This window comes from Ambystoma mexicanum, chromosome 12, assembly GCF_040938575.1.
Source record: "Ambystoma mexicanum isolate Mex_15411 chromosome 12, UKY_AmexF1_1, whole genome shotgun sequence".
Classification (NCBI taxonomy): Eukaryota; Metazoa; Chordata; class Amphibia; order Caudata; family Ambystomatidae; genus Ambystoma; species Ambystoma mexicanum.
The window spans coordinates 523,835,238-524,988,670 of record NC_090936.1 but is presented as its reverse complement, the minus strand read 5'-3'; the positions used below and the strand labels follow the sequence as shown (position 1 = coordinate 524,988,670).

At 46.9% G+C, this 1,153,433-nt stretch overlaps 2 protein-coding genes and 1 pseudogene across 2 annotated transcripts in view; 1 reads left to right on the top strand and 2 right to left on the bottom strand.

The window, feature by feature from the left end:
- OSBP (oxysterol binding protein) overlaps positions 1 to 219,864 on the bottom strand; it is a 1,428,945-nt gene extending 1,209,081 nt beyond the window's left edge. Inside the window, exons 1-2 of the mRNA XM_069628826.1 lie at positions 219,579 to 219,864; positions 81,307 to 81,515 (exon numbers count right to left, since the gene is read on the bottom strand). Coding sequence (XP_069484927.1) covers positions 81,307 to 81,515; positions 219,579 to 219,796 — 427 coding nt within the window. The 5' untranslated portion in view covers positions 219,797 to 219,864. The remainder of the gene's footprint in view (positions 1 to 81,306; positions 81,516 to 219,578) is intronic.
- LOC138512984 (vacuolar protein sorting-associated protein 18 homolog pseudogene) lies at positions 74,972 to 77,919 on the top strand (annotated as a pseudogene).
- Positions 219,865 to 386,820: 166,956 nt separating the features above from the next.
- On the bottom strand, positions 386,821 to 1,093,165 carry PATL1 (PAT1 homolog 1, processing body mRNA decay factor). Its single transcript, XM_069628825.1, has 19 exons — positions 1,092,964 to 1,093,165; positions 1,034,367 to 1,034,475; positions 996,297 to 996,541; positions 954,898 to 954,975; positions 926,340 to 926,543; positions 887,830 to 887,934; positions 886,694 to 886,783; positions 864,680 to 864,897; positions 826,376 to 826,462; positions 807,173 to 807,350; positions 785,949 to 786,072; positions 713,388 to 713,485; positions 677,640 to 677,699; positions 633,376 to 633,524; positions 556,778 to 556,937; positions 537,303 to 537,467; positions 487,385 to 487,476; positions 390,599 to 390,748; positions 386,821 to 390,286 (listed from the first exon to the last, which is right to left on the bottom strand). The coding sequence occupies exons 1-19, from the start codon at positions 1,092,976 to 1,092,978 to the stop codon at positions 390,265 to 390,267; spliced, it is 2,349 nt and encodes a 782-aa protein (XP_069484926.1). The 5' UTR covers positions 1,092,979 to 1,093,165; the 3' UTR covers positions 386,821 to 390,264.
- Between the last annotated feature and the right edge of the window lie 60,268 nt (positions 1,093,166 to 1,153,433).

Below are 1,153,433 nucleotides of genomic sequence, written 5' to 3'. Positions count from 1 at the left end.
ACTAAATAGTTTAGAAAAATCAATCTCAAACACAGCAGGCTTGGAAAAGATATTAAAATGATCCTTAAATTGCAGAATAATGCTTAAACGTAACCTTGATGTGGACCAAGGATTAGTTAATGGAGCACTGGGTACAGTGGTTGGCTTTCAAACATACCCACGTGACAACAAAATTCAATTTGTCAATATTCTCTTTGACAAACTTTCAGAAGTAAAAATAGGACGCTCAACAGCTCGATTCCTTCTCTTCAAAGACATGTATGTATGCAGAGAACAATTTTCTCCAACTCTTGCATATGCAGTCACCATTCATAAATCACAAGGTCTTACCCTAGACAAAGCAATGATAGACATTGGTAACAGTCTTTAAAGAAGGCATAAGCTACGTAGCACTATCACGCTTACGTACACTTGACGGTCTATTTCTAATCATCTTTGATGCAAGTAAAATAAACGCTGATATTCCTTGCATTTTAGAATACAATAGACTTTGTTCACTATGCACTCCCCATCTAAACACATTCTGTTCCACAAAAAGTAAAACATTATAAAAGAAAAATAAATCAAACAGAAAAGCAACAGGATGTCACTGCAAATCCTCCAAAGAGAGTAAAAGAAAGTAATACTTCATCAAGTGCCACAAGCAAAAAAGAATCAATTAGGGAAAGTAAACCAGGTACTTCTTCAAAGAAGGAAGACAAACTCCAAAAAAAGCAGTTAGATACAGAACTACCTGGTCCATTTAAACTCTCAAATATAGTTGGTGTAAGTTACTACGCAAATGTAGCAATGAATATTCTATTTCAATTACCAGCAATTGTTGAGAACATTTACTTACAGTACAGACCCATTGTGTTTGCAAATTTTATTACTTCACAGAAACGCAGCAAACAATCCTGACAACACGTATAGTGTTTATGGAATAAGACAACAATTGGACTACTGTGCTGGAATGGTGAAATTCACTAAAAACTCACAGGAAGATCCACAAGAATTTCTAATGTACTTACTATTAGTACTGGAAAACAAAAACATGCCTATAAATGAAATCTTCCAGATTTCATACATGTGGAAACATACATGCACTCTCTGCAACAATGTGACACAAGAACAAATCCCCAATGAACGCTTTGTGTATATATCAATACCTAATTGTGAATCCGTTCAATTTCAGCAACCTGTAGAAAATGCAAAACCACGGTAGATTATGTTCGACCTGCAATTCAGAGAAATCGCTCCACGTTAGTAATACAAACACATAGTAAATACGTAATACTAATGCTTCTATGTTACAATGCAGATGGTACCAAAAGAACTGCAAGCTCACTGGATTCACACATGGTCAAATATCACTTGGTAGGAAAACCTTCACAACAATAGGTATAATCTACCACGCAGGAGCCACAACCAACTCAAGGCACTACACTGCATATATAAAAAAGAAATGTGGATGGTTTGAATGTAATGATAGTACCGTTACTCTAAAGCAGAGATTACCAGCAAATCTTACAAACGCTTATTTAATGTTCTTAAAACCAAAATTTGATAACTAAACTGTACTTAAACCTTAAGTACACTTGTAGTAAAAAAATATAAACTGTCACAATATTCCAAAAGCTATCGAACTGCCCAAAGATGCTACAACTAATCAGATAAATTAATACCACTCAAATAGAGCAAAAAATAGACAGTTCGAATACGCCAATTGGTATCTAACTGTCCCAAAATTTAGAAATATCCAAACAAATACCTAATATCTTACTGGAACAATCCAATGTATAAAGCATTAGCCAAAAACAACAAGTAAACACTGAAAACAAACAAACAAACAAACAAATAAACTGTAGCATAACAGAAAAAGGTTTTTTTTAAAATCCAACATGGATTTTTTTTCTCCCACAGACCCAATGATTTTAGCAACAAACAGAAACTGAGCAAATTGCACAGTACTCTGGTTTGTCATCTACTAAATATGAGGGTCAAAAACAAGAAAAAATTGTGATTGTACAATGTAATAAACCTTTATAAAATACTAATACTAACATGCTATTTTCTTTTATCACAGAAATGAACAAGAAAAACATGGACTCCCGTTACTAAACCAAATAGTAAGTATAACATGATAAATACAACCATCACAGCATATCACTCCCATACTGGCTTATAACATTGTTCCTTATAAATTTGTTTTTGACCCAAAGTTATAAATCACTATGAGTGTGATATGCTGCGGTGCTTGTGTCCAGGGCATAGACTCTTGGGTGCATGGCATATGAGTGTAATGCTGCGGTGGTTGTGGCCACGGCATAGAGTCTTGGGTGCATGGCCAAATGGCCATGCACCCAACATTCTATACCTTGGCCACAACCACCGAAGCATATCACACCCATAGATTCAAGCATTTCAACCATTTTAATGTTTGCGGACACAAGGAAGTTCCTAGAACACATTCAACTTGCCAGAGGACGATACGGACAGCGTTATCAGGACACCCCCATTTTCGTTATGGATGAACATTTTAGGACACCGCGAGTGTTTTTAGAACACTTTCAGCTTGACAACGAACAATGCAGACGTCGTCTTCAGGACACCCCCTGCGAACATTCCAGGACCCCACGCGTCTTCTTAGAACACTTTCAACTTGACACCAAATACATTCTGTTTATTTACAAACATTTCAGAACAGCCGTGTTGTCCGCAGACAAATCGAACACAACAAAAGCGTCTAGCACATAAAAAAATACAACATTGCACCTATCTCATACTCCCCCACCCTCCCCAAACACTCTTACACACCAACACACTCTACTAAATACACTTTTTAAACCAAGTTTCACCTCACTGTCTGCGGTCATCCGCGAATGCAAGATGGCGGGCGCCACAAAAAATCTGACGCGCTCCACGCCCCACGCCGTCCAATCAGCGAACACGTCGGGTGTCCGCTGACATCGCGCAAGCCGCTCGGCCAATCAGGGCACTGTCCGCGGAGCGAACAGGGAAGTCCATCCGTGAAGCGAACGGAGATATCACTAATTTTTTTGCCTTACATTTTGGTCATTTTAAATAAAAACTACTGGACGGATTTACACCAAATTTGCAAAGGCACGCTTTCGGGACCAAGCCCCCGCTCCTGCCGCAAATTTGGTGTAAATCCGTCCAGCGGTTTGGGCTGTAGGCGTGCAAAGTTTTTTCCCATTATGTCTATGGGGAAAAACAAAAGTTTTGGGACCCCTCCTATAACTTTGCCCCCCCTGGACCAAACCTCTCCAAACTTTGCAAAAAAATTCAGAGTGGGCCATATACTTTTTTTTGCAAAGTTTGGTGAGTATTCGTCCAGAGGGAGCGAAGTTATAAGCCACCTAAATATGCTCTTCCTATGGAAACACCAACTTAACCATAACTACATGGACGCTACCGCGTCCATGTAATATATATATGTGCGTGCTAGTGTGGCAAGTGAGCTTAGGAGATAAATATATCTCCTAAGCTCACTTGCCACACTAGCACGCACATTTACAATGTAGTACCACTTCAACTCACTCCCCAATATCTCACCACTTCCAGAATTTGTCTTCACAGTCCACTGCTCCTTCCTTCTTTGTGCTGGTCTCTTGGCCTCCTCTGACCTTACCTGAACAACTATTTCCTTCCGTGCTTCCTGGTTGGCTCAGTGGGGCTGGCCTATCTTGCCTTGTGTTTCCCCACCGGGAATATATTGCATCTGGGCAAGTTTACAAATCGGGGATTAGCCCTGCCCACTTCTTCTGCAAGGGTCCAACGCAGAAAAACATGGGCAAACTGGATGGCTGAACGATAAGAGTTTGTGGTTCGGGGGCTGTTTGCATTCTATCCTGATATTAAGTTCCAAATTAAGTGGGGCTTGGAACTATGGTTTTATTCACTGGTGGTAGAGGGTATAGACCGCCAGAGTCTGCGTGTCTCTCCCAGCACTGGGGAGCATCGTACCGCTTTTCTGGTTGCTACGTTTGGCTTGTTTCGCCAATGTTCTCTCTTCACAGGCTCAGGTTGCCGGTACTATGTCCAATCGCAAGGTTGTTTTCTCTAATGCAAGTCTTAGTCCTCTGTGGATCATGGATCGCAGATATTACGGATGTGGGTCCTGCTCGTCGGCTCTGCTTCTTGCTCTACGATAATTTTTGTGGGTCTGAAACAAAGAATGGCGAGCATATGTTGTTGAAATTATGGTGTGAGACAATGGTGGACTGCATAAAAACAGACTGGCACAAGGGGGCAAGAGGTGGGGCGGCGAGGAGAAGACTTGGGACCCTCTTTGACAAGTCCACGCTATTAGCCTTGTCGCGGTGGGTCGACTGCTATAACCCATTGTATCTAAACTGGACAACTGTTTGTGGATACGTGGGCAAGCTACCAGATAAGAACAACAATCTTCCCGCGATTTTATTCAGTTGAGTGCAGGAAGAGTACTCTGCAGATTGGCTACAAAATAGTTATTTAATCATGTGCTATTATAAACCAATTTTACGAAAATTGGTTTATAATAGCACAAAAAACCCAGCACTTGCGCGATCTCAAGGTCACCTAGCCTAGTAGGATTGTTGTCTTTGTCTTCCCTTTGTTTCCCCTCCCTTGCCTCGCCGCGCCTTGAAACACTTGTGTATACGCGCATTATAAATGTCATACCATAAATCTATTGTAACAAAATGTGTAAAATTATTTTTATCATATGCTTTTAAACTTCAAACATAACTCATGGACAAAATATCTGAGAAACGTCATTGCCATGTTCTGAGTGACAAGGACACCAATCCATTTGTTTAATATTATCATTGCAATACATTGATAGTTATCTTGATCTTAAAGGATCCACTTAGTCCGATATATAGCTATCATTCAGAGTTTAAGGGCACAGACTGTATAAAAGGGAACCAGACCAGGATCCAGAAGGGTCTGCGTGGTCCGGTAGATGTCCAGGCTGGAAAGTCTCAAAACTGAACCATCTCACAAAATGTCGTGTCTAGAGATCATTTGGCTTTCCCAGACAAAGATGCACTTTGTGGGGTAGAGGGGTGAATTTATGGAGATTGTGAACATTTCACAAGAGGAATGGACTCCATGACGTCTGCAGGATGCATTCCAAAGTCAAGAAAAGTCTCTTATCTTAAGGAATGGGTGCGAGCCACAGAATGTTGGCACGATGAAACCACCCATTATTTCCATTAAGTGATACTTAAAAAAATGGAGGGACAGGTAGCAGAATGTACAGCGACGCCACAGACAGAAGTGGAGCTTGCCGGGAGCCTCCGCTCTCCCGAAATATACAGCTGAAGAGTGGAACGGCCATGCGGTAGATGACATTTGCCCTGCAACCCGACCGCTGCAGAGTGGCACGGAAGATCCCTGCCACTGCACATTGGTTGGCGCTACCTGGCATGGGCCAGACTGATGGTTACAGGATGCCCACCCGCCTCGTTGCACAACTTCTTACTGTAACGCTCACCTGATTCCCGCAGAGGCGCCGGTCTTGACTGGGTGAATGCCGTATCTTCAAAGGTGATGTGTAACACACAGTTGGCTCTTTGGGCTGGACCTCTGTGCACTGTATGTCTGACTCGAAGAGTAAGATGTCTGCAGATAGAAAATATGGGATTAATGAACTGGGGTTATTGGGTGCCTCTCTCCTCTTCCCTTTCTCTTCTCTTGTAGAACCCCAAAGGTTAACGCCCTCACCTTAGGTAAGTGAACGCCGAGCTCTCCACCTGCCTCGGGGCAGGGTGCCATAACCAGTTTCTTCACTGGATAAGGGTGCAGGCCTCTTGACCTCAGAGGACTGCTGTCCGTCGTTAACTGCACGAACGGTAAGTTCTGGGCACTTCAAATGTCTTAAAAGTCTTTTGTAATGATATCTCTTGTTTTGCAGGGTTCCGGCGATGGCGGATGGCGGGCTGAAGAGAATTGAGGATCGAACCCGCGTGAGGAATAGAAGCGCCTGGAAGCACGTAAGTAAGCGCTTGTAGCCTGCTTCAAGATGCGCACTAACTGTCCCTTTTATCTTGCAGGTACAAGTTCGGAGCTTTAGAGAAGCTGAAGGGTGCTGGAATACCGACTGGATTCAGCGTGGGAAGGAGTAATGGCACATGAGTAATAAAGTTGCCCAATGTCTTTAAACGCACCTTCTTTTGTCTTTCAGATGCGGGATGCAGCGGCGAAGACCTCCGGAGCGTGCGAAGAGCTGGTGAGCCTTTGTCTTTCAGATGCCGGAATGCAGCGCGAGGCGTTGGTGACAGCCGATGGACCAGGTAAGAGATGTGCTGCCACTGAAGACCGTAGTGCTAACCTGTTCTTTCTTTGTCTTTACAGGTGCTGCTGAAGACTGGATTCCAGGATGATAAGCCTTTGTTCCCTTAGGCCCAGGATCAGAAGCTGAAGACACGATGAGCGTTCTGCTGCAGAGAATGCAGAATAACGCAAAGCAAGATTCATCCATCGGGTGTGGTTTAAATAGCCTCCTATAGTGCTTAGGTGTCTCCTTCCACAGCCTCGCCTAGGTAAGAAAAGAGTTCCTGCTTTCCAGAAGAGTTCCAGTGTTCTGAACCTAGGGAGTGGCTCCTGCCCCACCCAACAGGAAAAGTAGTCCCAAACAGAAGAGGATCAGGGGCTCAACTGGCAGGTAAGTAAGCAGCATGGTCTGCTGCAGGTAAGTCCACCCAAGCATTATGAGCCCGGCGCTTCCAGCGCTGGGACTGGGCATCTTTATGAGCCTGGTGCCACTGGCGCCAGGACAGGGTCCAAAAGGTCCCAATTGGGACTGGCTGGCACTCGGAACCGGGATTATGGGTCTGCTTCCAAGGGAGTTGGGCAAGTCCTGATCTTTTGGAAGCAGAGATCATGACACTTACACACACAGCAGCCTGGATGCACAACACAGTACGAACGCTGCCAGGCCCTGGGTGACTGCCACAATAGAAGCAGTAGCGACAGGGAAGCCGAGCGGGAATGGAGCACTGGTGCGCTCAGATCTATTCTGACCCCAGCCGGTGTACCCGGTGCTCTGGGAGCAGCCGCATACAGCCGATGAGTCCTTTCTTGCGGGGAGGCCTGCACGCCACCTCAGGCTGTAAGACACGGCGAGCCTTACGGGTGTCCGGGCTGGGCAGACACTGCACAGTACGACACAGGGATTAATATCTCATAGCGGGGGCATCCCATTGCTGCGCCTCCAACGCCAGACACTCCATTTCATTTCGTGACATTCATACCCCCCGCCCCTTCTCAGATCCCCAGGGATGACTTTCAGAATAAAAGACCAGACAAGTTTTCAAGATGGAAATCATAATGCCACAGCAACCTTTATTTGCATACAGTCAAGGAGTTATCTTACAGGTGGTCCATTCATCCACTACACCTCAGGTTCTTCTACGTCGGGTGTAGTTTCTTAAGTACGCCCCCGGTTTTCTCTCTACCCATGGCCATTTTGTTTACATTTTCCGAACATCTTCCCCAGACACTCTTTTTGGTGTCCTTATTCACAGTTCACATTCCCAAGACTTTTTTTGGTGTCCTTAATCACAGTACACGTTCTTCTACTCTGTACTCCAGTTTCCTTTTCCTTACCTACTCTTCCTTTGTTACATTCCTGTTCCCTTTTTCTACCGGCCCAACCTTCGAATTCTAGCGCTGAGTGATCCCTGCTTCCCTTTTATCTACCATTTCCCGCCTCGATGTGCTACAATTCTCCTTCATTCCATTCCTCTTTGTTCTCTATCCCCCTTAGCCATCTTCAATGATCTTACCCCAGTCGGATTCCCAGAACTAGCCTTCTCCTCCCCCCCGACCCTTACACCCCTACCCCTGTTACGTTTATCCTTCCCAATTCACTTCCATTCCCGAATCTTCTCCTCCCCCTGCGGTTCTCTTCCCGTTCGCCTGCCCCATCCCCCCTGGCCTCCATGTTTTGTACTCTCTATTCCCCAAGTTGCCCAGTCTCCCCCCCCCGCCTTGCACTTACTTCCCCCCACACCACTTAGACCCTTCCCCCCTGACCCTCCCCCTTGTGACTCCCTCCCTGCTGCCTGAGCCCTACCCCACTCCCTCTTCCCCTAGGCATTTTCCTTCAGTTATCCATTCCCCTACTTGTTTTCATTCCAAACCTTACAGTGCCACCTTCTTTTCGTGTTCTCCCCCTCCCCCCCACCGACTTCCCTTCTGGCCCTTTCCATTTTCTTCATCCTCCCCATATCCCCCCTCCCCACGCATTTGGGGTTGGAATGACTTCCAAGCCCCCCAACCATTTCCCATTTTCCCAGGGCCTCCCCAGAGTATTATTCCTAGGCGCCGTAGATTCTAAGCTATTGGCTGAGCAGCACCCTACGGTGCTTTCTAGTGGATCGACCTGTGACTCCGCCAAGACTCTCTGCTGGTTGCCGGCCGCAGTGAGGTCCCCCCAGAGAATAGGTCGTAGCTCCCTGCAGGGACCAGGAACTACCCCCATACCCCATCCAACCTGCTCCAACTTCCCCAACCACACGCCCTTTTTCCTTGGGGGGGTGGTGTTGGGGGGGGGCATCCCCTCCCCCTTGACCCAGTTCCCTGCATCTACCTCCCCCCGTCGCTTGGCCTAGCCCCTCTTGTATCTTCACGCACACCCCGAACTTGCCAATGCCTCCCTCCATTCCATGGTCTTTAGAGCAGCCCCAACATCCAACAAATGAGTCCTATCGCCCCCAAAATAACCTGGTACTTTCAGTGTGACGGATCCAACCCATTCCTTTGCTTTTTAAACATCCTCCCATCCTGGAGTTCACCTTCCTTCTTGTGATTTCAATTGCCCCCTGGCACAATGCCCCCCTCCATTCTTGCCTAGAGATTATTTTGGACCAAAATACCTCTCTGCCCTGAAACACCCTCCCCACCCGCGTGAGGATGTCCTCATGATCGCCGTCATGCCCTTTCTTCCCACCGCCACCAAGTCATTGTCCCCCCAATGTGTAGCACTAAGATGTCAGGATGGTGATGTTGCGCCGCCTGTTCCAAAGTACCCCATAGTGATCACAGTGCAAACCGGCCTTTGTGATCCAGCAAATTTGAGTATGCTGGAACCCCATGTTGCCATCCCTATTCACCATCCTTGCTCTGGCCACAACGAATGACCCACAACCCATACCCAGGTGACATCTGTCGAGAGAAGAATGCAAGTTAACCATTTGAGTGAAGGTTTGATGTCACACACCCCCCCTTGCACCCATGGAAGTCCCCCCCCTGCCCCTTGCCCTCTTTCTTCATCTCCTCCTACCTGATGCAAAGCCTACATTTGTCCCGACTCCCATCTCCCTATTCTTTTGATGATATCATCCCCCAGCTCCTCCCTGTGCGCTGTTGTCGCCGCTCCTATCTGGAATGAATGTGCGGAATAAAGTGCTGGGTCAAAGCCTACCTTGTCCAGGGTTGTGGCTAATACCTTTCTAAATTGGAACTGTGTGAGAGGTGTTGCGTCCTCGTGCATGAACAGGTAGGCTGACCCTCCTCCCCTCACCCCCAAGAATGCTGACATGGTCACAAGTGGGCAAAAAGCATCCTGGCCCAATTTTACCAAAACGATCTCCCTGCCTTTGGCCCACTGATCCGTTTTGGATATCCGGATGTTGACGTGTAGTGCCCCCTCCATTATTGTCACATCCTTGACCAGTAAAGCCCTATGTTCGTGATCGCCCTTAGCTCTGGCCACCAGCTCGCTGATCCGTAATGCCCCGAAGAAGGCCAAAGCAAAGCATGCTTTGAACATTGTGTGTTCATACCAGGAGTAGCAGGCCGCTCCTGTTGGTAAAATGATCTTTTTTAGAAGGTCAAAATGAATGGTTCTCCTCTCGTTCCCGGCCAGAGAGGCCCCCGTATCCCTGGCCCACCCTTTCAGGGCCACCCTCACCAGAAACCCTTTGGTTGGGTCACTTCTCCAAGCCAGTTGGCTGTGGAATGCTATTGCGCTGAGTGTGCCACCACACATGATCTTGTTTTCGCTGCTCCCCTGGCCCATAGCACGAAATAGTCCACCTTCCTCTCCCTGCTGGCCACTCCCATGTCTTTGGTGATCTCCAGGAATGTGCTGAAATTGGTGTTGTATCCGACTCTTGTGCGAACGGCCAACACCCTTGATGCTAGCTGTCTCATGTTTTCTCCCAACTCACTAATCGCCATAGTGGATCGCTGAACGGTGTCATGGTTGCCTGAGCTTCCGGGTAAGCCTTTCGAAAGCGTGCCATCTGCGAACAAGAGTGCGTCAGCTGCTATGTTATGACTCACTGGGATGTGACGCGCTTTTATTGCAGTATTTTTGGTTAAGCATTTGCGCACCATGTGGTGCAATAGACATAACGTGGCCAGGCACCGCGCTGAGTGGATGTTGACCACCTGTATTACCGCCATGTTGTCGGACCAAACCACTGGACGCTCGTTTGCCAATACGTTGGACCATACGTGCAACGCCAGTACTATGGGAATCAGCTCCAAGACATTGATGTTTTTGCTCAGCCCTTTCCTGATCCATGCGTTTGGCCAGTCTCCCCTGCACCATTCACTCCCCAAAATTGCCCCAAACCCGACCCAGCCTGCGGCATCGGTGAAAAGGTGTAGTTGTGAGCATGCCACCCAGGGGGTCTGCCACAAGCAAACCCCATTGAAGTCCTTCGAGCCATACCCTCAGATCGTCCTTTAACCCTGCGTTCAGCCGTACCTTATGCCACCCTTTCGACGCCTCCCCTGTTGCCGCTGCCAAGCGCCTCGCAAATATCTTCCTAGCCGGGATGTCCCGACCCGCAAAGTTGAGCTTGCCCACTTAGTGATTGAATGGTTTTCACCGTTGTTCTGTCACCTGTCAATGCTGCATAGGTGTCTGCAATGCATTCTACGATCTTCTACTTTGGCAGACGGCAGATCCCCAGTGTTGTGTCTATTTCAATGCCCAAGTATGTCAACCTTGTGCACGGACCTTGCGGTTTTCCCCCCCGCAACGGGCACCCCCAGTTCCTCAGTCCATTTTGTGAACTTAAGAAGCAGTGTGCTGCGCATGTCCATCTCTTGTTTTCCCACAAATAAAAAATCGTCCAAGTAATGAGTCTTGCCCCCCTCCTACTCTCCATCTCATTCAAAGCCCACTTTAAAAAGGAGCTAAACGCCTCGAAGTATGCGCATGATATGCTGCACCCCATTGGCATGCATTTATCAACAAATATTTGTCCACTGAACTGAAAACCCAATCAATCACTCCCCGGGTGCACAGGAAGTAGCCTGAAAGCTGCCTCGATATCCACTTTTGCCAATAGATCCCCCTTTCCTGCTTTTCTGGCGAGGCTGACCGCCTGATCGAATGATGTGTATGACACAGAGCAGTCCGCCTCCTCTAACCAATCGTTCACCGCCTCCCCTTTGGGATGCAACAGGTTATGGATAAGGCAGAATTTTCCTTTCTCCTTCTTGGGAACTACCCCTAGTGGTGATATTATTTAGTCCTTCAATGGTGATATCTGGTAAGGCTAGCCACCCTGCCCAATGCCACCTCCTTATTAATTTTTTCCTTCACCACCTCGGGCCACTCCTTAGCCAATTTCAAGTTTCCAGCTGACCTTGCTCCCCGGGGTGCTTTGTACGGAATGCGGAACCCCATAGTGAAACCCCCCCACCAGAAGGTCTCTCTCGTGCAACAGGGGGGTACCCTGATAGCAAGTGTAGCAATTTGTTGACCCGAATTGGTGACGGACCCTTTTCACAAAGTCCCTTTGCCCAACCTTCTCCCAGCATCCCCTGGCACCACGGCGTAGGATCATTACCATTCTGTCTTGGCACGTGCGCCATTACCGGCATGGGAACCCTCAGCCGGTCTCCTCTAGAAGCCCCAAGCATGCTGCCACCTTGAAAAAAATTAGATTGTTTATTTTAGTTAACAAAATGTATTGCGGCACGTTTTGACAGTAATGCCGCCCCAACAGTACTTTCTCCTGCTTGAAATGAAAGCTCCTCTATCTCCACTGCCTATTCCCCATTCTCCCCCCTGCAGCTCCTCGCTGGATGACCAAATGCCCCACACGTGGCACAACAGGGCGGAAATCTGCAGTTTTTTCCCCAAATGCATTTGCCCTCATTGTAGAACCTGCATGTGAACTGGGCTCTGCCGTTGGGATAGATCCCAACTCCCCCTCGAGGTGGACCCTGCGATGGCCTGGCGCCCATTGCATTCGTAATCGGTCCCCTGTTTGACACCCCCCCCCCCCCCCGATTGCTGTGGGATGCTCAACCTGCCACTCCAATTATTCCCCTCCCCCTTGCCTTCTCCCCCATCATCTTGTTTTTGTTCTGTATATCATCTACCGGGTAGTCTCCCCCCCCCCAACCTCCCTGACTGGGAGAACCCCCCTCCTCCCAACTGTGATGTACCATTTGCGAGCCCACCCACTAGGACGATCCTCCCATCCGGTTTCTCTACGGTACCCCTGGTTGACTCTAGCCAGTCTTCAACTGATTTGTGGTCCCATCTCAATTCTGGATCGTGCTCCATCCTTAGGCGAAACCGCTGATCCCTCAGTAACCACTCCGTGCCCCCTAACTGATGTTGTTCCTCTATCACACACAAACGATAGTTCAACAATGTTGGCCCTAGGCCAGGTTCTTTTTGCAAAATGGTCTGTGCAAGCATCTTGAAGGCCGCCAACCAATTTCCAAGAGTTACGTCGGGCCTCACCCTCTTCCTGGCCTTCACTGTCTCCCTTCCCCCATTTGCCTGCATTGTGTCCTGGCCCTTTGTTTCATGCTCAAGTAGTGACAACAAGATAATGAATTTTCACAACCATATTTGATTCTTCACCCACTCAGGGATAAGCCATGTTAAGTAATCGTCCCTGCTAGTGGCAGGGAGTTTACCGACCCTTTTTACTCCGCTTGATTCCTGGTCAGCGTGGCCCTGGTCCCCCACTCCCCCCTGAGTTTTCAACTGCCAGGCTTTGGGTTGTATCGTTTTGTCTCTCCCCAAACCCTTTATCCAGCCATACCTTGCTTGCCCCGCACAACCCCACGGCTAGACCACCTTTACTAGCCGCCCCTGCTTAGCCTTTTCTTCGTGTAATAGAAACACAACTTTAACAACTTTTTGTATTAACTCCAACTCACCCTCCGTGTTAGTGGTCTTAAAGGCTGTGCCTCCCCCACCCTCTCTGTTCAATGTTATGTCTTTTATCGCTGGCGGATTGGGAGTTGGAGTTGCTTGGGGGGGGCGGGATTGTTTGTGACGCCATCTTCCCTAAAGCTGTGGGGGCCTGTGCCCCCATGTGTGCGTTTAAAGCTGCCAACTCCTCCTACTAGTCCTTTTTCGTCTTCTTCTGGCGTGAGCCCCTGCTCGATTTTGTCGTCCTTTTGTGTGCCGTGTACTGTTCCTGCACCCCCCCTGGCGCCTGCAGTTTGCCACCGGTGAAGGGTGTCTGGCGTGTCTATTCCTTTGAATCATTAGTAACTCTGACCACCTCTTGACCCGATTTAGGGGTATTGCCCAACGATGAGGGCCCCCCCCATTGTGGTCATAGTGGCTTGCCAACCAATGAACTCTGCTAGGACTGCATATTCCTCCCATGATTGAGCAGCCATGAATCGCCCTCTACTACCTCGACCTCTTCGAGCTCCAGACTTGGGCTTTCTGACCTTGCCTGTTGCGACATGGTGACCTGGTGGAAACAAAAGGTGCCAACTACTGATGTGTGTTAGGCTCACCTGGGTTCCAGAGGGGCGCCGAGCGAAGCTGGACTGCAACGGTCTCCACCAATGCGACTCGTAGTGTAGTGATGACTGATTGCGCTTGCCCACTTAGTTTCGTCTGTCTGGCACTTAGGAGGATTTTCCTAGAGTGGTAAAAATGGCAAGTTAGCTGACCGCTAGAAGGAGGTTTTGACTTCTGCTTCCGTAACCACCTTGTGTTCCCCCTTATAAGTTTCACCTTGTTAAGAAGGATGGGCTCTCCATCCTGCATCGGAATGCAGGGGTGCGCTGAACTTGGAGATCCAGTTAACTTCACTGATCCTGTAATCTTATGGCAGAGTTCCGGACAACAATGACTCGAAGGTAAGTGCTTTAGAGTTCAAGTTGTCTTATATTTCACTCTTGTGCCTTTTCTTTATGTTTCTTCCTCTTGTAGAATTACCCAGGACAGGTGTATCTTTTTCGAAAGAAACAAGGTAGCGCCAAGGTAAGATTCGGTATGTGCAATAAGCAAACAGTCTTAGTATGCAATGTTGTTCATTAATGTGATTAATCAATTGTCCTCTCTTTATTCTGCAGGTGCGGCGTTCCCTTGGAGCGAAGGACGTATGATGGAAACTCGCCAGACCTCGAGTGAGTATTACCTCGGTAAGTATTTGGTGATGCGAGGTCCAAATGTCTTTTAGCGAGGTGCAGCTCACCTGTTAACTTTTCTTATCTTTTGCAGATGTGGATGTTCCGGACGGCTATCCCGTCAGAGTGCCTCGCTGGATCACATTGATGAATGGAGCATCGGTGAGTATCCCGCGGCGCTGATGCTGGCTGTACAGCGCGGTAACTGGTATTCCTTTTCTTGCAGGTGCGGCGACTCCCGGATGCTTGCAATGACACATGGTAAGGCTCCTGTTCTAAGCTGCTTTCTTTTTCCCCTTTGCAGGTTCGGATCGCGAAGAACAAGACGGGCGTGGCTGAACAACGGAAAGCGTGTTCGGTTCTCCGGGCGTGGTTTAAATAGCCACTCAGTAGTCGTCCCCAGGTAAAGTAGTCCCAGTACCACACCCAAAGAAATAGCCCCTTGAATAAAGTAATCCCTTCAAATAGGCCTCAAGGTGGCCTGTATATTTTTTCTCCACAGGATGACCTGGTTTGCCTGAATGAGGCAATATGAGCCTGGTGCCAACGGCGCCAGGACTGAGTCCAAGAAGCCCTTACACAATCCCTTGGGGCCTTGCAGGTCCCCATGGGTGCTAATACTCTGGGCAGACTGGTCTGCTCCTGATGTCTGGGGGCAGGCATCGTGACAATGTGCAATGCCTCTCCAACCCATTCCAAACCTTTTATCCTGAGTTGTACACAACGTTTGCATGGCCCCGACTACCTTTGCCGATGGAGGTCAACCCTGGATATCCGCCGCCTGGTTCGCCTGGCTTAATGACACTTGATCCTGATACCTAAGAAAAAGCAATACTTGTTTGAACAGCTGCTACTCTTGACACAAGATTGTACATACCTCTGCATCTGTTCTGTGCGCTCGTAAACCAAGCTTGCCTTTTAGCGATGCATTGCCCACACGGTCAGACAGCCCCTGCGCTAAATTACCAATGCCTCCTCTGTTGCAGTTTGCCTGCGACATTCTATCTCCGCCTTTTGGACCGACCACCTTCCGTTTATACCCTGCCCCCATTGTTGGCACCCTCCCCCTCTCTTTCCTACCCTTCAGCCCCTCCGCGTCTCCCAATACCCCAGCCATGGACTGATTTGTCAGGATGTTCATGGTATAAGCCTTTGTATTTTTGCGTGCAGGCCAAGTTCTCCCCTTGACTCTCCATGTCGTCCTGCTCCCAAGGGGGCCTTTTGCCCAAAGCCCCACCCGCTCTTGTCATTTCGACTTTCTTTTTCATAAACCTGCTTTATGCCTCATGCACGTGCGAAGATCAACACTTGCCTTCCCCCATACTGCCAATAATATGGGTTGCTGATCCAACCACTATACCCTCACATTGGCCATTTTCATGCGCCCGAAACGCGCATGCATCCAAGCTCCCTTTGTGCGTGTTAAATTGCCTGACCCTATGCCTTCCGTTCGCCGGTTATCCGCGTAGAACCCAAGGTGTGCCCATTTACTAACTTTCTGCATGCATGAAAATTGCCCCACCCATAAGTATGTGTTTTGCCAGCCAAAAGCTGCGCAGGCCATAGCAGCTCCTTACACCGAGCGAACAACGCATTTGTATTCCGACTCATACGCCTCACCCGCACCACATCTCCAATTCTTACCCTCCAAGAACAAAGCATGTGCCCTTTAGATGAACAATTAGTTTCCCTTTAAGGCGTACCCTCAATTTGAACGTGCTCCCCTCGGTGCTATCACAACAAAGGCACTCCAACGAAGCGGGCCATGCAGCATGCTGACCCTACCAGACAACGGGTATATGCTTGCTTTACATATAAATTAGAAATATCAAAATACATGTATTCGCGCCATCAACAGTGTTACGAGTAATAAACAATACAACGTATTCAGCCCCAATGACCTGTTATCTCCCAAATAGACCTGGACTTGCAAACTAACCGTGCCCTGAAACGCGGCATCATCCCGTACCCAAATTCACCAAACCTACGCATTGGAAACAAGGAACCCCTTGAGGTAATTCATTCCGCAATAGCCCATGCGCCCTGCAATGTTACACGGTTCCCTTTGCACACAAGCAATCGCAGTAACTGGGGGCCCTTTGCCCAATGCTAAGAAAAACTAAGCAAACAGACTTTCCAATGACACCAATACCCTGGACCACCTAGTGGTTTCGCACCTTGGAGCCAAATCTAGTGTATTTGTCAAAAACCACTAAACCGGGTGACTGCCACACACGGACCAAATTTGCATATTGCATTGAATGTCGCCTATGCCCTGCACTGCCACGAGGTTCCCTCTTATAGCGAGCAAACCAAAGCCTTAGGTTTACCATTGAAGAGAACCACCTAAACAGACAAAAAGCGTTCCAATGAAGCAGGTCATGTAGTATGCCGACCCCACAAGACAATGATTATCCGCATAATTTAAATATATGTCGAGCCCTCCTACTCATAGGCTCCTTGAAGCTCCTTTCTAATGCGACCTAGTGTTTCCAACTATGCCTCGCCTTACAAGCGGCAAATAGCGGCATCCTCCCATACGAAAATCAAACATGAATAAAAGCGAATAACCCATTGAGGTATCCGAGGTTCCCTCCAACACTGCATTTGCCGTGGCACAATTACCAAAGCTCACACTTCACAATGATGGTAATAATTAGGTCATGATAAAGCGGTCCATGCACATCGTGTCGGTCAATGGACTGGGCTTGGTGGGGGGTGCCGCCTCGTGGTTAATGGCGGCCACTGTAGAAAGGGGCTGAGGCACCAGCACCTCCACTATGAGTGGGAACAAATTGAGGAAGCTGCATTTTGGATGCTGTGGTGGGCAGTGGTGATAAGGGGGTGTTGGCGCGCGTCGCCTTGAGTGCGGGATAGGGGTATGTGGGGTGTGGCGGCCTCGCTGTTTCAGAGCCGAGAACTGGGGGCAGGGGACACTCATCACGTTATTGGGCGTAAACTAAATGTACTCAGAATGCGGTAGCCATACACTGCACATATTTAGAACAGAAAATCCAATTGCATTTGTTCATAAACCATGCCGGGTCGACGGGAAGCTTATACATTAAGGCTGAATGACACGCGGTACGTTATTCTCACTCACTTTCCTGCCAACCAATAGCCCACGGCACAGCATTTACCGCGGCACAAGAACAAAGCTTGCCCTTCGACACAGAATGACAAGCAGTACGTTATTCTACTCCCGTTGAGCCCTCGTGCCATTCAATAGCCCAAATCACTGCCTTTACAGCGGCACCCACAACACTGCTGTTTCCTTACCGCCTACCCACTTTCCCCCTCCATGGCTGTATCCTGACGACAATGCACCTTAGCAGACCCCAGTGCCCGACCCGTCTACGTATTACGGACCCAATTACAACAACTGGGTGCCTTTGCATTAAACCAAGGGCAAAACGTGTGTATTTCGAGTTTCTCAAATGGCCGCTCTTACCCTGTGCCGCCTCGCGTTTTTGTCCCTTGGAATAGCCCTGGTGCATTTTAAAATTAAATGCCATATGCTCCACGCACTTTCCCCAACCGTCACCCACCTTGCCCCCACATCGCAGCATTATTCCATACAACATAAATGCAGAATCCGATTCTGTACCCCTCAAATAAACGACAACAGCTGTTAACCTCACTCTGGCAAACGCCCTGTGCACCGTATTGCGCCCTCAAAACATACCACCCTCATGAACACGAATTTGCGACCAATGATCTGACTGGAAGTATTTCATTCTGGAATAGATCAACTGTGTGCCACTGAATTGACACCTAAGCAACAAACTGTGCATTTGATTCGCACAACACAAGACCCTAGCAACCCCTTCCACAGTCCCCTAACCCGTTTTAATGCAACCAATATACATGGGACGCCCAGCATCGCGGTTTCCGCCCCTTGATAACCCAACCTATGCCAGCTGTGAGGTGATAGATGTAACATTGCCCATGGCTTGCCCCCACGCGGTTCAGGCCCCTTTGCTGTGTGACCGGCCCTCTCTTGATCCGGAAACCTGACCCAGACACGACACGTCTTGCACGGCCCCCGTGCGAGAAACCAGCTCACCTCCACAAGCGTTCAAGCCACAAACAGCCATGGTGGTCAACCATCCCGGTGCGCAGCGCCCCTCGCCACCAGCACTATCCACGTGACAATGTGCCATAGCGGACCCCATAGACCCACCCACCGCAAGCTTTTTTTTTAAACAATTTTTATTATTTTTTTTAACAATACTACCAAACTTGCAGTACAGTTAACGTTATTACAATATTGCATTTCTTCAATAATATATACTGCTCCCTCTGCCCACCCCCCTCCCGAGCCTATTCTTCCACACCTTCTGTTCCTGCGCCTTGCAGGTGGAGTCCTTCATCCGAATTCTCTACTGAGTCGCGATCACTCGACCCATCATGCGTGGGCCCAAATATCGTAGCTACTAGATGCTTTCAAGCTACCAAGGTTTCTGCTTCCTCCTCCCCACCCGAGTTACTTGCCTCCTGCCATAGTGCAGTTTCAGCTTCTGACCACTTTTGTAGATCTTTCCACCACACTTCTTCTATCTGACCATGGCATGCCTTCCAGTTCATAGCAACTCTACGTTTCACAAGTATATACGCCAGGTCTTTAAGTTTACTGACGTGCTTCAATTACGTGGTCTGGGGAACCCACCTACCAGGCACGCCCACACCGATCCTATCATTAGCTTAACTCCTTTTGTGTTAAGCCTATCCGCCACTCCCCTCCAGAAACTTTCAATCACTGGGCACGCCCAGAACATGTGCACCATCCCATCATTATTCTCGTTACATTTAGGGCATGCTTGCTGCCCTGCATTAGCAAATTTAGCTATTCTTTGGGGCGTCATGTAAGCTCTCTGGCTGATATAGAACTGTATCTGCTGCAACCTAGCATTTCTTGACACCTTACAATATCTTTGGGCTCTCTCCCACATCCCATCTGTCATAGGGGTGCCCACCTGTTCTTGCCATTCCTGTCGTAATCGCATTGGTACTTCCCCACTTTAGACATAACCATCTCATATAGTCTAGATATCTCATGTCCTCCCTCTGCTAGGTTGTATATAACCTCTAGGGTGGCATCCGGTTGACCTTCCAGTATTATCTCTGACCACGTTTCTTTAACCCGCCGCACCACCCTGTGGTATGTAATATACTTTCCCCTGTGTAATCCGGTTTCCTCTACCAAAGTCTCAAAATCTAGAACCTTCCTCTCTTGCCATACATCACCCAGCGTTACTGTCCCAACTGGTTTCCAGTGCTTCCTGATAGTTTTCATTAGTTGGGTGTCTTTTCCCACCAGTGCCACAAGTGGCACCTGCGGGGAGCATGGGGAAGGGCTCTCCATTACCCGAGAGGCCCTCTGCCATATGTCCCATCCCAGCAACATCATTTTCGGGCACTCTTTCATATTTGCTCTGGGCAGCCACATCATTTCTTGTAGAAAAAACGGTGCGCATTCTGATCTAAACAGCCTAGATTCCGAGGTCGAGTCTTCAGATAACCATTCCGCTACATATTGCAATTGACTCGCTAAGTAATAGACCTCGTAGTTTGGCAGTTTTATCCCTCCTTTCTCATGCGTATTTTGTAGCTTCCAGGGGGCCATTCTATTTCTAGTCCCACTCCATAGAAAATCTCTACATAGGCTATGTAATCGGGCAAAGAATCGTTTTGGGATCAAATGCGGTATATTACTAAAGTAGTGCAATAGTCTCGGCAGGACCACCATTTTTAACATTGCCCCTCTTCCCATCATCGCTAAAGGAAGCTTCACCCAGAACTTCATGCTACTTTCGATACCCTTGACAGCCCTCTCTGTTTTATGCAGGTGCTCTGCCTCCACCGTATGGTAGATGTCTATTCCAAGGTACCTAACGTGTCCACCTCCCACGGTATTGGCAATACCGGCAAGTGCTCTAGTGGTGTCTCATATCTGCCCAGCGGGAACACGCATGACTTTTTAGGATTTACTGCTATGCCGGACATGAACGCAAATTGTTCCCTCACCTCTAGCACGTATTAGATGTTTTCTTCAGGGTATTTCAAGTACAACAGTATGTCGTCTGCATACAGGGAAATTAAATGTGGCTCTGCTTCAATGGTTATACCTATCACATTATACTGTTGCTTTAGGTATATTTGCTAGTGGCTCTAGAGCTAAAATACATAACATTGGGGACCATGGGCAACCCTGTCTAGTGCCCTTGCTAAGCTGCCACCTCTCCGAGATTATCGCTCCTGTTTTCACCCTGGCTAGAGGCGCGCTATATAACAATTGGACCCATCTAAGGTACCCCGGCCCTATCCCATAGCTGGTCAAGGCAGCCATCATCCAGGGCCATTTTACTGAAACAAATGCTTTTATTGCGTCCAGTGATACTATTGCCATCTCTCCCTCTTCTTCATTCACATACTCAATGACTCGACGGAGCCGCCTATGGTTATTCGTAATATTTCTGCCTGGGACGTACCCAGTCTGGTCAGGGTTTATGAGTTTGGTGATAATTCTTCTCATCCTATTTGCTAGAACCGCTGTGAGTATTTTGCTATCCTGATTTAGCATTGACAATGGTCTACATGATCCACATTCCTTGGCCGGCTTATTAGGTTTCGGGAGTGGTATAATTATCGCCTCTCGTAGGGACTCTGGGAACCTACCCTTGTCATACGCCTCATTTAGCATTGCCAACAGCGGGGGAAGCACCTCGTCTTTATATTTTTTGTAAAATTCGCTCGGGTGTCCATCGGCTCCCGGGGTCATGTTTGTGGGTAGCTGCACCACTCTCTCCTCTAATTCTTCCAGGGTGATCGGGGCGTCTAGCTCTTCTCGTTCTTCCGAACTAATCTGTGGCAGACCTATGTCTTCTAGCGTTTCATTTATTCTCCCATGATCACTCCCCACTTGATAGTCCTATAGGGTTCCGTAATATTCTACAAATTCTTGATTAACCCCTTCTTGGGTGTCCACCGTACTCCAGTCATCTCTCGCAATTGTCCTGATTGTGGGTCTGGGGGTTTCATTTTTATAGAGCCATGCCAGCATTCTTCCTGGTTTATCCCCTCCCGCATGTAATCTCTCTACGTACTTCTTATCATTCAGATTACACAGTCTCTGCCAGCATCCCACACATTTTTGCTGCAGCCCAGGTATCTCTACATTCTCTGCCTCAGTGGTACCACCCCTTCCCAGCGCTTTCTCCAACTCGTTCTCAGCCTCTTGTAGTTCAGCCACTATCCCCCCTTGCAGCCCTTTGGATTTCGCTATTGGCCATCCCCCTTACTACTACTTTAAAGGCCTCCCACAGCGTACCAGCGGATTCAACACTACCAGTATTAATTTCAAAATAGCTTATTATGTCGTCTCGCAGGCTTTTTCTAAATATAGTATCTCTCAACGCTTCAGCACGGAGGCGCCAAGTCGGTATCCATGTTATTACGGCTCGCTCTTCCTCGGCTTGCTCTGCTCGGTTCTCTAGGTTCGATACTTGCCGCTTTAGAATGTGGACCTCTTTAGCATTGCTGGTGCTGGTTTCTATGTTGGTTTTCACTGCACTTTCCAGACTAGTCGTCCTCTCCGCTAGCGCCCTCATGTCTTGTCGCAATAGATTGGCCTCTATGCCCACTGCGTCTATTTTGGTCTCCAGCGCCACTTTCAAGTCTGCCATTGTTGTCCCCCACAAGGTTTTCAGTTCCGTGATAGCAGCCAGGATCGCCTGGTCATCTCTCAAGGGGGCGATTTCCGCTGATCCGCTGGTGGGGGTCTGTGCCGGGGTGGTCGGGGTCTTAGAAAATATATCCATCGTTGATTGTTTAGCCTTCGCTTTGCCTCCTCTCAACAACATTATCCCACTCTTGGTTGAGTAATTGCAAGTTGCCAACACCTGGGCCTTGCTCTGGACCCAAAGTCAGTACTGCTTTATGTGGTGTGTTGACCAGATTTTGGTCTCTGCCGCTCCGATGTCAACCAGCACTGATATGTCGGTGGGGGTTGTGCACAATGCGTGCCCGCTTGCTCCTCTGTCACATACAGCACCTTTCACCAGCAGTGTTCGTGTGTCTGGCCTCCACGCCCCAGCATGCGTTATGTTTATTTTCGGTCTATAGTTACCGACCTTGTTTAAATCTCCATCGTTTTCCGCTGCTTTACTTCACAGTGATGCTTTGATACGCGTAGGCCGCAGTATGCGCTGATCTGCCAGACCACAGGAGCATATCAGCTACGAGCCTTGTTACAGCCGCTCACTTGCATCCAGGTCCCCTCCAATGTTTCAGATCCGCTTTTATTGGCGAGCTACCCCATTCCGCGATGTGCCAATGCAGCCATCCTAAGGCTCACCCCTTTGTTCTCAGATGAGCGCCATTTTGTATCCATCGCCGACCGAAGCCCGCTATCTTCATTAACTCACAATACAGCACTTCATGCATGGTTAGCGCCAGCTCCACAACCTCCGTATGCCTCTCATATTCACGTATTCATAGTTCGAATACGACAGCACTGCTCAGGCTCAAAGTAGGTTTTTTTGGTCAGATCAGCAGGAGCTCATAGGGATCATGTCCTAGCCCGTGGCCATGTAGCCATGCCCCTCACCCACCGCAAGCTTCCTACCCACTCTGACACGCCGCCCTACCGGACCCCACGATCACAGTCCCTTCACGCCCCAATTATTTACCTGTTGTCCCGCGACACCGTGATGCCAACCTTCGACTAGCCCTAGAACTCCACTTCTTCTGGAACAACGAAACACTGGCCACCCGAACGCTGGAAACTCCTCTGCCTATCCTAGTGCAGAACGCCATGACTTCCACGATTTCTACTCAGCAAATTCCACTCTGTTGAAGGGAAGGAGGGCAGGAACCAAGAGAGAAAGCCACGAGCGATGGTTTATATAGGCCATCTATCTCTCAGTCCTGCGCCCCCTCCCCCTTCCGGTGCCACTGTGTGACGTTGGCATCCCCACACCCACTTCCGGGCCGGCCTCCCAGTGTCCCTCGCTGCGCTCAGGGGGCTAGCCATGAGTCCCCACTAAGGGGCAGCGCCTACCATGTCCTCCTTTGTCGTCGCGTTCGCTCGCCAAAGCTGCTGCTTCCCACCCAGCCCGCTGGAGAGCCAGGGAGAAGGGGATTCTCATGATGACGGCCACCTAACTGTCCTTGGACAGCCACCCCATGTGGCCATTAAAGAGGGGAGAACACATTCCATGGCAGCCCTCACCCAACATTAACAGGTCCACGAGGGAGGCTTCAAACATGCTTATAACAAGGGAGCCAGCCACCAGGGGGACAAGGGACCTGGCCAGACTGTGCATGCACCCCCTCATAAGATCAATACACACCTGCTGTTTGGCGCTAACTGCCCCCAGTGGCACTCTGCATTGTGACGGCTATGTCAGGGAAGCGGCCATATTGAACTCCTTGTCTGTTTACCATACGCCTTCTCCTTCGCCCCTCAGGCAAATGAGGGCACCCACAAATTCCCGGCAACAGAGCAGGTGATGCAATCTCTGCTACAGCCAGGCACACAGGTTATGTAAGGAACAGGTCAGCGGCTTAGCGGTCAGCAAGATCTGCCCTCCCTCTTACTGCTAGCTTTGGACCTCGACGCCCCTCTACTAGTGCCCCTGGAAGGTGTGCTACCGTCTGTGTCTGTCCCTGCCTAGCAGCCGATCCCCTGCGGGGGAGAAAATGGCCACACCACTGCAGCGAGCTGCACAAAAACCACCAACAATGGAAGCACAGATCCAAAGTCAGCTCCGGGCGATCCTGCAAGAAATGACCTCCATTGGCCAAATGATAACAAGCAGTGAATCAGCTCACTGGAAGAAAATAGCACATCCTTGGCAGTGGATGTCGATGGGCTGATAAGGGAGGTACACCGCCTCGGAGCAAAAGTCGAGGACCAAGAAAATAGGTCCCGTCGTAACCATCTATGCCGATTCCCAAACAGCCCGATTCCAAAACCTGCGCCTTGCGCACTGTGTGGAGGGAGCGGAGATCAAGATCTTCAATGACTACTCCAAAGTCTCTAGGCGCAGAAAGGGGTTTAATCCTATCTTTGAGGTCATGACGGGGACAGACCATCAGCACTTTTTCAAATTCCCGGCGACCTGGTGCATACAACTCGATAAGTAGCAGCACTCTTTTGAGGACCCTGAGGGGGCCTGGCCCTTCTTAAAGCAGCGGGTATTGGTCTCGGAGGAATTCCCACTGGCGGGGACTGGAACCCCAAGTCGACGCGCTCAGCCTCACCATCCGTAAGGCCGCAACGTCTTTTGGGCCCTCAAAGATGCTGGAAGAGAGCCAGACAGCGGCCCGTGGGCGTGAAGCATGGCACAGGGGTGCCTGGGTGATGGCATCTAGACAGCACACTCTGCTTCCAACGTAAACAAATCTGCTATTCCCCGCTCACAGGATGGAAAGGGCGACCACTGCCCTAGCAAACTTTAAAGTCTAATGGGGTCAGGGAGATATTTCTACGACATGGTGGCAATGCCAGGACGCACGGTAACCCACAGAACCTTGGATTCCCTCCGTCGGCTGGGTGCCCCCCATAGACATACCGCAGATCCAGCATTAAACGGATTTAATCAGAGTATCCTGGGTGGTAGGCCGCTGAAGGCACTGAAGCCATACCCAGATGGCTTCACTAATGGTATTACGGTTATTGTTTTTGGTTGATAACCTGGGCCACGCCCCGTCAGAGTGACAGTGGCATGCAAGAGGAACAAGGTGGGCCTTCAAACCTACTCTGGCTCCCCTCAAGCATGGGCTTTTCTTGTCCAGTACTGGGACCCATTTCTGTGGACTCAGTGCTATATTAGTTACACAAGTTTGTTTTGGTTGGGGAGGGGTTATTTTGTTCTCAGGGAAATGTCCTCCTCTTATGTCTACTGTGGTATGTGGGTTGGGGACCAAAGGGTCGGATGTCAAAGCAATGGTATAAATTACGGGCTCCCCCTCTGTGTTGAAGTCACCCTCCCACCCCCTTCACACTCACATCTCTCAATTTACAAGGGTTGGGGTACCCAATCAAAAGGAGGAGGATACTTAACCTTATGCGGGATATGACAGGTGACATCTTCTTTCAGGAAACCCATCTAAACGCTGTGGACTCGTAAACATTGGGGCGGGGCTGGCCGGGGGTTGCAGTGCACTCGCCATGCCAAGGAAATAGGGGTGTGGCCATTTTAATTCACAAGCGGATCCAGCTTCAGGTGACGTAGACGGAGGGGGCCTTGGTACAGGGACAGATTAGCCACAATGTATCACCCTCCTCAACATCTACGCATATACGCAGCTACGACGGATTCACCAGTCTTCTTATCGCATATTTTTGCCAGGGGCGCTCAATATATGGGGACACTGCTTTTAGTGGGGGGAGTATCTCAATATAGCGCTGGTCCCAGAGTTAGACAGACAGCATTCTCCTGTCGCAATAGGACACTCCTTGTCCTGCAAACCCTCATGGCCGAGCTCAAGCTCAGATGCCTGGAGAGTTACTCATACGCACCAAAGAGAGACCATCTTCTACTCTGCTAGACACAATAGCTACTCCAGACTAGATTACTGGCTCCTACCCTCACACGCTCTTCACCTCATGTGCTGATGCGACATAATGGCCACCACTCTTTCCGATCATGCACCCGTAGTACTGCGCATCAACCCGCCAAGCGCCCCCACCCTGTGAAACAACATTGGCGCTTGAACCCAAGGGCGTTGGGCTATCCAGACTTCCGTGAACACCTGGAGCGGGACACATTCTGGCAAGTGAACTTGACAGACTTGAATAATGCAGTGTCTTGCTGGGATGCCTATAAGGCATATCTATGGGGGCAACGTGTTTCTAGGTGTTGACACATACTAAAAAAACTGGGGAGCACAAGAAGAGAAATTAAAAGCTGATATTTTGAGCACAGAGAAGCTACACAAATGCATGCGCGACCCTCAGACACACTCAAAGCTGGGTGAACTAAGGCTGGAGCTGAAACGCGTGACCACAGCCAGGGCCAATAAGTCATTCTCTAGCTGGTCGCAGGCGTACTACTGTGATCCGATAGGCCCTTGCATTTGATGGCGTTGGCTCTACAGAGCAGGCAGGCCGCCCAGATGATCGACACCATTCATGATCTAAATGGGAGGGAGCTAGTGAGCGAGGTGGCTATCAATAGGTTCACACAGTTCTATGTTACACTTTATGCTCAGGTGGCACCAACGGACCCATCAAGCCGACCTGCTTCCCAACCCACTCACAGTACAGGAAGTGGATCAGGCGATTAGATTCCCTGAACCCTGGAAAAACAGCGTGTCAATGGCATCCCCATAGACAGTTATAAGTCGTTGGAGGGCCGACTCACACCTACTCTAAAGGCAGTGTTCATGGATGCTGTGGGGCAGGGCCACCTATCAAAGTATATGCTCGACGCGAACATCATCAATTTCCACAAGATGGGGCGAGACCCGAAATAATGTGGTTCATACTGTCGCATATCGCTGATCAACGCCGACGCAAAAACACTTGCAAAGTGTCTGGCAAACTGAGCTGAGTGACTGCTCCCATTGCTCATTCATAGGAATCAAACAGGATTTATCCAGGGTAGATACTCGGCGGACAATGTCAGATATCTTTTGCATGTCATCACCAGCACGACCAGCTCAGGGGGGCGAGGGGGGATACTGGTACTGGACGCTGAAAAGGCACTTGACAAGGTGCAATGGGACTTTATGTTTCAAGTGTTAGATACATTTGGGTTTCCCGCTGCCTACATCAATATAGTATGGCTCCTATACACAAATCCTACCGCGACAGTGACCACCAATGACGTCCCATCTCCTCCGTTCTTCCTACCAGTCGGGCACATGCCAGGCAGGATATATTATTAACTGGGCAAAGTCAGAATTCATGCCGCTAAGACCCAACATCCCATGGGATCCGGGCAGTGTGGCACCCTTTAAGCTTCAAATTAGGAGTATCACGTACCTGGGCGCACAGATTTGTTCCAATTGGCAGGGCATAATGGAGCAGAACTATCCCCCCCCTCACACCCAAATTATAAATAAGATCCAGCAGGACCTCCTCAGACAGGCCACTCTGCCGCTTTCACCCTCAGGCAGGATTAACGCCTTTAAAATTAACTCCCTCCCAAAATGACATACATAGCCATGCTGTGCCGTTTACCAGCACAAAATCAATGTTCTAGGACCTTTACTCCTACATCTCTACATTCATTTGGCGGGGTAAGAAAGCATGCATTAAACTTGAGGTCCCGCAGGCTGGCAAGTCAGACGGCAGACTGGCGCTCCTGGTATACAAAACATATATGGTGGCGCAGGTTTGCTGGGCCAAACGCTGGCTGGACCCTGGGGACCAGTCCAGCTGGAGATCTGCTGAACTGTCACTGGTGCAACCACTGACGCCTCAGGAAATTCTGGCGATTCTACCTCCACGACTCCCCAGCGTTATTAAACAGCATCCCACAATTGGACCCACCCTTGTCCAGTGGCATAACATGAGATAACTACAAGGGTCAACTCAAACCCAGGGAGGTGCCAGCATGGATCAGCATAAGGGCCATCCTGTCACTCAGAAAAGATCAGAAACTCCTCTGCGTGCAAGACACAATCGGGCGCAGGTCAGAGTCATGGATTTATTCAACAACGGGGTACCCCTTCCCAGAGGTCAGACAGATTGTGGATCTGGGTGAGGGACACTGGCTCCAATATAGAACCATTTTCATGTTTATCTCCAAATATAACAGAGGACTCGAGGCAAGCAACCCGAACAGCCAGGGAGGTAGAAATGGGTCAGAATTTGAACACATTCCAGAGGCTCCAGGCATTTTACTCCACCAGCATTCCAAAAAAATGTCAGCCGCAACCACACCCTGGCGAGACTCTGGGCCGCAGACCTAGGCACTGAACTGGACGTAGGGCATATATGCGAGTTCTTTGCAGCCTTATATGCAGTCTCATACTGCATCAAATAGGGACTTCCAATAAAAAATAATCCAACGGCTCTACTACACACTGAGCAAATTATTCAGGATGGGGCTTATACCATCTCCCAACTGCTGGAGTGAATGTGGAGGGCTCGGCACCCTGGGGCATAAGCTATGGTCCTGCCCTTGCATCAAAGGTTTTTGGCAGTCAATCTATCGCTGGAGCAAACGCATAATGGGGACAGACATTTCTCAGACACCTGGCCAGATTCCATTAGTGCCCAGCATGAGGCTCGCACAACTCGGGGTTCATACACAGTACTCTTTGCAGCTTGGAAATACCTGGTCCTGGCGTGGAGAGGCCCTGAACCGCCCTCCTTAACCACATAGGAAAAACCTTTGACCAAAATGTACTACATGGAGCACGGAGCCCTTAGGCGTCAGGCTAGACCCACTCAGGTAGCTGACTTCCTGGAGACAGCAGAGTCATTCATGGGAATCGCACCCACACAGTGTCGGAATACACATGAACCGGGCTATCCCTCCCAGGAGAGCGATGATGGGATCCTCGGGAGGGAGGACGACAACACAGCACAGCCTATTTCAGCATATGGGGCCCTGTATACAGAACTGGTAGCTGCCTCGGACCCACCAACTACCATGGACGCTTTTACGCCCTCAAGTTTAACTACCCTTAAGGGGAGGACGGGGGGGGGAGAAGGAGGTATGGGGGGCAGGGAAGGGAGGTAGGGGTTGGGGTTTTTGATCAATTCCATCAGTCTAGGCATTGCATTGGGTGTGGCGGATCGCTGTCCCATGGTTGTATAATGGCAGTGATCCTGCGTGGTAATGTACCATTATGTGAGTAACTACAATGGTTTGGATCGGTTTGTTTACTCTGTTGAAAATCTAATAAAAAGAAAAAAAAAAAAAATTTAAATTTAAAAAAAGGTGACTACCCTCCACCACAGACCATCTCAAACATGGAGCGATCTTTGCTATACTGTTTTTCCACTCCCCGAGGTGGCACAAGTGGTGGTGTGAAAAGGAGGGCAAAAGAAAGGGTGCTTGCATTAACCACACATACAGGCCTAGAACAGTCCAACGAGGGCAACCACCACCACTTGACATAGGGCACACTGGGCAAGGGCAACAGTCCAGCTCTATAGAAGTGAAACACTCTTGCATACCAGATGCTGTTAAAAAATGCACAGGACACTTGTATTGGGGTACTCTGTGCTGCCGTCACTCAACATACAAAAACGTACTGTGCAAGGGTAATTCCTAAAAAATGAACATGCAGTCACAAAATGCACACAAAAATGAAATTATAGCCAAGATCCACAATTTCACAAACCTGGAATAGAGGTATGGGAGAAGAATGAATGTATAATAGGAAGGAGTGAAGAGGGAAGGGAAATGGAAGAAAGCAAGTCAATTAAAAAGAAATTGTACAAAAAGACAGAGGGCAAATAACATACGGGGCTAAGGAAGGAAGAAAAGAAACATCTAAAAGAAAATCAATAAAAATGTAATGAGGATAGGAAGTGTAAGAAACGATTTCTTTTTTGCCGCTTTCCTCCCCTAGACTTCACTGGACACCCTATCTTTTTGCTGTTGTCTGCATCCTGACCTGACGTTTTGGGGAAACTAATACCCTCAGCTTTACTTACTTTCTTTTGCTTACTTTATATGAGGAGACTGATCAGTCCCAAAGACCATCAGTACTGGGAGACCTGGTCTTCCACAGTGGAATTCTTGTTATTTTTAAACTGCGTACATCACCTTAAATCTGAAGCGCAGTAGGTTCCCTTTGGTTCACTATTAATGTTTCTTTTGCAACTTCACTGTTGCAGACTCAATGTGTCCAGGATGGGCTGGTGGGCAGCAGATATTTTTCTACTGCGTTTCTGAATTTCCTTGCGCGCACTTTTGCATTTTATCGCATAAGGTTGTTTAGAGTACCATGTACTCTAAAATGGGCGTGCCACAAGATAGGTGGTTGTCCTTTGGCCATGTTAAGCCTTTCCCTTCTTCCTGCCGTCTCCAATCCTGAATGGCCTTAAGAAAATCCCATTCCACGGTCAACATGGCGGTCTGTTTATGTTGCTGGATATAGAAGATGGGTCTGTCTGGACCCAGTCCACATCCAAGCCAAAGTGTGTCTGATGCTGGGTAGATGTGTTGGCCAGAGGCTGTCAATGATTGGCATGACTGCCAGTTTCAAATGGTGCAGATCCTTACCCTTGGTGGACTTTTTGGAGGGGGGAGAGACCACAGCTAAAATCCTGGATGTTAGGATGACTGTGGCATCCATTCGACACATCATCATTGGAGCCAAGACCCACACAGTGAATGTATATATGTGTATAAATAGTAGTTGTGTCGCAACACTTAACTGAGGTTTTCATTACACTCATTAGCCAGATAGATCATTGTATATTTTGTACATAGTTTGTCTTACTCAGAGTTATTGTTGTGCTAGGTGTGTCCTGTTGTATGACTAACCCCCTTCTCACACTCCCGAGTCAAAACCGTACTGCTCTCAAACACTACCTTGATTGGGTTTCGCTAGACATTCAGGCCTTTTTCATGTTCACTGTAATAAAACGGCCTGGTTGTTTTATGAAAATCCATTTTAATAAGAAGGATGACCAATAGTACAAAAATGAACAGGTGACAACTGATGAAGTAATACCCATCAGAATCAACATGAACAAAAAAAAATCTACACATCCAACAACAAATTTACAGAAAGTAAGTTACCTTTATGACAACTCTTACACATAGTTGATGGCGCCCTCACTAATCTTCAATTAGTGGGCAGCCTGCTACCTGGTGGTAAGAACAGAAAAACACTAAGATCTTAAACCAGTGTGCAGCCCATTCTGTAAGCATGCTTATCTGGTATACACCACACTTCCTTCGCTTGAGAGCAGACCCTCATCAGACTTTAGTCAAGTAAGAGAAGGTTGGATTGAACTTCTGGCTAATGGCAGAGGCACTTGCCATATGTTTTTGGAATTGGTGATAACAATAGACTAAGTGTAATCGAGTTTCCATTCTAGGTCATCACTCTTGCATATTCCCGATGAATACATGGATGGAGTGCATTTCCCAGCAAGATGTAGAGAACTACAGGAAATAGAAAAAAAGGTATCATGAGCAGTCAATGACCCTAGTTAAATGAATTCCTATTAATTTCTTGGCTAACTGCACTTTACTCCTAGCGGAGCAGCAGAGGTGTCAATAACGTACAACTTGCGGAATGCATGTGCAGTATGTGCCATGACGAATCTGGTCAATTCATCCCTTCTCCCCCGATGGGAGCCACCGCCATGGGGCTAGGGAGGGGAGCCTGCTCCGCAATACCTTCCTTAGAGGTATGGGCAAGTGGGACCTCACTGGGAAGGACTCCCCTCTCGGTGACAAGGACTCCCAGTCCGAGGAGGACCTAACGGACCAGACTACCATTGTCAGCCTATTTGGGAATAGGAAAGACTGTAGTTATTTCTGTTTTGAAACCACATTTCTTCAGGTAATGCTGGATCTCACCTGAACCCCACAGTCGAAGAACATCAGGAAAACGATTGTATTTGGGATATCTCTTGTTTCCTCGAATCAGGACATTTCCGCAAACTCTGACTTCAAGTAATGACTAGTTCTGCCTCAGTGCCACAGTCAAGGAAGTAGAGAGTGAGGAAGTCTCCCAGCGAGCCTTAAGATTTCAGGGAGACCAAGAGCCACAGGCTTGTTCTCAAGACACTTGTGGTAAGCAAAAACGTATTGAAGAACCTTTCTTTTGAACCAACGTTGGCAAGAAAGATCTTAACTGTTAACTAACTTCATGAACTATTGATAAAACTCAAATGTTGGGCCAGGCAGATGTCTAATCCAGAGACTGTGTCCTGGTGGTCTCCTTTTTGTTTGTTTTTCTAAAGTGGTATGGCTGATTAGCAATTAAGATTCGGATGGAAGACGTATTTTGGACTTTGACGAGCACAATTAGTTTTAGTTTTGATAGGTAACTTCCCACATAGAAAAAGGACAAGTTAGGAGTTTTACTTTTTATTTGAATAAAACTATATTGAACAGGTCACCAAGTTGTCAGACTCCTCCTGGTTCACCACAGTGCTCAAGAGGCGCGGTGTGTCAGCAGTGTGTTTCGTGTTACTTGTGAGAGAGGACCTTGTTTCTTGCCTTCCGTGTGCTGTTGGATTGAACTAACTGGACTAGTACAATACGTAGTCCTCTTTCTATCTTCACCAATCCGGACCGGCACTCCATAAACACACCGCGCAGGTGCGGCGCACGGCACGGTGTGTCAGCAGTGTGTTTCGTCTTTGGTGGAGTGGTGCTGTGGAGCCCCTCCGGCTACACTGGTAAGACTTTAAAGGCCCAAGACTTTGGAAAATTTGACTTTGGTACCTTGGCAGCCCTACACTGGGCCATTGTTTTTTGGACATAGCATCTGCCTTCCTCTGGTGTTCCTGTGACCAGCGGCATTCTGAAGACTTCTTGTAATCAGATATTTTTCGTGCCTTGGGTTCTCAGATTTTTTAAACGCATTTTGAGGGAGGATTGCACTGTATTTTTCATTGTTGTGGGTTGGGAGAAGCCGAGTAGGGGCTGTGACATGTGTGCCTGTCCGGCATACACCGGCACTAAGCTATGCCAATGTAGTACTTTGAAGTTGAAGGCTCGATATCATGTGCCTGTAAGTACTAGCCTCCAGTCCACACAGAAGGGACTGTGACTGTGGGTGTTGTACTTTTGAACCCCAGTGGATGAAAGAGTTGTATCCTGGAGGCCTTTTGTAAAGGGTGACTGCCGGCTATAGGCCTTTGAACCCTTTCTTTTTTTGTGTTTGGATTTAAAAGTTTCCATAAACTATACTTAAGAGAATTGCGGGTTTGAGACCTCTGCTTACAGAGGGTAGACCTTTTTTGTAGGGCCTCGCATAAGTTGAAAGCCCTTTGTTAATGGTGTTTGTGGGCACCAGGTTCTTGAACTCCACTTTCGCACCTTGCCTTAAAGTTGCTACTTATACACACGCAATGGAAATGTGTGGGTGGAATTGTAATCTCCAGTGTGCATTCTTGCTAGGGTAACTGCGGGCCTTGTGCCTTTGAATCCTCGGCACTGGGGATAAAGTGCAGCTGACGGCGTGTGTATTTGTCCTCGCTAGACCATTTGGAGTTTTTAGTATTTCCTGTTGTCAGGTGACTGCGAGCTTCAGGCCTTTGAACCTGACAGGGGTGGGCTTTGTGTAAAGCCGTTCTATGTGAAATCACTGATAGTCTTGCAGTGTTCTCCGCCGCCAGGTGACTGTGGGCTTTAGGCCTTTGAGCCTGCCAGGGACGGGCTCTTTATGCAAGCTTGTGGGGTCTGAATCGTGGAATATTGAATTGCACACAGCATAGGAGGTCGTTGTGACCTGTTCTGCCCCGCTGACCTTGGAGCTAATTTATATAAACACAGAAGTTTGTGCATTGACACTTACCTTGTATTGAGAGTGAGATACATGTGTGTGTGATAAAGTGTCTCTAAGTGCTGGATTACTTATTCTGATCAAGGTGGGAAAATTAGAGTTTAATAAGCTTTCTGTTGCATGCTGTCTTCTGAGTTTGTTGTTCCTAAATTACACTGTGTTGAACTAATATCAGACAGTGTGCCATTACTGGGAGGAAATTACCAGGGCAGTGGTGGTGGAATCTTTGCAAAAGAGTCTGACTATTAAAGTGGGAGGATGATGTTTAGTGTATAATTGGTCTAAACCTACACAGCCGTGCCAACTTTGGTGGGGGGACCCTATCACTAGTGAGCGAAAATTCCATTTTACATTATCTGGAGATTGGGAATAGATCATGAGTCGCGCCTTGAGAAGCAGCAATAAGTTAGCAAACCCCTCCCCCCAAGGGCCCTGGTAAGAACTCAGGGAATAAATTAGCTAATAGCACCCTACCCCTGCTGCTTTCCAACAAAAATTGTTATTATCAATGTCAACTTCAGCAGCTGTGGTAACGGTATCATCAGATCAGGAAGGAGTATCTGACTTCAAGTCAACGTTGGGATTGGAACTTGGCCCAGAAGCTTGGATAGAGGGAGGAGCTTCGGGCCAGCTCCAACCCACTTTTACAGTCCAAGACGTCAATGAGAATGATGGACAGGTAGATTGTCAACTGTCCCATGTACATGATAACAACTGCATCTTATTACATGCACAGGAGGGTTTTCCCCCCATGTATCTGATACATCTATGCTTGCTCCAACAATGAGTGAACTGGGTAAACGTGTGAGGCTTTCTCTTGGCCCTTCTCCTGCCTCCAGGTCTTTTCCCTTTCATGAACAAGTTCATTTCCATCTCCCCAATGACTCCAGCTTTAAAGATCATAGCGTACCCAGAAGGGATCTTCCCGGGTCTTTTTCGATGGGAATGGGAGGGGGTATCCCTTTGGGTCACGCAGATCCCCATGAAGGATGTGTGCACACAAGTGGGGCCTTTTGCCCCAGGAACTTTTGCACTGGGGAATGATGCTGTTGGCCTGGGTGCATCTAAGGGGAATGTAAGGGCTTCTTCGACGCCTGAGGATTCTCTATCTGACAACTTTTCGAATGAGCCCTTTAATTTCCCAGTGATTTCGCGTATACTTAACCTTCTTGATAAAGGCCACGAATTAACTCATTGCTCCTTACGGGAAATGCAGGGCTCTTTGGCTTTATGAAAGAAAACATTTCCAAACTGGAAGGTTTTATACTTGCGCAGGAGCAATCAAAAGCATTCTACTTTTCCCAATTTGAAAAAATGATGACGACGTTTACTGGTGATCGTCCTTCAGTTCCCTTTGGCTCTGCCCTACGGTCTCAAGGCACCCAAACGGAAAATGGGCCATCACAAATAAAGCTACCACAAAGATTGTACTCCCATGTGCTACAAGGAGTGACTAGAGAGGTTACTGAAGATGGCATTTCTGAGGATATAGATCTCTTGGAAGTAACCAAACTTCATCATGATCAGCTGCTTCAGGTGGAACACCTACTTTTCAACATGGTCACCAAACTCCAGCCGGCACCACCCACAGGGCTCTGTGGAGGAACGGAGTCCGCTAGCAGTGATGGGCAAAAACCGGATAGTCCCTCTGTAGTGACAGACATTATTGATGCTCAAGCAAGCGTCGAGCTTCCGGTGCATTCGTCAACAAGTGACTTGGTCGTGGGTAGTACAGAGCATGAGGGAAGGCACTTTATCTCTCGAAAGGCGAAGAAGTCCTTCCTTAGATCCCAAAAATGCCTAAATGTAGCCAAAACTAGCCAGAAGAAAGTGGCAAAAAAAGGTCTTTTGGAAAATGGCTCGTAGCCGCTCAAGGATCTTACGCCCACCATAAGTCGTAATCTTGGCGTGAACTCGGATGATCTAGCATTAGATCTCCGAGACTTAAATGAGGAAAGCAAAAAAAATCTTCAGATTAAGGCACTGAAAAGTGGCAATGTACAGGTTTCATCAGTTAAGTCTTCCATGACTTCCACTACTAAATCACAATCCCAGCTTCACAGCTTTTTTCCCATAATTGAGAGCAAAAAAATGGCTGTTTGACTGCAGGAGGAAGGAGATTGTGTAAGTGCTCTAAAAAAGGGCACAGACCTGTCTAATGGGGCCATCCGGGAGGGCTGCCATAATGATTTGGCGACACAAGAAGTTGGCTCTGTGGATAAGGCAGCTCAGAAGGGGAAAAGAAGCATCAGCCTTGGAACTGCCTGTCCCCTTGGCCCAGGTGGTTCATGTTACACCTGAGGATGAAACAGCTGGGAGGACACGTCTTGTAGAAAGCCCCTAGGATATGTTGTCCTTTTCTGGGACCCCAAAGGACATGAAACAGATACTTGGATGGAGAAGTAACGCTGAGATAAATGGTCTAGCCAGGATTAACAGGACCTTTTTGATGAATTCATTCTTCCAGGTTCCCTCTTTAAGAAATCTGGCGTCCAAGGACCTGGATTGGGTAAAACTAGCACCACATAATAATCTTAGAGTGTTATGTAGAGTCCAATCACAGATTATAACCAAACTGATTCTGGACTTCTCGGATGACTTTGAGTTATTGGGGCTCTCCCCTCGTCTATTCCCAGACATGGAGAGCGCCTGGTTATTTCTAGACTTTATCGTGCCGACACCTAAAGAACTGGCCATAAGTTTGCCACTGGCCGGTTATGAGTCTCACACCAATGAACTAACACAAAGCTTGGCTTCGCTGACGCAGGTGTTAAGTGGTTTATCATGGTTGGAGCCTCTGATAAAAGTGGCAGCTGCTATGAAACCTGAATTCTCGAACTGGCAGGAATCGCTGTTGCATCTTGGAATTGCTGCGGCGTGAAAAATCTTAAGGCTTGGCATGAACGGGTCGTGGTTCATCTTAGACCTGATATCCTACTGTTGCAGGAAACGATGGCGATGCATGACATTGTGTTGGATGGCTACATCACATTCAACATTCATGCGCACCGACACCTGTCCGGGCGCCCATGTGGTGGCATCGCCATTCTCATTAAACACTGTTTGAAGGTGTCCAAGATTAGTGGACAAGTCGGCCACATGTATACTGGTGGAAATGTATACCATCGGTAGTAAATTACATGCTTTGATTTTGTTGTCCATTTACTGGAATCCCAGTGCAGTCTCAATTGATTTAGTTCTATTGGAACTAACTCAAATGTTGGAGAAGGTCTCATTGCATTTCCCCAAGCATGAACTAATTGGTGGAGACTTGAATTCCTGCCTGGGTATAGAGGGAACCAATCCCTTGGTCCATCATTCCCATCTATATGCCCAACAGGCATTTGATAGAGGCAAAGTGTGGGTTGAGTTTTTTTTAAATCGTGGGGTATCTACCCGATTTCATTTGCGTCTCACAGCATTAAGGCCTCTTGGCAGCGTGGAAAATTCTCGTCCTTAATTGACTTCATGCTTGCATCAGGGACATGCGCAGGACTGCTCGACCCAATCGTGATTTTGGATGTGGGTGTGAGCGACCATCGGATGCTTTACACAAACCTTCATGTTGGGGCTGACCCGTATGAATCCTCGATGCCTGCGGCATTGTTGGAAAGTGATAGGCATACCTTGTCTGTCAGATGGCATCCTAGCATTTGTCGTAAAATGGTGTTCCTTGTAAATCGGGACCTGTTGGGGTCTAATGATGATTGTCCATCTGTTGTTAAGGTGGAGAAAATTAACAATTTGAATTTGATGATGATTCACAAGCATCTTGTGAGCTTATCTAAAGATTGCATCGGAACCAACCCAACAAAAGCCACACAAATATCTGTCAGAGGTTGTGATATTAAAAACTTGCAAAAACAGAGAGCTGTGGTTGGCTCGACGCAGTATTATAAATTCATCGGCCTATAAAATACAAAAAATCTCCATCGTGGCATGCTTCAAGTCCAAAGTGAAACTGTTGCATCATGCAGCTCATACCCTTGCAAACCAACAGATGTTGTAACATCTCCGCAAGAGAAACACCAAGGAACTGTGGTTTACATTAAGAAATCCCTCAGGCTAGGTGGACGAGCGTATGACTGCGACCATTTCTGGTCCTGTATGGCAGCATTTTTTCACAGCAAAATATGAGCTGCCAGAAGTACATAGAAGGTTGGAGTATCTTTACTTGAAGATCCCGAGCGAGTGTCCATGGGAACTTAGTGACATAATCTGGGCGATTGCACAACTAAAGTTCTCTAAAGCGCCACGTCCTGATGGACTACGTGTTTATAAGGATGATCCTCATTTTTGGGCCAGATATCTATTGCCTCGCTACCAGCTAATATATTGGAAGGGTAACATACCTGCTTTCTGGCATGCAGCAATAGTGATTCTCATTCACAAAAAGGGTGCTCTTAAGGACCCTGTAAATTTCAGGCCAATTGCCCCGATAGATACAGCGGCCAAAATATTTGCACGTCTAGTTTTGTGGGAATTGGAGAAGCACTTTTCTACTGCCGGAATTCTTTCCAAAGCACAGGTGGGCTTTCGGAAGGATATGGGTACGCAGCTTAATGCATCAATTCTTGGCCATCTACTGTCAGCATCTTGTAATAAGGCTAATGGAACAGTCTATATGGCATCTTTAGACTTATCGGCTGCATTTGACAGCGTTCTGCGTTCCCGCCTTTGGCGGAAGATGCTGTTTTATGGCATTCCATCTAAGCTGGTAGCAGTAATTGCCGCACTCCATCAAAATACATTGTATAGGGTGCGCATTAATTCGGAGGGCCTACTATCTGATAATATTCCGACGGAATTTGGAGTGAAGCAGGGCTGTAATTTGGCCGCGCTACTCTTCAATCTTTATCTGGCTGACATTGAGAAAATTTGGGAGGGAGAAAATGTTTTCCCGGTTAATCTGGGCAAATTGTGCTTGAATTGGTTGGCATTTGCTGATGATATCATCCTGTTTGATAAGGTACTGTCATGGTCTCTGCTTCGAAAAGATCAGGGTTTTCCCAACTCCCTTGGAAGCAGATCCATAACCCAGGTTCCGAGTGCCAACCAGTCCCAATTGGGACCTTTTGGACCCAGTCCTGGCGCCAGTGGCACCAGGCTCATAAATATGCCCAGTCCCAGCGCTGGAAGCGCCGGGCTCATAATGCTTGGGTGGACTTACCTGCAGCAGACCATGCTGCTTACTTGCCTGCCAGTTGAGTCTCTGATCCTCTTCTGTTAGGAACTACTTTTCCTGTTGGGTGGGGCTGGAGCCACTCCCTAGATTCAGAACACTGGAACTCTTCTGGAAGGCAGGAACTCTTTTCTTACTTAGGCGTGGCTGTGGAAGGAGACACCTAAGCACTACAGGAGGCTATTTAAACCACACCCGGTGGATGAATCTTGCTTTGCGTTATTCTGCACCCTCTGCAGCAGAACGCTCATCGTGTCTTCTGCATCCGGTCCTGGGCCTAAGGAAAAAGGCTTACCATCCTGAATCCAGTCTTCAGCAACTCCTATAAAGACAAGAAAGAACAGGTTAGCATTCCGGCATCTGAAAGGCAAAGGCTTACCAACTCTTCGCACGCTCCGGAGGCGCTGCATCCCGCATCTGAAAGACAAAACAAGGTGCGTTTAAAGACATTGGGGAACTTTAATACTCACGTGCCATTACTCCTTTCCACTTCTAACCCAGTGGGTATCCCGGCACCCTGCAGCCGCTCCGAACTTGTACCTGCAAAATAAAAGACAGTTAGAGCGCATCGTGAAGCTGGCAACAAGCGCTTACTTACGTGCTTCCAGGCGCTTCTATTCATCACACGGTATCCATCTTCAACTCACTTCAGCCCGTCATCCACCATCGCCGGAACCCTGCAAAACAAGAGACATCATTATTAAAGACTTTAAAGACATTTGAGTTACTCGAAACTTACCGTTCGTGCAGTAAACGACAGACAGCAGTCCTCTGAAGTCAAGAGGCCTGCGCTACCTATCCAGTGAAGGAACTGGTTACAGCACCCTGCCCCGAGGCAGATGGAGCTCGGCATTCACTTACCTAAGGTGAGAGCGTTAACCTGTGGGGGTCTACAGGAGAGGAGAAGAGGAAAGAGATAGGGACACCCCAATAACCCCAGTTCATTAACCCCGTATTTTCTATCTGCAGACATCCTCTCTGCACGTCAGGCATACAGGGCACAGAGGTCCAGCCCAAAGAGCCAACCGGGTGCTGCACATCACCTTTGAAGATACGGTAGTCGCCCAGTCAAGACCGGCACCTCTGCGAGAATCGGGTGAGCGTTAACGGTAACCTTTGGGCTACAGAACAAATTAAAGGGATGGTTCGCCCAAAATGTTTTATTTCAAAAATAGATAGGCAATATTAAAAAAAATAATAATAAATAAATAATTTTAAAAGAAAAAAATCGATGCCAATTTTTTTTCCCCCCAAGTCCCCATGTAAAATTTTGAGCAAATCAAGCTCAAAGAAAGCACATGGGGGCATCCATTTTGTGAAATGGATGCTCCTCGCTGTGCTCGCTTTGGCTTTTGCGGCACTAATGAAGGAAAAGCCGGCCAGCTGTAGTAAACAAAAGCTACCACTGGGTGGCTTTTCCTTCATTGGTGCTGTACGCGGAGGACGGGGACCTGAGACTACAATCAGAAAAGCTGCAGCTGCATTTCGGTAAGTGCTATTTCTTTATAAAAATAAACACTAGCTGCGGTTTTCTTTCTAGGTTTTCCGGGCTGGAGGAGCCCGGAAAACTTAGAAATAAAACCGCAGCTTTAAAAACATTGTATTTATGTTTGCGGTCGCTTTTGAAGCGACCACAAACATAAATGCAACGTTATTGTGTTTGAAAACGGCTCGGAGGAGCCTGAGAAACTCAGAAAGAAAAACCGCAGCGTTTTCAAACACAAACGTGTTGTGTTTCTGCCTGCCGTCGCTATCACTTTGGGTCTCCGATGCTCCCCCAGGAGAGCTCTAGAGCCCCAAATGGGAAAGCCGATTTAGGCAGAAACAACGCGGTTGTGTTCGAAAACGCTGCGGTTTTTCTGTCTAAGTTTCTCAGGCTCGGAAAAACTGCAGCGTTGTCTAACACAATAACGTATTTATGTTTGTGGTCACTTCAAAAGCTACTGCAAACATAAATACGTTTTTAAAGCTGCAGTTTTATTTCTAAGTTTTCCGGGCTCCTCCTGCCCGGAAAACTTGAAAAAAAACCCACAGTTAGTGCTTATTTTTAAAAAAAAATAAAATCGCACTTACCGAGATGCAGCTGCAGCTTTTCTGCCTGTAGTCTCCGGTCCGCGTCCTCCGAGTCCCGGCACCAATGAAGGAAAAGCCACCCAGTGGTAGCTTTTGTTTACTACAGCTGGCTGGCTTTTCCTTCATTAGTGCAGCAAAAGCAAAAGCCAGCACAGGCGGGCATCCATTTCACAAAATGGATGCGCCCATGTACTTGCCTTTGCAAATTTTGAGCTTGAATTGCTCAAAATTTTACATAGGGACATGGGGGACAAAAAAAGAATCTTTTTTTTTAATATTGCCCATCTATTTGTGAAATAAAACTTTTTGGGCGAACCAACCCTTTAAATATCTTACAAGATTACTGTATGCTCAATAATTTGACAATCAATTCGGCTAAATCCCATATTATAGCCTTTACAAAGAAGAAGAAACCTATAAAGGTTCAAGTATGTTGTAAATCTCAAACCTATAGTCATCATGGAAAAGGTTACCTACTTGGGCTACCATATATCAAACGGTATGTCTCTCGCAAAGTGGCGAAGTATACTGACCGTCAAGCTGAATCATCTGTCTGCCCAGATGAGAATCATTTTTTCCAGGTACTCTCTTATGCCTCGGTTATATTTTTATACTATGAAAGTAGAGTCTATCCTACTGTATAGTCTCGATGTCGGTCTGTTGAACATGGGTCCTATTCTGAATATATTGCAGGGGAATATTTGGAAAAAAGTCTTGGGTCTCCCTAGGTACCTGCCCAACGCCATCCTGTTACATGAATTGGGTTTATATCCCTTGGCGGCTAAACATGAATGCGATATGGTTAATACATACTGCAAAATGCTTTTGCCACCGCCAAATTCTCTCTATGAAGATTTCAGGGCAATTCTTCAAGCACACCAGCCAGAATCAATTTTGAAATTTAAAACACGCATGTCCGACATTCTGAGTACCTTGAATATGTCACAGCAGGAGCTAATTGTTTCTACAGGGAAAGCTAAGACTAGGTTCTATAGGAATGCCTGGGCCCGTAATTCGGATGAAATTGCAGATTACACGACATTTGGCACATATGCTAAATTTAGACATGCCCTTTCCCCACGCCTGCCCTATATCCTGTGTTTTCCAGATAACGCCAGAAGGACATACATGAGATTCCGGTTGGATCTTATCCATACGGGATCACGTATCAAGAATTGGTCAGGGTTCAAAGAGATGGGAAGTTGGGACCATTGCAGGTTCTGTTCCAATTGTGAGGAGTCCGAAACCCTTGAACATTTGTTCATGTATTGCGTTCATTTTGAGCCACAAAGGCTCCTTTGTTTAGGCTCTTTTTTGGTGTCTAAGTCTCATTTTGAGCGCAACATGATCTGGCTGCGTTGTATGTGGGGTCAGTGCACCAGCTGGCAACAATACAGGAAGTGACGCCACTGTTTCGACAGTATGCAGTAGTGTTGCATTACACTAATGAACACCTTTGTTTTGGACACTTGGAGAAAAGCATTGAGGACAAGAAAAAGTGGCAGCATGTATGTGTAAAAATTCAATTTGTACAACAAATCGCTTATGTGAAGGTCTCTACAAAGAGCTCCCCATCAGGAGTCTTGCTAAGGAGAGGGTTGTTGGAGTGTAGGAGGGGGAAATACCACCAAAAGGTTGTAGAACTATGAACATATGTAAGTAGAACTGTACATCTCTCCCTTGCGTTTCTCTGTCGCTAGTAAAAAATACTTGTTATTGATTTACTATTATAAGTATCAATTTGCAAATATAATTAATGCATATGATAACTTACATTTTTGGTTGACTCGTGTATTCCTTTTCCAGTTTGGGGGTGGGGTACAGATATTAGTGTGAGCCATAGGCCAATGGAAGGAGCTGGGGTGGGGGTGAGGTGGAGTGTAACAAAAGTGAGTACTTAAGAGCTCATCCCTCAGGCAACATTGCATCTTCACTGAAGGAAGCTATTCTGCAGTACTTCCAGCCAAGGTACTACCAAATCACTTTTTCAGTGCCCACCAAATAGTGACCTGAAGCATGCAACATGTGTCTTCAACAATAGAAATGTAACAAGAGTGCTAAAACCGTACTGTGAACACTCCTGATTGGGCATCATTGCACACAAGAGATTATTTGGCCAACTAAAGTTCCCAAGGGCTCATATTCATGGCAAGTGTTGAAACACATCGGATTGCACCCTAATTAAGTGATGGTAATCCTTTCATAGACCACTTGGCCAGGGCCTAGAGACACTGCATCTCAGCACACCTCACTGACGGCCCCCCATCAAGGCTGATGTTTGTACTCTTGAGTAACATTGCATGGAACATGGTGCAGATTGTCGTCCTGGGTGAAACCAAATATATCAAAATGGATATCCTTCTCTGATGTGGCAAAGAGCTCAAGCATAACTAGACCCTGCATCATCCTACTGAACAGGTGGTTATTTGGTCTTGCATGTTCTCAGTAGAGGGGTTCTCTAACGTTGGAGAGCAAGTATCAAAAGGGTCAGTGAAAAAAGAATCAAGGAAGAGCTGACCAAGCCATCTTTTTATGACATCATTAACATTTGAATGTTATAAGCAAGAAAACAACTTTCTCCATTTAGAAAGTGTAATTCTTAACGAAGAAAATGGTTTAATTACATTAAACAGACCGTTGTGGTGACCTAGACAAAGAGAAAATAGTTTGCGATAACAATTAAAAGGCATATGAAATAAGAGGGGGACCAACCCTTGCCAAGATATGAACAGTCTCAAAATCTCTGCTTGCTGATGGGCTTTAGTATGCTTGCAAGCCTCCACCTTTGCCCACGCTTAAAAATAGTCAACCCCCAATAGCTTGGGCTGAATGCGGTAGCACCTGGAAGTTGACTGCAAACACCCATGGACTTGTGCTCAGAGATGCAAACTAGCATACACAATAGAAACCCCAGGAGGATGTATAATGATTAAAAGTAGTGACCAAACATTTCAGATGTTGCCTGTTGCAACACCACCTCTTTCAAGTCTTTGAAATGTATTAGAAACAAATGGTGGCATTCTAGAAGCATGGTGGGCAGGTCATTTTCAGTGGCAGTGATATGCTCTGCAAACATCTAGGATTATGTGGGAAACTACTTGTCAAAAGGTCAGGGACAGAAATAAATAGATAATAATCAGAAAAAGTATTGCTCTGTGCAGGACAGCACCCAGTGAGCAAGAGCTGCATCTGGAAAACAAAGACCTAGCGGTGCAATAGCGGCCTTCGCTCACGTCAGTGCACCAGAACACTCGTCATATCAAATATAATAGGCCACCATCAACACACCTACCAACAGGCGAATCGCAACACTAGCCTTGAGTGGATGTGCTTTCCTCTTGTTCCTTCGCTCTAGCTGGTTCAGAGCACTTTCCCCTTCTTCCTTTGCCTTACGCCTTTCCCCAGTTCTGCCTCTCTAACAGTTCTATCCTTCCCAGTCCTTCCTCATCAGTCTTCCATCCAGTATTCCTTCTCCCCTTACTTGGCTCTATTGAGATCCTGAGACGAATAGGTAGCCACCATCAGTACTAAAGATTTCCTTCCTCAAGAGGGTTTCCCGGATCAGCTTCCCTGGACCCAAACAGTTACATCCCAATACAATTAGGGAACGCTTACTGGGCTACAGAGATGAGTGTCCCTTTTCTTCACTTTGTCAAAGACAACAGGTTAGGTGTTTGCTTGTTGCATTTGTATAGACCCACTGTCTTCTCATGTGATCTTTGGTTGATCCCCCACCCACCCCACACATCAATCGCGTATAAGTCTAAAGAGAAACAGACGGCCGATCTCCACTCTCAAGTGCAGTGCCAAACAAAAACTGTGCTGCCCAGGATCAAGGTTTTGGAAGAGTGCACAGTAATATAAGAGGATGTCACATATCAATGTGCACCGACAGTATATTACGCTTCTTTGCACTGCTTTGAATGGGATGTGGTTAGGACACTGGCCTCTGAATGAGTAGCAGCAGGGTTCAAATCATACCTTCAACTACTTCTGACTTTTTTTTTTTACTTTATTTAGATTCAGCAAGCACAGTGAGAAACACATCATAATAACATTAATCACAGTTACAATCGTTGCTATATTAACCATATGGTTCAGGTACAGTGTGCCTCATCGTTACCTTGATTAGCAAGGAATATCCGAAACTCACTCCATAGGTCTTTTGTCCAGGATGCAATCGGCTGCATTGTTAAATGCGGGTCTTCACAGTCACTAATCCATGTCAATTCCCTTAGCCAGCCTTTCACATTAGGAGGATGCAAGTCTTTCCATCTATGTAAAACACATTGCCTAGCTACCATACATCTGATGTTCAAAAAGCAGCATAAGCGCTGCTCAGGAAGATCGCTCCACACCCCAAACATACTCATCGGTGACAGTTCCAGCTGCATACCAATTATGGCAGACCGTGTACCATAGACATTTTCCCAGAATCTCCCCAGCTCTGGGAAGGACCACAACATATGTATATACCCAGCATCTTCAGTACCACATCTCGTGCAGCAACCCCCATGCACGGCCAACAGTTTCCCCAGCTTGCGCGCAGTATAGTGCAAAATATGTACGGTTTTATACTGGATTTTTTCCAAATTCATATTCATGTTGTTATGAATAATTAAATATTGTACAATTCTGCAAACATTATTGTCCCCAGTAAGATACACATCAAACCCATAGGTCTCTCACCTGAGTCTAGAAGAGCTGAGAATGTGAATTAGCTATCTTATTTAACCAGACTGGCAGAGGGGTGATCTCCTAGATGAAAATAGAAACCCCCCTGAGACTCCCCAGGCGACCCGGCAATAAGCTTGATCCCCGGGAGAATCCCTGGGAAACCCTCACGGGGAATAAAACCCTGATGAGCTGCTTGAGTACGTAGGCTCCTTTGCAGGTCCCAGCGATCAAGATGTATTATCCCGGGAGTCAGATGTAGAACGGAATTGGCTTTAGAATTTCTTATCCTGACCGGTGATGTCAGAATGACTGGTGAGGAGAAAGAGATAAGAGTGGTTAGATACCAACTAGTGGAGATAGAAGATGAAGATCCAAAGTCCAAAATTCTTACCAATGGCCAGGAAGTAAGGGTGATATCTGAAAGGGCAATGAGGATGTTCTGGTAGGACCAGAATTCTAAGTCAGGAAAGTAAGTCAGAGTACAATTACCATCGACCTATTCTGAAAACAAAAACTCAGAATACTCCAAGAGAGAAAGTTAAACAGAAAAGAAGTCTACCTGTGAACAACCGGAATCAATCCTAATAAAGTTATCTCTTGGTAGAAAAGAGGACCTTGTCAGATCTATAGAAAAGAATAGAATAATTCAGAAAGGAATCTCTAATACTGCCAAGGCAAGTAAGAAACATACCCTCTCAGAAGAAGTAATAATAGTCTACCCGAACAAACACCGGTAAGGGGTGATTGTTGCAGCAGAATCTCAAACTGGCGAGTATCAGACTCGAGTGTTCTTTGAGGCTCCAGCCGTTGCAACCGGATCGAAGAAACTGACAACTGCAAAGAGTTTGAATGTAGGAAAACGATGTTAAGAGGTGAAGCCTAAACTCACATACTGATACATACAACCACACACAGGAGCAAAGAGTAAGTCAAGGATTTTGAGAGAAAAATTCCCTCACATGGACTCACGAAGCGTTTGCAGGCTCCTTGGAAAGTTCCAACACGTCTTCTCCTTGCATCCAAGCGTTGATATACTGTGAGATCAGTACGCAGGGTGCGTAGCGACGATGCATTCTGGGTGTCAACAATAGACCGCTATTGACAGTAAGGCGGTTTGTGAGAATAGCCATGTTGGAGTCAGGCGCTGTCTCGGGAATGCCGCCCGCCATACTGAAGTCAGGCGCTGCTTCGTAAACAGTGCGAAGAGACCTAACAGTATGCCCCCTCTTAGGCATGACCCCCCTCCCGGCTTGTCTGGATGTCTTATATGAAATTTCCCAATCAACCGCGGTGCATGAATAGCAGTAACCGATTCCCAAGTGCGATCTGCTGGGGAATACCCTTTCCAGTCAATTAGGTATTGTAGATGGCCTCGATAAATTCGGGAATCACATACCTCTTTGACTGGACCTGAATCTGACAATACCGGAGCAGGTCGATCAGAGATTCTGGGATGGAATTTACTCCGATTATCCGACTTCAGTTGTGAAATATGAAATAGAGGATGTATTCGTGCCCAAGAGTTAGGTAAACAGATTCTGAAGGCAGCGGAACCTATGGCAGCAATGACCTGGAATGGACCAAAAAACCTGGGAGAGAGTTTAGATGGCGCTAAATGCTTAGGTAAAAATCGTGAAGACAACCACACCCAGTCACCAGGCTCGATTATTGGGGCAGGAGTCCGATGGGGATCCGCAAACAATTTGCTTTTGGTCCGAGAATGTTGTAAGGCGATTACCGCTAAGCGATGTCCTTGCTTGATCTGGTCGACCGGAGTATTAAGGTCTGGAAATTTTGTATCAGACTTCCTCATAGTAGGAAAAGATGCAGGATTGAATCCAAACGTACATTGAAATGGTGAGGTATGTATGGCCGAATGGTAGGAATTGTTATATGCAAACTCGGCTAGAGGTAAAAGATCCTTCCAATCATCCTGAGCAGCAGATGTATAACTCCAGAGATACCCTTCTAACGTTTGATTCAGTCTTTCCGTTTGACCGTTAGATTGGAGATGGTATCCGGAGCTAAGGGCTCGGGAGATGCCAAGGGATCGACAGACCAGTTTCCAATATTGAGAAGTGTATTGTGGTCCTCTGTCTGAAATGATTGTTTCTGGTAATCCATGCATGGAAAAAATATGTTTGATGAAAATCCGTGCCATCTGGGATGCAGTTGGTATTTTAACCAAGGGTATAAAATGGGCCAATTTTGTCAAAGAGTCAATAGTGACCATTATAGTCGAGTATCCTTGAGATTGGGGAAGATCTACAATGAAGTCCATTGAGATTATTTGCCACGGACGAGATGGTAAAGGCATCCGAACCAGTTCCCCTAACGGAGATCGTCTCGGTACCTTGGTCTGTAGACAAACTGGACATGAACCCACGTATTCCTTAGTGTCATTTCGTAATGTAGGCCACCAAAAATAACACGAGATTAATTCCAACGTGGAAATGAATCCACGATGACCCGCCGTCTTGGATTGATGACCCATATCCAGAACTTCCTTTTGAAGAGGATTAGTAGGAATACATGCTCTATGGCCAAGGAAATAACAACCGTCCTCTTTAATCAAAGCCACCTTGTTTGATTGTGAAAGTAGTTTCTTCGCTACAGAATTGGATTGAGATCTAAGCCGAGTTATGAAGTCGGAAGCAGAAGCTATTTCCATAGCTGTCAAAGGAAATCTGGGTTCCGACCTAAATAGGTTACTGGGGGGATGTTCCTTGCAGGACAGAGCATCTGCCCTTAAATTATCTCTTCCGGGAATAAAAGAGAACGTGATCTTAAATGGTGAAAAAAAAATGAGCCCATCGTGCCTGCCGACTGTTACAAGTCTGGGCGTATTGTAGTATCCGAATGTTATGATGGTCTGTACGAACTATTTAGCTCCTAAAAGTAGAGGTCGCCATTTTTCAAAAGGCACGTTTGATGGCGAGGAGCTCCTGTTCTAATACTGTATAATTTAACTCCGAGGGTTGAAGGGTTTTAGAAAGGAAGGCCACTGGACGTTCTTGATCAAGGTCATCACTCTGCAAAAGCACCGCTCCCAGAGCATATTGAGAGGCATCAGTCTCAACAATGAATCTTCGTTCTTGATTTGGAGTTAAAAGTATGGGGGCTGAGGTAAACAATTTCTTCAGGTCACAGAAGGCTTGGTCCACTGTTGCAGACCAGACAAAAATTGCTCCCTTCTTTAAAAGACTGGTAAGAGGTTGAGTTAGCCTTGAAAATTCAGGTATAAACCTCTGATAGAAGCTTGCAAAACCAATAAACCGTTGAATATCCTTTCCTGATGTAGGAGTGGGCCAATCTTGTACAGCTGAAACTTTCTCAGGATCCATTGATTATTCCCCTGGCTGATAGAACATACCCCAAATATGTTATTTCAGGTTGATGGAAAGTACACTTCTCAGGATTACAGAACAATCGATTTTGCTGTAAACGCCGAAGGACCTCTTGTACATGTAATACATGTTCCTTCATGGAAGATGAAAAAACCAGTATGTCGTCAAGATAGACAACCATGCAGTGTAAGAGCAGATCTGCAAACAGGTGGTCCATAAAGCGTTGAAACACCGCTGGGGCTTTAGACAGCCCGAACGGCATGACCCTATACTGAAAATGCCCAAAGGGTGTTCTAAATGCCATTTTCCATTCATCTCTAGCTCTCATACGGATCAGATGATACACTCCCTTTAAGTCTAGCTTTGTAGCCCCCCTTTACAGCTTCCAGAATATCTGGAATTAATGGCATCGGATATCTGTCCGGAATGGTAATCTTATTCAGGCCATGAAAGTCAATGCAGGGACGCAATTCGTCAGAATTCTTCTTTGACACAAAAAATAAGGAGGCGGCAGCTGGCGAGGTGGACTCCATTATTAACCCATTCATTAAATTGGTACAAAGGTATTCTCAAAGCACTTCCTTCTCATTGTTGGACAAGATATACATCCGCCCAAAAGGCAGAGGTTGGTCTGGTGTTAATTTAATCAGGCAGTCATCTCTCCTATGGGGTGGCAATTGATTGTATTCGGAAGCAGAAAACACCTCCTGATATTCTTGATGGACCTCCGGAATTCCAGCAATCTGATTGAGAGAATGTACCCTTCTTGTATCTCTTTCTGCAGGTGATGATTCGATGGATAATTTCTGGTGGGTACCTATGCAATGAGCTAGACAGAACTCTGACCCGAGAAAGAAAGAACCAGCTGTCCAGTTGATAAACGGGTTGTGTCTTCTGAGCCAGGGTAACCCTAGTATTACAGGATGGGCTGCTCTAATAATGTCCAAAGTTAGAATTTATTGATGAGATGCAATGGACATTAGAATTGAGTCTGTCTGATCCTTGATGGGACCAGAAATCAGAGGACTACCATCAACGCTTTCAACAGGAATGGGTTCCTTTTTTGGGGATTGTGGGATGTTTTGAGAAGCGGCCCAGTGATCGTCCACAAAGTTTCCAGCAGCCCCACTATCGATCAATGCGGGAATATCTGGTAAAATAAGATTCCCAATGGTGAAGGATACTTTGAGAACCAACCTGTTAGAAGTCGAGTAGTTGGTACAATAAAATGAACATGATCTTTGTGAGGAACCTGATTCAGGGTTAGGTTCCCGGATCGTGGTTCCCCTCACGACTGGGCGTTGGCGTTTCCCGAACGCCGAATAGGTGCAATTGGACATTCCTGAACAGAGTGGGTATTGGCACCACAATACATACATAACCCTAAATTTCATCTACGGCTTCTTTCTTCCGGACTTAACGGTCCTCGAGAAGCTGAACCCAATTGCATAGGCTCATCAGTGGTCTGGGACTTATAGGGTGCAGGAACGAAGGAAGTTCTTGTTAATCTCCCTTTTTTCCCTCTCTGCCATCCTTTCCTTCATTCTGTAGTCAATTTGCATGACTAATGCTTTGAACTCAGTGAGGGTAGTGGGGCGAGGTACTCTAGACACCTCGTCCTTAAGATCCTCTGATAGACCTCTTCGAAAAATTGTAACTTGTGCATCATCTGACCATGTGGTCTCAGTTCCGCAGTGGCAGCCAACGATAACGCAATCTGCTTGCGGCAGTTCTCTCAAATACGGCTCTCCAGGCGATTAGCTTTGTCTGTACAGGATCATGAGGGCAGCCATCTGTTTAACTAGTGTCTAATATCAGGGATTTCATGTCTACATTCCCTGCTGCCAAAGGCGGTTTGTGAGAACAGCCATGTTGGCGTCAGGCGCTGTCTCGGGAATTCCGCCCGCCATATTGAAGTCAGGCGCTGCTTCGTAAACAGCACGAAGCGACATAACACATGGGCACGCTTGTAGTGAACATACACATCAACCTCTGATGTCCATCTGTCACATCCAGCTCCAGTTCTGCCACCCACCTCTCTCTGTCCTGGTCTCCCATCACTGGGGCCTCATCCATAATCCCTTTGTGTTGGGCAACGAGTATCCTGCGGCAACCAAAAGAATTGGATATAAGGGTGACCAGTGAATTCTCAGGCATGTTCAGTTGGATAACATTCCAATCTTTTTTGCAAGGCGGTCCTCGGTCTATAAAACTGAAGCGGCTCTGTGGGCATACCTCTATGCTCAGCCCACCTGGTATGAGGCACCAGCTAATGACATCGGCAATTTGGACCAAAGCTCCATTTTCGCATGCGCATACATAGCACAAGATGAGAAATTATCAGCCATCAGTATGCCTCAGTCTCTGGAAATTATAACACCTAGATACTTGAACCAGTCAAGCAACCATTGCAAGGACAACGCCCACTACCCCCCTCTGCCCCCCCCCCCCCCGAGGACAAGGTGTACCATCAGTTGGGGCAGGGGGGGCCCAGGGAACGCCTCAGACATCCCGTAATTCACAGTGAATCCTGAATATTGACAAACCCCAGTGACATCTCCATAATAGGGTCTAAATTATTGTGCGGATCTCGGACATACAATAGCAGGTCATCTGCGTACAGCAAGATAATCTTGGGTTGGGCCACTATCCGGATCCCTCGTTTCCTAGGTCGGTGTCTAATCAGGTCTACCATCGGCTCGAATGCCATGGCAAAAAGTATAGGTGATAGCGGGTAGCTTTGGTGCATAAATCTACCCAGCGCAAACGGCCTAGATTGTATCGCATTGACCCATACATTAGCGGTCGGGGACGAGCATAGCAGTTTGATATAATGAATAAGGTGCTCACCCAAATTACACTGCATAGCACCTCAAACAGGAGCGACCAGCACACCATAATCAAAAGCTTTTTGTGCATCTAAAGCAAACGCCACCGCATGAGCCGTGCGTGAGATAACATTAAATAATCGCCTAAGATTTGAAGATGTGGATCTACCTGATACGAAACGGGCCTGGTCATGGTGCATCAGTGCAAGCATCACGGTTAGCGGCCTATTTGCAATTACTTTAGTAGATTTTAGTGTCCACATTTATAAGAGACTAGGTTAACTACCCAGCTTCACCCAGGATTTCAATTTTCAGATTTTTAAGTCCCTGACCGGCAAGTTTCACTTCAGCAGCAGTTTCATTGCTTCGTTTTGTAGCAGCATAAGTTCTCAGATCAGCAAGTCTCGCTTGAGTTTCTTCAGCAGTTTCATTCCTTCGTTGTTCAGCAGCATTAATTCTCTTAAAAGAAAGTCTTGTTCCAGTTTCTCCAGCAGTTTCGTTGCTTTGTTTTTTAACAGCATGAATTCTCTGATTAGTAAGTCTTCCTTCAGGTTCTTGAGCACTTTCATTATTCTGTCTAAAAGCATGTGGAATTCTATCAGCTCCATGGTCTTGAGATCTACCTCCTTCAGAATGTTTATCATAATTCAGCTTTCAATGTTTTGATTCAGGTGGGATTAAATACTGCTCTCTTTCTTCGTGGCATTTCTGTAAAAATATATTTGTGGGATTAAAGCATTAATGAAAGGAGTGAATAGAGAAGAAAAGTCGTAACATGGAACCTGATTCAAATCAACTGATTGAACTAGGTCATCTTCAAATTGTAGCAATATTCCATTTGATGTCATGAGGGTGAAGTACCTGTCCTTCACGATAGAAATAAATCGGGTAATATCATTTTTCAGCTTCGATGCGTGATGAGGACTTTCTACAAATTACCCGCAGATGGCGGTGTAACACCAGAAAACGTAATGCAGAAAAACAAAGGCGAAAAACCAAAAAGATGAATCTCGGGAACGGGATGACCTATTGAGTCAGAAATAGTTGCATTAATTCGGCAATGAAATAAAGAATATGCCATGCAAAATTCATGACACCAGACCTTAACAGGCTTCAATAAACTATAAATGTGGCCTCCTGAAGTGTCTCGGGAAGATGTCCCACTCGCAACAACTCCTCCGACACTTTCAATAAATCGGGGGCTAGGAGAACCCTAAATTCAATATAAAATTCTGCAGTCAACCCATCCGGGCCTGGGCGTTTATTTCTCGGCAAATCTCCAATACCCTGTAGAATTTCATCGACTGTGAAGGGAGGGTTTATCTGACCTTTGGCACTATCTGAAAGAAGCAACATCGGAATTTAATCCAACAGGCCCTGTAGGCCCTCATCTTTTTGGTCCTGCGCTCTATATAGTGATTAGTAAAACTGCAAATAGCCACCATTAATGCCCTGATCAGAGTACTGCATCTGTCTGGATTCATTACACACTCCTACTATATAATTCGTCCCTCTGCCCGCTCAGATCAGATTGGTCAACAACCTGCACGGTCGCTCCCCATCTCCATATTTCCTAGCCGAAGTAGGTTTAGCAAGGTATTTAACCTACTGATCAGCGTGTTGCTTGAACTCCTCTAGCTGGGTTTTATTGGCAACTTTAAACATACTTGCACTGTGAGCTATATGCCTATGGATGGTTTTGAGCACGGCAAATTCCCTAGACATGGCCATCCGCCTTATAAATACCTTGAAATACCTTGAACGCCTGCAAAAGTCTGCATTGTGTCACGGCATTGTCATCATTAGTTTGAAAGAAGACAGATATTGTCCTCCATACTGGTTCTAAATACTAGATGTTGCCAGGCCAGAGACTTGAACCGCCACGATGCGCAATCTCAGCATTCCACCCCCCAGTTCAGGGAGAGTGCTATAGGAGAGTGAGCCAAGTATGTACAGGGAAGTATAATCGGCTAGCACTGTCTGTCCTACCAGGCACTCCGAGATAAAAAATAAATCTATCCTAGAGGACATGTCATGCACAGATGAATAAAGTAAATCCCTGGGCAGCCGGGTGTAAGGTGCGCCATACGTTGAACAAATAAAGGTCCTTCATTCGATGCAGAATACAGCGGGCCACCTTCAACAGTGCCCTGGGCATTTTCCCGGTGCGATCCTAGTCTAAATTAAAGATGGTATTCATGTCTCCTCCCCAGATAATTGGTGTGAATGGGTATGTCATAAGAACCTCTGCTAATCCCGTATAGAACACTGGGTCATCTAAGTTGGACCCACAGGAGTTCACCAGCTACACTTCCTTACCCATCAGCTTGCCATGCACTACTACATAGCGACCACCTGGATCTATGTGCGAGTGTAAGCACTCAAACTTTACCCATTTATGAATCAGGGTCAGCACCCCCACTGGACTGCGTCAATTAGTGTAAAATCTGTGGGGCCCGCAGCTCTTGGCATAAAGCATGGGTTTCTTGCAAAAACAAAACGTGGGCCCTGTGTCGGGTAATTAAGATGCTAGCTTCCGTGCCTTACCTTAATTCCCAGGTCCACTCACATTCCAGTTTAAAATATAAATGGTCCCCATAAAGGCCTAGAGTGGATTGCCTGGTGCCACATCTTCATACATGTTGTATTTCAACCGGAGAAGAAATATTAACAATGACCTGTACTGCGTGCTTGCCAAAACCTATTTCAAACCGTTTTACCCCAACAGTCTCCCTAATTAACCCCACCCCCAACTAGGGCTGATGCAAACTCTCCCCACACTAACCCTAACCATGACGCCGGTATACCAGCAACCTTGCATAGGGGAGACTGCTGCTTCTACTTTCGCCAGCCTCTGTTACTATCCGCCCACCTATATTAAAGGATATATGAACAGTGAGAATGTTTGCCCACTCCACATTCCTACACAAAATCGTATCTGTGTCTGCGCATCCAGTAAGGAGAACGTCCAACGTGGAAAAACAGAACTAGGCCTCAATCGCTAGCAGGAGTCACAATTGACACATCAGTTTGTTACTGCACCTAGGTCCATTCGCGATTGGACGCCGCCGCCATTTCCAACTCCTCATGAACACTATGTGGGGACTGGACAGGTATGTTGGCGTCAAAGGCCACAGTTTCCTCAGGTGCCATGAAGAAAAGGGCTTTGCCCCCATGTTGCGTTTGTAGCTGTGCCGGGAAGAGCATTGCGTACGGAATCGCCCTTTCCCCCAAGCAATTTCATAACTCCCAAAAAGGATCTGCATTCCAGTTGCGCAGCAATGGAAAAATCTGGGCAAATGTGGATCGTAGTGCCATCGAACCTCAAGGGGCCTTTTTCTCTCGCCAACCGCAATATGGTGCCTCAATCATGGGAATTCAGGAGCCCCAGAACGATGGGTCTGGGTGGAGCCCCCGGTTTAGGTCTCAGTGATGGCGTTCTATGTGCCCTCTCAACCATGAACGCCAAAGAGAAGGCCTGACTCCACAGCAACTGTTTAAGTAAAGCCTCCATTGCCTCTTACATGGGGCCACAGCCCAAGACCTCTGGAAGCCTCACTATGCAGATGTTGTTCCTCCTAGATCTAGACTCCAGATCATCACAAGGCTTTCTTTAAATCTCTGGTCACACCCGCCACCTGGGCCCCCCCAACCCTCAAGGGTTCCGATATCATCCTCTTCCATTCCAATGTGGGCCTCTGCTTCAGTCACCCTTGAGCATACTTGCTCCATTTTGCCATTAAGGTGCTAATATTAGCAGCTATACAATCCAACTTATCAGTCATTGTAGCGAACACAGCTTGCATGCTTTCCATAATTTAAGGTTCAGAGCATCCTGCTTCACATTCCCAGTCGGTTACCCCATGTCAGAAGGTGGGTCCACCCAGGGTCTGCTGGCCTGGCGTGCAAATGCCTCCAGGTTACTCTGCTTCTTCTGGCTTCCTTTCGCCATGATGAGCACAGGGTACAAATTGCCCAAACCGTTCTCCTGGGGAAGAGGAGCGGGGAGGGATGGGGTAGCCTGTCCACACAGTAAGAGGTATATAACTGGAGCTGCAGAATTGCCAGGGCAGACCGCATTGGCCTCAAAAGATCCACACAAAGGAGCACCATACCAGCAGCTATGGCACAGTCTGTTGTATCAGCAAGCCCAAGCAGACCCCCCCCTCCTAGTTTCTCTCAGGCAGGACCATCAGCTAGTGCCCTGTGGTGCGCAGCTCTACGTGCCCTCTCCAGTTCTAGAGCACCTTCCAATCAAGTTACTATGTATGGGAAGGCGGACCTTCTCCAGCTGGCAGAACGCTCCCGCCCAGCTTGGATGAGACAGCCCAGAGACCACGACCACGCCGCAGGTGGTCTCTTCTCCCAAGCAACGCAACAGGTGTAGTTGCACCCGGTCTATTCAGACACCAGCCATCACTAATGTTCGCTCCGAAAAAGCCCACCAACCACCAGATTCTGTTGCTTCTCAGCTATATCAGGGATCGGGGCTCACCTAATCCTGAGGCAGATGGGAAATAGCCATTTGCATATCAGTCTTTGTCCCACCCACATGGGCAGTCGAGCACCACTTGAGTGGGTACCTTCCCAAAGAACCCACCCCAAGGTCATTTAGCCGTGTTCGCTCTCAAAGAGGGGCACCTATGGATTATTTTACAATATACAGTTGCGGGTTATGTACGATTGGAGCAGCAATAACTATCACATCAAAGTTGACCCAGAGGTTGTGTCCACTGACTAGAGTTGGAGGTAGTTCATTTCATCTGCTAAAATACGGTTTGGAACTGACATCAAACACTGTTTTTTTAAAATTACTAATAATTAGCTGATGGGAGTTGTAGTTTGTAATAATTCTCAACTAAAAAATGTAGCACCTTCAAACAGCTTTCGTATGTATGCATTCAGTACATACGGCATGTGAAATAACCTTTTCATTTCCCTGCAGGTCTATCCTACTACAGTATCTTCAGGTACACAGAGAAGTGTTTCTTTTTTGTTTTATTTGCAGATATTGAGTCATACAAATATTGGTGATACAGAACCATAATAAATATATACATGTTGAAACAAGTCTGTATTTATCCGAGAATGAACAGTCTATTCGGGAGTATGGTCTTGATGAGATAATAAGGGGTCCGGAGATAGTTGGTAAAAAAGGTGGAAATCTATTGCAAGCATCACTGCACCCTGCACCTTCTGCATCTCCCTCCTAGCAAGTGTACTCTGTTCTTTGAGAGGCACGAATGGACTTGCTGATCAGCCTCTCCTTCATGATACACTCCTTACACCGCCAACCCTCTTCTCTAACACGATGGTGTCGTCCGCTAGCTTCTTGCGTAATTCTTTGTCTGGCTCCTGATCTCTCGCTAATCAATGGTTACTTTTTCTGTTTCAAGTGCTGCCACAAGTTCACTTTGTGGGCGTCGATTCACACCACCCAGGCAAGTTATTGCAATGCACCGTCAGGTGTGAATGAGTGAGGGCAGGTTCCGATCAAAAACACTTCTGAAGCAGTGACTGATCAGAGTTCATTGTGAAGTCTGCTTACAAGTTTCAATAGGTTCATGCAAGCTCCAGTAAACTTCGTACACTGCACTTTCCTTACACCAGGTACAGCGACAATAATGCTCGTCTGCCGCTCTGCATGCTTCTCTCGGTTGCGGGTGGGCCGAGCCACCCCCCGCCCCCTTGACTCCTTTCGTCTCCTGTTTGTCGAGCTCCCTCTGTTGTCTGATTAATCCCCGTCTGAGCCACTGGGCTCGCCTGTACGGTCTCCTCCTTCACTTCCAAACAGGTCTTGCACAAGGGTGTTCCATGCAATGCCTTGGCGCCACTGTTGCCTCTCACCCCCCCCCCTTTGGCATCGCCCTTGTCCACACTGATGTTTCGGCTATCGCCCATTTTTGCAGGTCCGCCCACCACCCCTCTGTTGGAGGTCCTGTGCTTGTATTCCACGCCATCGCTATGCAGAGTTTTGCCAATATTGTCTTCAGGTCTCATTTTTGCCAGGTGTGTTCTCTGCCTACGCCCTCTCGGGAACAGGCCCAGCAGGTAAGACACTGGTGTCCATGCTTGCATTCAGATTCCTCCCTTTGATGCTTTGTCCTTGATAGTGTCCCTAAAGTGCATTATCTACGGACATGACCAGAACATATGCAACATGTCTGCCCACTCTGTCGCACAGCCCGGGCAGCTCCGGGTCGGTCTGCTCCCCATGTTCGACATTCTTTAATGCGTCAGATATGCTCTGTATATAAGATAGAGCTGTATCTGCCTTAACCTTGCATTCCTGGAAACTTTCTTTGCATGCAAGAGGACTCTGCTCCATTCCTCATCCGAGAAGGGTTTCTGGAGCTCTTCCTCCCATTTCACTCATGCTTGCAAGTCTCTCGTGTTGTTGGCGGCTAGTAGTTGTTCATAGAGTCTGGACACTGTGTGCCCTCCCTCCGAGATGTCATACCATGCATCCAGTGCCCCTCTTGTGTCCTGCGCCTCCGGTATGGTCTCCCATCTTATCCTTCGGACCATGTTGTTTTACAATATGAATTGCCATTATGTATTCCCTGCTATTCTGCCAGAGTCTGAAAGTCGACCCAACGTCTGACTTGCCACAAGTCCCCTATTTGGGCTACTCCCTCGTCTTCCCCACTGCATTCTATACGTTGCTATATTCGTAATGAGAGCATCGACTAATCCTGCGAGAGGGATTTGTCTGGAGCAGGGGTCCCTTATGCCTTGGATTTTCCAAACTCTTTTCCACAGATTCATGCCCAGGTTGATCATGTTAGGGAGCATTATTGCTGAGGCTTTGTCTATCCAAAGGACCTCCCTCAGGTAATACTGCTGCATCGCCGGTTGAAAGAGTATTGAGTCTATAGATGAATCTTCTCCCAGCCACTGTACCACAAATTGAAGTTGGCCCGCCAAATAATATTGTTCGAAATCCGGAAGTCTGATGCCCCCCCATTCAGAGTCCCTCTGCAGTGTGCTCAGTGCCACCCTGTTTCTCGTTCCTCCCCACAGGAACTCCTGTGCCATGACGTGTAATTGTTTAAAAAATGACCCAGGGATGTTGGTGAAATAATACAGGAGACGGGGTAGCACCGTCATCTTCAAAAAAGCCGCCCTCCTCATCATCATCCCCAACGGTAACGTGCTCCAAAACCGCATGGCCTTCCCTGTATTGTCTAGGGCTGTGTGTGTTTGCCTCGTGCGTGTCTTTGGTGTCATGGTAGATATTCACTCCTAGATATCTGAATGTGAGTGGGGTCCACGTGAGGCCCAGGTCAGGTAACTGGATTGGGGTCGCTCCTCTCGGGTCCGCCAAGGAGAACAGCGAGGACTTTCCCTTGTTGATAGTGATTCCCAAAAGCCTACTGAAAGCTCCCAGGGCTTTGACCAGGTCTGGCAAATGTATCAGTGGGTTCTGGTCATCTGCATAAATTGATATTTGGTGTACTTCCCCAGTCTATCACTATTCCAGTGTCCCTTTACTCGGCTCTTAGAAAGGCAGCAAATGGTTCTAGGGCCAAGATACACAGCATTGGGGACAGTGGGCAACCCTGCTTTGTTCCCCGTGCTATGCTCCATTCCTCCGAGACGTGCCTCCCAGTCTTCACCATGGCCCTTGGATATTTGTATAGGAGCTTAATCCAGCGTAGGAACCCTTCACCTATCCCAAAGTGGGCGAGCACTCCCAGGAGCCAGTCCCAATTCACTGAATCAAACGCCTTAATGGCATCTAGTGACGCCACTCCGCTTTCCCTTCCTCTCTGATTCGTACTGTCTACGCCGTGGTGGAGTCTGCGGAGATTCCACGTCGTATTCCTTCCCGGTACGTATCCCGTTTGGTCTGGGTGTACCAACATGGGTATAACCTTTTTGAGCTGGTTGGCCAGAGCCACTGTCAGAATTTTGGAATCTTGGTTTATTAGGGAAATTGGTCTGTAAGAGCCACACTCCAGAGGCAGTTGCCCTGGTTTTAGTATTGGTACAATTATTGATTCCGACATACTATTTGAGAGCTTTCCCTTCTCGTACTCCTCCTCTAATGTCTCCAACAGTCCCTGGACCAGGCTATCCTTGTATTTTTTGTAGAATTCCTCGGGTAGCCCATCGGGCCCCCGTGACATGCCTGTCGGAAGCCTGGTTATGACTGCCAACAACTTTTCCACTGTGAGGGGTGCATCTAACATTTGGCTTTGCTCCTCTGTCAGTTGGGGAGGGCGATTTCCGCCAGAGCCTCTGCTAGATCTCCCTCCTCTGCCTCCTGGACCCGGGAGTACAGTTTCTCATAGAATCTCGAGAAAACAGTGTTGATGCCTTCCTGGGTCCTGATCTCCTCCCCCTGCTTGTCTTTAAATAAGAGGGTAAGCGGGAATCGATAAATGCAATTAGTCAGCCAGGCTAAAAAGCCTGCTCGTCTCCCTCTGCGTGTAGCCGCTGTATATTCTTCCCATAATCTAGCTTCCCTAGTCTCTTGCAAATCACCATACACTGCTGCCTCAATGTAGTGAGATCTCCCGATTCTTCTCCCATCCTACACGCTCGTGCTTCCGCCCTGTGCCACCTCCCTTTCTACTTCGTCCAGTTCGGCCAAAACCTCACCCCTGAGGCCTCCAGTTTTCCCCATTGCCACTCCCCTGACTACCACCTTAAGGACCTCCCAAACCGTTCGTGCTCTCCACACTCCCCGCATTATGATCAAAATAGTAGTCTATCGTGCTTTGGATATGCTCCTGGAATTCCCCATCCAACAATGCCTCTGCCCTCAATCGCCATGTGGGTATGGGTGCTCTTCTGTATGTGTGTCCAAGCCCCATTTAGCGGGCGTGGTCGGATAGGGTTTGTGCTTTAATGACACTTATGTGGTCTTGTGGGTAAGCGCCTGCACTGGAAAGAGGACAACCTGGGGTTAAATTGTAGTAGCCGAAAACCTGACAAACTCTTTTTTTAATGTCTACCTCGAAACATGCAACAGGGGCTGTGTCCACCCTCTGAAAAGGCATTTATCCTGGACTTGTGCCCTGAAAATCAGCACAGGGCCGGAACCAAGGAAAATAACCCTCAAGTCTCTAGGACTGTAAACGTCCCCCACCATCTCCTTAGCAAATTATTCAGTATGCAGTGATTATATTGAATCCAAAACAACTAATTCCAAAATAACAAATTTTGCAAAAAACTAAAAATGGGTTTGTGAGAGGGAATAATGGTTTTGGCGGTGGGGGAAATGTATTATTATTTCAAAAAGAACAAGTTATTTGCCAACTGGTAAAGTTCTTTCGACTGGATGTTCCTCCAACGTATTCCTCATCTTTGACATGTAGTGTCCAGCTTCAGCAATTCTTTCGGCAGAGGGTGCCCTGTGTCAATGGCGTCTAGTCAATGTCCCTCGAAGACCTCCGTCAAGGGCGACGTCATCAGATGTTATAAGTAGCAAGCACAGCGCCCGTTGGCCCCGGTTCTGGTTTTCCCCCTCCCCGTTTTAGCAAAGTTGCCAGTTAGTACAGGCAGGCAGTACTCAGCCTTGTTGGAACGAAAGCTGTAATAGCATGGGAAATTCTACAGAGCGGTTGGATGGGAGGGCGATGAGGAATCAATTGGAGGAACAAAGAATGTTACCAGTTGGTAAGTAACTTGTTCTTCGAATGGGTTGTGTCCTCCAACGTATTCCTCATCTTTAATTTTTTTTTAATAACACATTTTTATTGAGTTTTAATACTACAATACAATGACATACATTACACAAACAAAATACTTGCATACAGATGGTGAGGCAGTATGATCAGACACCATAAACATTGGTCGCACCGTCGCTTGTTCTATATGAGTTATGACAGTTCATGATTTGGATCTTTAAAGTAATGACAAAGTTACACAACAGGGTCTATTGGTTTAGTTTTGTGTTCTTTACATAGTTTGTTCCCATTTTTGGCATATTTTGTCTGCCTTGCCAGGGAAGCCTCTTGCCTGAGAGACTCCGCGCTCCATTAGTTTTTCAAAACGTGTCATTTCTCCTTCCTCTTCGATTCCTAGAAGGAGTTTGGGTTCGTTTGGAATTGGTCGGCCCATGACCCTCGTGAGCCTTCACTACATTTTAGCCAAAAGTGTTGTTTTCGTGTGCATTGCCATAGGATAAGGTAAAAGGTCCCCTCCTCTTGCTTACAGCGTAGGCATTTGTTCTGCCCCAGTTGTATAGTGCTACTCGGGGATAATATATTCTATTGAGTATTTTCAATTGTACGAGTCGGATTCTAGCAGATATCGCCATTTCTCTGGGATACATTAAAGTAGAGATCCATTCCTCAGGTAGCATCAGGCCCACATCCCTTTCCCATTTCGCCTTCAAGCTAGACATTTCTTTTGTGGCGAAAGGAGATTGCGCTGTGCATGGTGGATGTGACCTTGCGTTTCACGCTATCTATGACTATGTTCCTCTCTATGGGCGAGCATTCCGGCATGTCCACCAGTTTAGCCCTTTGCTTGGTGAATGCATGGTGTAGTTGACTGTAGTGGTAATTCACTGGGTGGGAGACCATATGTAGCCAAGAGCTCGGCAAACGGTATAATTTGGTCATCTTTGATCCTTTGCTGAATGGTCAGTATACCGGCTGCTTCCCAGTTTGGCCATTTAGGGAGTTTATCGAGTTCCATGAGGTGGGCATTATTCCAGGAGGGGCTGTACTGGGTTGATTTTGTTTTCCCACCCAATGTGCCTGTGCATTTCTCTGCAGATTTGGGCTGTATGCGTTATCGTGCGTTCAGGGGGGGGGTGTCCCTTCATAGTATAGAGGCTTTCAATTGGAGGCTTGCCGTGCAATATGTCGTTTACTGTCGCCATCTGGGTCGCCCAGTAATAGATTTGGATATTCGGGAGCCCGATTCCCCCCTCCCATACTGAACGTTGGAGGGTCCTTAGAGCTATCCTTGGGTGTTTCCCTCCCCATAGTAATTTTCAGATTATTTCATCTATTTTGCGAAATACTGCTGTTCCGCTGTGGGAGTGTGAAGGGGGGCATTTTGTAAAATGTACAAGAATCGGGGGAGGGCAAGCAATTTTAAGAGCGCCGCCCTGCCTAGTAATGTCAATGGCAGCGATTCCCAATGGACCACGTCTTGTGCAGATCTTTTCACTATTGGTTGCAGGTTTTGGGTCACGTAACTGTGTAGTCTGTTTGCAATCAAGATGTCTAGATATCAAAATTGGTTGAGTTTGATTTCATATGGGGAGCCTTGGGGCGGTATACAGTCTATTCCTTTGACTGGAAAGAGTACCGATTTGGACCAGTTCACCCTGAGGCCACTGAAGGCCCCGTACTCTATCAGTATTTGGGTAACTATAGGACAGGAGATGGCTGGGTCGCCTAGATACACCAGAAGATCACCTGCGTAGAGAGATACCTTGTCTTCCCATGCTGAGCTCCATCGGAAACCAGACCACGTCGCTGTGTTAGGCAGGATCACAGCCAGTGGCTCAATGATCAGTGCGAACAACATCGCCGATAGTGGGCACCCTTGTCTGGTTCCTTTCCCCAGTTGAAAGTTACGAGAGGACCATCCGTTCACCTTCACTTCTGCTAAAGGGGTGTTATATAAGAGCTGGACCCATTTTATGAATTGTTCTCCAAAGTTCATTTTTCTCATAATTGCCCACAAAGCCCCCCAGTGGAAAGAATCAAAGGCTTTTTTGAAGTGTATGGCCAATAACGCCAACGATTGTTGTATGGTGGGTGCTCTTTAAAGCACTAAATGCAGCCTGCGGATGTTCATCCTTGTGGATCTCTGCGGAATAAAGCCACATTGGTCTGGATGGATCAGTGATGTGATAACCGTTTGGAGTCTATTAGCCAGTACTTTGGCTAGTATTTTGGCTTCGCTATTAATTAGGGTTATGTGCCTATAGGAGCTACATTCATCTGGGGGTTTGCCCTTTTTTGGGATTACTATTATTGTGGCCTTACGTAGGTCCAGTGGAAGTATACCTACTTCTCGGGAGTGCTCAAACATGTTAAGCAGATGGGTTGGTATATCTATATGTTTTATATTTCTCCAGATGTCAAGTGGGGAGCCATTAGGGCCTGGGGTCTTGCCTGCTTGAAGTTGGGCGATAGCTGCCGATATTTAGTCTTCTGTTATTTTATTGACTAATATAGTGTCTTGTTCTGTGGTGATTATTGGGAGGTCAGTTTCGTCTAATATGGTCCTGTCCACTACGGTATTAGGGTGTTTATATAGCTCTTCATAGAAGTTAGCAAAACATTCCGCTATCTCTCTGTCAGAGGAGACTATTTCCGCATTCATATTTTTAATGTTTTTAACTTGCAGGTGTCCCTCATCTCGTTTTTCCAGCCATGCAAGCAATTTGCCAGCTTTTTCCCCTGTTTCGTATAGGTGTGCCTTCATGGCACTATGTGCTTTTTTGGGGCAGTCCAAGGACAGATTATGTAGCTTCTTCTGCGCTAGTATTAAAGCTTTGTTTGACTCGGGAGTATCATTAGTAATGTGTTCTGTTTCTTTGATCATAACTTCTCTTTCAGCTTCTACAACCTGTTCCCGCTTGGCCTTCTTTTTAGCTGTTGTCCACGAGAGGAATTCACCCCTCAAAACTGGCTTGTAAGCCTCCCATAATGTTCCAGGGTTATCGACCGAGCCTGTATTGAGTTCGAAAATAGTTGGAGGTAGCTGTTTCTATCTTTTCTTGTAAGTCCGGGAACCCCAGGTAATGGGAGTTTAACCGCCAGGTGGAAGGCGGACGTGGTCTTTCTGTTTGTAGCAATGGGGAGTGATCAGATATACCTCACGGAAGGAGGGACGCGCTGCATGCTTTATGAATATTCTGGCTCGGTAGGAAGAAGTAGTCTAGACATCAAGGCATGCACGCCTGAGTGGAAGGAATATTCGCGCTCGTTACTGTGTAGATCTCGCCACGCATCCCGCAAGCCCATTGCAGAGGCAAAGGTGGCCAGTTTGGTGTTAGTGGTGGGATTTCTCCCTCATGTTTTTGCGAGCTAGGGTTTTATCCATTACCTCAGTGAAGTCTCCACCTATAACCTAGGCGTCGTGCCGTTGTGGAATATTTTAATTTGAGCAGGGAAGATTGGGCCGTATTTAGTTCCCACTGATTGCAGACATTTGAGTGGATCAAAGGATTGGTGCGCTTTTTGCACCTCTCTGGTGAAGTCAGGGAAAACGGCGATTTTAAATCCATTGTAGGTGATGAGCCCTTTCGATCTTGCCATCTGTAGCACGGCGTCCCTATCCCTGTAGTTTAGGAATCTTGCGATGACTCTGCGCGGTGGTGCACCTGGCGCGACTTTACCAGTTGGAATACGATGTGCATGCTCGATGGAGAAAAACTTGGAAAAGGATTTTGCATTGTACGAGTCAGTGAGCCACTGCTCAAGGAATAGCTCCATGCTTGCCCCTTCTGCCTTTTCCGGGAGGCCGAGTATGAGGGGGTTATTGCGTCTGGATCTACCCTCACTTTCATCCACTCTTGCTTCCAGGATTTTAATACGGTCTAGCATGCCAGCCGTGTGTCGATTGACCCCCCGTAGGTTGTCCTCAGTCTCCGACATGCGTGCTTCAGCCTCCCCGGTGCATGAGGTTAGCTTTTGGAGGTCGTGTCTCAGTAGTGATACATCGGCGTCAATACTGTCCATTTTCTTCTCCATTGATGTTCTGGAGCTGGCAATGGCACTCATCACATCTCTGAGGGAGATGTCGTCTTCCATGTACTCTGGTTCCGTTGATGCTGACCGCTCCGACGAGTGTGTATTGTTCTATCCTGCTGTGTGGAGGTTTTCCTGGGTTTGTCTTTCCCCATGTTGTCTACACGTCGTGGTGGCATGGGAGATTATTTCGTTTCGTGGGGGGAGGGTGACAACGCTGGTTCGCAAGTGTGTTCCAGAAACGTGGGTTTATTGTCCACTGGGTTGAGTGCCTTGCCTTTGTTTGCAGGTTTGGAGCGTTTTCCCCTTTTGCTCCGGTGTGAGTCTGTTAGTTGCTTGCAGCGAAAGGCTGTATTGGGACACCAGTCTCGCGAGTGGAGCAGTTGTAATGTGCCTTTCCTGGTCGTGGGGTCCCACCGCGTTCACCTCTATGAGGGGTGGGGGGTGTTACAGTTTCGTTTGCCGTTTGCTGCACTCGCTGTGGGTTGTGTCAGTTCCTCTAGGACACTTTCAGGCGTGTGCGTGTTTTATCCCTCGGTCTGGCACACTTTGCTTTCTTTGGGCTGTTTATGAGTCTCATCTGACGCTTCTGTGGGCTTCACTGACTGGCCACTCTGGCTCGTGTGTACACCGTTTTCCGATTTGTTTGTTGTGGTGGGTTGCTGGTCGTAATACGGGTGACCTCACCCTTTTGTTGGTGCCCAGTGTCGTCGTAGGTTCGAAGTTTGGGGGGTTTCCCCTGCCACCCACTGTTAGTGGTGTGCCCTCTTCACTTGAGTCATGCAGCTTGGCCCAGGGGAGTGCCTGAGCAATCGTGCTTTGCAGTGTCAACGTCCCCACTTTCTGCCATGTTGGTGTGGTTGGTGCTGAACTGTGACAGGGGTCTTTGGGGCTCGCGGGGTCTTTGTAGCTGTGCTGGCGTCACGGGAGAGCAGGCGGGGGCGCGCGCTTGGCATCGCCACCTCCTGTCTCCCCCTTTCCCCTCTCCTTACTGCTGTTTTCTGTCTGCTTTTTCCCTGCGGCTCCAGGGCGGGTGTGTGTGCTGGTGCTGCACTGGGGAAGGTCTAGCAGGCGCTCTACACAGAGCGGAGCGCCCGCGACCGTGTCGTGGGTTCTGGCAGTAAAGTTGAGACCTGTCACAGTACCAAGTTGGTTTCCCACGGGGGGAGGTTGTGATGGTTCTTCTCCCTCTTGAGGTGCAGCAGAGGTGACGATATTCGGGGAGGATTCCTCGCGGGTATCCACAAGTGGCAGGATAGAGTGTTCACCTTGGGTCTCTGGACTCCAAGCTCTGTCCATTCGCCGCTGGCAGTCCGGGTTTGTCCGCTCTTCGTTACTGCTTGGGGGCAGAGGAGGAGTCTCCTCGCTCGGCTGTGCGCAGGGGTGTATTTGCCACCCCAGCGTCTCATGGTTGAGATGGTCCGTTGCAAGGGAGAGCGGGCGTGGGTTGGCCCCTGTCGATCATACCCCTTCTCCATTGCTACAAGGTAGGAGGCAGCGCTTGGTCCGCCCTTCGCTGTCTCGCCGCTGTTCCGGCCAGAAGCTGTCGCTTCTCTCCTCGGGCTGGCTCCCTTACAGTCTCGCCGCGCTCTCCGCCTACTTCTCTTTTTCGGCAGCCATCTTGGATGCCAATCGCGGTCTGTTGCCTCTAGCCTCCGGCAGCCGTATCTTCAGAACCCCGCACTGGTTTCAGTCCGCTGTGTCACGATCCGGTGCGGCAGTGCTTCATACGTCGCTGAAGTGTTTTTTAGGTCTTCTCACAGTCTTTATTAAGTAAGATGAGTGCAGGATTAGGCTGGCGGCCCGGGAGCGAAGGATCACGTCTTCATCGCACGCACGCTGGCCACGCCCCCCCTATTCCTCATCTTTGACAGACTCCCAAAACAGTATCCAAGACTGGAGGAGGGCGGAGAATTTAGATTAGACAATTGTCACAGGGCAGAATAAAGAACCGCCTTACCAAAAGCAACGTCCTTAGTGTGGGAAGTATCCAAGCAATAATGCTTGATGAATGTGTGCAACGATGACCACATTGCAATATCACAAATGGTTTGAATGGGGACCCCCTTTGCAGGGGAAGAGGCCATAGCCCTGGTGGATTGTGGCTGCAAATCCTGTGGTGGGTCCTTGCCCGCCAGTCTAAGAATTTTAAAATCCTAAGGATGATTCACCTGGACAAAGTCTGTTTTAAAACAGCTTGCCCTAATTTGCGTCCAGCATATCCTATAAAGAGCTGGTCGTCCACTCTCAAATTGGACATCCTAGACACAAGCTTAAAGCTCTTCTAAGGTCCAATCTATGGAGCCTTTCTTCCCCTTTACTGAGATGCGGCGGAGGATAAAACGCTGGCAGAGCGATTTTCTGATTTAAATGGAAGTCCGATACTATTTTAGGTAGGAAGGAGGGTTTAACCCTCAACACAACCCTGTCCTTGTGGAATACAGAAAAAGGTGGCTTTGAAGAGAGTGCCTGCAACTCGCTCACTCTACGTGCAGATGTTAGAGCAACCAACAGTATAGTCTTGAAGGTTAATAACCTCAATGGACATGTGTACAAAGGTTCAAATGGTGCAGACATTAAGAATTTTAGAATCAAATTAAAGTCGCAAACTGGAACCTCAAAAGCAGAAGGTGGGAACACATTTGTGAGCCCTTTCAGGAATTGAGTCACCAATGGAATTTTGAAGTAGGAATATTCCTCCGATGAGCGCTTGAAAATGGAGAGCGTTGCTGGATAACCCTTAACGGTCCCAATGTGAAGACCTTTGTGTGCTAGCGAAAGCAGAAAGGATAGCACATCCGGAGTCGAACATAGAAAAGGATCAACATTCTTTTCCCTGCACCAGTCGCAAAACTTATTCCAATGTTACAAAGATTTTGTTGCTGGCCTTCTTGCCGAAAGCAACACCTCCATCACGTCATCCGGGAGGCCCCAATCCTTGTATCTCAACCTTTCAGAAACCAGGCATGAAGTTTGAGAGTGTTGACCTCTGGATGGAGTACCTGACCCTCCCTTTGCAAGATAAATCCCTCTGTTTGTGGAAGATTGCCATGTAGTTTGGACTCGATGCAGAGCTCCTCTTCCATTTCGATGGCAGCCATCGGTGGAGTCGGGTGGGGTCAGCAACCTGCAGCATTGCTTCAGGTAAGTGGGGAGGGTAAATGGCCAGGGCGTGCACCTCCACTAAGTGGGTTGCTCAGAACCCTGGTTTGGATTGTTGTTTTCAGCCCGGGTTTTGAGCAACATGATTGGTTGACGCACTCACCAAGGATGCTAATACTCAGGATTCCCAGTTTAAATTCCTGGGGAAGACAACAAAGCATGTTATGAAAACTATCATATCTGGTTACAGGGATCTAAGCCCAAACAGCGATCACCACAAATGTTATGTGCAGAATCACACAATCTTTGAATGCGGTGGTCCCCCAGGAGATTAGTTTACCCAACAATGCCTTGCTCTGCCAACCCCTGTACAATTTAGCGGCACTATCAGTATTTTGCACAAATTGATCAGGATTCTGCCTGTTTAATATATTTTCATGACCCAGCTTTGTACTCAAAGTGCACAATCCACCATTATCAAAACCTTGTTGGACATGGGATTGAGCAGGCTTTTTTCCTACCAATGTCAAAAGAAAAAAATCCCCCGACGACAGCGAGAGGCAGTACAACAATATCTTAAGCTTCTCTTGAAGTAGCTGACTCCAGATCAAACGGATGGATTCCATACAAGCATAGACAATACCAGATCCAGTGAAATTGAAGCAGCAATTGTGCTCCATCTCAGGTGCTTGTCTCTGCGCATCGCTGGCGTAAATGTGGGAATGCATGATCAACAGATGCTCACCTAGACAAGCTCTGTGGAGACTCGCTCTATTCCACTGAATCCTGGAAAATATGCAGTGGAGACAAAGGGAGCACAGGTCCACTTGAGAAAACAGTACCAGACATGATCTGCACTGCTGAAACCTGAAAATACATTGCATCAATAGAAGGCCAGAAAAAGTGTTTAGAAACTGGTCCAGTCAAGAAAAAAAAATGACAATTGTCAGAAAGTAAGCAAGGTGACATTAAAAAAAAAATGAGGCATAGCAAAAAAAAGTGACTCATGAGCTGCATCAAACTCTCCACTCGCATGGAGCAGAAGATTAAAAGATAGGCGGCACAGAAGGTAGGGTGTATGCCCACAAGCAGTGTGCAGGCACCCAAATATGGTGTATACAGACCATGGTACACAAAGGACGGTTATACATAATGCTTGTATTGGCTGTATATAATTGCCCTAACTAGAGAGTGGAGTTTGGGAAGTCCAAAATGGACGCTAGATCAGGAGATGTTCTGCCAAATGGCAACCACCCAACAGGTTCTAAGTTGCTTAGAGAGGGAAAAAATCTCTTGTGATAACTCGAGCACCTTATAGCTAACATGAATGGTGTAAGGGCATTGGGATTTCCAAGTATGTGTTTTATTGACCCAAATGTCTCAGAATCCTTTTCATGCGGGTGTTTGTCTCAGTTAAAACAAATATTAAAAGAGGTGATTGGAACAGCAAGAAAAGAAATTCTTTTTTTGAAAAACAATGTCACTTTTCTGCACTGGAGGTGCTAGAAACCCATTTGATACTGGGTTGTGGTCTTAGTATCTCCTCCTTTGTCTTGGAGATATCATAAAGTGTTGTGGAGGAGCCACAACAGGTCAGGTCGACCGGTTTCGATGGTTATGGCCGATTGAGAACCATCTTCTTCAGGACATTGGATTTCTTCATATAGCGACACAATCACTTGCTGTACTCGAGGGTAGGGCAGCATACACAGCATGCACAGGCTACACAGAATCCTGTATTTGAAAACATAATGAAACATTGCAAAAGAGGACGCGAGTAATCTCCAATTGCAATGTTGCATACCAAAAAATACCAGAACATTCACAATCATGTTGCGGTGGCTATTTGGCTATATACAAGGCAAGGTGCATGTGCTCTTATTTTTGGAGCATGGCCACCTAGTAGTGGCTGGAAAAAAAAACTGTCAAACCCTTAGTCCGGGGCACCGGGGTGAAGGGAGTGCTCAAAAGGGAGGGGGGTTACCGAGGAGGTAAGGAGAGCCTCCACAGTGTGGATGGTTTAATATCAAAGAATGGAAAAATAAGGGCTGTGGTTAAAGTGTCAGGGGTAAAGAGAAGGTATCCTACCTGAATGTGGTCAGGGAAGCGTGATCTCGGGGATGTTCATGCCGCGGTGTTAATTCTGTGTGTAAGATGAAAGAAAACGCTAATTATGGCGAGCGGCTATGTGACTGGGAAAAAGGACTAGCACGGTTGTTCTGGAGGAAGGTGGGCTCTTACCGGTTCTGTGGGCTGCACCGGCAGGGGCTGTGTTCAGAATCATTAGAATATGGAAGCGGAAGAGGCTCGATGGATAAACGCTTCTTCCGCGTGCGACGCATTGTGGAAGGCGTGGCTAAGCAAGCAGCTTAGTCCAATGTCGAGTCGGAGCTGGGGGGGTATGTGCATGTACGTGTGCCCTGGCTTGGTCCAATGGCTATGGGTCTAGCCGAGGGTGTGCGTGATTGCAAAACGGGCCTCTGGGGGGCGGGGCCTGTGCGATGTGCGAGATCCACTGCTCCGGTGTCACGGAAAGCAACTGACAATGCTGGTACAGCAGGGAACGTTTGAAGGGCCGGCCAGCATAAAGTAAGAGTGCGTTCGGACACACAAAGGCACAAGTTGGAATGTGGCCTGCAAGGAGTAGTGGCGTCCGGATTTGTAGCGAGGGGAGGGGGATAGGGGGGAAGAAGATGGGAAAAAGGAGGAGAAGGAAGAAGGAATTACCCACTAACATGGGTGTGTAGGGTGGCACACCACTGCTTTGTTCTACAACAGAACAAGGTACTCAAAACTTTGCAGGCAAATCACTGTGTAGGCAAAAGATGCATGTTGTATCAAGGGTTAGTACTGAAGGCTACAGGCACATAACCTGGATGGAAAAGAGACACAGCATATATGATAAGAACACATGTAGAAAGGAACACACATCATGCAGTACATTGTTAATTTAATTTGCATCTAGTCGAAATGAGGTGTTCCGTGCATGGTGTAGTGTATGCTGCACAGAATTGCAAAAAACTTTTTACAAGAAATTTTCTACAAAACATTTTTTTACAAAAAATGAGTGCTGTAGCACAGCGAGCTCCTGCTACTGCATCGCTTCGTTCAGGCCTCGATTGCATGTGTTCAGGTGGAAAATCCACTTCTGTTCTTGTGTAAACATGGTGTGGTAATTGCCTCCCCGCTTGGGCCGTTTGATCTTTTCGAGGATAATCCATTTGAAAGACTCGGCTGTGTGACCTTCTGCCAAAAAAATAGGGATCATTGGTGCCGTTAATTCCTTTGTTCTGATACATGATCTATGTTCAATCATACTTTTTTGACTTCCCGGGCCGTCATTCCAATGTACCGTAAATTGCATGGACAAGTGATCATATATACAACTCCTCTCGTGTTACAGTTTGTAAAGACTTTTTGGACCCATGGGGTTGTCCAGCCAATGTCAATGGTGGGACTGCGAGCAGTTTGTGTGCACATGGAACATTGTCCACACGGAGTGTGGCCCTTATGGTGGGCTTGGTTCCAAAGGACGTTCTGTGTGGCTCGTGCTGTGTCAGCTTCTGGGTGTATTGTGTTGACAAGGGTGTCTCTCACGTTTCGTCTCCTTTTGAGCGCGAAGCGCAGTGTTGCTATACTGGATGTGCCTGTGTTGAGGATTGACCAAACGGATTTGATCCCTTTCTTTATTTTGTTGAATGCAGGTGAGTAACTGAATACTGCTGTGATTATTCTGTCTTCTGTTGGCTTGTGATGTTGCTCAAGTGTGCATGAGCAAGTATATGTTTGGCCCTTTTGTAGGTATCGTGTATGATCTTCTTCGGATACCAGCGTTTGGCCAGTTGGTTTTTAAGGATTTTGGCTTGATTCATGTACTCATCAGTTCTGCTACAGAGGCGTCTGTAGCCCATAAATTGTAGCAGGAGCTCGCTGTGCTACAGCACTCATTTTTTGTAAAAAAATGTTTTGTAGAAAATTTCTTGTAAATTGTTTTGGCAATTCTGTGCAGCATACACTACACCATGCACGGAACACCTCATTTCGACTAGATGCGAATTGAATTAACAATGTACTGCATGATGTGTGTTCCTTTCTACATGTGTTCTTATCATAATATATGCCGTCTCCCTTTTCCATCCAGGTTATGTGCCTGTAGCCATCAGCAATAACCCACGATACAACATGCATCTTTTGCCTACACAGTGATTTGCCTGCAAAGTTTTGAGTACCTTGTTCTGTTGTAGAACAAAGCAGTGGTGTGCCACCCTACACACCCGTGTTAGTGGGTAATTCCTCCTTCCTTCTCCTCCCTTTTCCCCTCCTCTCCCTCATGCCCCCCTCCCCTCGCTACAAATCCGGACACCACTACTCCTTGCAGGCCACATTCCAGCTCGTGCCTTTGTGTGTCCGAACGCACTCTTAATTTATGCTGGCCGGCCTTTCAAACATTCCTGGCTGTACCAGCATTGTCAGTTGCTTTCCGCGACACCGGAGCAGTGGAGCTCGCACATCGCACAGGCCCCGCCCCCCAGAGGTCCGTTTTGCAATCACACACACCTCCGGCTAGACCCATAGCCATTGGACCAAGCCAGGGCACACGTACATGCACATACCCCCCAGCTCCGACTCGACATTGGACTAAGCCGTTTGCTTAGCCACGCCTTCTTCCGCGTGTGACGCGTTGTGGAAGCTTTCATCCATCGAGCCTCTTCCGTGTCCATATTCTAATGATTCTGAACACAGCCCCTGCCGGTGCAGCACACAGAACCGATAAGAGCCCCCCCTTCCTCCAGCACAACCGTGCTTGTCCTTTTTTCTAGTCACATAGCCGCTCGCCATAATGAGCGTTTTCTTTCATCTTACACACAGAATTAATGCCGCGGCATGAACATCCCCGAGATCACGCTTCCCTGACCACATTCAGGTAGGATGCCTTCTCTTCACCCCTGACACTTTAACCACAGCCCTTATTTTTCCATTATTTGATATGAAACCATCCACACTGTGGAGGCTCTCCCTACCTCCCCGGTAACCCCCCGCTGCCCTCCTTTTCCCCTGCTGCCCCCCCCCCCCTTTTGAGCACTCCCTTCATCCTGGTGCCCCGGACTAAGGGTTCGACAGGTTTTTTCCAGCCACTACTAGGTGGCCATGCTCCAAAAATAAGAGCACATGCACCTTGTATATAGCCAAATAGCCACCGCAACATGATTGTGAATGTTCTGGTATTTTTTGGTATACAACATTGCAATTAGAAGTTACTCATGTCCTCTTTTGCAATGTTTCATTATGTTTTCAAATACAGGATTCTGTGTAGCCTGTGCATGCTGTGTATGCTGTCCTACCCTCGAGTACAGCAAGTGATTGTATCATTATATGAAGAAATCCAATGTCCCGAAGAAGATTGTTCTCAACCGTCCATAACCATCGAAACCAGTCGACCTGACCTGTTGTGGCTCCTCCACAACACTTTATGATATCTCCAAGACAAGGAGGAGATACTAAGACACTAAAGACCACAACCCAGTATCAAATGGGTTTTTAGCACCTCCAGTGCAGAAAAGTGACATTGATTTTCAAAAAAAGAATTTCTTTTCTTGCTGTTCCAATCACCTCTTAATATTTTTTTTAACTGAGACAACCACCCGCATGAAAAGGATTGAGACATTTGGGTCAATAAAGCACATACTTGGAAATCCCAATGCCCTTACACCATTCATGTTAGCTATAAGGTGCTCGAGTTATCATCACGAGAGATTTTTTCCCCCTCTAAGCAACTTAGAACCTGTTGGGTGGTTCCATTTGGCAGAACATCTCCCGATCTAGCGTCCATTTTGGACTTCCCAAACTCCACTCTCTAGTTAGGGCAATTATAGACAGCCAATCCAAGCATTTTTCCCCGTATAACCGTCCTTTGTGTACCATAATACCCCTACGGTTAGGGATAACAACAACTTTGTCTTTGGTCCAATTAAGCCTCATTTTGCCCTGTTTTTTCCCGTATACAGACCATGTACATAACTATTCTTCCCTTTTAGATTGGTTGTTTATACTGTCACACCTAAACAGTAAGGACATCCCCTTAGTCTTGAAGAAGAGGGAATGACTAGCCTGCTGCATAGTTTTGACCTGCACGCAGCGTCACGTTCTAGAGCGTATCCTGTTGTCCTCTTTCTATGTTCATTGTTGTCACTGCAGATGGTCACGTGGATATACCGGGTGGACGTGTGATGCTGGGCTGCGGGGTTGAGTGCACAGTAGCCCCGGGACACAATTGTACCCTGAATTGAGAGCCTGAGAAAAAGTAGCATGGCATCTATCCTGGATGAGTAAAAGGATTCGCTTTCCAGGCCCCTCCCCCCCTCGCAGAGCCATGGCCGCAGGAGTATCGGGGTGCCTCTGTCAGGTATTGTTAAAGCTTGGTTGGAGAAGGAAAAGCCTATTTTCAATAAACAAAGCATTGATTTTACACCACCAGAGAATATAAAAAGCCTTATTGTATGCAGTAACCAGCTTTGCATGAGCCTTGGCAGGGATTCCCTTCTCAGGATTGATTTAATGAAAGCAGATCAGCCCAACCACGTAGACTGGGGCGCAAGGATGATGCAAGGGTTCACAAGATGTTCCTAGACCCTACAGGATCCCATCTGCTCATTGCATTGAATAGCAGCGAATGCCTCCATTTAAACCGAAATACACAGAAAGTTCGACCTTTGTCGCGACGGAGAGGACATTAGATAGAAACTTATTCCATCCCACACTTTCAATCAACAGAGACCAACACTGGCCCTATTCTAGTGGGCACTTTGCAGGGCCAAATCTCTGAAGCGGACATTTCTATCAGTGAAGGTGGCTTATTTAACACAAATCCTGACCAGTACTTCCGCTTGGTCTATACGCTTAACGAGGAAGGGGGTCCTGCTCCAGTGTGCTGTATAGAGATAGAAGGAAGTCAAGAAGGAAAGTGCTTTATTATTGCCACCACGCGTAAGCGACTTTTCCAGTTTGTTGGTAAATTACCTGATGGAGCAGGACAGCAAAGCTTCAGCTCCTTATTCAGCACCCAAAAAGATCCCATGCCAGGCTTCCAAGAGTTTCCAGCAAATCTTGGCTACAGTGCAATTGCCTTCTACACTTCAAAGATGCAGTTGTTTCCTAGTTCCTTTGCGTGGATGATGGGAAATGGAGTGTTATATGGCAAAGTGGACCATGGCCTGGCTGAGACGGTGCTGAGTAACTTATAGGTTTGGGAATACCCTACCGACATCGACTTGTGTGTGAATAAGCCAATCTCCATTGTTCTAACCCAGTTCCATTTCCTTCTGCTGTTACATGATAGAGTAAAAGCAGTTTGTATTTTGAATGGTCAATTCGTCTTCCAGGATTTGTTCCTGGAGAAGTTTGGTTCTCTGAAGCGAATGGTGAAGGATCCTACTATTGGGCAAATCTGGATCCACACAGCAAAGGCTGTGTTCCTTTACAATGTCCAGCGTGAGTCGAGGGATGTGTGGAAGATGTATATCGACATGGGCAAGTTTGATTTAGCAAAGGAATACTGCAAGGAAAGGCCAGACTGCCTTGACATTGTCCTTGCAAAAGAGGCAGAACATTGCTTCCAGAACAAGAGGTATCTGGAGAGTGCCAAATGCTATGCGCTAACTCAGAATTACTTTGAGGAAATGGCCCTTAAATTTATTGAAGCCAAGCAGAAAGAGGTTTTAATGGAATTGTTGCTCAAGAAGCTGGGGAGCCTGAAATCTACAGAGAAGATACAGGCCACTCTACTTACTACCTGGTTAAATGAACTATACTTAAACCACCTGGGATTACTAGAAGGAGATGCTACAAAGAGGAACCTATACCTTGAAAAATGAGATGAGTTCTGTACCTTCTTAAGCAGCTCAAAAAATAAAGATTGTCTCTGTAACAACCCTACAGCCATCCATGATCTCCTGGCCAGTCATGGAGACACCGAGCACATGGTGTACTTTGCTGTACTTCTGCAGGACTACGATCGGGTTGTATCCCATCACTGCCAGCATGGCAACTACGATGAAGCTCTGAACGTTCTTTCTAAGCACAAAGACAAGACTCTTTTCTATGAATTCTCTCCAGTTTTAATGCAGCACATTCCAAAACAGGTGGTAGATGAATGGATCGCTATGGGCAAGAGATTGGATGCCAAGAATCTTATTCCAGCACTTGTGAACTATAGTGAGAGTGGCAGCTCTCAACAGATCAATGAAGCCATCCGGTATATGGAGTTTTGTGTTTATAAGCTAGAAGAAACTGAGAAAGCCATTCATAACTATCTTTGGTCTCTCTACACTCAGTATCGGCCAGACTCATTGTTGCCATACTTTCTGAATGCTGGCACGAACCCCAATCGAATTCACTATGACTTGAAGTATGCGCTTCGACTTTGTGCAGAACACGGACACCACCATACCTGCGTTCATGTTTACTGGACGATGGAACTGTATGAGGAAGCTGTAGACCTTGCATTGCAGGTGGATGTTGATCTTGCAAACACCTGTGCCGATTTGCCGGAAGACTACGAGGAATTGCAGAAGCAGCTCTGGTTGTAAATTGCTCGCCATATTGTTCAGGAAGAAAAGAATTTGAAGAAAGCCATGGTCTGTCTGTCTAGCTGTAACCTTTTAAAGATTGAAGATATCCTGCTTTTCTTCCCTGACTCTGTCACCATCGATCACTTCAAGGAAGCCATATGTAGTTCATTGGATGCCTACAATAAGCATATTGAGGAGCTTAAAACTGAAATGGAAGGAGCCACTGAGTGCAAAAAGGATCCGGGAGGACATTCAAGAGATGAGAAACAAGTATGGAGCTTTGGAACCCCAAGAGAAGTGCTCCGCTTGTGATTTCCCCCTCCTGAACCGCACTTTCTATCTCTTTCTCTGGGGGCATATGTTATATTACGACTGCTTACTGCAGGCAGTTCTCCCCAATTTGCCAACATACAAGCAGGTCAAATTAGAAGACTTTCAGAAGAAGCTCATCACTACTAACCAGCCTCTGAAAAGTCGCCACCAACCCAAGGACGAAGATATGATCAGCCTTGGAAAAGGACAGCACACTCGTGAACACATTAAGGCGGACATTGATGATATTGTGACAGCAGAATGTGTGTACTGTGGGGAGCTAATGATTCGGACTATTGACAAACCTTTCATTGATCCACAGAAGTATAGTGAAGCGATGCAAAGCTGGTTTTAGATTTGAATGGCTATATAATGGAGTGCTACTCTAATAAACTAATGACATATTCCCAGAGTGTTAGTCTGCTACCCACACAAGCCTGCTGCTACGTGGCTTTTAGAACACAGCAAGGGGATACAGAAATTATCCCTCGCCTAAAATACAGTATATGTTTCAGAAAACATTGTAAAATATTCTTGACTAGCACAGTGCTAGATAAAGTTAATAAATATCAGTTATATTTTGGATTTCTGCCAGTCTGTGAAAAGAAAATCAGTAGAACCTTGCATATTTCTTTTCTTCCATATCTAGTCTTAGACTATAAAATGAATGGGAGAACAAACAAAAATTGATGTAGGAGTATGAGCAATACAATCGTAGGGATCCTGGTAGGCGTCTACTGCGATAAACTGCAGGCATTTGCAACTTCTCTCCAAGGGGAGCCCCTTCCTGTGAGACTAGGGAGGTTAGCCGGTATTACCCAAATTGACACAATTGACCTTTTGCACAATTGACCTAATTATAGTGGTCCTAATTGACCTTTACATAAAGTTTAGTTATTTCATATATATATTGGGTTGGTTTTGGATTATAAATAATAAGGGATTGGATGGGGGGGATGCAGGGGGTTTTGGATTGAGTGGGGAGTTGCGGGGGGTTTCCCCCCACATATATGTCCTAATTGACCTTCTAAATTAGGTCCATTCTCCCGAGGTCAAATGTGAAAATGTCAATTAGTATACAACCAGTGAGCCCACTCTGCAATACCCTCCCTAGGAGTAGAGGCAAGCGGGACCTCACCAGAAGAGACTCCCCTTTGGGGACAATAACTCCTTTTCCTGTGAATAACACCCTAAAGAGTCTTCCAATAGGTGTTTTGTGAAAGACAAATTTTAACCATCCCTTTAAGGGAAGAACTATTTTACTGAGAAGATGATGAATAATAAGATTAAAGGCTTCAAGAGGTCATGAGAGAGAGCAAGAAAGGAGAAGGTAAGCTGGGGAAGTCCACGGCTATCACCTCTGCAAGGGGACGAGACTGGAAACTCTGGAGAGCCGGCAAATTTCCAACAGGTTGATGAGCCAGAGTCATTGAGGTGGACGCATAGCACAGAAGAGAAAGCAGAGCAGTAAGCAGTGGCGTGGCCACAGAGAGCCAGTGGTGGACGGGAGGGTCCTAGCAAGCAGGCCGATAATGCTACGTGGATGAAACTGCATAACAAACCGGTAACTGAGATTACAAAAAGCTGTCAGGAAGGAGGAGAACAAGAACAAGAGGTCGGAAGAGGAAAAGGATATGGACAAGCGAAAGAGAAAAGCAAACTTAAACGAAACGGAAACCCAGTGACATCAACACCGAGAGAAGCAGGTAACCAGGAAAGCGGAAGACCAGGGGGGGGAGACGGTAAATCATGAATATTCATACTCGTCCCGGTCAGTATAATGAGAATATACCATTGAGAAGAAGAGATGTGAATGAAAACCGTGAAAATTCATACTCATCACCAGTGGAGTGGAAAGGAGAGACGTGAATGAGGATCCTTATCAGAATATTCACATTCATCACAGGCATCACAACCAGGAAGTAGCTTGAAGAATCAGAAGAGTAAAAGAGGATCGTTATCAGAGTACTCATACCCGTCACTGTCGAGAGAACGAAAGTGTGATGCAAAGGATAAGGTAAGAGAAGGAAAATAGTTATGAAACCATTCATACTTGTCTCAGTAAAGACGTTGAGTGTGTAATCCTAAAAGAGAAAGCATTGGGGGGGATAATCATAATAAGAGTAATCATACGCATCCCAGTCACAGCAGGGAAAGTATCACTATCCAAGGGAAGGAACCAGTAAGAGAAAGAAAACTCAAAAAGGGAATCTCAAACCATGGATAAACCTACGAAAATAGAATTAAGGAAGAAAGTAACAAAGAAATAATAGACTGACAAGAGAAGAGCTATTAGCACAGAGCCGAGAAAACCTCTTGTTGAGAAGAATCGAAAGAGTAAAGAAGTACTAAAATAACTGTGTGAACTATTTAAAGAAGTTACAAAGAACTATTTGAAGATCATCTATTAAAAATAACTTTGCAAGGAGCAAGGACCCTGGAGAAGGGAGACCTTCTCCGGTCCTTAGTTGTTCATACAGTGGTAGTGCTAGTTAGAGTAAGTTTGAGACACAGTGCAGATTCTTTTAAGACACTCACTGATTAGCACCTTAGTTAGCTTGTTAGGTAGGGAACCCCCCCCATAGAAGTAGAGATAGATAGGTGTTCACCTGTTTTCTTAATAAACACCTATTCAGAAAAGTCTAATAAGTGGGTACGTCTTCGGACCCGCCACACTTCCAAAGAAGCCAACCGTTAAAAGGAAAAAATGAAATCACTGCAAAGCGCACCATCGGCCAGGGTATTTTGGGCATCAGTCACTAAGACAAGACAATGTATGACTGATTCTGAGAGTTGGTAGGGACACAAACTAATTGCTTGAAACCAGGAAGTAACAGCACATGTAGCAACCAGGAGAAGAGCCTAGGTGATGATTTGTTGTGAAGATCTGTCATGTTTAAACATTAAAAAGGTGGAAAAAACAAGCTATGCAACTAAAATATGGGAATGAGCAGTAGAAATAAACGACATGGGTACAAACAAATGGCAGACGCAGAAGGGGGATATGGGTGGCAACATATTTTGAAATTCTTCTTTTCGCTTTGCAAATAATGCTCCTTTACACAGAGATGTAGTTAAGAGATCCGATTAGTCTGTAAGTAGGGGGGACTGATGTATTAGCACCACATTACAGCATTTGTTATTTGCTTGGGGATTCTTCCTTAATATACAGCACACAACCCTGGTAAACACCATCTCCGACTCCCAGCACAAATCCTCCTTTGATTTAAAACTACACAGGAAGCTCAACAGTCTTAAGTTTATGGCAGGGACTTTGTTACAGGACCTTTGGTGTATGAGTCTTCCCTTATAGCCATCTTAATTGCAATCCATCAAGCAATGGCCAATATCTGCTCACTGAATCGATGAAGTCAATACCAATAGATTAAATATTGCCAGAAAACACACTGGTGACCAAAAGGGGATAAGGGAAATTGATTTGGGGCACATAACCTATCAGATACAGTCACTTGCTGGAAACTGATTCATGACCAGTGAGCACTCCACGTTAAGGAGACACGATTAGCTGAAAGCTGACAACAGACCCGATCACATATCAATAATGCATGAGGGATGGGAAACTAGGTAGCCTACCTTTAACACGACACCTTTACCCCCTCTCCACCCTACCTTCACTACATCCACTTGAAACTCTATGGCCCATCCACATCAAAGCCCAAACACATATCTCAAGCCTCTCTTTACCTTATCCACACTATCTTTGCTACACTGTTGCCATACTCCATTACCCCCCCATCTTACCAGATTCAGCTAGCATCTTGACAGCACGGGCCTTTGCAAGCTCCAATGCTGTGACCCACCGCTGACGCTCCACCTCAGTGCTGGCCTTGAGGTGGTAAGTCTGTGCCCCACCATTGGAGATTATGAAGTTGCAGGAGTCCTCTACAGTGATGTTGGCAGTTGCAAGATTAATAGTGCCACGGCAGGTGTGGCGCATCTCTGCCTTTGACCTAGAGGGGAAACACAAGGAACATATTGTTGGCTGAGCAAGTAACATATTAAACAGAATTTTCCAAACTGTTAAATATTCTACACTTTTCTGACTAACATCCTATACTATACAGGAGGCTAAAGGGTTTAACAGTACTAAGAACCTTTCTACCACGCAAGAGTCTATTTCAGGGACAGCATCACTGAAGAAATTACATATAGTCAAAGAGGCCCCTCAAATAGGATAACAGCACATTTAGGTACCTGCACAACCTCATAGGCATAGCTTGCAAAAAAATCAACTTTAAATACAAACAGACACAAATCTAGTTAGTTGATTACTATGCTAAAATGTTTTAAACTAAACTGCACTAACCTTGGCATGGGTGCCAATAATTGAGTGAAAATGTGAGGCGTTTGACTAAATGCAAGGCCCTGCTTGAGATCTAGCAAGCTTCTGCAGAACAAAGGGCATCTCCGCTGAAAAGCATACCACGTAAGGCAAAAAGATATACATGTAACTCTTACTTTTACTGAGAACAAGAGTAAGTTATTAAGGCTGAATACTGAAATTCCTTTGAAACCCTATGGTTCAGCTGCAGATTTTTTAAACTGGAGCACCAATGAAATAAAATGCGATTAGTACAGCCTTGACTGCACAAATCAGGGACATGTTTTGCTGATCGGTAGAAAGGGCTACCTAACCCAAGAGCATGTTGATGCAAACAGCAAAGCTAGATCGAAGACTAGGTCAAATACCTTTAAAAACATTATGACCGATATAGCATTCCTTCTACAGATTTCTCATCTTCTGAAATAGCTCCAGGCACAGACTGGAAAGGTAAAACTTTCAGCCACCACAGCTCACCATAGCAGCTCTGCATCGACTCCATCAATGTGCTACCCGAAGCAGAGTCAAAGACAATCTTCAGATTACCTTCCATTAGCTGAAGGAGACTTTGGGTACGAGTAAAGACAGGCTAGCACTGCCTTTGGGCCAGTGTTGTGAGCTACCTGGAGACAGACAGGGATCAGATTAGCTGTCCTCCGCCCAGTTCAAACACTTCTGATCCAAGGATTGGAAAGCCTATTTTTACTGCCCAGATTTATTGACTTTTACCAATCCTCGTAGCCTTGGATCCACATTTATGTATGTGGCCAATTAAAGTCCAGAAAAAGGTGCAGCAGTGGAACTTGTAATAAGGAACTGAAAACAAAAAGGGAACCGATTCAATACCAGAAGCGAAGGACAAAAAGGAAGACAAAGGACATACAAAAACAAGGACAGAAGAAATACAAAACCTGCTGTTAGAACAAATCTATGTCCAATACTAGAACTTTTAGTATAACCTAAAGTGGAAGAAAATGTATTTGTAACCACTTGTAAAACGAAGTGCTGCAAAAATACCTGGATTGATAAAGAAAACCCCAGAGCAAAGGTGACAAGAGAATTAACGCAAAGCATCAGCCTGCAAGCAAATTAATTTGCCTAGACACACTTGAACTCCAAAACCCCAGCAAATGGAGTATTGACAATTCTGAGTACACTTAGGCAGAGTCTGCCAGTTTATATGGGCAGGCACACACCAGTCATTAGTGAGTCGAGTGCAGACACAATACTACCTCATCAATGTGGCCTTTGTATTGTTTGATCATGGAAAATAATGCAAGGACCAAAATTCACGATTCTAATTTAAACTTAACAGAATTCCAGACTGCTGTTAATTCCAGAATGTATCATGGAGGAATGTTGAACAACATGTACAGTGTAGGGGCATAACAGGCCAAAGACAAGACAGAACAGTACACTTGGAAGCACCGCCAAGTGATAGGCTTTGGAGAAGAGATTGCATGTCCTGACAAGATGTCGCCAAATCTATTGATATTGCCTGTGGAAGCCAGACACGTAGACAGTCAGTCGAACACAGGTACAAGACATTCAAAGCAAAATGAAGAGAAACTGGTAATGTACTCCTCCCATAAATCACAAGCACGTGCATGGTTCAGGTCTCCACTGAAAGCTAAACTATCTTTATTTTCTACTTGTGAAGAAAAGTATTAAAAAAAAAATAACAAAAGTACAAGCACGCACCCCACCCCTTTTTGGGCACAGGAAAATATGCATAGTACCAGTATAGATCCCATTGTTGCAGTAAAGAACACGGTCACCAACATGTTTGACTTCTGTGTGGTACGTTATGGTTCTCTCCAATGCAGATTGGGGAAGGCAAGCAAAAAGTGGCGAGAAAGTGCAGAGGACTGCTGCAGGAAGGGACGGTAGCCCTCAGACACAATCAAGAGAATACATATATTCAAGGTCATTTTTCTTGTCACAAAGCAGAGCAGAATTAACATAAGAAGACACCCCAAAATATAAAGTTAACCAAAAGGTTTATTAGGGGTATTTGCAAAGGTGGGCCAAAATAAGTAAAGAAAAAGCAAACTTTCCAAAACATGAGATAGTTCCTGCTCAAGTAGAACAGTCAAATGTTCAATCTACTTCTCACACCCGGATTGTGAGTGACTGCGCGTAGATCAAATGTGCACTGCACTTCTAGTCTCTTGGTCGGAGACTGCTCCTTTTCTTGAGATATGAAGAACAAATTACTTGCCTCTCAGAAATGTTCTTTCTGATGAATATTCCTCCCACAGATTGCTCATCTAGGATATCCCCATCCCAGCAAAGCTGTTCTCTGGAAACCTTTTCGCTGCCAGGGGGCACACAGTGTGGATCAGCCCGACACCTTTATGCACCCCGCGTCAGATAGGACGTTGAGGTCAGTATATATAGCGGTGCCATGCTCCATGACCTAAGTTCCACCCCCCCCCGCCCCAAGCACTCTGAAGCTGAGGGACGTAGAACTGATGGTGTACTTTCCTGCAAGAGGGGCAGTTAGGGAGGGCGATGAGAAAACAGTGGCATAGCCATCAGAAAGAACATTACCGAGAGGTCAGTAATTTGTTCTTCAAATGGATTCCTTCCTCCCACACATTCCTCATCTAGGATAGACAACCAAAGCAGTATGTAAACCTGGAGGAGGGAGAATACAAGACCACCACCTAAACTAGAAAAGGTCTGGAGGACTGCCCTACCAAACCGGGCATCCTAGCCCACAAGGGAATCCGAGCAGTAATGCGTAGCAAACATGTGCAAAGATACTCAAGTTGCGGCCTGGCAAATATCCAGGACAGGGCAGAAGTGGATGGCACTCCTCTGGTAGAATGAGCTCCGAGACCCTCAAGCACATCCTTCCCAGTCAGAGTGTAGCATTCTGAAATGCAGAGAATGATCCATCTGGACAGGGTCGGTTAGGTCACAGCCCTGCCAGCACAAGGACCAGCGTAGCCAACAAAAAGCTGTTAATCTTACCTAGTTTCTCTAGTACAAGACGCATAGAACTTAAGGGCCTGTACAAGGTCCAGCCGATGGAATCGTTCCTCTGCCTAGGAAGGGGGAGGAAAAAAACCAGGAAGATGGATTTTCTGTGATAGGATTTCCATCTTCGGCAGAAACGAGGGTCTGACTCTCAATGTCACCTTCTCTTTGGAAGAATGAGCAATCTAATAGAACAGGAATGAATGGGCCCAAATGTACCGCCCATAAGAAACGTTAAAACTAAATTCAAATTCCATGCCAGAACCACTAACTGACGGGGAGAAACTGGTTACACAAGTCTTGTAGGAACTGCATAACAGTGTGGATTGTGAACAACTTTCCTTGTTCTGGGGGACTATTGAACACTGAAATAGCAGCGAGGTAACCCCAGGTCTGTCTGGTAGCAAGGAAAGCAGACAATCCAACACAGAGGATAGAGGAAAGGATAAAAGATCCAGGTCCCTCTCGCGGCACCAAATTAAAAAGAAACGCTACATGTAGGCATAAATAGATTTTGTTGCGTGCCTCTGAGCTAAAAGGAGCAACCATGATGTCATCCAACATGTCACACTCCTTGTATCTCTGCCTCTCAGTGGCAAAACATGAAGGTTCAGGCTGCTGAGGTTCGGGCAGAGGACCTGCTCATCTAATTAGGAGAGCAAGTCTACTCTCCTCTGGAGTCGCCAGGGAAGGCAGATGAACATGTTCTGCAACTCCAGATAGCACGTTCTCCGGGCCCAGTCTGGGGTGTTCAGGATAACTGTTGTTCTGAACTAAAACTAGCAGAATGACCAGAAAAGCCTAAAGGAGGTTAAAAGGCCACTCTACCCTCAGCGAATCTCCCAGAGCTCCCGGATGAGGAAATTCCCTGGAGCAGAACAACTCCCACTTCCTGTTGACAAAAGAGATCCACTTGAGGAGTACCCGAACAGCTCCCACTCGTGGTAAAACAAGTCACACAGGTTTTGCGCCCTGTGGCACGGCAGGGATGGTGGCAGCAGCAATGCCACCCCTATGGGCACCCATTCCCTTACCTCTCAGGAAGTGGCTTCCTCTTTCCAGGACAGACTGACCACGGGCCTCTTGGGGAAAAGGCTGTGTGGGGGCATTAAACACCCTACTCAGACGATGGTGGTGCCCCAAGGATTTTGCTGTCAATTTTGAAGCCTAGACCTTCTGGAGGGCATCGTCAGCCCTAGCCCTAGCACCAAAACGGTTGTTGCTGTCGAAGGGCATGTTCAACTATCTGGCTTGGACGTCGGCTACCAACCCCAATGTCGTCGACCAGGAGTGACGCCTGAACAATGTGCTGGTCGCCAAGGACCTAGCCACACAGTCTGCTGTGTCTAGCCCCAATTGCAGTATTTGGCATAGAGCCTCCTTGCCACCAGAAACCAGGGAGTGCAAACCATCCCTCACTCTGGGATGTGCTTGGCTGCATTAGCCACCGCCGTCCAAAGGCTCAAGGATAACACTGCCATGCGCAAGAGGGATTCACGGCCCGCAGTACCAGACTGCCCGATGTGAAAACCTTCTTGCCCCAATGCGCCAAACATCTTTTACTTTCCCGCTAGCCATAGCGGCCTGGACCACCAAGATCTCAGCTGACCATTGTGAGGCGAGAAAGGCTGTGGACTGACGGGGCAGAACAGTGTTTCTTTGCCAGGTCTCTGTCCACCGCTGACACAGAGGCAGGCTTCCCAAATGCCTCCAGTACTGGTGCTTCCAGAACACATATAAGGGCAGGAGCTGCTTCTTCTCAGTAAAAGCAACACCTGAATGTCACAAAGTTCATAGTGAACTTTGACCTTGGATGGCGCAGACCATCACAGATTACTGGCTACCTTAGCCAACAAGTGCTGAACATGGCTTGGGGCTTTCCTGGTACGTGTGCTGGTAAGAAATCCATCTCTGCTCTGGTGTTGAGATCGCTGGCTCCTTGCAGGTCATCAGTCAGTGTCAGCACATACTTCTCTATAAAACCCCTCTGGGTAATTACTCACTTCCCTAGAGCACATAGGTACAGCCCAAAAGGGACCTGGTCGCCCTCAGTCATAGATGGGGCGTATTCCCGCAGTATCCATGGCCCCGCCAACTATGCTGGTGCCATGGTGCCCAAAAAGCTGGGCCCGTCGGTGCAAGAAGCCTCTGCTGCTTTTTGGTGCAGGCCCGAGCCCTCAGGCATGCAGTTAGTGATCCCCCGAGGATACCGTACTGGTCGCAACAGAGGCAGTGGGACCCTGCATTGCCGAAGCAGACGTCACCTGTGCCACAGGCGCCGAGCTCGGAACTGCCTGCGCCTTGACTAAGATGTCCAAAATCTTCAGGCGGAAACTCTCCCATTCCTATGGCATGGAGGATTGGGTCACAAAAGGAACCCCTTTGCAGCTCAAGCGAATCCCTGGAGCGGTGGATCTTCTTCAAAGAGGAAGACTAATGTCGGTGCAGGCACTAACTCAGAGCGGGACCTCTTCCAACCCTTCATCCTCTTTTTCTCCTTTTCCTTTAGCTACCCCTTCTTTGAAACTCTTATCCACACCATGAAGTCTCGACTGAGATCACACAGCCTCACACTTCGCCTTGTGGACAAAGGTGACTAATCTTTGCAGCCCTCTCCCGTAGGGACTTTGGGTGCTTGGACCGGCACAACCCGCATTCCTAGTTTCTTGGTCCTCACCCACGCAGTATAAACAGATCTGGTGTGGATCCGCAATCCACACACAGCTTAGATCCTGATGCCTTTGATGGAGTAGGCATGGCAGAGAAAAATATTTAGCTGCACAAACCTGTTACAGACTAACAGAGTGCTCAGAAAAATTGAACTGAGGTCATGGGGCACAGCGCCGCTATATATGTTATGTTACTTGCCATTTATATAGCACCTTATGTATCGTTGGTATGATCTCAAAGCGCTGGTAGGTTGAATGCCCTTGGGAACTGTAGTTCAAGTCAGTAGAGAGAAAGTGTGGTATGGAGCGTGGGTGCACCGGATGCGTGTGCAGCTGGTGTGGCTGTTGGATGAAAGCTGCTTTCTAGCGATAGGTGTGGTGCTGATGAAATGTGTTCAGTCTGGTGGGGGGGGGTCACCTAGACTGGGTTCTGGCTGCGTTAGGCCTGAGAAACGCCTAAAATAGCCGGAATGTGCTAATCTAGCTGTGTTTTATTAGGGTGATGAGGTGTTTGTGGGGTCGTGTTCATATGAGAACGGATACAGATGCCTAAGGGGATACTGGTACATGGCATATATAGGCGATACAGGTATTGGGTAGCATCAAAACTCAAAGTGAGACAATTAGGGCTTACTCAATGATATTTGGGCACGCTGTCAAGATGTGAAACTCAACACAGTGAAACAATTGGGGTACCTTCAGTGATATTTGGGAGCACTATCTAGAAGTGAGACTCAACACAGTGGAAACAGATAGGGTACACTCAATGCTATTTGGGTACACGGTCTAGATGTTAAGCTTGGGACAGTGAAATAGTTGTGGTGCACTCAATGATATCCCTTGCTCAATGTTGTTGGGCACATTTTCTAAAATCAGATTTTAACACAGTAACGCTATTTGGCATACTTTCTAAGTTCAACCTTAACACAGTGACGCTATTATGGCACCCTCAGTGATGTTTGGAGTACCTTCTACTTTAAATGCTATTTGGGCAACTATCAAGCTGTGAAACCCAGCACTGGGGAACAATTGGGGTACATTCAGTGATATTTGGGCTCACTATCTAGAAGTGAGACTCAACTCGGTTGAAACAGTTAGGGTACACTCGGTGCTATTTGGGTACACAATCTAGATGTGAAACTCAACACAGTGAAATAGTTGGGTACACTCAATGATATCCTTTGCTCAATGTTGTTGGGCACACTTTCTAAAATCAGATTTTAACACAGTGACGCTATTAGGCACACTCGAAGGAAGCACAGTCTAGCTGCAAGGTTCAATATAGTGATGCTATTAGGGTACGAATAACCGTTTGACCTTAATATGTGACTGCATGATGTAACAGTAAATCTTTTAAGTTTTCTAAGTAAGAGTGCTAGGGCTTTCTGGCGTAAAAGTAATGCTTCAATCCCCACCCTTGCCACGCTTACTTTTTGGTTGGTGCTGGTTGATGGCCCTTGGCCTTAGGGCCCTTAGCTGCAGGGCTGAATGGGCAGAGGGCTGCCCTGGAAGCATCAGCTAACTCTTGGAGACGGGGACTTGCAGGCCAATGAGAGCAGGGGGGGCGGGGCGGGAGGGATGGGGAAACGAAGAGGGCACAGGCTGCAATGGGGTTTGCTAAGGGCCTCGGGCCTGTACACATTTTCCAAAAAGGCCACCAAAAGAGGGGCAACACTCACTGTGCTCCAGTTCTCAAAAAAGAAAAAAATTCTATTACTAATATACTCACTGATGAGGCCCAACAAGGCTGAAACACGTGTATGGTACTCTTGTTCAGAGAGGAATTGCCATAGCATTTCGGTGTTGGACTACCCATGCGGGCGGGACAAAGACTGATATGCAAATGGATATTTCCCATCTGTGAAAGGTATAGTGAGCAAAAAGCGTGTGCTGCAAACTCATCTCGGAACAGGTTATCATGGCATGTTCTTTCTGGAGAGGAGCGCCTGCTACCTTTTTTTAACTAATATACTGGTGCCAACGTCATATCTGGCACTGGGCGCATAGAGGCGGATGGAGCAGAAGCAGAGCCATGTCCCCTGGTGGCGGAAAAGGTCCCAGCGAAGAGCTGCGCTGGGATAGTGATATAATAGATGGGGAATCCATGGGAGTAAAGAAACCATTAGAAGGGCCCTGTTAAACATCCTCTCCTCGTCGACTCAGAGACTCACTGTTTGTTGGATCTCTGGGTCTACATACTTCCACATGTCGGACTTGGAAAAGGCGGTTGATGGGGCTGGGTAATCTCTTGCCAAGCACCAAAGCTTACACCACAAGGCTGACCCTCTGCTTTCTTACCCGTTACCATTCCCAGAGGACCGACTAGATCACCCAAGGGCTCCACCTTTACTTGTTGAAGGACAACCAATCTCTAACATAAGAGGGGATCATCTTCACCTCCTGAGAACCCATCACTACAAAATGTCAACCCCTTCCCCTTGTCCCTGACTCTCCCTTTCCCCCTTGCCTCTCCCCCCATTGCCCACCTAGCTCTCTCTAGTCACCTCCCCCATCCTCTCTATGCGTCTCTCCCCCTCTTTCTTGTTCCCACCCTCCCCCATTGCCAGTCTCTGTGCCTGTCTGTCTCTCCCCCTTTCTTGTTCCAGCCCTCCTCCCCACCCCCATTGCCTGTCTGTGGCCGTGTCTCTCCCCTTCTTACTTGTTCCCACACTCCCCCCATCGCCCGTCTGTCTCACCCTCCAACATACTCCTAGATGTTCTTCATCTTTTCAATGTTTTTTCAAAACACCCTTTATCCCGTGTAGCTCCTCTTCCCTTCACCTGCCTCCCCCTCCCTTCACTCCGCTCTCTGGCCTCCTTCAGTACTACCATTGCCAACTCTGGCCACCCACACTACCCCAAAACATCCTCTTCCTTTTATCAAGGCCTAACGCTGGGATGTCCAGATTCTGAGTGGGACACCACTCTCTGGAGCCAGAACAAACCAGCTGTGTGTTGCTACCTTCACCTGATTGTGATTGGTGTCTGTAGCAGCTCATCACAAACCAAGCAGATTTCGGGCTGGTCACTGTTTTGATTCTCCCATCCATGGTCAGAACACAGCAGAGCAAAACACCCTTGCACACTCATGTAAGACATTAGCTGCTGAAATGTTTCTGTTATAAACGGAGTCTACTCAAAGTCAACATTAGCCTGCAACTGGGTTATCCTGAAAAATAAGTAAGGAACCACTGAAACAACCTTGCATCACTGTCTATATTGCAAGCAAGCCAAGAAGCAAATGAACATAGGGGTTTAAGCAACCTGTCAAGCTATACGGTATCCAGTGCTATAGCTGGTGAAAGCATGGCGGGTGACTCAAACTATTTTATTTTCAAAGGGCACTATACAAACACTTACCCCAAATATTCTAGGACTGGAGTTAGTTTATATAATTGCATCAGTCCTAAAATCGATGTGATGGGCGTTTAGTGCCTTTAAACATTTTTTATTTTTAAAGTCACCCTCAATGTTTTCACCAGCGATGATATCACTGGTAACCAGCTATACTTGAGAAACTCAATGGCCCACTTTATGGGTAGATATTTAAGCTTTGATAATGCATAGTTCTCACTGAGAAAACTTGATTGCTCTATAAAGAGGATTGCTCAGCTCGAACATATCGAAGCCCTATCCTCAAGGCACTGGTTTGCAAAATTAATGACTGGTTGAAATCTGACAAGATAAGGTAGAGAGAGATGGCAGATTGGACCTGTAACAATCTTGAAGGTCATCTCTAAAATGAGTTAGTCCATGCATTCTTGTTGGGTATTTAGGTTTTAATTAAAAGGTCCACAACAGTTGAAACATTAGGCATAGACTTCTTGTAGCTTGATGACCCCCAGGAAAGCTCAGAAATCCTTATTGGTACTCGAATAATGACCCTTACGAACAGCTTCTACATTGGCTTTCTGCAGTTACACAGACCTTTTCCACAGTGAGGTGGCTTAGCCCCACACTCAAGAACTCTGAAGAAAAAAAGAAAACTAGAACAAGACTGAAGAAAACATTACAAGCAGTAAAATAAAGCAGTATATCAAAAAGATAGGACTTTACAAGAAGGCAATATTAAATAAAACCACAACACAATGAGAAACCCTACATCATGCAACAAAACACCCACTGCAACTCAAAATGTGACATTTCACCAACCACTTACAAATTAAAGTCTAAAACATCAGCAAGCTATGCATGCAACACGGGCTGATGGAATTATTTAAAATGTTTCCAAATCACAACACTTACAACCCCAAAGCTCGACCAATTCAACTCAATCACAAAAGTGGATTTAAAAAACTGGTAAAAGGAAGTAGCTCCCCATGCGACCTCTGCCCTGGGACATCTACTAAGATCCTTGTGAAAGAAAGCCCTGCACTCGATTTCACAAACGATTAACTTCAGTATAAATAGGAATAGTTGCAAGATCCTTCACAACTGATTATCGTCAACCACTCCCCAAAAATACCACCCGAAACAGATGATCCCAAAACACAGAGCTATTTCAAACAAACCTTACCCCAGCTAAAATCCTAGAAAGCTATATATACACAGAGCTAAATCCTAGAGCACATAAGAGCCAATGACATAGTAGATCCCAGTCAAATAGTACTACTATAGACCAATGAGAGGAACAAAGTATGTATTCAATTTGTGACGACCTTAAAATTAAAGCACACTACCACCACTTCAACCCTTATACTCATGGATTTGTCTGCAGCTTCTGACATGGTCTATCAGGTTCCTTACTCAGGAGGTTGAAATAGGTTGAATTACACAACACTATGATGGATTAAGTCTTTCCTCGAGGATAAAACAGAAATCACCTGGCTGTGTCCTTTCAGATCCAACTCTCGGAACAGCCTATGGTGTCTTGCAAGGACCAAGCCGATCACCCCTCCTTTTTAATATCTCCATGGCCCCACATTTCGGGAAAACACTCGCCTACTACAACTATGCAGACAAGTCATCTTCAAAATGTGAACAGCAGCAATGAGACCAACTTCCCCCCCCCACCCTTACTAACAGCCTCGCACAGGTGAGCACTTGAATGCCAGGACAAAAAAAAATAATAAAAGACCCGTTGTCGCACCACACTCTTGTACTACAGTAAACTGTAGCTAGCCAAAAACCTCAACTGTAATCAAATGTAATCTCGCCCGTGTAGCTGAGAGGGCAGGAGCCCTTTCACTCTCTTCATAAACAAGGAAGACCGTGCTTCATCTGCTTCAACAACCGTTGTATGCTGCCTCCCATAGAAACTACGATGACTATTCACCCTTATAACATGGTGAGCCAGTGCTTTTGAAATGACATGCACTGTATACCTCATCTACCAACAAGGCTACCTCACCATCGACATGCTGTGAAGTCATCTGCGACCTCTTGCTGCATCAAGATTGTATCTACGTGCTGCTCCGAGTGCGAACCGCACACCTTTGTCTTCTGCTGCCGCCTGATTCAGTAATGGTCAGTGCATTCTCGGGCCCATAACGGGGCTGTTGACGCGTTGCATAGCAACGGAGCGCCTACTTTTGCCCAATCCAGACCACCGGAAGGCGGAAGCCGGCCCTGCGAAGAAGGCCGAGAAAAAGACCTTGTCTGCGCTGTCGCCGAGTGGCCGCGCATATACCTGTTGGGACTTAATATCTACCATCACAACACCACTAGAACCTTAGTAAGCTGTGCTAATCCCCTATTACGCTGTATTAGCCAGACGCATAAACCTATCGTACACAGCTCCATTACCGTCTAGCTGCCCTAGGGTTCTATCAACCCCCACGATTCCCAAGTGACCTCTGCCGGCAAACACGGATGATTACGACGGACTTACTTGCTACCGGCATACTCATACCCCAGCAACCCGTTCATACTCCAAGGAACTGTCCATATATCAAAGAGACACCCTATTGCCACCGCGCCAGCTGTCAGATTGAGCACCTCCGATCGTGGCTGACGGTGAGTCCGGCCCTCATGCACATTTAATCCTGTCAATTGTTGTCTGCACAAGTCATTCACCTCTGCCATAATCGCCCTGCAGCACATAGAACTGCACTCATCATTGTCATTGCAGCCCTAAATGTTTGCATACTGCCTTTGCCTCTCCTTATTACTACCATAAGCATTTAAGTCTGCATTACCGGTATGAGATTTGCATGTGCCGCATTACCGGTATGAGAATTGCATGTGCCGCTCTTTGCTATTGCCACTGTGTCCTAATGATCTGCCATGACTGGTTATCTCCTACTCATATCGTGATTATGTTTCTTGCACTGTGAGCTTCACTCATGACTCATTGCATACCTACGATAATTGTAACTTACCCACGGGAACCATATCATTTCCGCTGCCTATAGCATGCTATTCTAAATGACTTGGTTGTATCAATAGGCTCCGGCAGTGTTGTACGCGACCTTGCAATACTGTTGGCCTATTCTTTAAAATATTAGTTTGTCACTTTACCCTGATCTCGCCTCCCACCTAGACCCACGGTATCAAATGCCGGGCAGACACTGCCTTACTATTTAATACAAGACTTTGTTATCTAGCATCAGCACGGATACCCAGTTTTGACCCCCCCTGCCCAGACCTAGCCATATCCAAAAACCGCTCACACACACACACACACTACCCTACCGTGCATAGAGCTGTTCTGAGGCCCATGTGCCATGAAATCAGCACAGCATGAACACCCAATAGAATTATTGCATTATACTACCCGATCATCAGTTATGCAACAACTAACCATGCCCACTGACTACACCAACTGCCCCAAAGCAGCGCAGCCGCTCCCAACGCTTCTCAGTGTAAGCTTAGTAGCCACCCTGCTTTCTCAAGTCGCAGCGTCAAATATTGCCATGATGATAGACTCTTCAAATACCTTAATCGCAGACCCATACTGCAAGCCTAGTCTGTCATTCTCCATGCCCACGACACTACCAGGCCATGACTCCATAACACCAACGCAGTTTTTGCCACCATTAACCTACCAACTTCACCATGCCTCTATACCCAGCAGCAGTAGGGAAATCTTCTCACCTGCCTTATGGATACTACGGTACGCCTCCAGATCAACTCCGAATCAACCATGTACTTTAGGCTCCAGAAATCTGAGATTAGGCTCTAGACTAAACTCACTACATCACACCGCCTCCAAACCCCAATATACACAAAAAACATCTACCATCAAAACCCTGAAACTAGACCAACCGGCATACGGATCACGGAGGCAAAGATCTAGCACCTCTCAAGTGCTCACCACCACACCTACCATCTCAGCCTCCTCTAAGCCCACATTCTCCAATAGCATAACCAAGACGTCACAAAAGATTCACACCAACAAGACACCCAGCATCCTGAAAGGCTCTGTCTACCAAACCTAATATAGCTATCAAAGGTGCCATTATTAATGCTAGGTCCCTAACAGCCCATGCTTTAGATGTGGCAGACCTTATCACCACCAATCAACTAGACTTCCTGGCTATCACAGACCTGGCTGCACGCTGCAGCAGGACCAACCTTGGCCTTAGCCATTCCTGACAAATATACTACCTTGAGACATGACGGAGAACTCTCCAAAGGAGGTTGGGATAGCCATCATCTGCAAAACCAACCTTGGCGTCAGAATCCTCACGCACCTCCCTTTCCCCTCTGCCGAACTCCTTACAGTAAAAAAAAAAACCCTATCGGCCTCCCGCTCCCTGAAGATTCATCTTATCTACAGACCTCCTGGTCCCACATCCTCTTTCGAGGATGATGTGCAACAACTCCTTACCACAGATACCAAACCAGGCTCACAAATCCCACTCCTCAGAGATTTCAATCTGGGCTTCCTCGATCCTAAAGACAGCTCAGCCTTGTTGTTAGCTAACTCAATAACTGATCTAGGATTCGCCCACCGCATTAAGAAACCTACATACAACAATGGAAGAATCCTCGACTGGATGGCTGACCTTAATTGCAAAACCAACATCCTCGACAATGCACCATGTGCTTGGTCTGATCACCATGTGATCACATTTACTACACAGTCCTGCCCTCCGGCCTCCCCAAACAATCGCATTGCTCCTCCTGCCCCAACTATAAACAATACAAACATTACCCCTGAAAACCTGATACCACTATCACAACCTCTCCTAAACTATTCCAATACTAACACAAACCCCTCCGCCTTTGTGGACCTCGACAACCACACAATGCACCAGGCCATAGATACCTTAGCTCCTCTGAAACTTCGCAATAACTGGTTCACTGCGGACCTCAAAATTCTACTTGATAACAAAAGGAAGGTGGAACTGGCTTGAAAAATCAACCTTCCCACAACCTCCAGAAATGCGTTCTTAAATACTGCCAAGGTATAGAAGACAGCTATCCTACAAACAAAAAGTGAAATATAGAACATAATCTAAAACGCTAAATCGAGCTCTAAAGAACTCTTTAAGATACTCCGCGAACCACCCATCCCCCCTTCTGAGTCTTGCGCAAAAAACAAGGAATGGTGCACCAAGATTCAAGACGCCTTACTTGATAAAATCTAAGTCACAATCAAAGATTGAACTGAAAAAAAAAAAACTCAGCCTCAACGCCGACCCAAGACCTCCCAAAACCCTGAGCCACACAGAGATACCCAACAACCCTTTCAAATGTTTTCCACTATCCATCGCCGAATTGGAAAACATTAGCACTAGCCTAAAACCTTCTCGCTGTCAAGGCGATGTTTGACCTGCGACTGTCATTAAAGACTCAGCTAAAGAACTGGCTCCGCCATCAAGAGCCTTTATCAACTCCTCCTTTAAAACCAATACTGTCCCTACTAATCTGAAAGATGCTTGGGTACTCCCTCTCCTAAAAAAAAAAACAGCCTTGACCCCCAACTTCCCTACAAACTATAGGCCTATCACTACAGTGCCTTTCCTTCTGAAAATTATTGATAGGGCAGCCTATCTCCAAACTCAGACCTACTTAGAAGCCAATAACCTCTTAGGACTACGGCAATCAGGTTTCCGGCCTAGACCTGGCACAGAAACAGTTTCAATAGACCCAAAGACACAAATTGATGAGCAAATAGATAAAGGAAACATAACTACTCCTCCTTGATCTATCCGCTGCTTTCGATTTGGTTAGTCATGAAGTCCTCTGCAACCATCTTGCTTCCGCAGCCTACTTTTCAAAAGAAGCCATTGAGTGGACCCAATCCTCTTTAGAAAACACAACAATGAGTCTTTTCAACTCTCCCCTCTGCAAATCCAGCCCCACTGACCTGCAGAGTGCCACAAGGCTCTTGAATGTCACCAACACTTTATAACATATTTACTACACCTTTATTTGATGATCTGGACTTTTTGGGTGTCACCTACACTAATTATGCAGATGACACCCAAATCCTCATCCCAATCTCTGGCAATCATGACACTGACTCTAAACTTCTAAATAAAATGTACCTCATCATTCAGGCATGGATGGCTACACATGGCCTCTGCCTTAATGATGAGAAGACGGAACTCCTAACAGGCTCACAATTCAAACTCAACACCTCCTTCAACTTCTTCTGTATTGATGGCATCAACATCCCACTTTCCAAAGTAGTCAAGACTCTAGGCGTCTATCTCGACTCCTCATTAACACTAACCAACCAAGGGAACGCTGTAGCCTCCTCTACAGCTTACACCTGTAAATAAATAAATGCCTGTAGACCTTTCCTTTCCACCTCAAGTCGCTCCACCATAGCTAGGGCACTGGTACTTTCCAAATTGGATTACTGCAACGCCCTCCATCTCGAAACCAGCAAAAGAAACCTAAATAAACTTCAGGTCATCCAAAATAACGCTGTTAGAGCTGCCTTCAATATACCTTGCTCCCACCACATGGGAAAAGGGGAGTGGTATGAGCTTATAAATATCCTACTGGGTAGGATGGGGAAAATATGTTATAGGAAGGGGTACAGGGTCTCACCACTTCCACTCCCTGAAGAACCCGCCACCCCCTCCATCCAGGTGATCCTCCCGCACTAGTCCACCCCCAGGAACTAGATCCAATAGTGATGGCCGTGTCCTGGACACCTGGACGACAGATCCCTGGGGACTAGTGGGTGAGACACCTTCAGGTTTCTTACACTAGGTGTGAACATTTCCCCTGTTCTGAGCGAAATACTAGGACTGAATTACACCCCAGTCCTACTGAAAAACAACGAGATTTTTACAGGTGGGACTCGCTCCTGCTGTCCCTTTCTGGGAGGATAAACGCCTTCAAAATGAACTCTCTACCGAAATTAACTTATCTGGCCATGATGCTCCCCTTTACCCTGACGAGTCATCGGTTTAAAGAACTGGACGCTTACATCTCTAAATATGTCTGGAGGGGAAAGAAAGCGCGGCTCTGGCTTGAAATCCTTCAGGCCTCTAAAACCGGATGGTGGACTAGCGTCATCGGCATGGAGAACATACTACCAGGCCACGTAGGTGTGCTGGGTCAAACGTTGGCTTAATGCCACAGACCAGACCAGCTGGAAAGCAATGGGGTTATCCATACTGGTGCTGCTCTCACCATCTGAGACCCTGGCTATACCCCCAAACATACTGCCTGACTAGATTAAAAAGCACCCGCAATAGGGCCGACGCTCTCGCAATGGCACCGACTATGGGCGGTACTAAGCTTTTGATTTGGGTGACACCAGCCTGGATCAGTGTCAGAGCGCTACCGTCATACGGGCTAGATCATAAGTTGCACCCCAACCAAGATGTAGCGTGCCAACAGGTCAGGGTGATAGATCTATAAAAGGACCACTACCCACTTAATTTCTCAGAGGGGAGGCGGCTGCTCATGCTGGGGGAGTCAGAGTGGCTCCAATATAGGACACCATTATCAGTGATCCGCAAACACCTCAGAACAATCCCTTTTGGCTACACCGACATCGGGCAAAATCGAGAGGGAGCAGAATACAACAGCATACCCACTCCTGCATAATTTCTGCACAATATGAGCCCCCAACAATGTGGAATGTAACCACATTTTAGCGCCTCAGTAGTCCGGTGATCTGGGGACGGTTTGACCCAGGCGACCTATGAGGCCATACTCATGTGGCAAACATTACTTACCAAGCTGTGCTCCTTGGAAAACAGTACCCTTAAGCATCTTGCTAGGCTTGAACAGACGACATGTTCTGGGAACTAGCTGAACCATATATGTAAACCTTCAGCATCTTACACAGCTATGAACCAGAAGGGAATACTCACCACTCTGGGTATATACAAGCAAGGGCAGGCGAGGGTTGTGTGATGACAAACCAAGTCAAAGGGAGCACAAAACACAAAAACACAGGGTAGGAGATCCATGGGCAATAAGGTGGGGCGAACGAGGCCTAAGTATCACTTGGGAATGGTATGTGATGGCTATATACAGCGACTATTATATGCTGGAGAATAATCAATACAACGCTTCCCACGTCACATTTGGTACATATGGGAAATTAGAAGAGGAATGGATGTGGGTGTTGGGTGGGGTTTAGATATTACATTGTGAATTAACTGTCTGCTGTTTCATGTGCCAATCCTATGTAACAGGCTGTACCAGTTTGAAATTGAATAAACAGATTGAAGAAAAAAAAAAAAGAACAAAAAAAAAGAAACAAAAAAAAAGACCAACAGCATATACCTCAGCAAAAAATTCAAAGCATACAGAAAACATTGACAAGACTAGTGTTCCGATTCAAAAGGAGGTAAAATCTCCAGCACGAAGAACTCTCCACAAAAACAACAAAAAAACAAGTAGACACTCCCGCTTCAAAGCCTGCTACATTGCCCGCAAAGTCTTCTGGACTATGGAGACGAATTAATCTTCATGGGTGTTGAACAATCATTGCACTGTACAATTATCATCCAACACCAATAAGGGATTCTAAGAAGACAATGTTTTTCGATTTTTTATTTATTGGTGATTTATAAGGAGTCAACTGCCATCACAAGGCCACTTTGAAACACCCTCTGAGATAGAGGGAAAAGATTAAGGACAACTAATCATTTGAAGATCTATGGAAAATTCTTATCAGGTAAGTGCAGAAGACAAATCAGCAGTGTAATCAGCTAACATGGTGTATATAGTTGTCAAGTGTTTAAAAGTATGAGGAAAGAACAGAGGACAAGTCAACAGTGCAATTTAAAATTTGCATAGGATATTCCAGTATTAACAGAAAGACGTGAGGAGGCAGGTGATGAGTTGTTTTAGGAAGGGAAACATGGAGGCAACATACCATTTAATATATATATGGGAAACCTTTCAGATTTAAGGTGGGCAGATTCTCCTCAGAGCTCAACTATTGGGGAGAGCATTCCAAGTAAGGGCACCTGCTGTGTACAAGGAATTTCCTACCAGGTCTGTCTTTTTTTTAAGTTCAAAACCACCAACTATCTGGAGTAGAAAGACCTCAAGGACCTTTGTGTAGCATGCTTCCTAGACTTGGTAATGTGGTATCTAGGCCGAGATTCTCCAGAATGTATGTGTCATTCTGCCGAGGGTTTTTAATTCAATTTAGATTGGTGTGGGAGCTGGTGCAGGGCAACAAGGGCATGTAAAATATGGCCACTTAGTTTACTTCCCAGTACCAATTGTAAGGAATCAGGAGTAAGATGTGGACACAGGGGTGTCATGATGATTGGCAAAGATAGTTATTAACCAAAGTAAAAGGGGGGTTGGAGAAAATACTCGCCATAACTCTAAGAGGCGTTTCCTGCCTCAGCAAAACTAAATGGTGTGTGTCAGGAAGTCCAAAGTAAAATTGACTAACTTGGTAAATCACAATATACTTTGCCAACACCTCGCCCCAGCTGCACACTTCTCAACCAAAGCCATAAAATGGATAGAACCTTTCTTGTCCTACTGCATAATTAGTGTTCTTAACCACTGCGGCAGCCACCCAGTCTCAGTTACCTGTGGAGTGCCCCAAGGCTCCTGCGTCTCACCAACACTATACAACATCTTCACCAAACTCCTTTTCGACCCCCTAGACAAACTGGATGTCACATACACCAATTACATGGATGACACCCAAATACTCATACCCGTCACTGGCAATTATGACACTGACGCCAACGTACTCTGCGCAATATACCAAACCATTCAAGCCTGGATGGCCCAACACGAGCTTTGCCTAAATGACAAAAAAACGGAACTACTCCTCATTGGCACTCAATCTCGGCTAAATACCCTGACACTTATAAATCCTTTACCATTGATAGAAACATTATCACTGTAGCCAAAGAGGTAAAAAAGGAGTATATCTAGACTCCTCGCTCTCCCCAACGAGGCAGGTAAACACATCGGCTTCAGCTGCAGCTTTCGCCTGTACACCATTCCTCACCACTGACAACTATCACCCTCGCCAGAGCCCTCATACTATCTAGGATTGACTAATGAAATCCCTCTTTGCAGGATCTAATTTGCGCAATATTAACAAATTGCAAATCATCGATAACCATGCTGTAAGAGCTGTACTCAACATCCCTAAAAAGATTACAACTCATCAACTAGACAAAATATCCACTGGCTCCCGGTCCGGGAACGCATTACATTCAAAACCTTATCTCTGACCCACAAATGCCTAACAAACAGCGCCCGATCCATCTAGCTAGCCAAATCTCCAAGGCCCAATCCAATAGACCTACCAGATCAGCATACATGTGCCTTCTAGCCATCCTTAGATACAGGTGTGATGCTGGAAATGCATTGGAGGGACAGGGCCTCCCTGTCCTTGTCCTGTATTCCTTTTTCATTTGTGTTCTGTGTTGTTTCTGTCTGCCCAGGAGTCCATCTGGGACTCCTGGCAGTGCAGCTCTTCCCGTTTTCTGGTTTGGTGTACAAACACATGGGATACCCTTATGGCACCCATGGGTGGGGGTGCAACCCTGTGCCCCTAGTGTATGTTTCTGGGCACCTGTGTGTGGCCCACAGAGCAGGGTATGGGCTGGTGGCAGCTCCATGCTGAATTTGACAGGTGCTTTGAGTATCCTCAGTTTTGGGATTCCCAGGCCCTGCCATTGGAATCAGTTGATTCCTGAGAGGAAACAAGATGGCCCCTGTGGCCTCTTGCTTTCTATTGCCCGTTACGTTGTTTTCCCAAAGTCCTGGGAAGCCCCGACTCTGTCCCTTCCCCTGACTGGCTGTTGGGTGGCAGTTCCATATATTGTGTTGTTGTGAACCCCAGGCCAGACTGGCTGGAGCCTTCCAAGTGACTGTATGTTGTGGGTACACCCTGTGGGTGGGACGTGGGTGAATGGAGTAGGTGACCAATATGCACTCCTTGTTGTGGATGTCTGGTTTCTGGTGTTTGACACAATTACTGAGACAGCCCTGCCCGAAACTGTCATGAATGCAATGTGTAGTGTTGAATGGCTGGGTACTTGTCCCAATTCACATTCCTTGTTGTGAGTGTCTGAGAGGAGAATGGCCTGAATGCACTGTATGCCCGATGGCTGACTGACTGCTGAATGCCCTTCTGAGTGATTGGTTGCCTGAGTGTGACCCATCAAAAATAATGGGAGATAAACTAGTATATCTGGGGCCTCTTACTGCTAGAATTCGTTCAGAAGCTGAAGTTGATACTTGAAGCTTAATCTCGAAGCCGAGCCTGAAGAAGAAGGTTGAAAACTGTCTCCCTTTGCCGAAGGCCGCCGAGACTGATCCGAGAGAGGACCTGGTTAGGCGGCCTCTTTCCGTGCTGCGAGGGACCATCGAGCACCTCTAACCTTCGCCGAAGCTCCCTGGAAGTCAGACCATCAAAAGGCTGCCGACCGGAAACAGGGACCACAGAGGAGAACGAAGATAAGCACCAGACATTCTGTCCACCGTCATCGACCAGGGTTCGCAAGTCTGCTGTAACCGCTGGAGGCCCGTCGAAGCCGTGTTGCCCAGAAGCGGGGACCGCTTGACACCGTGCCATAGACGACCGGAGCCGAACGCTCCTTTGCCTAAGACTTGATTCACGGACGCGCTCGTCCGCACTGCCGCCCGCCTTATACCGCCGGAGAAGGCCAAGCCGTCGACGCGCCGAGGAGCATTCACCGGTGGGTTTCCCACCACTCAACGACCGTAGAGATGCCGGACGACTCAACGCCCTTGCTGGGTCACAGTTCTTCACAAACTCTTTGCGGTTCTGAACTCTGGACATCGAGGTGCCCCGAACAACTCTTCCTTGCAGGACGTCTTCGACTCGTCATCGACTAGCACCACCAGTACCGAAGCGGTTGCCTCGATGCCGTCGAACTTCCATCGAGGATCCTCGACGCCGAGTTCACTTTCTTCGATGCCCATCGACGATCCGTGGCTCCTGCTTTAAAGCGAGTCACTCAAGAAGGATCCCTCGATGCCTCCTCGAGGAACTCTGCTATTCCAGGTACATTGGGGTGGTAAAAACATTATAGAAGGAAATAAGACTCCTAGAACAATATATGGACTGGACTTGTGATATATCTTTACTTTACAGGTTGCCCAGGTTGGGGGGGGGGGGTCTCCACACAGAACTGTGTTTAACGGTAGAGGCCAGTATTCTGCCAATTGTTCTAACCAACTGCTTTCCACCTATGTCTGTTGTTGGCTACCTTTATTAAGTGATGTGTGACATTAAACCATAGTACAGTTCATGCACTTTAATGAAATCTGACAATAATTGTGGTACCACTTAGAACTGTATATATTTGCCACTATATTTACTGAGCAAAAAATGAGTTATTGTGATTGTGTACATAACCTTGAACTTAATTGTATAAAGACTGTTTTAACTAATACAATGTGTGGACATTCCTTTGTGGGGGCTTGAGGACTACACTGTACTTAAGAGCCAGCCTGCATTACCTCCTGAGAAGCTAGGCCTTCATTGCTCGTCCATTGCTACCAACAATAGAGAATCTTGGCTCGGGTTCTCTGTGCCTCTCCTCCACCATATAGAGAGCAGAAATACAGACCACCCCCCCTCCAGTCTTTACAACAGGTTCCAAAAAGCTGGAAGTAGCAGCTTCCCTGTGGTTGCGGCCAAACAATGGAATTCCCTGCCCCTAGCGCTTACATGATATCCTTCCCTCTAGTGCTTCCACAAAGGCCTCAAAACTTGGCCCTTTTCCCCCGAGATATCTAGTGGAACGGCAATTATACAGCCATTGTCTTAACTATGTACCTGCAATTTACCTGTAACTAACCGTAACTATTATGTCATGTATACAACATATTTTATTGCATCTATAACCTGTAACCGACTGCAACAGGTAACTACTGTAACCACCACTGATAGGTAACCTAGAGCCCAGTTGCCTCCGTGTTAGGTGTGCTCTATGAATGTCAAAATAAATAAAGTTTTCTGTCCTGTGCCCAAATCCTAACCTGAGCCTTACATGCTAAACTCAATGTAAAGTGAAAAGAGAAATGTCTCTCAGTTGGCCATTCACAGCTCTTTTCCAGGGATCCAACATAAGGTTCCAAAGAAAGGTGCTGAAAACAAACCAAGTTTCACAAGTCTCAGGTGTGCAGAGCTTCCCTTCCCCAGAGATTCCCTTCCCCAGAGATTCTTCAGGTTTTGTAAATTCACACTCGAGTGATAGGGTTCCTCCCTTAACATTTTCCAGATTTCTACAATTCACAATCTCAAGTGGTATGACTCTTCCCTTCAGCTTTCCCAGATTACCACAAGGTCAAGAAGCAGCTTCAGTTGATTCCCTGGGCCCAATATGTCCCAATTCCAGTTCCAGGGGGATTGACTCCCTTCCCCTGGATGCCACACACTCCAGAAAATTCACCAAGCATGATAGTGAGCCACAGACTCTCCTCTGTCACTCTCCCATTTAGCTGTCAATGATCAGGATCAACATAATTGGGTTCGAGTCTCAGACCACAATCCTTATGTCTGGTATACTCTCCTGCCAGGGCTTTCCATCAATGAACAAACTGTCCTTTCCCAATGTTAAACAGTCCAATATTTGATATTTGCTTCTCTTATACATTGGGTCCACAATGTATCTCATCTGCCTTAGTTTCTGTCTACCAATGTCTCGGCATCCCAGCTCCACTGTCGGGTTAGATTTATACGATTTTGTTGTAATGGTACGCGATACAAGCCACGAAGCGCCCCGTCATACCAACTTCCCTCTACGGACTCACCAGCTTCACTCGGCAGCTTTGGCGTCCTACGGTTCTCCCAGTGGCTTGCTTCCTTTGACAGGCGTCTCATCGGTTCCCACATCGCCTCAGACTTCAATCAGCAGTTTTGTCCGCTCACAACATTCACACAGCGAACCTCCCGCTTCAGAGCTCCGTCTGACAGTGCCTCCAGGAGCTTCCTCATTCCACGAAGCAGCTTGCTTCAATCGCATCAGCAGTAGTGAGACTCCATCTTTCCCGGCGCTTGGTGCTATTGAATGCCTTGGCACCTATCAAATTCTCCCAACAACTAGAGTGCATCTCTTGCACTCCTGATGTTTTATCTTGACTGGGACGAGTAGGAACGTTTGTTAACTTTGGTCCCCCTCCCGGGTCTCCCACATTCCCGGTTCCTGAGCTCTGCAGAGATAACGTCACCGGGTTGCACAAAAGGCTGGGTCCCTCTGGGTCATCGGTCAGGTTGGTTCTTCGGTTTCTCTGAGTTTTCCCATATGGGCTCTGTCTTGACTGCCTATCATTAGGCGTGATCATGAGTCCTTGATCGTCACCACCCTGCCAGAATGTGAACAAGGGCTTCTGGTCATCAGTCATTGATGTCTGAAACCACATTAAACCCACATCATGCTAGCGCTATGCATGTTTAGATTTAGTTCACAGTGATTCCAGCATGATGAAACAAACATGGTCAGGAAAATACAGTTCGTAACCCACTCAAATGACAGCTTGACTTGTTTTATAAATTACAAGGACAATGAGAAGGGTTTTTAATGCAGTTTAATACAATCTCTCATTCCCCAACAGCTCGTACATTTATTAGACAAGTGCATATGAAAGCAACTAAAATATAACATCCCATCAGTGAAAGTATCAAGTAAGCTAAAAACATGGAGTGCTTAAAAAAACTGAATAATAATAATAATAAGTAATGTTTGTTCAAACGCACTGAAAAACATTTCTCTCCTGCTCTACATTACACGCCTGCTATCACATGCACACTGGGGGATCCATTGTACTCCCTTCTGGAGGAAAAAATAGCATCAAAGTAACCACCTTCCTCTGAGCTGCAGAGGCATCCGTTTCCTTAGCCTATGCGCTCTGGTCAGCTGCCTACTGCTCCCTCGGACTTGGCTGTGGCTCTTCCTCTCCCCAGCCAACAATGCCTCACGCTCGCAAGACTGATGCCCTTGTGGTCTATATATTTGAGCAGGTAGAGAAAAATGGTTACCCATAAAGGTGGAGTATTTTTGATGTCCGCTCTATAAACAGTCATTAGGTAAGGTTTTCCTTGCTCTACCAGAGGTGCAATATATGTAACTTTAAATAATCCCGTTGTGCTGGATGCAGTCTGGGGACGGCCTACTATACCAATTAGGTTGCAATTCCAAATGTTGAGTTTAGTAAATCTTCTGCCTTGGTGGAGTAGCTGACCACAGTAGTTAAAAAATATGGCTCCTACAATGAACTAAAACCGCCTGTGGTCTGAGAAATGTCTTCCAACAGGAATCCTGCCTCTTGCTGCCTTACTATTCAGAAAGCAACATGTAACCCCCCCCCCACTTGTCATTAGCAGGGGTACCATCTTGGGCTTTCCGAACTAAGTGCGCCAGTTAAGCTATCAGTCGCCACTCTGCAGCAGCCCACATGATGGTGGCTGCACTGGTGTGAATACTGTGCAGAGCTAATTCTATCGCAGCGATTAATTGTAATTCAGTTTTATACACCATGTACCCTTGTACACATTTCTATGGTCTATTAATTTTGCTTAACTTGCACTAAGTTGATGAAGACAGCCCGAGAGCATGTCGTCTCTTCCTCCTTTCTTCTTTTGGTTTGCTACGCTCTTTCACCATGAAAGTGGTGTCTGTATAGTTTATGGACCGACTAGTCCACCACCTCTTTTTTCGCGGTCACGTCACCAGTTATTCCATGTTCAAAGTAGAGATGCCTCATGTTCCCACCCGTGTTCCACTTCTCCTCTCTTCTTCGTTGCGAGGCATCCACAGCTGCGCACCGGGCATCTGTTCCGCATCGGACGCTGCATGGCCAACTTTCCTTCTGTGTACCTCAGCAAGCCAGTTTGAAACTTGAGGGAGACAACTCTCTGTAGGTCTCCACCTCCTCTTATTACGATGCTGTGGGACTTCCATAGCACAGCATTGAAGTCCTTCCTTTCTGTTTGACTTATAATCTTTATTTTTCCACTGGTTTCCTCCATCTCAATAGGCACCATTACAGTAGTTGGATGACTATAACAAATTGCAATTGTATTTTCATGTCTTTCTCCAGCAGATGTCTTTGAAGAGGTGTTAGGGATATAAGGCTCAGCGAGTTCCCCACAAGAACGGTAGTCCTTGTCCCCAGGTGGGGGAAGAGGGGAGTTGGAGGGGTTTTGAGTCTCTCCCGGGGAGGTCTGCTTGCCTCTACAGCTAGGGAGGCTATTTCAGAGCGGGCTCACCTCCATAGCCTCACAGAGAAAGGCTCCCCCTGGGGAGAGGCGACAGAATCCAGTGATTCGTCACACACAGAAAGTAAAGGTGGATTACAATCTGGAGTTGCAAACTGCTAGCTAGGCATGAAATGTCACTCAACCCTTCAGTTACCCACATGCATACAACACAATTTCTTACTCGCCAAGAGTCAATTATCACTCGCCAATGGCTAGTGCAGATTTTGTGGCTTAACCAAGGTCAAGGCTGTTGCATTAGTCTTAGAAAAATGTGACCTGGAAGCGATAACTCTAGCTCACTGCATCAGAGCTGTAGTATGCACCTGAGAACGAGGAGCTGGAAAGGACATTATTTTGGTGAGCCTATGCATCTGCTGCAAGAAAGCTTGGAGACAAGATACTTTGTGGTGCAAGAGCGAATGAAAGAGTGCGATAGTAAGATCCATGTAAGAGGGACAGACAAACTGAGCGGTAGGAGGAACAGAGGCACCAAGGGGAACACAGTCTGCTTTTGATTTAAGCAAAGACTTATTGATCATCTAGTCCTAGATTCCTTTGATGTAGCTTGAGAGGCCAGAGTCGGAGGAAGTAGCAGTGAATTTGAATGCAATTTGCAGGTCATCAGCATTGATTTGAAAGGCAGGGTGAAAGGAGAAAGGATGTCGGCAAGCGGTTTCAAGTAGACACTGTTGAACCAGGTGGAGAGTATGGAACCTTGAGGCGCCTCACGCCTGAAACACCGGGGCCTGAGTAGAAAAGGGCCACACGCGCCAAGGACACTGTCAGTAAAACATAAAATAATAATAAAAAATAAAAACATTCAGTTGATTTGATTCCACATCATCAATGCCGAAGGTAGATTTTAAGCTGTTGTCAAGGATAGCATGGTTTACCATAAGAAAGGTTGACAAATCAAAGGGGATAGTGATGGAAAGAGAGCTGGTGTCAAGAACCCTCAGCAGTTCTTCTCTCATAAATAATAGCGTGAATGAAATACCTCTCAAGGTGCAGAAACTAGACTGGTGTTCGTGGAGATTGCAGGTTTTGGTGTACATCGTTAAGAGTGTTGCTCCTTTTTCAACAATCTTATTCAAGAAAAAGTTACTCATAGGGTGGTAGTTAGCATTTATTTTAGGAGTAGCAGTGTGTTGCAGGATTCCTTAAGAGGGGTGGGGATGCATTCAGAGGATTAGGTAAGATTGACATTACAAAAAAATAGCTTTTGATGACAGTGGAAATAGTCGCTACAATGGTTTTAGCCAAACAAGATACTTGCTCAAAAGGCGCTTTCATAGTAGCCAGTTTCATGATGCCAGACTCAGAGACATGCTTGAAGACAAGGGAAGATCAGCCTTGGGTTCTGGGGAGGTAGGTGAAGGCAGATCTAATCAGTTAGCGATTGAGTATGAACTGAAGAACAGCAGCAGGCAATCAAGCAAAGGACTGAGGTGACAGGGGAGGAGTGTTCTTAAAGGTTCGGGTTGTTGGCATGAGAAGCGTGATCGTGCAGGAAGGCGTTTTGTTTAATAGGATCAGAGCATGGTATCATTTCTAATACAGAAGACTTTTTGAACATGGTCTTTGGTTTCCTGCCAATGCAGTTCTAAAATGCAGATTATCTTTTTTTTGTAAAGCCAGTTCAGTGTCAAACAAAAAATGAATTGTGGCCCGAGGTATGCTTTTTATTAATTTATTTTTATTTAACCCAGAATAGGTGCAATGGCATCCAGAGTTGTTACCAGTTTGATGCACAGGGAAGCGAGGAAGGTGTTCGGGTCACTATTAGGCGTAGACAGATTACACAAAGTAGCAGCAAAAGGTCCAGGGTGAACAGTTTCACTGGATAGATATGAATGAAACCCAACTCGGAACAAAGAAAAGACAGGAAGGCCATTGTGAGTTTGGTTATAAGGAAGTGGCAGTCAGACCAAAATAGTGGAGTTATTGCAAGAGGACAATTTGATGCAAGACAAGGAGATGACGGCATCCAAGGTGTGATCACAAGTGTGAAGTACAAGTACGCAATACAGTGTGAGAGAGTCAGAGGAAGCTGACATTATGACTCCTATTGGAAGGACAAGAGAAAGATTGATAATCACCATGCACACCCAGTCTTCATATATGTTTTCTTGTAAGTAAAAGAATGGCTCTAAGGGATTAGTTCAAAAGTATAGTGCTGTTGAAGTGCAGGGGAGAGATGCTCAGCCTTGGTATCTAGGCTGGGGAAGATACATGGAACAATGGTTTCCAGATTAAGGAAGCCCGCGTCCCCTGCACACTATCAACAAAGGCCGTAGCCTATATGGAATTGTATAGGGTACTATTGGTAACCCAATTGCTTTTTACAAGAATTGTTTTACAATTTCAGTAATTTTCTTTGCTTTGCTATGACTGCAAAAGTGTTGTGGAATTTCCCAATTAATACTTGACAATTTCATCTGTTTATCAGAAAAACAGTAATTTATTCAGATTTTTAACAAAAGACATTAAAAAAAATATTTCTAATCTGGCCCAACGCGTTTCAAGTATAAATTTTCCCTTTCATCAGGGGCAATGTGTTCTGAATTCTTTATATCCACACAGAAGCCTTAGATGACTGCCTGTTGAGTCCTACATTACTTGCATAAGTAAGTTCTACCTTCTTATTAGTACCTCTTGCACTGGTAATCCCTACTAAGGTTCTTTTTTTATCATAGAAGCTATCAATAGAGTGTCTACATCCTTAAGCAAGTGTGTGTTACAGCATGAGCTCTAAGCCAAAATCAATTTTTTAACCACAATTGGAACAAAGTCATTTCCCTTATTAAGATAGGTTTGTCTGTTATCTTAATAAGCTCCTAGTGAATGAATCAATGTTTTATACAGTAACATTTGTATGTGCCTCTAAGTACCTTGTTTTTGTTCTAAATGTACATATGAACATTAATATGATTAGATTAATTTAATTTATTTTTTCTCCAGAGTTTAAACTTAATATAAAGAATTCAGAACACATTGCCCCTGATGAAAGGGAAAATTTATACTTGAAACGCGTTGGGCCAGATTAGAAATATTTTTTTTAATGTCTTTTGTTAAAAATCTGAATAAATTACTGTTTTTCTGATAAACAGATGAAATTGTCAAGTATTAATTGGGAAATTCCACAACACTTTTGCAGTCATAGCAAAGCAAAGAAAATTACTGAAATTGTAAAACAATTCTTGTAAAAAGCAATTGGGTTACCAATAGTACCCTATACAATTCCATATAGGCTACGGCCTTTGTTGATAGTGTGCAGGGGACGCGGGCTTCCTTAATCTGGAAACCATTGTTCCATCCTATTGGAAGGACAGTCAAGCCAGTGGTTAAATCTATACGGATAAAATGGAATCCTGAACAAGAAATCAGCATACTCAACTGTGGTGGCAGAGAGAGAAAAAGAGAAAAAGAGAAAAAGAGAAAAAGAGAAAAAGAGAAAAAGAGAAAAAGAGAAAAAGAGAAAAAGAGAAAAAGAGAAAAAGAGAAAAAGAGAAAAAGAGAAAAAGAGAAAAAGAGAAAAAGAGAAAAAGAGAAAAAGAGAAAAAGAGAAAAAGAGAGTCTGTGTGTCTGTGTGTCTGTGTGTCTGTGTGTCTGTGTGTCTGTGTGTCTGTGTGTCTGTGTGTCTGTGTGTCTGTGTGTCTGTGTGTCTGTGTGTCTGTGTGTCTGTGTCAAAAACTAATTTGTTTTGTGGGTTTTTTGGCAGGTAGGGAGGGCGTTTATAAAGCGCCTATGGCAAAAGGCATCTAAGCGCTAGTACCAGAAAGGAAAGGGCAAAGAGTTGAACAAGTTACTTACCCCTGGTAACGTTCTTTCGGCTGGATGTTCCTCCCACGTATTCCTTATCTTTTTCATATTTCCAATATCCAGCTTAGCTGCTTCCGAAAAGAAATTTCAACAGGGGGCATTGTGCATCAATGCCCGTCGACTCGATGTCCCTCGGAGGCCTCCGTCTCAATATCAACGTCACTGAAGGTATATGGCACGCGCAGCGCCAGTTGGCTTCAGTTCCGTTTTTTCGAATGAAGGATTTATCCCATACCGGACGGTTACTCCTCTTGAGAGGGCGCAGACTGTAATCGCAAGGGAAATTCTACTGCGGAGTAGGTTGGCAGGGGCGATAGGGAATATGTGGGAGTAACATCCAGTCGAAAGAAAGTTACCAGGGGTAAGTGAGTTGTTCTTCGACTGGATTGTGTCCTCCCACGTAGTCCTTATCTTTTATCCACTCCCAAAGCAGTTTCTAGTTTTACTGGAGGAGGGAGTCAGAATTTTACATGACAATTTAATAGTTTTCATGGGTTTGTGTGCACGGAATGCAACACTGCTTTACTAAATAGTTTCCTGACCTGAGGAAGAGGCTTCACTATAATGTTTGGTGAACATATGTAATGGCGACCATGTGGCAGCCACACACACTTCTTTTATTGGTACTCCCCTCTGTAATGCAGAGGAAGTTGCCATGCCTCTGGTCAAATGAGCCCATAGGCCTACTGGAGGATTGTTTCCTGCCAGTCTGTAGCATTTTGATATTGCCAATATAATCCATCTGGATAATGTCGGTTTGGTGAAAGCCATTCCCAATTAGTGACCTGAATACCAGACAAATAATTGGTCATCATGTCTTAACTTTTAGGGTCGAGCCCGTGAAGCCTCCCCTCTTCCTTCCGATGGTGAGGAGGGTAAAATGATGGTAAAGTTATCTTCAGAGTGAGACGAAATTCAGAGACAATTTCGGGTAAAAAGGGGGGGGGGCTTTACCTTCAGCACCACCTTATCCTTATAAAACAAATAGAAATAAAATAAATAAAGCCTGAAGCTCACTCACCCTTCGGGCAGATGTAATAGCTACTAAAAGGTTTTCAGGGTTAGTAGCCTCAAAGGACAGGAATGTATCGGCTCGAAAAGGAGCACACCTGAACTTCAACACCAAGTTAAGATCCTAAACCGGGACTTGAAAAGGAATTGGAGGGAAAACATTTGTCAACTCCTTTAGAAATTGGATTATTAGAGGAATTTGAAAGTAAGAAACGTCCTCTGAAGTGCGCTTAAATATAGAACGCGCCGACAGATATCCCTTAATGGTACCAATCTGGAGCCCCAGATTAGCTAGGTGTAATAAAAAGTATAACATCATAGGTGTATTACATGTAAATGGATCAACATTCTTATGTCTACACCAGCTGCAGAATGTATTCCAACGGCAGGGGTACAAAGATTTAGTTGCTGGCCCTCTGGCCGAAAGCAAAATCTCCATTACGTCATCTGGGAGGTCCCAATCCTTCTATCTCAGCCTTTCAGAAACCATGTGTGAAGGCCGAGCGTCCTGATGTCCGGATGGAGAACCCGACCCTTCTCTCGCAAGAGAAGGTCTTCTCTTTGTGGAAGACATATTGGAGGGCAGATGGACATGTCCAGAAGGTCCTGGTACCACATCCTCCTGTCCCAATCCGGAGCAATTAGGATCATGGATTTCCTGAACTTTCTCAACCTCCAGATCACGTGAGGAATAACAGGGACGGGAGGAAACTCATACAGGAGTGGAAAATCCCAGACCACCCAAACACGTCTCCTAGAGCTCTTCTTGGTGGAAATTCCCTTGAGCAGAACAGCTTGCACTTCCGGTTGAAAATGGTTGTGAACAGATCTACCTGAGGAGTTCCCCAAAGGGTGAAGATCTCTTGAAGGACTTCCTGAGCTAGTATCCACTTGTGGGAGACTTTGCTCTGCCTGCTCAGAACGTCTGCCACTGTGTTCTCCAGTCCGGCTAGATAACTGCCGATAGGGAGATTCCTTCTTGTATTGCCCAGTACCAGTGCTGCATTGCTTCTCTGCTCCGTGGTAGTGACCCTACACCATCTCTTCTGCTGAGGTAGTACATGGCCACTGTGTTGTCCGTCATTATTAGGACAGTCCTTCCCCGTACAGATGGCAGAAAGGCCTTCAGCGCTAGTCTGCTTGCCCTCCGCTCCAAAAGGTTGAAGGGTAGTCTGGACTCCGAGGGAGACCAACGACTGGTGATTGTCAGATCGTTGGCATGTGCTCCCCACCCCGTGAGTGAGGCATCCGTCACTACTGTAATCTCTGGTCATGGTTGCCAAAAAGGTTCTCCTTTCAAAACATACTTCTAGCAGGCCCACCACCGAAGGTCCTGTGAGACTCTGCTAGGAATTTGTAGGAGGTCTGACATCCCTCCTGAGAATTGAGACCACTGAGTCCTGAGAGCCCATTGGAGAGATCTCATTCTCAGGTGAGCCTCTGGCACCAGAACAATGCAGGATGCCATGAGGCCGAGCAACCTCAGAAAATCAAAGGCCGGTAGATGCAGGCCATTAGGGAATTTGGTAACCATCTACATGTCTGGAGCCCTCACCTCTGCTGGCGAGGCTTTTCCCAGGGATGCATCCAGGACTGCTACAACAAATTGGAGCCTTTGAGATCGTCGCATGTGAGACTTCCCGAAGTTGAAGAGAAGCCCAATCTGTGCAGGGAGGGACAGGTAGAGCCGAGATGGTCCAGGGCCTGTTTGGGGGAACTGGCCCTGATCAGCCAATTGCCCTTGTATGGGCAGACGTGAATGGTGTGGTTTGGTATTTTTTATTTATATAGCGCCTATACACAGGCAAGTGTTTCAAAGCGCTCAAGGAGGGTGGGGATGAGGAAAAACAGTCGCTCAGAGTCCTTGAAATTCTGACCAATAATTATCTGCACAGGCAGAGCAAAAGCATGAACAGTTATGGGGGCGCAAATAGGCCAGACGACGATTCTGCAATTTTACCAGTGCAATTAAGGTGTGAAGCCAAGGGAGAACAGACAGACCATCTTCAGGCATGGTGCATAAGGATGGTGCAAGTGCTGGGACGCTGGAGAAGGGGGCCAGAGAGGACATACACGGAGTCTGACCCCAGGTTAGGCAGATCGTAACACGGTGGGGGAAACGGCCCCCCCCTCCTACAAACACCAAGGCCACGGCAAGACAGACAACAACGCACCCACTGGGCAACCACGTGTGATATCTGTGCCGCGTAGACACGGCTGCAACATGCCAGATAAGCAAAAGGGTGGCAGGGGGAGGCAGACCGTCATGGAGTCACTCGCCCGCAAAAGTGATGATCAGCTGCCTGAGGCAGCCGAGAAGGACACGCCAGAGCCATACGCCACGCAGGGAGAGATCAGACAGGTGGAAGGCAGTATTCTAGAGGCCGTAGGAGCACTGAAGACGTCGATAGAAGGCAAACTGGATGCAGTGATTGTCGATGTGGGGCTCCTCCGACAGGATACAAGGAACTTGGCAGAGAGGGTGCAATGGTGGAACAACAAGTACAGAACAATACAGCGAACATGACCACCTCCCAATCGCAAATGTCAGAGGCGTTGGAGGGGATCAGCACACTAGAACGCAGGGCCGAAGACGCGGAAGGCAGGGCCAGACGCAACAATGTGCGTATAGTGGGGCTGCCGGAAGGAGAGGAGGGCAGAGACCCCACAAACTATTATAGAGAACCTCCTGATCCAAGAGGTGGGTGCAGGGACCCTGTCCCAGGGTTTCGTAGTGGAGAGGGCACATCAAGCGCTAACTAAGAAACCCCGCCCGGGTGCACCACCGAGACCAATGATCGCAACGATCATGAACTTTAAAGACGCTGAAAAAATCCTGGCGTTCAAGAGAAGGTGGAGACATAACTCGAAATGGAGCTAGGATAACAATTTACGCAGACTACACGGCACTCATGCAAAAACAGAGCTCAGTTCTGGCCGACCAAAGAGCGCCTTCGGGCTGCGGGTGTGAAATTTATGCTGCTATACCCAGTCAAACTTAAAGTCCTGCAAGATGGGAAGAGACAGATCTTTGAGACCACGGCCGAGGCCCAAGAGTGGATGGACCAACGGGGGATCCCACAGCTCAGAGAGGGGAATGGGCATAACAGGAACACACCCCGGCGCGGCAGAGAGTGAGATCAAGTACGGCATGCATGCCCTAGGAGCCCGAACAAAACCGGGTGAGGCAGAACCCGAGAAACACTGCTGCAAGACATCAAAACGCCATGCTGAAACGTGACAGAGGACAATCAACAGCCTAAAAGCTTAAAGGCCTAAACTAGAGACTTGAAATGGGAGCACAAGATTTTGAGAGTGGAACTGCCAAGACCCACAGTAGGAACCCCAAGTAGAGACAATGTTTGCAATGTCAGTTTTGAGACACTACGCCGCAACAAGTACGCCAGAGGAGAGGACGGCGGTACTTGGAGTGCGGAGGGGCCCGAGCAGGGGGAGGGAGGCTGGGCATTTGTTGTGGTTTTCAATTGAAGCAGTTCAAAAGGTTGGGGTTACGTTTGCAGGGTGAAGGCACGGGAGGAAGTGGACATAACAGTTGGCGAAAACAAGGCAAAGGCACGAAAGAGAAGCACAGGTGGCAGTACCCAGGCGCAAGGATCCGGTGGAGCACACCGGAAACAGTCAACGAATCGCAGCCAACAACCGCGAGATCAACTTGGGAAGGAGGACAAACCAACCATTTAAAGCACAGCAAGCAGGGGACGGGATATCAATCCGCAAAAGTGGCATGCCAGGAGACCATAACAGAGTGCAGGCCCATGGGAAAGAGCAGGCCGCTAGCGCTAACCTCCACAAAGGCCGGGATGACCTGAGGACCGTCACGTGGAACGTTAGAGGGCTAAACGCATGTGTCAAGAGAGTAAGAATCTACACCTGGTAAAACAAAGCGAGAAACCATATTGCAATGCTGCAAGAGACACACCTGACGGTCGATAAACAAGCCAAGGTGGCCAAAAAATGGGGAGGTCAGATGTATAGTTCAACATACTCCAACTACGCAAGGGGGGTGACGACCTGGATTGCTCCTGGCATCCCATTCCAACTCATCAATCAAGAAAAGGACGCCGAGGGTAGGGTCCTAATTGTCTATGGAATGTTGGAGAACCGGGAGGTGTGCCTGGTGAACACCTACGCCCCAAATCACGACACGACAGCTTTCTTCAGGTCGCTCCCGCCCCGGTTGGCCCCGTACAGGAATGCCACGATAATCTGGGCTGGAGATCATAATTGCACATTGGACCCCCGACTGGACAGGTCAGATGACAAGCATAAAAGAGCAGCACCACCAGCACGGGTGCTACGGCAGATGCTGGACCAGCTCGAGCTTGAGGACATCTGGAGAAAGGTAAATGGGGGAGAGAGGGGATACATGCATTACAGTGCTCCACACGGGACTTTCACACGGATAGATTACCTTTTTACGGGCATGGAAACATTGGGGGAATTCACTGAGGCACATATACACGCACAAACCCTATCTGATCACGCCCCCTTGAGAGTTACATGGGCACATACACACAGGGGAGCCTCCATACCCACATGGAGGTTCAGAGCAGAAGCACTACTGGATGGGGAATTCCAGGAGCACATCCAAAGCACAATAGATGACTACTTTGAGCATAACTCGGGTAGCATGGACAGCACGGGGACGGTCTGGGAGGCCATTAAGGTGGTGGTCAGGGGCGCAGCAATGGGGAAGATGGGAGGACTCAGGCGGGAAACCCTAGCGCAACTAGACGAGTTGGAAAGGAAAATCGAGAAGGCTGAGAAACGGGCATGGGGAGAAAGGGGGCGAACAGGGCAATCTCACCACTCTGCGTCAACAATGTGCAGCGACCTGGGAAAGACTAGGGCGCCTGGACTATGGGAGGTATATACAGAAGCTGCATGCATAGGGGGATAAGCCTAGCAGACTCTTGGCCTGGCTAACTAAACAGGAGACCAAGCGAGAACCGATTAATGCAATCCAGAATAGCCAGGGGGAGGTGATGAGGTCCCAGGAGGGTATAAATTAGGTTCTCGCAATTCTACGAAAAATTATACACTAGAATCCAGGAAGCAGAGGAGGGGGACCTGGAGGACGCCTTCGCGGAAATTAGGCTCCCACAATTAACAGAGGAGCAGGCCCAGATGCTGGACGCTCCTCTTACCGTAGAGGAACTGGCGGAAGTAATCACCCAACTACCGACAGGGAGGTCCCCGGGGCCTGAGGGGTTACCGGGGGAATGCTATAAAAAATACAGAGACAGTTTAGCCCCGAGACTGCTGGAAACATTGGAGGAGGCATACGAGACGGGAAGGCTCCCTAACAGCATGTCGGAATACATTATAGTCCCGATCCTTAAACCAGGTAAACCACCACTCGAGTGTGGGTCATATAGACCGATCTCCCTGATAAATCAGGGCTCCAAGATCCTGACAGCGGCGCAAGCTAACCGCCTTAAAAGTGTGATACCCACCCTGGTCCACACAGACCAGAAAGTGTACGTACCGGAACAAAATACGTCATGGAACCTTCGAAGACTCCATTACGTTATTGATAGGATGAACCAGGAGGAGGGGGAGTGCACTGTAGCCTCTCTAGATGAGATTAAAGCTTTTGATTTGGTGGGTTGGGAATGGCTCCTGGGAGCGCTCGCCCATTTTGGGATAGGACATGGGTTTCTACGTTGGGTAAAGCTGCTCTATAAAGATCCGAGAGCAAGGGTCAAGACAGGTAGACATGTTCCAGGGAATGGGGCATAGAGCGAGGTACAAAGCAGGGGTGCCCCCTGTCCCCAATGCTATATATTTTGGCCCTGGAGCCATTCGCGGCCTTCCTAAAAATGGACTACAAAGACGTGGGCATAGTGATAGACGGAGAAATGCATCAGATATCAATATACGTGGACGATATATTGCTCTACGTACAAGATCCACGCATCCATCTGCGAGATCTGCTAAAGGCACTGAGTGCGTTCGGCAGGTTATCAGGTATTGTGGTCAACAGAGAAAAATCCTCATTGTTCCCCTTGGCTGGCCTGCGCACAGTGCCAGCGGACCAACTGCCGAGCCTGGGCCTCACATGGACCCCGACCACCTTCAGATACCTGGGAGTGGACATTTATCATGTCACTACGAAAACACATGCAGGCAACACGCAGACAGCCCTGGACAAAATTGTGAAAGCCATGCAATTCTGGCAGACCCTACCACTGGGAATGATAGGCCGAGCGGCCTTATTAAAGATTACGTTCCTGCCCAGGCTCCTATATTATTTTACAAACATCCCTTACAACATACCAAGGGCTTTTTTTAAACACCTACACACCATGGCGAGAACCTTCCTGTGAGGAGGGGGGAGAAACAGGGTAGCACTAAGCACACTACAAAGGGGCTATGAGTGGGGGGGGGGCATTAGGCTCCCGGATTTTGAGTACTACTATCTAGCGGCACAGCTTCAATTTGTGGTGCGATGGCTGGGGGAAGAGACCTCCATAGACGCAATACTTTTCCGGCCGGCACTCCAGCAATACTACGAGAGAACTTCTATGGTTAAACGCCGCTCAAGCCAAAGGCCTCCCCAACAAGGCCCAAATAGGCCGAACGTTGTGGAAAAGAGCCTGGAAGACACAAGGGAAAGGAGTAGCCCAGATAGGGGACCTGTGGCAAGAAGGACAATGGGTCGAATTCCAGTCCCTGGTAGAGGAACAGGATGTACACAAAGGCCAATTCATCCTGCATAATAGTCTGGTACAAGCAATAAAGAAAAGATGGGCCACCATGCCAGAGACAGAGGACACTGAAGGTGCGTTAGACGCATGGTACGACGTTTCTGAAGGAGGACACACCGTGTCCAGACTCTATGAGCAACTACTAGGAACCACCAACAAAAAGACATTGAATGTGTGAGCAAAATGGGAGGAGCTTCAACAACCCTTCAAAGATGAGGAGTGGAACAGGACCCTCCAGTACACGAAGAAGGTCTCCAGGAACGCTAGGTTCAGGCAGATGCAAAACTATATAGTGCACAAAGCATATTTAACCCCCAAGAGAATGCCGAAGATGGGGCATGGACAGAGCCGGTGCTGCCCGCGCTGCAGCGAAGAACAAGCCGACATGGTGCACATGTTCTGGTCGTGTCCCAAAATAATAGACTTCTGGAACATGGTTAAGGAAAGGGCGAAGACAGCAGGAATTCACATGCCGGCTTGGTCGCCGGCGTCTTACATATTGGGCCTGTTCCCGAGGGGAGACCGGCAGATGTCGCATGTGGCAAAGATGAAAGATCTGATGACAATATTGGCGAAGCGCCGCATAGCTATGGCCTGGAACACGAGCGAAGGCCCTTCGAAGGAGGGCTGGTGGGCAGACCTGCAAAAATGGGCAATAGCAGAGGCAGCAGTCTGGACGAGGGCCACATAGAGGGGAGAAGGCAACAGCGGAGCTAGAATATTGGCGTGGAATACCTTGGTGCAAAGCCTGTTCCGAAACAGACGGAGACAACATGAGCGACCCAGGAGGCCCAGAAAATGAAGAAGCTGACTCGCTCGCGCCCGGGGCGATATATAGACCAGAGAAGAGCACACAACCGGAAAGGAGAATGCCCGGCCTTGGCCTGTGCAGACAATACAGCTGTCACTCGGAAGTGCCAGTGTACATACCCATGGACAAGGAGAAGACACTCCCAGGGAAGGGAGGGGGGAAACTGGGAGGACTGTTTCTCCACCATAAAAACTTGACAACTGTTGAAGACCGGTCCGAGGAGGTGATGGACCATGGACATAATGCTGCTGCCTTCAGGGGAGGGAGGTGTGGGGGGGGGGGATGGGGACGGAGTTGGGTAATGCATTCTTCTTTTTCTCTTTGTTGTAAAATCAATTAAAAAAAAAAGAAAAAAAAAAAGGATGGTGCAAGTGTACACGGTCATAGGGGGATGACGGGTACAAGTGCACCCAGTCGGTGGAGACGGGGGCAAGTGCAGAGCGAGACTCTGCGGTACACCAGGTGGCCAGTCGACAAGCTGTAAGGAAGAGAAGCAATGGAGGGAGCGAGAGCAGGGAGCTAGGTTTTGCAGGGTAAAGTGAGAGCGAAGGAAGAGGAGAAGAGGAAGGTCTTGAGGAGTTTCCGTAACTTGAGAAGATCAGGCTCAAGACGGAGGGCGGCAGGGAGGCTATTCCAGAGGGAGGCACCTGCGGAGGATAAGAATCTCCCTCCAAATCTCTCTCTGCTTGGAGAATCGGCTCAATCTCAGAAGTTTGGAGGTAGATGAGCGGAGGGCTCGTGATGGACAGTATTTAGGTAGGCAGCCTTGCAGGTAAGTAGGTCCCAGGTTCCAGAAAGCCTTGTGGATAATGCAGAGGGTCTTGAACTTGATCCTTGCAACCATGGGCAGCCAGTGAAGGGATTTCCGAGATGGAGAGATGCGTCCCTGGGCTTGAGGCCAAGGATAAGTCTTGCTGTTCTGGATAAGTTGCAGAGGGCGCAGGGCTGAAGGGAGGTTATGATATGATCAGTTATTTATAACGTGCTTAATAACAAGAGGTTTCTAAGCGCGGACCTGGGGATCGAACGTGTAGTTCTCTGTGACGTCTTGCTTCCAATGAGAGCATTTTGCCCCCGAGCTATACTCCTGAGTAAGAGGCTGTTGCAATTGTCAAGCATAGAGAGAACCAGGGATCCGGAGACAGTGAGCTGCTGGGGGAAAGTGAGACAGGTTAGAGTACCTCTGAGCAGATGTAGCAGATAGTTGGACTTTTTAGAGATGTCTGAAATGCAAGTGGCGAAGGAGAGAGTGGAATCAAAAATTACAGCCAGGTTTCTTGCCACACAGGTGGGTGCAGGCGCAGGGCCAAGGGAGGCCGGCCAGAGTGAAAGTGGGAAAGCGGATGTATTGGGTTCCAATGCTAACGATTTTAGTCTTACTGGCATTAAGGCAGAGGTTGTTTTTAGCACACCAGGACTGAACAGCAGACAGTCAGATATGAGCGAGGAGGAGGAGGTGGCGGCTGAGGGTAGCCTGAAGGAAAGCGATGTGTCATCTGCGTAACACTGGAAGTTAGAGGTGAAAGTGGAAATTACACGTGCCAGGGCAGCCATATAGACGTTGAAGAACCAGGAGGATAGGTTAGATCCCTGGGGAACACCACAGGTTGAGAGCGCTATAGTTAAGAGAAAGGCTTCGAGTTCCACCTGGAATGGGCAGTCGGAGAGAAAGGAGGTTAACCATGCCAGAGACTGACCTGCAATTCCCAGGGTGTCACATGCAATCATAATGTTGTGATTAATCGTGTCAAAGCTGAGGAGAGGTCAAGGAGAAGGAGTTTTAGTGTCAAGATTTGAGAGCAAGTCTTCACAGGTGTTCAGAAGAGCAATTTCCGTGCCTCTGGATGCTCTAAAGCCAGACTGATGGTCATGAAAGCAACCAATAGATTCAGTGTGGAGGGTCAGCTGAGAGATCGCCAACTTCTGCAGGAGTTTGCCCAGGAAAGGAGTGATGGAAATAGGGCGGTAGTTTGCCGGAGTGGAGGGGTCGGCATAAGGTTTTTTGAGCAGAGGGTGCACAAGGAAGTGCTTAAGGGCATTTGGTAAAAGACAGTGGAAAAGGAGAGATTGCAGAGATCAGCCGAGGAAGGCGTGAGGAAGTCAATATTGTCTTTAATGGTTTTTGAGAGGCAGGGGTCCACCTGTTTGGATGAGGCCTTCATAGATCAGACTTGTCTGGTGACCTCATCAGGTGTGACGGGTGAGAGAGAGGAGAGGTTAAATGGAGGGGGGCCCAAGGGAGGCTCTGTGGTTAGTATATGCTGTGGAAAAAATGTCTTGGGTTTTTACAGTGAAGTATGCAGCCAGGGCCAAGCAAAGGTCCTGGGTGGGTGTGACAGAAGGAGAGGCTGCTGCAGGATTGGCCAGTTCCTTGCAGACTTTGAAAAGCTTGGCCGTGTTTGAAGCAGCTGAGATGCAGGCTTGAATTCCCCCTCTCCCAAGACTCGCTGCCACAACTGCCATCAACTTGGTGAAAGCCCCTCGGGGCAGAGGTCAGCCCAAATGGCAGAATCCAAAACGGATAATGAGAACCACCAACAGCGAACCTCAGGTACTGTCTGTGCTTGTGATGGATCGGCACATGAAACTAAGCATCCTCAAGGCCCAAACCAATCCTGAAGGATCCGAGTAAACATCTTGAACGTGTCCTTCCCGAGGACCTTGCCCAAGATGGGTCTCAATCCTCTGTCCTTTTTTGGAATTAGAAAGTATAGGGAGGATCAACCCTCGTTCCACTCCGCTACAGGTACTGGTTCTATAGAAGCTTTCTCTAGCAGGGCTAGTCTCTCCTGCATAAGGAGCGGATCTGGAACTTTGTAAGAGCTGTTCCCAGGTGAATGACTCAGGTTTTTTTTTTAGAAAGGGAAGGCAGTAACCCTGGTCAACTGTTTCCAATGGCCATGCATCTGAAGTAATAGCTTGCTATTCTGTCAGATGCTGTGATAATCGGTCTCCCACTGCAGTCTTGTGAACTAAGTCCTCAAAGAGGTTTTGGGGCAGCTGACGCAGTGGCTGATGGTAAAGTAGCCACTGCTGCTTTGGTCTTAGTACCTCTTCCCCATCCACCACGGGGGAATCTTCTTTGGCCTCTTTGAACAGGTTGTCCTCTGCCCCTTCCAAATGTGGAGCAGTGACGAAAGGACCTACCCCCTTCACGGCGTACTTGTGGGGCAATTCAGAGGATGTCTGATCGCAGCACCAAGTTATTTGGCTGCTGCCTTTGAAGTTTGCAGTTTCTCCAAACTCTCATCAGCCTTGTTTCTGAATAAATGAGTACTGTCAAAGGGCATGTTGAGCAATATGGATTTTACATCTGGAGCAAATCCCAACTTTCTCAACCAGGCAAACCTGCGCATAACTACTAGCCACCATTGCTCTGCTGATATGGTCAGCAGAGTCGAGACCAGTCTGGAGGGATTCGCACATCGCATCTTTCCCATCCATGACTGTTTAAAAACCTTTCAAAAAAGGTAGCATGCGCTCCTCTCCAGAAAGAACATGGCATGATAACCTGTTCTGTGGTTTTTTTCCCACTTTGAGATGAGCATTTGCAGCACATGCTTTTTGCTCACTGTACCTTTCACAGATGGAGAGGAGCGCCTGCTACCCTTTTTTGAAATATTTGCAAGGAACTTGGCGTTGGTCACCCCGAGTTACCTGGGGGAACCCAGACGTGGACTCCCTGCTCACTGTGTTCAGAGAGGGACAACTCCACCTCACTGATGAAGGCCCAACAAGGCTGAAACATGTGTATGGGGTTGCTGTTGGTACTCTTGTTCAGATGGGAATTGTCATAGCATTTTGGTGCTGGACTGCCCATGTGGGCGGGACAAAGACGGATATGCAAATGGATATTTCCCATCTGTGAAAGGTAAAGTGAGCAAAAGCGTGTGTTGCAAACACTCATCTCAAAGTGGGAAAAAAACCCACAGAACAGGTTAACATGCCATGTTCTTTCTGGAGAGGAGCGCCTACTACCCTTTTTTGAAATGTTTAAAAACCGGTCTTGTTCTTCCCCTTCGGCGATATGGTCAGCCGCCATGGATATACACTCCCAAAGGGTGAGAGTTAATCTTGCCAACTTACACGTGGCATTAGCCGATTTCAGGGCCAAACGCCCAGCCGGAAAAACGTTTTTGGCTAGGGCGTCGAAACGCTTATCTTTATCGGGAGGGATTGTAGGATAGGCATTTTGTCTTTTGGCTGAGGTGGCAGCTTCAACCACAAGGCTCTCTGGCGTAGGATGTTTTGATAAATAATATGGATCACTGCTTGATACCCTGTATTTTGAAGTCAATTTTTTATTGACAGCCGGATTGAGTTCAGGCGCCTCCCAATTGGTAGCTAAATGCCTTTGCAAAGCTCCATGGAATGGCACAATTGGGTCTTCTTGAGGTCCCCTATCCAAAATGTCGGTCAAATCAGCTTGTCCAAAGACTTGAGGTGGTCTAGCCCAACCTATATATTCCACTACTCTTGACATTAACTGTCTGTAGGAAACCTCTGCATGATCACCTGGATCCGACCTGCCAAACTCTACCTCAGGTGAGGGGTCTAAACCACTGGCATCATGCAGGCACTCTTGTAGATTCTTTATTCTAGATTCTTCAGAAATGAATGCTTCAAGAACTGATGACTTACCATATTGGAGGCCAAAAGGCCTAGAATGATTTGAAGATGGCTCTGCATCCTCATAAATAGAGGAACATGACTTGAAATATTCAGCCCTAGGCAAAGGGGTACATGTCTTCTCCATAGTACTCGATTTAGTCATAACATTTGTCGACAAAGGAGCCAAAATCGTTGAAACTGTTGACAGCTTCGATGGCTACGGTGACTGCTTCGACATCTGTGGCGTCGACGAGCTCGATAAGTCGATGGCTTTTCATAATTTTTTGGCGCCGATGACGCAACTTTCGACCCTGATGGCGTCGATGTAGAGAATCTGTGCCGATGATGTCGACGACTCAGTCCTCGAAGGGACTTTTCCTTGACTCGAGGGATCCCTAGAACGCTCTCGAGGAGTTTTGCATGCCAGGCATGAAGGCGCACGACTTTTATGCTTTTCAGGTCTTTCAACCGGAGCATGGCTTCTGGGTGTACTCGAGGGGGTCAAGGCCACGTTCTCGAACTCCAACATTTTTAAACCTAAACTCTTCCCACTGGGCCAGTGAGGCAGATTTAGTCAGGCATACGACCCGTTCCAGAGAGGAACTCGAAGACGTGGAAAAGGCAACCTATGGCCCTGTTTCTTTCCATGTCTAGACGATGAGTGGTGGGAACCACTTTGGGATTGTTTAATTTTCTTACGGCGAGGAGAAACAGAGTCGAAGAGAATTTATGGTTCTTAGATGCCACAAGCTTCCCTTTGCGTGCTCTCAGGGCTTTCAACGTCATGGACAGGCAGTCCGAACATTCCGATGAAGGATGAACGGATCCCAGACACCAAGCATATTCTTTGGGGGTCCATAACGGACATCTTCGAACCGCAGTCACAGCATGCCCGAGTTGGAGTGGAAAATGCTGGTGACAAAGCCATCTTTCGAATATTACTCGAAGATTTTCCAAAGAATTTTGTTCACAAAGGAACGAAGGGTACTGTTTCTGAAGAGTTAGCGCGGAAAACCGGAACTGAAGATAACCGGCACTGCGCGTGCTATACATACCTTCAGTGACTGACATGGAGACCGAGGGACATCAAGTCAACAGGCATTGACGCACAGCGCACCCTGCTATAACTTTTTTTTCAGAAGCGCCAAGCTGGATATTGAAAATATCAAACATAAGGAATAAGTGGGAGGACACAATCCATTCGAAGTAGCTTTACTGAAACAGGTGTGTTTTTAACTTTTGTCTGAATTCAATGAGTTGTTTGTAATGCCGAAAGATCTCTGGGTAGGCTTTTCCATACCTTTTACCTGAAAGAAACAGCACATTGCTCTTTTATGTTTGAAATGAATACTGGTTAGGATACGAGAGTGCACAGATCGAAGGTTGCAAGGTGGGCAATAACACTGAAATGTATGCCGAAGATACTTAGGGCTAGTTACATGAAGAGCCTTGAACACAAGTTTAAGTGCCTTAAACTTAATGCATGCTGTTAAGGCAACCAATGCAATTTCTTAAGGATTGGAGAAATATGTGCTTTAAGTGGGGTGCCAGTTACAATTCTGGCTGTTCTACTATGGACTGTTCGGACGCAGTCTGGCACATATTGAGGGGCTCCTAGTAGCAATGCGTTGCCATAATCTATACGGGAGTCGATAATGGCTCTGGCTATAGATGCTGCATGGCTCTCTGAAATAAAAGGCCTCATTTGCTGGAGTATCATCAATAATTTGTTGAACTGACTATTTTGTTAGCATGTTGAGCCTTTACAAGATGGGTGTCAAAGAAGGCTTGCAAACTCTGCATGTAATGATCACGAAGGAGGAAGGGTTAGGTCTAGGGATTACGGTGGTGGGAGTATGGGTTACGTAGATGAATGCTAGCCCACCCCAGGTTTGCTTCAGGGTTTTAGGCCAGAATTGTATGATGGAGGGAGAAGAGACTGTCGGCAAAAGCAGTGAAATTGTCAGAAAACCAGATTTCTGATAGCTAGAGTGGATCACTAGTTCTATCAGAAGGGCATGAATGTTGGTATTTCATCAACGAACGAGCATTTAGCGTTCCAATCGAGATGTACGGTCTCAATTTAGGAATAAGACAAGGAATCATAGCATCTAGAAAAGAGGGCAGTGAGCTGAGTGTTGAAGGAGAGCGACGGTCTGAAACCTCTGGCTGTCAAGAGGAGAGGGATAATAGAATGAGTCGGAGGAGGGAAACAGGACGAAGGGGACATATAGCGGGGAGTAAATGGTCAGCACATTTGGTGGATACTCTGCATAATTACAATTCAGCTTATATACAGGTTAATTACCACTTTCAAGTGAATAAGGGTGTAGGTGGAGATGTAGCACCTTTTACGTCTCAATGTCAATATGTCAAGTGGAGAGAGGGTGGACTGCATATGTAGTTTTCAAGGTTGCAGAAGAAAATGAGAAGGTCTTTGATATGTAGAAGTCTGCTTGGGGCAGACCAGCAATACATTGCTAGAATCACCTTGTTTACTTTTGTTCGCAGAGGTTGTAGTGGAGGCAAGAGGGAAGGCACTAGAGGAGCAATTTGAAAAAGGCAAGGATGTAATTATCGACCTCGTAAGAGCGAGTAAGGCGGAAAGTGGATGGAAAAAAGGTTGAATCAGAGGCCAGTTGTGCAAAAGGATGTGAGAGAGGCAGAGAAGAGGTGGTTGAAAGAGGAAGATATAGGTGGTTGAAATTAGGCATGGGGAACGGAAAGGAGCAAGAGGGGCATAGCAGTTTCCAGCACAGGTCAGTGTCCTGAAAGTTAGAAGGGAAGAGAAGGTGATGAGACATAGCCACGAATCAGGTGAGCAGACTCAGAGTCAGGGTCAAGCATTCTAAAATGAGTTAAGAGCGTAGGACTAGGAGGAACAGCAAGTAGTCCGACAAGTACAGACAGATGTGCGATGGAGTGAGCCGGGGATAATAAGGGGTAGGTGGTAATCAAGTAAAAAAGTGGGAGCACAGACACAGAATAGGCTCATCTATGGACATATGATAAGATGCTGAGCGCAAGGGTGAATGGGGAAGTTGGCAAAAGGGGAGAAGGAGACAAGACTGGGATAGAGAGCAAGAAGGGAGATATGAGGGACGGGAAGTTGTTGGCGAACTGGGGAGGATGGGGATTCAGGCAAAGGAGGCAGTGCAAGTGAAGTCAGGGTTAGAGTGATGAGGAATAGGAGGCAAGAAGGCAGGAACGTGCAAGGAAGGTTACAACTTGGTGGGGGACACAGAGGATAAAGGTGTTAGGCAGAAACCTGTGCAGTTCCCTTAGGGAACACTGCAAATGATTTAGGACTACAGGTGTTAGCAGTAAAACCACTTGGTAGCAGTCTGTACCACCCAGATTTACCTGGTAGCTGTGGCTGAGCAGTCAGACTTCTCTCAAGAAGAGTTAGGCAGTATGCAAAGTATACACAATAGGCACTCAGACACAATAATACAAGTAAACACTGACCAGAGCTTTGGTATCAAAGTATATAATTATTTATTTAAAAACACACTGTTTGAAACACTCCAGCACTCTTGTTGTCAAATATTCTAAACACAGTTACTATTGTAATATACACCCCTTTTTCCATATCAGATAAGTCACAGTAAAAAACCACTTATTTTCATACAGAGGTGAGCGCTTAACTAGATGGCACTCCAATAAGTTTGTGAGAAAGGGAGGGAAAAAGACAGAATATGGAAAGGTACACCACTCTAAGATTCAGGAACACTGTTAGCAAGGCAGAAGAGCAAAAGTCACTGGTGAGCCAAAGTCCAAAGGCTGGGCCCACTCTTAGAGAGAGCAGAGCACAAATGCGTCCAAGATCACACAGTTACACTAGGCTTAGAAAGTCTTGCAGAGAGTTCAAAAAGAGTTTAGAGGGGTTTGGGAAAGTTTAGCCAGGGTGTCCCAGGCTAACCCAGGTTCGAAAGCCAGGGGCTAAATCTACCCCGTACAGTCGGTAGCAAGGGAAGCCAGGCGGGACACGGTACCTTAAGTGGGAAGGATCCTCCAGCGGTGGCGGTTGTTCCTGGTAGTGGGTGCAAGTCACGTCGTCGTCCAGGGGAAGAGAAGATCTCGACTTGGAGGAAAGATGAAGGTCGTTGCACTGCCAGGGAAGAAACCAGCCGCAGAGTTTTCCGGTTAAAGGTGGTACCTTTGTTTTGCGGTCGTGGTAAAACGTGGTATCCCGGTTGCTGGGGTGCTTGGCACAGGCAAGGCGGCCACGAGGTATGTCGGGAAGGCGAAAAGACGGTGAAACTGGTTATCCCCACCAGTCAAAGGAAGAACTCTCCGGCGGGAGATCTCCTCTGTCGTTGGGAAAAGTGGTGAGACGGTCCAGCAGGGCTCCACCGGTGGTGGCGTCGTGGCAGGTCGGCTCAGCTTCTCCCTCGTCGGATTCTTAGGTCCTGTGGCGACTTCGGAGGTTCCAGTCCCCAAAGCCCTGCTTTTATGCAGAAAACCCCCATTCACTCAGCCTAGCTGTCACTCAAACATGCCAAGTGGTGAGCTGGCCGGCTCACCACTTGGGCCAATCAGGACGGAGTGCGACTTGAGTTGCCTAGGCAACTCAGTCCAGGGTGCCTAAATCCCCCTCCACCCCTCCTAAGTACCCCAGACAGAATTGCACCACTTTGGAGGGCTTCTGTGGAGAAGCCCGCCAAAAAGTGGAACAAAGGGCTCGACTTGGGTTGGAGTCACAGAAGAGAACACAAACGCCATTTCAGAATCAAGTTTTGGCAAAAAATACTAACCGGAGAATTAATATTAATTAAATAAACCGGCGGTATGTTCGAGGCTACCGTAAATAATTAATTAAAGATAGTAGCCTAAAACAATGGGAAATCCCATAGGAAAATATTTGCGGTTGAATATAAAAAGTAGTATCCACTGCCACCAGCCAAAACTCGATCAGGGGGGACGGAGACGTGCCCCCTCGACTAACAGACCCCGGGGCAATTGAATTGCCCCAGCCAGTACGTCCACAATATGATGGTTTGTACTGGTTCTATTCAGAATTTGAGACTAGTAAAGTCAATGGTGACTTTCCATGCCCTGGGAGACAGTAGTCAGTCCCAGGGTATGGAGTCTATACTGGGGGGTCACTATGACACCCCTGTGTTACTGCACTGAGGGTGCTGTGTAACATACATCACAAAAACACATGAAGCCCTATGGGGTAAAAGACCCCATAGCCCATTAAGTACATCTAGATTCAAAGAATTCATGCCCAAGAGTGAGGGAAAAAGAGTCTCACTCTTGGCAGGAGAAAAAAATAAACCCCAAAAATCCAGCAAAGCTGCTGGGGGACTCACTAGGTTAGGAAATTCAGCCTAAACAGAGAATTCTCCCCAACAAAAGGGCACGAAAGCAAAGAATGAAATGAAAATCGGTGAGGAATAGGAGCAAAGCAGAAGGTGCACAGAAGAGCGAGGAATGAAGCGTGCCCAGAGGAGCTCAAGATTAGGTGAGACGTTTGGTGGTTTGGGGGGGGGTAGCAATGGACCGAAGGGGGGGAGGGGGGGTTGGTGGGTGAGAGAAGGGCCAAGATAGCAGGAGGGGCAAGGAGAAGGCAACAAGAGGGTCAAGGGTGATCGGGACAAGGTAGAGTTAGATGAAAGAGAAAAGGGCACAGAAGAGAGAAAGACCGATACAGGTGCAAGGAAGTAAGGAAGGGCAAGCAGAGAGGGTGAAAGAGGCTTGGGACTGGAGTGGAATAGACAGCTGGAGGAGGGGGGTAGATGTGAAGAGCAGAAGGGGGAGAGAAAGAGCCTCAAGACCAGCTGCACAGGGTCTGTAGTGGCTAGGGAAGGGGATCTAGGGGAGGATGTGCTAACCGAGAAGAGCAACTCCAAGTTAACAGCAGGCATGATGAAAGAGGCCTAGAGGGAGCCTGTAGACCATGGTCATGGAAGAAGAGGAAGCGCTATAAGATACAGGAAGGCAAGGGGATATGTGCAAAAGGTAAGAAGATAAGTACATGAGAAAAGTAGGGAGCTGCGAAATTGTGTTAGAAACGGACAAATGACAGTAAAGCATAGTCTTTGTGGCACTTCCTTTAGCCAAGCCCCCAGTGAATCTGCACTACCCAGACTTTTTTTGGGGTGTGGGCAGGTCTCTCGCGCCAATGGAATAGTCAGTGGTAGGGGGGGGTCAGGAAAGGAGTGGACTCATCCCTTGCCCAATAAGGTGACAGCGTTTCTACAATGGGCTCCACAAGGTATAAAACATACCCAAGATGTGTTGCGGGGGATGACCCTAGCCCTGGAGCCAGTGACAGAGTCGGATCCTTCACATTCATGCAACAAGAGGGCACTTCGCTGTAGCCCAGCATATATCTGAAGATGATGTTAATGTTTTTGAATTTGTATAGCGCACCAGGTACCCGAAGGCTTAAGGGCGCTGAACATCAAAGTAACTGACTGACACAAAAAAACATAAAAGTAGCTGGAAGATCATAACAGTAGGTTCAAAGGAAGGCCGTGTAAGAAGAAGGCAAGATCAGCATTTAGGAAAAGAGAACAGTTTTCAACTCTTTCCTAAAGACCTCAGTAGATGCAATGACTCAACGGCAGACTGAGGGAGTTCCATGTTGGAGGAGCTGCAGAGACAAAAGCAGCATCCCTGGACTGTTTGGTCTTGTAACGGGGGACCTTAAGAACATTTGACTAGTCAGATCTAAGGGTTCTAATGATCTTCTTGGGGATGATACTTTCTTTCAGATAGGCGGGCATAATTCCATTAAGACATGTATGTGTAATGAGAAGTAACCTGAAAGAAACCCTAGCCTGAAAAGGAAGCCAATGCAGACTTCTACGTGCTTCCGACACGTGGTCTCTTTTTGTAAGACGTTTCACAACTCTTATGACTCTGTTCTGTATGACCTGGAGACGACGAAACTCTGATAAGGGCATCGGAGATGCACTACACCAGAGAAATTCGGGTAATCTGCTTTCTCCAACATGGTGGCCAAACGCTGGAACATTACTCAAGAGATAGTCATACTGCTCGCAGCACTTCAAAAGAATGCTATGCCTGCTCCCACCACCACCAGGCAACTCGGGCGACAATGGGACTTTGCTCATGGCCGACTCATTCATACCGAATTTCAGCCACACCATGAAAAGGTGTTAACCCATCTCTGAGCCCAAATGCATACCATATGCTCCCTCAAGACCAGACTAGCACCTGTGAACCCTCAGAATATTAGCAAAGAAACCAAAGTGTTAGGTCTTGCTTCAGCCTCTGCTAACCCTTATCCACTAACCACTCAAACCTCAGCACACAAACACATGCAAACAAACTAAGCCAGTCACAAACTGCGTAATATCCCCCTTACCAGAAGGGAACTAAAACACAACACCTCTACAACTTACATATCACTGTCATCGGCCAATACATCTAGTACTATATCCAGAAGAGGTATACATTCTGGAGAGAAAAAAAAAATTAAAAATTTAAAAAAAAAAAATAAAAAAAAACACGTCTCAGTGCTCTGTATATGAAACAAAAAGAAACTCGCGTGCATGCAGAGCTCAGGGTACTGCTGGTCGACACTCATCCACACAAGACGACAGCCATCTGGCGCTTACTCGCTCCTCAAACTATTGAAACCCCATCCACTCTTTCAGAGCCGTCAGCGTGTCCGATGACCACACAGCAGCAGTGTGCAGCATTTATCCTAACATAACATAACATAACCTTAAACCCAAGGTAATTTTCCAAAGGGAAAGCCAGGTAACACTTGCCACCATGTAAAGATGGTGCATACGCTCCACCCAGGATCTGCTGTAAAATGACAAGATCATCAGAAAAATACAACATATTTCTGTTAACGGTGAAGCACCAGATCCATAATCCTCTGGATTGTTAAATTTCATGAAATCCAAAGAGTAAGACGGTAAATTTAAAGACAATCTGGCGTTGACATTTGTATTTTCCCGTCCTTATGGAGAAAAGGGACTACTTTTCCAGTAACGTTCTGTCAGATTGAAAGTGAAGCTGTATGTGGCAAGCCATTTGCTTTAGATCATCTAGTCCACAAAGAGCATAGGGTAGGCATAGTCATAGTCATTACAAAACTGCTATAATCAGTCTGGTCAAGAACGCAACTGGAGGACTAAAGACTAGTAGTTCAGAGCTTCCACATCTTCAGTACGAGAATAGACTGCCTGATAGACCTTCTGGTAAGCAAAAGGGTTGGACCCGTACAGACTTCCACAAAGGAGTTTGCATACAACGTATGAACCCTTTCACCACTTTCTGATTTGTCGACAGACTTCCAGGAGATGATTGAGAATCTCGTAGATCATTTGCTTGAAAAAGCTTTACATTGTCAGGGACCATCTTTCTTAGATTGATGGTCAAGTCAGAGTGGCTGTAGACTAGACATTGCTACCTGCCTTCAACGCTCTATTTTCCAGGTCTCTCCATGTCTTCAATCATTTGATGCTGTACAACCGTAAGGTGTTTTTTTTGTTCCCATGCTGTACATGATAATGTAAGTAACTCGAAACTTCAGTGGTTCGAAAACGCCCATGTCACTTTACTAGGAGCTCGTAGGAGTAGGCAGCAGCTGAACTACTTGATCTCCTGACATTTTTTAAGAACAGGTTTTTGGAGGTGCGGGGGCACAGGACTTTATTCTGGGTGTTTGGAGAGCAGTCTGCGCCATAATCCAACCATAGAGAGATGCTGTGCAGAGGGGCATTCTAGGCAAATGACCTTTTATGGATTTGTCAGGCAGGTGATCAGGTCTGGGCCCAAAATCCCTGGTCATTTGCCCCAAGAGCAAAAATAACTGCGTGCGAGTCGACTTGCACCTGCTGACTTGAGTTACTAAGAATGAGAGTTTGGCCTAATCCACATATCTTTCATGCCCAAATCAAATACCTCTCCCATAGACACTCAGCAACAGTCCTAAGAACCCTTTCCCCATGGTGCTCTAACACTCTGGTCTTAAGGCTGCTCCTTGATGGTCAAACCTCATGGACTTGCACTGAGGAAGAGGAAAAGGAGGGGCACAAACAGGACGCACAGGGAACTGGGGTATTTAAGGGAACATTTATTTTCCAGGGTGTAAAAAGGGCATTCAGAGGACAAAAGCAGTCGGGTGACTCCAGGTGCTGGAGGTTGACTGCTCAATTATGAAAAAGAGTATGGTATCTGGATAAAATGTGGTGGTCTGCAGAGGACTACATCAGATTGCATGTATAGTTCGTTGAAACTTAAAAGCAGATTCCAAGTGCTGGTCTTACAACTAGAGGAAGAGAGACTCCACAGCAGGCCATTACATCTCTTTTCATGGAGGTACCACACCAAGGGGTCACTTGCCGATGCCAACTCTCCTTAAATCCTGAACAGATTATCTACTAAACAGGCATGTGAATAGTCCCAAGAGACCAAGGTTGGAGGTGGAAGGTGGTCACAGTACCCTGAAAACCTTGTTTCTGGCATTCCATTTTGTGGGGGGGGAAAAATAATAGGGTGTTGCAAGACTTTGAATTTCCAACCCTTTGTAGTGAGTTTGCAGTTAAGTGAGAGTACAACAAGATGGTCTTGAGGCAAGGCAGCATTGACAATGAAAAGTGTGTTTGAATTAAACACCTTCAAGTAACAGATTAATAATCTCCTTGGGACACCCCAAACTCGCCCCCAATTAACACTAGTCCTAGAGAAATGGTGGCGCAAAAATTATATCCCTCGATATCTCAGAAGCCTCAAATCTCTTTGTGCCAATCATTCGATTCTGATCACAGAGGCAAAAGCTGCTTAATACTTAACCACCATAGCGGCAGCATGTAACAGGAGCAAAGGACCCAAATGTAGAAATGCAATGGACAAATCCCTCACCCTCAGTTGCTTGTACACTCAGCTACCAGCACCTCAGGAAAAATGCAATAGAATCCACAATGTTTTAACTGAAAGAAAACGGAAAAAAATCCAACAGATTGTCATGATCCCTGCTTCCAAGGGGTCAGGACTTGCCCCACGACCTTGTTTGTTTGTTTGTTTGTTTATTAATTTGTATAGCGCACCTGACCCAAAGGTATATGGGCGCTTAATCTTCGAGTTACAGGCAAGGTAGGGTACAATTATACAGTGATGAAGCAAAGGTATACAAGACAGGATAGCAATTCGTGCATAGACAGTAATATAGCAATTCGTGCATAGACAGTAATATGCTGGCATGGTGCAAAATACAATCATGCAGGAGGTATGCATTCAATCATGGTAGGTTAATTGTTGAGTAACCAGGTGATGACCTTAGTTCTGAAAGGTTGGAAGGTGGGTGTAGATTTGATATCCAGTGGAATGGTATTCCAAAGTTGTGAAGCCAGAACTGGGAAGCTGGAACCACCAGCTCTTTTGAGGGAGAATTTGGGCACAGTCAATTGTAGTGTATTAGAGGATCTAGTGGTTCTAGTGTTCTGTCTTAGTGTGAATTTGTTGGTGAGATAGGGCGGGGCAAGGCCGTTGAGTGCTTTATAGGTGAGGCAGATAGTTTTTAGATCTATTTTTTGTTGGATGGATTGCCATTTGCATGCGATTCTGGTAGCCGAAATATGTTCTCTTCTGGGAATATTCAGGGCGGCACGGAGTGCATTATTTTGTATAACTTGCAGTTTATTGATTACCGTTTTGTTGGCACCTACGTAGAGACTATTGCAGTAATCTAGTTTAGATTGTATAAGTGCTCTGGCTAAGGTGAGGCAGTTGTTAGGGGAGATCAGCGGTCTACAGGCCCTGATTAGTTTGCCTGTGTAGGCCGTGGCTGAGGCAGTCATATTAATTTGTTTGGCTAGGTTAGTGTTCGTGTCGAGGTAAAAACCAAGGGTTTTTACACTCTTGGCGATAGTGATGGTGTTGCCGTTAATGGTAAGGCTAGTGTAGCTAGGACTAAGTTTCCGAATGGTGTTGGGTGAGCCGACAAGGAGCAGTTCAGTCTTGTCATCATTCAGGCAGAGGCCATGTGTGGCCATCCATGCCTGAATGATGGAGAAGACTTCATTGATCCAAATGGCGTCCGAATTATAGTTGCCGGTTAAGGTGAGGAGTATCTGGGTGTCGTCTGCGTAGTTGGTGTAGGTGACACCCAGATGGTCCAGCTTGTCGAATAGGGGCTTTGTAAAAATGTTATACAAAGCGGGTGATACACACGATCCTTGTGGGACACCACAAGTAATAGGAATAGGGTCGGCCGCTGCTAGGGGTGAGAAGACCCGCATGGTCCTATTGTCCAGGAAGGATTGGATCCATGAAATTGCGGAGTGGGAGCTTGGAAGCAGGCCCATGACTCTGATCCCAGGAACCAGCCAGTCCCTATAGGGACCCTCTGGACCTTGTCCTGGCGCCAGTGGCGCCAGGCTCATGATGATGACTGGTCCCGGCACAGGAAGCGCCGGGCTCATATTAGATAAGAGTGCTTGGTGGACCTACCTGTAGCAGACCATGCTGCTTACTTACCAGCTAACTGGTCTCCTGATCCTTCTCTGTCTGGAACTACTTTTTCTGTCTGGGTGGAGCAGGAGCCACTCCCTGGAAGCAGAACACAGGAACTCTTTTAGAAATCTGGAACTCTTTTCTTACCTGGGTGGGGCCGTGGAAGGAGACGCCTAAGCACTACAGAAGGCTATTTAAACCACACCCGATTGGTTTCACGTGCTTCGCGTTATTCTGCATCTGCAGCAGGACGCTCACCGTGTCAGCTCCAGGAAACCTCCAGCTCCAGATCCTGTGGACACGAAATAACCTGCTGGAATCCGATCTTCAGTCTTCTTCAGTCTTCTGCAGCTCCTGCAAAACAAAGGCACAGGTTAGGCAAAAGTAAAGGCAGTGAATCTACTTGCTTAATCCAACGGCAGCATCCAAGGCGCCTTTTTCTGCCTTTCTCTTCCGGCATCCGACATCTGCATAGAGAGAGATCATCGGTCAGTAATATTCAACTACAAGTTCTGCTTACCTGTGTTACGCCCGTTCCAACTCAGCCCGCGCTGCATTCCGGCACCTGCAAGGCAAGATACATCGGTTAGTAACGCTTAGTTACAAGACTGCTTACCTGTGTTACGTTCGCTTTCAATCTGTTCGCGCTGCACCTCAGTACCTGCAAAGACAAAAGAGACATTACGGAGCATTCTCCAGCGCTAGTGTAGTCTTTCTACTCACGTGCCATTAGAAGGATAATCTTCATCGTCACATGATCTGAAAAGAGAAAGACATAGACTTTACAGACTTAACACTTTTGAAAGAGAAGAGTACAATGCAAAAGGAACTTTAATACTTACAAGGCACGCTCGTGCATTAACGGCGTCTTCGCTCTCAGCAAATCCTCTGCTATCAAGAGGCAGAGCTCGCATCCAGTGAAGCAACTGGACCCAGCGCCCCTGCACAAGACGCAGGATGGAGAGCCCGGCATTTACCTATATAAGGTAAGCGCAATATCAACCCAGTTCCACGGGGAAAGAAAGGGCGAGAGGGGCTAGGAACTTTCCGAACCTTCCAAAACACTAATACCTTGGTTTACCCTTGCAGACATCTCACTCTTCAGCTTAAACTGTCCGTGGGAAGGGGGCCCACTCCGGGAGCAAAACGAACCCTGCGCCCAACACTGAAGACAGTATCCTAGCCAGATCAAGACCTGCGCCTCCGGGGGAACCAGGTGAGCGTTACACAGATCAAGTCCACCTTCCCCCATCATTTGTATTTCCCGCACCCTAGCAGGCACACAGACCCTCTGAACTAACTTCTCTCCTCTCTTCCCAGGACTCTCTCAAACCTACCACCTACTCTGACCATATCACCCCAGCCCTCCATAATTAAACAGAGGATGGGCCCCACGCTCAATGCACTCCTCAGAATCATTAATGTTTCCCTCACTAAAGGGTCATTCCCGGACACTCACAAGACTGGTCTCATACAACGTCTTTTGAAAAAAAGGCTCTGGACCCAGACGTCCTGGCCAACTACCAGTTCATTACGAACATCCCATTTATTGGCAGAATCCTGGCCATAAATAGTTCCTACACAACTAGTCATCAGAATCGAACAACTACATCTTCCAATTTACTATATCAGTTGTGGTTCCACTGCAGATGTAGCATCAAGACACACCATGCAAGTGGTGGATGATACCCTCTAAATCATGGATAAGGGAGACTCGTGCCTCCTTGACTTCACGGCTGCATTCGACACGTTCTACCACAGCATCCTCCTCTCCATCCTCGCCAACATAATGGGATTTCTGTGGCACTATCCGGAATTGGTTTACATCCTATCTCCAAGGCAGAAACCAGGACGCCCAGATGAACACACTGCATTCTAACTGACTCCCAGTCTCCTACGGAGACCACAGAAGCTCCATCCTCTCATTGATTCCTTTTAACTTTTACATGGAGCCTATGAGCACACTCCTCAAAGATCCCGATACAGCCATCCACTCAAACGTAGACTATATTTATAAGGTTACTCACTGTAGTGACCACCTTACTCCTAGTCCATAGTCCCCTTTCCTCCATACTTATGGGCAATTCCTCCGTCTTGTGGGACAGGACCGGAGCACTTTGTAAAAAGCATCACATTTTCTCAAAAATGTGTCCTTCCTCTCTTTTTACGGGGGGTACCGCACGCGGCCGTAACCCCACCCTCCTTAGCTCCGCCCAGCGCATCGCCCATCAGTCCTTTTCTATCAACTTTAAGCAATAAGAGAGGACCCTTATTAGAGGGGACGGCGGGCGGGCGTATGGAGGAAAGGGGACTATGGACTAGAAGTAAGGTGGTCACTACGGCGAGTAGCCTTATAATACTCCTACGTCCCATCCCCTTTCCTCCATACTTATGGGAGATTCCCAAGCACTCCTCACAAGAATTACAGGTGGATGGAAAACTCCTTACTGAAAAAGGAGTTTGAGCACAGCCTGGCCAAACTGAGCATCAGCTCTGGAGCTCAGATCCAAACAGTAGTGTTTACAAAAAGCCGATGGAGAGGCCCAAGTAGCCGCTTTCGCGATGGTCTCCCAGGGGACATACTTTTGAAAAGCAACCGCAGCTGCTTTGCCCCGTACCAGATGTGCGTGAATCCATTGAGGAGGTTGGAGGCCCTGACCAGTGTAAGACTTCATAATACAGGCAGTAATCCATCTGGAGATAGTCACTTTGGAGGCCCGTTTACCCTGTGGATTACCAAAGGTCACCAATAGCTGAGAACTCCTAAAAAAAGAGCTCTTCTAACATCCAGGCAATGCAAAACCCTTTCGGCTCCCGAAGCTGGGTTTGGGAAGAAGACGGGCCAGGAGATTGACTGATTTAGATGAAAATCCGAGACCACTTTCGGTAGCAAAGAAGGATTCGTCCTCAGGACAACTTTATCCTTGTGGAAAACCAAGACGGGATGCTCCACCGACAAAGCCTGGAGCTCACTCACACGTCTTACCGAAGTCACAGCGACCAATAAGGACACTTTCCACGAAAGGTGCTTAAGATCTACCATAGCCATTGGTTCGAAGGGCTTATGGCACAATGCCATAAGGAGCACGCTCAGATCCCACAACGGATGCAGTTCGCGAACAGGGGGGGGGGGATAAAGACGCATTAGACCTGCAAAGTGCCTTTTTACCACTGGATTTGATAATGAAAAAGAGCACTGGTCCGTGGATAAGCAGGCGGCAACAGCCGAAAGATAAGTCCTGCATGAGAGGACATGAATGCCCGACTCCGCTAGTTAAGAGATGGACAGCACCGTGTCTATCGAAATCGAAGCCACCCTGGGGTCCAATTGTTTGGCTAAGCACCAGTGGCAGAACCAAAGCCATTTACTCCTGTATGGAGATCTCGTCGAGGGCTTCCTGGCTGCCTGAATAATCAGCATGTTATCAGCAGACAGGTTGAGATGTTCTAGAGAGCTGAACTCCGGCACCATGCTGCCAAGCTGAACGATTGTGGGGAGGGGTGCCTCAGCTGCCGATCTCTCTGATGAAGTAGTTCGGGAACCAACAGAAGCCTGATCCGCGCACACACCAACAGATCCTGAAGCTCTGAAAACCAGAACCTGGCCGGCCACCACGGAGCTATGAGCAGAAGAAAACCGTTCACCGTGTTCCTCAGTTTGCAAATTGTCAGATGAATGAGAGGCAGGGGCGTAAAAGCATAGGCCCTCATTATGCCATGGAATCTGGAGAGCGTCCCCCAGAGAGGAGGCTCCAAGTCCGTTTGTGGAGGCAAACGGAGGTGGTTTCCTGTTGGCCGACATTGTGAAGTGGTCCACTTCTGGAGTGCCCCAACACTGGAAGATTTGTAAGAAAACCTCCAATTTCAACTCCCACTCGTAGCTGACCATTGTTCGCCGGCTGGGGGCATCCGCAGTAACATTCAGCTGGCCCGGGATGTGTACAGCCAGATGCCATGCTGCACCGCCCATTCCCAAATCTCAATGGCAAGATCCACAAGAGGAGGGGACTTGGTACCCCCTTGCTTATTGATGTAAAACATGGACACCACATTGTCCGTGCAGACACGGACCACTTGGTTGACAATGACCAGCCCGAATGCCTTGAGCGCCAGGAAGATCACCAGAAGCTCCAGGTGATTTATATGAAGGAGCTCGTCTTGGGGCGACCAGAGTTCGGAAACTTGAAGATCCAACGCTGCACCCCACCCCAGAAGGGAAGAGTCCATTGTGACTCATCAGCGGAACGGGGTCCAGAAAAGCCGCACCCACCAACATATTACTGAGAGACGACCACCACAAAAGGTCCGCTCTCATTAAAGCTGGAATCTATATCATTTTGGAGTCCGGATCCACAGCTTGACGCCAGGAGCTCCGAAGAGCCATCTGTGTCCGCCTCATCTTGAGCCGAGCAAGAGGAAGAGCCAAAACACACGAGGCCATGAGGCCCAGAAGCCTCTGGAACCACCAAGCCGACATGCTCCCTGACTGCGCAAAGACCGGACACGTGGCCACCAGATCCGCCATTCTGTCCCCGGTCAGGTATACCCTGCAGTCGATCGTGTTCCAACAAAACCCAGGAAAATCAGGTCCTGAGAGACCGCCATGGCGGATTTCCGCCAGTTGACCGACAGCCCAAGGTGGAACAGGAGCTGGAGGAGAGACTGAAGGTTGCTTGAGGCTTTCACAGGACAAGGACTGCGCAGCAGCCAATCGTCCAAATACGGATACACGTGGATACCCTGTAGCCGAAGATAAGCTGCGATAACCGACATCTTCGTAAAGACACGCGGTGCCGAGCTGAGGCCAAAAAGGGAGCACTTGGAACTGGAAGTGCTTCTTTCCCACAGAAAACTGTAGGTATCTCCGATGCGGATTCCAGATCAGGATATGCATATACACATCCTGGAGGTCCACCACGCTGAGCCAATCTCCCTCCTGCAAAGAGGACTTTATCCGACAGGGCGTGATCATCTTGAACTGGGAAAGGTCTAGGATGGTGTGCAGGCCAGCCTGGATGGATTTAGGATGGATGGATTTAGGAACCGTAAACAGCCGGGAATAGAAGCCCTCCCCTTGCTCCCCTAGGGGGAACAGGTTCCACCGCTCTGAGATCCAGCAACTTCTGAATCTCGGCTCTGAGGGAGGGTGACCCCGACTGCTGGAAGGGAGGATTTTATTGGGTGGGATAGGAGGGGGGGGGGGGGAGAGGGGTAAGCGGAAGCCCGCCCGAGCGACTGACGAGACCCACCGGTCCTCGGTGATGGTCTGCCACGCCTCCCAATGAGACGCAATGCGTCCTCCCACCGGGGTCTCGTGCTGGTTTGTCGGTGGCAGCGCCACCTGAACCTGAAGAGGAGGCTGAGGGATGGGAGAAAAACTGGCTCAGTTGCTGCCTTCGGCGGGAATTTGCTTATGGGGTATCAACCCTGCGGGACTTTCGGTCCAGAAAACCCCTGAAACCAGAGGAAGGCCGAGGCTGCGAGGACTTTCTCTGCACCCTGAAAGGTGGTTTCACCAGGTCCAACAAGGACTTGGCGGTCCGAGTGCTGTCCTTAGTTTTGGTCAGTTCAACGTCCGTTGTGGAATGAAAAAGCTCCTTGCCATCAAAGGGCAGGTCCAAAACCTTATCCTGCACCTGCTTAGAGAACTTGGTGGCGTTCAGCCAAGCCTGTCGAGAGGTGTCACATGTGCTGCGGCTTCCAGCATGTCCTGCGCCATGACCCTAGCATCTGACAAACCCCCCCTGAAATCTTCTAGCGTTTCAGCGGGGATGTATTCCTTAAATTCCGACAGACCTTTCCACATTTTCATATTCGCCCCCGCTAATACCAGTTCTGCGTTCGCTTGACGCAACTGCAGCGCTGAATTAGCGAAAATCCTCCTTCCCAAAGAGTAAAGAAGATTGTCCTCTTTAGCCAGAACCTGAGTAGCCGTTGCGGAAGACGATGCTGCAGGTCTGGACTGTAAAGTGGCTGCAGCCACAACCATGGAGGAGGGGGGCGAACACGACGCTAAAGCCAACCCTTCCAAAGAATGGAGCCTATAACGCAAGTCATTCTTCTTGTTGACAAACAGTCCAGAGTGTGGTTTTTCCCAAACTTTATGGACCTCGGCCAAAACGTCCTTCTGCAAGAACAAGCCGGTACGCTCCGGAGGAGACAAGGTGAACGCCCCCGAAAGCATCCCCTCCTGCGGTACTGGAACATCTAATAAACACATCATGTCCAGCACCCGGTCGTGAAAGGCTCTAACAGAGCGGGGCTGGTCATCGCTATCCTGATCCTCTTGTGCATCGTCCAGCAGATCCAGATCAGGCTGAGTTGCATCAGGCACCACTGTAGATTTGTCCAATTGGGACAACGGAGGCAAGGGAGGAAGAGCCGGGGGGAGGTCCAGCCGGTAAAGGTGGCACCGGCGGGATCACAGGTGCCGCAGCTGGGACCGTCGGAACAGGCAGACAAATCTCCCTAAACAAGCCTCGAAAATACTCTTTCATGTGGTTGGAATGCATTAGTCTTTAAAAATTGCCGAAAAAGACGTCCTCCGACAATTATTTAGGCGCGACTGGAAGAGGCCTCTCACGAGCAGGATGATTCCAGGGACGCAAGCGAGAGGGTTGCAAAGAGGGCCCTTCCCCACTGGTGTCCATGTAAATCAGGGGTGCTGTTGCCACAGGAAGCGAGACATTTTGAGGTAGGGGCATCCGAGCATTCCAGTCCTAAACTGGACGAAAACGATGTGCAAAAGGAAAACGCTGTTCACCTGAAAACACACTCTCCCCACCTAGGCCCGATGGCGTAGTTGTAAGGGAGGTATCCAAATGGCCGCCTTAGTCATGGCGGGAGCGGGCGCCATTTTGTCAGCACCGGAGAGCACTGCCTTGATACAAGGAACCTCGGCCGAACCAGTTCTGTGGGGCCTAGAATGTTTTTGAGACATGCCAATAGCCAAAGAAACCTTCAACGGAAGGACCTCGGTACTGCCAGTCACTGAGGAATTACAGTCCAAGACCTCCCGCTGTGCCCCCTCAACAGTTCTGGTGTCACCACTTGAACGGGAGCGATGAGGAACACACCTCACCGACAAAACCTTAACAGGCCTCTCAGAACTGTTGGTCACCCTAGCCACCAAACGAGGGGCCTCGGACCCGAGCCTGGTATTTGAAACCCTACCACGGGTCTCAAACTTTTGTTCGGTACTAACAGCCTCAGCAGAGACCTCGGAGCGCACCCCAGTGTTTTTACGGGAAGCTCCAATCAGGGAGACCTCGAAGCAAGCTCCGGTACCCCCCGCCACAGTAGAGCTGGGCCCACAAACAGCCCCCACAGGCGGGGCCTCGGATAGTAATCCGGTGTCAATAGGCCCCTTACGGAGACCCTCTGAGAAAACTCTGGTACACTTTAGGCCCAGAAAGCACCTCAGGGCAAACCCTGGTACTAGAGCTATTAATGCTCCGCCCCGGACCGGGAAGACCACGCAAAGGAGTCCCCCGGTCGGGGTGCTCTAAAAAGTAAAGAACTCACCGGGCGTTTCTTCTTTTCTTCAATGAAAAGAAGAAAAAGCAATGGGGGAGCATGCTAGAAAACCGCCCACCGCTCCAAACGACATTAAAGCACCCGGACTGAAAGGGAGTCGCAGTAACAGCACGAGTCCCACCGGTGGTCCGGACCCAGACACGATGGGGGTCCGCCCCAACAAAGCGTCGCTGACAAGAAGAACAAGTAGGAACAACTATTTGAAACGGCATAGACGGACTCCTTTGACATCAGTTGTCTCAGTGGTTGCCTAGCAATCACCCAATACTTGATGTCAATGGCCTACCTCAAACTTTACACCTCCAGGACTGAATTCATCCTCATCAGTCCCCCCCTCAAAACAACAATTCATCCCACAATTACTCTGTAATACGCACCTATAGGATTTGATCTGCAACTTTCCAATTCAGCAAAATCCTTACACTTTACCATCAACAGTAGCCAGTCATTCCAGAAACACAGACAAGGCGGCCCAAATGGCCTGGCTCCAAATGTCTACCCTTCACAAAAACAAACCCTTCATACAACTGCAAGAGGTCTTGCATATCGATGAGGGGCGGGGGAGGAACTCCATCCTGAATGGGATAACAGCTGCTCCCTTAAAAGCAGTCCACCACGCCACAGTATGCTTTATTATGGGAGCATAGAAATGTGACCAAATCGCCGCCATTCCCCTTTTACTCAAACTACATTGGCTTCCTCTCCAGCACAGGATACTGCTCAGTACTGCATTTATCATCTACAAAGCAGTCACAAGCAGCACACTGTACCTCGTGGCACACAATCCTCATGCAGCAAATCAGCCACCTGGCTCCTACCACAACTCATCTGCAAAGAAAGGACCCACAAACAATTGTTCTCTTGTCACTAACACACAAACTGGAAATCTATCCTGCATTGGCTCAGAATGCCCCCACAATGCTCCCATTTCGCAAAACTCTCTCAGACCATGACTTTTTCAACATCACCTGATGCAGGACTAATCCAAATGGATGCACAGACTGACGCACAGACCACATCTCACAGTACTGAGTTACTGTTAAGACAGCAGCCCAAAATGCTGCTTACCCACACCCTGTACAGCGCTCTGCTGCTCTGGAGCTATATACGCACTTTCAACAATAAAATAATGAAAGTAAAACGCAAACTTGGTATTACATCTGCCCCTGTATTTTGCATATTTGCTAGTAGAAACAGGTTGCATCAGCTAGAATGCAACCCGTCAAAGTCATCATTAACCCAGATCTCGCCAGCTCCCTTCTAAACACTATCTCAAGGAAAGCCCCCACCTCCATTTAACTTTTCCATCACTGGCTCTCCAGCACCCTCATCCCCCTCGCTCCAACGAGATGTGCCTCTCAGAGACCGGGCTCCAATCCCAAGTGGTACACAGCCCACCTCAAATCTCTCAAAATCCTCACTGACAGTATCCTGCAGTCTGCATCGAGAGTCGGAGGATTTTTTTGGAAACGTGGCAGTTTGAGCGTTTTATATTAGACAATAGCTCTTTAATTGCTAGAAAAGAGTTGAAGGAGGCGGCACTAGATAACCAGCAGGTGGCACAAAGCGCTGACGCGAAAGACTGGCCAAGGACAGTCTCCTGCAGTCTGCTGAACTGAGCCGACGTGCACGCGGGGTGCAGTTAATCTTATCGGGGACACACACAGACACACACGATTACATTGATATGTATACACAGTAAGATGTGAGTAAATCACCTGCGTTGAGCCAACGCACGACATTTCGATGTTTTAAAACACTTGCTTTACATAATGCCCGTTAAAGTACGCACGAGAGCCAACAATTACAATTTGCATAATAAGGCACCATTTAAGAAAAATAAGACGTGCAGTGTAGAGGGCAGTACAATAATGCATGAGAACCAGCTAGTGGCAAGCTCACAGAGGAAAAAAATACAAAATGCTGTAGGCATTGAGAGAACTACTTAATTGTTCCCTGTGAGCACCTCATTCCAAACACCAGAAACATATGTTGCTGCGGTGGAGCCGGTTGAGGAGTGCAGTGAGCGAGGTAGGTATAGTCAAGGAGATCTGACAGACCCTGCTTTGGATGCCATCGATAATTTCCTCCTATAACTCTGCTATTCTCTACAGAAATCAATTGAGAGATGCGATGATCAGGTGGGTGTTTGCCCAGAAAAATGCAAGAGCCGACCCTCAATGAAGGGAATCGGATAGGAGTTTGCCTTTGCCGATAGCAATAAATATAGCCAACACACAAACACTCTCAGGGTCACCCAACCTTTTCCAAAATGAGGATAATAAAAGCAATAGCGAAGCTTCTACCTCCTTGGATATATGTAATGAGATGCATGCGCAAATGGCTTCGCTACAATTTGCCTTAAAGAGGTGTGCAACGTTGTGACAGTAATTGAGGACAATTTGATCAGTGAGCAGCAGAAATCCATATCGCTGGCTAGACCCCATCCCGTCCCCCTCTATCCCCGCGGTGGGATAGGACTGTTGTAAATCTGAATTACTCGGATGATGTGAGCGAGGATGACACCATATACCTCACACGAAAGCAGAGAAAGTTGCTTAAGCGGTGAAGGAGAAATATATTGCAAAATAAAAAAGAGCAAGTAGTTATGGAAGCAGTGGTTCATCGCACTCCCAAAACGGAGGTACACAACCCACATTTTACAAGAATGAACAAACGAAAAAAGGGAAAAAAATCAAGTAGGACAGAACTTGACTAGCTGGGTGCTCAAAGAAAATCACTGTAATGGAAATAACATCGCTGTGGGCCAAAGTGGGGACTTGACGGAATCGGAGAAGGCTAATACTATGAAAACAACACAAGACATGCCAACAATCTGCCCAGAATTGGAGGATGACAATCATGTAGTCACACCACAGAGGAAAGCAGCACAGCATTTGGAAACCCAATGCCCAAAAAGGACAGCTCAAGGGGTTGGCCCCGTAAGGGTCACTATAAGGGTGAAAGTTAAGCTTAACAAAGCAAAGCAGCACATAAATAGATCGGAATTTCTAGACCTGCTGTGCTTTAGATTCCCATTAAGGATTTTAGAGACCAAAATGTATTGAGCCAATAAAACATGCTGGATATGCCATGAGCAGGATACAATGTAACAGCAGTGGAAACAATGATTAGAGCACAGAGTAAAATTCCTGGATGCTTGGATAGAACAAGAGATAGTGCCTGTGAACACCTCTGAAGTCTTTTTAATCCTTATAAAATCGGGTTAGAGTTCCAGAGGTAGGGAGACTGGGAAAAGCAACATTCAGTTGTTTCAAGAAAATGGGCTGGGTGCCCTGAAATGGCTAGTGGAGCCTATGGGCTTGAATGGGGAGGCGACTTAAGTGAGGGTGGTCATCGTGCTCCTGGAATACTAGGAGACACAGTCAATTGCTTAATAACACTCGTCCGCTATCTGGTCTACTGTGTAATTACATTTTCAGTTGCAGGAAAGTTTGCTTACATTTGAAATAAACAGATGGCTACCAGATTTTCCAATCTTTTGCTAGAAAGGGAAATCTGGGAGGCCCTAGTGGGGGTCTACTAACTTACATAAATTGGATCAGGGCAGAAAAACTGACCATAGGGGACATGGACCCTAATACTTTAGTAGTAAAAGCCACCTTTCCAGGCAATACGAAAGATTGGATTGTAATTAATATCTATAACGTTGCTGGTGGAGTAGCGACGGAAAGCATAATGAAAACTGTGGCAAAAGTACTGAGACAAGTAAGATCGCATGAAAATCTGGAATTGGTCATCGTAGGAGGGGACTTTAATGCACGATGCGTATGTACAGAAGTTATGTCCAGAAATCCCTTTTGTGAAAGGTAATTGTGTTATGGAACAGAACAGTCGTAATGAGCAAGGAATCGCTTGGTGCAAATGTTTTCACGATTGGCGATGTTATATGCTAAATGGGAGAGGTAAGGGAGATGCACCTGGGAAGAAAACCTGGAAAGGTATGGGAAAAACTGCCACCATGGATTACATATTTGTGAGCGAAAATGTGATTGTGTATTCGAGAGTTACAGTGACCATGCCGTCGAAACTCTATACCTGGAAGGTCCGGTTGACAGTAATAGTTACTAACACAAAGGAGATCTTGAGGTAAATAAGAATGAAATAGGGTTACTTGGAACCAGCTAAGTGTGGAAGAAGTTAGTAATTCCTAAAAAAGAATAAAGCTAGCAAGTTAGATAATCTAGAGAGTATGACAGCAGATGATATGGAGACCCGGCTAAAAGATGTAATGACAAGGTTTGGTGCACGCAAGACCAATTATATCTGCTGTAGAAGGAAAAGCTATGCGTGACCGCAATATAAAGCTATTAGGGATGCCAAGAGGCATATGAGAAAAGGGATCCGAGAGGCTAAATCAGGAATCCAAGATGCTCTGCAGAGATACGGGCAATTAAGAACAGATATCGCTATTGGGTTAAATGGAGGCAGGCTTCTAAGAAAAACACACAATGGCAGTACTTGCTATCGGTAGTAGCTGCAAAGGATCCTAGGAAAATGTGGGAAAATCCTTCAGCTTAGCAACATGGCTTGCGAGTTCAAATAGTTGGCGCAGTTTAGTCACTCAGAAGACAATATACGTATAATTGAGGCAGCGCGCAAACCTTCAACAAGAGCCCACTACGAAAGTAAATGGCTTTGTTTCCGTTACTGGTGCCTTGCCAAACAGCTTGACCACCGTCAAGCTTCCATCGACTGTGTCCTGCACAGTCATTCATCTAGCGGTCAAAGGTATTCACTTTTTATTGTGCAGAACTTATTTGTCTGCCATTGGGGCTTATCAGAGTTAATTGATCTTTCACTCTGCCAAATTCAGTCATAAAGAGATATTTTGCTGGGCTTCTTCACCTTTTCCCTCTGGTCAAGCCTCCTCATCCTAAATGGGATCGCAATGTGGTCCTTGGTACTCTCGGTCACAAACCTTTTGAGCCACTAGCCACTGCAGAAGTTCCTCACCTGGAAAGTGGCCTTCTTGATAGCCGTTACATTGGCCAGAAGAATACTCAAGTTACAAGCCCTCTCTATTGAGCATACTTTCTTGGTTTTTCACAAGGACACAGTGGTGCTGCGTACACATCCCTCCTTCCAAAGATTGTTTCAGATTTTCACATTAACCAATCAATTTCCTTGTTGGTCTTTCCAAACCCGGCTTCAGACGCAGAAAGAGTCCTCCATAACTTGGATGTTAGGCGGGCACTGAAGTTTTACCTGGAAAGAACAAGCAACTTCAGGGCCTCTTAAACCTGTTAACTTTGGGAATCTGAAAGGAACCTCTGCCGCCAAGGCTTCCATCTCACGTTGGATTGCTTCGTGTATTTCGGAAGCTTATACCGTACAAGGCCTGCAAGCTTCAAAGAGCATTCACGCACATCTGGTGCGAGCGAAAGCAGCAGCTGTTTTTCAGAAATATGTTCCATGGGAGACCATTGCCAAGCAGTTACATGGGCTTCCACTTTCTGCAAGTACTACTATCTTGATCTCAGTTCCCGGGCTGACGCCCAGTTTGGCCAGGCAGTGCTCAAAAACCTTTTTCTATAAACTATTTGCCATCCACCCGTTTCATAGTTCAATGCTTGAGAATTTCCCAAAAGTATGGAGGAAGGAGGACGGGATGTAAGAGTATAACTCACCATAGTGACTAGCTTACTCCTTGTCCATAGTCTTTCTTCCATACACCCGCCCCTCTAAAAAGATTGCTTTATTTGCTAAATTGTCGTTCGACTTTGCCGATAGAGGGGGACTGATAGGCGACGCGCTGGGGAAGGCGGTGCTGCGGCCACGTGCAGGGAGAGCGGTGCTGCGGCCACGTGCAGTGGACCCGTGTGGGAATAAAGGGACAGTATTTGTGATGCTTTAAAAAATTGTCCCTTGGGACGGAGTGTCCTGGGGTATGGAGGAAAGGGGACTATGGACTAGGAGTAAGATGGTCACTACGGCGAGAAACTGTTGATTTCGCACACTTCCTCGTGAGCGCTCTTCTCGTCTGCGGCTAATAGCTACCGCCTTTCCCATCCTCAACTTTCCTCTGTAAAGTTTCATCAAAGTCCTTCTCCAGCTGCTACATACTTACCTGCTCTGACCTCACCTGTACACCTCTCACTGACAACTAATTCTGCTGTCTTTTCATAGCTCTCTTCTTCCTTTCAACCTTGGCCCCATCACGGTGGAACTCACTCCCCACACATATTCAACACACCCAAGACTATATGACCTTCTGTAATGCCGACTATGACCATATGAGGCGACTAAGACCTGCAACCCGATGACACATGCTCAATGAGATCCCGAGCAACGACGCCACTGAATCCGCTTATTAAGTCACTATTAAGCAAACGCGCGCTTGAAATCCGGAATAGCGAGCTCCTTGGATCATAACTCCACCCAAACACTCACCTCCCATATCACTATGCCTACTCTACACCAACACAATTAGAGAGCAGCTACACTCCTCGATCAATTTCAGCTTAGCTGCTCACATTCGATTACTCTATGAACACATCATCATCCTCATAAAACGCAGCTACATTCCATGAAAAAACGGTCTAGCTGCACACATAAGCGTCCTACACAGGCCTAACGCAGCCAAAAGCCAGTCTTGGTGCCCATCTTCCAGACTGCACACATTCAACTGACATCAATACCACCACACCTAATGCTAGGTTGCATCTACCATCTGGAAATTTGAACCGGCTTCGTACATCATTGGTGCGCCCAATCCCCCTATGACACCTTACTCTCAATTGACCTTGACTATGGCCCCAGAGGGCGTTCAACCTACCAGCGCTTTGGAGGTCATACCAATGATATATAGAGCGCTATATAAATGCACAACATAAAATAACAACTTCTGAGTCACCGCAAACATGTTAGTCACGTGTCCCATTAGTGCTCCCTCATAGGCTGTTTTTTTTCCATAAAGTGCACGGATATAGTAATTATTCTTCTCTCCAATACACTAAATAACAAACATTGTACGCTTGAAAGGCAAGAATTCACACACACTCTGCTACATAAAATAGCTTTCTATGGCCGTTTATTACACAAATGAATAACCTAAAAATAATACATAAAACAAAAGGTTAGTAATGTATCACTGTTAAAGCGCCTTTTCCGCATCTCTACCAAAATCTGCACTGGCGAACTCCAGAACAGGCGAACAGATTTGTGCTTAACGGGCAATTAGGAAGCAAAACATCTATCCTTCACCCGAAGCTCCATCTGATCTGGTGCTCCCCAATTTAAACCTCCCACAAATGCAGGATAGTACTTTTCCAGAAAGTTCACCCGTTGCAAGCATCCACTGCCATTCGGCCGAATTGTCACATGGAAAACGCCAAGAGTCCTCTTTCCGATGGGAGCGCGAAAGACAACAATTTGCTTTCGGCTCCTGCAAAGTTATCAAGCGCTTTAGTCAAAATAATCCCTGAAACACTGCAGACTGGAACGATATATGTTTCTAGTGATTCAAGAATGCAGACAGTATTCAGAGTGGACATAAAAATGCAGCTTTCACTGATGTTTGAGATAAATTTCCACTGCTACACCCAGGACGCATTTAGAATAGACTTCAGTCAAAAATATTACATTTTAAAAGCATTACAGGCGGGCATATACGAACTGCTCAATTACAGGCATATAAGCGAGTTATGGTGGGTAATCGAGGTAACAAAAATCTGGAGATAGAATGTGATGTGGATAGTATCCACAAATGAATTGTGAAATTAAAAACATTCCAAAACACCTGGAGCCAATGATATTGCTAATATAGTCCTTAAGCAAGGCCCTGGCTTACAGTCTGAATTTCTAGTTAGATTATACTCTAAAGTTTGTGCAGAAGGTAGTATACCTTTTTCGTGGAAAACCTCATCGGTGCCAGTGTATAAAAAAGGGAAGAGAAATTACTCTAAACTACTGACTCTTGGCCTTATTGGATATTACAGGCAAGATCTTTGCCTCACTGCTGTTGGATAAACTCATTAGATGGGTGAATCAAAATGTTATCTTGAATAAATTCCAACTGGTGTTTAGGGCAGGATCAGGAACGAATCACCGTCTACGGGTATTGGACAAATTAATAAGGAAGTTTAAAGAACAAGGAAGTCCAGATCTTTATACTGCCATGGTAGATTTCAAGGCAGTATTTGACACAGTGGATCGCGACCGCCTATGGAGCAAGCTAGAGTCAAAAGTGTCCAAAGAATTTGGCATGAGCGATTTGCTGACTTTATGAAGACACCAAAGTACAGGTTAGGTTGGACGGCAGGAGCGCCTACACGTCCCCCCATCCCTACTAACAAGGAAGTAAAGCAGGGCTGCGTGTTGGCGCCCCTCCTGTTCAATATCTACTTGGCGGATCTACCTGTGGTATTGGGAAAGGTGGATAATTGCCCTCCTAGGTTACGGGAAGAATAAAGTGATATGTATAGCGTATGCAATCGATGTGGTAATTTGTGACCACACCATTACAGGCATTCGAAATTTGCTGGAAGAAATAAATCAGTATGCTAAGCAAAATCATTTAGTGCTTAACCTTGAAAAAAACAAGATGATGCATTTTGCCCATAAAGAATTGAAGACACTCAAGATGGAACTGGTGGGAAACTGTATAGAGAAGGTGGATCAGTATAAGAATCTTGGATTGGAGATGGGTACTAAAGGAGATTATGCAGCCATAATAGGTGAAAAGACGAGAAAAGCAATAGCGCTCATGGCCACAACTGGGGAACATGTGAGTGAATGTGCAGGCTATAGTTTTTTTTTTTTTAATGATTTTATTAAATTCCAACCAAACAATACAAACCAAACAGGCAGTGCATATATCAACAGATCCATTATACATTGTAACTTCCAGTCACTGCTTCCCATATCCCACCCCCCCTTTCGAGCCTATCACTGTACACATTCCTTATCTGCGTCCTGTGGCAGGGTCTCTCCTTCCATGGGTTCAGCTGGGTCTCGGTTTGACCCAAACAGCTCTGCTATCAATAATTTCCAGGCCATCGGGGACTCTTGTCTACTCCTCCCCCCCAGCATTGCTCGCTTCTTGCCATACTATAGTTTCTGCCTCCGCCCATTTCTGCAAGTCTTTCCACCACACCTCTACTCTGGGTCTATGGCAAGTCTTCCACCCCATCGCGATTCTTCTCTTTGTAAGCACATATGCCAGATATTTCAGTTTGCTCACATGCTTTAGCTTCTGTGATCTTGGGAACCCCCCCCCCCCCGACAAACAAGCCCACACAGTGTCCACTACTATCTTAACCCCCTTCTCTGCCAGTTTCCGCTCCACGTCGCTCCAAAAGCGTTCAATGACCGGGCATGACCAGAACATATGCACCATGCCTGCATTCTCCTCATCACACTTGGGGCATGCCTGCCGTCCTACATTCTTGAACCTCGATATCCTTTGGGGAGTCATGCATGCCCTGTGCGTGATACAGTTTTATCTGTTTCAATCTCGCATTTCTAGACACCTTTTTGCGATACCCCTAAGCCCGTCCCACATCCCATCCTCCATCGGGACTCCTACTTCCGTTTCCCAGTCTAGTCTCAACTGTGTGACCTCCTTCCCCACTTTAAGCATCAACATCTCATATAATCTGGATATCTCTTCCGCTATGTCATAGATCATATCTGTGGTGGCATCTGGTTCTTCCTCCAGCACAGTTTCGGGCCATACTCTCTTAACTCTCTGCACCATTCTATGGTATGTAATATACTGGCCCGCATGCAACCCAGTCATCCCGCAGCCCCTCAAAAGGTGTGAATAGAGCCCTCATGCCAAATATCACCCATTGTTACTAGCCCAGCCCGTTCCCAGTTGGTTTCTAATTATCATTCTTAGCTGTTCGTCTGCCCCAGTTAATGCAACCAGTGGCACCTGCGGAGAGCATGGAGATGGGTTCTCCATCATCTGACATGCTCTTCGCCATATCTTCCACCCCAGCAACATCATCTTGGGGCGCCCTTTCATTTCTGCCTTGGGTACCCACATCATCTCTTTCAAGTATAAAGGTGTGCAATCTTGCCCAAACAGCCTGGATTCAGAGGTCTCTTCATCCGAGAGCCATTTGGCAACATACTGCAGTTCGCTCGCCACATAATAAACGTCATAATTGGGCAATTTTATCCCCCCTTTTTCGTAGAAATTCTGTAGCTTCCATAGTGCCACTCTGTTCTGCGTGCCATGCCACAGGAAATCCCTGCACATACAGTTCAGTTTGATGAAGAACTTCTTAGGTATCAGATATGGTATGTTCTCAAAGTAGGGCAGGAGCCTAGGGAAGACCACCATCTTGAGCATTGCTCCCCGCCCCATCCTTGCTAAGGGCAACCTCACCCAAAATCGGATGCAATTTTCTATTTTTTTAATGGCCACCTCCGTGTTGTACCTATGCTCCTCTTCCACTGTATATATGTCTATCCCCAAGTATCGAGAAGTTCTGATCGCCCATGGCACCTGCAATACGGGTAAAGGCTCCACTGGGACCCCCTTGTACCCACCCAGTGGGAACATGCTTGACTTCTGGGGGTTCACCGCTATACCAGAAAAGCCCGCATATCTCTCCATTACCTCTAGAATGTATTGGAGGTTTTCCTCTGGGTGCCACAAGTATAGTAACATATCATCCGCGTATAGGGAGATCAGATGTCGTTCCCCTTTCACCTCAATGCCTATGGTATCATATTGTTGTCTCAGATATATTGCTAGAGGTTCCAGGGCCAGTATGTAGAGCATTGGAGACCACGGACAACCCTGTCTGGTGCCCCTGCTGAGCTGCCACCTTTCCCATATCACCGATCCAGTCTCAACTCTAGCCAGCGGTTCCCTATACAGTATTTTCGCCCACCGTACATATCCAGGCCCCAACCCATAGCCTTCCAGGGCCGCCATCAGCCATGGCCACTTGACCGAATCGAAGGCTTTTATTGCGTCCAAGGACACAATTGCCATTTCACCTGCATTTTCGCTACCACTCAATAATTCGTTGGAGTCATCTATGATTATTAGAGATGTTCCTATTTGGGACATAACCCGTCTGATCAGGGTGTATTAACCTACCGATAACCTTTTTTAATCTATTTGCCAGGACAGCCGTCAGTATCTTGCTGTCCTGATTCAACATTGACAAGGGACGATATGAGCTGCAGCTATGCCCAGGCTTATTAGGTTTGGGGAGCGGTATTATTATCGCTTCTCTCAGTGACTCTGGTAAACTTCCCATCTCAAACACTTCGTTCAACATTTCTAACAGTGGGGGGAGAACCTCTTCCATGTGTACTTTATAAAATTTGCTTGGGGGCTCATCCGCCCCTGGAGTCTTGCTAGTAGGCAACTGTCTCACCACCTCCCCCAGTTCTTCTAGGGTAATTGGTGCATCCAACTCCTCGCTTTCCTCCTCACTTATCTTGGGCAACCCTATATCTTCCAATGTTTCTATTATCGTAGCACGACTGCTCTTACCATCGTCTCCATATAATATCTTATAATAGTCTGCAAACTCTTGGTTAACTTCCTCTTGGGTGTCTGCTACACTACCGTCTTCCCTTGTTATGGTCCTGATCGTGACTCTGGGGGTTTCGCTCTTATATAACCACGCCAAGAGTCGTCCTGGCTTATCCCCACCCGCATGCCGTCTCTCTACATATTTTTTATAATTGAGGTTACACAGTCTATCCCAGAGCTCTGCGCATTTCTGCTGTAGCATAAGTATCAGTTCTAATTTCTCTTTAGTGACATCTTCGCCTCTTAAGGCCTCCTCCAGTTTCTGCTCCGTCTCTCGTAGATCAGCTAAAATCCCACCTTGTAGTCCTTTAGATTTTGCTATGGCTACCCCTCTCATCACGACTTTAAAGGCCTCCCACAATGTTCCTGCCGAATCCACACTCCCAGTATTTGTCTCGAAAAAGTTTACAATCTCCTCCCTCATGCCCTCCCTAAAAAAAGGGGTCTCAGTGCCTCCGCTCGCAGGCGCCATGTCGGAATCCTCGCTCTCGGGGGGCAGTATTGCCATCAAAGAATCAGGGGCGAGTGGTCCGAAAGAACCCTTGCTTTATTTTCTATTTGTGTTATCTCCGCTACCACGTCGGGTGTAGTAAAGACGTAGTCCAACCTCGTGTGTAACTGCTGCGGGGCAGAATAATGCAAATACTGCCTCTCCTGGGGGTGTCTCATTCTCCATGCATCCTCTAGACCAAAGTCACCAAGCAATGTCTGCAGCGCTTCAGCAGCGGGGGCGGGCCTATACATATTTCCATCCGATCTATCCACCCTTGGGTTAAGTACGCAGTTAAAGTCCCCTCACCAAATCACTGCGCTCCCCACACACGCGCTCAGATTAGTATACAATGTTCTGATATACGCCGCTGTGTTCTGGTTCGGGGCGTACTAATTTTCTATGCTTATCTCCCAATTTTCCACCAGTCCCCTCAATATTACCATCCTCCCGTCTGTCTCAGCCACCTCATGTAACCGTTGGAATGGGACATGTGGCGCCACCCAAATAAGTACTCCCCTGGCATAGGCAGAATATGAGGAGCTCACCATCACCCCCTTCTACTTCCTAGCAATCAAATCAATTTTCTCCCGTGACAGGTGCGCCTCTTGTAGCAGTGCAATGTCTATTTTTTGCCTCCGCAGGTACATCATCACCTTATTTCTATTGAGGTAACTATTTAGCCCCCTTACATTCCATGTTACTATTTTAAGGTCCTCCATGGCTTCTCCAAGTTCCATTCCACCTCCCACAGGTGCAGTCTAAATCTAAGTTCCATTCCCTTCTGCATAGGCTCGTTCCCCGGTTTAAACACCCCTTAACCAAAAACACACCAAACTCCCCAGTCCCCCTCCCTCCCACCTCCCTTCCCATCCCATCCCCAACATAAATCCCCCCCCCCCCCCCCCAACTGTTGCCCAGCTCCATCCCTGGATCTCAGGCACCCCCACATCTAGCCCTTTCTGGCAATAGCCTTTACTCGAAGCTCAGCAGGGTGTGGTCGCCCTAATGGCTATCCTGCAACAACTACTACTACTACTACTACTACGGGATAGGGCGCCGTTGTCCTGCCGCTCCAGTTTCGCTTTAATTTAACCACACATAGCTGCTTAATTCACGTATATATTCAATCTTCTATATTCCAGTCCTTTAAGTACAACAAAATCAAAGACATCCTGCCAAATGTCAGCATTACTCGGTCACACCCGTTTATCTTATCACTATCATAGTCTCTACTGGGGTACCTGCTCTCCCCATTTCGATATGCATATAATATCCCCATCACTTATCGTGCTCCTCATGGGCCTTCTACGCATCTCGTTCCAGGCAACCCTGTAGATCCAGCCATGCCGCTGCTTCCTCTGTGGTGTCAAAAAAGAACATTCTACTTTTGTGAAGCACTTTCAGTTTTGCAGGGTACAGGAGCATGTACTTGATTCCCGCCATGCGTAATCTCCTCTTGATTGCCACATAGCTGTACCGTTGCCTCTGGACCAACATTGTGTAATCAGGATACGCTGTGATGGTGCTCGAGGCCCTTTCGATCATTCCCCCTTTGCGGAAATACTCCAAAATCTTCTCGCAATCTTTATAGTTCAGTATCTTGCCAATTATCGCACGAGGAGGGGCCCCAGTCTTCGGGTTCCTCATGAGGGCTCTACGTGCTCGCTCCACCGTGAATCCCTGAGAGAGTTTGTCAGCTCCAATTTCCTGCAAGATCAAGTTCTCCACATAGTCTGTAGGGTCTTGACCTTCCTCCCCCTCCGACCACGCGGATATTGTTCCTTCGTGCCCTCCCTTCCGCTTCCTCGGCGCGGTTCTCCAAGTTGGCCACCTGTTGCTTCAATATATGTACCTCTTTTGTGTTGCTAGTGCTAGTGTCTGTGTTGGTTTTCACCACACTTTCCAGGCTGCTCGTTCTTTCTGCTAGCGTTCTAACATCTTGTCGCAGTAGGCTAACTGCTATGCCTACTGCATCTATTTTAGCCTCCAAATAAGTACGCAGGTCCGCCATCGCTATCCCCCACGAGTCTCTCAGCCCCGTTATAGCCGCTATTATCTGGTGGTTTTCAGCCGCTGGGGTGCTCTCCGCCGGTGCTGTCGCACCGCTGTGCGTTGTCGCCGCAGGAGTCTGCTGCGCCTTAGCAAATGCTTCCATCGTGGATTGTTTGTTTTTGCTCTTGCTAACGGTTCCTCGTCCCGCCATCTTGCAATCACCGTTATGTATCTAAGATTAATTGGTCTGTGGCATATCAATCCTGCTTCTCTGTCGTGGTGTAACACCAGTGTAACACCAGTGTAACACCAGTGTGTCACTCCAGGCCCAGGGCAGTTGTCCATGAGAAGCCCCAGTATAAATTCGTATTTGTGACGCTGTGTCTTCGGGTGGGCTGTGTCCTCCCATGTTTCTAAATAACTTACTGCTTCCTGGCCACTATTTTGTGCTATCAGCGTGACCACACATCTCTTGGGCTCCTCGTGTTCTTCACGCCGCTACTTGTTCCTGGTTGTGGTCCCCTCTGTGTCGTGCAGACTTGGCAACTTCTCGAAAACCCTTGAGTGGGTTGCGTCCTCTCACGAATCTCCTCTGGCTGCTGTGGTTGGCCTCCCCTTGTTTGTTCCTTGCATCACTGGGTGCTCCTCCTTCTGCGCGTCAGTAGATGTGTTTGATGCTGTCTGTACCCTTCAATGCCTGCCACCTGTCTTCAACTATAATGGCATCGGCAACTATCCAGGAGGCGCCAGCACATGGACTGCTCCTGCTACAGTAATGGCAGCACGCCCTTATATCTTCGTTACATGGCAGTGCCTGGGTGCTCCACCCGTCTCCTCATGCAGGTTATGGGTGCTCTCCCTACCCTTTGTGGTGATACGGTTCCCAGGCCCCCTTACAGCGAAGGGCAGTCGTCCGGCACACTCCAGGTGCTAAATTATCTTAGCTTCCCATAGGAACACAGCACCCAACTATCCTTGCAATAGGGCTGCATTCAAGTTAAAACTTAAAGTTCCACTGCACACCAAGGGTGTTTGTTAATATTTATTACATGCGTTTAACTTCTTTTATTCATGCCCAGCTCGCCTTCAGCACCCATTCTCTGCCCTTAGTTCATGTGGGCAACGGTATCGCCTCCCATGCATTGCATTTAGAGGTGCAACAATGTTCCGCTGCATCCGCTCCAGCCCGGCCATGTCTGTCGTCTGGGAGCAGTGAGATCACGTTGGCTCCAGCACAAAAGCAGTTCCTTGTACTTTAAACAATGTATCCTCTTCATCGGCCGCTGTTGGCACGCCGCAAAGGCGCTCCCAGCAATCTGCGCTGGGTCCGCCTGTGCCTCACGGAGCCCCGGACGGCTCCCTCGATGCTACAATTGTAGCCGCCTAGGACACTTCATTTTCTTTCTAATGCCTGCCGCTGCCGCTCTCGGCCCCCTCGGCACCGCGAACGCTGTGTCCACGGTGCATGTGCTTTTGTCACCAATACAACTAAGGGCTCTGCAATGTGTTTCTTCGCGCGGTCGGCTGGACACTCCACAATCCCTTCCTCCAGTCTTCACCGTCCACCGCTCGGGTCCTTTGTTAGCCGCCATCTTGTGCCCCAGTCTTTCGGTGCAGCCGCATCCGGATAACGTTTCTTTTTATATCAATGAAGCCTCCGATTTGTTTGCAATATTCAGTCAGTATAGAGCACACGTTCCGACATCCCTGCTTCTATTCTTAAGCGCTGTAAGTAATTTTGAGCGTGTGTTTCATCGGATCGATCTCAGATCCATAGGAGCAGCTCTGGGACACGTCCTACAGCATGGCTAGCTGGCCACGCCCCCCGCAGGCTATAGTTATTGTGGGGCATTATTACTATACAAGCAATGGCTATGTACCATTATTGTGTATGGTCTTGAGGCCCTTTGTATGCAGGATTTGACTTGGTTGAAGATCTTGGAGGGGAAAGTCTGGAAAAGAATATTGGGTTTGCCCATGAACGTTCCGATCAAAATAATTAGATTGGAATTGGGATTCAATTTCCCTCCCTGCATTGGCCTTAAGGAGAAGATGCTTACTCTACATAAAAGCTAGAACCAGGCCACAATGCCTTGCGCTGAACCCATTAGGAACCATAGCTAGCTCAGAAAGACAGGATCCATTTGCTGAGCTTGTAAATACTACCTTTAAGGATATCGATTAACTACCAATTGGGAGGAGTACTACATGATGCAAATAAAATGTATACAAAAATTGGAGGCATGGGATTTGACGGCTAACTATAACAATCTCGCAAAGTTGAAGAGGGATGGTGAAAATATAAAACTATAAGACCCCCGGAATACTATGTGAAGTTATGGGGTTCACCCACCTTGCCTACATTTTTGTTATAGCTAAGACTAAAACTACCTATCCTGGCTAATATGGGCCCAGAACTGGGAATACCAAAAGAAGAAAGAACATGCAGTATGTGTAAATCAAATAAAATAGAAAACCCACCCCCCACCCCCCGGCATGTCTTGACTGAGTGCTCTGCAAATTGATCCTTGTACATGAGTCTAATGAGGAAGTATGTGAGTAACCTCTACAATATTAAGAGTGAAGCATTTTGGTGCTATTGTTTAAACACTGAAAATAAATCAGTACACAATGCAATGCATTGTGTGTGGTTTACGGTGAAGGACAGCTTGAATGGATAGCTATCATGTACAAGGTGGTAGGAAATTAATAAGGAATCCCCCTTTTAATAGAGGGATAATTACATTTGGGTAGGTTGAAGAAGCATGAACTTGATATAGAATTTTTTAGCTTGCATTATGGAGTATTTGTATACAAGTATTAATTGTATTGAAGTTGTTTTACTGCTGGATGAAACAATGTATTTTATAGCTCATGTGAAAAGTTCTTGGAACTCAACAAATTAATAATAAAGAAAAAACGGTAAACCCCTCCACCCACCCCCACACCTCAAAACAAAGCCTCTCTTGCAAGACTGTACAACATGTACAGACAGCATTTCAAAGTCCATTATTAACCAGTCCCTCTCCTTAGGTATGTTCCCAGAGGCCTTCAAACCTTCCCACGTCAAACATCTCCTCAGAAAACCCTTGCTCAACCCTCTCCTTCCCTCCAACTACCACCCTTTTTATAACACCCACTTCATTGCCAAAATCTGCTAGAATTATGTGGATGACACCCAGATCATTCTCAAGATCCACACAACGCTATCCTGCTCCCCCCCCCGCCCTGATCTCTCCTTCGGCCTTTCTGAAATAGACCTCTGAATGAGGACCAACCACCTCTGCCTCAAACCTGGCAAATCAGAAATCCTAATACGTGGCAAATCCTCTCCTTTGCCAACCGATCCCCTGGCCACACTTCCTAGGACCTGTTCCTGCAGCATCCACTTCTGTAATAAACCTCTGAAGCACGCTGGACTCAAATGTATCACTCTCCCACCACATCAACTCTGTCCAGTACCGGTCTCTTTCTCCTATGCATCCTCAGGACAATTGTCCCGTACCTCTCCTACCCACACCGTGTCTCTGTAATCCTTACCATCATTCTCTCCCGCATAGAGAAAGCAAAATCCCTTTACTTAGGCGCTCTGGCATACCAGCTCAGGAAGCGCCAAAGAATCCCAAATTCTGCGGCCAGTCTCCTCCTTGTCCTCTCACCAAGAGAACATATTAGCCCTGCACTTAAGGGTACTGCACAAGCTACCTATCAGCCTACCAACTTCCTTTAAAGCCATGTGCATCACTCATTGCGCTCCCCATAAAACCGGACCACAATTCCTCCAGCATAAACTCACATGATCATTTTTCTCCATCCAAGGCCCCTCTATCTGGAACTCCCTTCCTACTCCACATCTGCTGCATTGACAATTGCCTCTATTTCACAAACGCCCTCAAAACTTGGCTATTCCCACCCCCCCCATCCATCACGGCATCATTCACATGAATCTGTCTCACCCACATCAAATTGCCAACAAGTCACATCTACATTCAACAGTATGCGGTCCTCAGTTAAAGTTAACTCATGAGCAAAGAATTTGCAGAACCTGTAAGCTAACTCACATTTTAGTAAACCAACTCACATTTTAGAAACAGCTAAAGATGTAATGACCAAATGTAGAAAGTAAGGCTCAGTGTACATGTGTAACCTCAAGTGTTTTGTGAGGGATTACGATATGATTAAGACCACAGATTCTTATGTTGTCTTAATCCAGGGAACACATTGCTTAATACCATATCTGGCTGAATGTATGAAACGCCTAAAAACGTGACAATTTAAATAGAGAATTTGATTAATATATTTTAGACTGGATTACAGGCCAGTTCTTATTCTACATTTTACCAGATATCAGTGTGTATAAATGTTTGTCATGGATTTTACTGTGTATAAAGATTTATGATTTTAAGGCATTTTATTATTTAAAAAACTATGTAAGGAAGGAAAGTTCATATGAACTCAACACAATAAATAACATACACCTACAGGCAGATGCTGGCTGTTGTCACGGTGGCCCGCCCTGCACACTCATTCCACACACTACCCAGTATACTCCAACACACAACAGCCCACTTGGCCGTCTCAGCCTGGTTCCCACATGTAACTTTTATATAGCTCCTTACATTCTGAAGGTAGGCAGTATATGTATTCGGATAGCCTGCCCAGGGCATGAAGTAAGTACTGGGTTCTCGCACTATTGCACCCAGCCTCGACTGCACACAGAGGTTCCATGCCGTTAGCCTGTCTACTATCACAGATGTATGGGGATATATGATAAATGCCCTCAGTAGATATTTGGTATTGGAATCGTAAGGTCCAGGACGTCAGCCTGTCAATTACACTTAGATGTATTAGGATAGCATGTTCTATTACACCTAGAGATAACGCAGACTCTTACAGATGACCTTAGCACCCAGCTACTTCAAAGACTAGGCTCCGTCCGAGCCTCAATGTACACATGCAGGCACGTCTTAAGTGAACTTCAGTCACAGGCACGGCTTCCCACAGGCATGGCTTCCCACCCACACGCATTAGAATGCTGCAACGATTACGACAGGCTTGAACACAACTCGCAACACCTCTTTTCCATTAGAATGCAGTGACGCCCTATGCCAATATTCGGTATGACTGGATACTTAAGTCTTTTTTGCTATCACATATACCTTCCTCCTACCCAGCACCAATCCCATGTGCCAGACTTCTTGGGGAGCTTTTTTGTGGCCCGGCCAAGTATCATAACTCCTTATCCTAGCCAAATGCACACACGCATCATAGCCTTCACGCAATTTTCCCACATCCTGGACTTCGTTCCCCCAAGGGCATTCCCATCACAAGCGCGTTGAGGCCATGTTACTGGGATAAAGGCGCTACAAATGACAGCTACTACTTAGAATGATGGGAGGGTGAAGTGCACCACCTTTGCCCAGTGCAAAGCTAAATAATTCCTCTAACAGTGGCCAAATTTTGCATATGTAATAAGCTGACAAAATGGCTATAAGAAAAGACACCTTCCAAAGCACTAACCGAATATCCCATGTTGCCATCTTCTCAAAAAGGTTTGCGACAAAGCTGAGTGTACAACATTCAAGTCCCAGATGGGGCGTGGAGCATTAATTGGCAGATATAACGGACAAACCATCAAAATTACGCTTCACTAGAAGATTGGAAACCAAGAAGCATTGATCATCAGAATTCAATCGGATGCATAGCACTGAATGGTGTATCCTGCAGGACTTGATCTAAATGCTGGAGTGGCTACACCAAATAAAAAAAGATGGAACGTGGTCTAGGGATGCAGCCCAAGTGTTCTTATATCCATCTAAGCTCCAGTAGCAGAGTGGTTTGCTTTAATATAGTGCCTGGGTTGATGCCTTTCTTGCTGCCTATAAAATCTGCATATTCTCCTTTGAGAGAACTACGTGCCCTGAGGATCTGACTTCAGGTACCACACAGCCAAGTTCATGCATGAAAGGTCAGTGTGGGATCAAGCACTCCTGCGATAGCACGTTTTGAGATCCGGCGGAGAATCAGGCTTCTTCCGTGATAAACTCACAAGATCTGAGAAACAGAACCTTGCTGGTCATTGGGAGCTATGAGAAGGAGAGAACAACCAAGGGCCCAGTGAATTAGCAGCAGGGTTAGAAAAGCAAATGTTTCAATTCCATCCCACATCTCCTATGGAGCCTGCACCTTAGCCCGCTTGGATGCCTAGGAACCACATTTCTTGTTTCACAATGTAGCAAACAAATCAATTTACTAGAATCCCAGAGTGGTGAAAAGCTTTAGCGTCACCTATTGTTAGTGCCCACTCATGGCTGGTTCCTGCCATCCAACTTGGGGAATGCACATTGGTATTATCTGCTCCTGGTAAATTTATTGCATGAAATCAAATGCAAAGACGAATATCCCAATTCCAAATCTGTACGGCCAGCAGAGTGAGCAGTTTTGATTTCATGTCTCTCCTTATACATAGAACAAAAGACATCAAATGGTCTGCAGGTGTCAACATTTTTAACCACCATTAGCTAGTAATCGTTGACTCCTTGGTGAGAAACAAGCATGTGGTGATGGAATCTATGCTGATCTATTATGCCACTCCGATCAACCAAGCTTCAAATTCTAACAAAGGTTATTAAACATCCTTAAACCTCTGTCTAAGCCTACACAAGAACCCGCAAATGAATAGTGCAATAACGTTAATTCTTATTTTAGAGAAAAAAAATTGTTAAATATTAAAAACAAACTAATCCCCCTTTCTCCAGTAGTGGCTAACTAGGCTAACAAGTAAATGAACCACTCCGGTTGGCCTCGGATCATAATATTGCTTATCCTCTTCCTCTTGGCTTCAAATGCCAGTAGTCAGGAGACTACATCCATCTTAATCAACCTGAAACTAACCCACTGTCCAATAACCTGTGACCCTCAGCTATTATCCAGGACTGTGCCGATACTTTGAGTCCAGTTATTGGTGAACTCAAATTTGGCAAGGCTATAGTACCCAAAGTTTTGAAACGGACACAAGTCTGTACTTATTGAGGAAGCATAAGAGAGCCAAACGTATGTTATAGCTACCGCCACCATCACCAATATGCTATTCCAATTGAAAATATTGGATTACGTGGCCAGCCATACAACCAAATTCATTTGTTGAACATCATATCGTTCTAGGGGACGGTCAATCTGGCTTAGTAGCAACCTGGCCCTTATTGACAAAGATTTCTTACTCAAAATGATCGATGGTGGGAGTGTAGGCCTTATGTTGCTGAACCCATGTTCAGCAAGTCATACCCATGCATAGATCCTTTATAGTTAAGATAGGGAAACACCAGTCATATCAAGAAATTGTTAGCTGTGGTGTACCAAGAATCTTGGACTCCCGAAGACAATGACGACTGTGGGCCACAGGGGCAGTTCAAGGAAACTTCTCCCACGGAGTCGTTAAAAAGGTCAATCTTACAGAGGCAGCCCCTTGTAGCATCAGGCAGAAGCTGCACCATGGATTTGCCTCTATATACTTGTGATCTTTACAACCCAAATAGAGCACCTCTGAGTCTGCATGGTCCAATCTTACATTTCCATTGATCCAAATTTACAGACATTCAAATCCACAATCTCCACACACTCCTTATAGCTACCACCCACACAAAAAGTACACAGCCAGGAACAGAGCCTAGATTCATGCCCTCTCCTGGATGATCACTTTTCAGAACCTTCTCTATAGATCCTCAGAGATTATCAATCTCTAAATACAAAACCCCGCCACACCACCTCCAGATGGAAAACAATCAACTTAAAGCTTTCTACTTCCACTGTTACCCAATCTGCATTTCAATAGCAAACTCTCTCCAACACCTTTCCATTTTCATATTCCCCACACACAAACCCAAATGTACCTCAGCACTCAACCCATGCTAAACATGTAGCAAAAACATCCATACCTCGAAGGCCAAATGCACAAATTTTCTAGCTTCACCCATAAGCACCTACCCTTCTTCCACCTACATACTGCTTGCATTCAAATATGCTGTGCTCCTCACTCTTAAACACACATTACAATGCAAACACTAGAAAACACCATCTCCATTGTTATTTCAAAATGCTAGAAAAGTGGTAGTCCCGCAACTACAAAGCTATATGGGAACCACAAAATCCTTGAACATTACCAACGAGGCCCCCTGACCAAGATCAACACCCCGAGTGGGAGGAGGTCCTCCCTGAGGAGGTCCTCCCTGAAGCAGCCTGATGTTTGCTGTACAGGTTCCTCAGCCTCTCTGCAGCACTGCCTGGCACCACATAGTCGCTGAGAAGTTTCAAGTTGGCATGGAAAATGCTAGTTTCATCATAGTCTGGTTGTCTTTCTGGAGCAAAAACATGCAAAAGGGTAAACTAAGCCCAAACTGCTGTGCATCTCAGCTCCCCATGTTCTTCAATATTTTCAGGGTTCCTTTCATATCTCTCAGATACTTGGCCCTGTCCTATTCCTACACAGAGAGACACATCTACCTCAAAGGGCTTCGCTCTAAAGTAGATTTAACACATACTGCAATTGCGTCCTCAGTCAATCGCAGGATAAGCCGAATGTTTGTATTAAACCAGTGGTAAAGTTATTGCCTTCAGCCCCAACAAAGAACTCTCCTCTACCCACCAACATGCTTCACTCAATTTCTTCAAAAATCACGTCAACACCACCTTTCTTTTTTTTTTATTATACTTGTAAAAATCATTTCTCTTTTTGATTATGTACAAGAAGATGTCGGTTTGATAAATCAAAGTTCGTTTCACCCAAATGTATTTTCAGGATCATTTTCATTCCTTAGGTAGAGTCGAGACCTGTGTGGCGTGAAGAGTCGCTCGAGATCCACCAGGAGAAGAGCCGCTTTGCTAGACCGAGTATCCGTGGAGACTCATTAGGTGGCAGTAGAGAGCCTAGAGTAGGTCGAGCTTATCAGGGGTCGTGGAGTTCAAGTGAGGGTTTCAGTCTCACGGCGTTGATTTTGACAAAGGCCTCTTCAATTATTTTAGCCGTGGCGACCGCCCAGCGAGATTTTTCGCCAGAAATCAAATGGCACCACCACGTATTTTCTTCAATCAAGATCGAATCGTGCCATAATGGGGTTAAAAAAGCTGAGCGTGCTTGATTCAAAGAGGGGCAATTTAGCAGGAGGTGGCGGATTGTCTCGATGCAATCCGGGGTATTGCATAGTCTGCAGATGGTGTTAGTGAATACGCTTCTTATTCCTAGAATTTCTCTAGTGTGGAGCAGGTTGAATCGAGCTCTTAGAAATGTCGAGCGCAGTTTTTTTATCCGGAAATTTTAGACAGTACGCCATGGGAGATTTCAACTTGTTGTATGTGGGAGGGAGATTTAAAAGCTTGATGGCAGCAGCTTTGTCGATGGTATTGATCCAGTCTTGGATCTTTAGTTTTTCACTGACTCTTTGAGGATTCGTGATCAGGTCATTTTTTGAGCATTGCAGCTCTTCCAGTTTGCTTTTTTGGGCGGTGTATCCAGGCTAGGACGGCCTTACAGTTCGTGTTGGCCAGCTCCTGCCCGATGATGTTAAAAATCGGGAGGCCGTCTTTAGTTAGGGTCTTCCTGAACAGGGCGAGAGAGGCCACATTGACAGTAGCGCTTAATGAGAGCAGGCCTAGCTCTCTCTTGACCGCTTCGATGGGAATAGCGTTGGGTAGACCAAGGAGGGTTTTCCAAATGTATCCCTCTAGTTTCCGCCAAAGTTGTGTTGGGATGGTAAACATTGCATCCATGCCGCAAGTTATGGCCGGGACCATTTTCCCTTTGTAGAAGTTAATAGCCGGGGCTAACGAAAATCTGCCAAACTTCCTGTCAATCGCTCTCATTTGGGAGGTCAGTAGTTTGGCTTTCGACCAGAGGTGGTCTTGCATTTTCGATTTGTGGGTTGACCCATCAATAAACACCCCCAAGTATTTAAAATGGGGGACCAATTCAATTCCAATTTTGTTCACTGCCCAAGACATAGCTTTTTTCCGTGGATAGCGGGTTTTCGCAAAGATAATGATTTTGGTTTTGGCCGGATTTATTTGCAGGTGCTTGTTGGACATGTAGACTGCAAGGTTGTCCAGCTGCAGATGTAAGCCGATGGGGGTTTGGTCAAACAGGATCATGTCGTCGGCATATAGGAGTCGGGACAGGGTGGTGTTTCCGAACTTCGGGGGAAAGCTGTGGACCAAGACTTCGGAGTCTTTGTAGTCCCCCAGAAACGCGACAAAGAGCGCGGGAGCCAGCGGACAGCCTTGCTTAACTCCTCGATTAGCTTGGATTTCCTTTGAGAGGGCACCTTGCCTGTTCAGCTGGACGTTAAGTGTGGTGCCGGTGTGGAGAGCTATTATAGGATTTAGGACAGATTCCGGACAGTTCCAGTTTTTCAATTTAGCCCATAGTCTCGTTCTGTCGACTTTATCGAAGGCCTGAGAGAGGTCGATGAATGCAGCATACACTGTCAGGGAGCCTTGTTTTATTTTAGCCTTTAAGATGGTAAGTATAAGAATGTTCAGTGTGGTACTGCCGTTCTTCTTGAAGCCTGATTGAAGAGGGTCTCTGCAGGGAGCCGTTTTTGCCCATCGATGGAAGTGATCTAAAAGGAGAGATGCGAAGAGCTTGCCCATGATGTCCAATAGGGCGATAGTTTCCGGGAAGTTCCCTGCTTCCCTGTTTGAAACTAGGGATGATAATAGCTTTACACCACGATACTGGGATCTTCCTGCTTGTTCTACAATGGTCGAACAGGATGCTAATGAAGGTGGACCATTCATTAAGATGTTTCTTTAAGTCTATGTTAGCCAGGCCGTCCGGGCCCGGGGCTCTTGACATTTTTAACCTTTTGATGGCCACGATTATGTCTGATACTGCTGACAAATTTATCCACGGTGCATCTGTGGCATCCGAACAAAGTTTAGTTAGTGGAGTCGGACTAGCGAAGAGGTCGCTGAAAAAAGCGACCCAGACTTGCTCCGGTCCTGAGTTGATCATATTTGTAGCTGTGGTCCCTTGGGAGTCGTTTATCAGGGACCAAAAGTCGGCTGTTTTTTTTGTTGTAAGGGCTCTGAGCATTGATTCTGCGTCATTTTGGTATAAAGCTGCTCGGCGCGTTCTGATCCATGATTTATAGATTCGTTTTTCGTTTTTCCACAGATCCCATGCAGCGATGGTGTGGTCAGCTTTGGCATTGCGTTTGAACTTCCTTAATGCATTTTTTCTAAGTGCTATTTGCTTGTCGTACTGGTGGATGTAGGTCTTTGGCTTGAACACACCAGACAGCGGATGTTGCTTGTAGTTTAGTAGCATAGGAAGGTAGTTTGGTCTGGGGAATGGGTCAGAGGGCTGTTCCGCCACCTTTTCTGCAACATATTGATGAGTGACCTTATGTTGGCAGATGTGAGGCGCAGCCGGGATTGTTGTGGGTTAGACTCCACTGAAGGCAGGTAGTAGTTTGTCTTTCGAGCCAAGGAGGATCATGTCAGAGTTAGCATGTTGTGGTCGCTCGCTGTAGTTTCTATCACTCGAAAACCTTGGATTTCTGCACACAGTGCTTGTGAGGCAAAGATGTAGTCCAGGGTAGCCGACCACTGTCCTCTCTTCCATGTTGGTATGTTGGGCTGCCCTTCCCGTATCCAGGCGGGTTTGTGCAAGTTCCTGGAAGACATAAGAGTCGTTCAGGCTTCACCTCTTAATTCCGCTTGTGTAGGCTCAGTCAGCTGAGTTAGTTGATCAGTCGGTTGGACACACTTTGCGTTAACATCGCCGCAGATTAGTACACATGGGGTGTCCCATTCAATAAGGATGGAATCAATGGTTTCAGCCATCATTTGGCAGAAGAGTGGGGTCGAGGTCCTTTGGGGATTCCAGTAAGTAGTAATCAAGGCGAGTGGAGGCGTTGGACAGCATTTTAGACGAGAATTAGAATTTTCAGCCGAGCAGTTCCATTCAATTAGCACCGCCAGGACCCCATAAGAGTTGGCCGTAGTCTTGACGATTTTAAGTTTTGGCCTGACCGCACCGCGATTAGAAGTCCTGCCGATCGGCGGCCTAACAGGCCTTTGACAGCGGGCGAGATCACGATGTCATATCCGTCCATCGATGGTTTGTCCTTGAGCCATGTTTCTTGCAGACAGAAAATGTCGAACTGTCCCAGGTCGAGACTGTTTTCGTTGGTTAAGTGGGCGTGTCCTCTTGTATTCCAGGAGGCCAACGTCAAGAGTGTAGATTGTAGGTGAACGTCAGCTTCCTCTGGTAGTTGCTATTTAGCTCGGTTTGAAGATAGAGCTCCTTTTATCCAGTCCCATGGCCCACCCGATGTTGTGGACTTTTTGAGCGCGGGTGATGTCGAAGGGATGGCCTGATTACGAGGCCTATGAGTGTAAGACTCTCTTCGAGGAGACTGGTCTCTCCAGCTTTGCTTTCTTTTGTCCGAGCGAAATCTGTCCTGTTGATGGTATGCCGGATGGCGCGTGAATATTTCATGTCTACCTTGGGTGGAGCGGGGGTCCAGCCGAGCTGGCAGGTCGGCCCGGGCAGGCTTAACTGGAGTTCTGAGCTGATCAGGGTGGTCCCGTGGGGTACAAGGGCGGCGATCAGGTGCTTCATGGCGAGTCCTCTGTTTCCTTGGTGCGTCAGTGAGATGGGCCCTCAGTTCGACTCTTCGGTCGGCATGTCGTTGGGATGAACTATGGTCATGGTTCGTTCTGTTTCTAAAATGAGCTTCTCGGGTGGCGGTTTTTTGGTTGAGAGGTTTTAATTCAGTCAGAAGAAGGCCTCGTGATTTTAGTTCATCACCTGCTTGTTTGCATATATCCTGGATTGCAGAGCTGTAGATATGCAGGTAGGCCTTGGCCTTATTGTCCCTGTGGTATGGTTCAATCAGCTTAAAATTTTCACCACCTTTCAGATTTAAAACTTTGGAGTCCAGTTGGACAGGAGCAAAGAAGGACCATATAGATGAGCATTGTGTGAAAAAGCTCCTTCAATCAACTAGGACTACAAGGAAAGTCCGTCACACATGACAAACTGCACACTGTGCATTGGTTTTGTAGTAAACTCCAAAGTAAACTATGATGGAGTACTGTACATTGACCCCCCGATTGCCAGCTAGAACAAATCCAGAATATCCAGCACAATCTGACAAAATGCAGGCCCTCAAATAAAAAAAAAGCTGCCTCCAAAATCCAGGGCAACAACCACTGGCTTTCCAAACAAGTGATATTCAAATTCCGAATTAATGTCTCACGCGTGAATGTTTAGCAGAAACTACATGCTTGCCTCCAAAATAAGAACACGCCCAAAACATTATCGCCTAATACACCCTCAACAGGTCCATTTCAGCCCACATCAAATACTCACTCCAAATAAATGAACCAACGCAAGAGACCAGTCCATGTGTGCCCACTCGGGGAAAAGCTCCCTCCTGCTGGATGCTCTCCAGGGTTCCTCTTGCCCATCGCTGAGTCTAGCCCATCAGTTAATGTCTTTTGCCGTTTGATGATGTGATACAGTGCTATTGTCCTCTTGTCTCAGTCGACGCACTGCGATTCAAAGTATATCTGCAACACAATGATTATGCATAGTTTTTTTATTATTATTTTTTTTTTTTTAAAACACACTGTCCCAGCAGAGTCTATTAAACCATCATGAAGGGGCTACAGTGCGCAGCACCTAGTCTTCCATTATTTGCTAGGAGCAGTTTGAGTTAGTACTTGTTACACAAGTGCATCCTGGTTCCATCCTGACTTCTTGTGATAGCCGTATTCAGGACTTGACCAATTGTCCTTTGCTGTAAGTAGGTCAAACAGCAGGGCATGGCAATGATAAAAAGCCAATTGGGACAGAAGTTGGAAAGCTAGAAAGAAAATAACTTATGATGATAAACTAGTACTGAAGGAGGATACGACGAGTTGTTGAACCCAAGATTGACTGAAGAAAGAAGAAAAAAAAAAACTCATTGAGTGATATAAAAGGTTACTTGTCAGCCACCTCTTTAGTAGGCCCGACATGCAGTGATCTGTAAACCATTTTACATGCCTAGGAGCGGCATAAGAATCAAGTGTATGGTACATGGATGCAGCTAGGATGGTTTCCAAAACGTGATCACACACAAACACAGGCGGTTTTCTCAGTTTCTGCTGGAAAGCAGCCGCCTTAGGTTATTTAGTAATGGGTTTGATCAAATGAAGGGCGCATAATAATAGAACTATGTAAGCAGGCACACAAAGGAAGCTTACATTAACGCAGGCCCCAAGCTAGAGTCCTTAATGAGTGGAAGAGATATCTGGTAACACAGAAGGCTGGGGTGATAGGAGTTCAAATACACCCTCAGTAACAGCCCTTCCACTTCCCTCCTCGCAAGCAGTTGGGCTGGCAAGTCCTCATCCTGCAAGTTAAGCCGGCAAGCCCTATTCTTGCCATGCACAGATCTCGTTTCACACTAAATAATACAATGCCTGGTTTCGGTGGCAGACTCAACAGGCCAACAGCCTTCCTGCTCCCTCCTCTGACGTTCAGACATAACTTTCATCTGTCTAGACTGACCTTTGGAACAAGCAAGTCTTTCCAGAGTCGCAGTTCTGCTGTGGTTTTATGTGCTGGCATATCGATAACTCTGGCTCTTGCAATACTATGGTCCGAGACTGAAGCAGAAAAGCACTGCAAAAATTCTGAGACACTGCGTGTGGTAGTATTGTTTTAATTTCATGTTTCAGTCTGCCATTGATAGCACAGAGCGTTATAAATAGCGCGTTATAAATATGCAACTAAGACACAAAAAAACTACAAAAAATATTCATGTTACAGCGCCTCGATGCCTGCGGGCTGTGTGAGCGCTTTAAAAATGCTAAAATGCAAAATGCATACAGTAGGTAGCAACACCCCATCCGTTTGATAACATGTATCTGCTGCCACAGGTTTAGAAGACTAGCTTTGTCAGTCCGTTTTGAAGGGTGGCAGGTGATGCTGTGCCACTTAGGCGTAAAGCCTACTCGTGGTGCCAGTGTTTGTTTATCTTTTTTGAACTTGCACATTTTGTTTTTCTAATACGGCACATTTCACTAGGTTGCAGCCCTTTAATCTAAATAGTGCCAAGGGCGGTACAAAATGAACTGCGCCATGAATAATGCTAGTCGCACTTCAAAGTGTTCTTTTCACTCACTTTATGTAAACCAACGATTACACTGTTTGACTTTAAATACAAGATCTGTGGTGGCTAAGAGCTCAGCCATTTATGATTTTACACTAGATACGTCATTAGACCTTGTGTTTTTAGAGCCTTCGTTTATTTAGATATTGTAAGATGTTTTAATTGGACGACATGATCTCTGGGGAATTTTCTAGCCACCCAAAACAAGGGAAACACAATTTGTATTTATTGAATTGAGTTCTTTTTATGAACCTGGGAACCCCAATTTAACTAGATTGATTCCTTACAGTCCCTATCCCCTTTCGGAAGTTATGTTTATTAAACAAACAAATCAGTAAATTAATTGAAATATAAACAAGTTGGGGAGTGGCTTGGAGCACCATCAATGAGGTAGTCTGTCAGAGCCTCCATGGGGTACTCCGTAAATGAAGCTCTCATGAAGCAAGACACAGACAATAGATTCAAACTTCAAACAAATGATCTTTATTAACTCAAATGGCAGGATGGTGCAAGTGCCAAATTGCCCTATACTAAGGTGGGATTTCTACCCTTTGGGAACACTACACACAAGACTAAAGTGTCAGTACAATTTCAACTTTGGCAGAAACCTGTACTACACAGTAATGTGTAGCAGTGGCTGAGCAGCCAGACTTATCTCAAGAGTAAAGTGAGCAGTACAAGAGGTTACACCAAGGACTAGCAATCACAGTGATTCAAACAAACACTTAGTCAAGGTTTCTTGGTAAAAGAATACACATTTATTTGCACAGTCAGTTGGAAAACATTCCACTAGCAAGAGCAGCTCAATGTCACAATCGAATACACTGCAATACACAACCAATCAGCTCCTGAAAAAGTTCAGCTCCCCTGAAATGGGAGCAAAATGGCACTTCAGTTACTTTAAAAAGGGGTAAAAAGACAAGGTTATAAGAATCAAAAGCACAAATACTTTCAGAGGTAGGGCAAATCGTTTCAGTTCACTACAACCAGCAATTCAATTCAATAGGTCTGGGCCAAAGTCAATGGTTCAGAGTCTTGTATAGAATAGCACAGTTCTGGTAGTAAACGGTTAAGTCTTTGCCACGGTTTTCAGAAGTAGTTGGTCAGACGAAAAGTCAGAGGTTGGTTTAGGGAAGGACAAGCCTGCAAAGTCGGGAAAGTTTCACAAACTTTCACCGCGGCCTAACGGAGTTCTGCACCGCACTTGCACAGTACCTTTCAAATGAAGAGCTGTAGCTGAGGCAGTTGTTCCTGGCAGTTCCTGCAGATCTCACTGTTCCTGAGCTTCAGTCATGGGGACAAGATGGACGACGTCGGGAGGTTCCTGCACTGCCCAGGGAAGAGGCCACAAGCTTGGCAAAACATCGGTTTAAGATGAGAGTGCCTTAAAAACCACAAACTGGTATCCTTCCCACTGACTATCCAGTTTTCAACAGCACTCTGATGAAAAATCGACCAGTATAGAGACGGTGTCCAGGTGACTTGCGAGTTGGTTGTTCCCACCAAACGCCAAGGGAAGAAGTTAACCTTGAAGGGCTTCTCTGTCGATGGAGTTCCAGGCAATTCGGACCTGCAGCAGGGCTTCACCAGGAGTTGCAGCATTCGTCTTCCTTCAGCTCGTCTTCAGTTCTTTCGTTCCAGTGGTCGACTCTGCTTTCCAAGTCCCAGAGGCCTACTTTTAAGCAGTTTTCCCCCCATTCATTCAAACATGGCTGTGACTCACACAGCAGGGTGGCTGTTCTTGCCGGACAGTCAGCCGGCCAATCACGCCAGCGTGCATTCAGGTCTCCTAGGAGACTAAGCACAGGGAGTTTCGGGCACCTCCCTCACATCATGTCCACCCCAGACACTCAGGCGCCAGAGTAGGGCTTCAGCAATGAAGCCCACCAAAGGCCAACGAACAAAGGGACCAAACGTGGTTTGGCGCGCAGAGTTAAACACAAGCAGGACCTTTCCTAAAAGAAACGGCGAAAAAAAGACAACCGGAACCTGTTTTTAAAGATAGGTCTTGGGTGCCATATTGGAAAACATGGCTGACCCGATTTTTAGCTACCGGTGTTCGCGGTCGGAAAAAAACAAGGTAGTTTGTTAAAAAATCACTGCTACCAGCCATTTCAAGTAGAAAAGGGTAACAATTGACTGTTGCATGAGTGTTTAGACTCAGGGGATGCTAGGCAACCCCTCCAGCACCCTATAGGAAGATACTGTGTGCTGGGCCTGTACATTTAAAGAGACTAGTAAAGTCAATTTAACTTTACATGCTCTGGGAGACAGTAGTCAGTCCCAGAGAAGGTATTTAAACCTTGGGGAGTCAAAGACATCCCTGTGCCACTGCACTGAAGGTGCTGTGTGACACAAGAAAAAGATGATGCCTATGGTGTAGTTTTAAAACTCCATATCCAAAGAACACAAAAGTAAAACACATCAAAATACATGAGAGTAGGAAAAAAGGCTCACACTCTTTCCAGGTAAAAATTAACATCCTAGAAATCCAGCAAAGTTGCTGGGGGTCTCAAAAGGTAAGGGAAATTAGCACATTCTTGAGAATTCTCCCTAACACCTACCTAAACAAACTAAGGATAGTGGGAGTCAGTAAATTCAACTTAAAAGTCTGTTTGTGTCAAAAACCTATACTTGCCCTCAGAACCGAAGCTCAACAATGTATAGGGATGTCAGCAACCAAAGAAATATTGTTCAAACTAAAGTTATGAGCTTTTCCAGCTCCAGGCTTGTTCTCGGCGCCCTTCCACAAGTTCAAGACAGTTGCACAAAATGGTCTGCAGGTTCCCTTCCCCAAGTAGGCAGCTCTTAAGACCACAGCATCTTGTTGGATCGTCTAAAAAATCTTGTGAACCCCTGTGCGTTACAGTGGTTCACACAATTTCTTACCGATCGTCAACGTGTTCAGGTTGAAGGCTCTCTTTCGGAGATCCTCCTCCAGTGCTGTGGTGTGCCACAGGGATCAGCGCTTTCTCCACTTTTCAATATTTACCTTCGTGCCCTTATGGATATCCTAGAGAAATATCATCTCAGTTTTCATTCGTAGGCTGATACTCCGCTATACATTAGGCTTGATGATGTGGAGGAAGCGCTCGCTCTGGTTAGCAGGTGCTTAGAAGAAATAGGAACCTAGATAGAAGAAAATTGGCGATTTTGTTTGTTCCGAGGCATCTCCTAGAAGTAAATAGATGCGCCCCTCAACCCAGTTTTTTGGTACTAGCCTTAAGTGTACCACTAAAGTAAAGAATCTCGGCTGCATTTGGCAGAGTGACCTGGGATGTAATGGCCAGGTCTCAGCCAAAGTCCAACCGGTTTTCTTCAACATCCGCCTTCTGCGTCAGGCACTACCCTACATTCCTACTACAGATCATGCTGTGGTGGTCAGGGCCCTAGTCAATTCCAATTTAGATTATTGTAATTGACTTTTGGCTGGAGCACCAGGCAAACAGATTCATCACCTTCAAAAGGCGCAAAATGCGGGTTTTAGACTGGTCTTTGATGTAGCCAAGACAATCATGTTTGTGGTCTCCGTCGATCACTACATTGGTTAGCAGTAGAAGACCGGATTAAATTTAAAATCGGGCGTTTGGTCTATAAAATGACTGAACGGACTGGCACCAGCCTACCTGATAAATAAACTGAAGCGCTATCAACCAACTCGAGCCATTAGGTTTGAAGACCAATTCCTTCTGGTTATTCCTAGGACAAATAGTAGCGCGAGAGGAGATCGCCGCTTTTCAGTTGTCGGACCCAGACTATGGAATAGTCTCCCACTGAGCCTAAACCAGGCAAATTCCTTGCAGAGCTTTAGAGCGGGTTTAAAGACCCAGTTATTTAAGCAAGTCTGGTGACTGTGGCTTACATTGAATTTCTGTGACATCTGTTTCAACTAGGTTCATGTTCCCTTTTTACTATATGTGTCATCTGCGCCAGGATACGATTTAGTTACACACCATGTCCCTGTAGCGCCCCTGCCTGAGTAAACCTTACACGTCACTCACCGGTATGCGGCCGCTCCGCCGGGTGCTCTAGTCTCATTATCTTGGGTTCTTGCTTGCTCCCCCTCTTAATCCCAGGGAGCTTCCGTGAGAATCTCTCTCTCTCTAAACCTATCTACAGTGCTCAGCAGCGTCTGTTCCCCAATCCCAACGGGGAACGCACTGCAATGGGCTCGGCTCAGCTTCAGACCTACTTGTGGCCTGTTCTGGGCTCAGCCTCTTTCTGGCTTCTCTGCAGTCTGTCCTTTTCACCGCCCCATATTTTGCTTGCTCCGTCTTGGATTGCTGCGTTCTCCTGCCAAACTGGTTCCTCTCTATGCTGCTTTTTCCTTTTATAGACCTGCAACCATTTAACAGGTTGCAGGTGTGAGTTCTTAATTCTCATTGCCGGACCATAGTTAGTGGGACATGCCTGACCCTCACAACAGTCCTCAGGCCTTGTCCTCGTCTCAGTACCAGAGTGGTGAAATGTCATATCAGTCTGCACTACTCCGTCGCCCCTACCTCGTCCCAGTTCCATAATGGTCTGAATGAGAGAAAATAGGGAAAGATGGTTTGCAACAGCCTACAAAAGGCAGGTGGAGGGTAAGATTGGTTCTCACCAGAAAAGGGGGTACCATGTCTCACCTGCGGATATTGTCACCCCAAACCCCAAGGACCCTCCACCCAGGTAATCCTCCCTTGCATCTCCACCCCAGGGTAAGGATCCAAAAGCTCCCTACAAGTGCATTTACCCCCGGGAAGTCTGAGAACGCTAGAGCAGCAGAATGGAAAAAGTGCATACACACATACATTGCGGTTCGCCTCTTAGCGACGTTAGTAGTACGGGCAACAATACAACATTTGCAGACTAGTTCCTTTCATTACATTTCCATTTGACAGAAAGTCCCTTTTATTGGAAGTCCTTAGGACTCATAAGGTAAACACCCTTTACTTATTCCTCATTGGTCTTGATGCATTTCTTCATATGAGATTACACTGCTGATGGTTTTCCATTTTGATTGACTCTACAGATTTAATTTGAATTGCTCCTGAAGAAGGGAAATTTGAGTCCTGAAACACGTTGAGCTGGATCCAATTAATACATTCATAAAGCATATTCCAGAATGCCTTCTTCATAAATATGCAAACTTGTGTACAGGTTATTGAACTATTTGGCTATTTTTAGCCATAGATGGAGTGCAGGGGGGGGGGCTATCACCACTTTTGGGGATACTGCTCATCTTTGCTTGTTGTAATATAATCTTTGTGCCAGGATTGTTTTTTTCTCCCCTGAACCTTAAGTTTTGGGATACACCTATGCCTCACTCTGCAAAGAGAGACAGGAATTTGTAAAAAGATGGGATCAAATACTTAACAAATGTTCCCTTCGTCCCATTCTTCTAACGATAGAGGAATTAGATAAATCCCCCCCCCCCCATCTACGATTAGTTGTGAAATTACTGAACTTAAAGAACTACTAACATTACAATCGAGAGAGCAACTTAGAAGACATTGTTTTGGAAGACATTGATGGTAAATTGGAATCATACCAGTAGGATACAGAACAGTGCAAAATAAGGTTCAGACATGATACTTTGGATTACTCAAAAGATATCATGTATACATGGTAGGAGTTTTATCAATCTAACAAACCTAAAACTCCAAGAGTACCTAGAAAAACAGATCCCACTAGTAGGGATATACCGAGCAGTGAAGTATAACCGAGACCATACAGGCCGACGAGACACCATGCGATATTGTGGAATATAAATGAGCCAGGATTCCGAGCTAATGGTACTGTAGGGGGGGAAAAAGTACATATCTATATTTTGACACACAACATTGGGTAACTCTTCGGCACCCACACCAGGTGAGGGTCCAGGGTGTGTTGTGGCCGCAACAGCCAGGGATACCACAGGCACTGGGCTCCAATGCAGCCATCCTCACTTCTAATCTGCTCCATCAGAAATGTTCAAAAAAAGCCCATATGTGCGCAAGTCTGTGTTGACATTGCAATGTCATTCCCACTTTTTGAGATCATTTTCTCTCTATGGCGCAATACTCCCACTGGAAGCTCAGCTACCCTCCGCTCTCCACAATAAACCTCTAGTGGTTGCTACTGAAATCATTAAGCTTGGAGCCTAAGAAGCTGAGACTGTCACCCTCTGCTTCACTCAGGTTCTGCTGGGTGCCAACTAGACCTCTGCCAGGCAAGTCTTTACCTTCCATGGACACATCTAGCTTCACCACCCATGCGCAATCTGGAGCTTCAGCACCGTCTCAGCTCCATGCCCTGCCATCAAAAGGCCATTAAACAATTATGTTACAAACAATGTGTTCCTTTTTCAAACCCCTCTGCAATGATGCTCTTCTTAAACACAGGAGTTTGAGCTACCAAACACGACAGCTTTTGGGTCAAGCTTACAGATTGCATAAATCAACAGAATTATTTGTATGACTAATTATCAATGCTAACATAGGAGTTACAAAATGTTATGAATCCTATGCAGGCGTGGATCACAGAGAAATGCATCGTCAACTTGCAGTGTGGACATCGCGAGGGCCTGGTGTGTGTGGTATTTTGAAATACTGACTTGTGTAAAGTATGATTTATGGTACAACTCCGTTTTTAAGCCATGTGGATAAATTACATTTGTGCCAACTACTTGCAGGTCTCAGTGACCGCTACTCTGTGATCTCTTAGAGATGGCAGAAGCAGGCCGATTCAAAGGCAGGCAGACTCGTTGGCTCCAAGTACACTTCCAATTCAGAGCTGCTGCAAAGCCCACCCACACAGACCACCATCAGCAACATATTGCAATGGCAGACTGCACAAATTAACATCCAAGTAACTGGAATTGAACCTGCTGCACTGCTACCATTCAGAGAGCAGCTGTGGACAATGCAATTTCTGCATACACAAATATTAGATGGGACACTACCACAGGGTCTAGCATCAATTCTTTGAAGAAAACTCCAGGGAACCAGAGGGTGTTGAAACAAATACCCTATACAATTATTTTGGAGGAGTTTTCTGAGTCTGTAAATGTTACCCATAGGAAATAAAAAGACAGTCAATAGGCACAGCCACAGTTATTGGGCAAAGTCTGGTAAGTCAGAGTTCTATGCCACAGGTGCGGAGAAGACCGCAAACGACCCCAAGGATCACCAGAGAAGACCCTCTAGAGGTTCTAGAAACGAGACCCAGAAGCCCCAGGAAGAAGAAAAGCAGGATTCAGGCCAATGTTAACCAGTGGTGGCTCATGGTAGAATGAGACACAAATGCAAAGCTTCGGACCAACAGGACCCCTGGTGTTAAGTTTTAAAAACAACCCACCAGCCAAGGGCCAATAGGTAATATACTAAGGGTGCCAGTTTTGGAGACCACTGCTTACAGCACACAACCACCCAGTGAGTAAAAATCTTCTGTTGCAAGTTGAGTTACAGGGACTTGAACAATAGAACAATGACGACCCAGAGAAAAGAATAATCTGCCTTCCCAGGAGGGTGCCCCATTAGACAGGAGTGAAAACAACAGCAAGGAAGACGGAGGAACCAGACCAAGCAACTCCAGGCGGCTCGGAAGGCAAGCCAGGGCAGCAGTAATCGGACAAATGAAGTTAATCTTGAAAGCAAACCAAGATGGCCCCAATTCAATTCAGAGCAGAGGCTGGTGTAGTGTTGCTCCCCCTTCAACCCTTCCAGATGACAGCAGCATCCTACCTCAAGGCACACTACATAAATGCATACTGTGAGAAATTTGAGGGCATTCTCACATTTAACCCTCTTAGGACACCCCCCCTCCCCACCCCCAAACTCCCTCAGGCAACCAAGAGAAAGGCAACGCCACAAAGTACTGTGAAGAAAAGACAATTAGTAGTAGTACAGATCTCCTGTTGAAGGTCAGGCATGTCCCGCCGATGTGCTTAATTATGGTCAGGCAATGCAAACTCAGAACTCACACCTGCAGCCGGTTAGCCAAACACAGGTGCAATAAAGGTGAAGCTGCGAACAGCAGAGGATTGCACTGGAGAAGGAGAGAGCAACAGAGAAGCCACCGACCGGGAGAAGCTGAAGGAGAGGGAGTTGTAGACACTGCTGTGGCGTGGCGAGGGAGCCGTGTCTCGCCTGCATCCGTATCGGCTCATTGGAATGGCCGTGGTAGGAGCCAGCCTCTCCTGTGCAGGCTAGCAGTGCTCATTCTCTTGGACAGACCCAGAAGTGTCCATCAGGCAGGGGCAAGACCCTGACCTCATGCGAATTGAAGCTGGGAAGCGGATGAATTGAAGACTGCAACACAACCGGCGATTTTTAATGTGCAAGAGAAACCAGGAGCATAAGTGCAGGATACATTGCGCCTACAGGCTGTATGCCACCCGCAATTTAAGGTGAATGAACCTGAAGAGCTAGTAAAGGACGAACAATCAGAACTCTTGCTACATTGTATCGGGTCAGACGCGTGCCGCCGTTCACATTTTGCGAATAAAACTAATTAACTGAATGGAGAAATAATCGAGTGAAACTGTAACGGTGTGATTGCGTGCAGTCAGCACAACCCAGACAGTGGTCTAATTGGATGACTGAAAGCGAGAAGAGAAAGACTTGTTAAAAGCCTCTTGTGGAAGGAACATTGTATCTGATTTTTGTCTCCCGAAGTCGCTCAGTAAAAAAGCAAGCAAAGCTGCAGAGGGGTGCTAGCGATGTGGGAGCAAGTTTGCGAAAGTAGTGAAATCAAAGTGAATAAAAATTAGAGAAAGGCTGGAAAGGAATATTGGGAAGAGAGTTTACCTTATAACTGCCTGATAGCGAATTGTGGATTACAGAAATGCCCACTTACAATTGTTAATATTGAACAAGGTAAGGTGAAATGAACAAAACTGGCAAAGTTATCTTTATTGAACATCATATTGAAAGAAACTAGCTAATTGACATTTATTTGAATACTGAATTGAAAGAAACAAAAGCACACTTAGCTAAGGAAGCAGCATTTATGGAAAACTGAACTGATTGAAAGAAACAAAGGAAGATAAGCTGCAAATAATGAACACTGAATTGAAAACAGTAAAAGCTAAGTGGAGTGACATACTCTGAATAAAGAAGAATCAAGAATGAGAAACCATTGGTGTTATAGATGTGAAGCTGTAAGAAACTGCTTGTTTGGCTTAGTATTAAATTTAGCAAGGGTGCATAGAAGTTCCTGGTTGCGTGACCTGTAATGGGTGGACCTTGTGGTCTACAACTGTGCCAAAACCAAAGAACCCCTATATGCCAAAAAGAGAGTTTTGCTGTGGTAAAAGGAGGAAAACAATTATTGATGAATATCAGACTTGGGGAATTGAGCTCCGAGTTAAAAAGAATTGCGGAAATCCAGTGAAAAGACAAAGCTTCAAGATACTTCTTTTTTTGTGTTGATATGGAACTCTGGGAAGGGAACCCAGAGACTTATTACCATGGAATTGTATTGCCCTGGAACTGTGTTGAACTTGGAGCAGGGCATCCCGACAAAAGTGTGGAACCATATTGCTACAAAATCCAAACGAAGGTAAATTGAAAATTGTGGTGAACTTACTGACAACAAGGAAAAGAAGCTGGAGAGTAAGCCAGAGCTGGAAGTAGCTCAGAATGTTATTTTTGGAACACTGATTTTTTGGTTGAGAGCAGTCCCCACTAGTTTTATTGTAGTGTGAGAACAGCATAGGTTTAGGGTACAGACAAACTTTTGATTTTGGAAATCCTGACATTTATGTTCCTTAGATTTCTTTAGGCAGGGAGGTCCCACCATAGTATAGGGATAGTTGTTGAAAATATACTTTTGTTGTCCATTATCTCTCTTGATACCATGGCTTTCTCACATAACTTACATAAATGCAAGGGGCGTGGCCAACTGCCATGTAAGGAAGCCGTGTTCGTGAACAGCTCCGTTGATGCGTCCAACATTCTGCCGCCAAACAGCACTTTTGCCGTGGTTAAACCTCTGCAGTAACCCGCAAATCGAGAGATGAGAGCCCCAAGACCCATCAACTGAAATCTTAGACTCCTGCGAGCTGTAACAGCTGAGCAACATTGTGCGAAAGGAGAAGAAGCGAGCCCGAAAATGGCGCCCTCCTGCTAGCGACCCCTACGCCGAGCCCCGCATCCGACACTGCGGCGTTCGAGAGCGAAGGGGGCTCGCCCAGGCCACAGACTGATTGGCCCAGACAACGTGTGCCGGGCTGCTGTCCCTGCTGAAGGTCGCTGTGAGGGCAACGCCGCGGCTGACAGACCTGCGCCAGGACCTGTGCCCGAGACCCTTCCATCCAGCGGGCGACCGCGGCGGGGAGAGTGTGGCAGATCCACAGCGGCGTGTCCGGCGGCACCGGGATCCAGCGACTGGAGCCGCCTGTTAACTGCATCGGAGCGAGAGGTGAGGAGCGGGAGGTGGGGGGGGTGAAGATAGCCCGGTACCACATAATCAACATAGCCTCCAGCCGCTCCTCCACGCGGGACCCGCTGGTGGCCCCGCACGAACACTACAGCTCAAGCAGCGGGCGGAAGCCACACAACCCTGTACGTAGGATAAATAAGTGGCCGGCAGGCGGCTGGGGCGTTAGAACTGTATAATCCCGTGACAGTGCGGCGCCCCTGGCCAGACCTCCCAGAGACTCCCCAAAAATAGCATCAGCTACCCCAAAGGACGTGCCCAAACGCACGTTAGGCCGAGCAGCACAGCTCCCACTGGCCAGCAGACATCCACGTAACCAGGAGCAAAGGCGCAGACACCAGGAATCACCCGGGGCCAGGCGCACTGTGTGAGCAAGTAGGCGCACTGTGTGAGCAAGTACCCACACTGGGGGCTCCTGACAGCAGCTGGCGCCCAGGCCGCGGGCAGTCAACACACGTCCAGCCAACCCGGCAACCATCAAGACCCCCTGAGAGCATCAACAGACCTGTGCCTAACCAGGGACAGATTGAGACCATACCGCTATACCCCAGAGGGTAGATCCCGGGCACGCTGCTCGGCTTCAGCTAGACACGCTTGAGCCACGGAACCAGCGGCTGGGCCAGAGTAGCGCTGACATAAGCAAACCGAGGACACCATTTGCACAGCCAGAGTGCGAACACAGCAAGCCTGCCTGCACACAAGGGGATGTCCGTGAAAGGCGCGAGAGGCAAGCACAGGCAGACAACTATGGAAACCTTCGCCGCCACAAGCGCTGGCACACCAGTTGCCTCAACCACCTCCTAACCCACTACTGGAGACGGGCCCCCCGAACCGGCCAACTCACAGCTCCTAGAAGCCATCATGGCACTGCAAAAAACAAGTGAGAGCAAAACAGACGATGTGGCCATTGACTTGAATTTACTCAGACAAGACGTGCGTTCCATTGCGGGCAGAACGGAGACACTAGAGTCCCAGGGTAAGGAGAATACCGAAGCCAAGACCCAACTCTTGAGAGAAGTGGACGCCTTAGCCCAAAAAGTAAAGAACCTGGAAGACAGGGCAGATGAGGCAGAGGGGCACGCACGCCCTAACAACAAGAGAATCATCGGACTGCCAGAGGGCACTGAAGGAAATGACCCCACCAATTATGTAGAGAACCTGTTACTACAAGAAGTCGGAGCCGGGAAACACTCTCAAGGTTCCACTATTGAAAGGGCGCATCGATCCCTTACCAAACTACCACCACCAGGAAACCCGCCAAGGCCAATAATTGCCAAAGTTCTCAATTATAAAGACAGAGACGATTTTAGCCGACTCCAGATTAGGTGGCCACATAGAAAGAGACTCTGCAAAAATTGCCATTTATCCGGACTATACCCTCCAGGTCCAAAGAAGCAGAGCCCAATATGCCCACATCAAGGCCAGACTGAAAAATGCAGGTTTGCGATACATGCTACTATATCCAGCAAGATTGAAAGTCATCCTAAACAATAAGACTCATCTATTCAACATGCCCTGAAGTGAACGAATGGATGGCCAGGGAGCAGATCCCAGACATTGAAGGGAGACAGCGCAAAGTACGGTAAAAGGGCACCCAATAATCCAAGCAATACCACCCTTTGATATGGTAGCGGAAGCAACCACACCTGACACATGGCGGCAGCATGGAGACCACAATTGCACCCTAGATCCATGTTTGGACAGATCGGATAGTAAACACTCCCGTCTTCCCCTCCCGCAAAAATACTAAAAGCCCTCACACAACAATATGTCTTGCAAGACCTTTGGAGGGCTCAGCACCCCGAAGGTAGAGTTTACTCCTTTTACTCACCACCACATGCAGTACACACCAGAATTGATAGTATACTTGTGAGCGAGGAACACTTCGACACATTCGAGGACACACGATACTTGGCTAGAGTGCTATCGGACCATTCCCCCTTGATATCCACATGGACTATAATGGCGCCCAGACTCCCTATACCCACATGGAGACTCAGAAGCAAAGCGCTATTAGACAAGGCATTTTGCGAGCAAATAAGGCAATGTACAACTAACTACTGGCAGATAAATATAGATAGTGTCCAGCACATCAGCACGGCATGGGAGGCATTTAAAGTAGTGATTAGAGGGGAAATGATAGCCGCCACTGGGGGAGCCCAAAAATCCATCACATCAAAGTTGGCGCATGCTGAGGAGGAGCTGAAACATTTAGAAACTATAGCCTCTTCGGACCCTGCCCACATACGCAGAACAGTCGAACTAAAGCAGGCTTGCTTGCAACATTGGGAGGCACTTGGGAAACTTAGTTACGCTAAACACATTGAAAGAAGTCATGCCCCAGGAGATAAACCAGGGAAGCTGCTGGCGTGGCTTTATAAATGAGAAGCCCCTAGAAAACCCATCTGCCAAATCCGCGATGCAGACGGCCTAGACACACACTCGCAAGCAGGCATAAACCATACATTTGCGAAGTACCACCAGGCCCTCTACACCGATTCCTCTCCGCCCACTGACACAGAGATAGAAGATGTGCTGGACATCATTAGGCTACCACACCTAGAGGAACAAACAGCAGAGTCCCTAGAAGGCCCCATCACCCCAGAGGAGGTTGCAGCAGTCATCAGATCATTACCCTCCGGGAAAGCACCGGGACCAGATGGACTCCCAGGAGACCGACGAGGACACACTAGCTCCGTTATTGTCCCAAGTGTTTAATGAGGCATACGAATCAGACCACCTCCCAGACACCATGAGGGAAGCAATCATCATCCCACTGTTAAAACCCAACAAAGATAGCACAGAATGCGGCTCATATAGACCCCTGTCCTTACTAAATGCGGATAACAAGATTCTGACGGAAATATTGGCTATGAGGCTGCGTAGGGTCATCCCGATCCTAATCCACCAAGACCAAACGTGGTATGTGCCTGGTAGAACCATCACCGAAAATGTAAGTAAGCTGCATCATGTCATTTACAGTACCGAAGGTAGACAGGAGAAAGGTGCTGTGCCATCCCTTGATGCCTCTAAAGCATTTGACTCGGTCCGCTGGAAATGGCTTCTAGCCACCCTGTCCAAGATGGGAATGGGGCCTAGCTTCATCAAATGGGTCACACTCATTTACACTAATCCTGCGGCCAAAGTATGCACCAACAATACCTTCTCCGACAAATGGAGACTATCCCGGGGCACTAAGCAAGGATGCCCCTTGTGCCCCATGTTATACATCATTGTTATTGAACCTGTTGCGGCATATCTTAGACAGGAATATGGAGACGGGGCTTCGAGATAGACGGGGTGACCCATTTACTCTCTATGTATGCAGATGACATGCTCCTCTACCTGAAGAACCCCGAACATATACCGACTTACATATTAGAGGCTTTAGAAGGATTTCACAGATACACTGGGATCCAAATTAACCATAGTAAATCCTACCTGTTCCCCCTGGCGACCCTGAGCGGGCTGGAGGCTGACGCGCTCCCTCACTAGCCTTAAAATGGGAACCCATTCTCCTTTAAATATCTGGGCATCAAGATCCACCGAGACCCCAAGACCGAACACGCTTTTAACACGGTCAGGGCAAAGGAAGGCCTAGCAAAATCAATGGACTTTTGGAGCAAGCTGCCATTTTCGGTGGCGGGCAGAGTGGGGCTGCTCAAAATGGTAGCATTGCCCAGACTGCTCTATTTTTTCACCAACGTGGCATACAATATACCACAACATTTTTTTAACGACTTACACAAGCTCTGCAGAAAATTCCTGTGGCAAGAAGGGAGGTGCAAAGTCGCCTTGGAGACAATGCAAAGACCTTATGACAAAGGAGGCCTAAAGGTCCCCAATTTTGAACTTTACTATTTGGCTGGACAATTGAAGCATGTGATCCAATGGATGGCTGACGACGCCTCAACAGACACCCGCCTGCTTCAGCCAGGGATCACCCAATTGCTACTAAGGGAACTGCTTTGGGCCGCGCTAAGCAAAAAACACCAATATCCACACCTGATCATACTTGGAACCCAGATATAGAAAAGAGCATGCAAGGTTACTAAATTAATAGACCCCTACTTCCCACAGATCCCAACCGTGGCAATCATGGCAAATAGACCAGGGAGCCACAAAACAATAAGAGACATATGGGAACCATGTGGCGTCACCACCCTAGGGGATCTGGTGGATGACCAGGGTATCTTAACTTTCGCTGAGCTGCAAGAGGCCTCTGGGATACACACGGGACAATTCCTACTGCACAATGTGGTAGTGAAAAGACTAGCAGCCCGCTGGCCCTCAATGGAAAACCTAGACACCGTCCACAAGAGTATCGAGAGCCTGCTGGGTGCAGCGGAGGGGGACTATGAGACCTCCAGAATCTACGAAACACTGCTAGACGGCACTACCCAACACAGCCTCAAGTGAAAGGCGAAGTGGAAAATGGAACTTGGTCTACAGTTCGAAGACGCAGAGAGGGAGACTATAACACAATACCACAAAAAAGTATCTAGAAACGCCAGGTTTCAGCTTATACAATTCTATATTATGAACAGAGCATACCGCACCCCAGACATCTCTAGATTCAGCGGAGTCAATACCACGGGATGCCCCAAATGTAACGAACTCCAAGCAGGCATGCCCCATATGTTCTGGGGATGTCCTGTAATCAAAACTTCTGGACACAAATCAAAGCCAAAGTGGCTGAGGCCGACATCACCCTAAAGTGCACACGCCTAAAGCATGCATCCTGGGAAGACACCCCAGGAACAAAGAGAATAAGCCACTGAACAGGCTCAAGGACCTAATGTACATACTTGCAAAAAGACGCATCGCCATGTGCTGGAAGCGCCCCAGGCCCCGAGCTTATCAACGTGGTGTGAAGACCTCAGAAGATGGACGAAGGCCGAAACAGGTGCCTGGGAGACTGCCCAATGCCAACAAAGACTGGACACCTCTAATGACCTACTCCAATGGGTGGCGCTCACAGTGACGCTGTTTAGCCCTAAGGCGGTAGGCTCCTCAAGCGAAGACATGAATAACCCATAATAACTTTAAGTGCACAGACCTTGGGGTGCAGATTGTTATGGTCTTGATAGTTGGGAGGGTGGGGAGGGAGGGAAGGGAGTTATAAGGTCATTGTACGCGGATAGGCTACGGCCCTGTTTGTTGAATTGTTGATGGAAAATAATAAACAAATTTTAAAAAATTTAAAAAAACGTACATAAATGCACACTACCTCAAGGAAGCTCGCACGCTGGCTTTGAAGCGCTGGTAGGTGTGATGAATCCTATGGATCCCTCACTGAATCCCTACCTAAAGTACCCTACTGGGTGGCCAGGGAAAGGCAGACGCTTCCTGATTCTGACCTTGGGGGTGATGTGCTATACATCTATGGGATGAGACACGGTTTTTAACCTCTTTTCAAGAGGATGTCCAACCAATACCCTGTGGAAATATACATTAAATGAACACCAATTCTCTTTCTCTGTTAAAAGGTCATACAACAGTTTTACCATGGTTCACAAACAGCATCCCAAACGACCTCTGTGTGTGTGTTAAGTTGCAGGCACTGCTCTCAAGATAGGAAATAGCTTGCGGTTAAAATAGCATGCACAAATCCCCCCCGACCTCATGCGAAGGATAGGAAGGAACACATGTTGAGTCTTCCCCTGCATGTCTTTGTGTTCTTCACTACGATTACTAACCACTTTCTGTTCACCCCGCCAGTGATTATCTTCTAAGGACCCTGTGTTATTTACATGTCATGCTAACGCAGGTGACAAAAAAAAAATAGTATTTCAAGAAGGGACGATTGCAAGTAAGACAGAGCACTAGCAAAACGCATGTCGCTTCGCTCAAGTTTTGTTTAATGATTATACATGTATCTATGTGACTGTCATTCTGTGAAGATGTATTGTAATTTTATATTTGTAAAGTGCTTCTACATAAGTGAAGTGCTTCAAATCGCTTCAAGGCAGGAAGGGAGCAAGGGAAATGCAGTCATTCTTAGACCTTGAAGATTGCGAATGCTCTAACAATAATAACTAGCATACTAGGCAAGGGGCATTTCTACTGGTGAAGTGTGTGACTGAGTGGGGAGTGAGGGGGCGGGGGGACATCCAGAACAATAAAATTAGCATACTAGGCCTGGTGACATTTCAGATTAATTGGTGGATGGTAATCTAAAGCGCCTATACATGAGTATTTCAGGCCCAACCAAGCTGGGGAGGTCGGGGGTGGGTGGAGAGTGGGAGGACAGGACAGACAAACTTGCTAGGCCTAGTGCATTCAAGGTCGTGCAAGTGCACAGACGAGAAGTACACGGGGGTGGGGGGGGACAAGTGCACCCAGGCCAGCCCCTCTCATGCAATGTATTCTGAATGCAGTAGTGCCAAGCAGAGTGCAGAGGCCCGTAGGCAAGGGAAGGACTGGCGGGGGAGCCTGGGACCTGTGAGGCTCTGGAGGTGCACCAGGCGACCAGTCAGTGAACTGAGCAAGTTGGGGAAGAGAAGAAGGCAGGAAGCAGGAGAGAAGAGAAAGCAGGTTAGTGAGAGAGAAAGAGGAAGGTCTTGAGGAGTTTCCAGAACTTAAGGAGGTCCAGCTCAAGACGAAGAGAGGCAGGGAGGCTGTTCCAGAGGGAGGCATCTGCAGAGGATAAGGATCTACCCCCAAATCTCTGTTTGGAAAAACAGCTCACTCGCAAAGAGTTGGGGGGGAGGCCGAGGGGAGGGCTCTAGCAGGAGATTATTCAGGAAGAGAGTGTTATAGATATTCTTGGTTTATATTCCAGGCGGGAATACCCCCTTGAGGAGGACGCTCACAGCCTTACTCCAATTTGCACCCTTTAGCAACCCCAATATGTAATGGCTTGTTGCCATCATAATTCTACTGTTTCCCAAGAAGACCATCTGAACAGGAACAAATTCGGCCACGCACCTTACAAGGGTAAAAGTAACAATTATTCTGTTATAACCCAAGATATGCATGAGGTCATAAATTCCACTAGTCCCCAAAAACGTAATAAGAGGAAGTGGTATAATAACAGAAGTCTTAAGGGCAAAGAATCATGTTCCTCTTCTTAAACCTGCCTTATGACTGGCTCTTGTTAAAATGTTCTAGAAAGTGGAAATCAACTTTGTAATATAGAAAGGGTTAAGAAAACAAACTTTCATTTGGGACTTCAAGTCCCATCATTTCCTCAGTGCTGCGAAGAGGAAGAGGAATACAGAGGAACAAAGAGGAACAAAGATGTGGAAGTGATCAGCTAATTAAGAATTACCTACACCTGAGGGAGACTGGGAGGCATAAAAGGCCCCCCTCGAGTGCAGGTAGTAGAGAAGAAGCAGAAGCAGCAGGAAAAGCAGAGGAAGAGCATGCTGCAGGAGACAGGAGTAGAGGAGCTGGAATGCGTTGGGCCGTTGCGAGTCCTGAGAGGGTCTGTGCCTCTATCATCCTAAACGGCAGAGGTCACGCAGCGAGAAGCGTGTGGAAGAAATGCTTACCCAGTAAGAGTAGGTCGTGCAGAGCTTTCACAGCGGGAAGCGTGCGCAATGCAAGCAGTCGAGAGGTGGCAGGATTGCACCGGAGACTCTCGGGAGTCAAAGCGACTCAAAATCAACAAGGTGGCGGCAACCGAAGAGAGAAGGTGCGCCGGGAAGCCACAGTTGCAGCAATCCTGCAAACGCAGAGAGAAGTACCTGGAAGAGACTTACCAGGTGAGTCTAAGCCATGCAAGTGACTCCGGGGCACACCGGTGCAGGCCGCGTGGTCAGCCCAGGTGGGATCACTCGTGAGCGAGTGAAGGCCAGAATAAACAACATTGTGAATGCTGAACTGTTAACATACAAAGACAAGCTAATAAGCATCACGAATATCAAACTTTGACAAACTTACAAAGGCAAGCTAATAAATCTAATGAATACTGAACCATTACACATTCACAAAGGCAAGCTAACACGTTGTATGAATACTTAACTCTTACAGACTTAGAAAGGGGGCTGATATTAAACCAAACGAAGTCCACGAATGAAAGTATGAATTTGGGCAAACGCCAACAACCTGGTGCAGAGGTCATACTAGAAAACCGGGCAACTCATTACCCAAGTCAAGAGACCATGAGAAACAGGCATTATTAGTCCACGAAAGGTTGGCAAACACAAGAGTGAAAAGGTGAGAAGCCCCAAGGTTGCCAAACAGGTTCGGGGATACCCATCATTCACATTGCAACAGCCAAAACAGAAGCAGGAAAAGACGATCCTGAACATTATTTTCATTATTGATGCAGAAGGGAAAGAAAGGTAGCACACAGGCTGCCGTTCTGGAGGTGGTTATCCAGAGGGAGACGAGTATCGTTGGGGGGGGCGGAAGAGGTCCTGATAAGGATCAGTGTGAATGTTCTATTCCTTGAAAGTTGTCAACAGGTTTATGCCAAAGAATTCCCTGAAAGCTGTTGACATGTTTATGCCAAAGAAGGCCATTTAAGAAGTTGTTGATCTACTATAAATGTTACCATTGAAGCACTTATCTGTTTTAGTTACGACGAAGTAGACAGGCAAGCGAGTCCGTAGGACAAGAGGTGATTGCCCAGAAGAAGCCTGGTTAAAGGTTATGCCAGGTAGTAGAAGAGACAAATGATGAAGAGTGGTATTTTTGGAAAGCAACATATTCAGTTGTGACATATTGGGAAAGAATTGGGAAAGCAGATTGAGTAAAAGCTAAAATTCTTCCTTCGGTCATTCTTGACCTAGACCATTCTGACCAAATAATTTGTTGTTGCCAAAGATTGCAAAGGAGTTCTCATTCCAGGAGGTGTAAGAGCTTTTGACTGACAAGTTACTTCATTTAAACAACAGAACTTTGTGTTAAAGTCGGATTTCCTTGGTTTTCTTTTGAACTGTGGAGAGAACCCTTGTTTGGATCTGTGAAGGGGAATTCGCACAGTCCATGACAAACATTGGGCCTTATTACGAGTCCGGCATAACCCGGCCAGTGCTACCAGTGGGTCGCCGCCGGACTTGTAAAATGTTACCGGCGCCTCACTTCCCAGTGCCACCGGGAGACCAACTCCGGCGGCCCGGGAAGTCGGGCGCCAGTAAAATGCAAGTCCATATTCCCATAGAGTCCAAAAGGACTCTATGCGAGTGGGAACTCTGAAGCACCTGCACCGTACCGGTCTGCCTACCGTGGCGACTGCGCCCGGCAGGGTCAGACCTGTCGGGCACAGCGGCTCCGGCAGGCAGACTCATAGTTTGTCGGTCTATGAACAAGGGTGCCGGTGAGCTTAGCAGCATCGTTTTGACTGGTAAACTTATAATAAAGCCCATTGACTATACTGTATACCAGGATATATGTTGTATACATTTGTTGAATTGATTTGCCATCGGATACCTTTTTGATTGTTTATAAGTGTGAGGGTTAGAGATCCCTTTGTTAGAGTGTTCCACGTTAGGGAAGGATAGGGAGGAGTTTAGTCAACCTGATTTATTTAATAAAATGGCAGCTTTTAAAAACCTTTCACCAAGTTGTCCGTCTCGCATTCCTGACCCCCTAACATAGGCCAGCTACAGACCCACCTTCAGGTCAGGTGACAAAGGTGCCGATCCAACTTAATCACTTGTGTCATATTTCAGAGGAGGTTTTCCAGGCTTCTAAGCCATACCAAACAAGCCATACACGACAGCCTATCAGTATTACCAGGCGATTCAGTGTTAATAATAGACATGTACAAATTTAAAAAAAAGACATTTGGGTTACTGGTCAACTGGCACACTGGATGAGACTCGCAATTCAATGGTTACATACAGTAAAGTTTAATCTTTCAAACAAGGTGCAAAATGTGCACTCTCCTGGTGAATAAGAAATGACGTGCTGCCTACAGGTATAGAATCGAGGTGGAAAGTTACTTTGTACGGCTGGCTGGCATTATGCAACTTGCCATTTTTACCCTGTTTCAATATTATGTTTTGGCAAAAAAATAAAAAAAATAAAAATAAAAAAAAAATCAGTAAACCAAGAAACACTCAGTACCTCCAATAAACACTGAAAAACATATCGAGTAAATAATCATCTTTACACCCATGCTTTCAAAGCTATTAAGACCACAATCGAATGATGTTCGGACACAGACTAAGCAAGCTTTATTTTTTTGTGTGTACATACGTTTTTCCAATTGTTCTCTATATGTCCATAACCCAGTGAGATGAGCACAAAGATTTGTTAGGCATGTTAGCATGATTCTGGTAGCAATATCAATGTAGCCTTGAACAGCAGAGGTTGTATTGCCCTGTTTTGTGCCCACGGTCCGATGCTAGTAAGCTTTTCAATTACAGGTAGCCCAATTGGACTAGTTGCCTTGACATTGTGCTAGAACCCATGTGTGCTGCAATTCTGTTGTTGCGTCACCAAGGGTTAAGAGGGAAGCATCAGGTTACTAGTAAAAGGTGTTTGCAGACCGACAGATAAGGTTTTGCTATGCAAGTATTTTACTCCCTACTTTGGGAAGTTAAAAACAAATAAAAAAAGCAGTCCCGATTGTCAGAGTATTTTTAAGTGAGTAAAAAAGCATTTACTTTTTAAACCATCAGTATTTTTGTTTTATGGCCTACTTTCTTTGGACACAGCAATAGGGTTTCAAAATTGCTGGGAGCTATTTAGCTCCTCAATATAGTCTTCTAGAAGAGTAAGCTTGGCAGCAACAACTACCAGGAGCTATTTTTAGCTCCCCTAGTCAACAGGCGACATACAAACGTGAGATTAAAGTGTGTGTTTCAAACCGTTTGCTTTACATCTCGTCTGAAACTTAGATGTGTCCCATGCTGTGTTAGGTCCTCCTTCTGCACCAGAGACACAGCATGCAAGGTGGCATTGAAGAAAGAGAGGTGGGGTCGAATACAAAATTCTGTGGTAGAACAGAGACAGCAACAGAGTGATGGATGTAGTTGCACAGATAGGCAATAACTAAATGCGAGGTAGCAGTACGAGAATGAATGAAAGTTATGCAAAGAAATGTAAACGGGCAAAGCTACAGAGCAACAAAAAGGGCTTAATGGCATATTTGAGTACAGGTTGTTATCAGCCAAGTTGCATCATCTTTCAGGCACCTTTCAGGCACTCCAGAGTGGCTATTTTGACATGTGTGCATATCAATATTAAAAGGCTATGCAAAAGTAGCATTTTTCAAATCTCGGGCTCAAAATACAAATGTAGGTCTATAGCAAGATTTCCGCATTGCCAGAGCTCATGAAGATACAAATTAGATGGGTGCCTTTTGCCGTCAGCTGCTCAGTCATCAGTTAGGAGTAAATCCTGTGACAGAATTGCCCCTATAGTACGTGATTTTCTGCCCCCTCGCTCCACCCAAAATAGGGCTGTGTGAAGTGGGCAGGGAATCAAACGTTGTGTTCTATGGCGAGAGATACCCCCAGGGATTTAGTCTAGCGCTCAGACTGTTCCCTTGAGTGTTTGCACCTCTTGACGTACTAGAAAAATATTTGTGTAATTTGTTTGGAATCAGAGACCTCATTATGAAGCATTACTAAAAAATGTGAAACTGACACTTGAACGTAGCAAGTCGATATATTGAATATTACTTCTGTTCTCTACCAGCTCTACTTCTCATTACACCTGCTATGGAAGCAGCAATTATAACATAACATATTACCAAACATGTGAAGAGCGTTATCGAATAAGCTAAAGCATGATTTACATAAAGATCAAGTAAAATTCATCATTTAAGCAACATGACATAGAAGCCTGATTTGCATATGGTCTTTCCCTTCTTAATGGCTTGGCAGGCAAAGAACGGTGGTCCGGAAGGTTGCCCAAAGCATTGCCAGTGGTTAAGATGCATTCTAAACCTTCCAGCCATCACCTCTTTGTTTTTGCTTTGTCACCCCGAGTGGGACGGGTATGCTCAGACGTGGGTCCCTTGCCTGCTGGGCCTAGAGACCCAAGCTACTCCTCACTGATGAGCCCCAACAAGGGTGAAACATGTTTGGGGATGCTTGTGGTCTCGTGCAGAAGGGATGTGGCCTAGCAGTTCGGGCTGGACTGCCCCTTTTAGGGTGGGGCAAGCCTGATTTGCATATGGTCTTTCCCTTCTGTAATGGCTTGGCAGGCGAAGAACGGTTGCCCTCGACAGTTGCCCAGAGCATTGCCAGTGGTTAAGATTCATTCTAAACCTTCCAGCTATCACCTCTTTGTTTTTGCTTTGTGCAGCTGTTCCGACACTCCTCACTAAAAACAAGGGTTTGAAGAAACATTTTCTGAAATCTAGAGATAAGGGTATATCAACAAGAAGTGGGTCACATTTTCAACCCGAGTCCAGCGAGCTGGGCAAATACCACTAACGTTACAGTTCCATTCGTGGCACAAATATGCCACCAGAAGAATGCCCAGTCGAAGCTTGATATAAAGAGCTCTCATTGGCTTGAGCCGTATGTTGTCCAGGTAGCCCTCATAACCAAAATTCTTGCTTCACACCCCAATAAATGCTGAGCTGAGTTGACTGCCTGAATGACCGGTTTTTGCTTTAGCCTACTCTTTGGAATTTGCATCTATACGTTCAGGCGTATTCCAGTAGTCCCTCCACCTTAAGCTTGAAAGCTAATTTATTACATATATGAACCAGTGCAGTGATTTTCCACCTTCTTGGGCCAGAATATCCACCAAGGCTTCCTTAATGTAATTGTATTGTAGTTGTCATTTATATGGCGCCGTTTACCATCATTATAGTCTCAATGCGCTAGTGGTAGGAACTCCCTTGGGAACGAAGTCTAGAGTGTTGGAGATCAAGGAGTAGGATTAGAATGATGTGTGCATTTGGCCACGATAATGCTTAGCTGGGCTTGCCAGACTCCTGTAGAAAACAACCCATGAGGTCAGGCATGGGGATGGGTTCTAAGAGGGGTCAGGAGATGGCTCGAGTGCTAGAGGCTCGCTGTGTGTCCAGCTGGCACGAATTTGTCATGGGTCTTTGCTGCATACGGATGTCAGAGGTGTTGAGGCGTAGTCTGGTGTAAATAGGCGGAACAATTATGTGACGAGCGAGTAGGGGTGTAACGGTATACCATTACAGATACAGCGAACAGCTTAATTGAAGTATAATAACCGTCACGTTGTTTATACCGCTATACAGTTTTAGGGCCTGCAGCTATTAAGTGAGCTTTTCAATCTGATTTGGAAAGGCTGCAGTAAGCAAGTGCTGCGCATTCTGGATCTTGCACTGGGCGTGGCGTTTTGCAGACAAGAGCATAGGGAAAGTGAGGCCACATTAGTAAATGCAGCTTTGATGCTGTGACCGCTCTTTCTCTGCGATCAGTAGAGTCGGGTTAAAGATCAGCCGATTTGTAGTTTTCCCACCAATTTGAAAGATGGGGGAACTACACATCCCAAAATTCAAAGCGGCGAATGAACTGGATGCCCTTCTGATGCATGTCCACAAAAAACATTAGCTCTGCAGACTGTATGAACACTGGGCCTATCAGTGCTTTGTGCTAGTATATAAACTGCCCCCCACTGTCCTCCATGTAACTTACACATTGGCACTAAAGTTGTTGCTTCGCTTGATCCTTCACCCGCCTTCTGCATATGGCACTGGACTCAAGCAGGCAGGACAGATTCTACAATCAATTTGAAGTAGCCAGAGCAATGGGGGTGAGATATTTCTCAGGTCTATCCTCGATTTGTGACACCACCCAAGAAAGCATTCCTCCATCTCAACTCACATTACAAGAGTCCTAATGCCCCCAGACCTGGGAAAAATGGTAATGATGGGGCTGTGGTGATATAGGCCATATTTGTTGTGCCAATATGTATTTTAACTTTGTCAATTTCAAAAGGTTATTGTGCCACTATCTTTAAGAAGGTAAATGAACATGTATTGCAAGAATCAAGAAAGAAATCAACAGCGCCCACTGAACGCCATCCTGTTAGGATTACATGGTCAGTGGGGACTCCAACATCAGACCTTTATAATACACCAGGCAGATGGTAAACCAGCTAGTTATTTGATCAATATGCAACCTTTTGGTGAGTGTGTGTTGGCTATGATATTTTGACAAAAGAAACATAATGACATGAGCTTTCAGACCTCACAGGAGTGACTTTTCTCCCTTTAATGGGATAAAGCGTCAACAAAACAAACTTTTATGACTGATCGCAGTGAGGGGTCATGATGCCCATGCCATGTATTTCCCAAATAATGCTTGTTGAGCCCGATTATCAAAGCGATTACCTGTGACTGAGCAGCAAGCTCTTTGCTCAAAATGTAGAACACTTCCACTAGTCACCCTTTCATTCAAGGCGATCAAGTAGTGAGCGCCACGAAAGCCCAAATCTGCAGATGCCTGTGATCCCTGGAGGATCAGCTAAAAATGTGCAGAGACAAGTTTCAAAATGCTGACAATATAGGACCTTTAAGAAAATATTTGTTAAGATTAGTTAACTCCACCTGCTATACCGTGATAACCATGATATACCGTAATTTGACAAGAAGGTTATCATACCGCCATAAAACCAGTACCGTGACACCCCTACGAGCGAGACCAAATTTGTCGCAGTCATTGCTGTATTCTAATGTGTGCGGGTAGCCATGCCCCTGGCCAGTGTCTACCGGAGTGGTGCGTTATACGTACCTGGAAGATCGGATGGAGATTTGTTTTATGTACACCCAATCAGGTAGTGTCATCCTCCATCGATTCTTGCGGCTGCAACAAAATGGTTAATGGCAACTGGCTATGCTTCACAAATGGCCACTAGTGGAGCACAGGCTACACTTTCAAGCTCTTCCAGACAGAGCACGGCACATCTTCCCAGATAGTGTGCACGCACTAAACCCTCATAATAGTTACCTTTACCATGAGAGGCCAACCCTATAGTTAATCCAGGCGCGATAACTCTGGTTTCTTACACCGGGACGTACTCGCATCTATTCCCCTGTGATCAGCTGCGCAGGTGGCCAGGGAAAGGCCATCGCTTTTGGATCCCGGCCCTGGGGGTGGAGGATTCTTGGAGAATGGGAATGTAGTGTCCTCAGGTGAGAAGCGGTATTTCCCAGTTTCCATTTCGTGATGAACCCTTAGTGCCTGAAATCTTTGTGGGATATTGTTACCCCATTCCCTTTGGTCAAAATGCCATCGGGAGAAATGACAAGCCTCAAAAGCCCAGAAGAAGGGTGAGAAAGAAAAAGGGGCGCACAGGTGAGACATGGTATCCCCTTTTCCTAACTACCAACCCAACCCTTTCCCCAACCTTCATGGGCTGTTATAAGCCAATTCCCCTAATTTTTCCACATGTTGATCCTGAAAGTACTGAGACGAAGAAGATGCAACTAAGAGCAATGAAGACCACACTCTTCCCATTCAGGTACTGGGACGAAGAAGATGTCTGCTAACAGCTGTGATGGTCAGGCATGTCGCGTTGATTGTGGTCAGGTTTGAAGTGAATTAAAGAAATATTACATGGCAGATGTTGAATGGAAAGTGTGCTCTGAGCACAACCCGTGCCTATTAAATAGCGAACCGAACGAAAACCAGGAAAATACAACTAAGGTCTATTGAATAGCAAACAGAGAGTAAACAAAAGAGCAGAACTGTTACATATTAAGTTCATAAGTAAAACAGAACTTTAAATCCAAGTGAAAACAGTCTATGCTGCATTCTAAAATGAATGAAACTTTAACTTCAAGAAAAACCTGTGCAAGCTGAATGTTAAAGTGAATGAACTTTGACATAAAGAAAGGCATATTGGATAACAACGTGCAAACTGCATAAAACAGAAAATCACATTGAAAGCAGAATTAATTCAAACTTTGAATGTTGTTTCAACACAGTTACAATTTATGCATGAAGAACCCACCCTAAAAGAAGGCACAAGAGTCACAAAGAACTTTAAAAGACAAAGATATTTTGGTGCTGCTGGAAGTCTTGGGGAAGAGGACATTTAGTTGACTTGAGACTGGTGTCTTAAGGTACTTTTGTGCTTGCAAATATGTTATTTGATAGTAAGGGAAGGAAACCCCAAGTACTGGTTAAAACTGTATCATCCTGAACTTGAGAGGTCATTGTAAAACTTTTTGTTGGAACGGTTTTATACTTGGGGGGGAGTGAGCTGAAAGGAAGCAGTGAGCTGGAAGAAGCTCAGAACATTATGTTGGACACCGTTTCTTTTGGTTGCCGATATACCTATACATTGTATAAATTAGTTGTAGGGGCAAGTATAGGTTTTGGACACAGATTTGACTCAGACTTTCCTTAGGTTCATTTAGGTAGGGAAATCCCATGTTAGCATAGGGCAAGTTAGGCCTTTATCCATCCTGACATTTTAAGTTAATAAATATCTTTTGTTTGAACTTTAAGTCTGTTGTCTGTCGTACTTCGTGATGCCTTCACACTGGCCACCCCTCGAGTCCTTTCAGTGCTATTCAAGGCAAGCTCTTGATTGTGTTCTTGAGCAATACATGAGAAACCCCCACCTGACCTTCTGGTGCAAGACACGGCCATGGCATACAATTCCTCCCAGGACAATGCCCCACCAGACATCACAATCTAGCTGAGTACAGCAGTGCTGCCGTTCTATCTCAACAACTTTGACTGTGATTTGCCTGTTTTCCCCAGACATGACAGGTGCAGTGACTAATCAATTCTTTTTTTTTTTTAATAATTTTTTTTGTTGAAAACACTAATAAAAATGATATCATTTTCAAGGCAGTTGCGTATTAGTAATAACTCCCCAATTCCCTCCCTCCCAATTAGTCCAAGACCATAAAGATATGCTGCAGTCTATATGCGTCGGGGTTTAGCGTGGGCTCCTCCTTTGTACAGAACATGGTCACCGCGAGGGCCACCCACTGTAATAGATCATCGGAGGTGTCCATGTTTTGCTGTCGTTGAGCCAGCTCCCAAGCCGCTGTTTCAGCTGTAGACCACCTACGTAGGTCCTCCCACCACGTTGCGATGCTGGGGGCCCTGGGGCTTTTCCAGGCCATAGCAATTTGTCTTTTTGCCAGGATGTACATCAGGTCCTCAAGTCTATTTAGAGGCCTGTTCTTACTTTTAGGGTATGAGCCCAAGATGCACGCTTTGGGCGACTGCACGTCCAATGTAATGTCAGCTTCGGCCGCCTTTGCTTTGATGTGTGTCCAGAAGGCGTGTATTGCCGGGCACCCCCAGAACATGTGGGACATTCCAGCAGAGGGTTCGTGGCATTTGGGGCATGTCGCGTGCCAGTACTGCTGAATCTGGAGAGGATGTCTGGAGTGAGGTATGCCCTATGAATGATGTAGAATTGTACGAGCTAGAAACAGGCGTTTCTAGATACCTTTTTGTGGTAGTGTGTTATAACCTCCCACTCTGTCTTCGAACAGCGTGCCAAGTTCTAGTTCCCATTTTACCTTGCTCTTAAGTTCGTGTTCTGAGGCACAACCGAGCAGGGTCTCGTAGAGCCTCGAGGTTTCATGTCCTCCCTCTGCCGCGCTCAACATGTTCTCTATGACCTCATGCCCGCTGTTGAGGGTTTCCATCTCTGGCCATCGTTTCGCAAGTCTGTTCACTACCGCTCCTTGTAGGAGGAATTGACCTGGTGGTATCCCCGTGTATTCCTGCAGTTCAGTGAATGTGAGGATGCCCTGGTCGTCCACTAGATGTCCCAGGGTGGCGATACCAAAGGGTTCCCATATGTTCCGGATCACCTTCTGGCCCTCAGGTCTGGTTGACATAATTGCAACTATCGGGATCTCTGGGGAGAAAGGATAGACCAGTTTGGCAGTTTTGCAGGCCCGCCTCCAAATCCGGGTGCCCAGGCGGATTAAATATGAGTCTTGTTGTTTTGCGTCCGGCTCGATCCAGAGTAGGTCTCTAAGCAGCATCGAGGAGTCTATGGGCTGTAGTAGGCGAGTGTGCGTAGTGGCGTCGTCGGCCATCCATTGGATCACATGCTTCAGTTGGCCTGCTAAATAGTAGAGTTCAAAATTGGGGATTTTGGGGCCTCCTTTGTCGTACGGTCTTTGCATTGCGTCTAGGGAAACTCTGTGCCTTCCATAGAAATTTCCTGCAGAGTTTGCTTAGCTCTATGAAGAAATGCTGCGGGATGTTGTACGGGACGTTGGTGAAGAAGTATAGGAGTCTTGGTAATGCTCCATTTTGAGAAGCCCTGCTCTGCCGGCCACCGAAAGTGGCAACTTTCTCCAAAAGTCCATAGATTTAACTAAGCCTTCTTTTGCCCTCTCATTGTTCAGCGCATGTTCAGTTTGGGGTCTCGGTGGATCCTAATGCCCAGGTATTTAAATGAGGTGGGTTTCCCATTTAAGAGCTAGTGAGGGGAGGTGTTCCATCTTAGTCGTGCTTAGGGCTGCTAGGGGGTACAGGCAAGACTTATCGTGGTTGATTTGGATCCCTGTGCATCTATAAAACCCGTTCAATGTCTCCAGTATGTAGGGAAGTATGTGTTCAGGGTCCTTTAGGTAGAGAATCATGTCGTCCGCGTACATAGAGACTAGGTGGGTCACCCCGTTTATTGTTATGCCCCCGTCTCCGTACTCCTACCTAAGATATGCCGCCACAGGTTTGATAGCTAAAATGCAAAGTAAGGGGGATGGGGGCATCCCTGCCGGGTCCCTCTGGAGAGGTTCCATTTGTCAGAGAAAGTGTCATTGGTTCTCACTCTGGCCGTGGGATCTGTGTAGGCGAGTTTGACCCACTTTAAGAAGGCTGGCCCTATGCCCATCTTGGCCAGTGTGGCATGGAGCCATTTCCACCGGACTGAATCAAAGCTTTGGGAGCATCCAAGGACGCCACCGCGCATTTTCCTGGCTCGCTATCCGTGCTACATACAACGTGGTGCAGCTTGCGAAGGTTTTCTGTTATGGAGCGGCCCTGCACATACCCAGTCTGGTCATGGTGGATTAAGTGCGGGATGGCTACCTGTAGTCTCCTTGCCAGTAGCGCCATTAGTATCTTATTGTCCACGTTTAGCATGGACAAGGGCCTGTACAAGCCGCATTCTGAACTGTCTTTATTGGCTTTTAGCAAGGGGATAATGATAATAGATTTGCACAAGGTGTTGGGGAGGCAGCCCTCCTCGTACGCCTCGTTGTACACCTGGGATAATAATGGGGCTAGTATGTCCTCGTAGGTCTTATAAAACTCACCAGGGTGTCTGTCAGGCCCTGGTGTTTTCCCATAGGGTAATGTTCTGATGGTGGCCATGACCTCATCTGGAGTAATGGGGCCATCCTGGGTCTCAGCTATGTGTTCATCTAGGTGTGGCAGCCTGATGTCGAGGACATCTTCAATATCAGTGTCCGCGGGTGGTGTGGGGTCAGAGTATAGGGCCTGGTAGTACTCTTTGAACGCTAGGTTTATCTCAACTTGTGTGTGGGTGTTCAGGCCATCTTTCCGCCAGATTAGGCAGATGGGCGTTCTGGGAATTTCGAGCTTATTTAACCACGTGAGCAGTCTCCCGGGTTTATCACCTAGGGCGTGGTTCCTTTCGGTGTATTTCTCATAGCTTAGTTTCCCCCAGTGTCTCCCAGTGCGTTAGGCAAGCTTGTTTAAGTTCTATTATTTTATGCAAATGGGCCAGGTCTGGGAATAGCGTTGATTCAAGGTCTTTCAGCTCTGTTTCAGTGCGCGCTAGCAGGGCCGTGTGAGTCTGGCCGTGTGAGTCTTTGGGCTCCTCCGGCGGCGACTATTATTTATCCCCTTATCACTACCTTGTACGCCTCCCATGCCGTGCTTGTGTGTTGGACGCTGTCTCTGTTGGTTTGCCAGTAGTCTGTTGTGCCTGGTCCGATTTGCTCGTTGAAGGCTTTGTCTAACAACGCCTCGCTTCTGAGTTTCCAAGTCGGGTCGGGGGGCCTAGGGGCTGTTAATGTCCACGTGGTTCTCAGGGGGGGGGGGGGGGGGAGTGGTCTGACAGCACCTTGGCCAGGTACTGTTCGAACAGGGCTATGTGTTCCTCGCTAACGAACAGGCAGTCAATGCTAGTGTAGACTGTGTGGAGGCGAGTAAAAGGAATAGGCTCTGGTTTCGGGGTGCTGTTCTCTCCATAGGTCTTTCAGGGCAAATTGTTGTGTGAGGGAGTTTAGTATTTTGGCAGGTGGGGAAGGGCAGACATGCTTGCTGTCCGATCTATCCTTGCGAGGTTCCAGGGTACAATTGTGGTCGCCTCCCCATATTATTATGCCCTCTCTACTTGGGCTCAGGCGAGTGTACAATGAGCGAAAGAAGACGGTGGCGTCATGGTTAGGAGCGTAGGTGCTAATCAGGAAAATGTCTCTTCCTTCAATGGTGCCTTCTATCAGGGCCATTCTGCCTTCATTATACGTTTTGGTGTGAGTCGGGGTAATGGGGATAGAAGGTACAATCCATATCAGGACTCCTCTTGCGTACGTGAGGACTCCTCTTGCGTACATGGAGTACGCAGAGCCTATTAAGGTTCCCCTTCAGACTTTGGTCAGCGCTGCTAGTTTGGGTGCGTTCAGGCGTGTCTCTTGCAGCAGGGCGACCCCAACTTTGTGGCGTTTCATGAAGGCGTGGATACGGTGCTGTTTGACGTAGCTGTTTAAACCTCCGACGTTCCAGGACATGATTCCGATTTTGTCAGCCATGGTCTACGTGTGGTTGTGGGTTTGTGGGCGGTCCGAAGTCCAGGTCCCGGGTGGGCCCGGTCAGTCCCATAATGATTCTGCAGCAGATGGTCTTGGTCGGTTTCGTGTACAACTTTAACTGGGTTCCCGTCTTGGGGTTCCCTTCCCAATGAACAATAACCTTTAACTTTTCCCTAAACATAACACGTCTAGCGAGGTTTCCCCCGTTCTGACTTTGCCGTTTCCGCTCCATAGACCTAAGTCTCTTGGTGACCTACGGGCGGGTGAACTACCCAAACTATTCCTGGGGGCAGGAGTGGCTTCTACTTCTGGTGCTTCAACTATGAAGTATTTCGTGGTGTGGCACCAGTTACATCTGGGTTGCCGCGTTACGTTGTGTAGAGCTGAATGTCTGGTTAGTGCAGCCTGGGGATGGTGTGGGTGGGCACCCATGTTGCCGATGGTTATGGTTTTGTTGTTATGCAGGACCTTCAATCTAGCTGGGTATAGAAGCATGTAACGCAGGCCTGCGTTTTTCAGTCTGGCTTTGGTGTGAGTGAATTGGGCCCTGCTTCTTTGGACCTGTAGGGTGCAGTCGTGATAGATGGCGACCTTAGCGGAGCCTCTTCGTATGGAGCCGCCCAACCTTGAGAAGGCTAAAATTGTTTCTCTGTCCTTATAATTAAACACTTTGGCTATGATAGGTTTGGGCGGGTTTCCCGGGGGCGGTCGTCTGGCGAGAGAATCGGTGGGCTCTCTCTATGGTGAAGCCTGGTAATAGCTTCCCTGCTCCGATTTCTTGTATGAGGAGGTCTTCGACGTAGTTCGTGGGGTCGGTGCCTTCGATTCCCTCAGGCAGGCCAATAATTCTGATGTTATTTCTACGGGCCCGTCCTTCGGCCTCACCGGCTCCATCTTCCAGGTTCTTCACCTTCTGTGCTAGGGCGTCTACTTCTTTCAGAAGTTTTGTTTTTGATTCGGTGTTGTCTCGCACCTGGGTCTCGAGAGCGTCCGTTCGACTGGCAATGGAACACACATCTTGCCGCAGAAGGTTCAAGTCAATAGCCACATCGTCTATTTTGTTTTGCATGGTTTTCTGGAGTGTCATAATAGCCTCCAAGAGTTGTGAATTCGCTGGTTCGGGTGCCTCTCCATTGGCGGGGCTGGTGTCCGGTCTGAGTGCCCCGGAGGCTGCAAAGGTCTCCATGGTAGTTTGTCTGTGTTTGCCTCGAGCACCTTTAACGGACATAGCTTCTGGAGCGGCTAGCCCGCCGGGTCTTTCCTGGGCTTTTGGTGGCAGCTGGAGCAGCCTGCCCTGTGGCAGAGCAGTGTTAGGGCTGCCCCGAACCGGTGTGGCCTGGTTGCGTCACACACTTGCTCCTAAGGCAGGCCAGGGGCAAGTCGGAAGGATCCAAGGGGTGTTCGAGGTGGGTGAGCCCTTGTGGTGTGTAGGCCTTGCGGGACAGGCCTCTTTAGGCTTGGTTAAGGGGAGGCTCTAGAGTTGGTCTAACCGGTGCACTAGGATTGGAGGGGTAGCACACTGTTTCAGGGTTCTAGCCTTGCTGCAGTCTTATTGAGTTGTTGGCTTGCCTCCAGGCTGCGAGGTGTCACTGCGCCCCGTTATGCGTTTTGCTCGGGGTGCGGGAAGAGATTGTGGTTGAAATGAGTCTATAGGCAGGGCGCTCGAGGGGGTGTCACCTCTTGTGTGTTGCGTGGGGGCTGCTATGGATGCCTGGCCCTCCGCCAACGGCCACCCCCGCCCTGGTCGCAGGCCACACCCGGGGTCTAGTCGTTGTGTGGGCCGGGAGGGTGGGGGGGGAGGAGGGGGGGGGGTCGATGGCTCACTGGGTTGACTTGGCGGGCTGCTGATGACTTCAAGGGCCCTCTGTGGAGGCCCCTGTGAGTGCCCTGGGCCTCGTAGTGCTGTTGTATGCCGTGCCGCCTCCTGGCATGTGCGAGTCAGGGCCGGAGAGGGGGGGGGGTCAGGGCACTGTGTTTATTATGCTGGAAGAATGGTGACCCCAGAGCCCCCTGCCCCCCCGACTCCTTACCGCCTGTCTTCTGGTCGACCCGCAGGCTCCTCCATGCCCTCGATCAGGGTATGGGTCTCCCCGGTGCTTGACGCTCCAGTCGAGGGGGATCGCTTCAAGGCCGGCTCCGGTAGCTGCGGCAGTCCGCTGCAGGTCTCATGGAGCTGCCGCGCGCAGCCCAGTGCCAGTGCGGCCCTCGGCCACAGGGTGTGCGCGTCTGTTTGTCTTGGGGTCCATGAGGGCAGCGCCGCTCGTATGTCCTGCGGTGGGCACATGGGTTTTTGTGGCACCTCCCATCCCCTTGTTCCTCGGTCACACTGGGGGGGGCTCACTGGAGCTCCCACCCAGGGCTGCAGCCTCTGCTGGGGGAGTCGCGTTGTGCCGTTGAGGTGAGCCGGGTCGGCTCCAGGCCTCTCTCTCCACTCTCCCAGCTTATGTTACGCGGGCTCTGTGCCTCGCTCGCCGCTCGCTGTCCGCGGTCGCCCCAGGCTCTCCCACCTTCACCGGCTTGGGACACCAGGGCGCAGGTCTCAGCGTCTGTCTGCTCGGGCTGCTTTTTCCAGCCCGGATCACTTGGCACCCGATTTCCCCAGCAATAGCAGGGTGCTTCGGGTCTCGGCTGGCTCGTGTCGTCTCAGTTTAGGGCACAGGCTTCAATGAAGAGACGGGTCTCAAGGCGGCCTCCATTTTCTGGTCGCGGCGTTTTTCTTTTCCCATGTTGCGGTGCCCGAGTCAGGGGGTGGAGGGGGCCAAGCTGTTCCAAACTTCAGCTTCGAGTGCCCCAGGCATTCATTGTCGGTTGAGGCGACTTCCAGTCGTTTTGATGTTTTAAGGCTAAAGTTAGCGGCGGATCATTAGGCGTATCACTCAGAGCTGCTTGAGACACGGCTTTCCTACATGGTGGTTGGCCACGCCCCCCCCCCCCCCGACTAATCAATCCAGTGACATTTCATGTGAAAAAGAGATGATGGCCTGTGTCCAGCTAGTCATGTTTAAAAGAGACATGGTCGTGATTGGCGGTTGATAGTGTGCGAGGTCTGAGCCGGCGCCGCCTGGTGCTGTGAGGTTCATTTGCTCCGATTGGGAGATTTAGAGATGGGTTTCAGGATATTGTGGGAATAGCCAGGTTTTGAGAACTTTTGAAGGAAAGGTAGGTATCGGTGTGGCGGATGTGCAGAGGAAGAGTGTTCCAGATGGTGGGAGCTGGGACAGCTGCCAAATCTAGTGATGTGGTAAGGGGAATAGAGGAGGAAAGACAGGCCCGATCGAGGTTACTCGGGGGTTGCTAGTGGATATTTTCCTATAGGAATTCTGGTGCCGTATTATGAGGGCTCCGTGCGTGATGCAAATGGCTTTGAAGGTCGGTCTTAGGCCGATATGGAGCCAGTTAGTACTCGGAGGGTGGGAAGATATGTTGTCTGGGAGAGAGGGCAAGGAGCAACCTTGGTGCTGAGTTTTGGATTTGTTGGAGTTTCCTGAGCTGGGACACCAAGGCTGTCAGATGATTGCCAGTATTGTCGAGACTCTGAGGATAGTAGTGACAGGGAAAGATTTGCTTTAGGATGCTTAAGTGGAAGCAGCAAGTTCTGGATACGGATTTGATGTGTTTGGAGATAGATATGTCTGCTTCCATGGTGCAGCCAAAATGTTTAACGCAGGTGGGGCTCTCGGGACTTGTAGCCATGGTATAGGTTGGGGAATGAGAACGGGTTTGCCGCATATTAGGATTTCTGATTGGTCTGAGTTGAGGATAAGGTGGTTAGTCATCATCCATAGGCCGATAGCCAAAAGGCAAGTGGCGAGGTCGGGGGGGGGGGGGGTTGGATAATTGGGAATTTCTAAAATGATCTGGGTGTTGTCTGCATAAATGCAGGTAAGGTTGTGAGAGCTGGCGGTGGGCTTAGGTAGATGTTGAAGAGGAAGGGTGAAAAGGAGGCTCCTTGTGGGACCCCTTTTGTGACAGGGTGAGGGGCAGAGGAGAAAGGTGAAAGGAGAATGATTTGCAAGCAATTAGAAATGAATGAGGAGATACAACCGAGGGCAGAATCTTTGATGCCTAGTCTGCTCCCGAGTATTGTGTGGTTGATGGCGCCAAAGGCCACAGAAAGATCTAAGAGGACGAGAGCAGCACATCCTGAATCAGCAGTTCTTTTTAGGTCATCCCAGACAGAGACCAGGGAGGATTCTGTTCCAGAGAGGGGTCAGAATCCTAATTGGGCTTGGACGAGAAGCCTATGGCTTCTCTGAAGAGGCCAGGTTGCAAATAATGAATTACTGTTGGTTATGCCACAAAGCTGAGCGCCATATAAAGACACCTGCCTTGAGCTTATAAGCGTCAAATTACCACAAAGCACCAACCACACAGGCCTCCAGATGAGGTCTCTTTTTTTTTTTTAAACACATGAAAATCTTGTAAATACAGCTTTAATATTTTCTGGTGTACATTCACGCACAAGTTTAAAGCAGAGGACAGTGCAAAGGTCAGGTTACTTGACAGAAACCAGAATGCTTATTTTGATTTTTATGTACATGGATGTAATTGCAAGCCATGGAGAAAAGCCTCTGAAACAGAATATATTTCTCTGAAGCCTTTCAAAAAAAGAAACTGCACACTGTCATAAAAGTATTTTTTTCCTTCCATTCAGCTTCTGCTGTGTTGTATCCTCATTGAGCAAACAGAAGCACTGTGCATATTTATTTTGCTAGCATTTTAGGATTGTAGAATTAATAAGATGGAAAACTAAGTTGCAGTTGAAAATGATCTTTTGTAACAAATTATGCTTTTTTACAGTGAAAGCAAACCAGTATTGTACAATTGAATTTTTCAGAGTTCCTGTGCTGTGTGCATAATCATGCGGAGGCAGATAATTCTTTAACTTATAATTTAATTTGCACTTTTGATTATAAAAACAGTGTTTAAAAGGATGAGTATGCACAGTCTAGTTTACCTCCATTCAACCTTGCAGTCAGTGGGGTACATTACTATAAATGGTCAGTGGCAGCAGAGTCTTTGTTCAAGGGTTATTGTCATTACACCAATCATGCATGTTATAGCCTCTCAAAACTTCAAGACTACAATTAAAATATCCAAAACCTGACTCTCCAGGAAGTGCAAGCGCTGTAACAAAAACAATTTTTTTAAAAAAACACATTTGTCATTCAAATAGAAACTCTGCTATACCTGTCCTTGTGATAATCCAGATAAGTATTTAACTTTATGTAACGCTTCACACATGGTTCGTTCAACATCTAGGCATTGTGATGATTCTACCTGTCAATACTCTGGAAGGATGTTAGCCAATAAAACAGCTCAACCTGTTGAGCACTCGTTGCTGTGATCTGTAGGTTTCAGGTTCGAATCCCGGCAAAGCTCACGCCGCCTTTTATCCTTTTGAGGTTGATAAAGGAGTACCAACTTCGGTTTGGTGATAATTGTGAGAAATATTTTCTATTTACAGCACTTTGCAAAAAAGCACTATATAAATAACCATTTGACCATGAGATTAGGTACAGAATTTAGCATGGAGCCCATGTCTCTGCACTGTTGTTACATACCATTAGGTAGCAATAGCTCCAGGAAATTAGGACTTTCATTAAACATCAAAAGACAATTATGCTGTTGAATGTTGAACCTCAAAACACACAACACAATTCATGTTTGCTTTACTATGTAATTGACTAGGTTTTTGTGTTTTCAACATTTAAATATATACAGGAGAGATCAAATGGCCAGTCCTTAACGAAATAATGAAAGTTGTATTCTCTAACAATGCAGAAAGCTGCAGTATGGTAATGATTTCCATACAGCGTTTGGACACGTCGGCTGGATGTCAAATACATTTTACTCTCTTGCAAAGGAAAAAAAGTCATTTTTACTCTTTAAATCACATTTACTCTTAAAGTTAAAAAATGGTGGCTAAAATACAACTCAAAACCTTACCAGGAAAACTCACCCCACTGCCAAGTTCTCTGGTGAATCTCGCCAGAGCCCCACAGTGTCTGGCTAAAGTTATCCCAGATCTTCCAACTAGTGCATTCCATTTACAGTCATCAGTGACTCTATGCCGAAGATAGTCATAACTGCTCAACTAATCGATCATTCAATACAAGACGCACCTTTGGTTTCCTTTTCTCCCTGGGCCCCCTGAACAGCAGGGCCTTTGTCTTGGATACATTGATGGACAAGCCATTAGCCCGACAGAACTCTTCAAACTGTCGCCTACGCCTCACGTGGGTAAATGACAAAAACACTGCATCATCTGTGACTAACATAATTGTAAATGTGTCACCAGGTGTGTGTATATGTGTCCCGAATATCCCCTTTGATAACATTTGTGGCCGATTAATAGCACCCCACTTTGTCTTACTATATATACACTGATGTTTATTCAGTGTATTCTTTAATTCTTTAGCTTTAACTTCCGATAGTCTCATTTTCCTTTTTTTTTTTTTTACATACTTATCTTTGGGCCTCTACTCTCTCTACTTGTAAGGTATATTACTTTAGGCCGTTTGAATAATTATATAACGAGACAGCATATGGTTACATCCATTCTTTTTCTCGCTTCTGTATTTCGATTGCCTACTAAATCAGGTTTAAAAAATGCAATGTTATAATTAACTTTTGAGAATCGACCATCTCCCGACTACGACCACCCTTGGCGCAGCTGGATATGCCCGTTTGAGGACCGTATATGCCGTTTGTGTGGTGACACTAACAATCTAGAAACAGCCCAACACATTCCGACAGGGTGTAAATCCCTGATAGACCAGTATAGGCAAGAGCCAATAGGATTTGTACATAATGAAGCTGCTATGCTTTTTGGGCATATTGTCTCAATGCAGGGAACATGCATTTGGTACTTGTCTTGAAAAGGGGTATATGAAGGGCCAGCAAAGCCAGACTTGGGTCTTCGATAGGATGACTGACACAGTCTATTAGGATTAATTTTTAACTGTAAACTGATTTGACACCATTTGCAGATGTAATTTGGTTATATTTGTATGCAAATTTCTTGTAATTTTCTTGTTTTTTATGTTCATTTACCATGTTTTTCTTCTGTTTGTTTAATGCATATGAAAAGTTATTTTGGGAACTATTGACACATTAAAATTTTTTCAAAAATGTATAAATACGTCAATTGCAAAATGGCAATACCATGGCACATTATGGCTGTGCCTGGCAAATGCCGCTAATGCCTAGACAAAAGCCCAAACTGTTACATATGTATATAAGCAAATGTGTGTTTTACAACACCTGCTCATTGCACTTCATTCCTGTTCAAAACATCCAATGGCAAAGTCAATAATTTTAGCTGTTGTGTATGCATGCCACTTTCCAGACATGTCCATAATGGATAGGGTCAAAGATTGGAATACAAAGGTTCGAATAACAATACATTGGAGTCAAAAGGACTGGGAAAAAAAGACCGAATTGCACTTTTTTTGGGGGGGGGTGTCCCCCCAAAAACCTGTTTTTGCCCAAAACCATTATTTTTACCAATACCAAAACCCCAAAAAATAATACATTAAAAAAAAGGCAGTCTTTTTTTTCAGTCCTTTTGACTGGAATGTATTGCATTTGATCCTTTTGTTTTTGGATTAATGACTGGACACCGTCCATAATAGTACTACTACCTGCCATAAAATGTTAACACAGAAAATGATTTCAGTAACTGGAAACATTACGCTCGTGTCTGGTAAATGCCTATCTAATGCCTATAAAAAGATCCAAAACTGTTGGGTATGACAATGTATGCTTTTAACAGGAATACAATGCAAGGAACAGATGCGAGGAGACATTTCCTTATAAATTAAGTGACTGAAGTCAAACGAGTCAATCCTTCTGCAGTCTCCACCGCGCCTCTTCCCGCTCAGGCCCTCTGCAATGCATTGGCCACACACACTTCACTGCAAAAACTCAGGACATCCTGAGCACTTTCTCTTCCTTTTCCTGCTGCGCTCCCACATCCACTGCCACTTATGGCCTCCCATCCTCCCTCTGCCTTTCTCGCCCATCACATCCGATGAGGTCACTAGAGTTGTACGCTCTATATAGGTCTCCTTCAAGCAGGTGTCCCCCTGTTCATTCAGAACTATTAAGTTTAATATTGGCTCTCTTGCCCCTGCAGTCACTCTTGCTACTGGGTCTTTCCCCTGTAGCACTCGTGCACACCCTCCTGAAAAAACATTGCACCTACCCTTTGTGTCCAGCTGTTAGGCAAGACTGTATGCAGTACCCCTTGGGTGCACTACAACAACCCTGACCTCCTGGCAATAGGAACCCAACCTTTGGTATAAGTCTGTACTACACAGGTTAGTAGCGTGTTGAGCAGCCAGGCTTATCTCAAGAGGGGTCAATGTGAGCTGTAGGGGAGTTACACAGAGATTCACAATGACAAGTATTCCAGTGACAAGTATTTAAATAAACACTTACACGCAAGGTTTCTTGAATAAACAAATATTAATTATTTATCAGTCAGAGTAAGCCTTCTTCAGAAGAAAGCAATATAAAAGCAACACACAAATACACTTCAAAACTATACACTCTTAGTTTCTAAACCAGTAAAGACCCTTTTGGGATAGCCCACAGTCACAACCTACACCCTCAGGTGACTTCAATAGCTAGGGCGCTGGGGACATTAATATCTTACTGTTTGCATTTTAGAATACTATTAGAACTTGGTCAAATGGAAAGGTTATTAGAACAAACAAGAGATGACAAATATTCTTAAGAAGGCAAATACTTTTGGATCCCCTAAACTGAGTCATTCAGGTATAACAGGCTAAACCAAAGTCAATGGGCAAAAGTCTTATATGGGCTGAAGCACTTCTGGTAGGTAAGTAAAAAAAGTCTTTACACAATGTTTTAGAAGTCTTTGAAGAAAAGAAGAATCAATGTAGGGCCACAAGCTGTTGAGGCTTGTGAATAGTAGAAGATGTGCGCAACTCTACAATAAGAGGTAAGTTCTATCAGACTTTACAGTACCTTTGGATTGAAGAAAAAGTGCAGCAGACGACTTCTGTTCGTGTGCAGCTCTGCAGATCTCACTGTTCCTGGGCCTCAGTTGTGGGGACAAGAGAGGACTTCTGTACTACAATGGGACATCACCACTCGCAACCGGCAATATTTCAAACAAGTGGCTGTTTAGTGTTTCAGCTCCTCACGACTACTGCAAATAGCAACACCGTGGTTTCTGGCTGTCGAGATGGACTTTCCTTGCTTCTGGGGTCCCGCACTCTGTTGAGGGGTCTCAGGCTTGGTCAGTCCTACTTCCTGGGAATCTGGAGGATCTTGCTGGAGCTCTTGGCCAACTTAAAAGCAACACACATAATCTGGTGTTCCTCTCCCTGGCATTTCGGTTTCCAGCAGCAACTCTGGAAATTCAACCAGCTCTGAGAAAATGTCCAGGTGGCTTACTTTATAGTTGATTGGTCCCGCCAACTCAAGAGGGGGGGGGAGGGGGAGGGGAAGTCGTCCTTGTAGGGGCTTCTCTGTCGATACGAAGTTGGAGTTTCAGCACAGGGCTTCACCAGGCAAACCAACAGTCCAGGAGTTGCAGCAGGCGTCCTCTTCAAGTTATTCTTCAGTTCCTTCGGTCTACTCTGCCTTCCAAGCCAAAAGCCTTGCCTTTTATTCAGTTCTCTCCCATTTATTCCAGCCTAGCTGTAAGTCACCTAGCAGGGTGGCTGTCCTTGCTGGACAGTCAGCCGGCCAAACACTACAGAGTGCATTTGGGTCTCCTAGGAGACTAAGCACAGGGAGTTTCGGGCACCTCCCTCACTTCCTGCCCCCACCAGACACCCAGGAACCAGAGGCGGGCTACACTTGTGAATCCCGCCAAAGGCAAAGGGAACAAAGGGACCAAACCTGGTTTGGCGCGCAGAGTAAATCTCAAGAAGGACCTTTCAACAAAGAAATGGCGAAAAAAGAAGACTGGGACCATTGTGACAAAAAAATTGCATCCTTGGGTACTTTACTGCAGCTGGGAACGCAGCCCACGGTAAATGCACACCACGGTAGTTACAAGTAAACAACTGCCACCAGCCAGTGAGGAAAGGGTAACATAAAATTGTTACATGAGAAGCTAGACAAAAGGGATACGAAGTAACCCCTTCAGCACCCTGTTGTAAGATAGTGTGTGCTGGGTCTAGACTAGAAAGTTACAAATGTAAGTAAAGTCAATTTCACTTTACTGCTCTGGGAAACAGTTTATCTCAGAGAAGGCATTTAAACCTTGGGGAAATCTGAAAGACTTCCATGTGCCACTGCACTGAAGGTGCTGTGTGGCACAATGTAAAAGATGATGCCTATGATTTTGTCAGACTCCACAACCAAAAGAAACAGTGTTCAAAATCACATTAAAATACATGAAAGAGTGGGACAAACGGTCTCACTCTCTCCAGGTTAAAAAAAAACAAGTCCTCAAAATCCAGCAAAGTTGCTGCGGGTCTCTAAGGTGGGGGGAATCGGCACATTTCTGAGAATTCTCCCCAACACTAGCTAACTACCGCCCCATCTCTATCACTCCCTTCCTTGGGACACTCCTGGAGAAGCTGATCTCCCCCCAACTGACCAAGCATACTGAGCTTGCTGGTTGCCTACACAACCATCAATCTGGATTCCCAGCATCCAGAGGCACGGAAACTGCTTTCCTGAACACCTGTGAAGAACTGCTTGAATCTCTTGACTAACTCTCCAGCTGTTCTCATTTTACTAATCGCTCCTCTGCATTTGATACAGCCAACTACTCCATCCTCATAAAACGGCTCCCTGATTCCCTTGGTATTGCGGAGAGGGCACTGGACTGGCTGACCTCATTCCTCACCGACCGTCCCTCCCAGGTTATCCGGGGCTCCTTCTCCTCTGCCACCTCTAGCTCCACCTGTGCCATTCCCCAGTGCTCCAACCTTTCTCCCTGGCCCTTTAACATTTATCTTGCTCCGCTTGCACACCTAATTTCCACTTTCTCCCCTTACGTCCATCCAGTGTAATGCAGATGACAACACTTTTTCAAACTTCCCTCTGATCGTCTCCTTACCTCCATCATTCCTGACTGCCTACCTGCCATCCAGTGCTGGTGTGCCTCCAATGTTCTCTGTCTCAACCCCAGCAAGAATGAAATCCTTCCCATTGAGACTCCTCTCTCTTTCTTGCCTTCACTCTGGTCACCCTCTATTGGTTCTCTCCGTTCTTCGGAGGCCAGAAACCTAAATGTCATCTTCGACTCCTTTCTTTCCTTCCTCCCTCCCTCACATCCAGGACCTTGCCAAGGTGGCCCACTTTCAACTCCATCTCCTCAAAGGAATCCTTCCTTTCCTCACTTTCTCCCAGAAGTTCAATGTCTCTAGAGTTCTGGTACTCTCTAGGCTGGACTATTGCAACAGCCTCTTCCATAATGTAACCTCTTCCTCTCTATGTCCCATCCAGCTTATCCAGAATAGGGCTGCAAGACTTATCCTTGGCCTCAAGCCCAGGGACCGCATCTCTCCAGTCCTAAAATCTTTCCATTGCCTCTGGGTTGCTGCAAGGATCAAATTCAAATCCCTCTGCATCATGCCTAAGGCTGTCTAGGGACGGGGGCCACACTTTCTACAACTGGCTCTCACTGAATACTCTCCCACCCCCCCCTCCCCCAGATTTGTACGCTCCTCCAGCGCCAACTCTCTTCGTGTCAAGCGCTTCTCTAAACAGCAAGCTGGGAGACGATCTCTTTCCTGAGCTGGCTCCCTCCTCTGCAACAGCCTCCCCCTTCCTCTCTGTTGTTAAAACGGATTTCTGAACTCTGACCTGGTGGGCAGAGGTTCAGAAGGCCAGCCTAGTTTCGTGGGACAGGGTAACCTTCTGGACAAGCCCGACCAATCATGGTAGCTTTGGCGGCCGTCTCAGGAGGGGTGAGGGTGACTGAAAGGCCTCAATGAGCGGACAGGATAAAGGACACTTACAAATCACTCCCAGTCAGGTGTATATATATTAAAATTACAAATACATGTATTTCGAGTCCTTTGAGTTTCAACACACAAATAAAATCACAGTAATACTTCTAAGCCAACACAATCCTATCATTACATATATAGACAAACCCAATGGGATCTAAAGGATTAAGGCACGAAATGGGCCCACAACCTAAACAGGGAAGGAAGCAAGTAGTGCAAATAGTCTTTAGGCCCTTCTATATCAAGCAGAATCCTAACTGAAAGGCAGTCCAATCCCTAAAATGAGGGGAGCCTAGTGCTCAAATGTACTTGCGAAGTGCAGATGGGTGAAACCGGGTCTTTTGTAGGGGCTGTAGCAGCTCAGGAAGGCAGGTGAGGGGATGCAGAATAGGGTCTCCCCTTGAGGCCAACAGGTTCAAAGAGTTGGGAATAGTTCACACTAGCAGTGGAAAGGAGAGGGCCCTCAGGGGCCACTCATGCTTAAAAATGGATGGATGCGCTACGGGCCACTGGTATTTATTTTAATTATTTGCATTTATCAAGCACACTTGCAGCGGTTACAGAGGATAAGCGGATTTAAGATTAAAGGTGGGTGCCCAGTGGGCTCATGGTTACACAGTAACAAGCACATATGCAGGAAATGGCTGATACAGATTCGTATTTGATATTCAGTTTAGACAAAGTCTAGTTTTGATAGCCTTGCGAAAGGCTAGGTGTGATTCAATCAGTCTTAGGTGAGGTGGCAGTGGGTTCCAGTGCGTGGCTGCTAGGGTGGGGAAGCTGGAGCCACCAGCGCGCACCTTTTGTGTAATCTGCCTGACAATCGTGTTGGCATAGCATGATCTTAAGGGTCTGGAACCGTGTGCCTGGTGATTCTGTAAGTCAGGTAGGGAGGGGCAAGTTTGTGGAGGCATTTGTGGGTGAGGGCAAGAGTTTTGAAGACAATTCTCTCTATGACAGGGAGCCAGTGTGCTTGCCTTCTGATTTCGGACACATGGTCTCTTCTTGCGGTACCTGTGACTGTCTTTAGCACATTGTTTTGAGCTAGCTGCAATTTGGCCACGTTTTTGTTGGAGGTCCCAACGAGAAGGGCATTGCAATAGTCTAGCCTTGACCCGATAATTGCCCTGGCAATGGTGAGGCAATTCTGGCGGGCCAGGAAGGGCCTGGCAGCGGTGAGGATTTTGGAGTAGTAGGTGTACTGATCTCCAAGGTTTCCCAGTGTGAAGGGTGACCCTATGAGGAGGAGTTCCGCTTTTTCACTATTGAGGCAGAGCCAAATCTCTGCCATCCAGGATTGGATGGTAGAGTAGATAGTGGCGAGGGTGTTGGTGTCTGCTAGGTAGTCGCCTGTGAGTGGGTTAAGTACCTGTGTGTCATCCGCATAGTTGGTATAAGATATACCAAGGGAGTCCAGGATGCTGAACAGGGGCCTTGTGAAGAGGTTGTAAAGCGTAGGTGCGATACAGGACCCCTGGGGAACACCGCAGGTAAAGAGGATGGGGGTGGCGGATGCAGACTCTGAAAAGACTTTCATGGCCCTTTCTTGGAGAAAGGAGGTGATCCAGTGACAGGCTTTAGGAGAGAAATTGGCTTGGGTGGCTAGATGGTGGCACAGGGTGTTGTGGTCCACGAGATCAATAGCCGCGGATAGATCCAGGAGCAATAGGAGAGCAGGTTTGCCTGCGTCTCTAAGATCGTCCATTTGGTTCTTTAGGTCTAGGAGGGCCGTTTCGGTGCCATGTCGAGGGCGGAATCCAGATTGCCGCAGGCCTAGGAGACGGTTATCCTCCAAGAACTTTTGGACTTGCAGGTAAGCTGCTTTGTCCAAAATTTTGAGCAGGAAGGGTACAGTGGTAATGGGACTGTTGGGTTGAGCAAGGGTTTTGGTAAGGGTTGCAATTACTCACCGACCCCCAGCGCACTCCGGACCAAACTTCGGCAGTCGAGTCCACTTTGGTAGCAGGTTCAAATGCGGCAATCTCGCAGCTTTCAGCGACGAAGTTACAGCGTTGATTCCCAAACAGGACAGTGGCAATTTCTCCACTCCTGGTGGATGGATCAGGCCAGTTCCGCTGTAGCAGGCTTCAAGGCAAAGAGGAGCACAGCTGCAATGAACTTGCAAAGTTAGTCACCACAGCTGGGCAACACGGTAACCGCGTCTACTCTGGTTCAGGCGCTCTCCATTTACTCCAGACCTGGGAATGCCAAGTGTATGAAATTCGGTGTTCGAGTGCCGCAAACACAGAGCTTGCGGGTACCAAGATTCAAAGGCCTCCTCGAAATGGCAGCGGTATCAGAGCAAAGGTCCTATGCAAGCTGGTCAGCCCACTGGCTGGCCCAGAGATACTTCCGAAAAGGCTTACTTGCAGGTTCCAATCGGTCAAAGTGTTTTCGCAGAACTTCTAGGACGACCAGATGTAGAGGGGCCCAGCGGGACGACAGCGGGCTCAAGGTGCAAAACCTTCCAGCGGGTCACCAGCGGTCCCTCAACTTCTTAGTTTCAGGATACTAGGATCCTATGCTTCATTCAGTGATAACGCCTTCTCTTATCCCAAATCTCCTTTGCGCCAAAACGAAGAGGACCCAATGGGAGATCTGCTCACATGCAGGCATACCATACATAGACCAATCATGGACCACGGTGGTCCCAGGCATTCACAGCAGACCAGACTCTCTGGCTCTCATGATGTGTATTTGAACTAGACAGTCCAGCCCACATCCTGGGGGCGCACACACAAGGCATGCAGAAGCCTGTGAAAGCTTAGCGCTTCCCAGGAAAATGCATGTCCAAATAAGGACTGACCCAGGTCGGCTCGACCTGGTGAAGGTCAAGGGGCAAGGTGGCCAAAGAACAAAGTTGTGGCCTGGCCATTTTGGAGCCAGGCCACCTATTTGTGCCAAACGCGGTAACAGCGGTTTACCTGGCAGGAAAGGGTTAAAAATACAGGAAAAAGATAAGCTGCCATCAGCCCTGTCCAAGGCACATTTGCATTTCTCCTAAAAAAAATCCCTCAAGAGTATCTAGGGACTTTAGAAATGACAGGAAGACCAAGGTGCACTGTAAGGTACATGGTGCACTTGCAACATGTTGCAGAAATGTTGCAACATTGACAAGGACTAAGGGAAACAAAGACTTCCAGTACTGACTGTCTTTAGGGGCGTGTCAGTTTCCCCATAACATAAAGGGAGGGAAAATCCCAGAGGAGTGCAGCAGAAAGCTGTGCTCCGTGGTAAAATCAGACTATGGTGTTTAAACAAAGCAAAAAGTTGGTAGGTACACAACTGGAGGGAAAATTACACATTACAGCCTGATCACCTCAAAAACCAGAAGTTCCTCAAGACTTTCCTTTTCACCTCTTCCTTCCCCCTCTCCCTCCCATGCTAAACCCCACAGTCTCGGAGATTGGTAACTAGGGCCCTTATGTGTCCTTCTGGATCTTGGCCTTCCCCCCCAATCACCTTCAGCCTCCGTCCACCCACTGGCCTGTGCTGTCTCACATGCATACACATATTGTATTGCCAGTTGACCACTCAAGTTAAATCTGCCAGCACTTAACAAATGCTTGCAACTTACTCCCTAGCACTTCCCTCATGAAACTCCTAGCACTTACCACCCCCAGCCCCTCCCATATCTCTGCACTTGTACATTCTGAATGCTCACAAGGCCTAGTAGAACGGCCCCTTTCTTTCTCTACATTGTTATTATATTTGCCTTTCATTCCCATGTTCCATCCCCGTTGCCCTGTGGGTGCTTTAAAACACAGTTTACTTACAAATGCACAATAAAATGAATACTTGGTCAAGGCATTTTTTCAACACTACGACCTGGCTTACATCTGCAATTAAGGCATTGCCTTTCAACATTATGCTTATTAATACATTTGAAGTCACCTTAAAAGCACAAAGCTTACTCATACAAATCCCATTGATGTGCATTTTGCGCACGGAGGGGCACGCAACGAGTGGGAATGGGCATCTGTGCTAGCATGGTCAATAGATGGGTAAAAAGTCACCCCCGCCAACAGGCCGTTTCCTTCTTCATAGCCCATGTGTCTCTCCGATCTTCACTTTCCTTGCCAATCGTTGACTTCTATGCAGCGCTCACGACACCCTTAATATCCAAAACCAAAAAGGCTTAGCAAAGTGCTCACAGGTCACTCATTGGGTATGTAGAAATCTGAAGAGCACACCGACATTTCTTCTAATCTGATATTGTGTGATATATCATGTACTACGATAATACCATTTTGCTCATTTCTATTTTTGAAACTTGTAAATCATACCTCTTTTTCGGACAGAGAATGTTGGCAAGTATGACACTGGGAATGTCGAGGGGGTGTGGAAGTGTGTAGGGAAGAAGGTTCACCCTACCTGTAATATGACAGAAGCCCGTTGCTGAGCACAAACCAGCGTCGCTGGTAGCCTTTGATGTAGTTGGTCCATTTGAAGAGCCACCCTTCCCGGGCAGATCCCCCCGTTCCACCGGGCACTGGAGTAGCGGCGGCTGGAGCACTGGGTGGGGCCGGCGCAGGCGGAGGTGTCGGAATGCCCCCCGCTGCGCCCGCAGTCCCGGGCCGCAGGTCAGTCATCGCTATTCACAACCAAGCACCAACAAGACACCGAGCAGCGGACGGAATGACACCCGGAACCGGAAGTGCAGCTGTCAGACGGAGGCACGCCCCTCTCCGACAAGCGACTGCCGCGTCCCATGGTACAACATAGAAAGAGGACCGCAGCTGCTTGGAAGAAAGACTGGTATTTTGTAGGTTCTCTATATTAGAGAACGCGAACGGAGGAGGCACGGATACGTTTGATACAAAAGATAAACACGGAAATCACTCTGCAAAATCAAAACTTTACAGATGTATCAAAGTTGTAATGAGGGTACGGTTTTTTGATGATAATGAAATCTTATATGGTTGGAGCGTTGTCTGCTTCGGTTGTGTTTGGAAAATACCAGGCTCACTGGCTCAGCATCAAAATCATTCAAGCACCAGATCTCTTCCGAGGGCGGTTGAAAAGCTGTGCGATGAAGGAGTCCCTCCCCAATCACTAGGGTTTCCACCAGCGAATCCATAGCGTGGGTAGTGGACGGCAGCGGTAAGTAGCTTTTCCCCCAGCTGCTTCCTTGTCAGGAGGTACCTGATGCTCGGAAAAAGTGTCCTAGTCGTGCATTCTTTGTCGTCCTAGGCCGGGCGGCACAGTTTTCACACTTTCATACATGCCAATATTCTGTGAACAAAAATCTGTAGGAATCTTAAAGTTTAAAAAATAGTAACTAGCATAATGATGAAATCCCAGGAAATGATGTCACATGAACTTTGGCCTTCTGTCACCACAGAAAATGACCTGAAGTAACATGTGGCCTTGAAGAGATCACAGGAAAAGCCTGCCGGGTGTGGCTTATCCAAAAGTCCTCTGACCCATAATTAGAAAGAAATGTACCTAATTAGTGAGCTGTGAGCAGTGTGACCAGCTTCTTCCTCATTAACACATATTTTCATCTTCAAACATACCCGCTGATAATCACGAGATGACCAGCCAGCAGGGAGCTGAAACACAAAATACCCACTGAAAAGCTATAAATCCTTCTATTTGAACAAGTGCCTGCTGTGGAGGATCCGGTGTGAAAAGACAACAAGGTGATAACACTTCTGTATACCCAAAGGGAAGTGACGGCTGCAAGGACTCCCGCAAATGCAGCTTGTAAGGCAAGCCCCAGAACAAAAGTAATATAGAGAAAAATATATTACTGTGTTATACAACTGTTGACTGGCATCATGCAGCAGTTGCTGGGGGCCTCCCTCAGGCTCATGGCCGCTATTTCAATTAAAAGGTTGAAAGGCCCTGATGCCTTTCATGCCCTTGACACATCAAATATTTAAAAAAGCTACTAAGTAAACCTGCCTCACCCCAACGGAAGTAACAGGCGGCAGGGGCTCCCACAAATACAGCTTGTAAGGCAAGCCCCATCTGAACAAAAGTAATATAGAGATAAATATATTGTCAGGTTATGAGACAGCTAAATGGCAACATGGGGCAGTTGCTGGGGGGCTCCCTTAATCACTGCTTGGCTTTTTAACAGTTGTTCTCATGTCCCCTCAGTGTCTCCTGCCCTCTTTCATATTTCTCATCCATCTGCCTGTTTTTTCTCATATCCCCTCGGTGCCTCCTGCCCTCTTTTCATCTTTCTCATTCATCTGCCTATTTTTTCTCATGTCCCCTCAGTGCCTCCTGCCTTCCTCTCTTCTTTCTCATCCCCTGTTTTTTCTCACGTCCCCTCAGTGCCTCCTGTCCTCCTTTCATCTTTGACACGAAGGAACCTGCTGTTAAGGTTTCGGAGTTCTGCTGCTGCTGGAAGAAAATATTGGTGATTGTTTGATTTCATGGTCTGGTTGGTGGCTTTGGGTATGCTCATGATCAGATGTGCAATAAAAGTATCCTTGTGGTTTCCAGTGGGCCAGGTCGACATTTGGTTCCCTTCCTATCTGGAAGTGTCATTGTCAGGTGGAAGCATGGTGAAGGTCCGTGGGAATGGCCAGACCAGATGGAAAGCCGTGAGATGGTTCCCACGTGTGGCAGGCCTAGAGTTTGTGTGTTTGAGTGCTTGTGCCCCTTAGTCCATCGCGAGTAGGGTCCCATTACATGAGATTCAAGAATGTGACATTTTGGTCCTAGCCCCATGTATGTGATTGAGGGGAAATTCCAGGAAGTTGCTTTCTCTGTGTTTGCTGTGACTTGTTACAGAGTGTTTGGGGTGGCTGTATGCTTCCTTTTGTTTCCCTCCTGTGGCTGAATGATGGGAATGATGTATGTAGGTCTGCCATTGGATGTTGTGAATCTATATGCTCAGAGGTAAATCTTGCATTGCATTTGCGTATTGGGGCCCGCACCCTGCCTGTTTATTACTGTGGTGTGTGTGTGTGATGCCCTTGTGCTCCTTGAAAAACAAACCACTTATCTTCGGTAATGTTTTTTCTGGAATCCCATTTGACCCAGTCAGCCCTAGAAAACCTTTTACTGCCACTAGTTGGCACCTTGCAGATTGTCTTCAACCTTTTTATATCATCTCTTCCATCTCAAGCTAAGACAATGTCACCAGTGTTTATGTATGGAGCAGTCTTTGCTGTTTTCCCCAGTTTCCCGTCTTTCCTCTACAAGGCAAAGAAACTGCATTTCCATATTAGGTATAGCGCACCATAAAGTGATGCAGAGAATCACCCAGCGCAAGATCGTTCTTTTTGTTATGCCTTTCCTTTTTTGGGCCCAGAATAACTTACAACTAATTGATTGCCCAGTCTAAAAATCCTTCATTCTCAATGGATACAATTTGATCACCCTCATGGATCCTCTGCCTCAAAAGGTAAGGAGGCGGAAAGAATACTGGTAGATTCATTTTATGGGATTAGTGGAACTCTGTTACCACTTTTGTCAAGAATGACGGTTTCATCTTAGAGATACATTTTCTTTGCTAAACTGAACACATTCCATGCCCCAGTCTGGAAGGCCTCAGGTAGCCAGGCCCAAAAAACAAAATCATTTTTTTTTAAAAAAATCGTTATTTGTTGCCACTAAATCGGTAAGCGGTAGGACTGCTTAAAAAGCGGTATCCTACCGCCTAAATCGGTAGGGTTGGCAGGTGTGCACTTTACAGGAGGGACGTCATAGTGGGCAACAGTTTAGCTTAATGACTGCTGCCGCCGCCAATCCCGAGCCTTTTTTGAAGGTACTTGCTTACCTTCGGGGCCCCCATAAACCGGGCAAAATGCATATGGTAAATGCCACCTTAAGGAAGGTTTCTGTTGTGGCCTCCCAATGTTCACACAGAGACAATCTGGTGTGACTGCAGCAGTTATTGCCAACTTAGTACTATGCTCACACACAGTGTCTTCACCATGATTCTTATTGTCCTGTGGCATAGTAAGTGAGTGTCCAAGAGGGGTTGAAGTAGGGGTGGGAGGCAAGCAGGGGATGGGGGCTTTCGTGCTGGTCAAATTGCTGGGGCTGGCAGTGCTTTCTGTGTCTTGCCCGCAGGGCGAATGTCTTTATGTGTCCTGCCTCTTGCTTTTAGCCTCTCGCGAGAGGTCGGACAAGCTCTCGCGGGAGTGTGTACCTCCTTTAGTTGGAAAACAAAGGCGGACAATGCTACTCCATAACAAAGTCTGTGAATCGTGTTCTCTTTCTCTCCGTCAGGGGTTGACCTTCTTGGTTCTCCTTCCTCTCTTGCCGGTCCTTGGCTTCCTCCTCCCAGTCTGTTCCCGCCCCCTGGGGTGTCTGGCGACACTCCTGCTCCTCCTGACTTCCTACCGTCTCTTTGCTCAGTGTTTGCAGTCTTTTGTCGATGCTTCTTTCATCTCCCTTCGCCCTGCTTTCGTGCACTTGGTCCCGAGCTGTGGAGCCTGGTGGTTCTTTGAGACTTCTCTCAAACAGCGACAATAGTTCTAAGTTCCATGTTTTCCCGTCATGAGTGCGCATGTGATTGGTTCCCCTTTTGCACAACCGTATGGGTCTGCTGAATTTGGACCATGTGACAGGGTCTCTGTGTGGCAGCTTAATCTTGACCCACTCTCCTCCCCGTATCCCGCTGACCTGGGACACCCTCCTTTTGTCATTGCTCTCCTTCATGAGGGCCTTGCTCTTCTTCATCCTCCATACCAATTCCTCCATGTCGACCTCGTCTTCCCTTACTTGTGACATCCATGGAGGAACCAATGTTGATGCTGCTCAACGTCCTCTTAGCATCCGAAACAGGGACATGTTGAGAACTCAGTTGGGGGTCAGTCAGTGGGCTGCCACTGCCTCCTTGACTGTGGAAAAGGGATCCATCCCTGACGCTGTTGCTAGATGCATCACTCCCTTGATAAACCTATTGGCCCGTTCCACCAAGCCATTTGCTTGGGGGTTATACAGCGCCGCTTTTACTTGGTTAATGTGGTTTTTCCCTCAGGAATGTGTCCATCTGTCATGATCTCTGCTTCCAAAAGATCAGGACTTGCCCGACTCCCTTGGAAGCAGACCCATAACCCCGGTTCCGAGTGCCAGCCAGTCCCAATTGGGACCTTTTGGACCCTGTCCTGGCGCCAGTGGCACCAGGCTCATAAAGATGCCCAGTCCCAGCGCTGGAAGCGCCGGGCTCATAATGCTTGGGTGGACTTACCTGCAGCAGACCATGCTGCTTACTTACCTGCCAGTTGAGCCCCTGATCCTCTTCTGTTTGGGACTACTTTTCCTGTTGGGTGGGGCAGGAGCCACTCCCTAGGTTCAGAACACTGGAACTCTTCTGGAAAGCAGGAACTCTTTTCTCACCTAGGCGAGGCTGTGGAAGGAGACATCTAAGCACTACAGGAGGCTATTTAAACCACACCGGATGGATGAATCTTGCTTTGCATTATTCTGCATTCTCTGCAGCAGAACGCTCATCGTGTCTTCTGCTTCTGATCCTGGACCAAAGGGAACAAAGGCTTACCATCCTGGAATCCAGTCTTCAGCAGCACCTGTAAAGACAAAGAAAGAACAGGTTAGCACTACGGTCTTCAGTGGCAGCGCATCTCTCACCTGGTCCATCGGCTGTCACCAACGCCTCGCGCTGCATTCCGGCATCTGAAAGACAAAGGCTTACCTACTCTTCGCATGCTCCGGAGGTCTTCGCACTGCATTCCAGCATCTGAAAGACAAAAGCTTACCTGCTCTTCGCACGTTCCGGAGGCCTTCGGCGCTGCATCCCGCATCTGAAAGACAAAAGAAGGTGCGTTTAAAGACATTGGGCAACTTTATTACTCACATGCCATTACTCCTTCCCACGCCGAATCCAGTGGGTATTCCAGCACCCTTCAGCTTCTCTAAAGCTCCGAACTTGTACCTGCAAGATAAAAGGGACAGTTAGTGCGCATCGTGAAGCAGGCTACAAGCGCTTACTTACGTGCTTCCAGGCGCTTCTATTCCTCACGCGGGTTTGATCCTCAACTCTCATCAGCCCGCCATCCGCCATCGCCGGAACCCTGCAAAACAAGAGATATCATTACAAAAGACTTTTAAGACATTTGAAGTGCCCAGAACTTACCGTTCGAGCAGTTAACGACGGACAGCAGTCCTCTGAGGTCAAGAGGGCTGCACCCTTATCCAGTGAAGAAACTGGTTACGGCACCCTGCCCCGAGGCAGATGGAGAGCTCGGCGTTCACTTACCTAAGGTGAGGGCGTTAACCTTTGGGGTTCTACAGGAGAAGGGAAAGGGAAGAGGAGAGAGGCACCCAATAACCCCAGTTCATTAATCCCATATTTTCTATCTGCAGACATCTTACTCTTCGAGTCAGACATACAGTGCACAGAGGTCCAGCCCAAAGAGCCAACCGTGTGTTACACATCACCTTTGAAGATACGGCATTGACCCAGTCAAGACCGGCGCCTCTGCGGGAATCAGGTGAGCGTTACACCATCTCGGGGGAGACTAATTGGACACCATTGTTGGTGACCAATTCTTTGGGCAAAACCTTCCATCTGGAAGATGTTCTCCAACACTCGGATAACTGTGGAAGATGTAATGTCTGGGACAAACTCCACTTCCACCCACTTCGATAGGTAGTCTATTAACAAAATGTTGTGCTTGTGCTCAAGTCTCATCAGCTCCAGTGGGCCTATGATGTCAATTCCTAACTTCAGCCACACTCTGTCTGGAATTTCTGTTGAATGAAGTGGTGCTTGCCTCACCTTCAGCCTCTTGTCGCTATTGAGGCACTTGTGGCACCTTTCAGTCATCATTCTTATGTCTGAGTCCGTGCCCAGCCACCAGTACGATTCTCTCACTCTTCTCCCCATCATGTTGCCCCCTAGGTGCCCTGTGTGGGTCCTGCACATGATGGTTCTTCTCGACGCAATAGGCAAGATGGCTTGGTCCCCTCTCATCAGCATACCTTGGTCCTCAAATATCTCATCTGACACTTTCTAGTACGGCCGCAGGCCCTCCGGGAACATTCTTTCATCCAGTCAGCCGTCTCAAACCCATTGAGTGAGCTTTGCAGAGGTGACGCTGTTGGCAGCTTCCTCTCTCCAGTGTCTCTCGTTCATCTCCAGGTATTCTTTGCTTCGGAGATCTCCCAATGGAGCTACGATACACTTGTCCTTCAGGAAGTTTTCATCAGTGTCGTTACGCTCCGGCAGTCTGGACATGCATTTCACCATCCCGGGATATGTACCACTTTGTAAGTATATTCTTGCAATTTGGCTGCTATGCGGGCAAGGCGAGGGGTGGCCGCTCTCGCCCCCCCACCAACTAAGCATGTGTACCAACGGGTTGTGGTCTGTCACCAGTTGGAATTTGGTGCCCCATACATACGTCCAGAAATAATCGGCTGCCCATGCGCCCGCCAGCATTTCTTTTTCTATTGTCGAGTAGTTCATCTCTGCTTGTGAAGGTGCCTTCGAGGCAAACGCCACTAACTCCTCCACGTGACCCTTCCTCTGGGTCAATGTTGCACCCAGATCTTAGGAACTGCCATCTGTAGTTATGATGGGCTTCCATTGTGGGTTCGGTTCAGTCATTCAGTCAATATGTTTATTCGGATTCAAGATCCATCAAACGCATAAAAAGAAAAACATAACACAAGCAATTACAATCAGTAGACCAAAACATAAAGCAACACATCAAGAGTCACTAAGGGGAGGGAAAGGGTGGACCGAAGGGCCCCATCTCCTTCAGGGTATCACCCACTGCGAGGGCCAATCCACCGTGGAGCCAGACCAATCTCGACCCAGAGGAGTAAGGTTAGCGCCAGACAGCAGAGATGGCCTCTTAGCAGTCCTTATGAGGCACTCAGAGCCTGGGTAAAAAAGTGGGCTAACTAGAATCCCACTCCTGGGCGTCCATCCGGCCCCCTTCACCCACCCCCCACTGTTTCCCAGGACCCCTTTTGCAACTCTCCAGTCCCAAAAGGCCAGTTCTACAATTTCACAAGACTGTTTTACCCAAGCTTGGCACTCTGTGACATCCTGCCAAGGTTTCCCTGTACACAAAAGCACATCATTTTACGGACCGTAACCAGTGCAAGCTTTTGTTTTTAATAGGGCATTCCTTGATTCCTGCAAATCCTTTGCCAGATTGGGTACCCCGTGAAGATACACCATAGCACATCTAGACAGACCTTGGGCATGGGGCTGCGAAGGACCCCCTTTGCACCATAGACCGTGGGCTCTCTTCTCCCCTCAACTAGGGCCTTTAGGGCCCCCTTGACTTGGGGCACAATCCGCCTGAGCGGTGAGCATTTACTTAGGTTTGGACACCCCATTAAGCTCTCTGGGCCTGGCACTCCTTACACAAGAGTTTATTTCCTTGGCTGGCGGTGGATTCCCAAGCACCAGGCTAAGACATGCAGTTTTTGGTTGTGATCACTGAACTCAAGGAAGCCTGTTCCAAGGGGTGTACCAAAAGTGAACCCATGGGCCCCTGACATGTAGTAATGTTAGAGGGCTCCCCCTTCCTCTGCTCCCTCCCGTGGGTTTCTACGAGGGCTGAGAGCAGCTTTCTGATCGCTGTCATCTCTGCCCACACTTGGTTGCACTTGCACCCCCCGGGTGTATGGTCAGCCCCAGCTACGCGGTCAGTGGCCGTTCCTACATTGGTGATATTTTCATAACGTTGTGTATTAAAGGCCCTGAGCGGGGATAGATGAAGATAGGAACTGGCCTACGAGCTCGCTGGTGACCAAGGCTCACTCCAGGTACTTCCGGCGCAAGAGGGAAGATTAGGAAAGGGGGCGTCGACAGGCGGTCTGCCCTCATTTAACAGGAAGGCAGGAGTGGACATTAACAGGGCCACATCTGTGCTGGGTCGAGGGTTGGAGCCAAATGCCGAGTTCAAAGCCAAGCTGGAGATTGCAGGAGTAGGGCTTGATGAAGGACAACTCCTGGCAGGTGCTGCTGGCCAGGCAACTTCCCCCATGGGTGGCACCTGCTTCTCCGGCCCAAGGCAGGGTTGGCCGGGTACAGGCAACACAATTGGGGCACTGGGTATCGGATTGGGGTCAGGAAACTCGACTGCAGTGGCAGGGGGCAGGCCAGCTGTCCATTCAAGCCATGAGCAGTGTCAGGAGGCCATCCTCCTTTGGTGGCTAGTACCTCCAGGTTTGTTGCTGTGCAACCCCCTTCCATATGTATGTTGCCGTGATTGCTGGGCTTAGCTCCGAGTGAGCCAGTGTTTGATGCTCTACACACACCCCCGGAGGGCCCTCCACAGGCATCATTACTGACCACCAGATGTTGATGGATTGATGGATCTCTGCTATCAGTACTTGGGGGGGGGGGGTGGGAGGGCTTGATGGAATCACCTCTCCCAATGCAGAGTCATTGTTCAAGGAGTCCAGGATGGGGGGTTTGACTGTCTTGCGCTCCCTGTTGTCGCTGCCTCTTGACAACCAAGCTTTATGTTGGTGCCCTATAACTTAGAGGGCAAACTTGGAGCAAAAGAGTGATGGGGGGAGGGTGAGATAGGTAGGATAGATGAAGGTTCCCTTGGTGGAGTTTGGGACTTTAAGGACTTTAGTAAAGACATGGCAGGCTGGCCAAAGACAAAAACGTCCAACCAAACCCACAATAACTTCACAGTTTGTGGTTTCAGTTGTGGGTTAAATGACTGTAGGCAAGGGGCATGGGGGATGCAATCCTTCACTTTTTTAAACGCCTCCTTCTGCCCTGTTCCCCACTTGTACTCAGACGACTTTTTCATCAATTTGCGCATAGGAGCCGTGGTTTCTGAAAAGTTCTGTACAAATTTTGCGTAGTATTCGCCATTCCCAGAAACAATCTCAGTTCATCCCTGTTGGACGGATCCTGTGCTTTCACCTTCTTCGGGCTGATGGCTGCTCTTGAGATTTGGTATCCTAAGTACTCTACTTCATCTGCCCCTAGGACGCACTTGTCAAATCGTAGTCGGACCCCCGCTTCCTGTGGTCATTTCAGCACTTACCGAAGCACCATATCGTGCATTTGGACGTCATCTGCATATACCAGAATATCGTCCTAGAAGTACACTAAATTGCCAATTGTCCGTAGCAGCGAGTCCATCTTACTTTGGAAAGCCGATGCGGCCAACGACAGACCAAGTGGCATGCAGATTAACTGGTACGTGCCAAATGGGGTTATGAATGCCGCCAGGGACCTCGACTCCTTGTGTAGGCCAATTTGGTGGAATGCATCCCTCATATCAAGTTTTGAGAAAACTTTGGCCTCTTCATTAGGAGAAGTAATTAATGCTGGGGAGGCGGTAGCTATCCGTTACTACCTCGAGGCAGGGGTGTCATTTGTGGTCGCGGACCGGCTCACTGAGACATGGCCTGTTTCATATCTCTGTACCATCCATTGTGCTACAAGCAGACTGAGGTTCCAGCATCATATTGGCGCCTTACCTGGAGTGATTAGATTTTCCTGGGGACTCCTCCCTTCTGGCGCTCCCGCTCTCACACAATAATGACAGCCGCGGCCATCAGCTTGAAGTCCTTCTCAATCTGATGTACTGGGTCCACCCTTTTTTGGACTCCGTGGTGGGGACCCTGTGAACTTGGCACTAGCTCCCCTGAGTGCCCTTGCACGCTACGTTCGGGGCTTTACCTTTTTCCATTGACAACAGGAGCACCCCTTCTCAAGAGCGACATCCGTAGGTCCAGATGAAGGTAGCCTTCACTGTCCTCCAAAATGTCTTTTGGACACGTAAGTCTCTTGCTGGCCCACCTCTAAACCTACAGGTATATATCTACCGACGTTGACATAGAATTGGTCTCTACACACCAACAGCACTCATTAATTGACCTTCTGAGTCACCAAGAAGACTATCTCTTCATCTTTGGAACTGGTTTCAGATTAGAAATCGTCTGGTTTCCGGACCACAAGACTTTATACTTGTTTTACAAACCAGCTCGCAAGCAACTAGACTCCTATGGGTGGCAAATTAATTTGCTTTTCTATACCTCACACAACCATGGCGGAATAAGTCTGCCCTACTTTGCAGGTGTACAGAATAAGTGTTTCATCTCTAGTTGTGTGGGTATTTTATTTTATGTTATATGTTTTGTATAAATTGTACATTTAGAAATATATGTTTGAAATGTATTCCATTCAAAATTGTTCTTTTCTTGAATCTGTATGTATGTACACCATTGACTGGTGAAAATGTGCAATGTACACTATCTGTTGGTGACTGTTTGCGAGTACAATCTGTGTAGTACCTTTCTTGAAATTTTTTTTTTGTTGCCAAAAAACATCTTAAATTAAAAATGGCTACCAAGTCATAACAGAAGTCCATCAGAATCATTGTTTTCCTGCTCCAGATTAGTGACATTGCTTTTTAATGGGTTAGCCGGAGATATAGACTCAGTGGTATATCCAGAGCACTTTCTTGGGTTCTACATTTATTGCCGTTGGAGGCGAATTATTCATGAGACTCGTCTGTAGTAAAGCAATCACACGTAAATTAATAGTGTGTGTAATAACCCGTGTGGGCAGGTCAGCTCTCCCTTTGTATACCAGGGGTCACAGGTTCAACACCTTAGGTCTCCCTTGCTACCCCTAGAAAAAAAACTAAAATGGGGGCTTGCCTGCTGATCAAAGCACTGGGATCTTCTCATCTTGCCCCCTCTGCGATTGTCGTTTTGCACGCCGCGCCCCTCTTTCACTTTTGGCCTCTTGCGAGAGGTCGGGCGATACTAATGTCTTGTAAATAATTTTTGGGGTAACGGGGCCTTTCATAGGCATCAGTATTTAGTCATTTGGCAAAATGATGGGACATTTCCAAATGAAAGAGACACCCCCCTTTCCTCCAGTCACCTACCAGATATGTGTCTGCTACCAAGATAATTAAAGTGAGTAATACAATAGAGCTTCTTTTAAAGATTAGCTATATACAGTTTAAGGAGATTGCAAGTTTTTCAATGTTGTGTGTCAAAAAACTGTAATTTCTTGCTTTTATACTTGTAACAAAGAAAAAATGCAAGTTTAAAATGTTTGCTTGTGTGGATGTGTTTGTGTACATTTGTGTGTAACTCTCTGGGCCAAAGGTTCAGTTTGTGGGCACTGCGAGTGACACGATGCAGGACTGGGATCAGCATGGGCATATATTACTACAGACTGCAGCATTTGATGTGGGCACTGTTGTGACCCAAGAACTCTTGCAGCACAGAGCCTTCCCAATGAGGCACTGTGCCAGGGGATAGGGGAGGAGCCGGAAAGGGAAAGTTTAGTTTAAGTTTACTTTTAATAAAGTAAGTTGCAAGCACTCCACTACGTTGTGTCTCCTTACACTTGCCAACAACTGGCGATGAGGGACAGACCGTCCTGACGCTGCCCACTGCTGCTGCAACGTCTTGATTTCTCCACAAGCATGCCCTGGCTGAACGCTTGCCGGTGGACCATGCCGAGATCTCCTGCTGCCATTGCAGCATCCTAATCCACCAAGCGTGGCGTCGTGCATATGCATCCGGTGAGACACGTCCCTGCCTGAGGACTACTGGCCTGGAGGAGGCCTACCGCGTCCGTCCATGCTACGCAACCTGTGTTGACATACGTGCATAGCATCCAACATCTGGCCCGCCCACCAAGTCGAGCGCAGGCCTCTCAGACATGCCTGCAGCCTGAAAGAGAGCCCACCCAGGGTAGAGGCAGCGTGGTGCGGGCTGGGGAACAAGCCACACAGAATAAAAAGGCAGCGCACACTAAGAGCACCTACTTTGTTAGACGCCACACCGCAATACAAGCACGCTGACTAATCTGCGGAACAGTGCCTCATGCCACGCAGCTGCATGTGCATGCTGGCTGCAGGAGCCTCCCCGACACCCCACATGCACTGAGGTTGTCGCATTCAGCGGCCCGGCCACACTGACACTCCCAACACCTGCCTGTTGCAATTGGGTGCCTGAGGAATACGCTACCACACGCTTGGCTTTGCTGCAGGGTACCAAGGCTATCTCTGCAAATACCAGACCCTGGTCAGGTCCGCCACACCAGTAAGCACACAGACCAGCAACTGACACCTCGTGGACCCCATGGAGGAACAAGGAGCCGCACAGATGGTGGCCCCACTCGCTAGTACAAAAGCATCCTTACTGAGGAAGAAGAGTGCACTTGTGCTACTACCACAACAGGACAAGGGCCCAAGATGGACTGAATGGGTCGAAGAATTAGATTTCATCAGGGCAGCAGGTGAGGAAATGTCACCTGTCCTTAAGGATATCTTCATGAACTTGGCGGGGAAGGAGGTCAAAGGCATCATGAAGACGATCCCGTCAGAAGAGAGAACCACCTATGGCAACCTCATTTCAGCCCTAAGCAGAAGCTGGTGATACAGCTCAACCAGGATTATGAGAGGTACGCATTCAATAAATGTCTGCAATCCTCTCGCGAAACGGTGGACGAGTTCATCACACGTCTTTGGCAGAAACTGGTCCACTGTCAATTCTCCCATTTCTCAGTTGACAAGGCCATTCGTTTACGCGTCATCGAGGGCTGCATATTATGAACACTTCGGAAACAGTTCCTTAAGAAGCCCCTAACGATTGATGAAGTCATTGAGATGACGAGAATCCACAAACGTGTCAAAATAAAAGCGACCGTGATGGAAACGCTGTAGAAGAAAAGTGAGAAATATGAGATCATAGCTGCTTTCTCGCCAACCAAGGCACCCGCTCACAACCCTGCCATGGCGAGTGGTCCACCGATGGACAGATACATGCAAGCAAGGATCAGCCCTCACCCACAAAGGGCATGTTTCCGATGCGGCCAGGCATTCCCACACACGGGTATGTGCCTAGCTGTCAGCCAACGATGCTCAAAATGTGGCAAGAAAGGCCATTTTCACACTGTCTGCCGAGAAGGAAAACCGTTCCCAACTAGAAGACAGCCATACCTACGGGGTGGTGGTCCGCAGCCAGACAGAACCTGCAAGCTCCGTGGAAGCCACCACCGATTTTCCCCCACATGCCAAGGAGAACAATAGGGGCCATGGACCAAGGACTGCACTACGGCAGGGCTCCATGTGAGGAACAGTGTTCTCAAGCTGGCTATTTTCCTGACTAGTATGACTATCCCGGGGACCTATACAACGAATACACTCAGAAGTTGTCCCCTGAATGCACAGACACATTTGTTAACCTGATGCCAGGGGAGCAGGACGGAGCAGAAGTCCCGAAAGTGATGGTCCAACTGGGAGAGGCAACACACTGCTTCTTAATAAATACAGGCGCTATCGTAAATATAATGGGGGAACAGGAATTTCTTCAGACTGGGGACAGGAGAGAGTTGACACAAAGGTGCATATTTCCGAATAGGGAGCCAATACACTGTTACCGTCCCTGTGACAATTCCAGATAACACTCTCACACAACGCGAGAAGAACTGACACTACCATACATGTACTCAGCTATAAGACGGCGAAGGAGCTAGGCCTGATAGACGTCCATTACCAAGAGAACACAGTAGTCCAGTGCATCTGGGGGCCCGCAACCAAAGGAAAGAGAGCCCACATGACTGAGACATCCACCGGGAAAGAAACCATCAGGAAAGCGTTTACCAATCAATTCTGAGGGCTAGGAAAACTGAAGGGCTCTGGAGTGCGACTACACATTAATACAAGTATAAAACCTGTACCTCAATACCACAGGAGGGTAGGATTTCACCTGCAACAGGCGGTCTCCAGAGAATTACAGCAGCTGCTTCACAAAGACATAATAGAAAAAGCAGTGCGGCCCACACCATGGATCTCACCTCTAGTGGTAGTGCCCAAAGAGGGAGACAAAGTTCGTCTCTGCATCAACATGAGGGTGATGAATGCAGAGAGAGAGAGAGACATCCAGGCGTCAAGATTGAAGATATGAACGTCCAGCTGCACCGCGCCACCAAGTTCTCCAAACTGGACCGCAACCAGGGGTATCACCAGCTGGTGATGCACCCCAAGTCAAGGCGATCACAATGTTATCCACCCACGAATGACTATTTCGCTACAAACGCCTCCATTTTGGGATCTCCTCGTTTGCAGAGATTTTTCAAGAGGCCATCTGTCAATTGTTACTTCCAGTGAAGTCGGCATTTAACTACTCCAATGACATCCTGGTCTATGGGACAACCCAGGAGGAACACGATCAAGCCCTCCTGGCGGTAATATTCTGCACAAGGCAGGCCTCACATTGAACTTCGAGAAGTGTGATATCAACAAGGACAAACTGCATTTTTACAGACACATCTTGGTCCGGTCAAAGGATGCAACCCGACCCTGAGAAAGTACGAGCAATCTACGAGCTGCCTGCACCTACCCAGCTGGCCGAGGTCCGGTCATTCCTGGGCATGGCAGGGTACCGTACCAGGTATCGGCCACGTTATGCCATCACCACCGAGCCGCTGAGAAGGCTATTGTGAAAGGACGAGCCATTCCAGTGGTCTCGGGAATGCCAGATGGCATTTGACACCAAGGCGAAACTCTCAAATGCCACACACCTGGCCTATTTTAACCTGGCATGGCACACTGAGATCGTCGTTGATGCCAGCACTGTGGGGTTGGGAGCCATCCTCGCCCAACGTGAAAGCCCTGACGCACCGGAGAACCACATTGTGGCATATGCCTGCCAAGCACTGGCCCAGACTGAATGCGCCTGCTCACAAGCCGAGAAAGAGAGCTTGACCGCTGTCTGGGCATGTGAGTACTACCACAACTTTGTCATTGGCAAGAGCTTCACACTCGTAGCCGACCACCAGGCCCTACTATTGCTGTTCTGCAACCCACAGACAAAGATGCTACCGAGGATAGAGAGGTGGGGCATCCGCCTCCAAGAATATGATTACTGCATCATTCATAAACCAGGGGGAAACGACCCAGCCGACTACATTTCACAGCACCGCAAACTGAGACAGAAACCGCAGAGGGAAGGCAACGCGGAATACCTGTTATGTCACCACACACACACTACCAATGGCGTTGACAATGGAACAACTAGCGAGTGTCACAGGAGGACCCATCTCTCGTCATGACTATCAAACTGACCAGCACCACAAGTGGAAAGACTACAAGAGGTCACTACAGCTGCACCAGGGTGCAGACAGGAAAGAGATGGAATGCTTAGATAAAGGCTGCATAGAGCTGGCTGTGTCGGAACAAGGGATACTGCTAAGAGGATGCCACTTGGTGATACCGTCAGCCCTCAGGTGGGGCCTCATACTGACAGCACATGGAGGACACCGGGTATGGAGGCCACCAAGAAGCTGCTGAGACAGACCGTATGGTTCCCGTTCATGGACATCATGGTAGAGGAGGCAGTCAAGAAATGTTTCCTGTGCAGTGCACATCCAAAAGCAACCTGCCTTTCCCGCTGCAAGAGACCGAGATTCCCAAGAGCGTGTGGCACAGAGTCGTAATGGACCTCGAAGGGCCAACTTGAAACAGGAGACTATCTGTTGATCATCATGGATGAGTTCTCAAGGTTTCCTTTTGTAAAGAAGACGACCTCCACGCGTTCACCCTGGATGTCGAGCTGATTGATGAGGTTTTCAGCTAATAGGGCATCCCCCATACAGTGAAAACTGACAATGCACCGCGATTCAGTGGTCCCAAGTTCCACGCATTTGCCCAACACCTTGGGTCATACACCAAACGGTCACAGCCTTGTGGCCCCAGGCCAATGGAATGGACGAGGGACACAGATATGTCAAAGAAATAAGCAACGAGCTAAGTGTAACAGTGCAAACAGACAGCAAAATCGCAGATGCCTTTGCAGATTACTACGCTGCACTCTATGAACGTCTGCCCCGCTAGTACAAAACACAATACAAGACAATATTACACTCCCCAGTCTGTCGGAGGCTCAACAAGCACAACTAGACACTGATATAAAAGAAAATTAACTGCCATTGCCAAGCTTCACACAGGGAAAACACAGGGCCCCAATGGGTTACCGATTGAGACATGGAAAAGAATGTGAGAAATGGTAGTTGCCCTTGTGAGAAACCTGAAGGTGTCTCGCTAGCTAGTTTCAGGGGATCTGTCATCCAGGTGGCCAGGACACAGCCATCACTATTGGATACAGTTCCTGGGGGTGGACCAGTGAGGGAGGATCACCTCGATGAGAGGTCCTTGGGGAGTGGGACAGCGACAGGTGAGACGCAGTATCCCCCTTTTTTCAACACCTTTTCCCCATCCTACCACGTAGGCTATTCAAAAACACTGCCCCCTCTTTTTCCACACAAACACTTCAGCACAACACAAAGACAACGGACTAACGCCAGAGCCGTTTACCTGGCATGTCCCAATACAAGGGTCGGGTAAAGACAGGCAATTGACCAGAATCGCACACATCTGACAGCCTTTTTCCTTCTCCACAGGGATAAAAGGTGGAGCGCAGGAGGATCAAAGCAGACCGCAGAATGTGAGGCCTAACTCAGCACGGCAGTTCAAGAGGAGGAGAAATATGGTGCAGATCGAGAGGGTGACCAGGAGAGAAGCAACCTTGCCCTTTCTGACCAAGGCCTGTGAAACCTCTGCAGAAGGAATCATAAGTCTGTGAACAATAGCCAGCGTGTATTGCAACAGATGTCAATGCTTCACAAGATCCTCCTCCGCTGATTAGCAAGCCGGGGAGAGACGCTTGTTTCTGTGGTACCAACCTTGACTCCAAGGAGAAAGAAAGCAAAGATTTACATCACAATCAGTGAGTCTAGGGAAGTATTGATAAAAACCCAAACTGTGTTAAACGAAGAGTGGCCAACAGCTAATTTGAACTACTACCATGAGTTCCTTACACCCTTATACACAAAATGTTTAACTACAGAAAGGAATGTGGCACTCTTCCCTTATGACCTGCGCAAAGCCACTATAGTAGTAATTCCCAAACCACGTAAACCCCCAGAACTGTGTACATTCTGTAGACCTATCTCACTACTGAACGGTGAGACCAACATACTCAACTAAGTACTTGCAAACAGACTGCAGGCAGTAATTTCATCATTGATCCACCCAGATCAATGCAGCTTCATGCCGGACAAGTCAACCCACGTGAACATCTAGAGATTACATCTGTCGACTGAACGGGCCCCTGCCATTAGATAACCCCTGGCACTGTTAGCTATAGACTTTGAGAAGGCGTTCGACTCTATGATTTGGGAAGCCGCCTGGGAAATCATGAAAATAAATGGCTTTCGGAGCGAACTTTTTGGACTGGGTCCAACTATTGTACAAAGCTCTGCACGCGGAAGTTAGGGTAAATGGCTGGTCATCCAGAACCTTCCTACTGGACAGAGAAACACAACAGGGCTGTCCCTTATCCCCATTGCTATTCGCAATTGCCATGGAGCCTCTTGCTGCATGGCTTCGCCAAACTGCATTGTGGACGGGCTTCCGCTGGCCAGAGGGTGGGAGGAGACAAAATCTCCCTGTACGCAGTCGACCTATTAATATACCTAGGTAGTACATCCCACTCCTGCCCAATAGTTACGCGAATTCTAAGGGACTACGGAACCTTCTGTGGCATACGAGTGAACTGGGATAAGTCCATACTCTTTCCAATCCAGGGATGACACAAACAATCCCTCTGGATTGCCCATACCAAGTCGCACGTGAGCACTTTCGCTAACTGGGTGTTAGAGTCGAAGTGGACCTTTCTAGATACCTCACCTACAACCTGCACCCAATTTCTGAACGCTTTACTTTAGATGTCCAGCATTGGAAGGCACTCCTGCTCTCCCTGCTGGGCAGGGCCACGCTCTTTAAAATGCTTGCACTACCACACATCCTCTACATTATACAAAACGCCCCCTTGTGGATCTCAGACCCAGAATTCTATAGGATCAACAATATCCCTAGGGACCTTCTCTGGGGATGTGGACACCCACAAATCGCTCTGGCCACATTGCAACAATCAATCGCTCTGGCCACATTGCAACAATCAATCTGGAAGGGTGGAATCGGACTGCCACACATCAAATTATACTTCTGGGCGTCCCAGATGGCACTGTCACTCCATATAACACATATATGGAAAGACGATCATAGACATATTGGCTGAAACAGCAAATTGACTTTGGGACAGCCCTTATGGAAGAATAGGAACCTGCCACAAGTGAACAAAATGCTGATATGGTCAGAATGGGTGGAAGAAAGGAATCAGGAAAATGGGAGACATGCTCACTGAGGGGTCCCTTACCTCCTTTCCGGAATTGAGATGCAAATTTGACATACCAAACATGGAACACTACTACTTTCTGCAGATCACCCATGCCCTAACCAAACATCTTCCATGTACATCAGATACGCCACATTGCTCGCCATTAGAACCTAATGTTCTCCTAGAACCCATTGCTACCAAGGTCACATCCACACTATATCAAGATATCAGAGCCTTAGCATCACCAGAATTATCTAGCCTTAAGACGAAATGGGAAGGGGATCTGGGGCCCATTGATTCAGAAGACTGGATACTGGCCATGATGCTCCCACGTGAAATTGCAATCTCCTCCAGACTTTGCTTGATACAACTTTTTCACAGAATATACTATCCCAGAATTGTGCTGTTTTGCTGGAATAGAGCGACCTGCCCTAACTGCCTATGCTGTGGACAGGGAGAAGGTACATTTATTCATATCCTATGGGAATGTCCCCAGGTCCATACCTTCTGGCAGCCATGTTGCAATAAGCTATCAGAAGTACCAGGAGTGGAAGTACCACTTGACCCCAAATTACTGCTGTTGGGTATCTGAGGAGATGAGAACTTTGGGCGATATGAGAAACGTTTTCTATCCACTACGATAGGCTTGGTCAAACGTAACATTGCAAGGAAGTGGGGGGCTGTGGACCGCCCCAGCTTTACACAATGTGTCTCTGATGAAGTTTGGTGTGCGTTCATGGAATTCCGTGTTTATACTGCTCGGGGATGTGTTCCAACCTACCCAATCAATACTCACGGATCTGAAGTGATAGCCACTAGGAACTCTCAGATCTGGAGTGATCGCCTCTAGGAGATCTTTAAAACCCCTATAGGGGTCTCCTGATAAAAGGGCGACCTTTTCCTCTAAACACCCCCAATCTGTTTGTGGTAAAAACAGGATGGTGGTAAGAGTAAAAGAGCTGTTTTCTTACCATCAGGTAAGCACCAATCTGTAAGGAAAAGGAGGAGGATTAAGTACCATGAAAAGGTAACAACAACCATTAAGCGGTAGAGAGTTATGACTGAACCGATTGTTAGAGGGCGTAATCTCTGTTCTATGTAAGGAGGGAACTGATCTGTATCTTTCAAAGGATTGTAGATGTGAATTAATAGCAGGTAGGAAGAGACCAATAGAAGCAATCCAGTGATAACGTGGAGGACAAAATATGAAATAAGGAAGGTTAGTAGGGACCTGCCCCGAACAAAACGAGGACGCTCTAATGACTCTTTGGCCCACCACAATCCAGCAGAGTGTCTTTTCAGGTGTGGAGGTCCAGGGTACAGTTTCCTAGGTATCACAAGCGTAGAGATGAAAGAACGACCAGTTACGGGTAGTTTCACATCCATGGATAATCCAATAGTCAATCCAAGTAGGCTATTCGAGGTCGGGGTGAGGGATAATCAATACTTGAAGGTCGAGTGGTGGCAAAGAGCTTTAATGCTTGCACAGGGATGGCAAGAGATTTGTTAAAATGCTACAAGGTGGTGTAGAGCTGGAGCGCTTGCAGCAGGATGACAAGCTTAAAGTTATAATGCCGCAATGCGGTGAAGCACTGAAGTACTTGCACAGGGCTGCAAGCTTATTGTTGGAATGTCGCGGAGTGGCTTTAGAGCAGGAGCGCTTGTCCCAGAGGGAGGCAGCGAGGGACAGAATGTTAGCCACGGGCGGCAAGATCAAATGCAATTATGGCAAGTTGTAGATGGTTCATCAGCTTCCCCAAAGCCTAAGGTACCTCTCTCAGTATCTTCTGGTTCACTCTGCCTTAAACAAGGAAATGGAGCCCTTTCAAGAATTTGTGCAAATTTGTCCCCACAATGTACTTCAAATGTAATTTCACCATGGTTCTATGACGCCTGCTAGCACGTCTAGACCGAACTTCCAGGCCAGGCCAGATTTTGTGGCCAATCTTATATAACACCCAAGAGGGGGTATCAAAACTAAGTTGGTGGGAATAATTCCTCTTTCCCTGGAGGGATAGTAACTTCTCTGCTGCTACAGATACCAACGCCTATTGATTCTTTCGTGGCAATAGAGGGGTCTGAGGCTCTATTACTGAGCTTCTGGAAATGTAGGGTTCCCCAATTTGTTTCAATGAGTTACATCCCACTCCAATCACCACATGTAAGGAAGGCATGGTATCAACAGTAAGGCAGACATAAGTGACTAGTTCAAGGGTGTTTATTGAACTTAACCAAGGGTTTGAAAAACACCTATCTAATCCTAAATCTATGGATGGGAGCAAGCTACGACCATCAAATAATAATATTGCAGTGCTCGTAGTGTCTTGTCAAAATAAAAGGACCTATACTAATAAACCTATTGGCAATCTTACAAATAGTGCGGGAAACAATGTTATAAAAAGAAAGAAGTGTTCACAACATGATACGTCAGGATGTTCAGACCGTTGGCCTTCCTTCCCCATGTTTTCAGCACCGGACAAGGCGGTACACTCAAGCTTAAATGGATACGGAGTAGGTAGAGGCGCACTCAAAGTCAAATTATTACTTATAAACATATAATGAATTACTGTTTTAGTTAAATGTACTTTCTTGGTGCTCCCAATTAGTAGAGTGCTACCTCTACTGATACAAATGTGACAACTAAGTGGTACAACAAAAAAACTTGATGTACAAACCGGGGCACAGTTTGAGGCAAAGTCTTGCTAAAGATTCTGTTCAATTACCAGAAGTACTTTTATATAATTTGTTGTTCAATGAGTTTCTATTCATTCAAATTCAACATCTCTCAAATGCAAAAAGACATTTATTTTTAGTTATTCGCCAAGAACTTTACTTCATAAAATAAATCCAAGTAGTGCATTATAAAAAATGACATATTTACTCATATGTGGTTTTTTACAAAGAATAAAAAACAATACAAATTTCTTTCACATTTCTTTCACATATTTCCTCATATGTTGCCAAATATTATTTGTTCACGTGATCCAATAAACTTGATAGGTTTCCAATCTTATTTCCTATCCTTTAAACTATGCGTTTCGGGTAATGAATACCCTTCTTCAGGTTTATAAGAATATTGGATTCTTTTCTCTAAGACATAAATTGATATGTTTCAATTACTCATCTATTCTAACCAAAATTAGAAAAATTACTCTTGTGATCGCTCTGTACAGATAGACTAACCTTTAGAATTCGTATCTCTCTTTCCAGAAAGGCTTGCTGCCCAAATAGGGTAAATTTAAGAGGCTGTAAAAGACAAGAATAAAAGTGTGTTTCACTAGAGGGTGGTATTTTTATGTGTGGAGCGGCGATGTGCAGAGGGAACAGTCGCTGTGGTTAGCGCTGGGTCCTCCTGCACATCACCTCATAAATGGAAATTCTCAAGAATAATACATAAGAAGACGAGTTCAATGTTAAACTCACCACTGGACCAGTAGTCGAGTTTATAGTTGGCTTCCACTGTCATCTATGTGGTTGTAGACGTGTGGGGAAGTACCTGAAACAACAGGCATGAATCTTACAGATTTGTGCTATCAAATATTTAACAAAGTAACATGGGTATATTTGTGTGGTTGTCCACCTTTCATATCTTGCCTACCTGATAAGGATTGCTTGATATCTCCGTGTGATCAGATATAGGAGAGTTAACGGCTTTTCAACCAGCCCGTGATGTGTCTTGCCTCTGTCGGGGCTGACCTTGGGAATCTATAATTATAAATATACAATTATTACTACGTATGCGGAACCACAGTGAGAAGCTGTTCTCTATCTGTGATACGCGATCAGACGCGATCAGACGCGACAGGCTGTTCTTACCCGTTAAGAGCCGACGTGGGTGCTCCTAGAGTACGCAACTTGCTGTTCCAAGTGAAGCTCATGGGCAGCAAGCGGCGGTGCGTGTCGCTAGGCAACTGCGGCTGTTCATCATTGCCTAAGTTAGAACAAAATGGGCTGTTTACGGCGCCATGTTGGAAGAACTGTAATGTAGTTTAAACAGAGCGATAATCTCTGTTATTAACGGCGCCATGTTGGAAGAACTTAAATATAGTTTAAACCGAGTGATACTCATTGTTATTAGGTTTATTCACTAGCCAGGGCTCCTGACAATTGATTCAAATTTAAGAGGGTGTTCCGAACCCTAAAGAACTCTAAGATCATGTAGCGTATTAAGAAATCGGCTGATCTAGCATTGTACGTATTTGTCTTTGTTAGATTTTTAAAGCTTGGCGATCTTCATAAAGCCTAAATATATAATTCTTAGTTTTAAACCCCTTCCTGATCCAATTGGTGGCAATAATTCATAATACAAAATATGACACAGTGTGTTGATCTATCATGTAACTAGTCAATATCAAATATCCACACAATTCTCCTGGGTGACCGGTGGGTCCCTATGTATTTACAATGCTCACAGTAATATTGTTTGGGTGTTTTCATGATACTTAATACATTACTTACAAAAAATCCAAATGTAAGAGACTCATCACATTTCATTGGTCAGAAAATCCACATATAAGAGACTCATCACATTTCATCGGTCAGAACATAACTGTCCATTACAGTTTCAAGAAAAATTGTCTATAGATAACAATTCAGATCCCAATCTAAATTCATCCCTCTGGAGTTCATTGTATCGAGCTTCTCGATCCAGAATATTTCCTTTTGTTGTAACAGTTTTGTGATGTTGCCTCCCCTTTTCGGTAATTTAACGTGTTCTAGAATGACAAACTGTTTTTGTGCAATTGAATGTTTTGCTGCATCGAAATGTTGTGCTACTGGCGATTTAGCTGAATGGTTCCGAATATTGGATTTGTGTTCACCCCAACGGGTTTTTGTTTTTCTGGTTGTTAATCCAATATAGTACAGTCCACAGGGACATTTAATGCCGTAAATTACATTCTTAGTGTCACAAGTTGAGGTGTGTTTTAACAAGATGTGTTGTCCAGTATGGGGATGATTAATTGATTTTCCCTTCATCACATTGTTGCACGAACCATAGTTATTTCACGGTATGGTACCCCTGTATATTTCTTTAGTGGTACAGTATCTCTGACTGAAGTCGGATTTGATCAGATGATCTTTCAGTGATCTGCTTTTGTTATAGGCGAATAATGGAGGCAATGGAAATAATTTGCCTAATGTGGCGTCCTGTGATAATGTTTCCCAATTCTTTTTGATTATTTTCTTAATTGTGCCACTTTGCTGTGAGTAGGTGGTCACATATATCAAATCTGTGTTCGTGTTTTTTACTTTCGTAGTAAGAGATTCTTGTCTAGTGGTGTTCTTGACTGTCGTCGCGTGTTGACTCAATGTTTCGTCATTGTATCCTCTCTGGACAAATTTCTGTTTAAGTTCTCTTGATTTTATAACATACTCATCTTCTTCTGAGATAATGCGTCTATACCTCAAAAATTGACTTAGTGGGATACTAGATATTGTCTTCCTTGGTTGGAAACTTGTCGCCAGAAGTAAGCTGTTCCTATCTGTTTCTTTTGTGAAGATCGTTGTTTCCAATTTGTTATTTTTCAAATATATCTGAACATCTAGGAACTCCATGGTGGTCCGGCTGTATTTGTATGTGAATTTAATGCGTGGGGCTAAGTTGTTCATGAAGTCAAAGAACTCCCTTATTTGCTGATTTGAAGATAATCTCTGGATTCTTCCCATAGGCGCTCCAATGTTTGTTTTGCCCCTGAGGTAAGATTTCCTCTTGTTCTATTATTGAATTTGATCTTCTTCATATCTTTTAACACCTGCTTCTGGAAAGTATCTAATACTGTATTCTGTATTGGCGTTGTAAAGGTGCTTTTGGGTTTCAGCTCCAAGAACTCAGAGCGATGTTGTTTCTCTGAAATTTCTACCGTATCAAAGAATAATTTCAACCTCATTTTTCTGGTCAGTCTGAAAAATGCTATTTTCTCTTTGAGTAGTGTACTGCTATAATGTGGGACAAATGATATCCCTTTCTGTAGTGTCTGTATCTCAAATTTGGAAAGTTTATATTTTGAGATGTTTACCACTAGGTTTTCTTTGGAGGGTGATTCGCTTTCCTTGGAGGATTTTTTATTTTTACTTCGTTGTGTCGGATTCGATCTAAAAAAAGAGTATACTGCTTTAGATTTCTCTGGTTGGCACTTAGATACGATTGGAAACTGGTCAGTCTCTCTCGTTTCACTTTCCACTTGTACTATTTCACTAGCAGCTTCTGGGGTCTCAATTTCACTACTTGATGTCTCCGATGATGAAGGTCTGGTCTCTGATGGTGGTCTCTTTTTGTTCGGAAATGGTTTACCTCCCCTTGGTTGATCTTTTTGTTGATAGTATTCCTTCCATAAGTACATTATGTCTAATTCATAGTCCAAACTGCCTCGTCTAAATTTCCTTATTTTCTTAGACTCAATTTCCCTTTGGTAATTTTCCAATTTTGCGTCTATTTCCGTTAGTAAGGTTGTGAGTTCTTCTTTGGTCATATAAGTTGCTAAAGACTTCTTTGTACTTTCCAAATCTACTTCAATGGACGTAAGTGATTTAGATAATTCTTCAATTGTTAGTATTATCAAATCTAATGAACACTTATTCAAGATGAGTCTCCATCTTTTAACAAATTCTGGATTCTGTTTACATAGGGTGGGCTCAAGATCAATTCGTAATCCCCTCGGGATGCGTTGGGCTTTATAGTACTGGGCTAAGGTTGTAGCATGTAGTCTTTGGCTTATTTCTCGTCTAATTAGCCTTTCCAATTGGTATACCAATTCTTCTGGTTTCGCTTCCTATTAGAACCAATCGCTCAATACATTGATAAGATTATCCAACCACTTGCTCAAAAATGTACAACATTTATAAAAGACACCAACCAATTCTTGAAGAAACTTGGAGAAGTAACCTTTGACACGAGTACTGACATTCTATTTTCAATGGACGTAACAAGCCTATATACCAACATTAAGCATCAAGCTGGATTAGAGGCTGTTGAATGGATGTTACTGAATACAGCAGAACCAGTTAAAAGCGATCCACTTTTTATTTTAAGACTCCTGACGATTGTACTGAACAACAATTTCTTTTCTTTTGAAGATAGATTTTTTGTCCAAATATCAGACACGTCAATGGGTGCCGCAATGGCCCCAAGTTATGCGAACATCTACATGTCCTATTTGGAAGAAACACAAGTTATGAACAACCCAAGATGGAAAGACAAATTCAAATTCCTTACAAGATTCATCAATGATTTATTTGGAATTTGGAAAGGAGGGGAAGAAGAGCTTTTAGAGTTCTTTGACTTCATGAACAACTTAGCCCCACACATTAAATTCACATACAAATACAGCCGGACCACCATGGAGTTCCTAGATGTTCAGATATATTTGAAAAATAACAAATTGGAAACAACGATCTTCACAAAAGAAACAGATAGGAACAGCTTACTTCTGGCGACAAGTTTCCACCCAAGGAAGACAATATCTAGTATCCCACTAAGTCAATTTTTGAGGTATAGACGCATTATCTCAGAAGAAGATGAGTATGATATAAAATCAAGAGAACTTAAACAGAAATTTGTCCAGAGAGGATACAATGACGAAACATTGAGTCAACACGCGACGACAGTCAAGAACACCACTAGACAAGAATCTTTTACTACGAAAGTAAAAAACACGAACACAGATTTGATATATGTGACCACTTACTCACAGCAAAGTGGCACAATTAAGAAAATAATCAAAAAGAATTGGGAAACATTATCACAGGACGCCACATTAGGCACATTATTTCCATTGCCTCCATTATTCGCCTATAACAAAATCAGATCACTGAAAAATCATCTGATCAAATCCGACTTCAGTCATAGATACTGTACCACTAAAGAAATATACAGGGGTACCATACCGTGCAATAACTGTGGTTCGTGCAACAATGTAATGAAGGGCAAATCAATTAATCATCCCCATACTGGACAACGCATCTTGTTAAAACACACCTCAACTTGTGACACTAAGAATGTCATTTACGGCATTAAATGTCCCTGTGGACTGTACTATATTGGATTAACAACCAGGAAAGCAAAAACCCGTTGGGGTGAACACAAATCCAATATTCGGAACCATTCAGCTAAATCGCCAGTAGCACAACATTTCGATGCAGCAAAACATTCAATTGCACAAATACAGTTTGTCATTCTAGAACATGTTAAATTACCGAAAAGAGGAGGCAACATCATGAAACTGTTACAACAAAGGGAAATATTCTGGATCAAGAAGCTCGATACAATGAACCCCAGAGGGATGAATTTAGATTGGGATCTGAATTGTTATCTATAGACAATTTTTCTTGAAACTGTAATGGACAGTTATGTTCTGACCGATGAAATGTGATGAGTCTCTTGTATTTGGATTTTTTGTAAGCAATGTATTAAGCATCATGAAAACACCCAAACAATATTACTGGGAGCATTGTAAATACATAAGGACCCACCGGTCACCCAGGAGAATTGTGTGTATATTTGATATTGACTAGTTACATGATATATCAACACACTGTGTCATATTTTGTATTATGAATTATTGCCGTCAATCAGACCACGAAGGGGTTTAAAACTAAGAATTATATATTTAGGCTTTATGAAGATCGTCCAGCTTTAAAAATCTAACAAAGACAAATACGTACAGCGCTACATCAGCCGATTTCTTAATACGCTACACGATCTTAGAGTTCTTTAGGGTTCGGAACACCCTCTTAAATTTGAATCAATTGTCAGGCACCCTGGCTAGTGAATAAACCTAATAACAATGAGTATCACTCGGTTTAAACTATATTTAAGTTCTTCCAACATGGCGCCGTTAATAACAGAGATTATCGCTCTGTTTAAACTACATTACAGTTCTTCCAACATGGTGCCGTAAACAGCCCATGTTGTTCTAACTTAGGCAATGACGAACAGCCGCAGTTGCCTAGCGAAACGCGGCGTCGCTCGCCGCCCATGAGCTTCACTTGGAACAGCAAGTCGCGTACTCAAGGAGCACCCACATCGGCTCTTAACGGGTAAAAACAGCCCGTCGCATCTGATCGCGTATCACAGATAGAGAACAGCTTCTCACTGTGGTTCCGCATGCGTAGTAATAATTGTATATTTCTAATTATAGATCCCCGATGTCAGCCCCGACAGAGGCAAGACACATCACGGGCCGGTTGAAAAGCCGTTAACTCTCCTATATCTGATCACACAGAGATATCAAGCAATCCTTATCAGGTAGGCAATATATGAAAGGTGGACAACCACACAAATATACCCATGTTACTTTGTTAAATATTTGATAGCACAAATCTGTAAGATTCATGCCTGTTGTTTCAGGTACTTCCCCACACGTCTACAACCACATAGAGGACAGTGGAAGCCAACTATAAACTTGACTACTAGTCCAGTGGTGAGTTTAACATTGAACTTGTCTTATTTTGTATTATTCTTGAGAATTTCCATTTATTAGGTGATGTGCAGGGGGACCCAGCGCTAACCACAGCGACTGTTCCCTCTGCACATCGCCGCTCCACACATAAAACTACCACCCTCTAGTGAAACACACTTTTATTCTTGTCTTTTACAGCCTCTTAAATTTACCCTATTTGGGCAGCAAGCCTTTCTGGAAAGGGAGATACGAATTCTAAAGGTTAGTCTATCTGTACTGAGCGATCACAAGAGTAATTTTTCTAATTTTGGAAAGAATAGATAAGTAATTGAAACATATCAATTTATGTCTTACAGAAAAGAATCCAATATTCTTATAAACCTGAATAAGGGTATTCATTACCCGAAACGCATAGTTTAAAGGATAGGAAAAAAGATTGGAAACCTATCAAGTTTATTGGATCACGTGAACAAATAACATTTGGCAACATATGAGGAAATATGTGAAAGAAATGTGAAAAAAATGTGTATTCTTTTTTATTCTTTGTGAAAATCACATATGAGTAAATATGTAATTTTTCTATAATGCACTACTTGGATTTATTTTATGAAGTAAAGTTCTTGGCGAATAACTAAAAATAAATGTCGTTTTGCATTTGAGAGATGTTGAATTTGAATGAATAGAAACTCATTGAACAACAAATTATATGAAAGTACTTCTGGTAATTGAACAGAATCTTTAGCAAGACTTGTTTTTGCCTCAAGCTGTGCCCCGGTTTGTACATCAAGGTTTTTTGTTGTACCACTTAGTTGTCACATTGGTACACTCAAGCTTAGCACAGTCTATGACTTCTCTAGCACAAGGATACAGTTTAATCATTAGCACCCGGGCCTTCCTGACCCAAGTCTCTTTGTCTTGCAAAGTCTCTTCACGCACAGGGCCTGATGCGGACAAACAAACGATAAAGTTATTTTCCTTTTCCAGATTTTCAAATGTACTTTCTTATGCAATTCACTATTCACCTCAGATCCCCCTCAGCTGGGCCAGATCCTCAACACAATGTTCGTAAATTATTTGTGCATTCAATTTCTCATAGGATATTCTTTCTCGGGTGACTTACGGTTCACCCTAGATCCCCCTCATTCGTGCTCAGATCCCGAATCCTCCTCATTCGGGCTCAGATCCTTTTTAACACACTGGTCATTTAGTCTCTCTCAGCCTGGCTCGGACCAATCTCATATACCTTATTTATCAGCTATCGAAGACTTTCGTATGTCTTTCGCAGGACTACTTCGATTTCACAATTCTTTATCACTCTTCACATTTGCCACCCTTCAGCTGGATACCTAACAGAGACTTTCGAATGAGCACCCACGTGGTACCGGACCACTCTGTCTATGGTATTGTTTCTTGGCTCCAAAGTTCAATCACTTATCCGCTGTTTTAAATTGTGTTTGCGTCGCTGGTCACATATGCCTCATACACTGTTCTCTTCTGTTTTCACCATACAATGTTGCCACTTACAACCTTGGCTTCAACATTGACTGGTCTGGTATCAGTCTCCCACTCCGGCTGTGGTGACTTCACTGGCATTGCTTTGTTGTAGGAGCCAAGGACAGTACCACAGCAGCAAACAATTCTTCCTGTCTTGACTATCGACACGGGAGGGACCCGGGTACCTCTGACACACAATACAGAACTTTTCAGCCTTGATTCCTGGTTTACGTTTCTTATTCTATCGAAGGTTCATTAAAGTAACAATCTTCGATTGAAAGATTCAAGGGCCCTTGCCTCCTTCCAATCCTCTTTGGTTTTGCCGTCTTTCACCTTGTATTAAACTGACATCCTGGAACTGATGCTTCCTCATGTGCTTTGCCTTGCTCAGAGTGTGCTCTCATGCTCCGCCTTTTATCCGTGTGGGGAAGTTTAAGGGAATTCAGGTGTGTGAAATGGTCAGCAGTAATTGCCTGACCCTGCCTGACCATTCTATTGGGACATATCAGGTATACAGCTCAGGTGTTAGTCTGTTTTCTCTTGTATTGAGCTGTCTGGGAGTAAATGTTCATGCCTGGAAAGGGTCAGGGGTTGAGTTCCTAAGTATCTTACTTGGTAGGATGGCGTAAAGGTCTTACAGGGAAGGGGATGCTGCATCTCGCCATCCAGTGTCCCACTTCCATTCCCAGAAGACCCCTCACCCAGGTGATCCTCCCGCACTGGTCCACCCCTAAGAAGTGGATCCAAAAGTGATGACCATGTCCTGGCCACCTAGATGACGGATCCCCCAGGACTAGCAGGTGAGACACCTTCAGGTTTCTCACAGTTAGCCCTGAAACAAGCAGCCTTTGCTTCCCCACCAGAGAGACTTTATGATGTCAAGGTCACAGGCAGCCATGCTGTGCCGATAACTTTTTATTGAGTCAAGCTGCAGAGCTCAGAGGAGCTCGGAAAGGAATGTTGGGTTCAGGGAGGAAGGGTAGGGATGCACCCTTTGAAGGTTTAATTCATGTGAGCAGGGCATGGGTTTCTGGGATGCCAAGAGGCATGGTGAAGATTTAGAGTACTTCTGCCCTCACCCGAAGAACGGTCATCCTATGTGAACTGCAGGCGCTGAACTCCAGGGACAAATAAATATGCAAAATTCAGACACAAGAGTGGTGCCCCGGTCATATCATTCATGGGCACCTGGGTTCCCAGAGAGATAAGGGATGAGACGTGCTAGGGCTGTACCATGATTTGGGATGGAGGAGCAGCAGTGATGCCAATATATTTGCAAAGATAGGGAGCTGTTTGTGCTTGCCACACTGTCTGGTATAATGAGGAGGACCATTGTATTACCAAAGCAGAGTTGGCTATTCACACTTGATCAGGATCCGACAGAAGGGTGCACATCACGTGATATTCAAGAATGTTCTACTCATTAAAGAAATGTATTATGGTAACAATGTACCTGGTAGTTAATCAACTCTTGAGTTTCATAGTGACAATGTAGTAGGTCACGTGTTTAGGGGAATTTGTTTCGATAACGCGTGACCAGTAGGGCAATGCAGTATAGGGGATAATTAAAATTGTGCATAGGTGTTAGCCAATAGGAAGTGTGGGATCATGTTGTAATCTCTTTTGTGCATAGTTCTGTTCATTTACAGTTTTCGGCTATAAAAGATGTATTTTCTTTGGGTTGGGTCTTAGTTCGGTTTTACAGGACCGTCTGATACTTTTTGCATGCAATGAAACTTTGTTTGACTTGGAAATGGGGATTGATTATTTGGCCTATTTCAGATTGTTTTTATCGATCGGGTTTGTGATCCCAGACTCTGTGTGAGGCCGGGGGTTTCCCCGTTGCGCACCCTGAGTTGAGGCACCCATCTGCAGTGACGAGTCCCACGTGCACGACTTGAGGAGGTTTGCAGACAATGTGTTGCCAGAAGGCCTGCGTTTTCTGTAGAGCGGGGCACTTCACCAAGAAGTGCAGGCGAATTAAGAGGACCCCACATTGGAGGCGCTTGTGAGAACGTATAGACGTAAGTGCACCTTTGCGGGTGAAAACAATGGGGAAAAGAAAAGTGAAGTTGAGTGTATGTGATTGTGTGGAGAGCGCAGACCACGTGGCAATATATTGGTTTTATAACAGTGGCATGAGGGATATGCTCTGATGAGAGAAAAAGAGGGCATCCTAAGTAGTACAACTGATGAAAGATAAGAGAGGAAAAGGGATCCCCTCATACAAGAGGGAAGTGGTCCATTGTATAGAGTGCCAGGGATCCCTCCACCCAGCCCAAGGGGGCACGAGGCAGGGACATTACCCAGTCTTGAGACAAGGAGACGGAGGAAGTGTCTAAACCATTGTGTAAATAATTTTTTTTTTGTGACAATGTTTTAGTTATTAAGTAAGTGTGTGTGTGTGTTTCTGTGTCTGTGTCTGTGTGTGTCTGTGTCTCTCACCGACCCGTTCTGGACTGCTACAACTTTTTCCACGGTAAAGAGTAGTGCTTGGAAGATGGACTGGACCCCCAAACCTCATCTGTCTGGCCCGTAGAATAATCCTTCAGTAGATGGGAAAAGGGAGTTAACTGTCTGCTAGATTGTGTGGTGGATTCCCCCCTTTTTCCCCTTCTCACCCTCCTCGAACCCTAGCTGTGCCTTCCACAGACTCTCACCTTAATTTCTGTATGGACGAGCTCTCCATCCTGCTTCTGACGCAGGGGCGCGTAGATTTCCAGTTACTTCACTGGATCTCGGATTTGGCGAGGGTTCGATGTCTGCTTGCCTTTACCAAAAATGCTGCTGTAAGTATATAGTTCAAAAGATCAAGTCTTATTTGTCCCTTGGCCTTTGTTTAATTTTCAGGGACTAGGTGAGGAATCCGTGTGGAGGAATGGATTCGCTGAGGTAAGCTCAGGTGAGTAGTTTTAATGAAGGTGTGCCGTAGTGGTTTGCTCCGACACCTTAATGAGTGTGTCTTATTTCCCCATAGGGGCCGGGGTACGGAAAAGCCAGAAAAGCTGCTACGACACGAAAAGGGAACTGAGGTCCCAACAAAATTCAGGTAAGACTTAAGGTGAGTAATCTGTCCTTTTGCAATTAGTTCGTTGCTCACCTTGTTTTGTCCTTTTTCTCTGTAGGTCTTGAATGCGACCAATGTCGCCTATGGCGCTGAAAAGGTTGCTGGCGCCACGTGAAGGTAAGTGGAAGCGGCGCGGCAGCGTGAGATGCGGAGCGCTTCTAACTATTGTCTTTCTTTTCCATAGGTGTTGGGATGTAGCCGATGTCGCCTATGACCGCTGAAGAGCTAGACAGCGCCACGTGAAGGTAAGTGGAAGCGGCGCTGCAGCGAGCGATGAGATGCGTTTCTAACCCTTGATTTTCTTTTGCAGGATCGACGGAGTGAAGAATCCGGATGCTGGATGAAGGTAGGTAATGTCCTAATGCTTGCCTTTCTCTCCTTGCAGGTGTTCCAGGTGCTGGCGGGCGTGGCAGGAGCCAGGATGCAGGAGCCGACTTGGTGAGCGTCCTTCTGCAGATGCAGAATAACGCGAAGCACGTGTGGCCATCCGGGCGTGGTTTAAATAGCCTTGGAAGAGCTTCAGGTGAGTGTTCTTGCACTGGCCCCACCCGAGTAAGAAAAGAGTTCCTGAAAGAAAATAGTTCCTCCCCAGCCTTAGTTGGCTTGGAGCTTCAGACAGCATGGTCTGCCTCGGGTGAGTATACAGCATGGTCTGCCTCAGGTGAGTTCACCCAAGCATTACCATATGTTCTGCCATGATGAGCCTGGCGCCTATGGTGCCAGGACAGATGCCTTTTATGAGCCTGGCGCGAAAGGCGCCAGGACAAGGTTCAAAGAGCCCCTATAGGTGTTTGCTGGGTCCTGCTTGGTGAGTATGAAGTCTGCTTCCGGGGACGCTGGGCCTGACCTGGCTCCTCGGGAGCAGGCATCATGACAGCATGTGTGTGTGAAGGGAAAACGGGGCGTGACTTGGGTTGAGGTGTGTGAGAAACCAGAAGGTGTCTCACCCACTAGTCCCCAGGGATCTGTCATCCAGGTGGCCAGGACACGTCAATAATCAAGGCAGGGAGAATTACCAGCCGCCATGGTTCTGACCTTGGCTCCAAGAACAAAGCAGCGTCTGTGAAATCAACACAGCCGGTGAGTTGGAGAGACTGATACAAGACCGTTCTGTGTTGAAGCCAAGGTTGCAAGCAGCAACATTGTATGGCGAGCACTGGAAGGAACGTTGTTAAAAACGCGTGTTATAAGAGGCGCAAGTAAAGTTGAACTATTGATGAGTGATTGAACTTTAAAGCAAGCTGTAATGCCTTTGACTAAGTGGTCTGGCACCACGTGGGTGCTCAATTGAAGGTCTCTGTAAGGTACCCAGCTGAGAAGCGATAACAGTAGATCAAGTCGGTCCGAGCCGGCGGAGGGAGATCAATTGAAAGAGAACGAATAAATGTGAATCGAATTGGTCTTGTGGCGGGTCAAGTAAAATCCCACGCACAGTCGAAATTTGATTTCGGTGAAGTAGAGAACGTTTAGAAAAATACATGGATTTGGTCCGAGCCAAGCAGACGGAGACCAATTCAAGGTTTTGTGGTAGAGTGGGTCTCACCCCGGTAGAGGGGGATCCAGGGTGAAAAGTAAGTCACGCGAGAAGTTGTATAAGGGAAAATCCTGAGAAGAAAGGAACTTTAATGTTTTGTCGTGTTGCATTAGCCCTCTAAAATTAGAGCCTTTGAATGGCAAAGAGACTTTGACACAGAAGGCCCTGATGTGGAAATTTGGAACTGCCTCCTCGTGCTAGAGAAGCCAGAAGGTGTACTAAGTTCGAGTGTGCCGCCTTGTCCTGAAAACGTGGGCAAGGGAAGCCAGCAGCTTGAATATCCTGACATATAATTTCTTGAACACTTCTCTTTTGCATAATGTTGTTTCCCACACTATTTTGTATTTAGAAGTAAGGATTGGCAATAGGTTTATGAGTATAGGCCCTTTTATTTTGACAGACTCGACTTGGACTGCGTTATTATTTGATGGTCTAAGCCCTAGACTTAGGATTAGATAGGTGTTTTTGAAACCCAACTGAAGTTCAATAAACACCCTTGAACTGTGATCACTTGTGTCTGTCTTACTGTTTGATACCATGCCTTCCTTACAAGGTATGTTGGGAGGAGACTCAGGGAGTGTGTGCAGCATTGGGAGGGTGGAGCAAAACGTGCCACTGGATACACTATCTGAGAAATAAGTATTTTTGGTAAGGAGAGAAGTGGGAAGAGTCATGAGTACCTTACTCAAGTATATGTGTACTGGGCTTCCACTGTACCAGAAGAAGATTCTCAAATATCATTGTGAGTGGGTCATGGATACAAAAGGTGGAATATACAAGCTGTGCCCCGAATAGGGCTAAAAAAAAAAAGGGATGTGTTGGGTCATATGTATACGTATCTGGCTGCAAAGTATGAAGGGAGAAAGTTGAGAAGCAGGCAGGGTATTGTCGAACTCTGGAGAATGGTGGAGGATTTAGAAGATGTCCCAGTACCTACACCAAATGTTATCCCCACAGCCTCACCTCCCTATGGGTTTTCCCCTTGCAACACGCAGCAGGTTTACCAACCCCCAGTATGTACCCCAACCTGCACCGAGGCAGAGAGCTCCCACTGCTAGTGCGTATGCCACATGCTACTCAGTGGCTAATGCTATACAAGACCCGTTGGTTAAAGAAGTATAAAATAGGGCACCCAGAGAATTCGAAACAGCGCTCCACAGAACAGAGGCAGGCCTGTTGCGAGCAGCGCAGGGGAAGGGACAGAGAGTGACAATAGGTGCAGACCAATGGAGAGCAGGTGACATTTTGTTTCAAATTGATAGTAGAGTCATTAGGGACGTACATGTAACTGCAAGCAAAGAGGACTCCAATGTTGCAGGGAATCCAGAGGGTGCATTGCGTGCCGTCGGTGTAGATTAGGACTCGACTTGAATGGCCAAAGATGCAGAGGTCATAGAGCAGGAAGATTACTGGGCGTCAGATGGGGAGCAGGGTGAGAATGATGATGCTGAGATACCACCAGTACCAACACCGAAGGTAGAGAGCCTATGGGGGCCAAGGCTTAGGACATGGCCAGCTTTAATGGCTGTAGCAAAAGGGAAGAGAGGAGGGAGAACCGTACAGGTTAAACAGTTGGGAACACACTTCAGTTACTGCATGAGGGACATGGGAGGGTACAATATGTGTCCAGGCCACATATGGATAGAAACAATTTAATGAAGGTGTTACCCTCACTTACAGAAGGGCAGGCAAATGATTATGTGCATTAGAAAAACAGACTGCAGGGATTACATTGGCAGTGAGGTACATGGAACTTTTATTTGCCGTGCTGGTAGGAGACCAGGCAGATGACATATGGAGGAAGGCAGGGTACCCAGGAATACAGATGAATAATGACAATCGTGATGCAGCACAGTTTAATGACTGCCGAGCGAGGACTGCGTTAAGGTCAGTGTACTGTGAAGGCATCATGAAGCAAGACACAGACAACAGAATTAAAGTTCAAACAAAAGATATTTATTAAATGTCAGGATGGTAGAAGGTCTAACGTGCCCTATGTAAAGGTGGGAGTTCCCTATCTGAACAAAACTAAGGAAAGTCTGAATCAAAGAGTTCAACTTATGAGTCTGTGTCCAAAACCTATACTTCCGCTCATAACTAAAGCTAAACAGTGTGTAGGGATGTCAATAATCAAAGAAATGGTGATCAACACAAAGTTCTGAACCTCTTCCAGCTCTCAGCTTATCTCAGCTTCCCTTCCCCAAGTTCAAGAAAGTTCCACAAAAAGGCTTTAGGATTTACCTTGTTCAAGTTCAAACAGTTCCACAAACTCTTCAGGGCTCCCTTGCCCAAGTTCAAAGTAACACAGTTCAAACAAAATGGGTTTCTGAGGACCTGTCCTCAAGACGATAGTTGTAGCACATCCAAGTTTCAGGGTTCCCTTCCCCAAGGCTTCAATGTAGCAACCAATATGTGATTCAGTCTTTTAAAGTTCAACTTAAATCTGGGTCAACCTCATCCTCCTTCTGGTTTGCATCACCAGTTCACTGACAGTGCTCTTTCTTGGTTGGTTTCACAGTGTCTTTATCTTTCACAATGTAGAGCTCACTGGTCTAGGCGCAGTTGTCAGACCACACTGTCCACCCATCGCAAGACACGCAACCAGGGCCCCTTGGCTTTTCAGCCCACACAGGTTCCTCTGCATTTTCCCCTGTGTACAAAGTCACGCTCCCTTAGTTTCTCCTTGTTGGCCTCTTGGCTTTCTGTGCAGTATTTACACTCCTCTGGCTTCTCCTGATTAGCCTCTTGGCCCTGCCAGAACGTGTCACACACCTCCTGCCAGTCTTCGGCCTTGCCGCAATGCATTTCCTCACAAAGTTCACTTGGTTGTGGTCCTGTTCATGCCCCACCTTTGGTTGCACTCCTTTACACTTGTTCCATTCCTCATAGGTTGCTTTCATATGAGCATTTTCCTTTTTAGCCTTTATTAGCCCTTTACTTTGCCGATAAAGTTTATATTTCTATTCAATGTGGTTTTAGTCAATGCAGTATTCAATCTGCTTGCTTTAGCACTGTTTTCAACTTTCATTCAGTTCAGCGTTCAATATGCGCTGTGTAACACTTTTTAAAGCTTCCATTCAGTTTGGTATTCAATATGTATAGTTTCTTTTTTTTTTCTTTATTTTAATTGGCATTTCAAAGAATATAATAACAAACAGTTCCCCCCACCAGTCCCCCAAATTCTCCCACAACCCCCACCCTACCCACTTCCACCTGCTGTACAACTGGACATTCCCTTTTATGTTCGGTGCACCACAAACCATATGTTATCATATGTAAATGTTTCAAGCAATGCCCAATATGCACAATTTCTGAGGGCAATATATAAAATTAAAGTCTGCCTGTAGAAAATTCAGCACCACATCCTAGTCTTTAGTAAACACAAAGATGTCTCCCTGCCGGGAGTATGTCATCCATTCTAAAGCTAAAAAGTTCTATACTTTGGAAAACCAGTCTGAGATATGAGGTGGGTCCCTTTTCTTGCAGTTCTGAGCAATCACGAGCAGGGCGGCTAGTTACAATAAGACATACGCCTTCTGTATGGATTTCGGTCGTCCTCTAAAATCCTCCTCCATCATGACCAAGACAAGCTTGCAGGGAGGAAGGAGTTTGAATAGAGAATATTTCATAGAGATTTTACTCCACAGAGTTTGCCATTCCTGGTCCTGAACCTCCACCCCCAAAGTTACCTGCCAGTGTTTTTTATAGCTAATCACCACTTTTATAGTCCCATCCCCCATTAACTTATGTAAGTTATGTAAGTTAGAAATAAGGGCCTTGTACCTTGGGTTGGAAGACACAAAATTCTCAAATTGAGTTAACTCCCTTACAGCCGCTGCATTTTCCCAGGGTGCCAGAAACCGGTGTCTCACCTAAAAATATTGAAACCTACATTTTTCATGTAGACCCAACTTATTTTGCATTGTGTAAACGATTTAAGCTCTGGCCCCTGAAACATATCTCTCAGCTTTTCACACCCAGCCACTTTCCCTTCCTTAAATGCATTTGGTTCGAGGTCAGGAGTGAACTAGGGATTAAAAAACAAAGGCATAAGAGGTGTGCGAAACGTCGTTAAACCATGCTTTTTAACTGCTGCATCCCAGGTGTCTTTGACTGCATGCATAATTTTGCTTGCTTGTTTGTTCCATTTCACTCAGTAGGGGAGGATAGTTAGCTGCATATAAGCCTTTAAGTGTTGGAGTAGTTGTTACCCCCAATAATTTGATCCCCTCTTTCACCCACCCTAGTGGAGTCTGTGCCCGCAATTTTTGAATTTTCGCAGGCGAGAGTGATACATTTAGGATCTCTGATTTGTTCGCATTTACTTTCAAGCCCCCCACCTTTCCAAATTTCTCAAATACCTGAGTAACCAACTGTAACGTACTTGACGGTTCAGCTGCTATTAGCAGCATATCATCTGCATAGGCCATAATCTTGTGACAGGTCCCTCCAAACATAATGCCCTTTATAGCGTCTGTTTGCCTAATCATGGCTAATAATGGTTCCAAATGTAATGTATATAGCATAGGTGACAGGGGACACCCTTGCTTTGTACCACGCTGAAGGGGAATCAGAGAAGATAGGTGGCCATTTATTAAAAGCCTTGCAGTAGGATCATTATAGTTTGCCTTAACCCACCCAATGCATTTTGGCCTCAATCCCATTTTATCTAGTGTCTGAAAAATAAATGACCATTCCACACGTTCTAATGCTTTTTCCACATCAATAGAGACGAGAACTGCTGGAGTCTGTTTATTCGCCACTTTCTCTAGGATATGACACACTCTGCGTATGCTATCATGCGTTTGCCTAGACTTAATGAAACCGGTCTGGTCCTTGTGTTTTAAGAAAGGGAGAAGGCCTACTCTGCGGTTAGCCAACACCTTGGTAAACATTTTGGAGTCAATATTGATTAGCATAATTGGGCGATAGGACCCGCACATGGTTGGGTCCTTGCTCGGATTGGGAAATATGATTAATTTTGCCTCTTCCATAGTCAGGGAAATTTGACCTGTGTACGTAAATGAGTTATACAGTTTAGTAAATATATAGGGGCTAAAATAGTGCAATATGTCATATAAAAATCTGGCCGGATATCCGTCCGGACCTGGTGACCTATTTAGCGTGTGCTCCTGAATGACCCCAAGCACTTCATCCTGAATAAAAGGTTCTTCGAGGGCCTGGCTGTCTACTAGCGAGAGCCGGGGGAGAGTGACTGACTCTAAATATACTGTTTGAAGATGGGAATCCAGATTGTCGAATTTGTACAAATTGGAATAAAATGATTGAAATTGCTTAAGGATACTGCTAGTTTCAGATGTGACCTCCCCCTACGGCAACCTAAACTGTCTAATGATCCTGGATGCCGCCCTTTGATGAAGTTTGGATGCCAGGAAACAATCCATTTTATTAGCCTTTATGTAATACTTCAGTTTAAAAAATAAGAGGGATATTTCCTGGCACTGCACTATCCACCTTCTGCATCTTGGGGCCCTGTTTGTTTCCATCTCTTTCAGTATCTGGGATCATTTCTCCTCTAATTCTACTTCCAGTACAATATGCTGTTTACACCTATTGGCTTCTGCAGCTACAAGAAAGCCCCTCAAAGGGGCTAAATGCTACCTGGTTATATTCAGCGAGGTCTCCCCGAGATTTAGATAAAAAAAATTCTCTTATATGATTAGCAATCTCTGCCCTGACAACTTGTTCTTGCAGTAGCGCTAACGGAAATCTCCAAGACCAGAGCCTTGGTTTATCATTTGCAATATCTATCTCTATGGTTATTGGGGCGTGGTCAGATAAAGTGTTGTGTGTCGTGACTTGCGTAATTGCTCTTAGGAGTGGGGTGGAAGTCCAAGCATAGTCTATGCGGGGAAAAGACCGGTGTACATGAGAATAAAAGGTATATCCTCTTTCATCCCCATTAAGGGTGAGCCAAATATCCACTAGGGACAGATCTACAAATGTTTTTGTAGCCCTTTCGAGGGCAGAGGAGGGACCCACCAAGTCACCCTACTTCATCCCTCGCAGGAGCCCACGCTAAATTGAAGTCCCCCAATATCAATAGTTCCCCATCCCTAAAGGATTTCCGCTGACCCATTGCGTATTTCAGGAAAACCTCCTGGCCTGTGTTAGGGGCATATATTGAAGCCACTGTCAGTTTTGGAGAACTCACATTTAAAACTGCAAATACATATCTGACTTTCTTATGAATTTTGGTGCCATGATTTGGGCATCACATCCCACCCTGATCACGATCAATACTCCAGCAGTTTTGCCCTCTGCACATGCCTGTATTATTTTCAGATATTGACATACGCAGAGTTTACCTCTATCTGCTTTGCGAATGAGTTTCTTGAAGCGCCACCGAGTCCAGTTGGTGCCGCCTCAAGAAGGACTCCCCTTCCTTCGCTTCTGTGGTGTATTAAACCCCCTTACATTCCATGACAAACACATGAACTTGCTTAATGTTCCCTGTACGCTTTTGTGTTGATAAATGCTAGCACAGTTCTAATAACGTATAAAGGCATTCTGCTACACAACATGTGCCCACTCCCAACTGTGTTTCCCTCTCTCCTCCCCTACTAACCCCACAACCCTGTTTAACCCCCCACTTTCCCCCTAGCCAACCCCCCAATGTTCCCTGATGTGAATCACAGTTCCTAACATGTTCCGGGAGAAGCTCACCCAGGTGCGGTTCATCTTTTATCCCAGGGTAAACTGCAGTAACTCCTAGCTCCCCCATCTGTTACCTTGTCAAACTGCAACTCTACCTCAGGGGGGGTGGACCACTTTAGGCCCCCTGCAAGTATATCTCAGGGCGGTTTTGCACTGCGTTACTGCAAATAGGACATACACGACAAACCAAACCAAACACTAAGAAATAGACACAAGAAATAACATAACAATGGACACAAATAAAAACACACACGTCAGTCTCAATTATAACAATGGAATGCATTTATTCACACACAGCAAGGCATGATAAGCACTTCTAGCAAAACCCGAATTTGCACCCCTTATGTTCGGGTGCAAACTGCAATAAATGTAAGCCTTTCAGGCTTCTAATGCAAGCAATTTAATAGCAATTATCCCTGCTGGATATATAATGTATTGCAGCCTAATAACAACAAATGCTAAATAGCAAAGTACATTGGACAAGTATTCCTCTTCAATCCACCCTAAACACAATCACACTCTCTCTCTGAGCAATCCCATCTACAGTGTGTGCAAATCTCCCCTTCCCTTAGTATGTCGAAAACCCCACTTCAACAGAACAGGCCTTTACTCCCCTTTGCAAGAACTCTCGTCATCTCTCTGCTCCCTCAGGCAGCTAGGCCCTCTCAGTGGTATGGTCTGGTCTCCTGCCAACTCTCTGCCAGATCAATCTTGAACTCTGCTCTCCCCTCTCAATCAGTCTGCTCTTGCAAACTGCATATCAGCCAAAGCCATCCGATTCTGCTGCACCCAAAATGCCTCTACCTATTGCTCATTTCAGGCTCCCATTTATAGTGTCAAATCGAATCACTCTTTCTGTCAAACCAGCATTTCTAAAAGCGGACAGAGCCTAAAGGTCTGTTACGTCAATCTTGTACTCTCTCTAGTCCAGTGTGTTCTAGTCATCTTGACATTTCAGAACATATCTTGTACATGTACTATGGCCTTCTGTCTGTGTTACGAAACCACCATCCTCCCACCCCTCCATTGTCAGCTCTTTCTAACCACTGAAATCCCTCTATCTCTGTGTGCAAAGTACTCCTCAGTGCCTCCCACCTTTATGTCTGTCTGCAAGCAGACCCAGGACCTGATAAAGCCATGCCCGTCTAATTTCTTCTGCTAGGCCAAGAGTTACGACCTTCCTGCCAAGAAACTGTTTACATTTCTGCTTACAATAGCAATTCTTCAGTGGAACCAGTGGAGCTGCTCTTCTGTGTCAGAATGGCTTAGCCTGCCAGTCCCATGCATCATAGTGCTTCACTCATTCTCTCTCAAACCAAGCGCTATACCATGGCTCAATGTACATTTCTAAGTGCACACATGTGTGTGCCGAATTGCATATATAACAACATAATGTCTAAACATGGCCTCTTCATATAACAGGCCTCTTTCGCTAGCAAATGCATACAAAGTGTCTTTCAATGCAACATAGTAACATGGAGAATGGATGACTAATGTCTCTACTCAGAATGAATGATAGATGAATGAATTACTAGTGAATAAATGAATTACTAATGATAACATAACAGGCAAGAATAATATCTGGTTTTACAATCTCTCCTCTTATTATTAGATAATTAATTCTAGATGCAAATCTCTAGACAGATAGTCAATGTGGCATGCTAAAACAAGAAAAATTGCAAATCTCAAAAAGCATTCTAACATGGACATTTCTCAATAATGCAAAAACCCAAATGCAAAAACACACTATCAGTGTCAAGCTCAAACTCAAATGCATAGCTGCAAGCATGTCAAAATTCAAACATATTCAAATCTCTAATGGCAAATCTCATAATAGAAATCCTAATGTAGCAATTCAAACAAAAGCCAAGTCAAAAAAGGGTGAAGCCAAAAGTGTGTGAAGCCAACTATGGCTCTACAAGCAGATGTATTCAGAAACTAAAATTCAGCATAGAATCAATGCATGTGTACTGTAGACATCAAGATGGATTCAATTTCAATGTGTCAAGCACAAAATGACAATATTTCACTTTCAAAGTGTACAGGTGACAAGTGTACAAAGACTCAAAGGTGTCAGTAGCCAGACAGGTCAGATCAATACATTTCAGGTCAATGCATACATTCAGTGTATACATCCAGTCTCTCACTGCATGTCAGTCTGTCAGTTCATTCAGGTTGTAGCCAAACAGTATGTTTGTCCTCACATGTGCGCAAAATGCCAATGTCAGTAACGATCAGTGCCAGTGCAAAGGTTTCAGCAAAGGAATGCAACAAAGCAACGTGTCAACAAATGTGTTCACAAATGTCAACAAAGAGTGTGTTCAGCAAGCATGTGGACATCAAAGCATAGACCAAAGCAAAAGTGGTGTTCCAGCAGCAAACGGAACCCAAGTGTGGGCCCTCGCAAACAGACAACTTTCAGTGACAGATTTCAGAGCCTCGCTGCATTGGCTCTATCCCAACAAGTGTTAGATGTTTCTTCAGAGCAACTCGTGCTAACTGCTGCAAGCTTACGTTGGTGCCAATCAAAACAGATTCTGAAATACTTTCCTCAGCTCTCCCTATTTCCAAAACTCTCCCTAGTCTATTCTCTTGATACCGATGTATCATTCACAGTGGCACTAATTCAGAGTGTTGTCTAAAAACAATGCAGATGGCAACTCTCCAGTGGCAATGCAATGGCCCATCACATAGGCCAAAACTCAGATTCAGAGCACTGTCGGGCTCACTCCTTCCATGCCTCCATGCCATGCTATGCCATTCCCCTCTCTTCACATGAGGGACCAGCCAACGTTGGATGCAAGTGCTGATTTCAAAGCACTATGGTGTCGGATCAATGACTACTCGCTCATTCCCACAAGAGACAAAGAACTTCACTGCTCTTCAGATGTAGCACCGGGAAATCAAATGCACCAGAGCGTGTCTTCCTGCTCATTTGCATTTCTCCTCTGTTGTTCCCCTAGCCCCAAGCTTGTGACCATCACAAGGTAAGGCATTCAGATGGATTCTGTCTCGTTGCTGCAGATTACAAAACAGCCCAAATCACAGGTTCGCTCCTTTGCTGAACATCATTCATCCTTGGCACAGAATGCTGCAAGGTGTCAACTCACACAATCAGTCAGGATCTTCACTTCCCATGGCACTGCAGTTGTCAGCCAGGAAATTAGTCAGCAAACAATCTTCTGCGTACCTTCTCAGAGGACAGGCAATGACAAAGCCATACCGCAAGGCCTCAAATCGGAGACATTCCCCAGAAGGGTTGCTGCAAATTGTAGGTGTCAAATGTGTCACATCACAAGGTGACAAAACAATGTCTGTACTGCTTCAAAACAGCCGGACCCCAAATGTCATAGGGTGTCAGCCATCACGAATAGTCAGCCATCATGGATCTCGAACAAACGGTCATCAAGGTCTGGTCAATCCATCAATGCGATCTGGTCAATCATCAAGGTCTCATGGTCTCCAAGTCTCATTCTGGTCAGCAAGTCTGCATCTTGGCATCTTTTCTCCAGGTGTCATGCAAGGAAAACAAAAAGGTGCAAGTATCAATTCAATCAGATTCCAGATGTATTCAAGCCAAAAATAAAACAGCATTCTCATTGTGCTTCAGTGCACTGCTACGTCTCAACTCCCAATGTCCCTCAAAAGACATCAATGCTAATTTCTCAGTGTCTTCCCAATATTAGTGTACATGTATCAGTTCCAGTGTATCAGTGTGCACAATGCATCCTGTCTAAACAAAGCACTATGCCTTCTGGAAAATGCATTTCGCAGCTGCCATTTCTATCTTTCTCAAAGCAAAAGGAAACAATCCATTTCAAATAGTTCAAAAAGTAGGCCAAAAAGTGCAAATTTGAAAATGGCAAAACTGCATTACTCTCTGTGGCATCTACATGTGCTCTATTCCCAGACTCTCCTTTCAACATGACGTATTCACAACACTGAATCACTTCATGTTGACAAAACAAATGCATTTCATTCAAATGGACACTGCTTCTTGCATACACACTGGTCTTCATATTCAATAAGCATTCATTGTTCTCTCAGCCTATTCCCTCTAAACAGTCTCCTACTAATGTCACGCACTTCAGTGACATTGCTAATCTCTCATAAACACTAAACATCACAGTGCGTTCACTCGGCAACCTAGAAACAAAAGTCTGCATAAAAACAAAAGTCTGCATTCCAGAACACCCCAGTATGGCGTGATCCACTCGATTCAATCTCCTCTTGCTTGCTAACCAAGTTACAAAGTCACAAATTCTGTTAAAAATGCCATCATGACATGCTACATCAAAGATCTTAACCATCTCATCTCTTCCCCTAAACCCAGAATGCAATGCTAAATGCTGTTCATTATCTCTATTCAAATGTGCTTTCAAAAAAACATCTCCATGACTGAACCCTTCACAATACAAATCTACAAAAGCCATCTCTCTAGGAATTTCTCTAGGCAAACTGCACATGCCCGGCAAAAATACACTCTCCATTTCCTCTTCATGGCAAACATTCTGTTCATTCTGTACAATCTGTTGCCCTGCTGTTATGGCAATCTCTTCAATCACTGCACTATCAGTGGAACATGGCTGTGTCACACTACCTCTCTCCTCGCCCTGAGGTAACTCTTTCTCCCCAAGGGCAATCTCTACTATTTCTCCTGTCTCGTGCATCACTTCTGCTGGGTTTCTCATAGGAACTCTGTTCCCTCCCATCACTATGGTTGCTGCCGGCGAACTATCCCAGGCATCAAGCATATGTCTGAGCCGATCTCTTATTGCTTTCAGATCATTAAGGTATGGACTCATTACTGCAATTATATTGTTAATTCACCCTCGGGTTTCTCAATCAAAAATCTCACGACACTTAGTGAGTTTCAAAACAAGCTTCTAGACTTCTCTAAACATGCAGCTCACAGTCAAAGCTTGGAGAAATTGTGCACAAGTTCCCAAACAACAAATGAATCCAAAACAAAGGTTGGATTCTAATTCAAATTTCCGCAGTGGACTGCAACAAAATCCCTCAAGCATCTACAAGAAAAAAAACAATTCTCTAGCCTGACAAATTAATGTGCAATTATTTTCAAAACTGCCAATCAAGACAACTGCTCTGGACAGATCAATTCAAAAACAATCCGGATTTCAAACAAAGTCACAGTCAGACAACTAGGTTCCCCTCCAAGGCGAACTAAGCTGTGGACAAAGAGCTCTCTCTAATTCAAAAGGATCCCCAAGACAAAACATGAAACATAAACATAAAAACACTCCCACAAACTCAATAACCATGGACAGAAAATACAGCTAAAACAAGAATGCAAACAGAGCCAGATGCACACGATGTTGTTCGAACTTCGACGTCAGCTCATCGATACGTGGATCAGATGCCAACTGCAAAACTCTGCAGACTAAACCCTCTGTTCCCTGTTATCAATCAGCATCTGTGAAGCCCCACGTTGGGTGCCAAGTTGTCAAATTGCAACTCTACCTCAGGGTGGGTGGACCACTTTGGCCCCCCTGGAAGTATATCTCAGGGCGGTTGTGCACTGTGTTACTGTGTTACTGCAAATAGGACATACACGACAAACCAAACCAAACACTAAGAAATAGACACAAGAAATAAGATAACAATGGAAACAAATGAAAACACACAAGTCAGTCTCAATTATAACAATGGAATACATTTATTCATACACAGCAAGGCATGATAAGCACTGCTAGCAAAACCCAAATGTGCACCCCTTATGTTTGGGTGCAAACTGCAATAAATGGATGCTGTCTTTATGATGATGGTCTAGGGGTTGCGCCTCTTAGTTGGGATCACCAGTCTTCTTTTTGAGGACCCCTTTGATTCCTTTTATGTTGGTCAGTTAACCATTCCCTAGCATTTTTCATATTGCGTGTCATTCCGTTGAGTTGGGTATCTTCTGTCAGACTCCCCATGATTTCTTCTTCAATTTGTAGCATAGCCATTCCTGACTCCTTAGACGTTATATGTTATTACCTGCCGTTGTAAGGAAGGCATGGCATCAAAGTAAAACAGACACAAGTGATCACAGTTCAAGGGCATTAATTAAACTGTAAAATGGGTGAGATAAACAGCTAATCTAAACCTAAATCTAAAACGGGAGCAAGCTATGATGTCAAATCATAATAATACAGTCCTAATGGATTCTAGTCAAATAAAAAGGGCCTATACTAAAAATAAATATTGCCAATCCTTACGGCTATGTTACAAAAAAGTGTGGGATAATGTTCACAAGAAAGAAGTGTTCACAAAATGAGGAGTCAGGATGTTATGGCTGGCGTCTCCCATCCCCACGGTTTTAGCACGGGACAAGGCGGGACTCTCGAGTACAGCACACTCCTGGGCTTATCCGGCACGAGCTTACAGTTCCTTTTCTCAGTATCAGGGCCTTCTGTGCCCAAGTCTCATTTTATACAAAGTTTCTTGCTTCAGACGGCCTGACAGGCCAAAACGACAAAACAAAAATTCCTTCTGTTAACCTTTACGTCGGGTGATTACCCTTCACCCGTGGATCCCAGACAGCTGGGCTCCGATCCTTCTGTCAGTCGTCAGCCTCCCTCAGTCAGGCTCAGACCGACCAGAGCACTTGCCAATTTAAACAGAGACTTCCGAAGGGCGATCTCATCTTGCTGCATCACTCTGTTAGCCTACGGCAAATGCGGGCTTACATACCTTCACAGTTCGCACAGCGTTCCCCTCAGCCGGGCGCAAATGCCTGTTTCACAATATCAAATGTTCTGCAAAGGACTTTCGATTGTACAAGGGATTTGGCTTTACCCTTGTACAACCAGTTTAACACTGTATACCGGCCTTCCCTATGGCCTCTTGGTACTTGTAGTTTTTTTTAGATAAGTCACAGTGTTCAACATAGTCTCTTAGCTCAGGAGAGGGGTACCAGCCAGAGACCTTCGACTGAGCGCCCGTGTGGTGCTGGAACACTCTGGTACCAAGTTTGATCGCAAAAAAAAACTCCTGCCTATTTATCTTCTTAATGTTGCTACTGCAACCATGAGCTTAACACAATCATTGTGACTATCAGGTTCTTCCGACTCCCTGGCTGTGCTGATCTCGTTGGTGGTTCCTTTGCCACTGTAGTCTATGATGGTAGCACAATGGCAACCACATCTCCCCGCCTTGGCTTTCAGTGCGGGAGGGTGCCATGTACCGCTGACATCCATTACACCATTTGCCAGCTGTGATTCCCGGTCTTATGTTGCTTTCATCAGAGGCTTTGCGGGTCTGGGTTGAAAAGGGCAAGAGCAAATCCCTACTTGATGTCTTTTAAGTCTCGCCTCCGTTTGAACTGCCGTCCTGGAATGGCTGCTTCCTCATGCGTTTGGTCTTTTATCCCTGTGGGGAAGGGAAAGGGTAGTCAGGTGTGTGTAGTTGTCGATAATTGCCTGACTCTGCCTGACCCTTGTGTTGGGACATGTCAGGTAAACGGATCAGGTATTAGTCTGTCGTTCACGTTGTGAGAAAGTGTTTGTGTTGGAAAAGGGGGGTAGAGTTTCTAAGTATCCTACTGGACAGGATGGGGAAAAGGTGTCATAAGGAAGGGGATACCGCTTCTAAAGCTTTGTTGTCCCACTTCCACTCCCCAAAGACCCCCTATCCAGGTGATCCTCCCACACTGGTCCACCCCCAGGTACTGGATCCAATAGTGATGGCCGTGTCCTGGCCACCTGGATGACAGATCCCCGGGGACTAGTGGGTGGGACACTTTCAGGTTTCTCTCACTCTCCAGGGTGAAAAGCTGCCCAAAAGGAAATGTCCATCTGTATTTTATACTCCTGGGACTGGAGGGTTCTCACAACCTCATGCATGTCACAGCGTTTTTAAAGAGTTTAGCTGGAGTGGTCTTGGTATTGCTGAATTTCCACCCCATTGTATGTGATTGTCGGTATAGCTCTTTCCTCCTTGAGTATTAGTTATTTTTGTGGGTACAGTGCGCATGCTGCAAAAACATCTCTGTTGTGGGTGCCAGGTTCCATTCTCTTCGGTCCAACCCTATGTACTTGGCCCAGCAGAATATCAATAGGTTCCTCTCCGGCAATAAGATCAGTAAAAATCATGAGAATTGCTTCTTTCAGGGATCAATTCCAGAAGATTCCTGATCCGGTCATTGGATCTCTGGGATCAGTTTTCAAGGTCCTCATGTTGCAATTCTAGATTGTGCATTATTCTGGACAGTTCTTCAAGGCCACATCCAATTGATTACTTTCCTCTGCAAGAGCTTCATTTGCTTGCTCATTCGAGTCCACCCTTTCTGCTAAGGAAGTAATTTCTTTGCTAACGTCGGCAAGTGACCCTCTGATGTCAGTAGTAAATGATGAGAACTGCCACAGGCAGTTAGAGGTGAACCGCTCCTGAAACTCCTGAAAACATTTGGTAAAGTCTTCTTTGGAAGCCGCCATGCTGGGCGTTGCATGCTGAAGTACTGAAGAGGATTGTAATTTAGATGTAGTCGTGGTCTCTGAGGAAATTTTTTCCAAGACTTATGTTGTTTCTGCTGAGACTGAGGTTGCCCAGTTTGACTTTGCTTCTCCCTGCTACCAGACATATGCTCACTGGTAACAGCTTCTTAAGAGTCCCCTTACTTGCCCCAGGACCTTTCTCTTGATTCCAGACCCTGCCTAGGACCTTTTACTGCAAATATGTGTGCCTATGTAGTCGTGCTGCCTAAAGTCCACTTTCAATGCACTGGGGTACCTTCGGTTCCCTGTTACAGTAGATTATGCATGGTGCCCCTGTATGCGTGAACACTCCCTTTACTTGGTACTTATTGAAAGTTGCACAGCGTTCAGTTCATCAGTGTTTAATGCCTTGCATGAAAAGAGTCCAGTAGGGGGAGTCCAATCAGTAGTGTTTTGTAATTTCCCACGTGCTAGGGGGAGCACTAATGATTATAGCTTCAGATTGCCATTAAACGATATATGCTGGTTATCCATACCTAATGCGGTATAGGGAGTTTCCCTGCAGACTCACAGTTGCCAGTTTCAATGCCACATAACAGCCCTCCGGCGGCTGCCTTGTTATTATTTCTACCTCCTGAATAGCTGTGGAAGAGCTCACCTCCCTTTTGCGCATTATCGTCTGAATGCCCCTCCGGACTCTGAACTCGCTTTGTTTATGACCCACTTCCACAAGTGGATCCTCCGCCTCCAAGCTTGTAATAAATGCCACCACACCGGGTCTCCACGATTCAGCCAGAACACCTGCACTTGATTATGGCCCAAGGGCGTTACCGCTCGATCACTCATTCTCGGGCGTGGTCTGTCGTCCGGTCCTTAGGTATCCACACAGTCTTTTACCATCTGGCGAGGGGGGGGCTGCGGGTGCCTTCCGCATTTGTCCCCTAGTGCCGAGAGAGTCTTGCAACTGTCTATTTCTGGATGGGTTGAATAAAGAAGAACATAGCGCGCCCACACGTCCTCTCCAAGCGGCGGTCATCTTGGAATCCAATATATATAGTTTTAATGCTGTTTCCAACTTACATTCAGTTCGATATTCAATATATATTGGTTAGTGCTATTTTAAAACTTCCTTTCAATTTGGTATTCAATATGTAACTCATCTTGCTTTGAAGCTTTCATTTATACAGCACTTCATTAGTTGTACGCAGCCTACCCGGAGCAACCCGGTTCCCAAGTGTCTTTCCCACAATACTCACCGGTCTGCGGCGTCTTGCTGCGGCGGCTGTAGCTGCACCTTTTTCCACTTCCCAGACTGGTGCTCCGATCTCTGCAAGTTCCGCTCTCATGCCGCTTTGACTTCTGCATGTGCCGGCAATTTTGTTGCCTCTGGGTGGACAAGGCCAGTGTCCTCTCTGTTGTTCGTTCACAGCTCCCAGCTCCTCAAAGTCTGCCACGGAGGCTCCAGACCTCATGGATGCCGGCCGGTGTCCTGGTCACACTTCAGGTCCCACCACGGCTGGCAACTCACGGAAAGGGTCCACTGGTCTCTCCTACACAGGCCTCCCTGTTGCTTCCTTTCTCTCTTCACTGGTCTCCCTTTGGTACAACGTTCTTTCATCATCAGGCATTTCAAAGCCTGCAGTTAAAACGTGTTTGAGAGTTCATCGAATTTTATGGGGGTGGGAAAGGGCAGATAAGTGGTTGGGGTGTTGGGTATAGGTAAAAATAGGTGCAAGAGGGGGAATTGGCGGGGGACCCCCCGAAAAAAAGAAAAACATTTGATGAACTGTCAAACACATTTAAATTGCAGGCTTTGAAATGCCGAACGATGAAATGACAGAACCCTCCCTTTATACACCTGTAGCCCCTAGACAGGTGTGGACACCTAATGGGACTTGCCTGACCATAATCAAGGGGACATGCCTGACTCTCACCATACTTTGCAGGCATCTTCCTCATCTCAGTACCAGAGTGGTAAAATGTAGGTTGGACCAGGGTGCTTCACATGGAAACCGGGAGAGGAAGTCTCTGTCATCTTGCCCTCGACCCTTCCGTTGTTCCATTGTGACGCAGCAAGGTTGACAGTCCAAGACACCCTGAATATCCCTTAGGCTGGATTCTTCTCTCTGGGATATTGGGTTAATTCCTAAAAAAACAAGTACTTTCCTCCTCACTAGTTCTCTTTTCAGACTTGGGAGGTTCTAGTTTCATTAGGCGGGTAAGCCTAACTGTAAGAGTCTTGGATTTGACTTGGGCCATCTGTGAAACCCATTGATCGAATTGGGGTAGATCAGTTCCCAGGACTAACTGGGTCGGTTAGTTGGAAATCACGCTAACGTGAAGTTTATTTTTCTTCTTAAGATGGTAATAGTGATCTGGGTTAATGGGTGATTTTCCATATAGCCATGTACACAGGTCACCCTCTCTTTTCCTACTTCTTTCCATCCCTGGGGAAGTACCCCAGTTCTTATGGCACTTTCCATACTTCTTGTATCCAATTTTGCCCAGACAATCTTTCTCTCTAGGGTAACTGGAATTTTAAATGTGGTTTTAACTCCAGTATATAAAAAGACACGGGGTATTCTCTGGTTCTTATAATTTCTCTCCTTTCTTTTAGACTTCTTTAAACTCTTCTCCCCCTCCAACAACATATCCTGAGATTATGTTTATAAAATGGTATTATATGATGACTCAATTCTTTCTTCCATATTCTCTTTATTCTGACCAGGTTCTCGTAATGATGAGGTGATGGGGAGATTGATTATGTTTAATGAACAATATTTCGTAATATGCCCAGATCCTTTACAGAAGAAACATTCTTGGTCTTGGATAGGAGAAAGGGATAAAAAGATGGAAGGTTTTCCCTCCTCAGGTCCTATCCTGAGATTGTCTGAACCTAATGTTCCTAAGGTCTCCAACTCCTGATATTTAACATGGTTCATTTAGGTGACCAAGCTCTCTGCATGAATAACAGGAGCTTCCAACATCTAATGATTTTGGAGCAGAAGAACGACTTTCAGTCCCTCTCCGCCAAATGTTTACTTTGCTGTCATGAGTTTCTAGATTTTCTGGGGGAGTGGATACTTCTGTTAGAGTATTTTTGTTAAGGAAGAACCGTCTTTCCATTTCTGAAAGGCTGAAAAAAAGATTCTGACTCTCCTCTTCACCAGATGTCTTCACTTCACCAGGTATCTTTCTCTCAAGGGGTTATGGGCAAAAGGTTCCCATAGATTTTCATATCTCAAACTTCCAACAAATCAGCCCTGTTTGATCTTAATGGGGTTTTCAGAGAAATTCGAAAGAACAAACTTCAATTCATTAACCCAAGACAGTAGAGGTAGTATCTTCAATCCTCTTTCTCTAGGAGGTAGCACATAAATGCCCACGCCTTTGGGGAAACTTGGTTGTAAACCTTAAAAGATTATTTTAAGAGATTATTATCTTGTCTCTCCCATCATCTTGTGGACAAAAAAAGATAAAAATCATTCCCATCTGTGGTCTTTCTGATGGGGAGAATAGCTTGCGAGTTCAAAACCTGAAAAGTGACGCCTAAATGATGGTTTACATAGTCAGGGAAGTTGGTGTTCCCACATTGACTCTGACTTTGTAGATTTGACTCGCTGAAGAGGTTTGGGTTGATCTTTGCCTCTTGAGATTTTAGTCTTTTGGTGGAACAGGTAGGTGGTATATGAGTGCTAGTTCTGTTATATATGAGTTTTGGATTTCCTCTGATGGCTTCTCACCAGATGTAAATGTGTTATCTCTAAGACCACCTGCTTGCGATTATTAGGGACAACCATTTGGGCTTTTACCAAGCCTTCTGCAGTGGTCGCTCCTCTATAAAGAAGCCTGTGTTTCAAAAAGAAAGAAGGTTCCCCCTTTCCATGACTCTCGGGCTCCGATACTACTTGCAAAAATGCTTCAGCCAACAAGGGGTCGTTTCTTTGGGCAAAGGCTAAGTCTAGAAGGGTCTTGGGCTCATCCTCTGTAGGTTTCCTGGGTTCAGGGTTGGGAGGCCCATCAGATGTCTCATCAGCCTCCCCAAGCCTCAAGTCCCTCTGTCTGTGCTTTCCTTCCCAGATTTTTCCTTAAGCCTAGGGAACTCTGCTTTCTTAAGCACCCCTTAAGCAATCCTATCCCCTTGGTGTTGGTCTTTCTCTAGATATGTAGCAATACCTTAACATGACCTCTAAAGTCTGGGACTATCACTCCCACTAATACATCAATTCCAAATCTCCACGCCAGCCCTGACTTGGGTGCTAGTCTGATGAATGTATCAGGGGGTGGAATTAGTATCAAATCAGTAGGGATTCATCTTTGTTCACCTGGAGGAATTGTCTCATCCCTACTGCTACAGATATCAAACCCAATAGAGCCCTTAGTAGCTATTCAGGGGTCTGATGCTCTGCCACTTAGCTTTTAAAATGTTAGGGTCCCTCAACTAGGGATGTCACGGTATTGATTTTTTGATGGTATTATAACCTTCATATGAAATTACGGTATAATGTGGGTATCGTGATAAATAGCATACACGTGTTTAACCGTTGTCCTAAATAATATTTAGTCAGGAAAAGTCACACATTTTCACCAAGACACAAAACACAAACAAGAAGATACCACCAAGGAATTGCCTACGTTCTTCCCACATACATTTATTTTAGTTTAACTCTGCTGAGCAGGAGCTGGTGGTCCAATTTAACTTTGTAGAAAATACAACCTTTGTTAGAACTTTAACTAAAAAAGTAGGAGCTCAAGAAATGTATGACTCTAGGATCTGAAACTATGATGGCTGGAAGGTTTTAAATAAATCAGGTATAACTCTGCGCAACCATCCAGACTATTGTTTTTCAAGCTGACAAGTCATCACAGAAGGAAGAAAGCCCAATTTGCAAATTTCAAAACGCTATGTTCCTTCTGTATGGCATGGGAGTATGAAGAACAATGGTCTAAGGTTGCCCAGAACAATGCCAGTGGTTGAGAAGATTAATTCAAAACCTTCCAGCCATCACTCCTTTTTGTTTTGCTAAAGTCACCTTCAGTGGGACAGGTATAACATGCCCTGGGTTGTCAGGCATGGAACACTCAGTGCTGACTCCTGCCTACTAGAGGATCAAGGGTAAAGACCATGAGTCATGACTTCCCCGATGATGGCCAGAGGCCTAAACATCTGGGGTTACTTTTAGTCTTCTGCAGATTAGAAGGAATGTGTGACCAAAGCAACAGAAAAAATAGTTCAGTGTGCTCAGACTGAGTCTATAACTTAGAATATTGCCAATCTTCTTAAATTAAGTTGACATCTGAACTTCTTGAATGTTTTAACTATGGTGTTGCAAAACCATAATTCAGCAAAACAAAAGGAGTTGGAGTTTTGAATGAATCTGAAACTCTGGCATAGGTGATGACAGTCGAAGGGCTCAAGCAAACGCAGCTTGTAATGCGAGTGCTACAAGGCACACATTAAAGCCCCAGAATGAATGTAAGGAATATATTGCTGTGTTATAAGACTACTGTTAGGACTGATATTCTATAATCTGCCCTGGTGGATATATAGAAGGCAAACCTATATTGTGACAGGAACAACTCTGAGGAGTTGTAGCCAAACCAGTTCTGGTAGCAGTGACAGGAGGTTTAGGTTAAGTTCTTCATAGGTGGGGAGCTTGTAAGGGGTCCACAATGAGGTCACACAATGGGAATCACAGATTACACTTAGACAGGATGTATAAATATACAGTTATTTATTAGCCAAAACACACTATAGAAAAATGACTACTAGCAAGTAGAGTTATCACTAATAAATATATACATTCACTGGACATCCAAGACTGGATCAGCGAGAGGCAGGGTTTGAGCCTATGGATGTCCTTGATGGAATCTATTTTAAGGTATAGCTGTGTGTCATCAGCATATTGGTGGATGTGGATGTTGTGTATGGCTAGGAGGGCTCTCAGTGGCTCCATGTATAGATTGAAGATCACTGGGGAGCGGTTGTAACCCTGCAGGACTCCACAGGTGACGGTTAGCATTGGCGATCTAGAGGAGTCCATCTGAACAAACTGCTTGAGGTTGGTGAGGTAGGTCTTGAATCAGCGTAGCACATGGTTGCTGATCCCCATGTGCCGACGCTTCCCACAAACCCCATTGCCTTCCACCCCCTCCTCCCATGCACAATACAGACCCCAAAACACATGGGCCTGCTGTTTAGGGAATGTTCAGTGCACTAAAAGTGCAAGTTTCAACTTCTTCCTACACTTTTATTTTAAAACAAAACAATTCTGGAGTGTTTCTTTTTAAAATAAAAAGCATAGGAACAGAACAGTAAAACTGAATTAAAAGAAAAGTGCTTACCACTTACCAATAGTGACGGTGTCAGCAGCTCCAGAATCCAGACAATGGCAGCTTCAGCAGCAGGCTCCAGACAATGGCAGATCCAACAGCAGGCTCCATCCCACCCTCCCAAACCACACCTAGATGACCCATGCCACCCTCCAGACCCAGACTCATGTGCCCCCATCCCTCCCCCTGGACCCACACCAATGTACCCCAACCCACAAGAGACCCACACCAGCGTGCCCCTATCCAACCAATCAGACCCCACCAAGATGCCCCATCACTCCCTCTAGACCAATATCATAATGCCCCATCCTCCCTTCACATAGCAAGATCCCCCTTGTCTCTAACCCTGATGGCCCCGCAACCAATGGTAACTGGGTACCATGAAAAAATAAAGGTTCTGGAGTGGGGGATTTAGGGCACAAGGTTTAATGAAGGTAAAGGCTGGTTGGATTTTCTATAGTATTCGATCCCACTGCTGGATATTATAAAGAGACAGTGGGAGGGTTGGATTCTCTATTGGTATCAATTGAATTACATCCCATACCTGGCACCATATGTAAGGAAGGCATGGTATCAACAGTAAGACGGACACACGCGTCCACAATTCAAGAGTAAAGAATTGGATTTTGAGCTTTGTTAAAGACGGGTCACGTTGGCGACACCTTTCTCTTTGTAACTAATCAAATTAGCACTCTAAATGTGAAAAGGTCTGTTTCACAGAAAACTGTTTAGACTGTCGCGTCCGGTTGAGTGAGGCGGTCACAAAGACTAAGACCCACCAAAACCTATAAGCCAACAAAAACATTCAGGTGGATCTGCGCCAGCTTGTTTTACACATTAGAAATGTAATGCACAAAAGTAACAAAAGGGGCTCTTTATGATGACGCGTGTTTCGGTGTCAGCCACCTTTTTAAAATCGGGGCATTTAGTATGCGTGTATAATTTTCAACAGTGGATTCTGTATTCATACAGTAATTAACAGAGGTAATATTCATATTGCACCTCATATGAACATAAATATAATAATACAGTTAGCAGTTAGTTGCAAGACAGAAAATTAGGGTTGGTGTAAGGGAGGATTGGGAGGAGGTGAGAGAGGAGACAAGAAATAATCAATTCTTATTCATATATATATAAATCTAATAGGATATCCATGGGTTATACTCTTCAGATATTACGATATCAGTTCACAAAATGCACAACAACAATGCAGATGAATACCCACAATCATGCCCTCATTAAGTTGGGGATCATCCGTGATTAGTCAAAACACATTATGGGGTTCATATTCTCTAAATCGTATTGTATAAAAACCAACTAACATAATCATTGTCTTCATGTTATTTGTCAATTGCATAGTATACTGAATTGTACACATGCAGAGGACTTTTCTCCTCACAGTTCTTTATATTGTTATTATCAGACTTGGTCTACATATACCAATATTGAAGATAAAAATCCCCTTACACATCCTTTTCCAATGTCACATCTGTCCGTTGTTTGAAATTAATGGGTTAGATCACTGTGAAGATCAACCAGGTGGTATATTTAGAGCAACTTGTTTGAGCCCTAAAAACATACCTGATCATTGTTTCTTGGTCTTATATATTAGTTTATTCTAATGCAAGTGGTATTAAGTTATAATTGTTGAAACTTTTGCAAACTAATTTAGCCGTTACTTTCCAACCGCTCCCTTTTTTGCTTTCGATAAATCTAAATCTACAGATGTGAGCAAGCTATGGCCATCAAATAATAATAATGCAGTCCTAGTGGAGTCTTGTCAGATTAAAAGGGCCTATACTAAAAAAAAAACTATTGCCAAACCTTAGTACTAATGTACAAATAATGTGGGGGAATGTTCATGAAAAAGAAAGAAGTGTTCAAAATAGTCAGGATGTTCGGGTCGTTGGCCTCCCTTCTCCATATTTTCAGCACGGGCAAGGCAGTCCCCTCGAGCAAAGCACACACTCTGGCTTCTGGGTCACAAGGATACAGTTCCATTTACACAGTTCAAGACCTTTTAGGTTCAAGTCTCTTCGCTTCTCACAAGTCTCTTGACTCAGAGGGCCTGTTACACAATACACCACGAAAATGTTATTTTCCTCTTCTCAGTATTCAATTCTGGCTGTTCACCCTGGATCCCCCTCAGCCGGGCTCAGATCGATCCCTTTCCAAGTATGTTCAATTAATTCCTTCTCAGGTGACTCATGGTTCACCCCGTGTCCCCCTTAGCTGGACTCAGATCCCTCTCTTTCACTCGATTAGTCTCCCTCAGCTGGGCTCGGACCAATTGAGATGCACTTTAAACTATCAAAGCTCGAATATGCACAGGATTTAGCTTGACCCGTTGCATGACCACTTCGATCTCATTATTCCTTTTTACACACACTCAGCATCTGTTGGATATCTAACAGAGACTTTTGAATGAGGACCCACGTGGCACGGAACCACTCTGTGTATGGTATCTTTTTGCTCGCTTCCCAAAGTTCAATTGCAAAGTTTAAATGATCTCTGCATCGCTCTTTGCCAACGCCTTTCACACTGCTCTCTTTGTACAATGTTGCCGCTTGTAACCTTGGTTCAAAACACAACCTGGTTTGGCATCAGTCTCGCCGACTCACCGGCTGTGCTGTCTTCTCTGACACCGCTTTGTTGCAGGAGCCAAGGACAGTACCAGGGCGGCAATCACTCCTCCCCACCTGGGTTATCGACGTGGGAGAGCCCAAGGTACCTTCGACACAATTTGCAGGTTTGATCAGCCTTAGTTCCTGGTCTTCGGTTTCTTACTTTCCAAGGCTCATGAAAGTAAAAGTCTTTAGAGGTCACGGGTACTTCCCTCCTTGCGACTCTCTCTGGTCTCACCGTCTTTCTCCTTGTACTAAACTGCCATCTTGGAACTGCTGTTTCCTTGTGTGGTTTGCCTCGCTGAGAATATGCTTTCATGCTCCGCCTTTTATCCATATAAGGAAGTGTGATGAAGTCAGGTGTGCGTAATAATCCTTAATTTCCTGACCTTGCCTGTCCATGGTGTTGGGACATTTCCGGTATACGTGTCTGGTGTTAGTCCGTTGTCGCTCACGGTGAACTGTCCGCGAGAAAGAGTTTGTCACGAAAAAGGGTTGGGGCTTCAATTCCAAGGTATCCTACCTGGTAGGATGGGGAAAAGGTGTTATTGGGAAGGGGAGACCGCATCTCACCCTCCGGTATCCCACCTCCACTCCCTGAGGGCCCCTCATCCAGGTGATCCTCCCCCAAAGGTCCACCCCCAGGAACTGAATCCAAAAGTGATGGCTGGGTCCTGGCCACCTGTATGACAGATCCCCCAGGACTAGCGGGTGAGACACCTTCAGGTTTCTCACATTACCTTGATCCAAGAAGTCGCTACAGAGCGTTGGAGTGCATGTAGATGTGTCTTGGGTTACCCCCTCTTACCTCTGACTTAAGCTGCTGCTTGTGTCCCTTTACTGAGTCCTTTAACATAATCTCCAATGTTGGTTGTATCCTCTTGCATCTTAAAGACTGGAGAGTAGAAAGTATCTACAGGACCATTCGTATTCTGCTGCTTGTCAAGGCTTTGCGCCCTCTCCGAACTGCCTATAGCTAGGGTTGCATTTTGGAATTTAAAAGACTTGCTGTGCGAGGAAACTGCCTCTATAACCTTACACCTTGCTAGTATAATTCCAACTATTTTCCTTCCTAAAAGTCACTATCTTATATGTGTATTCAGAGTAAATGTCTTTACTCTATTTCTGCTAAGATTCGTGAGTTTGCGTTATGACTGATAATGTCATAGAACTGTCATTACTGTCAAAAGCTGTAACAAATGTAACCGCGAGCAACTACAAACTAAGCAGTGGCCTTTGAAAAGTAGAGTAAAGTATTCCTAAGTGTTTTGTTTAAGTGTGCTAGGTATTATAGAGTATTTCTTGTGTTTAATAAATCTATATTTTAATATAAATGTATGTGTGTTTCTTTGGTGTGCATTACTAACTAGGTTGTGTACTTACCTACAGCTCACATCTTCCTCTTATGATAAGCCTGACTGCTGTGCCACTCTACCAAGGTTCCATGAGTAGTACAAACTGATACGAAGAGTTGGGGATCTACAAACCATTGGGATAGTTCTGTGAATTCCTACCTTCCAGAGGACTTTGGGAAAAAAACCCTAACGTTGCCCAGTCAGCAGTCAATTATCTGGGTTTCTTTGTGGGTAACAGAGTGGTCCAGCCACAGTTGGAGAAAGTTAAGGCAGTTAAAGAAACCCCCATACCCAAAACCATGTGGGCTTTGAGGGCTTTCTTGGGGCTAGTGGGCTATTATAGGAGATTCATCACTACTTTTTCATCCATCACATCATGTCTAACTGACAAACTGAAGAACGGAGCATCGCAGAAAATAAAATGGGGAAAAGAAGATCAAGCCTGCTTGGACTCCCTTAAAGCCATCTTGTGTAGTGAACCCATACTAAAAGTACCCAACTTCAATAAGAAGTTTATGCTCCAAACGGACGCTTCGAAAGTGGGATTAGGCGCGGTGTTGTCCCAACCCTATGACGGAATAGAACATCCCGTGCTTTACATCAGTAGAAATGTATTCCTGAGGGAGGGAAATTATACCAGAATAGAACTTGAGGCATTGGCAATAAAATGGACAGTAGGACATCTCTGGTACTACCTGACTGGGAGGAAGTTTGCGCTCATGGACCACTCACCTCTCACGTGGCTAAGTTTAAGAAAGGAAACCAACCCTTGAAATATGCACTGGTTCCTTGACCTACCGCCCTTTTGTTTGGTGTAGAACATTGCATGGATAAGGAACAGGGGAACGTAGATTTACTATTCCCTTTAGGGGATGAGGAAGCTTGAATCATGAGAGGAAGGGTATGTGACGAATCTCAGGATGTCGTCACTACTTCCATGAGGGGAGCCCCTTCTTTTGAGGCCAGGGAGGTGAGGCCGCTACCCAATAGCTCCCTTGGAGTGTTACTCAGCGGAAGGATCTCATGTGCAGAGAAACACCCTATGGAACAGGTGACGACTATTCAGAGAGAATGCAGTATGCCAGCCATACATTAGCCCCTTTCTTGCCCACTTACCCTACCCAGACTCCATCTATCCCAGACAAGTCTGTATGTCTCTGTATGGTAGATATTATCCCTCCCTGTGGAAATACTGAGACGAGGAAGAGTATGGTTTACTTAGAGAGAATACTCTCAGACACTGGGATGAAGAAGAACAATAACAACCCAGTAGAGAGTGAAAGCATAACTACTGAGATGAGGAAGAAAAGTGCAGCAATGTGGAGTTCCCCAGGGGAACCAAGGCAGGCAGACTTGACAACCTGTAATAACCAACTCCATGCATACCACAAAAAGGGAAGAAGGGTTTTGTTTTTGTCTAATACTTCCTTGAGCAGCCGTGTAGGTGTGAGAAGCACAGAGACTGACCGAGAGAGGAGCAGGAGTGGCCGGAGCTGTTTGGGAGAGCGAGTACAACCACACAATCCGGTGGACCAAAGCTCCTGGTGCTTGGAAGGTCAGTGGCATACAGAGAAGGAGAACTGCGTTAACCGAGAGACTGCAACCAGACTCCCATTCTGCAGCAGTCCCTGACAACCCCAGCAGTATCGCGGCTGCCTTCAGACACCTTGGAGAGGCCACAGTTCTCGCGGACCAGTAAACTAGGTATGCAGAGGGCAAAGGAGGCTATTGGGAATTAATTAAGAAGATCATATACAAAAGATGGGGGCAAGGAAGATTGCCCACACAGGGTCTGGGACTCACGATTGAAAAACCAGAGAAAAGATGTCTGGGACCCACAACTGAGAAACCAAAGTGAAGGGGTCTGTGACCCAAGATAGCCCCTGGCAGGGGAGTACACCAGGGCTATCTATTGAACTATAGGTCCATTAAGAAGGGATCAAGAACCCAAAGCAATCCCTGGCAGGACAGAGCACCGGGGTTGTCCATGGAACGGTAAGAGAGACCCTGGGGAAGGGAGTCATAACCCCTGGTTTGGTTGTGAACATTATAAAAAATCCATAGGAAGAGAGGCATTCTCTTGGCAGTACAGGGAGCCAGGAGAGAACCAGGGGAAGAGAGTCATTCGCCCTGGTGTAGTTGTGAACCCTTTGCTGAAACACCAAGAGAAGGGAGTCATTCTCTTAATACCAGAACTTTTTTAGTTGAAATGTTGGTTTCTTGCTGAGCCAGAGAACTTTTTGGCTACTTTGGAATGTCGTCGTAACATTTTGGAAAAAGGATTGCGACCTGGGGAAGGGAGCCATCCCTTCGAAAACCTGTTTCTCTGATACATGGAACTGTACCTGTACAGAGGAAGGGAGTCACTCTTCTGGACCAAGAAGATAGCAAACCCCTTTAGTTTAGTTGTAAGTGTAAGGGTTGGAAATAGGTTTTTGACACAGGATAGTGGACTCTTTTTAGTTCTTGGACATTTTGACAGATTCCTTACTTTTGTAGATGTAGGGAAGCCCCTCTTAGAGTTAGGGCAAGATCGGGTTTCTTTTCTTTTTTCCATGTAAATAAGAGTTTCTGCCAACCACCATGCCACCACTGTGTGGAGTCGTACTTCTGCACCCTTGCCCTACCATGTCCACTGCTTAAGTCAAATATACTTCACGCCATCTCTCATACCAGCTTACCAAATGAGCTGTTATGTTCCACAGTTTAACCTGTACAGTATTATCGTTATACCACAGTGGTATGGTGGGATAACTTTCTACAAGCGTTTCAGATGACAGGTGGCCACCGCTTTTCCATGCCTCCAAACCCCTATAAATTTGATTGAACCCCTAAAAAATGTAATGGACATCCAAACGTTATATAGATTTTATATACAATTGATAAGAACCCCGATCATTTTTATATAAATTTGAAGACCCCCCAAAAAATATATACATTTTGTAGAAAAGCTGATTCTTATGACACTTCAGCAAGGTTACTCAGGCGATCTTTATTCTTAGTTACAATGTTAAACTGTTAGAATGAACCACTGGGTCCCATCACCCAGGCTGACTTCTCCAACTACCCACCTCTGGAACCTTTACAACAGCATTCACACCCAAACTTTCTCCCAGGCACACCAACATTCTCTCAGCATCATCATGCACCTGCATTCACTCCAAGCACTAAAATGGCATCTTTTTGTAAGAGGGATGCAACTCAGAAAGCGGGGAGCGCCCCCCCCCCAACACACAATGTATCCGTGCATGGAAGGCGTCCCCCCCTTTCTACACTTGCTGATATCCACCCAGCAACTCTTTTGCACCACGTCACAGATACTCAAAACACAGCAGAATGTATACTCACCACTATCTAACCTGGGTGGAACACACATATTACACATTCACTCTAAACATGCAGAGGCTTCACCCCCCTATCTAACCTGGTTAGAACACACACATTTCACAACCACTCTAAACATGCAGAGGATTTTACACCCCTATATAACCTGGTTGGAACACGCATACGTTACACAACTACTCTAAATATGCAGAGGACTTGACCCACTATCTAACCAGGATTGAAACACACACGTTTCACAACCACTCTAAACATGTGGAGGACTTCACCCCCCTATCTACCCCTGTTGGGACACACACCTCTCCCAACCATTCTCGCTAGAAATACACACAACCTGCACGCAAAGCCACAACCTGCAAATCCCCCAGCAATTATGTCCATGCAAGTACATTACGTCCCATATGTGTACCCACATACCTCTAACCTTGCCCACTTGTCACGGCCTAAAAGTCAATAGACGTGTGGCTCTAACCTACAAATTCTCAAATATGTTAGACCCTATAAGTGTGCTTACATAAGACACAACCACTTCCGTTGCTCTTTTATACATACATACATACATACATACATACATACATACCCTCATAAGCAGTCTCTCCTCTCACCACGGACATTTTTATTTCTTTATACTACCTCTAGTGATGCAATTCGTGCGCAAGATATACAGTCTTTCACCCAACACGTACTGTTTTTCTGTCGTGTTGGACCTTACATAGGGATGAGCTTCCCCCTCTTTCCAACTGTAGAGCTAACTCTCATTGCGCAAAGCAGGGAAAGGGTTTCTTCAACTCTGTGCACAGTTCCCCTTGCTCCTTGCACATCAGGCTAACTGAATATAGCTACTGCCTCTTCTCTGAAGACTCTTTGGACCGCTTTATCTCACCGGTGCCCTGGGACTTCCACACAGCCCCCTTGGTTCACTTCTGCCCTGGCCCTTCTGCTGTGCTATTGGGCCACTCAAATCCCCTTATATTACGCTCCTATTTCTCACTTTCTTCTTCAAGGGTAGCTGCCCCACTGCTCTGCAGACCTCCCTCACTCTTCTTCTTCTGGGAGCTGGGGACAGAGCTTCTATACCTTTGGGCCTCTTTATCTTCCCCTTATCTTCCCCTGGGTGATGGGACTAACTAGTCATGAGGGTGGGGGAGCAGTGGTTCCTTTCCTTCTCTTCTGCTCCCCCCTCAGCAGACTGGGCATCTTTTTTCTTCTCTTTTCCACGTAGGTTCTTTTCCTTTACTTGAGACTCGTCGCCAGTGTAGAAAAGTTGATTCTTATGACACTTCAACAAGGTTACTCAGGTGGGCTTTATTCTTAATTACAATGTTAAGCTGTTAAAATGAACCACTGGGTCCCATCACCCAGGCTGACTTCTCCAACTGCCCACCTCTGGAACCTTTACAACAGCATTCACACCCAAACATTCTCCCAGGCACACCATCATTCTCTCAGCACCATCATGCATCTGCATTCCCTCCAAGCACTATACAACACATTGTATATGAATTTTATATAAAACTGATAAGAACCCAGATGTGGGGCAAATTCATAAATGTAATTGGACCCCTATACATTGAATTTTACCAACAAAAAAAAATCATAAGTAAAGGAATGGTGGGAGGGGTAAGTAGCTGCAAATTATTAAAGGTCCAATTTACTTTTTATATAAAATTAAAATTGATAAGACCCCTGATGTAGGATATAGAACATTTAATAGAGATGTATTTGAACCACCTATACATTTGAGCGTACTTTAATCAACCCTCACCATCAAAAATTTTACTGGCATTGCCTTTCCCATGCCTACACAAATGCCCAAACTGTTGGCTTTGTCAATGCTTGTTCTTTAATGAATTGCACTGTCATTTTAACACTGAGATCTTGAACTCTTTGCATGTATACATGCTTGGGACCAGTTAAGACATTTTAAAATTGCATACAAATTCGCAATTGTCTTACAACGTTCCATAATTGAACACTTCAGAAATGAAGTCTGATGCCCGCCTGTTTGTGTGGCCATTTCTGCAGGGTGCCTCTGGATTACGGCAGGTTAAAAGATTCGGTTTTTCTCTGGTTGCACGACACCGCTTGTAAATTATTGGATCCTTCTGAAGCAGCTTCAGCCCTTGTTATGACTTGGGGCTCAAATCCTTTGATAATAAGATCTGGGCCATTGTGGTGCCTCTCCCTGATGAACTGGAAGCTCAATTGTATGCTTCTAGATGAGAGAAAAAGCAACGGTGTCCTTTACCGTTAATGTTTGGTGGTCTCGGGGTGGACACGACTTTCCCACACGGCCCTTAAGAATTGTAACATGTTTACATATTCTGGCTGGTGCTCTGATTCACAAATGAGCCATTTTATACCCTGGATAAATTACAAGTATATGGTATTTTGGCATCCGTTAATACAGGGAAACTAGCTTCTAATCTTGGCATTCCATTATTTTAGTTTTTATATGTAATTGCAATTACACCAGCATAAAAGAGGAAATATAACAAAAGAAAAAAAATTCCACGCGCTGGGCTTAAAAGTAATTGGGCTGACAGCCTAATTAAAATAAGCTGTCTCTGCTGAGTTTAAACAACATGCTACGGAACACATGATTTTTCGCCCGAGCAACCCTTGCTCAGGAGGATGTTCAGCAGAGGGTTGGACATTAACAACACTGGGCCTCATTCCGAGTGTGGCAGAAAAAATCTGGTGTTACTATGATGGCAGCGGCACCGGTCTGCCACCTCAGGGCATGGAAAACAAGGTAGGATTCTGCCTTATCGGCCGCACGCATCCCCCATTTGCGGAATCGGTGCCACCGCCATCACGGTAACACCAGTGGAGACGGATGTACCTCCACCAATATTGGCAGTGCATCCGCCAAGTGCATGCCGAACGTAGCGGCACCGTGGACAAAGAGCTGGAAACACTGGAACCGGAAATAACGTGATCGCCGGAACCGGAAAGAGCCCGGCGGCCATTACAAAAATCACAATCCACTGCAATCGCCCTTTGCCTGAAGCCATCCACCCCGTCTGAGTGCCTGAGCCTATCAAGGGACATGTCAGCCAGGATTCCCCAAACCTGCCAGTGCAAGCCACACTTTGGCGAGGCTGAGCTGAATATGCTGGTAGACCACATTGTTGAGAATGCTGTGGAGCTTTTCTCAGCAGACCAGCGGAGCAGCACGCACCTCCGGAGGAAGGCAATCTGGGCGGAAGCAGCCCAGAAGGTGCCTGCTGTGGGGGTGACACCACACAGTGTTAAAGACTGTCATAAGCGGTGGGACGACCTGCACCTGAGGGTGTGCAACCTTCTTGCTGCACACCACAGGCAATGCACAGCTAAAGTTGGCAGACCACCCTCACCCATCAAGCTGCTGCCCTGGGAGGAGAAGTGCAGTAGTGTGCTGCATTTGGAGGGTATTGAGGGAGTCGGTGCAGCAGAGGCGGGAGCTGGGACACCTGTTGAGGCTGGTGAGTACAGAAACTGCCCAAATATCAAGCGCACACTTGCCCACTGTCCTACTACTGTACTGAAATGGCCATAGCACTAGCCACATCACTCCGACCCAGCCATCCTATGCCTCCCCCACCTAGTGAATGTTGCGCAAAGCAAGTCACATGCCCTGCCTCCCATGCATGCCCCACACCCAACCACATGACAAGGCACCACAAATGACTGTGTGTACCGAAACAAGGGTGCCTGTAAGTTCAGCGGCACACATGTCATTGTACCGGCACACACATGATGATGCCCCATTACAGTGGCTGCCAGGGCTGCAGCGCCTAACAGGCCTGCCCCTGGCATGCTGAGTCACCACAGAAGCACCGACACCGTCAACGACGTTGTCGCTGCTTCCGTCTACACACTCTCATAGATTCCTATGGGACTCCATGGGAATGTGGATCACGAATATTTCCGGCGCCTGACTTCCCGGCCCCTGGACTTGTAATAGGCCAGTGGCACCGGGAAGTCAGTCACTGCTAATTGTTAATGAGTCCGGCAGTAAACAGCCGGTAGCACTGGCAGGGTTAACACCCGATCCATAATGAGGCCCAGTGTCACCTGTACGCTGCATCACAACCCCCTGCAGGGACACACCTGCATGGCCAACATGGGTACGGCGTTGACCACGCACACAGGCCCCCTGCCCCCAATAACCAGCACCTGAGAACACTGATGAACAACTGATAGTCAACCTCTACGGACAATTAAAAAAGACAGAATCCATGACGCAGACACTGCATCCTTATGACGAGAACTGCATGTGTGCCTGCCCTGCTGCCACTGCCACCACAGCCCAACACTGGTAGGCCCTCACCTGCACGTACACATGGGCACACACCCACCCAATGGGGAGTGCATGTCCCTTACATGACCCTGCCAGCCATATCACGAAATCCCCACACATATCTTGGGCATGCAACCAGGTCACACATCGACTCCAGGCACGCACCCCCACGAACACATCCCAACTACCTGCACATGGGCAGACTGGAATGCCACTACCCACAGCCGAATGCGGATGTACATGTCAGCAGCTCCAGCACAGCTGTGTTTCATGTGCCGCCTGCACACTGCCTGCAGCTGTGGCCACACAACGCATGCCTGAGTTAGTCATACCATGCAGACATGCATGCCCCAACAATGTAATTGTGCACGATCACCATGTTGCATGGAACTGTACAATTGTTAGCCAGGCAGGTCACCGACATCAAGCCTTTCATTTACCCACAGGAACAACATCTGACACGGACCTGGGCCAACCTGAGCCATCGAGGGCCACCGGACGTGCAAGGGGTACATCACAACGCCCGTTAGCAAATCTGGCAGTGTGCATGTGACAACTGCCACAGTGCACCAGCCAGACCCGGCGGCTACACCAGCTGCCCCTGTGACCCAAGCAGCCCCGGTGGCTACACCAGCTGCCCCTGTGAACCAAGCAGCCCGTGTACCAGCCCCCCCCATGGACACTTGCTCCATGTGTAGCTAGTTCGGGATGGGAGAGCAGTTTGGGGAGGGGCGGGGCTCCTAGTTGGGAGTCATAGTTGGGGAGTGGGAGGGTAATTTGGGGTGGGGGTTCATAGTTGGGAGTGATAGTTGGGGAGTGGGAGGGTAATTTGGGGACGGTATTGATGGCGCACCTGTTTTTCAAATGTTTAATTAACAATAGACTTGGTTCTTGGTTCCGAAGGTGTCGGTCAGAAAGAAAGCAGCAGAAGAAGCATAGTTGGATGCAGCAGTGGGTGAAGCGGACGCATATAAGGAATTCAGTGAGTTTACAGCTGCTAGGTAACCCAATGATCCGTGGTGGACTGTTTGCTAAGTATTCATATGTTGAATACCGAACTAATGAAAGTAATTATAACAACTTTGATAAAGGACATGGAAGGAAATATTACAGTTACAATTATCTAAGTCAAGAACATTGCCAAAGCTTAGAAAGAGTGATATTGAATCAAGATAAGAACATCAATTGCCAAAGCCAAGAGAGGGCAATACTGAAGTCAGATAATTGTAACCATTGTTGTCAGAATAAGGAAGAGGCAATCATTGAGAAAGGCACAAACAAGTATTGCCTAAGCCGTGGGGGGCGCTCTAGAGCCACGCCAAGATGGCCACTCTAATGTGAGCTCCCACACCACCCACTACAAATCCAGAAAATATCCTTTACCATCGACTTAGTAGCATCCTGCAACAAATTCAGTGCTGTGCTAGAGTGGCCGGTGGACAGTTTGCTTGAGTCCTGCTAGCCTGGGGGCAACGGCGCGGTGCTACAGACTGGCGACTCTGTGGCTCTCCTGCTGCAGACGGTACAGAAGGAATGCACACAGTGGCCTCAGCAGGGCACCGACTAGTGCCGGGCTGCTCAGAGGGTGAGGTTGGAATATTCACCTCCTGAAGCAGAGCCTTGGAGGTAAGAGCAGCCCAATCCTGCAGCTGTGTTGCCTGTGCCTGATAGTAATGCTGTGGCCTGAAATCTGGGGACACCTGTGACAGGGAAAGAGGTCCGGACCTGCAGGCAGCATTACAATGCTCAGCCGCCTTCCACAGTCACCGGAGACAAGGCTGAAGGCTGAGGTGGGACCCACTGGTGGCTGGAAGCCGGTCTGTGCAGCTCCTGGACCGACCTCCACTCTTCAATATTCCTGAGGCACCACGAACCATAGCCCTGTGCAGAGGCATGGGCAGAGTCAGCAGCTATTTTGGTGGCACAGGAATAGTCCAAGTGGCTACAGTGTGGCCAGATAGCGTAGATTCAACTCAGAAGGCCTTACAGTCCCCATGTGAGCTTGTACTGGCCCGGAACAGGATGGGGAAAACTGATAAGATGCAGTCCAAACTTTCTTACGCCTCCCACTCTTAACCAAAGCACATGCCGCAGGGGTCTCAAGATATGGAAGCGGCAGTGGAATCAAGAGTGGAACCTTCCTCAGACACTGCAGGACACAAAGGGCATTCTAACACAGTTGCATGCCGGCATTAACTTGCTAGACAACAAATTGGATACCCTTACCTGAAATGTCGACCCTATGCAGTTCAGGCTGAACAAACGTGGTGACAGGCTGGACGAGGCAGAACAGCACCTGTCCACAGTGGAAGATGAGGCCTCGACGACCTCATGTGAAATGGTCCACTTAAAGAAAGCAGTCAAGGAGCTACTGGAGAAGTAGTATGACTTAAAATCAAGATCCTGTTGTAATAATCTCAGGATTGTTGGGATCCTGGAGGCAGCAGACAAAGGGCCCATGGAGCTGCTGGAGGAGGCAATGCTGCGGGAAGAGCTTGGCAAGTCTGGCTTCTTCACAACGTTTGTGGTCAAAAGGTCTCATTGCATTCTGGGAGGAGCGCCCCCTGTGCCAGGCGCACTGCCGAGGCACATCATGGCCAGGGTCCTTAATTACCATGACAGAGACTTTGCACTGTGGCGATCTCGGGAGTTGGGCTCTCTCAGGTACAATAGAGATCAGATTGCCGTATTTCTCCAACAGGGTGCAGGTGTCTAGGAAGAACTTTATCAAGGTGACGAGGCGGCAGAAGGAGAAAGAGTTCAAATATGCCATGCCATTCCCTGTGCACCTGAAGTTGAATATAACAGAAAAGCCCTATTTTTCCAATCACCGGAGGAGGCGAGTGAATTCTTTGACTTTGGACAATGGTGTTGGGCCAGCGAAGAGCAGAAGTGGCCAGGGCAAACATCAGACCAGAGACCTTGGCTACATTTCTTGTGGTGCAAAGGCGCTCCTTTATATGTTGGTTTCTGTTATGGGATGGGGTAGGCTTCTGTTGAGGTATATACTGACCTGTGTGGAGGGTAGGGGTGGCTAAACCTCAAGAGGTTCCCATGTCTTGGTACTGTTCGTGGTACTGTGAGGGTTCAACTGGCAGGTTGGGGTTGCTGGTGGGGGGGGATTTCAATTTGGTTGCTTTGTTGGTGTTAGGTTGTTCTTAATGCTGGACAGGCCACCAGCCTTAACCAAACTGAGTGGACATTTCTACCCAAGAGGGCCCGGGGTACACAGAGGGAGGGGGGAGGTCTATTCCCAGCTGTGAAAGTGGAGCATGAGCACTATTAGATAGTAGGGGGTTGAGCTATCGGGAAGGGCTGTTAGCGCTCCTCCAGGGCAGCCCCGGTCACAGGCATGGCTGGGCTCCCATTCCACACTGGTCTCAGGTATGCTTTTTTTTTTTTTTGATCACATTTTTTTTATTGATTTTCAAGTTAAGACAACATTACATTCATTTCTCTGGATTACAGGAAAGGGACATGGGGAGGGGAGAGGGGTCAGGGGAGTGAGGGGGGAAAGGGGAGGACGGGAAGGAAGGGGGGAGGGAGGGGAGGAAGCAAGGGCCAAAAACATATCAAATCAACAACTTCCGGGAAAGATTATGGGATGGAGCGAGAGAAACAATCAACACAATAAAACCAAATAACATCTATAAAACCAGCTTCGGGGGCCGCGGTCCGACAGACCGTCAAAATTAACATAGGTTGTCCTCATGGCATAGATTGTTCGTAACAGATTCGATGCGCCCACTTGTGCTGGCGGTCACCCAGTCTCTGCGGTTGCGGGGTCGCTGTTGACACTCAGTTAGCCTCCGCCCACCTTCCCCATATTTTCTCCGCTTTTTGCGGGCAGCCTCTCGCTTTGTACACCCGATGCTCCATTACTGCACATATGTCCACGTCCGTGACTCACTGGTCGTAACTAGGTGTACGTTCCGAGCCCCACAGTTGTGCAATGTTCCGCCTGAGAACCGCCATCGCAGTTGACCAGAGCAGTATCTCATAACGGGAGAAGTCTGTTTCACTGGAGATCCCCAGGAGAAGGTGCTTAGGGCATCTCGGTGTCGGTTTACCCATAACGCTAGATAGTTTGTCACAGCATTTCTGCCAGAGCTGCTGGATATTACTACATTCCCACAGGATATGAAAAAAGGTACCTTCCTCTCGCTTACAGCGTAGGCATCTTGCGTCGAGGTCTTACCCCAGCGATAGAGGGCCACCCTCGGGTAATAGGTGCGGTGTAGGATCTTCAATTGGACGAGTCGGAGCCTTGCGGAGATAGTTGTTTCTCGCGGGTACATCAGGGCCTCTACCCAGTCCTCTGGTTGAAGTGGTCCCACATCTCGTTCCCACTTTGTTTTCAGACTGGTTAGTTCCGGTGTCGCAAAGGATGTTATCACATTGTACATGGTAGAGGTGACCTTCCGCTCCACCCGATCCAGGACTATGTTCCGCTCCAGCGGGGAGCTTTCCGGCAGGTCTTGTGTAATCTGTTGGTGGGCCGTCCACGCATGATTCAGCTGCATGTAATGGTACCTCTCCGTATCTGGGAGCGAGAATTTCAATTGCATCGTTTCGAATGTTGCCAGGTTGTCCTCGTGTATCACATCTCCGATACTGGAGATTCTTCGCTCAGTTCACTCGTGCCATCTGGGTAGCTTTTGTATTTCGGGAAGGCTGTAGTTGTTCCACAGCGGTTGGGCCAATGTTAGTTTTCCGCCCCATCCTAAGAATCTATGCGCTTCCTTCCATATTCTCAATATATGCGATGCCATGTCAGGTTTTTGAGGGCGACCCAGGCTTCCATATAGGAATTCTAGTGACTTGGCCGTGGTGTTGCAATTGAAACCCTTGATGTGTGGGAGGCTCTTGTCTCCATAGAGCATATCGTTTACCACCGCCATCTGGCTGGCCCAGTAATATGACTGCAGTCTAGTCAGCCTCATCGCCCCTTCCCAGATTGACCTCTGGAGAGTGGCAAGAGCAATTTGTGGGTGACCTCCTCCCCATAGCAGCTTCCGGAGGATACACTCGAGTTTGTGGAATTCTCGATGGTGGATGTATGATGGAGCGTTTTGCAGGATGTATAAGAATTTTGGGAGGGCGATCATTTTGAACAGGGCTGCTCTGCCCATCAGAGTCAATGGCAAGGAGATCCAGTGGCGAGTGTCTTCTGCGAATCTTGCCACCAGGGGGGAGAGGTTTAGGGATGTGTATTCGGTAAGAAGCTTCATGATGCGTATCCCCAGGTATTTGAACTTTTCTCTTTCAATCTGGTAGGAGCCAGCCGCCAGGTCCGCCAACGAGGTGTCTCCTATAGGGAAGAGGATGGATTTGGACCAGTTCACACGTAATCCACTGAATACCTCATATTGTCCTAGCAGGTGCACAACTCTGGGGCAGGAAGTGCTTGGGTCCTACAGGTAGATGAGCAGGTCATCCGCATAGAGGGATATTCTGTCTTCCCAGGTCTCGGACCAACAGAAACCCTCCCAGGCTGGAGTGTTTCACAGCAGGATCGCCAGTGGTTCGATAGCGATAGCGAAGATCATGGCCGATAGCGGGCAGCCCTGCCTCGTGCCCCTTCCCAGACTAAATAGTTCTGATCGCCAGCCGTTGACCTTGGTCCTAGCAACCGGGGATTCGTACAGCAGCCACACCCAACTCATGAAGTTCTCACCGAATCCCATGCGGCGCATTATGGTCCAGACCGCCTCCCATCTCACTGAATTAAAGGCCTTTTCAAAGTCAATTGCTAACAGGGCTAACAGGCCCTTGTATGTTGTTGGCCCTTTCCAGAGCTGAATGTAGTCTGCGGAGGTTCATGCGGGTTGATCTCTGTGGCATGAAGCCGCACTGGTCCGGGTGTATCAGGGAGGGAATTACCTGTTGTAGACGATCCGCAAGTAGTTTCGCCAGTATTTTAGTTTCACAGTTGATGAGTGAAATGGGCCTGTACGAGCTGCATCTTTCCGGGGGCTTGTCCGGCTTGGGTATCACTATTATTGTCGCTTCTCGTAGATCTGGTGGGAGAATGCCCTTTTCCCGTGCGTGATGATACAACCAGAGTAATTGTGGGGCTATTACATTGGTACCCACCTTCCGCCACAGTTCCACGGGGAAGCCGTTTGGTCCAGGGGTTTTACCGGACTGGAGACCAGACATGGCACTTAAGATCTCGTCTTCTGTGATCTCCTGCTCCAGCAGCTGCAGTTGCATCTCATTTAAAGTAGGGATATCAATTTGGTCCATAATCGTGGCGTCCATCTGGGTTGTGGGTTCACTATAAAGCTCAGCGTAGTATTCCGCGAAGCCTTGGGTTATTTCCTGATCTGTCACCCTTGTGTTCGCACCACTAGTTTCGAGCTTCCGGACATGGCTGCGTCCCTGCTCCTTCCTTTCCAGCCACGCGAGCAACTTGCCCGCCTTATCGCCTATTTCATAGAGTCTTGCTCGCATTGCAGTATGCGCTTGTTTAGCATTGTCCATTGCTATGCTCTGAAGCCTTTTTTGTGCTAGTAGCAACGCCCGATTAGAGGCCGGCGTGTTCTCTGTTATGTGCCTCTCCTCTGTCTGTTTCACTTGTTGTTCCGCTTCAATAGTCTTACACCAGTGCTGCCTCTTTTTAGCAGTCGTCCATGATATTAATTCACCTCTTAGCACTGTCTTGTAGGCTTCCCATAGTGTTTCGGGGTTCGGTGCCGTCTGGGTGTTTAGCTCGAAGTATGTATTGGTGGTTTCCTGTGGTCTGTCCACGAGCTCTGGGTCCCCCAGGTAGTAACTATTCAGGCGCAAGTTCGGCGGTGGGAGCCGTCCGGATGTTATGAGTAGCAGTTCCACTGGGGAGTGGTCAGAGATGCCTCTGGGTAGCATGTTTATTTCCTGTGCCCTATGTAGATCCGTTGCTGGGGTGAAGAAATAATCTAGCCTGGAGAACGAGGCATGATCCCCTGAGTGGAACGAGTACGCTCTAGTGTCTGGGTGGAGTTCTCTCCATACGTCGCACAGGCCAAGTGCGTTGGCAAACGTGGCCAGTCTAGTGGGGACGTTGGGGTTTCTGTTGCGCAAGTGTGATCTATCCAGGGTTACATTCATGACTTCATTGAAATCACCCCCTAATATCATGCAGGTGGAGGTATCATTAGCGATTAACGGGGCAATGTCAGTGAGTAGTGGCTCTAGAAGGGTTGGCGGTGCATAGGTGGCTATCAGTGCAATGGATTGGTCCCACAACTCACCCGTCACATATAGGTATCTGCCGCCTGTGTCATGGGTCACCATATTAAGGTGGAAGGGGAGGCTTTTGTGTATCATGATCATGACGCCTCTAGAGCCCATCATGAAACCTGAGTGGAATAGCAGGTTATAGTTTGTGCGTCTGAATAGGGTACATTCGGTGCCCGCAAGGTGGGTTTCAGATAGGAACACTATGCCGGCCCCCCGTCTATTTAGGAATTGCCGCACCAATCTGCGCTTGACTGCATTGCCCAGGCCATTGATGTTCCATGTCATGAGCCTCAGTGTTAGGGCATCAGTAGTACTGCTATGTGCTGCCATGTGTGCTTGTGGTGATAGCGGCGAAAGTTGCTGCTGACGGCGTTACGTGCCTGTTGCGAATGAGCCTGTGGGTTATTGACATTAATTCTAGCCATATATCCTTGTGAGTTTTACTGGTCCCGACTATAGCTGAACTTAACAAATCCCCAACCCCCCACCCCATACTCCTCCCAACTAGAAGCATCGGTCGCCCAAACAAAGAACTTATGGTATCAACTGGACACCTCACATGCGATGAACTTAGTATCAGGTACAAGTGGCCTTCCCCTGCTTGGAACCCAAGAGGAAGGTAATACTCCTCTAGAGGTAAACCCCGGGGGAGTCTTCACGTATGATACACGTGGAGATTGTTGTGCTATCGGGAGAGGGGCTCTCCTTGTGTTGCGGGCTTGGGGCATTCCGCGGCCGCATCAAGTAGGTGTATGCTGTCTGTTGTTGCGTGTTTGTGTATAGTGTAGGAGGCACTCTAGTTTGACCTGAATGTACAACAGGGCTATGGGCCTCTGGCAGACGATGGGGCGGGGGTCAGCCCCCCAAGTCTTCCTGCGGGTCCTGCACCGGTGGTCGGCGGGGTTCCCGCTGTTGGTCCGGTGGCGTTCTTCGATTCCTCCCCCTATTTTCATCGGGGGGTCGACCAATCCCCGTATATGTTTTGCTCGGCCCAGCGCCAGGCCTTCTTAGGATCACTGAAGTGGACTGTTGTGCCTTTGTGGTAAATCTTCAGTTGTGCTGGGAAGAGCAGGCCGTACTTCACTCCCATTATTTGCAGTTGTTTTTTGAGGTGGTCGAAGGATTGCCTCGCCTTTTGCACCTCCCTGGTGTAATCGGGGAAAAAGGCGATTTTGGATCCATTGAACGTGACGGCGCCCTTGGCGCGCGCGTGTTGTAGTAAGGCATCACGGTCCCTGTAGTTTAAAAATTTTACTATTATAGTGCGTGGGGGGGCGCCGGGCGCTGGTCTGCCCGTGGGAACTCTGTGTGCCCTCTTTATGGAAAAGAACTTGGAGAAGGCATCGGGTTCATATAGGTCGGTCAGCCACTGTTCTAGAAAAAGTTCCGTGCAGGCGCCTTCTGCCTTTTCGGGTATGCCGAGTATGCGCACGTTGTTGTGCCTGGGTCTACCTTCTCCATCTTCAATTCTGTCCTCCAGCACTTTCAATTTGGATATGGCGTTGTAGAGCTGTTGTTGCATGTTAATCATTCTATCCTCTGTATTGGATATACGATGCTCAGCCTCCCCGGTACGTGCCGTTAGTTTTTGGAGGTCATGCCTGAGGAGAGAGACATCCATGCTAATTCCGTCCATTTTCTGCTCAATGGACGTGCAGGAGTTTGCTATGGCAGCCATAATGTCCTTCAAAGAAATTCCCTGGTCTGTCTCCATCTCCTCCAAGGATTGCAGGTGGAGGTCTGGCGGCTGGAGCGGAGGAGTGGTGTATTGATCCATTCTGCTCTGCGTGGGAAGTTTCCTAGACTTATCTTTCCCCATGATGCCGCATACACTGGGCGCTTTCAATCCTGCGTGTTGGACCTTTTATCGCGGTTGTCTCACTGTGTGTTATGTTCATGCATCTATCGCACCCTGTAGGTGTTGGGGTTGTGGTAAGGGACCTCCGTATGGAATACTCTGGGTGGGGTCCGAGTGTTCCGGCCGTTCCCAGCTGCTTCCTCTTCTTCGGGTACAGAACCTTCTAGCCTATTCTGCCCTTAATGGTGCCAGCTGGGTTTGAGCCAGGGTGTTTTGCTGTCAGAGGGCTTGGTGGTAATCTGGATGTTTAGCCCTGTGGATCCTGCCCTCGGCGGTTATCTGCTTCGTTTCGGCCAGCTAATTGGGGGGTACCAAGGCCCACCTTGCTTCGACCGCCACTCGAGCTACGTGGGCCGATATGGGTGAGCGGTCCAACTAACGTTCACCTGGGTATTGCCCCCCCCGGGCACCTCTCGTCCCGTGTAGCTTGCCGGTCCGCTGGACCTGTAGCTGTCGTCGTGAGGTCCAGTTCAGGGGATTGTTCATGCTGTTTCCCTGCTCGCAGGGTCGCGCCTCCGGGGAGCTCCTTCCCATGTCTCTCAATGTTGCAGCGGTCTTCAGCGGTGCCGCAGCACACTTCCGCGGCTGAGCGCTCTTCCGGCAGTGGGAGCGCAGGCCTCCCACACCGGCCCACGGGTTGACAGCAGCCGCGGGACCGGGCTGCAGGCAGGCCACGTAGGTCGCAGCGGTTCTCCCCCAGTTCTTCTCCCTTCTCCAGGGCCGCCTCACTCACCGCCACTATCAGGGGGGACCTTATGTCAAATTGTGGGGCTGCCATAGGTACTACTACTCTTACGCTAGTTACTTGCGGGGGTTTGCATAGCTATAAAGGTTATGTTGAGATTTTGGTGCCTGGAGGTGGTGAGGGACACTGAAGGGAGGGCCTTGATCCTTACAGGGGTGATATACAGGAGCAGGGATTCACTTGTGTTAATTATTATGGCCCCAACACAGAATTGCTGGGGACTTTGGAGTTTATCGAGGAGCAGTTTATGAGCCATCCAGAGAATATCGTGCTATGGGCGGGGGATTTCAATGCCATCATGTGCACCACATTGTATAGATCGGGGGGAGCCAACAGGGGGACTGCGAGGGCTATGCATAAACTGCAACAGATTTGTGCCACAAGGAACTTGTATATGTATGGAGGGATCCCCACAGGCAGGATAACGGGTGTACATTTAGATCCTTGTTACATGGCTCTGTGTCAAGGTTGGATTATATTTTGGTCTCCAGTAGGGGGTCTGGGTAGGTCACAGACTACAATATCTTGGCACATATACTCTCTGATCATGCGCCAGTGGTAGCGACGTTCACTATTCCTGGGAAATGGCAGGGTGGTGGTAGGAGCTGGTTTTTCAAGAATGAGATCCTGCGCGATTTGATGTTTCATGAGGCGGTACAGGAAGGTATACATTTTTTCCAGGAGAATAAGGGTTCTGTGACATCTTATTCGACCCTTTGGGAAGCCTTTAAGTGTGTGATTCGGGAGATATGCATTGCCAAAGAGGAAGAGATTCTCAAGGGTATACAGGCTGAGCTGGCCGCCAGTGAGGGCCGCCTGAGAGGCTTGGAGGTGGAGACAGTTCCTCACAGATGCTGGGATCCAGACGCGTTTCCATGAAGAGTTGGGGGTGTTTAGGGATTCCACCGTGAGGGAGGTGAGATTTCTCACCCGGCAAGCGGCAGTGCAGCAGCCTGGCAACGGGCAAAGTCCAGTGAGGTTGTTGGCATGAATGGTAAGATCAGAAACTACAAGGTCACATATTGCAGCTATAGAGTTGCCAACAGGGGCGCTCTTACAGACCGATGAGGAAATAATGGGGGCGTTGGTGAACTACTATAGTGCGCTATATTCTTCCAAAACCAGGGTGAATCAAGCAGCATTGGATAATTATCTAGATCAGGTGGGGCTGTATTGGTTAGCGCAGGAGGAAAGGGACCTGCTGATCAGGCCGTTAACTGAGTGAGAGATACATGCAGCCATTTCGGCACTCCCCGCGGCAAAGGCCGACTTTATTAAGCATACGCTCTTGTTCTTGTCCCCCATATGCTAAATCTGTATCAGCAGGTGCTGCAGGAAGGCTCTCTCCGCAAATTGATGTGGGAGGTGTGGGTACTTTGCTATTAAAACCTGGGGAAAACACAGAGTTGCTTGTCCTACTGGCCTATCTCCCTGATTAACCTTGACAACAAGATTTTGGCCAAGGCACGTGCAAACAGGCTCACCCTGATAATGCCCAAGTGTGTCCTGTCTTATCAGGCAGGATTTATACCCTGGAGGTCCACATCATATGTGTTGCGCAGGGTATTCAGTCTCCTCTCGATTACAGAGCAGCAATACTCAGTAGTGGCAGCCCTTCTAGAATGGCAAGAAGGTGTTTTGAATGTCCTTTTCTTTTCTCAGTTTTTAGACGCATGGGGGAGCGCAGGTTTATAAGGCTGGTATCCCCGTTATAAAAGGGCCCTGTGGCGTGGCTATTGGTGAATGGCAGAGTATCAGTTTCCATCACAATGGGAAGAGGAACACGGCAGGGGTGCCCGTTGTCTCCTCTTTTATTTGCGCTTGCAGTACAACCCCTGGATGAGTTATTCAGATCCAAGCACATATGTTATGTTACTTGGCATTTATATAGCGCCTTATGCATCATTGGTATGATCTCAAAGCGCTGGTAGGTTGAACGCCCTCGGGAACCACAGTTCAGTCAGTAGAGAGAGAGAGTGTGGTATGGTGCGTGTGCAGCTGTTGTGGTTGTTGCATGAAAGCTGCTTCTTAGCGGTAGGTGTGGTGCTGAGGAAATCATTTGAATGTGTTCAGTCTGGAGGGTGGACACCAAGACTGAGTTCTGGCTGCGTTAGGCCTGAAGAGACGCTTAAGCTAGCCGGATTGTGCTCAGCTAGCTGTCTTTTATTAGGATGATGTGGGGTTCGTGGGGTCATGTTAATTATGGGAACAGCTAGACCGAATGTGTCATAGTACAGCTGTGTTCTAGTTGAATGATGGTGTATAGGGGAGAATAAGCGTAGTAATTTGATATGGTGATTATCAGTAAAGCGCCTGTGATCAAGCACAAGAGCAGGACAGGGGGTGTACATTTAGGCACAATTTCTAAGTTCATCAATGCCACAGTTACGATATTAGGCACATTTTTAGATTCAACTTTAGCACAGTGACGCTATTAGGCACACTTTCTAAGTTCACCTATACTACAGTGACGCTATTATGCACATTTTCTAAAAATCAACTATACACGTATTTAGGCATACTTTCTAAGTTCAACTATACTAAAGTTACGCTATTAGGCACATTTTTTAGATTCAACTTTACCACAGTGACGCTATTAGGCACACTTTCTAAATTCAACTATACTACAGTGACGCTATTAGGCACATTTTCTAAAATAAACTATACCACATTTACGCTATTAGGCACAATTTTTTAGATTCAACTTTAGCACAGTGACGCTATTAGACTTTCTAGATTCAACTATACCACAATTATGCGATTAGGCACACTTTCTAGATTCAACTGTAGCACAGTTGCGCTATTAGGCACACTTTCTAGATTCAACTTTTGCACAGTGACGCTATTTGGCACACTTTCTAGGTTGAACTTTAACACAGAGATGCTATTAGGGGACATTCAGTGATGTGGGAATACCTTCTAAATATATATATAGAGGAATAAAGTTGTTCTCAGATAAATTGGTGATTTCACTCTACGCCGATCATTTAATATTGTTTATTAACAATCCCAAAACTAATCTGGCACCAGCCGTGGTTGACAATGGATTTTGGGCGCTTTTCCAGGCTCAATATTAACCCTGCTAAATCAGTGTGGTCCCCCCTAATCGATGGAATCGAGAGGCTCCGGGATGAGCTGAACTTCCAATGGCACACTGACTATATACCTGTTATCTGGGAGTGATGCTAGCGCAGTCCTTTGAAGTACTGTATCAGGAAAATTATGGGGTAAAATTAGCCCTGACCGAAGCAACTTTAGGGAGATGGAAGAAATCGCCTCTGTCCCTATATGGACGGATAGCATGAATAAAAATAGTTATTCTGCCCAGTTTCTTATACACCTTCCTTTGCCCATAGTGATCACCTCTGCGTTCTTTAAATCATTGAGGGCCTTAATAACGAGGTTTGTATGGGAGGGGAAGCAGGCGTGATTGCACTGAAGCAAGTTGGTGGCCCCATTGGAAAGAGGGGGCCTTGCACTTCCTGCTCTTGAGGCCTACTGGGTTGCAGCACAGGCATAATTCGTTGCATATTGGTATGGTATGGATCCCGGTAGGGTGCATGTCCAGATTAAGAGGGCAATAGTTGCTCCATCGCTCGTGTGGACAGTATTCCTTACCTTGCAGCATTGTATGATGAGAGCTCGCAATTTGGTTGAGATCATGCGTGGTGCCTGGTGGCACATTGAGGGTGGGACACAGCGTGAGGTTCTTTGCTCTCCACTCCTTCGTCTCATGCATGTCCCAGGGTTCCCACTAACTGGGGAGAAGGTTGACACGCAGAGTATTGGCAGGTTGAACTTCTCTTGCTGGTGGGCATTTTTCCCAAAGGGGTAGTTTTTGACGCTTGAAGAATTTTAGGTAAAGGGTGAGGTGTCGGCGCTTGACATATTCATGTATTATAGGCTACATACTGGGCTAAAGGATAGGTTCCCTGCCTTTGCCTGAGAGCCCCTCCATAGCCCCGGTTTTGCATGGAGTGATTAGCTAGGGAAATCGGGCCAAATTGTTTTCCAGGCTATATGCCAGCTTAATTGACAAGTCAGTGGGGTGGGTGGAGTATTCCCACGGCAAGTGGGAGAGCGCTTTGGGTATTCCCATCACAGATGATACGTGGAGGTACTGCTGAGCACAGACGAGGAGGAATGCTGTCAATAGTAGGTACAAGCTAATCCACTTCAAATTTCTTAACCAATTTGATCTAACCCCAGTGGACGTCATAGTTTTTTTTCCTGAGACACCGGACTCATGTAGGAGGTTTGGTGATTCACCCACTACAGTTTTGCACCTAGCATGGCTCTGCCCAAGTATACAATCGTTTTGGTCACAAGTCTTCAACGCGGTTGGTGGGGTAGCTGGGGAGGTGGTGGCGCCGACCCCCTTGGTCGCTATGTAGGGGTATACATATGAGTTGCCAAACATGTTAGGTACCTTATAGGATTCTTATGTTTTGTTTGAAAAAGAAGGGTTGCCATGGTGTGGGGAATGGGGCATCCCCCTACGAACGAACAGTAGAGAGCGGATATCCTTTACTGTTATGATGCAGAGACTGACTATGAAGCCGCTATGCATCTGGCATCTAGCCCGAGGAACATTTGGGGACCTTATAGAGAGTATCTTATATCTGCACAGAGCAATGCCTCAGGTGGTTTGGGACCTCTGTCTGATGCAGAAACTGCGACATAACTGTCTGCTTTGCTGTGTATGGCATTATTGTACTGTATGGGTTGGGGAATGTACTGCTGTCTATATTTTAAATTTTGTGTTGTTGCAAACTAATAAAAAGAGTTAAAAAAATAAAGTATTGCCTAAACCAAGAAGGTGCAAGCGTAATACAGAAACCTTGTCAGCAGTTGTTTTATGTAAAAGTGGGGAAACACGAGTGGCATAAGAGAAGCCCTTCTGAAGGTGGAGATGAGAATAATCTGCATTGCCTGTGGCAAATATAACGGGGGAACAAACAGCACCAATGTGTCTGATGTTTTCTCAGAAGAAGTTGTGCATTTTGTTGTTGATAAAAGTCGATGACTTTTCAAAGGCTTGGCAAAAACCTCACCACCAAGTACATGTAGAAGTGTTCGGAGCTTTTGTCCTGGCAGGAGAGCAAACCAGTATAGGGACATTGTAATGGTAGTCCTGGCAGGTTAGTGGACCAGGAAGACATATTAGAAGAACTGTATTGTGGTTGAAGGTTGTGTGAAGAAGAATAAGTGGCAAGACCATTAAAGTGTTTTGAATTTTTGGGGAATTATCCCAACAAACCGTTTTTGCTGATACAGAATAATTGTGAAGTGTTGAACCTTTACTGTGGAAGAATCATCCTGAAAAAATATTATTGTGGACATAGAAGAATTGAGAAAGTATATTTGTTTTCCTAAGAAGAAGAAACCATACTGAACTGGTGTCTACACTTCAAAAGATAGTTATTTCCATCTGATTGAACTTTGGGTGTTAAACGTCCAAGTGAAAGACTTTTGGAAACAAGATGAACTTCATGATCAAAAAAGTGGTATAGGAAGGAACTTCCTTATTTGAACATTTAATTGAATCTCATAGCTGTCATTTATGTTGCACTTTGAATTACCATGAATTACCTCTGTGAGTTGATATGTATAAGTGTGAGGAACAGATTCCTTTTTAGAGTGTTTCCTTTAGCTATCTTGATAGGCAGGGATATCCTCTTTAGGTTAGGCATACCGTTTGTCACATCTGTTTGAGTTTAATAAAATGCATAATTGTGAAAAACGTTTACCAAGTTGTCCACCTCACATTTCCGACTCCTCACAGGACTCCCTAATTTCCTGGTACCCTACAATGTGATTGATGAGGTCCAAGATGGTGCCTGTGCCCTCACAAACACTCATTCGCTTGCTCCTTTTGCTGGCCTTTTCCTTCCTTCCTTACTCACACCCTTGTTCTCCCCACTCTCTCTCTTCTCATTGCCTCTCTCCCCAATCAATAGTTTTTGTAGAGTCCCTCTCTTTATATATATCCTATCACTCCCTTCTACCTCCAATCGTCCCTAGTTTGTTTGTTCTCTCTCTCTCTCTCTCTCTCTGCATATACTCCCCCTTCCTACTACTCCCTCCTTTCTCTGACCTCCACCCTGCACCTGTCCCTTTTACTCTGTCAGGATCTGAGCGTTTTCAGGAAAAGGTGTCATAAGGAAGGGGTACCATGTCTCACCCTTCGGTGTCCCACTTCCACTCCCCAAGGACCCCCCTCCTCACCCAGGAGATCCTACTACACTGGTCCATCCCCAGGAACTAGATCCAATAGCAATGGACGTGTCCTGGCCACCTGGTTGACAGATACCTGGGGACTAGCGCGTGAGACACCTTCAGGTTTCTCACACTGTCCAATCTCTGTCTTCACCCCCTACTCTCACTCTCAACCACAAATTCAACCTTTCACACTTGGCACCACTCTCTCTCTCACATCTAATGCCCTACCTGCACTCATATCCAACAGCTCCATATACTTCTTAGCACTTCGCTCCACCTTCCGCCTGGTCTCTTGGTCCACCACCACACTTCCTGACCTCACCCGAATACCTTTCATTCTCTCTTGTGAATGCAGGCATTATAATTGTGGCTGGGTTATCATGGTACAAAGTTTCAAACCCTCATACCCCCTTGTCCCCACGTCTTTTTTGTTCGCTGGTGTCACTGAAGTCTTGTCGGGCCAGTTGGTGTTTGCTGGGTGTCTCACCTTCCACCTGCCTTGGCAGACTATAGTTTGTGCCGATAATCAGAAAGTTGCTGTGAAAGAGCTTCTTGTTCAGCGTCTTTCCCCATCTGCTCGCATTTGGTTGCCGCTGTGTTGCATTCTGGATCTTGCGGTCCTACAAAGGACAAAGAGTACACTGGCCAGACAAAAAGAGTCTATTGTGTGATTTGGAAATGCTACCAACAATAGCAAACAAGGCACACTCAGGGTGAAAGGGGCCCCGAGGGGTCCCTAACGTCTATGGAAACAAGGCGAGTCACCACACACACGATAGATACGCCAGACACGAGGTTGTATTCCCAAAGCTAGGGTTTATTGCAAAGCAAAAGTCTCAGTTGGCCAACTCGGTCTCACGCCCCGCGACGTGTATTTCTAGACCTCGAGGGACACAAGAGAGTGAATTACGTACATCAGTTACATATATACAAAATGCATATCAAACAATCAGCTATGACATGTTTAACACCCCCCTTTTATTGGGTTTCTTTGAACTTGGTGTGATGATGGACATCTCCGACAACTATGACACCTACAAACATCTATTCTAGTAACAATTTGCAATTTGTGAGTGCAGAGGCATCTTTCAGTTGTTGAATAGAACACAGCGCTTCTGTTCTTGGAAGCGAGCTACATACGGGGGGGGGAAGAGTTGCATTCCAAACCTTGCTATCTATTAGGTGCTATTCGTGTCCTGGGAGCCGACACGCTCTAGCGGGCTCAGCAAAGGGGGGCCATAAGAAAAGCATAATTCAAGCCTTTAGCTATATTATTCTAACATATTCTACCATATAACGAGACTGGCTGGCAGCTGCGAAATGATTAAATGCCCTTTAGCTCTGCTTCAAGGCTACATTCGGGAGGGAGCCGGGCCTTCTTTCCTGGCGCTGCCTACGTTGTGTTTCAACGAACTCTTGTTATCCTCGCAACCCTGCGGCCTTGTCCTTTCACGTGCAGACAACAATGTTTTACAGTCGAGCAGTGTAAGCAGAAAATATGCTGCGAAGCAATAGGAACAGAAAGCAATGAGCAATGGTTAGAAAACAAAATGGCGATTCTTGTTACATCAAAATGGCCGTTCATTGGCAAACTTGAAAACCTATATTCTGTCATATCGTGCATGAGACAGTTGGCCCACGGCCACCAAAATACGTTTGCGGTCACAAAGTAGAGGTATCCGTTTTACTAGACTGACAAGGGGGTCATAGATGGGATACCACAGAACTCTCCCACTCAGACTTTGTGGTAGGACTTGCTCTTTTATACACCCTGGTAGGCCGCCTACCTCAGGTTGGCAGGGGTCCCGGTTGCCTCCCTGACAGGGTCAAGGCCATGACCCTGTCACATACTTGAGAGCTTATGAGGTTACAGGTGTCATACGAGGGGACGCTAAGAGGAGATCCCTGTACTGTACTTAATGACTGCCCTTAGAATTTGACGTCATCCAGGTCCTTTTTTAGTTGCTTGGAGGAGAGTGTGTGGGATTCTGTGTACCCCTGTTGGAGGGGCTCTAGGTTTACTGAATTGCCCAATAAGAAAAGGTAAACATCTCAGTGTATGGCTATAGAGCAGAATGCAGACCAGATCTACTAATATGAAGTGTGTGCCTTTCAGGCGAATACAGGAAAGTATGGTGACCCGATTTAGGACTACCGGGTAGGCTGATAATACTGCAGCATTCACTCTAAGGTCTTTAAGGGTGTGAAAGGAGGCGACTGACACACGTGGCATTTTTTAGGGTAAAGACTTATTTTCAACAAAAGGAGAAAAACTACCTATCCCTATCTCTAGGAGGTATTTCCCGGCCTCAACAAAACCTAAGGAAATATCAGAATGTCCAGAACTAAAAAGTTGGAGATTTTACAATTGTAGGTAGGCCCATAAGCCTGATTTCAATATTCTCCTTTTTCTGTTCCCATTAAGCGACACAGTGATTTACCACTGATTCAGATGAACAAGTTGCTTAGCCCTGGTAAGGTTATTTCGATTGGATGTTCCTCCCACCTATTCCTTATCTTTGATATTTCCTGATATCCATCTTGCTGCTTCGGAATTTTTTTCCCCAGTAGAGGGTGCGTTTCGTCAATTCCTGTCGGGTCGTTGTCCCTCGGAGCTCTCTGTGCCGATGTTGACGTCATCACAGGTATAAGTAGCGTGCGCAGCGTCGGTTGCTCAATTCGTTTTGAAGCAAATGAGCGTCTTAAGTTTGACGGTTACTACCCTTGAGGGAGTGCAGACTGTAACCGCAAGGGAAGTTTAGTTTTACTGTGGGGTAGGAAGGGAGGGGCGATAAGGAATATGTGGGAGGAATAACCAATCGAAAGAACGTTACCAAGGGTAGTAAGTAACTTGTTCTTTGAATGGATTGTGTCCTCCCGGGTATTCCTTGTCTTTGATAGTCTCCCCAAGCAGTAATATGATCAGGAGGAGGGAGTAAAATTAGAGTAATTAAGTATGCACAGAGTGCAGTACTGCCTTTCCAAATTTAGATTCTTGGCTAGGGGAGGAATTCAGGTCATAGAATTTTGTAAAGGTGTGTGCAGACGACCATGTGGCAGCTGCACAAATATGATACGACATGATATGATATGGCATTTATAACGCGCCTATACACAAGTGTTTCAAGGCGCGATGAGGCGGGGGGGAACAAGGGGAGGACAGACAACGATCCTACTAGGCCAAGTGTCATTCAGATTGTGCAAGTGCATGGGAAGGGGGAAAGGAAAAGTGCGTGGGGGAAGGGAGAGGAGAAAGTGCAGTACAAGGGGAAAAAGTGGAATAAATAAGAATAAATAACGGCCAGCTGGTGGCAAGTGCAAGGAAGTGCAGACAAAAGTGCTAGTGGGGGACTGTAGGGATACAGAACAGTCCCCAGGTGCAGGGGTTGCCAGGGAGGCAGTGCAAGTGGGCAAATTGACGGGGCCTAGGCCAGGGATCAGAGAGGGTGGCCATGTAACCCGAGCAGTTTCAGTCAGAAAATCAGCAAGGGAGAGGGGGAGAGAAAGCAGAGGCAAAGAGGAAGGTTTTGAGGTGGTTCCGGAACCGGAGATGGTTCTCATCGAGTTTCGGGGAGGCAGGAAGGCTGTTCCAGAGAGAGGTCCCAGCCGAAGAGAGTAATCTTCCACCAACTCGTTGCTTGGAGAAGCGACTGACACTGAGGGAGTTGGAGGCGGATGAGCGAAGAGCTCGAGAAGGAAGATATTTAGGAAGAGAGAGTTGCAGGTATTGCGGTCCCAGACCCCAGAAGGCCTTCTTTACAATGCAGATATCCTTTAATGGAACTCCTCTCTGAAGAGCCGATGAAGCTGCAATACCCCTGGTTGAATAGGCCCTTATGTGTTCTGGAGGGTCTTTACCGGCAAATGTATAACATTCTGCAATTGTTAAAATGATCCACCTAGAGATGGTTTGTTTGGTGATGGCTAGGCCCAACGTATGACCTGTGTAACCCACAAATAATTGGTCCGTTTGTCTCGGGTTAGCAAGTCTGCTAATGTAAAAACTCAAGGCACGCTTTGCATCGAGCCTGTACAGCCTTTCTTCCTCCTTCTCCGGATGCGGAGGAGGGTAAAAAGAAGGCAAGGTTATCCTCTGAGTTATGTGGAACTCAGATTCCACCTTGGGAAGGAAGTTAGGCTTCACTCTTAATACTACTCTGTCCTTGTGAAAGACAGTATGAGGAGGCTTGCAAGACAAGGCCTGTAACTCACTCACCCTCAGGGCAGAGGTTATTGCCACCAAAAAGACTGTTTTGATGGTATGTAGTCTTAATGGGCATGAATGAAGAGGTTCAAAGGGAGTACCCATTAAAAAGTTTAAGACTACATTTAGATCCCACAGGGGCACCTGAAAAGGAGTTGGGGGATGTACATTAATTAACCCCTTCAAGAATTGTATTACCAGAGGTATTTTAAAGTAGGAGACCTCCTCAGCAGTATGCTTGAAAATGGAAAGCTCTGCTAGGTAACCTTTGATCGTACCAATCTGGAGTCCCAGATTTGCTAAGTGCAATAGAAAAGAAACACCATCAGTGTATTGCATGAAAAAGGGTCAACATTCTCATCTCTACAACAGCTGCGGAACTTATTCCAACAGCAGCGGTATAAGGAGTTGCTGGCCTTCTGGCTGAAAGAAATGCCTCCATTACGTCATCCGGGAGGTCCCAATCTTTGTATCTCAGCCTCTCAGAAACCATACGTGAAGGCTGAGAGTCCTAATATCTGGATGGAGAACCTGACCCGCCTCTCGCAACAGTAGAGCCTCTTTTTGTGGAAGACGAATCGTAGGACAGATGGACATGTCTAGAAGGTCCAGGTACCACGTTCTCCTGGCCCAATCTGGGGCAATTAGGATCATGGTTTTCCTGAACCTCCTTATTACATGAGGAATTACGGCGACTGGAGTAAACGCGTAGAGGAGTGGAAATTCCCAGTCCACAACAAACGCGTCCCCTAGAGCTCCTCTCCAGGGGAAATTCCCATGAGCAGTTAATTTCTCACTGCCTGTTGGTATTTTTTGCAAACAGATCCACTTGATGGGCTCCCCAAAGGATGAAGATCTCTTGTAGGACTTCCTGAGCTAGTTCCCACTCGTGGGAGATTGCACTCTGCCTGCTCAGAGCGTCCGCCATTGTGTTCTCTCCAGATAGGTGCACTGCCGATGGAGAGATTCCTTCTTGTATTGCCTAAAACCTGAGCTGCATTGCCTCTCTGACAGTGGTAGTGACCCTACACCTCCTCTTTTGTTGAGATAGTACATGGCCACTGTGTTGTCCGTCATTATCAGGACCTTCTTTCCCCGTACAGCTGAAAGGGAAAGCCTTAAGCGCATGTCTGATTGCTCTCAGCTCTAAAAGGTTGACATGTAGTTTGGACTCTGCTGGAGACCAACGACCGCTGATGGTCAAATCGCTGGTATGAGCTCTCCACCCCATGAGTGATGCGTCTGTCACTGCTGTTCTCTCCAGCCATAGTTGTCAAAAAGGTTCTCCTCTCAAGATGTTCTCCCGACAGACCCACAATTGAAGGTCCAATGTGACTCTGTGTGGGATTTGTAGGAGATCTGATAGCCTTCAAAGGGCATGTTGAGGAGTCTGGACTGTACGTCTGTGGCAAATCCTGACTTCCGCAAGCACGAAAATATTCGGATCACTGTAATAGCCGCCATGGCTCTACTGATGCTGTCAACAAAGTCGAGACCGGACTGGAGGGATTTGCACATAGCATCCTTTCCATCCTTGATAAGGTTCAAGAACCGTCCCTTTCCTCCCCTTCGGGGATATGGTCAGCCGCCGATGGTTTAACATGCTCTCGAGGAGTCTCCTCAGCCGAGGCCGAAGACTCACGGCTGCTGTGTGTTTTTCCTTGGGTATCGCCTCTACGCGCCTTCGAGGGGGGCAAGGCCACGTTCTTGAACACCTTTAACATGCTTTTGTGCATTTCCTCCCACTGTGCTGGGGTACTGTTTTTCGTTGGACAAATAACTGGAGGATGAGGTGGACGGCAATCTATGGCACCTTTTCTTGTTGTGTTTTGAAGAGGAAGAATGATGAGATCCACTTCGAGAGCATGATCAGGAGTGTTTTTTGTGACGAGGAGACGAAGACCTCGACTCGCCTGAAGTGCGTTTAGATGGGGAAATTGACTTTTGTGGCCTACCTCGCTCCAGCTTCCCTATGCGCTCCCTCAAGGCCTTGGCCGTCATGGACATACACTTGTTGCATTCAGAACATGGATGCTATGCCCCAAGGCACCACAGACAGACCCTGTGTGGATCCGTCATGGACACCTTAGCCCCACACTCTCTCTGCATTTTTTAAAACCGGTCCAGGGCGTAGACAGAGCCGATGATGAGGCCATGTCGAGGAGGTTTAGCAGAAATTTCACCAAAAAATCAAAGGATTTTGATGTTCTCATGGAACCGAGCGTTGCTCTCCCGAAGCTGTGAAGCGCGGAAAAACGGTACTGAGCAACGGACGCTGCATGCGCTACTTATACCTGTGATGATGTCGACATTGGCATAGAGGCCTCCAAGGGACATCGACTCGACAGGCATCTATGCACAGCGCCCTCTACTGGGGATTTATTTATTTTTTTCGAAGCAGCAAGCTGGATATTAGGAAATATCAAAGATAAAGAATAAGTGGGAGGACGCAATCCATTTGAAAGGGTTTTTTGTCTGCCATCCTATACAGATCATTTTGAGCTGCCGTTGGACTTTAGATTGCAGTCCTGAAACAAAGGCACTGGGTACAGCCGTTTCAATGTTATATTCTGGCTTCATTGTACATGAATGTTGTGTGAACATTATTTTCAGTCTGTCTGAATAATTGGCTGACTCCTCCTTTATATTCTGCTTACAGTTGTATCTCATTACCCTGACTGTTTTCCTGGGTCAAACTTTGGGAATTGCTGCTAACACTATTTCTGGCCTGTTCCAGTGATATTGCTATTCCCAGGTTATCAGCCTTGTTGAGTACGTTATAGAGGGGTAATAGCACTGAATGAGTTGTAAATGTCCCTTCAAAGTTCAAATTGCCTAAACATTCATGAGAAAGGGCTCTTTATAACAGAGAGGCATGTAAGAAAAAGTCATTTCTAGGCACTTGTTTAGGTTGTGGACATGCAGCCATGTCCACCGTTTGTCAACTGCACCCTGTCTCCTATCAACAAAGCTCTGTAGGTGAGTGAGTGGGGATTCGCTAAAGCCCAATAGTGTATCGCGCCTGAACATACCAAAAATATTTAGAGAACCTTGGGAACTGTTGGTGAGGAATACTACACTCTCCCCAGATTCCATATCAAGCACAGTACAATTGAAGGTGTGTTCTCACGTGCCTGTAGCAGATTGAGTTTATGTGTACTTTGTCGCATCGTGGGATTTGGTCACTTCTCCCCGGGGGGAGCGTTTCCTTGTGAGGCTAGGGAGGTGAACTTCATGGTGTAATTATAATGAGCAAGTAGGACTTTTTATCTCTCAGTGGAGGAGCTCCAGTAGGCATTTGATGCCTTTATTGTGTCTTGCCATGCTCCTATTTCAATGCTGTGATAAATCAAGGGTATTCGTCCCTTCTCCCCAAGGGGGAGGCTAGGGATGTTAACCCGCTCTGCAAGACCCTCTCTAGGGGTCTGGGCAAGTGGGACCTCACTGGGAGAGACTCCCCCTTAGGGGACAAGGACTCCCTTTCCTGTGAGGAACTCCCTCTCTATAACAGCACTGCATGACCACCAACTCAAACCCCTGTGTGCTACTCTCATGCAGAATCCAAGTTTCCTCTTGAAAAACAACCCTTACGAATACTATAAAGAGGAGGAGTGGTGGAAGAGTAATAATGATTACTCCCAGTACTGTGACGAAGAAGAGCGAACATCAATCAGACAGAGAGAGGGACTACAATCCTCCACTGGGAAGGACCCAGCAACCTGTGATAAAAACAGAGGAAGGACTCCTCTTAGAGTCAGACAGGAAATGAGCCTGGGAGCTTCAAGCCAGCCAAGTCTTGGCTGGGCTGTGGGAAGCACCAAACCTCAGTCAGGAGGAAGGAAGAAGGTGCTGCTGGCCAGAGACTGAGGTTGTCGAAAAGAGGAGAAAGAAACCCTAAGAAGAAGAAACAGGCGAGAGCGGTGGCGTGAACATGGAGGGGGGGACTGAAGGGTCCCGGAACTATGCCGAGATCGTTGAAGCCTAGAAACCGCAGAGAGAAGCAAGACACTAACAAAACGAGAAAGAAAGTAGTTTTTTTAGTCGTGGGAAGTCTCGCTCCTGAGAAGAGGCCAGTTGATGCAAACCCTGTGAAACAAGGTAAAAGGGATGGCGGGAGCCACGGGAGGGATCATAGCAAGAGAGAGTGCATCCATCCTACTTATTGCAGTACTTGGCCAGAAGTTAAGAAAAGTAACGAATACTCTGGGACTCAGCCTACCCATCCCAGTAGTCGAAGAGAAGTTAAGAAGAGTAATGGAGTAATGAATACTGTGGGACTCACCCTACTCGCCCCAGTAGTCAAAGAGAAGTTAAGAAGAGTAGCGAATTTTCTGGGACTCAGCCTACTTGTCCCAGTAGTCGAACAGAAATTAAAAAGAGTAACCTTGGGACTCAGCCTACTCATCCCAGTAAGAGACTAGGGAGTAAGAAAGGCCAGAAAGAAGACGGAATCCGAAGGAGGAGAATATGACACTAATTGTCCAATAAGCCACAAAGTGAAGAAACAGAATAACATTAAGAATAAGAAGGATACGAAGAGGGAGTCCTTTTCCCTAGTGGAACAAGGAAAAGAAGGACTTTCAGAGACAGTAAAAAAAAACTTTTGCCCAGGATTCCTAACGCTCACAAGGCCAAAGAGGAGAGGTCTAACCAAAAAACAAGTAGGGTAAAAAGAGACTGGGAAAAGTCCCATTCAGGAACTATATCAGTTACTTGGAGAAATACCTCAACAATATCCAAAGATTGCATATAAAAATCAAAGAAAGATATCTAGGAGAAGGGAGTCACTCTCCTAGACTTTTGCTGATCGAAAGCTGAAGAAGCTTATTCAGGAAATGGGAGTCATACTCCTGATTTTTTTGTTATTTGAAAGTGGAAGAAACACCTGGCACTTTGCTGTTTGGAAATCTATCCAGGAGAAGTGAGTCATTCTAGCTCTTTGTTGTTTGGAACTTTACAAAATCTATCCAGGAGAAGGGAGTTATTCTCTGGGTGTTTTGTTGTTTGGAACTGTTTCAAATGTATTCAGGAGTAGGGAGTCATTCCCCTGAGCAGTTGTTGTTTTATTATAGTGGTGGCGATATAATAGCTCATAGTTGGATGGACGACAGACCATACTCTTTTGGACTTCCCCAAGGGCAACAAAGCCCCTAGATAGTTGGTAAAGTAGGGAAACCCACAGGTTAGGGATAGTCAGGCATTGTTCTGCTATTTCAATAAAATAACCTGAACCAATAAGAACTGGTCTGTCTCTTCCTTCTGACCTACCACAGAACACTCTAAATATACAAACACATACCAAATATAAATGTATTCTTTAAATGTTTTGCATTTCTTGGATAACAATCTCCTGTGTATAAACATCTAGCTGAACACATTCCTCAACATCTTTCTATTGATTAAAGTCTCTAATGTGTATCATTCTAATTTAACACATACATAAAACGTATACACAATTTTTAGGCTAACATTACTTCTGTTTGCGATGATGCCTACTCTTTCTCTCCCTAGACCATAGTGGCATATATGGAACTATCAAATATGAAGAAAATGTAAGTCCCAGGGACTTGGCTGAAGGCAAAACTGAAATATCACATTATGCACAAATAGGAGGATATGTCTCTTTAAGGGGAGACATACATTTACCTGCGACGAGTGGGCTGGTACAGGAAAGCACGCAGAGGAGAGATGAAGTACGACCAGAGAGAAAAGGATAAGCAGGGGAAGCCCCCTGACAAGGTGATACCTGGAGGAGGCAGAGCCAAAAAGAGCAACCGAGCCCACAACTTTCATAGGAGTTCTGAGCAGCAGAGCAAAACACTGAAGTCCGGCACTTCCGAGAAGACAGAACAGGAGAAGAAGGGAAGCCTTATCCCAAAGGTGGAGTGAGCACAACATCTTTGTGGTGGGCTTTGTGCCTTAACAGTGCCAAAACCACCCAGCAAGGGAGTCCACGAGACGCGCTAAGACCCACAGTCAGACACGGTCACAACGACAACAAGGAGGAACACGAGATACTGAGAACCCAAGCGAGCGTTGAATCCAAAAGTGTTCCCCTGCAGATATAGAGGTAATGGGGAGAACGAGAGGCCACCGGGGCATCGCTATGCAGAAGGAGAAACTCGTCCCAGTGAAATTGCAGAGATATTTTATTTATTTATTTGTAATGCACACTATACAGCACAATTGTGTTTCAAGGTGCATCAAGCATGAGGGATGGAAAGGGAAGGGGATGAGGTATAAAAGAAAAACCTTCTTAAAAGGTCTTGAAGCATTTGGAACGTGCAAGTGCTAAAGCACGAGAGCACGGGAGAGGGGGAGGAGGGGGAAGTGAAGGAGTGGAGAGAAGGGAAGACTAAAACAAAACGCTCTAAGTAGCGCATGCAGCGTCCGTTGCTCAGTACCGTTTTTCCGCGCTTCACAGCTTCGGGAGAGCAACGCTCGGTTCCATGAGAACATCAAAATCCTTCGATTTTTCGGTGAAATTTCTGCTAAACCTCGTCGACATGGCCTCATCATCGGCTCTGTCTACGCCCTGGACCGGTTTTAAAAAATGCAGAGAGAGTGTGGGGCTAAAATGTCCATGACGGATCCACACAACACCAGGAAAGGGAAAAGGCCCCATTGCTACAAATGTTAACCAATTTAAGAAGACCAAAGTTACAGAAGTCAGAAAGGCAGATGCGTCTGGAAGAAAGTATAAGAAAGAGGAATACTAAGTCTTGTGGAATAACTGTCCCAAGAGGGAAGACCAAACCTAAGTACATTGTAAAAGAGCTACAGGATCTTGTCCAGAAGGTGACAAGAGACTATTTGAAGATATCTTACTGAAGAGAACTATGGACTAAGTAGACACATTACATTAAGAGAATACCAGAAAAGTAGAGATATTCTCCTAATATAATTTAAGTTGGTCAAATAGTGGTAGGGCAGTTAGAATTTGTTTTGGACGGAGGACATATTCATTTCTGACTTCCTGAAGAGTGAGGAGCACCCCAAGTTATTTATATAGGCAGGGAAAACCCTCTAGCAAAAGGGAAAGATAGGCCTTATTATTATTTAATAAACAACATTCAAAATGTCATTCAAGTGTCCGCCTCCTTTTTCCGACCCACCCTACTGCTTATGCCTTTCATGCTTCCTCCAACATCGGGCAGGTTGGGGAAGGTGATGTAATTTCAAGGGAACACCATATTATCCAATTCTCTCATGAAGGCGGACATCAGCCCATGATACAGACTTGGAGTCTATGGTGTAGCTTCCTTTCTCTTATGGGTCACTGGAGATGTGCTAGACTATCTTGGTGAAGAGAAAGGGTTTCTTAAGCTGGTGATTCCACAAATTCGATTCAGTCTGGGATGTCATTCTTAGAGCTCTTCACATAAGCCCTTTCTCATTGGGCTTTTCCCTCGTCTGTGAATCTTCAGTGTGGCGTTTTTCACAACCCCAAAGTTATTCATTCTCTGTTCCTCTTCTGCTCATTGATGTAGGTAGTGTCAGTAAGGCATGGTATCAAATAGTAAGACAGACACAAGTGATAACAGATAAAGGGTTTATGTTTTGTTTGTTTTATTCACTTATAATGCACACCAAACAGAATATGCAAGGCTTTAAGTTACATGGTTGCAGATTATAACCAAAACGGAATATATACAAGGCAATAATAGGTCGAAAAATTAGACAAATGGGAAAATGTACAAATGGGCAACTGGACGAGGAGTATGTACAGACATGTGGGAGCAGGAGTCTTGTATAAGCTAGTAGGAAACTAGTTGTCCGTAGACTTCAGCAGATTGATATAATTAGATCTGAATTTGAGATAAGGCTGCTCTTCTCGTAAAAGATGTGGCAATGAATTCCATAGTTGTGCCGCTCGGACAGGGAAGCTGCTGCCACCGGCCTTAGCCATCCTGAATCTTGGTATGATAAGGCTGTTGGCATTAGTTGTTCTTGAAGGTCAGGTGGAGCTTCTCTTTTGGAATCTATCTGTAAAATAACTGGGTGCTGCATTGTTCAGAGCTTTGTGAGTAAGGGAGGCAGCTTTTAAGTAGATTTTATTTTGGGTGGAAAGCCAATTATTTTGCCGCTCTCAGGGCATTGTTTTGTAGGATTTGAATTCTATGGGTGATAGATTTGTTAGCACCGATGTATAAGACATTACAATAGTCGAGCCTGGATAGAATAAGGGCTCTAGCTAAGATAATACAGTTGTCATCTGAGAGAAAGTGTTTACCTGCTCTGATGAGCTTACATTTGTAAACTGTGGCTGACGCCAGGGATTTCACCTGTTTGGAGAAGGAGAGGGTGGAGTCCAGGTAAAAGCCAAGTGTCTTCATCTCCTTGGCCACCTTGATGATATTGCCATCAATCTCAAAAGAGGTGTAGTCTTGGCCTAATTTTTTAAGATTACAGTGAGTACCCAGAATGATTAGCTCTGTTTTATCATCATTCAGGCATAAACCGTGGGTTGACATCTGTGCCTGGATGATGATACACCATATTTACCAAGGCCAAATCCTCGTAATCCCTGGAAAGTGGGAAGAGAATTGGAGTATCATCTGCATAATTAGTGTAGGTGATACCAAGAAGGTCCAGATCCTCAAAAGGGGGCTTAGTAAATATGTTATATAGGGTAGGGGAGACACAAGAACCCTGGGGTACTCCGCACATAATGGGGATCGGATCCGCCGCTGCAGAGGGGGAAAACAGGAAAACACCCTCATAGTCCTATCGCTAAGGAAAGACTCAATCCAGGTTATAGCCTCTTTGGAAAAGTGTGCAGCTGAATCTAGGTGGCTGCAAAGGACCTTGTGGTCGACCAGGTCGAATGCAGCCGAAAGGTTAAGCAGAAGGAGAAGGGCTGTTTTACCTTTGTCTCGTAGCTAATCTATTTGTGCCTTCAAATCGATGAGGGCAGTCTCAGTACGATGTTGGGGTCGGAATCCTGATTGACGTGTGCCTAAGAGCTTGTGTTGTTCAAGGAATTTTTGAATTTGGTTGTAGGCCATCTTGTCCAAGATTTTTAGCAAAAATTAGACTGCCGTGATAGGACGGTAGTTAGGTATGAGTGGGTCTAGGGTTTGCTTTTTGAGCAGGGGCAACACCCAAGATTGTTTCAAGTTGGTGGGCACAGTGCCCGATGCAAATGAAGCATTGATAAGTTTGGATACAAATGGGGAAAGAGCACTGGCCGCATCTTTTATAAGCTGGGCTGGGCAAAGGGCGCCCTGGCAATTGGATGGCTTGAGTGAGAGGATTCATTTCTCTACCTCAAGGATGGAAGTTTTGGTGAACATGAATCGAGCAACTGAGTCATGTTCCTTTGAGGGTGGGGTCTGTGTTAAAATTGTTAGACTGGGATGGGTGATTGAGTGTGGCTTTTTTCTTAGCTATTTTATTTTGGAGCGTAATTACTTTATTTGACAGTGCTTGTTGTATGTCTGAGCACCATGTTTTATCTTTGAAGCATGTGTCCGGAATAGGGATAGGTGACTAATTTGTTGAGGATGGTGAACAATTCCCTCATGTGCGAATTAGCGTTAGTTATGCGCTTATTATATGAGTTGCGCTTGGCCAGGTGGATTTCCTTTTTGTAACGAGAAGAGATTTCCATAAGTTTATTTTTACGATCTTCTGTGGGGAATAACCTCCATGAAGTTTCACAACTCCTCTTAAGTTGTCGTAAATCCTTTAATTCGGGTGTGAACCATTTATTTAGATGGGATTTAGGTTTGCTCGGTCTGAGTTTTAGAGGCGCAATGTTGTCGAGTGTATTTAACATAATGTTATTGTACTACTCAACAAGCGTTTCCGGGTCTAGGTGATCAGCTAATTGGTTGAAAGTAGGTAGGATAGCGGGAATCACTTTGTCCACTGTGATACTCTTTATTCCTAGTTAGACATGGCAGGGCCATGGTAGGAACTAGAGGGAGTGGTCTAGAGGTGGAGAGTTCAAAGGACAAGAGGAAATGGTCTGTCCAAAGTTTTGGGGAAATGGTTGTGATGTTGGCGGTGCAGTTGTAATCTGCCACCAAATCAAGAATTCTCCCTTTAATATGGGTGGGTTCAGTGATTTTTTGAGTTATGCCCAGTTCAGTGAAGGTGTTGGCAATCGAGGTGGCATATTTGTCTAGAGGGTCATTGTATCCCAGATTAAAGTCCCCTAGGATGAGTAATTGGGTAGAGATTATAAGATTATTGGAGAGTAGGCTGTTAATAACCTCCTCAAATGTTCCAATAGGGCCACGTGGTCGGTTATAGATAAGGTGGATTGTCAATATCTGGGAGTTAAGTAGTGGAAGTTTGATTGTGAGCACTTCACATGAGTCAGTAACTAGGGTGGGTGTAGTTCTCATACCTAGGCTGTATTTAGCGATAATGGCAATGCCGCCGCCTTGCATCTAATTTCTATCCTGTCTCAGTATGGTATAACCATCCGGGATTGCTAATGAAAGCCAGGGTCCTGCTGCTTCATGCAGCAAAGACTCTGTAATAGCAAGAAAGTCCAGATTATTGGCCAGTATCAAGCCGCAGATATCCGTGGCATGCACCATCAGGGATCTGGCATTTATTAGTGCTCCTTTAAGAGGGGGCAGGGGGTGCTGCAGTGGTTTGAGTAGGTTTTATATTAGTGGTAGGGGTTTGAGGACTCAGGATATTGAGGTTGCTGATATTTAGCTTCTGTCTATTGGATCTTTTGTTGACTGAGGGTAAGGATCTGGTAAGAGGCTCATAGAGTCTTGCAAGTCTAGATCGGAGTCTAGAGTTTCTGTAGGGTAGGCTACATGGATTACTTTGAGGCAAGCTTGGAAGGCTCGCATCAGGGTGATCCATAGTTGTGGGGGTAACTAAAGGTATGTTGGCTAAATTAGATAGAACTTGCTTATTAGTTGTTGGGTGGCTAGTGCGATATGTCTGGTGGGTGATAAGCAGTCGACATAAAAGGGTCAAGAGGCTAGAGGCTATAATGCTCATGGTGTAAAGGACTTTTACAATTGCTACATAAGCATAAAGGGGCTAAATGCAACTTTGGGTGATTATTTGTTTCAGCAGTGGATGAACATATGCATTAGAATAAGGCATTACACAAATACTTAGGGTCTCAATATAAACAACGTTTAAGAAAACAATATGATAGGAGGAGCATTAGTCACGTTGTCCAATGTGTAAAGAATGAGGGGCGTAGCTACTAGTAAGGGCACAGATAGTACGCTTTTGCATTTTTAGACAAAGACTGTTGAGCACAATGATGCAAGGTCAGAGTGGAGAAGGCTGAGACAACAGCAAAGTAATCTCGAGCTCAACATGAGCATTGGAGAGCACTATACTTTGCAGCGTGAGACTGTATGCACAGCGCTGTAGGAGCACTGTCAGGGAGAATAGCAGGCATACGATTTGCAAACTCAGTGTTGTGCAATGGCACGGCGTTCTGATTGTTATGCGCTATTCAAGACAACAAGCAACAAGCAGAGGAGGAGTTCAGGACGACACTTACTGTTAGCAAGATCACATAGGTTAGCCTGTGCCTAGTATCCCGACGCGGACAGATGCAGACAGGCCCTTAGAACGCGGCCCCTTGATGTCGCGGCTTCCGCCTCTGGTTTTGGCTGCCAGGAAATGATGCGTGCAGCAGCCAATCGGTGGGTAGGTGGTTGCTGAGAAGTCCAGCCTACTGCTGGATCGCAGCGCCGGCCATTTTGGAGAGGTATTACCTTGTGGCAAAGAACAGGCAGATTTGCCCTTTTCATTGGTTATTGATCTTCAATTGGGTTTAAAAAAACCTCTCTAATCCTAAATCTAAAGATGGGAGCAAGCTACGACCATCAAAACAATAACGCAGTCGTAGTCGAGTCTGTCAAAATAAAATGGCCTATATTAATAAACCTATTGACAATCCTTACTTTTAAATAAAAATAGTGTGGGAAACGATGCTAAGCAAAAGAAAAGTGTTCAAGAAATGATATGTCAGGATATTCAAGCAATTGCCTTCCCTTCCCCATGTTTTAAGTACGGGACAAGGCGGCACACTCAAGCTTAGCAAATTCTCTGGCTTCTCTAGCACAAGGATGCAGCTCAAAACCTCGACAACACGGCCTTCTGTGCCAAAATCTCTTGCCATTCAAAGTCTCTTATTTCAGAGGGCCTGATGCAACACGACAAACAAAGTTCATTTCTTCTTAAGATTTCACATATACAACTTCTCGGGTGATTTACTATTCACCCCGGATCCCCCTCCACTGGGTTCAGCCACCCTTTAACACAAAACCTTCAACTGGTCTCCGCCGCTGGGCTCAGACCAAATTTGTCTACTTTTCCAAACTTTCTTTACTTCATCAAAATCGAATACTTTCGACTGTGCGCAGAATTTTGCTCGACCCACCGCAAGACCACTTTGATTCACAATTACTCGTTTCTCTCTTGATATAACCTTTTTTTCATTTTCACTTTTGCCACTTGTCAGCTGGATACCTTACAGAGACCTTTGATTGAGCACCCACGCGGTGCCGACCACTGTCAAATGTATAGTATTTTGCTTTCAAAGTTCGATCACTCATTAGCAGTTCAACTTTTACTTACGTCTCTTATCACACGCGTTTAAACAATGTTTGTTGCAGCACTCGCCATACAATGTTGCTGCTTGCAACCTTGGCTTCAACACAGACCAGTCTTGTATCTGTCTCCCCAACTCACTGGCTGTGTTGATTTCACTGACGTTCCTTTGTTCTTGGAGTCAAGGGCGGTACCACAGCGGCTACTGCTTCTCCCCACCTTGATTATTGCTGCGAGAGGGCCCTGGCTATCTCTGATACACAATGCAGGATTCTTCAGCCTGGTTTCCTGGTCTTACGCTTTCTATTCTCGAGGGTACTGGAAAGTAAGGGTTCCTTGTCGAAAAGCTCAAGGGAACTTCCCTCCTTGCGATCCCCATCTGTTTTGCCATCTTTCTTCTCTCGTTCACCTGCCGCCTCGAAACTGCTAGTCCGTCCCGTGCTTTGCCTCGCTCAGAGTGTGCTCTCGTGCTCCTCCTTTTATCCGTGAGGGGAAGATTAATGGAAGTCAGGTGTGTTTGATGGTCAGTAATTGCCTGACCTCGCCTGACCATTGTATTGGGACAAGTAAGGTATAGTGCTCGGGTGTTAGTCTGTTTTCTCCCATAGTGGGCTGTCCGTGTGAAAGTATTTGTGTTGTAAAGACGGAGGGTGGGGAGGGTAGAGTTCCTAAATATCCTACCTTATAGGATGAGGTAAATGTGTTATAGGGAAGGGGATACCACATCTCACCATCCAGTGTCCCACTACCACTCCCAGAAGAACCCTCACCCAGGTCATCCTCCCTCACTGGTCCACCCCCAGGAACTGGCTCCAAAAGCGATGGCCATGTCCTGGCCACCTGGATGACAGATCCCTGGGGACTAGTGGGTGAGACACCTTCTGGTTTATCACAGTAGTCTGTGGTACAGGGCCACCCTTTCCATATTCCAGGTTTTCCCAATCAGCAATTCTTATGTATGACTTCTTGGCTTTTCTTACTTGGACTGGAGTACTGTACCTTAACTGGGTGATCCTATCCTTATGTGGCAGTTTTAGTCTTACTGAGTCTCTTGGTTTCTATTGTGACACATGGTTGGCTTCTGGGTATCGCACAAGAGTTTCCTTTTGTCCTGGGTTTCCTATATTTATCGCTGTATTTGCTCTAGTTCTGTTTCCTTGTTTTTATTCTGCTTGTTCACCCATCTTGGTACAAGGGATGTGGTGATGGGTCTCCAGGGAATTGGGAGACCCCACGTGACACTGTTGGGTTACTCTGTGTGCGGCAATGACCTTGTAAATTCCTTCTTTCTAGTCCAGTCCTGGGTTGACTGATGCTTGTAAGATGCACCTTATGTAATGATTGGATTTTTCCACTTGTCCATTGCTTTGTGGGCAGTAGAAAAAAAACAATAGTATACAATTCCAGTTTTCTGTAGTTAGTCTTTCATTTCCATTGAAGGAAAGTGTACATTGTTGTCCATAACTATTTTTGTCGGGTTTCCTTCCATTCTGAATACTTTTTTGAGTAAATCAATGGTTGCCTTAGGGGTGATGTCTTCTAAGACCTTTGATCTTATCCATTTCTCTAAATAGTCTACGAGTACAATGGCGTACTTTTTATTCTGTGGCAGTTAACCTATGGGGCCAATGAAGTCGGCATGCACCCATAGCCATGTTTCAGGATCCCAGTCCAAGGAATGTAGGGGTTGCTGCTCTGGTCTTCAGTCTTGTGTCCCTGTCTCTAAATGTAATGAATCTCTCTATTTGATTTGCTATAACTGTGTCATGCATGGCCCCAAATATTTCTTGGTTATGTGTCATTTGGTCACCGTCACGCATGTGTGGCCCTTGTTTCCTAAGTTGATGAGCATGGATCTTTGCTCTGCTGCAGGATTGAAAGTCATGTTCCTCATTATGATTTGTCTTTGCAGGTGTATCTCTACTGACACCTTTCTGTAGCATTCTAGGCCAGAACTTAGGTTCCTATCCTCTGACCACCCCTTTATTATGTAATCGTTACTTCATTTAGGATTTTGCCTTTTTTCTTTCCATTCATCCAGTGTGATCTTTCCATCTTAGTGGTTTTTGGCGATCTGATAGTGAGGCTACAAAATCCTCATCCTTGGGGAAAGTCTTGTCTCTGTTGTGTTTGATGGTAAGCCCAATAAGCAGTCAACCTTTTGGTTTAGTCTTCCTAAGATTTATTTAATCAAGTTGTTATAGTCATGCAGGTTTGATGCCAATCTTGCCAAATGTGGTGTCTGGGATCTTCATGCTCTTCTGGGGTCAGAATGTTTATAACAGGTTTGTAGTCAGTCAACAGCTTGAATTTTTTGTCCTAGAGGTATTGTCGGAAGGGGTTCATGGACGTGCATGTTAACACCTCCCATCATATGACAAAATAGTGCTTCTTGGAATCTGTTAGTGTATTGGCTGCAAAGTCAACAGAGGTCATAAGGTGAGGGTGGGATAGCCTAAGATTTTTTCATTTTTATTCACATGAAATTATCTGGGTAATTCTGTTGCTGAAATGTAGTTCTACTAATCCGACCCCTCCCTCTCTTTTTATAAATGTTCCATGCCAAAATGTTGTTGGACAGCTGAACCTTGCTTGCACAGCTTACAGTTACCATCTGCCCCCTGATACATACTGACACAGGGCAGGCACAAGTATCAAATGTGCATCCCTGAAAGCTGCCGAGGAACAAAATACCTACAGACAGGTGACTTTTTAAACTTCTGCACCTCTGATTTAAATTGTAATTACTGTATGCCTCAGTCTGGTGGCATGTACATATTTAAATTATAAGCCATGCCATGCTAGTTATGGCATGGTGACTAATAAGAGCATAGAACTATACAGTGAGACAAGGTCATAACACCGTCAGGAAAAAACAGGAATCCCTCCCGTCCTGCGGTAGGAAGCCTATCAGGGTTTTTGTCAGAGGGTTTTTGCCAGAGCCAGTCCGGCCCCTGAAGTGGGGTGAGGTGGTTGATGGGTCCTTGTCTGCCCTACATGCATCATTGTTGAGGGTGGGACCAGGGGCGCTCACCCAATCCCTACCCTATTCTGGCCAGAATGTTTTTGTTTTATTGCAGTACTAGTCCCAGAAGGCCATGCAGCAAATGAGAGTCACCATTTTCTGCAGAAGAGAGCCTTCGTCTTCACAAGTACTTTAAGAACAACAATGCTTGGCCTATGAAATCAGATGACCAGGATAGCCAATGGAAGGGGGGGGAAAGGAATGGAAAGGGAAGGAGTACAAAAATCCTTCAAAAGCCTAAACGGGGGACATTAGGGTGAGGTCAGGTGGAGTGGAGACAGGCCCAGAGACCAGGTGGAGGAAGGACGGTGGAGCAGAGTATGGTAGAGATGGTGTTGAAGTTTGTTGCAGGTATGGTGTTGGTAGTGGGCGAGAGGGGTACCTAATTGGGGGGGACTGAACAGGTAACTTTTTGGTTGACTGTGTGAGATAGGAAAGGTGTAGAGGGTTGGTTTGAGTGAGAGCAAGAAGGGTGATTGACAGAATGAAAAAAGTGTATGAGAGTAGAGAGGTGTGAGAAACCTGAGGGTGTCTCACTTATTAGTCCCTGGGGATCCATTATCCAGGTGGCCATGACATGGCCATCGCTATTGGATCCAGTTCCTTGGGGTGGACTAGTGCGGGAGGATCACCTGGATGAGGGGTCCTCAGGGAGTGGAAGTGGGACACAGACAGATGAGACACGGTATTCCCCTTCGTGTAATTCCTTTTCCCCAGCCTACCACGTAGGATGCTCCAACACTCTACTCCCCACCCCCCTTTTCCGACAAAAACACTTATGCACACCACGAAAGACGGCGGACAAACACCAGAGTTATCTACCTGACTTGTCCCAATACAGGAGTCAAGCAAAGTCAGGCAATTGACCTGAATCACGCACACCTGACAGCCCTTTCCCTTCCCCAGAGGGATAAAAGGTGGAGCATGCAAGCACAGTACAAGCAAGGCAGACTGCACGACGAGAGAGATAACTCAGCATGGCAGTTCAAGAGGATGAGAAAGATGGCGCAAACTGAGAGGGTGACAAGGAGCAAAGCGACCTTGCCCTTTCCGTCCAAAACCAGTAAAATCTCTGCGGAAGGAATCGTAAAACCGCCAACAATAGCCAGTGTGTGTTGCAGCAGATGTCAACGGTACACAGGGCCCTCCTCTGCTGATAACCAAGCCGGGAAGAGACGCTTGTCTCCGTGGTACCAACCTTGACTCCAGAGAGAAGAAAAGCCAAACGGTTCATCACGGCCGGTGAGTCGAAGGGAGAGCCGATAAGAAACCAAACTGTGTTGAACGACAAATGGCAAACGGCTAATTGAACTGTTAAAGTACAAAAAACTGTTTGATATCAAAAGGGGGAAAACCAGCAACAGAGGAGTCCGGCACCACGTGGGTGCTCACTCTGGAAACTCTGGGAGATTATCAGATTGTTGAAACTACTGTTACCAGAAGTCCTTGGAAAAGTCAAAAAGGAGGTCAAAGTGGTCATATATGGGTCTTTTAAAATCCTCTGTACAGTCGAAAGTCTTTGGCCGACAGGTGATTGTGAAGCTGAGGGAAGTGAAGCTTGCATCGTGAGAGTTGATTGAGAAAATGTCTGATTGACAAAGTTGGCAAGAGTGCCAATAAAGAGGTGCAAAGTCTAAAGTACTGTTATACAGTGTGTTGACAAGAGTGAACCCGGCAGAGGGATGTCCACAGTGAACGGTTTAAAACATTAAGATTGTGAATGTCACAAACGACATTGTGTTAAAAGCCATAGTGAACCCGGCTAAGGGAGGCTAACATTCGAGAGGGATCTGAGCCCAGAAGAAGGGGACCCAGGGGTGAAAAAGCTGTCACCCAAATATTTGTAAATAGCAAAAGTATAAAACGTGTGGAGGAGAGCCGTAGTGAACTCGACAAAGGGAGGCTGCTATTCTATAGGGGTCTGAGTCCAGAAGAGGGTGACCCTGGGTGGTGAAGAATCATCCCCTCAAGCGCGATCTGAAAGGAACTTTTTGTTTATTATTTTGAGCTGATCAAGCCCTCGGAAGCAAGAAACCTTAACTACCAAAGGTCCTGATATTGCCAAGAACTTCTTGTGGATCCAAGCCCGGAAGAGGGGGATCCAGGGGTGCAAAGGCATCACCCAACACACAAGCAGAAAGGAACTGTTTATTATTTTGGATGCATCAGCTCCACAGAGGCAAGAGACTTTTTATAGAAAAGAGACTTAACCACCAAAGGTCCTGATAGCTTAGAGTGGAACTGTTGGCTCGAGCTGGCAAAGCTCGAGTGTGTGCTGTGCTCCAGAGTTCCGCCTCATCCAGTGCTCGAAACGTGGGAAAGGGAGACCAGACTACCGCATCCTGACTTATTATTTGTGAACACTCCTTCTTTGTTATGAACATTATCCCACACTTCTTTTGTATTTAGCGTAAGGATTTGCAATAGATTTTTCTTAGTATAGGCCCTTTTATTTGACAAGACGCCACTGGGACTGCCTTATTTTGGTTTGATGTTAATGTTAATGTTAAAGGATATTTGTACCCCGCACTATCACCACTGGAGTGGTCCCCTGGCGTTCTGGCAGCTCTGAAAAAAAGGGGAAAGGGGCTGGGGGTGAGTTAGTGGGAATAAGCTGGATAAATGCAAAAGAGCAGTGATTGTAGGTCCATTGGTTGGGCTTGGGGTGTTTTGCGGTAGGTAGTCGTGTGCTGTTGTGTGAGTCTATGTGTGGTTTGTTTTGTTGCAGTGTAGTGACATTTGTGCGGATTGTTGTGTTGTAAGCTTGTGGTTGTGTTTGCTTAGATTTTGAGAAGTGTATGCAGAGGGGTTAAATTGTTAGTGGATTGGTTCAATGGTATTGCTGCATCGAAGTGAGGCTTTCAGTTTCCATATTCTCTACAGGTGGGGTGCGGGAGCATCTCTGCGTCTGTGTCCTGATCTGGGCCGTCCGATACTCACAGTTCCTTTCACACATGGTATCCATTCACATTTATAACCTTACCCAAGTTCGGCCTCGACCCCCTACGTGACATCTGTCTGTATGCGGGGCAGGCAGGCGTTTGTGCGTCCTTCAAATTTGGCCCATAGAGCATTCCCAATCCATTCGGTTCACTCCATCCATACGTGGCGGGTGGTTGGCATTCATTGTCTTATTCAGTGGTTTTGCAGGCTATTGCTCCCAGCCCCTTCGAAACGTGGCACATGCCAATGCTTGCAATTACGTCTAGGGGTAGCACCTGCCTTCATTCACAACTCCATATGGTCAGTGCCCATGTCAATGTCCACTACTTAGTTCAAGTGTGGCCAGTGCTGACAATCCCGCAACTCTATATAAGTATGATATCTGGTAGCAATTATGGGGAGGGTGAGGTTGTTGGATGAGTTGGCTAGGGATGCCGATTTCTGTCCTCATTGGTGTCGCTTGATGGTTGAAGCTTGCTCCCAATCTTAGAATTAGGTTTAGATAAGGCATTTTTCCAACCTGCCTTTACAGTTTAATAAAAACCCTTGAACTGTGATCACTTGTGTCTGTCTTTACTGTTGCCACCATGAGTTCCTTACATATGGTGTCAAAAAGTGGGATTTGATTCAATTGATAAAAATTGAAACCCATGGCAATAATTGTGGTACCTACGGAAGGGGAAAATAAAATAGTTGATCGCCTAGATTCTGACCGCATATCCACACTGAAAGAGGTGCAGTTCTCTCAGTTACATATTCCACGTAGTCAAAAAGATCTATTCTTTTTTGTTTTTCAACATAGATATTTTATTGGGTTTTTAAACATAGTAAACAACAGACATCAGCATTTGCAAGTCATAGTACGACACAGCTAATTATTTGCATGGGTGCTCGGACAGTTGGGGGAGGGGGTCTCTCCCTCCCAGGAGAGATGTGGTCTCTGTGTGACTGCAGTTCCTAGTCGCACAGGTCAGTCCAACCATCGGGTGAGCAGGGGCCTAGGTTTGAGTCCGGGAAAGCATTCTGCATGGTCCATAAAGGGGGCCCATGTATTTCAGAAGAGGTTAATGTTACCCAGCCGGAGTGCTGTAACCTTTTCCGCTGTGATAATGTCCCAGCACTTAGACCGCCATAGTGGTATGGAGTGTCCCTCAGGGTGCTTCCAAAGTCTTGCGAGGGCTATCTTGGCCGCTGTTAGCAGAGGAGTACAAAGGCGGGCCATATTGCCCGACAGAGGCAGGTCCCCGTTCCCTGTGTCCCCCAGTAGAACAATCCCGGGGGCACCCATGGGATGGCGAGTCCGGTGATCGATTGGATATGGTTCAACACACCCCTCCAATAGCTTGTTGCTTTTGGGCATTCCCAAAGGAGGTAGAAGAGTGATCCCTCTAGGGGGCATCCTCTCCAGCAGTTCAGGGAGGGGGAGGAGCCCGATTTGGACAGTTGCACTGGTGTAATTTAATAGCTGTAGTACACCTTGTACCTTCCCTCCCTGCTGGTGTTGCATTGGGTGCTTTTGTGAAGCCTTGTCCATACTCTGTTCCATGCAGCTGGGTCTAGAGGGTGCCCTAGGTTCTTTTTCCAGTTTGTAATCTATCTCTCCTTCTCTTCCGGGTTTAACGTTTCGAGGCGTCTATACAGTGGAAATGTTTCCCCTAGGAGGGGCGGCTGTTAGTGTGAGTTATAGGGGGTGTTAGATTTCTGGAGCCCCGATCTTTGATAACTCGCTGGGAGATCCAGTGGTGGATTTGTGAATAGTGGAACATTTCCTCCTCAGGGATCTTGAACTTTGCTTTACAGTCCTCAAACGTGAGGGGATGGCCTCCCTCGAGGAAGTCTCAAATCTTCCGGAGGCCCCCGGCCTTCCAGGCAGCAAAGCTACGATTGCAGAGACCTGGGGAGAATCCTGGGTTGTCCCATACTGGCGTCAGTGGGCCCAGCGAGCTAGTGACTCCCCATTTCCTGGAGGCTGCTCTCCAGCTTTCCACTGTGTTGCATGTTGGCGACAGTGGGTTTAGGGTAGGTGGGGGCTTTCCAGGCTTGTATGTGCAGTAAGTTGGATAGGGGAGGCTTAGATCATGCATCCTCTATCTGCAGCCAACATGGACGACGATCTGTGGTCAGAACCAAGTAAAGGCTTGCGAAAGTTGGACCGCCCGCCTGTATCGAGATATGGCTGGAGTTCACAGGCCCCCAAGGCCCCGGCTGCGGGTCATGATTTTCTTTGCGATGCAGGGTCTCTTCCCCCTCCATATACATTTCATGATCTCCCACTGCAGGGAGTTGAGGTCCCCCTCTGGAATATGAGTTGGGAGCGCTAGGCATTGGTAGATTAGCCTGGGGAGCAGGTTCATTTTTACTGCCGCAACTCGGCCCAGCCAGGAGATTTCTTGGTTGTTCCAGCGACTCAAGTCTGCCCAGAGGTCCTTGAAGAGCTCCGGAAAATTGTGTTTGTAGATCTGGGCACTGGATTTGATTCAATTGTGGATCCAGCACACGGGATGGGGAGCAGAGCTGAGGGCTTCCCTCTGACGTTTCATTAGGTTGATCGGTAGAGCTGAGGACTTATCATAGTTCACCCTAAAGCCGGAGGCTTCGAGCTCCTCCAAGAGGGGCTGCAGGGAGGCGTCCAGGCTGGTGATGGTTAAGAGCACATCGACCGCATACATTGTGGCTTTATATTCTGTCCCTCCCACAGTGAGCCCTCTGATGAACAAGTTACTTTCTTACCTGATAACGTTCTTTCGATACGATGTTCCGACGACGTATTCCATATCTATGACAGGTAATCACCACAGCTGTGCTGCTTCGGAAAATTTTCAGCGTGTGCGTCGATGACGTCGATACGCTGTCCTCGAGGGCCTCCATCGAGCCAACATCACCGGATGTTATAAGTAGGCCGCACAATGCCCGTAGCCTCAGTTGTAGTTTTTTCCCATAACGTGTGGCACCAATCTTCTGCCAGTATGACCACAGAAAGCGTTGCGGAAACGTAAGCTGCAATAGCATAAGAAATTCTGTAGCGGGGCAGGCTGGGAGGGAGCGATGTGGAATACTTCGTCGGAACATCCCATCGAAAGAACGTTAACAGGTAAGAAAGGTAACGTTCGAGGGGATTGGTTCCTCCGACGTATTCCATATCTATGACAGACTCCTAAAGCAGTACCAATGTATGGCGGAGGGAAAATAATATTTTTTTTTTTATTGCATCAATTAGTTTTCAAAAAACATGAAATGCATCATGGAATCGAAAATTTGAAAAAAATAAACATTACATCAACTATATAGGGAGGAAAAATGATAGAGCGGAAGAATGAAGGCCAGGTAACTAAATGTCCAATTTTGTAAAAATTTCTCTCACAAAGTTCAACAAGGCCAAAGTCATGGATACTTTTCCTCCCCTTCTTAAAATTGACCACCTCTCCTGCGTAGATAAAGTGCTTAGGTTTTGGAAGTGTATTCCCAGCATTTTTCTCTGGAACTCGATAAGGAAGCACAGATCATCACCAAGTACTGTAGGGTTTCCACCTCCTGTCCACAGCAGCGACACAACAAACTTCGTTGCTCCCCCATTTTAGTTCTCCTCCCTAGAACTTCTCTTGTATAGAGGAGATTTAGATGGAATTTTAGAAAGTAATGCCTTTCTATACTTGAGGGGAATTTGTCAAGATACGGATGCACAGGACCTCTACAGTAATGCTCCTCCATACCCTGGGTTATAGACGGGAAAGCACTAAGCCTGTCCAAAGTAACTATCCAGTCCCAATCCAAGAGTTTCTTCTTAACCCCGAGTGGATTTTGCATAAGGTTATCAGTGTTTAGGGCTATGTTGTTCAAAATGTCTGTGCAAATAGACTGCCATGTGGTTAAAGCCGGGATCTGTTTTCTGGTCAAAGCTTCATTGATAGCCTGAAAACCACTTCTTTCCTGGGGGTGCAGACATTTTCCAAAGAGGGTCAGTGATTTCCAGACCATGGAAATGTAAAGTGAAGACAAACCCAATTCTTTCTGCACACTTTCAATCGGGATAGATGTTGGTAAACTCAGCACTCTTTTCCAAAATAAACCCTCCAACAAATTCCAGACCTCGGGGGCAAGAAAAAAATTTGCCTCAGCGGCATAGGTCAAAATAGGCGATACTTTCAATTTATAAAAATCTATGAGAGGTCGGAGGGAAAAAGAGCAGTAGGGTCGCTTGATTAACAGTGCTTGAGATGCCAAATTCGTAACTTTACTTCTAAGTCTTTCAATGCCCGGACCATCTTGGATACTGTTTAAAGTTATTCCCAGGTAGACCATGGCAGGGACCACTGGTACAGCTTCCCCCGACAGATACCACCTATGATTTTTGACACCAGTGGTTAGACCTAGTCTCAGAATCTTTGATTTCTTCGGATTAATTCGGAGACCATTTCCTTGTATGTATAACTCTAGTGCATTTAGTTGTCGCTGCAGACCTACTGTAACGCTCACCTGATTCTCGCAGAGGGGCCGGTCTTGACTGGGCGACTACCGTATCTTCAAAGGTGATGTGTAGCACCCGGTTGGCTCTTTGGGCTGGACCTCTGTGCACTGTATGCCTGACGTGTAGAGTAAGATGTCTGCAGATAGAAAATATGGGGTTAATGAACTGGGGTTATTGGGGTGTCCCTATCTCTTTCCTCTTCTCCTCTCCTGTAGACCCCCAAAGGTTAACGCTCTCACCTTAGGTAAGTGAATGCCGAGCTCTCCATCTGCCTCGGGGCAGGGTGCTGTAGCCAGTTTCTTCACTGGATAGGTAGCGCAGGCCTCTTGACTTCAGAGGACTGCTGTCCGTCGTTTACTGCACGAACGGTAAGTTTCGAGTCATTCAAATGTCTTTTTAAAGTCTTTAGTAATGATGTCTCTTGTTTTGCAGGGTTCCGGCGATGGCGGATGACCGGCTGAAGTGAGTTGAAGATGGAGCCCGTGTGATGAATAGAAGCGCCTGGAAGCACGTAAGTAAGCGCTTGTTGCCTGCTTCACGATGCGCTCTAACTGGCTTTTTATTTTGCAGGTACGAGTTCGGAGCGGCTGCAGGGTGCCGGAATACCCACTGGATTAGATGCGGAAAGGAGTAATGGCACGTGAGTATTAAAGTTCCCCAATGTCTTTAAACGCACCTTGTTTTGTCTTTCAGATGCGGATGCAGCGCCGAAGGCCTCCGGAGCGTGCGAAGAGTTGGTAAGCTTTTGTCTTTCAGATGCCGGAATGCAGTGTGAAGACCTCCGGAGCATGCGAAGAGTAGGTAAGCCTTTGCCTTTCAGATGCCGGAATGCAGTGTGAAGACCTCCGGAGCGCACAAAGAGTAGGTAAGCCTTTGCCTTTCAGATGCCGGAATGCTAACCTGTTCTTTCTTGTCTTTATAGGTATTGCTGAAGACTGGATTCAGGATGGTAAGCCTTTTTCCTTAGGCCCAGGACTGGATGCAGAAGACACGATGAGCGTCCTGCTGCAGAGGGTGCAGAATAACGCAAAGCAAGATTCATCCACCGGGTGTGGTTTAAATAGCCTTCTGTAGTGCTTAGGTGTCTCCTTCCACAGCCACGCCTAAGAAAAGAGTTCCTGCTTTCCAGATGAGTTCCAGTGTTCTGAATCTAGGGAGTGGCTCCTGCCCCACCCAACAGGAAAAGTAGTTCCAAACAGAAGAGGATCAGAGGCTCAACTGGCAGGCAAGTAAGCAGCATGGTCTGCTGCAGGTAAGTCCACCCAAGCATTATGAGCCCGGCGCTTCCAGCGCTGGGACTGGGCATATTTATGAGCCTGGTGCCACTGGCGCCAGGACTGGGTCCAAAAGGTCCCAATTGGGACTGGTTGGCACTCGGAACCTGGGTTATGGATCTGCTTCCAAGGGAGTTGGGAAAACCCTGACCTTTTGGAAGCAGAGATCATGACAGTACCCCCCCTCAAGGCCCCTCCCAAACCGGGCTTCTCCGGGGGTTTTGGCTTGTCAGGAAATGTTCGGTGAAATCTTTTGATTAGGCGAGGAGCGTGGACATATTCAGCAGGTTCCCAGGATCTCTCTTGGGAGCCGTAGCCTTTCCAGTCAATTAGGTAGAATAGTTTAGATTTGGAGATCTTGGAGTCCAGAATGCTTTTGACTTCAAACTCGAGTTCTCCATCCACTAGGATAGGTTTTGGAGATTTGGTTAGTCGGGTTTGAGGTTGCACGGGTTTTAATAGAGAGACGTGGAAGACCGGATGTATCTTCATGTGCGGGGGCAAGTCCAACTTGACCGCTACTGGGTTTACTATGGTAGTGATGGAATAGGGACCAAGGTATCTTGGGTTGAATGTGCGTGGCCCTTTTAGAGATAGGTATTTGGTGGATAACCAGACTTGATCCCCTACTTGATAGAGCGGGGCTTCCTTCCGATGTTGATCTGCTCCCTTCTTGTATTGTTCTTTAGCCCTTTGAAGGTGAGAAACAGCTTCCTTAAAGGCTTGGGTGATTGTAGAATGCAGGTAGTCTACTGCAGGTGTTTCAAGATCTTGGAGGGGATCCAACTCCGAGGTTCGAGGGTGACTGCCATACAAAAGAAAAAACGGGGTTTTCCCAGTTCCCGAATGGACAGAGTTATTGTAGGCATACTCGGCTATCCAAAGGATATCTTTCCAAGTTTTTTCAGTTTGTTGCAGCATGCAGCGTAAATACTGTTCCAGAGTTTGATTGGTCCTCTCGGTTTGTCCGTCGGTCTGAGGGTGGTGACTGGTCGATAGTCTCACATCAATTTGAGCTGACCGACAGCAACTTCGCCAAAAATGAGAAATAAATTGACTACCTCGATCCGAAATTAGAACCGAAGGAAAACCGTGCAGTCGGACGATGTTTTCGAGAAATTCTCGGGCCAGAGTTGCTGCTGTTGGCAAGCCTTTGAGCGGAATGAAATGCGCCATCTTGGAGAATAAGTCCACGATTACTAGAATCGTATTGTATCCGGAGCATGGAGGTAGATCGGTGATGAAGTCCATAGAAAGCGTATGCCAAGGGCGAGGTGGGATGTCAATAGGGCGTAAGAGGCCTGCTGGTCTTTCCTTTTGACTCTTGTTTTGGGCGCATACTCCACAGGACATTATAAAGTCTCTGATATCTTTTTTCCAAGACGGCCACCAGAAGTAGCGCTTGATCTTTTCTGAGGTCTTGGCTATACCGGGATGACCTTCCATTAAAGAGTCGTGATAACAAGAGATTACTTTTTTCTGTAAATCTGTGCTGGGTAGGTATAATCGTTCTTGGAAATACAATAAGTTGTCCTTTACTGCAAAGTCCTTTCCCTGCAGATGCCAATTCTGTATATCTGCTGGAGTTACAAGTTGCCTGGCTTTATCCTTAACTTCCTCTATGGATTCTGTGGCGATCACACCCAGAATTCTTTGTTCGGGAATGATTGGTACCGGTTTAGGGTTGATCAAGTGTTCTTCCACTCCCATCCGAGAAAGGGCATCGGCTTTACCGTTCTTTGTACCAGGTCGATAGGTTAATTATGAAGTCAAACTCGGCAAAGAATAATGCCCAACCGAGTTGTCTAGAGGATTGGGCTTTTGCGGTTTTCAAATATTGCAGGTTTCGGTGATCCGTAATCACAGTAACGGTGTGTCGGGCCCCCAGCAGATAATGCCGCCAAGCCTTAAAGGCAGACTTGATAGCCAGAAGTTCCTTGTCAGTAATCGTGTAATTGACTTCAGGAGGCGAGAATTTGCAGGACCAAAATGCCACAGGATGCAACTGATTGGTTACCGGGTCCTTTTGTGATAGAACTGCCCCCATGGCAAGGCTTGAAGCATCAGTTTCCACGATGTAGGGGAGTTCGGGGCGAGGGTGTTTTAAGATTGGTGCAGAGATAAATTTAGTCTTCAAATCCTGGAAAGCTTGTTCCGCCTCGGTAGACCATTCAAAACGTTTGTTTTTCTTTAACAAGGCAGTGATGGGCTGGACTATTCGAGAGAACTCGGGGATAAACCTGCGGTAAAAGTTAGCGAAGCCTAACATGCTTTGCACACCTTTTACGGAGGATGGTGATGGCCATTTGAGAACTGCATCGACCTTCTTTGAATCCATACGCACTCCGCCAGGTGATAATATGAATCCCAAGAATTCAACTTCAGTCACGTTGAAAACACATTTTTCCAACTTAGCGAAAAGTTTGTGTTGACGCAATCTTTCGAGGACCATTTTCACGTGTTTCCGATTTTCAGATTCCGATGAAGAATAAACGAGGATGTCGTCAATGTAAACAACAACACATACATCTATGAGCTCTCTGAGGACATCGTTCATAAAATATTGAAAGGCGGCCGGGGCATTGCAAAGTCCGAAGGGCATGACCTGATATTCAAATAGCCCATACTTGGTGCGGAAGGCCGTCTTCCATTCATCGCCCTCTTTTACTCGTACCAAGTGGTAAGCTCCTCTAAGATCCAGCTTTGTATATATGCATGCTTTTCTGACTTGGTCCAGGAGTTCAGGGATCAAAGGTAACGGATATCTATTCTTAACGGTGATCTGGTTCAGGGAGCGATAATCGATACAAGTTCTAAGGTCTCCTTCCTTTTTTGGAACGAAGAACAAAGCTGAAGTAGCAGGGGACTTGGAAGGACGAATAAACCCATTTGCCAGGTATTGATCCAGGTATTGTCGAAGGTGAAGGTTCTCAGGCTCGGTGAGGGCATACATTCTACTACAAGGAGGAGTAGATCCAGGTATCAGGTCTATCTGGCAGTCATAAGACCTATGAGGAGGTGGAGAGTTAGCCTGATCCTTCCGGAAAACATCTTGGTATTCTAGGTATTCGGGAGGTAACTGGGGAGTCTCTGAAGAAATTGCGGCCAGTGCAACACCAGGTGGAGGGTGACAAGTAGAGACACATTCTGGAAACTGGACCGTTCTTGCTCGCCAATCGATCAGAGGATTGTGTTTCTCTAACCAAGGTATTCCTAGAATAATCTGAAACTGAGGGGCCTTGATCACATCGAACACGATCTTCTCATGGTGTCCATCTTGACTTACTAGCGTCACTTCTTGAGTGGTATGCGTTACTGGACCGGAGGCTATCTCCGTACCATCCACCGTAGTAATGCCTTCTTTTACAGCCTTGGGACAAAGAGTTAGATTCATCCTCAAAACCATTTCATGATCCACATAATTGCCGATGGCACCGCTGTCGACGTAAGCTTCAATTGCATGTAATCGATCTGGATTATCAGGGCTAATGAGGACCATAGGTATCACGAAATGCGAGGTCACGGAACTGGTTTTTACGCTCGGCAAGAGGACCTCTATTCTTGTCGGGCGAGGTCGTTTCCCTGCTCAGAGTTTGTAACTTTGGTAACTGCAGCTCCTACTGCCTTCTTGGCAGGTTTCACCGGACAGTCTCGAAGAAAGTGCCCTGAGTTTCCGCAATATAGGCATAATTGCAACTGTTTCCTCCTTTCCCGCTCCCGTTGTGTTAGAGGACCTTTCAGACCCCCTATTTGCAGGGGTTCCCCAGAGTCTACTCCTTTGGAAGGAGTTGGCGGTTTGGAAAATACTCTAGCATCAAACTTGGAACGATCGGCCTTCCTGTTCTGCAGCCTGTGATCTATTTGAACGACCAAGTCTATGTAATCCGAACAGTCCTGTGGGGGATTCACTACTTGGGCTAAAACGTCTTTGAGCTCTCCACGTAGACCTCTATAAAACAGCGTAATCCTTTTGTCCTCAGGCCATTGAGTTTCCACTATTAGTCTATTGAAAGATGCAATATAAGCCAAAAGGTCTTGATTACCCTGTCGCAACGAAAGAAGCTCATTGTCCAAGGCCTGCCCCTGTGAATGTCTTGCGAACAGTTTTTCCATACTAAGCTGAAAGGCTTGAAAATCATGGAGAACCGGATCATCTTGATGAACTAGAGGGATCGACCAGTCTGCCGCATTGCCACTAAGGTACGAAAGTACAAAAGCTACTTTAGCTTGATCAGTTGGAAAGGCTGCTGGCCGGCATAAGAAGTGCAACCGGCACTGATTGATAAATACTGCAAACCTCTTTGGGTCACCAGAAAATCGCTCGGGCGGAGCCAGAGGTACATTCCCAGGTAGGTTGATCTGCACTGGATTCATAGAGGATGTTGAAGGAAGATTTGCCCCTGATGCGGGTAACGGGGTCTGTCCGGCTTGTGACTGTAGCACTTGTCTAGCAAGATTGTCTGTTCTCTCCTTGGAAATAATTAGTTCCCTTCTTAGAGCATTCGTTTCCTGACGAGTTGCATGCACTTCTGCCCTTAGTTCCCCAAGTAACCGGGCTAGGGGGTCAGTATCCGAGGTTTCCATAGCGCCTGGGCGAGAGTTTTGCGGTAGGCTTTGCGTTCTGTAACGCTCACCTGATTCTCGCAGAGGCGCCGGTCTTGACTGGGCGACTACCGTATCTTCAAAGGTGATGTGTAGCACCCGGTTGGCTCTTTGGGCTGGACCTCTGTGCACTGTATGCCTGACGTGTAGAGTAAGATGTCTGCAGATAGAAAATATGGGGTTAATGAACTGGGGTTATTGGGGTGTCCCCATCTCTTTCCTCTTCTCCTCTCCTGTAGACCCCCAAAGGTTAACGCTCTCACCTTAGGTAAGTGAATGCCGAGCTCTCCATCTGCCTCGGGGCAGGGTGCTGTAGCCAGTTTCTTCACTGGATAGGTAGCGCAGGCCTCTTGACTTCAGAGGCTCGTTTACTGCACGAACGGTAAGTTTCGAGTCATTCAAATGTCTTTTTAAAGTCTTTAGTAATGATGTCTCTTGTTTTGCAGGGTTCCGGCGATGGCGGATGACCGGCTGAAGTGAGTTGAAGATGGAGCCCGTGTGATGAATAGAAGCGCCTGGAAGCACGTAAGTAAGCGCTTGTTGCCTGCTTCACGATGCGCTCTAACTGGCTTTTTATTTTGCAGGTACGAGTTTGGAGCGGCTGCAGGGTGCCGGAATACCCACTGGATTAGATGCGGAAAGGAGTAATGGCACGTGAGTATTAAAGTTCCCCAATGTCTTTAAACGCAACTTGTTTTGTCTTTCAGATGCGGATGCAGCGCCGAAGGCCTCCGGAGCGTGCAAAGAGTTGGTAAGCTTTTGTCTTTCAGATGCCGGAATGCAGTGTGAAGACCTCCGGAGCATGCGAAGAGTAGGTAAGCCTTTGCCTTTCAGATGCCGGAATGCAGTGTGAAGACCTCCGGAGCGCACGAAGAGTAGGTAAGCCTTTGGCCTTTCAGATGCCGGAATGCTAACCTGTTCTTTCTTGTCTTTATAGGTGTTGCTGAAGACTGGATTCAGGATGGTAAGCCTTTGCCTTTCAGATGCCGGAATGCTAAACCTGTTCTTTCTTGTCTTTATAGGTATTGCTGAAGACTGGATTCAGGATGGTAAGCCTTTTTCCTTAGGCCCAGGACTGGATGCAGAAGACACGATGAGCGTCCTGCTGCAGAGGGTGCAGAATAACGCAAAGCAAGATTCATCCACCGGGTGTGGTTTAAATAGCCTCCTGTAGTGCTTAGGTGTCTCCTTCCACAGCCACGCCTAAGAAAAGAGTTCCTGCTTTCCAGAAGAGTTCCAGTGTTCTGAATCTAGGGAGTGGCTCCTGCCCCACCCAACAGGAAAAGTAGTTCCAAACAGAAGAGGATCAGAGGCTCAACTGGCAGGCAAGTAAGCAGCATGGTCTGCTGCAGGTAAGTCCACCCAAGCATTATGAGCCCGGCGCTTCCAGCGCTGGGACTGGGCATATTTATGAGCCTGGTGCCACTGGCGCCAGGACTGGGTCCAAAAGGTCCCAATTGGGACTGGTTGGCACTCGGAACCTGGGTTATGGATCTGCTTCCAAGGGAGTTGGGAAAACCCTGACCTTTTGGAAGCAGAGATCATGACACCTACTGCAGTCTGATCTAATAGCAGAAGGTCATCTGCGAACAGCAGCCTTCCCACGGAGGTCCCCGCGATTTTGGAGGGGAAGCATCTCACCGTTCCGAAGGCTTCCTGCATGTCGGATATGAAAAGACAAAATACCGCCGGGGCCACCCGACAACCCTGTTTCAGCCCGTTCTGGGCCTCCACACTGCTTGAGAGGGTACCCTGTCTGTCCAACCTGACTTTGAGAGTTGTACCATTGTGTAGTGCCTCCAAGGGTTCTCTCAAATTATTAGGGCAACCCCATTTCCTCAATTTGTGCCACAGGATACTGCGATCAACAGAGTCGAACGCCTGTTCCGAATCTATGGATGCAATATAGATGTTCTTGTATTTTTTTTCTTTGACCAGGCATTTCAGTATGTTTATGATTAGGACGTTCAAAGATGTCCCAATGCCCTTACGAAAACCCGATTGCCAAGGGTCCAGATGGTTTGCCAGCCTACTCCAGTTGTTCAAATGTTTCAGAATCACTGCTGCAAATATTTTGCCCATGACGTCAAAGAGGGCAATCGGTCTGTATTTCGCGGGCATAGACCTGTCTCCCTTCTTGAAAATCAGCACGACTATGGACGTCGTCCAAGATTGGGGTATCCTTTTTAGTCTCTTTATATCGTTGAAGCCCATTTCTGCGGATCTTTCTTGAGAATGTCATTTGTGAGGCCATCCGGCCCGGCGGCCATGGAAGAGTTTGAATGTTTGATAAGGTCTACAATATCCTGCTTTCCGAATTCAATGTCCCAGGACTCAGAGGATAAATGTTTTTGTGGACCACAGACTTTCCCCGTGAAATAGAGATTCCGAAAATGGGCCTTCCAGACTGTTGATGCTATGGGATTTACAATTTTAGAGTCCGGGGGCGTACTTGTATCATTGATCAATTTCCAAATGCCAGTGATGTTTTTAGCAGTTATCAGTTTTAACATCTTCTCACTGTCTTGTTGCACTAGCTGGTATTTATGTTGCAAAAGCCAATTTCTGTAGTCGTTTCTATATTTTTTGTACAGGAGTAAATCAACTGGTGCATTGGTTTTTACAGAACGCCTCCTGGCTTTTCTTACATCTCTTTTTTTGGCCGCTACTTGATGATCATAGGTATGCCGAGTAATTTGATGACTTTCCTTGGCTGCCACCTTTGTACGAAAGATCTTTAGTACTTCAGTATATTCTATGAGATTTGCACATTGGTCCTGATCATCAGCTTTTAACTTAATTAGTAAGTCCAAGGCCAGGCCCGTCTCTTTTCTTCCCATACCAAGTCTGTTTCCCCCCGGGACTAACTCAAGAAAGTGATTTGGTAAGTGTTGAGCAGGTGTAGTAGGCAACTTATCCCAGGCCTCACTTTCGAGTTCTAGAATGTTATGGTCACTCTGTGACTTGGGGACCACTTTCAACGATATTAGTTTCCCCGTGAGATTCTCTGTTACAAAAATGTAGTCCAACATGCTAGTTTGATTAGCACGTTTCCAAGTTGAGGCAGCCGGTTGGTCGCCCCGCAGATTTCCATTTACCATGTGAATGTTCCTCGATGTAAGTTCTTTCTCGAGGTTCACTCCTCTTATTATATTTTTTGTGGCAGTCAGAGGCAAGAACTCGATTTTGCTCCGCATTTTATCGTAGCATTCCATATTGAAATCTCCACAGAGTAGGATCTCCAGTTTAGGGCACTCAATCCTGGCATCATCTATGACTTTCAAGAGAACTTCCATAAATCTGTCCTCTTCACTTGCTGCAGGTCCCCAGTACACGTTGCATATAAGCAATTGCCACTCTTTGATGTCAAGTGAGGGTTTTCTCGTGAATAGAATTGTGGTAAGCTGAATCCAAGGGTTCTTGTTTATTGAAGAGAGCACTTTTAAGCCACATGTGCGCTTTATCCCTAATAAGAGACCTGAGCTGGGTCTCCCTTTCGAACCCTTTATTACAGGATTTAAGAATAGTTCAAACCCGTCTAAGAGTGGAAGATCACACAACCAAGTTTCCTGCAGGCAAAAAAGTGTGTAGGTTGTTAGGTCTACTGCTAGGTTTCCAAGCAGATGCGAATAACCCCTTGTGTTCCAACTCATGATTTGTATCCGTTTTCGCGAGGGACTGTGTTGGACACTCCGAGGGGGCTGATGGCATTAGGATTTAGCTGCTAGGAACCCGGCCAACCAACTCCAATCCTCCAGGCTGTTCTCCGAGTTCGGCCAGATTTATCCAAGTGAGTGCACACATGATCTCCTCTACCATCGACCTCTGGAACGTCCCTGACCGTCTTCACCCCTTGCACAACCTGGCCTTTTTTTGATTCTGTTGTTGACTTTAGGGAGTTACCTGACAGATATTTCAAGTCCTTTGGGCCTTCAGACTGTGTACTGTTCCCCTCCTCCAATTCCTTGAGCACGAACCCACATAGATTGAGTTTTGAACCCAAATCTAGGAGTGAGCGTTTAGTATTCCGATCCCCTATATGGAGAATCACACTATCATGACGCTGATCATTATGAAATTCAATCCAATCTATGTCCCTTGATTTTAATTGGTCAGGGGAATCCAGGGAATGAAGAAGTCTCATAACATTGGCCCGATTCATGGTCAGGTTATCTTCGTAGCCTAATGTTCTTTCCAGTAGCACTCTGTAGTGTGCTAAGGCGTTTTTTTTACCTCGGGCCCTTTGTGAGCATTTTGATTTGTAGGCACATGTGCTGACTTACTCTGTTTTTTCAGCCCATGACACTGTTATTCCGATTCCTTTTGTCAGATCAATGAGGTGTCTACTATTGTTACTATTTTCTGTGGATTTCAGGACCAATGAGCTCCTCCTACTTTCCAGTGTTCCGTAGTCCTAAGGACTAGGGATGGAAGAGACCGTCCTGTCTTGTTCTGGAGAACAGACCTTGTCTTCTCGCAAAGTATGCACTCTGGATTTCCACATATTTTTCTTGTTGGAATCCGCTGTCGACGCGGTCAACTTGGCCAATGAGGACTTTTTAGGTACAGCTTGCTGGTCCCCCCAATCTTTGAACTTGCGATTGTCCACCACCCTTTTTTGGTCAGCACATTTGCTTGTGCTGTTAGCTTGAAGATCATCTTCATCAGAACCGCTTTCAGTTTCAGATGAATTTGTTCCCGACTTTCCATCCCATGAGTTGTTTATATCTGAATAAACAGATAAGTCCATGAGAGAATTATCGACATTTTCATTCTCCCTCTTAATGTCCAAAGGGCGACTAGTCACATCTGAGCGCACATTTGATGAGGGGGCAGTGGCTTCACCTGATTTCTTTAAACTTCTTTCATGAATCAACGATTTAGTTGGAAATACTAGGTTCCTGGGTAGAGTTCGTCCAGTGACTGTTCTAGTTCGAGTTGAAACTTTCTGAGGATTTGAGAGCCCCGGGCCTGTGGGTTTTTCCAGTAGTGTAGAAATGTTCCCATAGTTTCTTGCTCCTTTCTTATTTACTTGAAGTTTTCCTTCGTCCAAAGGAGATAGGCCTGTTTTAGGTTTCCTAAAAAGGTCGAACAATTTAACATTACTGTTTGAAACAGGTACTTCTAAGGAGTCAGGTATAACCTGTGGCAAGGTGTTTAATGCCATGGAAATCATTGAACTACCATCTTTGAGTGCAGGACCCATCTCCTTCGCTGTGGAAGCAATCACCCATGGAGTGTGGTCAGTGTTAGTAGATGTGTCCATATATTTTGGTGGGTAGATATCTTCATCTGTACTCTTAGTAGACAACGAAGCCTGGGGGTTCAGGGTCTTAACCGGGCTTGCCAAGTCAATTGTGGTACCACCCACTCTCCCTGCCCGTAGACTTGACCTTTCAGATCTCCTTGTTTCTTTTTCTTTAATGATCGGCTCAATAATGCTTTTTAAGATTTCAGCCGTCTGTTCGGCATTTTTGTCAAGTTTAGATTGAATTGCTGAAACAAAGCCTTCTACAAAAATCATTTTAGAGTACAGCATAGCGATGGTGGTCGTGTGGTCCCGGAGCTGATCGTTTTGCATCTCTATGGGTTTCATAAAGGGGGCCATTACGAGTGCAAAAGCTGTTATCATTTCGGGATCGATTTGAGGGTCCTTTTTAGGTTCCTCCACTTGAGTGGTTGCCAGGACGGACAAAAGGTCCTCATCCGAGGGTGAAGCTTGCCTTCTTAGTCGTTTGCTGGGAAACAGAGCTTGCTGAGGAAAGACTCCTTTGTGGGAACTTTGAGAGAGACCCCCAGTTTGAATTGAGTTTGCAGAGGAGAATGAACCCCCCCTTTGTGTATGATGATACGCCCTTGCGCTCGGGAGCTGTAATATAAGACCCCAAGTGATCCGTTTGATGGGGCATTGGCCGTAACAGAAGGCGGTCGGAGGAGTCTCCTTGGGGGTCGGGGGGTCTCCTTATTGTGCTGGTGCGCACTGCGGGGGTCAGAGTGGAATTTGCTGTTCAGTAATGAGATCCCAAAAGGTTTCCAGCCTTTATCAGGCCTTCGCATGTGTGGCTGGCAACCCTTAGTCCCATTGTCCGTACCAAAGACAGAGTTCCACATCCGAGAAGGTGCTTGTCTTTGGTAAACAAGTTAAATCGTCAAAAGCCAAACCAAAGTGCTTTGGCGGGGGGAGGGAAATGCTTTGCGGAGGCGATTTTGAGGGAGCCTCCCATAATGTATCCTTGGGGGGCTGTCCTGTTGATAATTCCTTACCCAGTCCCGTGTCTTCAATAGCCGCCACTCTGATAGGTGATAAGGTTATACCGATTTCTACGGGAACCTCCGGGGGTTGTAGAGATTGGAGGGGATGCAAGAGATGCAAATGGAGACCATCCCTTTCCCCTACACCCTTACCTCCCACCCCCCCCTGCCATTGCCGCTTTAGATTGCAGAATGTTTTTGTGAGAGACAGTTTTACACGTGATGGCCACTTCCGGGTAAAGTTCACAAACTAACCTGTGAGGAGAGACTTTTAGAGCCAGAGAGTCCACCATTGCAAACGGTTAGTTCAGCCCAGAAGACTAGCCGAAATTTCAAACTTCGCTGTTGAAGTATGCAACAAGTCTTTCAATGAAGGTGGGACAAGTAAACCTGTATTAACACCTCAATGCCTGTAATGTCTAACAAGGGAATCAACACACTTTAGTTTGATTTGAAGTTACCTTCCAACCTTCATGCCTTGATGCTGTAGACTGCCAAACACTGCACTTAGCCGCACTTCGCGTCGCTTCGCGAAGGATGCCGGTTTAAGAGCAGTAGAGACTCAAAAGAGAGGCGGAGCGCCCGCTCAACGCCAATTTTCTTAAAACTACAGCGTGTTCACTGCTGGTGCTACAATCCTTGGCACGCTGCTTCACACAATAGCCTCCCTCACGTTGCAGGAGAAAAAGGCAGTCTTTCAAAACAGCACAAGCCCAACAAATAGCACGGGGTAGACTGCCAAAGACTGCACTTAGCCGCACTTCGAATTTAGAATTTTAGAATGCCCAATTAAATTGCAGAATAAAGGACCGCCTTGCCAAAGGGCAGATCCTGCCCATGGATAGAATCTAAGGAGTAGTGTCTTACAAAAGTATGGACCGAAGCCCATTTGGCTGCTTCACACGTTACGAATGGGAACACCCCTCTGCAGAGCAGTAGAGGCAGCCACACCCCTAGTAGAATGGGCCCGTAAGCCTACCAGAGGGTCCTTACCCGCCAAGCTGTAACATTCAGAAATTGCCAAGATATTCCATCTAGACAAAGTCTGCTTCGTAACAGCTTGCCCTAAACGCCTTCCAGCGTTTCCTATAAAGAGCTGATCGTCCACTCTGACCCGGGATATGCGTGAAATGTAGAAACTTAAAGCTCTCCTAGGATCCAACCCATGGAGCCTCTCCTCTTCCTTACCAGGATGCCGAGGAGGATAGAACGCCAGAGGAATGACCTTCTGGCTTAAATGAAATTCTGACACAACTTTCGGAAGAAAGGAAGGACGAACCCTAAGGACAACCCTGTCCTTATGAAACACCGTGAAGGGTGGCTTAACAGGTGCCTGCAACTAAAAATAAAGTTTTAAGGGTTAACCGTCTTAAAGGACAAGAAAGTAAAGGCTCAAATGGAGCACCCATGAGGAATTTTAGAACCAGGTTCAAATCCCAACCGGGCACCTGGAAAGGTGAAGGTGGAAACACATTAGTGAGCCCTTTCAGAAACTGAGAAAAATTAAGGAATTTTGAAATAAGAACACTCCTCAGACGAGCGCTTAAATATGGACAGCGCTGCCAGGTAACCTTTAATGGTACCCACTTGCAGGCCCTTCTGGGCTAAAGAAAGAAAAAAAGACAGAACCACAGGAATGTCACATGAAAAAGGATCCACATTCTTAACCCTGCACCAGTCGCAGAACTTACTCCAATGGCAACGGTACAGGGACTTTGTTGCAGGCAGTCTGGCCGAAAGCAACACTCCAATCCTTATACCTCAACCTTTCAGAAGCCAAGCGTGATGGTTGAGAGACCTGACCTCTGGATGGAGAACCTGACCCCCCCCTCCCGTGAGAGCAGATCGTCTCGGTAGGGAAGACGGCATGGAGGGCAGATGGACAAGTCGAGAAGGTCCGGGTACCACGTTCTCCGGGCCCATGCTGGAGCAATAAGGATCATTCGGTAACTGAATTTCCGTAACCTCCGCAGCACTTGCAGAATGACAGGGACTGGAGATAACGCATACAGCAGTGGGAAGGACCACTCCACTACGAACGCGTCCCCTAAGGCTACTCTTGGAGGAAATTCCCGCGAGCAGAATCTTTCACACTTCGGTTGACACTGGTGGCGAAGAGATCCACTTGTGGGGTCCCCCAAAGGGCGAAGATCTCCAGGAGAATCTCCTGAGCCAGCTCCCACTCGCGAGAGTTCGCGCTCTGCCTGCTCAGAGCGTCCGCCGTCGTGTTTTCGTCTCCGGCCAGATGAACTGCCGAGATCAAAATTTCCTGCTGGATGGCCCAGAACCAGAGCTGCATCGCCTCCCTGCACAGAGGAAGTGACCCTGCCACCGCCTTTTTGTTGAGGTAGTGCATGGCCACTGTGTTGTCCGTCAGAATCAGGACATTCTTCCCTCGCACAGTCGGCAGAAAAGCCTTCAGGGCAAGCCTGACGGCCCTCAGCTCCAACAGATTGATATGGAGTCTGGACTCCGATGGAGACCAACGACCGCTGACTGTCAACTCGTTGGCATGAGCTCCCTATCCCGTGAGGGATGCATCTGTCACGATCGTCACCTCCGGCCAGGGTAGCCAAAATGGAGCCCTCTTCATCAGATTGCCTTTGACGGCCCACCACAGAAGATCCTGGGTGACCGAGGGCGGCACCTGAACGGGATCCAACATCCTGCCGGATGATTGTGACCACTGCATCTTGAGAGCCCACTGCAGAGATCTCATCCGCAGCCTGGCCTCTGGCACCAGAAGAATTCAGGATGCCATGAGGCCTAGCAACCTCAAGAACTCGCACACCGGGAGACTCTGGGCATGTTGAAACTTGTGCACCGTCTGCAGAATGTGATGAGCCCTCACCTGGGGAGGGAAACACTGCCCCAGGGATGTGTCAAGCACTGCTCCGATGTACTGGAGCCGCTGGGTTGGCGTCACGTGGGACTTCTTTAAGTTGAGGGAGAAGCCCAGCCTGTGAAGGGAGTGGCAGGTGACTGACAGATGATCCAGGACTTGCTCGGGAGAGCGCGCCTGATCAACCAATCGTCCAGGTGGGGTAGACGTGAATCCCCCCTTTCCTGAGATATGCTGCCACCACCACCATGAGCTTGGTGAAAACCCTCGGTCGGAGGTCAATCTGAACGGCAGGACCCGAAACTGAAAGTGCGAGTCGCCAACCGCGAACCTCAGCTACTTCTTGTGCTTGGGATGAATCGGCACATGAAAGTAAGCGTCCTTGAGGTCGAGAGACACCAACCAGTCCTGAAGTTGAAGGGCCTGGAGGACTTGAGAGAGAGTAACCATCTTGAACTTGTCCTTCCTGATGAGCTTGTTCAAACCACGCAAGTCCATGATGGGTCGCAATCCCCAGTCTTTCTTTGAAATCAAAAAATAAGGGGAATACCATCCCTTGTTCCTCTCCGCTACAGGCACCAGTTCTATGGCGCCTTTCTCCAGCAGGGATTTGATTTCCTGCGCAAGGAGCGGATCCGTACTCTTCAAAGAGAGATTCCCTGGTGGATTGTCATGAGGCCTCGGCCGGAAAGGAAGACCGTAGCCGTGGGCTATGATCTCCAGAACCCACACATCTGAAGTAATGGCACGCCATTCTACAAGATGCTGCGCCAGCTTTCCCCCAATCGGCGAACCATGGGACATGGCCTCATGACTAAGCTGAAGCGGCTGCAGCAGTGTCTGAGGGCAAAGAGGCAACTGCTCGAGCGGCCTTGGCACCTCGAGTACCTTGTTTCCCACCTCTGGTACTCCTACGTTGGCCCCTTTGACTTGCAGCTCCATTCGATCTACCAAAGGAAGAGTAGTATCGAAAGGAACCTCCCCTCCATTGCTGTCCCCTAGGACAAAAAGGCAGAGGTTGGCGTACTGCAGCGCTCAACGACTTCGCTGCAGCTTTGGAGGTCTGCAACCTCTCAAGGCTCTCGTCAGCCTTGCTGCCAAAAAGATGGTCACCATCAAAGGGCATGTTGAGAAGCCAGGCTTGTACATCCGGAGCAAACCCCGACATCCGCAACCACGCAAACCTGTGCATCACAGTGCTCGCTGCCATGGACCGGCTGACACAGTCTGCCACGTCCAGACCTGACTGAACGGATTCACACATGGCATCCTTGCCATCCTGTACCAGAGCAAGAAAGCCATCCCGTTCCTCCCCTTCGGGAATATGTTCAGCTGCCAATAAAACACAATTCCACAAAGTGCGAGTGAAACGTGCTAAGGCACACACTGAGTTGGCTGCCTTCAAAACCATACCCCCTGAAGAAAAGACTTTCTTCGCCCAACCGTCAAAATGTTTGTCGTTCCTATCAGGATGGATGGTAGGGTACGACGCCTGTTTTTTTGGGGCCGTAGCCGCCTGCACCACCAAACTCTCCGGGGTAGGGTGCATGGGCAAGTAGCCGGGGTCGCCACTGGCTGGGCGGTACTTTTTCGGCAATGACTTACCTACTGCCGGGAGACTCTCAGGAGCAGCCCAAGCTGCCGCCACCCTTCTTTGCAAGGCCAGATAGAATGGCAGTACCAGGTCAGTTGGTGGACTTTGGTCCAAGATATCTGTCAGGTCACCTTGCAGAAAATCTACTGGTGACGCAGACCACCCCAAGTACTCTGACACCCTCGACATCAGCCACCTCTACGAAGAGTCAGCATGCGTACCATGCTCAGGTCTGCCAAACTCAACCTCCGGGGAGGTATCAAGACCACTGGCGTCGTGCAAAGACTGACTCAAGTCTTCAATCTGGCTATGACTAGACAATATCTCGTGAAGAGCCTCATCCCGAACCAAACCTTCCTCAGACCCTTCCTCCACCTCAGAAATATAATCCAGAGGCTGGAATAAATCCCTGGAGGAGGGCACAGAAAAAGGCTCAAAGATAGGTCTCACCGACTTCTTCGGGGCCTTCCTCAGGGTTTCCACCGAAGCACGGGGTACCTCTGATAAAGCATCCTCGAAAGGAGTCGACAGAATCGGCATTGACGTCGAGCGTGGCACCGATGGCTTCGACACAGGCCTCGAAGGCGGAGCCCCGAGCGTGTCCTTCGACGGCCTCAGCGCCGATGGCGTCGATGACTTCCTTTGAGGCGGAGCCTCGAGAGAGTCCCTCGACTGACATGGAGCTGATGGCCTCGACATCTTCTTCGAAGACCTCACAGGCTCAGACGGTCTCGAGGGCGTCCAGGACTGGGACCTGGAGCGGGCATGACTAGAGCGATCTACCTTTTCCTATTGGGACCTCGAAGGCACCAGATGATCGCGCGGACGGAACGGAGCCCTGTGATTGAAAAATCACCATCATCTCCGTGCGAAAGGCATCCCATTCCGCAGGAGTAGAGTGCTTATGGAACAAGCAACCCGCCGACAGGCAGAGTCCTCGGACGAGGAAGGCGACTGGTGACGGCGCTTCCACGAATGCCTCGAAGAGGCAGAGGAATGGCGGGAACCACTCCAGGACCGAGACCCCCTGGACTTATGCCGACGACGCGGAGAGTCGCCCCTCGAATAGTCGGTTGAAAGCCCAGCGGATTTTGACTTTCAGGGCTTGGAAACCCTACCGACAGAAAGCTTCTTGTGTTCCCGCAAGGCCTTCGATGTTAAAGACTGGCAATCGTCACAATCATCCGTGGCGTGGTCCTCACTGAGGCACCAGAGCCAGGCATTGTGCAGGTCCGTCAGCGACATCTTGGAACTGCAGTCCCGACACTTCTTGAAACCCGGCCGTGGGGTAGAAGAAAATGAAGACATGATATCTTCACAAACGAACAGGTTCGAAGAACCGAAAGAATATACCTCAGAAGAACCGAGGCACGCCGAGATCTCCGAAGCGAACACGTTCGCGGAAAAAACGGAACTGAGGCTACGGGCGTCGTGCATCCTACTTATAACATCTGGTGACGTCGGCTCGACGGAGGCCCTCGAGGACATCGTATCGACGCAGGACGCAGAAAGTTTTCCGAAGCAGCACAGCTGTGGTGATTACCTGTCATAGATATGGAATACATCGGAGGAACCAATCCCCTCGAAATGTGGGTTTTGCCGGTTCCTTTCGAACACCAGGAGAGACCGGGCAGCCCTGGCGTGTGCCTCTAGATATGGGAATGGCTGCTGATCTTGTCCCATTGATTCAGAGCTGTGTGGTCGGGGTCGCGTAATTTGCCATAGTCCATTTTTATAAAGTTGCAGCCTAGCCCCATGTGTGCGAGGGTGTTTCAGATGTAGTGCCAGTTCAACAGATCGAATGCTTTATGTGTGTCTAGGGAGATGATCAGTAGTTCTACCCCATTCTGTTGGCAGAGTCAACGAGATTTAGTGTTCTCCTGATGTGTGCCTCTGCCTGGTATAAAACCTGTCTGGTCTTTGGATATTAGTTCAGGGAGAACTTCTCCGTGTGTGGATGCTAACACCTTGGAGTACATTTTCCCATCCGTATTCATAAGTGTTATAGGTCTGTATGAGATTGCTTGCTCTGGCTCCTTCCCAGGCTTTTGAACCTCAATGGTAATCGATTCAGCCATGGATTTTGTTACCCTCTCGGTGTTCAGGACAGAGTTAAATAGTAATGTTAGCTGGGGGGCTAGAGTGTGTGCGCATGTTTTGTCGAATTTAGTTGTTAGCCTGTCAGGGCCCGGGGCCGTGCTCTTCAAGGACTTTATAGCCTCTAGGACCTCCTCTGAGCAGATCGGGGCCTCCAGGGATTCAAGGGAGCTGGTGCTTGAATGGGAGCGGCAGGGCTGCAGGTAGTTGTGCTGCTGGGCTAACTCTTCCGGAGATGAGGGCAGACCTGCCATTATAAATCTTTGGTGGTCCAATAGGATCTCCGTTATGTCTGAGGTAGTGTATCTAATTTTGCCGTCCAACCCCTTGAGGCGAGCAATGTTATTCCGACTGTGCATCTTCTGCAGTTTATATGCTAGTATATGGTTTGCCTTATTGCTTTTGTGGTAATAATACTGTTTTGTGTAGGCAAACGCCTTAGCGGTTCGATCAGCCCAGTGCATCTCCAGGGCTCTCCTGGCCTTTTTCAACTCTCTATCTGCCTTTATGGAATGATGGGTCTTTAGCTCCTCATCTAGGGTGGTAACTTTCGCTTCCAGGGTCACTGTGTGGCGTTTGGAGATCTAAAATTGTTCAGCGGCAGAGCTGATGCACACCCCTTATCACCGGCTTCATAGCCTCCCATACTGTCCCTATTGGAGTGTCGGGTTGATGTTCTCCTTAAAGTAGTTGGTCAGTGATTTCTCCACTTCTCCTCTAATTATTGGGTCTAGTAGAAGGGAGTCGTTAAGCTTCCAATATCTAGCGGGATGGGCTGGGGGCCCCCATGATCGAGAGGTCAGCAGAAACTGGGGCGTGATCAGATACCATGCGTGTGTGAATTTCAACTTTGCTTAGGCAGGGGAATAATGTGCTTGTGGTTAGGAGGAAATTGATTCGGGAGTGTCCCTGTGTACATTGGAGTAGTAAGTGTAATTGCGGCTCTCTGGATTAGCTACTTTCGTGTGAAGTCCGGGTTGGATGGGGCAGGGTTTTGTCATTCGCGGGGGCAGGGACTGTGTTAAAGTCTCCCCCGATGAGAAGGTATCCCGTAAAGAACCTAAGTAGCGTCGGGAGTAGCTCCAATAGGAACTTTTCCTCCTGACCTGTGTTAGGGGCGTAAATCCCAGTAATGGTGATTGGTTGATCTGCGATTTGCCCACAAGTGTTACTAGACACACTTCCACCCTACCATTACAATATCCAACATAGGCATAGCAAATCACATCACAGGCATCGATTGTAACAACTGGTGTTGGTGAGTTGTGTGCACAGGGTATCCCAAAGGCACAATGCATTGGTACCCGCTTAGTATGACAAATTGTGACATTTAAGGGATGCACAACCATGTCCTCCAACAATGCGCCATTACTCCATAAAGAACGTGTCCATCAACATGCCATGAACAATGCCACCTATCCTCATTTTACTGTTAATGACACCTGTCACCTTTGCCCTTGCAAGTGATTCTGGATACCCCCAGCTTCCATGGCTGACACCTGTCCACAATCCACATATACCACTCTATATGTGGATTGTGGACCTACAATGAGGCATACGTCAGGACAATGCTGTGCATCGAACTGACCTTTGGTCTACTGAATGGACATTTCTGGTGTCTCCACCTGAACAGAGGGGCCCTGTTATAGAGGTCAGATAAGGGTCAGAAAATCTTTGCCTGTGCCATGCTGCACAACATGTGCATAAGGCATCATATCCCTCAAACCCCTGGTGATGACATGCTTGCCCCGGAGGACAACGCACTTCGTGCAAATGAAGTGTTGCCACTCAGTGAGCATGAGGAAGGCATGGGTGGGCATCTGGTGTGGCAAGAACTCAGGCAATTTCTTTTAGACCCATTTCTTAGCACCTGCATCTCTCATTTGTACAAAGCCACGTATTAAACAGATCACTCACTCAAAAACCATTGTCCTTGTATATGTTTAAGTGTACATGTTTTTATTAAAGAATACAAGAATGCCTATATATCCCTATCACTATTGGATTCCCTACCTATTTGACTAACTAAGGTGCTCATCAGTCATGGAAAAATGCCCAAAGAAAACAGTCTGCCGTCCAAAGTTAACCTAACTGTCCTACCGCTTTTGAAATCAATTCCCTTCTCCTGTTGGCTGTGCTTCTGCACTTGTCTTCTCTTCCATCTCTTTTCCTGATTAGTATGCAATTCTCAAATAGTCTCTTGTGATCCCTTGTATTAGTTGTCATAACTCCCTGAAAGGATTGTTAGTTTCCATCTCCTTGTATTAATGGTTGCTTGGTTCTGGTCAGAATCCTTTTCTCTTTCTTCTAGGGTTCTGAGATTTCTGATGGTGTCTTTTCCTCTGAGACTTTGGATTTCTATATAGTTGTGATTCAACTTTTCCTTCTCAGGACTTTGTTGTATACAGTCTATCCTAGGGACCTCTTGGGTCTTTGGAACACAATAGAGAGATCATTGTGCACCAGTTTGTGCTTCTTAGACACTGGGTTATTTTCCCCTTTTCCCAAGGTAACAATGTTTTCAGTCTCCCTCTGTGTAGATTCTAGGGTTCTCTTCATCACATTAATACAGTTAATTTCATTACTGGGATTTTCACAGTCTTGTCATTTGTACTGGGATGAGCATCACTGATCCTAGAACAAGTCTTTTTTCTTTCGGGTATTCCCGTTCTCCCCTTTACCTTCAGTCTCGAGGGTTAACATCTCTGGTACACAAAGGTGTGTGGGACCTTCTTTTTCCTTGAAAACAAACTATTGTTCCATAAACATGCGCTGTCACATGACACATTACAATGAGTCCAGTCAAATCGAATATCCTTAGTATTTTATTCTGTTGTTGATACTGTAATTGGTGACACGTGTTTCGACCAGTTTGGTCTTTTTCAAGGCAAAGTTACAAATCTATGTTGCACATTGTAGTAGAAAACATATATAAGCAAATGAATACACAACGTGGGTTCGATACAGTTCCTGTGTGCCAGTGACCACTTTGTATTAAAATGATAACATGCAGGAAAATGTTGGTTGGCAGCGAACACACTGTTCCCACAAACCACCCACCAGGGTTTGTAAAAGGTAAAACAATGGATTGGATATCTGGGAAGGTGGCTAGCGCTCAAACCACTGGTGATTGTAGAAATAAGTAATGCTGTGAATAAATATCTCTGACTGATCAGTCCATGAAAAATTGAGATTTTATTTCCTGTGATGTACAACCAACACGTGTTTTGACCACCTGGTCGTTTTCAAGGCCGAGTAGTTATGAACAGAACATTAGACATGAAATTTTACCGAAATTTTCCAAAATGTGTTTATCAAATTATGAACATAAGGCAAAAGCAGAATTGTGAATTAACAAAAGATTTTTAAAAAAAATCAAATATAGAACATAACAAGCGTGGGTCAGAGACGGAGAGTAAAGCCGATTGATTGCAATTGCTACAAAAAATACACAAATCAAAATAAAGGACATGTACAATTTAGATATTAGTGGTACAAAACATCTAATATCAATACATGTTATGAGATCCTTCTTAACCCAAGGCAAGATGATGGATGGAAAGCGTGAGATGTGAGCCCACCAGGCTTGCCCTCAATGATATCCATGTGAGTCCAAGGTGAAATAATGTCAAATGTACATAAAATGAACTAACAGTGAGTCACCATTGCCTGTGGACAATTTGGTGGACTAAAAATAGTGTGTTCTAAGTCATAGATGCAATTAAGGATTGCAATTAGGGGCATCTCATGAAATGGTGAAATAGTTTCATTGGTCAGGTATTCTCAAAACTACAAAATCGTGCTTACCCAACTTCGAGAGGCCGAAATCTTGTCTCCTGTAGATGTGACAAAAATATTAAGGAAGAAAATGTCATATTCTAAGAATCAAGAACTAAGAAAGTGATGTTCTAATTGGGTCACTAACTATGGTGTGATTCAGACATACTTTGCAAGATAGCGTATTCGTTTTAAGGATGAAATGATCTCGAACACAGTAATACTAAGCGGTTTACCCATTCCAAAATTCATAAAATGCCTCATCTGTAATGCAACCATGATGAATGATCACCATTGAGTATCATTAGGTATGGAACCTGGCCTAATGCCACTGAAATATCTGGAAACCCCCTACCTGAGGTTTCATTTCACTGGTATAATCTCGATAGATAGGACGTCCAAATATGGTGTGAAAACTGTAATGCCGTTTCCCGGTACTTGATAGAATTAATGTCCAAAATGATATATATGACCTGGAAAGATAAGGATAACCGTAGTTGACAATGGAGCCGTCGGAGAAATCTGAATGGAGGAAATGATCATCATGATCCGGTCAGATCAGGCACATTGGTCCCCCTTATTATGAAATGGTGAATCCCCTATGGATTGCCCATATCCTTCCTTTGCAATACTAACCCATTATAAGTGCGCGCACAGGTAAGGTGAAATTTGAAAAGAATCGGAAAGAAGGCACAATAAATGCGCTGGAGTAATAAGCTTGCCGATACGCTTGCTGATTAGCATCTGAGCTTACCTTAAATAGGTTAAAGAATGGCATGGGGTCAATCCCTGGAACAAAATCACACAGACAATGCCTGAAGGAATTGAATTTAATGTGAAAACACTCTCTCTAATTCAACTCTTCATGCCACTAGTGGTCAAAAAAAAATCTGTCATCAATAATATTCCGGTGGGAGAATTCCACTGAGCCAAGAGAAACTGTAGCTCCCAGGGGCGTATGAACAAGAATGAAGTTCTCGAGCAGAGGTTTAAGCAACGAGGGTACACGTCAAAGTGCATTCAGAAGGCTTTAACTAAAACCAACCTTCTAAATAGAGATTCGATACTGAACAAGGAATCTTCTCAAAAATCAGAACCCTTGCATGGAGTCAGCTTCATTACTAAATACTCTCAGGACAGGGATTGCCTGTATAGGCTTATCAATAAGCATTGGCATCTTCTGAAACTAGATCCAGATCTATTACAATTTTTTTTTTTTAACCATTTTTATTTTTGATAGAAGCATAGTCAATTACAACATATAATCATTATACTTTGTTAACACAATGCAAAAACCAAATTTTCATTCAGGGTTAATGTCACCCGATGTGTAAATTGCCTCCAATTTTTAAACTATAAATTATTATTTTGCTTTCAACAAATGTTCAAGAGTATAGCTTTTGACGATAAGAGTCCGCGTCATAACTTAAATTTTCAGTTTTATCGGTTCATTCTTAATTTTATTTCCTCACCCCCCACCCAGGTCCTTTATCTCTAGGTTCCAGAGTCTTTTGACCTTTCCGTTAGTCCGTCCCCATATGAGGATTCCATTTCTTTTGTGTTCCTGGCTGTCAGGGGGTATAAACGTTTTGGGAATCTGAGGTTTGAAGAAATATGTTTCCCTTTTTTTTTTTTCCGACAAAGATTCGTGAGGGGGAGCCAGCAGGCTAGAGTCTCTGCAGTGATCATTTCTTTTATACATAGGTTGTTGAGTGTATCACTTAGACAGTTAAATCCCTCTTCCCCTTTACTTTTCGCCTTGTTCTTTTTTCGCGTCGTGCTGATTCTTTCTCTCTTTCTTCGCTTTGGGTTGTTAGGTGATCAATATATTTCTGAGGTTGCGTGGTTTATAGAAATGGGCTTCCCTGTCTCCGACCAAGTCTCTAAACGGAGACCATATGGATAAGTATCTCTGGTAAGTCTCTGTTCTCATGGCAGTTACCTTCTCCATTGCCATTACTCCCCATATTTTCACCCACCACCATGGTGTCGTTGGGCCCTCTAGCGTTTTCCACCTTTGTGCCAATGTCATTCGTGCCGCCGATAGTAAGTGTGTTATTAGAGTGGATATATGCCCTGATGCCGCATATATACCCTCTGCCTCCGCTCCCAGCAGGATCACTTTGGGTGATAGTGGTAATTCTCTGCCAGTAATGTCTTTGATGTGTCCCAGTATCTCCTTCCAGTAGGTAATCGCCTTGGGGCAAGTCCACCACATGTGGAATAGGTCTCCTCTCCCTCCACATTGTCTCCAACAGTTTGGGGGATATTCTGAGTTTATTTTGTGTAGTCTGTGGGGGGACATGTACCATCTGTAGCATAATTTATATGCAGCTTCTATAATTGCTGTACATTTCGAGGATCTATGAGCTCTCGTCCATATCTGGTCCCACTCTCTTTCCGTTATCTGCTCTCCTATATCTTTTTCCCAATTCTCTTTATATCTTAGGTTGTCCGTTGGTTGTGCTCCATCGAGTAGCCTGTAAATTCTAGATATCCCTCTCTCTGGTTTCCCCTCTTGCATTGTTAGTTCCAAGCCTGTTAGTGTTCTTGTACCCGCTCTTTTCACTGATGGGTGGGAGATCCAGTGTCGTATTTGCATGTATCTGAACCTTTCATTTTCCCCCAGATCAAATTTCTTTTTGCATTCTAAGAAAGGGATTGGGTCACCGTTTTGGTACATGTCCTGCAGTGTTAGGGTGTCTGCGCCTTTCCACCCTACCCAGAAATTCTTCTTCTAGCCTGGGGTGAAATCGATGTTATGTGCTATTGGGGATAATGGGCCCAACCCTGTTTTGATCTTTTTCATTTGCATGGCTCTGTCCCAGTTATTCAGGGCTGTTTTAGTAGCTCCCAGTAGTTTTCCTTCTGTTTCGCGGGCCTTGGGGTTCAGTGCTAGGAGCGCTGTTCTCGGGATCTGTGTGGATGCTTGCTCTATGGCTCTCCATCCTTTGGTGTTGGCTGGGTTAGCCCACTGTAGTATGGGGGCCAAGTGCGCTGCCATGATGTATCTGCCCAAGTCTGGAACTCCCGGGCCTCCCAGGACCGGAGGACAGGTCAGTATACGTCTCCGACTTCTGGGGCTATTTTTTGCCCATATGAATCTAAATACTGCGTTTTGAAGTTCTTTGATCATCTGTGGCGGGATCTCCGCGAGTATTGAACTGGTCACATATATTAGGCGGGGGAGAAGGGTCATCTTTACTGCTGCTATTCTGGCAAACCACAACAGTTCCTGGTTATTCCATCTCAGCAGGTCCGCTTGTAGTTGTTTCCAAAGAGGGGGGAAGTTTGATTTATATAAGTCCTCAAATTTCTTTGCCAGGTGAACTCCCAGGTATTCTAGAGTGTTTTCCTCCCATCTCAGGGGGAATCTCTGATTCATGCCGTTTATTGTATTTGCGTCCTCCGTTATGTTTAATGCCTTTGATTTATTGTAGTTGATTGTGAATGCGGATATGGTGGCAAATTCCTCCAGTGTTTCAACGGCTCTCGGTAGTGTGTTCTTAGTGTCTCCCATATAGAGCATCACATCGTCAGCGTATAATGTTATTTTCTGCGGGTTCTCCTTGATTTGCACTCCTTTTATAGCGGGGTCTCCTCTGTACCGCGCTGCTAGTGGCTCCATAGCAATTGCAAATATTAGTGGGGATAGGGGGCAGCCCTGGCGTGTACCCCTCCGTATCTCCACTTGTTTTGAGTCGCGGGTGTTTATCCGGAATGATGTAGATGGGCGTTGAAAGTTTGCCAGGATCATCCTGCTGAATTGTGTCCCGCATCCGAATTTCTCCAGGATCATCCCAAGGTATTCCCAGTGCAAGCTGTCGAAAGCGCGTGAAGCGTCTAGGGCCGCTATTGCAAATTTCTGATTTGTACGTCTCCCCCATTCAATTACATTTATGGCTCTTCTAACGTTATCTTGTGTGTGGCGTCCCCTAACAAATCCTGCTTGATCTTCGTGGATGATATCTGGGAGGATCAACGATAGTCTATTCGCTAGTATCTTTGTGAATAGCTTTTCATCTGTGTTTAGGAGTGCTATCGGGCGGTAACTTGAACATTCGGCGGGATCCTTATTTGGTTTCAGCACAAGGATTGTTGATGATCTTGCCATATCTGGGGAGATCGATCCAGTCTCTCTGATTGTGTTGAAAAGTCGGGTGAGGGGGCCTAGTAGTTGTGTTCGGAATGTTTTGTAGTACGCATTTCCAAAGCCATCTGGGCCTGGGGTCTTGTTCCTTGGTAATGAAGAGATAGCTTCGTTGATTTCTTGGGCTGTGAATGGCCTCCCCAGGATTTCTGTGTCCTTGTCCGAGATTTGGGGTAGATGGGTAGCCAGTAGATAAGATTTTTGGTCTGTCGCATTTAGGTTTGCTCCCTGTAGTAGTTCTTCATGGAACCGGACCATTATTTCCAGTTTCTCTTCCTCTTTTGAGATCATGTCCCCTTTTTCATTTCTTAGGGTGGCTATATAGTTACGGGATTTCTGTTTGTTTAATTTGGCCGCCAGGAATTTATTTGCCTTGCCTCCGTGGACGTAGTAGGATTGCTTAGTGTTAAGCAACGTCTGTGCTACCGCATCCGCAGTGTGACCTTCTATTTGGGCACAAACCTTCTTTAATTCTCAACAGGATTTCTGCGTTTGTCAGGACTTGTGGTTTTTCTCTGCCTCTTTTAGGGCTAGTTCCATCCTCCGGGTTAGTATCGCCCGTTCCCTACAGTATATCGCTGCCTGGGCCATGAATTCTCCTCGGATTACAGCTTTCCCCCGCATCCCAGACTGTTTTCCAGTCAACCTCGCTGTTGTCGTTCTCTTCAAAATAGTTGTTTATAGTTTCCTCCATGTGTGCCCTAAGCGCTAGGTCACGCAGGATCAGGCCGTTGAGTCTCCACGGCGGGCGTTGTTTGTTTTCCCCTCCATCTATTTCCAGGCTAACCAGTACTGGGGCGTGGTCCAAAATGTATTGTGTTCCTATTTCCACCTTAGTCACTTGGGGGATTAGAGTTGCTGAGGCCAGGATCATGTCTATTCTGGAGTATCCTCTGTGTACTGCAGAATAGTGAGTGTATTCTCTCGTGTCTCCTTGGAAGAAGCGCCAGGTCTCGATTACTTCTAGCTCTCTGAGGAACTTTCCCAACGCCTGTCTGTTTCTCTGGTCGGCTACTGTAGGGGGCAGGGTTTTATTGAGGCTAGGGTCCATTATGCAGTTGAAGTCCCCTCCTATGATCGTTTGGCCTTCACACCAATTCCCTATTTTCAGTAAGAGATCTGTGATGTATCGGTCTTGTTCGTCGTTAGGGGCGTATATTGCCAGGATCCTGTAGGTCTTCCCTTTGATAGTTCCCTTGATTCCCAGGTATCTCCCTTCAGTATCACTAATTATCTGTTTTCGGAAATTCAGTCCCTTGGCCAACAGTATTGCGACCCCTTTTGGAGGCGAAGTATTGTTGTGGGAATGCCTTGTTATGCATTCTTTTTTCATCCGTTTTCAGGAGGTGGGTCTCTTGCAGGATAGCTACCTTTGCAGGCAACTTCTCGAGCCTGTTGAGAATCGCTCGTCGTTTCCCGGGGGGGAGTTCAGCCCTTGTACATTTAGCGAGACGATCAGTGTCTCTGCCATTTTTGTACGGGATATGTTTGTTGCTTCTGTCTCCTAGTGTGTTTTGTTTTGGGTTAGTTTGAAGTGGCCCACCTGCCGTGGTCAGGTGCTTCCTCCGTGTCTCCTCAAGTCGCTTCTTTATTTAGTGTCTTCTTCAGGGTGTTTCGTTCGTGATATTTGAAGGGGCCTGCCAGTTTATTTTCTTTGTTATGTCTTCTTTTCCTTTCTGAATACCATTTCCATTGGTTGTTTTGGCTGCTGGGTGTGCTATTTTGTGGGCTAGTTCCGGTTTGGCTTTGTTCTTCCTCAATTTGTAGTAACGCCAGGCCTTCCTCACATGTATTGATCCTTCTTTGTTTCCCTTTCCAGGGGAAGGCTAGTCCAAAGGGGAATGTCCATCTGTATGCGATTTGTTCAGATTGTAGTGCTTTTGTGATTGGTTGCATAAGCTTCCTCTTATGTAGGGTAATCGAGGCTAGGTCTTGGTACAGTTGGATTCGCCCTCCATTGATTGTTAGTTCTTTGTGGGTACGTGCGGCTCTCAAGATGTCCTCTTTCAGGCTATAAGAGGTCATGGCGATAAGAACATCTCTAGGTCTCATTCCTGGTTCATTCCTTTTTGGGCCCACTCAGTGGATTCTGTCAAATTCGAATCTCTCTGGGGGAGGGAGGGGCGTCTTTCAGGATGCTGTTGAAGCAGTGTTGCATGGTGTCCCGTAGGTCTTTATCCTGGATCGTTTCTGGGAGGCCCTTGACCCGGATATTGGATCTTCGTGAGCGATTTTCCAAATCTTCGATTTGGATCTCTAGGTTATTTGTAGCTCTGGCAACTTGGTCTAGCAGGCCATTGTATTGCTTTGCTTCCTCTGTCATATGTGAGAGTCCATTTTCGAGTGTGTCCACTCTGCCTCCAAGTTCATCTATCTCTTGTCATACCTCTTTCAGGGACGTCTTCAGCTCTTCTTTCATTTTTTCTAGTTGGTTCTGGAGCTTGTTTGTTATCCTGGATTCCATGCCCCTAAGACAGTCAAGTAGTTCTTCCTTATTTATAGCCATGTCAGAATTGTTAGACGTCGTTGATTCTCCCTGTTCCGGAGGTTCTTGAGGGGGACTTTGTTGTGTTGTGTTGTGTTCCAGCAGCTTTCTAGCAAGCGAGTTTGGTTTTTCGCTGGTGTTTTAGGGGACAGCTCAGTCCGAGACGCGTATGATTCACCTTCACATGGGTCGGACCCCTGCTATGGGACGAGGACAATGTTGATTGCTTTTGGGAGGCAGGCCCTCGTTTAGTTACAGCTTATTTGCAAGGGTAAGTAAGGGTAAGTTGTCTTGTGGTCTTCTAGCACTCCAAAGCAAACCGTGGTGGTGGAGGAGCTATGATCCCCTCTCTCGTTGGGACCTCTCGTGGTCCAAGCACAAATGTCCCCAGTCTTCAGGGTTAATCACAGGTTTATCTGGAGATATGTGATCCTGTAAAACAGGGACGGTTTATTTTCGGGCCAGGGGTGTTGGAGGTGCGGCAGTTGGTGGTGCTGTGGGTCAGAATTGCTCCTGTAATCTGCGTGTTCCACCCACGTGCAGGCTTGAATTATAGCCGAGTGCAGGCCCAAGTATGTAAAGTTATAGGCCCCTCGTGATATCAGGTGCTGTTGGGCTGTTCCACCAGTGTTCCTCAACCAACGTCAATAGATGGGGTTTCAAGTTGTCGACAGTTTTCTGGCCCTCTCCTGGATGGACTGTATCTTCCCACGTATTATGAGAATGTGAGAAAATATCGCTATTCGTGCTGGCTTTCTCCCTGTGGCACTGGTTCCTACCTTTATAATGTTGGCAGGCCGCGTTCTGCTCCCAGTGCAGCCGCAGCTCGGCGTGCACCCTCTGCGACTTTCCTCTACCTCGTTTGCGGGGCTGTGGGTGGATGTCGCTTCCACGGAACCCCACTGCACTATGGGGGACAGAGAGGGGGAGTGTGGGGGTCCCCAGGCACGCTCCCGCGTTGGCTCGAGGTGGCAGTAGGGCCCGGCTGGAGGACCACAGTGCTGTTAAGTGCTGCTGATTGGTGTGGGCCCAAGCCCCTTGCTGTTCGGGTCCCAAAAGGGTGGGGGGGTGCAGGGGGCCGAATGCACCTCCGCGACGGCCCGGACCGGTGTCACAAAGTCTCCACAGGGCGGAGAGCGCTAAGGACAGGCGCCGCTCCCGCCAGCTGGAGGGCTGCACGGGATCCCCCCTCAGCGTATCCGGAGCAGTGTGTGGTCGTCGGGGGACCCCAATCAGCCCGTGCCACAAGAGCAGTCCCAGCAGGACGCCGAGCTCCTCCCTCCGCGCGCCGGCGAAAAGCCTCGGAGCCTCGGAGCGGGCCTCTCTGTCAATGCAGGCGGACCGCCCAGGGGGGGAGGGGAGGCCTCGCAGTACGGCGTATCTCAGGCCCGGAGGGGGCTAGGGTCTTCACCAAAAGACCAGTATGCGCCCCACGGGTTCGGACACCCGAATCTTGCGGTCAGCTGGGGTCTGGAGGACAATCTCGGGGTGACTCCACTGTTTTCCCGGGGCTACGCAGGGAGATGTAGAATCAGGCTGCCATCTTGCATGCACCCCCTGGTGGCCGCCTCAATTACAATTTATTACTCATCGTGCCAAACTTATTTTCACAAATAATCTGACTCTTATAGACAAATTGAGTCCTTCGTTCCTTAAGCCAAAGCCCGACACCTCGATTAACAGTAACTGGTTGAGAAATACCCTTTCTGGTTTTCATAAGTGTGGGAAATGCAATTTTTGTCAATTTGCTCTCAAACCAATGACGCTTTTTACATGCCATGGCGGATTGCAAATTCAAATTTATGACTTCATCAATTGCAAATCCAAATATGTTGTATATGCTATAGTGTGTGTTTGCAACGGAGTATATATTGCAAGCACTATACGTGAGCTACGTATCAGGATACGTGAGCACCTCTCCAACCTCAATAGCCAGGATCCGAAATTACCACTTGCAGTGCACTGGCAAACCCAACAACAATTTGCAAACAAGAAAGATATCCGCTTTGCAGGTTTACAACAGGCAGGTGCTAATATCAGAGGAGGTGATCGCCAACTATACCTATGCTAACTGGAGGCACGCATGATATGTAAATTGAAATGCACTACTCTTGGTCTAAACAGCGAACACAAACTAAATGTATTCTTGTGAAGGGTACTCTCCCATGGTCTCAGTATATTATGTACTTAAACTTGTGAGGTTCTTTATGTTCGGACCTGTGGCTTCTCTCCAATTCGAGTATTTCTTCCACTTTCACTCTTTTCATATTCCTGTTTTTTCAGGGGGGGTTTTCTCTAACAATCAATGAATAATTGGCATCAGTCAAAGATGCAATGTGGGCAAATGAATGGGACATTAGGTATGGCGACCAATGCATGGGGATGTCAAATCAATTGGAGCATGGTACATATTTTTTGTAACAATTTTAGAAAATCATAATTAAATTTTCCTAGACAGAGTTATCTTTATTAGATAACCAGGTGGTCCACGGATGATTGAGGGCTCAGGGTGGCTGGATCTCGAGAAGACGTCGAGATTCGTTGGTCCCACCAGTCCAAGGGTTGAAGCACCACAAAGGGCCTTTGCAGATTGGGTAGTCCAGCAGTGCTTCACTTGGCCAAACACAGGAAGGGATGCCAGGCCCCTACTGGAGTCCACAGATCTTCAATCGGCTTCTCTTCTATGCTGGATACTTGACTCCAATGCTGATCTGAAGAAATGGCTGCCTGAGTCGTCGCCTTATGCCAAATCCTGTCCAAGTCCACCAATGGCAAGGATCTGCACCATTCAAACAGCCAACAGTTGTCCAATCAGAGACCACTGTGGGTTTCACTCATGCACACCCCCCCCAGACACTCGGGCACCATGGATGTGGAGTGGGACCATACAGTTCCACCCAATTCCTGGGCCCAGATACGAATGGCATGCAGTAGCCTGTGAAAACAGCAACTTTCCCTGGCTAAGGCATGAACAAACGAGGGATTCACTGACCTAAAAAAGCAGGTAGAAGGCCAAGAAACAATATGGCGATAGAATAAGCAAAAAGAACTGTAGGCATGGCCATTTTAGGGCACTAACCACGTTTAGTAGCCAGACACGGTAAACGCGAATGTGCACACTAAAAACACTGCAAACATTGTAAATATGTATCTGCTGCTACCAGCTTGTCTTTAGGCATATATAAAAGTAACAACAAATCCCAAGTGTAAAAGACTAGGGTGTTCTGTGCAATGTTTAAAAGTTACTCAAACATGTAAAAAGTAAAGAGAGAAAAGGGAAACAGTTTCCCAGTACTGATAGGCTGAAGAACTGGTCAGTTGCCCCATGACAAATGAGCAAAAGGCCAGGGGAGTGAAGCAGAAGGCTTCCCTTCCCTGTAAAAAAGTCAGGACAGGTTCATAAACCTAAGCAAAATGTTTGGGGCTACATAAAATATGGAGGAAAAGTTGCCTAAAAGAGGAATATTTCCCAACACTGTTCAGTTGCGTCCACCCTCCTCCAGATGGCATCGAGGGAATGCTGTGGAATACATTCAGGGCTATGGACAGGAATGGCGCTGAAGCAGGGGGACCTGAACCCCCCCCGTCACCTGCATCTATTGGTTCACTGCCATCCTCGCTCTGTGTCCGTCACACAACTGATGGCATTTGATCTGTGACTCAGGTGATGACGGGGAGTAAGGGGGTGCGCGTGTCGACATGTGTGGCAGTGGTGGCCTGTGGCTCCCCAACTATCTCCACAGGGGCCAGCTGTGGAATAACAGCTGCAGTTGGTGGGAGTGCAGCACCTGCAGCTGTGTTGCATATACGGTTAGGTGCTGTGCCAGCAGTGGAATGTGCGCTGCTGATGGAGGGGCCAGTTGCCACACTTGTGTGAAGGGTTGCAGTGTCTGCTTGCCACAGCTTCAATGCTGCTGCTGTGCCCTCTGCCAGGTGTGTCAGTTCTGCTCATTTTCCTGCTCTTGCCATGGCTGAACAGCGCATGGGTGGAGGTAGAGGTGCTTGCTGCTGTGGATAAGCCCTGGGATGTGGATGGCCCAGCATCTTCTCCCTGAGTCGACTGTGAACTTGTTGTGTGGGCAACGATATGTTGTCAGTCATCAGGCATACTTATACATGGGCTAGCGAGACAGTCGTGCACTGTGATGGATGCTTATCCTAGACACACATAGTTTCACAGTTGTACATACTGCAGGAAGTGTTCATAATCGCAACCAGATATGGCCATTTGCATATCATTCTGGACCCACCCACAAGGGCAGTCCAGCAACGAAATGCTAGGTAATTTTCCTCTGAACAAGAGTACCATCAGCAACCCCAGACATGGTGTTTTGGCCTTAATGGGCCGCCTCAGTGAGGTGAAGCAGCGTCTCTCTAAGTCACAGAGAGCAAAAGGTCCACGGCTGGATTACACTTGGTTACGTAAGGTGAAACCCCAAGTGTTACCAAATTATTATTATTTTTTTAAACTTGTTTTTATTGTTTTCACAGAAAAAGCAACAGTTACAATTTACCAACTGTCCCCCCGCCCACCGTTCCCACCCCCCTCCCCAACCCATTCTCTGCCAGAAGAGATCTCAATGTTCAGTAGTTCTCGGGACTGTCTATGAGGTGAAAAGGTCCGTAATTCTAATGTTATTTGGGCACCATTGTTCCCTGTAGTCCGACTGAAGATACTCAGCCACTCCCCCCCATTCCTTCAGGAAGGTGTCCTGTGTTCCCTGGAGGTTACGCGTAATCTTCTCCATAGTCATTTGCGACCAGACCTTCTGTAGCCAGGTGAAGATTAATGGTGGGTCTTGCTTCTTCCAGTTCTGTGCGATTGTGGCCCAGGCCGCAATGACTAGGCCCATGAAGCTTCTCCACTGCGCCTTGGTGTATTTTTTTGCTTGATGCCCTTTCAGTCCGCAGAGCCAGACCTTTTCCCCTAATTGATCCGCCTCTGGAAACATTTTTTTAATTTCCGTGATCTGTTCTGTCCAGAAGCCTTGGACTCCCTGGCAGTCCCACCAGATGTGTCTCCAATTGCCTTAGTCACTGCAGCCCCTCCAACAGCGGTTCGATGTTTGTGGATACATGCTGTTGAGCCTCTCGGGCGTGTAATGCCATTGTGTGATTATTTTTATCCACATTTCCCTGGTTTGGGCCGCTCGTGTTAATTTGGGGATGTCCGCCCATAACGTCTGCCACTGTAGGGTCGGGATCGCCTCCCCCAATCTATTCTCCCATTTTTTCATGTAGGCCCATTTTAATTCCTCTTCCTGTGTGTTAATGAAGTTGTATAGGGTGGATACTAGCTTCTTGTCCCCTGAGCTGGACAGAAGGTACCTTTCAAATGTAGTTAGTTCCCTGGTCGCCGCCTGCGTTATCTCGGGCGTTGTCAACCAGTGTTTGAGTTGTTCATATTTGAACCTGTCAGCAGTTGTTAGTTTCCACAAGGTCCTGCATTCTGAAAAAGTTCTTACTTCTTTGTCTAGGAACATTTCCCCTATTTTCCTGCAACCAGCCTCCTCCCAATTCTCAAAGGCACTGTGCTCCAATCCCAGAGGGAATTGTGGGTTCCTGCATATAGGATTGAACTGGGCGGTCTCTGTGGTTATGCTCCCTTTCTGCGTTTGCTCCTCCCATGAGCCCAGCGTTGCTTTCATGATCCCACTAATGCGAAGGTTTGGGTGTCTATGATGCTTAAGTTTCCATAACAGATCTTCAAGAGGGGTTCTTGCCACCGCCCTATCCTGAGTCACCCAAATCGATTGCTGGTCATCCCCTAGCCATTCTTTCAGAACCCAAAGTTGTGCCGCATGGTAGTAGTTTCTAAAGTGTGGAAGTGCGAGTCCCCCTTCTCTGGTGAGAGCCGCGAGGACTACTCTAGCAACTCTTGGGGGTTTCTTGTTCCAAATGAACGCTGAGATTGACTTAGCGAGAGCCCTAAAGAACGTGTTCGGGACTGCAATCGGGAGGGCCTGAAAGTGGTACAGCAGCTTAGGGAGTGTGTTCATTTTCACCGATTGAATCCTTCCGCACCAGGAGATGTTTAGCGGGCACCAACGTTCTAGGTCTTTTTTTATTCTAACAAGAAGCGGGGGGCAATTACTTTTAAATAGGGGGCTCTATTTTGTGCGTAAGAGTAATCCCCAGGTATTTGATACCCTCCTTCGCTATTTTGAGTCCTACCCGACCCACTTCCTCTTCCAGATTTTCCCTATTTCCGATTTACTTTTGTTAATTTTTAGACCCGCGATGTCCCCAAATGACTCTAGCAACTGTATGATGCAGGGTAGGGAATTTGCCGGGTCCTCGAGTGCTAGTAGCATATCGTCTGCGTAGGCAATTACTTTATGCTGTCTGCCAGCCATCTCGATCCCCTTAATTCAGGTTGATTCCCTAATTTTAATTAGGAGCGGTTCGAGGAATATTTCGTACAGGAGGGGGGAAAGCGGACAGCCCTGTTTCATACCCCTTGTGATCATAACCCTCCCCGTAACTTCCCCATTTATCGCTATTCTAACCGCTGGGGAGGCGTAATTGGCCTTGATCATTTTTATAAACTGATCCCCAAATCCCATGTGTTCCAGGGTCTTAAAAGTATGGACCATTTCACCTGGTCAAAAGCCTTTTCAGCATCCAGTGATAAGAGCACTGCTGGGGTGTGGACGTAGCCTATTTTTCTATCAAGTGAAGTAGCCTCCTAAGGTTGTCATGGGTCTGCCTCCCCGGGATGAATCCCGACTGATCCGGATTAAGGTGCGAAGCAGCGGGGAGAGCCTAGCTGCCAGAATTCTCGTATAGATCTTCGAGTCCAAATTTATCAGAGCTATGGGTCTCTATGAGCCTGGGAGGGAGGGATCTTTCCCTTGTTTGTGGAATACCATAACCTTAGCCTAGTTCATGGAAGGGGTCACGATCCCAGTGTCTTTAAAGGAGTTTAGCAATCTGGTGAGGAATGGGGTTAAGATGTTCTCAAATTTTTTATAGAATGGAGCTGTGTAGCCGTCCGGGCCTGGTGCCTTATTAAGAGGGAGATTTTTTATCGTCTTTTTTACTTCGCTTTCCGTTATTTGAGCATCTAGTGCCAGTTTGGCTTCTTCTGAAATTTTTGGAATGTGTAGTGACTGAAAGAAGCTCTCTTGATCTGACTCATCCGGGTTCTCTGATGTATATAAATCCTGATAGAATACCCTAAAAGTCTCCCCAATATCTTTGGTACGCGTGAGCGTATCTCCCTGTGCGTCTTTGATGTTCTGGATGGTCAGGGACTTTTGCTTTGCAGAGAGTTGTCTTGCTAACAGTCAATCTGCCCTGTTGGCTTTAATATAGTATCTTTGCTTAAGGTACAGGAGGGATCTCTCTGCCTTTTTGTTACGGAGGAGTTAGAGTTGCCCCTGCGTGTGTTTTAGGGCCCTCTTTAAGCTTCTGGTGGGTCGAGTCATTAGTTCATCTCGGATCTCGGTCAGTTTTCTCCAATTCACGTTCCCATCCCATTCTTTGTTTGTCCCTTGAGGCTTTCAGGGCTATCATGTGTCCCCTGGTAACCGCCTTGAATGCCTCCCAGACTGTGCCTATAGGAACCTCTCCTGTGTCGTTGTGGTCGAAGAATTCTGTGATTTTGTCCCGTATTGATTCACCCATCACTGGGTCAGAGAGGAGTTCCTGCGGGAGCTTCCAGCGCCAAAGGCCTCCCTCCTTCCCCGGGGTCGATAGGTCCAGCCAAAGCGGTGCATGATCTGACAGTGCTATGGGGCCAAGCTCCATACCCTGAACCTTGCCTAAAATCCCTGCCGAGACCCAAAAATAATCTATCCTCGACATCGTATTGTGTACGTACGAGTAATACGTGTATCCTTGGTTTTGTCCTTTAAGTTCCCTCCATGCATCACAAAGCGCCATATCTTCCATCCTTTTTTTGAGCTGTTCTGAAGGGGCGCTTTGGTGGTGAGGTCCCCCCGCGCTCCTGTCTGTCCGGGGGGGCCAGGCCATGTTTAAGTCCCCCCCTATTATAGATCCCCTTTCGCAAACCCCTCCAACCTCCCAATTGTGTCCCGCATGAAGCCATCTTGGCCCGTGTTAGGAGTATATATGGATGCCAGAGTCAACTTGGTATTATGTATTTTGATGTTGGCGAATGCATATCTTCCATCCTTGTCCATCTGTTTGTCTATCAGTGAAGCCTCCATTCCCCCTTTTACTGCTATCATTACCCCTGCTCGTTTCCCTGCTGCATTTGATTGTGTTAGTACATCATATCCTCTCAGGCGGATTTTCCCCTTATCCAAGGTCCTGATGTGAGTTTCCTGTAGCAGGAGCACATCAGCCTTTTCCCTCCTGAGCATACTTTCCACCTTTTTCCTTTTTACGGGGGAGTTCAGGCCCCTCACGTTCAGAGTCAATATCCTAGTCTTCCCCATTTCAGATGGCTCTTGTGGGTTACCCTGTAAGCCCGAATGCTGTAGTCCCTCCTCTCTTCTGGCCGATTCCCCCTCCCCCCCACCACCAAACTCCCCAACTGTCCCCCAACCATTAACCTACTATCAACTTTACTCCCGAGGAGGGCCCGGGTACCTACGGTAGCTATGGCGTTCCGCTTATCGCTCCTTGCCCTCTGTAGACTCGAGACAAACTTTGCGGGGGGTCCCAAACCCCACTTCATTCTCAGGCCGTAGTGTGAGTCGTTCCAGCTCCTTGTCCGGGCCTAAAGACTATTCGAAATCTAAACCCTTCATCGGTTACCTCTCCATGCCCCTTGGAGGCGAGCATGGCCCTGTCGAATATCCGCCGGGTGTTACCACTACTCGGTTGCTGCCGATTTGTACTTTCCCCTCCCGTTCCGTTTCTTATTCGGACGACTCCATTCCCACCCTCTCAGCCTCTTTTGGTGATCCCCATTGTCTTTTCTCCTCCACTCGATGCCTCCTCCGCCGAAATGTCCATGATGTGAAGCCCCTCTTCCCAGGTGGTCACTCTCCTTTGCTTCCCCTCCCACTCGAAAAGCAGACCGAATGGGAAAGTCCATTTGTATTTAATTTCCTTCGCGACCAGCTCCCTGATCAGTGGGGCTATTTCTCTTCTCTTTTAGGAGTGTTGCGGCCGCCAGATCTTGATAGAGTTGAATGTCGACCCCATTCATCCTGATTTGGTCCAGCTTCCTCGCTCTCCTTAGGAGGAGTTCTTTTTGCGGGTATGAGGAAATAGCTACCAGCACATCTCTGGGCCTTTCCCCAGGGGCCCCTGTGCGCTTGGGACCCACTATGGATACGGTCTATCCCAATGTCCTCTGGTTCTTGTGCTTCAATTATGTCCATGAACACTTCCTGTACTGCTTTCTTTAGGTCCTTGTCCAGTACAGTTTCTGACATATTTTTAATGCAAATGTTCGATCTGCGGGACCTGTTCTCTAGATCTTCGCACTGAATCTCCAGATTGTGGGTCAAACACACTAAATGCTCTTGAGTTTCGCTGTTCTGTTGAGCCTCTTCTCCTGCGTTTTGCACAATTATTTCCAAGTTGTCTGTCCTTTCTTCAAGCTGGGCCAGATCGTGTTTTATGTCTTGGACTGCCCGTTTCATGTCGTTCTTTATTGCCACAAACTGGTCTTGTACTGTCGTCATTAGCTTATCTTGTAATTCAACAAACCAGGGTTGCATATCGTCCCTTGATGGGGGTTGGTTGCATGAGGTGACGTGGATGGGGTCTGTTGTGGGTATTACAGAGTCTTCCTGTGACCTACCTCTGGTGGTCACTGGGGTGTCCGAGGCCCACATCTGTAGGATACTAGAGTCTTGTTTTGAGGGCTGTGGATTTTGTTGGGACCCCCCCCCTCCCTTTCGCTTTGGACATGGCCCTTTCAAGGTTGCTTTGCCGCCGCTAAAACCAGAATCTTCCTCTCTTTTATGAAGCGGCTCCGGGGCGCTCTTGTAGATGGGGCCTCTGCTGTTCGCCCCCTGAACTTTTATTGGTCCTGTTCTAGTCGCTCCGTGAATTCGGATTTTCCAGTGGGTTAACAGACCCACCTCGAGTACACAAATCGCTCCCCCTTGAAGGGGGGCCCAGATAAATGAGGCTTGCTGGTGGCCATTGATGGTGGGGCTCTGATTCTCTTATCCTCCGCTCTGCTTTGTGTTGCCCCCTTTCCGCGTGCGGGGCTCTGCGCCCTATGTTGAAGGAGGTGGGGTCTTCCCGCCCGATGGGATCAGGGATGCCCAACCTTCTTTATCTTGCTTGTGGGGAAAGAGGGTGTCCCCCCAGCCTTTGGTTCATTGGGACCTTTCTCCTGCATGCGGGGGCTATGCGGAAGGGAGGAGCCTCTCACCTGTCATTCCGCACCTCACAGGACCGGCATCCACCGCTGGAGTCCCCGGCTTCAGAGCCGCCGCGCTCACCAGTCTCCTGCGCAGCTTTCCGCGACCTTCCCCTTGCCACTCGCAGCGTCCCGGGGATCTCCCGAGTGTTCTCTGCTTCCCAGGGCTCAATGGTGCTGGAGTCTCTTCATCGAGTCACCCGGGCCCCGTCCCCTGTGGAGCCTCCGCCGGTTTTCGAGGGGGGGGGGGGCAAGGCGGCGTTCTCTCTGCTTGGTCGCGGCTCTAATCGCGTCTGGAGTAGCCCATATCCTGCTGCAGCCGCCGTTCCTCCGTGGCACCGGTGACTTCGCTCCACTCTGTTTCGCGTTGTCGGAGCCACGGCCCCATCCGATTCTCCGCCGCGCGGGAAGAGTCTCTGACGCGGCGGGGGATGGGCGTCCTGCTCAGTCAGCGTCGCCTCGATACGGTCCTCTGGGATTTCACTTCCCCTGTAGTTCCAGTGTCTTTGGAGGGATATAGGTGCCCATAGGTGAGACTGGTGCCCTCGGGGTCGAAGCTAAGTGAGCTGCTGCAGACAGGCCCGGCTGGAGCGCAACTCACTCACGTCTCCCTGCGCCGGCGGCCATTTTGGAATGTATTACCAAATTTAAAAGAGTGTGGGAGCCTCTCTAGTGAGGACCAGCACAGTTCAAATAACCTGTTGATATGCTGTCAGTCATCATGCATACTTGTACATGGGCTAGCGAGACAGACATGCCGTGTTAGGGAGAATTCTCAAAAATGTGCTAATTCCCTTCACCTTAGAGACCCCCAGCAACTTTGCTGGATTTTGAGGACTTGATTTTTTTACCTGGCGAGAGTGTGACCCTCTTTCCCACTCGCTCACGTGTTTTGAAATATGTTTTACTCTTGTGTTTTCTTTGGTTATGGAGTTTTGTATGACACAAATTAACTTTTCATTTGTGTCATACAGCACCCTCAGTGCAGTGGCACAGGGAAACCTTTTCAGGCTTTCTTAAGGTGTAACTACCTTCTCTGGGATAAACTACTGTTTCCCAGAGTGAGTAAAAGTGAAATTGACTTTACTAGTCTTTTTAAATTCCTAGACCCAGCACACCCTATCTTACAATAGAGTGCTGGAGGGGTTACCTAGAATCCCGTGTGTCTCGATACTCATGTAGCAGTCAAATGCTACCCTTTCCTCTCGAACTGGCTGGTGGCAGTGGTTTTACAACAAACTACCATGATTTTTCCCGACCGCGAACACTGGTACTGTTAAATCGCAGGTGCCATGTTTTTCAAGATGGCGTCTGAGCCCCCTCTGTAAAAACAAGTCCCGGTCTTCTTTTTTCGCCATTTCTTTGTGTAAAGGTGCTTCTAGAGTTTTGCTCTGCGAGCCAATCCAGGTTTGGTTCCCTTGTTCATTCGCCTTTGGCAGGCTTCAGGAGTGAAGACCGCCTCTGGCGCACGAGTGTCTGGGGTGGGCAGGAAGTGAGGGAGGTGCCGAGAACTCCCTGTGCATAGACTCCTAGGAGACCCAAATGCACTCTGTGGTGATTGGCTGGCTGACTGTCGGGCAAGGAAATCCGCCCTGCTGCGTGAGTGACAGCTAGGCTGAAATTAATGGGAGAGAACGCAATAAAAGGCAAGTCTCTTGGCTTGGAAGGCAGAGTCGACCACTGGAACGAAAGAACCAAAGACGAGCTTGAAGAGGACGGCTGCTGCAACTCCTGGACCGTTGGTTTGCCCGATGAAGCCCTGCTGCAGGTCCGAATCGCTAAGTTCATCTCGACAGAGAAGCCCTGCAAGGACGACTTCTCCCTTTGAGTTGGTTGGACCAATTAACTCGACACTAAGCCACCTGGATACCATTCTCGGAGCTGGTTGTATTTTCCTCAGAGGGCTGCAGGAAACTGAATAACCAGGGAGAGGGACACCAGCTTGTGTGCTGGACTACAGTTACCGGAATTGAAGATTTGCCAGTGCCCGCTTTTTGACCAGTCCAGTCTAGGATTCCCCAGACGTCCTCCCTCTTGTCCCCACGACTGAGGCTCAGGAACAGCGAGATCTGCAGGAACTGCCGGGAACAGAGGTCACCAGCTGAATCCTTTTCTTCACTTGTAAAGGTACTGTAAAATCAGACAGAGTACTTACCTCTCACGGTGAAAGTGCTTGAAACTTTCCCAACTCACAGGCCTATCAGCTTGTGACCCAACATTTAATTCTTCTTGCTACAAACTATTCCTAAGAACTTTTGCAGAGACTTTTCCATTTATCTACCAGAACTGCTTTATCCTATCCAAGACTTTAGCCTATTGACTTTGGCCTATTGAATTGACTCTTCTGGTGAACTCAAAACATCAGTGCTGGTTAAGAAATAACTAGTCTTTCTATGTTCTGATAACCTATGCCGTTTTGCTCCTCCTTCAAAGTATTCTGAATGCCTCAGAAACTTCGAGTGTACAGTACTGAAGTATATTTGTGTGTGATTATATTGCCTCCTTCTTATGAATGTTTTATAACTGACAGTTAAATAAATTAATAAGTATTTAACAAAGAAACCTTGAGTGTAAGAGTTTATTTGAACACCTGTGATTGTAGACCTCTGTGTAACATCATTACAGCTCACATTCCCTCTTGAGATAAGCCTGGCTGCTCTGCTCTGCTACCAAAAACTGTGTAGTACAGATTTATACCAAAGGTTGGTTTTGTCATGATGCCTACCTCCAAGGTGCCAGACAAGACCCAGCTACCCCAGAGGCAGACATCATGTCTTCAAGGGAAGTCACAACAGCCTCAAGTAGGGGCTCTTTTGACTCAGTCCTGGCTCCTTTGGCGCCAGGCTCATATCGGGCGCCAGGCTCATAAAAGGGGACTTTGTGTTAAAGGTGCTTAGTGTTAACTTACTTGATGCAGACCATGCTGCAACATCCAGGCCTTCTGAGGCCTGAATGGGACTACTTCATCTTTGGAACTACTTAACCACACGGGTGTGGTCAGGGGAGGAATACATACCTGAGAGGAAGGATACATACCTGGAACTACTTTGAAGGCTATTTAAGCCACGCCAAAGCAGCAACTCACGCTTCGCGTTATTCTGCATCTAGCAGCTGGACGCTCACCGTGTTTGCTCCTGCATTCTGTCTTCTGCCAGCATCCTGGAACACCTGCAAAGAGAGAAGAGAAAAGGGTAAAGAAGAGTCCTTACCTGCTAAATCCGCATTCCGGAGACATCTCGCCGACGGTCCTGAAAAGGAAGACATCCATTTAAAAGCACATCGCATCGATCGCTGCAGCGCCGCATCTCACTCACCTGTACAAGGTACCACCACGTTCTACGGCGACATCTGGACTCGCAGCCACATCACCGCGCCTAGGTAGAAAAAGACAAGAATAAAGGTGAGAGGGGAAAGAAAACAAGGAAACCTTAATTTCCATTACAAAGCTTACCTGCTGGGTTATTCCAACTTAATTTCGGGTCGGTGCCGCATCCTGGCATTTCCGGACCCCGGCCCCTAAGGGGAAAAAGAGACATCAGCGTTAGTGAGCGCATTGATACAAGGACAATGAGAGAACTCTCATCAAGCTCACCAGAGTCTCATTCTTCGGTTCCACAGCTCTTCTCGGAATAGTTTCCGCACCTGAAAAAGAGACAACGAACAATTATTATTGCGGAATCATACTCATTAACAGAATCCTTACGGTACTATACAGGGAAAAACAAAACTTGAACCCTCTACAATCAAAATCCCAGTGAAGTAACTGGATACAACGCATCCCTGCATGAGAAGCAGGATGGAGAGCTCAATCTTTCAAACCCTAAGGTGAGACTTCACGTGGGGGTCGCAGGAGGGTTTCGTAGAGGGGTGAGAAGGGAGCGGGAGGCTTATACTTTCTCCCGTAGATTGTTAATACTCCCTTTTCACATACAGAAAGATATTCCTGCGAGCCAGACAAGCCAGATTCGAAGGTCCGGTCCAGTCCATCTTCCGGGTCCTGCGCTTCACCATAGAAGAAGCAACAACACTCCAAACCAGACCTGCGCCTCCGTGGGAGTCAGGTGAGCGTAACAGAACGCGAAGCCTACCTACAATTTCCCACCCGGGCGCTATGGAAACTTCCGAGACAGACCAGCTGGCTCAGCTTTTGGGGGAATTAAGGGCAGAAGTACACTCTGCCCGCCAGGAAACTAATGCTCTCAAAAGAGAATTAATCTTATCCAAGGAAAGAACTGATGACCTGGCCAAACGATTGTTGCAGGGTCAAGCAGGACAAACTCCTTTACCTAGTTCTGGGGCTAATGCCTCGTCAATGGTTTCGAATAACCCGGTACAAATCAATCTACCTGGAAACATGCCTTTGGCCCCGCCTGAACGTTTTGCGGGGGACCCCAAGAAATATGCCGTTTTTATGAACCAATGTCGCCTACACTTTCTATGCAGACCTGGGGCCTTCCCTAATGATCAAACCAAGGTAGCCTTTGTATTATCTTATCTCAGTGGTTGTGCTGCCGATTGGTCTGTTCCGTTGGTAAGTCAGGATGACCCAATTCTCCAGGATTTTCAAAGCTTCCAGGCGAGCATGGAAAGATTATTCGCTCGACACTCTCAGGGACAGGCCCTTGTCAACGAACTACTATCCTTATGACAAGGTAACCAAGATCTCTTATCTTATATTGCCACCTTTAATAGGCTGGTTGTAGAAACGGGGTGGCCCGAAAATAAAAGGATCACACTATTTCATCGAGGCCTGCGCGGAGAACTTAAGGATGTTCAAGCTCAAATAGTAAATCCACCTCAAGCCTGCGCAGAATACATAGACTTAGTGGTCCAACTTCACCACAGACTGCAAACTAGAAAAGCAGATCGGTCCAAGTTCGAAACTCGAGTGCTGATCAAACCGCACGCTAACCCTAAGAGTACCGACGTTTCAGAACCTATGCAGATCGACGGTGTTAAAGGACCATTGACGCAGAAGGAACGAGAGAGAAGACGGCAAAAGCAACTATGTCTCTATTGCGGGGCTTCTGGTCACTTTCTACGAGACTGCCCGGTAAAGCCACCTAAGAAAGTGGTTGGAGCCACGGACAACAATTTAATAGAACCTGATTCGGGAAACGGTCAAGCCCGACAAGCGTAGAGGTCCGCTTGCCGAGCTTGAAAACAGACTCTTTGACCTCACATTTTGTCATGCCAATGGTGCTCGTGGACCCGAAACAGCCTCAGCGGTTGCATGCTATAAAAGCATACATCGACAGTGGAGCTATTGGAAACTACGTAGATCGTGAATTGGTCTCCAGGATTAATCTTCCTCTCCGTCCGAAAGTTAACAAGGATGTCATTACTACAGTAGATGGAACCGAAATAGCTTCAGGGCCGGTAACACATTCCACTACTGAAATGACACTAGTGGGACAGGATGGACATCGGGAAGCAATTGTGTTCGATGTAATCAAGCCCCCACAATTTCAAGTAATTCTAGGAATCCCTTGGTTAGAAACATAATCCTCGAATTGACTGGCGAGCAAAGAGAATAACCTTTCCTGATTGTGAACTGACTTGTTATCCAAGAAATCCAGATATGGGTCTGGCCACAGTAACTTCCACCACGATACAACTACCGGTTGAATACCAAGAGTTCCAAGACGTTTTTCAAAAAGAACAGGCAAACACGTTACCTCCCCACCGGTCGTACGATTGTCAAATCGACCTGGTACCCAATGTTCAACCGCCCTGTAGTAGGATTTATGCTCTTACTGAACCTGAGAACGTTCATTTGCGTCAGTATTTACATCAGTATCTTGCCAGCGGTTTTATTCGCCCGTCAAAGTCTCCTGTTTCCACAGCTCTGTTCTTCGTGCCGAAAAAAAGAAGGTGACCTTAGAACATGTATTGACTACCGCGCCCTAAATCAAATAACGATTAAGAATCGTTATCCTCTGCCTCTGATCCCTGAACTTCTTGACCAGGTAAAAGATGCTTGTATATACACCAAGTTAGATCTCCGAGGAGCTTATCACCTGGTACGTATAAAAGAAGGCGACGAATGGAAGACTGCTTTCCGCACCAAATATGGGCTCTTTGAATATCAGGTGATGCCCTTCGGATTATGCAACGCACCTGCCGCCTTTCAATACTTTATGAATGATGTTCTTCGGGAACTTATCGATGTTTGTGTCATCGTATATATCGATGACATCCTGGTATACTCCTCCTCGGAATCCGAACACAGAAAACATGTCAGGGCAGTTCTTGAGAAATTGCGCCAGCACAACCTGTTTGCGAAACTCGACAAATGCGTTTTTCATACCACAGAGGTAGAGTTTCTTGGATTCATCCTGACACCTAAAGGAGTCCGAATGGACTCTCGAAAGGTGGACGCCATCCTCAAATGGCCATCTCCTAACTGTTAAGGGGGTTCAGAGTATACTTGGCTTTGCCAATTTCTATCGAAGATTCATCCCGGAATTTTCTTGAGTGGTTCAACCCATAACAGCCCTCTTAAGGAAGAATAAACGTTTCGAATGGACTCCTGAGGCAGAACAGGCCTTTCAAGACCTAAAGACCAAATTCACCTCCGCCCCTGTATTGAAGCATCCGCGCCCAGATCTCCCTTACATTGTTGAAACCGACGCTTCCAGTTTGGCCATGGGTGCTGTGTTGTCTCAAAGGGATCCAGAAACTAACCAGATGCACCCTGTAGCCTTTTGGTCCAGGAAATTCACGGCTCCTGAAATCAATTACGCAATCACTGACAAAGAATTACTAGCTATTAAGTCTGCATTCAAGGCTTGGCGTCATTACCTCCTCGGCGCAAGACACACCATTACGGTGATTACAGATCACAGGAATTCGCAATATCTAAAAACGGCCAAAGCCCAATCATCCCGCCAACTCCGATGGGCTTTATTCTTTGCAGAATTTGATTTCATAATCACCTACCGCCCTGGTTGCAAGAATGGCAAAGCGGACGCTTTATCCCGGATTGGAATGGATGAAACAAATTCAAACTTAGAACCAGTACCAATTATACCCGAACAAAGAATTTTAGGCTTGACCTCTTTACAAACTATAGAGGACGTTCAAACTCGAGTTAAACAACTTTTAAATTCCACAGCCTTGCAAGAATGGACTCAAAAGGGGTCACACTTTTCCGTTAATAACGATTTACCGTACTTCCAGGGGCGGTTATTTCTGCCCAACAAAGAACTGCAAGAATTGGTCATTGCTCACTATCATGATACATTAATGGATGGACATCCTGGTATCGCAAAAACTGAGGAAAAGATCAAACGACAATTCTGGTAGCCATCCTGGAGAAAAGACATAAAATCTTTTGTGATGTCTTGCGGAGTTTGCGCCCAAAATAAAAGGTCAAAAGAAGAGACCAGCCGGTCTCCTACAACCCTTGGATATTCCACCGGCCCCTTGGCACACCTTGTCAATGGACTTTATTACCAACCTGCCTCCTTGCTATGGATATAACACTATCTTGGTAATCTTGGATCTGTTCTCCAAGATGGCCCACTTTATCCCTTTAAAAGGGGTACCTTCAGCCTCCATCTTGGCCAAGGAATTTCTGGAAAACATAGTTCGTATGCATGGTTTTCCATCCATATTAATCTCAGACCGAGGAAGCCAATTTATTTCCCATTTTTGGAGGAAATGTTGCCAACTGGCACAAATTGATGTACGCTTATCCACTAGTCACCACCCCAGACAGATGGTCAAACCGAGAGGACTAACCAAACCCTTGAACAATATCTTCGGTGCATGTTGCATCAATCTGAAAACAGCTGGAAAGATATTCTATGGATCGCAGAGTATGCATATAACAATTCTGTACATTCTGGAACAGGACAAACCCCTTTTTACACCTTGTATGGTCATCATCCTAGAACCTCAGACCTAGACCCTCTTCAAAACCTGGAAATGCCTGCAGTTGATCATTTGCATTCTACTATAACCCGAGCCTCCAAGGAAGCTACAACTCATTTGCAACAAGCCAAGAAAAAATACAAGGAAAATGCTGATCTACATCGGAGTGAAGCACCTTCGTACCAGATTGGAGACCAGGTGTGGCTGGCAACCAAGCATTTGCCTCTCAAAGGACCGCAGACTTTTAATCCCAGATACATTGGTCCCTATCCCATCAAAGCTATAATTAACCCGGTGGCCTTTAAACTCGATCTACCAGCCAACATGCGAATTCATCCAGTTTTTCATGCATCACTGTTAAAACCGGTGCAGCCTGGAACCAGACTAAGCAAACCACCTGAACCAATTCAAATCGATGGGGAATTAGAATTTGAAGTTAAGGACATATTGGATTCCAAAATGTTAAAATCAAAACTCTTCTATCTAGTTGATTGGAAAGGGTACGGACCTCAGGAAAGATCTTGGGAACCAAGTGACCATGTACACGCCCCGCGATTAGTGCAAAGATTCCACCGAAAATTCCCAAGCAAGCCGAAACCCCCGGAAAGGACGACCTTGGGAGGGGGTACTGTCATGATGCCTACCTCCAAGGTGCCAGACAAGACCCAGCTACCCCAGAGGCAGACATCAAGTCTTCAAAGGAAGTCACAACAGCCTCAAGTAGGGGCTCTTTGGACTCAGTCCTGGCGCCTTTGGCGCCAGGCTCATTTCGGGCCACAGTCCTGGCACCATAGGCGCCAGGCTCATAAAAGGGGACTGTGTTAAAGGTGCTTAGTGTTAACTTACCTGATGCAGACTATGCTGCAACCTCCAGGCCTTCTGAGGCCTGAATGGGACTACTTCATCTTTGGAACTACTTAACCACATGGGTGTGGTCAGGGGAGGAATACATACCTGAGAGGAAGGATACATACCTGGAACTACTTTGAAGGCTATTTAAGCCACGCCCAAGCAGCAACTCACGCTTCGCGTTGTTCTGCATCTAGCAGCTGGACGCTCACCGTGTTTGCTCCTGTATTCTGTCTTCTGCCACTCCTGCCAGCATCCTGGAACACCTGCAAAGAGAGAAGAGAAGAGAAAAGGGTAAAGAAGAGTCCATACCTGCTAAATCCACATTCCGGAGACATCTCGCCGACGGTCCTGAAAAGGAAGACATCCATTTAAAAGCACATCGCATCGATCGCTGCAGCGCCGCATCTCACTCACCTGTACAAGGTACCACCATGTTCTACGGCGACATCTGGACTCGCAGCCACATAACCGCGCTAGGGAGAAAAAGACAAGAATAAAGGTGAGAGGGGAAAGAAAACAAGGAAACCTTAATTTCCACTACAAAGCTTACCTGTTGGGTTATTCCAACTTAATTTCGGGTCAGTGCCGCATCCTGGCATTTCCGGACCCCGGCCCCTATGGGGAAAAAAGACATCAGCGTTAGTGGGCGCATGAAAAGACATACAAACTTTGCCCAACATCCAGTATGATGGATGCTTATCCTAGACACAAGTGGTTTCACAGTTGTACATATTGCAGGAAGTGTTCATAATCTCAACCAGATAGGGCCTCTGTGGCACACACCTAACAGGATGCGAGGGCTACATCTCTAGGGACATGGTGTTTTGTGATGGGTGTCATGTGCATTGAGCAGGGGACATGGCTATGGTATGCTTGATGGGCACTTAACAGTGCACAAACAAGGTGGGACTAGGGTACAGGATAAGCACGGACTCATTGGCAGTTTGCTTGCAGAAATGGCTTTTGCATGTGGTTGCTCAGCCATTAGCTTTCGTGTTTACCATGTTGGTTGATTTCCTTTTGGGTGCGTCAGTGCAGGGGGGTCACTTTGGCACTTGGCCATTTTCTGTACACATGGGTGCGTTTCATTATTGTATGGGGTCACATGCACATTTCGACCCAAGTGCATTTCCATTTCCACAATGCCCACATTCATATTGTTACAGTGCCATTGTCCACAGTGCCATTTGGTAGGGCATTCCCCTCCACATTGTACACGTCTATGCTGGGAAACATGCATTGGATGGGGATTTGGGCTGTGCATTCTCATGGTAGACCGGACATTCATGCTCACCATCATTACTACTGGCTCCAACTTCGGCCCCTCGCACACCCTCAATGACTCCCAATATGGAGGCTGCTGCTGGCCTTTTCCTCCCATGGTGTGAGGGCAAGGGGCTCAACACTGCCGTCTCATGTGGCAGTGGTCTTCCGACCGTCTTTATACAAGTGGGTGAGGGCCCTGGCCTTCAGGTCATTCCACCTCTTAGGCAGTCCTCGCTATCACATTTGACTGTTTCCGCTGCTGCCACCTTGCCCTATATTGAGGCACAGATGGCAGTCTTCCTCTAGCCAGATGTCTTCCTGTGCCTTCCCCCAAAGAGCTTCTTTGCATGGCTGACAACCTCATCAGCGAAAACCTGCAGCTCCAACTTGCTGAATTTTCGATTGCGTATGGTCATTTACAGGCACTTTGGATTTTGCCTTAATCTTTGGACATTTCTGCTTCCACACCGGTCTTGGGATGCCCACAGGAAATGGGGGTTTCAGGATGGATTGGATTTTGAAAGATGGCCAATGCAAGACTTCACATTTCCTGCATGACGCTATTTCCACCAGCTAATTTCCTAATAAGAATTTCTGTTTTGCTTGAGGTAAGGAACACGTTACTTTTTTTTTTTTTTTAAATTTTTTTTTATTGGCATAGAAAGAGTACAGATTACAAACACAGTGCGTATACCTGTAACTATTGTTCTCCAGCACGACTCTGGCATGGATTCAAAAGCTCATGCATATTCCCTGGCATCAGGCCGGGAATCCTCTGTACAAAATAACAGTTTAACTCTCCCTTACAAACTGGTTTTGAGGGGAAATACAATCACTGAACTCTGGGTCATACTGCCCCCAGCCAATTACTGCCCTCTCCATAAGTCCCTCCTCTGGCAGCCATCTTCCGATTTGGTAGCACGTAAAGTGGCAGTATGACCAAGAAGAGCAGCAGAGGCGCAGGAGGGAGGGTTCGCATGTGAATCCATGCCAGAACCATGCTGGAGAACAATAGTTACAGGTAAGTAACTTGTTCCTTCTCAAACATGGGGTCTGGCATGGATTCACATGCTCATGAATAAAGAATACATAGCAATACAACATTACACAACCACGGGAGGTGGCAAGGCTCAACAGAAGCAATTACTCTTACCTCCCGAACAGGCTCACAGCGGACAGGTTGCATAGCACTGCTTGGCCGACCCTGAACTCCTCCCAGGAATACCTGTCGACGCAGTAGAATCTCGTGAAGGTGTGCGTAGACCTCCACGTAGCAGCCCTTCAGTTGTCCAGCAGGGGCACACCAAACAGGAACACTGTCGTTGCAGCGATCGCTCAGGTAGAATGGGCTCTAGGACAGCCGGGCAGCGGCCGGTTCGCCAACCGGTGACAGTGCGTAATACAGCCGGAGAGCCACCTTGAGATGGAAGCCTTGGACAAGGTCTACCCACGGTTCACAGGACAAAAGTTAAAGAACAGTTGAGACGTCTTCCGAAAACTCTGTGCGTGCCACATAGAACTTCAGGGAACAAGCAACGTCCAGCGAATGCAAAGTCCTCTCAGCCGGTGACGAAGGGTTCGGAAAGAACACAGGCAACACCAAAGGTTTGTTGAGGTGGAATTCCGAAAGAACCTTTGGCATGAATGAGGGGTGCATCCACAGCACCACCCTCGTTTCGTGAACAGTCAGATATGGCCGTTTGCAGGAAAGGGCCTGGATCTCACCTATCCTCCTGGCAGAGGTGATGGCCATTAGGAAAGCCGTTTTCCATGAGAGGAACTTGAGAGGGGCCTGATGCATAGGCTCGAAGTGAGCCCCCATGAGCCTCGTCCGTACCACGTTCAGTTCCCACGCCGGGACAGGCGCCTTCACCGGTGGGAACAATTGAAACAGTCCTATGAGGAACTCCATGATGAGACGGTGGGACCAAAGGGAAGATCGTCCTGGAAACCTGGTGTAGAGGGAGATAGCCGCCAGATGCACCTTGATTAAGGCGTGTGCCAGCCCAGTCTTGGCCAAGGACAAGAAGCACGTAAGAATCTGTGGGGTGGGACCCTCAGAGGGTTGATCTTCTACGCCCGGCACCATGTGGCAAATCACTTCCATTTGTGCCCGTAGCACTTAAGAGGCAATGGCGATCTGGCCCTGAAGTCTGCCGGCAATTCGTACCCTCCAAACTCTTAAGGCTGCTCGAGCCATGCCCTCAGGTTCAGCGATCCTGCATCGTGATGAAGGATTGCGCCTCCTTCTCTGGTGAGCAGATCCATGACCACTGGCAGCTTGACTGGAGGCGACGTTGACAGGCTGAGAAGGACTGGGTACCAAATGTTGCTCAGCCTCGCCAGGGCGGCGAGGATCATCCTGCATCGGTACTGTTTCAATTGATTGATGACACGCAGCATGAGAGGCAATGGAGGGAACGCGTATAGGAACAGACCTTCCCACGGGAAGGAGAACGTGTCCCCCATGCTCCTCAGCTGGCTGAACCTGCTGGCCAACTTCAGGCATTTGGAGTTCATCGCCGTCGCAAACAGATCGATCTGGGTTTTGATCCCATTTGCGCAAGAGGCGGTCCACCTGATCCTATCGAAGCTCCCACTCATGGCAGGATCGCAGTTCTCTGCTGAGGGAGTCAGCGATGGTGTTCTTGACTCCCGCCATGTCAAAGGGGATGAGGAACATCTCTTTGGTGATGGCCCAGTGCCACAAGACCTGCGCTTCTCTGGAGAGCTCTGGGGATCTGGTGCCCCCCTGCTTTCCGATGTAGAACATTGTGGTGCTGTTGTCTGAATACCCTCGCCTCTTTGCCCTTGAGGGATGGAAGGAATGACTTGTGGGCCCAAAACACTGCCCGCAGCACCACGATATTGATGTGGAGATTCCTCTCCTCCGGCAGCCACAGGCCTCTGGCGTGGAGACATCCGGTATGGGCTACCCAACCCTCCAGGGAAGCATCCATGGTGACTGTCTCCTGGTACGAGGGGCGCTGAAAACCTGTGTCTCCCGGCGATGTTGGAGCATACGCTCCACCACATTATCACTCAACAGAACTCCTCGTCAAGAAACAATATTGTCTGCAAAGCTTCCGGACACCTGGATCCAGCGAGCATCCATGAACTTCTGAAGGGGTCGCATCCGCAACCTGCAGAGCTGGATCAGGTAGATGCACGACATCATGCCGAGCAGCGACTTGATGGACTGCTGTGGTGCTCTTCAGTGCCAACAGCCATTGCAACTTGCCGAGCAGGGTCACTATCCGCCCCTCTGAGGGTGCCGCCAGGCAGGAGACCGTGTTGAGTCTGGCCCCCAGGAACAGCGCGTTCTGCAATGGTATCAAGCAGAACTTTTGATAGTGGACTGAGAACCCCATATCCGTCAGAAGCCGGACCGTCCTCTCCATGTGTTCGACAGCCAGTTCCCTTGACTTGGCCCAGATGAGCCAGTCGTCGAGGTACAGATACACTTGTATCCCCTGAAGACAAGATGTGCCGCCACTGGTGCCAGGCACTTCGTAAACACCCTGGGCGCCGACTTCAGTCCAAAGTGGAGGGCCTTTAATTGATAGTGCCTTCCCTGCACTGCGAAGAGCAGGAACTTCCGATGCTTCTAATGAATGGGGACGTGGAAGTAAGCGTCCTCCAGATCCAGCGTTGTCAAGAAGTCTCCTTCTTCCAGTTGGCCGTGCACGTGCTGCAATGTGACCATCCTGAATTTCTGGGACTTGAGGTATTTGTGAAGATGCTGCAGGTCTAGAATGGGCCTCCAGCCCCCAGTCTTCTTTACCAAGAAGTATCTGGAGTAGACTCATGAGCCGCAGAGTTGCATTGGAACCAGCTCCTTCACCCCTTTCCTTATCATGGCCCGTATCTCCTGCAGGAGCTGAGGGATGTGCTGCTCTTGCCGGGCCACTGGAGGTATCCGCGGATACTTTTGCTGGAACTCTAGAGTGTCCGTGAGCGAGAGCGTCCAGCACCGATCAGTCAGTGGAGATATTCTTCCACTCGCTGACGAAGCCCGCCAGCCGGTCTCCCACCGGGGTGCATGGGTGAGGGCCCGTTGACCTGGTCGGTTCAATTTCCCTTAGGGCCCTGCGTGCCACGGTTTGGAAGCGACGATGACGCCGGCCACATCCACCAAAAGCCTTGAAACAGCATCTGTAGGCATCCTGGGTCATGGACCGGGAGAGTTGATGGTACGAAGAGGACCCTCCGCCGAAACCTTTCGGCGGTTTGCCGGACTTCCTACCGGAGGCACAAATGGAAAGGCAGTGTTGCTGAAGAGTGCCCAGGGCACGGCCCATCTCCGTGTCAGTCTTAATGGCTTACAATGACTCGATGGCCTTGCCAAAGAGGTTGTCGCTGTTGAAGGGCATTTCCAGGACCCTGATAGAAGTTGGTGGCATTCAGCCACGACGACGGAAGACACTGTTCCCATCTGCCCGAACCCTGTGTCTGCGACGTCCAGGGGCACAGTGATGGCATGGTACGATGCCACCTCCCCCTCCTGGAGGATGGAAAGCGCCTCAACTCACTTGTCATCTGGTAGAAAATCCAGCACCAGGGCCATCTTATACCACAGCTCTCTGTCGTATCTGGCCAGGATCGCAAGTGTGTTAGCTGCCTTGACTGTTGATGCCACTGAGTAGATGACCTTTCTTTCCATGGCATTTTATTTCTTCCCCTTGCTATCTGGTGGCACGGAAGATGAAAACGAGGGGTTAGACAACTTCTTTCTCACTGCTGCCGAAACCACAGAGTCCGGGGAAAGCAGCAAACGTAGGCACTCAGACACCTGGTACTTTTCTCAAGCCTATCCCTTGTGGTCGGATTTCTCATCAAAGCTAGGCCCTCCTCCCAAACGTTGTCCAGGAGAGGCACCGCCAAGATGGTCTTCCTCTTGGCCTCGGGTCGTTGGTATAAGAAACCTTGATTCTTGGTCTCTTCTGGCATCAGTTGGAAGAGCTTGTACGATCTTGAGACCATGAAATGGAACAATATCACCGTGTCCGGGGGAGAAGCCCTTGGCTACGTAGAACCTCCCGCTGTGGTCATGTCTTCGTCCGTGTCCGTAGTTGCTGTGTCTGTCCCAGTGTCCCTCGGGGGGATGGGCACATGTGGCGGTTAATGCGGTAGTATAGGGTGCCGCTTCCTCTTTTTTGCCAGAGGCTGGTCCGGGACCACCAGTGCTGGTGGTGTCACCAGCATCCTTTTCTGAATCTCCAACACCAGGGTGTGTAGGGTCAAAAGGATGTCAGCGATACATCCCTCAGAGGTGTCAGCGGTAGGCCTACTGGGCCCTGCACCATTGTTGGCACCCTCAGCATTTCCGCCGTCGTCATTCCCCATGTCCTCCTGAATCGAGGAAGAAATATCCGTGCCCTGGAGCCCGGTTGAGGCCTCCTCCTTACACCCTTTTTTGCACCCTGAGTGGTCGTTTTTGGGCTTAGGGATGGCATCATCTTCTCCGGTGTCTTCTGCACCCGCTTGGCCGAGGTCTCCTGCCTCGGGGGCAGGGATACTCTGGGCACCGCCGGGGCTACCTTGACTGGGTCACCCCCTTTGGCCTTCGAGAGGGCGGCCGCCACCAACTCGATCGTCGGAATTGACTTCACTTGGGCCGCCTGGGGCAGTTCGGTCACCTTTTCCTGCGCCTTCATCTTCTCAGGCTTTTCCAGCAGCTTCGCTGGGTTAGCCGATTTCCTCTTTGAGGAGGAGCTGGAGCAATGGCTGGAGATGGACGCAGATGGTGAAGATGAGCGCGCCCTGCCCTTTGCTGGACCCGCTTGTGCGGCGACTCCGATGGAAACAGTCTCGTCGTGCTTGGCCACGTCTTGGGACCCCATGGATGGCACGCCCTCAAAGGACTTCGAAGCCTGCTGCTCGGACTGGCCGGTCCTGGGTGAGGCATGCCCATGCTTGTCAGACAGGGCAGAGGCATTGCCGCCAAGCCACGCTGCCAGCCTACTGTGACAATCCTTCACGGTTTGCTTGGAGAACCCGAGGCAGATTTCACAATCCACTTCCCTGTGATCCAGATGGAGACAGTAGAGGAGTATGTCCTCTACAAACACATTCCGCAGTTGGTGCAGAGCTTGAAAAGGGAGCTTCCTTCTCTCTTCTCCTTCGACATGGTCCGGAGTGCAGAGTAGACTCAATGGCCTTCTGGAATCTTCAATGAACTTTGACAATTCTTGCCCTTGAGGGGTGTTGAAATTCACCGACAAACAGGTCCCCACTTTTCGGCCGAAGGAGCGAAAGAGCACACAGGCTCTGACAAAAAATATAACTTTTTATCAAAAAAGCGCGAAAATGTAGAATAGCTTACAGAGCAAAACACGAGGACTCCCAACACTTGAACGTGCGGTAACAATCTGAAGATGGCTGCCAGAGGAGGGGCTTAGGGAGAGGGCAGTCATTGGCTGGGGGCAGTATGACCCAGAGTTGAATGATTGGTTTAGAGTAGAAATACAGTTAAGTGAAAGTGAAACTTTTTTCTTTTACCTAGGATTCCCGGCCTGACGACAGGGAATATTCACGAGCATGTGAATCCATGCCAGACCATATGCTGGAGAATGGTAATTCCCACGAAAATTGGTGGATTTACAGTTCGAAGTTCATTTTTGGCAGTAATTCCACCGGACATAACTACGGTTAACGTCGATGGCTTGTGCACGCTCCTGTCCATCTATAATCTGGCAGTAATTCTGCCTGACACCAGGGCGGTAACAGTAATTCCATCTGATGGAATTCCTGCCGTACTCACCTCTAAACTTATTATGAGCCCCATTGCCTTTTGCTAGAACATTTTGTCAAACCTGCTCCTGAACTTTAACCTAGGGTAATGACACTAGCAGACTAACCTAGAGCCTGGTGACTCCCTCCATTTGCACTCAGCTTCTTACCATTACCCTTAATTATTTTCAGGAGATGTATGCTGGACTAGTTATCCATTCATACCGGGTCTTTTGTTTTTTTATAAAATTAGCATTACTGTTTTAACTCAGTGCATTACAGCTGCCATATTGTAAGTCCTCAAGCCCTTGGGATCGAGATCATGACAATGCTTAGACATCCCACAACAATTGGCTGTAAAAGGTCTGTTCTCGTCTTGCATAAGGAAAGGTCTAGCTTCAGCATTTTTGAATTATGAAGCTATACACATTTAAAAAGAAAATATGTTCTCTGAAATGTTGCTTTTATGTAACCTTGGAACATTTTAAAAGGGAGTGGATCTAGTGCAGCCGACCTAGGACAGTACCCTCCACACCCACCTAAAATGCATTTCGTCTTTGTGGCAGACGGATTCTGGGAAACTATCAACAATAACAAAAACACTGACACTACCACCATTGTCATCATACATTCTTTTCTTTTATTTACAATACACTATAAAAATGTAAATTTAGAAACATTTCTTTAATTGTGGCTAAAAAAAATTAAGACATGTACAATGAGAGCAGTAGGTTGATAACACAGCAATGAGAGGGGTGAAGGCAGAAGTAATCCATGTGTCACCTTTCACTCCTCTTCCTACCCAAAGAGAAAGCTGCAAAGAAGTGTGCAAATTGCTAAATTAGAAGATAAGGATCTGGACATGGCAAGCTAAATATAGTAGCAGCAAAATACACCCTGGCCGGGCTTCCCAGAGACTGTGCTCATCGAAGTAGCCACTGTTGTCCTCAATGTCTCCATTAGTTAAAACACAACCTTAGGATACATGTACTTTCATATGAAGGCACTGCCAGCAGGAAGGACTGGCATTCAGCCACCAATCACTAGCTGAGAAAAGACCCAAAAGATAATGAGTATTGTCTGCAGCACCTGCAGCAGTCTTGGGTGCCGTGCCGCCCTAGGAATTGTCACTTTCAAGAAGGTAAATAACTGGAGGTGATTGATCGAAGGTGTCCTCATTAACCTTGCAGAGACTAACAGTTTGCCAGTGGATTCAGGACAACTGATTAATGGGCCACATCATGTCCAAAATTACGGCTCTCCGTCCATTGCACAACAATCCCATAGGTCCTCGAGATTTGATGGCGCACTGAAACAGAAGGGGTGCGAGAAGGGACAACACTTGTACACAGGAAACAACCTCTGGAGAGGAAATTAGCAGAAGCCATGCAATGTGGAAACAAGCAAAATCTACGCAAAGGAAATAGGTAGACTATGCTTAAGTTGAAGTGAGAGGCAGAAGAAACGCACAGAAAATGTCAAGAATCTGCGCAGAAGCTATGTGGACTAAATGAAAAAGTTATGGAGGAGTCACAAAGGAAGAAGGTATGCAAAATAAGTTATGCACAGTAAAAATCAGGCAAAAGTGGTGCAGAGAAAGCTATGCAGAGATAAGAGATGGGCACTATTTAATGAAAATGAGCAGACGCTGTGCAGGTGGAAATGGGCAGATTATATACAAGAGGACATGGAGAGCAGTCCTGAAGGAGGAAAGGGGCAGACGATATGCAGGAGGGCATGGACAGCAGTCCTAAAGGAGGACGTGGGCAGATGATATGCAGGAGGGTATGGACAGCAGTCCTGAACGAGGGGGCCAAGGATATGCAGGAGGGCATGGACAGCAGTCCTGAAGGAGGAAGGTGGCAGACGATATGCAGGAGGGCATGGACATCAGTCCTGAAGGAGGAAGTGGGCAGACTATATGCAGGTGGACAGGGACAGCAGTCCTGAAGGAAGAAGTGGGCAGACGATATGCAGGAGGATATGGACAGCAGTCCTGAAGGAGGAAGTAGGAAGATGATATGCAGAGGAAATTGATAGTAGCAATACAGAGGACATGAGTACTATGGGTAAACGCTAGCAAAGGAAACGTGTAGAAGCTTAGAAGCTATGCAGTGGAAAATCAGAGAAGATATGTAGATGATCTATGCAGGTGGGATGGACACAAGATCTGCAGATGAAACGGGCGAAAGCTAAGTAGAGAAAATGGGCGGACACTTTGCAGCAGAAAATGCTATTTCATGTGCTAAAGAAAACTTAAAATGTCAGATTACATCGTTGTTGTTATTTTTATTTTAAAAGTGATAGGAAAATAAAATGTTCTGTTGAGATACTTTCTCCAATGCAAGCCTGTTTTAAGAGAAAACGGCACCATATCAAAGTTCAGTTGGACAAAACAGATGATGTGACAAGATGTCACCACTTCCGCACCAAGAAATCTGTAGAAAATATTAAAGTGCTAAATAAACACAGTGGCCATAAGCGGGCGCCGTTTTTCAGCCGGAGAACATACACCGTCAATACTTGCTGCGATCACAGAGCATCACGTGGGTATCTATCAGGAATACATTTGTGCAATACACAGTGACTATATGGTCACCAAAAGATCAAGAAAAGGGCATTTCCTTTCCACGAACATGATTCAAGGCTTTCCATCAACAATTACGATCTTCAAAAGGGAGAAAGAAGCACCTTGTGAAAGGGATGTGGCAAACACATGAACCCTGCTTAGCTTGCAAACATGCCCTCTTTGGTTTTATTGGAATTGGGAGGAGGGGCAACATGAGGAAGGCAAGAAAGTAAAAAGCCTAGTTCATGCTTGGATGAAGGATATGGGGAATAAAAGCGGCCTGGTACATAACAAAGAATAGGAGGGGGAGGGAACGAAGAGCTAGAGTGTGGTGAGGAAGAATACTGGGAGATGAATGCAAGGATCCTGTGTGAGGTTGAGGGAGGAGATGAGAAGCCTGGGTTTGTGTGGGGGTTGTATAGCATGTGCTCAATAAGAGGCCTATGTGGTGAAAGGGGATAAGGAGCCTCTGATGGTGGCAAAGGGATAGGGTCTGCATGTAGGTGGGCAATACAGATTCCCAGACAGCATTAGGTTAAGAGGGTTCGGAATAATCAATTTCCAGTTAGGAACTCAACTATATTGTACCATCGCTAAATCGGCATTTTGTGGAAACGGGGTAGAAATCGGGTCCTATGCCAATTGTTACTGCATGTTCTTCTCCCAGGCTGAGTTGGACCAGAAAGCTGTAGTTGGTTGGGGGAAGGAAATAATTTCACTGTGGCCAGTGAGTGGCCTTCCTCTTTCTATGGATCCAAGCACAGGTTAGAGTTTGAAAGGGCAAAAGGATATTTCCTGACAGCTATTAATCTAACCTATTTTATACCACTGCAAGTGCAGATCATGGTGCGTGAATGCGAACAGTGTATGGGGAATCGGTATGTTTGGTGCTAGTATTCAATCTCCTCTCTGATTAATCAGAGGGAACAGGCCCAAACTAAGCATCAGCAAGCATACCTCTGCAGCTAAGTAGGAAAAGGAGGGGTTGGGTTAAAAGCAATTCAACTCATTGACTTGTTCCTTTTCTCCATGGATGGGCGAGGTACGACTGAGGGCATGCATAACAGGGACAAGTAAAATGTTCAATTCAACAAGAACTCCCTACTCTTCACCAAACAAGACGCAGTTTCTACACCTACTGCTCAGCCCAGTCCTCCTCTGGAGTATTCCCACATTTTGGAGGAATTGGCACAGTCCCACAAGGAAGCAAGGACGGACCACACAGCCCAAACCATAACCACGCAGAGACAACACTGTCTCATGCGAGTGCAGAGCTGGCAGAGGAACATCGGTCATCCAGTAATAGTCAGGAAACGTGTTCTTCTGCCCAGCGGTAAAAACAATCCTACAAAGCTCCAGGGCGAGATAATGAAGGCAATATTTCCTATAACAGCCATCGCTTGTGCCTCCGGCCTCTTTGATGCTGGGATTCTGGGGCAACGGCATTCCAAGGAAGGCAGCATATTCGGAGAGTTGGCTGACTAGGAGTATGTTATCGTGTCCCCGGCACCAACCTGAAAAAGATGGAAAGAAGTTTCTGTCATAACTAACACTTGATATTCATTATAAAGCATCAGGAAAAACATTGGAATGGGTGAAGAAGAGTAAAGGACAACCACCTTTTTAACAGAAACATCACGTTTACTTCTAGGAACAAAGAAAAGCAAAGAGGGTAATCCATTGTGTACCAACTTCTAAAATAAGAGTTTATTTTTTAAGGACAATGCCCCCTCCCCCGCCGCTCCACCCCAAAGAACACACCTACTCAGAATGTTTTGTGGGGGATACTTACGAGTAAACCAGTATATATGCAGTTGATTGCTTACTTGAGCTTGGTTTCTAACAGGTTCAAGTTCTGCCTGTCCACGTAACGAGAGAAAAGGGACTGGAGGTTAGAGGGTATGCAGATTGCTGTTGCCAAAGAGCTTGTTGGGACCCGAAGGAGTTCCCGGGTAACTCTAAATACAAGATCAGTCCTACAGAGAGGGAGAAAAATAGAGACAAATGTGAGGCGAGGCAGGAAAGTTGCATTTCAGGATGGCAGGTATACAATAGAGCAACAGGCGTAGCACAGACACAAACAGAACCTGTGGGGTAATTTGAAGCCATGATTCATTTAGTCAGGCTGAAGTACATCATGAATGCTTGTTCTTCCGAGTGGTATCCTCACTAGATTGATTCAAAGGTCTTTGATCTTAGAGAGCAAAGAATGTTGACCTTAGATAGGGTAAGCCACAAACTCAAGGGTGGCTCCCACAGCGTAGTGTTGAGGTGCAAATTAATTTACGCCATATTTCTTTCCACCCTACAGTCCACAAAGTAGAGGTGGGCCTCAAATTGGGTGGCCCGGCTATCCCAAAGTTTAGTGGTTGGCCATCAGATATTTTCAGATTCCCTGGCATCTGCTGAGACTTTAGCAAGTCTGACCACCTCAGAGGTCACTCAGCGTTCCAAGAGTGCAGCGAGGGCAAGTGCCTTATATATGTCCCAGAGGTTTTCTGCAGCCTCTATTGAAGTGGGGAATGAAGTCCCAATGGGGGAGTTGTGATTCCTCACAATGCTCAGCAATATCTTCATACCATTCAATTGAATGCCAAACCTACTTGAATCAGAGACCCTTTTTACCAGTATGACTGTTGTAGATACCACTTGCCTGCTTTCGAGCCAACATTGTTTCCTCACCTCTAATCTGCCTCTGTCCCTCACTTTCTCTACCTCCACTGTAACACTTTAACCATCGTGGTCACATACTTCACTTAACCTGCCATACGACCTACCTGCACTTAAAAATGTCTAATGTTGAAAATCTTAAATCTATGCACGTCCACCCATGTATTGTTCCCTGGCGACTGTTCAATTTAATACCCACTACAACCTGGTCCGAATGTCACTCAAACTCCTCCCATTGTAAGCAGCTCACTGCTTCCCCATGAAATATGATATGCTATTTATTGTAATTTCTTTTGCCATCAAAAGAACATTGTTCTATCCTCTATATGAAGAAAGAAAAATACAAATAAATCAATTTAAAACCAGAGGTTCGGAGAGACAGTCCTCTGAAATCCACCAATTTATCTGGTGGTCCCCTTAAGACTTTTCCTGTAGAAGCTAGAACTCTTCTGACTGACACTTAACGCTGTAAGTGTCCAAGGAAACATACCAGGCAAACATTTGCTGGGGAATGAGGAGGAGCGATTGTCGTCTTTACAGGTGCCACTTATTTCAGGGGTATGAGGTCCATCTGCAATCAAGGATCATCTTACTAAGCAGGCAACACTGAAGCCTGGAAAATTGCCCAAGACCAAGAAAAAACACAATTTGTTCTTTCCCTAGGTCTTCAGTGTTAAAACATGTGTCTATTCCTGCTACTACAGGAGAGTGTAGGGCGGTAGGATATTTAAGGGGTAGGGACTTCTGCATTAAAGACCCCTCTAGATCTTTAGGATCCTTTAATGAGGGCCACATTAAAAAGCCTAGTTTAGATTCAAGGGAAGTAATTCCTGCTTAAGAGTATTATGGAACCAGCCCTTTCTCCAAGAAGGGAGAACATTCCTGTGGTTTGTTGTAGGTCCGTTAGACTGCAAAGACTCACTCTCAACAAAAAAGTATAGTAAGACATCACCAAAACGTTTTTTCTAGTCCTCCTGGTAAGGATAACCAACTTCGATCATGAGATCTATGTTGAAACAGATTAATTACCCCTGGTTAAAGTCTGCGACAGCTAGGGCTGAATTTCCATTTTGTGAATCTGTCCCCTTAACTTTCTAGGTTCTCTAAACCTTCTGGTGGCTTCCTTGGTTTGGCCAGATAGACTTGTCACTGAAAGCCTTTTCCTGATGTGCTTCCTTTACTAGCTGTCACAGACACCAATGGGATGTGCAAACAACCAGGCCCCAGAAGTGTGTTTGTAGTCATTATTGGTTTCAGTACAAAAGAGAAGTCAACGTTTCAGTTGGGAATGTATTGAGAGTGTCCAACCAAGTCCCTTACCCACTCATCCCAGGGTGGACCCCCCACACCTTGCTGAGTAATTAGATAAAGGCTTAGGTGATTACTCTACCCTTGGCCATCTAGTGATAAGTCTTTCACAGGAGTCTGATTTTGACCCTTGGAACCTCTCCAGGACACCACTCTCCATCCCCTCTACCAGGTGTAGGTACAACATGATTCTGAAGGTCTGTGAGATGGAGCCAATAATCTCCATTAGCACTCTATTCCCAGACCATTCCGGAGCTTCTGGCGTGCTCCCGGAGCCGTCACTCATTCAAAGTACTTCTATATTCTGAACTCCCTGTCTGGACTACGTACCTCCTTCCCGGTTACCATACATTTGCCAAGCCAGCCTTCTTGTTTGTTCGTTAGTTCGTTCCTTCTCTTGTTAGGTACAGCAGCACTTCATCTAGTTGCTTCTGACTCCTTAGTCCCATCACCTCCCCGTGATGGTACTACATCCTGCAACTCAGCCACACCTGCTCCTGACTTCTCCTACCCATCGCACCCTCAACAGTCTCTGCTCCACCACAGTACTTGTATTGCGCTCCAAACTCCAAATGCCAATCCAAACCCGCACCAACAACTGACACTGCTGGTCTGGGCTGGTTGGCTGATAAAGGGAGATCCACATGTGCCTAGGTGGGACTCTGGCTGAGGGTGTGCACCTGTGTTTTCTAAGGGTTTAAAAGCGGAGATCTGCTGTGGGACCGAACTTCCTGTGGGTCATGAGGCTGAAGGGCCCAGTGATGAGAAAGATTTCTAAAATAAACCCTGGTGGGCAGATTTTAGGAGGCCACCCTAGTTATGGTGAATATAGAGACTCAGAGTTTAGCCAAAACCCAATCAAGGTAGTGTGGAGGGCAGTCGAGGCTTAGTCTCAGGAGAGTGAGTGTGGGTGCGTGGTCGGAGGCCCCAATGAGTCCTGTGGTAGGTGTTAGGTAAAGTATGTATGCAGTACCCTCTGGGAACACTAAACAACTGACTACAGGTATAGGAAACCCAACCTTTGGTATAAGCATGTACTACACAGTTTTGGTAGCGTGTTGAGCAGCCAGGCTTATCTCTAGAGGGCCAATATGAGCTGTACGAGTTACACAGATTCACAGTGACAAGTATTCAAATAAACACTTACACTCAAGGTTTCTTGAATAAACAATTATTCATTTATCAGTTAGTTAGAATAAGCCGTCTTCAGAAGGAGGCAATATAATAGTAACACACAAATACACTTCAATACTGTACACGTTTTTAAATCAGTAAAGACCCTTTTGGGATGGCCCACAGACACAACCTACACCCTCAGGTGACTTCAATAGCTAGTGTGCTGGGGAAATAAATATCTTACTGTTTGCATTTAGAATACTGTTAAGTTAGTAAAAGGAAAAGGTTTTTGTAACAAGAGACCACAAATATTCTTAAGCAGGTAAATACTTTGGGAACCCCACAGCAGTCATTCAGTATAACAGGCTAGGCCAAAGTTAATGGGCAAAAGTCTTATATAGGATGAAGCACTTCTGGTAGGTAAGTAGAAAAGTCTTTGCACAATGTTTTAGAAGTCTTTGAAGAAAAGAAGTATCAAATGTAGGGCCACAAGCCATTAGACTTGCGAGTGTAGAAGATGCAAGCAACTCTACAGCAAGAGTTAACTTCTCTCAGACTTAGCACAGTACCTTTGAATTGAAGAAAAAGTGCAGCAGATGACTTCTGTTCCTGTGCAGCTCTGCAGATCTCGCTGTTCCTGGGATTCATTCGTGGGGACAAGAGGGAGGACTTCTGGGGACTCCTGCAATGCAATGGGACGGTCACCGCTAGCAACCGGCTCCGGCTCGGTCAGACGTGCTTCCTGGGAGTCCGGAGGATCTACCTGAAGCTATAGGCCAGCTTAAAAGCAATGCACACAATCTGGTGTTCCGCTCCCTGGCTAAATGGTTTCCAGCAGCAACTCAGTGGAAATTCAACCAGATCCGAGAAGGACCTCCAGGTGGCTTACTTTGGAGTTGATTGGTCCCACCAACTCAAGGGGAGAAGTAGTCCTTGCAGGGGCTTCTCTGTCGATACGAATTTGGAGTTTCAGCACAGCAGCAGGGCTTCAACGGGCAAACCAACGGTCCAGGAGTTGCAGCAGGCATCCTCTTCAAGTTCTTCTTCGGTTCCTTCGTTCAGTGGTCGACTCGGCCTTCCAAGCCAAAAGCCTTGCCTTTTATTCAGTTCTCTCCGAATCATTCCGGCCTAGCTGTCAGTCAGCCAGCAGGGTGGCTGTCCTTGCCGGAGAGTCCGCCGGTCAATCGCTACAGAGTGCATTTGCGTCTCCTGGGACACTAAGCACAGGGAGTTTCGGGCACCTCCCTCACTTCCTATCTACCACAGACACCATGGAGCCAGAGGCCAGCTTCACTTGTGAATCCCGCCAAAGGCAAAGCGAACAATGGGACCAAACCTGGTTTGGCGCACAGAGTAAATCTCAAGAAGGACCTTTCCACAAAGAAATGGCGAAAAAAAGACGACCGGGGCCATTTTGACAAAAATGGCACCCTTGGGTGCTTTACTGCAGCCCACGGTAAATGCACACCACAGTAGTTAAAACGAAACCACTGCCACCAGCCATTCAGTGAGGAAAGGGTAACATAAAATTGTTACATGAGAAGCTAGACAAAGGGGATACTAGGTAACCCCTCCAGCACCCTATTGTAAAATGGTGTGTGCTGGGTCTAGAAAGTTACAAATGTAAGTAGAGTCAATATCACTTCACTGCTCTGGGAAACAGTAGTTTATCCCAGAGAAGGTATTTAAACCTTGGGGAAATCTAACAGACTTCCCTATGCAACTGCACTGAAGGTGCTGTGTGACACAATGTAAAAGATGATGCCTATGGAGTTTGTCAGACTCCACAACCAAAAGAAACACAAAGCTCAGAAATCACATTAAAATACACGAGAAAGTGGGAAAAAGGGTCTCACTCTCTCCAGGTTAAAAAATGAGAGTCCTCAAAATCCAGCAAAGATGCTGGGGGTCTCTAAGGTGGAGAGAATTAGCAAATATCTGAGAATTCTCCCTAACAGTAGGTCAGAAGGAGGATAAGGACGCTGATTAGACATTCTACAAATGGTGTTTATTAAAGAATAGGAATTAAGCTGGTCTTCCCCTATTCTACAAGGCATCCCTACCTAAAAAAACGAGCTAAAGTGCTCGTCAGTGAATGTCTATAAATGAAACCGTCCAACTCTAACCCATCTGATGCTACCACCATTTAAAAAATAAATTCAAAGTCAGGAGAATGGCTCCCTTCTCCCGAGGTTCGATCACTTGTCTCAGCCACTTTTCAATACAGAATCTTGAGATATTATTCTAGTGATCACTTATCAATTCATACATTTCCTTTATTAGAGTCTTGGACTCCTGTTTCTTCTCTCGTCTTTCACTGTAAGGATTGATCCTACTGTTCTTCCCCAATGGACTTCATTCACAACCTTCTGGGTTATTAAACAGTTCATAGTGCTTGTTTCTCCGTTTCCCCTTAGCTGGGTCAATTCCTACAAATTCCAACTTGTTCTCTGGTTTCTCAGTTGTGTTCTGTTTTTGTATTCCTCTTAGGACTTTGCTGTATTGATCATATATTGGGGTCTTCCCAAAATAGCTCTCTTTCTCTTCTCTTGGTATTGACGTTACACTATTCCTCTTTTTACTAAGATGAATACGAGGACTCCAATAATTATTCTCATTTACTTTTGTTATATTCTCTCTCTCGACTGTAATGATTGTGAACATTTGTGTAATGATTCTCTTTCACTCTTATTAGGCTTTCTCTCTCTTGACTGCGATGAGTGTGAGCATTCCAATAATCGTTATCACTTACTCCCCCGGGTCTCCCGTTATCCCCATTACCATCAGATTTTAGGGTTAACATCAATGTTGTTGACCTCGGGATCAGGAGATTACTTGAATTGGCGATGTTAACCTACAAGTATACAAGAACAATAACGCTATCTAAACACGACATGCGAAACATGTTTGACCTGTATTAAAGCAATGTGTAAAGAGTGTAAAGTTAAACCTAGAGAATAATAGTGTTTGTTAGTGAATGTATTAAAAAGTAAACCGCATGCACGAGATATGTAAATTAGGAACGAACCTGGCGCGACCCTAGCCCAGTACATGATTAACTTGTAAGAGGCTGGACATCGTTATAACGAAACGGTATAAATACGCTGATGTCCAGCTAGCAATTCCTGTTCACTGCTCACACTGAACCCTGCTGGTGGTCTCTGTGATGTATTGACGGCCAAACTATTTGTGTACTTTGTTTTGTAAACTGTACAGAATTGCAATAAAGATTCTGGGAATCTTTACAAGCCCGTGTCGGTGTATTTCTCTTTGCATGGTGTAAAAGCCTTAAAATTGTATTTTCTGATTCAACAGATGGCGCCCGAATAGGGACCCTCAAGATCGACTGTCTCGTTGAAGGTTGGCTCAGCTATCGGACCGGGATCGGACGGTGCCAACAGAAACAGTCCCTCTGGACGAGAAGTGAATTTCTCGACAGAACAGCACGATCCGATCCCTGAACGGTGAGCTGTAGCCCGAGACGACGTCTTGACGAGGGTCCATATATCGAGGTGGGTGAATTTGCCGAAATCACCAGACACGTGGGTCCTTAGAATTGTCCTTAGTAACCCGATCGGGCCTCCCAGTCCTTTGGTCAGGTGAATCGTGACCCGATTCTTAATTTAAGCCCGACAATTTGAATTTGGCGCATTGTACTCGCGAGCACAATTATTTGACCAGGTAACACCAGAACTCTGATATGCCTGGGAAATTGTCTGCCTGCTTTAGGGCATTATTCCGCAGCGACAGACAAACTTTGGAAGATAGCCATCCCGCACCACAGGAGGGGTCGCTGGCATGTACTATGTACTGTAAGAAAGGCTTTGGTAGTATAGCATTTAATGACATTTGGCACAGACAGACCAGACATAACTCTAATTTTCGGTGGCCAACCAATGGTAGCTTTGAAATCCCTTGTATAGAATATCTAGAGTCTGTATTGGTACAGAAAAAAGGCTAGACCTGCAGCATTTGACCATTACACAGTTGGAAAACAGAAGCTTTGCAGCAACAAAAGAGTAGAGAGAAACATATGCGTCGACATATGACAAGTGTCGAAAAGGCACGGTTATATGATCAAAACAAACAATTGGAGTCAGTTAGGAACACGGACAGAGCGTTTCAATTAGGCATAAAATGTACCCTTCAAAAGATTTTCATACGTCAGATGAATTGATTAATAAACTTCTGCATGAACGAAGGCCTGTTGCCTCCGCGCCACCCCCATACGTCCCTCCTCCTGGCGCTTTGCCCCTTCCCGTTGTTATTCCTCCTCCTATAGTTCCTCCGGTCCTTCCTGTTGTTCTTCCATCCGTCGCTCCTTTGCCTGCCCCCTTGCCTCTACCTGTTGATATTCAGAATGTGCCTACTCTTCTTCTTCCAAGTGATTCCGCATCGCTTGTAGTAGACCAGGGAGCGGGATCAAGGGTTGTGACTTGTAATACTGTGTCCCCAGATAAAAAGAATGAATCGATTGCTTGGGCTAAACATTGTATGGAGAAGGGTGAACAAGCTGATTTTTTTTCCACACTCAAATTTAAAAGGTATTCCTGAGAAAAATGTTTTTATTGAAGGATTAGGGATTCATTTGAGTATAATGTGGAATAGATTAAACAATGTAGATCTCTCACAAGGGTTACGGGATTTGAATGCCTTAGCGTTGTCCAGAGATACTGCAGAGAAAGTATATGAGCATGTCGAGAAGATTTTTGTGTATAGGAAGGAGTTGGAAGAGTTACAGAATGAAGAAGCAGATGTTGATAGTTTAGGCGCTATGTTCTTACAGAAACGGTTTTCTCCTCACCGTGAATTAAAAGGTGAGGAAGCGCAAATTTGTATAAAGGATGCGATAAAATGGATTTCGGATATGTCGATAACTCCAGATGAAGTATATGACACATATGGTCAGTATACGTTAGAAATGCAAAAGAAAGTGATACAGGTTATGGTAGAATACCTGCAGAATGCGTGTGTAAAAAGAAAGATTTGTTGTCCCGCAGAATTGTTGAGTGTTTATAAGAGAGCCTTTTCGATTGATACTTCTTCGACTGCCTTAGCGCTTGATTTGGCTCTGTTGCTTAGTAAGCGTTCTGAGCTACCTACTTCTCAGTTGCCTATGAGAGAGGTCCCTCCGACATTTGTCCCAAAAGTTGAGATTGCGGCCGATGCTGCATGAGGAATACTCGCGGTAGACATTCCTGCACATTACGTATCACAGTTTGTTCACGTCCTGTTTTCAAGACAGGAAGTGAACACCATAAAGCAATCTATTCCAGATATAAGAAAGAATCCAACCGGGTTCTATAAAGAAATAGAGTCGGTCTTACAATCATCGGTATTCACCTTAAGTGATATTGATTTATTATTTCCCATACTCCTGCAAGTTGATTTGTGGAAACAGATTAGGACTGTAGATGATGTACCTGGGTTAGGAGATACATGGGATAACATGGTTAGGCTCGACAGAGAAAGACCAGCTGGCGAGCGACCGCCTCAAGTGATATTAACTATGCCCGATAGGATTGCTGTAAAATTAAAAACTATAGTTCCTGAAAAAAAATTATTTTTTATTTTTTATTGAATATAGTTGAAATTACATCAACTTTTTCAATTTATATAATAGAACAATTCATAAGCATAAAATCCAAATAGGAATGACATTCATATAAATTCACAAGATACTATAACAATGTACAAAAATGTTTTCACAGATAGATAAAATCTTTACATACAAATTTATCGGGAAAAAGATGAACAAATCAATGCAGTTTTTTTTCATCATTCCATGTTCAAAGCCTTTAAAAAGATAATAGTGGCAATTCTTATACTCATACATTCAGTGGCTGCCAAGGCAACCCATCTATTTCTGGGATCAATAAGTGCAAAATACGCAAAATGGTTGACAAAGTGCAATCTTCTTAAGGTGATGAGTGCTGGACAATCCAATATTAAATGTTGGAGAGTTTCTACAATCGTTACATTTTTGCAAAACCTACACCAGTTAAGGTCAGAGGGAATTTGCTTTCTTCTTGCTTTAACCTCACGGGTAGGCCAGATATTAAGCCGCAAACGAAGAATGGCAGTTCTTATGTGTCAGGCTGAGATCCTGGTGTCTGCGGAAGCTGCTGAACCCCCGACAATCCACCCAAAATGTGGCACTCTGAGCTGATAATATATATAACCGCTCAGTTTACCTCACTTCCAGGGGAAAGGGGGAAAGGACAAATAAACAAACACCAGGCTGGAAGCTATCAACTCGCTGGTTCTTCACCTGTAGTTAAAACATAAACATGTAATACACCTCATTACTCAATGGGTTACTATACTAACCTTAAAACTCTATATCCTTTACCAAAATAGTCAAAAAACCATACCTGGTACTTCTCTTCAGAATGCCCAGAGAAGTGATAAGCAGACAAGACTTCCTTACTTGTTGACCAGAATCTTAAAGATCATTCAGCCTTCTCAGCAGGTCCATGAATGTAATATTTCACTTTGTAGTTCGTCTTCTCAACCTCAAGATTCTTGAACAAGGTCTAAAGTTCTTCAAATAAGTTTAAGGAAGTTCTTTTAAGTTCTTGTATTTATTTTTATATTTTCTTTTTAGAGTGTCTTTTACTCTGGAACGAATTTTAAACTTGCGATGAAATCTTCACGTGGGAAAAATCCAGCACACGCGCTAAAAGCCAAACCGCGGGAAATACGCACACGCGCTGAAAATCCAAATAGCGGGTAAGACGCACAAGCGCTAAAGTCCAAGACACGAGTAAAACTCACTCGCGCTAAAGTCCAACCCACGAAAAAATATGCATACGCGCAAAAACCAAATCGCGGGAAAAAGCACATGCGCTTTTATTTTATCACGTGACACTTCTGAGAGCTCGCGCGGAAGCTCCACATAGATTTGTTCTTGCGCACGCGCAGATACGAAACGCGTAATATAATACACACGCAAACTCACGTAGAAAAACCCTCGCGTATATGAACAGTAAACGCGAGTCCAAAGTTCACGCTCGCGCTTCACTCACACGCGCAGAGTCACACGCGCAGGCTCAAGGTAACGGGAAAAAAAATCACGCGCTAGTTTGAAATGATACGTAGGAAAGAAAACAAACGTACGCGCTTCAGTTTTTAGATACAGATTTGCGATTTCAATCCTTTTAAATTAATATAACCTTTTTACAAAGTTCATCAAAACATGGAAAGTCACTTATCTTGTGATTGAGTCTTGAAAACTTCTTTTCTCAGAAAATTGGAAATTTCTCACTCCTGTCCTGTGTCTCCACCAAACTTCATACACGACTCCTGTTATATTTTCAAAGATGCTGCTCGACTGCTTGAAACTTGACACCCTTGAACAAGTTAAGCAGGAGCAGCATAGCACACGACCTCTCAGCTGGGCAAAGACGATGAAAGGCAGTTTAGAATGCTCACTGTCCTCCCTATAAACAATCTCCAGCCAATTAGAATTTAGACTGAGAACCTCCATCTTGGCTTGGGGCATTTTCCATAGACTGCAATGAAGGTTAAGGGCAAAATTGGCTGTTTAAAAATATAACCCATAATAACTTCCCAAAACCTTTCTATACTAAATATGTGTCTCCCCTGACCCAATGTAAATGAGTATATGATACTGTATGTAAAAGAATATGTCGCTCCAACCTGACATTATGGCAGCAGATGGTGCCAAGCGTAGATAGGAAGCAGTGTCTCTATAACGCTTGGGACCAAAAATTGTAGAATCAAAGTCTTTGTAGATTAAGCACTGAGTTCTAGTGTCAATCAAGTCCATCCTATAGACGTTCTTCTTCGCTTGCTATGGTTGAAACACAAGAAGATCAAGTGATATGTCAGCATTCACCATGGTTGTTAGAATTTTTGTGGACCAGTGTTTCGGGAATGCTTCTGCGGAGTTAAGAAAATAACTAGAGATGGAACATAGTGTAGAATTAACACTAATGGATAGCAAGCATTTGCGGAATAAGGCGCATAAACGCCACTTATGTAGGGCAGTTAAAGAAATTAATCCCAGTTCATAGCGTATCAACACACCAGGGATAAATTGTGGTAGATGTAAAGTTGCACGCCAAAACTTAGCTTCTAATACATTAAGAAACCCTAGGGGAATAATTAACGTTTCTAAGCCATAAAGGATGGTTGCTACAACATTCTGGTTCCAATATGTGATGGCAGCTTTGATAGAAAATTTGCCATATTTGGATACAATTATTCGTGTTTGGCAGATCGCTGTGGTTAACTTCTGTTTAATTTTGTTGAGGTGCGAGTCTAGTGTTGGACAGCCATCGAAAATAAGGCCTAGATAAACGTAATTTGGTACCATCTTTATGGGGATCCCCTCAATTTGCCATTCCAACGAGTGTTTATGTAAACCTTTAGGGACATACGTGACAATTTGTGTTTTACCAGTGCTTACTACCAATTCGTTTTCTTTAAAGTAAGAACACAGTGCTGACAGAAGAGTGCTTAGGCCACTGGGTGTTTTTGACACTAAAACGAGATCATCCGCATACCACAGAGCACACATTTTTACACCATTCAGTTAAGGAGCATCAGCCCTTACCTTGCTGAAAATCCAACGTATATCATTAATGAGAAAATTAAACAAGGCAGATGCTAAAATGCACCCCTTTTTCAGCCCTCTGAATATTGGAACTGGGGCTGATAGAAGACCCTCAGAGTTTAATCTTACATAGACCTGGGTTTGTGAATGGAGGGCAAAAATGATGTCAATAAGAGTGGAAGGACAGTCCGCTTTGATTAGCTTATCTATAAGTTTTGGTCTAGAGACCGAATCAAAAGCGGAGTGAAGATCCACAAACGCAAAATATCTGGCTTGTCTCTTGTTATATGCTTGTTTTATGGCATTTAATGCAATTAAATTGACGCCAGTACCTAAACCAGCCACAAATCCAGTTTGTGCTGGGTCACGTTGATTTGCTTTATTTGACCAAACATTAAAATCTCTTAACACCAACCTGGAGAACATTTTTCCTGGAACGTCCAGTAACGTTATTGGACGATAGCTTTTAGCATCCATACGATCGCCTTTTTTGTAGATCATAATAATTACAGATGAACGCCATGAATCCAGAATATTTTTAGTTTGTAAAATGTGGTGAAAAGCATTATTTAAGATTAGTGCCCATTCTTTTATATTTTGTTTGAGCATTAGATTAGTTCCTGAAAAAAGAATCATTTGGGACAAGCTTACGGCCTGTGTCCAAGGAAAGTCTGAGGGTGCTACCGATTTCTTCAATCGGTTTGAACAGGTATTTTCAGATTTCAGTGGACAACACTTAGGCACAGAGTCAGGGAAAAGGCTGTTTGTCGACAAATTTGTACGTGGATTGCTGCCTGATATCCAGTTACAGATTATGTCTTCCGAAAGCACTTGGCAGGGGAAGTCTCAATCAGAAGTACTGCACATGGCTCAGAACTGTGAATAATGAAAAGGAAAAACTTGAGAAAAAAAAGGGTGACCTGAAAACAAAAGTCCTATTACAACAGATTGTAAGAAACCCTAGAGGGGTAATCAATTTAGAGATCAGTACGTTCCACATGGAAGTACGCCCCTGGCTCCGGTAACCATTAACCAGTGTGCCTATTGTCGACAGGAGGGCCACTGGCGCGCACAATGTCCGACCTTGCAGCAAAGGTCATTTGGGAACATGGGTAGATGATCCAGAGGTCGCCCAGGTCTGCCGCGTACCTCTCTGAAGAGCTTCCTTTTGACGATATTCTGTTTCGCTAGGATTGCCCGAAGCAGGATTTGGAACCGACGCCTATTCCCGTTCATCAGAAAGGCCCCTATGTTGAGATGACGGTGGGAAATCGGAAGCATCTATTTTTAGTAGATACGGGAGCACAGAAATGTTCCATTGACCATTCACGGGTTCCAAATATTCCCCTGTCAGGGCAGTCCAACGTTTCCGTAGGGTTTTCAGGCACACCTGTAGTTTGTCCGGTCTCTTTGCCGGTACCGATAACACTGGGTCCCTTCACGGAGCAGTGTCCATTTCTACTTACCACTAACTGTGGGGAGAATTTACTGGGGTTAAATTTGTTGAAGGAATTGCATGCAGTAATACATTGTTCTCCGGACCGAGTTCGGTTAACAATTTCACCTGAGCAATCACTCGCCTCTCCGTTTTTGACTCGACCTCTACCGCCAGAATTCAATAATATTCCGGAATGCTTATGGGCAATTGATGATAATGATGTGGGCATTCTTCAAATTGAACCTGTTCGAATTATTCTGAAACCTGGAGTTAAATTGCCTCGCATCCCACAATATAAGATCTCAGTTGAAGGCGAACAGGCTTTGAAATGTATAGTCTCTGATTTTGTACATCGTGGAGTAATTGAAGAAATTACGGGTAGTTTGTGTAACAGCACGATTTTGCCAGTATACAAGAAAGGTGATAATGCGATTCCCTTTCGGTTTATAATTGATTTACGTGCTATTAACAAAATTGTGGCTCCTCAATTCCCTATTGTACTTGATGTTACAACAATACTAACCATGATTCCGGGTTCTGCCACTCACTTTAGCGTTGTTGACCTCAAAAACGCGTTTTTCAGTATTCCCATACACAAGGATAGTAGGTATTTTTTCGCGTTTACCCTAGGTGGGCGCTCGTTCACATTCACTCGTGCACCACAAGGGTACACCGAGAGTCCAAGTATTTATAGTAGAGCATTAAAAGAGCAGCTCGATACTCTCGAGTTGCCTACTACTTGCACGTTACTACAGTATGTAGATGATCTCCTCTTGGCTGCTGATTCTGAGAGTGCCTGTAAAGAAGGCACCATGTTGTTGCTTCGTCATCTAGCAAAACATGGCCACAAAGCTTCACTCAAAAAATTCCAATATTGTTGTCAGGAGGTCGCCTATTTAGGCTATCTCCTGTCAAAGGAGGGAAGACGGTTGACACCTGAACGAATAAAAACTATTTCTGGCATGTCTGTCCCAAATACGCAGAAGGAAGTTAGAGCCCTGATAGGTATGGCTTCTTACTGTATATTGTGGATCCCTAACTTTTCGTTAACGATTAAACCAATGCTGGCTTTGACAAAGAAGGGCATTTCTTTGCCATTGCCATGGACTTTGGAACACCAGACAGCATTTGACTTGCTCAAAACCGCGCTGTGTTCAGCGCCGGTTTTAGGAACTCCAAATTATGAAAAGGCCTTTGTGTTGTATGTGCATGAACGTGATGGATGTGCTTTGGCTGTGTTAACGCAGGAACATGGAGGGAAGAATAGGCCGTGCGGCTATTTCTCATCCGCGCTTGATCCTGTTGCATGCGCTTTGCCGAGATGTTTGAGAGCTGTTGCTGCTGCGTCTGTAAAACAGAGTGAGGGAATGTTCCTGGGTCATGCGTTAACCCTAACGGTACCTCACTCTGTAGATATTTTATTGAATAGAACTCAAGCGCAACACCTCACTTCCGCACGATTGACAAGATACGAATTGATCTTGTTTGCTCCCCACATTCCAATTCAAAGGTGTTGTGTATTAAATCCGGCTGAACCTTTACCTGTCCCACAAGATACTGTCGATGGTGACGAAACGTCACACGATTGCCTTTATGCGACAGAACAAGAGACTAAAGGTAGAATCGATCTGAAAGACGCGCCTTTGAATAGCCCACAAGGAGAGCTATTTTGTGATGGCTCTTGTTTTAAACTTCCGAATGGTACATCCACGGCTGCTTATGCCGTCACTACTTTAAGCTCGATTGTGGAAACCAAAAGAATTATGCATAATTCCGTGCAGGCTGCAGAAATTATAGCGTTAACTCGAGCTTGTGAAATTTCTGAAGGGCTTACAGTAAATATATATACCGACAGTCAGTATACTTTTGGGGTAGTTCACAACTTCGGTAGACTTTGGAAAGAACGAAGTTTCTTGACCTCACATGGCATGAAAATTCAGCATGGCACTTTAATAGTGCAATTACTTTCAGCGCTCGCACTCCCTGTTCAGTTAGCTATTATAAAATGTGCAGCACATCAAAAGGTTACAGATGATATAGGAAAAGGGAATGCTTTCGCTGATCAGATAGCTAAGCAAACTGCCACCGATTGTAGCTCAGAAATGTATGCTGTAAGAGAAACTGTAAATATTTGCACTTTTGGTGAAAGTATCGATTCTGTAAAAGACATTCAAGCAGGTGCTACTATAGAGGAAACCAAGAAATGGGTCGAGGGTGCAGGAAGATTGGATGATGATGGGTGTTGGGTGGACAAGGTTGAAGGAAAATGGTTACTCCCCGACGCCTACATTACAATGATGGTTAGTACGGCTTGTGGTCCGACACATGTCTGCAAACGTAAATGGACTAAAATGCTTCACAGTGTATGGGCCAATGATAACATTTTCAAAATTGCGGAGCGCTTTGTCCAAGGGTGCATGGTCTGCTTGCAGCACAATGTAGGAAAAGGTAACCTCGACTCCTAGAGGAAGTTTCGCTCCACCTTCTGTTCCGTTTGAGGTCATCTACTTTGATTTTATTGAAATGAAACGTTGCAACAATCTTAAATATGTGTTGGTTGTCATTTGTGCTTTTAGTAAATGGGTTGAGGCCTTCCCTGTTAGAGATGCAACGGCCATAACCATGGCAAAAACTCTGTTGAAAGAGTTTTTTCCTAGGTTCGGGCTGCCGAGAGTCATCTGATCGGATAATGGACCACACTTTATCGCTGCTGTAATCCTACAAATATGCAAAGGATTACAGATTGATAAACGGTTCCATTCGGCCAGACATGCCCAAAGTGCCGGATTAGTGGAAAGGCATAACGGCATTATAACGAACAAGCTCGCTAAAACGTGTGCTGGCACCAAGTTAAAATGGCCGGACGCCTTACCGATCGGGTTGCTGTCGATGAGAACAACCCCTCAAACTAAGACTGGGCTCTCTCCCTTTGAGGTGGTAATGGGGAGGCCTGCTAATATTTAGGGTATGCCAAAAAGTCGCTCGTTGCGGGATATAGAGAATGCGCTTCTTTCAGATTACTGTAACCAGTTGACTAAAAATCTGTTTTCAATTTATCACCAGGTGCAAGAGGCATTACCTGTATGTTACGAGGGTCCTGGTCACAGTCTACGACCGGGGGACTGGATCCTCACGAAAGTTTTTGAGAGGTCGTCTTGCCTTGCACCTCGGTGGAGGGGTCCCTACCAGGTCCTGCTAGTCACCCAGACTGCTGTGCGGGTAGCGGGGCGAAAGAACTGGATCCACGCGACACACACCAAACGGATCCCGCAGCCCGTGCCATACGATACAGAAGACACAATCCCTTTCCCACTGCTGTAACCAACATACCTGAAACAGCAACAATCGACAAGAGAGTATTGGAGACCGTTCCAGAGTTCGTAAGGCCGGACAAAACGGCCATCTTGTCTCCGCACTCTCCAACAGTGGTACTTCTGGATCAATCATTTTCTGATTCCATTTCCGTCCACTCGCCACCTCCAGTGGGAAGTGACGACATATTGTTATCCGATCCTTCAGCACCAGAAATTGTGAAATATAATTTACGTCCAAGAAAATAGACGTACAGCACTGGAGTCGCCAGCAAACGAACATTTGGTGTTTTTTCGATTGAAGACTACGATGCCTGCACCCGCTACCGCTCGTACCGAACTTTTAGATAAATATGTGACTAGCAGAGACAATGATCAAGCATATAATGGGACCCCGAAAGTGTATTGTTGCCTTTTTGTAATAACTGGGTTTTTAGTAACTATTGGTTTTGGGTTATGGTATCTGGAGGAAGCATATCCGCTAGAGGACTTTTTACCTGTATCTGTTTTCCCCACTCCTTCCGTGCAATTGCATACCTTATCGCCTAGAGATTCTTCGCATAGACGGAACTATCAGAATAATACTCTTTTGTTAATAATGAATGCCACTCATGCAATTTTAAATAGGACCAATTGCTGGATCTGCTCACATCTACCGCAACATGGGGATAAGGGGCTAGGTTGGTATATTCATCCTTTACCGTTGACAACTGCTTGTTATGCTTCTCTTAGAGCACTATTCTTTGGCCGATGGAATGACAGCATCTCAGGGAACTTCGATGGTACAAATTTGAAGAGTTTTGAAAAACATGTTTTGATGCCCCTGGGATTCTTCGCTTTTTGCAAATAAGAGTAAGCCAAACGTTGCTTCTGTTAGGTCCTCTGATAGATTGTCTCGTCCTTTTCAGTCTTTGATCTCTTTCAAAATGGCTCCTATAGGCAATAAGGATGCCACGCCTCCATCTTATTCTGTTAACCATAGCCCCGATTCAGTATCCTTCTGCATACAGAGGAATGGAACACGGTCAATGGGTAATTTTAGAAAATGCGCCAACGTTGCGAATTTGACTAGTGAGAACAGACCTCTGTACGTAGGTGAACCTGTCTATTTTGTTTGCGGTAATGTGGCATTTCCATGGTTGCACAGGGATTGGCAAGGAACCTGCTATTTAGGGATTCTATTACCTGGGGTATTTATTGCCAGTACTCCAGAAATTTCGAAGACTCGTCCACGACGAGGTGTAAAAGGGGATACTCCAGCGCAAACTCTAGGAGACATCATGAAATCCTTTGTGCCATTTTTTGGGCAAATTACGAATTCAGAAGATACCAGGGGATTAGCAAGAGTATTGGAGAGAACCATCAACCGGACCACTGACATACTCTATAATATGACGTTAGAACAGAAAGTGATAAGATTAGTAGCTCTTCAGAACCGGATTGCATTAGATGTCATTCTGGCTGAGCGTGGAGGAGTATGTAAATTAGTGGGGTCCGCTTGCTGCGTTTACGCACCAGACTCCTCTCCAACGATCTTTAGGGCTATCCAAAATCTACATATTCTTAGTTCAGAAGTGCATGTTCCTGAGGGAAACTGGGAACTTAGTGCATGGTTTTGGGACCTCCTACTGTCGTGGGGATGGAAGTTGTTTTTGGCCCTGCTGATTATCTTGGGTAGTTTTCTGTTACTTTGTTGTTGTATACAGTGTCTCCCTGGTATATGTTCAATATTAGGGGGGTGTCGCGCGCAAGCAACAAGTGTATTAGGGCATAAAATATACGCCCCAGATAAGGTTTCCAAGGAGTATGTGTTGAAAGAAACTCTAGTGTCTGATCTAATGGCAATAGATATGTCTGACAATGATTCGGGGTGTATAGACGTTGAAATGTGGAGTTAGTCGCAAAGTGATTGAAGGTAGTTTAGCGCTTGGCATAGGCCAAAAGGAGGGTTTGTTAAAACTGATATAATATTGTTTCGTCCTCATTGTATATGTTGGCTTATGCCCAGTCGCTTTGCGAGGAAATCCGTATTGCAAGGTCGTGACCTTAAGTGAATCAAGCCTCCATTTTAGGTTAAAGCCGCCATATTAGTTTATCGTGCAAAGTCACCCTGTGGCCTAAAATGGCCGACCTGTGTTCTCTTGTTCTTGCTTTAACCTCTTCAAGCTCTGTAGGAGAGTTAATGTCCAACCTGCCTGCAGGCTACATGCTAGGGTCATGTAGACCTTGTCCTTTGATGACCGCGGGATCAGGGGATTACTTGAATCGGCGATGTAAACCTACAAGTATTCAAAATCAATAACGCTATCCAAACACGTCATGCGAAACATCTGTTTGACCTGTATTAAAGCAATGTGTAAAGAGTGTAAAGTTAAACCTAGAGAATAATAGTGTTTGTTAGTGAATGTATTAAAAGTAAACCGCATGCACGAGATATGTAAATTAGGAACGAACCTGGCGCGACCCTAGCCCAGTACATGATTAACTTGTAAGAGGCTGGACATCGTTATAACGAAACTGTATAAATACGCTGATGTCCAGCTAGCAATTCCTGTTCACTGCTCACACTGAACCCTGCTGGTGGTCTCTGATGTATTGACGGCCAAACTATTTGTGTACTTTGTTTTGTAAACTGTACAGAATTGCAATAAAGATTCTGGGAATCTTTACAAGCCCGTGTCGGTGCATTTCTCTTTGCATGGTGTAAAAACCTTAATATTGTATTTCCTGATTCCACAGTTTGGCTAGGATCGACTTCCTTTCTTCTCAGTCAGGTGTCTCGTTTTCCCTTGTCTGTTTCTTCTTCCTTCATTCATTCGTTCGTCTTGGGTGGCACTCCGGTATATCGAATATCGGCATATATGAAATGGTCTTGGTGTGGTCATCGGACCCGTGGTCCACCAAGAACCGACATGGTCAGGCCACCCATCTCAGTGCCTTTCTCATCCTTGGTTTTGGGGCGTCATGCCTTCCGCTACAGTTTGGCCTGTGTCCTTCATACTGGCAGTAGCACACATGATAACTCTCAGTCCATCATCAGCTGTAGGAAGCTGTCCGTCCCGTCTCTGCTGCTGCTCTCTGTAGCCAGCGTGCGTGTGTGAGAGTGAGTCAAGTTAGAGTGAGAAGTTCATGGGCTGTCCCCAGGCTCTTCCCCATTTTGGATCGACGTAGCCGGGGGGCTTCCCCTACATAAGAATCTGTTCCTTTTCGTCTGGTGGATATTCTTTTCCCCCTTACATCCTCTTCTTCGTCCCAGTGGACTGGGAGTAATCAAAGAGGTTTTCCATTGTAGGTTGGCAATAACACACCTTGGCCTTTTCTTCACAGACATTAACAAGAAGTCGTGAAGATGGTACTTTGGCAGATTCTCTAGTAGTTCCTCTTGGGAACTGGAGTCCTTGTCCCCACAGGGGAGTCTCACCGGGGAGGTTCCACTTGCCACTATCCATAGGGAGGGTATTGCAGAATGGACACACCTCCCTAGCCTTACGGGGGGGGGGGGGGGTTGGGACTTGTTAGGTAAGATTTTCATCTTTATGATACATCTTCCTGACCTGTGTCAACCCCAGAACTTTTTGCTTGGACTTGATCATTATTTTACCTAGTCCCTAGATGAGTGGGAATCTTTTTCCGTTCTCCCCTAGTCTTTTCCTCTTTTTATGGGTTACCTTTTAATGTCTCTCCACAGTGTATGATTTTACTTGTTAAAGAAGATCTCTTCTGGAACTTCGACTTTCCTGCAACTGAACCTTATCCTGACTTGCCTACCGCTGGCACCTAGACCACTAGTGTCCCTCTTCTGCCTCTGAGGAAACTTATGCTACAAACTAGGGAAGGACTTTGATAAGGATTCTGTCTGGAAATTTTAACAAGTATAAAGTACTTATTTATCAGTTAGTATTGTAATTAACAACTGCTAGTGCAAGCCACTACTAGTTAAACAGTGGAACTTTCATTTTCCTGTGACAATTGTAGATGCGAGCCACTACTATTAAAGCAGTCACATGTAAAAGTATACAAGTTGCTTTACTAACTTTGAATGGTGTTTCCCCCTTCTGAAAAGAGATAAGTATTGGTACTGTTTTATTATTCTTAACTGAGTGCAAAAGCTTACCAATAGGGTTTACCTACTGTGGAGAATCCAATGGGATTCCCCCCAGGAAGCTGGTCTGGTACCCTTCTCATGTGGCATGGGGAAGGCAGGCACTTTTATCCCGTCCCTCAGGGTGGTATACTGCGGGCGGATCACATGAGGGGGTCGGGGGTAGGGCTGGGGGGAATCAGAACAGGGAGACTGGGAGGAAGTCCTTTTTCACTTTACCCGTGACCCCGTCCTTCTGATGGCCTTTTGCCGATTCAGAAAGGTAAAAAGATCTTTCTTAAGAGGGTCTACATGTCCCAGAATCCCCCATGGACTGAGACAAAGAAGAGGGCATGTAGAGGTAGAGAACGGGCAGGCAAGCCCAATGGCTGGTGGCACGGTCAGGCAATTAAGACTGAGGGTCTGCACCTGAAGCCAATTAACCCACTGGAGGGGCATAACAGAGGGAGGGCAGCCAGCCAAGGGAGGCGGGAGAGTGGGAGTGGATGGGGGTGGTGGAGAATGAGGACAGGATATCCTGGGTTTTAGATGAGAAATGGTAGGCCAGAGCAGTGCAGAGAGCTTGGGAAGGAAGGAAGGAGAGAGGTGGAGACTGCAGTTGGATTGGCAAGTTCCTTGTAGATTTTGACAAGTTCAGCTGTGTTGGTGGCTCCAGCGATGCAGGCTTGGAGTGGATAGAAAAACGATATTGCCTTTGGAGCAGACGACAGACCAGTTTGTCAGAGGATGAACCTGAGGTCTGCCACTTCTAATCTGTATGAAGAAAGTCTTTTTCTATTGTTATATTAAAATTACTAACCAGAGAGGTTGCGCATCTCCTATTAAAAAGGGCGAAAGGTAGCAGTAACGGTTTTTAAAAAAACAGACTTTCCCATAGAGTTACAGGAATATTTCACTTCCGAGAGGCCGCGTACAAAGTATTGCATTTCCAGAGTGTTGTCAAAGACGAATGCTGTCTGAATGAAAAGGAACCCAAGTAGGAGTTTACCATCAAAGAGAAGTTGCAAATGCCTAAATGTGATTTCGAAGTGAACCCTGACTCTTGTAACATTTAAAGAAACATTGAATTGTTGCAGAAGTTGTGGAACTTGCAACAAGTAGAACAAGCATTACGCAAGCTAGTAGACAGAACCTTCCAAAGGGGAACCCAGCCCAATTAAGAACTGAACCACATGGTCTCGAAGTTGTTGAAGCAGATGCAACCCCAGAGTCCTCTGATGCAAGGGTCACAAAGTTATACAAGACTGGGAGAGCAACATTGCAGCTTTGGGGTAAACCCTGGAGACAGGAAGGTGCACATGAAACTGGGTGCTTATAACCAGAATTAAACAAGAATCTGTGAAGCTGAAACTGTGGCAGTTAGAAACTAAGGCAGATTGTGTGGTAGCTACAAGACTTAGAGGAAAGGCAAAGAGACTGCCCTTTCTTGTAACAGTGGAAAGAAGAGTGCCTTGCCAACCTGTAGAGGTCGACGAATCTTGTTCAAGTTGCCTAACATATTTCCACAATATCCAGCCACAGCAGAAGTGGCAGAACTGTGGTTGTCTAGAATTTTGTCTGAACACTTTCATGTTGATGAAGTTGACGTAGAAGCAGCCTGTGAGGCAAAGAAGCTTGCTCCGACAGTAATATTGGCGGGAGGAAGTTGCCAAGGAGAGAGCAACTCCCTTAAGAGAAGCATCCTGATAAATTGCATACAAGACGCTGCAAAAGTTACAAAAGTTAAGTTGTCAAAGTGGAAGTGGTACTTTTTGTTTTGAACATTATCCAAAATTACCATTGGGGCTATTTTCTTTGTGGAACTTTGAAAGGGAAGCAATCCAAGACATTGGTTATGTGGTAACCTTTTGTTTATGTTGTTCATGCTTTAGTTTGAATATTTTTGTGTTTAGTGTGAGGGTTAGTTATCTATGCTTGGTGGTTTTCCCTTAGATCCTAGACTAGGTAGGGAATCCCCTGGTAGAGTAGGTTTCGTTAGGGTTGAGTTATTGTTTTTGTTTAAAATAAAATGTCAAACCTTGAGAAAACTAAACAGTTGTGAGCCTCGCATTACTGACTCCTCACACTACTTTGAAATGCACGGTTTCTTTTTGAAAGTGTACCGTTGGGTTTTGCTTTCCCTGCTCTGCTTTATACAGAGCTAAAACAGTCGAAGTTAACATTTGTCTTTGAGTTGCTGGTAGCCCTCTTAAACTTATATAGGCCTTACTCACCTTGAATAGCTGCTGCTCATCTAAACTTGTAACAGTGGGTTGTGCTTCTCTGAATTGCTTTGATGCTATTCTAAAATAGTTTCATAAAGTTCTTACCCTAGAAACTATATTATACACTTATCAAAAGTCTACTGGATATAACTAGCTATTAGGTAGCGGATAGTTGTGTACCAATAGTTCATTACTAATCTTGAAATAGAATGTGTATTTCTTAAAGTTTAATGGGGTTTTGCATCCCCTGAATTGCTTAGTGCATTCTAAAATAGTTATTGAGTGTTCAAACTTATCATTGAATAGCTTAAGGCGGTCCAGAAAGTATATGAGTTGCTTTACTAGCTCGGAACTGTGTTCTACAAATTAATGCATGTTACAAAGTGTCTACTTGTAACTGGGTTGGTTTAGTAAGTGATTTCTGTAACTGAGTGTCACTGCATGACTGACTGGGTCTACTACCCTTGAATTACTGATGGTATTCTAAAAGTATATTTAACCTGGTTTTATTCCTCATGAATAGCTGACTGCCATTCTGAATGTGTTGTAGGTTTGACTCACCTTGAACTGCTGATTGCTATTCTTAATAAGGTTGTACTTTGAGTTGGTTTTTATAATTGTGTTTATATATGTTATAGTACTAATTTCCCCAGGATGTATCTGGGCCTACATGTATTTAAATAAACCCTTTATTTTTACAGTACATAGTGTGTCAGGGTTTCATTGGACCATATGTATGCTATGGGCTTCTTTTTCAACCCCCCCCCCCCGTCCCCCACCCTGGTCAGCTGCAGGGCAAGTCTTTCACGTATGCATGCAGCATGCACCGGGGAAGCATTTCATGATTAGTCCCAACCTGCAAAAAAAAGGAGCAAGAATGGAACAAAGCAAACTGCTTTATGAACATGCCGGTCAAAGAACATCCTCCCTATGACAGCAGTGAAAAGTCTTGTCTACAGATTCCGAACTTAAAGACAAGTGCACCAACACTGACAAACCTTTCATACGAAATGCTAATTGAAGGCTACACCATTGAGTCCGCACTGGGGCTAATGGAAAGAGGGGATGACTTGGACTGCCACTTGGAAGTCCCATTGGAGTACCTTCATTGAATGCACCAGTGCTGAAAGCCTTTGCCGCAAGTGAAGATCCTGGATCGCCGCACGACGCCCTGAACAGTAACACCGATCCTGGACTGATGCACATTGCAAGTAGGACTCACAACTCCCCTTAGCGCCATCACTATATTCGCTTGACTTTACTTTTGTCCAGCATCAAATCCCCCTGTGTTGCCTGCGCTATCATACCCCACTAAATGCTCACCCTATAGTCCTTATTCTGACTTCGAAATGTATTTGACTAGCCAACTGTTGCTCACCTGGTGATTATTCGCTACTATGCCTATCTACCTCGCTTAACGATCTGATTATTTGGTCACATATCGAGCTTATAATGTTATGACCACACTGCTACCCGCATGTCTATCTGTAATCCATGCCATAGGACGCAATAACTTTTAGACTCTTAATACGGATTAGACTCTCCCACTGTTCGCCATCTGCCACTGCTTACTGCCATCTGCACCAACTCTACACACCTTAGTCCACATATACCCTACTGTTGATTTTGCATTGCCCTAGCTAAAATCGAACCTGCCTATTGTTGATTTTGCATTGCCCTAGCTAAAATCGAACCTGCCTATTGTTGATTTTGCATTGCCCTAGCTAAAATGTGAACCTGCCTATTGTTGATTTTGCATTGCCCTAGCTAAAATTTGAACCTGCCCATAGCTACGAAGCATATCCCCTAGGTGCCCATCCACCATGCTCCTTAGGGCGATCTTCCTTATACTGTTCCATTCTCTGCCCTCTGAAGCAACAATCTTCATTCAGCCACGCACGCATCCGACACGGCCGACTCATTCTCAGCCTTCTGACACCTTGTCACTCCCTAGTCCGTTCCCACAGACTTTGCGTATGGCGACCTCCACAAAGGACCCTATGACACCCACCATAGGCCTCCAACACCTCAATACCGACATCAACCCCTACCTTAACGACCCATCCCTCTGGTTGGAACACTTCGCTAGCAAACGTACTCCGAACTAATCGTGCCCCTTATCTCTTAGAAATAAAAGATTAGGCACCAGATTCCGCATACGCCCTTCCCGCAGTAACCTCCCTAAGAAAACACTTACTTACTCCCCCGCCCACCCACTGCACTTAACAACAGCAAACCCCCCTCTACAGAGGTGATACTGCCTGTCATCAAAGGCGCCCTTATCAACGCTGGATCCCTCCTAGTGCACGCCTTAGACATAGCAGACCTTATAACATCATCAGATCTTGATTTCATTGCCATAGCCGAAACCTGGCTACACGCCGCATCCGGCCCTTCACTGTCCCTTGCCATACCACCTGGCTTTAGCATAATGAGATGTGATCGCACCTCTGCCTCCCACTCTAGAGGTGGTGGCCTAGCCATCATCCATTAAATCACTCTGGACATAAGATTAATGACCAACACCAAACTTGAGTCAGCTGAGCTATTATCAGTCAAACTCGCACTAACACCTAACCAAACAGCCACCCTCCACCTAATTTACCGACCCCCAGGACCTGCACCCTCCTTTATTGGCGACATATCCACCCTCCTCCTTGACAACGCCAAAACTAACTCACAAATCATCATCCTTGGAGACCTCAACTTGGGACTCAGCGACCCTAAAGATCCTATTGCACTCGATCTGGAAAACACCATTTCCAACTCTGGCTTCACCTTGCACGTCCAAGAGCCCACACATTCTAAAAGGCAGGACTCTGGATTGGCTGGCCAGCTCCAATTGCAATATCAATGTCCGGGCCATTACCCCCTGCCTCTGGTCTGACCACCACATTATCACCTTTAATATTGAAGCCGCCCCCTGTATCCCAACCGTGATAACGCCTGCTCTCCCGACCAGAAACAAAAAGGACATAACCAAAGAGAAACTCCTCCCTTTACTACTCCGCACACTTAAAGCGGCCACTGACTCTTGTAACGCCCCTACCGCCTTAGCTGACATCTATAACTGCAGCATGCTGTCAGCCATAGATTCTATAGCCCCCATCCAATTGAGGAAGGCCAAACCACGTGCACACTTGAACTCTTGGTTCACCCCACAGCTAAGAGGACTCCGCAAAACCAAACGCTGTGCCGAAAACCGTTGGAAAAGCCACCCTTCCGACGCGCATAAAGATGGCTTTTTCCTGGCCTCGCTCACCTATGAAGCAGCCACTATAGAGGCGAAAAAAGAATCCCTTAATAATCGCATTTTACATGCTGACTCCAACTCTCAGGAACTATTTAAGATCTTAAAAGAGCTTGAAACCCCCGTTACCCCCCCTGACACCCGCATTAAAGATAGCAAATGGTGTGCTAACATTCAGGCAGCGCTACTGAATAAAATCTCCATGCTTCAATCTAAAATCACAGCCAAATAAGATAGCGTAAAACTGGACAATCGCCCTCCTACCTTGGTAGGGGCCCTCTCCCCTGACTTGCCCAACTGCAACCGATTTGCCTTCTCACCGCTCACCACTGCAGAGGTAGAAAACATTATTCTGAGGATCAAACCATCCAACTGCCAGGGTGATCCCTGCCCTGCCCTAATTATTAAGGAATCTGCCCACGATCTGGCCCCATTTATCACATCCTTCATTAACGCCTCATTTAAAACAGGAACAGTCCCCAACAAGCTTAAGGATGCATGGGTGATCCCCTTGCTAAAAAAAACCCTCCCTCGACCCTAGCATACCTACTAACTACCGACCCATTACTACTGTCCCGTTCCTGTTAAAAATCCTAGACCGTGCAGCATACCTGCAAATCCAAGAACACTTGGAAGCTAATAATCTTCTAAGCCTTAGACAATCTGGTTTCCGCCCTAGACACGGAACAGAGACAGCTCTACTAGACTTAAAAACCCAAATTGAAGTGCTAAAGGACAACGGCAAACTTGCCTTGCTACTACTACTCGACCTTTCTGCGGCCTTCGATTTGGTCAATCACCAAATCTTATGCAAGCATCTTCACTCGGCCGCCCATTTCTCACCATCAGCTACGGCCTGGATCAAATCATTCTTGAGCAATAGATCTATGCGGGACTTCTCTCAATCTGCAGCTGCAGATCCTTCCCCTATTCACTGCGGCGTCCCCCAGGGCTCTTGTGTGTCGCCAACGCTCTATAATGTTTTTACAAATCCACTCTTTGATGTACTTGACTATCTGGATGTCTCCTATACAAATTACGCTGATGACACCCAGATACTCATTCCCATCACCGGTGACTACTTGGCTGACACTAAGGCCCTGAACGATGTCTACCTGGTCATCCAAGCTTGGATGGCACAACACCAGTTATGCCTTAACGATGACAAGACTGAGCTCCTCATCTTGGGCCCTACGCAACGCCTCAGTAAACTTGAGCCATCCTACCAATCGTTTATCATCGATGGCAACACCATCCAAGTTTCGAAAGACACCAAAACTCTAGGCGTCTATCTTGACACCACCCTATCCCTATCTCGACAAACAAATGCAGTCAGATCCTCCTCGGCATACACCTGCAAACTTATTGCAGCTTGCAGACCATTTCTGACCACCCCTAACACAGTCACACTGGCCAGAACTCTCATCATGGCCAAAATTGACTATGGGAGCACCCTCTACCTTGGTAATCGCCAAGAGAATCTGAACAAATTGCAAATCACCCAGAACAACGCCATTAGAGCAGCCCTAAACATCCCGCGAAACCACTACATCTCGGAATCTAGATCCAACCTACACTGGCTACTGGTGTGCACATTAGCGGTTACTGCTAATGGCTGCTAGACGTGGCTAGTGCCCTAAAATGGCTGTGCCCCGAGATTCTCGCTTGTTCTTTGGCCACATTATTGTTTGCCAATTTTCCGGACTTCTGAAGTCAGGAAATCCCATATAAGGTCATGCATTTGCCCAGAAAAGCTGATGCTTTTTCGGGCTAGTGATGACTGTGTGCGCTTGGCCCAGGAAGGGGTGGTGTGTCCCCATTCCACATCCGTAGTGCCTGAAAGTCTGGCCATGTGGCATGAGTGAAACGCACAGTGGTCCCAGATTGGACCAATGCTGGCTGTTTGAATGTTGTAGATCCTTACTGTTGGTGGGCTTGGACTTGCTTCCAGCCAGGATTTAGGATAAGAAGGACTTCTGCAGCCATTTCTTTAGATCAGCGTTGGAGCCAAGTATCCTGTGTAGATGAGCAGTCAACTGAAGATCCGTGGAAGACTCCTGAAGAGGCCCAGCATCCTTTCCTGTGAAGCCCTGCTGGACTACCTGATTTTCAAAGGCCCTGAGCAGTGCTTCAACCATTGTACTCGTGGGACCAACCAGTCTCAACACATTCCAGAGGATCCAGCTGTGTTCCTGGACGTCTCGGTTGACTGACCAGCTCTCCAGTGGGCTAACTCAGTAGAATAGTTGCCGGTCCACATTCATCGCCTGAACTTCAGTGGTTGCCAGCTCGTTGCAGCAGCCACTTTCCTGACGAATTTCAGCCTCCCATCTTCAAGGGATCCTATTCTAGAAGGTCTTCAACTGCAACTGGAAGGACGCTTTCTGTCTCCTGTGTGCGGTAGCCGTTGCAGAAATGTACTTCCCCAGTCAGGTGCAGTGTCCTGAAGAGGACCACATCGATGTCTTCTGCATTTCTTCTTCAAAATGCATTGCACTCTGCTCCTGGAACCGACCAGAAGAATCTTTGCACCAACGGCTCCTGGGCATCTCTCACTGGAACCAGCAGCGGGAAAAAACGATCCCCAGGGATCCCCAGTGGACCCACTAAGTAATCTGGGAAAATCAGAGACATAGCGAGGGGGATGGAGGGCAGGGGAGGGGACGAGTAATTGCAACACAACCACCTCCCCCTGTTCTGCTTAGAATACACTTTGGTTATTCCATTCCATCCCTTTTTGATCATCATATCTAAAAGCTTTTATCTAAATGAAAGGAATATCATTTTACCTACCTGTAACTTTGTTCAATATCTGGAACATTTCACCACCACAATAACTCTTCCTACATCAGCCCGTTTTCCTAAGAAGATGTTTTGTGACTTTTCGGCACAAGGCCCCATACATCATAGGGATTGGACTTATAAAGTTAGGGTATAATTCTTGTGAACTGGTTTCATTCTACTGCATCATTCCTTACCTTCGGTTTGTTGTCTACGTTATTGAATGCCTTTCTAAGAACCTGAAGGTGACTGTATACATGTTTGATGATTGGGTATTGTATGATATTACTACCTGGTTATATAATTTTCTAGTGTGTGTTTTTGGGCCTAGAATAAATATAGTTTTTTTTGTACTTGCCCGTCTAAATTGAATTATTGGTGCTCACTATGTGGACTTATTGTGGACCCTCGACACTGCTCACAATCTCCTGAGAATAGCCTTGACCACTCTCCACATTTACCTTGATTAGATTTGGCTAACCTCTCAGAATTCCGTTGTTCACTACAACTAGAGTGGCCTAATACCAGGCCAGATACTAGAAATCCATCTCAACAGTGTCTTGTCCCAGTACTCATTCAAGTGCCCAAATGCCTGTCACTGGGCAGTTTGAAAGGTGCAGATCCTTGCCATTGGTGGCGTGAAGTCCCTGTGAAGCCCTCTTCTTCTGCTTGATCTCAAGAACACCCTACTCAGTGCTTTGACCCATGGACCGGTGGAAACAACCAGTCTCAACCCGAGCTCCAGGATCTGTATATACTAAGCCTTCAGAAGTGTCCAGGGGCCTGACCAGCTCTCTCGCTGCAGCAGGTCAGAGCGCATCCTTGGAACTTCGAGTATCTTCAACTTTTACTACAAGATGCCTGCTCTTGCATTTTCAGCCATCTTGCATCAATGAAGCCACTGCTCACTTGTTTGTCCATTGAAGATCGCCTGTCGCCACCCGATAGTGGCGACTCCCAGAAGCCTCCATCTTTTTTTAATTTGGGTGTTCAGCTGGAAGGTGCCTGAAACAGATACTGCAGCCTACCAAAACTAAACCCTGCGTCTAAAGCGGACCTCTGCACCATGACCCATGGGACCTTCATCAACCAGACCAAGCACAGAAGACTGTGCCAGATGGATTCCAGAACCTCAGCAGTAGTCTCTGGAGAAATCAGAGTTGGAGGCGTAAGCCAACATACCGGTTCCTCACCCTCACCTGTTCTTCATAGGGTTACAAGGGTTCAAAGGCCTGTCCCTAAATCACAGTCCTGACTTTGGTCTGCTGAGGCCTGGCCAAGGATCCCTGCCTAAGCCTACCTAGTGTCTGGGATTGAGTGAGTTTACTTATCTGAACTTTACTTACCTTTTTAACCATAACCACTGGCATGCAATCTCTTAATAAACCCACCTGAAAAGTATAACTTTGGAACTGATGGCTTTAGGGCCCCAAGGCCCCAAACCATCTTAGGGCTAGACTTACTAAGTGTAGGGCAAACTGTTTATGGTTATTATAGAGTGTATTTTACTGAATTTCATGGATCTGAGTACTTGCCTGTGTTAGGTTGGTTATTGAATCATATGCTTTTTTTCTTCTCCTAAGGGCGAATATAGTAAGTATGTGACAATATTCGACTAGAACATTTATCTGCTTAGTGTGTATTTTAAAGGCCTAAGAAATCATTGAATATTTATATACTTCCCTGTCTAACTGAAATTGTTGGTGTTGTTCTGTGTGGGCTCATTGTAGCCCTAGAACACACTCGCAGCCCTCCAGACTGTAAGCCTTGCCACTATGCTACCTTACCTTGATTAGCTTTGGCTAGCTCTCAGAGTCAAACCCTTTTCAAACTGATAGGTTGGCCTTCAAAAATCCACCCACAGGTTGGATTTTGGAAATCCATCTTAAAAAAAGGGTAAGAACCTTACGCCTGTTAAACCTTATGGAGGTGCGGGGTAGAAACAGGTAGGTTTATTTACTCCCTGTACTCCAATTCACTCGGGGACCATCGTAGAAACTACTGTAATCGCTGGCCCCTTTTATTTGTGCCTTGTTTCTGTTGAAGGAGGTACAGTGGTACCAGAAGCAGAGGTCACTTTCGGTGTCTGGTTTTTAGATCCAGCTAGTTTGTGGTTCTTTGCTCTGATGGATTGGTTCTGGACATTGGATAGCTGGACAACTCTACTGGTTTGAAAAAAGGACCACCACTCCGGCAACAACCTCAGGGGACCCCCCAGGACACTATGCAGGTTGCCATCAGCGATGGCCACTCTGAACAAATGGCAGATGACCCTAAATGGCAGATGACCCTTGTGGCCAGAACTAAGAAACTGGTCCTGCAAGGCACCTCTGTGTTGGAGAGGTGAAACTGCAGGGGGATGCTTCTTGTTTCATAAATCGGGGATCTGTTCAGTCCCAAGGTTCAACTGTGGATGACAACTGATGTAGCAAGGTAAACCTGGAGGAAACTTGTCTGCTCATGGTATGGTTACGGGACACTTCCGAAAGCTTCCAAAGGCAGGGCATTTCCAGAGGCTTAGAAGGCATGGAACCTCAAGCAGGGGTCGGGACTGGTTGTTCTCACCAGTACAAGGGTCAAAGCACTGATGTAGGCCTTCTGGAGATTAGCAATGGGTATTTAAAGAATGTGCTGCTGGCTTGCTCGGAACAACAGGTTTTGGGTCTACAGCAGGATGCTCCACGTCGTAGGGGCCTTGGCTCCAACAACAATCTGAAGAATGACTGCAGGAGTCCCCCGCTTACAAAATATTTGAGCAAGAGTGCCCCTGAGCCCACCAATGAGAAGGACCTGCACCATTCAAACTGGCAGGGGGTGTCCAATCCTGGCCAGCTGCTGGCCAACACATCTGCCCAGCAATAGACACTTTGGCAAGGACCACACGGACCTAGCTTCGAGACACAATGGAGCACTTTACAAAGGTATACAACAGCACAGATGCATAACAGAGTGCTTTTCAGAGATAACAGAACAGATATACAGCAGAGGGTAGGACACAGAGGGGCAGAGAGGAGCGGTACAGCTGTACAGGGTGCCGGCAAAGGGCAGACTGCATCTAGCGAGTCAGGTGGCACAGGGGCTACGTGATGCCTAGGTTTTGAGGAGGAGAGACTCCTTGAAGAGATGGGTCTTGTGTTCTTTTCTGCATTGTAGGAGCACTTGAATAAGGGTTTACTATACCTTCGAGAGTAGGAAGGCAGTCAAACAAGATGGGTGTAGAAAACAAAAAAAACATGTAACAACTCTTTAAGAGTATATGGTACTCTATATGGCATTCAGCTGTAAAATGCAAAGGTGCCCAAGACAATTACAACCAAACTGTATGAACGTATCTGCTGCCACCAGCCAGTCTTGGACACATCAAGTTCTTAACTACCAAGTTGCAAATACCAAAGCTACAGGGACACAAACTATCCCTGCTGCACTTCACAGTAATGTGATGGGTGCAGGAAAAATAAACAGAGAAGGTTACTAAAGCGAACACATTTCTGCTGCATTGATAGCCATAGGGACTGATCAGTGTCCCCAAAACAGATGAGCTTAGCAAGGCCACTGAAGTCAAAAAGACTTAATTACCCTCCAAAAGTCTAAAGAGGTTAAAAAAAAAACAGCACAATGTTGGGTGCCCCATTGATGCCTATGGAAGGAAAGCAGAAAAAAGAAAAAACTTCCTAAAAGTAAGCAGGTTGGCATATATGGGGGAGGATTTTGCTGTCGAAAACAGTTGTAGCTGATCGAGACTCCATCTGGCCATACTGGTGTATCTTGTCTGGAATCCAGCTTGTGGTTTTGCAGTGCTAGGTGTCCTTCAAGGGTCTTCCTTTTTGTGCATTTTGCTGGTGTTAGGAAATATTTCTCTTTACAGCTGTTAGGACAGTTTTTCTAAAGTCCAGCTATGGGCTTCATAAAACCATACATCTGAGACAGTACATGTGCTCCACTCTTAGTATAAGGCTGTACCACCTGAAAATGTTGGTAGCATGGAAAGAGCAGCCAGGCTTATCTTAGGAGTGAGAGAGGGATGTAGCTTGCAACTGAAATTGTAGCATACATATGGTCCAAACAAACACTGAAACACTATGTATTGTAAACATAAAGGGTTTATTTAAATACAAGTAGGCCAAGATAGATCTTGGGTAAGTAAGTACTATAACATATTATATAAACACAATTCCAAAAACCAACTCAGTACTTCTGGTCTACATATCAAAGTACAACCTTATTAAGAATAGCAATCAGCAGTTCAATGGGAGTCAAACCTATAACACATTGAGAATGGAATTTGTTAGGGAGAATTCTCAAAAATGTGATTTTATACACTGTTTCTTTTGGTTATGGAGTCTAACTCACTCCATAGGCATCATCTTTTACAACTGTGTCACAAAGCACCTTCAGTGCAGTGCCACAGGGAAGTCTTCCAGATTTCCCAAGGTTTAAATACCTTCTCTGGGATCAACTACTGTTTCCCAGAGCAGTAAAGTGAAATTGACTTTACTTAGCATTGTAACTTTCTAGACCCAGCACACACTATCTTACAATAGAGTGCTGTAGGGGTTACTCAGTATCCCCTTTGTCTAGCGTCTTGTGTAGCATATTATATGTTACCCTTTCCTCAATTGACTGGCTGGTGGCAGTGGTTTCGTTTTGAACTACCTTGGTTTGCATATACCGCGACCGTTCGCGGCTCCGGTAAAGTAACCGCGGGAGCCATCTTTTTCAAAATGGCGTACATCCATCTTTGCTAAAATGGTGACCAGTCTTCTTTTTTCGCCAGGTCTTTGTGGGAAGGCCCTGCTAGAGACTTTCTCTTCGCGGCAAACCAGGGTTGGTCTCTTTGTTCATTTCGCCTTTGGCGGGGTTTCTGAGAGAAATCCGCCTCTGGCGCCCTAATGTCTGGGGTAGGCAGGAAGTGAGGGAGGTGCTTGAAACTCCCTGTGCTTAGTCTCCTAGGAGACCCAAATGCACTCTGTGGGGATTGGCTGGCTGACTGTCCGGCAAGGACAGCCACGCTCCTGGGTGAGTGATAGCTAGGCTGGAATGAATGGGAGCGAACTCAATAAAAGGCAAGCCTTTTCGCTTGGAAGGCAGAGTCGACCACTGGACGAAGGAACCGAAGAAGAGCTTGAAGAGGATGCCTGCTGCAACTCCTGGACCGTTGGTTTGCCTGGTAAAGCCCTGCTGCAGTGACCACTTGCCAAGTTTGCATGGACCGAGAAGCCCTTACAAGGACGACTTCTCCCTTTAAGTTGGTGGGACCAATCAACTCCAAAGTAAGCCACTTGGACACCCATCTCGGAGCTGGTTGAATTTCCTCGGAGTTGCTGCAGGAAACAGTATAGCCAGGGAGAGGGACACCAGCCTGTGCGCGTTACTTTTAAGCTGGCCCAAAGCTTTTGGAAGATCCTCCTGAATCCCACGAACCAGGACTGACCAAGCCCGAGCCCCCTCAGTAGAGTGCAGGACCCCAGAAGTAAGGACAGTCCACCTTGACAGCCAGGAACCACGCTTATTGTTATTTGCTGTACCGCAAGGAGCTGAAATGCAAAACAGCCACTGAAAGTGAATTTGCCGGTTGCCCGTTTTGACAGTCCCAGTGCAGGAGTCCCCCGACGTACTCCTTCTTGTCCCCACGACTGAGGCCCAGGAACAGTGAGATCTGCAGAGCTGCACAGGAACAGAGGTCATCAGCTGCATCGTTTCTTCTTTACCAAGGTACTGTAAAATAAGTCTAAGAGAACTTACCTTTTACTGAGAAGTGCTTATAACTTCCACAACTCACAAGCTTAATCAGCTTGTGGCCCTACATTTGATTCTTCTTTTCATCAAAGACTTCTAAGAACTTGTGCAAAGACTTTTCCATTTACTTACCTGAAGTGCTGCATCCTATACAAAGACTTTTGCCTATTGACTCAGCCTATTGAATTGAATGACTCTTCTAATTGCTATCTGAACGTAGTTTCCCTACTTATGAATATTTGTAATTTCTTGTGTTCTAATAACCTTTGCCTTTTACCACCTTTTTAAGAGTGTTCTGAATACCAACAGTAAGATATTAATGGCCCCAGATCCCTTGTCATTGATGTCACCTGTGGGTGTAGGTTGTGTCTGTGGGCCATCCCAAAAGGGTCTTGTCCGATTCAGAAACTTAGAGTGTACAGTATTGAAGTGAATTTGTATGTTACTATTATATTGCTCCCTTCTAAAGAATGCTTTATAACTAACTGATAAATAAATTCATAATAGTTTATGCAAGAAACCTTGAGTGCAAGTGTATTTGAATACCTGTAACTGTGAATAATTGTGTAACTCCACTAGAGCTCACATTTCCCCTCTTGAGATAAGCCTGGCTGCTCAACACTACCAAAACTGTGTAGTACAAGCTTATACCAAAGGTTGGGTTTCCTATACCTGTAGTCATAGTTGTTTGTTGTGTTCCCAGAAGGTACTGCATTCAAACTTGTTTGTCACTTATTCTTGGGGAGTAAAACCAAGTTAGATATACTTTTAGAATACCAACACTATTTCAAGTGTCTGTGAGATAGACATGGTATCAAGAGAGACACAGACTCAAAAGTAACAGTTTGAAAACCTTTATTATCAAACTTTGAGGGTTGGTGCAATGCCTACCTGGCCCTAACTCTAAGAGGATTGTTCCCTCAACTGATGCTTCTAAGGGCTGTCCATGTCCTTAAGTTCAAAACCAAAGTTTGTCTATGTCCAAACCTATGCTTGCCCTCACTCTTAAATCAAATGTGATCAGACTCTTCTTAAAGGAAAAATGGGGAATCAAAAGGAAATGTAAACCACAGCTGGTTTCAGTTAGTCTTACCCATCGGGTTAGTTCTGCCAGTTCAAAGTAGTTAAATTCAACAGCGTTGCCCTTGGAACCTTCCATGTAGGGCTCTTGCAGCAAGTCTCTGGGTCTCTTGGGGTTTCCCTTCCCCCAAGCTTTGAGCCTTCCAGTTCCAAACGAAAAGACAGTTCCTGTTAGGCCTGTCAGGGTTCCCTTCTCCAAGTCTAGGCCTTTCTTCACAAAGTTCAAAACATGTCTTTAGTGGGCCTTTTAGGGTTCCCGTCCCCCGTTCTAGGCCCATCTTTATGCAGTTCAACAATCAAACAAAAGGTTCCTCTTGTCAGGATGTACCTTTCACTGTACAGTTCTTTCATGGGGGTAGTATCGCAGACTTTCGAGAACGCCGGGTTCTTTGCTCCTCCCAGGTGAGACCACTCTGACCTCTAACCCCTCTCCTTATTGTCTGGCACCTCTTCTGCTGTGCCTCTTCCACTCTGTCCTGTTTGCTCTTTACTGTGCGCCCTGCACACCTTTTTCTATCGTGCACACTTGCACCTTCTTTCCACCTTCCTGTACCTCTTGCACAGTTCTCTTTGCTTTTCGCTGTGCTCTCTTGCATCTTCGTTTCCCCCCTACCTGCCCCTTGCATTCTCCGCATTTACTTAAGGTCGCTTGCACCCTCTTTCGGGCTGCTTACACCCACTCTTGGTGGTTTCCACGCCGCCAATGTACTTGTTTTTACCACTTTTCATGTTTTCGCATGCTTTTGCTTTCTTCGCTTTGCTTTTTTATCCCTTTTCTTGCTTCGGTTTGCTTTTGCTGCTTTCACTCATCGGGCTGTTCACCTTTCTCAATGCTCCTGGTCCAGCCCCCCGCAAGCTACTGAGTTTTTTTCTGGCTTACGAAACTGACCATTAATAGCGTAGTGCTGGTGAGCAGCTCAAGGGGTTCTTGGATTGAGGTCAGGGTCTCACCACATGTCCCAGGGGAATGAGCACTGGTCTGAACAAGGCCAACAAACTGCCTTCCATCACGCTCCGGCTTCTGGAGACATGGTTCCCTCGCCACGCTGCAGCCATTTAGCCCTTTCACACACAAGGTGTTTGATGGTAGGCCTCCCTTTGCATCCCTATGTTATGTCTATGGGCAATCTTCATTGCTCCTGATCACCTCGTCCCAGTACTTATTGGAATAGTGGAGGGGGAAACGGGACAAGACTAATGAGGGTTCTTACAGGGTGAAGAGTAATAAGGTGGTTTAAATTGGGGAGAAGGGGAACACCCAGCTTGATTTTTATAGAACTGGGATAATTCCCCTTTCCCCATATTAGCCTTCTTGGCTGGCAATTAGGAATGGTTGGACAGATATGGATAAGAAGTTCCTTGACTGGAGTTGGGGAAGGATCCGTGGATGTTCTAGCCAAACAGATTTTGGTCCCTCTGGTTCCCGTACTTTCCCACCTCAGTCATTCTACTATGATTGGACTTCTCTTGCTTATTCAAGAGAGATAGACCCACATATCTTACAAAGGCCTCAGCGAGCTCTTTCTAACTCCCCTGTTGAACTAATAGGATACTGCATCTCGCCTGAGGGTCTCCACAAATTATTACCCTGGATTCCCCTACCCAGGTGATCCTCCCTTGCTTGTCCACCCCAAGGGTTGGGATCCAGAAGCAATGCCACCTGAATAGAGGAATCTCAGGGCTTACCTGGGAGAATACCCCTGTCAGTCATGCAGTGACACTCAGTTATGAAATCACATAATAAACCAACCCTGTTACAAGTATACTCCTTGCAACATTACTTTTTAGAACTCAGTTCAGCACTAGTAAATCAACTCATACTTTCTGGAGGGGCCTTAAGCAACTCAATGATAAGAATGAACACACAACCACTTTAGAATGCACTAAGCAATTCAAAGAAAGCAAATCCCAATTATACTTTAAGACACAATGGGCCTCATTCGGAGGTTGGCGGTAACCCAGCGGTGCCACCGTCGGGTTGTCACCGGCCCGGAAAACACAGAATACGCCACCTGACTTCCCGGTACCACCAGGACATTACAAGTCCCGGTGGAGTGGGAAGTCAGGTGGCAGATTTGTTAACTCCCCATTTCTGTGGAGTCCCAGTGCTTCCGTGACGACTCTGCCTACAGGGGTCAATGTACCCGGCAGGGTCAGACCTGCCGTCTGCTGCAGCCCCTGCAGGCAGACTCGTAGTGTGCCGGTCTGGAAACAAGGGTGCTGGTAAGCTTACCGGCACACATGTTTCTGGACCGGCGCACTCGGAATGAGGCCCAATGTATTTCAAGGGAAGATATTGACCTATTGGCACATAACCATCTGTTATCTAATAGCTAGTTATACCCAGTATACTTTTAAAAATGTATAATACAGTTTTGAAGGTAAGTAAGAACTTTATGAAACTAAATAACACCAAAGCAATTCAGGGAAGCACAACAGAGTGTTACAAGTTTAGATGAGCAGCAGCTAATCAAGGTGAGTAACCATATACTTTTTAAGAGGGGCTTCAAGCAACTCATAAGGCAATTATTAACTTCTAGCCTCTTTAAGGTCTGTAAAGCAGATCAGGTGGAGCAAAACCCAATTATACTTTAAGAAGAAAACAGTGTTTTTCAAGGTAGGTAAACCCTATTGGTAAGCTTTTGCACTCATTCAGTTAAGCAATGATAAAACAGTTCCAACACGTATTGCTTTTCAGAAGGGGGAAACACCATTCAAAGTGCAACTTATATACTTTTTTAGAGGGCACACTGCAACTCAAAAGGTAAGTATAATGTAAGGACACTTTGTGACATCTTCTTTCATAGAGATACGGTTGCCATACTAAATATTTCAGCAAGTAAGTACATTTACAATGGTTATATTTTTCAAGACAGAAGCCTTTTCTTATCCAGTCCTTCCCTAGTCTATTGCATGAGTTCTTTCAGAGGCAGAAGAGGGGCCCTAGTGCTCTAGGTACCAGCTGTAGGCATGTTGCGATAGGGTTCAGTTGCAGGAAAGTCAAAGTTCTGCAGGAGATCTTCAACAAGTATTCACTTTCAGAGATAGTTAATGTGTTCAGGGACTTCTGAGAAGGCTCCCTATATGTGTTCCTGCATTGGGCCTGGGCAAGTGGTATGGGCAAACTCCAAGCCGCACGGATCCCCCACTCAGCCACATAGGATTTATGTATTGTTCGCTTACAGGAAGCAAATACTGTTTAGAAGCGCCCAAAGGGCAACAGGGAAGGGACAAGGGATGAAGACAATAAAAATGTCCATACAACAAATATAAGAAGAGACAAACAATGGGGAGGGGAAGACGGACCTACTATGCCTTGTGCGTGTTCAGAATGTGCAAGTGCAGAAGGGAGAGGTTATGGGACAGGTGCTCTGGTGCTTGGGGGAGAGCAGCAGGTGAAGTGCTATGAGAAAGGTAAGTGCAAGCCTCTAAGGGAGGAGTGTGGGCCGAGGCTAGTGTAGAGGGAAGACAGCAGCTGGGATGATACAATGTGGGAGGTCAGGGCCCCGAGGATGCATAAGGGCCATGCACACCAATCAAAGCTATTGTGCGATTAGCAGGGGTGAGAGGGAGGGAAGGAAGGAGGAGGTAAAGAGGAAGGTCTTGAGGCTCACAGGACTTAAGTATTACCCAAGCCCATATAGTACCTTAGGAGAATAGAAGAGCATTGAAGTGGATGACTTCAGGATGCAGCAGCACAGGCCCCGGTACCTGGGTTCTTGGTCTGGAGACGAAAGAACTGGCCACTGGATGGGAACTTGCAGAAGCAGTCGTCAGAGGAGGCTTTCAGGAACGGATACTTCATGGATTCTAGTGGCTCTGTGGATTTAGCGCCTTTTTACAGCAACCAGATGAAGAATGAATATCGCCGGTTGGATTCTCTTCACTCTCTCGGTCCTGCACTCTGGTGAGGGGATTTCAGGGATTTGAATCGTGTCTCTGGAGAGCCAGAAGGAGGCCACCAAAGTTTCAGATGGATTCTGACTTCAGAAGACCATGCATCGCACAATGGCTCAAGGTTCCAGGGTATTGCAACCCAGCAAGGCCGCAGCACGTCGTGTGATGGCTCAAAATGCAGGTCTTTTTGGAATTGGTGGATCTCACCAGCCTCTGGGTAGGAGTCGTGGCCTTCGGGACCCCCAACCCCAGATCGATTAGACGGGTTAAAGCAGGTTACAGTTATACAGCAGGCTCTCTCTGGTCGCTAGAATTTGCTACAGCCGTCTTTTCTTAATCTTCCTCTTCGGTTTCAGTTCCAGTGGTCGACTTGTCAGCAGCTTCCAGGTACAGCGTATTTATCAGGAACTACAGCACAACTTTTGCAATCTCTACCTGCAGTTTACAGAAAGGGGTGGTCTGGCTCCACAATCAGGACAGCCAGCCCCCCACTAGGAGTTTGTTCTTTTCAGACTAGGAAAAGAACCAAGGGCTGCAGAGTTTGACTCCTCCCTCACTTCCTGCCTTCGCAGACACTGGAGCCTGGGCAGGGAATACAATGAATTCCCTCCAAAGACAAAACTTCCACTGGGGTTGTTCCTGCCTACAATAGCAGGGGAAGACCTCAAACAGCAGGCACACGAGAAATGGCAACAAAAAAAAGAAGGAGCTTATTTCAGCAAAATGGCCTTCTGCGCATTACCGAGGCGGATTTAACAGCCTGCTGGTAATGATGACCAAAAGTCATAAAAGTAGTTACAGTGCCACCAGCCATTCAAGTAAACTTGCAATTGTAACAAAACTGTTACAGGTAAGAAAGAAAGGGGATACATTGTATCCCCCCAGCACGCCACATAAAATGGGGTGTGCTGGCTTGCTATATAAAATGTAAAGGGGATGATAATCCTGCTTTACTGCTTGGGAACTGTAGTTCACCCAAGTACATGAAGGAGAAATTAACAGGGGAGCCCAAAGGAGTAACCCAGCCTAAACCCAAAAGTTGTAGGAAACTATTACATTAACCATACACTATGGAGAGACATAAAAAGGTCACCTATAAAAAGAGAAGAGTGAAAGACTAGGTGGGAGGGGAAAAAAGATTCCCACTCACAAGGAGAAATAATCCCCAAATCCAAACAAAAATTTCTGGGATGGACACAGGTCAGGAAGATTTATCACAAACATGATGAACATCTTACCCAACAGCACCTTTCCCTTCATAGTTATGCACCCCCAAACTTTTTGCTTTTACTTTTGAATCTGGCCTGCTTTTTTCAGTTGGTTTAGTTTTAGTTTATTACTTGTATTGCGCACCAAACCCGAAGGTAGTCGGGCGCATCATATAAGATTACTCACAGCTTAGTTGTACATGATATGAAATACGATACAATATGCATTATGTGCAAGATGCACTTTTACAGTTTACATATATACAGAGGATATTTATACATTATATACAAAATGAGTATGTGCAAAATCTTTGCAAGCACCATACTGAGGGTCCGGAATAGAAGGGGGTAGGTTCTAGATAAGGAGGGCGAGCGCCAAAATCACGCTTAGCCATCAGAGTCTTTGAGCATTTTTATAAGGGTGTGGCGAAATTTTGTGAAGGATGGTTCTAGTCTGAGTAGGGTAGGGAATGAATTCCATAGTTGGGTATCCTTGACCTGGAAGCTGTTACCTCACACTGGCAAGTTTGAATCTAGGGGTCAGGAGGCAATTAGTATTTGACTGTCTGGTTTGGTCTTGTCTCAGATTTAGTGATGATTCTGTCCATAAGATATCGAGGGGCCGCTTTGTTTACACATTTATGTGTAAGGGAGGCGACTTTAAGTTTTATTTTGTCCATTGTCGACAGCCAGTTGTAGGCTCTTCTGGTGTCCGAGATATGGTCTCTCCTGGAAGTTCCGAGCGCGGCTCTAAGGGCGTTGTTTTGCAGGAGTTGGATTTTATTAGTTATTTGCTTACTAGCCCCAATATACATGGCATTGCAGTAATCACGTCTTGATAATATAAGAGCTCTAGCAAGGGTGATACAGCTGTCATTAGAGAGGAAGGCTCTGCCCGCTCTGATTAATTTACAGGTATAGGCAGTGGCCGAGGACAACGTATTTACCTGTTTGTTAAACGTTAAGGCAGAGTCCAAATAAAAGCCCAATGTTTTTACTTCCTTAGCAGTTGAAATGATGTTATTGTCGACGCTAAAGGAAGAATAAATTGGGCTAAGTTTCTTTAACGATATTTGTGTGCCCAGGATGATGATCTCTGTCTTGTCATCATTCAGGCATAGTCCATGAGAGGCCATCCATGCCTGGATGATGAGGTAAACCTTGTTTACCAAGGCCAAATCCTTTTCATAATCACCAGTAATAGGTAGGAGGATCTGCGTATCATCTGCATAGTTAGTGTAGGTGATACCCAGATGATCCAAATCATCGAAAAGGGGCTTAGTAAAAATATTGTATAAGGTAGGCGAGACACATGAACCCTGGGGAACACCACACGTGATAGGGATAGGGTCAGCTGAGGCAATGGGAGAGAATACTCTCATGGTGCGATCACTAAGGAAGGATTGTATCCAGGCTGTAGCTTCTGGGGAGAAGTGTGCTGCCAAGTCCAAGTGGCTGCACAAGACCTGGTGATCGACCAAGTCAAACGCGGCTGATAAGTCCAGAAGCAACAGGAGAGCTAGGTCGCCTCTGTCCCTGAGGTCATCGATCTGTGCCTACAAGTCAATTAACGCAGTTTCAGTCCCGTGTTGGGGCCGGAAGCCTGATTGTCTAGATCCCAACAGGTGATTAGATTCTAAATGTTTTTGGATTTGTAGATAGGCTATTTTATCTATGATTTTCAGGAGGAATGGTACCGTGGTAATGGGTCGGTAATTTGTGGGAATTAGAGGGTCTAATGTAAGTTTTTTTAGTAGGGGGAGCACCCAGGATTCCTTGAGGTTAGTGGGGATACTGTTGGTCCTAAATGATGCGTTGATTAATTTGGTGATAAAGGGTGATAGTTCTCTGGCTGCATCTTTTATGAGTTGGGCAGGGCACTGGTCACCTTGACAGTTAGAGGGTTTGAGTGAGAGTATTGTCTTTTCTGTTTCGAGAATAGTAACTTTTGAGAATTTGAATCGTGTTAGTGTATCGGAAATAGTGGGCAGGGTTGAAATGGTAGTGTTGGGCGAGTTTATTGTTAGTGAAGCTTTTTTATTCTTAATTTTTGTTTGAAGAGTAGCAACTTGACCTGTCAATGCTTGTTGGATATTCGAACACCAAGGTTTGTCCTTAATGCAGTTGTCAGGTACGGGGATGGGTGCTTCAAGTTCTTTGAGGATGGTAAAGAGTTCCTTAGTACTGGAATTAGCTTGGGCTATTCTTGAATTGTAAGATTCACGTTTGGCTAAGAGAATTTCTTTCTTGTAGAGGGCAGAGATAGCGCGCAGATTCGTTTTATTTTCTTCAGAAGGGTGAGCTTTCCATAGTAATTGGCATGATCTTTTTTTGGTACGTAATATTTTTAGGTGGGGTGTGTACCAGGAGTTAAGGTGCGCCTTAGGTTTGCTTTTTCTGAGTTTAAGTGGCGCGATTGTGTCCAGGGAGGTGGTCATGGTGTTGTTGAAGATTTTGATCAGGGCATCTGGTCCCAGGTTTTCTGGGAGGGCATTAAGGGTGGGTAAAATGAGGGGGAGTAGTTTATCGCAGGTGATGTTTTTTTTGTTGCGAGTAGGGACTGATGGAGCTAGTAGTGAAGGCGGTGCAGTAGTTTTCTCAGTGTTAATAGTAAAGGTTATCAGATGGTGGTCTGACCATATCACAGGAGAGTTGGAAGTGATGGTCACATTACAGTTATGGTCCGCTATCCAATCCAGAGTTCTTCCTTTAGAATGTGTAGGGTCCAGTACTTTTTGGGTGAGACCTTGTTCTGTAAGGATATTTGCCACAGTAGAGGCATGTGTGTCTTTTAGGTCGTTATATCCTAAGTTAAAGTCTCCTAATAAAATTACTTGGGAAGAGTTTTTTAAGTTGTTTGATATGATATTAGATAAGTCATCTTGGAAGGTCCCGATGGAGTTTGGAGGCCTGTATATTAGGTGGATTGTAAGAGTTTGGGTACAATTTAAGTTAAGTTTGGCTGATAGGTACTCACATGAGTTGGTATCAAGATGTGGTATAAGTCTGATAGGTAGGTTATCTTTTGCAATAAGTGCAATTCCACCACCTCGTGCCTCAGTTCTGTCTGCTCTAAAGATAGTGTAGCCTTTAGGGATAGCTAGTGATAGTGCTGGACCTGCCGCAGCGTGCAACCAGGATTCAGTGACTGCTAATAGGTCTAGTTGTTCTAGCTGTATGATCTCTGATATCTCAATGGCGTGTGCTACCAGGGATCTGGCATTTATTAGAGCTCCTTTAAGAGTATGGCAAGGTAGGTCAGCTAGTGCTGTAGTCTGTTATTTGTGTTTGGTTACCTTTGGTTTTACTAATATTGGTGACGGGTGAAATGCAGGATCTGTTGTTACTAGGTGCTAGTGTTCTGGCAAGAGGTTCATACAGTTTAGGCAGTCTTGCTCGGAGTTTGCTATTTCTGATAGGGGTTGAGCACGGTAGAGATCATGGTCATGGGGAAACTTGCATGTCTTTCAAGTGGTCAGTATGGGGATACATGGTTTCCCTTGGTCTTGTTACTTTGTTGCCACTTTTGGTACAATACATCTTACAATGCAGTAAAATGCGGTACACTTTTTTGTTTTACCCTAGACTAACACTCAGATGATTTCTGGATACTTTTGGTGTGCCCTATGGACAAGCTGGTGGCAGCAGTTATGTTCTGCTATTTTCTTGTGTATTTTACTTCAGCCTTAACACATTTGGCTACCTTCTGTGGCTAGTGTCCAAACACAGCCACGACGCAAGGTTTTTCTTCTGTCCCTTGGCCATCCTGTCATTAACCTTTCTTCCTGGCTTGTGAGGACAGGGAAATCCTTATATGGACTTCCAGTGCCTGGGAAAGCTGAGGGTTTTTGCGTGCTACTGCAGAGCCGTGTGTGTTTGCTGCCATGAAGTGAGTTGGGACTGTCCACAAACTGGTTTCAGTGTGTCTAAATGGTATGCATGAGCTATTCCACCAGTGATCCAGATTGGACCATTGGGGGACTTGGGAGGAGGGGGGGGGGGGAAGAAGAGCCTCTGGATCACCTAGTGGCTTCCCAGCTCAGAGTTTGGGCTACCTTGTTGCAGACATCACCATTCTGCGTTGATTCCTGGGACTTGGGGGAGGGTGGGGGGATCAACAGCTTGTGCTACAAGACTCACCTCTGCTAAAGTTCATGGATCCAGCATCAAGGGCACCTGAGATAGGAGGCAAATTCTGACCGCGGCAAGTGCCTCCCTCCCCGCCCTCCCAGTCACCGTGCATTGATGGACGTTGTTCGAAACAGCTTTCCTGCATCCAATCCTCTGACAAGAAGGGCCTTGCATTGAGATTTTCTATATTCCCCAATCTAAAGACCTTGTACCACCATTTGTCGACAGGAGTAGTGCTGGGGCTTGCAACCCCAGAGCTGAAGGTGGGGAAAAGCAACCATGGATCCCCTTCAGAAGACTTGCCAAATCCTAAGAAGAATCGGAGTACGGAGGGCGAGTTGTAACAGTACTTATCTGAACCCCTAACTCCCTTTAAAAAGTTTGTATACTTTTAGAAACGTTTACAACAGTTTGGCTTTGCCATTGCTTGCTTGCACAAGCACTCCGAAAGACGGGGACACTTGTTAGAATAACTTGTCGTCTACCACTTGGAACTCTTCATTGGGCCGCAAGAAGCCCTACACTAATTTCTTTCCGTCTCACAAAACTGTGTGGAACTTTGGTGAACATTTGAGCACAACGCCCCATACATTTTAGGGATGGACTTCTAAAGTCAGTGTTTTATATCTCTGTGGACTTGTAGTGCTGCATATTAATACTTACCTTCGTTTGCAGGGGTTTGTTATGTATTTTGCCCTATTTGTATTTGTTTATTTATAACGCGCATACCATCAGGCCCAGGGGCATCAGGGCGCAATTTGTACAGGGTTGCAAGAAAGAAACATACAGGCAGGAGAATACATTACAAAATTAAACAATACGAACATGATAATAATCATATTAATTACATATATTACATAGGTTACAGTGCAACTGGGAATAACAGAGGATATAACCTGGGGTGAACAAAAAAAGGTTAGCATAGGTAGCAGACCGGAGATGGGGTCAGGGATAAGCGGGCAGAGTAAGTAGGACAGAAATGTCGGGCATGTCTTATTGCTGGTCGAAGAGCCAAGATTTGGTTTTAGTCTTGAAGGTGTTGAAGGAGTCTTCGCCTCTTATGGTAGCAGGGAGGGTGTTCCATAGTTTAGAGGCTAGGGCAGGGAAGCTAGTGCCTCCCGCTTTTTGAAGCTTAAACCTGGGGATTGTTAGGCAATGAGTCTGAACAGTTCTTAGTGGTCGGCCAGTAGAGTGGCGCGAAAGCCGACTGCAGAGATAGATCGGGGCCTTGTAGGCTAGGCATTTATGCGTGAGGGCAAGAGTTTTTAGGGAAATCCTCTGCTTCACAGGTAACCACTTTAGGCTAGTTCTGGCTTCTGAGATGTGGTGGTTGCGGGGGATGTTCAAGGCCGCTCGAATGGCATTATTCTGGGTAGTTTGGAGTTTGGACAGGTTCTCTTGGCTAGTGCCTAAGTAAAGAGCACTGCAGTAATCAATTTTTGCCATGATCAGTGTTCTGGCTAGTGTGACACTGTTGGGGGTGGTGAGAAACGGTCGGCAGGCTGAAATAAGTTTGCACGTGTAGGCAGAGGCAGACCTGACTGCATTTGTTTGTCTCGTTAGGGATAGGGTGGAGTTCAAGTAGAAGCCTAATGTTTTAGTGTCTTTCGAGACTCGTATGGTATTGCCGTCTATGGTGAATGACTGATAAGACGGCTCAAGTTTGCTCAGGCGTTGTGAGGTACCCAAGATAAGGAGCTCCGTCTTATCGTCGTTCAGACATAGCTGGTGCTGGGCCATCCAAGCTTGGATGACCAGGTAGATGTCATTGAGGGCCTTAGTGTCAGCTAGATAATCACCTGAGATAGGAATGAGTATCTGGGTGACGTCCGCATAGTTGGTGTAGGAGACACCCAGATAATCAAGCACATCCAAAAGTGGTTTCGTAAAGATATTGTAAAGTGTAGGTGACACGCAAGAACCCTGGGGTACGCCGCAATGAATAGGAGAAGGATCCGCGGCTGCGGAGGGTGCAAAGACCCTCATGGATCTGTTGCTCAAAAAGGATTTGATCCAGGCCGCAGCGGACGGTGAGAAGTTGGCAGCAGAGTGGAGGTGCCTGCAAAGGATCTGGTGGTTAACCAAATCAAATGCGGCGGAGAGGTCGAGAAGTAGTAGCATTGCTAATTTGCCCTTGTCCTTCAGTACTTCGATCTGGGTTTTTAGGTCTAATAGAGCCGTTTCGGTCCCATGTCTGGGCCGAAATCCGGATTGTCGTAGACCTAACAGATTGTTTGATTCGAGGTAGTTTTGGATCTGCAGGTAAGCTGCGCGGTCCAATATCTTAAGCAAAAATGGGACTGTAGTAATAGGTCGGAAGTTCGTGGGTATGCTTGGGTCAAGAGAAGGTTTTTTTAGTAGCGGGATCACCCACGCGTCCTTAAGGTTGTCCGGGACAATACCTGTTTTAAAGGAGGAGTTAATGAAGGCTGTAATGAATGGAGCTAAGTCGTGGGCAGAATCCTTGATGATGGGAGCTGGGCACGGGTCACCTTGGCAGTTGGACGGTTTAATCCTCCGGATGATGTTTTCTACCTCAGTGACAGTGAGCGGTGAGAAGGTGAAGGGTTTGGTATTAGCCATTTTGGGAGGGGTGGGCCTGGTAGGGGAGATGTTGTCACGCTTCAGGCTGTCCTGCTTTTCTTTAATTTTGGATTGAAGCACAGCGATTTTGTTAAGTAGGGCTGCTTGGATGTTAGCACACCATTTGCTGTCTTTCGTGCATGTGTCTGGGGGGGGGAGACTGGGGTTTCGAGCTCTTTTAGGATTCTAAAGAGTTCCTTGGAATTTGAATCTGCTTGCATGATACGAATGTTGAGCGATTCTTTTTTAGCAGTGATGATGGCATCTTTATAAATAAGGGAGGCGAGGAGGAAACCATCTTTATGCTCATCAGACGGGTAGCTTTTGCAGCGATTTTCCGCACAGCGTTTAGCTTTACGGAGGATTCTTAGCTGTGGAGTGAACCATGAGTTAAGGTGTGCTCGCGGTTTAGCCTTCCTCGGTTTGATAGGTGCTATAGAGTCAATAGCCGTGAGCATCGTTTGGTTGTAGGTGTCTGCGAGGGAGGTGGGATCAGAGCATGAGTTGGTGGCCGCATTGAGGGAAGGGAGTAACAGTGGGAGGAGTTGTTCTTTTGTTATATTTTTTTTATTGCGGGTGGGGAGTGCTGGGGCCATTGGTGTTGGGGCTTGCGGGGTAGCTTCAATGTTAAACGTTATGATGTGATGGTCAGACCATAAGCATGGGGAGTTGTTGAGGATCTGGATGTTGCAGTTGGAGCCGGCTAACCAATCAATGGTCCTACCTTTGATATGGGTCGGTTCTTGGATGTACAAGGTGAGGCCAAGGTCTATGAGAGCATTCTCCAGATCAGTTGCTACAGGATCTTTGGGGTCGCCACGACCTAGATTAAGGTCGCCTAAGATGATTGATTGTGAGTTGTTTTTCGTTTTGTCTAGAAGGAGAGAGGAAATTTCACTGACAAAGGTGGGTGCCGGACATGGGGGCCTGTAAATAAGGTGAAGGGTGGCCGTTTGGTTGGGTGTTAGTAATAATTTGATAGACAGCTGTTCAGCTGATTCGAGTTTGGAATCGGATACCACTCTTAGGTCAAGGGAATTTTTGTGGATGAAGGCCACGCCGCCACCTCTAGTTTGAGCAGAGGAGCGGTCACAGCGCGTGATGCCATAGTCAGGCGGTAGGGCCAGGGCTAGAGAGGGGCCCGATGCGGCATGTAGCCAAGTTTCGGATATGGCAATGAAGTCAAGGTCTGCAGTGGTGATAAGGTCGGCTATGTCAAGCACGTGTGCTGAGAGGGATCTAGCATTGATAAGGGCGCCCTTGAACACAGGCAATTTAACCCCTATGGTCTTGGTTTTGCCAGTAGAAGTGGGCGAGGGTGGGCTAGGTGGTGTGTGTAGGGCTTGCTTGGTGGTGTTAGAGCGGGAAGGACGAATGGGGAATCTAGTGCCTAGTCTCTTATTCCTGAGAATGAGGGGGCAAGGTTGGTTAGGAGTAGGTTTCGTGGCAAAATGTTCAAGCCAGAGTGCTGGGTCATTAAGGTATTGGTTGATCTGGTTACTAGGGTGGTGAGCGCCTGCGGTAGTTGCTGAGGGGCTCGCTATATGGGTCATAGTCATGGTGGGTGAGGCTGGGTTGTATAGGTTTGGGCAGGCAAGATAATTAACCTCAAGGGCAGGGGTGGTTGCCTTAGGTAGTTGAATGATTAGGGCAGCGTGTGTGGCTAGGATGTAGTGCAGTAGAGGGCGCACACTGACGTGTATGATGGTGGTGCTAGCTGCCCGAGTAGGGTACCTATGATCTTGTTGACAGGGACTAGATTGGTCCTGAATGGGACAGGTATGACGGTGGCAGTAAAAGCAGGTGCTATAGTGTGACTAGAAGCCTGGGAGAGGTATTGTAAGATGCAGCGCAGCTATGTTTGGGTGTCAGGCACATTAGATACAGCTCGGTTAGGCTAAAGTACACCTAGTAATATCTAGGGGTGACACGTTACAGTGGGCTAGGGTGCACACAGCAAGGCAACACCTAGGTTTGACATATCACAGTGGCCAAGTAGCATGCACCTAGATAGGGGATCACAATAGCTAGATGCACAATTTGAAATGGTCTGAAAGCGACCTTAAGGCACAGTACAATTTGAAATGGTCTGAAAGCGACCTTAAGGCACAACACAATTTGAAATGGTCTGAAAGCGACCTTAAGGCACAACACAACACAATTTGAAATGGTCTGAAAGCGACCTTAGGGCACAACACAATTTGAAATGGTCTGAGAGAGACCTTAGGGCACAACACAATTTGAAATGGTCTGAAAGCGACCTTAGGGCACAACGCAGTTTGAGTGTAGGACTACCAGCAGCCTGGACGTGTGCAGATTAGGGTCAAGGACACCTTCCTGACTGGTATGGTGACATATACTTTGCTAAGCATCATAAGAGAGCCGATGTGCAGCGTGCATGAGTTTGAATAGTCAGTAGGCTAAATAGTGTGCAGTAACAGCCCAAGTAGGTAGAACTACAGTTAGGTATGGTGACCGTATTGAGAGCTGGGAGCGAACGAGACCATCAAAGTAGCGTGACTTGTACATAGACAGGAAGCGGGCAAGCCCTGCAAGTAGTTTAGTATGCAAAGCAGGTTAGAAAGCTACCGGCGAACGGACAAGACATGCAGGCGCAATACAAGTAAGGAAGGTAAATGTGAAATAACCTTAAAGGAGTCTAGATGGGACAGTACCCTATAGGGAGCGACTTAGCGCGGCTCAGGAATGATACATAACAGGCTAGCAACAACATAGCAAAGTCTATCGAAGTCGAGGACAGAGTCGAGATATTACTGATGCATCTTGCAGATCACAACAAGCAAGACAAATTCGGGAACGTTATGTTTAATAGCCAGAATGGTGGGCAGTGGAGTCATAGGAGCCTTACCCCAGGGGACGATTTCAGAACCCGGGCCTCGGACGCCTCCGGACAGGCTCCAGACAGGCAGGGATCCTTGGGTCGATGGTCCTTTGGGAGTCGGCCGGCCCTCGCCTGCCGGCGTGTGATTGGCCTGGTAAAGGCAGGGCAAGCCAATCGCGGCGGGCGATGCGGTCATGTGGACGAAGATGAGTTAGAGAGGGTGCCGGCGGCCATCTTAGATAGGGGATCTCTCGTGGATTCCAATGGTGGCCGAGTGAGAATGGCTAGAAAGCGACTTTAAACTCCAAGTCGGAGCCTGGGAGCATTTTTTACTTGCTCAACCAGAATTATAGTGAAAGATAGGGCCGTTTCCGCCGTGGGTGGGGAAAACAGGCGGGGGTCTGTGGTGGTAGCCAATATGCCTACCTTAGGCAGAGGTAAGGTCAGCTAGGCTGCTGACCACTGCTCCTGCAGTGGAGGGTGCTCCTGCACCTCCGTGCTCCTGGACAGATAGGACTCCAGTGACTGTATATATGTATCTTTTATTTAATGTTGTGTGTTAATATTACATGCTCATAGTCATTTTTCATTGTGTTATGTGGTCATAAATAAATAAATAGTTTTATAACTGATTGTGCAAGTGTGTTCCCTGACTTTTCACAGTGTGCTCGTTGAGGACCCTTCACAAGCTCATCACCTCTTGAGACTTAGCCTAGACCACTCGTCGACCTACCTGGAACTGGTTTGGCCACAGCTTCCAGAGCTGTCCTTGTACTGTATTTGTTATTAATATAGCGCCCTTTCCCCATTTGTATGGCCTCAATGCGCTTTGTGGTTGGAACGCCCTCTGTGACCGCAGTCCACGTGTAGTCGGTTCTAAGAGTTCAAATTAGAGGATGCTTGTGTGCATTTTTGGCAGGTTAGGCTAGGCTCCTGTAAGCAGCCCGGAGGTCAGGCAGGTGGATGGGCGTTGTTGGTGGTTTAGGATAGAGTGCTATTGCTGAAGATTCGACGTGTGCCCAGCTAGACCGAATTCTTTTTAGTTGGTTTTCGTGGTATCGGTGGGTAGGAGTGTTGTTGTGTTTCTCGGGAGTACAAAAGTTCATTTACGGTGTGCCGCTGTGAACGCTGCCGGCATCCATGCAGTGTTGGTGGAATAGGAATGTTGTGTTTGGGTCGACGATAGAATTTAGAGAGGGGTAGGGTTTCAAGAGGAGAGAGGGGAAAAGCCCTGGTTTAGAGGGCCTTTCTGAATGCCAGGGGATTGTCAATATTGTGAACGTGTAGGGGTTGGGAGTTCCAGATCAGCGCTTGGACGGAGAACAAGGTCCACCAAAGTCTGGAGGAGTTGTAAAGTGGAACCACTAGGGGAGATGCTGTGCGTGATCGGAGATTCCTTGAGGGGTGGTAGCAAGTGATTTTTGTCTTGAAGGAATTCCGGGCCGGTGGTGTGGCTGGCCCGTTGGGTGATGCACATGGCTTTTAAGTTAGTGCGTCGACCAATAGGGAGCCAATGTAGGATTCTTCGTGTAGGGCTGAATGTTTCTCTGGGAGATAGGTTAATGAGCAGACGGATTGCAGCGTGTTGGATTCTTTGCAGTTTCCTTAGTTGAAACACTGGAGCGCCTAGGTAAAGGCAGTTTGCGTAGTCTAAGCTGGAGCGGATGATGGAGTTGATGGCGGAGAAACAGTGAGGATAGGTGAGATAAGGGAAGATATGCCAGAGGATCCGTAGATGGAAGAAAATGGTTTTGGATACAGAGTTGATGTGTAGGGAGAGGCGTCTAGTGGGCATCCAAAGGTTTTTCACTGAGGTGGAGGTTGCTGGTGGGGGGCCTATGGATTGCGGGCAGGGAATCAGTTGGGGGCGGAGCACTGTTTTCCCATAGACTAGGATTTCAGTTTTCCCAGGATTGAGGATGAGAAGGTTGGTCGTCATCGAGTAGTCAATATCCAATAGCCGGTCAAGTGGCACAGCGAGTAGAGCGCTCGCTTTGACATCCGTGCAGAGCCTGTTAACGCAGGTTCGAATCCCGGCGGGGCCAAACTCAGCCTTTCATCCTTCCGAGGTCGATAAATGAGCACCACACACCGTGGGTAATAATAAGCCGCGCACAGATACCCGAGGGTTCGTAGCGCTATATAAATGCCTAATTATTATTATTATTTATCCAAGAAGCATGATGACAGATCTGGACGGTTGGGGCCCAACGATTTGGGGATTTTAAGGACGATCTGTGCGTCGTCTGCATAGTTGTGGCAGGTAAGCTTGAAGGAGCAGATGAGTGCAGGCAGAGGATTTAGATAGATTTTGAAAAGCAGGGGAAATAAGGATGCTCCTTGTGGGACCCCTTTTGTTACTGGTCGTGAGGTGGAGGAGCATGATTTGTGAACAACTAGACATGAAAGAGGAGATCCAAGAGAGCTGTGTCTGAGTCCTAATGAGTGTAGCCTGTCTAGGTGGATTGTGTGATCGATGGTATCGAAGGCAGCAGAGGGGTCAAGAAGGAGGAGTACAGCGCAGCTTTCTGCATCAGCTGTTCTTTTTAGGTCGTCCCAGATGGACACTAAGGAGGATTCTGTTCCTCTGAGCGGTCTGAAGCCAGATTGTGCAGGGCCAAGGTTGTTGGCTTCAGTGAAAAGGTTAAGCTGCTTGTATGCTGTACAGTCCATGAGTTTGGCCATGAAGCAGGTGTAGGATATTGGCTGGTAGTTCTGGGGGAGGAGTGGGTCGAATGTAGGTTTTTTGAGGAGGGGTTGCTGTAGGAGGTTTTTATGGCTTCTGGAAAGGATCCCGATGTTAGGGAGTGGTTGAGGATTGAGCGTGAGATACTGCCTGCACAGGTTGAGGCTGGGATGTTTTTGAGGAGGGTGAGTGGGCAGGGTTCCTCGAGAGAGCCTGATGGGTGGCTTTGTGCAAGGAGCAAAAGGAACTCCTGGTGTGAGATTGGAGCAAAAGAGCTGAAGGTTTGTATTAAAGGGGGGGTTTGGTGTGGGTCAGGGGGTGGGTGGGGGATGTGGGCATGTGTTCCAATTTAGAGATGATGGCAGAGTGTGTCAAAGGTGTCACATAGGGATTGGGAGATGAGTGGGTTAGAGGAGGCCGGGGATTTGAATTCTGAAATTATTCTATGCAGTTGCTAGTGCTTGCTCGGGTTGCAAGCTTTTAAGATTCTGTTCCCATAAAATGCTTTCTTGGTTTTTCTGATTTCCAGTCTGCATGCTCTGGTTAGTCCTGCTAGGGTGGTTTTGTTCTGGGCCGATGGGTTGGTTGCTCCAACTCCATTCCAGACGGTGCTTGAGGGTTTTTAGTGATTTGAGGTTTCCGGTGAACCACCTGTGTGTCGGTACAAATCTCTGGGAGGTCTGTTTTTTTGCAGTGATGGGTCTAAGGACGTTCGAGAGCCAGAGGTCGATGATTTTGATGGAGGGGTGGTCCTTCCTGGAGTGAGTGTAGGGAGGGACGAGAGCAGGGAGTTTGCTAGACCTGGGGTGATGACAACTTTATTCCATAGCTGGGTAAGAGATGTGGGGGTTGGCCTTGGGCCACTGTGGTCAGAGGTACAGAGAATAACATTGCTGAGTGACCAGTCCATGATAGCGGGTGTGAAGGCACTATGGATAGGTTTCTAGTTCTGAAGATCGCACCAAGGGTGTGACCTCCCATGTGGGTGGGTATAGAGATTTGTTTGGTCAGGTGAGTGCTTCTAGGTTGTCTGTGAGGTTGGCTCATAGAGTTTGAGTGTGGGTCAAACCAGATGTTGAAATCCCCTAGGATGGTAAGTGTTGGATGTAGGTTGCGGTTGGTTGTCACTAACATAGGTTGGCCTTCTATACATCTGTCCACCAGCCCAGAGTATAGAAAATCAGTCCTAACAGCTGGTCCTCCTTATCTGCTTGGGACAGGATTTCCAAACCGAGACTGTTTTACTGCAGTTTACTGCCAGGGTTTCCCATCTTGGTGCAGGAAGTTGCCTCTATCTTGAAGGTTGAGGTGTCCCCAAAACTCAACCAAATCTTCTATGGGCTGCCCTGAGTCATCATCATAATTGTATTGTTGCAGGGGGTGTTTTTGCTTGTTTGCAATACACGTTTGCCTGGTGGGCCGCCTGGGTCTACCGTTTGCAGGTTCCTCCATCCTCTTGGAGCCATCTCGGTCACAGATTCCACTTCTGGGTGGTGGGTCCAATCCCTGTGAAGGAAGTTTGATGACCCCAATAGCCAAAAATAAGGAGAATTGTCTCATGATTCAAATACTTGGGTGACCGGATCCCAAGACAAAGTACTTACCGCTGGCTGCTGGGCTATTCCTGAGACCCTCAGTGGTCCCCGTGGTCCATGGTAGAAGATCCCTGCAGGTGAACATCAACAGCATTTCGCCAATGACTAGCATTGGGGTTGTCTACTGCTTGGCTGCATCACCCTGGGGCTGCTGGGTGTGGAACCTGGCAGCGGATCTCTTCTTGGGGGGCAGGGAAGGAGGAGGGGGGGTCTTCTCTGGTCTTCGCCTGGGGTGGTTGCTGCCATCGCTGCACATGGGGGAGGAACTGGGATTTACCTGCATTTTTCCATCACAACCACAGTTCAGCCTGTAGACTTTGTTCCGTTGGTTTATGTGGGGCACTTTACCACTAGAACTAAGTGACTCCATGAAGTACTTACCTGAACTGTAACATTTTTCTAGAGTCACCAGAGTTTTCCACCAAGCCCTGGATGTTTAGCGACTACACCCTTTTTTCCAACTTGTTTTTTATTAACATTTTACAATAGGCAATGGGCAAACAAAGCAAAAATAAAAAAACATTCAAAATAATACCAACAAATAACACAAGAAAAAACCCATCCCTCCCTCTGGTCCCCCCTCTCCCCCCTCTGGATTCCAGAAGCAGCAAACTAAGCTTCATCCTTTTTACAACATGACGTCGGCAGCAGCGAGAGTTAAGCCAATGGAATCTTATCAGAGTTCGATCTGAACCTGCTCAAATCTCTCGCCCCTTCATGGGTCGGAGTCCTCTTGAGGAATGAGGAAGTATGATTCCAAGTAGTGCCATACTTCTGGGGCACCAAGCTCTGTGTGTCCCTTCCTTCAAAAAAAGTCAGTAAGGATGCCCAGTCGGATATAAATCCGATATGTTGTCCTTGCATGGAGTATGCAAATTAACAGGAGGGGGGGGGGGTGGTATTTGCATATTTCAAGTAACTCACCCTCAGTTACTAGGGGAATCCAGACGTGGACCCCTTGCTCACTATTCTTAGAGAGGCACAGCTCCACCCTACTGATGAGGTTCAACCAGACCGAAAGACGTGTCTGGGGTTGCTGTTGGTATTCTTGTTCAGAGGAGAATTGCCTAGCATTTCAGTGCTGGACTGCCCCAGGGCAGGACAAAGACTGATATGTTTAGGATATTTCTCCTCTGTGAAAGATAGTGAGCTAAAGACTCTGGGTAAGGCTCTTGTAACCAGGACTCATGTCTGGCAGAGAGTCTCCCAGGACCCCCCTTGTTTCTTGCATGGAGTATGTAAGCCATTCCATGGCCACGATCAACCACATTCTTGCCACCCACTCGTGCTCTCGGGGAGGGTCTTTTGACTTCCACCTGCGCGCTAGTGCCATTGCTGCAGACATCATCATAGTGACATACACTATGCGGCCCAATTTCGTAGGGATGTCCATCAGGGCCCGTTTAGGCCTAGCATATTGAGCCCCCTGTTTCCACTCTCCGAGACTCCCAGTACTCGTTCAATGGCCTGGTGAATAGTATCCCAAAACATATCCAGTTTTGGGCATTCCCACCATGAGCCCCTTTCCCCGGTCTCTCCAGCAAAGCGGAGAAGATCGCGAAAACATTTTGTTTACTTTGACTGGGGTTAAATGCCACTAATACATCAGCTTTAAACCACAACTCCCGGATCTGGAGGGACCTAGTGAGTTTCGGGATCTGCTTCCACAGTTCTTGCCACCCTCTCTCCTCTATTACGGTGCCTGTGTCAGTCTCCGATTTCCTCATGTAAGCTCTATGCGGAGGACCTTCCCCCAGCTTAAAAAGCTTATAAATGGCAGCTATGAGGCCCCTGTCCCCCCTCGTGTGTTTCTAGCAAATTTTCAAACAAGGTTAAGGGACGCGTGCCTGCCTGTCTCCGGTCTGGATGGGATAACCAGTGCCGCAGTTGTATATACCAATATCTATGGAACTCCTTCAGTCCGAACTCTGATTTACACTGCTCGAATTCCTTTACCTTTCCCTCTGTATACATGTCTCGGTGCATCCGACAGCCCCCTTGGTGCCAAGCTCAAATGCCGTGTTTTTACAACCTGGGGAGAATTGTGGGTTCTCAAATAGGGGTGTGTAAGGGGAGGGAAGGGTAGTGATGTGCGCCCTCTTGACCGCTGCGTCCCAGGCTTCCCCTATGTCAAGGTGATTCATCTCATCTACATCTGATGAGGTCTATCAACTCTCGGAAGCCAGAGCGCTCCCTCTAACCTTCTGGCCACAACCGCCCTGTCCATTGGCCTCCACGGTTTGTTTCGGTCGTCTCTTTGCCAATCCCTAAGAATCCTCACCTGGGCTGCCAAGTAATAAGCTCTAAAATTAGGTTCTCCCAAGCCTCCCCCGATGGTGAGGGTCCTCATAAGAGCTGAGGTTACCCTGGGCCGTTTGCGGTTCCAGATGAAAGGATTTGTAAGATTATGAAGGGCTCTAAAAAAGGAATTCGGAACTGCTACCGGAAGGCTGGCAAAGTGGTATAAAAGCACAGGTAGCACTGCCATTTTGAGGACGTTAATGCGCCCCCCCGTTACGCTCACCTGGCTCCCAAAGGGGCGTCGATCGGACCCGGACAGCTGCAACCTCCTCCAACGTGAAGCGTAGTGCAGAGATGACAGACTGGACTGGACCCCCTAATCTCGTCTGCTTGACCCGTAGAAGTATTCTCCTTATGTTTGTAAATGATGAGCTCTCCATCCTGCGTGGAATGCAGGGGCGCGTAGATACCAGTTACTTCACTGGTTTGAAGGCGTTGGAAGAGTTCCGGATGAATATTGACTCCGAGGTTCCAGACAAGAACCCGTAAGTCTAAAGTTCAAAGAGTTCAATATGTCCGATGTTCACTCTTGTACTTTCCTTTCTTGTGTTGCAGCTGGGTCCAAGGTAAGATTGTCTTGTGGCAGCTGATGGTGTTCAGGTAAGAGTCTGTATTACCCAACACTGTCCGGCAAAAGATGCGTGTGTTTAAATTGCTGGTTTCACTCTCCTTACAGATGCGGCGTAAGAAGTTGCGGTTTGTTATGGAATAATGCCTCCGGTTGTTAATCAGGCAAGTCTATGGTGGAGAGGTTGTATTTGTTGGCTCTCTCGGCTCACCTTATGTTTCTTTCGTCTCCTAGATGGTGGAATTCGGCGGAGAAAATGATGGAGGCTGCGCCGGATCGAAAAATGCTGTGAGGACTGGCGAGTATGGCGCGGCGCAGAGCCTGGCGATGCGACGCATGTAGAATAATGTCCTTTTCAAGTTCGAAGACGTGATGGATCCGGAACTCAGCTAAGGATTGAAATAATATCCGTTTTCTAACCTTTCCTTCTTCTTTCTTCTGTTGCCAGGAGCTCTGGATTCGAGACGGGCGTGGCTGAAGACTGGATGCTGACTGCAGGCACGGTGAGCGCTACACTGCTGGATGCAGAATAACGCGAAGCATGTGCTGCTGTTCGGGCGTGGTTTAAATAGCCTCCAAAGTAGTTCCAGGTAAGAAGTCCCTAGAACCACACCCGAGTAAAAAATAGTCCCTGTAGTAAAATAGTCCCATCCAGGCCTCACGTTGGCTTGGATTCATTTGCAGCATGGTCTGCACGAGGTAAGTAAAGTCTATGAGCTTGGCGCCTAAGGTGCCAGGACTGAACACAGACAGCCCCCAGCCGGGGCTGCTGAGGTTTTATTAAATATCTGGATGCCTGCTCCCGGGGTTGATGGGCTTGATCCGGATGCCCGGGGGTAGGCATCATGACACCCCCTGAAATGCACAACGGGCCCCAGTCAACTAGCTTTGATTTAATTCTCTCCAACAAAGGGAGGCAATTCGCCCAATATAATTCCCCCACAGTTTTGGTTAGATAGATCCCTAGGTTCCTAAGTCCCTTATTTGCCCATCTGAAAGCATAATCTCACTTAATATCTTGCACCAAGGTTGGTTGTAGATGAAGGTCAAGGATCTCCGACTTGTTATTATTTACCTTTAGGCCAGCGACCCGCCCAAATTGGTCAAGCTCCTCATTGAGCGCTGGTAACAATGTCTCGGGGTCAGTTAGCGTGAGTAACATATTGTCCGCAAAAGCGGCGATTTTATGGACTTGTCCTCCAAACGTGATGCCCTTTATCCTCTCGTCCACTCTTATCGCCTCTAGAAAAGGCTCTAAGTGAAGTGCGTAGAGCAGCGGGGATAGCGGGCACCCTTGCTTTGTACCCCTCTCTATTTCCACCGATTCAGAGATCCGACTATTTATTGCTAGGCGGAGGGATGGGTTCCGATAGCCCTCACACGATCCATGAATTTGGGTTTGAATCCCATTTTGGTCATTGTGGCGAAGAGGAAATCCCACTCCACGCGGTCAAAAGCCTTTTCAGTGTCAACCGCTAGAAGAAGAGCAGGGATCCCCTTTATCTGGGATTTCTCAACTAAGTGGATCACTCTCCGCACATTATCCACGGTCTGCCGCCCCTTTATAAAGCCAGCCTGATCGCGTCGGACCAGTTTGGGCATGAGGGAATCTAACCGAGACGCCAAAATCTTTGTATGAATCTTCGCGTCAACGTTTATGAGTGCTATCGGGCGGTAGGATCCACATTCCTGTGGATCTTTGCCTTGTTTGTATATGAGAGTTACCTTGGTTTCGTCCATGGATCTAGGAAGGACGCCACAGAAGCCTATGTAATTATAGAGTCTAGTGAGCTGGGGAATTAGAAATTCTTTATGAGTTTTAAAGAACTCAGCCACAAAGCCATCTGGGCCTGGGGCTTTATTTGGGGAGAGGGCAGAGATTGCTTTCCTGACTTCGTTAATCATTATTTCCCCTTCGAGCTGATCCCGCTCCTCACTTGAAAGGGTCCTGAGGTCAAGCCTATCTAGGTAAGCCTTTTGCATCATGGGATCAGGATTGTTGGACGCATATAAGGTAGTGTAGAACTGGCGGAATTCTTTCTCTATTTCTTTGTTATTCGTAATCCTCCGACCGCCCTCCCCCTTGATTGCTAGAATAGTTTTACGCTTTTCGTTCTTACTTAACATGCGGGTAGCAGTCTATCAGACTTGTTTGCCTTGATATAGTGCATTTGGCGCAAGCACAATAAATTGCGCTCAGCCGCTCTGGTTTGAATAAGGTTTAATTGCCCTTTTAGCGTGCGGACTTCCCTAGCTATGGCCGGCGTATGTTTAGTGGCCAATAGTGCCATTGCCTCTTTAAGTTTCCTGCCCAGGTTCACTTCAAGTCTTAACTCCCTTTCCCTTCTAGCTTTGATTGCCATGATTTTCCCCCTTATCGTGGCTTTGAGGGCCTCCCACCAAACTAGCGTGGTAGTATCGTCCCAACTATTCTTCTCGACGTACTCCTCCAGTTCCTGATCTACTTCCCAGACAAGAACCGGGTCTTTAAATAATGGAGAAGGGTAGCGCCGTTTCCATAGCCCAGGGGGTACCCGTGGTCTGTGCAAAATTAAATGTCATAGGGGCATGGTCTGATATCGCGATGGGCCCAAGTGAGATCTCAGTGATGAGTCCCATGAGAAGGGCAGAGACCCAGATGTAGTTGATGCGGGAATGGGTCCTATGGACATGCAAGTAAAATGTGTACTCCCTATCTGACCCCTGTGTCTCCCTCCACGCGTCCACCAGGGCCAAGTCTTGAATTTTCCTTTTAAGGTCTCCAGAAGGCCCGCCTGGTGTTCCCCACAGAGCCCTGCTTCTGTCCCTGGAAGTGTCCCAGGCCATGTTAAAATCCCCAGTTAACACAATACGTCCCTTGGCAAAGTCTCTCAAGCGGGTAAAATATTTCTGTAGGAAGGCATCCTGACCAACATTGGGTGCATATAGCGCGGCGACCGTATATACCTCTCCTCTGCCCTCCAATATCAATGCCAGGTACCTCCCCTGTTTGTCCTTCTGTACTGTCTTGATTGACAGGTCTAACCCATCCTTCAGAGCCAGGACCCCCCCCCTCCCTTTTTGCAAGCCTGAGTGGCCTGAAACAGCCGGGCATAGCCCCAAATTTTGATTCTCTGTACATCTCGTATTTGGATATGGGTCTCTTGCATGGCGACTATATGTGGTTTCTCCTTACGTATGAAGAGTTCCACCCTCTTTCTTTTGAGTGGAGAGTTTAGCCCATTTATGTTCAGGGATAATATCTTCAGTTGGTCCATATTATTCAAAGGTAGGATTCGGGGAAACTAGATTAACTGCACTAGGCCTCTGTTTTCTCAGGGCACCCGATAGCGTGTCAAGGATATGCACTCTGACTCGACCACTCTTTCCCTCTGCTCCTGAGAATCCTCTCCCCAAAACTCAAGTAACCCCCTAGGCGGGCTCAGCTGGCAACGTGGCCCCCTCATCACCAAAACATGAGAGCTGAGCCCCAAGAGTGACCCAGTATTTCCCAACGCGGGATCTCCCAATCCCATCCCAAGATACTCTCCCCCTCTGAACTCTTATAACTGCTTTTACAATCCTGTACCGGCGCCCCAGTTTTATGCAGCGAGTGCCCTCCCCGGACTTGCTTAGGTGGTCCTCCATGGATTCGGGGTCCCAGTGACGGCTGGGACGTCGGGAGAGGCAGGTTGGCTATAGGGACGGCTCCACCCCGGTGAGCTGTGGTCCGCCATCCGGGCCGTGTCTTTCTTTGATCTCTTGCATTTGACCATAGCCCACTCCCAAGGCTTATACGAGCTAAGGTGGTCGGAAGAGCCAGTTAGGTCTGCCGATGATGGCTCCTCGATGCACAATAAATCCAGGCCTTGTTCACAGGACGTGATCTTATGCTGCTTTCGCTGCCACATAAAAGATAGAGAAAAGGGATGGGACCATCTGTACCTGAACTGTCTTTCGCACAAGTATTTCATTACTGGGAGCATCCACCTCCTTTTGTTTAGGGTTATTTGGGACAGATCCTGATACAAGAAAATCTCGGTGCCCTTGTAATATATATGACCGGCTTCCCTTGCCTTTCCAAAGATCTTTTCTTTCGTTACAAAGTTGTGAAATGCCACTAGAACGTCTCTAGGTCTAGCGCCTGGCTCTGGGCGAGGAGGGCCCACTCGGTGAATCCGGTTTAACTGAAGATCTGTGGTCGTACCAACGTCAAGGAGGTCTGTAAAGACAGATGCGAGGGTCTGTGCTAAATCCTGGGCCTGAACGGACTCCGGCAGTGCTTTTACTCGTATACTGATTCTTCTAGAACGGTTCTCTAAATCTTCAGCCTGCAATTCCAAATTCTGGGTAGCCTATGCCAGTGTTTCCAAAAGGTTTTTTGCTTTCCTCATGTTTTCAGTTAGGTCCTGGATGGCCCGTTCGTTAGTGTCCACTCGTTCCTCCACATTGTGGATGTCTCGCTTTATATCTTTTAGCCCCTCGGCCAGGTCCTCTCTCAGAGTATCCATCTGCTTCTGACTCGCCAACGTGATTTTGTCCACCATTTCCCCAAGGAATTGTCTAAGTGCTGCATAGGGAACCGGTCCATCTTGATAATCGGGAGAAGACTCCTCATTTTGAACATCTGCTCCATCATCCACTTGATGGCCCTTCTGGCGTTCAGCTTCCGAGTCGTGATCTTTGGCCCAGAGTCTGGCAGGGGAACTCTCCTGGTTCTTCCTAGTGCTCCTGGGAGCTGAGGGGGGGGGTTCTTAGCTCTGTTTCTGGACATGGTAGGACACTGGTCTGGAATTTACTTCACTTCTGTCTCAGAAAGTTGGCGTGGGCCAGCAAATCCAGAGTAGGGGTCTCTACTCGACATATCCGCGTTACTCTAACAGTATCACATGGGGGGGTTGGGGGGGGTTGGGGCGAGGAGGGCCGCACGGTCCACTTCCACCGAACTCTGAGAGGGCCCCGGTGGGAGGAACACAGAGGCGCCTCTATGCCAAGGGAATGCGGAGCTTCTTCAATGTCCGCGGGATCACCTTAGGGCTCCGTATCCCCCGCCCATACTCTCCGCTCCCCTGCTGGGTATGAAGCGCCAGGCGCCGGTCATATTCAAGAAGCACTCTAGACCAATGAGCCTCGCTTCCTTCACTTACCGTCTTCTCACTGGGTGCAATATTTCAGTCTCGCCCCTTCCATTGTTGCCCGCTGTTGCCCAGGTTCTTCTCACCCCCACAACGTCCGCGCCCCCCAGGTCTTGTCAGTGACCGCAGGGTGGGTGTCAGTGCCACGCGGGGTCCCTCCGGCCCCTCCCAGGACAGACATCGACAGGGAGTCTCCCCCGCCAAACTCCACCGTGGGGCCGCTTCTCCACCAGTGCTGCCCGCTCCAGGGTATTACTGTCGTCCCAGCGAGATGGTGGTGCGGGCCCGCTTAAGTCCCGGAGGCCACTCTGTTAGGATGCTCCCAGCGAGGGTCCACATATGGTGCTCCAGGGAAAGCTTACTGATTGAGGGTGCCGACACCCAAGGAGACAGCCAAGGAAGTCCAAAATCAGTGTTAGGCTAAATAGGAATAGTTGACATGAAAGTAGGACCGGGAGTTCAGAAGCCACAGTGTTTGTTATGAAGCGGCCATCTTGGGTTCCCTCCTGACTGGAGGGCCGCTGCGTCCTCCCCCCAGAAGCCTCATGGCTGCAAATGTCCTCTCCTCCCATGGGAGCGGTATGTTTTTTTTTTTTGGTCCCTTGTCTGTGTGCTTTGCCACGGCCCGGGGGGCCTGTAAGGGCGCCGGGCTAGCGTACCCCGATGGCCCTGATTGCAGGGAGATGCTTGCTGCCGGGGGCATCACCTGATTTTCCCAGCGCTGGAAGGCAGGCGCTGGATGCTGCGGAAACTGACCCAAGTAGGTGGTCGGGCGCCTTCTCTGTTCTGCCCACTGTCTGGGTCTGGGTGGCACCCCCCGCAAGCCCCAAATCCCTGAGGCCCTGTGCCCTCCTCTAGCTCAGTCGGGATCGGCTGGGGGGGGCGGGTTCAATGGATGGACTGGGGAGAGCCCCCCGTGCCGCCCCTACACTCCGCACCAACAGGGTCCGTCCCCACACTCCCTGCGGAGGTTGTCTCACCAGCGGTGGAAGTTCGTTCCGGGCGAATCAACTTCTGGTCCCAGGCTTTCGTTGGACATAGATAGAAGCAAACAACTTGGCGATTACCCCGAGGTTATGGGCCGCGGCTTACAATGTCGGAGGCGGTTTGCGCATCTCATGTGCCACCATTCCAAATGCCGTTACGCACTGTCCTTGCATACTAGATTTGTTCCAGTGTCGGCATCTATGTCAAGCGGGAGCCGGGGAGGGCTAAATACGCTTTAAGTGCCGTCCGGGTGGTACGCTGGTCTGGAGCTCGGGAGCCGCAGTACTCAGTGAAGCGCGGCCATCTTGGAATCCCGACTACACCCTTTTTATTAGTGATGTGTACATCAATACATTTCACTTGTGCTTCAATATATACACTAGATCATTGTGTGCTACTTTTTTTCCCCTGCTGTAATATGCACCTTTGAGCCTGGTGCGATGAATCAGCCATGATTCACCGCACAAACCTGGCCTAGGACCCTTCTCATGTGGCGAGGGAAGGGCAGACGCTTCCTGACCCTGGGGGGTGATGTTCTGCAGGGCGATCACATGGGTTGGAGGGGTTGGGGCTGGGGGGCAGGGGGGAGGACATGTCCGGAAGACTAGGAAAAAACCCTGTTTAATTTTCCCTGCAACCTCACACTTTTTTTTTAAACTTTATTTTCAATTTTACAAAATAGAGTGTCATTTAGAATTATTGCAAATCATTTAACAATTTCAGTACTAATCAAACCAAATAGACATTAAAACTATATACACAGTTAAGGAAGTATATATCAACGTCACCCTTCTCAATTGCAACCTCAACTCCCACCCACCCCCAACCACCTCCTACCCCCCCTTCACCCAACCCTTCAGGTTCACATTTTACATATACAAGGTTTAGTACATTTAAAGAAATGTCCCCCAGATCTTTTCAAAAAGCGCATTTTCTCCTTCTTTTCTATACAATGCTCTCTTCCATTTGTGCCAGGGTGTGCATATCGGAGATCCATACATCTATTTTCAAGGGAATAGCAGACTTCCAATTGCTTAAGATTATTTTCTTCCCGATCATGGCACCTCTGAACAACCACTTTTTCTGACACTGAGCAAGTTCCTCCAAGATTTCATCACTCCGCAGCACCAAAGTTTTGAAATCAAATACAAGCTTCTCTGGTAGCACCAATTCACAAATCGCAACTATTTCGAACCAAAATCCTCTCACTTTCCTACAATCCCACAGCATGTGTTCAAGGGTACCAGATTCATGAACACATGCCCAACAATAAGAGTTTTCCAACAGACTGCTCTTCAACAATCTCTCAGGTGTCCAGTAGATCCAATTCAAAATCTTAATTTGTCGTGATCTCTCAGTCCCAGTGAGCATAGTCTAACATTCTCACACATTCGCTTCCACAACTCCACTGTGATGTCAGAACCAATCCTTCAACTCCACTGTTCTCTCAATGAGTCATTGCCTTTGTATTCCGCCACAATCAAATTGTAAACTCGATTGGCTAAGCCCCCTTGCCCCAACAGCGCCTTCCTTGTAAACAAATCTAGATTCAGCCTTGCCTTCAAATCAATCTCACCAATAGCACTCCTGAGTTTTCTATAGTCAGACTCAAATTCTCAATACCAAATTGCATCTGTATTTCTCTAGCTGTCATCCATTTCCCATTCTTAAAGAGATCAGCAATCCACCTAACACCACCCAGAAACCATGCGGGCCAAAAAACAACATTTCCCTCTATTCTAAAAGTAGGATTCATCCATACCGAAGCTCCAGGGGCTTTATACGCATCCTTCCTCAATAATTCACTCAACTTACTCCAAGTGTTTTGCAGACAAGCAATCAGTGGATCCTTTACACAGCCAGACCTTGATACCGAGGTCCATATCGCCCTCGGCGACAGAGGTCCATTGTAGCTAGTTTTAGCAAACACCCATTCATCCAGTGATGCTGCAAGGAATGCAACCATGAAGTTTGAAATGAACACGAGATGATAGGCCCTAAAATGAGGTACCCCCAAGCCGCCCTTTGCCAACGGTAATTGCAACTTCCACAATTTTAATCTGGCTGGTTTTTTGTCCCAAAGGAAAGCTTGAAGTAACCTGTCCAGTTCATTCCAGTATTTAGAGTCTATGTTCATTGGAATCATGCTCAAGACATAATTGATCGTAGGGGGTGAAACCATCTCCAGAGCATTCACCTTTCCCCAGAGTGACAGGTGTAATAAACCCCAGCGTTCCAAATCAGCACTGAAGTCTGAAGAAACCATTTTTAAGTTTTCCTGCACCAAATCAGTGATTTTGGGAGTAATCCAGATCCCCAAATGCAACATTCTTTCGGCACACGACCTGCACCCCAAGTTTGTTATAAACTGTTTATCACAACATGGCACTAGGGGTAACACCTCGGACTTAGTCCAATTTATTTTGTATCCAGAGGATAAGTGAAACAGTGATAAGATGTCCATAAGCGCCGGTAAAGGCTGTCGCAAATCAAGTCATCAGCAAACAGCCATAATTTGTGTCGTCACCTCCAACATGACAATCCGAGCACCCTTGAATCCTGCCTAAGCGCAGCAGCTAGCGGTTCTAACACAATAACAAACAACAAGGGAGATAGAGGGCACCCCTGCCTTGTTCCTCTTTTCAGATTGAAGGGATCCAAACGTAAACCGTTGGTATTAATATCAGCTGTAGGTTCAGTGTAAAGTAATTTAATCCAGGACACACATTTCTCCCCAAATCCCATTCCCTTGAGGACCGAAAAGAGGAAATCCCAGTTTACCCAGTCGAAAGCCTTCTCTCCATCGAGGCAAAGGACAGCAGTGTCATCATCTGGGTCAGGCACCTTTGGGATTGTGTGGAATAGCCTCCTAATGTTACTCAAGGTCCTCCTTCCCTTCACAAAACCCGACTGGTTCTCATGAATCAATGCCAGGAGTAGATTTTCCAATCTTAATGGCAAAACTTTAGCCAAGATCTTATCGTCTGTATTAATCAGATTGATTGGTCTGTAGCTCGTAGGGAGAGCATCGTCTTTCCCTTTCTTTAGAAAGACAGAGATCATTGCATGTCTCGTGGTTGTTGGTAGTAGGCCATTCACCATTGAAGCAATAAGAATGCATTACTTACCGTAAAAGCATTTCTGATGGTTGTATCTGCTTAGATTCACATGCTGTGCATAGGTCCGACATCCAGTGGTCACTGCAGAGTATTGCATTTTGTTTTTCGTAGTCGAAAAGGGGACGTCGACAAGGCGTGTCTGTAACACTATCCCTATAGTGACGTGCGTTGTACCCACAATCCTTCACGCGTCGAGGTCCCTCTGTTTGTATTTTTCTGCCCTGAGGGAGCCTTCTAGACGTGAGAGAGTACAGAAAGAGAGAAATATAGGAAAGGATGTCTATGTTCCTTCAATCCGAGCGGGGAGGAAGGGCGGGCGCATGTGAATCTAAGGAGATACAACCATCAGAAATGCTTTTACGGTAAGTAATGCATTGTCTTCTGATGTTTGTTAATCTGCTTAGAATCACATGCTGTGCATAGACTAGCGAGCAGTACCCGGAGTTGGCGGTGGGTTATGAGAAGGAACAGTAGAGAAAAGATGTCTTAATACTGCCTGTCCCACCTGGGAGTCAGATCTAGAGTGTGCATCTAGACAGTAGTGTTTTGTAAAGGTGTGCACAGAACTCCAGGTAGCCGCTTTGCACATGGACTCAAGGGGAACATTTGCAATGAATGCTATGGAAGCCCCAGTGCCTCGAGTGGAATGTGCTCTTGGCTTGAAGGGTAATTCTCTCTTAGCAAGAGTGTAACAGAGAATGATGCATTGTACAATCCATCTAGATATAGTGGACTTAGAAACTGCATCTCCTTTTCTTCCTGCTGCCACCGAGACAAAGAACTGATTAGTCTTTCTCAGTGTTTTGGTTCTTTCCATGTAGAACATGACAGCTCTGCGTACGTCTAGTGTATGCAGACTTTTTTCTCCCAAGCTGGAAGGGTTTTGAAAGAACGTTGGTAGTTCTATAGACTGGTTTACATGAAATTTCGAGATGAATTTTGGTGCAAACCTTGGGTGTGTGCGTAGAACCACCTTATCCTTGTGAACTGTTACGAAGGGGTCTAGTACAGAAAGAGCCTGTAGTTCACTTACTCTCCTAATGGAGGTGATAGCTATTAGGAAAGCAGTTTTAAGAGTGAGGTATTTAAGAGTTGCCTTGTGCATGGGTTCGAAAGGAGTGCCCATGAGTCTAGAAAGTACCACGTTTAAGTCCCATCTGGGAGCTGGGTTAGCTATCGGAGGGTGTATTCTCTTTACCCCCTCCATGAAGGCCTTGATAACTGGTATCTTCCACCACGACACTTTAAGTTGGGAAGTGGTGTATGCAGAAAGTGCCGCTAGATGGACTTTAATGGAATTAAACACTAGACCTGAATCCAGTAAATGGGTCAAGTACAGAATAATGTTAGTGGCAGAGCAGTCAACCGGGTTGATGTTCTTACCTCTACACCAGATGACCAATCTTTTCCACTTGCTAGAATAGCAGTGGCGAGTATTAGGTTTTCTGGCTTCCCTGAGGATGTCCATACATCTCTGTGGGAGATGTAAATGTCCAAATTCTATGATCTCAGGAGCCAGGCTGCTAAGTTCATGGTCTGAGGGCATGGATGCAGTGTCCTGCCCTTGTCTTGTGACAGCATGTTGTACGGGCAGGGAGGTTTCACTGGGGGAGATAGGGACATCTCCATCAAGTGAGCGAACCATGGCTGCCGGGCCCACATTGGGGCCACTAGTATCATGGTAACCTGCTCCTGGTGCATTTTGTGCACCACTTTGTTGAGGAGGGGAGTCGGGGAAAGGCGTAAACAAATTTCCCTGACCATTGAATCGACAGACCGTTCCCCTTGGACTGGTTTTGGGGGTACCTGGAGGCGTAACTTTGGCATTGTGAGTTCTCCAGGGTTGCGAACAGGTCTATTTCCGGGAATCCCCATTGCGTGAAGACGTCTAAGACGATGTCTTCGTGCAATTGCCATTCGTACTCTTTGGGCAGGGGGAAGTCTCTGCTGAGTTTGTCTGCTAGCAGATTGAGTTCCCCTGGTACATGTTGTGATAGTAGGAACATGTTGTGTTTGAGAGCCCACTTCCATATATTCTGGGACAGCTTGGACAGTCCTGGAGAGTGAGTGCCCCCTTGCTTGTTGAGGTAGTACATGGCTGTGGTGCTGTCTGTGAGGACCATCACTGTCTTTCCTTGTAAGTGTTCCTGAAAGGCTTTCAGTGCTTTGAACACCGCTAGTAGTTCCAGCAGGTTTATATGCTTGGATGCTAAGCTCGGAGTCCACGCTCCGTGAGCAGTCTGATGGGATAGGTGAGCCCCCCATCCTGTAAGGGATGCGTCTGTGGTTAGAGTGGCTTCCACTGGGGGTGTGGCAAAAGTCTTCCCTAATAACAGGTTTTCCTTTGTCCACCACCGTAGCGAGAGAACCAAGGCCTGCGAGACCACCACTAGATCGTCCCATTGTCCGCTGGCCTGACACCACTGGCTGTAAAGCCACTCTTGCATTGGGCGCATGCTCAAGCGCGCGTGAGGTACCAAATAAATACATGACGCCATCAACCCTAGCAAGCGCATTGCTTTGCGTACCGTCACCTCTCAACCTGCCACATAATGGGGGATCTGAAACAGCATGTTTTGGACCCTTTCGTTGGAGGGGAAGACGAGGCCGTCCTTTGTTCGAATTAGAACCCCTAGGAATTGTTTGATTTGGCTGGGGTCTAAGCTGGACTTCTTTTCGTTGATGGAGAAGCCCAGTTGGGACAAAAGGTCTACGGTCTTTTGGGTATTGGAGAAGCATGTTTCGTAAGAATCCCCTGTTATGAGCCAGTCGTCGAGGTAAGGGTATACCGGGATGGATAACCTGCGCAGGTGGGCCGCTGCCACTGCCAGTACTTTCGTGAATACCCTTGGTGCAGATGCTATCCCGAAGGGTAGTACTCTGAACTGGTAGTGTTTGTTCTCCATCTTGAACCTGAGGTATTTTCTGTGCGCTGGCAACATTAAAATATGAAAGTATGCATCTTTCATGTCTAGTGTTGTCATGTAATCCCCCTGTGATAACAGTGGGATTACTTCCTGCAAGGTCACCATACGAAACTTTTGGGGTTTGACAAACTTGTTCGCTGGGCGCAGATCTACTACAGGGCGCATGGTTAAATCCTTTTTGGGTACAAGGAAGTACACTGAATAAATACCTTCTGTTACCTGAGATAGGGGGACAGCCTCTATAGCTTCTTTTTTCAGTAGCTCTTCTACTTCTTGAAGAAGAATAGTGAGGTGTTCCGGTGTCATGAGTCGGTTCCGTGGGGGTCTGTATTTCGGGGAACCGTTGAATTCGATGCAGTATCCGTGGGCTATGGTGGATAATACCCAGCGGTCTGACGTTATTCCCTCCCATGCTGAAAGGAACGATGTTAGCCGGCCCCCGACCGGTGATGCATGGGAGGGGACCCGAATCTTCGGGTCATTTGTTGGTATTGGGCGTGGGACCTTTGGGGCTGGAGCCGCGACCTCTTCCTTTGCCACGACGTTGGCCTCTTTGACTAAACTGGGTGCCTTGGTTAGAGGGCCAGTTGGTAGCAGAGAAAAATTGCTGTTGGCCTTGCTGCTGGCGTTGGCCACGAAAGGAGCATCTATTGCCATAGCTGCGTCTGTTAGGGGGCCTAGAAATTTGGTCAAGAGTCTTGATGGTATCAAACTCTTTCTTCGCATGTTCTAGGGCCTCATCAACTGCTTTCCCAAACAGATGTGTTTGTTCTATGGGCTTATTTATCAGGGAAGCCTGGGTTTCCGGCTTAAATCCCGAATTGCGTAGCCAGACATGGCGTTTGAGAAGTATTCCCTGAACCAGGGAACGGCCAGCCGTCTCTGCGGCATCTAAAGAGTTCTTCAAGATGCCCTGGTTTACAAGAGTTCCCTCTGATATTATAGCTAACAGGCGTGAACGCAGGGGTTCTGGTGCGTTCTATGCTTCGCTGCGCAGCTTGCTCCACTGTGCATCCGCGTAGCTAGCTAGTAGGGAATTGTTATTTGCAATTCTAGTTGAGAAAGCGGCGGAGGTCGTGATTCTCTTTCCAAGTGCATAGAGCTTCTTGCCCTCTTTGTCAGGTGGTGCCTCACTAGTGGATAGTGGTACCCCCGCTCTTTTTCTTGTATTAGTAACTACGAGGGAGTCCGGAATAGAATGTCCTCTGATGTACAAAGGGTCAGAGGATGAAGGGCTGAAGAGCTTTTCTATTCGAGGGTTGACCCCTCTTACTAAGGCAGGATTGGAAAGGGAAGGAGATATTCTTCTCTTTATAGAAGCCAAGAGCGGAATAGACTGGCTAACAGGGGCTTTTTCTTTAATAACTTTCTCTACAAAGTCTATGTCAGGAAGAGTTTCCCCTGTGTCTATCTCAAAATGCGCTGCTGCCTTGTGCAATAGTGCATTGAGTGAAGGTTGGTCATCTATGGGAGAGGTGTTCCCGATATGTGAATCCTTGAGAGGAGAAGGGTGAAAGACATCAGGGTCTGAGTGCACTGATGGGGATTGCCAAGGCTGCACTGATGGGGATTGCCAGGGCTGCGAGGTAGCTGTATCTTCTTCAAAAGCTCCTGCAGTAGTGTAAGGATCTTCTTCGAACCCCTCTTCCTCATGTTCTTCTTCTCCACCCAAACACTCCTCATCTTCCTGGAGGTATTGCTCCTCTTCAGTGAGGTCATATGCGTCTGTAGAAGGGGGAAACAGCCTAGGAATCTTGACCCTAGGGTCATCCTGGGTCCATTCTCTCGGTCTTTTGGGTGTGGGTGGGTTTTGGCTACCCAAAAACCTTTCCATTTTCTCCATAAAAGAATGGAGTCTTTCAAGGGTCTCATGGGGAACCCCTGAATAGTCTACTGGAGGGAAATCAGTGTTTTCACCTTCAAAACGCTTAGAACGCTCCCACAACGTCGACGAAAGGTTTCCGTCGCCCTCAGAAAAGCCCTCCGGTGGTTCAGAAGTGCCCTTGGATGAAGGGGGCAGCTCCTGGCTACTCGTGCTTTTTCGGCGTTTCTATATCTTTTGGTGCGGTATTCGACGTCTGTTTCGTCGTCCGCTTACGTTTGTCTTCGGAAACAATTCTCGCCAGGCTCTCGACAACGAGTTTGTCAGTCGAGGGTTCTGGAGTCGACGTTGCCTGCGTTACGCGTGGTTTCTCGACGGCCGCTCTATGGAGCGTTACGTCGGATGTTTTTGAGGTAGCGCCCTTGTTAGATGAAAGCCCAATCGCTGGTCGCGGCTGCGTTTGCGGGTGGGGCTTGAGACCCTTACGGTCTGAGGTAGACGCCGGAGTGCCCTGCGTCCCCTTCGGCGCTGATGGATCCTTCGTCCTCGACGAAGAAGAGCCGTGGGTTGTGTGCTTAGGCCTATGGGGTCTGTGTGCGTCCTTGTCGCCGGGGTGTTCATCCCCATAAGCAGGGCGTGAGCCGAGCCCGTCGGGGCCGGGGACGGACGTCGAGGAGCGCTCCTTCTGGGGGTTAATGACTTCCGTAACAGACGTCGAGTTATCACCATCCTCGTCACTTTCTGTAACAGCGGCGGCGGGTGAGGAAACTGACTTCGACATAGCGTAGTCCGCCCACCTCTTAACTTTCCGTTCTTTAAGAGTTCTTGGTTTCAAGAGCTTACAGGCCGCGCAGCTGTCCTCTTTATGATCGAGGGGCAAGCAACGATTACAGAGCTTGTGTTTGTCCTTCCAAGTGTATTTGCCCCTATAGCGTGGGCAAAACTTAAAAGGTGTCCTCTCCATAGCTGAGGCAATAAAAACTGGTGATAACAACCCCAAGGGAAAGATAGGGGAGAATTAAAGACATTCTCGACGAGAAGATAAAAGTTCGAACCCCCACTCTCCCTACTGTATGTTGGCCGGCGAGGCCTGGCCACGTGTTCGGCAGTGCCGAAGGATCTCCTCCGTCTCTTCCCCTCCGTCGAAAACTTGCTCGGCGGAGAAACAGCTTCACAGCTAACGTCGAGGGGAGGGATCTTTAACAATGAGTATAAATTAAGGACCGAGGTCCGTAGTAAGTGTCTTGCAATGTCTCTCTAGGAGCTCCGCGTAAGGCGACCATAAGCTGGGTGGAAAAAAACAATCTGAGGGACCTCGACGCGTGAAGGATTGTGGGTACAACGCACGTCACTATAGGGATAGTGTTACAGACACGCCTTGTCGACGTCCCCTTTTCGACTACGAAAAACAAAATGCAATACTCCGCAGTGACCACTGGATGTCGGACCTATGCACAGCATGTGATTCTAAGCAGATTAACAAACATCAGAAACATGTCTTTCAACAGATCCAGAGCAGAGTTCGGTAGCAATTTATAGAATTCCACCAGTAATCCGTCCGGACCGGGCGACTTCCCTGTATTGAGCCTACTAATCGCAATTTTGATTTCCTCAAGCGGTATATTCTCTTCAAGTAGTTGTGAGTCATACTCAGTAATTTTTGGAATCTTTGTTCTTTCGAGGAAATGGTCTCCTCTGCCGGTGATGTTCAATTCATTCTGGTATAGCCCCATGTAGAAATCATGAAAGACATTAATTTCTTTTGGATGAAAGGTAATCTGTCCATCTTTATCTTGAATCGATGTAATGGATCGTTCCGACTCCCTTTTCCTAAGTCTGTATGCCAGCCATCGGTCGCATTTCTCCCCATTTTCAAAATATGCAAATTTCTGGTGATAGTATTTCCGGTCTGCACGATCGTTAATCAGCGTTTTCAGTTCTCTCTTCCGTCTCAATAGCTCAGGAATCGTATCCGCACACACAGGATTTGCCATGGTGTTTCGTGACAAGTCACTAATTTTCATCTCATGGTCTAGTTGCCTCTTATCACACTTTCTTTTGTCCGCATGAGATATCCCTGCATGGTACACTTGAAAGCCTCCCACACAATCTCTGGTCTTAATTCTCCCCTGTGGTTTTCCGTCACCAAAAACCTTGATTTCAGCTACTAGCTTCTCCAACACATCCACACTTTTAGGATTGAGGTGTTCATCCTCCACGTATATTGTTTGTGCAAAGCAAAGTCTAGTTTTAAGTATATAATCACATGAGCATGATCAGTCAAGAGGATGTTACCAATTTCACTTGTCTTGCAGTTCTCAGTCATTTTCCCGGCTGTTATCATATCTAGTCTGGAATAAACCGTATGTGCCCCTGAAAAGAAACTGTATTCTCTAGTAGAAGGGTGCTCTAACCTCCAACAGTCCTTTAGATTGTGCTCATTGAGCAGGTCTGTCAAAGCTAAGTAGTAGCGATCATTTTGTTTACGTTGCGTCGACATTCTCCTGTCCAAACCCTTGTCTAGTACAACATTGAAATCTCCACCTAGAATAATGTTGCGGGATACCAAATCTTGCATAGTCTGTGCCACTTTCCTGAAAAAAGACCTGTCGTCCACTGACGGTGCATAAATATTGCATAAGGTTACATCATACCCTTGAATGTTGACTAATAATGCAATAATCTGCCCTTCCCGGTCATAAATGTCTTTTAATACTTTTATAGGAGCATTTTTCCTTTTCAGAATCACAACCCCTCTCGATCTTTAATTAAAAGATGAACCATAAACTTTCCCTATCCAGCCTTTCTTCAAACTCTCAATTTCTTCTTTTAGAAGATGTGTTTATTGAATTAAACATACATCACTTTTTAGATCGTTCAAGTAGGTCATAATCTTCATCCTTTTATTTGCATTATTCAAACCATTAACATTCCATGTTACCAGATGCAAGTCATCACCCATCTTCACCACTCCACTTATGTCCTTCTGCGCATGCAAATGCAAATCATACAACTGTACTAAACTAAACAAAAAATGTACAAATGTGAACCCAAACCCCCCCCCCCTCTGAAACAGAAGCAAGACACCAACAATAGCTGGATAGTGTAAACTAAATAAAACATTCCAAACAGTCCAGTGCCCTGGACACCTCTCCTATATTTGCAAGAACTCTTAATACATGTAAATAGTTTTTTGAAAATCCCCACCCGATTCAGACATTGTCCCCACTGTCATTGATCCCTCCACAAACAACCCTGAAGCTTAACCTAATGTCCATTCACATTCCGTCAGCATCCACCCGAATTTAGTGATATTGTCCATTGTGAATTCAATTAGTGACATTTAATAAAATAAACTAAGCAATACAACATCATTTCATGTGGGTATTATGAAATTACGGCTGCCCTCACACCTAGCATACCTCATTTAACTCATCCCTCAGTACTTTACTTTCTTTGAAACATACCATATGTGAGTCATCACCTGTATAGACCTCCCATTACCCCCCCCAGCTCTCAGCATGTACACAGCTCACTTAAACCCTTGAATCCCTTCATGAAGATCCACCACATGTTCTAACCTCCACAGCTATCCTCAATCATCCTAGCAGTTTTAGAGAAGCGTTTGTCACCATACCCCTTTGCAAATTAAACTGCAGTCTGAAGACAACCAGACCATGCCCCAATACCAGTTACAAACGCTGCACCAGAGATGTTCCAATGCAATGAACTCCGCTAAATTGAGTGGACATGCAGGCTACAATACATATTTTCCTTTATATTCCCAGGTTTATCGTCCCAACCTACATCATGTTATTTCCAAAAAGGCCCCCCGAGCCCTCCATTTATCGAATTCCCCTCAAGACCCACCTGCCCATCCAAATTTCTAAACTAACTTGTATACTTTATCAAAACCTTTCCATCCCCAAAACATGTATATAAGTGGTAGCTAACGATTACTTAGAAGAGAGGACACCAAAGATTACTGTCTGTTTATTATTTCAAATATTTGGACAAATACATGGAAACGAACAACGCTGGTCCAGACTGATTTCAGTCTTATGCGAGTTTCAGACATGTTTAGCACCAAATAAGCATTGAACACAAATAAACATGGGGGAAAATGATAGAGCAATTCATAGGTTTGAAACCAGATTGCTCACCACACTCAACATCTGGATGAATCGCCGATCAACGGTATGTTAGTCTGATACCATTTGCATTGCTTACACCAGTTATTGTCTAGAAAGGATGAGTTTTGCGAAATAATCATAAATGACAATCCAAAGTAGGTGCAGGAGCCCAATAAGTAACCTTATACAGGGGTTGTCTTATACCCAATTAGGCTGCACTGCACTCAGAATTTATCTACGGTGGAACACTTGGAGGATAGCCGTGTTGGAGCAGAGAAAGCAGTCTCCTCTGCCGGAAATGATGGTGTAGTAGAGAGTAACCGACCAGTGGAGACAGAACTTGATGCGACATCAATTCACTGTAGTAAGCCCTCGTTTGTGTCAAAACCATCTTAAACCAGCCTTATTAGAGATGTCGACATTTACACATATTATAACTGGTTCAAGCCATAATACAGTGACGGTGTGTATTCCACAATGAACAAGCACTAATAGAAGTAGATGACGCAACACAAAAGCATCAAGTTCAGCCTAATACATTACCAATAATGAGCATTCACATTATCCAATTTTAAAGATTCAAACCAGTGTGCCTATATCTCAATCCAGAAGTTACATCCCCTCTCCGATTTCCAGATTCTCAAATCATATAGCACTTCCACCACGCACATTTCACTTGCCGCACATGGAACAGATTAGGTTTCCAAAATTCTCTGGATATGATCATACATTTACGCATTACAATTACATAAGAGAACATATTGAGTGTATTTCAAGTGCCAAGGTTAGTAGAAATAAAGCGCACATCGAGAATGGTATGTAGCAGTCATTGCCCCAAGGATAGCAATCTACCAATGAGAGTCACTGACGACAGAGCTTTGCAATAGTTCTCTCCCTATCATTCATTACCATACAGGGGATTCTAAAGCAAGCATGAGAGAGTTCAGGCAAGTGGCACCCAGAATCAGTGATCCAACACTCAATCTCCTTCCACGTAATATGTTTGTTTCGGAAATAAAATGCTGTTCAGAAGTGCACTGATTGAAGAGTTGCCCAAGTAGCTGTTTCCGTTTCCAAGTAAAGTATCGTTTTAATGGCTTGGAACTCTTATTAATGAATGGCTTACATGTTCGGAAAGGTTCTTTTCGTGGGGTTTAAATACTGTTCACCAGAGTGCCCAACCCACTTCCATTCTGCTGCTGCCACCATTAGATTTCATCCACACAGTAGAACAAGTTACTCTCTTACCCGGTAACGTTCTTTCGATGGGATGGTCCTACGACGTATTCCATATCTTTGACAGTAATCACCACAGCTGTGCTGCTTCGGAAAATTTTCGGCGTCTGCCTCCTGCGTCGATGACGTCGATGCGCCGTCCTCGAGGACCTCCTCCGACGGCCGACGTCACCCGATGTGATAAGTAGGACGCACAACGCCCGTAGCCTTAGTTGTAGTTCTTTCCCCCAGAACGTGTGACACCAGTCTTCTGCCAGTCAGACACACAAGGCCTTGCGGAAACGTAAGCTGCAATCGCATAAGAAATTCTGCAGCGGGGAAGGTAGGGAGGGAGCGATATGGAATACGTCGTCGGACCATCCCATTGAAAGAACGTTACCAGGTAAGAGAGTAACTTGTTCTTTGAGGGGATTGGGTCCTCCGACGTATTCCATATCTTTGAGAGACTCCCAAAGCAAGGAGGTGGGAAAAGAATTTAGAACACAAATTTAGCATGCCCAATCAAATTGCGGAATAAAGGACTGCCTTGCCAAAGGCCAGATCCTGTCCTCGGATGGAATCGAGGGAGTATTGACGTACAAAAGTATGTACTGAAGCCCAGATGGCTGCATCACAGATGTTACGAATAGGAACACCCCTCTGTAGGGCAGTAGATGCAGCCATACCCCTGGTAGAATGGGCCCGCAAGCCAGCCGGTGGGTCCTTACCCGCCAAGCGGTAACACTCGGAGATAGCCAAAATAATCTGAGACAAAGTCTGTTTCATCACCGCTTGTCCCAAACGCTTTCCAGCGTAACCAATGAAGAGTTGATTGTCCACTCTGACCCGGGACATGCGAGAAATATAAAAGCTCAATGCTCTCCTAGGATCAAGCCTATGGAGCCTCCTCTTCCTTACCAGGTTGTGGAGGAGGATAGAATGCCGGAAGAACAACCTTCTGGCCCAAATGAAATTCCGAAAGCACCTTCGGAAGAAAGGAAGGACGAACTCGAAGGACAACCCTGTCCTTATGAAACACAGTGAAGGGTGGCTTAACTGAAAGTGCCTGTAACTCACTCACTCACTCTGCAAGCGGAAGTAACCGCAACCAAAAACACAGTTTTAAGAGTTAACAGTCTCAAAGGGCAAGAATGCAAAGGCTCAAACGGAGCACCCATAAGAAACTTAAGAACAAGGTTCAAATCCCAACCGGGCACCAGAAAAGGTGACGGAGGGAACACATTAGTGAGCCCTTTCAAAAACTGAGAAATTAAAGGAATCTTAAAATAGGAACATTCTTCAGACGAGCGCTTAAATATGGACAGCACCGCCGGGTAACCTTTAATGGTACCCACTTGCAAGCCCCTGTGGGCCAAAGAAAGCAAAAAAGACAGAACCATCGGAATGTCACATTCAAAAGGATCCACATTCTTAACTCTGCACCAGTCGCAGAATTTACGGCAACGGTACAGAGACTTTGTTGCCGGCCGTCTGGCCGAGAGCAACACCTCCAACACGTCTTCAGGGAGGTCCCAATCCTTATACCTCAACCTTTCAGAAGCCAAGCGTGAAGGTTCTTTTTTTGTCCCTGTGAAGATGCTGCGCCAGCCTTCCACCAACCGGCGAACCATGGGTCATGGCCTCATGACTGAGTGGTAGCGGCTGCGGCGTTGCCCGAGCGGCTTTGGCACCTCGAGCACCCCGTTTTCCACCTCTGGTACTCCTACGGTGGCCTCTTTGACTGACAGCTCCTCTCGCTTTACTGAAGGACGAGTAATAACGAAAGGAACCTCCCCTCCATTGTTGTCCCCTAGGACAAAAAGGCGGAGGTTGTCGAACTGCAGCTCCCAACGACTTCGCTGCAGCTTTGGAGGTCTGCAACCTCTCAAGGCTCTCGTCAGCCTTGCTGCCAAAAAGATGTTCACCGTCAAAGGGCATGTTGAGGAGCCGGGACTGCACATCAGGAGTGAACCCCGACTTCTGCAACCACGCAAACCTGCGTATTACGGTGCTCGCCGCCATGGACCGGCTGACACAATCTGCCATGTCCAAACTCGACTGAACGGCCTCACACATGGCATCCTTGCCATCCTGGACCATAGCAAGGAAACCATCCCGTTCGTCCCCTTCGGGAATATGTTCAGCCGCTAATGCAACACAGTTCCACAGAGTGTGTGTGAAACGAGACAAGGCACTTACGGAGTTGGCCGCCTGAAGCGCCATACCCCCTGAAGAAAACACTTTCTTCTCCCAGCCATCAAAACGTTTGTCGTCCCTATCCGGAGGGATGGTAGGATACGACACCTGCTTTGCCGGGGCCGTAGCCGCCTGCACTACCAAACTCTCCGGAGTTGGGTGCCTGGACAAGTAGCAGGGGTCGCTACTGGCTGGATGGTATTTTCGCGACAAAGACTTGCCCACTGCCGGGAGACTCTCCGGAGCAGTCCAAGCCGCCGCCACCCTTCTCTGCAGAGCCATATGAAACGGCAGTACGGGTCAGTGGGGGGGACCAAGATCGAGGATGTCCGTAAGATCATCCTGAACAAACTCCCCTGGGGGAGCCGACCATCCCAAGTACTCGGTGACCCGAGACATAAGGCGCCGGTACGAAGAATCGGCATGAGTGCCAGGCTCAGGCCTACAAAACTCCACCTCCAGAGAGGTGTCCAGTCCACTGGCATCATGCAGTGACTGCCTCAGGTCATCAAATTGGCTATGGCCCGAGAGAAGCTCATCTGGCACCGTATCCGGAACCAAGCCCTCATCAGGGCCCTCATCACCATCTGAAATGTACTCCAGGCGCTGAGAGGAAGACACGTGGGGACCAAAGCTATGCCTGACATTAGCCAGAGCCTTTCTAGGGGCTTCCCCCGTGCCACGGGGCCCCTCCGACACCACCGCCTCGAAAGGCGTCGAGGGCGCTGAACGAATCGGCACCGGCGTCGAGAGAATCGGCGTCGACGTCAGCCGCAGCGCCGCCAGCGTCGACACAGGCCTCGAAGCCAGAGCTCCGAGCGTGTTCTTAGACGACCTAGGCGCCGACAGCGTCGACGACCCCCTCAGAGGCGGAGCCTCGAGAGAGACCGTCAACGACCTCGGCGCCACAGGCGTCGACGTCTTCCTCGAAGACTGCACAAGATCACGCAGTCTCGAGCGCGTCGAGGACCGGGACCGCTTTTCCAAGCGGGACCTCTCCCGCGAACCGTGCCGACCCCCCGAGCCCGAAGGCGTGCGAGCGGTGTCTCTCGACCGATCACGACCGACCCCACTCGGAGGCGCGGACGGACCGGTGCCCTGCGATTCGAGAATCGCTAACATCTTCTTCCCAAAGGAAGCCCATTCCTCCGGTGTCGCTTGCATGTTGGGATAAGCGACCCTCCGACGGGCGGAGTCCTCGGAAGAGGACGGGGAAGACGACCGATGCCGGCGCTTCCGGGAATGCCTCGAAGAGGCAGAGGAGTGGTGAGACCGACTCCTGGAAGGAGACCCACTGGACCTCCGACGATGACGCGGAGAGTCGCCTCTCGAATCATCCATCAAAAGCCCCGCAGACCTCGACTTCCGGGGCTTAGACACCCTACCTACCGACAACTTCTTCTTGCGCTCCCGCAAGGTCTTGGCCGTGAGTGACTGGCAGTCGACACAGTCGTCCATGTCGTGGGCCTCCCCGAGGCACCAGAGGCAGGCGTCGTGCGAGTCCGTTACCGACATCTTGGACCCACACTCCCCGAATTTTTTCAAGCCCGGACGCGGGGTTGAAGACGAGGTAGACATCGTCACGAACAGGCTTTTTCACAAAACCAAACAGGTTCAAAGAACCGAGAAGATTACAACAGAAACTCCAAAGAGTCGAGGCGAACCGAGATTCATGAAGTGAACACGTTCGCGGAAAAAACGGAACTGAGGCTACAGGCGTCGTGCGTCCTACTTATCACATCGGGTGACGTCGGCCGTTGGAGGAGGTCCTCGGGGAAGGCGCATCGACGTAGGACGCAGAAAATTTTCCGAAGCAGCACAGCTGTGGTAAGATTACTGTCAAAGATATGGAATACGTCGGAGGACCCAATCCCCTCGAATTAAGAATTACTGGCGTGAGGCCCCATGTCAGTACACAAATAAAGGGTTACAAAGCAACAGCTAGTCTCCATTAGAGCTGCGAGTTCCCACCTTTGGAAGTCTTGGATGTGGAACGTAGACAGCAGTGGCTAGCTATTTTGAGAGTCTGAGTTTCGCAATAAAAGTAAATTCGGGACTGCGCACCTATAGAGTACTGTGCTGCCCTTGGAACCATCGCTTTTCCGGGTCAGCTGATCAAGCACAAGCCCAGTCTGCCGGTAAAATGCCAGATAACCAGACGCTGACAGGGCCATGAAAATCATACATTAACGTACCTCATTCAGAAACAGAAGAACACCGCAAGTGAGGGCCCCAACCCACTGCCTTCAGGAGCATCCGGAGTCAGGAACATTTCCACGTTAAGCAAAGTCAGCCGACACACGCAATGGGCACGTTGTAGGGTTCTTTTTTTGAATATTCCTGCTCAGCGCATCGCTGAAAGATCCACAGATACAATAAGCATTCTTTGAAATATTAAATTAGTTAAACGGAATCCTCATGCTGGTGCCATTTTCACCAATTAAAATACAATCTGTATCGAAGAAAGTTTTAAATATTGTGGCCAAGACTCGAAATCTTGTGGGGACAATGTTAAATCAGCTAATTTATTGTCTCAATTACACTTGCCTTTCAAAGGCTCCAGCCATCGCATAGCTTCTTTAGGGTCAGATGTGCTCCTCTCACCATCAGGAAGAGCCAGAGTCAGCAAGTTAGCTCTGTTAAATGCCTTTACACCCAAAAGTCTTGCCAGATCTTTAGCATCTTTCAAGGACTTCCTGATCAGCAATGTTGCTTTAGGATAGTCGGGGTATATAAAAATCTTTCCCTTTATAGCAGGCTCTTCCCTTCTCCCTTGCTGCCTTCAAAATACTCTCCTTTGTCCTGATGTTCATGAGGGAGATGAAGATCGGTCTTGATCCTGGACCCATTTTCCTGCCAACTCTGTACACATGATCTACATCAGCCAGAGTAATGGTCACAGCTAAAGCAGTCCTTTAAAACCGTAATCACCAGGTGTATCAAGTTTACATTGGCGTTTTTGCCATCTCTTCAATTCCCACCAGTCTCAGGTTCTTCTAATTTTAACGTCCATCTCCAAACATTTTTCCTTTCCTTTCTGCAACTCTTCCTTAAGATTGTTTTAAGCCCTGAAGCTGCCGGCAACTTCTGCACTCGTTGATGTAGAGCCATTCTCTAAGACAGAAACCCGGCTGTCCAACTGAGAAACCTTCAAAGTAAGATCCGCCATGGAAGCCTTAACTTCACCCACATCTTCATCAACATGGAGTACATATGTTGTGGGCTAGGAGTCTCATCCATCACAGGAGCCTGCTTGGGTTTCTTAGGAATCAGATTTTCAGCAGTATCAATCTTTTTCTTAGAGTTCATAATCAAAATGAAATCGAGGGAAGGAGAGGGCCAGGAGCTACAGGATTATGCTGCTACCTCTGTTGCCTGCATTCCGGAATCGGTCAAAACCTCACACTTCTAATGACATTGCCAAGTAGAGGAAATAAGAAAGCCTAATTTTGTTAAGAACTACCAGTTCCATAATCCCCCATGTACTGTGACATGGAAGAGGGCTGAAGAGCAGTGTTGTAGTAGTGGGCCGCCTGTTTAGCTTAATAACCCACACCTGGGGGAAGCAGAGAGGCTTAAAAGGCACACTCCTGTGCAGGCCATTAGAAGGAGATGGAGCTGTGGCTGGGGGTTCCATGTGTTAAATTTGCTGCAAATATGGCTGTGGACACAAAATATCGGAGCAAAAAGGCTGTTGTTTTGCCGCTGCAATCCATGTAAAGGATGCAGGGGACACCACCACAACCGTCGCTCCCCTTAAATGGTGCAATGGGGTACACCTTTAACGGGTTCAAACCACAGCATTTCTGCCGTGATTTATTTGTACAGGAAACTTTTTTGCCACGATTATATCACTGCACACCTGGCTGGGGAGGTTGCAGCAGTAGCGGCAGCAGAAGCAGAGCACAGTGTTGGCAATCCAGACAGAAGAGATTGAAACGGACAAACACCAGTTCTTTAACCATGCAAATTTCAGCTGCTTGTCCTGAGTGGGTCCTGTTTGCCCCAACTCTGAAGTGCAGAGGTTGCGCTGCAGAGGGCATGAAGAAAGACCGTTTTTCCCCATGTGAACCTAATTGCATAAATTGCACAGCAGGAAGCGTGCCGGAGGCCGTGGCTGAGTGAGAAGTGTTATGCAGCAGAGGGTCCTGGGAGTTAGAGGAGCTCTGTGACTATCCAGTGGGGTCAGAGGCACCTTCACAGAGGAAGGGTGTGTGCCCAAAAGAGGCTTGAAGCAGTCCAAGTTCTGTGCGACACGAAGGGAGCCAGACAGAAGCTGGTGAGTCTTACCAAGCGTTCAGAGCCCTTGCATGATCAAAGGCAGGCAACTGTATTCAGTAGAATCACTCACATACGAGTGAAAGCTGTACCAAACCGACCGGAGAATGTCGGACAATGAGAAGCTGAAAAGTAGCACTCGCGTATAACTGAACTCCATTACTTTTACTCACTTAAGAGTGAAAAGCTTTGAAAACACTTTAAATAGTTAACCTCAGAAAACAGACTGGTCGCATGTGCCGAAAAATGATTCTGAGGTAAAAGGTTAACCTAAGAATAAATCATTAAGTAGTTGGAAATAATCTAATATATAAAGCTGAATGTATGTATGAGTGTGTGTGCGTTTATGCTATACAAATACACACTGTTGAACCCAATGCTACCAAATTTTGCATGGATTCATTTGTCTGGGGCAAGATTGTGGTCTATGTTTGGATGCATAAAATGCACTCCCTAGACACCCTCATTTACTGATGCTCACCCCGATTCACTACAGTAGGTACTAGAAGGAGGCAACATTTGGAAATGTGTCTGAAGCAAAATGTTCGATGTGTTGGTTATTCCTTTGAAATGTATTACTATTGTGTACAGTTCATTAAAGCATTTTTTAAAGAGAATAAAAAAAAAAGAACGTATCACACCACTCCAAATATGGGAAATGACAAGGTTACCGTTTACTTAAGTTCATTCACAACAAGAGCGCACAATCAATCACAAAAAACAAACATCACTTGGAAAAGCTCCATCTGATGCAAAGCGAAAATCAATATCAAGAGCTTCTGAAACAACTAACAGCAGCAAAATATGCCGACCAGAGGACAAGAACAACTTTCTCCAGGGCAAATGAGACACCAGAGCAAACTGAAGCAAGACTTGCCAACAAGAGGACAAGAGCAACATCCTCCAAGGCACATGAGACACCACTCGATCAGGAAACGGGCAACGCTGGGTACCCCAGCTAATGTTACACTAAAGTTCAGTGACTGAATATTACTAATTGTGAGTTTGGGGAAACAAGCCTTGCCTAATCCTAGAGTGGCTGTTAGGGAGAATTCTCAGAAATGTGCTGATTTCCTCCACCTTAGAGACCCCCCAGCAACTTTGCTGGATTTTGAAGACTTGATTTTTTTTAACCTGGAGAGAGTGAGACCCTTTTTCCCACACTCATGTATTCTAATGTGATTTCTGAACTCTGTTTCTTTTGGTTATGGAGCCTGGCAAACGCCATAGGCATCATCTTGTACATTGTGTCACACAGCACCTTCAGGGCAGTGGCACAAGGAAGTCTTTCAGATTTCCCAAAGGTTTAAATACCTTCTCTGGAATAAACTACTGTTTCCCAAAGCAGTAAAGTGAAATTGACTTTACTTACATTTGTAACTGTCTAGACCCAGCACACACCATCTTACAATAGGGTGCTGGAGGGGTTACCTAGTATCCCATTTGTCTAGCTTCTCATGTAACATTTTTATGTTTCCCTTTTCTCACTGAATGGCTGGTGGCAGTGGTTTAATTTTAACTGCCGTGGTGTGCATTTACCGCAGGCTGCATTCACAGCTGCAGTAAAGCACCCAAGGGTGCCATTTTTATCAAAATGGCCCCAGTCTTCTTTTTTCGCCATTTCTTTGTGGAAAGGTCCTTCTTGAGATTTATCTGCGTGCCAAACCAGATTTGGTCCCATTATTCCCTTTGCCTTTGGCAGGATTCACGAGTGAAGCCCGCCTCTGGCTCCAGGGTGTCTGGGGTGGGCAGGAAGTAAGGGGAGGTGCCCGGAACTCCCTGAGCTTAGTCTCCTAGGAGACCCAAAGGCACTCTGTGATGATTGGCCGGCTGACTGTCCGGCAGGACAGCCACTCCGCTGGGTGACCGACAGCAAGGCTGGAATGAATGGGAGAGAGCTGAATTAAAGGCAAGGCTTTTGGCTTGGAAGGCAGTCTCGACCACTGGGCTAAGGAACCGAAGAAGAACTTGAAGAGGACGCCTGCTACAACTCCTGGACCGTTGATTTGCACAGTGAAGCCCTGCTGCTGTGCTGAAACTCCAAATTCGTATCAATAGAGAAGCCCCTGCAAGGAAGACTTCTCCCCTTGAGTTGGTGGGACCAATCAACTCCAAAATAATCCACCTGGACATTCTCTCTGAGCTGGTTGCCTTTCCACAGAGTTGCTGCTGGAAACCGAATAGCCAGGGAGAGGAACACCAGATTGTGTGTGTTGCTTTTAAGTTGGCCAAGAGCTCCAGGGAGATCCTCCGGACTCCCAGGAAGCAGGACTGACTGAGCCTGAGCCCCCTCAACAGAGTGTGGGACCCCAGAAGCAAGGAAAGTCCATCTCGACAGCCAGGAACCGCAGTGTTGCTATTTGTGGTAGTCGCGAGGAGCTGAAACATCGAAGTGCCACTTGTTGGAAAGATTGCCGATTGCGAGCTGTGACCGTCCCATTGCAGGGCAGGAGTCGCCCGACGTCCTCCCTCTTGTCTCCACGACTGAAGCCCAGAACAGTGAGATCTGCAGAGCTGCACAGGAACAGAAGTCATCTGCTGCACTACTACTTCAATACAAAGGTACTGTAAAGTCTGAGAGAACTTACCTCTTATGGTAGAGTTGCTTGCATCTTCTACTACTCACAAGTCTAATCAGCTTGTGGCCCTACATTTGATTCTTCTTTTCTTCCAAGACTTCTAAAACATTGTGCAAATACTTGTTCTACTTACTTACCAGAAGTGCTTCAGCCCATATAAGTACTTTTTCCCATTGACTTTGACTTAACCTGAATGACTCTTAGTGGATCTAAAAGTATTTGCCTGCTTAAGAATATTTGTTATCTCGTTTGTTCTAATAATCTTTTCCTTTAACCAATTTCTAAAAAGTATTCTAAATGCAACAGTAAGATATTAATGTCCCCAGCACCCTAGCTATTGAAGTCACCTGAGGGTCTAGGTTGTGACTTTGGGCCATCCCAAAAGGGTCTATACTGATTTTGGGATATGAAGTGTGTGTTCTGAAGTATATTTGAGTGTTACTTTTATATTGCTCCCTTCTGAAGAAGGCTTACTCTAACTGACTGATAAATAAATTAATAATTGTTTATTCAAGAAACCTTTTGTGTGTTTATTGAATACTTGTCACTGTGAATCTCTGTGCAACTCCCAATACAGCTCACATTGACCCCTCTTCAGATAAGCCTGGCTGCTCAGCCACACTACCAACCTGTGTAGTAAAAACCTATAACAAAGGCTGGGCTACTATTGCTAGGAGGTCAGGGTTGTTGTAGTGCACCCAAAGGGTACTGCATACAATCTTGTCCAACTCTGGTGGCAGGCAGTGAGGATATATTGTAGAGTTGTTGCACTAAGAATTTACTTTTCCTTTGTTCAACTAAACACCTTCACAAGGCTAAGCTCCACTAGAAAAGCAATTGTAACATGCCAGATATGGATAACTTCAGGCAGGAAGCCCAGATCATTTTAACAGTAGAGCAACTGAAAGAAATATGTAAAATCAGGAATCTCCCTGTTAAAGTAAAGAAAAATTAACTAATTGCAAGATTGTTGAATAATCAAAGTCTGGGCAATAGGCCTGTCACACCTACTAACCCCAGGAAATGTGGAAAATGATAATGGGGATGATAATTCGGAGTCTAACTCTAACATTGTTGAAGAGTCAGAAGTCTCAGGAAGATAGCCCCTCTTTACCTCAACAGGCCCGTTTGCCTCAAACTGTATCCAAAGGGACCCCACAAGGTCCACCACAGAGTCCAGAATGTGTGTCTCTTGAGAAAATTAGACTGGAGTTAGAGTTCAAAAGATTACAAATCCTAGCTGAAACCAAACATCAGGACATCAAACTAAGGGAAATGGAAATGCAACATGCTCTTGAAATTAAAGAATTGTCTCTTGAAAATGTTTCTATCCCAGTCTCTTCTAGGTCTTCCAGTCCAAAGAGACCTTGCATGCCTAAAGAAGCAGTGAGTATGTATGATGTGAAACTCGATATTTTGGATTGGTTGGGTGCTTTTGAATATAACTATGGGATTCAGGGTTTCACAGAGAATCAGTTAATTCCTTGGCTTTTGTCTAGGCTCCCCCAGGTTGTAACTGACACTGTAATGGAGGTGGGGGACCTTGAAAGATTGGAGTATGAAAATGTGAAGTTAGCTTTGATAGCTTGATTAGGGAAAACTCCTTCCCAGTACCTTGAGAGGTTTAGGACCCTCAAAAAGACTGATGGTACCCCTTGGACTACCTCGGTGTGTGAATGTTTGAAAAACTTAGATGGTTGGGTTCAGGGGCCACTCCGGTGGTGATAGTGTGCGGTACAAATATCCTTTAACATGAAAGGTTACAGAGTGGAATTAAAAATCTGTTTTTGTTGGAACCTATGTTTCATGCCTGCTCTCCTGAGATGAGAAAGAACTTGGCTGACTCAAAAGAGATTGATCCCAAGAAACTAGCAAAAACTGCTGACTTGTGGGTTGCCAACAGGGCTACTCATAAGAATGCTGGGGCCACTCACAAAAAGGATGAGGGGAAACAGCACAAGGAAGGTGACAAACAGAATTCTAAAACCTCCCCACCAAAAGAGGGCCACAAACATAAGAAGGGTAAGCCATTTGAGAAACCAGGTCAGTCTAGTGAAACCTCTGGTGCCAAACCAGAGGGAGGTCAGCAGAAGCCCCCATTTGTCAAAACATTTGGAAAATGTTATGCTTGTGGGTCAACTGACCATCTGAAAGGGGATTCCAGGTGCAAGGGTAAACCTTCAGCGGTCCACACTGCCTCCTTAGCCTTCATCTCTGAGGGAGAAGTTCATATGGCAAGTGGAAACTTTCAACTATTTGCTGAAGACCCCATTGGAGTCTCTGCCAGTGTTTCTTTAGTGTCCCTGGGTCGGTGGGAACAGCAGAATGTAGATGTGTATAACTCTATAACAGATAACACCAAAGAATACTACATGGACAGTGTACTTGTAAATGGTCAGGAGACCCCTGCCATTAGAGACACTGGGGCCAGCATCACAGTGATGGATGAAACCTTTTTCAAACCTGAGGATGTTGCTAAGGCACCCAAATGCCCCACTAATCTTGCTGGAGGCCCTATCCAGATGGTTCCAATATTACCAGCTCTCATCCAGTGCAACCATTTGACTGTAAGAATACCTGTCAGTGTACAAAATGAGGTGCTGGGAGAGTCCTGCTTGGGAATTACTTAAAGACTCTCAGAGTTGTATCAAGCACCCAAAGGCCTCCCAGCAAAAGGAAGCAGGAGCAGACAATGAAAGCCAGAGACCTCACTTCAAATGACTCTCAGTGGGTTGTTACAGAAGTACCAGTAACACCCAGTCCACATGAAGAGCAAACGTCTATTTCCAGGAAGAAAGAGACAAAGGGGAAACCCAAAGTCTCCAGAAACAAGAAGGATAGCACTCCTGTGCATCAAACTAGTACATTCCCGAGAGGACAGTCCAAAGTCACACCAGTGACTCCTCCACCAGCTGAGTGTGAACCAGAAGAGGTTGAATCAGCCACTGATGACACACAGCTGGAAGAAGACCTTCCTCCTGCTGGACATCTGGATCCTAAAGACCATCCTGAGCTGCAGACCTTGCTTGCATAAGGAGGCCCCTGTAGGGCAGACTTCAGCAGAGGTCAAAGAGAGTGTCCTACTCTTGAAGGTCTTCGCCAACAGGCAGCTTCCCATCTGGAAGAGCAAGAGCTAGGGAAGCACAGGTTATACTGGGAGGATGGCCTCCTCTACAGTGAACCTATAGAGTTTACCCCAGGGGATTAAAGAAGATTTGTAGTGCCTCAGAAGGTGAGACCTCTGTTTCTACAGTTAGCCCATGAGATTCCTTTGGCTGGTCTCTTTATTTCTACTGGCCTAAGATGGGGTCTGATGTAGATAAATTCTGTAGAAGCTATCACACTTGTCCGGCATCTGGCAAGAGTGGAGCCAAGAATGTGGCACCTTTGGTGTCTCTCTCAGTGGCGTGAGCCCCTTTTTCAGAGGGTAGGAATCGACATTGTTGGTCCCTTAGACCCTCCAACATCTTCAGGCAACTGATTTATATTGGTTGTGGTAGACCATGCTACTGGGTATCTTGAAGCCATACCCAAGAGGACTGTTACTGCTCAGGCAGTGGCTAAGGCCCTACTTGGTATTTTTACCAGAGTAGATTTTCCTAAGGAGGTTATCTCTGACAGGGGATCCAACTTTATGTCCCACTACATGCAAGCCATGTGGAAAAACTGCGGAGTGACCTACATGTTCTCAACAGCCTACCATCTCCAAACCAATGGGTTGGTGGAGAGGTTCAACAGAGAGCATGATAGGTGCTTTAGAAGAATCCCTTAGAAGAAAGTGGAACTTCCTGCTGCCATGCCTTCTCTTTGCTTATACAGAAGTCCCTCAAGAATGGGTTGGCTTCAGCCCCTTTGAGCTTCTCTATGGTCATCCAGTGAGAGATCCATTGGCCCTAATCAAGGAGGGGTTGGAGAGTGCTCCTTCCCACACGCCAGTGAGAGTCACTGACTATGTGTTAGGTCTCCGAAGGAGAATGACACACATGGTGACAGAAGCTTCAGATAACTTGAAAGCAGGTCAGGCTCTGGTGAAGCATTGGCATGACCAGAAGGCCAACATGGTTGAGTTTACTCAAGACCACCTAGTTCTAGTTATGGTACCTACAAGGCAGATGGCCTTACAGGACAAATGGATTGGACCCTTCAAGGTTGTGGGAAAACTTGGAGGTCAATTATTTGGTGGACTTTGGCAATCCTAAGGAGGCCCCCAGGGTCTTTCACACCAACCGCCTAAAGGCCTATGTCTCTAGACCTGAACTGGGAGCTTTGCTTCTAGCCTCTGCTCAAGAAGAGGAGAATAATCCTCTACCTGGAGAATCCTCTACCTGACCTCCTCAGGGGACAACCTTTAGATGGAAAGGTAGGAGTTAATCTCTCTTCTGATCTGACACTGGAACAGGAGGAGTGCTAAGCTCTGTTAAATCAGTTTGCCCCTCTGTTTTCATCATCACAGGCGTGGCCCCTTGGGGCCAGCATGAAATTCTCACTGGTGACTGTTTACCTGTTAAAAGCAGAGGTTACAGTATGTCAGACCATATAAGAACCCACATAAAGGAAGAGGTCAACACAATGCTTGATCTTGGGGTAATAGAGCCATCTACAAGTCCATGGTCTAGTCCAGTTGTGCTAGTACCAAAGGAAGGATCCAAATAGTTGAGATTCTGTGTTGACTATAGAGTTCTTAATGCAGTCACCACGACTGATGCCCATCCTTTACCTAGGACAGACGAGCTGGTGGACAAACTTGGTTCAGCCAAGTACCTCAGTACATTTGACCTAACCTCAAGCTATTGGCAAATAGCTCTGACAGACCATGCCAAGGAGAAAACTGCATTTTCAACCCCAGGAGGCCTCTACCAGTTTAAGGTTATGCCTTTTGGATTAAAGAATGCACCTGCTACATTCCAAAGGATGGTGAATCATGTTCTGAATCGGATGGAGGACTTCTGCATGGCATACTTGGATGACATTGCAGTGTTCATCCCTACTTGGAAGGAACATATTGACCACTTAGGATATGTATTGCAGGCTCTTGAGCAGGCCAGTCTGACCATAAAGGCAAGTAAATGTCAAATGGTCAGAGTAAAGTGGTCTATCTTTGACATGAGGTAGGAGGAGGTGAAATAAGGCGATTGCCTAGCAAAGTACAAGCTGTACAAGAATGGGCCACCCCTACTACCCAAGTGAGAGCCTTTTTTAGGTCTCACAGGTTACTACTATAGGAACTTAAATGAGAACTATGGGACCATAGCTTCTCCATTGACTGTGATCTCACCCAAATTCCCCAAGAAGGTCAGGTGGAATGAGGAGTGCACTAAGGCATTTGAAGTACTTAAGAAAGCCCCTTTGTCAAGCTCCAGTCTTAAGAGCTCCTGACTACAACCAATCCTTTATTGTACAGACAGATGCTTCCAATACAGGTATAGGTGCAGTTTTGAGTCGGCTGCATGAGAAAGGCAGAAAACACCCAATCTGCTTCATCAGTAGGAAACTGAAGGAACCTGAGACAAGGTGGGCAGCCATAGAACGTGAGTGTTTTGCCATTGTGTGGTCTTTGAAAATGTTTAGACCATACTTGTATGGATCTACTTTTGTAATTCAAACAGACCACCAACCTTTGAGATGGTTAATGCAGATGAAGGGGGGAAAATCCTAAATTGTTAAGATGGTCAATCAGCCTAGAGGGGTTTGATTTTACCATTGAACACAGGTCAGGGTGTAATAACCAAAATGCTGATGTATCTCCAGAAAGCATGACCGACTAGAGTAAGGCAAATCATCCAGGGATGTATTAAATCCTCCCGTCCCTTAGTCTGAGGGGATGAGCGTTAGTGACAATTCTCAGAAATGTGCTAATTCGCTCCACCTTAGAGACCCCCCGCGACTTAGCTGGATTTTAAGGACTTGATTTTTTTTTAAACTGGAGAGAGTGAGACCCTTTTTCCCCACTCTCTCGTGTATTTTAATGCGATTTCTTTTGGTTATGGAGCCTGACAAACTCCATAGGCATCATCTTGTACCTTGTGTCACTGTTAGGAAAACCCAAAGGTCATACTGGAAAAACTGGAAAATGCACCATCCCCATTATTTGATACAGAAACCAACATGGCGCCTATTTGGTTCCCTTTTTGTGAATCCCACGTGTAGGTCTAGTTCTCCTCAAGATGGCGGCCTCCACTATCCAGATACTATACCTCTCCAGCAAAGGAAGGGGTAGGTGCATTGCTACTCGCTCCGCACCTTGTGCAGCTTTCTTTGCATTACGCTTGCTTGCAAAAAACCTACCTATTCTTGTTTTCACAGACTTTGGTGTGCCTATTCTTTTTCTATGTTATATCCTCCTTTCTGGCTCCTTTCTTTCCCCTTGACTACTGCTAGGCTTCCATTCTGATAGCTCCGCAGCTCCAGCACTGTGTTCCCTTCCCCTTTGCCGTTATGCACCTTTCAACTCGGCGTCGCTTTCAGCCCCGCCGAGCGTCCAGCTCCGGCACCTCCTACCTGCCTCCTTTGTCGTGCAGCTCCTTCCTTCACGACTTCTCATTCAGCACTTCAGAGTCTCCGGGTCCGGCACCGCCTACCTGTTTCCATTGCCGTGCTGCTCCTTAAGCCATCGGAGTGTCCAGATTACGGCACCAACAAGATTCTCCTCTGTGCACGGAGCACAGTCCACGCAGTCACCCTTCACCACAAACTACTACAGTCTAGTATTGGAGGATCTCTGGTCTTACCTGTATCGGGTTTTATTCCCCGGATGTTTTCCAGAGGATGCCGCCCACAGGGCGCTTGGAGCCCAGCCCCTGGTCTCTTCAGCGCTTCCTGGGAGACATAGCATTTCTTCAGACCGGTGGCAGGAAAAGAGAACCTCGTGGATAAAGACTCTAGTTTCTGTGAGTACCTTTTCTGTATTTCTGGTGAAGCGAAGAGTCACACAGCAGCTTCAGTGCAGTGGCACAGGGAAGACTTTCAGATTTCCCAAAGGTTTAAATACCTTCTCTTGGATAAACTACTGTTTCCCAGAGCAGTAAAGTGAAATTGACTTTACTTCCATTTGTAACTGTCTAGACTCAGCACACACTCTCTTACAATAGGGTGCTGGAGGGGTTACCTAGCATCCCCTTTGTCTAGCTTCTCATGTAACATTTGTATGTTACCCTTTTCTCACTGAATGGCTGGTGGCAGTGGTTTAATTTTGACTACCGTGGTGTGCATTTACCACGGGCTGCGTTTGCAGCTGAAGCAAAGCTCCCAAGGGTGCCATTTTGGTCAAAATGGCCCTGGTCTTCTTTTTTCACCATTTCTTTGTGGAAAGGTCCTTCTTGAGATTTACTCTGCGCGCCAAACCAGGTTTGGTCCTATTGTTTGATTGGCCCTTGGCGGGATTCACGGGTGAAGCCAGCCTCTGGCTCCAGGGTGTCTGGGGTGGGCAGGAAGTGAGAGGGGTGCCCGAAACACCCTGTGCTTAGTCTCCTAGGAGACCCAAATGCACTCTGATGATTGGCCGGCTGTCCTTCAAGGACATCCACCCTGCTGGGTGACTGAAAGCTATGCTGGAATGAATGGGATAGAACCGGATAAAAGGCGAGGCTTTTGGCTTGGAAGGCAGAGTCGACCACTGGACGAAGGAACCGAAGAAGAACTTGAAGAGGACGCCTGCTGCAACTCCTGAACCGTTGGTTTGCACGGTGAAGCCCTGCTGCTGTGCTGAAACTCCAAATTCATATCGACAGAGAAGCCCCTGCAAGAATGACTTCTCCCTTCAGTTGGTGGGACCAATCAACTCCAAAATAAGCCACCTGGACATTCTCTCTGAGCTGGTTGCCTTTCCACAGAGTAGTTGCTGTGGAACCGAATAGCCATGGAGAGGACCACCAGATTGTGTGTGTTGCTTTTAAGTTGGCCAAGAGCTCCAGGAAGATCCTCCGAACTCCCAGGAAGCAGGACTGACCGAGCCTGAGCCCTCTCAACAGAGTGTGGGACCCCACAATCAAGGAAAGTCCATCTCGACAGCCAGGAACCGCGGTGTTGCTATTTGCGGTAGTCGCGAAGAGCTGAAACACCGAAGTGCCTCTTGCTGCAAAGATTGCCTGTTGCGAGCAGTGACCATCCCATTGCAGGAGTCCCCCGACGTCCTCCCTCTTGTCCCCATGACTGAGGCCCAGGAACAGCGAGATCTGCAGAGCTGCACAGGAACAGAAGTCAGCTGCTGCACTTTTTCTTCAATACAAAGGTACTGTAAGGTCTGAGAGAACTTACCTCTTATTGTAGAGTTACCTGCTTCTTCTACTACTCACAAGTTTAATCAGCTTGTGGCCCTACATTTGATTCTTCTTTTCTTCAAAGACTTCTAAAATATTGTGCAAAGACTTTCTACTTACCTACCAGAAGTGCTTCAGCCCATATAAGACTTTTGCCCATTGACTTTGGCTTAGCCTGTTATACCTGAATGACTCAGCCTAGGGCATCCAAAAGTATGTGCCTGCTTAAGAGAATTTGTCATCTCTTGTTTGTTCTAATAACCTTTTCCTTTAAACAATTTCTAAAAAGTATTCTAAATGCAACAGTAAGATATGAACGTCCCCAGCACATTAGCTATTGAAGTCACCTGAGGAAGTAGGTTATGACTGTGGGCCATCCCAAAAGGGTCTTTACTGATTTTAGGATATTAAGAGTGTGTGTTTTGAAGTGTATTTGAGTGTTACTTTTATATTGCTCCCTTCTGAAGAAGGCTTACTCTAACTGACTGATAAACACAAGGTTTCTTGAATAAAAAATTATTTAAGTGTTTATTTGAATACTTGTCACTGTGAATCTCTGTGCAAATCCCCTACAGCTCACATTGACCCCTCTTGAGATAAGCCTGGCTGCTCAGCCACACTACTAACCTGTGTAGTATGACTTATACCAAAGGTTGGGTTCCTATTGTCAGGAGGTCAGGGTTGTTGTAGTGCACCGAAAGGGTGTTGCATACAATCTTGCCTAACAGCAGCGCAAGCATTGCCTAATCTAAGAGAGATGCAAGTATTGCCAGAGCCAAGAGTGGGTCAAACATTGTTTAAAACAAAAAGAAATGAACAACACGGCATACAATTAAACTACTCTGTTTGGCAAGCAAAGAGGTGAATAGGCTGTAAAAAGGTAAAGCATGTTGATGGTGATTGTTCCCTAAAGTTTACATGGCTCACATTGCCAAAACCGAGACAAAGAAAAGTAGAAGCATACATTTTAAAGGCAGTTTTGTTGTTGAAGTGGCAGAGAGATAAAAGTGGCAAAGAGGCTGCCCTTCTGAAAGGCAAATGTTCAGGAAGAGTGCCTTGCCTATTTGAAGGTCTTGAGAAGTACTGAAGTGAATGTTACATTGACTGAACAGTTGCTACAAATCACGAGGTTGCAGACTGTTAAAGCTGTGATATTACTTTTGGTTGTCAGTAGATTTAAAACTTCAGAAGCACTGTTGAATGTGAAACACTATGGGGCAGGTGAGTAGACCCGCATGGTGAACCGTTAACCGGATGCAAGTTATTCAGGTAAAAGCAGAAGTGCTTTGAAGTCACCTGGACAAAGATATAAACTGATTCATGATGCGGTTTAATGAAGTGGAAGATTATTGTTCAAGAAAGAGAAGAAACATTTCTGTTGGTTGAACAGTGGTTGACAACACTTTCTTTTGACACAGTGAAGGAGCTAAGAACTGAATTTAAACTTTGTGAACCCAGATTTCCTGATTTCTTTTTGTTGAACATCAGAGTTGAATTTACCTTGAAATCTGGGGAGGAGGTATGTTCGAGGCTACCGTAAATAATTAAATAAAGGTAGTAGCCTAAAACAATGGGAAATCCCATAGGAAAATATTTGCGGTTGAATATAAAAAGTAGTATCCACTGCCACCAGCCAAAACTCGATCAGGGGGGACGGAGACGTACCCCCTCGACTAACAGATCCTGGGGCAATCGAATTGCCCCAGCCAGTATGTACACAATATTATGGTTTGTACTGTTCTGTTCAGAATTTAAGACTAGTAAAGTCAATGGTGACTTTACATGCCCTGGGAGATAGTAGTCAGTCCCAGGGTATGGAGTCTATACTGGGGGGTCACTATGACACCCCTGTGTCACTGCACTGAGGGTGCTGTGTAACACACATCACAAAAACACATGAAGCCCTATGGGGTAAAAGACCCCATAGCCCATTAAACACATCTAGATCCAAAGAAACACACTCAAATCATGTCCAAGAGTGAGGGTAAAAGAGTCTCACTCTTGGCAGGAGAAAAAAAATAAACCTCAAAAATCCAGCAAAGCTGCTGGGGGACTCACTAGGTTAGGAAATTCAGCCTAAACAGAGAATTCTCCCTAACACCAGAGATTAATTCAAATTTATACATCTCAAGGAGAACCCTTAATGTAAAACATCCCTTCATTTGACACTGTGTTGCCTGATCCCAGCTGAGTGAGAGGCCTGCCAAATGTACTCAGAAGAAGGATCATGGGTGAGCGTACCAGAGTTCACTTAAAACATCACCGCTGCATGAAAAGCAATTAACATTCCTTGTGTAGTGGAGCATGCCGGCGTGGTCAGCTGTGGATACGCAGATATCACAGGTGACAATTCGATGTTTCCCTGATGAAGGAAGCGTCTCTGTTTCTCATAAAAAGACAAACTGAAAACCTTAGGGGGCTGCAATTCTTAAACATATGATGGTCTTAAACAGTTGCATCACTTCTTTTTCATCAAACTGCGCTTAGTCTGGGAAAATCAAATGCACCGACTGAAAGGACATTTATTTTCTTGGGTAGCATACGATTAGGTTTGGAAGTAGAGAAGGAAAGGGATATAAGAAGTGAGCTGGATTCTTACCATTGGTTGTCCTGCATTAGGTCTTTAGCAGTTGCAGAGCTCAGAATTTGCTCCCCTCGGGATAGGATCTGGTACAGCAGGGACAGTCCAAACTACATAAGAAGATAAGGAAGACGCTTTGAGATTGCAGACTGGCAGAAAGTTGAAAATCATTCTTCAGAAGGCAAAGTAGATAATGGCCATACTAAAGGATAATCTCAAGAGCAAAGATGTTAGGGACAGTTTTTCTAAAGTTCAACTTAGGGCTTCATAAAATCATATCCGAGGAAGTGCAAAAACTCCACTCTTAGTAGAAGGCTGTACCACCTGAGATGTGGGTAGCATGGACAGAGCAGTCAGGCTCATCTTAGGAAGGAGAGGTGGCTGTAGGCCAGTACAAAGAAATCGTAATCGTAGCATAGATATGGTTCAAAGAAACACTGATATACTAAGTATTGTAAAAAAATTATGGTTTATTTTAAATACAGTATGTCAAGCTATATCTTGGGGAAGTAAGTACTATTCACATAATTTATAAACACATATGTAAAAATCAACACCATACCTATGGTGTACAAACCAAGGTATAACCTTATTTAGAGGAGCATTAAGCAAGTCAAGGTGAGTCAAACCTAATGGTTATGCATTCAGGATATTAATATACTATTCTTGGGGAACAAGACCTGGTTAGTTACTTTTAGATTACAATAAGTAATTGTTAGGGAGATGTATCATGGTTATGCTTCACCCCCACTTCTAGTGAAACCCCCAGCACATTTTGCTGGACTTCTGGACTTTTTTCTTTCAATCCTGAATGAGTAGAGCCTTTTTCCACTTATTCATTCTTGTGGGCTCTGTCTTTTGGAACTCTATTCTTTGTATTCCACCTGTACTATGGAGTCTGTCTGCTCCATAGCTCTTAAAGGCAGCTGTGTTTTTACTACTGCAGCACACAGCTCCTTATGGGTAGTGTTGCTGGGGACCGTTACGGTCCTCCTTTAAGACTCCCTTTTCTATATCCTCAAATAACCACTGTTCTTAAGGATAGAGAGCTACTTTGTATCTTTCCCAAAACACTATAGTCTGAGAGTTTGGCACACACAAACTTCAGTGGAGTGCCAAAGGGATACCTAGTATCCCCCTTCTCTCTGCTCCTGTGACTTTTTAGTCACATAGACCATCTCCTAGCTATGGCTGTTGGCAGTGGACAAGTGCTACCAACTATTGTGTAGTTTTTACACCGCAGGCTATGACCATAGCGTCAGTAGTGCACAATAGGGGCACCCAAGTACCAACTTGAAGCCTCCCTTCTTTTGCATCATTACCAGCATGGTTGTTCTATGTTAGCCCTTCTTCTACCATTCTGGGAGGGGGAGGTCAGTGTGTGTGTTTTGCCTTTGGCGGGAACCCTTGGGTATCCCCGCCTATGCTCCAGAGTGTCTGGGCAGTGGGGGAGGAGTTTCCCACCCTCCTTTCCTTGGTCTGCCAGAGTTTCTGAATAGGACTAGCTCCCACTGGGGGCCGGACTGTCCTGGTTGGACAGCCAAATTCTGTAAATTGCAGAGAGAGATTGCAGAGGGGTGTGTGCTGGAACTGTATAAAAGGTAAGGCTTTTGGAGTGAAAAGCAAGTCGACCACTGGAAGATGAAGTAACTGAAGATGAAGACTACCAGAGACGCCTGCAGACCCTTTGCAACACCGTGAAGATACCATTGCTGTCCTGACCCTGTTTTCTGTGCGACAGAGGAGCTCCAAAGAGGACGACTCCTTCCCTTTGGCTGGTGGGAACAACCAGTCCCAAGAGTAACTTTGAATTGAGCCATCTCCCGAGGTCCAAGAGTTTCCAGAGCTGCAGAACCCCAATACCAGGAGACCTGTGGCCCATTTCGAGTGTATTGTCGTGGAATGGCTTAATCCATCCAACTGTTTGCCAAACCTGTAAGGACACTCCAGAGATCCGATCCAACTCACCCAGACCACCTCATCAGAGTGTGGGACTGCAGGAAGTGAAGAAGATTGATCGGGCGATCCGTGTCCTTTGTTGGTGCTGCAGAAAAGGGGCAAAACCGCAGAGTGAACCAAGAAGTTACTGAAGGTCGTGCTACAGGTCCTCCCTCAAGACTGCTGCAGAGAACAGATGTTACAGGTAAGTGAGAAAGAGTATAAAGTGCATCTACCCAGCACTCCACATAAGGTGGGGTGTGCTGGCTCACTATATAAAATATAAAGGGGATGAAAATCCCACTTTATCCCTGCGGAACAGTAGTTCATGCAAGTACATTAAAGAGACATTAAAAGGAAGCCACTGCATTTCAAATGTTGTGTTCTGCCTTAGTACTGTAGTGTGAGAAAGCTGAAGGTGTCTCACCCGCTAGTCCCCGGAGATCTGTCATCCAGGTGGCCAGGACATGGCCATCATTATTGGATCCAGTTCTTGGGATTGGACCAGTGGGGGAGGATCACCTGGATGAGGGAGTCTTCGGGGAGTGGAAGTGGGACACTGACGTGTGGGGCCCCCTTCCTTATAATTTCTATAATAACTTTTCCCCATCCTACAACGTAGGATACTTAGAAGTTCTGCCCTCCCCCCCTTTCCAACACTAACACTTTCTTACAGTGTGAAAATTGATGGACTTACACCAGAGCCGTTTACCTGATGTGTCCTAACACCAGGGTCAGGCAGAGTCAGGCAATTGACAAGTACCCACACCTGATTGCACTTCCCCACAGGGATAAAAGACGGACCACAAGAGCACACTTTGAGCAAAGACAAATGCACAAGGGGGCATCTATTCCAGGACGGCAGTTCAAATGGAGAAGGAAGGAGTGTAAGGACACTCCAGAGATCCGATCCAACTCACCCAGACCACCTCATCAGAGTGTGGGACTGCAGGAAGTGAAGAAGATTGACCGGGCGATCCGTGTCCTTTATTGGTGCTGGAGAAAAGGCGCCAAAACCGCAGAGTGAACCAAGAAGTTGCTGAAAGTCGTGCTGCAGGACCTGCCTCGAGACTGCTGCAGAGAGATCCAGTCCATTGTCCTGCCTTCAGTCATCAGACGAAGGAATCCAGAGGTTGCGTCCTGAGCTGAAACATCACAGAGCATCCAGCACAAAATGTTCTTCTAACCTCATGTATTTTGGGGGAAAAGTATTGCTTACCTGATTCCAATAAGTCACTACAGAGCATTGGGCGTGCACCTAGGTGTGCCCAGGGTCACCCCCCTCTTACCTCTGACTCAAGCCGCTGATTGTGTCCCTTGATCGAGTCCTTAAAAGGTCTCCCTTGTTAGTCAATTTACTGCTTCTATAACACTAGATACTGGATGAAATCCACAGGAACTCTTTGTATTCTGTCGCTTGTCGAGACTGAGCCCTCTCCGGACTGCCTTTAGCTAGGGTTGCGTTTTTGGACTCAAGACTTGCTATGTGAAGAAACCCTCTCTAGAACCTTGAAACAGGCTAATGTTACACTAACTAACCATTTTCCTCCCTTTAAGTAACTTTACTGTATGTGTTTGCAGAGTAAATTATTACCGTATGAACTGTTAAAAACTGCAGGTGCGCGTAATAACCGATAATACGATAACATGGTCCTTTCCCTTTCTAACGTTGCTACAAATGTAACCACGAACTAACACAAAAGTGAAAGCTTCCTTTGAAGTGTATTCAAGTATTCTGAAATGTTGTAGTATAATAAATAATTTAAAGTAATTCTGGTGTATGTATGATAAATATATAATTTTATATGAATTATAAGTGTACGAGTTTCTTTGATGTGCATGTCTAACTTAGGTTCAGTGCATCTCTAAAGATAAACCTGACTGCTCTGCCACTATACCAAGGTCCTGAGATAGTACAGACTGATACTAAGAGCTGGAGATCTACAAACCACTAGGATAGTTTACTAATGTCTTACTACCAGTAGGACTTTAGAAAATCTCCCCTATCAGAATTACAAGGGTAGTAGATCCTACTGGTCAGATCATACAGTTTTATTCAATTACATAACCACTTAATAAAACAACCCTGTTAAAAGTCTATCGTGCAACATGTGTAACTTTCTTCTTTCCTGAATGGATAGTTAAACAACCTATTACTTTTAAGAACATAGTTCAGAGCCAGTAAAGTAACTCATACTTTCTGGAGGGACCCTAAGCTACCAAGTAACTATTTTAGAATGCACTAAGCAATTCAGGGAAAGCAAAAGCCAATTACAGTTTAAGAAAGACACAATGTATTTCTAGGTAAGTTATCAACCGATTGGTACATAACTATCAGCTACCCAATAGCTACGTACCTAGTATACTTTTCAGAAGTTTATCATACAGTTTTTAAGGTAAGAAAGATATTCATGACTGCTTTATAAATGCTCTAAAGCAGTTGAGGGAAAAGCAAAACCCAACTATACGCTTTCAGAATGGCCAAGCTATTCAGGGTAAGTAAAACACCTACCTTTTAGAGGGCTTCAAGCAACTCAAAGACCAGTATTAACTCCAAGACTGTTATGGAAATGCCTTAAGCAGATCAAGGAAAGCAAAATCCAATGATGCACTTTCAGAATGACCGTTAGGACAGTTTTTCGGAAGTCCAACTAAGGGCTTAGTAAAATTATCATAGGTGGTATAGAGGGCTGTAGGAAAGTACATAGAACCTGTAGTATACCAAGGATTCAATAGAAACACCTATAACCAGAAGTATTATAAAAAATAAAGGTTTATTTTAAATACAAATAGGCCAAGTTAAGTCTTGGGTTAAGTACTGGTCCTAGAATCAAACATATTTATAAAAACACACCACTATGCTTGAAGGTACACAGACCAAAGCATAAACCTTTTTCAGAATACTCAACAGTAATTCTAGGAAAGTCAGACTGTATCATACACATTTATTATAGGACACACCTATTCATGGGGAGTAAAACCATGTTACTTTCTGACTACTTTCAATAATACAAGGGTACTAGACCCTGTCAGTTATGCAGTGACCCTCAGCAAATAAATCACAGTCAAACAACTTGCAAATATACTTTTCTGAATAATGTAACACTCATTCAAGGAACAGTAAAAACCTATAACTATTAATCAGGATAAATCAGGATAACACACAGTGTTACTAGGTTAGTAAGACCTTTTGTGTAACATACAATTACAGTTGCTTTTCAGCTCAGTGGAACACAGACTAACATAGGCAAGAACTCTTTACACTAATTTAGGATTGCACCAGGCAGACCAAGATCAGCTACACCTACAGAACACTTTTTAAGAATGGCACACCGCTATTCTAGGCAGATGAAATCTAATGTTGTTATATACTATTACAGTTGCTTTTCCAGGTCAGTTGAACACTGACTAAGGTAAGCAATTACTTTCTAAATTATATTAGGTTTGCACACAGCTATTCTAAGTAAGTTAAACCTATATACTTTTTAAAGTAGCTATCAGCAACTTAAAAGGAAGTATAATCTAAGGCAGACTTATTCTAGACAGAATAACCGAAAGTCAGGGGAAGCAAGACCCAATTGGGGCACTCATACAGATATATCCTAACAGGAATAGTACAGTGAAGCCAACCGCATTACTTCTGGGTTAGAGCACACAACCAATTCACAGGTGAGTAAAACAACCTTGTGTTAGGCAGAATCCTGTGCAGTGCCCTTAGGGACCACTAGACACAATTAAGACTACAGGTGGCAATACAAGTTTTACCTTTGGTACAAGCCTGTACTACTATGTCAGAGTGGTAGCAGTGGCGGAGCAGCCAGGCTTATCTCAAGAGTATATGAGCAGTAGCAGAGATTACACAAAGGGACCACAATTACTGTGACTCAAGCAAACACTGACTCAAGGTTTCAGGTAGAAAAATATAAGTACATTTATTTTTAAACCATTCGTTATAAACACAACACTTCTATTACACTTAAATAAAAACCACATGTTAAATACACTACACCTAACCAATTAACTTTGTACAGTAAGTCTCAAGGTAAGTACCTTGTGTTTGAATGAACCGGTGTTACGGACAAAACATGTTACCGCAAATACGATTGCGATCACTTTTTGACAGTTTGGTCTACTAAATAAACGCGTATCCGTGACATGAAATGCTAACGGGGCAAAACACACTTAGCACCTGAGATACTCAGAGGGAATTGGAGGCAAAACTCACAGGCAATATTTTGGTTATGCAGGCAGAATCAAGAAACACTCAGACAGGCGTTCAAAATTCAAAGGGCCGGAGCCAGGGTCGAAAGACACCGGGGCCAGTTGTCGAAGATCACAGAGTCAGACAGGTCACAATTCAACGTAGCCAGAAAGTACTTCGATATTGTCAATGTTCGGAAGCAAAAGTTATAAGGAGGGAAGACAAGCCTTGGAAATGAAGAAAAGGGGTTCACCCGGTTTCTTCAAGTAGAACACAGTACCTTGTTCTAATGGTGCAGCTGGTGCCCTGGCAGTTGTTCCTGTTGGTTTCCCGCAGACCCACGATTCCTGGAGCTTCGTTGTGAAGGATGACATCTGAAGGGGGTCTGCACCACACATGGATGAAGCCGGCAGCAGCAACGAAGAATAAAAGGTAAGCTCCTTAAAAACAGGAGAGGCTCTTCAGATGGCTATCCGGACCACTACAGCAGCGTGCAGCAATTTCGACCAAGGAAGAGGTTCCTCTGGCTGTAGAAGATGAGCTGGTTGTCCCCACCAAGCTCAAGGGAAGAAGACTCCGGACTGGATCTTCTCTAAGTCGTTGAAGGGATAGCTCGGGACTGCAGCAGGGCTTCACCGGGACGGGGTAGTTGCAGCAGCCATTGTTCTCTCCGCTTCTCTTCGGTTCCTTGTAGTTCCAGTGGCGACTCTCTGACTTCTAGCCCAAGAGACCTGTTTTTTATGCGAAAAACCCCCATTCACACAGCCTGGCTGTCAATCACCCAGCAGGGGGGTTGTCCAGCCCGGACAACTACCCTGGCCAATCATGACAAAGTGCGACTTGGGTTTCCTAGGATACCCTGTGCAGGAGGTGACTACACCCCTCCCTCACATTCAGCCCACCTAGACACCCAGGTGCCTTGAGGAGGGCTTTTGAGCAGAAGCCTGCCAAAAGACAGTGAACAAAGAAGGTGAACCTAGTTTGCCGCGCAAAGTAAAACACAAGAAGGACTTTAACAAAAAGAAATGGCGAATAAACCCAACCGGAGCCAAAGGAAAGACGATTTGGGCAAGCGGGTTTATGTTTGAGGCTTATATAATAGCCAAGAACAGTACCACGTTTATCCGATATAATTGAGGTAGAAAAGTTAGGGTAGATACCACTGCCACCAGACAAGTCTAAATGTTAAAAGAGCGAAACAATGCTCTAGGAGGTACAGATACAAAGGGATACGAATTAACCCTTTCCAGTACTCCATGGAAGATGGGGTGTACTGGACCTGTGGTAGATTGTCTAAGTAAAGTTAATGGTAACTTTACCCCTTCTCTGGGGGACGGTAGTCGCCTCAGAAATGGAGTTGAGGGAAGTCTCTGAGACAACCCTGTGCCACGGCACTGAAGGTGCTGTGTGACACACAAAAAGAAGGGGGCTACTGAAGTGGTGTACTCCAGAGTCCACAATCACAAAAACAGGTAGAAACACATAGCAAAACACAGGTAAGAGTGGGGGAAACGCTCTCACTCTTACCAAGTGGAAAAAAATAAACTCCAGAAGTCCAGCAAAGCTGCTGGGGGACTCACTAGGTGAGGGAAATTAGCCATAAATGAGAATTCTCATTAACACCTTGTATATTCTTTTCAGAATGGTACAAAACACATTCAAGGTAAGTAAGAACTTTTGTAACTGTCCATTCTCAGAGTTACAGTTATCAACTAAATCTTTCACAAGTAAGTACACATTTAAACACTGGTTATTCTTTTCAAGATAGTATCCTTTACTTATCCAGTCTTTCCCTAGTCTATTGCATGAGTTCATTAAGAGGCAGACGAGGGACCCTAGTGGTCTTAGAGCCAGCTCTAGGCAGGCCGAGATATGTTGTGTTCCAGCAAACGTCAGAGCTCCTGTGGAACACTGTTCAAACAAGTAAGTATTTCACTTTAAAGTTAGTTAGGGTCCATGGACTTCTGAGAAGACACCCTAGGGGGATTCCAGCAGTAGGCATGGGTGAACTGGATGAGAGGACTCCCAATCACAGGAAACACCCCAAAGCTCTACAGAAATCACAAAGGCTTAAGGTAGGTAAATACCCCAACCAACACAGTACCTTAGCATGGAAGAAGAGTTGCAGAAAGAAGACATCAGGATCTGCAGCCAAAAAACCCAGTCGATGAATTGCTTTATCATGAAGACTGAAAACAGGACACTGGAGGGGCTTTTGCAGCAAGGATCACAGGGAAGACTCTAGGTAAGAGGTTCTGTCATGATGCCTGCCCCCGGATATCAGGATCAAGTCCATCTGCCCTGGAAACAGGCATCCAAGCAACCACTGGGATTCCCACCATCCCAGTTAGGAGCTATATGGGTGCGGTCCTGTCGCCGTAGGTGCCAGGTTCATATTGTCAAACTTACCTTATGCAGACCATGCTGCAAGGAACTTAAGTATAGGCCACCGTGAGGCCTGGAAGGGATTACTTTTCTTTAGGGACTATTTTTTGCTTGGGTGTGGTTTTGGGACTTCTTACCTGGGACTACTTTGAAGGCTATTTAAACCACGCCCGATGAACAGCACACGCTTCGCGTTATTCTGCCTTCTGCAGAGTAACGCTCACCGTGCCTGCAAGCCGAGCATCCTGTCTTCAGCCATGCCCGCCTCGACTCTGGACCAGATCCTAGAAAGAAGGGAAAGAAGAAGGAAAAGTAAGAACAAGGACATTACCTTTTGATCATCAACAGTTCTCAGAGCTGCCGCACCATCGAATAGAGGAAGAGACTTTAAATTCAAAAGTGTCGCTTCGCCAGCTGCAGCGCCATACTCACCAGTCTTCACAGCATCTCTGCGACCCGGCTCAGCCTCCATCGGCTCGGCGCCGAAATACTGGCATCTGAAAAGACAAAACAAATAAGGTGAGCCAATAGCCAACAAGGACAATCTTCTTTCACCGCAAGATACTTACGTGAGTTCATCGCCAGAGGCTTTCTTCTTCTGCACACCATTTCTTCTTACGCCACACCTGTAGGGAGACAGAAGGTAGTCAGTTAAATACATTTGGACCATTATTTTTCGCCAGACAGTTTGGGAAATACAGACTCATATCTAAGCGCTTCTGCTTCCAATGAGGTGATCATCCCTCGGCTCAAGCTGCAAGAAAAAAGGGAGAAGAGAGGGGCAAGAGTGAATAACAGACACTTTGAACTCTAAAGAACTATATGCTACTTACCTCAGAGTCATCAGTTGTCTGGTACTCGCCCAACTCCTTCAGACCAGTGAATTAACTGGTTTTCTACACGCCCCTGCCCCCCCACGCAGGATGGAGAGCTCATCTTTTCAAACAATAAGGTGAGACCAGCGAAAGGGAATACAGGAGGTGTTCCGTGGGAAAACAATTGAGTGCGTGTATCCACTCGCCCATGGGTGACTAATTCCCTTTTTCCTACCTTTAGGAGATTATTCTTACGGGTCAAGCAGACAAAACTAGGAGGGCCAGTCCAGTCGGCCATCACTGCACTACGAGAGTCCGTGGCAGTCCAGTTCCGTTCGACGCCCCTGTGGGGTCCAGGTGAGCGTAACAGGTTCTTCGCATGATGTACTCAGTGAAGAAGAAGAGGTTGCAGTGGGCGAGACTTAAGGATCTGCAGCCAAAAACCCAGTCGATTAATTGCTTTATTATGAAGACTGAAAACAGGACACTGGAAGGGCTTCTGCAGCAGGGATCAACAGGGAAGTTTCCAGGCAAGAGTTTCTTCGTGGCTGGATGCAGCTCTGTGGTTTTGGTGTCCTTTTCAGAAGCCAGAAGAAGACTGAATATCGATGACTGGATTTGCGTCACTAATCTGGTCTAGCTCTCTGGTGAGAGGACTGAGCACTGGAATCACGTCTCTGGAGGTCCAGCAGGATGCCACCAAAGTTTCAGCTCAATTCATGCACTGCACGATGTCTTGAGATCCGAGGGTATTGTGTCATTGCAGTCCTGCAAGGTAACAGCAGGACGTTGGATGGCTCGAAATGCAGGTCTTCTTGATTCTAGTGGATCTCATCCGGCTGTGTCGTAATTTTCGGAGTCCCCAGGTCGCTTAGAAGGAAGGGTAACAGCAGGCTCCGATTACACAGCAGGCTCTCCGATCACTGGAAATGGCTCAGCCGCATTTTCTTCATCTTCCTCTTCCTCTTTGGATTCAGGTCCAGTGGTCTACTACCTCTTCACCTACCAGGATAAGACGTTTATGCAGCAACCCAGCCAATCAAACAGACGTGCAACATTCAACTTGGGGGGTTGGCACCCCTTTCAAGACAGCCAGCCTCCCAGCTCTAACAGGATTCTCGCAGGCAGGCTGGAAGACAAAGGGCTGCAGAGTGTTGGACTCCCCCCTCGCTTCCAGCCTTCACATACACTCTGGAGCTTGGGCGGGCTTGACCGAGGTCTCCCCCGGAAATAAAATGGACTCAAAGGATTTTCATGCCCTGGAGGTCAGGGAAAAATCCAACAATGGGCAAAGGAACGCTAAAAAGGCAAAAACAGAAGACAGGGGCCATTTTGGTAAAATGGGCACCCATTGGCGCCTCTACAGTGGCTGTGGAAACAGCCTGTTATAACTGTGCACCAAATTAGTAAAAAGGTTTACTGCCACCAGCCATTAAAGGTAAGCCTGTCCCTGTAACAGACCTGTTACAGTTAGAATGACAAAGGGGTACATTTTATCTCCCCAGCACTCCACATAAGGTGGGGTGTGCTGGTTTTCACCTAACAAAATGTAGAAGGAATAGAAATATCCTTTCCAACCTTGGGAGCACAAGGTTAGCCAGAGAAAGTAAAAGGGAAGCCCAAGAGCAACCCTGTAACAATAAAAAGGTATACACCCAAAGATGTCCAAGAGGATAAAATTAAAAGGACACTATGTAGAGTCTTAAAAATGACACCCATAAAAAGGTTCCCACTCACTGAGTCATAGTGAAAAATAATCCACCAGTAAAGCAAAAAGTTCTGGGGTTCTCACAAGTGAGGCAGATTTAGCACTAAGGTTAGGTAAGTAGGTAACCCCCATTGGTAAGCTTTTACACTCATTAACTTTAGAAATGATAACACAGTACCTACACTTATTACTTTTTAAAGGGGGGGGGGGGGGACACTATTCAAAGCAAGTAAAATACCATAATTTTTAGAGGGGCCGTATGCAGCTCAAAGTTAAGTATAAACCTTTCAGGCTTGTTACAATTTTTCAGATAGAACCCTTACCTTTTAAAGTCCTTACCTAGTCTACAGCATGAGTTTTCTCAGAGGCAGAAGAGGGACCCTAGTGGTCTAGGAGCCAGCTGTAGGCAGGTCAGGATAGGTTCAGCTGCAGGAAAGTCAGAGTTCCAGAGGATATCTCTTCACACAACTAAGTATTAGTTTCAGAGTTAGTTCAAAGTTTTCAGGGACTTCAAAGAAGTCTCCCCTATATGCGTTCCAGCATTAGGCCTGGTCAAATGGTATGGGCAAACTCCCAACCACACAAATCATCCACTCAGCCTCACAGGATTCACACAAGACGTAAGGTAAGTATTACCCAAGCCAACACAGTACCTTAGGAGAAAAGAAAAGCTTCTGGTGGATGCCTTCAGGATGCAGCAGCATAAGATCCGGTTGTTGGGTTTTTGGCCTGGAGACTGAAGAAATAAACAGTGAAGGAAAACTAGCAGCAGTTCTCAATGGGGGAGGCTTCCAACAAAGGATTCTTCTCAGATTCTCGCGGCTCTGTGGATTTTGGGTCCTTTTACAGGAGTCAGATGAAGAACGAATATTGCCGGTCAGATTCTCTTTAATCTCTCGGTCCTGCACTCTGGTGAGGGGACTTGAGATGTAAATCGTGTCTCTGGAGGTCTAGCTGGAGTCCACCACAATTTCAGCAGGTTTCGGACTTCAGAAGACCATGCACTGCACTCAGGCTTGAGGTCCCCTGGTATTGGCAGTTTGCAGCCCAGCAAGGTTGCAGCACGTTGAGGGATAGCTCTTTTGCAGGTCTTCTCAAGTCTAGTGGATCTCACCAGCCTCTGGCTAGGAGTCGTTGCATTCGGGACCCCCCAGGTCACTTTGAAGGAAGGGTTACATCAGGCTCCAGTTACACAACAGGCTCTCTGGTCGATGGAAATCGCTACAGCGGTCTTTTCTTCATCTTCCTCTTTGAATTTGCTTCCAGTGGTTGACTTGTCAGCATCTTACAGCATCAGAGTATTTGTCAGGAACTACAGCACAACTTCTGCAAACTCTCCCTGCAGTTTACAGAAAGGGACGGTCAGGCTGCCCAATTAGCACAGCCAGCACCCTAGTGGGAACTGGTTCCTTTCAGGCAAGTCAACAGGATTGCCGAGTTTTGGACACCTCCCTCGCTTCCTGTCTTCTCAGACACTCTGGAGCCTCAATAGGGACTACAAAGGATGCCCACCGAAGACAAAACTTCAACCTGGGTATTTCCCGCTGTTAGGGAGAATTTTCATTTCTGTGCCAATTCCCTTCAACTCTAGAGACCGCCAGCTCTTTTGCTGGACTTAAAGCTTGTGATTTGTTTCCTCCTGAGTAAGTGGGACCTTTTTCTCACTCTAATGTATTTATCCTGACTAGGATTTTTGAGTTTCACTGTTTTATGGAGTCTGACAAACTCCATAGGCAACTGATTTTTGTATAGTGACACACATCACCTTAGGTGCAGTGCCACTGTAGTCCCTTGGACTTGTCAGTTAGGCAACGTTTGTATGCAGTACCCTCTGGGAACACTACAAACAACTGACTACAGGTATAGGAAACCCAACCTTTGGTATAAGCTTGTAATTCACAGTTTTGGTAGCATGTTGAGCAGCCAGGCTTATCTCAAGAGGGGTCAATGTGAGCTGTAGTGGAGTTACACAGAGATTTACAGTTACAAGTATTCAAATAAACTCTTACACTCAAGGTTTCTTGAATAAACAATTATTAATTTATTTATAATAAGCTTTCTTCAGAAGGGAGCAATATAATAGTAATGTCATGATGCCTACTCCCGGGAAGCCAGTTCAGGGCCAGCGTCCCCGAAAGCAGACATGTCCCCAGGGAGGGACCCAGCAACCCCTTATAGGGGCTCTTTGGACATTGTCCTGGCGCCTTAGGCGCCAGGAACATAGAAGGCGGCAGTCCTGGCACCATAGGCGCCAGGCTCATTATGGGAGTGCTTGGATGGACTTACCTGATGCAGACCTTGCTGCCGGATCCAGACCTCCTTGAGGTCTGAAAGGGACTATTTTACCTATGGGACTATTTTACCACTCGGGCGTGGCTGAGGAAGAATACTTACCTGGAACTACTTTGGGGGCTATTTAAACCACGCCCAGACAGCAGCTAACGCTTCGCGTTGTTCTGCATCTAGCAGCTGGACGCTCACCGTGTCAGCTCCTGCATCCTGGCTCCAGCCACGCCCGCCTGGAACACCTGAAAAGGAAGGAAAGGAGAGAAAGGTGAATAATTGAACTTTACCTACCTCCATCCGGAGTCCGGAACCATCACTCCGACGATCCTGAGAAAAGACATCATTTTTAAAAGCGCATTGTATCACATCGCTCGCTGCAGCGCCGCGTTCCACTCACCTTCACGAGGCGTCCTCTGGCTCTTCAGCCACCATTGGCACCATCCGTCGCCTTTCAGTGCCTAAGGAGAAAAAGAGACCAAAACAAAGGTGAGCGAAGGAACAGATTGAGGAAGGCCCGATTCTTCCACCTTAAGACTTACCTGATTTTTGTTGGGACAATCTTTCCACACCTCGGGTCGGCGCCGCTTCTTTGGTACTGCTGTTCCCCGGCCCCTAAGGGGAAAAAAGACACATGCATTAGTGGGTGAAAGCAAGATCACTGAGGGAACCATCCATCAAAAAGACTCACCAGAGTTACCTTCGGCGAATCCATTCCTCTATGCGGATTCTTCATCCTACATCTGAAATAGAGAAAAGGACAACGGACAATTAAGGCTTGAACTTTTGCAACTGAATACTTACGGCTTCATATCGGAAAAGTCAAGCAGAGTTGAATACTCACCAAACCCGAGATCCAGTGAAGTAACTGGAAATCAACGCGCCCCTGCATCGGAAGCAGGATGGAGAGCTCGTCCTTTCAGACTCTAAGGTGAGACTCTACGGGGAATCGCGGAGGGGGTTCGACGAGTGTGAGAGGGGGAAGGGAGGGAATCCGACACATTATCCAGCAGACAGTTAATCCCCTTTTCCATCTACATAAGGATTCTTCTACGGGCCAGACAGGCGAGGTTTGGGGGTCCGGTCCAGTCAGTCTTCCGAGTCCTGCGCATCACCTTAGAAGAGGTCATAGCAGTCCAGAACAGATCGGCGCCTCTGTGGGAATCAGGTGAGCGTCACAAGTAACACTCAAATACACTTCATGAAATACACACTCTTAATATCGCTAAATCAGTACAAAACCCTTTGGGGATGGCCCACAGACGCTACCTACACCCTCAGGTGACTTCAATTGCTCGGGTGCTGGGGACATTAATATATCACTGTTGCATTTAGGATCATATAGTAATAAGTCAAAGGAAAAGATTATTTAGAACAAACAAGAGACCACAAATATTCTTAAGCAGGCAAATACTTTCAGAAACCCCAATAAGAGTCATTCAGTGGCGCAGGCTAAACCAAAGTCAATAGGCAAAAGTCTATGTAAGTTGAAGCACTTCTTTGCAGGCAAGTAGAAAGTCTTTGCACAATGTTTTAGAAGTATTTGAAGAAAAGAAGAATCAAGTGTAGAGCCACAAGCTGATTAGACTTGTGAGTAGTAGAAAATGCAAGCAACTCTACAGTAAGAGGTAAGTTTTCTCAGACTTTTTACAGTACCTTTAAAATGAAGAAAAGATGCAGCAGATGACTCCTGTCCCTCTGCAGCTCTGCAGATCTCACTGTTCATGGGCCTCAGTCGTGGGGACAAGAGGGAGGATGTTGTGGGGACAAGAGGGAGGACGTTGGGGGGACTCCTGCACTGCACTTGGATGGTCAAAACTCGCAACCGGCAAACTTCACTTTCAGTGGTTGTTTAGTGTTTCAGCTCCTCCCGTCTACCGCAAATAGCAGCACTGCGGTTCCTGGCTGTCAAGATGGACATTTCTTGCTTCTCGGGTCCCGCACTCTGTTGTGGGGGCTCAGGCTTGGCCAGTCTTGCTTCGTGGGAGTCCGGAGGATCTTCCTGGAGCTCTAGGCCAGCTTAAAAGCAACGCACACAATCTGGTGTTCCTCTGCCTGGCTATATGGTTTCCAGCAGCAACTCTGTGGAAATGCAACCGGCTCCGAGATGGATGTGCAGGTGGCTTACTTTGGAGTTGATTGGTCCCACCAACTCACGGGGAGAAGTCGTCCTTGCAGGGGCTTCTCTGTCGATACGAATTTGGAGTTCCAGCACAGCAGCAGGGCTTCACCGGGCAAACCAATGGTCCAGGAGTTGCAGCAGGCGTCCTCTTCAAGTTCTTCTTCGGCTCCTTCGTCCAGTGGTCGACTCTGCCTTCCAAGCCAAAAGCCTTGCCTTTTATTCAGTTCTCTCCCATTCATTCAGCCCAGCTGTCAGTTACCCAGCAGGGTGGCTGTCCTTGCCGGACAGTTAGCCGGCCAATCACCACAGTGTGCAATTGGGTTTCCTAGGAGACTAAGCACAGGGGGGTTTCGGCACCTCCCTCACTTCCTGCCTACCCCAGACACCCTGGAGCCAGAGGCGGGCTTCACTCATGAATCCCGCCAAACGCAAAACGAACAATGGGACCAAACCTGGTTTGGCATGCAAAGTAAATCTCATGAAGGACCTTTCCACAAAGAAATAGGGAAAAAAGAAGACAAGGCCATTTTGACAAAAATGGCACCCTTGGGTGCTCTACTGCAGCTGCGAACACAGCCCATAGTAAATGCATACCACGGTAGTTAAAACGAAACCACTGCCACCAGCCATTCAGTGAGGAAAGGGTAACATAAAATGTTTTTACATGAGAGGCTAGACCAAGGGGATACTAGGTAACCCCTCTAACACCCTAATGTGTGCTGGGTCTAGTAATTCAATTTCAGTTTACTGCTCTTGGAAACAGTAGTTTAACCAAGAGAATGTATTCAAACCTTTGGGAAACCTGAAAGACTTCCCTGTGCCACTGCACTGAAGGTGCTGTGTGACAATGTAAAAGATGATGCCTATGGAGTTTGTCAGACTCCAGAACCAAAAGAAACACAGTTAAAAAAAATCACAGAAAAATACGAGAGTGGGGAAAAGGGTCTCACTCTCTCCAGGTTAAAAAAATCAAGTCCTCAAAATCCAGCAAAGTTGCTAGGGGTCTCTAAGGTGGAGGGAATTGGCACATTTCTGAGAATCCTCCCTAACATTCTCCAATTGCCAAAATACATTTTCTTGGGTGAACTACCGTTCCCAAAAATAGTAAGATAATCCCTGTCTTACTTACCTTTCTCTTTGGGGGACCAGCACACACCACCCTATATGGAGTGCTGGCGGGTTACCTAGTTATCCTTATCCCACTTCTCATGCAACATTTTTTGTTACACTAACCTACTTTAAGTGGCAGTGGTTTAATTTTACTACGAGTGTGAAGTACAGCACTGAGGGGTGTCCATTTTCTCAAAATGGACCCGGTCTTCTTTTTTTGCCATTTTCTCATTGTTAGTTTCATCTGGGCTTTTATTCTGTTAGTTGAAGCAGGTTTGCGTCTTGTGTGTTTTGCCTTTAGCGGGCTTCAGCCCTAAAGCCCGCCCAGGCTCCAGTGTGTCTGGAAAGGCAGGAAGTGAGGGAGGGTCCCGAAACTTCACTGTCCTTTGTCTCTATGTGTGCATGAGTGAAACCAGTCCTGATTGGTCGGCTGGCTGTCCTAAAAGGACAGCCACCCTGCTGTGCGATTGACAGCATAGGCTCTGAATGAATGGGAAATCGCATAAAAAGCGAGGTTTTGGGGACTAGATGCAGAGTCTACCACTGGAAAGGAACATCCGAAGACAATACGAGACACCATCAACACCCTCCTGGACCGCAAAGTGCCGGTGAAGCCCTGCAGCTGTGCTGACCCCGTTTTCATATCAACTGAGAAGGCCCATATGGGACGACTTCCTCCCTTGGGCTGGCGGAACCAACTAGCCTCAAGACAAGCTTTCATTTGGTGCATCCCCCGACTTGCTGTGCCTCACCAGAGCTGCAGAAGCCCAATGCCAGAGGCCCTGTGACCATTGACGAGTGCATCGTCTTGTGAAGTTCGAATCCAGCCAAATCTTCGTGGGCATTCAGAGGACCCTACAGAGACAGGAAATCTTGATCCAGAGTCCAGGACCAAGGAAACAAGCTTCTTCCAACCAGAGATATTCGTTCTTCACTGACACCGAGGAAAAGGCAACAAAACACTGAAGTGCCGCTGAAGCTAAGGAAATCCGTTGCTGAGGAGTCCCTCTCCAGAGTACTGCCGCGGGAGCCCACCAGACATCCTCCCTTTTGTCACCATGACCAAGGTCCAGGAACAAGGGTCTGCCAAGCTGTAGCAAGGAGGAATCCTGCTGCAACATTTTTCTTCAAATCACAGTACTATGGAGCTTAGGGTGTTTACCTTTTAGCCAAAGTTGTGATTCTGGTATAGCAAAGTACTTTTTAGAGTTGATCTCAACTCACCTGCACAGCCCTCACAGCGTGTGCTCTCTACAAAGTAGCTCACTTGAGTTACTGTGATTTCTTCTGAACTTACTAACTTTGTCAAGACTAACTATTGACTTTGTCCATTGACTTCGGCTGAGCTAGCTCCCTAAAGGCACTCCTCCGAACCTACTGACTTTGGCAATACTTGTTCCCTCATAGGTTACATTTGTGGTTACTATTATTATTTGTGGGATAAAAGTTTACTTGCCACACAGTGGGAGATTATAATTATTTTACAAACTGTTGAAAGTATGTATTCAGTCTTAATCTAACATTTCCTTCCTCAAACAACTCAATAACTGAATTGGTAACTGAAAATAAGTGCAATACTGACCTTTACTGAAGTCACTCCGTGTGCTGGAAACTGTTAGCATAAGAAAAGTATTTACCAATGTTTATTGTCTTTTAAAAACTGAATCCAAATGTTGATTGAATGTTACTAGTAGATTGCTATTTAAAGAATGCTTATTTAAACCTTGTATATAGTATAGATAAATATTTAACTTTAAGTGTGTAAGTGTTACTTGGCTACTTGTACTTACCGATTTCAATTGCACAGGTCTACAGCTCACATTACCCGTCTTGAGATAAGCCTGGCTGCTCAGTCACACTACCAACTTGTCTAGTACAGGCCTATATTAAAAGATGGGTTATACCAAGCAGATAAGTCTTGTGTAGTTCTCACCAGTTGGACTGCACTAATTCTTACCAACACTTGCCAGAACAGCAGATGCCGGCCCAAGAAACAACAAGCAAATGAGAAATGGCAAAAAAAGAAGGAGCCCACCATTCTAGCAGAATGGTGTCCCTCCTGTGCATTAATGTGGCTGATTTGACAGCTGCAAATAATAATGAATAAAAGTCATAAAAGTAGTTTCACTGTCCCCAGCCATTCAAGTAAACTTGCAATTGTAAACACAGATGTTACAGGTAAGTGAGAAAGAGTATAAAGTGCATCTACCCAGCACTCCACATAAGGTGGGGTGTGCTGGCTCACTATATAAAATATAAAGGGGATGAAAATCCCACTTTATCCCTGCGGAACAGTAGTTCATGCAAGTACATTAAAGAGAAATTAAAAGGAAGCCACTGCATTTCAAATGTTGTGTTCTGCCTTAGTACTGTAGTGTGAGAAAGCTGAAGGTGTCTCACCCGCTAGTCCCCGGAGATCTGTCATCCAGGTGGCCAGGACATGGCCAACATTATTGGATCCAGTTCTTGGGATTGGACCAGTGGGGGAGGATCACCTGGATGAGGGAGTCTTCGGGGAGTGGAAGTGGGACACTGACGTGTGGGGCCCCCTTCCTTATAATTTTTATAATAACTTTTCCCCATCCTACAACGTAGGATACTTAGAAGTTCTGCCCCCCCCTTTCCAACACTAACACTTTCTTACAGTGTGAAAATTGATGGACTTACACCAGAGCCGTTTACCTGATGTGTCCTAACACCAGGGTCAGGCAGAGTCGGGCAATTGACAACTACCCACACCTGATGGCACTTCCCCACAGGGATAAAAGACGGACCACAAGAGCTCACTTTGAGCAAAGACAAATGCACAAGGCGGCATCTATTCCAGGACGGCAGTTCAAATGGAGAAGGAAGGCGGCAAGACCGCAAAGGACAAAAAGGAGGGAAGTGCCCTTGCCCTGGTCGACCCAAGCTCGCAAAGCCTCCGTGGAAGGAATCATAAGACCAGGAACTACAGCTGACGTGTGATGTAACAGGTGCCAACGGTTCACAGGACCCTTCTGCACCGATAACCGAGACTGGGAGGCACGCTTGCAACCGTGGTACCATCCTTGACTCCCGAGACAAGAAACGACGAGGAGGTCAGCACAGCTGGTGAGTCGGAGGGAAAACCGATAGCAAACCCAGACGGTGTTGAGCGAAGGTTGCAAACAGCAACTTGTTATGAACAAAGAAATTGTGTGCTAGTGAACTTTTAAAGCCCAGGAAAAGACTAGCTGCAGAGTGGTCCCACGTCACATGGGCGTCCATTCGAAAGACTCTGGCTCGTCCCCTTTTCTTGTGAACGTTACAGTAAGAAATTACTTAGCTGTAACCATTGTTCTCCAGCATGGGTCTGGCATGGATTCACATGCTCATGAAGAACAAGTTACTTTCTTACCTGGTAACGTTCTTTCGATGGGATGGTCCGACGACGTATTCCATATCTATGACATGTAATCACCACTGCTGCTTCGGAAACTTTTTTCGGCGTCTGCGTCGATGACGTCTATGCGCCGTCGTCGAGGACCTCCTCCGACGTCATCCGATGTGATAAGTAGGACGCACAACGCCCGTAGCCTCAGTTGTAGTTTTTTCCCCCAGAACGTGTGACATTAGTCAACTGCCAGCCAGACACAAAGCCTTGCGGAACGTAAGCTGCAATCGCAAAAGAAATTCTGCAGCGGGGAAGGCAGGGCGGGAGCGATATTGAATACGTCGTCGGACCATCCCATCGAAAGAACGTTACCAGGTAAGAAAGTAACTTGTTCTTCGAGGGGATTGGGTCCTCCGACGTATTCCATATCTATGACAGACTCCCAAAGCAGTACCAGAGCAAGGAGGAGGGAAAGAATTTAAAATCAAAATTTAGAATAGTCAATCAAATAGCAGAGCAAAGGACCGCCTTGCCAAAGGCCAGATCCTGTGCTCGGATGGCATCAAGGGAATAGTGACGTACAAATGTATGTACTGAAGCCCAGATGGCTGTATCACAGATGTTGCGAATAGGAACACCCCTCTGCAGGGCAGTAGTTGCAGCCATACCCCTGGTAGAATGGGCCCGCAAGCCAGCCGGTGGGTCCTTACCCGCCAAGCGGTAGCACTCCGAGATGGCCAAAATAATCCAGTGAGACAAAGTCTGTTTCGTCAAAGCTTGCCCTAAACGCTTTCCAGCGTAACCAATAAAGAGTTGATCGTCCACTCTGACCCGGGACATGCGTGAAACATAAAAGCTTAAAGCTCTCCTAGGATCAAGCCTATGGAGCCTCTCCTCTTCCTTACCAGGATGCGGAGGAGGATAGAATGCCGGAAGAACAACCTTCTGGGCCAAATGAAATTCCGTCACTACCTTCGGAAGAAAAGAAGGACGAACTCTAAGGACAACCCTGTCCTTGTGAAATACAGTGAAGTGTGGCTTAACTGAAAGTGCCTGTAACTCACTCACTCTGCGAGCGGAAATAACCGCAACTAAAAACACAGTTTTCAGAGTCAACAGCCTCAAAGGGCAAGAATGTAAAGGCTCAAACGGAGCACCCATAAGAAACTTAAGAACAAGGTTTAAATCCCAACCGGGCACCAGGAAAGGTGACGGAGGGAACAAATTAGTGAGCCCTTTCAGAAACTGTGAAATTAAAGGGATTTTAAAATAAGAACACTCTTCAGACGAGCGCTTAAAGATGGACAGCGCCGCCAGGTAACCTTTAATGGTACCCACTTGCAAGCCCCTGTGGGCCAAAGAAAGTAAAAAGGACAGAACCATGGGGATGTCACATGCAAAAGGATCCACATTCTGAACTCGGCACCAGTCGCAGAACTTACGCCAACGGTACAGAGACTTAGTTGCTGGCCTTCGGGCCGAAAGCAACACCTCCATCACGTCTTCAGGGAGGTCCCAATCCATATACCTCAACCTTTCAGAAGCCAAGCGTGAAGGTTGAGGGATCTGACCTCTGGATGGAGAACCTGACCCCCCTCCCGTGAGGGCAGATCGTCTCGGTAGGTAAGACGACGCGGAGGGCAGATGGACAAGTTGAGAAGGTCCGGGTACCACATCCTCCGAGCCCACGCCGGAGCAATGAGGATCATCCGGGAACCGAACTTCCGTAACCTCCGCAGCACTTGCGGGATGACGGGGACTGGAGGGAACGCGTACAGCAGCGGGAACGACCACTCCACCACGAACGCGTCTCCCAAGGCTCCCTTTGGAGGAAATTCCCGCGAGCAAAACCTTTCGCACTTCCGGTTGACACTGGAGGCGAACAGATCCACTTGAGGGGTCCCCCAAAGGGCGAAGATCTCCAGGAGAATCTCCTGAGCCAACTCCCACTCGTGAGAGATCGTGCTCTGCCTGCTCAGAGCGTCCGCCGTCACGTTTTCGTCTCCGGCCAGATGAACTGCCGAGATCGAAACTTCCTGCTGGATGGCCCAGAACTCGAGCTGCATCGCCTCCCTGCACAGAGGAAGTGACCCTGCCCCCCCCTTTTTGTTGAGGTAGTTCATGGCCACTGTGTTGTCCGACAGGATCAGGACACTCTTTCCTCGCACAGTTGGCAGAAAAGCCTTCAGGGCTAGCCTGACGGCCCTCAGCTCCAACAGATTGATATGGAGTCTGGACTCCGACGGAGACCAACGACCGCTGACTGTTAGCCCGTTGGCATGAGCTCCCCAACCCGTGAGGGATGCATCCGTCACGATCGTCACCTCTGGCCAGGGAAGCCAAAAAGGAGCCCCCTTCATCAAGTTGCCTTCGACGGCCCACCACAGAAGGTCCCGGGCGACCGAGGGCGGCACCTGAACCGGGTCCGACATCCTGCCGGAGGACTGCGACCATTGCGTCTTGAGCGCCCACTGCAAAGATCTCATCCGCAGGCGAGCCTCTGGCACCAGAAGAATGCAGGATGCCATGAGGCCGAGCAGCCTCAAAAACTCGAACGCTGGGAGCGTCTGGGCATGCTGAAACTTGTGCACCATATGCTGAATGTGAAGAGCCCTCACCTGGGGAGGAAAACACTGCCCCAGGGAAGTGTCGAGCACTGCTCCGATGTACTGGAGCCGCTGTGTTGGCGTCAAATGGGACTTCTTAAAATTGAGGGAGAAGCCCAGCCTGTGAAGGGAGTGGCAGGCGACGGACAGATGATCCAGGACTTGCTCGGGAGAGCTCCCCCTGATCAACCAATCGTCCAGGTAGGGGTAGACGTGAATCCCCCCCTGGCCTGAGATGCGCTGCCACCACCACCATGAGCTTGGTGAAAACCCTCGGGGCGGAGGTCAATCCGAACGGCAGGACCCGAAACTGAAAGTGCGAGTCGCCAACCGCGAACCTCAGGTACTTCCTGTGCTTGGGATGGATCGGCACATGGAAGTAAGCATCCTTGAGGTCGAGTGACACCAACCAGTCCTGAAGCTGAAGGGCCTGGAGGACTTGAGAGAGAGTAACCATCTTGAACTTGTCCTTCCTGAGGAGTTTGTTCAAACCGCGCAAGTCCATGATGGGTCTCAATCCCCCGTCTTTCTTCGAAACCAAAAAATAAGGGGAATACCATCCCATGTTCCTCTCCGCTACAGGCACCAGTTCTATGGCGCCGTTCTCCAGCAGGGCTTGAATTTCCTGCGCAAGAAGCGGATCCGGACTCTGCAAAGAGAGGTTTCCCGGTGGATTGTCGCGAGGCCTGTGCCGAAAAGGAAGACAGTAGCCGTGGGTTATGATCTCCAGAACCCACACATCTGAAGTAATGGCTTGCCACTCTACAAGATGATGCGCCAGCCTTCCCTCAACCGGCGAACCATGGGACATGGCCTCATGACTGAGTGGGAGCGGCCGCGGCGTTACCTGAGGGCAAAGAGGCAACTGACCGAGCGGCCTTGGCACCACGGGTACCCTGTCGTCCACCTCTGGTACCCCTGCGTTGGCCTCTTTGACTGCCAGCTCCTCTCGCTTTACTGAAGGACGAGTAATAGCGAAAGGAACCACCCCTCCACTGCTGTCCCCTAGGACGAAAAGGCGGAGGTTGGCGAACTGCAGCGCCCAACGACTTCGCTGCAGCTTTCGAGGTCTGCAACCTCTCAAGGGTCTCGTCAGCCTTGCGGCCAAAAAGGTGTTCACCGTCAAAGGGCATGTTGAGGAGCCAAGACTGCACATCAGGAGCAAACCCCGACTTCCGCAACCACGCAAACCTGTGTATCACGGTGCTCGCCGCTATGGACCTACTGACGCATTCAGCTAAGTCCAAACCCGACTGAACGGACTCACACATGGCATCCTTACCATCCTGGACCATAGCAAGGAAACCATCCCGTTCGTCCCCTTCGAGAATATGTTCAGCCGCTAACGCAACACAGTTCCACAGAGTGTGTGTGAAACGAGACAAGGCACAAATGGAGTTGGCCGCCTGAAGCGCCATACCACCAGAAGAAAAAACTTTCTTCGCCCAGCCATCAACACGTTTGTCGTCCCTATCAGGAGGGATGGTAGGGTACGACACCTGCTTTGCCGGGGCCGTGGCCGCCTGCACCACCAAACCCTCCGGAGTAGGGTGCCTGGTCAAGTAGCAGGGGTCGCTACTGGCTGGACGGTATTTTCGCGACAAGGATCTGCCCACCGCCGGGAGACTCTCCGGAGCAGTCCAAGCCGCCGCCGCCACCCTTCTCTGTAAAGCCATGTGGAACGGCAGTATCGGATCAGTTGGGGGACCAACATCAAGGATGTCCGTCAGATCATCCTGCACAAACTCCCCTGGGGGAGCAGACCATCCCAAGTACTCAGAAACCCTAGCCATAAGGCGCCGGTACGAGGAATCGGCATGAGAGCCAAGCTCAGGCCTACAAAACTCCACCTCCGGAGAGGTGTCCAGTCCACTGGCATCATGCAGTGACTGTCTCAAATCGTCAAACTGACTATGGCCCGAGACAATTTCATCTGGAACCTGACTAGGAACCAGGCCATCAGAATCCTCATCCGCCTCTGAAATATAGTCCAGGTGGCGAAAAGAAGGCACCCGAGAGTGCTTGCTCTTAACCAGAGCATTCCTAGGGGGTTCTCCCGTGCCACGGGGTACCACCGACACGAAAGGCGTCGATGGCGTCGAGCGAATCGGCGCCGAGAGAACCGGCATCGGTGCCGAGAGGATCGGCGTCGAGAGGATCGGCGTCGAGGAAATCGGCGTCGACGTCAGATGCAGCGCCTCCAGCAACTGCGGCGTCGACACAGCCCTCGAAGCCGGAGCCTCGAGCGTGTCCCTCGACGACCTGAGCGTCGACGGCTTCGACGACGTCCTCGGAGCCAGAGCCTCGAGAAAGCCTGTCGACGCCCTCGACGCCTCAGACGTCGATGTCTTCCTCGAAGACCTCACAGGTGCACGCGGTCTCGAACGCGTCGAGGACCGGGACCTGGAACGGGTACGTCGAGAACGAGTCTCCTTGTCTGAACAGGACCTCTCCCGTGACCCGTGCCGACCACTCTTGCGAGCGGTGTCTCTCGACCTCTCACGACCGACCCCACTCGGGGGCGCGGACAGCATAGTACCCTGCGACTCAAGAATCGCCAGCATTTTCTTCCCGAAGGAAGCCCATTCCTCCGGCGTCGCACGGCTGGTGGGGTAAGCAACGTGCCGGGCAGAGTCCCCCGAAGAGGACCTGGAAGACGACCGGTGTCGGCGCTTCCGAGAATGCCTCGAAGAGGCTGAGGAGTGGCGAGACCGACTCCTAGAAGGAGACCCACGAGACTTCCGACGATGACGCGGAGAGTCAACCCTCGAATCATCCGTCGAAAGCCCCGCAGACTTCGACTTCCTGGGCTTGGACACCCGACCTACCGACAACTTCTTCTTACGTTCGTGTAAGGCTTTGGACGTGAGCGACTGGCAGTCGATACAGTCATCCGTGTCGTGGGCCTCCCCGAGGCACCAGAGGCAGGCGTTGTGCGAGTCCGTCACCGACATCTTGGACCCACACTCCCCGCACTTCTTGAAACCCGGAGGCGGGGTCGAAGACGAAGTAGAAGACATCTTCACACGAAGGATTTTCACAAAACGAACAGGTTCGAAGAACCGAGAAGAACAGAACTCCAAAGAGTCGAGGCGTGAACCCAGAATCACGAAGCAACACGTTCGCGGAAAAAACGGAACTGATGCTACGGGCGTCGTGCGTCCTACTTATCACATCGGATGACGTCGGACGAGGTCCTCGACGACGGCGCATCGACGTCATCGACGCAGACGCCGAAAAAAGTTTCCGAAGCAGCACAGCTGTGGTGATTACATGTCATAGATATGGAATACGTCGGAGGACCCAATCCCCTCGAATGACTATTACACAGTGTTCAGCGATTTATCATTTTTATGTTTCATCCCCTCTTCTAGTGAGACCTCCAGCACTTTTTGCTGGACTTCCGGACCTGAACTTTCAATCCTGAATTAATGGAGACAATTTCCAAGCATTCATTCTTGTGGGCTTTGTCTTTTGGAACTCTATTCTTTGTATTCTACCTGTACTATGGAGTCTGTTTCTTAAAGGCATCTGTGTTCTCACTACTGCAGCACACCGCTCCTTGTGGGCAGTGTTGCTGGAGACCCTTAGGGTCCCCTTTGAGATTCTTTTCTATATCCTCAAGTAACTACAGTTCTTAAGGATAAGTATCTCTCCCAAAACATTATACCCTGTGATATTGGCACACACCATCTTCAGTGGAGTGCCAACGGGTTACCTAGTATCCCCCTTCTCACTGCACCTGTGACTTAAATCATGTAGATAATTACCTAGTTATGGCTGGTGGCAGTGGACGTTTTCTACCAACTAATGTGCATTTTTATACCACACGCTATGTCCATAGCCTCGGTGGTGCACAATAGGGGCACCCAAGTACCAACTTGGGGCCTCCCTTCTTTTTTCGCCATTACTGGCATGGTTGTTCTTCGTTAGCCCTTCTTCTATCATTCTGGGAGGGTGAGGTCAGTGTGTGCGTTTTGCCTTTGGAAGGAACCCTTAGGTATCCCTGCCTAAGTTCCAGAGAGTCTGAGCAGGCAGGAAGGGGGGAGAGGAGGGAGGAGTTTTCCATCCCCCCTTTTGTCTGCCAGAGTGCTTGAATAGGTCCAGCTCCCACAGGGGGTCTGTCTGGCTGTCCTGATCAGACAGCCAAACACACCTTTCTGTAAAATGCTGAGAGAGATTGCAGAGCAGTGCGTGTTGGAACTGTATAAAAGGTGAGGCTACTGGAGTGAAAAGCAAGTCGATCACTGGAAGCTGAAGTAACCGAAGAAGACGATGACCAGAGACATCTAAAGACCCTTAGCAACACTGAAGCGACTACTGCTGTCCTGAACCCATTTTCTACGTGACAGAGAAGCTCCAACAAGGTTGACTCCTTCCCTTTGGCTGGTGGGAACAACCAGTACGAAGACAAACTTTGAAACTAGGTTCTAGGAGTGTACAGAGCTGCTGAAACCCAATACCAGGAGATCTGCTGCCCATTTCAAGTGCATCGTCGTGGAAAGGCCAAATCCATCCACATCTTTGCTGAAACGATAAGGACAGGCCAGATATCGGATCCAACTCGCCTAGAACCCTCACCAGAGTGTTGGGCTGCAGGAAGTGAAGAAGATTGACGGGGCGATCCTTGTCCTTTATTGGTGCTGCAGAAAAGGCGCCAAAACCGCACAGTGCACCAAGAAGTTGCTGAAAGTCGTGCTGCAGGACCTGCCTCGAGACTGCTGCTGAGAGATCCCGTCCATTGTCCTGCCTTCAGTCACTAGACCAAGGAATCCGGAGGTCGGGTGCAGAGCTACAAAATCTCTGAGCAACCAGCATGGACATTTTCGTCTAACCTAAGGTGCTGTGAGGAAAAAGGTATTGCTTACCTAATTCTAAAAAGTCACTCCAGAGCATTGGAGTGCAAGTAGAGGTGTACAGGGCAACCCCCTCTTACCTCAGACCCAAGCCGCGGCTTGTGTCCCCCTTTTCAAGTCTCTGTTAAGATCTCCCTTGTTAGTTGTTAACTTGCTGCTTCAATAACACTAGAAACTGGACGCAATCCACAGGAACTCTTCGTAACTAGCTGCTTGTCAAGACTTCAAGCCCTCTCCGAACTGCCTTTAGCTAGGGTTGTGTTTTTGGACTTAGACTTACTAGGCGAAAAAGAAACTCAAACTAAGCTTATGTTACACTAACTAAACATTTTCTTCCCTTTAAGTGATTTTACTATATGTGTTTGCAAAGTAAATGTATTACCATATAAACCGTTGAAAAACGCATGAGTGTACAATAACCGATAATACGATAACATTGTCTTTTCCCTTTCTTACGGTGCTACAAATGTAACCGCAAACAAACAAAAGTAAAAGTGCCCTTTGAAGTTTATAATCAAGTAATCCCAAGTGTTCACGTCTGAAGTATTTAAAGTAATTCTGGTGTAAACATAATAAATCCATACTTTTTATATAATTATAAGTTCAAGTGCTACTTTGTTGTGGCTGTTTAAGATTCAGCATACTTACCTACAGCTCACATCTTCCTCTTAAAATAAGCCTGACTGCTCTGCCACAATACCAAGGTCCTGAGCTAGTACAGACTGATACTAAGAGTTGGGGGACCTACAAACCACTGGCATAGCTTACTAAAGTCTTACTGCCAGTAGGACTTTAGGAAAGCTCCCCTAACACTTGTGTTACAGCTTGTGGGATTTTTGTAGGTTGGATTACACCGATTTCTGGTTGCATTGCACACAAATAATCCATCCGCCAGGTCACTATACTGTATAAAACTATGTCCACTATGGAAAACTATGAGGCAGAAGATCTTATGTCTCTTACTGTTGAAAAACTGAAAGAAATGTGTAAAGATAAATGTCTTAGTACAAAAGAGAAAAAAAAGAGGAGTTAATCCAAAACTTGTTGGATTACCAAACTCTAAGTAGGCCTGTAACCCCTGCTTCCAGAATAGATCTAGAAGATAAGGATGGTCAAAGTTTAACCTTTAGCCATCAACTTCCAGATAATGAGGCAGAAGATAATGTGGATGAAAATCTAAATATTTATCCACCTGCCAATCCTCTGGCCTCACCCCTACCTGTACCTAACATGTCAGCTGAGCTGTTTCTAGAGATCGAAAAAATGAAAATGCAGCTTGAATTCAGGAAACTGGAAATTCAGTCTGAAATGAGAGAAAGAAATGGAGAAGGAACTGCAAACCAGGGATAAAGAGATGCAGCATGAACTAAGGATGAAAAAGTTGTTCCTTGATTCCACTTTTCTGTTTCAGAGTCCTCTTTGCCAGACCACTCCAGAAACAGGAAGCCTCGTCTCCCCAAGGATCGGGTGAGTTTGTATGATGTGAAAACTAATATTCTGGATTGGCGTACATTTGAATTTACATGTAAAGTGCAAGGTATTTGTGAAAGTGAGTTTGTTCCATGGGTAATCACTAGGCTCCCCCAGAATGGCTGTGATGGAGTTGAATGATGTTGATAGACAAGATTATCAGTTGGTAAAAACAGCTCTCATAACCTGTCCCCTTCTCAATATCTAAAAAGGTTTAGCGACCACAAGAGAGATGGTAACTTGCGGGTCACTTGGGGGTGTGAAAGCCTGAAAAACTTAGATGGGTGAATTACGGGCTACAAGGTGAGCTCTTATGAAGGCCTGAGGAGTCTCTTCATGCTGTAAAGTATTTTTGATACCTATTCCCCAGAGCTGAGACAGCATCTTGCTGACTCTAAAGAACTGCACCAGAAGAAGCTAGCAGTGGCTGCCAAATTATGGATGGCCAATCAGGCTACAAGGATTCTGGGGCTCCTCACAAGAGGAAGGAAAACATTAAAAGGATGAGAAGGATCATTCAACAAATCCCCCACCAAAAGAAGGCCATAAACATAAAGGTAAATTCCCCCATAAACAACCATTTAGTGCTAGTGAAACCTCTGGTCCCAAACCATAGAAAGGTTATCAGAAACCCCCATTCCAAAAAACATTTGGGAAATGTGTTTGTGGGTCTGGTGACCATGTGAAAGGAGATCGCAGATGTAAGGGTAAACTTTCATGGATTCCCCCTGTGCCAGTTTAGCATTCACACATGATGTGGATATTCCCAATGACGGGGGCTAGCTTTCACCCTCAAGCTGAAGAACCGATTGTTGTTCAGGCTAAAGTTTCTTTAGTATCTCTGGGACTGTAGGAACAACAGAACATTGAGGTATATAATTCCATTCCTGATAATGCTAAAGAGTATTATAAAGACAGCGTACTTGTGAATGGTCAGGACACCCCTGCCATTAGAGACACTGCGGCTAGTATAACTGTGGTAGATAAGTTTCTTTCAACCTGAGGAAGTTGCTAAGGCTCCCAAAAGGCTTACCAAGTTAGCAGGAGGCTCAGTCCAAATGAGCCCAGTATTGCAGCTATCATTAAGTTTAATGAAAGGACTGTATACATTCCTGTAAGTGTTCAATCTGAAGTGCCAGGAAGAGTGCTTTTGGGCAATTATTTGAATGCCTTAGGTGAAGTCGCCAGCACACCCAAATCCCCCTCTAGGAAGAGAAGGGCGTTGACAAGGAAAGCCAGAGAAGAAACCTTAAAGGATCTTCCAACAGAGACCAAGGAGAAATAGAGTCTCTAAAGCAGAGATCTTCAAACTGTGGGGCGCGCCACATCCCGGGGGGGGGGGGGCGGTGCCAGAGCCCAACAAGAAATGTGTAAAAAAATAAATAATAACTTTTAGATTAGAGGAATTGGAAAGGGGCAGCTCACATGGTCAGACTGGACCATAAAACGGTCTTAGGCACCAATGAAAAAATGGCCAGCAGTTGGCAAATGGATATTCAGTCCTTAGTCACAGACTGTTTGAATAGTACCCAAGGGGTTGTTTTTTGTTCAAATGTAAACAAATTGTGATCTTTAAAGAAAATTTATTCAGCAACAATGGTAAAAACTACTAGCTGCATAGTGAAGTAACTCCTCAAACTGGCCCACATTGGCCAAAAAAGTGGCTCATTTTGACTGGCCTACAATAGCATTTTGCATTTTTGGTACGGTCATGGCCCTATTGCTCTATAGGCCAGTCCAAGCCTGCCGGCTCATCCATAATGGGTGAGGGGGCGTCCATCCCACTGGCCCACCTCACCCATTATGGAGGAGCTGAGGAGCCAGCCCAGTGAAACACTGAGCACTCCCTCAGCTGCTTTTTCCAGCCGAGGGAGTGTTCCTGGGCTGGCTGAACTGTCAAAGGGAAACACTGTTTGCCTTTGACAGTTCATTTCCCCAGCCGCACATGATCATTGAGCCATGCAACGCTGGGGGTGTTTTGCTTCACCAGCCTTGCATAGCTCATTGGAAATGCTGGCTGGGGCACTGCATGTATGTATGTGCGAGGGGGTGCTCCTGCGCCTCCTCGCACATACGGGCAGAGCAACCTGGAGCGGGGCATTTTAACAACCACTTGCAGGCCCCTTCAGAAGGTACGTTTATGGCGATTTATTTTTTATTTAAATGTGTATGGATGTGTATATGCTCGTGTTATGGGATTGTGGTGGGAGCAGGTTGGACGCCAGCACTGGGATAGTGGTGGAGGTAGGGTGGGGAGAGCCTAGGGTCTGTACTGGGAGTAGGGTGCGGTGACGGCATGCAAAAGTTCATAGCGTTTTTCTACATACTGCCCATCTGCCACTTTTGGGGGGGGGGCTGGCCTGCCCAAACTTTGCTCAGGGGGGGGCAGGCCAAAATAGTTTGAAGACCACTGGAAAGCACGGCCACAAGCCCAAAACTTCGACAAGGAAAAAGATTCCCGTTGAAAACCTAGATGTCACCCCACAACCAGCTGAGGCTGAGTTGGTGCCAAAGGAATCCCCTGAAGAACCATCCTCTGATAGGTCAGAGGTGGAGCAGGAGGTTCAACCCGGTCTAGAAGATCCGGATCCAAGAGACCATTCCGATCTGCATACTTTGCTTGCAGAATGTGGACCCTCAAGGATAGACTTCAGTAAGGGACAAAGAGGATCCCTCTCTAGAAGGTATGCGTCAGCAGGCAGCTTCACAGAGTGAAGGGCAAGAGCCTGGGGCGCATCGGCTATACTGGAAGGATGGACTCCTCTACAGTGAGCCTATGGAGTCTATTCCAGGAGACTGGTGGTACACCAGGAAATGACACCCACATTCTTACAGTTGGCACATGAAGTGCACCTGGCTGGTCACTTAAGCTCCAAGAGGACCAAGGAGAGGATCTCATTGTTTTTTTCCTGCACTAAGATGGGTGCAGAGATTTAACAACACTGTAGGAGTTGTCAAACTTTCCAGTTATCTGGCAAGAGTGGAGCCAAGAATGTGGCAACCTTGGTGCCTCTCCCAGTTGTGGGAGTCCCCTTTGAGAGGGTGGGGATTGACATGGTTGGTCCCCTAGACCATCTGAAATCTTCAGACAACTGATTTATATTGGTTGTGGTGGGCCATGGCACCAGGTACCCTGAAGAAATTCCAATGATAACTGTTACTGCTCAGGCAGTCGCTAAGGCCCTACTTGGTATTTTTACCAGAGTAGGATTTCCTAAGGATGTTGTATCCAATGGGTGGGGGGTGGAGGGTAGGAGGTCACATTTTATGTCCCACTACATGCAGGCCATGTGGAAAACCTGTAGGGTCACCTACAAGTTCTCAACTGCCTACCACTCTCAGACAACTTGGATGGTAGAGAGGTTTAATAGGACAAGGAAGAGCATGATTGCAACGTTGGAAGAACCAGTTAGGAAAAAGTGGGAACCTCTTCTGCCATGTCTTCTCTTTGTCTACAGAGAAGTTCCTCAAGATGGATTGGGCTTTAGCCGCTTTGAGGTACTTTGTGGTCATCCACACAGAGGCGCTTTGGCCCGGATCAAGGAGAGTGCTCCTTCCCTCAAGCCAGTAAGGATTACAGACTACGTGCTAGGCCTCAGACAGAGAATGGTACTCATGATGAGAGAGGCTAGTGAGAATTTGAAAGCTGGTCAAGCTCTGGTTAAGCAATGGCACAAGGCAAACATTGTGGAGTTTACTTCAGACGAACAAGTTCTAATCATGGTCCCAGTAAGACAGAGGGTCTTACAGGACAAATGGACAGGACCCATCAAAGCTGTAGGAAAACTTGGAGGTGATTTATTTGGTAGACTTGGGCCTTTAATGCCAACCATCTGAAGGCTTGTTTTCAGACCAGAGATGGGAGCTTTGCTCTTAGCTTCTGATCAAAAAGAAGAGAGTGAGCCTGTCCCAGATCTCCTCAGGGGACACCCTTCAAATGGGTCAGTAGAATGGGTAACTCTCTCTACCAATCGGACAATACTGCAAAAGGAGGAGTGCAAAGCTTTGTTAACTCACTTTGCCCCTCTGTTTTCACTTACACCAGGTTTGACCCTTTGGGGCCAGCATGACATTGACAATGGTGATAGTGTACCTGTTAAAAGCAGGGGCTAGAGGATGTCAGATAATGTTCGGAAAGCCATAAAAGAAGGTCAATAAAATGCTTGAATTTGGAGTGATTGAACATTCCACAAATCCATGGGCTAGCCCAGTTGTGTTAGTACCAAAGGCACTAAACAACTTAGATTCTGTGTGGACTATAGGGCATTATATGCCCATCCCCCTGCCAAGTACACATGAACTGGTGGATAAGCTGGGCTCAGCAAAATTCCTCAGTACTTTTGACCTGACGAGTGATTGTTGGCAGATTGCCATGACTGACCAGTCCAAGGAGAAGACAGCATTCTCAACCTCAGAAGGCTTGTAGCAGTTTAAGGTCATGCCCTTTGACTTAAAGATTGCACCTGCCAATTTCCAGAGAAGGGTTAACCATGTTCTGAAAGGTTAGAGAACTTCTGCATGGCATACTTGGATGACATATGTAAGGAAGGCATGGTATCAACAGTAAGACAGACACAAGTGACCACAGTTCAAGGGTGTTTATTGAACTTTTGCAGGGGTGTGATAAACGCCCGTCTAAACCTAAATCTAAAGATGGGAGCAAGCTACAACCATCAAATAATAACAATGCAGTCCTAGTGGAGTTTTGTCAAAATAAAAAGGGCCGATACTAAAAGAAAAACTATTGCCAATCCTTACCACTAAATCCATATACTGTGGGATGAAGTTTGTGAAAAAGAAAGAAGTGTTCACAAAATGATGTCAGGATAATTGGGCTGTTGGCCTCCTTTCCCCACGTTTTAGGCACGGGGCAAGGCGGATCACTCTAGTAGAGTTCATACTCTGACTTCTGCGGCATGAGGATACAGTTCAAACTTCAAAGTTCAGGACCTTCTGGGTCGAAGCCTCTTTACTACTTATAAGTCGCTAGACTCAAAAGGGCCTGCGCTGTGCAAAAACAATACGTAAACGTGCTCTTCCTTTCAAAAGTATTCGAAGGTGGGTGTTCACCCTGGATCCACCTCAGCCAGGCTCAGATCTCTTTTAAACCAAATGTTAAGAGAATTCTTTCTCGAGTGACTCACAGTTCACCACGGATCCCCTCTGTCAGGCTCAGAGCCCTTTCTTTCTTGTCAATTAGTCTCCCTCAGAGGTGCTTGGACCAATTGTGATTTATCTTAAACTATCAAAGACTTTCGAATGTGCACAGGGTCTAGCTTGACCCGTTGCATGACCACTTCGATTTCGTTATTCCTTTTTCTCACACTCAGCATCAGTTGGATACCTGACAGACTTTCGAATAATTGCCCACGTGGCCCTTGGACCACTCTGTGTATGGTATCCTTTGTTGGCCTCCCAAATTTCAAAATGTAAAGATCAATTACTCCTTTGGTTCCAATGTATATTTGCGTCGCTCTTTGCAAACGCCTCACACACTGTTCTCTTTGCACAATGTTGCCGCTTGCAACCTTGGTTCAAAACAAGCTGGTTTGATATCAGTCTGACTCACCGGCTGTGCTGTCTTTTCTAACACTGCTTTTTTGTAGGAGTCAAGGACAGTACCATGGCGGCAATTGCTCCTCTGCGACTTGGTTATTGACGCGGGAGAGCCCCGGGTATCTGTAACGCTTACCTGGACTCCTCGGGAGCGTATTACCGACCAAGCCTGTGGACCTGATGCCTTGGAGCCTTTAGGATTCTTTTTCTGTTTGAACAAAGACAACAATAGAAATGCTAAAACATCTATTAACTGAGACAATACTACATGAGATGCGCATTACCTTAAATCACTCCCTTCTAACTAGAGCTGAATTCCCTTCTCACCTGTGATTTATTATTGTGGAGCTCTCAATCCTGCTTTTCTACAGGGGCGTGTTGAGATGGAGAAACAGTGGTAACTTGGGTTGATGGTAAACTCTATCGCTTCTTGCCTTGAAATGTCTATTCTTTTTAGAATGAGTCTTTGGATAAGTAAGCAGGTGAAGATACTGTAATCTTTAAGGGCTTGAATTGATTCATACGTTGGAGAGATCTTTCTTTTGAATTACGTTTGTTATTTTTCTCCTTTTCGCAGGTTCTAGGAATTCGGGGAAAAAATTATGGCTGTGGAGTTACTCCGAATGAGAAAACGTTCTTAAAACTTAAGTTTACCAATACGGAGTAACTGCAGCCTTCAAGGTGGAGCGCGGTAACAACTGTGAGGTGAAAACTTGAAGAACCTTCAGGTATGTAAACACTTATAAAAACGTCTTCTCAGTTAAACTGTTAAGTTAGTTTTTTAATTAAATATCTCTAGTGTGTCTGCAGGTTTTCAGAAAGCGGAGGATAAAAGCTTCAGAAGATGCAGTGGCTGCAGAAGAAACTTCTGACTGAAGATGCTGCGGCTGCGAGCGAAAAACTGCTGACTGAAGTTGCTGCGGCTGTGAATGAAACTTCTGACTGAAGATTTGGCGACTGTGAGCGAGTAAAAGTTCTTAATTGAAGTTAACAGCGTCAGAGAGAACTTCTGTCGGTTAAGTCTGTGAACAATGGTACTCTGTAGCTTTTCTTAAAGCTAATGTCTCTGTTATCTCCTTTTCTTCACCGGTTCTGTGAGGAGAAACGCTGGTAGCATTACCCGCTGTCAGCAAACCAGATGCGAAGCGTGCGTTCCAGCGGAGGCAGGGCTTAAGTAGCTCCTCTGCAAATATGAATAGAACCGTGCTGCTACTTCTAAATGGGTCTTTGGGGCGGCCATGTTAAGTGTATGAAATTAATGTTGAACATCAGTGGAGTGTAAGGAAGTATATGCTGTGGATGTTGTAAATGCCATATCTGCCGGCTAACACCCACCTTTGATCTGCTGATTGATATAATGTTCCCTGCCAAGCCTGACTGCCTGATTGAGGACTATGCTCACTGACTGGGATCATGACAGTACCTCTGACACACTGTGCAGGTTTGATCAGCCTTAGTTCCTGGTCTTCGGTTTCTTACTTTCCAAGGTTCACGAAAATAATTGTCTTTAGAAGTCACTGATACTTCCTTCCTTGCGACTCTCTGCTCTCGCAGTCTTTCTCCTTGTATTAAACTGACATCTTGGAACTGCTGTTTCCTCGGGTGGTTTGCCTCGCTCAGTGTGCTTTCATGCTCCGCCTTTTATCCATGTGGGGAAGCATGATGGAAGGCAGGTGTTTGTGTAATCTGTAATTGCCTGTCCATGGTGTTGGGACATGTCGGGTATACAGCACTTGTGTTAGTCCGTTGACGCTCACGGTGAACTGTCCGTGAGAAAGTGTTTGTGTCAGAAAAGGGGTGTGGGGGGCTGAATTAATTCCTATGTATCCTACATGGTAGGATAGGGAAAAGGGGTTATTGGGAAGGGGATACTGCGTCTCACCTCCGGTGTCCCACTTCCACAGGACCCTTCATCCAGGCGATCCTCCTGCACTGGTCCACCCCCAGGAACTGGATCCAAAAGCGATGGCCATGTCCTGGCCACCTGGAGGACAGATCCCAGGGGCCTAACGGGTGAGACACCTTCAGGTTTCTCACACAGCAGTGTTCAGCCCTACCTGGGAAGAACATCTTGACTACCTGGGACATGTGTTGCAGGCCCTTCAAAAGCCCAATCTGACCATCAAAGCAAGTAAGTGCTAAAGTTGGAAGGCGTTAAGTGGTCTACCTTGGTCATGAGGTAGGAGGAGGGGAGATCAAGCCCTTACCCAGCAAAGTACAGGCTGTACAAGACTGGGCCACTCCAACTACTCAAACTGAATAAAGAGACTTCTTAGGACTTACTGGTTATTACAGGAACTTCATTGCAAACTATGGGACCATAGCTTCTCCTCTGAATACCATATCCTCTCCCAAGTACCCAAAAAAGGTCAAGTGGAATGGGAACTGTGAAAACGCCTTCCATGGGATGAAAGTTCCAGTGCAGAGAGCTCCAGATTACATTCAGAACTTCCTAGTCCAAATTGATGCTTCCAACACAGGGATAGGAGCAGTCTTGAGCTAATTTGATAGCAAAGGCAGGGAGCACCCGATCTGCTTTATTAGTAGAACAAAGCTTTGACTCCATGATTGAGCACAGGTCAGGTACCCAACATAAGAATGCTTATGGTCTCTACAGAAAGTATGACCGACTGGATCAAGCAAGCCACCCAGGAGTGGATTAGATCCTCCTGTCCCTAGTCTGGGGGGGTCAGAGGGGGGTGGGACGAGTGTTAGGGAGATTTATCATGTGTATGCTTCATCCCCTCTCCCAGTGAGACCCCCAACACTTTTTGCTTGCCTTCTGGACCTTTTTATTTCTATCCTTAATGAGTGGAGCCTTTTTCCACCCATTCATTCATTCTTGTGGGCTCTGACTTTTGGAACTCTATTCTTTGTATTCTACCTGTACTATGAAGTCTGCCTGCTCCATAGCTCTTAAAGGCATCTCTGTTTTCACTACTGCAGCACAGAGCTCCTTATATGGGCAGTGTTGCTGGAGAACCTTAGGGACCCCCTTTGAGATTCTTTTCTATATCCTCAAGTAACTACAGTTACTAAGGATAGAGAGATACTTATTATCTCTCCCAAAACACTATAGTCAGAGATTGGCACACACCACCTTCAGTGGAGTGCCAAAGGGATACCAAGTATCTCCCTTCTCTCTGCTCCTGTGACTTTTAAATCACGTAGACAATTACCTAGTTATGGCTGGTGGCAGTGGACGTGTTCTACCAACTATTGTGTATTTTTTATACCGGAGGCTAGGTCCATAGCCTTGGTGGTGCACAATAGGGGCACCCAAGTACCAACTTTTGGCTTCTCTTCTTCTTTCGACATTACTAGCCTGGTTATTCTTTGTTAGCCCTTCTTCTACCATTCGGGGAAAGGAAAGGTCAGGGTGTGTGTTTTGCTTTTGGTGGATAGCCTTGGGTATCCCCGCCTAGGCTCCAGAGTGTCCGGGCAGGCAGGAAGTGGGGGAGGAGTTTTCCACCCCCCTCTCCTTTGTCTGCCAGAGTGCCTGAATAGGACCAGCTACCACAGGGGTCTGGCTGTCCTGAATGTAGAGAGATTGCAGAGGAGTGGGTGCTGGAATTATATAAAAGGTGAGGCTTCTGAAGTGAAAAGCAAGTCGACCACTGGAAGCTACACCGTAAAGCGACCACTGCTGTCCTAATCCCATTTTCTATGCGACAGAGGAGCACCGACGAGGGCGGCTCCTTCCCTTTGGCTGGTGGGAACAACCAGACCCATAACGAACTTTGAAGCGAGCCATCTCCCGAGGTCATAGGAGTTTCCAGAGCTGCATAGCCCCAATATCAGGAGACCTGCTGCCCATTTCGAGTGTGTTGTTGTGGAAAGGCTGAATCCGTCCAAATCTTTGCTGAAACCGTAAGGATACTCCAGCTATCCAATCCAACTTGCCCAGACTCCCGCACCAGAGTGTGGGACTGCAGGAAGTGAAGAAGATTGACGGGGCGATGTGTCCTTTGCTGGTGCTGCAGAAAAGGCACCAAAAACGCATAATGAATAAGTTGCTGAAAGTCATGCTGCAGGTCCTCCCTCAGGACTGCTGCTGTGAGATCCCATCCATTGTCCTGCCTTCAGTCACCAGACCAAGGAATCCGGAGGTCGGGTACAGAGCTGCAACATTGTGGAGCAACCAGCACAAATATTTTCTTCTAACCTAAGGTACTGTGGCGAAAAAGGTATTGCTTACCTAATTCTAAAAGGTTGCTCCAGAGTGTTGGAGTGCAAGTAGAGGTGTCCAGGGCAACCCCCTCTTACATCGGACCCAAGCTGCTGCTTGTGTCCCCTTCTCAAGTCCGTTTTAGGGTCTCCCTTGTTAGTAGTTAACTTGCTGCTTCAATAACACTAGAAACTGGAAGAAACCCGCAGGAACTCTTCGTAATTCGCTGCTTGTCACGACATCAAGCTCTCTCCGAACTGCCATTAGCTCGGGTTGTGTTTTTGGACTTAAAGGTTTTACTAGGCGAAGAAACCGTCTCTAAACACTGCAACTAAGCTCATGTTACAATAACCATTTTCCTCCCTTTAAGTGACTTTACTATACGTGTTTGCAGAGCAAATGTATTACTGTATAAATAGTTGAAAACTGCATGAGTGCGCAATAACTGATAGTACAATAACATTGTCTTTTTTCCCTTTCCAACGTTGCTAAAAACGTAACTGCAAACAAACACATAAGTGAAAGTGCCCTTTGAAGTGTATTATGTAATCATAAGTGTTCTCGGATAGACGTCTGAAATATTTTAAGTGATTCTTGTGTAAATATAATAAATATATACTTTTTATGTAAGTGTAAGTGCTTCTTTGCTGTGCCCGTCTAACTAAGATTCAGTGTACTTACCTACAACTCACATCTTCCTCTTAGGATTAGCCTGACTGCTCTGCCACATCACCAAGGTCCTGAGCTAGTACAGACTGACATTAAGAGTTGGGGATCTACAAACCACTGGGATAGCTTACTGTTAGGGAGAAGTCTCAGAAATGTGCTAATTCCCTTCTACCTTAGAGATCCCCATCCAGCTCTTTTTGCTGGACTTTAGGACTTTTTAATTTCTAACCTGGAGAGAGGCCTTTTTCTCCACTCTCATGTATTTTTCTGTGATTTGGACTGTGTTTCTTTGGAGTCTTTCAAACTCCATAGGCATCATCTTTACATTGTGACACAAAGCACCTTCAGTGTAGTGACACAGGGAAGTCTCTTAGATTTCTCAAAGGTTTAAATAACTTCGCTGGGTGAAAATACTGTTTCCAAGAGCAGTGAAGTGAAATTGACTTTACTTACATTTTGTAACTTTCTAGACCCAGCACACACTATCTTACCATAGGGTGCTTCAGGGTTTACTTAGTATCCCCTTTGTCTAGTTTCTCATGTAACATTTTTATGTTACCTTTTCTACAATTAATGGTTGGTGGCAGTGGTTGACTTTTTACTACCATTGTGTATTTTTACTGCAGGCTGCGTTCGCAGCTGCAGTAAGGCACCCATGGGTTCCCATTTCGTCAAAATGGCCCAGTCTTGTTTTTGTGCCATTTGTTGGAAAGGTCCGTCTTGAGATTTACTTTGCGTGCCAAACCAGGTTTGGTCCGTTTGTTCATTTTGTCTTTGGTGGTATTCACGAGTGAAGCCTGTCTCTGGCTCCAGTATGTCTGGCAGGGGCAGGAAGTGAGGGAGTTGCCCACTTAATCCCCTTGGTTACAGGAATGCACCCAAAGGCGATTGGCCTGCTGAGACAGCCACCCTGCTGTTTGATTGACAGCTGGGCTGGAATGAATGAGAGAAACCTGCATAAAAGGCAAGGCTTTTTGGCTTGGAAGGCAGAGTCGACCACAGGACGAAGGAATCCAAAGAAGAACTTGAAAGAGACGCACCTGCTGCAACCCCTGGACCATTGGTTTGCCCGGTGAAGCCCTGCTGCTGTGCTGAAGCTCTGAATTCGCTTCGACTAGAGAAGCCCTGCAAGGACGACTTCTCCTGTTGGGTTGGTGGGACCAATCAACCCCAAACTGAACTTGTCTGGACATCCTCTCGGAACTGGCTGTACTTACGCTGCTGCTGCTGCTGAAACCGAAGTGCCAGGGAGAGGAACACCAGATTGAGTACATCGCTTTTAAGTTGGACCCGATCTCCAGGAATATCCTTCGGACTCCCAGGAAGCAGGACTGACCAAGCCTGAGCCACCTCAACAGAGCGCTGGACTCCAGATGCGAGGAAACTCTAGAGTGGTATCCGAGAGACCGCAGTGGTGCTATTTGCTGTCAGACGTGAGGAGCTGAAACCACAAAGTGCCACTGAATTGAAGTTTGACCTTTGCCGTCGCTGACCTTCCCATTGTGTTGCAGGAGTCCCCAGAAGTCCTCCCTCTTGTCCCCACGACTGAGGCACAGGAACAATAGGATCTGCAGAGCCACACAGGAACAGAAGCCAGCTGGAACCATTTCTTCTAACCAAAGGTACTGTAAACTTTAACACAACTGAGGACTTAGCTCTTGTTGTGTAGCCTTACTTGTTCTCAGTTGAGACCTGTCTTGGTTGTCATTGCAGAGTTTCTTGCAGCTTTGACCCTCACAAGCTGCCCAGCTTGTGGCCCTTCAAGTGAATCTTATTTCTGCAAACATTGCGTAAGAATTTTACTTACCTACAAGAAGACCTTCAGCTCCCCTAGGCTTTGTTTAACTAACATTGACTGTCCTGGCGCCCTGAGAGACTTTTCTACCTCTGACTTTGTGCTTTTACTTTTCCTCCAGGAAAGGGTTAATTTACTTTGCATTGGATGGTTTAAAAAGTACTTACCAGTTTATGAATTATTTCTTAACCTTTGTTTATTCCTATATCTTATCCTTTACAACAAAACTCAGTATTGCTCTAACCAGTGATAAATCAATGTCCACAGTGTCCTACCTATTTAAGTCACACCAGGGTGTTTGAAGTGTCTGTGTGCCATTCCCAATGGGTATCATCTGATTTAGAGAAATAGAGTGTTTTGAAGTATACTATGTGTTACATGTTTTGCTCCCTTCTGAATAAGGCTTATATAACTGACTGTTAAATTAATAATTGTTTAATGAAGAAACCTTGAGTATAAATGTTTATTTGAATAACTGTCACTTTGAAACTCTGTGTTACAACCTTACAGCTCACATTGATCCCTCTTGAGATAAGCCTGGCTGCTCATCCATACTACCAACCTGTGTAGTACAGACTTCTACCAAAGGTTGGGTTCCCTATTGCCAGGAGGACAAGGTTGCTGTAGTCTCCCAAAGGGTACCACCGCAGATCTTGGACACCGGATGGGCTTCCTTCAATCCTTGAGTAGCCAGCACTCTGATGAGGTGACTCAAGCTTGGGTTTTCCTGCTTCGGGAGGGTCCTCAGGACCTTCCTGGAGCTTTTGGCCAGCTTACAGACATTGCACTCAACGACGGATTTCTCGACCCCTGGCACTCGGTATCAGCAGCAGCAAATAAGTACAGCCAGCTAGGAAGGTCTTCCAGCAAAGTTTGTCTGGGGGTTAGTTGGTCCCACTAACCCAAGTGAAGAAGTCGTCCTCTCCGGAGCTTCTCTTGACGTTTCAGAAAAGGAGCTCCAGCACAGCAGCAGGGCTTCACCAGGCAGTTCAACGGTCCAGGAGGATGCTTCTCTTCCCGATTCCTTCATCAGATGTTTCGTACAGTGGTCGACTCGGTCTTCAGTCCAAGAAACTACACATTTTATGCAGGTTTCTCCCATTCATGCACAGCGTAGCTGTCACTAACACAGAAGTGCGGCTGTCCTGCACGGGCAGCTAGCCAGCCAATCAGGACTGGGTGCATTCAGGCAACCAAGTAGACTAAGGACAGGGGAGTTTCTGGCACTTGCCTCACTTCCTGCCCTGCCAGACACACTGAAGCCAAAGACAAAACTAACAAAAGGGTCAAACCTGGTTTGGCGTGCAGAGTAAAACCCAAGAAACACCTCACAAGTAGGAAATGGTGAAAAAAGAAGACCGGGACCATTTTGACACAATGGGCACCCATGGGTGCTATACTGCAGCTGAGGATCCAGGCTCCGGTAGAAAAGCACAATGGTAGGAACATTAAAACACTGCCACCAGCCATTTAAAGTAGTGAGGGTACCCAAGTGGGCCCCAAAGGAGTAGTAGGAAGATTGAGAGTCTGGAAAAATGCTACATGAGTAAGTAGAAAAAGGGGCTACTAAGTAACCCCCAGCACTCCACATAAGATGGGGTGTGTTGGATCTACAGAGAGAAAAGGTAAGTCAATTTCACTTTGCTATTCTTGGGAACTGTAGTTCACACAAGAAAAGGTATTTAAACCTTAAGAGAAATGTAAAGGATTTCTCTGTGACACTGCACTGAAGGTGATGTGTGTTACCATACACAAAGTAGATGCCCGAAGTTTGTCAGACTCTGAAAACAAAAAGGAAACACAATCCAAATCAGATCAAAATACATGTGAGAAAAAAGGGCTTACTCTCTCCGAGGTTAAAAATGAAAAAGTATTAAAGTCCAACAAAAGAGCTGGGTGTCTCTAAGGTTGAAGGGAATTATCACAGAAATGAGAATTCTCCCCAACACCAAGCATGTGTTGCAACGTGACCATCTGGAATTTTTGAGACCAAGTACTTGATGAGACGATGTAGATTCAGAGTCGGCCCCAAACACCTTGTCTTCATTCGAACTAGAAAGAATCTGGAATATACTCCAGAGTCGCTAGAGAATGGGCTATATGGCCCCTTTCCGTAACATGGACCACACCTCCTTCAGAAGCTGCGGCACGGGTAGTTCTTGCTCGGTCTGTGGTCATCTTTTCCCACGTGCTGACTAACTTCGCCAGCCGGCCTCCCAATGAGGTGCGTAAGTGGGGGCCCGGAGCCACAGCCGGTTCATGCCTGCTTGGGACCCCCCCTCAACCCACCACCCCCCACCCTCCCAAGCAGGCCTGAACCAGGTAGGAAGTCCAGGATAGGGGCCAGCTTGTACCAGAGATCCCGGTCATAACAGGACAAAATGGCTAGGGTGTTTGCTGTCCTTATTGTAGAGGCTGCCATGTAACTTATCCTCTCACCCATCGCATTCAGCTTCTTCCCTTTCTGGTCCAGAGGTACCATGCCTGACAATGACGGGTTCAACGAGCATTTCCTAGTTGCGGGCGAGACCACTAAATCCTGCGAGTGCAGAGATATTAGGCACCTTGGCGCCGAGTCGGGTACCCTGTACCTCTTTTACAATCCGCCCCGTTTCATCTGGGCTGTACTTGGATTCTTCATAAGGGCTAGGCCCTCTTTCCAGATGTCCTCCAAGAAAGGAACGGACATGATGGTCATTGGTACAGGAAGCCCTCCTCCTTCTCCTCCTCAGGGACTAACTAAAACAGTTTGGAGGCCCTCGGGATGATCAAATGAAAAGTTCCAACTTCTTCCGGAAGGGAGGCCCTATGGGGCTCGTCCGCGTGCAAAGTCTCCCCATCCACCGCAATGAAATGGTCGCCCTCGTTGGTACCAGTAGCCATGGTAGCTGTGTCTGTGCCTGGGTCCTTGTGCAGATCCGGAGCTCTGGTCGGTAGGAGTCTTGTCGTGACGTGGTGGGGTCGAAGGGGTCGGACAATGTATAGGACCCACACTCCCTTTGGACTTTCTCTTCCGCTGGGGAGAGTTTACCCTCAGAGGTCCTGGAGATGCCGGCCCCAATGGCATCCTTTGCTGTATTTCAGTGACCAGTGTGTGCAGGGTGGATAAAATGTCCAGAGACACTTCCCTAGGTCTAGGGGTAAACAGAGCCAACGGAGTAGAATCTGGGCTAATGTATCTCTTCTATCCTCAGTAGCCTGCCGGTTCGCATACCTGGGAGGCTCCACAGGTGTGACCGCTTCCCACTCCCTCTCAGGAGGCTGTTGGGCTGGAGCGACCGCCTGGTCTCTCCCTGCAGCCGGTTCCTTTGCTGCTGTTTCCGCAGCCGTATCTCACCTTGGGGGCAACGAGCTCCGCTGGGTGGCTGCCACCTCTCTCCTGGACCGCTCTATTTTAGAGCTGCGGTGGACGTCGTCTAAATCAACGACGAAGTGCTTGTGGCTGCCTTTGTCGACAGTGCTATTGTCGACTGTTGACTTGGCCTTGGTTGAAGCTTTAGCTGGCTTTGACAAGTCCTCCCCAACTTTTCCCTCTCCAAACTATCTGCGCACACACAGAGTTTCGACACGGTTAGCGACTTTCTTTTTGAAGAATCACCTTTCATTGGCATGCTCACCGTGGAGGATGGTGATGGAGAATGCCATTTGCACGACTCGGGACCTGCATCAGCGGCAAACCCAGCCGAGCTAGCGACGCAGAGCTTGTCCTTCTCATGGAACCCGCACGCGGGGCGTTCTGAAAGGATCTCGACCTCCCTCCCGGAGAGCGAACACTCCTCAGACCGGCCAGTCCTGGATGAGGCTTGACCCCGCCCCGAGGCTGCATCAGAGGCCTTGCTCCACTTGAGCCATGCTGACAGTCTGCTGTATCTGTCTTTCTTGATTTTCTTAAGAAACCACAGAACACCTCACATCCCTCTTCATCGTGGCCCAGATGCAGGCAGTACAAGCATTTATGGTGTCGATCTACGAAGACGTTTCTTACACCACACTTTGCGCAGAGTTTGAAGAGGCTGAGGCCTTCCTTCTTTGTCCTCATCCATGCTGAAATGGCACGAAGTAGGTCCCAAGGTCGGGCCTTCGTGAAGCTTCGATGTTCCGATCGAGGATGAAGATCTTCGCCAGTAGCGGAGCCCCGCTGCCTGTCTCCATCCTTTGTCGAAGACTAAGCAAAAAAAAAAAAAAAAAAAAAAAAAAAAAAAAGAAGAAAATGAAAATCAGTCAAATGAGTCACATGGGCAGACCAGCACCAAAATGCTATGGCAATTCTCTTCTGAACAAGAGTACCAACAGCAACCCCAGACAGGTGTTTCAGCCTTGTTGGGCCTCATCAGTGAGGTGAAGCTGTGTCTTAGAGCACAGTGAGCAAGGGATCCACATCTGGATGACCCTAGGAAACTTAGGGTGACTAAAAGAAGTCTCTTAAATAATAAAAAAATAATCAGCCAACATTTGGCTTTTAAAATCTTCCCACTCCTGCCGAGTGGTCGGCCCAGCCGAGGTCTTATCTTTGTCCGTTGAGGAGTTAGATTTGCGCTGGTGACTGTGGCACTGCAATATGTGATGTCAGCGACAAGGACGAGTGGCTCTTCAAGGAGGACTGTTTCTGGGCCTTCCGCCGATGTTTCTCTTTTTGAAGACAGTCAGCCCCTCCATATCGGCCTTGGAGGACCTGCCAGTCGACGCCGCTGGGGATTTTGAAGGCAGTCGGCCTAACACGAGTTTAGCAGTCTGATTGCGGACCGACTTTGGGTTCATTCTGGAGTACAAAGTGCACCCTTCCATGTCGTGATCCCCACCGAGACACCACAGACATACGCTGTGCGGATAAGGAGAACCGAGGTACGGGGCATTGTGACATGGTACTGGCTGGCGCACACACACACACACGCGCACACACACACGCGCGCACGCGCACACACACACACACGCGCGCACATACACCCGCACACGCTCTCCCCCCCCCCCTCTGTTTGGAGCAGACGATTGAGCACCAAGCAAGAGGGATCGAGGTCACTATGTCCCCTGTTGAAAGTTTTTACGAGCAGAACTGGATGAGGATATCCAATTAGTAATCTGCAGGAAAAAGGCAATCCATTGAAATACATTGATTATATATACACACAAGGCAGGTTAGTATATACTATTTTAGAATAACCAATACACATCCGAATTATTCATAATACTTTTGAAAGGTTACAATTGTTACAGAGAATGACATTAATGACAGTCCTACCGTATTATTGGTACTACAGCGCACTCACATATATTCCAGATAAACGGTAATTGCATTTAAGTAGTAAAGTCACACCAGACAAAGTCTGTAGGAAGGAAAAGGATGGTTATTCACACTTGAGCAATATTATACGTTCTAGTAACACTTATCAAGGCTTCTAATGCTTTTTATGTCCAATCCGTAACCAGCAAACAGTCAGTGTAGGAGTAGAACAAAGTCTTATGTAGCAGCAGGAAAGGCAAAGTTCCTCAGGATACTTGAGTCACTAGAATAAAAATGCCTAGCAAGATATCACAAGCTATAGGGAGCCTGCGAAGGACTCCCTAATAGGACACAAGATATCAAGCCTGGGCCGGAGGTATGGGTGGACACCCGAATACCTCGTAACGCACTCCATTCACACCGGAGCGATTCTTCATCTTAAGGAAAGCTTCATCTTTAGCCCCACAGTACCTTAGGTTAGAAGCAAACATAGCTGGATTCTCTCTTGTGCAGCAGCGACGGACCCAGTCTCCTGATTCCCCGGGCCGGTGACGAAAGGAAGGACACTGTCGCGAGAGAGAACCCGCAGCTTGGATTTCTTCGGTCGCTTATGCCAGTCTGCGGTTTTGGCACCTTTTATCAGCTCCAACAAAGGACAGTTATCGCCCGGTCGATGTTCCTCAGTTCTTCAGTCCTGCACTCTGGTGAGGGGACTTGGATGAGTGGTATTGTGCCTCTGGAGGTCCAACTGGAGCGCACCAAAGTCCTGGGCAGATTCGTCCACGCCAAGGCGTTGCACTGCAAATGGGTCAGAGGTCTACTGGTATTCGCGGTCTGCAGCACCTCAGGAGATTGCTCAATCTGTAGTTCGTCTTGGGGCTAGTTGGCCCCACCAGCCATAGGGAAGGAGAGCTCCTCTGTTGATAAGTAAACAGGGTCAGGACAGCAGTGGTCGCTTCACAGTTACTGGAAGGGTCTGCATGCGTCTCTGGTTGTCTTCAGCTTCAGATCTTTTGTTTCAGTGGTCGATTTGCCTTCCATCGCTGTAACCTCTCCTTATATTCTGATTTCCCACTCACTCCTATGCAAACTTTCTCAGCAGTTTACAGAAAGGAGCGGGTGGCTGTCCAATCGGGACAGCCAGCCCTCCCCCCACCCCCCAGTGGGAACTGGTTCCATTCAGGCACTCTGGCAGACAAAGGACAGCAGAGTGTTCAACTCCTCCCCTGCTTCCTCCCTTCGCAGACACACTGGAGCCTAAGCGGAGACACCCAAGGGTTCCCGCCAAAGGCAAAACACACACAGACCTCTCCCTCCCAGAATGGTAGCAGAAGGGCTAACAAAGAACAACCACATGGGAAATGGCAAAAAAAGGCAAGGAACCACCATGTTAGAGCACGGTCTGTGGTAAACAATAGCACAATAGTTGGTAGAACACATCCACTGCCACCAGCCATAGCTGAAGGTTGTCACTGTGACTAGAAAGTCAGAGGAGCAAAGAGAAGGGGAATACTAGGTATCCCCTTAGCACTTCACATACGTTTGTGTGCTAATCTCTTATAGGTTAACTTTTTAGGAAGGATACTAAGTATCCCCCTATCCTTAAGGACAGTAGTTTTTAAGGCTAGTCAAATAATCTCAAAGGAGAACCCAAAGGGTTCCCTGCAACACTGAACATCAGGTGTAGTGTGCTATAAAAGTTAAACACAGACGCCTTAAAATAGATAAGGAGGAAAGCAGACGCCATAAAAAGTTAAAACACAGAGAACAGAGTTCCAAAAGTCAGAGCAAATAAGAATGAATGAGGGGAAAAAGGCTCCCCTCATTCAGTATAGAAAGAAAAAGGTCCAGAAGTCCAGCAAAAAGTGATGGGGATCTCACTAGGAGAGGGGATCAAGCATAAAACTGATAAATCTGCCTAACAGTCGGCATGACAGAAGACAAAGGGCTGCAGAGTTTCAGACTCTTCCCTCGTTTCCGGTCTTCACAGACACTCTGGAGCCTTGGCGGGCTTCCAGGGGGATTCCAGCCAAAGAAAAAAGTCAAACCAGGACCTCCCCCACTGAATACACCAGAAGAATGACCCAGAAAGGACAAGCACACAAGGAATGGTGAAAAAAGGAACAAGCCACCCTTTTGGGTCAATGGTAACCCTTCTGTGTACTACAGGGTCTGAACACAGCCCACAGGTAAAATTAACACAAAAGAAGGTAGAACACGTTTACTGCCACCAGCCATTCTGGTATGCTTGCCATTGTAACCAAAATGGTATAGGAGCAATGAAAAATGGGATACTATGTTACCCTTCAGCACTCCACATAAGGTGGGTGGAGCTGTGTCTCTCAGAGCATAAGGTGGGGTGTGCTGATCTCACAAAAGAAAATGTAGAAAGGATAAAAACGTATCCTTCTACCCATGGGAACATGTGTTCCCACTAGGGAAATACAAGAAAATACAAAGGTCTCCCAGTGGCACTTGCTCAAAAAGTGCTGTGTGCTACAAAAGTAAATTACAGATGTCTTACAAAATATGGAGGAAGACTCCATAAAATAAAGTACAAAATTAATGAACAAGGGTTACCATATACAGAGTAAAAGTGTGAGAGTGGGACAAAGGCTCTGACTTACTCAGGAGACAGATACAAAAAAACAGGAGTCCACTAAAAACTGCTAGGGGTCTCAAGGGGGAAGGCGATTTGGCATAGAAATGAAAAATCTACTTAAGAATGTGTAGTCTGTTACGTTTATTTTAGATAAGTACGATATAATCCTCACACCCATAATTTAATAAAATTATGACTTTATGTTGTAAAGTAGCACAATTGCCATTGTTGCCAAATATCCACCTCAATGGATTGCTCAATTGTTTTGGAGAACTAGTGCAGGTATAACATCTGAGTTTCTCTGGCATTCCTTTTGTGTCTAGAATTCTATGGCATTCCGTCAATATTTGTTATGGTGTTGAAGACTGCCCTCTGCTTTGTCACACTGCCACTGTAAAAGATCAACACAAATAAAGCAAAGGGAAATTATTTGTAATCACTCTTATTCCTTACATAAACCAGTAGCCTAATGCAGAGATTGGCATCAAGCAGCAGTATAGAATGTGTGTCAACTGGTTGGAGTGTTTGAAAACCAAGGATTTCTCACATGATATCAGTGCTTCTGCACTACATACACTGCAAGAAGCCATCTGCAACACATCTATATCCATGGGAATAGTCCATCATTAAGTGACGAAAAAATAGTGAAAAGTACAGAGCATAGTCAGGCCAGTGGTCTGCCCACTCTCTCACTTCATGTGCAAATAGGACAGGTGAACTTCTGATCAGCACATCTGATGTGAACAGTATCAAAGATATCCAACAGTATAAGTGCAGGAAAGAGATGAGGCAGCAAGAATACGAAGATTAATAAATAGGACTGGACAAACTGCCCACACAAAAAATTACCTGGTGTGCTTGGAGATTGTGGTTTCAGAGAGGTAGAGCAGTAGATGCTAAGCATTTCTGATACCCTTAATTATTTGTTCTCTTTCTGCTGTGCAGAGAATGTTCTGCTAAACTATATTCATAGCAAAATATCCAACAGGACTTCGACAAAGGGGGACTGCATCAGTACTGCAAAGAGAAATCTCAGAAGCAAACATTGAGGAAAAAATAAAGATGTAGGCTTACAGTACCCTATTCTGGAGCACAGCTGTGAAGTGAGGGTTTGATGGTTCTGGCTGTTGCGAGGAAGTGGTGTTCTGAGGTAGATTGATGAGCTGCTGAAGAATGTTCGTGACTGCCTCTGAAGGCAGCTGAGAAAGAACGAAAGCACAAGGTCTGAGAAGGCACGGCAGCACCTGAAACCAAACATTATTAGAACAATTAAAGAATGAAAACCACCAAGTCACAGGAAAAAAGAAATCCCTACAATACCCAAGTGGGCCCCAAAGGAGTAGTAGGAAGATTGAGAGGCTGTATGTGCTGAGCCAGGAGGTCCCATACCTGCATCTTCCTATTTATCACTAAGCAAAAGATAGCTCACATGGATGTCACTTAGGTCAGCAAGCCAATGAGAGGCATATAAACATACCAAAGAAAGTCAAGAGAAGACAAAATATATGAAGGCATCCATCTTGACGTGCATTCCTGTTTTTAGTATACCCGTTATGCACCTTTCACCAAAGCATTGAAGCATCTACTTGACAGGTTGGGTGGAGCTGGCAATGGTTGGTACGGAGCGAATGAGAGGTGACCAAAGGTATGGCTTCATGGGTGGTGCTGTGGTTTAAATGAAAAGCACATCTGTGAATCAGGCAGGCAATCCAAGAGGATAACACTGTGTGTGTCCCTCTGTCAACAGACAATACACAGACCTGGTTGACCCTCATTTTCTGCACAGTGCAAATTGCACGGAGGGGACTTCCTAGGTTTAACTTCTGCACCAACTGGTTTTCTCTGTGCAATTTTAAACTCTTCCCAAGATGTAGTGAGAAACGAAAGTTGAAAAAGGTTTAATTGCTCCAACACTTTTTTCCCCAATACGTTTTGGAAAAAGTGTACATACCAACCATAATCAACGAGAACGGAGTCATTTACAATGGATTCCTACAGAATATGGCTGTTTTTAGCAAATGCAAAAAACACGTATATTCCATAGCAATTCAATGTTTTAACGCCAGTATGAGACAGCCATGTAGACGTTAAATCTGGATTATGCGGCACAGTGTTGGGAACAAGGTAATCCTGTCCAACTTAAAAGGTAAAGCAAACCGCTCTACTGAAGCTAGCGGATACAGATCAGACAGGCCTCACTCCAGGAAGGAGGAGGGGGGTTTGTAGGGAAGTGCATGTATTCCCCAAAGCTGAACAAAGGAAACACTCATAGTGGTGCACTGAAACATATACACTTTATTCAAATAAAATAGAATCAACTGTGTAAAATAAGAACTTTATGTTAAACATAATGTATAGGAAAAACAAAGTCCATGTAACATTAATAGTCAGAATTCCTATTTTGGGGATTCGTGGGCTCTTTTTGGGGCCCCAAAACATTTGCTTTTCCTGCCTCTCTTTTTTTGGTTCATGGACTTCTTTTTGGTGGCCAAAGGGACTTCTCCTGAATTCCACCTACCATTCAATCCCTTTTTAATTACTTAAGGTGTATGGTATTGGGTTGCCCAAAATGCACCCAGTTCCACAGATGCCTCTTGGCTTCCGATTTGTTCCCCCTAACGGTGATTGTATCACTGTACACAGGTTTTAGGGAGTAGTTCGGTGGCAGTTATATTTTAGATTTGGCTTCACAAGGGTGAAAGCTATTTTACTTTATTGGTTGCCTTTGAATGGTGCCACTGCCAGTTTGAATGGTGCAGATGCTTACCATTGGTGGGCCTAGGCGAGCTTCCAGTCCAAATCCTGGGCCAAAGGAGGACTCCAGCACCCATTCCACAGATCATTGTTGGAGCAAAGACCCCTACGAAGAAGAGCAGCCCGCAGACGACGCTTGCAGCTAACCAGCAGCAACTTCAGTCAAATCCCAGTGAAGTCCTGCTCCTCCGTCTGATCTAATGAAGACCCTCATCAGTGATTCGACCTCTGGACCATTGGGAACAATCAGTCTCAACCCCTGCTCGGCGATCCGTGCTTTTGGAAGTGTCCCCGGAGCAAAATGTGTACTGACCAGCTCCCTCCTGGGCTACCTCGCTGCGCCAGCGCTGTTCGAAGTGCATCCTTGGAACTTGGAGGATCTTCAACTTGTGTTACAAGATGCCTGGTCCTGCACTGCCAGCCTACAAGTCCCAAAGGGAGCCATGCAGGGCCTGCTTCTTTGTTCACCGCCAGGTGAGATATTAATTTCAGTGATAAATCTTCCTGACCTGTGTCCACCCCAAGACTTTTTGCAGGACTTGGTGATTATTTTTCCCCTTATTCCTAGGTGAGTGGGAATCTTTTTCCCCTCTCACCTAGTCGTTTGCTCTTTTTATGGATAACCTTTTTATGTCTCTCCATAGTGTTTGATCGGAGTTATAGTTTCCTATAACTTTGGACTGACTAAAGTACTATGGCAGCACAAATCATTTTAAATACAGTGGCTTCCTTTTAATTCTCTTATTTCTTCTTGGGTGAACTACTGTACCAAAGAGGTAAAGTGGGATTCCCATTTTTACATTTATTTTAGTGACCCAGCACACCCCACCTTATGCAGAGTGCTGGGGATACTTACCTGGTAACATTTGCTAGAATGGGGGCCCCTTTTTTTGCCATTTCTCATTTGCTCGTTGTTTCCTAGGTCGTCTTCTGCCATTCTAGGTGGGAACAACCTTGGTTGAAGTTTTATCTTTGGCGGGAATCCTTTGCATTCCCTGCAGAGGCTCCAGAGTGTCTGAGAAGGCAGGAAGCAAGTGAGGGGTCCAGAACTCTGTAGCCCTTTGTCTTGCACCTTGCCTGGAAGTAACCAGATCACACTGGGGGGCTGGCTGACCTGATTGGACAGCCAGACCGCCCTTTCTGTAAACTGCAGGGAGAGTTTGCAGAAGTTGTGCTGTAGTTCCTGATGAAGACTGTTTCTGGAAGCTGCAGACAAGTCGACCAGTGGAGCTGAATCTTAAGATAAAAAAAAGACTTCTGTAGCGACTTTGAGCAACCAGAGAGCCAGCTTTGTAACCTGAGCCTTATGCAACGCTTCCTTCCAATTGACCTCGGGGTCCCAAATGCAAAGACTCCTACCCAGAGGCTGGACTGATCCACTAGTCTCAAGTAGACCTACAAAATGAGGCATCCCTCAACGTGCTGTGACCTTCCTGGTCTGCCAAAAGAGGGGACCTCAGGTCTGAGCGCAGTGTGTTCGTGAGATTTATCATTTGTATGCATCAACCCCTCTCCTAGTGAGACCCAGAGCACTTTTTGCTGGACTTTTTTCTTTAATCCTGAATGAGTGGAGCCGTTTTCCACTTATTCATTCTTATGGAACTCTATTCTTTGTATTTTACCTATATTGTGGAGTCTATTTTCCTCCATAGCTCTTAAAGGCATCTGTATTTTACTACTCCAGCACACAGCTCCTTATGGGCAGTGTTGCTGGGAACCATTAGGGTCCTCCTTTGAGATTATTTTCTTTATCCTAGAGTAACTACAGTTCTTAATACTTAGTATCTCTCCAAAAACTTTATAGTCTTGAGAGATTGCCACACACCACCTATGTGGAGTGCCAAAGGGAAACCTAGTATCCCCCTTCTCTCTGCCCCTGTGTTTATTTAGTCATATAGACAATCTTCTAGTTATGGCTGGTGGCGATCGACGTTTTCAACCAACTATTTTTGTCGTTTTTGTACCGCAGGTTATGTCTATAGCCCCGGTAGTGCACAATAGGGGCACCCAAGTACCAACTTGGGGCCTCCCTTCTTTTTTCACCATTACTAGCGTGGTTGTTCTTGGTTAGCCCTTGTTCTACCATTCTGGGAGGGGGAGGCCGGTGTGTGTGTGTTTTGTCTTTGGCAGGAACTCTTGTGTGTCCCCCACATAGGCTCTGGAGTGTCTGGGCAGGCAGAAGGTGGGGAAAGAGTTCTCCACCCCCCTATCCTTTGTCTCCCAGAGTGCCTGAATAGAACCAGCCCCCACTGGGGGTCTAGGCTTTCCTGATTGGACAGCCAAATGCCCCTTTCTGTAAATTACTGAGAGAGATTGCAGAGGAGTGTGTGCTGGAAATGTATGAAAGGTGAGACTCCTGGAGTGAAAAGCAAGTCCTAGTCCATCTATGTCAAATCAAAATGGCCTATACTTAAAAAAAGAATGCCTGCCCTATCTATTATACAAAAAGTGTGTAAAGGGAAATGTGTATGCAAAAGAAAGTCAGTGTTATAACAAAAGATCAAGATGGCTGAGTCAGCTCTTCTCCCCACGTTGGACAGCACGGAAGGCGGCCCCTGTGGACATGACAACACACTGGCTCAGGTTCTCAAAAAAAGGGCAGTTCAAAACGTGGGTCGAAGGCCGCTTGGCCTTCCACCTCAAAGTCACTTAAGTTCACAAAAAAGTTATTTCAAGATTCAACATAATTCACGTAGGTCTCCCTCGGTTGGACTCGGACTTCTCAAGAAAAGTACCTGATTCAACGTAGATCTCCCTTTGTCTGGCTTGGACCTCGCAATCACAGCACTTGCAGGGGCTCCCTTCCCCAAGCTTTATTCACATTTGTAAGGGGTTCCCCCTTCCCCTCACTTATTTCATCTTCTAGGTCTCCTTCAGTCGGGCTCAGACCCTTTTCTGATGTCAAAGACTTTCGAATGTGCAAGGCTTTTCCACAAACTTCCGTAGGACCCCTCTGACTTCGACTTCAGCACTTCCTTCTGATATTCATCCCAGTGTCTCTTTGACTGGGTAGTTCAAAGTAGTCTTTCTATTAAGCAATCACCTTTAACTTCCCCTTTTGTCGGGGTTAATCTTAACTATCGTGTATTTTAAAGTTCATTTACTTTTGCTTTATATCAAACATTTTGAGTGGGCTGTTTCCTTTCGCCGGACCACTCTGCTACTCTGGATCACTGGCTGCACAGTTACCGCTTACTTTAAAGTTCACTACAGGTTTGCTTTCCTTTCGCGTCTCATCAGCATGTGCGCAACCTTAAATTGCGAGATACACTGTTGCAGCTTCAATCTTTCCTCGACACAAACCGGCCTTTCATGTATTTCGCCAACTCACTGTTTGTGTGCATTCTTTTCTGCTCTCTGCGGCTTTGATTCACGAGTCAAGGTTAATACCTCAGGCTTGCCCTCGCCTCTCCAACTCTGCCGTTCACCTGGGAAAGTCACTGGCGTCCTTGAAACACAATGCAAGCTTCTTGTCTGGATTCTGGCCTTCTATGCTCATCTCTCATGGTTTGCCGGAGACAACCACTTCCTGCAGGGATTTTCAAAGTTTCACAGCCCCTCAATTCTGGTCCCTCGATTGGTCGTTCTGCTCCAGTGGGTTCGCCTTCGTCCCGGAAGGTCAGCTCCTTCTCGTGTTCCATTTTGCTCCGAGTGTGTCCCCATGTTCTGCCTTTTATCTGCGTGGGGGGGGAGCTAATGGTTATCAGATGTATGTGATTAAGGTCAAGTATCTGACTTTACCTGACCTTATTAACGGGACATGTCCAATGGGATATTAAGGGTTAGCCTCTTTCTCATTCCTCCTCGGCCCAGTGATGGTGTAGAAAAGGGGGAGTTGGGATGCCGGAGAATCCTATAAAATAGGATGGGGTATGGGCACGGGAAAAGGGGATATTATGCATCTTACCATTGTTTGTCTCACCCCCACTCATCGAGGATCCCTCACCCAGGTGATCCTCCCGCACTGGTCCACCCCCAGGGTCTGGATCCAACGGTGATGGCCTTGGCCAGCCACCTGAGAGAGGGAGAGAAGTGAGACACCCTTTGGTTTCTCACATAAGGAATCAGAGGTCGGGTCCAGAGCTGCAACATCGCAGAGCATCCACCACAAAAATGTTCTTCTAGCCTAGGGTACCGTGGGGAAAAGGGTATTGCTTAACTGATTCCAGAAAGTTGCTCCAGTGCACTGGTATGCACATTGAGGTGTCCAGGGCAACCCCCTCTTAGCTCGACCCAAGCCGCTGCTTGTGTCCCCTTAGAGTCCTTTAACAGGGTCTCCACCATTGGTTAAGCCTTCTTGTATCTTCCTTCCTAGAGACTAGAAAGTATCCACTGGAACTTTTGATTTTTGCTGCTTTCCAAGACTAAGTCGCTACAAACAGCCTGTGAAACTGTCTAGTACCTGAAGCTCTGCTAAGATAACATTAACCAATTGTTTTCCTTCTCAAAAATCACTAACTTGTTTGTGTATGCAGAATAAATACAATTACTGTATCACTTTGTGGGTGCGCGGTATTACGGAAAGAACTGCCAAACTCATGTAACAATTGTATATGTTCAGCAAGTACCAACTAAGAAGTTCCCCTTTGTAAAGTACACCTATGTGAGTTGGTTTATTGTGTATTTAATAGGGACTTGTGTATATAATAAATCTATATTTTAATATAAATGTATGTGTAAGTGTTTCTTTGAAGTGCATTACTGGCTGGGTTCAGTGTACTTACCTACAGCTCACGTCTTCCTCTTAAGATAAGCCTGACTGCTCTGCCACTCTACCAAGGTCCTCCAGTAGTACAGACTGATACTAAGAGTGGGGGATCTACACACCACTGGGATAGCTTACTAAAGTCTTACCTCCAAGTGGGACTTTAGGAAAACTAACAGTGCATGGTCTTCCAAAGTCTGAATCCTTCTGAAACACTGGTGGACTCCTGCCGGGCCTCCAGAGACATGATTCCAATACCCGCAGTCCCCTCACCAGAGTGCAGGACTGAGAGGGTGAAGAGAATCAGACCAGCGATATTGTGCTGCAACTGTATCTCCGGAATAGAATAGGTTACAAAGTGTCTAAACGTTATTACTTACCTTTAAGTAGCTGGTTGCTCCTTTAAAAAGTATATGCATTGCTTTACATACTTTAGATAGTGTTCCACTCTTCTTAAAAGTGATTGTGTTGGTATTGTTTTCTTCTTCTTAACTGATTGAGTATACAAGCTTACCAATAGGGTTTACTTTCCCTGATCTGCCTTGATCATTTCTAAAACAGTCTAGTAGTTAATACTTATCTATCCATTGCTGAATGCCCTTCTTAAAAGTGTACTAAGAGTTCTTACTTACCTTAGAATTGTAAGATACACCTCTGAAATGTATAATTGGTTAAACAGTCTATTCCTATGCTTTGAAATAGTGTAAATGTTTAAACACCAATAGGTTATACTGTCCTTGAATAGCTGCTGCTCTTCTTAAACTGTATTCGGGTTGTACTTTCCCTGAAGTGCTCTAAGGCACTTCTAAAACAGTTTCACTGGGTGTATACTTATCCTTGAGAAGCTCTAGGCCTCTAGGTTATATACAAGTTAAGTTACTCCCTTATAACTGAACTTTCATTTGACTGTGTCCATTGCCGGTGCAAGCCACTACTAGTTTAGCAGTATCACTGTCATTTTACTCTGTTCAGTACGGGTGCGAGCCACTACTAGTTAAGTTACTCCCTCTGAACTGTGTTCTAAAAAGAACATTGGTGTGTAACTGTATACATTCTTGAAAGAAGAAAGTTAGATATGTAGCAAGACAGACTTGTAACAAGTGTTGTTCCAATTATTTGATTCTGTAACTCAATAACACTTTATATTCTGACCAATTGGGTCTGCTGCCCTTGAATTACTTATGGTATTCAAAAATTCTAACTACTGTGTTTTTACTCCCCAGGAATAGCTGAATGCCATTCTAAGTGGGTTATAGGTTTGACTCACCTTTGACTGGTGATTGCTATTCTCAATAAGGTTGTACTTTGGTTTGTATTCCATAAGTAGCATGTTTTTTAAAGAAAATAATTGTGTTTATATGTCATAGTACTTGCTTCCCCAAGATTCATCTTGGCCTACTTGTATTTAAATAAACCCTTTATTTTTACAATACATAGTGTTTCAGTGTTTCTCTGGACCATATGTATGCTACAATTTCTTTGTACCAAGCTACAACCTTCTCTTCCACCTAAGACAAGCCTGGTTGCCCTGCCTACGCTACCAAATGATCTCAGGTGGTACAGTCTTATACTGAGTCGAGTTTTGTACTGCCTCACATATGGTTTTATGAAGCCCTTAATTGGACTTTATAAAAACTGTCACTAACATTCACCAACTGAAGATAGTCTGTTGCCGCCCAATCGTGGGGTTGTCTTCTCTGCAGAAGTCTTCCTTTTGTCACAAGGGTGATCTGGACAGTGCCTTGGATCAGAATTGTTAAGATGGATTTCTACAATCTGGCCACCATAGTTCTGATGAAGAGGGATAGTCAGAGGTTAGTCAAACTGAATCAAGGGAAGCGTGGAGTGTGGTCAAGGCTTAGACTCAGGAAAAAGTGAGCCGGCTCAGGGTTGCACAATGAGTCCACATAGTGAAGCACACAATAATTCACTTTAGACAAGCAAGTGCAAAATTACTCCATTATAGGCCCAGAAACACACTAGAAAAATGAAACGCAAGTATTATTATCACACACCACTCAGTTATCAAACATATATACAGTAACCTTAGGTTTGTAGAAATGCATGCAATTACTTATTCAACTGAAAGAAGGTAAATAGTGACGCAGTAGGTAAAACCAATTCACAAGAATGATACGCCCTAACTTTATAGGATCAATCCCCACGTTGAATGGAGCCTTGTGTACAAAAGTCACAAAGCTTCTTCTGAGTACAGGGGACAGATGTAGGAGGAGTTGATGTTGTGGTGAAAAATGTTATAGAAGACTGGTCAACAATATTACAGGCAAGTGTGTTTATTTTCTTATCCTTTGGAACAGCTTTTAGATCAAACAATCAAAAAGCGATGGAATAGAATACACCGAAGTGTATTCTAAGATGTATTACAGGTGAAGACAGGAGAGGCTGAATGCTTTTTGAGTACTCACCCCCGGATTCCGATTCTCCCAAGTGAATAGGCAGGTCGACTGGGAGTCACTCGAGGTAGGTTTTCCCACTGTTAGATCCAGTAGAAGATGCCCAGGCGCTGAGTGCAACCCTTTGCAACGAAGAAATGCAGCTCAAGCCAATGCAGGCCTCTTTAGGACACTACCAGACTGCGGAAGGTTGGTTCCAGCGACAGTCACTGCACACAGGCGACAACAGGCGTCTCTACAGTCGCGGTCAAAGCAGACTTTCCAGGACAGGGACGACTTGTGACACGAGCTGATGACCACTCAGCTTCTGGACTGGTGATGCATCTGACTAGGTAGCCCACTGGAGAGTTGTTCCACCGGGTGGTGCAGGGATGACTCCACGGGCTTAAGAAGGCTGGATCGCGAGAAGGCATTGAGACTGGTTGGTTCCACCAGTCCAAGGGTTGAAGCATTGCAGAGGGCCTTCGCAGATCAGGTGGCCCAACCGGGTTTCACCAGGCCAAATGCAGGAAGGGATGCCAGGCCTTTTGGGAGTCGTCCATGGATCTTCAGTTGACTGCTATTCTAAACAGGATACTTGGTTTCAACGCTGATCTGAAGAAATGGTTGCATTTCTTAGCCCAAATCCTGACTGGTAGCAAGTCCAAGCCCACCAATGGTAAGGAGCTGGACCATTCAAACAGCCAGTAGTGGTCCAATCAGGGACCACTGTGGGTTTCATTCATACACACCCCTCAGACTCTCTAGCACCACGGATGTGGAGTGGGACCAGGCAGTCCCACCCACTTCCAGAGTCCACATACAAATGGCATACACTAGCCAGCAGAAGCAGCAGCTTTCCAGGGCGAATGCATGACTAGATTATAAGAAACTCATGGTGGCAACAGTAAAGACAGACACGTGATCACAGTTCAAGGGTGTTTATTAAACTGCAAAGGTAGGTTGGAAAAATTCCTAATCTAAACCTAAATCTAAGATGGGAGGAAGTTTCGACCATCAAATACAAATACGCTAAATACAAAAGAAGTGTGGGATAATGTTCATAAGAAAGAATTAAGTGTTTGCAAAGAATAAGCCAGGATGCAGTGGTCGGGGTCTCCCTTAGGTGTGTTTTAAGCACGGGACAAGGTAGGAATCCGGAACACAGCACACTCTCGAGCTTTCCCAGCACAAGCCAACTGTTCTGCTTACACATATCAGGGCCTTCAGTGGTTAAGTCTCTTCTACAAAAAGCCTCTTGCCGCTGTGGAACTGATGAATTCAAAATAATAAACAAAAGTTCCTTTCCGCTTGCAGGTTTGGGTGATGCCTTTCACCCTTGGATCCCCCAGGTCTGGGCGCAGATCCCTAGAAAGTTCCTTAGTGATACCAGGACCTCCGATAGCTATGTTTTTCTTGCTTGCAGGGGCCTGACCGGTTCAAAGTATCTAAACAAAGGTTCAATTAAAGTTATTTTCTAGTTGCACTTTGAATGATAATTCCTCACCCTTGGGTCCCCCTCCTTCGGGCTCAGACTCCTCTCGCATAGCGCTTTCCCTCCATTGGATATGCTGTGCTTGCTTTGAATTGTTGCTGGGTGTCGAGTTCACCACAGCTCTCACTGACCAGTTTTCTCCTCTCACTCACCAGTTTTCTCCTCTCCTTTCGGGCAGCCAGCCTCCCAGTTGGAACTGGAATCTCACAGTCAGGCTGGAAGACAAAGGCGTGCAGAGTTTTTGACTCCTCCCTCGCTTCCTGCCTTCACAGACATTCTGGAGCCTGGGCAGGTTTGACCTAGGTCCCCCGCCGAAGATAAAACTACCACAAAGGACTTTCCCACCCTGGAGGGCAGAGGAAGAACCGAGAAGGGACAAGAAGCACTAAAATGACAAAATAAAAGCAGACAGGGCCATTTTGATAAAATGGGCAGCCTTGGGTGCCTTTACCGCAGCTGTGGAAACAGCCCACAGTAAAGGTGCACCAAATTAGTACAATTGGTTTACACATAACAAAATGTAGATGGGCTAAAGAAAATATCCTTTATACCCATGGCAACTGTAGTTCTCACAAGGTTAGCCAGAGAAAGTAAAAGAGGAGCCCAAAGGGCAACCCTGCAACAATAAAAGGTAAATGCCAAAAAGGTGTCAAAGAGGATAAAATTAAAAGAACACCATGGAGAGTCTTAAAAATGACACCCATAAAAGAGTGGAAAAAGGTTCTCACGCACTGAGGTATAGGGAAAAATAATTCACCAGTCCAGCAAAACGTTCTGGGGTACTCACAAGCGGGGTAGATTTAGCACTAGAGTTAAAATCTTACCTAACAATAAGGCAACTTGGCTCAAGAAAAGAGCCCCGACGAAGGCAATTAGGGGCTTAAAATATGTCATTTAGAAATTGGTCTTGCTCCCAAAGGGATCTACGCCACCACCAGGATGGTGAACTAATTCTGGAGGCCTTGGAGATTGGTAACTCACAACTTCTAGTCTTTGGTAAATCGTCCCAATGGCTCACAGAGTATGCTCCAAAGCAACGCTGTTGCAGAGTACTTGGTGTAATTACTTTGAAGATCTGTGCATGAGACCCTCTGCAATGGCTTTCAGATTGCGACCCAATATAGCTTCAAGGCTACATTTCAGTGAGGATATCATATCTGAACTAATTGTAAGATCCTCTTACTCCAGAGCAGCGGGTCTGAATGGTTTGACCAACTTTATATCTAAGTCAAATTTATGGTCTAAAAGCTTGCTATTTCTTTTTGGGGAGGTTTTGAAGAGCAGGTGTTTCCTAGACACCTGGAAGTCTGCCGTTGTAGTCCTCATCTATAAAAAGGCGATCGGGCGAATCTGGCCAACTATCACTGGATCGCCCTTTTGGATGTGGACAGTAGAATATGTGCGGCAGTGTTACTGAGGGAGTTCGAACTTTGGGGAGTAGACAAGAACACATTGGCAAAACATCAAATGTACTTCAGAAGGGGCCTTTCTACCTCACTCAATGGTTTAGTCATGAGTATTGTGTCCTGGAGAATGAGCGGTTCCATTTTTTATGGTGCTTGGATAGATCTCTCCAGGGCTTTCTATACGATAAACGGAGAATGGCTCTGGTCTAAATTAAAAGCCTGCAGCTTGCCAAAATCGCTGTTGGCTATAATTGTGTTTACATGAAGGTTTTAACCTCAATCCCCATGGGCAGCAGGTTTGAACACTCCTGTGGGTCAGCGACTAATGCTGGTGCAAGGTTCTTGCTTTTGAGAAGTGCAAAAGAACTCAATGCACGGTCCCTCTCAGGACAGGACTGGACGCATGTAATCAATTTCGGACAACGGCCACCCATGCATAGGTATGCATTTGCCACAGTCAGACTTTGCTCTCAGATCCCCTCGATGCTAGGACCACGAGATATTGCAGGGGCTTACACCCTTAGGTTTTACCTGCCTAGAATAGCTGTGTGCCATTCTTAAAAAGGATCCTGTAGGTGTAGCTGACCTTGGACTGCCTGGTGCAATCCTAAATTATTGTAGAACGTTATTGCTTACTTTAGTCTGTGTTCCACTGATCCGAAAAGCAACTGTAATTGTGTATTAATCCATAAAGTCTTACTCACCTACTATAACTGTGCGTTATCCTGAATGTAGTTATAGGTTTTTACTGTTCCTTGAATCTGTGTTCCACTATTCTGAAAAGTATCCTGGTAACACGGTTGGTTTACTAAGTGATATCTTAACCGAGTGTCACTGAGTGACTGACAGGGTCTTCTACCCTTGACTTACTGAAAAGCAATTTAAAAGTAACTGATGGTTTTACCCCCTTATGAATGGGTGCGTCCAATACTAAATGTCTTTGATAAGGTACGCCTTCCCTTGAAATACTGTTCATTTTCTAAACAGGGTTTATGCTTTGGTTGTGTACTTTAAAGCAATGTGTTGTGTTTTTATAATTGTGTTATATATAAATTAACAGTTACTCACCGTAGTGACTAACGTACTCTTAGTCCATAGTCCCCTTCCCTTTTTCAACAGAAAAAAATCTTTGTCCCCCTTAAATTTAGAGGCGCGCAGGGGTGCAGTCCTGGGAGCATGCACTCGCCTGACTCCGCCTCCCGGCGCCACTCCTCAGTCCCCATTGACGTGTCGACAATGATAGGCATTGCCTAATGGCACCAGTATTATAGGGGGGGGGGGGAAGGGGAGGATGGTGGGACATATGAAGGAAAGGGGTCTATGGACTAAGAGTACATTAGTCACTACGGTGAGTAACTGTTAATTACTTTTACGTCCCGTCCCCTTTCCTCCATACTGTATGGCCGATTACAACTGAATGTAGCCCCAGGGTGGAGAGGAGCCCCTCCTTAAAAAAACAGGTTTCTTAGAACCGCCTGCCCGAATTCTGTGTCCTACCTCGAGGCGGTGTCCAAACAGTAGCGTTTACAGAAAACCAAAGGGGTGACCAGGAAACCGCCCTGCTGATGACCTACCACTGCAGAGCAGTTGGAACGCGATGGCCGTGGCCTTGGCTCTGATCGCATGTACATGCAAGTTAGCTGGCACTTGTTTGTGCTGCCCCTCATAGGCCTCCATGATGGCCGCAATCATCCCCTTGCTATGGAGGCCTTGGATAACCTGGCCTTGACCCATTGAAAGTGACAAACAAGGCATCCGCCATTTCCTCATTGAGATGGAAGGAGGAGCTCACCTTGGGTAGGAAGCAGGGGGCGTCCGTGAAAAGTGGTGTAGGGTTCTGATGCCACCAGAGCCTGGATCTCGCTGACTCTTCGAGCTGAGGGGAGGCCCACGAGCAGAGCTATCTTTATGGTGACCAGTCTGACGTCCGCGGGTGCCCTAGGTTTAAAAGGTTTGTGCACTGAGGCGCCCAACACAACATTAAGGTCCCCACACCGGGTGTGGCTTCTTTAGAGACGTTTAAAGCCTGCGGAGGCCCGCCAGATGCACCATTTACTCTTACATTGGCTCCTAGTAGCCTTGCTTCTAGCACCGTGGATTATTTCTAGGTTAGCCTGAGATAGGTTAAGTGTTTCAGCGGGACTTGCTCAGAAGCCACGCTGTGAGGAGCAGGGTGGAGTATCCTGCCCTCTGCAGGCCAGGAGAGGAGCTGAGCCCCGCAGTAGGTGAATGGGTGGTTTGTCCGAAAGGCTGAGGAGCTTGGAGAACCACAGTCTGGACGGCCACCAGGGAGCTATCAAAATGATGCTGAGGTGCCGGGATTCCTTTATCTTGCAGATCACCCGGTGGACTAGGGGTGTGGGTGCGAAGGCATATGCTGTCATGTCGTTCCATTAAATATGGAATGCGTCGCCCAGGCAGCCGGAGCCCTGCCCCTGCCAGGAGGCGCACTGTTGGCATTTCCTGTTGTGCCGGGAGGCAAAAAGATTCACATGGGGATGCCTCCATCTGAGGAAGATCTCCTTTAGCACCAGGTTGTTCAATTGCCACTCGTAATTGTAAGCCCCAAGTCTGCTCAGACTGTCTGCTTCCAGGTTGGATTCCCCAGGAGGTGGACAGCCCTGAGGTAAATGTCATTCTCCAGAGCCCATTCCCACTTGCTGACTGCTAAGTTGCACAGCAGAGGGGATCTGGTGCCACCCAGCTTGTTGACATAGTACATGCTGGTGGAGTTTTCTGTCTGGATAAGAGGGAGAAAGGCCTTGAGAGCCAACCATATGGCCCTCAAGTCTCTAGTAACTGGCTGCCGGAAGGGCTTGCCCTGCATCAGGTTGAAGTCTGCAGACCCCCAGTGGAGGTCCGAGAGGGGAAAGGGCAGAGTGTTTATTGGCTCCTCTTAGGAGCCCTTCTCCCGATTCTATGAGGCTGCGAAGTGCAGCTGTAAGCTCTGCCTCCTGAGTCTTGTGGGGCACGGCCAAAAGGACCGCTGCCATAAGCCCCAGTAGGTGTTAGTACCACCAGGCCGAAGGTCACAGGCCTGGCGAGGAAGGGAGCTGTAGCTCTCTTGATGGCCGCAATCTTGTCCACCGAGCGAAAGATTCTCACAGAGCTTGTGTCGCAGATGAGGCCCAAGAAGTTAAGGATCTGCGTGGGCTGCAGCAGAGACTTCTTGAGATTGATAGTGAATCCCAGGTCGTGGAGTGTCTTCCTCAGTGCGGAGGCAGTATGCTGAACCGCTTCCGGAGAGGTGGCACGGACAAGTCAGTTGTCCAGGTATGGGTAGACGTGGTGGCCCTGGGCCCTGAGGAGGGCTGCCACTGCATTCATCAACCTGATAAATACCCTGGGAGCCGAGTTGAGGCCGAAGGGTAGCACCTTGTATTGGAAAAGGAAGCCCCTGCTCGTAAAGCGCAGTAAGGAATGAAGCGGCTGCCAAATAGGGATGTGTAAGTAAACGTCCTTCAGATCCAGGGAGCACATCCAGTCTCCCCTGTCCAGTGTTTCCACCATAAGAGCTGGCGTAACCATCTTGACGTTTTGCAGAGAGGGGGAGAAGGGTGCAAAGGCCCAACACAACTCTCCGGCCAGCCTGGTTCTTCTTCTGTATGGCGAAAATCCTGGCATAAAAGCCCAAGCCTCGCTGAGAGGTTGGGACTTCTTCCACAGCCTGGCTCTTGCCGAGCGACCGGATCTCCACCAGCAGAGTTGATGTCCCAACCTGTGGGAGAGGAGGGAGGAGAGGAAGATACCGGTAGGCGGTACCCCATGGAGACTATAGAGAGGATACAGGGGTCCGAAAGATTCTGGTGCCAAAATTGCATGTGAAAGGCAAGACTGCCCCCCACCGGAGACACGTGGACCCGAAGGGACGTGTCATGCTTTTTTTCCCTCTGAGGCTGATGCGGAGGAGGGGGATTCGAAACACACCTTGCGCCACAAACTCCCCCTACCCCCATTTGTTGTTTCCTCCGATGCTGACTCGGAGAACGGTCGTTGTCTGGACCCCAGTTCTTGGAGGCCTCGGAAACCGCCAAACGCCTGTCCCTTGTTGGAGCGTTGCTGCGACTGGGTGTAGGCCTTGGGCATGGCCTTTGTAAGAATAGATAAAGACTTTGCGGTTTGCAAGCTGTTCTTTTTATCTAATTCCTCATCCGTGGTGGAGTGGAAGATGTCACTGCCCTCGAAGGGAAGGTCCAATATGTGTTCCTGGACATTGGGATTAAACTTAGTAGCCCAGAGCCAGGCCGTCCTCTTCTCATATCCGTGGCAATGCAGATGGCCCGGGCAGAGGTATCGATGCGGGTCACGGTGGACTCCCTAATGTCCAGCGCTATCAGCCTGGAGGCTCTGGGTCCCGCCTTGAAGTGCGCTTGGCTCTGTGCCGCAAGTTCAGGGAGGAAGTCCGCCATTTCCCGCCAGAGCCCTTGGCTAGCGGCTGCCAACATGGCATCTGCGTTGGCCTGCCGCAGGTGCAAGCAGGTGTTGGAGTCCAAGATCTTCACCTTGCCAGCAGCGTCAAGGATGAGGTGGCCGAGGACAGCTGCGGCTTGGAATAGGGACACGCCGCAGCTATCAGAGAAAAGTGCGGTTGAGGATGCGCTGAAAGCAAGAGTGTGTTCCCCACCATCTGCCTGTACTTGGTGTTGATGCGCTGAGTGACAGGCTGGGCCGAGTGTGGCTTGAACCACCCCTTCTTGGCCAAGGCAACTAAGTTGTTCTGCATCGGGCTCCCCGTTTTGGTAGGGGGTTTTAGGGTGAGGACTTCTGCTAAGACCCCCCCTCCTCGGGCTGCTCTACCTCAGGCTGAAGAAGGCCCACATACTCTGCCAAACTTGCAAAGCGTTCCTGGAAGGCCCTACCTGAAGATGGCGTTTCGGGGTCCTCCTCCTCGTCCATGTCCGCCAGGCTTGGGGGTCTGGAGCTGGTGGAGGAGTGCTCAGCGCTGTGGGCTGCGGAGTGGAGACCGGTGCCGGTGGCTGCTGCAGAGGCTGGTGTAGAACCGCCTGTACTGTGGGAGGCAGGGAAGCCGAAATCGGAGGAGCCGGCTGGGGCAGCGGCGTCTGCGCTGGGGCCTGTGGCACCGGAGATATCGGAGGAATGACTATGGGTGTTGGTGGGGTGACCTGAGGGAGCATGTCCCTGATGGCATCTTGGAGGATGGCCCCCCCTCATTGGAGTTCGCATCAGCCCTAGGCGAAAGACAAAGGGCTGCAGACACCTCCCTTGCTTTCTGCCTTCTCAGACACTCTGGAGCCTAGGCAGATAATACAAAGGAATCCCTCCAAAGACAAAACTTCCACTGAGGTTATTCCTACCTAGATTGGCAGGAGAAGACCTCAAAAACAACAAGGATACTTAAAAATGGCGAAAAAGAAGGACCCGCCATTCTAGCACAATGGTGTCCTTTGTGTGCATTATTGAGGCTGATTTAACAGCCTATGAGTTTTAAGACTTTATTTTAAAGTCACTAAGGTAAAACCACTGCCACCAGCCATTCAAGTAAATTTGTACTTGTAGCAGCAATGCTACAGGTAAGTAAGCAAGGGGATAAATTGTATCCCCTTAGCACTCCACATAAGGTGGGGTAGGCTGGATCACTTTATAAAACGTGAAAGGGAATGAAAATCTCTCTTTACCCTTTGGGAACAGTAGTTCATCAAGTACATTAAAGAGAAATTGACAGGGAAGCCCAAAGGGACAACCCAGCCTAAGACCAAAAGTTATAGGAAACTATAACTCCAACCATACACTATGGAGAGACTTAAAAAATGCCACCCATAAAACGAGTAAAAGACCAGGTGAGAGGGGAAAAAGATTACCCTTCACCTAGGGACAAGAGAAAATAATCACCAGGTCCAAGCAAAAAGTTCTGGGGTTGACAGGTCAGGAAGATTTATCACAAATATGAAAAACACACCAACTTTTTTTTACCATCTTCAGTTTTCTTTTAGACCTTATGAATTACAGTGCTGTGAAATGTATTAACAGCTGCTTGTTCATTACAGGTACTTTAACTATTTGAAGGCACTTGTGGTGCATATGATTTTTTTTATGGCTTAAAATTGGAGGTGTACATTTTTCTGGCTTTTGGGATTTGTTAAGCGATCACCACATAGGTTTTTATCACTTAAGGTCACTTGCAGTGATTTTAATGGCTTTCTAGGTGATGGGTCTAAATTATGAAGGCACTTATTTAATTAGAATCTTGTTCTCAGTGTTTTTAATATCGCTTTACTGAATACCAGGAGCAGTTATTGAATATCAATGGAATTATGTAGGGTAAACATACATTCAGTGCTTGTTTGAAAAAAACTGAATAATATTCAAGCATTTTCTTTACAAAATGTGTGCAGAAAGGTTTGTGTTTTCCAATCCTTTTTTTTATAACACATTTTATTGATTTTTTAAACAAACAAATACAAGCACACAACAAATGGAAGGTCTGTTTTCCCATCCTTAACTAAAATACTAATTTGGTTGTTTTAAATAATGTTATAGATTTGTCCCTAAAGAAGGGAGTTTTCTCCCGAAATGTGTTGGGTTTTTACTTTGGAAAAATGTAAATTAAAAGATGGCCATCATGAAAATTGAGGCCTAAGAGTGATTTATAAATGTGTTTACATTAGAATTTAATGACAGTTATTTGTTAAAATTGTAATATACACAATCTGAGTCTATATTAAAATATTGCCTGTAGATACAGGACAAAGGTGTGCTGGGGACGGGAGTCTTCACAGAGTTGGAGACCTAGTGTATTATAGCGTTAAAGACAGTATCTTGCCCCACATCTGCCAAGCAACAGAAATCCCATAGCTGGAATGGTGATTGGGACAAGATCAGCCTCATCATCCATCTCTGGACAGGATGCACACACCTCCATTTTGCCAGGAACTCCAAACTGCAACACACAAACGTGCATGCTGTATGTCATTTCCTGAGCTGCGAGGGCAGGAAGGCGCCAAAGGAATAAAATGACCAAAGTTCAGGGAGAAAATAAAAAAGGCATGGCCATTTTGCGTATATGGTACTTAAAACGGCATAATTCAGTAACAAGAATAAACGTGCAAGCAAGTACACAGTAAAAAAGGTAGAAACGAATCTGCTGCCACCAGCCCAGCTTGGACACATCAAAAATGTAACAAAAATGTTACCAGTGAAAAGGAAAAAGGGACACATAGTATGCCTGCAGCACTTTGCTGTAAGGTGATGCCTGCTACAGTAAAACAATGCAGGAATCTCTGCACTGGTAACCATAAAGCCTGACCTTTGCCACCAAAACAGGTGTTTTGAGCAAGCGAAGTAAAGCAAAAATACCTCACTTGCCTCCAAAAGCCAGGACAGGATGCAAGCCACAACAAATAGCTGGGGGTTCCATTGATGTAAATGGAAGGAAAGACGCAAAAAGAAACACCATTCACGACAGTGCCCCTCTGTCAAAGGCTGTTCATCCACAGCTCAAAGACTTCCAATTGTACGAACCCTAGACAATACTTCACTAGCCATCTGACTCATTAATGAAATCCAAAGTAAATTGTCACATAGGTATAGCCATTGGATCCTAGGGTATTACATTACAAATTACAACACAAGTTAACATTAGAGTACCCAGAGAAGCATGTGCCCTTCAAGGGTATTTAAGAAAGGATCCTTCAATAACCCCCCTTACCCCAACAGGTCACAATTGTAAAAAGGGATATATTCTACAGGGCTGCATTTTGACCCTATAAAATATTATACCATTCCAACATTATGCAAGAAACGTAGCCAGACATATTACTTGATACCCTCGGCATCATCTTACCTCATCTTGGGCATCCTTTTTTATGAAGAAAGCCAAGTTGTGGGCTGTGGTACTGACGAGGGATGCCGCCTGCTCTAGGCTCAGGTAAGGGAGGATCCTTGCCACCATTCGCTTCCCTTTCCGGATGCACATCATCTGGACAAAGAGGTCATCACTGGGCCTGTGAGGAAATACACATTTAAATGGCAATGCAAAAGAAACAGCTCTATCAAGACCAGAGTTAATGATACGTGCGCCAACAGACATTAATTGTTTTTCTAGTGTGACCTTGTTAGACATGCACCCCGAGTGTGCTTTCTCAAGAAATCTTCCTGGCATCTCTTCGGTCTAAGACCAATGGAAACATGAGGTGTGATAAAGCATTTTTGACAACACATGCCCAGTTCTGAATGGTTAATGCTTAGTCTCAAATTAGACCCCAACCCTGGTGCAGATAAGAGGATGAGTTAAGTGTCCATTAAGAGAAAACATTAATTACCTGTAGCACTGGTTTTGAAGACCGAAATGTGTTACAGATTAACGTCCACTATATTTTCCTGCAATTGAGCATTTGGATTTGGAAATGTCCTCTAGGCAGCACATGTGTACCAGACTGGCATCAACTAGGACCACACAATTCCGTTTAAACAACCTCATCAATCTGGTTTTAAAGATAATCACAAGGGATAACCTCTGCTTTCTTTAAGCTGTTTCTCCTTTGTAGAAGGTCAAAGTGGTACATGAGAATCTATAATAGAGGTCAAGGTGCAAAATCAATGCACAAAAGTAACATTATCATACACCTAGTTTATTTCTAATAGATGATCAAGCATTGCTTATAGAAGCAAGTCATATTTTTATGTTTTTATTGGCATAGGTCAGATGAGGAAGCAAACTTAAATAAATTCTTTAGCATCGCCTTTTCAACCTTAACATTGTGTTAGTGAAGTGTGAAGAATCCTACGGGTCCCTCACTGAAACCCTGCCTAAAGTCTCCTCCCAGATAGCCCGCTTTCTGATCCCAACCCTGGGGGTGGTGTACTATGGGAGTATTACCTGAGGGGAGACCGGGCCCAGTGTGGTGAGGGAATTCAGTGGGTTGAGACAGTATTTTCCCTCTGAACGAGAGACTCTTACCACTGTACAAAAGGAGGTCATGCCTTATTGCAATTGTAATGTGTCTCAACCCGATATGAGATCCAAGATTGTGAAATCTAAACTTATAAATTCATAGCACATTATATCAAAAGTAAGCTCCTGGGGGGCGCTGTTGAGCAGCCTGCAAAATGGCTGCATAGCTTTTTGCTCCGTGTCCCGACGCCTAAATACCCGCCTGTATCAGCGGTTCCCTGCAGCATCCGGCGCTGGAAACGCGTGCATCGCGTGGATTAATACCTGCTCAGCGCATAGATCTGTGATTGGGAGCAAATCGGAACTTTGAGGCTGCGTGGGGCCCTCTTTCATCCCGTGTTGGTGCCCGCAGGCTGAGGCCTGCTGAGCCGCGCACTGGTGTTGTGGGCCCGGCCCCCCTATGTGCTGCTGTTGCTGCGACTCGTCGCTCCCCGCTGATCGGTGGCCTGCTTGTGGCCTTCGTACCGGCGGGGGCGGCGGATCGGGCTGCCTCTGCGCTTGGCTGGCTTCGCGCCTAGCCTTCCCCGCGGCTCGGCGCTTCTTCCCTGGGCCCCGCTCCCCTGTGGCGGGAGGTGACTGGCTTGCTGCGGGCCCGGAGGCCCTCTCTACTGGCCCCGGTCTTGGACGAGTGCGGGCGTGACTCAGGTGTGCTGCGGGAGCCTGTGGATCGATCGGCTCTGCACCGCGGGGGCTGCTGGAGCGGGCCGCCGCACCGGACCTACCAGACGCCTTCCTGCCAACGTGTTGGATCCCGCCCCGGCTGCGGAGCAGCTCCGCTGCCCTGAGGTCGGCGCGGCTTCCGGCCTGGGCCCGGACTGCCCTTCTCGGGTGGCGACCCGGGTCCTGGGCCGGCTGCTGCTCGCCACCTTCATCCATCCTGCTTGGTCGCCTTTTCGGCCCGACAGGCCCGGGGGGCCGCTGCGGCGGCGGAGGGCTGGGCGATCGGCGCCTCCAGGTGAGGAGTTGGGGGCCTGGGATTGCCGAGCGCTGCGCCCCTGGGAGATATCTGCACATATATCCTGCTCACTATACAAAATCTACAAGCGACGGGCTCCTGCACACATGTCAGGATTAGTCAGGCGAGTACAAAGGCAGCGAATATGGCAAGGGAAATGTGCACTAAATTACACAGTGAAAGGCTTCGAATTAAACTACGTGCACACAGGAACAACGACTCATGTATGCTAGAACCCAGGAGTGCAAATAGAGTGTGACAACAAAACCAATATATGAAAAGGGATGTGGGGTAAGCACCTGACCGCGAGGAAAGTCGGCAAGTGCCTTACCCCCAATTGCTGTTACAGGTACTGACAGCGCTAAACCCACGTGGAGGGCAAGCAATGACAGGATCTGTGAACTAGCACTCTTGATGGTATCAAATAAGGGAACTAAAGAACAGTACTCACAAGGACGAGATAAACCTCTTGAATGTCAGCTAGCCCACGAATCCTGTTGATGAAACTGGGACCCAGAAAGGCTATAACAGCAATGGGAGGAAAACTAAATACCTAAGTTGGAATAGTGTTTACAAATTTGTGAGGAAAACATAAGCATTCACACAGGAGCTAGCTACAACTGCACACCACACCTAAATATCAAATGGGAAATAAATGCAGTTGTGCAATGGAAAACATGGAATGGATCCCAATGGAAAATAAGGATCAGGAGCAGGGAAAAACGAAATAACCAATGCAAACTTCTCCCTACCCCTCCAAGGAAAAGACAGGAAGCTAATCTAAGAGGAAGGCTAAGGCATACGGGTTTACAGCAGCAAAGGACAGAGTCAAAGAAATATAGAACACAGACAAACTGGGCTGCATCTAAAAGGGGAAAGCACTGAGAAATGCTGCCTGCAAACAGAGGAAGACAAAAAGGGAATCAAGGGAGCAGAAATCAATTAGCGCATGAATCCGAAATTCAGGGCGGAGGAACAAGAAAACAGGAACTAGGAACTAGGTACAAAGGCAAGGAACAAGGGACTAGTCACAACAGGAACACTGCAAACGATGACCAGCGCTGGACTGAAGTAAGACTGAGGCTTTTAAAGCTGCTTAACGAGCACACGCCTCAGGTGTGCTGATTGCTGCACCTGCAGCCACAGCTGTTACCTATCCTCCACCCAACCTTGTCCTGCAAGGGTGGAGGTGGAGCAGTGGGCCAGGCATTCTGGGAAGCATAGTCATTTGGTTAAAGAAGCATGCTGGCTTCCAAAAACCTGGAATGGATCCGGAAGGGAAGTAGCTTGGAAAATAGGGATTTAGCGCTCCCAATTCATCACAGCACTGTAGCATAAGGTTCGGAGGAAAGGTCCAGTAGGGAATAAACCCCAAATCATGCCCCCAAGTGGTGGGAACGGGAGCGAAGGGAGCGAGTCGTGACAGTATACCCCCTCCTACGGCCGTCTTCGGGTGCCCGCCACCCGCACGAGACATCTTCTTTCCATGATGGGAGTGCTTTTTCTTTGGAGGTGGTACTGATGGAAACGGTGGCTTCTGGTGAGGAAGAGACTCATGGTTCGAAGAAAGGCATGAAGGACTTGCAGGACCTGAAGCAGAGTTGGAAGGTCCAGGAAGCTCAGTCACTGGGAGTGGACCCTTATAAGTCTTTGAGGAGGGAGGCAGGCTGGTGCAACATGCCTTAGACAATGGTAGAAGCCCTGTTAGCCTTTCTGCCGAGAGTGGACATGCGGGAGGTGAGGAAATTGCTGTCTTCAGGAAAGGTTTATGTTCAGCCATTAGAGAAGGTGGCGGCTGAGGTAGAGGTTCAGATTTTCTTCTGTCATCCATCTGGGAAAAGGCTTGTGGTTGAAAGTGACTAAGGTTTGACTGCACATGTTCTACGCCTTGGAGACCTGAAAGTCCAATGGGTTGTACAAGGCTGGTACTCCTGGTAACAGTCGTGTAACCACCTTGTTGCACGTGGGATACAACAGCAGGGACGTTTGGCATACTGATAGGAGTGATAGACGCAGTACTTGGTATTTCAGGCACACTCGCAGAAGGAGCAATAACGGACACATTTTGAACTGCAGCAGTCATTCCCTTCCTTTGGCTACTAGCACCCAACTGGTGCTTCTTGGCGGAATTCTGTTGCACAAGTCCTGTAGGTAATATGCCGGTCTGCACCACCCCCTGTGCACACCCAGGTGAGTGGTTCTGACTCACCACTTGGTCCAGCTTGATGACTCTGAAGCGGGAGCTGGCAAAAGTCTCAAACTCTGATGCTGCATTTTTAGGAGGCTCTGATGCTAAAGTGAAGCAGTTGGGAGAATCGTCTTGTGGAAAAGGCAGGCATTCTGGTGCTCCTCCTGAAGCAAAAGAAAGGCAAGCTAGACGTTCATCGACAGTAAATGGTTGGGATTCAGGAGGAATCGCTGGAGCAGAAGAAAATACAGCAGGATCTGATGGTGTAGACAGGTATACCTCTGATATTGGCAGCAAGGCTAAGCAGGATACAGGCGTCTCATGAACTGAAGGCAAATACTCAGTATACTCCGGGACTGAAGACATGCACTTTTGATGGACTACCGGAGGCTCTAAAGCTGAAGGATGATCTGCAGTATGAGTCACTGTAGCTGAAGACAGGCAGGCCATGGGAAACCTTGAGGCTGAAGGCATGCAAGCTGAAGCAATCTCGGTTGCTGGATACAAACATGTCCAGGTCTTTGGGACTGGCTCTTGAGTAAATGGCAGACATGGTAGCGGTTCATTGGTTGAAGACACGTGTGCCAAAGATGACTGCAGGGCTGTGGATTGGATCATAGAAGAGTCAATGGTTATAGGAGGACAGACAGAAGTCTCAGAAGTTGACAGACACATTGGTGGCGCAGGAATGGAGGGCACCTTTAGGGCAGTAGACTCCTTGGCACCAGTAACCAAAGACTGAGCTGTACCCTTGCAGTCCCTTTCTTTAGTGGGAGACAGAGTCTCTTCCTTTGTAGAAGTCAAAATCAACCAGTGGAATCACCATAGTAAAGTCTCTGTTAATCAGGATTTCGTCAATTGTCCATTCCTCTGTTTTAGCTTCTGAAAGAGGCAGATTAACAATCAACAGTTCAGGAATCGCCTGCCGGTTTTTTGGTTCTGTATACTGTGGAATGAGTCCATCAGAACATGAAATCTGTACTGTCTCTGACTGTTCGTATTGATCAGAATTGGCAGAAGGAAGAGTGAACCCAGAGGTAACATCGTTTTCCACATCAGCTTTAACATCTACTTCAGTCTCAGCAGCTGTATCAAGAGCAGGGCCTAAGCCTACTGTAGTGACTGAATCTGTGTATGCCACCATTGTGGATTGTGTTTGAAAATCAGAAGCTTGTATGTGTGCTAGCTCAGAATTATGACAAACTGCTACACAGGAAATTTTAGGTAAAGGAGTGGCTTGTAAATCTTCAGCTAACTGCAATCCCTGACAAACAGCAGAACAATTGTTAGAAACGGTGCCCAGATTAAGCGCTGTGCTAGACGAAAGACCTTCACTCCCAATAGATCTAACATATTGACAAATATCATGGTTTACCAAAGTCTCTGCACTCAGGGGCTGAACAGTGTTCACTTCCTCAACATCAACAGATAAAGTCTGAGGTGTATTCAGTAAAGAGTGCAAGGTTTTATTCTCCTCTTGTAAAGAAATGAATTCTTGTCTTAACTCCTCAAGCTTAGCTCTTAGCATGCCCTGCATTAACTGTACATCACTATCAGTAGGCACAGGGGGAGGCATAGTGGCATCAGGGCTGGATCCTGCACTAGCAATCTGGATGTGCACCGATTGTACATTGTCCTCTACTGCTTGCAGGTTCTGTGATTTATAGTTTCTCTTACCAACTAGGTCTGTGTTTCCCTTAAGCAAACTATTGACATTAGACCTCTTGGCATTAGGGACTACAGTATGTACCTGTGCAAAGGAGTATGCTTTAGACTGAGGGTAGAAAACAGAAGTTATGCAAGGAACCCCTCCATTCTTTATGTTTGTACCATGAAACTGTTCTATCTGAGGTGAAGCACAACTGGAATCATGGGGTTCAACAACAGAGGTACTCTTGTATAATAAGTCTAACAGTGTGTTGTTTTCTGCGGCTAAGGCTTGCGCTGACATAGAATCGGGATAAAAACAAAAGATAGAACTAGGATCAGGCAATGTAGGATGTGCCATCCTATGGGAAAAATACTTTGCACGTAAATGCCCATTCGTGACAAGGAGTTCATTTAAGTCAGGACTAGTGATTTGATTGTCACAGGTAAATGTAGGGGAAGCTTTCTGTACAAACTTGTTAGAGGCCTTGCTGCCTTTCTTTCTTAAACTTGCCATATTCAATGGGAATTTTGGGCTGGTCATTCTGTCAGGATTAGTCAGGCGAGTACAAAGGCAGCGAATATGGCAAGGGAAATGTGCACTAAATTACACAGTGAAAGGCTTCGAATTAAACTACGTGCACACAGGAACAACGACTCATGTATGCTAGAACCCAGGAGTGCAAATAGAGTGTGACAACAAAACCAATATATGAAAAGGGATGTGGGTTAAGCACCTGACCGCGAGGAAAGTCGGCAAGCGCCTTACCCCCAATTGCTGTTACAGGTGCTGACAGCGCTAAACCCACGTGGAGGGCAAGCAATGACAGGATCTGTGAACACACACTCTTGATGGTATCAAATAAGGGAACTAAAGAACAGTACTCACGAGGACGAGATAAACCTCTTGAATGTCAGCTAGCCCACGTATCCTGTTGATGAAACTGGGACCCAGAAAGGCTATAACAGCAATGGGAGGAAAACTAAATACCTAAGTTGGAATAGCGTTTACAAATTTGTGAGGAAAACAAGCATTCACACAGGAGCTAGCTACAACCGCACACCACACTTAAATATCAAATGGGAAATAAATACAGTTGTGCAATGGAAAACATGGAATGGATCCCAATGGAAAATAAGGATCAGGAGCAGGGAAAAACGAAATAACCAATGCAAACTTCTCCCTACCCCTCCAAGGAAAAGACAGGAAGCTAATCTAAGAGGAAGGCTAAGGCATACGGGTTTACAGCAGCAAAGGACAGAGTCAAAGAAATATAGAACACAGACAAACTGGGCTGCATCTAAAAGGGGAAAGCACTGAGAAATGCTGCCTGCAAACAGAGGAAGACAAAAAGGGAATCAAGGGAGCAGAAATCAATTAGCGCATGAATCCGAAATTCAGGGCGGAGGAACAAGAAAACAGGAACTAGGTACAAAGGCAAGGAACAAGGGACTAGTCACAACAGGAACACTGCAAACGATGACCAGCGCTGGACTGAAGTAAGACTGAGGCTTTTAAAGCTGCTTAACGAGCACACGCCTCAGGTGTGCTGATTGCTGCACCTGCAGCCACCGCTGTTACCTATCCTCCACCCAACCTTGTCCTGGAAGGGTGGAGGTGGAGCAGTGGGCCAGGCATTCTGGGAAGCATAGTCATTTGGTTAAAGAAGCATGCTGGCTGCCAAAAACCTGGAATGGATCCGGAAGGGAAGTAGCTTGGAAAATAGGGATTTAGCGCTCCCAATTCATCACAGCACTGTAGCATAAGGTTCGGAGGAAAGGTCCAGTAGGGAATAAACCCCAAATCATGCCCCCAAGTGGTGGGAACGGGAGCGAAGGGAGCGAGTCGTGACAACACATTAAACTGTATCTGGTTCATGGGCAGGCCCTTTCGTGCAGACTGCCCCTGGGCTACTTGGTGACTGTGTGGCCCTCTTGGCTGTGGGTTCGAGGCGGTGCTGCTCCTCTCCTGTAGGCTCCTGCTGCACCGTGGCGGGGGCTGCTTTCCCACTGGGGACCTGCTGTCTTGGTCATTACTGCGGCAACCCCGGACCAGGGCGAGCGGTGCTTGTGAAGATCTCCCCTGTTCTCATCCTATTCGCCCCCTTGGCGGTCTATCCACCAGCGCCGTGCAGCTGGCCTTGGACCGCGCTGCCCAGCATTCCAGTCACTGAAGACCTGGGGCCCTCCTGGCCCCCCGCACCGCCTCGCCTGATAAGATCCCTGCCCGTGCAGTGTCGCTGCATCTGACAAGTGGATATGCTGATCGCTTCTGCGCTGAGGTGCTGTAGCCCTGGGACACTGCTTCCAACTGTACACCTCCTCCCTGTCCCTGTATTGTGGTTGCTCTCCTGTTCAACGGGAGGTTGGGACCCCTCTCCTCTTCTGATATTTTTATACTCGGGGGGGGGGGGCCTAGTGCTTGCGGGCCACCACTTCGTAAAGATTGCACTGCTGGGCTCCAATGTACTACCAAATATGTCAGGCAAATCACGCGGGGCCAATAAGGCGGGCGCGATGGATAAATATGCTAAAACACTTCCTAGACAGAAGCAGGGAGGGCCTGCCTCGCCGCAGGACGATCCGGATGTGCCTTCGTGTCCCCCCCAGCCAGATCTCACTATATTAATGGAAACCATGGCGAAGAACTTTGCGTCATTTCACGAGAAATTGGATGACATTAATGCTAGCGTGGCTTCTATGCGTGCCAAATTGGATCAACACGGTGCTAGGCTGGTGGAGGCAGAGACCAGAATCGGGGCCAACGAGGATGAGGTGCACACTATCCAAAACACTGTCTCTAACCTTGTGCGTGATATGAAACAAATTAAGGCGAAGTGTGACGACTTGGAGTCAAGATCCCGCAGAAACAATATCTGCATTGTGGAGGTCCCGGAGTCCGCACTCAAGGGCAGGATGGAGCTGGCGGTTGAAAGTCTCTTAAAGGACCTCTTGGGCAATCCTCAACTTTCCCCGTTCTTTGCGATTGAACGCGCTCACCGTGCGTTGGCCCCCGCCCCAAGCCGGGCGATCTCCCCAGGCCGATCATCACTAAGGTCCTTAGCTACAGGGACAGGGATCACATACTACGCTTGGCGCGGGAGAAGGGGGAGCTAAAACTCGAGTCTCAAACTATTCGAATCTTCCCGGATTTCTCCGTCAATGTGCAAATGGAGCGCAAGCAATTCAATGGTGTGAAAAAGTTGCTCAGAGAGAGGAATGTTGAATATGCCATGTTATTCCCTGCACGGCTTAAGCTCATTCATCGCAATAAGCTGTATTTTTTCACAGTGCCTGAGGAAGCGGTGAAGTTCATCGAATCCCACATTCCACTTCCTGGGCTGGCAGCAGACCAGATTGGTGATGGATTTTCGTCCTGGCCCGGGTGGGTGGGCCTCCATGGGTGCTGCTATCTATCTTGTTGTCTGCATCCTCCTTGTTGAATTATGGATTTTGCACCTCATTTATCCTATGTTAGCTGTAATGTGCTGTAATATCTCCCAGAAATTGCATTACTTGTTACCGCTGTATGATCCATGGTGCACTGCACCAACCTAGCATTTAAGTCAGGTTCACGGCGGCGGCGACCCCCGCAATGCCGAGTTTGGCTTGTTATGAGCATTGGTTGCGCCCCAGTTGGGTGCACAGATGGGCAGTGCCATGTTGAGGTTGGCACGCTTGCATCAGTTCTTCGGGTGGGTCTTTTTGCACTGCTGAGTTGGGGTGGGCAGTGAGGGTGGGGGGGTACAATTGTGGGATGTTATCTAAAAAATGGCAAGAGGGTAGTGGCTTGGAGGGTGGAATGGTGCGTCATTGCACTGGAAACAGACACAAGGCCAACCAATAGTGCCACACGTTGCTGGGATGCCCCATGGCTCTTAGGCTAATGTCATGGAACATCCGGGGGCTCAGCAACTTTACAAAGGCTCGCAGGATAATGGCCTATACTCAAAGGCATGGGGTTAAATTACTTCTGTTGCAAGAAACCCACGCTCTGGCGCAGCTCTCTTCCTCTTTGGCACCGACATGGGGCCCCAATAAGTATTACACGGTATATTCCTCTCAGTCCAGGGGTGTCCTCACTTTAATTCACAAATCAGTGGAATTCTCCCTGCGCACTAGCCATATAGACCTTGAGGGTAGGTACGTGATCCTCCATTGCCTGCTGGCTAATATGGAATGCCTGTTGGTTAACATATGCCCCGAGCATAGACTCTCCGGACTTTTTCGATGTTATCAATGCCCTGCTCCAGAGATACGTCGGGGTCACGATCATCCGCTGAGGAGGGGGGGGGGGGGAAGAGACATGAATCTCATACTAGATTCTGAGCTAGATAGATCGGGCACCGCGCCCAGGACTATATCCAGAGCCGCTCATCGCCTCTTGGCCCACATGGTCCCTGCCGGCCTAGTAGATGCCTGGAGGGCGCTTAACCCACGAGTTCGGGAGTATACATTCGACTCTTCTGCACATGACAGTCACTCTAGAATAGATCTCTTCCTTCCGTTGTCCGGGCTCATGGGGAAAATTCACAGCGTGCAGATACTCCCGCGCACCCTCTCCGACCATTCTCCAGTGACGCTGGACATAACCTTACAGCCTGCCCTCTATCACCACTCCAGCTGGCGCTTTAAGTCGGAGGCATTACACAACATAATTTTCAAGGACGAAATCCTTTCAGATATCGCCTCGTTTTTTGATAACAACAAGCGACACGACACAACACAACCGATGGGGTGCAGTGGGAGGCATTCAAGGTGTTCCTCAGAGTGATGTGCATTTCCAGGGAAGCTGGGATCCTGAAAGTCATTAGGAACTCTTTGCAACGCTCTGAGACCAAGCTCAAGGAATTGGAGCGTGAATATGCAACTGCCCCTTCCCCACCCAAGCTGGCACAGATACGAAAGGAACTGGAAACCTTTGAGTCTCATGCCCTTCGGGAGATACGATACTACGCCCGGCCCATAGCGGCTCGGAAATATGGCGAGGAAGAAAGACCTGGTCGTACCCTGGCAAGGCTGGCCTGGATCGAGGGGGGTAGATCCCGTGTTGACAGCATTATTGATGAGAACAGTGTGCGGCACTGGCCTGACCAATCCATTCTAGAGGCCTTTGCGAACTTCTATGCTGCCCTTTACGCCCCGCAGAGCGAGCATAACCTACAAGACCTGTACCTGCTTCTTGATAGCATCCCCATGTCCTATATATCCCAAGCCACTAAAGAGCAACTTGACGCCCCCTCCATCACCCTTGATGAGATAACTGCAGCCATCTCGGCCCTCCCCAAATGTAAAGCTCCCGGACCGGATGGGCTAAACGCCAAATTTTACCAGGAGCATATTGCCTTGCTGGCCCCGCGTTTACATGAGGTGTGGACCGAGTCGCTACGCCTTGCCACTCTTCCCTCGTCCATGCGTGAGGCCATCATCACCGTGCTTCCCAAGCCCGGCAAGCCACTAGAGGAATGTGGCTTCTATAGGCCTCTTTCCCTTATGAACACTGATACCAAAATATTCGCCAAGGTCATTGCGAATAGTTTCCTCCCCATCATGACATATTTGATCCACCCGGATCAAAGTGGCTTTGTCCATGTCCATTCCACGGCCTTAAATATCCGGCGACTGTTCAATGTTATCTCTAAAATTGACCCTAAAGCTAATGCGGTGGCAGTGACACTAGATGCCCAAAAAGCTTTTGATATGATTTCATGGCAATACCTGTGGGCGGTGCTTGAGAAGATGGGAATCGGCCCACATTTGCTGTCCTATATCAAATTGCTTTATACCAACCCTGTGGTTAATTCTCATCCGTCAGCCTCGTTTTCCCTCTATAGAGGGACGCGCCAGGGGTGCCCATTCTCCCCGCTACTGTTTGCGATGGCTATCGAGCCCATGGCGGATAGTGTGAGACAAGCATACCCGTAAGGGGATACGCTTGCGCGGCATGCCCGAAATCATGTCACGATATGCGGACGACGTGCTTCTGTACGTCGGGGACCCCTCTGTCCATCTTGACCTAATCATTCGTGAAATAATCAAAATAGGCACATTCTCGGGCTTCACCATAAATTATGCCAAGTCAGACATCTTCCCCCTCACACCTGCAACTCCCCAGCCGACATGTGAATTCCCGCTCCGGTGGGCCTCTGGGGGCATGAAGTATCTAGGGATCCAGGTATCCCTGGCGAGATCCTTTTTACTGGCCGACAACTATGTGGCAGCCGCACAATATGCAGAAGTTAGAATGAAGAGGTGGAGTCATCTTCCCCTGTCCCTATCCGGTAGACTTTCCCTAATCAAAATGATTATAGTTCCGAAGCTCCTATACATATTTGCTAACGTCCCGCTCTGGCCCGGGAAGCACTATTTCGCGGACTTGCATGTGGGGTGCGCCCGATTCTTGTGGCATTCTGAGGCCGTGCGCAGGAAGTGGCAGCATATGACATTACCCTACGAGAGGGGGGACTTCAATGCACTATGTTTGGCCCAATACTGGGTTGCCGCGCAGGCCCAGCATGCAACACACTGGTATAATCACCAAGAACCTCCTCCACATGTTAAACTTGAGATCCTGGCGACTGAGGAGGTAAATGTCATGTCCCTGATCCTCATCCACTCGTATCATTCTGACGCCCCAGCTGATCCAGTGGCCACCACGATCAGGGCATGGAAACAGATTTTGCAGTCCCACTCCGAATCCCGCCCGTACTATAAATGGTTGCCCCTATGGTCATTCCCGGGCCTTGCCCCCACACAGGATAAACTTCTCATGCGGCACTGGCTGGACTTGGGATATCGTGCACTCTATGACTTGTTCCCTGAGGGGAAGTTCATCACCCCGCAGACATGGAGACCAGGGCACTTCAAGTCATCACTGGAGCTATTACAATACTTTAGACTCCGAGCGGCTGTCCAAACCATGTGGCCCTCGTACCCAGAGGAACCTCCCGAGTCCCCTGAGATCCGTTACATTGCTAATTCCGCAGGGGGTAGGGGCATAGTGTCAGCTCTGTATAAAATGCTGCTGTCTCGTGTTGCAGAATCGTCTCACAAGGTCCGAGACGCTTGGAGCCATGATTTGGGGTTGGATATCACAGATGAAATGTGGGCTAAAATGTGTACACATACACGCAAGGTCTCCTTCAACTCTAGATTTAGATGTGTGCAATATAAGCTGCTTAATCGCCTGCATTACACTCCTCATGTGGTTGGGAAATTTGCATGTGATCAGCCCAACGCCTGTCACAGGTGCAGATCCACTGAAGCGGATCACGCCCATATGTTCTGGTCCTGTGGGGCGCTGGTTCTGTTTGGGAGTCTGTACTAGAGGCCCTCTCAGAGATGGTGGGGTTTCCGGATTGACCCTGATCCTCTTGCTGTGCTGTTTGGGATGTGGGAGGGGTCGGGGGCAGGGCGTGCTGCTAAATTTTTGAATGTGGGGGCTGTGGTGGCTAAGAGATGCATTTTGCAATGCTGGAAGCGGCGATCTCTCCCCCCCGCTAGAAATGTGGTTAAAGGCTCTCACTTGGACAGAGGTGTGTGAGGAGGACTATATTAACACACTGCCTGTGAAGGCTCGGCCCAGAAACGTGTGGACAGAGATTTGCAACTCCAAGAATCCTAGAGGGACTTCGACAAAGAAGATGGTTAAAGAGGCATGCAGGCATAGCGGTCAGGCAATCAAGCCTATCATCCATTGCAGGAGTCAGACAATTGAATTTAATGGCTCACATCTGAAGCCTGTAATGCAAGCTGGGAGGTATAAAAGGCCCCAGCCAGTAGTACAAGGAGCTGGAATGAGAACTTGGAAGGCTGGCAAAGCACAAGGCTGGCAAATCACGAGAAAGTGGCAGAAAAGAAGTGATAGCGCAGCGTGCAGACATCAGATTTCAATGTGCAGCGGAAGACGTGCAGAAGGCTGAGTTTTCCCCATGTGAGCCGTGTTGCAGTGAATACAGAGCCATGGAAGTGCTGCAGGAGACTAAGGCCAGAAGCAGAAGGCAAACCGAGGGTCTTGGGAGAAAAGGAAACTCCCACAGCAAGTGGGCAGAACGACACCCATGCTGGAGAGGGGCGTGGGTCTCCAACAGGCAAGACGTAGCAGAAGAAGTGGAGGATGTCTGGGAAGCAGTGCGACTGACGGGACCAGTGCGAGTGAAGCCGGTGAGTGAAGCACAGCATTCAGATGCAGTGCACGAGCCTTGTAACCAGCTCCTCATCGACTTGCGTTAGAGCTAATACAAGAAAATCTGGTTTGTTGTATTGAAAGTCTTTCCATCAAAGAAACTGTAGCACTTGTGTATAAGGCTGAAGATTCTTGTTCGCCCGAGAAGCTAAAACACTTGAAACCCATTGTTGATGTATCCAAGACTGTTTGCTGTACAACAAAGCAGTCACCTGTCTAGTTAAGTTGAGAGAAGGCTTCCTAAACGTTACCGAATACCGAACTTTGTCTATACATGAGTTACAAGCAGCACAGTGAAAACTATAACAAAGGGGAATCGCGTGTTAGGCAAGATTGTATGCAGTACCCTTTGGGTGCACTCCAACAACCCTGACCTCCTGGCAATAGGATCCCAACCTTTGGTATAAGTCTGTACTACACAGGTTGGTAGCATGTTGAGCAGCCAGGCTTATCAAAAGAAGGGTCAATGTGAGCTGTAGGGGAGTTACAGAGATTCACAGCGACAATTATGCAAATAAACACTTACACACGAGGTTTCTTGAATAAAAAATTATTAATTTATCAGTCAGTTATAAAGCCTTCTTCAGAAGGGAGCAATATAATAGTAACACTCAAATACACTTCAAAACACACACTGTTAGTTTCTAAATCAGTAAAGACCCTTTTGGGATGTCACAACCTACACCCACAGGTGACCTCAATAGCTAGGGTGCAGGGGACATTAATATCTTACTGTAGGATTTAGAACATTCTTAGGAATTAGTCTAAAGAAAAGGTTATTAGAACACACAAAAGATCACAAATATTCTTAAGCAGGCAAATTCTTTCGGATTCCCTAAGCAGAGTCATTCAGTGTAATAGGTTGGGCAAAAGTTTATATGAGCTGAAGCACTTCTGGTAGGTAAGTAGGAAAAGGGCTTTGCACAATGTGTGAAACGTCTGAAGAAAAGAAGAATCAATGTAGGGCCACAAACTGTTCAGACTTGTGAGTAGTAGAAGATGCATGCAACTCTTCAATAAGAGGTAAGTTCCCTCAGATTTTACAGTACCTTTAGATTGAAGAAAGTTCAGCAGATGACTTCTGTTCCTGTGCAGCTCTGCAGATCACACTGTTCCTGGGCCTCAGTCGTGGAGAAAAGAGGGAGGGCGTCTTGGGATTCCTGCACTGCAATGGGACGGTCACCACTCGCAACCGCCAATCTTCAAACAAGTGGCACTTCAGTGTTTCAGCTCCTCGCGACTACCGCGAATAGCAACACTGCGGTTCCTGGCTGTCGAGATGGACTTTCCTTGCTTCTGGGGTCACGCACTCTGTTGAGGGGGCTGAGGCTCGGTCAGTCCTGCTTCCTGTGAGTCCGGAGGATCTTCCTGGCGCTCTTTGCCAACTTAAAAGCAACACACACAATCTGGTGTTCCTCTGCCTGGCTATTCGGTTTCCAGCAGCAACTCTGTGGAAATTCAACCAGCTCTGAGAAGATGTCAAGGCAGCTTACTTTGGAGTTGATTGGTCCCACCAACTCAAGGGGAGAGGTCATCCTTGTAGGGGCTTCTCTGTTGATACGAATTTGGAGATTCAGCACAGCAGCAGGGCTTCACTGGGCAAACCAACAGTCCAGGAGTAGCAGCAGGTGTCCTTTTCAAGTTCTTCTTCGGTTCCTTCATCCAGTGGTCGACTCTGCCTTCTAAGCCAACAGCCTCACCTTTTTTTCAGTTCTCTCCCATTATTTCCAGCCTAGCTGTCAGTCACACAACAGGGTGGCTGTCCTTGCCGGACAGTCAGCCGGCCAATCACTATTAGAGCGCATTTGGGTCTCCTAGGAGACTAAGCACAGGGAGTTTCTGGCACCTCCCTCACTTCCTGCTCCCGCCAGACACCCTAGGGCCAGAGGCGGGCTTCACTTGTGAATCCCGCCAAAGGCAACGCGAACAAAGGGACCAAACCTGGTTTGGCGGGCAGAGGAAATCTCAAAAAGGACCTTTCCACAAAGAAATGGCAAAAAAAGAAGACCAGGGCCATTTTTACAAAAATGGCACCCTTGGGTGCTTTACTGCAGCTGCGAACGCAGCCCGCGATAAATGCACACTACGGTTGTTCAAAGTAAACCACGGCCACCAGCCATTCAGTGAGGAAAGGGTAACATAAAAATGTTACATGAGAAGCTAGACAAAGGGGATACTAGGTAACCCCTTCAGCACCCTATTGTAAGATAGTGTGTGCTAGGTCCAGAAAGTTACAAATGTAAGTAAGGTCAATTTCACTTTACTGCTCTGGGAAACAGTAGTTTATCCCAGAGAAGGTAGTTAAACCTTTGGGAAATCTGAAAGACTTCCCTGTGTCACTGCACTGAAGGTGCTGTGCCACACCATGTAAAAGATGATGCCTATGGAGTTTGTCAGGCTTCATGACCAAAAGAAACACAAAGTTCAGAAATCACATTAAAATACATGAGAGAGTGGGAAAAAGGGTCTCACTCTCTCCAGGTTAAAAACAAAATCAAGTCCTCAAAATCCAGCAAAGTTGCTGGGGGTCTCTAATGTGGAGGGAATTAGCACATTTCTGAGAATTTTCACTAACACGTGTGCCTAATTAGAATTACCGAAGGAAGCCTAAACTTAATTCTTTGCTACAACACGAGAACACAAGGCTTTGGGTAAACTTTAAACCTTGGAAACTGTCTGAAAGAAAGGTTGCATGTGCCTTATTATGTTTTCACAGTGAAGACTGAACTCTGTATTGTACCCAGAACTGACATTCACACTATTCTAAGAGGCTAAACGCTTCAAGGAGAAGAACAAGCATTACCTAAGCCAGTAGACCTCCCCTTTTCATAGTGGAACTTGTTTTGTCAAGCATTACAGAACCAACTAACTGTTTTGTAAGGTTAATAATTAAGTGGCATACAAGCAGGTACCCCATTATTACCTGAAGCTGAGAAAGTGGCACAGAAGCTTTGGGGTAACTAGTTGGGCTGATGTCTGGTGGAAAGGTGTATGCAAAGCTGGGGAAGGGGAAACCCGGGCTGGCAAAGAATACCCTGAAGCAGTAGTAACAACATGTGGTGCAACAGACTGCTGAAGCTAGAAGGAAAAGAGTCCTGTAAGCAGGTTGTTTCTGTGGTAGTTAGACCGACTGAAGAGGCAAATAGGCTGCCCCTTTTAAGAGTGCCTTGTCTACCTGAAGAGGTTCAGTGTCTGGTTTAAATCTACCCAATAAGCCATAAATATTTAAGTGCCTCGGGAGGGTAGCCCACGGGCAACATGCTCGCCTTGGAAGCAAGAGAACACAGAGCACCACAGGTTCGATCCCCGGGTCTGTGCTTAGAAACCTCTGGGTATTAAGTGCGTTATAAATAACCTATCATATGATATCATATCAAGCAGTAGTAGTTATAATTCAACTGTCGTGGTGTAGACAATTGTCAGCAGATATCACATTGAAGTGGTTGAAGCAGTATTGTGCTATGGAACAAAGGTAACTGTTCTTATAGTACCAATAGTAAAAGTACGGTTGTTGGAAATAGAAGCAGAACATCCTAACAAATATACCAAATGTAAAGTTGTAACAGAAGAAGTTGTCAAGGAGTGTTTATTATGGACATTTGAAAAAGCTCACACTCTTTTTGAACTGTGGCAATTTACCTAGAAGCCAAGACTAGTTATAATCATAACCAGGATTAACATTGATGCTATTTTTCTTCTTTGAACTTTGAAGGGGAACTTTTCATCCAAGGATAAAGAGTGGATACAAGTGGATTTTTGTTGGATGAACTTTGTTTGGACTTTTGAATTTTCATGGACTGGTTTGAAACCTTTCCTTTCGTTTGTTGAACATTTTGAAGTAACTTTGAAGCTTGGGGAAGGGAATGTACCCAGGACAGGAGAAGGCCATAACAATAGTGTTTATATTGTTTATTATATTGTGTTGCTGCATAATTTTCTTTGCATATTGGTTGTTTAGCATGAGGGCCAGTTTACCCATGCTAGAGAATGTTCCCTTAGTCTTTAGGTAGGGAATTCCTCCGTCGAGTAGGGCAAGCAGTATTATTTCATTATATATATTTTAATTGCCTATTTTGAGAACTCTACAAGCAGTTTGTCTCGCATAACTGACCCCTTCACGCAAGGTAGTAGTTGTTGGGAAAGTTTTCTATTGAAGCAACTTTTCCTCCAGATTCTATGGACCCCTAAACTTTTTGCTTTTGTTTTTGCACACTGTCCTGACTTTTTACAGTGCAGTGAAGCCTTTAGCTTCACTACAGTGGCCTTTTGTTCACGTTATAGGGAAACAGACTAGTCGTAAGGCTGTCAGTACTGGGAAACTAGGTTTCCCTTAGTCGTGTTACTTTGTTGCCTGGTTGGGTAAATTTGTATCATTGCAAAATGCATCTTCCAATGGAGTTTTTTTGTGTGAGCCTAGACTCCACTCGTGTGTATTTTGGCCATCCTGTGTTTTTGCCTTCTTCCTGCCCTTTCAAGTCAAGTGCCTGTATGGTCAGTCACTTGCCTGGGGAACACAAAGGTTTCGCAGGCTAGTGCAGGGCATGTGTGGGAGGAGCCAAGTAGTATGTTGGGACTTTCTGATCCGAATCCACAACCTGGCTCCAGAAGGTCTGGTGTGCATGAAACCCACAGTGGTCCCAGATTGGACCACTGCCGATGTGCTTGTATGTATGTATGTATGTATGTATGTATGTATTTTAAATGTATATAGCGCATATCCACAAAGGAACCAGGCAATAAAAATGGCACCTGGGCGCAGATAGAATCAAATAAGGGGCCAGAAAGCCAGCATTAAATGCACATTTAGTTGAAAAGATACGTTTTTCGTTTTTTCCTAAATTCCAATAGATGCTCAATTTTCCAGAGATTATAGGGTAGAGCATTCCAAGCTCTTGGCCCAGCACAAGAAAAACGTCTGTCACGCCATGTCACAGAACTTGAAGAGGGAACCACCAGTAACTGTTATCGTGATGATCGAAGATAGCTTACCGGGCGATAAGCATAGATTTTTGAGACACAATATCTTGGGGAAGTCCCTTGGACACACTTAAAAATCAGACAAAGGGTCTTAAACAACACCCTCTGTTGTATGGGCAACCAATGAAGGTTCCTCCGAAACTGAGAGATGTGTGACGGGCGTGGTAGGGAAAATAAAAATAAGCTTAACGGCTGAATTCTGCGCTGCCTGCAGACACTGGATTTGCTTCTTTAGGATTCCCAATTGAAGAGCATTACAATAGTCTGGCCTGGAAGTAACCAGGGCACCGACAACCAAAGAGCGATCATTGGGTGAAATCAGCGGTAGCAAGAGTTTTACCAGTCTAAGTTGGTAATATGCAGATTTTACTATGTGTGGAGCATTTCTTGTCATTGGAGGGCCGAGTCCAAGCAGTCACCTGACTTTGGGTAAGAAGAGGAGCCCTGCAGTCATTCCAGCAGATCTGAAGGATGAGCCAAGTATCCTGAGAAGCCGAGCAGACGAAGGACGATCCTGAGATGCGCTTGACTAGGCCTGGCAACTGAATCCCTCTGCTGTCCAAGAGAAGCCCTGCTTGGCGACTGACCTCTGAAGGCCTTCAGTGATGCTTCAACCATTTGGAGTGGTGGGACCCACCATTCCTGACGTCTCCTGGTGACCCTGCAAGGGAGCCTGTTTGGCAGTGTCCCTGGGCCATCCAGTGGACTTTCCAGCTCAAATTTGGGCTACCACGATAGGAGTGCAGTCGTTCTGTGTTTTGACCAAGGGCTTTGGGGATCTCCAGCTTATCGAACAAGAAACCCTTCTGCTGAAATGTCATCTCTGCAGTCCCTTTGGGGAACGACATTGAAAGCTGCATCAAACCGTGATAGCTGAATCCCTTTACGTCGCCTTGCAACGGTGACAGTCGCAATAGAGTTGTTTCCCACATTAATGCCAGTGTCCTGAGACATGCGCTCCAGTGGCGTCTTCTGTATTCTTCCCCCGGAACCAAGTGCATCAGCTCCTGGGACCAGCCGGATCTGTCTCTGCACCCGCAACGTCTGGGCATCTGAGAACCAAAAGGAAGGCGGGCAAGTTACCTCTGGTGACCACCTGTAGACCTGCTGTTAGATAAGATTATCATAGTAATGATAAATCTTACTCACCCACAGAACTTTTTGTCTTTACTGGTGGATTATTTTTCCTTATACCTGAGTGAGTGGGAACCTTTTCCCACACTCACAGAATCTTTTACTCTTTTTATGGGCGTCATTTTTAAGACTCTCCATAGTGTAATCTAAAAGTTATCCCCATTGACAACGTTTTGGCAATAAGTGACTATTGTTGCTGGGTTGCCCTAGAGGCTCCCCTTTTAACTTTAGCCGGCTAACCGTTAGACAAGATTGTATGTAGTACCCTTTGGGTGCACTACAATAACCCTGACCTCCTGGCTATAGGGACCCAACCTTTGGTACAAATCTGAACTACACAGGTTGATAGTGTGGCTGAACAGCCAGGCTCATCACAAGATAGGTCAATGTGAGCAGTAATATTGTGACACAGAGTTTCACAGTACAGTTATTCAAAATAACACTTACACTCAAGGTTTCTTGATAAAACAATTATACATTTATTTCACAGTCAGTTATATAAGCCTTCTTCAAAAGGGAGCAAAACATGTAACAGTTATAATATTACAATATACTTCAAAAACACACTCTTAATTTCTTTAAATCAGATGATACCCATTGGGGGATGGCAAACGGACACTTCCTACACCCTCAGGTGACTTAAATAGCTAGGACACTGTGGACATTGATTTATCACTGGTAGATTTAGAGCAATACTGAGATTGGTGCAAAGGTTAGACAGGGAATAAAACAAAGGTTAAAAAATAATTCATAAACAGGTAAGTACTTTTTAAACGCTTCCAATGTCAAATAAGGTGAACCCTTTCCTGGGGAAAAGATGAAGCACAGAGTCAAAGGTAAAAATAGTCTCTCAGGGAGCCAGGACAGCCAATGTTAATTGCAAAATGTCTAGGGGAGCTGAAGATCTTCTTTAAAGGTAGGTAAAAAGTATTGCACAATGGTTTGAGAAATGTTTGTGGAAAATGGAACACTTGAAGGGCCAAATGCTGGGAGGCTTGTGAGTGAGGGGCAAAGCTTTAGCAACTCTGCAAGGTAGTCAAGACAAGTCTAAACTGAGAGCAAGCAAGTCTACACCACAAGAGGTAAGTTCTCTTAGACTTGCCAGTACCTCTGGTTAGAAGAAATGGTTCCAGCTGGCTTCTGTTCCTGTACAGCTCTGCAGATCCTGTTGTTCTTGGGCCTCAGTCATGGGGACAAGAGGGAGGACTTCTGGGGACTCCTCCTCTGCAATGGGAAGGTCAGCGGCAGCAATGGGCAAACTTCGATTCAGCGGTTCTTCAGTGTTTCAGCTCCTCGTGTCTGACAGTAACTAGCAACACTGCGGTTCTCTGATACCACTCTGGACTTTCCTCGCATCTGGGGTCCAGCACTCTGTTGAGGTGGCTCAGGCTTGGTCAGTCCTGCTTCAGCGAAGTCTGTAGGATCTTCCTTGCGCTCGGGTCAGACTTAAAAGCAACGCACACAATCTGGTGTTCCTCTGCCTGGCACTTCGGTTCCAGCAGTAGCAGCAGTGGAAATACAACTAGCTTCGAGAGGATGTCCAGTTGGCTTACTTTGGAGTTGATTGGTCCACCCAACTCAAGGGGAAAAGTCGTCCTGGCAGGGCGAATTCAGAGCTTCAGCACAGCAGCAGGGCTTAAACGGGCAAACCAACTGTCCAGGAGTTGCAGCAGGCGTCTCTTCCAAGTTCTTCTTCGGATTCCTTCATCCAGTGGTCGACTGTCTTTAAAGTCAAAAAGCCTCACCTTTTATGAAGTTTCTCCCATTCTTTCCAGCATAGTTGTCAATCACACAGCAGGGTGGCTGTCCTTGCTGGACAGCCAGTTGGCTCATCACCTTTCGTTGCATTCCTGTAACCAAGGGGATTAAGCACAGGAAGTGTCGGCACCTCCCTCACTTCCTGCCCTTGCCAGACATACTGGAGCCAGAGGCAGGCTTCACTCGTAAATCCTGCCAAAGACAAAAACAAACAAAAGGACAAACCTGGTTTGGCGCGCAGAGTAAATATCAAGAGGGAGCTTTCCAACAAGAAATGGCGAAAAAAGACGACCAGGGCCATTTTGACAAAATGGGCACCCATGGGTGCTTTACTGCAGCTGCGAATACAGCCTGCGGTAAAAACAAACAATGGTAGTAAAATGTAAACCACTGCCACCTGCCATTAGTTGTAGAAAGGGTAAGATAAAAATGTTCCATGAGAAACTAGACAAAGGGGATACCAAGTAACCCCTCCAGCACCGTATGGTAAGATAGTGTGTGCTGGCTCTTGAAAGTTACAAAATGTAAGTAAAGTAAATTTCACTTATCTGCTCTTGGAAACAGTAGTTTCACCAAGAGAAGGTATTTAAACCTTTGAGAAATCTAAGACTTCCCTGTGCCACTGCACTGAAGGTGATGTGTGTCACAATGTAAAAGATTATGCCTATGGAGTTTGTCAGACTCCTAAGTCAAAAGAAACAAAATCACAATAAAATTACAAGAGGGTGAGAAAAATGGCACACACTCCAGGTTAGAAATGAAAAGTCATGCAGTCCAGCAAAAGAGCTTGTGGTCTCTAAGGTAGAAGGGAATTACACTTCTGAGAATTCTCCCCAACACTAACCTTGTGAGAACTACTGTTCCCAAGGGTAGAAAGGGTATTTGGATCGCTGTTACATTTTATGAGGTGAGACCAGCACCCCCCCCCCCCCGCCACCTAATGTGAAGTGCTGGGGAGATGCTTAGTATCCCCCTTCTCATTTTAAATGTAACATTTATGTTACAAGGACCAACTTACCTTAAATGGCTGGTGGCAGCGAACCTTTTTATTAATTTGGTGCACCTTTACCGCGGTATAGGCAGCCATGGGTGCTCATTTGACCAAAATGGCTCCGGTCTTGGTTTTTTCACCATTTTTCGTGTTCCTTGTCCTTTCTTATTCCTTCCCCCGACATCAAGGACAGGACATTTCTTCCTGTGATTTTTATCCTCCGTGGGAGTCCTGTGGACTCCCAGGCTCCAGAGTGCGTGTGAAGGCAGGAAGCTAGGGAGGAGTCCAAAACTCTGCAGCCCTTTGTCTTCCAGCTTGAGTGCGAGATTCCAGTTCAAACTGGGAGGCTGGCTGTCCGGAAAGGATTGCCAACTATCCCCCGCTGCCCCAAGTTTGAATGTTGTAAGGCTCTTTGATTGGCTGGGTTCCTGCATAAAAGTTTGGACCTGGAAGCTGAAGAGGTAGCGTCCACTGGAACCAAAACTAAAGAGGAAGATGAAGAATTTGCAGCTGAAACGATTTCCCGCGATCAGAGAGCCTGCTGTGTAACTCGAGCCTGCTGTAGCCTTTCCTTCCAATCAACCAGGGGGCTCCAGAAACTACGACCTAGACCCAAGCCTGGTGAGAAACACCTGCATTTTGAGACATCCCACACTGTGCTGGGACCTTGCGGGCTGCCATACCCCAATACCCTGGTACCTCGAGCCATTGTGTGGTAGACTGTCTTCCGAATCTCGCTGAAACTTCGTGGGCATCCTGCGTGATGTACAGAGGCACAATTCCAGTTCGAAATGTCCCCTCACCAGAGTGCTGGACCTTGCAAATGACGAGAATCGGACCAGCGATATTCTGTCTTCTTCTGTGCTCCTGAAAAATGCGGCAAATCAACAGAGCCGCATCCAGCCAAGAGAAAAACCTTGCCTAGCGCCTTCCCCGTGATCCTTGCTGCAAAAGTCCTTCCAGTGTCCTGTCTCCCGTCTTCTTGATGAAGGAATTCAACAACTGGGTTTTTGGCTGAAGATCCAGGAGTCTTCTTGCTGCAAAATCATCTGTGCTGAGGTATTGTGCTGGTTGTGTAGTTACCTTAAGTCTCTTGTGATTAGTGTAAAGTTTTGGGGTGTTTTCTGTGATTGGAGTACTCTTGCCAGTGCACCCGGGCCCCTGCTGGAATCCTCCCAGGGTGTCTTCTGTGAAGCCCCTAGACCCTCAACGAACCCTAAAGTAAAGTATTTACTTGTTCTTACAGTCTTCCTTAGGAACTCTGACTTTTGTTACTAAGATCCTATCCTCACCTGCCTGTTGGACACTAGACCCTAGTGACCCCTCTTCTGCCACTGAGAACACTCATGCTCCAAGAATAAGGTAAAGACGTCTAAGGATTGGGCATTTTGCCTAGAAAAGAGAATGCGCGTTTAAAAGTTACTAACTTGCAAAAGAATTTGGTTTATAACTAACTCTTGAGAGTGAACAGTTACAAACGTTATTACTTACATTAGAAAAGTTCTGTTATTCTGAAAAATATATACAAGGTTGTTTTACTTAAGTTAGAGATGTTTTGCCATTCTGAAAAGTATACGTAACCTCTTTCTTTCCTTAGAAACTGTTTTGCCATTGTAAGGGTATATTAATCACATGTGATTTGGTTGTCCCTTTTCTCAAAAGTAATACTGTTTTCACTTTCACTTCACTATTCCCGTTAGGATAAATGTATGAGTGTCCCCAACTCGGTCTTGCTGCCCCCGACTTGCTGTTAGCCTGTCCAGAATAAGTCTTCATAAGGTTTTACTTACCTAGAATAACTGAGTTATTCATAAAGTTTAACACTGGGTTTTGCTTTCCCTGGTCTGTTTTAGACAGACACAAAAATAGTCCAAGACAAAAATAGTCCAAGACAAAAATAGTCCAAGGTCTATACCTATGCCTTGAAGTTGCTGATAGCTCCTGTAAAATGTGTATAGGTTTTACTTACCTTGAGTATAACTGTGTTATCCTAAAACAAGTTAGTTATTGTTTCCCTTAGTCTGTGAACTGAAAAGCAACTGTAATTGAATATTACACCCCACAGTCCAACTCCCCAAGAATAGCTTATCCTGAATCAGAGTTATAGGTGTTTTACTGTTCCTAGAATATGTGTTCCGCTATTCACAAAAAATATATTGTCCAGTTGGGTTACTAAGGGGTACTAAGTGATTTCTTGCTGAGCGTCACTGTACAACTGCTAGGGTCTACTATCTTTTTTTTTAAAACTTAATTTATTGATTCACGTCTAAGACTATTCAATATTACAATACAGAGGAAAAGCAAAAAATATTCATCAGGACAGCCAATTTGCCAGAATAGGAACAGCAAGGAAGTCCATTGACTATCGTAGTGAGGCCTAGTTCACTCGTGGCACGATGGCGCTGTTGTGACTGTTCTGTTTAGCAGACAACCTAGTCAGTTATATATATTAGCTTATCCGAATCTGAATACATTTCGGATCTACCTCTTGCTCAAATTCAATGTATCCGTTGCGCTATCACCTTCAAGCTGGATGAATAAGATAGCCTATAATCATAAATACTGTAGACTATGTGGAAATTTGCTGGAAGAAACCTTATACCATCTAATTGTAGTTTGTGAAAGTCTGAATTGTCTCTGTATGAAATATTTCAAATCATACAATAATGCTACTACGGTGCTAGAGATTCCTGGTCTATGGTTGCAATTTATACAAGGCAATGACATTAACCTAATATATTTCACAGTTCGATTTTATCTTCATATCACAGAGATTTTTAACTGTTTAATATGACTCCTTTGTGTAAAGTGTGGAATAACTCCTTTGTGTAAAGTGTGGATTGGTTTGAAACTGTTAATAATGAAATGTTTTTATCTTTTGTATTCTGCATTATGAATGTGTTTTATTGTTCTATATGAAATGTTATACAAAGCTTTTGCTACAAGTATATCAATAAACTTGAAACCGTTAAATGCATCGCAGACCCAGTCTCTACCGGCCCCAGCTGTTGCATCAACAGGTAGGTCACGAAGGGGCACCAAATGTTCTTGGGTCTGTTCCGCTGACCGCATATAGCCCCATATTCTTTGTCTGTGTCACTAAGCCAGTCCAAGTCCTCAAGCCAAGACCGCATCGCTGGGGGAGTCGAACTGGTTAATCACAGGAGAATACATCTCTGTGCAGCCATCATACATGTGAGTAGTTTCCAACAGTTTTTCGGTGCTCCCAGGAGCCATCTAAACATGCAACAACAATTTATAGGGTACTTCTCGACCCAACATACATGGGACCGCTTCCACAACCCCATCCCAAAATCCCTGCATCCTAGGGAACAACCACATCATGTGGATAGAATCAGCTGATTCAGCATTGCATCTTGGGCATCTATCCGTCTTTGTGCGGTTAAATGAATGAAGACGAGCTGGAGCAAGGCATGCCATATGTAGGGTCTTAAGCTGAATCAGCTGTAGCCTTGTGTTGAACGCCCCACTACGTGTTCGCTCGCAGAGCATTGCCCACTGTTCATCTGTGAATGCAGCCCCAACATTTTCTTCCCAACGTGTCCTACACTTCAGGACCCCGCTTGGAGAGTCTTGATACAGCGTGGAGACCATGGAGGGAAACCACATTAGATCTTGAAATAACAGAAGCTTGGGGGGCATGTTGGGAAAAGCTGGTGTTAGGCAGAATTCTCATAAAATTGCTAATTCCTCTCTACCTTAGAGGCCCCAAGCACTTTTTTTGGACTTTGAGGACTTTCATTTTTTTCCTGGAGAGAGCGAGACCCTTTTTCCCCACTCTCTCATGTATTTTTGCTATGACTTGAGCAGTGTGTTTCTTTTGGTTGTGGAGTCTGTCAAACTCCATAGGCATCATCTTTTACATTGTACCACAGAGCACCTTCAGTGCAGTGGCACAGGGAAGTCTTCCAGATTTCCCCAAGGTTTAAATACCTTCTCTTGGAAATACCTCCTCTTGGATAAACTACCGTTTCCAAGAGCAGTGAAGTGAAATGGACTTTACTTACATTGTAACTTTCTAGACCCAGCACACACTATCTTACAATAGGGTGCTGGAGGGCTTACTTAGTATCCCCTTTTGTCTAGATTCTCAATTTGCATTTTTACCCCTTCCTCGATGAATGGCTGGTGGCAGTGGTTTACTTTTAACTACTGTGGTGTGCTTTTACTGCGGGCTGCATTCGCAGCTGCAGTAAAGTTCCCCAAGGGTGCCATTTCTGTCAAAATGGTCGGGTCTTCTTTTTTCACCATTTCTTTGTGGAAAGGTCCTTCTTGAGTTTTACTCTGCATGCCACATCAGGTTTGGTCCCTTTGTTTTGGCTTTGGCGGGATTCACGAGTGAAGCACGCCTCTGGCTCCAGTATGTCTGGCAGGGGCAGGAAGTGAGGGAGGTGCCCGAAACTCACTGTGTTTAATCCCCTTGGAATGCACGCAAAGGTGATTGGCCGGCTGGCTGTTCGGAAAGGAGAGCCACCCTGCTGTGTGATTGACAGCTAGGCTGGAATGAATGGGAGAAACCTGTATAAAAAGGCGAGGCTTTTTGGCTTGGAAGACCGTGTCGACCACTGGACAAAGAAATCCGAAGAAGAACTTGGAAGAGACGCCTGCTGCAACCTCTGGCCGTTGGTTTGCCCGGTGAAGCCCTGCTGCTGTGCTGAAGCTCCGAATTTGCCTGGACTAGAGAAGCCCTGCAAGGACGACTCCACCCCTTTAGTTGGTCGGACCAATCAACTCCAAAGTAAGCCACCTGGACATCCTCTCGAAGCTGGTTGCATTTCTACTGCAGTTGCTGCTGGAACCGAACAGCCAGGGAGGGGAGCACCAGATTGTGTGCGTTGATTTTAAGTTGGCCAAGAGCTCCAGGAAGCTCCTCCGGACTCCCAGGAAGCAGGACTGACCGGGCCTGAGTCACATCAACAGAGTGCTAGACCCCATATGGAAGGAAAACCCATCTCAACAGCCAAGAGTCCGCGGTGGTGCTATTTGATGAGACGCGAAGAGCTGAAACCGCGAAGGGCGACTGAACAGAAGTTGGTCCTTTTCTGTTGATGACCGTCCTGTTGCAGTGCAGGAGTCCTCCAGACGTCCTCCCTCTTGTCCCCACGACAAGAGGACCAGGAACACAGGATCTGCAGAGCTGCAGAGAAACAAGCCAGCTGGGACTGTTTATCTTCTAACCAAAGGTACTGTAAAGTCTAAGAGAACTTACCTCTTGTTGTATAACCTCACTTGTTCTCAGTGGAGACTTGTCTTGGTTGCTTCTGTAGAGTTGCAGTCAGCTTCTTTACCTCACAAGCCTAATAAGCTTGCGGCACTACTTTGATTTCTTCTTTCTACAAAGATTTCTTAAACATTGGGCAAGACTTTTACCTACCTGCAAGAATTGACTTTTGTCCAATTAACTTTGGCCTGGCTCCCTGAATAACTCTTATTCCCTCGGACTCTGTTTAGCCCTCCTTCCAGGAAGGGGTTAACTTACTTTGCATTGGGGGTTACCAAAAGTACTTACCTGCTTCAGAATATTTGTGAGATCTCTTGTTTTATTCTAATAACCTTTTTCTTTGACGTGCTCCTAAGTATTACTCTGAATGCAACAGTGATATATTAATGTCCACAGTGTCCTAGCTATTTAAGTCACCTGAGGGTGTAGGAATTGTCTGTGTGCCATCCTAAATGAGTATTTGCTGATTTAGAGTTATTAAGAGTGTGTATTTTGGAGTGTATTTTTGTGTTACTATTATATTGCCCCTTCTGAAGAAGGCTAACTAAAACTGACTGTTAAATAAATTAATAATTGTTTAATCAAGAAGCTTTGTGTGCAAGAGTTTATTTGAATACTTGTCACTGTGAATCTCTGTGCAACTCCCCTACAGCTTACATTGACCCCTCTTGATATAAGCCTGGCTGCTCAACACGTTACCAACCTATGTAGTACAGACTTATACCAAAGGTTGGGTTCCTATTGCCAGGAGGTCAGGGTTGTTGTAGTGCGCCCAAAGGGTACTGCATACAATCTTGCTAACAGCTGGGGACCACTCTCTAAAACTGGCCCGGATTCTAAAATGCTGCAGCCTAGCGTGGAACCCTTAACCCATTCTAGCAGTGAACTGTTTCAGAGAGACAAACACCCCATCAGGGTATAAATCGGCCATGTGTTCTATCCCAGAGCCCCTCCTTTCCTGAACCAAGGCATCATTGCACGTCGGTGGTAGACACTCAACATTCTATAACTGAAGGCCCGGGTCAAAGGGCATATCAACACGCAACCGCCTCAAAATCCTATTCCATGCATGCACTGTACACTCCACCGGGGTCACATTTACAGCCATCAGAGACTCTCCTTGACACCAGGACCCCTTGTAGTGTGAAAGGTTGCACTGAGCACTTATCTATACGTACGTGGGGGTAGAAGAGGGCCCCCGGCATCCAATTTGACACAAAATGCATCTACGCTGCCAGACAGTATAACTCCATGTTCGGTGTGCCGACCCCAACACAGTCCGAGGGGAGAAATAGAAATTGTCCCAACTGATCCAAGAGGTCTGAGGAAACCATGCCAGCTTAATCAATAGGGCCTTCAGCTCAGGGAAGAAACCCACACCCAGCCACATAGGAACATTTTTGAAAATGTAAAGCAGCTTGGGAACCTCTACCATTTTAGCGACGGCAATTTGGCCCAATAGCGATAGATGGAGCCTGCACCAACCTTCTACTCTCATCCTCAAAGTATGGAGGTACCATAGTTTGTTATCCTCCAACAGAGATGGAGCATTCCGGCTTACCCGTACCCCAAAATACGTCACCGAAATCTGTTCCCATCTATACCCACCAATATCAAGAAGCTTAAAAGTAGAATCATTCAGCAGGAACAGAATCGACTTCCACCAGTTTACTTGAAGCCCCGAATATCGGGCAAATTTCGCCACGTACTGTGACAACGCCTGCAGGTTAACTGCTGGGTCCTTAACATATAAAATCACGTCATCCGCATAGAGAGACACCAATACTCTAGCACCACCCATTGCCGGACCCCTTGTAAGGTGGAACCTCTGCAGTCGGGCTATGGAGATAGCAAAAAGCAGTGGCGACAACGGGCACCCCTGTCTGGTCCCGCGGCCCAGGTCCAAGGGCCTGGACCGCTTACCACCCAGCCCAATTCGAGCTTTCACCCCCGCGTACAACAGGCGCACCGCCTTCAAATAGTATTCCGCGGTGCCCATCTGACGCAAAACCTCAAATAAATAACCACTCAATCGAGTCAAATGCTTTCTCCATGTCTAGCAGTACTGCCACAGTTTGTACCTTAGGGTTGATCTGGGCTAGTATAGCAAAAAGCCTGCGCAAGTTTAACGAATTCGACCTCCCAGGAATAATAACAGACTGGTCTGTATGGATAAGAGTCGACACAAACAGGAGCAGCAGGTCCGCCACCACTTGGGCAAAGATCTTGGGGTCAAGATTTAGTAAAGAAATTGGACGGTACGAGGCACAATCCTGGGGTTCTTTCTCAGGTTTTATAATCAAAGTCACAACCGCCTCACGCATTGTGGAGGGGGATTGGGGGGGGGGTTGCACCACCTCCATCACCTCCTCCTACACAGACAGCAGGTATTTAACTACCTCTGGACCCCGTTCTTTATAGAATTCTTCCATTATACCATCCGTGCCTGGCGCTTTAGCAGTGGGCAATGCTTGTATTGCCGCTAAAATATCTTGTTCCGCAAATGGTTTAGCCAACGCTGCAACCGCCTCCTGCGCTAACATAGGGAGGGATGCTTAGCGCAGTGCGTATGGCTGCAATATCCGTGGTGCCCCCTTCCCATCAAAGCATTTTGCCGCCAAAAGCATGGACGTCGTTTGGGGGTGGCCAGTGGTAGCACTTGCTACCCCTGGCATCTCCCCCGCAACTCCTGGCATTTCCTTTGCTACCCCTGCTGTTTTCAACAGAAGATCCAAAGTTTGTTGTTTGACACAAACAACTTTTTTTTCAAACTGCAAACCTGCCTGGGCAGCGGCAGGCGCGGGCCGGCACCTCTGTCTCAAGTGTTCTCACTGTTATCATGGTTGCAACCATGAGCTGAGCTCGTCGTCCGACTGGCAACGTCCGTGCTGTAATTGCTATTCTAATCTCGTGGGCAGCGGTAGGCGTGGGGCCGGCGCCTCTGTGTCAAGTGCTCTCACTGTACTCATGGTTGCATAGCAACCATGAGCTGAGCTCGTCGTCCGTCTGGCAACTTCTGTGCTGTAATTGCTATTCTAATCTAATGTGCCTCGCCTTACTGAGTGAACTTTAATGGTTCCACTTCCACTGCCGGGGCGGCAGAGGTGGCAACAGGGCAGTCCCCCAGCACCACGCGTACAAAAGTCTACCCCGTAAACTGCAGCCCTTTCTGTGCTCTACACGGGAAGGCAAAAGCAGGCTGCACCGGTGGCAGAGTTTCCATATTTGATGAGCGCGAGCCGCACACTGAAGTTAAACGCCTTCCCCGTTTCCCAGGTCGGGGGCTGGGAGGCTGAGGAGCGGGGCTATGTTTTGCGGCCGATGTCACCGTGGCTGTGGGCTGGTTTACTGTCATGCTGCACCCATCTACTTTCCCCATACACTGCTGCTGGAGGAGGGCAACGCCGAGTTTGGAATGAACGCGGATGCATGCATGGGGAGTAGAGGAAATCGCTGCATCTCTGAAGGAATCCATGCAGCTGACCAGTACAGTAAGTGCTGCACTGCATACAGCGGTGCACCTGCATGGTCCGACCAAAGGATGCTTGCTTTATTTTATTGTGGTGTTGCACAATTTCACTTTAGGACCCTCACATTTGTAAATGATGCATAACACCTGAAATATTCGCAGTTGGTCGGGAAAATATATTTACGTGACTGTATTGACAGCATATACCTATTTTTTAATCAGCCTGAATAGAAAAGCAATATAACTAAAAAAAAGAATCCACAGGAAAATGCCGTTTTCAAAGCAGGGATGTGTCTGTCAGACTGTGCCCTCGTATTAATCAGTGACTGGCATTAGCTTAGCATTGCCCTTGCATCAGTCTCATCGTACACATAGAACAATGCCTTCTGGTGTTGGGCTGCCGAACAGTGCAAGGGGTGCTGCTACCTAAGCTGTCGGGCACAGGGCTTTCGGTTACAGGAGTTGTAGACTTGTTTGTGGCTGAGATGCAATTTGTACACGGGAAGACCAGACAGTGGCATGAGTTGGCCTCAGTTGCAGAAAACTGCAGCACGTTTGATGAGCGCCGGAGCTCCAAGCTATGCTGGCGTCTGTGTGTCACCGGGGCCACCCTTCGTCACATTAATGAATTCAGAACCATCAGCATAACCTAAGTTTGGCTGACTGTTCTTGAATAGTAAATGCTAAAACATTTACCAACGGTGTGGCAGGGATATCAAATTATGCACATAATATGCTGGCATGGGAGAGGAGACTAAGTTAGCAACAACACAGATGCCAGTTCACACTTGCTAATCCGCTGTCAATCTGTCATTAAACATGTTATCAAACGATAAGTGTATACTTCGTGCATGCATTGGCGAGCTAGCATGATAAGAAATGTAATAATGGGACGGAAATCCATGTTGTCGTCAAGAAGGAGGGCAAAAGAGTTAATCTGGAGATCTAACACACAGTGATCAATAGACAGAGAAAAAAAAGATTGGAGCAGCAGGGTCGTCTCTAGCCTGGGGATGCCATGAACTAAGCTTCGTCATCCCACGTAGGGTTCACAGAGAGGCAGGGGGCTGCGGGGGTGAGGGGTGACATCAGCATGGATGTCTTGACTGCATTGTCAAGACAAAAGCGATTATCCCGCTCCTTAAGCCCAATAAACCAGACACAGAATGCGGGTCCTATAGACCGCTCTCACTGCTCAATCAGGACAGTAAGATCCTGACGGCAGTGATGGCTAATAGGTTAAGACCAACAAGCAAACTTATACACCCAGACCAAACAGGGTATGTTCCCAATAGGAATATAATCGACAATTTGCAGAGACTCCACCATGTCATAGACCACACCCAGGGGGGGGCACGCAAGAGGCAGCGACAATTTCACTCGACGCAGTGAAAGCGTTTGACTCGGTTAAATGGCCCTGGCTACTGGCGGTTCTGGAGGAATAATGGGTTGGGCCCATATGCCGGAGATGGGTGCGCTTGCTGTACAGTAGGCTGGTTCCACACGTCAGGACAGGTTCGAGTATTTCAGAACAATGGCAGCTGAGTAAGGGCACCAGACAGGGATGCCCGTGATCCCCAATGCTTTTTATCCTAGCGTTGGAACCCTTAGCAGCACCTCTGAGGCAGCAATATGGGGAAGTTGGAATCAGCACCAAAGGAGAGCAACACCCGATATCACTGTATGCGGCTGATATGCTATTGTACCTGCAATATCCAGAAGAGAACCTACAATACATTCTGGAGGTAATGGTACGTTATGCGAGGTTATCAGGAATAACAGTTAACCCACAAAAGTCAAGTATATTCCCACTGGGGAGTATGTAGGAACGCCTAAACACAAACTGCCGGTATTACCGGTATCATGGGAAACCGTGACGTTTAGATATCTGGGTATAGATGTATAGCACAATACTGAAGAACACAGGCAGAATACTGAAAAGGCGTTGATTAAAATAAAGTATGGCATTTTATGCCAAACTATCATTGACTATGATGGGGAGAGCAGCATTATTAAAGATGGTGGTGCTCCACAGGCTATTACATTATTTTACAAACATCCCACGTGCAATACCCGAAAGTTTTTTCTCAAAACTACATAGCATACGTAGAGTTTCATCTGGCATAATTCAAGGAATAGAATTGCATTGTTCTGGGCCGGGCTGGGAGCGGTAGGAACTGTGTGGGAATAGCTATAGGGATTAGAATGGCGATGGGCAGTCAAAGGGTGGGTAATTAACCAAACAACACCTACAAGCTGTGTGTACCTCCTCATATCCCATTTCTGCCCATCTATATGCTAATGAAAAAGAACGATGCTGTGTGTCACCACTTCCTGTGATGTCACTTGGGGGCGCGGTCACATTGCATCACTTCCTGTGATGTCATTGGAAAGGTCAAGGGTCATGTGATGTCACTTCCGCTACTTCTGGCATTTTGGTGAAATGATGTCCCTGGCCAAAAGTCGACCAGTCCTGCCCTCTTCCACGTGCCGCCGGGCCATTGCTGGCTGCGCCAGATATTCGACCTCACAATCTGCCAGGTTATTGAATCTGGTTTAATGCTTAGTGCAACCCGGCCCCAGAGTCGGCATCCCCTACCTCTGCGGCTCGGCTCTCATAGCCCTTAATTACCGATTCTTGTTCGGTCAATTGTCTTTGTATCAACTTCAGCACCCCCATTTCCAAGGACACCCTCCACACAGGACCACCATAAAAGCTTCCCACTTGGAGCCCATTGTGGACACCGATCCCAGGTTTTCCTGAAAATATAACTTGACAAGGCTAAGCACTTCACTCCCGAACACTGATAGGGCCGAGGCCTTAAACCTCCAAAAGGGTCTAGGGGCGCCTTCACCGCCCACACCTATGGTCCAGAGAACAGGTGAGTGGTCCGACAGCATTCTCGGGAGAATGTAGCATTCAGTCGTCATGCGCACCAGGAGCTGGCTTACCAAAACGTAGCCCAAGCGCGAGGAAGTATTATGGACCAACGAGTGGAACAAATACTCCCTACCCTCGGTGTGTAGCACCCTCCAGATATCCACCAACTCAGACATGCAGTTCCGTACCATTTTCACAGCCCGGGAAAATGGAAGAGCACCTCCCGTAGATCTGTCCCTCACTGGGCCTCAAATAACATTGAGATCCCCAGCCCATACCATATCAGTATGCAGGTATTTATGGCACCGAGATAGGAGTGACTCAAAGGAGGAGGGGTCATCTACATTGGACATTGGGGCCATAAATATTCGCAAACGTCACTGGCATGTGCGCCCAGCTACCCGACACAATCACAAACCTCACCAGTGGGTCAACTGCAGTTTCCGTGGTATGAAATCGAAGTGACTTGTGTATCAATATCATGACGCCTGCTGAGTATGTGGAACAGGATGTGTAGCGTCTGCAGCCCCCCAGGATCTGGCAACCCCCTCATTCGCCCCACCAACCAGATTAATCTCCTGTAAGAGAACCACCTTGGCGCCATGTCGTTCACAAAAATGAACCACCTTTCAAGCTTTCTGTGGGTTGTTTAGCCCTGGTACTTTCCAGCTTTGGTTCCAACATTGTACCCCCTCACCATACCACAAGAATGGCTTACCCACAAAAGATGTGAATCATTTTTCAAATACAACGCCCAATACTCCCACCTTACTGTCACTCCCCCAACACACTCAAATCCCAACTTTCCCCTCCAGTATGCCCCCCCACCCACACTGCCCCCGCACCCTAACTAGCAGTGAAACATTCTTCCCCCAACCCACACTGATAAGCCGACATGGGCAACAACCCAGGGGCTCAGGACTCTGCCACCTAAGGGGCCCACTCACTCCACCTGCCTCCAGGGGGAGGCCCTTGTAGCAACAAAAAGTATTCAGCCACTGGACCGATTCGTTACATGGATCAGCAAATCAAACTCACCGAAACTGCCCACTCATATCAATATTTGTCCAACAGGGCACACAACTGTCCAGTTCGCTGGGGCCGTCTATTCCCCAACTCATACAATGCATGTTCACAAAAATAGCACCCCAGCCCTGCATACCCTTGTATGGGATAGCACCTCACTCCTTCTGCAGTGTCAAGAAAGTCGTGTACTGTCCCGGGTGAGTGAAGAAGTGTGACTTGCCTTCATGAAGTACCCGCAGCTCGGATGGGTACAGCATAGCATACTGCAGCCCCCCGCTGCACAGGGCGCGGTTTGCTGCCAGGAAAGAAAGACAAGCCTTCTAGACTGATGAGGTAAAGTCAGGGTAAAATGACACCCGGATGTTCTTGTATAGCAAGTCACCAAGCTCCCGGGCTCTACTAAGGATCATGTCCCGCTCCTTGTAATTCAACAAGTGAGCAATGATCGGTCGAGGGCTCTGGCCCGGCCTACGGGTCAGCTGTGACACCCGGTGCGCCCTTTCAATCAAAAACTGAGATGACAATGGGGGTGCCTGCAGTACTTCCCGGATTAACTTTTCCATAAAGACCTCCATATTCTGCTGTGGGACCGATTCCGGAATACCCACCACCAGGATGTTATTCCTGCGGGATCTCGCCTCCAAATATTGGTTCTTCTCCTTGATGGCCTTAACCTCCCTATGCAGTGTGCGGATCACCTGCGTCACTTCCCCGCTAGTGTCCTCCAGGAACCCCACTCTGTGCTCCGCCTCAGATATCCACCCACTCTCTTTCTCGATACGTTCCTGCATGCGATCGACCTAATATGCCATTCCATCTTGCTTGGTATCGATGATGTGAATCCAGATCTCATTTCAGATAGCACCAGGCTGAGTTCCAAAGCAGGGGTGCCCTCCGCAGGTTGCATGCCGGTCCCACCAGGGCCTGCTTGACACAGTCTGTCCAGTGTGTCCCAGGGTGATAGCATCTTCTCTCCCTTACTACTCCGGCCCTCCTTCTGGAAGAAAGGCACGCGGGATGGGCGTTTATTTCCCTTCGCCATGCAAAACAACAGCCGAGGGGGCTTTCTTTTGTTTCCCCAATGCCTCAACCATACCTTCAATGTACTTCAGTTAGTCCAGTTCCGCAGTCCTTCGGAATTCAGAATATGCACCTCAGCGCCGGTATCCAAGGCGCTCGGCAGGAATGGGAATTGGGATTGCGGGGAGGCAGCTCTCTTGTCTCCAGTGGTGCCCTCTGGTGTAGAGGGTGTCCATAACGTCAGGGAACAGCTCCTCCAAGTAGCCAACCAAGGTCAGGGGTTATCAGCAGCTCACATCACCCAGCAGGAGGGGGGAGCCAAGCCGCAACTATCCCAGGAAGCCTTCTTCCACCTTCAGCAAAGTGCTCCACCTGCTCCTCAGCAAGGGATCCCCAACTGATCCCACAACTCCCACTTCTCCAGCACGGCCCATGCAGCACGGGAAAACCAGGCCCACCTTTGGAATTGCAGCAGTGTGAGCCCTGGGCCGTCAGCTGCCTCCCGAGCGCACCACCAGACCTGTCGAGGCACAATCTGCTACAGTGATTCGCCTCTCCCAGCCTCGCGTCACCGCTCCTCACCACTACTTGCCCCTGTGTGTCGCCAGCAGTTTTCTACGCTCTGAGACCGCACAGCCACAGGGGCACACTTTGCCCCCCCCCCCCACCGTCCTCACTCGTTCCAGTTTGTGTAACGCTGCTGGGATTTGCGGTGCATGGGGTGGTTGGCCGCCCCCTATTAGCAGATGACTTGCGGAGCTCAAGAGGAAGCAGCCATCTTGGTCACAAGTGCCCCCTTGTCGACTACCCTTATAACACTGAAAGTAATCGAAAAAGTAACTATTGGTTTGACTTCCCTAGAACTCCGGTTAGGTGTTCCAAATAAGGTTATATGCTTTGGTCTGTGTACATTCAAGCCTAGTGTTTTCTTCTACAATGTGTTTATATGATCTGTGATATAACTTGTTTCCTCCAAGATTTAATCTTGGGCCTACTTCCATTTAAATAAACCATTTATTTTTTTACAATGCATAGTGTTTCAGTGTTTCTTTGGACCACTTGTATTACAATGTCTTTGTACTGATTCTACAGCCCTCTCTTCCTCCTAAAATGAGCCTAGCTGCTCTGTCTACGCTACACTGAACTCCGGTCGTACAGCCCGATACGAAGAGTAAAGTCTTGTACTGCCTCAGTTGAATGGTTTTACTAAGCCCTTAGTTGGACTTCAGAAAAACTGTCCTACCACCTGCCAAGTCTGGACCAAAACTGAAATAAGGGCGGTGACTTGTCAAAATACTTACGGTGGCTTTATTTCATCCAAAGTGTTTTCTAACTTTTGGGCTAAGTTTTGCATACTTTGGCTTGGGTAGTACTTGCTATCTAAAGCTATCCGAAAGCTGGTAACAGTTTTGTTCGAAATAATAGATACTTGTCTTTTGAATCCATCCTCAAATCTTCAGAATACTAACTCTGTCCAGTCATTGGGATTTTATGCATTCCTGTGCGCTTTTATTCACACGTTGAACTTTGGGCACAAGGGCCCATTCATCTTGGGCTGGACTTCTAAAATGAGGATTGTAATTTCTGGTGCTAACTAAATTACTCACCTTCTTCCTTTGCAGGTATTGGTGAAGTAATTGATGTATGTGCACTGACTAATGTGACTGTATATATGTTAAATAGTATTTTATTTATGTATTACATTTGTTTTACGCCCAGACCCTGAGGAATCACAGCGTAGTTACAGACATCTTGATTATGAATTAATAGCATTCCAGGAACATATAGTTTTTTAGTAGTTTTTTGAAGTGCTGGAAGGAATCTTCATTTTTGATGTTTAGAGGTAGGGCGTTCCAGTATTTGGGTGCCATGACTGGGAAGCTACTTTCCCCGGCTCTAGAACTTTTGTGGCGTGGGATAACAAGGAGCGAGTTGTTATTAGATCTGGTGGTTCTGTTTGATTCTTTTTTACTTATTGAGTTGTTCATTTTAATGGGTGCTTTCTTTGCGAGACATTTGTGGGTAACACACAGTGATTTAAAGATAATTCTAGCCTTAATGGGTAACCAATGGGTTTCCCTCCTGTTATTGGAGGAGATATAGTCTGACTTTTTTAGACCTAGGATTGCTTGAAGTGCTTTGTTTTGCATGAGTTGTAGTTTGCCTAGTTTGGCATTCGAAGTACCTAGCAGGAGTATGCTACAGTAGTCCAACTTGGATAATATCAATGCCCTGGCTAGAGTGATGCAGTTAGTGGGCGTGAGGAACTGGCGACTTAGGGCAATTAATTTAGAAGTATAGGAGGTAGATGAGGAGAGAGCATCTACATGTTTTGTCATTGTTAAGTTTGCTTCTAAGTAGACTCCTAAGGCTTTTACCTGTTTCGATACAGGAATCAGAGTACCATCAATGTTGATTGATGCATAATCCGAATGGAGGGTGTTGATTTTAGTTTGGGAGCCCACGATGAGAATCTGTTTTCTCATTGTTGAGGCATAGGCTGTTCAGAGCCACCCAGTTTTGAATTATTGCATAGATTTTGTTGATGATCAATGCGTCCTGGTCATAGTTCCCTGTGATCAGAATGAGGATCTGGGTGTCATCTGCAGAGTTGGTGTAGATGACACCCATGGTGCCCAAAGCCGAAAAAAAAGGAGCTTAGTGTACGCTTTATATAGGGCAGGCGAGAGACATGACCCTTGAGGTAGCCCAATGGGAACTGGGATAGGATCAGCAGCCTCTTTACCAATGGATACTCTGGATGTGCTTTCAGCTAGAAAAGATTTTACCCAAAGGGTGGCATCATTAGAGAAGCTGAAGTAATTTGCTAGTGTAGCACATAGTTTGTCGTGGTCCACTAGATCGAATGCTGCCGATAGATCTAACAACGGTAGTATGCAGAGATTGCCTGCGTCTCGAATGGTGTCCATATGTATTTTCAAATCAAGGAGTGCCGTTTCGGTACTATTTTTAGGCCTAAATCCCAATTGTCTTTTGTTCTAGATGGGCTTGAATTTGGGTGTACGCTATTTTATCTATGATCTTGAGTAGAAATGGGACCGTCGTTATTGGTTGGTAGTTTGTGGGAACTGTAGAGTCCAGCAAAGCTTTTTTCTGAAGTGGGGTCACCCATGCTTCTTTCATTCTGGCTGGAACCGTATTCGTATTGAACGAGGCATTCACAAAATTAGTAATATAAATGAGAGTGGGGGGCACATAGCTTAACTAGATGTGCTGGGAAATTATCCCCTTTACAATTGGAGGCTTTTAGTTTGGAAATGGTATATAATACTAGATCTTGGGTCTCTGGAGAAAAGTGGAATAGCACATTCGCATTTTCATTAGTTGTAATGAGGGTGGACTCTGGAGTTTTTTTGTCAGCTAGAATGTTTCTTTTGTAATAGCTCTATTTTGGAGGCTAACGCATTTTGGATAGTAGTACACCACTCTTTGCTGAAATTAGCCGGGGTGGTGACTGGGGTTGGATTTTCCAGTTCTTTAAGTATGGTGAATAGCTCCTTAGAGTTTGAGGTGGCGTTATTGATGCGGGTGCTATACGCATTGGCTTTGTGGGTTACGATTGCTGCTTTGTATATTTTGTTGGCAGCTGTGAATGCATTGGCAGAGTCTGTTGTGAGGGATTTGTTATGGATATCTTCAAGAGATCTTTTAGTAGGGCTAAGCGCAACTAATTTGTCAATGAACCAGAAACTTCTTTGTTTGTCAGCACGTTGTGTTTTGGTACTAATGGGAGCTACTGAGTCAATAGTAGTTGTGAGACACTTATGGTAAATGTCTGCGAGGTGACATGGGTTGTCCCCTGTGACAATATAGGATGACATGGCATCACTTAGTAAGGGGGATAGGTTGTCAGCTGAAAGCTTCCAGATGTTTGTTTCAAACGTGTCCATTATTTTAGTTTTAGGGGCGCATATCTCATTATTGGTAAAGGTAAAATTGATGCAGTGGTGATCGGTCCAGTCAAGGGGAACAATCGACTCGATAGATACCTATCTGAGAATTAAGCCTGAGTACCCAATCAAGTGTTCTGTCTTTATTGTGGGTGGGTGCCTTCACTACTTGTATGAAGTTCATGTCTTTGATTGCAGCATGGAAGGCTTCTGCTTTGAGATCCTGTTTATCATTGGAACCTAAGTTGATGTCACCTAAGATGATGTATCTGGTATTAGGTTTGATGTAAGGAGCTAATAAAAGAGGGATATCTAGGTCCAGGAGTGGTGTTATTATTAGGTGATCTGTAGATGACCAGAATGTTAGTTGTTAGTTTAGGGTTGGATGAGAGTTTGGCTAAGAGGAGTTCGTAACCATCTATTTCTTCAATGGGGCAGGTCCTAATTTGCACATTGGTTTTAGAGATTATGGCCATGTCGCCTCCTTGTGCATTAGACCGATCAGTTCTGATAATATAACCTGGTGGGATGGCAAGAGCTACTAAAGGGCCAGATGCTTGATGCAGCCAAGTTTTTGTAACTACTAGGAGGTCCAGTTGTTCAATGATGAGGTCATGGATTTCAATAGCATAGACTCCAAGTGCGCGGGCATTATTGGGGCGCCTTTGAGGTTAGGTGGTGGCTCTATTGGAGGCGAGATGGTAGTGGTTCGTACCTGCACTTCTGCAGTGTTACGGGGTTGTTTGTTACGGGGTTGTTTGGAGGCAACTGTAAGTGGTATTTTATGATATTTGATGTTTGGGAGAGGGTTGGGCTTCTGCTGCTTATGCAAAGCTGAAGATGCTTTATGAATTCGAGGGAGCCGATTGGTGCGTGATCTTAGACGACAAAGTCTGGTGTTACCCAAACCAGCATAGGAAACAATGGCATCCATGTTGGTGGATGCGTGTTCTTTAGCCATCATTGGGGTAGAGGAGGGCTCTCATTTTTTTAAGATCCTAATAGAGCTTTGGGTGTTAGTATGGTCCTGAATTAACGGGAAAGGTGGAGTAGAAGGTAGGAATGGGGTCGGGCAGGGGATGGGATGAAGCCGGTAACAGTCCATTCTAGGAAGGCCATTTTCCTGAGGGAGAAAGTAACTTCCTGTGCAGGGTAAGCAATCTTTTACAATGCAAAACGGAAACATAGTGGTGAGTAGAAAGCCTAGCATGGTTATATGCTCGGTGGGAGAGGAGATGTCTCGAGACTGAGGCACACAAGCCAACAGGAGCACCTAGCTGGGGGATTCGTTACACATTGATGCAAAACAAAAAAACAATTTATCTGGCAGTGTGCATTTCATATTAGTGCATAGTAAGGTGGAATCACAGCGCATCGTACATATGTTGTGGGGATACAGTGCACAATGTTAAGTAATATCAGCATTGTATATTCCAAATGGTGTAAAAAAACAAAAGTTGGCCCTGCACAGTCAGCTTGAGGGTTAAATTAGTAAAACACCATACATACAGTCCGTATTAGTGAATATGGCATGGAAGTCACAGCTCTAATCACAATCATTGATGGGATACTATACACATTGTTGATGAGATCTGGCCAACATTATATATTCCGTATTGAGGTATATGAGGGCGTTGGCAAAGCAGGAAGCACCTTAGTAATAAGTGTGAGCTAACACGTTCCAATCCCTAATGGGTATTGTTACTTAAAGAGTGGCACAGGTAAAAGATCAGCGCTGGTGCCGATAAACGTATAGGTATTTATTAGATTAGTGGCTGCGACAATCGCAGTCAAAATATATATAATGGACGCAGTGTGCCCTTTCATGAAACAATGCACTCATAATGGTGCAGGCTATGACAAACAAGATGATAATGTGAAAATGCGTGGGCAGTGTAGCACTCTGCTGGCGCTACGACTGAATGTCAAAACATGTCGAACACAAAGGGCGGAGTACTGTATATAGATATATGTAGATAGTGTTGTATGATACGTAATCTGCATCTGTTCATTTTTCACGTGTGTTCTTGGGCCTATAACAAATAGTATATTTGTATACCTGTCCAAGTATAATTCTTGGTGTTTCACTGTGTGGAATGAATGTAGACAGCTGACCCCACACACCTCTCTTGAGACTAAGCCTTGCCCACTCTCCACTTTGCCTTAATTGGTGTGGCTTCAGCTCACAGAAGAAATTCCCGTTATCCAACAAGAGTTGCCTTCTAAACATCTGTCCACCAGGCCAGAGCTTAGTAGTTCATTCTAACAGTAGTGTTTTTTAAACTTATAAACTAAGAACCATATCACTGCCCTAAAGGTTGGCTGACTCCAAGGGCCCCCTGGGTGCCTCTTGTCCAGTTTGTTCTGGGCATACCATGTCAAGTTATCATTTCTTACCCTCTCCCCTCCCATCTACCTTGCATTCAACAAATCCAATGAGGCACTAGCGTTCTCCCTCAACTTAGACTATCCTGCTCGTTCCTTCACCGCCTCTCGCTCTTGTTCTGAACCTTGGAACTCTTCCCAGCTATCTAATAATTGAAGACAACCATGCATCTCCCCCCGATGCCACTGGTGTATAAATCACTCACCTAATCTTATCACAGGCTACAAAGATTGCCACTGACCTCTTTACTGCTCCCCAATGCCAAATCCTTGTATTGTACTAACCTCATATCTTGGTTATGCTTCCACCCTCGCAAACTTTCCAGGACCCTCCAGGTGACGCATTCCCCTCCAAAAAAGCTCTCCTTTTCTTCTAATTTTCTGCTATGGCTTTCTCTTCCTTCTCCAAGATCACAAAAATGAGACCTTGCACCACTCCTTTCCTCTTCCATTCCATCACCTCCTTCCCAGCTCTTCACACCTCCACCCTTACGTCATAATACTTCTCTTTCACCGGCACTACTAAACTCCTAACCATACTCCGCTCAGCCAATTCGATCATGCGCTAGCACTGACCTCTTAGCACCTCAAGACGTTAAAGAACTTGCACCAATTACCTTCTCCCACAGTGCCTCTTTCAAACCCATCACTCTCCACTGCCATCTTCCCTGCATGATTTAAAATAGGCAGTCAGTCGCACACTGAAAATACACAGTGCTGACTCACGCCTTTTATTAATCGGTTTCTCCTGCCCAGTCACTCACTGATCCCCCTCGAATAGGATTTCGGAGTAAATGCACCAATGAAACTGCTTTTGCCCATGATTCTAAGTTTCCAGCTACTGCTCACTGCGCTTTTTTTATTTTTTTATTTTCTCTCTCTCTCTCCCTCTCTCTCTCTCTCTCTCAAGCTTCACCATCCCTCTCTTCACCAAACCCTCTCCCTCACCCCCTTGGCCTCAAGGACAACCATCAACCTGGTCATCTACTTTTTCAACCTTTCCTGCTCCATTTCCTGGACCTGTGTCTCCTCCACATCTTTTTAATTGGGTTTTCACCACTGATAAATCCTCTGCCAACTAGGGTTTTTCCGGTATACCATTATGATCGTATTTATACTGTGAAGGTCTTGTTTTTCTAACCATAGCCTTTGTTTATTTCATACACGTTAACAGTCCGTTGTCTCTTTTCCCTGTCAATTGATAGTGATTTGTTATAAAGCAACAAAGTCAAGTCAGCAGGGCAAATGCACAGGACACAGTTAACCTAATATGTTCACTAGGAAGGAAAACATTTCTGGCCCATCTTAAAATAGTGAGTTGGCAATAAATAAACCTCAGTTAATGCTGCTAATAATTATTTAAAATGGAGAAGCCAGCCCACAGCGATAGTGTCTACTTATGATTTAAAGTGCGGTTAACTGATTATTCAGTTGTGAGTAATCTGAACATTTTTTAAAAGTTTCATCAGCATCATTTACCAACAGAAACCTTTGAAATGTTTTAATCACAGGAATCCATGTTCCATATTCCTTCGCACAAATGTTTATTTTTTATTTATTGAAAAAAAGTCTGCTCAATGGTTTTATTTTTATTCCCAAAGTCTTGGCATTGTGTAGTAACTTTGGAAACAAAACATCTATTCTTATTCTTGTGTTTTGTGCATCACCAAATGCTGCTATTGTTTCGAGTTTGGTGTGAGTCAGTCCTGAAGTAAACCTCGAACTTGGACAAAAATTCAGCAACTGGTTGGGATCTTGATCAAGGTAAAGGAGGAGGCGAAAAGGAAGGTCTTGAGACGCTTCTGGAACTTCGAGTTCTGGCTCAAGTCGAGAGGTGCAAGGAGGCCATTCCAGTGGGAGGCTCCTGCAAAGAAAGAGCTACACCCCCTTTCTCTGCTTGGAAACATGTCTGACCTGGAGAGAGTTGGAGCTAGAGGACCGAAGAACTCGAGCAGTGAGGTATTTAGGGAGAGTTGGATGTAGTGAGGTCCAGCCTTGAGCAGGATGCAAAGGGTCTTTAATTTGATCCTTGCAAACACCGTGAGCAAATGGAGTGATTTCAGGGCTGGTAAGATGCGGTTCCTGGGCTTGAGGCCAAGGGTAAGTCTTGCAGTCCTATTCTGGATTTGTTGATGAGGGCGGAGGGAGGAAAGAGGAAGATTGAGAAAGAGGCTGTTGCAGTAGTCCAGCCTGGAGACCAGGGCCGGATTGGCCCCTCGGCCTTTCGGCTCGTGGCCGGGCCGAAATTGTCCCTTGAGAGTGGGTGCTGGTTTCCGGCCATGCCTGGGCCGGTTTGGAAAAAAGAATTTGAAAAAGTTAATACTTTTCTTTTTTTTTTCCCCAAAAAGCCTTTCATCCTTCTTAGGTCGATAAATGAGTACCAACACAGGTTGGGTGATATTGTATGCATATTTGTTCTATAAAAAAAGAGCTCAAGCGTAAGTGCTATACAATAACAATCATTTGGCCTTGGACGTCTGCTTGGATTCACAGTCATTTTGTGTACTTAGGTGCAATGCTATTTGATGCCACTACCCGTTTGTCAAGGGGTGAAAGGTTGTGTTTCATTGCTTCCCGGGATGTCACTTTGGGGTGGGGTCAAATGACATCACTTCCGGTGATGTCATCAGAGGTCAAGGGTCGTGAGGCGAGGGGTGGGCCATTTTTTTGAGGCGAGGGGTGGGCCACTTATTTGGGTGACCGGGCCTATTTCTTGTCCCATTCCGACCCTGCTAGAGACAACATGACCTCTGGAGACATTTTCTGGGGGAAGGTGAGGAAAGGGAGAATGCTCCGAGGAGGTGAAGCTGAAAGTGGGCCTTCTTGGCAAGGTCAGCGATATGAGATGAGGAGAGAGAGGAGTCGAAAGAGGACACCCAGATTTTTTGCCTCACATGGGGGTGGAAAGATGTGTCCCAAGGAGGGCGACCAGATTGCAGGAGGGAAGGAGGGGTAGGAGTCCCAATGGGAAGGCGCTTAGTCTTACTGGCATTAAGGCAGAGATCGCTAGCACACCATGTCTGATTAGCAGTCAGACAGTCGGGAATGAGAGAGGGAGGTGAGGAGGAAGAAGAGGATAGCTTAAAAGAAATCTGTGTGTCGTCAGCATAACACTGGAAATGAGGGGAGAAGGTGGAGATCAAGTGGACAAGAGGGGCAAGGTAAATGTTGAAAAGCCACGGCGAGTGGATAGAGCCCTGAGGGACAACGCAAGGCGAGAGTGAGGTATATTGGAGAAAAGGGCCCAGATGCACTTGGGAGGGCTGATTCGAGAGGAAAGATGTCAACCAATCCAGTGCCTGGTCCGTGATGCTCAAGGTATCGCAGAGCCGATTTATGAGGATGGAATGATTGACCGTGTCAAAGGCAGAGGACAGAGCGAGGAAGATGAGGGCGGTTGGAGAGTAGGAATCGGGGTTTGAGAGCAAGTCATCACGAGTGTTCAGGAGAGCAGTTTGCGTATCTCTAGCTGCTTTGAAGCCAGACTGATGGTCGTGGAGGCAGCCAACAGATTCAGTGTGATGGATACGTTTATAGAGGAATCCGTATATATAACAATAATTTTAAAAAAGAATAGTAGATTTGTATTTATTTCGGCTGCATGAAAATTTCATAGAGCCAAAAATGTCAAACAAATCTACCATACCGTAGCAATGTAGCTAACAAAAGGAGCAGGGGTTGTCAGTTACGTTGACATCTAGGGTCCCCCGCTTTCCGAATAATCTATTTTTTCCCCCCTTTTTTAAAAAACTTGAGGATCCTGCTGCGCCAGTTCCCATTCACTTAAGTGAAGGGAACTGGCATTGCAGGGGAATGGAGGAGTCAGCGGCACACACCAAAGTGTGCCACCAACAGGTAACTGGGGTGCGGTTGGGGGAACATGATTTGACCGAGGCACGCATTTCAAATTCGGAAATGCCGCATTCAGATATTTAGAAGTTTGAAATTTTGCAATTCGGTCAAATCATGGACATCCGTTGGGGGATGACCAACTTCTCCAGGAGGGTAGTGGCGATAGGGCGGTAGTAAGCCAGGCAGGAAGGGTCTGCAGATAGCTTTTTTAGGAGGGGATGCACAAGGGAGTGCTTCAGGGGTTAGGGGAAGAAGCCAGTGGCAAAAGAGTGGTTACAGAACTCAGCCAAGGAGGGAGCAAGGGAGGCAATATTGTCCTTGATAGTACTGGAGAAGCAGGGATGCGGACTGTCTTGGTGACCTCATCCGGTGCTATGGGTGAGAAGGAGGAGAACAGAGGGGGGGGGGGGGGAGAGAGGGCGATCAGGGGAGGCCTGCATGCGGGCCGAGGAGGGAGTAGCATGGAGGAGAGAGGACAGGATGTCCTGGGTTTTGGCTGTGAAATGGGAGGCCAACGCCATGCAAAGGGCCTGAGAAGGAAAGGGGGGAGACTGCAGTAGGACTGGCAAGTTCCTTACAGATTTCGAAAAGTTCATCTGTGTTTGTGGCCCCAGAGATGCAGGCTTGGATATGGGCCCAGTTTCTTGGAGTGGATGGAGAGTCTGTATTGCCTTTGGAGCAGGCGACGGGCCAGTTTGACAGAGGATGTTCTAGAAGCCATCTACTTCCATTCCGCAACTTTTCACTTGCGTTTCCACAAGGCTGAGCCAGTGCAAGAGTGAATAGTAGGAGTGGGGTGGGGGGGAGTGAAGGAAGCGGCAAAGGTGGCTATCGACACTCGCTTCATCGGTCGAATGACGGAGAAGGAAAATGGCAGTGTGGGCAAAGGCTTAGCTGGGAGCCTAGAAGCTCCAGATGGTAGGAGAGGACATGCAGCACAAAGTGAAGAGGTGCACCCTTAATTGAAGAAACCTTCAAAAACATGGATATTCAAATGTAATCGTTCCTCTAGGCAAGAGTACAACACCCCACAGGCCTCAACAATTCTTTTTTTTTTATAACAAAATGTATTGTTTGGTGTTGCATTTTGTATGAAAGTGATATGAGTTGGGTGGGTGAATTTTTCTTAACTGCAGCAAGTAGCACCTAGTGATCTTGAACAAAACATTTTCTGAGCTTGCAAGTTCATGAAGAAGAAAGCAATCATCATGGGTATGTGGAAGGAATGACTGTAGTGCAGCCTTTTGACCATTTCCTTCAGAAAGATGCCACTTGATCTCTCTTGGGAGCCTATTTGCCCTCCAGAGAATATGCAATTGAGAAAGAAACCTTGCTCAAGGAAAGCCATTGGTCTGTGCCTTTAACTTATTAGACTAACAAAATTTGAATGGGGCTGGTTAATAAGCATATCTGCTCTTTATAGCACTACAAACTATAGTGAAGCGCTATGCAAAATAAAGCTACATGTCACGGTCCATAACCCCAAACATCAGGTACAGACCACCCTGCCCAAGGCGTTGAGTCCCATGGGGGCCTTGAAGGTCCCAAGGAATCTTGCAGGGGCTTCCTGGACTCGGTCCTGGTGCCGTTGGCGCCAGGCTCATACTGCCATCACCAACATGGCAGGTTTCAGTCCGAGAGAGGCACGTGCGAACCAATATGAGGCAGGGTGAAGGGATCATTTGCTGTGGGACTATTTGCTTGGGTGTGGTTGCTGGAACTATTTTATCTGAGAACTACTTTCAGAAGACTATAGAAGCCACACCCTTCATACAGAACACGCTTCGCCTTATTCTTCATTCCTGCAGCGTAACGCTCACTGTGTCTGCAACTCCAGGCCAGCCATCAGCCACGCCCGTCCAGTTGTCTCGAGTTACCTGCAAAGAAGAGTGAGAAAGAAGAGCAGAACAAGATACTTACCAGTCCCTTCATCGCAGCCGCTCGGGAGTCCACGCTTCTTCAGAACTGAAAAGGAAAGAACATCAGATTAGCCTTGCAGACCACATGCTCTTCATCGCAGTTCAGCGCTGCACTAATACTTACCAGCGAACCATCGGAACGTCATCACTCGATCTCTGCTTCATCTTCCGATCGTCCCTCCGGGACTGTTGCATCTGTAAAACAAAAGAAGACATCAGGTTAGCAGAGCAGTGGGAAGGCCTCATTCTGACTTATAATCCTGCATGAGGCAGCTCTCACCTGAAGGCAGCAATCCTCACGGGCTCACAATTCTTCATCACGCAGTCTTGTTCAGGAGATTCCGCACCTGCAGAATATAAAAGCAGCAGGTTAGTTGTGCAGAAAAACAGTATCGGGTGGAAAGACTTTTGCATAGCATTGGCGCAAATCTTACCTTGGGAAGCCAGCTACCAAGAACCTTGCTCCATCGTATGCACGAAGAGGGAATCTGTAAAGAAAGGTACAGAGTGAACTTTTGCAACTTGAACTCTTACCTATCCATATCTTTGGAATAAGACTTACCATAGAGTCACAGTTGTCTGGAACTTTCAATAGGATCAGTGAAGTAACTAGATCCTAGAACTACGACCCACCCCTGCGAAGAGTGGCAGGACGGAGAGCCCTCTATTCGTAACTCAAAGGTGAGATATAGCGGGGGGTAGCATGAGGACGCCACGGGAGGCAGGAGTCTCCCTCATCCACATGGTTGGATAACCTGTGATTTACCTTACTAGGCAAGCCTGCTTTCGTATCGGAGGGGAGTACAAGACACCACTCACCACCAGATCATCCAGCTCCGTTTGGCGCCCCTGTGGAGATCAGGTGAGTGTAACACTACACCAATAATGTTTTAGCGGGGTGATAGTTTATTCATTGCGGGTAAAGAGGTAGCCTAGTTGACACTCGTTAGTCCTTTGTGTTTAGATGGATTCCAAAAATCTGCCCTCGTGGGAGGATTTTGGGAGGCCACCCTATTATGGTGAACATGGAAGACACAGAGGTTGGTCAAACCCAATCAACGTATGATAGCAGAGCGGCAAGGCTTCGTCTCGGGAAGGGCGTGAGCGGTCTAGGGCTCCAATGAGTCCACACAGAGCAACACCAGTGATTCCAGATAGGCAGGTAAGTATAGACATGCCATCATTTATTAGGCCTTTAGTTACACCCTAAGGATGATCAAACATTGTCAAACCCTTCTAAAACAGATATATACAAGTGTTAGGGAGATTTATCAGTTGTATGCTTCATCCCCTCTCCTAGTGAGACCACCGGCACTTTTTGCTGAACTTCTGGACCTTCTTGTACTCCTGAATGAGGGAAGCCTTTTTATCCACATTCATTCTTACATGCTCATGGGAACTCTGCTCTTTATGGTTTACCTATTTTCATGGGGTCCTGCTTTCCTCCATCTCTCTCAAAGGCTTCTGTGTTACACCTTTGTAGCACACAGCAACCCTCTGTGCAGTATTGCTGGGGACCCCATGGGTTTGCCTTTAATTTTCCCTAAGAACTAAAGGAAAGAGGGATATTTTGTATCTTTCCTAAAACCTTGATTTATGAGAGATTAGCACACACCGCCAAATGTGGAGTGCTAAGGGGATACCTACTACCCCCCCCCCCCCAATCTCTCTGCTCCAGTGGATAAGTGGATATTTGGTCACAGAGACAACCCTATACTTATTGCTGGTGGCAGTGGATGTGTTCTACCAACTTTTGTGCGTTTTTTAACTGCAGACTGTATTCACAGCCTCGGTTACGCACAAACGGGTCACCTATGTTCTAACATGGTGGCTCCTTTCATTTTTCGCCCATTTCTTGTGTGGTTGTCCTTTGTTAACCCTTCTTCCACCATTCTGGGAGGAGGACATCTAAAAGTGTGTATTGCCTTTGGTGGGACGCTTTGTGTAGCCCAGCTAGGCCAGTGTGTCTGAGGACAGGAAGTATGGGAGGAGCCTAAAACTCCCTTCTCCTTTGTCTGCTGATGTGCCGGAATGGAACCAGTTCCCACTGTTGGGCTGGCTGTTGTAAGAGCAGCATGGCATCAAAGTAAGAGACACAAGTGATCACAGTTCAAGGTTGTTTATTAAACTGTAAAATGGGTGAGATAAACACCTAATCTACCCCTAAATCTAAGATGGGAGCAAGGTACGACCATCAAATAATGATAATACCGTCCTAGTGGAGTCAAGTCAAATAAAAAGGCCTATACTAAGAATCCTCTTGCCAATTCTTAACGCTATGTTACAAAATAGTGTGGGATAATGTTCAGAAGAAAAGAAAGTAGTGTTCACAAAATAATAAGTCGGGATGTTATGGCCAGGGTCCCCCTTCACCACGTTTCTAGCACGGGACAGGGCGGGACTCTCGAGCACAGCACACTCCTGGGCTTCTCTGGCACAAGCTTACAGTTCCTTTTCTAAGTAAAAGGGTCTATTGTGCCCAATTCTCTTCTCATGTGAAGTCTCTTGCTTCAGAGGGCCTGATACACCAAAACAACAAAATAAAAGTTCCTTCTGTCAACCTTCACGTCAGGTGATTACACTTCTGCCTTGGATCCCCTGAGCCGGGCTCCGATCCTTCTCCCAGTCATCAGCCTCCCTCAGTCGGGCTCAGACCAACCACTCACTGTGGATATCCCTCAGTCGGGTTCATACTGCTGCCTGTCAATCACAATTTCCTTCAGAAAGTGGAGGTTCCCTTCCCCTAGCTTTCTCTTGGCATCCCTTCGTCAGGTTCACATTTGCCACAGGAAGCCTCTAAGAATAATGTGAAAGATTCTGAAAAATGTGGTCTCTATATAAGATAGTGCACATTCATGAATACATATGACAATCTAGGAAGAACAATCATCTTGACTATGGAAACCCGACCCATACGAGAGTGGTAATCCGGCCCAGAACTTCATAGATTTCCTGATAAAATCCATAACCTTAACCGTGTTATAAGTATGTGTATCCCTAGGTGCATGTGCAATTTCGAATGCCCAGATATTTAAAGGAGATGGTTTCCCAGCCCAGGTCTGGCAAGTCTGTGGCATCCTCTCCCTGAAGTCCCGCCAAGGGAAAGGGGCATGATTTCTCTTTACTGAAGGATATCCCAGACAGCTTTGCAAACTGATCCAATTCCTCAAAAATAATAGGTCATTATGTACCGACTCACACAAGTAGAATAGGACATCATCAGCATATAATAATATGAGATGTCTGGATCCCCCAACGTCTATGCCATCTCCCAGGTATTCCTGCTGTAAGTATACTGCTAGAGGCGCCAGGGCCAATATATAACATTCGGGAGAGTGGGCATCCCTACGCCGATGTCTGCCTGCCCGACTTTACCCTGGCCACCGGGCGAGTGTACAATAGTTCTATCCAGCGAATAAAGTTGTCCTCGAACCCCAAACCCCTAAGCACTATGTACATCCACACCCAGTATACAGAGTTAAAAGCCTTGACAGCGTCAAGAGATGCAACTACATAATGCACAGATTGAGAGTTAGTCCAATCTATTACATGTTGCAATCTGCAGAGGTTTATAGCAGTGTTGGGGCAAGGTACAAACCCTGTCCTGCATGTGTATTAGGGAGGCAATTTCACTTTGCAGGCGAGAATGGTGGTATTTTCACATCCTAATTCAGCATAGCCAGGGGGCAGTAGGAATCACACCTCCATTGTTTTCCCAAGTTTGGGAATAGGAATCACCAATGTTTCCTTCATTCTCGCTGGAAGAAGGACTTGCTCATAGGACTCCTCATAGACATTCAGTAATGTCAGTGCGAGTGTGGAGCTATATGCTTTTATAAAATTTGTCCGGGAACACATCACTTCCTGGGGTCTTGCCAGTGGAAAGGGAGACTATTGCTTCCCCCATTTCTTCCAGGGTAATAGGCAGATTTAAGGCAGATACCTGGTCCTCAGTAAGCCTCGGGAAGTGAATTTTTGTAAACTTAGCATCTAGCTCCTCCAGTTGTATCTGTGTATCGTGTCTGTAAAGGTGGGCGTAATATGTAGCAAAACAATTATTGATTGCTGTCTGGGACAGCCATGGAGTGCCGCATTTGTTGTGCAATAGCGTGGTCAAAGCTTTAGGATGTTCACGTTTGCACAGCCATGCCAATAATTGGTCAAATGTGTCCCCCTCAGCATGTAGCTGTGCCATTCGTGTATCATAATCGAATTTCGATAGCCTCTCCCAAGCCTGTGCACATTGCAGCGGCAGGTCGGCAAGGTCCTTTTCCGGTGGCCGTGATCCCAACTCCTGGGCCTCCAGCATACTTATGCTATGCTCCATGACATCCAAGGCTGCCCTCAGCCTCCTGCTAATGCCCCCCGCAATTGCTATGATCTTTCCCCGAACCACTACTGTCATGGTTTTCCAGACTGAGCCCCAGCTATCCACACTTCTGATGTTGGTCTGCAGCAATTGCTCCAGAGTAACCCGCAGTGAGTCTCTAAATGGGCCATCTATCCAGTAATGGGTCGCAAATGCAATTGAAATCTCCTCCCCACAGGAGCAAGATGTCTCGCCTCAGTATATGGGCGGGATCATGCGGTTAGGGAAACAGGAGTCGACTATAAATGCTTCCCTGTGGCCAAGATAGTGGCGTAAGATTACCTACCTCCCCTCTTTGTCCATCACCACCGCCAAGGGTTGGAATGGGACCATCGCATCCACCCATATTAGCACACGCCTCACAAAATGGGAGTATGTAGAGCTGCAGTCAACGCCCTCCCACCATTTTAAAACCTGCTCCTGAACCTCCAGCAGTAAACCCCAAAAGCCTCCATAAGCTATTGTCATCCATTTCCCTTTTTCCCCAAAAACATTCCCCAAGAATCAACAGTACTTTACTGAGACAAGTAAGAGACCAACTAGAACAGCACATCCTCCTTCTAGTAGTGTACACATATATACATGCCTCAAGTGGGTACTGAGATGAGGAGGAGGACAGCAAGATTAAGTCAGGACTACCGCTTCAGCAGTGAGCTGTCTAGTCCTTGTTTGTCCAATCAGGATGGCGGGAACTTAAAAGTCGGAAGCCTTGCACAAATGGAGACAGAGTCGGAGAAGCTGAAGCCAGGTGGGAGAGCCGAAGCCACAATTGGTGGCATGTGCATAGGCGAGAAGATATCAGGAGTCGCGAGGATTGCAGAGCTAAAGCACTGAAAGGAGGGCACAGAGCGAGATTGAGGTCCAGGCTGGGCTGCTGGAGTGAAGCAGGCAAGAGCCAGAGGACCCGCGAGGAAGTCTGTCACGCTGACAGCCTGCCGGTGGGGAAAGCAAAGCCGCTGAATGCCAGCACACCATGAAGGCGAGCCACCGTGGAGAGAAGCTGAACTGTGGCAGGCAGCGACTAGTAGAACCGCCGTACACAGTGACCGGCGAATCGGGCTGGAGAAGGGGGCCCATGCACAGCGAGGGGCAGTTAAGCACGTATGAATTGTTAAGTACTTTTGAATACCAAACTAAGCAGTTACAAGTACTTTTGAATGCTGAATAAAATGACAACCATTAGAAGTACTTTTGAATACCGAACAAAACGAAAGTCCTTTTGAATACTGAACACAGTGAAAGCAAGTTTTGAGCAGTTGTGAATATTGAAGGGAGTGAACGAAAGGTGGTGGATTGGGCCGATACCATGAACTGTATTATATGAGAAACCAAATATGGGCTAAAGCCAATAGAATTCAAGGAATTACACTGTTTGAGAAAGCAAGCATTGCCAATAGCCAAAATAATTCAGAAAACTATGTTACGAGGAAACCTGTATTGGCAGAAGATTATAAGAAAGTGCATGGTGGCCAACCAAGCCACGGTACAGTGTCAGGAGAGAGTGACACAGATGAATAAAGCAAGCATCCCTGTCAAATGGAAGCAATGGCACATTGTTGATCGAAAGCAGCCAAGAAGGGGCATCAGTTGCGTGACCTGTAATGGGTGGACTGTGTGGTCCAACAACTGCACCTAAACCAAGGGCCATATGTGGAAAAGCCACTGAAAATCTCCATAAAGAAACTTGTGCGATTTTGAGGTCAAGACACAGAACTGCCTATGTGAATTAACGAAAAGTGCCTATACTCAAAGAGCCGGGAAGTGTTTCTTTTTTTGAAAAGCCGGAAGATTTGAACTCTTGGGGAAGGGAAACACGATACCTTGTGAACTGTTGTAACTTGAGGAAGAGTGAAGCTGATTACAAGCCAAAAATGTGAAGAAGCACTGACCTTTGTTTTGACACTACTCATTTTGCTGTATACAGTTAGTTGTAAGGGCAAGTATAAGTTCTGGACACAGACAGACATTTGATTTGGACTTCCTGACACAGACTATCCTTAGTTCTCTTTAGCATAGGGCAAGTTAGGCCTTAATGCATCCTGCCTTTTAAGTTAATAAAACATATGCAAACCAAACTTGAAACTGATGTCTGTGTCTACTTCATGATGCCTTCACATTATATAAAATAAACGTACATGTTATTATAACTTCCAGTGTATAAGAGTTCCTTTGGGCTAGTGTATCGACTTGTTCATTGTACTTTCTTACAGCTCACATGCTCCTCATAAGATAGGACTGGCTGCTCTGCCAGTCTACCAATCCTTTGGGTAGTACAGACTTATACTAAGAGTTGGGGACCTGTATACCAAGGGATAGTTTAACAGAGTCTTCCCTGCAGGTGGACTTTAGGAAAACTCCCCTAACAACATTCACCCGCAGGAGAGAGAATAGCATTTGATTATATGACCAGTGAAACACAGGCAATTACTTAGATGTATAGAAATAGACAGCACTCTTCAGAATAAACACAAAACGGCTATCTTAACTGAAAGTCCAAACCTAATATGGTTTGTTGGGGCCTTGTTCCCAAAAGTCATCAATTCCAAAGTATTCACTCTTTACGTAAGATTACATAGAGATTTGTAGTGCAAGTGGTTATGATTAATAAAGATTCCTAAACAGTTAAAGTTCAGATTGGAACTCAACACAATCCTAACACACTAGGAAAGGCATACAGAGGGATCCTTAACCCAGGTTCCACCACCAAAGGTCAGATCAGAATGAGCTAGGGTCGGGACTTTACTTTCTTGTTACCCTATGGGAGTCAGGTAAGGGGTTGGGGAGTAACAGGTATGTACACCCTCCAAACCCCCACACACCGCCAAGCTCAGAGTTCTATGGATACCACTTATGGAGATTGTAGAATTTGTTGCAGGGTTGTTCTTCTGCCTTGGTTCCTTTCGGGAGGGACACCTAGACAGAAAAGATACTTTGTTTTGCAGGATTTGGTTTTGATGAGTCACAGTACTTAGTTATCAGTTCCAGATAGCTTCCAGTAGAAGACCCAAACAAAGACAGGTGAAAACCTTAGCGGAACATACTCCTCAGGGACACGAAGATCTGATTCAACGAAGGTCACCACAGTGAGGCGGTGACAGGCAATCTTCCAGGGACAAACACAGGAGCAGGCACAACACATTTTCCCTTGGGGTGGGACAGCTGAAAAGGAGCAGGTGACTTGTGGCACAAGCCGAAGATCTGCAAAGTTCCAATGCTCTGCTCAGAACGGCAATGGCTGCAGCGAGGTAGCCTTGGAGAAAACTTGTCAGTACACTGGTTGGTCAAGGGACAATTCCGAAGGCTCAGCAGCACAGATCCTCAAGCAGGGTTCGGAAATTGTTGTTCCCATTGGTCGTAGGGGTCGAAGCACCAACAAAGGCCTTCTTGATATCTGGACAGAGGAGCAGGGCTTCAACTGGACAGCGTGCACTGGTGTTGTGACTGGTCAGCTGTAGTGCACGCCCTCGGGTCATCAGTAGGCTGATCTTCTTCGTAGAAGTCTTGGCTCCAACGTTGATCTGATGAACAGTTGCATGAGCCCTCCCTTTATCCAAGATTCAAGCTGGGAGCCCAAGCCCACCAATGGTAAGAATTTGCACCATTCAAACAGCTAGTGGGCTTTCAATCATGGATAGCCACTTGCCACTGAGACAGACAGACACAGACACACACAGCCTTAGCCTGTGGGAGCCACAGCTTTCCTCGGAAAGGGATTTCCATATAAAGCAATTCCTGACCTGTGAAGGCAGGAAGAAGGCCAAAGAACAATATGGCCAAAGAACAAGTGAAAAAACTTGCAACACTGCATCTTAGGTTGCTAGACACCTTTAGTAGCCATTCACATTAAATTCAAAAGAGAAAGAAAATCTCAAAAACTGTACAAATCTCCCAGCTGCCACCAGCTTGTCTTAGGCACATTGTTAAAGTAACCAAAAAGCCACCTATCTCTATATATAAAACACTTTGGTATGTTTCCTAACTCAGCTGATGCAATTCATCAGTATTAGGTTGCCCTCTGCTATCAAAATGGCAAAGGGCACCTCTGTGTGTCCTTCCACTTCAACAACAGCTATCATTTAAACAAACAGAATGAGCATGGTTCTATGCAGTCACCTTCACCTTCCACTATCGCAAACATTCGAAATAATTTCAAGTTACTTCTTTCCACCCCCACCTCTCTTCACACAGGGCATGGTGGTTCCAGTGTCAATGAACAGTTAATTGCCGGCTCAACACTGCAGTCTCTAAAGAGCGAAACTCTGTCGGACGAATGCCTCCTCATGAGCTAAAACTGAATGTAGGTGCTGTAATTATGCAACTATGCCCTCTTATGCCATCACAGGGACTCTGCAATGGAACAATGCTGCAATTTACGCATCTACAAAGATATAGCAGCCCATGTAAGCAATGGAACTTGGATATGGTTCTTATACTGTGCATACCTCTCATCCCATCTGATACAAATATGCCTTTCAAATTCAAAAGACGACAGTTACCTATAAGTTTAGCCTTTTCAATGACCATTAATAAGTCATAGGGACCTACGTTTCCTTCCTGGAAGCGATCAATGATAATTCCGATATTTAAGAAGGGGACAGAAGTGACCCTATGAATTACCGAATGGTATTGACCTATAAGCTATGCTAGAACGTTGTATGTTATGCCGGGAACAGCTAGTTATTTAAAAACATACAAGGATACAAAGTACCCCAACTACACTTCACTGTAAGGTGATGTGTGTGTTACAGAGAAATTTCATTTATTGTTCTAATTCCCCCAACCTGTGTGACCGGCAGCACTTTTGCTGGACTTCTTGGATTTTTTGCTTTACTCTCCTCAGTGAGTGAGACTTTTTACCACTCACTCATTCTTTTTGCTATGAGATGGGTCCTCGAGTTTTGCCTTTGGCGGGATCCCTTTGTGAAGCCTGCAAAGGATCCAGTGTGTCTGCTGAGGCAAGACGTGAGGGAGGCGCCTGAACCTTCTCTGGCCTTTGTCTGAAGGTATGCCTGGCTGGAATCAGATAGAACTGGGTGGCTGGCTATCCTGCAAGGACAGCCACCCCCAGGTGATTGACAGGTCCACAGGACTGAATGAACAGGTTCCTGCATAAAAGGCAAGGCATTTGGGACAGAAGGCTAAGTCAACCACTGGAACTGAAGCTCTGAAGACTACCAAAGATGCTTGCAGCACCTCCAGTAACCACAGAAGCATAATTGAAGTATTGTTGCTGTCCTGACCCCCGTTTTTCAATTGACAGGGAAGCTCCGCCAAGGACGACTTACTCCTCCTGAAGACACTCTTCAATTTGAGCCGTTGTCCGACATTCTGTGGCCTTCTCGGGCTGCAGAATCCCAATACCCGGGGTACCTCAACCACCTTGGAGTGCATCGTCTTGACAAATCTCGCTGGAACTACAGTGGCATCTGTGTGGACCTACAGAAGCACAAATCCGCTCCCTACTCAGAGGCCCTTCATCAAAGAAAAGGACAGAGAAAAGAAGAAGATTCTAACCTGCAGTGATTGTCTGCTGCTGGTGCTGAGAAAAAAGGCACTAAAACCACAAACCGACGCGCGAGTAAGAATAATTCTCTCTCAGCTATTGCTGCAGGAGCCCATCCAGGGTCCCCCCTTTTGTCACCACAACCAAGGATCAGGAGACCGGGTTTGAAGCAGAGCATCCAGAAGACATCCAGCTGCATCATCTTCACTCTCAAAGTACTGTTGGGATGTTGGTAGTCTTACCTGAAGCCATTTTTTGTGCTCCTTTGCTTCTGCAGCACTGTGTCTACTGTTTGGGTGTTCACCCATTTGCAGTCACCCAGGCTTCACAGCGTGTGCCCTACAGGAAGACTTCTCCTAAGCGCCTGTGCTTTTTACAAAGATCAACAGGGAAATTACTTACCGTAAAGTTCATTCTATGGATTCTTCTCCTGCAGAATCCTCATCAGATATATATCCCCTTCAAGCTTCAACTGCTCAGAAAAAACTACGACATGGGGTGTTGTAGTGGACCTCGACTCGGCCGTCGATCGTCTTGATTTGGTGCTCGATCATCAGCTCTGGACATGATGTTGGGCGTTGTATATACATGTACTGTATCATAACGCCCCATACCTCACTTCCCACTTTGCCCCCCAACCCGTGAGCTCAGCCACTGCAGAGGAAAACCAGTGAGAAAAAGATGGCCAACTAGCCAACAGAGGGTTAAAAAAAAGAAATCCCAAACAGGATAAATAGAACTTTCATTTTATTTTGTTGTTGAAAAAGAGGAAGGCATGCGGCTTGCAACCAAGAACAAGAGACCCTAGAGCAGCGTCATTCAAACTATGGGGCGCGGCCCTCTGGCGGAACGCAGCCTCATGCCCAGGGGGCCGCGCATCCACAGCTTGAAAGTATACATTAGCATCCATTACAAAAGGATTGTGCTGCTGCTTGATCATCGAGCAACAGCCCGATCCACGGCCCCTGCCACACATGCTTAGTGCGACAGGGGCTGGGCTTTGTCAGGTCTCAGGCTTGCATTAGAAGCCTATATAGGAAGACAAAAAATAAAAAAAAGCACACTTTGTTTGCCGTGATGACAAGTCATTACGGCAAAAGAAGGTGTGTACTTTTTCTTTTGTCTTCATGAATAGGCTCCTAACGAAGCCTGAGGCCCCATAAAGGCCGTCCTGTCACACTAACTAAGGACAGGGGCCTGGCTTTTGTGAGGCCTTGCAGGCTCCATTAGAAGCCTATTCGTGAAACAAGGTAAAGCACACACCTTGTTTTGCAGAGATGACCAGCCCCTCCCATATGAATGTAGAGCAGGAAACTACTAATGATGGCTCATTAGTGACATACTGCCCTACTTTCAGATGGGAGGGGTGGTAGAGAGAGTGGGCCAATCCATGGCAGTCAGCTTCTCTAAACTTGCATTTGGTAAGAGACTCAAGCTGTGCTGCTGGCTCAATCTGGCTGACTGACAGCCAATGAGGATGGAAGGCGCCACTTCTTCCAACAATAAATAGTACTCACCTGCAGCTTCAGTGATCCTGCTTCAGATTGTGTCCATCAACTCCGGAGTTACATGCTGTCATGAGGTTCCTGCTTTTCTATTCTTTTACTTTCAAAAGGTAAGTGGTATTTACATACATGACCAATAAATAAAGTGCCCAGAAACACAAGGAAAATCGAGGCGTGGGGGCCACTGTTCTAGTTGATAGAACAGTGGTCCCCACGGTCCTTATTTCTCCTGCAGCAGCAGTGGCCAGGGACAGCGCCAGGGCATTTCAAACTTTTCACATGAGAGGGGTCTTCACGGAGTCTTCGGGGAGGGAGAGCAACTGCCTCCATGTGGCCAGTCAGAATTCGTTTAGTTCAGTGATGTATTCAGTTCTCTGTTTTTTTGTGCTGCTGCTTAATATGTGCGCTTTACATTACAAGCTGTGAGCCGCAGACTGGTTCCACTCTAAGCGGGGGAGAAATGAGGTCTCTGTACAATTGAATAGTGAATTGTGAAGGGATGGGTGAAGCGGCTATGGTTGTCTGAAGGCTTATTGGAGGCAAAGGTAGATTTTCTTTCTTAGAGGACCAGCACATAATACCCCAATGGTTTGTGGCTAGCACAAGCAGTTAGCAATGTCCCTTGCCTTTCTTTGGATTCTGCAAACTAACCAGATCTTCAAGCCGGGACCCACAGGACATGTAGAACACCACAACACATGTGGTGCACTATTGGAGGACCATGTTTTTTTCAGCCCCTAATTTTCGCTCAAAAGCCTTCTGGTGCATTTGTGATTTTGTCACAGCTAAATGTTTTGCATTTTTTTTTTTAATTATCGTTTTCAAATCCTACTGTACCTCATTCGGTACGTAAATGAAGTCATCAAAAAAGCATATGAAAAGGCATTAATAAAGTGTCAACACGAAAAAAATCAGAAATACTGATTCTACAAAATCTACAATATTGTTTTTGTCTAATTGGTCTTTACAATTTTGCTCCTAGTCTAAAATATGTGTCTTACCTTCCCTTTTGCACTCAATTGCTGCGATGTATTTTTGTATCTCATGGTTGATTGTTCTATTAAAGGTTTGTAACAAACCAATAAAAATTATTTTTAAAAAATATATATTAATATGGGAGTTTACATTTTTTCATAGGCGAGGAACCCATTTTGAAATGGAGCACTTCTTTTTGCCCAAAAACGGTAGTGTGAAAAGGAAAGCAGACGCAGACATTGACACAGGAAAAAAAACCTGCAAAAGCCAGGAAGTATGATGGCACATATTTAGACCTTGCATTTACTTCCGTTGTGATCAGAGTTGAAACGAGGCCTCAGTGTGTGGTGTGTGGAGCAACATTAGCCAATGAGAGCATGAAAACAGCCAAATTAAGACGCCACTTGGAAACAAAACATGGGAATCTCATTGGCAAGAGCAGAGACTTCTTTGCTCGCAAGTTACAAGTCATCAGTCAGCAGAAAAGTACAGTGCAAAATATTGCCTTCAGTGCACTGGCTGGAGTAGAAGCATGTTATGAGGTTGCCTACCTCCTTGCCAAAAATAAAAAAAACGTTCACCGATGCGGAGAAAGTCGTTCTACCAGCAGCCATCGCAACGTACAGGAGAATGGGTGCTGAAAGTGTACCGGACAAGCTAAAAATGATTCCTCTGTCAGACACCATCAGCCGACGTGTGTCAAACCAGGGCAACAGCATCAGAACAGTTTGAGATGGGAAGCCTGCATAGGAATCTGCACAGATGGTGCCCCTTCAATGTGTGGAGATAGATCGGGTTTGAAGGCCAAAGTGTTGTCAGTCGCTCCACATGTTGCATGGACACACTGCATAATTCACCGTGAAACGCTTACTGCTCGGAATATGGACAATGAACTTTCTGATGTACTCGGTTCAACTGTAAAAATAGTTAATGCCATCAAAGCGCAGCCAACAAGAGCACATCTCTTTGGAATTCTGTGTGCAGAAATGGGGTCAGAACATGATGGTTTGCTCTTTCACATAGAAGTCAAATGGCTGTCCAGGGGAAGAGTGCTGCAACGTGTGTCTGAACTCCGAAATGAAGTGCAGCAATTCCTTTTGGATGTGGACACTGGCAAAGCAAACCATCTGTGTGATCCCCGCTGGCTTTTGCTCTTGGCATGCCTTGCTGATATTTTCGATAAGCTAAATACCCTCAATATGTCTTTGCAAGGAGCCCATTAATTTACAATGAATAAAAAAGTATTTGCCTTCAAGAGGAAGCTTGACCTCTGGAAACGAACAATTGGAGCGGGGGTAGCAGTTCAGTTCCCATTGGTTGCAGAAGCCATTGAGGAAACAGAGTACAGCTTGCTGCATGTCCTAGAACCAATCACAAGTCACCTAACAACATTAATGTCCAACTTTGATAAATACTTCCCTGGAGAAAATGCTGGCATTAATGACTGGGTGATGCAGCCTTTTCTGGCTGAGGTGGTGGTGCATCTTCCATTTGATGCCCAGGAGGAGCTGATTGAGGTTCAGTCGGACCCTAGTCTGCAATCTGAATTTAGGAACATTGCAGCGGGTGACTTTTGGCATGAGGTAATCCTGGAGTATCCTACATTGGCAAGGTCTGCTATACAGTCTCTTACCCTTTGGGTCTTCCTACTTGTGCGAAATAGGCTTTTAAGCATTGGCTGTACTGAAAACTAAATACCGCACAAGGCTGGAAGTGGAGGACAACCTCAGAGTGGCGGTCTCAAAAATAAAGCCACACATTGACTCACTTTCTGCAGAGAGACAGGCCAACCCTTCCCATTAGTGCTTGCTCTGTAAAATCAAATTGCCTTCTGCTGAATATACGAATAGGAATGTATTTTGAGAAAATAAAAGCCCTACTGGAGAATTTTGTGTTAACATGCACGGTTTCTATGTTTGGATTGGATGTGATTGTCCTAGTGTCTTGGAATGTCTCCCAACGGCATATCCCTTCATAATTATGGCACCACGCATTCTGCAGCCCTATCGATAAAAAGAAGAAATAACACCAACACAGAAGGACGAGGCGGGGGCGTCCCGAACAATTTATTTTCTGCTCAGGAGGGCCATGGCATAAAAAGTTTGAAGACCATTGCCCTAGAACCATAACCTCCATCTCAGGAGAAGGTAGACACCTACTGCCAATGCTTTCTTAGCAGGGTTGGGTGATGAGGCTACTGCAGGAGAAGAATCCATAGAAAGAACATTACGGTAAGTAATTTCTCCTTCAATGGATTTTTTTCTTTTTCATTCATACTGCCCCTATACACTTGTGTCTCAAAGCGCAACAAGGCAAGGGGTTGGGGTAGGGAGGAACGATCCTACCAGGCCTTGTGCATTCGGATCAAGCAAGTGTAGGTATTTATAAGACGCATAATATCGGAGGTCGATATTATGCACGGATCCGGGATTCAAACCAGTGTTGCTCAGCGTGATCTTGCTTCCAAGATCCACGCGTTGTGATGAATTCACCGGCCTCGCAACGCCCCCGGTTACGGAGGTGCCGACTACCAGTCTGGACCACTGTATGTTCTCCCAACATCGCGGTTCCAGAACGCTGCAGCAGCAGTCCAGCCTTCCATAGCTCTACTAGCCTTCCGGATCAGATCACGCCCCCAACACCGGAATCACTAGATCCAAGCAGCTCGGCTGCTCAGCTTCGTGTTACTACTCTCTTCAGAGTACCACTACGTTCCGTAAGTTTGTGCCTATACTCTGGCTTTATACACACTTAACACATGTACGCTAGTTTCCTGTCCTTTTGTATTCCTTATCTATTTCCTTGTGTTCTTTTTCTCTCTATCAGTTTATTTCTGTATACACCCATTCCATCGCAATTGTCCGCTTTGCCTTCAGCCCGCAGCTGCAAGCAGATCCTCCACGGACATCGCTAGGTAGGCGGGCTGACTGGGAACCTAGATTACCTTTTATTCTAGACTCGCTCAGGCAGTAATTGTAATCATCTATACGCTAGGTGGCGGGAAGTTACACTACACAGATCGCTCAGGACCACAACTCCCAGCAATCCCCGGTTCGCTGGATTGGTTTAGCCCAGGAATTCAGTTACCTCGGTACATGTTATTGGGTTCAGGGACTCGCTCCTTATCTGATGTCTGCCTTTCTATCTACCCTCAAGTGAGTGATAGGGCCTCATTACGAGTCCGGCGGTAGCTGTGCCGGAAAAACCGGCAGGCTGCCGCCGGACCCGTGGTGAATTACCAGCTCTGGACTTGCCGGAATCACCGGGGCATTACAACCCCGGTGATCCGGTAATTCCGGAGCCGACATTCCGTTACTCCCCATTCGCATAGGACTCCATGGGAATGGGGACCATGGAAACACTGGCACCGTAATTAATGGTGCCAGTGTTTCCATTTCCGTCTGCAGGCGGGTGGCGTTATGTAGCATTTTGAGTGAGAGAATGAAATGTTGTATGAAAAACCTTGTTTGTTTTCTTAAACAGTTGCGTATTTGCACAGGCATACGACACTTTCTGTAGATATCACAGACCCTAGAGGGCTGTTACTTTTCCTAGCCCCCTACACATACAAGACTTACCATCTGTTCTATGTTTTGCACTGCTTTTTGTTTACTGTTGGAGCTGAAGAACAGGAGGGGCAGAGTACAGTGGAAGTAAACCACACTGCTCTTTTTTTCCCAGATCTATTTCTAGAATTATTTCCTGTTAGTACAACATTCATTGTGTATCGTGTTCTTCTCTGTTTTTACATGCGTTTGACTTTTGTACATTAATAAAAAACTATAATTTTTTAGTCCGTTGACACTGCCTGTTAATTTAATGAAATAAGAGGCAGACTACCGTCCAATAGCACTGTTTGGTCCTGTCGATACCTTTGAAAAAACTGGAATCAATATGCCCGTTTGATGTTAATGTTGCTTACTAAAGGTTGTTGACCTTTCTGAGGGTTGGTTGAATGCAGGTTTTCCTTTCCCTTCAACCTCCTTTTTGTGTTATTGGCCGGCTGTTGTACAGCTAGGCCGAGCGACTTTGCAGCAAGCTTAGACTCATTTAATTTTTCCAAGGAATCATCAGCCTTCGAGCCAAAGAGATTCTCCCCATCTAAAGCAATGTCCAACAATTTACTCTGGACACTGGGAAAGAACCCTGAGGAGTGTAGGTAGGCGTGCCTCCTAAGGACCATAGCCGATCCCATCAACCAACCGAGTCTGACACGTTCAGGCCTGTTTGCAAGGACTGTCTGGCCACCACCTTCTCGTTGTCCACGAACTGCAGGAAACCCTCCCACATCTCCCCTCAGGGATGTACTGGCCGCGTGCTCAGCTGCCTTACACAGTCCAAATGAGTATTTCCCAAAGCCACAGGAGACATTAGCCGCCTTCAAAGCAATGCTCCTGAAGTAGAAAATCTCTCTCTAGGGCATCCACTTTCTTGCCCTCCCCATCAGTAGGCAAATTCGACATGGAAGTGGCGGCCCTGGTGGACATGGTGGTCGCCTGAACAACCAAACCTGCTGGCGTGGTGTGAGAGATGAAAAAAGAGGGGTCTCCCCTTGCCGGCCTATATTTCTTCACCAGGACTGAATTAACCAGATGAATAGTACAGTGATGTTGCAATAGCAAGACAATGAGGTAGGCAATAGCTGGATTGAAAGGCATAGCCCTTTCTGTGGTGGGACCCTCGTCAAGAATGTCCATGAGGTTGTTGGGGAGAATTCTCAGAAATGCTCTACCTTAGAGACCCCCAGCGCTTTTGCTGGACTGTACGACGTTTTTAATCTGGAGAGAGTGACACCTTTTTTCCACTCTCTCATGTGTTTTACTGTGATTTAAACTCTGTTTCTTTTGGTTATGGAGTCTGACAAACTCCATAGGCATTGACCCATAGCACCTTCAGTGCAGTGGCACAGGCAAGTCTCTTAGATTTTCTAGAGGTTTAAATACCTTCTCTTGGATAAACTACTGTTTCCAAGAGCAGTGAAGTGAAATAGACTTTACTTACATTTGAAACTTTCTAGACTCCAGCACACACTATCTTACAATAGGGTGCTGGAGGGGTAACTTAGTATCCCCTTTGTCTAGTTTCTCATGTAACATTTTTATGTTACCCTTTCTACAATTAATGGCTGGTGGCAGTGGTTTACTTTTAACTACCATTGGGAGTTTTTACAGCGGGCTGCGTTTACAGCTTCAGTAAAGCACCCATGGGTGCCCATTTTGTCAAAATGGCCCTGGTCTTTTTTCACCATTTCTTGTTGGAAAAGTCCTTCTTCAGATTTACTCTGAGCGCCAAACCAGGTTTGGTCCCTTTGTTAGTTTTGTCTTTGGCGGGATTCACGAGTGAAGCCCGCCTCTAGCTCCAGTAGGTCTGGGGTAGGCAGGCAGTGAGGGAGGTGTGGTGATTGGCCGGCTGACTGTCTGGCAAGGACAGCCACCATGCTGGGTGACTGACAGCTAGGCTGGAATGAATGGGAGAGAAATGGATAAAAGGCAAGGCTTTTGGCTTGAAGGCAAAGTCAACCACTGGACGAAGGAACCGAAGAAGAACTTGAAGAGGTCGCCTGCTGCAACTCCTGGACAGTTGGTTTGCCCGGTGAAGGTGCTGCTGTGCTGGAACTCCAAATTCGTATCGACAGAGAAGCTCCTGCAAGGACGACTTTTCCCCTAGAGTTGGTGGGACCAATCAACTCCAAAGTAAGCCACCTGGACATCCATCTCGGAGCTGGTTGAATTTCCACTGAGTTGCTGCTGGAAAGAGTATAGCCAGGGAGGGGAACACCAAATTGTGTGTGTTACTTTAAAGCTGGCCATGAGCTCCATGAAGATCCTCAGACTTCCAGGAAGCAGGACTGATGGAGCCTGAACCCCCTCAACAGAGTGCAGGACCCTAGAAGCAAGAAAAGTCCATCTCGACAGCCAGGAACCACGGTAGACGCAAGGAGCTGAAACAATGAACAGCCACTGAATTGAAGATTGGCGGTTGCGAGCGGTGACCGTCCCATTGCAGTGCCGGAGTCCTCAGAAGTCCTCCCTTTTGTCCCCACGACTGAGGCCAAGGAACAGTGAGATCTGCAGAGCTGCCCAGGAACAGAAGTCCTCTGCTGCACTTTTTCTTCAATACAAAGGTACTGTAAAAAGTCTGAGAGAACTTACCTCTTACTGTAGAGTTGGTTGCATCTTCTACTACTCACAACTCTAATCAGCTTGTGGCCCTACATTTGGTTCGTCTTTTCTTTAAAGACTCCTAAGACATTGTGCAAAGACGTTTTCTACTTACCTACCAGAAGTGCTGCAACCTATATAAGACTTTTGCCCATTGACTTTGGCCTAGCCTATTTTACTGAAGGACTCTTCCTGGGGGGATCCGAAACTATTTGCCTGCTTAGGAATATTTGTGGTCTCTTGTATGTTCTCAATAACTTTTTCCTTTGACTTATTACTATATGATCCTAAATGCAACAGTTTAGTTTAGTATTTATATAGCGCCGCCTGGCCCTGGGGCATCCAGGCGCTTGGAATGGTTACAAAGTAGCCAACATATTACAAACATGGTCAGTAGGTAAGCAGTTACTGGTAGTATAGACATTATATAAGCAGTTACTCGTAGTATAGACATTATAAAGTATTTACAAGGTTTGGAATTGTACAGATTATACAGGCAGTATGTACATTTGTGTGGTAATAAGTTGCCGTTTTAGGCTTCTTTGGCAAGTAGCCATGTTTTGGCGCTGTGTCTGAAGCAGATAAAGGATGGTTCGGATCTGAGATTGGCTGGTAGTGAGTTCCAGAGTTTAGCGGCAAGCACAGGGAAGCTTGTGCCGCCTGCTTTTTGGAGCTTAAATCTGGGGATATTTAAGCAATGTGTTTGGGCTGATCTGGTTGGGAAAGATGGGGTGTGGTGCGTGAAGTTGTCCGAGAGGTATCTAGGTGCTTGGTTAGATAAACATTTATGTGTGAAAGAGTGTTTTATATTCAATTCTCTGAGGTATGGTTAGCCATTGACAGGAGCGTCTAGCGTCAGAGATGTGCTTGTGTTTGGGTATGTTCAGTGCTGCTCTTAGTGCATTATTTTGGATAACTTGAAGCTTGTTGATTTTCTTTTGGCTGGTACCCAGGTAGAGAGCATTGCGATAGTCTATTTTAGAGAGTACTAGTGCTCTGGCTAAAGTAGTGCAGTTGGAGGTCGAGAGGTAAGGTCTGCTGGGATTGATGAGCTTACATGTGTAAGAGGTGGCGGATGAGATGGCGTTGATTTGTCTTGTCAGTGTAAGGGAGGAGTCAAGGTAAAACCCAAGAGTTTTAACGTTGTTGGAGACAGATATGTTGTTGCCGTCAATGGTGAATGTCTGGTAAAGTTTGTCGAGGTTGTTGAGTCTGGATTGGGAGCCTAGGAGAAGAAGGTCGGTCTTGTCGTTGTTGAGGCAGAGGCCGTGTTTGGCCATGCATTCTTGGATAATGGAATAAATATTGTTAAGTACTGTGTTGTCGGTGGAGTATTCGCCTGTTAGTGGGAAGAGTATTTGAGTGTCATCTGCGTAATTCGTGTAGATGACACCCAAATGGTGCAGTATGTTTAAGAGAGGTTTCGTAAACACATTGTATAGTGTGGGGGAAACACAGGAGCCCTGGGGGACGCCACATGTGACGGGGGCCGGCTCGGCAGCGGCTGTGGGAGCAAAGACCCTCATGGATCTATTATTCAGGAAGGACTGAATCCAGGCATTGGCCTTGTTGGAAAATGTATCTGCTGAGGCTCGATGTTTGCAGAGAATATCGTGGTTTACCAAGTCAAAGGCGGCCGAAAGGTCGAGGAGGAGAAGAAGGGCTAGTTTGCCGTTGTCTTTAAGGTTGTCCATTTGTGTCTTGAGATCGATCACGGCTGTCTCTGTGCTGTGTTTGAGGCGGAAGCCCGATTGTCTTAGTCCTAGCAAGTTATTTTTCTCTAGGTGGTTCTGGATCTGCAGGTAGGCAGCTGGGTCAAGGATTTTTAGGAGGAAGGGCACAGTAGTAATGGGTCTGTAATTGGTGGGGACACTAGGGTCTAGCATGGGTTTCTTGAGTAGAGGTAAAACCCAAGAATCCTTTAAGTTATTAGGTACTATGCTGGATGTGAAGGATGAGTTTATAAGAGGTGATGAAAGGGGAAAGATGTTTGGCTGCGTCTTTGATAACTGGAGCAGGGCAAATGTCACCTTGGCATTTGGAGGGTTTCATAGAGTTTATTATGTCTTCAACCTCCTTGATAGTGATGGTGGAGAATTCAAATAGGTTGTTATTGTCCATTTGTGTGGTGTGGGTGGGTGAGATGGGATCGTCTGCGAAGGTGAGGCTTTCTTTCTTTGACTCAATTTTGATTCGTAGCATAGCAATTTTGCCAAGGAGTGCTTCTTGTATGTTGGTACACCAAGAGATGTCTTTGGTGCATTTGTCTGGGATGGGAGATGGGGACTCAAGGTCTTTCAGGGTGTTAAAAAGCTTTTTGGTGTTGGATTTGGCATTGCAAATTCTCTCGTTATACATGTTTTCTTTTGTTTGGATGATCGCTGACCTGTAGATATTGGATGCTAGGGAGTAGGACGTTTTATTGTTAGCGGAAGGAGACTGTTTCCATGCTGATTCGGCTTGTCTTTGTTTTTACGGAGAGTTTTTAGTTCAGGAGTGAACCAAGAGTTGAGGTGCGCACGTGGTTTGGCTTTCCGTAATTTGAGTGGTGCTGCAGTATTTATGGCCTTAAGAATGGTTGTGTTATAGAGGTCTACTAATTCTGTGGGGTTGGTAATTGTAGGTGTGAAGTCAATGATGGGTTGGAGTAGAGGGATGAGTTTCTCGACTAATGTTTTTGCTGTTTCTTGTGAGTGTGGGTGGAGCGTTGGAAAGGGGCGCAGGTGTTTGTTTGTCTTTGTTGATGGTGAAAGTGATGAGGTGGCAGTCCAGGCCCAAGATGTGTTGGAGAGGATAGTGATGTTGCAGTTGAGGTCTGCTATCCAGTTGAGGGTGTGGCCTTTGTTGTGTGTGGGTTGAGAGATGTGGTGGGTGAGTCCTAATTCTGAGACAGTATTTACGACTGTGCGTGCTTTGTCATCTTTCTCGTCATTGTAGCCCTGGATATATTAATGTCCCCAGCACCCTAGCAATTGAAGTCACCTGAGGGTGTAGGTAGTGTCTGGGGGCCATCCCAAAAGGGTATCTACTGATTTAGAGATATTAAGAGTGTGTATTTCATGAAGTGTATTTGAGTGTTACTATTATATTACTCCCTTCTGAAGAAGGCTTATTCTAACTGACTGATAAATACATTAATTGTTTACTCAAGAAACCTTGAGTGTAAGAGTTTATTTGAATACTTGTAACTGTAAATCGCTGTGTAACTCCACTACAGCTCACATTGACCCCTCTTGAGATAAGCCTGGCTGCTCAACACGCTACCAAAACTGTATAGTATAAGCTTATACTAAAGGTTTGGTTTCCTATACCTGTAGTCAGAGTTGTTTGTAGTGTTCCCAGAGGGTACTGCATGCAAACTTTACCTAACAGTCCGCACCATGGCGGTCTTCAGAGACAACAGCCGTTGCACCGTCTGCAGTACGGCTACAATCCTCTCCTCCGAGGGTGATGCTAGGCAGGCGACCGTGTCGAGCCTAGCTCCAAGGAATAGAGCTTTCTGTTACGGCTTCAAGCAGGACTTTGGATAATTGATGATGAACCCCAGCTCTGTCAATAGCTGGACGGTCCTCTCCGTGTGTTCGACAGCTACCTCTCTTGACCAGGCCCAGATGAGCCAATCGTCAAGGTACGGCTACACGTCTATCCCTTGCAGACGTAGATGGGTCGCCACTGGCGCCAGGCACTTAGTGAACACCCTAGGCGCCGACTTTAGGCCGAAAGGGAGGTCCTTGAATTGGTAGCGTCTTCCCTGCACTACGAAACACAGGAACTTTTGGCGTTTCCTGTGAATGGGGATGTGTATGTAGGCATCCTCCAGATCCAGCGATGTCTCCTACCTCCAGTTGGCCGAGCATGTGCTGCAACATGACCATCCTGAATTTTTGGGACTTGATGAACCTGTTGAGACGCCGCAGGTCTAGGATGGGCCTCCAGCCCCCTGTCTTCTTTCTGACCAAGAAGTATCTGGAGTAGACTCCGGAGCCTCAGAGCTATATTGCCCCTTTCTTTAGCACGGCCTGTACCTCTAGCAGGAGCTTAGGGATGTGTTGCTACTGCAAGGACATCAGCAGGATCCATGGACACTTTTTCTGAAACTCCAGGGTATGTTCGTGGGCGAGAGCGTCCAGCACCCATCTGTCGGTGGAGATATTTTCCCATTCGCTGACAAATGCCGTCAGCCGGCCACTCACCGCACTGCATGGGTGGGGGGCCCCCCCAACATCCTGGCTGGCTCAGTCCTGCGTTGCGCCCTGGGGGTGAAGACGGCACTGACCACCTCCACCAAAAGCCTTGGAACGGCCTCTGTAGGCCTTCTGGGTCGTGGACTGCGAGGGTTGATGGTACGACGAGGAGCCTCCACCAAAACTTTGTCAATCTACCCAACTTTCCACTGGAGGCGCAAATAGAAGAGCGGTGCTGCTGGAGAGTGCCCAGGGCACGGGCAGTCTCTGTGTCCATCTTGATGGCCTGTAAGGATTTGTCGACTGCCTTCCCCAAGAGGTTATCCCCATCAAAGGGCATGTCTAGCACCCTCCTCTGGACCTCCTGGTGGAAATTGGTGGCCCTCAGCCAGCCTCGACAACGAAGGAGGAGGTCACCGTTTACTATCTGTCGGAAACCTGTGTCAGCGATGTCCAGGGCCACCGGGATGGCATGGTCCAAATCCACTTCCCCCTCCTGGAGGAGTGTGATTGCCTCCATCCACTCGTCGGGTGGAAACTCCAGAATTGGGGCCAGTTTGTACCACAGTTCCCAGTCGTACCTGGCCAGGATCGCCAGTGCATTGGCCGACTTCACGGTCGATGCCGCAGAGTAGATGACCTTCCTCCCCATGGCCTCCAACTTCTTCCCCTCGCTGTCCAGAGGGACTGTGGACGAAGGGTTAGACGATCACTTCCTCACAGCCGCCGACACCACCGCCGCCGACACCACCGCCGCCGACACCACCGAGTCCGAGTCCGATGACTATTGCAACCGTAGGCACTTGGGTGCTGACTTCGGCACCCGGTACTTTTACATTCATCAGCTCCCTTCTGTCTCCTTGGCAGGAGCCGTGGCCGGTTTCTTCAATAGGGATAGGCCTTCCTCCAAAACCTCGTCCAGGAGGGGCACTGCCATGATGGTCTTCCTCTTGGCCGTGTGCCTCTGGTAGAGGAAACCACCTTTCTTGGTCTCCTCGGTTGTCAGCTGGAAGAGTTTGGACGCTCTGGCGACCATGGCATGAAACAACCCCACCTCACCCGGTGAGGATGCCCTCGGCTGCGGAGATGGAGAAGTAGTATGTTGGTGGTGATTTGGGGGGGAAGATTCAAGCTTGGCCAGTAGGAGTGTGTAGCCCGAGAGACATAGAAAGGCTGAGGCTCTGATGGGGAGGTGTATTTATGGATGATGGCAACTCCTCCTCCTAGGCCGTCTTGACGGTCAACTCGTAGGATGGAGTATCCAGTGGGTAATAGCAAGTGAGTGGAGGGGGCCTGCTGCATGGTGTAGCCAGGTTTCAGATGAGGCTAGTAGGTCCAAGTTGTTAGCTAGTAAAAGGTCAGATATCTGATGTGCGACTGCAGATGGATCGAGCATTGATCAGTGTACAAGCAAAGGTGTAAGGCGGGAAGGGCTGGGGGTCAGGGCGAACTGGTGAAACGTGGAGGGCTGGTAATTGTGCGGGAGGGGGGAGAGGTGTGGAGCGGGTGGTTCTGGGGTCCTTGGGGCTGTTGTGTTTTGCTTCTAGGAGGTGGATGGTGCTCAAGAATCTGGAATGGAGTCTGTAAGCGGGCTGTACACAGGCAAGGTGCTAGGAGTTCCTGTGGGGCGATGTAGGTAGATTGGTTTGGTTTCTGGCTGGGAATGGGGGCTCTGGAGTCTGGAGTGTAACCTGTGAAGTCTAACTGGGCCTAGGCAGGGTACTAAATGTACAGGGTGTTGGAAAATTGTGGGGTAGTAGGGTCCCGGTTTGGTAGCTTTGGTGGGCACGGTGGACTGTTTGGAAGAGATACTTTGGCTGTTGTGTGGTAATGGGGCACCAATGTAAGTAAGGGCGGGTAGCCATGGAAAAGGTGCGCTGGTAGGTATAATGGCCGTGGGGTGACCAAGTTGTGGCGGGTTTGTGGAGGCCATTACGGTGGGAGGGTATGGGGCAGAACCGGCGTAGTGGCGAGTACACAGTGTTTGGATGATACGCTAGTGTACGGGGTGTGGCGTGAAAAAGTGTATGTGAATGAATCAGTAGTGGGATTGTGGGAGGCAAGTACATTTGGCATGGCAAGATCAGCAAATACATCAGCAGATGCTATTGGCATGGCAAGATCAACAAGTACGTTGGCAGATACATTTGGCAAGGCATAATCAGAGGTAAAATGCCCGACACTTATGGTAATCATCATTTGTTGCAGTAGTCGATAGATGTGAGGAACAATTTAGTGAGCTGGGGGATAACAGTAACCAAAGATATGCAGTACTTGTGCTCGTTGAGCGGTAGTGGAGAACGGTGAAGTAATAGGGCCAGTAATGTTACCAGCATGGGAGCTGGACGAGATTGTGAGCAGAAAATAGGTTGCGGTACAGTTGGTGACCGGGGAGCGGGAACAGAGCTGAGTGAGAGAAGATAGTCGGCGGGGAGGTAGGAAAGGGGTTGGTTTAGGCAGCGTGTCATTGGGGGTATAGCTGCCTATGTTTGCTCTGTCTGCTAAATGTGTGTTGAAATGTCATCATTACCCTTCCCTCCTGATCTCTCCATATACATCTTAACTCATCTAGGTTTCATTTTGGTATAGTGATATGTCATAAAATGTTCTTCCCCCTCCCTCTGTTTATGGGAGCTAGCTTAGGGAGACAGGGAGGATCAGTTATTGTTTCAGCTGCGTATGTGCCCCCCCCCCCCATAGGCGTTTTTTATAGTTATGGGGAGAAGAGCCAAGTTTTGAGTAGTTTTCTAAATAGAAGGTAATCTTGTGTTACGACTTATGTTTTTTGGTAGCTCATTCCAGGTTTTTGGGGCAAGGTGAGAGAAGGAGGATCCTCCAAATGTTCTTTTGTTGTATGGTTTTGGTTCCAAACAGATGTCACTGCTAGATCAGAGTGGCCTTGTTGGGCGGTAGATGTTAATTTTCTCTCTTAGGAACTCTGCTCCTTGGCCGTGGATTGCTCTGTGCATTATACACATTTTATTTGAACTCCGTTAGCTGTTTTATTGGTAGCCAGTGTAGCGTTTTCAGAGCTGGTGTGATGTGTTCTCTTCGGCCTCCCTTGGCCCTCCTCCTACCCTTACCTGCGAGGCTAAGAACCTCAGGGTCATCTTTGACTCCTCCCTTTCCTTCTCCGCCCACATCTCCGAGGTCTCTAAAAAGTCAAATTTCCGACTGCACCCCAGAGGTACTCTCTGCCTTTCCTCTCCCTCCCCCAGAAGCTCATGGTATCCCAAGCTCTGGTTCTCTCTAGCCTGGACTATTGTAACAGCCTCTTTCTAAATATACCTGGCTCTACTCTCCGCCCTCTGCAACTAATCCAGAACAGGACTGCGAGACTTGTCCTTGGCCTCAAGCCCTGGGATCGTATCTCTCCAGCTCTGAAATCTCTCCACTGGCTCCCAGTGGATGCAAGGATTAAATTCCAAACCCTCTGCATTGTCCACAAGGCTTTCTGGGGCCTGGGTACAAAATACCTTCAGCTATCCCTCCGCAAATACTTCCCTTCTCGAGCTCTTCGCTCCTCTAACTCCCTCAGGGTCAGTCGTTTTTCAAAGAAACGAGCTGGGGGGAGATCTTGGTCTTCGGCTGGGGCCTCCCTCTGGAACAGCCTCCCTGCCACCCTAAAACTCGAGGAGAACCATCTCCGGTTCCGGAAGCATCTCAAGACCTTCCTCTTTGCTTCTGCCTTCACTCCCCCTCCCCCTCCCCCCTGCTGATCTGTTCTCTCTTGGCACTGTGCACCTGGCCACCCTCTGTCCTCCGGACCCAGGTACCTGTTCACCCTGCCACCTTCCTGCACTGCTTCTGGGCCATCCCTTGCAGTGGGGTCTGTATCTGTACCCATACAGCCCCCCCTTTTCTTCCCGCACTTATCAGACCTACCCTGTCTGCTGCCTTAAACCCAGCACTTGCTGGCTGCACTACCACTGTTTGTTGCCTTTATTATTCATTTATTATTATTCATCTGTTTCTCCTTTGCTCCACACTTTCCACTTCTCCCCCCTTCCATGAACTTTTCCCCTCCCCCTCTCCCATGCACTTGCGCGTTCTCAATGTCACTGGGCTTAGTAAGATCGTCGTTTTGTTCTCTCCCGTTACCTCTCCTGTTACCCTCCCTTGCCTTGTCGCGCTCTGCAATAGAAATAAAATATCAATACCTCTCCCTGTAACAAACGGCAGAAGGCATATCCCCCAGATGATCCTCAATGACATCTTGCAAAAATGGAATCAGGGGGGTAAGTAAGCATAAGTGTGCCTGTCCGCCTGTCCCTCCACCCCACCCTCCCCTTTGTCTCCTATTTCCATTCCACTCCAATCACCTTTGGTCCTTGAACTTGGGTTGGGTAACCTGCTGCCCCTGGGTTAGGAAGAAAGGAGAATACTTACCTTTCCCTTGGATTAATTATTGAATTGCTTTAAAATAGTTTAAAACTAATCACCTCCACACCCCCAATGCATCCTTTATGAGGAGAACTCAAACTGGTGAGAAACTGACTTGAGTACAGGGCCCTATTCAATCTTGGGGCTTGGACTTCTCAAGTTAGGATTTTGTTCTTGCGATTGGTTCCCATCATTTACTGCATCTAACGTAGTTGCCTGCTTTTGCTGGATTAAGTTATCTGAAGTTATTTGAGTGAACCTATGGTGATTGTATATATTTTAGTACTATAGAGTGCTGTGTGATAGTACTACCTGCTAGATTTATTCTTCAGTGTGTTCAGAAGGCCTAAAATAAATCTGTATTTTATAACTGACTGTCTAAATGTAATTATTGATGCCATTCGGTGTAGACTCATTGAGGGCCCCTAACCATACTCGCACTCTTCCTGAGACTCGCACTCTTCCTGAGACTAAGCGTTGACCAATCTCCTCTCTACCCTGATTGGGTTTTGGCTAAGCTCTCCGAGCTTCCTTTTCATTATCGTAGGGTGGCCTCCTAACCTTTGTGCACCAGGCCAGATTCTAGAAATCCATTTTAACAAAGTACCAAGACTACCATGCCCCAGCAAAGCCCACATATGGGCCTAGGTGTTTAGCTCATCTCTTGTGCCACAGCATGATCTCACCTCGCATGCCGTGTTTGATGTATTCAGTTCAACTTGTGTGACTGTGCAGACCCTCTCATGCCCAGTGAACTTGTTCCACCTTTTGTCCTCTCTGAGCATTTCTACTATTGCATAAACTCTGCAAATGTCTCCCCTGGCCTGTCACAGTTCCCACCCTTGTATCTAAATTAAACTTGGCTCACCTCTCATGCCCCAAAGGCTTTCCCCTCAGGTTCTCATACATGTTCAGAATCTTGTGCTTCCGTTCTTCAAGCAGAGCGGCCTGCTCCTCCATGAGGTTCCGATGGTAGCGCTTCTCATAGTCCTCTACATCCAGAAGAAGAGTGAAGGTCTGAAGGAGATAAAGACCCTGCGTTAGAAGGCATATGCAGCAAATCAAGTCTGTGCTCATTTTGCAATGAACTCTTTAGAGAAGTCAGCTACTTTCAAAATGGGCTCCGACAGAGGGTCTGCTTTAATGTTTACAAGTCAAGGTAGGAGGATGTTGCTTAGCTCCAGGATTAGAAAACAAAACAAAAACAAAAAATAATCGAACAAATAGCCAACAAGGCCTCTCACTTATATGCCCTACTCCCCATTGGATAAATGTTGATTAGCAGTCATGGCTCAACTCATGAGGGGAGCAGGGTGGCCAAAAGGTATATTGTAACACAACACTTAAAGCTCCCATGTTCCGGGTTCTGTTCCACAGTTAACAACCATACTCTGCAATACTAATCAAGGACTGTTACTTGAGTAATACACCCTGACAGACGGGGGCTTTCCCGGGCCAAGTAATGCTCTGGCCAGTTGGCAGACCAAGCAAAGCAAGGGCCTTAATGTTAGCCCGTGCATTACCTGCCCCAGTAAAGCCCCTGCCAGGAGTTTTTTTTTAGTATTGGTATCCCAGCATGTTTACCGGGATGCTAACAGTTTTTTTAAGTGGAGAAATAGCGTGGTTGCCTTTTCTTAACTTAAAGAGATGCCCAAGGAACATAGCGTTTTCAAAATCAGCACTGTGGACAGATTCTGAGAGGCCACCCTATTCTGGTGAACTGGCAATTACAATAATGTCTAGCCATAATCTACCAAGGTAGTGTGATTGAGCAGTAAGGCTTAGACTTGGGAGAGTGTGGTCTAGTGAAGGGTCCAGTTAAACACACACAGAGCACTCTTAATAATGAAAGTGATGTAGAATGTATACAAATAGTTATATTTATGAAGGTCTTAAACTTATCAAATCGAAAATCAAAGGGAAAAAAACTACTACACATACACACTTAAAATATGTACATTCGCCTTTGGGTACTCTGCCTACAAAGCATCAACACTATACTTTAACCACAGTTAGATCAGATTTATATAACACAAAATTCAGTAAAGCAAGTGAAGAAAGACGGGGGTAAGTAATACACCAATTTGATAACTGGTAAGTAATTAAAAGGAGATATTAAAACATGCACTACCATTATACCAACAAATCCCCAAACTCTAAAGCACTCCGCTTGCTAGAAGAGGTGGGGCCAAGTGCCCTAAAAGTCAGTGGCATAACACAAAAGGTGGGTCCCCCCCCCCAATCGCCAAGCTCAGCAACAAAGCACAGCCCACGCCACAGTAGGGGCATGCCTGGACCACCAAGCTTGTACAATGTGCATGGTGATCATGCTGCTGCAGGGAAATGCCACGCACAGCACTAGGGGAAAGATGAAGTATGTGTTTTAATCAAATCTTACATCTTTCACCTAGCATAGAAACAAGGGGGCTGCGCCTGACTCCCGAGTCCTGACCCCTAAATGTGCCAGCCGACTGTATGTGCGGCATAAAATATAATGCTTAGTAATAAACATTCATCAAGTTGGCTTTGCCTAAAAATATCAGTAAAACATGTAAGAAAATATCCATGATATAATACCCCTTGCCTGGGCCCCAGGATTGCATGCACACATTCATACCCATTCACCCACCAGCCACTCACCCATTGGCAGCTAGTGATTAAGTTAATTGGAGGGGTGTAAACATTTACCACAAATATATAGGAGTGTAGTGAGGGAGACTGAACTAACCAAAAGTGGTCTGGGTGGGAAGGGTCCCTCCGTCCAAGAAATATTTTTGCATACTAGATTAAAATGGTCCTTAAAATAGTACACTTACTGTGAAAAACTGGTTAAGAAGGCAGAAAATGTGCAATTGGTTTGAACCCAAAAATCCAAGAGATGCAATTCACCAATAGTGCCCAGGAGCATTTCCATTGTGCATTTGCCCACAACTGTATTAAATCATGTTCACACTGGCTGTGCCCAGTCATGTTCACTGTGGCAGCACCTATGTATATGCCAATATTCTCATATAAGAGCATACTAATATTTGCTTCCCACATAATGCCTGTAATGATACTATAAGAAAATCTGTCCAGAATGGCTCAGCCAATATATACCAGTATCCCTGTGTTAGGGAGAATTTTCAGTTTCTGTGCCAATTCCCTTTGACCTGAGAGACCTAAAGAAAAAACGCAGACTCCAGGCACAAACTCCGCCCCAATTCTACTCGACCTCTTCACAGCTTTCAACACAGTCAACCATGACATCCTCATCAAAAGATTATAAGAAATAGGAATAACAGACTTGGCCCTACTCTGGATAAAATCATTCCTAGCAAATAGAATGGAAACTTTCTGGATAAAACCATTCAAACCCGCTCCACGGGACAGAGTGTGGACCATCCCTATCCCCACTGTTCTTCAACATTTACCTGGCTCCGCTAATCAAGATCATCAACTAACACAACCTAATGTGCTACAACTACGCAGACGACACACAAATCATCTATAAAATCTAAGAAACCCAAGAAGAGAACACAACGCTGGGAGAATGTCTCAAAGAACTCTACGACGGGATGAACGCAAACAGCCTAAAACTCAACCCAGGCAAGACAAATCACGATTGGACCCAAAAACCTGGAAAATAACACTTATGTCCCATGGCCAACAAAAATAGGAACAACACCCACACCATTGAAAATAGTAAAAAACCTGGGAATCCTAATGGACAACGCATTAACATTAGAACCGCAAGTACATGCAATAATCGAGAAATGTCTTTTCCTCCTACACTCTGTAAAAAGAATCCTACCATTCCTGTCCTACACCCATAACACACTGAATCATCGCCCTCATCATGTCAAGAACTGACTACGCCAACAGCCTCTACCTCGGAATGTTAGAACACCTACTAAAGAAACTGCAACGTATGCGTTATGCAAGGTTTGTATGCAGTACCTTCTGGGAACACTACAAACAACTGACTACAGATATAGGAAACCCAACCTTTGATATAAGCTTGTACTACACAGTTTTGGTAGCGTGTTGAGCAGCCAGGCTCATCTCAAGAGGGGTCAATGAGAGCTGTAGTGGAGTTACAGAGATTTACAGTTTCAAGTATTCAAATACACTCTTACACTCAAGGTTTCTTGAATAAACAATTACGAATTTATCAGTCCATTAGAATAAGCCTTCTTCAGAAGGGAGCAATATAATAGTAACACTCAAATATACTTCATGAAATACACACTCTTAATATCTCTAAATCAGTAAATACCTACACCCTCAGGTGACTTCAATTGCTATGGTGCTGGGGACATTAATATATCACTGTTACATTCAGGATCATATGGTAATAAGTCAAAGGAAAAGATTAGTTAGAACAAACAAGAGACCACAAATATTCTTAAGCAGGCAAATACTTTCAGATCCCCCAATAAGAGCCATTCAGTAGAAGAGGCTAAGCCAAAGTCAATAGGCAAAAGTCTATGTAAGCTGAAGCACTTCTTTGTAGGCAAGTAGAAAGTCTTCGCAAAATGTTTTAGAAGTCTTTGAAGAAAAGAAGAATCAAATGTAGGGCCACAAGCTGATTAGACTTGTGAGTAGTAGAAGATGCAAGCAACTCTACAATAAGAGGTAAGCTATCTCAGACTTTTTACAGTACCTTTAAAATGAAGAAAGGATGCAGCAGATGACTCATGTTCCTGTGCAGCTCTGCAGATCTCACTGTTCCTGGGCCTCAGTCGTGGGGTCGTGGGGACAAGAGGGAGGACGTCGGGGGACTCCTGCACTGCACTGTGACAGTCAAAAGTTGCAACCGGCAAACTTCACTTTCAGTGGCTGTTTAGTGTTTCAGCTCCTCGCATCTACCGCAAATAGCAGCACTGCGGTTCCTGGCTGTTGAGATGGACTTTTCTTGCTTCTGGGGTCCCGCACTCTGTTGAGGGGGCTCAGGGTCGGCCAGGCCTGCTTCCTGGGAGTCCAGAGGATCTTCCTGGAGCTCATGCCAGCTTAAAAGCAACGCACACATACTGGTGCTCCTCCGTCTGGCTATACGGTTTCCAGCAGCAACTCTGTGGAAATTCAACCAGCTCTGAGATGGATGTCATGGTGGCTTACTTTGGAGTGGATTGGTCCCACCAATTCAAGGGGAGAAGTCGTCCTTGCAGGGGCTTCTCTGTCGATGCGAACTTGGCGTTGCAGCACTGCAGCAGGGCTTCAATCGGCAAACCAACGGTCCAGGAGTAGCAGCAGGGGTCCGCTTCAAGTTTTTCTTCGGTTCCTTCGTCCAGTGGTCGACTCTGCCTTCCAAGCCAAAAGACTCACCTTTTATTCAGTTCTCTCCCATTCATTCCAGCCTAGCTGTCAGTCAGCCAATCATCACAGAGTGCATTTGGGTCTCCTAGGAGGCTAAGCACGGAGTTTCGGGCAACTCCCTCACTTCCTGCCTGCCCCAGACACTTTGGAGCCAGAGGCGGGCTTCACTCGTCAACCCCGCCAAAGGCAAAACGAACAATGGGACCAAACCTGGTTTGGCGCGCAGAGTAAACCTCAAGAAGGACCTTTCCATAAAGAAATGGTGAAAAAAGAAGACCGGGCCATTTTGACAAGCCTGCGGTAAATGCACACCACGGTAGTTAAAACGAAACACTGCCACCAGCCATTCAGTGAGGAAAGGGCAACATAAAAAATGTTACATGAGAAGCTAGGCAAGGGGATACTAGGTAACCCCTCCAGCACCCCATTGTAAGATGGTGTGTGCTGGGTCTAGAAAGTTAAAAAAATGTAAGTAAAGTCAAATTTCACTTTATTGCTCTTGGAAACAGTAGTTTAACCAAGAGAAGGTATTCAAACATTTGGGAAATTTGTTAGACTTCCCTGTGCCACAGCACTGAAGGTGCTGTGTGACAATGTAAAAGATGATGCCTATGGAGTTTGTCAGACTCCACAACCAAAAGAAACAGTGTTCAAAAATCACATTTAAATACAGAGAGAGTGGGAAAAAGGGCCTCGCTCTCTCCAGGTTGAAAAAAATCAAGTCCTCAAAATCCAGCTAAATTGCTGGGAGTCCACAAGGCTTTCTGGGGCCTGGGTCCAAAATAGCTTCGGCTATGTTTGTTTGTTTGTTTATTTATTTGTATTGCGCGCCAGACCCAGAGCCGGGCGCAGTGAACAGAATATGCGAAGCTTACAATGTTGCGTAGAAATTACAGTGTTACAGCAAATTCAAATTACAATGTTGCATAATTAAATTTACGATAGGGGTAAAACTTTGATGATACATATATACATTCAGATAAGTAACATAACACAAATTAAAGTCTTTCAGTCCTTATGTGTTGTTGTCATTGAGGCGTTTGATAAGATTCGTTCTAAAGTGAGGGAAAGGTTGATCTGAGGTTATGTGGCAGGGCATTCCACCATTTGGCGGCTAGCACAGGGAAGCTAGTGTCGCCAATTTTGGCAAGTTTGAATCTTGGAATTTCCAGACAGTTGGAGTTGGGAGTTCTAATAGGTCTGCTAGAGGTTTTTATTTTTATTTTGTCCATCAGGTAAATGGGGGCAGCGTTATTGAGGGCTTTATGCGTCAGGGAAAGCATTTTATTGTTGGTGGAGAGCCATTTGTATTGTTGTCTAGTGGAGGAGATATGTTCCCTTTTGTTTATACCTAAGGCGGCACTAAGGGCGTTGTTTTGTAGGATTTGTAGCCTTTTGATGATAGTTTTTTTAGCGCCACTGTAAAGGGCATTGCAGTAATCGAGTTGTGATAGTATTAAGGCTCTTGCTAGGATCATGCAACTGTTATTAGATAAGAAGGGTTTACCTGCTCTTATTAATTTGCAGGTATAGGCTGTCGTGGAGGCTAAGGAGTTAACTTGTTTGGCACAAGACATGGTGGAGTCGAGATAGAAGCCTAGTGTTTTTACTTCACTCGAAACCTTGATGCTGTTGCCATCTATGTTAAACATGGAGTAGTCCTTGCCTAGTTTGTTGATATTGGCCTGTGTGCCCAGAATGATCAACTCAGTCTTATCATCATTCAGGCAGAGGCCATGTGATGCCATCCATGCCTGAATAATGAGGTACACCCTATTCACCAATTCCCCGTCCTCGCTGTGACCCCCAGAAAGCGGGAGGAGAATCTGTGTATCATCTGCATAGTTAGTGTAGGTGATACCTAGAAGGTCCAGATCATCGAAGAGGGGTTTAGTGAATATGTTGTACAGGGTTGGTGAAACGCAGGAGCCTTGAGGGACGCCACACGTGATTGGGAGAGGGTCGGCTGCTGCCGAAGGGGAGAAGACTCTCATTGTTCTCTCACTCAGAAAGGATTCAATCCATTTGGTGGCATGAGTGGAGAAGTGTGCAGCAGTGTCCAAGTGTTTGCAGAGGACCCTGTGATCCACCAGATCGAAAGCAGCTGAGAGATCAAGTAAGAGGAGGAGTGCCATTTTACCTTGGTCTCTCAGTTTGTCCATTTGGGTCTTTAGATCAATGAGTGCAGTTTCAGTACCGTGGAGTGGGCGGAAGCCAGATTGTCTGGCTCCCAGTAGATTGTTTGAATCAAGGTGTCTTTGAATTTGTGTATAGGCAACCTTGTCTAATATCTTCAATAGGAAAGGTACGGTAGTGATGGGCTGATAATTAGTGGGGATAAGAGGGTCAAGAGTCTGCTTCTTGAGAAGAGGGAGCACCCATGATTGTTTTAGGTTCGCCGGGATATTACCTGTGGCGAAGGAGGAGTTGATCAATTTTGAAATGAACGGTGAAAGGTCTTTGGCAGCGTCTTTTATTAGTTGTGCTGGGCAGATGTCACCTTTGCAGTTCGACGGTTTGAGGGAAAGGATAATTTTCTCTACCTCTAAGATGGTAGTTTTAGTGAAGGAGAATTTGTTGGTTGGGTTGTTGATGGTGTTAGGTGGCGGCTTGTTTGTGAGGTTTAGGGAGTCTTTTTTTAGTTGGATTTTAGTTTGCAGTGTGGTGATTTTATTTGCTAGGGCTGTTTGGATATCTGTACACCAGGTCTGGTCTTTAATGCAGGTATCTGGTGTGGCAATGGGGGACTCAAGTTCTTTCAAGATGGAGAAAAGTTCCTTCATACTTGAATTGGCATTGGCAATGCGAGCATTGTAGGAATTACGTTTCGCTAGACAAATTTCATTTTTATAATGCCGAGAGATATTAGTTAAATTAGCTTTATTCTCTTCGGTTGGGCATAGTTCCAGTCAGATTCACATTTTCTTTTGTTTAGGCGCAAGGCCTTAAGTTCTGGCGTGTACCACTTGTTTAAATGTGCCTTGGGTTTGCTTGTTCTCATTTTGAGAGGGGCGACTTTGTCCATAGTGGTGCGCATGATGTTGAATTTGTTGACCAGTGCACTAGGGTCAAGGTTGTCTGGCGGTTTATAGTCATAATCTCGAATACAAATATGTCGAAAGTCATAATGTCGAAAAAATAAAGTCAAAAACAAAAATGTCGAATTTCTTTTTTTTGTTGATTTTTATTCGAAATGGGGGGGTTCCCCCCCAACCCCCCCAACCCCCCTTTTTTAATTTTTTTTTTTTTTAATGTTTTACCCCTTTTTTTTACCACCGGAACCCCAAAAAAACATGTAAATTAAAAAAAAAAAATTCGACATTTTTGTTTGACATTATTGCTTCGACATTATTGTAATTTGACATTTTGTTTTCGAGATAATGACTGGACACCTTGTCTGGCAGTGCATTTAAGGTAGGAAGGATCAGGGGAATAATATTATCTGCTGTAATATTCTTTTTGTTTCTTGTAGGGCATGGTGGAGCTGCCTTTGGGTCAAGGCTGGGTGGTTTGGTAGTTAGTAAATTAAAGGACACCAAGGAGTGGTCTGTCCAAGAGGGGGGCGTAATAGAGGATACTGTGGCTGATCAGTTGGAATCAGCGACCCAGTCAAGTATTCTACCCTTTGCATGTGTGGGGGAGCTGACTTTTTGGGTAAGTCCTAAGGTGTGAAGGGTATTGGCAATAGTGGCAGCATGGGCATCTGCTTGGTCATTGAAGCCAAGGTTAAAGTCCCCTAATATCAGCCATTGGGAAGTAGTTTTGGTATTGTTGGATAGTAGACTGTGCAGGTCCTCCACGATGGTTCCAAGTGGACCTGGTGGTCTGTAAATAAGGTGAATAGAAAGAGTTTGGCTGTTGTTTATGGGAATTTTGGCAGTGAGTTTCACAGGATTGCATAGTTGTGGTAGGGGCTAGGCGTAGTGATAAGTTTATTTTGGATATAATGGCGATTCCACCTCCGCGGGAGCCTTCTCGATCCTGCCTAGATATGGTGTAACCGTCAGGAATGGCCAACATGAGCGATGGGCCTGCCGCATTGTGTAGCCAGGTCTCAGTTATAGCAATAAAGTCTAGATTGGCTTCTGTGATTAAGTCAGCTAGGTCAATGGCGTGTGCCACTAGGGATCTTACATTAAGGAGTGCTAGCTTGAGGGAGTGTCCTTTAGGGTCCATTTTGGTTGTGGCCGAGTTGGATGAGTTGGTATTTGTCTTAAGCAAGTTTGTATTCACTGATGGGGAGGATTGAGGGGGTACAGTGCATATTCTAATGTGTTGGTCTTTCGTTGTGCATTTTATAGTGGGGAGGGATCTTCTAGGAGGTTCATAGAGTTTATTAAGTCTGGCGCGTAATTTAAGGTTTCTCTCGTGAGTTGGGGTAGGCTGAGCGATGTAGACTAGTCGGTGTAGACTAGTTGGCCTGGCATGGCCTGGTGCACAGGGCTGATGTGGCCTGGGTAGTTGGGTATCTTGGGTGTGGTGAGTAGGAGAGGAGGCGCGAAAGCTGGCTTGCAAGGGGGAACTTCAGTGCGGCTATTCTTGGGGGAGGCGTGCAGTGTGGCCATGATCATTAGAAAGTAAATGTTGAGTGAGCTAGACATAGTGCAAAGCTATTCCTATTAGCTAGCAATGCCACTTGGTGTGTGTGGACTAGGATAACTGGCGGTCAATGTGCTAAGTGTCCGTAATTGTATCTAAGGCTAGGCGGCTAGATCTGTAAAGGTCTAGGCACCATTCGCTAGTAGGGCACAAGTATATGAGGCACGAATGGGCATTGTCTGGAGTGCATAGCATGGGGGGCACCTAGGTGTGCTTAATCCAACAGGGCTATGATATAGGGACTGAGGGCACCTAGATATGGCAATCAAACAGTGACTATAATACCTAGCATGGGAGGCTAAGATGCCGAGACTGAGGGCACCTAGATAAGGCAGTCAGACAATGACTATAATACATAGCGTATGAGGCTAGGAAACAGCACAAATCAAATGGGGTCTATTAGCGACCATAAGGTACAACACAGATCAAATGGGGTCTATTAACGACCATAAAGTACAACACAGATCAAATGGGGTCTATTAGCGACCATAAGGTACAACACAAATCAAATGGGGTCTATTAGCGACCATAAGGTACAACACAAATCAAATGGGGTCTATTAGCGACCATAAGGTACAACACAAATCAAATGTGGTCTATTAGCGAACATAAGGCACAACACAGACAAAGTGGACCGTTTGCGACCATATGGCACAGCACTATAAGGTGAACCATGAGCATCTGTGTATAGGTAGCACCAAGAAAACTAGGGCTTAAGTGTGCGGACACAGCTATGGCACTTATCAGGGGTGCGAGTCTAGATCAAATCTTGTGGTGGGTGGCATGAATCAATGCACTAAAATGCAATGGGACACAAATTAGATGCAAGAATCATGGGTGCCTAGATTCAAATTAGTAGGAGGAGCTAAAAAGGCACTGACTTAAAATGACTTATTCTTTAACATGACCTGAGAGGTAATGGTCATGTAACATAGAAAAGACTGGATAGAAGATGGCATGCGACATGCGATAGTGGACATTTAAGCAAGGTCATGGGGAGCCTGTGTCACAAATGTACATTGCAGTCTTGACAAACTATAGGAACAAATCAGTTGGGATACACAATTAATGTTGAACAGATAGTATTGGGGTAGCCCATACCCGCTAGACACAGTAGCATTAGCAGTGCCGTGGATAGACAGATACGTTTGTCTGCTGGGAGGACACAGTATTGAGAGTGCGGTGCTAGTTTCAGTGATGTCGGAACAGGATTAGTGTGGGCACTCGGTGAATTCCATATATATATGGATGCTCCAAATAGCTGAGGTATATGCAGTAATTAATGCACAGTGCAACTGGTTCATATTAGGATATTTGCAAGTACAGCAGCACAGTACCTGATATGAGTTAACTTAGATGGTAAATGGCAGGTGCATGTGATTAGCCTTGGCGGTAAGAGTGTCTTGTAAGGGTCCAAGGAGCAACAGTACCATAGAAATAGTGCCAGGCGGCAAACGGCGCTCACCGGCGAACAACGGCAAACAAGGCCTTTTTCCTATGGCCTTTGTCCGTGTGGCAGGCTCCTTCCGCCTGCCGGCAGATGTCTGGCCAAGTAATTCTAATATGGTTGCTTAGCAACCTCGGCAAGCCTCGTTCTGAGGCCGTGTTGCGCCCGCCATTTTAGGGCCAGGCTCAGCTGAGGAAACGCTCGAACAGCTGTTTCCAGAGCATTCACCCACCGCGTCGCAGATGGGCAGCGGCGTTGGTGCGGGGTGTGCTCCAAGTGTTGTCAGGGCTCAGACAAGCAGGATCCTCCGAGATCCACGTTGCTTGTGCCCGCGTGGTCAGTAGAAGATGCTGGTGCAGAGGGGCTCCTGCCCTCTCGGTCGCCAGCTGGAAATGCTGGTCGTAAGGCTCATCCCAGTGGTCAATGCCTTTTCCTATGGCCTTCGTCCGTGTGGCCGGCTCCTTCCGCCTGCCGGCGGATGTCTGGGCAAGTAATTCGAATACGGTTGCTTAGCAACCTCGGCAAGCCTCGTTCTGAGGCCGTGTTGCGCCTGCCATTTTAGGGCCAGGCTCAGCTGAGGAAACGCTCGAACAGCTGTTTCCAGAGCATTCACCCACCGCGTCGCAGATGGGCAGCGGCGTCTGTGCGGGGTGTGCTCCAAGTGTTGTCAGGGCTCAGACAAGCAGGATCCTCCGAGATCCACGTTGCTTGTGCCCGCGTGGTCAGTAGAAGATGCTGGTGCTGAGGCAGAGGGGCTCCTGCCCTCTCGGTCGCGAGCTGGAAATATCCCTCCGCAAACACCTCCCCCTCTTGAGCTCTTCGCTCCTCCACTTCCAACTCCCTCAGGATCAGTCGTTTTTCAAAGAAACAAGCTGGGGGCAGATCTCAGTCTTCGGCTGGGGTCTCCCTCTGAAACAGCATCCCTGCCACTCTAAGACTTGAGGAGAACCATCTCTGGTTCCGGAAGCACCTCAAGACCTTCCTCTTTGCTTCTGCCTTTGCTCCCCCTCTCCCCTGCTGATCGGCTCTTGGCACTGTGCACCTGGCCACCCTCTGTCCCCTGGGCCCAGGTACCTGCTCACTCTGCCACCCTCCTGCACTGCCCCCTGGCCACCCCTTGCACTGGTGACTGTATCTGTACTCATACAGTTCCCCCACTCCCCCATTTTCTTCCTTTTCTGCACTTATCAGACTTTCCCAGTTCTGCTGCCATAAACACAGCACATGCCACTTGCCGGCTGCACTATCACTGTTTATTGCCTCCATTATCTATTTATTTTATTATTATTTATCTGTTCTCCGCTGATCCGCACTTTCCACTCTCCCCCTTCCATGCACTTTTCCCCTTTCCCCTTTCCCATGCACTTGCACATTATCAATGTCATTGGGCCTAGTAAGATCGCTGTTATGTTCTCCCCTGTTTCCTTCCCTTGCCGCGATCTGAAACACTTGTGTCCGAGCGCGATACAAATAAAAGATCATATCATATCAAGGTGGAGGTAATTAGCACATTTCTGAAAATTCTCCCCAACAGTATTCAAAATACAGCCACCAGACTCCACCTCAAACTATCACAAAGAGACCACATCACCCGAGCGCTAAAATTGTTACACTGGCTTCCAGTCAAACAATGAATCACGTTCAAAACAATGTGCATAACGCACAAAGCTATCCACAGCCAAGGAGCAGAATTCATACAAAAGAAAATAATGATTTACCAACCGACCAGAACAGTCAGATCATGCAACGACATCCACCTTGAACCAAAACCTTACACAGGGAAAAAGATAGGAGGATCCTTCTTCTCTTACTTGGCAACAAAAATGTGGAACTCGCTCCCGAAAGACATCCGAAATACAAAGGACCACCTAAAATTCAGGAAACTACTCAAAACCTGCCTCTTCACCACAGAAATAAAATTAATCCAGCACCTCCAAGCCAAGCTCTCTGGCTAGGCGAAACCCAAGGGACAGGGACCACTGCTAGAGACAAAGGAGCAGTAAACACTAACACCCGACAGGAGAAGGAGCACTCAGAACTCCTAGGCAAGAACCACTCCTAGGAACAAAAGGGACTATGCTAGACAGAACACTTTTACGACCCAAAAAAAAACGGATAATCTTACCAATCTCAACCCTGGGTGGGTCAGGGCCTCCCCTCCTGTCCCTGTCATGGAGCACTAGACAGCCTCAGATATAGGCCACCACTTTGTGCAGAACTGGGCGAATGAATCTGCAGGGGAATGCTCCTGACCTTAGAAAGAAACACAAGACAGATACCCAAAAGAAAGAATGAGATAACTCTACTAACCCAACCCCTAAAACCTCCACTCTCGGCACACGCCTTCCCAAACGATAAACACAAATACTATTCTGCACCGCAAACACTTCACTGCAATACAACAACAAAACAAACCACAAATAGTACTGCACAACAGCGCATGCAAGCCCACAGATCCGGGAAACTGCACCCATGCTCAGCGAACTGTGATAACCGAACTGAAGCTGCCAATAAAACACCTCAAATTACGCTCTACCTTTATCCCGCTACACCGTACAAACCAATCCTGCCCTCTTAACTTTCAAATCAAACAGAGCGGCGAGGGGCCCATCCGGCGGCGATAGGCTTATTCGAACTGACTGATAAATAAATTAATAATTGTTTAATCAAGAAACCTTGTGTGCAAGTTTATTTGAATACTTGTCACTGTGAACCTTTGTGTAACTCCTCTACAGCTCACATTGACCCCTCTTGAGTTAAGCCTTGCTACTCAACCACACTACCAACCTGTGTAATACAGGCTTATACCAATAGTTGGGTTCCTATTGCCAGGAGGTCAAGGTTGTTGTAGTGCACCCAAAGGGTACTGCATACAATCTTGCTTAACATCCGCCAAGGATGACTTCCACCCTTAGGCTGGTGGGACCACTAGCCTCAAGTCCTTCTTCATTGTTGGCCACCCCCCACCCTACAGAGTTGTTGTGACGTTCCTCAGCTGCAGAATTCCAATACCCGGGATACCTGGACCATCATCAAGTGCATCGTCTTCCGAAGATTGAATCCGGCTGAAACTTTGCAGGAATCCGTGTGGACCTCCAGAGGCAGGAATTCTTCACCAAAAGTCCCTTCACCAGAGTTGAGGACTGAGTAATTGAGGAGAATCCGACCGACAATATTAGTTTGTTCTTGGTGCTAAGAAAAAGGCGCCAAAACCACAGAGAGCCTCTGGAGTGAGCTGAATCCATTGCTGCAAGACGCCTTCCCCCGAGTGCTAATGCAGAAGCCCACCAGAGGTCCCCCCCTTTCATCACCACGACCAAGGAGCAGGAATCAGGGTCTGCAATATTGCACCTAGAAGGAAGCCAGCTACAATTTCTTCTCAACTTTCAAGGTACTGTGGGGCTTGGGTTGGGATTACCTTGTGCCATTTTTGGTGCTTCCTGGCTTGGGAAGCGCTGTTCTCTTCAAGTAAGAGTTGACCTCAACTCTTTTGTGCAGGCCCTGCTAGCTCAGGTAGGCTCCCCTTGAGCTCCTGTGTTTCTTCAAGAACCACTGACTGGTTAACTAACCTTTCCTCTGAAGATCTTCATCAGAACTGGAACTTTGGCTGTCCTGGTTTCCCAAAGGTCCGTCTTATGATCCTACTGGCTTTGGCAATGCTGGTTCTTCCATAGATTTTAATTGTGAACACTTTTATTGCTAGGAAACAGGCTGCCTATATCCCTCTGGTAGAGTAGATTTGTTATCAACAGTTGTTAAAGTGTATTCTGCCTAACTCAGAAACTTTCCCAACCAGCTCAATTTTGTAAAGGTGCTATATAATATTTATAAGTGATAATACGGACCTTAATTGACGTCACTGTGTGCTGGATATTGTAGGGGAGGCATGGTATCACAAGCAGAGAATGACACAATGGGTACAATTTGTAAAACCTTTATTTAAATGGTTGGGATTGGAAAAAAATCCTATTGTACCCTATAACCAAGATGGGAGTAGTCTCAAACATCAAATAATAAATAACAGTCCTAATGGGAGTCCGTCAAATCAAAATGGCTTATGCTAAAAAACCTAATGCCTGCCCTAGCTCTTGTACAAAAAGCATGAAAAGGAAAAATGTCTACAAAAAGAAAAATCAGTGTTCAAATGATAATGTGGTTGAACCAGCTCTGCTCCCCATTACGGATAAGGCGATCGTTTTAGGCAGGATGACACACTCTGGCCTGGCTTTCAACACAATATGCATAGTTCAAAAAGATGTGGATCACGGCCTGCATGGCCTTCCACGCTCAAGACTCTTTCTTCAAAAATAATGTCTTATCAAAACGTTCCCAAAGGATCCCCTTGGCCGGGCTCAGACCTTTCACTATACAGTTCTTTTACATCTCCCTCTGTTCGGGCTCAGATTTCCTACAATGAAGTTCCATGCAAGTTGCAAGGGGGGGCTCCCTTCCCCAAACTTATTTCACTTCGGGTCTCCCTTTATCAGGCTCGGTCCCCTTTTGGATGTCAAAGACTTTCGAATGTGCATGGCCTATTGGTCAGTCAGACCACTTACAGAACCACTTCAACTCAAAGTTCACTATGCTACTTTCACTCTTCGCTTCTCTAGGAATTAATCTTCCTTTTACTGTTCATTCGCTTTCTTGCTTTAAACAAAGTACCTCTCACAGAGACTTTTGAGTGAGTTACTTCCTTTTACCGGACCACTCCTTTACTTAGCATCACTGATTTCCCAGCTGTGCTTTACCTCAAAGTTCATTCACAGGTCTGCCTTTCTTCGCATCTCATCCACACGTGTGCAGCCTTGGTTTGTGATATGATGTTGCTACTTCATTCACTTTACCACATACACACCGGTCTCTCAAGTCGCTTGCCAACTCACCGGCTGTGTTTGATTCTTTCTTGTTTAGCGTTTTCCGATTTTCGAGTCAAGGTTAGTGTAACCCCTTGCATAATTTGGGGGTGGGGGTGACATAGACCGTTCATTGAATATGTAATGAAGAAAAAAAAAATGAATGACAATGTACATGGTGTATGAGTGGTATTCTAACACTGCCCTCGTAATATGCCTGTGAAGAAAAATACATAGTAATATATTTTACCTGGATGTATTTATGTGCGCATGTTTTATTTTGTGTATACATGCCAGTTGCGTAAATAATGTACATGTATGTTTTGTTTGTGTGCTTTCTCTATGAACTTAGCACCTTTCTTACATTTTGATATAGTCGGGCAGAAGATTTTATTTTTGTTTGGAACGAGATCGCCAACATGGGGGACTTTGGTATGGACCGCCAGCAGGGGGAGCTGCGTGGGTTGCTGATGTGATTCCACCTCAGTCGAGATTGGGACACCCCTCCGGGAGGCTGGGGGTGGAAAGTCCCATAGGTCAGTTGGGATGAGAGGAACTCTGAGGAAAGAAGCGGGAGAGAGGAACCCCAACGGGCGCCATGTTTTCGGTGTGAGGCAGCCCACCGCTAGCAGGCCTCCCCAGCCGGTTTTAGGGTCCCACTCGGATTTGGAGCCGAGTCACGCGTACAGCTGACAGCGTGGTGGTGGTGGTGCCGCATTCCCCGGGCTGTTTCAATCGGTGGAGGCAGCCCCAGGCTTGTATCCCCTTTCATTTTCCGTTTCCACAGCAAGGTAAGAGAAAGGGGAAGTTGTTGCAGGCTGGGTGTTTGTTTAGCCCCTATACTTACACGTGGAAGCACAGTGAGCATCCAGTCCATCTGTTCACTGGCTGTCTGGTGTTTGTTGGCGCGTTTGATCTTCTGCTTCCCCTCAGCAGATAAGAGTATTTCTCTGGAAAGTAGGCAGGGGGTGGAAATATTTGTTAGTAGAGGAGTTTTGGAGCCCAGCCTCCATTACGAAGATGGACCGCAGGGGTAGGTTAGAGGCAACAACCTCCAAAAGGGAAGCCTTGGTGTTTTCGGCCCGCTGCTCTTATCCCTTAGTCTGTTGTTATGCTCCAGTAGGTGTGCCTTCGTCCCAGAAGTTCTGCTCGTCCTCCTGTTCTGCCTTGCTCACAGTGTGTCTTTGGTTTCTGCCTTCTATTCATGTGAGGCGAGCTAATTGGTATCAGGTGTATGCACTTAGGATTAAGTGCCTGACTTTGCCTGATCCGATTAATGGGACATGTCCAATACAGTGTACACAAGTCGGTGTTATTCTCAGTCATCTTCTTCCTCGGCTCAGTGTTTGTGTAAAAAAGGGGCCAGGGGGCGGTGTTGGGATCTCGGAGCATCTTAAAACACAAAATAACGGTGAATCTCACCTTCACTCCCCAAAGACCCCTTGTTAGACAAGATTGTATGCAGTACCCTTTGAGTGCACTACAATAAGCTTTACCTCCTGGCAATAGGGACCCAACATTTGGTATAAGTCTGAACTACACATGTTGGTAGTGCAGTTGAGCAGCCAGGCTTATCTCAAGAGGGATCAATGTGAGCAGTAATGTTGTGAACCAGTTTTTCATAGTACAGTTATCCACATAAATACACTTATACTCAAGGTTTCTTGATACAACAATTATTAATTTATTTCACAGTCATTTATATAAACCTTCTTGAGAAAGGGAGCAAAACATGTAACACTTTCAAAAACACACTCCTAGTTTCTCCAAATCAGAGGATACCCATTGGGGATGGCACACAGACACTTGCTACACCCTCGGTGACTTAAATAGCTAGGACACTGTGGACATTGATTTATCACTGGTACATTTAGAGCAATACTGAATTTGGTGCAAAAGTTGAAATAGAGAAATAAAACAAAGGTTAACCAATAATTCAGAAAGAGGTAAGTACTTTTAGAAACCTTCCAATGTTCAGTAAATTAACCCTTTCCTGGGGAAAGAGAAAGCACAGAGTCAGAGGTAATAAGAGTCACCCATGGAGCCAGGACAGCCAATGTTAATTGCAAAATGTCAGGGGAGCTGAAGATCTTCTTTGCAGGTAGGTAAAAAGTCTTGCACAATGTTTGTAGAAATGTTTGTTGAAAATAGAACACTTGAAGGACCACAAGCTGGAAGGCTTGTGAGGGGCAAAGCTTTAGCAACTCTGCAAGGTAACCAAGACACGTCTCGACTGAGAGCAAGCAAGGCTACACAACAATAGCTAAATTCCCTTAGACTTTACAGTACCTCTGGTTATAAGAAATGGTTCCAGCTGGCTTCTGTTCCTGTACAGCTCTGCAGATCCTGTTGTTCCTGAGCATCAGTCGTGGGGACAAGAGGGAGGACGTCTGGGGACTCCTGCTCTGCAAAGGGAAGGTCAGTGACAGCAATGGGCAAACTTCAATTTAGTGGTCCTTCAGTGTTTCAGCTCCTCACATCTGACAGCAAATAGCAACAATGAGGTTCTCGGATCGCACTTCAGACTTTCCTTGCTTCTGGGGTCCAGCACTCTGTTGAGGCGGCTCAGATTTGGTCAATCCTGCATCAGGGAAGACCGGAGGATCTTCCTAGCGCTCGGGTCCGACTTAAAAGGAACGCACACAATCTGGTGTTCCTCTCCCTGGCTCTTCGGTTCCAGCAGCAGCAGTGGAAATACAACAAGCTTCGAGAGGATGTCCAGACAGGCTTACTTTGGAGTTGATTGGTCCCACCAACTCAAAAGAGAAGTCGTCCTTGCAGGGCTTCTCTAGTCGAGGCGAATTCGGAGCTTAAGCACAGCAGCAGGGCTTCACCGGGCAAACCAACAGCCCAGGAGTTGCAGCAGGCGTCCCTCCCAAGTTCTTCTTCGGATTCCTTTTTCCAGTGGTCGACTCTGCCCTCTAAGCCAAAAAGCCTCGCCTTTTATGCAGGTTTCTCTCATTCATTCCATCCTAGCTGTCAATCACACAGCAGGGTGGCTGTCCTTGGCGGAAAGCCAGCTGGCCAATCACCTTTGGGTGCATCCCTGTAACCAAGGGGATTAATCACATGGAGATTCGGGCACCTCCCTCACTTCCTGCCCCTGCCAGACATACTGGCGCCTGAGGCGGGCTTCACTCGTGAATCCTGCCAAAGACAAAACTAAACAAAGAGACCAAACGTGGTTTGGTGCGCGGAGTAAATCTCAAAAAGGATCTTTGCGACAAGAAATGGCAAAAAAAGAAGACCGGGGCCATTTTGACGAAATGGGCACCCATGGGTGCATTACTGCAGCCGCGAACGCAGCCCGCGGTAAAAAGACACAATGGTAGTAAAAAGTAAACCACTGCCACCAGCCATTAATTGTAGAAAGGGTAACAAACATGTTACATGAGAAACTAGACAAAAGGGGATACTAAGTAACCCCTCCAGCACCTTATTGTAAGATGGTGTGTGCTGGGTCTAGAAAGTCACAAAATGTAAGTAAAGTCAATTTCACTTCACTGCTCTTGGAAGCAGTAGTTTCACCAAGAGAAGGTATTTAAACCTTTGGGAAATCTAAGACTTCCCTGTGCCACTGCACTGAAGGTGCTGTGACACACAATGAAAAGATGATGCCTATGGAGTCTGTCAGACTCCAAAGTCAAAAGACACACAGAGAATCAATCACATTAAAATTATATGAGGGATAAAAAGTCCTAAAGTCAGCAAAAGAGCTGTGGGACTCTAAGGAAGAAGGGAATTAGCACATTTCTGAGAATTCTCCCTAACAGATATCATGTAATTTCCATCAACTGAGACGAAGAAGATCGTCCAAAAAGCAAAAGTCAACCCAACTACAGGTACTGAGAAGAGGTTTGCTTGTTTTGTTTATTTGTAATGCGCTCCTCACCCAAGGGTATCTGGGTACAACAAGAATATGCATTTTTATACAGTACAGCATGTTTCAGGTGAAAACATTATTTACAGTACATGAAAAACAGGTAAGTGTTGTGAAGCTGTACAATACATAGAGACAGGTTCCGGTAAAGGCATTATACAAAAGGTAAATAAATCGCGCATCGTGAGGTTCAGATGTCATTAGAGACTAACAAGGTTTTCGTGTTTTTACTGAAACTAAGGAATGTTTGGTCTGTTCGGAGGTGCAATGGTAGTGCATTCCAAATTTGGGCAGCTTGGACAGGGAAGTTATTCTCACCTGCTCCTTTCAGGTTGTATCTAGGCACTGTGATACAGTAGGACTGGTCCGCTCTCATGGGACGGGTGCACATTTTTCTAGTGATTTTCTCTTGGAGGTACTGTGGGGCAGCATTGTTAAGGCATTTGTGTGTGATTGAGGCTAGTTTGAGTAAGATCTTGTCTTTGATAGAGAGTCATTTGGTTTCTCTTCTGGCTGCAGAGATGTGTTCTCTCTTGGGAATACTTAATGCAGATCTCAGCGGATTATTTTTCAAGATTTGAGGTTTATTCATAATATGTTTGCTGGCTCCTGCAGTCTGTTTGCTGGCCCCAAGAAGTCATAAGAGTGACTCATGGAATAAGAGAAGGCATTCTAGTGCTCTGTGGGGGAGTGGTCAACAAAACATGTAAAAACAGATGACTGACTCAGTGACAGAGAGAACCGTCCTGCATGTCAGCGAGCGGAGAAAGAAAGCAGCACGGGAGACAGTCTAGCCTGGGAGAATCACAGGTGGAGCGGAGAACGCTCTGTGGAAGAAAAAGCAGTCCTCCGCTGGAGACGAGAAGCAGGCAGCAAGAATCCTTTGCTCTGTGGTGTGGAGCTGGTCGTGAACGTGGCTGGAGAATGAGAAGCGGTGGCGTGTCCTGGAGAAGGTGGACTGCGTGGTCCTGCAACAGCGCCTACACCATTGGCCCGACTAGCGGGAACGAAGAACCTGGAGTGAGAGCTGCAGAGACCAGGAAGGCCTGTGCAATACTCCTGAAAAAAGCAAGACCCCAGGAAGAACTGGCAGAGCGTCCAAAAGCCAGCAGAGGCAACAGGTGTAGCACAGGAACCGGTAGGGGCATACAACTTGAAAGTAAACAAGTTAATTCAAGCTACTGAGTGCAAGTTAACTGAACTTGATGATATGAGTAATTCTCCTCTTGACAATACTTGGTAGGAGAGTGAACCAAGGGGGCCTGGAGGAATTAAAGGATAGTTCCGGGACTTTTTTTTTATTGTCCCTACGGTTCAGCCATGTGTTTTTAAGCATAACTCGGTAGATCGTAGAAAACTTTCCTATGGACATAACCCGACTTTTCGTCCATTATCGCACTCGAAATCAGCCGCCATTTTCTGATAATCCTATCATTTCCCCCCATCGCCCTGGCTCAACTGCTTTTGCGGCACTAAATCAAATCCCCCGCCCCTGAGCCTGACATCAGCAGACGCGTACCGCCCATTTCCCTTCGCCAAAGCACGTTTCGTGTCAACAATCGCTGCGCTTCAGCTAATGAAGTGTCGCCATGGAAATGGCAGGACGCCTCTTTCCTCAATAAGTATAAACACACCGTTTCACAACACACAGCAGCAGATTTTCGATTCCATTACTCTCTCTGTTTTACTTTGAGTATTCTGTGACTCGTTTCTGTGCTCTGGTCAGCTACCTTCGCCGCTTCTAAGCCTTGTGAACACCTGTACCATCTCTGTAAATTATTTTACTTTCTTTACCACACAATGGCTACAATAATGCCGTATATGTACGAGCCCGAGTACACCGAGGAAGAACTACTGGAAAGGCAAGCACGCGAAAACGATGGGGATTCGGACGGCAGTTGGGAGGACCAGTCAACGGATGAAGAGCCTGGACCATGTTGCATGGACGGCGTCTCCACCTGGTGCACGTGCAATCGGTGCGAGCTAATGCCAACTGAGGAGGAGAACTGCTGCTGCCGTGAAAATTCCGGGTGCTTGGCCTACATTTCGGAAGGCGAGCCAAGTCCGCAATGCATCACCGAGCTGCCAGAGTTCAGGGAAGCCTGCCTCTCACGGACCGTGTTGAGGATGATGGTGCTTATGCACGAACTTCGCGGCACTGTTCGTCCGCGTAATCCGAGTAACGAGTAAGTATACTCTGGTTGTGATGTCAGTGATGCCACTACTATTTCATGGTCGTCTCCCACATATAAAATTACATCTACATATCATTCGAATGCATGTAAATTGGTTCCATATTGTGCATTTTCTAGATAAAATTTTTTTCAAAGCAGAATGACATTTTTTACCTGAATCGACAGTGATAAGAAAGTTTTGTCATTTTAATACAGTTTGCATCTTTCTTTTTCACAGGTGGTACAGGCTGGTGGCCTATCGTTGCTTCACTTGGTGGCTTCACGGGAGGCTCGGACACCGCGTTCGGAGAGTAATACCTGCCTGTGCGGTACTTGCCATTAGACAACATTTCCCCAGCGACAGTGGACAATACCGCGGATTTTCCCTGGATGTGCTGCAACCGGAACTTTACAATATGTAATGTTTATTATTTATGTTCAATTGAAATTAAGATCTAAAATAAAACCCAACATATATTTTAACAATGGATGTTTTGATTTTTTAAATGAATCTAGTGTGTCTCCATTGAATAGTCTTCCTGTGCCTTGTCTTGTCACACCACATGTCTCCGGCCAGCATCCTCCCTCACGCTGGCCGCCCACCTTCAATCCACATAACCGTTGAACCCATATGCAGCAGACATACATATGTTATTTTGCGGGTTGGCATCAAGCCTAGGCATCAAGCCTAGGCATCCAGGGTCTCCAGGGTGAACTGCACCCATATATTCTCCTGGGACGGTGAGGTATTTATAAACTCACCCCCCTGCCTTCCATGTACTAGATCCTGCAGCCTGCCTCTTACATGCAGTTAGATGGCCTCTCCTTGGTGAGGCCCTGCGGCAAACGAGTCTTGTCTGCACGACCACCGCCCCAATCCACCCCCCGCCCTATCAAAGGCAGTTCGCACCGGGGTACTTGTGCTGGCAAGTGGAGCTGTCAGGGAGCGATAAAGGCCAAGAGGTGCCAAAGACCATGTACACTTCAAAGTGGTCTATAGAGCATGGGTTGTTGTTCCCATGTCTACCTCCAGACCCCGTGTCTCCTGCCAAGCATCCCCCTCACGCTGGACGGCCCCCTGCAATCCACATAAGTGTGTCTCCATTCACGAGTCTTCCTGTGTCTTGTCTGCACGACCACCGCCCCAATCCACCCCCCGCCCTATCAAAGGCAGTTCGCACCGGGGTACTTGTGCTGGCAAGTGGAGCTGTCAGGGAGCGATAAAGGCCAAGAGGTACCAAAGACCATGTACACTTCAAAGTGGTCTATAGAGCATGGGTTGTTGTTTCCATGTCTACCTCCAGACGCCGTGTCTCCTGCCAAGCATCCCCCCTCACGCTGGACGGCCCCCTGCAAACCGCATAATGCCACGACATATACACGTCATTCATTCACAAACACACCCCTGTTTCGAATTCTTTATAACCCACTTCATATTTCGAATGAGAACTTCTTTGCGCTTTGCTAGTCAACCCGTGAAGGTGCTGGTTATCTGCTCTTCGTCTCTGTGAACTTCCGTGACCACTTCGAGGAAACTCGTCAGTTTGCAACCTGTGAACTGCTCCCTGTTCTACGACAAGAAACTACTCTTTGTTCGTCAAGGTAAGGCCATGTACCATAATCATTTTGCGTCCAATTTCTTTTCGTTCAAGACAGTACATGCAAGGAACTAGTCACATGTTCTGAGTTTAGTCAAATTATTTTTCTATTTTTTTAAAGTTATTCAAATACTTATCCGCATGTGAATAACGTGTATAGTTCCAAGAACCAAAACGAACCTTGCATTGAACCTTTTATGTGTCATTTAATTTTTTAACACATTGGTATTCATAGAGAATTGTTGATCTTTACTTTTCAGAACTTTCCACAATGCCTGCCTGTTCCATTGGCGGTTGCCCTTCGAAGACCCATAATAAATCTGAAGGTACTATAATGCATGTTTTCCCTAAGACAATAGATCAGATAAGAGAATGGGTCCGATATTGCGGATATCCACCGTCTGAGCTTGAAAGTGGAGTCCTAGAAGTCTTTGCGGACAAGAGGGGTGATAGATACCGCATCTGCAGCAGGCACTTTAGCTCAGACATGTACTCCACATCATTGCTAATAAAGAAGAACACACCGCGAGCGAGGCGAAAATTGCTCTCAACCGCTATTCCCACTCTATTCGTCCACATCCCTCCACTGGTGAGTCAAGTTTACGTATTTATCTCTCGGCCTTGCGGTAGTGTGTAGCATTAGCTAACAATAATTTCCCCATTTATGTATCCACTCAATATGAAGGCGGAAGATTCTCCATCCGTGTCGTTATTGCAGTCATCAGCCACTTCAAGCGCCTATCGGGTAATCTTACTTGGCTATTCTGCCACTGACTTGTTTTAGGCATGTAAATCAATAGTTTTAATTTATCGTGTAATTATTTTACCTAATGGTACACCCTTGTACTCGTCCTCTAGTCTTTGTTTTCAGTTATAATTATTGTTATCCAAAATAATGCAAGTACTGTCTTTCAGGGAGATGCTGAGGAGTCCAACGTATTGACGACAACCGTTGATGTCACTCAGATGCTCGAGGTACGTTTCCGGACAGTTCCATCGATGGAGATCATCAGATCTTGCATTCTTGTAGCATGATTGTTACACACGTTTCTTTCGTTTTTAGCCATTGATATGTCCTTCTGTCGTCGCCCTCCTATGTGTCTTCTTTTTTCAATATTGTGTTCATTACTAATGAAAGTCCTATGTTTCAGGGAGTCGATGGAGCATTATTCCAAGAAGAAGGGGGAGCATGCAGTTACGGGTCGGCGCAACAGCTTGCAGAAGTGTGCACCGCAGTTACATCGTCCCTTGATGTTCTTATGCATTTCGAGGTATGGATACTGACAGTTCGATCAAGCGAGATCATATGACGTGATTACATCCGCTATACTTCCTTCTTTATTAACGCAAGTACTATGTTTCAGGGAGATGACGGAGCTTCTTCTACAAGAACATCACCCCTAGTAGTTGATGCAGATCTCTGGGTGGTGACACTTCCAACGATCGAGCAAATCGAATCATATTTACATATCCATTATTTATTTTAGACAACTGATCATTTGTGCAGGTCTATTTAGATGAGCCGTTGACGCCTGCACAACGTTTATGTTCTTTTTAACAAAATAGAAAACCATACTAATGCAATTACTGTGTTTCAGGGAGTTACTGAAGCATCATCTTCAATAATATCATCAATGGAAGTCTATGAGGAGCCCGAGGTATGGATCTTGACACTTCCATCTATTTAGATCAACAATGCGTGAATAATTGTCGTTTGAATGTTCTACACAAAGCGTTCATTCGTGTTTTGCAATTGAGATGTACGTGGGTATTGGTCCCCAAGTACATTTTGTGTTTTCAATATTATTATACATACTAATGAAAGTTCTATGTTTCAGGGAGTCGATGGAGCGTCAGTGCGTGATGGATGTGCTTATCATGAAAATATAGTCGTTGCAGCGCAAGAGGAAGTGGAGACATGCACACACGAGTTGGAGCAACAGCGTCCTGATGTTGAAGTTCGAGGCAAGAAAGTTTCAAAGAAAAGAAAGCAAAAAGAAGGTTAGTGTCCTGGTCACTATATTATGTTGTTTTTCACTGTTAATAGTTCAATACTGTAAGTTGTGTTTAAACTGAACATCCCTTTTCCAATCTGTCCTCTAGTTGCGAGTGGGTGTACGAACTAGATCTACACAGACAGTGAAGCGAACGAGAGATGTTGCTTGTCAAACCTTTTGGCAGGGACTTGAGACTGGAGATGCATCGTGCCAATGGGAATAATATGAAGTGATTGACAACGGAGCTATACCACATCCAGCCATCGATAGTGAAGGTCCTCCTGGTAGTTCGGATGCAGTCGGAGATCAATTCACAGAATCCACACCCGCAAAAACTAAGACTGCGAGAAAGTTGAAGAAATTGTTTTATTCACCCATCGCCGGAGAAGGAACAGATGTTGCAATGGAAGAGAATGAAGTGGACGACAATGAAACACCATCAATATCACTGAACATAGCGGAAGACGATATCAGAGATTCTACCTTTCATGTGAGTGACATGTCCTCAACGTTACAGGCCGAACCAGCTGGGATGCAGAGTGACAGTATAAGGAAAGAGGCCAAATTCATTGTATTTGATAGTTGTTTGATTCATATTATTATTCGGATGAAATGTGGGCATTCGGTTGGTGGGGAAGTATGTGGGGAGCCATTGATTAATGTGACTCGTGCAATTCGAGGCACTAACCTTAAAATACATGCCACCTGTACAAAATATCATCCTTTCTCATGGTCTGCACAAGCCATGCTGGGGCAACTGCCAGCAGGCAATCTACTTTGTGCAGCGGCTGCACTTTTTAGTGGTTCAAGTTTTAAAAAGTTAGAGTCTTTCTTTCAGTTTGTGGGAATCCATTTCATTGCGAAAACTCAGTTCTACAAATACCAAACCGATTATCTATTTCCAGCCATTAGCGAAGGTTGGAGAATGGAAAAAATGTCTATTGATAGTACATTCGCGGGCAAACGGTTCAGGCTAGCCGGTGATGGACAGTGCGACAGCCCAGGATTTTCAGCCAAGTACTGCACCTACCACTTTCAGGACATGGAAAGTAAGAAAATTGTGAGTTCGGTGGTCGTGCAGGTGTCACAAAGCACATCCTCAGTGGCCATGGAGAAAGTTGGCTTTGTAGCATCATTGCAAGAACTACAATCGCGGGGAATGGTGATCGACCTGATAGCCACGGACAGACACGTTTCAATTGCCAAGACAATGAGAGAAGAGTACAAAAATATAAATCACCAATTTGACGTTTGGCATCTTGCAAAAACAATCAAAAAAATGTCGGCTGCAGGTAAAAAAAAAGATATGCAAGGTATTTCACAGTGGTCCAAGTCAATCAGCAACCATCTTTGGTGGAGCTCAAAAACATGTGGAGGGTCGTTGGAAATTCTACTGGAAAAATGGCGGTCAGTAATGCTACACTGTATCAACGTTCACCACTGGACCACAAACCAACATTTCCACAATTGTGAACATGGCCATTTGTCCACAGAGGAGGCACGGAAGAAGAAGTGGTTGATTCCTTCATCACCCACTCACAAAGCCATTGAAAAGATTGTATTTGATAAAACTATAACAAGAGATTTGAGGGGACTCACGGAATTCTGCCACACAGGAGATTTGGAGGTGTTCCACAATATGTGCCTAAAGTACAGGCCAAAACGATTGCATTTTGGCATGGAGGGCATGATAAATCGGACTCTTCTAGCGGTCTTGGCACATAACCATAATGTTGGCCGTCAACAAAGTAGGACGACTGGAACTTTAGGGACGCTTCGCTACAATAAGGCCTTCACTAAAAGAAGTAAACAATGGGTGATCAAACCAGTGTTTGAGGATATGCAATATGAGTTTATTGAGAGACTTATTGTTGATGTCCTAGATAGGCACATACATGGAGTTGTGAACGAACCTGTGCAGGGGACAACTGCATTGCCACCCAACATTGCCTCTGTTCCATGTCCACCTAAAGCAGAGCTCATTGAGAAATACACATCACGGTTTAAATGATTGTAATTTGATTGTCTGTTCTCTCGAGTCTCCTCATGTCGCAGGCCCATTGAATATGTGTAGCTATGTATTGTGTAAATAAAAGTGATTGCTCAGTGTACATGCAATGTGTCTCTCCACCCTTGCCCCTCCCTTCGCCGTGAAGTTGTGCGAACCACCCGAGTGTCACCTGTGACTTTGCTCTGGAGTCTCCTCATGTCGCAGGCCCATTGAATATGTGTAGCTATGTATTGTGTAAATAAAAGTGATTGCTCAGTGTACATGCAATGTGTCTATCCAACCTTGTTCATTTGCGCATTAAATTAAACCAAACAGTAATATAAATCATTTTTCAAAAAATATAGAATGTCTCCGTATTTATGGTTCTCTGGGGCTGCAAATGCACGCAGACAAAATGCAAAGATGGAGTGTAAATTTCAAGTCCTGTGAGATGGCCTTACACTGAATGTAGCTAACTAGGAATGTGTGCTCGTTCAAAGTGAAGGTCAGCTGCTTTGATTTTTTGCTCGAGTGCCGGAATGGCCCACGACTCAGTATAAGGTTCTATTGTTATTTGACCTTGACAGGCCGGGACCATCCCGAAAGACTTCTTTTTGGGGGTGTGGTGCAATAACGTAAGAAACGATAATGAATAAAATTTCAGAAACGATAGCCATTTAATGTTCGTTCATTAGAAGAAATAACGTCGGCATAGAAGGAGTGGTATTTCGGGGCTGCCCTACGCACAGACACAATGGAAAATGCAAATATAATGTAAGTAACTCTTTAGACAAGTTTATACCGCAATTTAATTACTATACAGTAGCTTTAAAGACGGGTTAAGTTGTACTTGTTCGTTCTATGTGGCATATTGTTTTGTACCGCGCACTATCTTGAGGAGAACCATCTCCTTTTACGGAAGCACCTCAAAACCTTCCTCTTTGCTTCTGCTTTCTCTCTCCCTCTCCCCTGCTACAACTGGTCCACTGTCTGCGACCTCGGTCCTGGGCCCTTCCACTCTCCACCTGCACTGCCTCCCTGTCAACCCCTGCACTGGGGGACTGTCTCAGTATCCTACAGCCCCCCCTTGACATATAATACCCAGTTGCACTGTCCTAGCTATGAAATAATTTCCCGACCTAATATATAAAATGAATAATTTTAATAAAGATCTGATGGTGAGACTAATTTCATTTTTTATGTTTTTCAAACAGGTACATCATTCATTATTGTATGTGTCACGAGTACCAGACACCGGCGGATGGCTTTTTTAACCGCCAGTTGCTTCTCCGCGTGAACAACGTTACCACCCTGACCATTTTATGGGACGATCACCAAGTACAAGTATGCCCTTACGCGGTACTAACGGCTAGATGCAACATACAGGCCGTTGTGGTGGCCTAGTGCCTCGTTGTTGGAACAGCCATGCGATTATCAGTGCGACCGAAGAGCTTATTTTATCGTAAACCAACACCCTGTGTACTGCACACGAACATCGCTTGCCTCAAGACGAACTATTTTGGATCGAGAGCAAAGAAAAATGCAAATCACTGAATATTCTCTAAACATTTGATGTCCAATAAATGTACTTTGCCAAATGTACAATCTTGCCGTTTGCTTTTAAACCACAGTTTCATATTCCGAATTGTGGCGCTGTATTGTGAGATGATCTAAGACCCTGTGTACAGCAAAGGAACATCGCGTGCCTCAAAACGAACTTTTTGGAACGTGAGCAAATAAAAATGAAAATCGCTGAATATTCTCAAAACATTTGATGTCAAATAAATGTACTTTACAAAATTTACAATCTTGCGGTTTGATTTAAAAGTACAGTTTCATATTCCGAATTGTGGCGCGCTGTGTTGTGAGCTAATCTGTGTTGATTTCCGGGTTCTGTGTGGAGTCGCGTAGAAGACGCCTGGGCGCGTTTGCCTACGCAGCACAGTCACGTCACGGATAGAGGCGGGGAATATGAATGTTTTGATAAAGTCTGTTTCAGGGGCGGGGGATTTGATTTAGTGCCGCAAAAGCAGGTGAGCCAGGGCGATGGGGGGAAATGATAGGATTATCAGAAAATGGCGGCTGATTTCGAGTGCGATAATGGACGAAAAGTCGGGTAAGGTCCATAGGAAAGTTTTCTACGATCTACCGAGTTATGCTTAAAAACACATGGCCGAACCGTAGGGACAATAAAAAAAAAGTCCCGGAACTATCCTTTAAAGTGTTTGTAACCCAAACAAGATAAAGGTCTGGGACCCGAAGCGTAACCAAGCGAGCTTAAGAAGGAGTCGTCCTCAAGACAGTGGCAGAGATAAGTTCACTGGCCAGCAGGGAAGCGTCTAGGACTGGTGAGAAACCTCGGGTATTCTCACTCCTAAACCCCTTGGATTCTCTACAAAGGTGGCTAGGGAAAGGCCATCGCTCTTCGATCCTGACCCGGAGGGTTGACAGTACTGACAGTACTGAGATGAGGAAGAGGCAGCTAAGTGCAATAAAGATCACATTTTCTAGCAATTGAGAAACCCGGCACGCAAGCGTTTAACTGTGGTTGTTCGAGGAATACTTCGTATTGGAGTGGTCGTGTGTTTGAGGAAACACGTTTTCGAAGGTTTCCCATCAAATTCATTGTCCAATATTGAACAACTGAACACTTTGTATTGAAGTGGTTGTGTGTGGGAGAAAACCCGTTTTAGAAAGTCTCAAGGTTGTACATTGCGAAATAGGATACCATGGGTTGAATGAAAGGTGTTCCTAGCACAAAGTCGGTTTCTTGAACACCGAACTGTATGAAAACCTTATCAAGTGCAACCTGTGCCAATTTAACATCAGATTTAGTGCAATCCATGTTTTCTTGAATCCCGAACTGGGTGAAAATTTCACAAAGGAGCAGAACTGCTACATACCAAGTTCAGAAGTAAACTGGAACTTCAGATTCAAGTGAAGCCATTGTATGCTGCCTACTAAAAACGAATGATAATTTATATCCAAGTGAAATCAGTATGTCTTTTCTTCTAAAGTGAATTGAACTTTACATTGAACATTATTCCAACACAGTTACAATTTGCCTATGGAAAACCGCCCATATAAGAAGCTAGAAGAGTGGCAAAAGAAGTCTATACCAGAGAGGCAAAGAACTAAAGGAATAAGGGATATTTTTGCGCTGCTGACATTAAAGTCTTGGGGAAGGGAACCCTGAGACTTGAGACATTTATTGACTCGAGGCTGGAGTCTCAAGGGCCCTTTGTGCCCGGAACTGTTTTACGTGGAACTTGGGGGAAGAGAACCCCAGGTACTGGTTAAGACTGCATCATCCAGAACTCGAGAGGTACATTTGAGACTTTTTGCCTGGAACTGTTTTATACTTTGGGAAGGGAGCAGCAGACATCCCTAAACATTGCATAGTTTAGCTGTGAGGGCAAGTATAGGTTTTGGACACAGACAGATTCTTCAGTTGAACTCTTTGACTCAGACTTTCCTTAGTTTTATTTAAGTAGGGAAATCCCCACCTTAGTATAGGGCAGGTTAGGCCTTAGGCCTTCAACCATCCTGACATTTACGTTAATAAAAGTGTTCGTTTTGAATTCAGAATCTGCTGTCTGTGTCTTGCTTCATGATGCCTTCACAGACGCTGCCTAGAATAGCAGTGGGGAAGAAGAGCCCACTGGCCACCAGGGAATGGTCTGGGACCCTGCCCATAATCAAAGTGGGGAAGAGGAAACCGCTAGTGATAGAAGAAGGGTCTGGGGCCCCAACAAAGACATAAAAGCAAGTTACCAAGGCAATATACATGCATTCATATCTAACTGAAAGCTCTGACTATCAAGTGATACTATGAGAAGGGAGTCATTCTCCTGGTAATAGAACAGAAGCAGAGACACAAGGGGATGGGAGTCATTACCCCTTTTTCTTTTGGGACTTGTACACAATCACACCAGGAGAAGGGAGTCATTCTCCTGGAAAGATAATCATACAAAGACTGTTTTGAAAGCCTGCAAATCAGGTGAAGGTGAATCATTCCCCCTGGTGTTCATGTTTGAAGGAACATTTTGGTTAAGTAACAATCTTAAAACAGCAGAGAGGAGCAACTCCCCTAAAAGAAGGAAAATTGTGTTAGTTTACGCTTTAGGTTTATAGTAGGAGGGATAGAAATAGGTTTTGACACAGGACAGTGATTTGTTCTTTGATGGACATTGTGACAGGCCCTTTTTGTTAGTTCTGAGGGAGGGAAACCCTTCTTAGAAGTTAGGGATAGTGAGGACTTTTCTTAACATTGCCTTTCCTCCCTTCTCCAGTAACTTTTTGTTACTGTGACAAGCCCATCTGTTCAGGTTGGCGGCAGTGTACCTTTTGCATGACTTTTTCTGTACTTTTCACTTCAGGCTGTTGACGCAGCTCCAATGCAAGTACATAGGGGACCCCAAAATGGAGACTCTTATTGTTTAAGTCCTGAACAAGATGGCTTGTCCTTTCCGATTCATTCTTCTACCTTTCAGGGTGGGGGAGGTTCCCTTCGTCTTCGCCGGGCTTCCCTGGGAAAGCCCACAAAGGGTCTGAGTGCCTGGCAGGACAGAAAGTGAGGGAGGTCAACTAAAATGCCCCTGCCTCTTGTTCTCCAATGGGCCTGGCTGAAACCAGACTGGGAGGCTTGCTGTCCCCATTGGACAGCCATCTCCAAGTATGAATGGTGAACGGGACAGCAGTCAACCACTGGAACAGAAGTATTCGTAGAGGAGCATGAAGCAAGATGTTACCAGCCCTTCCAACGACCACCATAGCCTGTTGAATCGTCTCTGCTGTCCGGACCACACCACTCCAATCGACAGGGAAGATTTGAAGAAGACCACTTACTCGAATAGAATGGTGGGCCAATCCAGTCTTAAGACTAACTACAATTTGCGCCATCCCCTGAAGAGCTGTGATCCCCAGGGCTTGCAAACTCCCAATACCCGGGGTCCTGTGCTGCATCGCTGTTCATTGTCTCCGGAAGCACAGCTGCGCCTGAAACTTTGTGGTCATGTTTGTTTCGTGTTTCGTGTTTCTGAGACTCTGGAGGCTGTAGATCGCTTGTATCTCACTGCCCTCAAGGTCTCCATAGCGTAACATTGGGGGGAGGGGACGACAACCATTTGTACTCCCAGCAGTAAAACCACCTGCCCTAGGACACTGGTCCTTGAGGCACCCTTGCAGATCCTAACCTCCCTGAACCCACTTGAAACAACCAACTTTACTCACCTGCAACTTTAAGGGATTCCCTGCTGGGCCCTTGTACTCTGAACCCTGTGTTTTGCCTTCTTCCCAACGTTCCCAGTCAACCTGCATCTACTGGTGGTCCAATGACCCATCTGAACTTTGAGACTCAAACTAGATAGGGTTGGACTGTTAAGACAGGATTGGGTTGAAGTTATCAAAAGTTATTAAGAGTTCTATGAATCTCTATGAATCTCGCTGTGGGTTGCTGGTAGCTCTGCTCTTCACTCCCGGATGCTACCGGTGGCCTGCAGCACTTGGGACTTCTCCAAGCCCCACACCTCCGGCAGTGGGCACCAGGCAGGGGGGACTCTGGCAGTCTTGACCATTGCGTGGCCTGCTCAGGCCTCACTGTGACAGTCTCTACTTGGCAGTAGCCAGCGTCCTGGCCTCCTGGCAGGACCCTCCTCGGCAGCCCCCTTCTGGGCAGCAATTCTCCTTCCGGCTCGACACTCCGAGCCCGGCATCTGTCCAGCTGGTTTCCCCTTCCTTGCTGGCGACTCTACCTTTTATGCACCTGTGACCTATTAACAGGTTGCAGGTGCGAGCCCTTGAGTGCAACAGCCTGACCACAATTAGTGGTGTTCTTTGGACATGCCCGATCCCAACTATAGTTTCCAAGCATCTTACTCATCTCAGTACCAGAGTGGTGTAACTGCATGTTAGTGTGTACAACTCCTAGTCGCCTCTTCCTCGTCCCAGTACTAGAGTGGTATGACTTAGGGGAACTATGCACAAATCTCAGTTGTGTTTGTACCATTTTGGGCTGATGTATCTCTGAACTAGTATTAGGGGTTTCACATGGGTTCACTCTCCCTGAATAAGCAAACAACTGCCTATTTAACATCTTCCTAGTGTTAATACATTGATGGCATTTTCCAGAGTCATCTCGAAAGGAAGAATAGGAAAAAGGATGACAATATCCCATCAAGGCTGCTGTACCCCACTGCATTATTGCCAATTGTGTTATTTGAACCTAGGTGATACCCCACTGCATTACTGCCAAATTGTTTTATTTGAATCTAGGTGATACCCCACTGCACTATTGCCAATTGTGTTATTTGAACCTAGGTGATATCCCACTGCATTATTGCCAATTGTGCTATTTGAACCTAGGTGATACCCCACTGCATTACTGCCAAATTGTGTTATTTGAATCTAGGTGATACCCCACTGCACTATTGCCAAATTGTGTTATTTGAATCTAGATGATACCCCACCGCATACTCGCTGTCTACCACTATTCTTGCACATGCTCTGCTTACATAGCCACGCATGTCCTCCCAGAGACTACTGAGCTCCTACCGCAACCCAAAGTTCACCCCCTGACCACAAACTGAATCTAGGTGTTACTACCCTATCTGCTTATTGCACCTTTACTGCCTCGCCTGAATTGAATGATACGTATTTGTATTGCTTCTCGCCCCTGCCCACCCCATCTCCCAGATAACACCTACATTGCTACTCCCACACAACGCCAGCGCAGTACTGCAGAAAATGCTAACCATATTACTCATCTTCTGCGCAATGACCACGCCCGCATCCCCAGACACTCCCATCCAGGAGACTGGCTCAGGAGCCCCCCCTCCCCAGCCAGGCTCTAATCTCACCCACAACTCCTACACAACTAGGTACTATCCTGACCCTTCCTACCCAAGATATTATCGCAAGTCAGGACCCATAACCCTTGCCTCCCACCCCTGCCCTACCACCGAAAGAAACAACAAACTTCGCGTCAGACTCTCTAAACTTTATGAGCCGCCCCGAAGATCCCTGTCTGATTCCATATGCGAAGCCAAAAGGTCCACCAAAGGCACCACTATCCCCACAACCAAGTCCAAGCCTATCACTCATACAAACATCTCGGTAAAAACAGATGTACACTCCTACAAAGGAGCTCTCCTCAATACCAGATCATTGGTCGCACATGCCCTTGATATAGCAGACCTAATTATCAAAGATAAATTAGACTTCATCGCTCTAACCGAAACGTGGCTCCACAATGCAGCAGGCCCATCTCTAATGCTGCCCATCCCAGACGGCTATATCTAGGCAGGACCGGGTAGGTAATCGGGGCGGTGGCATCGCCATCATATCCAAAGTAAGCTTAGCTCTCAGACTAGCCCCGACCCAAACTCTGCAATCGTGTGAATCCCTCACTGCCAAACTCCCCATAAATCACACCCAATCCCTCACTATCCACCTGATCTACAGACCACCAGGTCCACTTGGAACATTCGAGGAAGATCTACACAACCTTATCTCTAACAATGCGAAAACCCCCTCACAACTACTGCTACTAGGGGACCTCAACCTAGGGTTCAACGACCCAGCAGACATACATGCATCTACCATAGCCAATACGATCTCATCACTCGGACTCTCTCAAAAAGTCAACCTACCCACCCACCTGAAGGGTAGAACCCTAGACTGGGTTGCTGATGCTAACTGCTCAGCGGTCATCACCGCCACCACACCACTACCCTGGACCGACCACTCGTTGGTCTCTTTTAACCTACTGACCTCTAGATCACCTACCACAACCGTGTCACTGGCACCACCCTGCCTCACAAGAAACAAGAAAAATATCTCGATAGAAAAAATCATCCCAGCTATCCTTCCAACCCTAAACGCACTGCCAGACAATCTAGATCCCAACACACTAGTTCACGAATATAATAAAATCATGTTAACTACCATGGATAAAATTGCCCCACTCAAACTTGACACCAGTAAGCCAAAAACCCATTTAAACAAATGGTATACACCCGAACTCAAAGCCCTCCGCCTAAAAAAGCGAAAATGTGAAGCTGATTGGAAACTATGCCCCTCCAGTGAAAAGAAAGCCATCCTTGACACGATTTCTCGTCACTACAAAGCTGAAATCTGCTTAGCCAAACGGAATTCCTATAACATCCGCATTGCCAACTCCAATTCAAGTATGAAGGAGCTCTTCTCCATACTGAAGGAACTTGAGTCACCCATTGCCACACCCGACACCTGCACTAAGAACCAGACCTGGTGCACAGACATCCAACAAGCACTAGCAAATAAAATAAACACCCTACAAAATAAAATTCAACTAAAAAAAGATTCCCTAAACCTCACTATCCCTCCCATACCTCCGCCCAATGCCTCACCAAGTACACACATCAACTCATTCACCTTCTCTAAAACCACCACCCTGGAGGTTGAGAAAATCATCCTTTCTCTTAAACCATCAAACTGTAAAGGCGATATCTACCCCGCACACATAATAAAGGACGCAGCCAGAGACCTGTCGCCCTTTATCTCTAAACTCATAAACGCCTCTTTCTCCTCAGGCAGCATCCCTGCCAACTTAAAACAATCTTGGGTACTCCCCCTCCTCAAAAAACAGTCGCTTGATCCCCTCATCCCCACCAACTACCGACCCATCACCACGGTACCCTTCCTACTGAAAATCTTGGACAAAGTTGCCTACGTCCAGATTCAAAAATACCTAGAGCTACACAAGTTACTAGGCTCCAGACAATCAGGTTTCCGCCCACTACACGGCACGGAAACAGCCCTTATCGATCTGAAAACCCAAATTGATGATCTGAGGGACAAGGGCAAGACAGCACTCCTCCTCTTACTCGACCTCTCCGCGGCTTTCGACCTCATCGACCACAAGGTCCTCTGCAGACACCTTGACTCAGCTGCTCACTTCTCCCCAGAAGCTATCAAATGGATTGAATCCTTTCTGAGCGAGAGAACCATGAGAGTCTTCTCCCCTTCAGCAGCAGCAGACCCCTCTCCTATTACTTGTGGAGTCCCGCAGGGCTCATGCGTCTCCCCCACACTATATAACATCTTCACCAAACCCCTGTTCGACGATCTGGACCATCTGGGTGTCACCTACACTAACTATGCTGATGACACTCAGATTCTCCTCCCACTTTCAGGGGATTGCAGTAAGGACGGAGAGTTGGTGAATAAGGTATATCTCATCATTCAGGCATGGATGGCATCGCATGGTCTATGCCTGAATGATGACAAGACAGAGCTCATCATCTTAGGTTCCCCCGCTAATATCAACAAACTAGGCCTTGAATATGCCGAATTCAACATAGATGGCAATCTCATCAGAGTATCCAGGGAAGTAAAAACCTTCGGCTTTTATCTAGATGCCACTATGTCATTCACTAAACAGGTCAACTCACTAGCATCTACCACTGCGTACACTTGCAAATTAATAAGGACAGGCAGACCATTCCTATCCAATGACAGCTGCTTGATCCTGGCAAGAGCACTCATACTATCCAGGCTCGATTATTGTAATGCCCTCTATAGTGGCGCTAACAAAGCCATTATCCACAGGCTTCAAATCCTACAAAACAATGCCTTGAGAGCTGCCCTCGGCATCAGTAAGAGAGATCATATCTCAACCACCAGACGCCAACAGAAATGGCTCTCCACAGACAACAAAATCAAACTAAAGTTGGCCTCCCTAACCCATAAAGCCCTCAACAATGCCGCCCCCAGCTACCTGATGGACAAGGTAAAGAGAAAGTCCTCCATCCGACAAACAAGAACTATCAATTCCAACCGCCTGATAATTCCCAGATTCAAACTCTCCACCATTGGTGGGAACAGTTTCCCGGTGAAAGCTGCCATACTCTAATTCTCTGCCACACAACCTAAGAGCTGACCAACCATATTTACACTTTAGAAGACACCTCATCAGTCACCTTAATTCCAACAACCCTTGTATGTAGCTGCACTCTCTATACCTAGGCATAGATAGTGATACCTTGCTCGGGATTTCGCCCTCGCCTCTAACAGTCTTTACAGCACACATCTGTATATTTACCTCCTGTATAGATATTGACCTTTTATGTATGAAGTTTTGTATACCTCTTATTCCTGTAATCCTGAATATTTTTCTCAGGAGTACCCGCCCTTAACAGCCCTGTACATATTTGTATATTTACCCCTGCATAGATATTGACTTTGCATGCATGAAGATTTGTACATTTCTTATTCCTGTAATTCTGATTATCTTCATCACTACCTCAAAGTGTATATTTCTGCAACATTGTAAGCTTCGAATTATCTTTTGCCTGCGCCCTGTTGCCCCTGGGTAAGGTGCGCGATATAAATAAATAAACAAAACAAACAAACAAACAAACGAACGAACGAACGAACGAACGAACGAAGGTTCATCATGAAACGAAAGAACACGTTACTTTCTTACCTGGTAACGTTCTTTCGATGGGATGGTCCGACGACGTATTCCATATCTATGACATGTAATCACCACAGCTGTGCTGCTTCGGAAACTCTTTTCGGCGTCTGCGTCCTGCGTCGATGACGTCGATGCACCGTCGTCGAGGGCCTCCTCCGAAGTCCGACGTCATCCGATGTGATAAGTAGTACGCACGACACCCGTAGCCTCAGTTGTAGTTTTTTCCCCCCAGAACGTGTGACACTAGTCAACTGCCAGTCAGACACAAAGCCTTGCGGAACGTAAGCTGCAATCGCAAAAGAAATTCTGCAGCGGGGAAGGCAGGGCGGGAGCGATATGGAATACGTCGTCGGACCATCCCATCGAAAGAACGTTACCAGGTAAGAAAGTAACTTGTTCTTCGAGGGGATTGGGTCCTCCGACGTATTCCATATCTATGACAGACTCCCAAAGCAGTACCAGAGCAAGGAGGAGGGAAAGAATTTAGAATCAAAATTTAGAATAGCCAATCAAATAGAGCAAAGGACCGCCTTGCCAAAGGCCAGATCCTGTGCTCGGATGGAATCGAGGGAATAGTGACGTACAAATGTATGTACTGAAGCCCAGGTGGCTGCATCACAGATGTTGCGAATAGGAACACCCCTCTGCAGGGCAGTAGACGCAGCCATACCCCTGGTAGAATGGGCCCGCAAGCCAGCCGGTGGGTCCTTACCCGGCAAGCGGTAGCACTCCGAGATGGCCAAAATAATCCAGCAAGACAAAGTCTGTTTCGTCACAGCTTGCCCCAAACGCTTTCCAGCGTAACCAATAAAGAGTTGATCGTCCACTCTGACCCGGGACATGCGTGAAACATAAAAGCTTAAAGCTCTCCTAGGATCAAGCCTATGGAGCCTCTCCTCTTCCTTACCAGAGTGCGGAGGAGGATAGAATGCCGGAAGAACAACCTTCTGGGCCAAATGAAATTCCGTCACTACATTCGGAAGAAAAGAAGGACGAACTCTAAGGACAACCCTGTCCTTGTGAAATACAGTGAAGGGTGGCTTAACTGAAAGTGCCTGTAACTCACTCACTCTGCGAGCGGAAGTAACCGCAACTAAAAAGACAGTTTTCAGAGTTAACAGCCTCAAAGGGCAAGAATGTAAAGGCTCGAACGGAGCACCCATAAGAAACTTAAGAACAAGGTTTAAATCCCAACCGGGCACCAGGAAAGGTGACGGAGGGAACACATTAGTGAGCCCTTTCAGAAACTGTGAAATTAAAGGGATTTTAAAGTAAGAACACTCTTCAGACGAGCGCTTAAAGATGGACAGCGCCGCCAGGTAACCTTTAATGGTACCCACTTGCAAGCCCCTGTGGGCCAAAGAAAGTAAAAAGGACAGAACCATGGGGATGTCGCATGCAAAAGGATCCACATTCTGAACTCTGCACCAGTCGCAGAACTTACGCCAACGGCAACGGTACAGAGACTTTGTTGCTGGCCTTCGGGCCGAAAGCAACACCTCCATCACGTCTTCAGGGAGGTCCCAATCCCTATACCTCAACCTTTCAGAAGCCAAGCGTGAAGGTTGAGGGATCTGACCTCTGGATGGAGAACCTGACCCCCCTCCCGTGAGAGCAGATCGTCTCGGTAGGGAAGACGACGCGGAGGGCAGATGGTCAAGTCGAGAAGGTCCGGGTACCACGTCCTCCGAGCCCACGCCGGAGCAATGAGGATCATCCGGGAACCGAACTTCCGTAACCTCCGCAGCACTTGCGGGATGACGGGGACTGGAGGAAACGCGTATAGCAGCGGGAATGACCACTCCACCACGAATGCGTCTCCTAAGGCTCCTTTTGGAGGGAATTCCCGCGAGCAAAACCTTTCGCACTTCCGGTTGACACTGGAGGCGAAGAGATCCACTTGAGGGGTCCCCCAAAGGGCGAAGATCTCCAGGAGAATCTCCTGATCCAACTCCCACTCGCGAGAGATCGTGCTCTGCCTGCTCAGAGCGTCCGCCGTCACGTTTTCGTCTCCGGCCAGATGAACTGCCGAGATCGAAACTTCCTGCTGGATGGCCCAGAACTCGAGCTGCATCGCCTCCCTGCACAGAGGAAGTGACCCTGCCCCCCCCTTTTTGTTGAGGTAGTGCATGGCCACTGTGTTGTCCGTCAGGATCAGGACACTCTTTCCTCGCACAGTCGGCAGAAAAGCCTTCCGGGCTAGCCTGACGGCCCTCAGCTCCAACAGATTGATATGGAGTCTGGACTCCGACGGAGACCAACGACCGCTGACTGTCAGCCCATTGGCATGAGCTCCCCAACCCGTGAGGGATGCATCCGTCACGATCGTCACCTCCGGCCAGGGAAGCCAAAATGTCCCGGGCGACCGAGGGCGGCAACTGAACCGGGTCCGACATCCTGCCGGAGGACTGCGACCATTGCGTCTTGAGCGCCCACAGCAAAGATCTCATCCGCAGGCGAGACTCTGGCACCAGAAGAATGCAGGATGCCATGAGGCTGAGCAACCTCAAGAACTCGAACGCTGGGAGCGTCTGGGCATGCTGAAACTTGTGCACCATTTGCTGAATGTGAAGAGCCCTCACCTGGGGAGGAAAACACTGCCCCAGGGAAGTGTCGAGCACTGCTCCGATGTACTGGAGCCGATGTGTTGGCGTCAAATGGGACTTCTTTAAATTGAGGGAGAAGCCCAGCCTGTGAAGGGAGTGGCAGGTGACGGACAGATGATCCAGGACTTGCTCGGGAGAGCCCCCCCCTGATCAACCAATCGTCCAGGTAGGGGTAGACGTGCATCCCCCCTTGCCTGAGATGCGCTGCCACCACCACCATGAGCTTGGTGAAAACCCTCGGGGCGGAGGTCAATCCGAACGGCAGGACCCGAAACTGAAAGTGCGAGTCGCCAACCGCAAACCTCAGGTACTTCTTGTGCTTGGGATGGATCGGCACATGGAAGTAAGCATCCTTGAGGTCGAGTGACACCAACCAGTCCTGAAGCTGAAGGGCCTGGAGGACTTGAGAGAGAGTAACCATCTTGAACTTGTCCTTCCTGAGGAGTTTGTTCAAACCGCGCAAGTCCATGATGGGTCTCAATCCCCAGTCTTCCTTCGAAATCAAAAAATAAGGGGAATACCATCCCTTGTTCCTCTCCGCTACAGGCACCAGTTCTATGGCGCCTTTCTCCAGCAGGGCTTGAATTTCCTGCGCAAGGAGCGGATCCGGACTCTGCAAAGAGAGGTTCCCCCCGGTGGATTTTCGCGAGGCCTGTGCCGAAAGGGAAGACAGTAGCCGTGGGTTATGATCTCCAGAACCCACACATCTGAAGTAATGGCTTGCCACTCTACAAGATGCTGCGCCAGCCTTCCCCCAACCGGCGAACCATGGGACATGGCCTCATGACTGAATGGGAGCGGCTGCGGCGTTACCTGAGGGCAAAGAGGCAACTGCCCGAGCGGCCTTGGCACCACGGGTACCCTGTCGTCCACCTCTGGTACCCCTGCGTTGGCCTCTTTGACTGCCAGCTCCTCTCGCTTTACTGAAGGAGTAATAGCGAAAGGAACCACCCCTCCACTGCTGTCCCCTAGGACGAAAAGGCGGAGGTTGGCGAACTGCAGCGCCCAACGACTTCGCTGCAGCTTTTGAGGTCTGCAACCTCTCAAGGCTCTCGTCAGCCTTGCTGCCAAAAAGGTGTTCACCGTCAAAGGGCATGTTGAGGAGCCGGGACTGCACATCAGGAGCAAACCCCGACTTCCGCAACCAGGAAAACCTGCGTATTACGGTGCTCGCCGCCATGGACCTACTGACGCATTCAGCTAAGTCCAAACCCGACTGAACGGACTCACATGGCATCCTTACCATTCTGGACCATAGCAAGGAAACCATCCCGTTCGTCCCCTTCGGGAATATGTTCAGCCGCTAATGCAACACAGTTCCACAGAGTGTGTGTGAAACGAGACAAGGCACAAATGGAGTTGGCCGCCTGAAGCGCCATACCACCAGAAGAAAACACTTTCTTCGCCCAGCCATCAAAACGTTTGTCGTCCCTATCAGGAGGGATGGTAGGGTACGACGCCTGCTTTGCCGGGGCCGTGGCCGCCTGCACCACCAAACTCTCCGGAGTGGGGTGCCTGGTCAAGTAGCAGGGGTCGCTACTGGCTGGACGGTATTTTCGCGACAAGGATCTGCCCACCGCCGGGAGACTCTCCGGAGCAGTCCAAGCCGCCGCCACCCTTCTCTGTAAAGCCATATGGAACGGCAGTACCGGATCAGTTGGGGGACCAACATCAAGGATGTCCGTCAGATCATCCTGCACAAACTCCCCTGGGGGAGCAGACCATCCCAAGTACTCAGAAACCCTAGCCATAAGGCGCTGGTACGAGGAATCGGCATGAGAGCCAGGCTCAGGCCTACAAAACTCCACCTCCGGAGAGGTGTCCAGTCCACTGGCATCATGCAGTGACTGTCTCAAATCGTCAAACTGACTATGGCCCGAGACAATTTCATCTGGAACCTGACTAGGAACCAGGCCATCAGAATCCTCATCCGCCTCTGAAATATAGTCCAGGTGGCGAAAATAAGGCACCCGAGAGTGCTTGCTCTTAACCATAGCCTTCCTAGGGGGTTCGCCCGTGCCACGGGGTACCTCCGACACGAAAGGCGTCGAGCGAATCGGCGCCGGCGTCGAGAGAACCGGCATCGGCGCCGAGAGGATCGGCGTCGAGGAAATCGGCGTCGACGTCAGATGCAGCGCCTCCAGCATCGGCGACGTCGACACAGCCCTCGAAGCCGGAGCCCCGAGCGTGTCCCTCGACGACCTGAGCGTCAATGGCTTCGACGACTTCCTCGGAGCCGGAGCCTCGAGAAAGCCTGTCGACGCCTCAGACGTCGAAGTCTTCCTCGAAGACCTCACAGGTGCATGCGGTCTCGAGCGCGTCGAGGACCGGGACCTGGAACGGGTACGTCGAGAACGAGTCTCCTTGACCGAACGGGACCTCTCCCGTGACTCGTGCCGACCACTCTTGCGAGCGGTGTCTCTCGACCTCTCACGACCGACCCCACTCGGGGGCGCAGACGGCTTAGTACCCTGCGACTCAAGAATCGCCAGCATTTTCTTCCCGAAGGAAGCCCATTCCTCCGGCGTCGCACGGCTGGTGGGGTAAGCGACGTGCCGGGCAGAGTCCTCCGAAGAGGACCTGGAAGACGACCGGTGTCGGCGCTTCCGAGAATGCCTCGAAGAGGCTGAGGAGTGGCGAGACCGACTCCTAGAAGGAGACCCACGAGACTTCCGACGATGACGCGGAGAGTCACCCCTCGAATCATCCGTCAAAAGCCCAGCAGACTTCGACTTCCTGGGCTTGGACACCCGACCTACCGACAACTTCTTCGTACGTTCGCGTAAGGCTTTGGACGTGAGCGACTGGCAGCCGATAGTCATCCGTGTCGTGGGCCTCCCCGAGGCACCAGAGGCAGGCGTCGTGCGAGTCCGTCACCGACATCTTGGACCCACACTCCCCGCACTTCTTGAAACCCGGACGCGGGGTCGAAGACGAAGTAGAAGACATCTTCACACGAAGGATTTTCACAAAACGAACAGGTTCGAAGAACCGAGAAGAACAGAACTCCAAAGAGTCAAGGCGTTAACCGAGATTCACGAAGCAACACGTTCGCGGAAAAAACGGAACTGACGCTACGGGCGTCGTGCGTCCTACTTATCACATCGGATGACGTCGGACGTCGGAGGAGGCCCGCGACGACGGCGCATCGACGCAGACGCCGAAAAGAGTTTCCGAAGCAGCACAGCTGTGGTGATTACATGTCATAGATATGGAATACGTCGGAGGACCCAATCCCCTCGAAATGGGGACTACTGCGTGTCACCCAAGGACATCCCACTTCCATTCCCCAAGTCTCCTCTTCCCAGGTGATACTCCCTTGCATATCCACTCCCAGGGTCGGGATCCAAAAGCGATGGCCCTTCCCTGGCCACCTGAGCAGAGGATATTAGGAAGAAGGAAGTGAGGATGCCCTCAGGTTCCCCACATTATGCAGTCAAATGCATAGGTAAAACGTCAAAATCATGGTAGAAAAATATTCTGCTCGAATCAGCTAATCCTTGAAACGCTGCATTTGAAACTACAAAGTTACAAAATAAATGTTAAGGATACAAAGTATCCTAACTGCACTTCACTTTAAGGTGATGTGTGCAACTTTAAAAATACAAGGAATCGACCAAGGGAAACATAGGGCCTCATTCCAAGTGTGGCAGTGTGGAAACAAGGGTGCTGGTAAGCTTCCTGTGTTTCTAGGCGCAAGACCTTCTAGGGTCAGACCTGCCAGGCACAACAGCCCCTGCAGGCAGACTTTTCACGGAAGCACCAACACTGTTGGCAACGGTGCCGGTGCTTCCCTCACCCCACTCCCATGGATGGGACTCCACCGGAATGGGGAGTTACCAAACCCGCTGCCTGAGTTCCTGCGCCATCAGGACTTGTAATGTCCCGGTGGCACCGGGTAGTCAGGCGGGCGGATTAAGCGTTTCTAGATCGGAGGTAACCCGCCCGGTGCTACCGGAGGGTTACCGCCGACCTCGGAATGAAGCCCACCGTCTCAGAGTACTGATCAGTTTCCCCATAAAAATTAGCACAAAAGGAAAGTAGGGGTTTACTTGCCTTCAAAAAAAGTAAGGTTGGCAAGCCAAAAATAGCACAAAAAAGGGTGTCCCAAAGTCATCTATGGGAAGAAAGTAGCAAAATGAAAGCTTTCCTACCAACATGAATGACATTGAAGTACCACCAAAGAACAGATCTGAGATACATTCTTCCAAATCTATTGGAAGGTCTCACTCACTTTCTCAATGATGACTAGGGTCTGGCGCCTCTTGTCCCGCACTTGTTTCTCCTTTGTTTCCTGTGAAAGTACAGAAAGAAATAATGAATGTGACGGACAGATCAATGATCAATACTAGAATAGTAGTGAAATGTAGGAAGTGAAGTGCATTATGATAAAAAGAGAAGCACTGAAGGGATGTTCAGCGCATTGAAGCATACATGCTAATTGTTAGTCAGACTCAAAGCAACAGAGGTGCCATGAAGAGGGTCCCTTTTAAAAGGAGATCTTCATATGAACACGGTCGGGGAGATATTTCACATGTCTTGACAAGGTTTCACTTATTTATAAGGGCCTCTGAAAAGGCACAGATACACACAAAGGACGGCCTAACATAGTATACTACTGAAAAATATATTCTTAATACAAAGTTGTGCTTTAAAGTAAAATCTACAGTTGCAGGTAAGTATTCGGAAAGCAGTAACATTAAAACAAAGTAAAGCATCCCTAAAAACACAGTCAACAAATATGCAACAAAGGTTTACAACTTGGACTTTTTGAACGTTTGTCCATAGACTTTAAATGGGCTAAAACCAATAGGCAGTTCCAATCACAGGCTTCCCATAGGTAAGTCTTATCTGAGGTCCCAGGGGATCTGTAGGGGAGGCACACTCAAGTCTGGTGACTATGGAGGACCCTAGCAGATGACATTCAGGCACAGGTTTGTCTAGAGGACCTTCAATGGAAAATTGCAGAGTTGAACAACAAAGACGGATGCAGCCTGGGGTTGTGGTGGTAGTAACTGGGGAAGATGGTCTGCAAGCAAAGTGTCCTGGCAATGAAGGAAAGCACTCCAAGGTAGAAAGCAGCCTTTTTCACACAGAGTTCCTTTCACTTAACGTCTTAAAATGCTCAGGCATTTCTCTTTGCCTTCCATCCATAACTCACTGGAAAACTGGCTCCTATGTAATATGTATGTGGTGCTTTAGGGGCCCTTTGGTCCATAAAGATGAGGTCTACTGCAAAGGCACCAACTAGCCTCCAAGGCAAGTAACCTTGCCCAGTCACGTGTTCTGGTGGGCAGCAACATAACTCAAGGTGATGGCAACCTGACTTGTAGCCATTTTGCTCACTGGAAACCTTTTTTCCTTCCAGGAACCTCTCAAAATGTAGTCTCTAGTGTTTATTAATCCAGTATCCAAGAAAATGTACTTTGTAACCCATTAGGTTTTTCAGACCCTCTACTGGTGTAGGGTTACGAGAAGCCCACCCTAGTGGACCTGGAAAGGTTTACCACGGAAATCTAACCTGTTAGGGGAGTTTTCCTAAAGTCCCACTTGGAGGTAGGACTTTAGTAAGCTATCCCAGTGGTTTGTAAGATCCCCAACTCTTAGTAACAGTCTGTACTACTCAAGGACTTTGGTAGAGTGGCAGAGCAGTCAGGCTCATCTTAAGAGGAAGATGTGATAAGTACACTGAACATAGTTGGTAATGCACAAAGAAACACTTACACATACATTTATATTCAAATATATATTTATCATATATACACAAGAGTCACTGTTAAATACCTAGCACAATAAACAAACACACATAGGTATACTTTGATACTTTCAAAAGGGTCACATTCTTAGTTGATAGTTGCTGGAGTTTAACAGTTCTATCGGTAATACCACACACCCACAAAATTAATACAGTATTTGTATTTAGTCTGCATACACATACAAAATAGCGATTTTTGGGATGGAAAACAGTTGGTTAGTGTTATCCTAGCAGAGCTTCATGTTCTAGAGGCAGTTTCCCGGCACAGCACGTCTTTCAATGTCAAAAACGCAACCCTAGCTAAAAGGCAGTTTGTAGCGGCGTAAAGTCTTGCAAAGCAATAAAAATCAAACGCTCCTGTGGATACTTTCTAGTCTCTTAGAAGGCAGATACAAGAAGGCTTAACTAATGTTGGAGACTCTTAAAGAATTCGAAAGGGACACAAGCAGCGTCTTGAGTCAGAGGCAAGAGGGGGTTGCCCTTGACAACTCAATGTGCACTCCAATGCTCTGGAGCGACTTCCTGGAATCAGGTAAGCAATACCTTTTTCCCTCCACAGTACATTAGGGCAGAAGAGAACTGTTGTGGATGCTCTGCAATGTTGCAGCTCTGGACCCGACTTCTCGATTCCTTGGTTTGATGACTGAAGGCAGGACAATGGATGGGATCTCTCGGCAGCAGTCTCGGGGGAGGATCTCTGGCACAGCAACTTCTCAGGTCACTATGCTGTTTTTGGTGACTTTTCGGCAGCACTACCAAAGGACGTGATTCGCTCGGTCAATCTTCGCTTCTTACAGTCCCACACGCTGCTGGGTTGGGGCGGGGGCCTTGTGCGAGTTGGATCGGATCTCTCCAGTGTCTTTGAGGGCTCAGCAAAGATTTGGACGGATTCGGCCTTTCCACGCAGATGCACATGAAATGGGCAGCAGGTCTCCTGGTATTGGATTCCACAGCTCTGCAAACTCACAGGTCCTTGGGAGATGACTCAAAACAAAGTTCGTCTTGGGACTGGTTGTTCCCACAACTCAAAGGGAAGGAGTCGTACTCTTTCAGAGTTCTTCTGCCGCACAGTAAACAGTGTCAGGACAGCAGTGGTCGCTTCACGGTGTTGCAAAGATCTGCAGGCATCTCACGTCGTCTTCTTCGGTTACTTCACCTTTTATACAGTTTCAGCACACACTCATCTGCACTCTCTCCCAGCAATTTACAGAAGGAGGTGTTTGGCTGTCCAATCAGGACAGTCAGAACCCCAGTGGGAGCTGGTTCTACTCAGGCACGCTGGCAGACAAAGGACAGGGGGTTGGAAATCTCCTCCCCCACGTCCTGCCTGTCCAGACACTCTGGAGCCTAGGCAGGGACAGCCAAGGGTTCACGTCAAAGGCAAAACACACACTGGCCTCCCCCTCCTGGATGGTCTAACAAAGAACAGCCATGCTAGTAATGGCGAAATAAAAAAGGGAGGCCCCGAATTGGTACTTGGTTGCCCCTATTGTGCACTAGCAGGGTTATGGACATAGACTGCGGTAGAAAAATCACACAATAGTTGGTAGAACACGTCCACTTCCCCAGCCATAACTAGGAGGTTGTCTATGTGACTAAAAAGTCACATGAGCAGAGAGAAGAGGGATACTAGGTATCCCCTTGGCATTGCACATAAGGTGGTGTGAGCCAATCTCAGACTATAAAGTTTTAGGAGAGATGCTAAGTATCTAAGAACTGTAGTTACTCTAGAATTAAAAAAAAGAATCTCAAAGGAGGACCCTAAGGGTTCCCAGCAACACTGCCCATAAGGAGCGGTGTTCTGCAATAGTAAAATACAGATGCCTTTAAGAGCTACTAGCTGGGGTACCCATTGTTGCCCATGTCCTGATCGAGTGGTGTTTCACGTGCCCTGGAGGATGTTTCTCTTTCCTCATGTCAGCAAGTCTTGCTTCAGTTTGCTCTGGCATCTCATTTGCTCTGGAGAAAGTTGCTTTTGTCGGAAAGTCATGCTGCTGTTTGTTGTGTTTCAGACGCTCTGGATATCGATTTTTGCTTTGCATCAGACGGAGCTTTTCCAACTGATGATTGTTTTTTGTGCGGCATGTTTCAGTCACGTAATGGCTTCAACACATTTGAGAAAAAAGAAAGATTGATTGAGCTCTCTTCTTGTGAATGAACTTCAGTAAACTGTAACCTTGCCATTTCCCATATTTGGAGTGGTGTGATAAAAGATTAAACATTTTTTTCATTCTTTTTTTATTCCCTTTAAAAATGCTTTAATAAACACTTTCGAACTGTATACAGTAGTAATACATTTTAAAGGAATAACCAACATATCAAACATTTTGCTTCAGACACTTTTCCAAATTTTGCCTCCTTCTAGTACCTACTGTAGTGAATCGGGATGAGCATCAGTAAATGAGGGTGTCTACGGAGTACATTTTTTGCATCCTAACAGACTACAATCTTGCCCCAGACAATTGAGGAATCCATGCAAAATTTGGTAGATGTGTGTTCAACGATGTGGATTTGTATAGCCGGACAAGCACACACATACATACATACATTCAGCTTTATATATAAAGATGGAGAAAAATAGACTCCATAGTACAGGTAAAATATAAAGAATCGAGTTCCAAAAGACAGAGCTCAGAAGAAAGAATGCGTGAAAAAAGGCTCCACTTATTAAAGAGATCAGAAACTGGTCCAGAAGGCCAGCAAAAAGTGCTGAGGTTCTCACTAGGAGAGGGGATGAAGCATACAAATGATAAATCTCCCTAACATAACCAAACTTTCACTTGGTAACAAGGCTAAGATTATGGAGATAAGGGGTTTGGTGTAAAGTATAGTTAACACATACAAGAGATCGGCTAATGACCATTGCAGGATCAACAGTCCTCCCTCAACCCTCAGATATGCTGGGTGTACCAATGAAAGATGGAAAAGCAAAAAAAGAAAATACGTTCCTAACAAATAATTGGCAGAAACTACTTCCAAACACACAAACTGCTACTTTCCGATCTGTGCCCAATGAGAGGATGCTTCTATATAGCCACATCCTACCCATGCCTGGTAAAAAGACAACCAAATGTACACTGAAGCACAAAGACAGGGCTTAAACAACATGGTTGGCCTTTTTGAGCACTGCAGTACACAATATACTGCCATACAGTAAAAGAAATAAAATATGCTCAGCAGTGCAACTAAAAGGCAAAATGAACTGCATCAGAACGTCTGGAACTTTAAGAAACCAGATGGTGAAGTCGAGTGTCTCAGACAACAAGATGAAACCATGTACAGCACTCCTCCTGCTTTGTGCCCTTTGTTCTGAGGGAGTTTGGGCACTCATGAAAACACAGACGTATGACTGCTACTTGATCCCAGAATCAGAGTACCGCATCCATCAGACGTCAGGGCATGGCTGTCGCTGATGCTGGACGTTTTCATCAATAAATTATATAGCAGGACCCTGATACTATCCTCTATAATGCACACTACATATGATGCAACAACACAAGTGTTTAATTATGTACAGACGGTGGGTGGACTTTTGGTCTCTTTTCTAACACTACCGGATGGATTGAAAAAAATGGTCTAGTTTCAGACAAAAGTCTGAGTTCAAACTCAAGTTTCTGGGTTTCACCTGTTAGGAAAGACATTCTTTTTGCAACTTTCCCTCCATCTTCTCCTATGGAACCCCTTTCTTTTTGCTCTGATTTTTAACCTGATCTAACCTTTTGATGGGAAGTAAAGCCGTCAACTTCAAACCCCCTGCCTTTTTGGTCATTTGTAATGGGGAAACTGATCATTCCTTCAGTCTATCAATACTGGGAAACTAGGTTTGCCTTTTTATCTTTTGTAACTTCTTTTTAACACTGCACACAACATCATACAATGCAATGTAATGGGGAAAATGTTGTATCACCCTAGCATTTTACACTTGGGATTGTTGGTTACTTTTATATGTACTGTGACGAATCAAGGGTATGAAGCTAGGGAGTGAGCCTGCTGTGCAAGACTCTGCCTAGGGGTATGGGCAAGTGGGACCTCAATGGTAGTGACTCCCTCTTAAGGAACAGGGACTACCATTCCGAGGAGGAATTCCCTAGACCCAAGGCCATACCAGCCTATATGGGACTACTTATGAAGAACATCAACCAGTCATCCTTATATTTGCCTTGGTATCACCCGATCACTGTGCATTTTCACATTCAGCATTTCTGATGCGCTGTAATCACATAAATCCCTTGCCTTCAGGCAATGTGGGAATAAAACGAGATGTGCATTTAACTGGGGTGAGTGACTCTTACGAGAGAGCATATGCTACTCAGGTGAAGCCCCCGTACTGGATTACGCCTTGGAGAGGAGAAGCAGAGTCAAGTTGCGGAGCCCGCCACCTCTGGAAATGTGAGGAACACCAGAGTGAGACGCTGGAGAGCCGATGAATCCTGCAACAGGAGAACAGTTGCCCAAACGGGGACCGAAGACCTGTACAAGGTGGTAGTGTGGACACTGCGGCTTCGTGATGGGCAAGATGCAGAATGAACAACGACGAGACCACTGGAAAAGGGAAACCTGCTAACTACCTGCAGCCCACGTCTGTAGACGGCATCCAAAGTCAGAGGAGCTAAGAACGCTACGCTGATGAAGGCAGGCACATATAAGAACAAACCAGACGCCAAGTACCCAAGTGCATACCAAGCCCACAATGTTCCCTTGTGTCGTAAAAAGGTACTGGGGAGAACGGGAGGCTGCTGGGGCCAAGTGATCGGAACAGAGAAAACTCTTGCAGTGTGAAAGTCGGACATTGAGTAAACTGAGTTGAGGTACATGAAACCGATACAGAGCTTAACGAACAATGCTGTATGGGAAATAGATGAGAAGTGAAAACAAATATCCTGGGAGGAAGGGAGAAGCCCCATGGTATTGTAGCTTGGAGAGAGAGAGAGAGAGCCGCCAATAAGAATAGCTAGTGTTTTGAAATCAGACTGTCAAGGAAACTGAATTATGAAAGTGAGAATCCAATACCAAGAACCCAGGAGAGGGGGACAAAAAAATTGGATAAGTTTGTGCAAAACCTAGGGTTAGCTGGTCCACAAGAATATAAGAAACATGCGTAAAGACCAGATTGTGAGAAACGACTTCAAGGAAAGTGGTCATAAAGCTTACAGTAATAAAAACGGAACGGTGACAATTCTAGCAAGGTAGCCCACTGAAGAGCTGGTTGGTCGGCCGGGTGATCCAGAGACACTGTCGAAGGCTCAGGACGGCTGGATTCTCAAAAACGCATTGAAACTGGTCAGCCAAACGCAAGGGATGCTGGGCCTCTTCAGGAGTCATCCACGCATCTTCAGTCGGCTGCTCTTCTACACAAGATACTTGGCTCCAACGCTGATCTGCCGAAATGGCTGCAGGAGGCCTCTTATCCAGGATTCTGTCTGGAAGCAAGACAAAGCCCACCAATGCTAAGGATCTGCACCAAACAGCCAGCAGGGGTCCAACCAGGAACCACTGTGGGTTTCACTCCTGTTCCACCCTCAGACTTTCAGGAACCACGGATGTGGAGTGGGACCAGACAGCATCCCCCTGCCCCCCCTTCCTGGGCCAAGCACACAGAAAGGCATCACTAGCCTGTAAAGGCAGAAGCTTTTCCAGGCAGGTGCATGATCTTAAATGGGATTTCCTGACCTGAAAAGGACATGAAGGTGGCCAAACTAAAATATGGCCAAAGAAAAAACGCAAATCTTGTGGCGTGGCCATTTTTGGGGCACTAGCCACGTTCAGTGGCCATACAGGGTAAACAAGAATGTGCACACTGGAAATAACACAAACATTGTAATAATATCATTGCTACCACCAGCATGTCTTGAGGCACATAAAAGTAACCAAAAATCCCAAGTGTAAAAGACTAGGGTGATACAAAAGTATCCCCACTGCACTGCATTGTAAGATGCTGTGTGCACTGTTAAAAAGGTACTGAAAAGGCAAAAAAACTAAAAGGAAACAGTTGCCCAGTACTGAAAGTCGAAAGGACTAATCAGTTTCCACATAGCAAAATGAGCAAAAGGCCAGGGAGTGAACCTGAAGATTTCAATTCCCTGTAAAAAGTCTTGTCAGGTTCAAAACTGAAAAGTTTAGGGGTCCATAGAACTATGGAGGGAAAGTTGCCAAAAGAAATCTTTCCCAGCACTGACTAGTCCTTCAGACTGGTCAGTACAGGGAAACAGTTTCCCTTTTGAATTCTTGTATTTTTACAGTGCACACAGCACCTTACAGTGCAGTGAAATTGGGATACTTTTGTATCTCCCTAAGCTTTTACACTTGTGATTTCTGGATTCTTTTATACGTGCCTAAAGACAAGCTGGTGGCAGCAGTTACATTTTAACTATTTTTGCTTTGTTTTTATGTGCACATTCGGGTTTAACGCATATGGTTAATAAACGTAGTAAGTGCCCTAAAACAATTGTTCTTTGGCCATATTGTAGTTTGGCCTTCTCCCTGCCTTACCAGGTCAGAACATCCCACATAAGGTCATGCACTTGTCTGGGAAAGGTGTGTGTGTTGCGTGGGGAGGTAGGAGGGGGCGGCCAGGGAGGGGACTGAGACGGTCTAGTACCAGACCACATCCCTGGTGCCAGAACGTCTGCTGCTGGGGTAGATGTTAAACCAGTAGTTTTCCCGGACTGGATAACTACTGGCTGTTTGAATGGCACAGATCGTTTCCATTGGTAGTCTTGTACTTGCTTTCAGCTACAGTTTTGAATAAGCAGAGTACTCCTGCAGCCATTCTTCATATCTATGTTGAAGACAAGAATCCTTTGAATAAGAGCAGCTGTTGATGACCTGGGGACGACTTCTGCAGTCGATCAGCATCCTCTCCATTGTTTGGCCTGTTGGAAGGCCTGCTTCTCTGCCTGATCTTAGAAGACCCTAGTCAGGGCTTCGACTCTTGGGCTAGTGGGACCAACTACTCTGGATGTATTCTCAAGTTTGCATGCTCCAAGAGACTTCAGAAGTGTCCTGGACTGCCCGGTGGACTGACCAGCTCCTTCATGGGCTACCTCACCAGAATCCTCGCCGTTTCAGGTTCCAGCCCATAACATTGTTGGTTGCCAGCTAGTGCCATAAGTCACCTTCTCCTGAATTTTCAGCTTCCAGTCATCAAGGGAACCTGCCCTGGAGCAGGTTCTTTGCAGGGAACAGGAGTTCTTCCAGCCATGGTCAAACAGTGATCATCGCTGGAACTAGCCTTCCTCCATCCCGTGAAGTCTCCTAAAGAGGTCTGCATCATGAAAGTCTGCATTTCTTTAGCGACTGGGCTTGCACCTTTTAAGTTGCACCCGACCGGAAGAGCATTCGAACGTGCAACCACCTAGGCACCTCTCACTAGGACAAAGGGCGGAAGACCACACTCTCAGCTACCCCAAGACAATCCATCTGGAATCCTGGGAAAATCTGAGTCTTGAGGGGTTTGGGGGGAGGGGGGGTTGTAAGTAAACATACCCATGCCCGCCCCTCCCCCATCTCTACTCCATAAAATATCATTGGGTGAAAAGCCATTCATCTCCCATCTCCCTCTTACATACCTTTAGTCGAACCTGGTGTTAGGCAAGATTGTATGCAGTAGCCTTTGGGTGCACGATAACAGCCCTGACCTCCTGACAATAGGAACCCAACCTTTGGTATAAGTCAGTACTACACAGGTTGGTAGCGTGTTGAGCAGCCAGGCTGATCTCAAGAGGGGTCAATGTCAGCTGTAGGGGAGTTACACAGAGATTCACAGTGACAAGTAATCAAATAAACTCTTACATACAAGGTGTTTTGATTAAACAATTATACATTTATTTAACAGTCAGTTAGAGTAAGCCTTCTTCAGAAGGGGCAATATAATAGTAACACTCAAATACACTTCAAAAATACACACTCTTAGTTTCTAAATCAGCAAATAACCATTTGGGATGGCATACAGACACTACCTACACCCTCAGGTGACTTCAATAGTTAGGATGCTGTTGACATTAATATATCACTGTTGCATTTAGAATCGGATTTGGGAGCATGTCAAAGGAAAAAGGTTATTAGAACAAATCAAGAGATCACACAAATATTCTGAAGCAGGTAAGTACTTTTGGTAAACCCCCAATGCAAAGTTAGTTAACCCTTTCCTGGAAGGAAGGCAAAAAACCTAATTAGAAGAGAGAAGAGACATTCAGGGAGCCAGGCCAGCCAATGTTAAGTTAGCAAAAGACAAGGTGAACTGAAGCACTTCTTGCAGGCAAGTAAAAGTCTTGCACAATGTTTTAGAAGTCTTTGTAGCATAAGAAGAAATCGAAGTAGGGCCACGAGCTGGTTAGGCTTGTGAGGTAAAGAAGCGGGTAGCAACTCTGCAGAGTAACCAAAACAAGTCTCCAACGAGGACAAGTGAGGCTATACAACAAGAGGTAAATTCTCTTAGACTGTACAGTACCTTTAGGTTGAAGAAATGTGCAGCAGGTGGCTTTTGTTCCTGTGCAGCTCTGCAGATCCTAGGTGGTCCTAGGCCGTAGGGACAAGAGCGAGGACTTCTGGGGACTCCTGCACTGCAATGGGACGGTCACCGACCGCAACCGGCAATCTTTAAACAAGTGGCACTTGGTGTTTCAGCTCCTCGCATTTACCCCAAATAGCAACACCACGGTTCCTGGCTGTCGAGATGGCCTTTCCTTCCATCTGGGGACCCGAACTCTGTTGAGGGGGCTCAGGATCGATCAGTCCTGCTTCCTGGGAGTCCTGAGGATCATCCTGGAGCTCTTGGCCAGCTTAAAAGCAATACACACAATCTGGTGTTCCTCTCTCTGGCTATACGGTTCCAGCAGTGACTGCAGCGGAAATTCAACTTCAGCTCAGAGAGGATGTCCAGGTGGCTTACTTTGGAGTTGATTGGTCCCATCAACTCAAAGGAGTCCTTGCAGGGGCTTCTCTGTCGATACGAATTTGGAGTTTCAGCACAGCAGCAGGGCTTCACCGGGAAAACCCAACAGTCCAGGAATTGCAGCAGGCATCTCTTTCAAGTTCTTCTTCAGATTCCTCCGTCCAATGGTCGACTATGCCTTCCAAGCAAAAAAGCCTTGCCTTTTATGCAGGTTTCTCCCATTCTTTCCAGCCTAGCTGTCAGTCACCCAGCAGGGTGGCTGTCCATGCCAGACAGCCAGCCGGCCAATCACCTAAGAGTGCATTCTTGTCTCCTAGGAGACTTGGCACCAGGAGTTTCGGGCACCTCCCTCGCTTCCTGCCCCCACCAGACACCCTGGAGCCAGAGGCGGGTTTCACTCGTGAATCCAGCCAAAGGCAAAATGAACAAAGGAACCAAACCTGGTTTGGCGCGTAGAGTAAATCTAAAGAAGGACCTTTCCACAAAGAAATGGCGAAAAAAGAAGACCGGGGCCATTTTGACAAAAATGGCACCTTTTGGTGCTTTACTGCAGCTGCGAACACAGCCCGCAGTAAATGCACATCACAGTAGTTAAAAGTAAACCACTGCCACCAGCCATTCATCGAGGAAAGGCTAACAAAAAATTGTTACATGAGAAGCTAGACAAAGGGGATACTAAGTAACCCCTCCAGCACCCTATTGTAAGATAGTGTGTGCTGGATCTAGAAAGTTACAAACGTAAGTAAAGTAAATTTCACTTTACTGCTCTTGGAAACAGTAGTTTATCCAAGAGAAGGTATTTAAATCTTTGGGAAATCCGAAAGACTTCCCTGTGCCACTGCACTGAAGGTGCTGTGTGACACAATGTAAAAGATGATGCCTATGGAGTTTGTCAGACTCCAAAACCAAAAGAAACAGAGTTCAAAATCACATTAAAATACATGAGAGAGTGGGAAAAAGGGTCTCGGTCTCTCCAGGTTAAAAATTCAAGTCCTCAAAATCCAGCAAAATTGCTGGGGGTCTCTAAGGTAGAGAGGACATTGCACATTTCTGAGAATTCTCCCTAACACCTGGGTCAAGTGTTCTTCCCCTGGGTTAGCCTTCGGTCTGGAATAGAGAGGAGTGCGTACGTGTCTTCTGACAAATTGTTTGTGAACTTTTAAATAGTTTTAACTGTTTTGAATCACCACCACAAGCCCATTGCTTCCTTTTAGAGAACACCCTTCCTGTGAGAAACCTGGTGTCGGAACGTGTGACTTTTGGGCACTAGGCCCCATAAATCTTGGGGTTGGACTTCTGAGGTATAGGGAATTGTACTTGTGACTGACTTCCACTAACCACTTTACCTACATCCAAGTACTTACCCGTTTCACCTGGTTAGTTATTTAGTGATGTATTGTAAGTAAACCCACTGGTGAATGTATATATTTGTTTTATATTACCATCACAACACAACCTGACACAACTTTCAACACTTAACCCCATTGGCACCTCAGTCCGTCTTTATGTTTCATGCAATGTATTAATCTCTGTATAAATGTAGCTGTTATGCAACAGGGCCCTGATGCACGAGGGATTAGGCGCTTTACAAATGGAAAAATAAATAAACACACAAAAACATGCACAAATGCCTAAATACCTTCCAAGGAAAAACACAACACAAACCGACAAACAAAATACCACCAAAAAGGGCAGGCTTTTCCAAGCCAACATGTCTCCCGCGAGCCACACCATACCAGAGACCACAAAATGTCTTACATGAGAAGAATTTACAGCCAGAGGGTCATCTTCAGGACAATCAAAACATACGAACAATCTAGCACAGCAAATCTGTCAAAACAACCTAATCAATTGCCAACCTCACTTTTCAAACAACTCATTCACACTAACATTACCCCACGGACAATAAATGCATCTAAAATAAATACCTGGCCCACCACAACTTAGTCAAAATTCTACAACACTCCACAAACTTAAAACCTTCCAACTACGCACCAATTACTACACCCCTCCTCCGCCGCCCCCACTTACTCACCTTCTGGTCTCCATCTGGAAACAACCTCTGGGGAAACAACTAACCACAGAGAACCTAGCTTGCTCCAGACTCTACGAGCACCAACAGTTGAGCACTTAAGTAGGATTTCCCAAATCTGGACTGGTGTTCAGATTTCAGAAGGCCACCATTGTTATAGTGAACTGGGGGAACTCTGGGAGTTAAGTGAAACCCAATCAAGTTAAGCGTGCAGAGTTACATTTCAGGAGAGGTGAGTGGGGTCAGAGGTCCACAAAGAGAAATGCATAATGATTCTACTTAGACAGGAAAGTACAAAAATACTATATTATAGGCCTAAAAATACACTAAGAAAATGAATCAAGCAGGTAATGTTATCACACAACACAACACAACACTCTAAAACATAGATAGAGTCATCTTTAGTTAGAAATGCATTCAATGCACCTAAACACCTGAAAGGGAGGGTAGGTGGTTGTGCAGGGCGAAAATCAGCCCACAAGAATAGAAGTATTGCAGCTACTCACCGCCTTTACTCTGATTTTCCAAAAGGACTTGGCTGGTCGGATGGGAGGTAGGTTATCCCACTTTTGGATCCAGTAGATGATGCCCAGGAGTTGAGTGCAACCCGTTCCAGTGAAGAAATGCAGTAGTCACCGATGCAGGACACTCTTCCAGACTGGTGATGGCCAGTTTCAGAAACAGTCAGCACACATGGGCGACATCAGGCGTAACGCCAGTAGTGAACAGAGGTCGCCCTCCAGAACAGGTTCCCTGAATACCTAAAGACCAGGACGCTGAAACTTGGCAGGTAGGAGACTTGAAGGAACTAGCTGGCGACTACCGAAATTCCAGGCAAAAATGTGGAACGGCGACGCTTTTGGTACGGTAGCCCAAAATCAGAGCTGGTCAGTCCACCGGGTGGGCCAGGGACACTTCCCAAGGCTCAAGGCTGCAGGATTGTGAAAAAGCATTGACTGGTTGGTCCCACCAGTCCAAAGGGTCCAAGCACCAGCAAGACCGCCCTTGATGATTGGACAGCCAGACCACCCTTTTCTGTAAACTGCAGGGAGTGCTTGCAGAGATTGTGCTGTAGTTCCTGATATAGTCCGAACCTGGTAGCTGCTGACAAGTCGACCACTGGAGCTGAATCTGAAGATGAAGAAAAGAAGTCTGTAGCGATTTCCAGTGACCGGAGAGCCTGCTGTGTAACCAGAGCCTGGTGCAACCCTTGTTTCCAATCGACCTGGGGGTCCCGAATGCGACAACTCGTACCCAGAGGCTGGTGAGATCCACTAGTCTCAGGAAGACCTGCATTTTGAACCATCCCACGACATGCTGCGACCTTGCTGGGCTACAAACCACCAATACCGTGGGACCTCTATCCTGGGCGCAGTGCATGGTCTTCCGAAGTCCGAATCTTTGGGGGACTCCTGCTGGATCTCCAGAGACCCTATTCGAATCCCTGAAGTCCCCTCACCAGAGTGCAGGACCGAGAGAGTGAAGAGAATCTGACCAGCAATATTCGTTGTTCATCTGACTGCTGTAAAAAGGCACCAAATCCACAGAGCTACGAGAATCCACGAAGAAACCTTTGCTGGAAGCCTCCTCTGATGACTGCTGCTGCAAGTTCCCATCCAGTGCCGTTCATCTCCAGATCAAGAATCCAGGCACCGGGTCCTGGGATGCTGCATCCTGAAGGCATCCACCCAGAAGCTCTTCTTTTCTCCTAAGGTACTGTGAGGCTGAGTGGGTGATTCATGTGGTTAGGAGTTTGTCCATACCACTTGCCCAGGCCTAATGCTGGAACGCATATAGTCAGCCTTCTGTGAAGTCCCTGAAAACTTTAATTCTGAAACTAATACTTATTTAAGAAGATCATCCTCTGGAACTTTACTTTCCTGCAACTAAAACCTATCCTGACCAGCCTACAGATGGCACCTAGACCACTACGGTCCCTCTTCTGCCTCTGAGAAAAAAACTCATGCTATAGACTAGGGAAGGACTTTATAAGATAAGGATTCTTACTTGAAAGTATAACAAGTGTAAAAATAATTATTTTGTTATTTTCTTAGCTTGTTTATGAATATTAATAATTGGCTAAAGGTTTGTATTTAACCAAATGCTAAAAAAATCAAAAAAATACTTACTTGCTAAATAAAGCTAGTGGAGTAACTGTTTCTCTGTGAACGAAGTTACAAAGTGCCATAAGGTTTATGGTTACCATTGCATTCTGCCCCTCTAAAGTGTATACGTTGCTTTACTAACTTTGAATGTTGTTTCCCCCCTTCTTTATTTATTTAGATGTATAGCGCGCACTACAGCCCTCGGGCATCGAGGCGCTAAAAGAGGAGTTTAAGAAGGCTTGATTCAAGGTTACATGAATGCTGCCCAAAGATGAGTTCTTAGACATGGTACATGGTTATACAACTGAGGTGAAACACAGGTTGCTTGGTTACAGAGGCTGAAATGCAGGAAAAGTACAAACAACATCAGACAAAAGGCCTAGTTTTTATAGCCTTGTCAATTAGCCTGATGTGTGGGGGGGCGCTGTTGCGCTCAGTGAAGATGGCCGCCTGATCTTCGGCTCCGACCTGTGAGGCACTTTCCTGATTGAATTCTCCTGTTTTCCCCCACGCCACGTTCATCCAATACCCCAGAGGGGCTGCTGGGGAATCCGGGCACCTGCAGTTCAAGTGCCGCCCTCGGTGCCACTCCTGCTGCGGAGATACGAACCGCCGCGGGCTGGGCGGGAGCGGGTGCCTCCCTGGCCCCGCACTTTGATCCGTGGGATCGCATTGGAGTCCCGCGGCTTGTGGCCTACTGAGGGGGAGGGGCGCTACACTCGCTCTCGCGCTCGCCCTCCCCCGCTTGCTACGAGGGCGGCTGGCGCCGTTCGTTGATTCCTGTAGACTCCCGACCCGGCCTCCAGAGCGCTCCGCTCCGCTGCTCCCGTCCTGGGCGGCGTGCTGCATACCACCGGACCCGCGGCGGGAGTGGTTGCTACCCAGGCCCTGCTCCTGTCCGAGGAGCCGCGCTGGGGACGGGCGGCTCGCGGCCCACTGCGGGTGTGGGGCACTCTGCTCGCTCTGTGATTCCGCCCGTCCCCGCCTGCTACGAGCACCACTGGCCTTGTCCCCTACATCAAAGGGTCCCCGCACCGGAATCCAGAGCGTTTCGCTCCGCTGCCCCGACCTGGGCAGCGTGCTGCATTCAATTGAGCCTCTGCTCCTTCATGCGGTGAGTCGCCCCGTGCCCCGGTCCTCACCTCTACAACTCTTATACCCCTGGGGCCGCGGGTATCTCCTGGGCCCCCTGGCACGTTGTGGATGCACCTCAAGTTCTCCTCAGGCCCAATCTACTGCACCATAAACGTTTCTCTTGGCCCACGGTTGGAGGTCTGGATCACCCTCGGCTGCTTCTCCTCCCGCACCCGAGTGCACTGTGGCCACCAACTACCAACATTCCTGGTTCCACTGCTCCGGAGACCCCGGCTTCCCTGGATGCCCTACTTCCACCGACCGCTTCACTGCGTTTCACAGTGGCATTCCTCTCCATTGGCTTCTCCCCTGGCCACCAACTCCTTTTCAGACCTGCTTGATGGGGTAGCCGGCACGTCTATCTGTCTATACGGAGATATCCTGTACTCACCCGCCGAACCTCCCGACTGGTGAACCTAACTCCAGGGCCACGCTGGGGCCCCTCCACTTGTCTTCAGTGATCTGCACCGTATACCACCCGTCTCAGTGCCTCCTATTGTGGTGGTCTACTACACCAGATCAACGTCTACGACCCTGGCCACTTCTGCCTCCACTACTGGTCACTATCACCCGAACCTTGAACACCCCTACGGACTTTACAGTGAGGTGCTCGGACCCGCTCGGCGTTCACCAGCTCCCTCGTGCTCCGGCGGGACCCCAATCGGAGACGCCATATTCCTGCCTCCCTGGCACCCTGCCCGGGCCTCCCGCTCACACGTCTCCTGGACAACCCCGGTGTCTCCCCTTGTGGCCCTACTCCCTCTCTGCTGAACTTGGTTGTCCCCCCTACCGGCGACATGTCGACACGAACTGGCAAGAAACAATCCTCGATCAATATCTTCACGAAACCCTCGGGGACCCCCGGAGCTGAGGCGCCGTCACCGGAGCCTTCCCCCTCACCGGTGTCGGAACCGTCCGATTCCCAGAAAATGATGGAGTTTATCCGAGAGGGGTTCACCACAATTCATAGTAAACTCGATGACATGAACGGCACGATCTCCTCCATCAAAGCACACATGGAGAGGACTGATAGTCGTGTCGCCGAGATCGAGACACGAGTGGGCACCGCCGAGGATGCTCTGGGTTCCCTCCGAGCAGAGGTCTCCACGCTGTCTACCCGCATTACGGAGGTAGAGAAAAACAACCTCCGCATAATTGGTGTGCCAGAGGATAGTGCCAGAGGATAGTATACATGAACCCATGGAGGATTACGTGGAGGGCATGCTGCTCCAACTCCTTGACTCCCCTAAACTTTCCCCGCAGTTCGCGATCGAAAGAGCCCATCGATCGCTTGCGGCGAAGCCCAGACCTGGAGCACCCCCACGACCGATCATAGCCAGGGTCTTAAACTTTCGCGACCGCGATGCACTCCTTAGGGCAGCAAGGGCCAAGGGGGACCTTCTTCTGGGCGCAGCCAGGATCCACCTATACCCGGATTTCTCTGTGTCAGTTCAACGTGAACGAAAAACTTTCCTGGCAGTGAAGAAGAGGCTGCGCGACCTCCAGGTTAAATATGCCATGTTATACCCCGCCAAACTGCGCATCGAGCACTCAAACCGGGTTTACTTCTTCACATTACCCGAGGAGGCATCCAGGTTTATCGATGAACACTTTCCCGGCTGAAACATTTTCGTGCAAGTCACTGGTACTAGCTCGACACAGGTCGCTCTAACTGTTGAACGGACACCGCCTATCCCTGCCTTATTTCTTGTTTGCGCTTTAGTCACTCCGTTAATACTTGATAAGTTTCCTGTTTAATGTCTCATTCTCACTATTGACAAAAGTGTGGGTATCACTGCTGTTGTTGTTCACTGAGATTGTTACCCCCAGATTCACTGACTTATCACAACATGGCCGGGTGCCTGGGTAATCTCTTGTCGCCCCACCCCCCTCCTGGTTGGGCCCTGGTTGCCCGTCAAATGCTTCTTCTCCCCTTGTTCACCTTCTTTGGGATTCCCTTTCAGTTCTCGTAATTGTGCTAATATGCTTCCAGGTCCAGTTGATCGGATACATGTACTCTTTCACTCCTGTTCTCTTGGTTCACCACATGCTGTCCATTCCCCCACCGTCACCCATGAAGCCCGCCCCTGGGTGGGAGCGGGTAATACTTGTGGGCTTTATGTTTATCCTAAAATTGCCTCATGTTCGGAGCATCGCCGCCAGGCCGTCACACAGGCCCCCCAGGCGTTGATGCCATCATGTTTGTTCTGGTTGTTTGGGTATGGGTTGTTCATCCCTTCGTTTGGGGGAGGGATGTAGGAGGGGGAGGGGGGACCGGGGTTAAATGTTAAAAACAGCTTGGTATTCGCAGAAAGGGCAGAGTCCGCAACATCGTGGCCCCGTCGGCGTTTTGGACTGGTTCACTATGGGCACCGTCCTTGGGGAGCACATTTCCACCCACCCGTATTTCTCCATGGCTATACCCGGGGGGTCGAGTGAGGAAACCCTGACATTTATGAGCTGGAACATTCGGGGATTGGGCAACTATAAGAAAATGAGGCTACAACAACTCCAAGCCGAACGACACGGGACTAAAATCCTCTTCCTTCAGGAGACACATGCATGCGCAGAATACTGCGAAAAATTTGCTAAAACTTGGGGTCCCCAAAGGTACTATACCACCTATTCTACCCAGAGCCGTGGAGTTATGACCCTTATTCACAGAAACCTTAGATACAACCCCATCGCTACGATTATAGACCCCCTGGGCAGATACGTTCTACTCCATGGTACCCTACAGAATAAGGAAGTAGTCCTGTTGAATATATACGGTCCCAACATTGATGATCCCGGATTCTATTCTGATCTTATAACTCTCTTAGATGGCTTCCCTCTGGTACCGATTCTCTGGGGAGGGGATTTCAATACAATATTCGACGTGGATCTGGACAGATCTGGCTCCAGACCCCGTCAACTCTCCAGGGCAGCTTACACTACACTCTCCTCTCTTCCCCGGTTGTCCCTATTTGACGCATGGAGGCTTCTCTACCCTGATTCCCGCTCTTATTTCTTCTATTCCTCGGTTCACGATTCCTTTTCTCGGATTGATAGATGGTTGGTGTCCGATGGACTAATAAGGAGTGTATCTGGCATGGCGATTCTCCCCAGGACCCTATCTGACCACTCCCCTGTGACTGTTACACTATGCTGGGGCCCGGATGGGGGTCGATCCAGATGCTGGAAAATGAAACCGCATTCCCTACTCGATCCAGTATTTAGCTCTGAGTTGGAGTCGGCGATCGAGGAGTTCTTCGAGATCAATACCAACTCCGTGTCCTCACAGGCCACCCTTTGGGAGTCCTTTAAGGTCTATATCAGAGGCATTGCCCTCTCCAAGGAAAGTGGTATCCTCAAAACCATTCGTAGGGAAATCGCTGAGAGCGAGGCCACGTTATCTTCACTGGAAGCTCGGTATTCCCTTGTCCCAACCTCTGTAACCCTCGCGCTAATTGGCACTGAATTGGACACCTTCCGCGCCCTCGCGGACCGCGAGCTGAGGTTTCTTGATAATCCTGGGCGGGCGAGGAGGTATGGTGAGGGCGAACGCCCTGGCCGTCTCCTGGCTAGACTCCTCCGCCATGAGTTTGGTTCCCCACCCATTCCTGGAATTCAAAGGCCCGATGGATCCATGGCCACCTCCCCCGGGGATGTCAATGCGGAATTCCTTTCCTTCTACCAATCCCTATATGCACACTCTGACAACGCCACCGATTCAGAGATCGATGCTTATCTTGATGGACTCCCACTCTCGGACCTCTCTCCCGACACCATCGGATCCCTCGAGAATCCATTTACCCCTGAGGAGTTCTCGAATGCTATCGACTCTCTATCCTCGGGTAAGACCCCAGGCTCAGATGGTATTCCTGTTGAGTTTTATAAACATTTCAAATCACTCCTGCTCCCCCACCTGGTGTCTCTTTGGGAAGAGTCGGTGGAGGCGGGCCAGTTTCCCCCTTCACTCCGCGAAGCCACCATAACAGTCCTACTAAAACCTAACAAATCCCCCACTCAATGCGGCTCTTAGCGCCCGCTTTCACTGATCAACTGCGACATTAAGATTTTCGCCAAATCACTCGCTTTACGTCTGGTTCCCTACATGCCACATATCATCCACCCTGATCAAGCTGGGTTCATCCCGGGCCGCTCCACCTCCTTAAATCTGAGACGCCTCTTTAATATCATAAGTAGGGTGAACCCGGGTATACACGCGGTGGCCGCGACCCTAGACATGCAAAAAGCTTTCGATTCAGTCTCGTGGAATTACCTCTGGCGGGTACTAGATAAATGTAAATTTGGTCCCACCTTCGTATCCTGGGTCAGACTACTTTACTCCAACCCTGTCGCCAGGGTTCGGACTGAGGACCACTGCTCCCCTCTATTCCAAATAGCTCGGGGCACCAGACAAGGCTGCCCCTTCTCGCCCTTAATCTTCGCCGTGGCAATGGAACCGTTCGCAGACATGCTTCGCCAAAACCATGGGCATAGGGGTCTACGTACCGCCGGTTCCTCAGATATAGTCTCGTTATATGCTGACGATGCTCTTCTCTACATCCGCTCCCCCGAAACTAATTTAACCCCAATACTCGTAGACATTGCTCTCTTTGGCCGGATCTCGGGTCTCACGGTGAACTGCTCTAAATCAACCCTTTTCCCCTCACACCCAGCACACTCCCCCCTCCTGATACCATGGGATTCGCTTGGGCCCAATCTAGATTCACTTACCTGGGCGTAGTGGTGTCACGTCATACTGAACGGGTCTTGGAAGATAATTTCCATTCATACCTCACAAACCTTATGATAAAAATACAGGGCTGGAACAAACTTCCGATCTCATTGGCCGGCAGGATAGGGGTACTGAAGATGGTGGTACTCCCCCAACTCCTGTATAGATTTGCCAATATCCCGTTATGGCTTGGTGCCGAATTCTTTCGGACATTGACACGCATTCTCAACTCTTTTCTCTGGCACTCCGGTGCGGTCCGCCTTAAGCTCAAGACCCTCTCTGCCCCAATGGAGGCTGGTGGCTTTGGGGCGCCGGACTTCCTCAAGTACTGGCTGGCGGCTCAACTCCAACATATTGCACACTGGTTCAACATACCAGACCCCCCTCCCCACGTTAGACTAGAAAAGCTGTCAGTCAGCGATCGAGACATCCGATCTCTCATGTTCGTGCCAATGCCAGAGATATCAAATTCACTGGACCCAGCGACATGCACATCCTTGGCTTTGACCAAATCTTGGCAAATATTGGGCATCACCCAACCCTTTCACGGTAACTTCCCAATTTGGAATTTCCTCCCTGGAGTCCCGCGAGTCCCTCCCTCCGTGGTTCGCACTTGGGCTGAGGCGGGTTATGAATTACTGCGCGATATATTCGAACAGGGTAATTTTGTAGAATGGCCTGACCTCCCGGCCCCCCTTAGACGGAAACCCTCCGTCTGGCTTCAGTATTCATCTCTACGTAGAGTACTCAAGCACAAGTACACATGCTTCCCAACTCTGCCACCTGATGAACCTGCAATCACCGAATTGTCCTCACCTGACCCAATGAGGGGCAAAATCTCCAGACTATACACCTTACTCCAAACCAGGGAACCCCCTACATTCTCCAAACTACGGCGCTCCTGGGAATCAGACCTCGACCTCGAGATAACTGATGAGCGTTGGTCCCACATGTGTGCACGGATCCACGGGGTGTCCTTCAACTCCCGGTTCAAACTGATCCAATTTAAGGTGCTCCATAGGTACCACTACACCCCGTCCAGGCTACACCGCATCTCTAGTGACGCCTCCCCTAGATGCGGCCATGAGGACGCCGATTATATCCACATGATCTGGTCATGCCCTCGTCTCATCCAATTCTGGACCTCGGTCTGCTCCACCACATCGATCATCCTCGAATCCCCCTTTCTGCCATCCCCAACGAAATGCCTATTTCACGATTTCCCTGAACTCCACCGCGACTCCAGGAAACTGGCTGGCCTCTGCATGCTACTAGCGGTGCGTTCAATTCTACTTTGCTGGCTACGGCCTATTCCCCCTACCCACGCGCAATGGCTCAGAGCGGTTACGTGGGCCTCCGACACCGAAGAATCATGGGCGGCTCAACAACCCGCCTGCTCCAGGCCTAGGGATATATGGCAGAAGTTCCGCTCATTCATGTCCTCCATTGACACCGACTCAGATCCCGCATCCCCAGCTCCCTCTCCTAATCCAGCCCTGGGTGGTCCCTGAGCTGTCTCTCAAATACCCTCATGCCGACCTTCTATGGACCCCCCGAGTGCATATGTTGATACCCTTTTCTTTATGTATCTCGTTTGCATGTATTATATGAAATGTGCCGATTGCTCTGTTTTGCCCTTGAAGGCTCTATTGATGCTCACCTGTATCTGTGTTACCAAGCTGAATGAATAAATAAAAGTTTAAAAAAAAATTAGCCTGATGTGTGAAGGGAGGGTGTTCCAGTTGTAGGCTGCCTGTGTTGGGGAACTGTTGCCGCCAGCACGAGTTTTGGGAACAGTAATCATGTTAGCGCAAGTGCTCTGGCTGGCCTGGAGGATGGGGATTTGGAGATTCTTTGGACCAGGTAGGGGATGGGGGGGGGGGGGGGGCAGGTGTCATGAAGACATTTGTGTGTCAAAGCAAGAGTCTTAAAGATGATTCTCTCCTTGATTGGGAGCCAATGGACCTGCCTCCTGAGATATGGTCTCTACGTGAGAGACCCGTGGCGGCCCGGAGGGCGTTATTTTGAGCTATTTGTAGTTTCGCAATGTTTTTACATGAAGTTCCTACAAGGATGGCATTGCAATAGTCCAGTCTAGAACCAATAAATGCTCTAGCAATTGTGAGACAGTTCTGTTGCGCGAAGAATGGTCTAAATGCGTTGATGGGTTTGGAGTGATAGGCTGAGGATGATGCTATGGCATTGACCTGCCTGCCCATGGTGAGGTTAGGGTCTAATTGCCTGTGAGACAGTGATGGGGATATTGTCAACTGTGAAGGAACTATATTGCTTGTCCAGTTTGCCCAAGGTGGACGGGGATCCAATCAACAGAAGTTTGGTTTTCTCACTGTTGAGACATAACCAGTTTTCTGCCATCCAGGATTGAATTGTAGAATAGATGGAGTTAAGGGTGTTCAGGTCTGACACGTAATCGCCCGATAGGGGGATGATGACCGGGGTGTCATCAGCATAATTAGTATATGAGATGCCCAGGGCGTCCAGAATTTTTAACCGGGGTCTTGAAGAGGTTGTACAGGGTTGGAGCAATGCATGACCCCCTGGGGGACCCCGCATTTAATGATGCTGGGGGTGGCACAAAAGGATTCGGAGAATACCTTCATTGCTCTATCCTGCAGGAAGGAGATTATCCAGTTACAGGCCTTTGGAGAGAAACTTGCTGCGGTGGTGAGATGGTGGCACAGGGTCTTGTGATCCACCAAGTCAAAGGCAGCTGATAGATCGAGAAGGAGAAGGAGCGCTGGTTTGCCAGCATCTCTGAGGTCATCCATCTGGTTTTTGAGGTCTAGGAGGGCCGTTTCAGTGCCATGTCACAGCCGAAACCCCGATTGTTGGAGACCAAGTAGGTGGTCGTCCTCGAGGAATTTTTGAACTTGCAAGTATGCTACCTTTTCCAGTATTTTTAGTAGGAAGGGGACAATGGCAATGGACCTGTAATTCCTTGGGACCGATGGGTCAAGGGAAGGTTTTTTAAGAAGCGGACAAACACCACGCTTCTCAAGTCCAGTTGGGACGTGGCCACACTGGAATGAGGCGTTAATGAAAGCCGTGATAAGAGGGGCGAGGGAGCGCAGTCCTTGATGACTTGTGCTGGGCAGGCATCCCCTTTACAATTGGACGGTTTGATTGAACTGAGGAGAGTGATGACTTCAGGAACAGTCATGTCCTTGAATTCAAACATAGGAGATTGTGTGGGAACGGTTACTGGAGGTGGGCTGCTGTGGCTGTTGGCTATTAGATTTGAAAGCGCTAGCTGGTGAGCAAGGATTTTGGGGTGCAGGGTGTCAAGTTTATCCAGCATGGCTGACTGAATTTTGTACACCAGGCTTCATCCTTTAGGAGGATGAGAGGCGGAGGAGCAGGGTTTTCTAGTTCGCTGAAAATGGTAAATATTTCTTTTGTCCCTGATTCGGCATTAGTAATCCTGGTGTTAAAGGAAGAGGTTTTAGCTTTGATGATGGCGGTTTTGTAGTTTTTAGATAGAGTCTTGAAGGCTGCTAGGGTAGTCTCCCTAGGGTTGTTTCTCCGTGTAGTAAGTGAAACCCTTTTTTTAGAACGTAGCTCTAGGAGCTCCTGGGTAAACCAGACATTGGCGTGCTTGACTTTTTTTGAGGGTAAGTGGAGCCACAATGTCAATGGCCTGGGTGATGATATTTTTGAAGGCATTCGCTAGAACCTCAGGATCATTGGAGAAAGGGGGGCAATAGTGCCAGCACTGAGAGGTGTTGGGTGAGATTTTCCTTTGCGAGCTGCCGCGAGCTTCGAGAGTGCAGTGGCGAGAGGGATGGCAGGCTTAGGCCATTCTCTGGTGTTAAGGATATAAAATGTAATGCAGTGGTGATCAAACTACAGGATAGGGGTAATCTCATTGAGATCGAGTAGGCAGTTGTGTTGGGATACCTGAAAAAAAATGGAGCGAGGGAGAGGGTGCACAGCTCTGTTCTCTTTGATTTTGAAGAATTTCTTAATATAATGTTCTTAATTGGTTTTGAGTTTTGCTTAGTAGGGTGCAGCCCACTGAATAGTGCCTCCGGGCTGGGCTCTAATGATAGACTGTAGAAAAAAGGACCTAGGCTAATTAGCCATCGGTGCGGGCCGCACACCTGTAATTCCCACGAATGGTTAAATATTTGCGTAAATTACTTGATCAAAAAATATATAATCATAAATAAAAACAGTTCACATGATGTATAACTGATATTTTTTAATTTACAAAAAATGTGAATCAAAGTTTGAGGGTCCATAGAATATGCAGGGAACGTTGCCTAAAAGAGAAATCTCAACATCTCATCTTTTCCCGCTAATCCCCCAACCACTCCGTCGTGCCCTTATTTCTGATGTAGATCCACAAGAGCGCACGAAGACCATTAAAATGGCAGCAGTGCATAGTAGAAATCCAAATAGCATACGTTTCATGTACTCTGCTGTGACCTGGAAGAAAGCGCATCTCAAACCACAGAGGGGTTTCCCCAATGTTCTGGCTCAAGACACTACAAAGTGCATCCTTGTCCAAGCAGGACAAATATCTGCCCTGGAACATACTGCAATGGCTGAACCCCAGATCATAGACCCAATGAGGATTTTTTTAGAAACAAAAATTACAACTCTGAGGAACAAAAGCATATTTACTGTCCGAGCAGGATGAACAGGTGGGAACCTGCACTTCCTTCGCACCAGATTAACTACACCTGGACGAATTATGAGAATACTCAATATACCTGGAAATACCTGCACAAACTATTGCAAACCTGAGTGAGAACCTGCAGATATAAAACTGGCATACTCGGCAGCACGTAGGCAAAATGGCATGCTCGGGCAGCCTGGACCCAAGATGGCAAAATATGGGAAATAATGAAGTATCTGGCAAAATATGGATATGCCTGGTGTGAGGTAGGCATGGTTTCAAAAGGCAGACACAGAACAAATTAACAGTTTCAAAAACCTTTATTTAACTTTACCAGGGATTGGCAACCTCCTATCTGGCCCTATCTCTATAATGGGTGTAGTCTCGACCATCAAATTAAACTAAAGGATGTCAAAGCAATCCTTACAGCGGTACTGGCAGAACGGCTCAATAGAGTAATCACCACACTAATCCAACAAGACCAGACCAGACAATATACGTCCCAGGCAGGGCCACAACAGCAAATCTGAGACGACTCCAGGCGGTCATACACAGAACACGAGAGAGACCAGAAGGCTGCGCAGAGGCTGCCTTCAATGCCATCAAGGCATTTGACTGTGCGATGGGAGTGGCTGTTGCTACATTAGAACACTACGGGATAGGACACTGATTCATGTGGTGGATACAAATCCTCTATACGGGGCCATCAGCAAGAGTCTGCACAGGCAAACATATCTCAGACGCATTCCCGATTTGCAGGGACACTAAGCAAGGCTGCCCACTGTTGCCCGTCCTGTACATCTTGGCACTGGAACCCCTAGCGATCTATATGAAAGAAGCATTCGCCCACACCGGACTGCATATAGACGGGACCACACACGCCATATCCCTCTACACAGATGATATTCCGCTATACATAGAACATCCGGAAGACAACCTGGGGACGTACCTGGAAGTACTCGACAACTTCGCAAAGCTATCAGGAATTTCCATCAGCAAGAGCAAATCCCGTCTGTTCCCCCTAGTGAGCTGGGCAGGCAAAACAGAAGATCAGCTTCCCTGCCTCGAGCTCAAATGGAACCCACACAGATTTCCGATATCTAGGTATAAACATATGCCATAACAGAGGACACCCACAGAACCAACACGTTGAGAGCAAAAAAAGGCCTAGAAACATCTATACAATTCTGGGAAAAACTGCCCCTGTCAGTGATGGGACGGATATCATTGATAAAAATGATAGCCCTCCCCAGGTTACTATAATATTTCATAAACGTACTGTATCATATCAAAAGCGTTCTTCAAAGACCTCAACTCCATACTAAGCAGCTTCCTATGGGGTAAGAGCCGAAGAAGAGTAGCCATGGAAGTACTATGCAGAGACTATACAGAAGGGGGAGTGCGCCTCCCGCACTTCGAACTATACTACCTGGGAGGTCAACTACAACATATAGCCAATTGGCTAGCCGACAGACAGTGGAACATCCCCTCGAGTGACACTGTGACCCCATTCTTTCTCAACAAAGTATTGTGGCTAGAGAAGGATAGAATCACACAACCTGCGACGCTCTTGCGGCTAGGACGTCGGATATGGGACAGGACAAAGAATGCTGAAAGTAGACAAACCATACCCCCCACACTCCCCAGATACCACTGGCGCCACTGAGTGGAACTAATGGGGAAAATCTCAAACAAAGCAGGACCTACTGGGAGACCAAAGGACTGATCACAACAGGAGATCTGGCCCCTGCAGGGACGATATTAGAGTTTCAAGACCTGATCAAATCCCATGGAATAAACAGTGGACAATATCTAACATACACACGACTTGCCAAACAGCTAAAGAGTAAATGGCCATCCCCAACAGCCTTACAAACTGAAAACCCTGTATTAGGCACGCTGTATGACGTAACCGAAGGTGGGAATGTAGTTTCCAGACTATACCAAACACTCATAGAAGAAGCACCCAAGGATAAGACCAAAGGAAAAGAGACATGGGAAACAAGGAAAGGAAGAACAATCACAGACAACAAATGGACCAAAGCGAAACTATACCCTAAGAAGACAACTAGAAATGCCAGACTGAAACAGCTACAATTGTATTTCACAGAGCGTACCTGACACCGGGAAAAATATCACGCTTCCACAGAGCAAATATACAAAGCTGCCCGAAATGTGGAGAAGAAAATGCAGAAATAGGACACATGTTCTGGCACTGCCCGACGATCCAAAAGTTCTGGGGAGAAATAGAATGACTGAGAAAATGGAATAAAAGGCCAAAACTGGACTATTGAAGCATGTCTCCAGGGACTATTCAATTACCCAAACAAAAACAGGGCAATAAAAAAAAGATAAATCTAGCATAGGCACTGGCCAAACGTCAGATCGCGATGATGTAGAAAATCACAGACGGACCAAATGTAGAAACATGGTGGAAAGATATAAAGAGGTGGACTATAGCAGAAACCGCAGTCTGGTATGAAGCACTAAGAAAGAGAAGAAAATAAAGCTCCACATACATCACATCGTGGAATGCAATAGTACAAGGACTATACACCTCACCAGATGATAAACCCCCCTGAAATACACCATTCAAGAGACACGACCAAGAGACAAGTACGAGACATCTGAGAAGCATAAGCCACCCATGATCATCAACATGCATCATCCTTAAAGACTCTTGACCCAGGAATCTGCAATTTCAAGAACTATGACTCAGTGGCACAGTTACCGTTCAAAGTTGGGGCTAGGCAGGGAACTGAGGGAGGGACAGGAGAGGGAGCCTAATAGAAAATATAATGATGCACAAGGACTATGTATGTCACAATACTTCTGTAAAACTTAAAATGGTTATCAAAGCAAGTCTGTCAAAATAATGAAGGTGTCCATGTCAAACCTAATCTTGCACTCACTTAATTCTAGAATGATAATGTGTACCGGGTTAGGTCAGAAAAAAAGAGTGAGTAAATATCAGGATAGCAATGGCCTTAAATAACACTCCCTTCCTCCAAGCTTTTGTAATAAAAGTTAAGTATGAGCTTGCGTGGCTAGCTCACACAGTTCAATGAGGCACAGTTCTTCCAAGGTTCCCTTGATTGACTCGGAATTACATTATATTCTATAGATTTATTGTATTGCACCAACACGCCCGAAGGCCTCTGGGCGCTCACAAGACTTACCACAGGAAACAATCAAAGAGGAAAATGAAGACTGTTCTCCAAAAATTCTCACTCATCGCCTTTGTCAAACAAGTAGGTCTTTAAACCATTCTTAAACTGTGTGATTGAGGGAACCAGTCTCAGTGAAAGCGGTAAGATGTTCCACATGGTAGGAGCCCAGGAGTCAAAGCGGATTCCTCCAAACCTCTTCAAGAAATAGCGTGACTGAATCAGAAGGTCATCCTTATTTGAACACAGAGAGTGCCTAATTGGTGCTCTCTTAATTCGTGAACTGAGATAAGGTGGAACATTACCAGCCAAACATTTATTTACCATACTAGACACTTTAAAGTAGATTCTCTGTTGAACGGGGAGGCAGTGCAGCTTCCGACGGGCCCCAGACATATGCGCCTCCCGGTCCATACCACAAACTGCATGGACCACCCCATTCTGAATCACTTGAAGCTTTTTAATGTTGGTTTGAGCTGTTCCAATCAAAAGACTATATTATAGTAGTCTAGTTTTGTGGTTATCGTAGCGTCTGCGATTAGAGCTCTGTTTTTTTCAGATAAATGGGGGCGGATCTGCCAAAGTAAATGTGTTGTGTAAGTACAAGAGGAGCTCAAATATGAAACGTGCTTTTTGAAGTTTAGTTGGGGGTCAAAGTAAACCCCCAAAGTTTTTACATGTTCCGAGACCCGAATAATGTTTCCTTCAATGATAAATGCACTGTATTGGGGATCACTATTTTCAATTTAGTATCAGTACCTAACATCAGAATGTATGTCTTTTTAATCATTTACAGTGAGTGAGTTTCTAGCCTTCCCAATTTTGATGGCACCAAAAACGTCACACACTTGCTTAATCTCATTTATTTATTTATTTAAAATGTGTGAAGTGCAAACTAAGGTCCAAAGGCGTCTTGGCGGTGGAAGAGGCAGTACATCAAGAAAGACAGCTACAGATAAGAAGTAGAGCCAAATTGGCAGATCAGAACAAATACGTTTTCATTGCCCTACGAAAAGGAAAATAGTCCTTGGTGGCTCGTAGCGAGGGGGGGAAGCGAGTTCCACAGTCGGAGCCAAAACTGAGAACGACCAGCCCCCTAGCCAAGCACGAAGATACCATGGTATTTTTGGAAGCAGCTGTGATGAAGAGCGCAACTGTCTGATTGGACAGTAATGTTCGATCTTCTTAAGGTTTTCTGGACCTGTATTATGCACAGTCCGATGAGTGACGCAGAGCGTCTTAAACAGTATCCTTGCCCCCACCGGGAGCCAAGGGAGACGCTGCAGGAGGTCTATAGACAGAGTCATCCAGGGCGCCTTTAGTGCTATTCTGGCTGTTGAGTTCTGAAGAACCTGCATCTGTTGAATTTGTTACTTTGGTTGACCCAGCTAAATACCATTACAATAGTTAGAGGCAACCACCATAGTACGGCATGCAGGGGGGAGCATGCAGAGAATTTTCCTCAGAATTTTGAGCTTTCCAAACCCTGCACTGCAAATTGCCGAGATCGGTGCTTCTCCCGAGCCATTTGGGAGTAGTTTCACCCACAGGCTTTTCACAGATGCACAGGCAACTGGACAGCGGCCCAAAGAATCAGGCCAGTATTCTGCATTCCAGATGTTATCAGCTCTTTGTGGACCGAACACCAAAACTTCAATTTTTTTGCCATTTCATTTTAACCAGTTCTCTGCCATCCATTTACTGATTTTATCCAGACAGTCCCAAAGTTTTCCAGGGAGGATCCGTCTGAGGGAGTTCAGCCGAAACACTCATCAGCATAGGTATAAAAAAAGGACTCCACACTCAGCAATAAGAATGGCAAGAAGGCAGTCATACATATTAAAAAAGAAGGGGGGAGAGGGCCGAGCCCTGCGGAACCCCACACATCAGACCAAGAGTGGGCGCGAGGCAGCCCTGAAAAGAAATGGTCTAAACCCACCCCTCAAGAAAAGACCCAAACCAAGCCAACAGGGAACATCCCACTCCTGCTTGCTCCAGACAGATAAGCAGAGTATAATGATCCACTGTATCGAAAGCCGCAGAGAGATCAAGAAGAAAAAGAACTCCTGACTCTCTGTGGTCCGTGAGAACAGCTAGATCATCCAGTAATGATATAACCGATTCAGTGCCCATAGTGGGACGAAAACTAGACTGAAACGGGTGCAGATAGTAGTTCTTGTTAGGCAGAGTTTGTATGCAGTAACCTTCGGCCGCCACTATACACAACTGGGACTACAGGTGTAAGCAAACCAACCATAAGTCTGTACTACACAGTGTTGGTAGCGCTGCTGAGCAGCCAGGATTATCTCAAAAGGGGAATGTGAGCTGTAATGATGTTACACAGAGGTCTACAATCACAAGTATTCAAATAAACTCTTATACTCAAGGTTTCTTGGTAAAACACCTATTAATTGCATTGGTGATTCCTAAAGGTGACCTGAACATTGACAGTTTTCCAAAAGCAGATGCTCATCTAAGAAAGAGGAGATATGTGGAACTGATGGGTCGAACAAAGAGAGAGACCTACTTCACTGCCAAATCAATAGAAGCCTTTGATGCCATCCTGTATGAACACAGGTTGTTCAGCCAGACCTCATTAGTGTTCAATGATCTTTATGCCAAGAATCCAGGTTGGAACAAATTCAAAGTGGTACCAAATCCCCAGATGGGAATTGCTGCATACAATTAAACACACCTATAAAAGGATTTAATGCAATCAGAGAAGAACTGAGAGCTGTAAGACTAATGGCTCTCCAGAAGAGATATGTCCTAGATATGATTCCAGCCACGGACGGAGGTGTTTGTGCCAAAATTGGAGAATCATGTTGCACATTTATACCTTCTCACAATGATTAGAATTGAACTTTGACAGAAGCCATAAACATGCTGATGAAACTCCATGGCCAGATAGAAAAAGAAAACATTGCTGATGACAGCTGGTTTGGACATTTTTCTCATGGGTTCCACAATGGATTGCAGATATGTTCAAATTTCTTGGAGCCTTGCTATTATTAGTGATGCTTGGATTTTGTGTAATAAAGATATTAATCTTGCAGTGTAAGAAGACAGCAAAGAAAGCCATAGGGATGAAGATTATGATCGATGTTGAACCAGGATGGAAGCCTAAAGTCTTGACTGATTAAGAGATCAGAGACTTTGTGAAGTCTAGCATCCATGCACCCGAGGGAACGAAGTTCCTGTATCCAAAAGACCACAGAAAATATGTGGGAAGATGGATCTACTGCAGTCCAACTGGACAGTGCACGCTCATGACATGGAACAAAGAGGAGCATGTGAAGTCAGCTGGATGCTTGAAGGGAGTCATAAAAATATGGATCCCTAAAAGGCACTTCTTTAGACCAGGATGTCTAGGAATAGAAGACGATGTGAGAGTGGTCGATAAAATCGCCCAGAGGGGGGAGTGCAGAGAAGGAGCCAAGTACCCCTACTCCACCTACCCCGCCTACATTACCTGAGAAGTATGAACCAAAGTATGTGACGCATACTACACCAATCCAAAAGCAGGAAGAAGAGCAACAACTCTGTGCAGTACTCATAAGAATACCTATACCTAAGAGAATATGGGAAGTAAAGTATCCATTAAGGAAACCATACCTACATCCAAGACAACATGATGGCCATTTGAATGCGATTCCTGATGAAACAAAGAAACCGAATGACCAGGATGAGTGGTGACGTCATATGAAACTGAATTGACCCCATATAGAAGATAATCAGACCCGAGAGGCAGACGATTTATGAAGAACAAAGAAGTACCAAGGATAAGTGACATCTTGGGATCAAGATAAAGAGACTTCTGGTGCCTCACTGGTGGACAGCGGCACCCCTGCCCTCTTCCTTGTATTAGTTACTACAAGGGAATCCGGAATGGAATGTCCCCGGATGTACAGCGGGTCTGAGGGTGAAGGAGTGAAAAGTTTTTCAATCCTTGGATTAACTCCTCTGATTAGTGCGGGTGTGGATAGCGAAGGGATGATTCTTCTCTTCACTGAAGCGAGGAGGGGAATGGTTTGGCTGACTGGGGGTTTCTCCTTAATTACTCTTTCCACAAAGTCTATTTCCGGAGAGATCTCCCCAGTGTCCAGTTCGAAATGTGCTGCTGCTCTGCGCAACAGGGCATTGAATGTGGGCTGATCGTCAATGGGAGACGTGTTTCTAACAGGTGAATTGTCAGGAGGATTTAGGTTCAGGACATCAGTGTCCGAATATACTGATGGGGATTGCCAGGGATGAGAAGGTCCTTCTGGATTTTCTCCGAAGCCTTCTCCTACCATGTCTGGGCTGTCTTCCAGACCTTCCTCTTGGTTCTGTCCCTCTTCCTTGTCCACAAAATCATCCTCCTCTTCTAAGTATTGTTCCTCACCAGTGAGGTCATACACATTATGGAAGTCTAAGGCTGTGTCCTGCCTCGGGTATTTGGCCCTGGGGTCCTCCTGAGGCCCTTCTCTTGTTCTCTTGGGAGTGGGAGGGTTCTGGGTGTTCATAAACCTCTCCATTCTCTCCATGCAGAGATGGAGCCTTTCCATGGTTTCATGGGGTACCCCTGAGCGGTCTAGCGGGGGAAAATTAGTGTCATCTAGCTGAAAACGGCTCAACCTCTCCCATAACGTCGAGGAAAGTGTCCCGTCGCCTTCCGGAGTGCTGGGGGTCCCCCCGACTGAAGGGGGTAGTCCCTGTCTGTCTTCGGGCTTTTTCGTCGTGTCTTTCGACCTCTGCGTAGCGCTCGACGTGTCCTTCGGTGTACGCTTCTGGGCGTCGGCTGCCACGATCCTCGACAAGCTCTCTGCGACTCGTTTGTCAGCGGAGGGCTGTGGTTTCGACGTTATGGGTGTCGATCGTTCTACGGCGGCGTGCGCTCTCTGCTGGTGCGTGCCGGCCGATGGTTTGGGGGCGGCGCCCTTATTTGCCGAAAGCCCAGTCGCTGGTCGCGGCTGCGAGAGGGCTTCGAACCTGAACAGTCCGAGGAGGCCGCCGGTGTAACCTGCGTCTCCTTGGGCGCCGATGCTTTCTTCGTCTTCGACGAAGAGCTATGGGTTGTGTGTTTATGTGTTGTATCGTGTGCGTCAGTGTCGCCGGGGTGTTCATCCCCATAAGCAGGGCGTGAGCCGAGCCCGTCGGGGCCGGGGACAGACGACGAAGAGCGCGAGCGCTCTTTAGAGGGGTGTACGACTTCCGTAGCGGAGGTCGTGTTATCACGTTCCTCGTCACTGTCGGTGGTAGCAGCGGCGGGTGAAGACCCGGCCTTCGACATAGCGTAGGCCGCCCACCTCTTGACCCTACTGTCTTTTAGAGTCTTTGGCTTTAGAAGCCGACAAGCCGAGCAACCCTCCTCTTTGTGATCGAGGGGCAAGCAGCGGTTACACCGTGAATGCTTGTCCTTCCAAGTAAACTTGCCCTTACAAAGTGGGCAAAACCTAAAGGGTGTCCTCTCCATAGCCGAGGCAATAAACCGTGATAACTACCCCAAGGGAAAGGAAGGGGAAAAGGAAAGGCATTCTCAGAAAAAGAATCAGAGATGTCCCACGACCCCACTCTCCCTACTGTATTTGGCCTGCGAGGTCAGGCCACGTGTTCGGCAACGCCGAAGGATCTCCTCCGCTCGTCCCCTCCGTCGAAGATCTTGCTCGGCGGAGACAGCTTCACAACTGCATCGAGGGAGGGATCGATATATTAAATCTTTAAACAGGAAAAAACGACCAAAGGTCGAGGAGATGGAATCTGCAATGTCTCTCGAGGAGCTCCGCGTAAAGGCGACCAGTAGCTGGGCGGAAAAAAACAATCTGAGGGACCTCGACGCGTGAGGGATTGTGGGTACAACACACGTCACTATAGGGATAGTATTTCAGACACGCCCTGTTGACGTCCCTTTTCGACTACGAAAAACAAAATGCAATACTCCGCAGTGACCACTGGATGTCGGACCTATGCACAGCATGTGATTCTAAGCAGATTAACAAGCATCAGAAACATATCTACCTCATAGATACATATGGATTGACTAAATAATGAATGTTCCACTACGTATATAGCAGTCTTGAGCAACGAGGAAGGCCTCAATTCAGTGGTGCAGTTACAAAAAGCAATTGAATTAAACAGAATATATTTCAGCTAAAGAGCTGGATGAGCCAAAGAGCCAAGGTCTTATCAGAACTAAAATTGGCTGACATTAGATACAATTAACGTGAAAGAACAGAAGCTCCTGTTCAAGAAGGTCAAGTGAAAACAAAAGACGTCAGAGGACTATTGAGGAATAAAATCAAATACAAGAAAAGGCTCAATTCATGGTGTCCAGTCACATGATGGAAGAAAGTTGGACGCATGAGGAGATCACACCTACGCACGGAAGCCAGACAGTACCCATACTCCATAAAATAAAATCACAGAGAAGAGTACAGACTCAAGGCCAACTTCAAACACTAATTGACACTGAAACATTGAGGTGTTGATCGAGTGTTCTTTTAATTGGTGAGAAGCTAGTATCGAGACAAGCTCACCCGCACCCGATTGTTCAGTCTGCATGCTGCTCACGTAGGTGGAAAGTTATTGACGGGGTTAGTAGCCAGCCAATTATAGAGGACCACGTAGTTGGGGTCCTATAGTTTGTGTAGCCAATGGGACATCGTACATTTAGTGACGTTCATAGTGGCCATCTTGAAGGGAGGGCTTGTTTGCCCCACCTGTTGTTGACTATCCAATTATTTCCCTCTGTTACTCTATACAGATATAACACCTATGCTTAGTTATTCTTTTAGAGCCAATCCCGCTTCCAGATAGGTTTTAGAAGTTTGCCACGTATGAGGACGTTGGTAATGACACAGGTCAGTACGTCAGCTATGACCATTTTAGGGTTTAAGAACCCAGCCTTTTTATGAAATGATTGAGAGTTGAGTATCGAGCGATTGCTGATGTTCTTTGTACTCCCCCGTTTTACTTATATTAAAACAAAAACATTTTGCCAAGCTATCTGTGTCGTCTGAATTATTGATGTTTGATTAAAGTCTGCATCCCCATCCATCTCAAGGGTATTGCTACCCATCTTAAAGGGCTGGAAGTCTCCAATTCAACAGAGTCAAGGAATGAGTGTAGAAAAAGGTTGCCACTCACTCAGGAGAATCAGACAAAAATCATCCAAGAGCCCAGCAAAAAGGGCTTGTAGAATCACAGGTGGAGAAAATGTCACTGGGAAAGGAAAATATACTCTAATACTGGCACATGGGTGTAGTACTGGATGCCAGATTCAAGCATGCCCACTACTGTTATCCATTGAATAGCAGGCACTTTGGCATTATTACAGAGATTTCAACACAGAATAAGAAACATGCCCCCTTCTTGTATGAGGGTTAACCAAAGAATGCACAAGAACGAAAAGGATCTTACACCACAACAAAGTAGGAACACAACAAGTGAGATTTAGAGTGCTTGCAAACTCAGGAAATTGAAAATACCTGAAACTTCACTCTACAGAAGAAAGTGGGCAGAAGACAACACACTAAACATAATCATTACTCACATCGTCTTCGGAACGTGAAGTCACTACAGCATCGATCATCTTCCGAGGGTTGTTCACGCTGGAGACAGTTAGTTTCCCAAGGGAGCCTTCAAATTGCACTAAAAGCAGAGTTATAAGACAAGATTTGTCTGGTTAGCAAGGATGTTGAAATAATGGCAGCAGGAAAAGGGTACTGTAATCTAGAAAGCTTTGGATTACATTTTATGGCAATGAAGAGTTTGAGAGTTTTAATTGCTGTTCAAGCCTAGGTTTTGTGCATGGTGATGAAGTACCTTCCCCATTAACACCTTTGTCATTTAAGAAGTCCCTTGTTGAAGTAAAACTAGAAACTAAAATCACAGTAGACTGCTTCAACTGCATTTTGGTATTCCAAACTGTATGTGAAGGTTAGGGTGTTTTACTAAAGTCTACCTGTGGTAGGACTGTAAAAGAGAAGAACAGAACTCCAACTCTTAGGTTTGGCCTGTAATACCCAAGATGTTTGGTAGCTATGGCCGAGCAGCCAAGCTTAGTCTATGAGGGAGAAGGGCTCTAGGTAAGTATAAAAACCTCAGAGCACACTTCTAGTCAAGATTTCACTTACAAACTGTAGTTTTATAAAAGAAATATGGTTATTTATTAAAAACACTAATGCAAACCAACACAATATTAGGATTACAAGCAAGTAAACCTATTCACATATATTTACACAATAAGATATTGGCTGGGCGTTACTGAATTCATTGGTAGATTTTAGATGATAAACAGGTAAATAGAGTAGTATTCAAGTTAACAAATCAATTCCTTACACAACATTCAATGTAATGTAACAAGGATACTGGTAAGTAACTTCTAGGCAACCAACACTTTAGAAAGTCCAGCCCTGTCTAGGGATGAGTCTCAAAGGCAGTTGGGACAATGGGTTACCAGGGCCTGTGGGCAGAAGAACAAAGGAAGCAAGACACTGTCAAAGTTAAATGTTAAGCAGGACTCTTCAATGTTGCAGGCAGGTATAATGTTCAGTATTAAGGGGTTTCAGAGAGGTTAGATAGACCCACTGATGGATTGTAGCACAAGGACTGATGTCCTTAGGCCTGGGAGAAAACTATTAGATTGTCCATGTCAAAGTGTCTCAAGAAGCTCAGATCGGTACAGATCAATACAGTAAGCACCCAGGTGAGCACCTAGGAGCGCGACAGTTCTGATGTCACCGGCAGGTCCCCATGGTGATGAGACAGTAGCTCCTATTCGGATTCCTGGCCTGGAGGCTGAAGAAAGAACTTTTGGCAGGAGCAGACGGTCAGCTTCTAGCGATGGGAGGCCTAGCAGATGCTTACAATACTGGCTCGTTGGGACTCGACACATGCTTCGGTTTAGCGACTGTTGTCACAAGAAAGACTCCCCTCCGTTTCTTGGTCCCCAACCTGGAAAAGGAGGTTTCCAAGAGTGGGAAAGAGTCATTGTAGGCCCAGAAGGATGCCCACAAGGTAACAGCCGAAAACACGCTTCAAAAGACGATGCACAGCAAAATGGTCCAGGTCCCATGGTATTGGAAGATTGCAGCCCGTGATGGCTCAAAACGCAGTTAGTCTCGAGACTAGTTAGGCCCACCAGTCCAAGGGAGGTAGTCATCTGGTCTGGATCTTCCCTGTCGATCAGAAGAGGAAGTTGGAGCACAAGTGGTTACCTGGCAGTCATTGGCGGTTGTTGAAGGTGGCTGCAGACGTCCTCCTTCCGATTCTTCTTTCCATTGGTCGACTCTGCCCTTCTGCTCCAGGACACTCGCCTTTTATGCAGGAAAACTGGCTGCATTCACCAATCACTATTCAAGCCTTTATGCAAATCTGCGGTCTGGCTTGTCCAAAAGGACAGCCGCTGTCCCAGTTCGAACTGGATCCAGGCAGACACACTGCAGGACAAAGACTAGGGGAGATTCAGTCACTGCCCCCACTTCCGGTCCTTTCAGGCACGCAGAGTGCCTTGGCAGGCTTCGCAAGGAAGCCCGCCCAAGGACAAAAGACCTAGCAGTACCTCACCAACCCAAGCAGGTAGAAGAAGGGTCAAGGTCGCCCCGGGCCTGGTGCTTCCCCGGCCTGCATTTGTCTTGGCGCCCCCCCCGGAATTTCTTTCATCCCCTCCTTCCACTGGTCATCACGGGCTGCGTGTGTCTTCATCCTTTGGGGTCTCCTATGTTCTGAGGGGGCCACGGTGAGCTCTGTGTCACTACTTCGCCCAGGACCTTTTGTTCACCGGCTGCCTGCCCTATCCTTCATCACTGTGCTCGAGGCTGCGGCCTGTCTACCCTGCGGGGCATTGCGCTGGGAGGCGCCCCCCTGCACTCATCGCACTCGGCCACCCATATCTGGATCCCTGCTCTCACATTGTCTGCTGGGCGTCATCGCCCCGATCCCTGGGGTCTTCCACCCCCGAGGTCTCCTCGCGTTTCTCCCCACGCCTCCCTGGGCTGGCTGAGACCTCGCGGCCTGAATTGGTAGCCGCAATATCGCATTTACACGGATTCACAGCCATGGCTCCCCCTGCATTACTCCCTGTTTCATACCATACTTCGCACTCTCCCTCAAGTGGTACAGGGCCTGAGCCCCCCCCCGTCATTTCTCCCAGGGCTGCCGGGGTCCCCCCCTTCACCCCCACTCGGCCACCAACATCGTCAGGATGACCAAGGGAGGGGCGAGGAAACAGAGCTCCATCAACATGTTTACTAAGACTGCGATGAGATCATCAGAGGAGACCACTGAGCAGGCCCCTGCTGCACCTCCACCCGACACAGTACCGGAATCCCAAACTATGATGGACTTTATTCGCGAGGGCTTCACCGCACTCCACTCAAAACTGGATGACATGAACGGTACTATATCCTCTATTAAGGCCCACATCGAGCAGACCGACAGCCTTGTGTCAGAAGTCGAGACACGGGTCGGTTCCGCAGAGGATGCACTGGGTGCCCTGCGCTCCGAGGTCACTGCTCTCTCCAACCGAGTCCTTGACGTAGAGAAGAACAACGAGGACTTGGAATCTCGATCGAGGCGTAACAACCTCCGCATCATCGGGGTTCCCGAGAACGAAGTTCATGAACCAATGGAGGACTTTGTTGAGCGCACATTGGTCTCGCTCCTGGATTCTCCCAAGCTCTCCCCGCACTTTGCCATTGAGCGGGCACACCGAGCCCTGACGGCTAAGCCCAGGCCTGGTGCTCCACCTCGGCCCATCATAGCCCGGGTGCTGAACTTCCGTGACCGAGATGCCCTCCTCAGGGCTGCTAGACTAAAAGGGGAGCTACTATTGGACGGCGCAAGGATTTATCTTTACCCGGACTTCTCTACGGCCGTCCAACGTGAACGCAAGACTTTCCAGGCTGTGAAGCGCAGGCTGCAGGACCACTCAGTCAAATACGCTATGCTCTATCCTGCCAAACTCCGCATAGAACACGCCAACCAGGTGTTTTTTTTCACGATCCCGGAGGAGGCCTCCAGGTTTATCGACGAACATTTCCCTGGTTGACCCCTCTCCTCTGTTCACGGTTTTGCAGTTATCCTTCTGTCCCGACGTGGAGGGGCCAGGCAAGGCCGCCTTCCTGCATCGGGGTTACTCTGATCCTCTATTCCGGAATCTGCTTGTTTTGTTCATTTTACAAATATGTGCCACATTAACATGTGCCAGAACCCTGTTCAAGTTATTTGCAAAGGTCTACTGTGGGCACCTTTTGTCTTATTTGGATCTGCCGCAGCCCGGACTGCGGCGGCCAGTCCGGCCCTCAGGCCCCCAGGCGCTGATGCCTCTGGTTTGGTTTTGGTTGAGGGGGGTTGGGATTGTCATCCCTCTGTTTGGGGGGTGGGGGGTGTGTGGGTGCCGGTGGGTCATGTCAGGGGTTTTGTTGTTAAAAAGTTGGCGTTGGCAGCGAAGGCGAGCCGCGAGGTGGTACTCAGGACTTGGTGCTGCAGGGCTGTGAAATTGGCCCGCTGGGTATTGACATTTTTCCTTTTTCAACCACCACTGCATCTGTGACCGAGAGTGACCTGACCTTCATGAGCTGGAACGTACGTGGGTTGGGCAATTATAAAAAGATGAGACAGCTCCAGTTGCAGGCCGAGCGTCATGGGTCCAAGATTCTGTTTCTACAAGAGACACATGCTCGCGCGGAACAGTGTATGCGTTTTGCCAAAACCTGGGGTCTCCATAGATTCTTTACCGATTTCTCTACCCAAAGCCGCGGGGTCATGACCCTCATCCACAAGAGCCTCAAGTTTACTCTTATTGCCTCACAAATAGACCCTCAAGGCAGATATGTGCTGCTTCATGCTACGCTACAACACAGGGAGGTGGTCCTGCTGAACATTTACGGCCCTAACCTAGATTTCCCTGATTTTTATGTACAGGTCACGTCCCTCCTTGATGGATTCCCCCTTGTCCCCATCCTTTGGGGGGGGGGGGGGGCGACTTCAACACGATTTTCGATGTAGCTCTTGACAGATCTGGATCCAGGCCCCATCTACTCTCCAGGGCAGCCTACGCTGCACTATCATCCCTGCCCCGTCTCGCCATGGTAGACGCGTGGAGGTTCTTCTACCCGGACTCCCGTGTGTACTCTTTTTACTCCTCAGTCCACGGATCCTATACCCGTATTGACAGATGGGTGATCTCCAACGAACTGGTTAAGAGCGTTATACAGCTAATGATCCTCCCCAGAACCCTGTCTGACCACTCTCCAGTTACTGTGACCATCGGTTGGGGTCCTGATCCCGGCCGGACACGCAACTGGAGGCTGAAACCCCTGTCCTTACTGGACCCGGAGTTCTGTTCCGAGCTCGAGCGGTCGATTGAGGAATTCTTCGAGACTAATATGGGTTCGGTAACGTCCCAGGCCACTCTATGGGAGTCATTTAAGGCTTATATCAGAGGGATTGCGTTGTCCAAAGAGAATGGGGTCCTTAAGTCAATCCGGAGGGATCTTGCCGCTAGTGAATCCAGACTCTCTACCCTGGAAGCTACATGCTCACTTCACTCCACCCCAGGCAACCTGGCTGACATAGGGATGTAATTGGACACGTTCCGATCCCTCGTGGATCACGAACAAAGGTTTTTGGATAGTCCTGGCATGGCGAGGAGATACGGGGAGGGAGAGCGCCCCGGTCGATTTCTGGCACGACTGATCCGTCATGAGACGGGGTCCCCACACATAATCGGAGTCGAGAGACCTGACGGGTCCATGGCTGTCTCTTCGCAAGACATCAACAGGGAATTTTTCACATTTTACGAAACCCTATACTCTAACTCAGATGAGGTGTCAGTAGCGGAGATCGACTCTTTTCTCGATGCCCTTCCTCTCTCAGCCCTGTCCCCGGAAGCCGCGGCTTCCCTCGATTCCCCTCTCACACTGGAGGAGCTGTCAGACGCTATTGACTCCTTATCCTCGGGGCGAGCCCCCGGCTCGGACGGTATCCCGGTCGAATTTTACAAGCATTTTAAGTCACAGCTGCTCCCTCACTTGCTAGCTCTTTGGGAAGAGTCTGTGGAGTCCGGTGTATTCCCCCCTTCACTCCGGGAGGCCACAATCACAGTACTACTTAAATCAGGTAAATCCCCCTTGCAATGTGGTTCATACCGGCCGCTCTCACTTATAAATTGTGATGTCAAAGTATACGCCAAGGCTCTGGCGCTCCGGTTAGCTCCCCTGCTGCCATCTATCATCCATCCAGATCAGGCGGGTTTCATCCCGGGTCGCTCCACCTCCCTGAGCCTGAGGCGCCTATTTAATATAATCAATAGAATCAGTAACGAGACGCAAGCAGTGGCTGTCACCCTCGACATGCAAAAGGCGTTTGACTCGGTCTCTTGGAGGTACCTACGGCGGGTTCTCCAGAGTTGCAAATTCGGCCCCTCCTTTCTCTCCTGGGTCAGATTGCTTTACTCTTTCCCCGTGGCCAGGGTCCGCACCGACGACCATTGCTCCCCCCTCTTTGAGATCGCCAGGAGGACGAGACAGGGGTGCCCCTTCTCTCCCTTGATCTTCGCTATAGCAATAGAGCCCTTCACTGATATGCTCCGCCAACTCCATGCTCACAGAGGCCTCCGCACTGCGGGCCAGTCGGACATAGTGTCCCTATATGCGGATGATGCATTGTTGTTTGTGTGCTCTCCCTCCATCAACTTACCCCCAATACTGGAGGACATCATTCGGTTTGGTCGAATCTCTGGCCTTAAAGTGAATTGCTCGAAATCCACTCTTTTCCCACTCACGGAATGCACTCTCCCTCCTCCTAACTCCTTTGGCTTCACATGGGCTCAATCCACATTTACCTACTTGGGAATAGCGGTAACGCGCCAGCAGGCGTTGACCTTCCAGGAAAACTATCAGAAGTACCTCACACACCTGACGGCTAAGGTCCGGGCCTGGGACAAGCTCCCGATCTCCCTGGCAGGCAGGATAGGGCTATTGAAGATGGTGGTGTTGCCCCAGTTGCTTTACAGGTTCACGAACATACCCTTGTGGCCAGGGGGGGGGGGCTTCTTCCGTGACTTGACTCGCACTGTGAATTCCTTTCTCTGGCACTCGGGTGCGGTCCGCCTTAAAATTGATACCCTGTCTACTCCCATCTCTAACGGGGGCTTCGGTGCCCCTAACTTCCTCAAATACTGGCTGGTATCCCAAATCCAATATACTTCTCACTGGTTTAATACAATTGACCCTCCCCCGCATGTCCGACTCGAGAAGCTTGCGGTCTGTGACCGGGATATCCGCTCCTTGGTGATACAACCCGCTCCCTTAGCACTGGACTCACAGAGCCCGGTCGCCTGCACATCCATCGCATTGGCGAAGATGTGGAGACTAGTCAAAACTACTTACGCCTTTCACGGCAACCTCCCTCTCTGGAATTTCCTCCCGGGGGTCCCGCGGGTCCCACCAGGCATGGTTCGTCGCTGGGCGGACGCAAGCTACGAGTTGCTGCTAATGTGTTTGACCAGGGTATATTTGTTGAATGGCCCGATCTCCCGTTGCCCCTGAGGAGTGGCCAGAGTGTATGGCTTCAATACGCATCCCTCCGCAGGACCCTCAAACGTAATTATCAAACGTTCCCTGCGTTGCCACCGGACGACCCTGCTATTGAGGAGCTCACCTCCCTTGGGCCCACAAGAGGTAAAATCTCTAGGTTATACACAATGTTGCAATCCAGAATGTCCCAGACTTTGCTAAACTGAAGCGTGTGCGGGAGGTAGACCTTGGTGTTGAAATGTCGGATGAGCGCTGGGCACATCTATGCGAGCGCACACATCGAGTGTCCTTCAACTCCCGGCTTAAACTCATTCAGTTCAAAGTACTACACAGGTTTCACTACACCCCGATCAGACTACATCGCATGTCCAGGGATCACCCTTCCAGCTGCCCTAGATGCTGCCGGGACGATGCCGACTACATTCACATGATTTGGTCCTGCCCTCGCCTCTCACAGTTTTGGGAGGCAGTTTGCTCGACAATGTCTGCTGTTCTCGACCATCCCATTGTTCCTTCACCGTTGGTATGCCTCTTTCATGACCTCCCAGGCCTCTCCCGTGATTCCAAAAAAATAGCCAGCCTCTGCCTGCTACTGGCGGTGCGCTCCATCCTGCTCTGCTGGCTTCGCCCCTCTCCTCCCACACACGCCCAATGGCTGAGAGCGGTCACGTGGGCCTCGGACTCTGAGGAAGCCTGGTCCCATATGCAACCTGCCCACACCAGACCTAGAAATGTCTGGCTCAGGTTCCGCTCTTACATGTCCGATCTAATCGCGACACCGGATACCTCCCCCCCCCCGCCTTCTTCCCCCCACCTGCTCGGGTCCTCACCCCTATCATGGTCTTCTGTCGCCCTATCCATGCTGTGATTGTACCCATTGATTGTGCTATTATGTGAAGTAACCTCTGTGCACCTACATTATGTATACTGTATTCATATTGCAATGCCTTACGCTGTTCGCCTGTGTTTTTCTGCCACGCTGAATAATAAAAAGAAGTTTAAAAAAAAAAAAAAAAAAAAGAAGGGTCAAGAAAGGACAAGTCATCAAGAGTTGCTGAAAAAAAAGTATAGCCACCGTTTTAGGTCAATGGTGACTCATATGTCCCTTACCGCAGCCTGCGTGTAAATTGCACAAAATAGTCTGTAGAAATCGTCCACTGTCACCAGCCATTCAGATTAACTTGTCCGTGCAAATAGAAAGTTACAGGAGTAGTGGAACAAGGGATACACTGTTCCCTCAGCACTCCCCATAATCATTTGTTGATTCCACAAAATAAAAGTCAGGCCAGATACAAAGTATTCCCCCTGTCATTGGTAATGGCTGTCATCACAAGGAAAAGAAAAAAGGGCAGCTCAAGGAGCACCCAGCAACCCTGCACAGAAGGTGCTGTGTACTGCAATAATAGACTGCAGATGCCTTAAAAAATAAGGAAAGAATTACTCCAAAAAGATACAACCAAAAAGATTGAAAAAAGTTCCCAAAAGATAAAAGAATGTGTGGAAAAAGGTTCCCACTCACTTAGAAGGGGGTAAAAATCCAAGAGACCAGCAAAAAGTGCTGGAGGACTCACAATTACACAAAAAAGGAAATTCTGCCTAACAGAATCTAAAATAAATCGGAGTATATATTTGTTGACCCTTTTCAACAGTGTCCATTCTGACTCGGGTTGCCCTGAAATTGCTTCTTTATTTCACCTTCCGGATTTGATCTTTTTTATTGCCTGTTCAAAAAGATTTTTTTTTGCAGTTTTCTCTGTTGTGGCGGGTCAGAAGTTGGAGACAGACTAGAAGTTGCCATTCTCAAGTAACTTATTCAGAAACAATAGAAAATACCTCACTTTCCCCAAGCTATGGGTTTCCCTACCTAATAGAACTTACGAGGGTGCTCGTCATCAGTGGTGAAGTGCAAAGCAAAAGTCTGTCCTCCGTCAAAAGCTAAGCTGCACTGATCCTACCACTAATACTCGACAACTGGATGACTCCCTTCTCCTGGGGTTGCTTTCTCATCAAGCGTCCATCAATAAAGAATCTTCAGATAATTCTTAGCTATCTTTTGTATCAGGATATTCATCTTGGTTATGGGACATTTCCACGTCCCTGGATTCAAGCCACTCTGAACAGATGCTCGGGATACTTGGTCCTTCTCAGGTGAAGTTAAAAGTCTCTCCGACCAAGTTACGGCATGGGGATTATATACAATCTTCTCGTTTCCAGTCTTAATCCTCTCTTCTCTGATCTCATTTTTTGAAAGCATCTGATCTCCCCAATGACTATTTTCACAGTTTTTGTGACTGGGTCATTCACTGGGACGGCTTTGATGAAACCTGTAAAGATTCTCATCCCTATTGTTAATTTGTATTTCACTGGGAAGTGTATGATGACTCAGTGAATAGTTATATTCGATTTCAGTATTTAGACGAATATTATCATACCCTCAGTTTATTTTGTCTCCCTCAATGAGACGAAGGAGATTACCCCAATCATTATATTAGTTTCTCTCAAGTGTACAAATATCTGTCCTTATTGGGTAAAAATTATTAAAGTTACTCCCCGTAGTAACTAGAATACTCATAGGCCACAGGCCATAGTCGACTTGCCTCCATCCTTGTGGGGCGTCCCCCAACATGGTTGGGGATGGTTCCGGAAACTTTGGCAGCAAATAATTGAGCTTCCCCTTTATTTAGTGTAGCGCACAGCCTCTGCAATGGGAATGCCCCGCTGAGGTCCCACCCTCCCGCTCCTGACCTCAGTCCCCACTGAAAAAAAATCAGACGCTTAGATACCTGGCTATTCTTAATACATTTTAGCCCTTGGCAACTAATGGGAGAAGGTGGATGGGACTTATGGAGGAAAGAGGACTATGAGTACTCTAGTCAATACGGTGAGTAACTTCAATTACTCATACATCCCGTCCCCTTTCCTACATCCTTGTGGGTTATTCCACCGAACAAGAACATATGGTGGAGCTGTGACAACCCGCCTCATATCCAGGATGAAGCGAAAAGATTCTTCAGAACCGCCTGACCAAATTCTGCATTGCCCGTGGAGCTGGTGTCCAGCGAGTAGTTCCTACGGAAGGCCAAAGAAGTGGCACAAGTAGGTCACCTTGCTGATGACATCCCAAGAAGCATGCATCTGAAATGCAACAGCCGTGGCGTTGGCTCTGACCGCATGGGCATGCATCCCATCAGGAACAGGTTTGCCCATGGCCGTGTATGCCTACGAAATGGCCTGAACCATCCAATGGACAATGGAAGCCTTGGAAGCTTGAGAGCCAGGGGAGGAGCCCCCCAAAGTCATGAACAATGCCTCAGACTTTTGTTGGAGAGAGAGAAAACCAAGGACCATCTTGAGGTCCAAGGAACGTAGGGCCCCTTCTGCCCAGACTGTGGGTTCAGGAAAAACATCGGCGGGCAGATCTACTGATTCAGATGAAACAGACCACATTGGGTAAGAAGTTTGGGTGAGCATGCAAGATCACCGTGTCATTGTGAAATGTGGTGAACGCCTACAGCTCACTAACCCTGCATGGAGAGGTGAGAGCCACCAATAAAACAGCTTATAGCGTCACCAACCGGATGTCCACAGAGGCGATCGGCTCGAATAGCTTGCGTTGCAAAGTTGCAAAAATCACATTGAGGTCCCAGACCAGTTGTAGCCTATGCACCAGAGCAAAAAGCCTAGACAACCCCTTAAGGTGGGCCTTCAGCACTGGGTTGGCTGCAGGAAAAACATGTTCAGGTGAATTCTTGTAAGCTCCAATGGCCGCCAAATACGTGCGGCAAGTATCCACCTGAACTCCAGAGCGAGCCAGGTGTGCTGAAAAAGCCAGTATGTCATCCAGAGGACAGGTGACCGGGTCCAGGCCTTTGTTGCGAGCCCAATGGCAGAACCTAGTCAATTCGCTCTTATACTGGGACCGAGACGAAAGCCTCATGGCCTGCTGAATGAAGTCCCCGTTGTCAGCTGAAAATTGAGCATGCTGAAGCCTCAGCTGATCAGGAACCAGGCCGCCAGGGCCAGTTTGGCCGGGTCCGGATGTTCCACTGCCTCGCCCTGCTGTGCCAGGAACCCCCTGCTGGGGATCGGAAGATGGACGGGACCCCGGGAGCATAACTGCAGCAGATCTGAAAAGCAGGGTCTCGAAGAACGGTAGGGGACAACCAGGATGAGGCTGTAGCCCACGGAGGACCGGGATCTGCAGAGGGTCATTTGGAGCAGAGGGGTGGGCTGGAACGCATAACACCTGCGGCCATGCCAACAGAACTGGAAGGCGTCTCCCAGTGACCCCCTCCCCCATCCCTGCCTGCCCAGGAGGCAAACTGGGGGCACTTGACATTCATGGGAGATGCAAACAAATCCAGGTCCGCGAACCCCCAATGCTGGAACAAGGGCAACAAGGAGTCGCTGTGCAACTCCCACTCGTAGGTGTTGACCCGCAAGCCACTCAGCTGATCCACTTCTGCATGGTCGTCCCCTGGCAGGTGGGCTGCCGAAATACAAATCCCCTCTGTAAGGACCCATTCCCATATCGAAAACTGCCTCCATGAAGAGGGGGGGGGGGCGCGCAAAGGACGTCACCCTGTTTGTTTAGGTAAAACATTGTCCGTCCTGACAAGAACCGAGCAGGTTGATATGTAGGAGGGCTTTTGTTAGGAATAGTTAGGATTGGCAATAGGTTTATTAGCATAGGCCCTTTTCTTTTGACAAGACACCACTAGGACTGCGTTATTTGATGGTCGTAGCTTGCTCTCATCTTTACATTTAGGATTAGATGGGTGTTTTTCCAACCCAATTGAAGTTCTGTCTTACTATTTGATACCATGCCTTCCTTACAATTATCAGTGGTACGTTTTTTCCTTTATTCCAGACCCAAGGCTAACCCTTGGGAAGGATATCCGACCCAGGTTTGGCTACCAAAGGTGAGCAGAATGGAACGAGTAGACAAAGGGAATTGTTCTCAATGTTATCCTATGCAGGGGAGGAGAGGGGACAGGCACACTGCATTTACTTACCCCCTGACTCCGATTTTCCCAGATGACTATGGATCGTCTGGGGATCACTGGGGGCTTGATCTTTCACCATTTGCTCCAGTGAGAGGTGCCCAGGAGCTTCAGGCACGAGGGTTCTTCCGGTTGCATGGCAATGCAAGATGCAACCATTTTCGCAAACGAAATGCAGAAGACAGATACAGACCTTTTCAGGACACTTGTCAGGTTGGAGGAAGGCAAGTTCCAGTGATAGCCTCTGCACACAGTCGATGACAGGGGTCTTTCCAGTTGTTATCACACAGCTGCCCCAGGACAGGATCCCTTGATTGTAGAAAGTTAACATTCAGGGAAAAGGCTACTTGCAACTCAAGCTGGTGACCACCGAAGGGCCAAACATCAATTCGGTACTGCAGCGGTTCGGATGAGGTAGCCTGAGAGAGCTGATCAATCCACCGGCAGTCCAGGGACACTCCTGAAGGCTCAGGAGTGCTGGATCCTCGAGAAGGTGTTCAGATTAGTTGGTCCCACTAGTCCAAGGGCTGAAGCACCACTAAAATTCTTCGCAGGTCAGGCAGAGGAGCAGGGCTTCACCGGGCTCGCTACTGAAAGGGATGCTGGACCACTTCAGGAGTCGTCATCGGATCTTCAGCAGTCTGCTCTTGGCAGGATTCTTGGCTCCAACGCAGATCTGAAGCAATAGCTGCAAATGTCCTCTTATCCAAAATCCCACCAATGGTAAATATATGCACCATTCAGACAGCCAGTAGTTGTCCAATCCGGGAAAACGACTGGTTTCACATTTGTTCCACACCCAGACTTTCTGGCACAAGCAATGTGGATTGGAACTCGACATTTCCAGATCCTTACTTGCGACACACACACACTTTAATTCTTAGAACGAGCCAGATCACCCAAACGTCTCAAGCACACAAGAAAGACCAGACGCACAACCACAAAGCAGGAGGCTAGTGAAGAACTGTCTCTGATCTACACCTCGATTGAAAAGGAAAGTCTTAATTGCCAAGAAGCTAGCCTGGAAATTGCTCTAAATCGACAGAGGAAGCTCATTCCAAATCTGAGGGGCCCGGCAGTCAAAACTGGTGCCACCAAATCACTTAATTGTACCTGGGAGTGAATAGATGGTGAATATCGTTGGACCGAAGGGTCCTTCTAATGGGGGCCTCCTTAAGGCAATCAGATAGGTATTTCGACGCTTAGCCATGCAGACTTTTGTAAGTTATAATAGCCACGTTATGGTGAATTCTATGTCTCACCGGCAACCGGCAACCAGTGCAATTCACGCCTGCCAATGGATACATGCTGTTGCTTCCTAAGACTAGCCACAGCTCTAACTGCACCATTAAGAACAACCTTTAGTTTATTAACATTAGCAGTAGACATGCCACCCATACTTTATAAGAGCAGGTGCTATGGAGGCTCTGTTTTCAAATACAAGGTAAGGACATATTTGCCAAAAAACGTTATTCAGATAGGTGCAAAATGATCGTAAAATAGCTAAGTGCTTATAAAAAGAGACATTTTAGTCAAAATAGACTCCCACAAGGGGGGAGACCTGAATGGGACAGTTTTGGGGTTCAATTCTTTTGTCTGTGGGAAGAACCCGATATTAGTTACTCTGGGGCCAGAGAATTCGAAGGCATCCATGATTGGATGGCAGGATAGATGTTATTTATTTTTGTGCAGTCAAGATGGTAATCTCCCGACAATTCCAGCAAGGCCTGGGTGTTATCGGCATAGTTTGTGTACAGTACCCCCATGCTATCAAGCAAATCAAATAGAGGTTGGATATAAATGTTGAAAAGCATGGCAGGCAAGAGCCTGGTCAAGAGGCAAGGCCCCGAGGGACACACAAGCAGCAGCTTTCACAGGCAAGTGCCTGACCTTATATGGGCTTGCGTGACCTGAGAGGGCAGGATGAAGGCCAAACTACAAAATGGCCGAAGAACAAGTGAGAAACCTCATGGCACAGCCATGTTTGGGTGCTAGGCACCTTTAGTAGACAATTGCGGTAAACACAAAAGTGCACAAGTAAAATCATACAAAAGCGGAAAAAAATCACTGCTGTCATCAGCTTGTCTTGGACACATATATAGTGACCAAAAACCCAAACGATCAAAGGTTAGTGCGATACAATGTATCCCTATTGCAATGCACTGTAAAGTGCATTGTGCGATTGTCTCTCTAGGAATTCCTGTATTTTGGCAAAGTACTGACCATCTTCGGACTGTCAGCTTCCCCATAACGTTTACTTCCCTTCAAGAAAGTCAGGACAGGTTAAAAAACAAGCAAAAAGAAAAGGTGCCCCATTGAAGTCACTGGGGGGTGGTCCTAACAATTTAGGTTAACGAGTGAGTTAGACCTTTACAGGCCATTTACTTTTTTTAATCTACACTATTGTATTGTATTTATATAGCAAGTTTTACCATTATTATAGTCTCAATGAGCTTGTGGTGGGAACACCCTTGTGGACCGAAGTCCAGAGTGTTAGAGGTCACATAATAGGATTAGACTGTGTGTGCATTTGGGCAAATAAGTCTGGCCAGGTTACGGTAGAAAGCAACCCATGGGGGCGCTGTTGAGCAGCAAAGAGAATGGCTGCTTAAACGTGAAGCTCTGCGTTAGGCAACATCCTGAACATAAAAAATCCTCATAAGTGCTATACATCTCCCTGATTTTAGTGTCGGAAGGAAGCGAATAGCCCACGGCAGCAGCGGACAATAAACGACTTGCTTAATGCAACAAAGGCGGAGAAAAGGCAGACCACAAATCCTGCGGTGCGAGACACGTCCAAAAGCTGGCCCAGACCCCAGGGAACGGAAGGAGACATCCCAGCTAGAGGTCGGCGCTGCAGTGGCTCATAATGGGGAGGGGCTAAAACGCAACTCGACTAAGTGCTGAGCGGGGGAGGCAACGAAGATCTGCGCCGGACTGGCGCAAGAGGTAACTCTACTGCCCCGGGCCGGGGAACCCACACTCGACACCATACTCTGCAGCAGCAGCCTACAGGGAAACCGGAGGAAAAGCGGGACGCCAGCGACAATACTTAGTGCCTATGCGGCCCCCTCCTGGACTTCACCCCACCCCTGTCTTGGGTACTGATCACTGCACACCCCGGGGACCAACTTCAGTGGCCCGGGGCACTCCTCCCTTTCTTCATACTACATGAGTTTAAACTGGTATGTAGTCCTTTGGTATGGTTCACACACACACACACGAGGCACAGTGAGGCTGGCCTCCGATTCAAAACTTGGACAGACTAGGGCTTGAGAAACACATGGAGCCCTAAGTGTGTCTATGTAGTAGCATCATTTGCTTACAGCGTCTCCAGAGTGCTGTGTGAAGTCTAACTCAAAAAAAGAGTTGGAGACCTATAAGACGCTCTACCTATGCCTGGCAGAAGGGTAACCTATAAGTAGGCCGACGTCTGGATCTAAGGTTCGGAGTTATTGTAGCAGACAGTAAAAGTGCCCAAGATAAGGGTACAGCGTGTGCTGACGTTTCGGCTCGACTTGATGGGAGCCTTCTTCTAGGGCCAAAAACAGGTCTCCCTGAATAAGGGACATACAAAGGAAGTGTGTTAGAATGGTATTGGGCTACAAGTTCATATGTGTAGAGACCAAGGTAAAAAATATGCAATTAAAATTTGCATGTCGAAATGCAAAATTCCAACGTCTGGCTGACTGACCTTGCTGGGAGCTTACTAGGTGAGAGCCCTCTGTGGTGGTGAGGAAATAGAAGGGGAGACTTGAGAGAGAAAACCCCGCCGGGGGTTCTGGTCTGGAGTCCAGAGGGGAGCTGATGGTGTCCCTAGATGAGGGTGTAGTAATCCCCAAGCCCTAGTAGATTACCTGTTGGGGGGGGGGGGGCAGCGTCAGGCACTGGAGACTGGCTTCATAAATTAAGAAAATGGTGGCATCAGAGATTGGCTCCTAAAGGGGAGGAAAAAACGTGAATGCACGGGCTGGGTGGGAATCGAGCATTAAAGAATAAGTAGGCTCGCCCAAGGTCCAGGAGGTTTTACCTTACGGAGCGGTGGTCAGGGAAGAGGCAAGAGTCCTGGTCCTCGGGCAGCGCTGTCTTCGCTCTGAAAATGGGCGAGCTGTGCATGCGGAAAAGATCAGTGGCTGTGGGTTGTGCGCATGAGTGCAGCCCATAGCAGTGCGTTGTCATGGAGACAACTGCCAGACTTCGCCGGAGGCTGTGCCCGCACTAAAGGAGAGGTAGCAGGAGCTCCCAGTTAGTGGGCAGAAAGGGCTCCTCGGGCAGCACGCGGGGAGAGTGCACTGGAGTACAACCAGGGTGAGGGGAAACGCTGGCATGGGTCAATGAAAATCGTAACCTAACATGAATTGTTGCAGCAAACCATACGTAGGAGAAACAGTTCTAATCATGTGGCTGCTAGTCACTTTCAGCCGGATTAATACATACAAAGAATGGATTTAGCAGGTTGATTAACACATAAGACATGCATTACTTACTGTTAAAGCATTTCTGATGGTTGTATCTGCTTAGATTCACATGCTGTGCCTATGGTCCGACATCCAGTGGTAACCGCAGAGTATTGCATCTTGTCTTTTGAGAATCGAAAGGGTACGTCGACATGAGCGTGCCTGTAACACTATCCCTATGTGACGTGTAGTGTACCCAAGATCCCTCACTCGTCAAGGTCCCTCCGATTGTATTGTTTCTGCCAAGAGGGAGCCTTGTGACTATCGTGAGTACAGAAAAGAGAAAGTGGTAAGACGTCTATGTTCCTTCCATCTGAGCGGGGAGGAAGGGTGGGCGCATGTGAATCTAAGCAGATACAACCATCAGAATTGCTTTTACGGTAAGTAATGAATGTCTTCTGATGTTTGTTAATCTGCTTAGAATCACATGCTGTGTATAGACTAGCGAGCAGTACCCGGAGTTGGAGGTGGGTTGTGAGAAGGAACAGTAGTGAAAAGATGTCTTAGTACTGCCTGTCCCACCTGGGAATCAGACCTAGAATGAGTGTCCAGGCAATAGTGTTTTGTAAAGGTGTGTACAGAACTCCAGGTTGCTACTTTGCAAATGGACTCAAGGGGAACATTTGCAATGAATGCTATGGACGCCCCAGTGCCTAGAGTAGAATGTGCTCTAGGCTTGAAGGGCAGTTCTCTCCTAGCAAGAGTGTAGCAGAGTATAATGCATTTGACAATCCACCTAGAGATAGTGGCTTTGGAGACTGTGTCTCCTTCTCTTCCTGCCGCCACCGAAACGAAAAACTGATTAGTCTTTCTAAGTGGTTGAGTTCTTTCCATGTAGAACATGACAGCTCTGTGTACATCCAGTGTGTGCAGGGTTCTTTCTTCCAGGCTTGAAGGATTTTGAAAGAACGTTGGTAGTTCTATTGACTGGTTCACATGGAACTTTGAAATGAATTTAGGCGCAAATCTAGGGTGAGTGCGCAGAACCACCTTGTCTTTGTGAACTGTTACGAAGGGATCTGGGATCGAGAGCGCTTGTAGTTCACTTACCCTGCTGATGGAGGTAATAGCTATTAAAAAAGCCGTATTAAGGGTGAGGTCTTTAAGACTTGCCTTGTGCATGGGCTCGAATGGAACCCCCATAAACCTAGTCAACACCATGTTTAGGTCCCATCCGGAAGCTGGGTTAGAAATGGCAGGGTGAATTCTTTTCACTCCCTCCATGAAAGCTTTAATACCTGGTATCTTCCACCATGCCACTTTCTGTTGTGATGTAGTGTAGGCTGAAAGTGCAGCTAGGTGTACCTTTATGGAGTTGAAGACCAGGCCTGAGTCAAGAAAATGAGTTAGGTGTAACACAATGTGTGTGGGAAAGCAGTTAATCAGGTTAATGCCCTTTCAGTTGCACCAGTTGTGACAAACCGTTTTAATTTACTGGAATAGCAGTATCTGGTGTTCGGCTTTCTTGCATCCTTGCATCCCTGAGAATGTCCATATATCTCTGAGGGAGTTGCAGGTGTCCAAACTCTATGGCCTCAGGAGCCAGGCCGCTAAGTTCAATGTCTGCGGGGATGGGTAAAGCGTCTCCCCTCTGTCTTGGGACAACATGTTGTACGGGCAAGGCAGTTTGACTGGAGGAGATAGGGACATCAGATGAGCGAACCAGGGTTGGCAGGCCCACATGGGGGCCACCAGTATCATCCTGACTGGTTCCTGGTGCATCGTGTGCACAATCTTGTTGAGAAGGGGAGTCGGGGATGGGAGGGGAGGGGTTAGTGTAGACAAATTTCCCTGACCATGTTATCCAGAGTCCATTTCCCTTGGAACGGTTCTGGGGGTACCTGGAGGCGTAATCTTGGCATTGAGTGTTCTCCAGAGTTGCGAACAGATCTATCTCTGGGAAGCCCCATTCTGCTAAAACGGAGACAATGTTTTTGTGTAATCGCCATTCGTACTCCCTGGGCAATGGAAAGTCTCTGCTGAGTACGTCTGCCAGAAGATTGAGTTCCCCTGGAACATGCAGGAACATGTTGCGTTTGAGAGCCCACTTCCAAATGTTCTGGGACAGTTTGGACAGCCCTGGAGAACGAGTGCCCCCTTTTTTGTTCAGATAGTACATGGCCTTAGTGCTGCGTGAGGATCAGGATCGTCTTCCCCTGCAGTTGTGCCTGGAAAACTTTTAGTGCTTTGAACACTGCCAACAGTTCCAACAGGTTTATGCGGTTGGATGCTATGTCTAACAACCAAACTCTGTGCGCCGTTTGTTGAAGCAGGTGAGCTCCCAACCCTGTAAGAGACGTGTCTGTGGTTAGAGTGGCTTCCACTGCGGGGGTGGTAAAGGATTTCCCTTACAAGAGGTTCTCCCTCGACCACCACTGCAGGGAGAGAACGAGGGCCTGGCGAGACGACCACTAGATCGTCCCACTGTCCGCTGGCCTGACACCACTGGCTGTTGAGCCACTCTTGCATTGGGCCAATGCGCACTTGAGGAACCAAGCAGATACATGACGCCATCATTCCTAGCAGTCGCATAGCCTTGCGTACAGTTACCTCTCGACTGGCTACATACGGAGGGATCTGAAACAACATGTTTTGGACCCTCTCTTTGGAGGGGAAGACAAGGCCGTCCTTTGTTCGAATTAGAGCCCCTAGCAACTGTTTGACCTGACTGGGGTCTAGGCTGGATTTCTTCTCGTTGATAGAGAATCCCAGACTGAATAAAAGATCTATCGTCTTTTGGGTATTTGAAAGACATGTTTCGTAAGAGTCCTCTTTTATGAGCTAGTCTTCTAGTTAAGGATAGACCGGGATGGATTGCCTGCGCAGGTGTGCTGCTGCCACAGCTAGTACTTTTGTAAATACCCTTGGTGCAGATGCTATGCCGAAAGGTAGTACTTTGAACTGATAATGCTTGTCGTGGGTCATAAATCTGAGGTATTTTCTGTGCGCTGGCAACATTGAAATATGAAAGTGCGCATCTTTCATGTCCAGTGTTGCCATGTAATCCCCCTGTGATAGCAGTGGAATTACATCCTGTAGTGTGACCATGCAGAACTTTTGTGGCTTTACAAACTTGTTCGCTGGGCGCAGATCTAAAACAGGACGAATGGTTAGATCCTTTTTGGGCACAAGGAAGTACACTGAATAAATACCATATTTTACCTGTGCCAGAGGTACGATTTCTATGGCTCCTTTCTCCTGCAGTGTTTCGACTTCTTGCAGAAGAATGCGAAGATGGTCTGGTGTCAGTGGTCTGGCTTGTGGAGGCCTGGATGTTGGGGACCGGTTGAACTCTATACAGTACCTGTGGGCCACGGTCTTTAGCACCCACTGGTCTGTAGTTATCTCCTCCCATGCCTGAAGAAACGATGTTAGCCAGCCCCCGACCGGGGAGCCATAGGAGGGGACCCGAATCTTTGGGTCATTTTGAACCTGAGACCGGGGAGCCTCTCGGGGTAGAGATCAAGCTTCTTCCTTTACCCCAGCGTTGACCCCTTTGGGCATATGGGGTGGTATATCCACTATTTCACTGTGTAGAATTCCAATTGTTTCCCAATGGTATTGTTGTTGAGGGAAGCGTTGGCCACGAAAAAGGCGTTTGGACCCAGATCCTCTTCTTGTAGAGGGTCTTTGTGTAACCTGTGTAACGTTTCTTAATTGAATTGAGGAGGGGGAATGGCCTGGCTGGCCGGTGGTTTCTCCTTAAGGATGTCCTCCACGAAGTCAGCTTCGGGGACGCCTCATCCGTGGCAATTTTAAAATTATCAGCTGCTTTACATAACATTACTTTAAAAGTCAATTGGTCATCCACTGGCGATGGTTGTTGCCTAGTGGGAGTGGATTGCGTTGACCCCTTTGGGCATATGGGGTGGTATATCCACTATTTCACTGTGTAGAATTCCAATTGTTTCCCGATGAGTATTGTTGGTTGAGGGAAGCGTTGGCCACGAAAAAGGCGTTTGGACCCAGATCCTCTTCTTGTAGAGGGTCTTTGTGTAACCTGGTCCAGTGTTTTTAAGGGGGTCATGCTCCTTTTTTGCGGTTTCGAGGGCCTCATCTACCGCCTTCCCAAACGGGTTGGATTCCACGGGTTTGTTTATAAGTGACGCTTGCGTCTGTGGCTTGAATCCAGAGTTCCGTAGCCAAGCATGTCTTTACAGGAGTTTGCCCTTAGCGAGGGATTGACCAGCCGTTTCTGCAGAGTCCAAAGTATTCTTAAGAATGCTCTGGTTCACTGGTCTGCCTTCAGAGATAGTATTGAGGAGACTAGTACATAGGGGTTTGGGAACCTCCTGTATGCCTGCCTGTAGTAAAGCCCTCTGGGCATTGGTGTAGCGGGCCCCAACAAGGTATTTCTGTTGGCAATGCGTGTTAAGAACGCGGCTGCAACCGTGATCTTTTTTCCAAGGGCGTAAAGTTGTTTGCCTTCCTTATCAGGGGGTGCCTCGACGGTTGACAAAGAGACCCCTGCCTGCTTTCGTATAGTACTCACCACCAGGGAGTCTGGGGTGGCATGAACTCTGATATACAGAGGGTCTGATGGAGAAGGGCGAAAGAGTTTTTCTATTCGCAGGTTGACACCTCTTGTGAGAGCAGGTGTCGATAAGGATGGCACCAGACGTTTCTTAATTGAATTGAGGAGGGGGAATGGCCTGGCTGGCCTGTGGTTTCTCCTTAAGGATGTCCTCCACGAAGTCAGCTTCGGGGACGCCTCATCCGTGGCAATTTTAAAATGATCAGCTGCTTTACGTAACATTACTTTAAAAGTCAATTGGTCATCCACTGGCGATGGTTGTTGCCTAGTGGGAGTGGACTGGGGAGAGTCCAGGGACAGGACATCAGGGTCTTGATGACCTGGGGATTGCCATGGGTGGGGGTCCGCCACATCTGGGCTCTCTTCCCAGCCCTCTATGGGCTCATGCATGTCCTCAGGGTTGATGAATTCCTCATCCTGGGTATCAGCATGAATGTCATCCTCTGTTAGGTCGTAATTGTATATATCCTCTTCTAAAGAGGGGTCAAAAAGTCTTGGAAACTTAGCTTTGGGGTCCACGGGGCTCTCATTCCTTGGCCTCCTTGGTGTGGGTTGTTCTGAACAGGAAACAAACCTGCCCAGCCTTTCCATGCAGTTCTCAAACTTTTCTCTAGTCCAAACCGAGGACCTAGATTGGTCTAGAGGTGGAAAAATGTCTTGCTCGTGTTCATCCATCGAATAGCGTCGAGATTTTCGTCTAATCTTTGAGAATAATCTTTCTTCACCCTCAGAGAACTCCTCCTGGGGCACTGACAGAGGTGAGACGTTTGTGCTTCTCCTTCAATTTATGGGTGGGTTCCGGTACCACCCTTAGGCCATCCTTGGACCTCGACGGATCCATGGGCCTCGGCGCATCCCCGGCCTGCCGCTTCTGAGAATCGGTGGCGACAATCCTGGCTAAACTGCCGGCGACGTCCTCCGCGGTGGGGAGGCGCGTAGCTTCAGCCTGCGATTGCGAGGGGGGTCCTCTTCGCCGGTGTCAGGGCCTTGTCCTCAACGGTTGCCTTTTTTGGCGTTGCCAGGGCCTGGTCTTCTGCGACCGCCTTCATTTGGCGGAACCGGAACCCTATCGTCACCTGACGCCTTCTTGCGATGCGTCTCGGGGGAACCCGGTATATTGGGGGTAGCGCCCTTTGTTTTCGATGGCCTGGTTGCTAGGCGTAATTGCGGCTGCGGGGAGGGCTGGCGATTCTGACGGTTGGCAGGTGCCGCCAGAGCTTCCGGTGTACCCGTTGACGCTGAAGTCTTCTTCGACCTGGCCGAAGATTGACTTGGGGTTGTGTGCTTTGTGCTGTGTACATGTTCGTGTTTGTCGCCGGGGTGGGACTTCCCCATAGCAGTGCCTACGCCGTGCCTAGCGGGGCCGGGGACAGACAATGCAGAACGCGAGCATTCCGACAAAAGGTCAACAACCTCTGGTTCAGGAGGTATGATCGTCACTCTCTGTCGTCACATTCGGTGGCTGCGGCAGTGGGAGAAAATTCAGCCTTCGACATTCCGTAGGCCGCCCACCGCTTGACTCTACGCTTCTTTAATGTCTTAGAACGGAGGAGCTTACAAGCCGCGCATCCTTCTTCCTTGTGATCGAGGGGCAGGCACCAGTTACACTGTCTGTGCCTATCTTTCCAAGGGAATTTGCTCCTACAATTAGGGCAAGACCTAAATGGAGTCCTAAATGGAGTCCTCGCCATAGCTGAGGATGGGTAGAGTGACGAAGACCGAAAGGGAAAGAGGAAGGAAAGGCATTCTCAATTTGTATAGAAATGTCCACCCCGACCCCACTCTCCCTACTGTATAGGCCCGGCCACGTGGTCGGCAGCACCGAATGGATCAACGTCCGTCGAGTTCGTGAAGGTCTTCGGCGGTGCTCTGTAACAGCTGTCGAAATAAGGGACGGATAGGGTGATATGGATATTTTATATAATTATTCGACCAAAGGTCGATGGGACAATAAGCAAAGTCTTTGACTAGCTCTGCATCAAGGCAACCAGTATGCTGGGCGGAAAAAAACAATCTGAGGGACCTCGACGCGTGACGGATCTTGGGTACACTACACATCACGTAGGGATAGTGTTACAGGTACGCCCATGTCGACGTCCCCCTTCGATTCTCGAAAGACGAGATGCAATACTCCGCGGTTACCACTGTATGTCGTACCATATGCACAGCATGTGATTCTAAGCAGATTAACAAACATCAGAATACGTGGTTTTAACTATTACATACAGCATGAATCCAACAGCATATAAATCCAATGCAGTGCCATATTGCGTAAAAGTACATTGTGTCTACCGGGGTGGATTGCTAGACTCCAACCCGGAGTTTCGCTGGTAAGCAGTCCAATGGTATGGTTCTCGCATACTAGAGGCTCTGTGTTGTCGGCCTCCGATTGAAAACTGGGACAGACTGGGGCTAACACATGGATCCCAAGTATGTCTATATAGTAGCACTTGCTGAAAAGAGTACACAGGGTGATGTTTGAAGTCTGACTAAGAATAGTTAGGGACCTATAGGCAGGGCTCCCCATGTCTGGCAGGCAGGCAGGTGGCATGGAGACAGGTTTTTGGTAAAGTCAAGGCAGAGGCGGGCAATAGCCTCTGGCGTCCTGTAGTTTGTAGTGGAACTGCTGGTCATCAATGTGAGAGGGAAAAGCGGAATGCCTTTCCTGGAAGTGTGTAGGCAACGTGCTGAACAATAAGAGAAAAGTGGAACCAACTCCTGAAGTGCTGTAGTAGCAGGCCGGCCTCCATAATCATGTCACATGCCCACTGGGTTGGGCCTCATTGAGGCCTTTAATGGTTGACCGGAGCTTGAACATCCACCATGCTTCTTTAAAGTTCAAGGCATTCATCGTGTTGGTCATCTCTTGCACTTTGTCGACTACCCACCATGTGAAAGAGTCTGGGCCATGCTGTAGCTCAATGAAGTGGGGTACTAGGGGAGCCGTGTGGTTTCAACAACGGATCCTGGATCTGTGTTCTACTATTCTTTTGTTGATGGGTCTAGATGTTTGGCCCACGTAGCGGAGGCCGCATGGGCACTCGGTCACATAGATCACATTAGCCAATTTGCAGTTACAGAAATGTTTTAGCTGCCATTCTTTTCCGTCTATGAGGAAGGAGTTTATCTTTTTAGTCGGTCTGCACGCGGTGCATGAACCACACGGGTGATGACCCCGGATTTCCCACATATTCCACATAGTGGATCTGTTTTCTTCCCAGTTCTGGCATGTCTATGTAAGTAATATCCCTAGATCACACCACATTTCCAATACTAGACACAGCCTACACTGGTTATCTGTCTACCAAAGAATCTCCCTCAAAACATTGTCACTTACGCACAAATGCCTAGCCAATCAGGCACGGAAATACCTGTCCAACAGATTCAAATGTAACACCTCTGACCAACCCCATAGAGCAGCCCAAAGACATTGCCTACTATTACCTAGGTTCAAGTGTCAGAAAGCTGGAGGTGGTAGCTAGGATCTAAGATCATAACCCTAATTCTATTCATGCACACACAAAGCCAAAATCTGGCTTGTAGTGCAGGAGCAGCAGAACCTACACACCCTACACCTCACTTACACCAAGTCACCTCTGTTCTCCGTCGGATGATAAGCCATCCCGTGGAACTCCTTGTAAATATCTACTGTATGTAAAGAAATATGTAAATATGTTATATATATACCTCATATGTGATACTATGTATATGTAATTCTATGTAACTGTAACCTTTAAGAAATGCGCTCAGATGCCTTTGGGCTGGGTGCGCAATACAAATAAACAAAATACAAATACAAAGGAGGACCACAATCCAAACTCAAACATTCACTGAAGAAACTGCACTATCAAGAAGTATCTCCTTAAGTGACAGGATAAGAGCACATGTGGCTGACCTACATGCAGGATAGGGGCCAGCAACACCCCGTGTAACTGTGGATTTGCCCCTTATTGAACGCAACCACAGAGAACAACAAAAGGAGCCGGGAAGAAAAGAGGCCCAATGGACTCCATCTGCTCCCGGGTCCCCGCCCATCGGCATCAGACCTGCCCCGGGCCCACGGATCGGAAACAACAACCAGCAACGCCCGTGAGGACCATTTACTATCAGTCATACAAAGCAGATTTATGGCAGTAAATGTCAAACTGGATGACATTGTCGCAACAATAGGGTCTCGCAAATCAAGTTAAAGAAGGAGAGCGGACGTATAAATGAAGCCGAGACCAGAATCAGCGAAGTAGAGGACAAGGTGGGACAACATGACGAGACATTGTCAGCTTGAATACGGAACTCAACAAGGTGAGAGGCAAATGCGAGGATCTAGAAACAGAGAAACAATTTACGCAAAGTCGGTGTGCCGGAGGCAGAACGCAAGGGCCCAATGGAACCATTTGAGACAATTTTAAAAACCCCAATCGTATCAGCTGTCTTCTCCGCTCATGTCTTGGTACAGCATGCACACAGCACCCTCGTCCCCCGTTCCTAGGCCAGGCGCCCTGCCATGCACAATTATCACCAAAATGCTCAGTTAAAGAGACAGACTACATCCTGAAATTATCAAGAGAGCATGGGACCCTTCGCTACGAAGCAAACAATATACATATCTGGCCAGATTTTTCAGCCGGGATACAAGCTCAGAGGAGAACCTATGACCCAATGAAATGATTACTGAGAGCAAGACGGGTCGCATACGCATTGATGTTCCCAGCAAAACTGCAAATTCAACACAGAGGGAGAGCACACATTTTTGAGAATCCTACTGATGCCATGAACTATGTGGAGGCGACCATCCCCCCCTCCCACGGCCGGCTGAAGGAGGGGACTAGAACCACGATTTAAGAATAGAAGACAGACGGAGGGCACCGAAGACTGAGCAGAAAAATGTTCTGCATCCTTAATGTAACTGTGCATGTTTAGTTCTAATGTATAGACACGTAAATATGGTTTAAACGAAGCCTGTGTGGAGGCACTCAATTGGCAGACCAGGTAATATTAACTGCTGCACTATAGGAACATCATCAAGTTGGGGTCGATAGTGAGGGTGGGTGCATAGGGGGGAGTTTACAGAGTTGAGGGCACTGGGGGAATGAAACCCGGATTGGGCGGAACAGTACGCCCTGCCGGAACAAGGTGGGGTGGGTATGTTGTTTAAATGTTGGCGGACAGGTTCATAGACTAACATGGGAGCATATGACGATCACAGTAATAAGGGTACACAGTTATGGGGCAGCAGAACGACAAAACAAAATGGGTGAATCGATAGAATTGATATTATGGAACGAGCAGGGCCTTTACGACCCAATTTAAGCCAGAAAGGTTCTAGCATATATTGAGCGGTACTCCCCCCAAAATCATGATGCTTCAAGAAACGCACGCATTAAGCTCTACGCATTATGGGTTTGCACCTAAATGAGGATGGCAAAGGCACTACACGTCCTACTCGTCCCAATCGAGGGGAGTACTCACACTGATCCATAAATCACTGGCTTTCGGGGCTGACTAAGTCCAAGTAGACCCCGGAGGGAGCTAGGTCATTATCAAATGCGAACTAGCGGGGGAAAAGATAATGTTAGTAAACCCATTTGGCCCAAACATTTATGATCCTGCTTTCTATATCCAGATCTCGAGGTTCTTAGCAAAAACACAGGACGTACTTATAATATTGGGGGGCTGGGAGGGAGGAGACTTCAACACGATTCTAAACGTAACTAGAGATAGATCCCACACCAGACAGCGAGGACTCACAGCAACAGCTCACACGCTTCAACAAATAATGTCCTTATATGAATTAGTGGACGTCTGGAGAGAGAACATGCAGAAGTAAACAAATGCATATTATTCGTCGGTCCATGGCGCAATGTCCCAGAACAACTACTGGCTGATGTCAGCGATATTGATGCACAGCAGCAAGATCTTGCTGCATACCCCATCAGACCACTCGCCAATCATAATGCACATCACACTGAGCACGTCACCTAAGCCTCGACCACTGTGGGGGATGTCGCCATCAGCCCTATCAGACGCCACTCTGGCCTCAGCCTTATATGACGAAATAAAGACGTTATTTAAAATTAACGAGGGCATGGTCCCACAGTATACAACGTTATGGGAAACGTTTAAAGTGTGGTTACGTGGTACGGTAATTTCGGTCACATCCGGGATCCTAAAGAATACCAGGAGAGAAATGGGGGAATTAGAACAGGAACTACGCAGGCTCGAAAATAAATATGGCAACACACAAGGTTATAGGGCCCTTTGGGAATGATTAAGGGAAACTTATTGAAATTGCATGAACTAGCAGATCAAGAAGTGCACCTTATGATGGCACCTGCACAGGCTCTGATACGGGGAGGAAGACAGGCCTGGCCGCTACTTGGCCAGGGTGATAGAGAACGAGGAGAGACGGTTGCTAACTAAAACAGAAGACATAAATGCAGCATTTGAGAAGTAGTATAAGAAATTACACGCCAAAGGCGACACTTGTACCCAGGAGAGTGTCAATCGGTACCTAGAAGAGACAGCTCTCACCAACATCGACAAAGGAGCCCGTGAGGCACTAGATGAGCCGGTGACCTTAGTAGAAGTAAAGGAAGCCATCCCCTCACTGGCCTCGGGCAAAGCACCGGGCCCAAACGGGCTGGCGATGAAATTATACAAGAAATATAAGGAAATCCTAGTCCCACGCTTACTTAAGGTGTGGGAGGAATCTTATGCCAATGGCACCCTCCCACTGTCAATGACCGAAGCAATCATTACTGTGCTCCCAAAGTCGGGCAAACTGCCAAGGGAAGTAGCCTCATACCGCCCGCTATCACTGATCAACTCAGATGTGAAGATACTGGCCAAAGTTCTTGCCAATAGGCTTCTTCCATACATGCCCGAACTAGTCCACCCTGACCAATCGGGCCTCATCCAAGGCAGGTTTACGGCCTTTAACCTGAGGCGACCTCTAAACCCACAAGCATCTGCAGTTACGGCCTTGCTCGATGCTGAAAAAGCATTGTCCTGGAACTTCTTATTCAGTGTACTAAGACGGTTTGAACTGGGAAGTCGCTTTAGAGGGTATGTTGCACTACTCTACACAAACCCAACAGCGAAGGTATGCACTAATGGGCGCATCAGGAACAATCCCGCTGGCCAGGGGTACCGACAGGTCTGCCCATTTTCATCCCTCCTTTTTGCATTAACAATTGAACCACTTGCGCAACCGATGAGGGACAGGCATAGTAATAGAGGGATACACATAGCGGGCCTCCCACAAATAATCTCCCTGAATGCTGACAATGCCTTTCTATACTTGTGAAACCAGTTATGGAAGTAGCCAAATTCACACATCATTCAGGATATAAAATCAACACAACTAAGTCAGAATTGCTTCCATTAACCAAAGGCACCACAGAGCCAGAAGACCTATGCGCTGGAACCAGCCTAAAATATTTGGTGGTGGAAATAGCTCGAACACCTACAATATTGTACGAAAAAAACCATGAAAAATACCTCAACACACTGGCTGTAAAACTAGACATATGGACTAAATTTCCAATGTCCCTATACAGCAGGGTCTCACTGCTCAAGATGGTAGTGCTACCTAAGCTGCTTTACTACTTCAGTACTATCCCGATATGGCCGGGGCGCAAATTCTTCACGAAACTTTGCACAATCACAATACAATTCGCATTGGGAGGGAAGGTCTCCCTGCATGAACTGGGAAACGCTAGCTGAACCATACGACCGTGGGAGACTGGCCACCCCCGATTTTAAACTGTACTACCGGGTGGCGCAGGCACACTACGCAGGCTACTGGCAGATGGGCCCCATGCCATGACACTGAGCCCTTGAACATTATGGAGCAGCCCAGACAGACCTCAAATCAGTCATATTAGACAATCACTACATAGACACATGCAAGTTCAACCCAGTGCGCACAACTGTAAACACACGGCAACGTATATTTAAGCGCCTATACATACTCACCCCATATAGAGGAAGTAAGCCCTTGTGGAACTGCCCAGGCCTTAACCCAACATTGGACACCAACCTCCAGGTCTCATGGGACCCAGGGATGGAAAATGAAGCTGGGGGATTTATTCCAAAAGGCCTAATTTGTAACCAGGGAAGACTGAGGCAAAACTGGGAGATAACCCGGTCAAAATACACTTCAGAAAGCGGGCGGCGGTACAAAGGAAGTGGCCAGGATTTACAGGCTTATACAGGAAGCTAATACTCAACACAACCCTGTGAAGAGAAAATGGGAGAGGTACACGGCAACCAGTATAGATGACACTAAATGGCATAGATTCTGCTCCTTCACCAAGGAAGTCTACCTCAACTCCTTCTGCGACTTGTACAATTCAAAGTGTTAAACAGGCTCCATTACACTGCATCAAGGGTAGCGCGATTTTGCTGAAGTACAAAGCAAATGCATGAAATGCAGGGCGGAGGCAGCAGGCACGACCCATATGTTCTGGAGCTGCCCCAGGGTGGCATCATTCTGGGAAGAAGTGGCAGAAGCACTCCATACAATCACAGAAATTCCCCTGACCCTACCACTTCCCCCCTTAAATACCTGTTTGGGGATATTGGGAAGACCAATCCAAAAACCTGCAGCCTATTTAACATGGGATGTATTATTGCCAAACAGTGCATATTACTGCAGTGGAAAGCCAGATCAGCCCCAACAATGCGCAAATGGCTAAGCGAACTGACCCATGCGCAAGAAAGAGAAGAGAATTATGTTGGGACAATAACGGTGATGAACAGACCCAAGGACATTTGGGGACCATTCCGAGGATACTTCAGAGAAACCCAGCTGTAAAGGATACTGAAATGTAATTACCGTAACTGTTACTGTATGATCTGTATGCAAGACAACCAATAACAGTAAAACTTTTGAAAATGAAGAACGTCAATATAACCTGACCGCCTGTTACCTAAATAAAGTTGTTAAAAAAAAGAAAGCAACCCATGAGGTCAGGCATGCGAATGGGTGCTGAGGGGAGTCAGGAGATGGTGCGAGTGCTTGAGGCTCGCTATGTGTCCAGCTAACCTGAATTTTGTCGTAGGTCGTAGCTGCATTCTACTGTGAGAGTGGATGGATAGCCATGCCTGAGGCAGATGTCCACCAAAATGGTTCATTTATACGTACCAAGAGCCCTGATGGAGCTTGTTGCTGTGTCGTCAGAAAGTCTTTTGAAAAGGACCCGCTATCCTTGTAGATTCTTCTAGGCACTATGGGGGACAAGGGGCTACCCTCAATTCTCCTAAGTGCAACATAATGGCTGACCGAGTAGATCTATCAGGCGGCTATCAGAGGATTATTGATAGTAGGATACTCTAAACGCCATGGACCAGTTACCTTTATAGTCTTACTAGATTTCTTCATGGTTCTCTGTATGCTGCTAGCAGCCGTCTACTAACTGCGATATCAGGATACCAAGGCTGAGTTAGGCTCTTTAGGTTTAATGGAAGGATTACAGTGTAGATCTGGGGTGAAAGCTGGGCTTACATTATACGTGCAGCACAAATGACCATTCCCAGATCAATTTAATGTGTACACTGACCAACCTTCAGAACGTCCATTACTGGTCTTCTAAGAGGAATACAGGTGCCAGCCTAAAATCTTCAGGCAAAATAAGATTAGTAAACTACTTGTAATGCAAGCATGTGCTAAACTGTACAATGCTTCAAGATTAACACATTTCCTCCAACAATCCATCCTCCAACAATCGATCCTCCAACAATCCATCTAAGTGTGACACATTGCTTGTCTCACAGACAAGGATAAGACATTTTCCACCCCAGGAAACTAGGTTTAACAATTCCAATCCCACACAAACATCCTCTGACAATCTGTCAAAGTCTGACCCATTTCCTGCCCCGGCAATGCATCTAAAGGCAGTACATTTCCTACCCCGCAAATCCACTTAAATATAGCACATTTCCTACCTCCAAAATAAGCGTACATGCGATACATTTCCTACTCCCCAGTCCTGCCGAGACAAATACACATATAACACAATACATCTAGCATTACTAACAAGGGGTTGCAGGGCCAATCTACAAACTGTTGTAACATGAAAGTGGTAGAGTAGGAAGGACTGGCAGGGTTTTAAAGGAAGTAATGGCTGCGCTTACCGTTGGTACCAACCTCACATGGGATTCAAATTTGGGAGTACAGTGAATATCAGTTATGCAATTCGACCAGTTGCATCTAGGTATGAGATATTAGGTAGTAAGAATGACAGTGTTTTAATGGAGTACATTAATGGCTGTACTCCCCTGTCCCACACTACGCTTACCCTATCAGTTGCTGTAGGGTGTCTCTCATGCGTCCCAGTCGAACACGGGCTCAGGGGAGCTACTGAAAAAGGAGAGGTCCAGTCATGTGCAGTCACAGACCCTATCGGTGACATGGTGGGCGGGTTGGGAGGCTGGGGAAGGAGGGACTGGGGAAGGGCCTGCAAAGATCCCCTGGGTTCTATGTCATTTCATCGACGGCTGTAATTTTTATGCTTTTTTACGAGTATTTTTTAACTAAATATTTTTTTATTTTAGGGGTGGGGGCGGGTCCCCCCCAAGCCCTCTATCCGCTATTGTTTAATTATTCCCGACCCCCAACCCTTATATACACTTTCCCAACCCCCCCCAATTAATTTAGATTACTTTTTTCGTTAACATACTTGTAAAAGAACATCGAAATTACGACCGTAGATGAAAGGACACTATACCATCCTCTGGCAGAAAAAGGCAAACAGATGAAGGAAGACATGAGGAAGGAACCAAAAAGAAATAAATAAAAAAGGAGATGGGTCGCGCAGGGAGAGGCTTACCAGGCGGATGGAAGAGACTGCAGGCCCCAGAGCTAAAGAAGGGCCTGCGTCAGCTCCAAAAGTGTACACTCGCCGGGCCACAACCTCCACAATCATCAGGGGACGGTGCTATGTCATTTTACCAACAATTGTTTTTTCAAAGGATTTTTTTATGAAAATAATCCATCAGAAAAACTCAAATTATTTTTTCATTTTGGGCCACCCCCATACCTTATGTTACTGACCCCACCCTCGTGACCCACTCCCCATCGCTTTTAACCCCTTACCCCCTTCCCCGCATATATATTTCAATTAGTTTTATTGATGGCATTTTTTCAGTAAAAAGGTTATCGAAAAAACAACTGTCGGCAAAAGGACGTCGTACCTCAGGGGACATGGTGGGCGGTTTGGGAGGAGTGGGAAGGAGGGACTGGGCAAGGGCCTGCAAAGGTCCAGCGGCGACAAAAGGCAAACAGAAGGAGGAAGAAAAGAGGAAGCAACCAAAAATAAATACATTAAAACAGGAAATTGGCCGCAAAGGGAGAGGCTTACCAGTCGGATGGAAGAGATCCCAAGTCCCAGAGCTCTGTGTAACTCAAGTAATTATTTTTCCTATCACATATGTATTTTATGTGTCAGTTTTTTTAATTCTTTTTTATCAAAGTGCCTTATAGTTTATATATACACATTTCATAATTGAATACATAAAGGAAAGCAAACATTGACCTTTTCAATTTAAAAAAGTACATGAAGAAATTAGTACATTTTCTTAACTTCGATGCTTTATCTAGTTTCTATATTAATCTAGAATGTCATCAATGGGATTGTCAAAGAGTGATTTTCCGGCCAAACATCAAAGCATGAATAGATCAGTATAGAATGTATGAACTTCAGACCAATTTCTGTAATCTCTCCATCTATCAAAAATTAAAGCTTCACATTCAGTTAATGGGTTTCTGGATGTTCCTATTTGATTGGAATCTTACAGAGGTGGCAAATGTGTGCGTCTCTACGGATTCCACTGCACGGTCCTAGCACTGGCAAGCAAGGTAGCAGATTTAAATGTAAGCTAAATATGCACACAAGGGAACTATCAGTTATTGCAGAGTTTTGCGTTTAAACGCCCCTCTGCTACTGCTACCATTGGAGTGTCTGGTCTTTCCTTTTTCAGTGGCACACTGTTCTACCATTAGGTTAGATGATTACCCAGCCCTCAACAGAGGGCTGTGCACAAATCTCCCCAACTGGTCGTATTGGGGGCGATTGGAGTCACCCTAGTTCATGTTTTGGGTCTGTACAATAGGACGATTCACTACATGTCATCACTTGTCACTTCTCCCAGAGGGGGACCCCCTTCCCATGAAACCAGGGATGTGAGGCTGCTACCCAGATAGGCCCCCTGGGGGTGGTATAATAAGGGAGGAACTCATGGCGAGGTCCCCCCTCCGCCCCCCGGGAGAAGGACGGCCATCTAGAGAATAGCCCTTATAGGAACATCACACCCCCACACACTCTAGCCTTTCCTTTCTCTGCTAATCTCTTTGTAGAGACTAGGCCTATGTGATGTTGCAAAGTAGGCTACCTCCAGGTCCTGGAAAAAAACTGACGAAGAACATCAGGTACATAGGTCATTTAAGTATTGGGACGAGGTGGGACACATGACCAAAGACAAACTGCCAGTCGGGGAGACCCAGCCAACCAGGACGAGGGAGCGTAAAGCCTGGAGGAAATGCAGAGCAGACAAAAAGTGGTTGTTCCCAAAAAGATTTGGGAACTCCCGTCCCCTGCACACTGTCAAATATCTGTAAATACAGATCAAAAATTCAATGGAGTTTAGATACTCGTTCTGTACATGGTTTCAGGAAACATTTTTCATAAGGTGATTATGGTAGATAGTTCATGTGGTAAGTAACCATTTTCATAGACCAAAATTTTAACCAAAATGTCAAGATTTTTATTTTACAAAGTACATGGTGAAGCCCAATGCGTTTCGAGTTTTTCACTCTTCTTCAGGGGCAATAGCACAATTTTTCTATATAAGCAAAAAAACATAAATCCTATTTTAGCAAGTTATATACATTCGTCTAATGTATATATAAGTTTCAAGAGTCAGTATATTTACAATGAATCATCATTGTGGCAATTAGTAACAACCTGATAAGTAATATTGGAATGCAAATATCAATAACAGAAGATTCCATATACCAGACATATTAGTAGTCCCTTGGGACAAAAATCTAAAGCATCAGGTGGTTTATATGTAACATAGCACATGGTTCTCTTTTGAGACAAATCATGATTCACGTGAAAGAGGTAAGTCGGTTGTGTGTCAGGCAATGTACCTGTACCTGGTTTAATAAGTCATAGGGCATCTTGTATTCAAAGGTGGCATCATATATTCAAAAAAGGCATGGATATATGCAAATGGAACTTACCATCTAAGGTAGAGTATACGTGAAAAGGTAAAGAGGTAAACCCGAAAGTATGTGCTTCGAACGGATTGTTCAAATTTCTTTCTTTAAGCTGGGGTCTCCCTATAGTATGAGAAATGCTAGATTTACAAAAAATGTTCTAGAGACCAATTGAGTGAGCATCATAAGAGTGAGGTAACTTACATGTAGCCAAAGAACTGTGCTGCTACATTTTTCGGTAGACGAAACGGTCATTTTCGTGAGAAGGATATTCAAAGAGATACTGAAGGCAGCATACAGCTAACCAAAATAGAAGGAGAATAAAAAATAAAAAAAATTAAATAAAAGGTGTGTCACTATAGTGACCTAAAGGATAGTGGTCCATCAATTAGTTACGAAGAGATTAGTAGACTTACTTGAAAAATGTATGATGAGGCTTAGAGTCTTCACAGTGAGTCGCATCTGCCAGGTTGGAGATGCAACTACACCGTGGAAGCTCTCCTTTTATACTGATCACTGTATACCGTGCAAGTGAACATGCGCGGCAAAAACCCATCCGAGTGCGCATGTGCAATATTAGGAAGACGTCATGTTGTTGACAAAAAAAGAGGCTCAGGCGTGGTGTGCGTCGAACTGGTACCGTCACATCCGTGCATGCGTATGTTTAAGAATAAGCGGTCGCGAGCGCTCAAACGTGGTAAATAGCATCTAACTCAATTTAACTGGAAAAGAATAAGATAACTGATGGACAATAAAGGACAAGATCGAAAGAAGACCCTGGATGACAATGGTCATAACCCTGATCAAACTGATACATCGTTCTTAATAGAAAGGGGTATAGATAGATTGGGAATAAATTCACAAGATGCATATCTGTAAGTGGAGTACGTAAAGTGCTGTCGGAGGAGATACCGGTCAGTCTGGATTGTTTTAGTCAGCAAAAATGTCTGAATAATAGAACATGTAGTGGATTGTGTATACATAATATTCATTTCTTGTATCAAATTGAATGCACATTATCATCAACCAAACATTGCTCAGTCTGGGAAGTATAGTGGGGAGTGTATACATAGTATCCATTTCCTGTTCCCAATTGGATGCACATTCTTATCAGCAAATCATTGCTCATTCTACAGACATTGTAGGTAGTTGTACAGATGTTAGAAAGGAATTTGAATGCAAAAGGATTTAGGAATTTAAAAAGGGGGTCAGAACAAAGCCAGAATTATCTTTTTTTAAAAACACAACCACAAGACAAACACGCTAGTGTCAAAGAGAAAGATAAAATCAAAGGAGATTATGAGAAATTATAAAAAGTGGCCCAAGTAATCTCCATTCATCCCCAATGGGGTGAGTGAGTCAAGACAATATATCCAAAAAAGTTCTCTTTGTGACAGGATTTTTTGTTGGTCTCCACCTCTTGGTAGTGGATGTATAACTTCGAGTATTACCACTCTCATTTGAGCCCCTGTGTGTTTGTGATCTCTGAAGTGTCTGAAAACCGGGGATTTTATATTTTTGGTACGGATGTTTGATTTATGCTCCGTCCATCGTTCTTTTGCTTTCTTGCTGTTTTTCCAACATAAGAGCCCGCACGGGCATCGTAGGGCATAAATGACATTTTTTGAGTCACAAGTAGCATATTGTCTTAGTGGTATTATTTTGCCAGTGTTGGCATGTCTGATGTGGTCTCCCTTTATCACATTAGAACCGTGTTGGCAGTTCAAGCATGGAAAGGTGCAATTTTTTGGTTTGTTCAAAAAGGTTTGGTTTGCAGTTTTACGTTTTTCTGCTTTGATCAGTTTGTCTCGAAAATTCCTGCCCCTTTTGTAGGCAAGCATAGGTGGTTCTCGAAACAAATGATTGAGTTGGGGATCTGATTTGATAATGTCCCAATTTTTGTGAATTATCGGTTTTATCTGAAAACTCTGCCTCGAGTATTTCAGTGTGTGTATCAAATTGTATTTTGCTTCCTTGGGTTTAGTCTCCAGGAGATCAGTCCGGCTGTGTGCTTCTGTTCTGAGTATGGCCTTATCGATAAGTTCAGTTGGAAAATGTCGATCTTTAAATCTCAACTTCATAATAGACTATTCATCTTGAAGTTTGTCGGCCTCTGAAGTGATTCTCTTCAGGCGAAGGAGTTGGCTGTATGCTAAGTTCTCTTTTAGATGTTTTGGATGAGAACTATGAAAGTGTAAAGTACTGTTAACATCTGTAGGTTTTCTGTAGTTTTGTGTTTTTAAGACAGAGTTGAGATTTCTACAGTGACATCCAAGAAGTTAACGGATGGTTTTCCAATTTCGATTGTCAACTTAATCCTGTCATTAGATTGGTTTAGGTAATTCCAAAAGGTCAGAAGTTCTGATTCAGTGCCCTTAAATATGCCAAACACGTCATCAATGTATCTATACCAACTTTTGATTTTTTCTTTCCATGTTGGATTCTCTAGCACATGAGTATATTAAAAAAATACATAAATATATTGCAGAGAAGGCCAGGATGGAGCCCAGAGCAGTCCACTTCCGGAGTCAAGAGGACAAAGGGACTTCTTCACCCGATGGAGTACAGACGGTAAGAGGAGGCTGGCAAACAGTGACACAAACACAAGAAGCAGCTCCCATACCGTCACTCCAAGGGCCAGGCAGGAGATCCACAAGGTCAAGAAACCGAAATGCACAGAAGCCTGGCGCAGGACTCTGAGCAGGAGAAGGAGCCCAGGAAGAACCGGCCGTGCATCCCGGGTGCAGACAAGGTAATGGGAGCAGCGCGAGGGCTGGAAGCAAAAATCCTGTACCGAGATTACAAGCAGGACTATCTTCCTCGAGTCAGTACTTGGCAAGTGAGGTAGCCAAGTGGACAAAGAGAGGGAGAGAAACAGGGGTCGAGGACGCCACCAAAGAGAGTGATACATCTTCCTTGTGGCAATACTTGGCAGAGAAGTGAACCAACTGAGCCAAACCAAAGAAGAGAAACAAGGGTCGAGGAAGTTAGGACTAAGTCCGCCCTTTGGGGCATTATAAGACTATCCCTTGGGCAATAAAGAACTCCAACTCTTATTAGCACCGGGGCAGGGTAGCCAACCAATCAGGTTGCTTGAAAAGTGGGCTAGAAATGCTAATCTCAGCCTGCGTTCCGAACAGCCTGCCGGCTGCTCCCCCTGCCATGCACCGCCATCTTGCCCCCAACACTCCCTTCCCTTAAATTTTCTGTACTTCCTCTCCAACTTCGCTTTAGTTTCAGGAACGGCGACAAGGCGCCCCTGCCACTGCACTACCTCGAGTGTAGAGAAGCATACCTACACGTCTTTAATAGAGGCCACCCCCTCAACGCTGTCATACTGGAAGAACAGCAAGAAAGCACTGTTATTTAACACCTGGTATCATCCCAATACCTCATCGAAGGTATGGCAGACGTTGTGCACTCAGACAACCGTACCACATGTACCCCCGAACTGAGGCGGGAGACACAAGTCTGCAGACACCACTGGGCATGGAAGAACTATAAGTGAAGTTCAGACAGATGAAAAGTGATGCCACTGAGAACAGACGATACGTGGACGCACTGAAACTGAATGAACCGTTAAATAATGAAGATGTGACTGAAGGAGCAAAGTAAATATATATGCGAATATGAAGAAAATCATATACACCGAGAAGATAAGTAACAAGAGATGCAGTAGATGTTTATACGCAGAAACGCAAGGTAGATAAGACAATGTAGAAGCTTGCTGAAGTAGGAAATCTAACTTGAGTAAAGCAGCCATGTTGAGAAAATGTATGTCGGCATCGTATAATACTAAGCGAGAAGCATCAAGAAGGGAAACCAAGGCTGCAGAGCTGACAGGCGCTGGAATACAGATTTGTGCAGAACAAAGAAGGATATTTGTTTGACTCCGGATCAAGGTTGCCACAGCAAGTAGTAACTGCAGGGCACAAAAGGAGTCAAAGAGGATAACCATGACCGCAAGACATCCTTCTCTTAGATTAAGTAAAGAAGTGAATAACTGAGTGGCAAGTATTGTACAATCAACGATGCAGAAAGCACATGAAAGACGGAGCAACCAAGTTGCCAGAGGCCAAGAAGAGTAATAGCACCTATTCTAATTGAATCAAAAAGCACTAAATGAAAGGACAGAATGGACAAAATCATTGTTTCCTCACACGTGGCCTAAAACCAGAAGACAAGGCCTATCCGTAAAGCTCCAGGCGAAGATAGCAATGCACCTTCACTCCCTTTAAAGTTCCGGAGAAGAGAACAGTCAGCAAGGTCAACTACAGAGAAGAAGCCTTGGCTTATGGTCTAACTGATGAGAAGGTAGGCTAATTAGTGGACAGTTTTATGACGTTGATCCCTCACACCTGGGTTTCATTTACATTCTGCTAACGAGCCAAATGTCCAAGGTTGGTAAGAGTGCTAACCAATCATGAGGGCCTATGTGATGGTGGTCTATGGATTGTTGCAGAGGTATCAGGTAATGTTGCCATACATGTTGCCGGGAAAAGCCATTGGCGACATTATATATGGTGACATGTATGGGGACGAGTTGCGGGGATATCCCCTGCTCCCCTTGTAAAATAATGTCTCTGCAAAAAACTTTTTCCGGGGACATTACATGGAACCGTTGCAGAAGCCTATCCGCTGCGATTGTTATGCTATTATCAGTATTTTATGTAGTTGGAGGTAGTTCAAGGCATGCCTACCAGATAAGGGGCAGCCAATGATGATACTAACACCTATGAAGACTATAAGTTGTGAGAAACCTGAGGGAATTGGATCCGCTACACAGGTGGCCAGGGAAAGGCCATCGCTTTTGGATCCTGATCCTGGCGCTGGAGAAGCAAGGGAGGATCACCTGGGTGGAGGGTCCTCGAGGCTGGGGCCGGCAAGCCAGCAGGCTGTGTCCGTTTTCACAGGTACGATTTATCACATGGAAGCCATCTTGAGATTATAAAACCAAACTACCCATCCGCAATAATATTATGCCAGACTACACCACGTGCTCTATATATCAGCAAACACTTTTTTACGCCCTGAGGACGGCCCAGTTAGGGTTGAACCACGTGTTGGGGTTTTTTTGTTGATTAAAATCATGGGACCTTAAGCATAATTTGTTGGGTTCTTTCAAAATTGTTCAAGTATATTTTGATTAGCCTCATTTGGAAGCCTCTTCCAATTCAATGTTACTGTATTTTCATCATTTTAGGAATACTAAATTGGGAGCGCAGTTAGTGAGGCACTCCACACTCTGTCTTTACTATAGGAAGGGTCTTTGAGAAATTACCCTCCCAGGCCCCACTACTGACACAAACATTTTTCAAACACTCACTACAACCAGTTTAACTTTATGGGTATGTGCGCAACTCCCCTTTCAGGATAATTTCTCAGACACCTCACTTGTACTCTTGAGATAAGCCTGGCTGCTCCGTCACTGCTACCACTCTGACATAGTAGTACAGGCTTGTACCAAAGGTAACACTTGTATTGCCAACTGTAGTCTTAATTGTGTGTAGTGGTCCCGAAGGGCAGTGCACAGGATTCTGCCTATCACCCCAGATGCAAGGAAAGCCCATCTCGACAGCCAGGAACCACGATGTTGCTATTTGCGGTAGATGCGAGGTGCTGAAACACCGAAGTGCCACTTGTTTGAAGATTGCCGGTTGCGGTCAGTGACAGGAGCAGTGTCCATGAGTCTGTCCCATTGCAGTGCAGGAGTCCCCACAAGTCCTCCCTCTTGTCCTCACGAACACCAGGATCTGCAGAGCTGCACAGGAACAGGAGCCATCTGCTGCACTTTTCACCAACCTAAAGGAAGTCTGAGAGAACTTGCCTCTTGTTCTGCCACCCTGCTTGGCCTCGTTGGAGACTTGTTTCGGTTGCCTCTGTAGAGTTGCTAACAGCTTCTTTACCTTACAAGCCTAATCAGCTTGTGGACCTACTTTCATTTCTTCTTATTCTACAAAGACTTCTAAAACATTGTGCAAGACTTTTGCTTACCTGCAAGAAGTGCTTCAGTTCACCTTGACTTTTGCTAACTTAACATTTGCTGGCCTGGCACCCTGAATGGCTTCTCTCTTCTGCTTATGTGTTTTGCCTTCATTCCAGGAAAGGGTTAACTAACTTTGCATTGGGGGTTATCAAAAGTACTTACCTGCTTCAGCATATTTGTGATCTCTTTTTCCTTTGACATGCTCCTAAATCTGATTCTAAATGCAACAGTGATATTAATGTCAACAGCCCCCTAACTGCTGAAGTCATCTGAGGGTGTAGGTAGTGTCTGTATGCCATCTCAAATGGGTATTTACTGATTTAGAAATTAAGAGTGTGTATTTTTGAAGTGTATTTGAGTGTTACTATTATATTGCCCCTTCTGAAGAAGGCTTACTCTAACTGACTGTTAAATATATTAATAATTGTTTAATCAAGAAACCTTGTGTGTAAGAGTTATTTGAATACTTGTCACTGTGAATCTCTGTGTAACTCCCCTACAGCTCATATTGACCCCTCTTGAGATAAGCCTGGCTGCTCAACACGCTACCAACCTGTGTGGTACAGACTAATACCAAAGGTTGGGTTCCTATTGCTAGGGGGTCAGGGTTGTTGTAGTGCACCCAAAGGGTAATGCATACAATCTTGCCTAACAGAGACCACCGCAGAAGCCGTTGGGAGCAGGCCGGTGGCGAGTGTCAGAGGGACACGCAGGCATCGGGGAGTTCCGAACAGGACAGCAGGCAAGTGCCCGTCCATATGGGATTGTACCTTTTTACCGACAATAAAGGTCCGCAAGGACCAAAAGTTCTAAAAATGCTACCACCAAAGGTGCGAACACCAAAAGTTCGAACCTTTGGTGGTAGCATTGCAGGTAAATTTAAAAAAAAAAAAACCAAAAAAAAAACCAAAAAAAAAACCAAAAAAAAAAAAACACAGGGGTGTCGCCCGCACCCCGCTCGCTATACTGTGTGGTATAGTGAGTGGGGGTTGCAGGAGAAGCCCCTGCAACCCCCGTAGTATGTACGTGTGTTCGCATGAGAAGAATGCAAACTTTAGGTAGTTCGCACCTTTCTCATGCGACACGTTCCGATCACGTAAATCCTGTCCATATATTGAATGCCAACTAAATGACAACTTAATCTTGCAAGAAACCAAGGTATACTGAATACCAAACTACATGAAACCTTAACATTGTAAGAAACAAAAGGTATGCTGAAAACCAAACTACATGGAACATTGCATGGAAACAAAGATATACTGAATACCGACCTATATGAGACTTTCAATTTTGGGGGAAAAAAATATGTTCTGGGCTTGTTCGGAGATCCGGCAATACTGGGAAGAAATACCGCAGGACTTGGCCAGGGCAGGTTCAACGCTGGACACAAGCACTCCGGTACCCTGTATTTTAGGCATTTTCGTGCGACCAAAACAGGCAAGACATATGCTGAAGGACACGACATACATCCTGGCAAAACGCAACATAGCGATGATGGGTGGAAGGCGCACAAGAGAACAGACGTGTGCCTGTGGTGGAGCGATCTCCAGGAATGGATGCTTGCGGAGACCTCAGTTTGGCAGGAAGCAGCTTGACGGGGCCAGGGAGAACCCAGTGTTGACAGAGTCCTGGATTCATATGGTGCAGGAGCTGAGGGCTTTACAACACAGCAATATCTGAATAGTAAAATGACCCGTATAATCAGTAACGAATGTGAGGGGACATATCTGAAATCGATGTAAGAAGTTAGCAGGAAGTTAATCGAATAGGCTGGGATGAGGGTCGGGGGGGCAGTTGAGGGCTGAGGAACATACAGACATGATTGACTGGATAATTTTATGTAATATCCATGAGTCTGTAAGTACCGTGTTGAGGTTTAAATTCAATAAAACATTAAAAAATATATATACTTCAAAGGGGGATTGTAAAGTACTTACCTGTTCAGAGAAACTTGTCAACCTTTGTTTCCTTCCCTAACCTTTCCCTTTTTCCACAACCTCAGTATTGCATGTAAGTGTTAAAGTGATATATCAATGCCCCCAGTGTCCAAGCAATTGAAGTCAACTCAGGGTGTAGGAAGTGTGTGTGTGACATCCCAAAAGGGTATCTACTTAACTGAAACTGACGGAGTGTATTTTATTGTTGCCAATTGCCCTTTCTAAAGAAGGCTTATTTTAAAACTGACTGTTAAATTAATAAATAATTATTTTAATAAGAAAACCTTGAGTATAAGTGTTACTTTAATACCTGTCACTGTGAATCTCTATGTTACACCTCTGCAGCTCACATTGACCCCTCTTGAGGTAAGTCTGGCTGCTCAGTCAGTCTAACAACTTGTGTAGTACAGACCTATACCAAAGGTTGGGTTCCCTATTGCCAAGCGGCAAGGCTGGTGTAGTCTCCCACAGCGTTACTACATACAATCTTGACTAACACTGGGATTCTCTGGGGCTATGAGTTTAGTTTCTTTTACTGATGAATTACCTATTTCAATAGGAGAACATGACGTATCTATGCCACTATTGCATTCCCGACAGACACCAGATAACATATCGGGACGTGACTGAATGATAAAATCTAACATGACAATATCATTTACTGACAAGCAGATAATATGTTCCACTCCAGGGATACATTACATGAATGTGAGAATTTATACTAGCATTTACAGGCCAAAAAGCATTGCAAGGAGTTCCTTTAGACCCAGAAATATTTCTGTATGGAGTAAATAATTTGTTGACATGGCTTCCTGGACTGATAGGTAAATTGTTGAGGATACCGGACGAATTTTGTTTAGGCCAGAAATAACTATGGATGATGAGGAAGGACAGGTTATTCCCATAGAGCTAGAAGCAGCAGTGGTAAGAGAGGAAAGGGTGGTTGTTCATGGGATAGACTATGAAGGAAGAGTGTGGAGAACAGTAATAGCTCTCGACAAAGGATAAAGACTGACAGATTTGACAGAAAAAGTTGTTTAGAGATGAGAATTCAGATGATGAATTAGTATTTTTCATAAGTCTCACTTATTGGATTGGTTGAGGATAGGGAAATACCACAGAGAATGGCAGTGGTAAGAAAGAATCAAAATGGATAAGGGTGGGCACTGCTTATGTTTTGGTCGTTGGGTATTCTCAATTGCAGTAAATGTCAGAGGACCCCCCCTGGGCACCTTGGCACAAGGGAAGCTAAAAGAAGAACTAGAAATCAATCCAGTTCAAGGTGTACTCATGCTTGGCTCTCCATTAGAGTTGCAAAAGTTTTTAAGTCAAAATACATTCAGTCGGATTGTCATTCATAATTCATTCAGAGATTCACACTAAAAGCCAAACATCCACAGTGTGATATTTATCAATTGTGATTATTTGCTTGGAGGCTAAAAAAATTGCATCCAATAAGCTAGTGCCACAGGTGTGGTGTGTGCCAATGCATTTCGGAGCAAGTGCGTCCTCAGGGCTAAGGCACTATTCATATTAATATTGATATCATGCGTTTGCCAATTCAATAGTCAACATACAAATTTAAAGGTCAGAATCCGAGATTCGAATCATACAGTAAAAGTTAACCATTTCAGAACCAACATGTGTACCCAAATCAGGATTCAAAGAAAATGTATGGAATAAAGTTCAAAGTTGCAGTGTGTATCCATTTCAATAGCAGAACATCAATTTGATCAAACCAACAATATGTTATTAGACAGAAAATGACAGTAAAAAGATCATTTAGCCATACCCTGTTAGGTTCACATCAGGTAGAATGTGCAGTTGCCAATGAAAATAGTCATGTCAATTAAATGAAAGTTTGAATTAGAAACTAATGAAAAATATCATCAACCTACTTTGTGGTAATGGAATCGTCATTACCTGCTTTTCGTGGCTTTATGGCCAAAACTGTCAATAATGCCTTGCGGCGTGTCTGTCACTGGACACTGGATCTAGATGTTAATGTGTACATGCATCACTACATTATGCTTATATACGATTCCTAGTGTGCTGCGCCGCATTAGTTTGTGTTCTTACCTGCTTTGATCTGATTGTTCGACGTTTCGAGCGTCTGCCAGCAAAGCAAGCAGGCTTCTGCGCGTTCAGTCTTCAAAAAAGGATTGCTCAAGCTTGTTGCTAGGCGACGCGATGCCATGCGCTGTAACAACTTCCTGTTGGGAGGGTGTTGATGAGGGGGGGGGTAGGCGAGGCTTGTTGTCTTAATACCCAATCAATTAATATTCAAATCCAATTTGAAATATAATGTAACTCCATATCACAGTGTAAGTATGTGAAAGAACGCAGAAGCTGTTACTGTCCGACTGGCTAATGTGGCGACGTGTGCTGGAGCACAACAGAGCCCCATTATGTAGACCGCTGTAACCATTCGATACCAGATTGTTGCATGGTAACCGAACTGCCTTGCGTGGTCCCATGTGCGTTAATGTCTTGCGTTATGTTGGATCCATAAGGGAAAAGGGTTAGATTGTAGCCTCTTGCCAAGAACCTGTTGCCCATGTTCTCAGTCTCTCTGGTATATTCTGTGGGTCATTCATTATTCTTTTAACCTGCCTCATCTGGCTGAATGGTAAGTGTTTGATTAAAATTGGTTGATGGAAACTCGGTAAGTGCGTAGAAACACCTTATCTTTGTGAACTGTTACAAAGGGGTCTAGGACAGAGTGCTTGTAGTTCACTTACTCTCCTAATGGAGATAATAGCTATTAAAAAAGCAGTCTTATAGGTGAGATCTTTAAGACTCCCTTCATGCGTGGGCTCGAAGGGAGGCCCCATAAGTCTAGTCAACACCACGTTTAGGTCCCAGCCTGGAGCCGGGTTAGAAATGGGAGGGTGAATTCTTTTCACTCCCTCCATGAAAGCCTTAATAACTGGTATCTTCCACCACAAACCTTTCTGGTGTGATGTAGTGTAGGCTGAAAGCGCAGCTCAGTGAACCTTTAGAGAGTTAAAGACTAGGCCTGAGTCAAGTAAATGAGTTAGGTACAAAACAATGTGTGTGGGAGAGCAGTTAATCGGGTTAATGCTCTTTGAGTTGCACCGGATGACAAACCGTTTCCACTTACTTGTGGGATGTATTGACCCACACTGCTATACTATGCGGCCTCACTCTATCTATGGTGCGAGAAACAGCAAAATGGCGGCAAAACCCTTGTGCGCGCCAAAACCTGCAAAACCACGTTTTTCAACACACAAAAAGATGGCTGCACAACCTGTCACCCATAGTGCATGTGTGGTGGAACAGAGCACATGCTGCAGAAAAAGTGCCAGTGGGCTCCATGACAAGTAAACATGGGGTACCGAGGGAGCAGCAGAGCTTTGCCAGTGAAACTCCAAAATTCGCCTGTAAATGACATTGACTGTGCTGCCGAAACTACAAAATGCCTGTACAAAACACTGTCCAACACTCAAAATCTTGCTTGGCGCTAAAATTCATTTAATCTAATGAAGCACTGTGAATTTACAAAGTGCTAAAATGTTAAGGGCAAAACATTTTCTCTGCAAAACTGGATTGTCTGTGAATGACAGTTCCTGTCAACCTGTGAGTGACAGCGCCCGTCAAATGGGCTCTCCTGATTAAACTTAAAGTTGTCTAAAACTAAAGATCTGTTGGATTAGCAAATATAAAAGGACTGTTGCTGAAACAACATTGATCTCAGTTGTTTTGATCGCACAGGTTTAAATCTAAGAATGTAATTTATCTCTGTCATCTGATTCAACAAATTTGTTTTGTGCCGATTATAAGTCAAGAAATTAAAATGTAACTTAGGCTGGGTGGGCCTGCAGGAAGTCGAAAAACAGGTTTCCACCCAAGGGGAGGGCATTCCTCTCAGCAGATGCTCACTGACAACAGATAATTGTGGGGTAGGACAGACTTTTGTCTGCTGCCTGGGACTGAACAATGGCAGATCCTCCAGGCCAGGAAACGGACGTGTGAAAAAGTCATAAACTAGGCTTGCAGAAGGAAATCCCAAAAAGGTGGGGGCTACTCCTTGACTCTAGAGACAGACAAAAGGCGGACCAATTGCTGCTAAGAATCTGTAATGAACCATTTTTAGAGACTTATAACTCGCTATCAGAAAGGTGAAAAATATAAAACGGGCAGATTTGTTACTCTAATTTTTGGCACTACATTTCAAAACGTGGTGGCACTGTGTAGCATATTCTGAACAGGAATGGTAATATATGTGGTTTTATGGGAACTGCATTTAGGCTAGAATTGTTCAACTTTGCACACACATTCCTATGGTAAACACGCATATTTGTGAACATTTGGAGAAAGTTTGGAAAATGTGTTCATGGCGAAATGGATAAAATGCTACAAAAAGGCGATACAAGGTCTCAAAGCTGTGGGACTTTGAGGAACAGATACTCCATAAAATATGTAATCCTTGTATGTGGTTTTCATAAAGGTTACAAATGTGTAAATATGTATAAAGGACAAAATTCGATTTTGATACTAGTGGCTAGGGGAGGTTTCTAAGGATTGTAAAAACCAAACCATAAATTTGACATCTGTCCTTGATCCAATCACTCGCGTGCAAGGCGGAGATGAGGCTCTGATCCAATTCTAGTTCACAGGGGCCAGCTTAGTTAAGCCGGCCGATACACCCATTTTTGTGATGTCATTGGAAAGGATAAATAGAGACAGCTGACAACACATAGGAACTCTCTCTTTTGATTCCAGCGAAGCACTCTGATCCAGCATTCAACATCCAGCTTTCAACATCCTTCCAGATCCAGATGCCTCATTTTCATAGTCATTTTTATTTGTGTAACTCTCATTCAAAAATCCCACTTCGAGTGTGTGGACTGGTTCCGCCGGGGAATGTGCTGGGGATCTGTTACTGAAGTCATGAATCAGTCTCAGAGCTTACCGCGGCCTAACCTTGTTGTCTAGTCTGCATGCTCTAGTCTTGAGTAGAAGCATAAGCCATATTTTCTGATTTTGAATTGAAGTTTTTGTCCAAATTTGTGTATTTAATTCATCTCTCATTAAAACCCCCATAACTCCCCCAGTTTTAAAGATAGAAACAAAATTTCAATTCCCACTGATACCTAACATCCTTAGCTACATCCACAACCCAAAACCGCAGTGCGATCAAAAATCGCATAGTAAAAGTTTGCCGCAAATTTACATTTGCAAACGTTTTGCACGTGGGAATTTCCTTTAAATTATTTCCGACTTTGCCTTTGAGATAACAAATGTTTTCCTTTGATTAAATAATTGCTTACGATTGTTTACATCTGTTCAAAGTGGCTCCCGTAGAAATTTATAATAACAAGCATTTTTGAACAAAATTTAGTGTTTTTGCTCAGCCAGTTTCAAAGCCATGCTGACAGTTGAAGTTAATTCCGTTTTTCTCTTGTGCTTAAGGGGGGGGAAGGTGGGAGCGATATTCTGTTTGATCTGCATTATTCCCGAGTGCCTGCTCTCTCTTCACATCTATTTAAATTGTCTATTGGTAGGTTGAGGGGTGTTGCATGGGTAACCTCTAACCACAGTGCTATCTGTTCCAAACCATCCAAAAATATTCCTTTCTGTGCTGGATTTGTTTTGTGTTCATTACCCGATTCCCAGTGCATTAAAGATATTATTCATTGTTCTCGTCACCCATTGGTGATTGTTGTTACCTTTAAATTCTAAATTAATAAATATTTACTGTTGCAAACTAGCCCAATTCCTGGTTCAGCGTGACCAGGGGGGTATTTTGAGAAGGGTGTGATATGAGTGGTATATCATTCAGAATATTGAACTTATAGATAAATATAAATAAGGGTTTCAGTTGCGCACCATATGCTAGGCAAAACTTGGCTGTGTGCCTGATTGAAATCACTTACATAATGGAATAGCAATATCGAGTGTTTGGTTTTCTTGCCTCCCTGAGAATGTCCATACATCTGAGGGAGCTGCAGATGCCCAAACTCTACGACTTCAGGAGCCAGGCCCCCAAGTTCAATGTCTGCGGGCATGGGTGAAGCATCTCCCCTTTGTCTTGCGATAACATGTTGTACGGGCAAGGCAGTTTCACTAGAGGAGATGGGGACATCTCCATCAGATGAGCGAACCAGGGTTGGCAGGCCCACATGGGGGCCACCAGTATCATCGTGACTATTTCCTGGTGCATCTTGTGCACTATCTTGTTGAGAAGGGGAGTCGGGGGAGAAAAGCGTAAGAAAATTTCCCTGCCCATGTTATCCAGAGTCTGTTCCCCTTGGAAAGGTTCTGGGGGTACCCGGAGGCGTAATCTTGGCATTGAGCGCTGTCCAGAGTTGCTAACAAGTCAATCTCTGGAAAGCCCCATTCTGGGAAAAAACGTTGGAGACGATGTCTTTGTGTAATCGCCATTCGTACTCCATGGGCAGTGGGAAATCTCTGCCGAGTACGTCTGCTAGAAGATTGCGATTCCCCTGGAACATGTTGCGACAACAGGAACATGTGTTTGAGAGCCCACTTCCAAATGTTCTGTGACAGTTTGGACAGCCCTTGAGAGTGAGTCTCCCCCCCCCCTGTTTGTTCAGATAGTACATGGCCGTGGTGCTGTCTGTGAGGATCAGGACTATCTTTCCTTGCAGTTGTGTCCGAGAAGCTTTTAGTGCTTTGAACACTGCTAACAGTTCCAACAGATTTATGTGGTTGGATGCTATGTCTGTCAAACTGTGTGTGCTATTTGTTGAAGCAGGTGAGCTCCCCACCCTGTGAGAGAGGAGTCTGTAGTTAGAGTGGCTTCCACTGCGGGGGTGGTGAAGGATTTCCCCTTCAAGAGGTTGTCCCTCGACCACCACTGCAGTGAGAGAACGAGGGCTGGCGAGACAACCACTAGATAGTCCCATTGTCCGCTGGCCTGACACTACTGGCTGTTGAGCCACTCCTGCATTGGACGCATGCACAAGCGCACGTGAGGAACCAAATAAATACATGACGCCATCATTCCCAACAGTCGCATAGCCTTGCGTACCGTCCCCTCTCGACTGGCTACATATTGAGGGATTTGAAACAGCATGTTTAGGACCCTCTCGTTGGAGGGGAAGACGAGGCTGTCCTTTGTTCGAATTAGAGCCCCTAGGAACTGTTTAATCTGACTGGGGTCGAGGCTGGAATTTTTCCCGTTGATAGAGAATCCCAGATTGAATAAAAGATCTATTGTTTTTTGGGTATTTGACAGACAGGTTTCGTAAGAGTCCCCTGTTATGAGCCAGTCGTCGAGGTAAGGATAGACCGTGATGGATTGCCTGCGCAGGTGTGCTGCTGCCACCGCTAGTACCTTTGTAAATACCCTTGGTTCAGATGCAATGCCGAAGGGTAGTACTTTGAACTGATAATGCCTGTCTTGCATCATAAATCTGAGGTATTTTCTGTGCGCCGGCAACATTGAAATATGAAAGTATGCATCTTTCATGTCCAGTGTTGCCATGTAATCCCCCTGTGATAGCAGGGGAATTACTCCCTGCAGAGTGACCATGCAGAACATTTGTGGCTTTACAAATGTGTTCTCTGGGCACAGATCTAATACAGGGCGCATGGTTAGATCCTTTTTGGGTACAAGGAAGTACACTGAATAAATACCTTCTTTTACCAAGGATACGAAGATGGTCTGGTGTCAGTCGTCTTACTCGTCGAGGTCTGAACGCTGGGTACCGGTTGAACTCTATACAGTACGCGTGGGCCACGGTCTTTAGCACCCACTGGTCTGTAGATATACCATCCTATGCCTGAAGGAACGATGTTAGCTGGCCCCCGACTGGGGAGGCATGGGAGGGGACCCAAATCTTTGGGTCATTTTGCACCAGAGACCAGGGAGCCTCTGGGGGTAGAGTTCCAGCCTCTTCCTTTCCCATGACGCTGACCCCTCTGGGAATACGGGGTGGTGTATCCGCTGGTTCCCTGTGGAGAGGACCAATAGTTTCCTGAGGTGTACTGTTGTTGAGGGAAGCATTGGCCACGAAAAAGCAGTCTGGACCCAGATCCTCGTCTTGTAGAGGGTCTTTGTGTAATTTGCTCTAACGTCTTCAGGGTGTCATGCTCCTTTTTTGCGGTTTCGAGGTCCTCATTGACTGCTCTCCCAAACAAGTTGGATTCTTCCAAGGGTTTATAAATGAGGCTTGCATCTCTGGCTTGAACCCAGAGTTCCTTAGCCACGCGTGTCTCTTCAGGAGTGTTTTTAAGTATGCTTTGGTTCACTTGACTGCCCTCAGTCACTGTGGCCAGGAGACGAGTGCGTAGTGGTTTGGGAACCTTCTGTAGGCCTTCTTGTAGCAAGGCCCACTGAGCGTCCGCGTAGCTGGCCAATAAGGTGATATTGTTGGCGATACGTGTTGAAAAAGCTGCTGCGGCCGGGACCCTCTTCCCAAGGGTATAAAGTCTTTTACCTTCTTTATCAGGGGGTGCCTCGCCAGTTGACAGAGGAACCCCTACCCTCTTTCTTGTAGTGGTCACCACAAGAGAGTTTGGGGTGGAATGACCTCTGATATAAAGGGGGTCTGAGGGAGAAGGACGAAAAAGCTTTTCTGATTAACACCTCTTGTAAGGGCAGGTGTTGATAAGGAGGGAGCCAGGCGTTTTTTAATCGAATTGAGGAGAGGAATAGCCTGGCTGGCCGGTGGCTTCTCTTTGAGAATGTCCTCCACAAAGTCAGGTTCAGGGACAGCTTCATCTGTGGTGATTTTGAAGTGTTCTGCTGCTTTGCACAACATGACGTTAAATGTCAATTGATCATCCACTGGCGAGGGCCGTCTAGTGGGAGTGGTCTGGGGGGAATCCAAACACAGGGCATCAGGAGACTGCCATGAGTGAGGTTCACCCATATCCGGGTTTTCCCCCACCCCTCTATGGGATCATGCATGTCCTCAGGATTGAGGAACTGATCTTCATCCTGACTGTCTGCAGGAATCTCTTCCTCAGTGAGGTCATAGGTGTATATATCCTGAGAGGGGTCAAAGAGTCTAGGGAATTTTGATACAGGGCCCAAAGGCCTCTCATCCCGTGGTCTTCTAGGCAAGGGTTGCTCTGAACAGATAACAAACCTGTCCAGCCTTTCCATACAATTTTCAAACTTCTCTCTAGTCCACACCGAAGACCTACAATGGTCTGGAGGTGGAAAGGGATCTTGAAAACACTCTCCTGCCGTGAAACGTCAAGATTTTTGTCTCAACGTTGAGAAAATCTCTTCCTCGCGCTCCGAAAACTCCTCCTAGGGACTGACAGAGGTGGGGTGTCCCTGTGCCTTTCTTCCGGTTTAGGGGAGGGTTCCAGTACTCCCCTTAGTCTATCCTTGGATTTCGAGGGATCCTTGGCCTTCTCTGTAGGCCTAAGTGAATCTCTTGACTGCTGTTTATGAGATTCGGCCGAAATAATTCTGGCTATGCTGTCAGCAACGTCCTCCGCAGATGGGAGGCGCGTAGGCTCGGCCTGCGATTGTGAAGGAGCCTTTTTCGGTGGAGCCGGGGCCTTGTCTTCGGCGGCCTTCTTTGGTGATGCCCGGGCCTTGTCTTCGGTGAGGGCCTTCATCGGAGGAGCCGGAAACTTGTTGCCAGACGCCTTCTTGCGATGCGTCTCGACGGACCCCGAAATATTATAAATAGCGCCCTTTGTCTTTGATGGCCCGGTCGCTAGGCGCATATGCAGCTGCGGCGAGGGCTGCCGATCCTGACTGTCGGCGGGTACTGCCGGAACTTCCGGTGTACCCGTTGGCACTGAGGTGGTCTTTGACTTGGTTGAAGATTGACTTGGGGTTGTGTGCTTAGTGCTATGTAAATGTTCATCTTGGTCGCCGGGGTGTACCTTCCCCATAGCAGTGCCTGAGCCGTGCCTGGCAAGGCAGGGGACAGACTATGCGGAGCGGGAGCGCTCCGTCGAAAGGTCAACGACCTCTGTTTCGGAGGTCTGTTCGTCACTATTGCTGTCGTCATATCCGGTGGCTGCGGCAGCTAATTTGGCCTTCGACATCCCATAGGCAACCCACCACTTGACTTTGCGCTCCTTAAATTGCTTAGGATGGAGGAGCTTACAAACCATGCAACCTACTTCGTTTTGATCGAGGGGCAAGCAACGGTTACACCGTTTATGCTCATCTCTCCAAGGAAATTTGCCTTTGCAAATGGGGCAAAACCTAAATGGAGTCCTCTCCATAGCTGCGGATAGGTAGAGTGACGAAGACCAAAAGGGAAAGAGGAAGGAAAGGGAAAGGCCTTCTCAAATTGCACAGAAATGTCCACCCAGACACCACTCTCCCTACTGTGTAGGCCGGTTGAAGGCCCCGCCACGTGGTCGGCAGCACCGACTGGATCACCGTCCGTCGAAGTTCTGATGATTCATGTTTTTGCCAGAGATCTGGAACAGCCGTCGGAAAATAAGGGACGGATAGGGTGATCTTAAGTATTTTATATAAACTATTCGACCAAAGGTCGAAGGGACAATAGGCAATGTCTCTGACGAGCTCTGCTTAAGGCGACCAATATGCTGGGCGGAAAAAAACAATCTGAGGGACCTTGACGTGTGAGGGATCTTGGGTACACTACACGTCACGATGGGATAGTGTTACAGGCACGACCATGTCGACGTCCCCTTTCGATTCTCGAAAGACAAGATGCAATACTCGGCGGTTACCACTGGATGTCAGACTATATGCACAGCATGTGATTCTAAGCAGATTAACAAACATCAGAACAATAGTTACAGATAAGTAACTTAAACCTTGTCCAGCATAGGATCTGGCATGGATTCACATGCTCATGAATAATGATTACATAGCAGTACATATACACAACCATGGGAGGTGGCAAAGCTCAACAGAAGCAACAAACACTTAACCCTGGAACAGACTCACCTCAAGTGAACAGGTTGCCTAGCACCGCTTCACCGACTCAGGACTCCTGCCTGGAATCCCTGTCAATGCAGTAGAACCTCTTGAAGGTGTGTGTGTGTGTAGACCTCCACGTAGCAGCCCTGTAGATGTTGAGCAGGGGCTGAGATTGCTGTGGTTGAGTGCGCTCTTGGCTTGCCCGGCAGCGGCCTGTTAAACAGTCGATAATAGTGCATGATGCAGCCGCAGATCCACCCGGAGATGGAAGCCTTGAACAAGGCCTTTCCGTGATCCACAGGTCCAAAATTGACAAAGAGCTGAAAGGTTTTCCGAAACCTCTTTGTGCATGCCACGTAAACCTTCAAGGCACGAGCAACATGCAGCAAATGCAAAGCCCTCTCCGCTGGGGTCGATGGATTCAGGAAGAAGACAGGCAACACCAAAGGCTCGTTGAGGTGGAACCCCGACGGCACCATCGGGATCGGGGTGTGTATGCAGTACCACCTCAGAATCATGGAAGGACAAGTACGGTTGCTTGCACGACAGGGCCTGGATCTCCCTGACCCGCCTGGCCGAGGTGATCAGCTCAAAGGGAGCCCCCATGAGCTCATTCAAAAACCACTTTGAGCTCCCAAGCCGGGACAGGAGCCTTCACCAACGGAAAAGTCCAGAAGAGTCCTTTGAGGAACTCCTTGACGAGTCTGTGCGACCACAGAGAAGGCCTGCCCGGCACCCTGGTGTAACAGGATATAGCGGCCAGGTACACTTTGATAGAGGCATGAGCCAGTCCAGCCGTGGCCAAGGAAAGCAGGCATGGCAAGAGGTGTGGGGCAGTGATACGCAGAGGGGTAATCTTTTGAGCTTGGCACCACACAGAGAAACGTGCCAGGATGACCTTACACTCTGCAGGTAAAGCAGATTGTCCAAACTCTAGGGCTGCAGGAGCCAGGCCCTGAGATTCAGCAAAGCTGGGTCGTGCTGCAGAATCACTCCTCCCTCTCTGGAAAAGGTCCAAAAGTAGTGGTAGCTTAATCGACAGAACTGCCAACAGACATAGCAGGCCTGGATACCAGCTTGATGGATGGAACCGCCGACAGAAGTGCAGGTCTGGATACCAGATTTGTCGCAGCCACGCCGGAGCAACGAGTATCATCCTGCAGTGGCACCATCCAAGTGTGTTGATCACTCGTAGTAGGAGTGGGAACAGAGGAAAAGCGTATAGGAAAAGTCCCTCCCATGGAAATGAGAATGCATCCCCCATGCTCCTCAGCTGTGGGAACCTGCTGGCGAACTTCTGACACTTGAAATTTGCCGTCACAAAAAAGGTCGATGTGGGGATGACCCCGTTCGTGGAATAGAAGATCTGCCTGGTCCTGGCAAAGCTCCCACTCGTGGCAAGAACATAGCTCCCTGCTGAGCAAGTCTGAGATGGTGTTCTTGGTGCCCGCCAGGTGAAAAGGGAGAAGAAACATGTCCTGACGTATGGCCCAGTGTGACAGAACCTGGACCTCCCTGGAGAGAGCTGGATAGCACGTCCCGCCCTGCTTCCGGATGTAGAACATGGTGGTGGTGTTGTCCGTGAAGATCCTCACCACCTTGCCCCTCATCGCCAACAGGAAAGACTTGAGGACCCAGAAGACAGCCTGAAGCTCCAGGAGGTTGATGTGAAGGGTCTTTTCTTCTGACAGCCAAAAGCCTCTGGTGTGTAACTGTCAGGTATTAGCTCCCCAACCCTCCATCTCTGGTAACCATGTCCTGGTAAGGGCCCTTTGCCTGAGATTAGAGCGTACGCCCCGCCACTGTATTGCTTGTCAGAACTCCTCGTTGAGGGGGATCTTGTCCATCTAGGATCCCAAGACTAGCAGCCATCTCTCATCCAGAAACTCCTGGAGAGGCCTCACCTGTAGTCTGCAAAGGAGAACAAGGTTGATGCAGAAGGACATCATGCCCAACAGTGACTGGACGGCTTGCACAGTAGCCAACCGCGCTGATGGCAGGTGCTGCACCTTCCCTAGGATGGCTACCACCCTTCTCTTCCGAGGGAGCCGGCACGTAAGCCACTGTGTTGCCATGCCCCCAGAAACAGGCCGTTCTGCGATGGCTCCAAGCTGGAATTTTGATAATTTATGGAGCACCCCGGCGACGTCAGTAGGTGCATGGTCCTCGCCGTGTGCTGGCTCATCAGAGCATGGGAGCATTTTTAAGACTCTCCATAATGCCTTTTTAATTGTATCCTCTGACATTTGGCATAAACTGCCTATTGTTGCTGGGTTGACCTTTGGGCTCCCCTTTTAACTTTCTCTGACTAACCTTTTGAGAACTACAGTTCCCAAGGATAGAAAGGATATTGTATCCTGTCTAAACCCTTTTTAGGCAAGATCAGCACACCCCACCTTATGTGGAGTGCTGGGGAGATACAATGTATCCCTTTTTTCATTCTAACTAACATTTCTGTTACAGGGTCAGGCTTACCTTTAATGGCTGGTGGCAGTGAACCTTATTACTAGTTCCGTGCACCTTTACTGCGGGCTGTTTCTACAGCCTCGGTAAAGGCACTGAAAGGTGCTCATTTTACCAAAATGGCCCCTGTCTTTTTTCGCCATTTTACTATTCCTTGTCCTTTCTTTTTCCTTCCCCGGACCACCAGGGCAGGAAAATCTTTTGTGTCAATTTTATCTTCAGCGCAAGTCCTCGATCAGGCTCGCCCAGGCTCCAGAGTGTCTGTGAATGCAGGAAGCGAGAGAGGAGTGCAAAACTCTGCAACCCTGTCTCTTCCAGCCTGCCGGTGAGAATCCAGTTCAAACTGGGAGACTGGCTGTCCTGAAAGGGCTTTCAACCCCACAATTGTGAATGTTGCAAGTCTGTTTGAATGCCTGGGTTCCTGCATAAAAGTCTGTTCCTAGAAGCTGAAGAGGTAGTAGACCACTAGAGCTGAATCCAAAGAGGAAGATGTTAGGCGGAATTGCATGCACTACCCTCTGTCACCACCACATACAATAAGGACTACAGGTGTAACAAAACCAACCTTTGGTATAAGTCTGTACTACACAGTTTGTGGTAGCGAGCTGAGCAGCCAGGCTTATCGCAAGAGGGAATGTGAGCAGTACAAAGATGTTACACAGAGGTCTTACAATCTCAGTGGTTCAAGTAGACATTTATACTCAAGGTTTCTTGGTAAAACACTTATTAATTTATTACACAATCATTTAGAAAACATTCACTAGAAGGAGGCAACTTAATATTATGCACAAATACACTTCAATACCAAACTAATACGTTTCTGAGTAAATTAGGCTCCACTGAAATATGAACAAAAATGGCATTTCAGTTAATTTCAATGGGAGTAAAAAGGCATAATTTAATAGAATAGATCACAAATACTTTCTTAGGCAGTGCAAATAGTTTTAGTTTCACGAGGACTAGATTCAGTTCAATAGGCCTATGCCAAAGTCAATGGACTTGTGTCTTGGATAGGAAAGATCAGTTCTTGAAGTAAACAGTAAAGTCTTTGCCAATGTTCTTAGAAGTAGTTTGTACGAAAAAGAATAATATGTTGGGTCACAAGCTGATTAGGCCTGCAAGTTTGGAAAGTTCCACGAATTTTTACCGCGAGAGCGCTTTCTCACAATCGTGTTGGCACAGTACCTTAATATGAAGCAAAAGATGCAGCTGAAGGCGTTGGTTCCTTGCAGTTCCTGCAGATCTCACTGTTCCTGAGCCTCAGTCGTGGGGACAAGAGGGAAGATATCGGGGGACTCCTGCACTGCACAGGATCGTCGGAAAACACTGACAAAATGGAGTTACTTCGGTTCGAGTAGCTGTCATCAAGCCCACAAGCTGGTGTCCTTCCCCCTGGTTAATCCTAACCAGCTCTGAGAATGGTATCCAGGTGGCTTACGAGTTGATTGGTCCCACCAACTCAAAGGAAGAAGTCATCCTTCAAGGGGCTTCTCTGTCGAGATGAACGTGGCAATTCGGACCTGCAGCAGTGCTTCACCGGGCAAACCAATGGTCCAGGAGTTGCAGCAGCCATCCTCTTCCAGCTCGCGGTCTTTCGTTCCAGTGGTCGACTCTGCTTTCCAGTCCAAGAGACTAGCCTTTTAAAAAGTTTTCTCCCATTCACCCAGCAGGGTGGCTGTTCTTGCCGGACAGTCAGCCAGTCAATCACACCAGAGTGCATTTGGGTCTCCTAGGAGACTAAGCACAGGGTGTTTCGGGCACCTCCCTCACTTCCTGCCCACCCCAGACACTCAGGCGCCAGAGGCGGTCTTCAGTCCTGAAGCCCACCAAAGGCATAGAAACAAAGGGATCAAACCTAGTTTGGCGCGCAGAGAAACTCTAGAAGGACCTTTCCAAAAACAAATGGGCTTAAGGAGCCATCTTGAAAAACATGGCTCCTGTGATTTTAAGCTACCGGTGTTCACAATTGGGAAAAATCATGGTAGTTCGTTGTAAAACCACTGCCACCAGCCATTTCGATAGAAAAGGGTAGCATTTGTTATTGTTATTTTGCACTTATATAGCGCCTTATATACCATTGGTATGGTCTGAAGGCGCTGGTAGGTTGAACGCCCTTGGGAACTGAAGTTCAGATCAGTACAGAGAGTAGGGAGAGTCAAAAGGTGCGTGCGAACGGTACTCGTGTAATAGCTGCTTCTTAGCGGTAGGTTTGGTGGTTAAGAGATCAGGAGAATGTGTTCGTTCTGGCAGGATTTATCCGGAACGGATGTGGCTGCGTTAGGCCTGAGAAAAACGCCTGGCTGGGGGTGTGAAACCAGCAGTGTTTACATAGAATGATGTGGAGTAAGCGGCGGATGTTGGTATGAGAACAGTTATACCGAATGGTGTCATAGTATCTCTGTGTTCTAGTTGAGTGGTGATGTAAAGGAGAGAGTAAGCGTGGTGGTGTGATATGATGGGTTATATGCTCTTTCAATGGGCACACTTCTAAATGCAGCTTTCCCAGAGAGGGCACTGGGTACACTCTTCTAAATTCAATTTCTAGAGAGGCTATTGGGCATGCTTCTAAATGCAACTTTCCAGAGTGTCTATTCGATACACTTCTATAATAAACTTTCACAGATGTTATTGAGAACACTACTAAATGCAACTTTCACAGCGTGGACATTTGGGCACACTTCTAAGCGCAGCTTTCACAGAGGATATTGGGCATACTTCTAAATGCAACTTTCACAGCGAGGCCATTGGGCACATTTCTAAATTCAATTTTCCGCAGAGAGGCTACTGGGCGCACTTGTAAAATCAGTTTTCCAGAAAGGCTATTGGGAGCGCTCCTAAATTCAATTTTCTAGAGAGGCTATTGGGTACACCTCTAAATGCAACTTTTACAGAGCGTCTATTGGATACCCTTCTATAATCAACTTTCACAGATGCTATTGGGCACACTTCTAGATGCAACTCTCATAGAGGCTATTGGGTACACTTCTAAATTTCACATAGTGTCTATTGGGCACACTTCTAGATGCAACTTTCCAGAGTGTCTATTGGGCACACTTCTAGGTGAAACTTTCACAGAGTGGCTATTGGGAACACTACTAAATTTACAGCGGTGTTATTGGGCACACTTTTAAATGCGACTTTCGCAGAGGATCTCGGGCACACTTCTAAATTCAATTTACCAGAGAGGCTATTGGGCACATTTCTAAATGCAACTTTCACATGCTAACATTCACAGTTCCATCTAGATGCGGCGCAGGCCAATATTCACAATTCCGTCTAAAAGTGGACATGCTAACATTCACAGATCCATCTAAGTGTGGACATGCTAACATTCACAATTCCATCCAAGTGTGGGCATGCTAACATTCGCAATTCCATCTAGTTGCGACGCAGGCCAATATTCACAATTCCATCTAAGAGTGGAAATGCTAACATTCACAATTCCATCTAAAAGTGGACATGCTAACATTCACGATTCTATCTAAGTGTGGACATGCTAACATTCGCTATTCCATCTAGATGCGACGCAGGCCAATATTCACAATTCCATCTAAGAGTGGAAATGCGAACATTCACGATTCCATCCAAGAGTGGACATGCTAACATTCACGATTCCATCTAAGAGTGGACATGCTAACATTCACGATTCCATCTAAGAGTGGACATGCTAACATTCACGATTCCATCCAAGAGTGGACATGCTAACATTCACGATTCCATCCAAGAGTGGACATGCTAACATTCACAATTCCATCCAAGAGCGGACATGCTAACAATCACGATTCTAAGTGTGGACATGCTAACATTCGCAATTCCATCTAAGAGTGGAAATGCTAACATTCACAATTCCATCCAAGAGTGGACATGCTAACATTCACGATTCTATCCAAGAGTGGACATGCTAACATTCACAATTCCATCCAAAAGTGGACATGCTAACATTCGCAATTCTATCCAAGTGTGGACATGCTAACATTCGCAATTCTATCCAAGTGTGGACATGCTAACATTCGCAATTCCATCTAAGAGTGGACATTCTAGTATTATGGCACTCTATGTTATTGGTAGGTAAGATAGAGTGGCAGGGGTTTTCTGGAGTAGAGTGATTGCTCTATTCCCCACCCATGCCACACTCACGGTTTTTGTTGGTGTCTGTTGGCTTCCTTGGCGTCCCCTGTGGACACCTGCAGACACATCTTGGAGCCGCCAATGTAGGAGCCGCCCTTGGCCTTCGGGCCCTTAGCCGCAGGGGGCTGCCGGGTAGAGGGCTGCCCTGGGGATTTCAGATTTGTCTGTCAAGTGGCCAATCACGGGGGGGGCGGGAAAATAGCATGGAAAGCTGGTCGGGAGGGGGAGAGGGAACAGAGCTGCTCGCGGGCAGCTGGGGCCGGATAGTGTAAAAGGGCATTGTGGGGGGGTTTAACTTCGCACACGGCGGACTAACTCACCTGCTCCTAGGAAATAGGAGCAGGTGCAGGGAGCGGGTCGCAAGACCAACGCTGCCTCGGCCATACAACCAATCAGGCACAGGCACAGGCCTAAACACCAATCAGATGGGGGGGGGGTGAGCGGTCTGGGAGGCAGGAGGGCGGCGAGACCAGGAAGTGGGTGCGGGGAGGGAGCGGACAGCGTGGAAAGGGGGTAGGGTCCTGGGGGCTCACAATACTTTCTTTACTGCAAATTTGGGCCTAAATCTTTGGATTACCTGCCGAGCTGCTTCGATGAAACATTAGTTTCTAGACACAGGGGATACTAGGTAGCCCCTCCAGCACTCTATAGGAAGATAGTGTGTGCTGGGTCTAGGAATTTAAAAAGACTAGTAAAGTCAATTTAACCTTATACTCTCTGGAAACAGTAGTTTATCCCAGAGAAGGTAATTAAACCTTGGGACAGCCTAAAAGGCTTCCCTGTGTCACTGCACTGAGGTTGCTGCGTGACACACATGAAAAGATGATGCCCGTTAAGCCCGCTGCGTGAGAAGGGCATCTGCAGAACGCTGTTTTCGCTGTTGCGTGAGACACAAGCCACTACGAGGAGATTGAGGACTGCCTGCCTTCTCGCTTCGTTGCCTCACATTTACACCCTGTACCTTTAAGGGTTAAGGTCCCGCCCACTTAAGGAAGTGGAATCAAAAGGAGCATAGACTCGCCCTTGCAGCGTTAAGCCCGCTGCTTAAGAAGGGCATCTGCAGAATGCGGTTTTGCTGGTTTTCCTGGTTGTCCCAGGAGACGAATGCCGTTCTGCACTCCGACTCTGCATACCGAAAAAGAAAAAAAACATACGCAGGATCAATAATGGAGGAGGGTCGCCTCCTAAGGAGCTCGAGGAGGCATCACGAAGAACCAACTACCGAAAAGGACTCGGATCTACAAAGCCCACCTGAAGGTAAGGTCATAACACAAATACGCCCGAGTGTAAATACTTCAGCTGCCCCGCGAGTACCAACCTTGACCCCGACAGTCTTACACAAGGGTATGGGAACGGTGAGGGCTTCTTGTTGGAGTAAGCGCTGAACGTGCCTATCAGGACCTTCAGGAGACAGGTGACGTGGTTGTTCCCCTTCCCACTAACCATCAGTGAGAAATGGCAGAAACGTCTGAGTGGGTGGAGAGGAGGAGCGAGCCAAATGTGCCAAACGAAGTGGTGGGTGGAGAACAGATGGAAAAAAGCCCACCCACCCCAAATAAAAAGCAGAGGACGGCGGTAAAGCCCCCAACTACAAATAACAAAGATTTAACCTCATCTACTACAGAGGCCTTCAAAGACCTACCCGCAATGGGTATATATGGAGTGCCGTTAACACCATACTTTGATTGCGTGACCAGACTCCTTAAAGAACGTCGTAGCAGACATACACCATGCACCACGTAACTTGCCTATCGCTACTCCTTCGGCCAGTACACGCCAGTACTCAACCAAAGACCTTGATCTCGATCATGGCTGTACCACTCATCCCAACGGACCTACGCATGATACCGGTTCTCACAGTTCCAACTACGAAGACCATTTCACAATCAAAATTCTTTACCAAGATATTTTGCTTGTAGGGTCAATAATCGAACCAGAGGTAACTGAGAAACCGCTCAATGATACACCCCCCAAAGGAACAACAGTATGGGAAACAAACTTAACTCAAACTCAACTGAGAAAAAGAACACAAAAACGTTGTCTCGGAAACCCACAAAAACCAGAACAAAGATAGCTGCTGACAAAAAAAAAAAAAAAAAAAAAATAATAGGGGCTGGCCAGAACAAAATTTAATTAAAAAAAAATAAAAATAGTTTTAATTACAGTTAAACTCGCAAGATAATAGTAAAAAAATCTCACAAATGGAAACAGTACCTCCGGACACCTGGTCTGGCATGGAGACCATAACGCTAGACAAGTCACGTACCTACAGGAAAATTGTACCTAAACAAACTTTGCTATCAGGTAACCTGGTGAACTTTTTTGTAAAGCACAAGTTATTAATACAAGACCCAGCAGAAACTGAATTCTTGGTACTCCACGAAGTCTCAGACGCAGGGTTACTGGAAACGGCGACTGACGATGCAGCAAAAGAGACAACACCCCAATTATCCCCTACTGGACAAAAAGTGAACCAAGATATCTAAGGTAACAAAACAAGCTATTGCGTTGGCTGACAGCAACCAACCAATCAAAGCCAAAGTTCAACCACTGCAGGTTTGGAACCCCCAAATGTTGGGATATGGTGTTTTTACTCCAAGTCCTAACGTCAACCTGCCTGCACAGTCAAAAGATCAAACCAAATCAAGGAAAAAGACGCAAGAGGTGTTTGAAGATGACACAAATTATGCTAACGACGGGATCCTGGACGACCCCAGAAAGACTCCATGTCCATGAAACACCACTCCAGACAAACTAGTGGTGACAAACGGCAGACCAGGTCCTGACAAATGCAATTTAGGAGAGGTCTATGCAAAAGACTGACAAAATCACTCCCAGGACTGTAACCAATAGATTTTGTGGACTTTCATCACACAACAAAGACTCACTCGCAGAAATACAAGAAAGTTACAGCTTTCAAATATCTCCAATAAGGGAAATTCCAATGAGAAACCTAACCAACAACGTAATGGATGCGAGACCCCAAAACAGACATGACACGCAAAACAAAACAACCACCTCCTTTATTGGCCCATCCTCCACCGGAACCGTCAAAGAATCGCACCTCGAGGAGGTTAAGTGACGAAGTGTCAGGTGAAAATACAAGGACATCTGACCTGATGTCAATTATGTCGACAGTGACCATAGCCTTAGCACCATTCACTAAGCTATACGAGTCAATCCATGAGAGCTTAAAAAGACCAAACATCAGTCATTGCAATAATGAACAGCAAAATCCAATTCCTGGAAGGATTTGTGTTAGCTATGGAAACTAAAAGGAACCAACACAACTATTCAAAAACAGAGGGGAGCTCTCAAACAATTACAGAAGAAGAAAAATCTAAAAAATAACAGACATGGGGCCTCATTACAACCCTGGCGTTAAGGGGTTAACAGCGCCGTAAAAGGCTGCGGCGCCGTTAAACCCTTAATGCCAGATTCCCACTTTAACGCCTGCTTTTTGCAGGCGTTAAAATCCAAGGCGCTAAGCGACCTTGGTGCTAATTACGGCACCGTAACTTACGGTGCCGTAATTAGCGCCTTCCCCATCCCCATTGAGCCCTATGGGGCAAAAATGGGAATGGGGAAGGGCAAATGGTGAATGGGGATTTACCGCCCCGCCAACCTTGGAATGAGGCGGTAAATCCGCCAACCACCATGGGGGAATCTGGCATGGACCATGGTGCTAATAGGGGTGTAATGAGGCCCATGGTACCGCACTTTAAGGATCCCAGGGAAAAATTCACTGACAAGAAAGCAAACCAGATAGACTTAGCACCTGTAACTGACCAACAACTGAACCTACCAACCTCGACTAACAAAGGTAACATCAAAAATAAAAATAAAAGAACTGCTCTCTAAGCTTTACAAACAGGAGTGCTACGGAGACCCTTGGGATCAAACCAAGATAAAGCATAAAGGAATACTTTATCTTGTAAAACCTGAAAAACATTGGAGGAGACCGAATTACAGACACAAATTGTGGTCACGTGACCACGCCTACATTGGACAACATCGAGTCACCAAGAAGAAACGAAACCCGAGACCTTCCAGCCAAGGCATGCCTGGATACACCTAAAGACATAGAAGCCGGAACGGAGGTATCAAAACAAACGGACCACAGAGGGTTAACTGTAGCAGCGAACTGTAACCTGGATGGTTCAGTTAACTTGCTAGACCTTTCAGAATACTCATTTGAAAATTCTGAACCTGAAAAATCTGATCCTGTAAGACCGACAAAACCAAACTTGGGGGCAACGAATAACGCTACTAACAGAGATCGAGTTGAGAGTTGCGATATCCAAGCTTCAAATCTTAAAACAATCCCCACAAATAAGTTACTTACCTCGCCTTCATTCATGACCTTGTCAGAAAAAAGAGAAAGACTATCAGAAGTGGATTCCAAAAGAGAAAACAGGCCAAGACAGAGGTATTTTGAGTTAAAACGGTGATAAACAGTGCATAAGAGTCCCTGCATCGTATTGAGTACTGGAGGTCAAAAGGGCATGACAAAGTGGCCCCATCCAGGCAACATCATGATTCGAGTAAAAGATCGGATAAGTTAACAAAGAAGGAAGATTTGAACGTACACCAGAACTTAAAGAGAACATCTATAAGAAAGGAGGGCACACCCCACAACCGTCATGAAGAACAGGATCCGATAACATTCAAATAGTGGAATTTGGAGAAAAACATGTCACAGACTTAGTCTACTTGCACATCAAACTAGTGACAGATTCACTTCTAGAAGCAACGGATCATCTCCGAAAGTTGGGTTTTGACCCGAGAGTATACAGACATCATGAGAACTCGATCAAGTCACCCGAGAAAGACAAACCACGCGTGACAACGGAAAAAGACAAAGATCACACTGCTAAATCCAGCCTTGGTCCCCAAGCTTCGGACCCTAAAATAAGCTGGCCAAAAAAAGAAATCGACCATGGAAAAGGAAAAAAACAAAGACCCAATTAGAGAAGTCTTTTACAGACAAAATCCGGATCCAGGAACCGTCCACACAGAAGCCTTAACTGAAGACCTGGAAAAACAACACTCAGGCTGCCCACAACCCAAATCAAGAGAGCGAGATACATAGGTTACCTATAAAGATCACATTCAAACCAACTAAACCAGGTGAAGGAAAACTGGTCGCTATGGACGAGACAAACACTAGAAAAGATAAAACACATGAGAAGTCATCGAAGTGGATCTCAAAAGTCCACCCAAAGACCAAATAGCAACCCGAGAACATTGGCTTCCAGGAAAATAAGCTAACAATCACAAACCAGACGAATTGCAAAGTTCTGAAAACAGGCTCTTGGAACACAAGCGGCTTTAAACACCTGACTGCACCCAGTGACCTAAATCTTGGAGAGTTCGACATCCTTTGCCTCCAAAAAACATGGCTGAGTAATCCCCCTTTTATGGACGGTTATGACATATGTTTTGCAACAGCCAGGAGAGGATCAAAGGGTCGGCCCATCTCTCTAACGGCGATAAAATATGGTTCAGGTCTATTTGTCCAGGAAGTGTTGATTTGTGACCTCTTGCTTCTGGTAATCCGAGCTGACTGGACAAAGACGGAACAATCGAAGAATGAGAAAACCACTAAGAACTTTATTATCTTCAACTGTTACTGGAATCCAGAGCTGATCTCGAATAGAGACTTCATGGAACTCATAACTTCAACAGTTGACATGGTTCTATTAAAATATGACATCCTGTTACTCATATCTGGAGACTTAAATGTCACATGCGGTCCCCCCAACTCTGTTACAACTGAACATAAAACAAATCCACTGCAAGGAAAACTCTGGTCTGCAGCTACGAAGCCAAGGACCTTGGGCTCTACAGAGCAGAATTGCCCAGTGACAAAACCTGCAATTCCAACCTGGCACCGAGGAGACCAAGCAGCTGATATCGATCACGTGTTTGTTTCTACGGAATTGGCAAACTACATCACAAAGCACGAGATCATCCAAACCAAAAGCAGTGATCATAACCTAAGATTAGTGACCTTCACAAGGGGACTTCAAACCCGAAGGCCTACGATGGGATTTGAAGTCGTGGCAAACCACCAATGCAATCGATTGCGGATGAAACCAAAGAACATAAAATCAATAACAGGCAAATACGTCATGCCACTGAGCAGAGAGAACGTGACAAAAGACACAAACCAGGCTGATTTCGTGGCCCTATTAGAGAACTTTAAATCTAAAAAAACAAATGGGAAAACCACAGATCAAGTGTCGCGACACTGCTATGACGAGCTGTTAGTAGAAAAACGTAAAGTCGTCTAAAAAAAGCTGCATCCAGATCTAACTCGAACAAACTTAAATTGGAAGCCAAGAACGCTGCCCGAGAATACAGAAACTGGGTAGCGGGACGTAAGAGGACAGTTCCCCAGAATGATGCAGAGAAAATGCTTAAAGCCTTGGCAAAGAGAAATTCAAGAGACGCCTGGCAGCTAATAAAAATAGACAAACTATCTACTCGCGACACCCAACAGAACTACGTCAGCGAGTTACAGTGGGAACAACACTTTGACATTATTTAAAGACGTAGGAATACTCCCAACCCCAGTGATGAAGCCTAGTTCCGAATACTGGGACCTGGGTATTACCTTAGAAAAATCCAAGTAAAAATTAAAAAGCTCTCGACATCCAGAGCCCCAGGGTCCGACGGCCTAAGCAACGCAATGTTAAAAGAAAACTTGGACGATTGGGCGATTTTTATAAAAAACGTCTTTGATAAAATCTGCAGTATACAACAAATAACCTGTTCGTGGAAGACAGCCACAATCGTGCCCATTTTTAAAAAGGGAAAAAAGGACAAACCCAAAAATTATCGCCCAATCGCATTACTGAATGTAATAGGCAAAATCTTTGGATTTTTCCTACTCAACAAATTAACCAGCTGGACTACGGACAACGGCTGGTTTGACCCATTCCAAACGGGCTTTATATGGAACATCGGCACATCTGCAAACATCGTGCTTTTAAACACCCTAAAAGCACAGAGCCACCAGTCGAACCCCAGAATATACATCATCTCCGTAGACTTAACACAAGCCTTTGATAAGGTAAATAGACTCCAGAAGTGAAACTGTCCTCAGGAAATCCTGGACCCGTTAATACAATTACACTCTGAAACTTCAATCAGAGTTCGCCTAAACAGAGGAGGCCTCCTAAGTAAGTCAATCCCAACTTGGAGAGGAGTCAAGCAGGGCTGCCCTCTTGCCCCTGCTATTTATAACTTCTACATCGCCGACCTTCCATACTTCGAACCATCAATAAGATCATTCCCGCCCAAACTGGGGAAAATCAAACTAACAAGACTCCTCTACGCGGACGACCTGATCATGATCGACCAAACTGCAGTAGGCCTTCAAAAGGCAATTAGATAGCCTCCATCGTTATTTGCTCGAAAACAATTTGGAGATATATGAAAGTAAAACCAAAATCAGCCCACCTCCAAAAAAGTAAACCGAGAAAGAGCAAAACCAAGCTGGTTTTTGGCTGACAAAAAGATCGACGAAGTGGTTTCCATCAGATACCTTGGAATCACCTTTAATAACAGTTCTATAGAGGCACCGGCACAAGAATTCCTAAAGAACAAGATCACAATCCTGATAACACAGGGTCGGTTGATAGATACACGATTTGGAAGATTCTCTATCATCGCCCTAGTTAACTTCTAAAGAAACAAGGTGGTCCCGACCATAACATATGGAGCGGAAGGCCTAATCCACATGCCGTCAGAAATATGGCCAACATTGGAAGGCAAATTCTGGCGATCCATCTTAAACTTACCGAATTCAGCCGGAACTGTGAGAATTAGAAGCAAGCTAGCTCTAACCTCACTGGAAGCGATCGTGGAATGGAAGGCATTAAACCTGTACCGAAAAACTTTGCCACCTTTCTGTACATCAATATTCAAAGTGATCCACGATGAAATCTCTAAAAACACAAATAAGATCCTAAACACGTGGGTTAGTAACCGTCAAAAAAAACTTGTGGAAATTGGTTGCTCGGAACAGGACCTGATCCCTAATCCTCTAAGAATCAGGAAAAAGCTCTTCGAATATGATTGGATTAAAACAGAGAAAGCGAGCCAAAGTAGCCTAGCGGCAAACTTGCACCCAATCCCAATAAAATTGAACCATCGGAGAGGCTACTTAAAGAAATTTGCGGACAGGTCCTTCAGAGACACCTTCCTCAGAATGAGACTGAACCTGTTAAAAACTAACGAAACCAACTACATCCAAGGAAGATCTACTGTTAAAACCTGTCAGTTCTGTGTACCATCTGAAGTGACTGAGTCGATCATACATCTGCTGATGTTCTGTAAAAGATGGGAATCTATGCGAGAGTTACATTTGACCCCAATACTGAACAGATACACAACAATGGATATAGAGGATTGTTGAAGGACACTTATCTGCGGAGAACAAACTAAAACAACTATCGCTGTAACCTCCATGATGAAGTTTATCATCGCGAACCTGCCTGAAACTTGACGCCCAAGAGACTCTAAGAAAGACACCCTCACGACTCATTCATTCATTCCATTTTTTCTTCCCTCCCCACCTTCTTTTTGTACCCTCTGCTCTCCACTCCGTTCTCCTCTCCGGCCATCTTTCTTCTCTGCTCTGGATGAAGAGGACATAGTGATGTCAAATGTTCCCCGTTTCTTTATTCTGTTCTGGCCAAAGAGGAGAAAGTGATGTTACAAGTTTCTCTTGAAAAAAATGTTAATTCAATTAATTCAAATAAAAAAATACATTTTAAAAAAGTTGATGCCTATGGAGTTGTTTAAAACTCCATAAACAAAGAAAATAAACACAGAAAACAACCAGAATTAAAAAGTTCAAAGTCCCAAAGTCCAGCAAAAGAGCTGGGGGTCTCTAAGGTAGAGAGGAATTAGCACAGGTTGAGAATTATCCCTAAGGAAGATGAAGAAGAAAACACTGCTGAGACGATTTCCAGTGACCAGAGAGCCTGCTGTGTAACCCGAGCCTGCTGTGTAACCCGAGCCTGCTCTAGCCCTTCCTTCCAGTCGAACTGTGGACTCCAAAAACGATGACCCAGAGCCTGATGAGATCCACTAGACTCGTGATTACCTGCATTTTGAGCGCGCTGCGACCTTGCAGGGCTCCAATACCATGGGACCTCGAGCCATCGGGCGGTGCACAGTCTTCAGAATTCCAAATCTTGCTGAAACTTTGTGGGCATCCTTCTGGACCTCCAGAGATGTGATTCCAGTCCTTGAAGTCCCCTCAGCAGAGTGCTGGACCAGATTAGCAACGCAAATCCAATCAGCGATAGTCAGTCGTCTTCTGGCTCCTGAAAAGGGCGCAAAAACCACAGAGCCGCATTCAGCAATGAAGAAACTCTTGCCTGCTGGAGCCTTCTCTGCTGATCCATGCTGCAAAAGCCCTTCCAGGGTCCTGTCTTCTGTCTTCAAGATAAAGGAATTCAGCGACTGGGTTTTTGGCTGTAGATCCTGAAGTCTCCACCGTTGCAACCTCTTCTTCTGTGAGTAAAACATGTGAAGATCCTCTTGCCTAGATCCTTCCCTGTGATCCCTGCTGCAAAAACCCTTCCAGTGTCCTATCTTTTGTCTAAATGATAAAGGAATTCAACAACCGGGTTTTTGGCTGCAGATCCTGAAATCTTCTTGCTGGAACTTGTCTTCTGTGCTAAGGTACTGTGTTGGCTGGGGTATTTATTTACCTTAAGCCTGTGTGATTTCTGTAAAGCTTTCAGGAGTTCTTGTGACTGGGAGTCCTCTCATCTAGTGCACACAGGCACCTGCTGGTATCCTCCTGGGGTGTCGTTTCTGAAGTCCCCGGACCCTTACTAACTTTAAAGTGAACCACTTACTTGTTGAAGTCTTCCACAGGAACTCTGACTTTTGCCTGCAACAAAAGCTTCTCTCACCATGCCTACAGTTGGCTCCTAGACCACCAGGGTCCCTCTTCTTCCCCTGAGTGAACTCGTGCAATAGAATAGGGAAAGACTTGATAAGTAAATGAATCTTTCTGGAAAAGTATAGCAAGTGTTTAAAAAGTTGGTTGGTAACTAACTCGGAGAGTGGACAGTTACAAAAGTTCTTACTTACCTTGAATGTGTGGTGCCATTCTGAAAAGTACATATAAGATTATTTTACTCACCTGTGAATTGGCTGTGCCTCTTCCCCAAAGGTTATTGTTGACTTCATTTACTATTCCTATTAGGCTATAAATGTAGGAGTGCCCCAACTGGGTCTTGCTTCCCCTGACTTACTTTTAGCCTGTCTAGAATAAGTCTGCCTTAGGTTATACTTACCTTTAAGTTGCAGATAGCTCCTTTAAAATAGTAGATGGGTTTTACTTACCTTGAGGTAGCAGTGCGTCACCCTAAAATAAGTTAAAAAGTTATTTCTGACCTTTGTCTGTGTTCCACTCATCTGAAAAGCAGAAGCAGCTGTAATTATATATTACACCAAAAGGTCTTACTCACATACTATAACTGTGTGCTATCCTAAATAATAGTTATAGGTTTCTACTGTTCCTTGAATAAGTGTTCCACTATTCAGAAAAGTACATTTGGAAGTTGGTTTACTATGTGATTTCTTTGTTGAGCTTCACTGCAAAACTGACCGGGTCTATTACCCTTGACTTACTGTAAAGTAATCACAAAGTAAAATATGGTTTGTACTACCCATGAATAGGTGTGGCCTACACTAAATGTGTATGATAAGGTTTGACTTCCCTAGAATTACAGTTGGGCATTCTAAAGAAGGTTTATGCTTTGGTCTGTGTACCTTCAAGCATTGCGTTGTGTTTTTATAATGCGTTTGCGACTATGACCAGTACTTACCCCATGACTTAATTTAGCCTATTTGTATTTAAAATAAACCTTTATTTTTTTTTATAATACTTGTGGTTGTCAGTGTTTCTATTGAATCCCTGGTATACTACAGGTTCAGTCTACTTTCCTACAGCCCTCTCTACCTCCTGGCGGCTCTGTCTACGCTACCATATACTCAGGTGGTACAGCCTTGTACTAAGAGTGGAGTCTTGTACAGTCTCAGTTGAATTGTTTACTAAGCCATTAGTTGGACTTCAGAAAAACTGTCCTAACAGAAGCGCCCACTGAAACTTCCCACAATGTTTAGTAAGAGCTCTTTAATCCCAAGAGTTAACGAATTTGACTATCTGGGGATTAGATTTCCATCACATTTTTCCCCCCGATCCACATGTAAATAAACAAACTGAAATTAAGGCACACCATAGGAGGGGTAGCTAGAGCCATGGGCATGTTTAAAGCTAAGCCGGTCGATATGGCACTGAAAATGTATAATGGGAAAGCGGCCTTGGTCGCAATATGGGGCTCATGGGGCTACAGGAATGCCAGTTCAATCTAGATTGTGGAAAATTGTTTTTTTATTTTTAAAAGAGATTTGCTCCTAATTTTGGAGTCCACCTTGAATTGGGCTGTGACTTTATCAGTGACACTATCCTGGCTCAGTCTTTATTTCATTGGCTTTGATTATACTGCAATGTTAAGGCCGAAAGGACTCATGAGCTTAATCGGTACCTAGTTCTTAAAGATCTGAGTCCTAGGATTCCCTGGATGGTGTAAGTAAAATCCAAGCTGGTGGAAATAAATGGAGCTTCATATTTGTATTCATTAGATATTCTGCTTCCTAACGTGGCTTGAGTTCTAAAAAGCTAGATTCCATTCGCACATTGTGGAGAAAAGGGATTCTATGGAGATGTTCAAGCCCTTCAAAATGAGGCATGCAATCATAGCTGCCCCCAGGCATCCAAAAGTCTTTGTTATTGGACTGAGAATCCTTCCAAGCGATTCCCGATGACCAGGGCATGTTTTAACTGCCTCCCCGGAGAGAGATTGTGGCAGTCTGGGAATGTGACAATGATAATCAGTCCTGTCCTATGTACAATGCTCCCAGGCAGGATCTGTCCCCTTTTTTGTAGTTTTGCCCAGTTTTCTCAAAGCTAAGAGCAAAAACATTGAGGCCGCTCCCCCTTGAACAATGGTTCATGCAGTATAAACCTGCTTCGCTCTCATTGTTGTGGGCTGATTCTCAAGTGACCTGGGCACTTTTATCATTTCAGGCGCATGCTTTGAATATGAGGAAATGTCTTTTGAAAATTTAGAATATTATGTGTTGGTTTTAATTACCATTGGTCTATTACCTGTGTGGTAGGCCCGTTTTATCTCATCGTTTATGGTTTATTTTTTATAATGTTTCTGAATTGTATTCTTGTATGTGTTTTTATGGAGAGCTTTCGCCATTTCCGAAATAAACTTCATAATGAATGAATGATAGTTCTTGAAGCCTCATTGCTAAAGCCCAGCAGTACATGTCAAGGTTATGTGAATGGTACCACTTTATATTAGACCTTCAAGTTCAAAGGGTAGCACCCTATGGGGCTTTAATAAGGTGCACACTGTATGATCCATAATACCAACTTTTACAGCAGCGTGTGAGTGAGTGAGTGAGAGAGAGAGAGAGAGGGGCGGATTAGCCAGTACGTGTGTTTCTTCTTGTGTGTCTGTCTGTAGGGGGCGGTTGGGTGGGTGGGTTTGTGTACAAATGTTATTGGCGGGGGGTCAAAGTTGGGTTTGGGGGCTGTAACGCCACCGACTTAAAAGGTGAAGCGGGCAGGGGATCACGGAGGACCGTTCTGGGGTGAAACCTACCCCCGCCCCAAAAGTGAGATTTCCGAATATTGAAGGCCGTTCCAAATCAGCCACAAAAAAAAAGAACAAAAAAAAAAATCATCTGTTTGGTGTATAGCCTTCACTATTTGAGAAATATTTAAGAAAAACACACAGAACCATAAATAAGTATATGCACGGCAGACAAGAGGTGTAGATCTAGTCAGAGCCAGTTCTGTGCACACATCTATGTCAGACGTCCATCCTCCTGAACGCACTGATCACATTACAAAAGCTTCTTTCACATGCCTGATTTTTACCTGGTTTGTAAGCATGCTCCAGCTTGGCCACCTGTGGTGTAATGAGTCTTGTCCGTTCTTTCTTTGGTCCTTCACTGTGGCTGTCATCTGTGGCTGCCAGCTTCTCCAGCTTCTCAAAGTAGTTCTAAAGAGGTGAAAGCAAAGTATATGCACGTCAACAGCATGGTCGTTCCCTAAAAACCCTTCTATTCACCAATTAAAGGATGGCAAACTCTTGACACTCCAAACACAAAGTTCACACTACCAATCCATTGCCCATCGGAGTTCTGGCGAGAAGGATAAGGAATCGAAAGACAAGTGCAACTCTTTGGAGAATCAAACATTAAAAAGCGTGCACCAAGATTGCAGATGGAGGCTATCATGCTATGAAGGAGTAGATCACTGGTTACACAAGTCAAGATGTTTATTTTAGGTCTGTCCCCATAACAATATATACCCGTTTAAAATGACACTTATTTAAAAAATAGCAAACAATCTTTAAAAATATTAAATAAACTAATTACAGCAGGTGTTTCCAATATTTTCCAACTTCACTTATCTCAGCAATCACTTAAAGCTACTGAGGTTGTCATATTTAAGGACAATTTGGGAACAGAAAGTGCAAAATAAATTGGTTTAGATCGCCAAGATAAAATGCAGGCAAGTAGCTTCATAAGAACTTTCTTGTGCAGATCTTTGTGCATTAGGACTAACACTTCTAGGCACGGTGGCTAAAATGTGTTCACCACATCCTGCAGAGCACACGCAGTGTGTTAGGAAAGATCTCTTTAGGCAACTTTCCCTCCATATTCTATGGATCCCCAAACTAGTTGTTTTTGTTTTTGAACCTGTCCTGACTTTTTTTTAGCAGAGGGAAGTCTTCAGTTCACGCCCCAGGCCTTGCACTTATTTAGTTAGGGGGAAACTGACTAGTCCTTCAGACTATCTTTTGTCTTTAACGTTTGGTAACTTTTTGACAGTGGAGACAGCATCTTAGCTGGTATACTTATATCAGCATCAAATTTATTTCGGTTAGTCAACCATAAAAGTACATGCAATTAAAATAAAACATGGGACAATGAATTTCTTTAAAAGTAGAATAAATGAGCTTCTATACAATCATCTCATCACATTAAATGTATCAATATAATTCAAAATGTACAAGTAACTACTAAAAGCTCAATGTTCAGTTATGAAATGCTTGACTCAGGACAGTGGGTGAAACAGAATTGGAGGAGCGTCAACAGCTTGCAGCCTCACTTACACTGCCAAAATAATACCTGGATGGTGGGCTTGAGTCTTGGCTCTTAGCATCCAAACCCTATGGATGGAATGTGCAGTTGGTCTAACATGAATGCCCAGACACTGGGAGGGGGGGTGGCTAGCTGCCATGTAAGCAGGCAGCACGTCTTCAGAGCTCCCACTAGATCCTGTGAAGATCCTCATTTAATTGCCTGGTCTGCCTGAGAGGTGAGGCACTGGAGGCAGCACGGAAGACAAGGCGGACACAGCCCGGCTGAGGGTGAATGAGGCACAGGATCACGGGAGAGCCTAAAGTGAATGGGCAGAGGAACAAGGGATAGAAAGGGGAGCTGTATGCCCGGGGCGGACAATGGAACGAGCCTGACAAGGCACACACGGTTCCATTGGCTGCCTAAGGCCCTGCAGAACCAGGAAGTGGTCAGGACTCCTCCCCCCCCCCCAAGCACACAGAGACCACACATGGCGGTATTAGTGTCCCCTCAATGAGGAGGGGAGGGTCATCTGGAGACAAATAGGCAAAAGGCACGGCACAAGCACGCCCAGAAATGCACTCCATGAGAGACTATTAATAAGGCGCACATTAGGAGACTACGGGGAGCACCTTGACCAACAAGGCACTTGGGGACAGTGGCACCGGGGAGGATCAACTGGACTCTGCACTTTGAAAACCGCTCCCCGCAGACAGGCATATTGGTCCCTGATACATGAGAGAGAGGGCTGCAGGGACACAGGTGCACTGTGTGCCACAGAGACAGTAAGGCAGGATTGTCAACGGTCCCAAACATACATCTGACGCATGGAATAAACTGCAAAGAGGCGGGGGGGGACAAAAACACCCCAACTAAGTCACTGGCGCAGCGCCTCCGTAGTCTCAGAGGGTGAGATCTGTGCCCAGGTGAGGAGAGAGCAGGGGAAGTGAGAGGCTACAGCAACACCACTACAATAACCTCATCTTTTATTAGATCGATCAGGATAATATCTGGTCCTGAAGCTTTACCACTGCTTAGGGAATGTAGGGCTATAGCCACCTCTATGATAGTCACTATCAGAACCTCACCCCTGCCACGACCTATTGGGGGGAGGGGGAGGGACTATATTCTGATAGAGATTAGCAAAGTGTAACCGCCACCCCTCCTCTGCGATGTAGCAGAGTAAGGACTATGCACCCTTCGGATCACTGTTCATCACCAATTTCCAGAACAGTGAGTGGTCCTTAGTTTGCAAGGCTGAATAAAGGGCAGCCCATTTGCCCAAAGTGTACTCCCTTTTACATTTAAGCACCAGGCTTTTATACCTCGCACGGGAGACAGAGCTTTTGTCTGTCCAGACCCGAGCTTGATTTCAGGCAGGAGAGTATTTCTGCCTTTTCTTTATGGCATTCACGTTCTACCAGCCAGGTTTGTTTAATAACTGCCTTGAGATTGTTTTCCTTGGCACTGATGTGTGCGATTAGATGGTTCGTCATACTCTCATATTCTGCCAAAATTCATGATCATCAATTTTCCTAAAGTAAATAGCTTCTAAATTTGCCAGTATAGAAGAATAAAGTACTGGCTTAAGGTCGGGACTCTTTCATACTGTTTCAGTCCATCTAATAGATTTCCAGGAATGGCCACCAACTACAACAGGATGAGAGTGGGCATTTTCACTAGTGAGGCCCAAAATGACATTGTCAGTTGCAAAATGGTCACTTTCGGATCCCTCGATCACTTCAAAGTCGGTGATCTTTGACCAACCTACTCCTGTGATAAAAATGTAATCAATAAGTGAATTGCTATTAGGCCCCCTGAAAGTTAGTTTAGCTGGTTGGTCTTTGCAGGATTTGGTTGGCAAACAGGAGGCCAAGGCTAATTTATGACATCTTTTCGGGCTGGCAGCTACCAACTGCGGAATATCCAAAGCGTGTTCCTGATCGTCCCACAGGTTCGCCAACTCTTTTACAGGTTCAATTTGGAGATTCAAGCCTCCAGCTACAAGAATGCTACTCCTGGAGAGCACTGCTGGGGGTCTGTTGTAAATGTGTGTCTCAAGAAAATTCAATGTTGACAAACTGAGGGGTGATGAGAGTCGGTTGTATATTTTATAAAGGTAAAGTGGGGCATTGAGATCTTTTCTAAGCAGCAGCACTTGCAGGTCCATACACTATCTCTGGGTAAGATCAATCGGCACCAACAGGCCGCCACTAGGGCGGCCCTTGGGGCTCCCGATTGCTAGCATTGCAAAAGTCTGGTATCCCTGGAAGTGTAGCGGCTGAACAGCCCAAGTTTCCTGTAACAGGATAATCTGGAAGTTCCTCACTAACTTAAACCAATAGTGGTTGTCCATTTGTCGCTGGAGTCCTGCTATGTTCCAAGATAGCAGCCTGAATTCATCGTGCACCACCTCTAGTGTGCCACCACTACCACCACCACCTCCCAGTCAATCTACTTGCTAAAAGTCAGCACATACAGGGCCACAATTCTCTTTAATACTACTACTACTACTAGGTGGGACAGCTCCCAGGGGTTTGCGTACATGTTGGTAATTACTTGTGCCTGTTGTACCCTGAAAAGGAGCTCTGCAGATCTTAGCAGAATGTTGGTATTTCCAGGGCGGGGCAGGGGGCGGGGAGGGGTAGGTTAATCCCTGTGTTCAATACCACACAGTACCTCTACAAGGTGCCATGAAACAAAAAAATCTGAATGTAATCCAGGGCCAAGCCAGATATTGACCCTCTGGCACAGTGCTGGATGTCGCTCTTTATAACTGAAAGACAACCTTTGACATTATGAAACCAGTAAATGCATTTGTTAATCAGAGTTTCTTGGTTTTCAAATATATGTGGGGCAAACTTGGGAACATTTGTCATTACTACAGATGGAGTGTTTAGTCACACGCCTACACTAGGTCATTGCATTCGTCCGTCGGGGGCATGCGCAACACCAAATAGTGAAATGGCGTTTGAGCCGGACAAGGGGGGTGCCCGACCATCAGGGCAAAGGGATCTCTGGTTACCTCTCACTACACTCGGGACTATCATGCATGGACCAGAGCCGGGATATGGAAAACTCACAGCTGGGGTGCCAGCTGGCATACTCTGAGCTTTCTGGGAGTTATGCCTATGGACCAGGAAGGAAGCACCTTTACTCCGTTAGACAAGACTGTATGCAGTACCCTTTGGGTGCACTACAATAACCTTGACCTCCCGGCAATAGGGACCCAACCTTTGGTACAAGTCTGAAGTACAAAGGTTGGTAGTGTGGTTGAGCAGCCAGGCTTATCTCAAGAGGGGGACAATGTGAGCAGTAATGTTGTGACACAGAGTTTCACAGTAGCAGTTATTCAAACACATACAGTCAAGGTTTCTTGATAAAACAATTATTAATTTATTTCACAGTCAGTTGTAAAGCCTTCAGAAGGGAGCAATTAAAATACACTTCAAAACACACTTTTAGTTTCTCTAAATTAGATGATACCCATTGGGGATGGCACACAGACACTTCCTAGACCCTCAGGTGACAAATAGCTGGGACACTGGACATTGATTTATCACGAGTACATTTAGAACAATACTGAGTTTGGTGTAAAAGATAGAATAGGGGAATAAAACAAAGGTTAACAAATAATTCACAAACAGGTACGTACTTTTGAAAACCTTCCAATGGCAAATAAGTTTAATCCTTTCCTGGGGAAAAGAAAGCACAGAGTCAAAAGGTGAGAAGTGTCTCTAATGGAGCCAGGACAGCCAATGTTGTTTGCACAATGTCAAGGGGAGCTGAAGATCTTCTTTGCAGGTAGGTAAAAAGTCTTGCACAATGTTTTTAGATATGTTTGCAGAATTATAGAACACTTGAAGGGCCACAAGCTGGGAGGCTTGTGAAGGGCAAAGCTTCACCAACTCTGCAAGGTAACCAAAACAGGTCTCAACTGAGAGCAAGTAAGGCTACACAACAAGAGGTTAGTTCTCCTAGACTTTACATTACCTCTGGTTAGAAGAAATGGTTCTTGCTGGCTTCTGTTCCTGTACAGCTCTGCAGATCCTGTTGTTCCTGTGTCTCAGTCGTGGGGACAAGAGGGAGGACGTCTGGGGACTCCTGCTCTGCAATGGGAAGGTCAGTGGCAGCAATGGGCAAACTTTAATTCAGCGGTTCTTCTGGGTTTCAGCTCCTCGCGTCTGACAGCAAATAGCAACACTGCGGTTCTCAGACACCATTTCAGACTTTTCTTGCTTCTGGGATCCAGCACTCTGTTGAGGTGGCTCAGGCTTGGTCAGTCCTGCATCAGGGAAGTCCGGAGGACATTCCTAGTGCTCGGATCCGACTTAAAAGCAACACACACAATCTGGTGTTCCTCTCCCTGGCTGTTCGGTTCCAGTAGCAGCAGCAGTTGAAATGCAACCAGCTTCGAGAGGAAGTCCAGACGGGCTTACTTTGGAGTGGATTGGTCCCACCAACTCAAAACGGAGAAGTCATCCTTGCAGGGCTTCTCTAGTCGAGGCGAATTTAGAGCTTCAGCACAGCAGCAGGGCTTCACTGGGCAAACCAACGGTCCAGGAGTTGCAGCAGGCGTCTCTTCCAAGTTCCTTGGATTCCTTCGTCCAGTGGTCGACTCTGCCTTCCAAGCCAAAAAGCCTCACATTTTATGCTGGTTTCTCCCATTCATTCTAGCCTAGCTGCCAATCACACAGCAGGGTGGCTGTCCTAGGCGGACAGCCAGCCAGCCAATCACCTTTGGGTGCATTCCTGTAACCAAGGGGATTAAGCACCTGCCTCACTTCCTGCCCCTGCCAGACATACTGGAGCCAGAGGCAGGCTTCACTTGTGAATCCCGCCAAAGACAAAATGAACAAAGACACCAAACCTGGTTTGGCGCACAGAGTAAATCTCAAGAAGGACCTTTCCGACAAGAAATGGCGTAAAAAGAAGATCAGGGCCATTTCGACAAAATGGGCACCCATGGGTGCCTCACAGTGGCTGCGAACGTAGCCCGTGGTAAAAACACACAATGGTAGTTAAAAGTAAACCACTGCCACCAGCCATTAATTGAAGAAAGGGTAACATAAAAAATGTTACATGAGAAACTAGACAAAGGGGCTGTTAAATAACCCCTGCAGCACCCTACGGTAAGATAGTGTGTGCTGGGTCTAGAACGTTACTAAACAAAGTAAGTAAAGTCAATTTCACTTCACTGATCTTGGAAACAGTAGTTTCACCAAGAGAAGGTATTTAAACCTTTGGGTAATCTAAGGCTTCCCTGTGCCGCTGCACTGAAGGTGCTGTGTGACACTATGTAAAGATGATGCCTTTGGAGTTTGTCAGACTCCAAAGTCAAAAGAAACAGAGTAAATCACATTAAAATTGCTTCAGAGATATAAAGTCCTAAAGTCCAGCAAAAGAGCTGGGGGTCTCTAAGATGGAAGGGAATTAACATTTCTGAGAATTCTCCCTAACACTCTCTATAGCAGCATCGAAGGTGGCGTACTAACTGATTCAGGGGAAAGGGAGGCTGCCTTATCCCCGACACATTTAATTGCCTCCACCATTTTCCCCTTTTCCTCCTCCCACTTGGCCATTCTTAATATAATTGTGAACTTAATATCAATTCGTATTTGCTCAACTAGCTCTGCAGGTATAAGGACAGGAGGACATAATGTAGGGCTCAGTTCAGAATCACAAGTTTGGGAACCAACTACGCAATAGGATCTGGGAGTACTTTGCTCCACTGGACCCAACCCGGTTGCCTTTTTTATTCTGTGAGGCCACTTTCCATTGGCGAGGGGACTGGGTGGGCTGGGAAGACAGGGAAAGGGAAGCATAGCCAACGGCCATTGGGGAGATCACACAGAGGTTGAAAGCGATTGCTTATTGGTAGCACAGATGAAACCTAAATCGGGACACCAGCCACCAGTGCCCTGTTGTCCCTATTGCTAAAATCTGGAAACAAGCCCCCCTAAAGGGATAGAATGCAAAGAAGGAGACAGATTAGGTGGCAATGATAAAGAGTTTTTAGGTTGCAGAGACTAAGTTAACCAGAGAAGTCGAAGGATTATTGAGTGGTCCAGTCTTCACTTGCTGATGGAGTTCGATTATGTTGGGGCCCTTAGTGCCCTGCTCCAGCCCAAAGTTGGCCGACTCAAGCCGATAGTTGCGACCACCCGATTGGCACGAATTGAGAGCCACTTCGAAGGGACCCAGTACATCTTCTTTTGTTTTGTGAGTACCCGGAATAGTTTCGCTGGGACAGGAGATGAACCTTTAGCAGCATCACCGAAAGATCACATCCACATCATGAACCACACAGTTAGAGGTTTGGGGAGGCGGGGGGCCCTTGCAAAGCCGCTGAAGCAACTGGTAGTGCAGGCTTTGGACTTTTTCCCCCTCAACGCCAATGTCTGATAGAAGGCCCTTGATTTCCGTGATGAGTTGGTTAACATATTTTATAGGTTTTTGCATTTTAGAGATTTCGCATTCAGAGGAGCCAGCAAGATTTGGGTCATCCGTTTTTCTTTTGACCATTGTCTGGCCATGAGTGTTAAATTAATATTGGATGTTATCAATGATACAAACAAGACACCGGGCCAAAAAGCTGCCTGTGTGGGCAAGGCACGCCCGACTGGCTTAGGAGGCTGCCAGAGTCTGACCCCCCCACTGCTCCACATGATCGGCTTTGCTCTAGGCTCTCGGGGCTGAATAAAAGGTTTTAAGCAACGATGCAATTAGCAATTGACATCCATTGAGCGGCAGCCTTACTGAAGATAAAACGCTGAAAGTAAAAAGGCGCTTTAGGACGCTTAGGAGTGAAGTATTCCTTGTAGGTTTTTGCAGTTTTAAAACAGTAATATCAATTGGGCTTCACGGCTACTGATCTTGGGCTGTGGAATCTACCAGAGTCAAACGGGATTGCACATCATCGGCCCCCCAATCCAATTACCTTTGTCTCTCTAGAGTCTCTGGTATGTCTCGCAGACTCGTTTTGGGTGGTTTAGCAGAATAGACGAAAGGGCACAGCACTGGAAGAGTCAGGAGGGACTTGTGAGCTGTCCACTTGCTTATGTGGAACACCAGCGTTGTGAAACAATTCTCGCCCTTCACGCTCGGATTTCAATGCTGCGGGTTGGGAGTCAAGCAGATAAGGGCTGGGGGCGTGGCGTAGGCCCCGTTTCTTCCACTTCTCTCCACCAGCATTGTGAAACACTGCTTGCCCTTCACACTCAGGCTTTACCGCTGCAGCCTGGGAGTCAAGCTGGTAAAGGCTGGGGGCATGGCTTAGGCCCCGTTTCTTCGCACCACCACTGCTCACCCTTCATGCTCAGGCTTTTGTATCACCCTAGCCTTTTACACTTGGGAATTTGGTTACCATTTACATGTGCTGAACGACAAGCTGTTGGCAGCAGATCCCTTTTTACAATTTTTGCATAATTTTTTGTTTGCACATTCGCGTTTACTGCGCCCGACTACTAAACGTGGCTAGTGTCCTGAAATGGCCATGCAACAAGATCTTTCGCATGTCCTTTGGCCATATTGTTGTTTGACCTTCTTCCCGCCTTCCCAGGCCAGGAAATCCCTTATATGGTAATTCATTTGTCCCGAAAAACTGCTGCTTAACCAGGCTACTCCTGGCCTGGTGTGTGTGGACCCAGGATGTGAGTGGGGCTGTCTGGTCCCACCTCACATCTGAGGAGCCTGAAAGTCAAGGTCTGGGGCAGGAGTGAAATTGTTAGGGAGTTTTACACAAGTTACTGTCTGTGACAAAACTTGGAAAAGCACACCTTAGGTGACAGGGTTGTAACCAGTTAGGTTTAGCCAAAAGGTTTGGTAGCAATGGCTGAGCAGCCAGGCTTCGTATAGGAAGGAGAAGAGCTGTAGCGAGGCAGACAGTACTTGGAGCATACAACTGGTTCAAGGAAACACTGACACACTTGATTTATATAAAATAGTTATTTCTTTTAGATACACTGAGGCTTTAGAAAATAAGTCATGTAAGTGCTTTCCACACAGTAAAATCACAGTAGAATAAAAAGGTAGCACACTTTAAATCAGAAATTTAAAGCAACACAAAATACTAATAAGCAAACTTAAAAAATGAACTCCTGCAACTTTATTTAATTCTTTCTTAACCATGCTTCAAAAGTACAAACCTACACTAAATGAGTCACAATCAGTCAAGGGGGGCACTGGGGATCCAGTGACCAAAGGCTGAGGAGGAAAGAGGTAGGTAAGCTGCAAACACACAATGGGACTCACGCTGCCCTGGAGAGTGGTGCAAGCAATGGTATTACCCAAATTGACCTTTTACAACTGTCCTTTTGCACAATTGACCTAATTATAGTGGTCCTAATTGACCTTCTGCACAATTGACCTTTATATTATTTTAGTTATTTTATATATGTATTGGGTTAGTTTTGGATTATAAATAATATAAGGGGATTGGGTGGGGGATTGCAGGGATTTTTTCGGATTGGGTGGGGTTTCCCCCCCGTATATATGTCCTAATGGACCTTCTAAATTAGGTCAATTCTCCCGAAGTCAATTCTCCCGAGGTCAATTGTGAAAAGGTCAATTAGTATATAACCCAAGTAACAATTTAGCTGCAACAGTCCATGAACACCTGAGCAATGCAACATGACCAATGTAAGTACCTATGCTTGAAACATTACCTTATCAATGAAGAACTTGGTGCAGCAGGTTGGTCCTCAATGTGAGGCAACAGTTGTCCCTGGTTCAGGTTTCATGGCCTGGATGGCTGAAGAAGGAACTTTGGAGGGAACAGACTGATGTACTCTAGCAATGGGAGGCCCAGCAGTGAATCCACACAACGCTGGTGCGTTGGTCACTAAACCATAGGCTATGGTTTAGTGACAGTCGTCATCCGGGAGACTTTTCTATGGTTCTCGGTCCTCGGCTCAGCTGAGGGGACTTCAAGGATTAGAAAAGTCTCACTGCATGCCCAGAAGGTGGCCCACAGGGTTTCAGCCAGATCCACACTATGCACGGCGTTGCACAGCAAAATGGCACAGGTCCCAGGGTATTGCAGGCAGGGAGGGTCACAGCTCTTTGTGGGCTGGCACAAAATGCAAGTGGTCTCCATACTGGTTGGTCCCAGTCTATGGGAAGACATCTTCAAGAGATCTTCCCTGTCGCTCGGAACTCTGGGTCGGGCCTTGGAAGATGCTGTGTGCAATATGGAAAATGTACCCAAACAGATAACACGTCGAAAGACGAAAAGGAAACAGTTTCCCAGTACAAACACTCTGAAGCAGTAGTCAGTCTCCCCATACCAAATTAGCGAAAGGCCAGTGAAGTATAGCTCAAGGCTTCACTTCTCTGCCAAAAAGTAATGACAAGGTATAAAACAAAAGCAAAACGTTTTGGGGTCCATAGAATAAGGAGAGAAGGTTGCCTAAAAAAAAAAAAAAGCATTCCAAACACCTATTACTAGTATCACATGCGTCACACCTAGACAAAATTGTGGAGATTAACCTTGTGCCACATCCAGCTAGAATTGTGAAGTTTAACCATGCTTCACTGTTAGATAGAGCTGTGAGGATTAACCACGCATCACACTTGGAGAGAATGAAGTTTTTATCCAGGTGTCAAATTCAGATAGAATTATGAAGTTTGGCCAGACGTCAGATTTGGATAGAATTGTGAAGATTAGCAATGCGTCCCATTCAAATAGAACCAAGAAGATTTACCATACCTCACACTTAGATAGAGTTGTGGAGATTAGTCATTTGTCACAACAGATAGGACTGTGTATACTAGCCCCATAGAAGAATTTAGCAAGTAGTCAAAGCACTAATCCACCCTGCTTCTACTTCCTCAAACACACCACCCAAACACTATACACTCCCACTGGGCTAGCCAACCTATACCTAACACAAACCCAACACAAGCCACACACACAACAAACCAACCCGTATGGACACAACAAGCCAGTGCACACAACCTAAAACACCTGTCAATCTACACATAAAACACACATTAACACAACAAACAGCCATACAGAAAATATCCCAGGCGTTGGACCTTACCCGTATGGATATAACAAGCCAGTGAATGCAACCTACCATCTGCAAGCCAACACACACACACACACACATCTCCTGTTTCTGGACCTATCCTATCATTCTTCCCTCACTCACCAACCCCACCCCCTTTCTTGCAGAGTCACATGAGTGCCTGGAGACATCCCTTGGGTGGTATTGGTGCGCGGTGTAAATCAACTTAACTAGTTCTAGCACTGCTTTAATAATTGAAAGTGCTTCTACCCCACATAAAACAAAACCTTCATCGACTTATAATAAACATCCTACTATTACGACAGTTCAAAGTCCACAAATCCAAAAAATAGCAAATACATTCCCTATTACTACTAGTACTACTATTTGAACGACGGTGCAAAGCACTTTCATTCAGCCAATAAAACCCAACATTGTAGCACTTCAATTACTTCCATTTCAAAAGCTAAAACTACTCATACCTAAAAGTAAAACAATGAATGTGCTAATGCAAACTGGTGTGGCATCAGCAAAAAAACAACTTGAACTTCTTTACTTTTAAGTAGTAGTATTTTAGAAAGTAAAAACCAAAATAGCCCACAAAAAAAACAAAAGATGTAACTATTACTACTACCCATTCGTATATGCATCAACTGAGGAACTACCACAAAAAAAGGGCCATAGTACTGACAGTAGTAAAAGCATTTCAAGCACTCTTACTAGCAAAACCAAGAAGCAACATCAAACACATAACTACCTCTGGAACAATCCCACTTCGAAAATTAAGATCTTGGAGATTCAGGGCTACTTTGAAACTCCTGAGCCAGATGATGCGTCAAGTGTAACAGAAGTAATTTGCACCATCTGCAAATCAAAATTAAATTTTATTCCCCAATTGGTACTTCCGAGACCTTTTCCTGAGATTCAGATTGAACATTTTACCAACAGGAGAAATATTACAAAGAAAAAGGCTGGACATCAGGGAAAGCTGCAGAATGTGCAAAAAAAAAAGGAGAGATAGAACCTCTGAAACACCTCATACTACAGTGTACCGGTTTAAGGAAAGAGCGAGAGCAGTGCTTGGGGGACATCCTTAGAAGCTACACGACAAGGAATGTCGATGAGTGGTGGAGGACTCTTGTAGAAGGAGAAAAAATGAAAACGACGTTAGCACTCATAAAATTAGTGATTTTAATCCTTAAGAAACCAGAGGAGATCAACAACATAACCCAGGACTAATAAGATGCTACCAAGCACTGCTACTAAGATACTGTATACCAAACGAAGAAACATGATGAAAGAACGGACACCACACAATCTGTTTAAATAAAATAAAAAATAAAAATAAAAAATTAAAAAAGGGGTAACCCTCAAAAATATATTTTAAGAAATTCAGCAATGATAGCATATATGCAAAATAAACATGACCATATCTATTTTAGAAATGTTTATAAAAATCAAACTACTGAACAAACATTCATAAAAATCCAGTTTAACTGTAGTTAGTTGAATGGGAGTGCGGTAGCCCCTCTACTGAGAACGAACATGGGTCAAATATACTGTTCTATGGAATGCCTTCCACTCAGGAGGGTCTACACAACCACGTTTTAGCTCACTCCACTCTTCACAGGAGAGAAAAAAACCATTTGCATATCAGCCTTTGTCCCACCCACAAGGGCAAACCAGCACCGAAGAGGACCACCAGCAACCCCAGACAAAATACTAAAAGAAAACATATAGAAACTAACTGTGGAAAAAGGAAATTAACCTACACCTTTTAAAGTTCCCAAAACACATCAAGTTGGTGATTCTTTGTCACTTCCAAATAGACCAGGTTTTGGTCCAGAGTATGCTTATTCTTTTTTATGCAAAACAAGGGTGGGGGGGTGGTTTGGGAATCTACCAGCACGAAAACAGCCCAATTGCCCGTTCTTGGGTGAATAACCCCTGGGAGAGACTCTACCAAGTCTTTAGCTTACTGTCCCTTTCACAGAGAAGACATTTCCCTGCATATCAGTCTTTGTCCTGCTCAGGGGCAGTCCAGCACCGAAATGCTAGGCAATTCACCAATGATTCTTTTTTAGTCTGCTTAAAATGAGGAACAATGTTTGCAATAGGAGAAATAAATTATGTTACTCGTCTGCAAAAATGAAAGTATCATCAATTAAGACATGCTTTTAAAAAGTAATTTATTAAAACAAGTTATTTTTTCAAATATAGCATACATATTCAAATTATTTGCACATGTAAATGTGTACTTTAATGCATATTTATAAATGTGGGCCTTTTGTGAATGTATCATACTGCGTATTACAATAAAATGGGTATATTAACAATAATACATTAATAACAATAAAATTACTATATTTTCAAAGCCAAATTATATATATTTTTAATTATAAACCCTGCAACAAACAACACACATTAATTTTATACCAATTTAAAATATCAATCCATTAATTAAAAAAATGTAGACACCACATAATATAATTTCAAATGTTGCTTCATGCTGCATAAAACATAACACCACTAAACATTTTTACTAGTTAAGAATGGGGAGGTAGGATAGCTCAGGGACAACGAGTTTGTCTTGGAAGCAAGACAATGCAGAGCAACACAGGTTTGTATTCCAATCCCGTGCTTAGAAAGCACTCGCTGGTAGTAAACCTGTTATGAAAGAACAATTCATAAAGTTTAAAACTACCAAAAGCAATAAAACAAAATAAAACATTTTTTTTTTACATTAACAACATTTAAGTCTAGTTTTACATACTTCCTCAATTTCTGGTGGTTTTCGGAATGATACCCAAAAAACAAATGTATCAAGTACCTCAAAGTATTCATATCATGACTTGGAGAACCTTTAATTGGTATTGTATTTTTCTAAAATACATTATACAATCAATAAAATGTAATTAATTTGCTATTTTCTATTGGACTCTTTTTCAAAGGTTATTAAAATTGGAAGTAATGTATGGCTTTAATGGAGAGATGTGGAGGCAGTCACAAAACGTATATTTACTTTTTTACCAAAAAATTATTTCAATGTTGCACAACTACAGCAAAAAAACACAATTACAACAAACATTTCTATATTTCAATTAAATAAGTTATAACACAATTTATTAAATGAAACCGTACTTTAAAACATGTTATAAACAATTACACATCCAAAGGAGTTAAGGTTAAACAAAAAAGCCAAAAGTGTAGAAACAAAAGAAATAACGTTAAAAAGGTAATATAAAAAATATATCAATAAATTATTTATTAACCTTAACTTGCCCACAGACCTAAAAACAAATATGATACATAAAAAAGCATTCAAATCATTGTTATAAAGTACAAATATATAAAATTCAATTAAGTGCACACTGTTAATACATCAAAATACCATAACATTTTTATGATACAAAAATACTACTTAGTTAAAAACAATTTGTATATACACCATTTAAAAAGAACATACTGCACACGTTTACTTAATAAAAAAGCAGCTATCAAAATAAAACATCACTATATACAGAAACATTTTAATTTGATAATTTGCATTACAAAAAATAAACTATATTTTACAATTACAAATGTATTATTCAGTAACATAAGATACAATATACAGTAAACATTTAAAAAATACACTAAACAAAAACGACGCTATTACTTAACATTTATGTCAACATCAATATATACACAATTTATACAATTTACTAATTTAATAACAGTACAATTATAAGTCATACTTTACATAAACAAATAAACATCTAATTTCTACTAAAACATAATTACTAAATAATGCAAAACGTAAATAGTAACAAAAGCAGCCCAAATATAATGCACTAAAACAATCATTTTTATCAAATAAATATTTTTAAAACAAATTACATCGCCTTCACTGTAAGATAATTTGACAACCCAAGATAAATATTACAAAACAAAAACAGGGCGAGTTAAGGGTACCATGATATTTGATTTAAATGTAATAAATGGAAACATAACATTTTTCTCAATGTATTGATAATCTATTTTTATGCTGTTAATTTAACATTACAATTTTTGTTTCTAGACTAGGTTTTTGTTGGTTTAAGATGAACTTTTGTACGTTTTTGTTTTCTCCATTCCTTCTTGTGGGCTCTGTGTCTTTTGGAACTCTATTCTTTGTAATCTACCTGTATAATGGAGTCTGTCTGATCCATAGCACTAAAAGGCATCTGTGTTTTACTACTGCAGCACACTGCTCCTTAGGGTCCTCCTTTAAGATTCTATTCATGTAACTACAGTTCTTAAGGATAGAGAGATGCTTAGTGTCTCTGCCAAAACTCGTCAGAGATTGGCACACATCACCTTCAGTGGAGTGCCAAAGGGATACCTGGTATCCCCCTTCTCTCTGCTACTGTGACTTTTTAGTCACATAGACAAACACCTAGTTATGGCTGTTGGCAGTGGACGTGCTCTACCAACTATTGTGTATTTTGTCTACCGCAGTCTATGTCCATAGCCTTGGTAGTGCACAATAGGGGCACCCAAGTACCAACTTGGGGCCTCCCTTCTTTTTTCACCATTACAAGCGTGGTTGTTCTTAGACCTTTTTCTACCATTCTGAGAGGGGGAGGTCAATGTGCGTTTTGCCATTGGTGGGAACCCATGGTATCCCTGCCTAAGCGCCAGAGTGAAGCAGGGGAGGCGATTTCCACCCTCATGTCATTTGTCTACCAGAGTGCCTGAATATGTCCAGCTCTCACAGGGGGTCTGGGTGTCCTGGTTGGACAGCCAAATGCCCCTGTCTTTAAAATGCTAAGAGCTTGCAGAGCAGTGTGTGCTGGAACTGTATAGAAGGTGAGGTTCTGGAGTGAAAAGCAAGTTGATCACTGGAAACAGAAGTAACCGAAGAAGAAGACGACCAGAGACGCCTGCAGACACACTGTGTGAAGAGGCTACTGTTGACCTGACCCCATTTTCTATGTGACAGAGAAGCTTCGAAGAGTACTGCCTCCCTTTGGCTGGTGGAAACAACCAGTCCTAAGACGAACTTTGAAACAAGCCATCTCCCGAGGTCCTAGGAGCTTCCAGAGATGCAGAACTCCAATGCCAGGTGACCTGCTGCTCATTTCGAGTGCATCGTCGTGGAAAGGCAGAATCCGTCCAAATCTTTGCTGAACCCGTAAGGACACTTCAGAGATCCAATCCAACTCTCCCAGACCCCATCACCAGAGTGTGGGACTGCAGGAAGCAAAGACGATTGACCAGCAATATGTGTCCTCTGTTGGTGCTGCAGAAAAGGCGCCAAAACCTCAGAGTGAACCAAGTAGTTGCTAAAAGTCATGTCACTGGTCCTCCCTCGAGACGGCTGCTGAGAGATCCCCATCCATTGTCCTGCCTTCAGTCACCAGACCAAGGAATCCAGAGGTCGGGTGCAGAGCTGAAACATTGCGGAGCATCCAGCACAAACATTTTCTTCTAACCTAAAGTACTTTGGAGAAAAAGGTATTGCTTACCTGATTCCAGGAAGTCGCTTCAGAGCATTGGAGTGTATGTAGTGCTGTCCAGGGCAACCCCCTCTCATCTCTGACCTGGGCCGCTGCTTGTGTCCTCTTCTCACGTCCGTTTTAAGGTCACCCTTTGTTAGTTGTTAGAAACTCTAGACACTGGAAGAAACCCACAGGAACTCGTTATTCACCGATTGTCAAGACTTCAAGTCCTCTCCAAACTGCCTTTAGCTAGGGTTGTGTTTCTGGACTTAAAAAACTTACTAGGCAAAGAAACTGTCTCTAGAACCTTGAACTACGTTTTGGTTGCACTAACCAACCATTTTCCTCCCTTTAAGTGACTTTACTATGTGTTTGCACAGTAAATGTATTACCGTATACACTGTTGAAAACTGCACGAGTGCAGAATGACCAATAATACGATAACCTTGTTTTTTCCCGTTCTAACGTTGCTACAAATATAACCAGTGTTAGGGAGAATTCTCCGAAATGTGCCAATTCCCTCTACCTTACAGACCCCCAGCAACTTTGCTGGATTTTGAGGCCTTGATTATTTTTAACCTGGAGGGAATGAGACCCTTTTTCCCACTCATGTATTTTAATGTGATTTTGTACAATGTTTCTTTTGGTTGTGGAGTCTGAAAATCCATAGGCATCATCGTTTACATTGTGTCACAAAGCACCTTCAGTGCAGTGACACAGGGACGTCTTTCAGATTTCCCAAAGGTTTAAATAACTTCTGTGGGATAAACTCCTGTTTCCCAGAGCAGTAAAGTGAAATTGACTTTACTTACATTTGTAACTTTCTAGACCCAGCACACACTATCTTACAATAGGGTGCTAGAGGGGCTACTTCGTAACCCCTTGGTCTAGCATTTCATGTAACATTTTTATGTTACCCTTTCCTCACTGAATGTCTGGTGACCGTGGTTTACTTCTACTACCATTATGGGATTGTACCGCGGGCTGCGTTTGCAGCCACGGAAAAGCAACCATGGGCTTTTTCTTTTTCAAAATGGCCCGGTCTTCTTTTTTCGCCATTTCTTTGTGGAAAGGTCCTTCTTGAGATTTACTCTGCGCCCCAAACCAGGTTTGGTCCCTTTGTTCATTTTGCCTTTGGGGGGATTACGAGTGAAGCCCGCCTCTGGCTCCAAGGTGTCTGTCAGGGTTATGAAGCAAGGGAAGTGCCTGAAACTCCCTGTGCTTAGTCTACTAGGAGACAGGAATGTACTCTTAGGTGACTGGCCAGCTGGCTGTCCGGCAAGGACAGCGACCCTGCTGGGTGACTGACAGCTAGGCTGGAATGAATGGGAGAAAGCTGCATAAAAAGGCGAGGCTTTTTGGCTTAGAAGGCAGAGTCGACCACTGGACGAAGGAAGCCATAGAAGAACTTGAAAAGGACGCTTCCTGCTACTCCTGGACTGTTGGTTTGCCCGGTGAAGCCCTGCTGATGTGCTGAAACTCCAAATTTGTATCGCCAGAGAAGCCCCTGCAAGGACGACTTCTCCCTTTGAGTTGGTGGGACCAATCAACTCACAAAGTAAGCCACCTGGACATCCTCTCAAAGCTGGTCGAGTTTCCACTGCAGTCGCTGCTGGAACCGGATAGACAGGGAGAGGAACACCAGTTTGTGTGCATTGCTTTTAAGCTGGCCAAGAGCTCCAGGAAGCAGGACTGACCGAGCTGAGCCCCCTCAACAGAGTGCGGGACCCCAGATGCAAGGTAAGCCCATCTCGACAGCCTGAAACCACTGTGTTGCTATTTGCAGTAGACGCGAGGAGCTGAAACACCGAAGTGCCACTTGTTTTAAGATTGCCGGTTGCAAGCAATGACCGTCCCATTGCAGTGCAGTGACCGCCCCATTGCAGTGCAGGTGTTCCCAGAAGTCCTCCCTCTTGTCCCCACGACTGAGGCCCAGGAACAGTGAGATCTGCATAGCTGCACAGGAACAGAAGTCATCTGCTGCCCTTTTTCTTCAACCTAAAGGTACTGTAAAGTCTAAGAGAACTTACCTCTTGTTGTGTAGCCACTTGTCATCGTTGGAGACTTGAATGGTTGCATGTGTAGAGTTGCTTGCAGCTTCTTTACTTCACAGGCCTAATCAGCTTGTGGCCCTACTTTGATTTCTTCTATTCTACAAAAACTTTATAAACATTGGAAAATACGTTCTACTTACCTGCAAGAAGTGCTTCAGTTCACCTTGACTTTTGATAACTTAACATTGGCTGGCTTGGCTCCCTGAATGACTCTTCTCTCTTCTGCTTATGTGTTTTGCCTTCCTTGCAGGAAAGGGTTAACTGACTTTGCATTGGGGGGTTGTTTTGAAAGTACTTACCTACTTAAGAATAACTGTGTGAATACTTGTTTTATTCTCAACTCTCTTCTCTTTAACACTACTCCCAAGAATATTCTAAATGCAACAGAAATACATTAACGCCAACAGCACCCTAGCTATTGAAGTCACCTGAGGGTGTAGGTAGTGCCCGTGTGTCATCGCAAATGGGTATTTGCTGATTTAGAAAACTAAGACTGTATTTTTGGAGTGAATTTGTGTGTTGCTTTATATTGCTCCCTTCTGAAGGCTTATTCTAACTGACTGATAAATTAATAACTGTTTAATCAAGAAACCTTGTGTGTAAGAGTTTATTTGAATACTTGTCACTGTGAATCTCTGTGTAACTCACCGACAGCTCACATTGACACCTCTTGAGATAAGGCTGGCTGCTCAACACGCTACTAACCTGTGTAGTACAGACTTATACCAAAGATTGGGTTCCTATTGCCAGGTGGTCAGGGTTTTTGTAGTGCACCCAAAGGGTACTGCATACAATCTTGCCGAACAAATGTGAACAAACACAAAAGTAACTGCCCTTTGAAGTGTATTATCAAGTAATCCTAAGTGTTCTAGTACAGACCACTGAAGTATTTAAGGGGACTCTGGTGTAAATATAATAAATATATACTTTTTATATAACTATGTATAAGTGCTTCTTTATTGTGCATGTCTAGCTAAGATTCAGTGTAGTTAACCTACAACTCACATCTTCCTCTTAAGATGAGCCTGACTGCTCTGCCACTCTACCAAGGACCTGAGCTAGTACAGACTTATACTAAGAGTTGGGGATCTACAAACCACTGAGATAGCTCACTAAAGTCTTACTGCCAGTAGGATGTTAGGAAAACTCCCCTAACAGTGAGATATGGAGACCTTCTCTGTGCTCACGGACCATCTCGCTCCTTTTGCCTGCCACCACTGAAGAAGTGCACTGCTCCGGCGATTCCTGTGCAACTCCTGCAGCTCCATTTCTTTGCTTTTTCATTTTTATTTTGTGTTGAATGTCCTGCTTTTTCCAGCCCTTAGCTGTGTCCTCCACCTGAGTGTTGCTCTCGGAGGGTTGTGCAGATGACCAGGATGTTGCACTTAGTCGAATTCATGAGGGCGACCAAGTTATGGATTCTAATTGATTGTAGAATATGATCCACTAGAGTTAAGATAGGTGTCGGCAGAATGCTGCCTTTAAAGGTAAGCAGGGTCTTAAATGTAGCCACTTAATGATCGCTGGAAGCATGCAGAATATATCCACCATAATTTATCAATCCAGATGTTGTAATTTATGTTAGCCTCTCAGTTCCCTCCTACAGGGCTGGTTCTGAAAATGCCTCCCAATTCCATTGGTATGTAATAAAACAGGACCCTTCAAACAGTGGTTGAACTGTACGAAAAGAAGTAGTGGAACCATGTTCCCTGCTGGTCTGCACCGCTCTCCACAAACCCCATTCCCACGCCCCCTCCCATGCACAATACAAACACCAAAACACATGTGCTTGCTCTTAAGGGAACGTTCAGCGCAGTGCACTGAAAGGGCACCTTTCAACTTTTCCTACACTTTTATTTTAAAACAAAACCATTCCGGATCGGTTTCTTTTTCAAAATTAAAGTATACGAATGGTACAACTTAATTAAAAGTAGTAGAGGCGCACCACTCCCGACCGCTCCCGCCCACTTCGACCATTGCCCTCAAATGAGGGAACTAGCAACTTGCATTCTCATGAAACAGCTGAAATACATTCCGCTCATGTGAGCTCACATGGATAATTTGCACCGTTTTGCTAAGCTAGGCTTATTTTACCGATAATCTTAACTATCTAATGTAATGAGTGCTATGTTCATTGAACCATGGTTTTAAGTGTTTTCTTTCTAACTGTGCAATTTTCAATACACTCATTTAGCACAATGTAAATAATGCAAATCTGCTGGAAAATCTCAGCGAAACAAGGAAAAAGCTGTATTAAACACATTGAACTGACAAGGCTCACATGCCTAATATTAGTTAAGTGGTTGGTGCACACATCCCCTACCAAAGGTGTATATATGTTGGTATGTATTACCAAGGCACCTACAAGACCCAGTTCTGTCTTGGCTCTGCAGTTAAATCCTCTGGTACTGAAAACAATGCCTATTGTGGCTAAAACTGGGCAGAATCCTGTGGCTATTCACAACCATTTCCTGCTATGGGACACACCTGATAATAATAGTCGTCCAAGTACGGGTCAGTGCTTTGCAGTTGCATCATCTGTATCTTGGAGACCCAGAGCTTCTCTCGCTGCATCATGAGGTTGGCATAGGGGTCCTTTCTCAACTGGTCCTGAAGCATGCTGTGGTGAGCCCGGTCTCCAGCTCCATTTAGGTTCCGGTTCTGACTGTCAACAGAGAAAACAAATATCTAAGCATGATGCCGAGATTCACTCCATAAGAACTTGTTTCTGCGGTTCCTTTAACATGCAGGCTTGAATGTATTAGGCACTTATACATGGGCACACTCCTCCCATGCCCTTGCAGAACCCAACACACTACATGTATGCTTTATCTAACATCCCCATTGTTATATGACGGCACTCTCTCCTTTAGTATTACCCCAGATCTCGAAAAACCCTCAGTCCCCATCCCCCGTTCCCTCCCAGGCCCTCTGTATGGCTCTGGCTTCTCACTTCACCACTAAAACTCAGGACATCCTGTCCTCGCTCTCCTCATCCTCTCCCTCTCAAGGCACCCTCTGGCCACCCCTACCTCTCCTTCTCATTTCTTCTCTTTCTCTCTGACAACACCCAAGGTTTCTAGACAAGTACAATCAGTGAAAGTGTCATCCAAACAGGTGCTGTGCTCCCCTGCTCCTCCAGAACCATCAAGGACCAAATGGACACCCTTGCTCCAGTCTTGGCCGATTTCTGCAATCACTCTTTCGCCACTGGATTTTTTCCCCTAACTCCACAAGCACTCCCTTGTGCACCCACTCCTTAAAAAGCCTTCTGCCAATCCTACCTGTCCGGCAAACTATCGCCCAACCTCTAGCACTCCTTTCCTGGGCAGACTCCTGGAAAAGCTGGCCATCTCCCATCCTACTCTCCACATTGCAACTGTTAGTTGCCCCATGACCATTGGTCTGGCTTCAGAGCAGCAAGAGGCACAGAAACTAGTCTCCTGAACACCTGTGAAGATCTGCTCTTAGACTCCAGCCTTCCTTCTGTCCTCCTCTTCCTTGACCTTTCCTCTGGTTTTGACACGGTCAACCACTCCATCCTGATCAATCGACTGAGAACCTGGGCATCACGGATCAGGCCCTGCAGTGGTTGACCTTCCTCCTGGACCTACCCTTCCAAGGCCAACTTGGGTCCTTTCTCTCCACAACCTCTCTCTCCACATGTGGTGTTCCCCAGGACTCTAGCCTCTCACCTTGGCTCTTCAATTTCTACTTGTCCCCTTTGGCCCACCTGACCTCTACCTTCTCCTCTAACTTTCAGTGTTATGTGGAGGACACTCCGCTCTCTTTCAGTCTCCCCTCAGCCCGCTCTCGCTCATTCCCGACTGTCTATCCGTGATTCGGGATTGGTGCGCCTCCAATGATCTCTGCCTTAATGCCAGTAAGACGGAGATCCTTCTCATTGGGACCCCTGCTCCCGCTTTCGCTCTCTCACTCTGGCCACCCACCTTGAGCCCTCTTCCTTCGCCTTCCTGTGAGGCAAAAAACCTTGGTGTCATCTTCACCTCCACTATCTCCTTCTCTCCACACATCACAGACCTTGCCAAGAAGGCCCACTACCAGCTGCACCTCCTCATAAGTATTCTTCCTTTTCTCACTTTCCCCCAGAAGCTCGATGTCTGCAAAGTCCTAGTTCTCTATAGGCTGGGTTACTACAACAGTCTGTTTCTCAATCTGCCTTCCTCAACCATCCACCCTCTGCAACTAATCCAGAACAGAACTGCGAGACTTCACTTTGGATTCAAGCCAGGGACCTGATCTCTCCAGCCCTCAAATCTCGCCACTGGCTCTGGGTGGCTGCAAGGGTCAAGTTCAAGACCCTCTGCATCATTCACAAGGCTTTCTGGGGCTAGGGCCCGCACTACATCCAATTCTCTCTTCCAAAATACCTTCCTTCTTAAGTCCTTTGCTCAGTTATCTCCAACTCGGAGGGTCAGACACTTCCCCCGGCAGAGTGTGGGGGGGGGTATATCGCTCTCCTCTGCAGGTACCTCCCCGTGGAATGGCTTCCCTGCCCTCTCAAACTTGAGTATGACCTCCTGATGTTCCAGAAGCAGCTCAATACCTTCCTTTTCTCCTCCGCTTTCTCTCTCTCTCTCTTCTCTGTCTGGGGTGCCGATTGGTTGCTTGGCTATCCTCAGAGTCTCACTGGGTAGAAGGCTCCTCCATGATCAGTCTCCTCCTGCACTGCCTCGGGCCTACCACACACTTGGGGGCTGTAGCTGTAACTCCTACAGTCCTCTGCCTCCTTGCACTTACCCAGAGCCGCGCTGCCCTGGCTGCACTTACTCAGAGCAATGCTGCTCTCATTGCACTTCCCCCTCTACCTTTCCCCTACATTTTGCGTTGTCACGCTTGCATGATCTGAATGATGTGAATGACACAAGGCCTAGTAAGATCTTTTGACTTGTCCTCCCGCTGGCTTCTCTCCCTTGTCTTGTCACGCCTAGAAACACTTGTGTACAGGCGTGTTATAAATGATTTATCATATAATAATAAAATTAATAATAACAATAATAATTTAGCATTTATATAGCGCTACGAACCCTTGGGTATCAGAGCGCTGCTTATCCACGGTGTGTGGTGCTAATTTATCGACCTCGGAAGGATGAAAGGCTGAGTTGGGCACTGCCGGGATTCGAACCTGCATTAGCAGGCTCTTCACAGATGTCAAAGCGAGCGCTCTACTCGCTGTGCTATCGGACATTATATTATATCCCGGACCCAACTCACCTACCCTGAAACTAAGTCTTGATCACTCTCCATGTTACCATGATTAGTTTGGCTGAACTCCCAGAGTTTCCGCTGCTCACTATAACTAGGCTGGCCTCCTAAACTCTGTCCACCAGCATCCTAGCCGCTCTTCTCTCTAAGGTGATGTGTGATGATGTAACAATAAAAAAATCCACAAAGACTCAGAACTGATGGTCTTGAGGGCTAGTCAATTTCCCCATAAAAATTAGCAAACGGGCAAAGGAAGTAAAGATGGCGAGGTACCTCCATCAATGCATGGAGTACTTGCTTGCAATGCACCTCCAGAACATCTCTTTATTGTATGACAGTACTGAAAATTGATTACCGTAACCACTGCGCCTATCAAGTTCCATAGGCCTTGTTAGGAAAGATTTCGCTTTACAGTAAATTTCCTTCCATTTCTATGGAACCCCCAAACGTTTTGCTTTTATTTTGTAATCTTTTTGCAGTGCAGCGACGCCTTCAGCTTCACTACACTGGCTATTGCTCATTTGTCCTGGGGAAACGGACCTATCCTTCAGGATGTCGAAACTGGGAAATATGGTTTCTATACTATACTGCAGCAGAGGATTCAACCTGCGGTAGAAAAGCACAATAGTAGGAAAATTAAACCACTACCACCAGCCATTTAAATTAGTGAGGGTAACATACAAATGTTACATGCGTTGGGAAAGTAGGATAAGGGGCTACTAAGTAACCCCACAGTACTTCACATAAGATGGTGTGTGCTGGACCTACAAAGAGAAAAGGTAAGTTAAGTCAATTTCAGTTTACTATTCTTGGGAACAGTAGTTCACACAAGAAAAGGTATTTAAACATTATGAGAAATCTAAAGGACTTCTCTGTGACACTGCACTGAAGGTGCTGTGTGTCACCATACAAATAGTAGATGCTTGTGGAGTTTGTCAGACTCCAAAAACAAAGGAAATATATACTCCAAATCAGATCAAAACACATGAGAGTGAGAAAAAGGGCTCACACACTCCAGGGTTAAAATTAAAAAATCCTAAAGTCCAGCAAAAGAGCTGGGGGTCTCTAAGGATGAACGGAATTAGCACAGAAATTAGAATTCTCCCTAACACTCACACAGTGTGACTGCACAATTCTTACCTAACAGAGGGGGCCCGCTCAAAGAAGCTGAATAGTGGCAATGTGGTGGATTGTAACATTAGAATCACATGTGTAATGAAACTCCATTTTAGAGGTTAGACGCCATCTCGAAAGTGAGGCATACAGCCACTGCTATGTTAGTACACGTATATTCAGTCCCAAGGGTTGGAAGGATGTGCGTACGTTCTCTCCTTACAACCCTTGTAGCTTTGCAGAAGGTTAATTTCTTGAATACACACACAAAGTTAATTATTGTGTCTAATCAGTAGTGCATGCAACCTAGAAATAATGTGCCCTGCAAGGCCAAGAGAGGGCCGGAATGGGTCTTTGAAGAGTTATTCCACGAGAAAGGGGGCTCAGGGCTTTAGGCCTTCACTTTCTAGATCCATACGTTACAACAGCCCGAGACCGCCAACCTCCAGACACAAACATTTGAGTGAATTGACCAGCCCAAGATCCCTGGCCATAAAACTGTAAAAGGACCACTTGACCAGGAATATCAGAGAACAGAGGCGGCCTGCCCCCACCATCGGTTCATGTGATTTGCACTGGAAAGTGTCAGGGTAGAAGGTAAAGGTATTTCACGGGTGGGAAAGTGTGGAGGCACCAAAGTTTCTGGGATTGAAGCAGGGGTTCAAGTAGCTCTGAGAAGTTATCGCAACCTCTAAAGTAAATCATCTTGCTCATGCCCTTGGTACCAGGTGCACTGTAGAAACTTTGAAATAGTAAATTGTATAACTAAATTACCAATTAGGGCTTCTGTACCAGAAGACGAAGGTCCCCATGTGGAACAAGATGGACGGAGGATGCTGGGACCAATCGCCTGCCAACCCGTAAGGAGAAGGCTATATGTTTATAGGGTCACACAAACCAGCTACCTGGATTTGTATGATATGATAACATTTATAGCGCACCTCTACACAAGTGTTTCAATGTGCGACAAGACAAGGGAGGGGAACAAAGGGAGGACAAGACAATGATCTTATTAGGCCAAGTGACATTGAGATTGCGCAAGTGCAGGTGAGAGGGAAGGGGAAAGTGCCATGGGGACGGGGAGGAAAAACAAGAAGTGCAGCCAGCAGAGCAGGGGTTAAGTGCAGGCAGTGGGACTGTAGTGTTGCAGACACAGCCCCAAGAGTGGGGTTGCCAGGAGGCAGTGCAGGTGTGCAACTGGGAGGGAAAGGACATGGGCCCATGGTTCAGAGGTTAGCCAGTTAACCAGTGCAGTATCAGACAGGAGATCAGCAGGTAAGAGGCAGAGAGAAGGTAGAAGCAAAGAGGAAAGTATTGAGCTGCATCCGGAACCGGAAATGGTTCTGCTCAAGTTTCACAGAGGCAGGGAGGCTGTGTTCCAGAGGGAAGCACCAGCCGAAGAGAGAGATCTGCCCCTAGCTTGTGACTGACCCCCAACATCATTGCAACCAAAATGTATTTGGTAAAGTATAACAAAATCACACTTACTAAACAAATGTCCACTTTTGGGCATATGGTTGCGTGCCGCCAAATGATTCCCACAACGTCGTGGGCCACGTTTCGTTGCCCTGCTTTCCCCCTTTTTTAACCTATGTAAAGTACGTCAGTTGCGACGCTGTGTATCTTAAAAAACACTGATTATGCTATTTTTGTCAGAGCACTCTGTGCCAGCAGATTTCTTTGCCGGTGCGTACTTGTATTTTTTGGTGAGATGAAACCTTGATCTACTTGCAAGAGGTGTGCTGGGCTTTTTCGGCTAATGGATTGTATTTTCTCTGGTGTGAGTGTTTAGGGGTTACTTTACACTGTCCAACATGGTTTTTGGATTTTCACTTGGCCATCTTGCCTTTAACCATTCTTCCTGGCCTTTTAGGCCAGGAAAGAACAAGTTACTCTCTTACCTGGTAACGTTCTTTCGATTGGGATGGTCCGACGACATATTCCATATCTATGACAGTAATCACCACAGCTGTGCTGCTTCGGAAAATCTTTCGCCGTCTGCGTCAATGACGTTGATACGCTGTCCTCGAGGACCTCCTCCGACGGCACCAGAGGTTATAAGTAGGACACACGACGCCCCTTGCCTCAGTTCTAGTTTTTTCACAGAACTTGTGGCACCAATCTTCTGCCAGTCTGACCACATAAGCCTTGCGGAAACGTAAGCTGCAATCGCATAAGAAATTCTGTAGTGGGGAAGGCAGGGAGGGAGAGATATGGAATACGTTGTCGGACCATCCCATCAAAGAACTAGTTACTCTTACCTTGTAACGTTCTTTCGATGGGATGTTCCTCCGACGTATTCCTTATCTTAGATAGAAATCCTTCAGCTTTGCTGGCCTCGGAAAATTTTTTTTCGCCAGAGGGCGCTGCGCGTCGATGATCGCCGAGTCGATGACCCTCGACGGCCTCCGTGCCGACGTCGACGTCATCCTGCCTATAAAGGCCGCGCGCTGCGTCCGTTGCTCAGTTCCGTTTTGTAGTCCCCAGTAATGTTTTTGGATTAGACTAATCAACTTGAAGGAGCATAGGCTGTAAACCCACAGGAAGTCATACTGCGGGGATGGATGGGAGGGTCGATAAGGAATACGTCGGAGGAACATCCCATCGAAAGAACGTTACAAGGTAAGAGTAACTAGTTCTTCGAAGGGATTGTGTCCTCCGACGTATTCCTTATCTTAGATAGACTCCCATAGCAGTGGTATTGTGACTGGAGGCGGGAGTAATAAAAGTTATGTTACCCTTCCAGAATGGACAGAGTGTAACACAGCCTTGCCGAATCTAGTTTCTTGACTAGAGGAGGAATCCAGGCTATAGAATTTGGTAAATGTATGTGCGGACGACCATGTGGCAGCCGCACATATATCTCGAATTGGCACCCCTCTTTGAAGGGCTGAGGATGTTGCGATACCCCTGGTAGAATGAGCCCTTAGATTTTGAGGAGGCTCCTTTCCTGCCAATTTGTAGCACTCCAGAATGGCTAAAATAATCCATCTGGAGATGGTTTGTTTTGTTATTGGAAGGCCCAACTTATGTCCTGCATAACCTACAAAGAGTTGGTCTGCTTGTCTGATCTTAGCCAATCTGCTGATATAAAAGCTCAAGGCTCGCTTAGGGTCCAGCCTGTGCAGTCTCTCTTCCTCCTTCCCCGGATGAGGAGGAGGGTAGAAAGAAGGTAATATAATCTTCTGAGTGATGTGAAACTCCGAGACTACCTTCGGGAGGAAGTTAGGCTTCACCTGAAGAACAACTTTGTCCTTGTAAAAGATTGTATGTGGAGGTTTACACGATAAGGCTTGCAACTCGCTAACCCTTCTAGCAGATGTCAATGCTATTAGCAAAACAGTTTTGAGGGTGAGAAGCTTCAATGAACAAGAGTGTAGTGGTTCAAAAGGGGCACCCTTTAGGAAGTTTAAAATTAGGTTTAAATCCCATAAGGGAACTTGAAAAGGTTTCGGGGGATAAACATTAGTTAATCCTTTTAGGTATTGTATTACCAATGGAATTTTGAAGTATGAAGGCTCCTCTGCAGTGCGCTTAAAGATTGATAGCGCTGCGAGATAGCCCTTAATTGTGCCAACCTGTAGGCCTGAATTAGCCAGGTAAAGTAAGAATGACAACACCATAGGTGTACCACAAGAAAAGGGTTCAATATTCTTTTCTCTGCACCAGCTGCAAAATTTGTTCCAACGGCAGCGGTATAGAGTTTTAGTTGCCGGCCTTCTGGCCGAAAGCAACACCTCCATAACATCATCCGGAAGGTCCCAATCCTTGTACCTCAACCTTTCAGACACCAAGCGTGAAGGTTGAGGGTCTTGATGGCTGGATGGAGAACCTGACCTTCCTTCTGCGAGAGAAGATCCTCTCTGTATGGCAGTCGAATTGGAGGGCAGATGGACATGTCTAGAAGGTCCGGGTACCACGTTCTCCTGGCCCAATCCGGGGCAATTAGGATCATGGTCTTCCGAAACCTTCTCAACCTCCTGATCATTTGAGGAATGACAGGGACCGGAGGGAACGCGTACAGAAGTGGGAACTCCCAGTCCACTACGAACGCATCTCCTAGAGCTCCTCTCGGGGGAAATTCCCTTGAGCAAAATCTGTCGCACTTCCTGTTGATACTGGTGGCGAACAGATCCACTTGAGGGGTTCCCCAAAGGGCGAAGATCTCTTGAAGGACTTCCTGAGCTATCTCCCACTCGTGAGAGACTGTGCTCTGCCTGCTCAGAGCGTCCGCTGTCAAGTTCTTCTCTCCGGCTAGGTGAATTGCCGATAGAGAGATTCCTTCCTGAATTGCCCAAAACCAGAGCTGCATCGCCTCTCTGCACAGTGGTAGTGAGCCTACGCCTCCTCTTTTGTTGAGGTAGTGCATGGCCACTGTATTGTCCGTCATTATTAGGACGTTTCTTCCCCGTACAGACGGCAGAAAAGCCTTCAGCGCTAGTCTGATGGCTCTCAGCTCCAACAGGTTGATATGTAGTCTGGACTCCGATGGAGACCAACGACCGCTGATGGTCAAGTCGTTGGCGTGAGCTCCCCACCCCGTGAGTGAGGCATCCGTGACTACTGTTATCTCCGGCCATGGTTGCCAAAACATTTCTCCTTTCAGGATGTTCTCCCGACAGGCCCACCACTGAAGGTCTCGGGCTACTTTGACCGGGATCTGAAGGAGATCTGTCATCCTTCCTGAGAACTGTGACCACTGAGTTCTCAGTGCCCACTGGAGGGATCTCATTCTCAGGCGAGCCTCCGGCACGAGGAATATGCAGGATGCCATGAGGCCTAGCAACCTCAGAAAGTCGTAGGCTGGGAGATATTGGGCATTCTGAAATCTGATGACCATCTGCAGAATATCTCGAGCCCTCACCTCTGGTGGCAAGGCTCTTCCCAGGGAAGTGTCCAGGACTGCTCCAATGAATTGGAGTCTCTGTGATGGTATCATCTGTGACTTCTTTAAATTGAGGGAGAAGCCCAGCTTGTGAAGGAAGTGGCAAACATAATCTAGTTGTCTCTGAGCCTGTTCCGAAGATACAGCTCTGATCAACCAATCGTCTAGGTAAGGGTAGACATGAATCCCTTCCCTCCTTAGACTTGCAGCCACAACCGACATTAGCTTGGTAAAGACCCTCGGGGCGGAGGTTAGCCCAAATGGCAGAACTCGAAATTGATAATGAGAGCTGCCAATTGCGAACCTCAGGTATCTCCTGTGCCTGGGATGGATCGGCACATGGAAATAAGCGTCCTGGAGGTCTAGAGATACCAACCAGTCCTGAAGCTGGAGGGCCTGAAGGATCTGAGAGAGAGTCACCATCTTGAACTTGTCCTTTCGGAGGAATTTGTTCAATTCCCGTAAGTCTAAGATGGGTCTCAGTCCTCCGTCCTTCTTCGGTATTATGAAGTAGGGGGAGTACCAACCCTTGTTCCTTTCCGCTACAGGTACCAGTTCTATGGCACCTTTCTCTAGCAGGTCTAAAACCTCCTGCAAGAGGAGCGGATCTGGAAGCTTCAAAGGGTTGTTCCCCGGTGGATGACTCTGAGGGATATGTAGGAAGGGCAGGCAGTAACCTTGGGCCACTGTCTCCAGAGCCCAAGCATCTGACGTAATAGCCTGCCATTCCGTCAGATGGTGAGTTAACCTGCCCCCTACTGGTGTTCTGTGAGGGGAGACCTCAGAGTGGTTTTGAAGCGGCTGATGCAGTTGCCGAAGGTAAAGTGGCTCCTGCTCCTGCGGGTGCGGCTTTCTTTCCCCTACCCCGTCCACCACGGGTAAATCTTCCTTGGCCTCTTTGAGCCGGTCGTCCTCTGCCCTTTCCATATGAGGAATAGTAACGAAAGGACCGTCCTCTCCACGATGATCCCGAAGGACGAAAGGTATTCTGACGGATAGCAGCTCCCAATGACTTGGCTGCTGCCTTGGACGTTTGCAGTTTTTCCAAACTGTCATCCGCCTTCTTTCCAAAGAGGGTAGAACCGTCAAAGGGCATATTCAAAAGCCTGGTCTGCACGTCAGAGGCAAAACCAGACTTCCTCAACCACGCATGCCTGCGGATTGTGGTACTTGCCGCCATGGCCCTGCTGATACTGTCAGCAGAATCTAGGCCAGTTTGTAGGGTCTCGCACATCGCATCTTTACCATCCCTGATGATGTTTAAAAATGCGTCCCTTTCCTCTCCTTCTTGGAGGCAGTCAGCCGCTGATGAAGCGCACTCCCAAAGGGTGTGGCTGAACCTAGCGAGCGTACAGGTCGCGTTAATAGACTTTAACGCCATGCTACAGGCAGAAAAAACCTTCTTAGCCATGGCATCATACTTTTTGTCATCCCTATCCTGCGGAGCAGTGGGGTATGCAGATGTGCTGCCTGATGAGGTTGCAGCCTGTACAACTAAGCTCTCAGGAGTAGGGTGTTTTGACAAATATTCAGGGTCAGAACTAGCCACCCTGTATTTTGTTGACAGTTTTTTATTTACTGCCGGGATAATTTCCGGCGTTTCCCAGTTTGTCAAAATCCTTCTCTGTAGAGCAGAGTGAAATGGAACCACAGGATCCTCCTGTGGGCCCTTGTCCAGTATGTCAGTGAGATCATCCTGCTGAAAGGCAGGAGAAGGTGCAGACCAACCCATAAATTCTATGATTCTAGACATCAGAGCTCTATATGGAGTCTCCGCATGTTCTCCTGGGTCTGGTTTGATAAATTCTGCTTCAGGAGAAGTGTCCAAGCCACTAGCTTCCTGAAGTGCATCCTGAAGATTTTTTAATCTTCTATCCTCAGAGGCGAAAGTCTCTGGCTCTGGTGATGTGGTCCTCTGTAAATCAATATCTTGGTCTGAATCCTCCCTTTCCTCAAAAATCGAGGTTAAAGGGGGATACTTTGGTTTTTGGAATGGTATAAACCCCATTTCCAATGCAGAAGGAGCCATCATCACAGGCCTTGAAAACGTCGATGTCGTCGACACCGACGTGAAAGTACTCGAAGGCGCCGTGAAAAGCGTCGAGAAATGTGTACTAGGCCTCGAGGAACTCGAAAGGATCGGAGTCCTGCTCGAGAACGACGTCGACGTTCTCGGCGTCGAGTCGGAGGTCTTTTGTCTAACCGTTGGCTGTGGAGTAGCCGTGGTTCTTTCCTTCACCGGCGTCGATATCGGCGTCGACGTCGGCGTCGACTCGATCGACTGATGCGCCGATGAATCCTTCGACAACGGCGTCGATGGCGCCGACCTCTGTTTCGAAGGAGTTTTCGACGATGGCGTCGATGATGCTTTATCTCCCGATGGCTCGAGGCGCTTTCGGGTTGACTTTTCCGCCGGGTACTGCGACTCGCGGCGTTTAGATTTTTTGGGTTTTTTACCCGGGGTATCACCCTCAGCTGTCTTCGAGGGGGACGAGGCCGCGTTCTCGAAGACGCTTAGCATCTTTTTCCTGAATTCCTCCCACTCAGCTTGCGAGCTGCGTTTTGTGGGGAAATGAACTCTCTCAGGAGAACTCGACGAAGATGACGAAGGGGATCTCCTACGTCTCTTCTTCGAGTGTCTCGATGTCGACGAGTGGTGGGAGCCACTTCGTGATCTAGATCGAGAGTGTTTTTTATGGTGAGGAGACGAACGTCTCGACTCTACCGAAGAAGCTTTCGAGGAAGTTAAAGTTGACCTACCTCTCTCGAGCTTCCCCCTACGCTCCTTCAAGGCTTTCGCCGTCATGGAAAGGCATTCCTCACACTCCGAACTCTGGTGCGTGATTCCCAGACACCACAAACAGACCCTGTGAGGGTCCGTCAACGACATTTTCTTCCCGCAGTCTCGGCACTTTTTGAAACCGGACCGAGGGGTCGTCGGGTCGGAGGAGGATGCCATCGATATCGAGGTTAAATATTATATACGTTATCTTGACGAGAACTGAGCAACGGTGTTCCGAGGCACCACGAAGCGCGGAAAAACGGAACTGAGCAACGGACGCAGCGCGCGGCCTTTATAGGCAGGATGACGTCGACGTCGGCACGGAGGCCGTCGAGGGTCATCGACTCGGCGATCATCGACGCGCAGCGCCCTCTGGCGAAAAAAAATTTTCCGAGGCCAGCAAAGCTGAAGGATTTCTATCTAAGATAAGGAATACGTCGGAGGACACAATCCCTTCGAAATAACGTTACCAGGTAAGAGAGTAACTTGTTCTTCGAGGGAATGGGGTCCTCCGACGTATTCCATATCTATGACAGACTACCAAAGCAGTACCAACGTAAGGAGGTGGGAAAAGAATTTAGAATATAGAAAGTTAGAATGCCCAATCAAATTGCAGAGTAAAGGACCACCTTGCCAAAGGCCATATCCTGCCCATGGACAGAATCTAGGGAGTAGTGACGTACAAAAGTATGGACCGAAGCCCAAGTGGCTGCATCACAGATGTTATAAATAGGAACACCCCTTTGCAGGGCAGTAGAGGCAGCCATACCCCTGGTAGAATGGGCCCGCAAGCCTACTGGAGGGTCCTTACCCGCCAAGCAGTAACATTCAGAAATTGCCAAGATAATCGATCGAGACAAAATCTGCTTAGTAACAGCTTATCCCAAACACCTTCCAGCATAACCAATAAAGAGTTGATCGTCCACTCTGACCCGGGACATGCGTGAAATGTAGAAACTTAAAGCTTGCCTAGGATCTAACCGATGGAGCCTCTCCTCGTCCTTACCAGGATGCGGAGGAGGATAAAATGCCGGAAGAATAACCTTCTGGCCTAAATGAAATTCCGACACCACCTTTGGAAGAAAGGAAGGACGAACTCGAAGGACAACCCTGTCCTTATGAAACACAGTGAAGGGTGGCATAACTGAAAGTGCCTGTAACTCACTCACTCAGCGAGCGGATGTGACCGCAACTAAAAATACAGTTTTAAGAGTTAACGGTCTCAAAGGGCAAGAATGTAAAGGCTCAAATGGAGCACCCATTAGAAACTTGAGAACAAGGTTCAAATCCCAACCGGGCACCTGGAAAGGTGACGGATGGAACACATTACTGAGCCCTTTTAGATACTGAGAAATTAAAAGGAATTTTAAAATAAGAACACTCCTCAGACGAGCGCTTAAATATGGACAGCGCTGCCAGGTTAGCCACTTGCAAGCCCCTGTGGGCTAAAGAAAGCAAAAAGACAGAACCACAGGAATGTCACATGAAAAAGGATCCACATTCTTAACCCTGCACCAGTCGCAGAACTTTCTCCAACGGCAACGGTACAGGGACTTTGTCGCCGGCAATCTGGCCGAAAGCAACACCTCCATCACGTTTTCAGGGAGGTCCCAATCCCTTTCAGAAGCCAAGCGTGAAGGTTGAGGGATCTGACCTCTGGATGGAGAACCTGACCCCCCCCCTCCCGTGAGAGCAGATCAACTTGGTAGGGAAGACGACGTGGAGGGTAGATGGACAAGTCGAGAAGGTCCGGGTACCATGTCCTCCTGGCCCATGCCGGAGCAATGGGGATCATCCGGGAACCGAAGGTCCGTAACCTCCGCAGCACTTGCGGGATGACGGGGACTGAAGGAAACGCGTACAGCAGTGGGAATGACCACTCCACTACGAACGCGTGTCCTAAGGCTCCTCTTGGAGGAAATTCCCGCGAGCAGAACCTTTCGCACTTCCGGTAGACACTGGAGGCGAAGAGATCCACTTCAGGGGTCACCCAAAGGGCGAAGATCTCCAGGAGAATCTCCTGAGCCAACTTCCACTCTTGAGAGATCACGCTCTGCCTGCTCAGAGCATCCGCCGTCTCGTTTTCGTCTCCAGCCAGATGAACTGCCGAGATCGAAGTTTCCTGCTGGATTGCCCAGAACCAGAGCTGCATCGACTCCCTGCACAGAGGAAGTGACCCTGCCCTCCCCCCCTTTTTGTTGAGGTGGTGCATGGCCACTGTGTTGTCCATCAGAATCAGGACATTCTTTCCTCGCACAGTCGGCAGAAAAGCCTTCAGGGCAAGCCTGAAGGCCCTCAGCTCCAACAGATTGATATGGAGTCTGGACTCCGACAGAGACCAACGACCGCTGTCAGTTCGTCGACATGAGATCCCCATCCAGTGAGGGACGCGCCCGTCACGATCGTCACCTCCGGCCAGGGCAGCCAAAACAGAGCCCCCTTCATCAGATTGCTTTCGACGGCCCACCACAGAAGGTCCTGGACCACTGGAGCTTGAGTGCCCATTGCAAAGATCTCATCCGCAACCTGGCCTCTGGCAGCAGAAGAATGCAGGATGCCATGAGACTGACCAATCTCAAGAACTCGAACGCAGGGAGACTCTGGGCATGTTGGAACTTTTGTACCATCTGCTGAATGTGATGAGCCCTCACCTGGGGAGGAAAACACTGCCCCAGGGACGTGTCGAGCACTGCTCCGATCGACTGGAGCCTCTGAGTTGGCGTAAGTGGGACTTCTTTAAGTTCAGGGAGAAGCCCAGCTTGTGGAGGGAGTGGCAGGTGACGGACAGATGATCCAGGACTTGCTCGGGAGAGCACGCCCTGATCAACCAATCGTCCAGGTAGGGGTAAACGTGAATCCCCCCTTTCCTGAGATGCGCTGCCACCACTACCATGAGCTTGAAGACCCTCGGGGTGGAGGTCAATCTGAATGGCAGGACCCGAAACTGAAAGTGCTAGTCGCCACCCGCGAACCTCAGGTACTTCTTGGCGTTTGGATGGATCGGCACATGAAAATAAGCGTCCTTTAGGTCGAGAGACACCAACCAGTCCTGAAGTTGAAGGGCCTGGAGGACTTGAGAGAGAGTAACCATCTTGAACTTATCCTTCCTGAGAAGTTTGTTCAAACCGCGCAAGTCCATGATGGGCCTCAATCCCCCGTCTTGCTTCGAAATCAAAAAACAAGGGGAATACCATACCTTGTTCCTCTCTGCTACAGGCACCAGTTCTATGGCGCCTTTCCCCAGTAGGGCTTGAATTTCCTGCGCAAGGAGCGGATCTGGACTCTTCAAAGAGATTCCCTGGTGGATTGTCGTGAGGCCTCTGCCGAAAGGGAAGATAGTAACCATGGGCTATGATCTCCAGAACCCACACATCTGAAGTAATGGCACACCATTCTACAAGATGCTGCGCCAGCTTTCCCCCAACCGGCGAACTATGGGACATGGCCTCATGACTGACCTGAAGCGGCTGCGGTGTTGCCTGAGGGCAAAGAGGCAACAGCCCGAGCGGCCTTGGCACCTAGAGTACCTTGTTTTCCACCTCTGGCACTCCTACGGTGGCCCCTTTGACTAACAGCTCCTCTCGCTTTACTAAAGGATGAGTAATAACGAAAAGGAACCTCCCCTCCATTGCCGTCCCCTAGGACGAAAAGGCAGAGGTTGTCGAACTGCAGCGCTCAACGACTTCACTGCAGCTTTTGAGGTCTGCAACCTCTCAAGGCTCTCGTCAGCTTTGCTGCCAAAAAGATGTACACCATCAAAGGGCATGTTGAGGAGTCGGGCTTGCACATCAGGAGCAAACCCTGACTTCCGCAACCACGCAAACCTGCGTATTACGGTGCTCGCCGCCATGGATCGGCTGAAGCAATCTGCCATGTCCAGACCCAACTGAACGGCCTCACACATGGCATCCTTGCCATCCTGTATCATAGCAAGAAAACCATCCTGTTCGTCCCCTTCGGGAATATGTTCAGCCGCTAAGGAAACAGTTCCACGGAGTGCGTGAAACGTGACAAGGCACATACGGGAGTTGGCTGCCTGAAGAGCCATACCCCCCTGAAGAAAACACTATCTTCACCCAACCATCAAAACGCTTGTCGTCCCTATCAAGAGGGATGGTAGGATACGACGCCTGCTTTGCTGGGGCCGTAGTCACCTGCACCACCAAACTCTCCGGAGTGGGGTGCGTGGTCAAGTAGCAGGGGTCGCTACTGGCTGGGCAGTATTTTCGCCGCAAAGCCTTGCCCACTGCTGGGAGACTCTCCGGAGCAGTCCGAGGATATCCGTCAGGTCATCCTGCAGAAAATCCCCTGGTGGAGCAGACCACCCCAAGTACTCTGTGACCCTCGACATAAGGCGCTGGTACAAGGACTCGGCATGGGTACCAGGCTCAGGCCTACAGAACTCCACCTCCGGAGGGGTGTCCAGACCACTGGCGTCGTGCAACAACCGACGAAGGTCCTCCATCTGGCTATGTCCAGAGATAATCTCGTCTGGTACCGTATCAGGAACCATCCCATCTTCAGAACTCTCATCCACCTCAGAAATATAATCAAGATGTTGGAAAGTGGGCACAGAATGGGGGACAAAGACATGTTTGGCCTTGGCCAGAGCCTTTCTAGGGGGTTCCACCGTGCCACGAGGTACCTCTGACAAAACAGCCTCGAAAGGCGTTGAAGGCGTCGAGTGAAGCTGCGTCGACATCGAGTGGGGCGCTGACAGCCCCGAGCGTGTCATTCGACAGCCTGTGCGCGGACGGCGTCGATGACTTCCTCAGAGGCGGAGCCTCGAGAGACGACCTTGGCGCCACAGGCGTCGACATCTTCTTCGAAGACTTCACAGGTGCACACGGTCTCGAGGGCGTCGAGGACCGGGACCTAGAACTGGCATGACTAGAACGATTCCCCTTGTCCGAGCGGGACCTTTCCTGTGAATCGTGCCGCCCACCCTTAGCCCGAAGGCTTATGAGCGGAGGCTCTAGTACGGTCACACCCGACCCCACTCGGAGGCGCAGACAAACCGGTGCCCTGCGATTCAAGAATCGCCAACATTTTCTTACCGAAGGAAGCCCATTCCTCTGGAGTCGCATACTTGGTGGAATAAGAAACCCGCAGACGGGCGGATTCGGACGAGGAAGGGACCGATGACGGCGCTTCCGGGAGTGCCTCGCAGAGGAGTGGCGGGACCCACTCTGGGACCGAGACCCCTGAGACCTACAACGACGATGCAGAGAGTCTCCCCTCGAATCGTCCGTCGAAAGCCCAGTGGGCCTCGACTTCCGGGGTTTGGACACCTTACTGACCGACAGCTTCTTCTTACGCTCCCGCAAGGCCTTGGACGTAAGCGTCTGGCAGTGGGCGCAATCATCCGTGTCGTGGGCCTCCCCGAGGCAGGCGTCGTGCGAGTCCGTCACCGACATCTTGGACCTGCAGTCCCAACACTTCTTGAAGCCCAGACGCGGGGTGGAAGAAGAGGAAGACATCCCGATAAACTTCTCAACAAACAGGTTCCAAGAACCGAAAGAACAGAAACTCCAAAGATTCAAGGCGCGCCGAGATCTCCGAAGCGAACACGTTCGCGGAAAAAACGGAACTGAGGCTAGGGGCGTTGTGCGTTCTACTTACCTACTTATAACATCTGGTGACTTCGGCTGTCAGAGGAGGTCCTCGAGGATGGTGTATCGACGCAGAAAGATTTTCCGAAGCAGCACAGCTGTGGTGATTACTGTCATAGATATGGAATACGTCGGAGGACCCAATCCCCTCAAAATCCTTATATGGACTTCCAGTGCCTGGGCAAGCAGAGGCTTTTGGCAGGCTACTGCAGGGCCCTGTGTGTTTACTTCCAGGAAGTGAGTTTGGACTGTCTGGTCCCAATCCACAAACTGGTTTCGGTGTGTCTGCGTGTTACTCATGAGGGGTCTGTGTGTGTGTGTGTGTGTCTGCGTGTTACTCATGAGGGGTGTGTGTGTGTCTGCGTGTTACTCATGAGGGGTGTGGGTGTGTGTCTGCGTGTTACTCATGAGGGGTGTGTGCATGTGTGTCTGCGTGTTACTCATGAGGGGTGTGTGTGTGTCTGCGTGTTACTCATGAGGGGTGTGTGTGTGCGTGTGCGTGTGCAGTCATTGGCTAGTGGGAGTTTCAACTCTTACCTGGCTTTTTGGATAAGAAGAGTACCCTGCACCGACTGGAGAAATCCTGGAAGAAAGCAAAGGAGCCAAGAATCCTGTCCAACTGAAAGACCTGAGAGGAGACCAGAGACCTGTTGGAGGAAGGCCTGGCAACCAACTTCTGCTGCTGTCTTGGTAGAGCCCCGTCTTGTTAAAGATCTCCAGCAGCCCTGCGAAGGAGCTATGACCCCCCCCCCTGGAGTTGAGGGTACATCCATTCTCCATGTCAGCTCGGAGTCCTACAAAGAACCTTCGGAAGTGCCCTTGGAATGCCCAGTAGCCGACAAGCTCAGAGTGTGGGATACCGTGCTGCAGAGGTCACTGTTCCGAGTTGAGGCCTGGAACTTTGTGGATCCTCAGCTTGTGCGCTACGAATCACCTCTGTTTAATTTCGTGATCCTAGCATCAGTAGGACCAGGAAATAGGAAGCGAAGTCTGACCACGGCAAGTGAATCCCTTTGTGCTGCTGTGCTGTGCTGTCGTCCCATCGGCACGGCCGGCACGCCGCCATCCAGTCTTGTCCTGAGAGGGGCCCTGCATCGAGTTCTTTTGCATTTTTCATCTGGAAAACCTTGCACCGGCATTAGTCGCAGACTGGAGAAGTGCGTGAACCTGAAGCCCCTGGGTATTAAGAGCTGAATGAAGCCAACGGTGGGAAAAGTGACCTCGGAACCTCTTCAGCAGACCTGCCAAGTCCTTCGAAGAACCTGAGTGCGGGGTGAGTCGTAACAAAAATTACCTGAACCCCTAACTCCCTTTTAAAAAAGTTTTGATAACTTTTATATAGTTTGGCATTGCCATTATTTGTTCGCACCAGCACTCCGAAAAGTTGGGGACACATTTGTTTGAACAACTTGTCCTCTACCACTTGGAACTGTTAATTGGACCCCAGAGACCCTACCTTCATTTTTTCCAGCCTTGCAAAACTGTAAGGAACTTTGGTAAACATTTGGGCACAAGGCCCCATACATCTTAGGGATGGGCTTCTGAAGCTAGTATTGAATTTCTGTGGACCTGTAGTGCTTACACTAATCTTAACCTTCCTTGTCAGGGGTTTGATCTGTATTTTGCCCTACTCCAGTGATGGTACATATGTATCTATTATTAGTGTTGTGTGATATTTATTTATAGCCATACAACAGTAATACTAAGTATTTTTTATAACTGAATGCCTTTGTCGAAGTGTAAATACCTGACTTTGAACTGTGTACACTCATTGGGGACCCCTTACAAGCTCACCACCTCTTGCGACTTAGCCTAGATCACTCACCCACCTACCTTGAACCGGTTTGGCTGCAGCTACCAGAGTTGTCCCTGTCAGAAAACTAGACTGACCTTCAATACATCTGTCCACCAGGCTAGAGTATAGAAAATCAGTCCTAACAGGCCTCCATTGCTAAGCACGCTTTAAGATCACCAGAATAGGATGTTGCTCACTGTGCCCCTCTCTCCTGGCTCCCATCAGTCAGTATATGAACATTATTTATTAAGTGTCATCCATGCACATCTATACTTACTTTCGATACTCCTGTCTTTGGTTTAGAAGGCGTCTGTGCTGTGGATGAAGAAATGTAGTATCTGGGCGAAACATTTGTGGCTGTGGCCTGTTGGGAAACAAAGCAAGCATGTCAACAATAATGTGTGAAAATAACATCCAACTAATAGCAAATCCTTTTTCATAGCAACTAATAGAAACATTGAAGATGCAAATTTTACTCAAGCTCTGCACTCCACTCCACCAAAACCTCCTTAGTCTAATACCTACAGTCCCTGAACAATGCAAACGTCTCTCTGGTCTCAATATGACACTGTTAAGGAGAATTATCATTTTGTATGCTTCATCCCCTCTACTAGTGAGAGCCCCAGCACTTTTTGATGGACTTCTGCAAATTATTCTTTCTATCCTGAATGAGTGGAGCCTTTTTCCACTCATTCATTCTTATGGGCTCTGTCTTCTGGAACTCTATTCTTTGTATTGTACATAATGAGTCTATTTTCCTCCCTAACTCTTAAAAAGGCATCTGTATTTTACTATTGCAGCGCAAAGCTCCTTATGGGCAGCATTGTTGAGGACCCTTAGGGTCCTCCTTTAAGATCATCTTTCTTCATCCTAGAGTAACTACAGTTCTCAAAGACAGAGACATACTTCGTGTTAGGGAGAATTCTCAGAAATGTGCCAATTCCTCTCTACCTTACAGACGCACAGCAACTTTGCTGGATTTTGAGGACTTGAATTTTTAACCTGAGAGAGTGAGACCATTTTTTCCACTCTCTCATTATTTTAATGTGATTTTGAACTCTGTTTCTTTTGGTTGTGGAGTCTGACAAACTCCATAGGCATCTTTTTACACTGTCACACAACACCTTCAGTCCAACTGGACAAAGGAATTCGAAGAAGAACTTGGAAGAGAAGCTTACTGCAACTCCTGGACCATTGGTTTGCCTGGTGAAGCCCTGCTGCAGTGCTGAAGCTCTGAATTCGCCTCGACTAGAGAAGCACTGCAAAGGACGACTTCTCCTCTTGGGTTTGTGGGACCAATCGACCCCAAGACGAACTTGACTAAAAACCATCTCTCTGCTGGCTGTACTTCCATTGCTGCTGCAGGAACCAAGTGCCAGGGGACAGGAACGCCAGAATCAAGTGCATTGATTTTAATCTGGACCCGAGCTCCGGGAAGATCCTCCAGACTTCTTCGAAGCAGGGCTGACCAAGCTTGAGCCACCTCAACAGAGCGGTAGACCACTGAAGCAAGGAAAGGCCATAAGGTGTCCAAAAACCACGGTGGTGCTATTCCTGAGAAGCTGAAACCGTCAAGTGCCGCTGATTTGAACTTTGTCCATTGCTACTGCCGATCTTCGAATTGTAGTGCAGGCGTCCCCAGACGTCCTCCCTCTTGTCTGCACGACTGAGGCCCAGGAACAAGAGGACCTGCCAGACTACAACAGGAACAGAAGCCAGCTGGAACCATTTCTTCAGACCTAAATTGTGAACTAAGGGGTACTCGCCTCTTGTGTGTGTAGCTTGCCTGTTCTCAGTTTAGACTTGCATTGGCTGACCTTTGCAGAGTTGCTTGCAGCTTTGCCCTTCACAAGCCTCCCAGCTTGTGGCGCAACAGGGATTTATTTTTCAACAAAACTCTCTATAACTTTGTGCAAGACTTTTTACTTACCTTCAAGAAGTGCCTCAGCTCCCCTAGACTTTGCTCAAACGACAATGGCTGTCCTGGATCCCTGAAGACTCTAACCTCTGACTTTGTGTTTTAACTATCCCTCCAAAAAGTCATACATACCTTACTTGTATAGCTGGGAAAGGGTTCATCTACATGGCTTTGGGGGAGCGGGGGTTCAAAAGTGCTTACCTGTTTGAGAAACTTGTTAACCATTGTCTCCTTCCCTAACCTTTTCCTTTTTGCCACAACTTCAGTAATACCATTTAAGTGTGACAAGTGATATATTAATGTCCACAGTGTCCTAACTATTGAAGTTACCTCAGGGTTTAGGAAAATCTGTGCACCATCCCAAAAGGCTATCTACTTGCTTTAATGAACTGAATGAGTGTATTTTGAAGTGTATTTTTATTGTTGCCAATTGCTCCCTTCTAAGAAGGCTTATTTTAAAACCGACTTAAATTAATAAATAATTATGTAATCAAGAAACCTTGAGTGTAAGTGTTATTTGGATAGTTGTCACTGTGAAATTATGTTGCAACCCTACAGCACACATCGACCTCTCTTGAGATAAGCCTGGCTGCTCAGTCACTCTACCAACTTGTGTAGTACAGACTTATACCAAAGGTTGGGTTAAGATGACAAGGCTGGTGTAGTCTCCCACAGGATTACTACATACAATCTTGCCCAACAGGTTGGTAGAATGCCCAACTGTCCCGAGCTCTAGAATGGGAATAGTGTCAACCATTAAACAAATAACAAACAAGTCCAAGTCAGTCTAGTCAAAATTATAAGGCCTATACTAAGAAAACCTAACCTTGCCCTACTTCTCAAAATGACAAACCTGTTAAGGGAATACAAAATGAAAATAGGGTCTCAAAAGAAACGTCAGGATGGATTAAGTAACAACTCCCTTCCCCACGTTCATATCCACGGGGTCTAGAGAGTTTCTTAAAAGGGATGGGTGGATGGCACAGTTCTATCAGTCTTGCACACTTTGGCTTACTGGTACAATTCAACAGTTCAATCTCGGGCTTCCAACTTCTGATAGTTCAATCCCTTTCTTGGGCTTCGTCTGCCTTGTCATCAATACTCTGTTCACATTCACTTTCTCAATTTCTCGCAGTTCTGCACAGGCTTCTATCTGCCGGGCTCCAGCCTGTCATCTTGGTGGGGGTTTCCCTCCCACCCGTTTTATCTTGGGTATCTTTTCACTGTCGAAAAGTTTCGAAACTACAAGGATTTTACATAGACCTCTGCATGACCACTTCGATCTCTCAACAATTTTGCAATTCACAATCGTCCTCAGCTTGTAACACCAATGCCTCTTGGTACTTGTAGTTCTTATTCTCTTTAGTTTGCCCTCTTGGCCTTTTTCAAAGTTCACATACCTCGCTTTCCTTTCATTCAACTTTCTTTCCTTATCGCAGTTACTTTCTTTCCTTTGATTCCCGCTTTAATATCTTTCAACTCATAACATTTCACAGAGACTTTCGAATGTGCGATTTTGCCTCGCAGGACCACTCTGTCACTTTGTATCCTTTCTTTCCTTTTACAATTCAGCAATTGTCCTTTCCATTCACGTTTTATCAGCACACACGCAACCTTCAACTTTCGAATTACAGTCACTTTTGCATTTACCACAAACCAGACTTTAGTTGCCCTTGATAACTCACTGGTCATGTTAATTGGTTATCTTTCATCTAATTTATGCAGCAGTCAAGGTCATTACCAACGCCTTCTCTGCTCCTCCCCAACTCTGCCGTTCACCCGGGAGGGTCGCAAGCCGTTTTCATGCAACTTGAAGATTTCTTTCCTCAGCTCACTCAGTTTCAGGCTTGGAACGCTTACGGCTTCCCGAACATGTCGATTTCTCGCCTGGCTCTCTCTCGATCTGTGCAACTGCCGAACAGTCCATTGGCCTTCCAACTTCCACAGCCTGGTTTGCATCAGCCCTGAAAGAGCTGTTCCATCTCGTGCCCATCCTCACTGTAAGGAAGATTTATAATTCCTATGAAAATCTTAACTGACTTGTCAACCCCAGAACTTTTTGCTTTTACTGGTGGATTATTTTTCCTTATAGCTCTGTGAGTGGGAACCTTCTTTCACACTCACAGAATCTTTTACTCTTTTTAGGAGTGTCAAATTTAAGACTCTCCATAATGTCTTTTGAAAGTTATCCTCCGACTAATTTTTGGCAATACGTGCCTATTGTTGCTGGGTTGCCCGAGGGCCTCCCCTCTTAACTTTCTCTGGCTAACCTTGTGAGAACTACTGTTCCCAAGAGTAGAAGGGATCTGTAGATCCCTTTCACATTTTATTAGGGGAGACCAGCAACCCCACACCTTATGTGGCGTGCTGGGGAAATACCGAGTATCCCCTTTCTCATTTTAAATATAACATTTATGTTACATGGACAAATTGACCTTTAATGGCTGGTGGCAGTGGAACTTTATTAATTCGGTGCACCTTTACCCCATGCTGTTTGCACAGCCCCGGTAAAGGCACCCATGGGTGATCATTTTACCAAAATGGCCCAGTCATCCTTTTCCGCCATTTTAGTATTTGTCCTTTCTTGTTCCTTTTCCTGACCTCCGGAGCGGGAAAATCCTTTGTGCGATTTTTACCTTAGGCAGGCCAAAACTCTGCAGCCCTTTGTCTTCCAGCCTGAATGCAAGAGTCCAGTTCAAACTCGAAGGCTGGCTGTTCCCCCTCTTCCCCCCAAAGTCTGAATGTTGCAAGGCTGTTTGTTTGGCTGGGTTCCTGTACAAAAGTCTGAACCTGGAAGCAGAAGAGGTAGTCGACCACTGGAACTAAAACCGAAGAGGAAAATAGAATTCACGGCTGAAACTATTTCCAGTGACCTGAGAGCTTGCTGTGTAACCGGAGCCTGCTGGAGCCCTTCCTTCCAATCGACCTGGTGACTCAACGATAACCCCAGCCCAGAGCCTGGCGAGAACCACTAGACTCAAGAAGACATGCATTTTGAGCCATCCCACGCGGTGCTGCGACCTTGCGGGTTGCAATACTCCAATACACTGGGACCTCGAACCATTGTGCGGTGCACTGTCTTCCGAATTTTGTGGGAGCTCTGTGGTATTCCGGCTGCATCTCCAGAGGCACGATTTGAGTCGGTTAAGCCCCCTCACCAGAGTGCTGGACCTTGCAAACGATGAGAATAGGACCAGCGATATTCAGTCTTCTCTGCTCCTGAAAAAGGCGCATCCAGTCGCAAAGAAAATCTTGCTTAGAGCCTTCCCTGTGATCCTTGCTGCAAAAGTCCTTCCAGTGTCCTGTCTTCGGTCTTCTTAATGAAGGAATTCAACGACAGGGTTTTGGGCTACAGATACTGAAGTTCTCCTGCTGGAAAATCATCTTCTGTGCCGAGGTACTGTGCTGGCTTGGGTATTTACTTACCTTAAGTCTCTTGTGATTCCTGTGTAGTTTTGGTATGTTTTCTGTGATTGGTAGGCCTCTGGTCCAGTTCACCCAGGCCCACTGCTGGAATCCTCCTAAGGTGCCGTCTGTGAAGCCCCTGAAACCCCAACTAACTCTAAAAGTAAAGTACTCACTTGTTCTAACAGTCTTCCTGAGGAACTCTCACTTTTTCTACTTGAGACCCTAGTGACCCCCCCTTTCTGCCATTGAGAACACTCATGCTCTCATGTGCAGAAGGGGGGGGGGTCACATGCGCATGAGTGCGCAATAACCGATAATACAATAACATTGTCCTTTCCCTTTCTAATGTTCTTACAAATGTAACCGCAAACAAACACAAAAGTCAAATTGCCCTTTGACGTGTAAGTGTTCTAACGTAAATGCCTGAAGTATTTAAAGTGATTATGGTGTAAATATAATAAATATATACTTTTCATACAATTATAAGTGTAAGTGCTTCTTTGTGTGCCTGTCTAGCTAAGATTCAGTGTACTTACCTACAGTTCACATCTTCCTCTTAAGATCAGCCTGACTGCTCTGCCACTCTACCAAGTTCGTGAGCTAGTACAGACTGATAATAAGAGTTGGGGGATCTACAAACCACTGGGATAGCTTCTTAAAGTCTCACTGCCCTAAACTCCCCTAACACAAACAGACGTGCAACATTCAAACTTTGGGGGGTTGGCAGTCCTTTCAGGACAGAAAGTCTCCCAGTTTCAACTGGATTCTCTCAGGCAGGCTGGACGACAAAGGGGTGCAACATTAAGACAACTTCCTCGCTTCCTGCCTTCACAGACACTCTGGAGCCTGGGCGGGCTTGACCGAGGTCTGCCGCCGAAGATAAAATGGATACAAAGGATTTTCCTGCCATGGAGGTCAGGGGAAGGAACAAGAAAGGACAAGGAACACTAAAATGGCGAAAAAATAAATTGAGCCATTTTGGTAAAATGGGCATCCTTGGGTGCCTTTACCGCAGCTGTGGAAACCGCCACGATAAAGGTGCACTGAATTTGTAAGAAGGTTCACTGCCACCAGCCATTAAAGTGAAGCTTGTCCCTATTATAGAATTGTTACAGTGCTAGAGAGAAAGGGGATACATTTATTTTTTATTTATTTTATTTATTGATAGCGCCCAGGACACGCAGGTATCATGGAACTAATGAGTATAGAAACATTCAGAGCATCCAGGCAAGTACATGGTTTTTCGGTATCATTATGGTTACAGACAATCCGTTATGGAGGACAGCATAATGACAGATACAAGGTTTTTTATGCATCGTTATGGTTACCGACGATCCATTATGGAGGGCAGGAGGCCAATTAGTTGAATAGAGCCGTTTTGACTTTTTTGCAGAAAGTCAGTAGGAGGGTTCTTCTTGGATGGAGGCGGGGAGGGCGTTCCAAAGGGTGGGAGCGATGATAGTGAAGTTTGATCCTCCTGCTCTTTTTCTGATGAATCTGGGGGTGGATAGTGACCTGGTTGAGGAGGATCACAGGTTGCATGTATGGGATTTTTTAGAGATACAATGGGAGAGATAAGGAGGGGCTGTGCTGTGGAGACAACGATGCATGATGGATAATATCTTGAACTCAATGCAAGCCTTGATTGGAAGCCAGTGAGCTTCGCGCCTAATTTGGGAGATGCGATTGAGCGTTTCAGGCCCTACACTGCTCTGATGGCATTGTTTTGGATCAATTGTAGTTTATTGATGTTTTTTGCTGAGGTGCCTGCGAGGATTGCATTGTAATAATCTAATTTGCTGCCAATGATGGCTCTGGCTAGCATGAGGCAGTTGTTGGTGGGAAGAAACCTTCTGTATAGGTTGATGAGTTTTGTCTAGTATGTTGCAGACAAGGCTATGGTTTCGATATATTTGTGCATGTGGAGTTCTGAGTCGAGGTAGACCCCTAGTGTTTTGACATGGGGTGAGAAGGGGGTGATGTTCCTGTTGAAGTTGGAGAAGGCAGGATCCAGGTGTTTGAGGCGGTGCAGAGAGCTGACAATGAGCAGTTCCGTATTGTCATCATTCAGACAGAGATGGCGATTAGCCATCCAAGTCTGAATGATGCTGTAGACAAGATTGATGCTGGCAGAGTCAAACTCATAGTTGGCAGCGAGTTTGAGGAGAACCTGCGTATAATCAGCAGAATTTGTGCATGGGATGTTGAGACTGTTCAGATGATCGAAGAGGGGCTTGGTGTACATGATGTACAGTGTGGGAGGTAGGATCCTTGTGGTACCCCGTAGGAGATTGGGATGCGGTCAGCTGCTTCCGCACCAGTGAAGACTCTAGAAGTTGGCTCGCTCAGGAAGGATTTGATCCAGTTGGCGGCTTCGGGGGAGAGGTTGAAGGTGTTAGTGAGGTGGTGACAGAGGATATTGTAGTCGACGAGATCGAAGGCTGCCGAGAGTTCCAGCAGGACGAGGATGGCAAGGTCCCCATGGTCACGGATATGGTTGAGCTGAACCTTCCGATCGAGGCGGGTGGATTCTGTGCTGGGTCTGAACCCTGACTGGCGAGTGCCAGGTAGGTTATTAGTTTCTAGGTGAGATTAGAGTTGTAGGTAGACTGCGCGGTCCAGAATTTTCAGGAGGTAGGGTACTGCTGTGATGGGACAGTAGTTTGTAGGGAGGGTCAAGTCAAGTGAGGGTTTCTTTAGAGGGGCGTTACTCAAGCTTCCTTTATGGAGCTGGGCACTGTGCAGGAGTTGAAGGAGGCGTGGATACATTAAGTAATGATGGGAGCGAGGGGTTCTGCACACAGCTTAATGAGGTGGGCTGGGCAGATGACAGCAGTGCAGTTCGAAGCTTTAAGGCGTTGGATGGTGGTAAGCGTATCTGTCTGGGAGACCGTGTGGAAATGGAAAGAGGGGGAGGTGGGTGTGATGCGAGTGTGGCCATTGTCTTTGGCAGAGGAAAGCAGGGATTTCTTGAGGACAGTTTTGTCTCTGGGGATAAGTGTTTTGTTTGCTAGGGTAGATTGAATAAGGGAGCACCATGGATTGTCTTTGGCAAAGGGGGAGGTGGGGGCTTAGGGGTGAACAGGGGTTTCAAGCAACTTAAGGATGTTAAAGAGTTCTCATGTGTTTTAGCTGGATTAGTTTATTTGGGTGTTAGAGATGCTCGCTTTGTTCTTGATTATGGCGGTTTTGTAGGAGGCAGCAGTGTTGTTGAAGGCCTCTTTGTTAGAGGGGGTAGGATTTTTTCACCAGGTGTGTTCTTTGGAACGCTTCAATTTGCAGAGCGATGATACCTCTTCAGTGAACCAGTTGTAGCGGTGTTTTTAAAAAAAAAAATGTATTTTCGTTTTGAGGGGGGCATGCAAGTCTAGAGTACTGAGGAGTGTGGTGTTGTCAACCTTGAGAATGGCTTTGGGGTCAAGGCTATCGGGCCAAGATTTGAGGGATGCACAAATGGTCGGCTCCAATTGACGAGCTGGAGGTAGATCTGTCTTCGGCCGGGGCCTCCCTTTGGAACTGCCTCCCAGCCACCTTGAAACTTGAGGAGAACCATCTACGGTTCCGGAAGCTCCCCAAGACCTTCCTCTTCGCTTCTGCCTTCGCCCCGCTTCTCCCCTGCTGATCTGCCTTTTTCCCCTCGGCACTCTGCACCTGGCCACCTTCTGCCCTTCAGGCCCAGGTACCTGCTCACCCTGCCATCCTCCTGCACTGCCTCTGGGCCACTCCTTGCACTGGGGCCTGTGTCTGTACCCATACAGTTCCCCACCCACTCTTGTTCTGCACTTATCAGATACTCGCTATCTGACTAACCTAGCACCTTGGCCTCTTATAGGCTGCACTACCACTGCTAACACTATTTCATTATTTATGTGAATCACGGAATGATCAGTTCAACGTACCGGGACAATGGATGTGACTTGGATGGGAGTGCTGAGGAATAGGATCCAATCAAGGATCCAGCCTTTGGCATGTGTGGGGGTGGAGGCCGCCTGTGTAAAGTTGATCTCAAGTACAACTGTGGTGAGGGCGGTAGACTTCACATCTGTGGGGTCGTTATAACCTAGGTTGAAGTCACCCAAGAGCACAAATTAAGTGTTGGGCTTCAGGAAGGGAGCAATGTAGAGGGGTATGTCGGTGACTGGGGTACCGAGGTTGTTGGGTTGGCGATAGAGGAGGAGGATGTTGATTATACTTTGCGGGTTAGGCTCGATTTTGGTATGGAGGAGTTTGTAACCTGGCAGGGGCCGAGAGGGGAGGCGCCGATAGGGATGAAAGCTTTAGAGATGATGGTGACCACCAACTTGGCTTTCAGCTCCGTCAGACCCGAGGATAAAATATCCCACGGGAAGGGCGAGAGGGAAGGGCCAGCTGCCTCGTGCAGCCATGTTTTAGTGAAGGCAAGTATGTTGAGGTTGTTGTCGAGTAGGTGGCTGTGTATGACAGGTGCATGGGCGCAGATGGAGCATGCATTGATGAGGGCGCAGGCAAAGTCGTCTGGCTGGTGATGGGGTTGGCATCAGGTGGGCCAGAAGAGGTCTTAACAGGGTGTAGGTTCGGGTGCGAGATAAGCCTGATGGTTTGTGAGGAATTGTGGGTGTTGGTGCAGGGTGGTGGTTTGTTGATGGTGGTACAGGAGCAGAGGCGCTGTAGTCTGGAGTCGCCTGTGCAGGTGTAATCCTTAATGAGACAGGGCCGGGACGTGCTGGGTTTGTGGGGCCGTAGCAATCTTATAGCATAGGTTATGCATTGCACAGGTAACGTAGAAAGCATTGAAAACATGATGCAAGCGGTCTACTGGCAGATTGTACTGTGTGCCTATACTGATGAATGTAATACTTGCACCAGAGTGCGGTATAGCAACTAGAGGTAAGCTGGTGCAGGCATATGGGGTCAGAATGAACATGGCTGAAGCCAGGAATGAAGTTGCGAGGAGTTCCTGCGGGATGGTAGAAGGTCCAAGAGTCTGGTTTGGTGAGGAGGGTCGCTGTCTTAAGTTGTGACGCACAGCACGGCAGCCTCTAGAAGGTGGGTGGGGGAGAAACGCCATGGCGTGTCACGATAGGAGGAATGGGGAAGAGGAGCCCGTATTTGGGCACATAGATGGAGTGGCCCATAGCAGTGATTGTAGGAAGCAGATCGGTAGGAGCAGGGTGTTGAAATAACTGAGTTGGGAGGCGTTGAGTAAGAATTGGTGCAGTCACACTTTGTGAGACTAAACAAGACTTACCTGCTTGGTATTAGGTAACCCATCTTTTGGTATAGGTCTGTACTACACAAGTTGGTAGTGTGACCGAGCAGCCAGGCTCATCTCAAGAAGGGGTAAATGCGAGCTGTAGAGCTGTACAATTGAAATTCATAAATACAAGTAACACTTACACTCAAGGTTTCAGTGATAAATAGTATTTAATGTCACTTTTAAATAAGCATACTTTCAAAAGGCAAAAGATTGTAACAATACGAATAAACTTTGAAATTACTTTTCAGAATCAAACAAGCCAGTGAATAATCTTTGGATATGCTTCATACACTTCTTCTACACCCGGACGTGACTTCAATCACAAGGGTAGTATTTGCATTTTATATATTACACTGTTATACTTTGCAGATTCAGAGTTGCAGAAAGGAAAGGTTAAATGAAGTAAAAAGGTTACAACAGTTTCACAGAAAATGTGAGGACAACTTAAATCCTCGAATGAAGTATAGATAAGCCTTTCCCAGCAGTACCAGTATACAACAAGCTACCACCTATGAGGGACAAACAATATCAAAGTCAATGGATTTAGAAGAGTGCCTTTTCGGAGACAGGACAGCCAAAGTCAATTGGAACACAGTCTTATGGATCTGATGCCCTTCTTGGATCAAAGTTTTGCACACAGTTACAGAGTTCAGAAAAATCACTTGCAGGGCCACAATCTGTTAAGCCTGTGAGAAGGGAACTGGAATCAACTCCAAACAGGTAAACCAATGCAGTTCTCAAGTGAGAAGAGCGCGGTTTACGGCAATAAGCTAAGTACCCTGAGCCTAAACAGTACCTCTTGTTAAAAGAAGAGTGGTCCAGGTGGATTTCGTCTTGCTACAGCGATGCAGACCATGGTTCCTGAGCCTCAGTCATGGGGACAAGAGGGAGGCTGTTTGGAGGGCTCCTGCGGCAGTACTTGGGAGGTTGTCGGCAGCTACGGGATCTTTTTGGTTCAGCTGCACTTTGCGGTTTCAGCGATTAGCAAACAGCACTGATGCGGAACAACAGACACCGGTTGAACTCTCTTCACTCCCTCGGTCCTGCACTCTGGCGAGGGGACTCTGGATCTGGGGGTCCTGAGGAGGCTCCTGGTGCTTTTAACTGGATTCGTTCTGTGGCAGAGGTTGCACTCTACTATGGACACTCGACCCCTGAAACTGAGCGGCACAGCAAGTCGGGGATGGTGGTCCAGTGGAGTTTGTCTCAGGGTTAGATGGTGCCACTAACCCATGGGGAGAAGTTGTTCCTGAGGAGCTTCTCTTTCGAGGTGAAAAAGGAGGAAGGACATCAGCAGGGCTTCACCGGGCAATTCAAAGGTCCAGGAGGTTGCCGCAAGCTTCTTTCAAAGTTTCTTTGTCAGGTGTTTCTGCCAGTGGTTGACTCTGCCTGTAGTTCCCAAAACTCTCACCTTTTAAGCAGGTTTCTCCCATTCATGCACAGCCTAGGCTGTCCATCGGCGTGGCTGTCCTGAATGGACAGCCAGCCAGCCAGCCAGCCAATCAGGACTAGTTTCATTCAGGCATTCCTAGAGACAAAGGACAGGGGAGTTTCAGGTCCCTCCCTCACATCCTGTCCTTCCAGACACACTGGAGCCAGGGGCAGGCTTCAGGGCTGAAGCCCTCCAAAGGCAATACAAAAAATAGGCTCAAAACTGTCAACTCTGTTAGGCAGAATTGCATGCAGTACCCTCTGGGACCACCACATACAATTAGGACTACAGGTCTAAGCAAATAAAACAACCTTTGGTATAAGTCTGTACTACACAGTTGGTGGTAGAGAGCTGAGCAGCCAGGCTTATCGCAAGAGGGAATGTGAGCAGTACAAGGATGTTACACAGAGGTCTTACAATCACAGTGGTTCAAGTAGACACTTGCACTCAAGGTTTCTTGATAAAACACTTATTAGTTTATTACAAATTCATTTAGAAAACATTCACTAGAAGGAGGCAACTTAATATTATACACAAATATACTTCAATACCAAACCAATACATTTGAGTAAATTAGGCTCCCCTGAAATAGGAGCAAAATGGCATTTGTTACTTTCAATGGGAGTAAAAAGGCACAGGTTAATAGAATAGATCACAAATACTTTCTTAGGCAGTGCAAATAGTTTTAGTTCGCTAGAGGACTTGATGCAGTTCCATAGGCCTAGGCCAAAGTCAATGGACTAGTGTCTTGAATATGAAAGAGCAGTTCTTGTAGTAAACGGTAAAGTCTTTGCCAATGTTCTCAGAAGTCGTTTGTATGAAAAAAATCATATGTTGGGTCACAAGCTGATTAGGCCTGCAAGTTGGGAAAGTTCCACAAACTTTCACCGCAAGAGAGACGTTCTTTCAATCGGGTTGGCACTGTACCGTAATATGAAGCAAAAGATGCAGCTGAAGATGTTGGTTCCTGGCAGTTCCTGCAGATCTCACTGTTCCTGAGCCTCAGTCATGGGGACAAGAGGGAGGATGTCAGGGGACTCCTGCGCTGCGCGGGATCATCGGAAAATGCTGACAAAACTGAGTCACTTCGGTTCGAGTAGCTGTCATCAAGCACACAAGCTGGTGTCCTTCCCCTTGGTGAATCCTAACCAGCTCCGAGAATGGTATCCAGGTGGCTTACGAGTTGATTGTTCCCACTAACGCAAAGGAAGAAGTCGTCCTTGAAGTTGACCTGCAGCAGGGCTTCACCTGGCAAACCAACGGTCCAGGATTTGCAGCAGCCGTCCTCTTCCAGCTAGTCTTCGTTTCTTTTGTTCCAGTGGTCGACTCCGCTTTCCAGTTCAAGAGACTCGCCTTTTAAACAGTTTTCTCCCATTCATTCCAGCCTAGCTGCCACTCACCCAGCAGGATGGCTGTCTTTGCCGGACAGTCAGTCAGCCAATAATGGCAGAGTGCATTTGGGTCTCCTAAGAGACTAAGCACAGGGAGTTTCGGGCACCTCCCTCTCTTCCTGCCCACCACAGACACTCCGACGCCAGAGGCAGTCTTCAGTCCTGAAGCCCGCCAAAGGCATAGAAACAACGGGACCAAACCTAGTTTGGCGCACAGAGACAAACTCTAGAAGGACCTTTCCAAAATAAATTGGTGAAAAAAGAAGACTGGGACCCGTTTAAAAAAAAGGGGCTTAAGGCACCATCTTGAAAAACATGGTTCCTGTGATTTGTAGCCACCGGTGTTCGCGGTCGGGAACAATCATGGTAGTTTGTTGTAAAACCACTGCCACCAGCCATTTCGATCGAAAAGGCTAGCATTTGACTGCTACATGAGTTTCTAGACACACGGGATAGTAGGTAGCCCCTCCAGCACTCTATAGGAAGAAAGCGTGTGCTGGGTCTAGGAATTTAAAAAGACTAGTAAAATCAATTTAACCTTACATTCTCTGGGAAACAGTAGTTTATCCCAGAGAAGGTATTTAAACCTTTGGACAGCCTAAAAGGCTTCCCTGTGTCACTGCACATAGGGTGTTGTTTGACACACATGAAAAGATGATGCCTATGGAGTTGTGTAAAACTCCATAACTAAAGAAAATAAACACAGAAAACAACCATAATTAAAAAGTTCAAATTCCCAAAGTCCAGCAAAAGAGCTGGCGGTCTCTAAGGTAGAGGGGAATTAGCACATGTTGAGAATTCTCCCTAACAAACTTGCAGTGTAAAAGCCAAGAAAGACCTCACAAACGGAAAATGTCAAAAAAAGAAGACAGGCCATTTTGACAAAATGGTCACCCATGGGTGCTGTACTGCAGCTGAGTGTTCAGCCTGTGGTAGGAAGGAACAGTGGTAGGAAATATTAAACCACTACAACCAGCCATTTAAATTAGCAAAGGTAACATAAAAAATGTTACATGAGAACGTAGGATAAGGGGCTACTAAGTACCCCCCCCCAGCACTCCACATAAGATGGTGTGTGCTGGACCTACAAAGAGAAAAGGTAAGTAAAGGTGTGGCCCTAATAGTCAAAGAAACACTGAAGGCTAGACAAATTAAATCCATCGCATCTAAGAACTTTGATGCCCTATCAGTAAAAATCTCCTTCACACCTAACGACACCATGACAATGCACCTTATCTACCGGCCTCCAGGCCCACTCCTGAACTTCCAAGCCGACATTCTACACTTCATAGGTAACAACCTCAAACCAAATACTAAAGCCATACTCCTAGGAGACCTGAATCTCGAATTCAATGACACAAAAGACAAAACACAGCAAAACCTTTGCTAAAGCCCTTCTGGACTTACAATTCATCCAGAGAGTTGACTCTGCCACTCACACTAAAGGCTGCATACTAGACTGGTTAGTCGACCACAACTGTAGGGTAGATATCAGCTCAAACACCCCACAACCATGGACCGATCACCAACGTCATCCACTTCTACATCCCAACGAATGCAGCAATTAACCTTCCCATGCCAGCTGCCCTAGCCAGATCTAAAAAACTACTCACTAAAGAGAGAATTTGCCCACTCCTAGAAGTCTCAGCATTGGCATCATCCATCTCTAATAACCCCAAAGAACTAGTCGACCTTTACAACACCACTATTAAAGAGGTCATCGACACAATTGCCCCATTAGAGACCAAAAAAACTAAAAAAAACTCTTCCACGCCAACTCATGGTTCAACCAAGACCTACGAGACCTAAAAACACTCAAAAGACATGCTCTTAAAAAATGGCAATCCTGCCCCTCGTGCCCTTCTGCGTGACTCATACCCAACTATTGTTAAACAATACAAAAACGCCAAAGCCAAAGCTGCTACATACAATACTAGAATCGACAATGCCCAATCACACCCAAAAGAAATATTCGCCATCTTCAATGAGCTAGTCATACGTCCCAACATCAAACGGTCAAAGATGAGAAATGGTGTAATGACATTCAGAAGGCTATGCTTGACAAAATAGACCTACTTCAAAAGAAAATCAAAGCCAACCTTGACAATCTACCCAAGTCCCCCCACAAAACGCGGACATCCCCCAATCCTAAGCATCCTATCCAACATGATATCAACCCACCACCGCCATTTACCTTTAGAAAGGTAACTGCTCCTGAGGTCTTACTCATTATGAAACAAATAAAGCCCTCACTCTGCAACAGGGACATCTGTCCAGCAAACATAATCAAAGACTGCGCTGAGTCCCTAGCGCCGTTCATTGCAACCTTTATCAGCGCATCATTTGCCACTGGCTCAGTACCCTCATCTCTCAAGGATGCCTGGGTTCGTCCACTGCTAAAAAAGCCCACCCTAGACCCAGACTCACATAACTACAGGCCAATTACAACAGTGCCATTCTTGCTGAAAGTCCTGGACAAGGCTGCTTATCTACAGATACAAGCCTACCTTGAATTTCACAACATCCTAGGCAAGAGACAGTCCGTTTTTCGTCCACGCCATGGCACAGAGTCAGCACTACTTGACCTAAAAAACAACTCCTAAGAAATATGGATAAAGGCAAATGTGCCATCCTCCTACTCCTTGACCTGTTGGCTGCGTTCGACCTAGTCGACCATAAAATCCTAAAGACACACCTCACCAATACGGCTCACTTCTCTACTGAGGCCACAACATGGATCTCATCCTTCTTGGAGGGCAGAGCTATGAGGGTCTACTCAGACCAAGCGTCAGCCACTCCCTCCCCTATTAACTGCGGACTACCACAAGGTTCCTGCACCTCCCCCACCTATACAACCTATTCACACTCCCTCTATTCAACGACCTAGAAGAATTCGGCATAACATTCACCAATTATGCTGACGATGCACAAATTCTTCTCCCATTATCTGGCAATTACGCGCAAGACTTAAAAACCCTACAAAACACATATGCTATCATCCAGGCCTGGATGGCAGCCAATGGCCTCTGTCTCAATAGAGACAAGACAGAGATCCTACTGGTGGGCCCAAAAGAATCCCTCAGTAAACTAGACAACAAACAGTAACTTCTTAATTGAGAACTCTGTAATCTCAGTCTCCTCTGCTGTAAAAACTCTGGGAGTATACCTAGATTCAGCCTTATCCATGGATAGATATGTTAGTTACATCTCCTCTTCAGCAGCACTAACAACAAAAATAATCAATGCAGTAAAGCCTCACCTATCCACTGTAAACTGCCTCAACATCGCTAGGGCCACCATAGGTGTCAAATTGGATTATTGCAACGTCCTACTAGGCACCTCTGCCAAAAACATTAATAGACTTCAAATCACACAGAACAACGCATGGAGAGCAGCCCTCAATATTCCTAGGAGGGAAAACATCTCCCTAGCAAGACAAAATGTCCACTGGCTCCCAGTCAAAGAGCACATCCAGGTCAAGACTCTCACCATTACCCACAGAAGCATATCCCAATCTGCCCCCAGCTACCTTACTGAACATATACAACCAGTCCAGACACTCAGACCGGTGTCTGGTCAAATGTTCGAAAACAAAGGGTCGAATGACCTTTTGTTTGAAGGTAAAAGGATCGGAAAAAAGGTTTGAATTTTATGTATATATATTTTTTAGTTTAGAATGTAAAAAAAGTGTTTTATAAAGAGAAAACAGGGGCTAGGGGGGGAACCCCCATAAAAAAAAAATTCCACCTTTTTTTCGGTCCTTTGACTGTTGAGAAAAAGGCATTTGAGTCTTTTGTTTTCGAAACTTTGACTGTGAACCACTCAGACCCAAAAGGGACCTGTACGCAACCAACTCTCAGGCCCCAACTTCAACAGAGCTAAAGCTGGCGGTTCGAGTTTCGAAGTTCTAGCTCCAAAATCTTGGAACTCACTACCACCTAAATTGAGAGCTGAAACATCCCTCATGGCCTTCATAAAGGCACTGAAAACCACCTTATTTAAGTGAATCCTATTTAAAATACTACTGCAATGTGAATAATGGCTGTAATATACAACTGTACCTATGCTCACTGTTCCCATGTAACCTCGGAACTTTAGCCATGTCTGTAACCATGTTCCCATGGTCTTCGTTATATTCACCCATGCCAAGTAAGCTTTCTTGTAACAGCGCCATGATGCCAGAGGGCAGTTGTGCGCTTTAAAAATGTAAATAAATAAATAAGTAAAGAAAATTTCACTTTACTATTCTTGGGAACTGTAGTTCACACAAGAAAAAGGTATTTAAACCTTTAAGAGAAATCCAAAGGATTTCTCAGAGACACTGCACTGAAGGTGCTGTGTGTCACCATACAAAAAGCAGATGCCTATGGAGTTTGTCAGAATCCAAAACAGTGAAAACATAAAATCCAAATCAGGTAAAAACACACTAGAGTGAGAAAAAGGTCTCACTCACTGAAGGGTTAAAATTAAAAAGTCCCAAGTCAAGCAAAAGAGCTGGGTGTCTCTAAGGTTGAAGGGAATTCGCACAGAAATGAACATTATCTGTAACAGAGGGTAGATGGAGAGGGATAAAAGGGTGAGGTGTCAAGAGTGGAGGTGGCAGTGTGGTGAGTGTAGCCAGCTGTGGACAAATTGGGTGCCATAGGTGGCAGCATTTGAGAGGCAGAGAAGGGCTAATTGCGTCCCTTACATGGCAAGCTCTGGGAGATCAGGTTGGCAGTGGTTGCAAGTGATCGATGGAGAACAGCGGTTTGCAGGAGTGGCATTGCAGGCATCCATAGGCAGACAGGGAAAGACCTGGTCCTTAGACCCGGGCCTTGGTCTGAGCCCGGCTTCGCCTCGCGGCTCTGCTGAGCCAGCCACTCCATTAGCTGGGAGCAGCATCCAATCGGGATGCACAGTGTTTCTGGCTGCATCATCAGGAAGTTTCCGGCGAAAAGTCAGCCGAGGCGCGGTGGCGGCCATTTTAGCAGTGGGTTTTACTCCACTATGTTCGAGTGCTGTTGGTGCTGCATCAGTTGGTGCCCGAGTAAACATTGCATCTCCCCAGCACTCCACATAAGGTGGGGTGTGCCGGTTTTCACCTAACGAAATGTAGAAGGGATAGAAATATCCTTTCGACCCTTGGTAACTGTAGTTCTCGCAAGGTCAGCCAGATAGAGTAAAAGGAGAGCCCAAAGGGCAAGCATGTAACAATAAAAAGGTATTTACCAAAAGTTGCTCAAAAGGAATACAATTAAAAGGACACTATGGAGGGTCTTACAAATGACATCCAAAAAAGAGTAAAAGGATGTGAAAGTCTGGAAAATGGTTCCCACTCACTGAGGTATAGGGAAAAATAATCTACCAGTCCAGCAAAAAGTTCAGGGGTTCTCACAAGTGAGGTAGATTTAGCCCTAAAGTTAAAATCTTACCCAACAATTGTATTGGGTTGCTATGTGTTTGCTAGTTGCGATAGTACTTCCCTTTTTGAAGAATTCTCTTTGCCCACAAGTATATATAAACTAAACCATTATTTTTATATAACCCCCCAGAGTGTGCAAAGTTTTGTTTGGACCATATGTATGCTAGAAGGTCTTTGTACCTTCCTACAGCCCTCTCTCCCTCCTAAAATAAGCCTTGCTGCTCTGCCATAGCTACTCTTACCTTGACTGGTACAGGCCTATAATAAGTTGGAGTTCTGTATCGCCAAGTATAGTGAGTCTTATAAAGTCCTAAATATATGGACTTTAGAAAAACTCCCTAACAGTGTGATCCCGAGAAAATCATTGAATCTCACTGCATCTTATATGGAGTTTATAAGTGGCTGTTCATAGCTTATATATCATATTAATGTGGTATTACAAGCTATTATAACAACCTGCACTCATAATATACTGGACTATTGGGTGGCGTCATATATAGTAATGGTGAGCATTCATGTATTTCATATCAAAGTTTTTCGTCTCAGCATACTCATGGATACTTCTTGTAATGTTGCTTCTCATGGTGCCAGTAAGTATCAAAGATTGATGATGTTCTTTGAAATGTCCCTTTCAGTGACTGCACTTCTTATTGTCATAGAGGTTTGCAAGTCTTTTACCCTTCTGCGGGGTGTGGACAGATCTCCAACGGGTCAGCGTCCTGCATGCATAATGTTCCTACAGTTTTGTTATTTTTTGCGTGTGTTTGTACTTGTTAAAATGCCATCTGCCACTAATGTTACCAAAAGGGTGATTGGGGCAGAGCGGAAGATGGATGTCGGCAAAGATATTCCGTTTGCAACTTTCCCTCCATAGTTTTTTATGGAATCCCATTCTTTTTGCTTTGTTTTTGATCCTGACCAGACGTTTTCAAGGGAAGGAAAGCCACTAGCTTCACTTCCCTTCCCCTTGCTCATATATTATGGAGACACTGATGAGTCTTTCAAGCTATCAGTACTGGGAAACTGTTTCCCTCTGGAATGCTTGTATTTTTACATTGCACACAGCACCTTAAAGTGCAGTGCAATGGGGATACCTTTTTTTAGCACATTAACTTATTACACTTGAGATTTTTGGTTACTTTTATATGGGACAAGCTGGTGGCAACAGTTAAAGGTTTACTGATTTTGCTTTATTTTGTTTGTGCATATTTGTGTCCACCGTGAATGGTTACTAAACGTGGGTAGTACCCTAAAATGGCTGTACCACATAATTGTTGCTTGTTCTTTGGCCATACTGTAGTTTGGCCTTCTTCCTGCTTTCCCAGGTCAGGAAATCCCATATAAAGGTCATGCACTTGCACCGGAAAGCTGCTGCTTTCACTGGCTGATGAACCACAGGAATGCATGTCTTTCTTTTTACTGCTTTCCTCTCAAAGAGGTCTATGGGACACCCTTTCTTTTTGCTTTGTTTTGAACGCAATCCTGACAGTTTGGAGACAAGTAAAGCCTTCTGCTTTAATTGCCTTTCCGGTTTGCTCATAGATAAAAGGAGGGCTCCTGCAGCTATATGACAGATTATGTTTTACCCCCGGGATTAAGGCGCTTTACAAATGCATAAATAAATAAACCAAGACTTCTACGCAGAAGAGTAGCCTGCTGATGACCCCTGAAGCTGACCACCATTGATTCTAGTGGCTGGATCAGTGAAGTTTTGCGCCTCTGCCTAATCTCTGAAGACCCTTGTTGGTGCATTGACCCTTCGGACCCAGTGGGAACAATTCGTCTCGACCCCTGCTCACAGATCCATGCCTTGGAAGGCTTGAGAAGTGAACTGTAACCACCCACGGTGGACTGACAAGTGCCCTTTTGGACTACCGCCCTGCAGCAGTCTCCGTTCCGAGCAGTGCCTTGGGACTTCCAGGATCTTTAGTTTATGGCATAAATCAGCTGTCCTCGCACGTCAGCCTTCTCATGACAAGGGAAGCTGAGCTGGGGCTGCCTCCGTTTACAGCTAGAAGATCGCCGGTCACCGCCTGACCATTATGACCTCTGCTGGAACCATCCTTATGCAATCCTGTGAGGTGTCCTGAAGGGCCTGGACCGCAGAGGCCTGAATCTTTTCTTCGTTTGGGGGTCTAGTTCAAAATGTTGACTGGAACCATCTGGTGAGAACTGCAACCAGCTTCCGGTGCAAAAAGTGACCTCTGCACCCATGACCCCCCTCAACCGAACGAAGGACAGAAAATTGGAGCCCTGCATGGTCACCTGGAAGAAACAGAGTCACAGGGGTAAGTGAACATACCAGTTTCTGTCCCCTCCGTCTTCCTTAGGGTAATATTGGGTGGAGAGAATCTTGGCCCTAAACTCCCTCTGGCCTGGCCTTTGGCTGTCAAACCTGGGTCAAGGATGATGTCCTAAGACTTACCTTTGTAACAGGATAGAGTGGGATACTTACTTCATTTGAAGTTAATACTTACATTGCTTTAAGGAACTTTTCAATCACCACCACAGCCCACTGCACCAGTTGTGAAACGCATTCCTGTAGAAACCATAGTGGAACTTGTGACTTTTGGGCACACTGCCCCATAAATCATGGGGCTTGACTTCTTAAAAACAGAGGGAACTGGGTTGCGATTATTCCATCTAATCTAACAGTTCTTCTTGCACTTAGTTACCTATTGCCTACTAGCACGTGAATTAATCTCTAAAAGATGAATGTTGTGACGATGCATGAGATCATGTCACTTCTCCCCAGAGGGGAGCCCTTCCCCGTTAGGCTAGGAAGGTGCGGCTGCTACCCAATAGTCCCCTTAGGGGTTGTGGAAATTCGGGACCTCACAGGGAGAGACTCCCCTCATGAGGATAAGGACTCTCGTTCTGTGAAGGAACTCACTGACCCCTTTTCCCTTGGGACCAAGCCCTTGTCGGAAATTCCTGAAAACACTGTTATGGCAAGGCTTCTTCGGTCTTTGATCTACAAATCAATATGACCCAGACAAAGAAGCACCAAAGTGACCTGCAGAGTGATAACAGACTGCCTCTATGTAGTACTGAGAAGAGTTAGCCCCAAGGAGGTATAGACATAATCTGAACAACTGATCATAGCACTGAGAAGAGTTGGCCCGCAGGAGGCATAAACATCTCAACCACTGACCATAATAGTGAAAAGAGTTGAGCTCAAGGAGGCCTAGAGATCACAACAACAAAGAATGACTTCGTCCTTATTTCCTGGGGCTGGATCCTCCCCAGCGTAAAGACCGAGAAAGGACTAGGAAGAAGAGTAGCCGGCGTCAAACCAGCCCAGCAAGTTCGAACCTGGTAACATGAAGCTGCAAGGATGCTGATCCCCATTGGTGGGAACGTCAAGGAACGGTCAACAGAGCTCAATATTGGAAGTCAAGCTCTTGCCCAACCGAAGAGACACAGAGAAGGTAGTGGTGGAGTGACCTCGAGGAGGTGGACAGTGCGGTCCTGCAACTGCGCCAGAGCACTGTGGTCCAAGACTCTGGCAGAGCCACAAGAATGAAGCAGGGAGCGGTGTAAAAATAAATAAATCAGGAGACGCAGAAGCTACTCGAATCAGCCTAGCGCCACAGGAAGAACTAGTGACGCAGTATAATACAGGTAACAGTAACAGCGGGAGACCCACCAAGGATTTGGGGCCGCACAAGAGTTCTGAGCACCTTGTGAGTGATCTTCCCCTTCACATTAGTGATATCTGGAGAACCAAGAGTAGCTCCAACTATCTTGATACTAGACCCCTCAATCCTAAGAGAAAAGACAGACATCCATTTAGCAAGTTCTGCACACCCCTGGTGGACACACTATTACAGTGCCTGTTTGGTCTTCTGAAAAACCATCCTACATTTTTAGGGATAAACATTTCTTAACTTTGTTGTAATGGTATAAGAAAGCTTCACTCACCAGTGATATTATGTGGGTCATTGTTCTTGCAAACAGTTGCCTTTTTAGAAGCCTGTTTTACATTAGGTACTTCCTGTAAGCATGTTTTCCCCTGCTTTTTGTAAGCCAAGGAGCATCCTTTCTATTTTTACTGAGTGAACCATCCTCTGTGTGTCCTTAGTTCAACCAACTGTACTTTATGATCACACCATTCACCTGTTAAGTGACTTAGTCACAGCCACCTCTGAGTCAGGAGTAACTTGGTGAAAAATATGTTCCCTACACTACAGGTTGGACTTTCTTAGCCATCACAAGAGGACAGACACTTGTGTTAGGATAGATTTACTGAAGTCCAAATAGTGGCGGGATTAGCAGTGTTGGCAGGACATTTTGGTCGGAGGTCTCTCTTCACTTGCTGTGTTCACAGGCAGAGTTTTGTTGAAAACCCTTTTGCAACACGGAGTGGCAGTCTTGGCCGTCTGAGTATCGGAGCAGCGAAGTGGCAGTGCTGACCAGGCCACGTCAGGAGAAGCAACTCTGCACAAGTAAGCAACTGTTAAAAGGTATACCGTGGTGGCGTCGTGTTCATACACGCGTCCAGACTTTGGCTGTGACTGTGTGAAGCATTGGTCAGTGGCCAGTCTCAAAACTCTGGAGGCACGGTGGGTGTCCTACCTTAGAGGATGCGGCTGGCAACCGCAGTCTGGTGCGCGCGCGCGCACAGATCCTCTGCCTGGGTGCTGGAATCTGAGTACTGTGTACACCCCCAGATCGAGACAAAGATCAGACTTCTTCTGCTCTGGTCTTTTCCCGACGTCTTCTAGCGGTCTGGCCTTGCTTAGGAGGCCGTCTGCATAAATGCCTTGGATTCCCCCCTATTGCCACTGGTCTAAATCTACCTTTGTTGTGGTGAATAAAAACACCTCAAATGGAATCTATAAAACCCTAACGGGTTACGCTCTGCAGTGACTTACATCAACCTGGTAAACACCACCGTAGCCCACAGAGAAAAAAGCCAAACTCCTCCCCCTGCTCTAAGAGTGACAAATGTGAACGCGAGCACACAACAGATTACCCAGTCAAAGAGGCCGCATTATGACCCTGCCAGTCCGGAAACAACGGTGGCGGTAAACCCACCGCCACCATTGTTTCTGAACCAACAGATTAAGAGTTCTGCAGGTGGGTGGTGTCACTCCCGCCAGGCCTGACCTGGTGGAAGTAACTCCACCCACCTGCAGACGGAAATGGAAACACCGGCACCGTTAATTAGGGTGCCAGTGTTTCCATGGTCCCCATCCCCATGGAGTCCTGTTGGACTCCATGGGAATGGGGAGTAACGTTATTCTGCCGCCGGAATTACTGGATCACTGGAGCTGTAATTCGGACTGCATGGGAATGGGGAGTAACCTTCTGCCTCCGGAATTACTGGATCACGGGGGTTGTAATGCCCCGGTAAATCCGGCTAGTCCGGAGGTGGAAATTCATGCCGGGTCCAGCGGCAGCCTGCCAGTTTTTCCGGCACGGCTACTGCCGGACTCGTAATGAGGCTCGTAGTCTTTTTTTGGAAATAGATTGCCCCTGGAAGCCTCTGTACAGAGTAACATGGTGCAAGTGGAGCAAAGGGCCCCTGAGACGGAGACTTCAGTAGAGGCAGACATTTTGATAGATAATAATGGCTCCTTGCTGAAGCTGTGCAAGGTAATTCAAAGAAACTCAATGGGCCCTGTGGATTATGCATATGATAACATGGCTTCCAATCTGTCCCAGATGCCAGACTTGGAGAAACTATGGACTTCTCATGATTCTTATCTAGTGAAAGCGACTCTGAAGAAGAATCGCCATCAGAAGCCGCCACGCCTTGCAGGGTCTTATTTGTAACACAAGTGCCACCAATGGTGGAACTAGGCTCACTGGAAGCTAAAATCAAAGCACTACTGCTGCTATGCTCGAGAAATTGTGGAGGACCAGCTAAACGTCAAAGAAGTATTAGTGAGAGTCTTAGAAGTCTAACCCTGCGCAGGCCACAACCGAATATTGACTGGCAACCCAGGGCAGAAGCAGGCGGAGTCCATCTTGTTGGGCACTGACCCTCCATGACATGACCCAATAACCAACCAGCCAAGAGTAGGGAAGCAGGGGAGCCAGAGCACACAAAGGGAGTGGATAACCAATAGATTACATTTCTATCCTGAAGGGAGCCACTAGCAGGATCTAGATACGTGGTGGCCGAATCAGAGAGCTATGCTCTGGCGGCTGTGAGAAACCTGAAGGTGTCTCACCAGCTAGTCCCCAGAGATCGTCTTCCAGGTGGCCAGGACACAGCCATTGCTATTGGATCCAGTTTCTGGGAGTAGACCAGTGGGGGGAGGATCATCTAGATGGGCTGGTCTTCAGGGAGTGGAAGTGGGACACAGAAGGAAGAGATGCGGTATCCCCTTCCTTGTGACACCTTTTCCCCCATCCTACCCCGTAAGATATTTAGAAGCTCTGCCCCCACACACCCACCCCCTTCCTTTCCAACACAAACACTCTTACACTGTGAAAGACAATGGACTAACACCAGAGCAGTTTACCCGACATGTCCCAACACAAGGGTCAGGCAGAGTCAGTCAATTGACAACTACACACACCGGATGCCCTTTCCCTTCCCCACGGAATAAAAGGCAGAGCATGAGAGCACACTTTGAGCAAGGCCAACTGTACGAGATAGCAGCTACTCCAGGACGGCAGTTCAAACAGATGAAAGGCGGCGAGACCAGAAAGGACGACAAGGAGGGAAGTGCCCTTGCCCTTTTTCACCCAGACATGTGAAGCCTCGCGAAGGGAATCTTAAGACTGGGAACGACAACTGGTGTGTGGTATAAGAGATGTAAATGGAGTTTGAGGCCCTCCCGCACTGATAGCCAAGGCAGGGAGACGTGCCTGCTACCGTGGTGTCGTCCTTGACCCCAGAGACAAGAAACAACGAGTTCAAAACAGCCAGTGAGTCTGAGAGAGCGGATAGTAAGCCGGACTGTGTTAAGCCGAAGGATGCAATCAGCAACATTATACCAACTCAAGGAACTTGTGAACAAAGAACTTGTGTGTGATGGAACTTTTGGGAAAGCTCAGCAGAGTGGGCAGGCGCTGCGGGAGTGCTCATTTGAAGGACTATTGTTGGCCCCCTTTGTTGAAACAACAAAGGCAAGGAGGCCCCAGGAGAGGCTGGCGTGAGGTGTCAGAGTGGTCCTACAAGGGTCACGTTAAACCCCTTGTACAATCAAAAGTCTCTGACCCGTTGCAAAGAGAAAGCTAGGAGAAGGGAACCCCGTTTTCTGAAAAGGTTGTAAACTGTGCATCGGGCAAGTGTGAACCCGGCTGAGGGATACCTACAAATCGGGGTGAAGCATGATACACCAGAGAGCATGGTGTTGACAAGAGTGAACCCGACCGAGGGAAGTCCACAGTGAATGATTGTTTAAAAACACATTAAGTCTCTTGAATGTTACAAGTGCTGATATTGTGAGTGAAAGGGAGGCCCACGTTGCAAGAAGGATCAGAGCCCGACTGAGGGGGACCCAAGGGGCGAAGAGCAATCGCCCAACGTAAGGGCAATCGCCCAACGTGAAAGATTACCAAAGGAACTATTTGTTTGTTGTTCATGGTCCAGCAGGCCTTCCAATGCAAGAGACTTTGTAGAAAAGATACTTGGCCCCAGAAGGACCTTGTATCGTTGAAATGAACTGTGATTTCATGCTGAAGAGGCTCAGGAGTGTGCGGTGCTCGGGAGTCCTGCTTGTCCCATGCTAAAAACGTGGGCAAGGGAGACCCCAGCAATACCATCCTGACTTATTTCATGAAAACTTCTTTTCTTTCCTTGTGAACATTATCCCACACTATTCTTGTAGCACAGCAGTAAGGATTGGCAATCTGTTTTTTAGTATGGGCCCTTTTGATTTGACTAGACTCCACTTTGACAGTGTTATTATAATTTTATGGTTGTAGCTTGCTCCCATCTTAAATTTAGGTTTAGATTAGGATTTTTTTCTCACCCATTTATACAGTTTAATAAACACCCTTGAACTGTGATCACTTGTGTCTGTCTTTACTGTTGCCACCATGAGTTCCTTACAAGGACCTTCTGGTGAAAAATTCCCTTTTAAGCCCCACCTCACCCCCAAGGACACACAGCAAAAATGCCACCCACCTCTACGTAAGAGCTCCCAGGTCAACCGCAACAGCCGCCCTGAAACAAAGATGTGAACATGCCCCCAAAAAGTTAGCAGGCAAGAGAATCATGACCAAGAACATGGGCAATGGCACAGTCAGAAGGGTACAGCTCCAGGGCCAGTTGGATAAATGGGTGGCCCCTTCAAAGAGCTGCTGTAAGCCCCCCGACTTGCCTATATGCACTCAGCCGCAGAGTACTGTCATTATAAATGTAGAAGAGATGGCAAATAAACAACTAATTCAGCAGGCACCTAAAGAGGCTGCAAAGCCTTGTGCCTAGATAACCTGCAGCTGCTCTCAAGGAGGGGTGCAGAAGACACAGACATCATACTTAGGGGCTCAAGAAGCGATAGAGCCAACGGGAAAAATAACAGCTCTGGCAACGGAAACATCACAACGGGGAAGACGAGGAGATTGACTGAATAGAGTGGAGCAACTATGCCCTGCAAAACAGGCCATTGTAGCAACGCAAGCAAAAAGGGGCACATTCTGCAGATCCCCATTATAGCAACATTATAGTTAAAAAAAAAAATTAAAAAAAAAAAAACAGACATCCTGAGTGCAAATCCTGGCCTTAACATTGCAGACACCTATGTCAGTGCATGCTCCAGAGAAAGCTTCACTGATATCCTCTTCTCTGTCCGCCCCCCAGACCTATGGACTTCTCATATCATCTCTACTCTCTCCCCTTTCTCATATTCTCCCATTAATGGTGGCACCAAGTGGGAAGTCCTCTTTGTGGGCTTCTTCTCCTCACGCTGCATCATTAACGTCTACAGTCACAATCCTGCTTCAGGGTCCTCGGGCCAACCTTCTCTTCGACCGGATCCTTCCATCCCTCATTAATTCACTTCCTTCTCCTGCCTCTCCCCTAGCTTGCCCTATGTCCCCCACCTCTGACTGGAGTACCACGCCCCTGTACTCCAACTCAGAAAACCTTCAAAAGGCAGAAATTGTCTCCACCTGGCGACTCTTAATGCCCGCTCAGCCAACAAACACTTTGCTGACATCTACCTCCTTCTTGAAGACACAGACCTTGACATTCTCGCTCTTATTGAGACCTGCTTCAATGCCAGCTCAGTCACTGCCTTTGACTCCCTCCTACCCAACGGCTTTAAGATGATCTCCAAGCCTCGAACTCCTTGTTGCTGGTCATTGAAGTGCTCAGTGACACCGAAACCAGTGTTGGGGAAGTTTCCCTAACGTTCTACTGGCAGTAAGACTTTAGTAAGCTATCCCAGCGGTTTGCAGATTCCCCAGCTATTCGTATCAGTCTGCACTAGCTCAGGACCTTGGTAGTGTGGCAGAGCAGTCAGGCTTATTTTAAGAGGAAGATGTGATCTGTAGGTAAGTACTCTGAATCTTAGACAGTCGCAGCAAAGAAGCACTTAAATATATATCTTTTATATAAATATATGCGTATTATATTTACACCAGAATCACTTTAAATACTTCAGACGTTTACGGTAGAACACATAGGAATACTAGATAATACACTTCAAAAAGGGCACTTTCACTTTTGTGTTTGTTCGCCGTTACAAAAGGAAAAGACAAGGTTATCGTATTATCAATAATTGCACACTCATGCGGTTTTCAACAGGTCATACAGTAATTCATTTACTCTGCAAACATATGGAAAAGTCACTTAAAGGAGGAAAATAAGTGGCTAGTGCAACATGAGCTTAGTTCATGATTCTAGAGACCGTTTCTTCGCCTGGCAAGTCTTTAAAGTCCAAAAATGCAACCTTAGCTAAAGGTAGTTCGGAGAGGGCTTGAAGTCTTGGCAAACAAAGAATAATGAAGGTTCCTGCGGATTTCTTTTAGTGTCTAAAGTTATTGAAGCAGCAAGTTAGCAACTACCAAAGGAGACCAAAAAACAGACTTGAGAAGGGGACCCAAACAGCAGCTTGGGTCAGAGGTAAGAGGAGGTTGCCCTGTACACCTCTACGTGCACTCCAACGCTCTGGAGTGACTTCTTGGAATCAGGTAAGCAATACCCTTTTCCCCACAGTACCTTTGTCTTGAAGAAAGTGTTTGTGTTGGATTCTCTGCGATGTGGCAGCTCTGGACCCGACCACCGGATTCCTTGGTCTGGTGATGAAAGGAAGGAAGGGCAATGGACGGGGTCTCTCAACAGCAGTCTCAAAGAAGGACCTGTATGTAGCACCACTTTCAAGCAACACTGCCCACAAGGAGCGGTGTGCTGCAGTAATAAAATACAGATGCCTTTAAGAGCTATGGAGCAGGCAGACTCCATAGTACAGGCAGATTACAAAGAATAGAGTTCCAAAAGACACAGCCCATAAGAATGAATGAGTGGAAAAAGGCTCCACTTATTCAGTATTAAAAGAAAAAGGCACAGAATTCCAGTAAAAATGCTCGGGGTCTCACTAGGAGAGGGGATGAAGAACAATAATGATACATCTCCCCCCAAAAAAACAGAATCTGTATTGTATGGGAGGGATTGTTCTTCACCCCACTTACACAATACCAAGACGACACATTTTTGAGGAATTTCAGGTGGGTTTTCTTCATCACACTTGGCGCAACACAAGATTTCGAAGAGGAGTAAGTAATGGGTGCCATTATTAAAAGTGTGATTGTGATGACATGCATTACTTACCATAAAAGCATTTCTGATGATTGGATCTGCTTAGATTCACATGGTGTGCATATAGTTCGACATCCAGTGGTAACCGCAGAGTATTGCATCTGGTCTTTCGGGAATCAAAAGGGGACGTCGACATGGGCGTGCCTGTAACACTATCCCTACGTGACGTGTAGTGTACCCAAAATCCCTCATGCGTCGAGGTCCCTCCGATTGTATTTTGTCGGCCATGAGGGAGCCTTATGACTATCGTGAGTGAGTACAGAAAAGAGAGAAAGTAGTAAGATGCCTATGTTCCTTCCATCTGAGCAGGGAGGAAGGGTGGGAGCATGTGAATCTAAGCAGATACAATCATCAGAAATGCTTTTAAGGTAAGTAATGCATGTCTTCTGATGCCTGTTAATCTGCTTAGAATCACATGCTGTGCATAGACTAGCGAGCAGTACCCCGAGTTTGAGGTGTATTGTGAGAAGGAACAGTAGTGAAAAGAGGTCTTAGTACTGCTTGTCCCACTTGAGAATCAGACCTAGAATGAGTGTCTAGGCAATAGTGTTTTGTAAAGGTGTGTACAGAACTCCAGGTTGCCGCTTTGCAAATGGACTCTAGGGGAACATTTGCAATGAATGCTATGGAAGCCCCAGTGCCTCGAGTAGAATGCGCTCTAGGCTTGAAGGGCAGTTCTCACTTAGCAAGAGTGTAACAGAGTGTGATGCATTTGACAATCCACCTTGACATTGCTGATTTAGAGACAGGATCCCCTTCTCGATCAGCTGCCACTGAACTGAAAAGGTTGGTCTTTCTCAGTGGTTTAGTTCTGTCCAGGTAAAACATGACTGCACTACGGACATCTAATGTGTGTAGGCTTCTTTTGGCCATATTAGTAGGGTTCTGGAAGAAAGTAGGCAGTTCTATTGATTGATTCACATGAAACATGGAGATCAATTTAGGGTGAGTGCGCAGAACCACATTATCTCTGAACTGTAACGAAAGGATATAGAACTGAGAGGGCCTGTAGTTCACTAACTCTTCTAATAGAAGTGATAGCCACTAGGAAGGCCGTCTTATAGGTGAGATCCTTGAGACTTGCTTTATGCATAGGTTCAAATGGAGACCCCATAAGTCTGGTTAATACCACATTCAGGTCCCATCCGGGAGCTGGATTAGATATGGGGGCGAGGGAGTGAATCCTCTTGACCCCTTCCATGAAAGCCTTAATAACTGGTATCTTCCACCACAACGCATTCTGTTGTGACGTGGTGCAGGCTGAGAGAGGAGCTAAGTGAACCTTAAGGGAACTAAAAACCAGCCCTGAGTCAAGTAAGTGAGTTAGGTACAATATAATGTGCATGGGAGAGCAGTCAATGAGATTGACGCCCTTGGAATTTCACCAGATAACTAACCGCTTCCATTTGCTGGAATAGCAATATCGGGTCTTAGGTTTCCTCGCTTCCCTAAGTATGCCTATGCATCTCTGAGGGAGATGCAGGTGTCCGAACTCTACGACCTCAGGAGCCAGGCCGCTAAGTTCAATGTTTGCGGGCATGGGTGGAGTGTCTACCCTTTGTCCTGTGACAACATGTTGTACAGGAAAGGTAGCTTCACTGGGGGAGAGAGAGACATCTCCATCAGTTGAGCAAACCAGGGTTGGCGGGCCCACATGGGGGCCACCAATACCATGGTGACTGGTTCCTGGTGCATCTTGTGCACCATCTTGTTGAGTAGGGGAGTTGGGAGGGGCGGTAGGGGGGGTGAGGGAGCGTAAAAAAATTTCCCCGACCATGTGATCCAGAGTCCGTTCCCCTTGGAATAGTTCTGGGGGTACCTGGAGGCGTAGTCTTGGCATTGAGCGTTCTCCAGAGTTGCGAACAAGTCGATCTCCGGGAAACCCCATTCTGCGAAAACATTGGAGACGAGGTCTTTGTGTAATCGCCATTCGTACTCCATGGGTAGTGGGAAATCTCTGCTGAGTACGTCTGCCAGACGATTGAGGGCATGTGACAACAGGAACCTGTTGTGTTTGAGAGCCCACTTCCAAATGTTCTGAGACAGTTTGGACAGCCCTGGAGAGTGAGTGCCCCCCTGTTTGTTTAGATAATTCATGGCCATGGTGCTGTCTGTGAGGATCAGGACTGTGTTCCCTTGCAGTTGTTTCTGAATGGCTTTTAGTTCTTTGAAAACAGCCAGCAGTTCCAACAGATTTATGTGGTTGGATGCTATGGCTGATGACCAAACTCTGTGCGCGGTTTGTTGAAGCTGGTGAGCTCCCCACCCTGTGAGAGATGAGTCTGTAGTGAGAGTGGCCTCCACTGCGGGGGTGGTGAAGGAGTTTCCCTTCAAGAGGTTCTCTTTCGGCCACCACCGCAGAGAGAGAACGAGGGCTGGCGAGACAACCACTAGATCGTCCCAATGTCCACTGGCCTGACACCACTGGCTGTTGAGGAACCAAATAAATGCATGACGCCATCATTCCTAACAGTCGCATAGCCTTGCGTACCATCACCTCTCGACTGGCTACATAGTGAGGGATTTGAAACATGTTTTGGACCCTCTCGTTGGAGGGGAAGACAAGGCCGTCCCTTGTTCGAATTAGAGCCCCTAGGAACTGCTTGACTTGACTGGGGTCCAAGCTGGATTTCTTTTCGTTGATGGAGAATCCCACGCTGAATAAAAGGTCTATTGTCCTTCGAGTATTTGACAGGCATGTCTCACAAGAGTCCCCTGCTATGAGCCAGCCATCGAGGTAAGGATAAACCGGGATGGATAGCCTGCGCAGGTGTGCTGCTGCCACTGCCAGTACCTTTGTAAATACCCTTGGTGCTGAGGCTAGGCCGAAAGGTAGTACTTTGAACTGATAGTGCTTGTCTTGTATCATGAATCTGAGGTATTTTCTGTGCACTGGCAACATTGAAATATGAAAGGATGCATCTTTCATGTCCAATGTTGCCATGTAATCATGTAATCCCCCCTGTGTGAGCAGGGGTGGGGGGGGGTGACCTCCTGCAGGGTGACCACACGAAACCTTTGAAGTTTCACAAATTTGTTCGCTGGGCGCATATCTAGTACAGGGCGCATGGTGAGATCCTTTTTGGGTACAAGGAAGTACACTCTATAAATACCCTTGTTTACCTGTAAAAGAGGTAAGACTTCTATGGCGCCCTTTTCCTGCAGGGTCTCGACTTCTTGTGGCAGGATGCGCAGATGTTGTGGCATCAGGCGTCTTGAACGTGGAGGTCTGAACTGGGGAGACCGACAGAATTCTATACAGTACCTGTGGGCGACGGTCTTGAGTACCCCCTGGTCTGTAGTTATCCCCTCCCATGCTTGAAGAAATGATGTTAGCCGGCCCCCGACCGGGAAGGCATGGAAGGGGACCTGGATCTGTAGGTCATTTTTGGCCTGAGGCCGGGGAGCCTCAAGGGGTAGAATTATGGCCCCTTCCTTTTCTACGTCGTTGAACTCTTGGGGGATATGGTGTGGTGTAGCTACTGGTTCCTTGGGGGGGAGAAGACCAATTATTTCCCAAGCCGTATCGGTTCTGAGGGAATCAGTGGCCACGAAAGGAACATCTCGATCCACTCCCCCTCCTTGGGGAAGGCCACTGGGGATCTGATCCAGGATCTTGAGGGTGTCATGCCCTTTCTTAGCAGTTTCGATTGCTTGGTCTACTGCCTTTCCAAATAGATTAGTCTCCTCCACCGGCTTATTTATTAGTGAAGCTTGAGTTTCTAGTTTGAAACCAGAGTTCCGTAACCATTCGTTTCCTTTCAGGAGGGTACCTTTAGCCAAGGACCTGCCAGCCGTCTCTGCCGCATCCAAATTATTTTTTTTAAATAGTATGATTAACATGTCTGCCTTCTGCTACTGTGGAGAGCAGGCGAGTCCGCAGCAGTTCTGGGACTTCTTGAAGGCCCTCTTGTAGCAAGGCCCATTGTGCGTCGGCATAACTAGCTAACAAAGTCGTGCTCTGTGCGATGTCAGGGGAAAAAGCTGCGGCAGCCGTGACCCTTTTCCCCAGAGTGTAAAGCCTCTTGCACTCCTTGTCCAGGGGTACCTCCCCAGTTGATAGGGGAACCCCCGCTCTCTACCTGGTTGTAGTTACCACCAGTGAGTCTGGGGTAGCATGGCCCCTGATGTAAAGGGGATCAGAGGTTGAAGGTCGAAACTATTTTTCTACTCTAGGATGTACTGCTCTAGTTAGGGCAGGTGTCAATAACGAAGGGGCCAACCACTTTTTGATCGAGTTTAGCAGAGGAATAGCTTGGCTGGCCGATGGTTTCTCTTTTAAGATGTCCTCGATAAAAATCAGCCTATGGTACAGCTTCCTGGGTAGCAATCTGGAAATGTTCCGCTGCTTTCCTTAATATGGCATGTACGCCATTTGGTCGTCAACCGCGGAGGCCTGTCGAGTGGGTGTGGTCGGGGGAGGGGCAGGGGGGGGGGGTGGGTAGTCCATGCACAAGGCATCATGTTCCGGTGTTGGATTAGGTGATTGCCAAGGCTGAGGATCACCCAGGTCAGGGTCTTCCCCCAACCCTATGTGAGGTTGATATGACCATCCTCAGAGTCAGCAAAGGGATCTTCATCCTGATTGTATTGGTCCACAGGAACCTCATCTTCAGTGAGGTCATAAGTACATATTTCTTCTTCTTCTTCTTCTTCCCGAGAAGGATCAAAGATTTTTTTAATTTTAGCCACATGGGGAAAGGAACTCTCTTCCCAAGGCATTTTGGGCGTGGACTTCTCCGAGAGTTGAACAAACCTCTCTAACCTATCCATACATCCCTCAAATTTCTCCCTGGTCCAAATAGATGCACCAGAGGAGTCTAGGGGTGGAAAAGGATCTTGTAATGGATCCTCCATCCCAAAATGTTTGAGATTTCTCCTTCAACGTCGAAGAAATCCCTCCAGTGCCTTCTGAAAAGCCCTTTCGGGGGTCCGACGGTTGATGCAAGTCTTTTTGTCTGGACGAGCTACGCATAAGGCGACCAGTATGCTGGGTGGAAAAAAACTATCTGAGGGACCTCGGCACGTGAGGGATTTTGGGTACACTACACGTTACATAGGGATAGTGTTGCGGGCATGCCCATGTCGACGTCTCCTTTCAATTCTCGAAAGACAAGATGCAATACTCTGCGGTTACCACTGGATGTCGGACTATATGCACACCATGTGAATCTAAGCAGATCCAATCATCAGAAATGCTTTTATGGTACGTAATGCATGTCATCACAATCACACTTTTAATAATGGCACCCATTACTTACTGGATGTCGGACCATATACATAGCATGTGATTCTAAGCATATTAACATCAGAAATGTTGTGCCTTCTGTTGTCTCTGCCTCTTTATCTTCGCAAAAATATATATATATTTTTTAGATGCACAAGCTGGGACCCCTGCTAACGTAACCCCAACCCAAGCAGGCCTGGCCACCATATCAGGCAAGGCGATGCCAAACCAGTAATGAGAAATAGGTGCAGTGCATACTTAGATCTAAGTCCTGTTGATTCATATCAAATTGATTCGGCCCGGCCATCTAATAACCTGGTATAAGCACGTGACCAAAGTAGAGAGCTGTTATGTCTTCTCTCCCATCCCCTACGCCATGAGTGCCTCCAGAACATTTGTGGCAACTGAAATCCCAACAGCAAGAACACAATGCCTTATGCACTTATTGTTGTGCACCACAAGGGGAAGATTTCAAAGGACAAGAGCTACCTTGAGATGGATGTCTAAAAAACGTTTTCATATTAAGATAACTATATAAAGACTCAAAAGGAGAAACAAGGGTAGTGACAAAATTAATTGACATGCCCCAAAAGGGGACCAGTAGAAATAGGAGGAGAACCAGGATGCTGGCAGAGACCACACATACTGGTGTATCGACAAGGAGAAACAGTTGATGGGTGGAAAGAAGGAGTGGTGGGGAGCAAGGCACATGTGCTCCTGACAGTTCCAGTTCGAATAGTACAAGAGGAAAACGACAAATGCCTGAAACACTAGGATGCGTGTGCGAAGTTGCTAACATAGCTGGAGAACGAGGCTGGGCCAATGCCCATAATACCAATCAAAGGAGCAGCATTAATGTTTCAGAATGAGGGTCCACTAAAAGGTTGGAGAATACAAGGAATGCAAGCAGACTGTGAAAGTTCCAGACATGAAGGTGAAACTGCCACCTAATTAGGGGGTTGCGGACTGGTGCATCTGAACACACCAGCACTGGTAGTACCCCAGAAGGATATCGAAGTGTATGGAATGGCCAAGATGGACTTGGGCAAGAGAGAGAAAAGATCTGTAGAGCAGACACGAGTGAAGAGGGGAAACATCAAAAATGGAGGAGGCCCTGTATGCAATACCACTAGAGCATAGCTGTTTAGCAGAACAGAAATATTCTTTGCATCCATTATTTCAGCAGTAGAGGCTAGCACAAACGCAAAATGGCTCCAAATTACAAGGTAAGAGCTGATGCAGACAATACATTTGACTGACAAAGGGTTCAACGCAAAGTAGAGCCCTGAGCAGTGAGGTTACGTGCGTTACAGAATAGATATGTGCTCGATCTATTAACAGCCATCGAAGGAGGAGTTTGCACCACACTCATTGAGGTGGTTACCAGATTATCAGAGATGCATACCAAAATGGAGGCATAGACTAATGCTGCAGGAAAAATGAAGGTTGGCTATCATATCTTCTCATGGGTACCAACATGGATGGCCGACGGACTGAAGGTGTTAACACAAAAGGTCAATAATATTAACACTACTGCTGCTGCCATCAGAATATGCATCACACAATGCCGGAAGAGAACTGAAAAAAGTATAGGGATGAAAGTGCTAGTATATTTAGAAGCAGCCTATGAAAAATAAAAGCTTGAGATACACTGACTGCCCAGATAACAGATTGTCCTCTGTTTCTGGCTTGAGTATTGTTCCAGTATCGCTACGACACCAAAACCTATTGGGGAAAATGAGTTTGGTGCAACCCTGGAGGAGACTGCAGTTATGTGACATGCAGTTTGGATGATTATGTGAGATTCCATGGACACCTTGGTGGAGTGACAAAGATCAAAAGCTGAAGGTGAGTAAGGCTGGTGGTGTGGTCGACAAGTTGACCAGAGGGGGGATTGAAGAAAGGGTCCCTGGAATGGCCCTTATGATGCTCTTATGCGACCGTTAACTCGCAGGATGAAGAATGAAAGGTGTAACTCGCTGTTTGGCCAATGACAGACTGCACCAATGAGATATGACGAGAGATATTCTCTCAGCTATTCAAACCATATCCTGTTGATGGTTTCGAGGAGACAGAGGTCTCATCAATGGATCAGGTTGATTGACAATAATGCAGATATTGATGACATCACGACACAGCCGAGTTAGCGAGGAAGTGAATATGCATCCATGCATGAAGCCACACTGACATGCACTAGCTTTATTACTTGTAGATATTAAAAACTTGCTTATAACTCCTGTAGGTAGAGGATGAATACATTAAAATAATGCTAAGTTTTTCTCTCTCTTTTTTTCTTTCCTTCTTTCTTTCTCTTTCTCCAAAGCAAAAACACATGTTGCAGAATATACGAGGACCAAGCTTGCCTCTGCTTTATTGCAACTAAGTACAATAAGCCATGAACACACAGAGAACCTATAGAGTGACTGAATTGAATCAGGTAGGAAAAGCCAGGCCTCAAGTACATGGAAGGGGAGGGATGATCCATGCAGCACGAAGTGCATAGCTGGTGTTCCCAGCCTAGGACAAGGGCGGGTGGAACATTTCTAGTTATCGAGGCAGCAAGTCACCTGCAAGAATTCAGAATATAATCCTCATAATTGCAGACAAAGGGCTTCGTTTTGTGGTCCAATCATACGTGACCCAGCAGGACGGAACAATGGCCATTTACTCATGGTGGGAAGAGAAGCTGTTTCCCAGTGAGACAAAGAGGAATGATACAAGTGTGGCCCATCAAAACTGCAATCTGCAGGCACTCTCCCATGCTAGATGATCAGACATTAGCAACAATAGGGAACACACAGCCCTCCATGTCCCTTCCCATCACCTTGAAAAGGTACACCGAGCTCTGTGACCAGAACGGGTTCCCGGACTGGGAGGACCCGCCCTAGCCAATCCAGAAGCTCCATTTGTGAGGTGGTGTAAAATGTTGCATGGGCCAATGGTCTTACTGCAACCATACAACAGTGTAGTTTGACACAGTTAGGGGAAGTCTCAGGTGGAGCCACCTGATATCAGAAGCCAGTAGAATCATTTACCTATATAGTTCCTATATGTACTTAGTCTAAGCTGACCAACAAGAACCCCTAGTAGGTTTTTGGCGTGGACATGATTGTGACGTCAACCGTGAATAAAAACGTGTGACACAGGTTCAGGGGCTGAGATTGCTGGACCTTTGTTTACCTGCATGATTACTGTCTGTATTGTATAATAAAGTAGAGTATACTTTGCCCCATGGCTGAGTCTTCAGTTTTTGCATTGGGAGCCTTTGATGGGCTTGATATTCTCTGCTAACGTGGGACATTGTTATTGCGAATCCCCAATTCCTCTGGTACACTGCCCATTTAGTGACGTATACAGAAGACACTACCTTAAAAATTAAAATGTTACCTACCTGTAAAACACTGCACTGTCTTGCTAATATATTGTTTGGACTATCCCTTATTGTGGGTTGTACGTTACACTATCTTTCTACCACATTGCTCCTGCAAAAACCCTAACAATGGACCCCTTCCATCACACACTTAGCAGATGCAGGCTGTTCACCCACTAGAACTCCAAATAGTTATGGTCTTCCCCAACCAGTGAAGTCCAACAACTAACTGTGCAAAGTTACTTGCACAGGAGTCCGTGTACTTTGAGAGCGATACGCCCTTTCAGTGGCTACATCACAGAGTCCAATCTCTGATGAAAGTTTGGATTATGACTCAACAGGGTAAAAGGTTAGTAAGCCATACAGGAAAATGCAAGCAATTCAAGGCGTTGTGCCAGAGGTACAGAATAAAAATTTTGTACTTGCAATGAGAAAACACAACATGGCAGAATAAAAGGTCTTTAAGAGATACCTCAAGTTCTGTAGGTGAGATGCAGTAGGAACCAGAGGTGAAGGTGGAGGAGGGGCTCCGAAGAATGCTCGAAATCCAGGGGCTGGTGCCATCATCTGCCCAACTCTGGTCTGCAGTATCTTGGGATTCACAGAGGTGAGGGGGGTACCTATCAGCCCAGAGACACGGGCAAACTGACTAGGAGACATTCGCCCTGCTGCAGCAACGGCCGCCTGTTGCTGGAGGAAGAAAAAGGAAAAATTGCTCACTTGCTTAATAAAAGGTCAGAGAGGAAAGGAGAAAGATTAGAAGAGGTGTCCGTTGGAGAGATTAAAGGGAAGTGAATGCGGCAGAGAAGAATATAAACCTAACAATGAGAGAAAATGTAAGAAGAAAGAAGAAGAAGTTACTTACCAACTGGCAAAATTCTTTCGACTGGATGTTCTTCCAGCGTATTCCACATCTTTGACATGTAATGTCTACAGCTGTGTACTTCGGAAACTTTTTCGGCATAGGGTGTCCTGTGCCATTGGCGTTGGGTTGATGTCCCTCGAAGGCCTCCGTTGAGACTTGACCGGATGCTATAAAAAGGACGCACGGCGCCCGCAGCCTCAGTTTAAGTTTTTTCCCTCAAGACGTGTGGCAACAGTCTCATGCCTGCTTGACTGCACATAGCCTTGTGGAAACGTAAGCTGCAATCGCATAGGAAATTCTCCAGAGGGGCAGGCTGGGAGGGCGATGTGGAATACGTTGGAGGAACATCCAGTCGAAAGAAATTTACCAGTTGGTAAGTAACTTGTTCTTCGAATGGATTGTGTCCTCCAACGTATTCCACATCTTTGACAGACTCCCAAAGCAGTACCAGAAAATGGAGGAGGGAAAAGAATTTAGAGTACCCAATCAGATTGCAGAATAAAGAACCGCCTTTCCAAAGGCCATATATCCTGACCATGGATTGTATCCAGGGAGTAATGTTTAACAAAGGTGTGGATTGAAGCCCATGTGGCTGCATCACAAATATTCCTAATAGGAACCCCCATGAGAATTTTCAAAACCAAATTCAAATCCCAAACCAGCACCTGGAAAGGGGACTGCGGGAATACATTAGTCAGTCCTTTAAGAAACTGAGAAATCAAAGGAATCTTAAAGTAAGAACATTCTTCAGACGAGTGCTTAAAGATAGACAGCGCCACCAGGGAACCCTTAATGGTACCAACTTGAAGACCTCTGTGGGTCAAAGAAAGTAAGAAAGCCAAAACCATAGGAATGGAGCACTGAAAAGGATCAACATTATGACCGCTGCACCAGTCGCAAAACCTACGCCAACGGTACAGGGATTTTGTTGCAGGCAGCCTGGCCGAAAGCAACACCTCCATCACGGCATCCGGGAGGTCCCCATCCTTATACCTGATCCATTCAGATACCAAGCGTGAAGGTTAAGAGTCCTGACTTCTGGATGGAGAACCTTGGCACCCCCCCACCCGCTTTGCACACGAGAGCAGATCCTCTTGGTAGGGAAGACGGCGTTGAGGGCAGATGTACATTTCTAGAAGGTCCCGGTACCAAGCTCTCCTGGTCCAATCCGTAGCAATGAGGATCATGTGGGAACCGAACCTCCGCAACCCTTGAGGAATGATGGGGACTGAAAGAAACGCGTACAGCTGTGGGAATGACCAATCCACCACAAACGCGTGCCCGAAGGCTCCTCTCGGAGGAAATTCCCTTGAGCAGAATCTCTTGCACTTCCGGTTGACACTGGTGGCGAAGAGATCCACTTGCAGGGTTCCACAAAGGGCGAAGATCTCCTGAAGGACTTCCTGAGCCAACTCCCACTCATCGTGCTCTGCCTGCTCACAGCGTCCGCCGCCGCATTTTCATCTCCGGCCAGGTGAACTGACGAGATCGAAACTCCCTGCAGGAAGGCCCAGAACCAGAGCTGCATTGCCTCTCTGTACAACGGGAGTGCTCCTACCCCCCCTTTTTTGTTGAGGTAATGCATGGCTACTGTGTTGTCCGTCATGATCAGGACACTCTTCCCCTGTACAAAAGGCAGAAAAGCCTGCAGGGCTAGCCTGATGGCCCTCAGCTCTAACAGATTGATGTGGAGTTTGGACTCTGATGGAGACCAACGACCAATCGTTGGCATGAGCACCCCCATCCTGTGAGGAAAGAATCCGTCACTACGGTCACCTCCGGCCATGGTTGCCAAAACACTCCCTCCCCCCCCCCCCCCCCTCATCAGGTTCCCTTCATAGGCCTACCACAGAAGATCCTGGGAGATCTAGAGTGGAATCTGAATGGGATCTGACATCTTGCCCGAGAACTGTGACCACTACATCTTGAGAACCCATTGCAGGGATCTCATCCACAGCCTGGTCTCTGGCACTAGAAAAATGCAGGATGCCATGAGGCCGAGCAACCTTAAGAATTCGAAAGCCGGGAGACTCTGGGCATGTTGAAACTTGTCCATCATCTGCACAATGTGATGAGCCTTCACCTCAATCCTGAAGTTGAAGGGCCTGGAGGACCTGAGAAAGAGTAACCATCTTGAACTTGTCCTTCACGAGAAGTTTGTTCAACCAACGCAAGTCCATGATGGGTCTCAATCCCCCGTCTTTATTCGGAATCAAAGAATAAGGGGAATACCAACCCTTGTTCCTCTCCGGCTACAGGCACCAGTTCTATAGCGCCTTTCTCCAGCAGGGTTAGGATTTCCTGGGCAAGGAGCGGATCCGGAAGCTTCAAATAGGAGTTTCCCCGGTGGATTGTCGGGAGGCCGCTGAAGGAAGGGAAGGCAGTAGCCGTGGGCTATGGTCTCCAGAACCCACACATCTGAAGTAATGGCCCGCCATTCTTTGAGATGCTGACACAGTCTGCCCCCAACCGGCGAACCATGGGCCATGGACTGTTTGCCTTCAGGCACTGCCGCAGCCGCTTCCAAAGAGGCAGCTGCCTGAGCCACTTTGGCATCACGATTTCCCCGACCACCATGGGTACTTTTTCACTGGCGCCTTTGACTGGCAGCTCCTCTCGTTCTACCAAAGGAGAAGTACTAACGAAAAGAACCTCCCCTCCATTGCGGCCCCCTAGGACAAAAAGGCGGAGGTTGACACACAGCTGCACTTAAAGATTTAGCTGTAGCTTTCAAGGTCTGCAACCTCTCAAGACTCTCGTCAGCCTTGCTGCCAAACAAATGTGCGCCATCAAAGATCATGTTCAGAAGACTGGCCTGCACATCCGGAGCAAAACCCGACTTCCGCAACCACGCATATCTGCATATAACGGTGCTCGCAGCCGTGGATCGACTAACATGGTCGGCCGTATCCAAACCCGACTGAAGGGATTCTCACATGGCATCCTTGCCGTCTTGCATGAGAGCAAGGAACCCATCCCTTTCTTCCCCCTCAGGAATATGCTCAGCCGCTAAAGAAACAGTTCCACAGAGTGTGTGAGAACCCGATTTCAATGCCATGTTCCCAACAGAAAATACCTTCCGAGCCCAACCGTCAAAGTGCTTGTCGTCCCAATCCAGAGGGAAAATAGAGTACGCTGCCTGCCTTGAGGTGGCCGTAGTCACCTGAACCACCAAACTCTCGGGAGTGGGGTGAGTAGATAAATAACTGGGGTGGCTAGCGGGAGGGCAGTACTTTTTAGTCAAGATTTATTAACAGCCGGAAGAGATTCCGGGGACTGCCAAGCAGCTGCCACCCTTTTCTGTAAGGTGAGATGAAATGGTATCACCGGGTCAGAGTACGGACCTTGATCTCAGATGTCCGTGAGACCATCCTGTACAAAGTTTTCAGGAAGACTGGACCAGCCCAGATACTCCGAGACCCTAGCCATGAGCCTCCTGTATGACGACTCACCATGAACTCCAGGCTCAGGCCCACCAAATTCCACTTCCGGAGAATTGTCCAACCCACTGATCATGGAGGGTTTGCCTCAACTCCTCCAATTGACTGTCACCAGACAAAACTGGAGCCACATCAAAATCACCAGGGTCCTCAAAGTCAGACCTTTCTTTCTTCCTCTTCATAAATGTCATCCAGAGGGAGCTGAAACCCTGGCCTGGGGACAGAAGAGGGCCTGGAGTACAATACTGGCCTCACAGATTTCCCAGTAGCCTTCCTTGAAGGATCCACGAGATCCGGGTACTCCAAAGGCAAATTGTGGGCAAAAACATCCAAAGACGTCAAGACCGGCGAAGGCTTTGACGTCGAGAGCATCGACAACTGCAGCGTCGTGAGCGCCGAAGGCTTTGGCGTCGACACTGATGTCGATGGCACAGTGGGCTGATAAGATGGTATCGAGCCCTTAGTAGGTTGCTGCGGTCTCGCTGGGTTCGAGGACCGAGAAGCAGGTCTCTTGCGACCTTCCGAAACCTTGTCCGAACAGGACCTCGAAGGTGCCCTGTGCGAGTTGCGCTGCAGACCCGAGCCCGAAGGCATGCGAGCAGCGGCATGAGACCGTTCCTTGCCGGCTTCGTGAGAAAGCACGATCGGAACCTTGCCCTGCGATTGAAATATTGCCAACATCTGCTCCTTAAAAGCAGCCCACTCCTTCGTCGGGCATGCCACTTTCCACTTTCCTCGAGGCACCATCCTCCGAAGAGGACGGTGTCATGATGCCTACCCCCGGAGCATCAAGCCAGGCCCAGCACCCCCGGAAGCAGGCATCATGCCCTCGGGTAAAAGCCCAGCGGCCCCTTATAGGGACTCTTTGGACTCAGTCCTGGCGCCTTTGACGCCAGGCTCATGTTGGACATCAGTCCTGGCGCCATAGGCGGCAGGCTCATAAAAGGGAGGTGTTTTGTGCACTTACCTGATGCAGACCATGCTGCACGCTTCAGGCCTCCCTGAGACCTGAAAGGGACTATTTTTTCATAGGGACAATTTTTTCACTCGGGCGTGGCCAGGGAAGGATACATACCTAGTTGGGGAAGGATACATACCTGGGACTTCTTTGGAGGCTATTTAAGCCACGATCAGACAGCAGCTCATGCTTCGCGTTGTTCTGCTTCCTGCAGCTTAACGCTCACCGTGTCTGCTCCTGCTCCTGGACTACAGCCATGCCCGTCTTGAACCTGGAAGACCTGCAAGGAAGGAAGAGAAGAGAAAGGTGAAAACCAAGGATTATTTCAAGGTTCTTACCAGCATCCGGAATCTTCTCGCCAGCATCCCTGAAGGAAGACTTCAATTTAAAAGCATTGCGTTGCTCGCTGCAACGCCAGGCTTCACTCACCTGTCCTCGAGACATCTCCCGGCTCCATCGCGGCTGTCAGCATCGGACGCCACATCTCTGCACCTAGGGGAGAGAGGAAGAAAGAAAAGGTGAGCAGAAGGACACACAGAAGGAAAGCCTGATTAACAGCCATAATACTTACCGGCTTTTCTTCCACATTTCGGGTCGGCGCCGCCCCGTTGGCAGGTACCGTACCCCTTCCCCTATGGGGAAAGGACTAGAGACATTTCAGAGGAATGATAAGGACATCTAGAGGGATCATCGCCCTCATTCCTACTCACCTCGGCAGGTTAACCCCTCGACGCATCGCCTTCATTCTGCACCTGAAATAAAGGACAGATCACAGGTGAGAAAGACAGCATAAAGGGGGCCTCACTTGAACTTTGAACTTTCATACTTACGGCGCATCGCTCAGGAAAGTCAAGTGGATTTTGCCAGCGCCATTCTGAAAACCAGTGAAGTAACTGGACGAACGCGCGCCCCTGCACCAGAAGCAGGATGGAGAGTTCAACCTTCCAAACCATAAGAAGGATATTCCTACGGGCCAAGGAAGCACGATTTGGAGGTCCTGTCCAATCGGTGTTCCGAGTCCTGCGCATCACGCTAGAAGAGGCCGCAGTAATCCAGACTAGATCAGCGCCCCCGTGGGAACCAGGTGGGCGTTACAGACGGGGAAGGCGACCGGTGACAGCGCTTCCTAGAGTGCCGGGACGAGAAAGTCGAATGGCGGGAACCACTCCGGGACCGAGAACCCCAGGCCTCCATCTGACGCCGAGAGTCGCCCCTTGAGTCGTCAGTGGACACCCCTTTGGACTTGGATTGTCGGGACGGGGCTTAGAACCCTAGCTACCTGGAGCTTCCGCTCCCACAAGGCCTTGGCAGTCAACGACTGGCATTTCGAACAGTAGTCGATGCCGTGCGACTCGCCCAAGCACCACAAACAAATGCGATGCGGGTCGGTGATCGACAGTTTCGACGTGCAGTCCCAGCAGGTCTTGAAGCCAGACCGCGGATTTGGAGGAGTTGAAGAAAAAGACATCTCAACACGAAGCAACATGTTCGCGGAAAAAAACGGAACTGAGGCTGCAGGCGCCGTGCGTCCTATTCATAACATCCAGTGACGTCGGCCTCAACTGAGGCATTCAGGGGATATCAACCCGACGCCATCGACGCAGGACGCTCTCTGCCGAAAAAGTTTCCAAAGTACATAGCTGCGGACATTACATGTCAAAGATGTGGAATACATTCGAGGACACAATGCATTCGAAATGCAGTACAGAAGGACAGAAAACAGGGATAGGGTTCATCTTAATCAGAACAAGGAAGCCAATCATTCATCCAATATGCTCTTATTTTAAACCCCCTCGTCTACCCATAGAGTTGGAGAGGGGTGTGCGCACACAAAGAAAATTAGAAATGGGAGAGGGGCAGGAGGGCTTTGGTATGTTATATGCTATCTTCCAGAGATAAAATCAGTGTCATCTTGGTGCTAGAAAGTGTAATACTGTTAAGATTAGCAAAGTCAGTGCACAAAAAGGAAATATTTCAGTAATTTCCTGAACTTCAAATAGTCCAGTGTAGAGCACAAAGTGAGAGGACGAGTTCCAACCTTGGGAGCCAAAAAGGAAAAAGCTTAGCCTTCCAATCTAAAATGCTTAGATCTCAACACAGGCTTTCTCTGCTCCTATGTTTGAGATGTAATGAAGTGCGAGCAGTTTGTTGATCTGTAGAGGTATGGTTGTGTTTAGTTCAGAGTTTGAGAGGTGTATGGAGAGGGGTGAAATTATTAAGTAGGGGTTAGTTAGTGGTGTCACTGTCTAGATGTGACATAGGCAAACCTTCACAATTATATCTCCAAGTGGTACAAGGTTAATATTCACAGTGCCATCTAGATGGGGTGCAAGGTTGATCTCCACCATTTTATCTAGATGTGATGCCAAGCTAATCTCCATAATTCTATCTTGAAGCGGCGCATGCTAATCTTCACATCTAGAAGTGAGGAATGCTAATCTTCACCATTCTATTTAGTCGTTAAGTAAACATAATCTTCACAATGCTATCTAGATATGGCGCATGCTAATCTTCACAATGCTATCTTGATGTGACCCAAGCCTAATCTTCACATTTCTTTCTAGTTGGTGCGTGTGCTAATTTCCACAATTCTATCTAGATGTGACAGAGGGCTATTCTTCACCATTCTATCTAAATGAGACGCACAGATAATCTTCACAATTCGATCTAGGTGTGCAGCAAGGCTAATCTTCACAATTCTATCTAGAAGGCTACCTGCAGAATATGGCTGAGTAACCCTGTTAGGGAGGATTTTCAGTGTCTGTGCTAATTCCCTTTAACCCGAGAGACCCCTAGCACTTTTGCTGGACTCTGGACTTTTTTGATTTCTTCTCTTGAGTGAGAAGAACTTTTTACCATTCACTCATTCTTTTTCTCCGACTCGAACTCTTATTTTACTGCTTTTGTGGACTATGCTTTCCTCCACATGTTTAATACAGGCATCTGTTATTAACTATGTGACACCCAGCACCCTCTGTGCAGCGTCACTGACGAGTCCCTTGGACTTCTCTTTATATTTTATTAATTCTCTTCGGTGAACTGCAGTTCCCAAGAGCATTAAGACAAAGGTTATCTTACTTCCCTTTTCTTTTCTTTTGAAGGTGCTGAACACACCACCTTATGTGGGGTGCTGGGAGGTTAACATTGTAACTCCTGTTCCCACTACTCATGTAACTTTTGTTTACAGTGACTAACAATAGCTAAATGGCTGGTGGCAGTGGATACCTTTTCTACATTTTTGTGCAGTTTACTAGCAGGCTTATTTCTTAGCTGCAGTATAGCACCCATTCCCATGGGCGACCATTTTCACAAAACAGCCCCAGCCTTCTTTTTTTTGCCATTTTCTGTTTGTATTTTCCTTCTGGGCTCAGCAATCATTTTAGGTGGTGGTGGGTCCTTTGTGAGTTCAGTCTTTGGCAGGCTTCACCCCTGAAGCCTGCCCAGGCTCCAGTGTGTCTAGCAAGGCAGGACGTGAGGGAGGGTCCTGAAATTTCACTGTCATTTGTTTGTAGGTGTTCCTGAATGAACCAGTTTAAACTGGGCGACTGGTTGTTCTCTAGGACAGCCAGTGCCCAAGTGACTTGACAGTCCCATAGGGGTGAATTAATGGGTTCCAGTATATAAAAGTGAGTATTTTTGGACTACAGACAGAGTCACCCACTGAAACTGAAAATCCGGAGCAGAAGACTAGCATAGACGCCAGCAGCACCTTCAAAAACTGCTGAAGTACCAGTGAAGCCCTGCAGTTGTGCTGAACAGGTTTTGGACTTGACAAGAAAGCTCCGCCAAGAACAACTTCCTCCCTTGGGCTGGTGGGACCAACGAGCCTCAAGACCTTCTTTCATTTGGGCCATCCCCCGACGTCCTGTGACTTTCCTGGGCTGCAAAACACCAATACCCGGGGTAACTGAACCATTTGCGAGTGCATCATCTTGCGAACATTGAATCTTGCTGAAACTTTGTAGGCAGCCGTGTGGACCTCCAGCGGCAGTTATTTATCAAATGCCACCTCATAAGAGTTCAGGAGTGAGTAATCGAAGAGTATCCAACCAGCGATATTAGTTTCTTCTTAGTGCTAAGAATTAGGTGCCAAAACCACAAAAATCTGCTTGATTGAGTTGAAAGCTTTGCTGCTGACCCCTTTTCTCAAGTGCTGCCGCAGATGCCCACCAAAGGTCCCCCCTTTTGTCACCAGGACCAAGGAGAAGGAATCGGGGTCTTCATCGTTGCATCCAGAAGTCGACCAGCTACATTTTCAACTTCACTCTGTGGGGCTTGGGATACACTTACCGTAGGCCATTTTCAGTGCTCCTTTCCTTTGCAAGTGCTGTTTTTCTCATTTGGGAGTTGGCCTCAAGTCCACTTTGCCAGGCTTACAACCTGCGTTCCAACAGGAAGGCTCCTCTTGAGCTGCTGTGTTTTTTTTACAAGAACAACTGACTGGTTGCTTAACTTTTCTATGAAGATTTTCATAAGAACTGGTGCTGTCCATTTGACTGGCTTTGCTGGTTTCCCAAGGGTCCATCTTCTTGATCCTACTGACTTTGGCAATGCCAGTTTCTCCATAAACTTGAATTGTGATCCTTTTCTGTTAGGAAACAGACTGCCTGAATCCCTCTTGGAGAGTGTGAGAATGCATTACTTACTGTAAAAGCATTTCTGATGATTGTATCTGCTTAGATTCACATGCTGTGCATAGGTCCGACATCCAGTGGTCACTGCGGAGTATTGCATTTTGTTTTTCGTAGTCGAAAAGGGGACGTCGACAAGGCGTGTCTGAAACACTATCCCTATAGTGACGTGCGTTGTACCCACAATCCCTCACGCGTCGAGGTCCCTCTGTTTGTATTTTTCTGCCCTGAGGGAGCCTTCTAGACGTGAGTGAGTACAGAAAAGAGAGAGATATATAAAGGAAGTCTATGTTCCTTCCATCCGAGCGGGGAGGAAGGGCGGGCGCATGTGAATCTAAGCAGATACAATCATCAGAAATGCTTTTACGGTAAGTAATGCATTCTCTTCTGATGTTTGTTAATCTGCTTAGAATCACATGCTGTGCATAGACTAGCGAGCAGTACCCGGAGTTGGCGGTGGGTTATGAGAAGGAACAGTAGAGAAAAGGTGTCGTAATACTGCCTGTCCCACCTGGGAGTCAGATCTAGAGTGTGTATCTAGACAGTAGTGTTTTGTAAAGGTGTGCACAGAACTCCAGGTAGCCGCTTTGCAGATGGACTCAAGGGGAACATTTGCAATGAATGCTATGGATGCCCCCGTGCCTCGAGTAGAGTGTGCTCTTGGCCTAAAGGGCAGTTCTCTCTTAGCAAGAGTATAGCAGAGAGTGATGTATTGAACAATCCATCTAGAAATAGTGGATTTTGAAACTGCATCTCCTTCTCTTCCTGCTGCCACCGAGACGAAGAACTGATTAGTCTTCCTCAGTGGTCTGGTTCTTTCCATGTAGAACATGACCGCTCTGCGTACATCTAGTGTGTGCAGAGTCCTTTCTCCCAAATTGGAAGGATTTTGAAAGAACGTTGGTAGTTCTATAGATTGGTTTACGTGGAATTTAGAAATAAATTTCGGAGCAAACCTAGGGTGAGTGCGTAGAACCACTTTATCTTTGTGAACTGTAACGAAGGGGTCTAGAATAGAAAGAGCCTGAAGTTCACTTACTCTCCTGATGGAGGTGATAGCTATTAAAAAAGCAGTCTTAAGCGTGAGGTGTTTAAGAGATGCTTTGTGCATGGGTTCGAATGGAGAGCCCATGAGTCTGGTAAGTACCACATTAAGGTCCCATCCGGGAGCTGGGTCAGCTATCGGGGGGTGTATTCTCTTTACTCCCTCCATGAAGGCCTTTATAACAGGGATCCTCCACCACGACACTTTGAGTTGGGAAGTGGTGTATGCAGAAAGTGCAGCTAGGTGGACTTTAATGGAGTTAAACACTAGACCTGAATCCAATAGGTGGGTCAGGTATAGGACCACATGTGTGGGAGAGCAGTCAATAGGGTTGATGCTTTTACTCCTGCACCAGATGACAAATCTTTTCCACTTGCTAGAATAGCAGTGGCGAGTGTTCGGTTTTCGGGCTTCCCTGAGGATGTCCATGCATCTTTGCGGGAGTTGTAGATGTCCGAACTCTATGATCTCAGGAGCCAAGCTGCTAAGTTCATGTTCTGGGGGCATGGATGCAGAGTCCTGCCTTTGTCCTGAGACAGCATGTTGTAAGGGCAGGGGAGTTTTACTGGGGGGGATAGAGACATCTCCATCAAGTGAGCGAACCATGGTTGTCGTGCCCACATTGGGGCCACTAGTATCATGGTCACTTGTTCCTGGTGCATCTTGTGCACCACTTTGTTGAGAAGGGGAGTCGGGGGAAAAGCGTAAACAAATTTCCCTGACCATTGCATCGACAGACCGTTCCCCTTGGATTGGTTCTGGGGGTACCTGGAGGCGTAACTTAGGCATTGTGAGTTTTCCAGGGTTGCGAACAGGTCTATTTCTGGGAATCCCCATTGTGTGAAGACGTCGAAGACGATGTCTTCGTGCAGGCGCCATTCGTACTCTTTGGGCAGGGGGAAATCTCTGCTGAGACTGTCTGCTAGCAGATTGAGTTCCCCGGGTACATGTAGTGATAGTAGGAACATGTCCTGTTTGAGAGCCCACTTCCATATATTCTGGGCCAGCTTGGACAGGCCTGGAGAGTGGGTGCCCCCTTGCTTGTTGATGTAGTACATGGCTGTGGTGCTGTCTGTAAGGACCATTACTGTTTTGCCTTGTAGGTGTTCCTGGAAGGCTCTTAGCGCCTTGAACACAGCTAGTAGCTCCAGTAGATTTATGTGTTTGGATGCTACGTTCGGAGTCCACACTCCGTGAGCAGTCTGATGGGATAGGTGCGCCCCCCATCCTGTGAGGGATGCGTCTGTGGTTAGAGTGGCTTCCGCCGCGGGTGTGGCAAAGGGTTTCCCTTTTTCCATGTTTTCCATTGTCCACCACCGTAGCGAGACCACAACTAGATCCTCCCATAGTCCGCTGGCCTGACACCACTGGCTGTTGAGCCACTCTTGCTTTGGGCGCATGCGCAGGCGCGCGTGAGGTACCAAATAAATACACGACGCCATCATTCCTAGCAAGCGCATTGCTTTGCGTACCGTCACCTCTCGACCGGTTACATATTGAGGGATTTGAAACAGCATGTTTTGGACCCTCTCTTTGGAGGGGAAGACGAGGCCGTCCTTTGTTTGAATTAGAGCCCCTAGGAATTGTTTGATTTGACTGGGGTCTAAACTGGACTTCTTTTCGTTGATGGAGAAGCCCAACTGGAACAAAAGGTCTACTGTCTTTTGGGTATTGGAGAAGCATGTTTCGTAAGAATCCCCTGTTATGAGCCAGTCGTCGAGGTAAGGGTAAACTGGGATGGACAACCTGCGCAGGTGGGCCGCTGCCACTGCCAGCACCTTCGTGAATACCCTTGGTGCTGATGCTATGCCGAAGGGTAGCACTTTGAACTGGTAGTGTTTGCCCTCTATCATGAACCTGAGGTATTTTCTGTGCGCTGGCAACATTAAAATATGAAAGTATGCATCTTTCATGTCCAATGTTGTCATGTAATCTCCCTGAGAAAGCAGTGGGATTACTTCCTGTAAGGTTACCATACGAAACTTTTGGGGTTTGATAAAGTTGTTCGCTGGGCGCAGATCTAATACAGGGCGCATGGTTAGATCCTTTTTGGGTACAAGGAAGTACACTGAATAAATACCTTCCGTTACCTGAGATAGAGGCACGACCTCTATGGCTCCTTTTTCCAGTAGTTGTTGTACTTCTTGGAGAAGGATGGCAAGATGTTCCGGTGTCATGCGACGTCCCCTCGGGGGTCTGTAGGATGGGGAACTGTTGAATTCGATACAGTATCCGTGGGCTACGGTGGACAGTACCCAACGGTCTGACGTTATCTCCTCCCATGCAGGAAGAAAGGATGTTATCCGGCCCCCGACCGGTGTTGCATGGGAGGGGACGCGAATCTTCGCGTCACTTGGAGTTGTTGGGGGCTTGGGAGCCTCTGGGGGTGGATCCCCGACCCCTCCCTTTGCCCCGGCGTTGGCCTCTTTGGCTGTACTGCCCACTATAGCGTCCTCGACAGGTTTATTTATCAAAGACGCCTGTGTCTCTGGTTTAAAGCCTGAGTTGCGCAGCCATACATGGCGCTTTAGGAGTATTCCTTGTACCAAGGAACGTCCTGCTGTTTCTGCCGCGTCCAGAGAGTTTTTAACAATGCTCTGGTTCACTTGGGTTCCTTCGCCAATAGTTGACAGTAGGCGCGTACGTAAAGGCTCCGGTGCTTCCTCGGCGTCTTTTCGCAGTTTGGCCCACTGCGCGTCTGCGTAGCTTGCAAGCAAGGAATTGTTGTTGGCAATTCTTGCTGAGAAGGCAGCCGAGGAAGTAACTCTTTTTGCAAGGGCATATAGCCTCTTGCCCTCCTTGTCAGGGGGTGCCTCACTGGTGGAAAGTGGTATCCCTGCCCTCTTTCTAGTATTAGAAACCACTAGGGAATCAGGAATGGAATGTCCCCTAATGTAGAGGGGGTCTGAGGGTGAAGGAGTGAAAAGTTTTTCAATCCGTGGATTGACCCCTCTGATCATAGCGGGAGTGGACAGCGAAGGTATGATCCTTCTCTTTACTGAAGCGAGGAGTGGAATGGTCTGGCTGACCGGGGGTTTTTCCTTAATCACTCTTTCTACAAAGTCCAATTCTGGAGAGAGTTCCCCGGTGTCGAGTTCGAAATGCGCTGCTGCTCTGCGCAACAGTGCATTGAACGTCGGCTGATCGTCAATTGGAGACGTGTTCCTAACTGGAGAATTGTCCGGAGGAGTTAGGTTTAGGACATCAGTGTCGGAATACACTGATGGTGATTGCCAGGGGTGTGAAGGTCCCTCTTCTGGGTTAACCCCGAAGCCTTCTTCTATAATGTCTGTTCTGTCTTCCAGACATTCCTCCTGGTTCTGTTCTTCATTGTCCATGAAATCATCTTCTTCCTCGAAGTCTTGCTCCTCCCCAGTGAGGTCATATACATCTTGGAAGTCTGAGGCTGTGTCCTGCTGGGGATCGACTAGCCTCGGATTTTTGGCCCTGGGGTCCTCCTGAGGCCCTTCTCTGGTCCTCTTGTGTGTTTGAGAGGCCTGGGTGCTCATGAACTTTTCCATCCTCTCCATACAGAGGTGGAGTCTTTCCATAGTTTCATGGGGTACCCCAGAGCGGTCTGGCGGGGGAAACATAGGGTTATCTAACTCGAAATGGCTCGACCTCTCCCAAAGCGTCGAGGAAAGTGTCCCGTCGCCCTCCGAAAAACCTTCTGGTGTGTCGGGAGACTCCCTGCCTGAAGGGGGTAGTCCCTGCTTCCCATCGGGCTTTTTCGGCGTATCCTTTAACTTATGCGTAACGCTCGACGAAATCTTCGGCGTACGCTTCTGGGCGTCGGCTACAGCGATCCTTGCTAAGCTATCGGCGACTCGCTTGTCGGCGACTCGTTTGTCGGCGGAAGCTTGAGTTTTCGACGCTATGGGTATCGAACGCTCTACGGCGGTCTGCGCTTTCTGTTGATGCGCACCGGCCGATGGTTTGGTGGCAGCGCCCTTGTTTGCCGAAAGCCCAGTCGCAGGCCGCGGCTGCGGTTGCGAGAGGGGCTTCGAACCCGAACGGTCCGAGGAGGCCGCCGGTGGAACCTGCGTCTCCTTGGGCGCCGAAGGTCTTTTCGACTTCGTCGAAGAAGAGCCGTGGGTTGTGTGTTTATGTGGATCTTTGTGTGCGTCTGTGTCGCCGGGGTGTTCATCCCCATAAGCAGGGCGTGAGCCGAGCCCGTCGGGGCCGGGGACAGACGACGAAGCGCGTAAGCGCTCCTTAGAGGGGGTTTCGACTTCCGTAGCGGAGGTCGTGTTATCGCGTTCCTCGTCACTGTCGGTGGTAGCAGCGGCGGGTGAACCTTCGGCCTTCGACATCGCGTAGGCCGCCCACCTTTTAACCCTTCGGTCTTTTAGAGTTTTAGGCTTAAGAAGCCGACAAGCCGCGCACCTTTCCTCCTTGTGATCGAGGGGCAAGCAGCGGTTACACCGTGAGTGCTTGTCCTTCCAAGTGAATTTGCCTTTACAAAGTGGGCAAAACCTAAACGGTGTCCTCTCCATAGCCGAGGCAATAAATCGCGATAAACACCCCAAGGGAAAGGAAGGGGAAAGGGAAAGGCATTCTCAGAAAAGACCCAGAGATGTCCCACGACCCCACTCTCCCTACTGTATATGGCCTGCGAGGCCAGGCCACGTGTTCGGCAGCGCCGAAGGATTTCTTCCGCTCGACCCTCCGTCGAAGATTCTTTTCGGCGGAGAACAGCTTACAACTGCGTCGAGGGAGGGATTATTAATATTAGAGAAAAAACGACCAAAGGTCGAGGAGTTGCAATGTCTCTCGAGGAGCTCCGCGTGAAGGCGACCAGAAGCTGGGCGGAAAAAAACAATCTGAGGGACCTCGACGCGTGAGGGATTGTGGGTACAACGCACGTCACTATAGGGATAGTGTTTCAGACACGCCTTGTCGACGTCCCCTTTTCGACTACGAAAAACAAAATGCAATACTCCGCAGTGACCACTGGATGTCGGACCTATGCACAGCATGTGATTCTAAGCAGATTAACAAACATCAGAAATATTGTTACTTACCATTTGATAGTTGTGTTCCGTCTAACCTTTACTTCACCGTAAACTGAATTTCACAAAGGTGATACATGTAAGTGCTTTTACTGGCCTAACTGAAGTCTGTGTGCTGGGGATGAAAAGTATATGAAAATTAACTCACCTGCATTATTGTTCCTTTTACAATCTTGTTCCTTTTCTAATTGAATGTTATTAGTAGTTGCTGCGTTTTAGATTTGCTTGTGTGCCTTGTGTATATATAAATAAATATATTGTAATATAACTTTGTGGCCAAGTGTTTTCTTGGATCTTTTCCAAGCTTCTAACGCTTTCAAAGTCCAATCCCCAACTGTATGAAAAAGTCAGTGTAGAGTGAGGCCAAAGTCTTATGATCTAGCAGGATAGCAAAGTTCCACAGGCTACTTTCAGTCTCTAGGATAAGATACTTAATCTAAATATAACAAGTAAGGGGGACCCTGCAAAAGGACTCCCTTACACAACCTGGCAAGCTTGGGTCAGAGGTAGGGTGAACACCCCGGAAACCTCTTCACGCACTCCAGTCACCCTGGAGTGACTCTTCGTTTCAAGGTAGGTTCTACCTTTAGCCCCACAGTACCTTATGTTACAAGAAATAAACGTAGCTGGATTCTACACTGTGCAGCAGCGACGGACCGGGTCTACCGATTCCTCGGTCTGGTGATGAAAGGAGGCACTCTGAATGGGATGTTCATTCCTTTCTTTCTGACATCCTACTTGGCACACTTTGCTCTATTCCTCACCACCTAGTCCTATGGTAGGGGTGCACTTTGGTTTCTTTATAGCTCGGAGTGGGGGGAGGGGGTACAAGTTATGGGTGTGTTTACACTACTGCAATGCTCCCTGTCATTTGTCGATTCATCCCCCGTTTGGATGCATGAAATTTCACTGGGGGTACAATCTGTCAATGGATGTACACTATGTTGTCATAGTACTAAGTTAGTGCTTCTTTATGTCCTTTAGGGTCCGGTAGTGGTACTCGGTCCTGAAGAAGGCAGTTCGAAATCATCAATCCCGCCGAAACGCCATTGTTTTCAACTATGCCTTGGTTGAACACTCTCATTCCAGTTTCTTTGTGTGGCATATGAGTTGACTTTAACTGTCACAATCTTTTCATTTTGAATACTGCCCATTGTTGTACTACGTGTCTACAAACTTGATTCAGACTACTATGAATGAATTAACTGAAGTCAGTGTTAGGCAGTACCCTCTGGGACCGCCAAATACAATTAGGACTACAGGTGTAAGCAAAACCAACCTTTGGCATAAGTCTGTACTACACAGTTTAGTGGTAGCAGGGCTGAGCAGCCAGGCTGATCTCAAGAGTGAATGTGAGCAGTACAAGAGGTTACACTGAGGTCTTTCAATCACAGTGGTTCGAGTAGACACTTCTACTCAAGGTTTCTTGGTAAAAACAGTTATTAATGTATTACACAATCATTTATCAAACATTTCACTAGAAGGAGGCAACTTAATATCATACACTAATATACTTCAATACAAAACTAAGATTTGAGACAGTTTGAGCTCCCCTGAAGTAGGAGCAAAATAGCAATTCAATTACTTAGTGAGCAAAAAGGGACACGGTAAGTAGAATAGATCTCATATACTTGTTAGATAGTGCAAATATTTTCAGTTCACCAGAAGAGTTCAATTCAAGTCAATAGGCCTAGGCCAAAATCAATGGGCCAGTGTTCTAGATAGGAAAGAGCAGTTCTGGTATCAAACGGTTAAGTCTTTGCAAAAGTACTCAGAAGTACTTTAGGCAAAAAAGAATCATATGCAGGGTCACAAGCAGATTAGGCCTGCAAGTTGAGAAAGTTTCACAAACTTTCACTGCGAGAGTGGCGTTCTCTCAATCGGGTTGGCACAGTACCTTAATTTGAAGAAACAAATGCTGCTGAAGTTGTTGGTTCCTGGCAGTTCCTGCAGATCTCACTGTTCCTGAGCCTCAGTCGTGGAGACAAGAGGAAGGACGTCGGGGGACTACTGCACTGCACGGGATTGTTGAAGAAAGCAAACAAGATGGAGTCACTTCAATTCCAGTAGCTGTAGATTCAAGAACACAAGCTGGTGTCCCTCTCCCTGGTTAAGCCTAACCAGCCTTGAAAATGGTATCCAGGTGTCTTGCGAGTTGATTGGTCCCACCAACTCAAAAGGAAGAAGTCGTCCTTGCAGGAGTTTTTCTGTCGAATGGAGTTTGGCAATTCTGACCTGCAGCAGGGCTTCACAGGGCAACCGAACGGTCCAGGAGTTGCAGCAGCCGTCCTCTTCCAGCTTTTCTTCAGTTCTTTCGTTGCAGTGATCAACTCTGCTTTCCTGTCCAAGAGACTCACCTTTTAAACAATTCTCTCCCTTTCATTCCAGCCTAGCTGCCACTCACCCAGCAGGGTGGCTGTCCTTGCCGGACCATCAGCCAGCCAATCACGCCAGAGTGCATTTGGGTCTCCTAGGAGATGAAGCACGGAGTTTCGGGCACCTCCCTCACTTCCTGCCCACCCCAGACACTCCGACGCCAGAGGCGGTCTTCACTCCTGAAGCCCACCAAAGGCACACAAACAAAGGGACCAAACCTGGTTTGGCACGCAGAGAAACTCTAGAAGGACCTTTCCAAAAAGAAACGGTGAAAAAAGAAGGCCGGGACCCGTTTATACAAAGGGGCTTAAGGTGCCCTCTTGAAAAACATGGCTCCTGTGATTTTTAGCTACTGGTGTTCATGGTCAGGAAAAATCATGGTAGTTCATTGTAAAACCACTGCCACCAGCCTTTTCGATAGGAAAGGGTAATTTGACTGCTACATGAGTATTTAGACACAGGGGATACTACGTAACCCCTCCAGCACTCCATTGTAAGATGGTGCGTGCTGGGTCTATACATTTGGAAAGACTAGTAAAGTCAATTGCACTTTACATTCTCTGGGAAACTGTAGTTTATCCCAGAGAAGGCATCTAAACCTTTGGGAAATCTCAAAGACATCCCTGTCTCACTGTACTGAAGGTGCTGTGTAACACATGAAAAGATGATGCCTATGGAGTTATCCAAAACCCCATATTCAAAGAACACAAGTGTAAAACAAACATCAAAACACATGAAAGAGTGGGTAAAAAAAGGCTCACACTCTTTCCAGGTAAAAAAAATCAAGTCCTCAAAATCCAGCAAAGTTGCTGGGGGTCTCTAAGGTGAAGGGAATTAGCACATTTTTAAGAATTCTCCCCAACAGTCAGGTACTATGTTCCAGTGTTATATTCACTTTGAATATCCTAGTTGGGAATAAATTTAAATTCGTTTTTCACTACATTTGTGTCTGTATGTACCCTCCTTATTTATTTGTTAACATTTGCATCCAGGTTCTATACTGTATTTTGTATAGGTTTATGATCTCTGTTTTTAATTTACTCATTGATCAATTTCAAATAAAATCTTGCTATTTGCCATTCATTAATTATCTGTTGGCCTACCCTACCTAGTCTTCAACAAATTTCATGTATACCTCAAATAATGCGATTCATGGACGTTCATGCACTTGTTGATGCTGAATTTACTGTGACCTTTTTTTCAAATCATGTCCAATGTTAACACACTCTTGTTTGGGAGGTCTCAGCAGCAGTCGAGAGAGGGGACCCTTGGCACGGATTTCTTCAGTCTCCTTGGTCAGTCTGCAGTTTTGGTGCCTTTTTATCAGCTCCAACAAAGGACAGTATTCTACCAGTTGATCTTGTTCAATTCTGAAGTCCTGCACTCTGGTGAGGGGACTTAGATGTGTGGGATCGCGCCTCTGGACGTCCAATTTGATCTCCCCAAAGTTCTGTATGGATTTGGCATCTCAAAGACATTGCACTGCAAATGGGTCGGCGATCTCCTAGTTTTCATGGTCTGCAGCTCTAGAAAGGCATAGCATCTCAGGAGATGGCTCAATTTGTAGTTTGTCTCAGGGCTGGTTGGTCCCACCAGTCAAAGGGAAAGAGTCCTCTTCAGAGCTCCTCTGTTGATTAGAAAATGGGGTCAGGAGAGGAGTGGTTACTTCACAGTTACGGAAAGGGACTGCAGGCGTCTCTGGTCATCTACAGCTTCAGTTCTTCTGTTCCAGTGGTTGACTTGCCTTTCACCTCAGGAACCTCACCTTTTATTCGGTTTTCCCACACTCCTCCTAAAACTCACTCAGCATTTTACAGAAAGGGTGTTTGGGGGGTGGCTGTCCAATAAGAACAGCCTGCTCCCCCCACCGCCCAGTGGGAACTGGTTCCATTCAACCATCCTGGCAGACAAAGGCTCCTCCCCCACTTCCTGCCTGCCCAGACACAAACTAGCCTAGGCAGGGCCACCCAAGGGTTCAACAGGCAGACGCACACACACCTCCCCCTCCCAGAATGGTAGAAATGGTGAACAAAGAAAGGAGCCACCATGTTAGAACCTAGGTGACCCTATTGTGCACAACCGAGACAGTGAAAACAGTCTGCGGTATAAAATAGCACAATCGTTGGTAGAACACGTCCACTGCCACCAGCCGTAACTATAGATGTGTCTATTTAACTAAAAAGTCACAGGAGCAGAGAGAAAGGGGATACTAGGTATCCCTTTACAAGGGTCAAAAATAGGATTTATTGACTAAGAGCAAAAAGCAGCTCCTGGGAATCTGGCATCACCCATTATGCAGGAGCTAGTACATAGTGCGCAGGTTATCTTACTTGTGTGCAAGATGCAAACTTCCATTATATATTATGGAATATGCTTTAAATGTCCCTTTGGGGAGTCCACATTCCCTTACCCTCTCAGTTAATATTTTTACTATTACATAGCTATGTTCTTTACAACACAACTTGCCTCGGGGAGTCAAAAGTAGCTCCTGGTAGCTGCTGGATTGAGGCCAACCAGGATCTCCTTGGCTATAACCAGTGATTTTGAACCCTGCTTTAGCACTCCACATAAGGTGGCGTGTGCTAAACTCTCATAGTATCAAATTTTAGGAACGATACAAAGTATCCATTTATCCTGAAGAGTAGTTTTCAAGGATAGTGAAAGAATCTCAAAGAAGAACCCAAAGGGTTCCCAGCAACACTGCACGTGAGGTGCTGTGTCATGCAAAAGTTAAATATAGATGCCTTTAAAGAGATATGAAGGAAAGCAGCCTCCATAGTAAAGCTAAAACACAGGACCGAGGTCCAAAAATCAGAGCAAATAAGAATGAATGAGGGGAAAATGGCTCCCCTCATTCAGGACAGAAAGAAAAAAGGTCCATAAGTCCAGTGCTGGGGGTATCACTAGGAGAGGGGATGAAGCATAAAAATTATAAATCTCCCCAACAGGTCCCAGCATGGGAAGCCCGACATATCCAACAAAGAAGAACAGGGGAAGGATGACGACATCCCAGGAAGGTCGTCCATCAGCCCCAAATACAACCACAAGCTAAGCCCAGGGAACAGGGGCCAGCCAGTGCGTGCAGATCTGTTCCTACAAACAGTTTTGTTACAGCATAAATTCTCTAGTAGATAAGCAGGACTGATGTAATCCTGAAAATACTACAGAATAATGTGTAGGAAAAGGATCTCGCCTGGATATTCTGTGCACACAGGGCCTCGCCTAAAGAAGCCCTCCAATTACACACAGTGCCTTTAAACAAACACTTTGGTGGATAGCCAATCAGCTTGGCCCCAAAAACCTCCAACACCTAGGATTACCCCAACAAGAGGAGTAATGCCCATGTCTGAGACCGGGGACTGGATTAAACCAGCCCAAAACACCATAGAGGGTGCAGGGCTGGGCGCAGAGTGAGCCAACGTGTATACAGCTGCCATTTTAGGCCTTCCTCATCGTTTCTCCAAACAAAGTAATACCCAAGAAACAAAAAGGAATGATCACAAAATGTAGTGGTACCCAAATATCTACAATAGTGTTAAATCTGCTTGCACCCCAGGTGATGCCAAAATTAAATTAGTAGACGTCCCTCTGACTACAAAAAGAAATTAAAGATCCTGGAAGCAAAAGGGGGACAAAAATGTTACAGTCCCATAAAACGAGCAGCGGAACCTCCAAAGATAAAATTATACCCCAAACCCACAATTTCAAAATATTAGTACATCTGCCACAAAGCAAATGCGTGCACACACAGCAAAACATGCGACAAAGTAAAAAAAAAATATTTGGGACACCAATAAAAGGCCAAGAGGTTCTTGTGCACCAAGTCAGTCTTGTTCCGGATGGTTCCTAATATTTAGAACTCAATCGAGAGAAAGGATTGGTAAACGAGTCCAGAAAAAGCAAAAGGTACAGTGCCGCTTGCCGAACAGTTTAGGGCAGAGATCTGAAATCTTTGGCTCTCCAGATATTTTGGACTGCAACTCTCATCAGCCTTGAGGAGACAAGTGGTGAGGGATCAGGAGAGGCGCAGTTCAAACATCTAAAGAACCACAGGATGGAGACCCACAGTCTAGGGACCATCGCCCTCTTTGAGCAGCGGTATTCTAAGGGTTAGAATTACTAATGAAGCGCACATGAAGGAGAAATTGAGAGTTCATACCTGTGCACCACCTATAAGCTGAGCTCGCTGGAGAGGCGTCAGAACAGATGGCACACTGGCAGAGAATGGGTGACCGAGGAGCGAGGAATTCTGGAGAAGAGAAAAACACACATTTTAGTACTACAGTACAGGAAACATCCACCTTTAAGTTCAGAATACTTGTCAAGAGAAGGAGCAAAGGCACAGGATGAGTATACTGCCAAATGCATCTTATTTTTTGCATCACCTCCAGCCGAGACATCTCAGGCAGATGGTACTTTGGCCATCAGCTTTGACTTGAATAAATAATTACACTGCATCATTATAAGACTACTCTCATTAAGGAGGCCACATTTATGAAAGACTGCAAGGTGAGTGACCATGTAGGTCAGGTAGAGGTGATCAAATTAACTGCTTAACTGTTGAGCTTTAATCAAGTCTTTGCAAGAAGGACATGCATACTCATCATTAGCACTGAAGGGGTTAATAAGGATTTAGTACATGCTACAGTGAAAAACAAACTCGTCTTGATACAATTCCTCCAAATAGAGGTCAGGTTACTAATCAGCAAGGAGGGTTAACTAGTTTCACCAGTCATAAAAGGTCTCTTTAGAAAGACCAAAGACTGAACGGGCACAGAAGCAGAATGCACATGGTGTAGGTCAATGCCTCTTTGGGGAGATTAGAACTAAAAATGGGCACAGAGCATTCTCTTTTCCTAGCACTAAAATGGAATAATCGAGAAATAGACAAGAATGTAATGGTATCAGCACAGAATGACTTAACCGAGATGTCAGACTACATTCCTTTCTCCTGATTTTAGAGGTGATCCCTCAAAAAAGCACACCAGAATTTAATGCATTTTCCCATATCGCCACCAACAAAAATACCAGAATAAATGAGAATGGACTTGCAACCTCTCTCGTCCCCATCGTGAAGACTCCAGAGAGGAACAGAATACACAAGTCTTGGAAAGTAGGCTTTACTAGAGTTTTCCTCCAGAGACGGACCAAATGGGATGGGGGCATAGATGTGGCAAAATGTTACATAAGAACACAGAATTATCATTGGGCACTGGTTTTACTAGTGGAGAGGGCGATTGACTACTTTTGGAAACCATAATCTAGCGCAGAAAAAAGTGGTGCAGAGTGACTTACAGAGACGCCACACAACGGGTTGGGAGACAACTGGTCATTGTACGATGGTGGTGTAAAACGTTGCTGGACAGGAGCCCGGATGTGAACAGCTTTTGGACATAAGATCTAATGGGAGAGAAAGGGTTAGTCATTCATGTGTTGCAGCTGCACATGTGTCAGACTATATGAGCTAGATCTACCAAACATAAAAGAATATACCCAAAGCCCCTTGAAACAACAAACAAATGCCTTCGACATGCCTAATGTAGGCTTCATCTAAAAATAACATGACGTTGAAAGTCAACACCCCAGGATAATTTTGCAGCTCAGATATTTTTCTAAAACATAACCACAAAATGCACAACTGTATACGTTACAACAAATACAGCATTGGTCTGTAAGAAAGCATTAGGGAGATTGGTCTTGGGCCTTATTTTGGTCTCAAGCCTTATTTCTAAGGCCCAGACAGACAAACCTACTTTGCTTACAGAACGACACCCATGCTCTCCAAGTAGTAGTATGACTGAGCATTCAAGTCAACTCACCAGAAGTTGCGGAATAGCAGTTTAAAGGAGCAATAAACACTTTTGATAAGCACAAAATAAGTAAAGCTCACACAAAAATATTTTCTTTATATAAAGCTGTACAAAATAATTATGAAATAAATACATACAAGTAAAAGTTACTTGTCTGACTCATAGAAACAGACAAACGTGACCGAACAGGGTTGGTTTGTTTATTGTTTATTTATAGAGCACTTATATACAGGTGAAGTGCTTCGAAGTGCTTTAAGGGTCACATGCTGCCCAAATTAGACAATGAAGTTGAACTGAACTTTTTGTGAGGTTCTCAAGAGCCTAAAGTTATCACAATCCCAGTTTTAGTCTAGGGTGCAACTGAAGTCAAGGGTCCAATGTTATCCAATGGGGCCCCACTAGATGGATGAGCCCAAAAAACACCCAGAGATGGATGATGGGACCCTTATGAAGAGATCTTGCCCCACCAAAACAAAACAGCTCAACAGGTCTGTCTTGATGTTGCAGAGAGGAGCTCCCACATCAGCAGCCAGAGGTTTCAATTCCTGGATGGTCTACAACTGCAACAGAAAACATTGGGCCACAAATGAAAGAACAAAGACCCATAGGTGAGTAGGAGGACCCACAAAGAGATCCAATTGAAGTGATCATCCTCTGTAGCATGGACTACAAGACTACAGACGGGAGCTCCAGGACCATCTGAAGAAGTCGCAGGTCATTCTTGGGAAAAACACATACTTCCACCGGAAAACTGAAACTCTCAATTCAGCCATTAACATTTCTAAGCACATTTTAAAAGATTTATTTATCTCAAAACATGAATATATTTACAACAAACATATTTTGAACAACGATAAGTATGAATGGCCTAAAGATAGAATGATTTGAAAATCGATTAAAGCAAAGAACAAAAGAAAGAACACCGAATTAGTGGTGCCCCCTGTCAGAATAGTGAGTATGGAAAGTATATTAAGTCAATAGATAAAAAGGGAAAAATAAAATCTAAATAAATTGGAACTGTCTGAATGCAAAGAATAGTGTTCAGATAGTTCATTAATGAGTCAAGCTTTCAAGAGCATTGAAATAAGTCAGTCTAAAACGTTACACAGAGATAAATCTTTTTTTTTTTAATTGTTGTTTGGTCACGAAATTAATCAGACCTTTCAACATATTTATAGAAAAATGCATTAAAAATAGAAAAAGGATAGAAACCAGATTATTCTCAAACTTCATTTCGATCATATATACATTCATTCAATTAATCTAAAAGAATGTTTCGAGTCCAGCAATATGAATCACTGTAGTATCACTGTCAACTTCTACATTATTGCCATGGACCTTAATTTTTAAATGATTCAAATAATTCACAACTGCATATCTCATAGACTTTAAATTCCCATTAAACATTTTCGACCATAGTACTTCAGTGCATAACTGTTGACCAGCTTCAAACAGAGGCTTAAAATAAAAAATGTGCAACGGCAACAAAATTTGGCACTCCGCCATAAGATGTGTCAAAGTCTCAAGCATTTGATTACAAAAGCGACATATATTATCATTTTCAGGGATGTTTCCCCATTTATACATTATTTCCTTGGTAGGCCATTTGTTTAGTCTAAACCTCATGAAATCCCGACGATGACTCGGATTGGGAGATTGTTGTAAGTATTTTTCAACTTGACCATAAACTTTATGTACAAACGGATTTCGATTAAATTTCTGTATATTCATGCATGCTGCTCTTGTCTTTATCCAATCCGGTTGCCATAATTTGATTTTAGCCTCGTTTGGGTTTTATGTCTGCGCCTTTTAAAATTTTTCTTGCAAACGCACACCAAGATCTTGCAAATGTTTCGTTAGATGTTAGTAGATAATTGGCTAGAATCAAGAGTAAGGACTCCGGTACTTCCTGTGCTTTGGATGAATCGCACATAAAGTAAGCATCCTGTAGGTCCACAGACACCAACCAATCCTGAAGTTGAAGGGCCTGGAGGACTTGAGAAAGAGGGACCATCTTGAACTTGTCCTTCCAAGTCCAGGATGGGTCTCAACCCTCCTTTCTTTGGGATCCAAAAATAAGGGGAATACCAACCCTTGTTCCTCTCCGCTACAGGCACCAGTTCTATAGCGCCTTTTTCTAGCAGGGTCAAGATTTCCTGCACAAGGAGCGGATCCGGAAGCTTCCCTTGTGGATTGTCGTGAGGCCGCTTGAGGAAGGGAAGGCAGTAGCCATGGGCTATTGTATACAGAATCCACGCATCCGAAGTAATGGCTTGCCACTCTTCGAGATGCTGAGACAGCCTGCCCCCAACCGGCAAACCATGGGACTTGGCCTCATGACTGTTTTGGAGTGGCTGCGGCAGCGCCTGAAGGCAAAGAGGCAGCTGCCTGAACGGCTTTGGCACCTCTAATTCCCCGACCACCACGGGTACTCTTACAGTGACCCCTTTGACTGGCGGCTCCTCTTGTTCTACCTAAGGAAGAGTAGTAACGAAAATAACCTCCCCTCCACTGCTGTCCCCTAGGACGAAAAGGCAGAGGTTGATGCACAGCTGCGCTTAAAGATTTCACCGCAGCTTTTGAGGTCTGCAACCTCAAGGCTCTCGTCAGCCTTGCTGCCAAACAAATGCGTGCCATCAAAGGGCATGTTCAAAAGACGGGCTTGCACATCTGGGGCAAAACCAGACTTCCGCAACCACGCAAACCTGTGTATAACGGTGCTCGCAGCCATGGACCAGCTAACACTGTCGGCCGTATCCAAACCCGACTGAAGGGATTCGCACATGGCATCCTTGCCATCTTGCATGAGAGCAAGGAACTCATCCCTTTCTTCCCCCTCGGGAATATGCTCAGCCGCTAGAGAAGGACAAGTTACTTTCTTACCTGGCAACGTTCTTTCGATGGGATGTTCCGACGACGTATTCCACATCTATGACATGTAATCAACACAGCTGTGCTGCTTCGGAAAATGTCCTCGAGGGCCTCCGTCGAGCCGACGTCACCGAATGTTATAAGTAGGACGCACAACGCCCGTAGCCTCAGTTGTAGTTTTTTCCCCAGAACATGTGGCACCAATCTTCTGCCAGTATGACCACAGAAAGCCTTGCGGAAACGTAAGCTGCAATCGCATAAGAAATTCTGTAGCGGGGCAGGTTGGGAGGGTACGATGTGGAATACGTTGTCGGAACATCCCATCGAAAGAACGTTAACAGGTAAGAAAGAAACTTGTTCGCTGAAGGGATTGCTTCCTCCGACGTAGTCCACATCTATGACAGACTCCCAAAGCAGTACCAACATATGGAGGAGGGAAAAGAATTTAGAATTTTAGAATGCCCAATTAAATTGCAGAATAGAGGACCGCCTTATCAAAAGCCAAGTCCTGCCCACGGATAGAATCCAGGGAGTAGTGTTTTACAAAAGTATGGGCAGAAGCCCATGTGGCTGCTTCACAAATGTTACGAATGGGAACACCCCTCTGCAGAGCAGTAGAGGCAGCCACATCTCTAGTAGAATGGGCCCGTAAGCCTACCGTAAGGGTCCTTACTCGCCAAGCGGTAACATTCAGAAATTGTCAAGATAATCCATCTAGACATAGTCTGCTTAGTAACAGCTTGTCCTAAACGCCTTCAAGCGTATCCTACAAAGAGTTGATCGTCCACTCTGACCCGGGACATGCGTGAGATGTAGAAACTTAAAGCTCTCCTAGGATCCAACCTATGGAGCCTCTCCTCTTCCTTACCAGGATGTGGAGGAGGATAGAATGCCGGAGGAATGACCTGGCTTAAATTAAATTCTGACAAATTTCGGAAGAAAAGAAGGACAAACCCTAAGGACAACCCTGTCTTTATGAAACATGTGAAGGGTGGCTTAACAGATAGTGCCTGCAACTCACTCACTCTGCGAGCAGAAGTAACCGCAACTAAAAATACAGTTTTTAAGGGTCAACAATCTCAAAGGACAAGAATGTAAAGGCTCAAATGGAGCACCCATGAGGAATTTTAGAACCAGGGTCAAATCCCAACCAGGCACCTGGAAAGGTGACAATGGGAACACATTAGTGAGCCCTTTCAGAAACTGCGAAATGAAAAGAATCTTAAAATAAGAACACTCCTCAGACGAGCGCTTAAATATGGACAGCGCCACCAGGTAACCTCTAATGTTACCCACTTGCAGGCCCTTGTGGGCTAACGAAAGCAAAAAAGACAGAACCACAGGAATTGCACATTCTTAACCCTGCACCAGTCGCAGAACTTTCTCCAACGGCAACGGTACAGGGACTTTGTTGCAGGCCGTCTGGCCGAAAGCAAAACCTCCATCACGTCTTCAGGGAGGTCCCAATCCTTATACCTCAACCTTTCAGAAGCCAAGCATGAAGGTTGAGGGACTTGACTTCTGGATGGAGAACCTGAGCCCCATCCCGTGAGAGCAGATCGTCTCGGTAGGGAAAACGGCGTGGAGGGCAGATGGACAAGTCGATAAGGTCCGGGTACCACGCTCTCCGGGCCCATCCCGGAGCAATGAGGATCATTCCGGAACCGAACCTCCGTAACCTCCGCAGCACTTGTGGAATGACAGGGACTGGAGGAAACACGTACAGCAGTGGGAAGGACCACTTCACTACGAACCGTCCCCAAGGCTCCTCTTGGAGGAAATTCCTACAAGCAGAATCTTTCGCACTTCCGGTTGACACTGGTGATCCACTTGAGGGGTCCCCCAAAGGGCAAAGATCTCCAGGAGAATCTCCTGAGCCAGCTCTCACTCATGAGAGACCGTGCTCTGCCTGCTCAGAGCGTACGCCGCCTCGTTTTCGAGTCCGGCCAGATGAACTGCCGAGATTGAAATTTCCTGCTGGATGGCCCAGAACCAGAGCTGCATCGCCTCTCTGCACAGAGAAAGTGACCCTGCCCCCCCTTTTTGTTGAGGTAGTGCATGGCCACTGTGTTGTCCATCGGAATGAGGACATTCGTCCCCTCACAGAGTCGGCAGAAAAGCCTTCAGAGCTAGCCTGATGGCCCTCAGCTCCAACAGACTGATATGGAGTCTGGACTCCGGAGACCAAGGACCGCTGACTGTCAACTCTTGGCATGAGCTCCCCATCCCATGAGGGATGCGTCCGTCACGATAGTCACCTCCGGCCAGGGTAGCCAAAATGGAGCCCCCTTCATCAGATTGCCTTCGACGGCCCACCACAGAAGATCCTGGGTGACCGAGGGTGGCACCTGAACGGGATCCGACATCCTGCCCGAGAACTGCGACCACTGCATCGTGAGAGCCCACTGCAGAGATCTCATCCGCAGCCTGGCCCCTGGCACCAGGAGAATGCAGGATGCCATGAGGCCTAGCAACCTCAAGTACTCGAACGCCGGGAGACTCTGTTCATGTTGAAACTTGTGCACCATCTGCAGAATGTGACGAGCCCTCACCTGGGGAGGGAAACACTGCCCCAGGGATGCGTCAAGCACTGCTCCGATGTACTGGAGCCGCTGGGTTGGCGTCAAGTGGGACTTCAAGTTGAGGGAGAAGCCCAGCTTGTGAAGGGAGTGGCAGGTGACTTACAGATCCAGGACTTGCTTGGGAGAGCACGCCCTGATCAACCTATCGTCCAGGTAGGGGTAGATGTGAATCCCTCCTTTCCTGAGATACGCTGCCACCACCATCATGAGCTTGGTGAAAACTCTTGGGGCGGAGGGCAATCCAAATGGCAGGACCCGAAACTGAAAGTGTGAGTCGCCAACCGCGAACCTCAGGTACTTCTTGTGCTTGGGATGAATCGGCACATGAAAATAAGCGTCCTTGAGGTCGAGAGACACCAACCAGTCCTGAAGCTGAAGGGCCTGGAGGACTTGAGAGAGAGCAACCATCTTCAACTTGTCCTTCCTGAGGAGCTTGTTCAAACCGCGCAAGTCCATGATGGGTCTCAATCCCCCGTCTTTTTTCGAATTTCAGAAAATAAGGGAATACCATCCCTTGTTCCTCTCCGCTACAGCCACCAGTTCTATGGCGCCTTTCTCCAGCAGGGATTTGATTTCCTGCGCCAGGAGCTGATCCGGACTCTTCAAAGAGAGATTCCCAGGTGGATTGTCGTGAGGCTTCTGCCGAAAGGGAAGACAGTAGCCATTGGTTATGATCTCCAGAATCCACACATCTGAAGTAATGGCACGCCATTCTACAAGATTCTGCGCCAGCCTTCCCCCAACCGGAGAACCATGGGACATGGCCTCATGACTGAGCTGAAGCGCCTCTCGATCTACCAAAGGTAGAGTGGTATCGAAAGGAACCCCCCCTCCATTCTTGTCCCCTAGGATGAAAAGGTGGAGGTTGGCGAACTGCAGCGCTCAACGACTTCGCTGCCACTTTTGAGGTTGGCAACCTCTAAAGGCTCTCGTCAGCCTTGCTGCCAAAAAGATGTACACCATCAAAGGGCATGTTGAGAAGCCGGGCTTGTACAACCCCGACTTCCGCAACCACGCAAACCTGCGCATCACGGTGCTCGTCGCCATGGACAGGCTGACATAGTCTGCCACGTCCAGACCAGACTGAACAGATTCACACATGGCATCCTTGCCACCCTGTACCAGGGCACGAAAACCATCCCATTCCTCCACTTCGGGAATATGTTCAGCCGCCTATGAAACACAATTCCACAGAGTGTCAGTGAAACATGCTAAGGCACACACAGAGTTGGCTGTTTTCAAAGCCATACCCCCTGAAGAAAAGACTTTCTTCGCCCAACCGTCAAAACGTTTGTAATCCCTATCAGGAGGGATGGTAGGGAACGACGCCCGTTTTGCTGGGGCCGTAGCCGCCTGCACCACCAAACTCTCTGGAGTGGGGTGCATGGACAAGTAGCCGGGGTCGCCACTGGCTGGGTGGTACGTTTTCGGCAATGACTTACCCACTGCCTGGAGACTCTCCAGAGCAGACCAAGCCGCCGCAACCCTTCTTTGCAAGGCCATATGGAATGGCAGTACCGGGTCAGTTGCTAGACCTTGGTCCAAGATATCGGTCAGGTCATCCTGCAGAAAATCTACTGGTGGTGCAGACCACCCCAAGTACTCAGTCACCCTTGACATCAGCCGCCTGTACGAAGAGTCAGCATGCGTACCAGGCTCAGGCCTGCCAAACTCAACGTCCGGGGAGGTATCAAGACCACTGGCGCCGTGAAAAGACTGACACAGGTCTTCAATCTGGCTATGACCAGACAATATTTTGTCAGGAACCTCAACCGGAACCAAACCTTCCTCAGACCCTTCCTCCACCTCAGAAATATAATCCAGAGGCTGGAATAAATACCTGGAGGAGGGCCCAGAAAAAGGCTCAAAGACAGGTCTCACTGACTTCTTCAGGGCCTTCCTTGGGGGTTTCCACCGATGCACGGGGTACCTCTGATAAAGCATCCTCGAAAGGCGTTGATGTCGAGTGTGGTGCCAATGGCTTCCACACAGACCTCGAGGGCAGAGCCCCGAGCGTGTCCTTCGACCGCCTCGGCGCCGATGACTTCCTCAGAGACAGAGCCTCGAGAGAGTCCCTCGACAGACATGGCGCCGATGGCCTTGACGTCTTCTTTGAAGACGTCACAGGCTCCGACGGTCTCGAGGGCGTCGAGGACCGGGACCTGGAGCGGGCATGACTAGAGCAATCCACCTTGTCCGATTGGGACCTTGAGGCGCCCGATGATCGCGCTGACCACCCGAGCCCGAAGGCGTGCGAGCGGTGGCCCTAGCACGTTCCCTGCCGGCTTCTTTCAAAAGGCGCGGAAGGAACGGAGCCCTGGGACTGAAAAATCGCCATCATCTCTGTGCGAAATGCATCCCGTTCCGCAGGAGTAGAGTGCTTGTTGGGACAAGCAACCCGCCAACGGGCGGGGTCCTCGGACGAGGAAGGCGACCGGTGACGGCGCTTCCGAGTGCCTCGAAGAGGCAGAGGAATGGCAGGAACCACTCCGGGATCGAGACCCCCCCAGGATTTACACCGACGATGCAGAGAGTCGCCTCTCGAATCGTCGGTCGAAAGCCCAGCGGATTTCGACTTTCAGGGCTTGGAAACCCTACCGACAGAAAGCTTCTTCTGCTCCCGCAACGCCTTTGATGTTAACGACTGGCAATAGTCACCATCTTCCGTGGCGTGGTCCTCACCGAGGCACCAGAGGCAGGCGTCATGCTGGTCCATAAGTGACATCTTGGAACCGCAGTCCCAACACTTCTTGAAACCCGGCCGCGGGGTATAAGAAGACGAAGACATGATATCATCACAAACGAACAATGTCCATAGAACCGATGAAATCTAACTCAGAAGAACCGAGGTGCGCCGAGATCTCTGAAGCGAACACGTTCGTGGAAAAAATGGAACTGAGGCTACGGGTGTCGTGCGTCCTACTTATAACATCCGGTGACGTCGGCTCGACGGAGGCCTTCGAGGACAGTGCATCGACGCATGTTAGGCAGAATCCTGTGCAGTTCCCTTGGGGAACACTGAAAGAAGATTAAGCCTACAGGAGTAAGCAGTAAACCCAATTGGTAGCAGTCTGCACCACCCAGATTCACCTGGTAGCTGTGGCTGAGCAGTCAGACTTCTCTCAAGATGAGTAGGGCAGTATACAGAGGATATACAATAGGGCTAAAAACACAGTAGAGCAAGCAAACACTGACCAGAGCTTGGTATCAAATGTATATAATTAATTATTTAAAACACACTTTAGGAAATGCACTAAGCACAATAGATCAAAGCAAGTTCAAACACAATAAGAAAAGTGTACACACTTCCCTTAATTATTAGACAAGTCTAGGTCAAAACACCACTAATTGTAAAAACAGATGTGAGCGCGTAACTTAGATGGCACGCCAATAATTAAGTTGAAGGGAGAGAAAAAGGCAGGTCATGAAAATAAAACAGTTCCCAACACTTCTCTAAGACCACAGCATGTTAGTGAAGGCAGAGTCTACTGTAGAGCCAAAGTTCATAGCCCAGGCCCATTTTAAATGGAGCATGACGGAATGTGCCCAAGATCACACAGTTAAAATGCACTAAAGTATTTGCAAAAATGTTCAAAGGAGGTTGGTTTGATGAGAAAGGTAGAGTTAGAAGGTCTGGGGGCCAACCCAGTTGGAAAGCCAAGGATGTAAGGGTCACCTTTAGCTAACCGTGGAAAGGGAGGCCAGGTGTGACACAGTACCTTTAAAAGTGAGGGAGCTCCAGCGGTGGCAGTTGTTCCTGGCAGCGGGTGCAGCTCGTGGTTTCGACCAGGGGAAGAGAAGATCTCGTCGAGGAGGAAACTTGGAGTCGTTGCACTGCCTAGGGAAGAGAGCAGCCGCGGAGTTCGTTCGGTTAAAAGGTGCGTTCCTTTTATTCGCGGTCACAGTGGTGAAGCTTGGCTATCCGGCCGCCGGGGTGCTTGGCACTGGCGATTCGACCAAGGGACGTCCTGGAAGGGGAATGGCGAACTGGTTGTTCCCACCAGCTCAAAGGGAGAACAATCTTACAGCAGAAGATCGTCTCTTGTCGTCGGGGAAAGCGGTGAGGTCGTTGCAGCAGGGCTCCACCGGTGGTGTCGTCCTTGCAGATGGCTCAGCTTCTCCCCTCTTAGGATTTCTTAGGTCCGGTGGCGACTTCTGAAGTTCCAGTCCCAAAAGCCCTGCTTTTATGCAGAAAAACCCCCATTCAACAGCCTGTCACTCATACATGTTAAGTGGTGAGCCGGGCGGCTCACCACTGGGCCAATCAGAACAGAGTGCGACTTGGGTTGCTAAGGCAACGCAGTCCAGGGTGCCAATTCCCCCACCCACACATCCTGTGGAACCCAGACAGAGTGGCACCAGTTGGAGAGCTTCTGTGGAGAAGCCCGCCAAAAAGTGGAACAAAGGGCCCGACCTTGGTTGGAGTTACAGAGACGGACACAAACACCATTTTGGAAAAGAGTTCTGGCGAAAAGACCCAACCGGTGATTTTATATTAAATAAATAAACCAGCGATATCTTTAACATTGCCCCAAAAAAGTGGTGCGTTTAAAATCAATGGGAAAATCCCATAGGAAATATTCTGGTGGAATATTTTGCGTGGTAACCACTGCCACCAGCCAGAAACTCGACAAGGGGGGGACTGGACAGTGCGCCCTTGGAAACAGACCCAGGGGCAATCTAATTAACCCCTTCCACTACTGCCACAATATGATGGTTTGTACTGGTTCTGTTCACAATTTTGGACAAGTAAAGCCAATAGTGACTTTACATGCCCTGGGAAACAGTCAGTCCCAGGGTATGGAGTCTATGTTTGGGGGTCACTATGACACCCCTGTGTTACTGCACTGAGGGTGCTGTGTAACACATACACTAAAACAGATGATACCCTATGGAGTAAAAGACCCCATAGCCCATAAGCACACAATAAGTCAAAGACATACCTCAAATCATGCCTAAGAGTGGGAGGAAAAGAGTCTCACTCTTAGCAGGAGAAAAAAAAAAAAAAATCTAGCAAAGCTTCTGGGGGACTCACTAGGTTTGGGAAATTAGCCTTGTAAGAGAATTCTCTCCAACAACGCAGGACGCAGAAAAGTTTCCGAAGCAGCACAGCTGTGGCGATTACCTGTCATAGATGTGGAATACGTCGGAGGAACCAATCCCTTCGAAACACAGTTCCACAGTGTGTGTGAAAACCTTGCTACGGCACAAGTGGAGTTGGCGGATTTCAATGCCATTCTCCCCGCAGAAAATACCTTGCGAGCCCAACTGTCGAAGCGTTTGTCATCCCTATCCGGAGGGATGGTAGGGTACGCCGCATGCCTCGAGGTGGCCGTAGCCGCCTGAACCATCAAACTCTCGGGAGTGGGGTGAGTGGATAAGTAGCTAGGGTCGCCAACGGAAGGGCAGTACTTCTTTGTCAAAGACTTGTTAACAGCTGGAAGAGATTCCGGTGACTGCTAAGCTGCTGCCACCCTTTTCTGTAAAGCGAGATGAAAAGGTAACACCGGGTTAGAGGACGGACCTTGATCTATCATCGTGTACAAAATCTTCAGGAGGACTGGATCAGCCCAGATATTCAGAGACCCTCGGAGACTTCGAGATGCCTGTATGACGACTCAGCATGAGCCCCAGGCTCATGTCTACCAAATTCCGCTTCCGGAGAAGTGTCCAACCCACTGGCATCATGAGGGGTTTGCCTCAACTCTTCCAAGTGACTGTCTCCAGAAAAGACAGGAGCCAAATCATGCTCAATAGGGTCCTTAAAGTCAGACCTTTCTTCCTCTTCATATATGTCGTCCAGAGGGAGGTGAAAACCTGGCCTGGGGACAGAAGAGGGCCTGGAGTCCAACACCGGCCTCACAAACTTAGCCGTAGCCTTCCTTGGAGGATCCACCAAATCAGGGTGCTTCAATGGTAAATTTCAGGCAAAAATACCCGAAGGTGTCGAGGGCGGCAAAGGCTTCGACGTAGAGAGCGCCGAAGCCTTCGGCGTTGACAAAGGTGCCGTGGGCTGATAAGGCAAAGCCTCGAAGTCCGAGTTTGACGGACACAGCGCTGACCGAGTCGAAGCCGGCTTTGAGCCCTTAGCAGGTTGCAGAGGTCTCGCTGGGGATGAGGACCGAGACCTGGAAGCATGTCTCTTGCGACTATCCAAAGCCTTATCTGAACGGGACCTCGAAGGTTCCCGATGTGAGTCACATCACGGACCCAAGCCCGAAGGCGTGCGAGCCGCGGTACAAGACCGTTCCTTGCCGGCTTCGTTAGAAGGTGCGACCGGAACCGTGCCCGGCCATTGAAAAATCGCCAACATCTGCTCCTTAAATGCAGCCCATTCCCGCGGAGTCGAGGACTTCATCGGGCATGCCACTTTCCTCGCGGTTCCATCCTCTGAGGAGGACGGGGAAGGCGACCAGTGACGGTGCTTCCGAGAATGGCGCGACAAGGAAGAAGAATGGCGGGAACCACTGTGGGACCAAGAACCCTGGGCTCCTCCCGACGTAGAGAGTCACCCCTCAAGTCGTCGGTGCACATCCCTTTGGATTTCGATTTCCGGGACTTACTGGGTTTAGAACCCCTACCTACCTGAAGCTTCCCCTTATGCTCCCGCAAGGCCTTGGCAGTCAGCGACTGCCATTTTGAACAGTCGTTGGTGTTGTGACTCTCGCCCAAGCACCACAAACAAATGCGATGCGGGTCTGTGATCGACATTTTAGACCTGCAGTCCCGGCAAGTCTTGAATCCAGACCGCAGAGTCAGAGGGGTCGAGGAAGAAAACATCTCTTTGATGAAACACACGAGGTGTGCCTAGTTCTCGAAGCAAACCCGTTTGCAGAAAAAACGGAACAGAGGCTACGGGTGCCATGTGTCCCATTTATAACATCCGGTGACGTCGCCCTCGACGGAGGACTTCGAGGGACATCGACCCGACGTCATTGACGCAGGACGCCATCTGCCTAAAAAGTTTCCGAAGTGCACAGCTGTGGACATTACATGTCAAAGATGTGGAATACTTTGGAGGACACAATCCATTTGAAATGTAACATTTACCTGGTTATAAAAAACTGGATGGCATCGAATTGGTTATGTCTGAATGCCGGGAAGACCAAGTTGATAATTTATGGGCATAAACAAGCCAGGGAAGGTCTTGATCAGGCCTTTGCTAGTTTTTTTGATTGAGGGCAGTCGGATTGTAGTGGCTACCAAGGTGAAGACCCTTGGTACATACATGGAGGCTAACCTGAACGCAGACGCCCATGTGGATTCTATCGTAAAAAATGGTAACTACTATCTTGGAGTATTAAGATTGGTCGGCCCCATGATCTCTAAAACGTAACCGGGCAAAGCTAGCGCGGGCTGTTACACTTTCTCGGCTGGACTATTGCAACTCCCTACTGGGAGGTTCCAGCAAAGAGGCTATTCAAAAACTACAGAAAATCCAAAAATGCAGCGGTGCGCATAGTCCACCAAATGGCACGGAGAGAACCAGAGTCCACAGCCCATAAAGAGCTGCACTGGCTACCGGTATCAGCCAGGGTCTTGTTTAAGACATCGACTTTAGCTCATAAATGTATCTATGGGGCTGCTCCCATGTACCTCAAAGGGTAGTCACTTATCTTGCCACTAGGGAACTCTGATCCACTAAGGCTCGTCTCCTCAGAGTGGACCGTGTTAAAAGATCCCAGGGAAATGGCTGTTCTTTCCCTGGTTTGGTGGCACGGGCGTGGAACGAGTTGCCAGAATCACTCCGGGAGGAGGGAAATCTTGCCTTCAGGAAATCATTAAAGACCAGGCCGTTTATGTAAAATAATATGAGATGGATTCCCCTCACAGCCATGTCCCGTTGTTCATCGCCTGGACGCCCTAGGGCTTTGGCGCTTCATAAATAAAATAACATGGCCCGAAGAGGAGTGACGCCTCTCCTTGGAAGTCTACTTCTTTGTCGACGAGGATGACGAATAATACCTGGACTTCACCTTGTTCGATGCAAAGGCGTGCAAGTCGACTCCACAGGTCTGTGCGGCCGTAAACGTGAGTCCTTTGGCTTATCCCCCTGAGGCGCAGACTAGCCTTGAGAGGGGAGGGGGGGCCCGACGCTGTACTACTCAGCACCGGTCGAGCCACCGAAGACTCGCTGCCTTTTCCCCAAACATCTCACACTGGCCTAGCCTCACCAGTGCATTGCTTCTTAGGCATCGGCTCTGCCAACCACGCTCTCTGGAGCAATGGCAACCTCTTGGCCGAAGGAGTAGAGGACCTGCCCCTGCGGGAAGAGGCTACCTCCAAAGCCGCATAGGCCCCCTCGTTCAGCCAGAAAATCAATCTCATGTTGCGGTCCATAAGGTCTTCTGGGAGAACCCCAGACCGTTGTCACAGTTGTCAGCGGAGTGATTGGGGTATAAGCAGTACAAGCAGTCTGCATGGCCGTCCCTCGCGTACACATTCTTGAGGCTGCAGGTCTCACACGACCGAAATAACGACTTCTTTGAGCCCACAGATGACATGATGGGACCTAGAAGTATCAAAGAAGCACTGGAACAGCGAAAGCTGTGCAGAAAAAAGAACCAATTCTCTGGAGAGAACACAAGGTGATCCCAACAGTTTGGAAGACGGTTGAAATCTGAAGGGAAACCATGGGGGTAGGGCTATATACTGGACGTCCCATTGGTGCTGCCTAAAGCACTGATGAAGACGTTGATAGGACACTAAAGGTGTCAAAGTTTTTCCATAGGAAAACCACTATATTAAAGTTACAGAGGTTTCCCAGCTGGACGATGGGACATATTCACAGCATGTGAATCCATGAAAGATCCAATGCTGGAGAATGTTAGTTCTCTAAATAAGGTCTATGGTTTGGTCTGAAAGCATAGTGTTGTGTTTTTAGAATTGTGGTTATATATAATGTGATAGTACTTATTCCTCCCAAGATTTATCTGGACCTACTTGCACTTAAAGAAACCATTTTTTATTTTTACAATACATAGTGTTTCCGTGTTTCTTTGGACCATATGTATAATACAATTTCTTTGTACTGATTCTACAGCTCCCTCACCCTCCTAAGATATGCCTGGCTGCCCGTTCTATGCTACCCTGAACTCAGGTGGTACAGCCTTATCCTAAGAGGGGAGTCTTGTATTGTCAGAGTTGAATGGTTTTACTAAGCCCTTAGTTGGACTTAAAAAAAACCGTCCCAACATATACCCATTGCACTACATTGCGAGATACTGTGTGCAATGTTAAAAAGTTACAAAAGCGTAAAAATGAAAGGAAAACAGTTATACTGTACTGATAGTCTGAAGGACTGATCAGCGTCCCCATAACAAATGAGCAAAAGGTCAGGGGAGTGAAGCTGAAGGCTTCACTTTCCTGCAAAAAATCAGGACAGGGTCAAGAATAAAAGCAACCAGTTTGGGCGTTAATATAAACTATGGAGGGAAAGTTGCCAAATGAGACATCTTTCCTAACAGTGACAATCCCCTCCATAAAGCTGGAACTAAGAGCCACAGGGCCAGTCAATGGAGGGGGTCCATGCTGGGGGGATGGTACCAATGTCCCAACAGTTCATTTCCCAAAGGTAAGGTCCACCAGCAGCAACATCTGTGCTGGGACATTGGTAGAATGAGATGGTCCAAATTAGGAGGCCAAGCAGCACAGTCTGGATGATGGATGTGCACAAAAATGCCTACATTGCCTCGCTGGGTCATGGGGAAAGAAGGTTACTTTTGGGTGTCAGAGACAGAACTTCAAAGTCTAGTTCCTCAGAGCTGAAGAGATGCTTCAGCCATTTTACTGGGTTAAGTTGTCTCACTTGTTTCTTGGGGATAAAAACTCTGCATTAAGTAAGCTACTGTTGAAGAATAACACCTTATATCCCTAAATGAGGGTTAAGGTCTGACTCTAAATTTACAAATCACTAGTCATGCGCCACCCTTCTCTTCTCTTTTAGTCTTCCTTTGTTCAGTTTCTCTTTTATTATCCTAGGCAAATTGTTCTATATATTGTTTTGATAGTTTGTCTTATGTTTTGTATTTAAGCTTCCCGATTGGCTGGCTGCCTAAACCTTTGTTTTAAATCTCCTGATGGGATTGGCGGGCTGGCAGAAGCCAGCCCAAAAGAGGAATTAGATATATAGGGAAAATCAGGGCTGCTGGATTTTTGAAAGGTGACCTAGTCTGCTTGAGGATTTTCTGCGGTTTCCCTCCATTGCTGCATTTCTAGGCCCTCATGTGACAATACTGGCCGGATGTATTGTCCTGGCCATAGCTACAGTTTGGGTTTTTGGCTGCTGGGTGTCCTCATTCTGCGATTGGACCCCTGCATCTACTGGGACCAGCCCTTCCATACATGGCCATTTTACCACAATTTACTGCAATCTACTACCAGGGTGTACCGCCTTGATTTTGGAACCTGCTGCCACCTGGAAAGGTGTTGGCACTCCACCAGCCTGCTATATCTGCTGGCCTGGGCCTTCTCTGGTCACCACCACCATTGTCCTGCTTAAGGTGCCCTTTTTGCTGGTGGGCAGACCAGGTATGTCAGCTAAGCTGCTAAGGTATGCATTGTGCAGGTTCCTCCATTGTCCTGGAGCCAACTCCTGTGAAGGACTATTTTACCTTTTTTTGGCTTTTGCGGTAGTCCTTGGCTAAGGGTGTTGTGCTGTTAATATGGTGTTTCATAATCAACCCATGGGGAGTGGGCAATGTTTTGAGAGTCCTCCACCCAATTATGGTAAACAGGGAGACACAGATTTTAGCCAAACACAATCAAGTTAGGTAGCAGAGCAGCAAGGCTTACTCTCATTAGGGCTTTGAGAGTGATCTAGGGCCACAATGAGTCCACACTGAGCAACACTGATAATTCCAGTTAGAGAGGCGGTTAGGGGAGTTTTCCTAAAGTCCACTTTAGGTAAGACTTTATAAAACTATCCCTTCAATAGAACGGTCCCCAACTCTTTGTATAAGTCTGTACTACCCAAAGGATCTTGGTAGAATGGCAGAGCAGCAAGGCTTATCATAGGATGAAGATGTGAGCTGTAGGTAAGTACACTGAACCCAGTAAATGCAATAGTCCAAAGAAACTCTTACACAGTAAATTTTATATTAAAAATATACATTAACGCGCCTGTACACAAGTGTTTCTAGGCACGACAAGACAAGGAGGGGGAAACAGAGGACAAAATAACGATCTTAGTCAGACTTGTGTCATTCAGATCGCGCAAGTGCGGGGAAGGGGAGAACTGCCAAGGGGGGTGGAGAAGTGCAGGTAATCAGAAAGAGCAGCCAAGGGTTGGCTCATAAGTGCAGAGAGAAGGGACTGTAAGGTTACAGTTACAGACCACAACTGCTTGGTTACCTAAACGGCAGTGCAAGGTGCAAACGGACCGGCAGGGACCTGGGCCCAAGTTCATAGGGTGACCAGTGCGTGGAGCGGACGGGTCATCAGCATGGGAGAGGAAGAGAGAAAGCTGAAGTGAAGACGAAGGTCTTGAGCAGAGCCAACTCCGGTTCCAGAAGCAACTCAAGTTTGAGAGGCAGGGAGGCTGTTCCAGAGGGTGGCCCCAGCCAAAGAAAGATCTGCCCCAAACTCTGCTTGGAAAAACAACCGACCCTCAGAGTTGGAGGTGGATGAGCGGAGCGCTTGAGAAGGGAGATGTTTAGGAAGAGAAATGTTGAGGTAATGTGGTCCTAGGCCGCAGAAAGTCTTGAGGACAATGCATAGGGTCTTGAACTTGATCCTTGCCGCCACTGGGAGCCACTTAAGAGATTTCAGGGTTGGAGAGCTACGATCCCTGGACTTGAGGCCAACAAGTCTTGCAGTCCTGTTCTGGATAAGTTGCAGAGGGAGAAGAGTAGAGAAGATTTAGAAAGAGGCTGTTGCAATTGACCAGCTTCGAGAGGACCAGAGCTCTGAAGACTGAACTTCTAGGGAAAAGTGAGGAAAGGAAGAATACCTCTGAAGAGATGCAGCTGATAGTTCGACTTCTCAGAGACATCGGAAATGTGAGGAGAGAAGGAGAGGGTGGAGTCGAAGACTACCCCAACGTTCTTAGCCTCACAGGTAGGAGCAGGAATAAGGTAGATACATACTTATTTCACCAACCAACCTATATAGGAATTCTTTAAAATACTTTTCAGAGGGGATTACTTCAGTAGTATTTGCTCGCAGTTACAATTGTTAGAGTTTGACACCAATGACAGTTCTACCGTATTATCGGTGTTGCTGCGCACTCGTGTTGCTTTACAGATAAACGGTAATTGTATTTAATTAGCAAAACCACATCAGATAGTCTTTTGGAAGGAAAAAAGGTTGGTTGTACACACAGAAGCAAATTGAACAAGATACTTACCCGTTACTATTGTTCTCCAGCATGGGTCTGGCATGGATTCACATGGTCATGAATATTCTCCGTCGCCAGGCTGGGAATCCTTGGTAAAAGAAAAAACAGTTTCACTTTCACTTACCATCTGTCCTCCTCCTATAAACCAATCACTGAGCTCTTGGTCATACTGCCCCCAGCCAATGACTGCCCTCTTCCTAATCCCCTCCTCTGGCAGCCATCTTCAGATTTGGAAGCACGTAAAGTGGTAGTATGACCAAGAAGAGCCTCAGAGGGGCAGGGGGGAGGGTTCACATGTGAACCCATGCCAGACCCATGCTGGAGAACAATGGTTACAGGTAAGTAACATGTTCCTTCTCCAGCATGGGGTCTGGCTTGGATTCACATGCTCATGAATAAAGAATACATTACACATCCACGGGAGGTGGCAAGGCTCAACAGAAGCAATTACTCTTACCTCCGGAACAGGCTCACCTTCAAGCTATCAGGTTGCGTAGTACTATTTGGCCGACCCTGGACTAGTCTCTGGAATCCCCGTCGACGTAGTAGAATCTTGTGAAGGTGTGCGTGGACCTCCACATAGCAGCCCTGCAGATGTCCAGCAGGGGCACACCAGACAGGAACGCCATCGTCGCAGCGATCGCTCTGGTGGAATGGGCTCTCGGACGGCCGGGTAGCAGTCGGTTTGCCAACCGGTGACAGTGTGTGATGCAGCCGGACAGCCACCTGGAGATGGAAGCCTTGGACAAGGCCTTCCCATGGTTCACAGGACCAAAGTTCACGAATAGTTGACATGTCTTCCGGAAACTCTTTGTGCGTGCCACATAGAACATCAGCGCACAAGCCACATCCAGCAAGTGCAAAGTACTTTCAGCCGGCGACAAAAGGTTTTGGCAAAAACACAGGCAACACCAATGGCTCGTTGAGGTGGAATTCCGACGGCACCCTTGGCATGAAGGAGGGGTGCGTCCGCAGCATCACCCTCATGTTGTGAAAAGTAAAATAAGGCTGTTTGCAGGAAAGGGCTTGGATCTCACCTACCCTCCTGTCAGAGGTGATGGCCACGAGAAAAGCAGTCTTCCAAGTAAGGAACAAGAGGGGCCTGATGCATAGGCTCGAAGGGGACCCTCATGAGCCTTGTCAGTACCACGGTGAGTTTCCACACCGGTGGCAGGAGCCTTCACCAGCGCGAACGATCGAAACAGTCCTTTGAGGAACTCCTTGAGGAGACGGTGGGACCAAAGAGTAGACCGTCCTGGAGATCTGGTGTAGTGGGAGATAGCCGCCAGATGCACCTTGATGGAGGTGTGTGCCAGCCCCGCCTTGGCCTAGGACAACAAGTACGGAAGAATCTGCGGGCCGTGACCCTCAGAGGGTTGATTTTCTGCATCCAGCACCACGTTGAGAAACATTCCCACTTTTGCCCGTAACAGTTCAGAGTCGACGACACTCTGGCCCTGGCAAGGATCTCCCTGCAGTCCACTGGCAGCTCGTACCCTCCGAATGCTAAGGCTGCAGGAGCCAAGCCTTCAGGTTCCGCAATCCTGGGTCATGATGTAGGATTACGCCTCGTTCTCTGGCGAGCAGATCCACGACCACCGGCAGCGACGCGGACAGGCTGAGAAGATCTGGGTACCAAATCTGCAGCAGCCACGGCAGGGTGACACGGATCATCCTGCATCAGCACCGTTTAAGTTGATTGATTACTCACTCGCAGCAGGAGAGGCAACATAGGAAATGCGTACAGGAACAGGCCTTCCCACGGGAAGGAAAACGCGTGCCCTCCCCAACCCCCATGCTCCTCGGCTGGTGGAACTTGCTGGCAAATCTCTGGCATTTGGAGGTTGTCGCCTAAAAAAGATCGAACTGGGGTCTGCCCCACTTGAGGAAGAGGCTGTCCACTTGTGGCAAGAGCGCAGCACCCTGCTGAGGGACTCAGCAATGGTGTTCTTGACTCCCGCCAGGTGAAAAGGAATGAGGAACATCCCTTGCGCGACAGCCTAGTGCCACAGGTCCTACGCCTTTCTGGAGAGCGCCAGGGATATGGTACCCCCTGCTTCCTGATGTAGAACATCGTGGTGGTATTGTCCGTGAAGACCCTCCCCACCTTGCCCTTGAGGGACGGAAGGAACGACTTGAGGGCCCACAACACTGCTCGCAGCTCCAGGACATTTATGTGGAGATCGCTCTCCTCCAGTAGCCACAGGCCTCTGGTGTGGGCTCTCCAGCACTCAAGGGAAGCCTCCGTGGTGACCATCTCATGGTATGAGGGCTCTGGAAATCCATGCCCCCAGCGCTCGTGGAGCTCACGCCCCACCACCTTATCGCTCAACTGAACTCCTCGTCGAGAACAATCTTGTCTGCGAAGCTTCCGGACACCTGGATCCACTGAGCGTTCAGCAATTCCTGAAGGGGTGGCATCAGCAGCCTACAGAGTATGATCAAGTAAATGCACAAGAACATCACGCCAAGCAGCAACTTGATGGTCTGTCCTGTGGCGGTCTCAGCCGTTGCACCTTGCGTAGAATGGCTGCTATTCTCTCCTCTGAGGGGGGCGCCACGAAGGAGACTGTTGAGCCTGGCCCCCAGGAACAGCACGTTCTGCGATGGTATCAAGCAGGACTTTGGATAATTCACTGAGAACCCCAGATCAGTCAGCAGCCGGACGGTCCTCTGTGTGTTTGACAGCCACTTCCCCCGATTGTCACAGATGAGCCAGTCGTCGAGGTACGGGTACACATGTATCCCTTTTAGACACAGATGGGCCGCCACTGGTGCCAGGCTCTTCGTAAACACCATGGGCGCTGACTTCAGTCCGCACGGAAGGGCCTTGAATTGGTAATGCTTTCCCTGTACCACGAAGTGTAGGAACCTACGAGGCTTCTCGTGAATGGGAACATGGAACTAAGCGTTCTCCAGATCCATCAACGTCAGGAAGTCTCCTTCCTCCAGTTAGCCGAGCACATGCTGCAACCGGACTATCCTACATTTTTGGGACTTGAGGTAATTGTTGAAACGCCACAGGTCGAGAATGGGCTTCCAGCCCCTGGTCTTTTTTTACCAAGACGTATCTGGAGTAGACCCCAGAGTCACTTTGGAACAAGATCTATTGCCCCTTTTCTTATCATGGCCAGTACTACCTGCAGGAGCTGAGGGATGTGCTGCTCCTGCCGGGGCACTGGTGGAATCCGGACACTTCTGGAATTCTAGACTGTCCGTGGACGAGAGCATTCAGCACCCATTGGTCAGTGGAGATCTTTCCCACTCGCTGACGAAGCCCACCAGCCGACCTCCCACCGGGGAGCATGTGTGGGGCCCCGACGTCCTGGCTGGTTCAATCCTGCTTCAGGGCCTGCGTGCCACCTTAGGAGCAACGTAGGCCACCTCCGAAAGCCTTGGAACGACCCCTATAGGCATTCAGGGTCATGGAACAGGAGGGCTGGCGATACAGGGATGATCCCCACCGAAACCCTTTGATGACCTGGATTTCCCTCCTGAGGCACGAAAGGAAGGACGATGTTGCTGAAGCGTGCCAAAGGCACAGGCCGTCTCTGTGTCGGTCTTAATAGCTTGCAGCGATTCGTCGACGGCCTTCCCAAAGAGATTGTCCCTGTCGAGAGGCATGTCCAGGACCCTCGTCTGAACTTCCTGCCGAAAGTTGGTGGCTTTCAACCAGCCACAACGAAGCGGCAGACACTGTTCCCCATCGGACGGAACCCTGTGTCCGCAATGTCCAGGGCAACTGTGATGGCATGGTCTGATGCCACCTCGCGCTCCTGGAGGATCTCCAGCGCCTCGACCAGTTTGTCATCAGGGAGAAAATCCAGCAGCAGGGCAATCTTATACCACAACTCCCTGTCCGATCTGGCCAGGATCGCAAGTGCATTCGCTAACTTGACTGTCGTTGCTGCCGAGTAGATCACCTTTCTATCCATGGCATCCAACTTCTTCCCCTCGCTGTCCGGGGGAATGGAGGCTGAAGATGAGGGGTTTGAAGACTTCTTCCTCGCAGCCGCCGAGACCACTGAGTCTGGGGAGGGCTGCCATCGCAGGCACTTGGGTGCTGACTCTGGCACCGGTACTTCTTTTACAGCTTGTCTATTTTGGCCAGGGCTGAGGCGGATTTCTCATCAATGCCAGGCCTTCATCCCAAACGTCATCCAGTACAGGCACCACCAGAATGGTCTTCCTCTTGGCCTCCCAGCGCTGGTAAAGAAAACCTGCCTTCTTCATCTCTTCTGGCGTCAGCTGGAAGAGCTCAGATGCGCGAGCGACCATGGCGTGGAAAGACCCCACTTCGTCTGGGGGTGAAGCCCTCAGTGGCTGGGAAACGCTGCCCTCGCCGTGAGCCTACCCATGTCCCTATGGGGGACTGGAGGGGAGAGGGCATGTGCAGCGGTTGATGAGGTAGCGTAGGGTGCTGCTTTCTCTTCTTTGCCGGCAGGCGGTCCGGTGCCACAGGTGCAGTCAGCATCCTCTTCTGGATCTCTGACACCAGCGTGTCGTGAGTTGAAAGGATAGCCAGCGATACGTCCCTGGGAGGTGTCAGTTGGGGGCTGGGGGGGGCAAAATAGGCTTGCTGGGCCCAGCGCCCACATTGTCGTTCCTGCCATCATCCCCCTCAGCGCTACCGCCGGCATCATCCTCCTCAGCGTTTCCGCCGTCATCTTTACCCAAGTCCTCCTTGACCGTGTGAACGGACACCAGGTCCTCTTCATCTGAAGAAAAACTGGAGCACGGTAGAGGCCGCAACCCCCCCCCCCTTTTTTTTGCATCCTGAGGGGTCGGCCATCAGGCTCAGGAATGGCATCCTTTTCTCCAGCATTTTCTCCACTGCTTGGCTGAAGGCTCCTGCCTCAGGGGGAAGGGCCACTCTGGGCGCAGTCGGGATCGAGAGGGCCGCCCCCCACCAGCTCAATCGTCGACATGACCCACCTGGGTCTTCAGGGGAAGGTCGGACACCTTACCCTGTGCCTTGGTCTTCTCCGGATTTTCCTGCACCTTCCCTGGGTTAGCCGATTTCCACTTAGAGGAGGAGCTGGAGCGATGACTGGAGATGGAGGCAGACGGTGGAGAGGTTGGCCTGGTCTTGGGCCCCTACGGATGGAGTTCCCTCAAAGGACTTAGAAGCCTGCTCCTCGGACCGGCCGGTCCTGGGTGAGGCATGCCCCCGCTTGCCTCACAGGGTGCAGGCCTTGGCAATGAGCAATGCTCTGAAGCAATTGGCATTGAGCCGCATTGGACTAACAAACTTCTTTGTCTTTACAACTTGTGGATTCAACTTTTTTGACTCTACTAATTGGATGAAACTATGATTTATAAAATTACGCACAACAGTGAAAATTATTTCAATCTTTCTACAAGGCGTGGAGTGCACCTGAATACTTATGTAATCGCAATTGGAACTTATATTTATAAAATGACTGCAGCTTATCTAGAGCAGTTTGAGAGCATCTGGCCTTACTGGGTAGATGCAACATTTTTTTGTCAGCCAATGTTGAAGAGCACACACAAAAAAAAGACTATTTTTCGATCGATTTAGTGCGGCCTTCATTATTCTTCCTTTTTTCCCACCCCCACCCAATCACCTCTGAAAACAGGTGCTTTCACCCTCCAAACGCCTATCCCATTATTTCTGCACGCTCCCCCATCCCGGTCCCTATCTTACCCCCAACACATTAACGCATGCAAATACACACACCTTCTCCCCGCCCCCTCCGCATACACACACACATACACATACATACATACATACATACATAACCTCTCCTCCCACGTCAGTTCAGTGTTCTCCTGCCCATCTCGATCAGCCGGTCAGCCCCTGCTCGCACTCGTGTGTGGCAGGGGCATTACAGTTCAATTTAGAAAGACTGCGCTGTGCATTTACAGAGCCGTCTTTCTAAATCGGTCTTTATTTTTGATTTAAAAAAATAAATACATTTTTAAAAAAGACCTTTTCAATGCATACCAAATCTTGGAGAGGAGAGTGGCAAATAGGTACTCGCAGATAAATATTTCTGTCCAGAATTTCCAAGGGAGAATCATTGAATAGCCAGCAAAAACACGTTTTCTTTGATTTTCCACCCATAATTTGAATTTTAGTTTTTGAAAAATCAACTTTAAGAACGTTTTTAAAATCGGTTTAAGAGGATAGGGCATTTTACGAGTGTTGTAGGCCAATCAGGGTTTGGCCTAATAGGATGGTGTGGTGTCGTCAGCGTACCCGATCCAAGGCACCAATATATTTCCTATACGTGTTGGAAAATTACGAGCAGATTCAATAACAGGGCCCACATTACCGACATAAATTATAAAGCAAAGGAGCTAAGAAACAGCCCTGTTTTAAACCACGATTGGTGGGAATTTCACGCATAGTCTCTGCAGCCTGATTTATCAAACAACCACAGTAGTGTCAGAATATCGGGAAATAAGAAATTATAGTAACACACATCAATTCCCCAATTTGGCCCAGAGTAGCAGTCGAGAAATAGAATCGAACACCTTAGTAAGAGCTACGAAGCAAAAATAAAGTTTACCCCTCACTTTGCCCCTAAAAGCGGAAATAACGTGAAGGGCACAAATATTGTGCAAAGTGCTGTGCCCTTTGTGGAAACCTGTCTGAAAGGGAGACAGTAACCCTTTGGCCATAACCCATTGTGAACGTTTTTTTAACAGTATGGCAGAGAAATATGTTTGGCTAATATCCAACATTGCCAAGAGTCCAATCTTGTGGATTGGCAAAACAACCCTTTTATTTCTTTTTATTGATTTTCATTACAGTAAACATGGCAAACTAAGCATCCCCACTGCTCCTCCTCCACCCCACCTCGCCAGAGAGACTCCAAATATGCTGTTCTTATACATTCATTTCCACCTCACAGTATATCCAGAATTCTTAGTCTGTGTGGGCACCATTGCACCATGTAGTCACTTTGAAGATATGTTAGCACACTTCCCCAGTCCCGCATCGCCTGGTCTTCTTGGATCATATATGTTGCCCACTTCAATGACACAAAGTTACACATGCTTTTAAGCCACTCAAGGTCTGTCAGTGTCTGCCTTTGTTTCCAGTTTTGCACTACCACCAACCATGCTGCTATAGCCTCGCATCTCTCTCCTCGTGTACGTTTGAGCTCTGGTTTCCATAGACTGCATAGCCATACCTTTACTTCAATGTTATCCACCCCTTGGAATATTCTTTTAATCTGACTTCACCCCATCCCAAAATGGAGAGAGAACTGGACAGTCCCACCAAATATGGGACCAGTCAGATCTAGCCATGCATCCTCTCCAGCAATCGGGTCGAACCGCTGGGTACATTGCATGAGGCCACGCCGCGATGTAATGGCACTGGAACATCACTGTATTCCACATTTCCTTTGAATGAATGGAGTGCGTTAGTTTTGGTATATTGCCTCAGAGACGTTCCCACCTTTCCCTTGTTTAGTTTTTCTGAATGTGGTCTCCCACCTCTTAATTTATCTCCATTGTATTGGGGTTATGCCATCATTGAGGAATGTATAGAGGACAGACTAATTTTCTTGATCCCAAATGGGTTGTAATAAATAACTCAAACAGGGTTAGCTGGCTTGTGGCGGCTGTTTTGATGCAGTTTGATACATGTGTCGGTTAGCCAGTGGCTCAGTTGGCAATAGCGGAGTTTATCCCCCTCGTTTATCCCCATACTTGGTTTGCATTCCTCAAACGATCTTAAATGTTGCCCTTGAAACATGTGTATTCTTTGACATTTTGCCTCCTTACAAACCTTAAAAGATACCCAATCAACCCAAAGCGGGAATTGGGGATCTTGGAATGGTGGTAAAAATGGGGACAGGGCCATAGAGAGACCCCCTTGCCACCACAGAGTCCCAAACATTAATCACCAACCCCAATATTTTGCTAATTCGCACCTTCAGTGGTCTATGCATCTTGCGTCCAGATAGGGGTGTCCCCGCCACTGCCCTATCTTGCTGTGCCCCATTCGCCCATTACCTGGAGTTGTGCTGCCACACAGTATTCGCGAAAAATTGGGGAATCCCTGTCCACCCAGATTTCTCAAAGTGGTCAGGGTACACATCGCTATCCGGGGAGGTTTGTTTTGCCATATATATGCTGATACAATTTTATTAAGTGAGCCAAAGAAAGCTTTGGGTACCTGAATTGGGAGCGCTTGAAAATATATAGGACTCTAGGTAGAACCACCATCTTCACTGCTGTCATCCTCCCCAGTGTTAGGGGAGTTTTCCTAAAGTCCTACTGGTAGTAAGACTTCAGTAAGCTATCCCAGTGGTTTGTAGATCTCCAACTCTTAGTATTAGTCTGTTAGTCTGTACTAACCTAGTACCTTGGTAGAGTGGCAGAGAAGTCAGGCTTATCTTAAGAGGAAGATGTGAGCTGTAGGTAAGTACAATGAACCTTAGCTAGACATGCACACGAAAGATGCTCTTACAGGTATAACTTATATAAAATTATACATGTATTATATATACACTAGAACACTTTGGAATACTGGAGAAAACACTTCAAAGGGCACTTTCACTTTTGTGTTGGTTCGCGATTACATTTGTAACAATGTTAGAAAGGGAAAAGAGAATGTTATCGTTACCAATTATTGTTATTGGGATTAATGTTATTGTTATCGATTACGAATTTACGTATGCGCAGTACGGTAATAGATTTACTCTGCAAACACATAGTAAAGTCACTTAAAGGTAGGAAAATGGTTAGTGAGTGTAACATTAGCTTGGTTCAAGGTTCTAGAGAGGGTTTATTCTCCTAGTAAGTCTTTTAAGTCCCAAAATGCAACCCTAGCTAAATGCTGTTCGGAGAGGGCTCAAGGTCTTTACAAGTAGCAGAATACAAAGAGTTCCTGAGGATTTCTTCCAGCCACTGTTATAGAAGCAGCAAGTTAACAACTAATCAGGGAGACCTGAAAAAGGACTTGATGAAGGGACACAAGCAGCGGCTTGAGTTGGCGGTAATAGGGGGTGACCCTGGACCTCTAGGTGCACTCAACGCTCTGGAGCAACATCTTGGAATCAGGTAAGCACAGAACCTTAGATCAGAAGTAAATGGTTGTGCTGGATGCTCCGCGATGTTGCAGCTCTGGACTCGCCCTCCGGATTCCTTGGTCTGATGACTGAAGGCAGGACAATAGACAAGGTCTCTCAGGAGCAGTCTCGACAGAGGACCTGGGGCACGACTTTCAGCAACTTCCCGGTTCACTCTGGTTTTGGCACCTTTTCTGCAGCACCAACAAAGGACACAGATCACCCAGTCAATCATCTTTGCTTCCTGCAGTCCCACACTCTGATGAGGGGGTCTATGCAAGTTGGATCAGATCTCTGGAGTGTCCTTACGGGTTCAGCAAGGATTTGGACGGATTCAGCCTTTCCACAATGCTGCACTCGAAATGGGTAGCAGGTCACCTGGTATTGGGGTTCCGCAGCTCTGGTAACTCCTAGGACCTCGGGAGATGGCTCAATTCAAAGTTGGTCTGGGGACTGGTTGTTCCAATCAGCCAAAGGGAAAGAAGAGTCCTCTTTGTAGGTCCTCTGTGACATAGAAAACTGGGTCAGGACAACAGTGGTCACTTCACGGTGTTGCAAAGGGTCTGCAGGCATCTCTGGTCGTCGTCTTCTTTGATTACTTCACCTTCAAGTGGTCGACTTGCTTTTCACTCCAGAAGCCTCACCTTTTATACAGTTCCAGCACACACTCTTCTGCAATCTCTAAGCATTTTACAGAAAGGGGCATTTGGCTGTCCAATCAGGACAGCCAGACCGCCTGAGGGAGCTGGTCCTATTCAGGCGGAACTCCCAAAGGCAAAACACACACAGAACTCCCCCCTCCCAGAATGGTAGAAGAACGGATAACAAAGAACAACCAAGCTAGTAATGTCGAAAATAGAAGCGAGGTCTGAAGTTGGTACCTGGGTGCCCTATTGTGGACCACCGAGGCTATGGACATAGCCTGCGGTAAAAAAACTAAACAATAGTTGGTAGAACACGTCCACCAGCCATAACTAGTAGATTCGCTATGTGACTAAAAAGCCACAGGAGTAGAGAGAAGGGGGACACTAGGTACCCCTTTGGCACTCCACTGAAGGTGGGGTGTGCCAATCTCTCAGACTATAGCGTTTTGGGAGAGATACTAAGTATCTTAAGAACAGTAGTTACTTGAGGATATATACAATGAACCTCAAAAGGAGGACCCCAAGGGACCTCTGCAACACTATGGAGCAGACTCCATAGTACAGGTAGAATACAAAGAGTAGAGTTCCAAAAGACAGAGCCCACAATAACGAATGAGTAGAAAAAGGCTCCACTCATTCAGGATTGAAAGAAAAAGGTCCAGAAGTCCAGCAAAAGTGCAGGGGGTCTCACTAGGAGAGGGAAAGAAGCGTATCCGCAGGAGAAGCATTACGCCATTAGCCTGCCGTCAACCAGCACCAACCAAAACAAAACGTAAGTGTGGCAAGGGTGGGGACTGAAGCAATTACTTCACGCCAGAAAGCACTACCACCCTTACTTAAAAGTCTAAAACATTATATTATGTTACATCATTCAGTCACATAATAAGGTCATGTTCCGTAATAGCTCCGCTATATTAAACTTTGCTTCTTGACTGTACTCCCAACACCAGTGAGTGTGCCCTAATCAGCATCACTTTGTTAAAATTGAACGTAGAAAGTGTCCCATTATATAGTCCCTGTGTTGAAGCTGAATTTAGAAAATGTGCCTAATAGCATCACTTTGTTAAAGTTCAATTGTGAAAGTGTGCCTAATAGCGTCACTGTGTCAAAGCGGAATTTAGAAAGTGTGCCTAATAGCGCCACTGTGTTAAAGCTGAATTTAGAAAGTCTGCCTAATAGCGTCATTGTGGTATAATTGAATTTAGAAAGTGTGCCTAAAAGCATCACTGTGTTGAAGTTGAATTTGGAAGGTATTCCCAACATCATTGAGTGTGCCTAATAGCGTCACTGTGCTAAAGTTCAATTGTGAAAGTGTGCCTAATAGCGGCACTGTGTTAAAGCTGAATCTAGAAATTGTGCTTAATTGCACCACTGTGTTAAAGCTGAATTTAGAAAGTCTGCCTAGTAGTGTCATTGTGGTATAGTCGAATCTAGAAAGTCTGCCTAATAGCGTCACTTTGCCAAAGTTTGAACCTAGAAAGTGTACCTAATAGCATAATTGTGGTATAGTTGAATTTAGACAGTCTGCCTGATTAGCGTCACTGTGCTGAGGTTGAATCTAGAAAGTGTGCCTAATAGCATCACTGTGATATAGTTGAATGTAGAAAGTGTCCCCAATATCACTGTGCTAAAGTTTAGTGGATGGAGTGGATATATCTCTGTATCTCCTATTTATGCTATGTATATGCTATGTACCTGTATCAACATGTTATCTGTATCACATGTTTACCCTATCCATCCTGTCGCTTTATATATGTATGCCGCTATGTACACCCCAGTCTTGCTCTCGTGCTTGGTCGCAGGCGCTTTACTGATAACCACCATATCACACTACTACGCTTACTCTCTCCTATTCACCATCATTCAACTAGAACAAAGCTATGCTATGACACATTCGGCCTAGCTGTTCTCATACTAACATGACCCCACAAACACCTTATCATCCTAATAAAACGCAGCTAGCTGAGCACATACCGGCTAGCTTAGGCGTCGCCTCAGGCCTCACACAGCCAGAACAGTTCAGTCTGGGTGTCCACCCTCTAGACTGAACACATCCAACTGATTTCCTCAGCACCACACCTACTGCTAAGAAGCGGCTATCATGAAACAACCACACCAGCTGCACACATATCCGGTGCGCCCACGGACCATACAACACTCTCCCTCTACTGACTTGAACTGCGGTTCCCAAGGGCGTTCAACCTACCAGCGCTTTGAGGTCATACCAATGATACATAAGGCGCTATATAAATGTCAAGTAACATAACATAACATCAAAATGACAAATCTACCTAAAACCTGAGTGTTCCAAAGACACCAAAGAATTCAAAGAGGAGGGGGCAACAATTCCAGGTGCTACATAAGTCGAAGCTGTAATGATAGGTTGAGAAACAAATCTAGTTGGCAGGATTGCCTCAGAATCCCTATAATTAGTAGCGGTTTTAGTCAAATCTGGTACCATATTCAATGGAGTTGTGCTGCTGGGGTGTATGCATCGATTTCATCATTGGTCTCTAGTGAAAGTAGATTGTCGAGATGTGGGTGAGGATGCTTTATGATTGGTGCATCGTAATATAAAAAAAAAAAAAGATACAAAATCGTCTGTGTAGTTGCCATATTTGAAAACGCCATTTGCTTGTTACACCGAGATCATTTGAGAGCTAACTGGCATTTGCAACGCCTTTTACTGAACGCGTTTAGAGTACTCTTAATCCGAGATCTCCTTGCATAAAGCCTCCATTGCATCTTCTTCTGTATCAGCAATATTAAGAGAATCCTGTTGCGGTACTTTTGCACCCAAAGGTGCTGAGCTTAGCGCAGGGGTTTCCCTGCACAGGGTTTATTTGATTAACAGTATACACACAGCCTTGCGTTTGCCGAGGATCACTTGATGAATCAATCTTCTTGAAAAAGTCATCCTTCCTCCCCTCTGAATCAACAATCTTCTTCATATTAGAACCGGATTTACAGTCAAGAATAATATCAAATACTTCGGCTAAAATACATTTCAATTCATGCTGCTCTGCAGCCATGTTAGTTAAGAGTATAAATAAAGCATCCATTTTATAAAGGATAGTGTTAATAGAGGAAAGAAGTTACAGCTCCTGCAAATAAGTGTTCTTTGATGAGACTGAAGCGTCATCTACACTATCACTTTCTTCAATCCGAATCCGAACTGGAGAAAAGCTCTTCAAGGTTTGGGCTTGCTGACAAGTTCGAGCCAATAATATTATTCAAACTAGTTGAAATTGGCCACAAAGAATTTCACTTGTAATTTAAACATAAATCAAGTAAAGAACCTGCATTGTCTATGGAAGGTGAAAAATGACGAGTACTATTGTCGAAGGCTCCAGAAATCTCGACAGGAGGAGGTTGCTCTAGTAACGTTTCTGCAACCAGTGAGAGGGTCATTGCCAGGTTGAAGAAAACAGTAATTTTTGGCTCCAAAGCATAAATCATGTTGGGTTTATCTTTTTTTGGACGAGGTAAATCGTTGAACCCAGTCAGGGCGTTTCGTAGGGCTTTGGGAACGCTTCCCCCCCTATTAGACAACCCGCTGTGAAGTCCATATCATTGCTGGTTTGTGGATTTCACGTGAACAAAGAACGTTGCAGAGAGATTACAAGCAAAACAAAGACGCTTACCGTTGCAGGGAGCGGGTAAAAGAGGGCAAGGCACTCGAGGCAATGAGCAGGAAAGTTGGTACACCCCCAAAACAAGCCGGTCCTCGATAAACTTGTTGAGTAAGGGGGTAACCTTACCCATTACACACCAAAACACTACTCACACTCTGCGTAAAGTGAGGCAATTGTAATTTAGATCCTCTTCCTCCTGCCGGCACAGCAATAGATAGCAAGAAAAGACCATTGGCTTTAGAGAAGGCAAATCCAAAGCATGCCAGAACACTCATCGCTGACTTCTAGTCAAGCATCCTTCAAGTCAACAGCAGGAAAGATCAACAAGGCGGGACACCCTGACCAAAAATAGCAGCCAGCAGAGGTAAAACAGCATGGACACCATCCCATCAAGACAGGTTCTGCTCAACACCAAAGTGGAGTCTGCAGGAGAATGAAGGAATCCTGGCTGAGACTTCTAGCAGCAGGAAACCCTAACTGGGATGTGCCTAAACCACCGTATTCAGCCAGTATAGGCAGAGGCGGGCCTACAAACGTAATAAACTGTGGGAATCTTACTCCAGCAGGTTAGCAGACCTGGTTCTTCCAAATCTCCATCAATAAGAGAAATGGCAGGGCCCTAAGAAGGTGCCCTAGAATGCCCAAATTGGGAATTTCTAACATGGACCAGTGTTCAATATCAGCAGTATTCCATCTTGCGTGGGATAGTTAGCCTGGCTGGTTGCTATGTTTGTTGAGGTGTCCCTTATATGTGACAGGATCAGTGACATGACCCTGTCAAGAGGGAATAGGACCCCTCTCATCCTAGGGCATGAGGCCTACCAGAGTGTATACCAGAGTCAATCCTGCACCAGAGGTGAGGTGTAGGAGTTGGGACGGCCCCGGTCTTTGTCTCTTCTATGCATGCTTGGTTAAGTGAACTAAATACCACCTTTTCATACCCTATCACCTCTTGTGCACAATGCTGGCCAGTTTCCTCTTGTCCCATAGGACTACACTACACAGAAGACCAGGTGATCGAAGAAAGAGCAAACAACCCAACCAGGAGTGAGCCGGTGAGGGACTGCAAGACAGCACAGCGATCTGCACCACAAATCATCACTCCAGATGCACTGGGTAACACGGAAATGAACTGTAAATCTGATTGTACCTGCTGCAGGGTGGCAGAGCAATCTGCTCATCAAACCGGCAATTCAGATGCTCACTGTGATATTAACTGTGAGGTTGATTATACCTTTACCGGGAACAAAGAGCAGTCTGCATATCACACTGTCAATCAAGACCTTCCATATTTTCCTGATACGAACTGGGAGATTGACTTTACTTTGAGCGGGCTATCATTTCCAAATGTCGATGGGGCTTACGGCCAATTATATATGTCATGTACCTGTAACCCAACCCTTGGGGAGAAGGAAGTCATTAGCCCGGGAATCAGCTGAGGGAGATAACCAATGGAAGGGGGGAATAAAAAGAGGGGAAGAAAACCAGACAGTGAGTTGTTTTGGTGAGGTCAAGGGAGGAAAAGGAGGGCCAAAATACCAAGCAGAGCAAGGATGGCGCAGAGGGCAGAGGAACGTGTAGGTGGATTGCTGAGAGCAGGTGTAAGGTGGGGTATTGCTTGGTGGGAGAAAGTGGCACTTGAGTGTGAAAGTGCATGCAAGATGAGGGAGATTAATAGAGGTAGAGTAGTGGGTGAATACAATTGAGTGGGAAGGTGACTGGAAGAGTGAAAGGTGGGTGACTGCGAGAGAAGGTGTGGTTGTACTTATAGGCACCATATAAATGTACAATACAGCCAAGGTGTAGCCAGGTGCCACAAGGTGGGGTGGGGGACAGGAGAAAAAATTTAAAACACAATAGCGGTCCTAGTAGGCCTTGTAACATTCGGATCGTGCAAGTGCAGAAAAGGAACTGCTAAGGGGACAGTGTGGTCAGGGAGGAAGGATGGGAGAGGGATGGGTAGTGAGTGCAAGGGTCCACAGGGTCTAGGGAAGTGCTAAGGGGGCCAGGAGGGCAAGTGCCAGGGAAAAGGAGAGTGGGTAGAATAGTGCCAGTAGGGTGGACCAGACTCAGTGGGCTAGTCAGGGAAGGGTGCCCGAGTGCAAGTGCTGATTATAGTGGGGTTGGGGGGGCAGGGGGGTCTCGTCGAAGAGGGCCTGGGCCCAGTTAGATTCATAAGGGGCCAGGAACCAGTCCCAATACAGGGGGCAATAAAAAGGGAGGGTGAGGGGGAAGGAAGAGGAGAAAAGGAAGGTATTGAGGAGTTTCCGGAATTTAAGGATATCTGGATCAAGTCAGAGGGGCTGGGAGGCCATTCCAGAGGCAGGTCCCTGCTGAAGAAAGATCTACCACCCTCCCACTCTCTGCTTGGAGAAAATTCTGACCAGAAGAGAGTTGGACCTAGAGGACTGAAGGGCTCTAGCAGGGAGGTATTTAGGCAGAAAAGTTGGATGTAGCGAGGTCCCAGGCCCCAGTAAGCCTTGTGGATGATGCAGAGGGTCTTGAATTTGATCCTTGCAGTCACCGGGAGCCAGTGGAGAGACTTTAGGGTTGGAAAGATGTGGTCCCTGAGTTTGAGGCCAAGGATAAGTCTTGCAGTTCAATTATGGATTAGTTGAAGAGTATGAAAGGAGGAAAGAGGCAGGTTGAGGAAGAGGCTGTTGCAATAGTCTAGGTTGGAGAGAAGCAGAGCTTTAGAGACATTGGCCCTCATTACAACCCAGGCGTTAAGGGGTTAACGGCGCCGTAAAAGGTGGCGGTGCCTTTAAACCCTTAACGCCTGATTACGAGGTCCCTTTGCGGGTGGCACTTTAACGCCTGCTTTTAGCAGGCGTTAAAAAACCAACCCGCAAAGGGACCTAGGAGCTAATTACGGCACCGTAATTTATGGTGCCTTAATTAGCGCCTTCCCCAGTCCCATTGAGCCCTATGGGGCAGAAATGGGAATGGGGAAGGGCCATGGCGGCATGGGGAATTACCGCCCCGCCAACCTCGGAATGGGGCGGTAATTCCCCATTCCGCCATGGCGGAGTCGGTAAGTTACCGGCATGGACCATGGTGCTATTAGCACCATGGTCCAACGCCTGGGTCGTAATGAGGGCCATTGAGTTTCTGGGGAAGGTGAGGAAAGGGGAGAATGCCTCCGAGAAGGTGAAGTTGATAGTGGGCCTTCTTGGCAAAGTCAGCGATATGAGGAGAGAAGGAGAGAGGAGTTGAAGATGACACCCAGATATTTTTGCAGGGAGAGGACCCAAGGAGGGCGGCTAGAGAGTAGGAGGAAAGGGGGGGCAGGGGTTCCAATGAGAAGGATCTTAGTCTTACTGACTGTTAGGCAAGTCTATATAAAGTCCAACGGGTGTGGGACTTCATAAGACTTCTCTTGGTATTAGGGACCCAACTATATAGGCCTGTACTACACAAGTCGGTAGGGTGGTTGAGCAGCCAGGCGTATCTTAGCAGGGAGTAATTTGAGCTGTAGAGCAGTACAATGAAATCAGTTCACAGAGGTATCCAAGTAAACACTTACTCACTTAAAGTTATATTAAAATATATTTATTTATATATACACATTAAGGCAGACAAGCAAATCTAAAATGCAGCCACTAACAATAACATTCAATGTTAACATGGAATACATTTATTTAAGAAACAATAATGCAGGTGAGTAACCTTTTCTATGCTTTACATATCCAGCACACAGAGTGACGTCAATTAAGGTCAGTATCAGCATTGATATGGGAGGGGAACGTTTCAAAGTTAGGCAGAACACAACTAGAAACTGTTAACAAGTACACTCTCCCAGAGGGATATAGGTCATCGGTTTCCTGGCAATAAGTGTTCACAAATGGAGGAACCCGCATTGCCAAAACCAATAGGATCAAGAAGAGGGACCTTTGGGAAACCAGGACAGCCATAGTCAAATGGACAGTTCCAGTTCTGATGAAGATCTTCAGAGGAAAAGTTAACCAGTCAGTGGTTTTTGAAGAGACACAGGAGCTCATGGGGAGCCTACATGAAGGTGCACAAGCTGCAAGGCCTGCACAGAGGAGTTTGTCAACTCTCAAATGAAGAAAAGAGCACTTTTCCAAGCCAGGAAGCACCAAAAATGGCACAAGGTATTTACAACGCAAGCCCAACAGTACCTGGAAAGTGAAGAAGAAATTGTAGCTGGCTTCCTTCTAGGCGCACCGTTGCAGACCCAGATTCCTGCTCCTTGGTTGTGGTGACGAAAGGGGGGACCTCAGGTGGGCTTCTGCAGCAGCACTCGGGAGAAGGAGTCGTCAGCAATGGATTTAGCTCACTCCAGCAGCTCTTTGTGGTTTTGGCAGCTTTTTCTTAGCGCCAAGAAGAAACTAATACCACCAGTTGGATTCTCTACGATTACTCGGTCCTGAACTCTGGTGAGGGGACTTTTCGTGAAAAATTCCAGTCTCTGGAAGTCCACACAGGTGCCTGCGAAGTTTCAGCCAGATTCGATCTTTGAAAGACGATGCACTCAATAATGGTTCAGGTACCCTGGGTATTGGGATTCTGCAGTCCAGGAAAGTCGCAGCAAGTCGGGGGGTGGCCCAAAATTAAGAAGGCAGTTGGTCCCACCAGCATAAGGGAGGAGGTCGTTCTTGGTGGGTCTTCCCTGTCGATTTGAAACTAGGTTGGCAAACGCTAGAAGGCTTCACCGATGCTTCTGGGGTCCAGGAAAGTGCTGCTGGCGTTGCTGCTCGTCTTCTGCTTCAGATTCCTTGTTCCAGTGGTCGACTGCCCGTGGTCCAAAAATCCTCACCTTTTATGCTGGAACTCATTCATTTACAGAGAGCTGTCAATCACCTGGGGGTTGGCTGTCCTCCAGTAGAGCCAGCCACCCAGTTCGAACTCGTTTCAGCCTGGCATACCTACAGCCACAGGACAATGAGGTTTCGGGCTCCTCCCGCACTTCTCGCTTCCTGCCTTACCAGACACACTGGAGCCTGGGCAGGCTTTAGGACTGAAGCCTGCCAAAGGCAAAACTCACAAAGGAATCCAATCTATTATAAAGGATAGTAGAAAAGCCCAGAAAGAACAGACAAACGAAAAATGGCAAAAAAAGAATACCGGGACATTTTGGGAAAATGGTCACCCATGGGTGCTGTACTGCAGCTGAGAAATCAGCCTGCTAGTAACCTGCACAAAAGGTAGTAAACCAGTAACCATTGCCACCAGCCATTTAATTTAGTCAGCGTAACAAAATGTTACACGAGTAGTGGGTGAAGGAGTTACAATGTAACACCCCAGCACCCCACATAAGGTGGTGTGTGCTGGACCCACAAAAGAAAAGTTAAGCAAGATAAAAGTTATCTTACTATTTCAATGGACTTTTCAGTGACACTGCACAAAGGGAGCTGGGTGTCACAAAGCAAAAAGCAGATACCGGTGTTCAACAAATGGAGTTTACCAGACTCCATAAAACAGTAAAAATAAAAATCCCAGTCAGAGAAAAAGAAAGGGTGAGTGGAAAAAATTTGACTCACTCAGGAGATTAAAATAAAAAGAAAGTCTAAAGTCCAGCAAAAGTGCTGGGGGTCTCAGCTCAAAGGGAATTTGCGCACACTGAAAATTCTCCCTAGTACTGGCATTAAGGCAGAGATTGTGAACAGGCCATAATACCAGAATAGCAGAGTAGGGAATGAGAGAGGAGGGAGAGGAGGAGGAGAATAAGGGGAGCTCAAAGAAGAGCTGTTCGTAATCAGCATAACACTGGAAATTAGGAGAGAAGGTGGAGATCAAGTGGGCAAGAGGTGCAAGGTAGATGTTGAAAAGCCAACGCAAGAGGATATAGAGGCCTGAGGGACGCCACAGGTAGAGAGTGAGATGGAGGAGAGAAAGGGGCCCAGTTGCACATGGGAAGGTCAGTCAGAAAGGGAAGAGGTCAACCAGTTCCCAGACTGGGATGTCAAGGGTGTCACAGACCCATTTTATAAGGATTGTATGATTGACAGTGTCGAAGGCAGAGGAAAGGTCGAGAAGGATGAGAGAGGAGGGTGGAGTTGCAATCTAGATTTGAGAGCAGGGGTTTGCGGTTGTTCAGGAGAACAGTTTCCGTGCCTCTGGATGCTCTAAATTCAGACTGATGGTCGTGGAGACAGCCAACAGATACAGTGTGATGGATTAATTGGAGATGACCCATTTCTCCAAGAGTTTGCCCAAAAAATGGGTGGTGAACTAGGGTGGTAGTTAGCCAGCAGGAAGGGTCAGCAGACTTTTTTTTTTTTCCTAAGAGGGGCGGGGGTGCACAAGAGAGGCGTGGAGGGAAGAAGCCAGTGCAAAGGAGTGATTGCAGAACTCAGGCAAGGAGATACTAAGAGTAGCAATGTTGTCCTTGATAGCTCAAACTGCATAACAGTTCAAAATCACAGAACACTTCAATCTAGGAGACTACTGATCATTTATGCCGTCTGTTAGGAAAGATTTCTCTTTAGGAAACTTTCCCTCCATATTCTATGGACCCCAAAACATTTTGCTTTTGTTTTCATACCAGGCCTGACTTTACAGGGAAATTAAGCCTTCAGCTTCACTCTTCTGGCCTTTTGCACATTTTGTTATGGGGAAACTGAGCAGTCCTTCAGATTATCAGTACTGGGAAACTATATTTGTCTTCCTGTATATCAAAGTCCTTTATTGCAATAAACATTAAAAAAAGATAATATTGAAATACAGCAAAGATCTTCCTAAACTGACCTACACCTCACACCTTTTGATTGAAAATTAACAAATGCGCAAAGATTTACAACTGTGATGAATGGTTACCTGCACCCAAACATCAGTGTGCACAGCTTGTAAGCAGACATACTGCTTCCCAAAGACACTGCCTGCCAGCAACTCTTACTTTATTTTATAGCATACCTGCTGCTGACTGAAATTTGCCATTGTGACTTGCTTGGGAGGTGTTCCGATGGGCACTGCCCGGACCGGTGGGCTGCCTATGACCGGAGAGGTTGAGCGCCTGGGCAGTGCCCGCTCAGATAGCTCCCGCTCTGGCTCCTCTCGGCTCTGCTGCAGTCTGTGGGCCAAGTCATATTCCTGCATGATGGATGAGGGGGCCATATCCTACAGGGGGAATAACAAAGCTAGTTAATCATTGGCTATTTCAATGCTTTTACAGACTGAAGCATTAAATTACTTAAAAATGACAAGGGGATGTATTTCACTATTCTCTTTAACAATGATTCCTTTGCTGAGGCATGTTCTACTTTTCTAGGTTCAATTACTCAATGCTGCAACTGCTGGAAACTTAAGTGCTTATCCTTCCAAGCCAGTTAGGGTATCGCACATTTATCAACGTTGTTTGTACATGTGTATCGGATGCAGTTACAGATATCGTTGTGCGAGCCAGCTGCATGTATACATTTATGCATGGTGCTTTTAAGTTGTGCGTGTGTATCAACTGCAGCTTTTGTCGCCACAATCCGCTCTTATCACCATACCCTTTAGCAATGTGGGTCTCTGACCTAGTCTGAGAGTGGAGTTTTACTGTGCTGTCAGTGCAGGTTCTTCTGCCCTGGCTGGTGGAGAAGGACATGTGATGTCATGTCTGCATGTGCATGGAATGTGGGTTAGCTAGGCACAGAATGTGATTCTAAATTACATGCAAGTCAGTTGTATGGGCAGTTTCTCTAAACTCCTAACAGGACTTCATAAAAAACACATCCGAGGCAGTACATAAGCTGCACGCTTAGTATAAGGCTGTACCACCTGTGAATGTAGTAGCATGGACAGAGCAGCCAGGCTCATTTTAGGAAGGACAGAGGGCTGCAGCTTTGTATAAAGAAATTGTAGCATGCATATGGCCCAAAGAAACACTGAAACAAAAAATAAAGCGTTTATTTAAATTCGAGCAGGCCGAGATAATTCTTGGGCAATTAAGTAGTAGATCATCATATAAACATGATCATAAAAACCAACTCAATACCTATAGTATGCAAGCCAAGGAATAACCTTATGTGCAGGAGCAAGAAGTAAGTCAAGGTGAGTCAGACGTAAGGTTATACATTCAGGATAGTAATATACTATTCTTGAGGAATAAGACCAGGTTAGATATACTTTTAGAATACAATCAGTATTTCAAGCGTAGTAGACCCTGTCAGTCATGCAGTGACGCTCGGTTATGAAATTACATTATAAACCAACCATGTTACAAGTATACTCCTTGCAACATTACTTTTTAGAACTAAATTCACAGCTAGTAAAACAACTCATACTTTCTGGAGGGGCCTCAAGCTACTCAATGAGTAGGAACACTAACTATTTTTGAAAGCACTAAGCAAATCAGGGGAAGCAAACCCCTATTTGTCAGGCAAGATTGTATGCAGTACCCTGTGGGAGACTGCACCAGCATTGTCCTCTTGGCAATAGGTAACCCAACCTTTGGTATAAGTCTTTACTACACAAGTTGGTAGAGTGACTGAGCAGCCAGGCTGATCTCAAGAGGGGTCAATGTGAGCAGTAGGGTTGGAAAAGAGTTTCACAGTGACAAGTATCCAAATAACACTTATATTCAAGGTTGCTCGATTAAACAATTATTTATTAAATTAACAGTCAGTTTTAAAATAATCCTTCTTAAGACGGGAGCAAATATGTAACACTTAAATATACATAAAAATACACACTCTCAGTTTCAATAAATCAGTAGATACCCTTTGGGGATGGCACACATACACTTCCTACACCCTGAGGTGACTTCAATTGCTAGGACACTGTGGACATTGATTTATCACTAGTACATTTAAAGCATACTGAGTTTGGTGTCAAAAAGGGAAAGGTTAGGGAAGGAAACAATGGTTAACAAGTTTCTCAAATAGGTAAGCACTTTTGAAGCCACCCCCCCCCAATGCAATGTAGATTAACCCTTTCCCAGCTATACAAGTAAAGAATGTATGATTTTTTTGGAGGGACAGATCAAAACACGTCGCCAGAGGTCATAACAGTATTTCAGGGAGCCAGGACAGCCAATGTCAATTCAGCAAAGTCTAGGGGGGCCGAGACACTTCTTGAAGGTAAGTAAAAAGTTGTTGGGCTTTCCTTGCATCTGGGGTCTAGCACTCTGTTGAGGTGGCTCAGACTTGTTTAGTCCTGCTTCAAGGGAGTCCGGAGGATCTTCCTGGTGCTCGGGTCCCACTTAAAAATGATGCAGCAGCAATAGAATAGAAGTACAGCCAGCAGAGAGGATTTCCAGTCAAGTTCATATTGGGGTCGTCCTTTGCAGGGCTTCTCTAGTCGAGGCGAATTCGGAGCTTTGGCACTGCAGCAGGGCTTCACCAGGCAAACAAACGGTCCATGAATTGCAGCAAGCTTCTCTTCCAAGTTCTTCTTTGGATTCCTTTGTCCAGTGGTCGACTGCCTTCCTTGCAAAAGACCTCGCCTTTTATGCAAGTCGTTCCCATTAATTTGCAGTCTAGCTGTCACTCACACAGCAGGGTGGCTGTTCTCCAAGGACAGCCAGCCAGCCAGCCAATCGCCTTTGGGTGCATTCCTGTAACCAGGGAGACTAAGCACAAGGAGTTTCGAGAACCTCCCTCGCTTCCTGCCCTGCCAGACATGCTGGAGTCAGAGGCGGGCTTCACCAGTGAACTCCGCCAAAGACAAAATGAACAAAGGGACCAAAACTGGCTTGGCACGCAGAGTAAATCTCAAGAAGGACCTTTCCAACAAGAAATGGTGAAAAAAGAAGACCGGGGACATTTTGACAAAATGGGAACCCACGGGTGCTACACTGCAGCTGTGAATGCAGCCCGCAGTAAAAACACACCATGGTAGGAAAATGTAAACCACTGCCACCAGCCATTAATTGTAGAAAGGGTAACAAAAATGTTACATGAGAAGATAGACAAAGGGGATACTAAGTAAACCCTCCAGCACACTATTGTAAGATAGTGTGTGCTGGGTCTATAAAGATACAAATGTAAAGTAAATTTCACTTATCTACTCTTGGAAACAGTAGTTATCCAAAAGAAGGTATTTAAACCTTAGCAGAAATCCAAAGGATTTCTATGTGACACTGCACTGAATGTGCTGTGTGTCACAATGTGAAAAGATGATGCCTATGGAGTTTGTCGACTCCAAAACCAAAGGGAACAGAGTTCAAATCAAAATAAAATACATTAGAGAGTGGGAAAAAGGTCACACTCTCTCCAGAATAAAAAATAAAAGTCCTAAAGTCCAGCAAAAGAGCTCGGGGGGGGGGGGGGGGGTCTCTAAGGTAGAAGGGAATTAACACATTTCTGAGAATTCTCTCCAACACTATTACACTTTAAGAAAGACACAATGTATTTCAAGGCAAGTCATTGACCTATTGTTAAATAACTATCGGCTACCGAATAGCTAGTTACACCCAGCATACTTTTAAGAAGAGTATAATACAGTTTCTAAGGTCAAGAAAAAACTTGAAGAACCTATTTTAGAATAGCACCAGAGCAATTCAGGGAAGCACAACCCAGCGTTACAAGTTTAGAAGGACAGCAGCTAATCAAGGTGAGACCTGCATACTTTTAAAGGAGTCTCCAGCTACTTAAAAAGGTAGGTATGAACCCTAAGACTGTTTTAGATCTGTGTAAAGCAGACCAGGGAAAGCAAAACCCAATTTTACACGTTAAAAATGACACAATGTTATTCAAAGCAGGTCAACCTTATTGGTAAGTGTTTACACTCATTCAGTTAAGAAACATTTAACAGTACCAACACTTATTACTTTTTAGAAGGGGGGGCATTCAGAGTTATGCAATTTATACACTTTTTAGAGGGGCAGAATGCAACTCAAAAGCTAAGCATAAACTTAATGACACTTAACTTCTTTCACAGAAATACAGTTACCACACTAACTAATTTAGCAAGTAAGTACTTTTACACTTGTACTTCCAAGGCAGAATCCGTTTCTTATCCAGTCCTTCCCTAGTCTATTGCATGAGCTCTCTCAGACTGAGAAGAGGGACCTCAGTGGTCTAGGTGCCAGCTGTAGGCCGGTTGAGATAGGATTCAGTTGCAGGAAAGTCAAAGTTCCATTGGAGATCTTCTTAAAAAGTTAAGTATTCACTTTCAAAGGATGTTAAAGTGTTCATGGACTTCAGAGAAGGGCACCCTATGTATGTTTCAGCATAGGCCTGGGCAAACTCTCAACCACACGAATCACCAGATCAGCCTCACAGGATGCACACCAAACCTAAGGTAAGTATTACCCAAGCCCACATAGTACCTTACGAGAAAAGAAGAGCTTCGGAGTGGATACCTTTAGGATGCAGCAGCACAGGACCAGGATCCTGGATTCTTGGTTGTTGAGACAAAAGAACTGGACACTGGATGGGGACTTGTAACAGCAGTCAGAGGAGGCCTCCAGCAAAGGTTTATTCACAGATTCTCATGGCTCTGTGGATTCAGCACCTTTTTACAGAAGCCAAATGAAGAAGAAATATCGCTGGTCGGATTCTCATTGCGAATCTGGTCCTGTAATCTGGTGAGGTGACTTCAAGGATTCGAATGTGTCTCTTGAGATCCAGGAGGAGTCCACCAAAGTTTCGGACGGATTTGGACTTTGGAAGACCATGCACTGCACTGAAACGTGAGGTCCCAGCGTATTGGCGGTTTGCAGCCCTGCAAAGTCACAGCACGTCGTGGGATGGCTCAAAATGCAGGTTTTCTTGATTAGGGGATCTCACCATAGTTATCACATTCGGGAACCCCAGGTCGATTGGAAGAAAGGGTTGCATCAGGTTCCGGTTAGACAGCAGACTCTCCGTTCACTGGAAATCGCAATAGACTTTTTTTTTCATCTTCCACTTCGATTTCAGCTCCAGTGATCGACTTATCAAAGCTTCCAGGATCGGTATATTTATCAGGAACTACAGCACACGTTCTGCAAACTCTCGCTGTAGTTTACAGCAAGGGGTGGTCTGGCTGTCCAATCAGGACAGCCACCCCCGCCCCCACTGGGAGTTCCAACTCTGTGAAAGACAAAGGGCTGCAAAGTTCTGGACCCCTCCCTCGCTTCCTGCCTTCTCAGACACTCTGGAGCCTGAGCAGGAAATACAAAACCCCCCACCCCCCCCCAAAGACAACTTCCACGGAGGTCGTTCATGCCTAGAATGGCAGTGAAAGACCTCAAACAATAAGTACACGAGAAATGACAAAGAAAGGAGCCCACCATTCTAACAGAATGGTGGCCATTCTGTGCATTACAGAGGCCAATTTAACAGCCTGCAGTTAATAAGACTAAAAAGTCACTATGGTAAAACCACTGTCACCAGCCATTCAAGTAAACTTGCAATTGTAACAAAAATTGTACAGGGTAAGTAAGAAAGGGGATACATTGTATCCCCCCAGCACTCCACATAAGGTGGAGTGTGCTGGTTCACTATATAAAATGTAAAGGGGTTGAAAATCCCCCTTTACGCCTTGGGAACACTTATTCACCCAATTACATTAAAGAGAAATTTACAGGGATGCCCAAAAAGGGCAACCCAGCCTAAGCCCAAAAGTTATAGGAAACTAACTCCAACCATACACTATGGAGAGACAAATAAATGTCACAGATAAAAAGAGTAAAAGACTAGGTGAGAGGGGAAAAAGATTAACAGTCACCTAGGGACAAGGAGAAATAATCCCCAAGTCCAGGCAAAACGTTCTGGGGTTGACACAGGTTAGCAAGACATCTTACCCAACATCAGCTAGGTAATTGAAGTGTTGGGTAGATTGGTACACAGTCTTTAAATCGAATATGATAGAGAACGAACATATATCGAATATTTTATGACAAAAAATGTTAGAGAATGCATTTAGGGGTGGGATAAAGGGTTAATTAAATTTTGGGAAACGGACACCCCCGCCCTCCCAAAAAAAAATGCATTCTCTATAAAAATGTGTCAGAAAATGTTCGATGTGTTCATGCTTTATAAAATATTTCGGTATAAAGGCTGTGAGGCCCTCGGCACAATTTGCTGGATTTGTGGATTCTTTGTCTATGTTCCTGGGCAAGTGGGAACCCTCCTTCCCCCACCCCCGCCGTCAGTCACCCATTCTGTTACTCAGGCTATGGGAATCATTTTTGTGCCCCTCCATACTTTATCTTTGGAGCCATGCTTTCCTCCAACTTTTATAGGCCTCAAATGTACTCTTGCAGCACACAGCACTTTCTGTGCAGCGTTTCTGGGGAGCCCCTTGGTCTTATCCTTTTTATTTTATTCTCCTCGGAAGAACACCTGTTTCCAAGGGTAGAGGGATACATTTTTTACATTTTCTACATTTTATATTGTGAGATCAGCACACACCACCTCAAGAGGAGTGCCGAGGGGTTACACTGTATTCCATTTCCCACTGCTCCTGTAACATTTCTGTTATAGAGACAAGCATACCTGAATGGCCGGTGGCAGTGGACGTGGTCTGTGTAATTTTTACTCACAGTTTGTGCTCACAGCCGTGGTAATGAACAGAAGGGTCACCACTGACCACAAATGGCGACTATTTTTTTTCCCATTTCTTGTTTGATGTCCTTCTGCCATGCTGGGTGGAGGAGGTCCTGGTTGGACTTTTGTCTTTGGCAGGAATCCTTTTAGAAGCCCGCCAATGCTCCAGAGTGTCTCAGGACAGGAAGCAGGGGAGGATCCCGAACCCCGCTGGTCTTTGGCTTCCGGTATGCCTGCCTGGAACCAGTTCCAAAAGGGATGGCTGACAGTGCAGAAAGGACAGCCACTCCCCCAGCCCACAAAGTTTGAATGTAACATGAATTCCTGAATAAGAGGCTGGATTCTGCGAGCACATGGCGAGTCGACCACTGGAACTAAATCCGAAGAGGAGAAGAGATGTGCAGCTACTTCCAGCAACCGTCGATTCCTGCTGAGGGACCGCTGCTGTTCTGACCCTTTATTGCATGCGACAGAGGAGCTCCAAAGTGGACGACTTCTTCCTTTGGGCTGTTGGAAATAATCAGCCTTGAGACTACCTGCAATTTGCGCCATCCCACAATGACATGCAACCTTCCTGGGCTGCAAAAAACAAAGATCCTGTGAAGTGCGACCACTGTGCAGTGCATCGTCTTAAGAACATCAAATCCACCCAGAAATTTGGTGGACTGCTTCCGCGCCTCCAGAGGTAGGATTCCACTTCCTAAAGTCCTCTCACTGGACCAAGAAAGTGAGGCAAATCGACCGGGCAGTAACTGCTCTTTATCTGGTGTCTTGAAAAGGGGTGCCAAAACCACAGAGCCGCAAGAAGCTGCAAAAATCCTTTGCTGGGAGCATTTCCACTCAACTGTTCTGCAAAATCCCATCCAGTGCCCATTCTTTCATCAGAAGACCAAGAAGTCGGTGACGAGTCCTGTAGCTGCTGCATCGCAAGGGTGTCCGCTTGCATCATCTTATTCATTGCTGAGATACTGTGAGACTCTAGGTAATACTTACAAAGGAGTCGCTCTGCTGCTCCTCTGTGGCTATGGTGGTGATGCACACGTTTGGGTGTTCGCCATACACATAGGCCCAGGCCCAATCCCAGTGCGCATTCATGGAGCCTTATTTTCTTTTTTTATTTATTTGTATTTGGCACAAAGCGCCTTTACAAACATACGAACAAACAACGGTAATATACAAAAAATAAAACATGTGATATATCTAAAATACCACGAACACTGCATAGTCTGGTTAATCGCCTAACAAAATCTACTGCTTAAAAATTCAATGCTTAAAACCAATCATTACATGATCTAATTTTCATGCTTTGAGTCCAAGATATGCAAAATAGTTCTTATTTAGTTAATCTTTGTTTGTGTTCACTTAAATGAACCTGAAATGTTAAAAAAACGGGTTACTGCTAGTACCAATGATTGTCTTGTACCCCACATGCATTGAGACCACAGCGGTTCACGTGAAAGCAACAGATCTGCATTAAAATACAACCCCAGATGTAATATGCGTAGACTTTCAAAATTGGACCAAGATGTTTCAATATCTCATGATTTACCGCTTCTCTGCAGAATCTACAACCCACAATGCATCCACCATTTATATTCGTATTCCAATGCTTCATCTTTTCATTTGTATGAAACAAATTTGCGCATTTGTGGATAAAAAAATGTCTGATCAGCATATGATTTGTATGACATGCATTACTTACCGTAAAAGCATTTCTGATGGTTGTATCTGCTTAGATTCACATGCTGTGCATATAGTCCAACATCCAGTGGTCACCGCGGAGTATTGCATCTTGTTTTCAGAAAGTTGAAAGGGGACGTCGACATAGGCGTGTCTGTAACACTATCCCTATAGTGACGTGTAGTGTACCCAAAATCCCTCACGCGTCGAGGTCCCTCTGATTGTATTTTTTCTGCCATGAGGGAGCCTTATGACTAACTGGAGTGAGTACAGAAAAGAGAAAAAGTAATAAGACGTCTATGTTCCTTCCATCCGAGCGGGGCGGAAGGGTGGGGGCATATGAATCTAAGCAGATACAACCATCAGAAATTCTTTTACGGTGTTTTCTGATGTTTATTAATCTGCTTAGAATCACATGCTGTGCATAGACTAGTGAGCAGTACCCGGAGTTGGAGGTAGGTTGTGAGAAGGAACAGTAGAGAAAAGGTGTCTTAGTACTGCTTTTCCCACCTGGGAATCAGATCTAGAATGAGCCTCTAGACAATAGTGTTTTGTAAAGGTGTGTACAGAACTCCAGGTTGCCGCTTTGCAAATGGACTCAAGGGGAACATTTGCAATGAATGCTATGGATGCCCCAGTGCCTCGAGTAGAGTGTTCTCTAGGCTTGAAGGGCATTTCTCTCCTAGCAAGAGTGTACCAGAGAGTGATGCGCTGGACAATCCATCTAGAGATAGTGGATTTGGAAACTGCATCTCCTTCTCTTCCTGCCGCCACTGAGACAAAGAACTGATTAGTCTTTCTTAGTGGACGAGCCCTTTCCATATAAAACATGGCCGCCCTGCGCACATCAAGTGTGTGCAGGCATTTCTCTCCCAAGTTTGAAGGGTTTTGAAAGAACGCTGGTAGTTCTATAGATTGGTTGACATGAAACTTCAAAATGAATTTCGGTGCAAACCTAGGGTGTGTGCGTAGAACCACCTTATCTTTGTGAACTGTTACAAAGATGTCTAAGATAGAGAGCGCTTGTAGTTCACTCACTCTCCTGATGGAGGGATGGCTATTAAGATAGCAGTCTTAAGAGTGAGATCTTTAATATTAATATGAGCGGGAGAGCAGTCAACAGGGTTAATGCTCTTTGAGTTACACCAGATGACAAACCGTTTTCCACTTACTGGAGTAGCCGTAACGAGTGTTCGGTTTCCTTGCCTCCCTGAGAATGTCCATGCATCTCTGAGGGAGCTGTAAATGTCCAAATTCTATGACCTCAGGAGCCAGGCTGCCAAGTTCAGGGTCTGCGGGCATGGGTGCAGCGTCAGGCCCCTGTCCTGCGACAATATGTTGTAGGGGCATGGTAGTTTCACCGGTGGAGATAGTGACATCTCCATCAGATGAGCGAACCAGGGTTGGTGGGCCCACATGGGGGTCACCAGAATCATTGTAACTGGTTCCTGGTGCATCTTGTGCACTATCTTGTTGAGAAGGGGAGTCAGGGGGAAAAGCGTAGACAAATTTCCCTGACCATGTTATCCAGAGTCCGTTTCCCTTGGAGCGGTTCTGGGGGTACCTGGAGGCGTAACCTTGGCATTGGGCGTTCTCCACAGTTACGAACAAGTCGATTTCTGGGAAGCCCCATTCTGTGAAAACGTTGGAGACGATGTCTCCGTGTAAGCGCCATTTGTACTCTGCAGCCAGAGGGAAGTCTCTGCTGAGTCCGTCTTCCAGAAGATTGAGTTCCCCTGGTACATGTTGTGCTAACAGGAACATGTGTTTGAGAGCACACTTCCAGATGTTCTGGGACAGCTTGGACAGTCCTGGAGAGTGAGTGCCCCCCTGCTTGTTCAGGTAGTACATGGCCGTGGTGCTGTCCGCGAGGATCAGCACTGTCTTTCCTTGCAGATGTGTCTGGAAGGCCTTTACTGCTTTGAAGACAGCCAACAATTCCAGTAGGTTTATATGGTTGGACGTCACACTTGAAGTCCAAACTCTGTGCACAGTCTGATGGGACAGGTGAGTCCCCTATCCTGTGAGGGATGTGTCTCTGGTTAGTGTGGCTTCCACTGCAGGGGTGGTGAAGGAGTTCCCCTTCACGAGGTTCTCCCTCGACCACCACTGCAGCGAGAGACCCAGGGCTTGCGAGACAACTACTAGATCGTCCCATTGTCCGCTGGCCTGACAACACTGGCTTTTGAGCCACTCTTGTATAGGGCGCATGCGCAGGCACGCGTGAGGAACCAAGTAAATACATGACGCCATCATTCATAGCAACCGCATGGCTTTGCGTACCGTCACCTCTCGACCGGCTACATATTGAGGGATCTGAAACAGCATGTTTTGGACCCTCTCGTTGGAAGGGAAGACGAGGCTGTACCTTGTTCGAATTAGAGCCCCTAGGAATTTTTTTATTTGGCTGGGGTCTAGACTGGACTTCTTCTCCTTGATGGAGAAGCCCAGGTGGAACAGGAGGTGTATAGTCTTTTGGGTATTTGAGAGGCATGTTTCGTAAGAATCCCCTGTTATGAGACAGTTGTCTAGGTAAGGATAAACCGGAATGGACAACTTGCGCAGATGTGCCGGTGCCACTGCCACTGCCAGTACCTTCGTGAATACCCTTGGCGCTGAGGCTATGCCGGAGGGTAGCACTTTAAACTGATAGTGTTTGCCTTCTATCATGAACCTGAGGTATTTCCTGTGCGCTGGCAACATTGAAATATGAAAGTATGCATCTTTCATGTCCAGTGTTTCCATGTAATCCTCCTGTGTGAGCAGGAGCTTTACCTCCTGCAAATTCACCATATGAAATTTTTGAGGTTTTACAAATTTGTTCGCTGGGTGCAGATCTAATACAGGACGCATGGTGAGATCCTTTTTGGGTACAAGGAAGTACACTGAATAAATACCCTCCTTTACCTGCGACAACCCTCCTTTACCTGCGACAGAGGCACAACCTCTATGGCTCCTTTTGCAGCAGCGATTCCACTTCCTGAAGAAGGATGAGAAGGTCGGGGACCGGCTAAACTCGATACAGTAACCGTGGGCTATAGTTGGCGGTACCAAATGGCCCCTCCCATGCCTTGAGAAAAGATGTTAACCGGCCCCCGACCGGGGATACATGGGAGGGGTCCCGAATTTTCGGGTCATTTAGTGACGTGGCCAGAGAGCCTCTAGGAGTAGGGCCCTGACCCCTTCCTCTGCCACGACGTTGGCCTCTCTGAGCATACGGCATGCTGTAACCACTGGTTCCTTGAGGGGAGGACCAGTTGCTGGCTGAAGTATACTGTTGCTGAGGTTGTCGTTGGCCACGAAAAAAGCGCCTATTGCCATATCCACGCTTATTGGGGGATCTTGTGATCTGGTCCAGGGTTTTCAAGGTTTCATGCTCCTTTTTCGCTGTTTCCAGGGCGTCATCAACCGCCTTTCCAAACAAGTTGGAGTCCTCCAGGGGTTGGTTAATGAGGGACACTTGGGTCTCTGGCTTGAACCCAGAGTTCCTAAGCCATGCATGCCTTTTAAGGAGTATGCCCTGGACTAAGGAATGGCCAGCCGTTTCCGCAGCATCTAAAGTATTTTTAATGATGCTCTGGTTCACTTGAGTGCCTTCGCTAACAGTGGCCAAGAGACGGGTGCGAAGAGGCTCAGGGACTTCCTGTAGGCCTTCGCGCAACAGGCCCCATTGGGCATTAGCGTAACTAGCCAACAGGGTGGTATTGTTGGCAATACGCGTAGCGAATGCCGCCGAGGCCTTTATCCTCTTCCCGAGAGCATAGAGCTTCTTCCCCTCCTTATCAGGGGGTGCTTCGCTGGTGGACAGAGGAACCCCCGCCCTGTTCCTCGTGGTGGTCACCACCAGAGAATCTGGGATGGAATGACCCCTAATATATAAAGGATCCCAGGAGGAGGGGGTAAAAAGCTTCTCAATCCGTGGGTTAACACCCCTGACTAAAGCTGGTGTAGACAAAGAGGGAATGAGGCGCCTCTTGATGGAGGCGAGGAGAGGAATGGTCTGGCTAGCCGGTGCCTTTTCTTCGATGATTTTCTCAACAAAATCAACCTCGGGGGCAGTCTCCCCCGTAACGATCTGAAAATGTGCAGCCGCTTTGCATAGCATGGCATTAAACGTGGGCTGATCGTCAACAGGCAAAGGCTCTCTGACAGGAGTAGTCTGTGGAGAGGCCAGATCTAAAGCATCAGGGTCAGTTGACGCCCCAGGGGACTGCCATGGCTGTGGGTCGCACATGTCGGGGTCTTCCTCAAAGCCCCCTACAGGATCTTGTAGGTCCTCAGCATCTATGAATTCATCATCGTCCTGAGTGTCAACATGAGGGTCCTCTTCAGTGAGGTCATATGTGTACAGTTCCTCTTCCTGGGGGTCAACAAGTCTTGGATCCTTGGCTAGAGGGTCTTGAGGGATTACATCCCTTGGCCTTTAAGTGTGGTGTGCTCAGAAATGGATACAAACCTATCCAACCTGTTCATAAAGTTCTCAAATCTTTCCCTGGTCCAGTGGGAAGACCCAGAATGGTCTAGGGGCGGAAAGGCTTGCTCCTCCGCCTCCAGGCGTCGAGATCTCTCCCACAAAGTGGAGGAAATCCCCCCTGTCGCCCTCCGAGAAGCTGTCCCGTGGGCCAGACGGAGTAGTGGCTCCGAGTCTCTCCTTCGACCTAGGGGAGGGTTCCAGCGCACCCGTCGCACCTTCCCTAGGTCTCGGCGTCTCCTTGAACTTCTCAGCAGGCTTCTGTGATTCCTTCACCAGCCTTTCTGAGAGTCTTCGGAGACGATCCTCGCGATGCTCTCAGCGACCATCCTCCCCATCCAGGAGCTGATCGTGAGAAGTTGTTTTCGGCAGAGCCGGAACCATGCCATCGACGGACGCCTTCTTGCGATGCGTCTCGGCGGATGATACTTTAGGGGTAGCGCCCTTTGTATTCGACGGCCCGGTCACTAGGCGCGAATGCGTTTGCGGGGAGGGCTGGCGACCCTTACGATCGGCGGGGACGGCTGGCTGTGTCGGAGTCCCCGTTGGCGCAGAGGCCTTCTTCGACTTACTCGAAGAATGGCCGGGGGTTTTGTGTTTTGTGACGTGTAATTGTCCGTCAGCGTCGCCGGTGTGTACATCCCGCAAAGCAGGGCCAGAGCCGTGCCTGTCGGGCCGGGGACAGACGCCACAGCGCGAGAGCGCTCCGTTGGGAGGTCAACAACCTCCGTTATGTAGGTCGAGTCTTCACTATCACCCTCGCCGCACTCAGCGGCCGAGGAATCAGCCTTCGACATCCTGTAGGCTGCCCACCTTTTAACTCTGCGTTCCTTCAGAGTTTTCAGGCGAAGGAGCTTGCAGGCCGTGCAACCAGCTTTGTCGTGCTCGAGGGGCAAGCAGCGGTTACATCGCCTGTGCTGGTCCTTCCACGGGAATTTGCCTTTACAAATTGGGCAAAATCTAAAAAGGAGTCCTCTCCATAGCTGAGGACATAAGTAATAACGACCCGGAAGGAAAGGGGGGAGAAAGGGAAAGGCATTCTAGTATGAGACAGAAATGTCCACCCCGACCCCACTCTCCCTACTGTGTAGGCCGGCGAGGCCGGGCCACGTGTTCAGCAGCGCCGATAGGATCACCGTCCATCAAAAACCACTGTCCGTCGAAGATCTGGTCTCGGCGGAGATGTGGAATGGCCGTGGAAAGAGGGCTGGAGGTGATGTTAGTTAAAAATAATTAAACAAAATCGACCAAGGGTCGAGCAATGGCAATGTCTCTTACAAGCTCCACTTAAGGTGACCAGTATGCTGGGCGGAAAAAAACAATCTGAGGGACCTTGACGCGTGAGGGATTTTGGGTACACTACAAGTCACTATAGGGATAGTGTTAAAAGACATGCCTATGTCGACGTCCCCTTTCGAAAAACAAGATGCAATACTCTGCGGTGACCACTGGATGTCAGACTATATGCACAGCATGTGATTCTAAGCATATTAAACATCAGAAGTAGCATTACGATCAGCACTATTAGCCCAATCTAATTTGAAAAATCTCTTTTTCACAGTGCCAGGCCAGTCATACAAATCTTTCTGATCCATAGCAATTAACCGCAAAGTTACTTCCATTTTTTCATACCTATGTATTGATACAGGGTGTGCCTTTAGTACCATTTTCTGAGATCTTCATAAAACGAGTTTGGCGCAGGCAATATAATTTTCGCATAATTCACTAACATCCTCCATAAATGTTTATCAGCAAGAGAATTTAAACCCAGTTCATAAAGAATCAACGTGTTAGGAAGAGATTTGGGGAAGCCCAATACCGCTTTCCAAATTCTTCCTTGTAATTTATTTAAAACTTGTCAAATCAAGTAAACAAAAAGGTCCAATCCATACAAGATAATTGGTTCTACTTTTAGCAAGTAGAACTCAATAATCTGAGTTATTGAAAATTTTGAGTACCTCTGATAAATGATTTTCACTTTCGATATAAAATGCACTATTTTTAGGTTAAGAGTCTCACTCCACATAGACACCTAATTGGAGTCACGTAGATTGTATCCCAGATATCGCGTTGCTAACACCCTTTGAATTATAACCCCATCCATCTCCCAAGCAAATCTACAGACTTTCTTTCGATTAGCAAATACTATTATATTGGATTTAGATAGGTTAGTGGAGAGATTGTGCATTTTAGCATACACCGAAAACAAGTTTAGCTTTTTTTGGAGGCCATAAGGCGTCCGATCAAACAAGATTATAACGTCTGCAAAAGCTAACCAATGTATTCTGGCATCTCCTTATTTCACTGGAAAAGTGACAATTCTCCCAGATCTTATCCATATCACTTATATACAAGTTAAAGAGAATTGCAGCAAGTTGACATCCCCGTTTCACACCAACTTCTGTATCGACTGGCTCAGTCATAAACCTAGAACGATTTAAGCGGATCTTATAGGACGTGTGATTATGGAGTAGCGCTATAAACCCTACCAAATATTCCGGTATACCATACTTGATCATCTTCTTCCATAACAGTGTTCTATTAACACCGTCAAACGCAGCTGACAAATCTAAGGATGCCATATAAATCGCACCAAAAGAAGTAAGGAAAGAAGTTTCAAGAAGGTGGGCTAATATGGAGGCATTTAAAAATGGCACCCATCGCTTTTCTAAATCCCACTTGAAAGCGAGACAGAAGATGATGATCAGATACCCATTTCTCCAGATCGTTTAACAATAAAGATGGAAATATCTTGGCAGGCGCATCAATAAGTGAAATTGGATGATAATTGCATGGGTCATCAATTGGCCCCTTTTTATGAATGGGTATAATAGTAGGCATGAGCCATGATGTAGGTATAGTTTTGGTTACGAAGATCAAGTCAAAAGTAGGTTTGATCATTTTGGCCAGAAGCACGGGTCATCTTTTAGAAGACATTGCAGTAGCCCATCAGGCCCTGCCGCTTTTGAATACGTTAATTTGTTGATGGCCCATAACAAATCCTCCAATTTCCAACGACATTTCCCGGGAATATGTTGAATGAGAGGAGTGATGTCAAGAGGAGCAAAACTATTCGGTAGAGCATATTTTTCTTTATTATATGTACGACACGTCTCCCCAGTGACTGAAGAATCGAACTCTGTGCCAACTGTTCTAGCCGGATTGCGCAAAATCACCCAGACAGCCTTTGCCTCGCACTTACAGAGTAAAGAAACTATTTTTTGATTATCTGCCAATACTCGTGCCCTCTTTACCCTTTTAATATTGTCCCTGCATCTTACTTGTATGTGCTTTTTGATCTTCCTGAAAGAGATGGCATCGATTCCCAGCCTTCAGCCCTTCTAATATCTTTATTCCGTGTGCTTTTAAGTACAGTAATCTCAATGTTAAAATTATTTGGGTATCTAATTGTCTGACTCATTTGTTGCTTTAAAGTGAGTTGATGTATGTGATGTCTTATGGCGATGTTACTCTCACCAATTCTTCGCTTGGCTAGAATGGTTATTGCGGTGTTACCTATTTTACACATATCTCAGTTTACTAGAAAGGTCCGCTGCCTGCATATTTTAGGATTCCATCTAATCGATAGGCATGCCCTACCTACATCCACTAATGCCAGGTTATTTGAGTACGTCAATGCTTCAACCACCATATTTAGTCTGCATTTTAACATCATATGATCACCAATACCCAAGTTTAATATTACAATAGGTTCACACATCTTTAATAGCGTTTCTGATACCGCCATGTAATCAATGAACAGGAGTTCCCTCTCCTCCAAGTAAAATCAAGTTGGTCGCTAGCGTGATGAATAATATAATATGCATATTCCAGTCTACAAGAAAATGCATCCAGCAACGCCCTCGATCATAAGCTGACTTAGTCTGGGGATTATTTCGATATCTAGGTTGAAAAGGGGAGAATTCCTTTACTATCGAATTAAAGTCTCCTCCTATGATCATTTAATAAATTAATACATTATCATTATGTAGGACAGCTTTTTGGAAAATTCAGTAATTATACTTTCTTTAGTACGCGACTTTGGATTCCAATATAAATTGATGATTACCAATATGACAAGTAGTTCATTTGATAAAGAAATGAAATTAGATGACATCTTCATACTATTATTAACTAATGTCAACAGTCCCCCCCACCCGAAGAACAGCCAAGAGGCCCACGTGTGCCAGGATGACTATATGATGTGCAACCATCCAAATTGAGATGTTTCACTGCCATGGTTTCATGAATTAGGATAATACTAAGCATGTCCAAGCTCGGGTCCAAAATATTACATTTCAGCAAATTGTTAAACCCACAACAGTTCCAACTAATGATGGAAATAGCTGCGAGTTATGATTGTTCCTGCTTGGTATCGAGGGAACTCCTATTTTTCAGCAATGGTTCAAGAAACCAGCTTGTCTTTGTGTACAACATTCATGGAGCCTTAAGTCCCTCAACACGTTTTACCTGCTAAAAGCTTAGTACTGGTTACACAATAATCCTCTGGAACGCTGACTTTTCTATGGCGTGTGCCTTATCCTGTTCTACCTATAACAGGCCACTGATGCCCAGTGACCCCCACACTCCTCTGCCTCAGAGACAATCTCATACCTAGATAGAGAAAGACTTCTAAAGCCTAATGCCTCTCTAAAGAAAATATTACAAGTGTTGAAAAGTGCTTACCTGTTTATGCTGGTCTTGTAACTTCAGGTTACTCTTTTTACACTGGTTTACTTATCAGAAGTATTGCATTGCTTTTATATTGTGTTTGTTTACTTACCTTTCTGAAAATGTCTCTTTGCCTGTGTGTGTCTGTATATGGGATACATTACTCACCGTAATCATATTTCTGATGCTTGTATCTGCTTAGATTCACATGCTGTGCATAGGCCGACGTCTAGTGGAACCGCAGAGTATTACAGTTTTTGTTTTCGACACTCGAAAAGGGACGTCGAATAGGGGGTGCCAGTAATACTATCCCTAGTGTGACGTCCTCTGTACCCATGATCCTTCATGCGTCAAGGTCACTCAGATCGTTTTGTTTCCGACAAGAGGTAGCATGAAGTGTAGCGCGAGTACAGAGTTATTAAAGTAGATAAAGCCAGAAAACATTTATGCACCTTCTAATCCACTCGGAGGAAGGGAGGGAACATGTGAATCTAAGAGATACAAGCATCAAAAATACAATTATGGTGAGTAATGTATCCCTTCTGAGGCTTGTGGATCGGCTTAGATGACATGCTTTGCATAGACTAGCGAGCAGTGTCTGGAGAAGGTGGTGGGTTGTGAGAAGGTACAGTAGCAAATAAATGTTTTAGCACTGCTTGTCCCACCTGTGCATCCGCTTTAGAATGTGTCAATGCAGTAATTCTGAGTAAGTATGTACGGAACTCCATGTAGCTGCTTTGCAAATAGCGTCTAGGGGGATGTTTGCAATAAATGCTAAAGTAGCTCCTCTACCTTTGGTAGAGTGAGCTCTTAGTTGTGAAAGGCAGGGTCTTTTTTGATAATCAATAGCATAGTTGTATATGCACTGGACTATCCATGTGTAGATGGGATTTTTTTTTTTTTTTAAATGTGAACACTGTTAGGGAGAATTTTCATTTTTTAGTGCTTAATTCCTCCCACCTTAGAGACCCCCAGCTCTCGCTGGACGTTTTTTAAATTTTAACCCTAGAGTGAATGAGTCCTTTTTTCCTCACTCTCTCGTGTGTTTTGATCAGGTTTGGATTATGTGTGTCCTTTGATTTTGGAGTCTGACAAACTCCATAGGCATCTACTTTGTGTATGGTGACACACAGCACCTTCAGTGCAGTGTCACAGAGAAATCCTTTAGACTTCTCATAAGACTCAGACTTCTCATTTAGATACCTGTTCTTGGGTGAAATACAGTTCCCAAGAATAGTAAAGTGAAATTAACTTTACTTACTTTGTATCTTTGTAGGTCCAGCACACCCCATCTTATGTGGAGTGTTGGGAGGTTACTTACTAGCCCCTTTTCCTACTTACTCATGTAACATTTTTATGTTACCCTCACTACTTCAAATGGCTGGTGGCAGTGGTTTAATTTTCCTACCATTAATGCTTTTCTAAAGCAGGCTGAATCCTCAGCTGCAGTATGGCACCCATGGGTGACAATTGTGTCAAAATGGCCCCAGTCTTTTTTCATCATTTCTTGTTTGTGAGATCTTTCTTGGGGTTTTACTCTGTGCACCAAGCCATGTTTAAACCCTTTGTACATTTTACCTTTGGCAGGCTTCAGTACTGAAACCCACCTCTGGCTCCAGTCTGTCTACAAGGGCAGGAAGCGAGGGAGTTGCACGAAACTCCCCTGTCCTTTGTCTCCATGGAAACTTGAACTTGTCCATGCAGAACAGCCACCATGCTGTGGGAATGACAGGTAGGTGGTGCATGAATGGGAGAAACCTGCTTAAAAAACCAGGCTTCTTGGACAGAAGACAGAGTCGACCACTGGGAACAAGAACCCGACGAAGAAATGAAGCATGCTGCATCCTCCTGGACCATTGAACTGCCTGGTGAAGCCGTGCGGATTTATTTATTTAGTAAAGGCTTTATTTGGTTCAACAAAAAGGAAAAACTTTTGCCTCAGAATAAATATTGAAAATACATAAAAAACAAATTAATTTGCAAACAATTAGGCTATCACAGAAAACGCAATTAATTCTTGAATCATCCATACTTTGTGCTACTCATTGCTAGCCTGGTCACCTCCGTAGTCCTCTCCTCTTCGGTTCAAGCCAATCTTCGAGAAAACTTAGTTTCACCAAGGACAAGATGAGTGAATTGTGGTCTCCCCTTAATAGTTCAAGCCACCAGCTCGCTGGTGTCCTTCCAACATAGTTCTTGGTGATTTGTGTCATTAATAGGCGGCATCTGTTGTCCTCCATTGTTGGGCAGAGTAAAACCAGGTGCTTTAGTGACTCAACACTACCTTCCATCTGGCATAATCTGTAAGTGGGTTTGGAAGAGACTTCTGACCTGATACAGAGTATCTCGCTGGTTGGCAATAAATTCAGTCTAAATCTGAGATAGTAATCTCCAAGTACCAATTTGGAAACTGTTCAGGATATTTTGGGAGCGTGTTTAACTTCCTTGTGTCCGGCCATGGTCTGGCAAACATTTTCAGCCCTTGTCTTTCGTCTTGGGTAGCGATCCAATCAGCGATATAATCTCTTTGATTTTATTCAGATTCTCTATCAGAGTTTGATCAGATTCTCCCAATTCGAGAATGATCGCTCGGCAGATCAATTGCCATTCAAACAATGTTGCTTCGTTGTTTTTGTTTATTGCACCTTTTCGTACTGTAAATCCCCCGCTGTCTGTAGTAATCACACATTTTCTGTACAGCGCTAGCGACTTCCAAGTGACAATGGTTTTAATAGCCATCAACTCCAGCTCCATATGTATGGCTTGAATTGGGGTACCAAGAGGAATTCTCAGCACTCTGTTCCTAAAGATTCCTTCGATGACAGACCAAATTTTCAAGACGGAAGGAGAAGACCGTTTCCGCACCATACGCTAGTATTTACAGTGCTTTCATTTGGTAACAGTCAATAAGAGGTCTCAGCGTGAAACCACAGCATTTTTTCATCAGCAGTCGACCTTGGTTGGCGACGGTGATTGCTTTAGATTTTAAAGCATTGAGCCTAGGTTTATCAATTGAGCTCATGTTGAGACAAACCCCCAACTAACCTGTGACCTGTGCTGCCCCTCATACTCCTCCTTGATGGCCATCACCATCTACCTAGCTATAGAAGGCTTGAATGCCTGACAACCTGGATTTGACCTGCCAAAAGTGATTAACAATGCATCGATTTACGGAAGCTCTTTGTCCTGTCCAGGTAAAATCTTAGAGCACGTCTGACGTCCAGACAGTGCAATACCTTCTGAACCTCATCCTTTGGATTCACAAAATGCCAGAAGTACCATCTCCTCTTTAAGGTGAATTGATGACACAACCTTACGGAGAAACGCAGGGTGCGTCCCAAGCACCACTTTGTCCCGGTGAAATGTGGTATATGGCTCTGAAGCCACCAGCGCCTGTAGCTCACTGATCCTGCATGCTGGTGTAAGGCCAACTAGTAGAGCAGTCTTTATAGTGACCAACCTTATATCCGCTGACGCCATGGGCTCAAAAGGCTTGTGAGCCAGGGTGCCCAGCACCACTTTAAGGTCCCAGACATGATGTGGATGCTTGCACAGGGGAGTACAATCTGGGCAGACCCACCAAGGGCTTTTTGACCACCGGGTTGGAGGGGAAGATGTTATCTGCAGAGTTCTTGTAGGTCCCTATGGCCGCCAGATAAGTACGGCAGGTGTCTACCTGCACATTGGAGGGAGCCAGATGCACAGAGAAGGAGAACAAGTCCACTGAGCATGCCAGGGGATCTATCTATCTTTGCTTTGGCCCAGTGACAGAACCTAGTCCATTTGCTTTTGTATTTGCATTTTCGTGCTCTGAAACACTTGTGTACGAGCGTAATATAAATAAAACATCAATTCAATTCAATTTGTACTGACTCCTTGTGGCGTCGCTTCTTGCCCCCTGAATGATGGCCAGGTTGCCCTGCGACAGGCGCAGATGTTTCAAGGTGACTTGTTCAGGAACCACGCTGCCAGGGCCAACTTCTGTGGAGCGGGGTGAACCTCTGTGCCCCCCTGCTGGGAGAGTAGGGGGGCTGGATCCAACGGAAATGGGACCGTAGGTTGAACCGACAGTAAGAGGAGTTCTGAGAACCAAGGTCTGGATGGCCACCATGGCGCTATCAAGATGAGCCGAAGCCTCAGACTCCTTTACCTTGCAGATGACCCTGTGAATCAACGGAGTGGGAGGAAAGGCATATGCACTCGTGTCGCTCCACTGAATCTGCAACACATCCCCCAGAGAGACCCACTCTTGCCCCATCCAGGACGCAAACTAGTGGCATCTCCCGTTGCTCTTGGTGTCGAATAGGTCCACCTGCGGATGGCCCCACCTGATGAATATCCCCCTCAGGACATCCTCGTTCAACTGCCACACGTAGTTGTCGACCCCCAGCCTGCTGTCTGTCTGCCTCCAACTTGGATTCACTCAGGAGGTGGTATGCCGATAAAATGTGGTTCGCCAGTGCCCACTCCCATATCTCTATCGACAGCCTGCAGAGGAGGAGGAGATCTGATACTTCCCTGCTTGTTGATGTAATACATGCACGTGGAGCTGTCTGAACGCAAACCGACCTGTTGCTGACCATGGGGAGGAACGCTTTGAGAGCAAGCCAGATGGCCATCATCTCGAGTCAGTTGATGTGACACAGTTGTTTCAGCCGTGACCAGACACCATGGACACTGTGGTTGTCCAGGGTAGCCACCCCCATCCCTCAAGGGACGAATCTGTGGCAATGGTGATCTCTGGTAGTGGCTGCCTGAATGGCCTGCCCCCTAACAGGTTGGCGTCTGCCCTCCACCATGAAAGGTCATCGTGAAGACGTTGTGGTACGCTGACTGGAGCCGCTTGGGAACCAGTCTCCTGATTCCAAGGGGCTAATAAATGCAGCTGCAACCTCCTCATCTGCAGCCTTGTGTTTGGCAGCGCCAAGAGGCAAACCAGCATTATTTTGAGGAGGTGCAAGTACCACCATGCCGAGGTTACCGGTCTGCTGAGAAAATACCCCGTGGCCTTCTTGAGGGCCATGATCTTGTGCTCCGAGGGAAAGATCCTTTCCACCCTTGTATCCCAAATAAGCCCCAGGAATGTTAAGGACTGCGTGGGAAGTATCAGCAACTTCCTGAGGTTGATTGAGAACCCCAAGTCCTATAACATGTGCATAGGTGTGGCAGCTGTGCGCTGGACTCCCTCGGGCGATTCCGCTCGGACGAGCCAGTCGTCGAGGTATGGCTAAATGTGGTAGCCGTCCACCTTGAGTAGGGCTGCTACATCATTCATTAACCCTGCAAAGACCCCTGCAGCCGATTTGAGGCAAAAAAGGGGGGCCTTATATTGGAAATGAAAGGCCATGATCCAGAACTGGAGGAAGGAATGATGGGGCTCTCAAATCGGGACGTGCAGGTATGCATCTTAAGATATAGTGAGCACATCCAGTCTCCCCCCACACAGTGTCTCCGCAATGAGTGCCGGAGTAACAATCTTGAACTTGGAGGGATAGGGAAAGGCTCAAGGATGAAAGGTCTAGTTCAACTCTCAGGCCATCCTGGTTCTTTTTCTGGATCAGATAATTGTGGAAATCTTGCGATATCAGCTTTGCGTGTAAGATTTGTGAGAATCTCTAATGTTTCAAACAATACTGTGTCGTAAAACAGAGCAGACTTGCTCTAGAATTTTGCCATTGGGTCTTGACACTGTTTCAACCCCAAATGGTTCTTTGTCAAGGCTGTAGCATTCATAAGTCATACCACAGTTTGAGCAGATTTGGTAAATAGTGTCAAGTTGATTGGGTGAGACATATAAAAGTAGCCCAATTGTGCATGAAAAGAGTGAAGTTTATGCATGGTGACAAACATGTTTATTCAACAAGATGGGTGATGCAAAAATACCATGTTTAAATAAAAACAATTACATTTATATATCATTGAACATATTTACATCATGTTAGTTACATTCCACACAATTGTAGGATATGAAGGTGAACCGAGGAAGAGGAAAAAGAAGAAAAGTTGGTTGCAATTAATGTCAGGTTCTATGTAAGCTAATATAAATCTGAGCATGTGTGCTAGTCCGGGATAGTGCTTACCAAAGTTAATGTTTCGAAAGTGGTCTGAATGTTGAGACTTGATGCCAACGGACATTCCTTGTATGTCTGCACTGATTAATGTTCTGTGGAGCAAGGTGAATGCCCAGCATTAGTTCAGTACTGCTTCACAAACATTTCTGTAAGAATATGCTTGCTTGCTGTAGAGTCTGATACATAGATGGTGGTGGTACGGATATGATTTTGGGGTGGTGGACGTTATTCTTGGGGTGGCTGTTCTCCAGACTATCCAGTTTGGTCGGGACCGTGCAAGGATTCCTTAAGAGGGCCAGGCCTTCCTCCCACACGTCATCCAGGAGGGGTGCCGACATGATGATCTTCCTCTTGGCCTTGCGCCTTTGGTATAGGAAACCCTCCTTCTTGGTTTCCTCCGGCGTGAACTGGAAAAGTTCGGAAGCTTTGGTGACCATGGCGTGAAACGATCCCACCTCATCCGGTGGGGACGCCCCCGGTTGCCGAGATCCGCCCTCCGTGGCGACATCGTCATTGTCGCCATGCCCGTCCCAGTGTCCACTGGGGGAAGGGCACTTGACATGCGTGTGGAGGCTGATACGGGGGAGTCAGTTGACTACATCTTTTTAGCCAAAGGCTGATCCGGGGTCGGAGTCTGCGGCATCTTTTTCTGCCTTTCTGACACCAACGTGTGTCGGGTCGAAAGGATGTCCAGGGATACATCTCTCGGCTGAGCTCGCGTGGTCAAACCAATAGGCCCGAGTGCAGGGACTCCAGGTCCTCATCGTCCGTGGACGCATCTTCCATCGCCTGGAGCACGGCCTGTGACTTCATCGCCCCCTCCCCCCATTTTGCACCATGAGGGGTCGGAGCCGGGCTCGGAGATGGCATCCTCTTCTCTGGTGTGCCAGCCGGCTTTGCCGCCGCAGCTGATGCCTCCCGCCTTGGAGGAAGAGACACCCTCAGTGAAGTAGGGGCTACCTTCACAGGGTCAGCTCCTTGGGCCTTCGAGAGTGCAGACGCCACCAGCTCAATCGTCGAAGATTTCTCCTGCGCCGCTTGGGCCTCCTTTGGCAAGTCGGCCACCTTTTCCTCCGTCCTCGGCTACTCTGTTTCTCCCGCAGCTTAGCCGGGTTGGACAACTCGCTTTTTGAGGAGGAGCTCAATCGCTGGCTGGCTATGGAAGCGGATGGTGACTGATCGTGCCTGATCGTGCCCTGCCCATCGCGGGACCCGATTGCGCAGTGACCCTTATGGAACCGGACTTGCGCTGCTTGGCCTTGTCTTGGGCCTCCGCGGATGGGGCGCCCTCAAAGGACTTAGAAGCCAGCGCCTCAGACCAGCCAGTCCTGAGTGAGGCATGACCTTGCTTGGGGTATGGGGCAGAGGCCTTGCCGCTTAGCCACACCAGTCTATTGTGACGATCCTTCATCGTTCTCTTGGCGAAGCCGAGGCAGATCTCGCAATCTCCTTTGTAGTTCGGGGGAAGGCAGTAGAGGGATTGAATGAGTTTGTCTGACACAATTACGTTCTGCAGTCTGCATCTGGTCAGGAGGTGCGTAGTAGGGCCGATGGCCTTCTGGAAACTTCGAGGAAAATTCGACAATCCTTGCCCTTGAGGGGCGCTGAAATTCACTGACAAACAGGTCCCTGCTTGTCGGCAGATGGAGAGAAGAGCACCCAGGCTCTTTTTGACAAAAATAAAACGTTTTCCATCGAAAAACAGCCAAGAACCGTAGAATAGCTCACAGAGCAAAACTCAAGCACTCCCAACACTTGAACGTGCACTAGAAATCTTAAGATGGTGGCTGCCAGAGAAGGGTCTTAAGGAGAGGGCAGTCATTGGCTGGGGGCAGCATGAGAGCACAGTGATTGGTTTAGAGGAGAAATACAGTTTGTAAAAGTGAAACAGTATCTTTTACTAAGGATTCCTGGGCTGACGGGGAATATTCATGAGCATGTGAATCCATGCCAGACCCCATGCTAGAGAAAACATGCTATGTTGCGCTGAATGTTCTAGACTGATTTACGTGATGCTGAGTGACAAGCTCACCTGATCAAAGTGTACACACATAGACTGATCGCAAGAGACTCTCCAGTTGGTTTTGCACAGAGCACGTGCCGACGCCCTGGCTGGATAGCCCCTAGCGGCAGTTCCAGTTGCTATGCGTCACTTGTGGGCTGACTAGTACTCTAAATATTTGTAACTTACAACCTGGAATTTTTACATTTATGCCAAATTGCTTTTTTTATCAACTTATTATTAAATAAATGCCAAGTTTATATGCCTGAATTATTGTCTCTCTGGCATGTGATCCATGGCTGTAGCACGAGAGTCGAACTTTTAGTGGAATTTGTGCGCGCACTGGTTTTGGGGTGGTTCCAAAAACCTCAGCGCACACCATTACAGTACACATTCTCCCTGACCTGCTAGGTCAGGAAATTCATTTTATGGTCATGCAGTGCCCGGGAAAGCCTTGGTTTTTGCTGACTAGTGCAGGGCCATGTGTGTGTTCCCAGGAAGTGGGCTGAGACTGTCTGGTCCCAATCCACATGCTGGTGCCTGAAGGTCTGGTGTGCAGCTTGCATGAGACCCACAGTGGTCCTTGATTGAACCACTGCTGGTGTGGTTCAGTGGGCAGATCTCGCCATTGGACAACTGAGTCTGAACACTCACCTGACTTTGGGTAAGAGGGTTCCTTCAGCCATACCCAAGAGTATCCTGCATTGCTGAAGATGAGTGAAGAGAGAGTGGACCCGTGTGAAGGAGGACTGGCAATCAACTTCTGCTGCTGTCCTGGAGAGCTGTGTTATGAATCCGTTGTAGAAGCTTCAACCCTGCGTGTGGAGGGAACATTCTTTCCAGACATCTGCTTGGTGTCCTGCGTACCAGAGCCTTCGGACGTGCCCCTGAACCAATCTGTGGCTGATCATCTTGAGGTTTGGGCTACCGCACTGCAGACATTACCGTTCCGCGATTTGGCCCGGAACTTTGGGGACTGCCAGCTTGTCCTATGGAGGTCGGCTCTGCCAAATTTCAGCATTTCAACATCTATGGGACCAGAGATATGCGGCACACGTCGACAATTGTGTCCTCTACAAACCCTGCAACGGCGACAATCACCAGAAACTGTTTTACTACATCCAATCGTGTGCTGAGAGGAGGCCTGCGCCAAAGTGAGCTGCATTCTTCAACTAGAACACGTTGCACCAGCATATGTGGCTGACCAGGGATTCACTTCAACCTGCAACTCCTGGGCACCAAGGTCCAGAGGAAACAGCGGTAAACGCGACTTCCGACAACCCTCTGAAGACCTGCCATGAGGGGCGAGTTACTGTTGTACTTACCTGAACACCCATCTCCCCTTTCAAATGTTTCCCTAACTTTTTCAATAGTTTGGCTTTGCCAGTGCTGGTTTGTGCAAGCACTGAAAGTTTGGGACAGTTTTTTTCACTAGAATAGATTCTTATCTGACTTCTGGTACTATTTTCCCATCCACAAGACCCTCCTCCTAACTTTTTTGTGCCTTACAAAACTACTTGAAACTTTGTAAACTTGCAGGGCACAAGGCCCCAGGGTTGGACTTCTGAAGTTAAGGTTGTATACTTTTGGTCTGCCATTGTAAAGCCAACCATACCTTTCCTTCCAGTATTGTTGGGGGGTGGGGGGGGGGGGGCGTTTGGCGGGCTGGCGGTTTTGTGGTTTTATTACACCGTCTACTGGGTCTGTATATATGTATTGCATTATTAGTTTGTGTGATATTACTACCTGCTCATAGTATTTTTTTATAGCGTTTGCTTGCCCATAAATATAGTGTTTTTAGAACTACTTATTTAATTGTAATCCTTGTGACTTCATCCATCGCGGACCCATGACCAGGCTCACCCCTTCCTGACAATTAACCTGACCACTCTTCATGCTACCTTGATTGGATTGGCTACAGCTCCTAGAGTTGTCCCTGTTCACTAACTAGGTTGGGCTCCTATACATCGGTCCACCAGGCCAGAGGATAGAAAGGGTCCCATGGGAATCTTTGGTCTTTGGAGGGAAAGGTGCAAAAAGAAAATCTTTCCCCAACAGGATCACAAAGGTTGGCTTCCCATAACAGAACCCTACACCAGTAGTGGCTCTGAGATACCCAAGAAACGGATAGCATTTGCCCAGCTTCATAGTTGTAAGACACACAATCTTGCATATGATCACACCAACAGCAACCAAGCAAATACCTGTGCTGGAGGGTTTTTTTTATAATTAGCAAGCTAAAGGCCCATTCCAGTTCTAAAACAGGAAACCAAAGTTCCTTAGTTTAAGAGAGAAGCAGCTATGAACTTTTGATTATTGCAAGAGCAATCTTGAATATTATTTCTCCGCTCAAAGAGCATACTCAATGAGCTGTACAATAGGCAGTCGCCTAGTCATCCTTGGCACGAAAAGGACACTATAATGGCAGTTAATGACTAGAACAGGCAATAAAATGGCCACTTCTGGATCTGAGATGGGGAAATTAAGGGTCATCCATCACCTACCCAAATGTTAACTTAACACCCATTTTGGACTATGAATGAGCAGTCAAACAGATTGCCTTTTTTAACACTCCCTGGATAACCAATTGGCCTTTTTCATAGCTGGAATGACCTATCCTGTCCTCTGAACAATTGGAGATTCCCTCTCAAGGTCCAGAATCGCTCAATCACAGAAACATCAAAAATCTGCGGCATACATTAGAAAGTGAGTTACAGAAAGGTTTGCTAGCCAGTTTACACAGTTGCCTTCAATGACCTTTTAGGGTGAGTCCGTTCTTCAGAGTAAAAAGTTCAACTGGTTGATAATGAAAATACTGCTGTGACCAAGTAAAGACTAGCTTCACCGCCCCTTGCCGGGTCTACTTCAGGAGACATCTTTCAGTTAATATTTCACATGTTCTTACCTCTCTCTCGGCCTTCAGTGTATTCAATTTGTCCAGTATAGATTATCAAGTATTTTGTGTAAACTTTATGTAAACACCCTAACTCATGTGACTTCATAAAACTATTGTTTTTAAAATCAGTCAACTGTGCCTTACAATGCACATTCCTTGGCAATTTAGTTGATACAAAATGTGGGGGAAAAAATCCCAGTATATAAGGTAATTGCTTTGTACCTCAGAAAGCATTGGAGCTCGCATATGCCGGAGAATTGCTGGACTGTCCCAAATACTGGAATTTAAGCTTCTTGACAGCTGCAAAGACAAAAACGAAAACAAAAAAAACAAATAAGCAGATTTCAAAATTCTGGCACCACTAGAAATGAAAACATCCTTGCTTATGAAGGCAGATTTTTAAGCAACCAATTTACAAGAATCTTGTGCCACCTTTGGTGAAAGCAAGAATTTGTACCGCATTTTGAAGAAAGCAAAAGGGCAGGTCTTCCTCAATGTGGAACTGAGATTTGAAGCACTTGACACCAAGAACAAACATGAAAGCTCACCCACGGTATCTGTTGGGTAATAAAGTTCTTTTGGAAATAGAAAATCTATCCGCCCAGACTTTATGCGGGCTTTTGTGTGTTTAGATCAATTTTCAAAATCATCCCTGTAGATGGATTGTGAGAAGCCACCCTAATCTGGTGAACAGGCCCTAATGTCTAGCCAAACTATCGACAAAGTGTGACTGAGCAGCAAGATTTTGACCTAGTAGTGTCTGAGTGGTAGTTAAGTTAGGCACATACAGAGTACTCTTAATACTACAAGAGATACAAAATTTATAAAACTACAATTATTTATTCAGGCCTTGGACAAACTCTGCAGTTAGAAACTAGAGATAAATAAATCACTAAACATACTATATATATATATATATATATATATATATATATATATATATATACATATATACACACACATACATATATATATATATACACACATAGACACACATTCACTTTTATGACTACATAGCACCAACACCTTACTATTACACACAGAAAGATCATCAACTGATCACTAGTACAGAAACGTAAAAAAAAAAAACAAGGTATGTAATAATTATTTGAGAAGAATAGGTCAACATATAGGAGTTAAAAGAAAATACAGAGCTGTATAATAATAAAGCTTTAACAGAAAAATGACCAGGGTGACTGGACCCGGTGTACACACCACACAATTATCGACACGGTTCAGCATTAGTTAAACAACACAATACTTTATTTTATTTTTTTATCTAGTGATTTAATCCAAGTGACAATTCTTGTTAAAATGTATTTACAGGACTCATATCGATTTCAGAACAGTATCTCCACATGATACATTAGTGTTTATCCAAGTCTATGCACCTGGATCACAGTACAAAACAAACACCCTTCTATCCATAAGGGATTGCATTAGGACAAATTAGAAATGTAGACTAAGTGAGACAGATCACAAAACTTTTACAGTGTGTGTATTCAACACTGGGAGGGGAGGATGACATAGTGTTTCGGCCATTCGTTAGCTTATGTATGTTGCTGGGAGTTGGTAGGCCTTCATCAGTTACATGAGATGAGAATTTAGTGTGGAAGGGTCCCTGTCTCACTTTGTCTACATTCCTAATTTGTCCTAATGCAATCCCTTATGGATATAAGGGTGTTTATATGTGTTGTACTGTGATCCAGGCGCATCGACTTGGATAAACACTAATGTATCATGTGGAGATACTGTTCTGAAATTGATAAAGAGTCCTGTAAATACATTTCAACAAGAATTGTCACTTGGATTAAATCACTAGATAAAAAAAGGAAACATTCCTTCCGTTTTAAAGTAGTGTGTTTAACTAATTCTGAACAATATAGATTGTGTGAGGTGTGTACACCGGGTCCAGTCACCCTGGTCATTTTTCTGTTAGATTATTAACCCACCTGGGTATATCGGGGCCTAGCCAGGAGCCCCACTATTTACTAATTATAAAGCTCTACAGTTTAAAAGTTCTTCACTTGCTAGAAGAGATGGGGCCTGGTGCCCTAAGAGTCGCACGTCCCAATATAAACCTTGGCAGAAAGCTCGGAGTTTTTTAAAGTAGGCTGAACAAGTGTTGGCAGCAGAGGTTTGAAAAGAACAGTAGAAGTAAAGATTTAGGTGGTCCTCTCCTAATCCCATCACCTTAAGAGAACACCTTGACCAAAACTCCAAACATCACGGTTGGGAAAGAGAGAGGTAGGACAAGGACTGTACGCCTGGGGGGTGGTCGTCGTTGGTGCAAAGGTCTCTTTTCTGAATCTGGATTTAGGTCTGACTAGTCGACTGTTCCATGCTGTGGCGAGACGTTCCTGGCACGATGAAGAAAGGACCATTGTGTTGTTAATGACCGCAAAAGATCCCCAGGGTACGATGCAGGCAGAAATCAGCAATGGCCATTGTTAAGATGGATTTGTAGAATCTGACCTAGTGGACAGATTTTAGGAGGCCACCCTACTTATAGTGAACAGGGAACTCTGAGGTTTGCCAAAACCCAATCAAGGTACGTGGATGAGCAGTCAATGCTTATTCTCAGTTGAGTCTGAGTGGAGTGAGGGGCCCTCAATGAGTCCACACACTATGGTACACAATTATTCAATTTAGACAGTGTGACGAATCCCAGGGTATTGTCACTGCTCCCATGGGGGAGCCCATTCCCATGAGGCAAGGGAGGTGAGGCCCCTACCTGATAGTTCCCTTGAGGGTGGTACTCAGCAGGTGCATCTCATGTGGGGGGGGTGGGGGCCCTCCATGGGACCAGTGGCGATGGCCTTGGGAGAACACGGTATTCACTGCCTCCATTCCCATCCCCCCCTTTCCTCTCACCCCACTCAATACCCCATACCTCTACGCATCTTTGTAGAGTAGAGGACTTCATTCATTCAGGTCTTACTGGGACGAGGACGAGTGAGGCTTACCCAGGTGGAGTGCATACAATAACGGGCAAAGAGGCAAAGGCACATTGTGGAACCAACGTACGTGGTACAGTCTATTGGAGACATGCCTGGCGATAAAAAGCAAGGAAGGACTTTGAACCTCGCCAAAAATAAAATTCAAAAAGGTAGCAAGTGCCCCTCTCCAGAAAGAACATGGCATGATCACCTGTTCTGTGTTTTTCTTCCCCACTTTCAGAGTTCGTAGCCATCACTTTTTGCTCGCTGTACCTTTCACAGATGGGAAATTCCCATTTGCATATCAGTCTTTGTTCCACCCACATGGGCAGTCCAGCACCAAAATGCTATGGCAATTCCCACTGATGAGGCCCAAAAAGGCTGAAACACGTGTATGGGGTTGCTGTTGGTACTCTTCTTCAGAAGGGAATTGCCATAGCATTTTGGGACAAATGGCTGCAAACTCTCAAAGTGGTTAAAAACTACTTATTAGGTTATCATACCGTGTTCTTTCGAGAGAGGGACGCCTGCTACCTTTTCTGTACCGCGTCAAGGTAGCTCTAGAGGAGCGAGGAACCAGACGCTGGTTCCGTGGTGAGAGACCTGAGGAGAACGAGATGCTGTTGAGGCGGGACAAGCATCTCCAGTAGCTCTATGTGTCAGGGGCCTAATATGGCGACCAAGACAGACAAAAGCCGACTGGCGAAACCAAAGCAGGAAGAAGGCGCGCAGCTGAGAACGAGAAAGAGCTTACTGCTGCAGAGCCAACGAGAATATGACGTTGAATGCGGAAGCAGTGCAGAAGCTCCTTTCCACTCACAGGACAGACCTGGGGCCGCAACATTTCCTGAAATTAGGTAAAGGGTTGGGCAGGCTGGTGGGACGTGGAGGGTATCATATAGATGAAAGAGACATGTACCAATATCCTGAGACACAGAAAAGGATAGTGAAAGAACTGTAAAAGCTGAACAGAACTTTACGAAATGTCCTATGCAGAACAGTACCTGGCGGGAAAGTACACCAGATCTGTTCAATTGGACATTGCCGCAGTTAAATGTAAATTAGGAGGTTCATGGACATGCAATTACCGGCATGGACAAGCCGGTAACAACGGTTACAATGATGCCGTTAACACAGGCATCGCGGTGCAGGCGTTACTAGTAATCTGCTGTATAGAAGCCTGCCACAGGTGCACACAATCAGCACAGGTGGAGGCAATGGAGTCTGGCACAGCCCAAAAGGAGCACTCCCACACCTCACCCAAATCCACAATGCTACCAATAGCACTTGCACTACTGGATCTGGAGGACATGCTTGTACTGGTAGTCCTTGAGGAGGCAGTGAGGCAGAGAATGCAGCAGAGCCGCAGGAGGAGAAGGAGGGCGAGATTGATCCAGCACATACCCATTGTGCAGGCAGTTGTACCCTGCAGGCAGCCACCAATCCCTCGCCTAATGGCCAGCCCATTCAACCTAACCGCTGCACACATCCACACCCTGTACCGCCCGGACACCATCACCCCACCATCACCACCATGATGACCTGGCGAGCCTGATCAATATCCGGACAGCTACCCCCCCGCCCCCCGCTGAAGGTAGTGTATGTGCTACACTTCTTTGCCACAGGCACTTATCAGCATGGAATCTCACAACCATGTTTCTCCCGTGTACTCAACCAGGTGCTAGATGCACTCCTGAAACACCCAAGCAAGCACATCTCAAGTTACCACGTACCACGGACTGTGGAGAAGGTGAATGCAACCAAAATAGCATTTCATGCAGTGGCAGGCATGCCAAATGTAATTGGTGCCTTCGACTGTACCCATGTGGCGTTGGTTTTCTGGAATTCTGTGGAGGTAGTGTACCGGAACAGGAAGCTGTACCATTCCCTGAATGTAGATGGTGTGCGATGCACGCAAAATCATCACGCATTGATGTGCAAGATTCCCTGGCTTCACACATGACGCTGCACAACTCCTCGCTTCCTTGCTACATGGCACGACACGCTGCACAACGTAGCTGGCTGCTGGGTGATTGTAACCACAGGCCCATGAGGGGTGTTGATTGGGGGCGGGGGAGGAAATCACAAGCATAGAGAACGTGCCTGCTGGCTGGCCCATGAGGGGGGTTGGAACATAGCACAAGATTGCATGCATGAGGAGCAGAAGTGGACGCCACAGGCATGATTCCAGCACTCCAGCAAACAGCCGTAAGTATCACAAGGCATGCAATGGAGTGCAGAGACACTTGTCTGGGCAATAGAATTAAAAGTTGGATGAGGAATCAGACCTACCAACCTCTATATCCCCAACCTGCACGACATAAAAAAAAGAAAAAATAAATTTAAAAAAAAAAAAAAAAAAAAAAAAATCACACACACAGAATGGAACCAGAGCACACACTGCGTCCTGTGTGGCTAAATATGTGACCTTAGTACAAGCAACAGAATGTGCAACACAGGCAATGCTTGCATATGTGCCAGGAACACACATCTGTGTGTACATGCAATCAGAGACAGTGAGCACCCCAGCACATGCATCCGGAACATCAGAAAACATACACCACAGGTACCACAATGCACCAGCCTACAGTCACAATGCATGAAATACATGATCTCAGCAAAGGAAATCATGAGTCATGATGCCTTGCCAGAGCTAAATCCATTGGCCACACAGCTAAATCTCAGTCACTGCATTCAGTCCACAGGTACACTGCAGATCAGAATGGCAGTCGTGGCACCTTAAGGGACACCTCCAAGTAAAAATTAATAAGATCCTAAGACATGTAGTACCATCAAGAAATGATTGAGAGGAACAGGTCCCTTCCAAAGTACCTTACAACCACCATGCCACCCTCAACCCAGCTGTATCACAGAAACAGAACCCTTCACCCGTGGCCCATACCACCAATGTGAATCTGACCAATCCATATCGGTGAAGGGGTCGATGGACATATACATGCTCACATGTATCAGTAGATTGCATACGGTGGACACCACTGTGTTACATGATAAACATTAGACAGATGCGCGATTATGCACTGTACATGCGGACATCGTGGACGTTAGGACTTCATTTGTGAGAGTGCAGGTACACATTGAATGGTCCTTGGGACGTCAACAGCACCCCCAACCCCCTACATTGGAAGATCCCCATGTATACTTCCCTGGGTCTTTGAAAATGGAAGAAGTCATGTGCAGTAATGAATACTTAGTTGCATGTAATCATGAACACTGTACAACCAGTGGTAACATGAAAATCACATATGCCTCGCAGGTACCCATCCCATTGCTCCCATGCAGGTGATGCCGGGTATCCCCATAAGCCGTGGTTCCTGAACCCCATCAGGCAACCAGTCAACAGGCACGAAGAGGACAACAACTGTGCATATTCAAGCACTCGTGTCACCATTGAACAGACATTTGGGCTGTTAAAGGCTCAGTTTTGCTGCCTCAGCAGGTCGGGGCGGCACTCATTTATGGCCCGGAGAAGGTGGGGAAAATTGCGTTAGTATATGCCATGCTACACAACATGTGCATCCGGTGCAACGTACCCCTGCCCCCCGACATGGACATGGTGCCCCCTGAGGATGAGGATGGGGCGGGGGAGGGGGGGATTGGTGAAATTCCTCATCGGCACAATGTGAATGAGGGACATGGAACACGGCAGGATGTGATTGACCACTACTTCTGATGGACTGGAGAAGACAAGGGCACTGGGGGATGGGTCACATTGGGCACTGTACATAATTAAATTGACACTCTAAAGAAGCAATGTCCAGTCATGTGCTTTTCTTTCTCATAACTGCTGTATTGAACATTGAATAACTATGTACATGTGCCATTGCAGAACTGCCAGTGCTATCCTCTTGAATTTACCCCAACACCCCCCCACACCCAATACCCTAACACCCCATTCCCCACTACCCAACACCCCCTCCCCAATACCAACACAACAACTTCACAACTACTGCAACCTAACATGCAGTTCTGAGTTCCCCAATTCACGCCCCCTATTGTAGTGGGAGGAGGGGTTAGCCTCTGTCTGGCGCACAAGTCACTGCGAGCGACGCACAGGGCTCGTTTGCATCGAACTGGCCGGTGTGCTGCTGGGCGATGGACCGGGCTGGGGGGGGTTGTGGCTACATTACGCTGCTCGGCAATGGCGGTTGGTAATTGTGTGATGGACTGCGCCAGGGCAGTCATTGCTGCATTGCCTTCACGGATGCGCCTGGCCACGCGGTACACGGGCCTGCTGACCATCCTTGCATTCTCCTGCAGGCCTTCCTGCATCGCCTGCCGTTTTTCTTCAGCGTCCAAAACACATTGGGTCACCAGGGCCTGCATAGCCTGCTGCCGGTCTTCCATGCGTGTCAGTCTCCCCTCAATGTCCCTGATCTGCTGTGGACCATGTGCTAGCAGGGGAGGTGGGCTGTGAGGGCTTGCTGAGCTGAGACCGCTTTGTCGCTGTAGGTGTCAGGGACTATATCCTCCACTGCTCACCTGAGCCATGTGCAGGTGCTCTACGTGGGCTTCCCTGCCTGGGTGGTGTCGATTCACCCTCCCCCTTGCTGGCTGCGCTTTGGCGAGTATGCCTCCTCCTCCTCACTGTGAAGTGCGGATTGGGCCGCCTTACCCTGCTCACTCTGAACGGCTTAATGTGCCTCCTCGTGCTCACTTGCCACGGGGGATTCCGGCTCCTCCCCTTGAAGTGGCTCCTGTGCCCCTGATGTGGATATTTGCAGGGGGCCTTTTGTGGCAGGTGTTGGTTTTGGGGGCCTTGCTGCCAGGAGTGGATGTAAGTCGGAGGGCGTTGCTGCCAGGAGTCGAAGTTTGCTGGGGGACCTTGCTAGAGGTAGATGGCGGCTTTTCTGGCTGCTGGACGGCCTGTGTGTCCTCTTGGCGGTTGGGCTGTGGCATGGAAGGTGTGGCGTGCTTCGGTCTCATCGTGGAGGTGGATGGCTCCTGGCTGGAGGTGTTGTCTTTGATGTGGCGCAGACGTGCAGCGGCTTTCAGGGGTGTTGGGGCGTGTTCACCCTCGCGGTCTGTTCCTGTGCCTGTGGGGGACAGTGAGGCAGGCCATTAGTCATGAGTGTGCATACATTCGACCTACATCGATGCTAGTACATTCAGAGTCATGCAAATTCTCAGACATGTTGTAGGGCCCGGCATGGGGCACCGTACTGGGGTGCAATGTCGGAGCATCCTTCTGGTGTGGACATGTTGTGCATGGTGTCCGTTGGCTGGCTTACAGGTGTGTAGTGGTTTGCATGTTGTGGCTGTATGCCATGTGGTGTTTGACTGAGGAACTGCTGTACACCCATTCTGTACGTTGATGCATTGATGTTTAGACTGCTTGTATGTACATGGTGGGTGTGTCAGGTGTGCAAATGGTGGAGGCGATGTGTGCATCTTACCATGAGGTGGCACAGTGGTGAGGCTTGCAGTTGTACAATGATGTGTATGTGTGCGCGCAGGCAGTTGGTGCTTGTGTTGGCAATTATGGGGTCATGTGTGGTGTGTCAGTGGGTTTTTTGGATGTGTTCGTGGCAGGTACATTGTAGTTGTGTGGGAGGTGGCTTTAGGTGGGTGCTGATGCAGCAGGAATTCGGCGCCATCCACTTGGCATTTGGACTCCTCCATTGGGGTTGGGGAGGAAGGTGTTTGGTGTGACTTTGGAATTACAGCAAGGGAAACTCACCATCATCCGATGTTACATCTCCCATCTCTGCATGTTCTACACCCTCGATGCCCTCCATGTACATGACGGTGCTGCAGGTCTCCTCCCATGTGGCGAGCCGTGGTCGAAGTGAGCAGGAGCGGTGCTCCTCTACTTTTTAAAAATTAAGTTTTACAGTTCCTATACTTTTATTTTAAAAGGAGACCGTTCCGGAATGGTTTCGTTTTAAAATAAAAGTATAGGAAGCAGTTGAAACTGCACTGAACATTCCCTTAAACAGCAGACGCATTTGTTTGTGGGATTGTATTGTCTGTGGAGGGGAGCCTGGCAATGGGTTTTGTGGGGAGCTGGGCAGGCCAGCAGGGAACATTGTTCCACTACTTCTTTTCATACACTTCGACCACTGGTGGCAAGCTTGATGGGGCATGGCGGACTGCCTCCTGTGGCCATCCCCTGGCTGCGGTCGGCAGACAGTAGGTTGCAGACCCGCAGGTGGAGGTCATCCCGCTGCTTGCGGCAATCACGGACACTGCGGGCTGTTGTCCCCACCACTGAGACTTTGCAGGCCGCCTCCTCACACACAGGATTCTTCCATAGTTGGGCTGCCCGCCGCAGGTCAGGACAGAACACGACTGCATGTTGGACAAGTGGGTCTGCCAACATGTTCAGCTCAACCTCACTGAATCTAGGTTTACGGCGACGGGCGGTGCCTTGTCTGGTTGCAATGTTACTCAGGTTTCTTTCTGCCCACTCTGTTCTCCTGTTCAACTGCTATGGACTGATGATTGCAATGGATTGCGTTTTTAAAGATGGCCACCAGTGCATTTCCCGTTCATGCGCGATGACATTGCTTCCGGTGCGGTTTTACCGGCATCGGCATATTGGTAATATCGGCATCGTCGGTGCTTGCGGAATCATGGATGCCGGTATCAAGGGTTTTGGGGCCGTTATCGGCATGCGCGTGCACGCCGACTCGGAATCTACCGTAGATTCCGGCAGCAATGCTACACGAACACGGTAGCGCCGGCAAGCTGGTATTATTGGATTTTTACCAGTAAACTCGTAATGAGGCTCATTGTATTTTCTCCTCAAGCACTGAACATTTGAAAGCCATATCCAGAACGAGAAAAGCCATCTGAGCCATGCCTGGCGTCTTACGGTAGCCCCATTCCCCACTTGTTTGAATCTTGTTTTCGCGAGGTCCACCTCCATATTAATGTTATGGTTCGAGGGTTCTCTCCCTCTTTGAGGATCGCCTTTGCTTTTTGTCCTCCAGGAGATGCTCCAGGATTAGGGCCAGTTTGTGCGACATCTCCCTGTTAAAGCGTGCAATGATATCGGGGGAGTGGGCCACCTTTACACTGGTGGCCCCTATCGCCAATACCTTCTTTCCAAATGCGTCTTGTGTACGTGCCATGCTGTCCATTTGTCGGACTTGGACTTATGGCCAGCCGCCGTCGATACCACCGACTCTGGTGAAGGTCGAGATGTTAGCAGCTTTCAGGGGGTTATATTTGTCCAGCTGACCTTTCACCGCTGGTGTCATGAATGGGAGATTCATAACCTTGAGGCCTTCCTGCCATACATGGTCAAGGATCGGTGTGGACATCACAGCCTTCCTCCTCTTGCCCATGTGGTCGAATAAGAAGCATTCTTTTTTCTTCCTCAGAGGGGAGGAGGCCAAATTCTTAGCATGCCGTTGTGACAATCGAGCAGAAACCTATGATGTCATCCAGGGAGAGGGCTTGGAGGTCTCCTCTTGCGGGTTTTCTTGGGGGGAATCAGTGTCCCAGTCATCAGCCCTCGGGACCATGAGTGACTATGTTGAAGTCATGTCCCGGGGATGATCTGTGTCTGCGTCGGTCAATTCACCTTTCTCTTGCGCGGGTCGCCTTAGGGGCGAAAGTGTCCAGCTCCTCTTTGGAGGAGATAAGGTCAACGTTGGTGATGTGCTTCTTCCCATCGACTCTGGATGAGACCTGGGAGTGAGCGAGATATGGATCTGGATTGTGAACAGTCACGCAGGGACCTTGTTGCGGATCTGCCCATACATCTTGACCTGGATCTGGGAAGTGAGAGTTGCCGCAGCATTAGAGGTTGAGACGTTGGTTGCTAAGGCAGCGGTTGTAGCGCTGGTTTCATTAGCGCAGCATCCAGTTTGGTGATTGTTAGGCAAAGTTTGTATGCAGTACCCTCTGGGACCACTACACACAACTCTGAATACAGGTATAGGAATCCCAACCTTTGGTATAAGCTTGTACTACACAGTTTTGGTAACGTGTTCAAAATCTAGGCTTATCTCAAGAGGGGTCAAGCTGAGCTGTAGTGGAGTTACGCATAGATTCACAGTTACGAGTATTCAAATAAATTCTTACACAAGGTTTCTTGCATAAACAATTATTGATTTATCTGTCAGTTAGAATAAGCCTTCTTCAGAAGGGAGCAATATAATAGTAACACTTCAATACTGTACACTATTAGTTTCTAAATCAGTAAAGACCATTTTGGGATGGCCCACATACACAACCTACACCCACAGGGGACTTCAATAACTAGGGTACTGGGGACAATATCTTACTGTTGACATTTAGAATACTCTTGGAAGTTGGTAAAAGGCAAAGGTTATTAGAACAAGAGATGACAAATATTCTCAAGTAGGCAAATACTTTTGGATTCCTCAAGAAGAGTCATACAATTCAATAGGCTAAGCCAAAGTCAATGGGCAAAAGTCTTGTATAGCACGAAGCACTTCTGGTAAGTATATGGAAAAGTCTTTGCACAAGTTCTTAGGAGTCTTTGATGAAAAGAAACAAACAAATGTTAGGGCTACATGCTGATCAGACTTGCGGGTTGTAGAAGTTGCAAGCACTCTACAGTTAGAGGTAAGTTTTCTCAGACTTTTTACAGTATCTTAGAAATGAAGAAAAGATGCAGCTGATGACCTCTGTTCCCGTGCAGCTCTGCAGATTTTGCTGTTCCTGGGCCTCATCCGTGTGGACAAGAGGGAGGACGTCGGAGGACTGCTGCAATGCACTGGGACGGTCAAAACTCCCAAATGGCAAACTTCACTTTCAGTGGCCGTTTAGTGTTTCAGCTCCTCGCGTCTACCGCAAATAGCAACACTGCAGTTCCTGGCTGTCGAGATGGACTTTCCTTGCTTCTGGGGTCCCGTTCTCTGTTGAGGGGGCTCAGGCTCAGTGAGTCCTGCTTCCTGGGAGTCCGGAGGATCTTCCTGAAGCTCTAGGCCAGCTTAAAAGTAACGCACACAATCTGGTGTTCCTCTCCCTGACTATATGGTTTCCAGCAGCAACTGTGGAAATTCAACCAGCTCCAAGATGGATGTCCAGGTGGCTTACTTTGGAGTTGATTGGTCCCACAAACTCAAGGGGAGAAGTCGTCCATGCAGGGGCTTTTCTGTCAATGGGAACTTGGTGTTTCGGCAATGCAGCAGGGCTTCACCGGGCAAACCAACAGTCCAGGAGTTGCAGCAGGCGCCCTCTTCAATTTCTTCTTCGGTTCCTTCGTCCAGTGGTCGTCTCTGCCTTCCAAGCCAAAAGACTTGCCTTTTATTCAGTTCTCTCCCATTCATTCCAGCCAAGCTGTCAGTCACCCAGCAGAGTGGCTGTCCTTGCCGGACAGTCAGCCGGCCAATCATCACAGAGTGCTTTTGGGTCTCCTAGGAGACTAAGCACAGGGAGTTTCGGGAACCTCCCTCACTTCCTGCCTACCCCAGACACTCAGAGCCAGTGGTGGGTTTCACTCGTGAATCCCGCCAAAGGGGAAATGAACAAATACCAAACCTGGTTTGGCGCGCAGAGCAAATCTCAAGAAGGACATTTCCACAAAGAAATGGCGAAAAAAGAAGATCGGCGCCATTTTGACAAAGATGGCTCCCGTGGGTGCTTTACTGTAGCTGCGAGCGCAGCCCGCAGTAAAGACACACCATGGTAGTTCAAACAAAACCACTGCCACCAGCCATTCAGTGCAAAAAGGGTAACATAAAAAATGTTACATGAGAAACTAGACAAAGAGGATACTAGGTAACCCCTCCAGCACTCTATTGTAAGAAAGGGGGTGCTGGGTCTAGAAAGTTACAATGGCAAGTAAAGTCAATTTCACTTTACTGCCCTTGGAAACAGTAGTTTATCCAAAAGAAGGTATTTAAACCTTTGGGAAATATGAAAGACTTCCCTGTGCCACTGCACTGAAGGTGCTGTGTGACACAATGTAAAAGATGATGCCTATGGAGTTTGTCAGACTCCACAACCAAAAGAAACAGTGTATAAAATCACATTAAAATACATGCAAATGTGGGTAAACAAGGGTCACACTCTCTCCAGGTTAAATAAAATCAAGTCCTCAAAATCCTGCAAAGTTGCTGGGGTCTCTAAGGTGGAGGGAATTAGCAAATTTCTGAGAAGTCTCCCTAACAGCGTCCCGCTCTCCTTTGGATCCCTCAGGGTCTTCCTTCTGCTGCAACTTCCACGGCTCCCTCAGCATCCACAACTCGCTCTGCATCTCTGGCAAAAACTGGTTTTGGAATAAGAAGAGATCCCCTGCTGGACTCAGCCACACAGCATCCCTTTTGCTCTTCTAGCTGCTTCTCTCTGCACTGCTGAGTGCTCCACCTTTTATACACCTAAGCCCTGTGAAGGGTTTTCAGGTGAGTCCTTGCCTCCCTCCCCACCCCATGCCGGACTCCCATTAGGCCAATTAATGGGACATGCCGGACCCTTAGGTTTCCTTTCCTCCTTGTCAGTACTGGAGTGGCGGCCAATAGAGTGCAGGTTTGCATGGTTGTTAAGGGGATATGTTGGTACTCCCCAATGACCCCCCTACCCATGTGATCCTCTCTCGCCTGTCCGCCCCCAGGGTCGGGTGTCCAAAAGCAATGGCCCTCCCTTGGCCACCTGAATAGAAGATCCCCACGGAGTAAATGTGAGAATGCCTTCAGGTTTCTCACAACGGGAAGGCTCCTTATCTCACAAGTCAAGGATCTGCAAAGTCCCAATTCCAATCTTGGGATGATGACTGGTGCAGCGAAGTAGCCCAGGAGGATGCTGTTCAACCCACATGATGTTTCTGTTCCCACCAACACTGAAAGCAGTGCTTGCAGTGAGGCATGCCTTCGGAGCCTCCCCTTACCTTGACAGTGGCACCAGAATAAGGGACGGCAGGAGCCTTCACGCTGAGACCCAGAGGAGGAGACCCGGACCTGCAGCGAGCTTCCAACTGTGAGCCTGCATGAAGCGGTAAGCGGGACGCAACCACCAAGCTGCGCTGGGAGATTCTACCTAGGGACACCCATTAGAAGGTAGCGCATTAGATCCCCCCCGGTAAGGACTGTTAGGCAGAAACCTGTGCAGTTCCCTTAGGGACCACTGCAAAAGGCTTAAGACTACAAGTGTTGGAAGTAAGCCCAATTGGTAGCAGTCTGTACCACCCAGATTTACCTGGTAGCTGTGGCTGAGCAGCCAGACTTCTCTCAATATATATACATCCCTTATTCCTTATTAGACAAGTCTTAGTTAACACCACTTATTTTCAGACAGAGGTGAGCGCTTAACTGAAGATGGCACTCCAATAAGTTATCAGAAAAGGGAGGGAAAAGGCAGAAATTAGAAAAGCACACAACACTAATACTTTAGAAGCACCCAGCAAGTCAGGAAAGTCAAAGTCTACTTGTGAGCAAAAAGTTCAGAGGCCAGGCTCCCTCTTAGAGAGGGAGCAGAACACCAACGCGCCCAAGATCACACAGTTTAAGAGGCTCGATAAAGTCTTGCAGGGATTTAAAAAAAGAATTAGTTCGGCTCAGAAAAGTTCAGTTAGCCAGCCTAGGTTCAGCCCAGGTAGTAAGTCGAGGATTTAATAGACACCCCGTACAGACCGTTGCAAGGGAGGCTAGGCGGACACAGTACTTTTAAAATGGAGAGGATCCTCCAGCGGGGGCAGTTGTTCCTGGCAGCGGGTGCAAGTCGTGGCGTCGTCCAGAGGAAGAGAAGATCTCGATGGAGGAAAGCTGAAGGTCGTTGCACTGCCAGGGAAGAAACCAGCCGCAGAGTTCTCTGGTTAAAAGGTACTACCCTTTTATTCGTGGTAGTGGTAAATCGTGGTATCCCGGTTGCCGGGGTGCTTGGCACAGGCAAGGCGGCCACAAGATGATCCGGGAAGGCAAAAAGACGGGAAAACTGGTTATCCCCACCAGTCAAAGGAAGAAGACTCCTCGGATGAAGATCTGTCGTCGGGAAAAGTGGCGAGACGGTTCAGCAGGGCTCCACCGGTGGTGTCGTCGTTGCAGGTCGGCTCAGCTTCTTCCTCCTTGGATTCTTTAGGTCCTGTGGCGACGTCTGAAGTTCCAGTCCCCAAAGCCCTGCTTTTATGCAGAAAAACCCCATTCATCAGTCCTAGCTGTCACTCAAACATGCTAAGTGATGAGTGGGGCGGCTCACCACTGAACCAATCACACAAGAGTGCGACTTGCGTTGCCGAGGCAACTCAGTCCAGGGTGCCTAAACCCCCCCTCCCACACATCCTGTAGACCCAGACAGAGTGGCACCACTTTTGGAGGCTTCTGTGTAGAAGCCCGCCAAAATGTGGAACAAAGGGCTCGACTTGGGTTGGAGTTAGAGAGGCGAACACAAACGCCATTTTAAAACAGAGTTCTGACAAAAAGACCCAACCGGGGAATAAATATTAAATAAATAACCCGGCGGTATCTTTAACATTGCACCAAAAAGTGGTGCGTTTAAAATGAATGGGAGAATCCCATAGAAAATATTCTGGTGGAATATTTCACATGGTAACCACTGCCACCAGCCAGAAACTCGACGAGGGGAGACTGCACAGTGCCCCCTCGAAAAACAGACCCAGGGGTAATCCAATTACCCCTACCAGTACTTCCACAATATGATGGTTTGTACTGGTTCTGTTCCCAATTTAAGACTAGTAAAGTCAATGGTGACTTTACATGCCCTGGGAGACAGTAGTCAGTCCCAGGGTATGGAGTCTATGTTTGGGGGTCACTATGACACCCCTGTGTTACTGCACTAAGGGTGCTGTGTAACACTTACCAAAAACCACATGAAACCCTATGGAGTAAAAGACCCCATAGCCCATAAAACACATTACAAAGTCAAAGGATATCTCAAATCACGTCTAAGAGTGGGAGAAAAAAATAAACCCCAAAAATCCAGCAAAGCTGCTGGGGGACTCACTAGGTTTGGGAAATTAGCCTTAACAGAGAATTCTCCCTAACAAGGACCGCCAATACCACGTAACAATTAGCAGACAGGGAAGCGCACAAGCCCATGCATGCTCCAGCAAATGGGGCGGCCAAGCAATTTAAAGTAGGAGTGGCAATGGAGTGGACCACCAGGGGTGCAACCCTACAGCTCCCACATTTATTCGGGCGAGAACTCCTCTTAACAGCGAGCACCAGTGAAACGATGTGGGGAAGGTGGGCTAGAAAGGCCATCCCACCAGACTAGTCTCACCCAGACCTTCTTGTGATGGTCCAGCAACACCTCCCCTCGTACTGCAGTCTAAGGGTGATCAGATGCACCAAAATGAAGACTGGGAAAACTAGAGGGAAGGGGGCGGCCTCAATCAAAGAAATGCTGTAGCAATCAAAGCCTCCTGCCAGCAGCCCTACCAATCCTGACTCATCCCCTGCCTGTGACTCAGACGCACAACTAGCCACGAAGGGCAATATAATGCGACTACTCCAATCTATCCTAGGGATGGCCTCCACCCTACAAGAGATGAAAGGCTTGTTTCTGGAATTAGCACAGAGTGTCCAACAAACTGAAACCAGATTGAAAGACTTGGAATCCGCCTTCTGCGATCAGTCGAACTCATACTATCAGTTGGAAAGACGAGTGAAAGCACTGGCAGCCCAAAGAATCTCTGTGCATGAGAAGTAGGAAGAGACAGAAAACCGCTCACAGCGGAATAACATTCACATTAGAGGTATCCCCAGAGTAGTCAAAGACTTGATCAGCTATGTCCGAGCATTGTTTTTGGAGATACTATGGGAAGTGGAGTTGGATCTTACACTTGATCGGACCCACAGAGATAGAACTTCCAGCGGTGCCACAACCTCCTACCAGATGTGCTGACAACAGTGCATTTCTTTAAGACTAAGATACTTTAAAAAATCCAGGACCCAGGAATCTATTCACTTCCGAGGTAGCGCTCTCCACCCGTTTCAGGACCTACCCCAGGCGACCATCCAGAAACGAAAGGCGACGCCGCCACTCACTGCATGGCTTGTGGCTAAAAAGATCCAATATCGATGGGGATACCCGTCGCATTATGTTTCAAATAGATGGTCACCAACATCAATACACTACTCTTCGTGCGGCAGTTGAGACCATGAAGATTCCATCCAAGGACATACAGATTCTGAATGATGGAGGAATGGGGGCTCCCCCAGAAGGGTTGACAACATCGCAATGCAGGAAGAATAAATGAAAAGATCGCAGACGCCCATCCATGGACAGAAGGGAGATGAGCAGAGATCCGGGTGACCAGACCCGAAGGCTCTCCCGGATCATTTCAATCAGGAAACCAAGCCCAAAAGATGTACTTCTAACTGTGGCATAGCAAATGGCACAGCACAGACTCTTATGGCCACATCTTATATGACAGTGGCTGTTTATAGGGGCATTGGGAACATGTTCCCTCCCCCATTCAGGTATCAACCTGTGGCTCGTCCCATGGGGGGTATACGTTAACTTTTCTGTTCTGTTATCGTTATTACTTTTGTATGTCACTTATTTAGTTGTTGCACAAGTAGTGGAATTATGGGATGGGTTGGATATTATGCAGGGTTGTTCCCAAACAGGGTTACTGAATCAGAAAATGTATGTTCATCAATAGCAGCACACGTTGCTGTTGCGGACGCACAGACTGGACAATAACTCAGAAATGACAGGTATAAAGGTTGTGTCCATGAATGTTCAAGGGCTTGGTGCCCCAAGAAAGCGGAAGGGTGTATTGTCGAGGTTGGTAGAACTAAAGGCAGATATTGTGTTATTGCAAGAGACTCATTTACTGAGAAAGGATTGGCCAAGGCGGAGATCCAAATGTTTCCCACACCCATTTTTCGTTTGGCCCCTCAAAAGAGAGCAGAGGTGGCAATCCTGAGCTCTGGTTCTATTGGTTTTCAAAAGATAAATGTTCTGCGTGACCCTCAGGGCAGTGGGGGTACATGTGCGGTGGGGGGCAGAGACCTGAACCTGTTCTTAACATATGGCCCAATCAGCAGCATGATGACTTTTACGCTCGAGTGTTCCCATAAATAGCGCATTTTCAGAAAGGGGATCTAGTGGTTGGAGGCGACTTCAACAGTCCTGGATTCAGCGATGGATAAATCGAACCCAGCGTCAGGGTTGGACGATGCGAAAGTGATCTCACTCAAGCAAGCCATTACGATCTGCAGTTATTGGACATATGGCGCTGTTTACATCCACATTCCCGAGCGTTTTATGCAGACGACTTGCTTTTCTATATGGTAGACATAGCAAAAACACTTCCCAATATAGTCCCCCTTTCAACACGATTTCAGAAAGTTTCTGGATTCAAGATTAATTATACAAAATCCACCATACTTAACATCCCCGAAACAGATGACCATTTACAAACGTTGAAGGGCACTTTCGATTTTGCATGGGCGACAGGTTCCCTGAAATACCTGGGGGTCTTGACGGCCTGGTATGATCAACCATACACGGTTAATATTTTGACGCTCTTAACATTGGCCAAACAAGAACTGGCAAAATTGGGAGGAAGATGGAGATTTCCTGGTTAGGTAGAATGACAGCGGTCAAAATGACACTGCTTCCGAAGCTATTCTATATCTTCCAGGCATTACCCATCTGGATCTCTAGAGTGGTTCTTAAGGAGCTTCAGTCACATGTATTAAATGTCTGTGTGGAGACATGGGCTCCCAAGGGTTGCTAATAAAACGCTAATGGCAGCAAAAGAGGGGGGAGAACTTGCGGTCCCGGATGTAGAAAGTTACATATCCACGGCGCAAATTGCAAAAGCCAAGCGACACAACCTAACACTAAACATTGGGCACCTATAGAAAAATTAGCCTTGGGTGGACCGCTACCTGAATGGTGGTGGTGGTGGTGTTCCCCGAGAAATCGGAAAAACCAAGGGAACAGACTCCCAACCACCAAGAAAGGTATTGGGATGGGGAGTCCCGGAGGTATGGAACAGCCACTTTCCCTTCCACTGTCACCCCAACCTGAAATAACTGGGAATTCCCCCCCCCCCCCTGGGCAGGACACTAGGAGATTTACCCGATCGATAGAGGAGGGGGGGGGGGGGGGCTTACCAGGGCGGGGTCAACTTTATGATAATGGGCAACCCTTATTTGATAAATGCACACAAACCTTCTTGGCGTCAGGTGTAGATAGATATGGGTATATACAATTCCGCCATTTGCTCGCTAGTACAAAACCGGCGGTTCAAGTAAAAATGGACACTACTCAATTCGAAGATCTATTCATTGGGGACCCCCCCGAAATGCCTTGTGTCCTCCATCTATAAAATTCTTAACTCCAAGAGGTTCAACTCACCCCAAACGTACATTATCAAATGGGAGGAAGATATTGGGAAGCCCATAGATGAGCTCGTCTGGTATAATATATGGACTAGGACAGCGAAATATTCTAAATCAGTTAATCTCAAGAAAAAAGCATTAAGCTGCTACTAAAATGGTACCTGACCACAGAACGTTTGAACAAAATGCACACCCTATACCCTCCCATGTGTTGGAGATGTTCCAATGCAACAGGCACCTTTTTTCACTTGTGATGGACATGCCCAAATTACACAGGCGTTCTAGAAGGAGGTGCTAACCCAGATTAAAATAATGACTGGTCTGATTTGGTGGAGGACCCCCTGGTGATACTATTAGGTGATGAAGCTCCACAAGGTTATTACAAGCTGCGGGCGAAGGGATCTAAATGAATAACCCACTTTCTAGTTGCAGCTAAAATGGTCATAGCAAGGAACTGGAAGTCCCCACTTCCCCCAGATATTAAAGAGTGGTGGTCCAGGATCTGGTATGCAGCGGAAATGCACAAAATAGATGATGCAAACAAAGGGGAGTCAGCGTGTTATCTCCAAGAACGGGCCCCTCTCATTACTTATCTGAACCAGCATGATGGTTCCGGGATATGTTACAAACGCCATGCGATTACTTTTTCTCATTGTTGTAATATCCAATTGGTTGTATGCAGTATAACCCACCATATTTCCACTCTTAGATGTGCTCTGTTTTTTTTTTCCCCCATTTGTCCTTATTGTTATGATGACTGCTGATGTTACGTTGGTATTATTTGGTTCTTGCGTTATAAGGCTGTGAAGGGCCTAAACTGCAGGTAGATGCTGGAACAATACTTGCACCAGGATTCAATTTATTTTTTAAACATATGTATATTGGCATTTTTAAACGCAACAATCAACATTGAAAAAGGAGAAAAGAAGGCCGCCCCGCGAACCCCCGCCCCAGGAGTCAGATGCACTGTCTTTCTCTCTCAGCATGGCACTGGTTGTGACAACATGATGCCTTGTTCCATTCATTACATTTCCCATTGGCCAACCCGCACACCCCCATGCTCTCCCTCTCATGTTCGGAGTCCTCTTGTGAGTCAATAATTCCCAACAGGGTCATCGCTGTAGGACACCACAGTCTAGGCTTTCCTCCTCCGAGAAATGCCAGCAGGGTGGACCATTCTGTTGCGAACCTCAAATGCTCTCCCTGTACTGAGTGCGTGAGCCATTCCATGGATACCACCACCCATATTTTGGCAATACACTCATGTTCTTGAGAGGGCGTTTTCGACTTTCACCTACGAGCCAACACCATTACTGCCGACATTATCATTAGTACATATATTTTACGGAGTGATTTCGTAGGAATTCCAACCAGAGTCTCATACATGCAGAGGATATCCAGCCCCTTATTTTCCTCTCCCACCCTCCCCGGGACCTGTGTTATAGCTTGGTGTATTTATCTCCAATATGTGTCCAGCTTTGGGCATTCCCACCAAATATGTGCCCAGGTACCAACCCCCCACAATCTCTCCAGCACAGTTGAGAGGAATTTGGGTACATTTTATGCAGTCTGACCGGGGTTAAGTACCATTGAAACATGAACTTTAGCCAGGCCTCCCAGACCTCTAGAGATCTAGTGAGTTTAGGAATCTGGCTCCATAAGCCTTTGCCACTCTTGTTCCCCTATGTCTGTGCCCATATCCGCCTCCCACTTTCTCATATAGGTCCTGATGGGTTTGCTTTCCCCTTCCTTGATATATTTGAAAATGGAGGTCATCAGGCCATTGTCCCCGGAGTGGGTATCCAAGTAATTTTCAGAAGGGTCAGGGGTCGCGATCCTGCCGTTTTCAGCTCTGGGTGTGATAAGCATTGACGCAATTGCATATATCCATATCTATGTCTCTCCTTCAATCCAAAGTCTGATTTGCATCGCTCGAAGTCTTTAACCTTTCCGCCTACAAACATCTCACACCATTCGACAGTCACCTTGAAACCATTTCTCAAAAGTTGAGGTACCACAGCCCGGGGTAAATTGAGGATTTTCAAATAGCGGCGTGTAGGGGGATGGGAATGTGGTCATCTGAGCTCCCTTCACTGCAGTGTCCCACAATCTAGGTAATTTTACTGGTATACATTTGGGGAGTTCCATCTTCCCTCGGTTTCCATAGCATTCCCTCCAAGTGTCCCGCCACCACCGCCCTATCCATCGGCCGCCATGGTTTATCCCAGTCATCTCTCTGCCAGTCTCCAAGTATCCTGATTTGCGCCGCTATATAATATGCCCTAAAATCTGGCTCCCCCATACCTCCGAGAGGTTGGCATTCTCATGAGGCTTGCGAAAATTCTCGGATGCTTAGGATTCCAGATGAATCGATTAGTAACCTTCTGTAGGGCTCTGAAAAAGGTGCGCAGGATGTCTACTGGCAGTGCGGCAAACAGATCGCGCAGCTGCGGCAATATCACAATTTTTAAAACATTCACCCGTCCCAGCCACCAGATAGAGGGCGGTCCCCAATCTATTAGCTTCGATTTGATCTTTTCCAGTAAAGGCGGGTAATTTGCATGGTATATTTCTCCTATAGTTTTGGTTAAATGTACGCCTAGATATTTGATCTTATCACTTGCCCATCTGAAGGCGTATGTAACTTTGATTAGCTATTCGGTGGGAGTGGGCAGATTAAGACTAAGTAATTCTGACTTGTTGGCTTTCATTCTCAGCCCGGCTACCAGGATTCAATTTTGAGGTTGTACTTTTTTTTTTTAAAAAAACATTTTTATTGTTTTTATTTCAACAACCAACACAAACCAAACTTACAGTGCACATAATATTAATACACATCATTTTATCTCTGTCCACTGTGTTTCACCCCTTACCACTCCCCACCCCCGCAAGCCTACTTTCCTTCCTGTTCTGTTTCTTCATCATGCAATAGGGTTTCCATATCAATTGTTTCTGGTGGGTCCTGGTCACTAGCCCGGTCATGTATGGGCCCAAATAATTCACCAATTAGTTGTTTCCAGGCCATAAAGGTTCCTGCCCCCCCCCCACAACATTACTCGCCTCTTGCCATACTGCTGTTTCCGCCTCTCTCCATTTTTGTAGATCCTTCCACCACACTTCTATTCTCGGTTTATGACATGCTTTCCATCCATTGCAATTTTCCTCTTTGCTAGTACATACACCAGATCTTTCAGTTTACTCACGTGCTTTATCTTATGTGATCTAGGGAACCCTCCCAGTAGGCAAGCCCATACTGTATCTACCTCTATTTTGATCCCTTTCTCTTCCATCCTGTGTGCTACTTCTCCCCAAAAGCGTCCTATTATTGGGCATGACCAAAACGTGTACCATTCCAGCATTTTCTTCGTTACATTTGGGGCATGATTGTCGCCCTGTGTTTTTAAATTTGGCTGTCCTTTGTGGAGTCATATACGCCCTGTGGGTGATATATAATTGTATCTGCTGTAGCCTGGCATTTCTCAACACTTTTTTGTGACATCCCTGGGCGCGCTCCCACATCCCATCACTCATTGGGGCCCCCACTTCTTCCCAGTCTTGTCTAAATTGTACCACTTCCTTTCCCTCTTTGGTCATCATCAGCTCATCTATTCTTGATATTTCGTGCCCTCCTCTGCTATGTCGTATATTGTGTCTATGCCGATATCCGGTTCACTCGCTAATATTGCTTCAGGCCATGTCTCTTTAATCCGCTGAACCACCCTATGATATGTAATATACTGTCCTACATGTACACCCGTTTCTTCCACCAGCCCCTCGAAATCCCTTATATTCCCTTCTTGCCATATATCTCCCAAAGTCGCTATCCCCACAGGCTCCCAATGCTTCCTAATCATTAATCTTAGTTGCTTTTCTTTTCCCGCCAGAGCTACCAATGACACCTGCGGGGAGCACGGGTACGGTTCATCCACCATCTTGCAAGCTCTCTGCCATATTTCCCACCCAAGTGCCATCATTCTCGGGCGCCCTCCCATATCCGATTTAGGCAACCACATCATCTCTCTAAGGAAAAATGGGGCACAATCCTGTTGGAACAATCTGGATTCTGAGGTCGGCTCCTCAGAAAGCCATTTAGCTACATACTGAAGTTGGCTCGCTATATAATAGATCTCATAATTTGGTTGTTTTATGCCCCCTTTCTCGTGCGAGTTTTGCAGCTTCCAAAGGGCCACCCTGTTCCTTGTCCCTTGCCAAAGGAATTCCCTGCATATACTGCTCAACTTAGCAAAGAATCGCTTAGGTATCAAGTATGGGATATTCCCAAAGTAGTGCAACGATCTTGGCAGGACCACCATTTTAAGCATTGCCCCTCTTCCCATCATGTTGTACTTGTTAACGGTAAATGAACCATGCTTGCAGGGTTGCTCTGTTTGTTTATGTTATGTTATGTTGCGTTGCGTTACTTTGCATTTATATAGCGCCTTATATACCATTGGTATGGTCTGAAGGCGCTGGTAGGTTGAACGCCCTTGGGAACCGAAGTTCAAGTCAGTAGAGAGAGAGAGTCAAAGGTGCGTGTGAGCACTGGATGTGTGCAGCTGGTGTGGCAGTCGTGTAATAACTGCTTCTTAGTGGTAGGTGTGGTGGTTGAGAGATTACGAGTATGTGTTCGTTCTGGCAGGATTTATCCAGACCGATTGTGGCTGCGTTAGGCCTGAGGAGAACACCTGGCTGGTGGGGGTGTAACCAGCAGTGTTTAGTTAGAGTGATGTGGAGTATGCGGCAGATGTGGAGTATGCGAACAGCTATACCGAATGGTGTCATAGTATTTCTGTGTTCTAGTTGGGTGGTGGTGTAAAGAAGAGAGTAAGCATGGTGATGTGATATGATGGGTTACATGCTCTTTCAAATGTTCTATGCACTCCAAACCATTCCATGTAAGTCGCGCAATTCTATGCGCTCCAATCCATTCTATGTATTCCCGTCTGCTCCACGCACTCCAGTCCGCTCCACGCACTTGAATCCGTTCCATGCATTCGAATCAGTTCCATGTACTCCGATCCGTTCGTGTATTTCTAAGTTGTTTTATGCACTCCATCCACGTATTTTCCTCGTACCATCCACATAGTTCCCGTACCTTCCACATACGTCACCCATTCCAACCACATCCGTCGCCCATTCCATCCACATACGTCGCCCATTCCATCCACATACGTCGCCCATTCCATCCGCTCTACGCACTCTCCCGCTCTACTCACTTACACCCCCATCTGCTCTTGCGCACTCATTTGCTTTTACGCATTTGTCTGCTCCATAAACTCGTCCGTTCTACCCACTAGTCTGTTTCTACGCATTCGTCCACTCTACATACTCCTCCTTTCTTACACATTCATCCGGTCTGCGCACCCATCACGCTCTGCGCACCCATCACGTTCTGCGCACCCATCACGTTCTGCGCACCCATCTGCTCTACAAAGTCATTCTCTAATAGGCACTCGTCCGCTCTAGGCACTCGTCCGCTCTACACACTCATCCGCTCTACACATTCCTGCGTTCTACACACTCCTGCGTTCTACACACTCCTTCGCATTTACCCGCTCTAGACACTCGTCCACTCTATACACTCGTCCGCTCTATACACTCGTCCGCTTAGCACTGCACATTCATCTGCTCTATGTACTCCTGCGTCCTACATACTGCTCCGCACTTACGCACTCATCCGCTCTACACCCCATCCACTCAGCAAACTCATCCGCTCAGCACATACATCTGCTCAGCACATTCATCCGCTCAGCGCACTCGTCCGTTCCATCCGCTTCATCCATTCTAACGATTTCATCCGCCCCGTTCACTTCGTTCATCATGCATTATCGATACGTTACATCCATTTCATTACTTTAAACCTCATTCCTGTTTTCTTACGATTTATTCCTTTTTTTTTTTCACTTCACTGCTTTGAGTTACTTTACTCGTTCTAATCGGTTTGTCCTTTTAGTTTATATTAGCGGTTATTAGTTGTCGATTTCTCGCATGGATCTTGATGATGTATTGTTATTTTTCTTATTGTTATTCAAGATCTAGTAGTTTGTTGGGTTGGCGTCATTGAGATGCTGTTATTCAGTTTGGGTTAGTTTGCGTACAGGTTGGTTTTAGGGGAAGAGCCAAGTTTTCAGTAGCTTACGGAAAGACATTAGATCTTCAGTTAGGCAGATGTGGGGTGGGAGTGCGTTCCACAGCGTGGGCATTAAGGCTGAGAATGATGATCCGCCTAACTTGACAGAGTTTGTTTTAGGTGTGACTAGGAGGCCGGCAGAGCTTGATCTTAGAGTATGTGAAGGGTGATAGGGTTTTATCTTATTTTGAAGATATTGAGGTCCGGTTTTATGCAATGCTCTATGAGAAATGCATAAGGTTTTGGAAGTCACCCTTCGGGCTACTGGAAGCAAGTGCAGAGTTTTAAGGGCTGGGGAGATGTGGTCTCTCGGGCCGCGCGCTAGGAGCAGTTTGGCTGCAGCGTTTTGTGCTCTTTGAAGTTTATTCAGTTGGTAAGCATGGACTCCGAGGTACAGGGGGTTAGCGTAGTCCAGTCGTGATATAACAATTGATTGGACCGCGGAGAGTCTGTTGGGAAAGGAGAGATATGGAAAGATGCGCCTAAGAGTTTTAAGGTGGTAGTGGCAGGACTTTGAGACGTTGATGACTTGGCGCGATAGTGTTAGGTCAGAGTCATGGGTGCTTCCAAGTTTTTTCTACTGATTTAGAGGGAGTCGGCGAGTTGCCCATGGCAGATGACCAGGGTAGTGGGTACAGAAGAAGTTCGGAGTTGCCACATACCATGATTTCCGTTTTGAAGGGGTTTAACAAGAGGTGGCTTTGTGTCATCCAGAGCTCTATGTCGAGGAGGCGAGTTCAGGTGGGCAGTTGGGTTTTGAGTTCAGGAGTTTTAGAATTAGTTGAGTGCCATCAGCGTAGTTGTAACACAGGATGTTGTGTGAATGAATTATTGGTTGGAGGGTGATCAAGTAGAGGTTGAACAGGAGGGCAGATAGGCAAGCTCCTTGTGGAACTCCCGTGTCGACTGGTCGAGCTTGGGAGGAATAGGTGGAGAGTATCGTTATTTGGTACCTATCTTTCAGGAATGAGGCTATCCATTTGAGAGCGATTACTCGAATTCCTACGGAGTGGAAGCGGTCAAGGACGATTGAGTGAATGATTGTGTCGAAGACGGCGGTAGGTCAAGAAGGATTAATGCGGCGCATCCTGAGGAGTCTGCCGTGATTTTAAGGTCATCCCAGATTGAGGTTAGGGTGGTTTCAGTTCCGTGTCGGGCTCTGAAACCTGATTGTGCGGGGTCTAGGAGATTGTTGGCTTCTACAAAGGCATTTAGTTGGGAGTAGGCAGTTCGGTCAATGAGTTTGGCAAGGACCCTGGTGTTTGAGATAGGACGGTAATTTTTGGGGTCGAGGGAAGTTTTTTTTTAATTAGAGGTTTGACATGAACCGTTTTGAATGCGTCGGGAAAAATACCTGAGGAAAGGGACTCATTTATGATGGATCTTGTATGTAGAAGCGAACATTTCTTTGAGGGTTGTGGCCGGGCCAGGGTCTAGCGGAGAGCTGGATGGTTTGCGGGCTGAGAGAAGTTTGAGAAATTGGTCGGGTGATATTGGACTAAAGGAGTTGAACGTTGGTTGTGCAGTGGTCGCACATGGTGGGGTGGAGGTATGGGGGGAGGGTTGCCTGGTGGATGTAAGAGAGCCAGTTTGGTGGTTAGCGCATTTGTTCTTTCGAGAGCCATGGTGTAAAAGTGGAGAGAGCGAGTCGTACAGTGATTGTGAGGGGGTCGGGACGGTGGTAGTGCATGCCGGTTTGGTGATGATTTTGTGAAGTTCTTTGCTGGGGTTTTTGCAGTTTAGGATTCAGGAGTTGTAGTGGGCTTTTTTTTACTTTCCGGATTTCGGCTTTGTACTGATGAAGGTGTTGGGCCAAGGTGGCTCTGCTTTCTTGGGTTTTGTCTTTCTGGCATTTGCGTTCTAAGTATTTATACAGTTGTTTAGTGTTCTTCAAATCAGGTGTGAACCATCTAGGGAATAGGCCACGGCGGGCTGACGGTTTGCAAGAGGGTGTGAGCCGCATTAGTGAGGTGTTGAGCCATGAGTCAAAGTCGTCGGGGGTTGTTTATTGAGTTGGCAGGTCGGTGGAGGAGACTGGAGGAGTGCGCCGGCTAGGTCAGGAGCGATTATTAGTTTTTTCCAGCATTTGCGTAGATTCGGAGGTTCAGGTTCGAGTACGTTTTAATTTTGAATGGGAAAAACATCACAAGGAGGTCTCCATTGCCTTCATCCATGACTAGACATTCATTCCATTAACAAGTGGGCTCTTTGTTAGCCTAAGATAGCAGCATTGACTGTGGTTTGAACTAGTTTACGCCAGTTCCTGCCAGGCCTTTAAGCTTCCTGTTCGGGTGGGCCTGGGTGTTTGGTGATTTTTGGGGTCAACCTGCTTGGCTGGTCAGTAATTAGATTGATGGGATGGGCTGGCAGAAGCCAGAACCTTTGAGCATGGTTACATACAGGGGAAACCTGGATCCTAAACGCAGAGCTGCTGAATTTTTATAAGAGGCGCATGTTAGCATGACTGCTAAAGATTGTCTAGACTTTTTCAACCATAGTTGTGTAGTAGTCCAGGCAGATCTCCGGTTTGGGTTTTTGGCTACTGGGTGCCCTTCATAGAATCTTCCCCATCTGCTTGGGCTAGGCCATACATCCTGGGACCATGTTTCATGCCCATTTACTGCTGCTTACAGCATTTTAAACCAATGAGGTCTGCTGCCTTAGTTTTGAAAGCTGTTTGGGACACCAATAACCTACCAAAAACGTGCTCGTTTGGTCGATACAATCATTGTTCTGCTGCAGGAGCAGTTTTTGCTGCTGTGCCATCCACATTTGCCTGCTGAGCGGCATTAAGTCAAATAAAGTACTCAGATTAGACATAACACACAGTAAGAATACACAGTGAAAGTATAAAAACAGTAATATCATTAGACTCTCCACAAACCCATACTAACATGCAAGCCAACAGCTGGGGATAGGCACAGTACATTTAATCAAACAAGGGGTGGGAAGAAAAGCGGGACCACTAATCATTAAACACACAGTAACTGATCACAGTTGGCAACACTTGACACAATCACTGTAACCCTAAATCTCTAGGATCGTTTTAGAAATAATAAGAATGTGGACCATACAATCAAAGTAGGAGGGAGGTGGAGAAGGAGTACACATAAAAACACCACCAAAGACCATCGAATGTTTAATTACATTTAGGTGCACAGTACCAACTTATTACACCCCTGGGGAAACAAAAAAAACAACAAAAAAAAAATAAGACACTATGCAGTAATACACTGCTTCGATACATTTTTCATAGACCTTAGAAATACATATAAAAATATATATACATATAAAAAAGAATATACATGCAAATGGTACATGCTAAAATTCTAGTCTTTAACCTAGAACCCTAGGGATGCAGGTAAAATGTTCTGAGGCAAGTAGTCACTTTGGGAGAGTCCCAGGTGAGTTCCAAAAGTTCCTTTTTTTAAACAAAAAAGAGAGATAAAGGGGTATGTGTCACCAGCATACCCTTCACATAAAAGGGTTCTCCCTTCCAAATTTTTTACAATCGAGCTGGTGCTAGAAGTTGCTTTCCGCTGGTCATTGACCCACTAGCTTTACACTCGGTTTGAATCCTATAGCCACTTTGGGCACTATATTAATAAAATAGTGGACGCTAGTTAGTAGAAAAAATATATATAGTTTTATTTTATCAATTACGCTCAAATTTTAAGAACATCATCGGTGTAGACACTAAATTAGTAAATAGTCCTTCACCAAACATTTAAAACAAACAATTCATTGACAGAAACAGATGCAACGACTAAGACCTTCATTTGGAAAGCTCATAGAAACAGATTCTAAAGTTGTTTTGGGCTTAACAAGGTGATATGTTGTGTTGTTTCTCACATTCATTCAGACTTTGTTTCACACACCTCATTTGGACTCATTACATACATTCTCATATACCAGCATTTATCACATTCTCATTCAACACACAAATAGTGCCCGACATGTTTCTTCCCATTTTAGTTATGACTATAGTGGTTGTTAGGGAATTCTTCAGGGGCTAATAAAGAAAGATCAACCAGTTTGGCAAAAACGTTTCTGTCAGTAGTACAATCTAAAACAGTAATATTGATTGTTCCGAACAATCTTATATCAGTATTTTCGAATGAGATTTAAATGGTCTCTTCGCTTTGTAGAGATATTATTCCCCATATCTTCCATCTAGTTGGAAAAAAGATCACCACTTTTGAATCAGATCTTTTTCAAATTTCTTATTGTAGTGGAGTTAGAGGAAAAACAGAGTCTCCACACTCTATTGAGTAGAGTGGATAAAAGAGTTTTCTGGAGTTAATCTCTGGTATTCATCTGAGCATTAGACGTTCCAAAAAGTCAATGTAGCGCCAAGTTCAAAGGAGTAAGTCGCAATTATCACATGATTGGTTCATCCGTGTTGTGTCTGTACTTGTGTGCTCTCGTATATTCTTTCGTTATCAGGCAAACTCCAAGCTCCGCGTTCCAGTTTCCTTCGCTCCTTCCGCGTTCGATGCGCGAGTGCTTCCAAAAGTTCCCCATAAGATTAAACAGAACAAATCCAATAGGCACAGCAGCAGTTATGGGGAAAAATAAGGCAAGTATTGCTTCTACAAGGAATCTCTCCTCCTCAACACCTAGGCAATCACGTCGTCCCTTGCGCCACCTGACTTGCTAGCCACTGCCCGCCCTCTCCTCCCCACCACCCGGTACAGATGTATTCCTCCTCTGTATCCTACCCCGCTGAATATGTGTTTTCTTGTAACCTCTGTAACGCGCTCGGATCTGTATTGTTGTATATCTCTGTAAAGCACTCCGTTGCTTCTCAAAGCTAGGTCTGCGCTCAATAAATACAACAATAATAATTCTATCTCACAGGTGTGGAGATGGTGACAACTGACATCTGGAATATTCTGAACCCAAAAATCGAGGACCAACTAGACCCCCTCTTCCCCCCCCTCCCCTCCCCCCGAGGGTAAATAGCTCAAATAACCCATCAATCCAGGGCCCAGAGTTAAGTATTCACAGCTACCGGGTCCCAAAAATACGGTTCAGGAAAGTTTATAGGATCAGCTCATCTAAGTACTTGAACCCAAGGCAAACGACGATCCAGAAGGCAGAAAAGAAAAAGCCTTTACAAGAAACGGACTCATGACATGGGTGGATCATAATAACAGGGGAACCCAGCAAAACAGATGCCCAACAGCTCGGTGGAAAAAGATGGGCATCAGAAAAAAGATCCTTGAAGACAATGGTGGAGGTGACCCAGGATGGCCAAAAAGACGAGAGTCAGGCTGTATGGATCCCCAGACTCTTCAGCGGGATGGCAGCTTTCTACACAAAGATAGAGGACCTAGGTGTGAAAATGAGGAGGGTGGGAAAACAGCCCTGAGACAGTCCTAGAACAGAAACAGAAGTCTCAGTCCTGCCAATGAGAGGTTCCATAGAGGGGAAGAGGACAGCCCAGGAAGGCTGATGTGCAAGTGAAAAACAAAACTGTAGCTAATGTCACAGATGACACACAAAGCACTCTGAATCTCGCAAGGACAGTCCAGGGGTATTTATTGATAATTTGTGGGCCATAGGACACCCTCTCTTACTCTCGTATCCCTTAGGTTTCCTCCAACTAACCCAGGCGTCCACAATTCCAGGTTAGTGCTACGGATCGGTAACCCCTATTGTCTACTTATCGACTTCAGCTACAGATTTTCTCCCTAAATGATGCCTCTCTAAACTCTCTCAGAGATTGCCCATCTGTCCCTACTCTAACCAGATGTTCGTGTTCTATAGGTAATTGAGAGATTTGCACTTATTCAGTAGGATTTAGACTGGTTCTCGCATGCCCACATTAACCTCTTCCTTTCAAATCTTACTGCTTCCCCCTCCCCCTCCGTTCTCCGCTCACCAGTCCCTCAGCTTTTTTACTCCTCCCAACGCTTGCCTCCACACTCTGATGTTACATCTCCTTCCACACCACTCAACTAATCCCCATACAACTACTCCCCTCTTCCCTATTCCAGCCCTCCTCCCACTGCTCTTCCATACTACTCCCCCTCCTTCCCTTATCCTCCCCGCTATCCAAACACTCTTCATTCACTCTTTAACAACCACTTCACATTCACTCCTTACACTTATTTTATCCTCTACAAGCCAGCGCTTCCTCCTGCAGGTCTCTTGGCCCACCACCACCTACACTACGGACCTCGCACGGATAACCCACACTTCCTGTTCCCTGTCCACTGTTTAAATCTTGGCTCTCCTTTGAGGATTGGACAGCTCTCCCTGGCCAATCTGGCCCAGACTTCCACAACCAGGGTGTGTATGTGTTGGGAGGGAAGCGGGGGTGGGGAGGCGGGGGGGATGGAACGGTCTTGAAATTTCTCCACAACGGTTGGCGGCATGCGTAATATGGGGGTGCAGAAGTCTGGTGTTCATATTAGTGTTCTGAGACACCTTCCCCGTGGGGGTGGAGGAAAGGGGGGGGCTATCGACCGGTAAGTTCCTGGGGTGGGGGAATGGAAGCCCCCTCGTTTCCCCTGGTGGTACAGGCGGCTTGTCGCATGCAGCGTGTGCTCCCTCTTCCACTTCAGGAGATCTGTGGTGTTTGTGTGTTAGGGCAGTAAGCTTAATGTCCCAGTAAGCATTCTGGGCCCCTGTTTATAGGGGCTTCCGGTCAGACCTTCCAGGGAGTGTAGGTCCTGCTCCCTTCCTTGTCCCTAGTGGTCTAGGGAGCTTGGGAGCATGGTGCACGCTTGCTAGCATAACACTGGTGCTCTGTGAAGTTAGAGGCGTTTCTGCCGCATGGGAAAGTGTTCTCTTTCTCGGTTGTCGATGCTGACAGTGTGTGTGGGATTTGAGATTAGTCTACGGGGGCGTCTCTCCTGGTGTCTCGCTGTTGCTTCTGGGGTCCTATCTTTCTGAGGTGTTGGTCCTAAAAACGCAAATAGGATACTGCCAGGTACTTTGAGGTTTGGTAGCACATAGGTCTGCACAGAAACATCTCGGCACAAGGGAAAGAGACAGAAATTGGAGTGCTCTCAGTTGTCCCCATCCCTCAGAGATTGGACTAAATACCTCCATTGGTTTGTGGCAAGCCCCCACCCCCCCCCCCCATTCCTGACAAGGCCAGTGCATTGGCCTTGTCACACACATCAGCCAGTATGGCCAAACTTGGTTTCAAAATTCACCGGCAGCTTTTCTGCATCAAAATCCTCCCAGCAGGTGGAAAGACCAGCAGTCTTCTTAAAAAACAATCCAGAACTGAGGGCTGGATCAGCGTGTCCCCTAGATATTCCTACACATTCAAGGGCTTGCCTAAGCCAGCCCCTCCAATCACACAGAAAGAACCCTATCAAAGGGCTCTGGTGGCCAGCCAAACGTGGTGGCCCCCAAACATGCCACATTTTTAGATACACTTCAACAGGACGTGCAATGGTTGACATAGGGCTGGGGACCCGTTTAAACCAGCCACAACCTCCATTTAAGTTGCAGGGCTGGGGTCAAAGTGACTCCATTGGTGCACAACACCCATTATAGGCCTTACTCGTGGTTTCCTAGGACAAAGGAATGGCCAAAAACATACGATTGTTTGATGTTTTTCAAGGACCAGCCTGACTGGCCAAAACCTTTTGGGACTCCTTTTATGCACGTTTGGAGGGCTGTCTTAGGCCAGAATAACAGAAAATGGGTACATTTAGGGATACCCTGAACCTTCAAGTCTGCTAGAGTTTCCTTTTTTTTTTTTTAATTCTTTTTTTATTAGGCAGCAAAACAGGCGAACAGCGCCCAGCAGGTACAGACTGACAATACAAATCATGATACAGTCATACGGATATTGCACATTAAATGGTTCAAAAAACAGAATTACAGACGGCATGCGGGGAGGGGAGACTGATCAAAATAATATGGGAGGAGCTCTCAGACTAGTGAGAAAGAGCAGGTGGAGGGGAAGCAACCGGAGTCATATCAAGGTCGGACAAGTAGGAGCGGAACCTAAGCCAGATGTCCCTAGGCCTGGAGTGGGTAGGTTGCATGTGAGACCAAGTTTCCTCGGAGTCAGAGGCCCAAGTAACCGCCTTTAACCATTGGGCATGTGTGGGGGGAAAGGGGCGAAGCCAGCAGAGCAGGATGGACCGAACCGCTAAGAGCATGCAGAGGCCAGTCAGTTTTTTGGAGTTACGAGGGAGACCAGGGAGGTCATGGAAGAGACACAATGCTGGGGAAGGATCAATGGGGTGATCAAGCATAGCAGATACCGTCGAGCAAACCGCTCCTCAGAACTGTGAAAGGCGGGGGCAGGACCAAATCATGTGGATGTAGTTCGCGTCATCATGCCCGCATCGAGGGCAAGTAGATGGATGCTCACTGGACATGCGATGCAATCTGACCGGAGTATAGTTGAACCTATGCAGCACTTTTAACTGGATGAGTTTAAATCGGGAATTAAAGGACACCCGGTGAGTGCGGTCACACATATATGCCCAGCGGTCGTCTGACATTTCCACCCCGAAGACCCCCTGAGTTTAGAAAATTCTGGGGAGGATCTGGACTGCAGCATGGAGTATAACCTGGAGATTTTACCTTTCATGGGTGAGGGAGAAGCGAGTTCCTCAATGGCCGGGTCGTCTGGTGGTAACGCAGGGAATGTTGGATAATTACGCTTAAGGGTCTTACGGAGAGACGCGTATTGAAGCCAGACACTCCGGTCACTCCTCAGGGGTAGGGGAAGATCAGTCCACTCGATGAATATGCCCTGGTCAAACACGTCCCGCAACAGCTCATAACCTGCCTCGGCCCAGCGACGAGCAGTAAGTGGTGTGACCTGGGGGACCCCCGGGAGGAAGTTCCAGAGGGGAAGGTTGCCGTGGAAGGCACGGGCTATTCCAAGCAGCTTCCATGTTTTGGCTAATGCAAGGGATGTGCAGGCAACCGGACTCTGAATCCAGTACCTGAGGAGCGGGTTGTATAACCAAAGAGCGGATTTCGCGAACACTGACCGCAAGTTTCTCGAGCCGGACATGGTGGGGGGGGGGGGGGGGGGGTCAGTTGTATTAAACCAATGGGAGATATATTGAATCTGGGATACTAGCCAATATTTGAGAAAGTCAGGGGCACCAAAGCCCCCCCCCCGGCCATGGGGGTGGACAGGGTCTCATACCTAAGCCGGACCGCTCCCGAGTGCCAAAGGAAGGAGTTAATTGTACGAGTCAAGTCGCGAAAAAAGTCCGCGCCTGGCCACAAGGGTACGTTGGCAAACTTGTAAAGCAGCTGAGGTAACACCACCATTTTCAATAGACCCATTCTGCCCGCGAGAGAAATCGGGAGCTTGTCCCAGGCTGAAACCTTAACGGTCAGGAGTGTAAGGTATTTCCGGAAGTTCTCTTGGAAGGTTAGTGCCTGTTGGCGCGTTACTGCTATCCCCAGGTAAGTGAATGTGGATTGAGCCCATATGAATCCCAGAGTGTCAGGGGGGGGGGGGGGGAATGGAAGAGTGCATTCCGTGAGTGGGAAAAGGGTGGATTTCGAGCAATTCACCCTAAGGCCCGAGACCCGGCCAAAATAAATGACATCCTCCAGCACTGGAGGCAAGTTGAGGGATGGAGAGCGAATGAACAACAACGCGTCATCCGCATACAGGGAGACTATGTCCGCCCTCCCGGCAGTTCGGAGGCCTCTGTGGGCATGGCGATGACGAAGCATGTCCGCAAAGGGCTCTATGGCAATTGCAAAAACCAAGGGAGAGAATGGGCACCCCTGCCTCGTCCCCCTGGCAATCCCAAAGGAAGGAGAGCAGTGGTCACCTGTACGGACCCTAGCCACGGGGGACGAATAAAGTAGCTTGACACAAGAGAGAAAGGAGGGACCAAATTTACAGCTCTCGAGAACCCGCCAAAGGAACTGCCATGAAACCGAATCAAAGGCCTTTTGCATGTCCAGCGTAGCCGCTACCGCCTGAGTCTCTGGGCTAATCCTGTGAATTATATTGAATATACGCCTTAAGTTCAGGGAGGTGGACCGCCCCGGGACAAAGCCCGCTTGATCGGAATGAATGATGGACGGTAGGATGGGGGCCAACCTGAGAGCCAGGGCCTTTGCGTATATTTTGGCGTCGCAATTTATAAGGGAAAGCGGACGATACGATCCACAATGCGAGGGGGGTTTGCCAGCCTTCAGCAATACTGTAATCGTGGCCTCACGTAGTGAAGGGGGGAACACACCTGTCTCGACCAACTCCTCCCACACAGCCAACAGGTGGGGGAGGAGAAGTGACTTATAGGACTTATAAAATTCGACTGGGATGCCATCGGAGCTGGGGGCTTTCCCCGAGGATAGGGAATCGATAGCGTCGGAGAGCTCTTCCAGTGTAAGTGGGGAGTCAAGAGAGCCCGCGGCCTCAGGGGATAAAGTTGACAAGGGAAGGGAACTGAGAAAGGAGTCGATTTCTTCCACTGATACTTCGTCCGAATTAGAGTATAGGGACTCGTAAAAATTAAAGAATTCCGTGTTGACGTCCCGGGAGGAGACAGCCAAAGAGCCGTCCAGTCTCCCAATCCCGAGAATGTGTGGGGAACCTGTCTCATGTCGGATCAACCTCGCGAGAAATCGACCAGGGCGCTCGCCCTCCCCGTATTTCCGCGCGATACCTGGGTTGTCCAGAAACCTCTGTTCACGATCAGCCAGGGAGCGAAATGTATCCAATTCCATCCCAATGGCCGCCAGGCCACCCGGAGAAGAGTGAAGTGAGCATGCAGCCTCCAGGGTCGACAGTCTGGACTCACTCTCGGCTAGGCCTCTCCTAATTGATTTGAGGACTCCGTTTTCCTTGGAAATCGCAATCCCTCTAATATAGGCCTTGAAAGACTCCCATAGTGTGGCTATTGATGGTACCGAGCCAGCGTTTAACTCGAAGAACTCTTCAATAGAGTCCTCGAGCTCGGAATGAAACTCTGGATCAAGAAGGGCGAGGGGTTTCAGTTTCCAATAGCGGGACCGGCCAGGATCAGGGGCCCAACTCACGGTGATGGTCACTGGAGAGTGGTCGGACCAGGTTCTGGGTAAAATTATTAACTGTTTCATGTCTTTAACCAGGACATTGGAGATCACCCAGCGGTCAATTCGGGAGTATGAGTCGTGGACCGAAGAGTAAAATGAATAAATGCGAGAATCAGGGTAAAAGATCCTCCATGCGTCCACCATGGCTAAGCGGGGCAGAGATGATAATGCAGCATAGGCTGCCCTGGAGAGATGACGGGGCTTGGTCCCAGATCTATCAAGGGTTACATCGAAAATAGTATTAAAGTCTCCCCCCCAGAGAATTGGAACAAGGGGGAAGCCATCTAGAAGGGACGTGACCTGTCTGTAGAACTCAGGGTCATCGAGGTTGGGGCCATAAATGTTCAGCAAAACCACTTCTTTCCCTTGAAGCGTGGCGTGTAACAGAACATACCTGCCCATGGGGTCAATATGTGACGAGATGAGGGTGAACCGGAGACTCTTGTGAATAAGGGTCATGACCCCGCGACTTTGTAGAGAAGTCGGTAAAGAACCTATGGGGGCCCCAGGTTTTGGCGAAGCGCACGCATTGTTCCATGCGAGCATGTGTCTCCTGCAAAAAGAGAATCTTGGACCCGTGGCGCTCAGCCTGCAGCTGGAGCTGCCTCGCTTTCTATAGTTCCCCAATCCCCGAACATTCCAACTCATAAAGGTTAAGTCCCCCTCAGCCATAGATGTGGTAGTGGTGGAGTCAAAAAAGGTGTCCTAGAACGATGGGTAAGTGCTGCACCCCAGTCCGCCTTCGCTGCCAGTGCAAATTTTCTGATAATAAAACCCCAAACATGTCCCCACCCCCACCCACATCCCCCTCCCAAACAGAGGAATGACAATCCCAAACCCCCTCAACCAAAACCAAACTAGAGGCATCAGCGCCTGGGGGCCTGTAGGCCGGGCTGGTCGCAGCGCTCCGGGCCGCAGCAGGACCAGTAGAGCTCAAGGTGCAACTACAAGCATTAAATGTAACTTAGACAGGGTGTCTTGCACTTAGCAGTATGGCACATCATTGAAATGAAAGGAGAAACTTGAACAAGTCGAGTCCGGGAGAGAGGATCAATGCGGCACCGATGACGGGGAAGGGCCGGACCCGGCCGCCCCCCGCAGGGCCCAAGGGGGGAAGCTGCAGAGCTGTGGACAAAAGAAGGAAGTCAACCTGGGAAGTGTTCGTCCACAAACTTGGAGGCCTCCTCCGGGATCGTAAAGAAGAACACCTGATTAGCATGTTCTATGCGCAGTTTGGCGGGGTAGAGCATGGCATATTTAATGGAGTGATCTCGCAGTCTCCGCTTCACAGCCTGGAAAGTCTTGCGTTCTCGTTGGACGGCAGTCGAGAAGTCGGGGTAAAGATGAATCCTCGCACCCCCCAATAAGAGCTCGCCCTTGACCCTTGCGGCTCTGAGTAGAGTATCACGGTCCCGGTAGTTCAGGACCCGGGCGATGATGGGACGAGGCGGAGCCCCGGGTCTGGGTTTAGCGGTAAGGGCACGGTGCGCCCGCTCAATAGCGAAGTGGGGGGAAGAGCTTGGGCGAATCCAGGAGTGACATTAATGTGTGCTCAACGAAGTCCTCCATTGGCTCGTGTACTTCGTTCTCAGGGACCCCGATGATGCGAAGGTTATTGCGCCTCGAGCGGGATTCCAAGTCCTCGTTCTTCTTCTCCACCTCAAGGACTCGGCTCGAGAGAGCGACAACCTCGGAGCGCAGTGCACCCAGTGCATCCTCGGCGGAACCGACCCGTGTCTCGACCTCAGACACGCGGCTATCGGTCCTCTCGATGTGGGCTTTGATTGAGGATATTGTGCCGTTCATATCATCCAGTTTTGAGTGTAGGGCAGTGAAACCCTCCCTGATAAAGTCCATCATGCCCTGGGACTCAGGTGCCACTGCGGACGATGACGCCCCAGGGGCCTGTTCAATGGAGTCCTCCGGGGATCTCACAGCTGCCTTCGCAAACATGTTGATGGTTGAGTGGGGTGAAGGGGAGCCACCAGCCGCCCCGAGAGGGAGACGGGGGGATCCCAGGCTGTGCAAGTCAATAAACCAGGTAGAGTGCGTAACAAGAAAGGGAAGCAGGGAATATCGTGGCCACGAGACTATGCCGGAGAAGCGGCGGCTGCAGGGCTCCAGCCCGATCAGGAAGGTGTGGGAAACAGCCAGAGATGGAAGAGTGGGGACCAGCGGTATTGACGGAACCCTTCTGCAGAGTATCACTCCGGGCGGAGCGGCAGGAGCCTCTAAAGCGATGAGGCGGGGAGAGGCCAGCACCCGGTGAACGATAGGGCCACACAGAACGAGGGATTCCAGCCAAGGAAGAAGCAATGTGGAGTTGGTGAAGGCCGAGTAGCCCCCCAGGGGGGGGGGGAAGAGAACAAGAGCTGGGCTTCAAGGCAGGAGAGCCAGGAAGGTCAGGGCTCACCAAGCGGGGCCGGTGGTCGTTGCTTGTGGGCCTCAGACACCCCTCACCGCAGAGAGGAGGACCCGCCAAAGAGGGGTGACCCCAGAGTCCCGAGGCAGGGTGGCGGCAGTTCAGGCATAAAAAGTCAGTGGAGCCTCCCCAGCACGCACCTGGAGGCCGCGCCGCCCCACCAACACAGCGCGTGCAAGCAGGGGGGGGAAGGTCCCCACGACCCCCCTGCTGGGTCCAAAGGAAAAAGGAAAGGAGTCTCCACGGCGACTCCCAAGCCGGGAAGAGGGATCAGTCCAGGCAATTCGCCAGGAATGGCGGGGGCAGCGCGCCCCAGGCCACCCGGCACCAGGGGGAACGAAAGCCCGGCCCCCCCCAGCAGATCGCAGATGCTGGGAGGAATTCAGCAAGGCCCCCAGGCGGACTCGTCCACCCCCCGCCGGGGCCGGCCGCGACCCACAAGATCACCCCAGGAGGGGGGGCGGCCAAGCGGAGTCCGAGGGGCCGCAGGAGGGCCGAGGCAGCGGCCGCAAGGTCGCCCCCGGAGGCAGCGAGACCCCCGCAGCACGTATCTGGGAGCCGCGCCGCTCCAGCAGCGCAGCGCGTGCTGTCGGGGGGAGAGGCTCTGGCGACCTCCCCACAGGCCGCGGAGATCCTCCGGAGAGGGCGAGGGGGGCCCAAGATGAAGTACGCAGCAGGGGTGGGGGGGAGCGGGCCGGCCGCGTCACAGGCCCGACATCCCTCCAGGGACACGGGGGCAGCACGCCCCAGGCCGCACCGTCCCAGCAGAAGCAGCAGCCCGGCCGGCGGGTCACGATCCAGGTCCCCGTCGACCCCGCCGCCGGAAGGGACGAGGCATGCCGGCCCCCACCGATACCCGGCAGATGTGGGAAACAGCGCAGCAGGGCCCCAGGCGGGTACGACCTCCCTCCGCCGGGGCTGAGTTTTAGGCGCGCAGGAGCGCCGCAGGCGGGGGGATGGGTGCTGCGGAGTCGGGGAAAGCCCTTCCCGGCTCCGTTTCGCTGCAGGATCGGGTCCGCAGGAGCCCCGAAGCCGTGGCAGTAGAATCGTGTGCCCGGTACACGACAGCAGGTAAGAAAAGCGCCAAAAAACAGGGTTAGGAGGTCCGCTCGCCACGGAACTCACGCATCAGGCGGCCATCTTGCTCGGCGCACAACAGCGCCCCCCCTGCTAGAGTTTCCTAAAACACTGCTGAGATGTTTGCATTTTCTCCTGTTCTGGCCTAAGACAGCCTTCCAAATGCTCAAAAGAGCCACGTAAAGGTGTTGGTAGCCAGCCAGTCAGGCTGGCCCTAAAAACCTTACGCGTTGATTGAGAAATGTTGCCCTAAAGATGTGTTGCAGCTTTTAAAAAGGAGAAGATCTGGCCATACTGGCTCGGCCCTGTGCCCTTTTCCTTAGCTCCACTTTTGGTTTATGGCTGCTAGACATCCTTCCTGGACTATCTCCCCCCCCCCCCCCACCACCACCACCACCACCACCACCAGATCCTCCTCATCGGATGGGCTGATGTCCTGGGCTGGATGTCCTGCGCTTGGATAGTTTCTGTGTCATGTTCCAGCAGTCTGCTTGAATTAACTGCCTGGCTATGCGCCTCGAGGTCTGAAGTGCCCACTGTGCACAAGGGTGGTGGAGACACAACCACCCTGTCTCTGCGGTTCGTGTAGGCTGTCCTGGGTCGCCTCCATGATGCTTTGCTTTGTGGGACGGTTTTCAGATTGCTGGCTGCTCTTTTGTTTTGCCCAACTAGCTGTCCGGGATTGCCTGGCCTACTTCCTCAGTTGATGGTGTCTCCATAAATGTTTTCCGTTCCAGATGCTGGCTCACCCACAGGGGTAGATGGATTGTTGTTCTTTTGGGTCGTCTTGGTCATCCTTGATACAGCATTCAAGTGCACATGTGACCAGATCCTGTAACTCAAAGAATTGTACTCCCTGGTTATTAAACCATTCCTGAGCCATCATTTCCATAACTGCCAACTGAGGCCTGGCCAATAATGCTAATGGGCTAATCTTCAAACTTACCCTCAGGGGTCCCATTGGTCCATTGCTTTGGGTATATACAGGTCACCATTTAGCACGGTTAGCTATAGACTTATATTAGCCCGAATACATCTGTGCAGCTCTTTCTTGTGCTCCATGGCCTCGAACCTGTAACTGAAACTTTTCAAGCAGGCCTCCTCTGGTGTCGGCTTGGCTTGCAGTTTTCTCTGACCCTATGGGGTAAAACTCATACTTGCCTGACTTTACCCATAAACTCTGCTCCGCCTACAGATTTGAGCCCGTTATATCCTATGGCGTCCAGTGGTCAGGAAATGGCATGGTGCAGCCCATTTCAAGATGGCCACCGAAAAACACCAGACTACATGGGCGATGTCAAGGACACCAAGGACATTCGAGCAGGAAGTACTGGCACTACAATAACACTGGCAGCCTGGTGTGCTGCAATGTTCATGTTCTGCTGCCAAGCTTGCAGTGGTGTAGGTCTACTTGTTACCTCACAATCTTCCCCATCCTCGTCTCGTCCAGTGTTCCCTGTGAATGTTTTATCCGTGTCGCCCCTTAACATTTTTCCACCACTGACCTTCTTGAACTCCTGCTGGTCTCACTGGCCCCTTCCTGGGCTTCCTGGCTCTTCCTAGGTATTGCAGGACGCTTCCCTGGGATTCGAAAAGTGCTTCCTTCATTCAAGCAACAACTAGCTTCACCTCTGCAATGCATTACTATTACCCGTCCTGGCCAGTGTTGCCGATACTTGCAGAATGGAGATCTCCAGTTTCAGATGCTTGTAGGAAAGGGGACAAAATACAGCAGCTCTACATTGGAGAAATGGCAGGATTAAGCTTACCTGCATTGGTGGACGGGAGCGCGAATGGATGGCGCTCATGACAGCTGGGTCTTCCAGCTCACTTTCAATCACAAGCTTTCGCAGACTCCGAGCTAGGTTTTCCCCGCGTCCCTCAAGCAGGCCTCCAGTCTCCTCACGAATAGGAACACTACCACTCTTCTGCGTGGGTGCCCCAGTTTCCTCTACAGTTGTGGGTTTATCCTCCAGCTCTGCCAACCTTTCATGCTCTTCCCGCCAGTCACCATCTAGGAAAGAAAAATGGAGCATGAAGCAATGGCCAAAGTCTAAAAACTAGCATAGTGAATGTGCTAACTTGAGAATTCAGAGAAGACCACTTTACTACATGAACATAAGCATGCACTTAGGGCCTAGTGGGAAATTTACATCTTACACAAGTTAGAGCTGGAGACCTTGTACAGTTCACTGCCAACAACCCAGTGAATCACAGGAGGACGAGAGGGAGCAAAGAAGAAAACCCTGCAACATCCACTTATAGAAAAAGCCAAATGGCCTTGACCCCTTGTAACATTTGTACCATCAACTCTCCTACCAAAAGCACATGAAGCCGATTCAAGACACAGGTTTGCGGAATAAAAACCTTCCCACTCACTGTACAAATTAGCTCACAGCAGACTCTTTGAACACTGCGAATTTGGCAAGAGGTAAATAGATCCAAGTGATAGTTATTTGCATTTCCACTATTCCAAGGACAATGGGGGAGAGAATGAACTACATTTAAAAAAATGAGAAAAAAAGGGGTATGGAATCTCCATTATATATAAGACTTAACCAGCCTCTCCAATTGTTTGGTCTAGTTTACAACTTGGAAAGAGCTAATTAAGGAGTTCCATTTTAGAAGCAAGCATTTTTGGGATACACTCAACATGCTGTTTTGGAAAACTTACTAAGCTTTATTCTTTTTACATTAATTAGCAAGTCATGTGAAATAGTGGATTAAATCTGTCAGCGTTCTATGTAAATGCTCTAAGCATTTCAGGGCATGTGCATTGAGATTTCAAGCAATACAATGCTACCACACAAAGGAGTATTAATGAGCCACTCAGAGTTGTGTTATACCGGGCACCGCTGCCATTTGCATGGTCTCCAGGCACTCGCGTGGCTCTGTAAGTAAAGTGGATAGGGTTGGTTAGAGAGGGATAGGACAGAGGTTGAGCTCATCTGTTCATGCGCGCAGAACCAGGGAAAACTGGCATGTGTGTGTGTGAGCTTCCTATGTGCGATTTATGTGCACTGGGCTTTTTGTGTCCATACACGTGGCATCCCGAGTCCAAGTTGTTTGCGGTCTGCAGTAATTGGGTTTGTAGTGCATGAGCGGAATGTGTGGCTTGCAGGTTTTTGGTGGGTTGTTTCACTAGCCCACTGGGCAGGTTTAGTATGTAATGGTACAGATAAGCACACGGTCACGCCCCCAGCAGTGCCCAAACGAGAAAGGACATACAGAATAAGGATGCTGTAATAATGTGTTGCCAATATAACAAAAGTAGGATAGAGTTAGTTTTGCCACATGTGGGGAATTAGTGTTAGACTATAGGGAAGGTTAGGTTGCAGAATACACAGAGAGGAAACGCAGTAAAATGGCAGCAGGCATAGCTAGGTAGGGTACATACCAGAATATTGAACATAACAAGAGGACTGCCTTTTTGAGTGAGCAAGGCCCTGCATGATTTGTAGTTGAAATACACAGCACTGGAGGTTAAATTGCTGAATAGAGATTTTGTTGTTCACAGCAGTGTCTAGAAGGCTGAGTATGCCAGGGTTGAGAAAAGAGAGGACGCAACATGGGGCTTAAAAATACACAAATTGGCTTTCCCAGGGTTTCTGCCCAGATATGCAACAATAAGTTTGTTTTTGTTGATGGCAAAGTAAAAACACACAAAGCTTTGAGTGCCAGGTGCACACAGAAAGCTGTTGCCAAGGATACTATTGTAAGATGAACACACAGCACCCCCATGGTAGAAGAGGTGTGCGCACTAAGAACACAGTATCAATAGCCGGTCAAGTAGCACAGCGAGTAGAGCACTCGCTTTGACATTCGTGCAGATCCTGCTAACGCAGGTTCGAATCCCGGCAGGGCCAAACTCAGCCTTTCATCCTTCCGAGGTCGATAAATGAGCACCACACACCGTGGGTAATAATAAGCAGTGCTCAGATACCTGAGGGTTCGTAGCGCTATATAAATGCCAAATTATTATTATTATTATTATTAAGATGAATAAATAGAAGTAGGCCTCGCACATTGGCCCTGCACCACAATAAAGTAACAATTCTGATGCTATCATACCATACACCTGCAAGCAACGGTGTGTGCGCTGCGAGGGAAGACATGATGAACTGTCCAAGGTTAGCAAAACTGTCGGGGAGATTGGGCCTGGCGTTACAAAGCGAGTTGGGAGTACGTTTGTTATTTTTGCCCACAGCAATGTTTCGATCCTGTCCTGCACACTGAAATATAATTGGTTTGTTGTGAACAAATGCAACATCTAAGGCCCTACGAGTAGGCCCACCAGTTTTGTAATAGTGTCAGCACATTGTGGTGCCAGCCAACCCAAGATAACCCCGATGTTTATGAAGTGACGTTTCTTCTAGAAGGGAAAAACCATGGGCAGATCCAGATATTAGGGACCAACCAATGAACATTTATAATATATAGACTATTATAGGTGTTGGCTTTTTAATATCCAATCAGCAGGTTGTAATATTGTTTTTTTTAGAATTGTGACAATGTATTGGTTTGGTTTATAACCGCTGATATAACTGAAGGTTTTTGAGAATGTACCTTCTTCCGGCTGTAAAGGAATATAGTAACTAAAGTTGGTTCTTCGTGCACTTTGGTACGATCCATTACTTTTTGGATAAGGGAGGGTTTGGGAGCGTGAATTCACTTGGAGGCCCCAGCAACATTGCCAGAGTCCTCAGAGGGTCGAAGGATCCTAACCACTCGGATGTGGTGTTGGCCCGTCGAGACTGGAATCTGAACACAAATAAGGCGGTTGGCAGGTGCCAAGTTCTGCGAGTCAGAGTCCTGCCCGATTTCACAGGCAAACACGCTGGACCCAGGGGAGTGCAGGCAGTGGAGGGCTAGTCGACATTGGAGGACCTCAGAATCCTAGAACGGGAGTATACCCGTGCATTAAGAATAACAGCATTGTACATATGTATGATGTGTTTGCTTAAACGTGATAAAATGAAGGAGAAAACATGATATCTTTGGGGAATTAGGGAGTAATATCTCAGTGATCTAAGGAGGCCAAGTGGTTGTAGAGTAGAGGTTTTATAAAGAGATATTGAAGGAGAGGATAGTGCTCATGTAGTGAGGGAAGACAGCATTGCATAGTTTAGAATTTTGTATATAAAAAGAGGACACTCGTCAGATGGGAGAAAGACATGCTGTGTAGAACTAGGGCTCAGACGAGGACCTGTTTTTTTGGGTTTAAAAGGTAGCATTTTATTGGCTGTGTTGAAATTGTGTTGGCCCGGTGTAAGGGTTAGTGCAAGATTGTTGTTGTAAATAATAGTGTTTGGTGCTTTCTGAAATAGTGTGATAGAGATTTTGTGAGAGCGTGATGAGTATTGGAAGGGTGAGAGTTGAATTTGTTGTATAAGTGCTTTTGGTACAGAATAAAAAGTGGGAGGGGCAATTTGATTTAAGGTGAAAGGGGGGGTCAGTTACTGGAAAAGAGTCCATTTTAATTGCTATGTAATAAATATTGCGTTATATGATGGATTCGCCACTAATTCACAAGTGTAAATCACTCCCACAATATCGGGAGAAAATAGTTAGTTAAATACAACACAAAATGGACAGTTGAGACAGCGGGTAAAATGTTTAGGCTATGCTACATGGAGCGAACACACACAAAAGAGGTCCTACTGCACACGTATACACATGACTGCCACAGATAAGGGGGAAAAAAATGGAAAAATAAAGTTAAGCATTCTCGAGTTATGGAAACATTCGGGGAAAGAGAGGAAAGACAATGTGATATCAGTGAAAAGCACAATGAAATGCATATGCAGCCTAAGGCTCCTACTCCTCTGCAATGATCACCAGTATGGACCGTGGCCGGACTGTAACTCTTGTTGCCAGATGCGGGATATAACGATCCCTAGTTTATACCCCTGATGAAGAAAACGACAGAGTGACAGGACAGGTAAAGGACAAGTGCGCTCGCGCTACAGCAAGAGAGCGAGGCGCGGCAAAATTTAGAAGCAGGATTCCGAACAATGCAAGAAGAGCTAGAAGGAGCGAGAATGAGGAAGAGAGAAGGACACTGAGGAGAGTTTTCTCCAGACAGATGGAGACCAGGACAAATTATGTTTAAAGTAGACTGCAGAGCTGTCAATGACCCCCAAGTTAGATTACCAGCAGCAACAAGCCTGCAAAAGGGGAGGAAGGATTCCCTGCGTATGCCAGACAGAGCAGGTCAGTAAACGGGAGGGAGGATGTCCTGAGTTTGGGACGGCCTACTAGCATTGCTTATAATTCAGTACATAGGGATGAAGAAAATGAATGGGAAGAAGAATTTGACAATCCAAAGTAAGGTGAACAGCAAACGGACAAGGAGGGGTTACCAGGAACCCAGTTCCCAGCGCCCCCAGTATTGGAGAGAATCGCTTTATAGAGACACTTGGAGGCTACCAGGGCACAGGGCTGCAAATCACAGGTTAGGGAGCGGGGAACGTATCCACGCGCAGAAAGAAGGGTATACAGTTTCCATTGTTACAAAAGGCTACGGGATTGGCTCAGTACATGCAGTGGCCCCAGACGAATAAGGATACGTTGATAAACAAATTACTGTCCCTCACAGCAGGCGTAGGCACGTAAATTCATGAATTACAAAAAAGAACTGCAGTGATGACTTTAGATGTGGGTGATATGAACAGTTTATTTGCTTCAATACTGAGAGAACAGGCAGATGAACTTTGAGGGAGAGCAGGATATGCAGGAGTAACAGCAAATGGTAACCATCACAACAGATCGCCATTTAATAACAGTAGGGCAAATATGTGGAAGGCATTAAGGGTGATGTACCCAGACACATCAGATATGAGCGCCATTATGACGTGGAAAATACAAATAGATGAGGGCCCGGCACAATATATTCAGGAGAGGAAGGAAATTCGGTGGTTAGAAACAAGATGAGCATGAGACAAGAGCGTCCCTGTATTTTACCATATGATATGTACAGTCACAATTACGAAAAGTAGTGGGGATTGAGATGAAACAGTGTCCCGAAAGACAATGGCACATGGTGCATTTCTTTGGGATGAAACAGGAGAAGGAAAGGAAGAAAGTAGGAGAGAGGGAGAGAGAGAAGACGCAAAACGGGTGCAAAAGAAATTGGTAAAGATTGCAAAAGAAGGGGCAGCGATTATAAATGTGGGAGAAGAACAATATGAGCAAAATTATCAGCAAGCAGGACCAATGGCATATAACGTAGGGAGGGGAGAACAGATGCATTACCCAAGAGAAAGGGGTGGGGAAGTGAATTTGGATACTTATTCAGAGGAGTATATGCCTGAGGCAGAGCTATTTTTGGGGGCTTAGAGAATTCTGGAGGACAAACGTGGAATGGCAGATTATGCGACAGGATGTAGGAATAGAGTAATGACACCATATGGATTAGTACCTCATGGCCACAGAAGTAGGGCAGCACATTCTGCACCTATGTATCCCTCGCAATATCAGACACAGTATCCCTACAATGCACCGAAAACACAGCAGACGACCTACGCCCGGCAAACACTTGATTACACACAGCAACAGACATTTCAAAAACATAGCAGTACAGCCAGAGCCCTAAATTCAGCAACAGCGACCAAATGCCTTGCAGATATAAGCAAAGCAAACAATAACAATGGGACAAGAATATACACACTGGCGTTGTACTGCATTTTGGTGGGGATGCCTTTAAAGGAGGGAACCCCTTTCTATCTACAGCAGTGGTCTTCAAACATTTTATGCCAGGGCCCACCTGAGCAAACAAATTTTTTGGGACCCTCCTTCCCCGTGTTAGGGAAAATTCTCTGTAAGGCTAATTTCCCAAACCTAGTGAGTCCCCCAGCAGCTTTGCTGGATTTTTTGGGGTTATTTTTTTTCTCTCCTGCTAAGAGTGAGATTCTTTTGCTCCCACTCTTAGACATGCTTTGAGGTGTTCCTCTAACTTTCCATGGTCCTCATTACAACCCAGACGTTAAGGGTTTAACGGCGCCGACGCCTGATTACCATTTTAACGCCTGCTTTTAGCAGGCGTTAAAATGCAAGGCGCTAACCCGCCTTGGTGCTAATTACGGCACCGTAATTTACGGTGCCGTAATTAGCGCCTTCCCCACTCCCATTATGCCCTATGGGGCAAAAATGGGAATGGGGAAGGGTAAATGGGGAATGGGGATTTACCGCCCCACTCACCTTGGAATGGGGCGGTAAATCCGCCATCCACCATGGTGTAAACAGAGTTTACACCATGGTGGTAAAGTAGGGAACTTACCGCCTGGGTTGTAATGAGGCCCCATGTGTTTTATGGGCTATGGGGTCTTTTACTCCATAGGGTCTCATGTGTTTTTTTTTATGTGGGTTACACAGCACCCTCCGTGCCGTAACCCAGGGGTGTCGTAGCGACCCCCCAACATAGACTCCATACCCTGGGACTGACTACTGTCCCCCAGGGCATGTAAAGTCACCATTGGCTTTGCTAGTCCCAAATTATGAACAGAAACCAGTACAAACCATCATATTGTGGACGTACTGGTCGGGGCAATTCTATTGCCCCGGGGTCTGTTGTTCGAGGGGGCACGTCTCCGTCCCCCCTGATCGAGTTTTGGCTGGTGGCAGTGGATACTACTTTTTATATTCGACCGCAAATATATATCTATGGGATTTTCCCATTGTTCGAGGATATCAACTTTAATTATTTAATTCTTATAGCCTCGAACATACCGCCGGTTTATTTATTTAATATTAATTCGCCGGTTGGTATTTTTTTGCCAGAACTCTATTCTAAAATGGCATTTGTGTTCTCTTCTGTGACTCCAACCCTTTGTTCCACTTTTTGGCGGGCTTCTCCACAGAAGCCTCCAAAAGTGGTGCCACTCTGTCTGGGTACCACAGGGAGTGTGGGAGGGGGTTTAGGCACCCTGGACTGAGTTACCTTGGTAACTCAAGTCGCACTCGTGTGATTGGCCCAAGTGGTGAGTCGGCTTAGCACGTTTGATTGACAGCTAGGCTGAGTGAATGGGGGTATACTGCATAAAGCAGGGCTTTGGGGACTGGAACTTCAGAAGTCGCCACAGGACCTAAGAATCCGAGGAGGAAGAAGCTGAGCCGGCCTGCAACGACGACACCACCGGTGAAGCCCTGCTGAACCGCCTCACCACTTTTCCCAACGATAGAGGAGATCTCCAGCCCGGAGAGTATTCTTCCTTCGACTGGTGGGGATAACCAGTCTACCTTCTTTTCACCTTCATGGAGCATCTCGTGGCTGCCTTGCCTGTGCCAAGCACCCCGGCAACCGGGATACCACTTTTTCACCACTACCGCAAACTGAAAGGGTAGTACCTTTGTACCAGAGAACTCCGCGGCTGGTTTCTTCCCTGGCAGTGCAACGACCTTCATCTTTCCTCCACGACGAGATCTTCTCTTGCTCTGGACGACGCTGCGACTTGCACCCGCTGCCAGGAACAACTGCCCCCGCTGGAGGATCCTCTCCATTTAACGTACCGTGTTCCGCTTGGCTTCCCTTGCAACCGTTTGAACGGGGTGTATTAAATCCTCGTCTCTCGAACCTGGGTTAGCCTGGGACACCTTAGCTAACTTTCCTGCACTGAACTAAACCTTTTTCGAACTACCTCCACAAACTTTGAAGACTCTGTGTAACTGTCTGATCTTGGGCATCATCCGCCTGGCTCCCTTGCTCACCAGTAGACTGTGCCTTCCTAAACTTGCTGCGAGTCTTTAAAAAGTGTTCAGTGTGTATGCTTCCATAATTCTGCTTTTCCCTCCCTTTTTATCTAACTTGTTGAAGTGCCATCGAACGTTAAGCGCTCACCTCTGTCTGGAAATAAGTGGTGTTAACTAAGACTTGTCCAACAAGTAATCAGGGATGTACATATGATAATAGTGATTGTGTTTTGAACTTATCTTACCAATTTAGTGCTAGTGTGTTTTATAAGTGTGTGTTAAATTAATTATATACTTTTACACCCAAGCTCTGGTCAGTGTTTGCTTGTGCTACTGTATTTCTGTACCTATTTTGTATGCTCTGTATACTGCCTAACTCTTCTTGAGGGAAGTCTGACTGCTCAGCCACAGCTACCATTTAATCTGTGTGGTACAGACTGCTACCAAGTGGGTTTACTGCCAAACACTTGTAGTCTTAAATCTTTTGCAGTGGTCCCTAAGGGAACTGCACAGGTTTTTGCCTAACACCCCGCCCCTCTGTGTTGGTGTAATTGTTTTATTATAGAGATAGCTGTGAAATGTGTGATGTCCATACACTAGCACACTGGATTGTTTTGTATACGAGACTCTGACGAGCATGCCAATCAAAGAAGTTGCCTCACATTGTAAATCCACTAGGCCAGTGGTCTTCAACATTTTTTTGGCCTGTGCCCCCCCCCCCCCCCCGAGCAAAATCTGGGCAGGCCGGGCCCCCCAAAAAATGCCAAATGGACAGTATGTATTGCGCACCGTCACTGGACCCTACTCCCAGTATAGTCCCTGGGCTCCCCCATCTGCTCCCATCACAGTGGCTGGGCTCCCTCATCCCACTCCTACCAAATCCCTGGGCTCTACCCACACCATCACACACCCTGGGCTCTCCCCGCCCTGCTCCCACCACTATCCCATGGTTCCCGCCCTTCCTGCTCCTAACCACAGTCCCTGTGCGCCCCCATCCCGTTCCCAACACAGTCCGAGAGCCAGTGGCGGCTGGTGAATTTTTTAAGTGGAGGGGCATAACTATTTCCCCCAAAAATGCCATAGCGACCAAGCGCACAGAGGGAGTCTGAACCAATCAAAGGGGACTCTGGGGCAGGGGGTGGGGTTCCCCCCGTGAATTTTAAAAAATAAAATAATGGGTTAAAATGTTGCATTGTAGAGCATTCTTTTAAAATAAATGGGTAAATATCCAAACAGTTTGTAATTGCTGCTGGGGGGGGGGGGGGCAGGGGGCAGGCATGACATGTTTTACTGGACATCCATGATAGATGTCCAGCAAAAATATACCATTCCTGTCCCCTGGGCTCCAGAGCACCTCAGAAGGAGAGTTGATTTTGGCAGGTGGGTAGGGGGGATTGTGCAACAAAGGCATTTAGGCATTTTTTAAAATGCCTTTGTTGCACAACCCTCCTTCCCCCCCCCCCACTATCAACCACTTGCCAAAATCAAACAAACACACACAAAACTGTCAAAGGGAAATAGGGTTTCCCTTTGACAGTTCAGCCAGCCCAGGAGCACTCCCTCAGCTGGAAAACAGCTGAGGGAGTGCTTATTGTTTCACTGGGCTGGCTCCTTAGCTCCTGCATAATGGGAGAGGGGGCCACTGGGTGGGCACCCCTCACCATTATGGATGAGCCGCCAGGCTCAGACTGGCCTATAGGGCAATGCCTGTACCAAAAATACAAAATGCTAGTGAGGGCCAGTCAAAATGGCCCACCTTTTTGGCCAATGTGGGCCAGCTTGATGAGTTACTTCACTATGCAGTTAGTAATATTGACCATTGTTGCTGAATAAATATTCTATAAATATCACAATGTACTTACATTTTAACACAAAGCACCCCCTTGGTTACTATTCAAAACAGTCTGTGAATGACTATCCATTTACAACTGCGGGTCACTTTTTCCATTGGTGCCGGAGACAGTGGGCCTCCTTACGACCCTGCCGGTAGCCGTGCATGTAATACAGGCACTGGCGGTAGCCGTGCATGTAATACAGGCACGGCTGCCGCCGGAGTTGTTTTTTCCAGCGCTCTTGAATGGGCTATTACCAGGGTATTGCAACCCCGGCAGACCCAGTAATTACCCATTCAAGGGCACCGGAAAAAATTATTCCCCATTCCCATTTCAGCCCAAAAGGCTCTATGGGAATGGGGATGCTTATAGCACCGGCACCATTCATAACGGTGCCGGTGCTACAGGCATGCTGTGCTTGCGGGAGTCGCTCTGCCCGTCAGGTCAGACCTGGCGGGCTGTCAGGCACCCGCGAGTACAGCTCATAGTATGGCAGTATGGTAGAAACGGTGCCGGTAGCGCTACCGGCACCATTGTTGACTTACCGCCATACTTGTAATGAGGCCCAGTGTCATGCTTCAGCCCGACTATGAGCCGTCCCTGCCCATTTCTTCCAATTATTATTTATTTATTTTACCATTTCATGCTGGGCTCTCACGGCCCCTGAGGGATGCGGCCACGGACCCCCATGGGGCACCCTACCGCTGATCTACAAGTATATACCCACAAAAGGGCCGCCCACCAAAGGCTCTGCTGTGTCCCATATCATCAGTAACTGCAGACCCAGAAGAGAAACCAAGGTTAGGGGTGAGAATAGGAAACCGGACATTCCTCGTTCTTCATAGACACAGGAGCCACTCGATCTTGCGTTAGAGAAGGGGGGTTTCCGTTGTCGGACATGATCATGGACAGGGATTTTCTGGGGCAATGATGGTGTTTCCTTTCACAGAAGATTTACCGGTCACAGTAGGAACACAAATGATGCTAGCACCCTTGTTATATTCACAAAATACACCAGTGGACATATTGGGCAGAGATTTGATGAGCAAATTGAACAGGACCATTTCGTTTATAAAAAAGGGTATAATGTGTTGTACACCAGGTATTTATTATATTCAGGCCAAAACTATTATACAGCCATTTTGGGGCCAAAGAGTTTTGAAAGGAGTGCCACTTAATGCAGATTTTTTTCTCCTATGGAGTACAGGTGTTATTAGGATGGGTTCCCAGAATACAAAACAAACGTAAGATTACCAACTGAATTTTTGTTCAGACCCAAAGTACCAACAGACATTGAACATGAAACCGTGATTAAAAGTGCACATAGAAGCAGCATTGGTAAGGGAGGACAGAGTAAAACTGCATCGGACAGATGAAGATGGTATTGACTGGGCGTGCAGTTTTAGCTAATTTTGCTGCACCACGATTGTCTGACAACAAATGTTTCAGGATGAGGACAATTAATTAGTGTTTCAGATATGTATTCCATGTCAATTAAAAGTAGAGCACAGAGGTCCAACAGAGGATATTATTGGCCAAATAAGTGTCCCTGCATTCTTAGGAAGATTTTGAGAAAGTACCAAAAGCGGTATGAACTACTAACGTCCCCATGACATAGGGCTCCTTAAGAGCATACGGAGCGGTCAGAATGACACTGAAGGAAGGGGCGATATTACCTAGAGCAAGACAATACCCCATGTCCAGAGATGCAGACAAAGGAGTGTATGAGACTATTACTGCGCTATTGCAGCAGTCTGTCATAGTTCAAGGTGTCACACAAATCTTGACTATGTAGGTTTAATCTTTCAAAAGCAGAATATTTGGCACTGAAAAATCTAAAAGAATACCTCCATTGTGGTGAAACCAGCAGACAAGGGAGTGGGTATTGTCATTCAGTCTGTGAGCGATGAGTTTCTTTTTTTATTGTGCAATTAGTTTAATTCATTAAAACTTTAAGCACATTTAATATCAAAATACATATCAAAAGTAACATACACATCATTCTAGGCTCATATCAAAATATATATCAGAATCATTCTAACATTTTCTTCACATCTAAAATGTCACTTTGTTACATCAAAATTCCCATAATTAAGACCTTTTCCAGCATACAGACAAATCAATCTAGGTACATAATCTCTTGGGTGTACAATTTGAGAATGAATTCCCTTTTTTTGTAATCTCTTTCCATATATCATATACTGCTGTACTTACTACCACAGATGTTGCCCCCTATATAAAGGACCAAAATTGGTCACCTGTACTGTCCTCTGGTTTACACAGGAATTTTCCATAGCCCTTTGCATACATTATGCTCAAGGCTTTACATTGAGACAAAACATGGCTACTAGTTTCTACTTCTTCGTTACATCTGCATAATCGTTCTGCATAGGGAATACCCAACCATACACCTGTAAATTCCCTTGTATGCAAAATGTTCATTGCACAGGTGCAATAAAAAGCACTTGAGCTCAATACTGATTATCTTTGTCAAGTAGAGTGACGGTATATGTCTTTGCCATCCCTGTCAAACGTCTTTGTGAGTAAAATATCCACATTATTAACCATGCCCCAGTCTTTTGCATTTTGCTCTCAACATTTGGGTCCTGTAATAATGTTTCTAGGTCAAGGTTCATCTTGCAATTATGATAATGAGGCACTTAGACAACAGTCTTATGAATGCCACTATTTCAAATTGCCTAATGACCCCGCCTCCTCCCAGTCACTAGGCATTTGTACGATGATGGATAATGCGTTCGAGCGCTAACGAGTACACCCGTTTCAATCCCAAGAACCCTAGAACACCTTGGTTCTATTTACTGCCCAAGGTGCACAAATCCACTTCTTCCCCTCCGGTACGTCCTATTGTTTCGGCCTGTGGTTCACTCCTAGAGCCTTTATCTAAATGGGTTTACTTTCACATTCGTACATTAGGGGAAACTTATCTAAAGAACTTGAAAGATGTGATAAAATTAGACAAAAACATGCCTTTTGATGGACATTCAGATTGGTTAGTGTGAGGGGTCAGACATGTGACGCAGACACTTTTGCATGATTTGTCAAAATACACCCTTTTATTAAATCATAAATGTTATCAAACGCCTCACTATACCTACTCTGACGAGGAATTCCTGACCTATCAGAAATAAAACACTGCAACATAGGATATCTGGGCTTCACACTTCAACATCAAATACATAAAGAAATATATGGCAATTCATAGTTACATCAACAATGATATTGAGAGTCTCTCTTGGTAACCTGGGCGAACTCCCCTTCCTCAGGTTTCAAGATAAGTCAGTTCAATGGTCAACAAAAAGAAACAAGGGAATCTGTGTTCGTAATACAGTCTCAGTTTAGTTATTGGCTCCTTCAATGTCAAAGTAAGTTCGGTTACTCAAAGCTCAAAACAGAAAAGCGTCTCTTCTTGGTGAAATAAAGACTTTCCACTTCCTGAAAATAGCATCAATGTCATTCCCAGCCACAATAGGCTTTGCCACAACTGCCAGTTTGCCCAAGAAGAAATAGCACAGTTCTTGGTCAGATTAAAGTAAATATAACGTCTGCAAAGGTCAATGAAATACAGTTATTGGTTAACACTTATTATGCCTCTCTTTACAAGGTTAGGAGTTACAGTAGGTATCTTTGTCAGGATAGCTTCACAGCACTTCTAATTCCACTTCAACAAACTTCTGACTTTGAGCAACTTCTACAAGAGTTCACCAGGAGTGTCTTCTCTTCTGTCTCATAGTATTCCACCTTCAATTGTGCTGCTGAAGTCTCAAATCTACTGACAACCAAATACACCACCACAGCTACAGTACTTGGTGATTCTAAACAGTTTTCAGTTGTGACCATATTCACTTTTGGGTACTTCAACACCTTCAAGTAAGCAAGGCATTCTTCCTCTGAATATTTGCCTTTGTCTGTAACAAACAACAACCTAGAATTGTATTTAGGATACACATCACTCCTATGCATAATGGCTCTGGCAATGCAGATTGTATCAATTTTGAATAACAATTAATGGTAGCAAGTTTCCCTTCCCCAGCCTTGCCTTTATCCCTCCGTCTACTGTTAGCCCAAATTATTGCCCAGAAGCTTTGTTGCCACTCTCTTAGCTTCAGGTAATGTTTGCACACTCTTGTTTTATGCAATGCTGATGTTCTATTTGGTTCACAATAATAGACTCGTCTTTGTCACTGGGTAAGGCTAGTTTGAATTTTCATTGGGGAAATACCGTATTTGCTCACTTGGCTTTTCTTGGTATAATTGTTGACTACTTTAACAAAAAATTCAGGGGTCACTCTTCCTCCTAGAATCTTCAAGTTCAACAATCGTGTTTCAATGCGCTTTCCATTTACGTGAGTGAAGAGTGACTACTTGATCATATGCGAGTGCTACAATTCAAGGGTTCCATTGTTAAAGACTCAATACTCCTCTTTACATCGTGTCTTCTCTTACGCAATGTTAGGGAGAATTCTCCAGAATGGCTAATTTCCCTTACCTACCGAGTCCCTCAGCAGCTTTGCTGGATTTCTAAGATTTATTTTTTCACCTGGTAAGAGTGTGAGCTTTTTTCCCCCACTCTTACATGTGTTTTGCTCTATGTTTTACATTTTTTGTGTTCATAGACTGTGGAGCCTCACCTACTCCATAGGCATCATCTTTTTACTGTGTGTCACACAGCACCTTTAGTGCAGTGACGCAGGGTTGTCTTTTTCAGACTTCCCACTTTAAACTCCATTTTCTGGGACTGACTACTGTCTCCCAGAACATGTAAAGTTGCCATTGACTTTATTAGCCTTTAAATCCACAGACCCAGTACAAACTATCTTCGATAGAGTACTGGAAAAGGGTTAATAGTCATCCCTTTTTGTCTGTTTCTCATGGAACATTATTTCGTTATCCTTTCTTTAGGCTTTGGCTGGTGGCAGTGGGATCTACCATTGTTTCCCTACCGCGGACTATGAAAATAGCCTTGGTACTGTTTTAGGCTACGTTAGTAGCTTCAAACTTTAATCCGCTGGAGCCCTTTTAATTTTATTTGGTTCCGGGTGGGTTTATTCGCCATTTGTTTATGTAAAGGTCTTGCTCATGTTTTACTCTGCGCACCAAACCAGGTTTGGTTCCTTTGTTCGCCGTCCTTTGGCAGGCTTCTGCACAAAAGCCCTACTTAGGCGCCTGAGAGTCTAGGTAGACAGGATGTGAGGGAGAGGTTCTAGGCCCCCTGCACAGGGTCTCCTTGGAGACCAAAGTCACACTATTAGCGGATTGGCTAGGTGACTGTCCTGCCAGGAAAGCCAGGCTGTGTGAATGGAGGAAAACTGCATAAAAGGCAGGTCTCTAGGACTTGGAAGGCAGAGTCGCCACTGGATCAAGAGAACCAAAGAGAAGCTGAAGGAAAAGGACTACTGCAACTACTGAACCTCCCGGTGAAGCCCTGCGGCAGGTCCGAATCTCCTACACTTCGACGACAGAGACGATCTGCAAGGAATCTCCTTCCCCTGAGCTGGTGGGACCAACCAGTTCGCCAAACACCAAGCAAGGCCTCCCTCCCCTGGTCGAATTTACTGTACATCACTGGATAGCCAGGAGGACCGGACCCGGTTTGGTTCTTAAGGAGCGCACCTTTTATTCGTCGCTTTGCTCTGCTGCTGGTTTCTTCCCTGGCAGTGCAGGACCCTCCAGTCTTCCTCCTTCGTGTCAGTCCGACAGTCGCTTCAAGAACCGTGAGCATGCAGGATCTGCCAGGAACTTCTGCCTCAGCTACAGCATTCTTCTTCTACTAAGGTACTGTTCAAATCCGGTCGTTCCTTCCGTCCGACTGCAGTGAAAGTATTTGAAATCTTTCGATAATCGAGGGCTTGACCTTCTCTACTCTTTTTAATAACTTTTCTTCCGACCAACTTCGTTTCTAACTCTTGGCAAAGACTTAACCGCAAACTACTCTGAAATGTGTGATCCTCTGCAAAGACTCTGAACCATTGACATTGGCCCAGGCCTATTGATTTGAATCCTAGTTGTAGTAAGCCTTTTCTAGATTGCACTGCCTACTTACTTGTTGGTGCTGCTTGATTTTGAATAACCTTGTCTTTCCCTGGCCTTTTCAAATTGCTGGAGTGCCATTTTGCTCACACTTCATTTTGAGCTTAACTTGTCCAGAATTCATTGGTGGCGTGTAGTGTATTAAGATTGTGATTTTCTGCTGCTTTACATTATTGAACTGTTTCACAAATGATTGTGTAAATAAATGTGTATTCTTTTACTCATAAACCTTGAGTCAGTGTTTGTTTGAACGATAGCAATTGCTGTCCTTTGTGTAACTTCTGATACTGCTCACTTTACTCTTGAGATACGTCTGGCTGCTCAGCCATCGTTACCACTTTACTGTATAGTTCAGGATTGTACCAAAGGTGAATTTGTACTGTCACTTGTAGCCTTAATTGTGTGTGGTGTTCCCAAAGGGTACTGCATATGATTCTGCCTAACACGCAAGTGCTTATTTAGCTGGATACTGCTGCCGGCAGTGTTTGTCGAAGGAAACCGAACTCCCAGTCAAACTGACCGGCTTCTGTGTTCCTTCCTCCCTGGACTGCACAACTTCTGGCTTCACTCTAGACCCACACCTTCACTCGTTGAAGGAGTCTTCGGTCCGGCCATGTAATTACAGAGCCCCTCTCGCTCGTGAGACGCTCGGCTTCAAAGCAACTTTAGGCCATGGTCTCCGACATGCTTCCTGCTGCCTAATCTCTGCAATTAGGCTCACATGCGGATAGGCAGTCTTCCTTCACACCTTCCGCTGCGCAGCCTCTACACATCCGATTCTGGGGCAACATGACCCTCGCACAACAAGTAGGTGAAATCAACTGTATCAAAGATCCGGTGTCCCTTCGGTTCTCCCACTTCTGCCTGAATTGCCAATACCATGCCTTCTTTCTTCTGCTTCTACTTATGCTGAATACATTCCAGCCCAAGTTCCAGCTCCTCCCTATTGCCTACAACAGAGAGGGCCTTTTAAGCCCCTCAGTTTCCCTCAGGTGTGGCGTATCAGGCTCAGTTGCCAGACTACTGCTACAACATGCCTTTTCAGCCCGCTTCCTCGTCCCAGTACTAATAGGTTCCTGGGACTTGTAGTTTTTGTCGGCATAATTAGGTACTTATGACAACGGCTTAGTTGTATGGGTATATATATTTCCGTTAACAGTATTCAGGGATAAACGATCATAATTAATTTTTACAGAGGAAGACCATTTGAGAAAGACAGTTTAAGGCAACATTTTTAAATTCCCTTCCATTATTCCTTTTGGAGTAACAAGGATTTTTATCCTCACGTACCTTGAATGGTTTTTCTGTTCTTAAAGGATTTATGTCCCTTATGCTTCTAGCCACATATTGTATATGTGTTTCAGATACATCATAATAACAATAGGCCATTACATGCTTTCGCAGTTTTAAAAGGTTCTCCCTTTTTAAGGACAAATACAGCATTTCACCCCACAGAATCTCTTCACCACACAGGGTCTAGTCTACCCACGGGTGATGCTCCTGCAGTACACCATGCCCAAGGTCAGGAAACCTCTGCAGTAGACTGGCCATCAGGGAGGAGACATTAGACAGGATTTTTGTGAGGGATCCATAGGATTCATCACATTAGTTACTCTGTGTGTTGATTTATTGTATACCAATATCCCCCAGCGAGAAGAACTGGAAGTTATTACTCTGAATCTTGATTCAAGGGTAGCTCCACATCATATTCCTACTGAGTTCATTGTCGCTTCAGCTTTTTTAGCCTTAAAAGAAAATGTCTTCCATGTACAGGGACACATTATATAAACAAATCCATGGGACATCTATGGGTGTTGCATTCACGCCAGCACTGGCTAATCTCTATGTCTAACCATTTGAAGATAAATATGTATTGCCTACAGACAACCCTTTTATAGAGTTCATTAGTGTGTATCGCAGGTATATTGATATTTGTAGGATTTGGCAGTGACTATTGCTTTACAGAGATTCTTTAAGTTTTGGTTCAATCCATTTAACCACTCAAAGTTCACTATCACTTTTAGCCAGAAGGAGAATTCTTTCTTAGACCAGGTTATTGATGACCACCTGGAAGTAACGCTTTTTAGAAAAGCCAACAGATCATATCACTATTTTACATCATAGGAGACGACATCCAGCTAGCATTAAAAACAACATTTCTTTAATCAGTCAGTCTCTACGTATTCATAGGAATTTTACTCTCAGGTGAATATTATGAGAAGCAGATTGTTAGCACGTGGATATCGAAAAAAAACTACTAAAACACTCTTGAACATGCTAGATATTACCCTAGAGAACAATTGCTAGAAACAAAAAATAAGATCCCAAATAATCATCTGGTGCGTGTTACCACTTTTTGCCATTTGAGTGATGCATTTCGTAACCTTATTAATAGGAATAGGCACATTTAGAAATAGCAGAACCATATTTGGCCAAACCTTTTTTTGCATTTAAGAAAGGGACGAATATTCGCCAAACTTTGGTTCATGCAACTATGAATTTAAAAAAAGCAGAGACACCGATACTCAGGGTTTACTGGATTGCCCCCGATAATAGGACATTTCAAATGTGGGAACTGTTCTGCAGGTGATTGTACTATCCAAACCACTACTTTTGAGATGAATGACTGTTCGGTCATTAAAACATTTTCCTAATTGTAAATCTGCTCGTGTTATTTATGCAATTGTGTGCAGTTGTAATAAATACTATGCTGGAAAAACTATGCACTCACTACATTTGAGAATCACAGAACAACACAAATCTGCAACAAAGTGGTTACAGCTTCCATGGTGTCACGCTTCTGTCAGATGGGCCACACCGACGATGGTTTACGGTGGTTCGTGATAGATAAGGCTATTATGAATGGATCAACATCTCTGAATGTACATCTGTCTAAATTAGAACAGAGCTGGATTTATTTGTTACAATATTACATTGTTGTTTTGAATGACCAATTGGACTGGTCGATATTTACATAATATATGCTTCTGCTGTTGGTTATGTTATGAATCCTGCGGAGTCATCACTGATCCCATGCCTAAAGTCTCATCCCCTGTGGCCAGGGGAAGACAGCAGCTACCTGATCCTGACCCTGGGGGTGGTATTCTGATGGTTAAATCACATGGGAGGAAATGGCTGTTAAGGGAAGGTGGTGACTCCACAAGGAGAGAAGCAGTATACTGCTCTTTATTGTGAAGAAGATCCATCCTTAAATCCGGAGTATTTGATGGCTTGCTGTCATGTCAGCATTCAAAACCATCTGATGTTAAAACTGATTAAACATACCCCTATTCAATCTTCATGTATGCATGGCAAACCTAGAACATGTGAAGCATCTTGTTTATGGTGATTGTAATTGAATTGCAACTCTTCAATCATGTGATATAAAATCCACTGAAGCTTCACTGGACTCCAAGTCTCAGAAAGCCTCAAGTACCGGGACAAGGAAGAGGTGCAGGAGAGTTCCTATGTAGGTAATGTGACCATAAGAATACTATGCAGTCTAGTTGTCATAACTAATCAGTTGCGCAGGACCTTTACATTTCCAAATCACCTACGGCAAGTGGGACATGAGGAATGCAGAAGGAGACAGAAGGAAGGCGGCAGAGTGCGCGGAGCCGGAAACATGACCAGTGGCAGAGGAACTCCCACAAGAAGCTGTGGCAAGAGATGCTCGCCAGATGCAGGTTGGCGGTGTTCGGGACCGGATGGGAAGGAGTTCTGGAAATAGAGGGAAAGCAGATGGTGTGCAGTGGGCTGTGTACACAGTCAAGCAGAGCTGCAGTGAGTCTGCCTTTTTGCATAGGGGGCCCGGCACATTCAAAATGCTTTTTAGCATATTCTAAGTACTTTTGAATACTGACTTAACAGAATTGAAAGGAAAAGAGGAATGTGGTGCAATTCTCCCGACTTGGGATGTCAGTTGGGGAAATCTGGGACCAGCACTGTCTAAGCCAGAAGACATTGCCAGAGGAACAACAGGGGCAAATACGATGCAATTCCCCTGACAAGAGGTCAGTTGGGAGAAACCTGGAACAACCATTGCCAAGCGCCAAAAGAGATTGTGAGAAATAAAGAGGCAGAATATATACAATTCTCCTGGCATGAGATGTCAGTTGGGGCAAACCTGGGACAAGCATTGCCAAGAGTCAAGAGAGATTGAAAGAAAGGTCGACAGACAGAGTTCAACAAGCCCTCAGACATGTGACGTCAGATTGGGGGAAATCGCACAAGTAACACATTAAGTCAACAAGAGTGTGCTAGTGAAGAAGCACAGTGGTGTGATAGTTAAGGAGCTATGGATGTTGCAGAGAAGCCTGATTCGGGGATCAGGTAGTGAAACCTTTTTGGAAAGACATACCTGGCAGGAGAGTAAACCAGGGGATCCAAGTAAACCAAACGGGTGATATTCCTGGCAGGAGAATAAACCAGGATATCAAGAGTTTTCAGTTGAGGAGGAGCTTCCTGGCAGGAGAGTGAACCGGGAAACTTAATTTGAAGTGGTGTGCTGAAAAGAGACTTGGACAAATTAAGTTCTTGCATCCTTTGCATGCTTTGAACAGTTTGTCATCCAGAAACCTTGTGAATCTGTTGTGGAAAAGGCTTTGGTTTTGCCATCCTGAAAAATAGTAAAGACTTTCCTTTGCCTTATTCCAACCTGCAGTGTGGAAAATAAATTGGCATTATGATAAACTAGTAGAGACTTCCAATTAAATCTTGTGGAAGGAACATTTGTTTTCCCGTCCTGAGGAGAGTATTAGGTAAAAGACATTTGTGATGCTTTTGTAAGACTGCTTTTGACACAGACAATTGTGAATAATCCAGGGGAAGGGGGCCAACCCTTGCATACCAGAAGTGTTTTGGTTGAAGTTACAGGTTGGAGTTATTGCACTTTTATGTTAAACTGAAACATTTACCTTGCACTGCGTTGTATACGTTAATGTGAGGGTCCGATTGAGTTTGGACACTAGGTCATCCTATTTTAGTTTTAAGATTATAGGAAGGAAAATTCACATTAAGATAGGGAAAGTTAAGCATGTATCCAAGCCCTTTTTCTTAAATAAAACGACTAATGTTGAGGTTACCTCTATGTCCGCTTCTCATTGTTGAACCCCGCACACCACCACAGTTACAAATATGGGATAATTAAAGATGGTGTGTACTTGTGCATCAAAGAGTTGTGTTAACAATCATGACCATAATATTTGTTTTGATGACCGCATGTGGACTCTATAAATACAGACTCTATAAATATGGACACCTTTTCATGATGGCCAGTTGACTTGCTTTCAATTTTGTGTGTGTTTATTCCAAAATCAGGAAATGTATTAACTTACTAGTGCACTGGAAGTGTGTCCTGCAGGGACGTGGCCTTAATTAACAATTATACCTGATTCAATAACCTTATGTGGACTCTATAACCATGATGCTTCGTTATTGGTTTTAATTTCCTTATTGTAGAGTGCTTGTTCCAAAATCAGGCAATGCCTTAGCTTACTGGTGTGCAGTGCAGTGATGTGTCCTTAATTCCAAGATGGCCCCCTCTGTATAATATTATTTGTAATATCTGTGTAGTCCTATCTTTATAGATGAGCGAGCTGTGTGACTCCCTTTAATTTCTGCTCCTGTGGTGAGAGATTCAGTTTGGCTTCCCAACACGCAAGGGAGGTAGGTACCTCATCTACAGTTGGAAACAAAATTAACATTCTACAAATTTGAATGTTTGGCCTCTTAGGGTTATTTGCGTTTGATATATTTTGATGCATGGAGTAATCGTGTCTTGGCGCACTGGTTTCTAAAATGCTGAGTTTTTGAACAATAGGAATTTCAACCCGAGAAGCTCGCTTTAATGTTTTGGTGAAATATGGGAGGTAAGACGTGCCTCCAGTTGTCATGTAATGACTGTCCTGTAGCGTTAGTAGCCTGCACTTTTTGGCAAATCTATATATGGGAATATAACTGTGCGTTTATTGTGTTTAACAGATGTAAAAGAAATTTGTGGAATCTTCCTGCAATGTTCCTTTAAATGAAGTTTATGACAGCCATAACCTTAAATATGGGAATTAAAGCTGAAGGAAGCACTTGCTGGTAGGTAGCTGCTTTTGTGTCTTGGTACAAGTATTATTAGCACTATGAATCACAATGTATATTGAGTGAACAGTTGGCACTCTTCACAGGATATTAATGTGTGCCAGTCTTCTTTCTTTTGTTTTGCATTACAGATTGGTGTATAATTGGAGCATTACACACAGGAAGCAATTATTTTACTGTCCATTTAGAATACAAAGTGTCTGTTGCAGTAGCAGGTAATACACATTTTCATAGTGATAAAGGCTGTATTGATGCTGCTGTTTTTGTTGCACTTTTAGGTGTCGTCTATAGCTAGTACATCTTTTTTTATCTTGGATTTTTTATTTTTACAGAAGTGTGTGTTGGCCCTGAGGAAGACAGATTTTATTGATTGCTGAAACAAGTGAGGCAATGTGGGAGCCACAATTCAATGCTTGTATTTTTTGGGCACCAAAGTGTCCTTATAAATTGGCAAGCTCATTTTTTTGACATATGAACACTAGATGGCCATTTCAAACAGTGGCGCGGTCACTTGGTGGCAGGCTGCCATCCTATCTGATTGCACTTGCACCTTTGTTGAGTACACTACATGTTTATGCACTTATTTGTATTACAAGTGCAGGCTATGTGCTGCTATTTTTTATGATTTGTATTTCTGTGGAAACAAACTGCATCTATTGCTCCTTCTAGGATATTTATGAGATTACTCATGTGAGATTGATAAATGTGTGTGATTTCTAGGACCCGGCTTGGCATATTATGTGCATGAGGAATTTGTTGTTCAAACAGAAGAATTGTTGAAAAATGTGTATCACTTATTTACTTATGAAGCTGTGGTGAGATTGTTGGGTTTACCCTGATCTTCATAGAACAATCAAGGACCCGGTGTACTTTGATGCGCCATTGCAGTAATGCATTATTATACCCTCAGAATCCCCACGCAACACAGTTTTGTCAATGTTGGCCATTTATTAAATTAAAAGGGTGAGATAAATGCCCATATTTCCCTATCCTAACAAGGATGTCCCTATTTAGCAAACTAAAACTAAAGAAAGATGACCTAGTGACCAAAGATTCTCTGACTCTCACATTAATGCATACACCAAAAATATACAAGAAAATCTTGGCTGTCTTCAGTTCAACAAAACAGTGTAAAAGTTCAAACTTATAAGTTTCAAAAAATACTTGCGACCAAGGTTGGGCTCCCTTCCCCTGGATCAATTCAGGAATACCCTTGGAAAAGTTCTGATCCATTGCAGTTCTGTTCAACACAAAATGTATTTTCCCTCCACTGCCTAAAGTAATGTCCTTCACAAAACAAATTCATAACAGCAATTGTTTTCCTCAGGATGTAAAGCAATACTAGCATATCACAATTCTTCCAATGGAATACTTTTGTCAGGATAGCGCAGAGACTACCTTTGGAGAGGCAAATGTTTTTCAAAATGAGTTCTTTCCACCACACCTTTTTTCCACAAACACTTAATCAAACCTCTTCTTGGTATACTAGCCTGCCAGGAAGAAAACTAATACAACTACAATTGGTCTTAGTGGCAATATTTGTTCCAAGATTCTCCATACCAGTATCCCATTCGAGGAGGGCTGATCAAAGGCTGTCTCTTTTTAAAGTCTCTTGACTCTTGGCAATATGGGTTACAGGCAGGCCTCCAGAAAGCTGCGTACCAAGCCTTTTTACGCATGAAAGTCTTGTAAGTACGACAGCTTTATTATTTTCTTGTGTACATTTACACAAAGGTTTAGAGCAGATGGCAGTGCAAAGGTCAGGTTACTTGACAGAAACCAGAAGGCTTCTTTTGATTTGCATCTACGTGGATGTAATTGCAAGCGACCGCTGAAACCGAATGTATTTCTCTGAAGCCTTTCAAAAAAAGAAACTACACACTGTAATAAAAGGAATGGTTTCTTTCCATTCAGCTGCTGCTGTGTTGATTCTCATGAAGCAAACAATCACTGTGGATATTTTCTTAGAATTTTAGGATTGTATAATTAATAAGATGGAAAACGAAGTTGCAATTGAGAATTCATATTTAACAAATTATGTTTTTTTCCAGTGAAAGCAAACCTGTATTGCACAATTGTATTTTTCTGTGCTGTGTGCATAATCATGCGGAGGTGGATCATTTGTACACTTATACGTTAATTTACACTCTAATTATAGAACAGTGTGTAAAATGATGACTATGCACAGTCTACTTTACATCCATTCAACCTTGCAGTCAATGGGGTACATTACTATAAATGGTGAGTGGCAGCAGAGTCTTTGCTCAAGTGTGAGTGATTGTCATTACACCAAACACAGGTGTTCTAGTCTCGCAAATCTTCAGGACTACAATTAAAACGTTAAAAAAACCTGACTCTCCAGGAAGTGCAAGCGCTGTTCAAAAACAAATGGGTTGCATTGGCAATTGAAATAGAAACTCAGCAAAACCTGTCCCTGTGATTAATCCAGATAGGTATTTAACTGTATGTAGCGCTTCATAAATGGTTCGTCCAACATCTATGTACTGTGATTATTATACCTCAGTCGATACTCAGTTAACCGACCTCTGAAGGATGTTAGCCAATAAGATAGCTCAGCTGGTTGAGCACTTGTTGCTGCAATCTGTGCGTGATCTGTAGGTTGCAGGGTCGAATTTCAGCAATGCCAACTCAGCCTTTAATCCTTTTGAGGTCGATAAAGGAGTATTGGCTTTGGTTTGGTGATAATTGCGATAAATATGTTCTGTGTACAGCGCTTTGCCAAAAGCGCTATATAAATAACCATTTGACCATTAAGATTAGATATAGAATTTAGCATGGAGTCCTTGCCTCTCTGCACTGTTGTATCATGACATTGGCATACCATTAGGTAGGAATAGCTCCAGGAAATGAGGACTTTCGTTAAACATCAAAAGAAAATTCTGCTATCGAACCTCAAAAACACACATTACAATTCATGTTTGCTTTACTATGTAATTGGCTAGGATTTTGTGATTTCAACATTTAAATATATGCAGGAGAGATCAAATGGCCAGACCTTAGAGAAAAAATGATAGGTGTACTATGTGACAATGTAGAAAGCTGCCGCATAGTAATGATTTCCATACAGTTTCTGCACACGTCGGCTGGATGTCGCATACATTTTACTCTCTCCCAAAGGAGAAAAGTAATTTTTACTCTTAAAATCACATTTACTCTCAAAGTTTAAAACTAGGGAGTAAAATACTCCCACCTCAAAATCTTATCTGGAGCACTGGTTACAGGTCTCCCCAAACTGGAAACTCAAGAAATAAGAATTGCACCCACGTTGCCCCTTGGCTGCTCCTTTACAGCCTTTTTGGCTGTTGGCAATGCGGGTTACAGGTTTCCCCAAGTTGGCATCCCATAAAAATGGAATTGAGCCCTTGTCGCCCCTTTACTTTATTTGTTCAGTATTCAAAAGTATTAGTTCCCACCAAATGTCCTGCTCTGAGCGCCTGTGGGTCACCTTTAACTTCAGGCCAACTCAGTGTTCTTCTTTGACGTCTATGCTTCACTTTCTGCTGCGGTGGCGGCAGCAGCAGTCATCTGCATTCTGATCACTCAGTTGCCAGCTCCTGCTAACTTCAGTGGTCTGCCAGCTCTTCTCCGGAGCTCTGGCAGCTCCATTGGTCTTCCGCGTCCTCCCTCTCACTGATGCAGCACACGTCTGGTTGGAAGCACGTTTCCCCTACGGCTGGGCTTCCGTTTCCCCTACGGCTGGGCTTCTCTTCCCGTTGCCGTCAACAATGCTGCTTCCTGCTGCGCGGACTCTGCAATTTTGCACGCCTTCTCTTCTTGCGTCGACTTCAGCTGGCGGTCTTCTTTCGACTTCAGCAGCAATCCCAGAACTCAGGACTGCTTCTGCCTCCGCTACTCCTTCAGCGTCTCTTCCCCAGCTGCAGCTCATTCTTGGATTTAATCCTTACTAAGTCCCTCTTCCTCGTCCGAGTACCACATGCATCACGGATCCTGAAGTCCATAGTGGTGTTGGTCCTTTAACATTTAGTTAGTTTTGATGGTTGTGTGAACTGAGAGTTGTCGGAGTTAGGCAACGTTATCTAAAAGGTCTGTGATTTAACATTGGAGCATGTTATATTTAATTCCTGAACATCCAAGGTACAAACCTTATTCTGTTTAGATGCCTTTTCACAGCATGTTCTTTAGGTAGTTTCACAGGAGGGACTTGTACAAGGCCATCATGTCATTAGGTGTTTAGTAATTTTAGGAATCTCATCCCGAAAAGATGAATACTGTTGTCTCTCCTAAAGAAATCACCACTTCCCCCTGTCAGCCATCTCCGCCCATGTGATCCTCCCTCATGATACCACCCTCATGGTTAAGCTCAGGTAGTGGTCGCCTTCCCCGGACCACATGGGAGGAGATCCTAAGCTGGGAATTAGTGATGACTCTGCAGAATTATCAAGGTACTCAGTTAAAATAAAATTCAAAGGGAGGGTTGTGAATATTCATTCAAGATGTATGCCCTTTGAATAATATTGTAGATGCAGAGTGTCCATTGGTCCCCAACACAACGATTTTGTGTAGCATACCCACTACCGCCACATATATTACAGCGATTGATCTTAAAAATGCTTTCTTTTCCATTCCATTACATGCAGACTGACAATATCTCACAGAGGGCAAAGATTTCAACATACAAGATTACCTCAGGGGTACTGTGAATCACCAAGTGTGTTTAACAGAGTATTGCACATGGATTTGGCTAAATGAAGGCATCTTGAAGACACAGACAGATTCACTTTTCTAAAATAGAGATTTTTATTTCTCAAATAACAGGTTGCAGTAAGGCCTAACTTGTCCTATGCGAAGGTGGGATTTCCCTACCTAATGAAACTAAAGATAGTCTGTCATAAAGTTCAACAGAAGTCTGTGGGCCTCATTACATGTTTGGCGGTAACCTTGCTGGTAAAACCGGCAGGCTGCCACCGAACTTGTGAATTTTACCCGCGCCCGGGAATGGGCAATTACCGGGTCATTATGGCTCTGGTATACCCGGTATTTGCCCATTCCCGGGCGCTGGTAAAAAAAGCTCTCCATTCCCATTTGAGCCCCATATGGCTCAATGGGATTGGGTAGGCCAATGCACTGGCACCATTGAGAATGGTGCAACCGACATGCTCTGCTCACGGGTGCCGGTCCGCCCACCAGGTCTGACCCGGCAGGCAAAAGGGCACCCGCAAGCAGAACTTGTAGTTGGCCGGTCTGGTAACTACGGTACCGGCAAGCTTACCGGTACCATAGTTACCGGACCGGCAAACTTGTAATGAGGCCCTGTGTGTCTAAACCTATGCTTGGCCTCACAACTAAATCTATACAATGTGTAGGGATGTCAGTAACCAAAGAAACAGTGTTCAAAGTAAAGTTCTGAGCTTCTTCCAGCTGATGGGTAGGTTTTCAGCTTCTTCCTTAGACTCAAAACATTTCCACAAAAAGGTCTTGGAGTTCCCTTCCCCAAGTTCAACAACATTCCAAACAGCCTCAGTGGTTCCTTCCCCAAGTTCAACACAGTGCGCAGTTAATCAGCTTTGCTAGCTTTCAATGTAAGTGGTATTCTTTTAGGCTTACTCGCCATTCGCTTGGCTCATCTTTCTCTTTTTGTCACTGCCAGACTGCTAAAACAAAAACAACTCCAAGTAGGGGTTCCTCGGTCTAGGCACAGTTGTCAGACCACATGGTCCACCTATCGCAGGTCACGTCACCGATAACCCGTGGCACTTTATAATGATCATGGATGCTCATTGGACTACTTTGCCACCATATGTTTCCCTTCTGCACTTGTGACATTAGTCCATTTGCACTATTGTTTCTTCTTGGCAGTTTCAGGACTCTGCCAACATGTATCTTTCACACATTTCACTTCAAAGTATTTATTCCTTGTTACCACTCTGCTTTCACACTAACCAATAGTGCTTCTTATTTGCCCTTCACATGCTTCACCAATTCTCATCATTGGTTTACACGTGGCTTTTCACTTTCACATTGTTCATAAAAGCTTTTTCCTTAATTTCACTATGTTAGTAAATACACATCACTTTCGTGCAGTATTTTCATTTCACTTGTGCATAACTTTTCTTTAGATAGGTATTCAATATTGGTAGTTCTCTCCACACTTAATCATGTCCCTCCAGTCTCTTGACCCCTTCATTATATGCATTTCTTTGTTCGCCCCTTTCTTTGGCCCTAATTAAGCCCTGGAGCGCCCTGGTTCAAGTCACTCACCGGGATGCGACAGGTCCGATGTGGGCTTACGCGATGATCTTCTGCTTTCACTCGCTTCCCTCTCTCACATCCAGAGCACCGGCAAGCCATCCTGGCCTCTTCCCAACATTCATGGTAACATCTGCTGCGAAGCGGCAGCGTCTGTGGCCCACACAGCTCAGAGCTCATCTGGACTGTCACAGCTCTCTCCAACCTTGGCGTCCTTCCTACTCTCCTGCAGCCGCCAGCATCCTTTTCACCAGCTTCTCCTCTCCATCCTGCTCCACAGCATCCTGGCTTCCCAGGCTTTCTCTCGTCTCATGTGGATCACTCCCTTTTATATGCACCTGTAGCCTCTTAAGGGGTTGCTGGTGCAAGTCCTTTGCCTAAATACAATTAACTCCATTACTGGGACATGCCCGAATTTCAGAATGGTGGGCTACAGTCCTCTTCCTCGTCACAGTACCAAAGTCGTGTGCATAGGTGAAGTGTGCATTCCTCCTAGTCTCCTCTTTCTCGTCCCAGTCTTAAAAAGGACATGAATGGGATATATGTGGAACGTGTGTTAGTGCGGAAAAATGATAATCTATGAAGGTCAGGGAAGGGTAGAATATATTTTTCTCATTTCTTGATCTACACAGAGGAGGTGAATGTGGGTCTGATCTGCGCATAAGAGAGGATGTTCTCCTCCTTGTTCTTTTCCCTGTTCCTTTATAGGGATGCTTTACCCGAGTTAAGTTTGGTAAAGAAGGAAGGGAGGGGGTTTGACAATACCCTATAAGGCTTCATGGACTGAGGACATTGTGGAATGGAAATAGGGGATACCGCGTCCCACCCAAAGACACTCTGCTTCCACTACCCAGGAGATCCTCCCTCGCATATCCACCTCCAGTGCCGGGATCCGAAAGCGATGGCCCTTCCCTGGCCACCTGAGAGGACGATCCAATGGAGGCAAGATTCAGTATTACTTCTAACATTACTAGCAGAAAAGGTGATACAAAGTGGACAATGAGAAAGTACAGTATTGCCAGAAAGTAGTAATTTATTTGGCAAAAATAATATCATCGCCAAAATGGTGACACCGGAACGAGCACAAGCGATCCACCACAGTAAAAGAAATGCAACAGTTTTGGGGATTGTGCAATTATTGCAGATTGTGGGTCTTCAATTACACCACACAGATCAGACCACTGATGCAAGCACAGAAAGAGGGAGGTACCCTTAAGTGGGCACAAGAAATGATAGACGCATTTGATAAATTGAAAATGCAATCACTGCTGCCCCAGTTTAAGCAACACCAAATAACGAAGTCGAGTTCTTTTTATTTTTCCATTCAAATGGGTATGTGATGTTGGCTGTCCTCGCACAGTAAACTTTACTGGGGTACAAGCCCCTTGCTTATTACAGTGGTCTTTTGGATCCAGTAATGAAAGGAAATTTTCCGTGCAAAGAAGCAGTGGCTGCAGCAGCCTTTGGCGATTGAGAAAGCAGCAACAATAACAATGGGATGTGCCGTGACATTGTATTTAGATCGCGCCCCGTTTGCAATTTTTCAGAAACCAAAATTCACGCTCACGAGGGGCACTGTTGAGCACTGTGCCAAGATGGTGGTTTTCTCGTAAGCTCGGCATGGTGAGTGGGCTTCCTTTCTCATTACACTGGCCCAGTTACATCTGATTCTTCTGTTGGTAGTCCTCTGGGCGCTGGAGGGTGTCGGGTATGACTTGATTCGGCACCGGGGCTTAACGGTGCAGAAAAGCCGTGACATGGGGTGTGACACCCGAGGCCTGCGAGTTGTGGCTGGTCCCGAGGACAGTGAGTGGCCCAACCAAGAGCAGCGCTCCCTGGCTGGTAGTACGGCAGTGACCCAAGATTTCTGCTTGAACTTTGTCCTTCTTTCCTGCCTTACAAAAACAATCTGGTATACAGGTGCACAGCGGTATTCAGAAAAAATATTACTAGTTTATATATTGGTAAGAGGGTGTAGGGAGAAAAACAACCCTGGCACTGGGTTGTATAAAAACATGAACAGACTGGTGTCCACAGTCTGTGGAACACCCACGTCCCCTGCACACCAAGTATTATTGTATAACAAACACACATTTTTGTTACTAATCTCAAATAATACATGACTAAATACAATCACACATCGTTTTGCAAAGAATTGTATTTTTTAAGTGGCTGTAGCATCATGGATCTACACATTATTCACAATTTAGTACATAGAATTTGTACAGTACAAAGAAGTCAAATGTTTTCAACAAAATATCAAAAGTAAAAGATCTCAGCTCTACGAATTTCAGGACCTGCATCCCTTCTTCAGGAGACTGCCCATGATTGGAAAGCCCTGGCTGTTTGAATTTTGCAGATCCTTACCATTGGTACGGAGGGTTCCAGCAACTGTTCATCAGATCAACGTTGGAATCAAGACTTCTATGAAGAAGCGCAGCCCGCTGCCGAGCCAAAGACGATCCCTGCAGCTGGCCAGCTGTTAGGAAAGATTTCTCTTTTAGCAACTTTGCCTCCATAGTTTCTATGAACCCCCAATCTTTTAGTTTTGTTTTTTTTAACCTAATCTGACTTTTTGAAGGGAAGTAAAGCCTTCAGTTTCACTACCCCCCACCCGCAGCCCCCGCCCTCGACTTTTGCTAAATTGTTATGGGGAAACTGATCAGGCCTTCCGACTATCAGCACTGGGAAACAGTTTCCCTTTTGACTTTTACACTTTGTAACTTTTTAACATTGTACACAGCATTTTACAATGCACAGCAATGAGGATACTTTGCATCAGCCTAGCCTTTTACACTTGGGATATTTGGTTAGTTTTATATGTACCTAAAGACAAACTGGCAGCAGCAATTATGTTTTTACCATTGTTGGTTCATTTTCGTGTGCACATCTGTGTTTACCGCGTATGGCTACGATTCGTGGTTAGTGTCGTAAAATGGCCATGCCACAAGATTTTTGCGTATTCTTTGTCCATATTGTTGTTTAGCATTCTTCCTGCCTTGCCAAGTCAGGAAATCCCATACAACATCATTCCCTTGCAGCAGCTTTCGCAGTGTGTCTGGGGCATGAGTGAAACTGATAGTTGTTCCTGATGGGACAACTACTGCCTGTTTGAATGGTGCAGATCCTTACCACTTGTGGGCCTGGACTTGCTTCCAGGCTGGATTTTGGATAAGAGGTATACTCCTGCAGCAATTTCTGGAGATCAGCGTTGGAGCCAAGAATCCCTCATAGAAGAGCAGCTGACTGAAGACCCAAAGAAGCCTGGTATACCTTCCCGTGTCTGGCCCAGTGAAGCCCTGTTGGATTACCTGATCTGCGAAGGCCCTGTGCGGCGCCTCAACGCCTGGACTGCTGGGACCACGTGTTCAAGGATCTAGCGGTCCTGAGCCTTTGAAAGTGTCCTGGACCACCCAGTAGACTGACTAGCTCTCCAGCGGGATACTTCGCTAGAACCGTCGTCATTCTGCGTTTGCACCAGGAATGTTGGTGGTCGCCAGCTTGTGGTAGAAGTCGCCTTCCTGCTGAATTTCAGCCATAAGGGATCCTGGCCCTGTAAGGACTTCTACAACCACAATTGGAAGGACGCCTGCAGTCATCCGTGTGCGGTGGCCGTCGCTGGAACACACCTTCCCCATCCTGTGTCCTAAAGAGGGCTGCATTAGTGAATCTTGCATTTCTCCTTCGCCAAGGGTCTTGACCGGAAGAATCCTTGCATAACAGAACAAGTCGCTTTGTATCCTTCTTTGAATCCTTCCATTGCACTTCCTTTTGGTCGTCTAACCTGGGTAGTACAATCTGAAAGAACATATTATACTGACCTAGAACTTTGTTGCATCTCTTCTTTTAAACAATCACCAACATAAGGAACTTACCTGCTACAGATACATTCTAGGGGGAAGCAATGTGGCTCCTGTAACTTTTGGGCACAAGGCCCCATTCTTCTTAGGAATTGGACTACAGAGGTTAGGGAAGATCACTTCTATTGTACTCTGGTCGTTTTCTTTAACTTCCAGCAGCCTTGTCCACTTCTCCACCACAGGTGGTTCCCTTAGTCAGTGCCTGGTTGATTTGCCTGCCAGGCCCTATTCCCAGGTACTGGTCACCTTAGCAATCTTCCTTCCTGGACCACTTTTTGGCTGACTTGTAGTGTGCATGTGCTCTGCAGAAGCCCCCTTGTTGTAGCCAACCCAGAGGTTGCTAGTTCTGCAGCTCCCCATGGAACTTTGGATCATTTAGCCTCCTTTTCTCTATAACCAAATGCATATTCTTGACTTTGCCCTATTAAAGTCTGTGGATACACTTAAGCATCTTAAAGTTTCACATGCCTGTGAAATTGTGTTGACTACTTGTTAAGATGAACAAGTTACTTCCCAACTGGTAACATTCTTTCGACTGGATGTTCCTCCAACGCATTCCACATCTTTGACATGTAATGTCCACAGCTGTGCACTTCGGAAGCTTTTTCGGCAGAGGGCCTCCTGCGTCAATGGCGTCGGGTCTATGTCCCTCGAGGGCCTCCGTCGAGGACGACGTCACAGGATGTTATAAATAGGACGCATGGCGCCCGTAGCCTCAGTTAAGGTTTTTTCCCCCAGAATGTGTGACACCAGTCTGATGCCTGCTGGACTGCATTTAGCCTTGCGGAAACGGACTCGCAGTACAACCCTGCCCTTGTGAAACACAGTAAAGGGTGGCTTAGCCGAAAGTGCCTGCAATTCACTCACTCTGCGAGGAGAAGTAATCGCAACCAAGAACACAGTCTTGAAGGACTGTAATCTCAAAGGACAAAAGTGCAAAGGGAGCACCCATGAGAAATCTCAAAACCAAATTCAAATCCCAAACCGGCACCTGGAAAAGGGGACGGCGGGAATACATTAGTCAGTCCTTTAAGAAACTGAGAAATCAAAGGAATCTTAAAATAGGAACATTCTTCAGACGAGCACTTAAAGATAGACAGCGCCGCCAGGTAACCACTTGAAGGCCCCTGTGGGCCAAAGAAAGCAAGAAAGACAAAACCATAGGAATGCAGCACTGAAAAGGATCAACATTGTGATCCCTGCACCATTCGCAGAACCTACGGCAACAGTACAGTGATTTTGTTGCTGGCTGCCTGGACGAAAGCAACACCTCCATCACGTCATCCGGGAGGTCCCAATCCTTATACCTCAACCTTTCAGATACCAAGCGTGAAGTTGAGAGGATGGATGGATGGATGGATGGAGAGAGCGCTCTCTGTGGGAAAAGACAGCGTGGAGGGCTGATGGACATTTCCAGAAGGTCCGGGGTACCCTGCTCTCCTGGCCCAATCCGGAGCAATGAGGACCATGTGGGATCCGAACTTCTGCAACACTTGAAGAATGAAGGGGACTGGAGGAAACACGTACAACATTGGGAATGACCAATCCACCATGAACACGTCTCCCAAGGCTACTCTTGGAGGAAATTCCCTTGAGCAGAATCTCTCGCACTTCCGGTTGACACTGGTGGCGAAGAGATCCACTTGCGCTGTTCCCCAAAGGTTGAAGATCTCCTGAAGGACTTCCTGAGCCAACTCCCACTCGTGAGAGACTCTGCTCTGCCTCCTCAGAGGGTCCGCCGCCACATTTACGTCGCCAGGCCAGATGACCTGACGAGATCGAATGGCCCAGAACCAGAGCTGCATTGCCTCTCTGCACAACAGGAGTGACCCTGCCCCCCCCACCTTTTTTGTTGAGGTAATGAATGGCCACTGTGCTCTCCGTCATGACCAGGACACTCTTCCCCCGTACCGAGGGCAGAAAAGCCTTCAGGGCTAGCAAGATGGCTCTCAGCTCTAACAGACTGATGTGGAGCCTGGACTCCGACGGAGACCAACAACCGATGGTGGCAATGTTTTTGGCATGAGCGCCTCATCCTGTGAGGGAATCGTCCGTCACTACAGTCACCTCCGTCCATGGTTGCCAAAACGGTTCCCCCTTCATCAGGTTCCCTTTGTTCACCCACCACAGAAGTTCCAGGGAGACTGAGCGTGGGATCTGAACAGGATCAGTCATCTTGCCGGAGAACTGCGACCACTGCATCTTGAGGACCCATTGCAGGGATCTCATCCTCAGCCTGGCCTCTGGCACCAGAAGAATGCAGGAAGCCATGAGGCCGAGCAACCTTAAGAACTCTAAAGCCGGGAGACTTTGGCCATGTTGAAACTTGTCCACCATCTGCACGACGTGATGAGCCCTTACCTTGGGAGGCGAACACTTCCCCAAGGATGTGTCCAACACAGCCACGATGTACTGGAGCTGTCGGGAAGGTGTCAGGTGCGACTTCTTTAAGTTCAGGGAGAAGCCCAGCCTGTGGAGGGTGCGTCAGGTGACACTGAGATGATTCAAAGCTAGCTCGGGAGAGCGCGCCCGGATCAGCCAGTCGTCCAGGTAGGGGTAGACGTGAATTCCCCCCCCCCTTCGCCTGAGGTACGCTGCCACCACCACCACCACCACCACCATCATGAGCTTGGTCAAGACCCTCGGGCGGAGGTCAATCCGAATGGCAGGACCCAAAACTGAAAGTGCGAGTCACCAGCCGCAAACCTCAGGTACTTCCTGTGCGCGAGATGGACCGGCACATGGAAGTATGCATCCTTCTGGTCCAGAGACACCAACCAATCCTGAAGTTGAAGGGCCTTGAGGACTTGAGAGAGTGACCATCTTGAACTTTTCCTTCCTGAGAGGTTTGTTCAACCAACGCAAGTCCATGATGGGTCTCAATCCCCAGTCTTTCTTTGGGATCAAGAAATAAGGGGAATACCAACCCTTGTTCCTCTCCGCAACAGGCACCAGTTCTATGGCACCTTTCTCCAGCAGGGCCAAGATTTCCTGCGCAAGGAGCAGATCCGGACTCTTCAAAGAGGATTTCCCCGGTGGATTGTCGTGAGGCCGCTAAAGGAAGGGAAGGCAGTAGCCGTGGGCTATGGCATCCAGAACCCACACATCTGAAGTACTGGCACGCCATTCTTCGAGATGCTGAGACAGTCTGCCCCCCACCGGCGAACCATGGGACATGGCCTCACGACTGTTTGGAAGCGGCTGCGGCAGAGCCTGAAGGCAAAGAGGCAGCTGCCTGAGCGGCTTTGGCACCACGATTTCCCCGACCACCACGGGTACTTTTTCGCTGGCCCCTTTGACTGGTGGCCCCCCTCATTCTACCAACGGAGGAGTAGAAATTAAAAGAACCTCCCCTCCACTTTTGTGCCCTAGAACAAAAAGGCAGAGGTTGACGCACTGCGTCACCTAAAGACGTCGCCGCAGCTTTTGAGGTCTGCAAACTCAAGGCTCTCGTCAGCCTTGCTGCCAAATAAACGTGCGCCATCAAAGGGCATGTTCAGAAGATGGGCTTGCACATCCAGAGCAAACCCCGACTTCCACAACCATGCAAATCTGCATATAAGGGTGCTCGCAGCCATGGACCGGCTCACACTGTCAGCAGTATCCAAACCCGACTGAAGGGCCTCATACATGGCATCCTTGCCATCCTGCACAATAGCAAGGAAACCATCCATTTCTTCCCCCCCCCTCGGGAATATGCTCAGCCGCAAAAGCTACACAATTCCACAGAGTGTGTGTAAACTTTGCCAAGGCACACGTGGAGTTGGCCAATTTCAAGGTCATGCTCCCAGCAGAAAACACATTCTGTGCCCAAACGTTAAAGCGCTAGTCGTCCCTATCCGGAGGGATGGTAGGGTACGCCACCTGCCTCGAGGTGGGCGTAGCCGCCTGAACCACCAAACTCTCAGGAGTGGGGTGAGGAGACAAATATCTGGGGTTGCTAACGGAAGGGCGGTATTTCTTAGTAAGATTTTTATTCACCGCCGGAAGAGATTCCGGGGACTGCCAAGCAGCTGCCACCCTTTTCTGCAAGGCAGAATGAAATGGCAAAACAGGGTCAGAGGACCGACCTTGATCCAAGATGTCCGTCAGATCATCTTGCACAAAGTCTTCTGGAGGACTAGACCAGCCCAGCTAATCCATGAGTCTCCTATAAGAAGACTCTGCATGAGCCCCAGTCTCAGGTCTACCAAACTCCACTTTCGGGGAAGTGTCCAGTCCACTAGCATCATGGAGGGTCTCTGCCTCAACTCCTCCAGCTGAATGTCCCCAGAAAAAATTGGAGCATCATCAAGGTCACCAGGTTCCTCCACCTCAGACCCTTCCTCCTCTTCAAAAATATCATCCAGGAGGGAGTTGGAACCCAGGTCTGGGGACAGAAGAGGGCCTGGAGGCCAAAACCGGCCTCACCGACTTCGATGTAGCCTTCCTTGGAGGATCCACGATGTCTGGGTACTCAAGGAATTTTCCTTAAGGCGTTGAAAGCGCAGAAGGCTTCGACATCGAGAGCGGCGAAGGCTTTGACGTCTACGCAGGTACCGACGGCGCCGTGGGCTGATACCACAACAAGGTGTCGATGTCCGAACGAGTCGACGCCGGCCCCGAGCCCTCAATAGGTTGCTGCGGTCTCGCTGGGGATGAGGACCGAGACCTAGAGACACGTCTCTTGCGACCTTTCGAAACCTTGTCCGTACGGGAACTCGACGGCTCCCGATGTGTGCCGCGTCGTGAACCTGAGCCCGAAAGTGTGCGAGCCACAGACCGAGACCGATCCAGGCCGGCTTCATCAGAAAGTGCGACCGGACCAGTGTCCTGAGATTGAAAAATCACCATCATAGATTCCTTGAACGCTGCCCATTCCTCCGAAGTCGAAGACTTCGTATGGCACGTAACCTTCCGCGAGGCACCATCCTCCGAAGAGGACGTGGAAGGCGACCGGTGACATCCCTTCGGCAAGTGCCAGGATGAGGAAGACGAGTGGCGGGAACCACTCTGGGACCGAGATCCCTGGGATTCCTCAAGTCATGGGTGGAAACCCCCTTGGACTTGAAAGTCCTGGAGCTTCCCCTTCCGCAAGATCTTTGCAGTCAGCGACTGGCATTTCGAGCAGTCATCGGTGTCGTGCGACTCGCCGAGGCACCACAAATAAATGCGCTGGGGGGGTGCGATTTGGTGAGCGACATTAGTCTTGCAGTCCCGGCAGGTCTTGAAACCGGACCGCAGAGTCGGAGGGGTCGAAGAAAAAGACATCTTCAATGAAGAAATCACACGAGGCGTGCCGAATCTCACGAAGTTAACACGTTCGCAGAAAAAACAGAACTGAGGCTACGGGCGCCGTGCGTCCCATTTAGAACATCCTGTGACGTCATCCTCGACGGAGGCCCTCGAGGGACATGGACCCGACGCCATCGATGCAGGACGCCCTCGGCCGAAAAAGTTTCGGAAGTGCACAGCTGTGGACATTACATGTCAAAGATGTGGAATGCGTTGGAGGACACAATCCATTAGAATGTTAGTGTCTTTCATGTATACTCTGGTATATTCTGTGGACATTCCTTTATTGGGTGGAGGGGGAGAGCATGAAGGGAAGGGGAGAGACACAGTGGTGGGGGAAACCGAGGGCACAGGGGAGAGATTGTGCATGAAGGAGAGACGATGGTGGGAGAGGGAGTGAGGGGAGAGATAGCATACAAGGGTGAGGAGGGGAAGAGAGCACAAGGGTAGGGGAAGCGAGCATACAAGGGGGGAGAGAGAGCATACAATCTGGGAAGAAACAGAGGGCATGCATGGGGGAAGAGAACAGTGCAGGAGATACACATTGCCTTACTTTCCCCTCACGTGTGCCCAGAAGAGAGCAGCAAGCATAAAAAAGGCAAAGGAATGATGAAATACGAGAGCGTGCAGTGTGTGGGCATCGGATTATCAGTGTGACAAAAATCAGTTTTCCATAGGACTTCCATTTACCCCATTCTCCCAAAGAAGGATCATTCTAGTGCTAGAAATATCACAGTGCAAGTCTCTGCTAATGCAACATACTATGGAAAGTCAAGGAGGTCTTGAATAGCAATAAAAGGGAAAAACAAGTAACACACACCAATTGCACCAGCCCCAAAAGTGTCATCGTTGAACTGATCGATCTCTTCATCTTCTTCCCCGAGCACCTGGAAACTTTCTTCTTCATCCAGGGGGCAGTCCTCCAGTGACTGAAAATAATCACAAAGGACAGATTAGGGGTGCGTGCATTCCTGGCAAAGACACAAAAAGATACACATAATTCCTATTGGGAACAATGTTCCCTCTAATTATTTTTCCCTTAGTGCGAAAATGCTTAGCTTTCGTGCGCAACTTATTTTCCAAGTGCGCAACTAAATTATGAGTTAAGCTACTTTATGAGCATGCATAGTTGGTGAGCTACCATCTCCAAAGAGGTTGGAACTGAATTTTTCCTTCCCAACCACTGCAATTCTTTAAGAGTCAGTGTAAAAGGTGCATCTTGAAACACTTGTTCCCAACATATAGGCTTAAAACAAATATATATTGTATGTGGTTATAAGGAGAGCTCATCAACTAGTCCAAAACTTCAAGGTATGCCATAGTTCCTTACCAAAATTACTCATGCCCAGAGAAAACAAATGTGTATGCACAAAAAAGCTTTGTATGGTCGGGATGAACAATAGGTTTAGTTGTGGCTATTCATTTGTCAACACTGCTTAGAGACAATGCAGAAAGTGTGTAAAACCATTTGTAAAAAATACTCATGTTTATTCCAAAAAAGCAAATATCAAATATCACTGATGGGGCTGTCAAAAAAATTCAGACAGGATAACATTTTATGGCAACTAAAATGAATGTGTCAGAAAACATGCAAAAAGGAATTCATGTGCTTGTGTAATGAAGTAATTCAAGGGCCAGGAGAACATGCATAATAATGTGTGTAAGGACGATAATTGCATTTGAATAACTGCACCACAGAATATGATGATCAGAATTCTTGGGCCTCTGCTTGCTATCCACACTACGTGGTCCTGCGAGTTGTGACATTTGCTCAAAACCATCCATACAGCTAAGAGGCATATACATGATCCATTGTTACTCCCTAAAAACAGGAAAATGTGCCCAACAAAAACGGGAAACGAACATATAGGAACCTAACCCCGCTTCTACCCACAAAGTTCCACTGATATTTTTTTGAATCAGTAACCTGCACAGCAGTGTCATTGGTAGAAAATCAAATAACACTACTGCCCAATCTCAAGAGGAATTTTAAGGGGAAAGAACATATTTTAATAAACATGAAATATCCCTACTGGCAAAGCTAATTACTTTCTTACTGCCGGAAAAAAAAATGATTTTGAGTAGGGAGTAACATATCAGAGCCCTCCTTGTAAACCTGACATAGGAAGTGGTATGACAGGATACATAATACAGCTTACAGTTTGGCCACCCTTTCTCACCACAGCCTATACAAAATACCACTAGAGTCTTACTGAGGTTTCATCTGGAGCACTTGAAGAAAATCACATATATTTGCCTTTTAAGTCAATAGCAGCAATGTTCATAGGTATAACAGATTGAGTGCTTAGGGACCCCTCTTATGAAATTTACTATTATAGTTGGACAAGATACATGGGGATGCTAGAGGAAATAAACACAAACACATTATCATATTGAAAAGCCCTTAGCAGCTGAGCAGAGAAAGAAACCAAAGGCACAGTTTCCTAGACTGTTCCTAGAGTATCCTATCTTTTTTTTTTATTATTATTGTGTTTATCCATCTTTCTGGATTTTAACAAATGCTTGATTTTGCTTTGATTAGACGGTGACTTTGGCAGACGCCCCTTGTAAGCACTGCGCTAAGGCGACTTGTAAGATTTTTGCCGCTGCAATAGACCAGTTTGTCTTCTGGCCGCTGATTAGACGAACTCACCATATTTCCTCTTCACTCACAACGTGGGTTTCCAGGAGAGGGAGTAGATAGGCTTGACGAGCGTGTTCAGTCCCAGGGCATTGGAGTAGCAGATGTCTAATTGTCTCTGTGTCAGCTTTGCATAGGCGGCAGGTTTTGGAGGGAGACTGACCTCTCAAGAACAGGATTTCGTTGGTGTGTAGCAAGTTTAAGCGGGCTCTTAAGAGGAATTGCCGTAATGGTTTGCTTGGGAATCTTCTGAGTAGTTGTGTTGTTTGATTTAGCTTCTTTGGGGAATGAGGAAAAAGAGCCAGTGTTTTGTTTCCTTTGGCACGCTCTTGGGTGTCAATCCAGTCTGCTTCTTCCAATTTTTTTTTTAATTTTATTGGGGTTCTTGATAAGGTCTTCGTTGGAGCAGCCAATTTCGGTCAACTGCGATTGTATCTGCTCGGCCCATTTGACAATCAGCCTACAGGTGCCTGCTTTGATCTCCAGATCTATTAGGTTGTAAAGGCGGGGCGCGTCAGGAAGGATTGTTTTCTTATATAGGAATATGCTCGCTAGGTTCACTTTGGCACTCAGTGAAGAGAGGCCCAGTTCACGCCTGATTGCTTCGATCTCGGTGGAGTTCGGGAGATTCAGGACTGCTTTCCAAAAGAAGCCTTCGAGTTTTTTCCATATTGTCATTGGTATGGCTGGCATCGCCTCCGCTCCATACGTCAAGGCAGGTATCACCTTGGCTTTGTAGAACCTTATCATAGGTATCAGTGAGAAGCGACCAAACTTTTTATCCAGAAGACGGGCTTGGGAGGTCAGTAGTCTGGCTTTCCTCCAAAGGTCTTTTTGCATGGCTGAGTCTGTAGGAGTGCTGTCTATTATTATTCCCAGGTATCTGAAGTTTTGCACTGTTTCGACGTTGACTTTTTCCAGGCTCCAGTTGAAGCGCTTCAGTCTTCTGGGTTTTTTTTCCAGTATGAGGACTTTTGTTTTTGCTTTGTTTATAAGAAGGTTTGCCTGCTTGATGTAGTCAGCCAGGTCCGTCATTTGTCTCTGGAGACCGATTTCTGTTCTGTCCAGTAAGGTGATGTCATCGGCATATAGCAAACGTGCTGTTGGTACGTTGCCTATTTTGGGGGGGAATGATCTGGAACTCTTGTTTATTTCTTTCAGGTCACCAATGAAGGCTATGAAGAGTTCTGGTGCCAACGGGCACCCCTGTTTCACACCTCGATTGGTCGGAATCTCTCCAGAGAGTAGGCCCTGCTGGTTTAGCTTGACCCTCATGGTGGTGGCTTTGTGGAGGGCTTTTATTGGGGCGAGGATGCTCGGGGGGCAATCCCATGCTGTTAACTTCTCCCATAGCTTTGTTCGATCCACCAGGTCAAATGCTTGCGATAGGTCTATAAACGAGAGAAAGATTCTCAATGTGGATTGAATGGTCTTGCTTTTGATAATACTCAGTAGCATAATGTTTACCGTGGCAGATGAGTTTTTCTTAAAGCCTGCTTGAAATGGGTCTGCACACGGAGCTGCCCTCGCCCATTTTTGGAATCGTTTTAGCAGCAGTGACCCGTATATCTTCCCGATTGTGTCCAGGAGTGCGATTGGTCGGTAGTTCTGTGGGTTTGACTTCGCTCCCTTTTTGTAGATAGGGACCACTGTGGCAGAAGTCCAGGACCTCGGGATGGTTGTAGTGGTTGAGCAGTTGCTGAACACCTGGCTGATGAAGGGGACTCAGTTTTCAGCGTGGGATTTCAAGTCGGTGTTTGTGATCCCGTCTGGGCCGGGTGCTCGCGAGGCTTTGAGTTTTCTGAGTGCGTCTTGGATGTCTTCTTTATCAGAAACGTTGACCCACTCTGATTCAGCCTCAGCTTGAATTGAGGACGATGCTGATGGTGGTTCCTGAAACAGATCGGTGAAGTAAGTTTTCCAGTTTTCTTCACTTACTGCGTTGCAGGGGCTTGTTTGGTATGCAGGGCCCGCTTGGTTTAACAGTTTCCAGAATTCTCTGGCGTCTTTTCCGGCCCCCTTTTTCAACATGGCTTCTGAGTCGTTTTGATATAAGGTTATGCGGTAGTTTTTTATCCAGGCTTTGTATTTTTTCGTTTCCACTGTCAGTTCTTCTTGCATGGCTTCCGAGTAGTTAGTTTTGATCCGCCTTCTTAGTCTTCTCAATACTGCCCTTCTTTCCACCAGCTGTTTGTCGAAGTTATGGGATTTGGCCACGACCGTGGATTTTGTCCCTTTCGAGGTGACTTTGAAGTGGCTTAAGAGTGGTTGGTAGTCTGGTGATGGACCGCCTGCTCTATATTTTGTTGTTAAATGGGCGATGCGTTCTTCCGTTAGTCTGAGGCGGTTCTCTTGGTTGTTGCTTTCGACCGAGTAGCCCGTCGAGGTGTTTTTTCCTCTGAATGAGTACCAGGAGGCTTGAAGTAAGTTGTGGTCACTCGCTTCGGTTTCGATCACGTCAAAAGAGGACATCACCATCTGAGTTTCTGGGGATATGAAGATGTAGTCTATTGTAGCAGACTTATTCATTCTTTCCCATGTCGGGAGTCTGTTTGGGTTGGGAAATAGCTGGGCCAAATTGAGAAGCCCTCTTGACGCCATCAAGTCGTTCCATTGGGTTCCTCTGTCTTCAGATTTGCTCTTTCGGTTCGCTGCTCTTGGCCATGCCGTTCTTGGCTGGCAGGTTGCGTTTAAGTCTCCGCATATTATTATGTGGGCTGTATTTTCATCCACACGGAGGGAGTCGATTGCTGTTTCGATCAGTTTGAGGAACTTTCCGTCCGAAATTACTTGAGGGTTCCAGTACACCACGATGATTCCAAGGATAACCATCAGACCCGCGTCTTTTTTTGGTTTATCTCGTGCTGGTTTATTGTCCCATGACTATGTGGCGACCAGGTGATGTTTCGAGGTTACTAGAACTTTTGATATGCTGATTCCGCTGCCCGCTCGGGCCGCCAGGAGAATTCCTGATGATGGTCTGCCAAGGCGGCTTTTCGCAGCCGGCGCGAGCACAATTTCAAAGCCATCAAGAGCTGGAACCTCCGTAAGCCAAGTTTCTTGTAGGGCCAAGATGTCAAACTGCCCTAGGTTGATTCCTCCTCTTTGCGTCAGATGTTTGAACCCACACGTGTTCCAAGATCCTAGTTTGAGGATGTTAGCTGCAGCCCCAGGGGAATTCTTCTCCGTTTGCCCGGTCCGGCCCTGCTGCGGGGGCCTCTGGTTGCTATTTTTTTTTCGAGGATAGTAAAAAAACGTTCGCCAGCCTGGACCAGAACGAGGTCCTTGTGTTTTGATCCTCCTGTAACAATGGGTGTTCTCTGAGTCTGTCGTTGCTTTGAGGACGGTTGCACGTCCTGGGATTTGAAGTCTCGAGCTCTGACTTGGGTGTAGTGCTGCGGCTTTTGCTCTGTCGCCTTTGCTGTTACCACCCTTACTTCTTTGGCCCTGGCTTCCATTTGGGAGTTGTGATCTGAAACTCGTTCTCTCGAATCATTGTTCTCAAGGGCGTTTTGGGGTGGGTTTCTCCGAAAAGGTCCTGAGTTAGTATTCTCTTGGTTAGTTATGTGATGTTGACTTGCCAGAGAAACTGTTTTCTTTGCTCTCCATCGGGGGGTGCGTGAGTAGGAGTCTGAATGAGGCCTCCTCCAATTTGGAGTTAGTTGGTGTCTCGTTTGCGGAGTTCTGGACTTTTCTCTCCTCTGTGATACATCACCTCTGTTCTCCACCCAGTCCAGTATCCTGATTCCTTGCTTGTGTAGCTCTCTTTGGACCTCCTCAAAATCTTTTATCTGGAAGGACGATTTTAGGTGTATGTATGCTTTAGCTATTGCCTTTTTGTGGTACGGTTCTACCAGTAACAGATCTTCTGACCTCAGGTTTTTTAGCGAGTTTGTTTTACTGGAGATTCTAAGTATGGTGTTTCTGTTCAGAGTTTGAAAATCTTTATTCCAGGCTTTCTGTTCAAGCTTGTACGTCGTCGTTTGCAGTTCTGGTCTTTGTACTGACTGTTTGTTTAGGGGGCGAGTTGTTTTCGGTCTTCTATGGACTCTTTGAATTTCCCAGGACCTCGACCGGGTTCTCTTCGCTCGGGTTCTTGATGATTCCGCCCGGGGAGCGACTGTTTTTTGTTTGGAGGGCTGTTTCGGGTGGGTCTCTTTGTTTGGTCTTGCCCGGGGGTTCGACCTGGGGTGTGGAGGTCCCGGGCTCCCGTTTCTCCCCGTCTGAGGCTGGATGGGAGAATAGACTTTATCAGATGTCAGGTCTATAAGGTCTGAGTCGGCCGTTGAGTTCAAGTGCTGGGAGATGTTCATCGCGACCTTGTCCCTCAAAAAGTCTTTGACCGATTTGGGAGATGTTGAGGGGGGCTGGTTATTAGGCGGTTTATTGCTTGAAGCAGGTGCTGTGTCCGGTGGTGTTTTGTTTTTAGCCGTTATCTCTTGGGGGGGCCGGTCAATTGCCAAGATTGAGCTTGGCGGGGCTCCGAGAGTTAATACAATTTGTGCAGGGATGGACCCAGGGGTTGTGGTACTGTTCTTGATACCCAGGGAGCGAGTTGCCTTTGCCACCGGGACCTTGCCGGCTTCCATTATGTGGATTGAGCTATCCGATGTTGGTGCCAGTGCTTTTGTTGACGTCGAAGTAGGCTTAGGGTTGATTGTAGGCGCGCTGAAAAGCGCATAGTTCCCTTCCCGCTTTTGTTTTAAAGTTGTGGACAGGTTTTCTGCCGAGCCCCTCGGTGGGCAACGGGGTTCTGTTTGAGAGGCGGTGTTTGTCCTTAAATGGGTCTTTGGTACCTGCCTGTCCTGTCCCGTGAGCACTGAAGAGCACTCTGAGACAGGTGTGGTCTTTTCGTTTGTGCGGACCTCCAGGGCTGTTATATACCCTTCAAGGAAAAGCAATTTGGTGTGGGTCATTGCGAGTAGGGTGGTCTGATCTTTCAGTGAGTCGCTCAATGCCTCGTAGAGCTTGCAGAAGGGGGCAAGAGCTATTGTTATTGCTGACATGAGAGCTAAGGAATCATGTTTCCTGCCAGGAGTTTCCAGTTTGCTTTGTGGAGCCACCTCGCTGGTTCTTCTTGCTTTAATTGGTGTCGCAAAGATCTCATCCAGCGATAGTTGTGCCACTTGGTGAGGAGTGAGGGCGCAATGTTTGTTCGGTTTCTGGTTTGCTGCCTCCTGGAGTTTTTTGTCAAGGGGGGCCCGAGGATTTGGACTTATCCCCTCTGACTGAGATAGAGGTTCCACTGAGGTTTGGCATGATGCTACCCTCGGTAACCCAGCTGCGGACTTTCGACGTTGCCTTGGTTCTGGCTGGGTTGGCATCTTTGTAAGTCCGGAGATGGGCAGTGTAGATCCGGGGGCCAGCCTTTCCCGGATGCCCGGGGACTGTGATGTTTGGTGCTGGAGGGGGGGGGGGGGGTAGATCGTTCTTAGCGCCCTGGATGCTAGAGTTAGGGAGGAGCACTGACGGGACTGTTTTCTCGGGCTGAGTACTGGAGGGCGGGGAGTTCCTTAGGGTGCTCGGGGTTGCATCACCAGGGTTCTCAAGCGCGGGTATTGGGGTAGTTTCACTGAAAAGCTGGGGGGCTGGGCCTCCCCGTTCGTTGCCGCCTGTTGATGCGTCCTCTGGTGCGCTAAGTGGAGGTGAACCCGGGATTGGCTGGTTCTCGCTGTTTCGGCCAAGCGGCTGGGTTTCTGTCCGTGGGGGCTGCCTGAGGCCCATACTTCCTTCTGTTTTCCTCAGTTTGGAGGAAGGCGCTGGATCAGTGATTGCTTCAAGAATGTCTGCGTCCGAGATTTCTGCATCAATGGCAAGTTTTCTTTTACCCAAGCGGTTAAAGAAGTCTACCACCGTCATACCCAGCTGATTTTTGCCGTGTGCTGTCTTCAAGGGGCCATTCGGCCTGGCTTTGATGTTTTTTTTTTTTTTTTGGTGTAGTTGTTGTTGTTGCGAGGAGTTCAATGTGGACTTGTGCGTTGATGGGCTTGTGGTGGTTTCATTGTTTTTTTGATGTGTTTTTTTGCTTGGATTTTTTTTTTGTTGAAGGTCGGGTGAGCTTTGCTCTCTGCTTGAATGTCGGGTGACCTCGCATATGGGGTGGCGTAGGGGAGGGAATGCTATTCACCTCCTCAATCTCTGCCCATTCCCCTTCTGTTGTCGAAATTCTCTCGCCGTTAGAGCCCAGTGGGCCAGTTGAGTGGATGGTTGAAGCCGCAGTACCTGGACTGGACGTGGGGGGGAGCTCTTTCTGGAGAGGTGTGGATCAGCGCCGTGGTTACGAGAGCTGCTTCTGCTCTTGCTTCTGTCAATCCCTGAGCTGGGCCCTCCGCCCCCTCCACCGCCGCCGACCCGAACTCCATCGGCTCCGCAAGCAGAGGCGGCGGCCCCGAGGCACTCGAGGTGCAGATGGGACTCCTTACAGACGCCCCCGGTGGGGCCGCGGACGGAGCCCCCAGGGCGCATCCAACGCGGGGGACACTCAGCCCCGTGCTCGGAAGACCGCGCTCGAGGTAGTCCGCTCTCTGCGACCCCCCCCCCGGCCCTGCGCCGGCAGCGAGCCACAGGAGCCGCTCGCGCCTATAAGTGCTGGCTCGAGCCGAAGTTGGGAGGCCGCGTCTCTGGGCATGGCCGGCATCCCCAAGGGGTGCTGCTGGACGGTTGGAGCTGTCGGGTTTATCACCGGCTCTGAGAGGCGAGTGCTGCATGTCAGTGTTGTGGTTGCTGGCATTTTGCTGCGATCCGGCCCCAGGGGATCGAAAGTGGTTTGAAGTCTTTGGCAGCTCGGCGGTGGGGGAAGCTCAATCGGGGGCGGCTCGGGGAGAAGAAAGGAAATCTCCTGTTCATGTCTCTGATCCGAGGTTGGACTCGGGTTTGTGAGGTTAGCCGCCCAGTGCTCAGGCGAGGATTGGGATGAGTGGAAACTTGGCGAGTGTGAAGGGGGTTTAGGTGCCTTTTTCAAGATGTTGCTGGGTTTGGAGCTTCTTAGAAGTATTTTCCCCCCCATCTCCCTCCCCCGACCGGAGATGTGAGCAATGGGGAGGATTCCTTCCTACCTCCCTGCTCGCTGGGACTGCAAGGACTGCGACTCCCTCAGCGACTGGCTCCGCGGCCGCTCTGCGGCAGGGAGGACTTTATGTAGAGACTCCCTTTCAGTAGAGACTGTAGACAGACTGCAGGTAGGATCAGGACCAGGAGAGAGGGATGACCTTCAGAAAGCAAACACATTTCCTTCACTGTACTGTCCAGCCAAAACGTCTGATTTGGTTTTTGAATGTTGCTGTGAAGAGTGTTCTTCCGAGTCCTTCCATCTGTACCCCACCCCGGCTCCTGTGCTAGCCTCCAATACCAGTTGTCGGGGCTCTGTAAAAAGTGAGGGATTGTAGCAGTAAAACACTAACTGGGATATTTGCATACCCACAGTACTTTGTAATGCAAAACATGTTTAAAACCTGACCACGATATTATGTGCAGTTTAGGAAAATGACATGAATCTGTAAGTGCACAACTACTATGAAGTGCATACAAGTTTGTTTGCAACATACCCCACCTTTAAATTGTTGGGTAGGATTATGAAAATGCTCAGTGAAACTGTTTTTTGTATAGCATATCATTTGTTAATGTCTCTGCCCCATGGAACTTTGAAAACATGGAAAGGTGGCTTATTGTGAGAAAAGCATTCTAGTAATCTGAATATCTACGAATAATGGCAGGCATAGTCCATACCCATTATCACATGCAGGCCAGGTAAATGATATTGCAATGTTGCTCTATGCCATGACATTTGCCTACTCAAAAACCTTAGAGGGAAAATTAATATTGGAGTTTTAGAATGTATTAATTTGCAAGGGGGTCTGCTTCAAAGTGCTTGTGTGACATGTACAAAGAGGAGGAATCGTGGGATGAGGTTACACATTCAAGTAGCATGGTTACTTGCACTCAGTATCTGATATTTGAGCTGACAGTTGGACTACATAGTATGGGTGCCGCTTTTGCTAAGGCATCATGATTAACAGATTCTTGTGCTTAAACATCATTTATATTAAAAACATAAAACAAGTGGATGCAGGTACAAGTCTGGTAACCATTTGCAGAGCCTAGGTTGTCTGGTAATATCTGAAAGAGGTCTGGGGCGGAAGTGCAGTGTAGGAGCCATGGGTGAGGAGGGAAGATACTCTTGGTTAATGTGTGCAGCCATCTATTATTCTGTTCATGCAGTAAGTTTTTCATTAGTTTTTAACCTATTGTGGAAGTATTCTACTTTTAGGATTTGGGGGGTTTTAAGGTCAAGCTTGCATAGTAGGGTAATGTAAATAGGCTAGACCAGAATATCAATACTAGTTCAAATAACAGCTTCATTTTGAGAGCAAGCCAATATTAGGTACCTGCTGGGCCTTGTGCATTATTCATTCTTTTTGAATAGGTAGGAATTGCCTGTGTGCGCTGCTGAAATTCTTCTGAGCGGCACCCAGAAGGACGTTGGGCAAGCGCACATGCGCAGAGCTTAGAGGGTACATTGATTGGGAGTACAAAAAGCAAATATTCGTCCCCAGAACATAGAGAGAAAATGCCTTTCTTTGGGACGGGCGAAACGATAAATACTTTTTCTCTCTCAGGCCAAATTAAGAATGCACAAATTATTGCACTTACAATGTGCTTCTGCAAAACACCATTAGACTCATGTTTTAGCCTTTTTGACATTCCCTAAAGCACGTCTTCCAACTAGGGTTTCCTGGTGTATTTAAACTAAATAAATCTCGTATCACTGTTTTGAGAACCATAGTTTTTCCATTCGATGCCTAATAAACAAAAAAAACAAAAAGGGACTGGATAACTTTCTCACAAATAGAAGAGAAGCTTTTGAGCTCTGCTTTTCATACATTCTATCATCACAACATATTGCAGACAGTTTTTTTATTGTTCGACTATAACATGCAATGTCTTTTAAAGTATTGGAGGCAAACACCAACCAAGTCAGTGCACCAGGTCAGTGCTGCAGGAGGATGTGTTGCACAGCTCCAATGTTCCGTTGTCAGGTGCTGTACATAATGAGCCGAGCACAGAATTAAAAATCTCTGTCCACAGCGAAGTGCGTTAAATGTCGGTGGTGTCTGTTGGGAGTAGACGCCAAGTCAGTAGTTGAGGATAAAGTGTTGCACATCTCAAACATTACATTTACCTCTTTAACCAGGACAACAGTGTTACTTCACTTATAAAAAGGAGTTTGACCAAGGTATAAAAGCAGTCTCTTCCAGTCACTCTTTTCTGTCTACAGTTCCTGTGGGAGGTGCCTACACTGCTGCTCCACTACAAGACTGCTTCCACACCGCGGAGCGGGCCACGGAGTGTGGCTTCGAGTGTGCAGTCTCTTGCAGTCTGTGCATGGCTGACATGGCCCTGGTGCCAGGCCCGGCAACCCCGCTGCAGACTCAAACCATGGACAAAGAGCCAGCCGAGGAGGGACGCTTGCTTTGAAGCGCGCGCCCCCGCTTACTTCCAACAACTAACCAACTTCAACTTCACTTGCCCCAGACAATTTAATCGTTAAGTGATTCAAATTCAACCCGACATTTCTGCTTCGCATCCAGTCTGCGAACAAGGAGAAAACACGGCTCAGCAAAATCTTCTTGGTAAAGTTTGAGTGTCCGCGGCTCGGGAAGCAGAACAAGCCTTTTTCTTACCTACGGAGGCGCTAGCGGCGCCGCGCTTTCCTCCCAGGCCCCTGATGCCGCAGCAGGCTCCCTCACAGCTCCAGTCCCCGGTGGCCTCTGGAGGGAGGACCGAGGCCTGTGAGCGGGAGGCTCAGCTCGCCAGGGCTCAGATGGTGGACTCGAGGTTCCAGGGCGTAGAGGGGCAGGTGCCCGGCAGCGACGCAGACTCGTCCCACGTGGCCCGATCATCGTGGAGTCGGCGCGTGGGAGCCGAGTGCTCGCCCTCTCCCACCTCGCTCTCCGTCCCGCCCACTGATCGATGCGCAGCGTCGTGCAGGAAGACAGCCCAGGAAGGCGAAACCGGATCATTTGTCACTCAGCCCTCCCGGATCCACAGTCGCTCAAGTGCATACAAACACAAATCAGAACGATCCACGCCATCCCTGTTGGTTTTCTACACAGCCACGAAATCCTCACAAGGGTCTGATTCTATCTGATTTAGACGAGCAGGACTCCATTGTTGCTCTCTACCCAGAGACTTCCTCTCTATCTCGAGACAAAAATCTGAAAAAAACGTTGTACTGAGGCAGACGTAACGGAAAAAAGAAAAAACGACCTTTGAAAGCGAAAGAAACGCTAAAACGAGAATGTCCGAAAAAACACAAATAGCCCCCAATCTTTTACATCAAAAACAGGGGGCCAAAACACAAAGAAAAAAACAAAGAAACCAGAAGCCACAAAGTCTTCAGTGGCAAGTCTAGTCACAGACTTTAACGCATTTGCACCGGTTCCATCACGTCAACAAGAGGCCCTCACAGATGAAGAAATCTTAGAAGCGGTTAAAATCTGCCAACCCCCCAAAAAACCAGAAAGAGGGATTCGACCGCAGAGAGGCCCCCAAAGACCCACGATGACACAAAAAGTCAAAAGCCTCTCATTAGTTTAGACGCGAGCCCCCGGGCTTCAACCGCTCCGACAAATTCTTCTGTGCCCATCACAGGGACTCCACCCCCAGTCATACGAATCGGGATTATGGAAAGTCTGTCCTCAGTGTGGGGGGGGGGGGGGAGGGAGAGGGAAGAAATCCTTGAAAATACAGTCGGCGAGTTACAACCTGCTACGCCAAAACAAAAAAAAAACAAAGTCCAATTCACGAAAAGGAGCAGTCGAGAAATCGGGTGTCTCGAGCGCCACAATCGGAACCTTTATTGAATAACGCTCCTTTGTCACCTCATGATCAAAACTTCGACAGAGTATCCCAGGGACAGACGTCGAGTCCTCAAAACCAAGACCCATTATCTTTTGGTAGTGCACCTCGGCTCCCTCACCAATACGTTTCCGAGGGTGTGCCACTGGACCACAGATTCAACAAGCCGACCCATGATCGGGAAAGGCGAGGGTCACTAGATCCATCTTCCACTCCCACAGCCAAAAGGCTACTCACTGAAAGTTACAGACCAACTTCACAATCAAAAAAATGTATATGTCAAAGCAACACTTCAAAGGAGTCCCCCTCGAAAAATAAGTTGGACATAGTATCTATAATGTCAGCTGTCACCATCGCCTTGGTACCATTTACAAAACTTTACGAAGGGATCAATGAAAACCTAAAAGATCATACCTCTATCCAAGCGATGATGCACTCAAAATGAATCTTCTTAGAAGGCTACATCTCCGCGTTGGACGAGCGTCTAAAGACTTATAACAACATCTCTGAAAATAATTGGAAGAACGTCCACCTCTCTATTTATGAATATTCCATCTGGGGTGATCGTGCAGTGCAAGTCTTTCCACACAACTTCAACCTCCTCCTCCCGCTGTAGACCAGCGGCAGGCCCCAGAGTCCAAAATTTCTAGAATGGAAATCGAAGAAGTCATTGACATCACAGAGGATCCCCGGCCTATTCCACAACACCAAAAACTATCCTTGAAGGCAAAAGACAGTGAATATCCCCTGTTTTCTACGGCAAAAGCAGTTAATAATAAAAACCTGCCTCCAGGACACAAGCAAAAGGGGCAAAAAGAACAGAAAGCCGATGTTTGTACAAACAAAAAAAACGCCCAATGCCGGAAAAACTGTGACCTCCCTTGTCCTTCAACTTGAAAAGACAAAAGACAGGGAGGACTCGCCTAAAACTATGGAGGACTCCTTAGTGGACGACGACTTGATGAACATTTCACAGCACATTGACATCGAGCACGACTCTCCCCAACCAACTGATGAAAAAAAAGAAAAGATGAATCAAGTCAAAACAACGCCTATGAAATTTACTTTTCAGACCGAACTTCTTGGAGACGAAGCTGAAGTATCTCCCCCGTTCAGTACCTTGGAACAACGAAGATTAAAACTTCACCAGTCTCAAACAAAGAAGACCCCGACTTCGCCAAGTACTCGAGTAGTCTCCTTCGCTTCTCCACAGTCCGTTCCCTCATCTACCAGCAGAGGTAAGGATCCTCGTCCAGTCGCGACACCACAAGAGCGGAGGGCAAAATCTCGAACAAGCCTCCACATCAATTCACTGGCAAAACACGGAGCAAAGCCTGAAAACAGATAAACGGTACAAACCACAATTCAGTTCCAGAACTGAGAAATACCACAAGGAAAACAGGCAAACACCGGTGTCACCGATAAAACTGGAACAGGACATAGAAAATAAGGACGACATAATCCTCAAGAGACGGGGCATACTCCCCGTTTGGCCCGATTCCAGCTTTGCGCCGGATAAAGTCAGCAGATTTGAAAATCGTAGACCCCTACCACGCAAACTACAGAGCTAAAGCGTACCTATTCCTGACCTCTAGGAGTGTAAAGAATTAAATAGTGCGCGCAAAAGAGGCTCTCTCTTCTCTGGGGTATTCTCTGGAGAATCAAAGCCGAAAACGCCTAAATAACGAGCGTGAGAGGGCTCCAGCTGTAAGGGCTTCATCACAAAAACATCGAAGGAAAGAAATCAATACCTCAAGCAAAATCAACACCTTCGAGCATAAATCAAGTGAAAAGTCCAAAGACAAAAAGCTAGCAAATGCCTCCACTGCTATGCAGACTTCTTCGGCGTTTAAAACCCAAAGTTAAAGAACAACCACCACAGAGGACAGTTTACCCACCACCCACAATGCGAAAGCTGGAACAGAAGCAGAAAATCGACAAGTCCAGAAATCTCCGACTAGACAAACATCAAAACAAGAAAGCTCCTCGCCAATGTCACAGAAAAGAGACAAACTACAGGGTCTCTGGGCATGGCTTCCAAGGGCCCTGACACAATCAAGAAAATAGCAACTCGCCCGCCGGCGAAGCAGGGTGGTTGACGTCCCGAATCCTGAGCATACGCCAGCAGCTCTACGTCTATGCTCATGGAACACCCGTGGCCACCTCCACCTGACGACACCGGGAGACTCAAACCTGGCTCAGTTCGACATTATCTGTCTACAAGAGACCTGGTTATGTAAGACACCGATCCTGGATGGGTATGAGATCAACTTAGCCCCTGCCAACAAAGGTCTTCTTGGCTGCCCCACTTCTGGTCTGCTGGTAGCCTGTAGGTTAGGCATTGGTTTGAAGATAAAAGACATAATACTATCAAACTTATCAATCCAGGCGATCCTCATGGTATGGGTGGAGCCGAAGACTTCAGAGGAATCGCAAATAGCTATAGTGAACACTTACTGGAACCCGGCGGCCATAAACCAACTAACATACTTGTCTATGATGGAGGAAACCCTGGACGAAATTCAATCTATACACCAGATATCATCTATCATTATCTGTGGCGACCTCAACGCTCATTGCCAGGATTCAACAACAACAAAAAAAAAAAAAAAAGAGGGGTCAAAAACAACCTCTGACTCCAGCCGCTAATCGAGGTCGCCAATGGCTATCTCTAATGTCTTCAAGAAAATTTGTAAACCTGGACTCAACCTTCATAAAAACTGATCGCCTACCTATGTGGGAGCAAGGCCCTTCACACGCAACCATTGACTACATCTTTGTGTCCCGCCAGCTTCTGGGAAAGGTGTCCAATTTTAAAGTACTTCAAACTAAAAACAGTGATCACAACCAACTAACAATGGCCCTGCTCCACTCCTTCATTCCTCCGGCCCGGTACACCTTGGGGGTGGAACCAAACGCACGAGGAAACCGCCTAAAACTAACAGTCGACTCAGTTAGGAAATTAACCGCAAGGTACACCTCAGGTGGGTGGACAGAAAAGAAAAACGCAAACCTGGACTATGTACCGCTTCTTCTCCAGTTTACAGTGGAAAACAAAACCTCATCGAAACTCTCCAACGCTCCTAAACATTCCTACGACGCAACCCTGGTAGAAAAAATACAAGAGCTTCGTAGAACGGAAAGAAAACTTGGCAAACTTCCTAATGCTAAAGATGAACTGTTGGCGGCAACAAAAACTTACCGTAACTGGGTAAAAAACCGACGACACCTACTTTACCAACAAGATGCTGAAAACATGCTGAAAGCAATCTGCGGAAACAAAACAAAGGAATTTTGGGCTCTTTTAAAAACAGCTTCACCGTCGATCAACAACTCGAGATTAAACTGCATGGCAGAACAAAAATGGATTGACCACTTTTCCTCTCTTTTGCAACCTCTCTCTGCGCCGGAAGCTGCCTTGAGGCCTGTGGGGATTAGAAACTGGCTCATACTTGACGATCAAGAAGAAATCCAAGACCACTTCAAAAGGTTTGAAAAACTCCTGAGCGCAGGCCCGGACGGCATATCAAACAGACTTGAAAGCTAATCCAGTGGAATGGGCTCTACTCATAAAGAACATCTTTAGGAACTGTGCGTTACAGAAAGCTATACCACCTTCCTGTACAAAAGCTATTATCGTTCCCATCTTCAAGAAGGGCGACATCACAGATCCATCTAACTACCGCCCCATAGGTCTCCTGGACTGTATTGGCAAACTCTTTGGGAGTTTGATCCTAAAAGGATTCCAAACCTGGGCAAAGACGGCTCCCTGCAATGACATTTTCCAAACGGGCTTCAAAAGACACGCGGGCACGGCTGCAAACATCCTTTCCATCAGTACTCTCAAAAGCAAAAACCTGGAGAGAAATTCTTGAACTTTACTGGCCTTCATCGGCCTTTCCCAGGCCTTCGACTTAGTCGATAGGCATCGCCTTTGGGACAAATTGGAGAAATGGCGCTGCCCCCAAGAGATCCTCCAGCCAATAAAAGCACTACACACGGATACGTCACTAAGGGTTCGACCATCACACTTAGGAAACCTTTTGGCAGAAATCAAAACGGGCAGAGGGGTGAAACAAGGCTGCCCACTGGCCCCAGCACTGTTCCTGGCATACATAGTTGACTATGGGGAAAAAGAAGATCTCTCCCGCTCTTTTCCACCATCTCTGGGACCAGTTAAAATTAGTTGTCTTTTGTATGCTGATGATCTCATTCTGTGTGATCAAACCCAAATCGGCCTCCAGAGACAGCTAACGAACCTGCTCCTCTATACCTCAGAAAACAACTTGAAAATAAACAAAGACAAAACCAAAATAATGGTCTTAGAGGGGGGACCCAAGAAAAAAAAGGCACAAGACATTTAGATGGTTCGTAGTGGATACAGAAATTGAAAAAGTAACCAAATACAAATACCTGGGTGTTATAATGGACAGCACGAATAAGGAAGCTTTGATGCAACAAAACCTCAAAAACAAAATATAAAAGCTGACGGCACAGGGCAAGGCGATTGACAGGAAATTTGGGAAATTTTCAACCATCCCCGTTATCGAATTTTATAAGAAAAAAGTGGTCCGTCAATCACCTACGGAGCAGAGGCTATGCCCCTATTACCAAAGAAACTCTGGCCAAAACTAGAAGGGCAGTTCTGGAAAGCGGTCTTGTCCGTCCCACAATCCACCTCAATGGCAGCCATACGGCGGGAACTTAGCCTCCTATCACTCTCTGCAACAGTAAACATAAATGGCTTGCGTTTATACCGAAAATGCATCACAGAGAAAGGAAAAGAACTCTATGGTCTGCTAAACAAAGAAATACAAGCAGACAACATTTTCACTCTATCTGACTGGAAAACGGCCAACAGGGCCTTACTGGAGTCAGTTGCCTGCTCCGAAGACGACCTCATCACAAACCCATCAAGAGTAACCAAAAAAATGGAAAAACTCCAACTGGATCGAAACACAAGAGACGGCTACAAAAACAATTGCTGCAGCAACTTCCTCAACCGTTTAGTAACTTAAATGATCCAATGAGTTACATAAAAAAAAAATTCCAAGCAGGGCGGCTCGAAACTCTCTACTGAGAATAAGGCTCAATCTTCTGGACACAAATGAAATCCGCGCCATTAGAGGGCTTTCAAAAACAAACAAATGCCGCTTGTGTGACAACCACATTGAGTCAATCCGCCACCTTCTCACGTCGTGCCCCAAAAATCATCAACTCAGACACAAGTACCTAAACCACCTGCTAGCGGAAGAACGCGGGTGGGACGAAGAAAAATGGTGGTGTAGATTAAGTGGAGACCTAACAACCTGGTTACTAGCAACAGTAAAAATTTTGGAGCACACAATGCATTTGCTAAAATAACTAGGATACCGCTCTGCTAAGACATTCGAAATGCAAACATAGACTTTTCCTATTGTAAAGTCCCCTTGGGGGACACACAAATAAATAAAAAAAATAAAAATAAGTACGGGTCACATGCAAAATTATCTTGCAATTAGAATTTACAAGTTAGCTAAATCTGTCAACATCAAGTCACGCAGACAAGAGAATTAATTGAACAATGCTGAGGAATCTGGTTAAATAAATTAGGTGCTGGAAGGAGGGAAAATAACTGAATATTTCCCAACACAGGATGGTAGTCAAATGTTAGACCTACTCTATTTGGGAACTAAATGTATAGAAGCATTAACGCCCCTTAAATCCATCAAAAAACTATACAAGATGCAGAGACAACAATAGGCTCCTTGAAGGAAAGCAGAACCCCCAACTCAGTATTGGACTATATGAATAGATTGGAAAGAAGTTAGACTCAAAGACAAATATTAAGGTCAGAAATGTAAATGCCATATGCCTAGAACTACTGTTGTCTGGGTCGAAATAACCAGGCTTGCCACAATTATTAGTACAGTCAATGTCATTCACATATTAAAATACTATGAGAGTTGATTTAATGCAGGAAAACGCACAGGTGGGTCCAGAAGCGATGAATGCAGATCTATTGACCCCAAATACAATGGGGATGAACATGACATCACTGAGAAAACAATTAGACTTTACAGAGAAATTGCCAAAATCAGTGCATGAAAGCATTACATCATGTATCAACATAAATTGTTCAAATCTGCATCACCCTATCTTTTTACACAGGGGATTGATGTATGGTTACTTTTATATGTGCTTAAAGAGAAGCTGGTGGCAGCAGTTGCATTTTTACAGTTTTTGCATTATTTTTGGCATGCACATTGGCGTTTAATGTGTATGGCTACTAAAAGTGGCTTGTGCCCTGAGGAGTAATCTAATAGAAAGGGGCACCTGCCAAATGAGTGTCACAAAATGGTGTGCCACAAACGTCAGGGGGGGGCGGGGAGCAAACACCCTTGTCCCCACCCCCTTAAAATTACACCCATGCTAGTGTCCTAAAATCAATCCTCTCCCTCTCCTGCACTGCTAGGACCCACGCAGTGCTTCAGCCCTTGGGCGAGATGGGCCAACGTAGGTCTGTGTTCAGGTTCAGGTTTGGTAGGCGCCAGCTTGTACCACAGGTCGCCTTTTCCACGTATTCCAGCTTCCTAGCTTCAAAGAAACCTGTCTTGGAGCAGCGGCTAACAGAATCTGGAAGGATGACTCATCGCTGGCAAACGGTGATTGTCGCTGAAACTCTCCTTCATCCATCCATCTAGAGAAGTGTCCTAAGAAGGCCTGCATCAATGGATTCTGCATGTCTTCACCAACAAGCGAATTAGAGTCAGGAAGGGGCGGGGGTAAATAAACAGCATCAGCGCGTCGGTCCCCCCGCCCCATCCTCCATAGGAAAATATTGGGTACAATTCCCTTTTTCACCCATCTCCCTTCCACTCACCTTTGGTCGTCGAACCTGGGTTAGCCTTGGGTCTGGAAGAAACTAGAGATGATTAGCCGTCTTCTAGATATCATAGAACTTTTAAACAGTTTGAAACTAATCAACACCACAAGCCCATTGCATCCTTCCTAAAAGAGAATAATACATTTTGAGAAGCATTGTGTTCAACCCTGTGACCTTTGGCCCCATTCATCTTCGTGTTTGGACTTCTAAAGTTAGGATGTTGAACTTGTGACTGGTTCCCATTATTACTGGATCTGCTTTACTTACCTTCATTGCTTGGCTACGTTATTTAATGAAGTATAATGAGTTAACATGGTAGTGATTGTATATATTTGTATTATAGAGTATTGTGTGATTTTACTACCTGCTAGTTTCATTTTTCAGGGTGCTCTGAAGGCCTAAATAAATAACACTATTCTCAATGTAGATTGCTGAGTGGATGATCAGGTTTTGCTGGTAGGTCCTCCAAAACTTTGAATGGTAAATGAAATCGGGTTGGAGGGTTTGGGTAGAGCATCAATTCATCGGTTCTCGTCACTTCTCCCTAGAAGGTATCCCTTCCCTATGAGGGTAGGGAGGTGAGGCCGCTATCCAATAGTCCTCCTAGGGGTGTTAAAAAGCAGGAGGACCTCATAGCGAGACTCCCCTAATGGGAACAAGGACCAACGGCCTGTGAAATACCTTCCTAAACCCTTTTCTCCAGAAGCTGTGGCCATGTTCACTCCTTTTACCTCCCAACCTGAAACTACTACTGTGCGTTATTGTGAAGTCTCTACTACTGCATCTGCAAGATGAGATATAGGACTGAGACGAAGAAGAGCGAAAGAAACAGAACAATAGTAGCAAGGATTACCAAAGGACTGTGATGAGGTGGCCACTAGGAGGTATTGTAAAGGCATCATTAAGTAAGACATACAATAGATTCAACTTTCTAATCGAAAGCTTTATTTTTCTTATATGTCAGGATGGACTAAGGCCTAACTTGCCCTACACTTAGGTGGGATTTCCCTACCTAAAGAAAGCTAAAGATAGTCTGCATCAGAACGTTCAAAATAAAAGGTCTGTGTCCAAAACCTTTACTTGCCCTCAAAACTAACTGTACACACTGTGTAGGGATGTTAGCAGCACAAGAAATAGTTCAAAAATAAAGCTTTTTTTTATAAAAAAAAACAATTTTTATTTTGCACAATAAAAACGTACAGACATTACCATATGCGTTTATGTCACTGCACTATTCTTATCCATTTATTCCCTTTACCCCCCTGACCTCCAACTCCTCCCCTCCCTGCCCCAGCCTAGCTCGCATTGCACAGTTCTACAATCTCTTACTTACTCTCTCCTGCCCACTCTAATGTCTGCACCCTCTTGTGCTGTACTGCATTCCAATACTCAGTCATCCAATGTGGACAGACTCCGCAATCAACCGTCTCCAGGCTTCCGCCCCCTCCTCCTCCTGGTCCGAGTTCCTGTTTACCGCTTCTTGCACATTACAGTTTCTGCATTCGCCCATTTCAGCAAGTCTCTCTACTACACTTGCACCAGAGGCCTTGTCTGCGCTTTCCACCCCATCGCCATCCTGCGTTTCGCTAATATGTATGCTAAATCCCTCAATTTACGCACGTGTTTAGCTCTTAGGTCTTGTAAAACCCCAAATAGACAAGCCTGGGGGGATTCAATATCCAGGGTAATGTCTGCCTTTGCTAATGTCAAGGCCACTTCCTCCCAAAATCTGCCAAAATCTCTGCAGGTCCAGAACATATGAACCAGGTCTGCTGCCACCTCCCTGCATTTCGGACAGGATTGTAATGCTGTTTGGTTAAATTTTGCTATTTTGTTTGGGGTCAAATATGCTCTATGGGTTATGTATAGTTGAATTTGTTGGAGCCTTGCGTTTCTGGACGCTTTTTTGTGAAACGCCAAAGCTTTGCCCCACCTCGCTTCAGACATTGATTTGTTCAAGTCCGCCTCCCACTGTTGTCTCATTTTGTCCAACCCCTTTCTCACCTTGGACATTAACAGCTCATATATCCGCGATACCTCATGTCCCCCTTCTGACACATCATAAAATGTAATCTCGTCTGGTTGCAATGGTGCAGCATTCTCCGGCCATCTGGTCCTTATATTCCTCAGTAAACCGGAATATGTAAGGTGTTGTCCTGGGTGCACTCCAGTCTCCTTCACCAATGCTTCGAACCCTTTAGGCAAGCCCTTTATGAAATCTCCCATTGTAGCTACCCCCTTAGACTCCCAGTGTTTCCGCACATTCAACTGCAGTTGTTCACTCCTTTCTGCTAGTGCCACCAGCGAGACCTGTGGGGAATATGGTCTGATATTCCCCATCAGCTGGCAGGCTCTGAGTCACATTACACACCCTAATCTCAACAGCCTGGGCGCTTGGGTTATGCAAGTCAGGTATCCATATAGATTCTTTTAGAAAGAACCAGGTCCCTATTCCCAGCAACAATCTCAACTCATGTGCTTGTTCATCTGACAGCCACTGGGCTACAAATTGCAAACAGCTAGCCACAAAATATACTTCAAAGTTGGGTAGTTTGATCCCCCTAGTTCATACGTGTTTTGGAGCTTCCAGAGCGCCACTCAGCACCTTGCGTTATGCCACAGAAGTTCCTGCATATACTATGTAGTTATTGATAAACGACCTTGGTATCGCAAATGGACATTTGTGAAAAAATGAAGGAGTCTCTGGAGCCCCATTATCTTCAGCAGTGCTGTCCGTCCCATCAGACAATGGCAATCTAGCCCAAAAGAACATTGAGTTTTCAATTCCGTTCATTGCTCTTACGGTGTGTGTTCTGTCCGAGGGTCATGATGAATGTTCACCCCCAAATAACGGAATGTGTCCAATTCCAATGTAATTGGCAACACCAGCAGCATGCACTGCATCCTTCCAATATATCCCCCTAGTGGAAACAAACTCGACTTCTGCGGATTAATAGTGATATCTGACAAAGCAGCGTATTGCTCCATCACGTCCAGCACATACTGTAGATTTGTCTCGGGATGCTGCAAGTAAAGAAGCATATCATCTACATACAATGAGATGAGAGGCCTCCTCCCCGGTGTTTCTATTACTGCTTCACCGTACTCGTCGCCCAGGTAAACCACCAGTGGCTCTAACACCAGGATAAAGAGCATCAGAGACCACGGACACCCCTGTCTTGTACCCTTACTTAACTGCATTGTTCGCTACAACTGTGCCCGTCTTGACCCTAGTCATTGGTTCGTTGTACAACAGACGCCCCTACTTAATATATGTCCGTCCCATCCCAAATCTTTCTAGAACCGCCAGTAGCCATGGCCATCTAACTGAATCGAATGCCTTCACTGCGTCTAAGGATGCTACCTACGTGGTGCAACCTACGCAAGTTGCTGGTGATATTTCTTTGGAGTAACATATCCTGTCTGGTCTGAGTGTATAAGCTTGGCTATGATCCGTCTAAGCCTTAGTGCCATCACTAGCGTAAGTATCTTTCAATCTTGATTCAGTAATGACCGTGGCCTATACGAGCCACAGTCTGTGTGTGGCTTATTCGGTTTAAGAAGGGGGACAATCAACAACCCTCTCAAGGATCCCGGCAATATGCCCATTTCCAATGATTCGTTAAGCATTTCTAGCATCGGAGCCAGGCTATCGGTCTTATATTCTTTGTAGAATTCACTGGGGAGCCAGTCCACCCCCGGCAGTTCCTTAATCACATGCTCTAGTTCATCTACTATAATGGGAATTTCCAGCTTATCTCCATCTTCCACACTTAGCCTGGGCAGGTTAATCTCAGCGAGTGTTTCCTGTAAGGAACAGGTTACTTACCTGTAACTGTTGTTCTCCAGCATGGGTCTGGCATGGATTCACATGCTCATGAATATTCCCCGTCGTCAGGCTGGGAATCCTCGGTAAAGAAAAAATCAGTATCAGTTTCGTTTCTGATCTGTCTTTCGTAGTAGTAGCCAATCACTGATCTCTGCGTCATACTGACCACAGCCAATGACTGCCCTCTACCTAAGCCCCGCCTCTGGCAGCCATCTTCAGATTTGGTAGCAGGTGAAGTGGCAGTATGACCAAGTGAAGAGCCGCAGAGGGGTAGACGGGAGGGTTCGCATGTGAATCCATGCCAGACCCATGCTGGAGAACAACAGTTACAGGTAAGTAACTTGTTCCTTCTCCAGCATGGGGTCTGGCATGGATTCACATGCTCATGAATAAAGAATACAAAGCAGTACACACATGCACAACCACGGGAGGTGGCTAAGGCTCAACATTAAGCAATTCTTACCTCCTCACCCGGCTCACCTTAGGCGAACAGATTGCGCAGCACTGCTTGGCCGACCCTGGACTCCTCCCTGGAAACCCGATCGACGCAGTAGAATTTCGTGAAGGTGTGCGTCGACCTCCACGTAGCAGCCCTGCAGATTTCCAGCAAGGGCACACCAGATAGGAACGCCGTGGTAGCTGCGATTGCTCTGGTGGAATGGGCTCTCGGACGGCCAGGCAGCGGTCGGTTTGCCAACCGATGACAGTACATGATACAGCCGGAGAGCCATCTGGAAATGGAGGCCTTTGAGAGAGCCTTCCCCTGATTGACAGGTCCAAAGTTCACAAAAAGTTGTGACGTCTTCCGAAAACACTTTGTGCGGTCCACGTAAAACTTCAGCGCTCTAGCCACATCCAGCGAGTGCAAAGTCCTTTCGGCCGGCGACGAAGGCGACGGGAAGAAAACAGGCAACACCAAGGGTTCGTTGAGGTGGAAGTCCGACGGCACCTTGGGCATGAAGGAGGGGTGCGTCCTGAGCACTACCCTCGTGTCGTGAAAAGTCAAGTACGGGGGCTTGCAGGAAAGGGCCTGGATCTCTCCCACTCTTCGTGCGGAGGTGATGGCCACAAGAAACGCTGTTTTCCACGACAAGAACTTCAACGGAGCCGAGTGCAGAGGCTCGAACGGAGGTCCCATGAGCTTGGTCAGCACCACGTTGAGCTCCCATGCCGGGGCCGGAGCCTTCACCGGCGGGAACGATCTGAACAGTCCCTTCATGAATTCTTTCACCAGACGATGAGACCACAAAGACGACCGTCCCGTGGTTCTGGTGTATCGGGAGATCGCAGCAAGATGAATCTTGATGGACGCGTGCGCCAGTCCAGCCTTGGCCAGCGTCAGAAGGTACGGCAGCACCTGGGGAGCCGTAATCCGTAGAGGGTTAATCTTCTGTGCGTGGCACCAGACAGAGAACCTCTTCCATTTGTGTCCATAGCATTTAAGAGTTGAGGACGCCCTGGCCTTTGCAAGAACCTCTCTGCAGTCGGCCGGTATGTCGTATCCTCCAAACTCTAACGCTGCAGGAGCCAGGCCTGCAAGTTCAGCGACTTCGGGTCGTGATGGAGGATGGCGCCTCCTTCCCTGGAGAGAAGATCCGCGTCCACTGGCAGCTTGATTGACGGGGACGCTGACAAGTCCAGAAGGTCCGGGAACCATATCTGCCTCGGCCACGCAGGTGCGACGAGGATCATCCTGCACCGTGACCTCTTGAGCTGGTTGATGAGCCGGATCAGCAATGGCAATGGAGGGAACGCGTATAGAAACAGGCCCTCCCAGGGGAACGAAAAAGCATCGCCCATGCTCCTCGGCTGGGGAAACCTGTTGGCGAACCTCCGGCACTTGGAGTTCGTCGCCGTCGCGAACAAATCGATCTGGGGTGTGCCCCACCGTCGGAAGAGGCGGTCCACTAGATCCTGTCGTAGTTCCCACTCGTGGCACGAGCGCAGCTCTCTGCTGAGCGAGTCGGCGATGGTGTTTTTTTATCCCTGCCAGATGAAACGGCACCAGAAACATCCCTTGGGCGACGGCCCAATGCCACAGATCCTGCGCCTCCCTGGACAGGGCTGGGGATCTGGTACCGCCCTGCTTCCTGATGTAGAACATGGTGGTGGTGTTGTCGGTGAAGATCCTCACCACCTTGCCCTTGAGGAACGGAAGAAAGGACCTGAGGGCCCAAAACACTGCACGGAGCTCCAGGACGTTGATATGGAGGGACTTCTCCGTCGGAAGCCAAAGGCCTCTCGCGTGCAGATTTTCGGTGTGCGCTCCCCACCCTTCCAGGGAGGCACTGTCTCCTGGTGGCCGGGGGTCTGGAAGTCCATGCCCGCCGTCAGATGCGCGCGGGTGCCCCACCACCGGATCGCTCGTCGGAAACTCTCATCGAGTGTGATCCTCTCCTCGAAGCTGCCCGTCGTCTGGATCCAGCGTGCGTCCAGGAACTCCTGCAACAGGCGCATCCGGAGCCTGCACAGGCGGATGAGATAAATGCAAGAAGACATCATTCCGAGGAGGGACTTGATGGACCTCACCCTGGCCGTGTCCGCAACCAGCATCCGCTGCACCTTGCCCAAGATGGCCCTCGTCCTTTCCTCCGACGGAGAGGCCATAAGCGACACTGTGTCGAGCTCCGCTCCCAGAAACAGTGCGTCTTGCGCAGGCACCAGGTGGGACTTGGCGTAGTTTATGGAGAATCCCAGGTCCGTGAGTAGTTGGACGGTCCTTGCCGTGTGCTCCACGGCGAGCTCCTTCGTCTTTGCTCGGATGAGCCAGTCGTCCAGGTAGGGGTAGACATGGATCCCCTCTCGGCGCAGCTGCGCCGCCACCGGTGCGAGGCACTTGGTGAACACCCTGGGTGCCGACCCCAATCCGAAGGGAAGGGCTTTGAACTGGTAGCGACGCCCTTGGACCACGAACCTGAGAAACTTTCGGTGTCCCTTTAGGATGGGAATATGGAAGTAGGCATCCTCCAAATCCAACAACGACAGGAAATCGCCCTCCTCCAGTTGACCCAGGACGTGTTGGAGGGTGACCATCCGGAACTTCTGTGCCTTGATGAATTTGTTCAGTCGTCGTAGGTCCAGGATGGGACGCCATCCTCCCGTCTTCTTCTTCACGAGGAAGTATCTTGAGTAAACTCCGGAGCCCCGAAGCCTCTTTGGGACGAGCTCGATGGCGCCCTTCTTGAGCAGCGCCTTTACCTCCAAGAGAAGTTGAGGGACGTGATGTTCTTTCCTGGCCACAGAGGGGACGCGCGGGCACCTCTTTAGAAACTCGAGCGCGTGACCCTGAGCTAGGGCGTCCAGCACCCAACGGTCAGTGGAGATGGACTCCCACATGCTGACGAAGCTCGCCAGCCGGCCTCCCACAGGGGTGCTTCGGTGGGGGCCCGACCCCACGGCCGGTTCAGTCCTGCTTCGACGAGGCTTTGCCGCCTTGTCCTCCTTGGCGACGACGGCGGGGTCCGCCTGACTTGCCTCGTCCCCTGTAAGCTTCCCGTGACGACGAACGGGCCACTTGACTGTAGGTGGAAAATCCGCTGCTGGAACCTTTGGAGGCACCCCGTTTGCCTCCGCCGCTCCGAAAGGGTGGCCGCCGTTGCTGGAGAACCCCAAGAGCCCGGGCCGTCTCCCTGTCCGCCTTGATGACTTGAAGGGAATCGTTCACTGTTTTCCCAAACAGGTTGTTTCCGTCGAACGGCATGTCCAAGACTCTGGTCTGCACGTCCTGACGGAAGTCAGTAGCCTTGAGCCATCCACGCCGCCTAAGGCACACGCCGTTGCCCAACTGGCGAAATCCAGTGTCAGCGATGTCCCGTCGCAATCGTAATGGCGTGGTCCGACGCCACCTCTACTTCCTGCAAGATCTCTAGGGCTTCCGCCCTCTTGTCGTCTGGTAGGAAGTCCAGCAGGGGGGCCAGTTTGTACCACAACTCCCTGTCGTAGCGGGCTACGATAGCCAAGGCGTTGGCCGCCTTAATTGTCGTTGCTGCCGATGAGATGACTCTGCGTCCCATCGTGTCCAATTTCTTTCCCTCGCCGTCCGGCGGGGAGGTCGACGTAGAGGCCGCCCCCCCCCCCCCGCTTTCTTCCTGGCCGCCGCGGAGACGACCGAGTCCGGGGTCGGCTGTGCCCGAAGGCACAAGGGGGCCGCATCCGGGACCCGGTACTTCTTCTCGTACCGATCCCTTCTAGCCGGTGTCGTGGATGGGTTCTTGAGGAGGGCGAGGCCCTCATCCCAAATATCGTCTAGTAGTGGTACAGCGAGGACCGTCTTCCTCTTGGTCTCGCGCCGTTGATAAAGGAAACCTTCCTTCTTCTCTTCCGGGCAGAGCTGGAAAAGCTTGGATGCCCTGGCGATCATGGAGTGAAACGATCCAATCTCGTCGGGCGGGGAAGCCCGGGTGGGAGGTGACGACGGGAGATCCTCGTCGTAAACCTCGTCGTCTGTACCCGTCGCGGCCGTGTCAGTCCCCGTATCATCCCCACGTGTCGTGGACGGGGAGGAGGGCTGAACAGGGCGTGATGGCTGAAAAGGAGGTGGAGGATGAATCCTTCTTCTCTTAGGGGGAGGGCTCCCAGAAGGGCCTGGCTCCGGGTCCCCCGTCGGGAGCGGTTCCTCCGTTGGTGGTAACGGCAGTCTCGTCCTTATCTCCGAGCATAAGGACTGTATAGCCAACAAAATGGCCGCCGAGTTGTCTTGCGGCACTGGTTGAGGGGAGTCCGACGGGCGGTCAGGAGCCCCGTCGGCACCCTCGACGTTCTCGTCGTCTCCTACGTCGGGGTCCCTCCCGACGGGCTGGTCTTCTTCCACGCCAACGCTGTGGCTTAAGACTTCGATCAGCTCCTCCTCGGAGGTTGAGGCCGAATCCACGACGACCTCCTGCCCCCCCCCTTTTTCTTCTCCGTCGGAGGTTTCACAGGGGTCCTGTCGATGGGCATGAAAGAGGACTCCCTCCGCGGTGGCAGGGAGACTCTGGGCCCCGAGGTCGCCACCGCTGGTGTAGCCTCCACAGGCTGAGCCAGGGCCGCCGCGACTGTCTCGATAGAGGCCTTAGCCGGGTGGATTAAGGCTTTCACCACCTTAGGTGCGCTCACCGCCTTCTCCTTGGGGGGAGGGTCACCGCCTCGCTCCCCCTCCGATGGGGCCTTCGAGCTCGACCGGGGTCTCTCCAGGAGCTTCGCCGGGTGCTCGGCCTTCCTCTTACCCGAGCCAGAGCGTTGGCTCGTGGTTGATGGCGCCGGGGAGGATGCGCCCTGCCTGGTGCCCGTAGAGCCCGACCGTTTGGCGCTCCCGGTGCCAGCGGACTCGCGGTGCTTGGCCTTCTGTTGGACCCCCGTCGCCAGGGCGCCCTCAAAGGTCTTAGAAGACCGCTCGTTCTTCTTCTTCTCGCCTGACGGGCTCTTTCCTTCCAGCCAGTTGGCGAGACGTTGATGGCGGTCCTTCATGGTCCGCTCCGACATATTGCCGCAAAACGCACAGTCCTTCTCCACGTGCGTCTTGTCCTCATGTAGGCAGTAAAGGCAAAGGGAGTGTTCGTCCTCCTTAAAAGCATTCTGAAGCTGGCATCCAGGGTAGACCCTGAACAGCTTTCCGGGCGTCGAGCTTCCCTTCTCCTGGGCCATGTCCGAGATTGGCCTGAGAAACCTCTGGAGTCCTCCAAAAGCATGGCTCGACGAAATCTTCACCCTTGAGGGGCGTAGACGAATCCGACACGGGTCCCTGTTAATCGGATGAAGAAACGGTGGAGCTTGAGGCTCTTTTGACCGAAAAAAGAGAAATTTTTCTGAGAAAAAACGTGAAAAAAGCACTAAGGCTCGAGAGCAATAGCACAAGGATCCCAACACTTGAACGTGCGGTAAAAATCTGAAGATGGCTGCCAGAGGCGGGGCTTAGGTAGAGGGCAGTCATTGGCTGTGGTCAGTATGACGCAGAGATCAGTGATTGGTTACTACTACGAAAGACAGATCAGAAACGAAACTGATACTGATACTGATTTTTTCTTTACCGAGGATTCCCAGCCTGACGACGGGGAATATTCATGAGCATGTGAATCCATGCCAGACCCCATGCTGGAGAACTCTGCCATATCACCCTCCAAAGTTTCCTCATACAATCTCTTCTAATATTCGTAGAAACACTTATTGACCCAGTCTTGTGTTTCGCATAACTCTCCAACCCTTCCCACCACTGCTCTGTCTCTCGTTTGTTCTCGCTTTTGTAGAGCCAGGCCAGCCATCTCCCTGGCTTAGCCCCTTCTGCATGGTCTCTCGTTGTAGCTCTTGAAACTTAAATTGCCTAATCTATCCCAATGTCTACAACAACGTTGTTGTAGGCGGGCCACTTCTTGTGCTTCTTCAGGGGACCTGTTCCCCGTCTGCGCGATGACCAACCTACATTCCACCTCTCGCAGTTCCCGTAACACCAGGTCCTGTATACCCTTTGACTTTGATATGGCTGCTTCTCTTACCACCACTTTAAAGGCCTCCCATAGTGTACCTGCCGAGCTCACACTTCCCTTGTTACGCTGAAAATAATCGTTCACTTCCTCCCTTAGATGCTCCCGGAACCCTGCATCCTTGAGTGCCTCCATCCAGAGTCTCCATGTTGGAATCCTGGCTCTGGGAGAGTGGATTGGAGGGCAAGAGCCTGCCACGTGACAACTAAAGGCACATGGTCTGAGAGGACCCTTGCTTTGTATTCAGCTCTAGTAGGTCTCCTCCCACAAACACGTAATCTAGCCTTGTGTAGAAATTTGTGGGAGCATTATAGTGGGAATATACCTGCTCTTGCTTATGCATGATCCTCGACACATCTTCCAACTGGAATGCAAGTAACAACTTGTTTAATGCCTTCGCTGCAGGGGACGGAGGAGTAAATTTACTGTCCGACCTATCTTACTGGGTCTAATGTGCAATTAAAATCTCCTCCCCATATTAGCGTCCCATCTCTGTACGTGCCTATCTTGGTATACAACGAATGGAAGTATGCAACTATGTCAGGATTAGGGGCATAGGTGTTAATCACGCATATTTCCCTATTTTCCACCCTCCTCCGAAGTATGACCAACCGGCCATCCGTATCCGAATAGGTCTGAAGATCTTGAACGGGACTGTAGGTGCCACCCAAATCAGTACCCCCCACAGCATATGCCGAGTATGTGGAAACTAAGGTTGTGCCTCCCCATTTTCGTACCAAGGTGTCTCACCTCGGTCAGATGTGTTTCCTGCAGGAGGGCTAAATCAACTTTTTGAGGTCTCAAATATGGCATTACTCTGTTCCGTTTTCCGTAACTTTTCAGACCCCTAACATTCCAGGTCGCAATCTTTAATTCACCCATCTGTCATGAACCAGTTCACATTCCCCCCCCCTTCTATCTTCACAACCCCCCCTCCGCTGTGCTTGTCTGTAGACCAACTTCCCATTAACTATCCCAACTTCCCTCCCCACCCCTTCCCAAACGGTTCCTCACACTTGCCCAGCTTCAGGTCCGAAGCCCAGGCATCCCTGCATCTCCCTCTTAGTCCGGCTCTTTTTGCTAAAGGATAACAGAGTCTGTTTAGATACTGTAACAACTGGTGCTTTTAGGACTTTTGGTCCAGGGTGTATTCCCTTTTCTCCCCCTCCATTAGCATTAAATGTTGTAGGGTATTATGCCATCCAGTAATTATTAGATAGTAGTTTTAAAAGGTAGAGTGTCTGTTCTGGGCCCTTACGTTGCTTTTTACAGAATAGCTTTTACCCGTTGTCTTGTACTGATTTGAACGCCATGTTCCTAATACTCTGTATACGTCTCCTATTGTGCATAACTATACCTAGCCGAAAGCCCATCCACCTCCTAAACAAGACGGCTGACTGCACTGCTGCGTTACCAATTGTGAGTGCTTTGGTCTAACCTGGTAGACACCCCATTTAGGATAGGTTTCTGCATGCCTCTCACGAAGGGGGTGCCAGCAATCCCCATAACTCCTACATTGGCACCATTTACTTATCCAATATGTTGTCCTGCCCAAAATTATAATGTTCCCCAAAGTACCTTTTTGATTACCACATGAATCCAGGTTATACAATTCTTCCCCAAAAAGTCACATTGATTCGATTTTGGAGCATAGATTAATCAAGTAAACAGTGGACTACCAGTTTGAGTTCTTTAGAAGCTAAACCAACTGTACCCTTTCTTTCTTCTACTGTAAATTCTTGTGTACAGATATACTTCCAAACTCAAGAGTGAAATTAGCTGGATACCTCCTTGTCATGAGTTCTGTCCAAGATAATCCTGGATCTCCACCAAATGTGGATTCTCCAGGTCAGCTGCCCCTAGGTTTTACATGAGTCAAGATCGTTTTCCATTCAATTGGGCTGTTCAGGCTGTTCACATTTAAGGATATAAATGCCCACAAACCCACCATTAAAAGCTAAAGATATTATTCTCTTGAACAAAACAAACATATGCGACAAAGGGAAACAGGTCAAATAATAAACAATGCATGAACACACAGGAGAAGCGATATTACAACAGCTTTGAGGATGTTTGCACATTTACAACACACATGGATGGATCCCAAGATCTGAACCTACATTATGAGACCAGTGTAGGCTCTAGAGCTCCAGCTCCCATGGGCTCCAAACCAAATTTACTGAGATACGTGAAATTTCAAAATCCCCCATTTACCTTTAAAGTAGGGCTGGGCGATATAATCGATACATTTTCAAAATCGATATAGGATGAGACAATATTGTGAACATCGAGATATATACACACATTACATAAAGTTTAAATTTACTTTCTGCTATTCACAGAGCTGTGTGTATTCTGAAACAGGAAGAGGAACCCTGTATTTGCACTTTTAGATCAAAGGTGTTTGTGACATTTCACATGTAGTTGGCTTACAACTGGGCAATTAACCCACAAACAATATGTAGCTATATATCGTATATCGGCAAACAGCCCAGAAATATTAAGATATGACTTTTGGTCCATATTGCACAGCCCTACTCCAAAGCCTAATATAACAATACCCACGTCTAATTTAAAAACCAGTTTCTCCATAAATGATTCCTGTCTGCAAATCCCCAAAGCCAATGCATTGGAACCAGATATCCATGTCAGACCATTCTTCATTTCTTCCAAGGGTTAATGTAATTGGACCACCAACCAGTACATCTGAGAAATGTTAATATTTTGTGTGTTGGGATTAAAAAAGTCATAAGTAACGCGGGAAATGGGTAGACCTCTTCTTCGCTGACAAGGAGGAAGTAACAACTATAATATACACAAAGTATGTCAGCGGAAAAGTCAAGTTAAGGAGGAATCCTGCTACAAGACAGGGAGAGGGACACCTCAATTCCGGAACCACAGATCAGACCATACCAAAAACAAAATAATTAGAAAACATGAATATGTTATTTGAATTTCATTATTTGTTTAAAATACACATTAAAAAATGTTTCGAGCTCATTATCTAAATAACATTTAATTTAGAAAATTGGAATATATAATCAAACATAGTGCTTATCTAAAAATACTGACTTAATGTAGCCGAGCAATCTGAACATTATGCCGGTTGAAGGGGATCATCCGGCTGGCGGTCAGAGGCTACGGCCACATTTGGTAATATAAGAACAACCACAATTACGTAAACAAGGCAATATTGGTTACTTCTGAAGTTAGAACTAACAGAAGGGGGGGTGCCGTACGTCAACTACTATACTGTCATGACCTATTGTGTATGCTGGGTCTGACATGCAAACAAACAGTAGTTTCGATGGTACAGAGCATCCAAGATGTTTCACAATTGATGCCCATCTTCTTCAGGATGTTGCACTCCCATCAAGATGTATGCCACTAGATTTTATAATGTGGAAAACTGCATATATCGGGCGATAATGCATTCAGCTGTGGAGATGTGTGCAGGCTGAATCCATAATTTTGCCTAAAACGTCAAAGTAGAAAAACACAAACCCAGGTAAAAAGTTCGTAAATGAATTTATACAATAAATATTAAACTAAAAGTAAAATACTAACGCAATAAACTAAAAATATGGTTTTGGTAAGAATGATCTTGTGAATAGCGAACAGGATGAGCACCCCCCTCCAAAATAGTCCGGCAAAAAGTCCTCCATACTTGTTAGCGGGAGAAAAAGGTTTAACAATTGAATTCTTAATTTACCATTATCTCACCCTTGGAGCCGGTCACCTTTTCCCTGAATATAAATCCTGAGAAATAAATGTAGACCAGCAAAGCCAGTTCTGTAGCAAGTAGAAAAAAAAAAATAGGATCTTGACATTATGTTGCAGACGACAGCTGGCGTTAATGCGTCTGCAAAAAGGTGTCCTACCAGGACGGAATGATGTTCGCCATGGTGCAATGAACACACCGGAAACTGAATGGATAAATAAATAAGTGATGTGCCTCCAATATATTGGGTTTTCATAACAAATCATGCTTGTGTTATGATGTTCAGCCTGATAATCAAATTGTATTCCTAAATGTTTCCAAACATTTCAACAAATTGCTCAAACGATATAGTCGCTGCCGTGCTCATGAAGGTGGCGGCATTGCGAAACAAGCAAGAAAAACGTTCCTAAGTGTTTCGAGGCGTTTTCAATAGTGGGCTAAGGCGGCAAGTTAGTTGTAGCGCCCAAGAAGATGGCGACATTACCAGTCATAGTATGTAATAGCATATAACGTGATGGCTAGCAGTTTCCCAAATGTTAACACGAGCCAAATATGACGGCTTGGGAACGATGTCCAAAATAATGCACAGACTAACAGCAAAAGGCCGAGGCTAAAGAGGCACCCTACTGGTCCCCTCCCTCTCGAACCAGCAGGCATCAGTATGCAATTACTGCTGTAGCTGTAGTTCAACACTCGATGTGTTGCAGAGCACACATTTACTAAAAACGCTGTACCACAGCTCTCAGCATATGACTGCGGGACCTGCAAGTGTTGCGTCTACAGAAGGAATTTAAATATCCAAGTGGGCGGGTAATAGCGTAATGCGTCATCCGCCTCAACAGGGTAATCGGCCAAATGAGGCGCTGCTGGACATGAAGAAACACGAGCCCGAGCCGGGAAGGAGAAACCCCTCCTCGATGCTGCACAGTCTCAAATGCAACAACTAAAGCCTTGGCAACAAATGCACACGCAGCAAAATCGAAGGATGTCAAATCAAAAGCCGCCCCATGAAAAGTAAACCTTGCTTAAGGGCAGATTGAGATTGCAATTTATTAGATAAATGTTGAACGTTATGTTCGGATGTGCTAGAACAATAAATGCTATTAATTAAATGGTTGAAAAAGAACAGCCGCAATATGAAAAATGCAATTTAACAGAGAATGTGTGCATTTACAAGCTGTCGGAAAAGATACCCATCCAGAACTATGAAGTGTCGACACTAAATGAAACAACCTTAAAATAGAAACGACAATAGTTTCTAAAAAGAACTAGAAGTAAAATGAAATGAAGTAATCTAAGCTACCAGAGGTATAGCACCTGAAATGGAAGTTACAGTAGTTTCTAAAGGAAAACTAAAAATCAGATAAAATAATCTAAGCTGCGGGAGACGTAGTTCAAAATTAGGCAAGTATAGAGGCGGTAGCAGCCCACTCCTCCTGTGAGTTAAGGCCTACTACATGACTTTATGTGTTATAAATCCACTAATTTTCTCGAATGGATAATCTATGGGCAGAAGTATGAGGGTCAGAGCCTCTAACCTGTTCAATGTCCCACCAGCGTTAATCGTCACAGTTGTGATTTTGTTCGGAAAAGTGAAGAGCAAGAGGGGGATGTAAAATTACCAATGCGGATCCTGGACTTGTGCTCAGAAATTCTGAGTTTCACGGGTCTGGAGGTTTTGCCAATATAGGTCTTGTCACAGGGACATGTAACTGCATATATAACATTTTTAGAGTTACATGTAGTGTGCTCCCAAAGCTTCCATACCTTGTTGTTGATGTTCACAGCGGTGGTGGCTGTGGTTGACCCGCAGTGGCAACAGTATCCGCATGGAATATGGCCCCGAACTTTGTTCATGCCCCACATCTCAGTGATGGTTTTAGGTCCTGTTGGAAGTAAGGACCTTTCGGCTTTGGAAAGGCACCTCAAGTTTTTGCCTTTTTTGAAAGCAAACATAGGGAGCACCAAGTCTGAATGGTTCAATTGCAAAAGGTGCCAAAGCTTACTAATAGCTTTCTTAATAGCCTAATGAGGAGTGCTGTAAGTCATCGCACAAACCATTCTCGATTGGTTCGATTTTTTACAAGTATTCTTAGTCAACAGGATCTTGCGATGCTGGTGGAGTGCCCTCTTGCGGGATTGGCGCAATATATGATGTGGGTAACCTCGTTCCGAAAGTTTGCTTTCACTAATGTCGGACTGTTTGGAAAAATCAGTTTTTTCAGATTAAACACAAACAATTTTGTCTGTAGAACTGGTACAAGGCCTTGGAGTTAGGAAGGATTCCTGTTGTGTATATTTTGCCCGTTTGTTTGAATGATTAATTAGCTTTGATGGCCACAAAGTTCTAATTCTATGACAAGACAGAGGCAAGCATTATGCTTTACTTCTTTATTACTGCTCCTACAGCACAAGTGAACGACCGGTGCGGCGCAGCAAGGCCAAAAGGGCTTTTTGAGTTACAAAAAAGGAGTTTATATTGAAAGTCGTGTGGGCAAACTATTATTACCTATTACAGGGCACCTTGTGGGCTAAATATCAGCTGAGGTTCCAGAACTCCAGATTATCATGGCACAATATAATGAGCCCTGAGGGTCAGGATCCACATCACCAGAGTGGCGCTCAGAAGAATGGGCACGGGAGCCCATATAGGAGTATCAAGACCTCTCCCTAAGCTTCAAGAGAGCCCTGGGAGACTCTTTAACATAGGCTGTTTCAGAGGGGGTTCCACCTCTGACCATCTAGAAGCCATACTGAATAAGCAAAAGACTGAGCAGGAGAAGTCAGCCCCGGCAAGGGAACCTCAGCGCAACACCCCGATTCTGGGGTTGAACAGCAGGGCAGTAAAAAAGCTTGGAAGAGTAAAAACTCGATGACGCCCTCGAGCCAGCCACAAGGGGTGGACTTGGGACCCCAAGAGCCTGTTGACCAAGTGAGCAGGATGAAAGAAGCCTTTATGAGAAGGGCAACAGTGCCAGGCTCTCGACCCCCTGCCCCAGGGGTGTACAATACAGGGAAAGAAGAGGAAGCTGGATACACTCCAGGCGGAGAGGAGGTATCCCCCTCATCAACCCGAGATGACAGAACAGCCTCCAGACGAGGAGGGCCTACGAGATATGTTGGATCCGGAAGCAATAAGGCATCCTAAATCCACAGACTGGGTGCCTTCACCCAGAGTTGCCCAATACATGACGCATCATATTGGGAAACCTCTGGACAGAGAAATAAGATCAAAAATGAGGGCGGAATGCCCCAGGCCTGAGCTACCGGGCAAAGTAATGGACACCCCGGACCTCGACCCAAAGATGGTGACATTTGTAACAAAATCTTCCAAGGATGCGAGGAAAGAGGTGGACAGAGCATGGCGAGGCTGTCAGGATAAACTCTTGGACCTCTCTGCCCCCCCCCCTCGCCAAAATTATGGACTTGGCCGAGAGAGCCATAGACGCAGGCACTCCTGTGGACCCTCGAGCCCTAGCGAACTGGGCTCAACGCGCAGTCTGCTTATTAGGAAATGCGAACTGCACACTCTGTTCAGAGAGGAGAAGCAGAGTCCTGTTAAAGATTGACAGTAAGCTTAGCGACCTCTCTTCATACGAGGCAGGCGAAGGGGCGAAAAGCATGCTATTTGGCGACGCCTTTGCCAAAGAAATTAATTAGTTGGTAGGGACATATTCCACTCTGGAGAAGGCTCAAAGCTCCATAAAGGAGAATATTTCCCAGTCAGGTTTTTGCTGGGACCGGACGGCAGAGGGGACAGGCGTCAGGTCGCTTCACCACACACAGGAGACCCCAGGGACCAAGATCCCACTACTGGGAAAACCGCCAACAAGACAACTCCATCCCAGCAAGAAGCCGTTTCCCCTGGAACATGAGGGGCAGAGGAGCCTACAGGCAGCAGAACACACCAGTCGGTGAGTACTATAGCTATGCCGTACAGAGTAGAAGGCAGAACAATCTAGTTTTTTGCAAGCATGGCGCGATTTATCGAGCGATGCGTGGGTGTTGCAGGCAGTGTCGGACATGCACCTAGAGTTCGTAGGTACCCCCCTCACAAGCACAGGAGCCAGCCCGGATGTTCAAGACACAGACCGAAAGAGCTCAGCTCTTCAGCGAGTTGCATGACCTAGCAGTCAAAGGGGCAATAGAACGGGAAGTTCAGGAAGGTCCAGGTTTCATCAGCACAACATGTTCCTGGTCCACAGAGGGGAGAAGGTCTGAAGGAATGGGTAATATTCAGACATTTCAAGATGTAAGGGATCCACCTTCGGGATCTTCTCATGACGGGAGATTGGCTCGTCCGTCTAGACCTCAAAGACGCCTAGCTAACCATTCCCATAGCAGTGGAGCACCGCAGATATCTCCAATTCAGGTGGGACGCGGAGGTTCACGTGTCTCCCATTCGGGCTACTATCCGCCCTGTGGGCTTTCACCAAGCTCATGCGCCCGGTAGCAGCAGCCATTCATGAGAGAGGGATACAAATATTAATATACCTTGACGATATACTAATTCTGGGGCAAAGCGCAGCTCAGCTACGAGATCAAGCGGCATGGGTATGCAACCTAGTATCCTCCCTCGGCTTCGTCATAAATACGGACAAGTCAGACCTCCGTCCCACGCAGAGAATAGAATTTCTAGGGTTCGTGATAGATACCAAGAAGGCCTTGCTAGAGTTACCAGCTCAGACAGTGCGAGCAATATGGAAGGAACTAAGATCAGTGATAGCGAAGAAAGTTATTTCCCTTCGCAATCTAGCTCGAATAGTGGGCCTCCTAGCTGCTTCGATTCAGGCAATCTTCCCAGGCCCTCTGCACTACAGAGCCCTTCAGAGACTGAAAATCAGACACCTCAGGCTATCACCAGCTCGTTACCCTAGACCAAGAAGCTATGACAGAGCTCCATTTGTGGTTAAAAAACATGGAAGCCTGGAATGGCAGAGCGATCTTCGGAGACACTCCGGACCTAGTGATAAGAGTCAGATGCCAGCAGAGCAGGCTGGGGAGCTTGATGCAGAGATCTAGAGACAGGAGGAAAATGGTCTCAGGAAGAGCTCCAACGCCACATAAACTGTCTGGAGCTCTTACCAGGGTCCTTTGCTGCGAGAGCCTTCACCAGAGATCGGGCAAACGGTTGCGTCCTTCTCAAAATGGACAACATTTCAGCTGTCCGTTATATAAACAAGCTAGGAGGGACGTCTTCCAGGATGTTGGCAGAATTGGCAAAGGACTTTTGGCATCATTGTCTGCAGCAGCGAATATCAGTATCAGCCGAGTATTTGCCAGGAGCTCAAAATATAGTAGAAGACTGGAATTCACGATATCTGGTAGACTCCAGCGACTGGAGACTACTCCCGAACATCTTGGGCCAGCTGCAGCAACTCTGGGGACCCATAGATCTAGATCTGTTTGCCACCAGGCTCAATACTCAAGAAGCCCAGGTTCTACAGCTGGAGGATAGACCCAGAAGCAGCAGGGACGGATGCGTTCTTGCAGCGGTGGACAGGAGCAGTCCACTACGCATTCCCTCCATTCATCATGCTGACGAGAGTAATAGCGAAGGTGAGGAGAGAGCTGGCAGAGCTAGTGCTCGTAGTGCCGATGTGGAAGTCCCAGCTGTGGTTTCCAGTAGCGATGGAACTTTCTACGGATTTCCCCCCGAGAGTTATTCCTCACAGGGAGGACATTCTTCAGGGTCTAAACGGCCAGTTCCACCCACTCATAGCAGAGGGCACTCTGGCCCTACTGGTTTGCAGTGTTTCAGGCAACGTTGACAGCTTCCGGGCATTTCGCAGCTCGCTGCAGATTATTCGAGAATCATGGGCGCATTGCACCATTAGAAGCTATGGTGCCGCTTGGAAGCGATGGGCATCGTACTGCACAGACATCAGTGTTGATCCCGTTTCAGCACCTTTAGTGCACATGTTGAACTTTTTAGCTCAGAGATTTGAAGAAAGGCTGCGCTTACAGGACAATAGGAGTTTACAAGACTGCGATATCAGCAGGTCACGAAAAAAGCAGAAGGGCACCCGATAGGGGAGCACCCAGCCGTGCTGCGTCTTCTGGAAGGAGTGAAACTCCGTAAGCCGCCTGAGCCCACATACTCAGTGCTCTGGGACGTGCGAACGGTATTTCAGCTGTTTTTAGCTTGGCCTGATAACTGGGATTGCTAAAGGTCTCTGTTATCAGGTAAGTTAGCCATGCTCCTATATCTCATAACTTGTAGGAGAGTTTTGGACGCGAAAGCTCTAGAGATAATCAGGAAGACCTTCTACCCAGAAGGAGTGGCCTTTAATGTAGCGAATAGAACTAAATCAGATTCTACAATTATTTCATACCCTTATTTTCCAGATAATACTAAAACTATGTGTAGCGCAATGTATCAAGGACTATGAGTCAGCCACAGCAGCGTTGAGGCCTGGGGGAGTTACTCAGCCGTTAATTGCGCGTAGGAAGCCTTTTCATGCAGTTGCAACAGCCACCATAGCAAGATGGGTTAGAGAAATAATGCATTTGGCAGGAGAGGATTTATCTCAATTTGGTGTGCATTCAGCGAGGGGAGTGATGGCATCTAGAGCATTTGCAGCAGGAGTTTCCTTACAGGATATCATGAAATCGGCCGACTGGTCTAATGAATGTACTTTTAAGACCTTCTATTTCAAGCCTGTCTCGCAGATAGCCAATAGAGTGATGAATAGCTTTGAATAAGCATAATGCTTGCCTCCGTCTCGTCATAGAATGAAGATTGTCCAGGCTTACATCACAGGCCAGTCTTGATTCTATTAAAGACAAGGAGGCGAGCATTATATCCCACCCTTGTGGGTCATGATCCTATCATTGACTATTAAGAGAGATGTTATTGAAAGACCCATCCTTATGATTACGTCTCCATTCTTTCCAAGGGAAGACCAAAAAGCAACCTGAGTGGAGGGACACATATGCGAGACGTTGAGGTCAAGAGTGAAGTTCCTTTTGCTATTTCAGAGCCAAGGTTCCAGCAAAGATGGACTGTTAAAGTTTTTCTCCAGTTGCTTCAAGTTGACTGTTGGAGTTGATGCACATACATTGGTTGGCTGCCAATGAAAGAGGAGTTGGGGTCATCAAGGGTCTCTTATAGTTAGGGGTTAGCCCTGATTGGACAAGGTGAACTCGACAGGACTACCTGGAGTCAGGATCATGGGGATTTGTAGTGTATAGAGACATTTTACTTAAGTTTCAAAACTGTGTTATCCCTATGTTTGTTTTAGACCTCCAGAAGATCTGGAAGGAAACTAAAAGTGTTACCAAGCTTTTAAAAAAGTAAAACAGATGTTTAATTTGCCTCGCTGTAGAAGCAGTAATAAAGAAGTAAAAGGAAAATGCTTGCCTCCTTGTCTTTAATAGACTCAAGACTGGCCTGTGCTGTAAGCCTGGACAATCTTCATTGTTGATCATGGATGGCTGCTCCAAAAGGAGAGATCTTCTTCTAATTGTAAAACAACATTTCTGGTCATGTTGATAATAAAATGGCAGAGTATTGAATTTGCTTTATTGAACGTACGCAGGGTCAGTATGAATTACTTGTGGGCCTGATGAACGAGTGTTCATTACTTCTATGTTACATCAACAAATTCTACCACCTCCTGAACTAAGACCATTAAGATTTTATTTTGTTGTAATAAATACCTACTTCTTTAAAAACTACGATTTAAGTAATTTATTTTTTAATCATGAATGTTAAGGCTTCTTTTTCTGTTAGGTTCCTTTTTGTGCAAATCAGAAGTCTGACAAAAATCTGTTCATATTATACTCATTCGAAATGTATACTTGGTAAATGTATGCAATTGTACTTCATTTATTTTTCTGCATAAAGTTGTGGACAATATATATATTTCAAAAACAGGGGACAAACTCCCCGCCGGTGGCTCTGCACTCACAGAACTCTTTCATACACCGTCATTCTCACAGAGTATGGACACGGTAGGCAAATCGCTTTCCATTCAATGCTGTTTATTGTAGTCCTCACCAGATGACAGAAACAAAAACAATTTACGTGTTTTGCCACAATGGCTTCATCAGAGTTCTGAAAGCAGATTTGTAACACTTGTTTCATCCCACAATGTCTCTACAGCCTTAATTCTCTGTCGATTGTCACAGCATAGCTAACCCAACCTGGCAGTTACATTCTTACCATAGCCAGCACCATCTTGTGATTTCACCGAGTCGGCAAACTGCCACTGATAATGGGGATATATGCTGTAGCATTCTTGATTCTCTCAAATGTATGGAATATAAACAACAGTTTATAAATGGCCTATTTTCTTAATGACATAAAACTCAGTTTCTAAAGTGTATATAGTGACATCTTTTAATAAATTCTATGTCAAGACCGGAGGCGAGCATTATGCTTCAACTTCTTTTTTCACTGCTTCCAACAGCCTTTTAAATCTTAACTCCCCCCCCCCCCCCCATCAGCTAAAAAAGCTGTAACAAAACCTATATAAGGAAAGAAGAGTGACAAAAAACACAAGTCCCATGAGTCTCTGTGCTGTGGCATTTCAGAGCCTCAGTCTCACTCCCCAATCAGGACTCATCCCTAGATACAAATCCCTGCTTCTCTAGGCCCTTTCCTCTTCTTTTTTGCTGCAACCAACATGCTAAGTGACATTATTTGCAGTACGAAAAAAATGTTTGTCGTAGTTTTTATTTATGAGCGTTTATAAGCGTGTGCGTTTACACCTTGTATACATATGCTGTATGTTACACGGATTAGCCTAGCAAGTGTGTTATTCGGATTTTGACAAGCGTTTCACTCGTAATGCGCTGCAGAATCGTTTTTCCTTCAGGCATAGCGCAAGCACTTCAGTATCTAGCTTGAAGAGGCAGACGGGCCCGCAAGCAATCTCTCTCGCCGCAAGGCTCTGGTCGGCATCTTCCTCCCACGGGCAGTTTGAGCGGCTGTGTTACTGAATTGGCCTACGCTCATTCGTCGAAGGCCAGATTATGACGCAGTAACCCATAACATGCATGTGCAGGCATAGCAGATGCATTGTTCCAAAGTGAACAGTCAAACAGACTTCTCCGCGCCGGAATACATCTAGGAGAAAGTTCAAACATGCAGATTCAGCGCTCCAGCAGGCTTTTAAAGACAAACTGATATCATTAAAAAAAAGAAAAGAAAAAGAAAACGAAGTTCAGTTTGATCGCTACTGAACATGTCAGAGCCTGAGCCCAGACATTGAAAGTGACAGTGTCCCAATCTCTCCTATACAGCCTGTTACAATCTGTAAGAGACAAGCATGGATTGTGACATGGGGGATTATGTTTGGAGTGAAGGCAGTGAACAAGATATGGGAGAAGAAGAAGACCCCTCACAAAGTTTTTTTTAAAGTGTTGGGGGTTTCCTTAGTGAAGGCAGTAGTCCAATGAGTAAAACCCATACAGGACAGACGGCAGGTCCTGGAAGAGATTTTGGGCAAGAAGGCTGGCGACCTAGAAGACCCAAGTGAGGGGACCTCCACAAATCAGCCCCTTAAAGAGGGCGAGAAGGGGAGCAAATCAGCCCGGAAGAGAAAAGCCTCTGCTACTACCCCGGGCCCAGTGAGGCGGATGACTCCTTTAATAGGAGTAAGCATGCTTTATCTAAATCAGCCCTGCCAAGCCTCTTACCCCCTATCCCAGGGGCGAAAAACACAAGGGACGTTCACTCATCTGAAGAGTTCGATCAGTATGAGGATGAGAAGGATAGAAACGCAGAGAAAACCTATCTGCAAGACGAAAGCCAGCAAGGTGGAGGCTCCTCAAGAGGAGGATGACATGTCGGATATGTTTGAATCCAATGCTATCAGACACCCGAGATCTACCGAGTGGGCCCCGTCACCGAGAGTGGCTCTGTACATGGGACAGAAAATGCGAAAACCTTTTTGTTTAAGGGCAGAATGTCCAAGACCAGAACTTGCAGGAAAAGGGACGGACACGTCAGAACTGGATCCCAGGATGCTCACGTTTGTGACCAAAGCGGGGAAAGACACCGGGAAAGGTATAGATCAAGCCTGGAGATCGTGCCAAGACAAGATCCTAGATCCATAACAAAAATGATGGATCTGGTGGAGAGGGGTAAAGACACAGGAGAGCCAGTCAACCCGCATATTCTGGCAGGCTGGGCCCAGCGCACAGTATGTATGCTAGGGAACGCACAGTTTCTTCAGAAAGACACAGAACCACGCACTAAGAGTGAGGGGAGAAGTGGGGTGGGGGAAACATACAGATCAATAAACTACAGTACTGGCCTGGCGACATTTCGGATTGCTTGGTGGTTGGTCATCCAATGCGCATATGCAGGAGTATTTCACGCACGACCAAACTAGTTAGGGGAGACAGAGGGAGAACCGGACAGACAGACTTCCAAGGCCTAGAACAGTCAAGGTCAAGGTCGTGCAAGTGCGCAGATCAGGAAGTGCGAGGGAGGGGACAAGTGCGCCCCGTCCAGCAGGGGCCTTGGTTAAGTGCAGAGTGATTACCCGTCTCATGGAGCATATTGCAGTAGTGCCAGGCAGAGTGCAGAGGCACAGAGGCAAGTGCAGGACTGGCGGGGGAGCCTGGGACCTGTGAGGCTCTGGAGGTGCACCAGGCAACCAGTCAGCTAACTGAGCAGGTTGGGGAAGAGAAGGAAGGAGGGAAAGAAGTGAAGAGAAAGGAGGTTAGCAGGGGAGAGGGAAAGAGGAAGAGGTAGCTCTTGAGGAGTTTCCAGAACTTAAGGAGGTCCGGATCAAGACAGAGAGGTAGGTAGGCTGTTCCAGAGGGAGGCAGTTGCAGAGGAGAAGGATCGACCCCCAAATCTCTGTTTGGAGAAAAGGCTCACCCGCAGAGAGTTGGAGGTGGCTGAGCGGAGGGCTCTAGAAGTAAAGTATTTGGGAAGAGAGTTGTATATAGTAAGGGCTCTGGCCCCGGAAAGCCTTGTGTACTAGGCTGAGGGACTTCAACTTGATCCTTGCAGCCACGGAGACCCAGTGGAGCGATTTCAGTGCTGGAGAGATGCAGTCCCTGAGCTTGAGGCCAAGGATAAGTCTTACAGTTCTGTTTTGGATACGTTGAAGGGGTCGGAGAGTAGAAGTAGGAAGATTGAGAAAGACTGTTGTAGTAGTCCAGTCTGGGGAGAACCAGGGCTCTGGAGACAGTGAGCCTCTGGGGGAAGGTGAGATAAGGTAGAATACCTCTGAGGAGGTGTAGCTGGTAGTGAGTCTTTGTGGACATGTCCAAGATGTGAGAAGAGAAGGAGAGACTAGAGTCGAAGACGACCTACAGGTTTTTTGCCTCACTGGTGGGTAGGGGCGCCGGACCAAGGGAAGCTGGCCGGAGTGAGAGTGGGAAAGTGGGAGCAGGGGTCCCAATGAGGACAATCTCTTTCTTGCTGGCATTAGGCAGAGATGATTAGCGCACACCAGGACTGAATTGCGGACAGTCAGGAATGAGCGAGGAGGAGGAAGAGGCCGAGATTAGCCTGGAAGAGCTGTGTGTCATCCGCTAACACTGAAAGTTGGAGGTGAAGGCAGAGATCTTTTGGGCCTAAAGGGGCATAGAGACTTTGAAGAACCAGGGGGATAGATTAGATCTCTGGGGGACACCACAAGTAGAGAGTGATAGCGGAGAGAAAGGACCCAAGTTCCACCTGGGTAGGACGGTCAGAGAGAAAGGACGCAAGCCACGCCAGGGCCTCATCTGTGATGCCCAGAGAATCATGGGGACGGGGGATCAGGATGGTATTTACTGTATCAAAAGCAGACGAGTGGTCAAGGAGAATGAGGACAGAGGAAGAGTTAGAGTCAAGGTTTGAGAGCAGGTCATTAAAGCTAATCGCTGTGAGCAATTCCAGTGTTATTTCCCTGCCTTGAAGCAGGAAGTCATTGCACTTCCAACTCCCTGGTGCTGCGGCAGAATTTGCAATGCTGAAGTCTTAGAACCTCAGTCATCGACTCCTTTTTCCACCCAGAGGAGTGTTGAGTTTCTTGCATTTGCGAGACCTAGGGATCTTTTGTCTTTCCACATGTTGGTCCTGGCTTGCTGAACCCTCATCTGTGTCGTCTATGTTGAGAAGTCGAGGCCGGGGCTCTTCCATTATTTCCGCTGAAACTCTCTGGATGTTATCCTCTGTAACCAGCTTGAAGAGTACCCCCCTCATGATCAAAAGATCAAGAAAGGGAAGCCTCAATGGTATTGCCACCCTTTTCATTCAGCCATTTAGTGAGAGGAGCACATTGCCTTCTTCTTGCCAACGTGAAGAGCCATAGTCGAAAGGGCCCGCCTTCCTGGCTCTCTCCAGTAGCTTCATTATTTTCGGAGTAATAGTGAAATCTTGCTAGGACTGTCCCGTACCTCTGGCACTAGCCCCAGCGTTGTGCGCCCTGTCAATCGCAGGTTTGGCACTACCCCCAGCGCGGTGCGCCCTGTCAATCGCAGGTTCGGCGAAATCCTCAGAGTCGAACAAAAGCTTTAAGCGCTCCATTATAGAGCGTTTGATGTTCCTTTTCTTCAGATTCCCCCTCCTCAGAAAAACCACAACATTTTTTTTTTAAAAGTTGTTCCTTTGTTCTCGATTTTCGAAATCATCCATTTTCAACCTTGCCTCCGTCTCTCTCCTCTCCATCTCCCACATATATCGATTTGCTTCTCCATTGTGCCCAAAGACATCTGGTTGAACTGACGGCCTTGGACTCTCAGCTTCTGTCTCAGCACCGCGCGGATGCCTCTAATTTCCTCCATGAGCGCGGATATGTCCTTTTTGGTGGAAACTATCCTCCGCTATAGTCAGCTCCTGGGAAGACTCAACAGCGTCAGTGGCCAGCGCAGAGTCCTGGAATTGAAATCTCTGCAGGGTGGTTCTCCAGGTCAATGTGCAGCCTCCCAAAAATCCAGCGCATAGCCCAAAATTGGGTCGAGGCAGGTACCCCCCACGACCGCAACTAGGTCCCTCAGAAGAAAGGCTTGTCGTTGTGGGGACAACCCAGTGGAGTTATCTAGTCCAACAGCCTTCCCGAAGCTCACCTCCAACAGTCAGTAGCCGGTGAGAGGGATGGTTCTTCCCCTAGAATGGTGAGGTCCCAGTGGACAGGATTGGTGTTCCTGAACCCCCGCCAAGGAGGCTGCGAGGACTCAAACTATGGCTGAGGATATTGTGAAAAAGGCATTGTGAAAAAGGCACTGTAGCTAGTGCAGAAAAATGGGGGCTGCGATGATGGCAAAATTCTTGTCCACATCGGGGGTGTCCAGCAGTGGCTCCAGTTAAAGAGTGCAACCGAGCAGTTTAAAAGCATGGTTGGAGGGGGGGGGGGCACATATGGAAACCGCAAGGACCCAGTCAAAATAATGCAGGCTCTACTCGGCCTCCACCTCATGTTGCAGGGGGGCCTACCCTAGATCCACTTCCTGCGTCCCCTGGCCGTGCCCTGCAATCCGGATGCAGGCCGTCCTATCTGTGTGGCTCCGGACAAGTGTCGCCCAGTGGCACACTGTTTCCAGGTATTATTCTCCACTCTCCGTTGGGAATGCCATTGCTGGCCTCAACCAACCAGCCCTGTGATGATGGTGGGCCTGGAACTACAGATCTTGACCCTGCCAATCGCTGGGGCGAGAGCTTCTCGTCCCGTGCTGATGGTGCGACACCTCTCCCTGCTGGGTTCCCCTTTGAGGCGTATCCAAGCCCACGGCCGCCGCAACTCCCACTCTCAGAGCTCTGGCGGAGACCCCCACACCAGCGGGTCTAGCTTGCCCCAGGCCTCTGGTCCGTAGCGGATAAACATCCCTTCGATGTGATGCACCTGCGGGTCACCAAGCTGAAGGGACTACCGGCCAAGCTACAGCCGCCCGCTGTTTGTGGCCCACCAACCAGAATCCCGCTACAACGCCTCGGGCACTCGGTATGAAAGTTCAGTTTCTGCCTCGGCTTTGCGTATGATAGCGTTGCAGGCCCGGAAAGCTGTTTCCTACAGTGACATTTTCCACTTGGCCAGCACTGCTGTTCCGTCTGGCTGTGGCCCCCCTGACTTCGGCCAGGAGGTGTGTGCCTGCCCCACGTAGTGCAGCAGTTGGGCTCGCCTGGTGGAGAGGGTTGGCTTTCAAGGCCCGATTGGGTGCGTGGTGGGGTCTACCCACATTGTTTCCAAAGGGAAAGGCGCAGAAGAGTGGTAGAGTAGGGGAGAGGGACCAGTGCCCTCCTGCTGGATCATGGCAAGGAGAGGGCCTGAGACTTGGGGCTGAGTGGAGAGGTGTGGGGCCCCGGGCCACAGCCAGGGGTGTGTGCCCGCATTTTGTTGCAAAGACCTACATGGGACTGGAGGCGTGGGGCCCGAGACCCAAGTTTGGGGGTCAACAGCCAGGCCTAGAAAAGGGCATGGCGGGATGCTTGGGGTGCCAAAACTTCAGGAGGCAGTGATTCACGTGGAAGTCCTGGAAATTAGGTGTATGCAGCCATGGGGAAACCTGTGAGGAGGCAGTTTGACCACTAGACACCTGTATTGAGTACTCGCCCATTGACCGGGGACCAAAGTGTTGGAAAGGGGGGTCACACGTGATTAGACGTGGAAGTCTCAGTCGAGCGGAAGGGCGAGCCCGGGGGCCTCGCCCCCTGCCCATGGACTAGAAAGTGAAATGGAAGCGGTTTGAATATCCACATAGCCGGGGCGACACCACTGCGGCTTTCAAGATGCAGGAGGGGGTGCTGACCCTGTATCTATGAAGGTGGATAAAATCAATGTGAGGATCGACAAAACGGACGAGAGGCGGAAATCAGTGGAAAACAACCAGACATCTCTAAAGATCCAGATGGACACGAGGATGGGAGAATCGGAAAGGGGGAGGGGGAGATGGCCCTCAAGATGGACGACTTTGAAAAATGGGGAAAGAACGAACAATTTCATACTTTTTGGGGTCCCAGAGAAAGAGGGGGAAACAGAAAGGGACCTGCAGAGGATCGTACAGGAGGCGGAATAAATTGTGTTGGAGGACACCATCGATAACCAAAGATGGAAAGGGTGCACAGAGCTGGGGCGGGGTGGCGGGCAGAGGCCCGAGATCAGTCCTAGCACACTTCCACAATTACGAGATAAGCAAAAGATTCTTGAGAAGGCGACGGGGGGTGGGTACGATGCTGTTGGGCACTGCAAAGGTTGTGCTTTTTCCCGGATCTGTCCTCACTCATGCTGGTTAAGAGATGCCTGTGCCTGACAAAGTGGCTGAATGAGAATGGAGTGCGCTACAGGTGGGGCTTCCCCATCTCTATCGGTGGATGAATAAAGCGGTCACGGAAGATGACATACGCAGGGTCATGGGAGAACTGATTGGAGATGGCAGACCACGTCTGAAGGCAGCACGAAGGTCCCCGAAGACAGACAGTGGCGTATTAAAGGACTGAACAGAAGCAAGGTTCCGAGCTCTAGGAAGTTGAACACTTCTCCAGCTGGATCCACCTGAATTTACTGGTTTAGCATTTCTCTGGGGAATCATTGTGTGCCTGTTTTTCTGGTCCCTGGATCAGTGTTAGGGGCTGTGCTTGCAGCTCTGACAGAGAGACAAACAAGCAGATGGGACACGTTGGGAGGTGATCCAAGTGATTTTTGGAAGGTTTGCAGTTACCGGCCTAAATGTGGGACCCCAAATACAAGTTGGGGTTCCTGGAGAAGTGGTTGGGTGTGTGTAAGGTGCGTGGGTGGGAGCTCTTGATCTGGTGGAGTGAGAAGAGATGGCCTGGGGGTTCGGGCCCCATTGGTGGTTCGGTGCTCATCCAGCGATGGAAACTGGAGGGGACCGGGCGCATCAATGGGAGCGGGAGTGGTGGGGGGGGGGAGGTTTACAGTTGGGAAAGAGGGGTGTTTAGTTCAAGTTGTTATGGCCCAGGGGAATGCTGCTGCGTACATGAAGTGGTCTGCCCAGGTGGAGATGTTTGATGCGAGGCAATGTTTGACCCTAACAGGGGGTGATACGGATCTGCAAACTGAATGTAAAAGGACTCAACTCACAGACTAAAAAGGTCCCCGGCTGCTAGTGATTTTCGGAGAATTAGAATGGTTGTCCTCTTTCTCCAGGAGACAAGGTTCTTGAGGGGAGAGGAAAGTTAGATCCCATGCGGTCTCAGGGTTCGAAATTGAGATTTGATAAGCAGGAGCTAAAACCAGCTTCTGGGTGTCTGCCATCAACCTGTAGGTAGGAGCTACTGCAGGGGAACCAGGATGCTCCTTTAAAGTTTTGTCCATTTTGTATCAACTATTGCATTTAAATGTATATCAAGTGTGTGCTAATGCTTCTTTATTAACATTTTCAAATATTCAAAGTTAATGTCACGTTTGCATGTTTGGAAGGCACCAGTTGGCCCTAGGAGCCAAAAGTAGCTCCTGGTAGCTGTAGGTTTAAAGCTAACCATGCTCTCTGCAAGAAGCAAGAGCTAAATAGCTCCCCTCAATTTCGAACCCTGTGGTCTCCTAGGACATGAGATCAGGGGGCTGGGGGTGTGGGGTGTTTAGTATCCAGTTCCATAGACAACTGAAAGTGGGAGGTGAAGAGGAGGGCACTAATGCTTTTGGGTTCTGTGGGAGGAGTCGGATTAACTTTTGTGACATTTTATGTCCCCAACCAGAGACGGCTGCACTTTCTTCAATGCATGTTTGCGAAGCTTTTGAGTGAGGCGTGGGGGCACCTGGTTGTGGGCGGAGATTTCAACATGTGGGCAAACGTACAGTTGGATAGAAGATACATGGGATTGACCGGGGGGGGGGCACTGCAGTGGGGGTGGAAGGTTTGAAGACATGTTTGGACCTACATGGCCTGAGCGATGTGTGGTGCCTCCTTCATCCTCAGTAGAGGGGATTTACATTCTATTCTGTACAGCGCTCTCTTTGTATCTTGAGGGATTTGTCAGAGGGGACGATGGGCTCAGATACATTCAATTACATGGTCTAACCATGACATGGTAGCTCTTGATTTGTCTTGGATACATATGGCCCCCAAGAAAACGATATGGAGATGTAACGAATCCCTATGGAAAGATACATTGTTTCGTGAGGAACTTCACGGAGCAATACAGGAATATTTTTTGGTGACCGACACAGGGGAGGTGGAACAGGGAACAATGTGGGAGCAGGAAAGGTGACTTGGCAAGGCCTGTTGATTAGGGAAGGGGCACGTAGGAGGAGAGAGAGGACTTTGGAGGATAGATTGAGTGGTGAGATAGGGGCCTTGAAGGAACGGATACAGGCACAAGAGGAGGGAGTTGGGGAATAATGGAGGTCATTTGGAGTAAGAGAAAGGAACTGTGGTTGATGGAGGAGGGCAAGATAGTCAGGAAACTCCAGTTCTTGATGCAGAAATATTATGAAAAAGGTGATAAGGGAGATGCCTTGCTAGTGGCGAGATTACGAGGTCAGTGCGCCAATAGATGGATAGCAGGGGTGGAGGAGAAGTCGAGACCTTTGTGGACTTTCACAAAAACCTTTATAAGAAGGAAGATGAGCAAGATTTGTGGGGAACAGGAGCTTACCTGGCTGGCGTGCCATTACCGTCACTGACTCTGGAGGAGGCCGGTGCAATGGACGCCCCTGTTACAAGGGATGAGATTTTGGGGGCAATCCATAGGCTACAATTGGGAAAGGCACCGGGAGAAGATGGGTACAACACTGGTTTTTACAAGACCTTTTCAGGTGTTTTGGTCCTGCATCTGGTCAAACTATTTAATTATGTTTTGGATACCGGAAGGGCTCCAAAGGCGTTTGTGTGGGCTCTCATCTCAGTGATCCATTAGGAGGGCAAGAACCCATGCGCATTTGGTTCTTGCCGCGCAATCTCGCTCCTCAATGTGGGCGCTGGCGTGGCAAATACGAGGTGAGCCTCCTGTGGAAGGTATCATTATGGGGGGCGAGGAGGAGAGTGGAATACAAGCTCGGTTTGTAGGCCGATCATATCCTGCTGCATTTTAGGAATCCAGTATCTTCAGTCCCAGCGGTGGTGGAGTTAGACGAACAAAACAGGGTGCTTTCGGGCTTCAAGATTAATAAGAGGAAATGTATTTTGTTTCTGTTAGCCCAGTTGGGGGAACACGAAAGATGGAAAATGTCAGATTTGAGGATGAGGGTCGAAGAGGGTCAGTTGCGTTACCTCAGGGTTCATGTTACAAGGGAAATAGGCGGGTTATACAAGGCGAATTTCCCTTCACTTCTGTTTGGCGACTTGGAGAAATGGGGTAAACTCAATATCTCATGGCTGGGTCGGCTAAACACCATAAAGATGAACTTCGTCCCAGAATCCTCTACTTGTTTCAGATGCTCCCATGTCCCAGAGGCTATGTTCCGAGAGGTTAAGGCCCGCCTCCTGAGGTTTTTGTGGCAGTGTAAGAAAGCAAGAGTGGCATATGAGGTTTTGGTGCCCCAAAAGAAAGGAGGGTGTGTCTTCTGGAGATTTACCTGTATTATAAGGCGGCACAACTCAGGGTCCGGATCCGGCATATGAGGGAGATGTGGGGCTGTCAATGGGTGGAGCTAGACAATCTACATTTCAGGCCAGCAACGATGGGGTAGGGACTGTGGGTGCCAAGGGATCAGCTCCGTAGAAAGATTAGGGATCACCCCATCCTAGGGGGTCATCTAGAATATTTGGCATAAGGGCTCCGAGATGAGGGACGTTACGATGTGGCCCTCTCTGCGGAGTCATTTATGGGCCCCGGGGGTTAGGGATCGGAAACCAAATCTGGATAGCTTTCAGACTTGGGCCAAGGCAGGCCTTGCGAGGGTCGGTCAGTCAGTTCATCTCACTGGGGATAAGACAATTGTCTATTTTCATACCTACAGTTGAAGGGTATTCTTACAGCTGATTCTTGGGTGGACCAGATACAGAGAGAATTAACTCCTGCAGGGAAGGTTATGTACTCAAGTAGGGAAATGAAGGGGCTGATCTCGTCCCTGTACAGGTGCCTGGTGGAAGGTGGGGGGCGAGTACTGAAACTCTGGAGTAAGTGGCAGGGGGAGTTGGGTCTAGAAGTGGACAAGGCATTATGGCATAAAATGTGCTGTAGGGCGTACAGGGTTTTCGATCACTTGCCAGTATAAGCTACACGCAATGAAACTACTTCACAGATGCCAGTACGATGCGGGGCACCTCTCCAAAATGTTCCTGGTGCGAGCTCCCTTTGCTGGCATGAATGTGGGGAGAGGGCATATTATTGGCATATGTGGTGGGGTTGCAGGAAGATTCAGGTTTACTGGGATGAGGTGCTTGGGTGGATTAAGGAGTTGGAGGGAACTCCTATTATCGAAGAGCGCGTTATTGGTTTTATTTGGCTTGGAGAGGGCGGAGGGTGAATATGAGAGCCTGCTGCACATGCCACATTCTTTGTTGCTAGCAGGTAGGGCCTGTCTAGCGATGCACTGGAAAAGTATGTTGCTCCCAGCTAAGAGGAAGTGGATAAGTACAGGAAAGAACCTATACGTGATAGAGAGGATCACTGCGGCTATACACTGCAGAGGGACGCACCTTAAGGTAGAGTGGTTGGGATTTCGGTCCAGGCACATGATCAGGGAGGCCAGCATGTGAGAGGAGGACTATGAAGGGGGAAGGGATGGATTGGGGCAGAAGGTGTGGAAGGAATCCAAGGTAGATCTGGCAGAAGTGGGCAATCAATTGCAGAGGGGATTGAGGCTACATTACCTCCATGTCCACTCTTCCTCGTCCCAGTACTTACTTCATGAGGCCGCTGCGTCCAACACAGGATTGTCTTCCATTTCCTTTGTTCTGCATAACTCCTGCACCTAACCCTCCTCATCCAGTTTAAGATAATATGTTCCCGGTGCGACCTGCAACCAGGACAGAATCCCTCCCCCCCCCATCCTGGTGCAAATCAGAGCCTCAATGAAAACCAGATCTTGAAAGGGCTCCAGATGGGACTTCTGCCAGTTCACCAGAAATCCCCAGTCCTGCAATGCTTGGCAAACAAGTTGGAGATGTGCCAGGACTGTCTTCTGGAGCTGTGGGAGAACCGAGGCCCCACCACTCAGCTCCATCAGGGGGCGAGCAAACAAATTGTGAATTTTCCTGACAAAATCCTGCGTGGGATGGAATGCGTGGCGTTATACTGTACACTAATGGTATTTTCCCTTGCCCATGCTTCAAATATGCACTGTTGCAATTTCGCAACACCTTTAAATAAATATGTGTAACAGGTAGGTAGGATGCGTCTAGTCTTTCTTTAAATGAACCAAAGAAATTCAATTCAGGCAATTTGAAAAAAATCCTCTATTATTACAAGTGTCTGCATATGCAGGAAGTATGTGGTTTTAATATATATATCACACACTACAAGGTAGCAGCATAACTGCATCTAAGTAGGAATTTACTAAGATGAGCGAGCAATACTACGGCCTCCACAGCAGAAAAGGTGAGACGAATCCGATTCGCACATGATGGCAATTTGGGAAATAAACCAATGAAAAAAGCTATATCATCACTGGTGGCCTAGAACGGTCCACGAAGTAGAGCTTCAGTTTATGCTGAGAGGCTGAAAATAAGCTCACCACCTAGTCAGTATCACACAAAAGGTGAGGAATAGAAGAAAAGGGAGTGCTTTTTACAGGGCCAATGGCCCACAGTGCTGGTTCTCAACAGTTTTACTATATTCCTACTGGGCTATACCTCAAAGTAGTCAGAATTGAGATTTCTGGATGGATATCGCCACCAAAGCACCCACTGCATTTTTCAAAGTAATTTCATAGACTGATATCCTCCCCAAATGGTGACACAGTACAGTTTCAATCAGCCATGTTATGTTAAGTTAAAGGTTTTTGTACTGCGCATTGGCGCCACTTGTGTGGTCTCTTTGCGCTCAGGAGGAATGGGAGGGGGTTTGTTAGTGGGGTTGAGAGTGAGAAGAGCAAGATTGCTTTGATATGCTGTTGGCAGATTCAGTTTGGAGAAACCGGTCACAGAGCGTTGGTGTGTTTTCGGTCGGTAGCCATCATATGGTGTTGAGGTCTGGTTGTGTATGGTTTTTTCATGTTGGGTGTTGTGAAGTACGTGCTGTTTGTGGTGCAGTAGAGGTATGGTTGTGTTTAGTTCAGAGTTTAAGGGCAATTATGCAGAAGGGTACATTTTAGTATGGTTAGTCACTAGCAATAACATTTCCTACCCCCAAACCTTACATCTAAGGGTTTCCAGCAGTCCATCTAAGGGAGGTATATTCCTGCCCCAACAATCCATCCAAGTGCAACGCGTGGCTAATCTTTGCAATTGCTAAATGCAGGATCGTGCTCGCTTACACAATATGGCTCAGGGGTGGGGTAATTACTCTGCACACAGCCAAGTTGGGACAGGACGTGCCAGAGGGGTTCTCCAGGTGACATCGTCTCTGCCCGATTCTGGTCTCATGACCCGGTAGCCAGCCCATTCATGCATCGGCGGGCGGGCATGAACAGAGGGAAAACAGCATTGGATGGGGAGGAAAAAAAAAGAAAAAAAATGGACACCAGAAGTGGGAGGGGCAGCGGGGGAGAAGGAGAGAGCGCAGAGTGAAAGGAGGGCCCGTGGAAGAGCAGGTTACTTGATGAAAGGTTATCAGGGAACAGCACTTGCCACATAAGGGCAGCACATTACTTCACAGGGTGAATGTGCAGCTGGAGAGAACAACTAAAGTCACAGTACCCTTCCTCATGGACTTTAAGCAGCCATTATACAATTATCTACCTGCACAGGTCTGTGACTAGAGCAATGCCTGTATGTTCACTGAGGTCAGGTAAGCGAACCACCCATTGTCTTCCAGAGCTACGAATTCAAATTTAAGCATGCACACACATATGGGAGTGTACTTAAAGCAACAGTGGAAAAAGACATTTAGAATACTTGAAGCGCATAATACCCCCAAAACAAATGCAATCGAAATACAATACAACCATACAAATAATACAGTTATCAGAGCTAGACACTGATGTTGCCTCACTTAAAGCCAAGCCAAGCCCACCAATAACAGAACAAATGCAAGCAGCAACAACAGGCACGAGAAGGGTCTAAAGTGGTCCCAAAGAACTCAGAACCAGTCCAGAAAATGTCACACTGTCACCCATTACATTTGTGATGTAGTTATCTGCTCTATTTCCACAACCAGTGTAGTCAGAGCAGCAATAAGCAGGAAGAGTGCAGCCAAAAAGGGTGCTTCAACCGGCACCTCCTATGCTTAGAGATGGAAGGCAACAAATACAACCGAACAACCTGCCAGGCATATCTCATGACCTTTTCTGTTGCCAAGGCGGGTGAAACAATTATTTTTGGGCAGGTGAGAGCCCATTGAAGTGAACAGGCGTATAGGTGGCCTTGCAGGTGTGTCGGCTCATTGCAAGGCGGGTGACACCCACCAGAGCTGAGAGCTATGGCAAGGTCTCAAACATTTACTCATGGTTCACGTTTACAAACTTCATGGTTCATGTTTACAAACTCCAGTCCCAACATTGTCTTGCAGGGCTTGAAACAAAGATTTGATGAGCAGGTGCTAATAACAGCCCCTAGGTATCAGACATCAAACAAAAAGCTAGCACTACCTCTGGGTAACAAGGGAGTACATAGCGGACCAAAAATCTAGCTTCCACAGGAGATGCAAACAATAACTGTTTGTATGTATGAAGTAAGAATGGCTGCGTGCGTTCCAACAGATTATATCAAAACTTCACTTCTGCTGTTGCTCCAACCACGGTTTCATTTTGTTTAACCATATTCACCTTTTCTTATCATCAAAGTAATCAATTGTTTTATTAGTAATCGTCTTAACAATAGGACTCGCCGATAGGGCTCTGTTACAGTGATCACAGCATGCAATGGTAGTAGGTAATATGCATGGTTTGTCTAGCTCAAACACCAGAAACTAATGATTTAACCGGATTCCTAATGAGAGATGCCGTCATAGGAAGACCGCAATTAATATTTGCCATGCCACCATCGCCCCCTTGCGGATCTATGAAATCAAAGTCGCAGGAATTGGGTATAGGAAGAAGACAAGTTATCTTAGCAAAAACATTAAGACGTTTTGGTCTCTTTATATGCTTCTTTATTCCCACATTATCTCTATGTTTAATAGTCAATATTCGTCATCAAGAGGCGCCCTAGTGTTACTCAGGTTTTTATAACCTGGATGAATAGAATTCCGTCCATGTGTGCCACCCCCGGTCCCAACAGCGTCTACTTGGTTCATAGGTGGTGAGTGGCATTTACTTCTACTGGAGCCACTATATGAAGCTCCTCTTTATTATTATCATCTTCAGACAGCACACTGACATTTCCGTTCTCCTGCAACAACCAACTAATAAGGACAATTGTTCTGCTGTCTCCTTTTTTTTACTTTTTGGTCCTTTGGCTCTGCGAAATCACTGTTACAACAGTTGAATTCAGAGGCTCGCTAAGGGCAGCCTCTGGGGGATCATCAGCAGGAGCCTTTTCTATACATTTGGCAGTTTTACGCTTTAATTTTTTATGTTTTCGTAGTTGTTTATGAGTGGGCTAATTTAGAGGGGATTCAGCTTCCCCCCCTTAGCAGTAGAGCACTTTCTGCTTCCCCATTGTCATGGAAGGAGTTTAAATTATCATTAGTCTCGACATTTTTTATAATATTCGTTGTTCCATCGAGACCCTGAGCTTTATCAAAAGACATTTGGGCAAGCAATTAACCATGCATTTTAACATCTTCGTCAATGCGTCCACATAATTTCAACAAAAGTTCTATGGAAAAGTTGATAATTCCCCATGCTGGATCATCACTAATTGGCCAACCGGGCAACCCCCTTCTTGGGTTTTATCAGTCGCCTCTGTATTAGGACCTCCAGGCCTGTGTGCCAATCTCAGCATTAAGGATACTCTCATGCTCCAAACTATCGGACATAAACATCTTAGGGGAGGCTGACAATCTAGGATTAGTGCTTTTTGTATGTAAGAGATGACTAGTTATTGTTGTCTCTTAATGTTCCCTTTATAAAATACATAATGCAAAACTTAACTTCGCATCTGTATGTCACAAGTTGGCCTGGAGGGGGACGCTCAAAGGAAGTTCATGTGAGCTGTTGATTTCAAGCTAACTAGATCATACTGGACTTAAAACAGTAGCTAAAACGGCCGAAGCAATTTCAAAGAAAAATAGAAGTAGATGATTGTAGGACATGTAGCAATTTGGAAAGTTCTACAAGCTGGGGTTTAAGTGGGCTAAAACTAGCTGGGACGATGACTCAGAAGGGTAAAAAAAAAAAATGCTCCTTGGCTGGGCACACTCTGTGCCCCCACTAAAATACAGGCTTTTTCTCCTGTGCTTCCTTCAAGAGGATAATTGAGAAGGTATGGGATCAGCCGTGAAAGTAATGCTATTAGAAAAATCAAAGTGTTCTCTGCTCAAGCACCAGTCGCACACCTGACGCTAAGGCTGTCCAAATGACTAGCAGACAGGATGCGTGTGATGACGCATGAAATGAATACCAAGCCCAGAGTGGATTACATGCTCGGATGGGTTTAATGCTTGAATCCCTTTTAACACCTATATTTGAGTTGTCAGATGTGGTCATACTTATGCTTATATTTTATGCAACGAAGTCCGTTTTTTGTCCCAGTCGACTTTCTTATAGGTCGTGCATTTACAGAAGAAGGGTGATTGTCTTACTGATTTAAATACCTTGTTTAGATACTGAAAACGTTTTATTCAGACAGCTCTTAGACCATGCTGACCCAAAATACATCAAGGTCCCACGATAAACTGGTTGGTGAATGCAGTCCTCTTCAGTTCACGCCCCTTAGTTATATCACCCAACCCCCTCAACTTTGTATCCCACTTATAAAGCACTGGTCACATCTCTAACTTAGTGCCTTCCTTTTCCTCTACCTTCCTGGAGAGCACAACACTTCCTAACTCGTTTTTGTCTAGTCACGCTCCCTCCATCTCCCAACAATCCTATACTTAGAACACCACTCACTACACTAACCCTGTTCTCTCACTCTCCCACAGTGGTTGCCAGGAGATACGCTCCACCCTTTTGTTTCCCGCCCTCGCGGTTAAAGAGTAACAGTGCGCATGCGCTTACCTCGTATCGGAACATTGTCTCTCTGAAGGGCGCAGGGCCCCAGTCCGCGCGGCGCTGGCTCGCGCTCCTGTTCCTTCGCTGCTGCGCGGCTCGAAGTCTTGTTACAGCGCAGGCGCAAATTCCACGTAGGTTCAAGTCTTGGATCGCGACCCCTTTACCAGTCCTGCACCAACCACTACCACCGGCCGCAGCCCCGCCCCTTCGCCGGCGCGCGAAGGTGACGTCCTGCGCACGCAACGTCAGAATGTTTAGTTTCCTGTCCTTCTTCACTGTTCATGATCTGTTTGACACTACATAGCGAAATATGAGTATTCTCCTTTGCAGGCGACACGTATAGCTTTTAATTGATTTATGGGAAACCGGGGACATCTCTAGATAATGTTAACAAAACAAATTGTGTACAAGAAACTGTAGCATTTGGAGGCACTTTTGAGGTCTCATTCATGGCACCGCGTTCACATCCCAAAAAAAGATAGCACTACATTAAGTTACGCCATAGTAGTCGCTTAATGATCTGTATGGTTAATTACATTATGTTTTGTCTCTTACATTAGAGCTTGAAATGGGCAGGCAAAATGAAAACGTTTCGTTAACTGTAGTGGGTTTGCTCCTGCAGCCTTTGCTGCGGGAACCTATTCCCGCCTCCCATCTACACACCGTTCTTCCCCACTCAGCAAACAGTCGAAAACGGTCCTTTGAACATCATTAGTGTTGTGACTGGTCCTGTGGTCACCTGCCAGCCCCATCAGTGCTAGGGTTACCCAGCAGACACAACATAGACCGATACAGGGATCATCCTGGTAGCCAGACAACAACACAAGCCTGACCAACAACACACAAGGCCTGACATTGATCCGATACTCGCACCAAAGCTCAGCGCACAGTGTATACCTAACTGAAGCCGCCAACAGGACACCACTTCTCTCACTATCCTACTCCCTCTTCACCTTACTAACCCAGCCGCCTTCTCGTTTACAGATCCCCTCGACGCTTGGGGACCAATTCTGTTGGTGACGGTGCACTATACAAATACCTTTAACATTAACATCAGCTGCCCGTGGCTCCCAGACTTGCAACTGAGCTGTGGCCGCAGAGAAGGACAGTGGCCTGGGGACACCTAGGTTACACATGGGCGGCAGGACCGTGGCCATCAGCCGGCAAGCCCAAACGAATAAGACACAGCCAGAAGTGCCATGACATGGAGTCTGTCGCCAGAGTCTCTTTTTATTTACAGTCAGTCATGACATCATCATGACACATCTTTAAAGGGGAAACACCACACTCCTTTTCCATAACAAATAAAACCGACAAATATCACTGGACATCAAATAAATCAACAATTAAGAATAGCATGACCCGAAAGAAACGAACAAATGTTAGTTTCTCTTTTGTCTCCTTGTGGAACAACTAATTCTGTCTGCTTCAAAGCTAAACATTAAACCTTCCCTCTTTGTCGAGGAAAAACAGTGTGCCAACACTGTATATGTGTTTCTAGCACCAATATTTACTGTTTAATATGCAATCAAATGAATACTAATCACATCCCTTATTGGTGCTGTCTTCAGGGAACTTGTTATTTTCATCACGTAGTGTTGTTCAACATGTGACATCACAGAAACCTGTTCCATTCCAAAGAAACAACAATTTAAAACAAAATATAAATCCTCATTAGTACCATGTGGACCCTATCTCCAGCGTGTCTGGTATATGTGAGTGCCCCGTTACACTTAAACTCTCATTATTTTGAACAGAAAGAATTTAATTTATATAAAGAACAAACACACTTCAGGGATGCTATTCCACTGCCATTAACCAAGTTGTTTGGATGTGTGAAACCTAATCACACACTTATTTTTATTAATTGAGTCCAATACAATAAACAGATAAAATCCTGCTCATTCTTTTTATTTCAAGCCTTCCCATATTATCATGGTAGCTTGCATACATATCAGGGCCATCTTTTTAATGAAACAGGCCAATCTCTCCATTCGAGGACAGGTCTCTTCTAAGCGTGTTTTACAATTTTTCAATACGGCCTATATGGACTCTTTACTTAGACATCCCTTAGTTCTTAAAAGGACATGCATCTAACCAGTGCTTACCGCATGTACATCTCTGTAATGGGTCAAAATAATTACCCTTCAATTCTATAATTGGAAGTTGGAAGATGTTATACTTCTTCTCTAGTCCCTCCTCGTCAGCGACCGCCCTTGCTGTTCTGTCTTGATGGCGAAGTAAAGAGTCCATATAGGCCGTATTGAAAAATTGTAAAACACGCTTAGGAAATCCAGCTTCATTTTGATCGGTTGATTTCCAGGAGGCCCATGCAATACATGTTATCTTTTCCTATGCCTAATCATACAGTATGTGAAATAATCTCTTAAAACTAAATTATTTATATCACAGAAGGTCTCCCTTAAATATTTAATTTCTGTTTGATCACTGTCCAGATGTGGTAAACTGCTGCCTTCATTACCAATGATTCTGCTGAATAGGTTGTAGAGCAAAATTGGTCAGATTGCATATGTAACCAACTACTACATAGCTCACCATATCCCTTCAGATATAAATCTCTTAGCTCAGGTCAAGCAGTTAACACATGTCTTGCTGATTCAAAGCTTAATTCACGTAATCTACACGCCCGCTTCTCATAAATTATCTTAGTCCAGGCCCCGTATACTCATAAACTGGAAGTATATTAAATCTTAAGTACATGATAAACCGCATCAGATATTTATCACAGTACTTTGCGATATACGTCCAGGGAGTTTCAGGTACGTGGCCTTGCATGGCATACATCCCATATTGTTTTAGAATCAATGCATTGATACAATGGGATCTATCCGCGTCCAGCGACTTCTTCCTGAATAGTTTGTCAAATAATGCAATCTTATTTTCTGCCTGCAATGAAATTCCAATGTCTTCCACATGCCTTTTTACCACTTTCGCTAGATCACAGTATGCCAGGTTATTTTCACTACCTCTGACAGGTTTTGCCATTAGGGACATCAAGGTGTTCTCAACTTTTTCTTCGCCAGTTAGTTTAACATATCATTTACATAGAGAGGGAAGGCCCAATTCAAGGCACATTGCCTCCTCTGGTACTGCTTTTGGTAGGGCAAGCATTGATTTTAGGATATTTCCCTCTAATCCCTCCAACCAGTTAATTTACTGCTGTGGCAAAGTTTCTAAACCGTACAGTAAACTGGGGATTATACCTTTCTTCTAAACTTCCAAAAGTCCCTCGATTGAACCGCCACACTTTCTATTCACAAAGTTCTTAATTCCATTGCAACGCCCCATTATCTTGGCCTGCAATGTCTCCTTTTGGAAGGCAATCGTAGGAATCGTTATGTTCTTAATACTCCCAAGGCAGTGAATGATTTGCTGATTTTCGATTGCATTAATTCAGTGCATTTTAATGTGAGGTATCTCTCTACTGTAAGCTCATCTCGCCCCAAACAGAATTTGGAAGACTGTTTTAATCATCATTGGTTGACTCTGGGTAGGTCTCTCTTTGTATGTACTAATGGTTTTCCGTAGTAATGCGCTGATTTGCAGTGTATGTGGTAAAAAAAAACATACAGTCTGGTGTTCTATTTCTGAGTTAAACAATGCTTTAACTTAGAACCTAGTGGGTGAATATTGTAAGCCCAAAAGTGCATGTACCCCAGTTACTTACGAACAGGACAGGACAAACAGGGTACGTTTACAAAATTATTATAGTACCTAAAATTTTGCTCAATTGTATTTTGTGTTTTTTTTCTGTTTGTAAGTGTGCTAATGTTCTCTGCCCGCAACATACAATGCTGAAGAATGGCGCCAGGGCATTTCAACCCTTTCAATTGAATGGAGCCCTGAACCTCAGGGGGACCCATCACAACTACCCCAATGTTGGTGGTCATTTTTCTTCTGCTGGACTTTAAATGTGCACTTTGCGGCAGGCACATTGCAAGCTGCATTTGCTGGAGCCATTCAGGGGGTCACCTCCTTTATTACCTTTTTACTCGGGTTTCTCTACATCAACACCTTGCTGACAATGATTAAAAGCTTTTCAGTGGGTGTCTAGTGTTTCAGCTCCCTGCTGGCTGGCTGTCTCGTGGTAATCAGCGGCTATTAACTCACTGGCTATATTTCTTTTTCTCCATTATAATGTTTGCACTCCATGGGTGCCTTGGGCTGTTCTCTGCTCTACGCAAGAGGGCCTCCCCAACCATCATATTGAAATGGACCCCCATAAACTGATACACATCTTCAGCCAGCTGTGACAATGCCTTAGTATAGAATTCCAATCAGGACAGAGAATACCACAGGTTACCGGACGCCTGGGTACTCTGCAATGCTGGGCAAAATAAGTTGGCAGAAAAAAGTTCTTATGGCAAACTATCTGAAATCCTTCGTGGTATTGCTATGATTACTTAACAGTAATCTTCATTACTCCTAGTCCTACTCTTCCTCATCACATTACTTACCTCTGAGGCCCTGCCTCCAACCCAGGAACCGTTCTTCACTTTCTTTTCATCCATAATACCACCCCCTTACCCACAAGCCCCGGCTCTTAATGACCAAGTCAGAGCAAGGGTCTCTCCCCTTGGGGATGGAGAGGCGAGTTGTCAGTACTGTGATGAGGAAGAGTAGGACTATAAGAAATTAAGATTACCGGTAAGTAATCAGCATTACCTACACACCCCTCTTCCTCGTCCCAGTATTTACCTATTAAGTATACCCACGCATAGCCAATTGTGAGAGGTCCCAAGGGAAACCCAGAGAGACAGAAGTGCTGCAACAAAAACACAACACACAAACCCCCCAGAGTATCAAACATCAATAGACAACACCCCAACCCCAAAGGACAAAGTAGCCAACCATGGGGTGAGAAACGTCCAGCCAGTAACAGCAGGGAAAAACCTGCACCTGACCGCCCTGGCAGCAGCCTATAAAACTAAAACAAAGAGGTGATGGTTGGAAGGTTTCAAATGAATCTTAACCACTGGCATTGCTCTGGGCAACCCTCAAGACCACCGTTCTTTGCCCGTGGTTATGATTAATTCAAAACCTTTCAGCCATCACCTTTCTGTTTTCAGCAGCCTATAAAACACCAGTAGAGACAAGCCTAGTGGAACCGCCCAGGAAGCCGCCAACCCCTTTGTCGAACGACCTCAGACATGCGAAGGCCCAGAGAAACCAGCAGATTCAGTAACAACGGAGAGGACAGACCGGAACCAAACAGCAGAATAAAAACCACTGAGAACGGAACGACTGACCAAAACACCCAACGGACCCATAGGGAGAAGGTTGTGCAGAGACACAAACAGGGACACCCAACACAAGGACCCACGCAGGCACCCAGAGTTCCCAACTGCAAATCCACACAGCGACCACAGAGACCGAGGCCCAACTCGAAGCAATTGCAGAGAACATGCGCGACCCAGAGAGACACAGACAGCAGGGAAGCAACAGCAACAATGCAGAAGCAACATGGAGAGGGACTAACCAGGGCTCAACCCGGGAGACAATGCAGAGCCCCGGCACACAAATGCATAGACACAGTCAGACAATTAAGTTGTGTTAGGCAACATCAGTAGCAAATCCCACACAGCTATAGTCGCACAGCAAACAACAACAGGGTGCAACGGCTACACACACCACACCCAGCATCGGCACACAACTTGATGACCCAATTTGACAGCAGAGCAGCAGGAGGAAGGTGACAAATCTGGGAACATCAGCAGGCCAAGCCCACACACTGATCCAGAACTCTCACACAACACTAGAGCACCACCACTACAGCAATATGCAGCAGCCCCACCATATAATTGCGGGTAGGCAACAAGAGGATAGGAACCAGCCAGGAGCACCAACACAGGGGAAAAACCAGGGAAACCCCGAGCCCAAGAGCAGAGCCGAACAGGATCACAAATGTATACACATCGTCACAACAGCAACGTCAGACAGGCAAGTTGAACAGGCCAGAAACCACATTTCCCGCAGAAGCCAAACAAATAATCATAATAGAAAAGCAGGCTTGGGGCAGATCTGCGGATAGAGGGTTAACACGTACCAATCTCCCACTCTCTAGGTCCCTGTGATGCTGGAAATGCATTGGAGGGACAGGGCCTCCGTATCCTTGTCCTTTACTGCTTTTCATCGTGTGTTCTGTCGTGTTTTCTGCGCAGGAGTTCATGTGGGACTCCTGGCGATGCAGCTCTCTTTCTTTTGGTTTGGTGAACGGACCCGCGGGATACCCTTATGGCACCCATGGGTGGGGGTACAACCCTGTGCCCCTAGTGTATGTTTTTGGGCACCTGTGGGTGGCCCACAGGGCAAGGTATGGGCTGCTGGCAGCTCCATGCTGAATTTGACAGGTGCGCGGAGTATCCTCCATTTTGGGATACCCCTGTCCTGCCATTGGGATCAGTTGATTCCTGATGGAAAACAAGATGGCCCCGGTGGCTTCTTGCTTTCTATTACCCATTACCTTGTTTTCCTCCTGTCCTGGGAAGCCCTGACTCTGTCCCTTCCCCCTGACTGGCTGTTGGGTGGAAGTGCCATATATGGTGTTGTTGCGAAGGCCCGGTCAGACTAGCTGGAGCCTTCCCGGTGATGTATGTTGTGGGTACCTCCTGTGGGTGGGACCTGGGTGAATAGAGTGTGTGACGAATATGCATTCTGTGTTGTGGGTGTCTAGTATCTGGTGGTTGACACAATGACTGAGACAACCCTGCCCGAAACCGGTATGAATGCAGCTTGGAGTGTTGAATGGCTCGGTACTTGTCCCAATACACATAACTTGTTGTGAGTGTCTGGAGAGAAGTGAATGGCCTGAATACCTTGTGTGCCTGATTGGCTGCCTGCCTGCATGAATGCCCGTAGTCGTGATTGGATGCTTGAGTGTGACCCAGCGGAATGAATGGGAGATCAACAGTATATCTGGGGACCTCTCACTGCTAGGAATCGTGTTCAGAAGCTGAAGTCCACTACGACGAGTAACTGGATTAACTGACGCTTGACCTTGAAGCCCTGCTGGACGAGAAGAATTGCTGTTGCTCTCCTTCACAATCTGAAAGCTGCTGTGCCTCCAAGGACTGACCCAGAGAGGTAGACAGACCTTCGACAGGCTGCCGACCCGATACGGGGACTGCTGCGGAACTCCAAGGAGAAGCACCCAGACTGTTGTCCGCCACTGTCGACGACCGCCGTCGCCGACTGGAGCCGCCGTGCTCCCGTTTGCCTAAGAACTCTCATTGATCATCAGACGCTCTCGTCTACATCGTCATCCGCTTGTCTCCCGCTGGAGAAGGCCCGACCGTCGACGGGCCGAGGAGCATCCACCGGTGGATTTCCCGCGACCTACAGACCGCAGAGACGCCAACGACTCAACGCCCTTGCTGGGCCACAGTTCTTCATCATCTCTTTGCGGTCCAGAACTATCGTCACCGAGGTGCCCCGCATGCCTCTTCCTTGCAGGACGCCAACGCTCTGTCATCGATGAGCACCGCTAGGAACGAAGCTGCCACTTCCTTGCCATAGTTCACCCTGTTCACTGTCGGACGTTCGACGACCCGTGACTCCCGGCTTAAAGGGAGGGCACTCAAGAAGGGCTGTCAATTCCCAGACACCGAACGCCAAGTTCCCCGACACCTCTCGACGATCCGTGGCTCCCGCCTGAAAGGGAGGCACTCAAGAAGGATCGGTCGGTGCATCGTCGGAGAACTCTACTCCACCAGGTACATTGGGGGGGTAAAACCTTAATAGGAAGAAGTAAGACTATCGGACAATATATGGACTGGGCTTGTGCTATATATCTTTATTTACAGGTTGCCCAGGTGGGGGGATCTCCACACAGAACTGTGCCTAGTGGTAGGGGTCAGCATTTTGCCTATTGTTTCAACCATCTTACGTTCCTGCCTATCTCTATTGCTGGTTTACTCGTTGTTGATCTGTGTGACATTTTAACCGTACAGTTGATGCACTTTAATGAGATTTGATAACATTAGTGGTACCACTCTAGACGTGTATATATATTTATCATTATTGACTTCCAAGTACAAAGTGCGTTATTGTGATCGTGTACATACCTTTGAATATTAATTATATAAAGACTGTGTTTTCAGTAATACAGTGTGTGGACATTCCTTTGTGGGGGTTCGGGGACTACACTGTACTTAAGAACCAGCCCGCATCACCTCCTGAGAAGCTAGGCCTTGATTGCTCGTCCATTGCTACCATAGTAGAGAATCTTGGCTGGGGTCTTCTGTGCCTCTCCTCTACCATATAGAGAGCGGAAGTACAGACACCCCCTACCAGTCTTTACACTGGTGGCAGCAGTGGGATGCTTATGGTTTTAAGAATCAGTGTATAACCGTGCCACTTACAAAATATCTGCACTTTATTCGATTAAGGTTTGGGTGTGTACAAAATAACTGCATTACAAGCAATGGAGTCTATTGCAAATGGTAAATTGACTCGGATGAGCTTAGAGGCTCTGCGGAGTGCTTGTGAAGCCAGGGAGTTAGACTTTGTGGATAAGTGTAGGGCTGAGCTGATAGCTGCACTGGTGGACTACCAGACCGATGGTGAAACTCTTGATGAGGGGGGGAATGCAACCAATGAGGACTCTGCCCCTGGGGTTTCTACTGAATCTGTTTCCGGGAATGCCGCCATTCCTGCTGCCTCTGTTCCGAACCCCAGCAATACCTTGGAACTTGAGTTATTAAGGATGAAATTGGCCTTTGAATATCGCAAGTTGGAAATAGATGCTGAGCTTAAGAAAGAGGAGCTGGCGCAACAAGTGGAACTCAAGAATAGGGATCTTGAACTCAAAGACAAGGACACTGAATGTCAGAGAATCCAGCTAGAGAAAGCTCGAGTGGAGACTTCAGCGAAACCCAGTGAGAGTGTCAGGACCCCAGCCACTAAATTTATGAAGGATTTGGTTGGTGAGTTTTCGGAGGGTTCTGATATCCTCCAATGGATTGAAGCATTTGAAATGGCTTGTGCAATTCATGATGTTGACAAAAGAGATTGGGCTAAGTGTTTGCTAAGCAGAGTGCCTCAAACTGGATATGACTGTATTCCGAAGTTGAGTGTGGAAGAACGGGGTCAGTATGAGTGTATGAAATCTGCTTTGACTGCCAAGTTTGGCAAGACACCTACCCCATACCTTAAAAGGTTCAGGGATTTTAAGAAAAGAGAGAATGTGTCTTGGGTCGACTGGGTGAGTGCTACGCACATGAATATGATGGGGTGGATTGACGGTTACAAGGTGAAAACTTTTGTTGCATTGTCCCACCTGTTGTTTTTTGAGCATTTTTCTGAAGCCTGTTCACCGGAGCTGCGTCAGTATGTTGCTGACCAGAACATTTTGGATCCCTTTAAGCTGGCTAGGTTGGCTGACAAGTGGGTCTCCCACCGGGTGTCCCCTAAGGACTCCAGTGGGAAGGACAAGGACAAAGAAAAGGGGGCCTCTCAGAAAGCTGAAGAGTCCCAAAAGCAGTCACAGTCGAATAAACCTAAACCCTCCTTTCCGAAGACCCAAAAATCTAGTGGGGATAAGTCATCTGTGGGTGGGAATAAGAGTAGTGGTCCACCTGCTGCAAAGCAGGCTCCCGGTGGTTCCAGTACCGTACCCCGCACTCCCGGCACTTGTTGGGACTGTGGGGCTCTGGATCACAAAAGGGATGACTCCAAGTGTAAAGGTAAGGCACTCTGAGTACAGACTGTCAGCCTGACCTACCCTTACCCCATGTCTGAGGTGGAGGCCACGGCCCTCCCCTCCTCTACCGGGATTACTTTTGGTGCTCCCGTAGAGATTTCCTTAGTGTCCCTTGGGGCCTGGGACCAGTACGCGGAAGTACTGGCGACTATCCCACAGAGCACCCGTAGAGTTTTGAGAAGTGTCCTCCTGAATGGCCAGCCTTCTACTGGTTTGAGAGACACTGGGGCAAGCATGACAGTGGCGGACAGGACCCTGCTTAAGCCAGAGGACTATGTAGATGCTCCTCTGAGAACCACCAGGTTAGCTGGTGGGCCTCCCAAATTATCGCCCTTAGCCCGAGTCACACTCGTAATTGGAGACAAGACAGCAAAGCTTCCTGTCCTGGTTCAGGACAACGTCCCTGCTAACATTCTGTTAGGTAACAATCTAGTCGAGTTGGGATTGATCGCGGATGGTCTTCCCATGACTGCTGCTGCGGTCACTAGGTCACAGGTGACACCAGGTCTGGCTGTGAGTCAGGTACCCGAGCCGAAGGCGCGGCCTAAGGCACGACGAAGGAAGAGCAAGAAGGCCACCTCTGTGGAGGGAGCCCCTTCTCTTCCTGCTGTTCCTACAGCACCCATTGGGATCCATGCTCTGGACGGGCTGGGTCCAGTGGTAAACCCCGTCTCAACTCCTGTGGGAGAAGAGCCAGAAGACTCTCCTGTGGGAGAGGTTCTCAACCCGGAGGATCATCCCGATTTTCAATGCTTGTTAGCTGTAGAGGGACCCTCCCGGGCAGACTTCTGTACAGGACAGAGAGAGTGTCCCTCTCTCGAGGGTCTGAGGAAACAGGCCCTGTCCCAGGCACAAGGCGAAGTGCCTAGGACTTTCCGGATTTATTGGGAGGGTGAGCTCCTTGTTAGTGAGCCCACCAAGCCTGAACCTGGTGCCCTCAAGAGGTTGGGGGTACCCCAGGTTTACAGGCCCTTCCTACTGCAGTTGGCGCATGAGGTGCCCTTGGCTGGTCATCTTGGTACCAAGAAGACTAAGCAGAGGCTCTCTGCCCATTTCTACTGGCCTCGGATGGGAGTAGAAGTGGAGTCCCACTGCAGGACCTGCCCAACTTGTCAGTTGTCTGACAAGACTGGAGGCAGTGTCATTGCCCCACTGCAGCCATTGCCAGTGGTTGGCACACCGTTTGAGGGGGTGGGCATCGACATTGTCGGCCCCCTTGACCCTCCCACATCAGGTGGACAACGGTTCATCCTGGTTTTGGTAGATCATGCCACCAGGTACCCTGAGGCTATACCACTTCGGACTGTTACTGCCAAGGTGGTTTCCCGGGTCCTCCTGGACATTTTCACCCGAGTTGGATTCCCCAAGGAGGTTGTCTCTGACCGAGGATCCAACTTCATGTCTAGTTACATTAAAACCATGTGGAAAGAGTGCGGGGTAACCTACAAGTTCTCCACTTCTTACCACCCCCAGACCAATGGTCTGGTTGAGAGATTTAATAAAACTCTCAAGGGCATGCTAGGTGCTTTGGAAGAGCCCCTAAGGAGGAAAAGGGATCTCCTCCTGCCACGCTTGCTGTTTGCTTACAGAGAGGTACCTCAAGAGGGTGTTGGTTTCAGCCCCTTTGAGTTGCTCTTTGGACATCCCGTGAGGGGGGCCCTCGTCTTGATCAGAGAAGGCTTGGAAGCCACCCCTCCCGGTCCCGCCAAGCAAGTGGGGGACTATGTGTTAGGCCTCAGACGGAGGATGACACAGATGATGGGACAAGCAACGGCGAATCTCAAGGCCAGCCAGGAATTGAACAAATACTGGCATGACCTTAAAGCATCGCAAGTGGAGTGGACTCCGGGACAGGAGGTCCTCGTGATGGAGCCTACCAAGCCTCGGGCATTGGCAGATAAATGGACTGGACCCTTCCGGATAGTCTCCAAGATGGGCGAGGTCAATTATGTGGTTGACATGGGAATCCCAGGGGTAGCCCCTCAGCTATTCCATGTTAATAGGCTCAAGCCGTTCCACAGGCGAGCAGAAGTCTCATGTCTCTTGCTGGCTTCAGAGCAAGAAGAGGATGAGAGTGAGCCCCTTCCTGATTTGCTGCATAGCAACCCTCAGGATGGCTCAGTGGAGGGAGTGCAGCTCTCTCCAGATTTGACAACCGAGCAGCAGAGGGCCTGCAGGACTTTGCTCCAGCAGTATGCCTCTCTGTTTTCACTGACACCAGGCCTTACACCGTGGTGTAAGCACGAGATTGACACTGGTGACAGCGTGCCTGTCAAGAGCAGGAGCTACCGAATGTCAGATACGGTTAAGAACCACATCCAGGCTGAGGTCGCCAAGATGTTGGATCTGGGTGTTATTGAACCCTCAACCAGTCCCTGGTCCAGTCCAGTGGTCCTTCTCCCCAAGGCAAGTTCCCAGGCGGTACCAAGGATTGGAGGTTCTGTGTGGACTACCGAGGAGTCAATGCCGTGACCAAAACTGACGCGCACCCACTGCCCCGGGCTGATGAGCTCGTGGACACCATAGGTGCTGCCAAATTTGTGAGCACCTTTGACCTCACCTCAGGCTATTGGCAAATAGCTCTGACGGACCATGCCAGGGAAAAGACGGCGTTCTCCACCCCAGAGGGACTCTACCAGTTTAGGGTCATGCCTTTTGGGTTAAAGAATGCCCCTGCCACCTTCCAGAGATTGGTCAATCATGCTCTCAGTGGGCTGGAAGCCTTTTGTGTGGCTTATGTAGACGACATTGCCATCTACAGTGCCACCTGGGAAGAGCACTTGACACATCTGGTTAGAGTGTTGCAGGCCTTAAAAAGGGCTAACCTCACTATCAAGGCCACCAAGTGCCAGATAGCTCAGGGGAAAGTCATGTATCTTGGTCATGAGGTAGGAGGGGGTCAAATCCAACCTCTCCCCAGTAAGGTACAGGATGTACAGGACTGGGAGACTCCCACTACTCAAACCCAGGTGAGAGTCTTTTTGGGTCTCACTGGGTACTATCGCAATTTCATGGCAGACTATGGAACCATAGCTGCACCACTGACAGCTCTGACTTCACCCAAGCAGCCTAGGAAGGTCAATTGGACTGAAGACTGTCAGAGGGCCTTTAAAGGCTTGAAAGAAAGTCTGTGTCGGGCACCCGTGTTGTGTGCGCCTGACTACAGCCGACCCTTTATCGTCCAGACGGATGCCTGCGACACTGGAATTGGAGCTGTCTTGTCCCAGTTAGATGACAAAGGGAGAGAACATCCTATCATATTCATCAGTAGACAACTCAAGGGTAGAGAACTTAGGTGGGCTACTGTTGAAAAGGAGTGTTTTAGTATAGTTTGGAGCCTTAGGCGTTTTAGGCCCTGCCTCACGGGGTCTACCTTCAAGGTCCAAACAGATCATAAGCCCCTAAAGTGGCTTATGCAGATGAAGGGTGAGAACCCGAAACTGCTCAGGTGGTCCATTAGCCTGCAAGGGCTAGACTTCACCATAGAGCACAGACCAGGGAAGAGTCACGATAATGCAGATGGCCTTTCCAGAAGGTATGTTGACCGTCTGGATGAGGGTGTCTATCCCGTGGGAGATTAGGCACCCTCCACCTCAGTCTGGGGGGGGGGGGCGACTGTGATGCTGGAAATACATGGGGGGGGGCCTCCGTATCCTTGTCCTTTACTGCTTTTCATCGTGTGTTCTGTCGTGTTTTCCACGCAGGAGTTCATGTGGGACTCCTGGCGGTGCAGCTCTCTTTCTTTTGGTTTGGTGAACGGACCTGTGGGATACCCTTATGGAACCCATGGGTGGGGGCACGACCCTGTGCTCCTAGTGTATGTTTTTGGGCACCCGTGGGTGGCCCACAGAGCAGGGTATGGGCTGGTGGCAGCTCCATGCTGAATTTGACATGTGCAGAGTCTCCTCCATTTTGGGATACCCCGGTCCTGCCATTGGGATCAGTTGATTCCTGATGGAAAACAAGATGGCCCCGGTGGCCTCTTGCTTTTTATTACCCATTACCTTGTTTTCCCAAAGTCCTGGGAAGCCCTGACTCTGTCCCTTCCCCCTGACTGACTGTTGGGTGCAAGTGCCATATGTGGTGTTGTTGCGAAGGCCCGGTCAGAATAGCTGGAGCCTCCCCGGTGATTTATGTTGTGGGTACCTCCTGTGGGTGGGACCTGGGTGAATAGAGTGTGTGACGAATATGCATTCTGTGTTGTGGGTGTCTAGTATCTGGTGGTTGACACAATGACTGAGACAACCCTGCCCGAAACCGGTATGAATGCAGCTTGGAGTGTTGAATGGCTCGGTACTTGTCCCAATACACATAACTTGTTGTGAGTTTCTGGAGAGAAGTGAATGGCCTGAATACCTCGTGCGCCTGATTGGCTGCCTGCCTGCATGAATGCCCGTAGTCGTGATTGGATGCTTGAGTGTGACCCAGCGGAATGAATGGGAGATCAACAGTATATCTGGGGACCTCTCACTGCTAGGAATCGTGTTCAGAAGCTGAAGTCCACTGTGACGAGTAACTGGATTAAATGACGCTTGACCTTGAAGCCCTGCTGGACGAGAAGAATTGCTGTTGCTCTCCTTCACAATCTGAAAGCTGCTGTGCCTCCAAGGACTGACCCAGAGAGGACCTGGTAAGGCGCCTCTTCCCGAGCTACGACGGACCATCGTGCACAGCTGATCTTTGCCAACGCTCCCTGGTAGACAGACCTTCGACAGGCTGCTGACCCGATACGGGGACTGCTGCGGAATTCCAAGGAGAAGCACCCGGACTGTTGTCCGCCACTGTCGACGACCGCCGTCGCCGACTGGAGCCCCCGTGCTCCCGTTTGCGTAAGAACTCTCATTGATCATCGGACGCTCTCGTCTGCATCGTCATCCGCTTGTCTCCCGCTGGAGAAGGCCCGACCGTCGACGCGCCGAGGAGCATACACCGGTGGGTTTCCTGCCACCTACAGACCGCAGAGACGCCGACGATTCGATGCCCTTGCTGGGCCACAGTTCTTCATCATCTCTTTGCGGTCCAGAACTATCGTCACCGAGGTGCCCCGCACGCCTCTTCCTTGCAGGACGCCAATGCTCTGTCGTCGACGAGCACCTCTAGGAACGAAGCAGCCACTTCCTTGCCGTAGTTCACCCTGTTCACCGTCGGATGTTCAACGACCCGTGACTCCTGCCTTAAAGGGAGGGCACTCAAGAAGGGCCGTCGATTCCCCAACACCGAACGCCAAGTTCCCCCAACACCTCTCGACGATCCGTGGCTCCCGCCTGAAAGGGAGGCACTCAAGAAGGATCGGTCGGTGCATCGTCGGAGAACTCTGCTCCACCAGGTACATTGGAGGGGTAAAACCTTAATAGGAAGAAGTAAGACTATCAGACAATATATGGACTGGGCTTGTGCTATATATCTTTATTTACAGGTTGCCCAGGTGGGGGGATCTCCACACAGAACTATACCTAGTGGTAGGAGTCAGCATTTTGCCTATTGTTTCAACCATCTTACGTTCCTGTCTCTCTCTATTGCTGGTTTACTCGTTGTTGATCTGTGTGACATTTTAACCGTACAGTTGATGCACTTTAATGAGATTTGATAACATTAGTGGTACCATTCTAGACGTTTATATATTTATCATTATTGACTTCCAAGTACAAAGTGTGTTATTGTGATCGTGTACATACCTTTGAATATTAATTATATAAAGACTGTGTTTTCAGTAATACAGTGTGTGGACATTCCTTTGTGGGGGTTCGGGGACTACACTGTACTTAAGAACCAGCCTGCATCACCTCCTGAGAAGCTAGGCTTGAATGCTCGTCCATTGCTACCGTAATAGAGAATCTTGGATGGGGTCTTCTGTGCCTCTCCTCTACCATATAGAGAGCGGAAGTACAGACACCCCCTACCAGTCTTTACAGTCCCCATTCAACTGTGGTTACTGTTGTACTGTGAACTGTGTCCCACTAGGATCTCTCTCACTCTCTAGTCCCATCCACTGTGGTTATTGTTGTACTGTGAACTGTGTCCCATTAGGCTCTCTCCCACTTTCTAGGTCCCCACTCCGCTGAGGGTACCTTTGCACTACTGTTTGTCACCTGTATGCTCCTCCTGTGTGTTCCCTACTGTGTGGCCCCCGTTCCCTCTCTGTGCATCCTGCATTGTGCAGCGCTGGGCTGTGCATCTATCCTTCTCTCTTTCATTCCCTCCTCCTACTTTCATCCTCGCACCCTTTATGGTGCTTTCTGTTTCTCCCATCTTCTCTGACTGCTACTCTATCTCCTATCCTATCTCTCTCACTAAGTCTGGAAGGAAGTAGTTCAAGAGAGACATCCTGGTCTCCAATCCAGGCCTCCCTATCGCTGATACCTACATCAGTGCTTCCTCCAGGCAGACTCTCAACAACATCCTCTTGGTCGTTCTCTCACCAGACATATGGACCCCTCATACGGTCTCGGCTCTCTTTCCTATTTCTTCCTCTCCCATTAATGGTGGCACTCGGTGGGAGGTCCTCCAAGACCATCATTATTGTCTATCTGAATGGCACCATCTCGGTCCAGGGCCCTCAGCCCAATCTCCTTTTCGATAGGCATCTCCCACGTCTTATCAACTTCCTTCCTTCTCCCGCTTCTACTAGCACCTCTTTGTCTCCTCCGCCACCTCCTTCTTCTGCCGCCTCTCTGGCACCTTCCTCCTCCTCCTGGGTGTACCTCAAGGCTGTATCCCACCCAGAAGTCTTTCAAATGTGGCAACCTGCTCCACATCACTACTCTCAACTCTCGCTCTGCTGTCAAACACTCCTCTGACATCTGCCACCTCCTGGAAGAACTTGATCTTGATGTCCTCACTCTGACCGAGACATGGTTCACGGCCAGCTCTGTTATGAGTTTTGACACTCTCCTCCCTGATGACTACAAGATCATCTCTGAGCCAAGAACCAACGAACCGGACGTGAAGTAACTCTGATCTTTCCGGAGTCCCTGTTTCTGTCATTTCTACACAGGCCTACTCCTCCTTTGAATGCCTGGTATGCAGGCTCTCTAACTCCCCTGGCTTCTCTCTGACTGTGTCCACCATCTACAGGCCACTTGGCCAGGTTGCCCTCTTCCTCTCTCAGCGGGCGGACCTCTGCTCTTCTCTTCTTGCCTCTACCTCTCAACTTCTCCTCTTCAGGGACATTAACATCCATCTGGATGCTTCTAATCCCTCCTCTAGGCTCTTCCGCAACCTCTGCAGCACTATCTCTCTCTCCATTATACCCTCTGGTCCGACTGACTCACCTTGGCTCTTCTCATCTCCTCAGACATCCCCCCTCTCTAACCCTCTCACCACTCCTCTCTCTTGGATTGACCAGTTTCTTCTTTCCTCTCACCTGAAACACTCTGTCTCTCAGGCAAAGCCCACCCCAGCAGAAGTAAAAGTCTCCCTATCAAAGGATTCACGGACAGTGGACATATATTCAGATCTGGACAAGTCAAAAAGGTGTCTGCATTTGTTGAATGGAGATTGCTAATTATGGTCTCCATGTGTTATTTATTAACATGCATATTCCCTTCCTGCAATCCACAGCAGAGGTACAGTAACAATCAGTTAAGTGACCGTCCACGCAGTTATATGCTTTCTTGACTGGCAATACACCCAATTGCTCTTCCATCTGCACACAGACTTGTGTTTTTATCTCAGCGTTCACTTTGAAAAAGGCAGATATTTTCCCACTGCAGGATGTGAGTTCCCAGCTGAATGTATAGTGTCTAGGTCAGTGTTTTCCAAACTGTGGGGCTGCCCCCCCCTTGGGGTGTCTTAAGGGTGTCCAGGGGGGCGCAAGACTCTTCAAAAAGGGAGAACGGTTACTGCTTTTAATAGAAAATATAGGCAGAAATGGTCTCTGGGGGGGAGCCCAGCAGCAATATTTTTACTCAAGGGGGACTTGGCATATAATAGTTTGAAGACCACTGGTCTAGGTGAAGAGCCCCAATAAATGAGCTGATCATTGGACTATATTTCTAATCAGTGTCAAGCATCTTAGGTGTGCAACATGTCCAACACAAGAAGCCACAATGCATGCCCCAAAGCACAAGAGGTACAGCACAGGCAACACCAATTGAAGTGCCATAGCCAGACAACAGTCACAGCACAGTAAGCAGATGCGTAGTGAACTCAACGATAACACAGGGACAGCCTCCAGGTGCACTATAACAGTAGTGAGGACCTATTACAGTTGACCAACACCCGACAATGAAAGCACCCATGGGGAAACAGAGGCATCAGCCAGGGAGGTGTCTGTGTTGTAGTGCAGTAGAGCTCAATTCCCTCCCAGAACGCCCCAGGTAGACCATAGCGGGGAGGACCAGGGGCACTCGGCACATCAGCAGTAGTAACAGACCATCCCGCCCATAGACCGGCAGGGCGACATGGAGCGGCGTCTCGTGGGAGACATACATCCACAAACACAAGAGGAGACACCACCCCCAGCCCGGGAAAACTGCCATACATGTGAGCGAGCCGAACATCCAGACAACTGAACTCCCCTCCCAAAAACACCAGGAAGCGAAAGGAGAACAAGAGCGCAGCCAAGTACAGAAACATTGCAACACCCCTAACAAGCAGTCAGAAAACACCAACCACAGCAACCGACCACAACTCCCCGGAGCGCCTAAGAGGCGGGCTGTGGTCAAAAGCCTAAAGCAAAGCACAGGAAACCAAGGCCCCCCCCTCAACGCATGGGAGAGGCGGGTGGGAGACATGCTGTAATCAAAGAAAGGCCTGCCACAGCCAGCAATGATAAACCGGCATATAGGCACTGTGGGATGGTGTGCCCGCATGCCCCGTGGTGCGGCAAGGTGGCGGGGGAGCAGGAGGGGGCGGGGGAAGAGAGAGAGAGAAACCACAGTGCGCTGCAAACAGTCCTGCACAGCGCAGCAGGCATGAGCCATTTGAACCCACCTGCATGCCTCCGGCCCGATGACCTGGGGCTGACATCAAAAGCCGCCACGATGCACCAGCACGCACTTGCACGTTCTGAACACTGACAAGGCATAGTAGGTTCCTCTTCCCCTCCCCACTATCTTCTTTTGGTTTATTTAATTAACTTAATTATTTATTATTGTTGTAATTGCATTTTCTATTTTCCCCTGTCCCCTTCCTTTGGACCTGTGGGCGCTTTGAAACAGTATTTGCTTCCTGTATAAGTCCCTAACAAGTGAACAATAAATAATTCTCCCAAAGCGCCGCAAGGAGCCCATGCAGAGCCTTCACTCTCAACTGGCCCCAACCCCACACGGGACCCGCAAAATGAACCTCCAGCAAACCTAGTCCTCCCATGCCCCGCACAGAAAACAGTCCTGGCTGGAGGACAGGAACATTTTAACTGGGACTTGTGGGTAAGGAGGTGGTAATATGGATAGAAAGAAAAGAAAGTGAAGAAGGGTTCCTGGGTCAGCATCGGAGCTTCAGAGAAGAAAAGTACTGTGACGAGAAAGAGGGACATGGAGGTAATGTTAGGCCACATTACATCCTGCATGTTTAAAGTATTGCCATGTTGTATGATTATCGTGTCTCATACCGCCTCCAGCAGGCTGCATCCTATCATGTCCAACGGTAGCTCTGCCCAGCTCCACTACATCATCTTTCATTATTTCAGCAGGTGACTTTATAATACTTGTCATGACCCAATGCTGTCATTGCCCTATCATTTGCAATGTGTGTTGCCCACTGTTGGGTGCACATATCTGGGTGATGTGCAAACAGTTTATATGCAATGGCTGGGTGATGGGGAGAGGGTTGTGTTAGACCAATAAAAAGGGTCACAGAGATGGTCACAAAAAACAAAACGTGAAGAGTGAGACAAAAAGACTGAGGCTCCCATAGAAAGGGAGTCAAATGGAAACCTACACATATACAGAGGGAGTGATATTTATACAAGTACGGTCGGTAGGGCCGTAGCAGAAATCGCTTTTCAGGCCCTGAAGAAGGCTTTCATGTCAGCACCTATTCTACATCACCCAGATGACGCCTTACCTTTCTTGATCGAAGCAGATGCATCTGATGACAATCATTGTACCTTGATAGACCACCCTGTTGCATACTACTTACGCAAACTCAGATACAGCAAATGGTGTCCTCATATCCATGGAGCATGCATTCTGGTCACTGTACAGACTGATCATCTCAACTTTCAAAACCCACCGTGTCAGAACAGTCGTCAAGCCCGTTGGTCATTTTTCTTTTCTCAGTTCGAGTTTACCTGCACATACATTCTGGGATCCACAAACAAGAGAGCGGATGCTCTATCCTGTTCGTGGGCTGTTGGTAAACCCAAGCAGTCCTACTGAATATCTTCTTCCTGTTAAACACTTCATGGGAGCCATCCAGTTGTATATGGAACATATCCAGGATGCAACTTCTTTGGAATCATCAGATCACATCTTAAGATGGACTACTCCTCTATGATCATTGACTGTAGTGCCATCTACCGATTTACGTGAATCGATTTTGCATGGAATGCATGATTCCTGCATGGCAGGACATAGAGGCATTCAAGTTATCCATCAGTGGGTATGCCGTCGTTTTTGGTGGCCTGGATTACTTGAACAAGTGGCTGCCTATGTTACTGCCTGCCACAAGTCAAGACCCCAAGACAAAGACCAGTGCATACCATAGAACAACCACCTTATTCATCGCATACCATCGCTACAGTCTTTGTGGTCGAATTAACCAGATCAAATGGGCGGACTTGTATCATGGTAGTAATAGATTGCTTTTCCAAGTTAACCCATTTTATTCCTCTGCCTGCTCTGCCTACAGCCTCGCAAATGGCAACCGCATTCTTTCACAATATATACAATATATACTTCCTTCATGGATTACTGGAAAAACTAATTTCCGATTGCAGTTCTCAGTTTATTTCTCTGTTCTGGTCTAAACTCTGCAAACATTTGAACTTTCAGTATGGTCTTAGTTCTGGATACCATCCCCAAACTGACGAATATACAGAGAGAACACATCAAACCCTGGAACAGTATCTTTGGTGCTGTGCCAATGCAACGAAAGACAATTGGTCCTCATATTTGGATACAGCTGAAATAGCAAATAACAACTCGTGGCACTTATCTAGCAGACAGATTCTGTTTTTGTCACCTACGGATATCACCGTAAAGTCTTTCCAATGCAATCTATCACCAGCAATCCTGTCCCATGACCCGACAACATGGTTAAGCAAGTACAAAATATACACAGACCAACGTCTAACATTTTGCAAGACACTAAGACATGGCAGAAGCTACATGCCAATAAATGCTGAACTGCAGAAACGTTATACCAGGCCGGTGATCTTGTATGGCTTTCTTCTAAGAATCTGCCTTTATGTAATGTGCCTACAAAATGAGCACCTAGATATCTTGGACCACTTTCCTTCGCACTACGTATATCTACAGTAGCATATCATTTACACTTGCCACCTGCTTGGCGTGTACACCTTGTCTTCCACGTTTCACTGCTGAAACCACATGTCAGATTCTTACAGGAGACAACCAGCTCGCCCTACTCCCATTGATGTTGATGGGAACCTGGAATACGAAGTACGTGCCATTGCAGCTCCAAATACTGAACGGGCCACCTGTACTATCTTATGGATTGGGTTGGTTACTCTAAAGCTGATCGTACTTGGAAACCTGCCACTTAGGCCGATGCACTAGTCCTGCTGCATCAATTATTTTCACGCTATCACTGGAAACCTAGTACCCCAATGTCCTTGCAGGGGAGGCAGGGTGTCATGTCCCACTGTCATCCCTGGTCTTGCGTCCAACAATGACGTCTTTCCATGCGGACCCGACACCGGCCTTCCCGGCAGGCTTTCCGAGCTGGATACCACAGCTCCATACACCTTCCGGTTCAGTGCTAGCACTGTCTTTACGCCACTGAAATACCGGATGTCGAGCACGTGGTGTGGGGAAACGGCATCCAACCATGCCGAGTGTCATATTCTCAGGGTCGAAGGGGGATAGTTTCTCCTGCTGCCCTAACTACAAGATCACACCTGGAAACACAACGATCCAGCGTTTCTATCAGGAAATTACGCAATCAGTGCTCCAGTGATCAGGTATTTGGCACAGTGGTCGTTTAGGTAACAATCCTTCAGAGGGTCTACCTGACCTCCCTAAACCATTTTTGAACTAAACATTTTACTTACTTGCAACGCAGAAGATTCCTGCTAATTTGACAACTTTGACCTTGTCTGCCTTCCTTTGTTCTGCCGCCCATGGACCCTTGTCACCCAGTGTCCCAACTGACTTTGAGACTCTCAACCTCATATAGGGCTGGATATTATAAAGTATAGGCTGCCTAAAAGTACTTACCAGAATCTGTGTTGCTTAACTGAATGTTGGTTAAAGAATTGATTTGCCACTCTACTTACCTGTATTAATCTAAAGTCTACTATTGCTTTGAGTAATGCTTAAATGTCTTACTATATAAATGTGAATACGTTTACTTAGCTATGATTCTAATATTGTATTAGTTACTTTAGTATTTATAATAAATAACCATATTTCTTATAAAACTACAGTGTATAAGTGTGTTCTTGACTATAGGTGTGCCCTGGGTTCTTTGTACTTACCTACAGGCCTTCTTCCCCTACACTAAGCCTGGCTGCTCGTCTATTGCTACCAAACCTTTTGGGTAGTTCAGGCCAAACCAAAGAGTTGCAGCCCTGTACACTTAAGAGTGAGTCTTCTTCAGTCCTACCATAGGTGGACTTTAGTAAAACTCCCTAACAATTTCCATAAAACAGTTCCACCAATGCCAGAGCTGTCTTGCTCATGCTTACAGAAAGGTACCCAGGAATCCTGAAGGCGGTGAGGAGCAGTATAACAAAGTCACAAAATGCCAGAGCGACCCGCACCCTGTTGTTAAGCCTGTGGACAACTGGGACATATGCTCATGTCGAGCCAACCCAACCAACACTAGCACCGATAGAGACAAGGTCTGAGTCCCAGAGGAAACAGACAGCAGATGACAACTGCCGGCTAGAACCAAAATACTAGACACGATGGTCAGCAGAAGAGGCAGAGATCATTGCTAGACATGGTCAGGGCACGATTACTACTTCCCCATTAGCCTCAAAGGCCACCTAGTCCGAGCCATGTTGGACTTGGAAAGCCTACTGATCACCAACCCATCAGACCTGGTGCTCATTGAGCAGATCAACCCACTTCCCTGGTGCCGGTTACTTAGGGGCACAGAGACCATGATGTGTACCTGAAGTCATGACTGAAAATCGACTTGGGTAGGAACACTGTGTGGCAGACACGTCGGTTCTCCCCTGTTTGTCCAAAGAAGTGATCCCGGGTGAGGGCCTGCCACAGTACAATTGATGTTTCAACATGACCAAGTGGAGGAGTCAAGTGGCCTGGTGAAAGATCTAGTTGGTTGGTTAGCTGAACCACGCAAGGTGATGGTGTGGCTCCGGGATTTACTGTCAGTGTGACAGGGTCAGGAAACTGAACCTGGCTAGAGGTCAATGGTCACCCCTCTCAGCCTGGGCGAGCGCCTACCAGGGTTTTCACCAGAGCCAGTCCTGCCCCAGAGGTGAGGTGTGGAAGTTGGGAGGACCCCAATCCATGTTCCTTCTACTTGGGTTGGTTGCAAGAGTTAAGTATCAACTTGTCTGGCCCCATGCCTTTACTGCACAATGGTGACCAGTCTTTTTCTTGTTTCGCATGACTTCGACTTCCAGCATGCCTAGCAGTAGAAAAACAAACATGCAACTTGCCTGGAAGAGAGACAGCAGAGAGTGGCCGTACCACTAAGCAACTCACGCAGCAGACCCGCAGAGCAATCACGATAGGTGACCTGGACCAGCGCAGGAATCAGAACTCAGAAAAGATGCGCATCGAGCAATCCCAATACCCTATGGCAAACCCACAAAGACAATTCACTTACCTGCTATGGGGCTGCAGAGCAGTCTCCCTACTGAGCTGGCATGCCAAGCGTTCTGGCCAAACCCTACACAAACTGGGACATTGACTGTGATAACAGGGGGTTGCCATTACCAAAGATAGATGGAGCCACAAATGAGAAAGGGGTGGTGCTTAAAACACCTTTTATGTGTTTGCTCACCTGTAACACCTCCCTTGGGGAAAGGGAAGTTAGTTGTTGGCCCGGGGGACCAGGGAGAGAGCCAATGGAGGGAAAAGGGAGAGGATGAAAAGGGGGTAAGAAACAGGAAGATGTGAGTCAGTCGGTTGAGGTCAAGGGAGGTGATGGAGGCCCAGCAGACTAAGTAGATGAAGGATGAATGTAGGATGTATGTGGAGAAATATTGCCGAAGGAATGCGCAAGATGAGGTATTGGTTGGTAGAAGAAAGTGGAGCTTGGGCTTGAGTGCTCATGCCAGGTGTGTGTGTGAGGGCGACTTATAGAGGGAGTAGGGGGGTGAATGTGAAAGTGACGTAGAGTAAAAGGAGAGTGACTGTGGGAGAAGTTGTGGGTCTAGTGTAGTAAAGAAGGGTAGTAGTCTGGTGAGGGGTAATAATATGAACAGGGGAGTGTATTAGTGGTGTAGAGAAGAAAGAGTAGTAGTTTGTAGTGAGAGAGTAGCAGTAGTGCAGAGGAGTAGTAGTGTGGAGAGAAGAGCAGAGGGGAGTAGAAAGAGCACATCAGAGGGAGAGACGGTAAGAGCAGCAGAGGAGGAGAGATAAAGGAGAGTGGGAGAAAGAATGGGAGAATTGTAGAATACCAGGGGAGAGAGTATAAGGGCACCTATTCTGATACAACCACTGCAGTGGGTAACCTAACCTTGGGGCCACATAGATTGTTCACTGAGGGAGATAGAAAGGATGTTTGCCCTTAAGACATCACTAACACTTCAATGGGTGGGGGAGGACCTACTTTCAGAGAAATGGTGGGAGTGGATATACTTACTTTGGTGGAGCCTGACATCTAGCTGAATGGGGATCCAAAATGAGATCATAAGTTGAGGGGAAGGGTTTTTTTTATGTAAAACTGAACAAAACATCTTGTTGCTCAAAGAAAGAAAAAAAAGGACAAAAAATACATAGTGTCTCCTTCACAAATAGACCATTTAAAAAATCTTTTCCTGATGATAACTTCCCCGGGACTCACAGTCTCTACTTTTAGGCACGTTAAGATTAAGTCCTTTTGGTTTAAGGTGCGATCAGCTCTGGTCCTCCTTGCCAGGTGTCTAGATGTTGCTGCATTCTGATTATAAACTATAACAAAAGCTTCCAGATGCAAGCAGAGCAGAGCCCTGGTTTCTATAACCAAGACCTCAAGGGTCTTATCACCTCTCCTTCCGAGGGTGCTGTTCTGCTCATGTCTCTGCTCTTGAATTACTACTTTTTGAGCAGGGTCTTCCTTGATGCCATGGGACATGCTCATTCCTATCACTTATGGACACAGCCCCTTCAAATTAGGGCTCTTCACCGACCCCCCTCCCTGAAGTGATGTTTGTCTTCATGTGCCTCTCTGCTCTGACTGAACTGACTCATCCTAGTTGCTTCTTCCTCCTCCCTCCCTCCTTCACTTCCTCTTTTTGAACTCTCCCAACCACTTGCTTCTTTCCCCTGGCCACCACCTGATGTGTTCCTTCTTCTACAGTCTACCTTTTGATATTTCTCTCCTCCTACCAAGTCTCCTCCTACTAACTCCTTATCTCTTCCAATCCTCTACCAATGTTTCACTCCTCCCTTCACCTATTGTCCTACTAACACTTCCTGATGTTTCTCTTCTCCTTCCCTCCTACCACCCCTTGATATTTCTCTTCCCTGCCACCTCACCTCATTCTCCCACTCTTCCCACAAATCTCCTACAGTTCCTCCTCTCTCCCTCCTATTTCTCTTTGTTGCTCTCATTGCATTCTCCAACTCATTCTGAACACTGCTCTCACTTCACTCCAAACACCCATCCTATGCGTTCCTCTTTGCAGGTCTTTATATCCAGTTTATTTCCAGTTGTCCCCTCCCCTGGACCTCTCAAAATTGGACGCACCCGAGTTTTGGTTTGAACTCTGCTCGTGGATTTGCTTCTGTAGGATCACCTGGGTGAGGGGTCTTACGGGGAGTGGGACACCGGATGGTGAGAAGCGGTATCCGCTACTCTGTAACACCTTTACCCCTTCCTCCCCGATAGGATGTTTAGGAACGCTACTCCCCCCTTTTACAACACAAACACTTTCTCACTGACAGGCCGCTCTAAGGAAAACAGACTAACACCCGAACTGTGTATCTGACATGTCCCAATTCTGTGGTCAGGGGAGGTCAGGCAATTATCCACAATCACTCACACCTGACTTCCATTACACATATCGACATGGACAAAAGACGGAGCACGAGAGCACACTCTGAGCAAGGCAAAGCACACAAACAACAGTTCCAAGATGGAAGTTTAACAAGAGGAGAAAGATGGCGACACAGAAGGGGATTGCAAGGAGGGAAGTTCCCTTGACCTTTTTGACAAGGAACCGATGCGTCTATGAAACCTCGAGAGAAAGCATAAAACCAGGAAGCCAAGCTTAAGAATCCTGCAATGTGTGTCGGAGGTACCTGGGGCACTCCCGTGTCAGAAATCAAGGCAGGGAGAATCTCCAGCCACTGTTGTACTGTCCTTCGCTCCAAGAACAAAGCCGCTTCAGTGACAATACCACAGCCAGTGAGTTGGGGAGACTGATACGGTCTGTGTTGAAGCCAGGGTTGCAAGCAGCAACATTGTATGGCGAGTGCTGGAAAGAACATTGTAGAAACATGTGTGATAAGAGACACAAGAGAAGTTAAATTGCTGATGAGTGATTGAAATTACAAGCAAGCCCGAGTGATCAGGCACCGCATGGGTGCTCAATCGAAGGTCTCTGTAAGGTACCCAGCTGAAAGTAGATAAAGTTGATCCGAGGCCAATGGAGGTAGATCAATTGAATAAGTGTGAATCGAAGTGGTCCTGCGACGGGTCAAGTCAAATCCTGCACACAGTCGAAAGTCTTCGTTTGCGATACAGTAAAGAAAGTTTGGAAAAGTATATGAATTTGGTCCGAGCCTGACCGAGGGAGATCGGTTGAACGATTTGTGTTAAAGTGGGTCTGAGCCCAGAGGAGGGGGGCCCCGGTGAATCGAAAATCTCCCAAGAAGTTGTAAATGAGAATCCAAAGGAGAACAGAACTTTTGAATGTTTGTCTGCGAATAAGAGACTTTGAATGTCAAAGAGACTTTAACATACAAGGCCCTGATACTGAGATTTGAACTGCATCCTCGTGCTAGAAAAGCTAGAGACCGTGCTAAGCTTGAGTGTGCCGCCTTGTCGCGTGCTGAAAATGTGGGGAAGGGAGGTCAATGGCTTGAATATCCTGACATACCATTTCTTGAACACTTTTCTTTTTGCATAACATTGTTTCTCACACTATTTGTATTTAGAAGTAAGCAGTGGCAATAGGTTTATTAGTATGGGCCCTTTTATTTTGATAAGACACCACTAGGTCTGCATTATCATTATTTGATGGTCGTAGCTAGCTCCCATCTTTAGATTTAGGTTTAGATCTGCGTTTTCAAACCCAGTTGAAGTTCAATAAACACCCTTGAACTGTGATCACTTTTGTCTGTCTTACTGTTTGATACCATGCCTTCTTTACAGCAGGAAGGCCACATCTTTTAACTGCTGTATCCACCATCTTGGTTTTGGACTTTGCTGCTAGTTGCATATGCATGTAGTTGTCTTCTTCTGTGGGCAGAGCTGTGGTGGCTTTGCTCTCACTTGCACATTTCCTGAGCTGCATTGGCTACGTGAGAGAATTAAACAATTGTTGGGTTTTCTATGTGTGTAGCGGGTGCTGCCCGAGGCTTGTACTATGTCTTTTATAAAAAAAAAACAACTTGAGAAGTTTTAGCTGTGTCTTTAAGATTTCAAGTTAAAAATGGCAGATCCATGTCTCTGACAAATTCGGGAAATGAGTCCCTTCTTGCTAAGGGGGAGCCACCTCCATTGATGCTAGGAAGATGAGCCTACCTATGGGTACGGGCAAGTAGGACCTCACTGTTAAAGACATTCTTGGGTTTTCTGTGTGTGTAGCAGGTGCTGGCCAAGGTTTGAACTATGGCTTTTGTAAAAAGCAACTTGAGAAATGTTAGCTGCGTCTTTAAGATTTCAAGTTAAAAATAACAGATCCATGTTTGTAACGAATAAGCAAAATCCGTCCCTTCTCCCCAAAGGGGAGCTACCCCCATTGATGCTAGGGAGAGGCGGAGCCTACTCCACAAGACCCTGCCTAGGGGTTTGGGTAAGTGGAACCTCACTGGGAGTGACTCCCCCTTTGGGGACGAGGGCTGCCGGGGTAGAATAAGAAACCCTATGCAATCTGTACTCTCTGCCTACATGGAGACCACATAAGTTGTAAAGATGATAAAGAATTTCAGTTTGTCTAACACCAATGCTGAACCCTCCACAGACTCAATGTGAAATAATCAAAAGCACGTTACCTGTAACGACCAAGACTCCTATAAGAACAATGAAGTCCTTAGTTGGAGGAGGAGATTGCCTGATGCAAGGTCGAACTGTATGGGAGGATCCGTGCAGAGCGGAAGCTGCCGCTGGAGTGTGGAACGCAGGGTGCCTGGAGGCGAGAGCATGGTGGACTCAAAGCCCACAGAACTTTGCAGAGTCCAGGAATGCCAGGGGCAAAAGCGCCTCAGCCCTTGTGTCGAGAAGCTGAGAAGAAGAGAGAGCCACAAGGCCCAGAGAAGGCTGCCACAATGAGAGGCAACTGAACGGCAGATGAAGATGAACATTGCTGACACAGGCATCACTGACCCTGGAGTAATCGCCATGAGTACCAGGCACGCAGGCCACACAGGAAGAAGGGAAATGGGCGGTTGATTGCAACAGGGGGGAATTCAAACCATGAATCCTTACGGGTTAAGGAGCCCTGTGTTAAGTATTTCAATCAGGCGATACACCCTGGTCTCAGCCCAGTATGCAGCGCACAGTTGATATGCTTATTTTATTATGTCTATAGGTTCAATATTTTGTGAGATATACCACTCATATCACACCCCTTCTTAAATACCCCAGGTCACAATGGACCAGGAATCAGGCTGGTTTGTAAAGGTAACATTTATTTATTTATTTAAAATTCAAATCAAACATATACTTTCAATAGGGAGCAGCAATCACTAATGTGGTGACAATAACAGATAAGAATGTGAACAATGCACTTGGATTAACCCTTTAGCAGCACAAAATATAAAACACCAGAGAAAATAACACTTTTGGCTTGTTTGGAAAGATAGCATTTAAGTTAGGATTTCCCCCTGGAATATTCCTCAACCCACAAATAAACAATTCTAAATAGAGATAAGGAAGCAGCAGGTAATCCGGAATAAGGAATGGCAAACAGAATTTGAATACAACCTTCCCTCCCCAAACAAGAGAGAAAAACGGATTTGAAATCTTACACTTCAAAATGACATTTCCGAAATGGCTGGGTAAAACAATGAATGTGTGCAAAAATCCTTAAATCAGTACAAATCTCTATGGGAGCAACATGGGCAAGATAATAACAATCATGAGCTATAGTATGAGCAAAAGTAAACACTTTGGGCCTCATTACGAGTAGCGCGGTAAAAACGGGGTCATTACCGGCATGGCGGAACGAGTGGGTCCGTGCTCGTATGACGGCGCTAATAGCGGGTGATTACGAGTGCGCGAACATGCGCAAACCCACATGCCGGTAATGGCCATACCGGCATGTTGCTAAAGGCCCTCCAACCCCCCGATAGCACCATCATGGGACCCGCCGATACCGCCATCGCCTAGGAGGCACCCCTAAATAACCACCTTGTAATAGCAATATGCTAATACCGGGTTCGTAAAACCAGACCCGCAAATAACGTCATTGCGTCGGAAGGGGAAATGGGCCGGCGGCCATCTTTAAAAACACAATCCATTGCAATCCTCCCAAACCACCAGTTGATTCTCCTGGAAAGCTCTGTGCCAATACTTCCAGAATGTCCAAGGCTACCCGGAAGACCACCCCCCGGCTGCGGAAACAGCGTTTTTCCGACGCAGAATTAAATATGTTAGCGGACACCCTTGCTGCACATGCAGATCTCATGAAATCCCAGAACATGAAGCGTGAGGTGCAGCAGAAGAAGAAGGACATATGGCAGGAGGTAGCCCGCAAGGTGTCGGCTGTAGGAACCACCCCACGTAGTGTCAAGGACTGCAGGAAGAGGTGGGATGACCTCCGCTTGAGGATCCGCAACATCATGGCAAGCAACAGGAGGGAGGCCATGGGCACAGGCGAGGGTTCCCACTCTCCTGCCAAAATGCTCCCCTGGGAGGAGACCGCAAGCAGCTTCATAAATCCAGAGTCCATCGCAGGATTTGGGGAGATGGAGACGGGTGCAGCATCATCACCAGAAGGAGGTGAGTGACCCTGCAGAGCCCTGCAGGGGAAACCATTACGTAGCACAAGTAACGTAGAAGAGAATCTAGGCAAGGCAATGCATGTCCTAACACCCACATGAACATATCCAAGTCCAGATGGCGGGCCAAACCCTGCCAGACAGAAATGCATGCTGAGTGCCAATCCCATAACCAACACACAGCCAACACACCTGGACCGTGCCCATGTAATACATCACACAAACCCCAAATCAACGGCATGCCACCTGCCATGCAGCGAATGCCAAAATGCCCCCTCCGAATACCCTGTGTGACACACCTGTAAGACATGAATGCATGATTAAATGAAGAATGAACAGCACCATTGTATGCTTCTGGTATGTAACACCATCACTGATGCCCTGCATCACTTCTACCCCCCAGGCACCAACGAGGAAGATGCCAGCCAAGACACCACCGTGAGGGAATCCACGTCCCACCCAAAGTAAAGGGCTACCGCCACCAACACCTCCGTGGCAGCCAAGCAGGCCACACCCACAGCCAGTGTGCCTGACCGAGCCGAGACACAGCCAACAACACCTGCTGCCAGTGTGCCTGACACACTTGAGACCCAGCAGCCCACACCCACACTAGTTGAAGGGGAGTCCCTACAAGCACTGGCCACCACTGAGGATGACTTGGAGGACAATGTGGGCCAGGAGGGAGTCACCCCCCTGCCCCATATCCAGCCCTCACCCTCCTACAGCAGTGCTGATTCCTGCCTCCATGATTCGGACCTGAGCCCCTTCCAGGAGGACAGCACCAACAATACAGGCCCCGTGAGTTCACCACCCACCACTCCAGCTCCCACCAACACCCTCGAGTCACATCTGTCGAGGGTGGAGGCCCGACAGGAGTCCATGTTGGAGCTCCTGCGGTAGTACATTGCGGATGGAGAGGGCACCAGGCGGGAAATCGCCACTGCCGTTGTGGGGACCACAGCGGCCATTACAGCAAACACAGCCGCTGGGAATGCGTCGGCTGTGCTGATGAGGGACTGTCTGGGGGCAATCACACAAGTACTTGCATCAATGCTGCTCCACATGCAGCGGCCATGCCTTGCAGCAGGCGTGGAACCTGCCACCAACTCCTCATCAGCCACCACACTAGCTTCCTTAGTCCCCACCAGCCCTGTGCGCCAGACCAGAAGGAGTGCAAGGCACACCGAAATGCTGCCCCCGGACAGCAAAAGTCCCGCAAGTAGTGTGGGCGGACAATGGGAGTGGGACACATGGTTGGGGGTGAAGGGGAGCATTTTGTGGAGTTTATTGGGTGGGTTTGGGAGTTCACTGGGGGGTTTTGGAGTTTGTATTGGGGGTTTGTAGATAACTGGGGGAGGTTTGGGAGTTCACTAGGGGTTGGGGGGGAGTTGTCACATTTTTGCTGTTTGAACTAATACACCTGTTGTGAGAAAAAACATTCAATGGCTGGACATTGTTCATTTCGTGTGTATCCATTTAATGTGTGACGGTGTTCAGTGCCCAACTCCCAACATTCCCTGTGTGCATGTCCACATGGACCCAGTGTGTCACTGACACATGTCTATCATAGTCCCTGTGGTTCAGAAGTATTCGTGAATCAGTGATTGGCGTACTGCATGGCCATCCCGTGCATCACGTACTGGCAGGGGTGCTACTTCACCTCCGTCTCCATCCTCATCATCTTCACCCGGTGCATGCATGTCAATGTCAGGTGGCAGTGGTACATTTCTCTGGATGCACATGTTGTGCAGCATGACACAGGCCATGGTGATCTTTGCCACCTTCTATAAAGGAGTGCCCCACCAGACCTGCTTAGGCAGCGGAAACGTGCCTTCAACAGGCCAAAGGTCTGCTCAATCACAACACGGGTACGGGTGTGAACACGATTGTACTCCTCTTCATGGCTGTTCTGCGGGTTCCGCACAGGGGTAAGTAGCCACGGCCTCAACAGATATCCTCCATCACCTGCAAGCAAATACAAATAGGTGTGTGTCACTCTGAGCTGCCACCTTCAGGAAGCACACTCATGGCTGCAGCTATTTGGTGTGGACATGCACATGTCCCTGTACGTATGCAAGAATGTTACCTAGATGCATAATATACTGCTATGAGGTGTGGTAGTCTGGATGGCGTTCAATAGGTGATGCAGGGTGAAATAATGCATACTGAGGAGGATGTACTGTGGTTGTACAATAATGTTTAGCCTCCCATTTATGTTGTGTATTCTACACTGTGCATGGTCACCCTAGCCACATTGGCACAGTTGCAATCCTGTTCAGTCATGCATTGCTTGACATACCCATGGTGGCCTGGTTGTGCCTCTTACTTGTTGTCATCGATATGCATAATTGGTAAAATGTTTGCCAGTGGTGTGTCATGTTGGGTTTGGGAGGTTCAGGTCAGGAGTGTCTAGCTCTGCATGCATTCTCCAATCACTGTCAATTGCCACCCAGGTGGAGTATGCACCCCCCCTTCCCACCCAGGTGGAGTATGAATCCCTACACATCAGTACCCCAAAGCACTGCCATGGGCCAGTTGGGCAACTCACCAAGCAGCCAGGCACGTGGTCCAGCATGTCGCTCCATGTGACGGGGTAGCGTGGAGTTGCGCAGCACCATGGCATCATGTGTTGATCCAGGAAATCGGGCGTAGCAATGTGTGATGATCTTGCTGGAGTCACATACCATTTGCACATTGATGGAGTGGTATTGCTTGAGATTGCGGTACACCGCCTCTATGGCATGGGGGACTACCAATTCCACATGGGAGCAGTCCAGGGCACCAACACAATTGGGCATGCCTGCCAGTGCATGCAAGCCTACTTTGGTGTCGGCTTTCTCCTGGGCAGTCCGTGGTAGGGATATGTGGGTGCTTGCATGCTTCAGGAGGGCATCCAGCAATTGGTTCAGTATTCGTGAAAATAGTGGTTGTGAAATGCCATGCAGCTGCCCCGGTGTGTGTTGATAGGTGCCTGTGGCCAGAAAGTGGAGCACAGCCACCACCTTTAGTAGCAGGGGGGTGGCAGTGCGTATTTCTATGAGGCTGGCAATGTCGTTGTGTATCATGTCCACTATGGTGGTGATGGTGTCCCGGTCCAACCGGTACAGGCTGTGGATCTGCTCAGGTGTTAGGTTGAATGGCCTGGGTCTGATGCAAGGGATTGGTGGCTGCCTACGAGGCACTGCTGGCTGCGCTGGTGGTAATTGCTGGCCCTGTCATACCCTCTTTCTCCTCCTGCGTCTCCTCTGTGCTGCCTGTTGTTGCTGCTGTAGTTGTTGTTGGAGTTGCTGTTGTTGCTGTAGTTGTAGCAGTATAGGCATGTCCTCCGGCACCATGATTGCAACAGCTAGTGGTAGCATTTTGGTTTAGGAAGGGGTGTGGTGTGTGGGTGTACTCATTTTATACTGGCCCAGCCTCCATTGACTCCACCTGTGGTGATTGTGTGCACCTGTGGCAGTTGGCTTGATTGCTGATTGCTGTTTGCGGGTGGTCCGCGATGCCTGTATGGCTGGCATCGTGCAGCCCCTGATTACCGCCTTCGGGATGCCGGTATTTGCATGTCCGCGTGGGTTGTGATGTCCTCCTATTACCGGCATGCCGGTATTTGCTCCCCGAAGGGGCGTGTGTACGCGCCCATGCTGGTATGAGGGGGCACGGTACGGTACGTGCGGTGCCGGTATTGACGGGTTGTCGGGTTGTCATGCCCCGGACCTGTTAACGATGCCGCTATTACCATTTCCCCTTCCTTTTTTCATTACCTCCATTCTCGTAATGAGGCCCTTTGAATCTGAATGGAAGGTTAAAAATAATTTAGAACAAAAATCAAACATGCAAAACTTTGCAAAATTGCAGATTCCCGCCTAAAATTAACCAAACGGTTTTAAGAGAAACGGGTGAAATACACTGATTTTGAGTGCAGTTGTTGGGTTGGGATGTCGCTATAGGTTTTAGGTATAATCCAGAGTTGAAATGAAGTCTCTAGCTCTTAAACTGATGAAGATATGCTAGGTCTAATGAGAGGTGTTTTTAGAAAAATCGGGTAGTGAAAACCGAAAAGGAACTCAGTTTGGACAAGAAAATATTTACTATAGTTTTACTCTATGACTAGAGCATTCCAGCTAGAATAACAAGGAGGGACAAAGTAAGCTCTGGAGTTGATTATTAACTTCAACACCAAATCCCCAGTGCCGTCTGCGGCAGAACCAGTCGGATCACTCAAAGTAGGATTGATAGTTTTAAGATTTACACAAGATAAAAATGACTAAAGAAATGGCGCTGAGCAAGGTAAATCAAAGACAGGATTGCAATAAGGATTCTGACAAGGTTACAAGTTATTAAGTTAAGGATAGGATGGTTTAGAGATTGGGATGAGACAAGACAATGCAAGGTATGCTATAGTTTTTGTCATGATGCCTACCCCCGGGCATCCGGATCAAGCCCATCAGCCCCGGGAGCAGGCATCCAGAAATTTACAAAAACCCCAGCAGCCCCAGCTAGGGGCTGTCTGGGTTCAGTCCTGGCGCCGTAGGCACCTGGCTCATAATAAAAATCAGTCCTGGCGCCATAGGCGCCAGGCTCATAGACATTACTTACCTCATGCAGACCATGCTGCAAATAAATCCAAGCCAACGTGAGGCCTGGATGGGACTATTTTCCTACAGGGACTATTTTTTACTCGGGTGTGGTCCTGGGGAACTTCTTTCCTGGGACTACTTTGGAGGCTATTTAAACCACGCCCGAACAGCAGCACATGCTTCGTGTTATTCTGCATCCAGCAGCGTGACTCTCACCATGCCTGCAGCCAGCATCCAGTCTTCTGCCACGCCCGCGTGCCTGCAGCCAGCATCCAGTCTTCTGCCACGCCCGCCTCGAATCCGGAGCTCCTAGAATAAAGAGGCAGAAAAGGACAAGGTTAGAAAATGAACTTATTTCAAATTCCTCACCTGATTCCGGATCCATTTTATCTCCCGACCTGGAAAGTGCATCAGTCCTGCACGCGTCGCTTTGCCAGCTCCAGCACGGCGCCATACTCACCAGTTCTCACAGCATCTTTCGATCCGGCACTGTCTCCATCATTTCTTCGCCATACTCCGGCACCTGGGGCACAAGAATAACAAGGTGAGCCAAGGGAATCAACAAATACCTCTTGCCACCATAGACTTACCTGATTTACCACCGGTGGTATTATTCTCCATATCTTCATATGCCGCATCTGTAAAGAGGGAGAAAAACAACACGTTAACGCATGCAATAGTTACCGGACAGCGTTGGGTAACACAGACTTACCTGAACGCCAGCAGCAGCTACGAGATCTTCTTCTCACTAACTCAGTTGCCACTTAAGGAAGGAAGGGGACAAGAGTGAACATCGGGCACATTAAACTCTTTGAACTTGATACTTACCAATCCCGCGTGGGACTTAGGGGTCAATGCTTACCGGAACTCTCCCAACGCCTTCAAACCAGTGAAGTAACTGGTATCTATGCGCCCCTGCAAGACACGCAGGATGGAGAGCTCATCTTTTACAAACATAAGTAAAATACTTCTTCGGGTCCAGCAGACAAGACTAGGCGGGCCAGTCCAGACAGTCATCTCTGCACTACGCATCACGTTGACGGAGACCGCAGCTGTCCGGGTCCGATCGACACCCCTGTGGGGTCCAGGTGAGCGTAACAGAACACGAATGTAACGCTCACCTGATTTCCACGGAGGCGCGGACCTGTTCTGGACTGCTATGACCTCTTCTAAGGTGATGCGCAGGACTCGGAAGACGGACTGGACCGGACCCCAAAACCTCGCCTGTCTGGCCCGTAGAAGAATCCTTCTGTAGATGGAAAAGGGGATTAACTGTCTGCTGGATAATGTGTCAGATTCCCCCCCTTCCCCCTCTCACACTCCTCGAACCCCCTCCACGATTCCCCGTAGAGTTTCACCTTAGAGTCTGAAAGGACGAGCTCTCCATCCTGCTTCCGATGCAGGGGTGCGTTGATTTCCAGTTACTCCACTGGATCTCGGGTTTGGTGAGTATTCAACTCCGCTTGACTTTTCCAATATGAGGCCGTAAGTATTCAGTTGCAAAAGTTCAAGCCTTAATTGTCCGTTGTCCTTTTCTCTATTTCAGATGCAGGATGAAGAATCTGCGTAGAGGAATGGATTCGCCGAAGGTAAACTCTGGTGAGTCTTTTTGATGGATGGTTCCCTTAGTGATCTTGCTTTCACCCACTAATGCGTGTGTCTTTTTCCCCTTAGGGGCCGGGGTACGGAAGTGCCAAAGAAGCGGCGCTGACCCGAGGTGAGGAAAGATTGTCTCAACAATAATCAGGTAAGTCTTAAAGTGGAAGAATCAGGCCTTCCTCAATCTGTTCCTTCGCTCACCTTTGTTTGGTCTCTTTTTCATCTTAGGCGTTGAAAGGCGGCGGATGGTGCCAATGGTCGCTGAAGAACCCGAGGGCGCCTCGAGAAGGTGAGTGGAACGCGGCGCTGCAGCGAGCGATGCAATGTGCTTCTAAAAATAATGTCTTTTCTCAGGATCGTCGGAGTGATGGTTCCGGACTCCGGATGGAGGTAGGTAAAGTTCAATTATTCACCTTTCTCTCCTTTCCTTCCTTTTCAGGTGTTCCAGGTTGCAGGCGGGCGTGGCTGGAGCCAGGATGCAGGAGCAGACACGGTGAGCGTCCAGCTGCTAGATGCAGAACAACGCGAAGCGTGAGCTGCTGTCTGGGCGTGGTTTAAATAGCCCCCCCAAAGTAGTTCCAGGTAAGTATTCTTCCTCAGCCACGCCCGAGTGGTAAAATAGTCCCATAGGTAAAATAGTCCCTTTCAGACCTCAAGGAGGTCTGGATCCGGCAGCATGGTCTGCATCAGGTAAGTCCATCCAAGCACTACCATAATGAGCCTGGCGCCTATGGTGCCAGGACTGATGCCTTCTATGAGCCTGGCGCCAAAGGCGCCAGGACAATGTCCAAAGAGCCCCTATAATGGGTTGCTGGGTCCCTCCCTGGGGACATGATGTCTGCTTTCGGGGACGCTGGGCCTGAACTGGCTTCCCGGGAGTAGGCATCATGACAGCACTCTCCCCCAAGGCCCCTCCCAAGATTGTTCCCTCCGGGGGTTTTGGTTTGTTTGGGAAGATCTGGTGGAATTTCTTAATTAATCGAGGTGCATGTACATGGTCACTGGGTTCCCACGACCTCTCCTGAGGCCCGTATCCCTTCCAATCGATTAGATAGAAAAGTTTTGACCTTAACATCTTTGAATCTAAAATGTTCTTCACCTCGAATTCAGGTTCTCCATCTATTTGAATGGCTTCTGGAGGCTTGATTAGTCTGGTTCCAGGTTGCACTGGTTTCAAAAGTGACACATGAAAAACAGGGTGAATTTGCATGTTAGCTGGTAAATCAAGTTTAACGGCTGCTGGATTGATTATGGCCGTAATGGAGTAAGGCCCCAGATATTTTGGATTAAAAGTTCGAGGTTCCTTGAGCGATAGGTGCCTGGTAGCCAGCCATACCTGGTCCCCAAACTGGTACTGAGGTGCTTCACTCCGATGCAGGTCAGCATTCTTATTGTATTTTCTCTTGGCTTGTTGTAAATGTGTAGTTGCTTCTTTGAAGGCTTGGGTAATTGTAGAATGCAGATGGTCCACTGCGGGCATTCCGAAGCCTTGAGGCGAGTCGAGGTCTGAGGTTCGAGGGTGATGCCCATATAAAGTATAAAAAGGACTTTGCCCAGTTCCAGAGTGTACCGAATTATTATATGCATAATCGGCTATCCAAAGAATGTCTTTCCAGTTACTTTCAGATTGCTGCAACATACACCGTAAATATTGCCCAAGGGTCTGATTCGTCCTCTCTGTTTGACCATCGTGGTGACTAGTCGATAATCTTACATCGATTTGTGCCAATTGACAACATCTACGCCAAAAGTGGGAAATGAATTGGCTTCCCCGGTCTGAGATTAGTACAGACGGGAATCCATGTAAACGAACAATATTTTCAAGGAATTCTTTGGCTAGAACTGAAGCTGAAGGTAAACCTTTCAATGGAATGAAGTGGGCCATTTTGGAAAATAAATCCACAATAACAAGAATAGTGTTATATCCTGAACAAGGAGGTAAATCCGTAATAAAATCCAATGACAGAGTGTGCCAAGGTGCTGGCGGAATGTCTAAAGGTTGAAGGAGACCGGCTGGTCTTTTCTTTTGGCCTTTATTTTCGGCGCAAACACCACAGGACATCACAAATGATTTAACATCTTTTCGCCAAGAAGGCCACCAGAATTGTCGTTTCACCTTTTCTTCCGTCTTGGCAATACCGGGGTGTCCCTCTATTAGTGTATCATGATAACGAGAAATAACAAGCTCTTGTAATTCCTTGTGTGGCAGAAATAAGCGCCCTTGGAAATAAGGTAAATCATTATTTATAGTAAAGTCAGATCCCTTTTGTACCCAATCCTGTAAGTCTGTAGGGTCCAGGAGTTGTTTAACTCTAGCTTGAATGTCTTCAAGCGTTTGTAAAGAAGTCATGCCCAAAATTCTCTGTTCGGGAATTATCGGTACAGGTTCTGAGTTAGTATCAGTTTCTCCCATTCCTATTCGGGGTAGAGCGTCCGCTTTGCCATTCTTACACCCAGGACGGTAGGTGATTACAAAATCGAATTCCGCAAAAAACAAAGCCCAACGGAGCTGTCGAGATGACTGAGCCTTGGCGGTCTTTAAATACTGTAAGTTCCGGTGGTCGGTGATCACCGTGATGGAATGTCTAGCGTCAAGTAGATAATGCCGCCAGGCTTTAAAGGCGGATTTAATGGCTAACAGTTCTTTGTCAGTGATTGCGTAGTTAACCTCGGGTGCCGAGAATTTTCTGGACCAAAATGCAACGGGATGCAGTTGGTTAGTTTCGGGATCTCTTTGAGACAGGACAGCTCCCATAGCTAGGCTGGATGCCTCAGTTTCGATGACATAAGGGAGATCTGGGCGCGGGTGCTTCAATACAGGTGCAGAGGTAAATTTAGCTTTTAGTTCCTGAAAGGCCTGCTTGGCTTCTTCAGACCATTCTAAACGTTTATTTTTCCTTAAGAGCGCAGTGATGGGTTGAACCACACAAGAAAATTCCGGGATAAACATGCGGTAAAAATTGGCAAAGCCAAGCATGCTTTGAACACCTTTCACGGAGCTAGGCGATGGCCATTTGAGGATAGCATCCACTTTTCGTGAGTCCATGCGGACTCCTTTAGGTGTCAGGATGAAACCAAGAAACTCGACTTCTGTGGCATGGAAAACACATTTTTCAAGTTTAGCAAATAGTTTGTGTTGGCGCAATTTCTCGAGAACTGCCCTGACATGTTTATGATCACATTCCAAAGAGGAGTACACAAGAATGTCATCGATATATACGACAACACAAACGTCGATGAGTTCCCGAAAGACATCGTTCATGAAGTATTGGAAGGCAGCCGGTGCATTGCACAATCCGAAAGGCATCACCTGGTACTCGAATAGCCCATATTTGGTGCGGAAGGCAGTTTTCCATTCATCGCCTTCCCTTATTCGCACCAGATGGTAGGCCCCCCGGAGATCTAACTTGGTGTATATGCAGGCATCCTTCACCTGGTCAAGGAGTTCAGGGATCAGGGGCAAAGGGTATTGGTTTTTAACAGTTATCTGGTTCAATGCGCGGTAGTCAATACAAGTTCTGAGGTCGCCTTCTTTTTTAGGCACGAAGAATAAAGCCGAGGATGCAGGAGACTTAGACGGGCGAATAAAACCATTGGCTAGGTACTGATCTAGATATTGTCGTAAATGAAGATTCTCGGGTTCGGTAAGGGCATAGATCCTGCTGCAAGGGGGTTGTGCACCGGGCAATAGATCGATCTGGCAATCGTACGACCTGTGAGGCGTTAGAGTGTTGGCCTGTTCCTTTTGGAAGACGTCTTGAAATTCTTGGTATTCTGGCGGTATTTGCAAAATGACAGGGGTTACTGTAGCTAGGCCAATATTTGGATTTCTTGCATAACAGGTTTGTGCACAATCTGGAAAGGTTATCCTCTTTGCTCGCCAGTCAATTCGAGGATTATGTGTTTCCAACCAAGGGATTCCTAGAATTACTTGAAATTGCGGAGCCTTGATTACATCAAACACAATTGCCTCCCGATGTCCGTCTTGACCCAACAATGTCACTTCAGTAGTGGAGTGTGTTACCGGCCCAGAGGCGATTTCGGTTCCATCCACTGTGGTGATGACATCCTTACTGGTTTTAGGGCAAAGAGGGAGGTTGATCCTGGAAGCCAATTCATGATCCACATAGTTTCCTATAGCCCCACTATCGATGTATGCCTTAATGGCATGTAACCGCCCAGGCTGCTTCAGATTTACGAGGACCGTTGGCATGATGAAATGCGAGGTCAGAGAGTTAGTTTTTAAGCTCGGCAAGCGGACTCCTACGCTTGTCAGGCGTGGTCGTTTCCCGACTCAGATTCCATCAGGTTCTTATCAGCGACTCCTACCGCCTTCTTAGACGGCTTTATAGGGCAATCTCGTAAAAAGTGTCCAGAAGCCCCACAATAAAGGCATAATTGCATTTGCCGTCTTCGTTCACGCTCTTTTTGAGTTAAAGGTCCTTTAACACCTCCAATTTGCATAGGTTCAGTAACATCGGCACCCTTGGGGTTAACATGGGTTTTGACCAAAACCCGGGTCTCAAACTTGGACCGATCTGCCTTTCTGTTTTGAAGTATGTGATCTAATTGGACCACCAAGTCTATATATTCAGAGCAGTCTTGGGGTGGATTTACGACCTGGGCCAGGACATCCTTAAGTTCTCCACGTAGACCTCGATGGAATAACGTGATTCTTTTATCCTCCGGCCATCCAGTCTCCACAATTAACCTATTGAAGGTCGCGATATAGGCTAAGAGGTCCAGGTTACCCTGTCGTAGGGATAGAAGCTTGTTGTCCAGGGCCTGTCCCTGAGAATGCCGCGCAAAAAGTCTTTCCATGCTTGTCTGGAAGGCTTGAAAGTTCAGAAGAATTGGGTCATCTTGAGTAACCAGTGGAACTGACCAATCCGCAGCACTGCCGCTGAGATATGATAGTACAAAAGCGACCTTGGTTTGGTCGTTAGGGAAGGCCCCAGGTCTGCAGAGGAAGTGCAATCGGCATTGATTCATGAATACGGCGAACCTTTTGGGGTCCCCGGCAAAACGTTCCGGTGGGGCCAGTGGCGTATTTCCAGGTAGATTAATTTGCACAGGGTTATTTGAAACCACTGGGGCGGAATTAACCCCAGAACCTGGTAAAGGAGTTTGACCAGCCTGACCTTGTAATAGCTGTCTGGCAAGATCATCAGTTCGTTCTTTAGATACAATTAACTCCCTCCTGAGGGCATTCGTCTCCTGGCGAGCGGAATGAACTTCAGCCCGTAATTCCCCCAATAGCTGGGCCAGCTGGTCTGTCTCGGAAGTCTCCATAGCGCCCGGGTGGGAAATTGTAGGTAGGCTTCGCATTCTGTAACGCTCACCTGATTCCCACGGAGGCGCCGACCTGTTCTGGACTGCTATGACCTCTTCTAAGGTGATGCGCAGGACTCGGAAGACGGACTGGACCGGACCCCCAAACCTCGCCTGTCTGGCCCGTAGAAGAATCCTTCTGTAGATGGAAAAGGGGATTAACTGTCTGCTGGATAATGTGTTGGATTCCCCCCTTCCCCCTCTCACACTCGTCGAACCCCCTCCGCGATTCCCCGTAGAGTCTCACCTTAGAGTCTGAAAGGACGAGCTCTCCATCCTGCTTCCGATGCAGGGGCGCGTTGATTTCCAGTTACTTCACTGGATCTCGGGTTTAGTGAGTATTCAACTCTGCTTGACTTTTCCGATATGAGGCCGTAAGTATTCAGTTGCAAAAGTTCAAGTCTTAATTGTCCATTGTCCTTTTCTCTATTTCAGATGCAGGATGAAGAATCCGCGTAGAGGAATGGATTCGCCGAAGGTAAACTCTGGTGAGTCTTTTTGATGGATGGTTCCCTTAGTGGTCTTGCTTTCACCCACTAATGCATGTGTCTTTTTCCCCTTAGGGGCTGGGGTACAGAAGTGCCAAAGAAGCGGCGCCGACCCGAGGTGAGGAAAGATTGTCCCAACAATAATCAGGTAAGTCTTAAGGTGGAAGAATCAGGCCTTCCTCAATCTGTTCCTTCGCTCACCTTAGTTTTGTCTCTTTTTCTCCTTAGGCGCTGAAAGGCGGCGGATGGTGCCAATGGTCGCTGAAGAGCCCGAGGGCGCCTCGTGAAGGTGAGTGGAACGCTGCGCTGCAGCGAGCGATGCAATGCGCTTCTAAAAATAATGTCTTTTCTCAGGATCGTCGGAGTGATGGTTCCGGACTCCGGATGGAGGTAGGTAAAGTTCAATTATTCACCTTTCTCTCCTTTCCTTCCTTTTCAGGTGTTCCAGGTTGCAGGCTTGCGTAGCTGGAGCCAGGATGCAGGAGCAGACACGGTGAGCGTCTAGCTGCTAGATGCAGAACGCGAAGCGTGAGCTGCTGTCTGGGCGTGGTTTAAATAGCCCCCCCAAAGTAGTTCCAGGTAAGTATTCTTCCTCAGCCACGCCCGAGTGGTAGAATAGTCCCATAGGTAAAATAGTCCCTTTCAGACCTCAAGGAGGTCTGGATCCGGCAGCATGGTCTGCATCAGGTAAGTCCATCCAATCACTCCCATAATGAGCCTGGCGCCTATGGTGCCAGGACTGATGCCTCCTATGAGCCTGGCGCCAAAGGCGCCAGGACAATGTCCAAAGAGCCCCTATAAGGGGTTGCTGGGTCCCTCCCTGGGGACATGATGTCTGCTTTCGGGGACGCTGGGCCTGAACTGGCTTCCTGGGAGTAGGCATCATGACAACGAAGCCTTTCTAAAAATACCCACCCGGGTGTTATGGAAACCTCGGAAACCGACCAACTAGCTCAATTATTGGGGGAATTTAGGGCGGAAGTACATGCCGCTCACCAAGAGACTAATGCCCTCAGGAGAGAACTGATTGTCTCAAAGGAGCGCACTGATGATCTGGCTAGGCAACTACTGCAAAACAAAGCTGGGCAAACGCCCCTACCTGGATATGGGGGAAAACCAACCCCCGTTTCATCAAGCAATCCTGTGCAAGTGGTTTTACCAGGAAATATTCCGTTAGCTCCACCCGAACGCTTTGCTGGGGACCCCAAAAGGTTCGCCGTGTTTATGAACCAATGCAGCTTGCACTTTTTATGCAGACCGGGAGCCTTTCCAAATGACCAAGCCAAAGTAGCCTTTGTATTGTCATATCTTAGTGGCAGCGCAGCGGATTGGTCCATTCCGTTAGTCAACCAGGATGATCCTCTTCTCCGGGATTTTCAGGGTTTTCAAAGGAGCATGGAAAAACTATTTGCCAGACACTCACAGGGTCAAGCCCTGGACAACGAACTTTTATCCTTACGACAGGGTAACCAGGATCTGCTAACCTATATTGCAACCTTCAATAGGTTGGTGGTGGATACCGGGTGGCCGGAGGAAAAACGAATTACATTGTTTCATCGTGGACTTCGGGGAGAACTCAAAGACGTCTTGGCTCAAGTTGTGAACCCACCTCAGGATTGCACAGAATTTATAGACTTAGTGGTCCAGCTAGACCACCGACTTCAGAACCGAAAGACTCATCGAGCTAAGTTCGAGAATCGGGTATTGGTTAAACCCAACGTTGCCCCCAAAGGAACAGATGCATCTGAACCTATGCAGATCGGGGGGGTTAAAGGACCCTTAACTCAAAAGGAAAGAGAAAGAAGATGACAGATGCAGTTGTGTCTGTACTGTCGAACCTCAGGACATTTTCTACGGGATTGCCCTAGAAAACCACCCAAGAAGGTGGTAGGAGTTGCTGATAAAAGCCACATAGAGCCTGATTCGGGAAACAACCACGCCCGACAAGCGTAGAGGTCTGCTTGCCGAGCTTAAAGAAGGACACTCAGACCTCGCATCTGATCATCCCAATGGTCCTACTTGATCCCAGGCAGCCATCACATATGCACGCAGTAAGGGCATACATAGATAGCGGGGCCGTAGGAAACTATATGGACCAGGAATTGCTGTCAAGGATGAATCTACCTCTTTGCAAAAAGACCACTTCGGATGTCATCACCACAGTTGATGGAACTGAGATTGCCTCGGGGCCTGCAACTCATTCCACTACAGAGATGACACTGTTGAGTCAAGATGGGCATCGAGAGACTATTGTGTTTGATCTAATCAAAGCCCCACAGTTCCAGATAATACTGGGGATGCCATGGTTGGAAAGACATAATCCTTGTATAGAATGGCGAGAGAAGAGAATAACCTTCCCGGATTGTGCACACACCTGTTACCCGGAGAAAACTTTGAACAAAGGCCTGGCTACAGTCGTTAACCCAATCGTGCAGTAACCTCAGGAATACCAAGAATTTCAGGATGTTTTTCAAAAAGAACAGGCCAATACATTACCTCCTCACAGATCATACGATTGTCAAATCGACCTCCTACCCGGTGCACAACCCCCATGCAGTAGAATCTACGCCCTCACGGAACCTGAAAATCTTCACCTACGGCAATACTTGGACCAATACCTTGCTAATGGCTTTATTCGTCCTTCCAAGTCTCCTGCATCCTCAGCTTTATTCTTCGTGCCAAAAAAGGAAGGTGACCTTAGAACGTGCATAGATTACTGCGCATTAAATCAGATTACGGTAAAAAACTGATACCCATTGCCTCTGATCCCCGAATTACTAGACCAAGTAAAGGATGCTTGTATCTACACTAAGTTAGATCTCCGAGGGGCATATCATCTGGTACGTGTCAAGAAAGGCGACAAATGGAAGACTGCCTTTCGCACCAAGTACGGATTATTCGAATATCAGGTGATGCCCTTCGGGTTGTGCAATGCACCAGCAGCCTTCCAGTATTTTATGAACAATGTCCTTCGTGTACTCATTGACGTCTGTGTCGTCGTATACATAGATGATATTCTAGTGTACTCCTCCTCAGAATCAGACCATGTTAAGCACGTGCGTGCAGTCCTTGAGAAACTACGCCAGCACAAGTTATATGCAAAATTGGAAAAATGTGTTTTTCATGCTACGGAAGTTGAATTTCTTGGATTTATCCTGACTCCAAAGGGAGTCTGAATGGACTCTCGAAAGGTGGACGCAGTTCTCAAGTGGCCATCACCCAGTTCAGTCAAAGGGGTACAAAGCATGCTCGAATTTGCTCGTTTCTACCGCAGATTCATTCCGGACTTCTCCCATGTTGTACACCCCATCACAGCACTTTTGCGAAAAAACAAACGCTTCTTGTGGACCGAAGAGGCTGAAAAGGCCTTCCAAGAGCTGAAAGCGAAATTCACATCAGCACCTGTCTTAAAGCATCCACGCCCTGAGCTTTCATACATAGTAGAAACTGATGCATCCAGTTTAGCCATGGGAGCTGTCCTGTCCCAGAAGGATCCTGAAACCGGTCAACTTCACCCAGTAGCGTTTTGGTCCAGAAAGTTCTCAGCACCTGAGTTAAACTATGCGATTACCGATAAAGAGCTATTAGCTATCTGTCATGCATGCCGGACGTGGCCCTACCTCCTACGCTCGTAGAACAGCTAGACCGTTCTATTCCAAATGGCGGTTGTTCGATACGTTGCCGGGAAAACGACGTTTGCGCTTTTCACGTCGCTAACTTCACGTGTATTCTGTTTGTCACGTGAACTACGGCATTACGTATAAAAGCAGCGTGGAAACTTCACTCGCTGCTTCTGATCGAATCATTTGGCGTTGTGTAGCTTTAACCTCCGTCCTGCATCCTTGCAGGTTACTTCAGCTACTATTTGGGCCTTCTATAGCGTGTTTTCCGCCACACGCTGATTCCTGGAGCTGTTTGTTCGCGTGTCCTTCCACACGCGCACGTTGTCTTCAAACGCGGCTGTCCTGGGCTGCGTGAATCCTGTTCGTGTGCAAACCCACAAGCGCACGCTATCTTCAAGCGCGGCTGGCCTGGACTGCATGAATCCTGTTCGCGTGTAAAATCCACACGCGCACGTTGTCTTCCAACGCGGCTGTCCTGGGCTGCGTGAATCCTGCTCGCGTGTAAATCCACACGCGCACGTTGTCTTCAAACGCGGCTGTCCTGGGCTGCGTGAATCCTGTTCGCGTGCAAACCCACAAGCGCACGCTGTCTTCAAGCGCGGCTGGCCTGGACTGCATGAATCCTGTTCGCGTGTAAAATCCACACGCGCACGTTGTCTTCAAACGCGGCTGTCCTGGGCTGCGTGAATCCTGTTCGCGTGCAAACCCACAAGCGCACGCTATCTTTAAGCGCGGCTGGCCTGGACTGCATGAATCCTGTTCGCGTGTAAATCCGCACGCACCCGTTGTCTTCAAGCGCTGCTGGCCTGGACTGCGTGAATCCTGCTCGCGTGTAATTCCACACACACACGTTGTCTTCAAGCGCGGCTGGCCTGGACTGCGTGAATCCTAATTCGCGTGTATTTCCGCACGCGCACGCTATTTTCTTCGCCACTGTGCAGAACCGCGTGTACTTTGTTTATACCATAAAAAGGGCGATATTTCCAATTCCTGCAACTGTGACATTAACAGGGGGATTGATTCAGTTCTATACTTTTCTCTACGTGGGAAGGAAGCTTTTCAAGGATAATTGGAAGGTGACAGTGAACAGTACTTTGGACGCTATCCTGTGGTGCATCAACCCGTATCTAGCGTGAGCCTCGTTCCGTTCGGGATAAGTCTCCCTTACTAATCTTCCCTTCCTTGTCGTTTGTTCTACCTTTGGATTTCCTCAAGAGACTTCTGCTGGATTCTTCTGCCCTAGACTTAAGGTCAGTGTGTGCATTCATGTCGTTTTCTGTTCTATCATACTCAGTTTGGGGCAGTTTCTTATGATACTTTATTTTGTTCTAGGCTGACTTCCTATACCTCACCCACGCCCTTTCCAGTGATCCATCTCTCTGCCTGTTTTATCAGTCAGAGAGTTTTATCATTTGGAAGGTCTAAACTTGACTTCACAACTATCAAATCGTGTGAACAGGGATCCGGAAGACCCTACCACCTGTATCCTTTTGAGTACCGTATCCTTTTCAGTCAATACTTTGGTGCTTTCTGACAGAATCAGAAGCCATGGAGGGTACGGATCCTTTAGCTGTTTTGACTCAGTTGATCAGCGATTTGAGAAATGAGATGGTTACGGCACAGGACATGTTACTGCACCGTATGGATGTAATGCAAGACGCCATGCACGGTAGTCCTCAGGGAGCACAGGTTCCAATGGCCACTGCATCTGGATCTGGGACTATGACACCCCCACAGGAGACTATTAATGTGGTTATGCCCACTCAGTTTCCCTTGGCCCCTCCGGAACGGTTCACTGGTGATCCCAAAACCTATAGAACCTTCGTTAATCAGTGCCGACTCCATTTTCTTTGTCGTCCTACATCTTTTCCTGACCTAACCACAAAAGCAGCATTCATGCTTTCCCATTTAGGGGGCACAGCTGCTGCTTGGGCTAACCCTTTGTTGGAAACAAATAGCCCTTTGTTGTACGACTGTGACGATCTCTTGGCTGCAATGAGTAAAGTCTTTGACATGCGTTATTCTACTCAAGCCATGGATCTGGAGTTACTTAATCTACAACAAGGCAATCAACCTCTTTTGCCTTACATTGCCCGGTTCAATCAACTAACAGCCGAAACACAATGGCCTGACAGTAAGAAAACAGCTGTTTTCTACAAGGGTCTTTCAGAAGAACTGAAAGATGCCTTATCTACAGTTCCGGTGGTTCCTACGGGATTCACAGAGTTGCTTGATTTGGTTCTACAAATCGATGCCCGAAGGAATGCTCGGAAAGGAGAGAAAAAGCCCTTCATACAAGCCTCGGTTCGTTCAGAGACACCGGCAGTCCTCTCGAACGACCCCGAACCAATGCAGATTGGCGCCGTGAGAGGCCGGTTGTCCAATGCAGAACGAGAGAACCGAAGAAAGAACCATTTATGTATGTATTGCGGTTCATCCGAGCATTTATTAGCGACATGTCCTAAAAAACCTGTCAAGCGTTCGGGAAAAGCTAAAACTCGACAATAGCAGGAGTCCCTGTGTCGAGTGTTTCATCGGACTCCAGTACTATTCCTAATCACGCACCCGTAATTGTTGAGGTGACGTTACATTGTGATGACCGAGAATTGGTTTCCAAGGCCATGGTTGATTCCGGAGCCACCAACAATTACATAGACATCCCATATGCCAAGAACTGTTCCATACCCCTTGTAAACAAGAACAAACCTGAAACGGTTAATACCGTGGACGGATCTGTTTTGACTTCTGGTCTGGTAACCCAGGAGACGGTATCTGTTCAGATGACATTGTCGAATAATCATTCGGAAGAAATCGTCTTCGATGTCATAGCTGCTCCGCAGTACGAAATCATACTTGGTCTTGCATGGTTAACCCTTCATAATCCCGCCGTTGACTGGGTTTCGGGATTGCTCCAGTATCCTTCAATTCATTGCAATGAACATTGCTTTACCGATCAGGAGGTGTCAAACAAGCAACACATATTGGCCTCTATGGGGGGAGTTTCAACTATCAGCGTGGTACATCAAAGCGACACTACCATACCATGCGAATACGCTGAGTACGCTGATGTCTTTGATAAAGGCCAGGCAGAACAATTGCCTCCTCATCGACAGTATGACTGTCCAATTGAATTGATTCCTGGTGCCAAAATCCCTACAGGTCGTTTATATTCGCTGACTCCAAAAGAAGACGTTGTGTTGAAAGAATACATCGACAAGGCTTTAGCGATGGGTTTCATACGGCCATCACAATCACCTGCTGCGTCTCCTCTATTCTTTGTTCCGAAGAAAGAGGGTGATCTAAGGCCTTGCATTGATTACAGGGCACCTAACGACATCACCATAAAAAATCAATATCCCTTACCACTGATAAACGTTCTATTGGATCAATTAGGTACTTCCAGTTACTTCACCAAATTGGACTTGCGAGGAGCATACAATTTAGTTCGCATTCGTGAAGGCGACGAATGGAAGACCGCTTTCAAGACACGGTATGGTCTTTACGAGTATTTGGTGATGCCTTTTGGTCTGTGCAACGCTCCCGCCACTTTTCAATTCTTCATGAATGATATATTCAGGGATATAATGGACCAGTTCGTGGTGATTTATCTGGATGATATTCTGATCTATTCATCATCTTTTTCGGAACACGTCAAACATGTTTCTACAGTCCTACAAAGACTCAGGGAGAACCTTCTTTTTGTGAAAGCCGAGAAATGCGTCTTTCATTCACAGGAAGTGGAATTCCTGGGTTATGACATTACCACTCCGGATGCTCGAATGAGCCGTTCCAAAGTGAAGGCCATATTGAATTGGCCTATTCCGCACAATGTCAAGTCATTACAGTCTTTCCTAGGCTTTGCGAATTTTTATCGCAGATTTATTCATTCCTTCTCCAAAACAGTAGCTCCTTTGACGGCTTTAACTAGTTCCAAAGTTACTTTCTGTTGGAACCAGAATGCCCAAGCATCATTCGAAAAGTTAAAGGAAGCATTTACCACTGCACCCCTGCTTCAACATCCAGATCCAGATCGCCAGTTTATCGTTGAAGCGGATGCATCCAGTGTCGCTACTGGAGCGGTACTCTCACAAGTTTGCACAGAAACCAAGGAGGAGCACCCAGTGGCTTTCTTCTCTCGCAAACTTACCCCATATGAACGGAATTACACAGTCACTGAGCGGGAATTGCTGGCTATCAAGGATGCCTTCCGAGAATGGCGTCATCATCTTCTTGGGGCCAAACATCAGGTGTTGGTGTACTCAGACCATAGAAATCTTCAAGCATTCAAATCTATGAAATGCCTTACGGCCCGACAGGCCAGATGGCATGTCTTTTTTGCCCAATACGATTTCCAGGTCACATATCGTCCTGCCCGAGAACACGTTAAGTCGGACGCGTTGTCTCGTATGGGTGAAGAGGCGAAGGACGAAGCACAAGTACAAAATCAGTTGTTGGCAGATCATGTAATATGTAGTTGTTCTGTTCAACCATCCTTAAAAACCGAAGTACAAGAGTGGGTGAAAAAACATCCACAAGTTATCCAGGATATGAATCTGGACGTACATAACGGTTTACCTTTCACACAAGGAGTGCTCTACCTACCGACGTCTTCAACGCGGAATAAAGCACTCAAGTGGAATCATGATTCCTTGATCGCAGCCCATCCTGGACGGAAGAAAACACTAGAGCTGCTCAAAAGATGGTGCTGGTGGCCATCCATGTCAAAAGATGTCATAGATCATGTATCGACTTGTTCTGTATGCATCCAATGTAAAAACACTCCTGGTAAACCAGTGGGCTTACTCCAGTCCCTACCTGTCCCTAACAAACCATGGGACATGATATCTATGAACTTTGTGGTAGAACTCCCACCAAACCAGGAGTACGATACCATATGGGTTGTAGTGGATTATTTCACTAAATTGGCTCTTTATATTCCCTGTATTGGTTTACCAACCGCTGCTGTTCTGGCTGACCTATTCATTCAACATATCTTTCGTTTCTTTGGTCTACCGTCAGTAATCATTACGGACAGGGGCTCACAGTTTGCGTCACGCTTTTGGAGAGCACTAACATCAGCATTACTGATTGATGATAGAATGTCCAGTGCTTATCACCCTCAAGCTGATGGACAGACCGAAAGAGTCAATAGCACTATGGAACAATATCTGCGGTGTTTGTGTCTACAGTACCAATCGGATTGGCTCAAGGTCCTGCCGGCAGCAAAATTCGCCTATAACAACTCCTATCATAGTGCCATAGGCACTTCACCATTCTATGCGCTTTATGGACAACACCCCCGATCAATACCTTTGGATTCCAGCTTGTCTTTGGATACTCCTGCCGCAGGCCATACTTTTCGTGATCTGAAGAAACTACAGAGGAAAGTGAAGCAGCAACTGGAGCAGGCTAAGAGACGCGACAAGTTCTATGCCGATGCTCACAGAGTACCCGCACCTGTCTACACGGCTGGTATGAAAGTATGGCTGTCCACTAAGAACTTGAGAATTCCAGGCAAAAAGAAATTATTGCCTAAATACATTGGTCCGTATGCAGTGCTCCAAGTAATCAATCCGGCTGCTGTCCGTCTAGCTTTGCCTCAACGATGGCGAGTGCATCCCGTATTCCACGTGTCACTCATTAAGCCATGTTCTGAAGCTACTAGATTGCCTGTACGGCCTGTTGCTATTTCTGTGCGGGGTTCAGATGAATACGAGGTACAGGACATACTGGATATGAGGCTACGTTCTGGTAGGCCGTTTTATCTGGTGGATTGGAAGGGCTATGGTCCCGAAGATAGGTCCTGGGAACCTCTTTCTAATATCCATGCTCCTGCCTTATTGAAGCGTTTTCACACGAGAAGGGGAGAGGTTGCCCCTTTAGGGGATGGCACTGTCATGCATGCCGGACGTGGCCCTACCTCCTACGCTCGTAGAACAGCTAGACCGTTCTATTCCAAATGGCGGTTGTTCGATACGTTGCCGGGAAAACGACATTTGCGCTTTTCACGTCGCTAACTTCACGTGTATTCTGTTTGTCACGTGAACTACGGCATTACGTATAAAAGCAGCGTGGAAACTTCACTCGCTGCTTCTGATCGAATCATTTGGCGTTGTGTAGCTTTAACCTCCGTCCTGCATCCTTGCAGGTTACTTCAGCTACTATTTGGGCCTTCTATAGCGTGTTTTCCGCCACACGCTGATTCCTGGAGCTGTTTGTTCGCGTGTCCTTCCACACGCGCACGTTGTCTTCAAACGCGGCTGTCCTGGGCTGCGTGAATCCTGTTCGCGTGCAAACCCACAAGCGCACGCTATCTTCAAGCGCGGCTGGCCTGGACTGCATGAATCCTGTTCGCGTGTAAAATCCACACGCGCACGTTGTCTTCCAACGCGGCTGTCCTGGGCTGCGTGAATCCTGCTCGCGTGTAAATCCACACGCGCACGTTGTCTTCAAACGCGGCTGTCCTGGGCTGCGTGAATCCTGTTCGCGTGCAAACCCACAAGCGCACGCTGTCTTCAAGCGCGGCTGGCCTGGACTGCATGAATCCTGTTCGCGTGTAAAATCCACACGCGCACGTTGTCTTCAAACGCGGCTGTCCTGGGCTGCGTGAATCCTGTTCGCGTGCAAACCCACAAGCGCACGCTATCTTTAAGCGCGGCTGGCCTGGACTGCATGAATCCTGTTCGCGTGTAAATCCGCACGCACCCGTTGTCTTCAAGCGCTGCTGGCCTGGACTGCGTGAATCCTGCTCGCGTGTAAATCCACACGCATACGTTGTCTTCAAGCGCGGCTGGCCTGGACTGCGTGAATCCTAATTCGTGTGTATTTCCGCACGCGCACGCTATTTTCTTCGCCACTGTGCAGAACCGCGTGTACTTTGTTTATACCATAAAAAGGGCGATATTTCCAATTCCTGCAACTGTGACATTAACAGGGGGATTGATTCAGTTCTATACTTTTCTCTACGTGGGAAGGAAGCTTTTCAAGGATAATTGGAAGGTGACAGTGAACAGTACTTTGGACGCTATCCTGTGGTGCATCAACCCGTATCTAGCGTGAGCCTCGTTCCGTTCGGGATAAGTCTCCCTTACTAATCTTCCCTTCCTTGTCGTTTGTTCTACCTTTGGATTTCCTCAAGAGACTTCTGCTGGATTCTTCTGCCCTAGACTTAAGGTCAGTGTGTGCATTCATGTCGTTTTCTGTTCTATCATACCCAGTTTGGGGCAGTTTCTTATGATACTTTATTTTGTTCTAGGCTGACTTCCTATACCTCACCCACGCCCTTTCCAGTGATCCATCTCTCTGCCTGTTTTATCAGTCAGAGAGTTTTATCATTTGGAAGGTCTAAACTTGACTTCACAACTATCAAATCGTGTGAACAGGGATCCGGAAGACCCTACCACCTGTATCCTTTTGAGTACCGTATCCTTTTCAGTCAATACTTTGGTGCTTTCTGACACTATCAAATCCGCCTTTAAGGCTTGGCGGCACTACCTTCTTGGTGCCAGGCATACCATTAACGTAATCACTGATCACCGGAACCTGCAGTAGTTAAAAACAGCCTAAGCCCAATCATCGCGACAACTTCGATGGGCATTGTTCTTTGCCGAATTCGATTTCGTGATCACTTATCGACCAGGCCGCAAAAATGGCAAAGGAGATGCCTTATCCCGAATAGGGATGGGAGAAGCATATGCAAACCCAGAACCGGTGCCAATAATTCCCGAGCAAAGAATTCTTGGCATAACTACTCAACAGACACTAGAAGATATTCATTCAAAAATCCAACAACTCTTCGATCCAGCAACCCTGCAGGACTGGGTAAAGAAAGGCCCGGACTACTCAGTCGTCAATGACCTACCTTACTATCAAGGACAACTATTTCTACCACAAAAGGAAATACAAGAACTAGTCATCTCCAATTACCATGACACCCTGATGGAAGGGCACCCAGGTATCGCAAAAACTGAAGCGAAAATTAAGAGACAGTTCTGGTGGCCCACTTGGCGAAAAGACGTAAAGTCATTTGTGATGTCTTGTGGCATTTGCGCTCAAAACAAAAGCCAGAAGAAAAAACCTGCTGGCCTTTTACAACCTTTGGCTATTCCACCTACACCATGGCATACCTTGTCTTTAGACTTTATTACAGATCTACCTCCATGTAATGGATTTAGTTATTGTGGATCTTTTTTCCAAGATGGCCCACTTTATTCCTTTAAAAGGATTACCTTCCGCTTCAATTTTGGCCAAGGAGTTCCTCGAAAACATTGTTCGAATACACGGATTTCCTTCCGTATTGGTCTCTGACCGAGGCAGTCAATTCATTTCACAATTTTGGAAGAAATGTTGTCAATTGGCGCAAATCGACGTGAGGTTATCAACCAGTCACCATCTCCAGACCGATGGTCAGACGGAGAGGACCAACCAGACCCTTGAACAGTACCTACGTTACATGCTGCACCAGACCGAAAGCAATTGGAAGGATATTTTATGGATTTCTGAATATGCATACAATAACTCGGTACATTCTGGAACCGGACAAAGCCCCTTTCTATACCATATACGGACATCACCCTCGAACCTCAGAACTCAATTCGCCTCAGCACTTAGAAATGCCTGCAGTTAGTCATTTACACTCTACTATTACACAAGCCTTTAAGGAGGCAACAGAACATTTGAATCAAGCGAAAGAGAAATATAAGAAAAATGCTGATCAACATAGAAGCGATGCTCCACGATATCAGATTGGGGATCAAGTTTGGCTGGCTAGAAAACACATACCTCTAAAAGGAACTCAGACTTTTAATCCTAGGTATTTGGGACCTTACACTATTAAGGCCATTATCAACCCGGTGGCCGTCAAGTTGGAATTACCCTCTAATATGCGGATCCATCCTGTCTTTCATGTTTCACTTCTGAAACCAGTTCAACCTGGGACAAGACTTGCCAAACCACCTGACCCCATCCTAATAGATGGAGAACCTGAATTCGAGGTAAAGAATATCCTGGACTCTAAGTTGGTTGAATCAAGACTTTTTTATTTAATCGACTGGAAAGGTTACGGACCACAGCAAAGGTCATGGGAGCCTAGTGACCACGTTCATGCACCTCGGTTGGTGAAGAAATTCCATCGGAACTTCCCAGACAAACCAGGGCCAAGGGGAAGAACAACTTTAGGAGGGGCCTTGGGGGGGAGTGCTGTCATGATGCCTACCCCTGGGCATCCAGATCAAGCCCATTAGCCCCGGGAGCAGGCATCCAGACATTTACAAAAACCCCAGCAGCCCCAGCTAGGGGCTGTCTGGGTTCAGTCCTGGCGCCGTAGGCACCAGGCTCATAATAAAAATCAGTCCTGGCGCCATAGGCGCCAGGCTCATAGACATTACTTACCTCATGCAGACCATGCTGCAAATAAATCCAAGCCAAGGTGAGGCCTGGATGGGACTATTTTACTACAGGGACTATTTTTTACTCGGGTGTGGTCCTGGGGAACTTCTTTCCTGGGACTACTTTGGAGGCTATTTAAACCACGCCCGAACAGCAGCACATGCTTCGTGTTATTCTGCATCCAGCAGCGTGACTCTCACCATGCCTGCAGCCAGCATCCAGTCTTCTGCCACGCCCGACTCGAATCCGGAGCTCCTAGAATAAAGAGGAAGAAAAGGACAAGGTTAGAAAACGAACTTATTTCAAATTCCTCACCTGATTCCGGATCCATTTCATCTCCCAACCTGGAAAGTAGATCAGTCCTGCATGCGTCGCTTCGCCAGCTCCAGCACGGCGCCATACTCACCAGTTCTCACAGCATCTTTCGATCCGGCACTGTCTCCATCATTTCTTCGCTGTACTCCGGCACCTAGGGGCGCAAGAATAACAAGGTGAGCCAAGGGAATCAACAAATACGTTTTACCTTACCACCATAGACTTACCTGATTTACCACCGGCGGTATTATTCTCCATATCTTCATATGCCGCATCTGTAAAGAGGGAGAAAAACAACACGTTAACGCATGCAATAGTTACCGGACAGCGTTGGGTAACACAGATTCTTACCTGAACGCCAGCAGCAGCTACGAGACCTTCTTCTCACAAACTCAGTTGCAACTTAAGGAAGGTAGGGGACAAGAGTGAACATCGGGCACATTGAACTCTTTGAACTTGATACTTACCAATCCCACCTGGGACTTCAGAGTCAATGCTTACCGGAACTCTCCCAACGCCTTCAAACCAGTGAAGTAACTGGTATCTACGCGCCCCTGCAAGACACGCAGGATGGAGAGCTCATCTTTTACAAACATAAGGAAAATACTTCTTCGGGTCCAGCAGACAAGACTAGGCGGGCCAGTCCAGACAGTCATCTCTGCACTACGCATCACGTTGACGGAGACCGCAGCTGTCCAGGTCCGATCGACACCCCTGTGGGGTCCAGGTGAGCGTAACAGTTTTCTATGCTTCCTATTAATACTTACATTCCACTTTAATGTAGGATTTTGGACCGTCAAGGGTTCTGGTCATCACACGGATCGGGTCTACCCAAGGACAGCTGGGCAACTCAGGTGGGACAAGATCATCTAGGCCGTTCTGGTCACCGGACTGCACTGGGCTGACCCTTCTTGTTACTGGAGACTGGTGATCAGTGGGATGGCGAGTTTGCAGGCGTGCATCTAGTAGTAGTAGCAAGCCAGCTGGATCAGAATGCTTCCCTTGGGTTTGTGGGATTTTTAGAATTTGAGGCCTAGCTGAAGAAGGGTTCAGCAATGCATAGGCATTGGCTTTGCAATGCAATCTGGAATCAGGATCAAGTAGGATGAAGAAATCGGGAATAGGACGCCACGCAGGAAATCAGGAAGAAAGTCAGGAATCAGTGTCTCTGTGTGTTGTCAGGTTCCCTTATTTATCATGCCAAATGACATCACTAAAGTATATGGCAGGGGCAGGCTTACTACCCACACCCATAAAGCTAGGATTAGGCAAGAGCATAGTTTCCGCCTTGCTCTTCGCTGATTGGATCACAGAAGAGGATGACATGTTTATGGTGTTACTCTTACAATGTATAGAAACCTACCCTAGCTCTTACAACCAAAATCTCATTTTACCACAAATACATCTTTATACAGTGATAACCTCTGAGAAAATCAGATACACAGGTTACATATTTTGTGGGTCACATTTTAATCCAAACCCCAAGTCTGTGGGACCTGGTTTAGCCTTTCAGTTAAATTTTGGCAATTTTAACCATGAAGGATTTGACCTAAAATGTCCCAACTTTGTACACAGATGCGCATTTACCCCCGGGATGTATGTACAAAATGTTATGTTTGCAATATGAATACTTTCCCCACAATCTGGGATTCTTTACAACTTCTGTTCCTTAGGCAGTAATGAGTCCTACCACGTCTTCAATGAAAGAGCGTAAAATTAGATTTAAAACTACCAATTTTCATATTTTTCCTCATTGTTGCTGCAAAGTTAAATGTCCTAAAGTTCAGTTACAAATAGGCTTTTTAAACCAAAAGGAAGTCTATTGTCACTTAGCAGTTTTAGTTCTTCCCCAACTGCAAGCAAATGTCAATTCCTTTGAAGCAGGAGGAGGGGCCTCTTTTTTTAAATGAAGTCACACTTGACAGGTAAGAGTCTTAGCCTGCTATCGTCTCAGCCGGGGGCAAAGACGAATGTCTGATGCAACTTGGAAAGCCCCATTGTCCTGGGTATTCAAAGCCTCCAAGCTAGTAATTATCCTTTCCTGTGCCAGCAGTTTATGAGGTGTCACCCTTTCTCAGGGCTAGCAACTGGCAGAGCAAGTTTTCCTTTTTAAAATGTTTTTTTATATAGTTTGCCAACTCAGCCTGGGTTTTAGTTTTGATTTCTCCTTTTAAATCTTAACTTTAAACCTATTAAATTAAAACAGCTTATAAGTATATTTTTTAACGGTAACAAATCCTTTTACATGTGTAAGTAATCAAGCCTTTACACAACAATGTACTTTTAAAATAGGCAATTTTTCCCCTTCAGTCAGGAAAAAGCCAATTTTACTATTCCTTTAAATTCGGTTTTCATCTCCAGCAAATATACACTTTGTGCAGCTTATAGTTCTTGTCCTGAGTGCTGGAATTGTTTTGCAGCATGGATACAGTTACAGGCATATATGTAGTGTCTTTCTCTGGACAGCTGATCCTTGATACTGTTGCAAGGAAATAGCTGCGTTTTCCGTGAATAATGAAAACAAAGCCTCAGGTTGATTTTTCAAAGATACATTGGACAAGAGCTGTCATTCAAATGAGGCCCGGTTCCTCTGATCCACAATGAATGATCCTAGGCATTGCTGGTCCTTTATAATCACAGTGGTTTATGAGAAAATGATGAGTTTAGCGACAAGCAGCACTTTTAAGGTTGGGAAAGTGTCATTTTAAAGATGCATTTTGGGTTTTCAGAACAATGATACTGCCTCTTTTCACTTTGCTCCATGTAAATGTTACAGAGCACACTAGCACATTCCTGCAGTGAGTACTCTGTTTCACCCCACCTGAAATGTGTGTGGCAAGGGGTGTGCAGCTATTTTCTGGTTGTGACAAAAATGCAGTTTAAAGATCTTGGCGCGCACAGGAGTCAGCGCGGCCATTTTGAGTTGTTTATGCACCAATGCAGTAAAGTAATGTGGCATAGCACATCTGAGTGGGGTCAAAATATCCCACACCTGGAACAATCTAAATCAGGACAGAAGAGTCCCGAGTGATATGGAACAAGCAAGGAGTAGAGAATGTCAACAGAGTCTGACTGCCAAGTCCCCAGAGGAGAAAGGATGCACGTTTTGAGAGGGGGACTCCAAACACAGAATGCCTTATGGATAAGGAGCACAGGAACAATCTAAATCCGGCCCGAAGAGTCCTGAGATATACAGAACAAGCAAAGAGTAGAGAAAGTCAAGAGAGTCTGACTGCCAAGTCCCGAGAGGAGAAAGGAATGCAAGTTATGAGATGGGGAATCCAAACCCTGAATCCTTTATGGATTAAGGAACCCAGGAACAATTGAAATCAGGGACAAAGAGTCCTGAGTGATATGATACAAGCTGAGAGTAGAGCAAGTCAAGAGAATCATATTTCCAAGTCACGAGAGGACAAAGGGACACAAACACTAGCTGGAAGCTACAAGGGAAGCCCAGGGGCTAGAGAGGCCGCATATAGCCTAGAGCACAGCCAAGGGGCCAGAGACATATGAGTTAATTATTATGAGAGTCAAGAGAACATTGAACTGAAAAGTGTAACGTCCATGCTATCGAGGAGTGGGTAGGCTCAAGGGAGTCAGTTGGGCCACTGAATATGACAGTCTTGAACAAAGATAAATCGAATAAGCCACTGGATGCGAGCAATGAAAGCTTTTTTTAATTGAATGAACAAGGACCAAGTGGCTTTGTACCCTATCCTGAGAGGAACATTTATTTGATCTAGCCTTTTCTTTGTGAGAGCTGCTGCGGAAACCCGAGCCATGAACCATGTCCTGGGAGGAACATTTACATTGAAGATTGTCTGAAGCAAGGGGTCAGCTATGAGGTATTGAAAAACCCTCGGGCGAAAGCCTGTTTCTTTGTTTTGTTCCTTTTTATCTAGTGGTTGGGCCAGATAGTTGGTCAGGTTAGGACGGAGTACTGATTTTGGTTATTCTGACATTCTGACGTGCACCTTAGCTTTAGTTTCTTAGGAAGAGAATCCCCTTTTACCACCAGGGCAAGTGAGGCATTTTCTTTTCATTTAAATAAATAAGAGTTGAATCATTTGTGTTTGGTTTGCCACAGGTCTCAGAAGGGATGACGAGGAGATCCTGTACAGATCGCATCGAGGCCCATATTTTGGAAGGGTAATCGGCTTATTTTGACCTGCAACACTACTCGGAAGTTGCTTTCTTTCAGGCGCGAAAAGCAAAGCAACAGAATCTTGGCAGATTTCAAGGGCTGAATTCCTGACCCTGCTGCTGTCAAGAGCAAGGGAGAAGGTGAATTTATAGCCTGACAGCGTCTGAACTGGATAAAGAAGGTCCACCGATTTAATAGGAGTCAGGCAGAGGCTCGAAATGAAGATCACAGCAGTAAAAAACAATGCATCAGTCATCTTGATCTGTTCTGCAAACATCTAACAGAAGCCTGGAAATATTTCTGGACTAGCAACTTTAAATTCGCCCTGATGAAGGACCAAGTATAGGTCCGAAATGCATTGGCACATCATTTCTGCTTCTTCTTAACAAATGAAGTAAAGAATCAATTTACTAAAAGTTTTGTTTTGGATACATTTTTTTCAAGAGCATTTTTGTGCCTTCAGGCACAATTTTCTACAACGTATCTATTTACTTAATATGAATGAATTTAATTTCCTTCAGTAGTCTTCACTACAATTGGCGACCCAAGGTCTGATGGCAATTCTTTCCCATCAGACATTTATGCAACTCTTCGGTACACCCAGTATAGTGTATACTGGTTTACTTGGTGACGCCATTAATCGCCTGTTCTAATTAACTAGTAGCCATACGAATGCAAAAAGAAACTCAGCGGTGCCCGCCCTAACCACTTTTTCTTTGCCGCATCGAGGCCCATCCTCCACCCAGCACCCTGAGTAACCACACTGGAAGTACCCAAAACAAGGCAGGTGATTTATTCAAAGGCCATCTCCTTTTCCCCCTCATTGGATGGTTGTAATAGCTAGATTCAAATTAGCAGCGTTGACAGCTGGAAGGCTTTG

What these genes read in the sequence shown, in the direction of transcription:
- PATL1 (XM_069628825.1), bottom strand. An exon ending in GCTCCCGTCCACCAATGCAG is followed by an intron (nt 954,976 to 996,296) that starts GTAAGCTTAATC and finishes TTGTCTTTGCAG; the next exon opens with CTGTCAAGAAGCTTAAATTC. An exon ending in CAGCTGTGCTCCAGAATAGG is followed by an intron (nt 487,477 to 537,302) that starts GTACTGTAAGCC and finishes CTTCTTATGTAG; the next exon opens with TTTGGACTGTCCCTGCTGTA.